The sequence below is a fragment of the Pleurodeles waltl genome, chromosome 1_1 (assembly GCF_031143425.1).
Source record: "Pleurodeles waltl isolate 20211129_DDA chromosome 1_1, aPleWal1.hap1.20221129, whole genome shotgun sequence".
Lineage (NCBI taxonomy): Eukaryota > Metazoa > Chordata > Amphibia > Caudata > Salamandridae > Pleurodeles > Pleurodeles waltl.
In genome coordinates, this window is record NC_090436.1 from 975,138,834 (window position 1) to 976,292,266 (window position 1,153,433).

Consider the following 1,153,433-nt stretch of genomic DNA (forward strand, 5'->3'; position numbering starts at 1 on the left):
AGTAGAGATTTGACTTACCAGAGTCCAGTCCTCCTGCTACTCCTGCCAGGCCCTCAGGATGCATGATCGCCAAGACTTGCTCCTCCCATGTTGTTAATTGTGGGGGAGGAGCTGGGGGTCCACCGCCAGTCCTCTGTACTGCTACCTGGTGTCTTGCAACCACAGAATGCACCTTCCCCCGTAGGTCGTTCCACCTCTTCCTCATGTCATCCCTTGTTCTGGGGTGCTGTCCCACGGTGTTGACCCTGTCCACGACTCTCCGCCATAGCTCCATCTTCCTTGCAATGGACGTCTGCTGCACCTGTGATCTGAATAGCTGTGGCTCTACCTGGATGATTTCCTCCACCATGACCTTTATCTCCTCCTCTGAAAACATGGGATGTCTTTGAGGTACATGGATGTGGTGTGAGTGGTATGTGTGAGGATGTGTAGGGTGATATGTTGTGGTGTGTGCTGTGAGGTGTGTGGCTGGTGTATAAGTGATGGTGTTTTTTGGCTCAGTATGAGTGGGTGCTCTTGGTTTGTCTCTCTCTCTCTGTTAGCAATCTTTTTTTCGTTGAAAGGGTTGTGGGTAATGTGGGTGTGTGTTTTATAGTTGTCTGAGTGCGTGGGTATGGTGTGTGTATGTGTGTCAGGTGTGTGTATTTTGAATTGTCCAATGTGGTGTAGTTTTGTTAGTGTGTGTGTTTTTTGAGGACGGCGGTAGTACCGCCAATGGTTTACCACAGTTGAAAGACAGCCGGGTGATTTGTGGGTCCTGATGCTGTGGGTGTATTTCTGTTGGCGTAACGGTGTGGGTTTTGGTACCGCCAGTTTATCACTGACCTTCGGGCTGGTGGACTTGTGTGGGTGTCTGTCTAGTGGTGGATTTCTCTGTGTGGGTCATAATACCCATAGCGGTATACCACCGCGGTAACGGTATGTTGGCAGCCATCAGCACAGCAGTAGGCAGCATTTGTCACCAATGTTGTAATGAGGGCCTTAGTATACTGTCATGAAAAAGTTGCAAAATTTTCATAATCAGTATTTTCTGCATTTGTGAGTTTGACATTTAATAACTTGGTCAAAGAATTGTTTGTTTAGTTCTTTATTTGAATGCCAGAAGTAACATATTGTTCAATTAACTGAAAAAACGATTCATCAGAGTTATATTCAAATGTTAGTGCATTTTGTAACCCATAGTAGCATATAAATATGAGGCACACTTCTTGCTTGGTACTCTTTTCTCCAAATGAAATCACCCACATCTCCCAGGGTTTTGTTTTTATTTGTTAGGAACTTAAGCATAGTTTGGAATTTGTGATTAAAAGATCTGCAAACATTTTCAGTATCTAAAGAACGTAATTCCCTTGTTGTTTTCACAGTCACGTCTGTCAAATTATTGTTAGCCTCTATTGGGAAAGTGTGCAAATCATCCCATAGGTATTCAGCACAACTTAGAGGTGGAAACCAAGTCAGTGGTCCCAAATTTCGTCAACATACATTTTAGGTCTCCACGTCTACTAAACCAGCATTCAGTTGTGCCATGATATCATTTAAGTTATATTCCAGGTTCTCAAAATTGCCTTCAACATTTTGTAGGAAGTCTTGAGCTTTTATGTTATTAAACCCTGCTCTAGTCCACATCACATACGCAACAGGGTAACATGTAACAGATGACTGGCTTTCATGCAGTAAAGTAAAAATATAAGGTATGATTGCCTACAATGAGGGTCTTCTGAATATTTACTTGTAGACCGCTAAATTGGTATAGGACGATCATCATAGCGCCCCCCCCATTTCAAAAACAGGATTTCCTGTAGCATGCCTCATTTGATAGAGTTCCGAGGCATTACCCAATAAATCTTTTGAATGCGCTTGCATATTTCATCTTACTCTTCTTCATTCATTTTCTGGAACTGGTCTACATTAGTTTCCTCTGGAAGTAGTAGGTCACTCATGGCAATGCGGCCATTCACTTGAAAATGTGTATCTTTTGTCGGAACTCCATTAACAAATGCAACTAAAGGTTCTTCTAATTTGCGTTGTACTACCAAAGTGTCAATATTTTATAAATATTTAATGGGAGGAAAACAACCTTTCTTTATAGTGCACAAACTAATTATTGAGCTTGAAATTTTACGGATTTTAGTTTCAATCTAATGATAGTTTGAAAAGGATGTAAAGATTGAATTAAGATACTTTCATATAGATTAAAAAATGTTTAAATCAGCAGGAATAGGATACATTTTCAAATTATTCCAAATCATTCCAAATTGCACTTGAAGTCATAAAGTTGTGGTCAAGTTTCCCAAGGCAATAGTTACATACAATTTGATCTAAAAAAACATCATACCAACATAATGAGATACATAGCAAGTTTCCTCCAAGCTACTCTATCTTCTTCTTCCATTTTGTTCTCTCTAGTAAATCAATTTATTTTATATGTTTTCCATAATATGTGCATATACTGCAGATGCACACTTTATATTTGTGAAGAAATCATCCTCAGACTCGCCACCAAAGTATTTGGATTCTATATACTTTGGATTTGGTAGGGCCTTCTCTGGATTACAGTACAATAGAGCATCATTAATTACCTCCAATTTTATGGTAGGACCTTTAACAAAGTATAAAGTTCAAACACATTTTTGTAAACTGAAATGAACAATTGAAAGCGTTTAACTGTAATGAAAAGTGGAATTACACATATCATTTTAAGGCAGCCTAAACTACGGCCCTGCAGTTGTGTTATATTGTGAAATGGGCAGTGGATTAATGTTTGCCAAAGTTTAATTTTATCTTGCAATTTTTTTATACTAATAAAATTATTAGTATTTCCATAGCAATGTCAATAATTGTTTACAGATAGGGCCCAATTAGTTTATGTATGGGAACCTTCTTCATGAAAGTATCATTCGCTACTGGATGTATGACTTCACTAAGCTCGAAATATGTTTGAGAAATTGGAGTGATTTAGAGGGTCATTCTGACCCTGGCGGTAAAAACCGCCAGGGCCAACGACCGCGGGAGCACCGCCAACAGGCTGGCGGTGCTCCCATGGGCATTCTGATCGCGGCGGTACAGCCGCGGTCAGAAACGGAAAACCGGCGGTGCACCGCCGGTTTCCCGTTGCCCTGGGGAATCCTCCATGGCGGCGCAGCTTGCTGCGCCGCCATGGGGATTCCGAGCCCCATACCGCCATCCTGTTCCTGGCGGTTTTGGCCGCCAGGAAGAGGATGGCGGTATGGGGTGTCGTGGGGCCCCTGGGGGCCCCTGCAGTGCCCATGCCAATGGCATGGGCACTGCAGGGGCCCCCGTAACAGGGCCCCACAAAGATTTTCAGTGTCTGCCATGCAGACACTGAAAATCGCGACGGGTGCAACTGCACCCGTCGCAACCCTTCCACTCCGCCGGCTCCATTCGGAGCCGGCATCCTCATGGAAGGGTGTTTCCCGCTGGGCTGGCGGGCGGCCTTCTGACGGTCGCCCGCCAGCCCAGCGGGAAACTCAGAATAACCACGGCGGTCTTTTGACCGCGCAGCAGTATTCTGCCGGCGGGACTTTGGCGGGCGGCCTCCGCTGCCCGCCAAGGTCAGAATGAGGGGCTTAATGTTTTTTTGCCTAATTTATATAATTTCAAAGTTAAAATCAAACATGAGTGTTTTCTTGCAATTCATTGTTAAAGTAAACAATTTTCTTTTTACTGTAAAGGCTTTTTTTGTACAACTAGCTGAACATATTGTTTAGGATTAGTTTTTAGTAAATTTCCAAGTACTCTGTTTTTAAACTCTTTATATAGGATTTTTCTAATTGTCTCCCTCGTTGCATGACTGTACAAGAAAGAGCAATTCACCTGTTTATTTTTTAGTTATGGTCTTTACACATACTAGCATGTTTGGGTTCATTTGTTGCATTCAGAAGCATACTAAAAGAGCAAACTCGTCTTTTACATTGCAAACATGCAAAACTATTCCTACCATTTTCCTTTTTGCATCATCCACTTTTCCCTTTTGGAGTTGTGGGTACATTTTCTCTAATGCATTTGGAGAACATTTTCATTTTTATTTTTGCAGGTAATATTTTGAAGGCATGATGGTAACTTTGTTGTACCTGTAAATAAAAATGAGAAACAAAAGGAACAGAACTATTACTAATAATTACAGTAAAATATAAATACAACATTAACTGTAGATGTAAAATCAGTTTTATGATCAAAATAATGCCACATTAATGTTATTTGCCTTTAATGCAAATAAACACTGCTATGCTATATGTTCGTAATTATTAGAACAGTTTGAATAAATTAGTGTATCTCCAAGCTTCACTTAAACTTCAGGTCACATACAGCAAAGCACGTATTGTTAATACTGTTTGGGGAATCCTAGTAGTATTAGGCTATTTTTGTAGCTCATTGGTAAGTGTAATGCAATAGATTTTTGTGTTACATCCATATTTTATTTTTAAAAAAACATATAATTGGGTACTTTTCTCATATGAGTAAAGTTAGTTTCAGTTTCATTTTATCTTTCAACAAACCACCAAGTACATCCAAAATAATCAGTGTGCTACATTTGTTATAGTACAGCCTATTGGTTATTATGGCCTTGAATTGTAGTGACATAGCTGTATCTGGTACGTTAGACGTTTACAGTCTAGTTTTGGTAGAAATGAATGGGCTTCTCTAGTACTCTTTGGGCTATATTAACAGCCCAATATCCCATTGAACTAATCAGCCTGTTTCTTTCATAATTTCAAAATGTTGCATACAAGGCCTTTGGCCAGTGTTTTAGGCTAGTACACACAACTTTCACTTTACTGCATTCACTGACTACTTATTGAGGGTATTTGGTTATGTTCAAAGTAAATGCCTTGTGTGTGGATAATAAGACACAGTTACATATTTATGGCAAGTGAGTATGCCAAGGAAAGAGTAATTGAGCATAAGTGAGGCATTGCCAATGCTGAGATCACAACGGTGGCTAAAAGAGGTTTATGGTGTAATAACATTCTACCTCTGATTTCATTACTTACTAATTGTCAGCATCCCCATTTTATAAGTATTTAGGCCCATATTTATACTTTTTGACGCAAAACTGCGCTAACGCAGTTTTGCGCCAAACAAAATTAGCGCCGGCTAACGGCTATGCGGGCGCCGTATTTATTGAATGGCGTTAGCCGGCGTTAGCCGACCGCCGCTGCCTGGTGTGCGTGAAAAAAAACCACGTACACCAGGCAGCGCCAGTGTAGGGAAAAATGGCGTTTGGGCGTCCAAAAATGGGGCAAGTCAGGCTGAGGCAAAAAAATCGTCTTAACCCGATTTGCGCCATTTTTTTTGGGCGCCCAGACGCCATTAACATGACTCCTGTCTTAGCAAAGACAGGAGTCATGCCCCCTTGCCCAATGGCCATGCCCAGGGGACTTCTGTCCCCTGGGCATGGTCATTGGGCATAGTGGCATGTAGGGGGGGCACAAATCAGGCCCCCCTACGCCAAAAAAAAAGTTAAAAAAAATACTTACCACAACTTACCTTTTCTTCCCTGGGATGGGTCCCTCCATCCTTGGGTGTCCTCCTGGGGTGGGCAAGGGTGGCAGGGGGTGTCCCTGGGGGCTTGGGAGGGCACCTCTGGGCTCATTCTGAGCCCACAGGTCCCTTAACGCCTGCCCTGACCCAGGTGCTAAAATCCGGCGCAAATGCGGGTTTTTTAGTCCCGCCCACTCCCGGGCGTCATTTTTGCCCGGGAGTATAAATACGACGCATATGCATCGCAGACATTTTTTAAGACGGGAACGCCTACCTTGCATATCATTAACGCAAGGAAGGTGTTCACGCAAAAAAATGACGCTAACTCCATGAACTTTGGCGCTAGACGCGTCTAACGCCAAAGTATAAATATGGAGTTAGTTTTGCGTCGAAAAAAACGACGCAAATTCGGCGCAAACGGAGTATAAATATGCCCCTAATTGTGAAGGCAATGATATTGGTCACCTCACTGGTGTAAAAAATTGAATTTAGATGAAAGCAACTTTCACACCTTTAATACGTTTATTTCCTCACACCCATTGTGGCTATTCTCATATTTGCCAAGGATAAAATGGAAGTACTCAGTTTAAAATGCAACAAAATATTTTTAAAAAGTACAGAGATGTCAACAAAACAGTGTCTGCATTTGTAAGAGATTACAAAGTTACCTCCATGTATCACCTTAATATTATGGCCTGATTCACAAAGGGCCTCTGAACTCTTGGCACTCATTTCCGAGAAGACCGTCATGTCGATGGTGTTCCATCCACTGTATTTAGATGTTACAGCTCTGCAGGCGGTGGACTGGAGGTGGATTTAGCCATATGTGTCCCCCTGTACAACACACTACAAAACACACCACATACACACCTGTATCCATTGCCATTCCATACAACACATACATGCAACAAACAAACATTGATGGATATGAACGACATAGCATACACAGCATACAGTCACCATTGACTCTGCACCCACACACAACACAACCACAACAACCAATACAACTGCACACTCATCTACACAAACACACACACAAACAGGACTACACAAATCATGACAACAAACACCACACACAACCACTCACCTGAATGTTGCAAGCAGAAACATACAACACAACATACATGGCATCAAAGCCATATGCAGGTGGCATATATTTTGAACAACCACTGCACCCACCTCGATTCCCATCCGGCCACCTAGTCAATCTCATTGCATACACACATACACGTACTGACTCACACACACAACTCGTAGCACAACATGACAGGTACAAGTCCTCTGGCATTGTGTACAGATTGACACAGTTGACATGTGTGAATGTACCGTAGTTGTGGTGCCAGAATTAATTTGCCAATGAATTTTGACACCATACTGTGTATGTGTGCAATATGTGTTGGATACCAGTGTGTGTCCCTGTCTGTGTCTGACCCACTTGTGTCCCCCGCATATGAATGTCACAGTAACTATGAAAAATTACTGTGACGTATATAATTGCAGTGGTCCCGACCACACGTGCAATGTCCACCTAATGTGCCCTGACAATGTGGCCTCCCTACCTTTGAGTCCGGCAATGGGGGGTTGTTGTCTCAGTGGGTTGGTGGTAGCAGTGACGGCAGGTGCTGTCCACTAGTGTCCATTTGAAGACGGTAGTGGAATGAGTAAAAAAGGTGAGTTTTCACCCCTTTCCACACCAAAACCGCTAACTCATACATGGAGGTCGGACCACCACTTTTTTCTTGGTGGTAATGGACATCTAAATCTGCACGGCAGGAAGGGTGGATGGGGTCCGGCCATCAGACAAATTTCACTCACCTGCCTTCGACGCAGGTGGTGTTTCTTGGTGGAGCCATAATTGTTTGCTCTTGCATGGCTGGACTTTTAAAATTTCTCTTGCCAAGCGAGAGCAAACACACTATTTTTATTCACTGAAAGAGCAAAGATGAAAGAAAGTTTATAGTCTTGTATGAAAAAAGGATATCATTTTTTAAATGCTAGAATTCACTGAAAGGTTATTGTCTAGGTGCATTTTCCAGTGTCAACATTAACGTTGTGAGCTAAGAAAACACAGAAATTCACCAGTTATAGTTAGCAGCCCTAACAATAACTTGCACCCTGCCATGCACTGCTTATGACCTCACATATGAAATCAATCATGACATGTTCTATTACATCGTTTATGGCATCACTGATGAAAACTCAAATAACATCATTGATGACATCACTGATGTCATCAGTGATAACATCATCCAGAGTGTGTGCAAGTTTGTTTTACAGTTATATAGTGGAAGGTGCTATCATACTTTTCTACCTAATTTTATACAACGTGGGTTCAGCTAATGGGTGTAAGTTTTTATAAAATATGTGTGCTCCTAATGCACCAGAGCTGTGCAGAGGTATTGCACATGTTGTGTATGTTTGCATTTAATCACAACTCTGTGTGCAAGTGACAGTTGAATTGTATTTGTTATGCTCCACACAACTCTTTGGTTCTGCAGAAAAATGTTCGAGCTAGAGAAAGATTCCACATAGTAGATATTAACTTTTGTAAGCAGCCTTGAGTTATTAGAGAGAATTGTGTCAGCATGATAATTTATACTTAACATAGAAGAGTATGGACACCATGTACTAACGTACGCATGCTTGTTTTGCTTCAGAACATGGGCGATTTGTAAAGTTTACATTACCTCAAGAAGGGTGAAGGTAGTATGAACTTTATCATCTTCAGATCTTGGTTATTGTTAGCAAAGAATGTCTTTTTTGACAACGGATGCATTGAATGTACACTGTTGTAGATTATTTTGAAGATGTGTATTTCTCATGAGACTTTCACTGTTTGCAAGCAGTGTGGTATAGTATGAACTCTCTCCATAGAGTAAACATTTTTTACAGGACTCAGTTCTCTACTGATAGCAACTTAATTTCTTATTACAGGTTCAGTGTATGTTGGCAGTTTGATACAGATGAAAGTTGTTCATAGTAGGGCATTTGTTTGGAATTTGCATTCACTATTTGGCATTCTTTGAACAGTTGTTTAAAGATTGAACATCGTACTCAATGAGGGTTTCACATTAATCTGTGATTGTGGTTGATTGTTAATGTGAAATATGCTACATGTAAAGCGATAATTTATGCAGCAATATGTGGGACAAAGAAGCTTGGATGATGTCATTAGTTATGTCATCAATTATGTAATTTGAGATGTCATCAAATAAAGGGGAGGAGGATTGTGTGACTGTCCTCCTCAGCCTTGTTAGGCTCTGGGGACCCCATCCCTCAGGGCCATTCTTTTATCTTTATCCCCAGGGGTCCAGTGTGCGTGTTTGGGGAGGGAAGCATTAGTCCCTCTCCCAGGGTAGAGTTTAGCCCTGGGGACCCCATCACCCGGTGTCCAGCATGCTTGTTTAGGTATGGGGGCACATGTCCCCTCTCCCTGGACTGCTTTCAATCATGAGGACTCTATACCCTTGGGCCCTGAGCAATTGTTATGGGGGGAGGGGAGAAAATGGCCAATCTTCAGGCCGATTGTAGCCTCAGGGATCTCATACACCGGGGCTCAGAGATATTTGTAGGGGGAGGAAGGGCTTTTGGCCCTGGGTAGCCCATTTCCTAGAGCCTAGTGCCATGTTAAAGGGGGAGGGAGGCACATGGCTTTCTGCCCATGCTCCATTAAAGGCTCAGGGAGGAGGACCGTATGGCTTCCTCTCTTCAAAGAAAGTCCTTAGAGTTTGGCTTTTTGGGACATTATTGTGCTCAAGGAGTTTTCAGCCTCAGGGGTGGGCTCCCCAGGGCTTTTTGAGGCTTGTTAAGGGTGACTGTACAGCCCCTCCTCCCCATAACAATTAATATCTCTCCCAGGGGTGGGCTCCCTGGGGCCTCTTGTGGCTCGGGGAGAAGGAGGCCATGTGGCTCACCTCCCCATATTTAATAAGATCAGCCCCAGAGATGGACTACCTGGGCCACTAATGGCTCAGGGATGGGTGCTGGAAACAGAGTTTCCGCCCACCGGCCCAGCGGGGATGTGGGACGCAACATGGAGCCGGCTCCAAATGGAGCTGGCGGTGTTGCGGCCGTGCGACTGGTGCAGTTGCACCCGTCGCGCTTTTCACTGTCTCCTGTGCAGACAGTGAAAAGCTGTGTGGGGCTGTGCCAGGGAAAGGCTGGCGGGAAGGGGACTTGTAATCCCTTGGGCAGCATTGCAAGCAGCACTGCCTTGGCGGATTACAACCACCGGGACCACTGTGGCAGAAAACCGCCGGTCCCAGCGGTGTGACCACGGCGCTTCCACCGCGGTCGTAATCCCCGAGTTTGTACCGCCAGCCTGTTGGCAGTACAACCTCCAAAACAGGTGGTCTTTTACCGCCAGGGTTGTAATGCGGCCCAAAGTCCCCGAGTTCTACAACAGCTGCCAGCAACTTTTTTTTTATGATGCTGACAGCCAATCAGAGTGCACACTATTGCAGGAGTCTGACTCCCAGGAGAGCAAGATGGCCTAAGGGAAATAAAGCTCCATGGACCAATCAGAATGCTCTATTTTTAAATGAGAGCTCTCACAAGAGTCTTGGAGACCTATGCGAGCCCAACTTATAAAATATACAATTAATTTGACCCTTTATTTTACAGAAACTACTGAACAGATTTACACTAAGGGCCTTATTACATTCTCGGCGGTCTTCTCAGAAGACTGCCGAGGCAGTGGCCACCAGAATACCACCAGTGCTGGCGGTATTTCTGGCTCCCTATTTCGACTTTTCCGCTGGCCCAGCGGAAAAGTCACACCAACTTTGCTGCCGGCTCGAAATAGAGCCAGCGGCAATGCTGATGTGCAGAGGGTGCAGTAGCACCCATCGTGCATTTCACTGCCCGAAATTCGGGCTGTGAAATGCGAGATGGGGCTATGCCTGGGGGCCCCTGTACTGCCCATGCCAAGTGCATGGGCAGTGCGGGGGCCCCCAGGGACACACTAAGTCCCCCTTACCGCCAGCCTATTCATGGCAGTGTTTACCGCTGGGAGTCGGGGACTCATAATCCCCAGGGCAGCGGTGCTTGACTGGAGGAACCGGCTGTATGGCTGTGGCTATTGCACCACGGTCATAACAGCTGGCGGAACATCGCCAGCCTGTTTATGGTGTTACTGTCAGCTTACCACCAGCTGCCAGGGTCGTAATGAGGCCCTAAATCTCAAACAGCACAAGATCTATCTTTCTGCTGAATTTGGTGTAATTCCATTCAGTGTTTTTTGCTGTTGCCCTGCCTAGAGAAGTCTATGGAAAATGCATATAGATTTTAAGTTTTGGGACCCCCTTTTTCACAGCATCCACTTGATGGATCACCATGAAACTTGCCATGCACAATCAAATCAAACAGTAGTACCTTTTTGGAGGGTTTTATGGAGATTCGTCAAACAGTGCCAAAGAAATTAGCAACAGAAAAACATTTTTCCTATGGTTATGCAGACTAACTATAAACACATTTTAAGTGTACAAAACCATAGGAATTCACCTGTTATAGTTAGAGTTATCTCAAATACCTATAACCCACGCTCTAAGGTAACTATAACTCGGGACCTCGCCATGCACAGTTTTTTCATCAAAAGTTTTACTGCAAATATTACATTGATATTATCAATGATGTTATCAAAGATGTGATGAGTGCCATGATTTGTAGGATAATTAGCAGTGCATGGTGAGGGCACAAGTTATAGTTACCTTAGGGCATGAATTATAGTTACTCCTGTTGAATTTCTATGTTTTTGTTATGAGTAAATTCAGAACCTTACTTTAACGTCCCTGTAACCCTTGGTTTTTCAGGGAATTTCTAGGTCATTTTAAATTCTATTTCCTAACTATAATGTCTCTGTAACCTTTGCTTGTTTTTTTTTTTTCAGTGAATTTCTACATTTTTAACAAACAGACGTTTTCATTACTATGGCCCTCATTCTGACCCTGGCGGTCGGCGGAGAGGCGGCGGTCGGACCGCGAACAGACCGGCGGTCAGAAAAATGGCATTCTGACCGCGGCGGTCACCGCCGCGATCGCCCGCCACTTCCCCACTCCGACCGCCACGGCGGTCATGACCGCCGGGCTGGAGTTTGCGCACTCCTGCCCGGCGGTCGTCCCAAGACCGCCAACGGTATCATGACCCTGCCTACCGCCGCGGTTTCTTGCGGTCGGGAACCGCCATGCGAACCATGGCGGTAAGCACTATCGGGGCCAGGGAATTCCTTCCCTGGCACTGATAGGGGTCTCCCCCACCCCCCACTACCCACCCGAGTCCTCCCCCCACACCCTCCACCCCCCTGTCACCCCCCAGAGGTGGTACGAACCCCCTCCCCACCCCCACCCCGACATGCACATACATGCACCCCGACATGCACACACCCCCAACATGCACATATACACACCCCCTACACACACATACACAACGGGGACACATACCCGCACACATACATGCAGACATGCGCACCTGCCGAACAGCACACATTACCCATAGACACAGCAGCACCCCCCGCCCGCATACACGCACTCACACACCCCCTCTACACACTCACACGCACACCCCCATGCACGCCCACATCACACAACACCCCCCCTCCCCCTCCCCTCACGGACGGTCAACTTACCTTGTGCGTTGGTCCTCCGGGAGGCGAAGGGAGCCATGGGGAGGTGACCGCCAACAGAACACCGCCAACAGAAGACCGCCACACAGATATGTGGGTCGTAATTCTGTGGGCGGTGTTCTGCTGGTGTGGCGGTGGAGGTTGACCAGTCTCCACTTTTCCGCCGACCGCCAGTGTGGCTGCTGGCGGTTTCCCGGCGGAACGCTCCCAGCGGTCGGAATGCGCACAGCGGCATACCGCCGCGGTCGGCGGTCTTCACCGCGGCGGTAACTCGGCGGTCTCGCGAAAAGACTGCCAAGGTCAGAATGAGGGCCTATGTGTTAATCCAACCACCACCACGCCAACCTCTATAAATACCCAACACTGCACTGCTCTGTGCACGGCTTTCAGCTGTGTGAAGAAGGGGTTGGCTGCAGGACCTGGCCTGCAGCCAGTCCCTGCTGCCAACCGCTATAACAACACAACCCTGCATGGTACCCTACCAGAAGCCCATTGTGGGTGCTAGCATAAGCAGGCTGAATTAGTTGGCTCCCACCCAGCAGGAGATTTGTTTTCTGCTCCCTATGGAATGAAACAAACCTTTGTTCCCTGCCTAAGAGAGCACTTGAAGGGTCTTAGATTTCTGTTCCTATCTCACGCTCTTCCAAACAGGAAGCAACTGAGTGTGCCATGGATGGGAGTTCTTGGGACACTGCTACCATCGGGCCCCAATGGATGGGCTCCCAGGAGTCTTTAAATGGGTCCTAGAGGAGGGCCCCATGCCTCCCTCCCCATTAAAAAGATATTGCCCTCAGGGATGAGATCCTTGAAAAGGCTTGGAAAGGGGGCTGCACGCCCCCTCCCCAAAATATGCACAAAGGGTTAATCCACTGGGCACTGACCTACCCTGTGGTTCTTTATTTAAAGAGGGCACTCTTTTTCAACATTTTATCACAGAATCTTAAGAAAAATCTGTTTTTGCCCCAGTGGTACTCTATTGATCTCCCCCACCACAATACCAAGGCAGTCACAGTATTTCTACCCTTATAAGCTTGTTTTTCAGGGAATGAGTCCATGTATATCAATATGGCCATTGCTAGGTAGTGTTATAGTTCGAACCACGTTCCAGGTTTCCCGATGGGAAGCGTCTTTTGTTTTCCTTATAACTTTAGTGTGGTTTGACGAATCTTCACAAAACTCTCCAAAAAAAGTCTCACTCATAAAACATCTATCCTAGAAAGTTTTATGGTGACCCATCAAGTGGGGGCTTGAAAAAAGGTGGGGGCTGCCAAAATGCATTTTCCCTACTCATTTTTCCATGGGAGGATGTGATGCTGCTGCAGCCCAAACAAATAAATTGAATTACACCAAATTATATACAGTATATGTATGGTTGTCACTAGGTAGTGTTATAGTTCTGCGAGTGGGTGTGTGAGTGGCTGTATGTCTGCATGAGTGGGTGCTTGAATGGTTGTGTGGGTTTGTAAGTGGGTATGTGAGTGAGCGTGTGAGTAGGTGTGTGTTGGTCTGTGAATGGATGTATACGTTTTTTTTTAATTGGAGTCTACATTTGCAGATCCCTGCAAATCTACCCGAATCTGGGAGGATCCAGGTGGATCTGCGGACCCTCATGCACTCAATAATTATGTTTTGGGACAATTTCTTGCCTATGAGATATCCCTCACAGACCCCTCAGTCACTCCCATGGGATCAGGGTATCACAACTCTCTACCCTGACCCCTTCTATCACTTTTAAATTTGGGTTTCTCTGCTGGGAACAAAGTCCTGATGAACAAAATGGTGGCACCAAATTTCCTTTCGGGTTGCAGCCAGCCAATCACGGCATTGCTGTTGGCCTGTTGGCATAGTTTGATGAATCGCCACAAAACTTCCCAAAACTGTGTTATGTTTTGACAAGTTTGTGCATGACAAGTTTTGAGGTAATCTGTCAAGCAAGGCTATGAAAAATAGGTGTCGCAAACCACAAACTTATAAGGGATTTTCCATAGACTTCTTTAAGATAACCTACAGCAAAAACCTGCTGAACAGAATTACACCAAATTCAGCAGGAAGCTGGATCATGGTCCTCAGATTGTGTTTCTTGTGATTTGGTGTAAATCCGTTCAGTAGTTTTTGAGAAATGAGGGGTCAAATATAATTGTGCAATTTGGCTGTTGTGCTCTCAAGAGTCTCATGAGCATCCCCCGCAAACATTAATTAAAAAATGATACCCTGTGATTAGTCCAGAGGCCCATTTTCCCTGTGACTCTTCATGCTTTTGCCTGAGCTAGAGGCTAGCAAGTCCAGCGAAAACGAGCACTGTGATTGGCTGGCTGTTGGAATTTTAGAAATGAAATGGCCACCATTACTGTTTACTGTGAAAAATTAAAGTGGTGTTTAAATGAAGCTAAAAAAGCTATATAAGGGGGCAGCAAAAAGACACATGCAGTCCCCCTAGATTTAGAGAGGAGGTGTCTAAGAGATAACTACTGTGATAAAAATAAATGGATAACATGTTTAACTATTTTTTATGATCTTGCTGTACTCTCATGGGATTGTGAATAGTAAAATGAAGTACATAAGTTCTCAATACAGTCTACTTGTAGGAATGCATATTGTGGTCCTTGTTTTTGAGCAAGTAAGAGATAAGTACTGTGATGATCAGTGAAATGTCTGCAATATCAGGCTAAAGAGTTATGGAATGAGCCATATGCTTGGTGCAAATATATGACTCCACCAAGACGAACTGGCTTTAAAAATGGGATCACATTGATGCCTTGGTGTAATCATGTGATGAGTAGATGGTTATCTTTTTTTACCAAAACATTTACAACCTTGTGAGACTCTCACAGGATCGTGAATAGTAGGAAGGAGTAGGTGATCTTTGAATACACTCTAGTATAAAGACTTGTTACTGTAGGATGGGGTCTTACTGGAGATGGTGTTTATCAGAGTCTCTTAATTTTGCCCATTGACTTGGGAAGAGTTGTGAGTAGAGTTAAAGCTCTTGGCACACCCCACTATTCACACCAGTCATCTGAATGAGAGGTCTCAAAGGAGAGGCCACTTTCTCTGCACACCCTACTACGTACACCTGCCATCTGAGAGAGAGGTCTTAAATGAGAGGCAAGTCCATCCATGCACCCTATTACGCATGCCATTGTTTGAGTGAGAGGTCTGAAAGAAGAGGCCAGTCTATCCACACATCCTACTATGCACAACCGTCATCTGAAAAACAATTCTCAAATGAGAGGCCTGTCTCTCCCCATACACCCTATTGCACACATCAGTCATTTGAAAAAGAGGTCTTGAATAAGAGGCCAGTCCATCCATACACTCTGCTACTCAGACTCATAATCTGAGTGAGTGGTCTGAAAGAAGAGGCCTGTCTGTCCCCACACACTACTACACACATCTGTCATCTGAAAGTGACATCTGAAAGAAGAGGAGGGTCACTCCCATACACTCTATTACACAAACCTGTCATCTAGGATCCTGAGAGGTCTGAAAAGAGTGGCCACTCCCTCCACCCAGCACCCTACTACACACACCCATCATCTGAGAGAGGGGTCTTGAAGGAGAGGCCAGTCTATCCACACGTCTCACTAGGCTAACTCATAATTTGAGAAAGAGATCTGAAAGAAGAAGCCACTCCCTCCGCACACCCTACTATGACTATGCACACCTGTCATCTGAGAGAGAGGTCCTAATTGAGAGGACTGCACATCCAGGCACCTTACTATGCACAGTTGTCACTTGAGCGAGAGGTCTGAAATGAGAGGCCAGTCCCTCCTTACTCACTACTACACATGCCAGTCATTTGAGACAGAGGTCTCAAAGGAGAGGCCAGTCCATCCACGGACCCTACTACGCACACCTGTCATTTGAGAGAGAGGTCTGAAAGGAGAGACCAGTCGCTCCCATGCATCCTACTATGCACAATCGTCACCTGAGAGAGAGGTCTCAAAGGGGAGGTTACTTCATCGACACACCCTGTTAAACACACCCATCATCTGAGAGAGAGTTTTGTAAGGAGAAGCCAGTCCATCCACACACCCAACTACACACACTTGTCATCTAAAAGAGGGGACTGAAAGGAGAGAGCAGTCACTCCCCATACACCCTAATATGCAAAGCAGTTATTTGAGAAAGAGGTCTGAGTAGAGAGGCCAGTCTCTCCACATACCCTACTATGCACACACATCATTCAAGAAAGGGGTCTCAGCGGAGAGGCCAGAACTTCCACACACCCTACTATGCATACCTCTCACCAGAGAGAGTTTTGAAAGGAGAAAGGAGTCACTTCCCACACTCTAGTATGCACACCCATTATGCAAGATAGGGTTGTTATTGCAGCTGCTAGTTCTTTCCATATAATACTATTTTCCTCTGTACTGTCACAGTCTCACAAAATTCACGCAAGAGTAGAACTCAAGCTTCATGGAGTGAGATTTGCTGCATGAGGCTAGATCGATGTTGCCATATTCTTGCAAGAACCGTGTGGAAAATTACTGGGCCTACCACGAGGTGTGCTATAATTCTGCAAGAGTCTTGCAAGATCATATGGGAAGAAGTATAAAAATTTACCCCAGACCAACCAGTATTATAAACTGTGAATCCTTTCCTGAAATGTTACGATAAAAAAAGCAATCCCTTTCAAAATAATCTCTACACATAGGATATTCTATACTGCCATTGTACCCGACATACACTGATAAAATAATTAATTTACTTTAAAAACACCCTAGAAGGTCACACACTAAGTTGAATCCCTCAGTGACAACATTAACATTTTAAAGTAAAAAAACACAGAAATTCAGCAGTTATAGTGAGCAGGTCCTGAAGATTATACTATGTGCTCCATTCATACTGTGGTGAAAACATTACAGGCAACCCATCTTCTGAAGCAAAACAAGCATGCATACATAGGTTAGTCCCCAGTGCACAGTTAGCATCTACTACGTAGAATCTTTCTCCTTTTCGAAAGTTTTCCTGCAGAACCATAATGTTGTATGGGGCATAACAAATACCAATCTACTGTCACTTGCACACAGAGTTACTCTTGAATGCAAAAATGTATAACATGTTCAATACCTCTACACAGCTATGATGCATTAGGAGCACACACATTTTGTAAACACACCCATTAGCTTTACCCGACCTATCAAAAATTAGATAGAAAAGTAGTAGGGTAGTTGCTCACCACTATGTAAACAGTAAAGCAAACTCATACACTCATTGGATGATGTCATCAGTGATGCAATGTGAGATGTCATCAGTGATGTCATAAATTATGTCATTGAACATGGCATGAGTGATGTCATATGTGAGGTCATAATCAGTGCATGGTGGGGCGCAAGTTATAGTTAGCGCTTCTAACTACAGCTGCTGAATTTCTGTGATTTTTTTCACTGAAAAATTCAGCTAACTATAACATTACTTTAACCTTTGTTTTCTCAGTGAAAAAAATAAATATATATATATGTATCATTATCTCCCATAGCGTTGCTCCTCACAACCAGCGTTGCTCTTCACAACCAGAAAAGATGAGTCACACAGTTACCAGGCTCTGTTTTTTTAATTTTAGTCCATCAAAACCTACCGAATACAGAAACCGATGCATTTCGGTCCTTCCTAGACCTTGATCCCGGATAATTGCAACAGTTCTACTTTCATATTTAAAAACTCCTTCTATTCCTGTATTATTATGTATTTCTGTTTCCTCTCACATGGGAGTTGTAGTTTTTCTTTGAAGTATTACACGTGCTCAAAAAGTGCTTGTGCCTCAATCCCTCTTTAAACTGTGTGCAAAGTGACTATGTGCAGATCACAAATGCAGAGTGTGAGAAAACAGGGCTGATTGCAGAGGCCCCCTAACTTTTTGCCCCCATTTTCCACTTTTTGCTGGTGTTTTCCTGACTCTGATGGTGCCCTGGGTACTGCTAACCAGTCCCAGGGCCTGTGCTCTGTGTAAAATCAATGTGCAAATTAGGCTAATTATAATTGGCTAAGTTAACCTACCTATAAGTCCCTAGTATTTGGTAGGGCATGTAGGTTTAGGGACCACAGCATAGGTAGTTCACCCATAGGTACACTGCTGAGGTGCCCAGTGTCATTTTAAAGGCAGACCTGCCTTGCTGGCTGCTTTTAAATTAAAGTTATATGCAAATTCGACTTTTGAATTAAAAGTAGTTCCAAAGTCTTAAACTACCTTATTTTTACATATAAGTCACCCCTAAGGTGTGCCCTATGTGCCCCTAGGGCTGGGTGCCATGTAACTATAAGCAGGGACTTTATAAAAATAGTTTTATAAGCCCTGGTGAGGTAAAAACAGCCAAATTCGTTTTTCCCTCATTGAAGTAAATGGCCTTCATAGGCTAGAATGGGGAGACTTTATTTTAAATTTTAAAGTCTCCTTAAATGTTGCATACCAAGAATTTGGTATCAAATTAATTGTTGTAATAAATCCCACAACTTCCAGTTGTGGGATTTAATATAACTTGTTCAGGTAAAAAGTTTTAGACTTTACCTAAAAAGTTGCCAATTTCAGCCCTACATTGTTTTTGCTGCTGTGCTCTGATTGGCCAGCCTGCAGCAGCTTAGCCAAGCTGCCTTGATGAGGTGTGAAGTGGCCTGGCTTCACACAAAGGAATGTGCCTGTGGGAGAGAATCTCCCCTCAGCAGATGGTGAGGCAGGAAGGGGGAGGGCTGCCAAACTGGTCTTCAAAGGCAGAGAAGGACATTTGGAGCAACCAGCAACACCCCCACATCCTGCAACCCCAGACAACTAGGTGCCCCCTTGATTAGATTAGGAGAGGGCAGGAGAGGGGTGTGTTTATGATTTTTAGCCACACCAGTGGGTGGGCTCAGCCAGATGTAACCTCCAAAAATCAGATTCAGCCATGTTGGATTTTAAGAGAATGTTGCCTTCTGGGATGGATTTTTGCCACACTTCCCAGGAGGTGGTCATCACAGGGGGACGATCCTGTACCTGATTGGAGAACCAGGACCCCCCTGCTTTTCACCCAGGAGCAAGGATAAAACTGGCAGACCTGCACCCACACCTCAGATCCCCACCAGATTTCAACAAGAAAAGAACTAAAGGAGAAGAAGGACTGCCCTGCTGGACCCCTGGCCTGCACCTGGAACCTGCACTCAGAAGGACTGCACCAGCTGCACACTTGGGCTTCACCACAAGAAGGACTTTGCCTGGCTTCAACTGGTTCAAGGAGGGACTCCCTGTTTGCTACAGGTGAAAAATTGCTATCCAGAGCCCCCTGCACCAACTCCTGAAGAAAGTGACCAGCTGACCACTGTCCAGTGGCCAAAAAGGAGTTTGCGCCAGGTGCATTCTGGGAGTGGTAGTCCGCACCCCCCAAGGACCATCTCAGAACTTCTGGACCCTTGGGGTGAGCTGTGGACCCCAAAAGAACCTTAAAAGAACATCTGGGTGAAGCCCCAGAAGTTTGGAGAAGATTTGAGAATTGTTGTAAAAAAGCTCCATAGAGGGACCGACCCGCCGCGGAAATTCTAGCCGGCTTGCCTCAACTGCGACCCGGCCTGATTTAGTGGTTCGTCCCGGTAAAGAAAAATCTCCGAAAAAGAGACTAAGGCCCTCATTCTGACCCTGGCGGTCGGTGATAAAGCGGCGGCCAAGCCGCCAACAGGCCGGCGGTCTAAAATATGCAATTCTGACCCTGGCGGGAACCGCCAGCACAGCCCGCCAACTTAACACTCCGCCCGCCACAGCGGTACAAACAAACAGCGCGGCGGTTCCCGCCAACAGCCAGGCGGCAGACAATGTACCGCCCACCCTATTACGACCCACCAATCTGCCACCTTTTCCGGGGCGGGAGCACCGCCGATAAGAACACGGCGGAAACAGATTACGAACGGGAAAACGCTCACCTCTACGCACTCCACGCGAGATTCCGGCAGCATGGAACCAGAGTTGCAGGTCATCCCCGCACTCCTATTCCTGCTCATATACCAGGAGCACGCCCGGCGGCGCGGAAGACATCGGTGAGTACTGCACCTACGACACAGGGGAGGGAAAAGATTACCGGCACACACCCACCCACCCACACCCACTACAACACACACATCAATGCATTCCCACAGATCACTGTCACAACCCACAAACCACCCCCCTCCGAAATAATGCAAAGACCAAAAGAAGAGATCATAAACGGGCAGATATATTGAAATATGGACACCAGTAATCCCAATAAATAAATAAACTATGTACAAAATATATACAGCTACTAAATGTAGTCCAACCACTGTCCGTGGATCACAGGGGTCCTGTGCAAAGGGGCAAGGCCCAGTCCCACGACAAGAACTCCACGGAGAGAACACTGCAGGGGCATCAGAAAGAAAATAGGACAGGCACCTCAGGGGGAAGGGAAGGGGGGGCACCTCAGCCACTTGAGTACACGACGCCAGATCCACGAGGGGACTCCATGACCACTGGGCCATCCTGGGGAGAGCAAAGCCACAGTCCATACAGTCCATACAGTGGGTGGCCTGCCCACTGGGCCATCCTGGGGAGAGCAAAGCCACAGTCCATACAGTGGGTGGCCTGCCCACTGGGCCATCCTGGGGAGAGCAAAGCCACAGTCCAAACAGTCCATACAGTGGGTGGCCTGCCCACTGGGCCATCCTGGGGAGAGCAAAGCCACAGTCCATACAGTCCATACAGTGGGTGGCCTGCCCACTGGGCCATGCTGGGGAGAGCAAAGCCACAGTCCATACAGTCCATACAGTGGGTGGCCTGCCCACTGGGCCATCCTGGGGAGAGCAAAGCCACAGTCCAAACAGTCCATACAGTGGGTGGCCTGCCCACTGGGCCATCCTGGGGAGAGCAAAGCCACAGTCCATACAGTCCATACAGTGGGTGGCCTGCCCACTGGGCCATCCTGGGGAGAGCAAAGCCACAGTCCATACAGTCCATACAGTGGGTGGCCTGCCCACTGGGCCATCCTGGGGAGAGCAAAGCCACAGTCCATACAGTCCATACAGTGGGTGGCCTGCCCACTGGGCCATCCTGGGGAGAGCAAAGCCACAGTCCAAACAGTCCATACAGTGGGTGGCCTGCCCACTGGGCCATCCTGGGGAGAGCAAAGCCACAGTCCATACAGTCCATACAGTGGGTGGCCTGCCCACTGGGCCATCCTGGGGAGAGCAAAGCCACAGTCCATACAGTCCATACAGTGGGTGGCCTGCCCACTGGGCCATCCTGGGGAGAGCAAAGCCACAGTCCAAACAGTCCATACAGTGGGTGGCCTGCCCACTGGGCCATCCTGGGGAGAGCAAAGCCACAGTCCATACAGTCCATACAGTGGGTGGCCTGCCCACTGGGCCATCCTGGGGAGAGCAAAGCCACAGTCCATACAGTCCATAACAGACCCCACTGCCACTGGAGGAGGCAAGTTGGCCAAAGGACATCCTGCAGCCCTGCCCGAGATAGATCCTGCCCTGCCACGTCTGCCAAAGGGCCAGCGGTTCTTGCCTTGAAGGGCCCAGTTCAGCGGTTCCTGAGACGGCAGGGCCCAGTTCAGCGGTCCTTGCCCTGAAGGGCCCAGTTAAGCGGTTCTTGAGACGGCGGGGCCCAGCGGAGCGGTGCTTGAGACGGCGGGGCCCAGTTCAGCGGTCCTTGAGACGGCGGGGCCCAGCGGAGCGGTTCTTGAGACGGCGGGGCCCAGCGGAGCGGTGCTTGAGACGGCGGGGCCCAGTTCAGCGGTCCTTGCCTTGAAGGGCCCAGTTCAGCGGTGCTTGAGACGGCGGGGCCCAGCGGAGCGGTGCTTGAGACGGCGGGGCCCAGTTCAGCGGTCCTTGCCTTGAAGGGCCCAGTTCAGCGGTTCTTGAGACGGCGGGGCCCAGCGGAGCGGTGCTTGAGACGGCGGGGCCCAGTTCAGCGGTCCTTGCCCTGAAGGGCCCAGTTCAGCGGTTCTTGAGACGGCGGGGCCCAGTTCAGCGCTCCTTGCCTTGAAGGGCCCAGTTCAGCGGTGCTTGAGACGGCGGGGCCCAGTTCAGCGGTCCTTGAGACGGCGGGGCCCAGCGGAGCGGTTCTTGAGACGGCGGGGCCCAGCGGAGCGGTGCTTGAGACGGCGGGGCCCAGTTCAGCGGTCCTTGCCTTGAAGGGCCCAGTTCAGCGGTGCTTGAGACGCCGGGGCCCAGCGGAGCGGTGCTTGAGACGGCGGGGCCCAGTTCAGCGGTCCTTGCCTTGAAGGGCCCAGTTCAGCGGTTCTTGAGACGGCGGGGCCCAGCGGAGCGGTGCTTGAGACGGCGGGGCCCAGTTCAGCGGTCCTTGCCCTGAAGGGCCCAGTTCAGCGGTTCTTGAGACGGCGGGGCCCAGTTCAGCGCTCCTTGCCTTGAAGGGCCCAGTTCAGCGGTGCTTGAGACGGCGGGGCCCAGTTCAGCGCTCCTTGCCTTGAAGGGCCCAGTTCAGCGGTTCTTGAGACGGCGGACGGTCTATGGCCAACTGCTAATTGCCTGGTGGTGCCCTCCTGGGCAGCGGGGATGGTGCTCCTTCACTGCCCACCTGGGCTGTGGGTGGTGGGGCCCTCCTGGCCAGCTGGGCTGGGTCCTCCCTGGGCAGCGGCTATGGGGGTGGTGGGCTCTCCCGGGGCAGCTGTGCCGGTTCCTCCCGGGGCAGCGGCTATGGGGGTTGTGGGCTCCTCCTGGGCAGCAGGCCTGCTGCCTGACCTCTCCGACTTGCTGCCCTTGCCCTCCTTAGTCGTGGGCCTGTGGCCCTTTCCTCCCTTTGGAGCTGTGGCTGGTGACTGTCTCTGGGTGGTGTCCGGGGGGGATGTAGAAGGCGGGCTCCTGCGGCGCCCCTTCCGCCTTCTGCTCCTCTTCCCAGGGGGTGGGCTGGCTGTCCCCTTGCTGCTGGGCGAAGATCCAGACATGCGGGCTGGCGGGCTCCAATACCCCTGCACCCTTGTCAAGGGGGCTGCAGGGCTGGTGGTGGCTGAGGTGCTCTTCTTACCCCGACGAGAAGGAGGGGGGGGCTCAGGGTCAGGAAAGAAGTTAGTAGTGGCGAGGAAGAGCTTCTTGGGACAATGGAGAGTGGTAGGTACAGTGGGAATGGGAGTGGAGGGAGAGGATGTGGTTGTAGGTGAGTCACGTTTGCTGTCTTTGGGTGCAGGTGCAGGAGGGATAGGCTGTCGTGAGGTGGATGGCTGTTGGGTGGGTGGGTGGCTGCGTTTGTGTGGTGTGGAAGAGGGGGTGACAGACACAGTGGTAGAGGACACAGGGGACGTGTAAATGGCAGTGGGGGTGGTGACTGCACGTGTGCGGACTGGAGTGGAGGGTGTGCTGGTGATGGAAACACTGGCTGATGGTGAGGTGAATGGAGGTGTGAGTGTAGACGTCACAGGGAGGGAGGAGGGAGACGAGGAGGTGGGGGTCACAGAGGTGGTAGTGACTGTTGGCATGTCTGCATCGGAATGTTGCGTGTGTGAATGTCTGCGTGATCTGTGGTGCTTATGTTTGGATGAGCTTCTCTTGGGTGTTGAGGTGTGTGCAGGCTGGTCTGATGGTGTGGGTGGGACAGGCAGAGGAACAGGAGACTGGGAGGAGGGAGTTAGTAGAGGCAGGCAGGAGACAGGGACAATGGCTGCCGTCAGTGCTGAGGCCAGAGCCTGGAACGATCGCTGATGGGCAGCCTGACCCGAACGAATGCCCTCCAGGTACGCATTGCTGCGATGAACCTCCCTCTCCACCCCCTGGATGGCATTCAAAAGGGTAGTCTGCCCAACAATGAGCGTTCGGAGGAGGTCAATGACCTCCTCACTGAGGGCAGCGGGGGTAACAGGGGCAGGGCCTGAGGTGCCTGGGGCGAAGGAGATGCCCGGCTTCCTGGCAGAGCGGGCACGGGGCGAACGCTGAGGGGCTGCTGGGAGGGCGGTGATGGTGCGCTGGGTGGCGGCTGTACCTGTAATGGCGGGGGCACGGATGGTGCCACCCCCGCAAGGGAGCCCCCTTCCGAGGACGTGTCCGTGTCGCTGCAGGCTCCAGTCGTCCCCGTCGTGGAGCTCCCCTCGCCCTCCGTCTCACTGGTCCAGTCTGACTCTGTGGCATGGCCCTCCTGGGCCATGTGAGATGCAGCTCCCTCCTGCCCCGATGCCACTTCTCCTCCGCCTGATGATGCTGATGCACACAAGCACAGAAAGACAAACAAAAAGGGGGGGGGAGAGAGAAATAAAGGGATATTGAGTACATGGATCTCCGGTACAGTTAGCGGACATGACAGACACAGATGCCCCCTGCACTAAGTTGCGCACTTGGGGTCCGCTACGCATTCCGTGGAACATGCCCTACACGCCTAGAGTTGACAACTGCACCCATGGATGACACGGCCCAGGGATGGCTGTACTGACAAACTACTGAGGGTGGTGGCTGGGGACACAGGGGCTTACGGGGGTGCCCAGCCTACAGATATCGCCCTGGCCTAGGGGGACCCCCAGCCCTCCTCCCCCAACCAGACACCTCCACTGCGCGACAACAGAGTAGATAATGCTTGTACTCACCCCCTTGTGTCTGCTGTGCTGCCCTCACGCGCCCATCCAATTCAGGGTAGGCCACCGCCAGGATCCGGAACATCAGGGGGCTCAGTTGACGGCAGGCACCCCGCCTACGTTGGGAGGCCATCCCCAGCAGAGACTCGGCGGTCTTCTTGGTCCCGCGGCGGATGTCCTCCCACCTCTTGCGGCAGTGGGTGCCCCGTCGATGGTGGACCCCAAGGGTCCGGACTTCCTTGGCGATGGCACGCCAAATCCCGATCTTCTCATGGGCGCGGACCTATGTGACACGTACAGGGAGGGAGAAATACCACGTTCAAGTTTGTCAGCATTTTCCTTTCCAGTGGCCCAACGCCCCCCATCCCCGCCAGGCCCCCCGCCATGCCCCCCGCCAGGCCCAACATGCCCCCCATCCCCGCCAGGCCCCCCGCCATGCCCCCCGCCAGGCCCAACATGCCCCCCATCCCCGCCAGGCCCCCCGCCATGCCCCCCGCCAGGCCCAACATGCCCCCCATCCCCGCCAGGCCCCCCGCCAGGCCCAACATGCCCCCCATCCCCGCCAGGCCCCCCGCCAGGCCCAACATGCCCCCCATCCCCGCCAGGCCCCCGCCATGCCCCCGCCAGGCCCAACATGCCCCCCATCCCCGCCAGGCCCCCCGCCAGGCCCAACATGCCCCCCATCCCCGCCAGGCCCCCCACCAGGCCCCCAAGCCAGCCAGTGGCCCCAAATCCAGATTGAATTAAACTCACTTGTTGGTCTGGAGGACCGTAGAGTAGCGCATACTGGGGGAGGACCCCATCCACGAGTTTCTCCAACTCCTCTCCAGTGAAGGCAGGGGCCCTTTCCCCAGGTGCAGCAGCCATTGTCCCTTCCAGACCGAGGTCACAGCAACACTTGCAGTATAGGTCCTCTCCTGTGAAAGTTCAAGTCGCAAGTGGATAAGTAGATAGAAAATGGCGGTCACGTCCGCGGCGGTGCGTACCGCGGCGGTGCGTCCCGCCACCGCCGGCGCCCTTCGCCATTGGCTCCTGAAACCCATAGGCTTCAATGTTAACCAATGCGGCTTTGCGCCGCGGTCTTCGCCCGCCGCCCGCCGCGGTGTGCCACGCCAGCGCATTGACCTCACATCCCATTGTCACACTTCACAGGTCAGGCAGCCGCCATTTCCAGGGCCCACATGGCTCAATTTCAACTGCGTCACACAGGCCTAGGCCTTGCATAGCCACTCAGACACGCCATTCACTGCATAGAGAATCGTATACTGTGCTAGCTGTGAGTACGTACCTGTGGGTTGCTTGATTGTGTGCTCCATGTTGTCCTTCCTAGGCACCGTCCGCTGGGTTGGGCGAGGAGACGGATGAATCCTCCCGTGTACCGACCGCTGGTGGACCTGTCGACAATGGAAGAACGCCACATTATCCTGACCTACCGTCTTAACCGTGCCACTATCCATGAACTGTGTGCCCAGCTGGAGCCCGACCTGATGTCCCCCATCCGCCAACCCACAGGGATTCCCCCTCTGGTGCAGGTCATGTCAGTACTACATTTCTTGGCAAGTGGGTCATTTCAGACAACCGTGGGAATTGCTTCTGGGATGTCTCAGCCCATGTTTTCGAAGGTGTTATCCAGAGTGTTGTCTGCCCTGATGAAATCCGTGAGGAGCTACATCATTTTCCCTGAGGTGGGCGAATTGGCTACAGTGAAGGGTGATTTCTACACCCTTGGACATATTCCCAACGTAATTGGTGCCATTGATGGGACCCATGTGGCTTTGGTTCCCCCAAGAGACAGGGAGCAGGTGTACAGGAACAGAAAAAATTACCATTCAATGAACATCCAGGTGGTGTGTTTGGCTGACCAGTACATCTCGCATGTAAATGCCAAATTCCCAGGGTCAGTGCATGACGCCTACATCCTAAGGAATAGCAGCATCCCTTACGTGATGGAACAGCTACAGAGACACCGTGTATGGCTAGTGGGGGACTCTGGGTACCCCAACCTGTCGTGGCTACTGACCCCAGTAAGGAATCCCCGGACCAGGGCAGAGGAACGGTACAATGAGGCCCATGGGCGTACTAGGAGGGTGATCGAACGCACCTTTGGCCTCCTAAAGGCCAGGTTTAGGTGCCTGCATATGACAGGTGGATCCCTAATGTACTCACCTAAGAAGGTGTGTCACATCATCGTGGCCTGCTGCATGCTTCACAACCTGGCTTTGCGCCGCCAGGTGCCTTTCCTGCAGGAGGATGGTCGAGACGGTGGTGTTGTGGCAGCGGTGGAACCTGAGGAGAGTGACGAGGAGGAAGACGACGGGGCTGAAACAGACAACAGGGACAGAATCATTGAACAGTACTTCCAATAGGACACAGGTAACATTTCAAAGATAATTTAGTAAATGTTAACTACTCTCCAGCATCTCTGCTGCCTGTCTATTTGCCCCAGTGTATGATGACTGAGTTTTGGCTTTTCCCTCCCTATTTCAGATCTGGGGTCCCCACTACGAGTCCTGTGCTTCGTTTCCCCATGGACTACAGCTTTGTGGCAGCTGTTTGTTGACTTCACCATGTACAAGGACATATTTGCACTGTCATGTCAATTACAATCTATTGAAATCACAGCCAGACTCCAGATATTTTGGTGCAAAATAGGTGTTTATTGAAGTGCTCAAAATGGGATGGGTGGTTTCAAGTGGGTGGGGGCTATGGTGAAGGAATGTCCATGGCAGAGTCCAGAGTAACAGTCACACAGGTGCATTGTCCAGAGGCCTGTGTAGAGATGGAGCATGGGCAGTTCAAGGATGGACAGGGTGACAATGTGGGACAGTGGGATGACATCAGGTGGTATCCATTGCTGGCGGGGGTCTTGACATCCTACTCTGTCTTCTTGCGAGATCTCAGGGCCCTCTTGCAGGGTGGTTCTTCTCCTGCAGGAGGTGGGGGTCTGGTGGGCTGCTGCTGTGCGGGGGCCTCCTGTCCACTAGCGCCGGCGGAGGTGGTTGGCTGTTCTTGGTCCAGGCTAGTGGCAGGGCCCCTTGGGTGTTGTTCAGTGTCCGCCCTGGTGTTTACGAGGTCCTGCAGCAGCCCTACCATGGTAACCAGGGTGGTGTTGATGGCTCTGATGTCCTCCCTGTACCCCCGATAGTGTTCCTCCTGCAGTGCCTGGATCTCCTGGAACCGGGCCAGTACCGTCGCCATCGTCTCCTGGGAGCGGTTGTATGCTCCCATGATGGTGGTGAGGACCTCGTGGAGAGTGGGTTCCCTGGGCCTCTCCTCCCCCCCCTGTCGCACAGCTGCCCTCCGAGTTCCCCTGTTTCCCTGGGCCTCTGCCCCCTGGCCGGTGTGCCCACTACCACTGCCCCCAGGTCCCTGTTGTTGTTGGGGTGGTGGGTTATCCTGGGTGCCCTGTAGTGGTAGACACACCGCAGATTGACGCGCCCTGGAGACAGAGGCATGGGCCCGCTGGGTGGGAGCTGTGCTGGTGTTCCCAGAGGGGTTAGGGTCTGTAGTGGCCTGGGCCTGTGTGAGGGGAACCGACTGTCCAGAGGTCCCCGATGGTCCGGGCTGGTCATCGGTGTCCAGGTCGACAGAGCTGCTGTCATCGCTGACGGCCTCTTGGGTGGGGGGTGTGGAGAATTCTGGCCCCTCCGCCGCGGTGTGTTGACGGTCGGGTCCTGCAGCGTTATAGAGGTATGGGTATAGTTTCAATGAGTGGCATATGGGTGTATCTGTGGGTTCTCGTGTCCCCAAGTGCTGGCATTCGTGTGTGGGGGCTTTGGTGAGGGTGGCTTGTGGGGGGGATGTGTATATGCATTGGGCATGCTTTGGTGATGGGTGTCCATGCTTAGTGGACGCATGCAGGCCTAGGTTTTGGGATGTGTGGGTTGTGATGGTGAGACATTGGCGGGGAATAGGTGTGCTGGGGGTGGGGGTGAGGATGGTGGTGGGGGTGAGGATGGTGGTGGGGGTGAGGGTGGGGGTGAGGATGGGGGTGGGGGTGAGGGTGGGGTTCGAGGATGGGGGTGAGGGTTGGGGTCTGATTTGGCATGCAGGTGGGGGGGAAGCAGTATTGAAGCTTCAACTTACCAGTATCCATTCCTCCGCCGACTCCTGCGAGGCCGTCAGGATGCAGGATGTTCAAGACTTCCTCCTCCCATGATGTGAATTGTGGGGGTTGAGGTGGGGGTCCTCCGCCAGTCTTCTGCACGGCGATGTTGTGCCTGGATACCATGGAACGCACCTTCCCCCGTAGGTCGTTCCATCGCTTCCTGATGTCTTCCCGATTTCTGGGGTGCTGTCCCACTGCGTTCACCCTGTCGACAATCCTCTGCCATAGCTCCGTCCTCCGGGCAATGCTGGTGTATTTTATCTGTGTGCCGAACAGCTGGGGCTCTACCCGAACGATTTCCTCCACCATAACCCTGAGTTCTTCGTCTGTGAAGCGGGGTTGTCTTTGGGGTGCCATGGGGTGGTGTGTATGATGTGTGGGGTGCAGTATGTGTATTTAAGTGAGTTGAGTGTGGTGGTGTGTGTTGTTTTGTGTGTGGATAGTGTGTGGGTGATGGTGTTGAGTGGCTGTGGCTGTTATTTTTTGGATGCTGGTGTCTCGCTCTTGCCTTCTTTACGAATTTTTTAGCGTAGGGGTTTGTGGGTGATGTGGGTGTGTGTTTTATATTGTATTGTGTGTGTGGGAGTGGTGTGTGTATGTGTATCAGGTGTGTGGGATTCAAATCGTCCAATGTGGCTGAGTTTTGTTCGTTTGTGTGTATTCTGACCGCGGCGGTGTGTCCCGCCAATGGAATACCGCGTTTGAATGACCGCCGCGTGGATTCGTGGGTCGTAATGGCATGGGCGTATTTCTGTTGGCGTGACGGTGGAGGTTTTGTCACCTCCACCTTTCCGTCGACCGCTGGTCTGGCGGTCTGTTGTGGCGGTCGGATTTTCGGAGGTTTGCCTTCTGCGGGTCAGAATGACCGTGGCGGGTTTCCGCGACCGCGGCGGGATTATGGAGGATTTCTGACCGGCGGTAGGCGCCTATTACCGCCGAGGTCAGAATGACCCCCTAAGTCCGAAGGTAAAAAGTTGACCAGGGCCTCCCAGCCATCGTATCCGAGAAGGGCTCCATGGACGTCGGATCAGGATCCAGGTTTACCCTGGTCGAAGGATTTTCACCTCGAAAAAACGACTAAGTCCGAAGGTAAAAATCTCCACAAAGGAATCCAGCATCGCGTATCCGGAGAAGGGCTCCAGGAGGTCGGATAGGACTGGCAGGTTCGTCCCGCTGAAGAAAATCTTCAAAATAAAGACTAAGGGCCTGATTCTAACTTTGAAGGACGGTGTTAAACCGTCCCAAAAGTGGCGGATATACCACCTACCGTATTACGAGTCCATTATATCCTATGGAACTCGTAATACGGTAGGTGGTATATCCGCCACTTTTGGGACGGTTTAACACCGTCCTCCAAAGTTAGAATCAGGCCCTAAGTCAGAAGGAAACTTTTTAACCGAGGCCTCCTGCGACCTGTAGCCGAGCAGGGCTCCATCGCGGTCGGCCTGAAACTTTGACTTTGCCCCGGTCGAGGTGCAACCAGATGACCCGATTGGCGCTTTTTGTTTCTAAGCGCTAGAAAAATAATAATTCTTTAAAAATTCATATCTCCGGTTCCCTTTATCCGATTTTATTCGTTTTGGTGTCATTTTATAGATAAAAATATAAACTATTTTTATAAATTGGTTTTGGATTCTTAAACTGTTTCCTGTGTTTTATTTAATTACTGTTTTGTGATATTTGAATGCTTTACACACTGTCTCCTAAGTTAAGCCTTGACGCTCGTTGCCAAGCTACCAAGGGTTGAGCTGGGGTTAATTTACTGAGACCTAACTGGACCTAGGTGGAGGTTAGTGGCTTGTTGCTAGGTGTAGGTACCTACCTGCCCTTACCAATAACCCATTTTCCAACACGGAGAGGTTTGTGCAGGGCATAACTGAAAGGCATGAAAGGCTACCTTACTACCAATTCAAGCTGGAAATTGCCTAAGGCAGTATGCGCCAGGGTCTACATACATGTGGTGGGATGGGTATAGTGGGCTAGACCTGCACCTAACTCTGCTGTGAACTGCTAACGGTTGTGCAATAAAAAGGTTGGCCACCCAAAGACAGTTGGGTGCAGGTCTTAGTTGATTTCAGCCATGTGACATAGGTGTTGACCACCACTGCACATATTAAAGGTTGTATGTAGAAGGAGTTGGCCACCCTTACGAGTGCAAGACCAGAATGGTCCAACGGTCCTGCATCCAACTCTGCTGCACATGGCCAAAGGCTTGCACGGTGGAATTAGTTGCCTGCATAGAGTTAGACACATAGCTGGGCAAGAGGCCGGGCCCTGTGGACAACTCTTGCTGTGCACAGGTGAAGCCTGCGAGTGAATGAGTGTAGGAAACTCTTGGATATGGAATATGATAAAAAAGCAGAAATTCACTGAAGAATGCAAACACTAAAGTATTTTTTTCTGTTCTAACACCACCATATTTGTTTTAAAAAAAACTTTAAAATTCGCCCAAAAAGACACAGTTAAAATGAAATTATGGTTTCGAATTAAAACTTATAAACGCCTGAAATTCAATGATAGATAGTTAGGGTCAGAAAACAATTCACAAAACAGCTAAGCAAACCACATCTCATACAATAAATGCAAGTCTTATTGCCTCGCTATATTCATACCAATAAATGACAACACCTAAAAGTGAAATGTAATTAAACAACAACACATAATCAAACCAATTAATGATGCTACATTCGTAGTCAAGTCTGCAAAGTTGTAAGGGTAATGTAATATGTAATCTCAAACAATCATAAACCATCGTAATTTGTCTGGAAATCAAAGAAGAAACATTCAAGTGTCACCCAGTTTTAACTGCACGTAGCATGGGAAGCTCATAGCTCTTATTATATTGATTGTTCAAGAGCTTGTAGGATGTTCGAACATTGATAACTGTGGGACTTTGAAAGCATAATAGCTGATCTAGTGATCTGTGAGCATAATAAAAGGCAATGTTCATTTTATAAGCCTAAAACTTCCATTATTTGCCTGAAATACCCTGATCAATATTATACATAAAGGCAAAGCTGACACTGATTGCCCTATAAGATGATTTAGATAACAACGTCCATGTATATTTGGCGTTATGCGACCGAAAGACTACCTAGGACAATCCATTATTCAGTGGATTGATTGATATTCGGTTTAATTAAACAGGAGATCCAATCTCTCTAAAACCTTTCATTCTTTTCTAGAGATTAATGAGCAACACCAAGCCTAACAGCCTGCTGTCAAATAAAAAAAATATAAAGGGAGGCTCCTGGATGGACATAAATCTGTGTAAGATGTTCTTTGTGTCTATATAGAAAGAATAGTTTTTATTTCACACTGTACATGCAGTCTATAATGAACTATAGACAGGAACTCTCGGTTAGTTGCTGAGGATTATTACTCCTTACATATGTGTCAAAATACAGCATCTGCATTTGTGAAATTAAAATAACCACAAACATTGCAGTCTTTTATACCTCTTCACACACTGATGAAAATATATTTGCCCAGGCTGTTACATTCGATGCTGTTTTGCATTTAACTGAAGGATCGCCCTCCCAGTCCGTTTTTGTTATACGTGTCCTTTTAGTTCTATAAATGGGTTTTATTGGTTCTTAACCAGTGGGTAGATTTATCTCTCCAGTATGTTAGCAGCAAGTATTATTGCGCTGCCCTTCAGAGTGAATATGTATGGCTAGAACCTGCTCTTCATCTTCACACTCATTGACAACTATTTACTACAAGTCTGCTTCAAATAACTCACAAGTTTACTTGCACAGAGGACTTGATTACAAGGTAGGCGGAAAAGGAGCACATTAGGCAGAACAGGGCCATGGATTTGTTATATTGGTAAATACCATTACCCCGGAATGAGGTATTTACCTTGTGTAGAAAGTACCTCCTATTTCAAGTTTTTAAACTGCAAATGAGGCAAAAAATGTGCAATACACCTTTCCTAGATTTTGGCCCTTATTACGAGTGGCCTGATAAATGGTACAATCCTACTCCACTGAGTCAGAATTTATTGGGTACGATAAATACCACCCAATTACAAGTCTTGGGGTACTAACTTGCACATTTTGGTGCATCTCAATCTGCATGTTCTGGTGAAACCGAGCCTTCTTTCCTCGAGAAGTATCAGCAGGATTAGGCTGTAAATATTTAATAATTACAATATGTGAGGTAGCAACAGCTGTCACAAATTAAATGGGTCGCTCGTACTGTGGGCCTGTGTGAATCAAACTTAAACAAATGATAAGATAACACATGATAACTGGCGCGTTCTGCTCATCACTTCACTTTGTCATTCACTTACAACCTGAACTTCTTATTTCATCTTTCTCTTACTTCTTACTTTAGCGTTGTTGTACCCCCTTTCCTCTTCTCATGCCTAGCTCCATCCTAATTTCTTTCCCTCATCTCTACTGCCCTGTCATCTTCTTTTCTCACTAACCGTATTTATGAAAAATGGCTCACAACTGTGCTAACGCAGTTGTCATTTTTCTTAACGCCATCTAACGCCATTCCTTATAGCCATCCATGCACCATATTTATGGAATGAGGCATGATGACGCTAAGGAATGGCTAGCGTAAAAAAGACGCTAGCCAGGAGGGTATGGCATTAGAGGGAATGGTGCTAGTGGGTCAGAAATGACGTTAGGCTGGTTAGAGGGAAACGTTTTGCCACTGGTCAGCCTAGCGTCATTTACTGACGCACAAGCAGCCAACAAATTACTCCTGTCTAAGTTTAGACAGGAGTCGTGCCCACCACCCGAATGCCCACCACAGGGGACTAGTGCTCACTGGGCAAGCACGGAATATCCAGTGCCAGGCAGGGGGCTCCATGTAAGAGACCCCCAATGGCACTTTAAGAAACATATAAAATATACTCACCTAAACTTAACTGGTATGGGGTCCCCCTCTCCTGTAGTGTCCCTATGGTGTGGGTGGTGGTGTTGCTGGGGCTTGGGGTGGGCATCTTTGTGCCCATTCCATGGTGTTTCCACATGGATATAGGCCCACCTGCACCCTAATGCCTGGTCTGACCCAGGTGTTAAATAATGGCACTAAACGGGCTTAGCGCCATTATTTAGGGGGTCATTCCAACCTCGGCGGTAAAAGGCGCTTACTGCCGTTCAGAAGACCGTCATAACACCGCCGCGGCCGCGGTAAACCGCCACGGTCATTCTGACCCACAACAGGCAAACCGCCAAAATACTGACATCCACAAAAGTCCGTCACACCAAAGGGCAGCGAGAAACTGGCGATGACCAAACCTCCACCGTCACGCCAACAGAAATACGCCCACACTATCATGACACACGAATCCACGCGGCGGTCTTTCAACCGCGGTATTCCATTGGCGGTACACACCGCCGCGCTCAAAATACACACACTTTTACAAAACACAGCCACATTGGACAATTCAAAATACACACACCTGATATACATACACACACCACTCCCACACACCCATTACAATATAAAACACACACTCACATCACCCACAAACCTCCACTCCTAGAGATTCATGAACACGCACCGAGAAAAGACATCCAAGCACCCAGACGCCCAATTCACTGTCACCCAGCAATATTTGCACACACTTCAAACAACACAACAATACACATCACCACACTTAGCACCACACAATCCACCCTACACATCACCCACACCACCCCATGGCACCGCAAAGACACCCCAGGTTCTCTGATGATGAACTCAGGGTCATGGTGGAGGAAATTGTATGAGTAGAGCCACAGCTGTTCGGGGCACAGGTGCAGCACACCACCATTGCCAGGAAGATGGAGCTATGGAGCAGAATAGTGGACAGGGTCAACGCTGTGGGACAGCACCCAAGAAATCGGGACGACATCAGGAAGAGGTGGAATGACCTACGGGGGAAGGTGCGTTCCATGGTATCCAGGCACAACATCGCGGTGCAGAAGACTGGCGGCGGACCCCCACCTCCTCCCCCAGAATTTACAACATGGGAGGAGCAAGTCTTGAACATCCTGCATCCTGAGGGCCTCGCAGGAGTAGGCGGAGGAATGGACTCTGGTAAGTCAAATCTTCACTACTTCTTCCCCCCACCCCACCTGCATGCCAACTCATACCCCCACCCTCACCCCCACCCCATCACACCTACTCCTTGCAAATGTCTCACCATCACAACCCACCCATCCCAACAGCTAGCCCTGCATGCGTCCACAAAGCATGGACACCCATCACCTAAGCATGCCCACTGCACATAAACATACAACCACCCCCTCCAACACCGTCACAACAGCCCCCACAAAGAAATGCCAGCACTGGGGTACACGGGCACCCACCCATTGCACGCTATGGCACACACAGAACCAATAACCATACTTTTATACCCCTGCAGGACCCGAACGCCACGTCACCGCGCAGGAGGGTCCACAAATGTCCACTCCACCCCCAGAAGAGGCCCACAGTGAGGACAGCAGCTCTGTCGACCTGGATCTAGATGACCAGCCCGGTCCATCGGGGACCTCGGGACAGTCGGTTCCCCTCACACAGCCACAGGCCACAGCAGACCTTCCCCCCTCTGGGAACACCAGCACAGCACCCACTCAGGGGGCCCATACCTCTGTCCCCAGGACACGTCAATCAGCGGTGTGTCCACCACTACAGGGAACCCAGGCTAACCCAACACCCCAACAACAACAGGGACCTGGGGGCAGTGGTAGTGGGCACACAGTCCAGGGGACAGAGGCCCAGGGAAACAGGGCAACTGGGAGGGCTGCTGTGCGACAGGGGGGGGACAGGCCCAGGGAACCCACTCTCCACGAGGCCCTCTCCTCCATCATGGGAGCATACCACCGCTCCCAGGAGACGATGGCGACGGTCCTGGCCAGGTTTCAGGAGATCCAGCTTCTGCAGGAGCAACAGTATATGGGGTTCAGGGAAGAACTAAGAAACATAAGTTCCACCATGGGTACCATCGTAGTGGCCCTGAATGAGGTAGTCACCACATTGCGGGACACTGTGGCACCTCAAAGGGCCCCTGACACTAGCATGCACCAAGAACTGCCTACCACCTCCGCCGGCGCTAGTGGACAGGAGGCCCCGACACAAGACCAACAGGCCACCTGAACCCCACCCCCTGCAGAAGGAGAACCACCCCGCAAGCGGGCCCTGAGATCCAGGAAGAAGACAGAGTAAGATGTCAAGACCCCTGCCAGCAAAGGATACCGCCCTGATTGTCATCCCACTCTCCCACATTGTCACCCTGTCCAACCTTAAACTGCCCCTGCTCCACTTCCCACAGGCATTTGGACAATGCACCTGTGATACTGATAGTCTGGACTCTGCCATGGACATTCCGCCACCATCACCCCTCACCGATTTTCAACCACCCATCCAATTTAGAGCACTTGAATAAAAACACTTATTGCACAAAACAATCTGGAGTCTGGCTGTGATTTAGAACAAATGTATTAGACATGACCGTGCCAAAATGTTCATTCACATTGTGATGCCAACAAACCGCTGTCACACAGCTTTAGTCCATGGGGAAACAAAGCAGATGTCATGCAGTGGGGCCCACAGCTCTGAAAACGGAAGGGAAAGTCACAACACAGTTACCATACACTGGGGGAAAAGAGTCAGACAGTAGAGAGGTAGGAGTCTTTAAGTAAATGTAATATGCCGGTGTGTACTCTTACCTGTGTGTCACTGAAAATACTGCTGTATTACTGTGTTCCTGTTCTCTATGTTGTCCTCTTCGGCTTCCTCCTCTTCACTCTCCACAGGCTCCACAGCTGCTACAACACCACCATCTGGACCATCCTCCTGCAGGAAAGGCACCTGGCAGCCCAAAGTCAGGTTGTGAAGCATACAGCAGGCAACGATGATCTGGCACACCTTCTTTGGTGAGTACATTAGGGATCCACCTGTCATATGGAGGCACCTGAACCTGGCCTTCAGGAGGCCAAAGGTTCGCTCGATCACCCTCCTAGTCCGCCCATGGGCCTCATTGTACCGTTCCTCTGCCCTTGTCCTGGAATTCCTCACTGGGGTCAGTAGCCATGACAGGTTGGGGTAACCAGAGTCCCCTAATAGCCACACCGGTGCCTCTGGAGTTGACCCATCACATACGGGATGCTGCTATTCCGCAGGATGTACGTGTCATGCATTGACCCAGGGAACTTGGCATTAACATGGGAGATGTACTGGTCAGCCAAACACACCATCTGTACATTCATGGAATGATAACTCTTCCTGTTCCTGTACACCTGTTCACTCCTGCTGGGGGGGACCAAAGCAACATGTGTCCCATCAATGGCACCAATGATGTAGGGGATATGTCCAAGGGCATAGAAATCACCCTTCACTGTAGGCAAATCCCCCACCTCAGGGAAAACGATGTAGCTCCGCATGTGTTTGAGCAGGGCAGACAACACTCTGGACAACACCTTTGAAAACATAGGCTGGGAAATCCCTGATGATATGGCCACTGTTGTTTGAAATGACCCACTTGCTAAGAAATGGAGTACTGACAGCACCTGCACTAGAGGGGGGATCCCTGTGGGTTGGCGGATGGGTGACATCAGGTCTGGCTCCAGCTGGGCACACAGTTCCTGTATAGTGGCTCGGTCAAGCCTGTATGTCAGTATGACATGTCGTTCCTCCATTGTCGACAGGTCCACCAGCGGTCTGTACACGGGAAGATTCCTCCATCTCCTCGCATGTCCCAGCGGACGGTGCCTATGAAGGACAACAGCGAGCACAGAGTCAAGCAACCCACAGGTACGTAACCACAGCTTGCACATAACACAATTCCCAATGCATTGAATGGCTTGTATGAGTGTTGGTGCAAGGCCTAGGTATGTGTGACGCAGTTGGTAACTAGGCCATGTGGGCCCTTGAAATGGCGGCTGCCTGACCTGTGAAGTGCGACAGTGGGATGTGAGGTCAATGCGCTGGCGTGGCACACCGCGGCGGTAGGCGGTCGAAGACCGCTGCGCAAAGCCGCATTGGTTAACATTGAACCCTATGGGTTTCAGGAGCCAATGACGATGTGCGCCGGCGGTCACGGTACGCACCGCCGCGGTACGCACCGCCGCGGGCGTGACTGCCATTTTCTATCTGCTTAATCACTTGATACCTTATCTGCGACAGGAGAGGACCTACACTGCAAGTGCTGCTGTGACCTCGGTCTGGAAGAGACAATGGCTCATGCGACTGGGGAAAGGGCCCCTGCCTTCACTGCGGAGGAGTTGGAGAAACTTGTGGATGGGGTCCTCCCCCAGTATGCGCTACTCTACGGTCCTCCAGACCAACAGGTAAGTACACTGGGACCATGCTTAGTGGGTAATGCCTGGGTTGAGTGGGGTGGATGAAAGATAGTGGGGAGGGGAGCGATTGAGGCATGCATTAAACGACAGATGAGAGCATGTGCCACATGGCAAGGGTGGGGATGGGGGGCCATTCACATCGAGCATGCAGAAGGTGATGACAATTTTTCTCTCCCTGTACATGTCACATAGGTCAGCGCCCACCAGAAAGTCGCGATTTGGCGTGCCATCGCCAAGGACGTCCGGACCCTGGGGGTCCACAACAGACGGGGCACCCACTGCCGGAAGAGGTGGGAGGACATCCGACGCTGCAGCAGGAAGATGGCGGAGGCTCAGCTGTGGATGGCCTCCCAACGTAGGAGGGGTGCCAGTCGTCATTTGACCCCCCTGATGTCCCGGATCCTGGCGGTGGCCTACCCCGATTTGGATGGGCGCGTGAGGACATCACAGCAGACACAAGGGGGTGAGTACAAATACATTCTGCTGACTTTGCGCGCAGTGGAGGTGTCTGGGTGGGGGAGGAGGGCTGTGGGTATCCCTAGGCCAGGGCGATTTCTGTAGGCTAGGCCCCTCCGTAAGGCATGGCCCTGTGCCCCCGCCCCCCACCTCTGTAGGGTGCCAAGTACAGGTATCCATGGCCCTGTGTCATCTATGTGTGCAGTTGTCGTCCATAGGCTTGTAGGCCATGTCCCACGGATTGCGTAGTGGACCCCAAGTGCGCGGCGTAGTGCAGGGGGCTTCTGTGTCTGTCTTGTCCGCCAACGGTAGCGGTAATCCATGCACTCAACATGTCTTTATTTCTCTCCCCCCCTTTTTTGTGGTCTTCCTGTTCATTTGTCCATTAGAATCATCAGGCGGAGGAGAAGTGGCATCGTAGCACGAGGGAGCTGCATCCCACATGGCCCTGGAGGGCCATGCAACGGAGTCCGAATACACCAGTGGGACGGAGGGCGAGGGGAGCTCCACAGCGGGGACTCGTGCTGATGTCAGTGACAGCGACTCGTCCTCTGAAGGGAGCTCACTTGTGGTGGCGGCAACATCTGTGCCCCCCGCAACAACAGGTACAGCCGCCACCCAGCGCACCAGCACCGCCCTCCCAGCAGCCCTTCGGAGTTTGCCCCGTGCCCGCTCACCCAGGAAGGTGGCCATCTCCTTCGCCCCAGGCACCTCAGGCCCTGCCCCTGTCGCCCCTGCTGCCCTCAGTGAGGAGGTCATTGACCTCCTGAGGACCATCATTGTTGGGCAGTCTACCCTTTTGAATTCCATCCAGGGTTTACAAAGGGAGGTGCACCAGAGTAATGCATACCTGGAGGGCATTCATTCGGGTCAGGCTGCCCATCAGCGATCGTTCACCGATCTGGCCTCAGCACTGACGGCAGCAATTGTCCCTGTCTCTAGCCTCCCCCCTCCAACTCCCTCCACCCAGACCCAATCCCCTGTACCTCTGCCTATCCCAGACACACCATCAGACCAGCCTGCACACACCTCAACACCCAAGGGAAGCTCATCCAGACATAAGCACCACACATCACACAAGCATTCACACAAGCAACATCCACATGCAGACATACCAACAGCCACTGCCTCCACTGTGTCCCCCTCCTCCTCGTCTCCCTCCTCCCTCCCTGTGACGTCTCCACTCACACTTGCATGCACAACATCTTCAGCCACTACGTCCATCACCAGCACACCCACCAGAACACTCCGCACACGTGCAGTCACCACCCCCACTACCATTTACACGTCCCCTGTGTCCTCTCCCAGTGTGTCTGTCACCCCCCTTCCAAACTACACAAACGCAGGCAGCCACCCACCCAACAGCCATCCACCTCACGACAGCCTCCAGCCCAAGAACCTGCACCCAAAGACACCACACTTCACACTCCTACAACCACATCCTCTTCCTCCACTCCCATACCCACTACACCTACCCGTCCCTCTCTTTCCAAATTGCTTTTCCTTGCCAACCTTAACCTCTTTCCAACAACTGCCCCACCCCGTCCATCTCATAAGACTCCAATCAGCACCTCAGCCACCACAAAACCGGGACCTATAAAGACTGTTGTCCATGGACTGTGGAGTCCCCCACCCTCAAGGGCATCAAGTTCAGCTAGGAGCCAAGGTACGGCCAGCCCACCCCCGGAAAAGCATCCGAAGATTGCCAGTGCCCGGCGCGAGAGACCAAAGACCCCAGGGACCAAAATCCCTACATTGGCTCCAGCAGAAGTCAGGTGCCACCTGGCACACCGCAAAAGGTGGGAAAGGGCCACAAGCGTACAGGGAAGGGTGGGAAGGGCAGCACGCCCGACAAGTCAGGCAGCAGGCCAGCTGGCCACGGGGGCCCCACCAGCCCCATCCCAGGTGTGCAGGAGGACACCCACAGGCCCGGTACTGCAGCCCAGGAGGGCCCCGCAAGCCACGTCCCAGGTGGGCAGGAGGACACCCACAGGCCGGGTACTGCAGCCCAGGAGGGTCCCGCAAGCCACCAGACAGATGGGCAGGAAGGCCCCGCCAGCCACATGTCAGGTGGCGAGTGACATCCATGCCTGGGCCGGATCCGCTGACCAGGACACTCATCTCAAGCACCGCTCCGCTGGGCACCGCCGTCTCAAGCACCGCTGAACTGGGCCCTTCATCTCAAGCACCGCTGATCTGGGCCCTTCATCTCAAGAACCGCTGGTCCATTGGCGGAAGGGGCAGGCCCGCATCTGTGTCGGGCAGGGCTGCGCGAAGCACTCTGGGCACTAGTCCCCCTCCAGTACCAGTGGAGACTGTTATCCACTTGAGAGACTGTGGCTTTGCACTCCCCAGGATGGTACAATGGGCAAGCCACCCACTTGGGAGACTTGAGAGACTGTGGCTTTGCACTCCCCAGGATGGCACAGTGGGCAACCCACCCACTGTAGAGACTTGCGAGACTGTGGCTTTGCACTCCACAGGATGGCACAGTGGGCAACCCACCCACTGTAGAGACTTGAGAGACTGTGGCTTTGCACTCCCCAGGATGGCACAGTGGCCATGGAGGCCCCTCGTGGATCTGGTGTCGTGGACTCATCTGGCTGAGGTTCCCCCCCTTCCCTTCCCCCTGAGGTGCCTGTAGTTTTCCTATCTGATGCCCCTGCAGTGTTCTCTCCGTTGGAGGCAGGTATCCTGTGTGGGCTTTGCCCATGTGTTTTTGCCCAGTGGCCCACGAACAATGGCTGATAGACATATCGGACTGGACAATTTATGTATATAAAGTTATAGATGTGTGATATATTTTAAACTCAGTCTTACAATATAATTCTATATTTATAATCATTTCCTTTTGCCTTTGCATTCTTCCGGGGGGTTTAGGGGGGTAACTGTGATGTGTTGCTATGTATTGATGTGTGTGTTGTAGTGGGTGAGGGTGGGGGTGGGTGTGTCGCGTATGTGTTTCCCCGTAATATTTTCTCCTCCCCCCTCCCCTGTGTCGTAGGTGCAGTACTCACCGTTGTCTTCTGCGTCGGCGTTCGTGCTCCTGGTAGAGGAGCAGGAAGACAATGGCTGGTAGGATGTGGAGTTCGGGTTCCATGCTGTCCAGATTCCTCGTGGGGTGTATGGAGGTGAGCGTTTTCCGTTTGAAATGTCTGTTTCCACCGTGTTTTTATCGGCGGGGCTACCGCCCCAGAAAAGGTGGCGGATTGGTGGGTTGTGATAGGGTGGGCAGTACATTGTCTCCCGCCTGTCTGTTGGCGTGACTGCCGCACTGTTTGTTTGTCCCGCCGTGGCGGGCGGTGTGTTAAAGTGGCGGTCTCTGTTGGCGGTTTCCGCCAGGGTCGGAATTGCATTTTTTTTACCGCCAGCCTGTTGGCGGTTTGGCCGCCGCTTTAACACCGACCGCCAGGGTTGGAATGACCCCCTTAGTGTTGTTTCTGCGTTGGGAGGTAAATATGGCACTGAGGGGGCATCATGTTTAATACGGGAACGTCTACCTTGCATCTCATTGACGCAAGGTGGGTTTGCACACCCTAAACATGGCACTAACTCCTACATTTTGGCACTAGACAGGTCTAATGTCAAAATATAAACATGGAGTGAGGTTAGCGTCATTTTAGAGCCAAAATAAATGGCGCTAACATCCATAAATATGGGCCTTAGTCTCCCAGCAGCGCATCTCTGCGCTCTGCCCAGAACCTGCTTCACATAAGCTGCATGGATCTCCGGTGCCATCATTTAATAACCAGAGCAGAGAGAGTACACCAGCCAGAGAGAGAGATGAGCTTTGGCATCCCCACCTTCACCTATTCTCCTTGTGCTTGTAGAGGAGGCACTGTCTTAGGAGGGAAGAGGGCATTACCAAAACATTGTTCATTCCTATCTCCCAAGGGTTGCTCATCTAGCCCCTTATTACATGTATTTGTAATTTTTAAAAAAATGTTTCCTTACATTTTTTTTATCTAAGCATTAGGCTTGAACAACGTCATCATGTGGGGCATTACACATGTCACAGTTTGAGTGCTAATGCCCCAATTACAATATTCCTGTCTGTAAAGTGTTATGGGTACAAAGAAGGGCATTTTAGTGCAACATCATAAAACTGTCACTATTGAAAAGCTAAAACTACTGCCTTCATAAATGCTGACAATTTTACTGAAACATAACAGCTTTAGTTGTGGGAGGATTCTTACCATCGACCTTAACATTTTGTATTCGAGGAATCAAATTGGACTTTAAACATTGTTTATGCTTAATCTATTTGTCTGAGATATCCTTATGATTAGCAATGTAGGGTGAATGTACAGTACTTACCTCCATGTTCCAGCTGGTGTGCTTCTGCTAGAGGTCTGGCCAGGCCTTCTGCATGATCCTCATTTGCAGGGAGGGAGCTAGTGATGCTTAGTGATTGTGCTATGGAGACCTTCCCCAGATCTTCTCGACCTTCATGTGCACCCTGCTTCAGTGGTCTCCTCCGTACATGCGACACTCCTTCGCAGGACAGATGGTGACTTCCAATGAAGTATACTTTCTTGTAATCAAGAAACCAGATGTTGAAATAAAAAAATATTGAAAATGAGTAGGAAAAAAGAGCATTTGTGACAACATTTCCATTTGTAACTTCTCAGAGACAATAACTGAGCTCCACCTTGCAATGTTTTTTCATTGTGTACCGGGTACAGAGTAATTCATATGGTAAAATGTGAATAGTGAAAAATAGTAACAAGTAAACCTACGTATTTCCAAAATGGTTGCAAGATATGGAGTTTAGAAACAGGGGTTATTTGCACATCTTGCAGAAGTTCAGGATACTCATACTAGCACGTGCATTAGAGGGTATTTCTCAAAATTACTTCTTTCATACACATTGTTTTACATCTGGAAGGTGCAAATGCAGAGAAATACAATGGTAATGACACTTGTTCAACTATTTTGTGTTCCCCTAAATCTACCAGTAAGAATGGTACCTCACTTGTGTGGAAAGGCCTAGTGCCCGCCACAGAATATTTTGTGTTCCCCTAAATCTTCCAGTAAGAATGGTTCCACACTTGTGTGGAAAGGCCTAGTGCCCGCCACAGAAAATGGCCCAAAACACAACATGGATTAATTGAATTTTTCTATTCAACATTGAACGCCAAACCTCCACAAAAAAAACACATTTTCCTCACATTTCTGTGATGAAAAGCTCTGGAATCTGCACAGTCATAAACGTCCATCCACCCAGCATTCTACCAAGTCTTCTAATAAAAATGGTACCTCACGTGTGTGGGTAGGCCAGGTTACCGCAACAGAAAACGGCCCAAAACGCAACATAGATACATCAAATTTTCCCACACAAAATGCACTCATTTTCTGCAAAGTGGGTAGCTGTGGTTTTTGGGCCCTAGCTCTGCCGGCACTTAGGGAAACCTCGCAAAACTGTACATTTTTTAAAACTAGACTCCGAGGGGAATCCAGGACAGTGTGACTTGCATGGATCTCGTGAGTTTTTTTTACCCACAATGCCCTGCAAACCTCAAAGTTTGCCTGAAATTACGTATTTCCTTTACATTTCTGCGATGGAAATTTCTGGAAACTGCAGGAATCCATGAAATTCCTACCACCCAGCATTGCCCCACTTGTGCAGAATGTGGGAGACTAAGGCCCTCATTCTGACCTTGGCGGTCTTTTCGCAAGACCGCCGAGTTACCGCCGCGGTGAAGACCGCCGACCGCGGCGGTATGCCGCTGTGCGCATTCTGACCGCTGGGAGCGTTCCGCCGGAAAACCGCCAGCAGCCACACTGGCGGACGGCGGGAAAGTGGAGACTGGTCAACCGCCACGCCAGCAGAACACCGCCCACAGAATTACGACCCACATTTCTGTGTGGCGGTCTTCTGTTGGCGGTCTTCTGTTGGCGGTCACCTCCCCATGGCTCCCGTCGCCTCCCGGAGGACCAACGCACAAGGTAAGTTGACCGTCCGTGAGGGGAGGGGGTGGGGGGGTGTTGTGTGATGTGGGCGTGCATGGGGGTGTGCGTTTGAGTGTGTAGAGGGGGTGTGTGAGTGCGTGTATGCGGGCGGGGGGTGCTGCTGTGTCTATGGGTAATGTGTGCTGTTCGGCAGGTGCGCATGTCTGCATGTATGTGTGCGGGTATGTGTCCCCATTGTGTATGTGTGTGTAGGGGGTGTGTATATGTGCATGTTGGGGGTGTGTGCATGTCGGGGTGCATGTATGTGCATGTCGGGGTGGGGGTGGGGAGGGGGTTCGTACCACCTCTGGGGGGTGGCAGGGGGGTGTGGGGGGAGGACTCGGGTGGGTAGTGGGGGGTGGGGGAGACCCCTATCAGTGCCAGGGAAGGAATTCCCTGGCCCCGATAGTGCCTACCGCCATGGTTCGCACGGCGGTTCCCGCCCGCAAGAAACCGCGGCGGTAGGCAGGGTCATAATACCCTTGGCGGTCTTGGGACGACCGCCGGGCCGGAGTGCGCAAACTCCAGCCCGGCGGTCATGACCGCCGTGGCGGTCGGAGTGGAGAAGTGGCGGTCGATCGCGGCGGGGACCGCCGCGGTCAGAATGCCATTTTTAATACCGCCGGTCTGTTCGCGGTCCGACCGCCGTCTCTCCGCCGACCGCCAGGGTCAGAATGAGGGCCTAAGTCCATTCACACCATCAGTAACTGTCGGTCTAATTCCTGGCTAGCTCACAGTGCCTCACCTGAACCCCTGAACCTACTGGGGGTGGAAGGTGCTTATTGCAATCTAAACATGACACTTTGACTCCCCAGGGAAGTCGTGGAAACAGATCATACCCTTTCGTTGTACAGCTCATGCATGCCCACAAAAGAAAGATATACAAACTCAGTTTTCAATATATTTATTGAAACAAAAATAATCTTGCATAAAGCGAATTAGGTACAATAGTTTGGGAGATGAAACAAAGCAAAATAATCAGCATGATAAACATGGTGAAGACAATAAACAATCCAACTATGGTAAATGTGTTCTAGAGGTTGTAGAGATTCTAGAGGTTCCTGCCTAATCCTAAAACTATGCTGAGAGCATAGTGATGTAACCTTCTGACTGGCCCAATCTAAGGGATTGCCCACAGCCCCATCCCTGAAGACAGTGTCAGGAGTCAGCCTACAGTGTAGATGAAAATCCTCTTGGGAGCTGGTAGATTAATGCAGTAGAGCTGCATATCAAATATAGCATTTTTCCCAGGACGGTCATGGCTGGAGTGCCCTCTGCCGTTTCCGATTCAGTGCACCATTTATATAATAAACTCATAGTGTGTTGGAAGCACAGCTCTGATGCAATGCTGTGTCTAGGCGTTAGAAGCTGTCTCATGAACAGGCAACACAAGAATTAGGATATTGTTCCTAACCTTGAACAGAAAGTACCTGATTACATGTCATGCAAAGGCTAACTAATCAAGCAACTCATATCACATATTCCTAAAAGAATATCATGCGAGAAATGCATGTAAAATGTCATTAATAATAGCAGGGCAACTAAAACCTATAAAATATGAAATATAAAATGAAGCTAAAAACAGGGGGAACCAACTGGGGTGTGAAAAGATCCTCACAATAATGTGTAGCAGGCTGTTAGTTTTAGGAAATGTGTGTTCCTGATAGTAGGAATGGGTGGGCTGTATGCAATGGATAGTATTGGTTGGTCATATCACAGCATAGGTCAGTGTTTTTTGACCTTTTGACATCTGTAAACCCAAGCTAGTTACTTATTTACCTAAGCAATTTCTTTGGTTTAAACCCCAAAACAATACATAACAAGCATTGGCAAAGCCAATAGGCCTAATGTTGGTCCCCCCACATTGCCGTAGTTCTCCCAGGCGGTAATGGTTGGTATTTTGAGCCTATAAGCCATAACTCATTCAATGATGTCATTCAATGGCTAAAGTGGGCTGACACATTGCCCCATGATGCATGCCAAAGAAGGGTGGAATAAAAATGTGAGTGACAGAACCACAGACTATTATACAAAGTCTGGCTGAAACCTCCTGTACATAACTAAGTTATACACATAGGTGGTCATTCTGACCTCGGCGGTAAAAGGCGCCTACCGCGGGTCAGAAATCCTCCATAATCCCGCCGCGGTCGCGGAAACCCGCCACGGTCATTCTGACCCGCAGAAGGCAAACCTCCGAAAATCCGACCGCCACAACAGACACGGCGGAAAGGTGGAGGTGACCAAACCTCCACCGCCACGCCAACAGAAATACGCCCATGCCATTACGACCCACGAATCCACGCGGCGGTCATTCAAACGCGGTATTCCATTGGCGGGACACACCGGCGCGGTCAGAATACACACAAACGAACAAAACTCACCCACATTGGACGATTTGAATCCCACACACCTGATACACATACACACACCACTCCCACACACACAATACAATATAAAACACCCACCCACATCACCCACAAACCCCTACGCTTAAAAATTCGTAAAGAAGACAAGAGCGAGACACCAGCATCCAAAACATAACAGCCACAGCCACTCAACACCATCACCCACACACTATCCACACACAAAACAACACACACCACCACACTCAACTCACTTAAATACACATACTCCACCCCACACATCATACACACCACCCCATGGCACCCCAAAGACAACCCCGCTTCACAGACGAAGAACTCAGGGTCATGGTGGAGGAAATCGTTCGGGTAGAGCCCCAGCTGTTCGGCACACAGATACAATACACCAGCATTGCCCGGAGGACGGAGCTATGGCAGAGGATTGTCGACAGGGTGAACGCAGTGGGACAGCACCCCAGAAATCGGGAAGACATCAGGAAGCGATGGAACGACCTACGGGGGAAGGTGCGTTCCATGGTATCCAGGCACAACATCGCCGTGCAGAAGACTGGCGGAGGACCCCCACCTCAACCCCCACAATTCACATCATGGGAGGAGGAAGTCTTGAACATCCTGCATCCTGACGGCCTCGCAGGAGTCGGCGGAGGAATGGATACTGGTAAGTTGAAGCTTCAATACTGCTTCCCCCCCACCTGCATGCCAAATCAGACCCCAACCCTCACCCCCATCCTCGAACCCCACCCTCACCCCCACCCCCATCCTCACCCCCACCCTCACCCCCACCACCATCCTCACCCCCACCACCATCCTCACCCCCACCACCATCCTCACCCCCACCCCCAGCACACCTATTCCCCGCCAATGTCTCACCATCACAACCCACACATCCCAAAACCTAGGCCTGCATGCGTCCACTAAGCATGGACACCCATCACCAAAGCATGCCCAATGCATATACACATCCCCCTCACAAGCCACCCTCACCAAAGCCCCCACACACGAATGCCAGCACTTGGGGACACGAGAACCCACAGATACACCCATATGCCACACATTGAAACTATAACCATACCTCTATACCCCTGCAGGACCCGACCGTCAACACACCGCGGCGGAGGGGCCAGAATTCTCCACACCCCCCACCCAAGAGGCCGTCAGCGATGACAGCAGCTCTGTCGACCTGGACACCGATGACCAGCCCGGACCATCGGGGACCTCTGGACAGTCGGTTCCCCTCACACAGGCCCAGGCCACTACAGACCCTAACCCCTCTGGGAACACCAGCACAGCTCCCACCCAGCGGGCCCATGCCTCTGTCTCCAGGGCGCGTCAATCTGCGGTGTGTCTACCACTACAGGGCACCCAGGATAACCCACCACCCCAACAACAACAGGGACCTGGGGGCAGTGGTAGTGGGCACACCGGCCAGGGGGCAGAGGCCCAGGGAAACAGGGCAACTCGGCGGGCAGCTGTGCGACAAGGGGGGGAGGAGAGGCCCAGGGAACCCACTCTCCACGAGGTCCTCACCACCATCATGGGAGCATACAACCGCTCCCAGGAGACGATGGCGACGGTACTGGCCCGGTTCCAGGAGATCCAGGTGCTGCAGGAGGAACACTATCGGGGGTACAGGGAGGACATCAGAGCCATCAACACCACCCTGGTTACCATGGTATGGCTGCTGCAGGACCTCGTAAACAGCAGGGCGGACACTGAACAACACCCAAGGGCCCCTGCCACTAGCCTGGACCAAGAACAGCCATCCACCTTCGCCGGCGCTAGTGGACAGGAGGCCCCCGCACAGCAGCAACCCACCAGACCCCCACCTCCTGCAGGAGAAGAACCACCCCGCAAGAGGGCCCTGAGATCTCGCAAGAAGACAGAGTAGGATGTCAAGACCCCCGCCAGCAAAGGATACCACCTGATGTCATCCCACTGTCCCACATTGTCACCCTGTCCATCCTTGAACTGCCCATGCTCCATCTCTCCACAGGCCTCTGGACAATGCACCTGTGTGACTGTTACTCTGGACTCTGCCATGGACATTCCTTCACCATAGCCCCCACCCACTTGAAACCACCCATCCCATTTTGAGCACTTCAATAAACACCTATTTTGCACCAAAATATCAGGAGTCTGGCTGTGATTTCAATAGATTGTAATTGACATGACAGTGCAAATATGTCCTTGTACATGGTGAAGTCAACAAACAGCTGCCACAAAGCTGTAGTCCATGGGGAAACGAAGCACAGGACTCGTAGTGGGGACCCCAGATCTGAAATAGGGAGGGAAAAGCCAAAACTCAGTCATCATACACTGGGGCAAATAGACAGGCAGCAGAGATGCAGCAGAGTAGTTAACATTTACTAAATTATCTTTGAAATGTTACCTGTGTCCTATTGGAAGTACTGTTCAATGATTCTGTCCCTGTTGTCTGTTTCAGCCCCGTCGTCTTCCTCCTCGTCACTCTCCTCAGGTTCCACCGCTGCCACAACACCACCGTCTCGACCATCCTCCTGCAGGAAAGGCACCTGGCGGCGCAAAGCCAGGTTGTGAAGCATGCAGCAGGCCACGATGATGTGACACACCTTCTTAGGTGAGTACATTAGGGATCCACCTGTCATATGCATGCACCTAAACCTGGCCTTCAGGAGGCCAAAGGTGCGTTCGATCACCCTCCTAGTACGCCCATGGGCCTCATTGTACCGTTCCTCTGCCCTGGTCCGGGGATTCCTTACTGGGGTCAGTAGCCACGACAGGTTGGGGTACCCAGAGTCCCCCACTAGCCAGACACGGTGTCTCTGTAGCTGTTCCATCACGTAAGGGATGCTGCTATTCCTGAGGATGTAGGCGTCATGCACTGACCCTGGGAATTTGGCATTTACATGCGAGATGTACTGGTCAGCCAAACACACCACCTGGATGTTCATTGAATGGTAATTTTTTCTGTTCCTGTACACCTGCTCCCTGTCTCTTGGGGGAACCAAAGCCACATGGGTCCCATCAATGGCACCAATTACGTTGGGAATATGTCCAAGGGCGTAGAAATCACCCTTCACTGTAGCCAATTCGCCCACCTCAGGGAAAATGATGTAGTTCCTCACGGATTTCATCAGGGCAGACAACACTCTGGATAACACCTTCGAAAACATGGGCTGAGACATCCCAGAAGCAATTCCCACGGTTGTCTGAAATGACCCACTTGCCAAGAAATGTAGTACTGACATGACCTGCACCAGAGGGGGAATCCCTGTGGGTTGGCGGATGGGGGACATCAGGTCGGGCTCCAGCCGGGCACACAGTTCATGGATAGTGGCACGGTTAAGACGGTAGGTCAGGATAATGTGGCGTTCTTCCATTGTCGACAGGTCCACCAGCGGTCGGTACACGGGAGGATTCATCCGTCTCCTCGCCCAACCCAGCGGACGGTGCCTAGGAAGGACAACATGGAGCACACAGTCAAGCAACCCACAGGTACGTACTCACAGCTAGCACAGTATACGATTCTCTATGCAGTGAATGGCGTGTCTGAGTGGCTATGCAAGGCCTAGGCCTGTGTGACGCAGTTGAAATTGAGCCATGTGGGCCCTGGAAATGGCGGCTGCCTGACCTGTGAAGTGTGACAATGGGATGTGAGGTCAATGCGCTGGCGTGGCACACCGCGGCGGGCGGCGGGCCAAGACCGCGGCGCGAAGCCGCATTGGTTAACATTGAAGCCTATGGGTTTCAGGAGCCAATGGCGAAGGGCGCCGGCGGTGGCGGGACGCACCGCCGCGGTACGCACCGCCGCGGACGTGACCGCCATTTTCTATCTACTTATCCACTTGCGACTTGAACTTTCACAGGAGAGGACCTATACTGCAAGTGTTGCTGTGACCTCGGTCTGGAAGGGACAATGGCTGCTGCGACTGGGGAAAGGGCCCCTGCCTTCACTGGAGAGGAGTTGGAGAAACTTGTGGATGGGGTCCTCCCCCAGTATGCGCTACTCTACGGTCCTCCAGACCAACAAGTGAGTTTAATTCAATATGGATTTGGGGCCACTGGCTGGCTTGGGGGCCTGGCGGGGATGGGGGGCATGTTGGGGCTGGCGGGGGGCCTGGCGGGGGGCCTGGCGGGGATGGGGGGCATGTTGGGCATGGCGGGGGGCATGGCGGGGATGGGGGGCATGTTGGGCCTGGCGGGGGGCCTGGCGGGGATGGGGGGCATGTTGGGCCTGGCGGGGGGCCTGGCGGGGATGGGGGGCATGTTGGGCATGGCGGGGGGCATGGCGGGGGGCCTGGCGGGGATGGGGGGCATGTTGGGCCTGGCGGGGGGCCTGGCGGGGATGGGGGGCATGTTGGGCCTGGCGGGGGGCCTGGCGGGGATGGGGGGCATGTTGGGCATGGCGGGGGGCCTGGCGGGGATGGGGGGCATGTTGGGCATGGCGGGGGGCATGGCGGGGGGCCTGGCGGGGATGGGGGGCATGTTGGGCATGGCGGGGGGCCTGGCGGGGGGCCTGGCGGGGATGGGGGGCGTTGGGCCACTGGAAAGGAAAATGCTGAGTAACTTGAACGTGGTATTTCTCCCTCCCTGTACGTGTCACATAGGTCCGCGCCCATGAGAAGATCGGGATTTGGCGTGCCATCGCCAAGGAAGTCCGGGCCCTGGGGGTCCACCATCGACGGGGCACCCACTGCCGCAAGAGGTGGGAGGACATCCGCCGCGGGACCAAGAAGACCGCCGAGTCTCTGCTGGGGATGGCCTCCCAACGTAGGCGGGGTGCCTGCCGTCAACTGAGCCCCCTGATGTTCCGGATCCTGGCGGTGGCCTACCCTGATTTGGATGGGCGCGTGAGGGCAGCACAGCAGACACAAGGGGGTGAGTACAAGCATTATCTACTCTGTTGTCGCGCAGTGGAGGTGTCTGGGTGGGGGAGGAGGGCTGGGGGTCCCCCTAGGCCAGGGCGATATCTGTAGGCTGGGCACCCCCGTAAGCCCCTGTGTCCCCAGCCACCACCCTCAGTAGTTTGTCAGTACAGCCATCCCTGGGCCGTGTCATCCATGGGTGCAGTTGTCAACTCTAGGCGTGTAGGGCATGTTCCACGGAATGCGTAGCGTACCCCAAGTGCGCAACTTAGTGCAGGGGGCATCTGTGTCTGTCATGTCCGCTAACTGTACCGGAGATCCATGTACTCAATATCCCTTTATTTCTCTCTCCCCCCCCCCTTTTTGTTTGTCTTTCTGTGCTTGTGTGCATCAGCATCATCAGGCGGAGGAGAAGTGGCATCGGGGCAGGAGGGAGCTGCATCTCACATGGCCCAGGAGGGCCATGCCACAGAGTCAGACTGGACCAGTGAGACGGAGGGCGAGGGGAGCTCCATGACGGCGACGACTGGAGCCTGCAGCGACACGGACACGTCCTCGGAAGGGGGCTCCATTGCGGGGGTGGCACCATCCGTGCCCCCCGCCATTACAGGTACAGCCGCCACCCAGCGCACCATCTCCGCCCTCCCAGCAGCCCCTCCGCGTTCGCCCCGTGCCCGCTCTGCCAGGAAGCCGGGCATCTCCTTCGCCCCAGGCACCTCAGGCCCTGCCCCTGTGACCCCCGCTGCCCTCAGTGAGGAGGTCATTGACCTCCTCCGAACGCTCATTGTTGGGCAGACTACCCTTTTGAATGCCATCCAGGGGGTGGAGAGGGAGGTTCATCGCAGCAATGCGTACCTGGAGGGCATTCATTCGGGTCAGGCTGCCCATCAGCGATCGTTCCAGGCTCTGGCCTCAGCACTGACGGCAGCCATTGTCCCTGTCTCCTGCCTGCCTCTACTAACTCCCTCCTCCCAGTCTCCTGTTCCTCTGCCTGTCCCACCCACACCATCAGACCAGCCTGCACACACCTCAACACCCAAGAGAAGCTCATCCAAACATAAGCACCACAGATCACGCAGACATTCACACACGCAACATTCCGATGCAGACATGCCAACAGTCACTACCACCTCTGTGACCCCCACCTCCTCGTCTCCCTCCTCCCTCCCTGTGACGTCTACACTCACACCTCCATTCACCTCACCATCAGCCAGTGTTTCCATCACCAGCACACCCTCCACTCCAGTCCGCACACGTGCAGTCACCACCCCCACTGCCATTTACACGTCCCCTGTGTCCTCTCCCACTGTGTCTGTCACCCCCTCTTCCACACCACACAAACGCAGCCACCCACCCACCCAACAGCCATCCACCTCACGACAGCCTATCCCTCCTGCACCTGCACCCAAAGACAGCAAACTTGACTCACCTACAACCACATCCTCTCCCTCCACTCCCATTCCCACTGTACCTACCACTCTCCATTGTCCCAAGAAGCTCTTCCTCGCCACTACTAACTTCTTTCCTGACCCTGAGCCCCCCCCTCCTTCTCGTCGGGGTAAGAAGAGCACCTCAGCCACCACCAGCCCTGCAGCCCCCTTGACAAGGGTGCAGGGGTATTGGAGCCCGCCAGCCCGCATGTCTGGATCTTCGCCCAGCAGCAAGGGGACAGCCAGCCCACCCCCTGGGAAGAGGAGCAGAAGGCGGAAGGGGCGCCGCAGGAGCCCGCCTTCTACATCCCCCCCGGACACCACCCAGAGACAGTCACCAGCCACAGCTCCAAAGGGAGGAAAGGGCCACAGGCCCACGACTAAGGAGGGCAAGGGCAGCAAGTTGGAGAGGTCAGGCAGCAGGCCTGCTGCCCAGGAGGAGCCCACAACCCCCATAGCCGCTGCCCCGGGAGGAACCGGCACAGCTGCCCCGGGAGAGCCCACCAGCCCCATAGCCGCTGCCCAGGGAGGACCCAGCCCAGCTGGCCAGGAGGGCCCCACCACCCACAGCCCAGGTGGGCAGTGAAGGAGCACCATCCCCGCTGCCCAGGAGGGCACCACCAGGCATTTAGCAGTTGGCCATAGACCGTCCGCCGTCTCAAGAACCGCTGAACTGGGCCCTTCAAGGCAAGAACCGCTGAACTGGGCCCCGCCGTCTCAAGAACCGCTGAACTGGGCCCTTCAAGGCAAGAACCGCTGAACTGGGCCCTTCAAGGCAAGAACCGCTGAACTGGGCCCCGCCGTCTCAAGAACCGCTGAACTGGGCCCTTCAAGGCAAGAACCGCTGAACTGGGCCCTTCAAGGCAAGAACCGCTGAACTGGGCCCCGCCGTCTCAAGAACCGCTGAACTGGGCCCCGCCGTCTCAAGAACCGCTGAACTGGGCCCCGCCGTCTCAAGAACCGCTGAACTGGGCCCCGCCGTCTCAAGAACCGCTGAACTGGGCCCCGCCGTCTCAAGAACCGCTGAACTGGGCCCTTCAAGGCAAGAACCGCTGAACTGGGCCCCGCCGTCTCAAGAACCGCTGAACTGGGCCCTTCAAGGCAAGAACCGCTGAACTGGGCCCTTCAAGGCAAGAACCGCTGAACTGGGCCCCGCCGTCTCAAGAACCGCTGAACTGGGCCCCGCCGTCTCAAGAACCGCTAAACTGGGCCCTTCAAGGCAAGAACCGCTGAACTGGGCCCTTCAAGGCAAGAACCGCTGAACTGGGCCCCGCCGTCTCAAGAACCGCTGAACTGGGCCCCGCCGTCTCAAGAACCGCTGAACTGGGCCCCACCGTCTCAAGAACCGCTGAACTGGGCCCTTCAAGGCAAGAACCGCTGAACTGGGCCCCGCCGTCTCAAGAACCGCTGAACTGGGCCCTTCAAGGCAAGAACCGCTGAACTGGGCCCTTCAAGGCAAGAACCGCTGAACTGGGCCCCGCCGTCTCAAGAACCGCTGAACTGGGCCCCGCCGTCTCAAGAACCGCTGAACTGGGCCCTTCAAGGCAAGAACCGCTGAACTGGGCCCCGCCGTCTCAAGAACCGCTGAACTGGGCCCCGCCGTCTCAAGAACCGCTGAACTGGGCCCTGCCGTCTCATGAACCGCTGAACTGGGCCCCGCCGTCTCATGAACCGCTGAACTGGGCCCTTCAGGGCAAGAACCGCTGGCCCTTTGGCAGACGTGGCAGGGCAGGATCTATCTCGGGCAGGGCTGCAGGATGTCCTCTGGCCAACTTGCCTCCTCCAGTGGCAGTGGGGTCTGTTATGGACTGTATGGACTGTGGCTTTGCTCTCCCCAGGATGGCCCAGTGGGCAGGCCACCCACTGTATGGACTGTATGGACTGTGGCTTTGCTCTCCCCAGGATGGCCCAGTGGGCAGGCCACCCACTGTATGGACTGTATGGACTGTGGCTTTGCTCTCCCCAGGATGGCCCAGTGGGCAGGCCACCCACTTTATGGACTGTTTGGACTGTGGCTTTGCTCTCCCCAGGATGGCCCAGTGGGCAGGCCACCCACTGTATGGACTGTATGGACTGTGGCTTTGCTCTCCCCAGGATGGCCCAGTGGGCAGGCCACCCACTGTATGGACTGTATGGACTGTGGCTTTGCTCTCCCCAGGATGGCCCAGTGGGCAGGCCACCCACTGTATGGACTGTTTGGACTGTGGCTTTGCTCTCCCCAGGATGGCCCAGTGGGCAGGCCACCCACTGTATGGACTGTATGGACTGTGGCTTTGCTCTCCCCAGGATGGCCCAGTGGGCAGGCCACCCACTGTATGGACTGTATGGACTGTGGCTTTGCTCTCCCCAGGATGGCCCAGTGGGCAGGCCACCCACTGTATGGACTGTTTGGACTGTGGCTTTGCTCTCCCCAGGATGGCCCAGTGGGCAGGCCACCCACTGTATGGACTGTATGGACTGTGGCTTTGCTCTCCCCAGGATGGCCCAGTGGGCAGGCCACCCACTGTATGGACTGTTTGGACTGTGGCTTTGCTCTCCCCAGGATGGCCCAGTGGGCAGGCCACCCACTGTATGGACTGTATGGACTGTGGCTTTGCTCTCCCCAGGATGGCCCAGTGGGCAGGCCACCCACTGTATGGACTGTATGGACTGTGGCTTTGCTCTCCCCAGGATGGCCCAGTGGGCAGGCCACCCACTGTATGGACTGTTTGGACTGTGGCTTTGCTCTCCCCAGGATGGCCCAGTGGGCAGGCCACCCACTGTATGGACTGTATGGACTGTGGCTTTGCTCTCCCCAGGATGGCCCAGTGGGCAGGCCACCCACTGTATGGACTGTATGGACTGTGGCTTTGCTCTCCCCAGGATGGCCCAGTGGTCATGGAGTCCCCTCGTGGATCTGGCGTCGTGTACTCAAGTGGCTGAGGTGCCCCCCCTTCCCTTCCCCCTGAGGTGCCTGTCCTATTTTCTTTCTGATGCCCCTGCAGTGTTCTCTCCGTGGAGTTCTTGTCGTGGGACTGGGCCTTGCCCCTTTGCACAGGACCCCTGTGATCCACGGACAGTGGTTGGACTACATTTAGTAGCTGTATATATTTTGTACATAGTTTATTTATTTATTGGGATTAATGGCGTACATATTTCAATATATCTGCCCGTTTATGATCTCTTCTTTTGGTCTTTGCATTATTTCGGAGGGGGGTGGTTTGTGGGTTGTGACAGTGATCTGTGGGAATGCATTGATGTGTGTGTTGTAGTGGGTGTGGGTGGGTGGGTGTGTGCCGGTAATCTTTTCCCTCCCCTGTGTCGTAGGTGCAGTACTCACCGATGTCTTCCGCGCCGCCGGGCGTGCTCCTGGTATATGAGGAGGAATAGGAGTGCGGGGATGACCTGTAACTCTGGCTCCATACTGCCGGAATCTCGCGTGGAGTGCGTAGAGGTGAGCGTTTTCCCGTTCGTAGTCTGTTTCCGCCGTGTTCTTATCGGCGGTGCTCCCGCCCCGGAAAAGGTGGCAGATTGGTGGGTCGTAATAGGGTGGGCGGTACTTTGTCTGCCGCCGGGCTGTTGGCGGGAACCGCCGCGCTGTTTGTTTGTACCGCTGTGGCGGTCGGAGTGTTAAGTTGGCGGGCTGTGTTGGCGGTTCCCGCCAGGGTCAGAATTGCATATTTTAGACCGCCGGCCTGTTGGCGGCTTGGCCGCCGCTTTATCACCGACCGCCAGGGTCAGAATGAGGGCCATAATTTTAGACAAATAAAAAAAGTTCTCGGCTAACATAGACTTAAAAAAGCCAAATGGCTACCAGCCGCTTGTCTTTGGGAATGAAAGCAAGAAAGAAAGAATGTAAAAATGAGGAAGGCAAGAAAGAAAGAGGAAGAAAAGAAAGAAAAATATAAGAAAGAAAAAGAGAGAAAGAAGGAAAGTATCGTAGGGGAAATCTAGTTTCCTAGGTCCAGGACAATCAAAAGTTATTGGGCCTCAGCTGCAATAATGGGAGAAATACAGAAATTGTTGCCATCCATCATGCTGACCACTGCTTCAGGAGCTCTGTAGATCTGAGAGTATTACCTCCCACAGTGCCATGCATGATCCCCACCTCCTGCATCAGTGCCTGAAGTGTATTGCCAAGGTTTGACTGCTGCCCCGCAATAGCAGCATGGGAGTGATCTGCTGCTGCCTACCGCTCTTCTCTCCTCACCATCTGCTGCTCGCCACTGCCACTACTTGGTGAATCTCCTCAAATCTGCTGACCAACCACAGACCCGTTGGACCTGAGGCTTGCCACCAGAGATTGTCATTCCTTGTTGTCTCTCATCATAGGGAAGGGGGTCTTGACTCCCTTCTGAAACCTTCCTGGGGCCAGTGCTGGCATTTTTTCTAACACACTGCCCTACAGCCTGCAACTTCTATCCTATGTGCAAATTCTATGACAAATGGTTGGCTTCATGTCTTTCAAAAGGACTGAGAATGAAGAGGCAGGAGTTGGTGAGCGGTGCTGAATTTTCAACCAGGAACTGTGATATTTGTACAGAATTTTTACATTTTTAACTTTATTAAAGATGCAGCTAAAACCTTTCCTGTTTTTAGGGGCTGAGTGGAAACAAATCCCCCAATGTTATCCATGAACTGTTGAGAATGTTTGTAATTGATATATGTCACAAACTCAGCTCATGCTCTGATATCCCTACCCTTCTGCGAGGCATTATTTAATGGGGTTTACTAAAACTTGATAGGCCACATTGTCATTGACTGTTGACTGCTAATGGCTTGATAGCTTCTAAAGAGGCTGAATCTCTGAGCTCTAAAGGTGTGCATTTCTAACAGAGGTACGGAGGAACAACTGGCTGTCCGATATATAAAGCATACAGGCTGAGTACTGAGGAGTGATATAGCTGCCATTACATTTTTATCTGGAAGCTCCAGAAATCCAGGTGCATTTAAAACAGACCCTCGCAAATGTGGAAAATTGAGGAATGGCAGTTCAAGGCATGGAAGGCTCAGAGTCAACCAGGGTGGCCTCTTGCAGTTCTCAGCAGGGGAGAGAGAGGTGGTTGAGATACCTTCCATAAACCCCAACCCAACCCCTGATCAGGAACCTCAAGAGAGTGATCACATCAACTCAAAATTGTCTGAGGTAGAACCTGAGTCAGTGTCCATATGCTCTACTGCCAATTTGTTAAGCAAAGGGACTGCACACCCAGGCCCGAGGCGTTTCCCTCTGGGGCACTTAATGCCTGCATAGACATTGGTGCCTCAAGCAACAAGGATGACTTAAGTGCCCATGAGTCTCTTACAGCTCTAATCACTCCTTCATCTGGACTACTAAGTCAACGCCCTGATGAGGCTTTTGGAGCTGCTTCCTAAAGTCTAAACCTTCAGCCTATTCTCTTCGGGCCACTAAATCAGCCAATCACTATTTCTAAATGTAATGCTGCAACAGCAGGGGCAGTGGATGCACCAGCTAAAATGTCTGCTATGAACACTATAAATGACGGTGCAGCTGTGTCCACCAGAGAACTTCAGGCAACAGCCACCATGAACGAGAAGTCCTTGCAGCTGCAATGCCCATTACTAATCATCTTTGAGGAGGGAGAGGTCACTGCCAGCGACTAATGAAGGTCATGCAGGGGCCCTGGGCCCTTATGAGTCTCGAGCTACCGGAGGTATCAGAAGTACTAATCCTCTCCTGCCCAGACACAGCTTGCCAAACATTCTAAACAATACTCCAAGTAGATGGAGAGCTCTAATCCTTGCACCCAGAGAGAGCTTTACATCCTGTCTAAAGCAAAGCACAATAGATCACAATTTGGTTACATCAGCACCAGGATACTCAGCCAAATCCTAACATCTCTGTAAGTTGTGCCACATATGCACTACATTCAGCATTCCTTGAGCCAAGGAAGGAATAAACCCAGTCATTATCAGTTTCTCTCCAAGTGGTATCTGACGTGAGAAGTAGGCTAGAGTCTGATCAAAGTATTGACTCTTGGAGGATCATTCCCCTTTCTGCTATACGTGTTTGTCTTCCTTCTGAAGTAGAAGAATCAGAGGCAAACCCCTTGAGCTCCTCAACTTCAACCACAACAACCACAAAACCAATGTTGAAGACCAATTTAAAAGAAATACGTGCAGTCAAAACCAGCCAAGCTGCAAAGATTCAAGAACTTGGCACTCAAAGTTTCATCTATTGAACAACATTTAGGGAATTTGCTGGCACCTACAAAGCCATCGAAGACCAAGATACAGAAGCTTGAAACACACTCTACACAGGTGGATAATAAACAGGAAGCAACAAATGACCAAATTAAGATTCTCAAGTGTAAATTTAAGGACGTGGAAAATCGCTTCCATCTATCCGACCAGTGTGTTGTAGGCATTCCAGAGGACTCGAAGAATGCAAGTGGCAATGACAGCTCAGAGTCTGCCATGATCAAATGGATTGCTAATCTTATTTCCACTCAGGTGTTGTCCAGCACTCCAGGCTCGGATCAAAACACAGCAGGCTCACTCTCGATTGCCCAAGCACACAGGGTCCCATCCGGGCCATATAAGGCAGGGAGCAAACCACATACTATTATTGTTTACTTTCAGGATTTCAATGTCAAAGGAAGAATTCTCTCAATAGCCATGGAGCGTAGGAGATTCTCAGCATCAGATAGACATTATTTTTCTATTTTTCAAGATCTGGCCTGGAAGATGGCATCTAGGCTATGGGAAATGTCCCCACATCCCTAAAGTGAAAGCTGCATCCATTCCAGGCTCTTTTTCCAGGGGTGGGGGGTGAACTGTAAAAATTAATTGGAAAGCATCCTTTGACATATTTTCTGAACCCGAACTAGCCAGGCATGTCTTAAAAGTGTGATACATTTTAGTTTATGATGCTATGGTGACCAGCTATAATATTAAATTACTCATTTTGAGGGTGGCGGGATGAGGTCACATTGTACCCAATGACTGGGAGGAGTTGATGCTTCAGTATTCTCTGTATTTCAGATATGACATCCTCAGGGTCTAGGGGATCTACATTCCCTAGCCATGCCTAGCTAGAGGTTGTATGGAGGCCTCGTGGGCTTGAGGGAGGGTGGGAAGAGTGGGAAGAGGGAGGCAAGGAGGGGAGGGATGTGGGGGGGCAGGGTGGATATCAAAGGAAAAAGAAAAGAAGAGAACACATTCAAAAAAATAAATAAAGAAAGAAAGAACAAAAGAAAGAGAAAGAAAGAAAGAAAGAAAGAAAGAAAGAAAGAAAGAAAGAAAGAAAGAAAGAAAGAAAGAAAGAAAGAAAGAAAGAAAGGAAGAAAGAAAGAAAGACATGGTTGAAATGATAGACACCCTAATGAACTTTTATTGAGAGTTAATGTTATTTGCTAGTATGGTGTGACAAAGCAGTAGTCAGATAAACAAGGGCCAGTTCACATGGAATTTAAAACAGCATTGGGAGGATGGAGGCACTGATAAAGCTGAAATATGCCTGGTGCTCTCATCTGGTGAAAAGTGTACTGCTATCACAATTGGCTCTACAAACAAATGCAACACTAAAGTAGGAAGAAGGCAAAAATAAAAATGCTGACACTAAAGGGAACTACATTGTGTGGGGAAGTGTGCCTTGTGAAATGGATAAATGCAGTCACTTAAAGCTACGTTCACCAGTGACTGAAGTCATTTGACCTACTACCCCATGATGTATGCTGTAGTGGGCGGAACCAATATGTGAATGACACAAGAGCAGACCAATGGACTAATAGAGTTGGTCAAAATCCCCTTTTATGTAATTATATTACATTTTAGTAAAAACAAAAAGTCATGTCTAATGCCAGACCTAAAAATAAACATCAAGCAAATATAGAAAGCATGAACTATGTAATTTAATTCTCAAACAAAAAAATTTCAAAAAAACTAAATTTTTATTTTAATGATTTGCTTGGATAGTTCCAAAATGTAGCTTTATTCCTGAAAGATGAAGCGATATGATTGACTCCTGCATAACACTTTGGGGGTCATTCCAACCCTGGCGGTCGGTGTTAAAGCGGCGGCCAACCCGCCACCAGGCAGGCGGTCCAAAAAATGGAATTCTGACCCTGGCGGAAACCGCCAACACAGACCGCCACTTTAACACTCCGACCGCCACGGCGGGACAAACAAACAGCGCGGCGGTGACCGCCAACAGACAGGTGGGAGACAATGTACCGCCCACCCTATCACAACTCACCAATCCGCCACCTTTTCCGGGGCGGGAGCCCCGCCGATAATAAAACGGCGGAAACAGACTACGAACGGGAAACGCTCACCTCTACACACTCCACGAGGAATCTGGACAGCATGGAACCAGAACTACACATCCTACCAGCTATTGTCTACCTGCTCCTCTACCAGGAGCACGAAAGCCGGCGCAGAAGACAACGGTGAGTACTGCACCTACGACACAGGGGAGGGGGGAGGAGAAAAGATTACGGGCACACATATACGCGACACATCCACCCTCACCCACAACTACCTACACATCAATGCAGAGCAACAACTCAGAGTGACACCCCCCAAACCCCCTGGAAGAATGCAAAGAAAAAATAAAATGATCATGAAATTCAAATATATTGTAAGGCTACGTATTTTTTTTTTCAAACATCTATAACTATATACACATATGTAAATTGTCCTGTACAAATTGGGTTTCAGTCATTGTACGTGGGCCGATGGGCCTCAACACATGGGCAAAGCCCACACAGGAGACCCGAAGCCATTGGAGAGAACACTGCAGGGGCATCAGATAGAAAAACTATAGGCACCTCAGGGGGAAGGGAAGGGGAGGCACCTCAGCCACATGAGTCCACGACGCCAGATCCACGAGGGGCCTCCATGCCCACTGTCCCATCCTGGGGAGTGCAAAGCCACAGTCTCACAAGTCTCTACAGTGGGTGGCTTGCCCACTGTGCCATCCTGGGGAGTGCAAAGCCACAGTCTCACAAGTCTCTACAGTGGGTGGCTTGCCCACTGTGCCATCCTGGGGAGTGCAAAGCCACAGTCTCACAAGTCTCTACAGTGGGTGGTTTGCCCACTGTGCCATCCTGGGGAGTGCAAAGCCACAGTCTCACAAGTCTCTACAGTGGGTGGCTTGCCCACTGTGCAATCCTGGGGAGTGCAAAGCCACAGTCTCTCAAGTGGATTACAGACTCCACTGGTACTGGAGGAGGCATGGTGCCCAGAGTGCATCGTGCAGCCCTGCCCGACACAGATCCGGGCCTGCCCCTTCTGCCAATGGGCCAGCGGTGCTTGAGATGAAAGGCCCAGCGGAGCGGTGCTTGAGACGGCGGTGCCCAGCGGAGCGGTGCTTGAGATGGCGGTGCCCAGCGGAGCGGTGCTTGAGACGGCGGTGCCCAGCGGAGCGGTGCAGAGATGAAGGGCCCAGCGGAGCGGTGCTTGTCTTGAAGGGCCCAGCGGAGCGGTGCTTGAGATGAAGGGCCCAGCGGAGCGGTGCTTGTCTTGAAGGGCCCAGCGGAGCGGTGCTTGTCTTGAAGGACCCAGCAGAGCGGTGCTTGTCTTGAAGGGCCCAGCGGAGCGGTGCAGAGATGAAGGGCCCAGCGGAGCGGTGCTTGTCTTGAAGGGCCCAGCGGAGCGGTGGTTGAGATGAAGGGCCCAGCGGAGCGGTGCTTGTCCTGAAGGGCCCAGCGGAGCGGTGCTTGAGATGAAGGGCCCAGCGGAGCGGTGCTTGTCTTGAAGGGCCCAGCGGAGCGGTGCTTGAGATGAAGGGCCCAGCGGAGCAGTGCTTGAGATGAAGGGCCCAGCGGAGCGGTGCTTGAGATGAAGGGCCCAGCGGAGCGGTGCTTGAGATGAAGGGCCCAGCGGAGCGGTGCTTGTCTTGAAGGGCCCAGTGGAGCGGTGCTTGAGATGAAGGGCCCAGCGGAGCGGTGCTTGAGATGAAGGGCCCAGCGGAGCGGTGCTTGTCTTGAAGGGCCCAGCGGAGCGGTGCTTGGGATGAAGGGCCCAGCAGAGCGGTGCTTGAGATGAAGGGCCCAGCGGAGCGGTGCTTGAGATGAAGGGCCCAGCGGAGCGGTGCTTGTCTTGAAGGGCCCAGCGGAGCGGTGCTTGTCGTGAAGGGCCCAGCGGAGCGGTGCAGAGATGAAGGGCCCAGCGGAGCGGTGCTTGTCTTGAAGGGCCCAGCGGAGCGGTGCTTGAGATGAAGGGCCCAGCGGAGCGGTGCTTGAGATGAAGGGCCCAGCGGAGCGGTGCTTGTCTTGAAGGGCCCAGCGGCGCGGTGCTTGAGATGAAGGGCCCAGCGGAGCGGTGCTTGGGCCCAGCGGAGCGGTGCTTGAGATGAAGGGCCCAGCGGAGAAGTGCTTGTCTTGAAGGGCCCTGTTCAGCGGTTCTTGAGATGGCGGTGCCCTGTTCAGCGGTGATTGTCTTGAAGGGCTCTGTTCAGCGGTGCTTGTCTTGAAGGGCCCTGTTCAGCGGTTCTTGAGACGGCGGTGCCCTGTTCAGCGGTGCTTGCCTTGAAGGGCCCTGTTCAGCGGTGCTTGTCTTGAAGTGCCCGGTTCAGCGGTTCTTGAGACGGCGGTGCCCTGTTCAGCGGTGCTTGTCTTGAAGGGCCCTGTTCAGCGGTGCTTGTCTTGAAGTGCCCTGTTCAGCGGTTCTTGAGACGGCGGTGCCCTGTTCAGCGGTGCTTGTCTTGAAGGGCCCTGTTTAGCGGTGCTTGTCTTGAAGTGCCCTGTTCAGCGGTGCTTGTCTTGAAGGGCCCTGTTCAGCGGTGCTTGTCTTGAAGGGCCCTGTTCAGCGGTTCTTGAGATGGCGGTGCCCTGTTCAGCGGTGCTTGTCTTGAAGGGCCCTGTTCAGCGGTGCTTGTCTTGAAGTACCCTGTTCAGCGGTTCTTGAGACGGCGGTGCCCTGTTCAGCGGTGCTTGTCTTGAAGGGCCCTGTTCAGCAGTGCTTGTCTTGAAGTGCCCTGTTCAGCGATGCTTGTCTTGAAGGGCCCTGTTCAGCGGTTCTTGAGACGGCGGTGCCCTGTTCAGCGGTGCTTGTCTTGAAGGGCCCTGTTCAGCGGTTCTTGAGACGGCGGTGCCCTGTTCAGCGGTGCTTGTCCTGAAGGGGCCTGTTCAGCGGTTCTTGAGACGGCGGTGCCCTGTTCAGCGGTGCTTGTCCTGAAGGGCCCTGTTCAGCGGTTCTTGAGACGGCGGTGCCCTGTTCAGCGGTGCTTTCTTGAAGGGCCCTGTTCAGCGGTTCTTGAGACGGCGGTGCCCTGTTCAGCGGTGCTTGTCTTGAAGGGCCCTGTTCAGCGATTCTTGAGACGCCGGTGCCCTGTTCAGCGGTGCTTGTCCTGAAGGGCCCTGTTCAGCGGTTCTTGAGACGGCGGTGGCCTGTTCAGCGGTGCTTGTCTTGAAGGGCCCTGTTCAGCGGTTCTTGACATGTGTCTCCAGGGCACCATATCCGGCCCATATATGGAGTTCACTCGCCATCTGACTTCTCGCTTCCGGGGCCCTCCTGTGCTGGAGTCCCGGGCCCGTGGGTGTCCTCCTTCACACCCAGAATGGGGCTGGTGGGGCCCTCCTGGGCAGCTCGCCTGCTGCCGGACTTGTCAGCCGTGCTGCCCTTGCCATCCTTCCGTGATTCTCTGTGGCCCTTGCCTCCCTTTGTAGATGTGCCAGGTAGCACCCCACTTCCTGACGGTGCCAGGGTAGTGCCTTTGGAGGCTGCCGTCTCTGGCCTCTCGCGCCGGGCCTTGCCTTTCTTGGTTTTCTTCCCAGGGGGTGGGCTGGCTGTCCCTTTACTGCTGGCCGATGTTGCTGCCCTTGAAGGTGGTGGACTCCAATATCCCTGTACTATGGACCTTGTAGGTCCAGGGGTTGTGGTGGCTGAGGTGCTGATTGGACTCTTACGAGATGGAGGGGGTGGGTCAGGTGATGGAAAGAGGTTCATTTTGGACAGGAAATCTTTTTAGGAGCAGTGGGAAGGGTAGGTGCAGTGGGTATGGGAGTGGAGGATGTGGTTGTAGGAGAATCAAGTGTGGTGTCTTTGGGTGCAGGTGCTTGTGACGTAGGATGTCGTGAGGTGGATGGCTGTTGGGTGGGTGGCTGCCTGTGTTTGTGTGGTTTGGAAGAGGGGGTGACAGACACACTGGGAGAGGACACAGGGGACGTGTAAATGGCAGTGGGGGTGGTGACTGCACGTGTGCGGAGTGTTCTGGTGGGTGTGCTGGTGATGGACGTAGTGGCTGATGATGTTGTGCATGCAAGTGTGAGTGGAGACGTCACAGGGAGGGAGGCGGGAGACGAGGAGGAGGGGGACACAGAGGAGGCAGTGGCTGTTGGTATGTCTGCATGTGGCTGTTGCTTGTGTGAATGCTTGTGTGATGTGTGGTGCTTATGTCTGGATGAGCTGCCCTTGGGTGTTGAGGTGTGTGCAGGCTGGTCTGTAGGTGTGTCTGGGATAGGCAGAGGAACAGGGGAGTTGGACTGGGTGGAGGAAGTTGGAGGAGGGAGGCAGGAGACAGGGACAATGGCTGCCGTCAGTGCTGAGGCCAGAGCGTTGAACGATCACTGATGGGCAGCCTGACCCGAATGAATGCCCTCCAGGTATGCATTGCTCAGGTGCACCTCCCTTTCTACTCCCTGGATGGCATTCAAAAGGGTAGACTGCCCAACAATGAGCGTCCTGAGGAGGTCAATGACCTCCTCACTGAGGGCAGCAGGGGAAACTGGGGCAGGGCCTGAGGTGCCTGGGGCAAAGGAGATGCCCGCCTTCGTGTGCGAGCGGGCACGGGCGATCACAGAGGGGCTGCTGGGAGGGCGGAGCTGGTGCGCTGGGTGGCAGCTGTACCTGTTGTTGCGGTGGGCACGGATGTTGCCGCCACCACAAGGGAGCTCCCTTCCGAGGAGGTGTCTGTGTCGCTGATGTCTCCACGTGTCCCCGTTGTGGAGCTCCCCTCGCCCTCCGTCTCACTGGTGAACTCCGAGTCGGTTGCATGGCCCTCCAGGGCCATGTGAGATGCAGCTTCCTCTTGCTCCGATGCCACTTCTCCTCCGCCTGATCATGCTAATGCACACATGAACAGGAAGAGCAGCAAAACAGGGGGGGGGAAATGAAGACATGTTGAGTGCATCCATTGGCAACACAGTTGGCGGAGAGGACAGACACAGAAGCCCCCTGCACTATGCCGCGCACTTGGGGTACACTACTCAATCTTTGGGACTTGGCCTACAAGCCTATGGACGACAACTGCACACATAGGTGACACAGGGCCATGGATAGCTGTACTTGGCACCCTACAGAGGTGGGGGGCAGGGGCACAGGGCCATGCCTTACGGAGGGGCCTAGCCTACAGAAATCGCCCTGGCCTAGGGATACCCACAGCCCTCCTCCCCCACCCAGACACCTCCACTGCGCGCTAAGATAGCAGAATGTGCTGGTACTCACCCCCTTGTGTCTGCTGTGATGTCCTCACGCGCCCATCCAAATCTGGGTAGGCCACCGCCAGGATCCGAGACATCAGGGGGGTCAATTGACGAGTGGCACCCCTCCTACGTTGGGAGGCCATCCCCAGCAGAGCCTCCGCGGTCTTCCTGCTCCCGCGGCGGATGTCCTCCCACCTCTTGCGGCAGTGGGTGCCCCGTCTGTTGTGGACCCACAGGGTCCGGATGTCCTTGGCGATGGCACGCCAAATGTCGATTTTCTGATGGGCGCTGACCTATGTGACATGTACAGGGGGAGAAATAACATTATTATAATTTTCTGCATGCTCGATGTGAGTGGCCCCCCATCCCCACCCTTGCCATGTGGCACATGCTCTCATCCGTCGTTTGATGCATGCCTCAATCGGTCCCCTCCCCACCATCTTTCATCCACCCGACTCAACACAGGCATTGCCCCAAAGCATGCTCCCAGTGTACTTACCTGTTGGTCTGGAGGACCGTAGAGTAGCGCATACTGGGGGAGGACCCCATCCACAAGTTTCTCCAATTCTTCAGAAGTGAAGGCAGGGGCCCTCTCCCCAGTCGCAGCAGCCATTGTATCTTCCAGACCGAGGTCACAGCAGCGCTTGCAGTATAGGTCCTCTCCTGTGGATGATCAGGTCTCGAGTGATTAAGCAGATAGAAAATGGCGGTCACGTCCGTGGCGGTGCGTACCGCAGCGGTGCGTCCCGCGACCGCCGGCGCACTTCGTCATTGGCTCCTGAAACGCATAGGGTTCAATGTTAACCTATGCGGCTTTGCGCCGCGGTCTTCGACCGCCACGGTGTGCCACGCCAGCGCATTGACCTCACATCCCATTGTCGCACTTCACAGGTCAGGCAGCCGCCATTTCAAGGGCCCACATGGCTTAATTTCTACTGCGTCACACATGCCTAGGCCTTGCATCGACACTCATACAAGCCATTCAATGCATAGAGAATCGTGTACTGTGCAAGCTGTGGGAACTTACCTGTGGGTTGATTGACTGTGCTCGCTGTTGTCCTTCCTAGGCACCGTCCGCTGGGACTTGCGAGGAGATGGAGGAATGTTCCCGTGTACAGACCGCTGGTGGACCTGTCGACAATGGAGGAACGACATGTCATTCTGACTTACAGGCTTGACCGAGCCACTATACATGAACTGTGTGCCCAGCTGGAGGCAGACCTGATGTCACCCATCCGCCAACCCACAGAGATCCCCCCTCTAGTGCAGGTGCTGTCAGTACTCCATTTCTTAGCAAGTGGGTCATTTCAAACAACAGTGGCCATTTCATCAGGGATGTCTCAGCCTATGTTTTCCAAGGTGTTGTCCAGAGTGTTGTCTGCCCTGCTCAAACACATGCGGAGATACATCGTTTTCCCTGAGGTGGGGGATTTGCCTACAGTGAAGGGTGATTTCTATGCCTTTGGACATATTCCCAACATCATTGGTGCCATTGATGGGACACATGTGGCTTTGGTACCCCCCAGTGAAAGTGAACAGGTGTACAGGAACAGAAAAAGTTATCATTCTATGAATGTCCAGGTGGTCTGTTTGGCTGACCAGTACATCTCCCATGTAAATGCCAAGTTCCCTGGGTCAGTGCATGATGCGTACATCATGCGAAATAGCAGCATCCCTTATGTGATGGAACAACTACAGAGACACCATGGCCCGTATTTATACTTTTTTTAGCGCCGCATTTGCGCCGTTTTTTTGACGCAAAACGGCGCAAACCTACAAAATACAATGGTATTTTGCAAGTTTGCGCAGTTTTTGCGTCAAAAAACGACGCAAACGCGGCACAAAAAAAGTATAAATACGGGCCCGTGTGTGGCTAATTGGTGACTCAGGTTACCCCAACCTGTCGTGGTTACTGACCCCAGTGAGGAATCCCAGGACAAGGGCAGAGGAACGCTACAATGAGGCCCATGGGCGAACTAGGAGGATTATAGAAAGAACCTTCGGCCTCCTGAAGGCCAGGTTTAGGTGCCTGCATATGACAGGTGGATCCCTAATGTACTCACCAAAGAAGGTGTGCCAGATCATCGTGGCCTGCTGTATGCTTCACAACCTGGCATTGCAACGCCAGGTGCCTTTTCTGCAGGAGGATGGTCCAGATGGTGGTGTTGTAGCAGCTGTGGGGCCTGCGGAGAGTGAAGAGGAGGAAGACGAAGAGGACGACACAGACAACAGGGACACAGTGATACAGCAGTATTTTCAATAACACACAGGTAAGAATCAACACCGGCATTTTACATTTACTTACAGTCTCCTGCCTCTCTACTGTCTGTCCTTTTCACCCATTGTATGCTAACAGAGTTGTGACTTTCCCTTCCAATTTCAGAGATGTGGGCCCCACTGCGTGACCTCTGCTTTGTTTGCCCATGGACTACAGCTGTGTGACAGTGGTATGTTGTCATCACAATGTAACTGGTCATTTTGGCACGTTTATGTCTAATACATATTTTCAAAAAAACAGGCAGACTCCAGATTATTTGTGTGCAATAAGTGTGTTTATTAAAGTGCTCAATTTTGGGACATGGTTGAAAATCGGTGATGGGTGATGGTGGAGGAATGTCCATGGCAGAGTCCAGATTCTCAGTCTCACAGGTGCATTGTCCATATGCCTGTGGAAGGTGGAGCAGGGGCAGTTTAAGGTTGGACAGGGTGACAATGTGGGACAGTGGGATGACATCAGGGGGTATCCTTTCCTGGCGGGGGTCTTGGCATCCTACTCTGTCTTCTTCCTAGATCTCAGGCCCCGCTTGCGGGGTGGTTCTTCTTCTGCAGGAGGTGGGGTTCTGGTGGCCGGTTGTTGCTGTGTCGGGGCCTCCTGTCCACTAGCGCCGGCGGAGGTGGTAGCCTGTTCCAGGTCCATGCTAGTGACAGGGGCCCTTTGTGGTGCCACATGGTCCCGCAATGTGGTGACAATCTGGTTGAGAACCACAACGATGGTGCCCATTGCGGAACTAATGTTTCTCAGTTCTTCCCTGAACCCCATAAACTGTTCCTCCTGCAGTACCTGGATCTCCTGGAACCTGGCCAGGACCGTCGCCATCGTCTCCTGGGAGTGGTGGTATGCTCCCATGATGGAGGAGAGGGCCTCGTGGAGAGTGGGTTCCCTGGGCCTGTCCCCCCCCCTGTCGCACAGCAGCCCTCCCAGTTGCCCTGTTTCCCTGGGCCTCTGTCCCCTGGACCGTGTGCCCACTACCACTGCCCCCAGGTCCCTGTTGTTGTTGGGGTGGTGGGTTAACCTGGGTGCCCTGTAGTGGTGGACACACCGCTGATTGACGTGTCCTGGAGACAGAGGCATGGGCCCGCAGGGTGGGTGCTGTGCTGGTGTTCCCAGAGGGGGGTAGGTCTGCTGTAGCCTGTGGCTGTCTGAGGGGAACCAACTGTCCCGAGGTCCCCGATGGGCCGGGCTGGTCATCTGGGTCCAGGGAGACAGAGCTGCTGTCATCACTGGGGGCCTCTTCTGGGGGTGGGATGGACATTTCTGGACCCTCCTGGGCGGTGTGGTGTTGTTCGGGTCCTGCAGGGGTCTAAGAGTATGGTTATTGCTTCTGTGTGTGCCATAGCGTGCAATGGGTGGGTGCCCGTGTACCCCAGTGCTGGCATTCCTTTGTGGGGGCTGTTGTGACGGCGGTTTGTGGGGAGATGGGTATGTGCAGTGGGCATGCTTAGGTGATGGCTGTCGATGGTTTGTGGTGGCATGCAGGGTTTGGTGTTGGGATGGGTGGGTTGTGATGGTGAGACATTAGCAATGAGGATGTGTGATGGTGGTGGGGGGGAGGGTGAGGGTATGAGTTGGCATGCTGGTGGGGTGGGGGGGATGAAGTAGTGAAGATGAGACTTACCAGAGTCCATTCCTCCAGATACTCCTGCGAGGCCCTCAGGATGCAGGATGTTCAAGACCTGTTCCTCCCATGTTGTAAATTCTGGGGGTTGAGGTGGGGGTCCGCCGCCAGTCCGCTGCACCGCGATGTTGTGCCTGGATACCATGGAACGCACCTTCCCCCGTAAGTCGTTCCACCGCTTCCTGATGTCGTCCCGATTTCGTGGATGCTGTCCCACAGCGTTGACCCTGTCCACTATTCTGCTCCATAGCTCCATCTTCCTGGCAATGGTGGTGTGCTGCACCTGTGTCCGAAGAGCTGGGGCTCTACCCAAACTATTTCCTCCACCATGACCCTGAGTTCTGCGTCTGAGAACCTGGGGTGTCTTTGGGGTGCCATGGGGTGGTGTGGATGAGGTGTGGGGTGGTGTTTGCGGTGATGAGTGTGGTGAGTGTAGTGGTGTGTGGTGTTTTGTGCGTGGTTGTTGTGTGGGTGATGGTGTAGTGTGCCTCTGTGTGATGGTGTTCTCTATTCTGTGCTGTCTCTCTCTGGGCTTCTTCTCTGATTTGTGGTCGTAGGGGTTTGTGGGTGATGTGGGTGTGTGTTTTATAGTTAATTGGGTATGTGGGAGTGTTGTGTGTATGTGTCTCAGGTGTGTGTATTTCAAATTGTCCAATGTGGCTGTGTTTTGGAGCTGTATGTGTATTTTGAGCACGGCGGTGTGTACCGCCAATGGAATACCGCGGTTGAAAGACCGCCGCGTGGATTCGTGGGTCGTAATGGCATGGGCGTTTTTCTGTTGGCGTGACGGTGGAGGTTTGGTCTTCGCCAGTTTAACACTGGCCGTTGGTGTGGCGGACTTTTGTTGATGTCGGGTTTTTGGCGGTTTGCCTCTTGAGGGTCAGAATGACCGTGGCGGTTTACCGCGACCGCGGCGGTGTTGTGGCGGCCTTCTGACCGGCGGTAAGCGCCTTTTACCGCCGAGGTCAGAATGACCCCCTTTGTCTTTTTGCATGCTCTCTATTTGTCAGCACATACCAGTGTTTCAATTGAGGCCATCAATCACACATACTAAATTCCATTTGCTGTATTTGCACTGCTCCTAAGAATCAAGCTATTTTAGCCTCTAATTTCCATTCCTTTACATACAGTGCTTTAAAATTTTACATTATGAATCTGTTCAGATCATTTAATTTGCTAAACAACTGTGGACCCACTGAGTAAGTGTAACGGACCCCTATGGGTCAACAGACTCCAGTTCAAGAAAAGCTGACTTAGATCATGCCACAGGAGTAAAGCAGGACCAGTTGAGGTCCTGATTTTTTATTATTGCTATGCATGTTCAAGAAAGGCATGTGTTCTATTGCTTAAATTATTGTTGGCTGTATTCTCTAGAGCCCTTACACACACAACACAATGGAATGATCTTGGGCACATCACTTTATAATCTGCCCTGTGCTTCATTTTTGTTTGCTAGGACTGGGGTCAAGAGCAAGGTCAAAACTGACTTGCATTATGTCTGGTGCAGGAGCTGCATAGTGAATAGAAAATGAAGGGTTGAAATACTGCCTACGTAATTACTAGTAGTGAAATTAATTCATACATTCCACCCATTACTTTTTGTTTTTGGAAGTGGCATACCTTAAATGTGATAGCTATGTCCAGACGTTGGTCCCATGCTCACTCTGGTACTGGACCCAAGCTGCATGTCTGTGAAGAATCCCAGGAAGACCCAAGCCAATCTAGTGTTTCTTGGGTTCCTCTCCAGAGGTGACCAGGCCTTGTATTTCGACTGGACTGTTGCTGTTGGAGCAGCACAAAAAATTATTTGCAGATGACTGATCTCTACCTGGCGTGGCAAAGTAGGCAGAAAAGTCATGGACATTAATTTAGTACCAGCTAATTACCAGTTGTTGGGATTAATGTAATGCTTTCATTCTTCAACTTAATTGTTTTTCTAAGTTCTGGATCACAGCATGAGCAAATGTGAGATATGCCGATTCGCTGCAGGACAGTAAATCACCAGGACAACTGACAACTTTGTCAAGCATGAAAATACATACATTTGCACTCAATGAAGACTACCAGTCATCTGGGTTTAAAGATGACAGCTTTTGATCACCCAGATTTTCTGACTTTAGGGAGGATGAACGAATAATCAGGCGTAAACAAATGAACACACCTCATCCACAGAGTGCACTCCAGGATGCAAAAACATGTCAATGATACAAGAAGGGTGCTTAGGAAGTCCTCTTGTTTTAAATCTTATGGAAAGGAGGCCTCAATAAAGTGGTAAAAGAACCTGCCCACACACAGTATTGCTTGTATCCTGGTTATGGTTCCACACGTTTGGAAGTTCTTACGCTTGTTATTGAATCGAGTAAGTTTGCACAATAGTAAGGTGGCCAGACAAGCAGAGTGAAGCTTCTTAACAAGTTGACAGGAGGTATGAACTCTATGGTCTCTTAAAATCTCCTGGAAGACAAGGAATGTCTTTAAGTTCCCTACCAAATAAAAAGGTCCCCAATTAATAGACGAACTAGTGATAAAATATTCAAGGAATATAATAGTCAATAGCAGTGTCCCAAGTCTCTCCCACATCAAGTAGGTGAGGGTCTTTCGCTAAGAAAATAGGTTCAATTTAAGAAAGACTTCGTCAGTCTTAAGACTTTTGGGGCTGATTAACAACATTTTTTGACTGACTTAAAATAGACTTAAGACTGTCTTAAACTATAGCAAATCCCTTTGTAAATTAGGCCCTGCTTCGAGACTGAAGATACTCATGAAGCTGTCTTAAATCTGGAAAACACGTTAGTAACTAGTGCCCAATTTATCCTTCTCACTTCTTCCTTTCATTCACACAATATGTTATAAGAACCATGTTACGATACATGTCTAGTAAATATTATCTGCACCGTAGAAGTATTAGTAACAATATGTTTATCAGTTTTTTGCAAGAAAACCATAAAAGCAACACATTTAACATATAATATGTACCTAACTATATACTGCTTACCCAAATATTTCCTCAACCTTAAGTGTGTATCTAAAAATAGACTAAAGTGCCTAGGCACAGTGAAATTCCCACAAACATAAAATACATCAAAGGCTCTAAAACATAAGTAAAATTTAATTTTTTCCTTTAAAAACAGTACTTTAAACATATAATTACTGCAGTACAATTTCACCACACTCTTTATTATAATCAACATATAGGCCCTCATTATAACTTTGGCGGTAAAAACAGCCTACTGCCGCAGCGACGGCCGCCAAAAGACCGTCGCCACGGCTACCAGCCATCTCCCATATTATGACCACAGCTGGATTTCTGCTACAAGAATGGTGCAGATCTGGCTGTGGTAATGCTGGTGGATGGCGGTAAGGTGGCGCTGATACCACCAGCAGCGCCACGCCAGTAGACCGCCGCCAGCCGTCTTATGAGAAATAATACGGCCTAGAGATGTTCTGCTGGCGGGCGCTGCTAGTGGTAGCAGCACCCCGTCCCGTCAACTGACGGAGGACTCCCTGAATCCAAGTATGTCGGGTCTCCGACAGGGGAGGGGGTGGGGAATGTTGTGTGTGTGTGGGGGTGTGTAAATGTATGTGTGTGCATGAATGCGGGTGTGTGTTGAGTGTTATATGCCTGTGTGCATGTATGGACATGTGAGTACGTGTATGTTTGGAAGTGTGTGCGGAAGTGTGTGTGATTGGATGTATGCATGCGTGTATGTATGTGTGAATGAGTGTGTGTATGCATGTGTGTGTGTGTAGGGGGGCCTGGATGTTAGGGGTGTGGGGGGTAACTGGAGAGGTGGGGGGGAGACCCCTATCAGTGACAGGGATTTCTTTCCCTGTCACTGATATGGCCTTCCACCATGGTTTTCGTGGCGTTACAAACACCACGAAAACCAAGGCGATAGGCGTGGTCATAATCTTGCAGGTGGAACTATGGCGCCCACCGGGCTGGAGATAGATATCGGCTATTACCGCCGTGGCGGTCGGAGTGCTTCAGCCAACCCACCAATGTCATAATGTGGCGGGAAGTTCCACCAGCCTGTTGGCGGTACTTACCGCTACATTATCGCCAACCACTGGGGTCGTAATCACCCCCACAGTAACTAAAATACAATTGCCTAAGACACTTTAGCACCACTCAGCCTGATTTGGCTTAACAACGTATCAATGACAACGTTTGCTATTAATAGGAAACAATTCCCACTAGGAACCCATCCCAGAAGAGAACCCTAAATATATGATACTCTATGTCCTTAATCCTAAAGTGCACAAGCTTAAATTCCCAGGACTCCTGCTTTTACAATTTTACATCTCGATCTTCAGGTATAAATGAGGTACCTGGATAATGAATAGACTAACCATTCAGTGCTGTTGGAATGAGAATTCTGGTAATATCCGTTAAGTGGCTCCATGCTAAAATGTGACATCGCAGCATTAACCAGGATCTCCTGACATTTGTATATTTGAGACAAAAAAATAAAATGCTCCACAGATTCTGCCCCTCTTTACGTTTCCTGGGAACGCCAGACCTGGGGTGGAGGTCGGACTGCCGCCAAATCAGCGGATCGGCCTCCACATTACAATCCTGGCAGAACCACCACGGTCCGACTGCCGGCACCACTAGGTTGCCGCCAGTCGACAACCTGGCTGTGCCAGCGGTCTTAATCCACTAGGGGAGCACTGCCCTGGGGATTACAAGTCCCTTCTCCGCCGACTTTTGCATTGCGGTCCCGCCGCCATGCAAAGGCTGGCGGAGATGGGGTGCCGGGCACTGCAATGCCCTTGGCATGGGCAGTGCAGGTGCTCCCATGGATAGCCCCGCCACTCTTTTCACTGCCCTAATTACGGGAAGCGAAAAGTGCAGCGGGTGCTGTTGCACCAGACGCACCACAACATTGAAAAGTGTGATGGTGCTCTCGCAGCTGACGCACCGCAACATTGTCGCCGGCTCGATTACAAGACAGCGTCAATGTTGGAGTGAGTTTTCCACTGGGCCAGTGGGTGGATACCTTGTTTCCACCTGTACCCAGGGGAAGACTCATGACAGGGTCAGCGGGCATAAAACCGGAGTGGCTTTTTTCCTTCCCAAAGGGTTTGGTGGGTGGCTTCCGCTGCTCGCAAAACTCTTAATAAGGGCCTCAATGTTAGTTGGGCATGAGGGACAATTTGATGAGATACTACTACCTGCCCATCTGCTGCAAACCTCATTCACTGGAAAGATACCATATATAAATTCCAGATACAATGTTTTGGCCTGAGGAGGTTCAATTTGATCTAGCATTCCCTCACATTTCAATTGATCTTCTCCCAGTGAGCTCCCATTCAGTGCTACGACTTAACCATTGGCCTATCATATAGTCACAGTATCTCTTTTTGAGGATCTTAAGTGAATTTTCCCAAATGCTTTCAGTGTTAAACCATGATTTCCTCGGGTCCCTTTGGATGAGCCAGTTCTTAACAAATTAAAGCCATGGAATATGCCCTTTTAAGTCAAGTGCAATAACTTTGCAAAATGCTTTTTTCATGAGTAAGGGTGAATTATTGGTCCAAATTCTAATCCAATAGACCAAGGGCCTGAATGCAATAACATGCCTATATTTTTGATGTCAAGGTCTACACAAACAGGAGTTAGTGGCACATTCCGAGGTAGACCAAGTACAGATCTCATGAAAGTATTGTCTATTTTTTCTAGGCCCACACAACTATTCCAGCCCCATAACCCAGCTCCATTAAGTGCTGCCCCGATGTTCTTCACTCAATGGATTTCAATTGCAGGAGTAGGAGGCCTGTAGACAGACATTTCAGTTTTTTAGATATAGCTAATGTTACATGCTGGAGAGCCAATTGGCTCTTGGAAATTTCTGGGGACCAAGATAAGGTATTAGTAAAACTAACCAATGTAGTCAAATTGCTTTACTTGCTCCAAAATGGAACCTCCCAGTTTTGCTTTGCCCCTGAACGTCTTGTGTGGGGTAAAGCTCATAAATTTGGTTTTGGCTAAATTAACTTCCAACTCAAATTCCCTACAGGAAAGTAGAAGCTAGTCAAATAAGTTGTGCACCCCAAAGGTGACTTGGATACTAAAAGAGTATCATCAGCAAAAGGTAAGGATGATATTTATTGACCTACAATCTTTGGAAGATCATCATTACAGTCAGCTAACGTTTCTATCAGCCCATTGATGTACACAGTAAACAGTCAGAGCTAAAACACACCTCTTCATACGCTTCTCTTTACTTTGATACATTTGGTTAGGTCACCCTTCCTACCCCACCTGACTTGGGCATAATTATTATTATGAAACCTAATTATTAAATGCAGGAGATTCCTTGGAAACCCCATCTTCTCCAAAGCTATCCACATTGTTTCTCTTGGAATCAGGTCAAAGGCAGCTCTCAGGTCTATAAAAACTTTGTAGATATGTTCTCTTCTTATAGTTACATATTTCATTAAAATGCCCAGAAAAACAAAAATTGTGATCAATGGTGATTGTATTCTCTCACAACCCCGCCTACAATGGTGATAAAACATCTTCCTCTTTTATCAAGACTTGGGCCCTCTCTGGCAAATGCCTGCAGAATAATTTCTGCAAGATGTTAATCCATTTTGTAGGCCTGTAATTTGGTAGGTCATTTTTATCACCCTTTTTAAATATTGAGACTACCTAAGAAACCAACCAGGAAATAGGTACTTCTGCGCCTTTAGGAATTGCATTAAAAGTCTGGTTGAGAATGTATGTCAAAACCACGGGTTCTGAAAGAAAGAGATCTCCTGGAATTTTGTCCAGACCTGGGGCTTTCCCCTTCTGCAAAGAATTAAGGCTCAACCTAGTTTCCTCCCCCAAAAAATCGCCTCCTCTTCAGCCTGGGACACTGGTGCTATCTGACACCTTCTTGTCACTTGTACCCAATCTGTTTTCCACCTGCCTCATACAGAGGGAACTAAAGTGAGACATCAAGGTCTGAGGAGGAATATTGAAATTCTCTTCTTTAATTTGACTTGTGGATCCTTTCGCCACCATATGCCAGAACTGCATACTATCTCTGAATTTTGCTGCTTCAATTAGGTCCCTCCATTGACCCTTCTCCAAGGACCTTTTTGCTTCTCTTTGCACACTTGCATATTTTTTTCTGTAGTGGAGCCACGTTAGCCCTTTACTCTGATTTAACAGCCCCCATCAACTCAGGCTAGGCTACCTTACAGTGCTTGTCAAACTGTCCTACTTGGTTATTGCTTGCAAGCGTACTCTCTCCCGCCTTGAGGAAAAAGCTTTTCAGCTTTCAAGCACCCTGCAGAACGATTCAACAGTAGGAATACATCTCCCTCATGATCATTAATGTCATAAATCACCTGGAGAAAAACACTAAACATTTGTGCTAAAATGTTTTTATTATTCCTTATTATAGGTCACTTAACCTTTCTTCTATTATTACTAAGGATTATTGGGTTAGATGTGTTCCCCCAGTTGTGCCTGTGATTTGATGTACTTAGGATCCAGTCCAATTCTAATTCTAATTCTAGTGCATTATGAGCACTATCTAGGAGTGGGTGTCCAGTAAAAAATAATTGTTTCTTGTTCTATAATTCACCCTCTTAAGAGTATGTCTAGGGGGCTTGTCTGAATTTGAGCAGCCATTACAAGTCCGAAGACCATATTTAAGGAGAAAACCTGGAATGTTACTTTAGTGTTTCTAAGAATCACTCAGAATACCCCATTCCTCATCTTCCTCCTCAGTCAAATTAGCCATCACCTCTAAGCGTTCATAGGAGATATTCAACTTCCCTGCTAGTAGTAAGGATCGAGTATTCTCAAGACTTTCCAAAAAGTCTTTCAGGGTTATTATGGTAGGGGAGGCCTAGTTTTGTGAGGTAAATCTGTAATAAATATTAACTAGAATAATTATCTCTTCCACTTACCATGTAAGCTGTTTTAGAACCAGTTAATCTTTGGACCTGATAACTAGCCCTTTAGATTGAACAAGTCAAATGGGTTTTGATCCAAATAATGAGACACTCTACTGCACAGCCTATCGGTGTCGGAGTGGCCTCTACACTATAGTTGATGAAGCCCGTCTGATGTATCATCTCAGTTACCCACGTTTCTTGGAAAAAGCAAAGCAATCAATGAACTTTCCCCACTCTTCACTGTAAAGTTTGGACTTTGAGCCAGCTACATTCCATGATAGACTCTTTAAGTTTTTATTCACTACAAGGCTGGCCTGTGAGGACACTAGAGGTTGCCTCACCTCCAGTAATGCTACTAATAAATTGCAAATCCTCAACATCATATGCAGTAATGTCCTGACACACCACCATCTCATGGCCTGGCTTCCCAATTCGGGCACCAGAGGAGTATATTCACATAGCAAAGTTTGTAACATGTGCCCATTTTGAGGAAGAAAGAGGGTGGGACACTGTTTTGCTTTTCCTATGCAAAACGTGTGGATGTACCTGTTAGCGCGTCTGACCTTACTAAGTAAACTTACAAGGGGACGTGAATAGGTTGATGAACCTTTTGACTCACATTTAAGATGTTCTTACCATAGCTCCAGTATATAATCAATAACCAATACACAATAATAAATAATCATTAGCAATCAATAACATCAATAATCAATGGAGTCAATCATTGTCACACACCATGACCTTTCAGTCATGAATAATCACACTTTTTAGTAAAACTTAGAATACTTATTTCCCTATATTAAAAATGCTAAGGTCATGTAGATTAATCTCAAAATCAAATGAAACACATATAGAAACAATACTGTCTGTCCAAAGCAGCGGAAGAAAAGTAATCTAATCAAAGTTTGAACTACAACACATTCTAAAGTTATGGTGCAAATCAATAACAAAGTAAACTGCGTCAATGTAATCACGTACATTAAGTTTAGCAGAGAAATTTATCAAGCATTAATCCCTATTAGCATGATTTCATTAGTGAGGATCCTTGACTAACACCAGATTAGCATCAGCATATTGGGCTTCATGCAAAGCAATTCAGTAACACAAATTTGGAAAAACATCTAACTATGGCTGCATCTAGACAATGCAGTGGGTAGCTAGAAAGGAAAAACAAATATGCATAATAATCAACAGTCTATTGCATTATACCTATCCTCAGTGTGGATCAGCAAGCAGAGTCAGTCTTCGTCCTCAGGACATCAGTCGATCAGCAAGGCATCAAGATTCAGCTTCAAAGTTCAGAAAACGCAAAGTCTCTAAGCATTCAAATTAAGCACGTCTTTAGTCAAGACGCATAAGGAATATTGACCTTTTGACCAGCAAGCAAATGGGCAATAGATCTGTTTTTTCTTAGTGCAGCATTGTTATATTAAAACTACTAAAACATCTTCCCAAATCCCTATTGGTCAGTTAATCCCATGTTCACACTTTGTCCAATAAAACTAAAACTCCAAATCTATGAAATCTACTATTACTCCGTTCACATGTTGTTGATTGGTTTGTCTTGCAATGTCCTCATCATCCGGCTTGTCAGGTAACAATATTGTTGCAGCTTCCACTCCAGTCAGTATCTCCATTGTTCTCCTCCTGAGAAAGTTGGTCTCACACACATTACACATAAAATGTTACATTAGTAGGATCAGAATCTTCTAGCAGTCAGTTCTCATGAATAAGCTTCTGTTATGAGCACATTTAAACAATACAATAGAAATCACAGTTTAAAATTCTAGGACAGCCATTTTATTAAGTGTTAAGAAATACAGCTTTGACATGAGGCCTGGCAAACTAGGCCAAGACACTTGCTAAGTTAAGGCCTACAATTAATAAAGCTACAGCATAATACATAACCCTTAATATGACATATTACTACATTAGTCAAACATATATTCAACATTTCATGATATCAATTCGCTAGTAAGTACATTTTGTGAACATTTGCAGCCACTCTTCGTAATCACATTTTCAAACGTGTGCATTATTTTTCTGTTATTTTATTTTCTACACAAATCATTTATTTAGAATACATAAACGCTAAGTAATAACTTTTCATTAAAACACATGCACTAGCAATCCCTCCTATGATGACTAAATGTGTCATCACACTATTACTCACACATTTTTTTCTTCAGCTAAAATTCTGTCAATTCAATCCCCTCATACTTTTGTTTCCCTTATGAATTTTCTCTATGCAGTGTTTCCTTTTTCTTTTCTCCCCTCCTCTGATTATTCTTTGACCTTTTCAATTTAATCCTTTTGCATAATTTACATAATCCCCATATTCCAATTAGACAAACAACAAAAATTAATATTCCTTGCAAGATTTTCAATAGAATCCCATTCCAAATGTTGCTGAGCCAATTTCCTACTGAAGCAAAACCTTTGCTAAACTTTTCCCCCAACCACCTGGTTCTTTCAAGTCTTTCAAATCTGCAATTTCCTTAGTCAGATTAGTAATTAAACCTCTAATTTCTTTACTCTTATCAGGAATGTACGAACAACAATGCCTAGAATTAATCATTCTACAGACTCCACCATCCTTCGCTAAAAGAATGTCTAAAGCAACACAATTTTGAAAAGTCATAGCTCTATCAGCAGCTAACTCAGTATCTATCAGGAGTATGGCCCCTAAAAAAAAATTCAGCATGTTATCCACAATAGTAGACAACTTTTGAATCTTTATCAAATTCAACATGACTCCCACTGAAGGAATCATTGCTCCAAATATATCTCCCACGATACCAGAAGAGGACTCCCTCCTCTGTCTCTTATGATGTAATTCAGTCATTTTTCGGAAACTCCTTCAAATCCTCCATTTGATAAACCTTTGGGAAAACTATTCCTGAATAACATGTCCCATACCATCCTCTTGAAAGACGGTATTAAGCATTAAGACCACAGATGTAAAAAATCCCAGGAATAGCTGGGTCCTGTTCATTCAACTTAAACATCCATTTATTTTGAAACAAAAACACATGCCTACATTCACTTGTTCCCACAAATAAAGTGTCAGTGCGTGATCTGAGCCTATATATATAAAGTTTCCCTACATGTTGTGCATATAAAGCTAATTTCCCTTGTGTTTTAATTGCGCTATAAGCATAATCATTCCTGTAAATCCTTTTCTATATGCCTTTTTCTAATTTCTCCTTTAATGCCTTTCTCCTGTCATCCATGTGATCTAAGAAGCTTTTTTTCTAAAGGTGTAAGCAAGCATGTCAAATTATTGTGGTCTACATAAGCTGTGCCAATTGTCAATGTCGGTTCAAAGAAACCTCTAACTGTTACTATGTCATTATCCTTAGCTACTCTACTCAAATACCTATTTATAGGAACAAATAAAAACACAACATCATAGTTCGACTAAAAGTACTGTAGGTACTCCTGGTTATAAAATCTTGTTAGTAGCAGACTACAACTTATTCTGTAGGTTAATGGCAAGCTATGGTAGGTAACTCCTTCCTCAACTGATGAAGGAATCTGCGTACACACATAACAATTCTTCGCATCCATTATCTCAACATACTCCCTCGACAAACAATAGAAAACATTAGAAGAAAGTTCTCCTTGTGCATTAGTATCGCTATGCAAATATTTTTCATCAAACCTAAACTTCTCTATTGCCGTTAGTGCAATAGTTGTCTCAAAAGCAGAAGAATGGTTGGCTTCACTTTTATCAAGAACAGACATACCCACAATCAACACCACAAACAATTTCCCACACTTAATCGCCAAACCAATACTCATATATTTACAACGCCTAGCATTCCTACCCTGTTGACTAATGTTACTCATGATCTGTAAAGAATCAGAAAGCAGAGGAAATTTAGAAAAACTTGCACCAAAACTCAAAAATAGACAACTCTTCTTTCAGCAATTATTTACAGCTCTCAGACTCACTTCCAGGATCCCTTGTCAAAATCGGTTAGCAGCTTTGTCAAAATCAGGTTTCAAAAGTCAAATCAGGTTATCAATGTATTTTCTGGTTACTTTTCATCAGTCTCTTTTTGAAAAACATTTCTCAGATTGTTTCAACAGTTTAGTTCATCAGCTTCCTTCAAGTGCCAAAATACTGGCCCGGAATGTCTCTATCAAAACAAAAAGACAAAAACTCTTGCTGTGATTCATTCGTAGTTGCATACGCCCATTCAGGACCTGCATATCTTCGACTCGCTATTCTCTTTCTTTTCAATTTTCGATCACCATTCAGTTCTCCTTCACTTAGATCTTCTCTCCTTGTGGTATCTACTTCTTCCTCTATTGTGGTTTCAGCAACCACTTCTTTTCTTCTTTCTACTTGCGACTCCGGCCACTTATCTCCTTTCAGTGGACCCTTTTCAGTGTTCTCTTCGGAGTCTAACTTGAACCTTCCCCTTGTTCTGCGGTGTTTTGTATTGACGGACCTGTAATTGGTTCAAGAGGAGTCAGATCACAATGGCTTTGATCCACCTCAGCTCCTTTACCCTCTGGGTTTGGCAATTGCTCTGTTTGTCTCTCAAGATCATCTGCTTCTGGGAAAGCCCTTCTCTGACTAGGCTCTGCTGCTGCCTCAATTGAGAAAGGCTCTCCGTCACGCTCCTGGATGTCTTCTTCCTCATCTCTCACAGGTCGTGACTGAACCATCCTCAACAGGCTCAGATCTGGTCTCAGTTCCCCTTTGTTCTCTTTCCCACCCTGAAACTTGTTTCACTGTTGTTGGTACTCTCAACAACTCTTCTTCTTCATGATCCAGTGGACATGCCACTTTCTTCATGTGACTTGCATGAATCCAGTTCGGAATTCCTGCCCACTTCACAGCTGTGGTAGTTGTCAGAACTACCTGATAAGGTCCCTTCCAATGAGGCTGCAAACAAATTTTCCTCATGTGTTTCCAGATCACAACCCAGTCTTCAGCTCTCAGATTGTGCCCTGGGTCATGGATCGGTGGCAGTGTGGTGGCTTCCACCTGCTGAGAGAAAGAGCGAACCACATCAGTAAGACCTTTGCAGTAATCAAACACCATATCATCTGTAATGTTGACAAGTGCATTTGCAGGCACCGCTGGTAGCCTCATTGCTCTGCCCAGAAGGCTCTCATGTGGCGACAATCCTGTCTTCCTGTCAAGTGTGTTTCTTATTGACATCAACACTAAAGGCAATGCGTCAGGCCATTTCAAATTTGTGGACGCACACATCTTTGCAACTCTTGACTTTAAGGCACCATTCATCTGTTCCACTAGTCCTGATGCTTTAGGGCAGTAACTACAATGCAATTTCTGCTCAATGTTCAATGCTGCACACAGTAATTTAATTACTTCACTGTTGAAGTGACTTCCCCTATCTGATTCGAAAGAGATTGGAAATCCGAAACGCAGTATCAGTTCCCTAAGCAGTAGTTTCCCTACTGTAAGACTATCATTTCTTCGTGTAGGGTAAGCTTCAATCCAGTGACTAAAGATGCAAACAATCACCAACAGATATCTCAAACCTCCACACACAGGCATCTCAATAAAATCCATCTGCATTCTGCTGAATGGACCTCCCGCTCTTCCAATGTGGCTCAAATTAACCACCTTCCCTTTTCCTGCTTTTAGTTGTTGGCAAATGACACATTGATGGCAAACTGCTTCAGCAACTTGTCTAACCTTTGGGTTGAACCAATCATGTTTGAACAAATGAATCACTGCATCCCTCCCAATGTGTGCTTGACCATGATAGTACCTCGCCATTTGAGACAACAGGCTATTAAGCAAAAACCATTGACCCTCTCCTGAAACCCACATTTTGTCTTTGCACACATTTAATTTTGCTCCATGAACGTTTGTCCTTTCTGTCGACATTATTCTGCAACATTTTCAATTCTTCCAAAGTGTCAATTATTTTCAATGCATAGCTTGTACAAGTTTCATCTTCTTCAGGTAACAGTTCCACTTGTCTTTGAATGATATACAGTTCAATGCGCAAAAATTTGTGACTTGATCCTCATATCCATTTCCCAATGACACAAAGTCCTGCGACTTCAGATGTGTACTGCACTTCACCACGGCAATCTTTTCAGGCATTTGAGTAGCATTCAACAACTCCTTAATTCTCTCACCAATTCTTACTGGTGAACCAGAAGAGGTCATGAAACCTCTCTGTGACCACATCTGGCCAAAATCATGGACTATTCTGAATCCATACTTGCTATCCGTATAGATTGTAACTTTCAACTGAGCAGAAACATGGCATTCTCTAGGAAGGGCTACCAGTTCCGCTACTTGGGCAGAAAACTGTCCTCGAAGCCAATAAGCTTACAATGTACCAGTAACTGTGCACAAAGCATATCCCGCTCTCAGTGTCCCTGTATTGTCTCACAGACAAGAACCATCAACAAAGATAATCTGGTCATTTTCTTCCAATCGGGTATCTCTAATTTCAGGTCTCGGTTTTGTGCACAAGTCAGTTACTTCAAGAAAATCATGCTCAACATCTTCCATCTTTTCAATCTCAACATTTTCATTTGGAGTAAGGTTGCTGGGTTCAGCACTGTACATCTTTTCAATTACACATTTGGTGACCCTAGAATACTCGTTTCATATCTGGTCAACCTTGCACCAGTCAAATATTGGATTTTCGTCCTTGTAAATAAAATCTCAATAGAGTGAGGGACCATTACAGTCAAGGGATGTCCCATCACAATGCCTTCACACTGTGTAATGCTTTGACCAACCGCTGCAACTGCATGCAAACAACCCGGTAAGGCTGCTGAAACTGGGTCCAAAGTAGCTGAAAAATATGCTACTGGGTGGTTTACACCTCCATGGGCCTGGGTCAAGACAGGCAAAGAACACGCATCAAGCTCATGATAAAACAATGTAAAGGGTTTTGTGTAATCGGGCATACCCAGCGCGGGAGCCCTGCAAAGATTCTCACTCAATTCAGTGAACGCTTTCATTTCAGCCTGGTCTAACACTATGGAATCAGTGACTTCCATATGAGTCGGCTTCTGCAATGGTCTCAAAATGACTGAACATTTTGGAATCCTTTAGGGACAATAGCCTACCATCCCTAAAACATCTTTACATCTCTCTGTGTAGTCGGAGGATTTATGTGCAATATGGTGGTAATCCTTTCTCTGGATATCTTTCTTGAACCCTTTTCAATCTGATGACCCAAATATTTCACTATTTGTTGACAGTACTGCAATTTAAGCAGAAATACTTTGTGACCATTCTTTCCCAAATGGTTCACCAGGGCAATTGTATCATACTTGCACTCGTTCCTTGTCTTGGACGCAATCAGCAAGTCATCAATGTACTGCACAAAGGTTGATTGGAAAGGTAATTCCAACGACTCCAAATTACTTTTCAAGATCTGATTGAATATGAAAGGTGACTCTGAAAACCCTTGAGGAATCCTGCACCAGCAATGAACTTGATCCAGGAATTTGATACAAAAGAGAAAATGACTATCCTCATGAAAAGGCACAGAAAAGAAGGCTTGTGACAAATCAATGACGGTGAACCACTTGGCATCACATGGAATCTGAAACACTATCACAGCTGGATTTGGCACCACAGGACAACATTTGACCACAATCTCATTTATTTTTCTCAAATCCTGAACAATTCAAACTTTCCCACAGGGCTTTGGCAAACCCATTATCGGTTAATTACATGGACTGCTCAATGCTTCCTTTAGAACCCCTTGCTTTACAAAGTCTGACATTATTTGGGTGACTTTCATAAAACCATTTTGCAGCATGTGGTACTGTGGAAGTTGAGGGAAAATTGCATTCTGTTTCACAGTGACTTTAACTGGCTCAACTCCCTTTATCAGACCTACTTCTTTTCCTGTCAAATCCCACACTATCCCCTTAACTGTTCCCGGCAAATCAGGATGAAGCTCTTTCACTGTGAACATCGGGAAAAATTCAATCAGTTGGTATTCATCATTTGTAGTTTCACACTCTATCTCTGGGGCTGGTCATCTTTATCATCACTATTTGTCTGAATCTCAATTCCATCTTTTGAACAAGTTATCGAACACTTGGTTTTACACAGCAAGTCTCTTCCCAGTAAGGATATCAGACTTGAATCGCAGACTACAAATTTATACAATTGCTGAAAGTTGCCAATCTCAACTTGAACTGGATCTGTAATCGAGTTTGTCAAATAGTGGTTTGGCACCTCCACAACCTGAACTGTTCTACCTGAAACGGGCAAATTTGGAACTTCTGCACTTCTCACTGTGGAGCGTGTAGCTCCTGTGTCAACCAAGAATGAAACTCTGGGACCCATGACCTTTCCCTTCATATAGGGACCTCTTTGATCTACTTCTAAGGAGGTTGCAAGCACACACGGCTCCTCATCTCAACTGTCCCTCGTCCAATAATCATTTATTCCATTCTCAATGTGTAACGAGAATTGGTGCACTGTGTTACTACTTTGGTTATTTCTGACCTGTGACCTGTTGAGAAAGCATTATCTGTTGCTGTTCCATCGGGGATTGAGGTATTTGAATTTGCTGTCTAGGTACCATGGGAACCTGATGTTGCATTGGCTGCAATTGTGGCATTTGTACACGTGGCATTTGCACCTGCTTCATGAGTTGGAAATTTTGCATTTGATTCACATTATTCTGAAAATGTGGATTAGGACCTCTCTCTCTCGGTCCTCTCACATTCTGGAATTAATTGATGTAGTTACTCTGCTGAACGGAATATTCATCGGACACTCCAGTTTCCAATGTCCAACGGCTCCGCAAATGTGACATGACAATAACTTCTTCATTCCCTGCACATCATTCTGAACTACTACAGTACTTAAGTCTGGACCACGAGTCATATTTCCTTCACGACCTCTACCTCTCATCTGGGGCTGAAACATCATGTTCCTGTTTCCCTGCTGCTGCTGTGGTAACTGCTGTGGAAAATTCCCTTGCACCCCTGTTTGAGCTGCCTTAATCTGCATCACCATTGCTTTCTCTTCCAGCTTTTCCTGCTTCAACTCCATCTCATCACTACAGTATTTCGCATACGGCAACACCTCATCAATCGGCTTTGCTTGTCAGCAAATCAAATGACTCTTAATCATCTGGCTAATTTCAGGTCTCAATCCTTCCACAAATCTGAACACAAAATGGAGCATGTCTTTCGCCTCAATTGTCTCTGTGCCACTGTAATGCTTGAACGCCTGCAACAATCTCTCATAATACGCCTGTACCGACTCCTTTGCTTCCCGAGCTGTCCTGTCAATCCTCTACCAATTAATATTCTTGGGCGAAATTCTTGTTTTCAAAAACTCAATCACCTTACAATAATATTTAATTACCTCAGGAGATGGTGAGCCTGTATTCTTGTCTCTCTCTGGTTCACTTGTTGGCCAATCTACACTCCTTTTACACTCAATCCACAGATCAACTGGAACCACTATTGCTAATAATGTGTTCAAGTCTTCCCATAGGCATTTTGCAAGTTTCCCAAACCTGTCTGTCTGCTGATACCACTCTACTGGCTTCTCTCTCAATTTTGGATAATCATTCGGAAAGGACAGAATGTCACGTCTGCTCCATGGGACATGAACAAAATTCCCTCCTGGAATCTCTCTCATTGGTAAAAGTTTCACTGGATCTTTATCTTGCTGCACATTTGCAGTCAGCTCCAAGAAGAATCCCTTTTTCTCTTGTCTCTTTTCTTTACCCATCTTCCTTCCCATTTGTCTAATGTTCCCCAGGTCTAAGCACTTTGAAGCAATTTCTTAAGGTGTGCCTTCATTCCAGCAGATCTCATGTGTTCAAAATCTTTAGCCTCGAAATCTAATCTGTAACTCCTTTTCAAATGCTTCATATTCTCTATTTCTATGCCGTCCTTCTCTGCCAGGTCTGCTACTTTCTGATGCACATTGCTCACTTCCCTCGTAGTTTTCGGGCTCAAATATCTCAACTCTGACTCTTTGTAGGATTCTAACCTATTCACCCCCATAGTTCCTTCAATGAGTTCACCTGCTTCCATGCTTAGCATCGTATAATTAAAATACTCCTCTCCCTTAGGAGACCCCTGTGGGGTATTCAGCTGGTCTAACCATTCAGTCAACTGCTGAGCTGTCAAACCTTGCAATGAAATGTTACTTGCTTGGGCCATTGGCGACTAGTGTGCAACTACATCAGGGGGCTGCAGTGTCAATAATTTCAAGCTCTGGCTAATGTTTGGCCCTGCCATAGTATCTGGAAGTGTTACAAATGGACTGAGGTCTAGCAATCTTGATCCGCCAAAAGTCTGTCCCACAGGAGAGACTATCTGAACATTTTCATTAAGTCCTCCCCTCATTATATTCTGGGGCATTGCTCCGTGTTCACCTACAGTAGGTTTCTTCTGTGCAAATAATGGTACTGCTGGACCAACAGTAATAGGTAGGGATATAGCATCTGGGGCTGTTCTGGCACTTACGTTCTGTGGGAGGGTAACTCCCAAATTTTGATTCATCATCGGAGTCATAGCTGACTGTTTCCCTGTTACCGGAGTGAATCTTGGCATTACCTGCGGCTGCACTTGGGTCAGTAAAAGTGGAGTTGGTTCGGTCTGAACCAACATCGGTCTCAGGTAAACCTGTTCAGCTGGCACCATTACGTTTGAAGTTGTTTCCATAATGGGCGCATCAGGATAATTTCTCTGAACCTGTAGCGGATGCACCCGGTTTTGTACTACAGGAGTGATAGGCACATTAAGACCACTCTGCCTTGCATTCTGTGTCAGGCTAGCATTAACCTGCATCAGACTCATTGTCTCATTAACCTATGTCGGGGCTGTCGGATCAGCAATGGCACTCGGTCCACTCTCATGTACTGTATGGTGGTGGGCGATCTCTCAATAACTCTGTAATAAACTCATAATCATACAAATACTCCTCCACAGCTGAAGACTTCCTAGTAGCTTTCCTTCCTTCAATCTCATTGTCCAGCATAATTGCCGGAAACAACTTAATTCTGTGCAAAGTCTCCATCCCCAAACTCTCTGAACACTGTCCTATTTAGCCTCTGCTAGAGACTATTCTGCCTTTCTCATCCTCCTCTCAAATTACTGTTGCTGTTGCTGTCTGGCTATTAGATCCTAAATCGCTAATACCTCAAACTGTGCTGGTCTCGGGAGGGACTTCGATTCATATAGCACCATTCGTAAGTGCTGCAAAACCCTCAAATTGAACATCATATTTGTAGGAAACGCTAAGTCCCGTCCTTTTCTGTCAATTTGCACCATTGCTTTAGCCAAAGAGATGGTGTGACACCCTTCTCTTTCATTACAATGTAAGCCGGTGTACCTTCTGGCGGGGTAGCCTCGCCTATTCTCGTTGTAATGTATGTATCTCCCTTTAGGGCACTTCTCAATGCTTTGAAAAACTAAATTTTTTCAAATTTTGTTTATTCAAAATCAAATCAGGAAATTACTTTTAATCCCAAGATTCCTTTCACCCACGTTCTCAGCCAATTGCCTCTCATGGACGGCTGCCAATCCGTGTGTGACCCTTCTCTTTAACTGAGCTATCCCAGTGCAGCTCCAATGACATCACACTCACATGTACTGCGGTTGTCAAAGTCTTGCGGCTTGTCCTCACAGACTCTGATTCACACGAACTAATGCAAATATTGCGAGCACTAACCAAAAACCAAAAGTCAAAAACAAATCTGCTGATTTACTACAGGAAAGGTAACACAATCGCTTCAGAAACCTTACAGATTTTTCACTGACACCTCTTCCCGCACTTACAGCTACTCCTTCTTTCTTGGTCTCCCAGATTCGCAAGCAAAATTCTACCCACAAATTTTACTCTCAACTGATAATGGGTCTGTCCTGGTGCACATAGGACTCGCAAATCTCAGTCTAAAATTTTCTTTCACTCACTTTAACTCACACTGACTTGTCGACCACACCCGATCAACCTACTAAACCTGACAGATTACAACATAAAACCTAGTGTCTCATACACTTTTCAATATACTCTAGAGTCTTAGACCACGCAGGGTCCGTACATCAACAACCAAGAACACAATTTTTGAGCACACTCCTTCTACAACTTCATTTGGAATACGCAAACTCCCTAAAACCCTCACAGACCTCACAATTCACCTGCGATTTGCATAAGCTGTGCAAGCGAAACCTACTTCATTCACGCAATCACTAGAACGCCGAGAACACCCTCAAACAACCATTAGCAGAATCCAGGATTCTGGGAAACTCATTTCTGGACTTAAGGGAACATCATTTTCTCTCCAATTGGCATCATTGAAAAATAATATCCAAATCTCTATAATAATGAACTCTCAAGGTACCAACTCATCAAGCTGCTACCATCTCTGGGAACACCTGTTACTCTGTACCGAACATCTATGATAAGCTCTTAATGAGACTAACCATCAACCTCTCTTACCTTCTCTGTTAACACCTGCCACTCTATACCGGACGTCTATGATAAGCTCTTAAGGAGACTAACCATTGCCTCTGCTTCCATCTCTGTTAGTTTGTAACATGTGCCCATTTTGAGGAAGAAAGAGGCTGGGACACTGTTTTGCTTGTCCTATGCAAAATGTGGGAATGTACATGTTAGCACGTCTGACCTTAATAAGTAAACTTACAAGCGGACGTGAATAGGTCAATGAACCTTTTGACTCGCAATTAAGATGTTCTTACCACAGCTTCAGTACATAATCAATAACCAATACACAATAATCAATAATCATTAGCAACCAATAACATCAATAATCAATGGAGTTAGTAATTGTCACGCACCATGACCTTTCAGTCATGAATAACCACACCTTTTAGTAAAAGTTAGAATGTTTATTTCCCTATATTAACAATGCTAAGGTCATGTAGATTAATCTTCAAAATCAAATCAAACACATATAGAAACATTAACGGCTGTCCAAAGTGGTGGAAGAAACGCAATCTAATCAAAGTTTGAACTACAACACATTCTAAAGTTATGGTGCATATCAATAACAAAGTCAACTGCGTCAAAGTAATCACGTACATTAAGTTTAGCAAAGAAATTCATCAAGCATTAATCCCTAATAGCATGATTTTATTAATGAAGATCCTTAACTAACACTAGATTAGCATCAGCATGTTGGGCTTCATGCAAAATAATTTAGTAACACAAATTTGGAAAAATATCTAACTATGGCTGTATCAAAACAATGCAGTTGGTACCTAGAAGGGAAAAGCAAATATGCATAGTAATCAACAGTCTATTGCATTATACCTATCCTCAGTGTAGATCAGCAAGCAGAGTCAGTCTTCATCCTCAGGTTATCAGTCGATCAGCAAGGCATCAAGATTCAGCATTAAAGTTCAGAAAACGCAAAGTCTCTAAGCATTAAAGTTAAGCACGTCTTTAGTCAAGACGCATAAGGAATATTGACCTTTTGGCCAGCAAGCAAATGGGCAACGGATTTGTCTTTTCTCAGTGCAGCATTGTTATATTAAAACTACTAAAACTACTTCCCAAATCCCCATTGGTCAGTTAATCGCATGTTCACACTTTGTCCAATCAAAATAAAACTCCAAATCTATAAATTCTACTATTACTCCATTCACATGTCGTTGATTGGTTTGATTTGCAATATCCTCATCATCCGGCTTGTCAGGTAACAATATTGTTGCAGCTTCCACTCCAGGCAGTATCTCCATTGTTCTCCTCCTGAGAAAGTCAGTCTCACACACATTACACATAAAATGTTACATTAGTAGGAACAGCATCTTCTAGCAGTCGGTTCTCATGAGAAAGCTTCCGTTATGAGCCTATTTAAACAACACAATAGAAATCACAGTTCAACACTTTAGGACAGCCATTCTATTAAACGTTAAGAAATACAGCTGTGACATGAGGCCTGGCAAACTAGGCCAAGACACTCGCTAGGTTAAGGCCTACAATTAATAAAGCTAGAGCATAATACATAACCCTTGATATGACATATTAGTATATTAGTCAAACATATATTCAACATTTCATAACATCAATTCGCTAGCAAGTACACTTTGTGAACATTGGCGGCCACTCTTGGTGATCACATTTTCAAATGTGTGCATTATTTTTCTATGTTATTTTATTTTCTACACAAATCACTTATTCAGAAAACATAAACACTCATTAATAATTTTTATTAAAACACCTGCGCTAGCATACCTCTGGACTTTTCGATTTTTTTTCTTTCATTCCCTGCTTTTTTTCATTTCACGTATTTTGCGTGAAATTTGTTCAGGATTTTAAACAAAGTAGTCTGTAAGGATTTAAGAATCAATGCAGGTACTCCTAGAAGACAAATGTAGTAGATATACGGTTTTGAAAGAAGTACACACGTAGGAATTTACAGTGCAGGGAAGTATAAAACTGCGAGCCATGCAACACGCCTATTTTCTTACTAAAGAAACACAGACATACCCAGACAAAAAGCACAAGGGGTGCGAATGTTTATTTTATCAAGCCACCACAAGAGATGAGAAGGAGCTGGGACAATGCTGAAATCCAGCTGTTGTTTTTCTTCTAGGGGTCCCACTCCCCATGACGAGCAGCTATACTTGAGATGAGCTGGCTGAGACAAATGTTCTGTCTCCACATTAAATGGCAGCTGGTTATTAAATGGCTCCCTGCAGGATGAACAGTTGCTATTGACAATACGGTAATATAAGGACCATGCAGAGAAATCAGGCTGAGAATGTGAATGAAAAATCTTTAATCTGAAATCACAGCTGTCAGAGTCATATTATAAAACATGGAACTTGGTTCTGCAGTTCGAATAAATGTGTCCCAAAAGCCAAGTTTCTCATAAACTGCATCTCGGGGATACATGTTTTATACATAGGCTCTTACGTCTGTCGTCTATAAATCAATTATAACTATGGTCTATATTATAAAGTAAGAAGGGTCACGTCGCCTGGTGTTTGGGCTGGAATGAGCAGTGCATCAAAAATAAAATGTGAACATTGATTTCCAAAGTTTAGGGGCTGCAGTTATGGTTTTCAGTCCCCATTGACAATATTGATTGACATTTAGCTCAACGTGCAAATGGCGTGAAGATGATTTCTTTTTGAGGCGGTGCCAGATTCCATCGCATAAAAGGCCTTTAAAATTCCAAAAGTATTGACATGATATAGGTATGTTTCTGGTTTAAGAGACAAATAAAACTGTACGTTTCCCCTATATCTGGTGGCCTGACAAGTTTGCAGCAGATGGGTTTCTTTGATAGAAGGCACATCTCTAGAGACCCATTATGCATCTGACTTTCTGTTAAAAGTAGATGAAAAAATAATTTCTAAGCATTTATAGTACAATATATTATGGGACCAAAAAGCCAGGGGATACACATAAAGACATAGACAGTTTGTGTTCATCTCTTTATACTCAGTGGAGACTGAAACAGCTCTAGCTCTAATAGTTGCAGCAGAATAATACTAAACAGAAACTCTCCTTTAAAGCATCTCTGATTAATACTTTCTGTAGTTGATGGTCTGATGTCTTCATTAAGGGATGTCTAAAGCACTGAGCACAGTTTATGTAGAATACACTGCCATCAATATTATGGACCAGGTTTACTAAGATTTCACTCAACGCAGCACATCAAGGGAAGTTGCTGCCCTGCATTGCATGAAAGGGAGAGAGCAGAACAGCGCCATATTTACACAAACATGCCACCGTTTAGCTCTCCTCTTGCATTAGTAAACTTTGGGCTGCATAGCTCCAATGCAGGCACCCTTGCACCAAGGCCCAATATTGCTTCTGTTGTTGTTACAATAGTTTTATGCAGGAGGGGATACCTTCCTGTTGAGAGAGCGTAGCTTATATAATATATATTAACATGAAATGTTTATGAATTAAGGTGTGATGATGCCGCATAGAAACTGTAGTAATAGTAATTTTGCTTAAACGTGCACTTGAATTGTGACCACGAAGAGTGGCCACCAATGTATACGCAAACTAATAATGATGACCAAAATGTTTATGTTACGTTTAAATTAGCTTATATTAACATTTGCATTATTAAATCTATAATGAAAACCTCATAGGCCTTAAGTTAGCATGAGCCGGAGTTTAGCTGCTTGGCTCTCATATTAAATGCATTTTTCTATTTTTCAGTGTGCTGACTCACTGGGCGCCATGACCCCGTTCTTTCTTTTCCTTCGAACTTGGACGATGAATGTAACCATGTAGATCTGTTTCTCACCCGCTTCCATCATCTTGAAAACTAGAATGTTATAAATGAATTGAAACAGTGTAGATTAATGTAATGTACAAAGTCATTCAAACCGAGGAAGGCAATGGAACTGCAGACCAAAAGATGTGCAAAGAATTACAAGGGGATGAAGTCACCGGATGTGCCACCTTTGAAGACGTCAATTATGAAGACCAATCAAAAACTTGTAAATCAATATGGGGTGAAGATCAGGATTACCTAATGTCTAATTTGATAGGTTAAAGATAGTGGGGTATAGTAAATGTCCAATAGAATTTTGGGGGAATGTACTACGAAAAAGGGATAAAAACTCATGTCACAGAGAGGTCATTTAGGTGGGTTAGGGAATGCTATTGATTTTATCCAGAAACTCTGTCACTTTGTTTGGTGACTTGAGATTTATTAAAACCATCCTTGCCTTAGTTTGTCCATTTACACTTTTCCTCCTTATGAGGGAAGTGCCCCTTTTGTCCCTTAGCTGAGTCCTGACTGATGGCTATTGGACTGATGTCCTGAAGACGAAGACTGAACCTGTGCGCTGACCTAATCTTTGGAGGGTAATTATGACAATGCATTTGTAATTTGTCTGTTTGCTTTTCCTTTCTAGGTACCAACTGCTTACTTTTGACAGAGACCTTAGCTAAATGTTTTGAAGCCCAACATGCTAATGCTAATCAGTGGTTAGGACAGGTGTTCACCTAAACTGACGCAAATAGACAAACGACCAAGACTATGCTTTGTTGAACGGACGCAATATTGACACTCTGCTAAACTTGATCTATGTTCACGCCGTGTTATGTTCTGATGTTTGTAATTCTCGCGTTTATGAAATCCTATCAAAGTTGCCATATCGTGACCATGCTATTATGTTTCTTGATGTTGAGATTAACGTATATGCTCTTCTAGATTGTAATTAATAGGGAATAAAATTCACAAAATTCTATTAAACTGGTGTGGTTATTCATGGCTGAAAGGTCATGGTAGCGTTTGGAATTGATTAATTACTTTGACTAAAGTGAAATGCATTGTCGTGATAAATATTGATGACATTATTGATGTACTGATTGATATATTGATTAGCTATCTCGTCCTACGGTGTCTCTCAACTGGGTCAAAAGATTCATTGGCCTAAAAACGAGTCCTGATGTGAAATAAAGTATCATAAAGGGATGCGTTAACAGTTCTGGTAGCAGAGCGACGGTTTGGCCCTTTGGGGCCCTAGGACGGAGAATCATTGTTTAAATTGTTTTTCTGAGCTAATGCAAATTGGAGGTATGATGTGTTTCTAAATTCACCATGACTTTCCTGGGATCTCGGAACCTGCCTAAGTGAGTTGGGAATGTTCTCGGCATCATAGCGTATGTGGTATAGGGTTTTGCGCTTGCTCAGCTTATGCATTTTGCAGGTGAATTGTGAAGTTTTTGTGTATTTAGGCCAGGTAAATGTTGTTTTAGTAGGAGTGGGCGTACTCCACAGGATGAGAGTAGGGAAGTCGGCGTACTTCATATGAGTGTGGCGCTTTGTGCTTAAAAATTATCCACGTGGTTGGTTGTTTATGTACGGACCCGTCGTGGTCTAAGACTCCGGAGTATATTGACAAGTGTAGGAGACACTTGGGTTTATGTTGTAATCTGTGCGGTTTAATAGGTCAATCGGGCGTGGTTGACAAGTCGAGTTCGAGCCAAAATGTATGTGTGAAACCTTAGATGGAGATTTGGCAAGTTCTAAAGTGCACTAGGACGAACCATTGACAAGTCGAGAGTAGGATTTGCGGGTCGAATTCTGCTTGCGTATGTGGAAACTGAGAAGGAGAGAGTAGCGGCTGAGGCTTCAAGCGAAATCTCTGAAAAGTTCTGAAGCAAATGTGTTACCCTTCCTGTAGTAAACCAACAGATTTGTGTTGTTGTTAAGGTGCTCGCAGTAAGATTTTGCATTAGTTTTGTGTGAATCCAGTGAGGGGCGGACGAGCTGCAAGACTTTGTCAGCTGCAGTATGTGAGTGTGACGTCAGTGGTGCCGCACTGAGATAGGTCAGTTGTCGACAGGGGTCGCGCACGGATTGGCCGCCGTCCGTGAGAGGCAATAGGTTGAGAAAGGTGGGTGAAGAGTGTCCTGGGAACTAAGTCACTTTCTGATTAAATACCAATAAGAGAAAACGCAAAAATGAATTTTGTTAAGGCTTTTAGGAGTGCTCTGAGATGAGACACATACATTATGGCGAGTGAAGGGGAGCCTACACCGCCTGAGGGTACTCTAGCTTACATAGTTATGGAGGATAAAGGTGTTGCGCCTTGTTTATGGATGAAACAGTGGTGCAAATTAACAGAGAAAGAGGGATGTTTAGCGTTCCCAGAACATGGGACGTTCAATACAAAGGTGCTAGAGAATCCAAGGTGGATGTTAAGTACACAAAAACCACCTCCGAGGCCAGCTCAGTATGAGGCTTTAGCGATCTGGGATTTAATGGCCCTTAAACATAGACAAGAGAAATTCCAAAGAAGAATAAAAAGAGCAGAAAAGACTTATGCAGAAGCTAGGTGGGATAATGAGAACAAAATGTGGAGATGGGGAATAGTTGATGGATTGAAATTGTTCCCAGCAATAACACAGGGAGACGACACGCAGGGAAAGAAAGCCACCTGTAAAACAGACAAAGACTCTAGTAAGCCTAAGGAAACTAAAAGACCTTGGGAAGAGGAAGATGATTCAGACGATGAAGAGTTTATGGATCGTATATTACATGATCGCCCGCCACCTTATGCAGCGAGCGACAATGTCCCGAGCACTAGTACGGATTCTGGGAACCAGATGCAGGAGAAGGGAGTTACTGATACGGCACAGACTAGTGATACGGGTTTGATACAGAATGGTGTCAGTGTACCCACTGCGCCAGACATGCAGACACAGTTGCAACCTCCACCGCAGATACAGAGAATCTATCCAGACATCCCATTACTAGAGACTACTACAAATCTGATAGTGCCGCCAGACCCGATATATACAAAATCGAGGTTAGTGGAGATTGAGTCAACTCCGCAATTGCTGCCCCAGCCACGACCACAACTGATACCGGGATATAACCCAGTAGCGGGTCCTCCATTAATACCTGCCCCAGCTTTAGAGAATCAGACCTTTGGAGTTGCTGCTCCACGAAGTATGGGACCAGGTCAGACACCTGCCGCAATATCATTGCCAATTACTGTTGGTCCACCGGTACCATTGTATGCACAAGGTAAGCCTGGTGTATGTGATCTGGGAGTAATGGCCCAAGATCTGCTGAGAGGAGGGTCCATAGGAACCCCTCAGTTAATGGCCCCAGGAGAACAAGCTATTGAAAAACCAGGATCTTAGCCCAGTTGAAGCACCCTTGGAGGCAATGAGACAGGCATGGCTAGGGGTATTAACCCCACAGACAATGAGTACAAATGCCTCACAATCGCCAGTGATGCATGCAGGGAATATTTCACTGCAAGGTTTTACAGTGCAACAGTTGAATGAGTGGTTAGAAAAGACCTATGCTTCACAGAAGACTACGGTAACTGCAATAGAACCGGAAAGCATAGGGAGAGATGAATACCTAAACTTTGTGAGACTGGGTGTGGAAGCTGCTTAACTAGTGGACGGAACAATGGGAGTAAACAGATTAGAATCATACACAGAAGCAGAATTGAGGGATCTGTGTCCTAAGATTACTAAAGAGGTAGGCAAGGTACATCAGAGATTAGCGAACCTGGCAGACAAGTACAACATTGATATTGAGAACACTAAACATTTGAAAAGAAGTTACAGGTTAGACTTTGATTCAAAAGACTTTGAGCATATGAGATCTGCCGGAGTGAAAGCGCATTTAAAAGAAATATTGCAGAGTGCGCAGATCTGGGGGGCGTTAGAAAAGTGGGAAGGCAGATGGGCAAAGAAAAGAGATAAGGAGAAAGGTGACAGTCCGGGGTCGAGTCAGACTAAAGCTTCACCCGATACAGAATAAGTAAAAATACTACCAATGAGAGAAACAGCTGGTGGAGTTTTAATTCATGTGCCGTGGTCCAGAGGAGACATCCTATCTTTTACAAATGATTATCCCAGGTTGAGGGAGAAACCAATCGAGTGGTATCAACAAACAGATAGGTTTGTAAAACTTGCAAAGTGTCTCTGGGAAGGCTTGAATACCCTGTTTGAGATCATTGTTCCGCCTGATTTGTGGCTTGAGTGCAAGAGAGGGGTAGACTGGCCGACGAAGGAGCAGGCAAGGGATAAGGTGACCGGAGCTCCCTCTGAGGAGGTGATGAAGTATTATCATAAGGTGATTGAATTTTTGAAGCAGAAAGTGTCGCCGAAGGTGACTGATTGGCAGAACATTGACCGGACCTCACAGGAGGTTAAGGAATCAATACATGCTTACTATGAGAGGTTGTTAAAGGCATTCAAACATTATAGTGGTATGGAGACCATTGAGCTGAAAGACATGAACCATCTCGTATTCAGATTTGTTGAAGGGCTGAGACCCGAGGTTAGCCAGATGATTAAGAATCATTTGATTTGTTGGCAAACAATGCCGATTGATGAGGTGTTGCAGTATGCAAAATACTGTAGTGACGAAATTGAGCTGAAGCAGAAAAAGTTAAAAGAGGAAGTGATGGTGATGCAGATAAGGGCTGCCCAGGCAGGAATACAGGGAAATGGAGTTCAACAGATGATACAGCAGCAACCGCAAGTGAATGGTGTGTTTCAGGCACAACCGAGAGGTCGAGGTTTTGTGAATCGCAGTCCAGACTTGAATACTGTTGTGGTTCAAAATGATGTACAAGGGATGAAAAGGATGTCACCATGTCACGCGTGGGGCATTGGAAGTGGGAATGCCCAAACGTGGTGCAGGATGGTGTCGTTCAACAAAGCACTAATGTCGGTACATTGCAAAATGTGAGAGGTCCAAAATTGACAAATTAAAATTCGAACTTCCAAAATAACATGATTCAGATGCAAGGGTTACAGCCCATGCAGCAAATGCAAATGCCGCACGTTCAACCAGTGCAAATGCAGCAAGTACAACAGCAGGTTACCATGGTACCTAGAAAGCAAATGCAATTACCAATGGCTCCAATGGGACAGCAGCAGGTGATGCTTCCTCAGCAGGTCAAGGGTCAGGTGTTGAGTCAAAATAATACAGTACAACAATTCCCATTGCGTGGTGAAGATGGAATGAATGAGGAGTGGTCGGATGACAGCTCAGATAGTGAAGAGTGCAGGCTTGCAGCGTCCCTAGAGTTAGATCAAAGGAGACCATATGTAGAGGGAAAGGTAATGGGTCACAAAGTTTCATTCCTGGTCGATACTGGAGCTACACGCTCTACAGCCAGAAGTGCAGAGGTTCCGAAATTACCACTTTCGGGGCGTACCATAGGGGTGGTCGGAGTAGCAAACCAGTACTTAACAAATCCGATTACAGATCCAGTGCAGGTTGAGATCGGCAATTTCCAAGGACTGCATAAGTTTGTAGTCTGCGATTCGAGTCCGGTATCCCTACTGGGAAGAGACTTAGGGGCATATTTATACTCCGTTTGCGCCGAAATTGCGTCATTTTTTTTAACGCAATTTCGACGCAAAACTAACTCCATATTTATACTTTGGCGTTAGACGCGTCTAGCGCCAAAGTCCATGGAGTTAGCGTCATTTTTTAGCGTGGACACCTACTTTGCGTTAATTATATGCAAGGTAGGCGTTCCCGTCTAAAAAATCGACTCCAAGGCATGTGCGTGGGATTTATAATCCCGGGCAAAAATCACGCCCGGGAGTGGGTGGGTCAAAAAAATTTACGTACGGCCGCTTTTGTGCCGTTTTTTAGCGCCTGCAAAAGGCAGGCGTTAAGGGACCTGTGGGCTCTGTCAGTGGGCTTCTGACAGAAGTCCCCTGGGCATGGCCATTGGGCAAGGGGGCATGACTCCTGTCTTTGCTAAGACAGGAGTCATTTCTATGGGGGTTGGGAGTGAAAAAAAAATGGCGCAAATCGGGTTGAGGCGAAAAAATTGCCTCAACCTGACTTGCCCCATTTCTTGACGCCCAAGCTCCATATCCCCCTACGCCGGCGCTGCCTGGTGTACGTCGTTTTTTTTAATGCACACCAGGCGGCGCCGGCGGCTAACGTCATTCAATAAATACGGCGCCCGCATGGTGCTTCAGAATGGCGTTAGCCGGCGCTAATTTTTTTGGCGCAAAACTGCGTTGGCGCAGTTTTGCATCAAAAAGTATAAATATGGGCCATACTGTGCAAGACAAAATGTTTGATTACATGTTCCAATGATGGAATTGAAGTGCAGACAAACAGTGATGATGAAGGGCATGATGGTCAGTTCTCAGAATTAGAGACAGGAAGTGCAAATGAAGATCACCCCTTGATTACATTGTTCCCGATGCTTACAGTAATTGACCTACCTGCCGAGTTACAGGGAACGGTGACAGAGAAAGTGTGGGATTTGACAGGAAAAGAATTGGGACTGATAAGAGGAGTAGAACCAGTTAAAGTGCAAGTGAAGCCAAATGCAGTGTTTCCCCAGGTGCCACAATATCATATGGCACAGGATGTTCTTATTCAAGTATCGCAAATAATTGCAGATTTTGTGAAACAGGGAGTCCTGAAAGAAGTGTTGAGCAGCCCATGTAATTCACCGATAATGGGTCTGAAAAAGCCTTGTGGGAAGGTTCGAATTGTGTAGGACTTAAGAAAAATAAACGAGATTGTGGTCAAATGCTGCCCCATAATACCCAATCCAGCAGTGATTATGTTTCAGGTCCCATGTGATGCTGAATGGTTCACCGTTGTAGACCTGTCACAAGCTTTCTTTTCGATACCTCTTCACGAGAACAGCCAGTTTTTATTCAGTTTCAAATTCCTGGATAAGGAGTTGGTGCAGAATTCCTCAAGGGTTTTCTGAGTCACCGTCCATCTTCAATCAGATATTGAAAAAGGACTTAGAATCCTTAGTGTTGCCTTTTAACTCGACCCTAGTGCAGTACATTGATTATTTGCTGAAGTTGCAGTACTGCCAGAAAGAAGTGAAATATTTAGGACACTTAATTGAATGAGGGTCCAGGAGAATATCGAAAGAAAGAATAACAGCCATTTTCCAAATGAACCCCCCAACAACGAAGAGAGATGTCAGGATGTTTTTGGGAATGGTGGGCTACTTCCGCCAGTGGATACCAAACTTCTCGATTATCTCAAAACCATTGATAAAGCTGACAGGCAAGAAAATCAAGGATGAGCCGTATACCATAGCTTTGTCCAAGGAAGAGCTTGAGTCATTCTTAGAATTGAGAGAGTGCATGTGCAGAGCACCAGCGTTGGGTATGCCTGATTACACAAAGCCTTTTCTACTGTTTTGTCATGAACGTGATGCTTGTTCTTTGTCTGTCTTGACACAGGTCCATGGAGGTGCAAATCACCCTGTAGCATATTTTTCAGCTACCTTGGACCCCGTCGCAACAGCCTTACCGGGTTGCTTGCGCGCAGTTGCAGCAGTTGGTCAGAGCCTCATGCAGTGTGAAGGCATAGTAATGGGATACCCCCTAACAGTAACGGTTCCGCATTCAGTTGAAATTTTGTTAACTCGAACCAAAACTCAGCACATGACAAATGCTTGTCTTACCAAATATGAGACAATTGTACTGGGGTCACCTAATGTTTCACTGAAACGATGTACTGTGTTGAACCTGGCAACTCTACTTCCTGCTGAGAATTCTGAAGTTAATAATGAAGAGGAAGTTGAGCATGATTGTCTTGAGGTAACAGAACTATGTACCAAGCCACGACCTGATATTCAAGATACCAAGTTAAAAGAAAATGACTGCATTATGTTTGTTGGCGGATCCTGTTTGAGAGACTCAGTCAGAATGCTGAGAGCCGGTTACGCTGTATGTACCATAGCTGGTGTCATTGAAGCTTCCTGGCTCGAGAAAGTGTATTCCGCACAAGTGGCAGAGCTAATTGCCCTTAATAAGGCTTGCCACGCAGCTGAAAATCTGAGAGTCACTATCTATACTGACAGCAGGTACGGATTTGGAATTGTACATGATTTTGGACAATTGTGGTCGCAGAGAGGTTTCATGACCTCTTCTGGTTCTCCTGTGAAAAATGGTGAAAAAATTAAGGATTTGTTACATGCGCAGTTACCTCTTGAAATTGCTGTGGTGAAATGCAATGCTCACGTTAAGTCGCAAGACTTTGTGTCCATGGGAAACGGCTATGCAGATCAAGTTGCAAGGTTTTGCGTATTGAACTGTATATCGTTTAAGGATCAATGGGAATTGATGCCACAAACTGAAAATGACATGCTTAAACCTTGCATTAAGGGGGGTTGATACCTTAGATGAGTTAAAGACACTGCAGGGTCGTGCTAGCAAAGAGGAAATACGCTCCTGGCAAAGAATGCAATGTGTACAGAGGGCTGACGACTTATGGGTCTCAGAGGAGGGGAAATTGGTTTTGCCAAACAGTCTTCTGTCACAATTCGCTAGGCTCTACCATGGACAGGCACACCTCGGGAGAGATGCAATGATCAGGTCATTCAAAATCGATTGGTTCAACCCAAAGTTCAGACACGCTGCAGAGGTTACTTGTCACAGGTGCATCATCTGTCAACAGATGAATGCCGGAAAAGAGACTGTGGTAACTTTGAGCCAGATAGGGAGAGCTGGTGGTCCATTTAGCAAGCTGCAAATGGATTTCATTGAAATGCCTGTTTGCGGAGGATTAAAGTACGTGTTGGTGATTGTGTGTGTTTTCAGTCACTGGATTGAAGCTTACCCCACACGTAGAAATGACAGTCTCACAGTTGCAAAGCTGCTGCTTAGGGAACTAATACCCAGGTTCGGGTTTCCGGTCTCTATAGAATCAGATAGGGGCAGACACTTTGACAATGAGGTGATTAAACTCTTGTGTGCCGCATTAGACGTTGAACAGAAGCTGCACTGTAGCTACCGCCCTGAAGCATCAGGATTAGTAGAGCAAATGAATGGTACTCTGAAATCAAGAATGGCAAAAATGTGCTCAGCTACCAATATGAAATGGCCAGATGCATTGCCCTTCGTGCTGATGTCAATGAGGAACACCCCTGATAAGAAGACAGGAGTATCACCCCATGAGATCCTCATGGGCAGAGCTATGAGGTTACCCGCAGTACCTGCAAATGCCCTAGTGAATATCACGGATGATATGGTGTTGGATTACGGCAAAGGCTTGGCTGATGTGATTCGCTCTTTCTCTCACCATGTAGAAGCTAACACATTGCCACCGATCGGTGATCCAGGTCACACCCTACAAGCTGGTGACTGGGTGGTTGTCAAGAAGCATGTGAGAAAATTGTGTTTGGAGCCACGCTGGAAGGGGCCATATCAAGTAACTTTGACAACAACTACTGCTGTGAAATGTGCAGGCGTTCCAAATTGGATACATGCCAGTCATACAAAGAAGGTAACGTGTCCAACTGGTGAGGAACTTGAAGTTTCCGGCACAACATTTCCAGAGAGGGAAGTCCCAGGGCTTGAAAACAGCCAAGAGGGAACTGAGTCTGCAGGAGAGACCACTGAGAACAGCCTAGTCTCTCAAACAGTGAATGAGTTCGAGAGAGGTGACAGTGTGCCTATCTCAGTAGAGGCAGCAGGAAAACTAAATCAAGGAGAAGTACTCCCAGAAATAGACGGTTACAGGTTAGAACTTGAACCCGTTACAGATCGAGACGAAGAAGAAGAAGAAGGAGAAATAATAGAAAGAGACCAAAGTAATCCGACATCCCCTGAGCCAGTTGCAGGTCCATCAAGAGAAAACACCATATTACAAGAGGAGGGTTCTGTTCAGCGTCCTGAAAGGACAAATCGGAAGAAGACGCATAAGGGAGATAACTGGCCAGAGAAACAGGCTGCAAAAGCAAGAAGCGTACCAGGTGAAACAATACCAGAAGAGACTGATACATCCTGAGTAGAAGATCTGAGTGAAGGAGAATTGCAAGGTGAACGCAGACTAAAAAGAAAGAGAACCGCAAATAGAAGGTACGCAGGTCCTGAATGGGCGTATGCAACAACATCTGAATGGCAACAAGAATTCTTAGCGTTCTGCTTTGATCGAGAAGTACCAGGCCAATACTACGGTACTTGAAGTGATTCAAAGAACGAGACTTTGTTAAAATCGAAAACTGAAAAACTAAAGAAAAGAGACTTATAAATTACCGGATGAGACACTGATAACCTGATTTGACTTGAGAAACCTGATTATGACAAGCTGCTAACCTGATTTGACAAAAGGGGTCCTGGAATGAGTGAAACGCTGTAAATATACGCAGAGAAAAAGAGACTTTTTGCATCAAAATAAAAAATTAAAAAACTTTATATCATCCTCAAGTTGATTGTTGGTTTGCTATCTGATTCTTTACAGACATGGCTTATAATAGAGGTAGTAACAAGAAGGGTAAGGTGTGTGGTTGGTTGAGTCTTATAATAGGTATTGTGTGTGCAATAATAATTGTGGGAGTGATTGTGGGAATGCCGTGGTTGGATAAGAAAATGACTAACATTGCTTCAAAACCTGACACTACAACATTAACACCGTGGGAAAAGTTTGAGCAGGATACAAAACACTTGCATGAGGGAACTAATTCAAAGGGGGAACTTTCTACTAATGTCTTCTATCGCTTGCTGAATGAGTATGTTGAGACAATGGATGCGAGAAACTGTTATGTGTGTACAAAGATTCCTTCGTCAGTGCAAGAAAGGGTCACCTATCATAGCCTTCCGTTTTTCTTACGGGATAAGCTGTAGCTTGCTATTAACAAGATTCTATAATCAAGAGCATGTGCAATACTTCAATTCAAATTTGAATGTTGTGTTTTCTTTTGTGCCTGAGATTGAGTTTCTGAACAGAATAGCTAAAGAGCATAGTATAAAAATAGTTAGAGGTTTCTTTGAGCCAACGCTTACATTTGGGACAGCTTATGCACACCGCAACAATCTGACCTGCTTATTGACACCTGTAGAGAAAAGCTTCTTAGATAACACTGATGATAGATGCAAAGCATTGAAGGAAAGATTAGAAAAGGGGTTAGAGAAACGCACATATGCAAATGATTATGCTTACACTGCAATAAAGACGCAAGGCAAACTAGCTATAGATGCACTGCATGTGGAGAGACTTTGGCCCTCATTACGATTCCGGCGGGCGGCGGAGGCCGCCCGCCAGAATTCCACCCTCCATAATACCGCACCGCGGTCAGAAGACCGCGGAGGGTATTATGAGTTTTTCCCTGGGCTGGCGGGCGGTCTCCAAAAGACCGCCCACCAGCCCAGGGAAAAACTCCCTTCCCACGAGGATGCCGGCTCGTAATAGAGCCGGCGGAGTGGGAAGGTGCGACGGGTGCTGTTGCACCCGTCGCGTATTTCACTGTCTGCAAGGCAGACAGTGAAATACATTTTGGGGCCCTCTTACGGGGGCCCCGCGACTCCCCCTCCCGCCATCCGGTTCCCGGCGGGAGAACTGCCAGGAACTGGATGGCGGGAGGGGGAGTCGGAATCCCCAAGCCGGCGCAGCAAGCTGCGCCGGCTTGGAGGATTCCTTGGGGGCAGCGGGAAACCGGCTGGAGACCGCCGGTTTCCCTTCTCTGACCGCGGCTAAGCCGCCGCGGTCAGAATGCGCCGCGGGGCACCGCCGGCCTGTCGGCGGTGCCACCGCGTCCTGCGGCCCTGGCGGAAGTAATCCGCCAGGGTCGTAATGACCACCTTTGTATATATAGGCCAAAATCTGAGCAAGACACTTTATTTGTGGGAACGAGTGAATGCAGACGTGTTTTTGTTTCAGAGTAAATGGACAATCATGTTAAATGGACAGAATCCAGTGATCTCTGGGATCTATTACATCTGCAGACTTAATGCTTATTACCGCCTCCCTAAGGGATGGTATGGGACATGTTATTTGGGAATAGTTTTCCCAAAGATTTACCAGATTGATGACTTAAAGCAAATACCTAAAACGTCTGAATTACAACATGCTAGACAAAAACGAGAGACAGCGGCTGCTGTCATTGGAGACATATTTGGAGCCATAATTCCTTCAGTAGGGGTTATCTTAGACTCCATAAAGATTCAAAGGTTGTCTACTATTGTGGATAACATGCTGACAAATTTCACAGGGGCTATACTCCTGATGGATACTGAACTTGCTGCAGAAAGAGCTATGACTCTTCAAAATCGGCTTGCTTTAGACATTCTTTTAGCAAAGAGTGGCGGAGTCTGCAAGATGCTCAACGAGCATCATTGTTGCTCATTTATTCCGGACAATAGCAAAAAGATTAGAGGTATGCTTACTAACCTAACCAGAGATAGTGAAGATTGGAAAGATTTGAAGGAACCTGGAGTGTGGGAAAAATTTGGAAAAGGAATTGCCAGAGCAGGGAGCTGGTTTAGCAATATTTGGAATGGGGTACTTGCTAAAATTTTAGGGGGACTCTTAATAGTTTTAGCCTGTCTATTAGGATTATGGGGAGCATGCAAAATTAATGATAAAATTAAAAGAAATTGGACAAAGAAAACCAGGAAGAATGAAGTGAATGAAAGGGAGAAAATGTTTAATGAAATTTGGGAAAGTTCACATAAGGGACAAGATGTTGAAATGCGCATTATGCGTAAGGTGAAAAATTAAAGTGAAAGGTCAAAGGGAAAGGTTTGTGATGACAAACGTCATCAGAGGAGGGACTGAGAGAGGGTAGCTTATATAATCTATATTAACATGAAACGTTTATGAATTAAGGTGTGATGCTGCCGCATAGAAACTGTAGTAATAGCAATTTTGCTTAAACGTGCACTTGAATTGTGACCACGAAGAGTGGCCAACAATGTATACGCAAACTAATAACGATGACCAAAATGTTTATGTTATGTTTAAATGAGCTTAAATTAACATTTGCGGTATTAAATCTATATTGAAAACCTCATAGGCCTTAATTTAGCATGAGCCGGAGTTTAGCTGCTTGGCTCTCATATTAAATGCATTTTTCTATTTTTCAGTGTGCTGACTCACTGGGGGGGCCATGACCCCGTTCATTCTTTTCCTTTGAACTTGGACGATGAATGTAACCATGTAGATCTGTTTCTCACCCACTTCCATCGTCTTGAAAACTAGAATGTTGTAAATGAATTGAAACAGTGTAGATTAATGTAATGTACAAGGTCATTCAAACCGAGGAAGGCAATGGAACTGCTGACCAAAAGATGTGCAAAGAACTACAAGGGGATGAAGTCACCGGATGTGCCACCTCTGAAGACGTCAATTATGAAGACCAGTCAAAAACTTGTAAATCAATATGGGGTGAAGATCAGGATTACCTAATGTCTAATTTGATAGGTTAAAGATAGTGGGGTATAGTAAATGTCCAATAGAATTTTGGGGGAATGTACTACGAAAAATTGATAAAAACCCATGTCACAGAGAGGTCATTTAGGTGGGTTAGGGAATGCTATTGATTTTATCCAGAAACTCTGTCACTCTGGGGGTCATTACAACATTGGCGGTAAAAGGCGCTTACCGGTGTGCAGAAGACCGCCAATACACCACCGCGGCCGCGGAATTCCGCCACAGCTATTATGACACACATCTCGGAAACCGCCGAAATTCAGACACCCACACAAGTCCGCCACACCAACGGTCAGTGATAAACTGGCGAAAACAAAACCTCCACCTTCACGCCAACAGAAACACGCCCATGCTATTACGACCCACGAATCCACGCGGCGGTCTTTCAACCGCGGTATTCCATTGGCGGTACACAACGCCGCGCTCAAAATACAAACACATCTCCAAAACACCGCCACATTGGACAATTCAAAATACACACACCTGACACACATACAAACAACACTCCCACACACCCAACACAATATAAAACACACACCCACATCACCCACAAACCCCTACCAAAAATCTATCTCGAAGGCCAGAGACACAGCACAGATCAGACAATCCCAGCACGCAGAGGCACACAACACCATCACCAACACAACATCCACGCACAAAATACCACACACCACGACACATCACCACACATCAACACTCACACCGCCCCACACATCACACACACCACCCCATGGCACGCCAAAGACACCCCCGCTTTTCCGAGGAGGAGCTCCGGGTCATGGTGGAGGAAATTGTCCGGGTAGAGCCACAGCTATTTGGCTCACAGGTACAGCACACATCAATAGCCAGGAAGATGGAGCTATGGCGAAGAATAGTGGACAGGGTCAATGCTGTGGGACAGCACCCAAGAAATAGGGAGGACATCAGGAAGAGGTGGAACGACCTACGGGGGAAGGTGCGTTCAACGGTCTCCAGGCACAACATCGCGGTTCAGCGGACTGGCGGCGGACCCCCAACTCCTCCCCCACAACCAACAACATGGGAGGAGCAAGTCTTGACCATCATGCATCCAGAGGGCCTCGGAGGAGTCGGTGGAGGATGGGACACTGGTAAGTCAAATCTTAACTAACATATCCCCCACCCTACCTGCATGCTATCACACACCCCCACCCTCACACCCTCCCCTATCACCCCAAATCCTCACTAATGTACTAATAACACAAACTACACATCCCAACACCAAGCCCTGCATGACACAACGAAGCATGGACACCTATCACCTAAGCATGCCCACTGCACATACCCAGAACAACCCCCTAACCATCATCACACAAGCCCCCACACAGGAATGCTAGCACTGGGGTACACGCTCACCCACCCATTGCACACCATGACACACACACACATGCAATAATCATGCTCTTATGCCCCTGCAGGAACACGAAGGACCGTCACCACACCAGAGCGTCCAGACAACACCACTCCACCCCCAGAAGAGGCCCACAGTGACGATAGCAGCTCTGCCCTACTGGAGCCTGATGACCAGCCCGGACCATCGTGGGCCTCGGGACAGTCGGTTCCCCTCGCACAGGCACAGCCCAACACTGACCTTCCACCCTCTGGTAACACCAGGACAGCACCCACCCAGCGGGCCCAAACCTCCCTACCCAGGACAGGTCAATCAGCGGTGTGTCCACCACTACAGGGAACCCAGGCAAACCCACCACCCCAACAACAACAGGGACCTGGGGCAGTGGTAGTGGGCACACGGTCCAGGGGACGGAGGCACAGGAACACAGGGGAACTGGGAGGGCTGCTGTGCGACAGGGGGCGGACAGGCCAAGGGAACCCACTCTCCACGAGGCCCTCACCTCCATCATGGGAGCATACCACCACTCCCAAGAGACGATGGCTACGGTCCTGGTCAAGTTTCAGGAGACCCAGCGCCTGCAGGAGGACCAGTATTTGGGGTCCAGGGAGGAGCTCAGGACTTCTGCTCCGCCCTGGGCACCATCGTAGCGGTGCTGAATGACATACAGCAGACCCTGAGGGACACCGTGGCACTCCAAGGGGCCCCTGTCACTAGCATGGACGATGAACTGCCCACCACCTCCGCCGGCGCTAGTGGACAGGACGCCCCGCCACAGGACCACCACACCAGCACCCCACCCCCTGCAGATGGACAACCACCCCGCAAGCGGTCCCTGAGATCCAGGAACAGGACAGAGCAAGATGGCAAGACCCCCGCCAGGTAATGAGACCACCCTGATTGTCCCCCCACTGCCCCACTTTGTTACCCTGTCCATACTTGAACTGTCCCAGCTCCTCTTCCTATGCCCAGATGGGCAGTGCACCTGTGAGACAAATAGACTGGACTCTGCCATGGACATTCCTCCGCCATCACCCATCACCATTTAAAAAACCCCTCCCAATTCTGAGCACTGCAATAAACACCCTTGAAACACAAAACAATCTGGAGTCAGTCTATGATTTGTTAAAATGTAATATCAATGACAGTGTGAAAATGCCTTGTGAGATGTAAAAGCAACATACCAATGTCACACATCAAATGTCCTTGAAGGATGCAAGTAGATGACACACGTTGGTAACCACACCTGTGAAACCGTAATGGAAAGAAACAACTCAATTACCAAATAATCCCAAGTAATTACACACAGGATTGAGGAAGACGTGTGACAGTGAATGTAATGTAAAATCTGAAAATGTTCTCACCTGTGTGTCACTGGAAATATTGCTGTATGACTGACTCCCTGTTGTCGTTGTCTTCTTCCTCAGCTTCCTCCTCATCACTGTCCACAGGCTCCACAGGCTCCCCAGCTGCCGCAACACTGTAATCTGGACCATCCTCCTGCAGAAAAGGCACCTGGCGTCGTAAAGCCAAATTATGAAGCATCGAGCAGGCGATGATGATCTGGCACACCTTCTTCGGTGAGTAGAATATGGAACCACCTGTCATATGGAGGCACCTGAACCTTGCCTTAAGGTGCGTTCGATCACCCTCCTAGTCCGCCCATGGGCCTCATTGTAGCGTTCCTCTGCCCTGGTCCTGGGATTCCTCACTGGGGTCAGTAGCCAAGAAAGGTTGGGGTAACCAGAGTCCCCTTATAGCCATACACAGTGCCTCTGGAGTTGACCCATCATATCAGGGATGCTGCTATTCCGCAGGATGTAGGCGTCATGCACAGAGCCAGGGAACATAGCATTAACCTGGGAGATGTACTGGTCTGCCAAACAGACCATCTGTACATTCATAGAATGATAACTCTTCCTGTTTCTGTACACCTGTTCACTCCTGTGGGGGGGGACCAGAGCTACATGGGTCCCATCAATGGCACCTATGACGTTGGGGATATGTCCAAGGGCATAGAAGTCACCTTTAACTGTAGGCAAATCCTCCACCTCAGGGAAAATGATGTATCTCCTTACGTGTTTCAGCAGGGCAGACAACACTCTGGACAAGACGTTGGAAAACATAGGCTGGGACATCCCTGATGCCATGGCCACTGTTGTCTGAAAAGACCCACTTGCAAGGAAATGGAGCACTGACAGCACCTGCACTTCAGGGGGGATTCCTGTGGGATGGCGGATTGGTGACATCAGGTCTGGCTCCAACTGGGTACATAGTTCCTGGATTGTGGCACGGTCAAAGCTGTAGGTGACGATGACATGTCGCTCTTCCATTGTCAACAGGTCCACCAGCGGTCGGTACACCGGAGGATTCCGCCATCTTCTCACATGTCCCAGCTGACGGTGCCTACGAAGGACAAGAGCGACAATAAAGTCAATTTTCATCCAGGTATGTACCCACAGTTACACAGAACACGACACCACACACAAAACCCTTCCTGTATGTGTGTTGAGTGTAGGCCTAGCTATGTGTGACGCAGAATTAAATGAAGCGATGTGGGCCCCTGAAATGGCGGCTGCCTGACCTCTACACTGGGACAATGGGACTGTGGGGTAACTGCGCTGGCGTTGCACACCGTCGCGGTAGGCGGTCGTAGACCGCGGCGCAATGCTGCATTGGTTCACATAGGACCCTATGGGTCCCAGGAGCCAATGAACAGGTGCGCCGGCGGTGATGATACGCACCGCCGCGGGCATCACCGCCGCGGACGTCACTGCCATTTTCTATCTGTTCAATCAGTAGATACCTGACCTTCGACAGGAGAGGACCTACACTGTAAGTGCTGCTGTGACCTCGGTCTGGAAGCGACGATGGCTGCTGCGTCTGGGGAAAGGGCCCCTGCCTTCACTGCTCAGGAGTTGGAGAAACTTGTAGATGGGGTCCTCCCCCAGTACACGCTACCCTACGGTCCTCCAGACCAACAGGTTAGTACACAGGGAGCACCTTGTATGGGCTACGCCTGGGTGTAGAGGGCTGGGTGGAAGAGGGAAGGGGGCAGAGTTCAGGGAACATTAATGCATGTCAATGAATGGGCCACATGGCTAGAGTAGGGAGGGGGGCCACTCACATCGACGGTGCAGTTGGTAATGACTTCTCTTCTTCCCTTGTGCATGTCATGTAGGTCAGCGCCCAACAGAAGAGGGACATTTGGCGTGCCATCGCCAAGGACGTCCGGAACCTGGGGGCCCACAAGAGACGGGGTACCCACTGCCGTAAAAGATGGGAGGACATTCGCCGCTGCAGCAAGAAGACGGCGGAGGCTCAGCTGGGGATGGCCTCCCAACGTGGGAGGGGTGCCCGTCGCACTATGACCCCCCTGATGTTCCGGATCCTGGCGGTGGCCTACCCGGAGTTGGATGGGCGCTTAAGGGCATCCCAGCAGACACAAGGGGGTGAGTACAACCTCATTCTGCGGACTTTGCGCGCAGTAGAGGGGTCTGGGTGGGGGAGGAGAGCTGTGGGTGTACCTAGGCCAGCCAGAAATGCGTAGACTAGGCCCCTCTGTAATGCAGCCCATGTGGCACTCTACCCCACCTCAGTACAGTGCCAAGTACAGGTATAGTTGCGCCTGTGGCATCCATGTGTGCAGATGTCCACCATAGCCATGTATGCCATATCCCAGGAATTGCATATGCAGAGGCCAGGAGCACGGCGTAATGTGTCTGTCTTGTCCGCCAACGGTAGCGGTATGCCATGCACTCAACCTGTTCTTCTTATGTCTTTCCCCTCCCTTTTTGTGATCTCCCTGTTCTTTTGTGCATCAGCATCATCAGGCGGAGGTACAGTGGCATCGGAGCACGAGGGAGCTGCATCCCACATGGCCATGGAGGGCCACACCAAGGACTCAGAATGCACCAGTGGGACGGAGGGCGAGGGGAGCTTCACGTCGGCCACCAGATCACGAACCAGCGACACGGACTCGTCCGCCGATGGGGGCTCCCTTGTGGTGGTGGCACCATCTGTGCGCCCCACTACTACAGGTACAGCCGCCACCTCCCCTACCAGCACCGCCCTGCCAGCAGCCCCTCAGTGTTCGCCCCGTGCCCGCTCACCCAGGAGGGTGGGCATCACCTTCACCCCAGGCACCTCAGGCCCTGCCCCAGTCACCCCTGCTGCCCTCAGTGAGAAGGCCATTGACCTCCTCAGGTCACTCACTGATGGGCAGTCTACCATTGTGAATGCCATCCAGGGTGTAGAACGAGAGTTGCAACGCGGTAATGCATTCCTGGAGGGCATTCATTCTGGTCATGCTCTCCTTCAGCGAACCCTGCAATCTCTGGCCTCAGCACTGATGGCAGCCATTGTCCGTGTGTCTAGCCTCCCCCTCCAACCTCCTCCACCCAGACCCAATCCCTGGTACCTCAGCCCATCCCAAGCATACCTACAGACCAGCATGCACACAAGTCAGCACACACAAGTAGCTCAAGCAAACATAGGCACCACACAACCCACAGGCACTCACGCAAGCATCACACACATACAGACACAGCAACATCCACTGCCTCCACTGTGTCCCCCTCCTCCTCTTCTCCCTCCTCCCTCCCAGTCTCGTCTACACACACACCTGCATGCACCACATCTACAGGCACCAGGAATCGCACCAGGACACCCAGCACCACAAGCCGCTCACCTGCACTCACCACCTCCACTGCCATTTACACATCCCCTGTGTCCTCTCCCAGTGTGTCTGTGACGCCCCCTCCCAAAGTACACAAACGCGGGCACCCACACACCCAACATCCATCCACCTCACGACAGCCTCCAGTACCTGCATCTGCACCCAAAACACCTAAAGTGACACCTCCTACAACCACCTCCTCTTCCTCCACTCCCAGACCCCCTCCAACTACCCATCCCAGTGTTCGTCAGAAACTGTCCCTGTGTAAAGTTGCCCTTTTTGCCCCCCCCCCTCCAATTCATCAGTCCCGTCGTAGCGCCTCAGCCAAAAAGCCTCCAATACCAGTGGTGCCTGTTCAAGGTATGTGGAGTGCACCGGCCACCAGGGCAGGCAGTATGACCTGGAGCCAAGGCACTGGCAGCCCACCCCCTGTAAAGGCTCTGAAATTGGAAAGTGGACGACGGGACCGTGTGAAGACTCCTGGTGGGAAAACAACTCACAGGGGTCCCAAGGGGATTGGAGAGTCAGCTGTGACTCCACCAAAGGTGGGGAAGGGCCAGAGGAAGTCTGCCCAGCCTGTTGTGAGTCACACGGCGGAGAAGGGCGGCATCATTCCCGGCGGTCGAGACGCCACCGCCAGCACCGTCGTCACTGGTCAGGAGACCACCGCCACCGCCGGAGTCAGTGCCCAAAAGCCAAGCACAAATAGTAAGGGTTAAGAGTGTAATCTTCACAACAGGCAACACCAGGACACGCCAGGTCAGGAGACCACCGCCAGAGTCAGTGCCCAGGAGGGCCCAAGTATCGTCACTGGTCAGTAGACCACTGCCACTGCCGGAGTCAGTGACCAGGAGGGCCCAAGTATGGTCACTGGTCAGGAGACCACCGCCACTGCCGGAGTCAGTACCCAGGAGGGCCCAAGTATCGTCACTGGTCAGGAGACCAACGCCGGAGTCAGTGCCCAGGAGGGACCCGGCTGCCACAGCCCCGGTGCGCTATGAGGGAACGTCATGCCACACACCAATGCGACAGTCTGGGTATCGTCATGCCACACACCAATGCCCAGTCCATGGAACGTCATGCCACACACCAATGCCCAGTCTAGGGATCATCATGCCACACACCAATGCCCGTTCCAGAGACCGCCATGGCAAAGCACCGCTGAACAGTCCAGAGACCGCCATGGCAAAGCACCGCTGAACAGGGCAAGCACCGCCATGGCAAAGCACCACTGAACAGTCCAGAACCGCCATGGCAAAGCACCGCTGAACAGTCCAGAGACCGCCATGGCAAAGCACCCCTGAACAGGGCAAGCACCGCCATGGCAAAGCACCGCTGAACAGTCCAGAACCGCCATGGCAAAGCACCGCTGAACAGTCCAGAGACCGCCATGGCAAAGCACCGCTGAACAGGGCATGCACCGGCTAAGAATGTAAAGACCGCCACATCAAGCATCCTTATCCCATGTGCATCTGGGACAGTGATGGGACAGGAACTTTCACGGGGAGACTGATCCAGTCTGGCCACAAGTCCCACTCCGGAGCCACTGGCGGATGTTATCTACTTGAGAGACTGTGGCTTTGCACTCCCCAGGATGGTACAGTGGGCAAGCCACCCACTTGTGAGACTTGAGAGACTGTGGCTTTGCACTCCCCAGGATACATCAATGGGCATGGAGCCCCGTCGTGGATCTGGCTTTGCTGTCATCCGGCTGAGGTGCCCCCCCTTCCCTTACCCCTGAGGTGCCGGTAGTATTTCTATCTGATGCCCCGGCAGTGTTCTCTCCGATTGAGGACAGGTATCTTTTGTGGGCCTCGCCCATGCATTTTTGGACTAGTGGTGCACGGACATTGCTATGTGCATATCTGCACTACTTCTCGTAATGTGTATATTTCTGGCTGATTTTCTTATATATCTGTATATTTTTGACAGACATGTATATTGATACATTACAATGTTTGATCAGATTTCGCTTTGTCTTTGCATTCTTCCGGGGGGATTGTGGGTTGTTACTGTGCTTTTTTTGGACGCATTGGTGTGTATGTTGTAATATATGAGGGTGGGGGTGGTGGTGGGAGTGTTTCGTGGGTGTACCCCTAACTTTTGCCTCCCCCATGTCGTAGGTGCTGTACTCACTGTTGCCTTCGGCCGCGCCGCTGTTGGTCTTCGTAGATGAGTAGGAATACAAGGGCCGGAAGAATGTGTAATTCGGGCTCCATGGAGTCCTCGTTCCTCGTGTGATGTGTTGAGGTGAGCATTTTCCCATTGCAGTAACTGTTTCCGCCGTGTTTTTATCCATGGTGAATCCGCCCCCGGAAAAGGTGGCGGATTGGCGGGTTGTAATACTATAGGCGGTACATTGTCTTCCGCCTGTCTGTTGGCGGTGACCGCCGCGCTGCTTGTCTGTACCGCCGTGGCGGGCGGTGTGTTAAAGTGGCTGTCTTTGTTGGCGGTTTCCGCCAGGGTCATAATTCCCTTTTTTGGTCCGCTGCCCTGTTTGCGGTATTGCCGTACCTTTAACAACGTCCGCGAGGGTTGTAATGACCCCCTCTGTTTGGTGACTTGAGATTTATTAAAACCATCCTTGCCTTAGTTTGTCCATTTACACTTTTCCTCCTTATGAGGGAAGTGCCCCTTTTGTCCCTTAGCTGAGTCCTGACTGATGGCGATTGGACTGATGTCCTGAAGACGAAGACTGAACCTGTGCGCTGACCTAATCTTTGGAGGGTAATTCTGACAATGCATTTGTAATTTGTCTGTTTGCTTTTCCTTTCTGCTTACTTTTGACAGAGACCTTAGCTAAATGGTTTCCAAATTGGTGTTCTAAATTGTTTTGCATGAAGCCCAACATGCTAATGCTAATCAGTGGTTAGGACAGGTGTTCACCTAAACTGACGCAAATAGACAAACGACCAATACTATGCTTTGTTGAACGGACGCAATATTGACACTTTGCTAAACTTGATCTATGTTCACGCCGTGTTATGTTCTGATGTTTGTAATTCTCGCGTTTATGAAATCCTATCAAAGTTGCCATATCGTGACCATGCTATTAAGTTTCTTGATGTTGAGGTTAATGTATATGCTTCTAGATTGTAATTAATAGGGAATAAAATTCACAAAATTCTATTAAACTGGTGTGGTTATTCATGGCTGAAAGGTCATGGTAGTGTTTTGAATTGATTAATGACTTTGACTAAAGTGAAATGCATTGTCGTGATAAATATTGATTACATTATTGATGTATTGATTGATGTATTGATTAGCTATCTCGTCCTACGGTGTCTCTCAACTGGGTCAAAAGATTCATTGGCCTAAAAACGAGTCCTGATGTGAAATAAAGTATCATAAAGGGACGCGTTAACACTGTCATTGTGCATGTGTGCCACAGAATGTAGCACACAAGCAAAGAGCTGCAGCACACATAAAAACAGGAAGTAACAAGGAGAAATACCGATATTTCTCCTTGCTACACCAGCTTCAGGTAGGTGCATTGTTTTGGCACAAACCTGTGTTTAGTGCCTTTAGTAAATATGGGTTTGCGTCAAAATACAATGGGAACGTCCATACTACACATCTCTGACGCAAGATAAGACACTGCAGAACTTTGCTTTGCATTGTGTTACTTTAGGGATAAAATCCCACGCAAGCCATGAAAATCTTGATTTGCGTGGCATGGTAAATCCCAACATGTATTCTGTGTCCGTGCTGCACCACAAAACTGGTGCAACCCCCACATCAAACCTTAGCAAATCTGGGCCTATGTCTTTTCTCTTCTGGATATGCCTCTTCTTGAGTTACATGTGTCAGTTAATAATAGAATGCACAGTTTAAATTATTATGTTCTGCAATGTGATAAACAAGCTTTCTTGATTATATTCAGTGTTTAATCTGAATGCTGACTGTACTGGTTTACATGATTTGTTATTAATATCTGAGAGTTTCTAGAAGGTTGAGTATTACTTGTATCATTTATTGTTATTCAAAAGAATATAGTTCTGCAGAATGAAAATCAGTGAAAGGACATTAGGCCAATCTATGCTAATTGCTTATTCTAAGACTTTTACCAACAAAAAACGAATGCTGTAAAAGCCAAGCACAAATAGTAAGGGTTAAGAGTGTAATCTTCACAACAGGCAACACCAGGACAGGCCATGGAGAATCATATAATCAATTATGACTAAGTCTACCGAGAAGGTAGGCACTGAGGGCTTGATTCACAAAGGTTAAGTTAAACTCTTAGGGGGTCATTCTGACCCTGGCGGTCTATGACCGCCATGGCGGAGGGCGGCGGAAGCACCGCCAACAGGCTGGCGGTGCTTTCTGGGCGATTCTGACCGCGGTGGTAATGCCGCGGTCAGAAAAGGGGAGCCGGCGGTTTCCCGGCGGTTTCCCGCTGGCCCAGGGAATCCGCCATGGCGGCGCTGCTTGCAGCACCGCCATGGGGATTCCGACCGCCTTCCCGCCAGCCACACCGCCAGAACCAGGATGGCGGGAACGGGTGCCGTGGGGCCCCTGGGGGCCCCTGCACTGCCCATGCCACCGGCATGGGCAGTGCAGGGGCCCCTTAACAGGGCCCCACAAAGATTTTCACTGTCTGCTTTGCAGACAGTGAAAATCGCGACGGGTGCCACTGCACCCGTCGCACCCCTGCAACTCCGCCGGCTCCATTCCGAGCCGGATTCATTGTTGAAGGAGCTTTCCCGCTGGGCCGGCCGGCGGTCTTCTGGCGGTCGCCCGCCGGCCCAGCGGGAAAGCCGGAATGGCCGCTGCGGTCTTTTGACCGCGGAGCGGTCTTTTCAGCGGGAACCGCTTGGCGGGCGGCGACCGCCGACTGCCGCGGTCAGAATGACCGCCTTAGTCTGGGTTTAAACCAAAAGTCTAACTTTATGACTTTTTAGTAATCAGAAAGAAAAGAAACAAGTTGTATCCTTAGTCCCCGCCGAGCGCTGAATCTCCGAACTTGGAGCAGATTGTCCCAAGTGTGGAGATTCCGCCCCAAGGTCAGACATAAAGATATGACTCATAACTTGTCTTTCAGTGGAAAAGTCATAAAGTTAGACTGTTGGTCTAGGCTTCGATCAAAAGTCTAAGTTTACCTTTGTGATTTGGGCCCTAAGACTTCACTTTCTGGACTTATCAATGCAGCTGGACTTGCACCACATGAACAGCAGACCTTCCTATTTTATTGAACATAAGCCCTATTGTTCAAACGGCATGCACCAGGTGTGCACCGTCTCTGAAACCTGAAAGAGGTTTTATGTTCTGCTGTGCTAGAAGTAGTTTAGGGTTTAGAAGTAGCAGAATGGGGATAGACTTGCTATGAATGTTTAATAGCAACCGTGTTGCAGTGGTTCCTCTGATTCACACTTTTAGTAAACATTGCTTCTACCATCTTATTTGTCATGATTGAAGCTAAAATGCAAATGGTGCACTATATTAGGGTTCTAATTTTAAAATAAATCTTTAATATGTATGCTTTTATGTTCTAGTATTCTTGAGTGTGTTATTCCTTAATGAAATAGGGTTTGGTGTTCCAATACCAATCCCTGTAATGTCTCATATGATTCATCGTTCCCTGAAACACATCCCACTCGAATGTTGCTCAGTAGGTTGTGAAGTGGTTGCAATACAACTGATATTCTGTCTCAGGTTAGCACACTAACTGAATTCTTAGAACTCTGTGTTTTTAGAAAAATCTAGAAAACATGTCAACACTGCAGTGACACTAGTAATAGTCCCTTGTACATTGGTGTATGCCTCAAAGCATCATCCTCACACTGAAAAATAGGAGGCCACTTACCAGAAACTCTGACTGTGGTATAATATTTTCACACCAATGAGACTATGCACCAGGCACACATGTATTTTGGGGTGCCCTGGGGCAGACTTCCACTGTATACCACATGATGTAATGTGCTGCCCAATCAAGAGTCAGGAGCACCTGTATAGCTGGAACAGCTTTGCACGAGTGGAATCATACACATCAACAACTTTCTGAGATTGTGTCGTAGTCACCTTCATTTTCCCTGACTGTCTCAACCCTGAAATGTCCTTCACCTTGAAGGACAGAGGCATAGCACCAAAACATCACTACCTTTCCCCCACCTCTGCAGGGCATACATTATGTGACTGCAAAACCAAACCATGGGAGCCACCAGACATATGTAGGACCACTTTAGCCTTTTCTCAATGTCCAAGAAGTAAATCACTCTGTATAATCTATCACAATGACCAGACACATGATATTTATTATTTTATAGGCTGGGAGATCACAGAAGGCCTTCATTTGTATTGACGTGTGCACAACATGGACCACACAACACAGAACACAAGAGAACCCTCTATGCAATGTGCCAGTACAGAATCACTGTAACTCATTAAGTGTTGCAGAAAGTGCCACATTATGTGACAATACTTTGCTGTCTTGCCTTAAAGGCCAGAGTGTTATACTCTCTGAAAAAAGCCCAACTCCACACTTTCTCACAATTTGAGAGACCATCAGTTTGTACCATGTCCAGTTATGTACCAGGTTATGGAAGACTCCACATTAGAGCTTAGATCATTATAAGTTGTTCTGCCCTGCCTCAATATTCCCAGCCTCGGTATCTGAATATGACTGCTACCAAGTCAGAGTTAGTTGGGCGGGCTGAAATAGAGACTGCACACATTAAATATGTTGTACACTCAAAGCTTGCAATACATCTCTGTCCCCATTTGTTTTAGATATGCCTTAATAGGACACATGGCTCCCAGGATGTAAATTTTAAAATTCTATGGCTATGGGGCTGAATCTACTGAAAATGGCAATTATTTACCCGTAGTACCAAATAATGCAACATTTTCCATCCTGACTCATAGACTTCCCACTAGTGACCATTGTGAATACATAACTGTAATTTGCTGTATGCTTCTCTGGAATGCCCTTCCTCCCATTTAATCAACTCCAGATCATGTCCCCTATAGGAAAAAGTAACCAGCAATCACATATTATCTCTTTTTTGTTTTTGGAACCCACCAACAGTGACTCTAGGGACCTTATTGGCAACAGACTGATTTAGGTGACTGGCTAGAGAAGTTATTTCCACAGTTTTGCTGTACTTTGTATGGAAAGACATTCAGAAGGCCTTACCGTTGTGACGTCAGCAACCTTTACTAAAGCGCACCACCGCTGTGACTGCTCCAGTGTGGGGCATCTGCTCATGCTACCACACTCATCCTGCTCATTCTCAGACTCCTGCTGTCTTTACGTGAATGCTCACGCCAGTGAACCTTGGGTAAGCACCGAGGCTAGCCCCAGAAGGCCTTGTGCCAGCGGTGCCTGCAGCCTGTGTGTGACTTCAGATACTGGTGGCCATTTTGGATTGGGCAGCCTCCCATAGCAAACAAAGTGATATGCACACATCTAGCTGCAAGTTTTGCCCACATTTGCTAATCTCATCAGGATCGGATCGCCAGCATTATCATTGCACAGCACTTGAATTGTAAGTGCATTTCTACTGTTAATTTTAGTAGTTTTTAAGGTCTGTCCTTCAAACTGGGGTCCATAGTGAAGTAACACATCTACATTCTATGCCTCAGAGTACGGTGAGCCCCTGAAGGTAGAATTTGATTTTTATATTAATCTGTGGGGTGGAGAGTCTCTAAAGGTGGGATTTGATATTGTAGGATTGTAAACTGTTATGACTGCAAATCAAGGGGCTGTGCAAACTCCTTCTTTCCTGCAAAGAGCTGGCAAATCTGACCTCAAATGGAAGGAGTGGTTACTTATTTTTTAGAGTCATATTTCTGCGATTGATGCCACTGGTTATGCCCTTGCAAGAACAAAGGCTTCTTTATTTAATCATTGAGTCACTGCAGTTCAAAGGGTACTTGATATTTTCACCAAAGCTCCTACACCTATGGAGGAAAATGTTTTTTGGGATGTGTACTTGGAAGTGAAGGGAAGAATGCGCAGAAAGTATTCAGAGGTGTCAAGCGTGCTTCTTGAGAAACACGACTTTTTCAATTGTAAACAGTCGAATGAAGAAAAGAGTATATTGTCTCTTCAAGGGCTCTAGCCTTGAAATGTGGATTTGAGGATAATGTAGATATTTACATTAAGAACCAATTTGTATTTAAATATTTTCCCAAAAAGATTCTGGAGAGGCTATTGACAAGCTGTGGTCCTTCCTTGATTGGGACTTCAGATATTGTAAAAAGCATTGAAAGATCCATCATAACTACACATGTAATGTCTAAACAGGGAGCCAACCAGATTAGGAGCCAAGGGGGTTTGTCACCAGTGAACTATTTTTCTGATGAGTGTCACATTTCTGCTATCGGTAAGGGCAACAGATTTAAAAAAGGGCATAATGCAGGCTATAGATGTGAATCCAGAAACCATATGGGAAATCATCCATCTTACCCTGCCCTGGGATGAAAGTGTATTGGTGCCACAAAGAAGGACACTTCCAACCTGTATGCTGGGGTTGAGCAATTGGCTCAGACAAAGTGAAAACCAGCAATGTTAATATATGTGATAATGAAGAAGGAATGCAGGAGTGTGTAGAGAGGAGAAGTTTACAATGTACTTGTGACAGTGGATATGCCAAATTTCCAGACAAGTAGGAAAATAAAGGGACCACTGTGTTAAGCCACTATTGATGGTAGACCAGTGACTGTCATGGCAGACTCTGGGCCAAAGTTACAATTTTGTCTGCTACAACTTTCTTCAAATTATGACCTACCAATGTCCCTCTTATTTTTCCTGACATAGCTCCTAAATATGTTGGGTAGCAGGATGTTGATTTGCTGGATTGTTTGATGTCACTTGTAGAATATCTAGTGAGAGAATTTTGGCCAAAGTGGCACATGGCAGTTAAAGGCAGTAACATAATAGGATGAATGCATTTGGCAAAACTGGGCATTTATTTGTGTCCAGGACATGCAGAACCAGGGATGTTAAATGAGATGACAATTTTGTATGTGCACACTCAGAAATATGTAACACAACCAATTCTGTCTAAATTTCCCAGTGTTTTTAGAAATAGCATGAGTATAGTCAAGGGATTTGAGCATGATATTAAATTGAAATAAATGCCACATCAGTCATACGTAAGGTAAGACCTGTACCCATGACAGCTGATCTAAAAACACTCTTGGAGAAATTCACTAATGGAGGAGTAATTGCATCCACTGATTCCTCTGTTTGGGTATCTGCAGTAGACTTAACAACAAAATGCTCCTGAGAGCTAAGATTATGTACTGACTTAAGATCTTTAAATCAAAACATAGTAGCAGGTTGTCATCCTCTGCCATGCATCCAGGAAATGGTTGCTAATATTGGGAATGCAAACTATTACTCTACAATAGATCTACATTTAGTATACCAAAAATTCCCCTAAGTCAGCATTCAGAGGCAGTCACAACCTTTGTTACACCACATGGGGCACATAAGTAACTGCAACTGTTATTTGTTCTTGTATTGGCAGCCAGTGTATTTCAGAAAATGATGAACACACTCTTTAGTAGTATGCCCAATGTGCAAGCCTTTCAAGATGACACCTCTGTTTTCATAAATTCCAAGGAAGAGCATATTGAAACTCTTGAAAAAGTATTGCACATATTAGGGGAAAGAGATATGAGAGTGAAACCAGAAAAATGCAAGTTGAATATTTAGGTCACACTATCTCAGAGTACGGTATTAAACCAAAATTTTGTAATATGGAGGCTATAAGAAAAGCACCTTCACCCACAGATAAAGATTCTTTAAGATCCCCTCTAGGATTATGGATGTACTACACTTGCTGTGCACTCGGCTATGCTCTTACTGTAAAACCACTGAGGTACTTACTTAAAAAAGAGGCAAAGTTTGAAGGGACAGTGCAAGTGAACCAGGCATTTGGAAACATTAAAATGTTAGTGTTAAATGCTCCAAATCTGCATCCATATGTTCCCAGTGGTAAACTTTTCATCACAGTAGATGCCAGTCTGGGAGTACTTGAAGCAGTGGTTGGACAGTGGCTTGAAGGACATGAAAGAAATTATTGCTTTTGCATCCAGAACACTGAGCAATATGGAAGCAAGTTACAGCACAATTGATAGGGAACCACTGGCATGTGCCTGGGCAGCAGACACGTACAAAACGTACATTTGGGGAACATCTTTTGATCTATACACTGACCATAAGCCACTAGTGTATCTGATGAGTGGCAATGGTTTAGGTAAGGCATCTGCACACCTAGTGCAACTACTCTCTAGACACCAGATATATGACATGACTGTCAAACATGTAGAAGGGGGGGAAAACTTTCAGGCAGATTGTTCACCACAATTACACTTATCACTGCCTGATATCTTACATGAAAAAGACACTGAATACGTGGGAGCTGTAGTGGATGCTATTTCTGTGTGCAATGGTATAATATCTGAGAGTAAATGGGTGTCAGCAACAGAAAATGATGATATTTTGAAAAAAGTGATCCACTATATTAGAGTTGGTTGGCCACCTGAGAAATCCTTATCCTAGGTGCTAAGGAACGGTTGCCAGATATCTTCTGAACTGTCAAGTGAAAATCAGATTTGCTTAGTTAAGGGATTATTTGTTCCGCCTTCTGGCTTGTACGAACATATAGCCACTTTAGCACATGAGGGACATTTCGGAATTTCAGTGCTTGTAAAAAAACGAAGACAGTTTTACTGGCGGTCAGGTATGGATGAAACTGTGTCTGTCCTAATTGGAGATGGTCCTCAATGCATAGTTTCTGACAAACACAGGAAAGCAACCAACAAAAACCCCTATTTGCAGTGCCACTTCCCATTGGTCCCTAGAATAAAGTTGTTTCAGATTTGTCAGGTCACTTCAATTATCTCCTTGCTGAATAAAACATTTTAATTGTTTTAATAGACTGCTTTTGAAGTGTATTTATTACACATTTGGAGATTTTGCTAATACCAAGGCTGCTATTACTTTCCGGCTAAATGTGTTTTTCATTGAGGGGTGCCCACAGTACGTGGTAACAGATAATGGTATGCCTTTTGTATCAAAATAAATAAATGACTTTATAATTAATATGAATATAGACCATTCAAAGGTTGCCTTATATGGCCCTTTTTCCAATGGCCTTGTAGAAAGGGCAAATAGAATGCTCAAAGAAGGCATCCAAACTGTTCTTTCATCTCATATGGATGTGACAAAGGGCCAGATGTATGATTCTGGCCCATTGCGATTCGGTAATTGCGATTTTTAAGAAATCGATATTACCGAATCGCAAAGGGCCATGTATCACATTTGCGAATCGGTAATAGCGATTTCTTAAAAATCGCAAATGCAATTACCGAATCGCAAATTGCGATACTGGCCGCATTCGCAGCTATGGGCCTATTGGCCCATAGCTGCGAATTTTTTGCATTTCAAAAATTATTTAGGAAATGCAAAAGGTCAGGGTGCTGGGGGCCTAAGGCCCCCTCTCCTGCACCCCAATTATTATTTTTTTAACATGTAAAGTACACACATGCCAAAAGGGCATGTGTGCTTTACATGTTACATTGAAAAATGCAGTTTGTACTGCATTTTTAAATTTTGCACCAGGTTACCACCTGGTTGCAGACCATGGTATTTTGCATGTGCAAAATACCATTCTGCGAAAAATCGCAATTTGCGTTTTTTTGCAGAATTGCCTTGCGACCTGGATTTTGCGAATCGCAAATTGTGATTCGCAAAATCCAGGTCGCAATGCAAAAAATCGCAATTTTTGCGATTTCTATTTTGTGGTCTGCGAATGCCTTTGATGCATTGCAGACCACTATTTTGCACTCGCAAACGGCTGATTTTGGCGTTTGCGAGTGCAAAATGTTTTGATACATCTGGCCCAAAGTTTTTAGAAGACAAAGTCTGGGCATATTTGACTACCCCTAATTCAACTACAGAAGTGTCACCTTTCAAACGTTTATAAGGAAGAGAAGCTAAGACCAAATTAATACCTGGTTGGTTACAGAGAACCAATGTGAGCAAGAAAAGGAGGTACTGGGGATGTGATGAGGAACACTCCTTGAAAGCAAGAGTGTGGCCAAAGAAAACTGTGCAAAAACAATCTAATGCTTGTAGGAAGAATGTGAGAAATGTTGTGGTTAAAGCACATTTTTCAGTTCTGAAAATGAAATCTGTAAGAGTGATGAAAAGAGAGTCAAAATTAACCTCACCCATCAAAGTGATTAAAACTAGCAGAGCTTCTGTTCTGTTGCAAGGAAAAGGGTAGTGGAATAGGGACAGTGTTTTGCCCATCAATGATACCTAGGTAGAAATATACAGCCACACATGTCTTATTGGTAGGGACAGTAATTTGATGTTGTCCATTGATGTGTCTTGCCATGATAAGGGTGATGTGCTGAAATCAACAAATGTACTAGATTTTCAAAATCTGACTATTGAGCTGGTGAGCTTCCAAGAAAAACAAAAAAGCAGAAAATACCAGTGTGAAATAAAATAGGGAAAGTGGGAGAATTTGCAGTACATTGACTGTTTAAATACCTGTTAAACTGCCGGACTATAAGCTTCTTAAATGTTTTACTATATTTATGTCATTACATTTTTAAGTTTTGTTTGTGTAAAGAAGGGTCGATGTAGTATTGAGGTAATTGAATATTGTATTAATTAATATTATAAATTTATCAGTGGACACTATTTTTTATACATGATAATAGTATTTAGAACATATTTGTACTGAGGTATTTGCATTCCATGGAATACTCTGGAGGTTCTGAGAACTGTCAGGATGGTCATTATCCTGCTATTCCTGAACTTGACCTGGATGATCCTGCTGTTGTGGGTTCGTACCTACTGGATAAAAGAAACTTAAAAGAATAATTTGTTTACTGGATTCTTTCATTGATCACCATATCGACTACAATGCAGTTCAACCATCTGCACTGCACTTACCCAACACTCCGTAGATTAAACGTGGTGCTGTGCACTGCTAGCCTGGGAAGCCCCCCTGCTGTGCACACATAGACGTTCGCTTCATGCACATGGTGGGGGAATGCTCAATCATAGAGCGGTTCTGGATGCAGGTCACTGAGTCATTGGAACACAAGTGTTAAGGGTGGAGATCTCACTCCTGGGCGTTTGCGGTGGACTACCCAGAAAACAGTGGGGACTAGGGTTCTGGAGGTGGCACACAAGTCATTGGAAGTCCTCGACCGGCCCAGCCCATAGTAGGTGGAAGGCAGACGTTATATGATGGGCACGTGCAGATGCAGAGGCTCACCGGATGCCCTTGGTTGACTGCTGGATGAAAGGGTGTCTGGCTTTGAGGAAGTGACAAGTTGGTGATGTAACAACTGAGATAAATACAGTAATCTCCAGCTCCACATAGACTGACTGCCTACCCTGAGACCAAGGGAAACACCAATCCACGCACTGTAATGCTGAGTGTAAAGGGCCGCCTTCTCTCAAAATGCCAAATAGGCTGGAGATCTATACACCACAATTACTATAACATAGACCAGAACCAGAGAAGTGAATAACCTGTTGTTCGTAAATGTTGCAATACTTTATATGCCTGGCAGGAAACGATACATGTTTATACACATAAGGGGAGGTGAAAAGGTGCACTACATGGAATTTGCAATGCTTGTGAAAATCTAAACATTACAGGACAGCTGTGCAAATGAGACACAGTGTGGTGTAATGAAGTAGCCTGTATTTTGCTACTATCTTCTACTGTGCTGTTTGAGGTTTTTTTATATAAAGTCCCCAAAAAAAGGTTTATAAAATAACTTTTCCTCTGAATCGATGAGCATTGACATAAGAAAGGGATTAAGACTTGTGAAACAATAGGACTCAAAGAAAGTAAAACTGGAAGGAGGATGCAATTAAGTAAACAAAATCAGAAGCTCACATCTTGTTTGGATTTTGCTTTCTCCTCTACGAGAATTCATTGCAAGGGAGTTTATCTTTCATTTCTGTTCAAATTACTCTAAATGGCAGGAACATCTCTGGTATAAAATCCTTCTGAAGGTGTTTCTTCAGTGGTAAGTAAGTACTGTGTGCAATGAATTTAATGAAGTCTGAGTTTTTGCCTGTACTTTAAAGATAATTCAAGTTAGGAGACAATTTGCGTGTCTCAGTTGTTCTTAATTCTTGGGTGATAGACACCTACAGTAAACCACTAGCTCTAGAATGTTTCTATACTTGAGCAGCTCTTATAATTCTGAAACTGAAAGCAAGCGTTTTCAAAACCTCCGAAAGAGAGTCGTAGTTTATTCTAACATAAGCTTTATAAGCACCCTCTGCACAAAATTCCGACTGAGAATCCTCCACTAATCCCAATTATTTATTATGGTTATCTTTCAGCAGACATATGTTGGTAAGAAAAACTCTTACATCCATGTGTATCTAGTCCCAGACATGATAATTTATCCTTAACTTTATTATTTTTGAATTGTTGTTCAACAAGGAAATAGGGCTATCAAGTTCATATTTTAACTTGCTCTTTCCAGACTTACTAATCAGGTAAGGTGTTGATGCATATGACCATAAGTTGAGGCAACATCTCCCTATCAGAGTAAATTAATCAATTCAAACAATAATGAATTTAAAGGTTTTTAGAAATCTGCTTTCTTAAATTTGAATCCGTGAAATCATCCCTTGCCATATAACAGATTTGTTTTTGCCAAATAGGAATTGGTTCAATGAATGTTGATGTGAGGCTCAACTAAGTTCTGCTGTACTTTCTGCATTAAGGCCCTTTATGAGTAGCCCATTGATTCTCCTGTGTCTGGTAGCAGGAGTACTAGTCCAATTAGAATTACAAGATGTGTTTTTCACAGGAGGATCTCAGAGTGAATCCTTTGAGTGAAACGTGCAGCAATTGATGCAGGAACACTAATTCCTGCTTTTTTTGCCCAAAAATTAGTATCCTCCATAATTTACCCACACACACTATATTATTGGGCTAGTTATTCTGGATTGTAAAAGTATCAAGTCATTTTAACAAGCCACTCCTAATGAAGGCCTTAGAGAGGTACCCTTACCGTTATCTCTTAGTTTGGTTGTTTTAGGATCAGTTGTCACCAACATATGATTATTAAACTTAATAGCAGTGTAATGACAAGAGATCCCACTTCTACTGGGAGGGGAGAGGATGGGCAGCATATTTCTCCAAGTTGGTGAGACTGAAGTTTTACGTGGTGAAGTGAGTCTTAAACAAGAAGTGTCTTCTCTTTAAAAAAAAAAAAATTGTATTCTGATACCTTTAGCCTTCTTATAGATAGTCTTCTTGCCACTTGTAGTTCTACCTTCATCTCTAGAGTGTCCACTTTATTATCCTTTCAATCACTTTATTTTATTCAAAATATACTTGAGGTTATGCAATATGATGAAATCTCTAAGTTTCTTAAAAATAACTTTTCTATCCTTATTGCAAGCCCCATTCTTCATCCTGCCTTTGAAGCACCTGCTTGAGCAGAGAACACAATTACAAGTGATAAAATATTTGTGGCATCAAGTTTTTACCAGGTGCAATGAAGAAAGCTCTATAAAATTTGTCAGATCAAACTTGCTGGAATTTAACAAGGGGAAAAGGCCCAGTATTTATTCGGACATTTAGGGGCATATTTATACTTGTTTTGCGCCGAATTTGCATCATTTTTTAAACGCAAATTCTGTACAAAACTGACTCAATTTTTATACTTTGGCGCTAGAACTGTCTAGCTCCAACTTTATGGAGTTAAAGTCACTTTTGGGACGTGGAAACCTCCTTTGCGTCAATGCGATGCAAAGTAGGCGTTCCCCTGCAAAAAATGACTCTATAGCCTTAGCTCCATATTTATCCCCCCCAAATGCTAAAATCACGCACGGGAGGGAGGAGGGGTCATAAAATGGTGCAAAGCCTGCTTTGCACCATTTTTTAACGCCTGGGTCAGGGCAGGCATTAGGTGGTCTGTAGGTCTATTTCTATGGTGGAATAAGCCCACAGGTGCCCTCCCCAGGCCCAAGGGACACACCCACCCACACCAGAGGGACAATGGAGGATGGGGGACCCCATCCCAGGTAAGTATAGGTAAGTACAGGTAAGTATTTTTTTTAAGTGCCATTGGGGGCCCTGAAACGGGCCCCCCTACATGGCACTGGGTGCAATAGCCATGCCCAGGAGACTCCGGTCCCCTGTGCTGGCCATTGTGGTGGTGGGCCTGACTCTTGACTTTTCTAAGATAGGAGTCATGTGGTATGGATAGTTTTGCGTCAGAAAATGACTCTAGGCAGGTTAGAGTAATTTTTTTACTCTAACCTGTCTAATGTCATTTTTTTGGTGCTAATTCCCTTCTTCCATACCGCCAGGCCCACCCGACAAATGTCATTTTTTTCACGCTAGCCTACCCTTTGCAACAGCTTGCACCATTCCATAAATATGGTGCCAGGCTGGTGCACAGAAATTATGCAAGCCGGTGCGAAACTTGTTGGTGCAAAAGTGCATTAGTGCAGTTTTGCACCAAAAAGTATAAATCAGGGCCTTAGTATCCGCAATGAAGAATGGTAAAAGGGCACTGTCATTGATGTATGTTTATAGGGAACTGGTAATTATTACCGTGCTTTCTAACAAAAGCAATGATGTATACTTAGTGTGAACCTGCAATAATGTGTGCTTGCTTGGAGCTGCAATTATGAGAATAAAAAAAAGAATTGCAAACATTGTTGGATGAATGACAACTGTCAATTTTGTGCGGTTATTTGTGAAAAGGGAGATCAGACACACAGGGAGTATTTAGGCACATTGGGGACAGTTATTTAACAAGGAAGCCATGGCCCCTAATACATGCAAAGAAAATGAGCTCCCTATGCCCAGGTATGGCAGTAGAAAAAGCTGTAGAAGGGATGTGGTGTGTCCCTCAACCCCCTGGGGCCTGTGTCAATGCACCTGCTGCACTATTGGTAGCTATGCTCCTAGCCAGGAACTAGAATCACAGAAAGAGGACAGGCAAACTGGGAATGAGGAGAAGGTTGTGTATGAGGAGTGTCTTCAATATGCAGATTTCAAATAGAACTCCTGTGCATATTACACTCATGAGAACTAAAGGATGAAAATATTAGGACTAGTTTCCCATTGGCATTATCGTGAGGAAGAGAAAAAGGAAAAAAAAAACTTTAACTTTAGATAAGTTGCATGTAGAAAACAGAAATATGATATTAATATTTTAATTCTTTAGCACTCTAACATGTGCTTGGCATAGGTAGCGCCAGTTATCACTTTCTCTGAGACCCCTCAAATGTGATGAGACATACAGTAGTGTGCACACAGGTTAGTGGCTTCAGTCTGAAAATATGATAAGCCTCATCATAGCATTCTTTTGGATAGACTCTTTGAAGACACACACATTCTTTATTTTTGGGATAATAATACTAAGAAGTATGCCAAAATGTTAATAACATATATTTTCTAATTTGACTCAGTTCATGGAATCTAAGAGAGGCAGTGGATCTTTAGTATCATTACTCACTTTAGAGATCATATTACTGAGGTAGTTAAGTCTGTTAGATGGATACTTACTTCATTAACAATTTCATAATACAAAGTAAGGACAGAGATTAAGTTGTGTCAGTGCACATGTGCCTCTGGCCCAAATGGAATGCTGCTCAATTTGTTAAAGAACGCACCTGTCTTTTGTGTATCTTTTTTAACTCCTCTGTTTAATACTATACTCAGTTGTGACATAATCCCTCCAAAAGGAAGAAATCTATTAGACAACTGATTTATAAGAGAGGACTTTCAATCAACTCATCTAATACTGAATATTGAAGACAAGCTGGATTCCCATCAAAGAAACTGCAGGAGTGGGTCGAAGATAAAAAAAATTATGCATTTCACCCAGACCGGGCTTTCGCCATATGTGTTCAACCATCCATAACATCGTGGTTTTCTCATTATTACTCCTGAAATGCATGCTGACAAAATCCAAACAATTTGCTTCCTTTGTAGGCTACACTTCTGCTTTTTCCAAATTAGATCTGAAGCAGTAGGGGCTAATCCATCTTTATTATATTTTATCATAGAACTAAACTTGGAAATGTCGCCCATATTAAATTAACCTGTTGATCAGGATTATGACCTAGGATACCTATAGAAGATGACCATAAGAAGGGGAGTATCCTCGCCCAAATCCTGTCTTGTCTATGGATGACTTATCTTCCTGTCACTCTTCGAAATTCTGATGATCAGTATATAAGGCTCGGCATTACTACCGTCCATATTCTAAGTTGGTTGTTGTAGATCCTATGCTGATGACTTCAGATACAATTTGATAAGCTTCAAATGTACAATCAAGAGAACTTCTTACCTAATAAGTTTTGTGAAACCAAAATCATGGTTTTCACGCAATCACATTCAAATTTCACTACGTATGCCAAATAGGACCAAATTGCAAGAAGCCAAATATTACTCTTATCTGAGTCTCTATAGTGAGCCTTTGCTATCTGCCTACACAAGATTGTCATCCAAGTTCCTGCTCTCTGCTGGATCTGCTCCTTCTTAACAGACAGAACAGAAGCAGTCAGCCTGGCACCTCATTCCTCTTAAGAGTGCCTCAAGGTTCATTGCTCATCCCCACTCTCTTCAATGCATACATGATCGCTTCAGCCAAAGTCATCAATGCACATGACATGAAAAACCTCTCCTATGCCAAAAACATGCAACTCTTACTCTCCTTCACAGTCGAGATCCCTAACACAAAAAACAAATTCACCGCCAGAGTGACTGAAGTCATTAAATAGATGAAAGCCAACTGGCCCAAGCTCAATGCCAACAACACAGAAGTAGTGATTATTGGCAAGAACACCTCTGATGAGACTCCAACTGGTGGCCTGCAAAACTCCAATCCATCCTCACACCCAGCGCACACACCAGGAACTTTGAAATAATCATCAAAAGAAAACTGGACATTAATGCACAAGTCAGTGCCATCACTGCATCCTGCTTGCACATCCTGAACATATTGAGGAAGATCTTCAAATGGCTCCCAAGCAACACTGGAAAAAAATGTTCAGTCATGCCCTAGTCACCATCAAGTTGGACTATGGGAACAGCCTCTATGCCTGAATCACCAAGCACCTCAATGACTGGTAACCTGTGGTCCAGGAACCCCTGGGGATGTTCAAAGCCTACTCAGGGTGTTTGCCACTCCTTAAAAACTTAAATAATATTAACAGACTAATAAAGTATAAATAAATAAAGCAGCAAAATAAATGTACACTTTAACATTTTTAAACATTCTGTAAATGTGGAAGAATTTGAAATTGGGGGCTAAAAGTTTAATACACTCAAAACGATTTGTGGGAGCACTGTAAGTGCATCAAACAAAATATAGTATGAATGACGAGTGGTCTCTGTGGAATTTTGAAAAGCTCCAAACTTCCCATTAAAATTAACATTTTTATTTTTTTATATTTGTTTGTGAAATAAATAAAATATTTCATCATTTGTGTATTTGTTAGGTGAATGTTTGTTCCTGTTTATTTTGTGTATTGTTTTATGGTTCAAAACATCTGAAATGCTTAGGCCAAGGTCCCTAGCTTCCAATAAGTACTCGGTAGGTGTCCCTGGATTCCAATTATGAATCAGTAGGGGTCCCCGGGTTCCAGTAATGATTAAGTATGGGTCCACAGTAGTCAAAAGGTTAAGAACCACTGCACTAGAAGACTACAAATCATCAAGAAATCAGCAGCAAGACATCTGCTGTACAGAACTCACATCACACCACACAATCAGGAGCTCCACTGGCTCCCAGTACACAAACCTGTTCATTTCAAACTCCTCACGCACACCCTCAAGGCACTACACAACTTAGGACTCACCCGACTAAACAGCACCATCTCCTTCCACCAGCCACCCAGGCTCCTCCATGCCACAGAAATCCTACTTGCACATATCGCACTCATAAATAGAACCTACTCAAGAGGACAACCGTTCTCTTAATTCACTCCTAAAGTATGGAGAGGCCTCCCACTCCATGTTTGAGCCTCCTCCACCCTTCTGAGATTCGCGAGAAGCTGAAGACCTGGCTGTTCAATTAATCAACCTATCATAGGTAGGGGTAGTCACTGACACTGTCAGGGAGACCAGATCCTCGGGGTCTGCGCACGTTCCCAACATGTCCACCACTATACAGCTCCAAAACTCAGATAGAAATATCACAGAGCCTGAGAGAGTCCAAGTGGGGGAAAAGGGGATTAGGAAGGGAACAGCTGGGAAGGAGACCTGTAGGAAGAAAAAGGTTAAACAACACCATATCAAGATATAATCACATGGACTTTCACTAGACTATGGTTCTAAGCTTTCTCATACTGTAACCATGGATAACCTAAGAAATGACTATAGCTAGACCTCAAGAAATCTAGGTACCTGGAAAAAATCAAGAATGGGTTAATACAATGTTTCACATGAGCTTCTCATGAAATATCACATACTGTCTAGAATACAAGAACCTTCTAGAATAATGTTTCAGAAAAAATATTGCATGTTTACATGAGGACAAAGGTTATCTGAAAACATTCCCTGGAAACAACAGGAACTGTACTAGGAACTTAACATGCACAAAGAAGGTCGCACTTTGAATTAAGCATCTTCACGGGAAATCCCAAAACTCAAGATAAATATGTGCACCTCTACAAACACAACATACCAAAGTTTTAATTGCCAATAAATGATCGCGCACACTGTAGCCGATCTGAACATCAAGGTTTACATGCGGGAAATGAATTGCGCACACTGCCGATTCGAACAAGAATATGCAAATGCCAAGAAATGATCGCGTGATCTGTCGCTGATATGAACATCAAGGTTTACATGCGGGAAATGAGTCGCGCACACTGCCGATTCTAACAAGAATATGCAAAGGCCATGAAATGATCGCGCAAGCTGTGGCCGATCTGAACATCAAGGTTTACATGAGAGCAATGCTTCGCTCACTCTGAAAGTTTTACAAGTAGGCCCAAAACTCGAGAGTTTGAGAACGGGGTCGGGGGACCAGCCCGACCTCCGCCTTACTGCCCTGCTCAAGGATCACCAATACAATGCGGGGCAGGCCTGGAACGTCAAGGTAGACGTGGGTCCCTTGCTCACTGTACCACTGGATTCAAGCTAGCCTGGCTGATGAAGGGTGATACCCTGAAACCGGTCCAAGGATGCTTGTTTCCGGTCCAGGGAGGACCTGGCTTGGCAGTTCGGGCTGGACTGTTCCCATGAGGAACAGGGTCAAGACTGATTTGCATATGGCTGGGTCCAACCTGGGGTGGCATTGTGAGCAAAAGAATGATGGATTAAACCCAGATCTGTGACTGGGGTGAGTGTTTGCATTGTTCAGCACTCCGTCCATCATCCTTTTGTATTGCTAAAGTTGCCCTAAGTGGGAAGGGTATGCCCAGACGTGGGTCCCTTGCTCACTGTGCCACTGGATTCAAGCTAGCCTGGCTGATGAAGGGTGATACCCTGAAACCAGTCCCAGTATGCTTGTTTACGGTTCAGGCAGGACCTGGCTTGGCAGTTCGGGCTGGACTGCTCCCATGAGGAACAGGGTCAAGACTGATTTGCATATGGCTGGGTCCAACCTGGGGTGGCATAGTGAGCAAAAGAACGATGGATTAAACCCAGATCTGTGACTGGGGGTGAGTGTTTGCATTGTTCAGCACTCCGTCCATCATCATTTTGTATTGCTAAAGTTGCCCTAAGTGGGAAGGGTATGCCCAGACGTGGGTCCCTTGCTCACTGTGCCACTGGATTCAAGCTAACCTGGCTGATGAAGGGTGATACCCTGAAACCGGTCCCAGTATGCTTGTTTCCGGTCCAGGCAGGACCTGGCTTGGCAGTTCGGGCTGGACTGTTCCCATGAGGAACAGGGTCAAGACTGATTTGCATATGGCTGGGTCCAACCTGGGGTGGCATGGTGAGCAAAAGAACGATGGATTAAACCCAGATCTGTGACTGGGGGTGAGTGTTTGTATTGTTCAGCACTCCGCCCATCATCATTTTGTATTGCTAAAGTTGCCGTAAGTGGGAAGGGTATGCCCAGACGTGGGTCCCTTGCTCTCTGTGCCACTGGATTCAAGTTAGCCTGGCTGATGAAGGGTGATACCCTGAAACCGGTCCCAGGATGCTTGTTTCCGGTCGAGGGAGGACCTGGCTTGGCAGTTCGGGCTGGACTGTTCCCATGAGGAACAGGGTCAAGACTGATTTGCATATGGCTGGGTCCAACCTGGGGTGCCATGGTGAGCAAAAGAATGATGGATTAAACCCAGATCTGTGGCTGGGGGTGAGTGTTTGCATTGTTCAGCACTCCGTCCATCATCCTTTTGTATTGCTCCAGTTTCAGGAGACCCAGCGGCTGCAGGAGGAACAGTATTTGGGCTTCAGGGAGGAACTCAGATCCATCAATTCCACCCTGGGCCCCATCGTAGGGGTGCTGAAGGAAGTCCTCAACACCAGGAGGGACACTGTGGCACAACAAGGGGCCCCTGACAATAGCCTGGACGACGAACTGCCCACCTCCTCCGCCGGCACTAGTGGACAGGAGGCACCGCCACAGGACCACCACACCAGCATCCCACCCCCTGCAGAGGGAGAACCACCCCGCAAACGGTCCCTGAGATCCAGGACAAAGACAGAGAACGATGCCAAGACCCCGCCAAGAAATGAGAGCACCCTGAATGTCATCCTTCTGTCCCACTTTGTCACCCTGTCCATCCTCAAACTGCCCCACCTCCACTTCCTATGCCCATTTGGGCAATGCACCTGTGAGACTAATAGACTGGACTCTGCCATGGACATTCCTCCACCATCACCCCTCACCATGTTACAGCACCCTCCAATATTGAGCACTTAAATAAACACCCTTGAAGCTCAAAACAATCTGGAGTCTGTCTGTGATTTCGAAATAGTGTATTAGCAATTACAGTGACACAGCTCTAGTCCATGAGGAAACAAAGCAGATATCACACAGTGGGACCCACATCTGTGAAATTGTAAGGGAAAGTGAAAACTCAGTGACCATACACTGGGTAAAAACGACAGACAGTAGAGAGGTAGTAGTGTGAAAGTACATGTAGTAGGCAGGTTTGTATTCTTACCTGTGTCTCACTGGAAATATTGCAGGATAACCGAGTTCCTGTTGTCGATGTCCTCTTCTTCTGCTTCCTCACCTTCACTGTCCACAGGCTCCACAGCTGCCACAACACCGCCATCTGGATCATCCTCCTGCAGAAAAGGCACCTGTCGTCGCACAGCTAAGTTGTGAAGCATACAGCAGGCCACGATGATCTGGCACACCTTCTTTGGTGAGTAGAATAGGGATCCACCTGTCATATGGAGTCACCTGAACCTCGCCTTCAGGAGGCAGAAGGTCCGCTCTATAATCCGCCGAGTTTGCCCATGGGCCTCATTGTAGCATTCCTCTGCCCTTGTCCTGGGATTCCTCACTGGAGTCAGTAGCCATGACAGGTTGGGGTAACCAGAGTCACCTGCAAAGGGCGAGGGCAACACACTAACCTGTAGGGATATCCCCAGAGCCAGACAGCCATTCCCACTGACTTGCTTCCAGGTGCTCACCTAATAGCCACACACGGTGCCTCTGGAGTTGCCCCATCACATAAGGGATGCTGCTATTCCGCAGGATGTAAGCGTCATGCACTGAGCCAGGGAATTTGGCATTCACATGGGAGATGTACTGGTCTGCCAAACACATCATCTGCACATTCATGGAATGATAACTCTACGAGTATATGTACACCTGTTCACTCATGCGGGGGGGGGTACCAAAGCCACATGTTTCCCATCAATGGCACCTATGATGTTGGGGATATGTCCCAGGGCATAGAAGTCACCTTTCACTGTAGGCAAATCCTCCACCTGAGGGAAAACGATGTCGCTCCGCATGTGTTTCAGCAGGGCAGACAACACTCTAGACAACACGTTGGAAAACATAGGCTGGGACATCCCTGATGCTATGGCCACTTTAGTTTGAAATGACCCACTTGCAAGGAAATGGAGTACTGACAGCAGCTGCACTAGAGGGGGGATTCCTGTGGGATGGCAGATAGCTGACATCAGGCCTGGCTCCAGCTGGGCACACAGTTCCAGGATTGTGGCACGATCAAGCCTGTAGGTGATGATCACATGTCTTTCCTCCATTGTCAACAGGTCCACCAGCGGTCTGTACACTGGAGGATGCCGCCATCTCCTCACATGTCCCAGCGGACGGTGCCTATGAAGGACAACAGCGAGCACAGAGTCAACCAACTCAGAGGTAAGTACCCACAGCTTACACAGAACACGAATCATAATCAGATATTTGGCCTGTATGAGTGTTGAGGCAAGGCCTAGGTATGTGTGACGCAGTGAAAAATTAAGCCATGTGGGCCCCTGAAATGGCGGCTGCCTGACCTGTAAAGTGGGACAATGGGATGTGAGGTAACTGTGCTGGCGTTGTACACCACCGTGGTGGGCGGTCGAAGACCACGGCGCAATTCTTCATTGGTTAACATTGGACCCTATGGGTCCCAGGAGCCAATGACGATGTATGCCGGGGTGACGGAACGCACCGCCGTGGACATGACCGCCATTTTTGATCTGTTCAATCACTCGATACCTGATCTTCGACAGGAGAGGACCTACACTGCAAGTGCTGCTGTGACCTCGGTCTGAAAGAGACAATGGCTCGTGCGTCTGGGGAAAGGGCCCCTGCCTTCATATCAGAGGAGTTGGAGAAACTCGTGGATGGGGTCCTCCCCCAGTACACGCTACTCTACGGTCCTCCAGACAAACAGATAAGTACACTGGGAGCATGCTGTATGGGCTATTCCTGTGTGGAGTGGGGTGGATGAAAGATTGGGGGGGAGATTGAGGCGTGCATGAAACGACGGTGAGTGCATGTGCCACATGGCAAGGGTAGGGAAGGGGGCCCATGACTGTGACGGTGCGGACGGTTATATCTTCTCCTTTTCCCCTGTACTATTCCTGTAGGTCAGCGCCCACCATCGCCAAGGAAGTCCGGACTCTGGGGGTCTACCGCAGCAGGAAGCACCCACTGCCGGAAAAGATGCGAGGACATTCACCGCTGGAGCAAGAAGACGGCGGAGGCCAAGCTGGGGATGGCCTCCCAACGTGGGAGAGGTGCCTGTCGCACCATGACCCCCCTGATGTTCAGGATCCTGGCGGTGGAGTACCCGGAGATGGATGGGCGCTTGAGGGCATCACAGCAGCCATAAGGGGGTGAGTACACTCTCATTCTGCTGATTTTTTGCGCAGTGGAGGTGTCTGGGTGGTGGAGGTGGGCTGTGGGTTTCCCTAGGCCAGGGCGAGTGTGCTAGTTAGGTCCCCTTGTTCTGGCAGACCCTGTGGCACCCCACCCCACCTGTGTACAGTACCAAGTACACCTAGTCAGGCTCCTGTGACATCCATGTGTGCAGCTGTCGGCCATAGCCTTGTAGGCCATGTCCCAGGGATTGGACAGTGGACCCCAAGTGTGCGGTGTAGTGCAGGGGGCTTCTGTGTCTGTTGTGTCCGCCAACTGTAGCGGTAATGCATGCACTCAACATGTCTTTCTTCTGTTGTTCCCGCCCTTTTGTGGTCTCCCTGTTCTTGTGTGCATTAGCATCATCAGGCGGGAAGCAGTGGCACCGGAGCAGGAGGGAGCTGCATCCCACATGGCCCTGGAGGGTGAGACTACGGACTCGGAATTCACCAGTGGGACGGAGGGCGAGGAGAGCTCCACGGTGGGGACAGGAGCTGAAACCAGTGATACGGACTCGTCCTCTGATGGTAGCTCCCTTGTGGTGGTGGCCACATCTGTGCCCCCTGCATCTACAGGTACAGCTGCCACCCCCCTACCAGCACTGCCCTCCCAGCAGCCCCTCAGCCTTTGCCCCATGCCCGCTCACCCAGGAGGGTTGGCATCACCTTCGCCCCAGGCACCTCAGGCCCTGACCCAGTCACCCCTGCTGCCCTCAGTGAGGAGACCATTGACCTCCTCAGGTCCCTCACTGTTGGGCAGTCTACCATTTTGAATGCCATCCAGGGTGTAGAAAGGCAGTTGCAACAAACAAATACATTCCTGAAGGGCATTCATTCTGGTCAGGCGGCCCTTCAGCGAGCTTTTCAGACTCTGGCCTCAGCACTGATGCCACCTATTGTCCCTGTCTCTAGCCTCCCCCCTCCAACTTCCTCTACCCAGACCCAATCCCCTCTACCTCAGCCTATCCCAAGCACACCTTCAGATCAGCATGCACACACCCCAACACACAAAGGAAGCTCAGGCAAACATAAGAACCACACATCCCACAGGCACTCACGCAAACATCACACACATGCAGACATAGCAACATCCACTGCCTCCACTGTGTCCCCCTCCTCCTCATCTCCCCCCTCCCTCCCAGTCTCATCTACACTCACACCTGCATGCACTACCACTACAGCCACTATGTCCCGCACCACCACACCCACCACCACACCCCGCTCACGTGCACTCACCACCCCCACTACCATTTACACGTCCCCTGTGTCCTCTCCCAGTGTGTCTGTGACGCCCCCTCCGAAGATACACAAACGCAGGCACACACCCACCCAACAGCCATCCACCTCACGACAGCCTCCAGCTCATGCACCTGCACCCAAATCCACAAAACTTACACCTCCTACAACCACCACCTCTTCCTCCACTCCCAAACCCCCTCCATCTACCCGTCCCAGTGTCTCCCAAAAACTTTTCCTGGCCCCCCGAAACCTATTTCCCACCACCCCCCGTCCAACTCATAGGTCCCGTACTAGCACCTCAGCCAAAAATCTCCGGGACCAGTGGTGCCTGTAGTTACAGGTATGTGGAGTGCACCAGCCGCCAGGACAGCCAGTGTGGCAAGGAGCCACAGCACAGCCAGTCCCCCCCCCCCCTGTGAAGCACCAGAAGTTGGACAGTGCCCGGCGGGAGAGGGGGAAGACTCCAGCCAGCAAAGCCGCTCACAAGGGTCCCGGGCTCCATTCACACCTGCATGCACCACATCTACAGCCACTACTTCCATCACCAGCACACACACCACCACACCCCGCTCACGTGCGGTCACCACCCCCACTACCATTCACACGTCCCCTGTGTCCTCTCCCAGTGTGTCTGTGACGCCACCTCCTAAGATACACAAACGCAGCCACACACCCACCCAACAGCCATCCACCTCACGACAGCCTACAGCGCATGCACCTTCACCCAAAGTCACCAAACGAACACCTCCTACAACCATAACCTCTTCCTCCACTCCCAAACCCCCTCCAGCTACCCATCCCAGTGTTCCCAAACAACTTTTCCTGTCCACCCTTGACCTCTTTCCCTCACCCCCCCCACCCCATCAGTCTCCTAGGGCCCGACTCTCCAGGTCCCAACCTACCACCTCAGCCACAACATCTCCGGGACCAGTGGTGCCTGTAGTCACCGGAATCTGGAGTGCACCGGCCACCAGGGCAGCCAGTGTGGCATGGAGCCACAGCACGGACAGTCCCCCACCTGTCAAGCATCAAAAGTTGGCCAGTGCCCAGCGGGAGAGGGGGAAGATTCCAGCCACCAAAGCCGCTCCCAGGGGCACAAGAAACTCAGCAAGTCTGGGAAGGGCAGCACGGCGGAGAAGACCGCCATCATCCCCGCTGCCCAGGAGGCCACTGCCATTATCCCCACTGCCCAGGAGGCCACCGTCAGCACCAGCTCTGCTGCCCAGGAGGCCACCGCCATCATCCTTGCTGCCCAGGAGGCCACCGCCATCATCCCCGCTGCCCAGGAGGCCACCGCCATCATCCCCGTTGCCCAGGAGGCCACCGCCAGCACCAGCCCTGCTGCCCAGGAGGCCACCGCCAGCACCAGCCCCGCTGCCCAGGACAGGATCGCCAGCACCAGCCCAGCTGCCCATGACAGGACCGCCAGCACCAACCCAGCTGGCCAGGACAGGACCGCCAGCACCAGCCCAGCTGGCCAGGACAGGACCGCCAGCACCAGCCCCGCTGGGCCAGGCAGGACCACCAGCACCAGCCCCGCTGGGCCATTAAGGACCACCAGCACCAGCCCTGCTGGGCCATAAAGGACCTCCAGCAGCAGCCCCGCTGGGCCCGACAGGACTGCCAGCAGCTGAGTCACTGCCAAGGACCTCGCCGCCACAAGCACCGCTGAACAGGACACTGCCACCACAAGCACCAGTGCCAAGGACACCACCGCCGCAAGCACTGCTGAACAGGACACTGCCGCCACAAGCGCCGCTGCCAAGGACACTGCCGCAATAAGCACCGCTGCCAAGGACACCGCCGCAACAAGCACCGCTGAACAGGACACCGACGCCAGAAGCACCGCTGAACAGGACTCTGTCGCCACAAGCACCGCTGCCAAGGACACCGCCGCCACAAGCACCGCTGAACAGGACACTGCCGCCACAAGCACCGCTGAACAGGACACCGCCGCAACAAGCACCGATGGCCCATGATCGCAAAGGGCACTGATGCTACTGAGTCCGTCATGAGCAGGATGAAGCACTCTGGGCACCAGGCCCCCTCCAGAACCAGTGGTGATTCACATCCAATACCTCAGTCCTTGGCAGGATGAAGCACTCTGGTCACAAGGCCCCCTCCAGAACCAGTGGAGAGATACATCCACTACCTCAGTCATTGGCAGGATGAAGCACTCTGGGCACAAGGCCCCCTCCAGAACCAGTGGAGACTGTTATCCACTTGAGAGACTGTGGCTTTGCACTCCCCAGGATTGAACAGTGGGCAACCCATCCACTGCAGAGACTTGAGAGACTGTGGCTTTGCACTCCCCAGGATGGAACAGTGGGCAACCCACCCACTGTATAGACTTGAGAGACTGTGGCTTTGCACTCCCAAGGATGGAACAGTAGGTAACCCACCCACTGTAGAGACTTGAGAGACTGTGGCTTTGCACTCCCCAGGATGGAACAGTGGGCATGTGGCCCCCTCGTGGATTTGGCATCGTGCACTCAACCAGCTGAGGTGCCCCCCCTTTCCCTTCCCCCTGAGGTGCCTGTTTTATTGCTATCTGATGCCCCTGCATTGTTCTCTCCGTCATGTTCGGGGATTGAGTGTGGGCCTCGCCCATGCCGTGCGGGCCCAGTGTTCCACGGATTTCAATGGAGCACTACCTGGACTACTATTCTTGGTGTATATATTTGTTAATAGTGTACATATATTTTTGCGTACTGGATTTTAATATATTACAATGGTTACACTCATTTCCTTTTGTCTTTGCATTCTTCCGGGGGGTTTGGGGGTGTAACTGTAATGTATCATGCTGTATTAGTGTGTGTGTGTTGTAGTGGGTGAGGGTGGGGGTGGGGGTGTTGCGTGTGTGTGTGTCCCTGTTTTTTCCCTACCCCCTCCCCAGTGTTGTAGGTGCAGTACTCACTGTGGTCTTCACCACCTCCTGGTAGAGGAGCAAGAAGATAAGGGCTGGCAGGATCTGGAGCTCGGGTTCCATGGCGTCCGGATTCCTCGTGGGGTGTGTAGAGGTGAGCGTTTTCCCTTTGAAGTCCAGTTTCCGCCGTGTTTTTGTTCACAGTGAATCCGCCCCGGAAAAGGTGGCGGATTGGTAGGTTGTGATGCTGTGGGCGGTACATTGTCCTCCGCCTGTCTGTTGGCGGTGACCGCCAAGCTGTTTGTTTGTACCGCCGTGGCGGTCGGAGTGTTAAAGTGGCTGTCTTTGTTGGCGGTTTCCGCCACGGTCGTAATTCCAATTTCTTTACCGCCGGCCTGTTGTCGGTCTTACCGCTGCTTTAACACCGACCGCCAGAGTTGTAATGACCACCTATATGTCTTGTAGAAAGCCACACTTTCTCACCTGGTTGATACTGAGGTACTTCACAATGTTTCTTGTCATAATGCTTTTTGTATTTTTGTTTAGCTTTTTCTAGATGCTGTTGAATCAGTTTCTGTGTTTGGTGGAGGTGTTGAATGGCTTCCGATACAGCTGATGTAAGAGAACTTTCTTGAGGAATCGGGATGGGCAAGGTATCAGGATGATAGCCAAACAAGCCAAAAAAGGGTGTGACACCAGTGGAGGTGTGAAACAAGTTATTGTAGGCTAGTTCAGCTAACCAGAGCATTGATGTCCATGAATGAAGTGCTTTCTCAGCGTAACCACGCAGATATTGCTTCAATGTCTGATTCAGTCTCTCAGTTTGGCCATCTGTTTGAGGATGATGGCTAGTAGATAGTGTGGATGTAACTTGAAGCGTTTTGCACCACGTTTTCCAAAAGTTGGAGGCAAATTGCGACCCTCGATCAGAGAGAATCATTCTCGGCAGCCCGTGATAACGGACCACTCTATTCAGTAGGATGGTTGCCAGTTCACTGGAGGTGGGCAATTTCTTACATGTCCATATTTTGTGAGACTATCTACCACCACCAGAGTTACTGAGTGCTGTTGAACAACTGGTAGACCTGTAATGAAGTCTAACGAGATGTGTTCCCAAGGTCGACGTGGAGTTGGGAGCGGTTGCAACAAACCTTTCGGTTTTAAATGACTTGTCTTGATGCGAGCACAGACTTCGCAGTTAGTGACCATTGTTTTGACATCTTTTGTCGGAGTAGGCCACCAAAAGTAGCGTTGGATTAATTCAAGAGTTTTAGGAGTGCCTGATTGACCTGCCGTAGGTGTAACATGCAACCAGTGAAATGCGAACTTGCGAAGCCTGATAGTGGGAGCGAACAAATGTGCGTCATGGAAAGGTAGTCCTTGCTTGATTGATCGTTTGGGATCTGCTTGAGCCCATGCCTGCCATTTCTCAATGGTGAAGGAATTACGGATGTCTTCAAAGAAGTCTTCGGTTTTTATGATGCAGAGGACTTTGTCTGGAGCTGTGATAGCTCTGGAAGGCTGGATTGTAGGCAATGTGGTAGACTCATGGCGGGACAAGGCGTCTGCTTTGTGATTATCTTTACCAGGAGGAAAAGTTACCACAAAATCAAACTCAGCAAAAAACAGCATCCAGCGTAGTTGCCGAGGAGTCAAAAGTCTAGCTGAACTCATGAACTGGAGATTGCAATAATCAGTATATACTGTGATAGTGTACTTGGCACCCAACAAATGATGCCTCCACTCTTTAAATGCATCACGGATCTCCAGAAGCTCTTTTTCAGCAATGACATAGTTCTGTTCAGTTTTGTTCAGCTTTCGGGACATGTAAGCTACAGGATGAAGTTGGCCAGTGTCTTTACTTCGTTGTGACAAGACTGCACCAATTGCCACATCTGAGGCATCTGCTTCGACTATGAATGGACGATCCACATCAGGGTGAGTCAAGACCAGGGCATTGGAAAAAGCTTCTTTCAAAGTTGAAAAGGCTCTGTCAGCTTCTGGAGACCATACAAGTTTTTCCTTCTTTCTCAGTAACTTGGTGATTAGCGCCATTGTTTGAGAGAAATGGTTTATAAACCTGCGATAAAAGTTTGCAAAACCCAGGAAGCACTGTACATCTCGAATAGTCTTTGGAATGGGCCAATCAGACACAGCTTGTACTTTCTTTTCTGCCATGACCATCCCTTGAGGGGTAAGAATAACCCCTAAAAACTCAACTGTGGTAACATGAAACTCACACTTGGTTAGTTTCCAATATAAATGATGCTTTTGAAGAGCTGTGAGAATCTTCTTGACATGTTGTACATGTTCAGTTTCATTGTCAGAGTAGATCAAAATATCATCGATATAGACTATTGCAAATATGTCAAGATATTCTCTAAGGATGTCATTCAGGAAAAATTAAAATGCTGCTGGAGCATTGCACAGTCCAAAGGGCATGACGGTGTATGCAAAGAGACCATATCTTGTCTTGAATGCAGTTTTCCATTCGTCACCTTCTCTCATTCTGACTAAATGGTAAGCACCCCGTAGGTCAAGCTTAGTGTAAATCTTTGCTTTTTTCACTTGATCCAACAAGACAGGAATCAGAGGCAAGGGGTACTTGTTCTTCACTGTGACCTTGTTCAAACCCCTATAGTCAATACAGGTTCGAAGATCCCCATTTGCCTTAGGGACAAAAAACAAAGGAGAGGCTTCAGGAGACTTGGAAGGGCGGATGAAGCCATTCTCTAAGAACTGATCTAGGTACTTTCGTAAGTGTTGATTTTCATGTTCTGACAAGGCGTACACATGACAGCTAGGGAGTATCGCACCTGGAGTTAGATCAATTTGGGAGTCATATGGTTTAGGAGGAGGCAAGGTTTCTGCTTCTTTTTCTTCGAATACATCTTCATAGTATGAATACTGCCTGGGCAACTTTACTTCTTTCTCCGCTGCAGTGCCTATGTGAGAGTTGCAATTCTTGACGACTCAAGACGTCTGAAGACATTTCTCACTACATAAGGCGAAAGAGAACACGACTTTCCGTTCTGCCCAGTTAATCTCAGGATTGTGATGAGTTAACCATGGTAAGCCAAGGATAATTCCATACTGCGGAGCATGGATCACGTCAAAGATGAGCTTCTCTTCATGTTTGGTTCTTTGATTTCTCCCATCATAGCTCACCGACAAGGGGACAGTCTGAAGAATTACTGGGCCTCCAGTCAAGAGTTTTCTATCCACTGCTTGTATTATCTCTGGATTTTTCTTCTTGGTGCATGGGATCCCCCATGCGCGAACCAATTGGGCATCAACAAAGTTCCCGGTAGCCCCAGAATCTATGAGGGCCTTCTTGAAATGGTTCTTTTTCTTTACTTGGACTTTGATGCCCAGCTTGAGATGTCTAGACTGTGAAGGGTCCACGGCGACACCCAAGAGCAACCCTTCTTTACATCTTGGGTGATCTAGTTTTCCGGCTCGACTTGTACATTGGCTGCAATTTTCTGGACAGGAGCTCATTTGCTCTTTGGTTTGATTGGACAATCTTTGGCGAAATTACCCTTGCTCCCACAATAAAGACATTGTCCATTCTTTCTACGTAGGTCCTTTTCGTCTTTGGTCAAATGTCTCCTGATAGTTCCGATTTCCATAGGTTCTGGAGTTCTATCTTTCTGGGTTATTGATTCTCTATGATTGTGAACACGCCAGGAATATTTCTCAGTCTTTTTGCGTGTTCCCCTTCGTTCTGCTAGACGATGATCCAGTCTCAAAACAAGGTTTATTAGATCTTGACAATCTGTAGGCTACGGGTCTATCTGTGCAAAAATGTCCTTTAACTTGTCCTTGAGTCCTTTGTAAAACAAGGGCACTTGCTTTTCTTCAGGCCAGGATGTCTCGGCTACCAGCCGATTAAAATTAGCTAAGAAACTAGATTTTGGTTACCTTGTCGCAAGTCTAATAGTTCACGATCTGCTGACAATGTCACTGTTCTTCGATCAAACACTCGTTCAAACTCACGAACAAAATTTCTCCAATTGTAAAGCAGGGGACTGTCTTTTCACACAAGAGGGATTGCCCAGGTGGCTGCGTCCCCAGTCAGGTAAGATAACAAGAAGGCCACCCTGGATTGGGCATCAGGGAAAGTGTGTGGTCGGCAGGTAAAATGTCATTCCACTTCATCCAAGAAAGATTGTGCATAACTGAGGGAACGTTGAGGGAAATGTTCGTAGGAGGATTACCTCCAGAAGCTTGGGAAGGAGGACCAGGCCAAGACACACCTAAAGGACTTTTTTCCTCCTTTTCTCCCCTTTCCTGCAACTGACTCACTCTCTCAGCTAAGCTGGCTGCTATGTCCTTTGATGACACTACCTCTGCTTGGAGCTGAGTGATAATTTTGACTAACTCGTCCAATGTGGCCATGCTGAGAACACATGCAAACCAGGAGGATAATAAATTTGTGGGCTCACTATTCTGTCAGGGAGACCAGATCCTCGGGGTCTAGGCACGTTCCCAACATGTCCACCACTAGACAGCTCCAAAGCTCCGATAGAAATATCACAGAGCCTGAGAGAGACCTGTAGAAAGCGAAAGGTTAAACAACACAATATCAAGATATAATCACATTGACTTTCACTAGACTATGGTTCTAAGCGTTCTCATACTGTAACCATGGATAACCTAAGAAATGACTACAGCTAGACCTCAAGAAATCTAGGTACCTGGAAAAAATCAAGAATGGGTTAATACAATGTTTCACATGAGCTTCTCATGAAATATCACATACTGTTTAGAATACAAGAACCTTCTAGAACAATGTTTCAGAACAAACATTGCATTTTTACATGAGGACAAAGGTTATCTGAAAACATTCCCTGGAAACAACAGGAACTGTACTAGGAACTAATATGCGCAAAGAAGGTCGCACTTTGAATTAAGCATCTAAACAGGAAATCCAAAAGCTCAGGATAAATACGTGCACCTCTACAAACACAACACCCCAAAGTTTTAATTACCAATAAATGACCGCGCACACTGTAGCCGAACTGAACATCAAGGTTTACATGCGGGAAATGAATCGCGCACACTGCCAATTCGAACAAGAATATGCAAATGCCATGAAATGATCGCGCAAGCTGCGGCCGATCTGAACATCAAGGCTAACATGCGGGAAATGAGTCGCGCACACTGCCGATTCAAACAAGAATATGCAAATGCCATGAAATGATCGAGCAAGCTGTGGCCGATCTGAACATCAAGGTTTACATGCGGGAAATGAATTGCGCACACTGCTGATTCGAACAAGAATATGCAAATGCCATGAAATGATCGCGCAAGCTGTGGCCGATCTGAACATCAAGGTTTACATGTGGGAAATGAATCGCGCACACTGCCGATTCAAACAAGAATATGGAAATGCCATGAAATGATTGCGCAAGCTGTGGGCCGATCTGAACATCAAGGCTTACATGAGAGCAATGCCTACCTCACTCTGAAAGTTTTACAAGTAGGCCCAAAACTCGAGAGTCTTTGAGAACGGGGTCCGGGGCCTATCCCGACCTCCTCCTTACCGCCCTGCTCAAGGATCACCAATACAATGCAGGGCAGGCCTGGAACGTCAAGGTAGGCTCTGCACTGGGACCTCTGAATAGTGAGCACGTGGAGCTGGGCTGGCTGCCTTATATAGACTCTGGCCCAGCCCACGAACCACACCCAGTCATGCTGCAGGGAAAGCTTCTAGAAGGTCCTAGAAAGGGACCACACCCTAACACACTCAGTAAACCTGCAGCAATACCTTGCAAATGAATAGTTATTGCAAACATCATTAATAGTGTTTTTCAAGGTTAAGGTAGATCGCGCACTGTCCTGATGTTGACAGACACCTGCTCAGCTTCAGGATACCCTTGCGGTGATAGTTTGCTTTACAAATACATTTAACATTGTGAAAAAGGCGTTTTCCAATCTCAACTAATGCTGTGTGTGTGGTTGATTTTTCTTCCGAGACTTGTCACATATGGTATTAATGAGGAAGATATCTAAAAATTTGAGATCGCTCATGCTGGTAAATTGAAGTACATTGTAGCTGAAGGTTCCTCGCAAGATCAGTGAGGATAGGATTATCATTAGTAGGGACAAAGGAATATCTATTGTGGAAAAGACCCTGTGGGGAAAGATTGATCAGCTCAGTCATACTGTGTGGGAATTACTTTTTTGGAACACTCAAAGATCCTGATAGAAGGCATTACCCTGTTATATGGAGGAAGCTGCCTCAACATAGAGAGAAATGATGATAACCCATATGTTCCCCATTGAGAACCACCTGAGGAAAGGTGAATTATAACTGGTCAAGGGCAACAGTATCAATTGATGTTACACTATTTAATATTAGGGGAGCAATATTTGAACTGTCCTGAAGATGCTGGTTGTCATTTCTTTTGTACACCAAAGCACATTAATGGAGTATTCAGGACACGATCTGCAATACACTGGAGATTTGTATATGTTAAATGAATTTACGGTAACCTAGCAACATAATTAGTGAATGTGTCTATTTGTAAAGACCAATTCTTCTATCTGTCATGATTTCCCCTGTGTGGTATACATATGTTGTATTTATGATGGTTTTATAGTTTGTATATTAATTTTTTAATGAGGAAAAATGTTTTTAATGTATTTGAAAAAAATATTTAAAACCATGTATCTTTCCTAAATCCTTAGCTGTATACAGTTGTGTGTGCTGTTGGTTTGATTTGTATGAGGAGTGTGAGTACTGGAACAGAAAGGGGATCTCACTGGTGTAACAATAGCCCCCAAAGTCCCTGTGGAGCTGGGGGGCCCCTGATCTCCAGGGCTCCCCCTGAACAAAGTGTACTGTGCACAGGCTATGGCCGCTGCCTGAGAGCTCCTGAGTGGGTCTGCGGGGACCCACTCAATGTACTTTGCAGGTTCTGTTACACTGCTGCGGTACCAGGGGAATTTAATAATTTTTGGTGGTTGCATGCAGCCTCAGAAGATTCATGGATTGTTATACAAGACGACCAATCAATGAAGCCTTGCTGTCAATCAAAGCGAAGATGGTGCCCATTGTTCTAATGCATGGTGGAGCTAAGGAACTCAATAAGCATTTACTGTAGATTGGCATGTGGTAATCAGATAGTCTTGTTATCATGAGATCATAACTTCAAGCTAATAATGAAATTTGAAGAATTTTAGTTTGTCAGGCAACTGTAAGTTTCATTTATTTCATACAAGTTGATTTTCAGTTTTGGGCATTGTCACTGGAAGTAGAGGTGTGGGGCTGCTTCAGCACCCCCCAAAATATTCATGCTGGAGGTTAGAAGGTAAATGAGCAATCAAGATGCCTTCACATTTTGTTTTTATCTTGTCACATTAGCTGTGCTGTTTAGAGGCAGAGGTCAAATTTCAGGCTCTGTCTTCTGACACGTTGCTGCTTATTCTTTTTAAAGTGGGGATTGGTGTTTACTTTTACTTCTCTGACTACAAAGTGTAAGGATTCTCAAAAGTGAATTATGTGACAATCTTGCTAGTGCACAGGGGAAAAGAAAAGGCAGAGATGTAGGATGTCTTTTTTTCTAACATACAAAAAATGCAAATGGCTGTAAATAAACTTGAAAATATTTCAAAATTTATCAACCGGTTCAAAAGTACAAAAAAAGCAAATTTTTCGTTATTCTAAAATGTGATAGGAACAAAGATTTTACTGCAATCAAAAAAATCAAAATACTTTACTTGGAGATGCTATATATATAAATATACACTGAAATTCCACACATTATTTATTGTTTGTGCCCACTGTAGTTTTAATAGCAAAACTGCATTTCTGTTCAAATTTTGTGGTGAATTAAATGTAAATATGCTGTCTGACAGTGCGCTATCACATCATGCTTTAGTAGTATATTTGCAACAGTGAGCCCCAAATGCACTGTCAGCTACATATCACCCTTTAATACTCTTCTGCACTTATTCTTTGTGTGACACTTGAATTTTTCACAATCTCTATGACTTTGCTGATGTATCGATGATGGCAGCATCCCCACTCTAAAAACAGCTGCCGCACCACCAGTTTCGGATATTCTGTATGCCATTCTATACGATTTGGATGTGTAGTTTGTATTGGAACAAGAATTTTACTAACGCAAACAAATATACTACTATGGGGATGTGCTATAAATTATCAATGCCTATTGAAGTGTAGCTATGTAAGAATAACAATATATTGATGTAACAATGTTTTTAGGTATTAAAACAAAGTAGTGACAATGCTCATAAGCACACATATCTACAATTAACTGAAAGTAATGAGGTTAGATATTAACTCAAAGGGACTTGTATTTTCACTAACCTAATAGTGCAGGTCAATGCTAGTACAAATCACACTGTCACCAAGGGTGAAGAGATTTTCCTAGCTGGAAATACAGATCGGAAGAACAATGTTTTGTTATCCTGGAAACTCAGGCGCTAGAATACGGCTTATCATGGCCTCGCCACACTTTATGCTTTGGCCTTGGGTCTAACTCCACAACAAAAGTAGCCTGACCAGGCTTATTCCCATAATTCAGGGCACTCCCTATTCGGATCTATGTGCCTTGGTTACACGGTCAACATTTTTTCTGCACATGGAGTACTTTCCGAGTAGGGCCACCTTTAATTACAAGGTTCTGATAGTTACCCAGGCATATACACGTATTTCACATTGGGGAAGGACCGTTTCTCTTACTACAGTGTTCATGTGATTATTATGTCACCCATGTTCCATGTTCCTTATCTTGTTATACATCATCAGTAGTCTTAGCCTTGAAAAAGCTCAAAGGATGAAACACAGTTATATGGCTGCTTTGCATGAATGTTGTTGCACTCGCCCATACTCATCTGATGAATAAAACCAACATATTGATGAAGCATTTTTCTATGCCTATTGGACTTATTGGACTATTGTAACACTATTTTCAGTGTACATCAGTATCCCCCAAAAACAATGTTTGTAGACATGTTGGGAAACAGAAAAAGTCAGAGAAACTAAACAAAATCTTAAAATGTGATCAAGTTTTGTCAAGTATTTCCTCCTTGGATGAGGCTTTGTGAAAATTTTTGACTTTGTTTTTGAGTATTGTTACATATGACTTTGGATTGGTGCTAAAAAAAATTAAGCAAATATATTTTGCACTACTTTTATGAAAGCCTAGCTCAGACTTGATTCAACAGGATTTGCTCAATCCAAGGAAAAGCGCCCAGAAAAAGAAATGGAACAAATAAATTTTGCAATATTTTTTTTTCATATACAGAATCTAAGCAGGAGCAAATAGACTTTTTACTGTTGTTGAAATGTTAAAGGGGAATTAGACTTGAGGCAAAAGCAGTTTTGTAATTGTATTTCTGATGCAGCACAAACAGTAAAATTTGCTTTATTCACATTTTAATGAAGGTTATATATGGTCCAATATTTCCTCAATTAAAATAACATTATGCATTTAAAATGGGTAGCTGGCAATAAATGCATTAAATATTCTTTGTATTTGGCAAATCTTTGTCTTGTAATCTTTTGTCATATTTTAGTTTGCATTTCGCTAAAATTGGTCCAAATAGATTTTCTGGTTTTTTTGCACCAGTATAAACTTATGTAATATGTAGGTCTTAAAGTGAATGCTAGCGGATCAGAATATATTGTAAATGCATACTTTTGAGGTGTAGTTCAGCCCGTTCTGTAGGTTATGTAAGCATGCTTTGAACACTTTGGACATGATTTAGTTCTTGGCAGAGGAACATACTCTGTCACAAATGTGACGTATATCCTGTTCACCGTATTACGATCCCATTATCTCTTACTGAGGTCTTGGCAGAGTATTCCCTCTGCCAAGACCTAAATCAGTCCCTTTGCTTTGAATTGCTGGACATAGGCAGATTCATAAAGCCTTTTCCACGCTGAAATTAGAGCTGCTTGCAGAAACATTTTAACACTTTGCATTAAAAGACTGATATGAACAGAATCATAATATTTTTGCATGCCGAAGCACCATGAATGAGGAATACTTCCAAGTTTGTCATTTTTTCTGCAGTCATAATTGGTGTATTCTGGGTATTCTCCTGCAAATGAGTGAAAGATGCACATAAAAAATCTAGGGAAGAAGTCATACATTTACTTTGCTCCTGGAGGCTTACAATTATATTTGAAGTAAATGTCTGTCTAACAGGAACTCTCCAAAAATTCCAGCAGTTCATCTGGGTATCTGTAACAGTCTCAGGACCAGATTTAACATGTTTTCAAGCAACTCGGCTGCACTCCGTCAAAGGGAAAGGGCAGGAATGCACCATGTCTATAAAGATATGGTGTATTCCAGTTGTCTGCCTGCACTAGTGCACAATCTTCAGCCTAGCGCCAACACAGGCACCCTTGCACCCAGGTGCAAGGGTGCCTGTGATTCAGGCAGAATTATTTTTCCACAAGAAGGGACACTTTCCTTCTCAAAAACAATCCTTAGGGGCATTTTACTCCTTCTAAGTGTGCTGTAGAATGCCCCCGACTTAAAAAGAGGAGACAATGTGGAGAAATAAAGGTATTTCTCCTTGTTATGCCTCTAGTGGGAAGACGTACAATTCTAATACAGTGTTGGTAAATCTCGGAATGTTTCAGAATACTTGGGTGGATGCGTGAGAACACCCATGCTACACCCATTTAATACTCCCACCATGCAGAGTAACGAAAGGCAGCGACTTGTGCTACCTTGCATTACTTCACATTTACCAAGAAACGCAAGGTAACCTTGCGTGTCTTGGTAAATTTCATCCCAGGTTTTGCGTAGCTCTGCATCCCATTGAGTGGCAAAATGGTGATACAAAACCTTTAAAAATCTGGGCCTTAGACTCCTAAGTTACTCACATGCATAGCCGCTTACACATGTAGAAATCCATATCAAAAGTGCATTTGCAGTTGCATATTGTTTTCTTTTTTCCTGAAATGTGAAAACGTTTTTTTTTTCATTTATTGCCATTCCTCTAAACTACCATAAGTCTGAGGCGAGAGTATTGCCCATTTCTAACCGGAAGAAGCATTTCATCCTACCCCCTTTATAAGAATAAATGTATGAACACGTTAAAGGTCCAGAACTACAAAGAAAGATTTGGTTACAAAACAAATAAAATCCAGGTTTGCTTGTGCTCAGCAACCTTAGTTGGTGAGCTTAGCAAGGCACCGCCCCAAACGTCCCCTTTGGATAACAGTTGCTCAAACTGAGACTCGTGATAGAATTTCTGAGTGGACGAATCCCACTGCTCGAGCAGAACTATCCTATTCCTAATAATATGAATCAGAATCTCAAAAAGAAGTTATTTGTTCATCGAGGAGTCATACATTTGTATTTGAAATAATTGTAATGTTTTTCGCATACTGCTCTCATAAACCTAAATAATGTACCTATAAGTGGTACAGAACTATGAAAAATATCAAGTAAGGCCACATTTCCTGAGGAGCAGTAAGCAAAGAAAACTAATGACAGACTTAATTGTTACATCAATGTATCCTCATGCGTAAAATATACATAAATTATGTTTGTGTATAATATCACCAATTGTCTAACTGTGTGCTTGCTATAAAGAAAAGAGGAGTGGAAAAGCACTACATGCAAAGTGCATGTGAAAAACAGACACTTGTGAATATAAAATCCAAATGTGGGGAGCAAAGTAAGCATCTGAATGAGGTTTTTGAGAAATGAGCAATCAGTTATACATTTCCAGAGATTTAATATAAGGTATCTGAATCTCAAAATAGCTGAAGGTTCATCTTTTATAGAATACTGGGGTCTCTATACCCCCAGAATTATTTGTTTTATCTGAGGTTTATTAATAGAATGAAGTCTCATATTTTATAGAATACTGGGGTCTCTGTGCCCATTAGAGTCCTTGTTTTATTTAGCGTTTTTTGTTGTTAAATTTCAAATTGCAAGTTTATATAAACTTTCAGCAAACCTTTCAAGGAATTAGGAAAGCCTGGTCGCTTATGTACCAACACATTTCCCCACAAACACAAAGGGCGTCATTACCAGTACATCAGTGTATTGCGACCCGTGTGTAAACCCCTGTTTGCACATGGGTCGGAATCATAAGTTGGAGGTTTTCAGCATCTCCACTAATTATCACATGCATTAAAAACCTCAACTTTCATTACATTTCAGCAGGTCAAGCCTGCCGAAAATTAACAGAGGAGATGTGTACAGTGTGTACCTCAGGATGCAGATTTCAGTTCATTGAACACCGAAATCTGCATGTTATTCTCTAAAAACTCATAATAGACTCTATTTATCACACCCCATAAATAACGTACCCCGGGGTATCTTTATTTACGAGGTGCAGTAAATAGCATCTTCACTCGTGTTCAACCCCCTTTGATATATCAGGCCCATAATATAGAGTATTAAATGACATAAAGGAGCTTTTGTAAAACAACTTTTACAGTTGTGTTATGCTATGCTATTTTCTTGCATAGAATGCTAGCTCTTGTTTTTATAGGACAGTTTGACTTTGATTTTATAAAACAGGATTTGTCATTCCCGGAACAATCTTCTTTTACTGTGTCTGTGCTACAGAATGTAACCAAATTGTGTTGCTCCTACACCAGAAGTCTCACTATATGTGCCATTTAACAAAACAAAAAAACTGCACCTTTTATCCAATTCCAGTGACATATGCACGAGTCTACGACTTTGGTGAAGACTGCCAATTAAACATTAGTTTCTCCAGGGTTAGCTAGAAAAAATATGATTTGAACAGATTGGTGCAGGTTTTGGACAGACAAGGCGAATGTAAGGATGCTGTTGTGTTAAAATCCACATTAGCCCTCTTAGCTCCTCAAATATACCTTTGTGTTACAGGGGCCGGATAATGAGGTCAGCAAGTACTCTGTTGTATTTACGTGCGTACCCTCGCGCACGGCCTCGCGACTAGAACCCCATGGTGAAGGGGTTGCTGGGTTTTTGGACGGCGGCGCGAGGGAAACGCCGAGGAGAGGGACGAGGGTGAGGACGGTTGGACGGAGCGGCGGTATTTGGGGGCGCTTGGAGACTGTTGAGTGGAGTTTATTTTACTGTTGTAAAATAAAGGTGATTTGTGCCTACCGTCCTCCTTGATTACTTCATACTCGTTTATGGACACTCATGAAGTCTTTCAATATCACCCCATACGTACCCCTCCAGTGTGGTTTCAAATGTTTGTTGAAGTGCAGAAGAAGGCGTTCCCTAAATATACCACATATATCTGTACAAAGGAGGGAGTAAGCCTAGCACCTGGCATACTACACGCAAACGTAAAGGCTGATCCAGCTACCGCTGCCCGCCGTCAGCATGCAGAACACAAATAAAGTAGCATAAATCCTTTAAAGTCATGAATATGTTTGTGGTCTACATTCTGATTTGATTTTGCACGTGATTGATAATGCAGAGCTTCCTTCCCTTCCCCCAGTTTCTTACTTTAGCTCTGGAAGGTAAAAACTAAGCACAGTTTGCTGCCCATGTCACCTCCATTGGCAATCTGCTGAAATATGATGAAAACTCTGCTTAAATTGCACGTCTTTATTAAAGATCAAAGGTACATGAAAACAGATGAAGGATTAGTTCAATCCAAAATTTAAGACGTTGTGCCACCCCCCCTCCCCCTTACTTATGATAAAATGGTTTTGCACACGGTGGCATGTTTTAAATGACATTTGAATTGTACAAGTAATTTGCATTCAAACTGGCATTAAGAAATTTTCTCATTATTAGCAATTCCGTCAGCGTCCCCTCTTCCTAACAGAACAAAGAATATGAACTATGAGATGCTGCTTAATGAAGGCGCCAAGTTTCCCTGTCACTCGGCGTCGCGAGACAAGGCCCTACCTGGGCTAAACCTCGAGGAACATTATTGTGAGCTCCCCACTTCTGACATAGTACAAATCTTCAGCTAAGGCAGCCTTCTTATTAAATAAAGATCTATAACTGAACACATGTATCTGTAATATCAAGACAATCCTAAAAAAATTAAAAGACAGATTATGTCCAGGATATTACACGCACCACCACAGAGCACTGCTAGAATCCGCCATGATCCTGTTGCTAAGATACCCGGCTAATGCCACGGAAACAAGGCCCTCTTGCTAATCTGGTAGAATCCATGCATGCTTCCACATATTTTGGCGGGGGAAAGAAGAAGTCCACTGACAATGATTTGGGATATTACTAGCCAGTGTCCCTGAATTTATACATTGCTTTATCCCTTTCGGGTAAGCTGCGGCAATCTTCGAGAAATAAGAAATGTAACACTCCGTTAATGGCGTCTGGTTGCTTTACGCCGCTTTAAACAAGTAAGATTACTCTTTATCCTCTTGCATAGTCAATAAAAGTTGCTTACAGAGGTAATTATTTAAGTGCTTTTGCTTACAAAATTGCGGGGCTCCGAAAACTGATTCCCCTTAATCTTGGCGATTTGTACTGTAATATGCACATAAATGACTAACTGCATTAGCTCTGGCTGTCGCCATCTTCGGGGTATATGCGTAAAACATGGGATATGAATGGCGGTAACGCAGAGTGAGCAGCAAGAAGCAAATAAAAGGATATGGTGATCGTACTACACGACAGTCAGGCAAACTTAGCTAATAGGAAATCACCTAAACACTTGATCGCCCACATGTCCGTCCATCTATCTGTCCCTCTGTTGGTCTGTTGATCTCCGTTGACCTTCAGCGAGAGAACTACACCCCCCGCCCCCAATCATATCATATTTGTTATGTGGCACACGTGTGTGTCTTTATCGCCCCAGCCCTCTGTCGAGACGAAAAATATAACGCTTACATTGTTTAAAAACAGTGCCTAATGTGTGCTTGTGCTTTCCAGTGTAGGACACCTGCACATATTTTTGAGGGCCGACACATTTTCCTGCCTCAAGCATTTACTGCGAGCAAAATATACATATGGGAAAGACAGAGGAAGAGAAATACGAAAAAGCGTCACAATGTGAGAAAGCAGAAAGCTGCAGGAGTGAGCTGAAGGGGTAAGGAGTTGCTGTAAATCGATTGAAGAGGCCCGAGATGGTTTAAGGATTACGCTGCCTCAATATTCTGTGTTCACACATTAAAATGCAGCAGCCGCGTGTTTAAGAGGAGAGCTTTGGGCACCGGCATCTTTTTATTTACAAATTAAGCACTCCAAATGGTCTGTTGTCAATTTCACTAAAGACCCTTTGCTGGCCTCCTCTTTCCTCCATTTCACTAGTTGAAGGACGTGATGAGGTGACTCTTAGTTTAGGATGAGCCTTGTATTTCTCTCAGCAGTTTCTCTCCAGTTCATGATTATCTTTCAAGTTTTCTTTGCAATGTCTTTGCATGTAACATATATAAAAATATGCATCCTTAATAATTTGGCTTTTGTTGCCAAGTGGAACATTGCTAAAGTGCAATAAATATGTACTTAACAGAAAAGAGACAGAGTTGTCTGACGCAGCAAACAAACGTTTCATCTTTATGGGTGACTGCAGGAAACCGCATTTTCCATCTCTTTATCAGGCTGCAATGTTATCTTCCTGAATATTTCATCAGTGCAAGAGCCGAATTCTCCACGTGATAACAGTAAATAATAAAACAAAGTTTTGGACTAAAGGCAGTCCTACACTACTACATATGCAGGAAAAGGGAAAACTACAAACTACTACGTCTTTCTAGGTTTTAAGCAGTATTCAATAATGTGCTTCGAGAAATGTCATGCAGTTTGTTGTATGACATTGGTTTAATCTGACTTTAACTTTACCTGTGCGTTTTTGGCAGATCGAGAACTTAGCAGCTTAGCATTCTAAAAACATGGACAAAAAACAAAAGCACAACACTGTTTCAGTGGGAGTAAAGGAAGAATGAGCACAGGCACTCTGGGTGCTTCATATTTTTATAACGAATGGAAGCCTGCTATCCCTGTATAACAGCCTGTCTCTAACGTTCTTTTTACTATCAAGTTGTGACCTCACCTATAATAAAACGTGATGGAGCCACTCAACTTTAATAAGCTATTACAGTTGAGATCTGACATCGTGATGCCTACTGCCAGAGCCAGTAGCCAGGGTGACAGGAAGGTAACAGAGCATAATTACAGCTGCAGCATAAACAAGTAAAACAAGAAGTGCTTTTCATTTTTTTCTTTCTTTTTTAAAGAGAGAAATGCTCAGTAAAAAGGAGATATTTATGGCTACATGCTTACTTTGTCCCATGCTAAAGGTCATGTAAAGAAAGACTTTCTACACTCTTCTACACAATCTGAGCCTGAGCTTTTTATCCTAACATTAAATGGATTCTAGTACCACTTTGCAACAATTACTAACTGCTGTTTTGGTGTATTTAATGTGGCAGTACAGATTCTACTATTAATATTCATGTCTGAAATTATCATGAAGAGGAAGTCAGAAAGGGTTTAAGTGATTTGTGGCAAAGGCAATGGTGCTAGCATGTATTACAAAGAATGAAATACTCCCTGCTGTACATTATAAGAATATTTCAAGTCACCTTGGAGTTCCACAACTTTTTCAAGTGCTTGCCCGTTGGCCTTTTTCTCATGTGTGGTAATGGAATTCCTTAGTGACTTGCAATGTTCATACAGTGTATGCAGGTGGTACTTTATCCAACATATTACTTCTGTAGAATCAAGTGTTTGTACAGCAGAAGCAGCTGCTAAAATAGCCACCTTCTCTTTTCAGCTGATGGTGCTCTAACACGGTGGATTTTAGATATATTCATACCAATTCATCTTGGTCTATGGAGGCGGGGATTTTGCATGATTACAGTTTTAAAAAAATGTCATGATCAGCCCTGAGAGAGGGCAATGATTGCCCCTTATTGGCACCATGTAACTGAAGACAAGCCTGGAATAATAGGAATCTGGAAGTCACATTTGAAGCCTTAGGCTGCAGGAAGGGTTCACATATGTAAGATACACACACACACAGTCCTTGCACACGTATGCCGCAACTTATTTTTTGGCAAGGGGAGATATAATTTTAAGGAACCCCTTAAAGTATGTGGTTGAACAGGAGCAAAATAAGTTATGGTCTTACAAAAAAAGGGAGAGAATGAGAAGACTTTCTCTGAAGTCGAAGTCCAGGGAACAAAATGCAGTCACAGGAATTCTGAAACATAGCGAATGCAGCCTCGTAGCATACTGTATGCTTGTTGTTTCAAAGGTCCTGTTATGTTTCTTAAATACAGAGTCCAGTTTGCAGACCTCAAGAGAGTTCCAAATGTGAAAACTTCTCTTGGAAACCACACTTATGTGCCGCCAATGTGGTTTCCTAGTGGACTCTTGGGATCAGAAATTAGACTAAAGCCACTACACTGAATAACCTCAGCGGTAATAGAACAAAAATCTCAATCACTTTCATAAAGATTCATAGAAAATGCATATATCACTAGACCTCATACGAGGCAAGCTGTTTGCTGTTTTTTACACGCTTGAAGCAACATAAAGGGGCTGCCATGATTTGCCCATGTCAGCATCTTGGAGTGACATCAAAGATTCATCTAAAGTTGCATCACTGTGATCGATTTAAATTAATGCTGGCATATAGTTTGAAGGTAATGTAGTAAAAATACAGCACCACTTTCCCTACACATCTCTTTGTCAACAAGTGTTTAAAAGCCTTTATGTCATGGAAATGCAGTCCACATTAAAAACGTGTACACATGAGCCAACTGATTGAATTTTATCAAGGACAATTGGCAGGGACCCTTTAAATGCAAAGCAAATTCAAATGTGAGCCTCAGGTGTTTGGACCACTCCGACATTGAGATCCCAATTGAGAAAGACATTTGGTACCATAAACATACAATCATGTCCAAGAATTTCTTATTTGCACCTGCCAAATGCAGAAAGGGACTTCCGGCAGCCATAAGTGGTTTTACTTCTGGAAAATTCTTCACCATGAGTGTGGAGAAATCTGCTGTGATAAATGTGCTGGAGAGGGTGGAAGTGGGTGTGACCATGGAGGATTAGCCATGTAAATTTAGCAACGCTCCCAAACTTGTAGGTTTGTGAGTATTCCCAACACACCCATACGACCCTTTCCCACCCTGGAAATAAAGATTTACTCAAGCCCCTTACAGAATGTGAAAGGGAACGGATCATCTCAAAATTATGCCAGTAGTTACATTTCTTGATTCCAGGATGACTTAGATTTTATTTTACCAAATTTGACAATTCACCTCATAGTTTGGATTGATGAATAGTCTGGATAGGTGAATGCTTACGTAATCATCTGGCTGCTACAGCTATTGGTTTGCTTGCCTATATTGCCAAAACAGTAGCATGTGAGCAGGCAAAGCAAGGTGTCACTGATTAGATTGATGAGTTTCACCTGGAATACTTTCTTTCTAGAAAGAGCCTCACAACTCCCAGATCAATCCATCCGTCCATCCATGTATCCATCCATCTTTTTCCATCTAAGCATTCCAGAATACATCCATCCATCAAGTTGTTTTTCAACCTCTTTGTCTAGGAACACTGCTTACGTGCCTGTTTATTATTGTTTTTTCATTTGCTTGCATACGGTGAAAGGTAATTTCGAGTTGAGGTAAAATATATTTTCAACATTTGTGATGCAAATAATCTAAAAAAAATGCAAGTGTTGTGGGGCGTTCATAAGGAAGATGTTTGACATTACATCGATTAAACAATCATCTTAATAAATACATTGTAAACGCTCCTGAACGATCGTTTTGCATAAATGACCTGGACTGGAATTTTCGAGATGCTTTTAGCCACAAGAAAAAAGTAAGCAAACAAGTCGATTCTATCATAAATCATAAATAAATTGCAGTGAAAAAGTATATAAATGCACTCTTAACCCCAAGTGCAACATAATCCACAGAGCATCCGTGACGGGAGCTCAGAGGAGCTCAAGTTATGATAACAATAACTTTTGCAGATGTTCGTAACTGTCAAGTGCAAGTCGTTGGGATGTCAGGAAATGCAAGACAAACAGAGGGCCCTCCTGTGTTAATCAGTTAAGGACCGGCCACGGAGAAGGATGCAAAAGCACGGAGAAAAGCTACATAATATTTTCAAAACTAGAAAGCAAACAAAACGGAGGGAAAATACCAGACCTCATGCTCGCATGTCTCCCAGTGAGACATATTGTGAGAGATTCAGTCTCCCGAAGAAGCTCGTAGGGATTTTTACGCGAAATCCACGATAAAAAAAAAAAATGATACCAAAACTGAGCCCTCCGCCCCCCCCCCCCCCCCCGCTTCCCCCGTAAATTTTGCATAATGCATAATGCGAAATCCACGAACGTTACGCATTATGCAAGCGCGATTGAAGTTTCATACAGGCCTCATCTCGGAGTCATGTCCCTTTGCACTCTAAGTAACACAGCACGTTTACACATTTTACACAGTAATCAAGCAAGTTGTGAGGGTAGGTTCTGACTTTCCTATTTTATAGTACATGAGTTTTCAAGGTCATTCTCTGAATCGGCGAACATTTTGTAAAATTATTTCACTTTCTGGTCAAGTAGTCATCCCGCAAAATGGCGCGCTGCTGAAAGTCCGTGCAAACATACCATAGCTATTTAGGCCCGTATTTATACTCCGTTTGCGCCGAATTTGCGTCGTTTTTTTCGACGCAAATTCGACGCTAAACTAACGCCAACTAACGCCATATTTATACTATGGCGTTAGACGCTTCGGGCGCCAAAGTGCCCGGAGAGTGCGTCATTTTTTAGCGTGAACCCCTTCCTTGCGTTAATGATATGCAAGGGAGGCGTTCCCGTCTTAAAAAATGACTCCCAGGCCTTTACGTGGTATTTATACTCCCGGGCAAAAATGACGCCCGGGAGTGGGCGTGGCCAAAAACGGCGCTTTTGCGCCGCTTTTTAACGCCTGGGTCAGGCATGGCGTTAAGGGACAAGTGGGCTCAAAATGAGCCCAGAGTGCCCTCCCCTGCCCCCAGGGACCCCCCCTGCCACCCTTGCCCACCCCAGGAGGACACCCAAGGACGGAGGGACCCATCCCATGGACATTAAGGTAAGTTCAGGTAAGTATTTTTTTTTTTTTTTTTTGTGGCATAGGGGGGCCTGATTTGTGCCCCCCTACATGCCACTATGCCCAATGACCATGCCCAGGGGACAGAAGTCCCCTGGGCATGGCCATTGGGCAAGGGGGCATGACTCCTATCTTTACAATGATAGGAGTCATGTTGATGGGGGATGGGCGTCGAAAAAACATGGCGCAAGTCGGGTTACGACGATTTTTTCGACGTAACCTGACTTGCCCCATTTTAAGACGCCCATACGCCATTTTCCCCCTACGCCGGCGCTGTCTGGTGTACGTGGTTTTTTTCCACGCACACCAGGCAGCGCCGGTCCGCTTGCGCCGGCTAACGCCATTCCATAAATACGGCGCCCGCATGGCGCTTCAGAATGGCGTTAGACGGCGCAAAAACTTTTGACGCTAAACTGCGTTAGCGCAGTTTAGCGTCAAAAAGTATAAATATGGGCCTTAGAATCTAAAATCTCCCTGCCTGCCTGCGGACCGCGCTTTTCAGTCCCATGGTTCTCAGTTTTTTGACCTCCAGCGACTCGTGCTACTGTAAAAATCACTATTTCTTAACAGGTGGCCCTGGGCGCGCGCAAGGGCGACTCTATTAGAAGAGAGGAGATTGCCCGTGACAACGCAGAAACGGATCAATACAGGTGCGAGCCTCTCAGGCACTGTTACTCCAACACCAATTGCCCCTGGAAGAAGGACAGAAAAATGTTTTTACAAACCATGCCCTTTTTCTCTCGATTCTCGCTGGATCTCGCAGAGGATAGCTGGTTGCCTAGAAGATGAAATAGGAAAAAAAGAGCAGCGTCCGGGCCGTGGCCGTGGGGCTGAGTGTAATAGCAAAGGACGGGCCCGGATCGATAGCCATCTCCTTCACCGCCCGAGTAATAACTTTCAATAGGAAAATCTATTTACTATTACTTACCGTTATTTTATTTCATTTCGCTCTAAAGACGCATTCCAGAGGGAGGGTTTAGATTGCAAACAAACGTTAACAGAGTGTGATGATTTAACAAAGGTCCCTCAGCCCCCTCCCCCGTCCCCTGCCGCCTGCTCGCTGTTCAAACACCATTTGCTTAGAAGATGTGTCTGTCATTGGAGCCGGTCGCACGAGTATTAAGCTGTATAAAGCTCCTGACTTATTCATCTTCGGCCCTGCTTTGAGGTCTCTATTGCGAGCTACTATTTGCGTTTATTGGTCGACTTTTCGCCCAAATGTGATAGCAACACAGGGCAATGGTGCTCTTACTCTCAGCAAAATAATGCACACGGTTTCCACTGCCATTATGTGCCATAGCGCACTATTCAGTGCTACAGATATTTGCAAAAAAAAAAAAAAAAAACATTTTGAAACAGTGCTTAAGGGACGTTCGTGGCAGATTAATAAATGTTTCAAATGGGAGCTGAAATTGGAACCACAGAGCTTACTCCATGTCGGTGTGTGCCGAAAGCCAGTGTGCAGATACCATTTTATGCTCCAGAAATGTACCCCTCAGAGAAAGGAATATACCTACCTTGCAGAATGTTTCATGATAATTCTGTGTCCACGCAGTCCTTCTCCGTTCCCGAGGGGTCTAACTCATAATAAACGAATTCATTTTTGAGATAGCAGCAGGTAATAGTAATTCTGGCTGGTTGAATCTCTGCATGGAATTCCACCTAACTGTGAATCATCAGGGACTATAAGTACTTTCTAGCCCTCAGTGAGGCCTAGCAAAGTTGCCATTCTACTCCAAAGTCAGAAATAATGCTACAGAAATAGATTTTAATTTCTGAATCTGCCTGAGCTCAAGAACCAGACCCGGTGTGTTACTTTACAATCTGCCTAAAATTCAAGCGGGAATATATCCGGGGGAGAATTATCAATCCAGGCCAATGTTCCCACCCCTAAATTCAAACTTTAGAGACTGTTCGAGCAGATGAAAATGTCACAGGACCTGCAGGTGGGGCCAGTATTCCAACACGTGATAATTTCAGGTGCACGAGCCCAAGCACACTCAAACTCAGCTGGAGCGGTTTTCCCCTTAGGGATACCACTCCAGTCCAATCATAATGAAGACCTAAATGGTTTGGACCAAGCATTGTTAATACACAATGTTTAGAAACGTGATTGGACACTGCTCACGTGTGTCCCTCATTGTGATGACTACATATTACCGGTGAATATTCAGCGATGGCATGCATAAACACAAGGCTTTCTGCAATAGCAGGGAATCGGTTTCCTAGCTGGAAATGCAAAATTCCCGTTGCTAGTAATGGTCACATTCCTGAAGCAGACCGACTGACTGCTTATCACGTATGCACTTACACCTTGAGTGTTTTTGCTGTGTATTGACTCTTGTTATGCATCTATCTGTTGCATTCCTGTACATCCACGTTCTGAAGAAACCATCTCACAGTGCAACACTCTATGAATAGAATGAGTCACCGTCTAAAATGTGGTTTCCGGTAGAATCTGAAAGATTATCTTTATTTGAGATTATTTTATATTCTCACAGTTTTGTATGTCATATATTTGACTGTGGTAACTTTCAGTTCAAACATTAGCCTATGTGAATGTCAAGTTACAGAGCAGGGTGGAAATTTTGAAATGAAGGGGTTTCATACTAAACGTATAGATTGCATACATAATTGGGAAGTAAATTACGAAAATAAAATAGATTTTACTTAATTTTAATTTGATGCACTTTCTGTACCTAAAAACTAGAGTAGAACAGGTTCGGTTTCAAACGTTTGAAGCTGTGCTGTCTTTGTTTTTAAAGGGGGTACATCATTATGATACAGAATGTTTAACCGTGATGAGTCCCTCCCTCTATAAGCTTCAATAAATCAATAAGGAGGAGGAGGACCCAAGTCATTTCCTGCCCCCTAGCCTGGGACTGTGCTGCAGACACAGGGATCTATTTGCTGGGCGGTACATTTGCATAACATTACTTTGGGTGTGGGCCATAGGCATTATAGTGTGGTCAGACACTCATCCCTATATCCCCAGCCCCTTTCCTCCGACCCCCTCTACCCAAAGACCAACAGAACAGGATACAGCTGTAACACTTCATTTCAGACAATGGTCCTGTTATCGAGCGTGCTTTTAGAATATAAACAATGGAAAATGTTCACATGCACACTGAAGAGGCACCTACAATGTTTGTACTTGAAAAGATAGCCAAACCACGAGCGCATGAAGAACAGAAGGAATAGATACACAGGCAGCTAGTGGGGTAGGTGACCATCCAGACAGACAGATAGATAGGTATATATATATAACGAGAGAAGGGTTGATAGCCAGATAGATAGATAGATAGATAGATAGATAGATAGATAGATAGATAGATAGATAGATAGATAGATAGATAGATCGATCGATCCTAGGGGGGCTGGAAGGCTGACTGGAAGATGGATGGATAGATGGAAAGGAAGATATCTATATATTTTTAATGTATATATTGTAACTTCCATCCCAGAAAACGAAATTGCATCATTACTTCAGTGTAAATAAAACAATGTGATATTTATTTGGCTTTGTACTCCTGTTTTAAATGTTGCATGAATAAAACTGTTTACATCCATTCACAACGCCCAACTTCCCAATATACAAAAAAAAAAGTAGGAAAATCAGGCGAATCTGTAAGTGAACGTGGCTCAAGAATGCAGACAGCATGTTATAGATTCTGAGATAAACAGAAGCCACAATAAATCTGAAGGAAAGCCAGAGACAACAGTTCTATAAAAAAGAAGTCGCGAATGTTAAAAGGCACATTGGGATTAGAAATAATTCGTGGCTTTAAAGGGTTTAGAAGGATTTTCTGCTGTTCTCCAAGATGACAATTTGTGTCCATGTTTTGTTTCTTGAACTCATTTTTCAAAAATTCGGTCCTGCAAACCCTGTCTCTTAACTAGACTTAACAACTGGCTGACATTTCACTGACGTGGCTAGTATTTTGTTTTGAAGGCAAGTCAACAGATGGTGAGAATCTGAAACAGTCAGTTAGCCCCGATTTATAAAGCGATGGTAATTGATGCTGCATGCAAAAACAATTTTTTAAAACGTTAGTGTTGGAAATTAGTCCCAAAGGGACATTGAGCTAAAACCTTCATAGTAAGCAGCGGTGCGGGAGCTTTTATCCCAAACATTCACTAAGAATCGGTATAACACCACTATTTGCACGTGTCATATTGAATAACAAAATAAATTGATCCACACCAACCATTACAATACAAGGTTTAGATCAGTGGATGTTTAATTTTCAATGATAATAATATACTTGTACTGTCGATATAGTGGTAAGTGATGTAATGAATGCGAAAAGTTATTATTATCGACCATAATATAATGTCGATCACTCATGATATTGCTTTCGTTAAATGGACGCATCTCATTCCTTACAACATAAACGAAAACTATCTGGGGATGAGTGGCCTGCTGCTTCCTCAAGGAGAACTGCACCCTGGACCCTTACCAAACAAGATTCTGCTGCAACCACAGTACCGAAACCGCCATCATCGCCCCCACCGATGACATCAGAACCATACTTGACAGTGGCGAAACCGCGGCCCTCATCCTCCTGGACCTCTTGGCCGCGTTCAACACCATCTGGCACCACACCCTACACTCACGCCTCAGCAATGCAGGAATCTGCAACAGAGCCCTGGACTGGGTCACCTCCTATCTCACCGGCAGAACCCAGAGAGTCCGCCTCCCCCTATTCCGCACAGAGGCCACCAAAATCACCTGCAGCGTACCCCAGGGTTCATCCCTCAGCCCGACCCTCTTCAACGTCTACATGGCCCGCTCGCTAACATCGCCCGATCCCACAACCTCAACATCATCTCATACGCTGATGACACCCAGCTGATCCTCTCCCTCACCAAGGACTCCGCCAAGACCAACCTCCACGAAGGAATGAAGGCCATTGCCGAATGGATGAAGAGCAGCTGCCTCAAATTCAATTCTGACAAGACGGAAGTCCTCATCTTCGGCTCCACCCCCTCTGCATGGGAAGACTCCTGGTGGCCTGCCACTGTCGGAGCCGCTCCGACTCCCACTGACCAGGCACGCAACCTAGGATTCATCTTGGACTCCTCATTATCCATGACCCAGCAAGTCAATGCCATCTCCTCCTCCTGCTTCAACACCCTCCGCATGCTCCGAAAGATCTACAAATGGATACCCACCGAAATCAGAAGAACCATCACCCAAGCCCTCATAAGCAGCAAACTGGACTACGGCAATGTCCTCTATGCAGGAACCACGGCTAAACTCCAGAAGAGGCTGCAATGCATCCAGAACGCCTCTGCACACCTCATCCTGGACCTCCCCCACCACTGCCACATCACAGACCACCTGAGAAACCTGCACTGGCTCCCATTCAACAAGAGAATCACCTTCAAACTCCTCACCCATGATCACAAAGCACTGTACAACACCAGACCAGAATACCTCAACAGACGGCTCTCCTTCTACACCCCGACCCGGCATCTCCACTCTGCCGACCTCGCCCTTGCAATCATCCCATGCGTCTGCAGAACTACAACCGGTGGTAGATCATTCTCGCACCTCGCTGCCAAAACGTGGAACACTCTTCCCACCCATCTGCGCCAGTCCAAAGACCTCCTTAACTTCAGGAAACTTCTCAAGACCTGGCTGTTTGAACAGTAGCAGCACCTCCCCCTCTTCTCCCATCGCCCCCCCCCCCACAGCACCTTGAGACCCTCACGGGTGACTAGTTCGCTTTACAAATTCCTGATTGATTGATTGAGATGATTCTGTCGGAACTCCCCACTGGCCAGCCCTTGTAACAAAGTTTTGTGCACTGCTGACCTCTTAGTGTTTGCAAGTTGACCAATGAGGGATGCTCCAGTTGCCCTGTGGACTGGTAAAACAAACACATGCATCTGATTTCATTAGGACACACTGACAAAAATGGAACTGTAGCAGACATGTTGCGCACTCTGAGACTAGGAGTCCACTGTGCGTAGCTCAGCACCAGCCCAAACATCAGCAGTGGTCAGGGGAGCTGTGTTGTTTTGCTCGTTTACTCCAAAGACTGGAGTGTACAAGCCAAACAAGGAGGAAGTTGCCAGCCTAGGAATTTTCTGTAGATGGAAAGTCACAGTTGAGGTGAGATGGAGGGTGAGACGAGCAATGACGTACAACTTCTCCTCTCGGGAGCCAAAGGGTTTGAAGGATCAGAAGCTGAAGCTGCCCTATCACTCAACTTACTGTGGTCTTGGAGGGAACTGTGGCAGCACCACATAGGACATCCAGCCTGGAGACAATGACTGTGATGAATAATTAAGTAAGCAGGGGACAGTCCTGGTGCTGTGGGGAATTGATGTTTATAAAGTGAGGCCCTGCACCACCTGCCATAAGGGTTATAAAGTTTGAAGCATAACAAACAATAACCCTGGGTCAGAGAAGTAACTAATTCCCTATAACCTGCACATGGTGGTGGGTGTTACACAAACGGGCCCCAGGAAGCATGTGGTGAATATACTTGATTAGAAAGTAGAGAATACTGTCCGGAGCCATATTCTTCCTTTAAGGGAAAGTGGAAGACTGGCGATCTTGGAGCCCCAAACTGGCGTGGTTCTTCGGAAAGAGAGGCAATATGGACTGAGAGGGAATCAAGCAAGCAATATAACCAAGGAAACCTTTAAGAAAAGGATTAATAAAATAAGTTTGTTTTGCACCACCCCAGTACTCAAGCCTCCTTCTTACTGATCCTGTGACACCTCTAGAGATAAATGGGTTCCTCAGCTGGAAAAGGGTGGTAGTCAATACAGACCTCACCCTTGACTGTCTCCTTGGAAATGACTACCCAGGTTGGTCAGAGCCAAAAGGAGGAACTAGTCCAGTGCCAGACCCCTTCCAAGGATTCTGGAGGTGCTGACCATGAAGTGAGTGCAAGGAGACCTTATAAGAAAAAGAAAAAGCAAAAGAAAAGGAAAGTGAGCAACCTTTAACTAAGGCACCAGAAAGCCAAGGAGTTTCTGCTCCATTAGGGAATCAATCCACTGTTGGAACTGGTGAAGCCCAGCTTGACCCTCAAGAAGTCCTAGCTAGTCAGGCACCTGTTCAGTCTGAGTTGGTGGCTCCTCAGCTGACAGAGAAGAGGGTGGAAAAAGGGTGTTCTCTGTAGTATGTAGAGAGCCCCACTCCCTTACAGTAGACAGGCACCCTGAACCCAAATAACTCTGTAAGTTAGCCCTGTCTGTGTGGAGCTAAAGATGTTGGTTCTGGGCACTGACAGCTGTCAGTGGCCTCTGCTGGGTGTTAGCCTTTATGGCATGTACTGTCCGTGGCATGTTGGTCTGACCCCATACCAAATAGTATGTTAGGCCCCCCTGACCCCTTTGGTCATGGTGAGGATACTCAAGTTGTGGGTGACCTCTTTGGGTAAGCTAGGGGTTGCCTTGGCTAAGGTAGGGATAGCAGAGATGGACACCTCTCACCCCAAGACAGAAGGGGAAAGTGCAGACACTGGTGGTACAGGTGTAAGACATTTCAGATTGGGTCCTATAGCTGTTGAGGTGGGTCAGTTCCCCAGAGGGAATGACCTGGACAGTAGGATGTGAGGCACAGTAGGCCTGCAACTAACTAGCATATTTCCCTTCTCTCCCTCACCTGACATACTAGGAAGCTTCTCCCAGATATGGGCTGAGTCTTCTTGCCTAAAGGCTGGGGGGGATGTGTGGGAAACTGGCACCCTGTTGCACTAGTAGCAGATGGCCAACTTCATTGCAAACCCCCACTTTTGGTGGGAGCAGCCGTGGGAAACCACACAAAGGACAGGAAGAGTGGTTACCCCAGCTTGCACCACCCCTAAGGTGTTGCATGCCAGGTGACCCCTCCATTTCATTTTCCTCCAATCATGCACGGAAGGAAAATAGCCAATCAGGTGTAGGAAAGTGATCTCTACCCACAGGAACTGGTCCCTTAGTGGGAGTAGCCAACCTAAGATGAATGACCCATTGGTCACTATTAGGTTCTCCCCTAAACACCCAATAAATACAGTATTTAGTGGGCCTTCCTAGACCAAGAGATCAGGTTCCAGGGACAAAAGAAGACCAGCAACAAAGAAAACCCAAGGCTCGAGAACTGAAGTCCTGCTGAACCAAGAAAAGGAGCCAAATTGTCAAGAACCTCCCTCCAGAGTGAAGGCATCACTCCCTGCAACCATCAAGCAAGATCCAGGGAAGTACAGTTCACTGACTGGCCACTGACCAAGGAACTGGACAATGAAGCCAAACCAAATTTACCCTGACGGACACAGAGGGCAAACCCTGGAAGTGTTGAAGGTTTGTTGGCACTTGAACCTCCAGTGGCTGAACCGCACAATAGCCAGGGGTACTGGACCCCCAACGTCGAACACCCAGAAGAAAAGTTCACTTCAGACTCTCCAGGGGTGAGAAGCAAGCCCCAGTGGAGGGACTTCAAGACACCCATGAACTACCCCACAGAGTGGCCCAGTTGACCTGCAACCCACCTTCCAAGTGACCTGCCCCCAGTTCCAAAGGTTTCTTTGTGCACAATTCCTGGCTAACCTATCTGCTTTGCACCTGGCCTCCCTTGCCCTTACATTAGAGAACCAGCTGTGCTCTAGGTGTCCCTAATCCCCGTTGCGACCTCTACACTCCAAGGGGACCCACTGGACTCACCTTTAATTCCACCTGTGCATTGCATTTCCAAGTAGCCCCCCCTGCCTGTCCTGCACCTGCACCAAGACTTTCAGCCGCTGATCCCGCTCAAACCGGGAACAACCCAAACTTATCTGGCTGCCCTACAGGACATCTCGATGACCGTGACCTAAAACCAGAAGGTGACATTTGTGAAAGCACTGCCTGATTTTAAATGCATGTTTTAAGTTTTCTCCCATTGATTCCTAAGGTGTGTAATGTAGATTTTCCTAGTTTTATGACGGAAAGTCTTAATTTTATCAAAGCCATGGAGGCGAGTGTTATGCATTTCTTTTCTTACTTTATTTGAATAACAGCAGTCAAGAAAACATACTACAAATCCCAAGAGGTGAAGGAAAAAGAGCCAATGGGAACAAAAATGTGGTCATAACATGGCAACCAATCAGAATACATTTGTGGTATTATGACATCACTTGACTGTGAACAGCCCTCTTTTCTTGCGTGATAAGTCAATCAGAACTAAATAGAGGAAATGTAGAATGTAAAATAAGAATAGCCATGCTAAAGGACAATAAGTCAGAACAAAAGTTCAAAAATCCAGGGAACCGAGAATGATCCAGGAAGACAGGATCAGCAGGCATTCCAACTCTTGTTGAAGATGAGGAATTTTAAAGTCTGGAATTCCAAGCAATAGATGGTGCTTTAAGTGGAAGGTTGAGTGGTGGACGTTGACGCTAAAAGGGTGGGAGAAAAATAACAATTAAACAATGTGGTGGGATAATACGCACCTCCGTGTCTTTAATAAAATTAAGACTTTCCATCATAAAACTAGGAAAATCTACATTTTATGTCAAGACCGGAGGCTCCTTTTGTGCGAGTTCAAAACATATTAATTACATTCATTGAAACATTATCAACAGGTTTGCGAAAAACACCTTAAATACATTATCATTAGACCAGTCTGCAGATCTATGGATATCCTCTAAACAGGAACCCGCCCAGAAAGCTTTGGAAGCCATAGCTCCTCCGTAAGAGTGGGCCCAAAACATGGAGGTATCAATACCCGCCAAAGACATAATCCATTTAACCCAAAGAGCCAGAGTTGTCACAGAAACAGGAGTATAGAGTTTTCTTAAAGAAATAAGAAGTTGAGATACAGAGGGCATTCGTAAATCTGCAAACTTTTGTTCATAAACTTTTAAGCATTGTCCAACGTATAACTTAGGGTGATCTGGAAAATAAGGATAGAAACCTGAAGTTAAATTGGTCTTAGTTCTACTGACCACTGTAAACAACACTCCAGATGGAGTAAACTGGCGATTAGAAATGTCTAAAGCTTTAACATCAGAAAGGCGCTTGATAGAAATAAGACATAACAGCATTGTCAACTTAGTAGATAACATTTTCAAGGAAAGCATGGTATTATCAGGTCATGACAACAGGAAATTTAAAACTACATTAACGTCCAATAGTTGTCTATATTTGGGCATCGAAAGATTAGAAAACTTTACTCCCTTCAAAAGTCGGTAAACAAGAGGATGTTCTCCAACTGGTTTCCCCTTCACGTAGGCATGGTTGGATGAGATAGCTGATCTATATTGGTTAATGGTAAAAAAAGCTTTGCCTTTGCTGGCCTCGGCAGCTAGGAAATTGACAATTAAAATCACATCTGCTGAAAAGGAATCAATGTGTTTTCCCAAACATCAGCTGTGCCATAAAGACCAGGCTGATTTGTAAGCTTTCTTGGTCCTTGGAGCCCAGGATTGTGTGATGTATTGTGAAGCCTCTGACAAAATGAGAGAGAGAGACTGGGAGTTCCCGAAATTTTCCATGGTGACAGAGTCAGGGGATTGTCCAAAATGAGGTTGTGAGGACAGTAAAGAGGATCTAACAAGAGGTTCGGAAAAGAAGGAAGAAGGAAAGGAAAGTCCACTGAAAGTTCCAAGAGGGTTGGGAACCAAATTTGGGATTGCCAATATGGAGCTATGAGTACCAAAGTGGCTTGTTGTCATCTGAGTTGTGCAAGCACCCTGCTGATCATGAGAAAAGGGGGAAAAGCGTAATTCAGGGAGTTTGACCAATCCTGTAAAAAGGCATCAGATGCCAAGGCCAACGGATCCGGCCGCCAACTGTAGAATTGAGGAAGTTGAGCATTGAGGCAGGATGCAAACAGGTCGATTACTAAAGGGCCCCATTTGTTCTGAATTGTTAGAAAAATTGAGGGCTGAAGTTTCCAATCGCTCGAATCTCAAAGATGGCGCGAATGCCAATCTGCTATTGAGTTGAGAGCCCCTGGAAGATACTCTGCATGAACCAAAATATGGTTTGAAAGGCAAAATTCCCAAAAGCCCTTTGCTAGTTCTGTTAAGGGTTTGGATTTTGTGCCCGAGGTGATTTATGTAACGGACTGACGAAATATTGTCCATCCTGAGAAGGATAGCACAACAAACTTTGTTCTCTGCGAGGCTTCTGATTGCAAAGGAGATGGCAAGCATCTCTAAACAATTGTTATGCAATTTGGACTCCTCTAAAGACCATGTACCTCCAGTCGATATTGGCCCACATTGGGCCCCCCAACCTGTGCTGCTTGCATCTGATTCTAACACTAGATCTGGGGCTGATGCAAAGATAATTCTTACGTTCCAGGTGTCTAAATGGTATATCCACCATTGAAGTTCAGTACGCGAATCGAGATTTAGCAGGATAGTGTCTGAATATGATAGACCTTTTCTTAAATGTTGAATTTTTAGGCTCTGGAGAGCCCGATAATGCAGGGGGCCTGGAAATATCTCTCGAATAGAGGAGGAAAGAAGACCAAATATTCGAGCCAGCGATCTTAGAGAAATCAATGAGCTGCGTAAGATCTCAAGAATCTCTGATTTTATGGATTTTATTTTTGCAGAAGGGAGAAGAAGAGTGGCAGAAACTGAATTTATTTGGAAGCCTAAGAATTCTATAAGTTGAGTCGCAATCAGAAAGGATTTTTCTTTGTTGATGACAAAACCTAGGTTGGATAAGATAGAACATGTCAGTGTTAAGTGAGACATAGGAGATTGAGGAGACTGGCTCATTATAAGGATGTCATCTAAATAAATGATGAGTCTCACACCTTGAGCTCTGAGAAAAGCTACCACAGGGTTCATGAGCTTGGTGAAAAACCATGGAGCTGACGATAGACCGAAGGGTAGAGAGGTAAGATGAAAGTATTGGTCTAGCCACTGAAATTGGAGACATTTCCTGAAATCTGGATAAATTGGAACAACTAGATATGCGTCTTGTAGATCTAAACAAACCATCCAAACGTGTTGGAGGAGCATATCTCTGAGGTGAAGGATGGTTTCCATTTTGAAATGTTGATAGACCACAAAATGATTGAAGTACTTGAGATTGATTACTGGCCACATCTTTTTGTTCTTCTTTTGAACCAAGAAAATGGAGCTGGTAAAACCTGGGTAAGAGAAATGGCCTGTTTTTGCATGAAAGATTGTACTTCTGAAGAAATGAGATTGGACATTTCTGTGGAAAAACGTGGAAGGGGAGGTAACTCTGTTTGAACAGGGTTTGAATAAAGTTCGATAATATAACCTTGAACTGTGTTTAGAACCCAAGGGTCTGATGTGATTGACGACCATTTTGGTAGAAAATAACAAAGACAACCCCCTACAGGAATAGACCCAACAGGTAGGCTTACCTGATTGGTTGGAAGATCTGGAATTCCTGTACCCTCTGGAACGGAAACTTCTGCCTCTCTGCGGGTAGAATTGCGGCCTATACTCCTGGTAGAATGCAATGTAATAGCCTGGGGAACCTTGGTTGGAATAACCACGGCCGGAAAAGCAGTTCCTGCCTCTGCCAGGCCTGGCAAAAACACGTTGCGTAAACATTTTCTTTAAAGATTGTTGAGCCTTGTCCAAAGATGTGAACGTGGCCACATATTTACTCAGTTCTTTGATTAACTTTTCTCCAAAGAGTAAACCTTCAGTTTTGACATCAGGATGTACAGTCGCAAAAATTGACTAATTTTGGATCAAGTTTCAGTAAAAAGCCTTTTCTCCTTTCATGAATTAGCACGGAATTAGCATTTCAGAGGAGACAGAAAGTCCACAGAACCCATAAAGAGAGTTCTTCAGGATCGATAAAGGTACCATCAATTCTGGCCGCCTCCGCCAGATCAAATATGCGTGTAAGGGGACTGACAACATCCAAAAGTTTATCTTGGCAAGATGGCCATGCCTTGTCCACCCCTTTTCGAGGATCTTTGCCAAGTTTTGTAAAATTTTTTAGTAGAGGTTGGTCAATGGAGGGGGTAATTGTGGCTTTTTGAGAAAGGGAAGGGCAAGGGCATTTGGATTTTAACTTGGCACTGGTCTGTTTGTCTAAAGGGCAATTCAATTTGGCAGATACGTATTCGCCCACATGGTCCGCAGGTACCAACTCAGTAGAGTTGGGGTGAAGAAAGTGGCAAGGATCAAACACTGGTAAAACTTCAGAATCCATGAGTGTCATGGGCTTAGAAGCCTCAAACGAGGATAATCTGGGTTTTTTTCTGAAGGAGGGGGAGATAAGGAACTTCCGTCATCCTTGTCAGGTAAGTTAATATCTGAATCCATGTCAGGCATGTCGTCATCCGTATCAGGAATGGAAGTAATGAGTATAGGAGGTATAATATTTTTAGATTTAGATTTATGTTTTAAAGACGATTTAACATTATCCAGATTTTCATTCTCCTTAGTAGGAGCCTTGTGAGGAACTGCGTCCTCTGCCATGTGTGAGGAAACCTCACTCACCTTTAGCGCCACTTTCTGTAATTTCTTAGATTGTTTAACAGGTGAAAGGCGCTGACTGCTTTCCCCCGCAGACTGGGCCGAAATCGTCTTGGTGATCATGTTAGAAATTGATGATTCCAAATTTTTTGATAATTTTTTAATAGACCAGGAAACTTCCTGTTGTACAGAGCTTTTAATAAAATAATTAAGCTCTTGTCTGATTGCAATAATACCATTAGGGGTATCCTGCCCTAAAGGAGAGCTGTCAATCTCCAAACTGTGATATAAAATGAGCATACACTGAAAACCACTGAAGAAACCAGGAAAAAAGGGGTTAAAATTGGAGAGGGAAGGCTGAAAACTGATACTCCGCCTATGGGTGGTACATCAGGAGCTGAGAGGACGGAATACTCGGAGCCTGAGCTGTCGCTTGAAAAATAAGCCAGGGGAGAATGCAAAGGTAAGGAAAAACGAGAAAGTGAAAGCAAACGGTGCAGTATCAGAAATACGATGTTCGCGCTTCCTCAGACGCGGTGAATATAGTGACCGCAGTCTGAGGAAAAACAAAGGAAAACCGTTGGTAAGAGAGTGCGAGGAGAAGCGCTCGAAATATGCATGTGGCAACTTGCCGACTGGGGAGGGGAAACAATAGTGACACGCTACAGCTGAAATGCAATTGCAAGCAAGGCAATAAATACAAATGAAGTAAATACTGTGAAAAATGAATAAATATTGAATAAGGAAAATATGAAAGTACTTAACTTGACTGCGAGCAGCAAGAAAAGAGGGCTGTTCGCAGTCAACTGATGTCATAATACCACATTTGTATTCTGATTGGTTACCATGTTATGATTACGTTTTTGTTCCCATTGGCTCTTTTTCCTTCGCCTCTTGGGATTTATAGTATGTTTTCTTGACTGGTGCTATTCAAATAAAGTAAGAAAAGAAACGCATAATAGGAGCCTCCGGTCTTGACATAAAATTAAGCACAAAAAGAATATTTTTACTAAACTTTGAAAAATCATAACTTAAAAAGTACTCACCCAATGTTCATGATCTTGGTCTTAAATGTTTTATAAAAATGTGAAATTGTTTTGTAAATTGGCTTTGAGTTATTCTTTTGAGTGCATGTCCAGATTTATTGATTTTGTGAGTACAACACATGCTTAGTACTTCTCCAAGATTGGCCTAACTGCTTGAGCATTAGGTGGACTAATGCTTACCTCTTTGAACCAACATGTGGTTGCTCTGACTCTCTGCACAGTGCACATCATTTTTGTACAGTATATAGAGAGCCAGTCTCCTACATGATCATTCTGGCTTTGACCCAGTGAAAATGGCACACAGGATGCCCACAAACTCCCTTCACTCACTGCCACAACTCTCCTGAGACCTCTGGTAGTGCAATGATTGAATTATAAGGATAGAGATGTGATCCTACAAATAGCAAGAAAAGCATGTCACTTTCTTTTTGAGAATGCCAGGATCACAATTTATTGAGTCTATGCACGTGTGGTGCAGCAGCAACACTCCACCATCCCAGTGTTGAAACAGAAAATGAAAGAATTGGGCATCTGGTGGGTGCCCTTGTTCTCTGAGTGTCTCAGAGTATTAAGAGATGACTCATCACATCCCTGGGAGCAATTCTTCAAGAAGATAAGGATGAGGAGAAAACTGTGATCTGGGTGAGTTGACAACCACTGGGTTCAGCAAATAATGGACAGAGTGGCTGTAGTGTTAGCATTACATGAACATTTTAACAGAATGTCACCTCGGATTTGCGCTGATTCTGAGGTGAACACCACAAGTTAGTGGTGGGCAGCCTCTATCAAGACAACATTGTTCTATCTAGTCTGGATTGTCTATTCTGATAATAAGGTATGACAGCCAGCCATGGATACTGAAAACGATCAGAAGTGGTGAGATGCTTGCCTGGAGCCACTAATCGTTAAATGTGAGCACATGCTTGAGGGCACCAGTTTGTCTGCTGGGTTGTGACCCTGTGCATCATCATTTTCTAGTTCCTACTCATTTCAATTAGTGATGGTGTCACTGGTATTTGAACTAATTGCTATGTTGGGTGGGGCCATTGCTCCACTGTCCAGGGGAAAGCTGCTGTAAGAGAGATTTTGCCATGTTAATTTTAGAACCAAGTTAATGAGTCAATGCCTTGCATGCACAGTGTTAGATACACCTGAGTATGGCAGGCAGTTAAGGAGCCATTGGGGTACAGAGAGGGCATTTGGTCTCCATCACTTAGAGTTGACTCCTGAACCCCTTTAAATAAGTATGTAGTACTGATGTGGAATGTGAATGGCATGATTAATGCAGGTAAACGGCATAAAATCTATTCATACCAAAGGAGTGTATCAAGCTGAAACAAACTTCGGATGAACCAATAATTTTATACTGATTACTGAGAATATGCAATGAGGATATTGTTACAGGTGAGACCCTTAGGCCCTAGAGCCACATGAGCGTCCCACTTTGTGATGCTCCTGTGGCGCCAAGCACAGCGCTGTATTTACAAGGTGGCATTAAGCCACTTTTTGTGGCTTAACGCCACCCTGTAAATTCGGCCCCTTCCCACGCAGCACTGTGTATGGAAGGGGCGTGCATCGGGTGTTGGTGTGGGAGTGCCATAGCAACACCCATTGCCTTTTGACACTGCCTCAGATTAATGAAATCATGTAAACCTGAGGCAGCGCCAAAATCTAACGCCACCCACAGGGGTGGCGTTAGCAGGGTGCAACGAGAAGGAATACTTTTAATCCTCCTTGTTTTTTGCTTTTTCTGTGCGTGCTGCATTCTGCCACACGCATAGAAAAAGCAAAATGCCAGAAATGATTGTCCCTTCCTGCACATAAACAATCATTTGAAAATGACGCTTTGGCACTTCTGTGTGTGCTGCATTGTGTAGCACACACTGAAGTGCCAAAGCGCCATTAGTGATTGTTTATATGCAGGAAGGGACACCTTCCCGCACATAAACAATCACACCCCCCAACTCCGACATCCTTGCACAATGGTGCAAGGATGCCTGCGTTGGCGCTGGCAGCTAAATTTAGCACCAGCGCAGGGGGAAACGCAGGGGTGTGCCATATTCAGTTAAATACGGTGCATCCCTGAGTTTCTAAAGTGATGCAGCGCGGCGCTGTCAATTTTGGCACAGCACCGCGTTGCACCACTTTTCAATAAATCTGCCCCTTAGTACCCGTCACAGTGCTCAAGGTCCTATTGTATCAAGAAGGATGGCATGTATTAGTAGTGCACTGGCTGGACGGGGTGGACCTAAATGTACAAGAGTATATGCATCAAATGTTTACAAGATTAAGGGCCTCATTCTGACTTGCCGCCCGCCAAAGTACCGCCGACAGAATACCGCTGCGCGGGCAAAAGACCGCCGCAGTAATTCTGAGTTTCCCGTTGGGCAGACGGGCGACCGCCAGAAGGCCGCCCGCCAGCCCAGCGGGAAACCCCCTTCCACGAGGATGCCGGCTCCGAATGGAGCCGGCGGAGTGGAAAGGGTGCGACGGGTGTAGTTGCACCGTCGCGATTTTCAGTGTCTGCTATGCAGACACTGAAAATCTTGGTGGGGCCCTGTTAGGGGGCCCCTGCAGTGCCCATGCCATTGGCATGGGCTCTGCAGGGGCCCCCAGGGGCCCCACGACACCCGTTACCGCCAACCAGGTTCTGGCGGTCAAAACCGCCAGAACCAGGCTGGCGGTAAGGGGGTCGGAATCCCCAACCGCCGGTTTTCCTTTTCTGACCGCGGCTTTACCGCCGCGGTCAGAATAGGCCTGGATGCACCGCCAGCCTGTTGGCGGTGCATCCGCGGTCCCCGGCCCTGGCGGTCCATGACCGCCAGGGTCGTAATGACCCATAAATTCTTATCTAGCCATTTGCCAAAACATGTACAACTTCCAATGTTGCTGGGGTGGGCTTTTATAGATTGGCTGACCTTAATTAGGATAGAACCCATCAACCTCTGCCTCCCTCAGACTGGCTGATGAACTGGTCAACTTCAGGTTAATACTTAATCTACCTGAGGGAGTATTCCTTTTTGCAAGTAAACATGGTTTACATGTCTACTACTGTATGGAATTACAGATTCCGTATGCCAAGTTCCTCTTCAGGACTCTATTAGGTCTCATCTTGCTTATTTATACTTACACAGGGGCAGATGCAGAGCTTAAATTCCTATCTGGGGACGCCAGGTGCAGGCACTGAGAGGGATATTTATACTTGTCTTGCCCTGAATTTGTGTCATTTTGTTTTATGCAAATTTGGTGCAAAACTAACTCCATATTTACACTTTGGCGCTAGACCCATCTAGCACCAAATTTATGGAGTTATAGTAATTTTTTTGGACGTGGAAACCTACTTTGCGTCAATGAGATGCAAAATAGGCGTTCCCCGGCAAAAAATGACTCTATGGTCTTAGCTCCATATTTATCCCCGTGCTAAAATCACGTACGGGAGGGAAGAGGGGTCAAAAAATGGTGCAAAACTTGGTTTGCACCATTTGTTAACACCTGGGTCAGGGCAGGCGTTAGGGGACCTGTGGGCCTATTTCATGGTGGAACAGGTGCCCTCCCCAGGCCCCAGGAACAACCCCACCCACACCAGAGGGACAGCAGAGGATGGGGGACCCCTTCCCAGGTAAGTATAGGTGAGTACAGGTAAGTATTTGTTTTTAAGTGCCATTGGGGGCCCTGAAATAGGCTACCCTACATGGTACTGGGTGCAATGGCCATGCCAAAGGCACCCTGATCCCCTGTGCTGGCCATTGGAGTGGTGGGCATTACTCCTGTCTTTTCTAAGGCAGGAGTCATGTGGTATGGATGGTTTTGCGTCAGAAAATGACTCTAGGCAGGTTAGAGTCTTTTTTTTTTTACTCTAACCTGCCTAACGTTATTTTTTGGTGCAAAACCCCGTTCTTCCATACCGTCAGCCCCACCCGACTAATGTAATTTTTTTTTACGCTAGCTTACCCTTTGCACCGGCTTGCACCTTTCCATAAATATGGTGCCCGGCTGGTGCACAGAAATGGTGCAAGCTGGTGCTAAACTAAATCAGGGCCTGAGAGTGTGTGGCACTGGAGAACATGATAATAAAGTAAATGGGTACCACTTTACAAAGAATAAGTGAACAATTCCAATATAGGAACAGAATGGGAAGCTTTCAAGTTGTTAATATAGGGGCATTGCAGGACAACATCAGGCATTAGGAGATCTCTAGAGTTGCAAATAGAGTCACTGGAGGAGCAATTACGGACTTAGAGGGAATCCATTTTCCCACTCTAAGGTTCACAAGATGCTTTCCCAGAAGAAGAATGCACATTCACTGGTAATGGAATGTTGGGCGTGCTTAGGTTACATAAATTGCATGGCCAAGTGCAGAAACTTCACACTGAAGGTGACAAAGTTTGGCATCTACTGGTCTGGCCTATAAGGCCTGAACACAGAGGGATGCGGGTCAGTAATGTCTGGGCTAATGCCATGCAGGATGCATGTACCCAGGCACATATCAATTTGAGTCTTTCATTGGTATTGTTCTAAGTTATATGCTGTCTAAGAGGGAACAGATAAACAGACTTTATCCCAGTATCTAGAAGGGGCCAATTTTACATTGTCTGTTGACGGACAAAATAGCAGACTTGAAGATACCAGTAACTGTATCTGAGAGGAGGAACGCATTAGCTGTCTTGGTCAGATGTAAACCACCTGGGGTGTTTGGGCTGCATACAGAGTTTTACATGGCATACATTGGTAGCGACATAGCTCCATGCCATTCAAGAACCAGAATATCAAAAACGAATGCCGCCTTCTATCACTAAGGCCTTTATAGTCTCCATCCTCAGGCCCGACTCAACACTCACAATAAAACTACATTGAGACCATTATCAATGCTAAAATTTACAACAACATTCTGAGCACAGTTGCAGTGTACCGTACCATGCAAATGTTACCTCCAGTCGGGCATCTGGATCAAATTGAGTTTGTTCCTGACCAGAATATATCTCCTGATATCAGACACTTATCCCATGTGCTCAAGCTGATGCCCACCTTAACCCCTCAACCCAATGGTGCCTACTGTTGTTTAGCAAAAGGCCTTTGACACACTCAACTGGAAGTATGTGCTTGAGGTAAATTAAAAATAAAACATGATAAAATGGTCAATGAATATCTGCTAGATATGGATGACACATGGGCACATTTTCGAATTCTGCAGGAGGGCACAATCATTTTGTAATACACTACTGATCTCTTGTGTGGTAGTGGGTGCATGCAATTTAATTATACATGTGTAACTTTTTGTTGTATATGAGGGGTGCTGAGGCTGTGCTGTGTCAAGCCATTTATGCTTGAGCACTTCAGATTGATATTTGGACTGAATGTCAAATGTACCAAAATGTGGCTAAGGTGCTCTGGCCTTCCCCACGTTGGACCTCAACTGGGTAAAACGACCATTCCAGAATTTGGGGTATCAGAGCACACCATATCATGGCAGACATAATGAAGGGGAATGTGGGCAACACAGTAATGGCTACAATACCTACTAAAAGTAATGCTGACTTTTAGGAATCCTTACACATCACTGTAGGAGGCTGGACTGGCTTGTAGTGAGTACCAAGGGGTACTTACACCTTGCACCAGGCCCAGTTATCCCTTATTAGTGTATAGGGTGTCTAGCAGCTTAGGCTGATAGATAATGGTAGCTTAGCAGAGCAGCTTAGGCTGAACTAGGAGACGAGTGAAGCTCCTACAGTACCACTAGTGTCATATGCACAATATCATAAGAAAACACAATACACAGATATACTAAAAATAAAGGTACTTTATTTTTATGACAATATGCCAAAAGTATCTCAGTGAGTACCCTCAGTATGAGGATAGCAAATATGCACAAGATATATGTACACAATACCAAAATATGCAGTAATAGTATTTGAAAACAGTGCAAACAATGTATGGTTACAATAGGATGCAATGGGGACACATAGGGATAGGGGCAACACAAACCATATACTCCAAAAGTGGAATGCAAACCACGAATGGACCCCAAACCTATGTGACCTTGTAAAGGGTCGCTGGGACTGTAAGAAAACAGTTAGGGTTAGAAAAATAGCCCACCCCAAGACCCTGAAAAGTGAGTGCAAAGTGCACTAAAGTTCCCCAAAGGACATAGAAGTCGTGATAGGGGAATTCTGCAGGAAAGACACAAACCAGCAATGCAACAACGATGGATTCCCAGTCGAGGGTACCTGTAGAACAAGGGGACCAAGTCCAAAAGTCACAAGCAAGTCGGAGATGGGCAGATGCCCAGGAAATGCCAGCTGTGGGTGCAAAGAAGCTGCTACTGGACAGTAGAAGCTGAAGGTTCTGCAGGAACGACAAGGGCTAGAGACTTCCCCTTTGGAGGATGGATCCCCCACGCCATGGAAAGTTGTGCAGAAGTGCTTTCCTGAAGAAAGACCACCAACAAGCCTTGCTAGCTTCAAATCGGGTGGTTAGGGTTTTTAGATGCTGCTGTGGCCCAGGAGGGACCAGGATGTCGCCAATTGTGTCTGGGGACAGAAGGGGCATCGAGCAAGACAAAGAGCCCTCTCAGAAGCAGGCAGCACCCACAGAAGTGCCAGAACAGGCACTACAAAGTGGAGTGAAACAGTGCTCACCCGAAGTCGCACAAAGGAGTCCCACGTAGCCGGAGGACAACTTAGGAGGTCGTGCAATGCAGGTTAGAGTGCCGTGGACCCAGGCTGGACTGTGCACAAAGGATTTCTGCCAGAAGTGCACAGAGGCCGGAGTAGCAGCAAAAGTCACGGTTCCCAGCAATGCAGTCTGGCGTGGGGAGGCAAGGACTTACCTCCACCAAACTTGGACTGAAGAGTCACTGGACTGTGGGAGTCACTTGGACAGAGTTGCTGGATTCAAGGGACCTCGCTCGTCGTGCTGAGAGGAGACCCAGGGTACTGGTGATGCAGTTCTTTGGTGCCTGCGGTTGCAGGGGGACGATTCCGTCGACCCACGGGAGATTTCTTCGGTGCTTCTAGTGCAGAGAGGAGGCAGACTACCCCCACAGCATGCACCACCAGGAAAACAGTCGAGAAGGCGGCAGGATCAGCGTTACAGAGTTGCAGTAGTCGTCTTTGCTACTTTGTTGCAGTTTTGCAGGCTTCCAGCGCGGTCAGCAGTCAATTCCTTGGCAGAAGGTGAAGAGAGAGATGCAGAGGAACTCAGATGAGCTCTTGCATTAGTTATCTAAGGAATCCCCAAAGACAGAGACCCTAAATAGCCAGAAAAGAGGGTTTGGCTACCTAGGAGAGAGGATAGGCTAGCAACACCTGAAGGAGCCTATCAGAAGGAGTCTCTGACGTCACCTGCTGGCACTGGCCACTCAGAGCAGTCCAGTGTGCCAGCAGCACCTCTGTTTCCAAGATGGCAGAGTTCTGGAGCACACTGGAGGAGCTCTGGGCACCTCCCAGGGGAGGTGCAGGTCAGGGGAGTGGTCACTCCCATTTCCTTTGTCCAGTTTCGCGCCAGAGCAGGGCTGAAGGGTCCCTGAACCGGTGTAGACTGGCTTATGCAGAAATGGGCACCATGTGTGCCCATGAAAGCATTTCCAGAGGCTGGGGGAGGCTACTCCTCCCCTGCCTTCACACCATTTTCCAAAGGGAGAGGGTGTAACACCCTCTCTCAGAGGAAGTCCTTTGTTCTGCCATCCTGGGCCAAGCCTGGCTGGACCCCAGGAGGGCAGAAACCTGTCTGAGGGGTTGGCAGCAGCAGCAGCTGCAGTGAAACCCCGGGAAAGGCAGTTTGGCAGTACCCAGGTCTGAGCTACAGACCTGTGGGATCATGGGATTGTGCCAACTATGCCAGGGTGCCATAGAGGGGGCAATTCCATGATCATAGACATGATACATGGCCATATTCGGAGTTACCATTGTGAAGCTACATATAGGTAGTGACCTATATGTAGTGCACGCGTGTAATGGTGTCCCCGCACTCACAAAGTCCGGGGAATTGGCCCTGAACAATGTGGGGGCACCCTGGCTAGTGCCAGGGTGCCCACACACTAAGTAACTTAGCACCCAACCTTTACCAGGTAAAGGTTAGACATATAGGTGACTTATAAGTTACTTAAGTGCAGTGTAAAATGGCTGTGAAATAACGTGGACATTATTTCACTCAGGCTGCAGTGGCAGGCCTGTGTAAGAATTGTCAGAGCTCCCTATGGGTGGCAAAAGAAATGCTGCAGCCCATAGGGATCTCCTGGAACCCCAATACCCTGGGTACCTCAGTACCATATACTAGGGAATTATAAGGGTGTTCCAGTATGCCAATGTAAATTGGTAAAATTGGTCACTAGCCTGTTAGTGACAATTTGAAAGAAATGAGAGAGCATAACCACTGAGGTTCTGATTAGCAGAGCCTCAGTGAGACAGTTAGTCATAACACAGGTAACACATTCAGGCACACTTATGAGCACTGGGGCCCTGGCTGGCAGGGTCCCAGTGACACATACAACTAAAACAACATATATACAGTGAAAAATGGGGGTAACATGCCAGGCAAGATGGTACTTTCCTACAATCACAGAGAAGGGTAGGATGGCTTTGGCAATAATGCTAACATTTTCACTCCTCCTTGATAGTCCACTATAGGATTTTCAAGACACTGGATGCCACGCTTATTTCATTCATATAGAAATGTGACAGAAAGATGACAGACGCTGGCTGGAGCTGCACAAACTCTGACTCCCTCCCTGTTTGGGAGGTGTGGGAGTTCCTGATTATGAATTACATTACTTGGTCATGCAACTGCAAAGTGTTTTCAAGTGATTAATGGAAAGACCCACAGGAGGTGAGATATGGGCCTACTGAACTCTCGCTCGACAGGATCATGCTTATGTTATTGGTTCCCAAAAGCTAGAGGAGTACATTGTCACGAGCACTGATAGGTAGCTAAACATCCTAGACTTGCTGTTTACTGAGGTTGTCCACCAAGAGTGCGTACATCCTTGGCATTCCAATCAATTACAGAAGTGACAAACAAATGTCAGATAGCTTCAGTGTGACACATGTAGGGCCGTATTTATACTCTGGTTGCGCCGAATTTGCGTCGTTTTTTTCGACGCAAATTCGACGCTAAACACACGCCAACTAACGCCATATTTATACTATGGCGTTAGACGCTTCGGGCGCCAAAGTGCCCGGAGTGTGCGTCATTTTTTAGCGTGAACCCCTTCCTTGCGTTAATGAGATGCAAGGGAGGCGTTCCCGTCTAAAAAAATGACTCCCAGGCCTTTACGTGGAATTTATACTCCCGGGCAAAAGTGACGCCCGGGAGTGGGCGTGGCCAAAAACGGCGCATTTGCGCCGCTTTTTAACGCCTGGGTCAGGGATGGCGTTAAGGGACAAGTGGGCTCAAAATGAGCCCAGAGTGCCCTCCCCTGCCCCCAGGGACCCCCCCCTGCCACCCTTGCCCACCCCAGGAGGACACCCAAGGACGGAGGGACCCATCCCATGGGCATTAAGGTAAGTTCAGGTAAGTATTTTTTAATTTATTTTTTGTGGCATAGGGGGGCCTGATTTGTGCCCCCCTACATGCCACTATGCCCAATGACCATGCCCAGGGGACAGAAGTCCCCTGGGCATGGCCATTGGGCAAGGGGGCATGACTCCTATCTTTACAATGATAGGAGTCATGTTGATGGGGGATGGGCGTCGAAAAAAAATGGCGCAAGTCGGGTTAAGACGATTTTTTTGACTCAACCTGACTTGCCCCATTTTAAGACGCCCATACGCCATTTTCCCCCTACGCCGGCGCTGCCTGGTGTACGTGGTTTTTTTCCACGCACACCAGGCAGCGCCGGTCTGCTAGCGCCGGCTAACGCCATTCAATAAATACGGCGCCCGCATGGCGCTTCAGAATGGCGTTAGCCGGCGCTAATTTTTTTGACGCAAAACTGCGTTAGCGCAGTTTTGCGTCAAAAAGTATAAATATGGCCCGTAGTATTTTACCAACTGTGCGCCTGCATAACTTAGCATCCTTTTCGAGACCTTTCTAGACATGACACAAGACAATGGAGTTTCCAAGGGATTGTGTTTGATTTACAGTACATTAGTTATGCAATACATTCTATCTAGTGGGGGGCATTCTACAAACAAGCCGCTCATATTCAAGTTCCTACAAATGGTGGTCAGGCTGGGACACTATTCCCATCGATAGGGTACTAACTGACAGGTCTAAGATATACTCATCTGATTCACAAGAGAAGTGATCACAGAACATGGGAATATAAATAACCGTGGAAGACTGGGCTTTAACTTTGCAGAACATACCTAGGGTCTCCAGGAACGCAAGATACAAATTGCACAGAACGTACTTCCCACCCAAATGACTATCCAAGATATATCCCACTTTAGTGGTGAACTGCCCTAGGTGAGAAGAACTGGAAGCAGACTTTTATGATACGGTCTTGGCATTCCCGATTATCACGGAAAAGTGAAAGAGAAATGGGCACACTCTAAAAGAGATGCTGGAGAGAACCGGTGTCTTTAAACCTGAAACATATTTACCAGGTTTGGAATCAAACTCCAAGAAAAAGAAACTTGGCACTGGGTTCATTGATTTGGCATTGGTGCACACAGCTAGAAATCCAGAGTTAGGCAATGGGCTAAAATGGTGGCAAAGGCGATAAACCGTCTTGAATATACAACAAATGGGTGAGGCTCACTGGACCATTTGCCCCCTACACACTGACACACAGAAGCACTAGCTAGAGTAATCACTGATGAGTAAGGGGCCAACCAAAAAGTGTACCATATTTGCCAAATGACACTTTAGCATAAAATGTTGATACCATCACCAACTGGATGGCAATAAAGTTGAAAAAAATAAACACTCTTGGCACAATTTTTGTATCAGAGAGTCCTCAGTAAGCACGGGTTGGCTTTAATTATTGAAATGAAAATAATGCAATAAGATTACTTACAAATGGTTAATGTTCTGCTACCATTCGAAACTTAGCTTTGCACATTGCGTTTATATTATGCATTAGCAACACTGCCACATTTTCAGAAAACATTGAATTGTTGTTTAATAAACACATGGAAATTATCTGAATCAAAATACATTTAAACGAGAGATAAAGAAATAAAATACCATCAAGTGTTAAAAATAACAAAAATTGCCATTTTGGATAATGAGGCCAGCTTTATAAAGATTGATGTCATGCAGAGGAACACACTCACTGCAAGTTGGAGGGTCAAAAGTAAGACAGCTTAGAAAATAATTATCTTGCTTATAACTTAAACCACCTCTTCAAAACAACTAAGTGCTGTTAATTTTCCTCACTATCCAAATCACTTCCAGAAATGTCAGATTAATGCAAAAAAAGGCAAGAGCATTGCCACTCGCTTCTCTAAATTAATTTTTCATTAGTAAAGTAGAAAACTGGAGAAGTGACTTCTGTGGTTTCTTAGCGGCTGTACTGCTTATGACAGTGACGGACATGGAGACAATTTCAGAGTCCACAGACTTACGCTGTTTGCTGCTGTCAATTAACATTAAAACAGGCTTTGATCCGTCCGGGATATGTAACTAGGCTTTACAATGTTCTCCTACATGCTACGTTTGCAGCAGTCATTTGTCAAATAGGAGTGCTTCCGTTTATTTCACGAATGCATATTCTGCATTAATATCTGAGGAACAATTCGCAGCTTTATTTTGTATTGGTGTATATAGTGCTAGAGCGGTCCGTATTAATAATTTTACCTGTATTTGGACGCTCTTTAGGCCGATGAATCTTTTGGCTAAGTGGAACTCTCCGTACTCTATATCGATCAATTTCCTTAAATCAATAATCAATAACGAACATAAGCAATACCTTGATCAACATAACACTTAACAATTAATCCAGAATACATTTCGGCGAACCCTGACCTTTCAGTCAGGAATAACCACACCAGTTTATTCAAAGTTAGTGAATTTATTTCCCTATATTAACAAAGCTAGCACAATATAGATGTGTCTCAACATCAGATGATAAACATAAATGAACATTAATAGCTGTCCGTAGCGGCGAAACAAGTGCAGTCTATGTAGCATTTGAATCACAAGGCATTCGATAATAGCAATGCAAATCACTAAAACTATAATCTGTAACGAACTAATTGCATACATTTAGTCAGCATAACAAGATCTCAAATTGCATCGTGCGACATAAGGAATCCTCGTCTAACCTCAAATTAGCATCGGCATGTGGGACTTCATGCAAAAACAATTTAGCAACGTTAATTTGTAAAACTCCTAACTAGGGCTCTTATCAAAAATCAGCAGTTGGTTACCTAAAAGAAACACAATGCAATTTTACAATTTCCTTTCATATTTACCAATTACGATCAGCTTACAAGGAAGTCTTCGTCTCACAGGTACCGTTCTTCGGTCAGCATGGGTACAGTTTTGATCAGCATGGGACGGGGCAAAGGGGCAGGGGTGGACGGGACAATTGCCTCACGGCGGCAAAATAAGACTACTACTTCATGCAAAGGGACAGTTCAAAGTTAAAGTCTCTAAGGCAAGAATCATTAAAGTCTCTTTCTCTCGATTAGAGAAAGCATCAAAGTCTCTCAAAATGGCGTCGCAGCAAAGTGGGCCATAATAGCTGCAATGTCCTGCAAAATGGCGGGTATCGAGCTGGTAATGGCAATAATGGCAATAATGGCTGTAATGGCTACCTTCTTCTCGTGCACCTGGTTTTTATAGACAACAGTTCAAATCCAGTAGGGTCTTCCATTGGAGGGTTCATAGGTTAGCTTCAAATTGTCCAATCAAAAACGACAGTTCTCAAGCTTTTACTTAAGCATACATTATCCTTGGAGATGGGTACGCAAGTTGCAACATTTTATACCAATTAGCTCACTTTCAGAGCCTCCATTGTCCGCACCTGCAAATCGACCTTGGAGTAAAGAGAAAATATGCCAGGCTGGCACGAAACCTTAAGATAAGCATGTGAACGATCTCAGTGGAAAAGTACAGCTTCAAGCAGAAATACACGTTTATTAGCACATTGGAAAAATACGAGCATCTAAACCGTGAGACCAGGCAACTAGGCCTAAGCCTCGGCTAAAGTTATGCTAAGCTAGAACATTTCAAACAAGCAAATCATAGCACACGTTTACGATTATGTCGGATTAGTGCAATTCTAATACATCACGTTATATAAAGCACGCTTATAAATGTTGGCGAACTACTCTGAGGGCACATTTTGTCCCCGTACAATCTTTATTAGTTCGGTTAAAGTCATAATCAATATTATTCTCCTTTTTATTCCCCAAATTCCAAATATGCAAATTATAACTATTAAAATTCCCTCTATTATTTTTAGCAATATTCCATTCCAAATTCCCCCAATCCAATGTCCCACTGAAGCAAGTCCTTTTCCAACCTTCTCCCACACTCCTGGTTCTTTCAATTCCTTCAAATCTGCACTTTCTTTTGTTAGATTAGCAAGCATATTTTTAATTTTCACACTATTGTCTGGAATATAAGTACAACAGTGTCGTGCACCAAGCATTTTGCAAACACCGCCATCCTTTGCTAAAAGAATGTCTAAAGCAAGCCGGTTTTGAAGAGTCATAGCTCTTTCCGCTGCAAGTTCAGCATCTATCAGGATTATAGCACCTGAAAACTTTGTCAACATGTTATCCACTATAGTAGACAACTTTCTTATTTTGATGGAATTCAGCACAACTCCCAACGAAGGAATCATGGCTCCAAATATATCTCCTACCACAGCAGCTGCGGTCTCTCTTTTCTGGATACGATGGGATCCAGATGTCTTTTGAATCATCGATAGGTCATCCAGTTGATAAACCTTTGGGAACACTATACCCAAATAACATCTCCCCCACCATCCCTTTGGAAGACGATAATAGGCATTATACCCACAAATGTAATATACACCTGGAATGACAGGGTCAAGTCCGTTCATCATGAATGTCCATTTGGCCTTAAAGATAAACGTATGTTTACACTCACTCGCTCCTACAAAAATATTGTCATAATAGGATTCACCCCGATATATACAAAATTTCCCTACATGTCAAGCATCTAAAGCAATTTTCCCTTGTGTCTTTATTGCAGCAAAATCATAACTATCTACTGAAGTCCTCTTATGTAGCTCTTTTTCTAATTTCGCCTTCATTTGTGCCCTTCTATCATCTGTGCGATCTAAAAAGCTTATTTCTACTGCAGAGAGCGAGCAGGTGAGATTTTCCCTATGAGCGTGAGCCGTTTCAAAAGGTTGCATTGGCTCGAAAAATTCCCTCATTATTTTTGCATCCCAATCTTTAGCAATCTGGCTTAGCTGCGCTATTATAGGAACATATGCAAAGGTAACATCATAATTTGAGTAAAAATACTGTATGTTAGTTTGACCATAAAACCTAGACATTACTATACTACATGTAATCCCGTATGTAAGAGGCATGTGGTGATATGTCACCCCTTCCTTTACTGATGTCGGTATCTGTGTACACACATAACCATCTTTCGCATCCATAGTCTCAACATATTCTGTTAGCAAGCGATAGAAAACATTATACGAAAGCTCTTTCTTATCGTGCAAGAGTCTCTCATCCAATGCTAGTCTTTTCAATGCGGTTAGTTCGGTGACAGTAACAGGAGCAAGAGTAGAAGCATCAATTCTCTCATTCTCAGTCTTACCATGTATTCCAAGCACAATTGCCATTATTATTATTAGTACACATGCAATTATCAAGCCTATACACACATATTTACAATATTTCTTTCTACTGTTTTGCGTCATGATCTGTATAGAATCAGAGAGCTAGAAGCACCTGTAAAAGAAACTATTTAGCAATTCAGTTACAAAGCTGAACGAGCGCAATGTTCACACAGTTTTCTTCAAGAGGCCAGTCACTTATCGGTTAGCAGCATTTGTCTCAATTCGGCAATAACTCAGTCTTTTATCGGTTCAGCAAAAGTCTCATCCGGTTTAGCAATATGTCTCAGCTGGTTGTTTGTATCACGTTAGATTGTAGCAAGCAATATCATTTATTACCCTTTCAATCGACAGAGTCCATAAAACTTTTCTTTTCTATTGGTATCTCTTCCTCTTCTTCGTTCTCGATGCTTAGAGATACAAACTCGTCAGTCCAATCGTCATTGACTACATATGCCCATTCAGGACCGGAATATCTCCTGTTTGGTATCCTTTTCCTTTTCAATTTTTCTTCTCTTTTCGATTCTGCTTCGCTGGTACTTTCCTCTTTTGTCAAGTCTTTTTCTTCACTCGGGGATGGTGCCCCGACAGTTACTTCTTTTCTTTTCTCTTTCACTTTTGGCCTTCCTCCGTCGTTCAAACTTTCTTCAGTCCTTTGTTTTATTGGTGATATGCTTAGTCTTCTCTTTGCACCATGTCCATTTGATGGACCTGCGATCTTTTCTGAGGAAGCTTGAACCTTTTCGTTCTGTTCTGTCTTGTCCCCTCCTTCTGGGGAATCAATCACGTTCTCTTTTTCTTCTTCTGTACCGTCTGCTTCTGGGAAAGCCCTCCTCTGATCAGGCTCTCCTGCTTTTTCACCTTTTTCGAGCCCTTCGTCACCGTTACTTTCGTCAGGCTCTTTATCACTTTCAGCTGCTTCAGGTTCTTTGTCACCTTCAACTGCTTCAGGCTCTTTGCTACCCTCAGCTGCTTCCGGTTCTTTGTCACCTTCAGCTGCTTCGTCGCTGTCTGAACTTTCTCCTTGGTCTCCCCCAAGCGAGTTGGTCTCTCCGTCCTCAGAGAATATCTCCCTCTCTCCCGTTTCTGCCTGTTCGCTTTCAGTTCGGTTTTGCTCTGTCTCAGCACTCAGCGCTGTTTTGTCAGGCACTGGCAGTTTCAGCGCTTCAACTTCCTCATCTGTGGGACACAACACCTTCTTTGTGTGACTGGCGTGAATCCAGTTGGGAACCCCCGCACACTTCACAGCGGTAGTTGTCGTCAGGATCACTTGGAAAGGGCCTTTCCAACGGGGTTCCAGACACGACTTTCTCACATGCTTCTTTACCACGACCCAGTCACCTGCTTTCAGTGCGTGTCCTGGACCTTGGATCGGTGGCAAGGTGGTCGCTTCCACCTGGTGAGAGAAAGAGCGAACCACGTCAGCCAGACCCTTGCAGTAGTCTAACACCATATCATCTGTAATATTCAAAAGCGCGTTTGCGGGAACTGCAGGAAGTCTCATAGCCCTGCCCATGAGAATTTCATGCGGAGACAATCCAGTCTTTCAATCAGGGGTGTTTCTCATTGACATTAGCACCAAGGGCAATGCGTCAGGCCATTTCAAATTTGTCGATGCACATATTTTCGCCATTCTCGATTTCAGTGTACCATTCATTTGCTCCACCAGTCCTGAGGCTTCAGGGCGATAGCTACAATGTAGTTTTTGCTCAATGTTCAGCGCTTCGCAGAGTAACTTTATCACCTCGTTATTGAAGTGACTTCCCCTATCTGATTCTAAAGAGATCGGGAATCCGAAACGTGGTATTAACTCCCTCAACAATAGCTTTACAACTGTAAGGCTGTCATTTCTACGTGTGGGGTATGCCTCAATCCAGTGATTAAAAATGCACACAATCACCAACACATATTTCAGACCTCCATGCACAGGCATCTCAATGAAGTCCATCTGCATACGACTAAAAGGCCCGCTTGCCCTACCAATGTGGCTCGCATTCACAACTGTTCCCTTTCCTGGGTTCATCTGCTGGCAAGTGACACATCGATGGCAAACTGCTTCTGCAGCTTGACGAAATCTGGGGTTAAACCAATCAGTTTTGAACAATCTTATCATGGCATCTCTCCCTAGGTGAGCCTGCCCATGATAGAACCGCGCAAGCTGTGATAAGAGACTGTTTGGCAAAACAAATTTTCCCTCATTTGAAACCCATAACTCGTCTGGTCTCTTTATACATTGTGATTTAATCCAGGAATCTCTTTCATCCTCCCTGACATTATTTTGTAATGCTTTTAATTCATCTATTGTATCTACGACCTTCAAGGCAAATGCTTCAGCTGGTTCGAGTTCTGGCTCACTTATTGAATTCCATTCATCTCTGAGTAATATACAGTTCAAGGCACAAAATCTTGCGACTTGATCCGCATATGCATTTCCCAGAGAAACATAGTCCTGTCCTTTCGTATGAGCACTACACTTTACCACTGCAACTTCGGCTGGCATTTGAATGGCGTGTAACAATTCCCTTATTCTCTCCCCGTTCTTCACTGGGGATCCTGAAGAAGTCAGGAAACCTCTCTGTGACCATAGTTGTCCAAAGTCATGCACAATCCCAAACCCATACTGACTATCAGTGTAAATGGTGACTTTCATCAATGCAGACAGTTGACATGCTCTGGTAAGGGCTACAAGTTCTGCTACTTGTGCAGAATAGACTCCTTGAAGCCATCCCGCTTCCAAGACACCTGTTACAGTACATACAGCATATCCTGCTTTCAAAATCCCCATCCCGTCTCTTAGACATGAACCATCAACAAAAAGAATTTGGTCATTTTCATCAAGCTTAGGCCCATATTTATACTTTTTGACGCTATCTGCGCTAACGCAGTTTAGCGTCAAAAAATTTAGCGCCGTCTAACGCCATTCCGAAGCGCCATGCGGGCGCCGTATTTATGGAATGGCGTTAGCCGGCGCAAGCAGACCGGCGCTGCCTGGTGTGCGTGAAAAGAACCACGTAGACCAGGCAGCGCCGGCGTAGGGGGAAAATGGCGCTAGGGCGTCTTAAAATGGCGCAAGTCGGGTTGACGCAAAAAAATCGTCTTAACCCGATTTGCGCCATTTTTTCGACGCCCAGACGCCATTTAAATGACTCCTGTCTTAGTAAAGACAGGAGTCATGCCCCCTTGCCCAATGGCCATGCCCAGGGGACTTATGTCCCCTGGGCATGGTCATTGGGCATAGTGGCATGTAGGGGGGCACAAATAAGGCCCCCCTATGCCACCCAAAAAAAATTGAAAAATATAAAAAATGATACTTACGTGAACTTACCTGAATGTCCCTGGGGTGGGTCCCTCCATCCTTGGGTGTCCTCCTGGGGTGGGCAGGGGTGGCAGGGGGGGTCCCTGGGGGCAGGGGAGGGCACCTGTGGGCTCATTTTGAGCCCACAGGCCCCTTAACGTCTACCCTGACCCAGGCGTTAAAAAGTGGCGCAAATGCGGGGGTTTTTGACCCGCCACCTCCCGGGCGTGATTTTTGCCCGGGAGTATAAATACGACGCATTTGCGTCGGCGTCATTTTTTTAGACGGGAACGCCTTCCTTGCATCTCATTAACGCAAGGAAGGCGTTCACGCTAAAAAATGACGCTCTTTGCCCATACTTTGGCGCTAGACGCGTCTAACGCCAAAGTATAAATATGGCGTTAGTTTTGCGCCAAATTTTCGTCAAAAAAAACGACGCTAATTCGGCGCAAACGGAGTATAAATACGGGCCTTAGTATCCTTAATGTCCGGTCGAGGTTTTGTGCAAAATTCAGTCACCTGAAGGCAGTCATGCTCGACGTCTTCAGCGTTCTCAATTTCAGCATTTTCTCCAGGGAGCAAGGTTGCTGGATTCAACGTAGTGCACCTTTTCAGCTGCACATTCGGTGAACCCAGAATTATCGTTTCATACCTTGTGAGTCTTGCTCCGGTCATGTGTTGCGTTCGGGAGCGGGTCAAAAGTATCTCAACTGAGTGAGGGACCATGACTGTTACTGGGTGTCCCATCACTATTCCTTCACTCTGAGTGAGGCTGATACCAACTGCTGCTACGGCGCGCAAACACCCTGGAAGTGCTGCTGCGACCGGATCCAAAGTAGCTGAAAAATACGCTACTGGTCTGTTTACGCCACCATGGGCTTGAGTCAAGACAGACAAAGAACATGCATCACGTTCGTGGCAAAACAATGTGAAAGGCTTTGTGTAGTCAGGCATACCTAAAGCTGGAGCCCTGCACATGCACTCTTTCAATTCAACAAAAGCATCCATCTCATCTCCTTTCAACTCAATTTGATCCAAAACATCCTTCTGGGTCAGTTTCAGTAGAGGCTTCGCTAGAGTTGAGAAGTTGGGAATCCACTGGCGACAGTAGCCCACCATTCCCAAAAACTTCCTCACCTCCCTCCTTGTCTTTGGTGGACTCATTTGAAGTACGCTTGTTATTCTTTCCTTCATTATTCTCCGTGACCCTTTCTCTATTTGGTGACCCAAGTATTTCACTTTCTTCTGACAGAACTGCAATTTGGAAGGAGACACCTTGTGTCCATTCCTTCCCAAATGATTCAACAGAGCAATGGTATCAGCTGTGCAGCCACTTTCTGTCTTTGATGCAACCAGTAAGTCATCAATGTACTGTACTAGGGTTGACTCGAATGGCAATTCTAATGCTTCCAAATCTTTCTTTAGAATCTGATTAAAGATTGACGGTGACTCAGAAAACCCTTGAGGAATTCGACACCAACTGTACACTCTGTCTAGGAATTTGAAACAAAAGAGAAATTGGCTGTCCTCATGAAGAGGCACCGAGAAGAACGCTTGTGACAAATCGATGACTGAGAACCACTCAGCATCGCAAGGGACTTGAAACATTATCACAGCTGGATTTGGTACGACAGGGCAGCACTTGACTATGATGTCATTTATTTTTCTCAAGTCCTGCACAAGTCGGACCTTTCCACTTGGCTTTATTAGTCCCATTATTGGTGAATTACATGGACTGCTTAACACTTCTTTCAGTACCCCCTGTTTTACAAATTCGTCAATAAGTTGAGCAACTTTCATGAGGGTATCTTGTGCCATGTGGTATTGTGGGGTCTGGGGAAAGATTGCATTGGGCTTTACAGTCACTTTCACTGGTTCCACTCCTTTCATCAATCCCACCTCTTTCCCTGTCATGTCCCACACTTCCTTTCCGACTGTCTCCCGTAATTCGGCTGGAATATCTTCTTCAGTTATCATCGGGAAAAGACAAATCAGAGGATACTCTTCATCTACAGTTTCCATCTCATCCCCCTCCACACTGTCCTCTTCTTCCCCATCACTGCTCGTCTGTATTGTTATTCCTTCGTTCGAACACATGATCGAACAACCCAATTTGCACAATAGGTCTCTCCCTAACAGTGCTATTGGGCTTGAGTCACATACCACAAACTGATGTACCCCTTGATAGTTACCGATGCTGACTGGTACAGGATCTGTTATTGGGTTCGTCAGATGTCTGTTTGCTACTCCCACCACTTGAACTGTCCTCCCTGAGAGTGGCAAATTTGGTACTTCACTGCTCTTAACAGTTGAACGTGGGGCTCCCGTGTCAACCAAGAACGAGACACGATGACCCATTACTCTTCCCTCTACGTACGGACCCTTTTGATCAACTTCCAAGGATGCTGCAAGCACACAATCTCCTTCTTCTTCTGAGCTTTCACTCTCCCAAACATTGTTTATTCCACTCTCACTGTGTAGTGGGAACTGTTGCACGGTGCCATTTGTACTCATTACCTGACCTGAAACCTGTGGAGGAACCATCACTTGCTGCTGACTCATTGGTGCCAAAGGTATTTGCATTTGCTGATTAGGTACCGTGGGTAACTGCTGTTGCATTGGCTGCATTTGCGTCATCTGCATACGGGGCATCTGCATCTGCTGCGGCTGCATAGGTTGTAATCCCTGCAATTGATTTATGGTCTGAAAATTTGGGTTTGGACCTCTCATTTTCGGTCCCCTCATTGTCTGAAATGCATTGACATCATTGTTTTGCTGACCAATACCTGCACCTGCACCTGCACCTTCCTGCACCACCATCGGGCACTCGCGTTTCCAATGACCTACTATTCCGCACACGTGACACGGCATCACCTTCTTCATTGCCTGCACACCAGTCACAACAGTGTTCAAATCCGGACCATTATTCACAAAACCTCCTCTGCCTCTGCCTCTGGCCTGTGGCTGAAACGCCATGTTTCCCTGCAACTGCAGCTGCGGTTGCGGTACCTGCTGTTGGAACCCTTGCATCCCTTGCAAACCTTGCAGACCTGTCTGAGCTGCTTTAAGCTGCATCATCATCACCTTCTCTTTCAACCTTTTCTGTTTCACTTCAATTTCGTCGCTACAGTATTTCGCATAATTCAACACCTCATCAATCGGTTTCGACTGCCAGCAAATCAAATGCGACTTTATCATCTGACTTATCTCTGGTCTCAGCCCTTCCACAAATCGAAACACAAAATGAAGCATGTCCTTCGCCTCTATTGTTTCCGTGCCGCTGTAGTTCTTAAACGCCTTCAACAACCTCTCATAATAACTATGAATCGACTCTTTAGCCTCTTGGGCAGTTCTATCGATCTTCTGCCAATCCACATTTTTCGCGGCTACCTTCGTCTTCAAATGCTCAATCACCTTATAGTACAGGCTCATCACCATAGGTGATGGTGCACCCGTCTCCCTGTCTCTCTCTGGTTCACTCGTCGGCCAACCTACAGCTCTTTTGCAATCCTCCCACAAATCTGCCGGAACCACAATCTCAAAGAGAGTATTCAGGTCTTCCCAGAGACATTTTGCAAGCTTCACAAACCTGTCAGTCTGCTGATACCATTCAATCGGTTTCTCTCTCAGTTTGGGAAAATCATCCGTAAAAGACTTAATGTCACTTCTGTGCCATGGTACATGTATTAATTTTCCCCCTGCTGTCTCCCTCATTGGTAACATAGTTACTGTATCACTGCTCTGTGGTCTTTTCTCATTGTGCTCTGTAGCGCTATCCCTCCTCTTTTCCTTTCTCTTTACCCACCTGCTTTCCCACTTGTCTAAACACCTCCACACTTGTGCACTCTGCAACAATTCTCTAAGGTGTGCCTTCATGCCTGCTGACCTCATGTGTTCAAAATCTGTGGTCCCAAAATCCAACCTGTAGCTCCTGCTCAAGTGTTTTGTCTTGTCTATGTCAACCCCGTTTTTGTCTGCTATTTCCTGCAAGCTTTTATGTACCTTGTTCACTTCCTTCGTAATCCTTGGACATAGATACCTCAGCTCCTCTTCCGAGTAGGACTCTAACCTATTCACACCCATAGTCCCTTCCACCAATTCTTGTGCTTCCATGTTCAACCTCATCCTGTTCATATAATCTTCTCCCTTCCCACTGTCTGAGCTTTGTGTGGATTTCAAACTGTTGAACCACTGTGTCAGCTGTTGCGCATTCACCCCCATCAGTGTAGCGTTCACATCGACTGCCATTGATGGTTGCGGCAACTTTTCAGTGTTCGATGTTAGAGGTATTATCAGGGGGGGGCTCGACCTCACCAGTGTTGACTGAGCGCATATGGGACTAAACTCCATCAAGGACCCAGATCCATTTGGCTGAGCCGCTATAGGAGTTATCCCTGGGGTGTTTTCTATGCACCTCCTTTCTGTCCCACTCTGCAGCATTGGTCCCTGACCGCTCATACCTAAGTTAGGCTGACTGTACAAAGGTACCGGTGGACCTACAGTAATGGGTAGTGATATCGCATCTGGGTTTTGTCCATTTCCCATGTTCTGAGGCATGTTCATGCCCACACCATGGGTCATCATTGCCGGCATACCCATCTGACTCCCCATCATTTGAGCATGTGCGTTTCCCCCCTGCATCTGTTTTTGAGGCATCAAAAACTGGGTTGATTCAGCTTGTGCCATTGTCGGGTTGTGACCATTCTGTCCTCCCCTTACGGTTGGATCTAGAATCATTCCTGCACTGTTGTCACTGCTGTAGTACTCTGGGATCTGCGGCTGATAATTTTCTGCTGGTTTCAACATGGGCACATCTGGATATATTCTCCTCACTTGCGGTATCTGCGGGGTGAACAATAAACTCGGGTCCTTAGACCCCGATGATGCTCCTGAACTCTGAGTTTCACTGTTCTGTACCGGTGCCGGAGGGGCAGAACTGGTACTTGGACCTTGTCCATTCTCCGCATAAGGTGGTGGACGGTCGTTCAGCAATTGCATGATTAACTCCTCATCCTCTAACTCCTCTTCTCTTCTCAACTTTTCCTCGTCCTCTCTATCCTTGGAACACCTCCTGTTTGTCTTACAGGTAGCTTTCTTACCTGTCTCCTCTTCTTCCTTAGTAATTGCGGGAAATAGTTTTATCCCCTGCAATACATCTGACCTCCACACCTTCTGTGCATTATCCCACCTAGCGTCCGCTAGTGTCTTTTCTACCTTTCTCATTCTGGTCTCGAACTTCTTTTGCTGTTGCTGTCTGGCCATTAGTTCCCAAATCGCTAGAGCCTCAAACTGGGCTGGCCTTGGAGGTACCTTCATGTCGTACATCGTGAATCTCAAATTCTCTAGGATCCTTATATTGAATGTCCCATGTATCGGGAACGCTACGCTCCCATGTTTCTCTGTCAACTTGTGCCATTGCTTTAGCCAAAGGCACGGAGCTACCCCCCTTTCCTCCATTACAATGTAAGCTGGTGTACCTTCGGGTGGCGTCTCTTCTCCTACGTTCGCTTTAATGTAAGACTCCCCCTTCATCGCACTCCTGAATGCTTTAAAGAATTTCATTTTCTCGTCTTTTATTTCACAAAGTTTGTAATCAATAGGTGACTTTAATTCCCGGAATACTCTTCGCTTGCCTTTCCCCTTCCAATCGAGCCTCACGGACTGCGTCCAATCCGTGCGCGACCCTTCTCTACAACCAACCTATCCCAGCGCGGCTCCTAGTGACGTCACACTCACACACACTGCGGCTGACAAAGCCTTGCGGCTAGTTTTCCTTCACTCAGCTCCTCTCGTAACAACTTCTTGCATGTATCGCGAGCTACCAAAAACTAAAACAGATCTGTCGGTTTACTACAGGAAGGGTAACACAATCGCTTCAGGACCTTAGGGACCTTTCACTAGCCTCGGCAGTTATTCCGTCTTTCTCGGTCCCCACGTTCGCAAGCAAATCTGACCCGCAGACCTACTCTCAACTTGTCAATGATCTGTTCTAGTGCACTTAGAATCTTGTCAAAGCCCGAAGTCGAAGTTTCTTTCACTCCCTTACACACGTACCGACTCGTTGACCACGCCCGATCAACCTACTAAACCGCCCAGACCACAACATAGAACAACATACTCCGGAGTCTCTTGACCTCGCAGGGCCCGTCTCAACAACAACAACCACGTGGACCTTTTTATGCACAAAGCGCCACATGCACATGAAGTTCGACGACTTCCCTACTCTCACACTCGGAGTCGCACCTCCGCTATTTCTATGAAGTTCGACGACTTCTCTACTTCTACACTCGGAGTCGCACCTCCACTATCTTCTAAAAAGAAAAATCCTCGCAACCTTTTCACACACCCTGCGGCAATAAGCTGTGCAAGCGCAAAACCCTAACTTCACTCATACCATCACTAGTACCGCCAACGCCGATTCCACACCTCCATTCTCTCCATTCGCAAGCTCCGAGATCCCGGGAAAGTCGCGGTGGACCTAGCCCATCATCATTCTGTCAATCTGTTTTACCCAAGAAAAATCTAATTCAACTTCTCGAGTGGGGGCTCAAAATGCGTGCTCGTTAATTCAACACCATGTACTTTAAGAGTACAGGGTCCCAAAAGACGAAACCGTCCTCTGCTACCATCTACTGCTAGAGCGGTCCGTATTAATAATTTTACCTGTATTTGGACGCTCTTTAGGCCGATGAATCTTTTGGCTAAGTGGAACTCTCCGTACTCTATATCGATCAATTTCCTTAAATCAATAATCAATAACGAACATAAGCAATACCTTGATCAACATAACACTTAACAATTAATCCAGAATACATTTCGGCGAACCCTGACCTTTCAGTCAGGAATAACCACACCAGTTTATTCAAAGTTAGTGAATTTATTTCCCTATATTAACAAAGCTAGCACAATATAGATGTGTCTCAACATCAGATGATAAACATAAATGAACATTAATAGCTGTCCGTAGCGGCGAAACAAGTGCAGTCTATGTAGCATTTGAATCACAAGGCATTCGATAATAGCAATGCAAATCACTAAAACTATAATCTGTAACAAACTAATTGCATACATTTAGTCAGCATAACAAGATCTCAAATTGCATCGTGCGACATAAGGAATCCTCGTCTAACCTCAAATTAGCATCGGCATGTGGGACTTCATGCAAAAACAATTTAGCAACGTTAATTTGGAAAACTCCTAACTAGGGCTCTTATCAAAAATCAGCAGTTGGTTACCTAAAAGAAACACAATGCAATTTTACAATTTCCTTTCATATTTACCAATTACGATCAGCATACAAGGAAGTCTTCGTCTCACAGGTACCGTTCTTCGGTCAGCATGGGTACAGTTTCGATCAGCATGGGACGGGGCAAAGGGGCAGGGGTGGACGGGACAATTGCCTCACGGCGGCAAAATAAAACTACTACTTCATGTAAAGGGACAGTTCAAAGTTAAAGTCTCTAAGGCAAGAATCATTAAAGTCTCTTTCTCTCGATTAGAGAAAGCATCAAAGTCTCTCAAAATGGCGTCGCAGCAAAGTGGGCCATAATAGCTGCAATGTCCTGCAAAATGGCGGGTATCGAGCTGGTAATGGCAATAATGGCAATAATGGCTGTAATGGCTACCTTCTTCTCGTGCACCTGGTTTTTATAGACAACAGTTCAAATCCAGTAGGGTCTTCCATTGGAGGGTTCATAGGTTAGCTTCAAATTGTCCAATCAAAAACGACAGTTCTCAAGCTTTTACTTAAGCATACATTATCCTTGGAGATGGGTACGCAAGTTGCAACATTTTATACCAATTAGCTCACTTTCAGAGCCTCCATTGTCCGCACCTGCAAATCGACCTTGGAGTAAAGAGAAAATATGCCAGGCTGGCACGAAACCTTAAGATAAGATCTCAGTGGAAACGTACAGCTTCAAGCAGAAATACACGTTTATTAGCACATTGGAAAAATACGAGCATCTAAACCGTGAGACCAGGCAACTAGGCCAAAGCCTCCGCTAAAGTTATGCTAAGCTAGAACATTTCAAACAAGCAAATCATAGCACACGTTTACGATTATGTCGGATTAGTGCAATTCTAATACATCACGTTATATAAAGCACGCTTATAAATGTTGGCGAACTACTCTGAGGGCACATTTTGTCCCCGTACAATCTTTATTAGTTCGGTTAAAGTCACACATGATTATTTCACACTACGTTTACGCGTTAATAAATGTAAAACCTTAATTTTCTGCTTCATCAATAGGACCCTAAGGCTCATTGACAAATTTCAGATGGGAAATTCAGAAATTTTCTCCAGTGGGCTGTCTCCTATATTGGGTAAATATTTTCCAATTTTACTAGATTCACTACGAAACCCAGAAGAACTTGTGACAATCTACTGCAGTTGCAGTTTCCCTGTCATTCAGCTACTCAGAATTTACTGATGCAAGTGGACAATGTGCATTTATTCTTAAATATCTTTTTTTCCTGCCTGTCCCTGCCCTAGAGAGCCACTTACATATACCTCTGTGAGTACCCAAAACCTTAGCATTCTCTATGTTTTCACTCTGTGTCACATATTCATCTACTTACACTATACTTATGAAAATGGAAATTCGGCCACATTTATGAGCTTTCCACGGCTATAAGTGCCACTTACAATCATGACATTCTTTAAGTTATCATTCTTTGAATCATAATGTAGAATTTACTATGGAATTCACTGTTTTTTTTCAGCTAAGCGAGACTTAGATGCACAAAAATGGATCACAACGTGGTGGGTGAAGCTTCTACCTAAGTTGTGACTTCGCTTTGCAGAGTGCAGTGATGTAAAGTGACATTGAACTCCTTCCTGCTTATAAACACTAAGGGCCGTATTCACAAAGGGTCTTAAAACTCGAAAAGTTACAAGTGCGGAGTCTCCGCACATTTGGCATTTGGCAGAATCTCCACACTCACAGGAGATTCTGTCACTCAGACTCAAAGACTCCGCATTGATAAATGTATGACTCGTGGATCCCTTTGTGAATTGGGCTGCCAATCTTTTTTTAAATGTTGTTACCCTGTTAATGTTTTTTGTAGCTCCATTTGACTGAAACACATCTGTAAGTACTCTTGTGCTAAGTGCAATGGAGAAATACACTTTCTGTTCATCCTGTTCTTCCAGTTTCATCCATTGTCATGCATTTATCAAATTCTGAAACTGATAAGGGTCAAGGCCGATTTGCATTTGGCTGGATCTAAACTGAGATGACACCATGGACAAAACAAACAATGGGTTGGAATGCTACCCGAGCCATTGCTTGCAGTTAGATTTATCGCAATAATTCCTCCCATTACCCTTTGTGGGTGTGATGTAATGTCCCAAGTGACCAAGAGTATGCCCAGGTGTGGGTCTCATGCTCACTGTGGCACTGGTGCCAAGCCACGCCAAAATGAAGAGCCCCAAATAGGGTAAAAACAGTTTTGGGTTGCTTGTATTCTGGTTCAGTGGGGAACTGGCCTGGCAATTTGGGCTGGACAGTTCCTAGTGGAGTAGGGTCAAGACTGATTTTCATATAGCTGGGTCCAAACTGAGGTGGCATGATGGGTAAAAAAACAATGGGCTGGAATGTTGCCCTGGGTGATTGCCAGTGGTTAGATTTATTGCAAGCATTCCTCCCATCTCCTTTTATGTGTTTGATATAATACCCTAAGTGACCAAGGGTATGCCCAAACTTGGGTCCTATGATCACTGTGCCAATGGAACTAAGCTACACCAGGCTTGAGAAGCCACAATCAGAGCAAAGGTAGCCTTAGGTTGGTGGTGTTCCAGTTAAACAAGAACCTGGCCTGGCATTTTGAGCTGGATTGCCCCTATTGGAGCAGAATGAAGACTGATTTGAGCATCTAAGTGCAAACTAAGATGGCGTTGTGGGCAACATACTTACTATTTGGAATGCTACTCTGATAAATTGTCATTGGTTAGATTCATTGCAAGCATTCCTTCCTTTAACTTTGGTGTGTTTAATGCTTTCTAACATTACACAGGTGTGGATAGATATTAGGCTGGGCGGAGTTTCAATTATGTTAGAGAAATCTGAATAATTACTGTAATTCTGTGTTACTCCTCAATTAGTAATCACAGATAATTATGTGATTATTCCTCATTGCATAATTAAGACTAATTTGAGGGTGAAAATTCATCCCCAAGAGCATATTTAGTGAGCCTGAGCGACTGCTCACACTCGCTATTCATGTTCTGTTGCATTTAACACTATTTCTTAGGACAAAATGCATCCTTGCATCCATTCTGGATGCATGGCTGCAATATGTGGTAAGAAAATAGTGCTAATTGGCAGCAGTAAGTTGGGGAAAAACACCAACCTTAAGAACACATTTAGGCCCTGACTTATACTTTTTGGTGCAGAACTGCACTAACGCAGTTTTGCACCAAAAAATTTAGCACCGCCTTCCTCCATTTCTGTGCACCAGCCGGGCACCATTTTAATGGAATGGTGCAAGCCGGTGCAAAGGATAGGCTAGCGTAAAAAAAATGACGTTAGTCGGGTGGGGCTGGCGCTATGGAAGAATGGGGTTTTGCACCAAAAAATGACATTAGGTAGGTTGGAGTAAAGAAAAATGACTCTAACCTGCCTAGAGTCATTTTCTGACACAAAATCATGCATACCACATGACTCCTGTCTTAGAAAAGACAGGAGTCATGCCCACCACCCCAATGGCCAGCACAGGGGACGAGGGTCCCCTGGGCATGGCCACTGCAACCAGTGCCATGTAGGGGGGCCCATTTCAGGGCCCCCAATAGCACTTTAAAAAAAATACTTACCTGTACTTACCTATACTTACCTAGGATGGGATCCCCGCTGTCCCTCTGGTGTGGGTGGGGGTGTCCCTGGGGTCTGGGGAGGGCACCTGTAGGCTTATTCCATGGTGTTCCACCATGGAAATAGGCCCACAGATCCCCTAACGCCTGCCCTGACCCGGGTGTTAAAAAATGGTGCAAAGCTTGGAGGATAAATAAGGCGCCAGGGCCTTAGAGACATTTTTTGCACGGGAATGCCTACTTCGCATCTCATTGACGCAAAGTAGGTTTTCACATCCAAAAATGACTTTAACTCCATAAATGTGGCACTAGACAGGTCTAGCGCCAAAGTATAAATATGGAGTTAGTTTTGCACTGAATTTGCGTAAAACAATGATGCAAATTCAGTGCAAAACAATCAATCAATCAATCAATTAGTGAATTTATAAAGCGCGCTATGTACCCGACAGGGTTTCGAGGCGCTGGGGGTGGGTGGGGGGGTGCTGCTAGCGTTCGAAGAGCCATGTCTTGAGGAGTCTCATGAAGGTGAGGAGGTCCTGGGTCTGGCGTAGTGAGGTGGGGAGAGAGTTCCAGGTCTTGGCGGCGAGGAAGGAGAAGGATCTGCCATCAGAGGTCTTGCGCTGGATTCGGGGGACGATGGCGAGGGCGAGGTTGGCGGAGCGGAGTTGACGTGTGGGGACGTAGAAGTTGAGTCTGGTGTTTAGGTAGGTGGGTCCGGTGTTGTGTAGTGCCTTGTGTGCGTGGGTGAGGAGTTTGAAGGTGATCCTTTTATCCACAGGGAGCCAGTGGAGGTCCTTCAGGTGGGGGGAGATGTGACATCGGCGGGGTATGTCGAGGATCAGGCGGGCGGATGCGTTCTGTATAAACAAGTATAAATATGCCCCTTAGTGAGTGCGAGAAGCTCTTTGTGCTCGCTATTCATATTTGGTTGCATTTAGTGCAATTTCTTAGCGCTAAATGCATGCTTGCATACGTTTTTTGGACCTGAGGGGTATTTTTGTGCTAAGAAATAGTGCTAATTGAAGAATTTGTCTTCTTGCATAATTCAAGCATAATGTTGTGGAATTCTTAGGTAATTCCACGTGATATGCCTACACGGAATTACGTGAGTTACACCCACCTCTAGCAGATAATGCTTGTATTCTCTTGTAAAAAATAATAGTTTAAGGGTCCCTTCAGTGTGTGGGGCCCACCTCGTTAGTAAGTGGTTTGAATCGAAAAATCGGTAGCTCAGAGTCATTCTCCATTGGAAGGTAGTTATGCATTGTCAGTCTGGATATGGTTTGGGTAGAATATGCCCTTGTGCTGAATGGGCCGTCATGGTTGCTAAAGAAGGCTACAGTTGGAGCCTTGTTGGCCTTATAGATGGTTGCTACTGTTTAAGGGGAGAGGTTGTCATGTTTGTATCTTGAAGTTATCCCTCCACAGATGTTGGCTCACAGGTACAGCTTTGTGGCATGTTGTAGAGGGGTGCCACTTTGCAGAATCACACAAAACCTCATATCTGTAAGGGAAGCACCAGCTCAGAAGAATGATGGTTCACCTTCTGGGGTACTTCTCATTAGGTCTAAAGTTCATTTTACACTAGAGAGTGCAATGCTTTAGCAGTGACAGGTCACCTCAGGAGTGCATTACTTTGGGTCACATACGAGCCTAAGGTATACAATACCTAAATGAGAAAGCTACTTGGGTGCTCACTTTCTGTTGGGCTGGGCCTTCATGCACTGTCTCAGGTCTTGGTTGTCCTTAGCACTGCTAAGCACATTAAGGCAGCACAGGCACAAGGTATCATAAGCTCTAGCAGAGCAAATAATTTCTTTCCACAAGAGTCAGTCTATCTTCTTCTCAGCAAAGCTGAGCAGCAAAGATCTTCTCCACATTCTGAGGGATTTGGTCTAGTGCTGCCAAAAACCCTCCCAGAGGACCACACAGCACGCATGGCCTTTTAATTATGATGTCCACTGTCCTGACCTAATACAGTTCGTAAGCAACTGGGCCAAGTAACCCTTCTTCACTTGACTCTCATCGGCAGCTGAGGGCAAGCAGTCAAAGACTCCTGGAGGTGGGGGGCGGATTAGGCTGAGAGCATAGATTCAGGTAAGTGAACATGACTCATAACACAAAGTGCATGGCTTAGATGACCTTGGGTTCTGTTTTGGGAAGCCCAGGTGTGCCTGGTGAATACATGAGGAGTAGAGGAAATCCCCCAAGACACATTTGTGTATTCCAGTAATACAGTGAGTTAGGTGGGACACACACTGGAGGAAAGGAGGAAGACACTTCCCATTTAAACTGTACCTCACTCCCTCACTACTCACTCCCTAAGTAGAAGTCACATACCTCCAGGGGTTCCCAGATCACAGGTTAAGAACCCCGGTTGAACAATATTTGTGCTCACTGTACCTCTTATGCAAACCCTTTCTGCAAACAAACCTAAGTTCTCCAACAACAGAAAACAGCAATTGGTCAATGGGAGAATCAGATTACTTGTCACATGAGTGTACTTCACTCACAGTTCGCTCTTTCTTTGCCATGCTTGGCTTTGGAGACACGTCATCCACAGTAGAAGAATCTCACTTTCCTATGGATAACACAACACTGAAGGCCATGGCTCATATACTCCTTAAAACACAGAAAACCTCGGCCAGGGACCTCAGAGCGTCAGTTGCAAACACTGAAGCTGATACCATATTTGCAAAGCAAACTTTGAAAATGTTATCTTTCCTGGAATATAATGCCCTCTTCCTTTTTAGCATGAAAATTTCTTTACTGTTCTTGAATAAACATTTTTGAACTGCATGAAGTGAGGTTACTTTTAAAATGATGAATGTCACCTAAATTCTAATGTAAATGCATGCGTCCGTTCTACACAACCACATGTATATGTGGATTTAACTGGGTTATATCAACCTTGACTTCAATATTCAGAATATTCCATACAGATCTTTTGAGCTAGCTCTTATTTTAAAAACCTCAAAATATAGGCGAATTTATTAAATCGTGGATGACTTCACAATTTTAAAGGTTAGGATTGCTTTATGGTAGGATAACAGCGAAATGAGCAGCTAGTATTAGTAAAGAAAATAGAAAGCCTTTTACAAATGCAGTGGTCTGTCTTAAAAAACGTAGCCAACCCGAAATATCGATGCGCACTGTTGAAATAGATACTCTAGTTTGCTTTCAGTGATACTGATATGAAACTTGTCAATATTTTGTTTGACTTGTAAGAAAAATCTTAAAAGTGTTGCTTATTATGTCAACCAATGCGGATCGTGTAGATTTTCACAGTAAAATGCTCTTTCAGCAGCTACACTGTATTAATTGGCAGCCTTCATAAACGCTCGAGAAGTGGTCCATAAAATGTGCAAAAAGAGGACTCAAGATTAGAAACTGGATGTCGCTTCATTTAATTTAGATAAAAAAGGTTCACACGAATCTGAAGATGGTAGTAGGGAACATCAAATCCGAAATATTGACGCATGACAATATTGCAACCACGATATCGAGGGACAAAATATCGAACAGGTACGTGCATTGCACAGAGGGAGGTAAGGCTTTACTATTTTTAACTACACATATACATGCATTGGAAATACACATCACTAAGTACGTATGTGTGGAGTTAGGTATAGAAAATGTACTGAAATGTACCTTTTCATATTTCGTTTCTCGGAACTATTGCTTTAATAAGGTGACCATCAATATGTATTCGATATGCCCAGTTTACAGCAACCTGCAAGTATAAAGCCTACTCCGGTAACCGTGGAGTAAGATTAAGCTAGAGACTATTCACTGGCATTATCAGGGAGAGGCTAAATGGAGTCCGTGACCCAGCTATGTTCCTGCTGGTCACCCTCCTGCACCATCGCCACGTCTTTTAGGCAAAACAAATAATTATTTAAAAGAAAAAAGAAGACAGCAGTATTGTATCTGTTTAGCAAAGTTTGAAGAAGAAGGCAGACCTGCACGGTAAGATGTAGAAAGGAAACTTGGTGTAAAGAAAATGGCGAATTAAAACATGAATGACAGAAAACGGAGATAAAAAAAGAGAAATAGAAACCGAGAGAGAAAGCAATCTACATAAGTCTTCTTAAATTCATACATACATATGTGTGTGCAGAGACTCTTCAAGCTTGTCGGTTACAGGTTGCCCATCAGTTTTATCTCTATCTCTTTGTGATCCCATCTAGCAAAGCCACAGAACGTCACCATATTCACTGGTAAGATTTAGAGTTGGCTGAGAACAACAGATCCTTCTATTTTGTGGTGGAATTACCAAATCCCTTGTTGGTGAATTCTCCTCTGTAGATGATCCATCAGAGCAGTTGTGTTTGTGGTAGGATAATTCACCTATGGCCCCATACCGTGGCCTTGTGACATGCAAACCATTGCTAACACCAAAACATGAAGGACTCACCTAAAGGGCCAAGATCTTAATCACAAAACCCTAATTTTGATTGGACTTATTTTGAATCATGTGACTCCATTCCCAGCTCCAGAGTTGGCACTACAATGAACGTCCTACAACTGCAGTTCTGCAATCAAACATGCCACAGACTTAGCTGATGGAATTCTATCACACAAGCACAACATTATGGGGGTCATTTTGACCCTGGCGGTCTTCTGAACACCAGGGTAAATGTGGCGGTCCCACCACCAAAAGGTTGGCAGTGCACACCGCCACATTATGAGTGTGGCGGGTTGGCCTCTGCCAACCCGCCACATCTCCGCTCATACTGCCATGGCAGTCTGAACCGCCGGGCCAGAGACGATCATCTCAACAGTCCACAGAAGATCGCTGGTGGTATTAGGAGCTAGACTTCCGACATGGTTTTCGCAGCGGTAGCCCTGCCACAAAAACCATGGCAAAAGGGCTACCGGTGACAGGAAATGTCTTCCCTGTCACCGGTAGACTCCCCTCCCCCCAGCAAGCACTGGAAACACCCCCTCCCCCTCTCCAGCCACAGCGTCCCCCTCCTGACACAGCACCCCCCCAACCCCCTCCCGACACAGCACCCCAACCCCTCACCCACCCTCCCACATAAGTGCACACAGACACCCACACACACCACGCATACACCCATTCACCTACACTTACATACATGAATCCACTCACACGCATCCATGCACGCATTCACAACAACATCCAGACATGCATTCATACATGCATACTCACACCCATCCAAACACGCATTCTCACACGCAGGCACACTAACATACAGACATGCACTCACTTCAATATTCAGACCTGCATACAACCACGCATACACACATTCATGAACACATGCAGACACCACACACTCATACACGCACACACAACACCCCTAGCCCTCTCAACCCTCTCCCCTGTCAGATGATTACCTTACCTGTTCCAGGGAGAAGGTCATCCGTCAGGGAAGGGGTGCTTTCACTGCCAGCAGCACCCTGCCAGCAGGACACCACAAGACCATATTATGGGCCATAATATGGCAGGTGGTGTCCTACTGGTGGGGTGGGGGCAGTGGGGGAACCAACAGAGCCCCTCCGCCCGCCAGCACGACTTCTGCTGGATTTCATCCAAAACTGTGGCAGAAATCCAGCAGTGCCCGTAATATGGCGGACGGGAGACCGGCAGCACTGGCGGTCTCCTGGGGCCCGCGGCTTTGGCAGTCTTTCTATAAGACCACCAATGTCATAATGAGGACCTATATTGCTGACCCAAACGTGGTTACATCACTCGCCAGCCCCCCTAATGGATATCCCAATTTCCCCGAACTTCACCATAAAACAAATGGATCGTTTTCAGCAGTGACAGGGTGGATGATTGCAGTCATTCATAGAAACTACCTGCATATTGCTTCTTTCACAGTGACTGCTCTTTCCTCCTGTGAATGCAGAATACCTAAGGGTCACAATCTTCACCACAGGAAATTAGTAGATAAATGACACCTTGTTTACCACCCACCAGAAGATAACCAGATCTTCCTCAAACTACTAATGGAAACTATTACAGTACACTCCTTTCTACACACTAACGTCATCCTTCTAGAGGACTTGATCCTCAACAGGAATGAAGAGGAAGACATACAGGCTACCAATATTAAAGCCTTCCTTGCAGTTCCTAACTTTGTGCAAGACTGCACATGCCTGACACATGTCAAAGAAGGGGAATGCCTGATCTCATCATGTCTAAAGAAAGAGTACTGAGCACCAAATCTATCAACCCAACCAACTGGTCAGACCACCACCCAATCATATTGAAAGTCACGGCGTTTGCACAGGAGAGAAAAGGCCAGGGGATCAAATCCAAGCACTGGATAAGAGATAGAAACTTGACAGGAACAATCTATTCTTTCCTTGCTGGAGGAACCTCACACCCTATAGTAATTTGCAGAATGTACAGGAGCTAACTGATCATTACAACCATACAGTGACAGACATAATGGAGGCAGTATCCTCTGTATCCCTCGAAAGACGCAAACACAAAATGTACACCCAAAATGTAAATGAAGAAAGGAAGAGGCTCAGACTAGCAGAACGATTATGGAGGCAAGATTCCTCCCAGTGCATCTAAACCAGTAAAGGTAGCTAAGAGACTCCAACATTAAGCTTATTTGACATGCCAATGCATCGTTCTTCAGATCCCAGCTTCAAAATCAGCAAACAACAAACCAGTACCAACACTACCACCATGATCAGGAACACCTCTACAGAAGCTTCGAGGTGTTTTAAACATTTTTTTAGGAGAAAATTAAGAAAATGTAAAGCTCGAACATGATCGACTAAGAGGCTATACAGGCTATGAGTAAGAACATGAACTAAGAGGAATTTCCAATCACTGAGGAGGTTTTAGCTTCCAAGACAAAAAACAATGCAGCATGAAGTGAATTCAAAACCATTGATGAAATGGAGCTCCAGAAAATCATAGCTTACATGAAATCAACAAAGCATTTCAATGATCCAATCCCCTCAGCAATCACAAAGGATATCAATTACCCCCCACCTTAAGACGAAGATTGTAAACTCATCAATAATCAAAGAACCACAATACCAGACTGCTTGATGACTGAGTAAGTGATACCACTCCTGAAAATATCAGGTGTTGACTTTGCTGATTTGAATAGCTTTCAGTCAGTTTTCAACATTCCCTTCCTCTTGAAGATGCTAGAAAACTTGTGTACACAACCAACTCTTTCAACACATTAAGTAGTTTGACAAATTCCAATCTTGTTCAGATCAGGACACAGCACTGAAACAGCCATCCTACACATCATGGACAACACACTCAATGGGACTAGACCAACTCCTGCCTACTCATTCTCCTTGACATTTTCTTGGCCTTGACAAAGTCACCTGCAGCAATCTTTTATAGCTGATACAACTCAGAATGGGGTGATCAGGAAACGTAATGAAATAGTTCACCTCCTATGTACAGAATTGCTCATAATTTATCAAATTGGGTGGCTCATTATGAAGTTCATCCCTGATTCACCTTTGAGCCCCTCAAGGATCCACTATCTCCTTCACCCTCTTCAGCCTCTACATGGAACCACTGATGAAGATCTTCCAGCATGTGAAGCTTGTGAACCACATCTATGTGGATGATTTTCAGTTATAAATAAAGATGTCCTTTCTAAAGGATATTACCCAGCTCAATGATATACTAGTGAAAACCCAAACTTGGCTCACATGAAACCATCTAAAATTTAACACCCCGCACGCTAAATTCTTTCTTATCCCCCCCACAATATTAACCACACACAAGAATGGCTCAACTACTGGAACACCCTCCGACACAAACCCATCATCATCGAATCAACAAAATCCCTCTTGATTTCCCTAGACAATAACCTAAACATGCAAGCCAACATCAGCTCCACCGCATGCAGTGCGATTCTCCAACTCACCCTCCACAAGAAGGTGAAACTATTCGACACACCAAGTTCCCAGAGCAGTACCTGGTCATATCCAAGCTAGAGAATGGAAGACAACCTTAATGATAATATCAAAAACACGACTTACACAACTGAAGGTGACTCTAAATGACACAGCAAACCTGACAGTGGGAACACGACTCTTTGTCTGCATCACACACTCGCTCATTTGTCTCCACTGGCTACCAATGGATGTCAGGAGCCCTCTTATAATAGCATGCTTGATGTAAAAAGTTCTGCACTATGGCACACCCATTTATGTAGCACACATTATCACTATCTCTAGAGGCACCAGTTCCCTATCGAGTGCACATTCCATTCTACTGGAATCACAATGATTCAAAAATAGACCTGTGTCCAACTTGCTCCGGATCATCCCCTAAAATCTAGAACTCTCCTCCACTCAAGATCCCTATGAACCCATCAATTGTAATTTTGAAGAAAGAGATCAAAGAGAAAGGTTCCTCTTCGGATGATCTTTTAAAGGTTTTCTCTGAACTGACATCTACCATTATTCATCATGTCCTCTAGAGTTGACACCTGGTCCACTAAACTGACCATTTACCCTCTCCCAGCCATCAAACAGCATGCAGTAGTTAGTATCCATGCTGTAAGAAGAGTAATTATAGACTAAGTTGTGAACTTTATGCAATAAAGTATGGTATTATGGTATGCTCTATGTTATATTTGATGTTTTATGTTAGGTAACTATTTCATTATACAGCTGTCTGATATTCTTGCATCATGTTTGCACTTTAAAAAAAGTCTCAAAATAAAGAACATTAAAAAAATTAAGGGGCAAGTTTATGAAAAATGCTAGCTCAGTCGTGCGTCATTTTTATTAATGAGATCTACCGTCATTCTTAAGGGCCATCCTTGTGCCATGTTCATGAAAGGACGTAGGATGGCGTTAAGAAATGGATAGCGTAAAAAAAGACACTAACAGCTGCACAATGCTGAAAGGAAGAATGATGTTAGTGATGCAAAAATGGTGCTACCCCCTTTTGCGGCACGTCAACATGTTTCAAAAGGGTTAGCGCCATTTTAACACCACATTAGCGTCCAAATAAAATGCAAAAGCAGGAAAGAGTGCAATTGCCACATAAGATGGAATCAACCTGCCAAGAGAGACCCCAGGGAGACCCCAAACACCCAAGTACCAGCCAGGATGGTACAGAAAAACAGCAGGAGAAGGAGAAGAGAAAGTGCAAGTGTCGCTTTAGTGACATCCTGGTCAAAGAGGTGATGGAGCACCAACATAGGCTATTCATCACCCGCAAATTGCCAGTTGGTAGGAGAGATGCAATACAGCAGCAAATAGTGGACAAAATAAACAGTGTAGCTGAAGGGAGGAGGACTGTCACTGAGTGCAAGAAGCACTGGCACAATTGCAAACTCAGGACTAAGGAGAAACTTGCCAGGAACTGTAAGGCAGCACTGCAGACTGGGGGTGGAAGTCCTTCACCACAAGAAGACCTGGATGAGCTGGAGGAGATGGTTGCAGCAGTCATACTGGAGGAGCTGGTCACTGTAATCACAGGATCGGACATCACAAACTACCAGGAACCATCACAAATGCAGGTACATTGCAGGGTGGGATATCTGGAACTCCACTAATGGCAGAAGGGGGAGGCACATAGGACACACTCAATGCATGCTAAAGGGTTGCATCGGGACACATAGGCCCTGAATCAAGATGTACCATCCTCACCCAAGCCACACATGTACTGACACTTTGGTTGTGCTATGCACTCCAGCATATACACATTAACATAGGCCACTCACTATGGCTATACTCCACCATGTAAATATGCACCACATTGTCTGTAGGCACATGCAAATAATGTGGCTCTGGCTCTGCCACTACAATATCCATTGCATATAGTCAAAGCCCCTGTACCAACACAACGTAGACATCAGAGACTAGGACAGAAGTCAATACTACCCCAGAGGTGGTGTCAGGGTGGTGGTATAGACCAAAATGCTTCCCTAACTCAATGTCGCATTGCCTTTACTAAAGTGTGCTGCATCTTGCAGCACACATTGAAATGCCATCTCCGCAAAAATAGCTTGTACATGTGCAGGAAGGGACACCTCCCTGCACCTGAACGAATCATCACTTCATGGCAGCCACCCCATCATCATGCTGCAACAATGCCTGTGTTGGTATAGGGAGCATTAATCTATGCAGGCGTAGGTGGAATTGCAGGGCTGTATTGTACACAGGTAAATATGGCACATCACTGCAGCCCTGAGCCATGCCAAATGAGAACAAATCTGCCCTAAAGTTTGCTACCTGTGGAACACAGCCCATACAGGCTTAACACACAACAACTCACATGCAACCATATGCGTCATATGGGGATGGCCACAAAATAAAATGCATACAACTCATTGTGCATGCATGTGAACATCATGTGTGCTGCTGAATAAATGGCTGCAATCTCACCATTTGACAAGTTAGAGGGCTATATCAAACAGAAAATGATGGTGCGTGCTGCTGTGCAAAATTAGGCAGCATCACACACCATCATTTTAAAAAGGCAGGAATGCACCATATACATTAGAATACACTGCACCCCTGTATTTCTCCCTGCACAAGTGGTAATCAGATCTTGTGCGCCAGTTGAGCCACCCTTGCACAATAGTGCAAGGATGGCTGCGTTGAGGGGGAGAATGTTTATGTGCAAGTGGAACACCGTCCTGCATAACAACAACCTGAAAGTGTGATTTGCTCTTACTCTGTGTGCTGCATAATGCAGCACACATAGTAAAAGCAAGAAATGCAGTACAAATGTAAGCATTACTCCACGATTTTGCCATGCTAAACCCACCCCTGGGCTGGTGTCAGATTTTGGCCCAGCATTCTGAATACAAATAGTAAAAAAATATGAGGCAGTGTCAAAACGCAATGGGTGTTACTGTGGAAGGCCCATTGCAACACACCTTCCACGCAAAGTGTTGGGTGTGAAGGGGCCATATATATAAGGTAGCATCAAGGCACAAAAAGTGGCAGCACACACAGAGGAGCCAAATCGCCATGAGTGATTGTGTATGTGCAGGAACAGACACCTTCCCTCACATAAACAATCAAACTTTCAATGCAGAAATCCTTGCACAATTGTGCAAGGATGCCTGGTTTGGAGCTAGGCAGCTCTATTTAGTGCCAGCACAGGAGACCACACAGGGGTGCGCCGTATGCAAATGAATACGGCACATCCCTGCATTATGAAATTGATGCAGCGGAGTGCTACCATTCTTAGCGCAGTGTTGCGCTCAATCATATTCCATTACTAGTGAGCTTGACCCAGATGTGATGCACAATGCTACATATAAGTACAACCACAACTTTGGGTCAGTGACATGTCACTGAGCCTCCAGTGGCAAATTCCTGATGTCCCATGTCAACAGCCGATGCAATCCAATATTGATTTTACACTATCACATTGCAGAGGATGATGGCTTACCCCCTGCTGACCTGCCTGTCCTGGATTTTCCTGATGACGTGGATGACAAGCTGCCAGCCCTCAATGAACAGACTCTCCAGGATGTCCTAGGAGCACTACATACACAACCTCCAGTTGCAGGGATGACACACAGCGTTGCAGGGTCTCCACATGAACCAACCAGCCACCAACACACACCGCCAGCCAGTACTCACACAGCCCTGGACTCCGAGGACCCAGAGATCAGCTTTCAGAGGACAGGGGTTGGAGTCCAGCGGGAGCTAGCAAAGCAGGTTTAGGTGGGGATGAAGACCATGGCAGGCGGCCTAGAGGGAGTGTGGACGTGCCTCATTCCAAATAAGGACAACTTAGCTGCCATCAGAGGCACCCACTCCCCTCTACGTGGACGCCAGCAGTCACTGGCGTACATAACTGCTGTCATGAAGCACATGCTACAACACATGCCCTCCCAAGATTAAAGCAGCATGTAGAATACCATGGAGTCCATACAGCGGGAAGTGGCCTCCCTCAGGGAAAACATGGCTGCCTACCACTGTGATGTTGTTGCGGTCTTGAAGAATCAGCAGTTCCTCCTTGCAGCAGTGATGCCTTATGTGTTGCCACAAATGGCAGCTGCCGGGACCTTTGACTCAACATCTCTATCCCCTGAAGTGTGTGTGGCCCCCTCTACTTTTACAACAGCATCAGCCATGGCAAAGGAGGCACCACACACATCAGAGGATGAAGATGTGGAAGGAATAACATTCACAAGGAAAAGCACCCGGTAGCACCAATCTGTGCCACATGGACAGTTTCTCCTTAGTTCTATGCTAAAGATAATGCCAGTGTTGTGACAGTAGGAAATGGGCCCTCTTCACCTAGCCACTGTTGAATTGTCTGCTATGTGTTATGATTGTCTCTTCCATACCAATTGGCATTGTTATTTACTCCTCACTAATGCAAACTGCTCCTGACCATGTCTCATGAGATGTCCCTCAACCCTGGACTCCGATTGTACTACATATGGCAAACGTTCACTTGTGGGGTCAGTGAATAAAGATAGCTTTGTGTGAATTCATGTCAATGTGTACAAAATATCACTACATGAGTGCAAGACTGTCAGACACTAAGCCACACACTAGGATCCAAACAAGAGAAAGCTGAATGATGGTGTTATCGGCTACAACCAACATAGGCCCTGATTTATACTTTTTGGTGCAAAACTGCACTAACGCCGTTTTGCATCAAAAACTTTAGCACCAGCTTGCACCATTTCTGTGCACCAGCCAGGTACCATATTATGGAATGGAGCAAGCCGGTGCAAAGGGTGGGCTAGCGTAAAAAGAAAATGGCATTAGTCGGGTGGGGCTGGTGCTATGGAAGAAGGGGGTTTTGCACCAAAAAATGACGTTAGACAGGTTAGAATAAAAAAAATGACTCTAACCTGCCTAGAGTCATTTTCTGTCGCAAAACCATACATACTACATGACTCCTGTCTTAGAAAAGACAGAAGTCATGCCCACCACCCCAATGGCCAGCTCAGGGGACCAATGTCCCCTGAGCATGGCCATTGCACCCACTGCCATGTAGGAGGGCCCATTTCAGGGCCCCCTATGGCACTTTAAAAAATAAAATAAAATGCAATACTTACCTGTACTTACCTGGAATGGGGTCCCCCATCCTCCGCAGTCCCTCTGGTGTGGGGGTGGGGGTCCCTGGGGAGGGCACCTGTGGGCTTATTCCATGGTGAAATAGGCCCACAGATCCCCTAACACCTGCCCTGACCTTGGAGTTAAAAAATGGGGCAAAGCAAGCTTTGCCCCATTTTTTGTCCCTTCCTCCCTCCTGTGCACCATTTTTGCACGGGAGTATAAATATGGCGTTAAGGCCATACAGTCATTTTTAGCACGGGAACGCCTACCTTGCATCTCATTAAGGCAAGGTAGGTTTCCACTTCCAAAAAATGACTTTAACTGCATAAATTTGGCTAGGATTGGTTCTAGCACCAAAGTATAAATATGGAGTTAGTTTTGCACCGAAATAGATTAAATAACATGACACTAATTCGATGCAAACACAGTATAAATATGTCCCTTACTGTGTATACTAAGGGCATATTTATACTATGTTTGCACCGAAATAGCATAATTTTTTTTTACTCTCATTTGGTGCAAAACTTGTCTAGCACAAGATTTATGGAGTTAAGATCATTTTTTGGAAGTGGGAACCTACCTTGCCTTAATGAGATGCAAGGTAGGCGTACCCGTGCAAAAAATGACGCTATGGCCTTAACGCCATATTCATCCGCCTGTGTACAAATGGTGCACAGGAGGGGTCCAAAAATGGTGCAAAGCTTGCTTTGCCCCATTTCTTAATGCCTGGGTCAGGGCAGGCATTATGGGACCTGTGGGCCTATTTCCATGGTGGAACACCAGGTAATAAGCCCACAGGTGCCCTCCCCGGGTCCCAGGGACACCCCCCCACATCAGAGGGACTGCGGAGGATGAGGGACCCCATCTCAGGTCATTACAGGTTCATACAGGTAAGTATTGCATTTTATTTTTTAAAGTGCCATAGGGGGTCCTGAAATTGCCCCCCTACATGGCACTGGGTGCAATGGCCATGCCCAAGGGACCCTGGTCCCCTGAGCTGGCCATTGGGGTGGTGGGCATGACTCCTGTCTAGACAGGAATCACATGGCATGGATAGTTTTGCGTCAGAAAATGACTCTAGGCAGGTTAGAATCATTTGTTTTTCTCTAACCTGCCTAACGTAATTTTTTTGTGCAATACCCCCTTCTTCCAAAGCGCCAGCCCCAACCGACTAACGTCATTTGTTTTACGCTAGCCCACCCTTTGCACCGGCTTGCACCATTCCATAAATATGGTGCCTGGCTGGTGCACAGAAATGGTGCAAGCTGGTGCTAAACTTTTTGGTGAAAAACTGCGTTAGTGCGGTTTTGCACCAAAAAGTATAAATCAGGGCCTTAATGCTTTGGCTCAGAACCCAATCAAATATAATTTACCCAGATGGGAGTACCAGTACAACTTATTTGTGTGGAACGGGAAAAGCTAGCCCTATCAGTGATAGACACTTGTCATGTACCACACTTGCCAACAATGAATTAGCCGGACATCACCAATTACAGGTGAAGTACCATACTTACCTGTCCAAGATAGAGATTACATACACATTGTGAATGGCTGGACCACAGGATGGCAAATGTATGCACTAGTAGACAGAATGTAGCAGCCATTCTGACAGCTCCTTGGTCATACGGGATGCATATGGGAAACCTGGGAAATCAGGACATTAAGCATATCCAAAGCCATTCCCCCAACTTGGCCAGTGCACTCATGACAAGCCCCAGGCACCATCAATTACAAAAGTTATTAGGCTAAGATGAATAGGATTTATTTTTCAAACATATACCAAATGAAAACCTAAATCCTACCCTATTCTGAACTAAGCTATGCTAACTATCCTTAATTTACAACTACACCTATCTAACTTATTCTAAACGTATATTACACATGTTACACCGCACCCTAAACTTTTCCCCCACCCCCTTAAGAGACAAGATACAAGTAGGACAACAAACTATGACTACACATGTACTAACCTATAATGTACAAAAACCCATCCCCCACTATACTTATCCTAACCTATACCTACCCTACACTAACCTAATACTACAAATTAAACCCCCTATAAAACTATACAAAACAGTAAAAGGGAAGGGAAGGAAGTGGGAGGTTGTACAATACAAAAAGTGTTCACTTCCTGCTTTTCTTTAACTTCTTTTTTATGTATCGTAACAACTTGCAATCCTCTGCTGCATCCTCCTCCAATTTTGTCAGTCTGGCCAAAATCTGCCCAATGTCCCTTCCCTTGTCCTGCTTAAACTGGCTTTGGACTATTGCTGCAGGTGGCTGTACTGCTGGCTGTGTGATGAATGGTGCAGCTGATGTTGAGGGCCTTTATCCAGCTGTGGGCCCTGGCACCCATAATGACTTGTCACCAGTGTCCTTGTGTGGCTGCATTGGAGGTCTACCATGGGGGACTATGTTATTCCCTTGATGCTTTTTCCCTTCTGAACCTCCTGGCCATTCAGCGGTATGCGTCATAACCTCCATTATCTGGCAGTATCGTTCGGCCCTCTTGTGGAATGCATGCCTCTGTACTTCTGTCATATTGGCAACTGAAATATGAGGAGAAGCAAGCATCAGTATCAGCATTGGGTAGAGGTTGTACAGACATATAATGTACGCTGCAACTGCAGATAACACATACAGTCCAACACATATTCCTCAAAAATGACTTAGGGGGTCATTATGACCCTGGCGGTAAAAACCGCCTACCGCCGCTACGACGGCCGCCAAAAGACCGTTGACGCGGCTACCAGCCGTCCACCAAAGGATGACAACAGCCGGATTTCCGCCACAAGGATGGCGGAAATCTGGTTCTGGCCATGGCGGCAGACAGCGGTAAGGTGGCGCTGCTGCCAGCAGCAGCCCCACACCAGTAGACCGCCGTTTGCCGTATTATGAGAATAATACTGCCTGGCGGTGTTCTGCTAGTGGACAGCGCCCCATCCGGTCTCCTGCTGGAGGACCCCTGAACACAGGTAAGTGGATGCTTCAACAGGGGAGGTGGGGTGGGGGTGTTGTGTGTGTGTGTATGTTTGTGCGTGCGTGTATGTGAGTGTGTGTTGGTGTTTTATGTGTGTGAATGTGTGGGGGTGTGAGTGCGTGTATGTTGAGTAGTGTAACTGCGTGTCTGCGTGTATGTATGTAGGTGTGTGTGGATGTGTATGTGAATGGATGCATGCATGCATGTGTGGATGAATGTGGGAATGGGTGTGGGTATGCATGTGTGCATGTGTGAAGGGAGGGGTGTGTATGAAGGGGGATCTGGAGAGGAAGGCGGGTGGGGGGAACCTGTGGAGAGGGGAGGTGGGGAGACCCCTATCAGTGACAGGGAAGGGATCCCTTGTCACTGATAGTGCCTACCGCCATGGTTTTCGTGGTGGTAAGGGAGCCACGAAAACCATGGCGGTAGGCGGGGGTCATAATCCCTCAGGCAGGCAAGTGGTGGCTGCTGGGCTGGAGACTACTGTCTCCAGCCCGACGGCCGTTACCGCCACGGCGGTCAGTGTGGTACATTGCCGGTTTGGCTCTAGCCAAACCGCCAATGTCATAAAATGGAGGAAAGTACCGCCAGCCTGTTGGCAGTACTTTCCTCCACATTTCCGCTGACGGCCTGGTTCATAATGACCCCCTAATTCCTCATCTATGACTATTTCCTACCAGCCATCAACAGTATCATGTACATGTCACTGGGATGATGGAAATCTATTTTGAAACAACAGGGCCCGAGCTGAGTGGACAAAATTGTCTCTGATCAACATTTGTGTTTTCTAACTTGTGAGGATCACGTGCCCCAACAAGTCGGGATTTCCTGTGTACCTATGCATAAGGGGGGCTGTGCATGGAATCCATCACCTCGACACACGTGGTAAAACATCAAGGCTTGCTCAGTCATCATGGAGGCAAGGTGTGGGCCATATGATGGGGGTCTGGTAACTTCCCACCTTCTATTCTAAGGTTTGGTAAATCAACATTAATGTGTCCTGTTGTAAGACCTGGCCTGAGCATACTTTAAAAGGGGGCACACTAATGCAAATGATGTGCCCACATGTACAACTGATGTAAACTTCCCAGAAAGCTTGGTCTTAAGTCTGAGTTGCACATCAGAGTTGTCCACACATTACAGAACTGAAGCCCCTACCCAGTGCTATGTAGTGCTACATGTGTTAAACAGCACACATATGGTGGTTGAATGGGTGACCTTAGGCCCACGGTGAGTTTGACACTGCAGTGGGTGCTGCAAAAGAAACATTGTACATCATTTGCACATGCATGTCACACATCATTAAAGTACAACGTAGGCACACAGCATTCACATAATTTGCATATGTGATGTGACCTACATTACTCACAGATATCATGGTGGTAGGACTATGCTGTGGAAACTGCTTGAGATCTGGTGTGGGAAGAATCATAGACTTTTCACACAACCATCTGGAGGTCGGTTGTCTACTATTTCTGTACACTACTGATTGTTGTGCACAATAATATGGCTCCTTGCAGCACCACAGACTTATTATAACGGAAGGGTACTGAGGCACTTGTGGTGTGTGTGTCTCCTACATCAGCCCCTTAGAGACCGCTGCAGATTTCTCCCACATCTGTGCCATCTTGTCGATAAGTGTAAGCTATGTGTGGCACACTGTGCTGACAATGGTGCTGTGTCAAAGTGGTTGTAAACAGACATGCTATGTACATAAACAGCTGCCCTGAGACCTATCATGGTAGACACCTATGAATAACTGGCCAGCCATAACAATTCCCATTTCACACAATTCCTTGCCAGCACACGTTGCCCCTTGAACTACATGCACGCCATTCTCATTGCACAACATTCCAACATGCAAAATGCCACCATCCATTCTCCAATGATCTAAGATCATTGGTCAGACAAAACCATCTTTCTTAGCATTCCACACTTCAGATTGACTAGCACCAAACCCTGGATTATCACCCATGACGCACAAGATGACACTTACTGGTTGCATCGGGGTCTTCAAATCGCGCACCCTCTCCTACGATGTAGAGTGCAGGTCCACCTGCAAGACATGGATGGAAAACATTGCTTAGTGTAATTTGTACATATCAGTTAATGGACAACATTGTATAGTTTTAACTTGTTAAGCTGAGTGAGCAAGTCATCCTAGTGGTAGAGCAGAGCAACTGAAAAACATCTATGATCAGTCAATCACACATAGTCTCAGGTAATGCAGAACCACACACCTACAAACCATCACTGTCCCTGACTCTCCTGTGGTGCTTCTCACTGTACCATTAATATATGGCATTGTCATGTAGGTGTCTGTTAGCTCTACACCTCAATGACAATATGGGACTGATTGACACTGTATATTGCATCTGAGGGGCATGCAATGGTTGTTTCAGTGGCTGTCCCATTGTGACACCCATATAATTTGAGCCTGCCTCTGATGTTGTAGACATCTACCTCTTTGTCACAGCAAACTGACAAACCACTGCCCAGGGGTTGTGTGGGTATTCCAAGGTGTTGAGGAATTATGTGATAGATCCTTCAGTGAAGTAAGTAAAATGTGTGTGCCGTCACAAGGCACACACATGAGCAATAATGCTATGGGAGTATACTCTTGTGAAGATAGTTGTACCTACCTGCACATTGACTGATTGACATCCTGGATGTATTGTCAATAGTGTGTGGGGAGCCATTGTTGCCATGGTACACCATTATTTGTCCAGGGAGGGATAAGAACATGGGCATAGAAAATGCCTCAACACAGAAACACTTACTCTGTGGTCCAAGGATGCATTTGTTGGTGCAGGTTACTGAGTGATGTGCAAGTGATGGAACAGATGCAGGGCAGCCCCATACTGTCAGTGAGAAGCTGCAGGCCTGTGGAACTGATTCTGCACATGTTTATGGTAATAGACATAGGCCCTCATTCTGACCCTGGCGGTCAAAGACCGCCAGGGCGGAGGACCGCGGGAGCACCGCCGACAGGCCGGCGGTGCTCCAATGGGGATTCCGACCGCGGCGGTAAAGCCGCGGTCGGACCGGCACCACTGGCGGGGTCTCGCCAGTGTACCGCGGCCCCATTGAATCCTCCGCGGCGGCGCAGCTTGCTGCACCGCCGCGGGGATTCCGACCCCCACTACCGCCATCCAGATCCCGGCGGTCGGACCGCCGAGATCCGGATGGCGGTAGGGGGGGTCGCGGGGCCCCTGGGGGCCCCTGCAGTGCCCATGCCACTGGCATGGGCATTGCAGGGGCCCCCGTAAGAGGGCCCCTACATGTATTTCACTGTCTGCTGCGCAGACAGTGAAATACGCGACGGGTGCAACTGCACCCGTCGCACAGCTTCCACTCCGCCGGCTCGATTCCGAGCCGGCTTCATCGTGGAAGCCTCTTTCCCGCTGGGCTGGCTGGCGGTCTGAAGGCGACCGCCCGCCAGCCCAGCGGGAAAGTCAGAATTACCGCCGCGGTCTTTCGACCGGGAACGGTAACCTGACGGCGGGACTTTGGCGGGCGGCCTCCGCCGCCCGCCAAGGTCAGAATGAGGGCCATAGTGTAAGGTGTATGTGATACACAAGGAACAGGGAAGTGCTAGTAGTCTGGACCCAGTGCATGGTCAAGCTCCCTTACATGGCCTTGGCCAGTGACACAAAGGGGTCAATAGAACAACAGGGGTGCAGTACCAATTGCATCCATACAGTCCTTGTAGTCCTCAGTGCACCTCTTACCCACACCATGGGTGTGCCTAATGAGAATTAAGGCACAGTATGATGCAGGAAGGGTCCAACTGCATCTATTTATGTCTAGGTAAATGATGTACTCAGCAGGGGTTGCAAAAGATCATCACAGCTTCTGCTGAGTACATTGGGGCCCATCTCATACAATGTTATGCCCCCATATCACACCTGCTCTCAGCAGCTGTTCAGAGTGCTGGTCAAATTGTACTAAGGGATTTCTCCTCTTACTCAGTGGCATATGCATATGCCACCCAAACAGGTTTTAGGACAGGTTTATGCTGATCATCACCAAGTTGCTCTATGCATGCATCACAACACTTTGTAATGGTTGTGCAGGGAAAATGGTACATCTGCCCAGCATCGGCTTTATTATTTTAAATATGACTTGCAGGCCTAAGGTGGTGCTGGGACTCTTCATACAGGTAGCATATGACAAGTCCACATTTACAAGCATTACATGCAGCACTCAAATGTATCTACAACTGTCATGCACATGCAAAAATAAGGACTTTGTATGGAAATGTGAGACTTACCAACTGCCCCCCCCCAATCTCAATACCCCGATGATCCAGCTCGCTTGTAACTAGATCTGTCCATCGATGCTTGAGTTGGTTGTCATTCCTTCCATTGCCAAAGATCCGTGTGAGGTGGTGGAGCAAACCTACCCCAACAACTATACTACCCCAGACAAACATCCCACAATACATAGACAAGTACTGTACAATTACAATACAAAAGACAAGTTTAAACACAAATAAGGACAACACCTACAGGACACAGCATGATAAACACTACAAACACACCAAAAACTCCAAATCTCCCACAGCACCAGCTCCACACGCCCTCACACAGTCACAAACAAAAAGACTGTGAATTGAAAGTGAACTCACTGTGCCATGTTTGCAGGCAGGATGTCCTGTTTCATCACTTACTGGACATGTGTATCACGTTTCCAGCAATGCGTTGGTTTTTTTTTATGCATGACATTCCTGTGTCGTTTTTCTCACCATTAGCATGAAATTGCATATGGATGGCCTACCGACGTGTGATAGACGTTCAGGGGCTAGGTGTCTTTTAGCTTAGGCGTGTTGTATGGTATATGCGTATGAGTGAAAAAAATTGATGCATAACTGTCGTGCATGGATTTTACACCATGGTGGGTTAAGAGGCGTGTTTACGTGAAATTGCCGCTCAGTTCCCAGGCGTCATTTTACTAACATTGCAATATGGAGTTGATGCATTTGTGTAAGTTTTTTTTTGTCGCATTACGGAATTGCGTGGATTTTTGCATTGTAGGCCTTGGGTGCAACCTGATTCACATAACATGTCACCTGGGCTGTGCAACAATGTTGTATATGTTGTATGGCAACATGTGCGTGACTGTCCAGTAATGTAATTACGGTGACAATGGTATGTTGTACCTGTAGGTTTGTTTATGAGTCTGCTGCATGTGATTACTCATACCTTGTGCATATGTGCACTGTGTCCACATACATGTTGGCACATGTATGTTATGTGTAAAAATATGTTTATGTATACTAATTTGTGGGTGGACTACATTGTTATGTCTGAGATGCAAATGCATACCTACCTACAACACAATATATATGTTGGCATATGTCTAACACACGGTAAGGCATGTGACAACCATGACAATTTGTACTCACAGTATTCAGTGGACTTGGACTGTATTGACATCATGTAAACCCTGGCATTTAATGTATGCATGTGTGTCAACTCTGTGGTGTGTTGTTGGATTTTACTTCATGTTGCTCTGCTACACGTGTGCCATTTGGTCCCCCATGCATCTTAGTTGCAGGTGATGTTATGAACACATGTGTTAGTGAAGGTTGGTGTATATGCCGTGTATGTATAGACATGTGTTGTGTAATTTCTGTAACATATGATGACAGTGGTGTGTTCATGGGATGTGAGACCTGAAATTACTATCTTCCTGCATGGATACATGTTGGCATTTGACCAATGTATGTGTTGTCACAACAGTGCCACCTATGTTTCCATATGTCAGAATACATGTGAAGGTCATTTCTTACAGTCACTGATCTTGTGATATCTATGCCCTTACTTTTGTGCTAGATTGCCTTTTGTTCAGAAGCCACACACATTACCACGGATAAGCCATTACAGTGGTAAATGTATGTTGAGAAATGTGGCATATGGTAGGCACTCACATTTGTCCACATCATGTTTGTTAAGGCTGTCACAAACAATGGCATACCACTGTGTAGCAGTGTTGCAACCTGGCATTGATGGCAGCCTATTCATCATCACAAGTGTGTGAGTTTGTATGTCAACACAAAGCCATGGTTGCATGTGAAGGGGCAGGTTAATGGAGCTCCAGTTTACTCAGCCTCCTGTGCACATGCATCAGGCCCCTAACAATGTCATATGTTAATGTAGCTAGAGCAGTGGTGTGTGGGTTTATTGAGCAGGGACCTAGCCTCTTCATGATTGCTACTCATCAGAACTATGCACACTCCCCAGCAGACAGACACGTGCACAATTGTAGGCATACAGACCAGGATATCACATTTTCCCCTGCGGTACTTGATGTCAGCCTTCCCCTCTCATGTACAGAGCTCTGGGTGCTTGCACATGTACGACATGTATCATTATTTGATGTCCTTAGTTGTTTCCATGGGCAGCTTGTTGGGCTTTTATCTGTTGTGACTTCAATATTGGAAACATGCCAGGGTACAGATGGCGTTGTCCGTCACAGCCTCCTGTCATGGTGGCATGCAATGGGCAAATGCCATAGTATATTAGTGGCCATCATGACTGGTTATGTACTGACCTGGCCACCCTCTCTGTACACATGTTAAATATTGACATGTAGACATTGATGTGTTGTACAGTCAGTGTTGGTCTATGTACATGAATTCCTGCACTGCTGGTAAGGCATGTATTGTCACCTACATTGCTCCCATTTTTTAGACTGCTTGCACTTGGTACACATCTTCTACAGCAACATTGTGTGTTCATACATGGACATGATGAAACATGTGACTTGTGTAATTGGAAGATGTACACATCTCCTTCTACTGATTACTTGATAGTTACGGTTCCACTGACGGTATTTGAGAGATGTGATGAGTTCCACACACACATGACATTACTCCTGCCACAGCTCTAGTGTTGTCTCCATTTCACCTCCCGTGTTGTATTTGCAACAATCTGTGGGTGTCTTGAAGCTGTCCATCCACAACCTACATTGAACATGGGTATGCATTTCTTCCAGCATGCCACAACCTAGGTAATTCTTATAATGACTGAATGATACTGAAGTGTGAAATTATCTCAGTGCTGTACTGTTCATTAGCCAATTGAAACATATGTGGCTTGGTCTACTCCCACTCAGTTTGATGTTGTGTCTCATACATTTTTCAACAATGCTGAACATAGTAGCACATCCCACACCTGAGTGCGATGTTGGAGGCCAAAACATGCATGGGACAATTTGTAACTGTTGCTATCATAGTTCACATGTTTGCCTGGATTTGATCTAGGCATGTGTCAAGACAGCAGATTTGTGTGACAAGTGTGCAGCTCATGTGCATAGTGAGTATTAGACACTGCCTACATTCGACCCAGATAACAAATTTGGTGGTGCATTGTCCCAATAAATACATGGATCCTGACTATAGGTCATGTGTTGGGATAGTGATTCTGCACCCATAGCTGATTATGTAGTCTGGAAACTTATTGTGCACTCCACAGCCAACATATGTGTGCCATTTGTGAGGTACAGTCCACCATGTGCCAGAGTTGTGTCCAGTGGCAGTGCAGGACACAATCCCATGGATACACCATGCAGGCTCAGTATCAGACATTGGTTACAATCCCTGAACATTTACTGAAAGTGCACAGTTACCAATGATAGTCCATCCCTGTCCACATGTACCATGCAAGCAAAGCTGTTGTCACCATGATTTGTGACAGTGTTCTGGTCATAACTTGACATCCATTTGCTAACAGCCCTTACCTTATGTCTGTCCCCATTGCATACATCCTGTTAGGCATGGTGTTGTTGGGGTGAATGGACTAGGTATAAGCACCTTGTCCACCTGATGGAACAATATATGTAGTGGTGAATGGATCTAGAGCTTCAGGAGTCACATGCCCGCAAATTGCGTGTCACTGATTGTGAGATGGAGGCAGTAGACCCACTTGCTTCACAAACAATGTTGCTACCATACTTGTCACCTTTGTGTTACTTACCAGCTCACTGAGGTTTGAGTCACATTCCAATGGTATATGTAGTGGAGAATGAGTAGACCAAGGAGAATCAGGTGCAAAGTAATTTATTTGGGCTATTTACAATGTGATGTTTTTAGTATAGTGACTATGTGTAGAAGTTCTCAACAATGTGGAGTCTCCTACGAACTTCTGCAGCAGTGTTCTGTTGTTCTCCCTCCATATTATCTGGTCCGTCATCATCCTCCTCCTCATTGGGGACATCAATCTGTTCATCCCAGGGGATATTTGTTCTGACACAGATGTTGTGGAAAATTGCACGTGCAAGAATTATCTTGCAAACAAATGGTGGAGCATACAAGAGGCTTCTTCCTGTAAGGGCCAGGCACCTGAACCTGGATTTCAGGAGCCCAAATGTCCTTTCTACCACATTGCTAGTTTTCCTGTGTCTCTCGTGGTAGGCCCGCTCTTCCACCAATGTAGGATTGGCAAATGGGGTCATCACCCATGGCTGTATGCCATACCCTTGATCATCTGCAAAGGTTAAAGAGAGGATGTGTTGGTAAGTGTTTATAGCAGTTTGGAACATATTATGGCAGTTGTACTTTTTAGTTAGAGTGGTGACACAGACTTGCTTGTGGTATAATGTATGTTCCTGTTCTTGCTAAATTGTTTCATTGGACTGTGTTGATGGACATGACAATCTTGGGTAGTGGCTCAAGGGCCTGGGAATTTTTATGTTGTTCCCAAAATGATGGTAATAATTTAGGTAAATGTGTTGTGTAGTCCATATTTGAAGCAGTGTTCTATTGTTAGATGGAACCTATCACCTCTTTGCACCACAATGGTGTCAGATGTTGAAACACCATAGTTGCCCTACAAAGCCAGACTGTGCTAACCATGTTACCATGTGACACTACGCATATAGTTTGTGACCCTTTGTGGCAGATGATGTTTGTGGCAGCCATCAAGTGTACAAGAGTGTGTATACACAAGCACAGTGTAGGCTTTGGGAGGGGGCACAGCTATTTTTCACTTGGGTCACTTAGTATGGTGCATGAAAGGTCAGGTATGTCCTCTATACTCCTACCGCGTCCTACTATGACATCCATGATTGTTAGAGTTTTTTCACAGACTCAGCACCATGATGGACTGTTTCTGGTATTCACAACAGACATGGTAGTATTAGGGAGCATCAAGGGCACATGTGATGTAGCACTGGAGTAGGTACTGCACAATTTCTCATGATTCAGCCCCACGGTCAAACAGATATTTTTGTATACGTATGTGTGCAACACAATGCAGCAGACCAGTGTATGTGCACACTACAGGTATGTCCGGTATGTGTAGATGATATGTATTTTGTTATGGCACTACGTGGGTGGCATTTGATTTAGCTTCTGCCAGAGGCTTGCACAGCATAGTTTATGTGGGACTGTGCCTATGTGTGACTTACTCAAAATGACTATGGCCTATGCCATTGACATGCCTGTGCGCTTCTCTGTTTGGTGTAATGTGTGTGTGTGTTATGTATTTAGTAGTCAACCTATAGATGCTTGCAATGGTTTGTGAGCAGTTTCTCTATGCAGAGGAGACTTGGTTTCACCTGTCCATATGTTGTGTGCCAGTCATGGTGTGGCGGTGTTCTGTACATTTGGGTGTATGTTATTGTGATGTGCAATGTATGCAGTGTAGTGTGTCATGTTGCATATGTGTTATTACCTGTACATCTCTGTTGCCCTGCCCATGTGTATCTAATGTGATGTTTGTCTTGTTTGTCCTAGATGGTTGGTATGTTGTGTGTTATGATTGGTATGGTGGCTTACCTATGAGTAGACCATTGCCATATTGGCCATCCTGGAACCGCTCGTTGTTGGTGTAATGGCGAAAGATGTATGCATCATGGATGCTGCCTGGATATTTCGCAAGGATGTTGGTGAAGAGCCCATGGTGGTCCACGATGGCCTCCATATTGATAGAATGTGTGTGCTTGTGGTTTCAATATAGGTGTTCTGTTGCTGCAGTGGCACCAGTTGCACACAGCCACAGTTCATTGCACCCAGCCCATGTGGAAATCCAGAAATTTGATAGAAACCTTGCTTGGTCTCCTGCTGCAGATGCTGGGTGTTTGGGAATCAGATGTGGTGGGGTGTGAGGCGTAGGATAGCGTCCAGAACCCTTGGTAGAAAGAACAAGAAGGATGACTGAGATATACCAGCTACTTGTGTACTTGTTAACTGAAATGATCTAGACGCCAGCATATGGAGGACAGCAAAAAGTATTGTCATGGGTAGAATGTTAGTGGGAGTTTGCACCCTTACTTTGATGTGTGGCGCAATATTGTGCAGTAGGCGTACAATGGACTCCCGGTTGAGTCTGTACATCAGGACCACATCTTGTTCCCTCATTCTGAGGAAGGTTGTGAGCTGTCTGAAGATCCTCTCCCTCCTTCTGCGCTGCTTTTGTGGCTGCTGTGGTGGTGTTTGGGGTTGCTGCGCTGACAGTAGAGGGATCTGCTCTTTGCAGACGTTTGCAGTGTGTACCATGCTTGAGCAGTACCACTTCCATGTTGTCCTGGATGTTTCCAAGGCTCCTTCTGTGTGTTTTCTTTGAGTGGTGGTGTATGGGTCTCTTTTAATGCCTGGTCTGACCAGCCATTAAAATTTGATGCTAATTGGACTTAGCGCCATTTTTGGAGTCCTCTTCCTTGCTTAGCGTTGTTTTTGCATCAGTAGGTAAATATGGCGCTATGGGACTAGTGTCTGCTTTTTAGAAAAGGAACGCCTACCTTGCATCTCATTGTCACAATGAGCAACAATGTAATTTGGCACTCCCTTCAAATGGTGCTAATTCCTATATTTTGACGCTAGATGGCTCTAGCGTTAAAATATAAATATGGGGTTATTCTTGCACCTGTATTGGGGTAATTTTTGCATTTTGTCAAATAAAATGATGCTAAGGTGGTGCAAACATGTAAAAAAATATGGTCCTAACATTTTAAAACTCCTACTGCAGTGTCATGATGCATGCATGCACATGTATATATCATCATGCTGGGGCTGACCATATGTGTTTGTGTTTGCTCTTGACAGTACCAATTTTATTCAGAATCTGCAACAACCTTTTCCTTTTTTATTTGCCAATGCTGTTCTGCATAGTCGGGCAGCAGTGGTAAAGCCAAAGGGTCATCAAAGACCTACTACCGTTTCCAATTCATTTTTCTTTTTGGTGGCATATTTAAGGGCATGGGTGCTCTGGAAGAAGAGCTATCCCAAACAGGAGATGCCAGAGGTTTGGTCAGGGGCGGCTCCTCCATTAGGGTGGAGGAGCGTCGCCCCCCTGCCAGCAACGGCAGCAACAAAACCTTTATATGAAAACAATAATAACCACAGGCGGGCCATGGGGGTGACAATCAGTGTTTGGGAGAGCACAGCACTCCCCCTCAGAGCGCATTGTGTGTTTGGCTGGCCCTCTCGGGCCAGCCAAACACACATGTGCAGTAGTCTTTTTCCAGCCCAGCAACACAGTTGCCAGGCTGGAGAGAGCCTGCACAGGCTCCTAGTCTGCCTGGGAGCGCCCTGGCTGGGGGCTCCCAGCCAATCCTGACACTGCTCTGAGCAGCGCCAGGATTGGCCGCAGGGCAGGCTGGGAGCCTGTGCCTGCAGCAGAGAAGAGGATGTAGCGGTGCGATGGCGGCATGCAAAGTAAGTGTTTTTTTTTTAAAGTAGTTTAATTTTTATTCCACCCTCGCCACCCTGCCCCTTCTGTGCACCACGAGCTGCGACTGGGTTTATTGGTTGTGGGGCATGCCCCCAGGGAAGGTGGAATGTCTCCTCCAGAGATCAAGGAATGTGCCAATGCATAGGAAAGCTGTAGTGCAGAGCAAGGGCGGAAAGTGAGCAGTGTAAGGCATGACAGAGAGCACATATTAATATTCTCATGATGTTTGGAAATTTTAAAGATCTCCTGAATTCATTATTTACTTCAAGGATGTGGGCAGATTGCCAGGTAGCTAAATGGGAAAATTAAAGAAAAGTATCCGCGTAAGAAGTAATAGTAACATTTCTGCGACCCTAGGCCAGAGAAGGATAAACACCAAAAAGGAAATAATGATAGAAAGAAGGCCAAATATGAGTTAGTTGTCATACATCAAACAGGATTACTAAAAGAATATACAATTGTATGCAGCAAGGGTGCTTCACTCTTTTATTTTGCTACAATCATTATTTTGGCAGTCACACATACTAACCTGAGCTTTCTCTGATGGTACGCACTGGTGAGGTGGCTGGTGGGATCCTCAACCACTTGTGACCAGCCTGATGAAAAACATCTAAAGTAGTTTTGTGAGAGCTTACTGTCACTTAGTTGTGAAAACTCTGTGAGGAAAGTTATTGCAAAAGCTTGTGATGATAATAAAAACAAAAGTAAAACATTTTGCCATAACATTCTGCAGACTGCGGTATTATTTTAATTTATCCAACTCACTACCTTCCTTTAATAAACACCTTTTGGCCATTAAACAAAGCAAGCAAAGAAAAACATGAGGCACAAGGTCACAACCTATCAGGTGTCAGGACTCTTTGGGATGCTGCCCATGCCAACCACATGGATCCCTGTAATGTTGACTGGAAGTATTCAATAGAATAAGCATCAAGTATGCAACTCTGAGGAATACACTTGATAAGTGCATGAAGAAATACTGGTATGACTACTGGGGATTTCAGAAGGTCTATCCTCCCTCTGTAAGTGTCTACCACCAATGGTGAGACCCAATATGTTAGTACTTTGTGTGGGCATCAGTAGTAAAGCTTACTATAAGTTTATACCAAAGAGTTGATAGTACTCACCACTGTAGACTAAGGGTAGGACATCACCCACAGCATGAATAAACACTCCAGTAGCAGACACAGAGAGAGAATCAGACGGTAGCAGAGGGGTTCAGGATAGCAAGTTCATAGATATAATAAACCTAAAGCAAAAAGGTGTGGAGGTTAAGAAGGGTGTCCTCAAGGGGGAAACCGAGGGGAGTGCCAGAAAACAACAGTGTTGCACGCAAAGGCAATTCTGGGTGAGAACTGGTACGATAGCAAAGAAACCCAACAAAATTCACAGTTACCCGGCAAACATGACATGTAAGTGCTTATCTACTATCTTGAATTGGGAAGTCATTGTAATTTTCAATGGAAAAGGCACCATGATGGAATGGGAAGGGAACTTCCAAAGTTGCGTTATGGGTCACCACAATTTCAATATCCTCTTCTTAACCCAGCGTGTTATGGTATGTCCTAATAAGCTGTTAGAACTCCTTACAACTCTTACATCAGAAAAGAGAAATTAAACTCTACCTGACCTGAAAGGCCATGGTTACCTTAGATTGGCTGGGGCAACTCGATGTGGATGAGCAGGGAGACTATTGGCCCTTGTCAATTACCTTGAAGATCTGACACAATAGACAGCCTGACTCCTTACTGGGTTATTATCTGTGTGCACTGGCTGGCTGGCCAGAGGAAAGTCGTGGCTTGTACTTGATTGCTTCACAGTAGCAAATGAGAATGATCACATAGACCACGAACACCTGAAAAAGCACTCAGATAGGCTGAGCTCTGGTACACATGGATACTCAGAACCATCTATTATTTCCTTCTGTTGTGGAGAGGCGTGGCTGTGGTAAGTATGAGACTTTGGCCCTGCAATGCCTTAATAATGCAGTTATTCTTTAGCTGCATGGAATTAAAGTGACCGGTCACCTGCTACACTACTAGGACATGACCTTGCTTCTGCAGGGTCTGCAATGACAGGTGGCTGAGTTTGTGACACGAAAGGACTTGAGAGTTTGATTTTAAGGCTGTGGCCATTACATTTCACTACTGCGTGGAGTCACTGGTGTATGCATTGCCTTTGATCATTAATTTCCATTATTACCTGGTGACAATGAGATGCATTACTGCCTGAGACATGAAATTTGTCACTGCTCGTGAACACTGTTAATCCTCAATCTTGATGATAATCTTAAGGTTTATGAAGCTTCCAGGGCATGGAACCAATGATGTCTATCAGGGCCAGTGATGTTCATTATTGCATTGCAGCGATGTTAATTTTTGTCTTGCCTGGGGCAAATATTGATGTTTACTACTGACTGAAGCCATTGTGGTTTGCTACATTGGTGTTCTTTACTGTAGGGGTCATTGATGGCAGTAGTGGCTGGTGACCTTTAAAAGTGGTGGAACATAATCATTGGCTCGATTTCCAAAGACATTTTCTTGAAGGTTTCTTTTGCACTTTCTTGCACTAAATTTATTGTCCACTCTGACTTACTCAGTCTCACTTGGTCTCATTAGTTCACGCAGTTTCACTCATTCTACTCTGGCCCACTCTGTTTCACTCAATCCCACTCATTCTCACTCATTCTGAATTACTCAGTCTTAGTGTTACTTAGTCTCACAAACAGTAACACTCAGCTACACTCACTATCATTCTCCCTCACTCACTCAAATTTATTGTCATACATACTTGTCCTTACTGTCACTCATTCTCACTCTCACTCACTCCTTCACTGACTCGCTCTCCCTCTAACTCACGCACATACTCACACAGACATGCTCACAGTGCTGGTGGGATTTCACCAGCTCTGAACAATCTCTCTAAAGGCTGGTGCATGCACCTTCATGCACCTGTGTCAGCAATCAGACAACGTCACTAGCTGTCTCAGTTTGTTGGTGGACCCGAAGCTGGTATGTATTTTATTTTTATTATATCAAGAGTGAATAATTATTCACTTGATACAATAAAAATGGACCACAAAACAAGGAGGGTATAGTGTAGCTGTGGAGCTCATAAAGGAGAGCTGTCACTGGTCCAGGAACACATCCATCAAATCAATCCATTCACTCAATCATCCATCCTTTCACTTATCCATACCCATTTCATGGCTTCAGTCATCATTCCCTTCAATCATCTATTCATCCTTTTGCTCCATCTGTCCTTCTTTTCGCTCACTCACCCTCTCAAGTTAATTATGAGCCTTTGTTCTGGCGAACTGCAGGCAGAAGAGCATAGGTCCACTGAGAACCCACAAAGGTGGAGGGTCGTTGACGATGCCCCTGATGCAGGCAGAAGCTTAACTGCACGCTTACCTCTTAGTCCACTAGTGCAATTGTTGTCTACAGTTGGTTCCTTCCCTCTCTAAGACCTCTATGGTCGAGATAAGGAGCACGCTGTTGTGCTCAGCTCCATAATGTTTTTTTCAAAGTGAAACCAAATGCAGTACTATATGTGTGTTACTGCCAGAGGAGCAGCCTCCTGCGCCCCACCTACAGCCAACCTATCTGTGATGATCAACACATTTGTGACACCCACTCCCTGTTTGTCCTCATCGGCCTACCCCACCCCCAGCCATTGAAGTGAAATGAGTTTTCTAACTCCTCCCAGTGCCGCCACTGTTTGTGTGTCCCAAAAGCAACTGGATCACTTGCTTTCTAATTCAGCACTCCCTCTCTGATGATGTCACTGCTGTAGCATGTGCCAGCAGGTTGAAGAAAACCTTGCCCAGCTGGCACTTGCGCAGGAGGACATCTGCAAAGTTCACAAGAGTTCACCCAAGAGATTCAGCACACTGTCCCGGAGCAGTGATTTATTTTCAGGTGCACTGATCATTTAGGGTGTTTCTTTCCCTGTTCTTGCTTCTTCCCCTGAGGGTGCTAGGGCAACGTCCCTTCTGCCTATTAACACCAGTCACCCAATTGATGGTTATTATTGTCTGAGTTCATTTATATCATTATTAAGTATTAACTGCTTTTCTATGTGTAGGGAGGACGCGTGCACTACAGGTTAGAGTCCTGATACCCACGTGATATCTGTTCTCTCTGTGGGCATATGTGTGAGAAGATCATGGTGTTTCTGCCTGTGATACACCTGGTCAATGTATGTGATGGCAGCTTGCAAAACTGATGTGCAAGAGGATCCTACTGCACAAGTGTAGGGTAAATACACTGGTTCTGCCTCCACTTCACTGGTTCTCGGATGTGCAAGGGAAGCTTGCACTGCTGAAGCCTATGTGGTACATCTGTGCTTGAAAAGTGAGATTGCGCTTATGATGTCCAGGTGGTACCTGGTGTGTGTTTCACGCAGTGCTTCATATTTACAGTCTGCAGTCCTGTTTTGTTCCTCTTCATTGCAAGGGAATTGTGTTAGCAGCCACATTCCTCCATTTGTAGTATGTGCATCTGCCACTGCCGTCTGCATTCTCCTTTGTTCTTTTCCATTGTACTTTTACAACTTTTATCCACCATTAGTTCCGTTCCCAAACCCCCAGTGTTCACCCTGCACTGTGAGAACACCAGTCATTTGAAATGTGTAGAGTGAAGGGGTTTTCACAAGTTTTACTAAGAAACATAAAACATCTGTTTTATGACTGAATTAAGAAGTGGTCTTATTTGAAGAAGAAATTTGTTTAATTAATATGTAATGTCAGAAATTGATTGCACTGTACCCAGTCCCCCCAAAAGTGTCTTGTGCTATTATCAGTATCACACAGAGGTACTATAACGTTTATGGTCCATTGGAAAACTGGTTTCACCCCCCCACCTCAATTTCCGAATGAAATTCCCAAATTCTGCCTCTTTTGCCAGGGACTCCAGAGGCATGTCTCTCCCGGTTTGACCTGTTGGATTTGCATGCATTTTTACCATATGTGTTAGTACTGCATGAATCATTACTTTAATTTGGGTAGAAACCTCTTTTTCTGTCTAAATAAGAATTAAGAGAACGCTCGTAATAGGTGCTTAAGGGGCATATTTAAGAGCCCTTAGTGCCATGGAGGGTCACTTTTTGTGATGCTACGGTGGGGCAATGACCAGAGCCATATTTACAAGGTGGCGTAAAGCCACTTTTTGTGGCTTAATGCTACCTTGTAAATACGGCCCCTTCACAAACAGTGCTTTGGGTGGAAGCGGCATGCAATGGGTGTTCCTGTGCACGTGCCACAGTAACACTCATTGCATTTTGATGCTGCCTCAGATTTATGTCTTTTCGTTTCATAGTTTCGTAAACCCCAGGGGTGGCGTTAGTATGGCGCAACAAGGAGAAATGCTTTAATTTGTGCAGCACAAATAGAAAGACCTTATGGTCATTTAGGATTGTTTTTGTGCAGGAAGGTGTTCCTTCCTGCTCAAAAACAATTTTCCCCTCAACAGAGCCATCCTTGCAAGGGTTGCTGAGTTGGCGCACAGCAGAAAATTAGCACCAGCACAGGGGAAAACACAGGGATGTGTGATGTTCAGCGCTGCACACCATAATTTTCCATCAAATCTGGCCCTAAGTGTCCAGGTGTAGAGGAGGACCAGAGAAAGGGGAGGGTAGTACCAATATGAATTTGTCTAACATCCCAAAACATTGAAAGACTCCATGACCAGAGAAAGGAATGGTGGTTAAAAGTGACAGGCAGGATTTCCGTTAGGCAATTCTAACCAAATTATTTATGCAGATCCCCTCTTGACAATAAGGTAGTAAGAGCTCCTTCTATTAGAGAGGTCTAGCACGCCCAGATGTATTCACATTCTGTGTTTTCTGCAGGGATAGTGGGACTACAGCAGTGACAAAAGTGGACCACCTCTCTATTTGGATTATCTAATAGCCTATATGGCCACATTATTAAATACAGAAAAATAAATCAGTCAGATGCCCTTAAAGTTTCATACTGGGCACCAAGATTACTGCATAATGCTATAACATAATACATTAGTTGTTGTTCACCATCATCTTACCACATGATACAAGTCTTGCCCAGGTTTCCTCATACTGATACCCCTCCCTTATTCCAGACAGAAGCTCAGGGTTTCATTCTGGTTACCCAATTAGCCATCAGTGTCCAAATCAGAGTTCCCTGCTTCCTTGCCCTTCTTCCCTTTCACTGATATAGGATATCCTAAAGATGATGCTCAGACAACAGACTAGCTAGCCATTGTGAAAAAGGGAGTTCAGGGTTCAGCCAAGGCGAAGCAATACAGATACGACCAATGGAGGCTCTTCCGCTATGGTGGCTGTTTAATTAAATTATATCTCCTGCTCTGGCTGTGAAGGTAACTCCCAAACACACCGTACTATCTCCTTTCTGTTCATTTAGAAAGCGAACATGTTTGTTACGAACTAGTTGGGTCTTACTTTCGTTGAAATAACAATCTGGGGTTTTTCTGAATCTTTCTGGCTCTTTTGCTACCTTGGCAATAGTTATATCACAATCCGTGGGCTCAAGAGCATTCACCAACATCTTTGTATTAAAATCATTTACAGTCAAAGGCCTGATTGAGTATTCCTCTCAAGCCTGTACAGCCTGAGATCAATGTAAAGTGCTAACAGGAAGGATGAACAGGTTCACCTCTGCCTTGTCCCTACAGTGATTGTAATTACATTGGATTTCCTCCCTATCGTTTGTGATCTAGCAGTAGAATTATGAGATAATGTCAGAATGCTTCTCCTAAAACTGGAACCCCACCCATCCCTTTCAAGAATCTCCAAAAGATAGCTTCATGCAACCTGGTTGAATGCTTTCTCAGCGTCAAGCAGTATCATTGCCATAGGGGTCCTTAGCACCTCAACCAGGTCAAAATCCATACGCCGTCATGGCCACAGCCGGATTTCGGGCTGTGGTCATAATAAGGCGAACGGCTAGTAGCTGTGGTGGTGGTCTTTTGGCAGGCGTCGCCGCTGCGGTAGGTGGTTTTTACCACCAGTGTTGTAATGAGGGCCTATATAACCCATCTCAGGGTAATTTAAGCTAGACCATGCATTGATAAGCCCGTAGTTTCTCATGAGCTGGTGTATTGCCCTGTCCGTCTTGGGCTTCTGGCCCACATACAATTTTGCCTGCAATTAAGTCTGTAGAACATTCATATGCTGATTAAAATCCAAACATACAACAAGGGGAATTGGTCACAAGGCCAATTAAACACCCAAATACTCCACTACTTCTGCTTCATCCAGATTAGTCCTGCACATGGAGAAAATAGTGTAGGACTTTGGGGTCATTACAACATTGGCGGTAAAAGCCGCTTACCGCCGTGCAGAAGACCGCCAACACACCGGCGCGGCCGCGGAATTCCGCCACAGCCATTATGACCCACAGCTCGGAAACCGCCAAAATCTAGACACCCACACAAGTCCGCCACACCAAGGGTCAGTGATAAACTGGCGATAACAAAACCGACACCGTCACGCCAACAGGAATACGCGCACACTATCACGACCCACGAATCCACGCGGCGGTCTTTCAACCGCGGTATTCCATTGGCGGTACACACTGCCGCACTCCAAATACACACACATTTACAAAACACTACCACATTGGACAATTCCAAATACACACACCTGATACACATACACACACCACTCCCACACACCCAATACAATATAAAACACACACCCACATCACCCACAAACCCGTACAACAACAACTGCGACAGAAGGCCAGAGAGAGACACCACCAGAAAGAACAATAGCATCCACAGGCACTCAACACCATCACTCACACAACATCCACGCACCTCACACAACACACCTCTAAATATCACCCCTCACATCACAACACACCCCACCCCACACATCACCCACACCACCCCATGGCACTGCAAAGACACCCCAGGTTTTCTGAGGAGGAGCTCAGGGTCATGGTGGAGGAAATCATCAGGGTAGAGCCACAGCTATTCGGATCACAGGTGCAGCACACCACCATAGCTAGGAAGATGGAGCTATGATGAAGAATCGTCGACAGGGTCAACGGAGTGGGACAGCACCCAAGAACTAGGGATGACATCAGGAAGAAGTGGAACGACCTACGGGGGAAGGTGTGTGCCGTGGTATCAAGACACCACATCGTGGTTCAGAGGACTGGCGGCGGACCCCCACCTCCTCCCCCAGAACTCACAACATGGGAGGAGCAGGTCTTGGCTATACTGCATCCTGAGGGCCTCGGAGGAGTAGCTGGAGGAATGGACCCTGGTAAGGCAAATCTTTAACTACTTCATACCCCACCCAACCTGCATGCTATCACATACCCCCACCCTCGCCCTCACCCCCATCACTCCAACTCATCACACATGTCCCACTATCACAAACCACACATTCCAAACCCAAGCCCTGCATGTAACACCAAAGCATGGGCACCCATCACCAAAGCATGGCCACTACACATACCCATACACCCCCCTAAACCATTTTCATGGAAGGTCCCACACAAGAATGCAAGCACTGGGATACAGGGTCACCCACCCATTGCACACCATGGCACATACAGATGCAATAATCATGCCTTTACACCCCTGCAGGACCCCTACCCAACATCACCGGACAGGAGGGTCCAGACATGTCCACTCCACCCACAGAAGAGGACCACAGTGATGACAGCAGCTCTGTCCAGCTGGATCAAGATGACCAGCCCGGCCCATCTGGGACCTCGGGACAGTCGGTTCCCCTCACACAGTCACAGGCCACTACAGAGCTTCCCCCCTCTGGAAACACCAGCACAGCACCCACCCAGCAGGCCCATACCTCTGTCCCCAGGACACGTCAAGCAGCAGTGTGTCCCCCACTACAGGGAACCCAGGCTAACCCACCACACTAACACCACCAGGGACCTGGGGGTAGTGGTAGTGGGCACACGGTTCAGGGGACAGAGGCACAGGAACACAGGGGAACTGGGAGGGCTGCTGTGCGACAGGGGGAGGGCAGGCCCAGGGAACCCACTCTCCACGAGGCCTTCTCCAACATCATGGGAGCCTACCACCATTCCCAGGAGACAATGGCAACAGTAATGGCCAAGTTTCAGGAGACCCAGCGGCTGCAGGAGGAACAGAATTTGGGGTTCAGGGAGGAACTCAAGTCCATCAATTCCACCCTGGGCACCATTGTAGGGGTGCTGAAGGAACTCGTCAATACCAGGAGGGACACTGTGGCACAACAAGGGGCCCCTGACACTAGCCTGGACGATGAACTGCCCACCACCTCCGCCAGCGCTAGTGGACAGGAGGCACCGCCACAGGACCACTACACCAGCACCCCACCCCCTGCAGATGGAGAACCACCCCGCAAGCGGTCCCTGAGATCCAGGACAAAGACAGAGAACGATGCCAAGACCCCGCCAAGAAATGAGACCACCCTGATTGTCATCTTTCTGTCCCACTTTACCTAAACTGCCCTTGCTCCACTTCCTATGCCCCTTTGGACAATGCACCTGTGAGACTAATAGACTGGACTCTGCCATGGACATTCCTCCACCATCACCCCTGACCATTTTACAACCCCCCCACTTTATAGCACTTAAATAAACACCCTTGAATCACAAAACTATCTGGAGTCAGTCTGCTTTCACAAATGTGTATTAGCAATAACTGTGGCAAAACGCTACATCCAATGTAATGTCAACATACCTATGTCTCACAGCTCTAGTCAATGCGGAAACAAAGCAGAGGTCACACAGTGGGACCCACAGCTGTGAAATCAAAAGGGAAAGTGACAACTCATTGTCCATACACTGGGTGAAAATGACAGACAGATGAGAGGTAGAAGAATTAAATCAGCTGTAGCAGGCAGTGTTGTCATCTTACCTGTGTCTCACTGGAAGTATTGCTGGATCACTGTGTTCCTGTTGTCTATGTCCTCTTCTTCTGCTTCCTCATCTTCACTGTCCACAGGCTCCACAGCTGCCACAACACCTCCATCTGGACCATCCTCCTGCAGAAAAGGTACCTGTCGTCGCAAAGCCAAGTTGTGAAGCATACAGCAAGCCACAATGATCTGGCACACCTTCTTTGGTGAGTAGAATAGACAACCACCTGTCATATGGAGGCACCGGAACCTGGCCTTCAGGAGGCCGAAGGTCCTCTCTATAATCCTCCTAGTCTGCCCATGGGCCTCATTGTAGCGTTCCTCTGCCCTTGTCCTGGGATTCCTCACTGGGGTCAGTAGCCAGGTTGGGGTAACCAGAGTCACCTGCAAATGTTGAGGGACAGCTGTTAGACACACACTAACTCTTAGGGACATCCCCAGACCCAGACACCTAGTCACACTGTATTGGGTCCATGTCCTCACCTAATAGCCACACACAGTGCCTCTAGAGTTGCCCCATCACATAAGGGATGCTGCTATTCCGCAGAATGTAAGTGTCATGCACTGAGCCAGGAAACTTGTCATTTACATGGGAGATGTACTGGTCGGCCAAACACACCATCTGCACATTCATCGAATAGTAACTATTCCGATTTCTGTACACCTGTATACTCCTGCGTGGGGGGACCAAGGACACATGTGTCCCATCAATGGCACCTATGATGTTGGGGATATGTCCCAGGGCATAGAAGTCACCTTTCACTGTAGGCAAATCCTCCACCTGAGGGAAAACGATGTAGCTGCGCATGTGTTTCAGCAGGGCAGACAACACTCTGGACAACACGTTGGAGAACATAGGCTGAGACATCCCTGATGCAATGGCCACAGTTGGTTGAAAAGACCCACTTGCCAGGAAATGGAGTACTGACAGCACCTGCACTAGAGGGGGGATTCCGGTGGGATGGTGGATAGCTGACATCAGGTGTGGCTCCAACTTGGCACACAGTTCCAGGATTGTAGTACAATCAAGTCTGTAGGTGATAATTACATGTCGCTCCTCCATTGTCAACAGGTCCACCAGCGGTCTGTGCCCCAGAGGATGCCACCATCTCCTCACCTGCCCCAGCGGACGTGCTCTATGGAAGAGAACAGAGAGCAGAGAGTCAACCAACACCGAGGTACGTAAACACAACTTTATAGGAAAATGTTTGACAATCGACATATGGCTGTATTAGTGTTTAAGCAAGGCCTAGATATGTGTGACGCAGTCAAAATTAATGCCATGTGGCCCCCTGAAATGGCGTCTGCATGACCTGTTAGGTGGGGCAAGGGGATATGAGGTAACTGCGCTGGCGTTGTACACCGTCGCGGTGGGCGGTCAAAGACCGCAGCACAATCCTGCATTGGTTAACATTGGACCCTTTGCCGCCGCGGACGTCACCGCCATTTTCTCTCTGTTCAATCACTTGATACCTGATCTTCCACAGGAGAGGACCTACACTGCAAGTGCTGCTGTCACCTCAGTCTGGAAGACACAATGGCTCAGGTGTCTGGGGAAAGGGCCCCTGCCTTCTGCACGGAGGAGTTGGAGGAGTTGGAGAAACTAGTGTATGGGGTCCTCCCCCAGTACACGCACCTCTACGGTCCTCCATACAAACAGGTGAGTACACTGTGAGCATGCTGTATGGGCAATGCCTGTTTTGAGTGGTGTTGATGAAAGATGGAGGTGGAGAATGAGGCGTGCATGATATGACGGTGAGTGCATGTGCGTCATGGCAAGGGTAGGGATGCGGGCCAATGATTGTGACGGTGCGGATGGTTATATCTTCTCCTTTTTCCCTGTACTATTCCTGTAGGTCAGTGCCCACCAGAAGAAGGATATTTGGCGTGCCATCGCCAAGGAAGTCCGGACCTGGGGGTCCACCACAGACGGAGCACCCACTGCCGTAATAGATGGGAGGACCTTCACCACTGGAGCAAGAAGACGGCAGAGGCCAAGCTGGGGATGGGCTCCCAACGTGGGAGGGGTGCCCGTTGCACCATGACCCCCCTGATGTTCCGGATCTGGCAGTGGCGTATCCGGAGTTGGATGGACGCTTGAAGGCATCACAGCAGTCACAAGAGGGTGAGTACACTCTCATTCAGCTGATTCAGCGTGCATTGGAGGTGTCTGGGTGGGGGAGGTGGGCTGTGGGTTCCCCTAGGCCAGGGCGAGTTTAGTAGGCAAGGTCCCTTCTTAAGGCAGGCCCAGTGGCACCTCACCTGTGTTCAGAGCCACCTACAGCTAGTCAGGCTCCTGTGACTTCCATGTGTGCAGCAATCGGGCATAAGCTTTGTAACCCATGTCCCTGTGATTAATTAAGGAACTCTAAGTGCACAGCGTAGTGCAGGGGGCTTCTGTGTCTGTAGTGTCCGCCAACGGTAGCGGTATTGGATGCACTCAACATGTCTTTCTTCTGTCTCCCCCCCCTTTTTGTGGTCTCCCTGTTCTTGTGTGCATTAGCATCATCAGGCGGAGGAGCAGTGCCACCGGAGCAGGAGGGAGCTGCATCCCGCATGGCCCCAGAGGGCGACAGAACAGAGTCAGAAGCCACCAGTGGGATGGAGGGCGAGGGGAGCTCCACGGCGGGGACGGGAGCTGAGACCAGCGACACCGACTTCTCCTCTGATGGGAGCTCCCTTGCGGTGGCGGGCCCCTCTGTGCCCACCGCATCTACAGGTACAGCAGCCACCCCCCCTACCAGCACTGCCCTCCCAGCAGCCCCTCAGCATGTGCCCCGTGGCTGCTCACCCAGGAGAGTGGGCATCTCCTTCGCCCCAGGCACCTCAGACCCTGCCCCAGTCAGCCCTGCTGCCCTCAGTGAGGAGGCCATTGACCTCCTCAGGTCCCTCACTGTTGGGCAGTCTACCATTCTGAATGCCATCCAGGGTGTAGAGAGGCAGTTGCAACAGACCAATGCATACCTGGAGGGCATTCGTTCTGGTCAGGCAGCCCGACAGCGAGCTTTTCAGACTCTGGCCTCAGCACTGATGGCAGCCATTGTCCCTGTGTCCAGCCTCCCCTCTCCAACTTCATCCACCCAGACCCAAACCCCTGTACCTCAGCCTATCCCAAGCACACAATCAAATCAGCATGCACACACGTCAACACACATGGGAAGCTCAGGCAAACATAAGCACCACACACCCCGCAGGCACTCACGCAAGCATCATACACATGCAGACATACCAACAGCCACTGCCTCCACTGTGTCCCCCTCCTCCTCAACTCCCTCCTCCCTCCCAGTCTCGTCTCCACTCACACCTGCATGCACTACATCTTCAGCCACTATGTCCATCACCAGCACACCTACCACCACACCCCGCTCACGTGCAGTCACCAACCCCACTACGATTCACACATCCCCTGTGTCCTCTCCCAGTGTGTCTGTGAGCCCACCTCCCAAGGTACACAAACGCAGCCACACACATTTACCCAACAGCTATCCACCTCACGACAACCTCCTACAACCACTACCTCTTCCTCCACTCCCAAACCCCCTCCATCTACCCGTCCCAGTGTGTCCAAAAAACTTTTCCTGTCCAACCTTGACCTCTTCCCCTCACCTCTCCCACCCCTTCAGTCTCCTATGGCCCGCATTTCCAGGTCCCAAACCAGCGCCTTAGCCACAACATCTGCGGGAACAGTGGTGCCAGCAGTAACCGGCTTCTGGAGTGCGCCAGGCAGCAGGACAGCCAGTGTGCCAAGGAGCCAGACCACGGACAGTCCCCCACATCAAAACCACAAAACATTGGCGAGTGCCTGGCGGGAGAGAGGCAAAACATCTTCCACCAAAGCCTCTCCCAGGGGTACAGTTGGGAGTGTGAAGACAGCTGCGCCACCATCCAAGGTGGGGAAGGGGCACAGAAAAACAGGCAAGTCTGCGAAAACCTGCATGGCGGACAAGACCGCCACCAGCACCGCTGAACAGGACGCCGCCGCCACCAGCACTGCTGAACAGGACACCGCTGCCACAAGCTCCACTGCCAAGGACACCGCCGCCACTAGCTGCCAAGGACACCGCCGCCCAAGCACCGCTGGCAAGGACACCTCCGCCACAGGCACCGCTGAACAGGACATCGCCGCCAAGACACCGCCACCACAAGCACCGCTGAACAGGACACCGCCGCCACAAGCACCGCTGCCAAGGACACCGCCTCCACAGGCACCGCTGAACAGGACACCGCCGCCACAAGCACCGCTGCCAAGGACACCGCCGCCACAAGCACCACTGAACAGGACACCGCCGCCACAAGCACCGCTGGCCAGTGAGCGCCAAAGCTTCTGACGCTACTGAGGCCGCCATGAGTAGGATGAAGCACTCTGGGCACAAAGCCCCCTCCAAAACCAGTGGCGTATCACATCCACTACCTCAGCCCTTGGCAGGATGAAGCACTCTGGGCACAAAGCCCCCTACAGAACCAGTGGAGTATCACATCCACTACCTCTGTCCTTGGCAGGATGAAGCACTATGGGCACAAAGCCCCCTCCAGAACCAGTGGAGTATCACATCCACTACCTCTGTCCTTGGCAGGATGAAACACTCTGAGCACAAAGCCCCCTCCAGAACCAGTGGAGTATCACATCTACTACCTCATTCCTTGGCAGGATGAAACACTCTGGGCACAAAGCCCCCTCCAGAACCAGTGGAGACTGTTATCCACTTGAGAGATTGTGGCTTTGCACTCCCCAGGACGCAGCAGTGGGCAAACCACCCACTGAAAAGACTTGAGAGACTGTGACTTTGCACTCCCTAGGATGTAACAGTGAGCAAACCACCCACTGAAAAGACTTGAGAGACTGTGGCTTTGCACTCCCCAGGATGCAGCAGTGGGCAAACCACCCACTGAAAAGACATGAGAGACTGTGGCTTTGCACTCCCCAGGATACAGCAGTGGGCATCGAGCCCCCTCGTGGATCTGGCGTCGTGCACTCATCTGGCTGAGGTGCCCCCCCTTCCCTTCCCCCTGAAGTGCCTGTTGTATTTCTATCTGTTTGTTGGGGTTTGTTAATGTAATGTATCAACATGTACTTGTGTGTGTGTTGTAGTGGGTGAGGGTGGGGGTGGGAGTGTTGCGTGTTGCGCGTGTGTGTCACTCTTTTTTCCCCTCTCCCCTCCCCTGTGTCATAGATGCAGTACTCACCGTGGTCTTCGCCGCTGTCTTTGTTGTTCCTGGTAGATGAGCAGGAAGATAAAGGCTGGGAGTATCTGGAGCTCGGGTTCCATGGCGTCTTGATTCCTCGTGGGGTGTGTAGAGGTGAGCGTTTTCCCTTCCAAGTCCAGTTTCCGCCATGTTTTTGTACAGTGGGCGGAACCTTGTCTTCCGCCTGTCTGTTGGCGGGTACCGCCGCGGTGTTTGTTTGTACCGCCTTGGTGGTTGGAGTGTTAAAGTGGCTGTCTATGTTGGCGGTTTCCGCCACGGTCGTGATTCCATTATTTTTACCGCCGGCCTGTTGGCAGTTTTACCGCCGCTTAGCACCGACCGCCAGGGTTGTAATGACCCCCTTTGTCTCTGTGTATACTATACCAAAGTAAACTATTGTGTGCACTGAGTCCAGTGGATCGCCAGAGGCTTTACAGATGGTAAAGTAGATAATACTAATGCTCTCTTTTGTGGTAGTGTGGTCGAGCAGTTAGGCAGTTAGGGTAGTGCTAAGCATTTGTTGGGCACACACTGTCAAGAATTGAGGCACACACTCCATGACTAATTCCAGGCCAATTGTTTTCTGTATCAAAATATACTTTGTTACTTTATTTCTAGAACCAAAATAATCTTTGTTGCAGGTAAGTATCACTTTCAAGTATCAAATGCACTTTGTTTAGATTTCACAGGTAAAACAGGTTACAGGTAAATAACACTTTTCAGTTTCAAAAGTAGACACAGTGCAGTTTCTCATGGAAAAGAATGCAGTCCTAGGGGACGAAAAGTAACAACAAAATTTGCAGGTAAGTACTCTACTTATGACCCAGTCTTCAGGGGTTAAGGTGTCTACAGGGCAAAGTTTAGGAAGACACCAAGGGTGCAACACCAGCAACACAAGGTCGATAAGGTGCAGTGGTCAAAGTTGGTGTTGGACGCCCCATGGAATCCTACGGGGGAACTTAGAAAGTAACAGCTTGCAGGTAAGTATCTGCTACTCCAGGGCACAGACCTGAGGGGTTTAGATCACCATTGGGGGGGCCAAAGGTCAGCAACACCTGAGGACCTTCTCTGGACCAGTGGGCCCCCTGGACCCAGGCCGTGGGCGACAGGTGCAGAGTGGGCAGGACTAGCAGATCTGGGGCGGTTCTCGAGTCCTTCTTAGAGGTTTCTTTATGGACAGGTTCACTGTCCTCTGGAGATCTTGGTCTTTGGGTATGCGGGCAGTCTCTGGGAGTTTATAGAGGTCACTGTTCCTGCAGGACGACTAGTCTTCTTGTAGCAGGAGTCTTGAAACTGCAGACAGGCTGGTAGGGCTGGGGCCAAGTCAGTTGTCGTCTGGAGTCTTCTCTGCTGGTTCAGTCCTTCTTCTTTTCAGGTCACCAGGAATCTGAAGCTTAAGGTTTAGGGGTTCCCCTAAAAACTAGATTTAGGGGTGTTACAGGGGTCTGAGGGCAGTAGCCAATGGCTACTGTCCCTGAGGGTGGCTATACCCTTCTTGTGCCCACTCCCATTGGGGAGGGGAGCACACCCTAACCCTATTCGCTAACACCCTCCAAAGCAAGATGGAGGATTTTTCCAGGTGGGGTTTATCTCAGCTCTGGGCACCCTAGGGGTGGACCCAGCAGGGGTGGACACTCCTCCTGGTGTTTACTAATTTTCCCGTCAGACCTGACACCAAAAGTGGGACCTGGACCGGGTGAGAGGCATTTCCACTAACTGCAGTACCCTGGGGCAGTGCAACAAAAGACAGGAGCATTTGAGGCTCACCGCTGTGTGTTGCAGTTCCTGCGGAAGGAGGTGTGAAGCACCTCACTGACAGTATTCTTTGTTCGTGACCCCAGAGCACACAAAGGCTCTCACCGGATGGGGTCAGCAACTTGTCTGTTAGTGGCAGGCTGGCATAGACTGGTCAGCCCTACACTAGAGGACTGGGTGAAATACAGAAGGCATCTCTAAGATGCCCTCTGTGTGCATTTTTCAATAAATCCAACACTGGCATCAGTGTGGGTTTATTGAGCTGAGAAGTTTGATACCACTATGGAGCTGTGGAGTTCGTAATGACAAACTCCCAGCCCATGTACTCAACATGGCCACACTGCACTTACAATGTCTAGAAATGGACTTAGACACTGTAGGGGCATATCGTTTGTGCAGCTATGCCCTCACCTGTGGTATAGTGCACCCTGCCATAGGGCTGTAAGGCCTGTTAAAGGGGTGATTTACCTATGCCACAGGCAGTGGTTTATGGGCATGGATCCCAGAGAGGGGTGCCATGTTGACTTTACCTTTTTCTCGCCACCAGTACACACACATGCTGCAATGACACTGTGCATGTATGGTGAGGGGTCCCTTAGGGTGGAATAATTAATGTTGCTGTCCTTAGGGACCCGTCCTGGCCACGGGTCCTTTGGTACCACTGATACCTTTTACATGGACTTAACTGTGTGCCAATGGTGTGCCAATTATGAAAATAATTGTAGAGTTTAGGGAAAGAACACAGGTGCTGGGGCCTGGTTAGCAGGATCACAGCACACACTCAGTCAAGTTATCATCAGATATCAAGCAAAAAGTGTGAGGGGGTAACTATGCCAAAAGGGGCACTTTCCACAAATAGTAAAGCATGATCAAGCCATCTGACATTCCACCAGTGCCCACTTCCCAAGCTTATCCGAGGCACTCCACTTTACCACACAGACATTCCATTTGGCTATAATTGCCACCACCCTCATGGTGGTACTGAGTATAGTGCAAGCCAACAGAGAATACTCAAGGGTCTCTAAGCAGCCCCTTTCAGCTACTGCTGTGTGCATTTCATGTAGACATGTGATATCTGCACCCAAAGTTCTCAGCCATTCAGCAAGCCTAGCCCACTTGGATCTGTTGTGCAGACCATAAAATTTAATTATGTAGAAATGCACCATTTTAGAATGTACCATAAAAGATACAAAAAAGGTATCAGTGGAGAGGGAACTGCTCGCCCACAGGGGAGGCCTCAATGGGCTGTACCGCAGTGCCACTGTCCCCCACGATGACCCGAATCCGATCCTGAAGGCAACAAGTGTAGCATGGAGGAGGGCCCACCGCCTTTTAGGGGTTCACCCCTCCCTCCACGCCCAGGTTCCCCTATGGTATAACAACAGTATACACGTGGGGGGGCGGACCTGAACTGGTCACAGTGGAGAGATGCTGGCATAACTAGCCTAGGCCAGATATTGGAGACCAGCAGGCTCAAACCCTCACTATTCACTAGCCTGGTAGAGGAATTTCATCTCCACCCAACGCAGAAGTGGAAGTATTTCCAACTCCAGAACTATATGCGTCAAAAGCCTGACACTATTCATTGGGGACTGCAGCCCTCACCCATAATCGCCTACCTGAAGACATGGGGGAAACATAAAGGCGTCATGGCTGGCCTGTATGAAGTCCTTACCAGCCACTTATTCTCGCAGCCTGTTTTGGACAAGCTGCGTCTGCTATGGCAAAACGCCTCCAGTTGACTTTTGAGGAGGAGGACTGGACGGACACGGTGGAAGCGTTGGATAGAGGGACCCGCGAGGCTCACCTAAAGTTCTGCCTTTTCAAGATTCTACATGATTGGTATTGGAGTCCGATGAAGTTACATAAGGCCGGCCTCCTCCCGCATGCGTCATGCTGGTGTTGAACCGAACCGCGCTGTGACCTGCTCCACGTGCTCGGCAGCTGCCCATCTGTACAACCACTATGGAAGGCGGTGGAGCATGCCCTGGCAGATTCCATGCAGCTTCCAACCCCCTTACCCCCTGCATTGCTCATACTGCATGATATGACCCCTCTCCCGGCCCTATCACGACCACAAAAAAGACTCTTACACACAGCCTTGGCAACTGCCAAAATATGCATCCTGTGACACTGGAGGTCCGTAACTCCACCCACACCCGAGCAATGGACTGTTGTTGCTATGTTTAACATTGCCGCGCATGAGAGAGTCATCTATAATCTTCAAGATCAGGCTGCCATCTTTGCTCAGGTATGGGCCCCCTTCCTCCCTGATGTTTTATCGACAACATAACCAGTACCGCTGCTCACCAGCTGGACCCATGCATATGCCTCCTACTCCCCTCTTCTCTCTTCTTTCCTACCCCACCCCTCCCCCTTTATACTTCCCTATTCTCTATCATCTCATATTATCCAGTTTCTCTGGTTTTTCTAGCCCTGGGGTCAATGCACCTGACTGGACTTCGCACCACCTCCCACATCCCCCCTCTATTCCCTCTTACCTGCCTATCTATCTATTTCTTCTTAGTCGCTCCCCCCTCCGCCCCTCTCTCCCCTCTCCCACGCCAGGTACTCCCTTTTTTTTTCCCCCTCTTCTCTTCTCTCTCCCAGCTGCTTCTTCATTGTATCGTTTCTCATGTCCCCCCCCCTTTCTCTCCCTATCCCTTGTTTAACAGTCTAAGACATGGTCGCGCTACTCTTATACCATCCTTATTACCACACCCCTTACTATTGCAATACCTGATTAATAGGGAACAACTTCTATTGTCCCCACTTATACAGTCTCGGATAGCCCCCGCAACTACTACCAGAAAAAACACAACTATAACGAATACAAACCTATCTCCCTAATCTGATCAAACCAGAGAGAAGACGATAAACAGAGACGCTGGGATAGGGGCGGACAAACAAACTCCGGAAAAGTGCCCAAAGTCATCAGCTATCTCTCCCCATACCCTTCTAGCAGCAGACATATGGAAGTTCTACATCTCCCTGCCCATCCCTACCCCCCTCCTCCCATTATTCCCCATCCCCTACCTCCCATTCACTTCCCCCCACCCCAGCACGTGTTGATAATTATTTTGATTTGTTGATTATTAGCGATTGCCTTTGATTTTGTTATTGTTATTACTGTTAATAAAAGCATTAGCTCTATCATTATTATTGCTCTTATCCCCTGCTCTTTATAGTGGGTCCCTATTGCTATTTCTTCGCCACCCCTCCCCCTCTTTTCTTTTTCTTTTCCTTTCTCTTTCTTCTCTCCTCCTTCCCCCACCCCGATAAATGTTGAGACCCACAGTCAATGAGCCGTGTGACAAGTACCTATAGACCTATTTTGGACGACACCTCTATGTTCTCCTAAGAACATGTTATTTCCGGATAACTGTTTGCCAATTCAATCCATGCCGACTAATTTTTCTTTTTACCTTGTAAGATTGTAACATGTTACACTATATTGGCTTGGTATGCTCTTTACTGTTAAATGCAATAAAAAAACTACAATACAAAAAAAAAAAGATACAAAAAAATTGCACTAATATAAATATTCAAAATGTACAAAAATGCAATAGAAATGTAAAACTAGAACCGTTACTTGTTCCCTTATCTTTAACTGGGCCCTTTCTCAAACAGCAAAACCGACCATGCACCCTCCTTAGGCAAGCAATTTGAGCCATTTCACTTAAATAGCACTTGTTGCTCATAACGTCCAGATCCTTGTTTTGCTCCCTCTTTTCGAGTACTCCTACCACCCTAACCAACCCAGAGACATACCCTTTTCCCCGGACCTGCCTACCACAGCTCCCTCCAGCTCCCACCCCAACCCCACTACCCCCTTCCACACTAGTGAAGCATTCAAACCCATTCCCGGTCTGTGTGATGGAACATGAACCTGCCTCCCTCTCAAGTGTCACAGGTAATGTCAATTCTAAAGAAAGGATGGAAAGAGAACAAAGAGAAGAGATCATCTCTTACCACGAGCACAAATGGCACATTAGATTAAACACAAGCACCCATGTGGAATACAAATTCAGGCTCCCCTACATTCACCAGTCATAAAAAGACCTTCTAAATTAATGGCACAACCCCTTAGATCCCTTGAAAGATACAAGGATTCCCACCCATCAACATTTCACCCATTAATAAACAAAAACTTGTCAAAGCAAGCTCTCCAGATATTCATTAGCCTTAATTTCTGAAGTGAATATATGTGTCTTGCTATTAAGGATTATTTTAAGGCTCACAGAAATTGTAAGAAAGGCTTCAGCCCCTTTATCTTGAAATGGTTTCATCAGCTGCTGCAGCCTCCAATAACTCTCTTCTGTGATTTGACACAAATTCAGCCACAAATAAAAAAAGAATGTCCAGCTCCACAGTATGAGAATTGTGGTGTCTGATATGGTATGGCTGTCGGACTTACTGTGTAATACACTTGCAAAACTATATTGGTCCAGTCAGGCTCATTTGTAAAACCTTTAACTGAACCCTGGGTAGCTCTGCATTCAAGCAGCAAGGCTAAAACAAATAAACTAGTGCAAAGCATTTAGAAGCAACACACAATAAAATAAGAAAGGCCTACAACACAAAAGAATTCCAACACCGATTTATAAAAATAGATTACATTTTTATGAAGTTTTGGACACTAGGATGAGCAAAATCCACCAGAGGGTTCCTGAGAGATTTCTTTTGAAGTAAAGTGTAAATCTCAGCTTCTTAGTCCATAGCACAAGCAAGCATTAGTAGAAGTAAAGTTTAGAAACTTCTGAAAAGTCTGAAAGAGCTGTGATTGGCTATTCCGGCCTGAATTAGGTCACCAATTCCTACAGGGAGAAGGTCGGGAGGGGGGCACTAAGGAGTATTTGGACAGTTACATGGTCACCAAAGCAGTCTCACCTCCGGTTACACACTTTACACAAAGACCGCCATAAATGTAAATGGTGTGATCCTAATGCTGGGGATGCAAGATGCTGAGGAGGCTGAAAGATGCTCTGGTTGCTGTGCAGTCAACAGCTGTGTCTTTGTAATTATTCCCTGGCTCACAGGTAAGGAGGGGTAACTTTGGCCACAGAGCTGGCATCCCTTGAAGTCCTCTTTGAGACGGTAGAAGGCCAGCTGCTGCTGAGCTACCAATCTTCATACACAGAGGGTCCAGGAGAATCCTTTCATGAGGGACGGTGTCTGTCATTGGTGACCAATCCGGGCTTAAATGTCACTCTCGCGTCCAGTAGGCTCAGGTGCAAGTTTAGGCCATGAAGGGTTGGTCCCTTAGGTCACCATTGAGATCGGCGGTGATTCGAAGAATGTGGCTGCTGACTTGCTGGAATGAGTTTATTCAGCTTTGATGGCCCTGGCATATGTTCCATGGAGTCAGCAGAATGACTCTTGGAGCCAATTCTTCAGTCTGGGGCTCAGGAGTGACTTTACCATGAGCCAGGAGCCACATACACAGTGTCCTCTGTCACACATTCACCTGGTTCTGACCCTGGAGGCAATGCTGGACCTTGATCCCCCGGAGGGCATCCATAAACCCTAAACCCTTAAATCATACCGTGCCCTCGAGGGGAAGGGGGTTGGGACAAAACAAGAAAACATAAACTTACGGCACCAGTGGTGCTCTGCTGCCTTGTGACACTCCTTAAAAGGTTTCGCTCTCACTGGACCTTTTGTGTTTGTGTAGATATAGTGCACTGGAAATAACAAGAAGAATAGTTAACCAATATTTCTCAGCATACAAAGATTACACAGTTATTCATACTATTGTACACATCCAGGCTTCACTACAAGTACTGCTTGAGAGCAGATACAAATCAATATTTTAGGCTGGAGTTTCTGGCACTCCCAAGCATCATTTTCCATGTAGTTCTCTGTACAGGTTTGTATACATATATAGGGCACTCAAATGAGTCCTCTCTTGTTCTTATTACAACAATCTGTCAGAAATACTTGTGGGTGGATCTCACTTTTTGTATAATTAAAGTCCAGAGTGCCCATTCTGTAAAGGTGTTCAGAGCCCCAAAGCTATTGGAGCAAAGGTAGTGTCCAGTTTCCGGAAAGCGAGTTTTCTCTATTCAAAACTCAGGCCCATATTTATACTTTTTGACCAAAACAGCTCAAACACAGTTTTGTGTCAAAAAGTAAAGCGCAGGCTTGCATCATTCCAGAGCCCCAGCCAGGTGCCAAATTTATAACATCCTGAAAGCCGGTACAAAGGGTGGGTTAACGTCTGGGAAAATTACATTCGCTGGGTGGGGGTGGCGGTATGGGGGAAGGGGGTTTTACACCAAAAAATGATGCTAGGGTGGTTAGAGGCAAAGAATGCCTCTAACCAACCTAGAGTCATTTTGTGATGCAGAACCATCCATACCACATGACTCCTGTCTTAGACCTGACCATTGTACCCTGTGCCACATGGGGGGGGGGGGCATTTCAGGGCCCCCAATGGCACTTTAAAATAAAATACTTACCTCTACTTACCCTACTTACCAGGGATGGGGTCTCCCATCATCTGGTGTCTCTCTGGTGGGGGTGGGGGTGTTCCTGGGGCTTGGGGTGGGCACCTGTGGGCTCTTTCCATGGTGTTTGACCATAGAAATTGGTTTACAGGTCCCCTAATGCACATTTTTTGTACAGATGGATAAATAAGGTGCTAGGGCCTTAAACTTATTTTTTGAACGGGAACGCCTACCTTGCATCTCATTGACGCAAGGTGGTTTCACACATCCAAAAAATGACTTTAACTCCAATATTTTGGCATTAGACGGGTCTAGTGAAAAAATATATACATGGAGTTAAGTTTGCACTGAATTAGTGTAAAAAAATTACGCTAATTTAGCTAAGTAGAAGCATAAATATGCCCCTCGGTCTTATAGATAGTTTTAGGCTTAATTTAAGCATTAGTGTGCACTAACCTGTGATATAAGTACTTAGCCTTGTCTCTCCTACTTAAAGCTGGAATCTGGAGAAAGTCTTTGTAGCTGTAGTGCAGGGAGCTGAAGAGGAAGAGGAATCGCCACACTGGATGTGACGACGACAGAAGCATTGACAGTGTCAGAATCACAGGAGCTGCGGGGAGCCTTGGGTTGAGGAAAGCTAGAGTGCCTGAGGAATCTGGTCAACTCAGGAGGTGAGTGCAAGGATGATGCTTGCTCAGGACAGGACTGAGGCCAAGCACTGATTCAAGTTTTAAGTGCCGTTTAAATACTCTATGGGTGTGGCTGGCTCCTAAAAGGCACATGGCTCACAGGGGAGACAGGAAAGGTCCTGACAGACCCTGGGAGAGAGCACCTGTCAGCGTAATGGTTTTGATCTTTAATGCAAGTAGGTGTAATCAATTAACATTAGCAAAAGAGTCAATAGGTCATGGCAGTTGGAACCAATAAACAGAAGCAGGTGGAATCAATTAAAATTAGCAGGTGAAGTCAATAGGTCATGGCAGTTAGAACCAATAATCAGGAAACACATGTCTATTCCTCACAAGTGTGCAAACTGAAAAACTAATTGAACAATGGTATCAGAATGTTCTATTCAGTTCATGTGCTCTATGAAGGGACCTGGGATAAGTATAGTGTGTCCATGGGGCCTGAGGGGTATTTGTCCTAGTGTAGCAGGAAGCCATGAAGTACCAAAGGGGAACTACAACATGAGCTCTGTGCGGAAGACCCACTGTACAGAGGGCTCAAGATGGGGTTGTGACACCCTCTCAGCTAGCCCCAGGTGCAACAGGTGCAGTCCATCAGTCATTGCATTGTCATCTGAACTGGACAATCTGGGGATCCAGTATGGCTGTCAAAGTAATGCTATATAGTCAAGTGGTCCCACTTTAGGTTACCCCGAGTGCCAGAACTCCTGATTGCTTTTGACTTTCCATATATCTTTTGCACTGTAGACCAGGTATTTCTATCCCTGGTTACTGTCTCCTGGACAGAGTTACTTGCCTAACTTAATAGGCTGCTCACAAAATCATACTCTAAGAGGTCGGAGTCATCATCTGATCCGAACTATCTGACAATGAGTAAATCATTCTGCCGCCTCTGTCTGAAACAGTCTTGGCAATGAGGTCTTTCTCCTGTGATCTTTGCCCTTTATGGAGACACCCTCCTTCTCCTGGGCTCCACCTGAGCATGAAACCCATCCAACCTGGTCCACAGCCCAGATATTTCCCCTGTATTTGGGAGAAACATGCAGGGATGCACTAGTTATAACTTGTGAACCTTCCCTGTTCTGAGCTTGATCTACCTCCTTCAGAGAGTAAGCAAGTCCCCCTCTGACAGTCTTCTCAACAGCAGTCCCTTTTGTGGCGGTCTCCCCCTTCCCACCAGAATTGACACCCATCAGTCACATCTGCTAATGCACATAGCACGACCTAGACACTCCCACTAACCTAGGTTCTAGTGACAGTGGTGAGGAAAGGCTGCTTTGAGAGACAGTGGAGGGGGCTGAGCAAAATGCCCCATCTGTGGCTCATCTGACTAATTAGGCATAAAGCTCCCATCGGTGTGTGATTGCCATGCCCTCAACAGAAGGTAATGTAGTGCCAAGGAATATATATACCCAAGGTATCTCCTTCTTGGAATGGCTTATCTAGGTGGCCGGGCTCCTGACCTGCCAATAGGATCTCCCCTCACTGGGGCTCATCCCTCTCACCCCCCTGCTGCTTGATGTTGTTCTGACACAAATGGCTTCCTCAGTAGATCAACAATAGTTGGTTTATACATGGCAGGCACTGCTGTTGGGCTGATAGTGGTGGCTGAGGTAGTGCCTAAGTCCATATTTCTTAGTAAACCTAACCTCCCCTGCTCTAGTGTCTCTGGCTTAACCCCTGCTGAGAAACCACAATGTTCACCTCAAGGTAGTTTTCTAAGACCTCTTCCTGCTTTCATGCTGAGAAGAATGCCATCTCTGACCTTAGCAGCTCTCATAGCTTTTCGGACCATCCTACGATTGATCAACTCCCACTGACTTCTTCACCTGCTGTTGCTACTGCTGAGGATTTACCAGTCAAGGCTTTCCCAATGAGCGGCTACACTAAGGCTGACCTGAACGTCACGCAAGCCCATCAACAGAACCACAGCAGGTAATTGCTTGCTTCAGGGAGATTAGTGCAGGCGGTGCTGTCAGGGATGTTTGATCATCTTGCAGCTGCCATCTTGTTTCTTCCTCTCAATTTTTCTTGACATGTTTGATTAGAGATAGTCCATTACAACAGGTATTAGCCTACAAACAACATCCCTTCACTTTAACTACCTTGAGTGGTGAGCAATTATCACATGATAATCATGATAATCTAAAATGTACTTGTGAATTATTTTAAAATGCTATTTCAAACACAGCAAGGGTAAGATGGTGGCATTATAGTGACTTACAACAAAATGGGTGGTGAAGGTCACTACATGGCTAGCAATACATTGGGAGTCATCACATCACTACATCTGGATACCTAGATATCGCAACTTGACGGATACATTTATAATTTAATTACTGAAAAAAACAAAAGCAAAGATTAAAGTGACATTATGGTTAGTTTTAATAATTAAGCCTGGGCGGAATGCCCAGGTCGCACTACTCGTAACTCAGTGGAGTAGCAGAAAAACTCTGTAGCACTACGCAGAGTTCTGCGGGCAACCGGAGTTCCTTGTCAGGCCCGTTCGTGTTGTGTTTTCTGTAAAATTCAAAGTTTAGTATGTACTCGTCTTCAAAATAACATGCAAATGGCACCACACAGTTCGCATGAGCGCAGCAATTTTGTTTTTTATCCCTTAATAATATTTTCAATCCTCCACCCTCCTAATTAATCTACTCCTCATTTTTAGGTTTCACCTGCATGCGCACGCTTGCAAAATCTTTTGTGGAAAAAAACCATAAAAAGGACTTACAGCCCCCCCACTGCCCAAGCGTTAATTACCATTGGATGCTTTGCTGGTCACTCTCATTTTCTTGCTTGTCACTAGTCAGCAGCAGCTTCTCACGTCATCAAGCTGCATTTCCTGTCTTCTTTGTTCAACTTCAGCTTTTCTTTGGCGCTTGGATAGAGTACTGTTTCAGGTGGTGGCTAGTGGTTGGACACTAGTGTCCTTCCACTGGACGTGCATTTTCAAAGAACTTTCTTTTTACTTTCTTCTTTGTTGGCAATGCATCTGCATGCTTTTGGTTTCAACCAGGGCTGCTGTGCGCAAGTTTTGGCCTCACAAAAAACACCCACCTCCAGGTAACTTTATTTTATTTGAGCCAGCCAGTCATTGAAATATCCTCCTCTTTCTTGTCCATGCTCTTCAGTCCTGGTGCAGTGTACACTCATCTGGTGTCACCTCAACGTGCTTAAAGCTCACCAACAGCCTTGCTGTGGGGTCCCTGCATGTCTTCATGACTGTGTGTTTTGAGCAATGGCTGTTCCTCAAAGTATCATAGAAATATTAGAATTATGTTTTACCACACAGTGGTTAATTTAATAAACTGTCTACTAGTTTGCACGGTTATTTGTGATTCTCCTATTCTGAAGAATACTTTTTTGGTCTCACATCTCTTGTGTTTGTGGTGAAATATTACAATGTGGTTATGCTTTGACTAAATGTTTTTGACTCTAGGTTTTCCCTCATGGGTTTGTGGGTCACTATTATCCGGCACTGTACAAATCACCAGTTGATCAGAGAACACTGAGGGGGTCATTAGGACCCCGGCGGTTGGTGATAAGGCGGCGGTAGTACCGGCAACAGGCTGGTGGTACATACCGCCACATTATGACATTGACAGGTTGGCTGAAGCCAAGCTGCCAATGTGCCATTCCAACCACCATGGCGGTAGCAGCTGCCGGGCTGGAGATAAGAATCTCCAGCCCGGCAGCCGCTATTGTATCCCTTCAATCATTTTGACCCTGCCTACCGCCATGGTTTCCGTGATGTTCGTAACAGCACGAAAATCATGGCGGTAGGCCCTATCAGTGATAGGGAATTCCTTCCCCGTCACTGATAGGAGGCCCCCTTCCCCTCAAACACTCCCCAGACACCCCCACACCCCTCCATCCATGCACCCTCCCTTCCAGTCCCCCACCCCCATACACACACACGCAGACATGCACCACGCATACACACACTCACTCACACAGGCATACACACATTCATACACACATGCATCCATTTATTCATGCACACATCCGTACCACATTCACATTGACATGCAGACATGCATTCACATATCCATTCATTCACGCATTCTCACACATGCATACATGCATGCACACAACACTACACGCTCATAAGCATTCACACACACACTCGCACATTCATGCACACACCCCACACACACACACAACATCCCTCTCCCCACTCTACTGTCAGAAACCCAACTTACCTGGATCCAGGGGATCTTCCGACAGGGGACGGGACGGGGTGCTGTTATCACCAGCAGTGCCCGCCAGTAGAACCCCATCAGACTGTATTATTTTTCATAATAAGGCTTGCGGAGGTCTACTGCCATGGTGCTGCTGATGGTAGCAGTGCCACCTTAACGCCATCCACCAGTATGGCCACAGCCGGATTTCCCCCCTTCTTGTGGCAGAAATCCGGCTGTGGTTATTATTTGGCGGACAGCTGTTACCCCCCTGCGACAGTCTTTCGGCGGCCGTGGCTGCAGCAGTAGGCAGCACATTGTCAAAATGATGGCCTGAGTTTTGTGTTATGCAGTTCTTTTGAGATTTTGTCAGGGACATATTGACATTTTGTTGTTTTTGTGGTATAGCAAAATACTGAAATGTTTCTTTATATAATGCAAAACTGCCACCCGCAACAGTTCCTTCGTAGTCTGAAAAGAGAATTTAAAGTTAAAATACAGATGAACTTGTGGAACAGCAAGAGAAGCCGAAATGACATGATGAGTTGCAGGAATGTTGGGTTGTATCTGGGGAGGAGGGGGGATGTATTTGAGGGCCGGGCAAGCCCAAATTGATCTTTTCACTCCCCCCCACTCTACGAATGCAGTTAGCTGATACAATAAGGGGGTGCGGGACTTCAGAAGGTGACTGTTTTTATCTTGTTACATTTCCTGTGTGTTCAAAGACATGTTAAATAAAATATCAGGCTATGTCTTCTGACAAATTGCTGATTACTCTTTTAATTGGAGATGTTACCCTTTCTTTGACTGAAAAGTGAAAGGATTTTGCAAAGTGCATTAGGTGACAATATATGGGGTACAGACAGGGACACTGGAGTTCCTATATTATGTGGTAATGTTGACTAGATTATGTGGCATGAAAACACAATGTGTGGCTTAGTGCTGCACATTTTATGATAGTATCACTTCATTATTTTGTTATTTTTAGGTTTCACCTGCACACATGACCTTGAGCGAAGTGCTCGCGAAAGCTTTTGTGGCAAACAATTGTAGACAAAACACACCACGGAGGACTGGCAGAAATCATGCGTGTGTTTATGTGCATGCACAAGACAGTGTGTGGTAGCAAACGTGTCTACATATTTATATATGTGGGTACACGCATATTCTACGTTTGTGTGTTTATCTTGCACATCTGGGTGTGCATGTGGCAGTACAGGTCTGCATTGCAGAATGACAAGGTATGTTTATTTATGAGTTTAAGGGCTTGGCTTACTGTGTGTAGTGGGAGTTTAACAGAAAACTCTCTTCCATGAATAAAGAAAGTGGTAAATATGGGAGATATTCTTCTGCCACAAGGATAAACTGGAGAAGGAAGAAGGAAATTCTGCTGATGGGTTTGCCCCTGGGGTAATCTCTTCCGCTACCAACAAGATGATTTCCTGTTGTCATCCAACTCAACATAATTGTTATTCTTGTGTGTCATGTCTAGGATCTTGTGGTTTCCATATGCATGGGCCAGGGTGTTTGTATCAGTCTGTGCTTGTGCTTGCATGTTTGTGTGTTATGGAATGCAATGTATCCTTGTGTAAGGTAACTGGTTTTCATGTAAAGCACACCAATAGCTTTGGGCAAGTTTGTGCTATACAAAACTGCAAACAAAATAAGCATTGGCAAAGCCAATAGGTTTCCCCACTGCAAATTCTATTGACTTTTCAGTGTTTAGCAGAATAGTTGAGCTGCTGTGGAATATAACTTAAAGTAAAAAAAAGTGCTATGATATGGACAATGCTGGCTGCATTATAGAGCTTTTTTTATTTTAAGCCAAATAGATTTTCCATAGGTGAAACACATTTACTTTGCCAATGCTTGTTATTTGTTGTATTAATGTGCCTTTTTGTGTCTGTGTATTTTTACGTTTTGTTCATTCTTTTGTGCTTTTTGTGACTTTTTGTATTTTTGTTAATTTTTCCCTTTACTTCCTTAGCTATTCCTCCCTTCCTTCCTTCCCCTCCTGTTTCTTTTCTTCACCTCACCACCCAGCACCATTGCAGGGCAGGGTGGCACTGGTGAAAAGGGGAGTAGCAGCGCCAGGTCCCTCAGACAGCCAGGAGCAGCCACCTACCTTGTGGGTGGCAGCGCTGCCAAGGGATGAAGCCCTGGCCCATCTTTTGTGAGAAGGAGGTGCAGCACTGGTTTTCTACATGCAGCACCACTTCACCTCCATGCTGGCAGCAGGCATCAGACCTGGGAGCGGTTTCCCTCTGCGGGAGCATCAGCTGCATTGGGTTGGGATGTGCATGTGTGTTTGGGGCACCAACTAGGTCCAGCGCTTCACCCAGCAGCTGACGCGCCGCTGGTCAGATATCATAGACTGTGAGCAGGGCCTTCTTGACCTGCTAGGCATTGGGATTCCTGGGCTTGGTGAGTATTAACTATATTATTATGTTTGTGTTCTGCAATGCTAAGTTTTTTTCCAAATAGCATGCTGCTCACACTCAGAGGTAAGTTACGTTTAGCTTACTTTAAAAATATTATTTATTATGTGGTCCACTTAGAGCTAGGCAGGTGCTCTGTGCTACCTTATCATACATGTAGACACTCACATTGGCTGATTATTAAGAAGCAGAATCCAATGTCCTCCTGTCACCATAGTGAATTAGTGATATCAGTGAGTTAGTGTTCTGTGTGATTTTTGTTATGTAGCTCGTACAGTCCCAAGCAATTTCTCAGTGATGTGTAGTACTAGTATGCATCTATGCATTGCAAAAAAAGGAGACTGAGTTGGTCCATCAACTGGGTTGAGAAATGAGAATAGAATAAAAGATCATTCATTGTAATGCATTAGTTCCAAATGTAGTTTTTGCTAAGGAAATTTGGAATAGGAATTTTAGGAGTATAGCCAACTCAATGACAGTCGATCATACTAGTACCATAGGCAATCTGATATAAGTACAATGTTTCTGCATTTGTCTGTTATATAATAATTTTAAGGAGATTAACTGTACCACTAATCTATTTTTTTATCTTTTTTATTTCTTACATCAGCACCCAAGGGCATGAAGAAGGGCACCACAGAGGCAGGTCCGGTAGGAGCTGGGGAAGCACCGTCCACCAGCACCAATGCTGAGGGCTCTGCTCATCCCAGTAAGTTCTATTATTTAATAATATTATTGTTTCTCAAACTTTTACCTCTGCCCATTATACTACTTTTAATTTTGCCTTGCTTACTTTTTTATACTGTCTACTTTTTTCCAACTCCCCTATACAATTTATGTTTAATTCCTGTTATACCAGCATTATCTTTTTTCTGTCTTTCATTGACCATTTTTATTCCTCTGCTTCATTGCGCTTCAATGATTCTGAGTCATCATCATCATATGTTATAGAACTGCCCCTCCTTTATGTAAAGTTTTTGGTTGACCTGACCACATGGTTTTTCTAACATAGTGAACTAAGAAAATGCTCAGAGTGATATTTTTGATAGAAGATACTGCAGTGCTAACCAAACTGTAACAATGTATTGCGGGGAGAGGTGGTGGTAGGGACAGGTGGTGGTAATTCACATTGCTTGCTTATTGACAATTACTATTACTCACTGGCTACAAGAGTGGTGTTGTGATCGTGTTTGAACCCCCCACAATACAGCTACAGCAGTGGTTGGGTTACTTACAGCCTCTTCTATCTGCAACTCAGCAAAAGCACACAGAATGTACTCAAAAAACGAATTATGCCTTTAAGGAAATGGGAAAGAACAGAAGTTTAAATGAAAGGATGGGTGAAATGAGTGAAAGGAAAGCATGCATGGGTGGGTAAAAGGATGCATGGGTGAGTAATGGGTAAATTAATGGAATGGTAAACGGATGATTGAAAAAGGGGTGGATAGTGGATACTAAATTAATAGATAATCAATTCTGAATATTAGTGAAAGACTGGATGAGAGAAAGTGAAGCTTAAATCATGGTGGCTATGGGTGAATATAGTGGGAATATTAAAATGATGATTAAATAATTGTTGGATGAATAAACAAGGGATCCCTTCCGTAGAGGGCCAAACTCCTCACCTACTTTGCTTACTTTGGGGGTTATTCTAACTTTGGAGGAGGTGTTAATCCGTCCCAAAAGTGACGGAAAAGTGACGGATTTACCACCAGCCGTATTACGAGTCCATTATATCCTATGGAACTCGTAATACGGCTGGTGGTATATCCGTCACTTTACCGTCACTTTTGGGACGGATTAACACTCCTCCAAAGTTAGAATAACCCCCTTTGTGTTTTATGGTTATCAAAGCTATGGTTCAAAGTGGTGGGTATTTTAATTTGTGTTCTAATCCCTGGACTCACTGTATTTGTTAAATGAGGCAGACATGTATCCCACACATCATCATCATTCATCAACCCCCTCCCTGCCCATGGCATTTTTCCACCCATTACCAAAGAAGTGCAGTATGGTTAAATTTATGCCTGCAGTGTTTACTGTGCAATGTGCATCTGCTTCAGTTAATGCTGCATTTAGAAAGTTTCCAATGCACTGCAAACCGAACACACAAGGTGTGTTGTTTTCCCTTCACCCAATCTGTCACCTTTTAGTATTTCACTCCTTTATTCTCTCCTAATTTCTTCCATCCCAGCCTACCATACAAATTGAGAAAATCCATTCTTGGCATGTGCCACATTTTTATAGCTATGTGAAGTGTTTCCAAAAGATATTTCATGGTTTCCCATAATAGATTTATTTTATGCCTGTTCAGATTTTTCCCCTTAGACTTTTGTCTATACAGTGACCTAATAAGCCAACGCTTAGGCACATGGTGAATCAATGATCAGTGACACCCCTCTATGGTAGAAGCTTAACTTACCCGCCTAATCCGTCTGCCTTACTCTGCAGTAGAGTTAATCAAGTTTCCTTTCCTTACTGCCCAGGAAATAAATTTGCTTGAAAGAATTTGTGGTGGTGGGCAAGGCATGTGGGTAAAGTGGGTCTAGTAAGTGCCCAATTTGATTTCAAGTTTGGGCTAAGGGATACTCTGTGATGAAGGTGCAAAATACAATCTATATCAGTGGTTCCCAACCTTTTGACTTCCGAGGACGGCCACTGAATCACTGTTGGAAGACAGGGATCCCCAAGCAATTTGTACAATTTAAATTTCAAGAATTAAAACAGTAATTCACAAAAAATACAAAACGAGAACATACCAAACAAATACTCAAATTACTAAAGATATAATTATTTTATTTTGAAAATATGCACACACAAAAAAAAAATGGAAAGGTCGACACTGCATCTCGATGACTAACTTTTCAATGTTTAGTTTTATTTAGGGAAGAAGAATCCTCAGGTCAGATTCTACATTTCCCAAGCCATTTGTTTCTATTTTTAGGTACATAAGATCTGAGAAGCTTCTTCACATATAAATTTGGTGGGGATAGGAAGCAAAACCATAAGGGCCTTTCTGCTCTCCATAACCTCCCTGTCACATGTATTTCATTTGTTTTGTAGCACATCTCATACCTCTGTAGGGTGTCGGAGCGCTTTACAGTGGACTACAAAGTGTAGGATTCACAAGTCATCTATACTTGTAGGCATTTTCTAAGAGTGCTTGATTTGGAGACTTGCAAACTCGGGATTCAGAACATAACACAGTGGTTAGCGTTGGCTTTAATAATAAAAATGTATGTATATGCAAGCAAACATTTTTTACAAGCATTAGGATAATGAAAGACTGGGTAAAAACATAACTTTCTAATTTCTGCCATGCAGGTTGCTTGCAGCTCTTTGACTGAGGTTCATAGCTCACTGTGCTACATTATGATTGTAATTTATGAAATGCACAGTGACAAAATAATCTCTGTCATAAAAGCAGTAACCCACTGTGCTACGCACATAAAATACTGTTCTTTGCATAATATACGTTCTTTGCAGCAGGCTTGTTAACCATCTGCGCTACCTTACTTGAGTCAAAACTGCCACTAGTCAAACCTCCTCGTCTCTCTCCTGCAGGAACATTTATCACATGACTTATCTTGAGGCTTTTATTTTTTGCGTGAAAGCTGGTGGATGAATTTGCAGTACTTTTTAAACTACTGCATAAATAAAGTAATGAATAGAAAAACATGCACGTGTTTCTGAGAGGCCCCAACTGGAGAAGTGTCTTCCTGCCAGTTCAGGCCTGCGGACCCCCTGAGAATGTGTCACGGATCCCTGGGGTCCGTGGACCACAGGTTGAGAACCGCTGATCTAAAAAGCCTCTTCCTTTCCCTGTAGTGCAGTGCATTGTTTTTTCCACCAGCTACTTACAGCAGACAGGATACATTTATCTGCATTTCATACATGAGATTTGTGAGGTATCTTATTTATTCATCTGCCTCTTTGGAGTCAGGGTAGAAACTAAGTGAAAGGCATATGGTAAAGAGCAGGGTCATTGGAATTAAAGATAGATAATTATCAAATACAGCTGCCCCAGGTGAAGACAGTAGCAAAGTGCTCAAAGAACTGACTAGCATACCTCCATATTCTTGGCACAACAACTTGTGCTCTATAGTGCATAATGCCTTACTCATAAATGAGAGGTAATTTATTTTATTTTTCCATTAAAAGTGGCTAGTTAGCTACTAGAAAAGCCTTTGAAATAAAAAAAAAAACATAAATCACAGTTTTTTAATCTAGTGTTATTCAACTTTAATTCTTTTCTACCAGACAGTCAGTGCTTTTTATGTGAGGCATGTGTAGGTAAACAAATAAAACTGGCACTATGGCTCTTCTAATCATAATCACATCTAATACCAATAAGGGACCAGCATACCTACTTTTGATGAAGTGTTTGTTCAGAGCCTTTTTTACAATTTGTCTTTTTATTTCTGTTTTTCTCGCTATAGATACTCCTGCTGGACGACCACCAACCAGGCAGGAGATAGCGGCCTGGCTGCAGTGGCAGAGGCTGAAGAGCATCCATGCCAGATACCGGCGGCTGGTCGTCCTGGAGGAAGAAGAGGGAGAAATAGTTGCCTCAGACCCAGGACCCAGCTCAGCAGCATGCCATCCCCAGCCTCCTGGCCACTATGTCGCCTGCACCACCACCAGCTGTCAGGGTCCCTGACTACACCTGCTGCTGCCCACTTCCGCTCTGACATGACATTGCTCCACTGTATCCTACAGCAGATACAGCAGGGGAGTGTCTGCTCACTTGGATTGGGCAGATCCTGGATCAGCTCTGGACTGATATAGACAGAACCCTCTTCAGAGCCCTTTTTACATTTTTTGTTTTGGTGGGAGGGACTTATTGTGGGTGGAGAGGGCGGTGAAGGAATTGGTACAGGATTTTCAAAAACTTTTTATATGAGACTTTTCTTTGGACTTTTTTGGGGGGAAGGGCTATTTGTTTGGGTGGAGGGTCCTGTTTTGGGTGGAAAGTGTGGGTTTTAGTATTTGTTAAAAATAAAAAGGGGATCATCTGTTTTACTTGATTTATGCCTCAACTGTTTATTTTGGTGTTTTAGTTTGCAGTGCTGTCTTTTAGTGTAGCCTTTTTTTTTTAAAATCTGCTAAATAAAAGTGTATGTCATTTACTTATACACTTGCTCTAGTACCCTCTGCAACTATACTGACCCCTTTGGGATGATTCCCAATGCATATTTTGCCTACACAAATCTAGATACACATAGACAACTTCTTCAGTAGGAGTTAATTACTAACTAAACAAGTTAACTTTGATCCATAGGTACTCTCTTACCTGAGTAGATGAAGCAAGGGAGTCTTCTTACTGCAGGGCTTTTCCCAAGGTGGCATCTTAAGGCGGAGGTAGGTAGTACTAGGAGCAGACTAGCGTGCTAATAGGGAAGACAGAAGGTACTACTCCCACCTATTCAAACTCCAACTACAGGATTAACCAAAGGGTTATCCATCACTGTCAACTAGATTGAAAGAAAAAGGAGAATTAGTGGGTGACAAAACTTTAGGAAGACTGAGACCAGATAACCAAAATGACAGTATTTGATGCACAATAAAGAAGACCTGATATTATAATAAAAACTAGCAATATCAAGTTCTTCTGAGCAAATGTTGGGGAGCTAATATTTAAAAACTAAACATAGGAAATTAAATTATGGAGTCAGGAGAAGTATACTTAGAGTCAAGATTGGTTGGACAAGGTTAAGCATTTAGTCAACACACAACACACGGCCTTAATGATGATGTTGAATGGGCCAGTGTGGAATATTGTTCAGGCAATAGAATGTCATGCAATGAGTTGGTATTGCTTTCACCACATCTGCCCCAGCAAGGGTGTGATCCATTTACGGTGTAAAATTGAGTCTCACCTCAACCAATCCCATAGCCTGGGAAAGGGCATTTGGAGAAAGGTGTGACAAAGACAAACATTACACAAAAGAAATCATGACAATATTCATCTGGGTGCCGAGCAGCGCACCATCATCAATGTGTTGTAGAAGGAAAGGATGAAGGGATAAGTATGACACAGTTCAGTTAAATGCATTGTAAACAGTCCTTCTGCCCCAGAGAAGCCCAAGACAGTATGGGGGTCATTCTGACCTCGGCAGTAAAAGTCGCTTACCGCCGGCCAGAAGGCTGCCATAACACCGCCGCGGCCGCGGTAAACCGCCACGGTCATTCTGACCGGCAACTGGCAAACCGCCAAAAACCCGACATCCTCAAAAATCCGCCACACCAAAGGTCAGCGAAAAAATGGCGCTGACCAAACCTCCACCGTCACGCCAACAGAAATACGTCCATACCATTCCGACCCACAAATCCACGCGGCGGTCTTTCAAACGCGGTATTCCATTGGCGGTACACACCGCCGCGGTCAAAATACACACACCCATAGAAAACTCAGCCACATTGGTCAGTTCGAAATACACACACCTGATACACATACTAACACCACTCCCACACACTCAACACAATATAAAACACATACCCACATCACCCACAAGCCCCTACGACCCGAAATCATTGACGAAGGCTAGAGAGAGAGCACAGAATAGAGAATCCCACAACACAGAGGCAAACAACACCATCACCCACACAGAATCCACGCAGCAAACACCACACACCACCACACGCACCACACTCATCACCACAAACGCCACCCCACACCTCAACCACACCACCCCATGGCACCCCAAAGACACCCCAGGTTCAGTGACGTCGAACTCAGGGTCATGGTGGAGGAAATAGTCCGTGTAGAGCCCCAGCCCTTCGGGGCACAGGTGCAGCACACCACAATTGCCAGGAAGATGGAGCTATGGCAAAGGATAGTGGACAGGGTTAACGCGGTGGGACAGCATCCACCCAATCGGGAGGACATCAGGAAGAGATGGAACGACCTACGGGGGAAGGTGCGTTCCATGGTATCAAGGAACAACATTGCGGAGCAGAAGCCTGGTGCGGACCCCCACCTACTCCCCCAGAATTTACCACGTGGGAGGAGGAAGTCTTGCACATCCTGCATCCTGAGGGCCTCGCAGGAGTAGGCGGAGGAATGGACTCTGGTAATGCAAATCTTCACTACTGCTTCCCACCCCTACCCCACCTGCATGCCAAATCATATCCCCACCCTCCCCCCTCCCCCATCACACCAACCCCTAGCAAAAGGCTCACCATCACAACCCACCCATCCCAACACCAAGCCCTGCATGCGACCCCAAAGTATGGACACCCATCACCAAAGCATGCCACTGCACACACACATCACCCCCACAAGCCACCCTCACAAAAGCCCCCACAAGGGAATGCCTGCACATGGGTACACGGACACCCACCCATCACACGAAATGCCACACACAGAAGCAATAACCATACCTTTATACCCCTGCAGGACCCAAACGCCACCACACCGCCACGGAGGGTCCAGAGATGTCCATCCCAACCCCAGAAGAGGCCCCCAGCGATGACAGCAGCTCTGTCTCCCTGGAGCCAGACGACCAGCCCGGCCCATCGGGGACCTCTGGACAGTCGGTTCCCCACAGACAGCCACAGGCTACACCAGACCCAACCCCCTCTGGGAACACCAGCACAGCTCCCACCCAGCGGGCCCATGCCTCTGTCTCCAGGGCACGTAAATCAGCGGTGTGTCCACCACTACAGGGCTCCCAGGTTGACCCACCACCCCAACAACAACAGGGACCTGGGGGCAGTGGTAGTGGGCACACCGTCCAGGGGACAGAGGCACAGGAACACAGGGGAACTGGGAGGGCTGCTGTGCGACGGGGGGGGACAGGCCCGGGGAACCGACTCTCCAAGAGGCCCTCTCCTCCATCATGGGAGCATACCACTGCTCCCAGGAGATGATGGCGACGGTACTGGCCCGGTTCCAGGAGATCCAGGAACTGCAGGTGGAACGGTACATGGGGTTCAGGGAGGAACTGAGGAACATCGGTTCCACAATGGGGACCATCGTCCTGGCCCTTACCCAGATCATCACCACATTGCGGGACCATGGCACCCCAAAGGGCCCCTGTCACTAGCCCAGGCCAGGAACAGCCTACCACCTCCGCCGGCGCTAGTGGACAGGAGGCCCCCACACAACGACAGGCCACCAGAACCCTACCTCCTGCAGAAGAAGGACCACCCCGCAAGCGGAACCTGAGATCTCACAAGAAGACAGAGTAGGATTGCAAGACCCCCGCCAGCCTAAGATACCCCCTGATGTCATCCCATTGTCCCACTTTGTCACCCTGTCCAACCTTGAACTGCCCCTGCTCCATCCTTCCACAGGCATATGGACAATGCACCTGTGCGACTGAGAACTGGACTCTGCCATGGACATTACTCCACCCCCACCCATCCCCGCTTCCCAATCATTTACCTATATGTAGCACTTAAAATAAATCACTTATTCCACTTAAATAAACAGGAGTCTGCTTGTATTCTTAACAAATGTATTACACATAACGGTTCAATAATGTCCAGTTACTTTGTGATGACAACATACCAATTTCAATAAGCTTTAGTCCATGGGCAAACAAAGCTGAAGTCAGGCAGTGGGTCATACAGCTCTGAAAAGGGAAGGGAAAGTCACAAATCAGTTAACAGGAACTGGGGGGAAACACAGACAGTGGATACGCATGAGGCCTCAAGTAAATGTAAATTGGGGTGGCTGTTTCTTACCTGTGTGCTACTGAAAGTATTGTTGTATGACTGTATCCCTGTTGTCCGTGTCGTCCCCGTCGTCTTCCTCCTCTTCACTCTCCACAGGCTCCACAGCTGCAACAACACCACCATCTGGACCATCCTCCTGCAGAAAAGGCACCTGGCGTCGCAATGCAAGATTGTGAAGCATACAGCAGGCCACGATGATCTGGCTTCTTTGGTGAGTACATGAGGGATCCCCCTGTCATATGCAGGCACCTAAACCTGGCCTTCAGGACCCCGAAGGTCCTTTCTATGATCCTCCTAGATCGCCCATGGGCCTCATTGTACCGTTCCTCTGCCCTGGTCCGGGGATTCCTCACTGGGGTCAGTAGCCACGACAGGTTGGGGTAACCAGAGTCACCAATTAGCCACACACGGGGGCATATTTATACTCCGTTTGCGCCGAATTTGCGTAGTTTTTTTCGACGCAAATTCGACGCAAAACTAACTCCATATTTATACTTTGGCGTTAGACGCGTCTAGCACCAAAGTTCCTGGAATTAACGTCATTTTTTTGCGTGAACACCTTCCTTGCGTTAATGATATGCAAGGTAGGCGTTCCCGTCTTAAAAAATGACTCCGATGCTATTGCGTCAGATTTATACTCCCGGGCAAAAATGACGCCCGGGAGTGGGCGGGTCTAAAAAACCCCATTTGCGCCGGATTTTAGCACCTGGGTCAGGGCAGGCGTTAAGGGACCTGTGGGCTCAGAATGAGCCCAGAGGTGCCCTCCTCTGCCCCCAGTGACACCCCCTGCCACCCTTGCCCACCCCAGGAGGACACCCAAGGATGGAGGGACCCACCCCAGGGACATTAAGGTAAGTCCAGGTAAGTATTTTTTTATATCTTTTTTTGTGGCATAGGGGGGCCTGATTTGTGCCCCCCTACATGCCACTATGCCCAATGACCATGCCCAGGGGACAGAAGTCCCCTGGGCATGGCCATTGGGCAAGGGGGCATGACTCCTGTCTTTGCTAAGACAGGAGTCATTTCAATGGGGGATGGGCGTCGTAAAAAAATGGCGCAAATCGGGTTAAGACGATTTTTTTGCCTCAGCCTGACTTGCCCCAATTTTAGACGCTCAAACGCCATTTTTCCCTACGCCGGCGCTGCCTGGTGTACGTGTTTTTTTTTCACGCACACCAGGCAGCGCCGGTCGGCTAACGCCGGCTAACGCCATTCAATAAATACGGCGCCCGCATGGCGCTTCAGAATGGCGTTAGCCGGCGCTAATTTTTTTGGCGCAAAACTGCGTTAGCGCAGTTTTGCGTCAAAAAGTATAAATATGGGCCACGGTGTCTCTGTAGCTGTTCCATCACATAAGGGATGCTGCTATTTCGCATGACATACGCGTCATGCACTGACCCAGGGAACTTGGCATTTACATGGGAGATGTACTGGTCAGCCAAACAGACCACCTGGACATTCATCGAATGATAACTTTTTCTGTTTCGGTACACCTGCTCACTTTCTTTGGGGGGAACCAAAGCCACATGGGTCCCATCAATGGCACCAATGATGTTGGGGATATGTCCAAGGGCATAGAAATCACCCTTCACTGTAGCCAATTCGCCCACCTCAGGGAAAATAATGTAGCTCCGCATGTATTTCATCAGGGCAGACAACACTCTGGACAAAACCTTAGAAAACATAGGCTGAGACATCCCAGATGATATGGCCACTGTTGTCTGAAAAGACCCACTTGCCAAAAAATGGAGTACTGACAGAACCTGCACCAGAGGGGGAATCCCTGTGGGTTGGCGGATGGGGGACATCAGGTCTGGCTCCAGCTGGGCACATAGTTCATGTATAGTTGCTCTGTCAAGCCGGTATGTAAGTATGATATGTCGTTCTTCCATTGTCGACAGGTCCACCAGCGGTCGGTACACAGGAGGATTCATCCTTCTCCTCGCAAGTCCCAGCGGACGGTGCCTAGGAAGGACAACATGGAGCACAGAGTCAAGCAACCCACAGGTTAGTTCACACAGCTTGCACAGTACACGAATCGCTATGCATGGAACGGCTTGTATGAGTGGCAATGCAAGGCCTAGGCCTGTGTGACGCAGTAGAAATCATGCCATGTGGGCCCTTGAAATGGTGGCTGCCTGACCTGTGAAGTGTGACAGTGGGATGTGAGGTCACTGCGCTGGCGTGGCACACCGTGGCGATAGGCGGTCGAAGACCGCGGCGCAAAGCAGCATTGGTTAACATTGAACCCTATGGGTCTCAGGAGCCAATGACGATGTGCGCCGGCGGTCGCGGTACGCACCACCGCGGTACGCACCGCCGCGGGCGTGGCCGCCATTTTCTATCTGATTAATCACTCGAGACCTGATCATCCACAGGAGAGGACCTATACTGCAAGTGCTGCTGTGACCTCGGTCTGGGAGATACAATGGCTGCTGCGACTGGGGAAAGGGCCCCTGCCTTCACTGCCGAAGAATTGGAGAAACTTGTTGATGGGGTCCTCCCCCAGTATGCGCTACTCTACGGTCCTCCAGACCAACAGGTTAGTACACAGGGTGCACGTTGAATGGGCTATGCCTGTGTTGAGTGGGGTGTATGTAAGATGGTGGGGAGGGGAGCGAATGAGGAGTGCAACGCACGAAAGATGAGAGCATGTGCCACATGGCAAGGTTGGGGGGGGGGGCCACTCACATTGACCAGGCAGAAAACTGATGCGATTTCCTTTACCACCCTGTACATGTCACATAGGTCAGCGCCCATCAGAAGATCGACATTTGGCGTGCCATCGCCAAGGACGTCCGGACCCTGGGGGTCCACAACAGACGGGGCACCCACTGCCGAAAGAGGTGGGAGGACATCCGCCGCGGGACCAGAAAGACCGCTGAGTCTCTGCTGGGGATGGCCTCCCAACGTAGGAGGGGTGCCAGCCGGCAATTGACCCCCCTGATGTCCCGGATCCTGGCGGTGGCCTACCCCGATTTGGATGGGCGCGTGAGGACATCACAGCAGACACAAGGGGGTGAGTATCAGCACATTCTGCTATCTTTGCGCGCAGTGAAGGTGTCTGGGTGGGGGAGGAGGGCTGTGGCTATCTCCAGGCCAGGGCGCATTCTGTAGGCTAGGCCCCTCCGTTAGACACGGCCCTGTGCCCCCACCCCCCACCTCTGTAGGGTGCCAAGTACAGCTAGCCATGGTCCGGCCTCACCCATGTGTGCATTTGTCGTCCATAGACCCGTAGGCCTAGTCACAATAACTGAGTAGTGTACCCCCATTGCACGGCCTAGTTCAGGGGGCTTCTGTGTCTGTCCTCTCCGACAACGGTGTTGCCAATGCATGCACTCAACCTCCTCAGGACACTCATTGTTGGGCAGTCTACCCTTTTGAATGCCATCCAGGGTGTAGAAAGGGAGGTGCATCGGAGCAATGCATACCTGGAGGGCATTCATTCGGGTCAGGCTGCCCATCAGCGATCGTTCAACGCTCTGGCCTCAGCACTGATGGCAGCTATTGTCCCTGTCTCCAGCCTCCCTCTTCTGACTCCCTCCACCCAGTCCCAGTCTCCTGTTCCTCTGCCTATCCCATCCACACCATCAGACCAGCCTGCACACACCTCTACACCCAAGGCCAGCTCATCCAGACATAAGCACCACAGATCCCACAAGCATTCACGCAAGCAACATCCAGATGCAGACATGCCAACAGTCACTACCACCTCTGTGTCCCCCACCTCCTCATCTCCCTCCTCCCTCCCTGTGACGTCTCCACTCACACCTGCATGCACACCACCATCAGCCAGTGCTTCCATCACCAGCACACCCTCCATTACAGTCCGCACACGTGCAGTCACCACCCCCACTGCCATTTACACGTCCCCTGTGTCCTCTCCCAGTGTGTCTGTCACCACCTCTTCCAAAGCACACAAACGCAGGCAGCCACCCACCCAACAGCCATCCACCTCACGACAGCCTCCGTCACAAGCACCTGCACCCAAAGACAGCACACTTGACTCTCCTACAACCACATCCTCTTCCTCCACTCCCTAACCCACTACACCTGCCCGTCCCTGTCCTTCCAAAGTCCTTTTCCTTTCGAACCTTGAGCTCGTTCCAATCACTGACCCACCCCCTCCATCTGGTAAGAGTAAAAAAAGCACCTCAGCCACCACCAGCCCTGCATCTACTGTGACCATAGTGCAGGGCTATTGGAGTCCACCAGATCCTAGGGCAGGAACATCGGCCAGCAGCAAGGGGAAAGCCAGCCCCCCCCCTGGGAAGAGGACAAAAAAGAAGAAGGCCCGGCGCGATAAGCCTGAGACGTCTGCCACCAAGGACAGTAGCATTGCCCCATCACCTGCCACATCATCCAAGGGAGGCAAGGGCCACAGAGCTCCAGCGAAGGAGGGCAAGGGCAGCAGGGCGGAGAAGTCAGGCAGCAGGCGAGCTGCCCAGGAGGGCCCCACCAGCCCCATTCCAGGTGTGACGGACGACACCCATGGGCCCAGGACTCCATCACAGGAGGGCGCCGCGACCGCAAGTTCGGATGGTGAATGGGCGGGAAGTCTTGCCCAGGTCTGGCTCCCTAGACACACAGGACAAGCACCGCTGAACAGGGCCCCGCTGGGAGGAGCACCGCTGAACAGGGCCCCGCCGGGAGGAGCACCGCTGAACAGGGCCCCGCCGGGAGGAGCACCGCTGAACAGGGCCCCGCCGGGACAAGAACTGCTGAACGGGCCCCGCCGGGAGGAGCACCGCTGAACAGGGCCCCGCCGGGAGGAGCACCGCTGAATGGGCCCCGCCGGGAGGAGCACCGCTGAACAGGGCCCCGCCGGGAGGAGCACCGCTGAACGGGGCCCCGCCGGGAGGAGCACCGCTCAACAGGGCCCCGCTGGGAGGAGCACCGCTGAACAGGGCCCCGCCGGGAGAAGCACCGCTGAACAGGGCCCCGCCGGGACAAGAACCGCTGAACGGGCCCCGCCGGGAGGAGCACCGCTGAACAGGGCCCCGCCGGGAGGAGCACCGCTGAACAGGTTCCCGCCGGGACAAGAACCGCTGAACAGGGCCCCGGCGGGACAAGAACCGCACCGCTGGGCCCTTCATCTCAAGCACCGCTCCGCTGGGCCCTTCATCTCAAGCACCACTCCGCTGGGCCCTTCCTGTCAAGCACCGCTCTGCTGGGCCCTTCCTGTCAAGCACCGCTCCGCTGGGCCCCGCCGTCTCAAGCACCGCTCCGCTGGGCCCTTCCTCTCAAGCACCGCTCCGCTGGGCCCTTCATCTCAAGCACCGCACCGCTGGGCCCCGCCGTCTCAAGCACCGCTCCGCTGGGCCCTTCATCTCAAGCACCGCTCCACTGGGCCCTTCATCTCAAGCACCGCACCGCTGGGCCCCGCCGTCTCAAGCACCGCTCCGCTGGGCCCTTCATCTCAAGCACCGCTCCGCTGGGCCCCGCCGTCTCAAGCACCGCTCCGCTGGGCCCTTCATCTCAAGCACCGCTCCGCTGGGCGCTTCATCTCAAGCACCGCTGGCCCATTGACAGTGCCGGTTCTGTGTCGAGCAGGGCTTCAGGAAGCACTCTGGGCACCATGCCTCCTCCAATAACAGTGGAGTCGGTAATCCATCTGATGGACTGTGGCTTTGCACTCCCCAGGATGGTCCAGTGGGCAAGCCTCCCACTGTAGACACTTGAGAGACTGTGGCTTTGCACTCCCCAGGATGGTACAGTGGGCAAGCCTCCCACTGTAGGGACTTGTGAGACTGTGGCTTTGCACTCCCCAGGATGGTACAGTGGGCAAGCCTCCCACTGTAGGGACTTGTGAGACTGTGGCTTTGCACTCCCCAGGATGGGACAGTGGGCATGGAGGCCCCTCGTGGATCTGGTGTTGTTGACTCATGTGGCTGAGGTGCCCCCCCTCCCCTTCCCCGTGAGGTGCCTGTAGTTTTATCATCTGATGCCCCTGCAGTGTTCTCTCCAATGGTATCTGGTCTCCTGTGTGGGCTTTGCCCATGTGTTTGTGCACATTGGCCCACGGACTATGGAACTTTGACGGAATGTGCAGGACTTTTTGCCTATGGATATATTGTTGACTATGTTCATTCCTTATTTTTGTATCTTTTATATGGCATATTTGCCATTCCTTCAATGGAGCTATTTATACATATATTTTATAGATCATTTAAATTGTGTCTTTGCATTATTCCGGGGGGTTTGTGTGGTGTCACTCTGACTTGTTGCTCGGCATTGGGGTGTAGGTATTTGTGGTGGGGGGTGGGTGTATGGCGCATGTGTGTGCCCGTAAGCTTTCCTCCTCCCCCCTCGCCTGTGTCGTAGGTGCAGTACTCACCGTTGTCGTCTGCGCCGGCGTTCGTACTCCTGGTAGATGAGCAGGTAGACAATAGCTGGTAGGATGTGTAATTCGGGCTCCATGCTGTCCTCCTTCCTCGTGGAGTGTGAATAGGTGAGCGTTTTCCCGTTCGTAGTCTGTTTCCGCCGTGTTTTTATCGGTGGGGCTCCCGCCCTGGAAAAGGTGGCGGATTGGTGAGTTGTGATAGGGTGGGCGGTACATTGTCTGCCGCCTACCTGTTGGCGGTGACCGCTGCGCTGTTTGTCGGTCCCGCCGTGGCGGTCGGAGTGTTAAAGTGGCGGCCTGTGTTGGCGGTTCCCGCCAGGGTTAGAATTCCATTTTTTTAACCGCCGGCCTGTTTGCGGGTTGGCCGCCGCTTTATCACTGACCGCCAGGGTCAGAATGACCCCCTATATCTCTAAGTGTTATGTCTTCTAGGTTTGACAAATACAAATTATATTGAGTCAACCCACCCAATTATAAAAATTATGATTGTTAAAAGGGAAATAATACTGTATTGCCGAATTGGGTGGTGCATCTCTATTCTTCTTGGAATGTCCGTCACTATTGGGTGCCTGGCTGAACTTGTCCGGTAGGTAAGCTGAAGTCTTGAGCTTTCGCCAACTTTTGTACGCGCAGGAGAGAACTAGGAGAAGGCCTGCAGATTGAAAAAAACTGTATTATAGAGTAAAGGAGAAGGACAAAAGGAAGCAAGGTAGGCCTCATGAGGATCCAGGAGTGTACCAAGAAACCTCAGAGGAAGAGCAAGAATATAAGAGTAGTTTGATGTTTTAGCTAGCAATGCAGCAAACACATATTCAGAAGCATTTCCCAAAATAGCAACTCTCTCTAGTCCTCAGAGCTGAGTGAGTACTAGACCTCAGAGTCTTCGCCATCATCATGGTCTCTCTTTGAAGGCGATAGCTTTTTCCTTCTAACTATTGAGACAGTCCTGCCCTAAGTTCTTCCATCCTCCTCCTTCTGATTCTGAGGAACTCCGTCCCAGTCCCAAACTGAGCGAGGTAGACCTGTGTGGTCATTAGAGCACTGCTGTTGAAGAACAAATAGAGAAACAGAACTGGAGTATTTTGTGTGGATTTGTATTTGGTAATTAAAGCAACTGGTCTGGTCTCAGGACCCAGAAAAAAGAAGTGGACACTGTAAGTAATTTTTACTAAGTTTGAAAGACCAATCACTTTCAGAAAACAATGATCACCCAGCAGCCCCCAAATATTGCAAATCATCAGAATCAAGCTTACAAATGTGTTGAACTTCCTCCCTCACTGTCAGCCACCACACACATCACCAATCATCACTCACAATCACTCAATATATCACCACTTATTGGTGCAATAGTTAGTAGTCACGTGTTCCAATTCAAGCATGGTGATGGAACAAAATATTGGATCTGAGTATGACCTTGGTGGACGGGATACTCTGTCACAAACGTGATGGTTTTCCCACCCGCCGTTTTACAAGTTCCATAGGATATAATGGAACTTGTAATACGGCGGACAGGATATCCATCACATTTTGACAGAGTATCCTATCCGACACAGTCATAATCAGCCCCATTACCTCCTCCATTCGTAGCAAGTAGCAGCACATTGGAATTTGGCATTGGCACTGGCAATATTTTAATTAATGATCTTCTGGGGCAGCCCTGCTAGGTGACGTTAAAAAAAAGGATAGATTTTGGCACATGAGGGAGGCAGGCATCATCTCCAATGTCCTTAAGGGGATGTGGGAGCTTATTCGCTGTACATGGGTCAAACTCCAATTCGGCCTTATTATGTGACTAAAAAATGGTGGGGCAGCATAAATCCGACACAAATATAATGTTCCACTAGCATTATTTTTACAAAGAAAGAAAGAAGTTCAATGATAAATAATTATAGAGTTCTATGGTGGCACTGGCATATTCAGTTCGGGAAGTAAAGTTTGTCCTGAAAATCATCCTTTTCCTCTTCCTGTGGTGTTTTCAGGAACAGTGTAATCAGGTGATATAAAATGCTGGTTCATTTTGATCATGGTTAATCTCTCCATGTTTTGAGGTGAGAGACTGGTTTATTTCACTGTAGCAACTGCACGAGCTGCACTGAACACATGTTCAGCAGACACACTTGCTACAGGACAAGCCAGATAATTGATTGTCAGCCTGCTGAGCTCTGGCCATTGGCACATCTTCCCATACCAATACATCAATAGTCCTGATCCACATACACCTCTTTTGTCATCATCCAGATACTCCTGAAACATCCCCCGAAGTGTCATTGATGCTACCACTTGCTCAACCTCTTTTGTCTTCACCTCTGCACTGGGATTAAGACCTGCCACTTGAAGCCAAGCCAATGCAAATATTGGATCTCATTCTTCTGATGCTGTTGTTGCTGGTGCTCTTGTTGCTAGTGTTGGCTGCTGTGAGACAAGACTGCTTCCTCTGGAAGTTGGAGGCAGCACTCCAGAACTGCGAAGTAGGACTCTAAGTTCTAGACCTTTTTCTTCCAGTTCTTTGGTTTGCTCAACAATACACCTCTTGTATTTTGAAACATCTGCTTCAGAAAAAGGAATGAAAGTGGAAATTATTTTTTTGTAGTGTAGATTAAGTAGGGTGGCATAGAAGTATTCTTTGGATGAGATAATGTTATTTTGCAGCCTTGCATTACAAGCAAAGGATTAGGCTCTCAATTAGGGCATGTGCTTCTTGGTTTTTGTTCACACATCCGAGTGTGAACCTTTCAGACACCTTTTTTAGCTGCTCCTGTGGCAGATGCAACAGCGGGATAGCTTGGCCCATTGTACTGTCCTCCTTGCTAACTTCCTGTCAACACCAGGACAGTGCGCGCTCTACGGGCAACATAATGCAAAATGACAAACCTTATGCAATGTAATAATTCATGCATTTTGTTCTGATATTGCATGTTAACGTTTTGCATTGCAGGTATTTATCTTGAAATGTCTTTAATACTGTTTGTAATGTATTGTTAATTTTCAAGCCTTTCCTGCACCCTGGCTGGGTGTGGTTGGGTGTGGCAGGTGGGCGGGGCTTGGGTCTATTTAAGGAACCCAGCCCAGCTCCACGTGCTCACTATTCAGAGGTCCCGGTGGAGTGCAGCAGCATTTTCCAGGGCTCCTGTTCCGAAGGCCTACTTGGACATTTCCTGGCCCTGTCCTCATTATCTTGCTGACCTTCAAGCAGGGCGGTAAGGTGGAGTTCAGGATAGACCTCGACTCCGTTTTCAAGAAACATTTGAGTTTTTGGCTTTGTGATTTACCGCGTGTGCGATTTACTCTTGGCACTTAACCCTTGCAGTTCGGATCGGCAGAGTGCGCAATCATTTCAAGGCATTTCAATCTTGATGGTTGACTCGGCAATGGTGTGCGCAATTCATTCTTGGCAATTAACCCTTGCAGTTCGGATCGGCAGAGTGCGCGATCATTTCAAGGCATTTGAATCTTGATGGTTAAATCGGCAACAGTGTGCGCGATTCATTCTTGGCAATTAACCCTTGCAGTTCGGATCGGCAGAGTGCGCGATCATTTCAAGGCATTTGAATCTTGATGGTTGAATCGGCAACAGTGTGCGCGATTCATTCTTGGCAATTAACCCTTGCAGTTTGGATCGGCAGAGTGCGCGACCATTTCAAGGCATTTCAATCTTGATGGTTGAATCGGCAACAGTGTGTGCGATTCCTTCTTGGCAATTAACCCTTGCAGTTCAGATCGGCAGAGTGCGCGATCATTTCAAGGCATTTGAATCTTGTTGGTTGAATCAGCAACAGTGTGTGCGATTCCTTCTTGGCAATTAACCCTTGCAGTTCAGATCGGCAGAGCGCGCAATCATTCCAGGTACTTGAGTCTTGATGCGCAGTCTGGCAATAAGGTGCGCAATAATTTCTGGGCAATTGAAACTTGAAACTTAGATCAAACAGAGTGTGATCTTTCTAGAAAAAACAACTTTAGTCAGTTTGCCTATTCCACAGTATAATTCATGAATCCTATAGCAGTTAATTATTTGGGAACTAATTTACTCATTGACTCTTGTTGTGATGTAATTGCTATTCTAAGGATTAACTTGAGAAAGTTCAATGTTCAGAATACATGATTATAAAAAGATCACTTTATTGAAAAGTTCTTGATCTCTCATGTTATTAGAGCATAAAGAGTTAAAACAAAGTTCATGAAGATTAATGTGAATGACCTTGCTATTGTGTTCTTAACTCTTGCTTCCACAGGTCTCCTTCCCCGCTGTTCCCAACCTAAACCCCATCCCCGCTTGACTATTCTTTAACTCTGTGCTATAACAGCTAGTAGAGTTTGGAGCTGCCAAGAGGTGGACATATTGGGAACAGGCGCAAACCCCGAGGATCCAGTCTCGCTGACAGAATAGTGAGCCCACAAATTTTTTATCCTCCTGGTTTGTGCTAGGTTTTCAATATGGCCACATTGGACGAGTTACTTAAGGTAATTACGCAGCTTCAAGTGTATGTAGTCATATCTAAAAACAGAGCAACCAATCTAGCAGAAAGGGTGGATCAGTTACAAGACAGGGTGGGAAAGAAGGAGCAAAGTCCTTTGGGTGCAAGTAGGTTTAATCCTACTCCTCAAGGTTCAGGAGGGAATCCTCCAACTAACATATCACTCACAGTTCCCACACCCATTCCTTTGGCTCCCCCAGAAAGGTTTTCAGGAGATCCTCAGAAAGTACAATCCTTTTTGACTCAAGTAGAATTGCACTTCACCTGTAGACCAAACACCTTCCCTGATTCCCAATCCAGGGTGGCCTTCTTGATTTCTTATTTGACTGGAGACGCGGCCACCTGGGCAATCCCTCTTGTGTGTCGAGATAATCCTTTGCTTTATAACTGGAGAGACTTTGTCTGAGAATTTGAAAGTGTTTTCGATTGAAGAACAGTTACTCTGTCCTCAGACCAAGAACTGTTAGAATTGCCACAAGGAAATAAGGATCTTGGGCCTCATTCTGAGGCCGGCGGGCGGCGGTCGCCGCCCGCCTGGCGGGAACCGCCATATGGCCGCTCCGCGGTCGAAAGACCACGGAGGCCATTCTGGCTTTCCCGCTGGGCTGGCGAGCGACCGCCAGAAGGCCGCCCGCCAGCCCAGCGGGAAACCCCTTCCCATGAGGAAGCCGGCTCCGAATGGAGCCGGGGGAGTGGGAAGGGTGCGACGGGTGCAGTAGCACCCGTAGCGAATTTCAGTGTCTGCTAAGCAGACACTGAAATTCAAAGTGGGGCCCTCTTACGGGGGCCCCTGCAGTGCCCATGCCATTGGCATGGGCACTGCAGGGGCCCCCAGGGGCCCCACGACACCCCTCACCGCCATCCTGTTCCTGGCGGTCGGAACCGCCAGGAACAGGATGGCGGTGAGGGGGTCGGAATCCCCCATGGCGGCGCAGCAAGCTGAGCCGCCATGGGGGATTCCTCAGGGCAGCGGAAAACCGGCGGGACACCGCCGGTTTTCCTGTTCTGACCGCGGCCATACCGCCGCGGTCAGAATGCCCTGCGGAGCACCGCCAGCCTGTTGGCGGTGCTCCCGCCGACCCCGGGACCGCCGGGGTCGGAATGACCCCCCTTGTCTCTAACTTGGCTAACTTTAATCGGCAGGTAGCAGAAACGGCCTGGCCTGAGGAAAAGAGATCAGCCCTGTTCTATCAAGGACTCAAAGATGAATTAAAATACATTCTTGCACAGATTGATCCTCAACCCACGGATTGTCAAGATCTGATAAATCTTGTTTTAAGGTTAGACCATCGTCTTGCAATACGACGTGGAACACGTATAAAGACTGAGAAAAGTTCCTGGCGTGTTCATGAGCATAGAGACTCACAAATTCATGGAAACCACAATCATGAACCAATGGAAATAGGAACCATCAGGCGGCCCTGAACAAAAGAAGAGAAAGATCTACGTAGAAAGAACGGGTAATGTCTGTATTGCGGTCGAAAGGGCCATTTCGCTAAAGAATGTCCAGCAAAAATCTAAAATTAAACAAACCCCTACCAAGAAGGTTGTAGCAAATGCTAAGTTCAATCAGGAAAACTAGAACACCCACGATGTAAGGAAGGGTTGCTTTTGGGTGTAACCATGGATCCTTCACAAGATGCTAAAAAGATTTTACTCGAGTCAAGACATTTAAAATTAGATCTAGAAGTACTGGTAAAACAAAAGTCTTATCTAAAGAAAGCCTTAGTCGATTCCGGGGCTACTGGTAATTTTATCGATGCACAATTGATTAAAAAATGGGGGATCCCATGTAAGAAGAAGAAAACACCAGAAGTAATACAAGCCGTAGATGAAAAAACTCCTAGCTGGAGGTCCGGTGACTCTACAGACCTTCCCCTTGTCTGTGATCTGTAAGGGGGGAAATCAAGACACCAAACTTGTAGAGAAAATAATCTTTGATGTAATCCATGCTCCTGGATTATTCTAGGAATGCATGGTTAAGTTACCATAATCCTTTAATAAACAGGCAAGAAAGGAAAATCACGTGTTCTTCATTTTGGTGTAAAGAAAAATGTCTCCAAACATCAAGTGTCACAGATTCCCACAAATCCTTCATAGCAACAGCCGCTGAAAAAGATGTAATGCTGCCTTTGCAGTATTCATCCTTCCTTGATGTTTTTGATGAAAACGAAGCAGGAACCTTGTCCACCAGGCACCAAGCATTGAGGCACCATAAAGGCCCACTTCTTCTCCCCTTTCTGGCCATAGTTCAGGAAAACAGGAACGTGGTTAGAAATGCCATAGGGCAGGATATATGTGGATCCCACATTAGGGATGTCCATGACCGGGAGGAAGAAATAATCAATCCTAGAAATACTGCCATGGGCTGCACAGAGGTGATTTTCTTCAATCACTCCCAGGGGCTATAACCTCCAAGTGTCACAAAGGCACAGAGATGTTGTCCAACAGTCAGTGAAACAAAGTTTGTTCCTGTGAGCCTAAGTTTCTGCATCTTCTGTGCATTCCTCCAGAAGTTTGGAAGAGGCAGATAAACGGTGGACTGTAGATATGAGCTCTTGAATGGTGACCTCAAGCTCTGCGATGTGGCCTTCAGCATCAGAGACCCTGACCACCACGTCACACAAATCTTGGTGCAGGATGGCTACATCCACACCCACTTCACCAATCTTGGTTTTAAGAGCCTCTTGTGAAGCTTGTATGGCTTCTAGGATAGACTTGGTATGTGAAGTGTCCAGGACCATCAAGGCTGGCTGGCTGAAGGTCCATAACATGCCTAGGAGCGTCAACCGTGGAAGTGGTATTCCTGTCCCTTTTTGTTTGAGAGGAAAGTGGACAGTCTTTACCCATGGTGACGTTGGATATGTAGATTCCACTCTTCAGGAGTAATGGAGCGAAGGTTTGGCCCGCTTGCACCACATGTCCATGTAGGGTAGGCAGCACTGGCAGCTGATCCGCTCGACTGAGAAGGTCACCACAGATAACACAGGAGCTCCCAAAAAGCTTGGGATCCAGTCAAGAGCCAATAGGCACAAGGAAGGACCTCTGCCTGCACAGACCCGTAGTCTGTAGGAAGGGGGGGCTTTCACCAGTCCACACAAGTCCGAAGGGGGGGACCAACGAAGTCCACCCTGGAGGTCACCACTGTCCAAGCAGGCCTCGGCTGGCCCTTTCAACAGACACACCATCCCTGGTCACCCCAATACCTTGATGCCACAGCCCCTGGTGCAAGAAGGGGTAGGGGGGACATATGCAGCAGACTCAAGCTCCTCTGGGCCCAGGCAGGAGACATCGGCAGGCAAGAAGCGTGAGGAAGGACTGGAAGCGGTCTACTACAGCACCTGGAGGGAGCAAGTCTCTGGGCACAGGAGCCCCCAGGCAGCTCAACCTATCTCAATCACAGCACCTAAAAACACAGACATTCACCAGTTAAACTTTGTTAAGTTTATACTTTCTGGTGCCTTCCATTCATGATCTATTTCACGAATTGCATACCCAAGAGTGTATGTTTACAGTCACTTATTGCATTGTTGTGCTTTGAGTAATTACTTGCAAGCTTCTTTTGAAATCACAGTTTGATATATATTTGAACACACTTTTGATGTGTAACATGTGTGATTATACATAGAAATTATTATGGACCCTCTTGTCAAGGAAACAGAAACCAATCTTACTCATGTGTGTTTATATGTGTGTTTATATGTCTTCCGAGATTTCTGACTGGAATATGCATTTTTATAGAGGCCATGACAACAGGCTGGGAAATGTCCTGAACCTGAAGTTGCTGCTATCTTAAATAACGTTTTATAATGCTTTTAAATCCAACATTTAATTATCTTTTTTCCTACGTTTTTAGATCAGTCCAACAAAATGCAGTTTTTTAAAAAAAAAGGTTCCTTTTGGAACAACATTTTCTGGTTTAAAAATAGAAGTAAATGTGTTAATTGTCATGTCTGTTGATTAATGTTAATATAAACTTATAATCTGCCATAGCAGGCTATAGCTAACAATTAAAGGCCAGTCTACTGTTATTAAAGGTGTACATCTATAACAACAGATCTGGACTCTCTTGTCTACAATAGTAAACTACAGCAGACTATAAGTCCCAGATTTTAAGAGAAGTCATGAAAAGCAGGGCAGCAAGTGAAATGAGTGCTTTGCATTACTTGAATGAGAGAAAGCACAACAGCACCAAATCTTCTAAGTTTTGGCACTGCTCTGCTCTATCCCTGCACTGTCACGCTTTAGGCAGCCATGCACCAATGTAGAAACCATTGTATCATAATGGGAAGGTGTTTGCATTGTGTAAAGCGTAATATTTGTATTGAAGGATGCCTTCTAGTCCAAAGTTACACTTAAAAGCATTTTCCACTTTCTACCTGTGCTTTACAACGCAACACACATTAAAAATGGAAAAATGAAGAGAAATGAAAATACTTCTCCTGGTTAACCGAGTGTGGCCACCTAAGGGGTGCTTGGGTGTTTGGAGTGAGTGGGCTGCATGTGAAAGGTTGTGAACAAGGGGAAGATCATGCTCGGCAGAGGATTGGCCATCCTGGGTGGCTGGCTGGCCATTAGTTGTTGGTTGTCTGGGAAGTGTGCAGCATAAGGCAAAGGCTGTATGCAGTGGGGGGTTGGCCACCTAAGAGGGCTTGAGTGTCTGGACGGAATGGGCTGTTTGTGAGGAGTTGTGTACAGGGTGAAGACCATGGGCACCGTTGGCTGTCTGTGAAGGATTCAACAGAGGGCAAGGATTCATCACAGTGCAAAGACTGTACACACTGGGGGTTTGGCAACCTAAGAGGGACTTTAGTTTCTGGAGGGAATAGGCTGTCTGTCAGTGTTTGTGCAGAGGGCACAGACCATGTACAACAGTGGCTTGCCCACCCAAGTGCTGTTGGTTGCCCATGGGGTGGGGGTTGACTGTGCTCAAAAGGTTCATCATAGGGTGAAGGACGAGCACACTAAGGGTTGGCCACCTAAGGGCCGCTTGGGTTTCTGGAAGGAGTGTGCAGAGGCTCAATGTCCTTAGATACCATTATGGACCATTGCAACAGGATATACCAGCCATGAATGGTCCTGCACCCAACCACTCCGGATGACCAAATCCCTATCTTTAGCCATGTTTGGCATGAGGTTGGATGATGGGCTTTGCACCCCAAACCCACAAATTTAATCATTTTCTTCAGTACTGCTTACTCCTGCCATACTGTAACCATGCTTCAATCACCCCAAGTGCCCTGCAGTAGCCAAATGGTACCTCACAAGAGCCTGCATTGAGTCCCACAGAAGTTCCAAGATACCCACATCATAAATGTCTTTCTTTTTTATATTTTGGCCTTTGGGGGGTACCAATGGGTGTCGTTTTTATGTCTGATTTTTATTTTATCTTCAGACAGCCAGGTCCAAGTCTCATTGTCTTTTTATGGTGGGTGCAACATTTTTCTTCACGCTGGAGTCAGCAAATCAAATTCTGTGGTCCCATTGGACCCTGAAGGGGTTGGTGGGAAAAAAGACTGCTCTATTTTTTAATGAGTTGTACTGAGGGAATAGTTCTGTACTCCTGAGGGACCAACCATCCAGATATCTCTATTTTTTTTAATCTTAATTTCTAAAAAAAAAACAGATGAACAGTTATTCAGTAAATCACAAAAGACTCTCATTCTGGGTAAAAGTCTAGCTTTCTGTCGAACTCGGTGCACTTATGTTAAGCCTTTTTATTTGCATCACGTCCCAAGATTCAATACCCTTAACATTATCAACGAGAGGGCTATGAATGAAGAATTATTTATTGGTCTGAGTATGAATTGGTATTTAATTGCATTGTGCTCTTAGGTGCTGGCACTTATTTGTATAATTATTATGAAGTCATAAACAATTAACTTAGGCCCATATTTAAAGAAAAATGATGTAGCGCAACACTGCAACAAAATTGGCAGCGCCGTGCTCTGTTATTTTCACAACGCAGGGATGCGCCGTATTTAATTGAAAACGCCGCACTCCTGTGTTGTCCCCTGTGCTGGTGCTAAATTTAGCTGCCAAGTCAGGCATCCTTGAACCAGTGTGTTGAGGGTGTGATTGTTTATGTGTGGGAAGGTGCCCCTTCCTGCACATAAATAATCACTAATGGTGATCTGGCAGTTCTGTGTGTGCTGCAGAATGCAGCACACACAGAAGTGCCAAAGGGTCATTTTCAAATGATTATTTATGTGCAGGAAGGACACCTTCCTGCAGTTAAACAATCATGTCTGGCATTTTGCACAATGCAGCGCACATAGAAAAAGCAAAAAACGAGGAGGAATAGAAGTATTCCTCCTCGTTGGGACTTGCTAACGCCACCCTTGGGTGACGTTAGAATTTGGCACTGCCTCAGGTTTACGAAAACTCGTAAATCTGAGGCAGCTTCAGCAACACCCATTGCACGCCCCTTCCACGCAAAGGGCTGCATGTGAAGGGGTCATACTTACAGGGTGGCACTAAGCCACCTTGTAAATACGACACAGGGCATAGCGCCACTGGAGCGTCATGAAAAGTGACACTCCAATGGTGCTAGAAGCTCATAAATATGCCCCTTCGTGTATGTGTTATGGTTTACATGTTCGTTGTGTGAGGTATAGATTCTAGTTCTAACTATATCTTGCACGTTTAAGTGGTTCCTCGGTTTACACTCATAAACATAACTGCACTTTTTTCTGTTAAATTCGGAGGACTTCTAAATTCATGTTAGGGTCTTGTGACAAAACCTATAGGTAACTTCACTGTAAGCTTCACGTTTTGTTCAGAAAACGTCTGTTTTTTTAATATAATTTTTCCCCTTCCAACCGCCCCAAGCGCCTCCTATTTATGGCAAACCCAAGCAGCGCATAGCCTGTGGCCAGGCCTTGTGCCAAATACACAACGAGCGAGCAATCCCCTGGGGAGTTTGGCGAAGCACAGCCGTAGTGTACCAAAATCTTTTTATTTTATTATTATGATTTTTTGTTTACCGGATTTTTGAAGCCTGATACCACATGGAGAGACTAGGTAGGGCCTTGGATTCCCGAATGTTCTTATAAAAATGCCTTTTTTAAAATATTAATTTTAATGTCAAGAAGCACTTTGGGGCCTTCTGTAATCTCTCTTACCTAATACGAAACTCAGCACATCATACTAGGTAATGTAGGTCGCAACAGAAACCTTTTTGTGAAAATCATCCAATCAAAGCACAGCAGGTTCATGTTTTCATGGCTGGATTCATGAATCCACAACAGATAATAGAATAAAAAGTGGTCAAGGCTAATGATGTGCCTTAACATGTTTTAATTGTCTTCACCAGTCACAAGATTTGCAGATTAACAGCTAAAATCGCTGTGAGATGGTTGTAAGACTCAACTTCTTTAACTTTCATGCTAAATACAGTATAATGCTAGTCAGCCATTTTTCAGTACTGAAAAGCAAAGAATGGTATGGAAGTTTAAATCGGAAACTCACTTTTAGAACCCCACTTTTCTTATTTTTAGGCCCCACTTGAATCATCTTCAAGGGTCTTGCCATAATGATCCCATAAAGAACCCAATCTTTTTAAATGGAAAACGTTGTGCAAATTTGTCAAATGGCAGCAAAGTTACTAAGAAAATAAAAAATGCCTTTTCAGTGGAAACTCCGGCCTAAGTATAACTACACACTATCTACATGGTGCACTGGCGCTATCCACTGTAGTTCTGGAGAGGTCAGAGTTTTTTTATGGGAAAGGCATTTTTTTTCCTAATACCTTTCAGGCTCCAAAAAACGTTCATCCACCATAGGTTGTTCATGGCAAGTTTTGTGTTGATCTGAAGAGAATGCCTTTGCTTGTTTTGGTGAAAATCCTTCCAGTAGTGACGAGAAATTAGGGGCATATTTGTACTCTGTTTTCACCGAAATAGCGTCATTTTTTTTAACTCTAATTTGGTGCAAAACTAACTTAATTTCTAGCGCCAAATTTATGGAGTTAAAGTCATTTTTTGGACGTGGGAACCTACCTTGCCTTAATGAGATGCAAGGTAGATGTTCCTGTGCAGAAAATGACTGTTTGGCCTTAACGCCATATTTATACTCCCGTGCAAAAATGGTGCACAGGAGGGAGGAGGGGTCAAAAAATGGGGCAAAGCTTGCTTTGCCCCATTTTTTAATGCCTGGGTCAGGGAAGGCGTTAGGGGACCTGTGGGCCTATTTCCATGGTGAAACACCATGGAATAAGCCCACAGGTGCCCTCCCAGGCCTCAGGGACACCCCCACCCACAACAGAGGGACAGAGGAGGATGGGGGACCCCATTCCAGATATAGAACAGGTAAGAATTATATGTTATTTTTTAAAGTGCCTTAGGGGGCCCTGAAATGGGCCCCCATGGCACTTGGTGCAATGGCCATGCCCATGGTGGTGGGCATGACTCCTGTAAAATGACTCCAGGCAGGTTAGAGTCATTTTTTTTTACTCTAACCTGCCTAACGTAATTTTTTTGTGCAAAACCCCCTTCTTCCATACTCCCAGCCCCACCCGAGTAACGTCATTTTTTTGGACTCTAGCCTACCCTTTGCAGCAGCTTGCACCATTCCATAAATATGGTGCCCGGCTGGTGCACAGAAATGGTGCAAGCTGGTGCTAAACTTTTTGGTGCAAAACCAAGTTTTGCACCAAAAAGTATAAATCAGGGCCCTACTTTGCGTCAATGAGATGCAAAGTAGGCATTCCCGTGCAAAAAATGACTCTATGGTCTTAGCGCTATATTTATCCCCTGTGCTAAAATCATGCACGGGAGGGAGGAGGGGTAAGAAAATGGTGCAAAACTTGCTTTGCACCATTTTTTAATGCCTGAGTCAGGGCAGGCGTTAGGGGACCTGTGGGCCTATTTCAATGGTGGAACACCATGGAATAAGCCCACAGGGGCCCTCCCCAGGTCCCGGGGGCACCCCCGCCCACACCAAAGGGACAGCCGGAGGATGGGGACCCCATCCCAGGTAAGTATAGGTAAGTACAGGTACAATTATTTTTTTTAAGTGCCATTGGGGGCCCTGAAATGGGCCCCCCTACATGGCACAGGGTGGAATGGCCATGCCCAGGAGACCCTGGTTCCCTGTGCTGGCCATTGTGTTGGTGGGCATGACTTCTGTCTTTCCCAAGGCAGGAGTCATGTGGTATGGATGGTTTTGGGTCAGAAAATGACTCGAGGCAGGGTAGAGTCTTCTTTTTACTTTAACCTGCCTAATGTCATTTTTTGGTGCAAACCAACCTTCTTCCATACAGCCAGCCCGGCTGGTGCATAGAAATGGTGCAAGCTGTTGCCCCAAAAAGTATAAATCAGGGCCTTAGTGTTTAAACAGTTATTGAAGTTGGATTGGAGGGGGTTAAACTTCTGAAAAAATTTGATATTTCTGGACAGGTGGCAGATATCCTTGAATCCAAGAATTCCAAAATAGTCTACTCTGAGTGGCCAGGGGGCTGTGGGTCATATTTACCAGAAAGTGGAGCATAAGTACTGATGCAGCATTTCTCTTTGGTCAACTCTGCCCCACCCAATGGCACCATGGTTCCGCCGAATTTACCATACAGGGCACCATGGCTGTCGTTAGAACAATAGCGTCAACATTTTTATGCTATTGTGGAGCTTTTTTTCACTAGTGTCAACTAGTGTAGCAAAGCACAGGGAGGCCCATTGATTAAAATGGGTGCCTTATTTTAACGCCTGCTCTGAGCAGGCATTAAAAATGTCAGAAAAAATGGCGCAGTGAAATGTAAATTTTCACTGCACCATTTTTTCAGGCCTTCCTGTGTCAGATCGCCCCCCTTGCATACATTATGCCTATCACAGGCATAATGTGGCGCAAGGGGTTGCAAAGTGATGCAATCCGAGCATTGTACCACCTTGCAAATAAGTGGGAGAAATACGGCGGGGGAGAAAGGCTTCCTTGACGTGGCCTTAGCGTAAAAAAAAAAATGACCCTATGGTGGCACAAGGTGGCACTGGGGCTTGTAAATATGCCCCTAAATCTCCTGTCTGCCACTTCAGATCTGATTTCTGATGCCTGGATCCAAAGATGGCTCTAGGGATACAAAAGGGTGTTATTGACTGGATGCAGCATGTGAGAAAATGTTGTGTCCGCCAATACAGGTCTTTGTGACTCAATTTCCATGTTCAAAAAATAAAATAATAAGAGCAAAAAAAGCCAGTTTGAGATCTTTTCCTCAAATTATCTTTAAAAATGTATATGTTTTTGCTGGATTTGCAGATCCCCTGGTACTGGCGATCAAGAATATGGTTCCACAGAATTGTCAAACTTTAGCTTCACTGAATGAAGGGGCCGCTATGCTGGACACAAGGCGGTCCTGATTCAAGCTTCTAGTCACCCAGTGGACCACCACCAGTGAAAACTTTACAGACAAAGGGGCTTAGTTATGAGCCCCATGCACTGCCCTGGCATCAAGTTTTGCGATGCAACAGCAGTGCAAACCTTCACCATATCTATGAGGCCACAAGTAAGGCAAATTGTTGCATTGTCTTACTCTGCACAAGGAGGCGTTCAATGGGCATTCCAGTGGGTGGATTTTGACACATCCCCAACTTTACAAGAGCTTGTAAACCTGGTGAGGTGCCAAAACTTTACGCCTTCCCTAGGAGAAGTGCAGCGAGGAAAAATGTCTTTATTTCTTCTTGTTTTTTCCTCTTTTTACATGTGCTGCTTTCTGCAGCACACATGGAAAGAGGAAAAAGCCTCCCAAGATCGTTTTTGTGCAGGACAGTACCCCTTCCTACACAAAAACAATCCTGCCTCCAATGCAGACACCCTTGCACTATGTTGCAAGGGTGCCTGCATTGACACTGGGCTGCCACAACAGCACCACTGCCGTAGGAAAGGATAGGAATGTGGTGTATTGGTTAAATAAGGAGCATTCCTGCTATTTCCCTTTGACGAAAGTCACCTTGTTGTGCTGGCCTGAGCCAAAAGCCCATAAATATGGGCTTACATGACCCTTCTGCATCAGCTCCAAGTCGTTACTGTTTCAAGTTTCCATTCACATGGTAGAATACCACCAGGTTAAAATTAATGGACTGAAAAGCCCGCTGCATCAAGCCCAAGACAGCACAGGCTCAAGCTTCCATCCTTCTAGTGGATCACCACCATGCTAAGCTTCACTGACTCAAGGACCCCAATGTGCTGGGAAAAAGGTGGTACTGCGTCAAGCATCGACCCACCAGGTAGACCACCACCAAGCTGAGATTCAAAGACTGAAGCGCCCCACTGTGTCAAGTCCAAGATGATTCGAGCTTCAAACAACCCATAGGACCACCACCAGGCTGAGCCTTATGATCTGAAGTGCCCTGCTGTATCTGGACCAAGGCTGAATCATATCAAGCTTCCATTCACCCAGCTGACCACCACCAGACTGAGATTTACAAACTGAAGAGCCCAACTGCACATGAGCTAGGCGGTACTGTGTCACACTTCCATCCACCAGTTGGACACCACTAGGCCGAGCTCCATGGACTGAAGAGCCCTGCTACCACAGCCCGAGGGCTGCACAGCATCAAGCTTCCATGCACCTGGTGGAACACCACCAGGCTGAGTTAAAAGACTAAGGCCCTCATTACAACCCTGGCGGTCGGTGGTAAAGCGGCAGTAATACCGCAAACAGTCCGGTGGAAAAAAATTGAATCATGACCATGGCGGAAACCGCCAACATAGACAGTCACTTTAACACTCCTACCGCCACGGCAGTAGAAACAAACACAGCAGCGGTAACCGCCAACAGACAGGTGAAACACAATGTACTGCCCACGTATCACAAGAGGCCAGGAAGGAAGACCACGGCACATCCCAAGAAGTGATAATGTTTCAGTTTATTCCTCGTAATGTCTTTAGATGAAACAATGTCATGTGGCCCAAGCTGACATCTTGGAGCCAGAATCAACAGATGACAACAGAAATCCTTTTCAAATTAACAGCAGCCCAAATAGACAACAGCCGACACGTGTTTCGTCTGGGTAGACTTTATCAAGGCTGTGGATATACGCAAAGAAATTGAGTATCAAATACTGGAAAACATTTTAAATAAGAAAAAAGTGTATGTTACCAAAGGAAAAACATTTATTTAAATTAAGAGAAGGGAAGCCCGATTGTTAGCCATGAACGTTTGACCCAAATGCAGAGATAACGTTGCAACTCTCCATATTCATTTGGAATGTGTATCACCAAAAGAGTGTCAGAAAAATGAAGGTGATCTGAAGTAAATGTGTCAGAGAGAAAGTGAAAAAGGAAAGACAGAACCAGGGAATAAAAATTCTTGTAAGGGGAAACAATCAAGAAAAGTAAAAAAGAAAAAAACGAAGACAACACACGCACCCACAGTACTATGGTGATACCAAAAAGTGAAGAAAGAACCATGTGTCAGAGTAGACGTGTGTCCTAGATGTTGAAACACCGAGAGAAAGACATGCACCGTTAGAGGCATCGGTGTTGTGGACAAGGAGAAGAGAAATATAGTGGATTAACTGATCCAATACTCGAAAGACATATCTATAGTGAAGATAATTAGCTCAATGTTCCAAAGTGCCAGAGACAAATTAATGTCTTATGATTGGAGAAGGCGGTCAAGTAAGGAAGAGCATGAGGACCATGGTAAGCCTGTATAGTAAAAAAGAAGGCGAAATCCTGGTAAGGGCGGTCCGTGACTCCCATGTGGGCCCTCTAATATTAGTTATTTAACATAACATGGACTGGTTAGAGCATCGTTATTTAGAGTGGTGATCGTAACCAGTGGGGTTAATACACAGATTGTCGGAGTAAAGAGTATAGTTGATGCAGTGATTATTTATATGAAACCGAAATGCAGTAAAACGAGATAAGTAGAATGCCCATAATTAAAGAACGTGGCGTTTGTGTACGACCTAATGTGTCGTAGACTGTATAAAATGTTAAAGCAATTGTAGGCGATGTATAACATCCGTAAAAAATCCCATAAAGATGCCGGGCTAAATCGTTAGTAAGAGTACATGCTTAAGGCAATTGCAGGCGATGTGGAAAATCCGCAGAGCCCCCATAAAATTGCCAGACTAGCGCACCGCACTACCAGTCTGTATGTGCCCATACCTCAAATATCTTCAAACGTTTCCCTCTGCGTTGTGTTGACGGCGCTGCGAATAGTGATTACGCGCCGATGGTGAACTCCCTCTATTTGAAGCCGAAATGGGAGTAGAAATGAAAAAGGGAACTGCCAAACTAAAGCTGTATCCAATTGAGATGGAAAGCGGGCGCCATGTTGGAATGTCGATGAAAGAGGTAGAACAAAAGAAGAGAAAAATATATGTGACACCCGCTATATGAAGAAAGAGGAATATGGAGAGTTTCTTTAGAGTTATAATGTCGTGTGAGATCTAATATTTGTATACTGAGAAAGCACAGAGACCAGAACTACCGAAAATGTAACAATAAAGTTATCTATAGGTAAAGGTATTTGTAAACTAACAGACGCTAGTACACAATGACATTTGACAAGTGGTGTGGAATAATGAAAATACATCCATGTAAAATACAAGGATTACGCAGGAAGACAAAGGGCCTGATTCTTACCTTGGCGGTCAGCGGAGAGGCGGCGGTCGGACCGCGAACAGACCGGCGGTCCAAAAAATGGCATTCTGACCGCGGCGGTCACCGCCGCGATCGACCGCCACTTCCCCACTCCGACCGCCACGGCGGTCATGACCGACGGGCTGGAGTTCGCACACTCCGGCCCAGCGGTCGACCCAAGACCGCCAACCGTATCATGACCCTGCTTACCGCCGCGGTTTTTGGCGGTCGGGAATTCCCTGGCCCCGATAGTGGTCTCCCCCACCCCCCACTGCCCCCCACGAGTCCTCCCCCCACACCCTCCACCCCCCAGAGGTGGTACGAACCCTCTGCCCCCCCTCCCCGACATGCACATACACGCACCCCGACATGCACGCACCCCCAACATGCACATATGCACACCCCCTACACACACACATACACAACGGGGGCACATACCCGCACACATACATGCCGACATGCGCACCCGCCGAACTACACACATTGCCCAAAGGCACAGCAGCACCCCCCGCCCGCATGCACGCACTCACACACCCCCTCTACACACCCCCATGCACGCACACATCACACAACACCCCCCCACCCCCTCCCCTCACGGACGATCAACTTACCTTGTGTGTTGGTCCTCCGGGAGGCGACGGGAGCCATAGGGACGTGACCGCCAACAGAAGACCGCCAACAGAAGACCGCCACACAGAAATGTGGGTCGTAATTCTGGGGGCGGTGTTCTGCTGGCGTGGCGGTGGAGGTTGACCAGTCTCCACTTTCCCGCCGACCGCCAGTGTGGCTGCTGGCGGGATTCCGGCGGAACGCTCCCAGCGGTCGGAATACGCGCAGCGGCATACCGCCGCGGTCGGCGGTCTTTACCGCGGCGGTAACTCAGCGGTCTTGCGAAAAGACCGCCAAGGTCAGAATCAGGCCCAAAGTGTTTACAATACAGCAGAGGCCAATGAAAAATATAAAACATTGCCACAAAACATTACATACTGAGTCATGAAATCGAGAGGGATAGGAGGAACAATCCGATGTCAATGCATATAACATATATTTTGAAATATCATGAGTGCTGTACATGGAAAGGTGGTGCAGGTTGTGAGGGCAGATTTGGAGATGCCGAAAATGCTATAGAAAGACATGTAAGTCCTTGTCCGAATTTAAGCCCATCTCCACTGCTCGTAATTTTATAATCCACCTACTCTCTAATTGCCTTAGCTGAAGAGTTTTGTTGCCGCCCCTAGGGCAGCCGCCCAGGGTGGCAATTCCAAAAGTGTGCACATTGAGCCTCTCTTGTAATGGGTGTTTCTTGTTGAAATGAGCTGCAAAAGAGTAATCGGTGTTGTTGTTCCTGATTGCCCTGATGTGCTCCTGTAATCTTTCCTTGAATGGTCTAATGGTACTTCCAATGTATATCTTCTTACATGTGCAGATGATACAATATACAATATATTTAGTGTTACAGTTCATGAATTGTTTAATAGTGTGTGTAACATCTGTGTTATGCATGAATTTTTTGGTTTTGTCCTGTACATAATCACAGATATTGCAGTGTCCACATTTATAAAAACCCAGGGGTGGTGGGGGAAGCCAATTGCCTTTGGTGATAGTGGGCAGGAAGCTATGGCAAAGTTGGTCCCTCAAGGTACGTCCTCTGCGGTAAGTCATGTCCGGTTGTCTCCGGAGAATCTTCTCCAGTGTCGCATCGGATGTTAGGATCTTCCAATGTTTTCTTAAGATTTTGAAAATGTCGGAACTTACGTAGCTGTAGGTAGTTATAAAAGATGGTGGTTTTCTTGTGCCGACCTGTCTATGTGATTTTTTGGAAAGTAATGTGGTTCTGTTGACTTTCATGATTCGATCATGTGTGTCACTAAGCAGTTTGTTGGGATATCCGCGTTTGGCAAAACAATGTTCCAAGATTTTCAGTTGTGTCCCAAATTCCTGGTCATCCTGGCAGTTCCGTCTGACTCTGGTGGCCTCCCCATACGGAATAGCTCTGATTTGTGAGTGTGGATGTGAACTACTGGCATGAAGAAGCGAGTTAGTTGCCATGGGTTTCCTATATAGTTTAGAGAAAATACAAGTATCTTTGATGTACAGTGTTAGATCAAGGAAGTCCACACAGCTAGTGCTGGAATGACCAGTGAACTGTATGTTATAACAGTTGTTGTTTAAGTACTGGATGAATGTGTCTAATGTATTAGAGTCACCTGCCCAGAAAAGAAGAACATCATCAATATAGCGGCCCCAGTAGATGATGTGTTGTGTAAGTTCTGGCGGGCCGCTACTCCATAGATGATGGTGTTCGTAGTGACCCATGTACAGGTTTGCAAAAGATGGTGAAAAGTTAGCTCCCATGGCTACACCCTGTTTCTGTCTGTACCAGGTCCCCTCATGTAGGAAGACATTGTTGTCCATGGCAAGCTCAATTAGATCCATGACCATATAGGAGTGTTGTAAATAACTTGCATCCCTCTTGTCCAAAAAATATTGTATGGCCAACATACCCTTGTCTTTGGGTATACAAGTGTATAGAGTGGTGACATCTAATGTTGCAAGGGTGTGGCCACTGGTCCATTCAAAGTCAGCGATGATGCTAAGGAGATGGGAGGTGTCCCTGATGTACGAGGGTAAATTACACACGAAGGGCTGTAAGTAGAAGTCAATGTATTCAGAGAGTTTTTCTGTGGGAGAATTGATACCAGAAATGATAGGTCTCCCAGGAGGAAAAGTAGCCTGTTTGTGTATCTTGGGGAGAGTATAGATACATGGAAAACTGGGTGTAGGATTATATAGATATTTGTATTCTAGGTCCGTAAGAAGACCCTTGTCTCTCCAGGAACAGAGCTTTATCTCGATAGCCTTAGTGATCATTGCAATGGGGTTGCCCTGTAGATTACAATAGGCGTGTGGATCTTCCAGTTGTCTGTCAATCTCTCTGATTTAGTCCGACCGATTCATAATGACGATATTGCCGCCTTTGTCGGCCTCTTTTAGTACTAAGTCCTCGTTGAATTGCAGTGTGTGTAAGGCCCTATGCTCCTGTGGGGTCAAGTTGTGTGTACGGATTTTTCGTCCAAATGTGTACTGGTCTTCAAGATGATAGAGTTCCTTAGTGACTAGCTTTTGGAAAACGTCAATTGAATTATCTGGTGGTAGTAGTGGTGTAAATTTAGAAGAAGGTCTAAGACCACTGTCGCAAGTTGCTGAGTGAGTCATGCCTAGGTCAATCAAAATATCTTCATAAGTGGGTACTGTGTTACTGTGGCTAATATCCTCTAAGGAAAGGAGAGTTTGTATGTCCTTAAGATTGCTAATGGAAAGATCATAGGGCGTGATGTTCACCACATCATCTACAGTATGTGAGTGCCTAAGGTCAAAATGTTTCAAGAGTTTGCACTTACGCACAAATTTAAAAAGATCAATATGGATTTGTGTGAAGTCAGGGAAAGACATGGGTACAAAGCCTAGACCCTTATTAAGAACACTCAATTGGTCGCTGTCAAGTGTAGTGTTGGACAAATTCATGACACAGAGATCTTCATTGTGAGTCAAGTCTATGTCTAAGTCTTCAGATTGCGGGCTGTCGATCTTGTAATAACCCTGGTTGTGTTGGTTACTGGTTCGGGCACTCTTTCTCCGGCCCCTTCTGGTTCTCTTGTGTGTGTGGTGGAAGGCATTTTGTTGAGTTTTTGTCCTCTGCGAAATCTTTCCATTTCCAACAAAAAAGTGGATTTGTTGCTGGAAGTGGTTGCCTGTTGTGGTGGGACACTGTTGGTATCGTCACTTGCGAGACTAGAGCAACTAGATAGGTCAGTATTGCTGGCGGTGACATTGGAAATACCAGCTGCAAATGCTGTAGTGGCCCTGTTATCTGATCTGTCACTGTTGAGGTTATCACATTTTTGGGCATATGTAAAGACCCTGCCCTTGGCATAGTCGTTTGCGTCTCGTCTTAATTTGTGTAATTTCTTCTCTTTTATGTATTCCTGATGTTTTTGGAGTACACTACTTAAGATGTTATAATTTTTGTCTATGGCCTCTGTGAGATTGGTGTCTTGAATCTCCTTTTCTAGATTTTTATGTCTGTTAGTAGTCGTTCTCTTTTGTCCTTGGCGTCCCTAATCAATATATCCATAATTCCGAGGGAGGAATTGATCAATAGTTGTTCCCATTCTTGTAATAAGACGGGGTTAAGATCCCCAAAAGAAGGGAAAAGGATGACACGAAGCCCCCTTGGGATTTGTTTAATTTGTATGTATTTTTCAAGAATGGTGAAGTCCCACCATCTTGAAAGCTCCTGCTTTTTTAATCGTTCCAATCTTATAAATTTGATCCTAAGTCCCTCTTTCATATTGCTCGTGTTGTGATCATAAGTGATCGTGTTTGTGTTCACGTTGAATAGTTCTTCTAATAGGGCTTCCCTATTATCATTAAAAGTTGACATTCTTACGAGTTAACAGTACAAAATAGTATTAATAATGTGTACACAATATACAATATAATAACACAAACAATTTGAATAAATGCAATCAATGTATAGCTAAGGGTGCAGCTCTGAGACACAGAGTATACAAATACATATAGCAAAAGGTGGCTGTGTAAAGGAAAGAGCGCACTTTCCAAATATAAGCTACTGTTTATTTACAAAGTCCATGATGACGTAAAACGATAGGGGGAGTGCTCGAAGTGGTGTGCACCCAGCCACAGAGTGCGTGAACTATCACCCAAAAAAGGGTTACAGTTATGATATGCAAGGAAGGAAGACCACGGCACATCCCAAGAAGTGATAATGTTTCAGTTTATTCCTCGTAATGTCTTTAGATGAAACAATGTCATGTGGCCCAAGCTGACATCTTGGAGCCAGAATCAACAGATGACAACAGAAATTCTTTTCAAATTAACAGCAGCCCAAATAGACAACAGCTGACACGTGTTTCGTCTGGGTAGACTTTATCAAGGCTGTGGATATACGCAAAGAAATCGAGTATCAAATACTGGAAAACATTTTAAATAAGAAAAAAGTGTATGTTACCAAAGGAAAAACATTTATTTAAATTAAGAGAAGGGAAGCCCGATTGTTAGCCATGAACGTGTGACCCAAATGCAGAGATAACGTTGCAACTCTCCATATTCATTTGGAATGTGTATCACCAAAAGAGTGTCAGAAAAATGAAGGTGATCTGAAGTAAATGTGTCAGAGAGAAAGTGAAAAAGGAAAGACAGAACCAGGGAATAAAAATTCTTGTAAGGGGAAACAATCAAGAAAAAAACGAAGACAACACACGCACCCACAGTACTATGGTGATACCAAAAAGTGAAAAAAGAACCATGTGTCAGAGTAGACGTGTGTCCTAGATGTTGAAACACCGAGAGAAAGACATGCACCGTTAGAGGCATCGGTGTTGTGGACAAGGAGAAGAGAAATATAGTGGATTAACTGATCCAATACTCGAAAGACATACCTATAGTGAAGATAATTAGCTCAATGTTCCAAAGTGCCAGAGACAAATTAATGTCTTATGATTGGAGAAGGCGGTCAAGTAAGGAAGAGCATGAGGACCATGGTAAGCCTGTATAGTAAAAAAGAAGGCGAAATCCTGGTAAGGGTGGTCCGTGACTCCCATGTGAGCCCTCTAATACTAGTTATTTAACATAACATGAACTGCTTAGAGCATCGTTATTTAGAGTGGTGATCGTAACCAGTAGGGTTAATACACAGATTGTCGGAGTATAGTTGATGCAGTGATAATTTATATGAAACCGAAATGCGGTAAAACGAGATAAGTAGAATGCCCATAATTAAAGAACGTGGCGTTTGTGTACGACCTAATGTGTCGTAGACTGTATAAAATGTTAAAGCAATTGTAGGCGATGTATAACATCCGTAAAAAATCCCATAAAGATGCCGGGCTAAATCGTTAGTAAGAGTAAATGCTTAAGGCAATTGCAGGCGATGTGGAAAATCCGCAGAGCCCCCATAAAATTGCCGGACTAGCGCACCGCACTACCAGTCTGTATGTGCCCATACCTCAAATATCTTCAAACATTTCCCTCTGCGTTGTGTTGACGGCGCTGCGAATAGTGATTACGCGCCGATGGTGAACTCCCTCTATTTGAAGCCGAAATGGGAGTAGAAATGAAAAAGGGGACTGCCAAACTAAAGCTGTATCCAATTGAGATGGAAAGCGGGCGCCATGTTGGAATGTCGATGAAAGAGGTAGAACAAAAGAAGAGAAAAATATATGTGACACCCGCTATATGAAGAAAGAGGAATATGGAGAGTTACTTTAGAGTTATAATGTCGTGTGAGATCTAATATTTGTATACTGAGAAAGCACAGAGACCAGAACTACCGAAAATGTAACAATAAAGTTATCTATAGGTAAAGGTATTTGTAAACTAACAGACGCTAGTACACAATGACATTTGACAAGTGGTGTGGAATAATGAAAATACATCCATGTAAAATACAAGGATTACGCAGGAAGACAAAGTGTTTACAATACAGCAGAGGCCAATGAAAAATATAAAACATTGCCACAAAACATTACATACTGAGTCATGAAATCGAGAGGGATAGGAGGAACAATCCGATGTCAATGCATATAACATATATTTTGAAATATCATGAGTGCTGTACATGGAAAGGTGGTGCAGGTTGTGAGGGCAGATTTGGAGATGCTGAAAATGCTATAGAAAGACATGTAAGTCCTTGTCCGAATTTAAGCCCATCTCCACTGCTCGTAATTTTATAATCCACCTACTCTCTAATTGCCTTAGCTGAAGAGTTTTGTTGCCGCCCCTAGGGCACAACAGGCCTATCTGCTACCTTTTCCGGGGCGGAACCAGCACAAACAAAAACACTGCGGAAACAGTACAAAGAATGGAAAACACACACCTCTCCACACCCCTCGAGGAACCAGGATGCCATGGAGCCCGAATTGCAGATACTGCCGATGCTGGTCTTCCTTCTTTTCTATCAGGAGCACCAAAGAAGGCAGCGACGACCACAGTGAGTTCTGCACCTACAACACGGGAGGGGAGGGATGACACACACACACACGCAACACGCAACACCCCCACCCCCCCCCCTCACCCACAACACCATACACACACATACATGCAGCAACATTACACATACACCCCCGCACCCCCTGGAAGAACGCAAGGACAAAAGGAAATTATTTGAACAAATGTAATCATGTGAAATCTCATTATCAAAGTTCAAAATCCAATAAATACAATTATGTACACCAACTACACAATCCGGATAGTTCACCAATCATTGTCCGTGGACCACCGGGCCCAAAATGCATGGGTGAAGCCCACACTAGATATCTGACTGGAAACGGAGAGAACACTGCAGGGGCATCAGATCGAAATGAAACAGGCACCTCAGGGGGAGGGGGGCACCTCAGACAGATAAATGCACAACGTCACTGCTGTACGAGGGGGCTCCATGCCCATTGCTGTGTCATGGGGAGTGCAAGGCCACAGTCTCTCAAGTCTCTCCAGTGGGTGGTTTACCCACTGCTTTATCCTGGGGAGTGCAAAGCCACAATCTCTCAAGTCTCTCCAGTGGGTGGTTTGCCCACTTCTTTATCCTGGGGAGTGCAAAGCCACAGTCTCTCAAATCTCTCCAGTGGGTGCTTTGCCCACTGCTTTATCCTTGGGAGTGCAAAGCCATAGTCTCTCAAGTGGATAACAGTCTCCACTGGTTCTGGAGGGGGCCTGGTGCCCAGAGTGCTTCATCCTGCCAAGGACTGAGGCAGTGGATGTGATTCTCCACTGGTTCTGGAGGGGGCCTGGTGCCCAGAGTGCTTCATCCTGCCAAGGACTGAGGTAGTAGTGGTAGTGGATGTATTTCTCCACTGGTTCTGGAGGGGGCCTGGTGCCCAGAGTGATTCATCTTGCCAAGGACTGAGGTAGTGGATGTGATTCTCCACTGGTTCTGGAGGGGGCCTGGTGCCCAGAGTGGCGGTGGTTGCGACGGTGTCTGTGGAGGCGGTTGCTGGCGGCGGTGTCTGTGGGGGCGGCGCTGGCAGCGGGGTCTGTGGTGGTGGTGCTGGCTGAGGGGTCTGTGTTGGCGGTGCTGGTGGCAGTGTCTGTGCTGGCGGTGCTGGCTGCGGGGTCTGTGGCGGTGGGGCTAGCAGCGAGACATGTGTCAGCACCTGCTGAGGGAGAAAGCAGGATGTCTTCTGCAGCCTCGGATGGCTGCCCACCGGGGAAGAGCCTGGGGACTGTCGCAGCGGCTGTAGACGTGCTGGAGGCGGTGCAGGTGGTGGTGCAGGTGGCGGTGCAGGTGGCGGTGTTCGCTGCCATACACGTTGGCATGGACGTGGACAGAAGGTTTGACACTGGTCCCTCAGTCTGTGCCACCATGCCCTCTCCTGACCTGCCCTTCTGTTTTTGGCCCTTCCCCACCTTGGATGGTGGTGCAGTTGTCTTGCCACTATCCCCTTTCGTTTTCGCTGACCCCTTGGTGGCTGGTGGTTTCGGCTTCTCCCTCCGGGATGTGGGCACCTTTTTCACCTTGGCAGGTGGCAGAATGTACTTGCCCTCGCTACTTGGCACACTGGCAGCCCTGATGGTTGGCGCACTCCATGACCTCGCAGTTGCTGACACCACTGTGCCTGGGGATGTGGTGGCTAAGGTGCTGAGCTGGGACCTGGAAAGCCTGGCCCTAGGGGAAGGACGGGGGGGAGGTGTAGGGAAGAGGTCAATGTTAGCCATGAAGAGTTTTTTAGACACACTGGGGTGGGAAGATGGAGGGGGTTTGGGAGTGGAGGAAAAGGTAGTCGTTGTAGGAGGTGTACGTCTGCTGAATTTGGGTGAAGGTTCATGGGCTGGAGGATGTTGTGAGGTGGATGGCTTTTGGGTGGATGTGTGCCTGCCTTTGTGTACTTTGGGAGGAGGGCTCACAGACACACTGGTAGAGGACACTGGGGATGTGTGAATGGTAGTGGGGTGGTGATTGCACGTGAGTGGTGTGTGGTGATGGGTGTGCTGGTGATGGAGGTAGTGGCTGAGGATGTAGTGCATGCAGGTGTGAGTGGAGATGAAATGGGGAGGGAGGAGGGAGACGTGGAGGAGGGGGACACAGTGGAGGAAGTGGATGTTGTTATGTGTGCATGGTTATGTTGCTTGTGTGAATTCCTGTGGGATGTGTGGTGCTTATGTTTGCCTGAGCCACTCTTATGTGTTGATGTGTGTGCATGCTGGTCTGATGGTGTGCTTGGGCTAGGCAGAGGTACAGGGAATTGGGTCTGGGTGGAGGAGGTTGGAGGGGGGAGGCCGGACACAGGGACAATGGCTGCCATCAGTGCTGAGGCCAGAGCCTGAAATGCTCTCAGTTTGGCTCCCTGGCCAGAATGAATGCCCTCCAGGTATGCATTTGTTTGTTTCAAATGCCTCTCAACACCCTGGATGGCATTCAGAATGGTAGACTGCCCAACAGTGAGGGATCTCAGGAGGTCAATAGCCTCCTCACTGAGGGCAGCAGGGCTGACTGGGGCAGGACCTGAGGTGCCTGGGGTGAAGGAGATGCCCACCCTACTGGGTGAGCGGGCACGGGACAGAGGCTGAGGGGCTGCTGGGAGGTCGGTGCTGGTAGGGGGGTGGAGGCTTTACCTGTTGATACGGTGGGCACAGAGGGGCCTGCCACTGCAAGGGAGCTCCCATCAGAGGAGGAGTCGCTGTCGCTGGTCTCTGCTCCTTTCCCCGCCGTGGAGCTCCCCTCGCCCTCCATCCCACTGGTGGCTTCAGACTCCGTAGCTTCACCCTCCAGGGCCAAGTGGGATGCAGCTCCCTCCTGCTCCGGTGCCAATGCTCTTCCGCCTGATGATGCTATTGCACACAAGAACAGGGAGACAAAACAAAAAGGGGGGGGGGCAGACAGAAGAAAGACATGTTCAGTGCATGCAACACCACTACTGTTGGCGGACACAACAGGCAGTGAGCAGCCATCTGCACTATGCCATGCACTTATAGTTCCTAGATTTTTCACATGCCCATGGGGTACGAGGCCTAAGCCCAATTGCTGAACAACTGGAAGTCACAGGAGCCTGAATAGGTGTAAATGGCTCTTACCACTAGTGGGGTTTGGGTACCACATAGCCTGCCTCACAAGGGACCTTGCCTACCATGATCGCCCTGGCCTAGGGGAACTCACAGCCCACCTCCCCTGCCCAGACACCTCGTAATGCGTGCAGAGTCAGATGAATGAGAGTGTACTCACCCTCTTCTGGCTGCTGTGATGCCTTCAAGCACCCATCCAACTCCGGATAGGCCACCGCAAGGATCCGGTGCAACAGGCACCCCTCCCACGTTGGGAGGCCATCCCCTACTGGGCCCTCCGCTGTCTTCTTGCTCCAGCGGCACAGGTCTTCCCATCTTTTTTGGCAGTGGGTGCTCCATCTGTGGTAGACCCCCAGGGTCCGGACGTCATTGGCGATTGCACGCCAAATAGCCTTCTTCTGGTGGGCGCTGACCTAGAGAATTGGTACAGGTGAAAGGACATTACTCACCCGGCCGGACCGTCATACTCATTGCCCACCAGTTCCCACCCATGCCCTGACGCACATACACTCACCATCCGCACATGTACGACTCAGCCCCCCATGTATCTTCCAGCCACACCACTCAAAGCAGGTATTGCCCATTCTCACAGTGTATTCACCTGTATGGCTGGAGGACCGTACAGTTGCATGTACTGGGGGAGGAACCCATCCACTAGTTTCTCCAACTCCTCCGAAGTGAAGGTAGGGGCCCTTTCCCCAGACACATGAGCCATCGTCGCTTCCAGACACAGGACACAGCAGCACTTGCAGTGTAGGTCCTCTCCTGTTGAAGGTCAGGTATCAAGTGAGTGAACAGACAGAAAATGGCGGTCACGTCCGCGGCGGTGCGTACCGTCACCACCGGCGCACATCGTCATTGGCTCCTGGGACCCATAGGGCCCAATGTTAACCAATGCTGAATTGCACTGCGGTCTTCCACCGCCCACCGCGACGGTGTACAACGCCAGCGCAGTTACCTCATATCCCCTTATCCCACCTTACAGGTCAGGCAGCCGCCATTTCAAGGGGCCACATGGCATTAATAATAACTGCATCACACCTATCTAGGCCTGGAATACGCACAGTTACAAGCACATTGCGGATTAATACATTTCTGCAAATGACATTTTGTGATACATCAGTGTTGGCTGACTCTCTGCTCGCTGTTCTCCTCCATAGGGCACGTCTGCTGGGGCAGGTGATGAGATGGCGGAATCCTCCGGTGTACAGTCCCCAGGTGGACCTGTCGACAATGGAAGAGAGACACATCATAGTCACATACAGACTTAATTGTGCAACAATCCAGGAACTGTGTGCCCAGTTGGAGCCAGACCTAATGTCAGCTATCCCCCATCCCACAGGGATACCCCCTCTAGTGCAGGTCCTGTCAGTACTCCATTTCCTGGCAAGTGGTTCCTTTCAAACAACAGTGGCCACTGCATCAGGGATGTCGCAGCCAATGTTCTCTAACGTGTTGTCCAGAGTGTTGTCTGCCCTGCTGAAACACATGCGCAGCTACATCGTGTTCCCTCAGGTGGAGGATTTGCCCACAGTGAAAGGTGACTTCTATGCCATGGGACATATCCCCAACATTATTGGTGCCATTGATGGGACACATGTGGCATTAGTACCCCCACGCAGGAGTGAACAGGTGTACAGAAACCGGAAGAGCTACCATTCGATGAATGTGCAGATGGTGTGTTTGGCAGACCAGTACATCTCCCATGTGAATGCCAAGTTTCCTGGCTCAGTGCATGACGCTTACATTTTGAGGAATAGCAGCATCCCTTATGTGATGGGGCAACTCCACAGGCACCGTCTGTGGCTAATAGGTGAGGCCAAGGACCCAATACAGTGTGAATAGGGGTCTGGGTATGGGGTTGTCCCTAAGGGTTAGTGTGTGTCTAACAGTTGTCCCTCGATATTTGCAGGTGACTCTGGTTACCCCAACCTGTCATGGCTACTGACCCCAGTGAGGAATCCCAGGACAAGGGCAGAGGAATGCTACAATGAGGCACATGGGCGAACTAGGAGGGTGATTGAATGCACCTTCGGCCTCCTGAAGGCCAGATTCCGGTGCCTCCATATGACAGGTGGTTCCCTATACTACTCACCAAAGAAGGTGTGCCAGATCATCGTGGCCTGCTGTATGCTGCACAACCTGGCTTTGCGACGGCAGGTGTCTTTTCTGCAGGAGGATGGGCCAGCTGGTGGTCTTGTGGCAGTTGTGGAGCCTGTGGACCGTGAAGAAGAGGAGGCAGAAGAAGAGGATATTGACAACCGAAACAACATAATCATGCAATACTTCCAGTGAGACACAGGTAAGAAGATGTCACTGCCTCCCACATCTCATACTATTGTTGGAGCTAGCATAGGTCTGCCCTTTTCACTCAGTGTATGGACCCTGACTTGTCACTTTGCCTTTCCATTTCACAGATGTGGGTCCCACTTTGCGCCCTCTGCTATATTTCCTCCTGGCCTGCAGCTGTGTTACATTGGTATGTGCACAAGTAAATTGACATTGCTATATTCCATGGTTATTGCAATTACACATTTGTAAAAGCACAGACTGACTCCAGATTGTTTTGTGATTGAAGTGTGTTTATTTCTGTGCTAATAAGTGGAGGGGGATGTAAAATGGGCTGGGGGATGGTGGAGGAATGTCCATGGCAGAGTCCAGTCTATTTGTTTCACAGGTGCATTGTCCAAAAGGGCATACGAAGTGGAGCAATGGCAGTTTAAGGATGGACAGGGTGACAAAGTGGGACAGAAGGGTGACATTCAGGGGGTCTCATTTCCTGGTGGGGGTCTTGGCAATGTTCCCTGTCTTGTTCCTGGATCTCAGGGACCGTTTGCGGGGTGGTTCTTTATCTGCAGGGGGTGGGGTGCTGGTGTCGTGTTCCTGTGGCGGTGTCTCCTGTCCACTAGCGCCGGCGGAGGTGGAGGGCTGTTCATCGTCCAGGCTAGTGTCAGGGGCCCCTTGTTGTGCCACTGTGTCCCTCCTGGTGTTGACAAGGTCTGCCAGCACCCCTGCAATGGTGACCAGGGTGTTGTTAATGGACTTCAAGTCCTCCCTGATCAAGGTAGTGTTCCTCCTGCAGCCGCTGGGTCTCCTGAAACTTGGCCTGTACCGTTGCCATCATCTCTTGGGAATGATGGTAAGCTCCCATGATGTTGGAGAGTGCCTCGTGGAGAGTGGGTTCCCTGGGCCTGTCCTCCCCCTGTCGCACAGCAGTCCTACCAGCTTCCCTGTTGTCCTGTGCCTCTGTCCCCTTAACCGTGTGCCCACTGCCACTGCCCCCAGGTCCCTGATTGTCCTGTGTTAGTGGGGTTTCCTGCAGTGGTGGACACACTGCTGATTGACGTGTCCTGGGGACAGACGGATGGGCCCGCTGGGTGGGTGCTGTGCTGGTGTTTCCTGAGAGGGGAGGGTCTGTGGTGGCTTGTGACTGTGTCATGGGAACCGACTATCCCGAGGTCCCTGATGGGCCGGGCTGGTCATCTTGATCCAGTTGTGCAGAGCTGCTGTCATCACTGTGGGTCTCTTCTGTGGTGGGACTGGATATGTCTGGCACCTCCTGTCTTGTGACGTTGGGTAGGGGTCCTGTAGGGGTGTAAAAGCATGATTACTGCATCTGTGTGTGTCATTGTGTGCAATGGGTGAGTGACCCTGTACTCCAGTGCTTGCATTCTTGGCTTGGTCCTTGTGTGATAGTTGGTTTGGGGTCTGTGTGGGTATCTGTACTGGACATGCTTTGGTGATGGGTGTCCATGCATTGGTGTTACATGCAGGGCTTGTTTTTGGGATGTGTGGGTTGTGTTGGTGGGGTATCCGTGGGTTTTTGGGGTGATGGGTGTGAGGGTAAGGGTGGGGTATATGATGGCATGCAGGTAGGGTGGGGGATAAAGTAGTAAAGATTTGCCTTACCAGAGCCCAGTCCTCCTGCTACTCCTACGAGGCCCTCAGGAGGCAGTATTGCCAAGACTTGGTCCTCCCATGTTGTTAGTTGTGGGGGAGGAGGTGGGGGTCCACCGCCAGTCCTCTGTACTGCAATCTGGTGTCTGGAGACCACGGAACGCTACTTCCCCCGTAGGTCATTCCACCTCTTCCTGATGTCATCCCATGTTCTTGGATGCTGTCTCACTGCGTTGACCCTGTCGACAATTCTCCGCCATAGCTCCATCTTCCTTGCAATGGAGGTGTGTTGCACCTGTGATCTGAATAGCTGTGACTTTACCTGGACGATTTCCTCCACCATGACCCTGAGCTCCTCCTCAGAGAACCTGGGGTGTCATTGAGGTGCCATGATGTGGTGTGGGTGATGTGTGGGATGGTGTGTGTTGTGATGTGTGAGAGGATGTGTTGGTGTGTGTTGTTTGAGGTGCGTGGATGTTGTGTAAGTGATGGTGTTGTGTGTCTGTGGATGCTGGTGTTGTTTAAGGTAGTGTCTCTCTCTGGCCTGCTATCAAATTTCTGGTAGTAAGGGTTTGTGGGTGATGTGGGTGTGTGTTTAATAGTGGTGTGAGTGTGTGGGTGTGGTGTGTGTATGTGTATCAGGTGTGTGTATTTCGAACTGTCCAATGTGGTGGTGTTTTGTAAATGTGTGTTTATTTTGAGCGTGGCAGTGTGTACCGCCAATGGTTTACCGCGGTTGAAAGTCCGCCGCATTGATTCGTGGGTCGTGATAGTGTGGGCGCATTCTTGTTGGCGTGACGGTGTCAGTTTTGTTATCGCCAGTTTATCACTGACCTTTGGTGTGGCGGACTTGTGTGGGTGTCTGTATTGTGGCGGATTCCAAGCTGTGGGTCGTAATACCTGTAGCGGAATTCCACAGCCGCAGCGGTATGTTGGCGGTCTTCTGCATGGCGGTAAGCCGGATTTATCGCCAGGGTTGCAATGAGGGCCAAAGGGACATATTTATACCCTGTTTGCACTTTATTAGCGCCTTTATTTACGCAAATTCAGTGCAAACTTAACTTCAAATTTATATTTTGGCATTAGACAAGTCTAGTGCCAAAATATTGGAGTTAAAGTAATTTTTTGCCTGCAGAAAACTATCCTGCGTCAATGAGATGCAATTTAGGCGTTCCCGGGCTAAAAATGACTCAAAGGCCCTAGCGCCTCATTTATCCTCCCGTGCAAAAGTGGTGCACGGGAGGGAGCGGGCCTAAATAATGGCGCTAAGCTTGCTTAGCACCATTATTTAAGGCCTGGGTCGGGCAGGTGCTAGGGGACATCTGGGCCCATTTCCATGGTGGAACACCATGGAATGAGGCCACAGGTGCCCTCCTCAGGCCCCAGGGACACCCCCCAACACCAAAGGGACAGAGCAGAGGATAGGGGACCCCATCCCAGGTAAGTACAGGTAAGTAGAGGTAAGTATTTACCTTTTTTTTAAGTGCCATAGGGGCGCCTAACCTGGGCCCCCATACATTGCAATGTGCCCAATAGCCATGCCCAGGGGACTAGGGGCCGGATGTAGGTACAAAAAAATTAGCGACTCGCAATTTGCGAGCATGTGCGACTCGCAATTTGCGTGTCGCTAACTGGAATGCAGGTATAATTTGCGGGGACAAATTGCGACTCGCACCCGGAGTCGCACCGCACCGCAGATAGCGAGTCCGCAAAAAACGGACTCGAAAATTGAATACAGGTGCTGCAGAACACTCCAGAAACCACTCCAGAACACTCTGGAAAACACTTCCTGGCACATGATGATGACATCACAGCCAGGAAGTTTACAAATACACCTGGGAGGAGGGAGGACCACACCCTTTTTAACTGCAGCACAGCTAACAGAGCAACAGCAACCATGGCTGACACTCCCAGGAAGAGAAAGCTGAAGTTTGCAGAGAAGGAGCTGGAGGTGCTGACAGAGGAGTTCTGTCAGCACCATGATGAGCTTTTTGGGAAGGCAGCCCTCAATGTGCCTGACTCTGCCAAAAAACGATTTTGGCAGGAAATTCAGGAGAAGGTAAACTCCCTGGGGGTCAGCCACAAGAGTGTGGATGAACTAAAGAAGAGGTGGAACGACCTCCGCTCCCGGACCAAGGAGAGGATGGCTGAAAGGCTCTGGGAGATGAGAGGCACAGGAGGGGGACCATCTTCCATACCACCACCCACACCCCTGGAGGAAAGGGTGGAGGAGACCCTGGAGCCGGAGCCTGCACCAGCAACAACCAGGAGTGCCACATCACACATCACAGGGTCTCCACCGCTGCGCAGGCGACGCAGGATGAGGAGAGCAGGGCTACAGGCAGAGTCAGGGCTTTCATCCACCACACCGACGGAGGCACAACTGCTACGGGGTCAGCGCCTGCAGAATCAACAGTTAGGGCGGATTAGTGGGGTTCTGCAGTGCTTCAAAAGGAACCATGCAAACAGCATGCAGCAGGTTCATGCACAACTGGAGGTAATTGGCAACAACACTGGTGACCTAGCCCTATCAATGCGTGAACTGGTGGCTGGACTGCTTACGCAGAGTGAGGGTGCGCGGTGCAGGGACCGCCAGCTGCTCCACAGGCTGGACAGGATGGCCTCCTCCATTTGCAGACTGGCAGTGAACACAACTGAGCTGTCAAGGAGAACAGTCGGCCTCCAGGTTTAAATGGGCCACTGTGCGGGTGATGTGGCAAGGGGCCTGGGCCGGATCACCCATGCGATAGACCTCATGGAGGCACGGCAGGTGTCCAGGGGTACAGGGGACACCCCACAAGACAGTGAGGAGGGCTCCACTGTCAGCAGTGTCTCTGCTGGTGACACCAGGGTGCTACGGAGTGGGAGTACGAGGCAGAGCACTGCTGAGCAACCTGGTACCAGCCAGGCTGGCAGAGGCCGCCGTAGGCTGTGAACTAACCACTGTCCCTGATGTTGGGGCACATGATGGCAATGTGTCCCATGCCAGGTGGACTTTTTAAAGTCCCTGAACAGTTTTTCATTGTATATAGTTTGGTTTTTGCACATATTAAATAATTTTGTATTTCCACTTAACAAATGGAGTGTTTGTTCAATTGGTGAGTATGGTAGAAGTTGGCACGTACCTTCCAAAGTATTGGGTTGCAATGTGTTCCCGTCTCAGTCTGCCTTGATTTGCGATGCTCCTATCCCCATGATGGCGATGTGGTTGCTCTTGCTCTTCATCCTCAGAATCTGGGTCTGCAGGGGTGAGAGGTAGCCCACGTCGGGTGGCAATGTTGTGCAGTATAGAGCATGCCACAACTATTTTGAATGCCGTTATGGGGGTATACTGGAGGGCACCTCCACTTCGGTGAAGGCATCTGAACCGTGCTTTCAGCAATCCAAAGGTTCTTTCAATCAGGTTCCTGGTCCTCTTATGTGCAATGTTGTATCGCCTCTCACATTCATTGCTGGGTGTTAAGTACGGAGTCAGTATCCATGGCCGTAGTGCATATGCACTGTCACCTGTTGGGCACAAAAAGTACACTGTTAGAAAGTCCTGGTTGGTGTGCACATTGATCTGTGTGCATGTCTACAAGGTGTATGCAGCTCTACCTAGGAGGTATCCGTCTCTAAACTCCCCACGTTCCAGGCGTTGGTGTATCCCACTGTGCCTAAAAATGTAGGAGTCATGAGTACTGCCTGGAAATTTAGCTACAATGTCAGTGATGACATAATGGGCGTCACAGACAACCTGAATATTGAGTGAGTGGGTACACTTTCTACTGCGGAACAGATATTCCAGGTTTGCAGGGGGGCATATTTGAATATGTGTCCCATCTACACACCCTATGACATAGGGAAAGTTGGCAATCCGGTAAAAGTCCAACTTTGTGCTGTTGATTTCTGCCTCATTCCTGGGTAGGTATATGTATCGGGACATGTGTGTGAGTAAGGCATCTAGTAATGCCCTGAGGAACCTTGATAGTGCACTTTGGGATACCCCACCTGCCACAGCAATGACCCCCTGATAGCTCCCCGAGGCCAAGAGTTGCAGTGAGCATAGCACTTGCACATACGTAGGGATGGCGCAGCCGCGCAGAGTCTGGCGTTCTAGCTGTGGTTTGAGTAAATCTATTAAATCTAGTATAGCTGCGCTGCTAAGTCTGTATTTATCATAGATTTCCTCCTCAGTTTGCTGGAAGAGTGTCTGCCTTGTTCTATAAATCTTCTCCTGTCTCTGGCTCCTCCTCCTCCTCTGCTGGGCTGCGTGGGCTCTCCTCCTCACTCCTATCAGGTATATCTCCGCCATCTTGAGTAACCCAGATGCCTTCTGGGTCTCCTTTTATACTTTGGTAATGGTTACCACCTGCTCTGAGTTAGTGGTAAATTGGACATGCAAACTGGGCTTTTTGCGACTAGTCGCAATTTGCGAGTTGCTATTGCATATGGTTTGCGACTCGCAAATTGCGACTTCCTATTTGCGGGTCGCAAAATGGGGTCGCAAATTTTGCGAGTCGGTAACGGCTCGCATCGCTTTTTGCGAGTCGGAAATGGGATTTTTACATCCCATTTCCGATTTTGCGGAGTCGCAAATAGCGATTCGGGCCATTTGCGACTCGCAAAAGTTTGCTACATCTGGCCCTTAATTCCCCTGGGCATGGCCATTGATGGGGGCATGAAACCTGTCTTTATTTAGGCAGGAGTCATGTCCATGGAGGTTGTGTGTTTAAAAATGGCATTAGTCAGGTTAGAGTCATTATTTTGACTCTAACCTGACTACCGTCATTCTTTCACGCACAACCTCTAGTTTTCCCTACGCCTCCCCCACCTGGTTAGCGTCATGTATTTTGACGCTAACCGGGTCTTAGTGCTGGCTTGCGCCATTCCTTAAATATGGCACCCGACTGGCACTCTGGAATGGTGCTAGCCGGTGCTATACTTTTTAACGCAAAACTGCGCAAATGCAGGTTTGGGTCAAAAAGTATAAATCAGCGCCTAAAGGGCCCTGCTGCACTGGACCCAAGGTGGTACTGAGTCTTACTTCCATCCTCAATGAAGACCACAACTAGGCCCGCTTCACAGTCTGAAAGGCCCCACTGGGAAAACTGAAGGTAGTAAAGTCAGCCTTGCCCTCACACAAAGTAAAAAAACATAAAAAGGAGATACCGGTAGTGGATAATATGCAGGTCAGACCATACGGATGACCCCTGCTGTGTACAGTCAAGGGACATCATAATAGAGACTGGGCAACTGTGGAAGGTGGGAAACAGGATATGACTCATGGCTAGGCCTTGCAACCCAGCGCCACTGCGCACCGCCAAATACTGAATGTTTGGACACCTGTCGAGGGTGGACCTTAGACCACCGACTTTAGCCCCTTGGTCTCTCTCCCACTGTACAATGCACTGTAGAGGTTGGACTCCTGTGAAAGATGGGTTATAGGGTGTGGCCAAAACTCAGGTTTTGTGCTCTGAACTCTGCTGCACACAGCCAAAGGATGATATTGGGACTCAGGACTGGCATGTAATACCCTTCTCCTGCTCAATAAAGTTTAAGTGAGTGATGATGATATCAATTAACGTCATGACTGATGTAATAAAGAGGTCATAAGCAGTGCATGATAGGGATACATGTTATGGTTAGTTTACAGAGCCTGTAACTGGTGAATTTTAAGGGTCTGTGGGTTTTATTTCGAACTGTAACTGCAACTTAACTATATTTTTTGTCAACTTATGTTGTGTAATCTGAGTCTCTGGCTCAGCTCTGCAAGGTTTCTTCACACACCCACGGGCGACATCAGTGAACTTAGTCCAATGCACCAGCGATGAATGTGAAAGACACCCAATGCATAAATGAGGTAGTGTCAACAATTTTGGGTTGCTAAAAGGGAGCAGTGTAATCCAAACAATAGCTCATTAATAATTCACACACTCAAAATCACTAGAAAAGCAATATGTATTTCAAAATATTTAAAATGCTGGGATCTAGCACACATAACATTGGTAACATTACAGAAAATAATACAAAGCAGTTAAGCTTTTCAATAACAGTGGAGCCAGACAGGAAAGATTTTGCACAGCTCCCTGTAGATTTGGTTCATCTTCATGCAAGAGCAATTCCCTTCCTTCATTTTCCTCAGCATGAGCATTCCCCACATTGGAGTTCTTCTTCCCATCTTTCTTCTGTCAAGTGGATAAAATGTAGAAGACAATTCGTGATTGCAGCAAGGCGGTACGCTAGCTCTGAACTATTTGAGAGGCATGCAGGTTTCTGCAACTTGAGAGGTAACAATGCTGGCTTCGGTAACCTTGCTTCAGAGCTGTTTCAGGCATTAACATGCAACTTTATAAAGAATCTTGATGATGTTCTGATGGCTTCATACAAAGTCTGCACCATTGCTACTGTAGGCATCTCTGTTAAAGAAAGTGCATCACAGAATCAGCGTCAGGACTCCGCAAGTCTATACAGGGAACAGTGGTTCGCTGTGGATTAAATCCTAGAGAGGTTCCCTATATTCTATATGAAGAACAATAGAAGGTATTTAGAGGCATATAGCAACCAAATTATAAACACAAATTATCCTGAAAGAAAACATTGATTTCAAACACAAAGAGATCAAACAAAGTTAGACTGTACAGTAATTTATTTCAACAGTACAAAATAGCATTTTATATACTATTTTTAGCATTTCTTGCAGTATTTTAAATTATTTTCAATTATTTGAAGAGACACAGTGCTCACATGTGGAGGAAAAATGTGTAGTGAGAAGTGCCAAGTGAACAGTGCACCAGAGATTATAAAATACGTATGACCCCCAATTCCTTCCATAGTTTTTGAATGATAGGAACGTCAGATGAGGTCATCACCAGGACAAGATAGTGAGCACCTAGTATCTAGAGATAGAAAATATAGTTATAACTCAGAATAGGGACTCATCGGAAGCCTGTCTAAAAAATAAACATGTATAAAGAAGGTAGTGTAACTTGCTTGGATAGGTGATGAAAGTATAGCAGGATTGAATCCCTAGTGGTATCCCATATGGCCCTACAGAAAGAAAGAAGAGTAAGTAACTGAATGGAACTCATTAAGTCACAGGAAAATCTGAAAAAAATCTGAAAAAATCAGCAAGGGGTAGCAGGCCTGACACCAAATTGAATATGGACTCCTCATCCAATTAGATGTCCCGTGATTTTTCGATACTATTCAGGAGGATGAGGCACTGTAAATAATGAGGACAATGAAAATATAGGGGGTCATTACGACCTCAGCGGTCTTTTCGCAAGACCGACGAGGGACCGCCGTGCAGAAGACCGCCTGTGCAGGCGATTTGCCGCTCGGCGTATTATGACTGTTGGCTGCTCTCCGTCGTTATTCCGACAGAGAGCCGCCAACAGCCATATTGGCGGGCGGTGGGGAAGTGGAGGTTGCTCCACCTCCACCGCCACGTCAACAGAACACCGCCCACTGAATCACGTCCTGTGATTCGGCATGGTGGTGTTCTGTTGGCGATGTGGTGTTGGCATAGCTGCCCCCCTGTCTCCCGTCCCCTCCCGGAGGATCGACGGACCAGGTAAGTCGATCGTTCGTTAGGGGAGGGGGTGGGGGGGTGTTGGGTGTTGTGTGCGTGCATTGGGGTGTGTGTATGTAGAGGGGGGTGTGAGTGTGTGTATTCTTGCGGGGTGTTGTGTGTATGGGAATGAGTACGTGTATGTCTGTGGGTATGTCTGTATGGATGTGTGCGTGTATGTTTGAATGTGGGTGTGCGTGTATGTCTGTGTGTGGATGTAGGCATGTATGTCAGGGTGTGTGCGTGTGTGTGTTGGTGGTGCCTGCATGCGTGTCGGGTGTGTGTGAGTAATGTTATGTTGGGGGTCGGGGTGGGGAGGGGGGCCCTGCCACCTTTGGGGGGTGGCAGGGGTGGTGGGGGGTGTAAGGGAGGGAGTCGGGGTGGGGGTGGGGGTGACCCTGATAGTGCTTACCGCCATGGATTTCATGGCGGTTGAAACCGCTGGAAATCCACGGCGGTAAGCCGGGTCCAAATACCGCCGGCGGTGTACTGACGGCCGCCGGGCTGGAGACCCAGGTCTCCAGCCCACCGGGCGGGACGGAAAACCGGCGGATGACCATGGCGGTAACCGCCATGGTCATAATACACCACAGTAAGACCGCCAGCCTGTTGGCGGTCTCACCGCCGGTTTTACACCATCCGCCAGGGTTGTAATGACCCCCATAGTGCCCAATTATGAAGTAAAACTCATGACACCCTGAAAGTCCTACATGCACAAGGTAGCCCTGAAAGTTCAAGGCTCCTCAAGCAAATTATGGGCCGAATCCAAGATGAAGGAGATCCTGACAGAGTCACTTGGATAGAAGCAACTATAACATGCATCCGTTCCTAGTGCAGGAACCCATAATTTGATGCCTGGTTAAAAAGAGGGCGGATTGGGCGGTACATTCCTGTCGACTGGTGAGCTCCAAGCGGTTACTGTAAAACGCATGCTCTGAGAAGTGAATCAAGAAAAAAAGGTCTAGACCGCTAACCTCTGATGCAGAACGTGCATCCACAGTTGCATGGCCTCCATTCTCCCCTTCTCACAAATGCAAATGTTTATAAATGCATGTGGCCGTTCACAAACTTCCAAGGAAAACCACATCTTATAAAGTCCACTTCCCACATCTTGTGGGAGATTTACTACTGCAGAGTTCTGCACACTCATGATGATCTAATCCAACATAATAATAATTTAATAATAAATCAATTTTCTAGGCAGGCATAGCTGAAGTTTTTTCAGGCATAAAAAATGTTTATGGCTTAAAATACCCTTGTGAAAAAGATCCTATGTTTTTTAATTCAAAGGCAGTATGAACGATTTGAACGCTAAGCGAAGCAGATGTACCAACAAGAAATTAGTATTATTTAAATGTATTCATTGGCTGTTAACTGTCATTCTGATTTCTTTTATCCTGTGTTTGTATCTTTTGACTAGTTCTCATAGTCAAGTCTACTCACAGGATTATTTCATTTCAAGGACAGACGAAAATACCCATGATTTCATGATGCTTATCCGATGCTTTTTTATTTCAATGTTTCTGATGACCATGTAATGCAAAAGGTAGACGTGCCTACAATTTTATTCGTATTGTCAATATTTTGAAATCTACTCCAGCAACTCAATTGGCAAAATGGACGACAGTGAGCCCATAGTAAACCCATGGTCATGTGTTTAAATCCCAGGAAAGTCAATGGAGCCTTTTATTGTCATCACAGTTTAATAACTTGATGACCATGTGTAAATACATTTAACCTCTAGCCAACTCTGTCGGTGTATGATTAAAGAACACAATGCTCAAATGCCATGTTTATTTGTTTAGATTCTGGAAGAGATTTCCAGCCTCTCAAATGGCTATGAATATAATACTCGAGTTCACCTTTGTTTCTAAAAATCAAATGTGAAAAAGGGTCAATGTATCTTAACCCAGGACTCAAAAATTGGCACAATTGATTGATTGAACAAGTCGGTTATCGTATTTCTTTGTGTTAATGGTATAATAATGATTATTTTGTAGAGTATACCTAAAATTGAATTGCTTTGGCAAATAACTGTAGGTGTCTTTATTACTTGAGTTGCTTACATTCACCTTGTTGATCCCAGAGGAATGAAGGCAGAGGACGCCATGCAGACATGGCAAGAATTGTGCTCAGAAAAAACTATATTTATAACTCTTCGTGTGAGGAGGAAGAATGCCCCTCATTATGGTGCCTCTCTGCTCCTTTAACAACGGATATTAATATAATTTTGCACTGTGCATTTGGATATACACTATGTGCTTTTGCATTTTTTCGTGTGTATTTGTTTTCAAAATTATATTTGACCAAAATGAGGATGTAAGTGGTTCCATTTGGTCAATATGGTAAAACATCATTGAAAAGTGCTTGTGGTTCACAGCAGAGCTATTTCCCCAATAAAATAATAGTGAAGTGCAATCTATGAGGCAGGAAAAAATGTTTTTTCAAGTACAATTGTGGGTTATTTTTGTTGGTTTGTGTTTTTTTTGTTTTGCTTTGATATCTGCAGCAAACAAATGAAGTATCTAAAAGCTCCTTTTTCCTAGAAATTGTACAAAAGATAAAGAAAGAGGATCATAGTGCCTGGAGACATGAAAGGAAAGCACAACGGCACTTCTTTGTGTGGCAAGCTATTGCTGCCGGGAGGGATCATTTTGTTGCTCTTGATCCACAACACTTTCCAAGGGACAGTGGGCACAAATAACAAAGGTAACTTACTCTTTTTCGTAAGTTTACTAATTGTTGGTATTGACAAACTGCACTTTGGTCTTACATTTATTTGATGTTTAAAACTATTTTAACTAATTTAATTTAACATTATTTCTCATAGGGCTTTATTTTAGGTTCTTACCTTCATTATTTTCTATGGCATGGCCTAGCAGTACGGGGAGTTGTTCATATGCAGTGCTAGAATTACTACAAAAGTGTAGGTTACTTAAACTGTGCAGCTTGTGAATATTGAAAAGTAGTAAAATTACTCAAAATTGTAAGTTTGCTCAAAATGCAATTTTTGAATCAGTCAATTCCTCTGGCGTTTCACTTTTTAGCTATCATCACCATGCAGTCAAAGGAGTCATGCCATGTTCAAATTCCTAATGCTTTATATCAGTTCATTAAATGTACCAGTCTTTCACCCCTCTGCACTTTTAAACATTTCCTATGTTTATCTATCAAGGAACCCTTGCTCACCCACAGGTTTTTCTGGAAATTTAGGGCCAGATGTATGAAATACTTTAGTCTTCGCAAACGGGCCGATTCGCAGAATCGGGCCATTTGCGAATGCAAAAATGCCTTTTCCTATGTACCAAGACCAAATTACAATTAGGTAATTTATTAACTTGTTACCGAATCACAATTTGAGTTTCCAAATCAGTATTTGGAAGGGGCTAGTTATGGGCATCCCTTCCAAATACTGATTTGCATTGGTATGTACAAATGTTTTGCGACTGAAATGCGGTCGCAAAACATTTACATTTTACCACCAACTTAATGTTGGTGGTAACCCTTTCACAAATGGGAAGGGGTCCCCAATGGACCCCTTTCCTTTTGAGAATGGTTGAAAAAATATTTTTAAGAACAGGCAGAGTTCCGAGGGGCCACTGCCTACCTTTAAAAAAGGAAGAAAAAAACTTTTTTTTTTTTTAATTCATCCCATTTTCCTTTATGGAAAACAGACTGCATTTAATGCTGTAACAATCACAGACACGGTGATGAGCAGGCCACCATGCCTGTTATTTTTTCAATTTCCAATGGGTTGCTAACTGAGACTTACCTCATTAACATTCTTGAGGTAGGTCTATTTGCAACCCTCTAGAATGCAAAATTGTAAAATTTGTTACATTAGTGTTTGTTGCAAAAAACAAATAGCGAATCAAAAAAAATTCACTATTTGGCAATCGCAAGCACTAATATTAGTACATCTGGACTTTAATCTTCTGCTTTTCCTTTACTAGAACATACCTTGGCTACACTGTAGAGCAGCAAAGAGCAACCACAAAGAAGCACTTGTTAAGGAATGGTGAAACTAGCAGTTCCACATTTAATGTTCTAATTTAGGCAAACATACATTCACAAATACTGTTAGCATGTATTAGTACATTAAAGAATACATTCATAAAACATGCATCGTGTTAATGTAAGCTATTACTTCATGTGCCTCTTGAGTTAAACGCAAGTGCTTGAAAATTCTTTCAGCAACCTGCAGTAATAAAAACCTACCTACATGTCGCTCTTGAGTCAAGTACAAGTACTTGAAGATTGTTCCTAAAATAGTATTACAACAAGCCATTTCTAAATGGTGGTTTTGCCTAAGGACATGCCCTAACGATTATTACACAAAGAAGTAGCACCATATTCTGCTACTAGCCCTCTTGAGTCAGTCGCAAGCGCTGTGAGCATTTAGTAGTTGCCCTCCTATAGTAAGAGGCAATCCTTGTTCTACAAAGCTTCAGTAGTTTACACCTTAGAGTCCCACAGGCATCCCCACTTAAAGCAAAGATGGCTGCTTCATCAATATCAGATCACAGTTTATGAGGGTGAGGGACATTATTTTAGCCCTTAATTTACTTCCTGTATGCACTTGAATGCAAAGGCAACACAATATTTATAGGTATTACCAGTCATTGATACTTGGGAAGTACCTTTATTCTGTATGTTGACCAGCTTATTATGGCCCTGATCCTAAGCTTGGCGGGCGGCGGGAGCCGCCCGCCAAGCGGGAACCGCCAGAAGACCGTACGTGGTAAAAAGACCGCGGCAGTCATTCTGGGTTTCCCACTGGGCTGGCGGGCGACCGCCAAAAGGCCGCCCGCCAGCCCAGCGGGAAACACCCTTCCCACGAGGAAGCCGGCTCAGAATGGAGCCGGCGGAGTGGGAAGGTGCGACGGGTGCAGTTGCACCCGTCGCGAATTTCAGTGTCTGCAAAGCAGACACTGAAATTCTTTGTGGGGCCCTCTTACGAGGGCCCCTGCAGTGCCCATGCCATTGGCATGGGCACTGCAGGGGCCCCCAGGGGCCCCACGACCCCCCATACCGCCATCCTGTTCCTAGCGGGTGAACCGCCAGGAACTGGATGGCGGTATGGGGTGCCAGAATCCCCATGGCGGATTCCAATGGGCAGCGGAAAGTCGGCGGTACACCGCCGGCTTTCCGCTTCTGGCCGCGGCTGTACCGCCGCTGTCAGAATGCCCGGCGGTGCACCGCCAGCCTGTTGGCGGTGCTACCGCCGACCCCGGCCCTGGTGGTATTTACCGCCAGGGTCAGAATGACCCCCTATATGTTTTAAGTTGCTGCAAGTTCAAAAATAATTACACAAATAGAGACTCAAAGGCTGTGACTTCTATTGTGATGTGTTCTGTGACAAAAGTGCACAATATTTTACAATAATCATGTTATGCCTTTGTTCTATACTTTGGGAAGTCCTTTATCTGTTTGAAGATTCTGTGAACTTAAAAAAAGTAATGTGGAAGCTGTATGAAGGGACAAGTCCTTGAAAATTTGTCCACAAATATGCCATACCATAAGTCTTTACTAGACGCCCCTTTTGAATGAGGTTCAACTTCTTGAAGGCACTTTCAAAAAGGTGATGGTTCCTCCCTAATCAAGCACTATTCCTATACTAGTTCCTATAGAGTCTTTCACAAAGGTGTAGAACTGCCAGCCATTACTAGAGATACTCAAAAAAGGTGACTTTTCTGCAGAGGCAGGGGCAACATCATATTGAGACCCTACATTAACACTTGGACTACATTGCAAAGCAATCACCGATGCAAAATGTAACGTGGAAAATGAATTAGGGATTCCTTCACAAAGGTAATGTACTACAAGCAGATGTCCATCTAAAGTCAGCGTAGGTCCTTCACGAATGTACAGTTCCCTAAGCTATCACTGGATGCCCCTCTTTAGTCAGGCAGACATTCTTCAAGTGTACTGCATACTGTTACTAGATGTCTCTCTAAGGGTAGACACTAGTCCTTGCTGTACACAGCTGCAGCTCTGTAACCTGTTACTAGAGGTCCCATAGATTTAGTCAGTTAAAACAAACATCCACTCCCCAAATCCCCAAATAACATAAACTAATAAACAGAGCAAACCACATAAACGTCTCTTTTTAAAAGAGAACATTGGAAAAAAAATACTTTGAGCATGGAAGATCATAGAAACGACATCCTTTAACACATCAATTTGCATATGCATGTCTGCTAGACTACTGGTTGTTGCTTCCTTTCTATGGGCTAAATAAATATGCCAATGCTAGGATATGATGGTATTAGCCTTTATCGTGGCTGTGACTGCACATCTTGTATGTGCTGAAAGAAGACAATAAAGGCATCCCAATGTTTTAGGTATTGTTGTACATAGGTGCATAGAAAATGTCTTTATTCTCTATATCAAGTAATCAGTAATATGATTAACGTTGCTAGGAGTGCAAAACAAATGCACAGGACAACTAGAAATGCTGTTGGGAGTGTACATTGTTTTGAGATTCCTTCTTAGGCCTTCATTATGAGTCTGGTGGAGGGCTATTCCCCGACGGATAATGCTCTTTTGTATGTCAAATCACTGGTTCCCACAATTCCAAGGTGTGAGCTCACCAGGCATAGTTTCAATTGGTGTGGTTCTACTTCCAGTAAAATGACAGGTTTGAGGCTATGGGAACACACACACTTTGGCTGCTAGGTGGCCTCTTCCATCACCAGTGGGGGAGGAGGCAATGACCCCCCAATAGAATTTACTTGTATACATATTCATGTGTTTATATGTTTGAAAACCCAGGTACAGAAAGGGTCTTAGTGCTAGTAATACTTAAAACAGTATAAGCTAAGACCAAAAAAATGCTGGGGTAATCAGCAGAATAAGAAAGTTTTCAAAAGGCTACAAAATTCCTCATGCTTCGATTGAGTGAGTGGGTGCCTTTACACAATTGAACACTCTGAAAGATCTGCTGCCAACACAGACCTTTTGAGGGACATCCAACAACACCACTCTTTGATCTAAGGGACCTTATGAATACATATCATCTCTTAACCTTCTGTTTGTTTCTCTTTCAACTCCTCATTGCTTTTCCTTCTATAATATTTCACTGGCATTCTGTCACCCTTATCATTAAACCAACCCTATCCTAAAATAATATCAACATAATATTACGATAAATTCTTGCATTTTGTCCTTACAATGAAATAATAAATGATGTGATAGTCTAGAATGAAATGTAGATTTTCCTAATTCTTTGACGGAAAGTCTTAATTTTATTAAAGACACGGAGGCGAGTATTATGCGTTTCTTTTCTTACTTTATTAAACAGCAGCAGTCAAGAACCTACAGTTCCCATAAGGCCAGAGGGAAAAGGGCCAATGGGAAACAAACAGTGTACAAATATGACAACCAATGGACATATACAAAGGCATTATGACATCACTTGACTGCGAACAGCCCTCTTTTCTTGCGAGAGTTAGTCAGAGTTAAACAATGGAAAGATAGAGAAAATAATCAATATAGCTAGAACAGTGGCCAAAAGTTCGGAACAAAAGTTCAATACTCCATCAAAAGGAGAACGTTTGTTGCGAGAAGGATCCATGCTTCGAAGAACAGTAGCAGGAGAAAGTGAAGATAAGAAGGTGGAACTTCCTGCTGCAGTTGACATTTTATGATGATTTTGGTACCGCCTGTGTTGAGGCTAGGAAGACAAAAAAGGGGGGGGAAAATAACAAAGTTACACCATAGTGGAGGGATAATACTCACCTCCGTGTCTTTAATAAAATTAAGACTTTCCGTCAAAGAATTAGGAAAATCTACATTTTATGACAAGACCGGAGGCTCCTATTATGCGAGTTCAAAGCATATTAATTATATTCAATGAAATATTCTCAACAGGTTTACAGTAAAACACTCTAAAAACGTTATCGTTAGACCAGTCTGCAGATTTAAGAATATCCTCGAGGCGGGATCCTGCCCAAAATGCTTTGGAAGCCATCGCGCCTCTGGAGGAATGAGCCCCAAACATGGAAGTATCAATACCCGCTAGGGACATAATCCATTTGACCCAGCGTGCTAAGGTAGTTGCCGAAACAGGTTTGAAAGGTCTCCTAAAAGAGATCAAAAGTTCGGAAGCCGAGGAAGTCCTTAAATCTGCAGTTTTTTGTTCATAAACTTTTAAGCATTGTGCGACACATAGTTTGGGATGGTCTGGGAAGTAAGGATAAAAAACAGAAGATAAATTAGTCTTTGTACGACGAGTCACTGTGAACAAAACACCAGAATGTGTGAATTGGCGATTAGAAATATCTAAAGCTCTAACATCAGAAATACGTTTGATAGAAACAAGACATAAAAGCATAGTTAACTTGGCAGATAACATTTTTAAGTTAAGCATAGAATTATCAGGCCATGACAATAAAAATTTTAAAACAATATTAACATCCCATAATTGTCTATATTTTGGCATTGGAGGATTAGAAAATTTTACTCCCTTCAATAGACGGCAAACAAGTGGATGTTCACCAACTGGTTTTCCATTGACAAAGGAATGATTAGAGGAAATTGCCGATCTGTATAAATTGATGGTACGAAAAGCTTTGCCTTTACTGGCTTCAGCCGTCAGAAAATTTGCAATGAAAATTACATCCGCCGAAGAGGGATCGATACGTTTTCCCAAACACCAGCTATGCCATAAGGACCATGCAGATTTATATGCCTTCTTGGTGCCTGGGGCCCAAGATTGTGATAGGTATTGGGAAGCCTCTGTCGAAATGAAAGGGACAGGTTGGGTATACCCGAAATCTTCCAAACAGCAAGGGTCAGCGAGTCGTCCAAGATGAGGGGGTGAGGACGATGACTGGGGTCTAATAAAAGATTCGGGAAGGAAGGAAGGAGGTAAGGGATGTCTATTGCGAGTTCTAAGAGAGTTGGGAACCAAATTTGTGACTGCCAAAAAGGGGTTATGAGAATCACTGTGGCTCGTTGACGCCTGATGTGAGCTAAAACTCTGCTGATCATGAGAAAAGGAGGGAAGGCGTAGTTTACAAAACTCGACCAATCCTGAAAGAAAGCGTCGGCTGCTAATGCTAATGGATCCGGACGCCAGCTGTAGAATAAGGGTAGTTGAGAATTGAGACGGGAGGCAAAAAGGTCGATTTGAAAGGGACCCCACATATTCTGGACGCGTTGGAAAATGTCTGGGTGAAGTTTCCAGTCGCTGGAATCTCGGAGGTAACGTGAGTGCCAGTCTGCAACCGAGTTCAGAGATCCTGGAAGATATTCTGCATGAACCGAAAGATGGTTTGAAAGGCAAAATTCCCAAAAACTCTTGGCCAGTTCCGCAAGAGGTTTGGATTTTGTGCCCCCGAGGTGATTTATATATCTCACTGACGAAATGTTGTCCATTCTGAGAAGAATGGCGCAGCGAACCCTGTTCTTTGCTAGGCTTCTGATTGCAAAGGAGCCGGCAAGCATCTCTAAACAGTTTATATGCAATCTGGACTCCTCTAAAGACCATGAACCTCCAGTCGAGATTGGTCCACAACGGGCCCCCCAGCCAGAGAGACTTGCATCTGATTCTAACACAAGATCTGGGGCTGGTGGAAAGATAGTTCTTCCGTTCCATGCGTCTAAATGGTCTATCCACCATTGAAGTTCTGTGCGAGAATCGTGATCTAGGGGAATAGTGTCTGAGTATGAAAGTCCTTTTCTTAGGTAGCGAATCTTTAATCTTTGAAGAGCTCTGTAATGGAGAGGGCCGGGAAAGATCGCTTGAATGGACGAAGAGAGAAGACCTACTATACGGGCCAGCGATCTTAGAGAAATAAGAGAATTTCGTAGAATTTGTAAAATTTCTGATTTGATAGATTTGATTTTTGAAGAAGGAAGCATAAGGACGGCTGAGACCGAATTTATCTGAAAGCCTAAGAATTCTATAACCTGAGTGGGTGTGAGGAGAGACTTCTCGTTGTTGACGATAAATCCTAGATCCGATAGCAGGGAACATGTGAGAGCTAGATGGGACAACAGCAACTGAGGAGACTGGTTCAGTAGGAGTATATCGTCTAAATATATGATGAGTCTCACACCTTGAGTTCTGAGGAAAGCCACAACAGGTCTCATGAGTTTGGTGAAGCACCAGGGGGCAGAAGATAGACCGAAGGGTAGAGAGGTAAAGTGATAGAGATGATCTAACCAATGAAACTGGAGAAACTTCCTGGAATCTGGGTGAATTGGGACAACCAGGTATGCGTCTTGAAGATCTAGACGCACCATCCAATCGTTTTGAAGTAGAATATCTCTTAGATGGAGGATGGTTTCCATTTTGAAGTGTTGGTAAACCACGAAATGATTGAAATGTTTGAGGTTTATAACAGGACGCATCTTTTTGTTTTTCTTTTGAACCAAAAAGATGGAACTGACAAACCCTGTTGGATCTGGAGTGGTAATAGAGAAGGCCTCTTTGTCGATAAGGGATTGGACCTCTGATGTAATGAGATCTGACATTTCTGTAGAGAAATGAGAAATGATAGGAGGGTGTAATTGACTCGGGATAGAATAAAGATCGATAATGTAACCCTGAACGGTATTGAGGACCCAAGGATCTGAAGTTATTTCTAACCATTTTGAGAGAAAATGACGAAGACGTCCCCCTATAGGAACACGACCACAAGCAGGGCTTACCTGTTTGATTAGAGGCTCTGGAACCACGGTAACCTCTGGCACGGAAACCCCTGGATCTCTGGGGGTAGAATTGCGGTCTGTAATCCTGGTAGGAGGGACCGTTGTAGCCTCTGGAACCTTGGTTATGATAGGAGCAGCCGGCAAAGCGGTTCCTCCCTCTGCCGGCCCTGCCAAAAACACGTTGGTTAAACATTTTCTTTAGCGATTATTGGGCTTTGTCCAGCGAAGTAAAAGTTGCCACATATTTTCCCAACTCCTTGATAAAGGATTCACCAAATAGCAGACCCTCAGTATGGAGATTTGGTTGCACTTTAGCCAAGTTAACCAACTTGGGGTCGAGTTTTAAAAGAAGTCCTTTTCTGCGCTCATGAGTTAAAGCCGCATTAGCGTTACCCAAGAGACACAGGGAACGTTGTACCCAAAGGGTAAGTTCATCTGGGTCTATAATAGAACCCTCCAGTCTGGCCTCCTCAGCAATATCAAAAATCAGGGAAAGGGGACCAAGAATATCCAAAAGCTTATCTTGGCAACCTGACCACGCTTTGTCTACACCTTTGCGAGGGTCCTTGCCGAGTCTTGTAAAAAAGGAGAGGAGAGGTTCGCCAATGGTGGGAGTTATGGAGGATTTGTGGGGAAGGGAAGGAAGGGGGCATTCGGATTTAAGTTTTGTTCTGGTCTGTTTTTCTAAGGGACAATTTATTTTGGCTGAAATATACTCGGAGACATAGTCAGCTGGAGCCCACTCAGTGGAATTAGGATGGTGAATTAAGGAAGGGTCAAACATGGGAAAACCTTGAGGGTCTAGCAAAAGATGGGATTTGGAATTTTCCGAAAATCTAGATTTTTTAGTAGGTGGGGAAGAGAGGGAGACATCGTCATCTTTATCAGATACCACGGAATCAGAGTCCGCATCCGGCATGTCATCATCTGTATCTTGGACAGCAGAGATTATCAAGGGGGTTATAATATTATTGGCTTTTCTTTTATGTTTTAATGATGACTGAGAATTATCCACATTTTTATTCTCCTTGGGGGGAGCCTTTTGAGGAACCACGTCCTCTGCCACATGTGAGGAAACCTCACTTGCCTTTTGCGCCAATTTTTTGGATTTAGATTTAGAAGGGGACAGGCGCTGACTGCCTTCCCCCGCAGCCTGGGCCGATAGAGTCTTAGATATTAAATTAGTAAAGGAAGACTCAAGATTCTTGGAGAGTTTATTTATGGAAGAGGTAACAGCTTGTTGTACAGAGGATTTAATAAAGGAATTTAATTCCTGTCTAATATCACTAACATCCTCTAAAATGTGCTGTCCGGAAGGAGAATTATCCCTCTCCATATCGAACTGGGAAATAAGGGGTTAAATGTGAAGGAAAACTCAAACCAAAACCTCCCCTGTGGGCGTGTAGGAAATTCTCTGTAAAGGGGTCAGGACACAGAAAAAAGGGGTCAGTAAAAGGTAACCTGGCGCGTTGTGGAGGAATGCGGTTGTCAACGGAGGCAGGTGACGAAATATGTTGCCAAGTCAGCTGAGGCTGAGATAAATCAATATGAATGCGCGCCGAGTGACAGGAACGTCCGTTGCTCGAGCGCGTCCCAACAGAACTGAAGCATTTCCTCAGACGCGCTGAATAGAACGCACGCATCTGAGGAGATGCCACCGGGAGATAAGAGCGCGCGCAGCAGCGCTTAAAGAATAAATGCGGCAACTCGCCGGCTGGGAATAAACAAGCGCAGAGCTACAGCATAAGGTAAAGCCAACTCGGTAAATAAATGCAATCAATATAAACAAATATGAACAATACGTAGAGCAATGAAGGAAAGGTACTTAACTTGACTGCGAGCAGCAAGAAAAGAGAGCTGTTCGCAGTCAAGTGATGTCATAATGCCTTTGTATATGTCCATTGGTTGTCATATTTGTACACTGTTTGTTTCCCATTGGGCCTTTTCCCTCTGGCCTTATGGGAACTGTAGTTTCTTGACTGCTGCTATTTAATAAAGTAAGAAAAGAAACGCATAATAGGAGCCTCCGGTCTTGTCATAAAATTATAGGCCACAAGGTAATGTACAAGGAAAAGGAATGACCATGAAATGAATGCATACTAATTACACGTCTCCATAGGAACACACACGGTGATAATATCCAAGAAAAAGTTAGGGCAAGGCTGTTAATTTGTGGGGCATGTTTAGGGCATCTATTCCAAATACCTATTCCTTACGGTATGTTTTAATGTTTTTCCATTGAAATCTAGTCCGACAACTCATAGGAAGTAGTAACTCATTGGCAAATGGGATTTAACACCTTTTCAGGAGTAGGCAGAGGTCCATGGGGCCCCTACCTAGTGTTGAAAAACAATTGTGAAACTTTTCAATTTTCTTAAAACTTCTCCTGTTTTCCTTTAAGGAAAAAAACTGCCTTTTAAAACAAAAATATATTATGTTCTAGTTTAATGAATCTTTATTCAGTTAAAACCATAAAAGAATACAATGCAATTGCATAATCAAATAGCGCATTAAATGGATCACAATACAATTAAGAACAATAAGCAGCAAATAAATACGTGAATCATTCTGCCAATGATCCATGTGCAACTACGCAAAAAACAGCAACCAGTGGTAACGTTGTGCAACCAGGATAAAAAATCATAAAATGATTTTTGCTTAATGATACTGTCTAAAATTTCAGAAGAGAGACTTCAAGACTATCCAGCACAATCAGCTTTGGTTAGCATAAAGTGACACACAAAATGAAAAAATGACCCTAGAGTAAGATCATATACCACTATGCAGTCCATTCATAAATCTTGTCCGATCATGTAAATAATTGAAATGTTGAAAAACATTGGCTCATATTTATACTTTTTTAGCGCTGCATTTGCATCTTTTTTTATGCAAAAGCAGCGCAAACGTACAAAATACAATTGTATTTTTTAAGTTTGCGTCGATTTTGCGTCAAAAAAACGACGCAAATGCGGTGCTAAAAAAGTATAAATATGGGCCACTGTTCTTGGCCTGATTCTACAGGTCTGAAAAGCTTTGTTTCCTACCTATTTTATAAATAAAAATATTAATGTAACAAACTGTATTACTTGCACATCTGGTTGAGCAGCTTTACTGAGGTTGCAATAAATCTATATTTCGTGAGGCACACCACATCAAAATCTACCAATTGAAAATGAAATAAAGCTAGTCTGCATCTTTTGATATTGAGTAATCTCAGAAACGAACTAATATACATTTCCTTTGTGCTCTGTATAAATGGCAAAACAAAAAAGAAATGTAACAGAGACCGTCTTGATACAGACTCACAAGGGCAGAGCACCAGATTCAAGTCACAGTAAGCTTCTTTAGGTTAGGAGACCAGCAGATGGGCAATACCGACATTAAATCTAATCAGGTAGTGCCTCTGATGACTCTGAACTTTATATAACTATGATTTCATGCAATTAATAGTTATTATTGGAGCATGGGCCACCACCATCCTCTTGCCACATTCAGATGTTGCTCTCTTTGGCTCAACAATAAAGACGAAAGATCAGGTTTGGCAGATGCTCTGCCTGAAGGGCCTATGTTCTGTGGCTCATCAAAAAGTTCAGAACATCTTCTTAAGTATAGTTGAGCCTTAACAAAGGTCAGCCATTGAAAGTTGCAGTTTTTATCTTGATTTAAACAATCAGCGATCGCCGCTTGGTTACGTGTCACTTATGTCTGGACCAGATTAATAACCACAATAAGGTTGGTGCAACCTTTAAAAGGTTTTCTAAATGTAGTAGACCAATTTCTGCATGACATATTGAGGTAGGTACACTTGTGGGAAATCAGCACAATCTACACCAAAAAATATTTTCACCTATCTTTAATTGTGCAATGTCACAAAGTCCCCAGATGCCTGCAACATAAGAGGCAACCAATATACATTTTGCCTTATAGATTTAAATTATCACCTCCAAAGGTGATAAGCCCAATTTAGCAGCAACCTTGAATATTGCAGCTATTGACTGTTTAAACTGAGAACACCTGACTCTAGCTAGATGTTTCCAAGTACAGTTATTGTCGAAGGGGATCTCCTAGTATGTGAAGAACTGCGCTTTGGCGCTTTGAACAGCTTGTGTCACTAACACAGGATGCCTTCAGTTTACGCAGCATCTGGCCACAAACCATAGTAAAGGATTTTGATTTGTTAGTGGACAATCCCAGTCCATCCGTAAACAGAACAAAATTGTCCAACAATTTATTTCAGGCCTATCCCAGTTCTAGACAACAGAACACAGTCAACAGCGTACATGTGTACTGGTAGGCGCTTAGATCCCACCACTGGAGGATCTGCCTCAATTACCAACAATGATGACTTAAGATCATTAATATAGAGACTGAATACGAAGGGGGCCAGGACGCAGTGTTGTCTGGCACCCCGCTTGATCTTAATGGAAGGAGTGCACTCTCCATGTGGTCCATATCTAATTCAACCCTCTACATCTTCATGGAGTTTTGGAGCTTAGCTGCACAATGTCGGGGGCACTCCCATCTCCAATATCTCCCTCACTAGCCTCCCTCTGTCAACATTGTCAAGCACAGAACTGAGGTCCATGTAGGCACCCTCCCTTTACCATCATGTACATACTGGCCAAAAGGTGAAGGTTCAGGCACTGAACTATGGTTCCAAATCCTTGCCTGAAGCCATACTTTGCATTTGATAAAATACCCTTCTCAGCAACCGAAGTCTCTAACCGATCCAGCAAGATTCCACCCAACACTTTTGCCATTGACTCAATAAGGGATAAAACTCAGGAATGGTGGTCTGCTGAACCTTTGCAGGCCACAAACCATGTGATGGCAGCGAATGGTAGTGGTTCGCAATTTGTGACCTAACTCATCAATATTCATGAAGATGGTCGAGTGTGACCCATTATAATTTGATATTTTGTGAACTGACCTATTAGTGCAAAGGTCAGTTCTCAAAATAGCAGTGTATTCCGTAAAAGCTGATGCACAAATAACAGCCACTTTTATGAGTGTATTCTTAGTACATCTGACCGATAGGCCTGTGCAGCAGTTGATTGTAAAGCAGACGGCTTAAAAAGAATGGTATTACATAAAGAGCTTTAGTAGTATGAAATCTGTACCCATTTTCTGCACTTGCTTGTCAAAAATATTATTAGGACAAAAATAACTTCAAAGTTCTCTACTAACTAGGAGGCTGTGTCTATGTCCATCAGCAGTACATAAATCTGCCCCCCATGAATGCTTTAATATTTTGTGTAGAACTATTGTGTAGGATTGATCCTGCCAACCTGCAGTGCTACCTCTTTGCAGTGTGGCCTTCAAAAAAATTGCAAATTTTACATAGGAGTGAAAATAGGCTATTTTCTGTGAAGTGATGATCTCAAAGCTGAATTGCCATCTTTACATCTAGTGGGCAAGTAGGCATGGCACCAGAATACCGAAAATATATTGTCTGACAGAGATGTTTCTTAAATATTGTTTATGAAAATAGTCACTTCTATTTGGAGTTAATGATGGAGAATCTACAGTCAATGGGGCAATATTTTTGTCATTGATATTTAGGATACAATATTTGTCAGATTATATTTTTGTGAATGATTTTCTGATAAATCACTGTGACGGTGTAAGGAAGACTTGAGGCCTGATTTAAATGTTAAATGTTGATGAATGCATACTCTGTTGCAACGACAATGAAGTGTGCTTCCACCTACATTGTTCTCCACCCACCAAATTTAAAGCGAGGGACTATAAATTGACCACAGTGGAGCGTACTCCCTTCCTGCTGTGGCTAAACTCCTCCGATGGCCCGGTGGATTAAGGGTCGTTGGAGAATTGGCTGTATGTCTGTCCAGCCAATTAGGATGGATGGACATATAGACATTTTGTACTACCTTTCACTGCCAGGCCATCCCAGTGGTTAAGGGTCAGCAAAAAACAATGAATACCCCATCGCCATGGGAGACGACTCACATCAAGAAGGGGCGTTTTCTTTTTTCTTTTCGAAAATAAAATCCGAGTTTTTTTAAAATAAAAAAGGAAACAGTTTGATGCATGGAGCCCTGCACCAAACTGCTAAAAGCATTGACAGGAACTACCGTGACAGCGATTCCTGGGAATGCTTTAAGAAATGACTGCCAGCTTGGAAGTAATTTCTTAAATTCTCAAGCATAGGAGCAGTCAAGGCGAATGAGTAAATTACTCCATCACCCTGACTGCAACACCTCCATCCACCAAAACATAATCGGCCCCCTAGACATGGAAATTGACATCAGGAGAGGCACATGCATGAATTCTGAGACGTGCACAATATCACAGGGAAACATAAATTAAGACACTGAGACAATGACAAGAGGATTCGCCGCTAGTTGTTTGAGAAATGCATGTTATTTTATTTTTCATAAGTATGTGAAATTTGGAAAAATTGAGCAAAATAAAAAAATGTATGCAAGACTCAAATCTGGCATTCAGCAATATTTTTTTGCATGAAATGTTTCCTTCCCATGTCCATTTTGGACTCGAGGGCCCATTTACCCCCAACAAAGTGCAAAAAAACACAAGTGCCACAAAAAAACAGGCTCACGCATTCTGTATGTTCATGTTTTTTCGGTGGTCCCACTGGACGTTGCATGATGTGACGTAATACCCTAATTTCCGGAAATTCGCAGAGCAAATGTAACAAGAAATTACGAAAATTATGTGAGATTAAGCCTGCGTAACTACCATTTCGCGGGGGCCTAGTCACCATAACCCAACCAACCCTTAACTCCAAGATTTAGGACGCTTTAACAGACATCTCCTTTACAAATACCACCTAACAATAATAGTGGCATTAGATTTTCACTGTTACATGAAGGAGCTCCTTGACATTCCAAAGAGCACAGCACGCCTTCTTCGTAGCATTTCACACATGCATTTTTAATCAGGATTATAATTCATGCAGATCTATCATCGCTTACAAGTGTGGTTTGAAAGTCCCACTTAAAAATTTTTTCGCTCTCCAAGCTCTTCTTAAACTGCAAGCTACTGTCTCTACCCACAGAAACAAGTGCTCGTTTATGTGGTAAAACTATTCTGAGAACAGCTAATTTATGAAAAGGATGCGCATTTAGTTGTCATTTTCGTCGAAGACCTCCATTTATCGAGGAACAATAGCCGGGTCGCCCTTACTGAAAAACAGAAAAAATGCAAGCACACACCTATTTGACTTTCCGATGTTTAATAAAATCAGAATTAGAGGAGCTGTATTACATCCCGGAAACTGCCTCTCTAGACTAAGCTGAGCAGTTTTGTCTGTCTTCAGTACCGCGCATTGCTTTATTATTTGATTTCATATTTTATAATGATTGTTCTTCGCCTCAGCAATATTGGAGTGGCGCGTGCATGAGCTCTCGGTGCTAATGAATGCACAGCGTGCTCCCAAGCTCAGGATGTCTTATTCATGAGGACCAGAGCTTGGAACCTGAACCCTGAACTCGAGAAAAAATATAAAACCCTGTTGCTGGACAAAGCAGGCTCAGCCCGTTCCCCAGGCTAATGACAAACTTCAATTCATTTTTTATTGAAAATGACCTTGTTGAAGAGAGCCTCTATATACAGTGGAATAACGAAATAAACAGAAAAAACACAGACGAAAAAATATTTTAAAAAAATGTGAAAGAGAAATGACATCGAGAAAAGTCCAGTCTCACATAAATAAAGGATTTTTTTTATTTTTTATTTCCGTTAGCTAAGCAATTCAGCTAGAGCCTTATCACTGGCTCAAAACAATGGACAACGAAATATTTGACTTGGTGGGTATTGCTAGCCCGAGTGGTTTGAAGGTTCTTACCTTAGCCCCTTTGCTGCCAGGCCTTTTACCCTCCTGTCCCCAGCCTTTTTTGGCTATTTGGGGCAGTTTGCACTTACACCCTCATAACTCTTTGTCCACATAAGGTACCCACGCCAAATTTGCATCATTTTTTTTCCAACATCCTAGGGTTTCTAAATGTACACAGAGTTTGTGGATTCCCTTGGAGGAGACCAATAAATTAGCCAAAATACAACTAAAACTTCGTGTTTTTTACAAAAAAATGGAAAAAAGTGCTGCAGAAGAAAGTATGTGGTTTTTCCCTGTAAATTGCATTAACAAAGGGTTTGCTGTACTACTATCACTATCTTCCCAGCTTTCAGGAACAGGCAGACTTGAATCAGAAAACCAAATTTTTCAAAACAATTTTGGCATTTTACTGAGACATACCCCATTTATTCTATTTTTTGTGCTTTGAGCCTCCTTCCGGTTAGTGACAGGAATGGGTGTGAAACCAGTGCTGGATCCTGGACAGCTAAACATTTCTAAAAAGTAGACAAAATTCTAAATTGAGCAAGGGGTCAGATCCTACAAGGATTTGTGTAGATCCTACAAGGTTTTTCTACAGAAAATAACAGCTGAAATAAAAACAAATTGGTATTGAGGTGAAAAAAACAGCCATTTCTCTCCACGTTTTACTCTGTAACTTTTTCCTGCAATGTCAGATTTTCAAAAGCATTATACTGTTACGTCTGCTGGACTCATCTGGTTGCGGGGATGTATAGGGCTTGTAGGTTCATCAAGAACCCTAGGTAACCAGAGCCAATTAATGAGATGCACCTTGCAATGGGTTTTCATTGTATACTGGGTGTTCAGCAATTTATTTGGGAAAATATAAAGAGCCAACAATAGGTATCAAGGAAACCTTTGTGTTTCCGAAATGGGCACAAGATAAGGTGTTGAGAAGCAGTGGGTATTTGCACATCTCCTAATTCCCGGGTCCCTAAACTAGCATGTGAATTACACAGCATTTCTTAAACAGACGTCTTTTTTACACACTGCCTTTGGAAGGAAACAATGTAGAGAAAGACAAGCGGCAATAACACTTGTTCTTCTATTCTGTGTTCCCCCAAGTCTCCCGATACAAATGGTACCTCACTTGTCTGAGTAGGCCTAATGCCCGAGACAGGAAACGCAAGATGGACACATCATATTTTCACATTGAAATCCATGTTTTTTGGAAAGTGCCTAGGTGTGGATTTTGGCCTCTAGCTCAGCCGGCACCTACAGAAACCTACCAATCCTGTGCATTTTCAAAAACTAGACACATAGAGAAATTCAAGATGGGGTGATTTGTGGGACTCCCACCAGGTTCTATTACCCAGAATCCTTTGCAAACTTCAAAATGTGTAAACAGAAAAACACCTTTTCCTCACACTTCGGTGATGGAAAATTCTGGAATCTGAGGGGAGCCACAAACTTCCTTCTACCCAGTATTCCTCCAAGTCTCCCGATGCAAATGGTACCTCACTTGTGTGGGTAGGCTTAGTGCCTGCAACAGGAAATGCCCCAAAACACAACGTGGGCACATCACATTTTCCCAAAGAAAACTGACAAAGTTTTTTGCAAAGTGCCTAGCTGTGGATTTTGGCCTCTAGCTCAGCCGGCACCTAAGGAAACCTACAAAACCTGTGCATTTTTGGAAACTAGATACACAGGGGAATCCAGGATGGGGTGGCTTGTGGGGCTCTCATCAGGTTCTGTTACCCAGAATCCTTTGCAAACATCACAATTTGGCAAAAAAAAAAAACTTTTTCCTTATATTTTGGTGACGGAAAGTTTGGAAATCTGAGGGGAGCCACAAACTTCCTTCTACCCAGCATTCCACAAGTCTCCTGATAAAACTGGTCCCTCACTGTGTGGGTAGGCCCAGTGCCCACAACAGGAAATGCCCCAAAACTCAACATGGACACATCACATTTTCCCAAAGAAAACTGACCTGTTTTTTGCAAAGTGCCTAGCTCGGGATTATGGCCTCTAGCTCAGCCGGCACCTAGAGAAATCTACCAAACCTGTGCATTTTTTTAAAACTAGACACCGAGGGTAATCCAGGATGGGGTGTCTTGCGGGGCTCTCACCACGTTCTATTACCCAGAATCCTTTGCAAACCTAAAATTCTGCAAAAAAAACTTTTTCCTCACATTTCGGTGATGGAAAGTTCTGGAATCTGAGGGAAGCCACACACTTCCTTCTACCCAGCGTTCCCCCAGGTCTTTAGATAAAAATGGTACTTCACTTGTGTGGGTAGGCCTAGTGCCCACTACAGGAAACGCCCCAAAACACAACATGGACGCATCATATTTTTACATTCAATTCTGACATGTTTTTTGGAAAATGCCTGGCTGTGGATTTTGGCCTCTAGCTCTGCCTTCACCAAGGGGAACCTACCAAACCTGTGCATTTTTGAAAACCATACAAATAGGGGGTTCCAGGATGGGGTGACTCGTGGGGCTCTCACCAGGTTCTATTACCCAGAATCCTTAAGAAAACCTCAACATTTTGCAAAAACAAACACTTTTTCCTGACATTTCGGTGACGGAAAGTTCTGGAATCTGAGGGGAGCCACAAACTTCCTGCTACCCAGTGTTCCCACAAGTCTCCAGACAAAACTGGCCACTCGCTTGTGTGGGTAGGCCTAGTGCCTGCGACAGGAAATGCCCTCAAACTCAACATGGACACATCACATTTTCTCAAAGAAAACTGACCAGTTTTTTTGCAAAGTGCCTACCTGTGCATTTTGGCCTCTAGCTCAGCTAGCACCAAGGAAAACCTAGAAAACCTACACATTTTTGAAAACTAGACACTTAGTGGAATTCAGAATAGGGTGACGTGTGGGGCTCTCACCAAGTTCTGTTACCCAGAATCTTTTGGAAACCTCAAAATATGGCAAAAAAATTGTTTTTCCTCACATTTCGGTGATGGAAAGTTCTGGAATCTGAGGGGAACCACAAACTTCCCTCTACCCTAAGTCTCCTGATAAAAATGGTACCTCACTTGTGTGGGTAGACCCAGTGCCCGCATTAAGAAATACTCTGAAACACAACATGGACATATCAAAATGATCTATTACAAAACTAACTGTTTTTGCGGGGCGGGGGAGGCACCTGCATTTTTTGTCCCGGGTTCAGTGGTCATCTAGGGAAACCTACCAGACACAGACATTTTTGAAAACTGGACACCCGGAGGAGTCAAGGGAGACGTGGCTTGTCTGGATCCCCCAGCATTTTCTTACCCAGACTCCTCTGCAAACCTCAGACATAGCTACAAAAATCACATTTCCACACTTTTCTTTGTAGGATCACTGTGCCTGTACAAATTTCCTACCATCCAATGTTCCCCTCGGTCTTCCAGTAAAAATGATACCTCACTTGCGTGGGTGGCCCGGATGCCTGCAACAGGAAAAGGCCAAAAACTTGTAGAGATTGAGGGGTTAGCACAGCGAGTTGATAAGCACAATTTTTTTAAATACATTTTTAGGCTGACTCTGCTTTGGGGACCCACACAAATGAGGTGTCATTTTACTTGGGAGACTGAGGGGAACGCTGGGTGATAGGAAATTTGTGCATGCCTGGTGATCCTACAAAGAAAGGTGAGGAAAGTATGCTTTTTTGAGCAGATTTTGAGGTTTGCAGGGAGTATGGTTAAGAACATTTTGGGAGATTCACGCAAGCCACACCTCCCTGGACCCCACTGGCTGTCTAGTTTTAAAAAATGTCTGGTTTTGGTAGGTTTCCCTAGATGACCGCATCACCCGGGACCAAAAAACGCAGGTGACCCCCTTCTGCAAAAACAGGTCATTTTGTAATAGATCATTTTGATGTGTCCATGTCCTTCTGTGATGTTCCAGACACTAAAATTGTGAAAAGAAATGCACTTAGGTTACGTTAAAAAGACCCCTCACCCACCAACTTAGTTGGTGGCATGTTTCATCATCTTGGCCCCACCTGAGACACTTAACATCTCACAGGTGTGCTTTGATGCCTTATCACAGGGGAGCAGGTTTTATCATTTTTACCACACATACTGGTTGGATTTGGCACAAGGGTGAGTGATGGTTCAGTAGATCACATTTTATTAACAAGAAATTTCACAAAAATATAATGCACTGTTAATGTTAATAACTGAAAGGCCAAAAAACGAAACCAATGACTCACAGCTCATGAGCTGTAAAGCAGCGTCAAAGCTCCAACCGCTTTATAGTCCACTCACACACCTTTTATACATGACATGCACAAGATCATTCATGCCTCCAGTTGCAGGCCCAGCACTTTACAACACTCGCATCAACAGACAGCGCCATTCAAGGGCCCATCACTTTCATACGGTCACATGCCTGACACAGCAATCACACCAGCAGATGGGAGTCTGTGGACTGGCGTTTGGCTAGCAGTGTGTTGCAGTGGCCAACAGCTAAGCGCCACTCCACGCACACTGCCAGCCAAGCGCCACTCCACGCACACCGCCAGCCAAGCACACTCCAGGCACACTGCCAGCCAAGCACCACTCCACACACACTGCCATCACTTTTAACATCAAGGAAACCACTAACTAATAATAAATAAGTACAAAACTACAAACACTAAAGCTCTAATTAAATTTGTGACTGTAATGCCAACCGTGAAACTGAAACCGAACATATGAAAATATAAAATAGGCAGTTTATGCTCACGGTTCCCAGTAGTTTTTTTGGGTGTGGTAACTCCTGAAACAGCCAGCCACACACAGCCCAGGCTTTGAAGGACAATTGGGGCAGTACATCCGAGTCTCCTTCAGGATACCTCTACATTTCTTAGTAAGAAAGTCTTTTTTGGGAGTGGGAGGAATGTGATCAGGAAAGTGGCAATCTTTCAATCTTTCCATCCAGCCACATCCTCCACCACTGCTACTCTAGGAACACTTGCCTGTTCCACCACAACAAGTTTCTCTGTAACTGACTCCTGAAATTTAACAAATGTCACCTTTGACTCAGAGGAACAATCCTTGAACACAATAAAAGCATTAAAAGTTGCTAAATGGAAGAGATCTACAGCCAACTTTTTATACCAAAGTTAAGTCTTACGAACAGCAGTGTGAGGTTCCAACCTCTGATGAACTCTATCTACACCTCCCATGTTCTTAATATAATCTAAAATGCACACAGGTTTGTGCACCCCGGCGACCTGACCCCCAAACAGGCACAGGGCAAGTACGCTCATCATGGATGGTAGTCAGCATATACTCATCCCTCCTGTCTGCAAATTTCAGAGATAGCAGCTCATCATTCCGCAAGGTACTGCACTCTCCCCTCCCAAGTTTCTTACAGACAAGCTCCCTTGGATAGCCTTTCTGGTTTGAGCGGATTGTGCGACAAGCTACACAAAATTATCAAGGACAGGCCTAATCTTAAAAAGACGGTCAGAATCAGGGTGATCTCATGGCAAGGCTAAAGCATTATCCACAAAATGCATCATCTGAAGAAGAAGCAAATACCGATTATGACTCATGGTTGCCATCAAGGGACTAGTACACCAAATGAAGACAGAGACGGCTTTTTTTATCAAACCCATCAAAAAAGTCAAACCCAAGAACTTTTTCATCTCTTCCAAATATGTGGAAATCCACTGGGTAGCTCTAGAGTGTGGCCTAAGTCTAGCACTGGTTGTCCCTCAAGTACTGCTCAGCATACAAACTAGTCTGCTCAACAATTACTTCCAAAAATACATCATCCATAAACAATTGAAAGAAATTGATAGGCAAAACGTTTTCCCTATTCACTCTACACCCCGGGAGACCAGAAAAGACAGGCAACTCTGGCTGTTCCATGTTTGGGGCAACCCAGAGGTCAGGTCTTCCAATGGGAAGCCTTTCAGCCACTGGCTGCTGCACTATTGGCACATCAGTGTCCTCCTCTAAAACAGGCACTTCATTAGCACTGAGAGTGGCTTCTTTATCAGATGATTCCTCTGCAGAAAATTCACTTCCAGAATCTTACACTTCCTCCTCTGCCTCAGATGCAGAGTCAGTCTCATAATCATGGTCAGAAGACGACTTAAAAAGCATACCAGCATCCTGCTGAGCGGTCATCCTGCGGCTAGCCATGATCCTTCCTATGGAAAGTAACTTGACAAATGCACCACCAACAACCAGCACTGTGTAAGATAAGTAGTAAACAAAGTGTGGCTTCATCACAAAAAGTTATAAACTAAAAAACGATACCACTCACTTGCCTGAAAAAGCTAGTCTCACCACCAACTACTCTGCACAGACACAGCAAGCACCAATGATATCCCACTAAAAAGGAAAAAGAAAAGGAAATTACACATAAGAGAACATAAATATCATTGTACACAAATCTAAGGACAATTTCACACACAATCTTGCATTTAGTATACCGGTTACAAAAAAGTCATTCATGCATGGCAACTCAATTTGGAGTAAATTGTTTTTTCTTACCTAAAACATGCAACTAAGCAAAATGCAAGTCCACCACGTCCAAACCGTAAGGAGTCACAGGAATGGAAACAAAAGCTTTGAGCTAGAACAAAAAGGAGAAATAATCCGCTATAATCACAAATGCAAATACTTCGCCAGTTGACAAACACCCAACCACCAAACAGTTAGAAATTTTCCATGGCGCCTTAGTGGCTTCTTAATAATAGGCTGATCGGCCCCCAAGTGTGGCAGAAATGGCCAACAGTTGTGTACCCCCTTTGGGGACGAACCTTGCCCAAGGAGCCACCCCCCCCACCAAGGGAACAGAAAACAAACTAATCCCTGGCACCTTAGTGGCTTCTGCCTTCCATGGGGGCAGATGGGCCTAAAAATAATAGGACGATCTGTCCCCAAGGTGGCCAGAAATGGGCAACAGTCATGTGTCCCCTTTGGAGGGGGTGACTCTTGCCCAAGGGGCTGGCCCCCCACACAAAAAACAGAAACAAAAACAATACCTGGCGCCTTAGTGGATTCTGCTCCCTTTGGGGGCAGATGGGCCTACAAAAATAGGCCGATCTGCCCCCAAAGGGCCAGCAGTTGTGTACCCCCTTTGGGGAGCGACCCTTGCCTAAGGGGTCACCCCCTCACAAAAAAGCAAACTAAAAAAAAACCTGGCATCTTTGTGGCTTCTGCCCCGCTTGGGGGCAGATGGGCCTAAAAATAATAGGTTTATCTGCCCCAAGGGGGGGCAGAAATAGCCAACAGTCAAATGCCCCTTTTGGAGGGACGACCCTCGCCCAAGGGGTGCCCCCAAGAAACAAAAAACACACACACACACAACACTCCCGGGGACATAGTGGGTTTTGACCCCCCCTCCTCAGGGGCGAGGTTGGCTGAAAACATGACCAATCTAGCCCCAGGGGGGCAAAACATACAAGAAATTGTTGCTCCCAGGGCAGCGGCCCTTGCCCAAGGGGTCGCTGCCCTAAAACATCATTATAAAATAATCCCTGGTGCCTAGTGGGTTTTGACTTTCCAGGAGGGCAGATCGGCCAAAAAAGCACCCGAAACACGGATATATTATTGCCCCCAGGGGAGCGACCCTGGTCTAAGGGGCCATTCCGCAAAATAAACAAAAAAAATCCCTGGTGCCTAGTGGGTGGATTCCTGCTCCACGATTGTGGGCCTCGCCCACGATCGTGGAGCAGGAATCCATTTGAGAGGGCGTAGCTTATATAATTAATATTAACATGAACTGTTTATGAACTAATGTACAATAATGCTGCATAGAAACTGTATTAATATGTTTTGCTAAAACGTGCACTTGAAATGTGCCCACGGGGAGTGGCCCCCAATGTATACAGGGACTAATGAAAATGACTAATGTTGATGAATTATTATATTAAAAGATGGTTTTATACTAATTATTAATGGCTAAGTTGCTAAAGTTTGCTAATAAATCTTTTAGGCCTTAGTTAGCATGAGTCGAGGCCTAGCTGCCTGACTCTCATATTAAATGTGTTTTTCTAAACGTGCAGTGTGCTGACTTGCTAAAGGACATGAACTCTTGTTTTTTTCATCAAACTCGAAGCTGAATGTAACTATAGTAGATCCGTTCTCATGAAGTTCGTCTTGCTTGTAGAAATATTTTAGCTGAATGCAACAGTGTAGATTAATGTTAGGTACAAGGTCGCCTAAACCGGTACAGACAATGGAGCCACTGACCGAAGATGCGCAAAGAATTACAAAAGGATGAAATCAGACGGACATTCTACCTCTAAAGACGTCAATCATAAGGACCAATAAAATGCATGAGAACTGTTATGGGGCGACAAATTCGATGAGCTAATGTAAAGTTAATTGGAGGGAGATAGTGGGGTGCAACCCCTTGTCCAATCAAGTTTTAGGGAATGTACAACGAAAAGGGGATACAAACCCTTGACACCAGGAAGTAAATTAGAACTGGAGAGACCAGAAATGAGGGAGATTGGTTAGGGAAATGCCATTGATTTGATCCAGAAACTTTGTCACTCTGTTTGGTGACTTACTAGATTGGTTCTTGAAACCATTCTTGCCTTAGATTGCCCGTTTATACTTTACCTCCTTATGAGGGAAGTACCCCTTTGCCCTTCCTGCCTGAGCTGAGTTCCTGACTGATGGCGAATCAACTGATGTCCTGAAGACGAAGACCGAACCTGAGTGCTGACCCGAACTTGGAGGGTAACTATATGACAATTAAATTGTGATTGTCTGTTTGCTTTTCCTTTCTAGGTACCAACTGCTTCTTTTGACAGAGACCATAGCTAGATTTTTTCCAAATTGGTGTTACTAAATTGTTTTGCATGAAGCCCAACATGCCAATGCTAATTCGAGGGTAGTTAAGGGGTTCACTAAACTGACTCAAAATGGACAAATGACTGAATCTATGCTTTGTTGAATAACATGCTAGTGATACTCTGCTAAGGATAGCCTATGTTCACGCCTTGTTATGTTCTGATGTTCGTGATTCTTGCTTTGAAGAAATCTTATCAGAGTTGCCATATTGTGACTATGCTAATGTGTTTCTTGGTTTTGAGACTAATAAACTTACAAGTAGAATTGTAATCAATAGGGAATAAATATCACAAAATTCTTACTAAATTGGTGTGGCTATTCATGACTGAAAGGTCATGGTGGTGTCATGAGTTTTGCTAAATGTCATTGACTAAGGTGAAATGCATTGTTATAATACATATTAATGACATTATTGACGTATTGATTGAAATGTTGATTAGCTATCTCGTCCTAAGGTGTCTTCAATCAGGGTCAAAAGATTCATTGGCCTAAAACGAGTCCCAAAGTGAGTAAAATTAGTCATAAAGGGGCGCGTCAGCACATTCAAAACAGGCACAGGGGAAAGGAAAAACTCTTTCTTTTCCCCTGTGTCTGTTCCCCCACAACCATCCCCCAGGACAAGGACTTACCTGGAAAGGGTACTCTCTCGCCTCACTGGCAGCATGTGATGACATTGGAGTGCTGCGACCACGTCAATGTAATCAGATCGCTGAGGGGTGTCAGGTTGGCAGGGGAAGTGCTTCACTTGCCATCCCTGACTGGGAGAGGGTGGTGGGCGGTCCATGGGGGGAGCGCTAGCACTCCCCTTGTGGGCAGGGTGCAGGATGAGCTGGCCTCATCCTCGGCACAGCAGCGTTGTGCCCCAGGGCAAGACCAGCTCGTCCACGGCACCATAGAGGTTAACTCTTCGCATCTAGAGTGTAAGTTCGTTCTGTAAGTTTTCAGGGCTCAAGACAACCAAATATTTCCACAACCTCAATGAAGTCAGACGAGATTAAAGGCTGTTGCGGGGATGGGGCTGTTACATAGACACACTAGGCAATTTACAGAACACAGACAATAATTGTTGGGCCTGGCACTCTCTGCAGGGCTAGCCCCTAGGTTTTTGTCTTCACCCTTGCTATTATGCTGAATTCCTTTTTTTGGCTTTAATACTCTCTGCACTTTACCACTGCTAACCAGTGCTAGAGTGCTTGAGCTCTCTCTCGCTAAAACATGGTAACATTGATTTATACTGTATGGTGCATTTAATTTACTTGTGTGTCTCCAGTATATGGCACTACATGCATCCAGGACCTGTAAATGAAATGCTACTAGAGAGCAGCAGCACTCATGTGCCACTCACTGAAGCAGCACTTTAAAACATGTCTCAGGCCTGCTACTGCAGCAGGCAGCATGGTCTGCGAGGGCCATAAAAGGGATGAGTGGGCTAGGAAGATTTAAGGGATGTAGCTGCCATTAGTGTAGCAGGTGCAGTGGCACTGAGACCCAGAGGGGCTCTTGAAGCCTGATAATTGCAGTATTTTACTACCCCAACAACAGTCATAGGGGCCAATTTGCTTGCATGCACCAGGGACCACACCATTCTTTCTACTCTATTCTGAAGATGAATGGATAGTGGTTAACAAACAGCACAGTATGTCAGATGTTACATTGTAGGTGCTGACATCTGTCCACTTTAGACATTTGTACACAATAAAGGCTAGCCAATGAGCTACATCCTATGCTTCCCTGTTGTGCTTCCAAATTTGGGGAAGGGAAGAGACTATGCTTGTCAGAACTTTAAGATGCAGATGGAGTGCAGCATGTTCCTTGTCATGTGCAACAGGAGAAACATAACTTTTGTGGCTTTTAATGTTTAAAAAAAATGTTTGGCAGTTTTGCACTTTCCAAAGTATTGAAGTTTAAAAATGCAGTGTAATAAGCCATTTGAACACTTTCCACACCCCTACATGATACCATCATATAAAATGTACAATTATCCTATTTTTCTGTGTACACATTCAAAGAAAAAGACATGGTTAACAACAGAGTTATGGTTCTCGCAAACACGGAAAAACCACTGGAACTCACCAGTTATGGTTATCAATGATCATAGCAAAGACCACAACTCATACCGCCCCTCATGCTCAACATCATAGTGGTTATGGGGTGTGTTGTGGGCATTGGTAACCCTAAGTGGCGATTATCACTGGTTTTTGGCATTTGAACCAGGCCTATAACACATTCATGCCTGTGTTTCAGGTTTGAGGAATTTGCTTTTGAAGGGTTTTTCACACACACAGTGAAACCAAACCAAACTGTGCCACCCTCACTGTTTAAACCCAGAGTGGACATTTGTGTTTCTTGGATTGTTTTTTGTTCCTTGTAGTTTAACCCTATGCGTGCAGGAAAGTTATACGTGATATAACTAATGCCCTTGTTTTTCTTTCTTGTGCATGATAAGTGCAACCACAGTTCTAATTGTAGTGTACAACAGTGAATCTCTGTGAAGCCAGCCGTAGTGTTGCAGTACTTATTGTTATAGTACTCAGTTTGGGTTTTTGGTAATGCAGTGTTAGTAATTGTGCCAACAGTTATTATTATCCAAGAAAAGTACTGGAACATCCCGATGTTCTTCTACCGCTCCCATGCCCATATCAGAAAGAGAGATTCAGTTTCAAGGATGTTGAGTGCACTAACTCTACTATCACTCTGTCAACAACGACCTGCCCCCGAAGATACAGAGTGCCTGGCTGAACGGGCAAGACGTGGCAGTGTTTTGTCTCTTTCTCTTCCACTCCCCCTTTCCTTTTGGAACACCTGCCGGGGTTTCTGGGTCCACCAGGAAGTGCCAAGAGGTGTTCCAGGAGGACGGGGGGCATACCATCGACCCTGCAGACATCCTGCTTTACAGGTGAGTGGCCCGTCTCGACAGACAGTAGACAGAAAAAATAAAGCAAGTTTGGGCTTAAAAACATTGGAAGTCTCCTGCTTGAACTGGGTCTGTTGGCATGTATGGTTGTACTGCCACGGCCTCTTCCTTCCGCCCTCAATAGTCTATTATATTGCCACAGCCCCTCCTGCCTTTCCTGCATGGTATGTTTGTTACCCCGCCTCTATTTCTCCTACCCTCCATGGTCCCTTGTGCTGGCACTGCCCCTCACGCCTTTCTAGCATGGTCAACTTGTTGCCTCTGCACCCTCCTCCCTACCCTTAATTATCTGAGTCCGTGCCCCTGACATCTTCCTCCCCACAGTATTCTAATGAACAACTAGATTGCTAACATTCTATATTTATTACAAATGTGTGGCATGCCTGTCGTTATCTGGTGTAAACAAAACTGTAATACCCAAAGCATTTCCTTTAGAAATTATAAAAATAAGATGGTCTTATTCCCATAGAAAGTATGGTTAGCGCTCTAAATAACTAAAATGAGGACACATTTAAGGAGTACTCAAATAGTGACAAAGCACCTTCAATTATTTGCTATCATGATGGTTTTTTCTTCAGTTGATCATTTGATTATATGTTGCACTTAGGGAAGAGAATGTGGTGTTACGGACAAAGATGTAGACTTTGCAACTAGGAAACCAGGTTTGAGTTTCAGATTCACCTCAACATCTTGTGATTTTGGGCAAATCACTTAATCTCCCCATGCCTAAAGCCCAAAAGGAATGTGTTCTTGTGTAATGTAACTGATGCCTAAGAAAAACACTCAATAGTCTGTGCTATGAAAAACTGCAAACAAAACTAAAACAAATTGTCTTACACACTTCTATCATTTGGCTATAGTTGGGCTACATTTGGGTGAAATAGTTGTGCTACATTTGGGCTTTATTTTCTCTGGTGGCCTTCTTGGGAAATTCCTGTTATGAAGCTCCCTAATCTCATTTCCTGCAGTATCCTCAGTAGAAAATGCTTTCAGTTTTCCACTTCAGTTCCATCAAGATGGCAGTCAGGTGTGCCACACTTTTGGCATATATTCAGAATGTGCATATTTCAGTCTGCATATCAGAATTAATGAAATAGGAGAGGGAGATATTTGAGAACTCACTTAAAACTTGTCCTAATTTTTCTTTCTGTAGCACTAACCACAAATTCTATGGCAAAATGAAAGCCCTCATTGTGTTGCTTTCTAAATTAAATGTTTTACTTTTTACCAGTTTGATTCCATCAAGAAGGCTTCAGGTGTGCCATATGTGTGTTATAAGTAAGACTATTAGGGGCATATTTATACTCTGTTTGCACCGAATTAGCGTCATTTTTTTAAACTCTAATTCAGTGCAAAACGAACTCCATATTTATACTCTGGCGCTAGACCTGTCTAGTGCCACACTTATAGAGTTAAAGTTGTTTTTTTGTTGTGGAAACCTACCTTGCCTTAATGAGATGCAATGTAGGCGTTCCTGTGCAAAAAATTACTCTATGGCCTTAACGCCGTATTTATACTCCCATGCAAAAATGGTGCACGGGAGGGAGAAGGGGTAAAAAAATACTGCAAAGCTTGCTTTGCCCCATTTTTTAGCGCCTGGGTCAGGGCAGGCATTAGGGGACCTGTGGGCCTATTTCCATGGTGTAGAAATCTCAATTTGCGATTCCCAGGATAGGGAATCTCACATAGGGATTACCTATTTGAGATTCCTATTCTGATGTACAGAGCATTTCCTAAATGTGATTTGGGCATTTAGGAAATGCAGTAACCATCGTCTTGAAGTTGATGGTAACCATGTGCAATTTCAAAAAAGCACCTCAAAATGCTATGAATTGCATTTTAGTACATCAGGCCCGGTGTACTAACTATCACTACCGACTGGTGCCAGCCAGCAGGGTATATAGAATTAAATGGAAAAAGACAGAGTTCGCTTAAAATAGGCAACGTCTGAAGGTGCTAAAAATTATACTACCTGCAGCCTTCACGCTGTGGTGCAAAGACAGACCATTTTCTAAGGCAAAACAAGGGCACACACATTCCATGATAGGTACCACATGCACTCAGTCTTTTATGTTACATAGATTTTGTCATACTGATATGATTCTGTCTAATAACTCAAGCCTGCTATTAGCGGCTATTTTTAACATATGCACAGAGCAGGCGTTAAAAGAGGGGCATACCATTGTTTTCAATGGGACCCTATTTACTCTGCAGCATTAGCTCCAAGATTTTGGTGCTAATCCTGCACAGTATATCAAAAGCGTCAACATTTTTGATGGTATTGCCCCTACCCTGCACCATAGTGCGCCGTATATTAAATACGTGCACACATGGTGGTGGTAAGGGGCGCCATTTTTCTTAAAATCAGGCCTTAGCATGTTGTATGTAGAATCTTTGCCTGTCGCAAACTTTTGCTGTAGAGCCTAAAAACATGTGTGGAATAAAATGGACACAAGTTGTCAACTGTCACCTGCACACAGAGTTGCTCTTCAGTGCAAACAGTTATAACTTGTTCAATACCTCTACGCACACATGATGGATTAGGAACACATGCTTTTGGTAAACACTTACACCGATTAGATAGGCCCAGGCTGTACAAAATTAGATAGAAAAGTCATATGGTAATTACCCCCCCCACTATGTAAACTATAAAACAAGTACACTCATTGGATGAAGTCATCAATGGTGTAATTTGAGATGCCATCAGTGATGTCCTAAATAGTGCCATGAGTGATGTACTATGTGAGGTCATAAACAGTGCATGGGGGCACAAGTTATAACTAGCTTATAGTTAGCCCTGCTAACTATAACTGGTGATTTTCTGTGTGTTAATAGTTCAAAATGTTAATGTCGTCACTGACAAATTAGACTAACTATAATGTTACCATAACCTTTAGTTTTTCAGTAAATTTCTAATTTTTTTTTTTTTGTAAACCAAAAGAGATCTTATCATCACATGAACTGTAACATTATTTTAATTTTTGTGTTTTTTTTTCAGTGAATTTTCAGTTTTTTTTTATTTTTATGTAAAGTAACATTTTATTACCATACATGAAGCCAACCTGCCGATGCGCACAGCCTTTGGATGCGCATGGCAGGGTGCTGGCCACAGGGCCTTATGTTTTTAAGAGGGAGGGTGGCCATGGGGCCCCCCTCCCGGGCCTATTTAAGCCTAATAGGTCTTGTGGACCCCAGGTTCTCATGTTTTTTAAAGAGGAAGGGGGACAGCCTCCCAAGCCTTTTTAGGCCCTGGTGGCCCCATCTCCCAAAGGCCTTTTTTTAAAGGGAAGGAGGAGACACATGGCCCCTGTCTCCGAGCCTTATGAGACCCTGGGGACCCTTTGCGCCAGGGCCTTTCGTATGTGAAAGGGGATGGGGCAGCATGCCCCATCCCGACCCTGTTCTCCCAGAATTGTTCTTTTTTCATTAAAAGGGAAGGGTCTGAGGGCTCCACTCCTCTGGCCTTATTAGGCCCCGGGGACCACATTCCCCAGGGCCATTACTAAAATTAAAAAGGAGGGGTGGCACCCCTACCTTAGCCTTGCTAGGCCCTAGGCCACAACTAAAATTAAAATGGAGGGAAGCAGAATGGATCCTCCTCCCCAAGCCTCTTTAGGCCCTGGGAACCCCATCTCTGAGGGCCAATACTAAAAATAAAGAGGAGGGGGCCATGCAACCCCTCCCCAAGTCTTGTTAGGCTCTGGGAATCCTATCCCCCAAGGATACTCATTTACAAAACGGGGAGGGGGCTGCACATTCCCACTGGGCCCCCCCTTGGAGCTTAGAGGGTAAGGGTACTTGGTGAAATATATATATATATATATATATATATATATACAAACAAACACAGACATTGCTAGTGGCTTTATAACACCTTATACAAACAAACACAGAATCTATGGTTAAGTATTTCAAGAAAATATATTTTTCAAGCTAATTACCCAAATATCATCATGTAATTTAAAGATTACATAACCGTTCAAATTATAACATACCACTTAAGGCCTCATTATGACATTGGCGGTAAATGCCGCCTACCGCCAAAGCGACTGCCGCCAACATACCGTCGCCGTGGCTACCAGCCACCAACCTCATTATGACCGTAGACGGAATGCCGCCAGAAGGCTGTCAGTATTCCATCGACGGTCATGGCGGCAGATGGCGGTAAGGTGGTGCTGCTGCCAGCAGCAGCGCCACACCAGCAAAACACCACCTACCATATCATGAGCCATGATACGGCCTGGTGGTGTTTTGCTGGTGGATGCTGCTGCTGGCAAGCAGGTCAGTCAGGTTCTCCGACAGGAGAGGGGGATGTTGTGTGCGTGTGTGGGGGTGTTGTGTGTGGGGGTGTGTGTCTGTATTTGTATGCATGCATGCGGGTGTGAGTCGCATGTAATGCGTGCGTGAATTAATGAATGTGAGTGTACGTGTATGTTGTGTGTTGTGAATGCGTGTGTGCTACATTATGTTAGTGTGTGTTGCGGGATGTCGGTATGTATGTGTGCGTGCGTGGGTGGATGTGAGTATGCGTGTGTGTATGATTGTGTATGTGTGCGCGTGTGGGTGTGTGGGTGTCGGGGGTCGGGAGAGAGTGGGGGAGGACTCTGGGCAGGGGGAGGGGGGGCAGGGGAGACCCTATCAGTGCCAGGGAACTCCTTCCCTGGCACTGATAGTGCCTACTGCCATAGTTTTCGGGACAGTAGATTTGCCACGAAAACCATGGCGGTAGATGGGGGCCATAATCCCGAGGGTAGGAATGTGACGGCCACCTGGCAGGAGACCGAAGTCTCTAGCCCGGAGGCTGTACCACGGAGTCGTACATTGGCGGTTTGGCTTGAGCCAAACCGCTAATGTCATAATTTGGGAAAAGGTACCGCCAGCCTGTTGGCAGTACCTTTCCCAAAATTACCACCGTCCGCCACGGTCGTAATGACCCCAATAGTTCTGTACTGCCATCTTGAGGTTATAATGACATTTACAAATGTAGTTATGATGTCACCAGAACACCTCAATGGCACGATTGACGATATCACGCAGTTACCCATTGTATAAGCCCCATAACCCATGGGACCACTGCCTATCCTTGTTGACCCCCTCCCATTTGTAAAAGGCTTGAGGAGGTGGTAAAAGATTAATGTTTTGCAACTGGAATTTGGACACAAATGATTAATAAATACCAGTGCAAATCTGGTTGTATGACACAACCATGCATGCTGGAACCACGCATGCCTTAACAACGCAGTCAGAACCACAATCACGTCTTTTCCACATATGCCTTTACCATGCATGCCTTTACAACGAATTTCGGTGTAAAAACATGCTTAGTAAAGGCATTTGTGGAAATGACAGGTGTGGCTGTGTCATACAACCCCCCCTTTTAACCTAAAAAACTCCCCCAACCCAACCACCCACCCGCCTTGAGGCCCAAAACTACCCCCAACCCTAATAAGTAACCTACCCAGACACCCACACCCGCCCTGATCCCTAAAACCTTTATCCACCCCAATAACTAAACTACCCGACCCCACTCTAAGCCCTAACAAAAACCTACCCCAACCCCCACCCCTGCCCCTAAAATTAAAACTAACCCGACACCACCCACCCGCCCTGAGCTCTGAAACCTTCCCTGACCCCTAATAACTAAACTACCCTGAACTCCCACCCACCCTGAACCCTAAAAAAACTACCCCAACTCCCTAAACCTGTCCCTAAAAAATAAGCTAAACCAACACCCTGAGTCCTAAAAGCTTCCCCACCTCTAATAAGTAAACTACCCGAAAAGCCCTATTCACCCTAAGCCAAAAAAATAAACTACCCTGACCCCCTCCACCCCGCCCCAACAAATAAAGTACGCCAATACCCCCACCCACCCTAAGCCCTAAATCCACCCCACCACTAAAAATTACCCCAAACCCTGTCCTAGCCCCACTTACCTCACTGCGTCCTCTCCTGATCCTTACTCCTCTCCCCTCCTCCCTCCTCCCACCCTTCCTTAAATGGTCCCCCACCCCTAACAAATAAACTGTCCTGTGCCCCTAAAAAATAAACTATTCGCATACCCCCACCTGTACTGAGCCCTAAACACTTTTCCACCCCTAATACGTGAACTACCTTGACCCCCCATCCACTCTAAGCCCTAAGAAATAAACTACCCTGACCTACACTAAGCCCTAAATCCACCCCACTGCTAAAAACTACCCCCCAAACCCTACCCCAGCCCCACTTACCTCACAGCGTTCTCTCCTTATCCTTCCTCCTCTCTTCTCCTCTCCTCCCTCCTCCTGCCCTTCCTTAGACCTTCCCCACCCCTAAAAAATAAACTACCCCACCCCGCCCCTAAAAAATAAACTATCCCTCCTCCTCACCCATCCTAAGCACTAAAAAATAAACTTCCCCAAACCCTCACACTGCCCCGAAAAACTAAAGTACCCCAACCCTCCACCCACCCTAAGCACTAAATCCATCCCACCCCTAAAAACTACCTCCCCAAACCTTGCCCCACTTACCTCACTACATCCCCTCCCGATCCTTTCTCCTCTCCTCCAACCCTTCCTTAAACCTTCCCCTGCCCTAAAAAAACAAACTACCCTATCCCCCCAAAAATAAACTACCGCAACCCCGCCGTCCCTAAAAAATAAACAACCCTAACCTCCTCCACCACACCCCTAAAAAATAAACTTCCCAACCCCTCACCCCTTCCCCTAAAAAAAACGACCCCAAAAGCCCCACCCACCCTAAGCCCTTAATCCACTGCCACCCCTAAAAACTACCTCCCAACCCTGCCCCAGCCCCAATTACCTCACCACGTCCTCTCTCAATCCACTAGACTGCTCGCTGCCTTTTCTCTGTCTTAACCATGCATATGCGTGGTTTGGCACATGCATGGTTAAGGCAGAGAAAAGGGCAGTTGTGGTTCAGGCAAGTGTTGTTACTCTTGCGTGCTTACTGCCTGCGTGGCTCCGGCTGCATTGTAAAGGCAAACCCAAATTGCGATTCAGTAACAGGTTACCAAACTGCAATTTGTGTTTGATATAAAGAAGTGCCTTTTTGCAGTAAAAAACTGCCTGATTCTGCCAATAAGACCTTTTGCGACCAAAAAAGGCTACATACATCTGGCCCTCAATAACCTTTTGATGGACACCAGCAGCCTCCTTTGTATTAGTGAGTGGGAATCCATGCTGCTAATTTGTGAATGATAGCAGCTACCATGCCTGATGACTTCACACCATTCCCAAGGTCTGAAAGTAACCTACATCCAGAATGTTAATAATCAACTACTAGGTTGAGCCCATAGGGCTACATGCCCCTGCCAAGTATTAAGGAAGAAACACTGGTTTTCCAGTTCGGAATGATCTTGGGTGAGCCAGGATCTTTCTTGGGTGGGTCAGGCCCACGTTGCCCACCCTCTAGAACTGGGCCTGCATTGCAGCCTGTGTGCTGTTTTCAACTGCCATTTTGACCTGGCAAACTAAACCTTTCACCATGCCTATACTTTTCCTTTAATACTTGTAAGTCACCGCTAAGGTAGACTTTATTGGCTCACAGGGCAGGGTGCACTGCATATAAAAAGTAGGACATGTGGGTTTAGGTTTTACTTGTCCTGGTAGTGGAAAAATCCTAAATTCACTTTGAGCTACTGTAAGGCCGGTCTCTCCTCTTGTATAACATTGATTTACCTTATTACAAGTGCTAACGTTTGATTGAGATCAGGTAGAAATATCATGTTTAGGCTCAAATGAATTGTAATTTAAAATCATCTTTAATGAATTAGTTTGATTTTAAGTTACAAGTCTGAAAATTCTACTTTTAGAAAGTTGGTATTTTCTTGCCATAACCATTTGGTGTTACTGTCAGTGTCATTTGTCACATGACTGTGAATGGCTCTGCTGTGGACGTTTGTGTATTCCTGCCAGACAGTAAGGCAAAAGGGACAGCTGGTAGTCAGAATGGGACATTCTTCAAGAGTAACTGACAGCAGAGTTGTTCCTTGCCCCACTTACACTTCAAAGGGCTTTCCTCCAGCACACACAAATGAACCTGACACCAACCTTTTATCACCCCAGCCTCAGCAGGGGGAGAGTCTTCCAGAACCAGATATGGGTTTAGCCCAGGATCTCCTCCATTTCAAAGGCTGGCACCAGGTATAACTATTGGACCTCAAACCACTTCTTCAGTACACTCCTGGACCAGTGGAGACTTCAGAAATAAGTACTGCCTTGGTCATCCAGAGGGCTGCCCTGCTGCTACTAGAAGACTGCCCTTCTGCTTGAAGGCCTGTCTTGCTGCTTGAAGGAGAACTGGACCCTCTCCTTTAACACAGGGCCACCAGAAGTTACTGCAAGGGCTTGTTGGCTGGCCTCCTGTGTGGACTACAGGTACTTTACAAGCTCATGGGGACTTACATCCTGCATCTGGCCTCTATTGGAGACCTAACCCCCAAGTAGTGCTTCCGGGTCCTGGACCCTTGGAAGTAGAGTGGGTGGTACTCCTCCAAGAGCCTGGTGCATAAAACATTTTTCACCAAAAAGTGCCCTAAGAAAAGACATAAGGCCGGGACCTACCTACCAGACGATCCGCGGGGACGGGATATCTGTCATGTTTGTAACAGAATATTCCCTCTGCCAACATCTAAATCAGGTTCTTAATCTGAAGGTAGAAATCTTCACCATGACTTCTTTCAGTTGTTCTCTGATGGTGACGCCTCCTCCTCCTTGGACATTGCCTGCTGTCTTGCCCCGCTGAACGTCTACCTTCTTAGGAAACTTTCTTCAAAATCTTTTTTAAATCCACAGGTAAACTGAGAACGACCCAGATTCACCTCATGTAGCCAATCCGCACTCCAACACAGTCAGCCTCACCATTTGACTTTGCCCCAGTCTTGTGGAACCAAGTACTCATGGTTGGATCTTTGATTCTTTAAGTGCTATTTTACACTGAAAATATTCAAAAAATCATACGTCTGGTTCTTCTGATTGGATTTAATTTGTTTAGATGTCCTTTAATTAATTACAATTTTCTCTATTTTCTTGTGTTGTGTTTTCACTTTATCACTGTGCTACATAAAGACTTTGCACAGTGCCTTTAAGTTAAGCTCAAGCTAAATTTGTGACTATTGTGGTTAATCCAGAAAAGGATGGTGGTTCATGTTTGGGTAGGGTTTCCACCCCCTCAACCAATAAATCAATTGCTTAAAATAATAAATCAGGTGAAAGGAGAATCCAGTACACCTATCCCATCCAACATGCACACTCCATCCTCCTTTGCGACCTCAACACCCTAGAAACACAAGCTGAAAAATATCAAGAGACACTCTCTTCAACCTCAATGATACATTCAACATACTACAGCATGGCACACACCCATCATACTCTAAAGGCAGAATCCTCAACCTTGTCTTCTCAACATCACAAACAATTCAATGCAAGCCACTGATGTCCCAGGACTGGACCAAGCCCTTTTCCAACCATTTCTTCATGCTTAGCATCCTACCAAAAAACCAAGGACAGTACAAAAGAGAAGACTAAACCTTCAGATCCTTCAAACATTTTTCCATTGACAACCTAATGCTTGAACTCAATTTTCATCCTATCAACTAAACTTCGAACACCTTCTGAACAACTTCACAATTGTTTGGTAAGCTCGTTGAACATCCATTCCCCAAATACAACACACAATTGCAAGCTAAAGACTCCAGCACCCTGGTTTTCTGAAAGTCTTGCTGACAATAGACTCACAGGTAGGAAAGCAGGAAAATTGAATAAAAACAGAACTCCAGGGGACCTCTTCATTCTAAAGTCCCTCTTCTCAACATATAGACAGCTCATCACATCAGCCAAAGTAAAGTACTAAAAACCAATACCATTATTGAAGTCACCAACAGGAGCACAACGCTTTTCAACACAACCAATCATTGCATCAACCCCCTGCCAGACCCAGCTATTCCTCACTCCACGAAAAAGTGTAATGCCATCAACCTCTTCTTCCATGAAAAAGCTGGTGTGCTGCATTTAAACAACAATAAGCTTACTTCAGTACTCACACCCACCCTTTTCTGTAGAATAGCACAATAGTCAACTCTACTTTTCTCCCAGATCTCGCTGACATACTCAACTGACATACTCCACTCACTCAAAGTTACATGTGAAGAAGATGAAGTCTTCACATTGGCTTTTATAAAAGCTCTCTCTGGAGATGCTCTGTTAGCCCTATTTACCATTGTCAATGCCTCGCTCACATAATGCATCTCCCCAGAAACTCTCAAGACAGGCAAGAGCCTACAATAGATGCCCATGGCCTCGCCAACTACAGGCCCATCACTCACCTACCATTCATTGGCAAAATCATTGAAAAAGCAGTATATATTCAAATACAATACCACATCAATAATAACCGTCTCATAAACAACTACAATTTTGGTTTGGGATCACATTGGAGTACAAAGACCACCATCTCACACATCATAGACAATGCACTCCTGACGACAGATGAAGATGACTTCTGCCTTCAGCTTTCAAATATTGCTGGACCTCTCAACTGCCTTTTGCACAATCAACCATCCCACCCTAATTGTACCCTGGAGTCTCAAGTGGGATTTACCGGCAACGTCCTTCACTGGTTCTTCCCCTACCTTTCCATCCGACACTGGTTTGTTCACATGGGCACATCCAGGCAACAAAAGATCCCTATTACATGTGGAGTCCTTGAGAGTCCCATACTATCTCCTGTTATCTTCGACCTATAAATAGAGTTGTTTGATGCTCTACTCACAGATAACAGTATCAAGATTCATCAATTTGTTGATAATACACAACTCTTCTTGAAAGTCTTCTCTGCTTCAGACATCTGTCACACACATTGCTTGCACATCATCTAAACCTATATTTCCAGGTCTCCACTAAAACTCAGCCCAACCAAGAGAGTATTCCTGGTATTTGCCAAGAGCAATAAACAAGATACAATGCAAACCTGGCTCAGTGACTCGGACCTTGATGCCTTTGAACTACAACTTTCATCAAATGCCATGTCACTTGAATTCACCCTGTACACCACCTTCACCCTTAAGGAACACATTGCCAGGAAAATAAAGGCAGTCTGGCACCAGCTCTCTCTTCTAAAGAAAGTCAAAGTATTTCTCCCAGAAAGCACTTATTCTTCCAATTAATATTTCATATTGTTCACTCAAACATACTTGCATATCTCTAAACTCAATAATCATAGCCTGATCAAATTCTTATATGTCCACTTAAGTTTCTCTCTCCTTGATGATCTATTAAGCCTTTTTCAGGTCTTTTCGTAGTTTGGTGTACACTGACCAGTCTCAAGTAGAGTCTCAGTGCTCACACTTTTCCTGGGAGTTTTGGGGTGCATGAGCTCTCAAAAGCTTGAGATTGAGATGTGATACAAAGACCTTAAAAGCTGTTGATGTCTTAAAGTTGTCCATGAAATTTAGGGCCAGATGTAGCAAAGGGTTTTTCCCATTCTATATCAATGGGAAAATGTGTTCGTACATATGGCCCTTAGTGCACTAACCTGATTCATTTGCAGGGCACTACATGAGGCACAAAGTTTACAGCTTACCTTTTCAAACTTTTTTTTTGCTTTTTCTTACTTGCAGTTTGTACTGTTGTCTGCTCTTCTTTCCATGATTGTCTTGAAAATGAAGGAGGACATCCTACCTCCCTCTCTGGTGACAGGGGGTCCCAAAATGTACACTCAAATAAGGACATGGCCAAAATCCCACGAGTTTCCCATAAGATCTCAAAAGATTTCAAGCACTATGCTCTTCCAGCAATGAAAGGGCATGGCCCTTTTATTTCCATCATAAGGAAAGAGTGGCTGGGTCAAAAATGCGGTTAGTGTGAAGGCTGTTGCCAAGGGGAGATTGTCAATAGTTAGGCAGCCTCTACTCATGTTTGATGGGAAGAAGGTCTGCAGATAAGTGGGGGAGGAGGTAAAGTGTGCCTCTGAAGAATGATTAGAGCATTAGTGCACCAACCATGAGCATCACAACACATATATTTCACTGGGAAATGGAAAAAGATTTTATGTTTGTATTGTCACACAATAGTAGTTCGAAATTAGTTCAAAAGCATAACCCATGTACAGAGTAATGCAGTTAAAGTCCAAATAAAAGGTTACACTTGAATCCTCTAACTCTCGTCCTCTCTGCAGAAAGGTGAACTCACAACTTGATAGCTTTGTTACCACTTTACTCAGTAACATGCACATCTGGACTCTTACTTTAACGAAGAGGGGATATCAGAAACATATATGGTCAGGATCTGACTTGCATTGATTACAGATTCTGCATGGTTTTGTGGAACCCATCACCACAGTTCTGGGGTAAACTTACATTACCAACAATAATTTGTATTTTCAACAACAGCAGACTGGATGATGAACATAACCCAAAAATAGAGTGAGGCAGCAAAAAACTCGTTGATGAGACAGAAATGGATGTAAATACTACAAAATTGGGAAATGAGAAGGGGAGTTCTACAGGTACGCTGACATTAAAAGAAAATCTGTGTAAATTGAAAAATTCGTCCAAGTGTGAAATAAACTGATGGCGGCAAATTATGTCACTAGGGAACTATGTTGCAGTACAGAGAGACTTGAAGATATTCATCATCCCAACATATGAGAATCCCAACCCAAAGCTTTAGAGGAATGGTCAGAACACAAAGCATCCAGCTGCAAGGGGATAATGGGATTGTTAGTAAAATATGCAAACTGGAACTAACAGAAAATGGGAAAGAACTGAAGTAATTGAAAATAGAATTACGAACACTCATACAATTAAGGTTGAAGATGTTGCAGTCCTCTCAATTGTTTCGATGAAATATGTAAATACGTATAAGAGATACCATTCAGATTGTCAAATTATGAGGAAGAAATGAAGTAAGCAAAGAACGTAAATTTCTACTTTATAAGGAACGATCATGTCTAAGGATGAAGTTTAACTTTTGGAAAAAAAAACTAGATGGTTTGGATGAGTGTTTAGCATAATGCAGAACTTAGTCAACATAATCATATGGCATCTGAATCAGGCTCAGATACATATTCCAATCTGAAAGATCAACCGGGCACTAGTGTCGAAAATACAAATCAATCAATAAGAAGTTTTTTAGATGAATTCAGACAACAGAGACAAAGCAAAGCTCCCAGACTAAAAGGCAGAGTAGCAGGAAGAGGAAAACAAAAATGGATAGGAGAATACCAGTAAAGAGACAAGATGCCTTATGGGAAGTGCACCAGACAGGCGAAGAAGAATCACTGATATGTGAGAAGACATTTACTGTTGCTAACCTATCAAATCACACCCTTGCAGACAATGATCATTCATCATTAGAACCTGAAATTTCATTCCGCCCTTCAGCGAGCTTTGATTATGCTAAATTAAGAATAGGTCTCTATCTGTTTCCACATTTGCTAAAGCTGATAAAAATACTTGCATCACGATAAACTGACAATACCCCTATATGAAGTGCAATAGTGAATTCCTATGAAAACTTATATATAAGTGATGCGGATAAATGGACTGATAACCTTGTTTGAATTGCGGGATAAGGTGAACTCATGGGCTACAGAGAGAAGCGCTTGCATATTTGTGAACTGGGACAGATCGATCTATTCAAACACATTTTAAACACAAGCCTACATGTAATCTAGTGACATGTACTGTGAGTTTATCATCAGTGAGCTCAAATGTCCGAAAAGAGCAACACATATGTCCAGAAACAAGTTTTTAAGAGCTCACTAAAGATACAAGATATTTTACAGAGCTGTCTGACAAAGGTGGTAATGTAGTCCTTTGGGACTTCAATAAGTACGAGACAGGGGCTTTGAGGCACTTAGAAAAGTCAGGATGCTACGAACATATTAATTTAGACACATACAGGGCCACAATACATACATAATCATACATTTTTTGAAAGGCTGTGGAAATGGATGGAAGAGGGATTTGGTGTCTTGAAGAAAATACTTTTGTGAAAAGTGAGAAGCCAGACTTATTCTGTTTTATATGCTTCTGAAACTGCATAAAGATGTCAATGACTATCCAGGAAGGTCTATATTTTCTTCAAAAGGCAGGCTGCTGGAAAGTACATCACAGTACTTTGACCATTTCCTGATAACATATATCAAATACCTCCCAGCTATTCGTACAGATAGTACAGATTTTCTTAAGAAATTCTAGGATATTGATTGGGAACACAATATCAAAAGATAACAACAGATGTGGTATCCCTATATACCCCTATTTTCCATAAATATGGCACACAAGCTGTAGACCATTTCCTTAAGAGTAGACTTATCCATCATTATGAGCATTCCACAATGTTATTATTAGAGATGCTTACATCTTGTATACACAACAGTATTTTGTATTCTTTATTGAAGCCTTTAAAGGGAACTGAGTGGAACATCAATGGGTACCTCCTTTCCCTGAGCTTTGCAAATGTACCTATGGGCTGGTGAGAAGAGTGGGTGGTGTGGACTTCAGAGAACGACCAAATGACACATGTGGCCCTGTGAGCACACTATATAGATGGCCTTTTTAAAATATGGAAGGGAAGGTGCACCACTAGCTACCCAATTTCTCAAATGTTTGGGGAATGTCACACTTTTTCCGCACTTCACATGCAGGATGAGGTGGAGGAGGTAGAATTTCTGGACATCAAAGTAAAGATTACTGAGCGACCTATAGAAACTAAGATGTGTACAATTTAATTTTTCATGTCTTTTTTTCAAGCTGGCTGTATGTCATTATGACTGTTTTCGGTACTTAATATACTGCCCTGTTACATGTTGACACATTTTAAGATAGGTTTTGTTCATCACCTTTTATAAACGAGGAAACTGGGGTAAAGAAGGAACCCGTGCCCACGTGACAGGAGGGCACAACATTCTACTTTGTAGTTCTCTATAAATTGTTTGTAGTTCCAAGGGAACATTTCTAAAAGCCAATATTGACGAGAAAACATTTTTGTGGTTATAAATCAGCTTTTTTTGTACTTGTGTAATATGAAAGCTGTTCATATGCTACGTTACACTTTCCTTTGTTAATCAATCAATTCTTTACAGAAAATGGATGAAACGTTTGGAAAAGTTGTGCTATGAATAAGATTCCTCCTCTCATAATTAAATGTACATATTGTAAAAAAAAAAAAAAAAGTAATGTATTGTGTACTTTTATGGTCTGCTTTTATCAGCCGAATAGAGCTTTATTTAGGAATTCAATTGCTCCAGAACAGACATCAGGAAAGAGCATACTACACACTCACAGCCAGGACCCAAATAGATTGAAATGAAGTATCCCATATGGGAAGCTGTAGAAACTGAGACAAAATTGTAGTAATGTTTCTCAATTTGAAAAAGAAGAAGCCGATATGAAAATGAGGTTTAAGGAAAGAGGCTAACTTACCAAGGATTTCAACATTGGTAGCACTAACAGTCGGACGCATACCAGAGATGGGCTACTGTTGGACAATACTAATCATAGGAATGAGAATGAGGAACAGAATCGGGTTGAGGTTTATGACCAGCTACAGAGTATAATCAAACAAAACAAGCCAGATTTTGAGGAAATACTGGTACCTGGTGAAACAAGATGCATTCATTGGAAAAATGATTGGCCCTATTGTCCAGACAATCTACAGAAAAGCCAAGGTTTTAAGACACATGTTAGTACATAGCCACATGTCACCTGAAAAGGTCAGTAACAGTACAGAGCCGCTTGAGGGATCTTATAAATGTTGAAAGTGCATGGCATGCCTGCAAAGGTAGGCTCATAAATTGTGCTAATTGCCAAATGGATGCATTTTTTTAAAGTTGTGTTTATTGGCATATCAGTTGTGTATTTGCTAAGCATAGAATCCCATTCCCACATATGCAATGTGAGTGTCAGCAGGGCATACCAGGAGGACACTGCTCCACGGTTCCATTACATGCAGTTCCTATTTCCTTTGGCCTTGTCAGTGTACATAGGTAGGATCATACAGGTGAATTGAGCCGGCTGTCCTGTAGTTGGCCCAAAAGGCGGTCATCAGGTTCTCATCTTACAATTTATGCGAGAGATCCATCAGTGTGTGGCTTAGCTATCTGGACTGAGCCATGTTTCTCAAAGACCACACTTACATTTCTTTGCAGACTGAGTCGGCAACCGAATGGATGTTTTAGAACAATAAAAAAATGCATTTCATGCAAGTCAGACTTTTCAGTGTATGTTTTAGAATGGTGTCGTAGATTACAATACCTGGGAGCACTATCTTCCACATAAAATGATGCATCCTAGAACACAGGAGAGCAAAAATAAGGGGTGATCACACCTACCATCAGCAAAATCCTCGTCTCTTATCTTTTTTTGGGAGTGGCTGGATAGAGCAATACTGGATAGGTGGAAATCAGGGAAAGACATTGAGGAGACTGAAGTGTCACTATATTTTGCAGTTGGAAAGCAAGCAACCAATGTTTTGAACTCTGAAGAAAAGCTTTATGTGCATGCAGGATGATTTGCTAATGTTATGAACCTGCGGTATTTAATCAAGTCTCAGTTTGTGTCTATTGCACTGATTATGTATCATTTTTGCTGTACCAATAATTTGATTATCAGAGGATCCCTTACCTAATAATTTTACAGTTTGTGTTTATTGTACTAATTATGTATTACCTTTATCCATTTTACTGCACTCATAAAGCGATTCAAAGAGGGCACGGTTCTATGTTTAAGCATCGCCGTCACATGACACAGCACTTGTCATTGGATGAATATATTTATGCTAAAATGCTTGCATCATGTCCGTTAAAGAAACAAGGTTGTCTCCTCCCCCCTTCAATTTTCTTTGTGTTTTATATCTCTTAATTATAAATCAGTACAACTACTAGCATATCGATTGTACAAGTTGGCATTACAAGGTGTTATCAAAACCAATCTAGTCGAAGTAAAATAATCTATAAGGACAAGAAGAAAGGGATATAGGGACAATTGTCTCTAATATGAACCATGATAACCTGCGTCTTCCCCTTTAAGGGATACTGTATAAACCCCTGCAACACAAAGGGCCATGGCCCATATTTATACTTTTTTACGCAAAACTGCGCCAACGCAGTTTTGCGTCAAAAAAATTAGCGCCGGCTAACGCCATTCTGAAGCGCCATGCGGGCGCCGTATTTATTGAATGACGTTAGCCGGCGTTAGCCGCCGGCGCCGTCTGGTGTGCGTTAAAAAAAATGACGTACACCAGGCAGCGTCGGCGTAGGGGGATATGGGGCTTGGGCGTCAAGAAATGGGGCAAGTCAGGTTGAGGCAATTTTTTCGCCTCAACCCGATTTGCGCCATTTTTTCCGACTCCCAACCCCCATAGAAATGACTCCTGTCTTACCAAAGACAGGAGTCATGCCCCCTTGCCCAATGGCCATGCCCAGGGGACTTCTGTCCCCTGGGCATGGTCATTGGGCATAGTGGCATGTAGGGGGGCACAAATCAGGCCCCCCTATGCCACAAAAAAATACAAAAAAAATACTTACCTGAACTTACCTTGATGTCCCTGGGATGGGTCCCTCCATTCTTGGGTGTCCTCCTGGGGTGGGCAAGGGTGACAGGGGGTGTCCCTGGGGGCATGGGAGGGCACCTCTGGGCTCCTTCAGAGCCCACAGGTCCCTTAACGCCTGCCTTTTGCAGGCGCTAAAAAATGGCGCAAAAGCGGCCGTACGTCATTTTTTTTGACCCGCCCACTCCCGGGCGTGATTTTTGCCCGGGAGTATAAATCCGACGCACATGCCTCGGAGTCGATTTTTTAGACGGGAACGCCTACCTTGCATATAATTAACGCAAAGTAGGTGTCCACGCTAAAAAATGACGCTAACTCCATGGACTTTGGCGCTAGACGCGTCTAACGGCAAAGTATAAATATGGAGTTAGTTTTGCGTCGAAATTGCGTAAAAAAAAACGACGCAATTCCCGCGCAAACGGAGTATAAATATGCCCCCATATTTATACTTGTTTTGCACCGAATTTGTGTCATTTTTTTAATGCAAATTTGATGCAAAACTAACTCCATATTTATACTTTGGTGCTAGATCTATCTAGCGCCAAATTTATGGAGTTAAAGTCATTTTTTTGATGTGGAAACCTAACTTGCGTTAATGAGATGCAAGGTAGGCATTCCAGTGCAAAAAAAGAGTCTATGGCCTTAGCTCCATATTTATCCCCCGTGCTAAAATCAGGCACGTAGGAAGGAAGAGGGTTCAAATAATGGTGCAAATCTTGCTTTGCACCATTATTTAACACCTGGGTCAGGGCAGGCGTTAGGGGAACTGTGGGCCTATTTCCATGGTGGAACACTGTGGAGTAAGCCCACAGGTGCCTTCCCAAGGCCCCAGGGACACCCCCACCCACACCAGCGGGACAGCGGAGGATGGGGGACCCCATCCCAGGTAAGTATAGGTAAGTAAAGGTAAGTATTTTTTTAAGTGCCATTGGGGACCCTGAAATGCCCCCCCTACATGGCACAGGGTGCAATGGCCATGCCCAGGGGTCCCTGGTCCCCTGTGCTGGCCATTGGGGTGGTGGGCATGACTCCTGTCTTTTCTAAGACAGGAGTCATGTGGAATGGATGGTTTTGCTTCAGAAAATGACTCTAGGCAGGTTAGAGTATTTTTTTTTTACTCTAACCTGCCTAACGTAATGTTTTTGGTGCAAAACCCCCTTCTTCCATACTGCCAGCCCCACCCGACTAACATCGTTTTTTTTTTACGCTAGCCTACCCTTTGCACTGGCTTGCACCATTCCATAAATATGGTACCTGGCTGGTGCACACAAATGGTGCATCCGGTGCTAAACTTTTTGGTGCAAAACTGCGTTAGAGCACTTTCACACCAAAAATGATAAATCAGGGCCAAAATTCCAAAACTGCCCAAGATTTGGAAGTGATGGGGGAAGAGCATGTTTTCTTAACGGGGAACGAGCCCCTTAATACAATTCCTCCTATGTCCGTCATTCTAGTTGAAGAAAGTAACAAGGATTGAAAAAGAATAGAAGAGTAAAGAAAAGAAAATTGCTTCTCAAATAGAATGTCCATTTTCCAAAGGGACCAATTAATCTCTTCTCCTGTAATACCCGTATTGTGCTTTGAAGGCACGTTGGAGTGTACTTAGTCTGGCACCTTTATCAGCTTATATGCTGTTTTTCATGTTTTCTGAGCGAAAAATAAGATGTGGTTGTTAAGGGGGTGTGTCTTGGGGTTTATTTGTGTGGCATACCCCTGTATTCATGATATGGGGTTCAATGATGACCCAGGAAGGTGTTGATCTGTGAATTTTCACCATGTAGGGAAGCTGCTGCACCAGACATTAGCTTTCTCTATGAGGTGGTGGCGTCCCCCTTTCTCTGTGACTGAATACAGTTTGGAGCTCTTTTATTCTTGGACTGTCTCCCCATATGAATTGGGTGATATCATGGTCTATGTCTCTGAAATGGTGTTACGGAACGGAAAGGGATAGAGTACCGAAGACGTAGCTGAATTTGGGTATTGTGTTCATTTTAATGATTTGGACCCTCCCCCATCAAGATGTATTCAGTGTGTCCATTTAAGAACGGTCTGTCTCATTTTTGTAACAATGCCGGAAATGCTATCTTGGACCAAGACATGCAGCCTCTGGGTAATATAAATCCCTGAGTATTTCAATTGACTGCAACCATTTCAAAAACATGTCATCCAGGGATGTTTTTGTGGGAGAAGGCATCTAATTGGTTCATCAGCCTGGCTGTTGATTCAGAAAGTCTTGATAAGGTCCTTCAAATATCATCCGCTTAAAAAAATGTTTTAAGCTCCGCTGCGGTAATCTGGATCCCATTTTGACATTTTGATAATTACCTGAGAAGTAATATACTACTGATTTAATGGCAGTAAAAGTTAGCAAAAGTTATGACTTCTGATGTAAGGCCTGAGATGTAACGACTCCCGATGTAGGGCTTAGGGTGTCATGGTAGCACACTATGCGGAATAAAAGAAAATCTACAGTTTTAATTTTTAAAGTTAAGATAAAACCACCTTAACACTACCTTCGCTCCCCTTGATCTTTCAAGTAGGTTCAGTCTGAAAAAGTCTTCTATCTGGAGGTAATATCATCTTAAGATACAGAGCTGCATTTTAAGAGCTCTCAAGAGTAGGGTTTTCAGGGTTTATGATTGACCTACATAAGGCAAGAGGACCATTCCTTGGCTGTCTCGCCATGTTTGTTCAAATATACAGAAAAGTGGCAGCGTCCCTGGTGTAATTCTTCTGAAGATTATCAAAAATGTCCCTCTCCTGTTTGTCTCTGATGCGTTGTGACGGGAGCTGATTCTCTTCTGTTCATTATATATTAATCCACTGTGGAATTACATGGGGACCAGAGGAGTTACAATCTAGCTTCAGTTACTAAAAGGAAGGAACAAGAAAACAAATACATAGGCTTCGGCTCTGATAAGGAGACCACCCATAAATACAGGGGTAATGTCTAAGATGAGTCATATCGACGTTGGTGCGCAAAAGTAATATAGCCTGAAGACACCAGTGGTAAAAGACATTACCCTTACAAACTAATGTCCAGTACCCTCTGACTACTCCAGGACCACAACAAAAATCCTCACAGTTAGCAATATCAATGCGTTTTTGCCAATGCGTTTTATAATGTTGTTTATCGAGGTCTGGAAAAACAACATCTTTGGGAAGCCAGAGGGTCAGCCTGAAAAAAATGAAAGTAAACAGCCCAAAATGTATAGACTGAAAATGAATTATCTCTTCACTCTCTTAAAATATGATGCTGAATAACCGCTGTGAAAACTCTATTAGTCTGGGGGCCCACATTCTTTACCTAAACAATCCCTTTGAAAAAAGTAATTCCAGCAACAAATGGCAGGGGACACACTGCATGTGGTGTCACCAAGTCTAAATGTAATGAAGCAACTGGACATGAAAGCCAGCCTAAAAATGCATGTGAAATGTGAGATGAATAAAAATATCACTCCTGATTTATTTTTATATTTTGACAGCGAAGAACAAAAAGAATCCCGGGCAAATACCATAACTATTGTTGTACAATGCTGAGCTTCCACATAATACGAGTCTACTGAGCAACAGCAAAAACATGATTAGAAGGTAACCGGTTTCTTCATCTCGTGCAGATTCAGATTACATTTTGCCTGGTCCATATCGCCTCAGTGCTATCTTCAAGTGAGACTTTAGAGCTTCACTGTTGATTGTACTGCAATGTTAAGACTCAGAATCAGTGAAGAGGTACTTTCTACCACAGGACAGCTCTAATAGCGGTGAATATTGAGCGGCGTTTGAGTGAATCATGCTATGAAACGTGACAGATCTGAGGGACTTGTGGTGCCACACTGCTATGTTTTCTCTGTCCCTGTTGTCCCCTTGTGTCTGAAGGGCCCCTAACCAGTCTGGTCTTCCAATCCGCAGATACCGACCCTTGGGATCACCCAACTTGGTAACCTGAGAAAGAAGACCGCCATAAGTTCCCTACCCTTTATCTCAAGATAAGTGACCCCACCCCCCCGAACCCTAACTTCAAGGTACCTAAGGGAACCAAGGGGAGCTGACCACTGGCTTCCCAGTGGAAATTAAAGTCCAGAGGCTCAGGGCCAACATTAATTTTGTCATTAAATGTAAAGTTTTGTGAACATTACACACAGTAATTAGTAACCTAGCACTTTGCAAACGTTAATATGAAGTGGGGTGAAAATCTTTGCAGATATTATTGGCTTATGTGTTTTTAGAGTAACCTGTAAATGATCACAAATATTTACTTCATTGCAAAAGTGGTATTTGCCAGACAGAGGAGACTCCATCTACCATGTTTTCTCCCTGCTCTGCTCCTGTCTTCAGCACGTCTGTAGAGAATACACATGCTGACCAAGTGTGCCCTAACGCACAATATCCCAAGGGCCATATTTATACTTTTTGACGCAAAACTGCGCTAACACAGTTTTGCGCCAAAAAAAATAGCGCCGGCTAACGCCACTCTGAAGCGCCATGCGGGCGCCGTATTTATTGAATGGCGTTAGCCGGCGTTAGCCGACCGGCGCTGCCTGGTGTGCGTGAAAAAAAAACACGTACACCAGGCAGCGCCGGCGTAGGGAAAAATGGCGTTTGGGCGTCCAAAAATGGGGCAAGTCAGGCTGAGGCAAAAAAATCGTCTTAACCCGATTTGCGCCATTTTTCTTTGGCGCCCAGACACCATTAACATGACTCCTGTCTTAGCAAAGACAGGAGTCATGCCCCCTTGCCCAATGGCCATGCCCAGGGGACTTCTGTCCCCTGGGCATGGTCATTGGGCATAGTGGCATGTAGGGGGGCACAAATCAGGCCCCCCTATGCCACAAATTTTTTTTAAAAAAAATACTTACCACAACTTACCTTTTCTTCCCTGGGATGGGTCCCTCCATCCTTGGGTGTCCTCCTGGGGTGGGCAAGGGTGGTAGGGGGTGTCCCTGGGGGCTTGGGAGGGCACCTCTGGGCTCATTCTGAGCCCACAGGTCCCTTAACGCCTGCCCTGACCCAGGCGCTAAAATCCGGCGCAAATGCAGGTTTTTTAGTCCCGCCCACTCCCGGGCGTCATTTTTGCCCGGGAGTATAAATACGACGCATATGCATCGCAGTCATTTTTTAAGACAGGAACGCCTACCTTGCATATCATTAACGCAAGGAAGGTGTTCACGCAAAAAAATGACGCTAACTCCATGAACTTTGGCGCTAGACGCGTCTAACGCCAAAGTATAAATATGGAGTTATTTTTGCGTCGAATTTGCGTCGAAAAAAACGACGCAAATTCGGCGCAAACGGAGTATAAATATGCCCCCAAGTTTCTTTGTTGTTGACCAACGGCTTTTGGAACTCTGTTGTAGTGTGGAAACACAGTAAAGTCTCACCCTATGTAAACTCTATTTTAAAATGGAGCTGACCTGTAACTTTTAGCGTCCATCTTTTAAAATACGATCTATTGCTGTGCAGTTGGGGTAAGAGGTTCTGCACAGATTGCACATGAACACCGGTGCACACATGTCTGTAAGATGAAGTGAGGTAGAATGTTCTCTGAGTCAGCCCTGCAGACCCAGAATAAATTGATTACGGCCTGCTAAAGCCTTTTAATTCAATTGGAAATATCAAACCGCGAGTTTCATTTTAGGTGAAGTGTCAGCCTGTAGTGTTTAAACTGGTTTCACTTTGAATAAAGATCCAAAAATGAAGCGTCTGATTGGCATGAGATACAAAATTCATTGCTGTGTCCTTATTTCTCAGTTGCTGGGTCCAAAACTGATATCCAAAGTCCATTTTGTCCTAAACGAGATTTTTCATAACTTCTAAAATTGTGCACCTTTCCATGTGCCACCCTTAATGAGATTTATATTTTCAGCTTCCCTGGTGGGAGGGTTGGCAAAGATGCTGCCAAGCTGACACATCAAAAACTCCCTGGACAAAAGGGCAGTCCTAGAGGTATTAAGGCTTCTCTGGGTAGAGGAAAAATGGGAGGGGTATTTCTCCATCGCTGCCAGAAACACCTTTCTGTGGAGTAGCTTGTAGGGTATTCTCACATGGGTCAAAGTGAGGTCAGGCAGATCTCTCAATCTATTCATCAAAGGTTGCTTATTTTAGGCCCATGTAAAATTTCTGCTACACAAACACAATCTCAAATAATTCATTAACTAATAATTAATTAATTAAAATAACATTCACGCTACCCATCAAACGAAATTCCAAAATTATGCTATTATGCATGTTACATATGTAAGAACCTGGCCTGGTGTGTAATATTACCACCTTATACCAGGTCCAGGTATTCCCTTATTAGTGAAGTGCTGAAAGTGTCTAGGAAGCCGGACTCTCTAGAGGTAGTTGTGGATGAGCAGCCAAGACTTATCTAGGAGACATGCAAAGCTTATGCAACCACTTATAGTCACCCAGCACTTGCACACATGAAAGAACCACACAGTGTTACAAAAATAAGGGCACTTTATTTTAGTGACACAAATACTAAAATACTAGATAGGCAATACTCTAATAGCAGGTGATTAAACATAGTATTATTTACACCTTAGTTGTCAGGAATGAGCATAGAAATGAATAGAAAACAGTGCAATAATAATTGACACTAGTGACCCTAGGGGGACAACAAACCATAAACTTAAAAAAATGGAATGTGAATGATGGACCTCCACCCAGGTAACTGGAATCTGTAGAGGAGAGCTGGAGGAACTTGGACCCCAAAATGTAAGTACCAGAGTGTCCCCCAGTGAACAGGGGAGAAGAGGTAAGTACATGGTTTTTCCCAAACCCACAGAGAAACTTTGAAAGATTGCAAGAAACGGAAGATGGATCCAGACAGAAGTGGACCTGCAAATGAAGGGGACCAAGTCCAGTTCTGGTTGGAGTGTCTGGTTGGGGCAGGAGCCACTACACACCCTTCTGGAACTGCAGGACCCGGTTGACGGAGAGGACCTGGAGTCGCCTGTGCAGCACAGGAGCAGAGGAAGAGTTCCAGAATTGATGCAGTTGATGTCCCACATCGGAAGAAGAGTTGCAGTCTGTCAGTGTTGTGGAAAAACCTCCAACAAGCCTTGGCAAAGGCAAGAGTGCAAGAAAAGATTTGCAGAGCTGCTGGGGACCAGAAAGGTGTGAAACCACTCAACCCAAGAAGGGGAGTAATAGGTAATCCCCAGCAGTCAGGAGAGCAAGAAGTTGTAGATGCAGCCCCCACAGGCAGCTCACAGGTAGCAGGCACAGGAGTCGCAGTGAGGCCGATTCAGCACACCTGGAAAGGAGTCCCACGTCGCTGGACCAGCAGGCAGGAGACCACACTTTGCAGATAAGAGTGCTGGAGGTCACTGCTACATGGAGCCTGAAGATCCCTTAGAAGGAGAGCCCACAATCCCTGGTAGCTGCAAGAGTTGCGGGCATAGGAGTACTGTCCTGCAAGGAGAGGCAAAGACTGACCAACTCCAAAGTCAGACAGCTGGTAAAGGGGACCAAGGGGACCCCTCCAGAGCATCACTTGTGATGCAGGGTCCACGCAGAGTTGCAGGAGAGAGGACCCATGCAGCCGGTCGTCATTGAAGTTGGTGCATACAGATGCAAGGGAGTGACTCCTTCATTCCAAGGAAGATTTCTTCTTGCTTCTTGGTGCAGGCTGAAGACTTGCTGGCCTAAGAGGCTGCACAGCTGGGGAAATGTTGCAGTTGCTGGAAGGAGCTGCAGAAACAATGTTGCAGAGCAAAGTTGTTGCTGGAGCTGCAGATTTGAGGTTCCTGTGAAGTCCAGTTGCATTTCCAGTGACCTGAAGTCAAAGTAAATGTTGCAGAGGAGCCCTTCTGGAATCCTGCATGTTGAATCTGAGGACCCTCCTAAGAGGGAGACCCTAAATAGCCCTGGAAGGGGGATTGGTCTCCTGCAAGGTGACTGCCTATCAGGAGGGAGCTGTGACGTCACCTGCTGACCTGGCTACTCAGATGCTCCCAGAAACCTCTGCTCTCCTTGGATTCAAGTTGACAGAATCAAGTGGTCACCTGGAGGAGCTCTGGGCACCACCCCTGGGGTGGTGATGGACAGGGGAGTAATTACGCCCCTTTCCACTGTCCAGTTTCGCACCAGAGCAAGGACTGAAGATTCCTGAACCGGTGCAGACTGGTTTACGCATAGAGGCACGAAATGTGCCTTTCAAAGCATCCCAGCAGCCTAGGAAGGCTACCCCTCCCAAGCCATGTAACACCTATTTCCAAAGGGAGAGGGTGCCACCTGCCCTTCCCAAAGGAAATCCTTTGTTCTGCCTTCCTGAACTTGAACTGGTCAAGCAGAGGGCAGAAACCTGTCTGAGGGGTGGCAACAGCGTGGGCTGGCCGGAAAACCCCAGAAAGCTGATAGGAGCAATGCTGGGTGACTCTAAGGACCCCCCAGAGTGCATGGAATCATACAACCAATAATGGCAACAGTATTGGGGTATGATTCTGACATGTTTGATACCAAACATGTCCAGATTTGGAGTTCCCATTATGTAGTTGGACATAGGTAGTGACCTATGTCCAATACACAGCTAAAATGGCTTCACCGCATTCATGAAGTCCAGGAAAACGGAGCTGGAGTTTGTGGGGGCACCTCTGCTCATGCAGGGGTGCCCTCACACACAGGTACCTGCACCCTGCCCTCTGGGCTAGGAGGGCCTGCCATAGGGGCAACTTACAGTGACCTGGTGCAGTGACCTGTAGTGAAAGGGTGCATGCACCTTTTCACACAGGCTTCAGTGGCAGGCCTGCAAACAGATTTAACTTAGATTCCCATGGGTGGCATAACACATGCTGCAGCCCATGGGGAACTCCTGGTGCCCCAATGCCCTGGGTACCTGAGAACCATATACTAGAGACTGACAGGAGGATACCAGTATGCCAAATGTGGGGTGTGTGAAGTCCCCAGCAACCAAATCTAGAGGGGAGAGCACAGTAACTACGGTCCACGTTAGCAGGATTCCAGTGAGCAAAGTCAAAAGAAACTTACAGCAGGCAAAAAATGGGGGTAACCATGCCAAAAAGAGGGTACTTTCCTGCATAATTTTACTAAATGTATGGTGAAAAATTACTGCAAAAAAACGGAGCAATGTGAAGGAACAGAGTATGAGTGGCTGCTATTGTGGCACTTGCGTTTTTTGCACAAAATGTGCTGTTGCACCATAAGTGGAAGCAACAATATATTTAATTCTAAAATAAAGCACCCTCTGCCACTTTGCCATGTCATGTAATTATGCATAATTTTGCATACGTTTTCTGAAATTTCAGGTAATTATACAAAAGCAAATTATGAACTATTTCGCACAGCCCTGTTTTGTTTCAAGTCTCAGAAGAAACCAAGCCAGAGTGCCTGTACTTTGACTCAGAGAAGAAGAGAATTGTAATTTTGCTCTGAGCTGCAATTTTGAATTCTTCCTTAAGTACTGTGCAGTGGGTTAGACCCCAGTGGGCTGAGCTCTGGGAGTCCCAATTAGGAACTGAGGGGTGAGGTGGTGTCATTGAATTGGGTAGATGGTTCCAATGTTTGTAGAACTCTGCATCTCCATTTTCAAACCCATGCACAGGGAAGAACAGTTGAGAAGAAGAGGAAGAAAAAGAGTAGAAATAATCACCAGCATGGCTTATAAACCTGTGTCTGCAGTATGGAGGACCTCATTGTGAACTTTTATTTCTTGACTTTTGTGGACTCCTTCTCCGGGGCTACTCGCACTGGCTCCCTAACTATTACAAGGGCCTTCTTGGGTCCCTAAAGAAAGAAGTCCACCTTAGACTTTTGTGGACTATCCCTGTTTCATAGCTGCCCAGGAGTGGGCACTGCATGCTCCTTCTGCAATCACTGGCAACTTCCAAGTGGCTGAAGGCCTGCATGCTTGTTTAGAGAAAGAAGAATGAGTGATCATCCATGCAGACATTAGGGTACTGCTGAACAGAAAACACCATCTCAGGAGTCCATCAGGGTTATATAGGAGGACAATTCAGAATGGTGAAAAGACAGAGTTGGTGTTTTTTGGACCTGACTTTGCCTGGTCCTCTAAATGGAGGCCAGACAGTGAGAACACTCCCTATTGCTCTTATTCATGTGAGCAATCTTGGGATTTATAGTGACAATTATATCAATCTAGATGAAAATGTGAAAAACATCTGTTCACCTGGCTTTAGTGTACTGTATGAAGTTAACAAAGTTCTAGCTTTTATTCCACTGTCAGCCAGAAAGGAAATATGGCACACACTCTGATTACAGTCAGATCAGACTATTGCAACTTAGTTTCGGTAGGGGCTCCTATGTACCAAGGGGCATATTAATACTTTTTGGAGAAAAACTGCAGTAATGCAGTTTTGCAGCAAAACGTTTAGCACCGACTTGCGGCATTCCTGAGCAGCAGCCGGGCACCATATTTATGCAATGGTGCAAATTGGTGAAACGCGTGGGCTACAGTGAAAAAAAAATGACGTTAGCTGGGTGGGGGTGGTGGTATGGGAGAAGGGGGTTTTGCACGAAAAAATGATGTTAGGCTGGTTAAAGGCAAATAAAATGCATTTAACCAGTAAATGCCTCTAACCAGCCTAAGAGTCATTTTCTGACGCAAAACCATCCGTATCACATGACTCCTGTCTTAGAAAAGACAGGACTAATGCCCACCACCCCAATGGCCAGCACAGGGGACCATTGTCCTCTGGGCATGGCCATTGCACCCTGTGCCATGCAGGGGGCTCCAAGTTGGGCTCCCGATGGCACTTTAATTTAAAAAAACAAATACTTACCTGGGAAGGGGTCCACCATCCTCTGGTGTCCTTCTGGTGTGGGTGGGGATGTTCCTGAGGCTTGAGGAGGGCACCTGTGGACCCATTCCTTAGTGTTGAACCATGGAAATGGGTCCACAGGTCCCCTAACGCCTGGTCTGACCAAGGGATTAAATAATGGTGCAAAGCAAGCTTTGCACCTTTATTTAGCCCCTCCTCCCAGCTGTGCATCTTTTTTAGCACAGGGGATAAATATGAGGCGATGGGGTTAGCACCATTTTTTAGATGGGAATGCTTACCTTGCATCTCATTGACGCAAGGCAGGTTCCCACATAGAAAAAATGGTGCAAACTCCAAATATTTTGATGTTAAACGAGTCTAAAGTTAAAATATGAATATGGAGTTAGTTTTGCGCTGAATTTGCGTAAAGAAAAGTGATGCAAATTCAGAGCAAATAGAGTATAAATATGCCCCCAAGTACATAAGCTAAAGTTGCTGCAAAATGCACAGCCAGGATTATTATGGATCTTAAGAGAAACTCTCCTATCTCAGTCCATTTACAAAACTGTGCTGGTTTCATATTCAAGGCACTAAGCCATGACACAAAAACTTTTACAACACTAGGAATGACAAATACATGAAGTCTCTTTTCTCCTGGTATGGTCCTAGGCCAGAATTGAGATTTTCTCCTGGATTTCTATTTGCGACCCCTAAATTTCGGAGAATGGGACATGGAGGCTGCTCTCTGACAATGACCACTGCCAGAGTATGGAATGCTCTGCCTCTAAGTGTCCACAGGCAACAGAACTACCTTATATTTAGGATGAAGATCAAAACCTTTCTATTTTTTCAATGATGGCCAATAGAACTCTGCCTTGTGGCTTATTTGCCCTAGGTATACATCCCTTTCTTGTTTGAAAAAGTTGTTTCTCTCCTTTCAGAACCTATGATATATGTTTTATTGATGAAGCTATTTACTTTCTCCATCTAACACCGGGATGCTTCTTAGGAAGTAGCTGTTGTGCTTCATAAATGACTAAGCATCATCATTTGTACATCATGCACAAAGCGATGGGCCGCTGAATAGCAGGGGATTAATATGCAATGAATGTGGACTGGGTGGGTGGTTAGATAAAGGGGAGAAATGCAGTTGGATGGTGAAGTGGCCAAAGAATAGAGTGGAAATTTGTGATAGAGAGGAAGTTAATGTAGAGAGCTGGCGGGACCAGTGGTAGTGAGTTGGTTAGTTTTAGGTTTGCCACTTATGCAATGGTCCAGTAGCTGGGGGTTACATCACATCAAGGTATTGCGGAAGAGTAAGGTCTTGAACTTGTTCGTGAAGGTGGGAGGGTGGGAGGATAGGCAATATTTCAAGAATTTCTATTGTCACATCATTCTACACTCTTAGTAAATAGTAGGAAAATATCTATTTGCCTGCTTTCATTACTTCCTAGATATTGGTCTCTTCAGTTCATCTTTATTTGCATAGTTACTTAAAACCATTGCAGTAAGAGCACCCAGCATTTAACACATTTAACACTTAATTATAAAAAAACATATCCTGTGGCACATAAATGCATAAAATCGCTCTCCTACTCTGATGAAGTAAAATTTCCTAAAACAAACACAATGTCATATAAAACTTTTGTGCATAAAATCATCTCTTACTCTAATCCGATAGATAGGTAAATAGTAGTCTGCTGATGCTGCTGCAGTGTTAATACAGAGATAGCCAAACATCTCTATTTTGGATGGCAGGTTTAATGAGTTCACCATTTTTGACTGTCTTGTAAGTGATGAAGCAGGTCTTGAAGAATACATTGTCTGGTGGGGTAAACTAGTATAGATTTCTGGCAGTTGGTGTGGCCATGTTAAATTTTCAAAGACCTGTGGTAAGGTATGTCACAGAATTCAGGACTCACTTCAGTGAAATCAGGTGGAGTCTTTGGATAATGGCCAGAAGAGTGATTCTTCCAAGGTGAGCAGCAAATGGGCTGCAATTGGCAAATCATCACTTGGAAGGTGTAGTTTCACTCTGTGCAGCTGGGACAGCTGATATCATGCAGTCTTAGGCCCTGATTTATACTTTTTGGTGCAAAACTGCACCAACTTAGTTTTGCACCAAAAAGTTTAGCACCGGCCTGCACCATTTCTGTGCACCAGCTGGGCACCATATTTATGGAATGGTGCAAGCCGGTGCAAAGGGTAGGCTGGCAGCAAAAAAAATTACTATAGTCAGGTGGGGCTGGCAGTATAGAACAAGGGATGTTTGCACCAAAAAATGACGTTAAGCAGGTTAGAGTAAAAAAAAATGACTCTAACCTGCCTAGAGTCATTTTCTGACGCAAAACCATCCATGCCACTCGACTCCTGTCTTAGAAAAAACAGGAGTCATGCCCACCACCCCAATGGCTAGCACAGGAGACCAGGGTCCCCTGGGCATGGCCATTGCGCCCTGTGCCATGTGTAAGGGGCCCATTTTCCGCTGTCCCTCTGGTGTGGATGGCAGTGTCCCTGGGATCTGGGGAGGGCACCTGTGGGCTTATTCCATGGTGTTCCACCATGGAAATATGTCCACATGTCCCCTAATGCCTGCCCTGACCCAGGCAAGCAAGCTTTGCACCATTTTTTGACCCCTCCTCCACTCTGTGCACCATTTTTGCACAGCAGTATAAATATGGTGTTAAGGCCATAGTGTAATTTTTTGCACGGGAACGCCTACCTTGCATCTCATTAAGGCAAGGTAGGTTTCCACTTCCAAAAAATGACTTTAACTCCATAAATTTGGTGCTAGACGGGTCTATCACCAAAGTAAAAATGTGGAGTTAGTTTTGCACCGAATTAGAGTAAAATATAATGACGCTAATTCGGTGCAAACAGATTATAAATATGCCCTATAGTCTTGTGCGTGACATGCTTTTTGAAGCTGAGAGTGATAGGAATATGGAAGACTAAAGACTTGGGCCCATAGATATACTTTTGTTACCACCTCACTTGCATACTTTTTTGATGCAAAAGAAGTGCAAACTTACAAAATATAATTGTATTTTGTAAGTTTGTGCCACTTTTGCATCAAAAAATGACGGAAATGTGGCGATAAAAAAGTGTAAATATGGGCCTTGGTTCTGTCCATGGGTCAAGTTTGTGGAGCCTGCAACGTGTGCTCAATGAACACTTCTTGGATTTAATTTTGTTTTTACGAGTTAAGAGATGAGAACAAAGGTAGGATGTACAAAGAAATTGGTTGAAAAATATTGGTCACAATTGTTTACCAGTATTTTTCCAAACAGTTAAGAAGTTTAATAACTGATCTATGTACTAATAGGTCGGTTGTGAAAAATTCCAAATCTTGCTGGGTCTTAAACCAACCTCCTTCGTGAATATTAATGATGTATGTTGCAAATTGAGGGCATCACAGGGATAGTTGCCTGCTAGGGTCAGTAGAACACTATTTCTGTTAATTAATTTTAATTAAACATTTTTTACATGCAGACAGATTTCCTTAAAAGTTAAAAAAAAAAGGTTTAGTTTATTTCAAACATTTTTTGGAGAGATTGTAGCGGTCCCAGGGCCACTGCCTACTCCCCTGCAACTTTTCTTTTAATTCACAAAGGTAGAAGGGTCCTAGAAGAACCCCTTGCCTTTTGCAAATTCATTAACACCTCAATTCAGAGGTCTGTGATTTTCCATTGTTTTGAGACGGTATTTAGGTCTTAAAACATTGATACACATCATACTATTTCTGTATTTGAAAGGGATGTCTACAACTGACCTCTATGACATATCAAATCAGAATGAGTTTGCAATCCTATTTAAGGAGTTGATTAAGGTTTACTAACTCCTAAAATAGAATTTATGCACAAGGAAAAGCATGTTTGTGATCACAAACCCCAGATCAGAGCAGTTGCATCTGTAAACATGGTTAGTACATTAGGTCACAGTTAATTTGGTCTTTGTCAGGTTCTTCTCGATAATTAAACATCAGGTTTTTCTTCGAAATGTAGTTCCAACGATCATTATTTGTTCGGTTTTTGTTCCTCTTAATGAGTAACCCTTAGTGAGATACATTTCTCCAGATGTGGCCCCCTCAGCTTGTTGTGTCATAGGACTCTAAACTGCACTTCACTGATGAGACCTGACTTTCTTGGGTTTCATTTTTGGGTTTCTTGTGTTTCTTGTGTTGAAATGCAGAGGACATATGGCCTTGCAGTTTGAGCTTGACTATCCTAATTGGCCTGGCCAAGCACAATCACCCGAGTATGAGGCTCACCAGCCACTTCTCGCAAACAGGAGAGATAAGTTTATAAGAATAAGGATGCATACCCTGCATCAGGAAACCCTAAGATTTTATGTTAGACACTCACCCACTAGTGACATGCTTCATCATCGGGTCTCATCCTGGTCCCTAAATACCTGGATGGGCTCTACCATATTCCATGGAGATCTCTGGATCTTTTCTCTTCTGGGGACTTCTAGGAGATAAAAAATACATTGAACAACGCAGGTATCTCTTTTATAGTGGACATATGTCCTTGTAGTTCAAGGTTGACTGTCCTAATTGGCCTGGTCAAACACAATCACCTGAGTAAGTAGCTCACCAACCATTTCTCGCAAACAGGAGAGTGAAGTTTATAAGAATAAGGATGCATACCCTGCATCAGGAAACCCTAAGATTTTATGTTAGACACTCACACACTAGTGACATGCTTCATCATCGGGTCTCATCCTGGTCCCTAAATACCTGGATGGGCTCTACCATATTCCATGGAGATCTCTGGATCTTTTCTCTTCTGGGGACTTCTAGGAGATAAAAAATACATTGAACAACTCAGGTATCTCTTTTATAGTGGACATATGTCCTTGTAGTTCAAGGTTGACTGTCCTAATTGGCCTGGTCAAACACAATCACCTGAGTAAGTAGCTCACCAACCATTTCTCGCAAACAGGAGAGTGAAGTTTATAAGAATAAGGATGCATACCTTGCATCGGGAAACCCTAAGGTTTTATGTTAGACACTCAGCCACTAGTGGCATGCATCATCATCGGGTCTCATCCTGGTCCCTAAAACTCTGGATAGGCTCAATCATATTCCAGGGAGATATATGGACATTTTCTCTTCCGGGGTTTTCTAGTAGCTAAAAAATACATTGAACAACCCAGTTATTTCTTTAATAGTGGGTGTTGACATATAGATAAAATTGGATGTGAAGGATTAGTTTAGAGCTATAATGGCCCTACATTGTTTTCTTTAGGTGACATGTTTCTGCTCCATTATCAAAGGCCTATCAGGTCCAGGGCTTTCATCAGGACTACATAGAGTGACCCTGGGATTTCTGTCATGTTCAACCTGCCTAAACGTGTTGGGACAAACAACATGTAACATAATACATGCATATGTAGGGTCCACTTGCTAATATGCTGCAACTGTTTTCCCTTATTCCTATAGAAAACAGGGGAATATTAGCCAGTGCTGGAGTTAGAACTTAAGTAATTTCATATGAAGCCATACTAGTCTTCACAGCACCTTATAGGTAATTAAAACTATGCATGCAATTCTAAAAATAAGGGACATGCATGCTCCCCTTATTGGAGTGCCACCAAGACTGAAGGGCATATTCAGCTGAGAATTCCACCCATTACCTTTTGTTCTTCTCATAAATACCTATAAAAATACTTTTTCTTGCTCGAGGTTCCAGATAATGTTTTAGGCAAAAGCCCTTCTTAAGTGGGCAGATATCCTGGGCCTGTGTGACGTTTGGAGGATCTGGCACCCTAGAAAGTGTCAATACACCCATACCTTCACAGCACACTATACCCATGCATGCATTGACATGTTTTTATGCCAGCTCCTGATATTCTTTGTGTGTCATAAGTAAAAATTCTCCCTCGAGGGATCATGCCCCAATGCTACTCTGTTTGGGAGACACTGGAATGGTGCTCAGCCCCATGGGGCAGCCTGATGCCTGGCAACTTCAGGCTAAGCACCATGTCCTCGCCTTAAAGCAAGACATTATGCAATACTTTCAGCTCAATGAGGGATCGGTCCAATTGGTGGGGATTATTTGGGCCGGCGGTAAAGCCACAATCAGGGGGCATGCCAAGAGGTTACTTAGGCTAACAGAGAATGTGCGACATCAATGAATTGGGCAGCTCAAAGCTAGTGTACTTGAGCTTGAAAAAACCTTCCCACCACGGAGCTGACTGTCTACACCAGAGAGTTACCGCTGATCCGGGAGGCAGCAAAGCGGATCTGGGGCATGTCGATGGCAGAGGTCTATGAATGAGGAGACAAGAATGGAAAGCTGATGCATTGGTTAGCAACCTGGCCCTTGGCTGGTTGGGTTTTCCCAGAAATCACTGATGGTGATGGTCGTGTCCACTATGCATCTTCAGCCATTGCCCAGGCTTTTGCCCATTATTACTCATTTCTTTAAGCAGCAGTGACACAGTTGGCAGTTGAACTGTGGGCCCCTGTCTTAGCTGAGGCAACACTTGCCTGCCTCTCTGACAGTGCATGTTGTGACTTAGAGACTTCAATCACTTCAGAGGAGATTGGAGAGGCTATTGCGGCAATGGTGCCTGGTAAGACACCAGGGCCCATATTTATACTTTTTGACGCTAAACTGCGCTAACGCAGTTTAGCGTCAAAAAATTTAGCGCCGTCTAACGCCATTCTGAAGCGCCATGCGCGCGCCGTATTTATGGAATGGCGTTAGCCGGCGCTAGCAGACCGGCGCTGCCTGATGTGCGTGGAAAAAAACCACGTACACCAGGCAGCGCCGGCGTAGGGGGAAAATGGCGTTAGGGCGTCTTAAAATGGGGCAAGTCAGGTTGAGGCAAAAAAATCGCCTCAACCCGATTTGCGCCATTATTTTCGACGCCCAGACGCCATTTAAATGACTCCTGTCTTAGTAAAGACAGGAGTCATGCCCCCTTGCCCAATGGCCATGCCCAGGGGACTTATGTCCCCTGGGCATGGTCATTGGGCATAGTGGCATGTAGGGGGGCACAAATAAGGCCCCCCTATGCCACCCAAAAAAAATAAAAAAATATAAAAAATTATACTTACCTGAACTTACCTGAATGTCCCTGGTGTGGGTCCCTCCATCCTTGGGTGTCCTCCTGGGGTGGGCAGGGGTGGTCCCTGGGGGCAGGGGAGGGCACCTGTGGGCTCAATTTGAGCACACAGGCCCCTTAACGCCTACCCTGACCCAGGCGTTAAATAGTGGCGCAAATGCGGGGTTTTTTGACCCGCCACCTCCCGGGTGTGATTTTTGCCCGGGAGTATAAATACGACGCATTTGCGTCGCCGTCATTTTTTTAGACGGGAACGCCTTCCTTGCATCTCATTAACGCAAGGAAGGCGTTCACGCAAAAAAATTACGCTATTTGCCCATACTTTGGCGCTAGACGCGTCTAACGCCAAAGTATAAATATGGCGTTAGTTTTGCGCCGAATTTGCGTCGAAAAAAACTACGCTAATTCGGCGCAAACGGAGTATAAATACGGGCCCAGGTCTCAATAGCTTTCCCATGGAGTTCAACACCAAATATAGGGACATTCTTACTCCACACTTACTGAATCTGTACAATGAAACGGTGACCGCTAGTTCGTTTCCCAGTGACCTTGACCAAGCCACGATTGTAGTAATTTTCAAGTCATCACCTCTCTCAATATCGTGCTTGGACTATTGCCCTCATAAATGGGGAGGTAAAAATATTCACAACCATTATAGCAACGTGTCTGAAGCTACTTCTTCAGTACCTAATTTATCCAGACCTGTTTGGCTTCATGAAAGCCAGAAGCACATGTCACTGCCTGAGATGTCTTCATGTAGCACTGGCACACCACCATCTTTTATCACCCCCAGTAGTGCTCTTGCTAGTAGACTCTGAAAAGGCATTTAATACAGAAGACTGGGGGTACTTGGCAAAAGTGCTTGAGCAAGCAGGCTTCTTGCTGCATTTTCCAGGTTTGGTCCGAACAGTTTAGGCCAACCCATCAGCTAGAGACCTCACTAATGGGGCGGATTCCGAATAATTTACCATCAGGCGAGGGACCCAGCAGGGCTGTCCCTTATCCCCTCTCTTATTTACACTTGTTACCTAACCCCTAGTGAGGCTTATGCAAGGGATGAAGCGCCGATACAGGGATGGAAGTGGCAGGTGGGACATGAAGACCACATAGCCTAATATGCAAATGATGTTCTCCTATATTCAGCAAATCCAGCTACCAGTGGTCCCTGTTCCCTATGGATAATAAAACTTTTTGCTGAGGCCTCAATCCAGACTAGTCGTTGCTGGTCCCTTTGGGCCTCTCGCGTGACTATGTTGACTGGCATACAAATTTTCCAGGCTACCGCCTCAGCTTTCAATATCTGGGTATTCATGTGGCGCTGATCCTTGAGCTCTCATGGTTCCACAACATCACCCTATTCACTTGCAAAGTCAAGAATGACCTCAAAAAGTGGTGAGTGCTTCCACTAAATGTCATGGGGAGAATAGCGCAGTACAACATGAAGATTCAACAGTGAGTACACTATATACTGCAAAAATACCTACATCCAGTCTCTCGCCGCTTGTTTGAAGAGATGGAATCACTAGGGATCACCTTCCTGTGGCGCCACTCCAGGCCACGACTGGCATTTGGGACCTGTCAGTGTGCTCCATATATTCGTGGGCTAGGCATGTCCAATCTATTTTTGTATCGTCTAGTGGGTCAATGTTAGGTTGTCAATGACTCGTTCAATGGCAGATGGTCAGAGACGGCATATAGACTGAAACTCCTAACATTTGGCTAACCTCGTAGCTTGACAATGCTCTCTGAGGGTACTATCCGCCCAAAAACCCTAGATGTGACCCACATGTGTTTCATGGATAGAGTGCAGCACTCGGAGACTCGAGTGGTGGTCTAGACCAACACAGCAGACACCCTTGTAGCATTGCACTTGATCGGGTAGGTGGCTGCCTTGGAGGGGTTTGGTCAGTGGGATTCCATTGGCATTACAATTTTGGGGGATGTGTGAAATGGCACCCACATGACTTTCTGTCAGGAGACCTACTCCTTGCCTGGGACACAGTTCCACAAATACTTGCAATTGAGGCATGCGCTGAGGGTACACGTACAGGTGGTAGTGGGGGAGATACTGGGTCATTTACCAGCCCAGTTCTAATAGGCCCCCTTCCCTTGATGGTATATTCCCTTTTCATAATGAGGGTAATCATGTATTACCAGATGTACTTTACTCCTAACTCTGGCAATAGAACAACCTCCGGGTAGTAAAAGGCCAATGAGAATGAGTGCCTGTGTAAGGCTGATCCCACGTTTAAAAAAAGAATCCATGCATTCAAATTCAAACTATCACATAAACACACAGGTTTGTCATATTGACCAGGTGTGGAGCATCCTTTCAGCTGCCACCACCACTACGTCTACAACACATTCGTGAGGCCTCTCAGCGGCACCAATACTCAATACTAATAAATGGCATTTCGAACAACATTCATGTGCAACAAGGGAATGAACTATACAATGCAACACAATGCAATACAATGCAGTACATTTTACTACAAAGCATACTGAGTTCAGAGGTCCTTGGAAGATGACTGAAACAATCATTTACAATTGTAATCAAGATTTATATGGTATCAGTACACATTTGTTGATACCTTTTCTAAGTTGTTTTATGCAATGACGATATGCTACTTTTCAGTCACTTCAGACTATAATGAGAAGAGCAATTGTGCAAAAATGCCATGGTCAAGTTCAATTAGTTGGGTAAATCAGTGGGAGAAGGGGCATTTTTATTAGATGAGGATGTGGAATTCTTTTTCAAGTTTTTATTTTTATGAGCTGTTAGATCTGGCATCCTTTGGGTGGTCTTAGCCCAAACTTCCTGCCTTTCACCTCCTGATTTGTTGCTGTATCGTTTTGTTGGAATCAGGACTCTGCGCACTTTCCACTGATAAACAGTGCTAAAGTGTGTGTGCTTCTTCCCTAAACATAGGAACACTTGTATAACCATAAGTGGCCTATTTAATTTACTTGTAAGTCTCTTGTAAAGTGGTATCCCCTATACCCAGGTCCTGTAAATTAAATACTACTAGTGTGCCTGCAGGACTGCACGACGAAACAACAACTGCAAAAAAACTTACTGCCTTAACAAGGTCGGAACGCCTTAACAACGATATTTCGTTGTAAAGGCATTCCTGATAAAATCATTAGCAATAGGCACCATTCACCCTACATCCCTCACCCCAATCCCCCAACCCCACCCCAAAACCTAAAACCCCCTGACCCCCCACCCACTGCCCAAAACCAAAAACGCCCCACCCCCCCAAACCCACCCCAAAACCTAAAACCCCCTGACCCCCCACCCACTCCCCAAAACCAAAAAGTCCCACCCCCCAACCCCACCCTAAAACCTAAAACCCCCTGACCCCCCACCCACTCCCCAAAACCAAAAAGTCCCACCCCCCCAACCCCACCCCAAAACCTAAAACCCCCTGACCCCCCACCAACTCCCCAAAACCAAAAACGCCCCACCCCCGAACCCCACCCCAAAACCTAAAACCCCCTGACCCCCCACCCCCTCCCCAAAACCTAAACCCACACTTACCTTCGCCAAGTCCCTTCTTTGTACCTTAACCACGCATGTTCGTTGTTCAGAACATACGTAGTTAAGGCACAAAAAAACGAAGTCGTGGTTAAAAAAAGCGTTGTCGCGCTTTCGTTAACCACGACCTTCGGAAAAGAAAAGTCGTAAAAAAGGATGTTTCCCGGCCTGCAGCACCAATTGTGGCACCCACTTAAGGAGCCCTGTAAATATGTCTCAGGCTTGTCACTGTAGAGCCTGTGTGTGCAGTTTCACTGCCACTTCGACTTGGTATTTAAAAAATTTAAAACCTCTTGCCAAGCCTTAAACTCCCCTTTTCCTACATATTTTACCCCTAAGGTAGGCTCTTGGTAGCCCATAGGTTAGGGTGTCATGTAGGTAAAAGACATGAAATGTATGTTTAAATTTCACCTGTCCTACTAATGAAGAACTACCAAAGTCATTTTTCATTACTGTACGGCCCTTATCATCTCATAGGCCAGCATTGGGAATTCCTCAATTTATATTAAGCTGTAATTCCTGATCAGAAAGAAGTGGATGCATCATGTTTCATATAATTGGAATGGTAATAATAAATCCTCTTAACTGATAAAGTCGGATTTATTATTACTATTTTAGAAATGCTACTTTTAGAAAGTGGTCATTTTTCTGCTCTCACTGCTCTGTGTGCCTCACAGCCTGTTTCCAATACACATCTGGTCTGAGCTGGGTAACAATTACATTTGCATAATCCCTCCAGACACCCACAACACAGGATACTCAACTGCAACTGCATACTGAGGGGTTTTCCTTGGCAGGGAGGATGGGAAGGGCTCACTCTTATACTTCAAAAGGTAGTGGTCTGAGCACACACAAAGGGCTGATTACCCTCTCCTGATAGTCTGGGACCAGGGCTGGACTGAAAGGGGGGGGCTGTGCACATCAAAGAGATCTTTTGAAGTCATCCTTCACATTAAAGGCATTTTTAGGTATAAGTACTGGATCACTGACCATCTGAAATCAGATCACTACTGGACTTGGATAGAATGCTGCTAGAGTAAAGACTGATGTGCTATAAGGACTGCCACTCTGCCTGGACTGACTGTTCAAAGGAACTGCTTCTCTGCATTGCTGAGTTGCCCTGCTACCTTCTGATCTCTGCCCTGCTGAGGACAAGGACTGGGCTCATCTTGCTGACAAGAGTATCTCCAAGGGCTTGTTGGCTTGTCCCCCGTTCATCTGCAGTCTCAGGAATATCAAAGACTGTTTGCAACTCTCCTGGTCTGCTGGACTCTGCCATCAGTAAGTCCTACCCTTGCCTGAGGCACCCCTCACTAGTCCTGGGCCTCAGAAGTGAGTTCTGCAGCTAAAGCCTGAAAAAAAGAATGCATTGCCCTGAATGTGGGAGACAAATCGGTGCATCGCTCATCAACAGTGATGCAGCAGTTGTCCAATGACAGCAGATTCACAGACTGTGCAGCCTGATGACACCTTGCGCGGCCCAACAACAATGCATCAGATTCACTCCCAAAGAGTCGCAAACTACCCTGTGACCTGAGTGCAGGAGAAACATTGATGCATCATGTCCTTTTCATCGATGCTTTGCTCTGTCAAAGGTACTGTTTCAGTAGACCCTAGGTAGGTTCTGTAGCCCGCCTGCCCTCCATTGCAAGCAGCCTGAATTTTGGATTTGCACCTGTCCCTCATGACCTTAATTTACCTTTTGACGGCTAGTGACTTCTAAGCACCGTTTTTACATTTACTCTTTAAAACTTCATATCTCAACTTCTACTGATTTGATGTTTGTCATTTTGGTCTTGTTTTACTCAGATAAATATTCTCTATTTGTCGAAAATTGTGGGAAGTCTTTTTGTTTATTCTGTAACCAAATCGACCTGTTTGTAACTTTAGATGTAGAGGGTCTCTACACAAATATCCCCCAAAAGGCAACATTGGAAGAGGTAGAGAGCACCCTAGTTTCTGAAAATTGATCCTCATCCAGCCCAGTTTACTTTATCATGGGATGTGCTACCTTGGACCCCACAGAATTAATTTTTTTCAATATGGAGATCAATTGTGCCACCAGACCCAAGGCACATCCATAAGAAGCACTTTTTCTCCAACTTTGGCATGTCCTTACCTGGCCAGTTTTGAGAAAGAGAACATTCTGAGCACCTCCAGCCCCAACTCCACTAACATCCTTCTTTGGTGTCGATACATCGACGATGTACTAATTTTGTGGCAAGGAGACAGGGCTGCTTGTGATGCCTTCTGTGAATGGATCAATTCATTCAATCCTTACCTGAGATTAACTAGAAATATCTCAAACCAATGTTTACCTTTCCCTGACTTAATGATTTGCCTGACCAATGGGAAATTGACAACCACTACCTTCAAAAAACCAACAGATAGCAACAGTCTACTTCTATAAGGTAGTCATCACCCAAAATCCCTTCGGGACAACTTCCCTTATGGACGGTTTTCACAACTTCACCATAACTGTAGCACTAAACATGACTTTGAGACACAGGCACAGCATCTGTCTTCTAACTTGAAGGCATGCCACTCTCCACCACACACTATAAAATTAGCACGGAAGAGGGAATGAAATAATAACAGAGCAGCTGTGTGCAGGAGGATGTGTTGACATATGTGACGACGTTCACTCCTCAATCTATTCAAATTCAAAAGATCATTAGAAAACACTGGGCGATTCTGCAGACTGGTTCATTGACCATCCCCATACCATGTTTTGCCTGCAAATGCACAGTGTCCTTTCCTCGGGATCTGCATGTCGCTAAACAAAAGGCTCACCTTCTGGCGTCACCAACTCAGAAAGCTATTATAGCACAGAGTTATGGTGAAGCCAGTCGGGGGAAAGGGAATTAGGGTAGGGAACAGCAGGGAGGGAGATCTGAAAAAAAAGGTTAAAACAAATATGCATTTACTCATTCATAGAAATGCAACTTATCAATAGACTCTTGACTAAATGCGTCTCCGAGATATCAGATGGAGACCCCTTCTGAAATGAGGGCAAAGCCCCTTCTTTGAAACATCGAACAAGAATAAACTACGACCTCAGAAACATGAGATGGCATGAGTTTAGAACTATGATTACACTCAGAATATCAATCCTGTAAAATCTCTGAATTTACAACATAGAACTTTGATCATGACCTAGACAATCTCAAAGAATTAAATATGCTTTTCACATCTTAAGCTTTTCAAAGAACAATGAAAAATACTTTCACATTCACAACTATAAAGACCGATAAGTTTTACTCATTGAACTTAAAGCGCTTTACTTATAATACCAGAAAGCGCTTTTACTCAAGTGGCCTAAAATCACTTTATTGTTGTGCCAAGAACTTTTTACTCCTGTGAATTGAAGCTCCTTGATTGTCTTGCCAAGTGCGCTTTACACCTGTGAACTGAAGCGCTTGAATTGTTGGGCCAGGAGCACTTTACATCTATGAACTGAAGCACTTGAATTCTCGTGCCAAGAGCGCTTTTCATCTATGAACTGAAGCACTTGAATTGTCGTGCCAATAGCGCTTTACATCTATGAACTGAAGCGCTTGAATTGTCGTGCCAAGAGTGCTTTACATCTGTGAACTGAAACGCTTGAATTGTTTTGCCAAGAGCGCTTTTCATCTATGAACTGAAACGCTTGAATTGTTTTGCCAAGAGCGCTTTTCATCTATGAACTGAAGCGCTTGAATTGTCGTGCCAATAGCATTTTACATGTATGAACTGAAGCACTTGAATTGTCGTGCCAAGAGAGCTTTACATCTGTGAACTGAAGCGTCTGAATTGCCGTTCCAAGAGCGCTTTACATCTGTGAACTGAAGCGCCTGAATTGCTGTGCCAAGAGCGTTTTACATCTGTGAACTGAAGCGCCTGACTTGCCGTGCCCAGAGTGCTTTACATCTGTGAACTGAAACGCCTGAATTGCCGTGCCAAGAGCGCTGTACTTTAGAAACTGAAAACGCTTCGCTCGCTATGCTAAAGGGCCCTTTTACCTTTTGGAAGTAACGACTTCCTCCAAACTTGGATTCATCAAGGCCTTACCGCTACGAGTACGACCTACTTGTTTTTTAATGCACCATGGAAACAAGGATACTTTGGTTGAATGACACTCTGCCATTCAGGAACTCTGCTCTTCTCCAGAGAAACCCCCACGAGGTCTGGCTGCATCGAAGTCTTCAAAATAGTGAGAACGTGCTTGGGTGTGGCTGGGCTTTATAGGCCTGCCACACCCCAAGATGGCTGCTGCCTCTTAAAAACATGGGAATTGTAGTCCCTTCAGAGAATAGCACTGATAAGTGCATCTTGTCCACCAATGTCTTGAACCTGCAGCTCTATGAGCTTTGCCACAGGGCAGATGACACTGATGGTCACCTTTAGAACAAGAGGGGATGACAAGTGGTGCGCATAAAGCGCTGCAGAGTCACGCAGCGGAATTTCAGGCGAGACCTGGACCGCGCAAGGCCTTATTCCTGACACACAGCTAACATCAAGGACATGATTGTACACACTAGACCATGAAAAAGAGTAGAACCAAAGTAATGCTACTTATGAGCTCTTCCACCGGAAAGGGGTTATTTCCCTTGTGGTTCCTGTGTGGTCTGTCCCTTCACAGAGACCAGTAAAGAGATCAGACTTGACATCAGTGATACCTGGGTGCAAACAACGCATGCAAATTGTAATTCAAAATATTGTATCTACCTGATCACCTGTCCCTGCAACAAAAGATACATATGGATGACAACTAGACCTATCAGGGTTAGGATCATGGAGCACCACAGCAACACCTGTTCGAATAGATCAACTACAAAAATTAGCATCCACCGTCTTGACCTGAAACACCCTCCACATGACACATATTTTCAGGAGGGAACAAAAGTGGATGTTTTGTCTTGCTACTCACGAAACTGGCTTGAACGATGATATCCCTTGGAGTCCGATTGACTATTAATCCTCCTCCTTACTGTTCTGCTACTACCACATCACCCTTAATTTAGGACTACAAAGAACCCCCTTGATTGCCTCTACCAACATTCTCTCAACACATTTTTACCATCAATTTGGGTGACAATTTTCACAAGCAGACCTCACTGAGTGCATGCGACAACATGGGACCCCACTCTTTCCCTCCCCTCCTAACACCATACACCCTTCCCTTTTTTGTAATACAATTTGCAGCTCCCCTAGCCTCTTCATTTTCGTTTACCCTCTTATTGAGGTTGGAAAACATGATCTGCCATGATAACTTACGTGCAAGGTCCCTGCTACTTTTCCTTTTCCTGTTAAGAGCAGCGTTAGGATTGGCTGGGAGCACCCAGCCAGGGTACTCCCAGACAGATTGGGAGACTGTACCTGCTCTCTTAGGCCCGGCAATACAGTGCCGGGCTGCAGAGATCCTACTGTGCATGTGTGTTTGGCCAGCCTGAGATGGGCGGCCAAACATATGTGCTCAATGAGGGGGAGTGCTATGCACTCCTCCTCAGTGCTCATCACAGTCCATGGCCCAACTCCTAACACAGGTTATTGTCATTTTGTATTAAAAGGTTTGCAGCTGCTGTTGCTGGAGGGGGTGATGCTCCTCCACCCTAGCAGAGGAGCCGTGCCTGAAGGTAAGGCTTTTGTGTTTGCGTATTCCTACCCAAATAATGTTTTGTTTTGGTGCCTGCGGTAGATTAGAGCCCCATTTTGACCTGCATCTCCTTGCCCTGCTAAACACCCCAAACTCCTGCAGGGGAACTGATCCTGAGGATCGGTCCCATGATGACAGAAGGGTTTGAAACCGCCTGACCCTCAAGTCATGGAAGCATGCTGCCATTGTGAGCTGCCAGCCATCTGCCTGCACCCTTGTTACTCTATATCCATTTTGCTGCTTGTCCTCTCAGTTTCTTCCACCACTGTGACATGCCTACTTGACTGTATTTTAAAGTTTTTTTAACTGTAATTTTCAACTGACTAACACAACATCCTTACAACTTTTTAAAAAGTTCTGATGATAACAAAACAATGCCTTGCTTAAAATGTGATGGCTGATTTCAGTCACAATGGCACTACAATTCTATAGGCATGTTTCAGTAGGGTCATCACATGACCTCATGTCATCATGACACAATTTATGCAAACTAGGCTTTTGCTTTTATATATCATTATTTTAAAGTGTGTTAGTCCAGTTGATTTAGTTGGGCTGAACCAAGACTACATCTCCCAGAAAGCACTGATTGCCCAGAGCCAAGGTGTTCTGAATCATGTTTAGTCCTTAAATTGAGCAAGAAACACCTGGTTATCTTTATGTCTTGCGAAAAACAAAATATCTCTGCCTTGTAGTGGCTTACTTGAGTTCCTTATCCTGCAATTAAGAGTGGACTATTTGCACAGAGATAGCCCTATCATGCTAATGCCTCTTCTGGTGAATGAATGCGCTTTTAATCTGAAATCATTTGTTAAACGTGTAACAATTTGTTTGAAGGTAGTAGAAATAGCCAAAGAATTGTGTCCTAAAGTTATTGTAAGCCAAACATTGGCACACACACATTGATGTCCCGGAAAACCACTTGGTTCCTCAGAAACACAGGACCAGACTTGAAAAGTGAAATAAATGTTTATTTTTCATGGCCCTTCTTCCATTTATGGCCTGGTATTTTACGGCAGAGGTTGCACCGCTCCAGTCCACGGCACTGGTGATTTCATGATGTATGTAACTGGCTCACCTGAAGTAGGTTAGAAGGACCATGCAACAGAGAGGTGTGTCTTATGAAACCTTTTTAGAAGGCCTCAATTTTCCAATCAGAAAAGGTGAGCCCATCCTCAATCCTAAAAACTACCACATCACATAACTCATTCATTCTATGTCTCTTTCTTGCTTTTCATTTGCACCTGTTTCTCTTTTCTTGTAATTTTCTCCTCACTCTATATGTTTATTTATCATTTTATGACTTCTCACAATTCCCTCGCCCCCCTTCTCTGTGCTTTTCCTGTTAATCCCCATCTCCTCCCCCACTTTTTTAACTCCTCTGATTTCCTTCTATATCTGTTTCTATTCTTCTAGCTTACACTTTCTTCTTGATTTTCTGACATGTCTACCTTATGCACATTTCTGTTTTCCACTGTCCGATATAGTCTCACAGTCGATTCTCTTTTCATGTGTGGGTTATTTTTCTCTCTTGATCTCATGTGTGTATGTTCTCTCTATTTCTCTCTATTTTCCTCCTTCTCTATCTTCTACAACTCTTGCTCTCTTTCATTTTCTTTTTCTCTCTCTTAACCCCATCTTTCACTCAGTACCCTTCATTCTTTTTTTTTTGCTCTGTTCTTTTTTCCCCATCACCATCTCTTCCACTTTCCCTTTGTGACTGTCTGTTATTTGTCATCTTTTGTCTTTAGTTCGAAGCCCACCAGATTGTGCAGCTGTCTGGTTTCTTTATGAGTTCTTGGGGTCATTCTGAAAGCTTCCCTGGGAATACTTTTTGCCCATTGCTCACTATTGGTTTTGTGTTTTGTAACTCATACTTGCTTACTTTCTATTTGCTGGCTTTATTTGCTTTAGGCTGTCAGCTTCAGTTCGTCCCGTCTGTGAACCTAACTTGTTTACTGCATTCTTTTGAGTACTGGGTTTCCTTAAACTGGCCTTTAAATTGTGTTTTTATTTTGTAGCATATGTTGTGCATTCAAAGACAGAGGTTAAATGTCAGGCTCTGACTTCCAAGAACGGCTGGTGTTTACTTTTCTTTCTCTGACTTCAAAGTGGGAACATTTATGTGACAGTCTTGCGGAGTACTCATGTGAGAGGAGAGAGAGGACAATATTCATTTTTCTACCACACAAGAAAAATTACTGTGATAATGTTTCAGAGTATGTCAGTTAGAAAAAGTAAAAATAAAGCACATTTTTTTGTAATTCTGAAGTGTGATGGAAGTGAATATTTGAATACGATCAAAACATAACAACACACTAGGTGCTGACATTTCCACACATTATCATTTCTGAGCAGTAAATCTGTATGTCTGTGCAAATGTAATAGTCATTTCTATTGAAAATGTGTTGTCTGCATTGGCAGTACACTAACACACCATACATTCTCCACACCACTCCATTCTACAACACTCTACTTCACTCTATGACATTCAACTCTGCATCACACCACTCCATTCTATGACACTCCACTTCACTTCACTCTACTCTATGCCCCTCCATTGTAAGGCACTCTATGACATGCCACTTGACTCCATGCCACTCCACTGTACTCCACTCACTCCCCGACACAACACACCACACTACTCTATGCTCCTCCACTCTATGCCCCTTCACTCTCCACCTCTCCACTCAACACCATTTACTATTTACTATCCTACTTCTCTTTACTATTCTACTTCTCTCCAATATACCCCAATGTATCCCACTCCAGTCTACTGCAATCCACTCCACTCCAGTTTACTCCAATCTACCACACTCCACTACAATCTATCCCACCCCACTACAGTCTACTCCAATCTACTCCACTCCACCCAATTTACCACACTCTGCCCCCCTCATTCCACCTAACCTACCCCACTCCACTCCACCCAATCTACCCCACTCTGCTCTATTCTACCACACTCCACTTCAATCTACCCCACTCCACTCACTCGCCCCAATCTATACCAATCCATTCTACCCTACCCCAATCTACTCCACTCAAATCCACTCCAAACTTCCTCACTCTAATCTACCCACTCCACTCTAATCTATCTCACTCTACCCCAGTCCACCCCACTACAATTTACCCCGCCCCAGTCTACCCTACTCCAATCTCCCCTACACCACTCTATCCTACTCCACTCTACCCCACTCCAATACATCCCACTCCACTTCGATCTACCATACTCTTATCCACCCAGTCTACCCAATTCCAGTGTAACCCACTCCACTCTATCTCAAGCTACCCCCTCAAATCTATCCCAATCTGCCCCACTCCAATTTACAACAATCTATGAATCTACCCCAATTCAGTCCACCTAGTCTACCCCACTAAACTCCACCCAATCTACCACACTCCACTCTACCTCAATCTACCCCACTCTAATCTACCCCAATCTTGCTCACTACAATATCCCCATGCAGCTCTACCCCAATCCACTCTAACCCAATCTAACCCACCCCACATCATGCCAATAACTTTTAGCCATGCTGAACAGCAGCCACACTGGTGTACAGTATGGCTAAAATACATTGCCAAAGCCAATAGCTCTCCCGTAGGCGGGATCTATTGGCTTTGCCATGATTGTTTTTTCTCTCTTTTTGATTTCCGATCTATCTCATTCATAGAAAAGTACTATATGGGGAAACAAGAGTGTAGTGCGAACACACTCCATTTGTTTTGAGAAGTCTATTTTTAGTAGTTTTTTGGGGTAAGGGTTTTTATGAACAGAACCATTGCTGTGCTTATCCTCCTCTATTTCCAAATAAATGTGCACTATCCACTGTATTTTATTGTTCACCCCTGCCGACCTCAGCTGGGATTCCAAATTAGCGGCAATTGTAGATGTCTGTATTTCTGAGGCAGTCTGGTGCTTTTGCCCAGCTGCTCACGTTAACAGCTAGCCATTCATTGGTGACGCATAATATTTATTGACTCTCATTTCCTTCCTCTGGGACCTCCGAGGTGGCATAGACAGGGTGGGTTACGAAACAGAGTGTACAGTACATAACTGTGAGTATTATTGGCCTTTTGGCCTCTTGGAAGGCATTCTAGCAGTATATTTAACTGATGGGCTCTTTACCTGATTTCAGCATTTGACCCACAAACTTAGTGCAGTCTCTACCTTGACTAGAGGGGGTAAAACGTTGTTTTCTGGCCACACATTGTCACATATATCTATGTGTGCCATTGTTCTCACGAGTGTGTCACTTGTCCTTTTTATGTGCCTTAATTTCAATATTTCTGCCATTTTTAGCATCTTCACCGTTAAGGGCTAACTCTCTTTAGCATGCGCTGAAGTCCTTTGGATGCTGTGTCTAGAGTAACAAGTGCTTGTCTTTATCTAAATTGACATTGTTTTATTTGTATTTCTTTTCAGGTTGTTTTTTACACTTACAGATATAACATCTTAGTATACCCCTTGTGATTAGGCACCACAAATCAATCAATAAAAATCCTTTTATTTGACATAAGCCTTAAAAGTATAAAACAATAAAATTTACAAATTCATTTAAAAAAACTTTCTATTACATACTACATTCACATACAAACATTTCTAAATCTTGATAACCAGCTCTACTTACATAGCTCATTAATTTAAGGTTCAGATTCTTATAGTTTCATAAAGTGCAATGTGCCAACCAGATTACCCCACAGACAATTCTGATTAGACTCAGGTCCTTACAATCTCATAAAGTGCAGTTTCCGATATAAAGTGCTCCTCATTTTATTATGTTTCATTAAAGCGTGGCAAAATTTTCTAGAGTACCATCGACCAATATAATTTTAAAATAATCAACTATAATGAAAAACTCTTCATTCCTCTTTACTTCCTACAAGGGTCAAGTTCTTACAGTTTCATAAAGTGCAACGTGCCAACCGGATTTATCCCACATACAGTTCTAATTGGACTCAAGTCCTTACAATCTCCTAAAGTGAAATTTCCAATATAAAGTCCTTATAATCTCATAAAGTGCAATTTCTGATATAAAGTACTCTACATTTGAATTCTTGCCTCGGTATAACGTGGCACAATTTTCCAAAATACCATCAACCAATATAGTTTTAGAGTAATCAATTCTAGTATTTAAAACTCTTCATTCCTCTTTGCTTCCTACATCATACCAGACCCTATAAGTCCAATTAAAACACCTCTTAGGCTATTTAAAAATAGGCCCAAAGCACAGGTTACATTTAAAAATCTTATATCAATGAGTAACCTAAGCGCTTGGTCCCGATTAATTATATTATATTCCTTAAAAATTGATTTAAAAAACTTTTTACACACTTCTAAAAACCAGTGACAATCCAAAAGTAGGTGTTGCATAGTATATTTCTGTTGTAAGCCACATGTACATAAACCCTGGGGGGCATATTTATACTCCGTTTGCGCCGAATGTGCGTCAAAACTTTTGACGCACAATCAGCGCAAACGTTGCCCCATATTTAAACCCTGACGCCCGAGCCCGCGCAAGGGAAAAATCCGCAATGTGCACCATTTTCTCGATGCGGCAACCCGCCCTGCGTTAATGATATGCAGGGTAGGCGTTCCCGTCCAAAATACGACGCACACAGCCGTGCGCCGTATTTATGCTTCCGGGCAAAAATGACTCTCGGCCGGGAGGCGGAGCAAAAAAATGACGCAAAGCCCGATTTGCGTCAAAATTTAACGCCTGGGTCAGGGCAGGCGTTCAAATGGGACAAACACACCTGTATTTAATCAGAACACACAGAACAAACAACAGAGCAGCAGAGCAGCAACAGGGAGACATGGAGGTGATTTTTATTGAGCGTGAACGTCGACGCAGAGCCCTGCAGCAACAACAGCAGCTACAACAACAACAGCACGGACCCAAAAGGCAGCGCAGAAGGCAGGAGAGGATATTCCGCCCAAGAACAACCCTGCATGGCCTCAGGGAACACAACATCATCCAGAGGTACTGGTTGAACTGGCAGGCCATTCAGCAGCTGCTGAGAAATATTGAACAGCAGTTGGCCCCCACTTTGGTTACACCTCACACCATACCAACAGAAACAAAGCTGCTTGCCGTACTTCACCTTCTGGCAAGTGGCTCGTTTCAGACAACTGGTGCCCTGGTTGGTGGAATATCACAACCATCATTCTCCGCATTCCTGCCAAAAGTACTGGATGCCATCATTTGCCTGACACCCCTCCACATCTGCTTCCCTAACACACTGCAGAAGCAGCAGGAAACAAAACAGGGGTTCTACGCCATCAGTGGCTTCCCACACGTCCTTGGTGCAATCGACTGCACACACGTACGCCTTGTGCCACCTGCTGCAACAGAACACCTCTACCGCAACAGGAAGCACACACATTCAATCAATGTGCAGGTCATAGTCGATCACCAAGGATTGATCAGCAACATTGTGGCAAAATATCCTGGGAGTGTACATGACGCATTCATCTTCCGTCACTCTACCATCAACCAACACTTCCAGGATGGACAGTATGGCAATGGACTACTTGTTGGTAAGTACAAAAATCCAACTTATATACACACTGCACAGCAACCCTCTAGGACACACAACACATACACCACAATAGCAACATCTAGCCAGGAACACAATGAGGTCCTGACATCACTAGCCATGTTTCTGAAGTCACCATTGAACCTGTTGCAGATTGGAATGTACTCCACAGCTTAATGTGAAGACATTAATGAGTGTGGTTGCCTAAATGTCACCTTGCAAATTGGAAGTGTCACAATAACCTGTACATTAATACATTGCATAAGTCTTAAGGTATGGGATGTCCAGGGTACTTTCATATGAACGTCTTAACTACACTTTCATGTGTTAACTCTGCATGGAACTATCATCTCACCCCCAGTGAAGACACACGGACATGCTGTGCACTCCTGTACGTGAAAAAATTATGACGCCCATGCTGTATGCGTGGAAATTTGACGCAAAATGGACAATATGGTGGACATGTCATTTACCTTATTAATTTATAAATTTTCATATCATATTTTTTGACTCTGCATTCTGTGCACTCCTGTACGTGAAAAAAGTATGACGCCCATGCTGTATGCATGGAAATTTGACGCAACATGGACAATATGGTGGACATGTCATGTACCTTATTAATTTATTAATTCTACACTAGAACTGTAAACTCAGCCTCACAATAATGTAAGGGAACAATTAAGAAATTAATTTTGACTCTGCATTATGTGCAATGTTATGCGTCAAAAAATATGACGCACAATGTGTATGTGTGAAAATATGACGCATAACGGGAAATTAAAAACGGCGGCCATTTTATGCAGGAAGTGATGTAATAGGATATCCTGTTTACAAAATCTGTACTGGGAGTTAACTTTCACTTTCACTTTGCAGTCTCAGATTTATCTAGACTGTGTGGTTGTGTGAAAAGTGTAGTCCTGTGTTTAACTGCTTTTGTGTCCTGTGTACCTTGTATTTTGTCTTTTTGTGATCCTAGTCTTGTTGTCTAATATTGTCTTAGTCTGTTTAGTGTACTTTTGTCCAATCCTGTTTTGTTTGTATTGTCTGTGGGAGTCTTTTCTGGGTAGTTTAACTTTGGGGCTAGTTGGGCTATTTTTTTAAAGTTTTCTTTTTCCTTCACTACTCTACCTTTCCCCATTTCCCACTTTTACTTGTTTATCTAATTTTTCTCCTTTAAATTAGTTAATATGTCAGGTAGGCCTCGGCTTGCCAGGATGGGTGAGGAGGAATTGGGGGGATTCATTTGGCTCATTTGCCATTTCCTCCCACTCATGCTGGAGGCTGGGGGCCGTGTGATACAGGGGTATCACACGGAAGCACGTAAAGTCCGGTGGGGGAAGGTGTGCCATCACCTGGTCCGGGTGTACGGGAGCATGAGGAATGAGCATCAACTAAAGCACCGCTGGGCTGATCTCATATCCAGGGAGCAGGACCTGCTGGACCACCTGGGAATCAGGATTGGAGGCCATGTTGGTGAGTACAAATCAATTACATGTGAATAAAAGAAATCTGTGTGGGGACATGTGATAATTGTTACCCAATCTGCTAGATAAGTAGCTGACTGTGTGTAATGCTAGGGAAACCTAGGCCCATATTTATACTTTTTTAGCACCGAATTTGCGCCGCTTTTTGACGCAAAAACGGCGCAAACTTACGAAATACAATTGTATTTTGCAAGTTTGCGCCGTTTCTGCGTCAAAAAATGACGCAAATGCAGAGCTAAAAAAGTATAAATATGGGCCCTAATGTGTATTTGTTGCACAATGTGTAGGAAGACCAATGCTAGCAGTCAGATGGCTCATGTTTTCAACACATACCGGATGCCTGTAGCTGTATGTAATGTAGTGTTGCCTTTGTGTCAGACAAGCGACACGTTAATGCCTCTATTTGAACTGTACAGGTCATATTGGCCAGTGAGAAAGTCATGTAGAAACAACATACCTACATATGTTGACGCCATAGCTAGACAGAAAATTGTAAACCCATGATGATGCTATGAATGTGTGGTGCCTTCACGTCACATGAAGTTAGCTATGTTGTCCACACATATGTCACATGTGTGTCTGGTTGCTGTGTGTTGAAAATGTCCACCTAGCCTGTTTGATTGTGAGGGGTCATGCAGTCCTCAAGTAACCAGCTTTTGGATGTCTCTCTGGGATGCACATGATGAGATGTATGCAAGCCATTATTGTTGGGGCATACTAATGGAGGGGTATCTTTGACAACACCTGACTGTCCTGGCCACTGCATTTGTGTAGTAGGGTGTGTAACTGTAGCAGGAGACTCATCCAATGTTAATGTTGAATAAAAATTCATCCATGCAGTATGAGCATGTGGGAAAGTGTATCATTACCATGTCATATTCACACAGTGTCATAGTAACTGCAATTATTTGTCAGTGCACCGAGTCTGAGTATATTCTTCCTTTCATGCTTTACAGGTGGACCAGCACCGTACACCGTGGGAGAGGTGGCACATTTTGAGGACCCCGATACCTACAGTGAGTGTGGCCTGAGTGCTATATTTATTATTTGCTAGTGATGCATGATGGACTACTGTGTGTTCAACAGAATTCATGATTTGATGCGCTGGCCGTTCATTGGCATTGTTGCTTTAGTGGGATTTCAAATATCACTTCTATTTCTCTAGACCAATACTTAGCCATCTCTCAGATTTAGGGGCTGTAGGTCATTCCAGTTGGGCCGCTATGGGGAATGGGATGAGTCATGTGGAATACACTGGTTAATGTAAGAGCTGCTCTGGGACTTGGCTTGAACTGAGTCTATATATCAGACTGACATTCTCCCAGATAGCTTTGGCAAATGGCTTGTATGAAATGTGCAGCTTCCTAGTTGAGGATGCACTGTGTACACTGTCGGTTGGATCTTCCGGGGGCATGTACTTCCACGAGTTGAACTAGAAGTGTGTGTGACTAGAGTGCAATGGCCTAGGTGTTCAGTCGACTCATGATCATGGGTGTTCTTGCTCCTCTGTGTGTGTTGTAAAACATGCCTTAATGATAGTATGGGATGTTGGCCTGAGTCAGAGCATGTGTGGACCTTGGATATGACAATGTTTGGCTAACTCCAACGTGTTGCTAGCCCTTCATTGGTGTTGTGTGTGAAGGCACATACTTGTTGACCTTTCTATACACTCCTGGGTGTGCATTGAACCTGGGATTGTTGGTTGTTCTTCCCACCCCACCCTCAAAGACTGCCATGTGATTGGGAATAGGGTACCTAGGACTGTAGCAACCAGTATGTTACACGTACTTGTGACCTTTTGCAACTTTGTTTAGAACCTAGGGCCAGATGTAGCAAACAGTTTTCAAGTTGCAAACGGCAAAAATCGCCCTTTGCTATGCAGAAATGCATTTTGTGAGTCGGAACCGACTCGCAAAATGCATTTCCGACTCGCAAATAGGAAGGGGTGTTCCCTTCCTAATTGCGACTCGCAGTGGTATGCAATTCCATTTGCGACCGAGTTCGTGGTCGCAAAGGGAGTCGCAGTTACCATCCACTTGAAGTGGATGGTAACCCACTGGCAAACTGGAAGGGGTCCCCATAGGACCCCTTCCCCTTTGTGAGTGAACCCAAAAATATTTTTGCAGAGCAGGCAGTGGTCCAAGGGACCACTACCTGCCCTGAAAAAATCAGAAACTAAAGGTTTTGGTTTTTTTTCTAAGTGCAGCTCGTTTTCCTTTAAACCTGCTTTATTTAAAAGCAGTCACGGACATGGAGGTCTGCTGTTCCCAGCAGGCCTCCATCCCCGTGAGTGGCCATAGTCGCTAAGGGGGCGCAAATTGGGACCCACCTCATTGATATTAATGAGGTGGGTCTTTGCGACCCCATAGCGACTCGCAGACGGTGTCGGAGACACCGTTCTGCATAGCAAATTGCAAGTCGTAATTTTCCGTCTTCCTACATCTGGCCCCTAGTGTACACATTCGGTTATGTCCCATGGGTTCAATATTAGCAAACAACAAATTACAAATGGCATTGAGTGAGGGTTGTGATAGTTAGCACATAGAGTGACATATGTAGTGAAGTCAGTATGCGGAAGAGGTTCAGCCATAATGTCAGATGCATTAGGCATTATTTGGATGAGTAGTTTAGGCTGATGTCATCCATCATGTAGAGACATGGATATGCTAGGTGTGAGATGCCCTTATGTATGCAGGCTTCACATGTACTTCCTCTGAGACTTTAAGTGAACTATGTTGTGACAATTGCTGCAACAAATACATTACAAGTAAAGTACAAATAACCCATTGTGCTATTCCACCCAATGCAATTCCAAAGGTAAATATTTGCCATTTCTCTTCACAGCTGCAAACATGAGTGCCGCAGATAGACACCAATTTGAGAGATGTGCCATGCAATACAGGCACATCCTGCAGGTGCAGTCGGGGTACCGGAGAATGGCCCGAAAATATCAATCAGATCGGGCCTCCGGGGCATGGTGGGCCTCACCACAGGGTGGGCCTACATTGCCCACAACAGCCACCAACACCACATCCACCAGGTCTCCCCAAGTGGCCCCAGCAACGTCGGGCACAGTTGACCCTGGCTCCTCATCCAGACCTGGACCCAGCCATGTTCAACAACCAGGACAGTCCAGTGGGCATTCAACTGCTGGCACAAGGTCCACCTCGGCCGGCACACAGACAGTATCAGCCCCTCCTGTGGACCCAGCCGCATTCCTGGCATTGAGCCGTAAATTGGACAAGGTGTTTAATAAGGTGGACAAGCTGAGCCAAGATGTGGCGTATATAAAAAAAAGGGTTCGCTCCATCAGGCGGACCCTACGGAGGGCCAACCTCTAGGACATTTGCCTTGTTTTACTTTTACCCCTCCCCTCTCTCCTCTTTCCTATTTTGTACTGATAGTTGGATTTTGGGGATTAGTATTAGGTTAGTATAGGTAATTAGCTTAGTTAGTGTTAGGGAAGAGGGTGGGGGGTCCTTATTCTTTCTACCTTTCTTTTTTGGGTGGGTGGGTGGGTGGGGGTCAATTTTGGGATTCCTGTTTGTTTAAAAAAAATAAAAAATAAAAATATATGATTGTTTAGGATAGTATAGTATGTGTGTAGGTTAGTAAGTGTTGTCCTGCGTGTGTCCTGTCTCATAATGGTGGGTGGGGGGTTGATGTTTAGATTGTTTTGTTATATGTGTAGAGTAAGTTTAGCTTAGGTTAGTTAGGGACAGTTGTGGGTTAGTAGTAGTCAGGTTAGATTAGTGTAGGTATTACTTTTCCCTTAGTTGCCTCTTGTGTGAATGAATAGTAATAAATATATAGTTAACCCTTTACATGATGCGTTAGGTGCTACTTTATCATGGCCTTGACATCAGTGTAGGTGAATGTTTTTGTATGACATTAGTGTCCTATGCTAGCGATCCCCAGAAAATGGAGGTTTAACATGCCAGCTACCCGTGTGATAACTTGGTAAGTTTCCACCATTTGGGAGACCCACCATTGGGAGTTTGCATTGATCACCAAGGTTTTGTGTTGGTGAGTATGTATTCTACTTCACAAAGTGTGCTTCCAGACTTGTTATTGTGGGTAATTTCATAGGTCGGACTGCAGTGTGATGTTCAGGGAGATCGTTGTAGATGAGGTGTTGTTAACACTCTTGTCTTGTTGCCTTCATTGCTGACCTACATCATGTGTGTGCTAATTCTGCATGACTTTCCTTCATGGAAGTATACTCAGAAAGGGTGATTGATGCAGTGTTATTTGTTTATGTTTGCTTACATATTGCAGCATAATTTCATGTTTTAGTATTGCATGGTGCCTGCATATCTCAGCCACCATTAGTTGACTAGAATTGCTATAGATGGTGCATCATTCTGTCCAACACAGCATGATTGTGTGTGGTTAGTCCCTTCATCAGTTATTCTCCTCAGTATGGTAAGGCTATGATGCAATCCTGGCCACTGCACAGATGTATCAGACTACATGATGTCAGGACAGTTGTAGTGACAAGCTACATGGTTGCCACACAGGCACTTTGGAGTTATGTACTGCACAGTTGAAGTGTGAAATATCACAGAGACATATTAGGTGTGCAAGTGCTATTTATTTATAGGTGCTGTAGTGCAAAATGTCCATTGTCCATGATTGCTGGGTCCGTTCTGGTGCATTCTTACATAGTGATCCTACAGAAGGGGTGTGGATGATGCTCCTGACATGCTGGGGTGATGTCACAGACAGTGCAGAGGGACAGGAATTGGCAAATAGTAGGAGAGAGACATTCACTGGCAATGCTGACAAGTCATACAGTGGATTGCAGAACAGTCATTGAGTGTAGTTGTAGTGAGACTGGCATTTGTCAAAACGTAGGACCTTGGTCAAAGTAGGCCATGGTGCAGGGACTAGTGCTTCCGGGTACTCTTCCGTGAGAATGTGATCTGTTCCATGTCTTCTTCTTCTGATGTGTGTGTTGCCTGGTTTGTCCTTGTTGTTGTTGGTTGTGAAGGGGCAACACACACCTCAGTGTTAGAAGACGTGGAGGCAGACATCCCGGGGGCTGCTCCCTGTGGAGTTATTAAGGGCAGTACTGCAGCAAGGAGGGCCTGCTGGTTTTTGAGAATGGCAGCCACATCACGATGGTAGGCAGCCAGGTCGGCCCTGAGGGGTTCAATGTTGCATTCGTGCACACGTTGACTGGATTGCAGTTGTAGGTGTTGTGTCAACTGGATGACAGCTGTGCTGATTTCCTTCAGTGTTTTGGCAAGTTCCTGCAAGAGAGATGTTCGGGCTTCCGTAGCAGCTGCCTGATCTGCAAATGACGTCATGCACGAACGCACCCCCTCAAGGCTGGCTGCCATGTTTTGCATCCCCACCCGCACCTCCTTGGCCAGCTCCCGCTGTACCCCAACTACAGTTCTTTCAAAGCTGGTGCCAGTGTCGTCAGAGTCCTCAGCTGTGTTGGAGCTGGCAGGTCTCACAATTGGGGTGGTGGGTGGTTCTTCTGTGATGGCTGCTTCTTCTGTGCTCCTCCTTGTGACTGAAGGTGGGGTCTGGAGGGTTTCAAGGACCTTTTGGATGGTCTCCTGGGAAATATATATGGGCTCGTCATCCATGTCATCAGGGAAATCAGGGACAGGCATATCGGCAGGAGATCCATGTTCCTCTGCAATGAAACAGGGTACAATTAGTGTGTCTGTGTTGTGACAATTTTGCCATAAGATGCAAGCCTTTGGATGACTTAACTTTGTGCTCTGGTTTGGTATTGGTATCTGCTGTCCTTCATATGGGCATTGTTATAGGCCTATGGCCCACCTGTGTGTCACATGTATGATATTGAGTTATCAGACTTGTCTGCCTAATTGCCTCAAGGTGTTGCTTTGTCAAAATTTGGGAATAGCCATCTTTTTGTCCTACTCGTCCCTCCGTGTATATCTATTCTTATGGAGAGACATTTTTTCTCGTGGGCTCTCATTATCCTACATGAGATTACTGGATTTCTAGGCAGCAGGATAGCTAATGGTGTGGGGGACTGAGTCTGACCCACTTGTAAATAACTCTGTCACCCTAATTCTTTCTTTTTGCTCTGGCTAACTAGCAGTGCCTCATGTCTCCCACGGCAAAGAAATGATTAGACAGCCGAGCGCATGACATCTTTGGAACTTCTCCGGGAAGTCGTGGTCACTCAGATCCAAACCAATTTTCTCTTTTCCAGTATGATCTCATATACAAATGACAAAGACCATATTGGTTTTATATGATAATTTCATAAAACAACTGACTTTTAGATAATTAGGTGTGAGCCACAATAACCCAAACAATACAACATGGTAGAATTGAAATAGTCACCAGGAGTATAAAACATTTGAACAAAGCTATCATGGTGCCTAACTGTTTCTACTCCCCCTCTGCTTGTTCTATTTAGAGCACAGCATGTTAAGCTTCGAGCTTGCCTGTCTGAATCACTGGGGAGACATCAGCCCTCATATCTGAGCAATGGCCTGTGATCTGGTTCAGCATCTGCAGCAAGGCAGGCAGCGTCTAGTTGTGGTTCTCTGTTCGGAAACTCCCTCTTGCGTGTATTGGGACAAGGAAGTGATTTTATAACTAACATGTCATCGTGATGACAAAGTGTCCCTACGCAGGAACGCCAAATCTGAACTCCTACCACGTCTATCGGCAATGTACCAGACTGTATCCTTGACTGGAGCACAGAGTGAATATGTTCTGGAGAACTGCAGTGCTGAAGTAGGCAAAACAGTGTGATATGACTAAAAAACAACACCGTAGAACTGGCTATTTACAAAATTACTGATACCAAGCCTAATAAATAGCATTTAGTGCAAATTGCACAGAGGCTCTAAGCTGTTAGCAAATGAGTAAAAGTACATTCAGGGCAAGGTGCACAAAGGCATAAAGCCTGAAGCTAATGCGCAAAGTACACGTAAAACTTACCACACTACACTTTGACTGGCTGTGGGTGTTGTGAATGTCCTGGCAGCACACTTGCCTCTCAGGACCTGCCCCAAACAATTTTTATTCACATTGACCTAAATGTACATGTTATGTGGCATATCCTATGCATGGCAATGTTAGGATGTGGTATGGATGTAAACATTATTGATGTTTCGAGATGATGTTGGGTAATGTGTGTTTAATTGGATTGCCCTGTTTATCGTATCAAGGTCCTATTTGGTTCTCAGACTGTGCAGGTGTGTTTCAGTGACCAGTTGCATGTGTCCCCTCCTCAATGTTGTTGTCTGAGCAGTATGACATTAGTGATGTTGCCTTGTTAGCCAGGCACGTGAGGGACCCTGACGTATGCAGCATGTGTGTGTCCTTAGTGCTGAGTGGCTCCTATTGCTATTTAATTTGGCTGATGTATGTGTCAAGTATGGACATTGGCATTTGAGTGTACTGGTGCCTTTGTCCTATTTCTATGAATAGTTGTAGATGTCATCCTCACCCCCTAATTTAGGTATGTATGTTCCATGGGGAGGTTCCTGCCATTTGCTACTATAGCTGCACAGAGATCAGAGGTGTTATTGTCAACTGTTGTCGCAGTTACATTGCAGTTGTTGTTTTGGCTACTGGATTACAGATGGGGACCTAGTTTATGTAGGATACATTTTGACTGACGAGTGCCTGGATCTAAGTTTGACGTAGTGGCCTTCCCACCTTACGCTGCCTTCCCTTGGCTCCATTGTTGTAATTACAGGATGGCCCCATGGGACTGTTGTTGGTGCTGTATTTTGTCATGCCCCAGCTTCAGTCTGTGCTGGCCATGCCCCCCTGCCGTGCCCCTTTACCCATGCCACTTCATATATATGCTGAGTTACATGCATTGTGTAGTAGGTATTCCCCCCCCCGGTTGCAGTTATCATTATTGTATTATGATTCCCCATGCGACTTACCCTGCATGTGCGTTGTGTCGTGGTAGTCTGCGCTGTCCTGTCCTTGAATCCCTGTGACAATCTCCTCAGGGATGACGGCTGAGACCATCTCCTCCATGTGGTCCAGGGCCTCCTGGTGTGCTGGACTCCCCCCTCCAGTCTGCAGTGCTGCCTTCCTGTTCCTGGCCATTTTTTCTTTTGTCCTACGTTTGCAGTCATGCCAGCGTTTCTTACACTCGGTGACTGTTCTGCGTTCTTCAGCCACACTGTTGATCTTGTCCACAATTTGTTTCCATATGGCCTCTCTCCTACTGATAGGCAATTTAGAGGTGATGAACAATTGGTGCTGGTGTTCCGTCACCTCTTTAACCAGGATTTCCTGCTCCTCTGCACTGAAGCGACACTTTCTTTTTTTTCTGAAAATGTCCTGGTTCCTGTATGGATCATCCTGGCTGGTTCCTGGTCTGCTGTCATCTTCCTGGGGTCTGTTGTGGCATCTGGGATCCATTTTGGCTCTCCTCTGCTGAAAGGGCAGTTTTCGCGGGTAAATTTGACGCTGTTGCGTCAAAATAAACAGCGCTTTCCGGGTTGCGCTGTTGTAAATCGACCCACAGTCATTTGCGTCGCGTTAACGTTGGTTTCCTTTACGACTTGACGCCACTGTGTGCGTCACGAAATAATGACTCCCACCTGTTGGTTGCGCCGCCATGCGTGAAAGTATAAATTTGACGCCCGCACGGCGCATCGAAATGGCGTTAGCCGGCGCTAATTTTTTTGACGCAAAACTGCGTTAGTGCAGTTTTGCGTCAAAAAGTATAAATATGGCCCTTGGTATCTTTAAGGAATGCTTTTACTTTGGGATCTCTATAGCCTGGATTCAGCCCAATTCGGAACTGTAACACTGTGGGCCGTATTTATACTTTTTGGCGCACAACTGCTGTCAAAAAATGTAACGCCGGCTAACGCCATTCCAAAGCGCCATGCGGGCGCCTTATTTATGGAATGACGTTAGCCGGCGGAGCTGCCTGGTGTGCGTAAAAAAAAATGACTTACACCAGGCAGCGCCGGCGTAGGGGAAAATGGAGCTTGGGCGTCAAAAAATGGGGCAAGTCGGTCTGAGGCAAAAAACTGCCTCAACCCGAGTTGCGCCATTTTTTTTTGACTCCCACCCTCCATTGACATGACTCCTGTCTTAGCAAAGACAGGAGTCATGCCCCCTTGCCCAATGGCCATGCCCAGGGGACTTATGTCCCCTGGGCATGGTCATTGGGCATAGTGGCATGTAGAGGGGCACAAATCAGGCCCCCCTATGCCACAAAAAAAAATAATAATAATACTTACCTGAACTTACCTTAAGTTCCCTGGGATGGGTCCCTCCATCCTTGGGTGTCCTCCTGGGGTGGGCAAGGGTGGCAGGGGGTGTCCCTGGGGGCATGGGAGGGCACCTCTGGGCTCCTTCCGAGCCCACAGGTCCCTTAACGCCTGCCCTGACCAGGCGCTAAAAAATGACGCTAAAGCGGCTGGACGTCATTTTTTTTGACCCGCCCACTCCCGGGCGTCATTTTTGCCCGGGAGTATAAATACGGCGCACATTCCTCGGAGTCATTTTTTAGACTGTAACGCCTACCTTGCTTATCATTAACGCAAGGAAGGTGTCCACGCTAAAAAATGACGCAAACTCCAAGATCTTTGGCGCTAGACAGGTCTAACGCCAAAGTATAAATATGGAGTTAGTTTTGCGTCGGATTTGTGTAAAAAAAAACGACGCAATTCCGGCGCAACCAGAGTATAAATATGCCCCTGAGTTTCTTAATCTTGGGTTAGGGAGAGCCTCTATATACGGTACATTTTCCAGATTCCTCCATACGACAACCATAGCCTGAGTTGATATTTTACTCTCTAAGTACTTCAGGTCTAATTCGCTTGCTCTCTCCTTCACTATTCTTCGTAGAATGGGTTTCAGAATTTGGGCACCACACCACTGGTTACCGGGTAAACATAAGAGGACACAGATCTTTTCTAACTGTCCTCTCACTTGTAACGCCAAATGTAACTCGCTTATTGTTATTTATTTTTTATACAATCTCGTGATCTTACAATTCCCTTCATCTCTTCTACTTAATCAGAACTTCAGTTTTGCTTGTAGTCCCTGGTAAGTCCATGCCGTCATTTGACATTCTGCTGTTAGAGCTTGTAACATACTTGAAGGGGGCAGTGAAAGCATACGCTTTACGCAAATGCTTTCTTCTGTCTCCCAATTTAATTTCCTAGAAAATGTAAAAACTTCCACTCCATATTGAAACTGGGGATGTAACAAAGCATTAAAGGCAGGAATAACTGGCTGGAAGAAAGGACCCCCATATTTATTAGTACATTGTTTTAATCCCCAAATTGATGATAGAGCTTTATTTTTTAGGGCTTCAGTATGGACTTTCCATCTCAAATGTGAGTCAAACCATATACCTAAATATTTATATTCTTTTACCTTCTCTACTTTTTCTCCTCCTAGAAGGTAAGTAAATGCACTTTTCTCTTTCGCTATAGACATTATTTTCGTTTTCTCCATATTTACTAAAAAAAAATTCTTTTGACAATAGGAGTAAAACACCTCCAATTTCCTTTGGAGCCCTAACTCCGTCATATCCATTATCACTAGATCATCAGCATATAATAAGCAGGAAACATGCACACCATCCATTTGTGGGCTTAAGCCTTTGACCTCCCGTAACAACCCTGGCAGATCTGACAGAAATAATGAGAATAATATTGGGGCCAACACGCAACCTTGGCAAAGACCATTTTTATAGGGATCCTTTTTGAAAGTGAGCCACTCGTGTCTAAAATTACTTGGGCCCAATTTTGTAGATGCAGACCCTGAAGGAGAGATAATACATCGAAATCAATCCCTAACTGTATTAACATATCCCATAGTCATTTCCTATCTACCAAGTCAAATGCAGCACGAAAATCAACGAAGCAGCAAAATAGGCTGCCTCGCATTTCCACTGATTTTTTTGCTAATGCCCACAGACTAAAGCAGTGGTCGATTGTCGAATGCCCTTCTTTAAAGCCACCTTGTTCTACTGGTATCAAATCATTATCATCTGCCCATTCTTTGATTAGCCCCAGCAATATCTTTGTAATTACCTTTTCACCTACATCTAATGGACTTATCAGCCGATATTTTTTGGTTAAGTTGGATCCTCCTTTTTATAAATCGGTCTTATCATGGCACCCATCCAATTCTCTGGAAAACGGCCATGATCCAAAATTTTACAAAACGTAACATGGAAAAAATTGGTCCACCAATCAATTTTCTTTTTTATTATTATTGCTGGGAGATTATCTGGGCCTGCCGCTTTAGGTAATTTTAATGCTGCAATAGTTTCTTTTATTTTTTGTGGGGTGAAAGCTAATCTCATATTCTCACCAAGCTTCCTAGTGATACCATAACCTTCTTCCTCATCGGTACATTTATATATTGAGGACAAATATTTATGCCAATCTTCTCCAACCAAACACTGCATAGTTCCTACCTTTTTCCCCTCCCTTACCAGCTGCCAAAAGCCCCTAATATTCTGTGTTCTTATCACCTCAAACATTGTGTCACAGTTTTTATTGACATATTCTTGTTTCTTCTGTCTTATCAGTATTTTATAGCCCTTTTTTGCTTGACGGAGCATCTCTTCCATAACAGCAGAGGGTCTTAGCTTATATTCCCTTTCTAGTCTTCGCATCATTTGCTTTTTCCGCCTACATTCCCAATTAAACCATATTTTGCTATTAATTATCTCATATGTTCACCCTTTAACTTTCCCTCTTGCAATATTTTTTATTTCCTTTTTAAGCAGTTAACCATTAACGCAATGCCCTTATTATAGCCTTTGAATATATCTTTTGGGTCTTCTTCCATACTAAGGATTGGGTAGTTTACTATCAGATTATTAAGCACTTCTAGACTACTTTCTGTAAGTCGAGTCGTTATCCTACGAGGATACTCAACTAGCACTATCAGTGCCTTTTCTCTTTCTTTTTGGGTTTTACCAGCTGAATGTATTGCTAAACGGAGTGGCCAGTGATCTATATGTTTAACTTCAAAGTCTAGCACTTCTCCAAAGAACCAGGTGTTTACAAAAGCATAATCAATTGGGCATTCCTGATTACCTATTCAAAAAGTCTTTTTTGCCGGACAGTCCATCTTCATACGCCATTTAAACAAAACATGCCTAGGGATCCCAAAGTTCTTACTAAGGACAAGTCACGGGCAGAACTTTCTACATTGGGAAAGATGCTACTAAGGATTTGTGCAGCTACCAGCTGCTGTTAGCGTTAAGTTTATGGTTAAAATCTCCCAACACTAAAGTCAAGTATCCTGCTTTACCAATACATAGTAGTTCTAGATCTTCCTCAAACAGACCCCGCTGCGTATTATAGTCAAATATGTTCCCCGGTTGTATATAAACATTGATTATCAAAACCTGTTTGACACCTCCAATTTCACGGTAGAGATCTACCTGGCCTACCAATAGCCAGTGACATTTAGTTTTTAATTCTGTGATCTTGTCAGCTATTCTAGTAGAGACTAGTGTTGTTAGGCCCCCTGATGGGTGTCCTAACCCTTGCCGTGTTGCTCCTCTGAAAAGCCTCATGAAACCATCTACTGGTTCGGGTTCGTCGCACAGCCAAGTTTCCAGGAAGCACATTACAACATATTCTTCAAACTCTCCTTTGAATAGCTCTTGTTTTAAATGTTTATTGTAACCTCCAAAGTTCCAGGATAAAATCAAATGGCTGTGCACGGGGCTTAATTCCTAGTCCACATCACTCAATTCTCCCCTATTATACTTGTCACAGGGGTTTACAATGGACTCAAAATCATTCCTCCACTGTGAGTCGTTATACTCTGGGGCTACAATTACACTTAAACTACCATTGTTTCCGTCCACGCACCTTCTGCGATTTTTATTATATAACAGATTACACTGCACTTGATTTGGGAATAATCCTGCATGGCACCTGAGGGCTCGCCTATCTTGTGTCTCATCCTCTGTCACATTTCCCTGCACTAATCTTATACCCTTCTTCATTAGCTTCACCTCTGCTTGTAGTACTAATCGTCTAATGCAGTCAGAATAAAAGAGTGCTTTGGTCACCTCTTCCCCCTCCGGGCTTAATATAAATCCTATTTGCTTTATATCATCTGACTCAATCACATATAGGCTTGGGCACAAGGCCATAACTTCTTAAAGGCGGGTACGATTCAAGGGTTTTAACTTCCTTTGCCGTTTCCTCCCAATCTCTCTTCCCCAAGGCTTCAAATGGATCCACCTACCTTTACTCCCTTTACTCCCACTAGGGCTTTCTCGCTCCTTCTTGTTCTCATAGTCATTAGGTGACAAGGAGACCCCGCTCTTCGTTGGACAAATTGGGTTTACAGATTGTCTACATCCCCTACTTCTCACTGATCCCTTACTAATATTCTCTCCCTCCAAACCATTAGTTTCTTTTCTTTCTTCTATTTCTTCTACTATGTCAGTTTCTACTTCCCCTCCTTGCCTGCCCTTCTTTCTTTTCCCTTGCTTACTGACTTCTCTATGGGGTATACTAGATACCTTCTGCGACATAGCCCCTTGCTCTCCAGTTATTGCCTCCCACCCTCGGTCATGGCCTATCTTTAAGATATTGTCCTGAGCTGCCAGAGCTATCTTTCCCTCTCCCCTTTCTGATGTTTTGCTCCCAACGTTACTTTGCTTCCTATATTTCGCTTGGTAGGGGAGACTACGCAGACCATAGCCCTTTATCCCCCATCTACGATTCCTTTTTATCACCAACATTGGTTGTTTGGAAACATATACTGATGGTTTATTTAGTGTCTGTAATATGGCTGTTTCCCCTCCATATTTATTTTGTTCGGGGGTGTTGAGGGTATCTATTTCTTGATCATTTTTTTCCGATATAGGCCGCACTAGAGCTGGCATACTGCTATTAATACATTTCAACTCTTCAGTTATCCCTTGTAATTGATTTTTGTGTACTTTCCCCAAACTATTATTTGCTGTCAGTACTTCTAAAATTGCTTGCAGGGTCTTTTGCATTAGGAACATTACATCTAGTAGTGACTCAGCGGGTACTGCAGTAGTGTCCAACGCAAGTGCAGACTGCCTGCCCAATGGGGAAGATGGCAATAGAGCACCCATTTCGCTCTCCTCTCTGACAGGCCCCCCTAAACCGCCTATAAAACCCTCCCTCCATTCCATTCTCTCAGAGCCAGGGCTGGGCGGAAAACCCACTTCTGGTCTTATACTACCCCTAGCTTGTGGAGGGGGCATGGGGATGAGGATTGCCTAGGTTCCAGTGAGGCCTTACGCCCATCCACTTCCTCAAGCCCCTTCCCTAAAAACAAATCCTCTATCTGCAATGAGTCTGAGGCTTGAGAGTTGTTCCTCATGGGTTGGCCTATTTCACTCTGGTTAGCACCAAACATGTTGTTTCCCTCTGACGCCTGTGACATGCTATGAGTCTTTTTGAAATATTTCCCAACAAACTCTCCAATTGAAACCCCCAGAGGGGTCCCTGAGGGTTTTGCGCCACTGTCACTATTGTCCCCATTGTCTCTAAAGGAGTCCTCCTGGTCCAACAACTGGGGTACATTTCCTCCTTCATTCTTCTTCATGATTTCCATGCGATACCCCTGAGGGCTGGTGTGTCCCCAAAGTCTCCCTTGGTTTTGAGCTTATCTTTGGACCCTTTTTGATGGCACGTACTTGAGCTTTGGTTACCGGCATACTGTGCACTGTGCACTGTACACTATATACTATATACTGTATTCCAGGTATATACCCAGTATTATACTAGGTCGTAGTAGTAGGTGGATTCCCACAATAGATCGCAACACTCCACACTGCAGGGACTTCGCTGTAGGAGTTCCTTTACTTCTTAATCTGGCACCGGAGGGGGGCAAGCCGCACTGGCCTGGCCTAGTACCAGCCGTTTCTGCACCACCACCAGCAACTAACCACGAACTACTACTGGCACTAGATTCCTTTTACACTCCAAAGTTTTCTCAGGGCTCTCCAACTAAGGTCGAGGGCCTGTGCTCCTCACAAACTGCTCACCCAAATCCACTGAGCAGCTAAAAGCTGACCACACTGTCCAACGTACGCCACAGTATGCCACAGTACCCAATATACACAATATTCAGGGTTTTTCTACATATTCAAAAGGGGCTCAGAATAAACTTGCCACAGGATTCCACCCCTCTGCAGTGACTTCTCTTGCTTTGATGGCACTTGATGGCGGCAAGGAGTAGAAGGAGTAGAAGGATGAGACAAAAAAGTGAATTAGGAAGAAGGCTAGCAGATTACCCCTAAGCACAAGCCACACTAGCCTCGCGCCGGCCGCTTCCACGTGATGGTAAACTGCACCTGAATTGCACCTAAATTGCGCACTTTTACACTCGACACCCTGGTCCTAGTTCCAGGACCTAGTCCAAGAAAAAAGGACTGCTGCAGTGGCTATGGCTTAAACTATGGCTCTGGTTGCAATGACAGTATCCATTCTCACTAGGGCCTCCAGGCCCACTTGAATCCACTTGAGCCGCTCTAGCCCACTTGAATCCAATCTGGCCAAAGACCAGAGACAGAAAAGTCCAAAGTTCAAAATTCAAGGTTCAAGTCTAAAATTAGAGCTGAGGTAGAGGCTGGGGCTCTAGGACGGGGGGTGAGGGTTAACAGAATCAGCAATCTCACCTAGGCTCACCCTCAATGCCTCACTGCCTACTTCAGCCTCCCCGCCGGCTTCTTGGCCTTGCGACGTCCTCTCCCTGGCTGCAGCAATGCCACACACCTCCTTACTGACGCAGTCACCGAGTGACCTCAGTTCGTTTCCCGCTCGCTTTCCCTCCTGGCGCTTCAGCGCAGGTGCAGGAGTCTGAGTCTCCTCCCTGCAGCTCTGCCGCGTATCAGTACATCTCTGTCGTGCCTCAATACGGGAGGGCCGTGCAGCTATGCCGGGGATTAAACACTTACAGCAGGACCAGTCTGGTCCAGCTGAGGTCCGTTCCGCTGTGATCACCGGCCTCTGCTGGGCCCACACCTGACTCCGGCTCCGCGGCTCCGCGGCTCCGCGGCTCCGCAGCTCAGTTTCGGCTGCCACTTGCTGCCAGCCGTCGCACCGCACCACGCTCCACTGATCCGCCGAGTCCTGCTTCTGTTTCCGGGTGAGTGCTTCCGTGTGGTGAGTTCTTCTGTCTCCGGCACCACATATCAAAAAATTCCACACTGTTTTCCCAAACACTGTGTTGATTAGGTCCCTCAGTCCTGATGAATTGCCATTGATGGACAATGACTACACACAGCAAGAAACATGTTGATCTATTGATAACACCACACCTTCAGCTGGGACAGACCATTATCTCTGAATCTAGCTATTATCAATACAGTTACTAATCAAAGGAAGAGGACCTACAGATTAAAATTGACAGGGTACTACTTAGTCTACTTTAACATTCACACCAGTCTACACCTAGATCACTCACACTTTCCACATGACCAAAAGAAAAGAGCTCTGGCAAAGAGCCCCCCTGTGGGGCCCGTTGGGCACTGTAGTGCCGGCCCAAAATGGAGCACACCCAATGATGAAGCATGACACCCATTTGGGTGTTTGAGGGCTCTTGCTCCCACAATCAGACACCCCTTTCTGACCTTGCAGTTTATGACCGACCTGTTCACATTGACACCTTTTTTTCTAAAGGAACTGAATACTCCTTTTTTGAAATTCAGCACAAATTATTTACACATTGCCTTTTAAGTTAGGTCTGAGTGCTCTGTGCCAAGCTACCCGTGGGTGAACACAGGTTAATTTATGTTGTGTATCTAACTTATTCAGACTAGGATTGTGGTCCCTTCTTGGACAGGGTGCATACCTCCGCCAACTGAAGAACCAATTTCTAACATGCGCTAACAATCATGTATAATATGAAGCTTTACACATGATCCTACATATAGAGACTGAATTAATTGCAATAGAAAACGAATTTCCTTGGACAAATAGGAGTGTGTAGAGAAATGGTTTTTAATGTGTCTTAGTTAGGCCACATTTGTGTCTAAATCTCCATTTCGAACCAGATGGATGCCATCCTTGTCGTTCACTCCTGCTTCTCCCCTACCCCCATACACATCCTCTTCCCACAGGCTTTGCAAACCACACAGTCAAGCTGATGACATAATAGTTAATTTCCACTGCTGAAGTTGCTTTGCTAGTCTTCAACCTGCTATTGCGTGGATGTAAGATTGAAACGTATCTATCTAATTTGGTTCTTCACTGTTGTACAAGAAAAAACAATACAGTCTTATTGTCTAAATGTTTCATATTTGTTCAAAGACTTCCAGGAGACATTATAATAGAGGGTTTTGAATAGATTTCGTAGAATTGGGATGGTGCTTAGTTGTTAAGGTAATGACATGTATTATTCTTGCGTTTTGATTTGCTAAACAAATAATACTTTTGCTTACACCACAATTATTTTGCAGCTTTTTAAATATTTCGGAGCAAGAATTGTGCAGAAAAAGCCCTGGATTTGAGGATGAGCCAGAATACATTTTCCTGTTCTACTAGGGTTGGCACTCAATTTTCTTGTGATTTTGCTTAGATTGATTTCTGACTTTATATACTCTGTATAACTTTGTATTTGAGAGCCTTCATGGCATTTAACTCTGTATCACTTATTTGAACTTTTTTGCAATAAAACCCATTAGCCTTTCATTGAGCTAGAACTCAAATATTGAATGGTACCATTACTTAATGGACTGGTTTACTCTGGTAATTGATGTTTGGAGAGGTGCCTTAATGCAGGGACACATTGCCTCATAAAACTGAGATTTATCACTGTCTCCTATCCAGTAGACTGTGGAAGAACTGAATGAGGTACATTTTGGGGTGTAGTTTTGTTCCGAGAATAGTGAGCTTCAATATGTGTTTCCTGTGCATGAAAATACCCTAACTTGGCTTGTATTATACTAAATGTGTACTGCCGATGTTTGCACCTCAGCAACCCTTTCACTAGGTGCACCACAGCAAGCTGGGGTAACATGCCCTTTTAATGATGGAGCGCTGCCCCAGGGCAGCTGCAAATTCTCTCTGCCCCAAGGTCAGCACATTATTGAAAGACAGACTAGCCCACTGAAACAGCGGCCCACCTTTCACAGAGCAGGCATTGCCCAGCCTGCACTCACTCTGAAGGGGGACTGAAATCCCTTGCAGGTGGGTACAGTGTGTCTTCAACCCCTGAAGGTGGGTGTCTCTGAGGCAGTCTATGGGATACCTTTTTCAACCTTTCAGAGGACACCTTTGCAGACTTGTTTGTGGCACACAGTAGTGAGATGGTTTATCTCTGCACTCATGTCATAATATGTGCGGGTACAGAGGCTGATGTAAACTCCTAAGGTCCGACTCCATTTTTGAGTAGGCCCGGTTCCATTTTAGGTAGTGTAAGTTGCCATATTTCCCTATTTATGCAGAATCACAGAGAAATGTAAGTGATTCAGCAGTAGCAAAAGTTTTGCAGTATTTGGTAGTGATTTGGACAGTTCATTCATTTAATTCAGATAGCAGCCCTGCATTTGCCTTCAAGGCTTCATTCAGATAACGGTCCTGCGTTTGCCTCCAAGGCTGACAGGATTCAATGTCTGCTTTGTGAGTTTGTCCACAATTTATTAACCCGTTTAAAGCTGAATCAAACACTGTTGCTGAATGTGCTTACAGCATGATTAAACAAGCTGTGACTGGTAGGGTACCAAGTTGATACCATAACATGTATGGATTTCATAGAACATTAAATAACTTGCCCAGACAAGTACTGGACATCACATTATATATTACAATCATCGATGTTAAGATGAAATTGATTATGTCAAATTACTAATTTTTACATACCAACCATCACAGAATATATTAGAATGTTGTGGTTGATCAACATTGATTATAGCTAGATAATGGCTGCTTTCAATTCTGATTTGTAGCTTTCCCTAATGAACTATTGAGTGCACAATGAGATTTGAGATATGCATCATGATGGTTATACAAGAATATTTGCTGATAAAATATATAGGCCCTCATTCCAACCCTGGCGGTCTCTGACCACCAGGGCGGAGGGCAGCGGAAGCACCGCCAACAGGCTGGCGGTGCTTCCAGGGCTATTCTGACTGTGGCGGTAAAGCCGCGGTCAGAAAAGGTGAACCAGCGGTTTCCCGCCGGTTTTCCCCTGGCCCAGGGAATCCTCCATGGCGGCGCTGCTTGCAGCGCCGCCATGGGGATTCCGGCCCCCTTCCCGCCAGCCTGTTTCTGGCGGTTTTCACCGCCAGAACCAGGATGGCGGGAACGGGTGTCGTGGGGCCCCTGGGGGCCCCTGCACTGCCCATGCCACTGGCATGGGCAGTGCAGGGGCCCCCTAACAGGGCCCCATACAGATTTTCTCTGTCTGCTTTGCAGACAGTGAAAATCGCGACGGGTGCCACTGCACCCGTCGCACCCCTGCAACTCCGCCGGCTCCATTCGGAGCCGGCTTCCTCGTTGCAGGGGCTTTCCCGCTGGGCCGGCGGGCGGCCTTTTGGCGGTCGCCCGCCGGCCCAGCGGAAAAGCCAGAATGGCCGCCGCGGTCTCCTGACCGCGGAGCGGGCATTCGGCGGTAACAGCATGGCGGGCGGCGCCCGCCGCCCGCCGCGGTCAGAATGAGCGCCATGGTATCAATTATTAATTGAATGCATTTTAGCAACAAGATAATCTATTTAGAAATAATAAATTGTTTCATATAGCAAAAGAGAAGAGTAGTGCGTGACAGGGCTTTTTGTAGGTCAGTGCTATATTGGCACTTTTGAATTTAAAATAATGGCTTTAATTTTGCTAATATCAAGCATTTTGTTGTGTATATTTTTGTAGCCCTGAAGAAGACCCAAGTGGATGAAATGCTTAGGCTATAGTTGGATTTTAAACATTGATGAAAAGTTTGAGCAATAAAGAATGGAATGGTCTTTGTAATTTGGACTACTTGATTCTCTGGACATATATGGACTAATGTTCTAGACTGGATGTGATTTCATATTGGATGGACTCTGAATAACAAATCTGATACATAGTTCAATGATTGATTTGAGTGCTGGGTAAAAATAATTTTGGTTACGATAAAGATTAATTTATATCTGGGTAAGGGGCAAATGGTGACCGTTCCTCTAATACTTGTGCACCCAAACTCAATCTTTACAAGTACTTTGGCTTTTTGTAATAACAAGGAAGAGTGGTTATGTGAGGTGGTTCTCCTTGACTCAGTCACCTATTGTAAATATTTTGAAACATTACAGCTTATCCCGTGCATGAAGGCATAGAATGGGATAACATCCTAAATTAGATTATGGGACCTACTGATGCATTGCCATTACCATATGTGATAAACATTTCAATGAATAATGTTGTCACACCTTGTTTTATTTCAGATGACTGCAACACTGAGACTGTTCAATGTCTGATTTACAGGTATATCCTACTTTGATTCATGGAACTACTTCTTGAAATTCGGCTAATTACAAAGAAATGTATTGTTATCATCACCGTGCACATTTTTATATACATAGTACTAGTTACCCTAGAAATATTTGCAATTACACACAGTGGGGACATTGTGATGTTCCACCTCCTGATAGTCATCGTCACTTATCGAAGAAATTTCCTTATTTTCAGAATGCTGACCACACCCCTAAGCTTTTAATTTTACAGAGGCTACAACAGTTTCCAAAGAATCTAATCACTACCAACAAACTGATTTACTCTACTGAGTTTAATCAAAACCTGGCTATTCAGGGTTCTGAGTATTGTTTATGAAAAGAGTATTTGGGGAAACAAATCTTAGCAAATCCAAGGCAAAGAAGCCTTTTTCAGGGTTGTACAATACCGCAAGAAGTTATTTTTCTGAACAAAACTATCCAGCAGAATACTTGTCTGGAATTTGGAACAATGAAGGATTTAAAGAGACCTTCTATACCAAAAGACATTTTAAGAATTGCCAATTCCAAATAAATATATCAGACTCAAACCTATGATATAGTCCAAAATGGAACCTATGATTCTACTCAATTATGTACTCAAGGTTTAACCTTATGACGATATGATTCTGACACGTTTATGATTCGTTTTTCAACACTCCTGGACCTGAAGCTAATTGTCCTGACCCACATTATAACACACAGAGACTTGTAGTAGTTACCACCTGTAGGGTCTCATCTGCAAGGAAATGGTGCAATGCAGTGCCGCAAGCAATCTTCCTGCGCGGAGCTGCGTCATTTCCCAAACTGCAGGGATGCATCATATTTCAAAGAATACGGTGCATCCATGTGTTTCCCCCTGCAAAGGTGCTAAATTAGCTGCCGAGCACCAATGCAGCCACCCTTGTGCCATGGTGCAAGGATGGTTGCGTTGCTGAGAGATTGAAGGGATACCTTCCTGTTCAAAACAATATTTAGTTTAATGGTGATTTGCTCCTTCTATGTGTGTTGCAGAATTTAGCACACATAGAAAGTGCAAAAAATGAGGAGAAATAAAAGTATTTCTGCTTGTTGCGCCACTTTAAGGCCTACCCTGGGAAGGTGTTAATTTTTGGCGCTGTCTCAGGTTTATGGTTTCCAGTAAATGTGAGGTAGTGTCAAAAAGCAATAGGTGTTTCGTGGGTACACCCACAGCAATACCCATTGCACGCCCCTTAGCCGCAGAAAACTGCATTGGCGGCCCATATCTACAAGGCCATGTTAAGCCAGGAAAAGTGGCTTAACACCGCCTTGTAGATATGGTGCACTGCACAACGCCGCCAGAGCATCAGAAAAAGTGATGCTCCAGTGGCACTAGGGCCTTGTAAACGAGGTTCGTAGTGTAGGTAAGGTATGCTAAGAATGGCTGGAACATTCTAAACATTCAACTGTAAAAAACACTTTTCCTTAACCCCTTCTGTGCCGGGGACATAATGATTCCGTCCACCTGCACAGTGCTCCTGTGCCGAGGACGTAACCATTACGTCCTCGGCACTGAGCTCCCCTGGGCTTCCCTCCCACCCCCACAAGGCAGGGATGGAAGGGGAAGCCCTTTCTCTTCCACCTCCATCCCCCTCCAGCCCCCCCAGTGATGTCTGATGATGTCAGCTCGCATTCGCGTGCCGACCTCATCAGAGGCCTCTTCCAGCGCGATCGGAAGAGAAATGCTTTGCATTTCACTGTGTGTAAAAAAAGACGTCCATTTGAGAAATGCCCTGTAATTCACATGCTAGTATGGGCACCCCGGAATTCAGAGATATGCAAATAACCACTGCTTCTCAACACCTTGTCTTGTGGCCATTTTGGAAATACAAAGGTTTTCTTGATACCTATTTTTCACTTTTTATATTTAAGCAAATGAATTGCTGTATACCAGGTATAGAATGAAAACCCATTGCAAGGTGCAGCTCATTTATTGGCTCTGGGTACCTACAGTTCTTGATGAACCTACAAGCCTATATATCCCGCAACCAGAAGAGTCCAGCTGACGTAACGGTATATTGCTTTCAAAAATCTGACATTGCAGGAAAAAGTTACAGAGTAAAACGTGGAGAAAAATGGCTGTTTTTTTTACCTCAATTTCAATATTCTTTTATTTCAGCTGTTATTTTCTGTAGGAAACACTTGTAGGTTCTACACAAATTACCCCTTGCTGAATTCAAACTTATGTCTGCTTTTCAGAAATGTTTAGCTTTCTGGGATCCAGCATTGGTTTCTCACCCATTTCTGTAACTAACTGGAAGGAGGCTGAAAGCACACAAATTGTAAAAATGGGGTATGTCCCAGTAAAATGACAAAATTGTGTTGAAAAATTGGCTTTTCTAATTCAAGTCTGCCTATTCCTGAAAGCTGGGAAGATGGTGATTTTACCACTGCAAACCCTTTGTTGATGCCATTTTCAGGGAAAAAACCACAAGCCTTCTCTGCAGCCATTTTTTCCCATTTTGTTTAAAAAAACGAAATTTTCACTGGGTTTTGGCTAATTTCTTGGTCTCCTTCAAGGGAACCCACAAGGTCTTGGTACCACTAGAATCCGTAGGATGTTGGGAAAAAAGGACGCAAATTTGGCATGGGTAGCTTATGTGGAGAAAAAGTTATGAGGGCCTGACCGCAAACTGCCCCAAATAGCCAAAAAAAAGCTCAGCACAGGAGGGGAAAAGCCCTGGCAGCGAAGGGGTTAATCAATGGAAACATGGATTTTTTTTACTTTCTTCTGAGACCATGTCCTAAAAGAAATAAAATATTTCTTGCCACAGGAATATGTGCCATTTTTAATGATTTGAACAAATATTCAGAGAAAGAAGCTGGAGAAAGAATTCAGCAAATAGATCAGGAAAACCTGCAATCAGTTTTTAAAGGTATTGACATTGGAATGTGCACCCTTTCTAAAACAACAATAAATCACATTCTGTGCTCAGCCTTAGGCCTCATGAAAGGAGGCCTGAGTTTGTCACAACATGGGCACGCTCATTTAAGAGCAATTGCACAATTACATTGAAAATTACAAACACTCAGGTCAGGTTTTGTGCCTTGACAACTTCTCAGTGAAACAGCCGTGATTGGGCCATATAATTTGAAACTTATCCACAAAACAATGGAAAAAAAAATCCACATACACACTTTTGAGTATAGAACAAATGGAAGACGTATCATTTATGATTAGTGACACTCCACCTATTACCTGGTTGATGCACAGTATCATTTCTCTACCCATTACGTTTCATTTTCAAGACTGCTAGAAATACATATCCATTGGCTGGTATGAAACTATGCATGTTCACAAATATTCCACTCATAGAAGTTTACAGTTTCCTACATGTGCCGAAATGGAAAATGAAGATGATCCTGTCTATATTAGTATGGTGAATTGCAGGAATACCCTGGGACACTCCCTTCTATGTGATACTATATTGCTACATTGAATGTGTAGCACGTTTATGCTAGAGTTGAGTTGTGTTTCATCTGTTTTCCCAACTGCATTCATCCCCACAAATCATGAACCCCTGAACAACGGTTCTTATTTATTTCTAACCAATGTTACTTAATGTAAGTTGGAACCTGGCCAGCCAAAGTTGATAATGGGTTCAGAAACAATACAGTGTTGTGGAAGGACCTTGTACCCGCCAACTCGAAATATAATTAGAAACGTCCCTTGGCCTAGTATAGATATGGAATACTATGCATTGTGATCATCTAGTCCAACTATTGTCTGCTTTATTAGAAAAAGAAATTACTTTGACGTTAGCAGCTGAAACCTATAAACTGCAGACATCCAGAACTGGTCCAGAAATTCAGAAGCCTTTACACACGCCATAAACAACACACTTTGCTGATATTGTGCTAACAATATTCAACTTGTCTTTGATGACTGATGTTGTGCATCTTTTTAAGAACACTGGATCTAGGGCCATATGTACGAACCAATTTTCCCATAGACACAAAATGGGTAAAACCCTTTGCTACATCTGGCCCCTAGTCTGGTGACTATACTTAGAGCGGTATATGATTGATTACATTAATTTTCCACTGTTCATTCTTCAGCCTTTTTGGAGGATTCCCAACTATTGTCCTTCTAATCAGCTGTGGTATCATCTTTCTCATTTTCTGACAAGGAAATCAACAACATGGAATACACGTAACTAGCTGAATAAAGATGCAGAGAGATTCTAGTAAGTTATATGGTACTAGCTTGGCTATCTGAACTCAGCAATCACTGGATGCTATCACTTGCAAAATGGACACCACATAAGTAATACCTGTGATCTGGTGCATAAACTGTCCGACTGAAATCATCTTGGATGTACAGCTAGAGCAGCCTCCAGTGGCTTATCGTGCCATGGAAGCAATCGTTCATCCACTATGTGAGCACCAGAGAGAATGCCAAGCAATACATCTGTCCCTTTTACAGGATGCAATCTATGACAGAGCAATATCACCAGTGGCACTTTTCAACAGAGCTCTTGATGAATGGCTTGATTCTGCTGTTCTTTAAGCCTCCCAAAGAGGAGCCACAATCAACACCAAGGGGCATATTTATACTCTGTTTGCACTGAATTAGCGTCATTGTTTTTTACTCTAATTCAGTGCAAAACTAGCTCCATATTTATACTTTGGTGCTAGACCCAGCTAGCGCAAAATTTATGTAGTTAAAGTCATTTTTTGGAAGTGGAAACCTTCCTTGCCTTAATGAGATGCAAGTTTGGCATTCCCATGCAAAAAATGACCCTATGGCCTTAACGTCATATTCATACTCCTCTGCAAAAATGGTGCATGGGAGGGAGGAGGGGTCAAAAAATGGTGCAAAGTTTGCTTTGCCCCATTTTTTAACACCGGGGTCAGGGCAGGTGTTAGGGGACCTGTGGGCCTATTACCATGGTGGAACACCATGGAATAAGCCCACAGGTGCCCTCCCCAGGCCTTAGTGACACCCACCCACACCAGAGGGACAGAGGGGGATGGGGGACCCCAGGTAAGTACAGGTAAGAATTTAATTGAATTTTTTAAGGTGCAATTGGGGGCCCTGGAATGGGCCCCCCTACATGGCACTGGATGCAAAGGCCATGCCCAGGGGACCCTGGTCCCCTGTGCTGGCCATTGGGGTGGTGGGCATGACTCCTGTATTTTCTAAGACAGGAGTCATGTGGTATGGATGGTTTTGCGTCAGAAAATGACTCTAGGCAGGTTAGAGTCATTGTTTTTTACTCTAACCTGCCTACCGTCATTTTTTTGGTGCATAAACCCCTTGTTCCATACTGCCAGCCCAACCCGACTAAAGTCTATTTTTTGCTGCTAGTCTACCCTTTGCACCGCTTGCACCATTCTATAAATATGGTGCCCGGCTGGTGCACAGAAATGGTGCAAGCCGGTGCTTTAGTGCAATTTTGCACCAAAAATTATAAATCAGGGCCCAAGTGCCTCAGACGAGTAACCAGTTGCTGGTCCATTTACTGTGCAGGTATGTGACTATGAGCATGCCTCACCAGAATTCTACAACAACCACACATATGCTGCGTGTGAACCAGAAGATGTTGAAATGCACTCTGACGAGGAGTAACATCAATATGTAAACCTTTTTTATGACATATATTCATCATCAATAGCACAGTAACCATGAACTATGAACTGGGAGAAAGTTTTCAAATAAGGCTCTCTTTTAATGTTTGCTTTTGTTTTTTCACATATGTTAATCTGGTCTATTATATATCATTACTGGTATGTTTAATCCTCAACATTCATCTTTCTTTAAAGACACATTGGGGCATATTTATACTCCGTTTGCGCCAAAATTGTGTCGTTTTTTTTGACGCAATTTCGACGCAAAACTAACTCCATATTTATACTTTGGCGTTAGACGCGTCTAGCGCCAAAGTCCATGGAGTTACCGTCATTTTTTAGCGTGGACACCTACTTTGCATTAATTATATGCTAGGTAGGCGTTCCCGTCTAAAAAATCGACTCCGAGGCATGTGCGTCGGATTTATACTCCCGGGCAAAAATCACGCCCGGGAGTGGGCGGGTCAAAAAAACCTGCATTAGCGCTGGATTTTAGCGCCTGGGTCAGGGCAGGCGTTAAGGGACCTGTGGGCTCAGAATGAGCCCAGAGGTGCCCTCCCCTGCCCCCAGGGACACCCCCTGTAACCCTTGCCCACCCCAGGAGGACACCCAAGGATGGAGGGACCCACCCCAGGGACATTAAGGTAAGTTCAGGTAAGTATTTTTTTTGAATATTTTTTGTGGCATAGGGGGGCCTGATTTGTGCCCCCCTACATGCCACTATGCCCAATGACCATGCCCAGGGGACAGAAGTCCCCTGGGCATGGCCATTGGGCAAGGGGGCATGACTCCTGTCTTTGCTAAGACAGGAGTCATTTTAATGGGGGTTGGGCGTCGTAAAAAAATGGCGCTAATCGGGTTGAGGCGATTTTTTTGCCTCAGCCTGACTCGCACCATTTGTGGACGCCCACTCGCCATTTTCCCCCTACGCCGGCGCTGCCTGGTGTACGTCGTTTTTTTAACGCACACCAGACGGCGCCGGCGGCTAACGCCGGCTAACGTCATTGAATAAATACGGCGCCCGCATGGCGCTTCAGAATGGCGTTAGCCGGTGCAAATTTTTTTGCCGCAAAACTGCATTAGCGCAGTTTTGCGTCAAAAAGTATAAATATGGCCCATTGTGTTATACTTATAAACACCAACAGCTTGAAACAATGCAAGGCTTCAAGGTATTCAGGCTTTGCCCATTGTATACTATGTAATCATGTTTATAGTTTATTAAATGCATTAGTATTATACGTTATTATATATTTAAATATCATATATTGTATTTTAGGTACAGCACATCTTAGAATATTGAGAACATGGATTTCCCTATGCATTAGCCAAATCCTACATGTTAGATGTGCCCCCATGACGCTACTTTTGTACTAGCCAGGGATGACGTAAAGTCAGCGACTCCATTTTTGAGTAAGCCACACTTCATTCTAGGGACTGTAAGTTGTCATTTTTACTGATTTATGCAGAATCATTGTCACGGCTGCCACTGATGCAGATGTTGTCTGATCTTATCTTTCTAAGAACTGTGAAACTGTGAAAGTCATTCAGTTAATGACATAGACATAGCACCTGATGAAGTCCGCAAAAGACTTCTACTTATCATCATAACAAGGTCAAATACGAACAAATACAGACATATAGCCAAAATAGCGTATTCGGAATTGATGTCTTTTCACCTTTTATGTTCAAAGAAAATGTCTGGGATGCACACCTTGATGCAAATAATCTATGTCCAACATTTGTAAACTTATGTCAGATATTCCAGCCTCTGATAAGATTTGGAATATAAAGACTATCACTTCTCCACTTGTCATGAGAGGTCCTTCAACCAGATTATCATTCAATGTTCTGCCAGAGACGGTCTTGGCTACTGTCAGCACACTTCAAAGATTTTACTCAAGATATGGATGCCTAGAAATGGAATATATGTGATTGCCAGTCATCACTCTTTGCCTTTTGTATGATATAATTGGGTTAGCAGCTATAGCTGAAAAAAAATAATGGTTTTCATATTTTTGATAAATAGCATACCAATTCATCATAATATGTGGAAAAATAAATGTAATTCCTCCAGATTGATTAAATGCAATATAATAAAAAAATAATATGATTATTAATTGTAATAATAACAATATAGTGCTTTAAATAATAACAATAAAATGTTATTGTATTCCTCACATATTGCTATAGCTATATGCATAACTTTCACTGTTTCACTGTTCACCTATTTCATGCACCCTCTTTATGATGGATACTATGCCTTGAGTGCCTTTTTTGCTGTGGAGAGACTAATAAGATCATGTGGCCAAACAAATAGGTTTATCCAGCTTTGAACGACTAACAGCTCTCGTGACAGTACCTTTGTCTTTTTCAATTTGTGACTTATGTAGGTCTGCGAGAGTAAGGTCTGATCTGTTGTTATGAACCATTTTCCTTATCTGACGCAAAAGGGCGCTGCTCTCTTCAGCCATCATATGACATTTTTTCATAGCACCCGCTTTGAGGTTGAATCTTGTCGTACCACTTGGAGTCTGTGTGTCTTGGTTGACTGTTACCTCTATCGCTTGATACTGGAATTTATCCAAACGGATTACATCTGAAAGTTGAACTGAAAAGCATCCATTGTTGAAGTTGTGGTATATCTGGATGTTTCACTGCAAGTCATGGAATTTTGGCATAGTATACAGGAAGAGATCTAGCTTAGTTCATCCTGTCACACGCAAAAACACCATGGTATCATAGAGTGTGTGGCGGTAAGATGTAAATACCAATTTCCTTCTCGAGCAGTACGAAGCAGAGCCAGCAAGACATTTTCAACAGTATCCACATACGATATCCAAAATTCATTGTCATGACGAAGATGTTCCAGGAATACATCCCAAAGCTGTTTTACTTTGGCAAAGGCAGCATTCTGCAAGAGGTCGTATAATTTCTGTGGGCATAGGTCTTTTGCAAAGTCATTAACATCCTCAATGAATGTGTAGACTACCTGAATGTTCTCTTCATAATTCTTCTCCACCCAGGGGATAAATTCTAGCCAAGCCAGTCTCAACATAGCTTCATACACACACTTGTGTACTCGAACTGCACGTTGGAACATACAACCTTCTAGTACTGATGATATTTATCCTTCTGCTATCATGTCTGCTTCAAAGCAAAAGTCGCAAAAGTCAGCATCTTGAAAGCGTTTTCCAAGAATGGACATGACATTGCAAATGCTATGAAAGGTGCCCATTTGAAAAATGATTCTGACGTACGCTGCTCAATGGTTCCATACGATCTCAGTTGCTTTTGTGTAGAGAGCTTAATCCTTGACTACTACAATTTTTGTCAGAATGCAGTGATTCCCTTATCAGAAACAGCTGTCAACTCAGTTGCAGGGGCATTAATAGTAGGCAAGTAGCCAATGGAATCCTGTGATACACTAACTAGGCCTTTAGTACTGATGTTAAATCCTATCCAACCAGGCACGCTTCTTGTCTTGTAACAACTAAGATTATATTCTTCTTTTGTACAAGATTCAACTGGGCAACACATTCTGGAATGACTTTGGTACTTGCCATCAATGGCGAAGGCCCAACTCTTTCACCAGAAACATACATAAACAATTCTTCAGTATTTGTGGTTTTCAATGTTCTTTGCTTTTGTTACTCATGCTTGGGAGAGGAGATTTAAAAGGTTGTAGTCCAAACAATTTGGGCTGCACAGCTATACTGTTGACTCAATGAGTTGTCCCCTTACCAGTAAAAGTCTCTTCCAGCCTATCGATGTTACCCCTTGGAAAGTTAGTGAAGACATGAGGCTGAATGTCGGCTGGAGGAACAATTTGCTCATTTAAGTTCTAATGTATTGAAATAGCTCATCATCTCTCATATTTTTGCAGTGATCATCTGTTTGAATGCTAGATGCATGGTCTTCCTTCTTTGCTGTAACCCATGTACGGTTCCTATAACAAGATGCATGATAATGGGCTTCTGCAGCCACTATGGGCCAGATGTATGAAAAAAACGCTTAGCGAATCGCAAATAGCGATTTTTAAGAAATCGCTATTTCTGAGTCGCAAAATGCAATGTAACAAAATTGCGATTCGGAAATAGTGATTTCTTAAAAATCGCTAATGCAAATTGCGAGGCACAAATACCGAATCGCAAAAATATTTGCGATTCGGTATTTGAAAATCGCAAATTGCGAGAACAGACACCTGGCACAGCCTGATGACATCACAAGCAGGAAGTGAGTCAGCCCAGGCTGTTTCCAGGAGCCACACCCAAAGGAGCAGTGAGAGAGACACAGCCCAGCCCCAGGGAGCAAGTCTGTGAGCAAGCCAGGACTTTACATCACCATGGCCAATGCTGCTAATTGGAAGGAGAAGGGAGAGAGGAAGAGAAAGCTTAAGTTCAGTGAGCAAGAACTGGAGGTGCTCACTGAGGAGGTGGTGAGGAGTCATGACCGACTATTTGGGTAGAGCTCACTCCAGGTCTCAGAGAGTGAGAAGTGCAAACTCTGGCCTGACATCCAGACCAAAATCTGCGCAGTGGGGGTTGCGCAGCGCTCAGTGGAGGAGATATGAAAGAGGTGGTACGACCTGTGTTCCCGTGCCAAGGAGAGGGTGGCCAGCAGACTACAGGAGGCAAGGAGCACAGGAGGCGGACCATCCACCCAGACACCCTCCACCCCCATGGAAGACTTGGTGGAGTCAACACTGCTCCTAGAAGATGTCAGTGGGGTCACTGACATAGACACATCCGGCACACCCAGCACCAGTAAAGTAAGTCCAATATTGATATGTAACCCCATATGTACATGTACAAATGCCCCTTAGGAAATAGCAAGTAGTGCAAACCATTGTGATAAGTACCCCATTCCAAATCTTAGATGCAGCACAACAATGCCTTATGGGAGTGGTAGTCCACAACCCAGAGCTGAAAGTAGCACATAGAATGTAATTAAGTAGAGCAACACCCAGAAGAACACAACACCCACTACATAGTAATACAATGTAAGTGTACATTTATTACCATTGTGCAACATTTGATGATACATACATAAATGACATGCTGCACATTGTTGTTGCAGATGGCCCAGGCCCAGCAGCAGCAGATTGTGCCATTGTGGGGGATGCTGAAACACAGCCTCCATCAGACTCCAACACCAGCGAGTCATTGAGTATTGCGCCAATCAGACACAGGGCAAGGGTTGTACCTCGCCCTGATTTGAGCCTGGACTCGGATGACATGCAGGATGAAGGCCACACTCCATCCCCAGAAGCCAGATCCACCGGAAGGCAGCAGTCCCTGCCCCAGCTTCACTCAACACCCCGCAGGAGGCCTCACGATGCAGGCACACAGCACATGGAAGTAGGTGAGGGCCCATCATTCTTCGGTGGCCTGGAGGCATCAATGCTCAAAGTGCAGCGCTTGCAAAACAAGAACATGAGGGCAATGCACAGGTAGATGCAGGCACACAATACCAACATGGGGGGTCTGCAGAAGCAGTTGGAGTGTCTGAATACCAACATTTGCAGGCTGCATGAGGGACAGCTAACAGCTGCGGTGAACACCAGGGAACTGACCAATGCAGTAAAGGAACTTTGTACTGAGATGAGGCATGAGAGAGTCAGCCACCGAAGGCATGAAAGGTGATTCATGGGGATGTTCAGTTGCTTTTGTCGATCAGTCAATTGCCTAGCTACATCTACTGACCTCATATCACAGCGTGCTGTGGCCGCACAGGTGGAGGCAGCACATAGCAGTCGGGATGTAGCCCAGGGACTGGTCCAGATTACAAACGTTCTGGATACCATGCTGGCAAATCGCAGTGCTACACCCAGTGAACTTGGAGTTGGGGATACTGAGGAGTCATCTAGCCTCAGCAGCCTTGCAGTGCCCATGAAGGATCCTAGGTGTCGCAGTGCAAGGCACAGCACTGAGGCTGATACAAGAGGTGCCGGTGAGGCCACTGCGCTCTCGAGTGGAATGCCTGGCCGTAAAAAGTGACTTTGATGGCCACCGGGGACTAACTGCACATGTTGAATTACAGTAAACTATGAAGACAATAGTGCGACACTGTAAATGTCTCATTTATGACACGTGTATTGCTTTGTCCTAGTGACACGTATGTTACCTGAAGTCAAGGTAATAAAGGTGCTAACTAGAACACGTCAGTGAGGTTGTGTTGTCGTGACTTACATCTGAAGTGGTTGTGCGTGATGTCAGCACGCCTTTGCCTGCCCTCTGCTGCACTGGTCCTGTCTGCTGGCTGTAGGGGTGGTATGGGATCATCATCATCATCTGAGTCTGGCTCTGATATTCCCACAGGTATGCCCCTGGTGGTAGCTATATTGCGCAAGATCACACATGTGGCCACTATTCTACAGGTCGTGTCCGGGCTGTACTGTAGTGCCCCTCCACTTTTGTGGATGCACCGGAAGCGACTCTTCAGCAGGCCAAAGGTACGCTCCACCACATTGCGGGTTGCCCTGTGTGCTGAATTGTATCTCCGCTCTGCTTGTGTTGCAGGATTTAGGTAGGGCGTCATCATGTAGGTGCGCACTGCATAGGCACTGTCTCCTGGAAGGAACAGAGGGTTTAATGAGTAGCTGAGCCATCTGACGTCACACTGCCATCAATGCACCATTGTAAAGAGGGAAAATACCTAGTAGATAACCTTCACCAAATTCCCCAGCTAGCAGTCTTGTGTGAATTCCGCTGTGGCGAAAGATGTATGAATTATGTGTGCTCCCTGGGTACCTGGCCACGAGATCAGTTATTATATAGGAGGAATTGCATATCACCTGTATATTAATTGAATGTTGGTATTTACGGTTGCGGTACACATACTCTGTGGCCGATGGTGGACAGATTGCAATATGTTTCCCATCTATGGCACCCAGGACGTGGGGGAACTGTGCTATCTGGTAGAAATCTATTTTTGTCTGCCTTATTTCCTGTGGGGTGTGGGGGAATCTGATATACTGGTGTATCCTACTCAGCATGGCGTTTAGAAATGCATTGAAAAATCTAGAGAGGGCACTCTGTGATGCCCCTCCAGCTGCTGCTATGACCCCTTGATAGCTCCCTGAGGCAAGTAGGTGCAGGGAGCATAATACCTGCACATGGGTGGGTATGCTATTGGTCCTGTGTGTTGTGCGCTGCAGGATGGGTTGTAGCTCAGCTATCAGGTCAAGTGTCATGGCTGCGTTCAACCTGTACTTCTCATATATTTCCTCCTCAGTCTGGTCAAAAAGGGTAATGCGCACTCTGAAAATGCACTCCTGTCTCCTCCTCCTCCCTCTCCTCAAACCTGCCAAGATCCTCATTCTCCTTGCCATGACGTAGAATGCAGCCATTGTGGAAAAGAGTCTGAGGCATTCTGGGCCTCTTTATATAGGTTGCACCTGGTTAACACCTGGTTTCAATCCGTGATAAATTGCATGTGCAAAAGGCCATTCTGTGAAAATTAGCAATTTGCCAATTTTTGATGCATCGAATTGCGACATGGTTTTGCGTGTCGCATTTTGCGTCTCGCAATTTCCGACATGAAATACTGATTCTGTATTTGCGAGTCGCTATTCCGACTCACAATCTGCGAAATACTAATAGCGATTCAGTATTTCATGTTGCAAGTTGCGAGACGCAAAATGCGACACGCAAAACCATGTCGCTTCGCAAAAAATCACAAATTTAGCGATTCCTTGTTTTTGGGCTGCGAATGCCTTTCATGCATCGCAGACCACGTTTTTGCATTCGCAAACGGCCGATTTCTGCGATTCGCACCGTTTGCGAATCCAAAAACATTTGGCACATGTGGCCCTATGTCTCTACTACAAACTGCTAAGATCTTTGAATCACAATTAATGATTGTACACTCTTGAAGCCTTTTGTCAACTCTAAGCTTGTGGCCTTGATTAATTTCTCACATGTTGATGTTCTCTCATATCATTTTATCTTTCCACAAAATATATATATTCTTCAGCATACATGTTTGACTTTAATGATGTTCTTCTGTTAAAGCATTTACTTGTGCACTCACTCATTCCAGAATCATCACTGACACTTCCTTCAGCTTTTTGCTTAATAGTCTGTAAATCTCTCGTCATAGTAAACTGGCTCCTGTACTCCCTGTGGTAAACTATTTGGGGAACCGTGTTGCTTTCCACATTTCTCTCAATGTCTAACATTGAAATGTAAATCCTTACGTGAGCTGCCTTTAGCACAGTTTTCCATGGTGAGCAGTCCTGCGGGCTTGTCAGCGTAACTCCATGTTGGACCATAAATAAATTATACACTGGGGATCAGAGGGACAAGATGTGCTTGTTTCAGTCTTCTTCGTGATGCTGCACAGTCATTCACAACCAGCTCTAGAAAAAGAAATTAATTTAAAAAAATAAGTTTTTACTTGGTGTACTTAATATAATTATAATTACTATTATAATTATTATCAATTTATATAATCACACTAACTGTAATTGTAATTTTTCAAAATAAAATTCACAATAATAAAAATTATGAAAAAAAAACATTTACATCAATGAACCTTGGGAGTGGAGTGGTAACTCACAAAAACAAAGATCAATGACTGGCTATCACATATATTCCATCTCTAGGCATCCATATCTTCCCAATAAATCATATTAGAACCCATCCCCCCAAGTGGTACCGATAACATGGTTGGCTCAAGGCCTATTGCTGTCAACAGGGTATGTAGTGCATCAATTCTCCCTAAAAACTCTAGGCTACAAGTTGCTCTACTCTCCATGCTCCCTTAGGCCCTGATTTATACTTTTTGGTGCAAAACTGCACTAACGTAGTTTTGCACCAAAATGTTTAGCACCGGCTTGCACCATTTCTGTGCACCAACCAGGCACCATATTTATGGAATGGTGCAAGCCGGTGTGAAGGGTGGGCTAGCGTTAAAAAAATGGTGTTAGTCGGGTGGGGCTGGCGCTATGGAAGAAGGGGGTTTTGCACCAAAAAATTACGTTAGGCAGGTTAGAGTATAAAAAAGGACTCTAACCTGCCTAGAGTCATTTTCTGACTCAAAACCATCCATACCATATGACTCCTGTCTTAGAAAAGACAGGGGTCATGCCCACCCCCCCCAATGGCCAGCACAAGGGACCAGGGTCCCCTGGGCATGGCCATTGCACCCAGTGCCATTTAGGGGGGCCCATTTCAGGGCCCCCTATGGCACTTTAAAAAATAAAATGCTATACTTACCTGTACTTACCTGGGATGGGGTCCCCCATCCTCCTCAGTCCCTCTGGTGTGGTGGGGGGTTGTCCCTGGGGAGGGCACCTGTGGGCTTATTCCATGGTGTTCCTCCATGGAAATAGGCCCACAGGTCCCCTAATGCCTGCCCTGACCTAGGCATTGACAAAATGTACAAAGCAAGCTTTGCACCATTTTTTGTCCCCTCCTCCCTCCTGTGAACCGGTTTTGCATGGGAGTATAAATATGGCGTTAAGGCCATAGAGTCATTTTTTGCATGGGAACGCCTACCTTGCATCCCATTAAGCCAAGGTAGGTTTCCACTTCCAAAAAAATGACTTTAACTGCATAAATTTGGTGCTAGACGGGTCTAGCGCCAAAGTATAAATATGGAGTTAGTTTTGCACTGAATTAGAGTTTAAAAAAATTACGCTAATTCAGTGCAAACAGAGTATAAATATGCCCCCTAGTGTCCTGCATAGAAGTAGGTTTAGGGTATTGTTCACAACATGCCTTTTTGCTGTTTTTAAGATATACTGTGTTGTGATTTCAGTTGTGTCGAGAAATAGGTTCTCCCTGTTGCAATAAATGTTTTAAGCTAAAAGTGTCTTTTCTTCTTAGTGCAGTGTGTGTGATATTGTGAATAATAAAATAGTTTTGTTTCTGTTGCCATGGTTACCTTGATCCTGTTGCAGGGCTTGATGGTAACCTAAAAGCAATAACAGTACATCAACAATGTAGTGGTCGGGGTTCTGCGTGGCTACAATAACCTTTCTTTCACATTCAGCACTGGTGCATTGATCTAAGTTCACCTGTGTCATCCATGGCTGGGAAAGCAAACCTTTTAGAACTACGCAAAAGTTGTACTTTATGCAACAAGGCAAGTGTTTGCCTCATTTGCAACTGGCCACACTACTGAGGGGACATCCCTCTAGAATAGCACCAGCACTACCTGTATTTCATAAGGGGCTACGAAAGTGATCCTCTTTATCTTTCTAAAGTGCTCTCAGGTGTCTGGGGATACAGAAAGTGGGCAAATACTGCTGTTGTGTCCCCGGGCACTTTTAGTAAAACAAGCTCTGGATTCCTTACAGGTTCATTTTGTGATGGTTGCTTTTGAGATGACTGTGGCTTTTATGGCATCATATAATATCACAGGCTGAAGTTGGAAGTTGTTTGCATAAGCTGGTCCTTATCAATTATCCTTCAACCCCTTCTGCTTCATTTGCGATTGTCAGACTAATGGTCGTCAGAAGTTGACCTCTAGATTGTATAGGTGATTAATCAAAATACTGAGATACCTGCTCTTTCCAACAACCTGCCTGGCTGGGAACAAGACCTGCAGCTGCTGGGGATTGGGAACCCAAGCAAGAGTGTGTGTGAATGAGTAAGTGAGTCAGTCAGTCAGTCACTCAGTCAGTCAGTCAGTTAGTGCATGAGCAAAAGAAGGAGTGAGATAATAAGTGAGGCAGTGAGCAAATTAATCAAATGAGTGAGTGAACAGCAAGTAAATGAGTGAGCATGTGCATGAAGGAGCAAGCAGCGGGTGAGCACGAGTCAAAGAGTAAGTGAACATATGAGTTCAACACTTGTGCATGGGTAGAAGTGGAAACATGTATAATGGTCATTTTATTGCTTCCACTTAACCATGCTCATCAGGCTGCATCTCATACATAGCACAGATGAGGCCCATTTATATGGAATTACTGTGCAAATGTTAACCTCCCAAATGTGAATAACTTCCAGAGTGTGTTCTGCTCATTAAATGTGCATATACACAGCCCATGGATGTGCTTGTATAGCTGTCTGAGAATGTCTGTGCCCACACTTGGGAAAATCCATTAGTTCAGCTTTTGCTCAGAACGAAAACCGTGTAGAATACTAGAGTTATTTTACTGTTCAGAGCCAAACTAACTTCCCTCTATAAGGGATGTGTGTATAATGATGGTAATGTAGCTAGTGAGTTACTGCACCAGGGATGTTTCGATAACCTTTATATCATAGATTTAAAACCGACGGGGTTTTGATGTATCATGCCATCCTTTTAAGGCCTTCTCATCAATTGCCAATTGTGGTGGGGAACAGCAGGACTTTTGCAGGCTCTGTAAGGCATTAGATGCCCAAGCGGGAGCACTGCGTGCTATATGTGCACAGCTGTTGTAATGTTTCCACGTTATTGCTCTCTTTTCAGTCTGGGTTTATGACTTATGCCATGCCCTTAATCTCTGGCCATCTTCCTGGTTCCACAGCTGTAAAATAAACTGCAAGGTAAGCAACTGACCTAACTCCTGCATCACGATAAAAAAAATCAACAATTCACTGGGCTGCATGTTCAAAGAATAGCCACCTCAACCCCAAAATACTAATTCGATAACATACTGCATGAAATATTTAAGTTATTCTCATTGTTTCTAAGCAAACTAATTCCAATTTAGAAACTAAATTGGAGCCCTGCAACGTATGCAAAATATTTAAAAGTAAACACACAAATCCTCACATTAAGAAACATAATAAAGGCTGGTATGCGGTTTAGTATGCAAAAATTAGATTGCTTGACCTCGCTTTTTAATGACTTAATTAGCAGGTCTGAGGCCCAGATGTGCCTGTCTGCTGACAGAGTAGCTAGATATTTCAATCAGTCCGTATGGATCTCAGTCAGAGGTAGGTAGGGTCTCGTCGCCCTACAACTTCAACACGAGTGAACGCTGGCGACGCTGAATTTGATCAGTACGCCTCGAATTTCAATTAGTCGTGGTCTAAATCACAAAATCTGTGATGTGTGTGAATTCCAGATATCAGATACAGAGCCGAAGACTCCCACAGTTAGAACCCACTGAGTTTGCTTTTATTAGCAGCCAATTAATGACCCGCAATCGGCATGGCTTTTTAAATCTCATAACGTCTCGTCCAGCTGCAGCCCTGCGTCTGCATGTACTGTATACAAGCATATCCATGTCAGTGTGGCAAGCGAAACAGCTGCAAACTGCATTCTGTCTGCTGGGGCGAAAAACTCTAATGTGCAATCTTTTATTTCAGCCTCTTGGAAGTTCGGTTTCAAAGTAAAGCAGCACTGGCCCCTTTGCGACAAGGAGAGATTTAATATGGAGGGGGAGAAATCTACACCATTGAACCCTCGTGGGATGTGTTTGGGCTTTCAAAAGCAGGAAACCCTATCACTTTGGCACCGTACATTGGACGGTGGACGCCATAGCTCCTGTACGAGGCTAAGAAAAAATAAACACTGAAAACATACTCTCATTGAAAATTAACCTCTTGAAGTCAGTCCACATTTTAGCAAGCGTTCTGACGTCATGTCAACAGCAAAAAAGTTGATTAACTTCAGCAAACTGTTATTTGTATTGAAAAGAGTCCCTGTTGGGAAACGTCCAGAATATCCTGCTGCAACAACTCCCCAACGATTTAATTTCTCATCATTAATTGTTTTTCCATGGATTGTGTCTAGTGTTATGTTAACCATTCCTATCGTCCTGTGTGGTCCACACGTCCCTGTCTTGAGTCATCTTCTTTTGCAACATCAGACACTGGTGTGCAAGGAAATTGTCGAAACATGACATCTCTCTTTCAGGTGTGGTTTACATTTGCATATTTGTTTATTAGTTTATTTATTATTTGCAGAAAACATTTCTATAAAAACGCTCTACATCCGGGGGCATATTTACAAGGAACCAGCATGGGGCAGTGCTGCAAGCCTTTCTAGTGTGCTTCCCTATGCCAATTCTAAAGGGCAGAAATGTACTGTATTTACAACACCGTGCATTTCTGTAGTTTCCTCCTGTGCTGGTGCATAAATTGCCACCTAGCGCCAACGAAGGCATCCTTGCACCATGGTGCAAGGGCGCCTGCGTTATGGGTAGGATTGTTTTTGTGCTTTCCTGCATAAAAACAATCGAGAGAGGCATTTTCCTCTTTTTATGTGTGCTGCAAAATAAAGATATTTCTCCTCTTTGAGTCTGCCCTTGGGAAGCGTACAGTTTTGACACATTCCCAGGTTTACAGACTCTTGTAAAACTGGGAATGCACCAAAATCAATGGGTGTCACATGGGAACACCCACCATAAGGCCTATGGTATGACCCCCCTGACGCACTGTTAGGCAACACAGCGACTTTGTGCTGCATTGCCCTACTCATTATCTATGATGTCATGAAAAGCCACACAAAGTAGCTCTGGGTGGACTTGTAGATATGGGTCTGCACTATGCACAGCCGGTGTGTCACAAAAAGTGATGCACTAGGGCCACATGTGACTTGTAAATATGGCCCCTAGTGCTTAATTTGAGCCAGTGGTTGCCGGTGGAGCCTACCGGCTAATATATTTTCTCATCAGACTTCTACTGAGAGCAGGAGAGGGAAAAACACACAAAGGGGGAACAAGAAGGGAGAAAAGGACAGAAAAGTTATCACAAAAGGAGGAAGCTGGACCCTGCAAAGGTGAGATAAGGGAGAAGGAAGTGTCTAGGAGTGAATTAAAGAGGCATGAGGAGGATTGAAGAGTATGCAGCCTTGGTATTTGGCACACCAACATATAAAATCACCAGCTGCAGGCTTCTGAGCAGAGCTTTGGCACCGGCACTCATTCTTTAGCCTTATCTACCTCATCGCAAAAGTTGATACATAGTAATAAGTTAGTGGATTACATAAACCAAGGTGGTGGAAGTGATGTTGCTTGGGAGTAGCTAGACAGACAAGACCTTTGAGTTGTCAGCACTATCACAGACAAATAGTCGCCATTCTTCAAGTTTTGAGACTGTGGAACTTCAAGAGCTAGGTTTGAATTGAAATTTTTGTAGATGTCTCTGCATTTGTTTTTAAGATGGCAATTTTCCATCTGTTTGGTATAAAAATTAAACATGTATTGCTTAAACAGCTCTAAGTTATTTTGAAGTGGTTTTGTCTTGTATTTGATTTTTTAAGTTTATATCTCACAGGGATAAATATTAGGCCTGGCGTAAAAATCTGCTCCACCAGCAAAGTTTGCGGAATTTGGGCTCTTCGTGTTACATGGAATTCCGCATTCCAGCGTGGAGCAGAGATTGTTTGTGCATGTGAGTTGGGTTTTAGCGCGCACAAGACTTTGCATCGATCGTGCTGGTTCCGACCGCCATGGCAGCAGAAACAGCCCTGCTCACAAGCACAAATGCAGCTGGAGTAGATTTTCTACTCCAGATACATCTAAATGTATTTAAAACGTGTTTTTTTAGTGCATTCTCTTCTCCAATGAACCCTTCCAGTTGTTTTTTAGATTGAGAAGCCTTTTTTTCTAACAGGAAGAAAGTGCCCGAGAGACTCTAACTTTCTGTTCCTGTCCAGCAGGCTCTTCCCAGTGCCTTCTCCATCTGCTGATCACTTTTTACTTGGATTTCAAGGTTGAAGGCTCACTCTCTTTGTCTCCTGGATCTACCTTTGGATTTAAGGACTTTGGGCCTCATTACAACTTTGGCGGAGGTGGTTAATCAGTCCCAAATGTGAAGGATATCCCGCCCACCGTATTACGAGTTCCATAGTATATAATGGACTCGTAATACGGAGGGCAGGACATCCGTCACATTTGGGATGAATTAACTCCCTCCGCCAAAGTTGTAATCAGGCCCTTTAGTTGTGTAAAATCACACAAGCGAGTTAAACAATTATTGAATAAGGGTGTTGTTTGTTTGCTTGGGCATGTACCAGTATTTCTTTGTACTTTAATTTAATTTTACAATTTTTATAGTGGTGGATGGTCTGGAGTTTACATATGGACCTAGTTTTTTTTATTTTGCATTTAATAGATTTTTTATGTTTTGTAAAGGAAAATTGTTGCATAGCTCAGTACCTTTTCTACATGTTTGTAACATTTGCAATATTGCAAATTATTTTACTATGTTGCCTATACATCCAAAGGGCAATCTAGCCAGTAGGCCCAGGACTAGAAGTCATCAGTGCATGAAATAAATGTTTCAGTGATATATGTTTTAGAACTTCATTTAGGGCAGAGAAGGCATGGGATTAAACTAAAATATAGGTATTTTCTACATTTCATTGTTTTTACATAATTGTATATGTTGTGTGGTAATATTTGATGGCATAGGAGGATGTGTGTACTGTGAAAGTTTTATAGCTGAGTTAACTTTCATGATTTGCATTGATGAATTAATGTTAATATGTTCTTCAGTGTTACCACCATGCCTCCTTATGGCCAGTGTGTGTGTGTGTGTGTGTGTGTGCATGTGTGTTTGTCATCATCCACCATTTGTCTTTGTGCTCCATGCCATATGGCCAGGGGCCATTTTATGTAGTCTATGTCCACAGGCTTGCATGTGTTCTTTGTTCTCCATTCTTCGTTGTTTGCCGTTGTTTGTTTGATCATGTGGCTGGTGGCCATTTCTGCACCCAGCCATTGTGTCTTGCCGTAGGCTTGCATGTGCTTTTGTTAGTTCTCCTTGCTCCTTGTTGTTGTTGTGTAACCATGTGGCTGGTAGCCATTTTGTGCATGCAACCAGTGTTCCTTTGGAATAGTCTTTCTTTGCTCCCCATACCTCCTTGTTGCTGTTGTTTGACCAGTGCTCCTTTGCTGTAGGCTTCCATATGTTCTTTGTTTGTTTGCCATGCTTTCTTGCTTCTTGTTGTTGTTGTTCGACCATGTGGCTGGTGGCCATTTTGTCCATCCAGCCAGTGTCCCTTTGCCATAGGCTTGCATGTGTTCTTTGTTTGCCATGCCTCCTTGCCCCTTGTTGCAGTTTGACCATGTTGCTGACAGTCATTTTGTGATCCAGCCAGTTTCCCCTTGACCTAGGCTTGCATGTGTTCTTTGTTTGCCATGCCTCTTTGCTGCTTCTTGTTGTTTGACTATGTGGTTGGCAGCCATTGTGTGCAAGCAGCTAGGGCCAGATGTAGGAAAATGCCAATTTGCGACTTGCAAATTGTGAGTCCCTGCGACTCGCAATTTGCAACTCGCAAATTGGTATGCAGAGCGGTGTCTCAGACACCGTCTGCGAGTCGCTATTGGGTCGCAATGACCCACCTCATTAATATTAATGAGGTGGGTCGCAAATTGCGGCCCCATAGCGAGTCTAGGCACTCGCAAACATGGAGGCCTGCTGTCGTCAGCAGACCTCCATGTTTGTGACTGCTTTATCAATAAAGCAGTTTTTTTTTTTAAGTGTAGCCCGTTTTCCTTAAAGGAAAACGAGCTGCACTTAAAAAAAAACCCGAAACCTTTAGTTTCGGTATTTTTTCAGGGCAGGTAGTGGTCTCTTGGACCACTACCTGCCCTGAAAAAATGGTTTTGGGTCCATTCGCAAAGGGGAAGGGGTCCCATGGGGACCCCTTCCAATTTGCGAGTGGGTTACCATCCACTTGAAGTGGATGGTAACTGCGATACCATTTGCGACCGCATATGCGGTCGCAAATGGTATTGCATGCCACTCCGAATCGCAAATAGGAAGGGAACACCCCTTCCTATTTGCGATTCTGAAAAGCATATTGCGAGTCGGTCCCGACTCGCAATATGCATTTCTGCATCGGGAAATGCGATTAGCGAGTCTCAAACGGCAATTTTTGCCGTTTGCGACTCGCTAATCGTTTCCTGCATCTGGCCCCTAGTGTTCCTTTGCCATAGGCTCACATGTGTTCTTTCTTTGTTTCCCATGCCTCCTTTCTCCTCGTTGTTGTTGTTTGACTATGTGGCTGGTGACCATTTTGTCAATCCAGCCTGTGCCCCTTTCCCATAGGCTTGCATGTGTTCTTTGTTTACCATGCCTCCTTGTTCCTTTCTGTTGTTTGACAATGTGGGAGCCATTTTGTGCATCCAGCCAGTGTGTCTTTTCCATAGACTTACAAACAAAGATTGTTAATTATTGAACATTTGTTTATTTTGAGTTTCTATTTTTTCCTATTTTCATTTGTATTAAAAAAAAATATTTTTATATTTTTTAATTCAATTATTTATTTCATTATGTTTTCTAATTGTTATTCTTTTTTATTTTAGTTTATTTCAATTTTTTATTCTTACTTTTTTATTGCAGTTTTTTATTTACAATTCATTAATTTCTTGTTTTTTAATTGTAATAAATTTTTTAAAATGTTTTTTAATTCTTGATTTTAATTTGAATTATTTCTGCATTTTACCATTTTACCATTTATTTTTAATTGTTGTTAGCCTATCCGGCCTTAACAATAATCACACAATAAATATCAATCCATCACACTCGATAAAAATCACATTAAATAAAACATCTCAGTAAAAAGGGAAACTGTGCTTGAATTTTTGATTTAACATGTACCGAAATGTATCCGATTTACCATACATTATCGTAAAACCTGATATATAGCCATAATTTACATAAAAACTTAACTTATTCTAGAAAAGCATTATAAATCTAATATTTAAAATGTCTTGTTCTGGGACGAATCGTTTGGGACCTTACAGTGCCTTCCAACCATTTAATAGAAGCCCGAGGCCTAACCCAGTTTTACGCTACCCTGCACCAATTGCCCAAGCTAGATAGCTACGGGATAACATAGGCTGTTATGCTTATGCCAACTATGGGTGCATTGATAGACGTAATTTCCATGCTTCCAAGATATAAGTTGAGACCTTAGTCACGATGTGTTTCTCGTCTGATCGCATACATAGCGCTTCCACCTCCTTGCACTTCCTAACTCCGTGAGATCTGAAAAGTGGACGTAGGTACAGTTTACGGAGTTTAAGCGTAAAGTGACATAATAAAAGGAAGTGGGAAAGTGTTTCCGGGCCACCATGAAGACATGGACAGCATTCTAATCTACCCAGAGGAGCGGGTTGCCATCTGTTGACCACCGCCGTCACAGGTAGTGTGCCCATACGGAATTTAAAGTAGAGAGCCCTTTTTTCCTCCGGATAAATACTGTCTATGAATATTGCTGGTTTAAGCTCTTGGTTAAACAAAATATACCGCTTAAATAAAGGGCTAAATGACTGGCACATAGTCTCAGTCTTTCGCTCCCAATATGCCTTTTTTATGACAGCTAGACTAGGCCTTCCGATTTTTTCTGGATGGAGCCAGAAGTCTTCCTGGCCGATGGCAGCCAGGATAGTTGAGATATGTTTGAACCAGGGCAATTTCCGATGGTTTTGTAGCTTCATGATGTCCTTAAGTACGTCTCTATATGGTTTGAGAGCCTCTTTTGACCAAATACGGATCCATTATCTTACTGGAGCCAGAGCAATGTAGTCCTCGACCTTTCTCATCTGTAGATCAATTCTTATTGCATTCATTGGTGTGGCATTGCCTAGACAAAGTAATCGGTGTAAAAATTTGTTCTCGGTTACTTGTATTGATGGAGTCTTTCTGAATCCCCAGATCTCTGCGCTATAAAGTGCTGCGGCTCTTGCTTTTGTTTTGTATGCGAGCAGTGCAGAACTCACGGAATGATTGCCTGTAGCTTTTGCGAATCTGAGTACTGCTCCAGCTTGTTGGGCCAAGGAAATGCTACTTTTATAGATTTGTGGTTTCCATGTCTGTTTTTCGTCTAGTCTGCCGCCCAGGTAATCGTAAGTAGCCACTCGGGCCAAAGGCTTATTGTTTGCCCTAAAGGTCGATTGCATCATCTGTTTTTGGTTAAGAATCATAAACTTTGTTTTCCCCTCATTGATTACCATGCTCCTTGAGGTACAAAATGATTCGAAACCCCTAAGTAGTCGATGCATTGCTATCTCCGTTCTTGCCAATAATACAGCGTCATCAGCAAAGAGCAGGATAGGTATACTTTCATTGGCTAGTTTTGGCACATCCAGATTTAATTCCTTCAGAACTTGACTTACTTCATTTATATAACAATTAAATAAGGTTGGGGCCAAAACGCAGCCTTGTTTTACACCTCGCTCGATTGGAATTTCAGCCGTATAATCGTTTCTCGTGGTATATCTGACCCTGGCAGTGTTTCCTGTATGCAATAGAATTAACAGCCTTAAGATTTTTCCCTGTATGCCCATTTCCGACAATAACTGCCATAGTGTTTGGTGATTTACGCTGTCAAAGGCTGTTTGGAGATCCACAAAGACCAGATATAATGGACAGTCTTTAAGGGTGGCGTATTTAGCGCTGATCATGTTTAGCTTAAAAAGTTGATCTGTTGTACTTTGGCCTCTCCTAAAACCAGCTTGGTGTGTTGATATTAAATCTCCGTCCTCTAGCCATTGGTCTAGACGCGACTGAATCATTTTGGCAAAAATCTTTCCAACACTATCAAGCAGTGAAATAGGTCTGTAATTGCTCACCATGTCCCGAGGCCCTTTTTTGTGAATTGGAACGATTATTGATTCCTTCCAAGAGGAAGGGATTACCTCGTGGTGCCAAACACTGTTGAATAGACGGTCTAGAGCAGGTAACCATAACGATAGCTGGTTACGGTAAGCGTCTGAAGGGATACCATCTGGGCCTGCAGCCTTATGCGGCTTTTGGAGGAGGATAACTTGTTTAATTTCTTTTTCACTGAATTCCGGTATTGACTCCATTGCACGTGGAATGACATGGGCTACTTGCGTGGAATTTGTGCTGGGGAATTCGTTGGGAACTAGTACATTCTGGGTTTCGTTTACCAATCTAGCAAGCCGATTTGAAGGTACTGCGTAAGTCTTTTGAAAAGGAAATACTTTACTTAATCTTTGATTTCTGCCTGCCAGTCCTTGAGTGAGGATGTTTGGGTTATTGGTCATCTCTGATGCCGTCTTGGCCACTTCCTGGTACAAGGCGGTAAAATGCTTTACCCAAAGTTGAGGGTTGATATTCAGTTCTAGGTTTTTCGAGGGACCTTCGCATCCCCACCTGACTATCTCCCAAAACTTTTTGGAGTTCCCTGCCGATATTGCTTGCAGTAGAGTTTTCCAAAGTTTATGTGGAAATATCTTCCTTTTGTATCTTAATAATTTTTTGTACTGTTGCCTACATTCATAAAAATGTTGCTCATTGGAGTCATTCAAGTGCCGGTTCTTCAGTGCTTGTGATAAAGTCTTTTTTAGCTTCAAACACTCTTCATCGAACCAGCCCTCCATCATTTTAGGATTGATTTGAAGATGCTTGATCTTTTCCTTTTTTGTTTGCAATAGCAAATTATTAAAGTTATGCAGGAGGGGTAAAGCGTCATTAACTGATAGGTTTAAAAACGTGCTAAGTGATAACAGCCAGGTTTGACTACGTACGCTCATATAAGGTTCATCCTCATTTGACCTTAATATGTTTTTCCTACTTGGTCTCATAGTTATTGTTAAGCTATTTCCGTTGAATGGAGACTCAGCCTTCCCTGGGCTCGTGTCCGGATGGACTATCTCCATTAGCAGTGGGTCGTGATCACTCTCAATTCGGTCCCTTATTTCCATATCGATTACATAATGCCAGGCTTCGATGTTTATTGCCATATAGTCGATTATACTTTGCCTTTTTCCAGTTCGAAAGGTAGATTTGAAAGTTCTGTCTGAATTTGTTCTCCCGTTTAATGTGCGGATTCCTCCTTCTATTAATGCTTCAAAGATTAATTCTCCTTTCTTGGAGTCTTTACAACGTTGGATAAGAGGCGTTGGGATGTTCCAAGCACAGTCTTCCTCTGCTACTTGTTCATCCCAGAGGATAGAATGAGGTTTAGTGTTGAAGTCACCACATATCAGTAAAATAGTTTTACAAGGCTGGGGAGGGCAATTATTCGTGTGACCTGGTGCTAGGTTCCTCCAATCCTTAGTTCCTTTATTTAGGATATGTTCTTTAAGGAGCCGCACCCCTGGCATGACTTGAGCCCGGCTAATAGGGGGGAAATACACATTTACTATTTCGAGTGACCACTCCTCGTATTTGACTGCGAGCGTCTGGATTCCCTTACTTAGTACAGTATGAGCTACTACGGAGTTTGTCAGTAGTGAAGTTCTGATCCAAATAATCAGACCTCCCGATGGTCTTCCTTTTTTTTGCTTGGTAGCGGGTAAGTGGAAAGTGGAGAACCCATCTAGGTCATTAGCGTGAATAGACCAAGTTTCTTGGAAACAGCTGATGTCTTGTTTTTTAATGAATTCGACCCAGTCTTTATCTTCCATTTTGTTTTTTAAACCTGCTATGTTCCAGCTTAGAATTTTTAATATGGGACTGATTTTATCTTTTATGTTCAAGCCGTCCATTTTTTGCTACAAGCTTCTAAATGATTGCTCTTCGCAGTTCTGTGACTGTGGGGGATTGCCCCTGCTGTTTCTGGGGGAATTGGCCAACAGGCAGAACCTCATATTACTCAAATTTGTTCGTTCAGGGAGTTGTTGTTTGGAGCTAATTGCTCCCTGGAGTATCGAACCAGAATTGCCTTTTACCTCTTGCCTACCCATCATGTTTTGGTTTGAGGCTTTTTCAAGAAATATTGTTGGATATGGTTCTTTTTGCAGAGTAGCAATGAATATACCCCAGGTCTTCATCGTGTTAGAACATTTTAGGATCTGTTCTACTATCCAAGGTGAGGCCCAGACTGTTTCTGTTAATTCCCCGTTCTCTAATTCTTTTTTTGGTATGAATCTTACTGAGAGGAGGTCTTTAGTTGTTACATTCTGTAAGGCTGGCAGGGAGTTGACCAGATGTAAGATGTTAGACCTGTTCAGGATGTCGTGACTTCCTCTTGAGGAGTACTCAGGGATAAACATGATCATGGCTTCAGGCTCTTTAGTTGTTTCAGAACGGATCTCAGTGTGCCCGCCACCTCCCTGCGACCGTCTTCCTTGAAGTTGGGTATTCTCATTTTGTCTGTCTTGAGTGGGAACTGCCCGACTAGTCAATGTTCGATTTACCTGGCCTTTTTCCCTCCCCAATTGCAACTCTTTGTTCCTATGTTCTTCATAGGGTTGCCTTATTGGAGGCCAGTTGTCCCTTTTTCCTTTGGTTTCATTAGTTTCCAGGTCCAGTGCTGGGCGCGATGGAGCAGGCAGATCAGTGATCCACCCAGGCTGGTTACTGAGATTATGATTTCCAGGGCTGACCTGAGAGCAATATTTTACCTTTGTCTGGGGTGCGGGAACTGGGGCTGTTATGTTGTCCATGCACATGGTTGTTCTTATACTTTGTTTGCTTCGTATATACTCTGGGGTCTCTGCCCTTCTGCTTTCACCTTTGCTGTTATCTTGTTCTGCCCCCTCAGTAATGGAATTCGGAGGCTGCTGGCATTTTCCATAGTGGTCTCCTACTGTATTTGAGTGATGTACCTGAACTAAATGTTCAGTTTTTATAGCTGGGAAGTGCTTATCGATACCGGTACTTGATTTTTATGTTTCTGGGCTCCATTTGGGTTGTCCATTGACTAGAGGATCATTTACCTCGTTTGCCTCATTTATCCCATGATTTGTTCCAGGATCTTTTCCAGACCACCTTCCTTTATCTAAGTCATGCCCAGATGCTTGGTATCCCCTGGGGCCAATAGGTATACGGTTTATATGGGAATGGTGAGTGCAACTTTTGTCGCACAATAATCCGGGATTTTTGTTTATAAAATTAAAGACTTTATCAGTAGGTTTCTCAAGACTCTCAGACTTAATGCTTTCATCTCTATGCTGTTGTTGGGCGGTCTCATCACCTATGTTCCTGATTTCTCCTATTGGCCTTATCTGTTGTAACATGTTTAAAGCCTTTCTTGCTGGTGCTTTTTTTTTTTTTTTCCTCTAGCTTTCTTCCATGTGTTTTTCCATCTGCCTATTGGTTGAGGCCTTTTACCCGGAGTCCCTTTTTCTACTGTATTTGGGACTTTGATTCCAAGTTCAGGACTTCCGTTGGTTCTCTCCATCTTAGCTGTCTGATTTTTTGCATCTGGGTAATTCTCTCGTCCTGGGCCAGAGTGCCTTTCTCTATTTTCTCTGTCTGTTGGCCTTTCAATTAATCTAGATTCTGTTTTTCCTAACTTGTGGTTGCACCCCTGTGTGCTTTTAAGGCTATGTTTGCAGTCTTCGATTATGTCTTTGATTACTTTCGGGACTTCCAATAATTTTTCCAGCAGTGGTCCACAGGCTTGTCCGTCCAACTTGTCCATTTTGTCAGCCACTGCCTGGTGCAACAGGTTTTCCCTAATTACGCCCTCTACTAGGGCCATCCTGTAATCTATAGACTGTATTGAGGTTGTGAGTTGTTTGGTCAGCTCAAGTTGATCATCAAATTTTTGAGACTGGGCCATGATCGTTGTTGCAATTGAGCCCAGTGTTGTACATATAACTTTCATGATGCTAAGAATTGGTTGATCTAATGAGAGGTCATTTCTATTTCCACTTTGCACGTTGGTTATCTGGCCTTCTAGGTTCTTACCTTCCTCTCCTCTATGGCCTTTTATTATGCTACCTTCCAGAAAGTTTAGATCTTCTGATGTTATGCTGTTTAATTGAGGGTCTATGTTGCCAATAACGGAGTTGTCGAGCGAGGACAGCTCCAGACTGAAGGAACTACTGTTAAGTCTGCCCAGCGTTAAATTCGTTTTAACAATTTGACTTCCGCAGTGAAGCTGTGGCACTGAGGGTTTATGGGTCTGTTTAGATGGTAAGTGATCTGTTTCCGGACCCATTATATTTTGGGGTGCTATAAGTTCTGCTTGGGCACATCGTGGAGAGAATGTTAATGAGAAATTCCCGGAGTTTAATAGTCCCCTTTGGGGGTCAGGATAAAGTAATTCGTTGCTTTTTCTTTGCTCTCCCGAAAAGTTGCTCCACTTCGGGAAGTTATTTTACTCCACTTCACCATCCCCAAGGGGGTTACTCATTGGGCAGGATAGTTGTGATAAACCAGCCAATTGCTGCTGGAGTAGGCGAGTGTCCTGGAGCCCGGTCTCTGGTTCACCCCCCCCCCACGTTGTAGCCACCCTCTTCCCCCGATGGCTGTAATGGGAGGCCACTGGCTTTATGACTTTGCGTTTGCGGCTGTTCGGAGTTTAAGTTCACTTGGTTATAATAGTTAGTAATGGTGTTTATTTTTAATCTAGTTTTCCTTACTCCCGTGGTTCCACCCGGGCGCGTCGGTGTATACTTTTGTCTCCTACACAGAGGGCTTGCAAGGCCCCCCACAGTTTCTCCTGCAGTTTCTCCTGCGTTCAGTAAAGCACCCCCCGTGTCATCGGAGTCAGTATGGGCTGGCAAACGAGGCACTGTCACCACTTCTAGTGTCCCACCTGACACTTCTCCTGGCTCACAATCGCTTTCGTCGCCGGGAAACCCGAGTTGGACACCCTCTGCTGTGTCCTCACCTAGGTTTGTGAACCCCCCCTGGGATGGCTGGATGGTTCTGGGGTCCTGGTCCTGGTCTAACCCCAGACCCTGTGAACTGTTGAACTCCTGCTCTGAACTTTGGAATTCCGCTAGGTGAACGAGCGCCTCATTGGCTTCCCTAGCCTTCTTTGTTTTTCCTCTTGTCCCAACCATCCTCTCCGTTCACCGTTCGCTCCCCTCCCCTTGGCTCCTTGGTTCCTTACTGGCTTCCTTCCTTACTCAGTCTTAGGAGAGACCACTAACAACAATGCCAGGTCCAAGTCCAAGGCCAAAGCTAAAGCTAGCTGGGGCTAGAGCTGGGGCTGGAGCTGGGTGGGGCTGGGTGAGGCTGGGTGAGGCGACGTAACGCGATTGAGCACCAACACCGGAGCTGGAACCGGAGCCGAGGGTAAAGCAGGAGAGGGGTTCAATGACCAAGAAGGGTCCCGTATAACAGAGTCTGAACAGGGACCCCCCCCCCAGGAAAGCTGCTTACCCGGTCTCTCCCGATTACTCCCGGTCTCTCCCGGTCTGCTCACCTACTCCGCGTCTTCAGGGGAGCCACAGGGGGTCCACAGGGGGGTGGCAAGACTCCTTCTGGCTCCTTCCGGCTTTCTGGCTTCTGCCTCTGGCTCCTCCTAGCGTCTCCAATCCGCGCCATGCCGCGCCGAAACAACAACAACACAGCGGTGGAAAGGAGCAGGGGGGTCGCCCACACCCCCTGCCGGAATGCGGCCAAGATACAGCCGGGGTACACACCGGCGAGAGTCCTCCTCTGGCCCCCAAGGCCGCCGCCGCAGCAGCAGTAGCGGCAGCGTTGCACTCCGCGGTGAACTCCGGACGTGAGCCACCCGGCGCCTGCGTCCACATCCACGTCGTTCAACACAGCCCGTCCTCCTTCCGCACAGCCTGTCTCCGTTCTCTGTCTTCGGCTCCTAATAGCGCAAATATTCCTGCATAATAGAATTATTTCTGCATTTTCCCTTGATCCATCCATCCACGTTCATTCCTCAATCCATCCACCAAAGACGCACAGCCACTCTACAGCATTCAATTTCTTTAGGTGTATAATAATTATATTTCATCCTGGACACCCTGGCTGTGGAGCACTGCAGAGAAATCAGCAGCATAATTCATTTTTAATGATTATTTCTTTTTCCCTGGACCACCTTGCAGCCATAGGTTTTTAAAAGGATTATTCCATTTACCCATGCACCTCTCTCTGACTGCCCCAGGTGTCCCCTTTAAAACAGATGAGATAAAGCAAAGAGCTAGATCTTCATGTTGTGCTGCCTGATTTGAAATGAAATTTTATGGTGTGGTTTTCCTTTAAAATGTTTGATTAAATTGGTATTTAATACATAAGTAACAAACCACACTAAGATTGCATTTGTCTGTACTATTTCAACCTGCAACAATGCCACATTTCACTAACTACATGTTTTCCTTGCTTGGTTGCTTTTAGGTGCACATGAGAAAAGACCTCACATCACCCGCAATATAGCCAAAGAGAAGGCCTTACAGTTACTTTGGCCCGCCAAACTGTTCCGCTTGTGCATCTGAGTGCCACTACAAACTTAAAGCTTAAGATGGCCCTAAAGGAAGTTGCTCCCAAGAGAGTGGCCTGTGAGAAAAACAGATTTCCATCAGTTGTGTGCCAACCACAACCATTTCTTGGCAGATCTATGCTTGCCACACCAGCCTCCAAAGAGGAACCTAGGAGCAGCACTCCTGCATGAAAAGCACCACCCCAACTTAAGTCCAAGACCATGTCTGTCAGTGAGGCAGCCACTGCAATGATCGCAATGCCAAGAAGCAGTGACATTGTATTGGATTTTTCTCTTTTGCAAAGTAGCACCCAATCGTTTCAGGAAACAGAGCAAAATGGACTGCAGTCGCAGCCATCAATAGTAGATCTTCCCAAAGTTGGAGCAGAACAGAAGGTCAAACTACCTGCAGAGCAAGAACCTCCTCTTTTAGAACAAATGGCTCCTAAATCTCCAGCAAGAAAAAAGAAGGGTACTACTTCACCATCTTCTCCAAGTACTAATTCTGATGATGATGCTAGGGACATGGAGTGGACCCTGGCAGAGTCCAGGAGACGCCAGGAGAGGCAAGGGAAAATAAAAGTTACGGAAAGCATTAAAATCATGGAAAGGGATGATGTTGAGGAGGATGATGATGACGAGTCAGTCATTGTGAAAGCTGGCATAGAGTCCAACATTACTATCCAATCTGCTCCAAGGGTTGTGGCACAGGCAGCACCACCAGCTCCCATATTTGTAATGCCCCAGCAGAGACCTGCACCAACCTGTACTTCAGTAGAAGTATGCACTGCAGGGAGGCAATCAACACACCCACCTACCTCCAGTTTTTCTTTAGGTTTTGGCATTGGCTCAATAAGAAAGTACTCCTCTCCAGTTTGGGACTTTTTTATGATTAGCAAACAGGAGGAGAACATTGTGATATGGTCCATTTGCCATGCAAGTTATTATCGAAGTAAGCCCGGTTCACATTATGGTACTGGAGGCCAGATGACCCATATGAAAACACATCATGCAATCCGGTGGGAGGAGCACCTTAAAAAATGGCTGAATGTGGTCACAGTGGTAAAGATGATTAGAGCTGGGAAACATCAGCTACAACTGGTTGAATCGTGGTGGAAGGTATGGAAGAAGAGGGTGGCATCCTCAGGCAAAGCAGCCCTGTCCCCAGCAGTGAACGAGAATCATCCGCCTCAGTGAATTCACAATAGCAGAGGAAGACTCAAAGTCAGATTGAGACAGCATGGCATACAGTGTTTGCAGCACAACGCACAATGAGTCTACCACCACCTACATCTCAAAATTCACCTGCGTCAGTGGCCCCACAAAAGAAGGAAAACCAGGGTACAATTATGGGCATGTTTAGGCAGAAAAGGGCCATATGACCACAACCACTCAATGGCACGTTTGAACAATGAGAAGCTGGCAAAAATATTAGCGCTGGACCTCCTCCCTTTTTATTTTGCGGAATGAGTGGGATTCTTAGAGTTTGTGGGAGCCATCTGCCCAAAATTGAAGGTCCATGTTGAACCTTTTTTGCCAGAGTTGCTGGTCCTGTGCTGCATTCTGATGTTTCACAATTGGTTGGACAAGTTTTGTAGGAAAGTGTTGCCCACACTATTCACCTGACGACAAACATGTGGACAAGTTGTCAGGCAATGGATTACATGTGCATCACTACACACTGGATCTCTATTGTGGGGGTAAAGCAATAGCTATCTACAGATTGTGGCCCTGAAGAAAGTTTTAAGTGCATTTGAAGGCATGTTTCCCATGGAGAAATCACACACAGCTGTGAACGTCCTGAAGAAATTTAATGGCAGGGTGTCAGAATGGTAGTGACCCAGAGATCTCGACATTGGATTTGTTTCCACGGACAACGGCAGCAACATAGTCAAGGTCATAGAAGACGGTGGGTATCTTCAGGGTCCTGCATTTGGCTCACTGCATCAAATTGGTTGCACTCATCACCAGCAAACTGGACTATGGCAATGCACTCTATGCTGGCATTACCAAGAAACTTCAATAAAGAGTTCAACGAGTCCAGGCTGCAGCAGCCAGACTCATCCTGGACATCCCCGACACCGCTGAATCTCCTCCCACCTCAGAGATCTACACTGGCTCCCAGTCAACAAGCGCATCACATACAAACTCCTGATCCAGACCTTCAAGGCACTGCACAACAAAGGAACACCATACATCAACCACCGCCTCACCTTCTATGTACCAGACAGATGTCTCCCTTCCTCCCAGCTCGCCCTTGCAGCTGTCCCCAAGATCCTGAAAAGTACAGCAGGAGGAAGATCCTTCTCCTACCCAGCAGCCTCAGACATGGAACATACTTCCCCTCAAGCTCAGGCAGACCATATCACTGGAGCAGTTCAGGAAGGACCTCAAGACGTGGCTCTTTGACTGAGCAGCACGCCTAGGTTCAGCGCCTTGAGATCCTATGGGTGGTTAGCCGCGCTTTACAAATCCTTTATTGATTGATTTGGTTGGTTGTGCAAGACTTTCTAAAAAAAGAAGACATAGTCAGCAACATACTGACCACTTGCAGACAAATCTGCACTCATTTCAGCCATTCTTTTAAAACCTGGAAACAGTTGCTGATTCAGAGTGGTAACAGAGTACCAGTTAAAGCCCTGATACAGGAGGCTCTAACACATTGGAACTCAACCTATTATATGTTGCACATCTGTTTGAGCAGTACAGCCAGATCAATGCCTATGCCATTCTATGAGGAGGGGATGCAATTGGGAAAGCTATGACCATGGAAGCAGACAAATAGGGCCTTGTCAAATGCCTGACAAAGATGCTGCTCCCTTTTGAGGTTTTCATGCCGGAAGTTAGCAAGGAGGACAGTACAAAGGGCAAAACTGTCCCGTTGTTGTATCTGGAACAGGACGAGCTAAAGAAGGTCTGAAAGGTCCGCACTCAGAGGTGTGAACGAAAACCCAGAAGCGCATGCCGTGGTTGGGAGACTAAGCTATCGCTTGACTTGTAATGTAAGGCTTCAAAATGACATTACTAAAGAGTACATCTGTGCCACCCTACTTGATCCATGCTACAAAAAAATATTTCCTCTTTCTTTCCTTTTTCTGAAGGGGCTGTTTCAAAATACAATAGTTGGATTGTGAGCAAGCTGGAGAACTGGAAGAAGAATGACTGGAACTTAGAGTCCCACGCTTCAGTTCTGGGGTGCCACCTTCAACTTCCAGAGAAGGCAGTCTTTTCTCACAGCAGCCAACACCAGTAACAAGAACACCAGCAGCAACAGCATCAGAAAAATCGGACCCAACCTCTGCATTAGCTTGGTTTCAAGTGGCAAGTCTTCAGTCCAGTGCAGAGACAAAGGCAATAGAGGTCGAGCAAGTGGCAGCACCAATGAAACTTCAGAGGATGTTCCAGATGTATCTGGATGACCCAAAAAAGCTGTATGTGGATCAAGACCCATTGGTGTATTGGTATGGGAAGATGTGCCAATGGCCAGAGATCCGCAGGCTGGCAATTAATAATCTGGCTTGTCCTGTACCCTGTGTGTCTGCTGAACATGTGTTCAGTGCAGCTGGTGCAGTTGTTACAGTGAGTAGGACCAGTCTCTCACCTCAAAATGTGGAGATGGTAACCATGATCAAAAAGAACCAGCATTTTATACCACCTGATTACACTGTTCTCAAAACACAACAGGAGGAGGGAGAGGATGATTGGTCAAAATCAAGTGTGTTTGCTGGCCAACTTCTGGGTGGACCACATGACCACATGACACAAGTCTACTTCCCGGACTGAGTATGCCAGTGCCACCATAGAGCATTTTAATTATTACTCATTGAACTTCTTTCTTTGCAAAACAAGCAAGTATTTGCAATGCAATGGGTCTCACATTTACTTCAGTTAGAGCTATTGGTTTTGTAAATACATGACTGGACTTTAAGAGAGGAGATATTCATGGATGCCTTTGCCAATTAATGGACTCTATGCATTGAGCTGGTAGGCACCAGATATAGCATTTGCAAAAATGTTACATATAATGTAAGATCGTAAAATTACTTTTAATATCATAGGACAAACGTTTAGACACACAAATTGAAGATTTTATTGGGTTGTAAACGATTGCCATGACAACCAACAGTTGATAAATACACCAGTTCCCATGCTTCTTGCTCTGCCCTGCCTCCCCCAAAACAGACACCCACTGCTCACATTGATAGTATGGAAGGCTCTTCCGATGCTGGTAACCAGGTAGAACTCACAATGTCTACAGTAGCCGTGTACCACATGTGGCAGGTGATTTGAGTAGAGCCCAAGAGCATGGAATCCCTGCAGTAGAGTGCTGCCACAGACCCTGGTCTTTTGCTGCTGGACAGGCATTACCTCCTTAGACTCTGCCATTGCAGCCAGCAAGCTTTCCCTATCAATAAGAGAGAAGACCGGCGAGTGCATGAGGAGCACCGGAGCAAAAGCAACACACATTTTAGCTATAGAAAGAGGACTCAATGCTTGAAGCAGTCGGCCATGCTGTGATCACATTCTTTCAAACTGCTCTACATTAGAATGTCAGTGAATCACAAAAACAATGCAAAAATGTACTTCAAATGGACACATCTTTGATGGGACAAACTAGGTACACTTGTTCAATATAGTGAGAGCATTTACGCAGTGAGGAAGCCACTGGAGAGTGCAACTAGATAAGGGCATCACATTTTTTACGTTTGAAAATGATTACATCTTTTGCAGTTCTGCCAGAGGTGGCAGTAGATATAAAGAAATGAATCAATGGAAGGTATTGTGATATTCTTAGTTGCAGAACCCATGTTAAAGACAAACAGCTTAAAGTGTGGTGGTAAGTGTGTTTTCAGGCTCAGAAAATGAGAAGTGAGGAGGCACGGCAAGTGTAACAACACACAAACACAATTGGGAAGTGCTGTTTCCGAATTCTAAGAGGGTGTGGTGTAAGGCTAGGGGGCAATTCATTCAATGTGACACTATTGATGTACTCAGCAGGAGTAGTGCCAAACTGTTGGCGCTACTCCTGCAGAGTACATAGGGGCCCACTCGAAGGAATGAAAGCCCACTTTTATAGCCTGCTCTGAGCAGGCGTTAAAAGTTCCGTAAAAAATGGCGCAAGGAAATCTTATAGATTTCCTTGCTGCATGTTTTTGGACCACCTAACGGGGGAACACCCCCTTTGCATACATTATGCCTGGCGCAGGCATAATGTAGCGCAAAGGGTTACAGAGCTGCGCAATGCATGCATTGCACCACTTTGTAAATACGGCGCAGGGATTTCAGCCTCGTTGGGCTGCATTAACATAAAAAATAATGACGTTAATGTGGCGCAAGTCACATGCCCCTTAGTTTTGGACTGGGACGGATTTCCTCTGAAACAGGAAGAGGATGATGGAAGGACTCAGGGTAGGACTACCTCAACAGCTAGAAGGAGAAAGTTATCAACTTCAAAGATGAACACTGATGATTGTGAAGAGTCTGAGGCCTAGTACTCACTCAGTCCTGTGGGCTGAAGAGAGGTACGTTGATTTCAGAAATGCTGCTGAGTGTGTGTTTGTTGCGTTGCTGACTCAAATGTGAAACTCAAATGTGAAACTCTTCTTTATGTTCTTGCTCTGTCTTTGAGTCTTCTTGGTACTCTCCTGACTCCTCTTGAAGCTTACCTTGCTTCTAATCCTTCTGTCCTTCTCCTAAACTTTATACTACAGTTAGTGCTCTTGTTCAATACACGGGCCTTCTCTTGGTCCTCCACAAACAAAACTTGGTGAAAGCTCAAGACTCCAGCTTGCCTACCAGACAGGTTCAGCCAGGCACCGAAGAGTGATGCCCATTCCAAGAACAATGGAGGGGCACCTCCCAATTTGGCAATAGAGTATCATTTTCCTTTTAACAATCAGCATTTTTAGAACTGGTGGGGCTAACTTTAATCCCCTAAAATTAGATTTTTTCAACTCTAGAAGACATAACATTTAAAGGTATTCTATCTTGGGTTTCTTTGGGGTAGAAAGACTGTTGCAATGCATTTAACTGAACTGTGTCATACTGATCCCTTCATTGTTTCCTTTCACAACAGATTGATGATGATGTGCTACTCGACTCAACAATAAATATTGTCATGGTTTCTGTTGTGTAGTGTTTGTTTTTGTCACACCTTTCCCCAGATCCCCTTTTCTCATCCATTCATCGAGCTCCCTAACCCTCTTAACCCGGGCTTTGTGATTTATTGACATGTGACTTAATTTTACACTATAAATGGATCGCAGGTTGGAGGAGCTTCAGCCAGCGGCCATGTTGACTGCTGCCTCAGCCTCATTCTCCTCCTCCTGAAGGGCCACTAGCTGCTGGTTTTCAATGTGGATGCCCTCCAGTATCTGCTGCCGCAGCCGGCCTGCTAAATTCTGGCGAGTTGGATGATGTCCACCAGGAGTAGCTATAGCAGGAAAGAAAAAGGTAAATGACAAATTATAAGCCATGCTCTGTGTAAATTTTTTGTTAAAAAGTGGAGTGGTCGATAGCAGTAAATTCTTGGTCCCCTAGGGCCATTGGAATTTGATGTGGCTGATTACGATGAGTCACAGGGCCATTTTTTGCCCCCACATGCCTCACTATCGTTGACGAATGCTGAAAGGATACAATTTAAATTGGTATGAATCTGTTATGGAAGCCATTAAATATTAATCAATTATGCATTAATGTGGTGCATACCAAGAGGGATTTTTCAATTATTTTTTGGGAGGCTGAGTCAGATCTTTGGAAACAATCAAAGGACTGAAGTACTAGGAGATGACAGAGTGGGCACTCGGATGGAAGGGAAAAGCACTTTGTAAGTTTGCAATGCATTGACAACTTTATCCATTAACTGAAGCGCACTCCACAGAAAACACTATTGTACTGCCATTATGCCATAGTAACATCGGTGACTAATAGGGAGGGGAGGTATAACGGTGGGTGGGAGGATACATATATGCCTCGCTTCAACTACCGTGAGTTAAGGGAGAAGTAAAAAAATTAAAATACCCCCACTTTGAACCAATGCTTTGATAACCATGCAAACCAAGAAAAGTAGGTGAACAGCAGACACATCCCTCCCCAGAACAGCTACCTTATTTCTTGATCAAAGCATTTATACATTCATCTTTTCATTCATCAGTTCTATTCACCCTTTGATACCCACCATTTAGGCCTTACAAGCTCTCATCCAGTCTTTCACTATTCCAATCTAGCCATCCATATTTATCCATCTGTCCATTGATACACTCACCTATCCAGTATCTACTCTTTCAAACACCCTGCTTTCACCTATCCATCCATTTAGTCATATATCATTTGTTACCATCTACCCATTCCTCTTCCGAGCATTGGCTTTTACCATCCACCCTTCACCCACTGAGGCATCCTTTCATGCCTTTCACCCCTTTTATCCATCTTTTCACCCACCCATGCGTCGCCTATCACTCACTTATGCATCTTTTCATTTCACCCACACATTCTTCCACTCAATTCCATTTCACCCATTCTTTCATTTAGCTGTCCATCCTTTGTTCACTTTTCTATCAAGCCATCATTCAAAGCATCCTTTCCTTAAGAGCTTTTGTCTGCTGATTTGCAGAGAGAAGCGGCCATTAAGAACTCAACTCCACTGCAGTTGCTAAACCAGTGGCTTCACAAGCAATGGCCTTGCAGTGATTATATTAGTAATTGTCAATGAGCAAGAGCAAAATGACTTACCAGCGCCCCTCCGCGCTGCCACTGGTTCTCCCCCTATGGCCGCTGCTGTGTCTGGCAAACTGGTGCTGCCGCTGGCCCCTGCACTGGTGGTTGTGCAGCTGGAAAAAACATTACACATTTTAGTTCCAACAAAATACAACCACAATAGATCATTACAGTTCTATCCTCTTCTACAATTCACTATAGGAATTCTGTCAGTTGTTAGAAAAGCCAGGTAGACAAATCAACTGCAAACGTTCCGTAATGGAGGGGCAGAGCTAAGTCACTTAAGCGTAACAAGGGGGTGGAATACTTTGGTCAATCCAGGAAAGTCTTTATTGAGATCTTGGTTGGCAATTGCAATGGGCATGTGCAAGGCAAAGAAAACCTTCACAAACATACGTAGAAAAGCTGACTTGGGTATGCAATCTTGTCGATAGAGCACCTATCCTACAAATCTATCCTCTAAGTATTCAGTACCAGTCTGCAAATATATGAGGGGACAAGGGAAAACTAAGCTTAGTAACAAAGCAGAAGAAAGCTAGTACAGACAAGAGGATGTTGGGGATAGAAGAAACATGAAAAATAGATATATAGAGGGATAACAAGAATTTAACAAAGCTTATGTAGAACTAAAAAAGTACAGAAAAGGGTAGACAGGCACAGTAAGATGAAAATAAAAAATATTTCAAATGGGGAGAGATGAAAATTAGGGAAATAAAAATAATAATATAAGAGGGAGACTAACTGGGGCCAGCAGATCGGCCCGCTGGTGGTGGCACTGGCTCCCTCGTTCCTCCTGGACCAACCGCCAATGGTGCCTTCTCCTCCCCCGTGGGTGCTGAGGTAAGAAATAAAGAAGATAAAATGAAAAGATTAGTGGTACAGTTAATCTCCCAAAAACTATTTCAACAAGCAGAGGCAAACACAGTAACGTTGTACTTTTCTAAATTAGATTGTCCAGTATGATGGACTTAACTTGAGTTGACCTATTACTTTTACTTTCCTAATTCCTACACCTAAGCCCTACTCCAAATTTCCTAAACTAGGGGCCATATTTACAAATTTTTTAGGCAGGGCAGCATCACAAGCCTTCTTGCACCACTGCCCTGCATCATAAGAAAAGGGCAGGAATGTGCTGCATCTAAAACAGATATGACGCATTCCTGTACTTTTTCCCTTCATTGGCGAGCAATGGGATGCCATGAGCCAATGCAGGCACTCCTGAACCAAGCAGCAAGGGTGCCTGTATTGAAGGGATGATTGTTTTGTGCAGGAAGCGACACGTTCCTGCAAAAAAACAATCACAAGAGGAGTTTTCCTTTTTCTATGTGTGCTGCAGATTGTAGCACACATGGAAAAAGGAAAGAACGAGGAGAAATAAAGGTATTTCTCCACGTCGCATCTCCCTTATGCCTCTCCTGGGGAGGAGTAGGCTTTTGATGGGGCGACTCAGCCTCCATTTTTTTCAGTGTATAGATGCATACATTCTATGATGATATCATACTACACATCACTGAGAGATTGCAATTGGGAGGGACTGCATGAGCTATATAAAAAGGGCACAGAGAATGGAATGCTAACTCACTGATAGTACTTATTACTACTACTTCTGTCTTATTCTTGGTGACAGCAGGAGTCTCTGTCTGCGTGGCTTCTTAAATAATCAACCCAAACACGTGCCCACAAGTACAATTAGGGAGCACTAACTCACCTTGCTAGCTCAAACAGGATCACATAATAAACAAGCATTTGCAGTGCAATAGTTCAAACAATTGTCATCTTTTGACAACAGTGCCCATGAGCAAAAACAAAAGAAAACATGAGTGTTAACTCAGAAAATACAATTTAACACAATAAAAGAAAGTTAGTTTTAAATAATAAAACTTTGCAATTTTGCTTGTTTTGCTGGGCACTTTTTGTGGGGCCCTTCTGTTTGTGGGGCACTGGAAGTTAAAATGAACAAAATAGTACCTCAATCATTTCCAGAGCAGGGGGCAGGCACTAATTAAGTTGAAATTGATTAGTGCTTAATCCCTGCTCCACACAGAGGAACAGAAATTATGCTGGGCGTGCCTTGAAGAATTACGAGGCTGAATAGAAGAGTGCCACGCAAATCAACAAATGGTGAATGACAGGCGCGCACCAAGCCCTTTACTGAACACAAGAGTGTCTTGCATGTGAGATGCATGCACTAGCGCATGCACTCGCAGGCTCGACTCTAATAAACATAACCTTAACTTACCTCCGAAAGTCAGCATCACCATTAGAAAGAAAAAAAAAGCATTGTGAAACACACAGAACAAATAAATAACTATTACTCACCGAGCCCCGACACCTTGATGGCCAGCAGGTCGAGCAGGTCCTCTTCACGTTGATTATGTACACCCAACAGTGCATCAACTCTTGCTGGGTGCGCTGGCCCCTAGTGTGCCAACAAACAAACCGGTGAATCATCCCCCACAGCAGTCAATGCTCCCAAAGGGCATAACCACTCCTAGGCTTGCTGCCTGCTGACTCTATGAATGGGAGGTAACACTGCACTAAAAAGACAAGTGCTGTCATCTTCACCTCAGTGAAAATGGGGCAGGGCTGTACCCATTGGTGGTGCCAATGCCCACAAGGTAAGCAACTAACAGCCGCATCAGCACTGCCACTCCTTCTGACGCACTCTGCATGGCACTGGATGGGGAAAAAATGGGGGAATGAATAGAAGGAAGAAAGAAAAAAAACATAAAAAGGTAAAGGGGAAACCCAAAAAAAAGAAACTATTCAAATGTAAAATACACAAGCACAAAGACACACACTGATGCAATCAAGGAAAATAAGGGGTGGATAATTTAGAAAAGGGTGGGATGGTAAGGATTAAGAGTGGATTGAAAAGTTAGGCCATGCACAGACACAAGGAAAACAAAATAACTGTGCCCATGTGAACCGTGTGGTGTCACTTGCATGATATTTGCACAGCGAGAACACAAATCTCACTCCTGAACGTGAAAAACACAGCACGAACACGTACACCGAGCAGCTCGGCCTACTGGCAGAATTCCGCTGAGCTTGCAGAGTTTTTCAACCACTTTGCAGAATTCTCTGTAGTGGGACACCCTGAGCTCCACCCACCCCTAGAAAATATCAACTTTTACAGATATTTCCATTTTTTGCCTGCCTTGACATTAAATACAGAATATGCCGGCAAAATACTGGCAAGCTAGTAAACTTATGTGACTTAAATAAATAAAAAATAAGCTTGTTCATGAGAAATCATATTGGTGGCATGTTTATGAATTCATTGACAGGGACAGTACATCATTTTCATGAACGGAGTGGAATTTGATGAACGTTGTCATAACCTGAGGGTGTTCACTCCTCGCAGACCTAGTGGGTGTGGGCCAGAGTGTAGGACAGATAAAAAGTAATAGATCTTATCCAAATCTCTAGGCCGTTGGATTTTCAGGGGAAATTACAAGGTACCAAATGGGTAAGCTAATTAAGGGAGATAGCACAAGTGTGAAGGGAAATGTTAGGAAGTTGGGTGGTGATGTGAAAAAAAAACAGCATTTAGGAAAGGAAACTAGTAAACAACTCTCCACCTAGGTACTCAGACTCTGAAAAAAATTGCCTTTGGTCATATAGTTCTCATCTTCATTGCGATCTTTCATGAAAAAAATGGAAATCTAACGTTTCTCTCTCACTCCTCCCACTCCCTACTTTCACAACCCTCTTTAGTCCTTCATACTTCTCTCCTCCACGTCTTCATAGTGAATTATCACATCTCTTGTAAGGGTGAACCATCAAAGTTACTAAATTATCCTGAGATCAAGCCCCTGGTAGCTATAAAACAGGGTGGACAGGCTTAACTTAGGGCAACGTGTAAAGTCTTTATTCATTACCAAATCAGTAATGAAGTCAAAATGCAAAAACAACAAAAACCCCACACCAGCTTAGAAAAATAGAGTAAAATGTAATAAACAAAATGACACTAAATTACAAATATCCAATATGGGCTCCCAGAGACATGGATTTTTAAAGTAGAAAGATTGTCAAAAAGCCCAAAATGCTAATGATAATCTCTGGTCGAGGTAGACAGGTACCAGGGTGCAATTTGAGGCTGACTGCAATGGAATGCATGTAAGATAAACCAACTAGGTTTGTCCTGGTCAGAGATTATATCCTCTGACTAAGGGCCTCATTGTGAGTCTGGCAGTTTTCAGACTGCCAGACTCACAGTGGCGGTCCAACCGTTGTGGCTTTGACGGTCCGACAGCGAAATTACGACTTTGGCAGACGGATCACCAAAGCACCACCATCCCCACCAGGAACGTTGTTCCCAAATGCACGATGGTGGTCAGGCTTGTAATCAGCCATGGCAGCACAGAACTCAGTGCCGCTATGCTGATTACAACCACCCTTTCCACCAGCCTTTTCATGGCTGGGACCGCGCCTTGAAAAGGCTGGTGGGAAGGTAGTGCAGGGAGGCATGGGGGCCCCTGTACTGCACACGACTGGCCCATCACATTCTGAGGGTGCTGGGAAGCTCCCTCTGTGCTGGGAGATAGCACTCAGCATCTTTAAGGGAGTCAAGTGGTATCTTGTAGCACTGTTTCCGCCAGACTGACTGGCAGGAATGCTCTGTTTCAAGGTTTCTGCCGGTCAGTCAGGTCAGACCGATGGAAAACCTGTAATGGCGTGGGGAGTTGCCATGGTGGGGGCATCCTTCCCGTAAGTTTGGCAGTCCCGCGTTGGGACCACAAATTTCGTAATGAACACCGTAGTCCTTTAAGCCCCAGTCCACCACAGGAGTAAACTTCTAAAGCCCCCATGACCTCAGGGAAGGTGGGTACTTAGATACTCACAGGGTGGCAAGCAGAGACCAATGGTAGGGTCCAGTCCAGGTCTAGTAGCTCTTGGTCAGATGGGTACTTCCAGAAAAAGGCCTCTTGCAGCTTCTTGTTTCCCTGCAACCACACAGATCAGCCAACTGACACTTAAGTCCACTTCTTTGTCCTGGGTACGAGAGAGCAGGTCAGCCCACTGACCCTTAAGTCCACTTCTTTGTCCTGGGTACGAGAGAGCAAGTCCAGTCTTTCTTAGTTCCTCTGAGGTCACAGGGAGCGGGTCTAGTCCTCTTCTGATCTTTTGCAGGTCCAGCAAGTATTATGAAGTGGGTGCCTGGAAATGCCACCTTTATGCCAAGCACAAGTTCATGGGTCAGAATTTCACCTGTCACGACCTAACCAATTTGGAAAAAAATCCCAGGGTCTTAACCTACTATTGTGGCCATTTTTAAAATAGTGAACGTTTTCTGCCACACTCAACTCCTGCTCTGAGGGCGGGGGATATGTGTAGGGAGTGCACTATGGTAATCCTATTGTCCTCTCATATCTATCACTAAAATCCAGCTGGAGGCATACACTGTACCCACAATAACCCAAGAGGCAGATGTCTGGTAGGACAAAGGCAGAGTCCTTCAGAAATCAGAGAGCATATCCACAAGAATTATTTTGGCATCCTGATCTTTCCCCTTTCAAGTGTGCCACGAGGATTATATGTAAACCCAGCACACCTGTCAAGGATTTGACACTCAAGCAGGATTTAATACTGTTGTGTCAAAAAGGATGCCCACAGCCCCCACCCTGAATTTTCTGTGGAGTTCAGAAACCTATTCAAGGCACCTTACTGACTGAAAGAAGCTGGAAAGTAACACAAATTACCCTCCAGGAAACTCAGGTAGGAAAAGGGTAACTTTCCAAAAGTTAATTTTCCTTTATTTGTATTACAAATCAGACTTCACAATTGAATCTTAATAACTACTAAAAACAGTTTTTAAATTATTTATCAACCTGGTCCCATTCCTGAGATATAGTATTATTAGCTAAGATTGCTTCCCAGACTTTCTCTACCCATCAGTCATCCTTCTGACAGTGAAAATACCTTTTAGATGCTAGTTACTGTAAGGGCATGGTAACACTAAGGCCCTCATTATGACATTTTCAGTAAGTGCCGCTTACCGCCATGCTGACTGCCGCCAACATACCGCGACCGCGGCGGTATACTGCCACGTGTTTTATGACCCACACATAGAAATCCTCTATACAGACACACACAAGTCCGACAGCCCAAAGGTCAGTGATAAAATGGCGGGACCAAAACCCACACCGTTACGCCAACAGAAATACGCCCACAGCATTATGACCCACGAATCACAGCTGCAGACATTCAACCATGGTAAACCATTGGCGGTACATACCACCGCACTCAAAATACACACACATACAAAACAACACCACATTGGACAATCCAAACTACACACACCTGACACATATACACACACCACACCCACACACCCACACTACTCACAACCCTTTACAACAAAATAAAATTAACAAATGAGAGAGAGACACGCCAGGAGCACACACTGAATCAGAGCCACGGAACACCATCACCCATACACCATCCACACACCTCACAGCACACACCCCAACACATCACCCCACACACCGTCACACACACCACTCACACTACACCCATGGGACCACAAAGACACCCAGGTCCTCAGAGGAGGAGCTAAGGGACATGGTGGAGGAAATCATCCGGGTAGAGCCACAGCTGTTCGGATCACAGGTGCAGCAGATGTCCATTGCTAGGAAGATGGAGCTATGGCGGAGAGTCGTGGACAAGGGTCAACACCGTGGGACAGCACCCAAGAACAAGGGATGACATCAGGAACAGGTGGAACGACCTACGGAGGAAGGTGTGTTCCGTGGTAGCAAGACACCATATAGCTTTACAGCAGACTGCCGGTGGACCCCCACCTCCTCCCCCACAACTAACAACATGGGACGAGCAAGTCTTGGCGATCATGCATCCTGAGGGCCTGGCAGGAGTAGCTGGAGGACTGGACTCTGGTAAGTCAAATCTTTACTACTTTCACCCCCCACCTGCATGCCATTACAAACTCCTACCCCTACCTTCACCCCCATCACTCCACCACCTCACATATACCCCACCATCACAACCTACCCATCCCAATACAAATCCCTGCATGCAACACCAATGTATGGACCCCCATCACAGACCTGTATGGACACCCATCACCACAGCATGCACACTAGTGACAATCACTTAGCCAACCAAATCACAACTCACACAAGCCAAAGTTGTCTTGGTAATAACAACCATAGAGGGAAACATACCCATGCACAAGATGTCACAGGCAGAAACAATAACACTGCATTTACATCCCCACAGGACCCCCACACAACTTCACCGGAGAAGAGGTGCCAGCAACATCCAGTCCGCCACAGAAGATGCCCACAGTGATGACAGCACCTCTGCATGCCTGGATCAGAATGACCAACCTGGCCCATCAGGGACTTCTGGACAGTCAGTGACCCAGCCACAGTCCCAAACCACCACAGAGCCTCCCCCCTCAGGAAACACCACCACAGCACCCACCCAGTGGGCCCATACCTCTGTCCCAGGACACGCCAATCAGCAGTGTGTCCATCACTACAGGGGCCCCAGGCAACCCCACAAACACAGAATGACCAGGGACCTGGGGTCAGTGGCAGTGGGCACACGGTTCAGGGGATAGAGGTACAGGACAACAGGGAAGCTGGGAGGACTGCAGTGGAACAGGGGGAGGACAGGCCAAGGGAACCGACTGTCCACGAGGAACTCACCAACATCCTGGGAGCATACCACCATTCCCAGGAGACCATGGGCCAGATACCCGCCAAGTTGCAGGAGACCCAGCGGCTGCAGGAGGGACAGTACCGGGGGATCAGGGAGGACCTGAGGGACATCCACACCACCCTGTCACCATTGCAGGGGTGCTGGCAGACATGGCCAACACCATGAGGGAGGCAGTGGCACACCAACGGGCTCCTGACACTAGCCACACCAATGAACAGCGCTCCACCTCCGCCGACGCTAGTGGGCAGGAAGCCCCACCACAGGAACAACAGGCCACCAGCACTCCTCCCCCTGCAGAAGGAGAATCACCACGCAAAAGGTCCCTGCGATCCAGGCAGAAGCCACAGAACACTGCCAAGACCCCCACCAGGAAATAAGACTCCCATGAATGTCACCCTTGTGTCCCACTATGTCACCCTGTCCACCTTGAACTGCCATTGTCCCACTCCCTATGCCCCCTTGGACAATGAATCTGTGATCCCAATAGACTGGACTCTATCCTGGACATTCCTCCACCATCAACCCAGCCCAGTGCAATACCCCCTACACTTATTATCACAGAAATAAACACCCTTGGACCTAATACAAGTATGGAGTCTGTCCATTGATTGAAAAATGTATTAGTTTAACAAGCTGTAAACATTGCAATTCAAATGTACAGTTATATATGCATAGGTATAACCTGTAGTGGGCAGCAGTAAACACACCAGGAACCAGAGTGGGGCACAGATATCTGACAATAGAGATGTCAAAGGGTACAGTAAGTGGCCATAGATTTAGGAAAATCAGGCTGCCATGTACAATGTCCAATACAAAACTGCAATGGAAGGTGAAGTTACAGTGTCTTACCTGTGTCACTGGAAGTACTGTTGAATTATAGTAGTTCTGTTGTCCACATCCTCTTCCTCTGCTTCTTCTTCGTCACTGTCCACAGGCTCCACCGTTGCCACACGCCCATCTCCATCCTCATTCTCCTGCAGAAAAGGCACCTGGCGTCTCAAGGCCAGGTTGTGCAACATGCAACAATGATCTGGCACACCTTCTTGGGTGAGTAGCACAGGGATCCACCTGTCAGATGGAGGCACCAGAATCTGGCCTTCAGGAGGCCAAGGGTGCGCTCAATGATCCTCCTTCTTCGCCCATGTGCATCATTGTAATGTTCCTCTGCCCTTGTCCTGGCATTCCTCACTGGGGTCAGTAGCCATGGGAGGTTGGGGTAACCAGAGTCACCTGTAAATATCGAGGGATACCTGTTAGCCATACATGTACCCTTAGGGCCAACCCCAAACCCATATACCAACAGACACTGGGTGGGGACCATGGGCTCACCTATTAGCCACAACCTGTGCCTCTGGAGTTGAGACATCACATATGGGATTCTGCTATTCCTCAAGATAAAGGCAGCATGCACAGAGCCAGGATACTTTGCATTGACATGGGAGATGTACTGGTCCGCCAGGTACACTATCTGCATATTCAGAGAGTGAAAGCTCTTTCGATTTCTGAACATCTGTTCATTTCTCTGGGGTGGGACAAAGGTAATACGTCTACCATCAATATCACCAATGATGTTGGGGATATGTGCCATTGCATAGAAGTCAGCCTTCACTGTGGCCAAATCCTCCACCTGGGGAATACGATGTAGCTGCGATTGTGTTTCATCAGGGCAGACAACACTCTGGTCAGCACGTTTGAGAACATAGGCTGTGACATCCCCAATGCCATGGCCACTGTCGCTTGGAAGGAACCACTTGCCACGAAATGGAGCACTGACAGGACCTGCACTAGAGAGGGGATACCTGTTGGGTGGCGGATAGCTGAAATCAGGTCTGGATCCAATTGGGCACACAGCTCTTGGATTGTGGCCCTATCAAGTCTTTAGGTTAGGATAAGGTGCCTGTCCTCCATTGTCGCCAGGTCCACCAGGGGTCTGTATACGGGGGTAAGTCTCCATCTCCTATACATCCTCAGCGCTTGAACTCTAGGGTGTAAAAACGGTGAGCAGATGGTCATATTCAAACATATACTCAGATTCATATGCCTTGCTTTTTTTTACAGAAACTCAATGTGAACGTGTAGGTCCGTTGATGTGCCTATGTCTGCTGTGATGCAGTTAGGTGCCATGGCCTGTGCGCCCCTGAAATGGCGGCCACCTGAGGAGGGACAAGTGTAAATGAGGTAATTCTGCTAATGTTGTGGGCCATTGTGGGAGGCAGGCGACGACCACCGTGCAACACATTGGTTATCATTGGGGTCTACGGGTTCCTGAAGCCAATGGTGATGTACGCCGGCGGTGACGGTACGCACCACCGCAGACGTGACCGCCATTTTCTATCTGTTCCCTCACTTGCTACCTGACCTTCAACAGGAGAGGACCTACACTGCAAGTGCTGCTGTGACCTGTGTCTGGAACCGACCATGGCTCGAGTGTCTGGGGAAAGGGCCCCTGCCTTCACTTTGGTGCTGTTGGAGAGACTGGTGGATGGGGTCCTACCCCAGTACCGTTTACTTTATGGTCCTCCAGGCCAACAGGTGAGTGTCTGTGTGTAAGCCTTGTGTAGGGGTCGGCTGAGAGGTCTTGGGCAGAGTGCTGCATGTTCGGTGGGCAATGTCTGTGCCTAAGGGGATGGGAGGGATATGGTGGGCCATGAGTATAACAGTCCGGACGGTATGAATAATACCTTTTCTTATGTATTTTTTTTCTGCAGGTCAGCACCCATCAGAAAATGGGTATTTGGTGTGCCATCGCCAAGGAGGTGCGGACCCTGGGGGGTCTTTGACAAGTGGAGCACCCACTGTCACAAACAGTGGGAGGACCTGCACTGCTGGGCAAGGAAGACGGCAGAGGCCCAGCTGGGGCTGGCCTCCCAACAAGGAAGGGGTGCCCGTCGTACCCTGACACCCCTGATATTCCGCATCCTGGCGGTGGCCTATCTGGAGTTGGATGGGCACTTGAAGGCATCACAGCAGCCACAAGGAGGTGAGCACAGATTCAGAATCATGAATTTGCACGCATTAAGGTGCTACCTGGGTGGGGGATGTAGGTCTGTGGGTGCCCCTAGGCCAGGGCGAACATGTCAGGGTAGGTTCCATAATGGGCAAGCTCAGATGCACTCCAACCCCATTAATGCTAGTGGGCATCTACTTCTGGGCAGGATCCTGTGGGTTTCAGGTGGGCAGCTAATGGTGTTAGGCAGATAATCCCATGGCCTGGTGACTAACATTGTAACTGATAGTGCGTGGCCTAGTGCATTGGCTGTTCCCTGTGTGTTGTGTACGCCAACGGTAGTGTTGATGCTGGCATTGACCAAGTGTATCCTCTGTCTCCCCCCCCTTTTTGTTTTGTCACCCTGTCCTAGTGTGCATTAGCATCATCTGGCGGCGAAGCAGAGGCACCGGCGACGGAGGGAGCTGCATCCCACATGGGCCTGGAGGCTGAATCCACCGACGGTGAGGGCACCAGTGGGATGGAGGGCGAGGGGAGCACCACGACGGAGACAGGAGGGGACAGTACTGACAGCAACACCTCCTCCGATGGAAGCTCCCTGGCGGTGGTGGACACCTCCGTGCCCACCCCAACTACAGGTACAGCCGCCACTGCCGTACCAGCACCGCCTTCCCAGCAGCCCCTCAGTGAGTTTCCTGTGCCAGCTCACCCAGGAGGGTGGGCATCTCCTTCACCCCAGGCACCTCTGGCCCTGCCACAGTCAGCCCTGCTGCCCTCAGTGAGGAGGCTTTTGACCTCCTGAGATTCCTCTCTGTTGGGCAGTCAACCATACTGAATGCCATCCAGGGTCTAGCAGGGCATTTGCAACAAACAAATGCATACCTGGAGGTCATTCACTCTAGCGTGGCGGCACAACAGAGAGCATTCCAGGCTCTGGCCAACTCACTGATGGCAGCCATTGTCCCAGTCTCTAGCCTCCCCCTCCAACTTCCTCTAACCAGTCCCATTCCCCTCAACCCAAGCCTATCCCAAGCACACCTTCAGACCTGCATGCACCCAAATCAACACACAGAAGTGGCTCAGGCAAACACAAGCACCACACTTCATCCCACAGGCACTCCACTGCCTCCACTGTGTCCCCCTCCTCCTCGTCGTCCACCTCCTTCCCAGTATCTCCACTCACACCTGCATGCACTACATCCTCTTCCATTACCTCCATTACCAGCACACCTATCACAACACACCCCTCACTGGCAGTCACCACCGCCACATCCATGTAGACGTCCTCTGTGTCCTCTCCCACTGTGTCTGTGCCCCCTCCTCCCAAAGTACACAAACGCAAGAACTCAGACACCCAACAGCCATCCACCTCACAACAGCATTCAGCCCATGCACCTGCACCCAAACACAGCAGACAGACACCTCCTACAACCACTCCCTCTTCCGCCACTTCCAAGCCTTCACCCTCTTCCAGCCCCAGTGACGCTAAAAGGCTTTTCCTCGCCACCCTTGACCTAATCACTGTCCCACCCACCCGTCCTTCACTTCGGGCCAGAGGGGGCAGAACCCAGCCCAGTACCTCAGCCACCCAGTCCACGGCCACTGTATTTTCTGCAACTACTGAGGGTGTGAGAGACTCCAAGGAGGCACCCGTCAGCACAGCCAATGTGCCTGCACCACCTGCAAGGGCAAGAAGGGGCCGCCAGCTGGCAAGGGCAAGAAGGGGACACCAGCCAGCAAGGGGAAGGAGGCACCACGAACCAGCAAGGGGAAGGAGGCCCCATCAGCCAGCAAGGGGAAGGAGGCACCACCAGCCAGCAAGGGGAAGGAGGAAACACCAGTCAGCAAGGGCAGGAAGGGACCACCAGCTGTCAGAAGAAAGGAGACACCACCATCTGCCAAGAGCAGGAAGGGGACAACTGCTGCCAAGACCATATAAAAGGAACTGACACTGCAGGCAGGATGGGTCTGGTGCCTGGGGTTGGAGAGGCATCTGGGCAAACAACACCAGCCATGGCACTTCAGCCGTCCGAGGCTGCAGGGTAAGTGCTGGGGCCTCCCCCCACCACTGACAACACCGCCACCTGCACAGTCACCTGCACCACCGCCAGCACCGCCACCTGCACCGCCAGCAGCACCACTGCCAGCAGCAACAGCCCCAGTGGGCAGCCGTCCGAGGCTGCAGGAGAAGGGCTGGAGCCTCCCCCCACCCCTGACAGCACCGCCACGTGCACCTCCACCAGCACCGCCACCTGCACCGCCACCTGCACCGCCAGCAGCACGACTGCCAGCAGCAGCAGCCCCAGTGGGCAGCCGTCCGAGGCTGCAGGGGAAGGGCTGTAGCCTCCCTTCACCACTGACAACACCGCCACCAGCCTCGCAACTGCCATCCACTGAGCAGCCGTCACCGCCGGCGAGCAGTGTGTAGTCATGACTACATGGGTTGTAGTGCATCCTTGCCCCACAATAACTGTAGGTGTGACTCCAAGGTGAGAGACTGTGACCTTGCACCATCCAGGATCAGCATCACAGGGCACAAGGCCCCTCCAGAACCAGTGGAAGAAGGCATCCACTCACCCCTTCCTTGCCAGGATGAAGCACACTGGACACAAAGCCCCCTCCAGAACCAGTGGAAGAAGGTATCCACTCACCCCCCTCCAGAACCAGTGGAAGAAGGCATCCACTCACCCTCTCCTTGCCAGGATGAAGCACACTGGGCACAAGGCCCCCTCCAGAACCAGCTGAAGAAGGCATCCACTCACCCCCTCCTTGCCAGGATGAAGCACACTGTGCACAAGGCCCCCTCCAGAACCAGTGGAGAAGCCATCCACTAGAGAGTCTGTGGCTTTGCACTCCACAGGACCAAGCAGTGGGCAAACCACCCACTTGAGAGACTGTGGCCTTGCACTCCCCAGGACCAAGCAGTGGACAAACCACCCACTTGGGAGACTGTGGCTTTGCACTCCCCAGGACCTATCAGTGGGCAAACCACCCACTCGAGAAACTGTGGCTTTGCACTCCCCAGGACTAAGCAGTGGGCAAACCACCCACTTGAGAGACTGTGACTTTACACTCCCCAGGACCAAGCAGTGGGCAAACCACCCACATAAGACCAAACAGTGGGCAAACCACCACTTGAGAGACTGTGGCCTTGCACTCCCCAGGACCAAGCAGAGGGCATGTAGCCCCCTCCAGCTTCCGGTTGAGGTGCCCCCACAATCCCCGTCCCCCTGAGTTGCCTGTGTGTTTTTGACCTGATGCCCCTGCAGTGTTCTTTCCGTATTGAGGCATGAGTCAAGTGTGGGCTTGGCCTATGTGTTATGGCCCTGTGGGCCACAGACATTTTGGAGTGGGCATTGTCCCTCCATTTGTATATATTGTACATACTGTTTGGTGCTTTAAGGACGTATTTATCTACATTTTTAAGATTACACTCACTTTAATCAATTCCTTTTGTCCTTGCGTTATTCCTGAGGGTTACAGGATGTATATGTGATGTTGTTGCATCTGTTTGTGTGTATGATGTTGGGGGTGGGGATGTTGCGTGTTGCGTGTGTGTCACTCTCTTTCCCACCCCCTCCCTTGTGTGCTAAGTGCGGTACTCACTGTGGTCGTCTTCCCCGCCGTTCGTGTTCTTGGTGTAGGTGAGGTAGACCAGTATTGGAAATATGCGCAGCTCGGGCTCCATGGTGTCGTGGTTCTTCCTTGAGTGTCGAGAGGTGAGTCATTTCCCTTCTGTGTACTGTTTCCGCCGTGCTTCTGATGGCGTTGATACTGCCCCGGAAAAGGTGGTGGATTGGTGTGTCATAATACAGTGGGTGTTACATTGTCTTCCGCCTGGCTGTTGGCGGTTACCACCGCACTGTGGCGGTCGGAGTGTTAAAGTGACTGTATGTGTTGGCAGTTTCTGCCGTGGTCATAATTCCATTTTTCTTACCGCCGGCCTGCTGGCGGTATTACCACCGCTTTATCACCAACCGCCAGGGTTGTAATGAGGGCCTACATTTCTACATGTTCTTCTTGTGTGCACCCTGGGATACAAGGCCTACATAGGGGTGACATATTAATATTTCAAGGGAGATTTTGACCTGTAAAAGGGTTTTTTGGACAGGTGGAATTGATATTGGTACGCTGTTACACTCAGGCTACAGTGGTAGGCCTGAAGCCAGGTTTGCACTACCCCGCAGTGGAGGGCACAATAGATGATGCAGTCCACTAGTTGCAAATTATTTGCTTTATCGTTTCAGTATGTGTTTGATGGAATACTTGTTTCTGTATTTTTTGTTTATTGCTTTGCAGTTCAAATCATCAACAATGTTTAGGCCTGGGTCATCGGATTCCAATAATGATTTAGTGGGAGTCCCCTGGTTCCAGTAATAATAAAGTCAGAAGGTTGGAAACCACTGCCCTAGATGAATGACTGAGAGATAAACAAATTTTGTCATCCACAGCAAGCATGTCATGCACTGACTCATCTTATTTCACTAAGGCCCATATTTATACTTTTTGACGCAAAACTGCGCTAACGCAGTTTAGCGCCAAAAAAATTAGCGCCGGCTAACGCCATTCTGAAGCGCCATGCGGGCGCCGTATTTATTGAATGGCGTTAGCCGGCGTTAGCCGACCGGCGCTGCCTGGTGTGCGTGAAAAAAACCCACGTACACCAGGCAGCGCCGGCGTAGGGAAAAATGGCGTTTGGGCGTCCAAAAATGGGGCAAGTCAGGCTGAGGCAAAAAAAACGTCTTAACCCGATTTCGCCATTTTGTTTTGGCGCCCAGATGCCATTAACATGACTCCTGTCTTAGCAAAGACAGGAGTCATGCCCCCTTGCCCAATGGCCATGCCCAGGGGACTTCTGTCCCCTGGGCATGGTCATTGGGCATAGTGGCATGTAGGGGGGCACAAATCAGGCCCCCCTGTGCCAAAAAAAAATAAAAAAAAATACTTACCACAACTTACCTTTTCTTCCCTGGGATGGGTCCCTATATCCTTGGGTGTCCTCCTGGGGTGGGCAAGGGTGGCAGGGGGTGTCCCTGGGGGCTTGGGAGGGCACCTCTGGGCTCATTCTGAGCCCACAGGTCCCTTAACGCCTGCCCTGACCCAGGCGCTAAAATCTGGCGCAAATGCGGGTTTTTTAGTCCCGCCCACTCCCGCAATAGCATCGGAGTCATTTTTTTAGACGGGAACGCCTACCTTGCATATCATTAACGCAAGGAAGGTGTTCACGCGAAAAAATGACTCTAACTCCATGAACTTTGGCGCTAGACGCGTCTAACGCCAAAGTATAAATATGGAGTTAGTTTTGCGTCGAATTTGCGTCGAAAAAAATGACGCAAATTCGGCGCAAACGGAGTATAAATATGCCCCTAAATGTGTAAGCACAGGTTGCTGTTCAAGTGCACATATTGTGTGTGAAAGCCTTTGGACAGAAACCTATTTTTGCATTTAGATGAATCACTTATACTACCTAGTTTTATGTGATGTTGGTGTATACACCACACTACTACTTCCTTCAATAGCTCTCATTGTTCTCCTTGATGTCTTGACTCTAAAACCATCCATGCATATAAAGGTTTATTGACAGACAGCAATCCCTTAATGTATCTTTTTGTCTCTGGGTGTACGGCTCCATTGGCTTGTAGCCAAGAGGAAGACATCCAAGAGCCAGATGTATGAAACATTTTTGCAGCCTCAAACAGGTCGATTTGAAGAATTGTGCCATTTGTAGTCACTAAAATGCCTTTTCTTATGTACGGACACCAGATTGTGATTACTGCCATTTAGGTTTGCAACCGAGTTCTGATAGGGTATTTGGAAAGGGCATATTTAGGACGTCCCTTCCAAATAAGAAATCTGAATGGTTTCTATTAATGTTTTGCGCCCAGAATCAGGTTACAAAACATTACTACTTTACCGGCTACAAAAGTATTGTGGTAATACATTCACAAATTGGAAGTGGATCCCAAGTTACCCTTACCCTTGGAGAATGTTAAAAAATATATTTTTTTAAGAGTAGACAGTGGTTTCATGAACCACTACCTGCTCTTGAAAAGGTTGTTTGAAGGGTTTTTTTCTTTTTAAATGCATCCTGTTTTCCTTTACCAACATGGGTTGAGTTTCAAAAAGAAAATTGCTTTATTTAAAAGCAACCACAGGCATGTTGGTCTGCTGACCCCAGTAATTTACAAGACATTAGTAGCTGTTGGTAAAAGTGGTTAAAAAATGGGCAAAAAATGTACCTTGAACTTTGACCGCCATTGTGACTGATTTTAAACATCAATGGTGTTGTTTAGACATATGTGTAAACTGTGAACTCAAAACACTCAGGCACAAGAGCACAGTCTGCCCTGATTTTCATCCATTCCCTTGTTGTCCAGTGCTCACTGTGCCATAGTACTCAAGCTACACCTCACTGATGAGACTTAAGTACCTCAAAACAGTTCTGGGGTTGCTAGTCGTCCCTCATGGAGAGGGCCTTGCCTGGCAGTTTTGGACAGACTGCTTCCATGAGGAACAGGGTATCTACTGATCTCTATAATGTGAGCCCTTGTCTAGAGTAGACTGGGTGAAAAAGGATGCAAGGGAATATGGGCCAGGCAAATTCCAGTGGTTGAGATGAACTCAAGAATTCCATTCTACACCTTCACTACAGTTTATCCCCTAAAAGGGACGGGTATTGTCAGACATGTTTCCCGGGCTCCCTGTTCCATAACACTTGAGCTATACATCATTGATAAGACATAAGGTGGTCGTAACCAGTTTTGGGGTTGTTTGTGATCCATTTTGGAGAGGCCAAACAACTGCTAGTGGCTGATGTTAATTCAAGTATTCCATCCATCACCTTGCTGTTGCATTTCATGCCCTAAATGTGACCGGTGTGCCCAGACATGAGCCCCGTGCTCACTGTGCCACAGGTCTCAAACTATACCTCACTTATGAAACCTACGTAGGTTGAAATGGGTCTGGGGTTGCTTGTGGTCCATCCTAGAGAGGACCTCATCTGGTAGTTCGGGATGGACTGTTCTTATAAGGAGCAAGGTCGGTACTGAATTGCATAAGGTGGACCTTCAGCTGGAGCAGCAATTCAAACATTCCATCAAATATCTTGTTGCTGTTGCATAAATGACAATAATACAAAACCCTTTACCCTTTCAGCAGTGGTGTAACACAAAATGATGGGAACACCTGCATAAATTGATGAGGGGCCCGAGCTTCCCATATCTTACTAACATCTATTGGTTTTAGGCTTAACAGGGCCCCCCTGAACGATTGGCTAGAGATAAGGTTTGTGCCCCCCTGCACTGCAGGGGCTACAGGCGCCTGCATTATTCCCCTGCCTATGAGCAAAGAAGTGCATGGCTTTTTTGTTCTACAAATACAATGCAATAATTCGCCTGGATAAACAGCTCAGTAATATTTTGAAAGGATGTCAAGATGCACTCCACCCACATCAATTCACGGCATTAACCGTGTTTGACTCCAATATAGCACATTCTGCCGGGGCTCTTTTCAAGTCAACAACAGCAGTTTCAAAGAAAGCCGGCACGTTCCAACACCATGCGTGGTAAGTGCTTAAACGCCGAAGTAAGGCAGGTAATACCACTGTGAAATTATAAGGCAGTGCATCAAAAGGGATGTATCTGTTACAAATGTAATCTTAAGCGCTATGTCACACAACGTTGCTAGCTCGGCAGCCGCGAGCTGCAAAATAACATAATTTTACTGAAATACATCTTCTGAGGAGAACCGTTAGATTCCTGTCTCCAGGACAAGAGGCACCACATAAAGGTTTCCCGCAAATTTGATACAAATAAGTTAAAAAGTAGAAGAAACCGCAGACTGGTTTGCAGTGAAAAATGGGAATGTTGTTGCATTTATACTTGGTTTGATTAATGAGGCTACAACTTTGTAACTCTCAGTGAAATACTGTCAGGTCTTCTGGCAAATTTTTAATTTAGGTTACTTCAGGACAGCTAGAAATAAAATCAACCTGTCATCACGCGGAAGGAGCCAGGGGCCAGATGTACAAAAAAAGCAATTTGCGACTTGCAAATTGCGAGGCCCTGCGACTCGCAATTTGCAAGTCGCAAATTGCTATGCAGTACGGTGTCTGAGACACCGACTGCAACTCGCAATGGGGTCGCAATGACCCACCTCATGAATATTCATGAGGTGGGTCGCAAATTGCGGCCCCATTGCGAGTATAGGCACTCGCTAACATGGAGGCCTGCTGACGTCAGCAGGCCTCCATGTTAGCGACCTGCCTTTTAAATAAAGCATTTTTTTTTTTTTGAAGTGCAGCCCGTTTTCCTCACAGGAAAACGAGCTGCATTTCAAAAAAATCCGAAACCTTTAGTTTCGGATTTTTCAGGGCAGGGAGTGGTCCCTTGGACCACTCCCTGCCCTGAAAAATTAATATGGGGTCCAGTCACAAAGGGGAAGGGGTCCCATGGGGACCCCTTCCCGTTTGCGAGTGGGTTACCATCCACTTCAAGTGGATGGTAACTGCGACTCGCAAATAGGAAGGGAACACCCCTTCCTATTTGCGAGTCGCAAATGCATATTGCGAGTCGGTAACGACTCGCAATATGCATTTGTGCATTGCAAACCCACGTTTGCGAGTCTCAAACGGCGATTTTCGCCGTTTGCGACTCGCAAAAGGGTTGCTACATCTGGCCCCAGGTAATGTATTTATTCGGAATTGTACATATTTCTGCATTTGCAGAACTTCAGAGAATTGACAGGCAGGGGCATACAATTTACTTGCTGGAAGTGGAAGTGGAAGTTCGCTTCCAGACACCAGGATGAGGAACGAGGACTAATATTCTCAGAGCCACTGAAATTATGTGATTTTGCGTGTGCAGATTTGCCAGCATTAATATGGATTTTCCGCATTTACAACATAATCCACCATCTGCTGATTTTAACAAACACAAATTCCAGCTCAACAGGCTCAAAAGATATTTATGGCAGATTTATGGAAAGTGGCGCTGCACCGAGTGCAGCGCCACTTTCCTTGAGCCCCTTAGCACCCCCCTATTGCCACCATGTGTGCGCTGTATTTAAAATACGGCGCACCTTGGCCAAGGGTAGGGGGCAATAGCGTAATTTTTCATGACACTATTGATGTACTCTCCAGGAATAGCACCAATATTTTGGTGCTACTCCTGCAGAGTACATAGGGGCCCATTCTAAAAAATGGAAGGCCCCTTATAACGCCTGCTCTTGAGCTGGCATTAAAAGTGCCGTAAAATATGTGTTAAGGAAGTCTAATAGATTTCCTTACGCCATTTTTCCAGCTTCCCTCATGGGGGAACGCCCCCTTTGCATAAATTATTCCTGGCGCACGCATAATGTAGCGCAAAGGGTTACAGAATGGCGCAATGAATGTATTGCGCCACCCTGTAAATAAGGTGCAGGGATTTCAGCCTCGTTGGGCCACATTATCGCCCAAAACAATGACGTTAATGTGGTGCAGGGTGGCACTAGGGCACTATAAGTATGCCCCTAAAAATGCTGTGCTACCTGATGCCAAACAGTGGCAGGCCATTTGCAAATGTTGACTGGCCCCTTTTCTGTTGCTTATTGCTGTAATTGCTTGATAAACTGGTACTTATGAGGTGAAACCTTTGGGCAGGTGGCGTTAAACTGTGTAAAAATGACAAGATAATGAAGAAAAAACATCTCAACAGATGCATAATTTGCATTTCTTGCTGCATAATTTTGTCAGCCCAACCGCATATTTTCGTCCTCCACTGCTGCATAATTCTATTGGCATTAATATTCTTCAACAAGACCCTTGTTTCATGTTGATCTCAGTTGAAGGCAAGTGTGATGAGTCCAGTTTTCATGAGTTTTCTGAAATTCAGATTACTGGATTTTGGATCTTCGGCTGCGGTTGAGGTGAAGGGCCAGAGAATCAGCTCTTGCCCACCCCGTTTATGTGGCATGAAGTGAATGATGTTCTTGTAAATCATTTAAGTAGTAGGGACTCTGGTTATACACCATTTTCTTTTAGTGTATGTATTTTGGCGTGCAGCCCTTTGTAACACTACAGTAAGCATTTTACCATATCTTAGTGATTATCGCAAGCCTGTTTTTCTGTTCATGATGAAATCACAGCCATCCTTAATTCATGCACCATCGGCATCTGATGACAATGATTTACCTGTGCTTTTGACCACTTTTTCAACCATGGAGAACACAGACCGCTATACACTCCATCATTGGTGAAGCAGAATTACAATACTACACTATCAGATCACTGATGGGTTAGGAAAGGTCCTGTGAGGAATTTGGGTCAGAGGGTCTGAAGGCAATCAGAATTTACTGAGCCTCAATTGTGACAACTAGGTCTTTCCTTTCTGACATCAAGGGCTGCCGTACTGCAGACACCAAGGCCCTCATTATGACATTGGCGGTAAGTGCCGCTTACCACCATGCTGACTGCCGCCAACATACCGTGACCGCGGCGGTATACCACTACGGGTATTATGACCCACACATAGAAATCCACCACTATACAGACACACACACAAGTCCGCCAGCCCAAAGGTCAGTGATAAACTGGCGGTACCAAAACCCACACCGTTACGCCAACAGAAATACGCCCTCAGCATCATGACCCACGAATCACTGCGGCAGTCATTCAACCGCTGTAAACCATTGGCGGTACAGACTGTCGCGCTCAAAATACACACACACATACAATACAACACTACATTGGACAATTCAAAATACATACACCTGACACACATACACACACCACACCCACACCAATATAAAACACACACCCACACTACCCACAACCCTTTACGACCCAGAGATGTTGGCAAGTGAGAGAGAGAGACAAGCCAGGAGCACCCACTGAATCAGAGCCACAAAACACCATCACCCATACACCATCCACACAACTCACAGCACACACCCCAACACATCACCCCACACACCCTCACACACCTTCACACACACCACTCACAATACACCCATGGCACCACAAAGACACCCCAGGTTCTCAGAGGAGGAGATAAGGGTCATGGTGGAGGAAATCATCTAGGTAGAGCCACAGCTATTCGGATCACAGGTGCAGCAGACATCTATTGCAAGGAAGATGGAGCTAGGCGGAGAGTCGTGGACAGGGTCAACGCCGTGGGACAGCACCCCAGAACAAGGGATGAGATCAGGAAGAGGTGGAACGACCTACGGGGGAAGGTATGTTCTGTGGTTGCAAGACACCAGATAGCTGTACAGAGGACTGGCGGTGGACCCACGCCTCCTCCCCCACAACTAACAACATGGGAGGAGCAAGTCTTGTCGATCATGCATCCTGAGGACCTGGAAGGAGTAGCAGGAGGACTGGACTCTAGTAAGTCAACTCTTTACTACTTTATCCTCCACCCTACCTGCATGCCATCACAAACACCTATCCCTACACTCACCACCATCAAGCCACCACCTCACATATACCCCACCATCACAACCCACCCATCCCAATACCAAGCCCTGCATGCAACACCAATGCATGGACCCCATCACAGTCCTGCTTGGACACCCATCACCACAGCATGCACACTAGTGACAATCACTTAGCTAACCGAATCACAACTCACACAAGCCAAAGCTGCATTGGTAATAACAACCATAGAGGGAAACATACCCATGCACAAGATGGCACCAGGAGAAAAATAACACTGCATTTACATCCACACAGGACCCCCACTCAATGTCACTGTGGAGGAGGTGCCAGCCACATCCAGTCCCCCCCCCCCAAAAGAGGCCCACAGTGATGACAGCACCTCTGCACGTCTGGATCACGATGACCAACATGGCCCATCAGGGACCTCTGGCAGTCGGTTACCCAGGCACATTCCCAACCCACCACAGAGCCTCCAACCTCAGGAAACACCACCACAGCACCCACCCAGCGGGCCGATACCTCTGTCCCCAGGACACGTCAGTCAGCAGTGTGTCCACCACTACAGGGAACCCAGGCAACCCCACAAACACAAGACGATCAGGGACCTGGGTTCAGTGGCAGTGGGCACACGGTTCAGGGGACAGAGGCACAGGACAACATGGAAGCTGGGAGGAATGCTGTGCGACAGGAGGAGGACAGGGCAAGGGAACCGACTCTCCATGAGGCACTCACCAACATCCTGGGAGCATACCACCATTCCCAGGAGACCATGGGCCAGATACTGGCCAAGTTGCAGGAGACCCAGCGGCTGCAGGAGGGACAATACCTGGGGAATCAGGGAGAACCTGAGGGACATCCACACCACCATGGTCACCATTGCAGGGGTGCTGGCAGACATGGCCAACACCATGAGGGAGGCAGTGGCACACCAACGGGCCCCTGCCACTAGCCACACCGAAGAACATCGCTCCACCTCCGCTGATGCTAGTGGACAGGAGGCCCCACCACAGGAACAACAGGCCACCAGCACCCCATCCCCTGCAGATGGAAAACCACCCTGCAAACGGTCCCTGCGATCCAGGCAGAAGTCAGAGAACATTGCCAAGACCCCGCCAGGAAATAAGACTCTCCTGATTGGCACCCTTGTGTCCCACTCTGTCACCCTGTCCACCTTGAACTGCCATTGGTCCACTTCCTATGGCCCCTTTGAAAATTCACCAGTGATACAAATAGACTGAACTCTATCCTGGACTTTCCTCCATCATCAACCAGGCCCATTGCACATCCCCATTTACTTTTCTGCACTGAAATAAACACCCTTGGAACTATTACAAGTATGGAGTCTGTCAATTGTTTGAAATATGTATTAGTTTAACAAACTGTAAACAGTGCAATTCAAATGTACCATAATATTTACATAGGTATGACCTGTAGTGGGCATCAGTAAACACACCAGGAGCCAGAGTGTGGCACGGAGATCTGAAAACAGAGATGCCAAAGGGTACAGTAAGTGGCCATAGAAATAGGGAAATCAGGCTGTCATGTTCAATGTCCAACACAAAACTGCAATGGAAGGTGAAGTTACGTGTCTTACCTGTGTGTCACTGGAAGCACTGTTGAATTATTGAAGTTCTGTTGTCCACATCCTCTCCTTCTGCCTCCTCTTCGTCACTGTCCACAGGCTCCACCGCTGCCCCACGACCATCCCCAGGCTCATCCTCCTGCAGAAAAGGCACCTGGCGTCACAAGGCCAGGTTGTGCAACATGCAACATGCAATGATGATATGGCACAGCTTCTTGGGTGAGCAGTACAGGGATCCCCCTGTAGATGGAGGCAGTGGAATCTGGCCTTCAGGAGGCCAAAGGTTCGCTCAATAATCCTCCTTGTTCGCCTATGTGCCTCATTGTAACGTTCCTCTGCACTTGTCCTGGCATTCCTCACTGGGGTCAGTAGCAGTGAGAGGTTGGGGTAACCAGAGTCACCTGTAAATATCGAGGGATACCTGTTAGCCACACACTCAGCCTTAGGGCCAAACCCACACCCATATACCTACATCAACTGGGTGGGGACCATGGGCTCACCTATTAGCCACACCCTTTGCCTCTGGAGTTGAGACATCACATAGGGGATGCTGCTATTCCTCAAGATAAAGGCATCATGCACAGAGCCAGGATTCTTTGCATTGACATGGGAGATGTACTGGTCCACCAAACACACCATCTGCACATTCAGAGAATGAAAGCTTTTTCTATTTCTGAACACCTGTTCATTTCTCCGGGGTGGGGGGGAAATGCAATATGTGTACCATCAATGGCACCAATGATGTTGGGGATATGTCCCAGTGGCCAAATCCTCCTCCTGGGGGAAAACGATGTAGCTGCGCATGTGTATCATCAGGGCAGACAACACTCTGGTCAGCACGTTTGAGAAACATAGGCTGTGACATCCCCGATGCCATGGCCACTGTCGCTTGGAAGGAGCCACTTGCCAGGAAATGGAGCACTGACAGGACCTGCACTAGAGGGGGATACCTGTGGGGTGGCAGATAGCTGAAATCAGGTCTGGCTCCAATTGGACACACAGCTCTTGGATTGTGGCCCTATCATGTCTGTAGGTTAGGATAATGTGCCTGTCCTCCATTGTCGCCAGGTCCTCCAGGGGTCTGTACACGGGGGTATGTCTCCATCTCCTATTCATCCTCAGTGGTTGAACTCTAGGGTGAAAAACGGTGAGCAGAAGGTCATATTCAAACATATTCTCAGATTAATATGAAACTTTTTCTTTACAGAAACAATATGTGAAGTCAGTTGATGTGCCAATGTCTGCTGTGACACAGTTTGGTGCCATGGCCTCTGACCTCCTGAAATGGCGGCTGCCTGACCTGTGAGGAGGGACAAGTGGAAATGAGGTAATTCCGCTGGCGCTGTGCGCCGTTGCGGTCGGCGGTCGACGACTGCTGTGCAACACCGCATTGGTTATCATTGGGGCCCATGTGTTCCAGAAGCCAATGGCGATGTACGCCGGTGGTGACGGTATGCACAATCACGGACGTGACCGCCTTTTTCTATCTGTTCACTCACTTGCTACCTGACCTTCAACAGGACAGGACCTACACTGCAAGTGCTGCTGTGACCTGTGTCTGGAAGCGACAATGGCTTGAGTGTCTGGGGAAAGGGCCCCTGCTTTCAATTCGGAGGGGTTGGAGAGACTGGTGGATAGGGTCCTACCCCAGTACCCTTTACTCTATGGTCCTCCAGACAAACAGGTGAGTACACTCTGAGCATGATGCATGGGGCATGAATGTATGGATTGCTGTGTGTGTAAGCCTTGTGTGTGGGGGGGGGGTCAGAGGTGTCCTGGGCAGAGTGATGCATGTATGGTGGTCAATGTATGTGCGTAAGGGGATGGGGGATATGGTGGCCCATGAGAATATCAGTCCGGATGGTATGACTAATACCTTTTCTGCTGTATTTTTTCTGCAGGTCAGTGCCCATCTGAAAAAGGGCATTTGGAGTGCCATTGCCAAGGAGGTGCGGACCCTGGAGGTCTTTGACAGGGGGAGCACACATTGCCGCAAACGGTGGGAGGACCTTCACCGCTGGGCAAGGAAGATGGTGGAGGCCCAGCTGGGACTGCCGCACCAACGAGGAAGGGGTGCCGTCGTACCCTGACCCCCCAATGTTCCGCATCCTGGCGGTGGCCTATCCTGAGTTGGATGGGCGCTTGAAGGCATCAAAGCAGCCACAAGGGGGTGAGTACAGATTCAGAATCATGACTTTGCGCATGTTAAGGTATTACCTGGGTGGGGGATGTGGGCTGTGGGTGCCCCTAGGCTAGGGCGAACATGGCAGGGTAGGTTCCATGATGGGCAAGCTCAGATGCACTCCAACCCCAATATTGTCAGTAGGCATCTACTACTGGGCAGGGTGCTGTGGGTTTCAGGTGTGCAGCTAATGGCGTTAGGCATTGTGCCCCATGACCTGGTGACTAGCATTGTAACTGGTAGTGCATGGCCTAGTGCATAGGGCTGTTCCCTGAGAGTTGTGTACGCCAATGGTAGTGTTGTTGCTGGCATTGACCAAGTGTATCCTCTGTCTCTCCCCCACTTTTTGTTTTGTCACCCCGTCATTGTATGCACTAGCTTCATCTGGCAGAGGAGCAGAGGCACCAGCGACAGAGGAAGCTGCATCCTACATGGGCCTGGAGGCCGAATCCACCGACGTTGAGGGCACCAGTGGGAAGCAGGGCGAGGTGGGCGCCACGACGGAGACAGGAGGGGACAGTACCGACAGCGACACCTCCTCCGATGGAAGCTCCCTGGCGGTGGCGTACACCTCTGTGCCCACCCCAACTACAGGTACAGCTGCCACCCCACGTACCAGCACTGCCCTCCCAGCAGCCCATCAGCGTGTTTCCCGTGCCCGCTCATACAGGAGGGTGGGCATCTACTTCACTCCAGGCACCTCAGGCCCTGCCCCAGTCAGCCCTGCTGCCCTCAGTGAGGAGGCTATTAACCTCATGACATTCCTCTCTGTTGGGCAGTCAACCATACTGAATGCCATCCAGGGTCTAGCAGGGCATTTGCAACAAACACATGCATACCTGGAGGGCATTCACTCTGGCGTGGCAGCCCAACAGAGAGCATTCCAGGCTCTGGCCAACTCACTGATGGCAGCCATTGTCCCTGTCTCCAGCCTCTCCCCTCCAACTTCCTCTACCCAGTCCCAATCCCCTCAACTGCAGCCTATCACAAGCACACCTTCAGACCATCAATTACCCAAATCAACACACAGAAGTGGCTCAGGCAAACACAAGCACCACACTTTATCTCACAGGCACTCACACAAGCACTATCCACATGCAGACACACCAACATCCACTGCCTCCACTGTGTAATCCCTCCTCCTCCTCGTCCACCTCCCTCCCAGTAGCATCTCTACTCACACCTGCATGCACTACATCCTCATCCACTACCTCCATCACCAGCATGCTTAGCACTACACGCCCCTCACTGGCAGTCACCACCCCCACATCCATGCACATGTCCCCTGTGTCCTCTCCCACTCTGTCTGTGACTCCCCTCCCAAAGTACACAAACACAAGCACACAGACACCCAAACAGCCATCCACCTCAAAACAGCATCCAGCCCATGCACCTGCACACAAACACAGCAGACTGACACCTCCTACAACCACTCCCTCTTCCTCCACACCCAAACCTTCATTCTCTTCCCGCCCCAGTGTCCCTAAGAAGCTTTTCCTGCCAGCCCAGCACCTCAGCCACCCAGTCCATGGCCACTGTGGTGTCTGCAGCTACTGCAGGTGTGAGAGGCTCCAAGGAGGCAGCCTTCAGCCAAGCCAGTGTGCCAGCACCACCTACCAAGGCCAAGAAGGGTCCGCCACCTAGCAAGGGCAAGAAGGGGACACCAGCCAGTAAGGGGAAGGAGGCACGAGCAGCCAGCAAGGGCAGGAAAAAGATGTCAGCTGGCAGAAGCAAGGATGCACCACCATCTGCCAAGGGCAGGAAGGGGCACACAACACCAGCCATCGCACTTTATTTGTCTGAGGCTGCAGGTGAAGGCCTGGAGGCTACCACCACCACTGCTAGCATCGTTACCTGCACCGTGGCCAGCACAGCCACCTGCACGGCAGCCAGCACTGCCACCTGCCCCGCTGCCAGCAGCACCACTGCCAGCAGCAGCAGCAGCCCCAGTGGGCAGCTGTCCGAGGCTGCAGGTGAAGGGCATGGAGCCTACCACCGGCGAGCAGTGTGTAGTAGTGACTACATGGGCTGCAGTGCCTCCTGGCCCTAGCAACACCTGTCGGTGTGACACCCAGGTGAGAGACTGTGACCTGCCCCATCCAGGATGAAGCACACTGGGCACAAAGCACCCTCCAGAACCAGTGGGAGATGTCATCCACTCACCCCCTCCTTGGCAGGATGTAGCACACTGGGCACAAAGCTCTCTCCAGAACCAGTGGAAGAAGGCATCCACTCACCCCCTCCTTGGCAGGATGAATCACACTGGGCACAAAGCCCCTTCCAGAACCAGTGGAAGAAGGAATCCACTCACCTCCTCCTTGCCAGGATGAAGCACACTTGGCACAAAGCCCCCTCCAGAACCAGTGGAAGAAGGTATGCACTCACCCCCTCCTTGGCAGGATGAAGCACACTGGGCACAAAGCCCCCTACAGAACCAGTGGAGAAGACACCCACTTGAGAGACTGTGGCTTTGCACTCCCCATGACCAAGCAGTGGGCAAACCACCCACTTGAGAGACTGTGGCTTTGCACTCCCCAGGACCAAGCAGTGGGCAAACTACCCACTTGAGAGACTGTGGCTTTGCACTCCCCAGGACCAAGCAGTGGGCATGGAGCCCCCTCCAGGCCAGTGGCGTTGTACCATCTTCCGGCTGAGGTGCTCCCCATTCCCTGTCGCCCTGAGGTGCCTGTGTTTTTTCGACCTGATGCCCCTGCAGTGTTCTCTCCGTATTGAGGCAGGAGTCAAGTGTGGCCTTGGCCTATATATTATGGCACCATGGGCCGTGGACATTTTTTGAGTGGGCATTGTCCCTCCTTTTGTATATATTGTACATACTGTTTATTGTTAAGGACTAATAAATATCTAAAACTGTACTATTACACTCATTTTAATCCATTCCTTTTGTCCTTGCTTTATTCCTGAGGGTTACAGGTGTATATGTAATGTTGTTGCATCTGTTTGTGTGTATGGTGTTGGGGGTGAGGGTGGGGGTGGGGGTGTTGCATGTTGTGTGTGTGTGTCACTCTCTTTTTCCTCCCCCCTCCCTTGTGTGCTAGGTGCAGTGCTCACCATGGTCGTCTTCGCCAGCGTTCGTGTTCCTGGTGTGTGAGAAGGTACACCAGCATTGGAAAAAAGTGCAGCTCATGCTCTATGGCGTAGTGGTTCTTCCTCGAGTGTCAAGAGGTGAGTCGTTTCCCTTCAGAGTACTGTTTCTGCTGTGCATTTGATGGCATTGGTACCGCCCCGTAAAAGCTGGCGGATAGGCCTGTTATATGCTGTGGGCAGTACATTGTCTTCCGCCTGGCTGTTGGTGGTTACCGCCGCAGTGTTTGTTGCTACCTCCGTGGCGGTCGGTGTGTTAAAGTGGCTGTATGTGTTAGCGGTTTCTGCCGTGGTCATGATTCCATTTGTTTTACCGCTGGCCTGTTGGCGGTGTTACCGCCGCTTTATCACCGACCATCAGGGTTGTAATGAGGACCCAAATTGGGAATCAAGCTACCACCTTGAACAGTCAATTAGGTTTGTAAGGCTTATGCAGGGAGTTGTTGACTAGAGAGTCATAACTCACCGACACAACAAGTAACAATAAATCGAAGCCCAGTCAATGTTTTTTCTTCTAAAAATGGAAAGTGCTTTAATAAATACTAAAGTAAATATAACGCACAAAATGAGTTAAAATATATACAAGTTAGTAGGTGGAAAGTGTAGTTGTGACAGCTGTTGAATGGCCTTGCAAAGTCCAGAGGTGCACAATAAAGAAAAGTCACAGCACTCAAATAACCTCCAATGAATAAACTGCCTCTCTGGCGTCTTTAACGATTTGCACGCCATTAGTTCATTTCCCCAAACACCACGGTACTTTTTCCATATATACCAATAACAAACAAGAAGTATGCAGTTATATTATATGGTACTGCCATAGGTTTAACAACAAAATCTAAAGATTTTACCATTATCCACCTTTTCGCAATTTGTCCACAATTATTCAAATATATTGCATTTTACGATAAAAAAAATACATCTCTAAGAGCACTGACAAGAATTTCAGGATAACCAATAGATAATAGTGTACATTTCTGTAACAGTCATATTTCTGTTATTAAAACAGGTTGTTAAACAACCACAGAATAACCCAAAACTCAATGGGTCCATGTATTCACATGATATTCCTAAGTGTAACCACAGAAGCACTCGAAATGCAGGATCACAGATACCAGGGACAGGGATTCAAAACCTGGGGGCCAGAGGCGTGCACAATTTCAAAATTAGTGGAGAGTCTTCGTAGATCCTAGCCACGTGCGAGGCCCAATAAAACCCTTCCCACTAGGGAAATATAAAAAAAATTGTGAGCCCTCAACGGAGCTTATGGCGCTCTCCTTTGTTCCGGATGTTTTTCCTGCCACCTTTAATGCAGCTGCTGGCTCTGTGACAAATATTTTCTTTTCATTATTTTGATGCTCCGCTTGGTTTAATCCTGAGACAATTCATGAGTCCCAAAGTTCATACTGCCAGGCCGTCTCATCGCCAGTCAGCACAATGCTCTCTATCACAGGCAGGAAGCTAGCCTCTTCGTTGTTCTCCCACTTCTCTTGAAACTCTAGCGCAGCCTGGTCCGTAGTGTGGGAGAAGACAAAAGAAATGATCTTTGCACTCTGTGGTTGGGAACCTCTCCCCCTTCACAGGCCACGAGGCATGCCCAGGGTTTACCCTGGCTGTGGCATTGCCGGTGAGTCTCCACGTCAAAGGGGGCCATTTTAAAACCCTGCAATACCAGCAACCACCTTGCTGGTCTGCCTGGGAGACCTAATTGGCTTCGGGCTCCCCAAGATGAAGTTAAGTTCTTCATCCAGATCAAATTACAAAGGGTGCCCCCGAAACCCAGGGCAATTGCCACAGGATTCTGTAGTGTTACACATGGGCAGCTTGGTCAAAACAAAATATCTCCAGCTCAAAGCAATGAGTGCAGGGTTCTGCTCCTGGTGACAGAGGTGCCCTCCAGCCACCAGGAGAGTTTCTGTAAACACTCTAGGCCTACACATTTTAATGTGATTCTTTCTGGCACTTCAGTGCTTTACACTGCTGTTTCTTCCTCCTAGTTGGAGTGTGCAGTAAGCGCTTTGGTCCTGCGTTCATAGCCTAGCCATTGTCTCCTGCAACAGCACTTCATGATTCCTATGCATACCTCTCTTCATGTCTGCACTGCCCAAGCCTCCCAGCCTTCAACTACTTGTAGTGTGTTCGTGCACCCACCACAAACTTGGGCCACTCTTCCTACGGTGCCCACAGCTAGGACCAGTCCATAGAAGTCTCAGGGAATCCCCTGCTTCAGGGCACCAGAAACCACACACAGTACAGGCCACCAGAGGGAGGTGCAGAACTATTACCACTAGCTCTGAAGACAAAGTACAAAAAAGTCAAAGAAGTTGACATACTCATATTGTTTTTCTGCTTATGTATTCCATTACATGTCAAATATTCATATATTCATGCATCTAAGGGTACATATTAATTTATTATTGGATGATTGCTGCATTTAGTATTGATTGCAGATGTACAACATATAAGATTTACTTTGTAATAGTTTGATGTCAGCAATTATTCATATATACATCTTCATATGGATTATAATGTGTGCTAGCATTAAGTGAAGGTGTAACAAGATTAGTAGGTATATTTTTCATTTGACGTCATACATTGCAAGGCCAATACTGTTCAAAATATTTAACACCGAAGAAAATTGGCTCCTCTTAACAATTCGAGCCTTATCAGCTCGCTTGAGAATACCACAGCTGACACAGAGAGATAGAGAGAGAATTTCTTGAAGTGCAGAATAACAGGCTTGTTGTTCTGCTAAGGAATGCAGTTTAAAGGCTACCTCGAGAAACTAAGGGCCATATTTATACTTTTTGACGCAAAACTGCGCTAACGCAGTTTTGCGCCCAAAAAATTAGCGCCGGCTAACGCCATTCTGAAGCGCCATGCGGGCGCCGTATTTATTGAATGGCGTTAGCCGGCGTTAGTCGACCGGCGCTGCCTGGTGTGCGTGAAAAAAACCCACATACCCCAGGCAGCGCCGGCGTAGGGAAAAATGACGTTTGGGCGTCCCAAAATGGGGCAAGTCAGGCTTAACCCGATTTGCGCCATTTTTTTTGGGCGCCCAGACGCCATTAACATGACTCCTGTCTTAGCAAAGACAGGAGTCATGCCCCCTTGCCCAATGGCCATGCCCAGGGGACTTCTGTCCCCTGGGCATGGTCATTGGGCATAGTGGCATGTAGGGGGGCACAAATCAGGCCCCCCTATGCCACAATTTTTTTTTTTTTTTAAACTTACCACAACTTACCTTTTCTTCCCTGGGATGGGTCCCTCCAGCCTTGGGTGTCCTCCTGGGGTGGGCAAGGGTGGCAGGGGGTGTCCCTGGGGGCTTGGGAGGGCACCTCTGGGCTCATTCTGAGCCCACAGGTCCCTTAACGCCTGCCCTGACCCAGGCGCTAAAATCCGTCGCAAATGCGGGTTTTTTAGTCCCGCCCACTCCCGGGCGTCATTTTTGCCCGGGAGTATAAATCCGACGCAATAGCATCGGAGTCATTTTTTAAGACGGGAACGCCTACCTTGCATATCATTAACGCAAGGAAGGTGTTCACGCAAAAAAATGACGCTAACTCCATGAGCTTTGGCGCTAGACGCGTCTAACGCCAAAGTATAAATATGGAGTTAGTTTTGCGTCAAATTTGCGTCGAAAAAAATGACGCAAATTCGGCGCAAACGGAGTATAAATATGCCCCTAAGGGACTTATTTATACTTTTTAGTGCAAAACTGCACTAACGCAGTTTTGCACCAAAAAGTTTTGCACCGGCTTGCACCATTTTTTAGCACCAGCTGGGCACCATATTTATGGAATGGTGCTGCCGGTGCAAAGGGTAGGCTAGCGTAAAAAAAAAACGACGTTAGGCAGGTTAGAGTCAAAATAAAAGACTCTACCGAGATTAGCGTCATTTTTTTATGCTAAGGGGCATATTTATACTCTGTTTGCACTGAATTAGCATCACTTTTTTTTTACTCTAATTCGGTGCAAAACTAACTCCATATTTGTACTTTGGTGCTAGACCCATTTAGCGCCAAATTTATGGAGTTAAAGTCATTTTCGGATCGGAGCAAGTTAGACGACTTTTTAACTCTTTGCTTGGTGTGGTTTTGATGGGAGGGGGAGTTTGAAGGGAAGGGGGATGTTAATGTTTGTGGACATTGTTTAGAGGTGGGGGAGACTAGAATTTGAATCTGAATTTGAAGGAAGCGATCTTCTCTGTATTGTGTATTTTTAGCTGGACCCGTGGTGTTTGGGGTCAGCCGGCATTCAAACCTAAAACGTTTAAACTTTTAAATAATTTTTAACACTTGAATTTTTAAAGCTGGTCGGTTTTGAGGGAGGGAGCAGAAATTTTTCCCTTTCATAAGCGGCCCACTGCCGGTCCGCCATATTGGGGGTTGACGGTCTAGTTGACCGAAACCCAGAAGAGACAAAACCGTTCCCGGCGTCCGCGCAGGAGATCGGATTATTAAACAAAGCAAGTTGGATGACTTTTTAACTCTTTGCTTGGTGTGGTTTTGATGGGAGGGGGAGTTTGAAGGGAAGGGGGATGTTAATGTTTGTGGACATTGTTTAGAGGTGGGGGAGACTAGAATTAGAATCTGAATTTGAAGGAAGCACTCTTCTGGGTATTGTGTATTTTTAGCTAGACCTGTGGTGTTTTGGGTCAGCCGGCATTCAAACCTAAAACTTTTAAACTTTTACCAATTTTTAAATAATTTTTAACACTTGAATTTTTAAAGCTGGTCGGTTTTGAGGGTGGGAGCAGACATTTTTCCCTCTCATAAGCAGCCCACTTGAGGTCTGCCAGATTGGGGGTTGACGGTCTAGTTGACCGCAACCCAGAAGAGACAAAACCGTTTCCGGCGTCCGCGCAGGAGATCGGATTATTAAACAAAGCAAGTTGGACGACTTTTTAACTCTTTGCTTGGTGTGGTTTTGATGGGAGGGGGAGTTTGAAGGGAAGGGGGATGTTAATGTTTGTGGACATTGTTTAGAGGCGGGGGAGACTAGAATTAGAATCTGAATTTGAAGGAAGCACTCTTCTGGGTATTGTGTATTTTTAGCTGGACCCGTGGTGTTTTGGGTCAGCTGGCATTCAAACTTAAAACTTTTAAACTTTTACCAATTTTTAAATACTTTTAACACTTGAATTTTTAAAGCTGGTTGGTTTTGAGGGAGGGAGGAGACATTTTTCCATCACATAAGAGGCCCACTGGAGGTCCGCCATCTTGGGGGTTGAGAAGAACCCAGAAGAGACAAAACCGGTCCCGGCATCCGCACAGCGGACATGCGCAGCGGGCGCGCCTTCTGCACCCGTCCGCGCCTGGACGGGGGCTAGGGACCAGTCCCTTTAGCCCTGTAGAAGATGGTGAGTTCCGCTATTTAATATACATCGGGGGAACTTAGGGATCTTATGAAGAGTCAGGGAGAGGACTGTTGTATATGTCCCACTTAGCATTGGGGGCTTGGACATGTCCCTCTTGTGAATGGACCCTGCAAGAACCAAGAGGCTCGGATATAGGGCATCCCAAACATGGTTTGACTATTCAGTTGATAAACTGCCGCTCTTTGCCGGCACATAAGCTAGATATAAATCTTCTTTTGAGTGAGAAGACTCCGGCCGCCCTCTTCCTTACTGAAAACTGGCTCCATGAGGGCTCGGGTCCGGAGTTAGCACTTGCGCTACCCAAAGGGTATGTTATTGCAAGAATTGATAGAGATAAAGGTAAAGGAGGGGGCATAGCTGTTATTTTTAAACAAGGCCTTCCTTTAGTTGCTGTCCTTTGGACCTCTTAAGATGTGAAGGGATGAGTTTTTCTTTAACTTTCAACCAAAGTTTTACATTCACAGGAGTCCTATTATATCGTCCACCAGGACCCTATGAAGAATTCCTTAACATATTACCAGAGCGGATTGCGGAATTAATCTGCAAAAAACCCAATTTAACGGTGTTAGGAGATTTCAATATCCAAGTGGATAATTTAGAATTGACGGCAACTAAGTGTCTGGTGAATGATCTGGAAGCGTTAGGATTACATCAATTAATCTGTGGTCCTACACAGGAAAGAGGACACACAATAGATTTGGTATTTAGTAACCTTTCTTCGTTGTGTTCTCTACCCCCTGTTCCTGTAGCATGGTCTGATCACTTTCTAATCACATTAAAAATCAAGCTGTCCAATCATCACAGCTTTCATCAGCCTTTAAACAGGAAGGTTAGGAAATGGCACAGTTGGAAGGTAGCAGAATGGGTTAATATACTAACCAGAAGTTAAAAAGATTTTATGAGGGACCTTCAGATGGACTCCACCCTTTTTACAGACTGGATTTTTAACAGTCTTGATATGGTGCTGCCCTATAAAGCTCCCTCTGGGCAGAAGAATGGAGTCAAGGCCCCATGGTTCTCCCCTCATTTAATGACATTGAAGAGAAATTGTAGGAGGATTGAAAGAAAATGGAGGAAATCATTAAAACAGGCAGATAGGGAAGAATATAGAGGCTCAATCAGGCTGTATCATAATGACATAAGATTGGCTCAAGCAACTTACTATGGCGATAAAATTGAAAGGGCTGCAGGCTCTCCAAAATAAATCTTTTGTGTTTTGAAGGAGCTGCTTTACGTCCCTATCTGCCCTGAAGCAACAGGAGCTTCAGTGGAACATAGCAACAGGTTTGCCTCCTTCTTCTTACAGAAGATCAAGGATATTTATAAAAATGTCCCAGGTGACGATGGGATAAGTTCTGTGAAGCCCTTTGAGAATAAGGAGGGCAAGAAGGTGTTACAGAGCTTTCTCACCATCTCTGAAGGAGGTGCCTTTGGGCTTCTTAGTAAATTAAAATGTGGGTCCCCTTTAGATCCCTCACCTCCTCATATAGTTATGCAGGGAAGAGTAGCCACAATACCGGTGATAACGGAGCTATTAAATAGCTCCTTACAAAGTGGCAGGGCACCCGAATCATGGAAGCATGCAGTGGTAAAGCCCCTGCTAAAGAAACCCAATTTAGATGGGGCCGAACTTAAAAACTAGAGGCCAATTTCTCTTCTTCCAATTATGGCATGAATTGACCAGCATGTCAACACTCAAATATCTGGATTTTTGGAAGAACATAAGATTTTGCATTCAACACAAATGGGCTTTAGACCTGCCCATAGCACCGAATCAGCTATGATAGCGGACACGGAAGAAGCTAGAAAATGGATGGATCTGGGACAGGTGACAGCTGTAATAATGTTGGACTTAAGCGCTGCATTTGATACAGTCAATCATGGACTACTAATTCAAAGAATCGAAAAAAGTGGTATCAAAGGCCTGGCGCTTAAATGGTTGAGCTCTTTTCTTCAAAATAGATCCTTTCAGGTTTTAGATCGCTCTTTTTTTTCAGACCAGTTCAGACTTCAATGTGGAGTGCCACAGGGTTCACCTTTGAGCCCCACTCTTTTTAATATCTATATGATGCCCCTGGCAGATGTTGTGGAACCTTTCAGGGTATCCCTGGTATCACATGCGGATGACACACAGTTGGTAGTTTCTTTCTCCTCTAATAAGGATGTTGATAACTCAGTTTTACCTGCCTGCTTACAAGCGGGATCCTCCTGGATGACAGATAGCAGGCTTCAACTTAACGAAGAAAAGACTGAAATAATGTTTTTGGGAAGGTTGGCCAAGCCGGCAAAGAATATTTCGTCAGCAATACATTTAGAATACCTAACTCCACAGAAAGACCAGATTAAAGCATTGGGAGTCTGGTTGGATACCAAACTAACTTTAGATTATCAGGCCAGGAGAATCTCAGCTACCTGTTTTAGAATACTGAAGTTACTTCGTAAGGTCATTGGTTTGCTTACGCCCATGGCCAAAAGACTTGCAGTACAGGCCCTTTTCTTATCTAGGTTAGACTATGGTAATAGTCTCCTCCTGGGTTCTCCAGGGTATGTGGTCAATAAATTACAAGTAGTCCAAAATGCAGCGGCCCGATTATTGTTTAATTTGCCTAGGTCCACGTCGGCTAAGAAAGCTTTGATTGCTTTGCATTGGCTCCCATTGGGGAAAAGAATTACGTTTAAGGCTTTGTGCATTTTTCATAGAGCTCTATATAAAGGGGATCCTCATCAGTTAAAAACATTAGTCTCATTCTATGCACCTACGAAGGTCTTAAGATCGTCCTCTAAAGCCTTGGTAGTGCTCCCTAAGGTAAAAAGAGCTTCTTGGGGAGGAAGATCTTTGAAGTATCAGGGAGCCAAACTCTGGAACTCTCTACCAGCCAACATTCGTATGTTATGGCTATTTTAACGCCAATGCAGTATTATTCCTCCGATTGTGAGGCAGTACTATTCCTCCAGCTTGTTTAATTTTTTGTTTGATTAGCGCTATGAAGCCTCAGGGTAGTATGGTGCTATATAAAACTCAGTAACATAACATAACATAACATTTTTTTGAAGTGGAAGCCTACCTTGCCTTAATGAGATGCAAGGTAGGCGTTCCCGTGCAAAAAATGACTCTATGGCCTTAACTCCATACTTATACTCCCATGCAAAAATGGTGCAAGGGAGGGAGGAGGGGTCAAAAAATGGGGCAAAGCTTGCTTTGCCCCATTTTTTAAAGCCTGGGTCAGGGCAGGCATTAGGGGACCTGTGGGCCTATTTCCATGGTAGAACGCCATGGAATTAGCCCACAGGTGCCCTCCCCAGTCCCCAGGTGCACCCACACCAGAGGGACTGCGGAGGATAGGGGACCCCAACCCAGGTAAGTGCAGGTAAGAATGCATTTTATTTTTGAAAGTGCCATATGGGGCCCTGAAATGGGCCCCCATACATGGCACAGGGTGCAATGGCCATGCCCAGGGGACCATTGTCCTCTGTGCTGGCCATTGGGGTGGTGGGCGTGACTCCTGCCTTTTCTAAAGCAGGAGTCATGTGGCATGGTAGGTTTAGCACCATAAAATGACGCTAATCTGGTTAGATAATTTTTTTTACTCTAACCTGCCTAAAGTCAGTTTTTTGGTGCTAAACCCTCTTCTTCTATACTGCCAGGCCCACCTGAGTAAAGTCATTTTTTTTTACTCTAGCCTACCCTTTGCACCGGCTTGCACCATTCCATAAATATGGTGCCCGGCTGGTGCCTTGAGTTTCTTGAGTGTCTTGAGAGAACATGCTGACTGAGGTCAAAAGCAAAGGTAAGGTGACTGATCTTTAATGTTCCACGCATCTCACACACACCCACCAGCAATTTTTTGTCTGTCTATGTAGGCTAGTGTATTAGAGCAACAGTTTAGCCAGTAGCAGAGATGGCGTCTCATTGGATGACTGCTGCTCAAGCCCTAACTCGGGTTATAGAGGCGAGCTCTGACGTAGGATCAGTGGCAGAGACAGCAGATACTGAGACAGCATCTGAGGGATAGGACAATGGCGCAGACTCAGGGAGTGATTTTTCTGATAACTCCTCTTCCAGTGATTCTGAGGGAGCTGTTGAGGACAGTCCTCCTATCCCTTCGCAAGCACAGTCTGTTCAGTGGGACAATAGCAGGTTAGCCCAACCCAGAGAGCAGGTGCATGTGGCGGCAAGCACAGAAAGAGTGCTCTCTTGGGAGCTCCCCAATTTAGTTCAGCCCCAAATTCCACCACCCAAATCGTATTGTGGAGACATCAAATTATCTATCACAAAACAACCTGGTTTTGTTAGGCAGGCACCTGCGTTTTTGGTCCCGGGCTCAGCGGCCATATATGGAAACCTACCAAACCCAGACATTTCTGTAAACTAGACACCCAGGGGAGTCCACAGAGGTGTGACTTGTGTGGATTCCCCAAAGTTTTCTTACTCAGAATACCCTGCAAAGGTGAAATGTTGACTAAAAACTCTATTTTTTCTTGCATTTCTGTCACACAAACTACAGGAATATGCTGAGATCCACAAAATTCCTACCACCCAGTGTTTCAACACCTGTCCTGATAAAAATACTACCCCACTGGAGTGCCTTACCTAGTGCCTGCGTCAGGAATGGATCACCCAAGGCTCAACAGTTGCCCTATGTAAGAACAACATTGACCATTGTGTGATCCATTCCTGACACCAGGCACTAGGCCTACCCACACAAGTGAGGTACCATTTTTATCGAAAGACTTGGGGGAATGCTGGGTGGAAGGACATTTGTGGGTCTTCTCAGATTCCATAACTTTCTATCACCAAAATGTGAGGGAAAAGTGTTTTTTGCCACATTTTGAGGATTGCAAAGGATTCCGGGTAACAGACTCTGGTGAGAGTGCCACAGGTTACCCCGTCCTGGATTCCCCTTGGTGTCTAGTTCTCAAAAATGCTCAGGTTTGGTAGGTTTTCCTAGGTACCGGTTAAGCTGGAGACCAAAATGCACAGCTAGGCACTTTGTGAAAAACAGGTCAGTTTTCAATGTAAAAACTTTGATGTGTCCATGTTGTGTTTTGGGGCATTTCCTGTCATGGGCACTAGGCCTACCAACACAAGTGAGGTACCATTTGTACTGGGAGACTTGGGGGAACGCTGGATGGAAGGAAATTTGTTCCTCCTCTCAAATTCCAGAACTTTCTGTAACCGAAATGTAAGGAAAAAGTGTTTGTTTTTCCAAATTTTGAGGTTTGCGAAGGATTCTGGGCAACAGAACCTAGTGAGAGTCCCACAAGTAACCCCATTCTGAATTGCCCTGGGTGTCTAGTTTTCAGAAATGTCCAGGTTTCCTAGGTTTTCCTAGATGCCGGCTGAGCTTAAGGCCAGAATCTGCAGTGAGGTACTTTGCAAAAAATAAGTCAGTTTTCTTTGGAAGAATGTGATGTGTCCATGTTGTGTCTTGGGGCATTTCCTGTCACTTGTGCTGGGCCTACCCACACAGGTGAGGTACCATTTTTATTGGGAGATATGGGGAAACGCTGGGTGGAAGGAAATTTGTGGCTCCTCTTAGATTTCATAACTTTCTATCACTGAAATGTGAGGAAAAGTGCTGTTTTTGTGTGGCAAATTATGAGGTTTGCAAAGGATTCTGGTTAACAGAACCTGGTGAGAGCCCCACAAATCACCCCATTCTGGATTCCCCTAGGTATCTGGGGCCGTATTTATACTCCGTTTGCGCCGAATTTGCGTCGTTTTTTTCGACGCAAATTCGACGCTAAACTAACGCCAACTAACGCCATATTTATACTATGGCGTTAGAGGCGTCTAGCGCCAAAGTTCCCGGAATGTGCGTCATTTTTTAGCGTGAACCCCTTCCTTGCGTTAATGATATGCAAGGGAGGCGTTCCCGTCTAAAAAATGACTCCCAGGCCTTTACGTGGTATTTATACTCCCAGGCAAAAGAGACGCCCGGGAGTGGGCGTGGCTAAAAACGGCGCATTTGCGCCGCTTTTTAACGCCTGGGTCAGGCATGGCGTTAAGGGACAAGTGGGCTCAAAATGAGCCCAGAGTGCCCTCCCCTGCCCCCAGGGACCCCCCCTGCCACCCTTGCCCACCCCAGGAGGACACCCAAGGACAGAGGGACCCATCCCATGGACATTAAGGTAAGTTCAGGTAAGTATTTTTTTTTTTTTTTTTTGTGGCATAGGGGGGCCTGATTTGTGCCCCCCTACATGCCACTATGCCCAATGACCATGTCCAGGGGACAGAAGTCCCCTGGGCATGGCCATTGGGCAAGGGGGCATGACTCCTATCTTTACAATGATAGGAGTCATGTTGATGGGGGATGGGCGTCGAAAATAAATGGCGCAAGTCGGGTTACGACGATTTTTTCGACGTAACCTGACTTGCCCCATTTTAAGACGCCCATGCGCCATATTCCCCCTACGCCGGCGCTGCCTGGTGTACGTGGTTTTTCTCGCGCACACCAGGCAGCGCCGGTCTGCTTGCGCCGGCTAACGCCATTCAATAAATACGGCGCCCGCATGGCGCTTCAGAATGGCGTTAGCCGGCGCAAAACTTTTTGACGCTAAACTGCGTTAGCGCAGTTTAGCGTCAAAAAGTATAAATATGGGCCCTAGTTTTTAAAAAATGCACAGGTTTGGTAGGTTTCCCTTGTTGCCTGCTGAGCCAGAGGCCAAAATCCACATCTAGGCACTTTTCAAAAAACACATCAGATTTCAATGTCAAAATGTGATGCGTCCATGTTGTGTTTTCTGTCGCAGGCACTAGGCCTACCCACACAAGTGAGGTACCATTTTTATCGGGAGACTTGGGGCAACACAGAATAGAAGAACAAATGTTATTACCCCTTGTTTTTCTCTACATTTTTTCCTTCCAAATGTGAGACAGTGTGTAAAAAAGAAGTCTATTTGAGAAATGCCCTGTAATTCACATGCTATTGTGGGGACCCAGAAATTCAGAGCTGTGCAAATAACCACTGCTTCTCAACGCCTCATTTTGTGCACATTTTGGAAATGCAAAAGTTTCCTTGATACCTATTTTTGACTCCTTATATTTCACCAAATGAATTGGATACCTGGTATACAATGAAAACTCATTGTAAAGTGCAGCTCATTTATTGCCTCTGGGTACCTATGGTTTTTTAGGAACCCACAAGCCCTACATATCTCCGCAACTAGACGGCTCCTGCAGACGTAACAATATATTGCTTTCAAAAATCTCCCACAGATGGAAAAAGTAATAGAAGAAAAAGTGGAAAAAATGGCTGCTTTTTTCACCTCAATTTCAATTTTTTTTTATTTCTGCTATTATTTTCTGGTGGAAAACCTTGTAGGATCTACACAAATGACCCCTTGCTGAATTCACAATTTTTTCTACTTTTCAGAAATGTTTATCTGTCAAGGATCCAGCACTGGTTTCATACCCAGTTCTGTCTCTAACTGGAAGAAGGCTAAAAGCACAAACAATAGTAAAAAAGGGGTTTTTCCGAGTAAAGTGCCAAAATTGTGTTGAAAAATGTGGTTTTGTGATTCAAGTCTGCCTGTTCCTGAAAGCTGGACAGTTGGTGAGTTTAGCATCGCAAAGCCTTTGTTGGTGCCATTTTCAGGTAAAAAACCACAAGCTTTCTTCTGAAGCCCTTTTTCCAATTTTTCTGAAAAAAAATAATAATAATTAGTTATATTTTGGCTAATTTCTTGGTCTCCTCCAAGGGAACCCACAAACTCTGGGTACCTTTAGAATCCGTAGGAGAGGGGTCTTAAAACTGAGGGGCTGGCCCCCCTAGGGGGGCCTCAAGTGATCCAGGGGGCGCCAGGCTGTGTCCAAAAGAAGCATTATGCAGATAACCGTGCTTTGTTTTAAGCAGAAAAACATTCATTAAATTATTTTTAAGATAAAAGATAACTACAATGTTTAAACAAGTCTAGACATATTTAAACATTGCCAACTTAATAGAATAATTGTGAAAATGTCTGGGGGGGCAGCAGCTAAGGGGTTAAATAAACGAATTGAAGGAAAAAATAAACCCTTTGTGCACACTTTATGCATTTCCTATTGGCGCCCACTAAAACAAGGAGTCAAATTCAAAGTAATGGCATTGTCTATCAAACACTTAGCTGCTGGAAACAGGCACCACATGCATTTCAGGCATATACAGGATATTTCCTTTCTGTCATCCAATAAGCAGGCAGCTAAAGGACAAAGAAAGCCCACCGGTATTCTGCTTTTATTGTTCTTGCCTATGGTTGGTGGGAGTTGAAGGGTGAAGCGATGATGACTGGAGCTCAGGTTGCCTGCTACTCCTGATATTACTTTATGCAACCTGCGCACAAATTCTAACATCTAATAATTTATGTCACAGTAGGAAACCTGTTTTAGGAATGAATACGGGCCATTTAGTCAAAATAAATATTTCCCAAATATTTATCTTCCATTTTTTGACAAACCATTAATCATCGTCATATTAAATACTAATTTTTAGCCTTTTTTTCCTGTCACTTGATACTTTAATTTCTGGCAGCAAATCGCATGTTGAGGTTAAGGACGAAACATTATTTTAATAATGTCATAGAAACAAACCACACGATTACAGGCTGCCCTCAAGGCCATGCTCATACTCTTGCAGTTATACTTATATCATCTCACAATCGTCATATAATCTTTTAGTAGCACCAGAAAATATTCCTAATAGTCACTCTCAGGATTGATCCACTGTGAAAAAGTAATGAGCATTGAAAATGATCAGGCAAGTGCATAGTTTTATGAATTGCTGAAAAACAAAAGCTGATATTGTATGAAGACCATGAATTGTAGCCTTCTTGTGGTAAATACTCTTTAATGAATTGAGGAGATGGTTGCTGTTTAAAACTAGTCTTCAAAAGATACAACTACTTTTTGCTCAATTAGTGAATATGTTTTTTTTTCAATAATCTATCCAGAAAAAGATCAAAACATGGTCTCCAGCGTTTGCTTGCTATTAAAATTTGTCTGAATTTTCAGTCTGTGACAAAGTAACTTTGATGCCTTCATAAAATAAAGCAATACTTTCTCTATTGTATGAGCTGATTGAAGTGAACTGACTTACAATTAGGACATTTTTATACAACTTGTTTGATATTATTTTTATATGCTCTTAGTCCCAGTTTCTCATACAGTGAGAGGGAAAATTGCCTGTTGCAAATTATAGCACTATAAATTATTTCTTATTTCAGCCACGCATATCATTCTGAGCAACTGACTGCATATAACTATCGCAGAAAACACACATAGGGGCATATTTATACTTTTTGATCCAAAATTGCACTAACGCAGTTTGCATCAAAAAGTTTAGCACCAGCTTGGACCATTCCTGAGCACCAGCCAGCCACCATATTTATGGAATGGCGTAAGCTGGTGAAAAGGGTGGGCTAGCGTAAAAAAAAAAAGAAGAAAATTCAGTGCAAATGGAGTATAAATATGCCCCTTACTTTATTGGGGTGAAACTGTTGCAATACTTTGCTTTAATCATCAATGCCCCATGATGTACATGCATTGCCTGGTCTAACAAAATTATCATTCATTGTTCCGTCTTTCACCAAAGGAAGCTATTCATGTTTGATGTGATGAACAGTAGGGACCCCTTTCTTAAGTTATTCCAAGCACATAATGAACAGTTTTTTTTTTTATATCAATGATTTCTATTAATGTGGGTAAGTGCATTTTTAGTTCCACGGCTGCAAAGGTTCCTCAAAATATGGCCTAAGGCAACTAGCAGAGGATTTCAGTTCCCCAGGAAAACTAGAGTGAAATACAGATTTTCCCACACTGCAGAATGTAGCCATTAATTTTCCCAAAGGGAGTATCCTAAGCCTTCCTACAAGTCTCCCATCCTGTCTGCTCTGTTGATGTTTTTTCGTAGGTACTAGATCCTAGTGTGAATCAAGATTAATTATAGAGTATATTAAGAATGTGAAAAATAATTGTTTAAGAAATTACCGTTTTAAATGTTAATTTGTAACATCTTCCCAGCTGTAGAAAATCCTGCTCCTGAGTTTAATATAAAAAACATCATTCATCGGAACATGGCAAAGCATTTACGCACATGTAAGAAGTGTCATTATTAAGTGTTACAACTAGTGTGACAACATTTCAGCCCAGATTGCTGTCCACTTCGGGTTTGTGCCCATTTTTTTCCCAATATACCAAATTTAAAGGTTTTAAAATTTAAACAAGTGAGGTCTGCCATGTTGTACCTTTTAGTGGTCAAGAACGGTCATACCTGTGTAAATGCAGGGTACTTTTTAGGCTTGAGCACCTGTTGTAATTTCTCTGTGGGCTTTTGACCACACCCACTCATGCCATTCATCCTTTGTTGTGTTTGTCTTAAATGCTTCATTTTTAATCGTGCATTCTGTGAAATGTCGCTCCTTTTTGTGCTGAGTTCCCTCCCAGGTGATTTCACTAAGTGAACATTTTTGTTGCCCATCACACTATGTCATGCTTCCTCCAGTTATAGCGTGTGATGGCCTCTCCTTCAATTTGCCTTTCATCCCTGCTGCGATCCATTCTAGACATTCACTCACGGAGCCAATAACACTCACACTTATGGTGGCCATGGCGCTTTGAATTGACTTGCTTCTATCAACTGTTTTACTTTTAATTTTCAATTTATGTGGCAAGCAAAGTACAGTTAGGATTTTACAATTCTAATAGCTCTAGCCCGAGAAAACGCGAGACCCATTGCATTGCAAATGTTTGTTAGGTAGTACTGTTAAACTCCGGGAGGCCTGGCCTTAAGCCAGCCAGGGGGTCTCCCAGTCCTTCATAATTTTCATATTGTGGTAACATAAGATAATTACATTTCCTGATGATGATGGTTTGTAATTTAGGCCTACAAAAACAAAGAGGCAGAAGGAGGTTGTGGGGCTGGGGCTATCCTCCTTATAGCCTATATAACATTACAAAAGAGGTCCAGCTAAAAGAACTACCACAGGATCGATAGGAAAAAGGATGTTCCTGTTAGAAAATCCCTCACCCACCAGGGTTACCCCTTGGTGGCATGCTTCATCATTGGGATTCTTCCTGTTCCTCTATGGAGCGGGACGTGCTATGACCTATGGGATACATTGGAGCACAGATGTAGTCTTGTCAATGTGTTCACAGGAGAGATAGGAGTGATGGGGTCTTAGGTGAGTTAAAAAAAAAAAAACTGTCTCCTAGTAATTCCAATGATTTAATAGATCTCTTGGAGGTGGTATGATTAAAAAGGGGCTGCGGAAGTGGGGGATGCAATGTGTCTGTCTTCATGACCTGAAACAAACCATAGCGGAATGGGAAGAAACCCAATGATGAAGCATGCCACCAAGGGGTAGACCTGGTGGGTGAGGGTTTTTCTAACAAGAAAATACTTTTTCCTATCCAGTGGTAGTTCTTTTAGCTGGTCCTTTTTTGTAATGTTGTAATTTAGGTCGGCAGTATTCATCTACCGTCCAGCCTTCTGGTTGTGCGCCAACATAAGCTGCACTTTGGATATTTGCTTTACTGTATGACTGTATATATATGATTGTATTGTCTTCTTTTTTTATCTTTCTGTATAATGTATTCAATGCTGTTGTGTCATATTGAACGTTATGACTGATTTTATGTATCTTCTATGGTTATCTTTTTTAACCAGATTAAGAAATTTTAAGTGTCACATTGCTTATTTCACACTTACTTATATCCAGTCCACTTTGGTGACAAAAATACCTTTAACCTTATATACACACGTTTTCTCATTTCTGGACTCAACCAAATGAGCTGTTCAATTTGGTCTGCATAACGTTTTCTTACTGCCTTTGGCTTTCAAATAGACACAACCAGAGCCCACCCCAGAGCAGACAGTCTGTTTTTATGTTTATAAAATGTGACATTTTAAGGTATCAATTTCTTGCACCATGTCACATTGAGCAGATGAGCATCAGGAAGGCAATAACTTGTCGTGCTCCACAGAGCTCCAATGCTACTAAACAGTTTGGAGTGCAATAGTGCCAGTAAAAAATAAGTAAATTATAAATTGTTTTAATTGTTTGGCGCCAACCATATTGTAAAAAGTATGCAGTAGAGTAAACACAAAGCAAATATATTTGCACCATTGATGCTTCTTCGGTAGTATGGAATCGTGCATCTTAGCTTTCTCCAATCCATATGAAAAATGTTTGCATAAGGGCACAAATAAAAAAAGAGTGTAAAATAAACCTATCTATGAACAAATATAGAGCACCATGAGGTTGAACGTTTGTTTCTTTCTAATTGTCAAAGAGAGAAACTGATATTGTTTCTGGAGCATAATGAAATCGTACCTTTCACTTTTGAAAAGTGGAGAAATGTAATTCCTTCTCTTCATATTCTGAAGCACACATAGAAGCAACATAGAATAAGCAAAATACCAAGGATGATTGTTTACGGTCAGTAAGGGACACCTCAACGCAGACGCCCTTGCACTATGCTGCATGGATGACTGCATTGGCACAGGCAGCTTAACTCAATGCTGGCGCAGGGGGAAATGCAGGGGTGCGCCGTATTCCTTTAATTACAGTGCATCCCTGCGTTTCAAAAGTGGCACAGCATGGCGCTACTATTTATGGAGCTGCGCCACTTTTGCATAAATCTGGGCCTGTGTATTTTCTTCCCTCCTACAAAATCAGAAAAAAACAGTGCAAATGTATTTACCATTTACTAGGCAAAATATCTGTTACATTCACTGTGAGGGAAGTGGTTTACTATACAGTGTGGTTGTGCAACCACACCATGTAATAAAAGGCTAAATTCCATATCAGGTCTGGTCAGTTCATTTATTAAACTTCAGCTTAATCCTGGGTAGCAGTAATTAAGAGCTGTCAGGGTTACAAAGTAGCGGCGACTGCCGAAAGTCTCAGTGAGGGGACGGGGGGACTGAATAAAAAATAACTTTAAAAAAACATACCTCTTCTTCTCTTCCCATCGCCATCTCATGCTGCCTCACCCCTCTTCCCTAGATGTGGTGTCCCAACATTCACTAGTATATCAGCACATGCTCCTCAGCAATCATTGAGCTGCTTTCATGCTGAATCTAGAATGAAAGCAGCATCAGGATTGGTCTGAGCGGCTTTGACTGCCCCTCAGAAAAACCCTCGGGTCTGTGCAGTTTCTCCAGCCCAGCAGTTCAACACAGCTGGGCTGGAGAAACCTAAGTGCACATGTTTGTTTGGCCAGTCACATGCATACTTAGGTGCACTTTCTCCCCCTCCCCCTCCCACCTCCTGTGGCCCAACCCACCCCTCCCTTCACATGCTGCTGGCTGAGCCACTAGCTGAAAGATAAAACGATAAACAAATATTTTTTTATCTTTCAGCTCCTGGCTTGGCCAGGGGAGGGTGGGCAACGCTCCTTCACCACTGTGAAGGAGCCGCCCCTGTTTAAGACCCAAAATACATGAATGAAATGAAAACACAGCACATTAAAACTCCAACACCAACTTATAAAAATAGATTGCATTTTTATGTCTAAACAGACACCTCAGAGACAGATGTCCACTAGTGGATTCCAGGGATATAAATTTCCAAAGAAATCATAAATCTCAGCTTTTTATTAAAGTTAAAAAATCATTGTCATCTACCGTGACTCACAGTTTAGGGGTAGCCATGGTAAGTGACTGGAAAACAGCTATATGGACAATTTTGTGGAGACTAACTTTAACAAGGAGACAGTCACAGGGAAGATGAAAGGTTACCTCGAGGTTTAGGCAGCATTTAGTGCAGTTTCAGGTTCTATTGGCTAGCCACCATAGAGCCAAAGGAGAGGTCCTGATACAAGGGATGTAGGATGCTTAAGGGTGCTGAGAATGCTTTGTCAGTGTCAGGGGTCTCTTGTGGATACCCCTTGGTCCACAAGCATGGGGGGATGACTTTGGCCTCAGAGGTCTATTCCCCATAAAGTCCTGCACAAACCAATGGAATCTCCACATATAAAAGCATAGGATAGGCCTATCTTTTTATGTATGAAAACTCTGCAGTCATAAATATACTACCAGTAAAATACTTTTGTGAGTAGCAAACAAGTATAAGCGAACCCAAAAGAGTATGGTTACCTTTGTGAATCAGGCACTCAGGCATTGGTTTATTTGTTTCTCCAGTGGTACACCGCAGGTTCAGACCTCTAATTGCTAGCTTAAGGTGCAGAAGGTACAGTCTTTGGTGCAGCCTCTCTTTGCTTGATCCAAGGAACAGCAGGCCAGTGTTTTTTCTGTCCTTTTTTCTAGATGGGGTGAAAATCAGTCTAGGTGCAGTGAGTGCCACTTTTATTTCCCACTAAGAGCTTTGGTTGATGTGGTAATTAACTAGCCATTCAGATTGCTAGGTTCCTTCTCCCTATGACAACTTCCCAAATAGTGTGACATCTTGCCACCGCAGGGTTCACTATTCTGCCTACTCTGAACATGGCAGAAATATTCTCTCAATGTGTGGCGCTCCCTATCCCACCCCAGAGGTATGGTTACCTGAGGCTGCACACTTTTTGAAAAAGCAGTTTGACAATTGCTTTTCTCTTCCTTCCTGAAATGACAGCCTATCTGTTAAGACAAAAGAGCAGCCCTTCTGGAGCGTGACTACCATTTCCCCATCAAAGGCATCTTCCCATTTGAAGCTAGTCTTTTTGCTCACACCCATTCTGGCCATCCTTCCAGGAGGAGATAACACCCCAACAGGGCCTTTGTTTCCCTTCCTGAGAGTTGTTCATACCTATCTCAAGAAGGGCAGCAGACAACCGTGGAGAAATCATTGTTCGTAACCGAAAACGGCTACTAGACAACTTTTAGTGACAAAGTTTAAACTTTGTAAAGTAGTGACATTGAATTCTACTTGAGCAACAAGTTGGGTTTAATGTTACCACGTTTAGTAGCCCTATTTGGAAGTTAGCTTTGCTGAGTTGTCAGCATGTGACTCCATACTCCTCAATGGGGCTTCTAGCCTTTCCAGACTAAAAATGACAATGGGGAATTTTTACTGTCAGGACATTTAAAAACACATTTCCTTCTTATATTATACAGAACCCTGTCTTAGGGTTTGTTAGCCTCCCCTCCCTCCCCCCTTGTGGGTGATCTATATATATTAAAAAGGAAAGGAAATTTGGGGCTTTACAATAACTTTAAATGGCAAACTAGTTAGCAGCTTAAAAAATGCCGTCAGCTTGTAAAGGCAGGATGGGAGACATGCTTTGCTTTGTCATACTCGTTTTGGCACAATAAGGGATGCAGTCCATGAGGGAAACTTAACTTACAGGCCTAGGGTACCCCTGATACCATATTCTTGGGACTTAAAAGTAAGTTAACTGATGCCAGTGTGGGGTAAACCAGTTAAAACATATGGGTTAGAGCGCATGCATTGGGGCCTGGACAGCAGAGCCCTGTACATTATAGAGTAATTACACCAGTCCCTAATATTCAAAATGTGAAGGAGAACCTGCAAAAAATATCCATTTACTCACACCCTTACTTGAGTGGTTTTTGTTTCTCTGGATTGCATCTTTTAATTCCTGAAGAAACTCCACAGGCTTGTCCACTGCAGGATTGAATCCATAGTTGAGTATATGGGCTGTTTTTTCTGCTTCCCTTGGATTGAACTCTTTCTTCTCCTGAGTAGTCTTGTCTTTAGAAACATATACTTGTGGTTTATTGACATTTTTCTTTCATGCTGCTTTTCTCTGCACTTGTGTCCCATTTCTCAACCACGCATTGGCAAAGCCAATATCATACAGTAGATTTATTAATGTAATTTGTGTTAGGGCAGAATGTAGTCATGCACACAGTGCGTTATCTTCTTTTTATTGTCTGGGTTGCAGTAATGTCTCCTTAAGGATGTACCATGTGCATTTACTTGAACGTGACAGCTGTTTTTGTGTATCTCCACTAATGTAGCTTCTTAATCAGAGTATCAGAGTGTAGTCAATAATCTTCCTTCCTAGAATATTTACTTCTAATTTGAAAGAGCTGTTTGAAGAAAAGATTGTCATTCAGGATTCACTTAGTGAAGAAGAGTATTCCAGTCAGTTTACTTCGTATGGAACATTGTGATTATCTAGTATTTTCTGATAATTTTCAGGATGTTATTAAAGATAACATTTCTGATGTCGGTTGCAGTCAGTTGAGAGGCAAATTGCATTTGACTGGAGGATATGTGGTTGCCTGGTTAATGACTATTAGAGAAGTTAAATGTTTTTGTGTTTTGGATTGTAGCTATAACATCCCTTCAAGTGAAGGTTTTCGGAGGATTTCGTAAGCAAAACCCAAAGAAAATTGCAATAACCCCAAAGTATACAATTTTACAGACTATTCAGGAGAGGAGAGGTTTCAATCCAAGGGAAGCAGAAAAAATAACCCATCTACTAAACCATTGCTATTTTCCTTGAGTCGCACGATCTCCCTCCTGGGTGAATGCCATAGGTTAATACTCTTTGGGGTTCAGCCATTTTCCATGGACTTGTCACTTCAGTAGTTCTGGGTGGTCTTCTTAGATCAGAATATCTTTTTGCCTCAATTTCTATTCTATCTAGAAGGATGATTTTATTTTCTGTAACTTCCATTTGTTCCTGAGGTATTTCCATTACAGTTTGGCCTAAAGTATCCAGAGTGACCTGGTCAAATCTCAAGTTAAGGCCCACTAACTGGCAGATTTAAGAGGCCCTATCACCTCCTTGTGCCACACTAGCGTCATTTTTTTTACGCTATTGTGGCTTAACAAGGCCAAAATCGCCAAGCCAAATTTACAAAGTGGCGCAATGCATGCGCCCAGCATAATGCATGCAACGGGGGCATTCCCCAGTTGGGGGGAGGGGGCAAAAAACGGCGCAAATAAATCAAAGAGACTTTTTTGGGCACTTTTAATGCCTGCTCAGATCAGGCGTTAAAAGGAGGCACACCATTGTTTTCAATGGACCTCGATGGGCTTTGCAGGATTAGCGTCAAACTTTTTGATGATGAAGACAGATCTTGTGTGTCACACCCAGTTGCCTGCTTCTGGGTCCTGTAAGAACCAGGCATTACAGAAGTACATGTGGATAATACCTGATAATGCCTTTTGTTATTTTTTTGTTTGTTTTTGCAGTTTTATATAGTGTGACAGCGGCCCAAGATCATTGGAATGTTTTACATGACCACCAGATTACATTACACAAGGTCCGATTCTTTTTTGAAGGCATGGGAAAATTAAGTAATTTGTCCAAAATTTCAAAATGGTCAGCCAACACTGGAGCTCAAACCTAAATCCTGAATTCCAAAGTCAGCAGCTCTAGTAGTTTGGCCAGATCCCTTCACCTCTTTCCTCCAGTTTCTCAACACATCATCATTCTCATTGCAATTTTCTTGCAACTGTGTTGTGACTTCCGTATCTTTTGTGTGCTGCCATGTTTATACATGCATTGAGTATGTTAAATGAGCATACTAAATTCCCCACCTATCTGTCACTTTTGCCTACCACAACCACTTGACTTGTGCCTTCCTTATTGCTTACCAGCAGAGCATCTCATAACTCTCCTAATAGTCCACACTCCACTTGATAGTCAAAGTCAGCCTTAATCGACAACAGCTAAATAGTCCAATCAAGTATCATGCAAGCATTCAAACAATGCTCTAGTCCATCCAGACTTCAGGCATGGAACTTGCAACAGATTGACAACACAAATCTAAGAAATGACAAACATTCATATGGATACTTCAGACATGGCTGCTTCTAACAGTAATAAAAGAGTGATCTATGGCAACAAGGGCATCAGTTGTAGTTTACTTGCAGACACTCCACCAGCTGCAAGTACACATTATACAAAGGGACTAGGAAAGCCACTTCACAGTTAGCTAATAAATCAGTCCCATTCTCCACTGTCCCAGTAGTAAATATAGCAATTAGAACTGGGTGGGTGAGGTCTGTCTGGGACTCCAGCATAGAAAGGCTAAGGACTAGGAAACTCAGGATCGTAAGCTGCAGCACATACTCCATCAATTGAGGAAGGCAACAGGTCCTAGAACTGAGGCTGACAAAGGAAATCCCTAGACAGTAGTAATGTCAGCACCAACATTGCCTGTATTCTATCAGTTGGTTTGAAGAAAATGTTAAATAAAACCATCCTCCTTTCCTGATTTCTTTGCACGTATTTTAGAAAAAACAAATGACTGATGTATAGGATTTCTGGGAAATATAATCTTGATAAGCCACAAGGAGATGGTGCTACAGGTAATATCAAATCAGAATGTCCTATAACTCACATGTACAGCAAAATGAATATTTAAGACTTCTATCCAATTGGCTTACCCTTTAAGGGAGTAATCCTAAACTCTGGGGATTGTCTTAAAGCAAGCCGATCCATATCTGTTGAGGTATGCTTCAGAGTGGTAGGGAAGACTGACCTAATTTAATCGAGAAGGGAGATATTGTATTATCATAAATTTTCAGGAAAAAGGAAATTGTATGTACGAATGACGAGATTCAAAACAAATCGAATGTGGTTTGCCTGAGTGCTAAAGAACCAGCTTAGTCCAAAATACACTGGACAATAAAAATTGTGTTAACCCCATATAATTGCCAAAAGGTCCACCTGCATACAGTGCATCTTAAACAGTATTATTGCATGGCTTGCCATAGCAAGCCTAAAAAATAATAGAGCTATTTATGAACTCACAGAGGGTGAAGTTGGGAGTCCCATTACCCAACCTAAGTACAGACAGTCCATGGAAACTCATAACTTACTCAATTCAAGGCCACGGTCTTAGACCCTATCTAGAGCTTATACATTGTACAAAATTACATCATGACTAATACAAATGCATTGCCCTCAATTCAGACTAATAATTGCCAGTTTCTGAGTCAAGACCAGAGAAACATTATTATTACAGAGTTACACATTATTTCGACACATGAACCAGGAATATCTTTAGAAACAAATGGACGATTGGAAGAAACGGTGGTCTCAGGGATTGTATGGTTCCAGGAAATCAAGCTCAAGATCAGAGTCTAGGATCCTACCATGAGCTGCATCATAGTGTGTTGTGTGAGGACCGAATTCACAGGAGCGCAATTGTCTGAATCAAGGGGCATATTTATATTCTGTTTGTACTGAAATAGACCCGTCTAGCGCCACATTTATGGAGTTAAAGTCATTTTCTGGAAGTGGAAACCTACCTTGCCTTAATGAGATGCAAGGTAGGTGTTCCAGTGCAAAAAATGGTTCTATGGCCTTAACGCCATATTTATACTCCTGTGCAAAAATGGTGCTCGGGTGGGAGGAGGGGTCACAAAATGGTGCAAAGCTTGCTCTTGCCCATTTTTTGATGCCTGGGTCAGGGCAGGCATTAGGGGGCCGGTGGGCCTATTTCCATGGTTGAACATCATGGAATAAGCCCACAGGTACCCTCCTCAGGTCCCAGGGACACCCCCTACACCAGAAAGACTGCAGAGGATGGAGGACCCCATCCCAGGTAAGTACAGGTAAGTATTGCATTTTATTTTTTAAAGTGCCATTAGGGGCCCTGAAATGGGCCCCCTGCATGGCAATAGGTGCAATGGCCATGCCCAGGGGAGCCTGGTCCCCTGTGATGGCCATTGGGGTGGTGGGCATGACTCCTATCTTTTCTAAGACAGGAGTCATGTGGTATGGATGGTTTTGCATCAGAAAATGACTCTAGGCAGGTTAGAGTCACTTTTTTTTTACTCCAGCCTGCCTAACATCATTTTTCTGTGTGCAAAACCCTTTTCTTCCATAGCGCCAGCCCCACCCTTTGCACCGGCTTGCACCATTCCATAAATATGGTGCCTGGCTGGTGCACAGAAATGGTGCAAGCCGGTGCAAAACATTTTGGTGTAAAACTGCGTTAGTGCAGTTTTGCACGAAAAAAAGGATAAATCAGGGCATAAGTGACTAAACAGCACCCTGTGAGCTAATTCTAGATCACTATTGGGATCATGGCACACAGCCTTGTGAAAGGTAAGCAAAATTAAATACATAAATAACTATTCAGTGTGTTTGCTATTGAGTGAATATGGACAAATTAAGATGCATATAAATAAGGTACACTGTTCCAAAGGGATGACCACAGGTCGGGGAGGCACTACTAAAAGTAAAAGTCAGGGCCCTCTCACACCCAATGGGTGTCATGCTTCATCATAGGGCCTACTCCTCGTCGGGCTGGTGCTGCAGTGTCTGACGAGCCCCTCTGGGAGGCACTTTGCCAGAGATCTTTTTAGATGTGTGCTGTGGTTAAACGTAGGAGTAGACTCAGACCTATATGGAGAAGTTAAGAGCTGTAGAGCGTATATTAAAAGTGGCTCTGAGTGCAGCGCCACATTCCCTGCGCCTCTAAGCACCCCTCTACCACCACCATGTGTACGCTGTATTTAGAAAACAGCGCACCATGGCGCAGGGTAGGGGGCAATAGCGCCATTTCTCATGAAATTATTGATTTACTCTGCAGGAGTAGTGCCAAAATATTGGCTGAACTCCTGCAGAGTACATAGGGCCCCATTCTAAAGAATGGAAGCCCCCTTTTAATGCCTGCTCTTGAGCAGGCTTTGAAAGTGCCATAAAAAATGGAGCCCAGGAAATCTCATACGCCATTTTTTTGGCTCCCCTAACAGGGGAACGCCCCCTTTGCATACATTATGTCTGGCACAGACATAATGTAGCGAAAAGGGTTACAGAGTGGCGCAATGCATGCATTGCACCACCCTATACATACGAAGCGGGGATTTTGGCCTCGTTGGGCCACATTAAGGCAAAAAATAATGACATTAATGTGGCGCAAGGTGGCACTAGGGCATTATAAACATTCCCCAAGATTTTAACAACCTGTGGGCAATGTTGCGAATACATGGGCAACTAGATAATAACAGCTGAAAACTTGCTGGGAAATATTTCAAAGGAAAATCATAAGATAGAATAATAATCCTTGTGGCCAGTTCCAAACAAAGGCAGCTAAAAGGAATTTAAAAATACAGTTGCATTTGGGGGAGCAGAGAGAAAAAATGGTGTCAGTGGATGAGTGTCTACAATATGCAGTGCTGTAAGGCACATTTCTGCCAGATGAGTTCAGGGGCATAGCTATCAATCGTGCAGCTGGTGCAGTGGCACAAGAACCCATATTTTTCAGGGGTGGGGGCACTGCACTCTACTTATGGTTGTATTTTACTACTAAACCAGGAGAGAATTAGCCTATTGCACCAGTGAATGAGTTGCTTCTTATTCTGACTTATTTGTCATTGATCCAGAAGTGGAAATGTAAGTAAAAATAAAATATGCACAAGACACCCATCGTGATTTTAGATTGGAAGCCCCAAGTAATCCCACAGACCCTGATCCTACTCCACAGAAGCCCTACTTTAATGATTTCCTTCTATCCAAACATCCGGACGTCCAAATCTTGCAAACACCCCTGTTTCTGCTCTGGAAGAAACATGAGCGCCAGCCAGTGATAGCACTGCCCCGACAGTCTGAGTCCTGGCCTGAAGATGAAACTCACTGCCCCAAAATGTGAAAACGATCCCCAAATGTGCCATTACAGAGTATACCTTGGAGAATCCTGACAACATTTTTTTATAACAAACTATCTATGCTAATTTGCTATTTGATTTTTTTTCGAAGAATGAACGTTGGAAAGAAGACTGATTCATAGGCCCATATTTATACTTTTTGACGCTAAACTGCGCTAACGCAGTTTAGCGTCAAAAAGTTTTGCGCCGGCTAACGCCATTCTGAAGCGCCATGCGGGCGCCGTATTTATAGAATGGCGTTAGCCGGCGCAAGCAGACCGGCGCTGCCTGGTGTGCGCGAGAAAAACCACGTACACCAGGCAGCGCCGGCGTAGGGGGAAAATGGCGCATGGGCGTCTTAAAATGGGGCAAGTCAGGTTACGTCGAAAATATCGTCGTAACCCGACTTGCGCCATTTTTTAACGACGCCCATCCCCCATCAACATGACTCCTATCATTGTAAAGATAGGAGTCATGCCCCCTTGCCCAATGGCCATGCCCAGGGGACTTCTGTCCCCTGGGCATGGTCATTGGGCATAGTGGCATGTAGGGGGGCACAAATCAGGCCCCCCTATGCCACAAAAAATAAAAAAAAAAATACTTACCTGAACTTACCTGAATGTCCCTGGGGTGGGTCCCTCCAGCCTTGGGTGTCCTCCTGGGGTGGGCAAGGGTGGCAGGGGGGGTCCCTGGGGGCAGGGGAGGGCACTCTGGGCTCATTTTGAGCCCACTTGTCCCTTAACGCCATGCCTGACCCAGGCGTTAAAAAGCGGCGCAAATGCGCCGTTTTTAGCCACGCCCACTCCCGGGCGTCTCTTTTGCCCGGGAGTATAAATACCACGTAAAGGCCTGGGAGTCATTTTTTAGACGGGAACGCCTCCCTTGCATATCATTAACGCAAGGAAGGGGTTCACGCTAAAAAATGACGCACATTCCGGGAACTTTGGCGCTATACGCCTCTAACGCCATAGTATAAATATGGCGTTAGTTGGCGTTAGTTTAGCGTCGAATTTGCGTCGAAAAAAACGACGCAAATTCGGCGCAAACGGAGTATAAATACGGCCCATAGTGTTCACATGCGGAAATGAGGATATGAAATAGGAATGCCTTATAAGATTGCTATTGCCTAGCTAAAAATGCAGTCTTGGAACTTAGGAGTCATAAGAACTTAGAAAAAATAGTTACACAATAAGATACAGTTGAAGCCTTAGAAGTTGCTGTCTGAGGTTTAGTGTGTTCCTGTGGGAAGAAGGGACTGAACATGTTCCAATGGGCGAATTGGAAACTGATTGGGAAACTGAAGAAAGAAGAAGAAACATGAACTTGACACATTGATTTTTTCTGTCTATAATAATGCATCCTCCTAGAGTAGGTTACCCACTAGCCACTTTACCTTATTCACATACCACCCTTCTTTACTTTTGGTATTCATGTAGAAGACTCTACTGAGTTTCTTAAACCTCTATTAATGAGATGTTCTGCTATGACTGATTATTGAACTGTTGAGCTGACCTTCGATGTAGAAGCTTTATGCTTTATGATTTGGCTCAAATTTGGGCCGTGATTTATATTTTTTGGTGCAAAACTGCACTAACGCAGTTTTGAACCAAAATGTTTAGCACCGGCTTGCACCATTCCTGTGCACCAGCCGGGCACCATATTTGTGGAATGGTGCAAGCCGGTGCAAAAGGTAGGCTAGCAACAAAGAAAATGATGTTATTCAGGTGGGGCTGGCGATATGGAAGAAGGGGGGTTTGCACCAGTAAATGACATAGGGCAGGTTAAAGTAAAAAAAAAATGAGTCTAACCTCTCTACAGTCTTAGAAAAGACAGGAGTCATGCCCATTACCCCAATAGCCAGGCCAGGGGACCAAGGGCCCCAGGGCATGGCCATAGCACCCAGTGCTATGCAGGAGGGCCCATTTCAGGGCCCCCTCTGGCACTTTAAAAAAATATATGTACTTGCCTGTACTTATCTATACTTACCTGGGATGGGGTCCCCCATCCTCTGCTGTCCCTCTGGTGTGGGTGGGGGTGTCCTTGGGGTTTGGGTAGGGCACCTGTGGGCTTATTCCATTGTGTTCCACGATGGAAATAGGCCCACAGGTCCCCTAATGCCTGCCCTGACCCAGGTGTTAAAAAATGGTGCAAAGCAAGTTTTGCACCATTTTCTGACTCCTCCTCCCTCCAGTGCGTGATTTTGGCACTGGGGGATAAATATGGCGCTAAGGCCATAAAGTCATTTTTTGCGCGGGAACGCCTACTTTGCATCACATTGACGCAAAATAGGTTTCCACGTCCAAAAAATGACTTTAACTTCATAAATTTGGCACCAGGCGGGTCTAGCGCCAAAGTATAAATATGGAGTTGGTTTTGCACTGAATTTGCTTAAAAAAAATTGACACAAATTTGGTGCAAAACAAATATAATTATGTCGCCAAGACTTTAACTGAGCAATCCCCCTACCTGCAGCCCCCTTCATTGCTCTCCCATATCCCTCTCACCACTTGCTACCATACATCACCATCCCTCTTCCCCCAACAAACAACTTGACATCAGAGTGATGGAGCTAATCTGCGGTTGATTCAGGTTAGTTGGAGATGGAGGAGTGAAAGTGTTTGTGTTCTCTCTACACGTGAACCACGGAAGCTCTATAGAAAAGACTGCAACAGATACAGAAAACCTCTGCCTCATCCTCAACATCCCCTGCCATTGCCACAGCACAGCCCACCTGAGAAACCTACACTGGCTTCCTGTCAACAAAAGGATCACATTCAAACTCCTAACCCACGCCCACAAAGCACTCCACAATGCCGGACCAGCATACCTCAACGATTGTCTCACCTTCTACACCCCGAACTGTCAGCTCCGCTCCGCCGAACACGCCATCGCCACCGTCCCACACATCCACACGACAACATCCGGCTGCAGATTCTTCTCCTACTTCACGGCCAAGACCTGGAACACCCTTCCCATCCACCTACGGCAGACCAAGGACCTACTGGCGTTCAGAAGACTCTTAAAGACCTAGCTATTCGATCAGTAGCAGCTCCCCGCTATCCCCTCTCAAAGAGCCTTGAGACCCTCACGGGTGAGTAGCCCGCTCTACAAATACACTGACTGATTGATTGATTCAGAGGCCATTCACTGCTTTATTCAGTAGCAAGGTCAACAGGGCTAACTTTGACTCTGTCACTGGTATGTTGCTACAGTGATAGCCAGATACATGGGAGGAGAGTTGTTGAAATATCTGTGGCCATAGTCTCTCCATCTGAATTGCTATACAAAGCTAAGACAGAGTCTATGGAAGACTTCCTTCTTTGAATGGTCCTGCTGCCCCTTTTTGGCAGTTACTATAGTGCTGTGTGTGGTGACTTTCCTATCAAAGCAGTAATTGACATCAGTAGATAGAGGTACTTTCAAAGAAAAGTGAGGAATGCTGCTTAGAGCAGTAGGGATTTTTAAATGTGCTGTGTCGCGCATCAGGCTTTTTTTAATTACGACTTTCCACCCTCATTGGTTGAAATGTTCTATAATAGCTTTGTAGCCCTCTTTGTAGCTAAAACAATCATTAACGTACCACACCTGTATTTTGGACCTCACATTTTTCTCAGGCCAAAAACATTGGAGCAGTACTTTGGTGCCCAGAAATGAGCCCACTGCTGTGGGCTGTAAGACTTTAACAATCATGATTTCATTAGTTTAGAAAAAGTTGTGATGCCCCATACAAGAATATGAACATATACATTTTGTATTTCGAAATACTGTTACAGAAAGTAACATTGAAGTGCTGGTTTGCTAGAACTGCTATTATCAGTGATTGTTTTGTTGTTGGTACGTTCCCAACCAAGGGGCACATTTATACTTGTTTTGCGCAAAATTTGCGGCATTTTTTTTTTAATGCATATTCGGTTCAAAACTAACTCCATATTTATACTTTGGCGCTAGACCCATTTAGTGCCACATTTATGTAGTTGAAGTCATTTTTGGGATGTGGAAACCTACTTTGCGTCAATGAGATGCAAAGTAGGCATTCCCATCCAAAAATTGACTCTATGGCCCTAAAGTCATATTTATACTCCAGTGCAAAAATGGTGCATGGTAGGGAGGAGGGGTCAAAAAATAAATGGTGCAAAGCTTGCTTAGCCCCATTTTTTAATGCCTGGGTCAGGGCAGGCGTTAGGGGACCTGTGGGCCTATTTCCATGGTGGAACACCATGGAATAAGCCCACAGGTGCCCTCCCTAGGCCCCAGGGTCATCCCCACCCACACCAGAGGCACAGCAGAGGATGGGGGACCCCATCCCAGGTAAGTACAGCTAAGTATTTTATTTTATTTTTTAAAGTGCCATAGGGGCCCTAAAGTGGGTCCCCATACATGGCACAGGGTGCAATGGCCATGCGTAGGGGACCATTGTCCCCTGTGCTGGCCATTGGGGTGGTGGGCTTGACTCCTCTCTTTTCTAAGACAGGAGTCATGTGGTATGGATGGTTTTGCATCAGAAAATGACTCTAGGCAGCTTAGAGTCCGTTTTTTTTTAACTCTAACCTGCCTAACATCATTTTTTGGTGCAAAAAACCCTTCTTCCATACCGCCAGCCCCACCCGACTGATGTCATTTTTCTTTACACTAGCCTACCCTGTGCACCGGCTTGCACCATTCCATAAATATGGTGCCCTTCTGGTGCAAAGAAATGGTGCAAGCTGGTGCTAAACATTTTGGTGCAAAACTGTGTTAGTGCAGTTTTGCACCAAAAAGTATAAATCAGGGCCCTACTTTGCGTCAATGAGATGCAAAGTAGGCATTCCCTTGCAAAAAATTACTCTATGGCCTTAGCGCCATATTTATCCCCCTGTGCTAAAATCATGCACAGGATGGAGGAGGGGTAAAAAAATGGTGCAAAACTTGCGTTGCACCATTTTTCAATGCCTGGGTCAGGGCAGGAGTTAGGGGACCTGTGGACTCATTTCCGTGGTGGAACACCATGGAATAAACCCACAGGTGCCCTCCCTAGGCCCCAGGGGCTCCCCCACCCACCCCAAAGGGACAGCGGAGGATGCGGACCCCATCCCAGGTAAGTATAGGTAAGTACAGATAAGTATATATATATTTTTTAAGTGCCATTGGGGGCCCTAAATGGGCCCCCCTACATGGCATAGGGTGCAATGGCCATGCCCAGGAGACCCTGGTCCCTTGTGCTGGCCATTGGGGTGGTGGGCAAGACGCCTGGCTTTCCTAAGGTAGGAGTCATGTGGTGTGGATGGTTTTGCGTCAGAAAATGACTCTAGGCAGGTTAGAGTCATTTTTTTAACTCTAACCTGCCTAACATCCTTTTTTGGCGGAAAACCCCCTTCTTCCATGCCGCCACCCCCACCTGACTGATGTCATTTTTTTTTTTTTACACTAGCCTACCCTTTGCACTGACTTGCACCACTCCATAAATATGGTGCCCGGCTGGTGCACAGAAATGGTGCAAGCCGGTGCAAAACTTTTTGGTCCAAAACTGCGTTAGTGCAGTTTTGCACCAAAAAGTATAAATCAGGGCCCTACTTTGCTTCAATGAGATGCAAAGTAGGCATTCCCTTGCAAAAAAATGCCTCTATGGCCTTAGTGCCATATTTATCTCCCGTGCTAAAATCATGCACAGGAGGGAGGAGGGGTAAAAAAAATGGCGCAAAACTTGCTTTGCACCATTTTTCAATGCCTGGGTCAGGGCAGGTGTTAGGGGACCTGTGGGTTATTTCCGTGGTGGAACACCATGGAATAAGCCCACAGGTGCCCTCCCTAGGCCCCAGGGGCTTCCCTACCCACACCAAAGGGACAGCGGTGGATGGGGACCCCATCCCAGGTAAGTATAGGTAAGTAGAGGTAAGTGTATATATTTTTTGAAGTGCCCTTGGGGGCCCTGAAATGGGCCCCCCTACATGGCACAGGGTGCAACGGCCATGCACAGGAGACCCTGGTCTCTTATGCTGGCCATTGGGGTGATGGGAATGACTCCTGGCTTTCCTAAGACAGGAGTCATGTGGTATGGATGGTTTTGCGTCGGAAAATTACTCTAGGCAGGTTAGAGCATTTTGTTTTTTTACATTAACCTGTCTAACGTCATTTTTTGGTGCAAACCCTCCTTCTTCCATACCACCAGCCCCACCCAACTAACGTCATTGTTTTTTACGCTAGCCTACCCTTTGCACCAACTTGCACCATTTCATAAATATGGTGCCCGGCTGATGCACAGAAATGGTGCAAGCCGGTGCTAAACTTTTTGGTCCAAAACTGTGTTAGTGCAGTTTTGCACCATAAAGTATAAATCAGGGCCTAATTTCCAATATCTTCCTTGCCTCTAATATAGTGTTACAGCTTCATTCCACTTTTCATTCAACATTTTTATTTCAATACAGGGAGTGCAGAATTATTAGGCAAGTTGTATTTTTGAGGATTAATTTTATTATTGAACAACAACCATGTTCTCAATGAACCCAAAAAACTCATTAATATCAAAGCTGAATATTTTTGGAAGTAGTTTTTAGTTTGTTTTTAGTTTTAGCTATGTTAGGGGGATATCTGTGTGTGCAGGTGACTATTACTGTGCATAATTATTAGGCAACTTAACAAAAAAATATATATACCCATTTCAATTATTTATTATTACCAGTGAAACCAATATAACATCTCAACATTCACAAATATACATTTCTGACATTCAAAAACAAAACAAAAACAAATCAGTGACCAATATAGCCACCTTTCTTTGTAAGGACACTCAAAAGCCTGCCATCCATGGATTCTGTCAGTGTTTTGATCTGTTCACCATCAACATTGCGTGCAGCAGCAACCACAGCCTCCCAGACACTGTTCAGAGAGGTGTACTGTTTTCCCTCCTTGTAAATCTCACATTTGATGATGGACCACAGGTTCTCAATGGGGTTCAGATCAGGTGAACAAGGAGGCCATGTCATTAGATTTCCTTCTTTTATACCCTTTCTTGCCAGCCACGCTGTGGAGTACTTGGACGCGTGTGATGGAGCATTGTTCTGCATGAAAATCATGTTTTTCTTGAAGGATGCAGACTTCTTCCTGTACCACTGCTTGAAGAAGGTGTCTTCCAGGAACTGGCAGTAGGACTGGGAGTTGAGCTTGACTCCATCCTCAACCCGAAAAGGCCCCACAAGCTCATCTTTGATGATACCAGCCCAAACCAGTACTCCACCTCCACCTTGCTGGCGTCTGAGTCGGACTGGAGCTCTCTGCCCTTTACCAATCCAGCCACGGGCCCATCCATCTGGCCCATCAAGACTCACTCTCATTTCATCAGTCCATAAAACCTTAGAAAAATCAGTCTTGAGATATTTCTTGGCCTAGTCTTGACGTTTCAGCTTGTGTGTCTTGTTCAGTGGTGGTCGTCTTTCAGCCTTTCTTACCTTGGCCATGTCTCTGAGTATTGCACACCTTGTGCTTTTGGGCACTCCAGTGATGTTGCAGCTCTGAAATATGGCCAAACTGGTGGCAAGTGGCATCGTGGCAGCTGCACGCTTGACTTTTCTCAGTTCATGGGCAGTTATTTTGCGCCTTGGTTTTTCCACACGCTTCTTGCGACCCTGTTGACTATTTTGAATGAAACGCTTGATTGTTCGATGATCACGCTTCAGAAGCTTTGCAATTTTAAGAGTGCTGCATCCCACTGCAAGATATCTCACTATTTTTGACTTTTCTGAGCCTGTCAAGTCCTTCTTTTGACCCATTTTGCCAAAGGAAAGGAAGTTGCCTAATAATTATGCACACCTGGGGCCGTATTTATACTCTGGTTGCGCCGATTTTGCGTCGTTTTTTTCGACGCAAATTCGACGCTAAACTAACGCCAACTAACGCCATATTTATACTATGGCGTTAGACGCTTCGGGCGCCAAAGTGCCCGGAGTGAGCGTCATTTTTTAGCGTGAACCCCTTCCTTGCGTTAATGAGATGCAAGGGAGGCGTTCCCGTCTTAAAAAATGACTCCCAGGCCTTTACGTGGTATTTATACTCCCGGGCAAAACTGACGCCCGGGAGTGGGCGTGGCCAAAAACGGCGCATTTGCGCCGCTTTTTAACGCCTGGGTCAGGGATGGCGTTAAGGGACAAGTGGGCTCAAAATGAGCCCACAGTGCCCTCCCCTGCCCCCAGGGACCCCCCCTGCCACCCCTGCCCACCCCAGGAGGACACCCAAGGATGGAGGGACCCATCCCAGTGAAGTACAGGTAAGTTCAGGTAAGTATAATTTTTGTTATTTTTCAAATTTTTTTTGTGGCATAGGGGGGCCTGATTTGTGCCCCCCTACATGCCACTATGCCCAATGACCATGCCCAGGGGACAGAAGTCCCCTGGGCATGGCCATTGGGCAAGGGGGCATGACTCCTATCTTTACAATGATAGGAGTCATGTTGATGGGGGATGGGCGTCGAAAAAAAATGGCGCAAGTCGGGTTCCGACGATTTTTTCGACGTAACCTGACTTGCCCCATTTTAAGACGCCCATACGCCATTTTCCCCCTACGCCGGCGCTGTCTGGTGTACGTGGTTTTTTTCCACGCAAACCAGGCAGCGCCGGTCTGCTTGCGCCGGCTAACGCCATTCCATAAATACGGCGCCCGCATGGCGCTTCAGAATGGCGTTAGACGTCGCAAAAATTTTTGACGCTAAACTGCGTTAGCGCAGTTTAGCGTCAAAAAGTATAAATATGGGCCCTGATATAGGGTGTTGATGTCATTAGACCACACCCCTTCTCATTACAGAGATGCACATCACCTAATATGCTTAATTGGTAGTAGGCTTTCGAGCCTATACAGCTTGGAGTAAGACAACATGCATAAAGAGGATGATGTGGTCAAAATACTCATTTGCCTAATAATTCTGCACTCCCTGTATACCTTCCACTGGCCATTCAGTGCAAGGGGTAGCATGGCTGTGTACATCATTATATCATTGAATCAGAACTGTCATCAAATGTGATATTGTCAGGACAGTGTTTCGTAAAGAAAAATATTATTTCTTCACATAGCAGTTACTGAAGTTCACACTGAAATAAATATCATTAACTTTCCATCTTTGAAAAGTAAATATTTATCACACTCTATGATACACTTTTTATTTAGAATTATTGAAAACTATGTATAGGGTTCTTTAAAAAGCAAGCTTTTTCAGTGCAATAGGTCTCTTATTTGCTTGAGTAGGAGCTATTGGCATTGTAAATTCATAACTGGGCTTTTCTTGCCACATAAATTGGTCAGCCCTTCCTCATAATATCACCTTTTTCTGCCATATAATTCCAGTGGCCCTGCATATAACTAAAGCACTTCCATTTACCTTGTTCCTGTATCTGCAACAAAAAATGAAAATGTTGCCATTTAGCATCCGAAATTAAATCTGCGATGCTAATTCCAATAGACTATACCTTTCACCACGCCACCATCAGAGTTGCTGGCTGGCTAACACAATTCCCCAAAAAACAGCACAAGACAGCCATAGAGGAAAAATAAAATGGAAGGGTCACCCAACCATATCAAGTGTTCAAACAGTTATAGTGTAATAATATGAATGTTAAGTTTGCCTGAGTTATGGTCATAATTGTGAGAAGGATTATTAATATATATACAATTATCATATCAATCTTTATCAGAAATAAACTTTTGGCATTAGACTGCAATGCTCAAAACACCCCCCCAAAGTGCACCATAACAAAAATATAATTTGTAAGAAATATGGTCATTTAATTATATTGTTAGCCTCTAGATGAGATAACCCCATGAAAAAACAGAAGAAAATAATGCTGTAACCATAAACTTAGCCGTTAGAGAGCGTTTCAGGGCTAGCAGACCTACTACAATAATATTACCAACAAGTCATTTAAAACAATTCTTTCCTAACTGGAAAACAAAAGTTGTAGCCATGAGAAAGCTTTAAAGACAGTGAATGATGGAAGGGGTTATTATTTTGGAGTCCCCACTAACCTAGTTTGGGGATTCCGAAATGAAGTCAACAGAAAGAATGTTTTGAAGGTGGTCCCATTGTCCTAGGATCACTACAAGCTGAGTTATGAAAAAAATGTTTTGTAAAAGTAAAGCCCTGCAAAGCACTATAGGGCAACTTTTTGTGCCACAAATATTATAGTATGTTGACTTGCAATACTCAGATAAGCCCCAATAGAACACCACAATAAAAATAGCATTTGGAAAAAACATGGTCATGCAACCATACAGTCAGCTCTTAGAAAAGATTACCAAATGAAAATAAAACAGGAGAATGTAATGCAGAGAACCATATATTTATTTTCTAAAAGGCATAGTGCATTACACATTCCCAAAGCTAACAGAACTATTGCAAAGATACTACAAACAAGTCTCATAAAACATAATTTTTCCAAACTGTAAAACAAAAGTTCTACTCATGAGAAAGCTTAAAAAATAACGAATGGTGGAAGGGGTTAATATTTTGGAGTCTCCACCAACATAGGATGGGGACCCAAAGATGATGTAGACAGAAAGAGCAGATTGTGGTCAATATTTTGAAGGAGGTCCCATTGTCCTAGAACCACCACAGGCTGAGTTATGAGCAAAAATGTTTTGTAAACGGAATGCCTTGCAAAGCATTTTGGAGCATGTTTCCATGTCACAAATATTTTGATAGTGTTGATGTGACTGTAATGCTTAAAACAGTCCCTAAAGAAGACCACAATGAAAACAGCATTTGTAGGAAACACAGTCATAAATATATATATATATATAAATATATATATATATATATATATATATATATATATATATATATATATATATATATATAGTCAGCCACTACAGAGCATAACCACACAAACGGAAAATGGCAATAAATAATGCAGTATATCCTTATCTTCAGCCTCTAGAGAACATAGGCCCATATTTATACTTTGTTCCACTTTGTTTTGCGGCAAAAAGTATAGTGCTGGCTTGCATCATTCCACCGCACCAGCTGGGTTCCAAATTTATGGAATCCCGCAAGTCAGTGCTAAGGTTGAGCTGGGGTCAGGAAAAATGACGTTAGCCGGGTGGGGGTGGGGGTGGTAGTGGCGGGGTAAGTAGACATTACCTTAAAAAATGACTCTAGGCTGGTAAGAGGCAAACAAATGCTGTTAACCAGCACAGTGTCATTTCCTGATGCAAAACCATCCATACAGACATGACTCTTGTCTTATAAAAGACAGGAGGAGTCATTCCCACCACACCAATGGCCAGCACAGAGGACAAGTGTCCTCAATGGCCATTGCACCCTGTGCAAAACAGGGGGCCCATTTCATTTCACTTGAATTTTTTTTAAATAAAAATACTTACCTATACTTACCCTACTTACCTGGGATGGGGTCCCCCATCCTCTGGTGTCCTTCTGGTGTGGGTGGGGTGTTCCTGGGGTTTGAGGTGGGCACCTGTGGGCCCATTGCATGGTGTTTGACCCTGGAAATGGGTTCACAGGTCCCTTAATGCCTGCTCTGACCCAGGCATTAAATAATGTCGCAAAGCAGATTTAGCGCCAATATTTATGCCCACCTCCCTCCCGTGCACTTTTTTTGCATGGGAGGATAAATAAGGCGCTAGGAGCTTTGAGTCATTTTTTGGACAGGAGTGCCTACCTTGCCTCTCATTGACACAAGGTGGTTTCACACATCCAAACAATTACGCTAATTCCTGTAATTTGATGTTAGACAGAGCAAGCATAAAAGTATAACTTTGAAAGTAAGTTTGCACTGAATTTGCAGACTTACAAGAAAATGATACTACAAGCAAAGACCTTAAAACACAAGCTATTCTCACCCATAAAACAAAAGATCAAGCCATAACAGAACATAAACAGATACTGAATGGTGGGAGGGGTTAATATTTTGGGGTCCCCACTAACCTAGTGTGGAGGTCCAAAGATGGTGCAAACAGAACAAGCACATCGTTGTGAATGTTTTGGTGGTGTCCCATTGCCCAAGGACCACCGCAGGCTGAGTTATGAGCAAAAATGTTTTGTAAAAGTAATGCCTTGCAAAGCATTATGGTTCAAGTTTTCCCGAGTGCAGTAAATATTGTAGTATCGACTCTACCGCTGTGCTGGGAGAGCCGCTTTCACTTTGAGGATTTCTGTTTAACATTTAACATAAAGCATTCAACAATTATAAGTGTTTTAAGGGGAGAATCACAAGAAATTACTGTGAACAATGTGACCAGCACTCCAATACCGCTGATCGAGTTGACACTGTTGTGCCTGTTCGCACTGTGAGCGCCATGGACACCATGCAGCACAAAGGGGAGAAACAAAAGAAATAGGCCCATTTATGAATTGTTAGTGTCACTTTAGCAGCATTAATTTTGGCGCTGAAATGGCACTGACCTAACTACATATTTACATTTTGATGCTAGACCCGTCTAATATCAAAATATTGGAGTTAGCGCCATGTTTGGGATGCGTGAAACCACCTTGCATCAATGAGATACAAGGTAGGCGCTCGTGTCCTAAATACGATGCTAATCCCGTAGCGCCATTTTATCTCTAGGGGCAGAAACAACGCACAAGGAGGAGGCGGACCATAATAATGGTGCTAAGCCTGCTTAGCACCATTATTTAACACCTGGGTCAGACCAGGCCTTAGGGTGTAGGTAGGCCTAGTTCCATGGTGGAACACCATGGAATGGGCAAGAAGGATGTCTACCCCAAATCCCAGGAACACCACCACCCACACCATAAGGACACTATAGGAGGGGGACCCCAACCCAGGTAAGTTGGAGTAATTATATTTATATATATATATATATATATATATATATATATATATATATATATATATATATATATATATATATATATATATATATATATGTACAGTTGGGGACCCATTACATGGGACTCCCTGTCTGGCACAGGGGATGTTGGGTTTGCCCAGGGGACACTAGTCCCCTGTGGTGGGCATTGGGGTGGTGGTAATGACTCCTGTCTACACTTAGACAGGAGTCATATGGTTGCCGCTAACCAGCCTAACGTCATTTCAGATCCACTAGTGTAATTTTCCCTAACACTATCCCTGACTGGCTAAAGTCTTTTTTTAGATGCCAGCCATTCCTTAGCCCTATCTTGCGTCATTTAATTGAGGTGGTGCTAAGATGGCTCTAAGGGACAACGCATTAGCGCAGTTTTGCATAATTTTTCATAAACATGGGCAATAGTTCACCCATGCTGAAGTCTATCAGCAATCGTGCAATAATCCATTTAACAGGGGCAGTCTGCAAGGCGTGAGAAAAACTGGCTTAAGGTGGGACAAACATAAAGCATTTACCAATGACATTAAGTGATTTTTAAAAGGCAAGCCCACAAATGAGTGAAAGTGATGGGCATGACATGGACAATACTTACAACAGCTTAAAGCGCTTGCCCTTAACTAAATGAGATAAAGTAATGGAGGACGACCATATACTTAACCCTTACAAAACATAGTACATTATGGGGGTCATTCCTACATTCCGCCCGCCAAGCGGGAACCGCCGAATGACCGCACCGCAGTCAAAAGACCGCGGCGGCCATTCTGGCTTTCCCGCTGGGCCGGCGGGCGACCGCCAGAAGGCCGCCCGCCGGCCCAGCGGGAAACCCCCTTCTACGAGAATGCCGGCTCCGAATGGAGCCGGCAGAGTCGAAGGGGTGCGACGGGTGCAGTGGCACCCGTCGCGATTTTCAGTGTCTGCTTTGCAGACACTGAAAATCTTAGTGGGGCCCTGTTAGGGAGCCCCTGCAGTGCCCATGCCAGTGGCATGGGCACTGCAGGGGTCCCCAGGGGCCCCACGACACCCGTTACCGCCATCCTGTTCCTGGCGGTGAAAACCGCCAGGAACAGGATGGCGGTAAGGGGGTCAGAATCCCCATGGCGGCGCTGCAAGCAGCACCGCCATGGAGGATTCCCTGGGCCAGGGGTAAACCGGCGGGAAACCGCCGGTTGCCCTTTTCTGACCGCGGCTTTACCACCGCGGTCAGAATGGCCAAGCACTGCCAGCCTGTTGGCGGTGCTTCCGTCATATGAGCCCTGGCAGTCGCCGACAGACAGGGTTAGAATGACCCCCTAAATATTTTCAAGGCTATCAGGGCTATTGCAAAGATATTACAAACAAAACCTATAAAACACAACTTCCCTCTGTTGTGAAACAAAAGTTCAAACCATGAAAACCCTTAAAAAGGAAATCACTGGTGGTAGGGGGATATTATTTTGGAGTCCCCACTAACAGAGTGTGGGGACCCATAGACGATGTAAACAGAAAGAGCACATTATGGTGAATGTTATGAAGGTGGTACCAATATTCTATGACTACCAGAGGCTGAGTTATGAGCAAAAATATTTTGTAAAAGTAATGTCCTGCAAAGCATTATGGAACAAGTTTCCGTACCACGCAAATTTTGATATGCTGATATGACTGTAGTGCTTAGAACAGCCCCCAGAGAACACCACAATTAAACTAGCATTTATAAGAAACATGGTGACGTATTTTAATACTTAGCCCCTTGAATGTATAGCAACACAATTTATTTTTACAACAAATGATGTAGTTCTACTCTATATTTAGATGCTAAAGGACATAGCTCATTACACATATATATTAAAAAGTAATAAGCCTATAATAATGATATTATAAACTAGACCCTTAAAACAAAAACTATTCCCAACTCAACACACATTCCAACCATGAGAAAACTTAAACAGACAGTGAATGGAGGGATGGGTTATTCTTTTGGGTCCCCACTAACGTAGTGTGGGGACCCAAAGATGATGTAGACAGAAAGAGCACGTTGTTGTGAACGTTTTGGTGGTGGTCCCATTGTCTTAGGACCACCACAGGGTGAGTTATAAGCAACAATGTTTTGTAACAGTAATGCCCTGCAAAGCATTATGGGTCGGGATTTCCTGAATATAGTGAATATTGTAGTATCGGCACACCCACTGTGCTGGGAGAGCCGCTTTCGCTTTCAGGAATTTTGTTTTACTAAAGCATTCACCAATTGCAGGTGTGTTAACGGGGAGAGCCACAAAAAATTACTCTGATTAGGTAACTGTGAACAATTGTAGTGGATCCTATTTAGTTTTATTGGGAAATAGGAGTTTGCTTAGCCTTCTGGCTTGCAGACCTGTGCCTGTGTCACTTGGTTACTTTTAACCTACTTAGCCTGCTCTGTTTTAGCACATTTATTTAATTATTTCTACCAAGATGGCTGCTATGTTTATAGTTAGGAAGATGTTTTGATTTCACGTTATCAGTGCCACTCTGTGAAGGCGTCGCTATCAGCATCAAAGACAAGTGATATACGTAGGTATTCACATCATGTCTCTTTCCCACTAACGTGTGACAGGAACATAATGTACTTTTGAAGGGAATTGCTTATATAACTGCTGCCCCAAACATGCCTTCTTATCTATTGTTTGGGAACATACCTGCGTCAGGGGTCCTACAAGATCTGTATAAATACTTCTCATGCAAACAAGGTTATTAGAGGGATTCCTACCAGATGTCATCAATGCTATCTATGCTACATGTCGCCTTGATGCAGACCCAGCCTTCGTGTCCCCACTGAGCCTGATCTAGAGACCTCATTCAAAGGTAACGAGGTTTGGGGTCTCTTCTCATGGACACTGGACTGGCAGATTAGGTTTAACACACCTTGCTCTCTTTAGGTTAGAGATTAGGTTCTCCATGCTAATGTTATTGCAAGATGGTGGGAGTCTTTATATTCATGACTCTCGTTTTTACAATTCTGCTTCTTGAATTGTTCATTATCCTAATCATTGCAGCTCATGCATTTTACAGTAGACTGCAGTCTTGTTAATAAAACCTAATACTTTACTGCGTCTTTTCATTGCCTACGTGTGACTGAGACTTATTGCTAATGTGAGAAAAGGGTAACCTCTGTTTAACCACGACTCCCCTAAAATGTCGCACTCTAGAATCCATACGTAAAGTCACTCGCTTACTGCCAGAAATCACCTTTTGCTGTTTGGGTTTTTGGTGAGGTACTGTTTGTGAGTCGGGAGGATTGGTCCGACAGTTGCGACTTGTTGTAGGGTTGACCTAGTTGCCTACAAACAAACGTGTTGTCATCCCTAAACCAGCAGTCTTGCCTAGAGCAAGAGTTCAACTACGACACAATGTGACTAGCGCTTCAGTACCACCGATCAAGTTCACGCTGTTGTGCCTGTTCACAATGTGAGCTCCATGGCTGCCATGCAGCACAAAGGGGAGAGACAAAAGAAATTGTTTCCCCACGCTGACGTATATCGGTAATTGTAGTCCATGTAAGAGGGGCAGTCTGCAAGGCATGACAAAAACAGCCTCAAGGCGGGACAAATGTAAAGCATTTACCAATGACATCAAGTGATTTTTGAAAGGCAAGCCCACGAACAAGTGAAAGTGATGGGCGTGACATGGGTGTGGTTAAAATCCCACAATGCTTCCAACAGGTCAAAGCATTGTGCGCTCGACCTAAAAAAGTGAATATCTCTGGGGAAAAAGGGAGAATGTTTGATATTGAAAACGCACACATCACTCAGGGGCATATTTGCAAGAAAGTGGCTTGTCAGCTTTGATGCACCACTTTTCTTGGGTTGCCCTCACCCTCTAACTTCACCAGGCTAGTGCTGTATTTACTATGCAGCACACCAGGCATACGTTAGCAGAATAACATCATCATTTATTACGCCATTGTGGCTCTTTGCTGGATTAGCGCCATAAATTATGTGCTATGCTAGTCCAACAAATCACAGGGAGGCCCATAGTTTATTGTGGGAGCGTCACTTTTATGGTTGCCCTGAAGAAGGCGTGATAAATGACGGAAAAAATGGCGCAGTGAAATCTTGTACATTTCAATGTGCATTTTTTTGGGCCTCCCTGTGTGGGAACTCCCGCTAGGATACATTATGTCTGACGTTGTAATGTGGCGCAAGGGGTTACAAAGTGGCGCAAAGTATGCATTGCACCACTTTGTAAATGTGTCGCATGGTGGGGGCCTCCTTAACGTTTCCTTAGCGTAAAGAAAAATGACGCTAGGGCAGTGCAATGGCCTTGTAAATATGCCCATAAGTGAGTACAAGGAAGCATGGTTAAAGGTGATGGAATACTGGTGTGTGAAAACAATCTGCTTTGGTAACAAAGGAATTTTTCAGCCTTCTTTGTCAGAAACAAGATAGCTCCGGCAAAGAAACGCTTTGAAGGTGCATCATTTTGTGGTTAAAAAAATAACACCTTCATGTGTTTATTATTTTCCTATCACAAGCAACACATTTTCACAGTTAAAAAACGTTGTTTGTTCTTATGCATTTTTTTATACAATGAAGCCGGGGCCAGTTTATAACTTTAATCCAGGTTGAACAAGTGTGGATATTTCCTTGTGCGTGCCTTTCAAGCTCTGCGTGTCTAATAAATCAGTCTGGTTGCCAAAACGCAGCATAGATTAGGAAACACAAAACCCTACGTGATTAAAAAGCAAAAGTATCGGATGAATGTCTGTACTGCGGAGACAGTCAAGTTCAAAAAGCTGCCGGCCTTGCTGTTATCATGCTGGCAGTGCTAAACCCGGGCACGCCCAGGGAACGCAGATCTTTGATTCAAACATCAAGAGCCGGTATTCCATTGACAGACAAGTGGCAAAATGGCGGTGGGGGGTGGGAGGACGTAAAGCGCGTTTGGTCGAGAACCACTCTCTCAAAGCACAAATGAGGGGCGACCAGCAGAAGGCACTGTTACTATTTAAAAGCTCGCAGATATGGAAACAGCCGGCAGCACTACAATGTAAATGCATATCAAATATGTCAACAGGCACGATTCAGATGGGAGACTCTCGATTTTTTGATGCAACAGAAGGCTTCGTTTCAGCTGTCTTCCGCCTGAAATAGCCTCAGCTTCAATGGATGTCAATAGGGGGAAATGCGTTTCCCTGATTGGACTGGGAATCCAAAGCAGTCCGGCAAATTTTTGTCAGACTAAACCCCATAGGCTGCATAGCAAGTGGGCATGGGGCCTGAGGGATTGTCCCCCTCCCCAAGAATATTTGTGAAAAACATAAAAAACTGTGCATTCTACCACATATTTTTCATGACATACTCAATTGCATTAGTTTCTAAACCATAGCAAATGATGAACTTACAGTGCACCAGGATACGGCATTCTTTATTGGGGCTCTTCAATGATTCCCTCACCATCACCCTCTAACAGTGCCTCTCAACTCTCCATGGCCCTTCCCTTAGGTGTATTTCATTTGTTTTATAGCGCTTCTCTTTCCAGTGTAGTGTGTTGGAGCACTTTACATCACACACACATAGAAAGAAAATGAATCATACATGTGTAAATCAGTGTATAGAAGAAGTTGCATAAAACCATACATGTAGGCATTTTTAAGAGCTCTTGGTCTGGGGAAGCATAGACTTAGGATTCAGTAGTAACACAGCGGCAAGGGTTGACTTTGCTTACAATTTATTTCTACCCAAACAAACCCTTCTTTGCAAAATTAGGATACTCAAAGACTGGGAAAAAACATAACTTTCTAACTGTACCTTTGATGGGAGTCCATAGCTCACTGTGATATATTATGATTGTAACTTTTGAACTGCGCAGTAACAAAAGGATCTGTGTCACAAAAGCAGTATCCTCAGGGGCATAGCCTGCTCAGTTTGTTTGGGGTGGGTGTGAGCTTCAGATTTCCCAATAATCACGCTGACACATAATGTTAAAATACATTATATGACACGAAGGGTGCACAAGAGGGGCTTAAGGTGCACTGGAAATGGAGAGGAATGCAGATTGGCTGGGGTAATAAGGGGTATATTTACTAGAAGTGGCTTCTAAAATGCAGGGATGTGCCATATTAAAAAAAATATGGCACATCCCTGTGGTTCCCCCTACGCCGGCGCTAAATTAGCTGCCGAGCGGCAATGCAGCCACCCTTGAGCCATGGTGCAAGGACGGCTGTATTGCGGGGGAGATTGTTTTTGTGCAGGAAGGGACAGCACAAAAACAATCTTCATGGCGATTTGCTCTTTCTATGTGGGCTGCAGAATGCAGCATACTTACAAAGACCACAAAACGAGGAGAAATTAAAGAATTGTTGCACTATGTTAACGCCGCCCCTGGGTGGCGTTAGATTTTGGCGATGCCTCTAGTTTATGAAATCTTGTAGTTCTGGGGCAGCACAAAATGCAATGGGTGTTGCTGTGGAACGTCCACAGCAAGTCCCATTTCAGGCCCCTTCCACACAAAGTGCCTCGTGTGAAGGGGCAATATTTACAAGGTGGCATTAAGCCACAAAAAAGTGGCTTAATGCCACCTTGTAAATATGACGCAATCCACATAGTCACATCAAAAAGTGACATTCCGTTGGGACTAGGGGCTTGTAAATATGCCTCTAAGTGAGAGAAAACACATTATTTTGTGAACTAACCAACATTTTTGAAGTCTTTCCAAACAGACAGAGGGAAAGTGTGTGTGCGTGCATTTTTGTCTGTATGTAAACTTCCTGGTGATATCTGACAGACACCTTACAGTACCCAACTGAAAGCACCTATACCCAACTATTTATCAATAAATACATTTACTAAGGGAGGGTACCTAACACCCAAACACCCCAACTGAAGCAGCGCCCGAGTATCCCACTGAGCATTGCATGTAAAATACTGTTCTGTGAACTGCTTCGTACACGTTCTTTGCGGCTGGCATATTAACCGTCTGCTCTACCTTAGAGGAGTCAAAACTGCCACTAGGCAAAACTCTGGTATGTCTCCAGCAGATACATTAATCACCAGAGTTATCTTGGCACTTTTATTGTAGCCTGAAAACTGTTGGATATACAAGGAACTCTGCGTGCTTTTAAAACTGCTGCACTGCTCCAATGCGGCCCCTCAGTAACAAAGGTGGCACACCCCACCCTTCCAGGGAAACCGCCATGTCCGGCATGGCTAGTCCGGCCTTGAATGTGTACCACTTTCCTATTCTAAAATGTGGGCAGCATAACACATACATCTAAAGTTAGTAGGGGCAGAGATTTGCTAACAGAGTGGAGTTTATGTCCCACACTAGAGTAAGCAGAACACAGGCAATTTTTCATAATTTAGGTCCAGGTTGGCACGCTGCCGTTGCTTGGACCTTCTCGGTTACCGTTTTTATGTAAACGTTTATATGCTGCGTGTTCCTGCAGCCAGAAATACACGATACAGCCAATAGCAGGCAGGCATTATCTGGCCCAGCACTTCATTCTACATAATTCACTTCAGACCAAAGCTCCCACATTTTATAAGCCTCTTTAGTGGTGCGATCAGCATAAAGGACACTAGGATCGGGCCAGTATGTTTTCTTTTCCACAACAGAAGTGGCTACACGCAATGCCTTTAATTAAATCTCTGTCAATACTGCAGGCACCTTATTCAGTGCCTGTTAGTACACAACGTCAAGGAAATGCCTTTCCTAGCTGGCTAAAATATGTGCTGTGAGAAAGAGCTGTGCAAAAAAAAGGTTTCAGCATATGTCTGGATTTTTGTATTTCAAAGTCCTGACTACTTTATCTGAATTACAGATTTAGAGCTTTGTTATGTGTGATAGTTATGGTAATATGATCACCAAGGCACAGAGACAGAGATGCACAAATCCCCTCGAAAATCCCTTCCTCCATTTCTTACTGCTGCGGCTGGAGTTTAATATGTGATCGAATGATGAAAAAGAACAGGGCGAACTGCAGTTTTAATAATGTGAACAGGCCTACACATAGTTATGAAAAATGTTATTTGCAATGCCAATCTTTAATAATAAAACAAATCTGAAACCCAAGAAAACTCCCCCTGGTATGCCTGATATGAATGTGTTTTTTGAGTTGTACTATTTAAGGCTCTTTAAAGGTTATGAAAGTGATCAGTTAAATCACTCCCGAGCACAGCACAACAAAAACCTGTGTATGCAAGCCCACACTTTGCAGTTTAATGAAATGCCTTGCTAAAGCCTCCACTTTCATGCATCACTGTGAGTTCTAAAACAAACACTTCCTGGCTGCTGAGAAATAGTCCACATTTAGGTGGTCGCAATGTCCATTTGGGTAGAGACTTATTTTCCAAAACAGAGAGTATTATTACAAAGTCTCTTTTCTTTAGTTTCGAAGTCCTACTCGCCAAGCTACTGCACAAAACAAGAGAAGCAAGGTACACATCTGTGTGCTGATATATAGAATTGTCTATATCATACCACTTCTGGTGTCCACATGAACTTATAGTTATATATTTATCTTTGCATGTTCTTATAAAATGAATCTACTGCTCGTTAACCTAATTAAGTGGAGGTGAAAACAGGAAAATGCAGGACATCAACATTTGTGCTTCAAAAAAAGTGGCTGAATCTACACTGAATTATCACATACTAAAGTCTTTATCTCATTCATGCATTTAATAAAGAAGGAAATCATTTTTTTTTAATTCACTGCAGCACTCTTTTAAAAATATTTTATTCAGGAAATCAAAATGTAAGTTAGAATGATTGCCTTTGCCGATGCTTGTTCAAATGGCAAGTGGAAATCAGGTCTACAATTAATGTAATTACAAAACTGCAACTTCCTTTGACTCTTTCACAAAAGCATCTTTAGGAGAATTACCTTTTTTCCTGAGGAACATTCAACTAATATTTACAATGCCTGGTCTAAGTATGTACACCACTATGACTCATTTGAATTCAGTTTCATTTTTCCATGGTATTAGTTGAATGGGTTGTGTCTCAAACAAATGTTTTCCTGTTGCTTGTATATCTCGTTATTTATGCCATTTACGTATGATAGAATAATTCTATCAATTAACTTTGTCCACATTTTATGCTTTTCATTGTATGTGTATGGAATTGCAAATTTATTATGAAACGAATAATCTCTGTGATTGCCAACTGAAACACCAACAAAATATCCTCATTAACACAATTGTTTTTTCATTCTCATAAATGGTAAATAACAGAATAATGGGAATAAACACCCTCTTCCAGAAAAGTTAAACTGAATTTTCATTATCAAAACTTTACTAAGATATGTTTCTGTGTTGTGGTGTTTTTGTAAGGTTGAATATTTTTGCATAGAGCTTACTAGGGCAAGACCTTGATATCTCCTTTAGAAGAAGACAATAGATGAAGAAGGTCTGACTTCTACACATAAAAACAATTTCTAAGCTTTACAATGTGCTCAAATAGCACAGCTACAAAAACTGCCTCTGAAAGGCACCTGCAAAATATATTGCATCCCCACCTTAATTCAGATTGGAATCAGAGCTCTACAGAAGTACCATAAGTAAATCTGTAAAAAAAATAAGACCATGATCGAGATCATGTAAACTTTGCATTCGTACCTTGCTGTGAGAATTGCTCGACTACTACAAAAACTTTACATTCGTACTGACAGAGTAGTGTAAAAATTTTTTTTTTGAATTAGTGGGTAAATGTATATTCAACGTTTTTCCAAATAATAGCGCAAAATTGTGCTACATTAGAGCAAAGTTTATCCAAACATGTATAACTGTTTCAAACTGATCTTCATTTCGCTTCCAAATAATGCAGTTTAAAAACCTGCAGGGTGTGGAGTGAAAAAAGAGAAACATGGGAATATTACTTATATCTGTTAGATTTGCATGCCAAACATGAAAACATGATCATGGATAGAATTTGTAAATGACATGTGATCGGACGTTCACAAACATGCAATTTTTGCTGTAAATCCAAATAATTGCTCTCTGTAGACTATTGTGTACTTGTTTTCTCTGAAAAAGGATCAAATAAGCGCCTCCTGCAAGGTGAAAGGCACGGTACTTCAAAGAACACAAGCAATCCCCTGCGAAATATATATAAGCGCTTTTAATTGTGTACAATCATATTCCATATCGCCCTTTCCTTACATTTCCTGAAAATCACAACTTGTTTTAGGTGTCTTAAAGGTTTTATCTTCTGGAAAACTCATTTTCAGAAAGCTGAAATAAGCGTAAGCTTTGAACTTGACACACACTGAAATACTAAAGGTTTCATGAGAGCATGTGAAGACACATGTTTATCTGAATGTCGAATAAGTACACGCAGATACGTGGTCGGATGATTCAGAAATGTAGCTTTGAGAATGGTACTAAATCTCACGTGGAAGGCGCATTAATGGTATAAAGAGACTTTGGGCCGTATTTATACTCTGGTTGCGCCGAATTTGCGTCGTTTTTTTCGACGCAAATTTGACGCTAAACTAACGCCAACTAACGCCATATTTATACTATGGCGTTAGACGCTTCGGGCGCCAAAGTGCCCGGAGTGAGCGTCATTTTTTAGCGTGAACCCCTTCCTTGCGTTAATGATATGCAAGGGAGGCGTTCCCGTCTTAAAAAATGACTCCCAGGCCTTTACGTGGAATTTATACTCCCGGGCAAAAATGACGCCCGGGAGTGGGCGTGGCCAAAAACGGCGCATTTGCGCCGCTTTTTAACGCCTGGGTCAGGGATGGCGTTAAGGGACAAGTGGGCTCAAAATGAGCCCAGAGTGCCCTCCCCTGCCCCCAGGGACCCCCCCTGCCACCCTTGCCCACCCCAGGAGGACACCCAAGGACGGAGGGACCCATCCCATGGACATTAAGGTAAGTTCAGGTAAGTTTTTTTTTTTTTTTTTTTTGTGGCATAGGGGGGCCTGATTTGTGCCCCCCTACATGCCACTATGCCCAATGACCATGCCCAGGGGACATAAGTCCCCTGGGCATGGCCATTGGGCAAGGGGGCATGACTCCTATCTTTACAATGATAGGAGTCATGTTGATGGGGGATGGGCGTCGAAAAAAAATGGCGCAAGTCGGGTTACTACGATTTTTTCGACGTAACCTGACTTGCCCCATTTTAAGACGCCCATACGCCATTTTCCCCCTACGCCGGCGCTGTCTGGTGTACGTGGTTTTTTTCCACGCAAACCAGGCAGCGCCGGTCTGCTTGCGCCGGCTAACGCCATTCCATAAATACGGCGCCCGCATGGCGCTTCAGAATGGCGTTAGACGGCGCAAAATTTTTTGACGCTAAACTGCGTTAGCGCAGTTTAGCGTCAAAAAGTATAAATATGGGCCTTTATGTGCTAATGGCATATTGACCTTAAAGAGGGGGATGCAAGTCGCCTGTAATATTCCATGTGTTGGCATACTTAGGGGCAGATTTCTGAAAAGTGGCACACCATGGCGGTAGTTAGGGAAATAGCATCATCATTTTTGACGCAAGTTCAGTGCTTTGCAAGATTAGCATCCAAAACGTGGATGCTAATCTTGCAAAGTCTATTGATGCCCATTGTGAACAATGGTGTGCCTCCTTTTTACGCCTGCTCTGAGCAGGCATTAAAAGTGCAGAAAAAAAATGACACAAAGAAATCTCTTAGGGGAATGCCCCCTTTGCATACAGAATGCCTGGTGCATGCCCCACTTTGGTGCAGTGTTTTTGGTCTTGTTGGGCCACATTGGCGTAAAAAGAAATGATGGTAATGTGGCGCAAGGAGGCGCTCGGGGCTGTTAAATCTGCCCCTTGATGTGCTGACACATTTCTACTGGTACACTCGATTATTTCTGCAGCAGACGCCACCAGCTGCAACTGCGCCTGCAGCAACTGCACCATGCTAACATTAACTATAATATTAGGGAGAAAAACTGAAAGCACAATGAGCATTGGTGTTTTATTTCAGTTAGAGCATTTCGTATTACACTCTCATTTAGTGACTACAGCTCCACCTACAAGCTTTGAAATTTTTTTAGGAAGGAAAATCAATAACTTACTTACAATCACATTTGAGACTTTTTATCAGTGTGCTTCAGGGTGTGCAAATATTTACAAAAGATACAATATTAAGGCATGTTTGTATTAATTAAATACGTCAAGGAACACTATGTACAACATAGAGGCAGTTTATGTTCTCACACACTGCCATCTGCTGAGAACAGTTTTGTGAAATGTGTTACTTGAGTGGGTAGAAGCAGGTGAGAATAAATACAGCTTGTACATTTTGACAAGCTGACTTTCTGTGTCTAATAATAATTCTTCCCTGATTCTCCTCCCAAACCTTGTAATTTCCTTGTGTAACTCATAGTGTATTTTCCTCCTTTCTCCTTGCTATGAACCTTGCCTTGCTATGGATTTTGGTGAATACACAGTATTTCATATTATCCCTAACGTTTTCATTGTATGGTTTCAAGACCCATAGTTCCACCTATTGTGCCTATGATGTTTGATTTGTCCTACACAGATCGGCACAAGATGTTAGGATTTTGCCTCAGTGACAGAAATGCCACCTCAAAACATGCCTTTTTCCAAAGTTTTCCAGACATACAGGGCCATATTTAAGGCAAAGTGGCGCAGTGCAGCTCAGCAAGTCACCTTGTAGCTTTGCGTCTCTGGGAAAGGTCTGGGATGCGCCATATGTAAGGCATACGGTGCATTCCTGCCCTTTCCACATGCGCTGGTGCACAATGGGCTGCCTAGCCCCAACACATGCACCCTTGCACCATGGTGCAAGGGTGCCTGTATTTCATGCAGGATTGTTTATGTGCATGAAGAGGCACCTAAGTGCACAAAAACAATTTTTAGAGGCATATTCCTCTCTCTATGTGTGTTGCACAATGCAGCGCATATAAAGAAAGAGAGTAACAAAGAGAAATAAAGATATTTCTCCTTGTTACACTCTCCTTGGTTAGGCATATCTTTTTGCCCCATTCCCGGGTTTATCAGGTTTGATAAATCTAGGAATGCATCAAATACCATGAGAGGTGCGTGGGACTACCCACCCAAAGCCCATGGAATGCCTCACTTGCACAGAGTAATTAAACACCGCGATATGTACTGCGCTGCATTACTCCAGGCTTTTGAAGCCCTTTAAAGCCATGCAAAATGGCTTGGCATGACTTCAAAAATCTGATTTAGAGGTTTGCGTCACGCATGTACCACGTTGCGTGGTGCAAGTATGATGCAAAGCTCTCATAAATATATCCCACAGTGTATATCATTATTTGCAATTTATTCTGAAAAAGAAGTATAGTTAATAATTAGTTCACATTGAGAAAAAAAAGCCCCAGATGCACTGGAACATTTGAGGGACACATGTTAAAGCAAATAGTGTGATAATAGATTTGAGGAAGCTCAAATTGGCAATTAATTCAACTAATTCAAAATGTCGCATGAACATTAAAAATAAAATCTCTGGACAGAACATGGACCAACGTTACTGGGGAAAAATGCTCATGAATTGTCCAAGATGCTCAACTTAGCAGAAATGACTATTGAGCCAGTGTCTGTCATCTAGCGCTACAAAGTGACCTTAGGTAACACAATAGCATGGTAAAAATCAATTCACTAAACCAGGTGTAGAACTGTAAATTGGCCCCATCAGCATTTTCGAACAAGAATTCGACAGGGAAACCAATTGATATGAGAGAAAACTTCACAAAAGGATAGAAGCACAACCTTGTAAATTCTAAAACAAGAGCAAATTATTTTCTTTATGGAGCGCTGGTCACAAATTACTACAAATCTAAAGATGAGCCAACAATATTAGCAGTGCGAATTATCCGTCAATGCCGAGACATTTTTTGGGTGTGATTATGCAGAGTTAAGGTGAGGAGCAGAAGAAGATTTTCAAACACAAACATGCATACATCTGACCAATCAATCAAAAAAGCCTTTATTTGTTAACCTAAGATTTCCACAAATCCCTAAGGTGAAGAACTTGTCTTTAAAAAGCATTTAGATTTTTACTGGATTTCACATTTTATGGAACAGAATCCTTGTCTTTGAATTAAGGTTATATTATTTTTCCTATTGAAACAACTGTGCTTTTATTAGCTTGTGGAGACAATGCTTCCGCGAAAATTAACATTATCTCCCCTGCTTTCAAAAGCAGAAAGTGCATTCAGCACACCATTCAGTTAATAGTAGGGATCTGCTTTATTTGGTTAAAATTGTAGTTAAATTATAGACTTGTATTTGTTTTCAGCTTAGATCTGATGGCAAATTTCTGATAAGAACATTTTGAAACACAACTTTAAAGTAACTAAGCATTGTAAAATGTACTCTACAAAAACAGAACGGTCCACTGGGTTTCAATGTAAGTGTTTTAGGAATGAGGTTGCAAATTATTAATAATTAAAATTGTTAATAATTTCCAAACCTGGGATTTGTGTATGTAAAGAGCCCGTTTTGTTAAAGTGCCGAGGGGCATTAGTATGCTTCAGGTTTGCATTGCTATTTTTCAGCATTTTGCTTTGCAAAGAATTGTGATTTGAAGTGATTGTGCATTCTGTGCCCTCGTACCAGGAAAAACGTGGGTCTGGCTCATTTTGCCCTTGTCTGTCACATGTCACAACTATATAACACCACTGATCTGCACAACTCCATGTACTCTTGTGCACAGAGGCTTACTTTCAGTTTTACTGAACAAAAGTTTCAGGTCACACCTATTAAGGCTCTATCTGTTAGCACATGCTGTTTGGCTTCTAGTCATGGGATTTCTTTTCAATGGTAAGTCATGCATTTCCTTAACTTTTTTGGATCTTCGGGACCAATTTTCAAAGATTTTGTGCTGGGTTTGCCTCACAATTTGACACAGTCATGGTACAAAATCCGTTGTGTTATTAACAGTGCAACAAGAATAGTTACTTGCATTACTTTGTAAAAAATAAAAAGCAGTGCAATGCAGGCTATCGCACTGACTTGCAATACTTTGCACCAGGTAGGAATTCTATTGGCGTTCCAATGCATACACCAGTGAATTCTGATGCAAATTTGCATTTATAAAGAGTTGTAAACATGGGTTTGCACCAAAGTGGTGTACCTCACTGAGGCTGGTGTAATGAGGCGAAATATTTTTGTTTCTTCCTGTTGTTTTGTTTTTTACATGTGTGCTGCAGAATGCAGCACACATGCAAAGAGGATATAGCCATATAGCATAGTCTTTGTGGAAAAGATGGTACTCCTTCCTGCACAAAAATAATTCTGACCTTAACACAGATAGACTTGCGCTATGGAACAAGGGTGCCTGCGTTGGTGCAAGGCGGTCACAATGGTGCCAGTGCACGGAGAGAGCAGAACTGTTTTATTTATTCGAAGATATGCACAGTTCTGCCCTCTTCGAGTCCCACAAGGCAGAGCAGCAACTTCACTCGAAGAGCTGCTGAGCATGAACTCTTTGAAGGCCATTTCGAACTTGTCATAAACTACTTGTGTTAGTGACTGCAGAGTGATTGAGGATGCAAGCTATTAACGAGACGACTCAAAAGGCATGATAATTGTACAAATCTTTTAAGTGTGGTAACCAAAGAGACTGGCCCAAATATAATTTAATACAATAGTCTTTACTGAGTGAAAGCTGCTAATACAACAATAAACAACCTATAAGAAAAAATAAATATGAAACTTGTTCAATAACATGTTGATAAAACTCTGTCCTTGGAACTAACTGATCAAAAACGGCACTGTTTGTTTTTAGGTCTGTCACGCTCCATGTCTCCTTTTCCCGTTGTGAATGGACTTATTTAGCACTACGTGTGTGAAACTTGAATGGACGCCCTCTTGTCTAGACATTTCCCGGATGATGACTAATTAATCAAACATTATGAAAAAGGTTCAGCAGGGAGAGTAATAAGGGTAGCATTTAGACAACACTTAAACTCAATTTTAAGATGTATTAGGAACAAACAGCAAGTATATCCAAAAGGTCATTTCTGTATCCAGCTTCTTTTGTTTTGAGAGCTATTTCAACTCCAGCTGAATGAGATTTCACAAACATTTGTGTACATAATTGTAACTCAACTGGAAAGAGTCAATAGGTGTGGAACAAACTGATTATTTAGGATTGCAAGCTAAAATGAGATTCTGCAAGGTTCTTGTTTGACTTCAGAAATCTTTAAATAATATGCCCCACGATGTTTAAAAAATAAGTATGAGATCAACACTAATATGCTAGGTAATACATAAGGCCATGCTACAAAAACGTGGGCTGTCACAAAGATCACTTTTTGAAATTTGCTGTACATGCCGTGCTCTTTATTACAGAATAGGCTGTCTGGAATGTTCTCCAATAAAAAAGGCTTCAATGTGCCAAATCTGCTTGAGGGGCCATGCAAATCATTTTATACCCATCATGCAAATCATTGTATACCCACCATCCGAGCACACACTGCTCTAGAGGTGCTGAGAGCTTAAAGATCACCAAGGATTTTGTTTACTTGTGGGTTCTTCCCTGGGGCAGACTTAGGGTGTGTCAGAAAGCAGTTTCATCTCCTTTGTAGCTAACACTGGATCTTCCTTCACAGCCTTCAAAGGCCAGGAAATCCCTGAAGTCCACATACAACCTCACTGAATAGCAGGGTATAGCACCACCATGTGAGGGTGACTAGAGCTGTGGTTGCACAGGTTAAGAGGAATACAGTGCACCTCTTAGCTGGAGACTCTGATTGTTGTGTAGTTTACACTACATTTGTTGTGCAGCAAGCAACAGAGTAAAACCTCTGATTGCTACACGACACACTACCCAGTCTTTTTCTTCTGGAAACGTAAAACAAAAGAGATTTGAATTTTAGAAACTTGTTATCAAACGCTAATGCTCTGCCACCCGGAAACCTGCAAAAAGAGATTAAGCAAAAATCAATAGTTGAACACATATTTACTACATTTTCAAATATTAGTTATTGAGCGAAATACATTTTATATCTTATAAATCTCTCAAGTAATACAGGTATCGACTGTGGGAGGATAAGGCTAATGAATGATCGCAATGGTCTTACAAACAAGCACTGGAAATAATTCCTTTAGTTTATTACCTGGTTATGTTATACATAAGTAAAAACATTAGCAACATGCTTCCAGGATGGGCAGTCCAAAGCTTACTCAGGGGAGTGCGGTGGCGTGGGGGATCAGAACAGATCAAAGCAACAACCACTAATTAAATTTCTCTCCAGCCAGTGCTTTTATCTTTAAACAGGAAAACACTTTATTATACAAAACAACTAAACACAAAGCCCAGAGTAACACTTATATACAAGCTGCAAATGGAAATGCTAATGAGGATACCCACTAAATGGCCTCACAGACTATAGGAGGTGTACAACAAGGAAGGGACTGTAGCCTAGACCACCTGTGCTGGAGGCACAGTTAATGGTTTGTGTATCAGTAGACCCTAAGTCCTGAGAACACCATAGTCCCCATGTGCTTAACCCCATTATGAACGATATATTAAGAAAGGCATATATATGGGCACATGGGCAAAGTAGTAAACAAATCACTAAATAATGAAGTATTTCAGCAACAGAAAACAAAAACTAAGTTGGTACCAAAACCATACATTTTGGAACCTTAACTATTATCTATATCACTCCTAGTGACGTTGACAATATGATTCAGTGTACAATATTAAACAATGAGTCTTTCATTTAGGAGTTTTAGTTTTACCTTGACAAAATTGTCAGGTAACTACAGAACACCTACAACAAATGGTTTTCCCTCCTTTCCTCCTTCCGCCCCAGATATGGATATGGTTGCGCTCCCAGGCACTGGGGAGGTCCCCATTCTGAAGGGCAAGAACATACGACTGTGGGCATCCCAGCTGGGATAGTGATCTGGTTCCCTGTGTCTTAGGGGATATGTCTGTGGAACTCTCAACCACTATATGTGAGACAACCTATTGAGAAGACACCTTTCAATTCTATCTTAAACTATGCATCTGTACCCACTGCTGAACTGACCAGTACCATTTGTTCTGTTGCACTGCGTACCCAAACAATCCCCACCTGCTTCTTTTTTTATGTTTTTTTACTGTTTTATAATAGAAACAAACATTTAGTACCATCATTCTGTAAATACTGCTAGTGAGACAGTCAAGGATTCCAGCACATTATTTAAATACGGTTAGTAACTCAAAAGGTGCAATCCTACTTCTTACTCTTAACACAACATACCTACCTCTGCCAACCCCCACCCTCAGTAGGCATACACCCTTTACAATGATGACTTTACTACATGAACTTTAACACATAGGGGCATGTTTAAGAGACCCTATCAACACCGCAGCATCATTTTCCGTGACGCTTCAGTGGCGCAATGCCCTGCACGGTATTTACAAGGTGATGCAGCACTTGGCATGGAAGGGGCGTGTAATGAGTGGTGCAGTGAGCGTGCCACAGCAACACCCATTGCATTTTGACACTGCCTCCGATTTACGAGTTTTCCTAAACCTGAGGCAGCATCAAAATCTAACGTAACCCCAGGGGTGGTGTTAGCATGGCGCAACAAGGAGAAATGCTTTAATTTATCCTTGTTTTTTGCTCTTTCTCTGTGTGCTGCATTTTGCAGCACACAGAGAAAGACCAAATTGCAATTTAAGATTGTTTTTTTGTAGACAGGCGTTCAAGGTATAGGTTTTTAGCTTTACCAAGCATCTTTTACCAGGCAGAATTTTACCACACAGCATAGTTTTTAAATAGAATAATTTTTAATGTTATTTATAAAAAGGGGTAAAGGTGTGTGTAGAGGTAAATGGAGGTAACTGTGATTTTAGGGATTATAGGTGGATACTGTTAAAGAGAGCTAAGGGTAATTTTAGGATTTTGGGGTGGGTAGTGGTAAAGGGAGGTAATGGTAATATTAGGGTTTAAGGACGGGACAGAGTGAAAGAAGGTAAATGTAATTTTAGGGGTGCACAGAAGTGAAGGGAGTTATGAGTAATTTAAAGGATTAGGGCTTGCTAGTGGTAATTGTAGGTAAGAGTACTTTTAGGTTTTATGGGTGGGAAGCTGTAAAGTAATAAGGGTAGTTTTAGGGTTTAATGGTGGGTAGAGTTAATGGGAGGTATGGGAGATTTTAGGGCTTAGGGGTGGGTTGAGGAAAATGGATGCAAGGGTAATTTTAGGGTAAAGGGCAGGATAGAGGGAAAGGGTGGTAAGGAAGAATCTAGTATTATGGGGTGGATAGAGGTAAAGGGAGATAAAGGTAAATTAAGGCTTTATCGGTAAGATAGATAGATAGATAGATAGATAGATAGATAGATAGATAGATAGATAGATAGATAGATAGATAGATAAATAGATAGATTTCAATGATGTCATAGAATTATTTCATGAGTTTTGGAATGTCAGTGTGAGTGAGGGCACAAGTTATAGTTACTTTAGTTAAATATAAATGATGAATATCATTTTTTTACATTTTAAAATGTCTCCTTTTAGTTACTTAATTAGTTTTCAGTTAGTTAACCATTAGTTATCAATGGTGAATTTTAGTGTTTTTTAGTTTAAAATGTCTCATTTAAACTAACATTTTCACCTATAGTCAAATACTTCAGTTTAATTTAAACTCCAAATTTTAGTGTTTTTTTAATTTAAAATGTCTCATTTAAACTAACATTTTCACCTACGCCTATGTTTGACTATATCTTCATGTAACCGTTGTTTTTTAGTGAATTTCAATTTTTTAAAAAATATTATGCTAGATATTCTTTTCTGTACCTAAGTATAAAAGTCACTTTAACCTTTATTTTTCTGTGATTGTCTAGGTTTTTATTAATGTAAGGTAATCATATTTTATCACCAAATAAAACAATGTCAAACCCCCACCCTGCACAGCCTTTGGCTGGGCATGGTGTAATTTTCCGATCCAACAGGGCTTTCACAGGAGCCAGCGCTGATGCTTGTGCTCCTGTCAGACTCCCAGGAGTAAGGTGATCATGCTGGCTCCCACAAGAGTGCTCCAATATAGTGGTAAGTCAAAAAATATATATTTTTAATTCATTCACATGGGGGGGTCCATCCTACCATGCACCACTAATTACCTCCCACATTACATCACTCAGGACAAGTTCTATAACTTCATTGATAACATGACTGTAGCATCTGAAATGACATTATTGATGACAACACTATGCACAGCAGAGGCACGAGTCGTAGTTACTTTAGAGCACAAGTTAAAGCTACTTGAAATAACTATAACTGGTACAGTTTAGTGTTTTTTTAGTTTAAAACAGTGGTTCCCAACCTGTGTTCCGTGGACCCCCAGGGGTCAATGACACATTCTCAGGGGGTACGCAGGCCTGGGCCGGCTGTAAGGCAGTTCATCAGATGGAGCCTCACGCTGTGTGTTTTTAAAATTACTTCATTTGTGCAGCTGTTTTAAATGCACTGCAGAGTTCCTTCCACCTTCAGAAGTTTTGAGGAAAAAATAAAAGCATCAAGATAACTGGTGGTTATTGTACCTGCTAGAGAGAAATTTAAATGTTGTCTAGTGGCAGTTTTGCTCATCTAAGGGTAGCACAGATTGTTAATATGCCTGCTGCAAAGAATGTGTATCTTGCAAAGTACAGTATTTTACATGCATACTACAGTGTGTTACTGTTTTTGTCAGATATCCTTTTGTTGCTGTGCAGTTCATAAGCTACAATCATAATCTAGTGCAGTGAGCTATGAACTGCCATCAAAGAGCTGCATGTAAACTGCATGGCACAAATTAAAAAGTAAATTTTCTTCCCAGTCTTTCATTATCCTCATGCTTCAAAAGGTTTGGTTGCATAGAAATGCACCCTTATTATTAAAGACAGTGCTAACCACTGTGTTTTGTTCTGAATCATGAGTTTGTACTTCTTCAGACCAAGCACTCTTAGAAAGTGCCTACCAGTATGGATGAGTTGTGAATCCAACACCTTGTAGTCCCCTGTAAAGTGCTCAGCCACCCTAAAATGTTATGAGAGGTGCTATGAAACAAATGTATTACATGTGACAAAGAAGTTATGGAAAGATGAGAGGCCCTTATGATTTTGCTTCCTTTCCCCACCAAATATTTATGTGAAAAAGCTTTCTCAGATCTTATGTACCTAAAAAAATAAAAAACAGAAATTGCATAGGAAATGTAGAATCTGACCTGAGGAGTTAGCTTTTCGAAATCAAACCAAATATTGAAAAGTTTGTCGCTGAGATGCAACGCCAACCTTTTCATTAAAATGTTTCGATTTTTGCATATTTTTCAATGTAAAATAATTATATCTTTAGTAATTCAAGTATTTGTTTGGTGTATACATGTTTGTGTATTTTTTGCGAATTACTGTTTTAATTTTTGAAATTTAAATCGTACAAATTGCTTTCCAGCTTCCAGTAGTGCTTCAGTTGGGGTCCTCAGGAGTCAAAAGGTTGGGAACCACTGGTTTAAAACATTATATTCTCACTAAAATTTTCACCTAACTATAACATCACTTTAACCTTTGTGTTTTTTCATATATATATATATATATATATATATATATATATATATATATTACCTAGTGGAAGTCGCCAGTAGGTAGTTATAGTTAGGACCCCTAGTTTCTATAGAAAAAGTGCTTTTTGACTTTGCTATATCTTTGGCAAGAAAATTGATGAATCTTCACAAAAATTCCAAAAATAAGGGCTTTCTAGGATCTTGTTGTGCATGGAAGGTTTCGAGGTGATCTGTCAAATTGGGACTGAGAAAAAGGAGGGGTCAAAAAAGTGCCTTTCCCATGTTAATTCCCATTGACTCGTTAGACATGCCTGCAGCCCAAACTGCTGGACAGAATTACACCAAAATTGGCAGAAAGATAAAAAATGGGGGCAGTGTAGAAATACTCTGAGCTCATTAAGTGGTCCAGGGGCCCCCCTGGGACTCTGCCAGGGCAAAAAAAAATTTTTTTAAAATAAAATCACAACAAAATTTGTGAATATTCGGGAATTTACCTGTGAATTTTTGTAAAAAAAAAAAAAGGAAGCACAATCTTCCACACTTGATTTCAATTTTGCCCCTGGGTGGGCCAGGTCCCGGGGGCATGCTTATTTAAATTATAGAAGAGGGTATGCACGGTGCCCCACTCCTAGGGCCTTCAAAAGCCCCGGGGACCACCACCTCTCTGGGGTGATGTGTAATAAAATGAGGGTGGACCATGCAGAACCCACCAGGCCCTGGGGTCCTCCACCTCCCCAGGGCAAGACAAAAGCCAGAATTGCGGGTGGCAGCATTAATCCCCCTGGACCCCAGGAACTACCACCTCCTTGGGGCTACAAAATAAAATGAATAGGGGGTCCTTTGAACCTCCCAGGCCCGGGAGACCACCACCTACCTGGGGCCATATCTCATAACTATACTGGGGGCTGCACAGCCCCCCAATCCCCACACCCAGGGGCTACCACCTCCCCAGGGATACTATTTAATAAAGCATAGGGGGATGCAAGGCATCTCCACCATGACACAGGGACAACCACCTCCCCGGGATTATAACTTGTAAAAGTATCAGGGGGCCACACAGACCCACCCCAGGCCCTCAGAACTGCAGGGAGCTACTATTTGCTGCAGCTTCATACGTGCAGGAGCAATGCCGGCTCTCGCAGGAGACAGGACACAGCTAGGACCATGGGGGCATTGAGGCTTCCCCCACAGTTCCCATAAGTTTATAATCGGTGCCCTGGGCACCCAGCAACATACGGGTGGACCACAGGAGTTGGGGTTCCCCCGGGGTCGAAATCAACCTAGGGAAGGGGCCCACATGGCCCCTCTCTGTTTTTAAAAACTTATTTAGCCTCTGGGACATGGTGGTCCCCGGGACTCAGGAGGTCCTTGTGGCCTCCCTATAAATATTTAAAAAATAGCCCCCGGGGATGTGGTAGGCCCTGTGGGCTGGGAGGTTCATGTGGCCCCCCCAGCATAGTTTTAAAATGTAGCCCTGGGGAAGTGGTGGTCCCAGGGGTCCGTGCTGCCCACCTATATATTTCTGTAATGTTGTACTGGGGAGGTGGTGGTCTCCGGGGATCTGCGGGACCACCCCTATGTTTTTTATTATGTAGACCCTGGGAGTTGATGGCCCCTGGGGCTCTGGGGTTCCATGCACTCCCCCATATCTTTATTTAATGTCACCCCAGGCAGGTGGTGGTCCTAGGGCCTGAGGGGGCTCTGTGTGGCCTCCCAACAATTTTTGTTGTGTAGTCCCAGGTGTCCATGCAGCCCCCCTAAATATATATATATATATCAAATGTTGCCTCCTTTAAGCTCCAAATCACTTCAGCTGTGTGTGGTGCAGGTTTTGAAGCTTAAAGGAAGTTGACCACAGGCCAGGCCCTGTGGCGAACCTCCACCGTGCATGGCCGAAGAGCGTGGTGTGGGGTTGGTGCGGTTAAAGGTGGTTCGCTGCAGGGCCTGGCTGCAGGCCCAAGGCCCTGTTTGTTGCACAGTTGTGGTGGTTGTAGGGGGCCAACGGCTGTACAGCACAGGGTTGGGTGGTTTTAACTTATGTTCTAAGGTAACTATAACTCACATCCTCACCATGCACTGCTAATTACCCAGATATTACAGCACTTATGACATGCTTTATAACATCCATGATAACATTACTGCAACATTTGCAGTACAATAATTGATTAGAAAACTCTGCATGGCAGGGGCATGAGTTATAGTTACCTTAGGGAACGAGTTATAGTCATGTGAAATAACTATAACAGATGAATTTCTATGGTTTTGTAAGTTTAAAATGCAAGCCTAACTATACCATCCCTGTAACCTTTGTTTTTTTAAGTGAGTTTCTATGGTTTTCTGTTTCCCAAATATAACCTCCCTGTAACCTTAGTTATTTCAGTGAATAAAAAAACAAAGGTTACAGTGATGTTATAGTTAGGTTCTGAATTTACTTGTACAAACCATTAGATATTTAGAAGTTATAGTTCGAGTCATTTCAAGTAACCATAACTCACGCACTAAGGTAACTATAACTCTCGACATCACCATGCACAGTATTTTCTTCATTAATTTGACTGCTAATTCTTCATTGATATATTTAATTATGTTGTAAAAGTTGTCATAATTGTTGTAATACCTGGGGTAATTAGCAGTGCATGGTGAGGGCGCAAGTTATAGTTACCTTAGTGAGCGAACAGTATAAGTTTTGAAAATGTTAAGAAGATTTGTGAAACAGTACCAAAGTTATTGGCAAAAGAAAAAATGCTCTGTCTATGGAAAAATTATCCTAACTATACCTATCTAGTGGCAACCACCACTATATATATATTACCTAGTGGCGGTCACCACTAAGTGGTTATAGTTAGGACCATGTTTCCATAGAAAAATCATTATTTGTCTTGCCTACATCTTTGGCACTGTTTTATAAATCTTCACAACGTTTAAAAAAAAAAAAAAATTCAAGTGTGCTGGTGATTCTTATTGCACACAGAAGGTTTTGGGGTGCTCCGTAAACCGAGGGCTGAGAAAAAGGGGGATTAAATAAAACTACAGCCTGAGACACTGGATAGAATTACACCAAATTGGCAAAAAGCTAGCTTATGGTATGCAGATTGTGCTATTTGATGTAAATCCGTTCAGTAGTTCTAGAGAAAATAAGGGAAAAGAAAATTGGTTATCTCTGGCCATGATGACTTTTTGAAAAAATGACGAGCTTGTGCAGGGAAATACACAGCTCTGATTGGCTAACAACACTTCAAACCAGGAAGTGTTGACAGCTATCTTGGGTCTTGGCTTCAGCTGAGTCCCAAAAAAGACAAGGGTCCAGGGTAGAGTCACCCTGACCCCTTAGCTTCAGTGCTGGGGTCCCAGAGAGCCCCCACCAGAGCTAAAAAAGCAATTTCTTTCTTTTTTTGCCATGATTTGCGGCAGATTAGTGGGAATTAAAAAAAAAAAAACAAGCATGGGCTACTGTGCATGTTTTACATACAGCCCCTTGGTGGCCAGCTCCCAAGAGCATTGCCTTTCTAATGCTGGTGGGGGGCTGTCTGCCACCACCCGCTGCTCTGTGGGCTGCCACCTCCCCAGGGTTACAAAAATTATGAATGTGGGGGGGGGGCACGCAGCTCACCGCAGCCCTGGGGACGGCCACCTCTCTGGGGCTTTACAGAAGTATGATAGGGGGGGCTTGCAGCTCCCCAGCAGCCCTCAAGACCACTACCTCCCCGGGCCCTTGCACAAACATGATGCCGGGGGTGCAGTCTCCCCTCTGCCCCGGGGAGCACCACCTCCCTGACGATTAACAGAATAATGATGTGGGGGCAACGTGGTCTCCCCACAGCCCTGGGGACTACCACCTCCCCGTGGATTTACAGAACTTTGATGCAGGGGGCCATGTGGCTCCCCTGCAGCCACAGGGACCACCACCTGCACGGGGCTATAATAAAAAGAATGAAAGGGGTCTGTTTCGGACCCCCAGCACCCCTGGGGCTGTGTAACATTGGAGGGGGGTCGTAAGGCACCTTCAAGGAACCAATGATGGCCCTGGGGGCCGCCACCCCCAGGGCCAGCTCCTGCTATGTCCTTGGGTGCCCAACCCCCTGACATAGCTGTTTGCTTTTGCTTGGTGGGCGCTGACTATCAAACAGCACCCACTATCAGAAAGCAGAGTTTTCATCTGTCTTCCATGCACACAAATATGCTTTCAGGGAAGACAGATGAAAACATTGCTCCCACTAGGGTGCGGGAGCCGACTAGGACCGATGGGGCCTTCTCGCCACGCACGGTCCTGTCACTCTCTCTCTCTTTTCCTTCTCATTATGGGATGGAAGAGAGAGGGAGAGAGAGAGAGATTGTCATTTCAATGGTGTCTCCATGCAATAACTTCAAAGAATAAGAGTAGCAAGATGTTTGTTACAAATGTTATAGTTACACTTGGATGCAGAACAGATCAGAGTCACTGCTGGTCTAATGATCAAGTTCTTGTATTGTCACTCAGCAGGCTGAAGGTTCAAATCCTAGTATCACTTGGCAGTGTGTTTGTTTATGTACTAGTGTTTTGACTTCCTATTAATAGGACATTCATATTTCTTTCCTCTCATGTGTAAATTGCATTTCATAGGTATGTCTGGAAACAATCCATAAAGGAGTCACATGTGGTGTAATGCTTAAGGTTACTGACCTTAACACACTGACAGATGAGGGTTCTACTCCAGGTATGTCTATGATCATTTACCTTCTTTAATTTCTTTCAAAATTCAAAAGTTTAAGGTTCATACTGAAAGGTGATCTCACTCTTTTTAATTGATAAATACATTTTTTATTTTCATTTTATCCAGAAATCTCTCATTTTAAGTATATCATGCATCAAATCCTCAAAAACTCTTGATCTCTCTCCCTCTCACTCTCTCTCTCGTTTAATATCTTACTCCCATTCACACACCCACTCAAACTCTTACTCATGCACTCACAGACCCACTCAGACATTCATGCACCCACTCACAGACCCGCGCAGACACTCAGGCACCCGCTCAGAGCCACACTCAGACCCTCAGGCAACCACTCACAGACCCACTCAGACACTCACACACCCGCTCACAGACCCACTCAGACTCTCACACACCCACTCACAGGCCCACTGGCACCCTCATGCACCCACTCACAGACCTGCACAGACACTGACGCACCCACTAAGAGACTGATGCATGCACTTTCACACTCAGAGACTCTCACTGCCACTTTCACCCCCAGATACACCCTCTCACACCTAGAGAGACAGGCTGGGGCCATGTCACACTATACACAATCAAATGGCCGTGTGCAACGTAGGGTTGGGTGGTTAGGGGGTTGGCCTCAGGGTCTGGCTGCAGGCCAGGCCTTGCAGGCAACACCTGCCACGCATGGATGAATGCCGTACAGGCCCTGTGACCAACTTCCCCCATGCACAGCCGAAGGCCATGCATGACAGTGGTTGAATTAATGTATAGCAATGAAAATTACTATACATTAAAAAAAATATAAAGTCACTAAAAAAACAAAGGTTACAGGAACGTTATAGTTAGGAAATAGAATTAAAAAAACATTGAAATTCACTGATAAAAACAAAGGTTACAGGGACGTTATAATTAGGCTCACATTTTAAACTTACAAACCATAGAAATTCACCTGGTATAGTTAGAGTTATCTCAAGTAACTAAAACTCATGCCCTAAGATAACTGTAGTTCGTACCCTCACCATGCACTGCTCATTACCCCATAATATCCAGAGCAGAGAAGAGTCCACTGGAGTGGCATAACGTGGCGTTGCATAAAGTGCAATAGCATAGAGTGGAGTGGCGTAAAGTGTAATAGCGTATAGTGTAGCAGCGTACAGTGGAGTGGCGTACAGTGAAGTGATGTAGACTGGAGTGGTGTATTGGGTGGAATAGAGTTTAATAACAAACAGTGAGTAGCATATAGTGGGGTGGGGCAGAGTGGAAGACCATAGAGTAAAGTGGAAAAGAGTGAAGTTTAATACATTAGAACAGCGTAGTGTGGATTGGCATGCAGAGGAATAGCACAGAGTGGAGTTCAGTGGAGTGTCATGGAGTAGAACAGTGTAGAGTGGAATAGTGGAGAGTGGATTGGTGTACATTGGAGTGCTGTAGACTAGAGTGGAATGGGGTAGAGTGGAATAGCATATACTGGAGTGGCATAGAGTGGAGTGGTGAACAATGAACTAGTGTAGAATGGAGTGGCATAGAGTGCACTAGTGTGTACTGGAGTGGCATAGAGTGGTGTGACGTATAGTGGAGTGGCATACAGTGGAATAGCATTGAGTGAACTACTGTACAGCGGAGTGTCTTAGAGTGGAATAGCATATAGTGGAGTAGCATACAGTGAAGTAGTGCACAGTGAAGTGTTGTAGACTGGAGTGGGATACACTGGAGTGGGATAGAGTGCAATAGCATATAGTGGAGTGTTGTTCAGTGGAGTGGTGTCCAATGAAATAGCATAGCATAGAGTGGCACAGAGTGGAGTGGCATACACTGGAGTGGTGTAGAGTGGAGTAGCATACAGTGTAGTGACACAGAGTGAAATGGCATACAGTAGAGTGTTGTACCGTGGAGTGACATACAGTGGAATAGCACTGAGTGGAGTGGCTTTCCATGGAGTGGAGTACACAGAAGTGGCATGGAGTGGAGTTGCATACAGTGTAATAGCGTAGAGTGGACTGGCATAGAGTGCAGTTGTGTGCAGTGTAATAGCATAGAATGGAGTGGCGTAGAGTGGAGGGTTGTACAGTGAGGTGGCATTGGGTTTAATAGCATACAGGGTAGTGTTTTAGAGTGGAGTGGCATACAGTGTAATATCGCAGGGTGGAGTGACATAGGCGGTCATTACAACACTGGCAGTAAAAGCTGCATACCGTCGTGCAGAAGACCGCCAACACACAGCCGTGGCCATGGAAAACCGCCACAGCCAGTATGACCCACAGCACGGAATCTGCCAAAATTCAGACACCCACACAAGTCCGCCACACCAAAGGTCAGTGATAAACTGGTGAAAACAAATCCTCCAGCGTCACGCCAACAGAAATACGGCCACACTATCACGACACACGAACCCACTTTCAACCGTTGTATTCCATTGGCGGTACACACCCCGCACTCAAAATACACACACTTTTACAAAACACAGCCACATTGGACAATTCGAAATACACACACCTGATACACATACACACACCACTCCCACACACCCAATACAATATATAACACCCACCCACATTAACCACAAACCCCTACGACCAAAAATCACGAACGAAGGCCAGAGAGAGACACCACCATCAACAATACTAGCATCCACAGGCACACAACACCATCACCCACATAACTTCCACGCACCTCACACTACACAACACTACATATCAGCACACTTATCACCCCACACACCACCCCACACATCACCTACACCACCCCATGGCACGGCAAAGACACCCAAGGTTCTCGGAGGAGGAGCTCAGGGTCATGGTGGGGGAAATCGTCCGGGTAGAGCCACAGCTATTCGGATCACAGGTGCAGCACACCTCAATTGAAAGGAAGATGGAGCTATGGCGAAGAATAGTGGACAGGGTCAACGCAATGGGACAGCACCCAAGAAATCGGGAGGACATCAGGAAGAGGTGGAACGACCTACGGGGGAAGGTGCGTTCCGTGGTCTCAAGGCACCACCTGGCGGTTCAGCGGACTGGCGGCGGACCCCCACTTCCTCCCCCACAACCAACAACATGGGAGGAGCAGGTCTTGGCAATTTTGCTTCCTGAGGGCCTCACAGGAGTAGGTGGAGGAATGGACTCTGGTAAGTCAAATCTTATCTATTACATCAGCCATCCTACCTGCATGCCAGCACATACCCAACCCTCACCCCCATCACTCTAACTCCTCACAAATGTCCCAACATCACAAACCACACATCCTAACCCCAAGACCTGCATGCAACAACAAAGCATGGACACCCATCACTAAAGCATGCCCACTGCACATACCCATACACCTCCCTAAACCATCATCACACAAGGTCCCACACAGGAATGCAAGCACTGGGGTACACGGTCACCCACCCATTGCACACCATGCCACACACAGATGTAATAAACATCCTTTTATACCCCTGCAGGACCCCTACCCAACGTCAACAGACAGGAGGGTCCACACATGTCCACACCACCAACCGAAGAGGCCCACAGTGATGACAGCACCTCTGTCCAACTGGATCTAGATGACCAGCCCGGCCCATCGGGGACCTCTGGACAGTCGGTTCCCCACACCCAGTCACAGGCCACCACAGAGCTTCCCCCCTCTGGAAACACCAGCACAGCACCCAACCAGCGGGCCCATACCTCCGTCCCCAGGACACGTCAATAAGCAGTGTGTCCACTACTACAGGGAACTCAGGCTAACCCACCACCCCAACAACAACAGGGACCTGGGGGCAGTGGCAGTGGGCACACGGTCCAGGGGACGGAGGCCCAGGAACACAGGGGAACTGGGAGGGCTTCTGTGCGACAGGGGGCGGACAGGCCCAGGGAACCCACTCTCCATGAGGCCCTCTGCTCCATCATGGGAGCCTACCACCAGTCCCAGGAGACGATCGCAATGGTACTGGCCAAGTTTCAGGAGACCCAGCGCCTGCAGGAGGAACAGTATATGGGCTTCAGGGAGAAACTCAGAACCATCAATTCCACCCTGGGCACCATCGTAGGTGTGCTGAAGGAAGTACTCAACACCAGGAGGGACACTGTGGCACTACAAGGGGCCCCTGACACTAGCATGGACAATGAAATGCCCACCACTTCCGCCAGCGCTAGTGGACAGGAGGCACTGCCACTGGACCACCACACCAGCACCCCACCCCCTGCAGAGGGACAACCACCTTGCAAACAGTCCCTGAGATCCAGGAACAAGACAGAAAACAATGCCAAGACCCCCGTCAAGAAATGAGACCACCCTGATTGTCCTCCTACTGTCCCACTTTGTCACCCTGTCCATCCTTAAACTGCCCCAGCTCCACTTCCTATGCCCATTTGGGCAATGCACCTGTGAGACTAATAGACTGGACTCTGCCATGGACATTCCTCCGCCATCACCCCTCACCATTTTGCTACCCCCTCCAATTTTGAGCACTACAATAAACACCCTTAAAGCACAAAACAATCTGGAGTCAGTCTGTGATTTCAGAATACTGTATTAGCAATTACTGTGGCAAAAAGCTCTTTCATTTGTAATGTCAACATACCTATGTCACACAGCTCTAGTCCATGAGGAATCAAAGCAGATGTCACACTGTGGGACCCAGATCTGTGAAATTCGTAAGGGAAAGTGACAACTCAGTAACCATACACTGGGTGAAAATGACAGACAGTAGAGAGGTAGTAGTGTTTAAGTACATGTAGTAGGCAGGTTTGTATTCTTACCTGTGTTTCACTGGAAATATTGCTGGATCACTGAGTCCCTGTTGTCCATGTCTTCTTCCTCTGCTTCCTTGTCTTCACTGTCCACAGGCTCCACAGCTGCAACAACACTGCCATCTGGACCATCCTCTTGCAGAAAAGGCACCTGTCGTCGCAAAGCCAAGTTGTGAAGCATACAGCAGGCCACAATGATCTGGCACACCTTCTTTGGTGAGTAGAATAGGGATCCACCTGTCATATGGAGGCACCTGAACCTGGCCTTCAGGAGGCCGAAGGTCCGCTCGATCACCCTCCTAGTTCGCCCATGGGCCTCATTGTAGCGTTCCTCTGTCCTCGTCCTGGGATTCCTCACTGGGGTATGTAGCCATGATAGGTTGGGGTAACCAGAGTCACCTGCAAATAGCGAGGGACAACTGTTAGACACACACTAACCAGGAGGGATATCCCCAGACCCAGACAACCATTCCCACTGACTTGCTTCCAGGTGCTCACCTAATAGCCACACACGGTGCCTCTGGAGTTGACCCATCACATAAGGGATGCTGCTATTCCGCAGGATGTAGGCGTCATGCACTGAGCCAAGGAACTTGGCATTCACATGGGAGACGTACTGGAAGACCAAACATACCATCTGTACATTCATCGAATGATAACTCGTCCGGTTTCTGTACACCTGTTCACTCCTGTGGGGGGGGACCAAAGCCACATGGGTCCCATCAATGGCACCTATGATGTTGGGGATATGTCCCAGGGCATAGAAATCACCTTTCACTGTAGGCAAATCCTCCACCTGAGGGAAAACGATGTAGCTCCGCATGTGTTTCAGCTGGGCAGACAATACTCTGGACAACACGTTGGAAAACATGGGCTGGGACATCCCTGATGATATGGCCACTGTTGTTTGAAATTACCCACTTGCAAGGAAATGGAGTACTGACAGCACCTGCCCTTGAGGGGGGATTCCTGTGGGATGGCAGATAGCTGACATCAGGTCTGGCTCCAACTGGGCACACAGTTCCTGGATTGTGGCACGGTCAAGCCTGTATGTGATTATCTCATGACTTTCCTCCATTGTCGACAGGTCCACCAACGGTCGGTACACCGGAGGATGCTGCCATCTCCTCACATGTCCCAGCGGACGGTGCCTATAAAAGACAACAGCGAGCACAGAGTCAAACAACTCAGAGGTACGTACCCACAGCTTACACAGAACACCAATCATAATCTAAAGGGTGGCCTGTATGTGTGTTGAGTCTAGGCCTAGGTATGTGAGACGCAGTTGAAAATTAAGCCATGTGAACCCCTCAAATGGCGGCTGCCTGACCTGTGAAGTGAGACAATGGGATGTGAGGTAACTGTACTAACGTTGTACATTGTCACGGTAGGCGGTCGAAGACCGCGGTGCAATGCTGCATTGGTTAACATTGGACCCTATGGATCCGAGGAGCCAATGACGATGTACGCCGGCAGTGACGGTACGCACCGCCGCGGACATGACCGCCATTTTCTATCTGTTCAATCACTCAATACCTGATCTTCGACAGGAGAGGACCTACACTGCAAGTGCTGCTGTGACCTCGGTCTGGAAGAGACAATGGCTCGAGTGTCTGGGGAAAGGGCCCCTGCCTTCACATCGGAGGAGTTGGAGATACTCGTGGATGGGGTCCTCCCCCAGTACACGCTACTCTACGGTCCTCCAGACAAACAGGTAAGTACACTGGGAGCATGATGTATGGGCAATGCCTGTGTGGAGAGGGGTGGATGTAAGAAGGAAGGGGGGAGAGAGCGGCATGCATGAAACGGCGGTGAGTGCATGTGCCACATGGTAAGGGTAGGGATGGGGGCCAATCACTTTGACGGTGCAGTTGGTAATAAGTTTCTCTTCCCCCTGTTCAACTCATGTAGGTCAGCAGGCACCAGAAAAAATATATTTGGTGTGCCATCGCCAAGGACGTCCGGACCCTGGGGGTCTACCACAGACGGAGCACCCACTGCCGGAAAAGATGGGAGGACATTTGCCGCTGTATGAAGAAGATGGCGGAGGCTCAGCTGGGGATGGCCTCCCAATGTGGGAGGGGTGCCCGTCGCACCATGACCCAACTGATGTTCAGGATCCTGGCGGTGGTGTACCCAGAGTTGGATGGGCGCTTGAGGGCATCACAGCAGCCACAAGGGGGTGAGTACACTCTCAATCTGCTGATTTAGCGTGCAGTGGAGGGGTCTGGGTGGGGGAGGTGGCCTGTGGGTTTCCCTAGGCCAGGGCGAGTTCCGTAGGCAAGGTCCCTCCGTAAGGCAGGCCATGTGGCACCCCACCCCGCCTCTGTAGAGTGCCAACTACACCTAGTCATGCCCCTGTGTCATTCATATGTGCAGATGTCGTCCATAGCCTAGTAGGTCATTTCCCAGGAATTGAACATAGGAGCCCAAGTGCGTGGCGTAATGCAGGGGGATTCTGTGTCTGTCTTGTTCGCCAACGGTAGCGGTAATGCATACACTCAACATGTCTTTCTTCTGTCATCCCCCCCCTTTTTGTGGTCTCCCTGTTCTTGTGTGCATTAGCATCACCAGGCGAAGGAGCAGTGGCATAGGAGCACGAGGGGGCTGCATCCCACATGGCCATGGAGGGCCACACTACGGAAACGGACTCCACCAGTGGGACGGAGGGCGAGGGGAGCTCCACGGCGAGGACAGGAGCTGAGATCAGGATCAGTGACACGGACTCATCCTCTGATGGGAGCTCCCTTGTGGTGGCAGCAACATCTGTGCCCCCCCATCTACAGGTGCAGCCGCCACCCCCCCTTCCAGCACTGCCCTCCCAGCAGCCCCTCAGCCTTTGCCCCGTGCCCGCTCACCGGGGAGGGTGGGCATCACCTTCGCCCCAGGCACCTCAGGCCCTGCCCCAGTCACCCCTGCTGCCCTCAGCGAGGAAGCCATTGACCTCCTCAGGTCCCTCACTGTTGGGCAGTCTACCATTTTGAATGCCATCCAGGGTGTATAAAGGCAGTTGCAACAAACCAATGCATTCCTGGAGGGCATTCATTCTGGTCAGGCGGCCCTTCAGCAAGCTTTTCAGACTCTGGCCTCAGCACTGATGGCAGTCATTGTCCCTGTCTCGAGCCTCCCACCTCCAACTTCCTCCACCCAGACCCAATCCCCTGTACCCCAGCCTATCCCAAGCACACCTCTAGACCAGCATGCACACATGTCAACACACAAGGGAAGCTCAGGCAAACATAAGCACCACACATCCCACAGGCACTCACGCAAGCATCATACCCATGCAGACACTCCAACATCCACTGCCTCCACTGTGATCGCCTCCTCCTCATCTCCCTCCTCCCTCCCAGTCTCATCTACACTCACACCTGCATGCACTACCTCTACAGCCACTACTGCCATCACCAGCACACCCACCACCACACCACGCTCACGTGCAGTCACCACCCCCTCTACCATTCACACGTCCCCTGTGTCCTCTCCCAGTGTGTCTGTGATGCCCCCTCCCCAGATACACAGTTGCAGGCACACACCCACCCAACAGCCATCCACCTCACAACAGCCTCCAGCGCATGCACCTTCACCCAAAGTCAGCAAACGAACACCTCCTACAACCACAACCTCTTCCTCCACTCCCAAACCCCCTCCAGCTACCCGTCCCAGTGTCTCCAAAAAACGTTTCCTGTCCAACCTTGACCTCTTTCCCACACCTCCCCCACCCCGTCCGTCTCCTAGGTTCCGAACTAGCACCTGAGCCACAACATCTCCGGGACCAGTGGTGCCTGTAGTCACCGGAATCTGGAGTGCACCGGCCACCAGGGCAGCCAGTGTGACATGGAGCCACAGCACAGACAGTCCCCCACCTGTCAAGCATCAGAAGTTGGCCAGTGCCCGGCGGGAGAGGGGAAAGACTCCAGCTACCAAAGCCACTCCCAGGGGTACAGGTGGGAGTGTGGAGTCAGTTGTGACACCTTCCAAAGGTGGCGAAGGGGCACAAGAAACTCAGCAAGTCTGGGAAGAGCAGCACGGCGGAGAAGACCGCCATCATCCCTGCTGCCCAGGAGGCCACCGCCAACACCAGCCCTGCTGCCCAGGAGGCCACCAGCCCTGCTGCCCAGGAGGCCACTGCCAGCACCAGCCCTGCTGCTCAGGAGGCCACCGCCAGCACCAGCCCTGCTGCTTAGGAGGCAACCACCACCAGTCATGCTGCCCAGGAGGCCACCGCCAGCACCAGCCCTGTTGCCCAGGAGGCCACTGCAGCACCAGCCCTGTTGCCCAGGAGGCCACCGCCACCAGCCCTGCTGCCCAGGAAGCCACCGCCAGCACCAGCCCTGCTACCCAGGAGGCCACAGCCGTCATCCCCACTGGGACAGAGAGGACCGCCAGCACAAGCCCTGCTGGGCTAGAGAGGACCGCCAGCACAAGCCCCGCTGGGACCGAAAAGACCGCCAGCACAAGCCCCGCTGGGACCAAGAGGACTGCCAGCACAAGCCCCGCTGGAACAGAGAGGACCGCCAGCACAAAGGAGCCCGCCGCTCCAAGCACCGCTGAACAGGGCACCGCCGTCTCAAGCACCGCTGAACAGGGCACCGTTGTCTCAAGCACCGCTGGCCCATGAGCGCCAAGGGCACTGACGCTACTGAGTCCATCACGGGCAGGATGAAGCACTCTGGGCACCATGCCCCCTCCAGAACCAGTGGAGAGATCCATCCACTACCTCTGTCCTTAGCAGGATGAAGCACTCTGGGCACCATGCCCCCTCCAGTACCAATGGAGACTGTTATCCACTTGAGAGACTGTGGCTTTGCACTCCCCAGGATGGAACAGTGGGCAACCCACCCACTGTAGAGACTTGAGAGACTGTGGCTTTGCACTCCCCAGGATGCAGTAGTGGGCAACCCACCCACTGTAGAGACTTGATAGACTGTGGCTTTCCACTCCCCAGGATAAAGCAGTGGGCAACCCACCCACCGTGGAGACTTGAGAGACTGTGGCTTTGCACTCCCCAGGATATGGCAGTGGGCAACCCACCCACTGTAGAGACTTGAGAGACTGTGGCTTTGCACTCCCCAGGATATGGCAGTGGGCAACCCACCCACTGGAAAGACTTGAGAGACTGTGGCTTTGCACTCCCCAGGATATGGCAGTGGGCAACGCACCCACAGGAAAGACTTGAGAGACTGTGGCTTTGCACTCCCCAGGATATGGCAGTGGGCATCCCACCCACTGTAGAGACTTGAGAGACTGTGGCTTTGCACTCCCCAGGACTGAACAGTGGGCATGTGGCCCCCTTGTGGATTTGGCATCGTGCACTCAAGTGGCTGAGGTGCCCCCCCTTTCCCTCCCCCTGAGGTGCCTGTTTTCTTGCTCTCTGATGACCCTGCAGTGTTCTCTCCGTCATGGTCGGGGATCTTGTGTGGGCCTCACCCATACCGTGTGGGCCCAGTGTTCCACGGACTTAATTGGAGCACTACCTGGACTACTATGGTTGGTGTATATTTTGTTAATGGTGTATATATATATTTTTGCTTGATTTTAATATATTACAATGGTTACACTCATTTTCTATTGTCTTTGCATTCTTCCGGGGGGGGTTTGGGCTGTGATGTTTCAATATGTATTAGTGTGTGTGTTGTCGTGGATGATGGTGGGGGTGGGGGTGTTGCATGTTGCGTGTGTTTGTCCCTGTTTTTTCCCTCCCCCTTCCCCTGTGTCGTAGGTGCAGTACTCACCGTGGTCTTCGCCGGCGGCGTTCGTGCTCCTGGTAGAGGAGCAGGAAGACTATCGCAGGGAGAATTTGGAGTTCCGGGTCCATGGTGTCCTAGTTCCTCGTGGGGTGTGTAGATGTGAGCGTTTTCCCTTCGGAATCCTGTTTCTGCCGTGTTTTTATCCGCGGTGAATCCGCCCCGGAAAAGGTGGCGGATTGGTAGGTTGTGATACTGTGGGCGGTACATTGTCCTCAGTCTGTTGGTTGCGGTGACCGCCACGCTGTTTGTTTGTACCGCCGTGGCGGTCAGAGTGTTAAAGTGGCTGTCTTTGCTGGCGGTTTCCGCCACGGTCGTAATTGCAAAATTTTTACTGCCGGCCTGTTGGCGGTCTTACCGCTGCTTTAACACCGATCGCCAGGGTTGTAATGACCACCATAGAGTGGAATAGGGCAGAGTGCAATAGCAGATAGTGCAGTTGAGTCCGGTGGAGTGGCATACTAAGGAGTGACGTAGACTACAGTGGTGTCAAGTGGAGGTGCATACTCTGTGAGAACATAGAGTGTAGTGGTGTATAGTTGAGTTACGTACAATGTAATACTGTAGAGTGGAGTGATGTAGAGTGGAATCTTGGACAGTGGACAGGCATAGAGTGGAGTTGTGTAGAGTGGAATAGCATATAGTGAAGTGGCATACAGTCGCATTGCATACAGGTGTATGAGAAATTTAGCAGTAATGCACATTATGATATGCAGAGTAAAGCAAAACAGTGAATTGCACTGCCTTGCATTTATCCAGGTTTATCAAGCAATGCAGGACCATGCATAGTGGCTGCGCATTGCTTTGTAACTCTGACTTAAGTATTGTGTTGCCCATATTGCACCGTGAGTGACACAAGGATACCACAATCCAATAATACAGCTAGGATCTAGTTATATTTTGGACCATGGTATACTGTGGTACCTTTGCAGTATAGCGTGGTACGTGGCGATGACAAACCAGTATACGATTGGGTAATGGCTGAATGAAAAGGCAGCCACACTATTTTTGCTACACTTCGTCTGTGTTCAGTGTTAGGGCCTTGGATACAGGTAAGAACTAAGTAGAAGGTTCCCACCTATTACCAATTTATTAAAAGCAGTAATAGAGAGGGAAATGTATTTATATTTTTAACATATTTTTTATAAGTTTATGGCCATGTACCACTGTAGTTTCCGGAATCTTTGTGAAATTCTGTGAAATTTCCCCACTGACAGATATCACTAAATTCAAATGCCTTGTAGCTTAACAAAAATACTTACCCTACCTTACTGCAGTAACCAAAAAGCATCCTCTGTGCACCATAATTTATATTCCTGACACATTTCATGTAAATCCATTGAGCCGTTTTTGCGTTTTGTCAAATACAATAATCTATGGAAAATGCATTGGTGGAAAATGCATTTTGGGCCCCCGTCTTTTATATTTGCACCCCTCACCCCAAAAATGTACATCATATCAAAATATAGAAAATGCTAAAGGCCTGGAAAGATTGTGGTGACTCATCAAAGGGGTGGAAAGTTGTTAGGGAGCTAAACTCTGAGTAATTTCTATCCCTGGGAATCCTAACAATAACTGCAGAGTGGCAATCCGATTTATTAATATTTCTTTCTTTTAATCTATTGTATTTGTTGTTTATTTTTTTATTGGTTTACATAATCATGTAACCATACATGTGTCTTTTAGTTGCTCACAAGTAATTAAAAAAATTACATATGCAGTCTAGTTTATTTTTTGGGCTTCCTTGCTACTTTCAGTATTGTTGTTGTTATTAAAATTGAGATTAATACATTTTTCCCAGCAACCATTTAACATGTCCTCCAAAAAACATAGCTGCCAAGTTTTCTGCATGTTTGGCATTTTCATGTATTTAGTGTACTTATGTGTGATATTACAATGTGTTATTGTGATTTGTAGAGTGACATTTCATCTCGAGTAGAACAAAGCTGGTATATCTGTGTTATTATATAGACATCAGTATCTACCCTTTCTCTGCAATGTAATCGCCTAGAAATGACTTTAAACCACTGTAATTTTTCTGAGTTCTTACGCAAAATCACAGACCTACTTCCTTTTTCCTAATGATCCCCCAGGGAATATCTGTTGTGCCATAATTAACCATAAACAGGTTATACTCCTAATAACGAGGAATGTGATCACATCTTGTGAAACAGCCCCAAACCAGTAGTGAACAAATCACAAAATCCTTAATGCAGCCAACTGAATAGGTCAACAAATAAAGCTAATCTCATGTTGCCCCTATACTTCCAGAATGCAAAGTGCTCTTGGTAAAAATTCCATGACTTGCAAAATGTGTTGCTAACCGAACAGGTGACTCCCCATCTACTGAATGGCATGGACTTAATGCACTGCTTTACATTCACATGCTGATTGATTGGGGCTACCATTTGCTTGCATCGTAAATACAGACTGAATGACATTGTGCAGAATGCAACCCACATAGAAAGAGAAAAAAACGAGAAGAAATAAAGATCTTTCTCCTCGTTGTGCCACTTCTATGCCTCCCCTGGGGTTACGTAAGAATCTGAGGCAATCCCAGCCTTGTAAATCTGGGAATGTGTCAGATTCCATGGGTGTTTCGTAGAAACACCTACAGCAACACCCATGGAACGCCCCTTTCACAGAGAGTGATGTATGAAAGGGGGCCATATTTACAGGCATACAGTGGATTATAGTCTTTGCATGGCCTTGTAAATATGACCCAGCACACTACGCCACCAGAGGGTAAAAAAAAGTGACGCTCTGGTGGTGCTAGGCAATTGTAAATATGCCCATTAGAGCTTAATGTTGAAACACACTACTGGCTAAACAGTTGTTACACGTGCAGGGATTACAGAGCGCTTAGTGTTAATTCATGTACATATCACTCCCATGCCACTGCCAAGATTAAACATGCTGGGGGAATCATGGTGAACTGTTTTCTGGGTGGAACAGCTTGCTATCCGGCCTATCCTATCTCACCCAACCAAATCTACCAGAAGCTAAGTGTAATTTGGTGCAGGTTTCAAAAGCACACATTCAACATTAAAAACAGCATTTTTCTTGAATACACTTCTTCTGCTCACAGTATCACAGTGCCCCCTTCTCAGTCATGCTCATGTTGTGTAGAGTTACCTCTCATGTACGGGACTGTGAATGTGCTTACACGAGAGGAGTTGCTAGCAGTCATGTGCCTGTTAGATTCCAGTTAGGTGATACTCGTGCAAATGATAGAACGAGTTCACACATAGGTGTGACAGATGTGGAGAGAAATAAACAACTGATTTGGATGACTAATCCCTGACTCTGCAGGATGCGGATATTTAGCCAATCATCTGTGATGTGTGGTACTTGGCAAGTCTGAAATAATAGATTGTAAAGTTCACTGCTAGGTCACTTTTTCATTTTGTTCTACAGGAGTGCATAAGGAAGATGGTTTTTGATTGGCTTAGTGGGCACAGTTTTATTTTTTGATCCTGAGAGCATGCAAATAAATCCTATGGAGATGTATTCTATTCATTACATATTTGTTTATAGGTTTCCATTAGCATGTGATAATAAATAGAGCTTTCAGTTGTTCATATAGTACATATGAAATTTTACATACGCAGAGCAGTTTATTTTTTGGTTGTCTATGCTACTTTTAGTAATGTTGTGCTACACGGATATCACTAAGTTGTTGACACTTATAATTTCATTACCACTTCATTTTTTTAAATTATCTTTATTGGATGTTAAAAAATTGAGAGAGCTATTTTGACATTGACAGTCTGTTGTTCATAACCACCTAATAACACCACTTGCAACAACAAATAGAATCGTCTATATAGTTTAATGTAAACTGCTGTGAAATTTCATCTCAGTCCATTTAACCATTTTGCCCCTACATCAACTACAAAAGTCTATGTGAAATGCATTAGGGTGCGAGTTTTTTTTGGGACTCCCCTTTTATCTTTGCACCTCTGTGACCAAATGCCATCAACTTTTCAATCCTTTACCAATGTAATGGGTACAATAAGTCTGCAAAGTGTTGTGAAGAATCCTCAAAGGGGATCAAAGTTATCCAGGGACACAAATCTGAGGAATTCCTATCGCTGGTAACCCTAACTATAATTACAGAGTAGCTACGATATATATATTGTCCATGGGAAAATGTTTTCACCATTTGATGAATCTCCTCAGAGCTTTCCCAAAAGGTGCTACTTTTTAACTAGTTTGTGCATGGAAAATGTTTTATGTGATCTGTCAAGCAGCGACCAAGATTATAGGGGGTCTCAAAAATGCAAAGTCCCATGCATTTTCCAAAGACTTTGTTAGATTAGACTATAACAAAAACTGTTGAAGGAGTTACACCAGACTTGGCAGGAAGCTAGATCTTGGTGCACAGATTGTGTATTTTGTGATTTGGTGTAAATTTGTCAGTAGGTTTTGAGAAATTGAGGTAAAAAAGTAATTGTACACTTGGATGGTTGTGTCTGCAAGAGTCTTGAGAGACTCTTGCAGGAGCGTGAATTCAAAAATAGAGTCTTCTGATTATCCCAGGGAGCTTTATTTCCATTGGGCCATTTAACTCCCACAGGAATCGGACTTCAGTTGGAGTGAGTGCTCTGATTGGCTGCCAGCAACATGAGAAAAATGTTGCTGGCTGACATTACAGGACTCAGAACTTAGTCCTCTGTTCTGAAGTAAAAGAAAACAGTATATGTGGGCAGAGTATGGATTTATCGACCCCCTAGATCGCATTAGGGCCACCCCCCAGAGCCAAAAAGAAAAAAATAAACAAAAAATGCTGCAATTCTATGGGACTACTATGGAATCGGGAACAAAATGGTGGCCGGGCTGCATTTAATAAGGTTATGCTCCTGGGAGCCCACCCTGGGGCTGTGTTCATAAAGGGGAGGTGGCTACATGCCCCCCCTCCTCAGACCTCAAGAGGTACTGAGAAACCCATCTCCGAGGCTGAGAATAGTTTGTATGGGGACAGGGTTTAAATTATTTCATATGTGGAAGGGACTGCATGATTCCCCTTCCCAAGCCTCCAGAGGCCACAGACAGCCCACTGCAAGTTAACATTACTTCAAATATGGAGAGGGAGCCATGTGGCCCACCATCCCTGAACCTCCAAAGGCTGTAGGGAGTCCATCACTGAGGCTGAAATTTTACAAAATGGACAGGGGGCCTCCAGGCCCCCTTTCTGAGCTTCCAAAGGCCTTGTGGAGCCCACCCACAGGGGTGGCTCATTAGCTATGTCATGGGTAGCCCACCACTGGACATAGCAGTTTCCCTGCCTACAGAGGCGTGAGCCGGGAAACCTGTGGTTGCTCTCGCTCGGCTGGAGCATTTTTGAATTACTAACCAAGTGGGAGCAAATACCAAGTCCGACCCCAGTGGGCAGGAGCTTTGAAAAGGCTCCCACCCACTCGGAGAGGACATTTACCCTGTTTTCCTGTCTGCACTGATGCGTGCATGGAAACAGATCAAAATATTGATCCCTCGTGCAGGGAGCAGCATTAGGAGCTGCTTCCTTTGGGTGCGAGCAATGCTGGCTCCAGCTGCATGTGGGGAACAAGCTGGGGCCTCAGGAACCTTGGAACTCCCCTTGAAGCCCCTAACCAGAGTAAGGTGGGTGTCCTAGGGGGCTGCGTGGCCCCTTCCCCTGGGGTTCTCAGGGCCTAAAGAGGGTTTGGGATGGGGTCCGTGCTGCCCCTCTCCTCTTTTTCATACACTGTGTGGCCTTGGGGGATGGTGAACCCATGACCTAAAGAGGCTCAAGGAGAAGGGTTGCACAGCCCCCATTCCTTTTATTTTTAGAAATGCCATGGGGAACCTGTCCCCAGAGCCTAACAAGGCTCAGGGAGGGTTCCAACGCAGTCCCCATCCCTTGATTTTTAGATGTGGCCCTGTGGGATGGGGTCCCCAGGGCCTAACAAGGCCCAGGGAGCAGGGCCACACTGCCTTTTCCCTTGAACAAAAATAAACAGCCATTTTTGGTGGTATCTCAAGAGCTTCACAAGGCTTGGGAAGAGGGGCCATGCACCCACCCCTTCCCTTAATTAAAAAAAGACCCTGGAGGATGGGGACCCCAGGGCCTAATGCGGTTTGGGTAGGAGGGCTACAGGGCCCCCTCTCCCATTTAAAATAAATTTCACCCTTGGGAATGGGGTCCAAAGGGCCTAATGAACCCTAGAGAGGGAGCCACATGCCCTCCACTCCTTTAATGAAAATAAACAGTCTTTGGCGCCTGTGCCCCCAGCGCTTCATAAGGCTCAGTAGAGGGGCCATGCACCCTCCTTAAATTAAAAAAGGGCCTTGGAGGATGGGGACCCAGGGCTCAATGAGACTTAGAGAGAGGGTCCACACTGCCCCCTCCCCTCTAAAATAATTAAGGCCCACCGGGATGGGGTCCCCAAAGCCTAATGGGGCTTGAGAAGGGGGGATGAAGAGCCCCCTTTCCTTTAAAAAAAGGCCCTGGGGGATGAGATCCCCAGGGCCAGGTCCTTAGACCAACCCCCACCATGCATGTGCAAACCAAGTGCCGTTTGGGGTCGGGGTTGACTGCCTTTGGGGAGTTGGCCACAGGGTCTAGATGCAAGGCAGGCCTTTTGGACAACCCCCACCATGCAAGGTCAAAGGTGTTGTCTGCATGTGAGTGGTCAGCTGCAGCCAGGCCCTACAGTGAAGCATCTGCCATGCACAGGTGAAGGCCTTGTACAGCAAGGTTTAGATTTATGTTTAGTAATTAAATATTAGTTTATGTTACAAAATCTAGAAATTCATGGAACAAAACACAAAGGTTAAAGTAACATTATAGATAAGTGTGTTAAAAAGATGTGTTTTTGTTTTAAAAAAGGAACCTTGAAAATTCTAAGAAAAGACCAATTGTTTAAGTAACTTTATAAATAGGTGAATTTGTCAGTGACAACTTTAATGTTTTGAACAAAAAAAACATAGAACCTCACAGTTATAGTTAGCAGAAATAACTGTGACTTGTGCCCCTGCAATGCACTATATATGACCTCATATATTACATCACTGATTACATGTTCTATGGCATCGTTTATGACATTAGTGATGAATTCTCAAATTACATACTTGATGAAATCATGGATGACATTACTGATTACATCATCCAAGCTTCTTTTGTACACATTGCTCTATAAACTGGTGTAGCATTAGAACTCTGAAATTAAGTACAAAATAGCTCAGAAGAACACGAGGCATCAACACTGCCATCACAGTAAGCATAGGTTATGTGCCACGTTGTCCGTATGTCATACATGTCACACTAACAAGCAGCTGCAGATATATGGAAAGTCCTCATTGCATATGGAGTTCAATCAATATTTCACTGCTCGGAGAAAGCCAAATTCCTAAAATTATTGAACGTCTGTCCCAAAAGGAATTCCCTACTATTGACAGCTTTTATCTGTATCGAACCCCTGGCAGTCACCGAACCTACAATGACAAATAAAGTTAATATGAGTAGAGAACTGGGTACTGTAAACAGTATTCACATTTTGGAGAGAGCTTACCCTGTACCGAAGTGTTTACAGACAGTGAAATACTCATGAAAAATACACTACAGATTATTAAAAAGTATCTACTAAGAACAATGTACACTCTATGCAACACTTGGTGAAAAATACACTATTCTCTTAAATAAAGATCACTGAAGATGCTAAAGGTTATACTACCTGCAGCCTACATGTGTGGTGAAAACTTTCAGGTAGCCCATCTTCTAAAGAAAAACAAGTGCATGCACATAGCTTGATACCTGGTGGACACAGTCTTCTGTGTTAATTAGAAGTTGTCGTGCTCAGATGATTCTGTCTACTAACTAAGGCTGCTTACAATACAAAACAGTAAGTATTATTTGACCTGCTGGAAATCTTTTCTGCAGTACCAAAAATACTTGTGTGGGCCCTAATGTACACAAATCGCCAACTGTCACCCACACACAGACTTAGGCCCTCATTACAACCCTGGTGGTCGGTGTTAAAGCGGCGGTAACACCGCCAACAGATTGGCAATAAAAGAAAATGGGATCACGACCATGGCGGAAACCGCCAGCATAGACAGCCACTTTAACACTCCGACCGCCAGGACGGTAGCAACAAACACTGCGGCGGTCACCGCCAACAGACGGGCAGAAGACGATATACCGCTCACCGTATTACAAGGCACCAATCCTCCAACTTTTCCGGGGCGGTACCAACGCCATCAAAAGCACGGCACAAAATGAACAACGAAGGGGAACCACTCACCTCTCGACACTCCACAAAGAACCAGGACGCCATGGAGCCCAAATTGCAGATCCTACCCATGTTGGTGTATCTACTAATACACCACGAAGTAGAAAGAAGGGGGCGGCGACGACGGTGAGTACTGCACCTAGCACACAGGGGAGGGGAGGAGGGAAAAGAGGGTGACACACACATGCGGCACCCAACACCCCCACCCTCACCCACAACACCATACACACAAACATATCCAACAACATCACAGGTACATCCTGTCACCCCCTGGAAGAACGCAAGGACCAAAGGAAATGAGTCTAACTAGTGTTATATTGGAACAATCGGACATATCAAGAGAAAAACAAATAATCAGTATACACAAATATTTACATCAAATACACAAGTCCGTAAACTGTCTCTGGTAAATGCCCGTGGATCAGTGGTCCCAAAAAGCAGTGCGAAGCCCACACATGACACCTGCCACAAACTGGAGAGAAAACTGCAGGGGCATCAGTTCCAAAAAAAAACAAGCACCTCAGGGTGAAGGGTGGGGGGGGCCCTCAGCTGGAAGATGGCACTACGCCACTGTTCCTCGAGGGGGCTCCATGCCCACTGCTTGGTCCTGGGGAGTGCAAAGCCACAGTCTCTCAAGTCTCTCAAGTGGGTGGTTTGCCCACTGCTTGGTCCTGGGGAGTGCAAAGCCACAGTCTCACAAGTCTCTCAAGTGGGTGGTTTGCCCACTGCTTGGTCCTGGGGAGTGCAAAGCCACAGTCTCTCAAGTCTCTCAAGTGGGTGGTTTGCCCACTGCTTGGTCCTGGGGCGTGAAAAGCCACAGTCTCTCTAGTGGATGCTTTCTTCCACTGGTTCTGGAGGGGGGCTTGTGCCCAGTGTGTTTCATCCTACCAAGGCCTGGGGGAGTGGATGCATTTCTCCACTGGTTCTGGAGGGGGCTTTGTGCCCAGTGTTCTTCATCCTGCCAAGGACTGGGTGAGTGGATGCATTTCTCCACTGGTTCTGGAGGGGGCTTTGTGCCCAGTGATGCTGCAGCTGGGGTGTGGCACTTAACATCCTCTCACCTGGGTATCTGAGTCACGCGATGTACCTGGAACAGGCAGCATGATACTCCATGGAGGCAGAGAAACACTCCATCTAGAGGGGACTTAGGCTGCCAATTGCTGGTTGTGCTAGTGCTGGAGGTGGTGCCTCAAGTGGCGTGTCCAGGATCCAGGACGTCACCTGCGGACTCGGACGGCTGCCCACTGGGGATGCTGCTGACGTCCGACAGAGTGGTATCGGCTGGGCACGTAGCGGTGCAGATGGTGGTGCAGGTGGCGGTGGCTGTGGCGGAGATGCTGCCGGTGCTGGCTGTGGTGCCAGTGTCTGTTGTGGTGGATGGAGACAACCATCCCGTCTCCGGCAGCCTCAGATGGCTGATCCTTGGGGAGGATCCTACAGCCTGATGTTGTGGCAGCGGCGGTGCAGGTGGCGGTGCAGGTGCAGGGGGCTGTGCAGGTGGTGGTCGGAGCGGCCGTGGTGACTGTGGTGCAGGTCGCTGCCATCCCTGAAGAAATGGTGGTCACCAGCCCGTCACCAGGAGGCATCGTGCCCTGAGGTGACTTGCCATTTGTCTTGTGGCCCTTCCCCACCTTGGCAGTTGCTGCAGGGTCCTTGGCACTGTCCTCTCTGTGTTTGGGTGAGGCCTTGCTGGGTGGGTGGTGTGACTTTCCCCTGCTGGAAGCTGGGCCCTTTTTTACCTTTGCAGGTGGCAGAATAGGGTGGTCCTTTATATCTGTAGGTGGCACACTGGCAGCTCTGACGGGTGCCACCTTCAAGCCTCCCGGACTTGCAGGGACCACAGCGAAGCAGATTTGGTGGCTGAGGTGCTGGGCTGGGATCTGGACATCCTGGCCCTAGGGGAAGGACGGAGGGGAGGTGTAGGGAAAAGGTTAATGTTAGCTAGGAAAAGTTTTTTAGACACACTGGGACGGGAAGATGGAGAGGGTGTGGGAGTGGAGGAAGAGGTAGTGGTTGTAGGAGGTGTACGTCTGCTTAACTTGGGTGAAGGTGCATGGGCTGGAGGCTGTTGTGAGGTGGATGGATGTTGAGTGGGTGTGTGTCTGCGTTTGTGTACGTTGGGAGCAGGGCTAACAGACACACTGGGAGAGGACACAGGGGACGTGTGAATGGTAGTGGGTGTGGTGATTGCACGTGAGCGGTGTGTTGCGATGGGCATGCTGGTGATGGAGGTAGTGGCTGATGATGTAGTGCATGCAGGTGTGAGTGGAGATGAGACTGGGAGGGAGGTGGAGGACGTGGAGGAGGGGGAAAGAGTGGAGGAAGTAGATGTTAGTATGTGTGAATGGGTATGGTGCTTGTGTGAGTGCCTGTGGGATGAGTGGTGCTTATGTTTTCCTGAGCCACTTTTGTGTGTTGATATGTGTGCATGCTGGTCTGATGGTGTGCTTGGGATAGGATGAATTAGAGGGGATTGGGTCTGGGTAGTGGAAGTTGGAGGGGGGAGGCTGGACACAGGGACAATGGCTGCCATCAGTGCTGAGGCCAGAGCCTGAAATGCTCTCTGTTGGGACGCCACGCCAGAATGAATGCCCTCCAGGTATGCATTTGTTTGCTGCAAATGCCTCTCGACACCCTGGATGGCATTCAGAATGGTTGACTGCCCAACAGTGAGGGATCTCAGGACGTCAATAGCCTCCTCACCGAGGGCAGCAGGGCTGACTGGGGCAGGGCCTGAGATGCCTGGGGGGAAGGAGATGCCCACCCTCCTGGGTGAGTGGGCATGGGAAACTTGCTGAGGGGCTGCTGGGAGGGCGGTGCTGGTAGGGGGGCTGGCAGCTGTACCTGTTGTCGGGGTGGGCACAGAGGTGTCCACCAGGGAGTTTCCATCAGAGGAGGAGTCGCTGTCGCTGGTATCCCCCGTCGTGGAGCTCCCCTCGCCCTCCGTTCCACTGGTGCCTTCATCCTCTGTGGATTCACCCTCCTGGGCCATGTGGGATGCAGCTCCCTCCATCGCCGATGCCTCTGCTCCCCCACCAGATGATACTAATGCACATAAGGAGAGGGTGACAAAACAAGAAGGGGGGAAAGACAGAGGACACACATGGTCAATGCCAGCAACAGCACTACTGTTCGCGGACACAACACACAGGGAGCAGCCCTATGCTCTAGGCCATGCACTACCAGTTACTAAGAATGTCACTAGCCCATGGGGTACAATGCCTAACGCCATTAGCTGTCACCTGAAACCCACAGGACCCTGCCCAGTAGTAGATGCCCACTAATGCTATTGGGGTTGGAGTGCTTCAGATCCTGCCCAACAAGGGACCTACACTGCCATGCTCACCCTGCCTATGAACACCCACAGCCCACATCCCCCACACAGATACTTCCTAAACCGTGCAGAGTCAGCTTTATGACACTGTACTCACCCCCTTGTGGCTGCTGTGATGCCCACAAGCGTCCATCCAACTCCGAATAGGCCACCGCCAGGATGCAGAACATCAGGGGGGTCATGGTGCAATGGGCACCCCTTCCACGTTGGGAGGCCATCTCCAGCTGGGCCTCCACCATCTTCTTGCTCCAGCCGCGCAGGTCCTACCTTCTCTTGCAGCAGTGGGTGCTCCATCTGTGATAGACCCCCAGGGACCCTACTTCCTTGGCGATGGCAAGCCAAATACCCTTCTTCTGGTGGGCGCTGACCTAGAGGAAAGATACAGGAGGAAAGGAAATGACTCACCCGTCCAGACTGCCAGACTCATTGCCCACCAGTTCCCAACCATGCCCTGACACACTTACACTGACCATCCTCACATGCAGCCCTAAGCCCCTCCCAACATGTGTCTTCCATCCACACCACTCCAACCAGGCATTGCCCACGCATAATGCTTACAGTGTACTCACCTGTTTGTTTGGAGGACCGTAGAGTAACGTGTACTGGGGGAGGACCTCATCCACCAGTTTGTGCAACTCCTCCACAGCGAAGGCAGGGGCCCTTTCCCCAGACACTCAAGCCATTGTCGCTTCCAGACTGAGGTCACAGTGGCCATTGGCTCTTGGAACCCATAGGGCCCTATGATAACCAATGCTGAGTTGCGTGGCGGTCTGGGACCGCCTACTGCGTCGCAACACAACGCCAGCGCAGTTACCTCATTTCCCCTTGTCCCTCCTCACAAGTCAGGCAGTCGCCATTTCAGGGGGGCACATGGCATGGCACCGAACTGTGTCACAGCACATTTGGGCACATATACGGACTAACTACGTCACACACGGATTTACTAACATTACTGTAGACACACTTGTGCAACCTATGTGGTAAATGACCCTCTGCTCACCGTTCTCCTCCATAGGGTACAACCGCTGGGGCAGATGATGAGATGGCCGTATCCTCCGGTGTACAGACCCCTGGTAGACCTGTCGACAATGGAAGATAGACACATCATAATCACATGCCGACTTGATCGTGCCACAATCCAAGAACTGTGTGCCCAATTGGAGCCAGACCTGATGTCATCTATCCGCCAGCCGACAGGAATCCCCCCTCTAGTGCAGGTCCTGTCAGTGCTCCATTTCCTGGCAAGTGACTCCTTTCAAACCACAGTGGCCATGGCATCAGGGATGTCTCAGCCAATGGTTTCTAACGTGTTGACCAGAGGGTAGTCTGCCCTGCTTAAACACATGCGCAACCACATCGTGCTCCCCCAGGTGGAGGATTTGCCCACAGTGAAGGCTGACTTTTAGGCCCTGTGACATATCCCCAACATCATTGGTACCATTGATAGTACACATGTGGCATTTGTCCCCCCACGCAGAAATGAACAAGTGTACCGTAATAGAAAAATCTACCATTCAATGAATATGTAAATGGTGTGTTTGGCGGACCAGTACATCTCCCATGTGAATGCCAAGTATCCTGGCTCTGTGCATGACGCCTATATTTTGAGGAATAGCAGTATCCCTTATGTGATGGGCCAACTCCAGAGGCACTGGGTGTGGCTAATAGTTGAGCCCAAGGTCCCCACACAGTATGAGTAGGTGTCTGGGTATGGGGTAGTCCATAAGGGTTAGCGTGTGTCTAACAGGTATCCCTCGAATATTTTCAGGTGACTCTGGTTACCCTAACCTCTCATGGCTACTGACCCCAGTGAGGAATGCCAGGACAAGGGCAGAGGACCGCTACAATGAGGCACATGGCCGAACTAGGCGTATTATTGAGATTCCGGTGCCTCCATCTAACAGGTGGCTCCCTATGCTACTCACCGAGGAAGGTGTGCCAGATAATCATGGCATGCTGCATGTTGCACAACCTGGCATTGAGATGCCAGGTGCCTTTTCTGCAGGAGGATGAGCCTGGTGATGGTCTTGTGGCAGGGGTGGAGCCTGTAGACAGTGAGGAAGAGGAGGCAGAGGAAGAAGATATTGACAACAGAACGAACATCATCATGCAGTACTTCCAGTGACACACAGGTAAGAGACTAACTCCCCCTCACATTTCAGAATACTGTAGGACATTGTACAAGTCAGCCTCTTAACCTCTGTCTATGGACACTGACTGTTCACTTTGGAGTTCCATTTTTCAGATTTGGGTACCACATTTTGCCTTCTGCTATACGTACTGCTGGCCAACAACTGTCATACATTGGTATGAGTAAATGAACATTTACATTGCTATTTGTTACTAATGTTGTCATTATACATTTGTGAAAGATCAAACTGACTCCAGATTGGTTTGCGCTTAAAGGGTGTTTATCTAGGGGCTAATGAGTATAGGGGTATGGGCAAGGGGCTGGGGTGATGATGGAGGAAGGTCCATAGTAGAGTCCAGTCTCTTGGTTTTTTTCAGTGAATTTCTGTGTTTTTTTAACGTACAGTAATTTTCATTACTATACGTAAATCCAACCACTTTTGGCCGTGCGCAGCAGTGTTGGCCACAGGGCCAGCCCCCTATAAGCACTCAACCGTGCATGGCCTTCTCCTGTGCACAGTAGGGGTTGCCCACAAGGACTGGCCTGCAGCCAGTCCCTGCGGCTAATGCCCTAACCACTCAACCCCATGCTGTGCATGGCCCTTTGCACATGCACAGAGGAAGTTGGCCGCGGCCTCTCTGGGTGTGAGAATAGGTGTGAGATGCTGTATCTGGGGGTAAGAGTAGCTGTCAGAGTGTCTGTCTGGGTGTGTGAGTGCATACTTCAATGTTTTAGTGGGTGTATCAGTATGTGCGAGGGTCTGTGAGTGGATGCGTCAGTTGGTCTGTGAGGAGGTGTGTGAGTGGCTGCGTAACTGTCTGAGTGAGTCAAGATGGCGTCTGAGTAAGACGCGTATTAGGCAACACGCTGCCGTTTCACTCGAAAGAGATAATCTTTATGGTATTTGGACCGTTATTTGAAATTATGTCATTACACTGATCATTATACTGCCTTGAGAAAGCCCCAGGTAAAATTACCGTAGGGGGTGAAACACGTTGTAGTAATGATCCTAGAGGATGGAATTGGAATCAACGGGGAGTGGATTCTAGGATGAATGGAGAAGGTGCTGGGAACGGTAGAGTGAGGAGCTTTTGCTGGGGGTTCATTACGATGTTACTTTAATCTGGAAATTATTCAAATAAAGGATCATATTTTTCCGTCATCGTGGAATTTGTACATATTTTGGCGACGAGGGACAAGGAGAACCGACAACCCCCAGCCCCTGGATCAGCCATCTGGAAGAAGAAGAATTAAGAAGTATTTGTACAACATACCAAGGAAAGGAACAGAAGCTTACAGGAGAAGTGTACGTAGTAGTGAATTTCCGTTACCTTGTTCATCAAGAAAATAACTTTTAATATGGGCTTCTAACTGTTGGAGTTTCTCTGATCGTTATTCCTGTTTCATTTTTTTTAAACTAATTATATCAGAGAAATATCTCCGTGTATTTCCTACTATATTGACTTGAATTGTTTGAAAAAGAAAAGGAAGTGTTTTAAACTTCGCATAATTGTTTTGGTCAATTTTGTCAATTTGGCTGCTAACGGTGAGGAGAGACAGTTGAAGTCAAAGTGGTTACAGCGCGAGCCGTCTCTCACGCACATTTCAGAAACAAACTGGATGCAGTGCGTGCTGTCTCTCGTGCACGATTCTGAATTGTAGTCCAGCGTGTGCGGCACGCCGAAAGACAAAAGATGTGGCAGCACAACATGAATGAAATGTGGCGTGCGCAGTGAAATAAAAAGCTTAATAAAGCTTTAAAGAAGCTTAATTACTGATTCAATTAACTCGACATTGGTAAAAAGAGGAGATATTCCTTACTTAGCGCAGGCACTTCCTTCTTGTGGCTTTTCATCTCTGAGGCTTGGACACGGCATGGAAATAAAGGATGGACTGAGGCTTGTACACGGCATGATAACAAAGGAAGGACTAAAGGATCTAATTTAAAAAAAAAAGAAAAAAAGACTATTGAGAAGCATTAGGAAAAAGGACTGGAAAAATATATATATATATAGTTGTACTAAGATAAATAGTAGTTATTTATTTTAGATTGTTATTTTATTTAACTATTTTGAATTGTTATTTTAGTAAATTTTGATAGTTTGTTATTTTTATTTGTTTATAGGTATGGCTGAACAGAGTATTTCTGCTCCACCATGTTTCTTACCAGTACCAGGCGAACCACCCATTCCATGGAAGAGGTCGAAAAACATTTTTACTACTTACCTATTGGCAATTGGAGGAGACAAATATAGTCCTCTTAGGAAACAGGCAATTTTATTGCATCATTTAGGAACTGAAGGCAGGAGGATATATGACGACTTGCCAGAAGTATCCTTGGGTATTGGCGAAGGACAAACTATAAATCTGTATGATATGTCTTTACAAATGTTGGAAAAACACTTTACACCAAAAATTAATGTTGTGTTTGAACGTCATAAGTTTTTTCGCGTGTTCAAGGTTTAGATGAAGATGTGATGACTTATGTGGCTGCACTAAGAGGGTTGGCAGTAACATGTAATTTTCAGGATTTGACTGATTCTCTCATTTGTGACCAAATAGTGCGATTCAGTAATAACAAAAAGGTGAAAGAGAAACTGCTATCCATTGACCCTTCGTTAGAGGAGTCAATACAAATAGCAAGGAGTAGGGAGCATACTGAAGCTTGGATAAAGGGGATTGAATCTAAAGTACACATGAGAGAATCAGTTAAAGAGAGCACGGTAGAAGTAGAACAACTTAAAACAATAAAACATGAAAAAGGTACTGCGAGTAACATGGGGGAAAAGAAGAATTTTAATATATTGTGCTATAGGTGTGGATGTCTGGGACACATTGCTTCAAGTCCTGTATGTTCTGCGTGTACTTTGTCATGCAGATCATGTGGAAAGCGTGGCCATTTGGCCAAAGTGTGTAGGTCAAAAGGAAAAGTCTGGAATAAGAGTGTTAAGTCAATTGATAACATACAAGGGGAACATGAAGAAGAGATAGTTCTAACTATCAATAGTGTGTCAGATAACAACTACTGTGATGTAGAATCAGAGGCCTGTGTGAATCTAAAGCGTGAAAGCCAATGTGAATTGAAAAAACCTCATTGTGATGTAACACTGAAAACTAAGATTGTAAGGATGTTAGTTGATTCAGGGAGTTTGTATACCTTAATATCTAAAGATGTTTATGAGGGAATCTTGAGAGAAAAGTTTGAAGATTTACAGACTGCAGATGTGAAAGCGGTAGGGTATGGTGGTAAAAGAATCGACATTGTGGGAATGAAATGGATGGACATTATCTTCAGAGGGAATGGTGTATATGGGAAGGTATATGTGACTCATGAAGGATCAAATTTATTAGGATGGAGACATCAGAAGGATTTAAATATTGTTCTCAGTCCAAACGCAACTGAACCAGTCATAGTTGTGGAAGATTCAAATGTTGAGTATATGGGAACTCAAGGAACTGCAGAAGAATGGAGAGAAAAACTAATGGAAAGATTTCCAAAAGTTTTTACTGAAAAACTTGGAAAATTAAGAAAGTTCACACACCGGATAATTAAAAAAAAAAAAACGCTGTTCCAGTTGTTGACAAAGTAAGATCAATACTGTATATGATGAGAGAACCTCTTCAACAGGAAACTGATAGATTATTGCAGGAGAAAATAATAGAACCAATAGAGTCGTCGGAATGGTTGGCACCGATTGTTGTAGCACCCAAGGATGGAAACAAGATTTGTTTATGCATAGACTTGAGGGACCTGAATAAGAACATTTGGGTGGATAGACAACCTTTCACGGAAATGTTAAGTATGATGGGAGGTGGCAAAGTATTTAGCGTTCTGGACATGTCGGCAGCTTACCATCAAGGTAATCTACATCCAGATTCACGTCCATTGACTTCTTTTGTAACACCTTTAGGTGCCTATCGTTACTGTAGAATGCTGTTTGGGCTAGCATCGCATCTGCTGTATTTCCGCGTATTATGCATAATATTTTTGAGGGCATGAAGAATGTATTGTGCTTCCAAGACGACATTATCATAGTTGGGAGATCTATGGAAGAGCATGATGAATTGATTGTGAAAGTGCTGGAAAGAATTGAGAATCATGGATTGACTGTGAGAAAAGAAAAATGCCAGTTGAGAAAGAGTAGTGTGAACTATTTAGGTCATGTAGTATCTGCAGAAGGTATAAAGCCTAAAAAAAGTATTATGAGGGCGATTAGCCAAGCCCCGAAACCAGGTAACAAGGATCAACTTAAATCGTTTCTGGGGTTGGCCGAATATTGTTCTAAATTTGTGCACGATTTTGCTGGAGTTGTAGAACCAATGAGATTGCTATTAAAGAAAGGAGCAATGTTTGAGTGGGGAGCAGAATTTGAATTAGCTTTTGAGAAGATTAAGAATTCAATTGCTTCTGCGCCTACCCTTGGACATTTTGATGTGAATAAGAAAACAATCTTAATGACAGATGCCAGTGGTGTAGGGTTGGGTGCAGTTCTCATACAGGTAGTGGACACAGAAGAAAGAGTCATTGGGTTTGCGTCACGCAGATTACAAGGGGCAGAATGGTCTTACTCTGCCATTGAGAAGGAAGAGTTAGCTTGTTGTTGGGGTATTAATCACTATAGATATTATTTGTGGGGACTACCTTTTGTGCTTCGTACGGATCATAAACCTCTACTTCAGGTTTTCAAGAGTGGTCGAGGTTTGGAAGGAAGTATGACACCCAGAATTTCGAGGTGGTTAAGTAATATCATCTATTTCAATTTTGTTGTGGAATTTGTGATGGGTAAAAAAAATGTTGTGGCAGATTGCTTATCACGCATGCCGATCGATGAACATCCTGAGGAAGCTTCAGTATTGAATTAGATGGAAGCAGAAACATTTTTGATAGTTGATGAACTTACCTTAAAGCAAGAAGAGTGGGAGGACGCCATGATTGATGATAAGGAGTATGAGGAGCTAAAGAAATGTATAAGTGGTTCTGGTCACATAGGAAGTGATGTGCAGGATTTGAAACAATATTTAAGGGTAAAAGATGAACTAAGTGTGCACGGTCAAAAGGTATTTAAACGTGGAAAAGTGATACCACCTGTGAAGCTGAGGATGAGGTTGATAAAAATTGTTCATGAGGGTCATTTAGGGAGAAGTTTGACAAAGAGAAGGCTAAGACATTCGTATTGGTGGCCCAGGATGGACAAGGATGTGGAGCGAGTAGTGAGTGAATGTGCAGCGTGTGCAAATAGTGACAAATCTAGAATTGTCAGACAGCCACCTATGGGGTGTGTACAATTTCCTGAGAGACAATGGGAGAAATTAGCTTTGGATTTTATTGGTCCTGTGGATAAACTTGGAAGAAGGAATTGTTTCTTAGTAGTCTTGGTGGATTACCACAGTAAATGGTTTGTAGTTAAGAGCATGGAACATATTACAACCAACAATGTGATCGAATTCCTTAGGAATATATTTTTGGAGGAGGGTGCACCCAAAGTCTTAGTTACTGACAATGGGGTGCAATTGGTGTCTGAGAGAATGACAGAGTTTCTCACTGGATTGGGAATCAAACATGAGAAGGTTCCCTTATTTCGACCGCAAGCTAATGGTTTAGTAGAAAGAATTAATCGAATTGTCATGGAAAATATTCAATTATGTTTAGCTAATGGACTAGAATGGAGGGAAGAGCTGAATAAAATGATGTGGGCACATAGAGTGACACCGCATTCCGTAACGGGGGTAGCACCATTTGTTGCTCTCAAAGGGAGAGAACCAGCGACGAAAGAGTCTCCTTGGTGGTTGCGTGAAAAGAAACAGGTGTGGGTGGAACGTGAAAGAATGAGGGTGAGAGTGATGGGTTGTCAAGAACGTAACAAGTTGAACTATGCTACGAGAAGAAAAGTGAAAGACATTGGAATAGAGGTAGGTGATTGGGTGAGAGTAAGGAAACATGGTGTGATAAAGAAGGGGGAAAGTAGATTTTGTGAACCCCGGAAGGTTGTGAAAACATTTAAATCTGTAGTTAGGTTGGATGATGGGAGAGCATGGAGTATGGGAAATTTGTGCTAAGTTGAGTAGGCAGTGATGCAGTTATTGAATGTACTTCCTGTTATTGAATATATTTCATATTGACATAACTTGTAAATAGTACGTTAAAAAAATTATTTATTAGAATTATTTATGTTCACTTGTTATTATTATGTATGGGGGGAAGATGGTGTAGTAATGATACTAGAGGATGGAATTGGAATCAACGGAGAGTGGATTCTAGAATGAATGGAGAAGGAGCTGGGAACGGTAGAGTGAGGAGCTTTTGCTGGGGGTTCGTTACGATGTTACTTTAATCTGGAAATTATTCAAATAAAGGCTCATATTTTTCCGTCATCGTGGAATTTGGACACATGTGTTGGCTGTCACAACTGTATCCTAATCATCTGGCTGTGATAATTGACGGACACACAGTCCATGTCTGGATATACCCATGCATTAATGATTGTTTAACCTTCACTTACTGTACCATGATATGGATCTGTGAATTTCCAAATAAAGATTTTCCGGACATATAAAAACGTATAAAAGTGGGTTCTCATCTTTACATAGACTTTGGATTTACTCACAAGGGTTTTTTTGGTCCATACCCCTAAACTTTGAGATCCCACTCAATTTCACTTTATTTTGGCATTTACTAGGAAAGGGAGCTTTGGACCTTTCTACATGTGCTAAGTAACTGTCTGAGTGGGTCTGAGTGGGTGCGTGAGGGTCTGACTGGGGCTGTGATTGCATGAATGAGGGTCTGAGTGGTCCTGTGAGTGGGTGTGTGAGTGTCTGAGTTGGTCTGTGAGAGGGTGCCTAAGTGTCTGAGTGGGTGTGTGTGTGTGGGAGAATTGATTGAAAGAGAGATGGAGAGAGTAAAAAAAAGTGAGAGGGAGAGAGAACGTTTCTTAGCTTTGATGTCTGATATACTTATAATAAGGTATTTGTCTCCAATTTGAATGTATTTTTTTAATATAATATATATTTTTTTAAATATAGAAATTAGTCCAGCTGGACTTAAACCTCCAAAGCTCAGTGTAAAGGCATGCAATCTTCACACTGAGCGATGTTTTTTTTCCAGCCCTTTATGAGCTGTCTGGGTCCGCGGGGTAGCCCTCAAGAGCTGCCCATGGTCCCTCCTCATTTACTTATTTAGTTTGTACTTTTTTTTGTTTTAAATTAAAAGTCCTTTATGAGCTACCTGGCACTGAGAGGGACGACTTAAGGCTTCCCTGGCAGTGCCATTGCTTTAGCAAGCACGGAGCTGCTTTGACATCAGCTCCGTGCATGCTGAAGCATTTTATCTCTGTCCCGTCCCCTGCACACGTGCTTTACAAGTCCCATTGTCAAAACCCACAGTGTTTGCTGTGGCATGGCTGCACAGTTTTAGTGGTGCTTGCCACTAAGTAGTTATAGTTAGAACTGTGTTTACATTGAAAAGTTTTTTTTTGACTTGCCTATATCTTTGGTACCATTTGACGAATCTTCACAAACGTTTCCCCAAAAAGTGTTGCGGTGATTCTTGTTGCGCATGAAAAGTTTTGGTTCCGACTCTGTCCCGGGGTGCTGAATTTTTATGGGTTTGCAGAGGTAAATTCAGAACCTATTTAGAAAGTCCCCGTAACCTTTGTTTTTTTATATTCACTAAAAAAACAAAGGCTACAGGGGCGTTCTAGTTAGGTTCTGAATCTACTCATACAAAACCATAGAAATTCAGCAGATATAGTTAGAGTTCTTTCAAGTAACTAAATCTCGTGCCCTAAGGTAACTATGTCTTGTGCCCCCACCATGCAGTTTATTCTTCAATAATTTGAGTGATAATGCTCCTTTTATATTTTTAATTATGTTATAGCAGTTTTAATGAGTGCTGTAAAATATGGTGAAATTAGCAGTGCATGGCAAGGATGCAAGTTATAATTACCTCAGGGCACAAAGCTGCCACCAAGCCACAGGAAACAGCTTTGTCCGAGGGGTGGGCACCCTGGGACATAGCAGGAGCTGGCCCTTGAGGGTGGTGGTTCCCAGGGCCATCAGTGGCTCCTTGAGGGGGGCTGCATGGCACCCCTCGAACATAGAACAGCCCTAGGGAGGTGGTGGTCCCTGGGGCTGCAAGAGGTCCGAAATGGACCCCTTCTATATTTTTTACGGTTTGCACTGGGTAGGTGTGGTCCCCAGGGCTGCAAGGGCTGGGGGCAAAGCGCCCCCCACACCAAATTTACAAATTGCTTTGGGGATGTGGTTGTCCCCGGGGCTGCGGGGGGGCCGTGTGGCCTCCTGCACCAAATTTAGAAACTGCCCAGGGGCGGTGGTGGTCCCCAGGGCTGCGGGGGGCTGCGCAGCTCACTGCATCATAATAAATTAATGCCCCAGGGAGGTGGGTAGGAAGCCCCCCATAACAAATAATCAAAGCCCTGAGGAGGTGGCAGGGAGGTGCACAACAACACTCAGCCTTGCAACGCAGGCACCCTTGCACCCATGCTGCAAGGAGGCCTGTCCTGCAGGGATGAGTGTTGTTGTGCAGGAAAGGACATCTTAATGCACAAACACAAATACTAGAGGTGGTTGCATCTTACTATGGGTGGTGCAGGATACAGCACAAATAGCGAGAGGTGGCAAGGAGGAGGAATGTGGACAGTTCTCCCCCTTGCGTCACTCTTACAACACATGTGGGCTAGCAGAGGAAATGACACATACCCAAACTTTTAGATCTGGCAATGCAACAGATTACGTATGCTTCCATGGGTGTTGCATGGGAACACCCCTAGGAACACCCATGGCATGCAACTGCCACGCAGTGTAATATATGAAAGGGGTCCATATGCAGCAGCCCATCAAACGTCACACAAGATGTCTTTGACTGGACTTGTAAATGCGGCTGGCATAATGTGTCAATGGAGCATTCCAAAAAAGTATGCCCTTTTGGCACAGTGTGTCCCTAGAAGCCCGTAAATGAGGGACTTGGTGTGTTGCTCTGAGCCATATAAATAAGGCATCATGATAAACAGCCTGATGACTCATGTGGACAGCTAGTACAAATCAACATTGACATATCTCTGTCTCATTGCAGAGAATGATGCCATACCTCCCTGCCTGTCTTGGACTTCTCCGATGATGACGATGACCAGCTGCAAAGCATCAATCCCAATACTCTCCAGTAGATCCTTGGTACCATCCAGATGGAATATCTGGTCACAGGGAGGACACACAGCCTTGCTGGGTTTCCAGATGAGCTACCCAACGGAGAACATACACCACCTGACATCTCACCCACAGTCCTGGACTCCCGGGACCCAGACATCATTTTCCCAACTACAGCGGTAGGAGTCCAGTGAGAGCTGGCACAGCAGGTGCAGGTCGGGATGGAGACCATGGTGGGAAGCCTAGCGGGAGTCCATAGCTGCCTCAGTTCAAATAAGGACTTACTCTGCTGCCATCATAGACACCTACTCTCCGCTTCATGGACTCCAGCAGTCCCTGGCCAACATCTCTGGTGTCATGAGGAAAAGGCATGAACAAATGCCATGCCAAAGTGGCACCAGTGAGGTTGCCAACAGGCTGGGGCTATCCAATCTGTCCTGGATTCCATGGAGCAGAAGCAGGACTCCCTCATTGACAACCTGTCTGCCTATCACCATGATGTTGCTGCTGTTTTGCAAACCCAGCAGTACCTCCTGGCTGCAGTGATGCTTTTCATATTTCCACAGATGACAGCTGTCAGGACCTTGGAATCCACAATTTCAGCCTCTGGTGCGTGTTCCTCCCTCTACTTCAACATTAGCAACAGCCCTGGCATGGGAGGCACCGCACACATCAGAGGATGAAGATGTGAAACAAGCATCTTTCACCTGCAAAACCAACCGGTAGCTTGAATCTGTGGCACAAGGAGAGTTTCTCTTTCACTCTGTGCTTAAGATCATGCTAGTCTTGCAACAACTATCAACATCCCCTCTTCACTCTCCCACTGTTGACCAAACACACATGTGAACTGTCATTGCGGTCAATCCTACCTAATTAAAATGCGATCACCTCCTCACTGATGCACTCCTCAAGATATGCCCCCCCCCCAAACCTTGGGCTCTGTCTAGACATCCATTGGCTTGGGATCTCCTAGGAAGTCATTCTCCTGTGTACTGTACAGTATAGTACTACATATTTAATTATTGCACATGTAAATAAATTCACTCAATACATCATTTGCGTTGAATCTGTGTCTGAAGCAGTAACTGTGTGAACTGCATGTAATGTGTGAAGCCAATACACAGAGGGGCCTATTTACAAGGAAATGGCACAGTGCAGTGCCACAAGCAATGTTGCTGCGCTGAGGTGTGCCATTTACAAAATGCAGGCTTGCGCCATATGCAAAAGAACACTGAGCATCCATGTGTTTTCCCTAGCACTGGTACTGAGTCAGCTGCCTAGTGCCAATTCAGACATCCTTGCTGCAAGTGTGCCTTCATTGCAGGGAATGCTTATGTGCAGGAAATTGTCCCTTCCTGCACAGAAATGATCAATAATGGGTCATTGCTCTTTCTATGTGTGCTGCACAATGCAGCACACATAGAAAAAGCAAAAACAAGGAGAAATTAAAGTTTTTCTCCCAGTTGTGCCATGCAAACCCCACCCCTGGGGTGGTGTCAGTGTTTTGGCACTGCCTCAGGTTTACATTTATTTGTAAATCTGAAGCAGTGCCAAAAGGAATGGGTGTTGCATGGGTACGCCCACAGCAACATTCATTGCACGTCCCTCTGTCACAGAAATCTGCGTTAGGGGACATATTTACAATGCGGCATTAAGCAACACAATGTGGCTTAATGCCACCTTGTAAATATGTGAAAGGGCGCAGTGCCACTGGAGAATCTCAAAAAGAGACTCTGGTGGTGGAAGGGGCTTCTCAATATGCCCCCTACTGCCTGCCTATGGGATATGTGTGGATTAGTGACAGACACATAGCTACACACACTGACTGCAACATGATTGAGGTGACCGATAGCTATGTGGACTAGCAAGTATTACCTGAGGATCTCAAGCATGGCATGTGACAGCATGCATGGAATGCGAAAGCTGACACCAACCACTACACAAGTGGCTGGACCAAGCAAGGATGGTAGAAACAGTACAACATTGATGTGACAAATAAATGATGCATGTGTAAGACTGTGAGGGGCAGCCATGGGTGTCTCGGTAACAAAATCTAAATTAGGGGAGTGCAATCACAATTACATAATAGCAATGTAAGTCACATTACTTCACAACACAGATAAATGATGTATGAATACCTGTTTTGGGATGTGTATCCATGCAATTCCAGAGTGTCATGCTGAATAATACGTTGCTGATGTGACACCCTTGCCAACCTGACAAGTACTTGACCATAGAGGATACACATAGTCACACATGTAACTAACTATTGCTTGCAAAGGCATGTGCCTTACATGACCTGTGTAAACATACTATCACTAAGACAGTAAATCATGATGGAGGCCATACGGTATGAAAAAAACATGATTTAATGAAACTACAAATCTCAGCCTAAAAATCCCTCAAATAACTAACCTACCTATATAACGGCAGAGACAACAGTAATTACGGCTAAACATTGACTAACTAAACATATAGCCTAAACAATCATATATTTTTTTGTATTTTTTCAAAATGTTATATTGTTTTGCATTTTTCATTTCTAACAACACACATACCCAAACCATCACCCCCGCAAACACCACAAAAAAGAGTTACCCAATAACGCACCCTAATCTATACTTCTCTAGATACAACTAATCTACACTACTGTAAATTATCTAACCCTAACTAATTAAATACCCCAACTATGTAGAACAATATGTACAAAGAGAAGTGAAGTAGTGTCCATCATTACCATTGTGCTCCTCAGTGCCTCGTCACTGCAGGCATGATCTTTCTGAGCATCTGCATCATCTGATCACTCCTGTGTTCAAGTCTGGCAATCCTGTATTTCTGGTCCGCAAACTCTGAGTGAAATTCCTGCACATAGGGTGGCTCAGCATATGTAGGTACTGCCTGTGAACCAGTTGGGGCACTCGTTGTTGAAGTTGGTGTTGATGGTCCTTCCCCTGTAGAGCCTATCCTGTCTGTAGGTGCAGACCTGCCTGCTGTGTAGGGGCAGGAGGCGGATGGTTCCTGGGGTGTTCCCCCTTGAGGGAATGGCTTCCATGATCCCCATGCACGCTCCCTCTCATAGAGCCGCCCCATCTTCTTGTAGCCCTTCATGACCAGATGTATGTATTGGTAGCATTCCTCATGCTTCTCAAACTGAAGCTTCTCAGATGGGGTCATGTTTGCAGATGCAACGTGAATGGAATATGTCACCCAAATGTATATTAATCAAATGAACAACAGGCATGCAATGAAATCACCATCTGCAGTTGTCACACGTTGGTCAGCACAAATCACAATGCCATCCTGAAGGGCAAGTGTAATACACATCTGTACACCAACCATCATCTCGACATTGCTCATGTCCAAAGTATCAAGGCTAGCTATTGTTGCACAATAACATTAAACCATCATGGAAAATCTTCAAAGAACCATGTCACCATTGACTAAGATTATCATACACATCAGCCGTGTGACCACTGTAGTTTACACTCATCATGTTGGATTGCTTATCAATGTCCCTCATGCTTGCACAAGTGATTTTAGATCATGTACCAAACACATCTGAGCAAGGACCGCAATTTAAATGTGGTTTCACAACGGTTTGTGCCTCATATGGCAAGGACAGATGTCTGGACACATTGCTACATGGAAAATGGATGTGACATGTATCATATGTGAAATTAGAGGGTGGAGCAGACATCCAAGTCACACAGTGGAACATGCCACTATTCTCATATCCACCTAGGTCTGTGCCTAGTGAGCTGTGCCATGACTTGATGCATACTCCCAGAGTTACTTGATGTGCTCACTATGCTGTCCATTGCTTGCATATGTGTCCAAACCTCTGGTCAGCATGTTGCACAGCAGCACTCGGCACTACCATCTCATATGTGGGTGCATGCATGCCTTACAACCTTATCTGCACAGGGATCTTGGAACAGCACTGGCTAATGCTGTACATTGTGTGAAGCTCTTTGCATCACATCATGGACACTATCTGGACCACCACGATCTGATGATGTTATGAGTGATGGCATGTCATATGACAATGTTGTATAGATATCTCTCTGGCAAAACACACATGTCATGATCTGTGAGGATGACATGGGTTAGCAATGTTGCGACACACGACACAGATTATGGGACATTACACCACAATGTTGGCCTAAACTTTGGCATTTTCAAGTGTGTATGTTGACCACTGTCCTGCTAATCTTAAGGACGTATTCACATGGTCATTAATCACACCATGACCTGAGTTGCTGTGTGCTACATGTGGCACACAGATCAGTAACATGTTTACTGTACAACATCTTGCCACCCTGCATACATGTGTAGGACCCTGTACTTCTGCCACATGTCCTTATTGTCATCACTGTGTTTGGACTCATACAATGTCCAACAGTTACATGGCCCTTGCTGCACATGTTGCCACCAATGCATTTTTTTCTTGGGATGCATATCTTACACACAACTGCATCCATACAGTCCATATCAGTGTACAGCATATGATGTCTGTCTTAGCATACATGCACTTGTTACATGACATTGCACACAACAGAACACACAATACTTGCACTACACATTATACATACAGATTGACACTCACTGATAGCATCAGGGACTGCAAAGCTTGTCACCTCTCCAATGGTGCATGGCTGGGGTCCACCTTCAAGAGAGAACATGATACCCAGCACTGTGAATGTTACACAATGAACACTATGGAAAACCTTTGCACATCAGACATTATTTGCTAATGGACATAGAAGACTTAGGTTACTAAATACTCAAACAGACCATTATACATGTCTCAGTGACATACATTGGTAGGCCAGGCTGGCATGTACACATATGTGCTGGAACCAAACATACATGTGTCAGCTACGTTGTGCAGATGACTTCCTACTGCAACATTTTCCAAGCATACCTAATTGTAAAGCCACATTGGACATACATTACTCACAGGAAACACTCAGCCATGACTCCCTTTATGCCTGCATCATTTTTATAATCACATGAACATGATTATGCATTATACAACAGTAGTCAGGTCCTTAGTGGACCAGGACAAGTGTTCCTGGTTGCCATGTACTCTTCCACCATGACACAGTTTTGTCGACATTGTTGCACATCAGAATTTAGTGGCTAAATCCAGGGGGCAAAGACAGGAGTATGCCATTTGTCTTCTTAATGGTGCATTGCTGCTCATGTCCTGGATGCTGTTTTGCACAGACACACTACTCACAGCCCTGCCCTAAGTCTTAACCTGATAAAGGAGGCCCAGTGGCCAACAGACATGTACTTGCAATTGCAAAACAGGAGTCAGCCACATAGATTGAATACTCACCCACAATTTCACCAACCTCAATTCCCAGGTGGTTCCGAAGATCCTGCTCCCAGGCAATGATGTCTGCCCAGCAGCGTTTTAATTAGTGGGCAGTGCTCTCAACAGTGAGGACACAGGTCATGTGGGAGAGGACTTTTCCCGCCGCAACTTGCGTGCCTCAGTCCGGTATCCCTGTATTTCTCTTCCCCCCCATTAGGGAAGTAATGAGTCACTAGCCATATGAAGCCTCCCAATTCATCAGCACTGATGTGACGAGCCCTCCCCTTCCCTGACATGTCCCTAAGCAAACCCACGGTACCCTTCACAAAGAAAACATAACCCCAAACTACCACAACTAACCCAACAGACAAAACTACCCCAAAGACCTGACAATACAATCACAAAACAATACAATACACAAATATACAGGACAAAACAGACGCATGGGACACTATTAAGACAGAAGACAGCACAAAAGATATTTCTAACAGCAGCAGTGTGACTGTAATAGAAAGTTAAAGTAACTTTGCAGTTGCTGGTGTGCAGCAGGGCAGATCAATTACCTCACTTCTTGTAGTGATGCGGCACGTTTTTGATAATGCGTCTTTTTTTTTCAACATTACTTGCCAGTGCATGTTTCTTCATGTCGCATGACAATGCAACATTAGGCCGTTCCATAAATGGTGTCATGTGGAAATCATTTTTACATTTTATCAATCATGTGGAGTGTTGTGTTGCCTGTGAATAGTTGTTTTCCACGTACTCCTCTCTTTCCATGTGTCCAGGGTGTGTCTTGTAAGTGTAAATGGAAGATGGTATATACCTTACAAGGATCAGACAATGTATAGGGCACATTTCCTATGATTCATAGGGGGAGAATTAAGGTAGCATTTTGTGACAATGTTCTTTGCACATACACTTTGACTGTACATTTTCTCACCATGTAGTTTTGCACAGACTTCCCTTTTAGCACACAGTCTGCATGGCAGGGATTTATGTGAGCCTTACCCTATTATCTACTAGGTGCTATCAGGTGATTTATGCCAGCCTTGCCCTATTAACTACTAGGAACTTACAGGTTGTTGATGTCAGACTTGCCCTATTATCTACTAGGGACTTACATGAGTCTGTGGATTGGGATGGTATTTGTGCTTTTATTGCATTGGAACTTCATTAGTAGATAGTGGGACAGGGACATGTCTGCCAACCCAGGGTACAGATGCTGTCAGTTTCCACATGCATCACTCATACTTGTTTGTGCTGGGCAAGCATACAAGTGGACTTGCTAATAGTGTGACTAGGATGTTAAGTAGCCTACACAATGTGTGTGCTTATGTGTGTGGTCTTACGTATCTACAATGTTCTTTTGTGGAGTGATTGTTTAACATTTTGTAGTCATTCCCACATGTTGAAGTCAGATTGTGTACTGTAGGCCTCAAGTGCACGTTGCTGGCACCGTTTGGACGATTTGTACTTGCTCCTCATCTTCCTCATCCTCACTGTCCAGCCGTTCATGGATGTCACAGTATTTTGTCCATGTGATCTTTGCCAATGGACATTGATTCTTCTACAGGGCGAGTAATATTTGAGGTAGCATATCCATTGTATGCAGGATGAGTGACAGACACCCACACATTTCTGGACTACAGCCGCAGCATTTGTGTAGTCGGTGAGTCACATCCACAAAGTGGCTGTGCCAGTTAAGTACAGGAGTGTCTCAGCTGTCCTTCAATATGTGTGTATTTTACATGGGCAAAGCCACCTCGCCACCTTTTTTTATCAGAAAATCCAGGACATATTCGAAGGATTGAACAACCAGTGAACATCCCCCCCCCCACACTAGCACCACCACGGACCCCACATTGCACCAGACCCTGAACCATTGGTTCCCCTATCTCCACAGAAGACACCTGGAAACTCATGAAGTCCATCCACTCAGGGCACGCTGAGACCCATGCCCACATCACATTTTTAACCTGGCCAGCACCACTATTGCACCAGAGCTGTGCTGAACCATCAACCATTCCATCAAAACTGACACCTTCCCATCAACTGGAAGCATGCAGAGATCAACCCATTCCTAAAGGAACCCTCCGTTGCCCCAATGGATTTGAAAAATTACAGAGCCATCTCTCTGCTCCCCTTCCCAGCCAAGGTAACTGAAAAGGCCATCAATGTGCAACTCACAGAGTTCCTCAAAACATACCAGGTCCTATATCCCTCCTGGTCCAGATTCAGAAGCAACAACATCATCAAATCAGTCCTCCTCACAGCCACCGATGACATACAAACATATTGGACCACAGAGACATGGCCTCCCTCATCCTCCACGACCTCCCCACCACGTTCGACACAGTCTCCCACTCCACCCTCTGCACTAGACTCCATCACGCCAGCACTCGCTGTAAAGCACTGGAATGGATTTGATCCTTCTTCTCTGGAAGAACCCAGAGTGTCAGATTCCCGCCGTTCACCGAGGCACCCAAAGAAACATGCTCCGAAGTACCCCAGGTATCCTCACTAAGCCCGACCCTCTTCTAAATCTACATGTCCCCGCTCACCAAAATCGTCAGACAGCACAGCCTAAACATCGTATCCTACGCAGATGATACTCAACTGATCCTCTCCTTGACCGAAGACCCATCAACAGACAAGAGAAATTTCTACGACGGAATGAGAGCAGTCACCGCCTGGATGGAAACCAGCTGCCTCAAATTTCAACTCAGACAAGAGAGAGATCCTCATAATTGGCTACAACCCCTCTGCCTGGGATGACTCCTGACACCCTAGGAAATGCTCCCACTGACCACGCATGCAACCTGGGCATCATCCTGGACTCCATGCTCTCCATGACCCGCCAAGTCAACGCCATCTCCTTGTCTTGCTTCCACACCCTGCACCTACATCAGAAGATTTTCAAATGGATCTCTACCGAGAGAAGAAGGAGGGTGACGCATGCACTTGTCAGCAGCAAACTACACTACGGCAACGCACTCTATGCTGGGATCACAAAGAAGCTCCAAACAATACTACAGAGAATACAGAACGCAGCAACCAGACTCATCCTCAACATCCCCCGCAACAGCCACATCTCTTACTTGGATGCTTTGGCTCCGTCATAGCAAATTAAGTTATGAACCGGCAGATTAAACTTTCAAGAGATACCTGGCAAGGTCATCCTCTTTCTCTGCTTTCCTTTGCTATAGCCATTGAGCCTCTGGCAAGTATTTTGCATGGTTATTAGTTCCCTAGGGGCTACAGTTTCAGAAGTGGCATATTCTCCTGTAAATTTATGTGAAAAATATTTGGTATTTGTTCAGGAGCCTGTATTTAAATTTTCATCAGTAATATCGGAAAAAACTAGATATGCAAATCGCAGCAGGAATGCATAGTGAGGGGCCTGTGGACAAGCTCTAGTATCTAGAAGACCCAGGAAAGTTGCAGGGACAATATTGGACAAGGTACTCTTGACAGGGTAACCTTCAAACGTTTAGCCTTCAGCTCTCCTGTCTGTTGGATTTTTTGTTGGCTTCAGGGCTTTTTTGCCTTTTAACCAGTGGTAAAGTAAGTGTACCCACCCTTCTGAACATGGTATTATTGGCATACGTCCAATTGGTACCTTTTAATTACATGTAAGACCATAGTATGTGGTGCTATCTGTCCCCATATGGCAGGGCCCATGGTATTTAAAAAAATAGGATGTGTGTTAAAGTTTAACATGTTTTGACAGTGAAAAATTCCTAAAGTCAGTTTCCTTGTTGCATGGTGTATCTCTCCCATAAGCTAACACTGGGTTGCCAGTTCTACTGAATGGATTTGTGTTGTTCTGGTGTCATTTTATTTATGAAAGATTACTTTAGTTTTATAATTTGGGTTGGGAATTTTTCTTGGGTTGCATTTTCTCTTTATTACTGTCCGTGTGCTGCATAAATACTTTATACATTGCACCAAAGTTAAATATGACTGTGTGGTACCAAACTACTAGAGGGTGAAGTACAGGTTAATTAAGTGACTTTTGTGGTACACCCTGACAAAGATTGTGGTCATTTCCTGAGTGGGGTTTCTCCTCCTCTCAACTAACAACACAATTTCGTACAGACAATAACAGAATAATAGAGTATGTTTCACAGTACTAATATTACCAAACACAAGTCTAATGTGCAAACTGCATTGTAACAGTAAAGAAAGTCAAAGTTGGATGGAATGTAACCTATGAGCCCTCATCTACACCTAAGACGTGCACCTAAGGTGTACTTTTTAGAACATGCAGAAGTTCATGCACAATAGTTTACATAGGTGACATCTACCTAATGCCATGACCAAATGATATATTTGAAAATCCACAAGTGGTTGTTCCATATCGACGATGTCTCTGTAGACACCACAGCGCATTAACAGTCCACAAACGAGCCGAATCTTCTGCCTCTCAATGACTTTATGTTTGCGTTTGTCCCTGTACAATGTCCTGCTGACCTTTGGCTAGGTTTGTGCTATAATTTAGAATTGTGCAAGTTATTTTACCCATGATAGAGTCCGTCAGTGACTAGTGTGCAATGTACGGACATTCATCTACTCCTTCTCCTCTAAGTATTCCATTTGGTGCTGCACAATGTTCTGCTGTTCAAGATGAAGAAGAACATGCAGGAACAGGACGTGGCAAACACATAGACGTAGATCCTGATCAATGGGGGCTTGATCTATGGTGCTGATAGGGAGTGTGTGTAATGGTCGGTGTGTGTGGACTTCAATGATATGCTTTTCTGAGGTCAACTATGACTTCAGGTGTTCTTTGAATTTAAGGCAAAGGTGTGTGTGGAACAAATGTTTATTGTAAAAATATTTGTGATTTTTTTTCCACTCCTGATTAGTGGCAGTTTTGGTTGCAGCATGAGGTTTCATGGCATTGCATCATTGAAAACAATTTTTCGATATTGTTTTTAGTGTGGAACATTTATCACCTGCTCTAAGTGGAAGAGAACCTATGTGCAATTTTATGTTTCCCTTCTTCATAGGTCTACCTTGAAAGTGAGGCTCCCTTCATAATTTGTTGTTACCAATACTTTAAAATATGAATAGAGTGTGCTTCAGCGCCACTCAGAGGAATATTTCTTTCTCCAATCATTCTGTTGGCTCTTTCAAGTATCCTTCCATCTCGTTTAGAGTGCTTGCATTACAGTGCATGATAGACTATTTTAGATCTCAAAAAACGCTTCACATTAAGGGCCGTATTTATACTCCGTTTGCGCCGAATTTGCGTCGTTTTTTTCGACGCAAATTCGACGCTAAACTAACGCCAACTAACGCCATATTTATACTATGGCGTTAGAGGCGAATAGCGCCAAAGTTCCCGGAATGTGCGTCATTTTTTAGCGTGAACCCCTTCCTTGCGTTAATGATATGCAAGGGAGGCGTTCCCGTCTAAAAAATGACTCCCAGGCCTTTACGTGGTATTTATACTCCCGGGCAAAAGAGACGCCCGGGAGTGGGCGTGGCTAAAAACGGCGCATTTGCGCCGCTTTTTAACGCCTGGGTCAGGCATGGCGTTAAGGGACAAGTGGGCTCAAAATGAGCCCAGAGTGCCCTCCCCTGCCCCCAGGGACCCCCCCTGCCACCCTTGCCCACCCCAGGAGGACACCCAAGGCTGGAGGGACCCACCCCAGGGACATTCAGGTAAGTATTTTTTTATTTTTTTTAAATAATTTTTTTTGGCATAGGGGGGCCTGATTTGTGCCCCCCTACATGCCACTATGCCCAATGACCATGCCCAGGGGACAGAAGTCCCCTGGGCATGGCCATTGGGCAAGGGGGCATGACTCCTATCTTTACAATGATAGGAGTCATGTTGATGGGGGATGGGCGTCGAAAATAAATGGCGCAAGTCGGGTTACGACGATTTTTTCGACGTAACCTGACTTGCCCCATTTTAAGACGCCCATGCGCCATTTTCCCCCTACGCCGGCGCTGCCTGGTGTACGTGGTTTTTCTCGCGCACACCAGGCAGCGCCGGTCTGCTTGCGCCGGCTAACGCCATTCAATAAATACGGCGCCCGCATGGCGCTTCAGAATGGCGTTAGCCGGCGCAAAACTTTTTGACGCTAAACTGCGTTAGCGCAGTTTAGCGTCAAAAAGTATAAATATGGGCCTAAATTCTTTATCATGCGGTGCCACTGTGTGCAGAAAATATTCAATATTTGTTTTGTTTGTTTAGTGCAGCAGGCTTTTTAATTGTTACGCAAGGCTTAAAATGCAAACTAGACCTATAGGGTTTGCCAATGATCATCAAAAACTTGTAATCTGTGTTTTTAGTTTTACACAAGGTGTATTTACCACATGTAGTATAAACATGCAGGAATACTGACTAGTTTCACTAGATATTTCATCCAATATTTACATATGCGATCGTGCCACCCGAGGAGCAACTAAACATGGGGCACACTAGCATTACTGCATGAAAAGTTGTGGTTACATCATTCTCCATGACTCATAATGGGGTCAGAATTGGTCGACCGAAACGAAACTCAGAGATACTGATGGTTATTACTACTTTAGTGGGGTGGGGAGTTATTATCGTGACTGATTTGCATGGTATATGTTTATTTGTGAGCTGATTTTAATATTTACAAATTCCTTTTTTTCAAAAGGCTATCCCCCCTGGGAAATCCTCAGCACAAAAGAGGAAGGAGGTTGAACGTAGGCTCCGGCTCACTGGAGAAGAATGGGTCAGTGTACTTTATAGAACCCACACCTCTGCCACAAGTAGTTCCATTAAGGAGGCACGGATGAAAACCACACTATACTGCTACTACAGCCCCTGCTTGTATAAGCAGTTAGTACTCCGCAAAGGTATCTGCCTGCTGGAAAAATTGCAGTTACGTGAACACTGACCCATTTGCTACGGCACTGCCCCAAACTATAGTGGTGGAAATATTAGCCAGTAGAAATGCCAGTTTTTTCACTGAAATCCCGCAATGCCCTGAATGTATATCCTCTTAGCCCTTCCGAATAAGCACATTTCCACGCTATGGGGCATGGGAGACGATTCCAGAACATGGAAAGTGGCTTAATAGTTTATGGGAACTCCTGGGTATCGAAAAGCTCTCTTACACCTCAGAAGGAGAAAACATGGGACCCTGAGCTGCCTTTTTATCTTAGACAATTAGAGAACTCAAGTGCCCCAGGTATCTTGCTATGGATACAGGAGGAGGAAGGGATCATTCGGTTTGTTGTGTTGTATGTTTTAGCAAATTATACCTGATACAGCATATCTGTTCCCCAGGTAGGTTAGAGTTTGTGAATGTTAGACAATAATACTAATACTACAACTAATAATAACGATAACAATAACAATATTATTATTAATAATAATAATAATCGTGTATTTTTTAAACATAATTTCTGATTTTACCGATTTCCTTTACAGTAGGTGGAAGCAGATCCATGGATGGTGTGGATTCATGCCACGAAAAATCATTTCCACCAGTCTCAAGTGCTACCAGAAGACACTGTTGATGGGATTCTCTATGGTTTTTACCTACAACTTCTTTTTAGTATTTTTATTGTCTATCTTACTGAGCACACTTGCTCTAGGTAACTTCCGTTATTCACACAAGAATAGAAGGTGCGGTAAAAAAAATAAATGTTCTCACAGCCGTACTTTATCTGTGGCATTCAGCTGCAGGGAAAAGTTTGCCAAAACGTCCCTGTCAACTTTTCATATTGCAAGGTTGCTATGTAAACAATCTCTGTCATGAATTATCTCTTGACAACAATGATTCTTGTTGGCAAAAAAGTCGTGTATATCAAGAGAAACGAGGGTTCAAGGCAAATAAGTGACACATTTATAAGAAAATTCAAATGTCTTGTTAGCATGATGTCGACTTGCTAAGCGGCACAATCAAATATATTTTACAGTGGGAAATTTGAACCGGTAGCACCAGTGAAGAAAAAATGGGGCTCATCTATTGGATAAAATACTTGCCATTCTTTGAAGTCCGAGTACCTCACTTTACACTCCATAATATAATGTGAAAGGACCGAATTTCTAAATGGAATTTATGGAGGTGGGAGATTAGGCCATAGGTTTATATGTTTGGTCTTGGAACAGCAAAGACCATTTCGCCCAGTTATCTGTGGTTGGAAAGTTTGAATCTTTCCATAGACTAAAGCTAAGAGACGGAACTAAAACAAAACAACTCTTAACTTGAGTAAGAAAAAAAGGCCCAAATCAAGTGCATTTGTGGTAAACATGTTATAACTCTATGGCCCATATTTATACTTTTTGACGCTAAACTGCGCTAACGCAGTTTAGCGTCAAAAAATTTAGCGCCGTCTAACGCCATTCTGAAGCGCCATGCGGGCGCCGTATTTATGGAATGGCGTTAGCCGGCGCAAGCAGACCGGCGCTGCCTGGTGTGCGTGGAAAAAAACCACGTAGACCAGGCAGCGCCGGCGTTGGGCAAAAATGACGTTAGGGCGTCTTAAAATGGGGCAAGTCAGGTTGAGGCAAAAAAATCACCTCAACCCGATTTGCGCCATTTTTTTACGACGCCCAGACGCCATTTCATGACTCCTGTCTTAGTAAAGACAGGAGTCATGCCCCCTTGCCCAATGGCCATGCCCAGGGGACTTGTGTCCCCTGGGCATGGTCATTGGGCATAGTGGCATGTAGGGGGGCACAAATAAGGCCCCCCTATGCCACCCCAAAAAAATTAGAAAATATAAAAAATTATACTTACCTGAACTTACCTGAATGTCCCTGGGGTGGGTCCCTCCATCCTTGGGTGTCCTCCTGGGGTGGGCAGGGGTGGCAGGGGGGGTCCCTGGGGGCAGGGGAGGGCACCTGTGGGCTCATTTTGAGCCCACAGGCCCCTTAACGCCTACCCTGACCCAGGCGTTAAATAGTGGCGCAAATGCGGGGTTTTTTGACCCGCCAACTCCCGGGCGTGATTTTTGCCCGGGAGTATAAATACGACGCATTTGCGTCGCCGTCATTTTTTTAGACGGGAACGCCTTCCTTGCATCTCATTAACGCAAGGAAGGCGTTCACGCAAAAAAATGACGCTATTTGCCAATACTTTGGCGCTAGACGCGTCTAACGCCAAAGTATAAATATGGCGTTAGTTTTGCGCCGAATTTGCGTCGAAAAAAACGACGCAAATTCGGCGCAAACGGAGTATAAATACGGGCCAATATATCTTTACTATACTGTTATCATCTGCAAAAACGAAGCAAAGGTTCTGTGTGACTTAGATAGATCACAAGATGTCAGCCTGGCACTTTACTCCCCTGAAGCCCACAAACTCATCTGTGGAGGGCCTCAATGTCCATCACTCAGTAGCACCCTCTTCAACACATACATGTTCCGGCTGGCACATGACATCAGCACCCTCTCCTATGCCAATAAAATGCAACTCATACTTTCCCTCTCAGACAAGACCCTTAACAGAAAAAACAAATTCACTGCCTACATGATGGAAGTCCAACTATCTCAAGCTCAACATTGGCAAGTCAGAAGTAGTGACCTTTGGCAAGAACACTTAACCATGTGACTCCAGGGGGGATGGCTGAACTCCGATCCACATCCAGCATCCACGCCTGTGATAACGCGTACCTTTATGATAATTTATTACACATCAGGACTCGTTTTAGGCTAATGAACCTTTTGACCCAGTTGAGAGACACCTTAGGACGAGATAACTAATCGATATATCAATCAATACATCAATAATGTAATCAATATTTGTCACGACAATGCATTTCACTTTAGTCAAAGTCATTAATCAATTCAAGACGTTACCACGACCTTTCAGTCATGAATAATCACACCAGTTTAATAGAATTTTATAAGTTTTATTCCCTATTAATTACAGTCTAAAAACAGATGTGTTAATCTCAACACCAAGAAACATAATAGCATAATCACGATATGGCAACTTTGATAAGATTTCATTAATGCGAGAATCACAACCATCAGAACATAGCAAGGTGTGAACATAGATCAATTTTGCAGAGTGTCAATAACGCGTCATTCAACAAAGCATTGATTTGGTCGTTTGTCTATTTGCTTCAGTTTTGGTGAACACCTGTCCTAACCACCGATTAGCATTTGCATGTTGGGCTTCATGCAAAACAATTTAGAACACCAATTTGGAAAACATCTAACTATGGTCGCTGTCAAAAGTAAGCAGTTGGTACCTAGAAAGGAAAAGCAAACAGACAAATCACAAATGCATTGTCATAATTACCCTCCAAAGTTTAGGTCAGCGCACAGGTTCAGTCTTCGTCTTCAGGACATCAGTCAATTTACCATCAGTCAGAACTCAGCTCCAGGGCATAAGGGCACTTCCCTCATAAGGAGGCAAAGTGTAAAATGGACAAATCTAAGGACGATGATGGGTTTTGAGTAAAGCAACAAGTCACCAAGCAGAGTGACAAAGTTTCTGGATAAAATCAATAGCATTCCCTACATAATTCTAAATGACTCCCCGTGACATGGGTTTTTATCCCTTTTCCATTGTACATTCCCCCAAAATTTTATTGGTCATCTGTTATACCCCACTATCTTTAACCTATCAGAAAATACATTAGGTAACCTAACTCTTCACCCCATATTATTTTACAAGTCTTTGATTGGTCTTCATAATTGACATCTTCAGAGGTGGCACGTCCGGTATGATTTCATCTTTCTGTAATTCTTTGCACATCTTTTGGTCAGCAGCTTCATTGTCTTCACCGGTTTGAATGACCTTGTACATTACATTAATCTACACTGTTTCAATTGTTTTTTTAACATTTATTCTTCAACCAAGAAAAGGCTGTGAGAACGGATCTAACATGGTTGCATTCGTCTTGAAGGAAAAAGAACATGCAGGGTTGTGTCCTTTTATGAGTCAGCACACTGCAAAATAGAAAAATACATTTAATATGAGAGCCAAGCGACTAAGCTTCGGCTCCTGCTAACTTAAGGCCTATGAGAATTTCAGCACAGATTCAATAATGCAGTCATTAGTACAAACTTATTCAAACTCAATATAAACATTTTAGTCCTCATTATTAGTCTACGTATACATTGGCGGCCACTCCCCGTGGTCACATTTCAAGTGCACGTTTAAGCAAAAATTATTATTATTGTTTCTATGCAGCATTATCACACATTAATTTATAAACATTTCATGTTAATATAGATTATATAAATTACGCTCTCTCAGTTCCTCCTCTGATGATGTTCGTCATCACACAAACCTTTCCCCTTTGACCTTTCACCTTAGTTTTTCACTTTACGCATAATGCACATTTCAATATCTTGTCCCTTGTGTGAACTCTCCCAAATTTCATCAAACATTTTCTCCCTTTCATTTTCTTCATGCTTTTTACTTCTCTTGGTCCAATTTCTTATAATTTTGTCATTCATTTTGCAAGCTCCCCATAATCCTAATAGACAGGCCAGAACAATTAATAGACCACCTAATATTTTTGCAAGAACCCCATTCCAAATATTGCTAAACCAACTCCCTACTCTGGCAATCCCCTTTACTAATTTCTCCCACACTCCGGGTTCCTTCAAATCTGCGCTATCTTTAGTTAGGTTAGTAAGCATACCTCTAATCTTTTTACTATTATCAGGTATATATGAGCAACAATGACGCTCGTTGGGCATCCTGCAGACTCCGCCGCTCTTTGCTAAAAGAATGTCTAAAGCAAGCCGATTTTGAAGAGTCATAGCCCTTTCTGCAGCAAGTTCAGTATCCATCAGGAGTATAGCCCCTGTGAAATTTGTCAGCATGTTATCCACAATAGTAGACAACTTTTGAATCTTCATGGAGTTTAAAATAACCCCTACCGAAGGAATTATGGCTCCAAACATGTCACCAACGACAGCAGCCGCTGTCTCTCGTTTTTGTCTAGTATGTTGTAATTCAGACGTTTTAGGTATTTGCTTTAAGTCATCAATCTGGTAAATCTTTGGGAAAACTATTCCCAAATAGCATGTCCCATACCATCCCTTAGGGAGACGATAATAAGCATTATGTCCACAAATATGATAGATCCCAGGGATCGCTGGGTCCTGTCTATTTAACATGAATGTCCATTTACTCTGAAACAAAAACACATGCCTGCATTCACTCGTTCCCACAAATAAAGTGTCATGTTCAGATTTCGGCCTATATATACAAAGCCTTCCTACATGTATTGCATCTATAGCTAGTTTGCCTTGTGTCTTTATTGCAGTGTAAGCATAATCATTTGCATATGTGCATTTCTCTAGCCCCTTTTCTAATCTTTCTTTCAATGCTTTGCGTCTATCATCAGTGTGATCTAAAAAGCTTCTCTCTACAGGTGTCAATAAGCAAGTCAGATTATTGCGGTGTGCATAAGCTGTCCCAATTGTAAGTGTTGGTTCAAAGAAACCTCTAATTAGTTTTATACTATGCTCCTTAGCTAACTTGTTCAGAAACTTAATTACAGGCACAAAAGAAAACACCACATCCAAATTTGAACAGAAATATTGCACATGCTCTTGATTATAGAATCTTGTTAATAGCAAGCTAGAACTTATCCCGTAAGTTAGAGGAAGACTATGGTAGGTGGCCCCTTCTTGCACTGATGAAGGAATCTTTGTGCACACATAACAGTTTTTCGCATCCATTGTTTCAACATACTCATTCAGCAAGTGAAAGAAGACATTAGTGGAAAGTTCCCCCTTTGAGTTAGTTCCCTCATGCAAGAGTCTTGCTTCCTGCTCAAATTTTTCCCACGGTGTTAGTGTTGTAGTCTCAGGTTTTGAAGCATTGTTAGTTGCTTTCTTATCCATCCACGGCATTCCCACAGTCACATCTACAATTATTATCGCACACACGATACCTAATATAAGACTCAACCAACCACACACCTTACCCTTTTTGTTACTACCTCTATTATAAGCCATGTCTGTAAAGAATCAGATAGCAGAACAATAATCAATTGAGGACGATGTAAAATTCTCTCCTTTTTTTTTTTTTCTTAATGCAAAAAGTCTCTTTCTCTCTGCGTATATATTTACAGCGTTTCACTCACTCCAGGACCCTTTTGTCAAATCAGGTTAGCAGCTTGTCATAATCGGGTTTTCAAAGTCAATTCAGGTTATCAGTGTCACATCCGGTAATTTATAAGTCTGTTTCTTAGCTTTTCCAACTTTGAATTTATTTTCAATTTCAATTTTAACACAATCCCTTTTCCTGATTGATTTCAGGTCCCGTAGTATTGGCCTGGTACTTCTTGATCAAAACAGAACGCTAAGAATTCTTGTTGCCATTCATATGTTGTTGCATATGCCCATTCAGGACCTGCGTACCTTCTATTTGCAGTTCTCTTTCTTTTCAATCTGCATTCGCCTTGCAATTCTCCTTCACTCAGATCTTCTGTTCTTGTTTTTTTCTTAATGCAAAAAGTCTCTTTCTCTCTGCGTATATTTACAGCGTTTCAATCACTCCAGGACCCTTTGTCAAATCAGGATAGCAGCTTGTCATAATCGGGTTTTCAAAGTCAATTCAGGTTATCAGTGTCACATCCGGTAATTTATAAGACTCTTTCTTAGCTTTTCCAACTTTGAATTTCTTTTCAATTTCAGTTTTAACACAGTCCCTTTTCCTGATTGATTTCAGGTACCGTAGTATTGGCCTGGTACTTCTCAATCAAAACAGAACGCTAAGAATTCTTGTTGCCATTCAGATGTTGTTGCATATGCCCATTCTGGACCTGCGTACCTTCTATTTGCAGTTCTCTTTCTTTTCAATCTGTGTTCGCCTTGCAATGCTCCTTCACTCAGATCTTCTGTTCTTGTGGTGTTGGTTTTTTCTATTACTGTTTCACCTGGTACGATCCTTTCTTTCACAGCCTGCTTCTCTGGCCAGTTATCTCCCTTATGCTTCTTTTTCCTGCTTATTCTTTCAGGACGCTGAACAGCACCCTCTTCTTGTGCTATTGTGTTTTCTCTTGATGGACCTGCAACTGGCTCAGGGGATGCCGGTGTACTTTGATCTCTTTCTACTATTTCCCCTTCTTCTTCTTCTGGATCTGTAACGGGTTCAAGCTCTAACCCGTGTCCGTCTGCTTCTGGGAGAACCTCTCCTTGATTTAGTTCTCCTGCTGCCTCTACTGAGATAGGCACATTGTCACCTCTCTCAAACTCATTTATTGTTTGAGGGACTAGGCTGTTCTCAGTGGGCTCTCCTACAGTCTCAGTTCTCTCTTGGCTGTTTTCAGGCCCTGAGACTTCCCTCTCTAGAACTGTTGAGTTGGAATCTTCATGTTCCTCATCAGTTGGACACGTTACCTTCTTTGTGTGACTGGCATGTATCCAGTTTGGAACGCCTGCACATTTCACAGCAGTGGTTGTTGTCAATATTACTCGATATGGCCCCTTCCAGTGCGGCTCCAAACATGACTTTCTTACGTGCTTCTTGACAATCATCCAGTCACCGGCTTGCAGAGTGTGACCTGGACAGTGATCGGTGGCAATGTGTTGGCTTCCACCTGGTGAGAAAAAGAGCGAACCACATCAGCCAAACCTTTGCAGTAGTCCAACACCATATCATCCGTGATATTCACAAGAGCATTTGCAGGTACTGCGGGCAGCCTCATAGCTCTACCCGTAAGGATCTCATGGGGTGATAGTCCTGTCTTCTTATCAGGGGTGTTCCTCATCGACATCAGCACTAAGGGCAATGCATCTGGCCATTTCATATTGGTAGCTGCGCACATCTTTGCCATTCTCGATTTCAAGGTACCATTCATTTATTCTACTAGTCCTGATGCTTCAGGACGGTAGCTAAATGCAGCTTCTGTTCAATGTCTAATGCGGCACACAAGAGCTTAATCACCTCATTGTCAAAGTGTCTGCCCCTATCCGATTCTATAGAGACCGGAAACCCGAACCTGGGTATTAGTTCCCTAAGCAGCAGCTTTGCAACTGTGAGACTGTCGTTTCTAGGTGTGGGGTAGGCTTCAATCCAGTGGCTGAAAACACACACAATCACCAACACGTACTTCAATCCTCCACAAACAGGCATCTCAGTGAAATCCATTTGCATCTTGCTAAATGGACCACAAGCTCTCCCTATGTGGCTCAAAGTTACCACAGTCCCTTTTCCGGCATTCATCTGTTGACAGATGATGCACCTGTGACAAGTAACCTCTGCGGCATGTCTGAATTTTGGGTTAAACCAGTCAAGCTTGAATGACCTGATCATTGCATCTCTCCCAAGATGTGCCTGTCCATGGTAAAGCCTCGCAAATTGTGACAGAAGACTGTTTGGCAAAACCAGTTTCCCTTCCTCGGATACCCACAAGTCATCAGCTCTTTGTACGCATTGCATTCTCTGCCAGGAGCGTTTTTCCTCCTTGCTAGCACGGCTCTGTAGTGTTTTTAGCTCATCTAGTGTATCAACCACCCTTAATGCAAGGTTCAAACATGTGTCCTTTTCGGTTTGCGGTAACAATTCCCACTGATCCTTGAACGATATACAGTTCAATGCGCAAAATCTTGCGACTTGATCTGCATAGCCGTTTCCCATGGACACAAAGTCTTGTGACTTAACATGAGCATTGCATTTCACCACGGCAATACAAGAGGCAACTGAATCGCATGTAACAAATCCGTAATTTGTTCACCATTTTTCACGGGAGAACCAGAAGAGGTCAAAAAACCTCTCTGTGACCACAATTGGCCAAAATCATGTACAATTCCAAATCCGTATCTGCTGTCAGTATAAATAGTGACTCTCAGATTTTCAGCTGCGTGGCATGCCTTAGTAAGGGCAATTAATTCTGCCACTTGTGCGGAATACACTCTCTCGAGCCAGGAAGCTTCAATAATACCAGCTATGGTACACACAGCGTAACCGGCTCTCAGCATTTCACGTGAGTCTCTCAAACACGATCCATCAACAAACATAATGCAGTCATTTTCCTTTAACCGCATATCTTGAATATCAGGTTGGGGCTTGGTACATAGTTCTGTTACCTCAAGACAATCATGCTCCACTCCCTCTTCATTATTAATCTAGGTACTTTCAACAGGAAGTACAGTTGCCAGGTTTAATACAGTACATCGCTTCAGTGAGACATTAGGCGACCCCAAAATGATTGTCTCATATCTGGTAAGTCGGGCATTTGTCATGTGCTGCGTTTTAGTTTGAGTCAGCAAAATTTCAGCTGAATGTGGAACTATTACTGTCAAGGGATGTCCCATCACTATGCCTTCACACTGCATGAGTCTTTGACCAACTGCTGCAACTGCCCGCAAACAACCCGGTAAGGCTGCTGCGACGGGGTCCAAGGTAGCTGAAAAATATGCTACAAGGCGGTTTGCACCTCCATGGACCTGTGTTAAGACAGACAAAGAACAAGCATTACGTTCATGACAAAACAGTAGAAAAGGTTTTGTGTAATCAGGCATACCCAAAGCTGGTGCCCTGCACATGCACTCTCTCAATTCCATGAATGACTCAAGCTCTTCTTTGGATAGGGTTATGGTGTACAGTTCATCCTTAATCTCTTTGCCTGTTAGCTTTATCAATGGTTTTGAGATAATTGAGAAGTTGGGTATCCACTGCCGACAGTAGCCCACCATTCCCAAAAACATCCTGACATCTCTCTTTGTTGTCGGGGGTTCATTTGCAAAATAGCTGTCACCCTTTCCTTCGATATTCTCCTGGACCCTCTCTCAATCAAGTGTCCTAAGTACTTCACCTCTTTCTGACAGTATTGCAGCTTCTTTGGCGACACTTTATGTCCGTTCTTTCCTAAGTGATTCAGTAAGGCAATTGTTTCATACCCACAGTCATCTTTTGTCCTGGACGCAATCACCAAGTCTTCAATGTACTGTACTAGTGTCAAATTGAAAGGCAGTACTAAGGATTCTAAGTCCTTTTTCAATATCTGATTAAAGATGGACGGTGACTCAGAAAATCCTTGTGGAATTCTGCACCAACTGTACACCTTGTCCAGGAATTTAAAACTGAATAAAAACTGACTGTCCTCATGAAGAGGCACCGAAAAGAAGGCTTGTGACAAATCTACAACGGTGAACCATTCAGCATCGCACGGAACCTGAAACATGATTACTGCGGGATTTGGCACTATGGGGCAACACTTCACCACAATCTCATTTATTTTTCTCAAATCCTACACAATTCAAACCTACCCACAGGGCTTTTTTAGACCCATTATCGGTGAATTACATGGACTGAGCAATACCTCCTTCAGGACTCCCTGTTTCACAAAGTCCGCAATTATTTGTGACACCTGAATAAAGACATCTTGTGCTATATGGTACTGCAGCAACTGGGGAAACACTGCGTTTGGCTTTACTTGTACTTTAAATGCATCCACTTCACCTTCATTGTACAAATGCATCCACTTCACCTTCAAACGGGAGACTCACCACCATTGCACACAACAAATCCCCCGCAGACGCTGGAGCAAAATCTCCATAGAGCAGCTCCTCTCATCACTGAATCAAAACCCTCCAGCCAACATCACTGACGCCAACAACGCAGCCTCACACAGTGGATCACCAACTGCGCCGACAACCTCGCACCACTTAAAAAACCCGCAGGCGGGACCAGCATCAGGAAACCCCCATGGTTCACGGACGCCCTCAAAGAATCTAAAAAATCCTGCCGAACCCTCGAAAAAACCTGGTGCAGGAAACGAATCACAGAAAACATGACAGCCCTCAAGATCGCCACCCGTGAACACCACCAGGTGATCCGCTCCACCAAAAGGGCATCATTCAAAGAGCGACTAGACAACAACACCCACAACAGCAAGGAACTCTTCAACATCGTCAAAGAGCTCTCCAACCCCAGCTCCAACGACATCACACCCTCACAAGAACTCTGCAACTCCCTCGCTACATTTTTCCACCGAAAGATCACAGATCTACACAACAGCTTCGGACCCCAGACCCCGCCCCCTACCACCGAACCAGCAGCCCCCACCACTACACTCAGCTCCTGGACCCCTATCAGCTCAGAAGAGACCAGAAGCATCATGAACACCATCCACTCCGGCTCCCCCTCGGACCCTTGCCCCCATCACATCTTCAAAAAAGCCGACTCCGTCATCGCCCCCCATCTCCGGAACATCATCAACAGCTCGTTCGCATCAGCCATCTTCCCCGAGAGCTGGAAACATGCAGAAATCAATGCCCTCCTGAAAAAACCCACGGCAGACCCCAATGACATGAAGAACTTCCGCCCCATCTCTCTTCTCCCCTTCCCGGCCAAGGTCATCGAGAAGACTGTCAATAAGCAGCTGACCGCTTTTCTCGAGGCTAACAACTCGCTCGACCCATCCCAAGCTGGATTTTGAGCCAACCACAGCAGAGAAACCGCCCTCATCGCAGTCACCGATGACATCAGGACTCTGATGGACAACGGAGAAACAACCGCCCTCATCCTCCTGGACCTCTTGGCTGCCTTCAACACCGTGTGCCATCGCACCCTAATAACCCGCCTCCGCACCACTGGAATCCTATGACAGGCCCTTGACTGGATCATCTCGTTCCTCTCCAACAGAACCCAGAGAGTCCACCTCTCTCCCTTCCGCTCAGAACCCACTGAGATCATCTGCAGCGTACCCCAAGGATCCTCGCTCAGCCCAACACTCTTCAATATCTACATGAGCCCCCTCGCCGCCATCGCACGCAAACACAACATCAACATCATCTCCTACGCCGACGACACCCAGCTGATACTCTCCCTCACCAAAGACCCAACCACCGCCAAAACCAACCTACAGGAAGGAATGAAAGACGTTGCGGAATGGATGAAGCTCAGCCGCCTAAAACTGAACTCAGACAAGGTCCTGATCCTCAGACAATCCCCATCTGCCTGGGACGACTCCTGGTGGCCCACGGCGCAGGGCACAGCACCAAGCCCCTCGGATCACGCACGCAACCTCAGATTCATCCTAGACCCCCTCCTCACAATGACCAAGCAAGTCAAGGCCGTCTCGTCATCATGCTTCAACACCCTACGCATGCTCCGAAAAATCTTCCGATGGATCCCCGCCGAAACCAGAAAGACAGTTACCCATGCCCTCGTTACAAGCCGACTAGACTACGGAAACACCCTATATGCAGGCACCACCGCAAAGCTTCAGAAACGTCTACAACGCATACAGAACGCCTCTGCATGCCTCATCCTCGACATTCCTCGCCACAGCCACATATCTGCCCACCTGAAACACCTGCACTGGCTCCCCGTCAACAAGAGGATCACTTTCAGGCTCCTCACCCACGCACACAAAGCACTCCACAACATGGGCCCCGAATACCTCAACAGCCGCCTCTCGTTCTACACGCCCACCTGTCAGCTCCGCTCAGCCAGCCTCACTCTCGCCACCGTCCCAATGATCTGCAGAACCACTGCCGGAGGAAGATCACACACCTACCTGGGAGCCAAAACATGGAACTCCCTCCCTGCACACCTAAGAACTACCCAGGACCATCTCGCCTTCAGGAAACTCCTCAAGACATGGCTTTTTGAGCAGCAGTAACTCCCCCCCCCCAGCGCCTTGAGACCCTCTAGGGTGAGTAGCGCACTCTATAAATGAACTGATTGATTGATTAACTGGTTCCACTCCTTTTATCAGTCCCACTTCTTTTCCTGTCAAATCCCACACCTTCTCTGTCACAGTTCCCTGTAATTCAGCCAGTAAGTCAGTCACTGTAAGCATCGGGAATAATGTTATCAAAGGGTAATCTTGATTCGTGGTTTCTGTCTCTATCTCTGAGAACTGACCATCATCCCCTTCATCATCACTGTTTGTCTGTACCTCAATTCTATCATTGGAACAGGTAATCGAGCATTTCGTCTTGCACAGTAAGTCTCTTCCCAGTAGGGATACCGGACTTGAATCACAGACTACAAACTTATGCAGTCCCTGGAAGTTGCCAATCTCAAATTGCACTGGATCTGTAATTGGATTTGTCAAGTACTGATTTGCTACTCCGACCACTCTTATGGTACGTCCCGAAAGTGGCATTTTCAGAACCTCTGCACTTCTGACTGTAGAGCGTGTAGCTCCGGTATCGACCAAGAATGAAACCTTATGACCCATCACCTTTCCCTCTACATAGGGTCCCCTCTGATCTACTTCTAGGGACGCTGCATGCCTGAACTCTTCACTGTCTGAACTGTCATCCGACCATTCCTCATTCATTCCATCTTCCCCATGCAATGGGAATTGCTGTACTGTATTATGTTGGCTCATCACTTGACCTGTGACCTGCTGAGGAAGCATCACCTGTTGCTGTCCCATTGGAGCCATTGGTAGTTACATTTGCTGTCTAGGTACCATGGGAACCTGCTGTTGTACTTGCTGCATTTGCGCTGGTTGAACATGCGGCATTTGATTTGCTGTATGGGCTGTAACCCTTGCATCTGGACCATGTTATTTTGAAAGTTCGGGTTTTGATTTCTCAATTTTGGACCTCTCATATTTTGCGATGTACTTACATTAGTGCTTAGTTGAATAACACCATCCTTCACCACATTTGGGCATTCCCGCTTCCAATGCCCCACGCCCCCGCACGCGTGACATGGTGACATCTTTTTCATCCCTTGTACGTCATTTTGAACTACAACAGTATTCAAATCTGGACCCCGATTCACAAAACCTCGACCTCGGCCTCTCGGTTGTGCCTGAAACACACCATTCCCTTGCGGTTGCTGCTGTATCATCTGCTGAATTCTATTTCCCTGCATTCCTGCCTGCGCAGCCCTTATCTGCATCACCATCACTTTCTCCTTTAGTTTTCTCTGCTTCATCTCAATCTCGTCACTACAGTATTTCGCATACTGCAACACTTCATCAATCAGCTTCGCTTGCCAACAAATCAAATGATTCTTAATCATCTGGCTAACCTCTGGTCTCAACCCTTCAACAAATCTGAACACAAGAGGGTTCATGTCTTTCGGCTCAATGGTCTCAGTACCACTGTAATGTTTGAATGCCTTCAACAATCTCTCATAGTAAGCATGTATAGATTCTTTAACTTCCTGTGAGGTCCGGTCGATTTTCTGCCAATCAGTCACTTTCGGTGACACCTTCTGCTTCAAAAACTCAATCACTTTATGATAGTACTTCATCACCTCCTCAGAGGGTTCTCCGGTCACCTTATCCCTTGCCGGCTCCTGCGTCGGCCAGTCTACCCCTCTCTTGCACTCAAGCCATAAGTCGGGCGGAACAATGATCTCAAACAAGGTATTCAGGTCTTCCCATAGACACTTCGTAAGCTTCACAAACCTATCTATTGGTTGGTACCACTCAATCGGTTTCTCCCTCAACCTGGGATAATCATTTGTGAAAGATAGGATGTCTCCCCTGGACCACGGTACATGAATTAGAACCCCACCAGCTGTTTCTCTCATTGGTAGCATCTTTACTGATTCCGTATCTGGTGTAGTTTTTGCTTTACACGATCCCGGGCTGTCACCTTTCTCCTTGTCTCTTTTCTTAGCCCATCTGCCTTCCAACTTTTCTAACGCTCCCCAGATTTGCGCATTTTGCAATATTTCCTTTAAATGCGCTTTCATTCCGGCAGACCTCATATGCTCGAAGTCTTTTGAATCAAAGTCTAACCTGTAACTTCTTTTCAAATGTTTAGTATTCTCAATATCAATATTGTATTTGTCTGCCAGGTTTGCTAATTTCTGATGTACCTTGCCTACTTCCTTAGTAATCTTAGGGCACAGATATCTCAATTCTGCTTCTGTGTATGACTCTAATCTGTTTACCCCCATTGTTCCATCCACTAATTCAGTCGCTTCCACGCCAAGTCTCACGAAGTTCAGGTAATCATCTTTCTCTGACCTTTCCGGTTCCACTGCAGTTACTGTAGCCTTTTGCGTAGTAAAGGTCTTCTCTAACCACTCATTCAACTGTTGTACTGTAAAACCTTGCAATGAAATGTTCCCTGCATGCGTCATTGGCGACTGTGAAGCATTCGTACTTATTGCCTGTGGGGTTAACACTCCTAGCCCTGCCTGTCTCATTGCCTCCAACGGTGCTTCAACTGGGTTAAGGCCTATCAAAGACCTTAGTTTTTCAACCGCTTGCTCTCCTGGGGCCATTAACTGGAGGGTTCCTATGGACCCACCTCTTATCACATCTTGGGTCATTATTCCCTGATCACATACACCAGGCTTACCTTGTGCATACAATGGCACCGGTGGACCAACAGTAATTGGCAATGATATTGCAGCTGGTGTCTGACCTGGTCCCAAACCTCGTGGAGCAGCAACTCCAAAGGTCTGATTTTCTGAAGGAATGGAGGTCCTGCTGCTGGATTATATCCCCGGTATCAGTTGTGGCTGCGTCTGGGGCAGCAATTGCGGAGTTGACTCAATCTGCACTAACCTCGATTTTGTATATATTGGGTCTGGCGGCACTATCAGGTTTGTAGTAGTCTCTAGCACCGGGACGTCTGGGTAGATTCTCTGTATCTGCGGTGGAGGTTGCAACTGTATCTGCATGTCTGGCGCAGTGGGTACACTGAAACCATTCTGTATCAAACCCGTATCACTAGTCTGTTCTGTATCAGTAACTCCCTTCTCCTGCGTCTGGTTCCCAGGACCTGCGCTAGTGCTTGGGACATTATCGCTTACCGCATAAGGTGGCGGGCGATCATGTAATATCTGATTTAGGAATTCTTCCTCGTCTGAATCATCTTCTTCTTCCCAAGATCTCTTAGTTTCTTTAGGCTTACTAGAGTCTTTGTCTGTTTTACATGTGGCTTTCATTCCCTGCGTCTCATCTCCCTGTGTTATAGCTGGGAACAATTTTAATCCATCAACTATTCCTCGTCTCCACATTTTGCTCTCATTGTCCCACCTGGCTTCCTCTAAAGTATTTTCTCCCCTTTTTATTCTTCTTTGGAACTTTTCTTGTCTCTGTTTAATAGCCATTAGATCTCAAATTGCTAAAGCCTCATACTGAGCTGGCCTCGGAGGTGGCTTCTGTACACTTAACATCCACCTTAAATTCTCTAGAACTTTCGTATTGAACGTCCCGTGTTCTGGGAACGCCAAACATCCCTCTTTTTCTGTCAATTTGCGCCACTGTTTCATCCATAAACAAGGCGCAACACCTTTTTCCTCCATGACTATGTAAGCTGGAGTTCCCTCAGGCGGTGTAGGCTCCCCTTCACTCTTCATAATGTATGTGTCTCCTTTCAGAGCACTCTTAAAAGCTTTGACAAAGTTCATTTTTACGTCTTCTCTTTTGTTTGTATAGAATCAAGAAGTGACTTTTAATTCCCAGGACACTCTTCACCCACCTCTTCTCAACCTATTGCCTCTCACAGACGACAGCCAATCCGTGCACGACCCCTCTCGACAACCAACCTATCTCAGCGCGGCACCACTCATGTCACACTCACACACTGCAGCTGACAAAGTCTTGCGGCTCGTCAGCCCCTCACTGGATTCACACCAAACTAATGCAAAATTATTGCGAGCACCTTAACAACAACAACACAAGTTTGCCGGTTTACTACAGGAAGGGTACGCATTCGCTTCAGAACTTTACAGAGATTTCACTTGAAGCCTCGGCCGCTACTCTCTCTTTCTCAGTTCCCGCACCCGCAAGCAGAATTCAACCCGCAAATCCTACTCTCGACTTGTTAATGGTTCGTTCCAGTGCACTTTAGAACTTGCCAAATCTCCATCGAAGGTTTCACACATACAATTTGACTCAATCTCTGCTTGTCAACCACGCCCGATTGACCTAATTAAACCGCACAAATTACAACATAAACCCAAGTGTCTCCTACACTTGTCAATATACTCCGGAGTCTTAGACCACGACGGGTCCGTACATGAACAACCAACCACGTGGATAATTTTGAGCACAAAGCGCCACACTCATATGAAGTACGCCTACTTCCCTACTCTCATACTATGGAGTACGCACACTCTTACTAAAACAACATTTACCTGGCCTAGATACACACAAACTTCACAAATCACCTGCAAAATGCATAAGCTGAGCAAGTGCAAATTCTACACCACGCATGCTATGACGCCGAGAGCATTCCCCAACTCACTTCAGCAGGCTCCGAGATCCCGGGAAAGTGATTGTGAATTTAGAAACACATCATACCTCCAATTTGCATTATCTCAGAAAAACAGTCTAAACAATAATTCTCCGTCCTAGGGCCCCAAAGGGCCAAACCTTCGCTCTGCTACCAGAACTGATAACGCGTCCCTTTATGACAATTTATTACACATCAGGACTTGTTTTAGGCTAATGAATCTTTTGACCCAGTTGAGAGACACCTTAGGACGAGATAACTAATCGATATGTCAATCAATACATCAATAATGTCATCAATATTTATCACGACAATGCATTTCACTTTAGTCAAAGTCATTAATCAATTCAAGACGCTACCACGACCTTTCAGTCATGAATAATCACACCAGTTTAATAGAATTTTATAAGTTTTATTCCCTCTTAATTACAGTCTAAAAACAGATGCGTTAATCTCAACACCAAGAAACATAATAGCATAATCACGATATGGCAACTTTGATAAGATTTCATTAATGCGAGAATCATAAACATCAGAACATAACAAGGTGTGAACATAGATCAATTTTGCAGAGTGTCAATAACGCGTCATTCAACAAAGCATAGATTTGGTCGTTTGTCTATTTGCGTCAGTTTTGGTGAACACCTGTCCTAACCACCGATTAGCATTTGCATGTTGGGCTTCATGCAAAACAATTTAGAACACCAATTTGGAAAACATCTAACTATGGTCGCTGTCAAAAGTAAGCAGTTGGTACCTAGAAAGGAAAAGCAAACAGACAAATCACAAATGCATTGTCATAATTACCCTCCAAAGTTTAGGTCAGCGCACAGGTTCAGTCTTCGTCTTCAGGACATCAGTCAATTCACCATCAATCAGAACTCAGCTCCAGGGCATAAGGGCACTTCCCTCATAAGGAGGCAAAGTGTAAAATGGACAAATCTAAGGGCGATGGTGGGTTTTGAGTAAAGCAACAAGTCACCAAGCAGAGTGACAAAGTTTCTGGATAAAATCAATAGCATTCCCTACCTAATTCTAAATGACTCCCCGTGACATGGGTTTTCATCCCTTTTCCATTGTACATTCCCCCAAAATTGTATTGGTCATCTGTTATACCCCACTATCTTTAACCTATCAGAAAATACATTAGGTAACCTAACTCTTCACCCCATTTTATTTTACAAGTCTTTGATTGGTCTTCATAATTGACGTCTTCAGAGGTGGCACGTCCGGTATGATTTCATCTTTCTGTAATTCTTTGCACATCTTTTGGTCAGCAGCTTCATTGTCTTCACCGGTTTGAATGACCTTGTACATTACATTAATCTACACTGTTTCAATTGTTTTTTTAACATTTATTCTGCAAACAAGAAAAGGCTGTGAGAACGGATCTAACATGGTTACATTCGTCTTGAAGGAAAAAGAACATGCAGGGTCGTGTCCTTTTATGAGTCAGCACACTGCAAAATAGAAAAATACATTTAATATGAGAGCCAAGCGACTAAGCTTCGGCTCATGCTAACTTAAGGCCTATGAGAATTTCAGCACAGATTCAATATTGCAGTCATTAGTACAAACTTATTCAAACACAATATAAACATTTTAGTCCTCATTATTAGTCTACATATACATTGATGGCCACTCCCCGTGGTCACATTTCAAGTGCACGTTTAAGCAAAAATTATTATTATTGTTTCTATGCAGCATTGTCACACATTAATTTATAAACATTTCATGTTAATATAGATTATATAAATTACGCTCTCTCACCTGGAACCTTGGAATCATCATCAACAGAAAACTGGACAGGACCCTACAAGTTGATGCCATTGCTGCATCCTGCTTTCACACCCTTAAGATTCTGAGAAAGATCTTCAAATGGCTCCCAAGTAACACTTGAAAAACTGTCACTCAAACCCTAGTCACAAGCATTTTGGACTATATAAACATACTTTATGCTGGGATCACAAGCAACTCACCAGAAGACTACAAGCCACCTAGAACTTGTCAACCAGATTCCTCATCAACCTCCCACACAGAATTTAGATCACACCTCAGAGAGCTCCAACAGCTTCAAAAACACAAACACACTAATTTCAAACTCCTTGCACACACATTCAAAGCACGACACAACTTGGGCCCCACCTACCCAGACAATCACATCTCCTTTCACCGACCACACAGATACCTCCAGTCTGCAGGACTCCTTCTCTTACATTGCTCCTAAAGTGTGGCAAAAACTCTCACTCTACATCAGAGCCTTCTCCTCTCTTCATGAATTTCACAAAAAGCTGAAGACCTGGCTGCTCAATTAACCGACCTACCATAGGCAGGGCTAGGCACAGATACCTGCTCAGTGCCAGGATGCCCTCACAGGTGATAGCGCACTTTACAAATATACATACCATTACTTGGCATAAGCCATAAGGTATAAGGTCGGCTCCTTGCCTTTTATCCTTGGTGTGGAAGAAATGGTGCATAAGAAGTGAGTGAGTGTCAACATTTAAAAACTCACAAATGCGACTCAAATAATCTTGAGGTGATTGGAATCCCTACACACAGAAGGGGATTATAAACTGTAAGCCTAAATGCTAACAACAGACTACTCCATGAGAAAACGGGTACCCCGAGCAGACTCTTTAGGAAGATAGGAGCATGATCAATAAGGCCTTACCAGTTAGGCAAATAAATTCAGGAAACTAAAACTAGCACCATCTGGAATCCCATGAATTGCTCCCTGGAAGCTTAAATTGAGGAATAGTTATTTTCATTACAGTAATCAAAAGCATCATGTAATGCTCACTTCCTGGTCATAACCACTTATTGTTCTCATGAAAATACAAAGTATGCCTCTTGGTGACGTTGGAAGCTATATAATTGAGGATTTGTGGTACTGAGGGATATCTTGTTAAAACCATGCAGAGATTGTCAGAGATTTTCAAGAGATGCAAGCAGGAGTCTTGCCACCTAAATGAAGGCCACAGCAAAGATATGATTAGTGTCGCCGTTAGTTCGGTTTGATTTAGTCTTAGCATTTAGTAGGAAATATTTGCAGAACAATATAGTATAGTGAGAACATCTCATGCTAAAGTAAATCAAATCCTTCCTCTATAGGCACATGTTTAGGGCCCTCTTGAGGCCAGAATGCTATACAGAAACTCTCTTCATTGCATGCCCTTACTTGGACACATGGAGTTTTATTACCTCCATAATATATTAGAGATAGCGTACTCCCTGCTGTACATTAGAAGGATATTGCAAGCCACTGATGAGTTCTATAACCATATAGAGGGACAAAGCCAAAAGCTAGGTCCTTTATAAAGTTATGGAACTCCAAACGTAAAGGGTGGAAATTGTCACAATGTGTTGCTAACACTTGTTTTTAGCACCGAGAGCTCATTCTGTGCTGAAAAATCAGCACAAACTGCACTGCACAGGTGCTGTTTGAGTTGATTTTGCTGCCACTCGAGTAACTTTTCTACTTGAGCGGCAGCATTCTGACCACAAACAGTCGCAACCACTCGTAACCATTAGCGGTGAGAAAATCTTGCTGTGGGCCATCCTAGCACCCAAAAATCCCACTAGGGAATACCAATTCTCGTTGAGCTAACCAACTTAACATTGGCGAGCTGCGCCTGAGAAAAAACTCCTTCATGCGACGGTTGGCAGCATTTGCTCAAAGCTCCGCATTACAACCTAACATGGAGTGGCCAAAATGCCACGAACTCCACAGGCAGAGCGGAATTTACCACTTATGCCTGCTTCTCAACCTGTTTTGGGCTCAGTATCAGAAGTAATCAGATAAAGTTTTTTTTCAATCTGTATCATTTTTTCAAACAAAGGCTTTGTCGCCTGCTGAGATCCCTCTCCCTAGTATTTTTTATAGGCCCAAACACATATTTTCTGATACTTCCCTATTCTTTTGTGAGTTTGTGGTGATTGTTAGGGACCACTTCAGTATCTTCTCTACTCATTCGAACTTCTCCCAAATGCTTTACTTTAATATGGTCATGGCTAGAACATACCAACTTGATGGGTGGTGCTGTACTTATATACCTGCATATACCTGAAAGTGCTCAGACAACTCAAAAAATGCTATAAACCTCCCAAAATCTGTATTTTAATCTGATTGGCAAATTTAGGAATGTGTAAGCAGTTGTTTGTATTTTGACGATAACTGTTTTCATTTTTGGTCAAAATGCAAATATTGCAATTGAATTTTAATGAAACATAAAACTGACATTCCCACAATGTATGATTCAGTAAGAGTTTTGGTCAAATCTTGCTCAAGGGTAGGTAGATAATCACTACAACGATTTGTGTAACTAATATGAATTGTTTAAATATATTCACTTTCTTTATGCATGTACTTCTACGAGTGTTCTCAGAACATTTGTCTCTCAGCCAAAAAACAATTGAAGAAACACATTTCTCATCGTAGCTAACAACTTTAAAATTATAACTTGGAGCACCATAGCCAAAATGACATGGCTTTTTAACCAGGGAAAAACGCAGACTTTTGTTATGATATTCTTTGACCAGTCATTTAGGACAATCCCAGGTGGAATGCCTAAGGATACAATTTTCTGTAGAGTAGTTGTGGTTTACTCCTATGTTAGATGTTCTCGTTCTAATTCACAAACCATTTTCTACAAGCAGCTTCCTGCCTTATTTATTAAATTAATATTTATTCACAAATCTAATTCACAAAGCTTTCTATGAGTGAGCATGTTTTACACCTATCTAAGTCTGGATTAAAACACACTTATCCATAGAAATATTTTTGTGAGCCTGTCTCAAAGACAGTTGTTCATCTGACACCATCAGGGTACTAATCCTTTTTCTTTCCTCCGCACATTTCTAAAGTCTAAGGTCGTTTTTGTGACACGATACTGTATACTAAGACATACCATGACAATAAAATGAATATAAGAGTTCATTACCAGTTGACTCACCTTTTTCTGCAAGACATGCTCCAAAGTTTACCTTTTCAAAGATTTTGTTGCTCCCCAGGAAATATCATATAGAAGTGGATGATTTTCTCTTTTGAATTAAAGAAAAATAAATAATGAAAATACAAGAATTTCCATCTCCCCCAGGAGCCACCGTGAATAAGTGCCGGATCAGGATTTTGCTTGTATCCTCTTATCCCAGTGTGCAATTACTGACTGGAGTCAAAGACATTTAGTCTTAGCTCTAAGTTCCTAATCTGCAGGGGAAGCCGCAGTAAATAAGATACAAACTTGTGTGCATTAGGGGAGGGAAATGAGAGATCCTTCATATGCTGTTAGCCATTTAAGAGGTCAGTGAGAATGTATACAGAGCAAGCAATGTTTGAGCTGTCAGAGGATCAGGTCTCATAACAAAGGCACAGGAAGAAATCCATCGGGAGAACAGTGCAGCAACTGGAGAACCCCGAAACAAGATAAAGAAGGAACAAAAAGACAAGAAGTGAGACAGAGTGGGGCTAGAGGGACAAAGGCAGTGAGCAGCCAGAGCATACATGTGTTTCTCAAAACATGCTATAAAGTGTTTGTGGCTATTCTTGACAATGCATTTATTTTTCCAAATGGCTAGTAATCATATCAGTGTTCCAAAAAAAATACCTTTGAAGCACTATATGAGGGCAGCATTTAACTTGGTCGTTTCCATCAACTGGGCTGATCTGATAACTAGACACGCAAATCGGTTCATTCGGAGCAGAACATGTTCTTGTCATAAAAAGAGATTTGCCACATTGAAAACATATTGAGAAACTCTCAACAGCTCCTCACAGGGCTTCTCAGAGGGGGAAGGGCGTAAGCACCTCAGTGGCGGATTTGGGTTTTTTATTAATCTTTTCATTGTTGTTTTTGATGTTATAGACTTTTTGAAATGTTCATCAAAGAAAGCAGATAGGAGACTGACATGCACATATGATGTTTTTGTACTTTCTTCACCCTTAACTATATTTATTCTCTAATCCTCATAAAATAGTTTTTTATTAGTAGTTAATTATTGGAGCAAAAGGTTTTTTGCCAGAGGCTGCAAAAGGCTCTTTGAAAGGATTAGGTTCATAATGAATTTTATATTTTTATCTTCGCTTGCTGAAAAAAGAAGTCTGTGGCTGACCCGGAGACACAGCTGGAACCGTTCTTGGAGGCTTCCGTGGTTCCATGCACGTTTCTTTTCTTTATTTATATTCTTTCTTAAAGAACTAAGAAACTGGTACTACGAATTAGAGGTGGATCTTGACCAAAGGGTACAGTCAGGTCAAGAGTGATAGAAAGTTAAAAAAGGACACGTCTTGGAAGAAAACTACACCTCTTTTGGTATCACACAATTATCAAAGTACGCAATCCCTTGATCAGTCCTCCATATAATGGAAGAGCATTGGGAGCCATGCCCACTTGGATCAAAGTGTGTTGTAGCATTACACAACTATTCTACTACCCATCCCTTCTAATTATTTGCTGGATCGAAAGGTTGGATAAAGAATGAAAGGGGCAGTGCACCCATGTTATCAAAGCCCTAGCAATGGAAGCGGGACAGAATTCTTATCTACAACATGGGCTGTCTCAATTAAATATCATCATGTTTTCTTTCTCTGGAAACGTCCCTGTTAAAAAAAAAAGTGGGACTTTCTAGAGCCAAGTTTAAAGAGGTTGAAGGAACTTCAAACAGTTTACATAAGTCATGGAAAGGGTTCATTTAAAAAAAGAGCGAGAATTTTACATTTAGTGTGATTTAGGCAAGAGATGTAGATTTCCACACATAGAGTAGAATGACAATTGATGCAGTAATCGAATTAGTGACATGAGCAGAACCTCTGCAACCTTTAAAAGGCATAGGTTTCACATAGGGCGTAGATGCCACTTCGAACAGCGCATATGGCTTCCCAATAGGCCATATGAAGGATATCTGGTATGTTACACAAACATATAACATAACAACATTTACTCTCCTGACATATGCAAAGGGCAGATGCTTCCCACTAAATCAAACCCTAGCTGAGGCATGCCCCAGATACAGTGATATATTGCACTTGCTGGTGTGAGAGAGAGATTCGTTGATAGGCACTTACCCTGGCAAAAGACTAGGCCTTATTATGACCATGCTATTGTCTATCTGGTTTCCCTTATTTCTGGGTACAATAATTTTCAAATGCTTTATTTATACCCCTACCACAGGGGTACTTAGATTAGGTGGCGGCGGGTTAAATCCGTGCCTAACTCCCAGGAAAACCCTCTTAAATAAATGTGTGTACAATTAATTTAAATGGGATGCATTTACATAGGTAGTGACAATCCTGACAATCTAGCAGGGATTCAGCTCTCTTGGATTTATGTTGGACACCATTGATTTACCACATAATGAAAACATGTACTGCCCTTGCGATTGCAAGAGCAGCTACTGCATTGTAAGCATTTGAAGACAGGCGCTTAAATAAAATATTTATACATGTCACATTATGGAGATTTCAATGTAAGACTTTCTTTCCGTGGTCTTGGTTGCATCTTCGTGTTTACAAATCTATGAATTTATCTTACAACAAATCGGTCAGCATAGTAGATTGATATTTTTAGTTAGAAGTTCCTATTTGTATTTTCAAAACAGATACTAATGTGCAAACCCTGAGTGTCCAACCAAAGTACAGTGAGTCTAGTATAATTCAATATTTTCAGAATAAATGTTAATGAGTTCGATTTTTTATTTATTATGAGTAAATTCATGTTATGTTGAAGACCAGAAATTCTGCCATGGATTATGACCCTCCTGGCCCTACATATTGTTTGCCCCGATCACAATCAATTGTTTAAAGTCTGATTTCATAAATAAACAAAGTACTGCGCATCAGCCTACTGTTAGATAATCACGCCATGAACAAATTTTACATCATAGTACGTGTCCAGTTTTATTGATAATGCTGGGATGTCTTTAAAATTTGTTTACATTTCACAATGATGAAGTTGTGCATGAACGTTTGGTACTTATGATGTTGTGCGTACTGCTGACATTTAGAGATTATGTGTGCGTAATTACACCAAAAATGAACTTTAAATTCCAAACGTTTAGGGTTCAACTTGAAGAAAATGTTCAATAAATCTGTTTTAAATGAAGCGTACTATAGGGAATAGGTGGCATGATCTACACCATGCGCTTAGTAAGTCTGATATTGACCTAAAGAGCCTCTTAAGGCAGGGGTTTCCAGCGTAGGACCAGGAGAAGAGGGTTTGTGACGGTTTTCAGGCTATCCATGTAAGGTATAATTATGTAAAATAAATGCAATCTCATTTATATTGTCTGTAGATCAGAGGTTCCCAACCTGTGGTCCGGGGACACCTGGGGATCCGCAAAGCCTCCTCAGGTGTTCTGCGACTGCTTAGAAAATTAAGTAATATTAACAGATTAGGTCCCCAACTTTCACTAATGTCTCAGTGGAGGGGTCCCCGGATTTCAAGAATGATTCAGTGGGGGTCCCCGGGTTCCAATAATGATTAAGTGAGGCCTCACAGAAGTAAAAAAAGTTTGGAACCACTGCTGTAGATAATTTGGATGGATCTGGTCACCATAGACCTATGCTTAACACCTTTGTTTTTCAGCATGTAAAATGCTTTGGACTGTATGAAAAAAGGAAAGTGGTAATAATATGTAAATAAATACTAGGTTATGGATGAACACAGCTGGAATTTTCGGCGATATTTATTGTGCTTGGTAATTATGTTTTGAGATTTGCAATGATGTAATTAGAAAACGTAAAAATGAAGACAAGTGGATCTTTTTTTAAAGCTCATTAATTCATAACTTATGAGTTATTGATGAGGCCAGAATGTTCACTGCCGTACTTTTAAGGTCGCTGCCTTTAAATACGTTTCAATTATTCCTAGTGCCTTCCTTCATAAATATATTTTATAAGAATCCTAATTTAGGTGTAAATTCCCCAGATGTGTTACTACACAGTTGATTGTTAAAATGGCATAACCTGGGCACTATTACTTACGTTTTTATGATACTAAATAATCTCTGTTTAGACAAAAGACTGTGTTTATTTCAAAATGTGTGTCTGTTTCTGTACATTTGTATCTGCCTATTTATCATTCCAACTGGCTGTCTTGCCATTCAATGAACATTTAGGCCCAGATGGAAGTGGGACTAGCGCCATTCCAACGCCACATTAGCGTCATTTTTTTAACCTACTGTGGCGTTGGAAGGCCAAAAACGCCACTCCATATTTACAAAGTGACACAATGCTTGCATTGCACTACTTTGTAGCTCCCCACGCCACATTATACCTGCGCCAGTCATAATGTATGCGAGGGGGCATTCAGGCGCTGGGGGGGGTGGGGTGAAACAATGGAGCAAAGAAATTTCTTTGTGTCATTTTTATCTGCATTTTTAACACCTGCTAAGAGCAGGCATTAAAGGGAGGCTCCCATTGTTTTCAATGGGCCTCTGGGTGCTTTGCAGCCTTAGAATCATCCTGCAAAGCGCCAGACTAGCGTCAAAATTATGACGCTAGTACCCTTAACTACCACCATGGTGCTTCGTATTTTAAATACGGCGCACACATAGTGGTGTTAGGGGGCGCTAAAGGGCTCAGGAAAAGTAGCGCTGCACTCGGTGCAGCACCACTTTTCATAAATCTGCCCCTTAGTCTTCTCCTCTTTCTTTCTTTCTTTTTTCATAACTTCGTTCCTTCCTTCCTTTCTTTCTCTATCAACTTATTCTGCCTTTCTTCATTTCATCATGTTTATTTCCTTTTTTAACTTGTTTTTCTTTCAGAAATTAGACATGGTGTTAATACAATGGCTATTATAATCAATAAGTGCCTTACCACAGTGATTATTGAGCACACATTTTGCTAATCACCATTCTAAAACATATAAAGAGGGAACCACTTTGGAGTATGGTTAATCGTCATAAAGTCCATTTTAAGATGCGTAAAACTATCCTTTGTACCAGTAGGTCTAAAATTTCAGTCCAATAAAGAAACATCTTTTGAAATATGTAAGCAGGCCATTTGCCTTTTGAAATATATCCCATATGAATTTCATTGCGTATTTCTTATTATTCGTTCTTAAACTTAAGTAGGCAATATACATTTAGAGATCATGTACAAGCGTATAACTGAAAATATCGAGTTTATTGAAGTCTTTTAAATGTTCTAAATATACGGAAATATTGATGATTATCCATAGATTTAAAGGCAAAAAAATTTGCTCACACGTACGATGTGACGTTAATAACATCACTTGCGTCTGCGAATGAGTAACGTGGTGTGTTGACTTACGGATAAAAAAGAAAAAAACACTGGCGACCTTTGCAACGACCTAGAGGAGACAGATATTCTGTACTGTTCGCAAAAAGCACGAGGAGCACAAACTTGGAAGGCAGAGCCAATAGGACGATTTTATTGTCATTTTGTTTAAAATAATTAAAATACGATTTTAGGAAAATTACATCGTACAATCGTAATACATAAATGGAAGCCGAACGATTCTCCTTTGCTCTCTCTGTCTGCTTCTTTCTTCGCCTTTTATTGTATATTCTGTTTCTTTAAATTGCAGTGACGTCATGGCAGTGACGGTGGTAGGATTTCCTCGTAGTAGCTCATCAATAGCTTTTCAGAATATCTCTTATTTTTAAAAGACTATATTTAATTAGACTGCTAGGATGGCCTGATCCTATTCTATTGTTATTAAGAAAAATAAATAATATATTGAACATGTTTATATTGACAACTTTCCTAACTACCTCTACAGCGTACCTTGATTTTAACATAGCTTCTACTGGTTGGTTCAAAAATGCACAGTATAACAAACACAGAGCTAGTCCGCAGTACAGAGAAGACACAGGCCTGAATCCTGACTTACCGTGGAAAGTAGAAATTCCATCGGCGTTTTCAGACCCTCTCTTGTGCCCATCAACACAATTGAGGACTTCTCTAATTTTCAATATGATATAAAATCAAGAATGATAGGATATATTTGTATATAAATCGGCATTCAGTGCTGTTTCATACCATTTTGAATGATTTGCTTTTTTTCCTTGAATTTCTTTTTTATGCCAGCTCTTTCTGAATGATTGGTCCAGAAATGCCAGTTTCCCAACTGTTATTACAAGATATTTACATAAGACAACCTCAGACTGGAGGACACATTGTCAAGTTTGAAGATAAAACATAGCATATGTGAAATATTACATTTTGAGGTATAACACCATCTGATGAATTTGTGTTCGATTGGAACAATGCTTACCCAGTCCAAGAATCACTATTTGTAAAAGCCATAAATACATTTGCATACAATTATAATTTGCAGGCCATGATGATTGGAAATAAACGTATCCAAATAATGCAGCTAAATACATGTAAGAGCATGAGTAGTTTCATCCCGCATAACACATTTACAGCACAATATATATCGAGTTGCACTTTTTTGTAAATTTCAGATTTAGAGATCTTCGATTGGAGCCAATACAGTCTCTATTATCTCCTCCGCCAAAATGGTAACATATTTCTCTTTTGGGGAAAAAAAGTTAAAATATTGTTCCTTCAACCATTTCAGGAAATGAATATTGTATGTGTTTGTCGCTCCCTGTATTGTGCTAGTACCTTTAGCTTACATCGCTAGGTACCTCGCTTCTAGTTGGAAAAATCATAAGTAGGACACAAGAGACATACTTTATTAGCCTAATTTAAAACATATCCTCCAGAGAATTGCAAGCTTCCATTTTCTTATGAGGATTGGGGATGGTAGGAGGCATCAGAAACATGTACGTGCCCTTCATTTTCTAGTGTGAATTTTTAGTAGGTTGGGGTGAGGGAAGATGGAGAGAGGAAGTTAAAACATTGTCATCAGAGAAGCTTATCTATAATCAAAGTTATCTATGACTTTTTATTAAATTTGTGACTTATTAGAATATTGGGCTACCATAGATTACTCATAAGTATTTCATCTGCATGTCTAAGGAGCACAGCGTTTCCCTTTTCTAATAACGGGAACATCAGGCTTAAGTGGGACGCCATCACACTTCATCACAAAGAACAATTAGAATATAAGAGCTCAGAGATGGATATTGGGGCTATGTAAATCTGAGGCTAGGTAACAGTACCTTCCCAAAATGTGATATGTTGATATGGGAAGATATTATTACAATAATTAAAATATAGCATGGGATATAGGGTGTTATTAAAAATGTGTTTGCAGCTTGAGCTGCTATAAGCTGAGCAGCACTTCTGATGTATATCGCTCTTGTGTCTCGTGAAGTAAATGACCATGTATATTGTAAAAACAAATTAGAAATACATTGATATCTTTGGTTACATACGAAGAATGTTCTAAGCATGTTAGTAAGTGGACACTAATGTCTGTTGCATTAGAAAGATAATTATATATTTTATAAAGCGCGTAGCTACTTCAGAAGAAGTGTCCCAGTGCTGAAGTCCAAACTCCTGCAAGCGAAGAACACATCAGTTATCTGAAGATCAGCCAGATCTAAATAGTCAAGTTTTTTTTTTTCTTCCAAAAGAGAGATTCCTACAGGCCTGGCAAACTGAAAGAGGAAGAGAGTTCAACAGTACAGGCGCTAAGTAGCTGAAGGAGCTGCCACCAATAAGAGCTTTCATCACTTTGGGAGTACTAGCAGCATGGCACCTGCGGATCTTAGGTTCATAGGTTCCTAGATGATACGTAGGATTTGATAAGGGATTGGAGGTACCATGGACATTTGCTGTCATATGCCTTATGGCAGTAGCATAGGGCTTTGAAAGAGGATGTCTGCTTCAGTGGGAGCCAATGCAGCTTTTCAAATGCAGCTATGATAGAGGCATGCTTTGAAAGATTCAACGGAAGGTGTGCCAGAGCGTTCTGCACTCATCGGAGTCTATCCACACAAGACTATGACACCCTAAGGAACCGAACATATTGATCAAAAAATGTATTCTTAGTTTAGATGAAGAAAGCTGTATGATATTTCTAAAGAACTGAATATGCAAAGAGAGGCCAGTGAGGAAATGACTGACTGAGATAAATTGCATAAAAACAGTTATGCCCTCATTATGAGCGACCCATCTAGAAAGGCAATAGCTATCACTCCCTTTAAAATCTGATCCCAAGAGGTTCCAAATTTAAAAGGTATGATCATTATTGGTCTATCACAAATTGTGCCCTTTGAAATGGGCATAACATGTTGATTTATGTACTTTATGCACCAAAATCCACATGTACTGGTATTTAAAGGGCATTTTCCTCTGGTAATATACAGCAGGTTTCACCTGGTGAAATTTACACTGAGAAAATTGAGAGGCAGGTGGTAAATATTGTTGCGAAATAGGTCACTAAACTGTTTAAATGGCATCCCCTTCCTTATGTGATGTTGGAAAATGTTTTAAAGGATAGAAACTTCAGGCTGCATGTCCATAGAACTGTGTGAAGTTTTTGATAGTAAATACTCAAACCTGAATATCCCACAGTTGAGGCAGAGAATGCCCTTTCAAAAAAAGATTTTCTGGGAAGCCACACAAAAACGACTTTTGTCTGAAATATATCTGGCAGGTAAAGTTATAAAAAAGGGAACAACATGATAATTATTTGAATTTACGGATATAATTCCACTGTAAACCTTTACTGATAGGAATACTAATTTAGTGGTTTCCTAGTTCTGATCACCTCCAGCAGTCATTGCTTGTCCCTTGCTGTAATATCATGATATAAATAAGCAACGCTCCAGAATTTTTCATAAGTGTAGGTGTGCCACGCAGGGGCTTGTAAGGGATTGTGGGGGTCATTATGACATCGGAGGTATTCTTCAAATACTGCTGATGCCACTGGTGCCAACATACCGCCGCGGAGGTGACCCTCCGTCCGCCAGATTATGGACACCGCCGGACTTCCTCCACACTTAGGGTGGAAATCCGGCAGTAGCCATGCTGTCGGATGGTGGTGTCCTGGCGGTGCTATCACCTGCACCACTCCACCAGTAGGATGCCACCAGCAGTATTAAGACCTTTAATACAGCCTGATGGTTTCCTGCTGGTGGGATGCTGCTGGTGGTAGCAGCGCCCGTTCCAGTTCCCTTCCGGACAACCTTCTCCCTGGAACAGGTAAGGTGATCGTCTGACAGAGGAGGGGGTGGGAGGGTGGGTGGTGTTGTGTGAGAGTGTGTGGTGTCTGTGTGTGTGTATGAATCTCTGTGTGCATGTGTGAATTTGAGTGTTGTAGTGTATGCATGGTTGTATGCATGTGAGTCAATGCATGCATGAATGCTGAAGTGAGTGCGTGTCTGCATGTCAGTTTGTATGCATGTGAGGATGTGTGTTTGGATTTCTGTGTGTATGCGTGCCTGAATGTGTGTGAGTATGTATGAGTGAATGCATGTATGGATGAGTGTGAGTGTATGCGTGTCTACGAGTGCGTGCATGAATAGGGGTGCGGATGTGTGTGAATGGATTGGAGGGGCTGGGGTGTGTGTGAATGGATCGGAGGGGGTGGGGTGTTTGCATCCAGGGTGGGAGGGTGAGTTTGGATGGGAGGGTGGGTGGAAGGGTGAGCTTGGATGGGAGGTGGGTGAGGGGGGGTTGGGTGCTTGCTGGAGGAGTGGGGGAGCCCTCTACCGGTGACAGGGAATGAATTCCATGTCACCGGTAGGCCCCACCACAATGGTTTTCATGGCATTTCTACCGCCGTGGGAACCATGGTGGTAGGCCGGCTCATAATACTTCCAGCGGTACTCTGTGGGCCGCCTGGTCGGAGATGAACATTTCTGTCCTGGTGGTTCATACCGCCCTGGTGGTGTGAGTGGTGATGTGGCGGGTTGGCAGCGGCTAACCCGCCACACTCATAATGTGGTGGTATACACTGCCATCCTGTTGTTGGTGATACCGCCACATTAACCCTGGCGGTCAAGAGACCGCCAGGGTCAAAATGAGGGCCTATATGTTTGATTTTAAAACCCTGTGGGCCCTCTATACAAGGGATTATTCCACAAATGTACATAAGGGATTATTTCACACATAAGGTTTAACCTGAATCCAAGTCTGTTTTAGCTGCAAGCAGAAGAAAGTTCAGAGTGGGCATGGTTATAGTAGTGACTTCAGACAACAAATTAGAGAGTGTCTAAGGTGAGAGGAGAACATCGGTCTCTGTTTTTATAACTATAATTTTGGTTGCAAACATATCCTGTAAAAGAAGGATAAAATGTTTTTGAAACACAGATATTTAGGCTGAGATCAAAGTATCTTCCTTCCTGCATAACTGCACGAGGATTTTGATTCAGCTTTGGCAGAGTTCGCCGAGTTCTACTACGTGAAACTCGGCAAAGTGCCAAAATAATTGTGCTGTGCTACACACTGATTTTCAGCCCTGGAGTTTCTCGTGCACTAAAATCATGTAAAATCAGCAGGAATGGCATCACGTGGAGCACCAGAGGGTGCTAACTTCTTTCTGGGGCTCAGGTAGATTTTCTCCTCGAGCTACAGCTTTCTCAACGCAAACGGCAGCTTTCTCATCACCAACAGTCGCGGCCTACCGCTCGCATTCAGAAATCTTGCTTGTGCTTGCCAATTTAGTGATTTCTCTCATTCGTGCTGGCCAACTTAGCATTGGCCCGTGTGAGCAAGAGAAAAAACTTGCTGTACTCTGCTGGCGGAGCAGAATTCTTCGCCCACCCCCAACTTTGACAAACAGAGTGGCGATTATGGAGAATATCTGAGACTCTACATGGCAGATTTATTAAAACATAGTGCAAGGCAGTGTAGCAACCTAAGTAGCTGCACTGTGTTGCACATGGTGAAAAACACAGTGCAGCACTGTCTCCACAACGGTGTGTTGCTGCTTCTGTCATGCACTGCAGATCAAATATGATACCTAGCCCCATGCACACATTTGCACCATAGTGGAATGGTGTATATGTGAAGTATAGCAAACGTTTTGTATTGGAAGGGTTTCTTTGCAGTAAAAAAATGCTACGTTCAAACTAGCTTTAAAACGAACAAGATACAATGTGGAAAAGGTTTGGAGAAAATAAAAGATTTCTTCAACTAAACCACTGGCTAATTGTGGTGTGATTTCTTTGGCACAAAGCCCTGTCTACCATTGTCAAGAGATAGGTCTTAGTATCAAATATAATGCAAGTGCAAACGCTTGAATTGTGAGTAGGCTTGGAAAACTGAAACAGTCACAACTTCCGCAGAAGTTATTCCGTAGTGTTTATGAATTACGATAAATTTGTATACTTCAAACATCAAGGTAAATCTTCATAAGCAAATTGGCATTTTTTGTGGAATGAGCTGTGCATAATCCGCGTTACTTCTCTTTAAAATGCACATCAAACTCTATTTCTTGCATAAATTCACCTATCTCATGTCTGTTTTAACACACTGAGCTTGATTCTGAAAGCTATTTGCACTTTTAAATCAGGATAAATAGGTAAATTTATTTACAAGTAGAAAACCACTTTACTAATTCAGAGTAGTTGGTTTTCAAATTGTATGAATTAAGCTACATGAATACTTCATGTGAGTAAATCTAAAGGATGAAACTGCATTGTGAGTTTGTAATGAAACAGAAACCTAAACTTTTTTGGGAACTGTGAAATTAATCTCTGACCCTTTAACCTTGGAAAAGGTTTCCAATGACAGGGGCAAATCCTTTTCCAGCATGGAAAGGAGCACATCGAACGGTGAAATCGAATTAGAAACATTTTGATATCTGTCTTTGCTAGATGTGGGTGAGACAACAGTGAAACTATTGAACATTAGTTGTTCTCTGCAGACCACATCTTTTGGAGTTAGTAGCTTCCATGAGCGGTATCAGAAATCTGGGTTTTGATACTTACTAACTATGAGTAAGTATGAGCTGCATGAGTGTCATGCATACCAGGACCAACATCAGCAGTGGAGCTTTTTTTTAAACTTTCTCCAAATACAATGGTCATATTGTATCACATATATGATATGATTTCAATTTACTTCCGTATTCCAGTGGCCATATCATACTTGGGGTGCACTGTCCCCGTTTACATTGCGACTCATCTTTATTAATTTGAACTTGTGGCTGCCCAAGGGGGCAGCACATTACTGAAAGGCAGAGGGCTGTGTGCAGCAGCAGCAGCCGCCCTGCCTGTCACAGTGCAGGCATCACCCAGCCACCACTGCAAAGTGGGGAAAGGGATCGCCTGCAGGCAGGTGCAGTGACTGACTGCACCCACATGCAGGGGATTTCAGGGGGATCCGTGGAACCCCTCTCCTCTCTTAAAACGTGTCCTTGGAGAGTGCACTGTCAGTGTGCCTCCTCTCTGTGGTTTACATCCAGTGTGCCTCCTGGTGGCCCTTTTCCCTCTGCGCCAGCATGCTGTACATAGCACAAGCATAAAGGCTAACTGTTTCCTTCTGTATGGCTGTGTGCTTGGGGCCACACAGCCATACAGATGTGGACACAGCTCCCAGGATTGAGCCAGCTCTGTATGTGCGCAGGCATGGTATAAGTTACCGAAGGGGGCACCAAGCATTGCAGGCCCCTCCTGTAATACTGAAGTGCCCCAGGGGCGCGGTAAGCAGGTGCACATGCACTCCTAGGGCACTTTATGTAAAATAGACCCTGATGATTACAAAACGTCAGCCAGATTAAAGAAACAATGAATAAGTAAAATGACATGCTTCCAGGTTAGAATCAACAGAAAAATAAGAGTCAACAGGATGTGTGGCAAATCAAGAAACAATATTTTTTCTATCTGTTAATAATTAATAGAAACAATAATTCCAATACACTTAAAAAAAATAAAAACACTTCTCCAAACTATTATTATTCCAGCAATGTGTTTCAAACGAGAAATAGAAAACATTGTTGCTAAAAAAATATGTGACTATTATTTGTGTGCTACATTTTGATGAAGTACCAGAGTACTGAAGCTAATTGTCGATTGTGTAAATCACCTGAATAATGCACGAGAGGTTCAAATTGTGTGCATATTATAATCGTCAAATGGAGAGATTTGTACATTATGAAGAGCAGAAATTGGATTTAGAAAAAGGTTTGATATGCTCCCTGCTCCACCTGTCTTATCTTTTATGTTGTGGATCGATTAATTTGGTTTGAATAGGAAGTCTATTAGAGGTATTATTTTTAGTGTTTTCACCTGATCTTTGGACTTTGAAGCATATGTGAGGCATAAAATGTTAAAATAATAGAAACACTCTGAGATAGACAAACAAATATCTGTGCAATTGAATGACGTGCTAGTATGCATGTTTAAAATTAATAAAACATCCAGACCAAGTTATGCATATCCAAATACAGATGACATGTTAAGATGGTATGATTGGATGATTTCATGTATCTTGAGCTCCATACTTAACCTCCAGCCTAGTGCTGGAAAAAATGAAAGCCAGTTTTCCACTCTATTACATCACTAGAACATTGCCTAGGTTTAGTGTGTCAACTGAACGTGTTCTAGTATTTGTGCGTGTGCAACCAGTCACTTCAATTTCCTGAGTTACCTTGCAAAAGGCATTTTTATGTCTTGCTGAAGAAAGAGTAATAATTACTACCTTCAATACTTTTGGAGAGTTTCATCCGGTAGAAAGGGCTATACAAATGCAATTATAAAAATAAAAATTACAACACAAAGTGGTAACCAAACACCAAACCCACATTGATGTCTAACATTGCCTCTTTCTTTAGCAGTGACTCATCTGTTAAGGCAGAGGAGCGTCGCCCCACTGCTCTCGCAGCGTTGAAAACATGAAAAATAAAAATGTTAATAATATAGGTTATTATCATGTCATTTTTCTTCACTTACTTGAGCTGAGTCTAGGGTGGGGTTGGCCTGGCCATCCTGATGGACAGCTGCAGCAAGGAGAAGTGGTGGTACTGCTGCAAGTATGCATGTCGGTTTGGCCAGCCATCTTAGAATAGCCAAACTGACATGCGCACTTAGATCTCTCCACCTGAGCTGAGCGGTAAGGGTGGAGAACAGGCACAGGGTCGTAGTCCCTTAGTGAGTGCCGAACCAGGGTGCTCAGACCAATCCTGGTGCTGCTCTCATGCTGGGTAATGCAGGCATGAGACCAGCATCTGCACTCAGATAGGGGAGCCTGTGTACTTCCGAGAGTCGAGGAACAGAGGCGCAGAAGAGCACTGAGGTGGTAGACGGAAGGTAAGCAGTATTTTTTATATTATTCTCAATGTGGTGGGCACCACACTGCTCCACTACTTTAATGCCACACCAGCAGCCACTTCCTTTCTTCTCATTTATATTATTAACAGCATCATGATCCTGAAATTGGAATGTGTTCAATGTCAATGTCTAACTTTAGACTATATATCCACTTATAGTTAATAAACGAGTTGCATGATCAGTGATTGCTGTCTCTTCCAAACAACCATCTAGGTCTTTGAGTATCAGCAAGTAAGAATTTAAAAATAAGTCTACCATAAAGTAGCTGGAAAAAACAATGCATTGCACAACATACATCACACCCATTATCATCCTTATTTATTGTTCACTAGATGTTACAATTGTCAAAATTGGAATGTTTTAAATGTTCTAAATGTTCAATTTGAATTATCTAACAAAGGTTCTAAGTTCACATTAACATCACCTGACAACTGCAGTATATCATATGCAAGGAAGGGATGCTGTTGCCAGGTTTTTCACCAAGTCTGGTGTCCAACCCAACATGTGGCTTATTCTCTGCACCAATCTTCCTGTGTGGCCAATCGCCACTGTGCATGACATTTGACCATGCATCGCAGGAGTTTGCTGAAGAAGCTGGCTTGCAGCGAGGCTGTGCATTGAACTGCACATTCAGCTCATCCTCAGTGAAGCTAAATTCTTCTTCGCTTGGTCAATTTGAAGCCACAGGGCCTGTGTAGATGCCTATTGTTTTAATTTTTAGTTTTCAATGCGCATAGTGTTCTATAAAAGTACGAACCAGGCCTAAACCAACCATTTGCCTTCCAAAAACCTGAGCACAATCATGTGCAACTTAATCTGAGAACTGGGGCTGGCCTGAAGCCAGGCTTTTCACCAGGCCCTATGCCAACCAGACCCTTTCAATCAAACCAGCTGCACAGTTATTCAGCAGTGTGCTTCTGTCTCTGAGTGCAGAGACAGACCTTACTAGGACTATGCTCTAGGAGGACTTAGGGAGGCAGAGACACAGTGAGCTAGTAGCAGCATCAGCAGGAAGTGGTGAATTTCACTGGTAAGCATCCCTGTGTCTCTCGCCAAGTCCAAAATTGTGGCTTCAACACAAGATGATATTCTCAATTCAAAATGGTGGCACCAGTCCATGACTGTGGGCCCAGAACAAGCTGGCAACTCCAGTTCCACCTTCTGAAAGCAAATTATCTTATTGCATTCATATAAAAATAATTCCATCTGGGAAACAGGACACTGTTGTCTTGCAATCTCGAAGGACCTCATCTATAGCCCTTGAATTCTGTCCATGAAAATGAATGGTTTTTCTTTCGTTGCTGAAATTTTTACTTGCTGTCTTTTTCTGCACTGCTGTAACTGCTTCTAGTATAACGTAGGCTGTATTTGAAGACTAAAAAAACTATATATGAGGCATTACTTGCACAGTGCTAGACACATCACATGGAGGCGTGTGTTGTGCTCGGGAGGTTCTTATTAAAGGTATCTCCTTTGAAACTTGACACTTATTTTTCATCTGTTTCTTTCAGCCAGGATGTGTGCTTCTGCAGCTGCTTTTGGCGATGTCCTGCTTGTCGCATGTGCCCCTTCCTTACACTTGGTTAGTCTAATTGCTTCCTTAACCCCTTGGCGCCCGTGTGGCGCCATGGACGTAACCATTACGTCCTGAATGCTGCCCTCGGGAGAAGCGCTAGCGCTCCTCCCGAGGGCCGCCCCCCACCCCCCTAGGTCAGGGCTGACAGGGGAATCCCTTCCCCTTCAACCCCCGATCCCCCCCCCCACCCCCCCTGTGACGTCAGCGCGCGAGCGCGCGCTGACAATCACACAACCTCCCCCATCGCGCTGGAAGCAGAGCTTCCAGCGCGATCGAAAGAGAAATGCTCAGCATTTCTCTTTCGATCACGTGGTGGAGGCCCGGAGGGGCTCCAAAGGGAAGGAAATGGGTTGCTTGCAATCCGGCTTTTGAAACCCCACTAGACACCAGGGATTTTTTTTTTCTATGAAATTGACAGAAGGGAGCGACCCCTTTTTTTAAGGCCTTTTCTGCCCCCCCTGGGGGCAGATCGGCCTATTATTAGGCCAATCTGCCCCCAGTGGGGGCAGAAACCTCTAGACACCAGGGATACTTTTTTTTTGTTTGTTTTTTTATTTGTTTTCTTTTGTTTTTTAGTTGTGGGATGCGACCCCTTAGGCAAGGGTCGCTCCCATAGGGGGAAATTATATTTAGGCCATTTCTGCCCCCTTTGGGCTTATTTTTATGAGGCCAATCTGCCCCCAAGGGGGGCAGAAACCACTAGACACCAGGGAGTTTTTTTTGTTTGTTTGTTTTTCACGTAAGGGGAGCGACCCCTTAGGCAAGGGTTGTTCCCTTGGGGGGCAAATTTATTTTAGGCCATTTCTGCCCCCCATGGGGGCAGATCAGCCTATTTTTATTAGGCCGATCTGCCCCCACGGGGGGCAGAAACCACTAGGCACCAGGGATTTTTGTTGTTGTTGTGTTTTACAGATGGGGAGCGTCCCCTTAGGCAAGGGTCGCTTCCCTGGAGGGGCAAATTGTATTTAGGCCATTTCTGCCCGCTTTGGGGGCAGATCGGCCGATTTTAGGTCAATCTGCGCCCAAGGGGGGCAGAAACCACTAGGCACCAGGGATCTTTTTTTTGCGCCGTCACGCAAGGGGAGCGACCTTGTAGGCAAGGGTCGCTCCCCGGGGGGGGGGTGAGGGGGGCAAATTTATTTTAGGCCATTTCTGCCCCCCCTGGGGGCAGATTGGCCTATTAGTATTAGGCCGATCTGCCCACAGGGGGGGCAGAAACCTCTAGGCGCCTGGGCAAATAGTTTTTTTGTGTTTTTTTTTTGTTTGTTTGTTTTTTTAGAGATGGGGAGCGACGCATTAGGCAAGGGTCGCTCCCCTGGGGGGCAAATTGTATTTAGACCATTTCTGGCCCCCTTGGGGGCAGATTGGCCGATTGTAGGTCAATCTGCCCCCAAGGGGGGCAGAAACCACTAGGCACCAGGGATCTTTTTTTTGCGCCGTCACGCAAGGGGAGCGACCTTGTAGGCAAGGGTCGCTCCCCGGGGGGGGCGTGAGGTGGGCAAATTTATTTTAGGCCATTTCTGCCCCCCCTGGGGGCAGATCGGCCTATTGGTATTAGGCCGATCTGCCCACAGGGGGGGCAGAAACCTCTAGGCGCCTGGGCAAATAGTTTTTTTGTGTTTTTTTTTTGTTTGTTTGTTTTTTTAGAGATGGGGAGCGACGCATTAGGCAAGGGCCGCTCCCCTGGTGGGCAAATTGTATTTAGACCATTTCTGCCCCCTTTGGGGGCAGATTGGCCGATTGTAGTTCAATCTGCCCCCAATGGGGGCAGAAACCACTAGGCACCAGGGATCTTTTTTTTGCGCCATCACGCAAGGGGAGCGACCTTGCAGGCAAGGGTCGCTCCCCTGGGGGTGTGGGGGGGCAAATTTATTTTAGGCCATTTCTGCCCCCCTGGGGGCAGATCGGCCTATTGGTATTAGGCCGATCTGCCCCCGGGGGGGCAGAAACCTTTAGGCGCCTGGGCAAAAAAAAATTTGTGGGGTTTTTTTTTTTTTTTGTTTTTTTAGAGATGGGGAGCGACGCATTAGGCAAGGGTCGCTCCCCTGGGGGGCAAATTGTATTTAGACCATTTCTGCCCCCCTTGGGGGCAGATTGGCCGATTGTAGGTCAATCTGCCCCCAAGGGGGGCAGAAACCACTAGGCACCAGGGATCTTTTTTTTGCGCAGTCACGCAAGGGGAGCGACCTTGCAGGCAAGGGTCGCTCCCCAGGGGGGGTGGGGGGGGCAAATTTATTTTAGGCCATTTCTGCCCCCATGGGGGCAGATCGGCCTATTGGTATTAGGCCGATCTGCCCCCGGGGGGGGCAGAAACCTTTAGGCGCCAGGGCAATTTTTTTTTTGTGGGGTATTTTTTTTTGTTTGTTTGTTTTTTTAGAGATGGGGAGTGACGCATTAGGCAAGGGTCGCTCCCCTGGGGGGCAAATTGTATTTAGACCATTTCTGCCCCCCTTGGAGGCAGATTGGCCTATTGTAGGTCAATCTGCCCCCAAGGGGGGCAGAAACCACTAGGCACCAGGGATCTTTTTTTTGCGCCGTCACGCAAGGGGAGCGACCTTGCAGGCAAGGGTCGCTCCCCGGGGGGGGTTGGGGGAGCAAATTTATTTTAGGCCATTTCTGCCCCCCCTGGGGGCAGATCGGCCTATTGGTATTAGGCTGATCAGCCCCCGGGGGGCAGAAACCTCTAGGCACCAGGGCAAATTGTTTTTTTTGTGTTTTTTTTTTGTTTGTTTGTTTGTTTTTGTAGAGATGGGGAGCGACCCATTAGGCAAGGGTCGCTCCCCTGGGGGGCAAATTGTATTTAGACCATTTCTGCCCCCCTTGGGGGCAGATTGGCCGATTGTAGGTCAATCTGCCCCAAGGGGGCAGAAACCACTAGGCACCGGGGATTTTTTTTTTGGCACCAATGTCACGCAAGGGGGGGCGACCCCATAGGCAAGGGTCGCTCCCGGGGGGGCAGGGGGGTTGGGGGGTGGGGGACAAATTTATTTTAGGCCATTTCTGCCCCCCCTGGGCCCGGCTGAGCTAGAGGCCAAAATCCACAGGTAGGCACTGTTTTCTATGAAAAAATGTGATGTGTCCACGTTGTGTTTTGGGCCATTTCCTGTCGCGGGCGCTAGGCCTACCCACACCAGTGAGGTATCATTTTTATCGGGAGACTTGGGGGAACGCTAGGTGGAAGGAAATTTGTGGCTCCTCTCAGATTCCAGAACTTTCTGTCACTGAAATATGAGGAAAACATGTTTTTTTAGCCAAATTTTGAGGTTTGCAAAGGATTCTGGGTAACAGAACCTGGTCAGAGCCCCACAATTCACCCCATCTTGGATTCCCCTGGGTTTCTAGTTTTCATAAATGCGCTGGTTTGCTAGGTTTCCCCAGGTGCCGGCTGAGCTAGAGGCCAAAATCCACAGGTAGGCCCTGTTTTCTATGAAAAAATGTGATGTGTCCAGGTTGTGTTTTGGGCCATTTCCTGTCGCGGGCGCTAGGCCTACCCACACAAGTGAGGTATAATTTTTATCGGGAGACTTGGGGGAACGCTGGGTGGAAGGAAATTTGTGGCTCCTCTTAGATTCCAGAACTTTCTGTCACCGAAATGTGAGGAACATGTGTTTTTTTAGCCAAATTTTGAGGTTTGCAAAGGATTCTGGGTAACAGAACCTGGTCCGAGCCCCGCAAGTCACCCCTCCTTATATTCCCCTAGGTCTCTAGTTTTCAGAAATGCACAGGTTTGGTAGGTTTCCCTAGGTGCAGGCTGAGCTAGAGGCCAAACTCTACAGGTAGGCACTTCGCAAAAAACACCTCTGTTTTTTTCCAAAATTTAGGATGTGTCCACGTTGCGCTTTGGGGTGTTTCCTGTCGCCGGCACTAGGCCTACCCACACAAGTGAGGTATCATTTTTATCGGGAGACTTGGGGGAACGCTGGGTGGAAGGAAATTTGTAGCTCCTCTCAGATTCCAGAACTTTCTGACACAGAAATGTGAGGAACATGTGTTTTTTAGCCAAATTGTGAGGTTTGCAAAGGATTCTGGGTAACAGAACCTGGTCCGAGCCCCGCAAGTCACCCCTCCTTGGATTCCCCTAGGTCTCTAGTTTTCAGAAATGCACAGGTTTGGTAGGTTTCCCTAGGTGCCGGCTGAGCTAGAGGCCAAAATCTACAGGTAGGCACTTCGCAAAAAACACCTCTGTTTTTTTCCAAAATTTAGGATGTGTCCACGTTGCGCTTTGGGGTGTTTCCTGTCGCCGGCGCTAGGCCTACCCACGCAAGTGAGGTATCATTTTTATCGGGAGACTTGGGGGAACGCTGGGTGGAAGGAAATTTGTAGCTCCTCTCAGATTCCAGAACTTTCTGTCACAGAAATGTGAGGAACATGTGTTTTTTTTGCCAAATTTTGAGGTTTGCAAAGGATTCTGGGTAACAGAACCTGGTCCGAGCCCCGCAAGTCACCCCTCCTTGGATTCCCCTAGGTCTCTAGTTTTCAGAAATGCACAGGTTTGGTAGGTTTCCCTAGGTGCCGGCTGAGCTAGAGGCCAAAATCTACAGGTAGGCACTTCGCAAAAAACACCTCTGTTTTTTTCCAAAATTTAGGATGTGTCCACGTTGCGCTTTGGGGTGTTTCCTGTCGCCGGCGCTAGGCCTACCCACGCAAGTGAGGTATCATTTTTATCGGGAGACTTGGGGGAACGCTGGGTGGAAGGAAATTTGTAGCTCCTCTCAGATTCCACAACTTTCTGCCACAGAAATGTGAGGAACATGTGTTTTTTTAGCCAAATTTTGAGGTTTGCAAAGGATTCTGGGTAACAGAACCTGGTCCGAGCCCCGCAAGTCACCCCTCCTTGGATTCCCCTAGGTCTCTAGTTTTCAGAAATGCACAGGTTTGGTAGGTTTCCCTAGGTGCCGGCTGAGCTAGAGGCCAAAATCTACAGGTAGGCACTTCGCCTCTGTTTTTTTCCAAAATTTAGGATGTGTCCACGTTGCGCTTTGGGGTGTTTCCTGTCGCCGGCGCTAGGCCTACCCACGCAAGTGAGGTATCATTTTTATCGGGAGACTTGGGGGAACGCTGGGTGGAAGGAAATTTGTAGCTCCTCTCAGATTCCAGAACTTTCTACCACAGAAATGTGAGGAACATGTGTTTTTTTAGCCAAATTTTGAGGTTTGCAAAGAATTCTGGGTAACAGAACCTGGTCCGAGCCCCGCAAGTCACCCCTCCTTGGATTCCCCTAGGTCTCTAGTTTTCAGAAATGCACAGGTTCGGTAGGTTTCCCTAGGTGCCGGCTGAGCTAGAGGCCAAAATCTACAGGTAGGCACTTCGCAAAAAACACCTCTGTTTTTTTCCAAAATTTAGGATGTGTCCACGTTGCGCTTTGGGGTGTTTCCTGTCGCCGGCACTAGGCCTACCCACACAAGTGAGGTATCATTTTTATCGGGAGACTTGGGGCAACGCTGGGTGGAAGGAAATTTGTGGCTCCTCTCAGATTCCAGAACTTTCAGACACAGAAATGTGAGGAACATGTGTTTTTTTAGCCAAATTTTGAGGTTTGCAAAGGATTCTGGGTAACAGAACCTGGTCCGAGCCCCGCAAGTCACCCCTCCTTGGATTCCCCTAGGTCTCTAGTTTTCAGAAATGCACAGGTTTGGTAGGTTTCCCTAGGTGCCGGCTGAGCTAGAGGCCCAACTCTACACGTAGGCACTTCGCAAAAAACACCTCTGTTTTTTTCCAAAATTTAGGATGTGTCCACGTTGCGCTTTGGGGTGTTTCCTGTCGCCGGCACTAGGCCTACCCACACAAGTGAGGTATCATTTTTATCGGGAGACTTGGGGGAACGCTGGGTGGAAGGAAATTTGTAGCTCCTCTCAGATTCCAGAACTTTCTGCCACAGAAATGTGAGGAACATGTGTTTTTTTAGCCAAATTTTGAGGTTTGCAAAGGATTCTGGGTAACAGAACCTGGTCCGAGCCCCGCAAGTCACCCCTCCTTGGATTCCCCTAGGTCTCTAGTTTTCAGAAATGCACAGGTTCGGTAGGTTTCCCTAGGTGCCGGCTGAGCTAGAGGCCAAAATCTACAGGTAGGCACTTCGCAAAAAACACCTCTGTTTTTTTCCAAAATTTAGGATGTGTCCACGTTGCGCTTTGGGGTGTTTCCTGTCGCCGGCACTAGGCCTACCCACACAAGTGAGGTATCATTTTTATCGGGAGACTTGGGGCAACGCTGGGTGGAAGGAAATTTGTGGCTCCTCTCAGATTCCAGAACTTTCAGACACAGAAATGTGAGGAACATGTGTTTTTTTAGCCAAATTTTGAGGTTTGCAAAGGATTCTGGGTAACAGAACCTGGTCCGAGCCCCGCAAGTCACCCCTCCTTGGATTCCCCTAGGTCTCTAGTTTTCAGAAATGCACAGGTTTGGTAGGTTTCCCTAGGTGCCGGCTGAGCTAGAGGCCCAACTCTACAGGTAGGCACTTCGCAAAAAACACCTCTGTTTTTTTCCAAAATTTAGGATGTGTCCACGTTGCGCTTTGGGGTGTTTCCTGTCGCCGGCACTAGGCCTACCCACACAAGTGAGGTATCATTTTTATCGGGAGACTTGGGGGAACGCTGGGTGGAAGGAAATTTGTAGCTCCTCTCAGATTCCAGAACTTTCTGCCACAGAAATGTGAGGAACATGTGTTTTTTTAGCCAAATTTTGAGGTTTGCAAAGGATTCTGGGTAACAGAACCTGGTCCGAGCCCCGCAAGTCACCCCTCCTTGGATTCCCCTAGGTCTCTAGTTTTCAGAAATGCACAGGTTTGGTAGGTTTCCCTAGGTGCCGGCTGAGCTAGAGGCCAAAATCTACAGGTAGGCACTTCGCAAAAAACACCTCTGTTTTTTTCCAAAATTTAGGATGTGTCCACGTTGTGCTTTGGGGTGTTTCCTGTCGCCGGCGCTAGGCCTACCCACGCAAGTGAGGTATCATTTTTATCGGGAGACTTGGGGGAACATAGATTAGCAAAACAAGTGTTATTGCCCCTTGTCTTTCTCTACATTTTTTTCTTCCAAATATAGGAGAGTGTGTAAAAAAGACATCTATTTGAGAAAAGCCCTGTAATTCACATGCTAGTATGGTCACCCCGGAATTCAGAGATGTGCAAATAACCACTGCTCCTCAACACCTTATCTTGTGCCCTTTTTGGAAATACAAAGGTTTTCTTGATAGCAATTTTTTACTCTTTATATTTCAGCAAATGAATTGCTGTATACCCGGTATAGAATGAAAACGCACGTCAGGGTGCAGCTCATTTATTGGCTCTGGGTTCCTCGGGTTCTTGATGAACCTACAAGCCCTATATATCCCCGCAACCAGAGGAGTCCAGCAGACGTAACGGTATATTGCTTTCGATAATCTGACATTGCAGGGAAAAGTTACAGAGTAAAACGTAGAGAAACATTTATGTTTTTTTCACCTAAATTTCAATATTTTTCTTTTTCAGTTGTTATTTTCTGTAGGAAACCCTTGTAGGATCTACACAAATGACCCCTTGCTGAATTCAGAATTTTGTCTAGGTTTCAGAAATGTTTAGGTTTCTGGGATTCAGCATTGGTTTCATGCCCATTTCTGTCACTGACTGGAAGGAGGCTGAAAGCACAAACAATTGCAAAAATGGGGTATGTCCCAGAAAAATGCCAAAATTGTGTTGAAAAATTGGGTTTTCTGATTCAAGTCTGCCTGTTCCTGAAAGCTGGGAAGCTGCTGAGTTTAGCACCGCAAACCCTTTGTTGATGCCATTTTCAGGGGAAAAACCACAAGCCTTCTTCTGCAGCCACTTTTTCCAATTTTGTTGAAAAAAACAAAATTTTCCCTGTATTTTGGCCAATTTCTTGGCCTCTTTCAGGGGAACCCACAAAGTCTGGGTACCTCCAGAATCCCTAGGATGTTGGAAAAAAAGGACGCAAATTTGGCTTGGTTAGCTTATGTGGACAAAAAGTTATGCGGGCCTAAGCGCGAACTGCCCCAAATAGGCAAAAAAAGGCCTGGCACAGGAGGGGGAAAAGGCCTGGCAGTGAAGTGGTTAATGGCCTGGTGGGTGAAGCTGCGATTGGTGGGACTTTGTCATCTTGTGCTGCTCACAAGCTAACCGTCTACAACCTAATCATGTACCAAAAAGTATGCAGCAAGGAACGTTTTTTTTTTCTTCTAACCTTAGAAGGTATCATCATTTGAGAAACCCCTACTTCCTATTGGAATCAGACTGCTGTGCATTATACAAACAACCATTTTCTGGCACAGTAATGAACTTGACTCCATTGTATATGAAAAATGCATTTAATGATGTGTCTCCAATTCTTTCACCAAGGTGTAGTATGCTTGAGTCACTTACATTTGAACTTTTATTAAGAGATTACACCCAGCAAGGTGTTGGAGAAACTTCTCTGAGGCGAAGGTGGTCTCTGCCAGTCTGCTTCGCCTGGTGGTTAAAGACATTTCTGCTGGAGTGCTGAAAGCCTACCCTGGATGAGGAAAATTACTTGCTGCTGAGACTGAAGCTCTGGTCCTGTTTCCGCAAGAGGAAACTGTGTAGAAGGAAGCCAAACATAAACATAAGCTGCATGGTGTGGAATCGGACAGGAGAAAGGAGAGGTAAAGTACTACGAGCAGTATTTGCACTGGGATGTGGTGAAAGTAGGCCCTGTAAAATGTGGATGAGCCCATGTGGCCTTGCTCGCTGGTTTTGTGTCCCTGGCTGCTTCCAACTGGGTCTCAAGAGCGTCTCACCCCTCGTCCTTGGTCCTATATGAGAGTTCATTGGAGTTGCCTTGTAGACTGCGTGTTTATGATATCCACTGTGTGTGAGTCTAACTGCTGCAAGATCCCCATTGTTCTTCAGAGGGTCCTAAATAGCTCCTCAAATTGATACAACTTGAATTTACTGACACACCCCTGGCATCTTCAGATCTTTGCTAAAGATACTGGTTGATGCTTGCAAGTTTGTCCCTATGCTCTCTGCCCTCTAGAAATTGCTGTGACAGGGAACCTTGAAGTATGGGCTCTCACCCTGTTTGGACGGTCTTTTTTATTGGGACCTGTAACTACAGCTCGAAGGACCCCCTCTCTAAACTGACCAACTGCGATCACTCTGCCATCCCCAGAGGTGCCTGAGAAAAGGTGAGAAAGCAGTGAGTGGGCGGCTTAATCAGGAGTTGATCTATGAACGGTGTACTCACCACAGCAATCACAAAATCACAATCCCACTGGGGCCACTAGTTGAGGCATATATGGGGCATATTCAGACTTGCTGTGATCACATTTGGGGCACTATATTTGGCACAAGAGAGTTTCAGGGCAAATCATATGGTCATAGACTTAGGAAGAAGCCAAACCACTCACAGTGAAACACTACTCATCTAAATCACATAGCTGCTAGTTGATCCTATAGTTGCTAGTATATCCTGTAATTGCTAGTAATTTCCATAACTTGTAGTAATTGTTGAATCAGTCCCACTTTGCTTATGTATTATTGTGTTGTTGATAGATTTTCTGAATTTAAAGTCCAAAACACCTCCATAAGTAAGCTCTAAAATGCCCACCCCACTTCCATAAGAGTCACGTGCTAAGTGGGTGTTCTCAGTGACCAATTTTCACAACCCATACATGGCTGATCCAGGGCATCAGAGGTAAAAAGCTTCACATCCACATGATTGAGAATCACCAGCTCCTGCTTCTCCATTGTTCTGAACTGGTTCTGACAGATGCCCTTTGGACCATAGATCAGATCCATCAAGTTCTTTAATGATCGATTGCAAGATGTTCTCATAATTATCACAATTGCAATAAAAAAAGTCTAAGACGAATTCTACTACAGCCTTAAAACTTACTATCAAGATCGAGACTATCAGAAGTCTAGGGTGAGATGCTTGAAGACAGGGCCTGAAATAAATTCCTTGAATAATTTTGGGACCTTACACATTATTTAAGAGGTGTTAACAACCTTCTAGTGTGTCCCTCAGAATCACATACTTACCTTCCAAATCCATACCCTCTTCATGAACCGTCCCCATGACGCACTTCCACAATTGCATAGGCACATCTCTTTTCTTTGAGGTAAACATCCCTACATATCACAAAATCATGATTTATCTGAATTCACATCCTCTTTTCATGCACCACTCAGAGTCTGAGTCTGGCATTAGTATGAACAACTAACCATTTGTGTGACGACCTTTAGTCATTCCATCGATTTTAGGTGCTAAGCCCAAAAATAAAGTGCGTCCATTGTTTACAAATGCTATTTTAAAGAAAAGTATATGATAGGATGCAGGACCATGAAATATCTAATCATCGTTTGGAGTCTGTGATTGGTCAAAAGCTGTGTATTTAGATTCCATAATGAAACAGTGAGGAATTTATTGTGTGGGTGTGGTGTAGAAGTGCTGTGCTTAGGGTAATGTTGCCATTTTGAAGGTGCTAGTGATGCAGGTCGCAGTTCTCACCACAGTACAGGAAAACGGAATAGATATACTCTAGGTCAACTCAGAGTGGCAGGAGTGAAACCGTGGATCTGAGAAGGGTGTTTTCCATGTCCTATATGTTGGCCATGATGAGGTCATGCACAGGACATAATAAAATCTTGTTTTATATAACGTTTTAATATTACAACTTTGATATTTCAAAACTTTAATACAATGGGTAATACTACCACTCAATATAATTGTACCCTATCCACTTCAGAAGAATGAAACGCGGAGTTGGCCACTCATGGGTTCAAACTGCAAGTCCCTCCTGACATCAGTAGATACTACTTAATTCTATCTAGTCAGCTGTCATATACGTTCAGTGGTTAACCCAAGTGTGTGAAAGTAACAGGGCTGGTGAATTGGATGCAGACTTCTGTTGTTTGTTAAGCTCATACGTGGCGCAGCATCCTAATGAACCAATCACAAATTCACAATGTTGTGACAGAATGAAAATACTAATATCCTTCACTGATCCAAAAATTCCCCCTCTGGATCCGCGTTCCTTTAGATGCAATTAAAGCGTGGAGTTATAGGTCTCTGCAGACAGACCTTAAAGACGAAATAGGTAATAGACTAATCGCATTCGCTTAGTAAACATTGGGCAGGGGGCTCTCAGCGTAGAATACATATTTTAGATCCACGTTCCCAAAAGGTGTCTACCTTTGTCCATCAGGTTGCAGTTAAGTATGCGCTGTATTAATTATCAGTTGAGCTGAGTTATGGTGCAGCAATTAGAATTTTATGTAAAAGAAGGAAGTCCTTCACAATAACAAGTTATTGCTGCTTTCTTTTCCACGTGTGTGCCAGGAAAGAGGCTTTTGCATTCTAAAATGGGAATAATTAAGCTACCAAGGATTTTTTTTTCAATGTTTCCCGATAAAATAGATTTCCCAAAGAGGCTGAAGGTTTTCAACACTCTGGTTTGAAGACTCCGAAACAGACATAACTGTTCCTTTGACAGCTTGACTGGAGTTTGCCTGGCGAGATGGCGAAAATCGTTTTTTGTTAATACAGAGCTACTCTCTGGATAGCAGTCCAGCTGTAAGCTGACACCTTGCACCAACCACAAAGGTAACCACTTAACTAGCTGCATTATGTCTAAAATCTATCTATCTATCCATCTATCTATCTATCTATCTATCTATCTATCTATCTATCTTCACTGAAAAAAACAAAGGATGAAGTAACTTTATATTTAGGCGAATATGTTAGTGAAAACAACGTTTTGAACTAAAAAACACGGAAATTCACCAGTTATAGTTAGCATAGCTAACTATAACTTGTGCCCCGCTCTGCACTGCTTATAACCTCACATATTACATCACTCATGACATGATCTATGACTTAATTTATGTAATCACTTATGAGTGTCTTAGTTTGTTCTGTAACTTACATAGTGGTGGTTAAGTACCATATTACTTCTCTACCAAATTTTGTACAGCCTGTGTTTAGCTAATGGGTGTAAGTGTTTACAAAATGCATGTATCGCTAATGTATCATTGGTGTGTGGAGGTATTGAAAACATCATAAATCTTTGCATTGAAGAGTAATTCTGTGTGCAGATGACAATTGACAGCTTGAGTACAGTATTTTCCAAACAGGGGTTTAGGTTTTGCAGAAAAAGTTTCCAACAGAGCAAAGATAGATACCACATAGTACATGCTAAGTATTGTAAGCAGCCTTGAGTTACTAGACAGAATTGCCTCAGCTTGACATTTTCTACATAACATTGAAGACTATGTGCACTAGGTACTAACCTATGTATATGTGCTTCTTTTGCTTCAGACAATGGATTATCTTCAAACATTTCACTGCAGTATGAAGACTGTTCAGAGTGTCCTTGTCTTATTAGCTACTGTTTAATACTCTGTGGTATAATTTTCATTAGACTGTTTACAGTACCCAATTTTCTATTGATACCAATTTCATTTTTCAATATGGGTTTGGTGACTGTGAGGGGTTTTATACAGACAAAAGCTGTCCGTAGTGGGGCATTCATTTTGGAACAGATGTTGAGTATCTTGAGGCACTTTGATTTCCCTGAACAGTTGAATACATATTGATCACCATGTGCAATGAGTGTTTCTCATATATCTGTGGTTGCTTGCTGATGTGAACTAGGCTACGTGTGAAGTGTATGGCTTTGCTAACAATAACTGGTAAATTTCTATGTTTGGTTGGAATTCAAAACATTAATGTTTTCACTGACATACTCACCTAACTATAGTGTTACTTTAACATTTGAATTTTTCAATGAATTTCTAAGGTTTTGTTTTAAATAAAACAGATCTTTGCATCACACCTAACTATAATGATACTTCAATCTTTGTTTTTTTAGTGAAATTCTAGAGTCTTTTTAAAGTAAAGTAGTATTTTACCATACGTAAAGCCAACACCCCGCCGTGCATGGCTGAAGGTGGTGCTTGGTGAGCGGTTGTCCACAGCACCTGGCTGCAGGCTAGGCCTTGCAACAAACACGCCAAAGGAAGCCAACCCCACTCTGCACATGACCTTTGGCTGTGCACAGCAGGGAGCCTTTGACTGTGCACCCCCCAGGCATTCAAACTGCACTACACACGGCCATTGGCACAGCAGGGGATTGCACATGGCCTTTGCTCATGCACAGCTGGGTCTGCAGCCAGGCTCTGTGACCAACCCATCTGGAGGCAGCCAACCCTCCAGCAGGCAGTCAACTTCATGCTGCGCTTGGCTTTCATCACACTCGGAGTGGGGTTGGCCACAGGGCCTGGCTCATAGCTAGGCCCTGCATCCAATCCCCCACAGGCAGCCACCTGGAGTCAGCCAACCGCACTCGGCACATGACCTTTGCTCATGTGTGGTGTGGATTTAGCCTCAGGGCCTGTCTTGCAGCTGCATGCCCCCCCTCTCCAATCCTCAAGAGGCACTAAGGACCCCAACCCCCAGGGCCATTGTTTATTTAAAGTGGAGGGGGGCACGTGGCTACCCACCCTGAGCCTCATTAGGCCCTGGAGACCCCATCCGACTGGGCATTGTTTATTTTAAAGGGGAGAGAGGGCCACATAGCCCCCCTCCTTGAGCCTTATTAGGCACTGGGGAACCCATCACCAGGGCGGTTTTTTGGGGGCAGGGGGAATTCCCTGAGCATTCTCGCCCCATCCCCTGTGGTCATCTTTTTTTTAAAAAGGGAGAGGGACCGCATGCCACTGCCAAGCCTCATTAGGCCCTAGGGACCCCATCACCCTGGCCGTATTCTTTTTTAAAGGAAAGAGGGACAAGTCCCCCACCTCACAAGCCTCATTAGATTTTGGGGAGCCCTTCCTCCAGGGCTGTATTTATAATGAAGGAGGAAAGGGCCAGATGCCCCCCTCCCTCGCCCTCTTTAGGCCTGGGGGACCCCATCCTGTAGGGCTGCATTATTTTTTAAAGGGAAGGAATGCCCCTTGGTTCGCTCCCTGAGCCTCATTAGGCCCTGGGGACCTGACCCCTAGAGTCCTTATGTATTTTAAAGTGGAGGGGGAATGCATGGACCCCCTCCTTGATCCTCATTAGGCCCTAGGAACTCCATCCCCAGGACCTATGCATTTTAAAAGGGAGTGGTGGCATGCAATCCTCTTCCCAAGCTTATGTTAGCCCCAGGACCCCATCCCCCAGGGCCTCTTTTTAAATAGGTGGGTTAACCAGTGCCCACCTAGGGCACCAAGCATGCACATGTTGGGAGTCAAGGGGGAGCCTCAAGGCCCACACTACCCCAGCTGGCTCCCCTCCTGCTACCGGAGCCAGCATTGCTCCAGCCTGTTGGGACCAGTTATTTATGCTGCTTCCTCTAGGTGAGACCAATCTATTCATCTGTTCCTGTACATACATTATTGCAGTCAGGTGAACAGATCACAAATCTGCTCCCACCCAGTGGAAGCTGTTTTAAAGCTCCAGTCCACTGGGAACAGACTTTGGCAGTCATTCTGACCGCGGCGGGCGGCAGTCGCCGCCCGCCATGCGGTTACCACCGAATGACCGCCCCGCGGTCAAAAGACCGCGGCGGCCATTCCAACTTTCCTGCTGGGCCGGCGGGCGACCGGCAAAAGGCTGCCCGCCGGCCCAGCGGGAAAGCCCCTGAAACGAGGAAGCCGGCTCCAAATGGAGCTGGCGGAGTTGCAGGGGTGCGACGGGTGCAGTGGCACCCGTCGCGATTTTCACTGTCTGCAAAGCAGACAGTGAAAATCCGTATGGGGCCCTGTTAGGGGGCCCCTGCACTGCCCATGCCAGTGGCATGGGCAGTGCAGGGGCCCCCAGGGGCCCCACGACACCCGTTCCCGCCATCCTGGTTCTGGCGGTGAAAACCACCAGAAACAGGCTGGCGGGAAGGCGGTCGGAATCCCCATGGCGGCGCTGCAAGCAGTGCCACCATGGAGGACTCCCTGGGCCAGGGGAAAACCGGCGGGAAACCGCCGGTTCCCCTTTTCTGACCGCGGCTTTACCGCCGCGGTCAGAATAGCCCAGGAAGCACCGCCAGCCTGTTGGCGGTGCTTCCGCTGCCCTCCGTCCTGGCGGTCAGAGACCGCCAGCGTCGGAATGAGGCCCTTTGTGTTTTCTCCTGCTTGTCAGGAAATTCATAATGCTCCAGCCAGGTGCTCGCAAACAAGTTTTCCTGCCCACTGTAGTGCGGGCAGGAAAGATACTATGTCCCAGGGGTGGGCTCGCCGGGATGCAGAAAGTGACCGGCCCCGGTGGATGAGGTCCCCAGGGCCATTGAAGGCTCAGAGAAGGGGGGGGTCTTGTGTCCCCCCTCAATTTAAATTAAGCTGCAGCCCTGGGAGATGGGATGTCTGAGGCAAATACTGCTTGGAAAGGGGACCACATTCTCCCTGTCCAAAATAATTTAATAGGGAACCAGGGGATAATGCACCAGAGGCTAAACACAGCTCAGGCAGGGGGGGCAGCCATCCCTTTCCCTTAACAAATGATTTGTGGCCCAGGGATTGGGTCTTCGAGGCCAGAAATGGCACAAGGGGTGCCGTGTGCCCCCTCCCCTTAAATATACATGCCCCGGACGATGCAGACTTCAATGCTCTAAATGGACTTGGGAGAGGGGTCCTAATGATGCCCCCATTTGCTGCAATCTCACAGGAGCTTTTTCACCATAAGTGGGGGGTCCCTGTGGGTTCCCCACGGGCCAATGGGGGCAGGGTATCCTTACCTTGCCTCCATATATATATATATATATATATATATAATTTTTTTTTTTTTTTCTTCAGGACAGGATACTAAGGGCCTGATTTAAAGTTTGGCAAATAGGGTTACTCTGTCAAGTGTGATGGATATCCCATCCGCCGTATTAGGATCACATTATATCCTATGGTAATCATAATGTGGTGGACGGGATAGCCTTCTCACTTGTGGCAGTGTAACCCGTCTGCCAAACTAAAGTCCCCAAGTACTGTAATGGTTGCCAGCTGGCAACCAAAGAGAGCACTTGCTCCTGTGTGAGCGAGATGGCCCAAGGGAGAAAAGCTCCTTTGGCCAACTAGAATTCTCTAATAAATACAAATTGGTGCTCCCACGAGACTTTTGTAAGCCTCTTGTGTACCCACCCATTAAGATATATATTCACTGAAAAAAACAACAGTTACAGGGACTTTATAGTAAAGTTCACATTTTACCCACACAAACCACAGAAATTTAGCTGTTATAGTTAGACTCGTAGTTATACTTATGTTCAGAAACTACAACTCATGGCCTAAACTTCTTAATGACGCAAGTTATAGCTTCTTCTGATAAGTATAACTATAAGTATAACTATAACTGCGGAAATTCTATGGTTTTGTGTAGAGAAATCACGAACCTAACTATAATGTCCCTGTAACTTTTATTTGTTTCTATGTATCTGGTATATAATTCCCATACATTAATACAACCATCACTGCACACGGTTGAGCATGCGGCCAAACCCCCACATGCTGCCAACCCTACGCAGAGCATGGCATTTGGACGTGTGCAGCAGGGGCTTGGGGTGTGTGTGTGCTTTTTTTTTTCTCAGTGTTTATTGGCTCAACGGATCCTTTGCGATTTTATAATGGGGGTCATGCTGAGTGACAAAGTGGCTCCATGGTTCCGCAGATAGGACAAACAAAAATTGGGGGGCAATTTCTGCCCATGAGTGTTCCTCTGACTTGGCGGGAGCTGTCAAAGCTCCCGCCAAGTCAGAGCAAACAGCTATGTCCCATGGGTTGGCACCCCGAGACATAGCAGGAGCTGGCCCTGGGGGATGGCGGTTCCCAAGGCCATTATTGGCTCCTTGAGGGGGGTACATGCCTCCCCCTTCAAAATTTAAGTTAGTCTCAAGATGGTGGTGGTTCCTGGGCCCTGAGGTCTGCAACGGACCCCCTATCTTATTTTATTTCATCCTTGGGGAGGTGGAGGTCCCTGGTACTGCATGGGGGCCACGTGGCCCATCTGCATATGGTGCAATGTTAGCCCCAGGGAGGTGGCAGTCCCTGGGGCTGCTCCTATAATTAAAAGATCTTGCCTGTGGAGGTGGAGGTCCCTGGGGTGCAGGGGACCACGTGGTCTCCCCACATACAATTTAATTTATGCCTCAGAGAGGTGACAGTACCTGGGGCATAAATATTCCCAGGAGGGGAGCCCCAGGGCCTACCCAGGGATTTAGTAAAACAAGCACAGGAGAACGTGCCATTTTGTTTTTTTAATTTGCGGCAATTTATTTTTAAAGAAGTGCTTTGTTGACCTGTCGGGTCCCTCTGAGACCCCAGCACCAGAGCAAAGGGGTCAGAATGTTCCTACCCTGGCTCCTTTTTTTTCTGTATCTTTTTTTCTGGGAGTCGTCTGAAGCCTAGTCCCAAGATCGCTGACACCACTTCCTGGTTGAGGTGTTGGCAGCTAGTCAGATCTATGCACAAGATTGGGAGTATTCACAAAGTAATTGCGCCTCTAAATATCAATATTTCTTTTTCTTTTATTATCTCAAAAACTACTGAATGGATTAACATCAAAAAACAAAAAACTTCTCTCTGGACCAATAACCACCGTTCTGCCAAATGTGGTGTAATTTCGTCCAGCAGTTCGGGCTGCAGTCGTGTTCAAAGTCTCTATGGTAATTATAATGGGGCAGGCACTCTTACTGACCACTTCTTTTCCTCGGTCCCCACTTGACGGATCATCCCAAAACTTCTCATGTACAAGATTCTCGGGAACACTTTTTTGGAAAATTTCATGAAGATTTATTAAACAGCACTAACTATAAATACAATATACATATGTGTGTGTGTGTGTGTGTATTTAATACGCGAAACCTCAATATGTTATGAAGTGAACTCTTCAGCCTCTTCAGCTTTGTGTTCTGGAAACAGTTTTGCAGTTTTGTTACATGTGTTAGTACAATATAATTGCACAGATTAAATGTAAGCTAACTAGTACCATAGTGAACCGCAGTAGGAAAAACTTTATGTATTTTCCTGAAACAGAAGACACATTTAGACCAGAACACGACCGAAAAACAAGCATTACACATGCACAAGTAGTTTGTCTCGCTTTGTTTCCAATCTGTATTGGCTTTAATAACGGTTGTAGAATTGTGCCACAGGCCCTGAAAAAGCCCATTGTTGTAGACAGCCATCTAGCAAAACTATTTTGTATTAATCCAGTTTGATTGCTAGGTGGCAGCTAAACACAATGTGGCAGTTATCTTGGAACAGTAGAACAAAAAGTGTACAAAATATTATTGTATACTGTTCCAAGATGGCCATGATGTTACTTCTAGATGCCATGTGTCAACCATCTTGGAAGTATACAAAATAACACTATAAGATGGCCCTCTGCATCTGTTGGCTTTGCTAGTGTTTGTGTCACTATTCTACAAGCATTAGCAATGTTGGAAGCAACACTGTCATGTGGTACAGGAGGAAGGAAATATAGGAGAGTGGAGAAACAAAGGTAAAAACTGAGCACCAACAGTACTAAGTGTAATAAGAGAGGTGGAGGAAGGCGTGAAGGGGCGTAGAATGAGTAATAAGAAGACAGTGCTAACAGAGACATTGAGGAGGGGCTATGGTGGGGGAAAGAGAGAGAGAGAGAGAAAGAAAGAGAGAGAAAGAGAGAAAGTAATACACTCTCATAGAGTACTGAAGCTAAAATGTTGCAGAAACCTGCAAAAGAAAAATGGTTACTGGATGTCAGCAGCGGATGAACACACTCCATTTATCAAAAAGCAAGGTGAAACTTAAATGTTCCAAGGGAGTAACAATCATGAGTAGGACCAAAGCCATCAATATATTGTGAAGCCTTGTTTATAATGCAATTAGGAACGGACAACTAACGCTCTCTAATAGTGAGTCCACAAACACAAGTATACATATTATAAATCAACTGAAGAAACAGCTGAGGCACTGAGGAAAAACACGCCCACTTTCAGGTACAGTTTTGTGCTGTATCTCACAATAAACACTGCTTGTGAACATCAATTTATTTGTACTTTATTCTTGTCAAAAAGAAAAACATGAAAAATACAAGCACCTGCTATGACTGCCTACAAAAATCAACGCTTCTCCTAGAAATTAGGCACAAAGACCCACTTAAACAAAAACAGTCCCTGCCTTCTACTGCAGAACAATGCCTGACTCTCAATAGCTTACTGACATCCTTAGATGACCACTTCTTACCCATTTACATCATACCTACCAAAGTGCTCATAATAGGCAGACACTTTGGCCCAGCTCATAACTCATCAACTAGTCTTTTTTTTTAAAAAAGGAACAGTTCTTGCCACATTAAAACAACTCATTGTTTTGCCCCACCTGAGGAAATCCACACTTAAATTGTATGTCACGAATATTACAGAACCATTCCCACCCTCACATCATATCCAAACCATAATTCTTTACAAGTTTGGACTATGCCCATGAAACAGTCCATGAACACTATAAATGCCTCCTTTCATTTCTATAAATCCTCTTTATTTTCACCATGCTGATGTTGTTGATGACCAATAGATCTCCATACCTTCAACTGAACTACTCTGAGTCAGTCTGGCAGCAGGTCAAAAACCTGCTCTTTTCTGTCCTCTTTTTCTACAGTAATTTTTCAGTACGTTTTCCATTCCCTCCAGAAGGTCATTGGTACTCATCATTTACTCTGCCACTCCTACTGCATGGAATTGAATTAAACCAACTCAGGAATCGTTAACATACATAAAAGCACCAGGCCCTGAACATTTTTGTGTGCTCCTCTGATATATTGCTGTGACAATGCTTCATGAAACTAAACACGTCCTCCTGATCCAAAAGGCATATGAAGGGATTTGTGAGGATCTTGCGGAGAAGTGTGCCTTTGGTAACTAAGGCCACTTCAGTGACAGCTATATGATGTATGTATAGAGATTTATCCACATCTATGTCATATCTGTCATTGTTATTCTATTATTATGGCACCCTATGTCATTTATGAAGTGCACAAATACCTATTTGGGTGTCCTGGTCAACCAGAGCTGGGAAGTACAAGCACAGGAGCCAGAAAAGTAGACATTCTTTGGAAAAGCCAGGACTTCAGGGTTTTGCTAAAATGCAGCAACAGCCAGAAGATTTTATTGAGGGTGTGGATGATGTGGTTATGTTTCATCATGCCTTAAATGAGGCGTGCTGCAGCATACTGGAAGTTTTTACGAGAAACGATTGTGGAATCTGAAAGGCTGTGGAGCAGGACATTGCCACCACCCAGATATGTGTTTATGAGAGCTTGAACAGCTTTACTGAAGTTACTTCCTGGGTCATGTATTTTTTTTTTTTTAAGGAGAGAGAGCTGGTAACTGACTATCTTTATATTGTTGGTGATCTGTTCCTTGAGGCTGAGAATGGGCCAAGTGACTTGGCATTGGGTTTGAGTTGCAATATTAATCCTTCCACTTTCATGGCGATGAGCAAGACTTGAACTACTTGTTGTTGAACTACGGGATGAATATCATCTCCTACGCAGATGACACATAGCTGATCATCTCCCTGACCAAAAACCCATCAACATCCAGAAAGAATTTCAGAGATGGGATGGAAGCTGTAGCCACCTAGATGAGGCAAAGCTGCCTCAAGCTGAACTCCAACAAAACAGAGATCCTCATCCTGGGACCCTCACTGTCAGCCTGGGACAACTCCTGGTGGCCCTCAACACTCAGCAAACACCCCACCCCTACAGAACACGCACACAACCTCAGCGTCATCCTCAACTCAATGCTCACCATGACCAGGCAGGTCAACTCTGTTGCCTCCACCTTCTTCCACACCCTTCGACTCCTACGAAAGATCGTCAGATGGATACCAACTGACTGCCGGAAAACAGTAACACACGCCCTTATCACAAGCAGACTTGACTATGGCAAAGCCCTCTATGCTGGAACCTCCAAGAAGAACATGAACAGGCTGCAACAGATTCACAATGCCACTGCCAGACTCATCCTGGACATCCCCCGCCGAGAACACATCACAGAACACCTGAAGAGCCTCCACTGGCTCACCATCAAAAAGAGGATCAACTTCAAACTCCTTGTACACGCCTATAGAGCCCTCCTTGACAACGGACCCAATTACCTCAACAGCTGCATCAACTGGTACTCCCCCTCCAGACGTCTCCGCTTGCCCCAACGTACCCTACATAAAGAAGTCCTCGGCTGGAGGAAAATCTTTTTCTTACCTGGTGGCAAAAGGCTGGAACACCTTACCACCGCATTTCAGAAAGTCTCCATCGCTGCCTCAGTTCAAGAAGGACCCCAGGACCTGGCTCTTCAACTGATCTCTGAGGTCATTCCTCAGCGCCTTGAGACCCTATGGGTGAGTAGTGCGCTCTACAAGCTCCTGATTGATTGCTCTTGGCAAATAGTAGGAATTATGTTTTGATGAGTTAAAACTTCATGTAGGAATTGAGCATCCACATCTTGATTAGGCGCAGGCAGTGTTTGGGGATCTGGATAGCTAGAGCAGAGAAGACATTGAAATTGATCCATAAGTAACAGTAATTCTGCATAACTTGTAATCAAGGCCTACATAGTGTGTATACCACCACACACACCAGTAGGCATCAAACACCACCTTTAGTCTTCACAGTGACAAACACCCCAGCTGATACTCTGTCAGGAAATTATTTTGCAACTCAGTTTTGAGAAATCATTGGGTATTGTATTAAGCTCTTACTTAATCAAGTGTTTTTACTGCACAATTAGCATACTTTGTTTCTCACGTGTTTCACAAGCTATACTAACAAAGCAGTCTTTTGCATAATTTAATAAGGTGTTCACTTTGCACGCAGACTGCTATGGTAGAATATTACATGGGAAAACAGGATTGCAACTCATAATATGAACAATTAACATTGAACCATTGTCATAAAAATACAGAGAATCTACTCTCACATTCAGTCTATCAAACTTGACACCAAAGTCAAAACTCTTGGTGTCACCCTCAATATCAAAATTTCCAATGATGCTCAGAACAAATGTGTGATCATCGCTTCCAACATAATCTTTGCCTTCTTTGTGATACATACTCTCCAGAGAAGAATGTTTAATTGTACTGATAATAATCAACTTCTGATTGTCACACCCTTTACATTTTCATCTCACAGTATTACATTTCCAACCTTCTGTTGGTCAACATTGCCACAAGTTGGGGTTTCATCTCCTTGACCATGAAATGATTACATTAGGCACAGAATACAAATGTGAGTATAATACAAAACTCATAAAGGTTTTTATAGAGGAGCCCCCAAATGCATTAGGAGCCAAACATAGCACTATTTTCCTAAATAGACCCTGTGCTCATCCTAGTTCCAGGGGAAAACATAGGGCTAAATGTATAAGTGCTCTTTTCACAAAAAGCAGTCAAAAGTTACACACTGAAATGTTGCGACCTATAATTTATTTCAAGGAACAAACTATATACTAAATGGTCATTTTGCAAAATAAGGCATCAGAGGGGGTTGCAGGACAAGCTGTCTAGTTATATTCAGAAGGCGGGTAGAAAATTGCCATTCCCTCTGATTGGCTGTCTTTACAGGGATGGTGGCCTGGAAGGGACAATAGACCACAATCATTCTGAACATATTTCCAAATAGAAACATTGTTAAAGCAGTCCAAATGTCCTAAAAGAAATAGGGTTACTCTAAAAGACATTTCTCAGTTTTGAAAATCTTCAGTGAGGCAAAGTATTGGTTCCCTGAACCACTACTTACTCCCACTGAAGATGCCACCACAATTCCAAAAGCGTAGGGGATCCAAAGGGAACCCCTTTCCTTTGCAAATTAGTTTCACCTCAACTTGAGAATCAGTAACTGGTCAATGGTTTACAACCAGAATTCTGGTCGCAAACCTTTTATACACAGTTTACAGTTTCACAGTTTGAAGACCCAAACACATCTCTTCCAAATTGTGAATAAGCAGTCCTTCCTAAACCCATTTAGTGATTCTGATTCAATTTTTTTAATCACTAAATGGGTTTAGTACATTAGAAAAGGTTTCAACCAGTCGCAAATCCTTTAATTTAGTGATTGGTTGGTTTATGTCCATTAAAAAGGTTTGTACACCTGGCCCGTGCACAGCAAAAAAGTACTTACCAAAAACATATTGGCTTATCTTGAGGCTGAAAGGAAGCCTGCAATTCCGCTGGGTCAGCAGAGGCTTTTGCCTCCACCCCCAGGGGAGGACTGCCCATACCCTTTTAGAGGTAACCACCTTCCATGCAGGGTCCTGCTGCGAAAAGGCAGATTCACTTTTAGCAGTGTTGAATGCCATGCATGTTTTGCTGTTGTGACAACCTGCTCTGCAGCCATTTTCTGCAGGTATTTGTTTCTGAAAAAGAGAAACATTATTTGTCCCTGATTGATGGGATTTTTCCCACTCTGCAACTGGGGGACTTTTCTGTTTTCCTGCCTAGCAGGGGCAGGTATTTCAGGGCTTATACGTTAACCAGCAACACTGCCATGTAAGTGTGCAGGTCTTCCACAACCACTTTTCTATCTGCAAGAACCTGGAAATCCATTTTCCTCCAGTGACAGGTCCAGTATTTTGTTCATGGTTGAGCTTTCATGGTCACTAAGAAAGAGTCAGTCTCTAACCTGTTAATACTCATAGAGGAACTCTAGTCAGATTCCAAATTCATTCCCAACATAAGCCTTTACTGCATTTTAAATAGTTTAACTACTCTTCTGGGCTTTGACGTAAATGGACCGCAGCCTAATACCATTAGGTCCTTTCACCTTTATCCAGTCGCCCACCTTGACTGCAAGGTCCGTCACAGCATTTCTTTTGTTGACATAAACTTCCTCTCCTTTTATTTGTTTTCCTCTCTCAGCATCCATCCATCAACCACTGACACTTTAGTCTAATCATTATTCCACCTCTTTCTCCAAGGGTTGACCTTTGAGTTAGGTGTGGAACCCTTAAATAACTCAAAAGGAGTTTTAGCTGACCAATTATTCTGGAATTGAGAAGAAAGTGTTACCAGTTCATTTAACGATAAAGAAGTTTAGGAGCTTTTTGTGGGGAAATAAGTTCACAGTCAGATCTGACCTCAAACCACTCACAGATTTGTTTTCAATAAGGGGTTCATTCAGTGTCAGAAAGGATCAGAAAAGGGTGGTAAAGTTACAGAAATACACTTTGAACAGGGTATGGATTGGAATGTGGCCCCAGTGATTGCCAGAGGCTGAGATTAATTCAAGCTTTCCATCTATCATTTTGTTGTTTTCGCATTTGCTGCCTTAAGTGTGCCTGGTACATCTAGATGTGGGTTCTAGGCTGACTATACCAGTGGAACCAAGCTATACATGGCTGAAGAGATCTAACTAGGGTGTAATCAGTACTAGGTTGCTTGTGTTCCGGTTCAGGGAGGACCTGGCAGTTCGAGCTGAACTGTTCCCATGAGGAGTAGGGTCAATACTGATTTGCATGTGGCAGGGTCCAAACTGAGGGGGCATGGTGGACAAAAAATGATGGATTGGCATGTGGCCTCAGCGATTGCCAGAGGCTGAGATTAATTTAAGCATTGCATCTATCATCCTGTTGTTTTCGCATTTGCTGCCCTAAGTGTGCCGGGTGCACCCAGGAGTGGGTTCTAGGCTGACTATGTCACTGGAACCAAGCTATACGTGGCTGAAGAGCTCTGACTGGGGGTGAAACCAGTCCGAGGTTGCTTGTGTTGTCGTTCAGGGAGGACCTGGCCTGGCAGTTTGGGCTGGACTGTTCCCATGGGGAGCAGGGTCAAGACTGATTTGCATATGGCTGGCTTCAAACTGAGGAGGCATAGTGGACAAAAAACAATGGATGGGGATATGGCCTGAGTGATTGCCAATTGCTAAGATTAATTCAAAGATTCCATCCATCACCTTGTTTTTGCATTTGCTGCCCTAAGCGCACCTGATATGCCCAGAGGTGGGTTCCAGGCTCACTTTGCCACTGGCACCAAGCTACACCTGGCTGAAGAGCTCTAACTAGGACAAAACCAGTCCTAGGTTGCTTGTGTTCTGGTCCAGGGAGGACATGACCTTGCAGTTCAGGCTGGACTGTTCCCATGAGGAGCAAGGTCAAGACTGATTTGCATTTGGCGCAGTCCAAACTGAGGAGGCATGGTGGGCAAAAAACAATGGATTGGGATGTGGCCTGAGTGATTGCCAGTGGCTGAGTTTAATTCAAGCATTCCATCCATCACTTTATTGTTTTAGCATTTGCTGCTTTTAGTGTGCTGGTTATGGCCAGAAGTGGGTTCCGGGCTCAGTGTGCCACTGGAACCAAGGTATACCTGGCTGAGGAGCTCTACCTTTAGTGAAACTGGTCGCAGGTTGCTTGTTTTCAGGCTCAAGGAGGACCTGGCCTGGCAGAGCAGGCTGGACTGTTCCCATGAGGAGCAGAGTCAAGACTGATTTGCATATGGTAGGACCCAAACTGAGGAGGCATGTGAGCACAAAATGATGGATTGGGATGCAGCCAGAGTGATTGCCAGCGGCTGAGATTAATTCAAGCCTCCCATTCAAAAAACATGGAGCCAATTTGCTCGATCGGTTCTGAGATATCGATCTCACTGGGGCAATAAGATCTAAGGTTGCGGATAGCAAATTGTCCACCAGCTCAAAATCTAGATCAACAAGCCCTGAGAGTACTAAAGGAGTTAATTGGAGAGCCTCAGAAAAAAGATGTTCTCATATTTGGTGTCAAGGCCTGGAAGATTTCAGAAGTGGGGCCTGGAGAGTTTTGGGCTGGTTGGTAACAATCTTAAAAGGTAGCAGAAAGTGGCAGGACCAAATCAACTTACAGCCCAAACTCATAAGAACTTTCAGCAAATGTGAAATAATGAGGTCCAAAGTATGAACAGCCCTGTGGGTGGAGCTATTTACATGTTTCAAATTAAAAACTTCTAACATGCTCATAAACTGTTTGGCAATGGGACAGTTAGGGTCTTTGATGTTTAAGTTAAAATCATCCATTACTAGAAAGTTCAGACGAAGTATAGACATACGTAAATGAGTTAATCGAGAGAATCAAGGGGCTCATTGGAGTAATTTGGGGCTCTATAAATCATCAGACCTGACAAAGTAAAAGATGGATCCACCATAAAAGAAAAGGAGAGACCTTCAATGAACTCAATGTTAAACAACTTTTCTGTCATGCATGAAAAAGTGTCTTGATACTCTACCACCACACCTCCTCCTCTCTTACCTGCCCTATCAACATGTTGAATAGATAACCCAGCCGGAATGGCTAAAACTATGTCCGGCAAGGAGGAGTCTATGAGCCATGTTTCTGTAAGAAATAAAATGTAAACTTGTCCTCATCAAGCAGATTATAAATGTTAAATGTGTGTTTTGAAATAGACCTATAATTCAGCAAATCTGCTGAAAATGTGGAATCCTGCAGCACCAAAGGTAGTTCAACCTTCCTGAGTGAGGGAAGTGGAGTCTCATCCCGTCGAGAGCCGTCAGAGGCAGACAAGGCAAAACCACAGGCCAACCATTGTAAAAAAATCTATACTACAATTCTCACCTAGATTAAATTTATGACCGCACGAAGGGAAGGGAAGGCAAGCAACCTTGGAATACTTAGCAATTCATCTCTCATATATACCAGAGCCGTGGGCGGTCCGGTAAACAAACCAGCAGCATAGCTGACGCTGGGCACAATCTGGATACGTACAGGCTCAGACAGGCTTGCCTTTGGCGTGCAGGTGGTGAGCCCACTGCATGCGTCCGAGGCATTGCACGGCTTAAATACACTGTAAAAAGCCTGATTACAATGAACCACTAGTGCTTTGAACCAAAAAAGCACCTCTTTGGTGGAATCAGGAGAAACCAGGAAGTACCTAAAAATGATGCAGTAGCCCACAGTTCAAAAACACGGTTTTAAAAGTAAAATCCCCTTCACTTAAAATACACATACAAATTAGAATGTGTCCACACCCACCACGATAAAATGGAGCCAAAGGTCAATGTCGCCAATCCAAGTTGCTATGTGCCCGCAGCATTGCACAGCTTAAAAACACTTTAAAAAGCCTGTTTCCAACCATTAGAATGCATCGACCAAAATAACACCTCTGTAGTGGAATCAGTAGAAACCAGCAAGTGCCCCAAATCGATGTAGAAGCCCACAGACAAAAAACACAGGCCCAGATTTAAGAGGGCCTAGCGCCATTCTAACGCCACATTAGCGTAATGTTTTTAATGCTAATGTGGCACTGGAAGGCCAAAAACGCTGTGCCATAGTTACAAAGTGGGACAATGCGTGCATTGCGCCACTTTGTAACCCCTTGCACCAGAATATGACCTCACCAGGCATAATGTACACAAGGGGGCATTCCGGCACTAGGGGGGCTGAAAAAATGGCGCAAAGAAATCTAAGAGATGTTTTTGCAGCATTTTTAATGCCTGCCAAGAGCAAGCGTTAAAGGAAGGTTCCCAATTTTTTCAATAGGTCCCTGGGTGCTTTGCAGTATTAGCATTAACGTTTTTTACATTAATCTTGCAAAGAGACGGACTAGCATAAAAAAATTATGACACTAGTACACCTGACTACCGCCATGATGTGCCGTATTTTAAATATGGCGCACACATGGTGGCGTTAGGGGGGTGATAAGTGCCGCAAGAAAAGTGTTGCTGCACTAGATGCAGCACCACTTTTCATAAATCTGCCCCCACTGTTTTAAAAGTCCCTCCACTTAAAATACACATAAAAATTAGTAACTGTCCACATCCACCAAAATAAAATGGAGACAAAAGTCAGTGTCAGCAGTCCAAGCCGCTGCATGTTCGCAGCATTGCTCGTCTTAAATACACTGTAAAAAGCCCAATTTCAGCCAATAGAGTGCATCAAACCAAAATGGAGCCTCTGTGGTTGAATCAGGAGAAACCAGAAAGTGCCCATAAATGATGTAGAAGCCCACATATAAAAACATAGGCCTATATTTAAGAAAAGTTTGTGTTACCTTTGCATCATTTTTGTTTTATGTGAAAGCGGCGCTAACCTGCCACCACATTTATATTTTGACACTAGACCCATCTAGCGTCAAATTCTGTGAGCTAGCTTCATTTTTGGGGAGCACCAACCCACCTTGCGTCGTTTTGCAGCAGTGATATGCAAAGTAGGCGTTCCCTTCCCAAAAATGATGCTAGCCCTCCACCACCGTATTTACACCTTGATGCTAAAAAGATGCACAAAAAGGAACCGGTCCCAAAAAATGACACAAATCCCGATTTGCGTCAAATTTTAACACCTGGTCAGACCAGGTGTCAAAATTAGGCCACACACCACTACTTAAGGAAACCACTTAGAAGGAGCATTGGCAACCTCCTGGACAACATGAAACTGTTAATGCCCTGCAGACGGCAGTGACGACAACAGGTCCCTCCAGCACCACCACAGCAACCCCAAACACCACCACAGCAGTCACAAAGGCAGCGCAGAAGGCACAAGAGTATATTTCGACAGAATACAACCATCTTTGGGCTCAGGGAACAAGATGTCATCAGAACCTGCTGTCTGAAGCAGGAGTCCATTGTACACCTGCTGCACCAAGTGGTGCCAGACATCATTACAAGGGGGAAAACTCCAACAAATATTCCACCCATGACCAAACTCCTCGCTGTTCTCTATACACTGCGTCAGGATAATTTCAGATACTGGGCACACAAGCTCCTGGTGTCTCGCAGCCATCCTACTCGGCCTTCCTACCAAAGGTTCTGGAGGCAATCATCCACCTCACACCCCACCACATCTGCTTCCCCAGCACTCAGCAACAGCAGCAGGAGACCAAGCAAGGTTTCTACCTAACTGCTGTGTTCCTGCATGTGCTGTGTCCAATGGACTGCACCCATGTCCAATTTGTGCCACCTGCAGCAAAGGAACACCTCTACAGGAACCGCAAACACACCCATTTGATAAATGTGCAGTCCATTGTGGACAACCATGGGCTCTTCACAAACCTCCTAGCCAAATATCCCAGCAGCTTCCATGATGCCTAGATTTTCCGGCACTCCACCATCAACGAGTGGTACCAGGATGGGCAATATGGCAATGGGCTACTCATAGGTAAGCTACCATACCAATCATTACACAGACAGCAAACCAACCTTGTAGGACATACAAGACATACACCACACTAAACACACATGTACAGACAAATGACACCATTGTGGTGCAAGGAGGTGGTAGGTTCCACTAACAATAGTACTCAGCCTTAAATATGGACAACACAACACATATTTGGCATTTTTGAACTGTCAGTTCGGATTTATTTTGACAATCACCCGGTCCCTGAGCTACAACCCATGACAGTAATGTCCTTGAACACAAACCAATGTAACCATTCCACAAAACAGGAACAAACACAATGCCAGAAGTAAGTCGGAGTCATCACTCCATCTAAAACTAACATATGCCATGGAACATATGAAACCACAAATATGCATTACCGACACATGTTCGCTCATTCCCTTGCAGCCGACCAACGTTACGGCATTCAGCCATGGATGATGACTCCTTTTGGCTACACAACGGTGAAAGGGCGGGCATACAGTGAAGGTCAGAGAAGGACATAAAGGCCCTCATTACAACCCTGGCGCTAAATGCCGCCTACCGCCGTGCCGACGGCCACCAACATACCATGACCATGGCAGTATTCCGCTATGGGTATTATGACCCACACTGAGAAATCCACCACTATACAGACATCCACACACGTCCGCCAGACCAAAGGTCAGTGATAAACTGGCGGTATCAAAACCCACATCGTTACGCCAACAGGAATACGCCTACAGTATCACAACCCACGAATCATTGCGGCAGTCTTTTAAACGCAGTAAACCATTGGCAGTACACACCGCTGCGCTCAAAATACACACACCTACAAGACACCACCACATTGGACAATTCAAACTACACACACCTGACACACATACACACACCACACCCGAACCACTATAAAACACACACCCACATTACCCACAACCCCTTACAGCAAAAAAAAAAGATGGCAAGCAGAGAGGGACAAGCCAGGAGCACCCACTCAATCAGAGGCACAATACATCATCACCCATACACCATCCCCGCACCTCACAACACAACACCCCACACACCCACACATCCTCACACATACCACTCACACCACATCCATGGCACCTCAAAGACACCCCAGGTTTTCAGAGGAGGAGCTAAGGGTCATGGTGGAGGAAATCATCCGGGTAGAGTCACAGCTATTCGGATCACAGGTGCAGCAGACGTCCATTGGAAGGAAGATGGAGCTATGGCGGAGGATCGTGGACAGGGTCAACACCGTGGGACAGCACCCCAGAACTAGGGATGACATCAGGAAGAGGTGGAACGACCTACGGGGTAAGGTACTTTCCGTGGTTGCAAGACACCAGGTAGCGGTACAGAGGACTGGCGGTGGACTCCCACCTCCTCCCCCACAACTAACAACATGGGAGGAGCAAGTCTTGGCAATAATGCATCCTGAGGGCCTCGCAGGAGTAGCAGGAGGACTAGACTCTGGTAAATCAAATCGTTACTACTATATCCCCCCCACCCTACCTGCATGCCATCACAAACTCCTACCCTCACCCCCATCACTCCACCACCTCACAGATACCCCACTATCTCAACCCACCCATCCCAATACCAAGCCCTGCATGTAACACCAATGCCTGGACCCCATCACAGACCTGCATAGACACCCATCACCACAGCATGCCCAGTAGAGAGACTCACCCAGCCCACAAAATCACCACGCACACAAGGAAAGCTGACAGGGAAATCACAATCATACAGGGAAACACACCCATGCACAAGATGGCACATGCAGATACAATAACACTGCTTTTGCATCCCCACAGGACCCCATACTCAATGTCACTGGAGAGGAGGTGCCAGCTGCATCCAGTCCCCACCCAGAAGAAGCCCACAGTGACTACAGCAGCTCTGCACGCCTGGATCAGGATGACCAACCTGGCCCATCAGGGACCCCTGGACAGTCGGTTACCCTGTCACAGTCCCATACCACCACAGAGCCTCCCCCCTCAGGAAACACCAGCACAGCACACACCCAGTGTGCCCATGCCACTGTCCCCAGGACACGTCAATCAGCAGTGTGTCCACCACTACAGGAACCCCAGGCAACCCCACGAACACAGGACGATCAGGGACCTGGGGTCAGTGGCAGTGGGAACACGGTTCAGGGGACGGAGGCACAGGACAACAGGGAAGCTGGGAGGACTGTTGTGCGACAGGGGGAGGACAGGCCAGTCTCCAGGAGGCACTCTCCAACATCCTGGGAGCATACCACCATTCCCAGGAGACCATGGGCCAGATACTGTACAAGTTGCAGGAGACCCAGCGGCTGCAGGGGGGACAGTACCAGGGGATGAGGGAGGACCTCAAAAACAACTACACCATCCTGGTCACCATTGCAGGGGTGCTGGCTGACATGGGAAAGACTGTGAGGGAGGCAGTGGCACAACAACGGGCCCCTGACACTAGCCACACCAAGGTACAGCCCTCCACCTCCACCAGCGCTAGTGGACAGGAGGCAACGCCGCAGGACAAACAGGCCACCAGCACCCTACCCTCTGCAGAAGGAGAACCACTCCACAAATGGTCCCTATGATCCAGGCAGAAGCCAGAGAACATTGCCAAGACCCCTCCCAGGAAATAAGACTCTCCTGATTGTCACCCTTCTGTCCCACTCTGTCACCCTGTCCACCTTGAACTGCCATTACTCCCCTTCCTATGCCCCATTGGACAATATACCTGTGATACCAAGAGACTGGACTCTACCCTGGACTTTCCTCCACCATCACCCCAGCCCAGTGGTTCCCAATCTGTGCACCACGGCTCCCCAGTGTGCCGTCAAAACTAGCCAGGGGCGCCACACACAGTTTGGGAACCACTGGTCTTTATTTTGCATGCCTCTTTTGTGACTGTGTCAGCATATGCTCCCACTAACAGGGAATTACGTTGAAGTGCTGCCTGCAGTCTCCATTGAGGAGACTATGGGGGTCATTCTGACCTCGGCGGTAAAAGGCGCTTACCGCCGGTCAGAAAACCGCCATAACAACGCCGCGGTCGCGGTAAACCGCCACGGTCATTCTGACCCGCAACTGGCAAACCGCCAAAAACCCGACATCAACAAAAGTCCGCCACAGCAACGGGCAGCGATAAACTGGCGATGACCAAACCTCCACCGTCACGCCAACAGAAATATGCCCATGCCATTCCGACCCACAAATCCCGCAGCGGTCTTTCAACCACGGTATTCCATTGGCGGTACACACCGCCGCGGTCAAAATACACACACCTTTACAAAACACTACCACATTGGACAATTCAAAATACACACACCTGAGACACATACACACACCACTCCCACACACCCAATTAAATATAAAACACACACCCACATCACCCACAAACCCTTACGACTACAATTGCGACTGAAGGACAGAGAGAGACAGCACAGCATAGAGTAGACCATCACACAGAGGCAAATCACAACATCACCCACACAATATCCACACACAAAACACCATACACCACCACACTCACCACACTCTAAAACACATACACCACCCCTCACCTCATCCACACCACCCCATGGCACTCCAAAGACACCCCAGGTTCTCTGACGCAGAACTCAGGGTCATGGTGGAGGAAATAGTTCGGGTAGAGCCCCAGCTCTTCGGGGCACAGGTGCAGCACACCACCATTGCCAGGAAGATGGAGCTATGGCAAAGAATAGTGGACAGGGTCAACGCTGTGGGACAGCATCCACGAAATCGGGACGACATCAGGAAGCGGTGGAACGACCTACGGGGGAAGGTGCGTTCCATGGTATCAAGGCACAACATCGCGGTACAGCGGACTGGTGGCGGACCACCACCTACTCCCCCAGAATTCACAGCATGGGAGGAGTAAGTCTTGCACATCCTGCATCCTGAGGGCCTCGCAGGAGTAGGCGGAGGAATGGACTCTGGTAAGTCAAATCTTCACTACTTCATTCCCCCCACCCCACCTGCATGCCAAATCATACCCCCACCCTCACCCCCATCACACCAACTCCTTGCAAATGGCTCACCATCACAACCCACCCATCCCAAAACCTAGCCCTGCATGCGTCCCCAAAGCATGGACACCCATCACCAAAGCATGCCCACTGCACATACCCATCTCCCCCTCAAGTCACCGTCACAAAAGCCCCCACAAGGGAATTCCTTCACTGGGGTACACGGCCACACACCCATTACACAAAATGGCACACACAGAAGCAATAACCATACTCTTTTACCCCTGCAGGACCCGAACACCACCACACCGCCCAGGAGGGTCCAGAGATGTCCATCCCACCCCCAGAAGAGGCCCCCAGTGATGACAGCAGCTCTGTCTCCCTGGACCCAGATGACCAGCCCGGCCCATCGGGGACCTCAGGACAGTCGGTTCCCCACAGACAGCCACAGGCTACAGCAGATCTAACCCCCTCTGGGAACACCAGCACAGCTCCCACCCAGCGGGCCCATGCCTCTGTCTCCAGGACACGTCAATCAGCGGTGTGTCCACCACTACAGGGCACCCAGGTTGACCCACCACCCCAACAACAACAGGGACCTGGGGGCAGTGGTAGTGGGCACACGGTCCAGGGGACAGAGGCCCAGGGAAACAGGGGAACTGGGAGGGCTGCTGTGCGACGGGGGGGACAGGCCCAGGGAACCGACTCTCCAAGAGGCCCTCTCCTCCATCATGGGAGCATACCACCGCTCCCAGGAGACGATGGCTACGGTACTGGCCAGGTTCCAGGAGATCCAGGTACTGCAGGAGGAACAGTACATGGGGTTCAGAGAGGAACTGAGAAACATTAGTTCCGCAATGGGGACCATCGTCGTGGCCCTTAACCAGATAGTCACCACATTGCGGGACCATGTGGCACCACAAAGGGCCCCTGTCACTAGCATGGACCCAGACCAGGCTACCACCTCCGCCGGCGCTAGTGGACAGGAGGCCCCCACACAACGACAGGCCACCAGAACCCCACCTCCTGCAGAAGAAGAACCACCCCGCAAGCAGTACCTGAGATCTCACAAGAAGACAGAGTAGGATGCCAAGACCCCCGCCAGCAAACGATACCCCCTGATGTCATCCCACTGTCCCACATTGTCACCCTGTCCAAACTTAAACTGCCCCTGCTCCATCCTTCCACAGGCATATGGACAATGCACCTGTGAGACTGAAAACTGGACTCTGCCATGGACATTACTCCACCATCACCCATCACCGTTTTACAATCATGTCCCTAAATTTAGCACTTTAATAAAATCACTTATTGCACTTAAAAAATCTGGAGTCTGCTTGTATTTTGAACAAATGTATTAGACATAACTGTGCCAAAATGTTCAGTTACATTGTGATGGCAACATACCACTGTCACACAGCTGTAGTCCATGGCCAAACAAAGCAGAGGTCACGCAGTGGGGCCCACAGCTCTGAAAACAGAAGGGAAAGTCACAACTCAGTTAACAGGAACTGGGGGGGAAACACAGACAGTAGAGAGGCAGGAGACTTTAAGTAAATGTAAAATGGCGGGGTTGATTCGTACCTGTGTGCTACTGAAAATACTGTTGTATCACTGTGTCCCTGTTGTCTGTGTCATCCCCGTCGTCTTCCTCCTCTTCACTCTCCACAGGCTCCACAGCTGCTACAACACCACCATCTGGACCATCCTCCTGCAGGAAAGGCACCTGGCGTCGCAAAGCCAGGTTGTGAAGCATACAGCAGGCCACGATGATATGGCACACCTTCTTTGGTGAGTACATTAGGGATCCACCTGTCATATGCAGGAACCTAAACCTGGCCTTCAGGAGGCCGAAGATCCGCTCGATCACCCTCCTAGTACGCCCATGGGCCTCATTGTACCGTTCCTCTGCCCTTGTCCTGGGATTCCTCACCGGGGTCAGTAGCCACGACAGGTTGGGGTAACCAGAGTCACCAATTAGCCACACACGGTGTCTCTGTAGCTGTTCCATCACATAAGGGATGCTGCTATTTCGCATGATGTACGCGTCATGCACTGACCCAGGGAACTTGGCATTTACATGGGAGATGTACTGGTCAGCCAAACAGACCACCTGGACATTCATCGAATGATAACTTTTTCTGTTCCTGTACACCTGCTCACTTTCACTGGGGGGAACCAAAGCCACATGGGTCCCATCAATGGCACCAATGATGTTGGGGATATGGCCAAGGGCATAGAAATCACCCTTCACTGTAGCCAAATCGCCCACCTCAGGGAAAACAATGTAGCTCCGCATGTATTTCATCAGGGCAGACAACACTCTGGACAAAACCTTAGAAAACATAGGGTGAGACATCCCTGATGATATGTCCACTGTTGTTTGGAATGATCCACTTGCCAAAAAATGGAGTACTGACAGAACCTGCACCAGAGGGGGAATCCCTGTGGGTTGGCGAATGGGGGACATCAGGTCTGGCTCCAGCTGGGCACACAGTTCCTGTATAGTGGCTCGGTCAAGTCTGTATGTCAGTATGACATGTCTTTCTTCCATTGTCGACAGGTCCACCAGCGGTCTGTACACGGGAACATTCCTCCATCTCCTCGCAAGTCCCAGCGGACGGTGCCTAGGAAGGACAACATGGAGCACAGAGTCAAGCAACCCACAGGTACGTAACCACAGCTTGCACAGAACACGATTCGCTATGCATTGAATGGCTTGTATGAGTGGCAATGCAAGGCCTAGGCCTGTGTGACGCAGTAGAAATTAAGCCATGTGGGCCCTTGAAATGGCGGCTGCCTGACCTGTGAAGTGTGACAATGGGATGTGAGGTCAATGCGCTGGCGTGGCACACCGTGGCGGTAGGCGGTCGAAGACCGCGGCGCAAAGCAGCATTGGTTAACATTGAACCCTATGGGTCTCAGGAGCCAATGACGATGTGCGCCGGCGGTCGCGGTACGCACCGCCGCGGTACGCACCGCCGCGGGCGTGACCGCCATCTTCTATCTGCTTAATCACTCGAGACCTGATCATCCACAGGAGAGGACCTATACTGCAAGTGCTGCTGTGACCTCGGTCTGGAAGATACAATGGCTGCTGCGACTGGGGAAAGGGCCCCTGCCTTCACATCTGAGGAATTGGAGAAACTTGTTCATGGGGTCCTCCCCCAGTATGCGCTACTCTACGGTCCTCCAGACCAACAGGTAAGTACACTGGGACCATGCTTTGTGGGCAATGCCTGTGTTGAGTGGGGTGGATGAAAGATGGTGGGGAGGGGAGCGAATGAGGCATGCATCGCACAACAGATGAGAGCATGAGCCATATGGCAAGGTTGGGGAGGGGGGCCACTCACATCGACCATGCAGAAAATGATGATATTTATTTTCCCACCCTGTCCATGTCACATAGGTAAGCGCCCATCAGAAGATCGACATTTGGCGTGCCATCGCCAAGGAGGTCCGGACCCTGGGGGTCCACAACAGACGGGGCACCCACTGCCGCAAGAGGTGGGAGGACATCCGCCGCGGGAGCAGGAAGACAGCGGAGGCTCTGCTGGGGATGGCCTCCCAACGTAGGAGGGGTGGCTCCCGTCAATTGACCCCCCTGATGTCCTGGATCCTGGCGGTGGCCTACCCCGATTTGGATGGGCGCGTGAGGACATCACAGCAGACACAAGGGGGTGAGTACCAGCACATTCTGCTATGTTAGCGCACAGTGGAGGTGTCTGGGTGGGGGAGGAGGGCTGTGGGTATCTCTAGGCCAGGGCGATTTCTGTAGGCTGGGCCTCTCCGTAAGGCATGGCCCTGTGCCCCCGCCCCCCACCTCTGTAGGGTGCTAAGTACAGCTATTCATGGCCCTGGGTCACCTATGTGTGCAGTTGTCGTCCATAGGCTTGTAGGCCAAGTCACAATAATTGAGTAGTGTACACCGAGTGCGCGGCGTAGTGCAGGGGGCTTCTGTGTCTGTCCTCTCCGCCAACGGTGTCGCCAATGCATGCACTCAACATGTCATTTTTTCTCCCACCCCCCTTTTTTGTGGTCTTCCTGTTCATGTGTGTATTAGCATCATCAGGCAGAGGAGAAGTGGCATCGGAGCACGAGGGAGCTGCATCTCACATGGCCCCGGAGGGCCATGCAACCGACTCCGAGTTCACCAGTGAGACGGAGGGCGAGGGGAGCTCCACAACGGGGACCCGTGGAGACGTCAGCGACACAGACACGTCCTCGGAAGGGAGCTCCCTTGTGGTGGCGGCAACATCCGTGCCCACCGCTACAACAGGTACAGCCGCCACCCAGCGCACCAGCTCCGCCCTCCAAGCAGCCCCTCAGCGTTCGCCCCGTGCCCGCTCGGCCAGGAAGGCGGGCATCTCCTTCGCCCCAGGCACCTCAGGCCCTGCCCAAGTTACCCCTGCTGCCCTCAGTGAGGAGATCATTGACCTCCTCCAGACGCTCATTGTTGGGCAGTCTACCCTTTTGAATGCCATCCAGGGTGTAGAAAGGGAGGTGCACCGGAGCAATGCATACCTGGAGGGCATTCATTCGGGTCAGGCTGCCCATCAGCGATCGTTCAACGGTCTTGCCTCAGCACTTACGGCAGCCATTGTCCCTGTCTCCTGCCTCCCCCCTCCAATTTCCTCATCCCAGTCCTACTCCCCTGTTCCTCTGCCTATCCCAGCCACACCTACAGACCAGCCTGCACACACATCAACACCCAAGGGCAGCTCATCCAGACATAAGCACCACAGATCACACAAGCATTCACACATGCAACATCCACATGCAGACATGCCAACAGGCACTGCCTCCTCTGTGTCCCCCTCCTCCTCGTCTCCCTCCTCCCTCCCTGTGACGTCTCCACTCACACCTGCATGCACACCACCATCAGCCAGTACGTCCATCACCAGCACACCCACCAGAACACTCCGCACACGTGCAGTCACCACCCCCACTGCCATTTACACGTCCCCTGTGTCCTCTCCCAGTGTGTCTGTCACCCCCTCTTCCAAACCACACAAACGCAGGCAGCCACCCACCCAACAGCCATCCACCTCACGACAGCCTCCGTCACAAGCACCTGCACCCAAAGACACCACACTTGACTCTCCTACAACCACATCCTCTTCCTCCACTCCCATACCCACTGCACCTACCCTTCCCACTGCTCCTAAAAAGTTTTTCCTCTCCAAAATTAACCTCTTTGCATCACCTGACCCACCCCCTCCATCTCGTAAGAGTCCAAACAGCACCTCAGCCACCACAAGCCCTGCACCTACAAGGACCATAGTCCAGGGCTATTGGAGTCCACCAGCTTCTAGAGCAGCAACATCGGCCAGCAGCAAGGGGACAGCCAGCCCACCCCCTGGGAAAAAAACTAAAAAAGGGAAGGGCCGGCGCGAGAGGCCAGAGACGGCAGCCCCCAAAGGCACTACCCTGGCACCGTCACCTGGCACATCCACAAAGGGAGGCAAGGGCCCCAGAGAATCGGCAAAGGAGGGCAAGGGCAGCAGGGCGGACATTTCCGGCAGCAGGCGAGCTGCCCAGGAGGGCCCCACCAGCCCCATTTTGGGTGTGAAGGAGGACACCCACGGAACCAGGACTCCAGCACAGGAGGGCCCGCAAGCGAAAGGTCGGATGGCGACTGAGCGGAAAATATTGGCCCGATCTGGTTCCCTGGGAACACATGTCAAGCACCGCTGAACAGGGCCCCGCCGTGACAAGCACCGCCCCGCTGGGCCCCGCCGTGACAAGCACCGCTGAACAGGGCCCCGCCGTGACAAGCACCGCCGAACAGGGCCCTGCCGTGACAAGCACCGCCGAACAGGGCCCCGCCGTGACAAGCACCGCCGAACTGGGCCCCGCCGTGACAAGCACCGCTGAACAGGGCCCCGCCGTGACAAGCACCGCCGAACAGGGCCCCGCCGTGACAAGCACCGCCGAACTGGGCCCGCCGTGACAAGCACCGCCGAACAGGGCCCCGCCGTGACAAGCACCGCCGAACAGGGCCCCGCCGGGACAAGCACCGCCGAACTGGGCCCCGCCGTGACAAGCACCGCCGAACAGGGCCCCGCCGTGACAAGCACCGCCGAACAGGGCCACGCCGTGACAAGCACCGCTGAACAGGGCCCTTCATCTCAAGCACCGCTCCTCTGGGCCCCGCCGTGACAAGCACCGCTCCGCTGGGCCCTTCATCTCAAGCACCGCTCCGCTGGGCCCTTCATCTCAAGCACTGCTCCGCTGGGCCCTTCATCTCAAGCACTGCTCCGCTGGGCCCTTCATCTCAAGCACCGCTCCGCTGGGCCCTTCCTGTCAAGCACCGCTCCGCTGCCCCCTTCATCTCAAGCACCGCTCCGCTGGGCCCTTCATCTCAAACACCGCTCCGCTGGGCCCTTCATCTCAAGCACCGCTCCGCTGGGCCCTTCATCTCAAGCACCGCTCCGCTGGGCCCTTCCTGTCAAGCACCGCTCCGCTGGGCCCTTCATCTCAAGCACCGCTTCACTGGGCCCTTCATCTCAAGCACTGCTCCGCTGGGCCCTTTCTGTCAAGCACCGCTCCGCTGGGCCCTTCATCTCAAGCACCGCTCTGCTGGGCCCTTCATCTCAAGCACCGCTCCGCTGAGCCCTTCCTGTCAAGCACCGCTCCGCTGGGCCCTTCATGTCAAGCACCGCTCCCCTGGGCCCTTCATCTCAAGCACCGCTCCGCTGGGCCCTTCATCTCAAGCACCGCTCCGCTGGGCCCTTCATCTCAAGTACCGCTGCGCTGGGCCCTTCCTGTCAAGCACCGCTCCGCTGGGCCCTTCATCTCAAGCACCGCTCCGCTGGGCCCTTCATCTCAAGCACAGCTCCGCTGGGTCCCGCCGTGACAAGGACCGCTCCGCTGGGCTCTTTATCTCAAGCACCCCTCCGCTGGGCCCTTCATCTCAAGCACCGCTCCGCTGGGCCCTTCATCTCAAGCACCGCTCCGCTGGGCCCTTCCTGTCAAGCACCGCTCCGCTGAGCCCTTCATCTCAAGCACCGCTCCGCTGGGCCCTTCATCTCAAGCACCGCTCTGCTGGGCCCTTCATCTCAAGCACCGCTCCGCTGGGCCCTTCCTGTCAAGCACCGCTCCACTGGGCCCTTCCTGTCAAGCACCGCTCCGCTGGGCCCTTCATCTCAAGCACCGCTCCGCTGGGCCCTTCATCTCAAGCACCACTCCGCTGGGCCCTTCATCTCAAGCACCGCTCCGCTGGGCCCTTCCTGTCAAGCACCGCTCCGCTGGGCCCTTCATCTCAAGCACCGCTCCGCTGGGCCCTTCCTGTCAAGCACCGCTCCGCTGGGCCCTTATGAACAATTAACATTGAACCATTGTCATAAAAATACAGAGAATCTACTCTCACATTCAGTCTATCAAACTTGACACCAAAGTCAAAACTCTTGGTGTCACCCTCAATATCAAAATTTCCAATGATGCTCAGAACAAATGTGTGATCATCGCTTCCAACATAATCTTTGCCTTCTTTGTGATACATACTCTCCAGAGAAGAATGTTTAATTGTACTGATAATAATCAACTTCTGATTGTCACACCCTTTACATTTTCATCTCACAGTATTACATTTCCAACCTTCTGTTGGTCAACATTGCCACAAGTTGGGGTTTCATCTCCTTGACCATGAAATGATTACATTAGGCACAGAATACAAATGTTAGTATAATACAAAACTCATAAAGGTTTTTATAGAGGAGCCCCCAAATGCATTAGGAGCCAAACATAGCACTATTTTCCTAAATAGACCCTGTGCTCATCCTAGTTCCAGGGGAAAACATAGGGCTAAATGTATAAGTGCTCTTTTCACAAAAAGCAGTCAAAAGTTACACACTGAAATGTTGCGACCTATAATTTATTTCAAGGAACAAACTATATACTAAATGGTCATTTTGCAAAATAAGGCATCAGAGGGGGTTGCAGGACAAGCTGTCTAGTTATATTCAGAAGGCGGGTAGAAAATTGCCATTCCCTCTGATTGGCTGTCTTTACAGGGATGGTGGCCTGGAAGGGACAATAGACCACAATCATTCTGAACATATTTCCAAATAGAAACATTGTTAAAGCAGTCCAAATGTCCTAAAAGAAATAGGGTTACTCTAAAAGACATTTCTCAGTTTTGAAAATCTTCAGTGAGGCAAAGTATTGGTTCCCTGAACCACTACTTACTCCCACTGAAGATGCCACCACAATTCCAAAAGCGTAGGGGATCCAAAGGGAACCCCTTTCCTTTGCAAATTAGTTTCACCTCAACTTGAGAATCAGTAACTGGTCAATGGTTTACAACCAGAATTCTGGTCGCAAACCTTTTATACACAGTTTACAGTTTCACAGTTTGAAGACCCAAACACATCTCTTCCAAATTGTGAATAAGCAGTCCTTCCTAAACCCATTTAGTGATTCTGATTCAATTTTTTGAATCACTAAATGGGTTTAGTACATTAGAAAAGGTTTCAACCAGTCGGAAATCCTTTAATTTAGTGATTGGATGGTTTATGTCCATTAAAAAGGTTTGTACACCTGGCCCGTGCACAGCAAAAAAGTACTTACCAAAAACATATTGGCTTATCTTGAGGCTGAAAGGAAGCCTGCAATTCCGCTGGGTCAGCAGAGGCTTTTGCCTCCACCCCCAGGGGAGGACTGCCCATACCCTTTTAGAGGTAACCACCTTCCATGCAGGGTCCTGCTGCGAAAAGGCAGATTCACTTTTAGCAGTGTTGAATGCCATGCATGTTTTGCTGTTGTGACAACCTGCTCTGCAGCCATTTTCTGCAGGTATTTGTTTCTGAAAAAGAGAAACATTATTTGTCCCTGATTGATGGGATTTTTCCCACTCTGCAACTGGGGGACTTTTCTGTTTTCCTGCCTAGCATGGGCAGGTATTTCAGGGCTTATACTTTAACCAGCAACACTGCCATGTAAGTGTGCAGGTCTTCCACAACCACTTTTCTATCTGCAAGAACCTGGAAATCCATTTTCCTCCAGTGACAGGTCCAGTATTTTGTTCATGGTTGAGCTTTCATGGTCACTAAGAAAGAGTCAGTCTCTAACCTGTTAATACTCATAGAGGAACTCTAGTCAGATTCCAAATTCATTCCCAACATAAGCCTTTACTGCATTTTAAATAGTTTAACTACTCTTCTGGGCTTTGACGTAAATGGACCGCAGCCTAATACCATTAGGTCCTTTCACCTTTATCCAGTCGCCCACCTTGACTGCAAGGTCCGTCACAGCATTTCTTTTGTTGACATAAACTTCCTCTCCTTTTATTTGTTTTCCTCTCTCAGCATCCATCCATCAACCACTGACACTTTAGTCTAATCATTATTCCACCTCTTTCTCCAAGGGTTGACCTTTGAGTTAGGTGTGGAACCCTTAAATAACTCAAAAGGAGTTTTAGCTGACCAATTATTCTGGAATTGAGAAGAAAGTGTTACCAGTTCATTTAACGATAAAGAAGTTTAGGAGCTTTTTGTGGGGAAATAAGTTCACAGTCAGATCTGACCTCAAACCACTCACAGATTTGTTTTCAATAAGGGGTTCATTCAGTGTCAGAAAGGATCAGAAAAGGGTGGTAAAGTTACAGAAATACACTTTGAACAGGGTATGGATTGGAATGTGGCCCCAGTGATTGCCAGAGGCTGAGATTAATTCAAGCTTTCCATCTATCATTTTGTTGTTTTCGCATTTGCTGCCTTAAGTGTGCCTGGTACATCTAGATGTGGGTTCTAGGCTGACTATACCAGTGGAACCAAGCTATACATGGCTGAAGAGATCTAACTAGGGTGTAATCAGTACTAGGTTGCTTGTGTTCCGGTTCAGGGAGGACCTGGCAGTTCGAGCTGAACTGTTCCCATGAGGAGTAGGATCAATACTGATTTGCATGTGGCAGGGTCCAAACTGAGGGGGCATGGTGGACAAAAAATGATGGATTGGCATGTGGCCTCAGCGATTGCCAGAGGCTGAGATTAATTTAAGCATTGCATCTATCATCCTGTTGTTTTCGCATTTGCTGGCCTAAGTGTGCCGGGTGCACCCAGGAGTGGGTTCTAGGCAGACTATGTCACTGGAACCAAGCTATACGTGGCTGAAGAGCTCTGACTGGGGGTGAAACCAGTCCGAGGTTGCTTGTGTTGTCGTTCAGGGAGGACCTGGCCTGGCAGTTTGGGCTGGACTGTTCCCATGAGGAGCAGGGTCAAGACTGATTTGCATATGGCTGGCTTCAAACTGAGGAGGCATAGTGGACAAAAAACAATGGATTTGGATATGGCCTGAGTGATTGCCAATTGCTAAGATTAATTCAAAGATTCCATCCATCACCTTGTTTTTGCATTTGCTGCCCTAAGCGCACCTGATATGCCCAGAGGTGGGTTCCAGGCTCACTTTGCCACTGGCACCAAGCTACACCTGGCTGAAGAGCTCTAACTAGGACAAAACCAGTCCTAGGTTGCTTGTGTTCTGGTCCAGGGAGGACATGACCTTGCAGTTCAGGCTGGACTGTTCCCATGAGGAGCAAGGTCAAGACTGATTTGCATTTGGCGCAGTCCAAACTGAGGAGGCATGGTGGGCAAAAAACAATGGATTGGGATGGGGCCTGAGTGATTGCCAGTGGCTGAGTTTAATTCAAGCATTCCATCCATCACTTTATTGTTTTAGCATTTGCTGCTTTTAGTGTGCTGGTTATGGCCAGAAGTGGGTTCCGGGCTCAGTGTGCCACTGGAACCAAGGTATACCTGGCTGAGGAGCTCTACCTTTAGTGAAACTGGTCGCAGGTTGCTTGTTTTCAGGCTCAAGGAGGACCTGGCCTGGCAGAGCAGGCTGGACTGTTCCCATGAGGAGCAGAGTCAAGACTGATTTGCATATGGTAGGACCCAAACTGAGGAGGCATGTGAGCACAAAATGATGGATTGGGATGCAGCCAGAGTGATTGCCAGCGGCTGAGATTAATTCAAGCCTCCCATTCAAAAAACATGGAGCCAATTTGCTCGATCGGTTCTGAGATATCGATCTCACTGGGGCAATAAGATCTAAGGTTGCGGATAGCAAATTGTCCACCAGCTCAAAATCTAGATCAAGCCCTGAGAGTACTAAAGGAGTTAATTGGAGAGCCTCAGAAAAAAGATGTTCTCATATTTGGTGTCAAGGCCTGGAAGATTTCAGAAGTGGGGCCTGGAGAGTTTTGGGCTGGTTGGTAACAATCTTAAAAGGTAGCAGAAAGTGGCAGGACCAAATCAACTTACAGCCCAAACTCATAAGAACTTTCAGCAAATGTGAAATAATGAGGTCCAAAGTATGAACAGCCCTGTGGGTGGAGCTATTTACATGTTTCAAATTAAAAACTTCTAACATGCTCATAAACTGTTTGGCAATGGGACAGTTAGGGTCTTTGATGTTTAAGTTAAAATCATCCATTACTAGAAAGTTCAGACGAAGTATAGACATACGTAAATGAGTTAATCGAGAGAATCAAGGGGCTCATTGGAGTAATTTGGGGCTCTATAAATCATCAGACCTGACAAAGTAAAAGATGGATCCACCATAAAAGAAAAGGAGAGACCTTCAATGAACTCAATGTTAAACAACTTTTCTGTCATGCATGAAAAAGTGTCTTGATACTCTACCACCACACCTCCTCCTCTCTTACCTGCCCTATCAACATGTTGAATAGATAACCCAGCCGGAATGGCTAAAACTATGTCCGGCAAGGAGGAGTCTATGAGCCATGTTTCTGTAAGAAATAAAATGTAAACTTGTCCTCATCAAGCAGATTATAAATGTTAACTGTGTGTTTTGAAATAGACCTATAATTCAGCAAATCTGCTGAAAATGTGGAATCCTGCAGCAACAAAGGTAGTTCAACCTTCCTGAGTGAGGGTAGTGGAGTCTCATCCCGTCGAGAGCCGTCAGAGGCAGACAAGGCAAAACCACAGGCCAACCATTGTAAAAAAATCTATACTACAATTCTCACCTAGATTAAATGTATGACCGCACGAAGGGAAGGGAAGGCAAGCAACCTTGGAATATTTAGCAATTCATCTCTCATATATACCAGAGCCGTGGGCGGTCCGGTAAACAAACCAGCAGCATAGCTGACGCTGGGCACAATCTGGATACGTACAGGCTCAGACAGGCTTGCCTTTGGCGCGCAGGTGGTGAGCCCACTGCATGCGTCCGAGGCATTGCACGGCTTAAATACACTGTAAAAAGCCTGATTACAATGAACCACTAGTGCTTTGAACCAAAAAAGCACCTCTTTAGTGGAATCAGGAGAAACCAGGAAGTACCTAAAAATGATGCAGTAGCCCACAGTTCAAAAACACGGTTTTAAAAGTAAAATCCCCTTCACTTAAAATACACATACAAATTAGAATGTGTCCACACCCACCACGATAAAATGGAGCCAAAGGTCAATGTCGCCAATCCAAGTTGCTATGTGCCCGCAGCATTGCACAGCTTAAAAACACTTTAAAAAGCCTGTTTCCAACCATTAGAATGCATCGACCAAAATAACACCTCTGTAGTGGAATCAGTAGAAACCAGCAAGTGCCCCAAATCGATGTAGAAGCCCACAGACAAAAAACACAGGCCCAGATTTAAGAGGGCCTAGCGCCATTCTAACGCCACATTAGCGTAATGTTTTTAATGCTAATGTGGCACTGGAAGGCCAAAAACGCTGTGCCATATTTACAAAGTGGGACAATGCGTGCATTGCGCCACTTTGTAACCCCTTGCACCAGAATATGACCTCACCAGGCATAATGTACACAAGGGGGCATTCCGGCACTAGGGGGGCTGAAAAAATGGCGCAAAGAAATCTAAGAGATGTTTTTGCAGCATTTTTAATGCCTGCCAAGAGCAAGCGTTAAAGGAAGGTTCCCAATTTTTTCAATAGGTCCCTGGGTGCTTTGCAGTATTAGCATTAACGTTTTTTACATTAATCTTGCAAAGAGACGGACTAGCATAAAAAAATTATGACACTAGTACACCTGACTACCGCCATGATGTGCCGTATTTTAAATATGGCGCACACATGGTGGCGTTAGGGGGGTGCTAAGTGCCGCAAGAAAAGTGTTGCTGCACTAGATGCAGCACCACTTTTCATAAATCTGCCCCCACTGTTTTAAAAGTCCCTCCACTTAAAATACACATAAAAATTAGTAACTGTCCACATCCACCAAAATAAAATGGAGACAAAAGTCAGTGTCAGCAGTCCAAGCCGCTGCATGTTCGCAGCATTGCTCGTCTTAAATACACTGTAAAAAGCCCAATTTCAGCCAATAGAGTGCATCAAACCAAAATGGAGCCTCTGTGGTTGAATCAGGAGAAACCAGAAAGTGCCCATAAATGATGTAGAAGCCCACATATAAAAACATAGGCCTATATTTAAGAAAAGTTTGTGTTACCTTTGCATCATTTTTGTTTTATGTGAAAGCGGCGCTAACCTGCCACCACATTTATATTTTGACACTAGACCCATCTAGCGTCAAATTCTGTGAGCTAGCTTCATTTTTGGGGAGCACCAACCCACCTTGCGTCGTTTTGCAGCAGTGATATGCAAAGTAGGCGTTCCCTTCCCAAAAATGATGCTAGCCCTCCACCACCGTATTTACACCTTGATGCTAAAAAGATGCACAAAAAGGAACCGGTCCCAAAAAATGACACAAATCCCGATTTGCGTCAAATTTTAACACCTGGTCAGACCAGGTGTCAAAATTAGGCCACACACCACTACTTAAGGAAACCACTTAGAAGGAGCATTGGCAACCTCCTGGACAACATGAAACTGTTAATGCCCTGCAGACGGCAGTGACGACAACAGGTCCCTCCAGCACCACCACAGCAACCCCAAACACCACCACAGCAGTCACAAAGGCAGCGCAGAAGGCACAAGAGTATATTTCGACAGAATACAACCATCTTTGGGCTCAGGGAACAAGATGTCATCAGAACCTGCTGTCTGAAGCAGGAGTCCATTGTACACCTGCTGCACCAAGTGGTGCCAGACATCATTACAAGGGAGAAAACTCCAACAAATATTCCACCCATGACCAAACTCCTCGCTGTTCTCTATACACTGCGTTAGGATAATTTCAGATACTGGGCACACAAGCTCCTGGTGTCTCGCAGCCATCCTACTCGGCCTTCCTACCAAAGGTTCTGGAGGCAATCATCCACCTCACATCCCACCACATCTGCTTCCCCAGCACTCAGCAACAGCAGCAGGAGACCAAGCAAGGTTTCTACCTAACTGCTGTGTTCCTGCATGTGCTGTGTCCAATGGACTGCACCCATGTCCAATTTGTGCCACCTGCAGCAAAGGAACACCTCTACAGGAACCGCAAACACACCCATTTGATAAATGTGCAGTCCATTGTGGACAACCATGGGCTCTTCACAAACCTCCTAGCCAAATATCCCAGCAGCTTCCATGATGCCTAGATTTTCCGGCACTCCACCATCAACGAGTGGTACCAGGATGGGCAATATGGCAATGGGCTACTCATAGGTAAGCTACCATACCAATCATTACACAGACAGCAAACCAACCTTGTAGGACAAACAAGACATACACCACACTAAACACACATGTACAGACAAATGACACCATTGTGGTGCAAGGAGGTGGTAGGTTCCACTAACAATAGTACTCAGCCTTAAATATGGACAACACAACACATATTTGGCATTTTTGAACTGTCAGTTCGGATTTATTTTGACAATCACCCGGTCCCTGAGCTACAACCCATGACAGTAATGTCCTTGAACACAAACCAATGTAACCATTCCACAAAACAGGAACAAACACAATGCCAGAAGTAAGTCGGAGTCATCACTCCACCTAAAACTAACATATGCCATGGAACATATGAAACCACAAATATGCATTACCGACACATGTTCGCTCATTCCCTTGCAGCCGACCAACGTTACGGCATTCAGCCATGGATGATGACTCCTTTTGGCTACACAACGGTGAAAGGGCGGGCATACAGTGAAGGTCAGAGAAGGACATAAAGGCCCTCATTACAACCCTGGCGCTAAATGCCGCCTACCGCCGTGCCGACGGCCACCAACATACCATGACCATGGCAGTATTCCGCTATGGGTATTATGACCCACACTGAGAAATCCACCACTATACAGACATCCACACACGTCCGCCAGACCAAAGGTCAGTGATAAACTGGCGGTATCAAAACCCACATCGTTACGCCAACAGGAATACGCCTACAGTATCACAACCCACGAATCACTGCGGCAGTCTTTTAAACGCAGTAAACCATTGGCAGTACACACCGCTGCGCTCAAAATACACACACCTACAAGACACCACCACATTGGACAATTCAAACTACACACACCTGACACACATACACACACCACACCCGAACCACTATAAAACACACACCCACATTACCCACAACCCCTTACAGCAAAAAAAAAAGATGGCAAGCAGAGAGGGACAAGCCAGGAGCACCCACTCAATCAGAGGCACAATACATCATCACCCATACACCATCCCCGCACCTCACAACACAACACCCCACACATCCTCACACATACCACTCACACCACATCCATGGCACCTCAAAGACACCCCAGGTTTTCAGAGGAGGAGCTAAGGGTCATGGTGGAGGAAATCATCCGGGTAGAGTCACAGCTATTCGGATCACAGGTGCAGCAGACGTCCATTGGAAGGAAGATGGAGCTATGGCGGAGGATCGTGGACAGGGTCAACACCGTGGGACAGCACCCCAGAACTAGGGATGACATCAGGAAGAGGTGGAACGACCTACGGGGTAAGGTACTTTCCGTGGTTGCAAGACACCAGGTAGCGGTACAGAGGACTGGCGGTGGACTCCCACCTCCTCCCCCACAACTAACAACATGGGAGGAGCAAGTCTTGGCAATAATGCATCCTGAGGGCCTCGCAGGAGTAGCAGGAGGACTAGACTCTGGTAAATCAAATTATTACTACTATATCCCCCCCACCCTACCTGCATGCCATCACAAACTCCTACCCTCACCCCCATCACTCCACCACCTCACAGATACCCCACTATCTCAACCCACCCATCCCAATACCAAGCCCTGCATGTAATACCAATGCCTGGACCCCATCACAGACCTGCATGGACACCCATCACCACAGCATGCCCAGTAGAGAGACTCACCCAGCCCACAAAATCACCACGCACACAAGGAAAGCTGACAGGGAAATCACAATCATACAGGGAAACACACCCATGCACAAGATGGCACATGCAGATACAATAACACTGCTTTTGCATCCCCACAGGACCCCATACTCAATGTCACTGGAGAGGAGGTGCCAGCTGCATCCAGTCCCCACCCAGAAGAAGCCCACAGTGACTACAGCAGCTCTGCACGCCTGGATCAGGATGACCAACCTGGCCCATCAGGGACCCCTGGACAGTCGGTTACCCTGTCACAGTCCCATACCACCACAGAGCCTCCCCCTTCAGGAAACACCAGCACAGCACACACCCAGTGTGCCCATGCCACTGTCCCCAGGACACGTCAATCAGCAGTGTGTCCACCACTACAGGAACCCCAGGCAACCCCACGAACACAGGACGATCAGGGACCTGGGGTCAGTGGCAGTGGGAACACGGTTCAGGGGACGGAGGCACAGGACAACAGGGAAGCTGGGAGGACTGTTGTGCGACAGGGGGAGGACAGGCCAGTCTCCAGGAGGCACTCTCCAACATCCTGGGAGCATACCACCATTCCCAGGAGACCATGGGCCAGATACTGTACAAGTTGCAGGAGACCCAGCGGCTGCAGGGGGGACAGTACCAGGGGATGAGGGAGGACCTCAAAAACAACTACACCATCCTGGTCACCATTGCAGGGGTGCTGGCTGACATGGGAAAGACTGTGAGGGAGGCAGTGGCACAACAACGGGCCCCTGACACTAGCCACACCAAGGTACAGCCCTCCACCTCCACCAGCGCTAGTGGACAGGAGGCAACGCCGCAGGACAAACAGGCCACCAGCACCCTACCCTCTGCAGAAGGAGAACCACCCCACAAACGGTCCCTATGATCCAGGCAGAAGCCAGAGAACATTGCCAAGACCCCTCCCAGGAAATAAGACTCTCCTGATTGTCACCCTTCTGTCCCACTCTGTCACCCTGTCCACCTTGAACTGCCATTACTCCCCTTCCTATGCCCCATTGGACAATATACCTGTGATACCAAGAGACTGGACTCTACCCTGGACTTTCCTCCACCATCACGCCAGCCCAGTGGTTCCCAATCTGTGCACCACGGCTCCCCAGTGTGCCGTCAAAACTAGCCAGGGGCGCCACACACAGTTTGGGAACCACTGGTCTTTATTTTGCATGCCTCTTTTGTGACTGTGTCAGCATATGCTCCCACTAACAGGGAATTATGTTGAAGTGCTGCCTGCAGTCTCCATTGAGGAGACTATGGGGGTCATTCTGACCTCGGCGGTAAAAGGCGCTTACCGCCAGTCAGAAGACCGCCATAACACCGCCGCGGTCGCGGTAAACCGCCACGGTCATTCTGACCCGCAACTGGCAAACCGCCAAAAACCCGACATCAACAAAAGTCCGCCACAGCAACGGGCAGCGATAAACTGGCGATGACCAAACCTCCACCGTCACGCCAACAGAAATATGCCCATGCCATTCCGACCCACAAATCCCGCAGCGGTCTTTCAACCACGGTATTCCATTGGCGGTACACACCGCCGCGGTCAAAATACACACACCTTTACAAAACACTACCACATTGGACAATTCAAAATACACACACCTGAGACACATACACACACCACTCCCACACACCCAATTAAATATAAAACACACACCCACATCACCCACAAACCCTTACGACCACAATTGCGACTGAAGGACAGAGAGAGACAGCACAGCATAGAGTAGACCATCACACAGAGGCAAATCACAACATCACCCACACAATATCCACGCACAAAACACCATACACCACCACACTCACCACACTATAAAACACATACACCACCCCTCACCTCATCCACACCACCCCATGGCACTCCAAAGACACCCCAGGTTCTCTGACGCAGAACTCAGGGTCATGGTGGAGGAAATAGTTCGGGTAGAGCCCCAGCTCTTCGGGGCACAGGTGCAGCACACCACCATTGCCAGGAAGATGGAGCTATGGCAAAGAATAGTGGACAGGGTCAACGCTGTGGGACAGCATCCACAAAATCGGGACGACATCAGGAAGCGGTGGAACGACCTACGGGGGAAGGTGCGTTCCATGGTATCAAGGCACAACATCGAGGTACAGCGGACTGGCGGCGGACCACCACCTACTCCCCCAGAATTCACAGCATGGGAGGAGTAAGTCTTGCACATCCTGCATCCTGAGGGCCTCGCAGGAGTAGGCGGAGGAATGGACCCTGGTAAGTCAAATCTTCACTACTTCATTCCCCCCACCCCACCTGCATGCCAAATCATACCCCCACCCTCACCCCCATCACACCAACTCCTTGCAAATGGCTCACCATCACAACCCACCCATCCCAAAACCTAGCCCTGCATGCGTCCCCAAAGCATGGACACCCATCACCAAAGCATGCCCACTGCACATACCCATCTCCCCCACAAGTCACCGTCACAAAAGCCCCCACAAGGGAATTCCTTCACTGGGGTACATGGCCACACACCCATTACACAAAATGGCACACACAGAAGCAATAACCATACTCTTATACCCCTGCAGGACCCGAACACCACCACACCGCCCAGGAGGGTCCAGAGATGTCCATCCCACCCCCAGAAGAGGCCCCCAGTGATGACAGCAGCTCTGTCTCCCTGGACCCAGATGACCAGCCCGGCCCATCGGGGACCTCAGGACAGTCGGTTCCCCACAGACAGCCACAGGCTACAGCAGACCTAACCCCCTCTGGGAACACCAGCACAGCTCCCACCCAGCGGGCCCATGCCTCTGTCTCCAGGACACGTCAATCAGCGGTGTGTCCACCACTACAGGGCACCCAGGTTGACCCACCACCCCAACAACAACAGGGACCTGGGGGCAGTGGTAGTGGGCACACGGTCCAGGGGACAGAGGCCCAGGGAAACAGGGGAACTGGGAGGGCTGCTGTGCGACGGGGGGGGGACAGGCCCAGGGAACCGACTCTCCAAGAGGCCCTCTCCTCCATCATGGGAGCATACCACCGCTCCCAGGAGACGATGGCTACGGTACTGGCCAGGTTCCAGGAGATCCAGGTACTGCAGGAGGAACAGTACATGGGGTTCAGAGAGGAACTGAGAAACATTAGTTCCGCAATGGGGACCATCGTCGTGGCCCTTAACCAGATAGTCACCCCATTGCGGGACCATGTGGCACCACAAAGGGCCCCTGTCACTAGCATGGACCCAGACCAGGCTACCACCTCCGCCGGCGCTAGTGGACAGGAGGCCCCCACACAACGACAGGCCACCAGAACCCCACCTCCTGCAGAAGAAGAACCACCCCGCAAGCAGTACCTGAGATCTCACAAGAAGACAGAGTAGGATGCCAAGACCCCCGCCAGCAAACGATACCCCCTGATGTCATCCCACTGTCCCACATTGTCACCCTGTCCAAACTTAAACTGCCCCTGCTCCATCCTTCCACAGGCATATGGACAATGCACCTGTGAGACTGAAAACTGGACTCTGCCATGGACATTACTCCACCATCACCCATCACCATTTTACAATCATGTCCCTAAATTTAGCACGTTAATAAAATCACTTATTGCACTTAAAAAATCTGGAGTCTGCTTGTATTTTGAACAAATGTATTAGACATAACTGTGCCAAAATGTTCAGTTACATTGTGATGGCAACATACCACTGTCACACAGCTGTAGTCCATGGCCAAACAAAGCAGAGGTCACGCAGTGGGGCCCACAGCTCTGAAAACAGAAGGGAAAGTCACAACTCAGTTAACAGGAACTGGGGGGGAAACACAGACAGTAGAGAGGCAGGAGACTTTAAGTAAATGTAAAATGGCGGGGTTGATTCGTACCTGTGTGCTACTGAAAATACTGTTGTATCACTGTGTCCCTGTTGTCTGTGTCATCCCCGTCGTCTTCCTCCTCTTCACTCTCCACAGGCTCCACAGCTGCTACAACACCACCATCTGGACCATCCTCCTGCAGGAAAGGCACCTGGCGTCGCAAAGCCAGGTTGTGAAGCATACAGCAGGCCACGATGATATGGCACACCTTCTTTGGTGAGTACATTAGGGATCCACCTGTCATATGCAGGAACCTAAACCTGGCCTTCAGGAGGCCGGAGGTCCGCTCGATCACCCTCCTAGTACGCCCATGGGCCTCATTGTACCGTTCCTCTGCCCTTGTCCTGGGATTCCTCACCGGGGTCAGTAGCCACAACAGGTTGGGGTAACCAGAGTCACCAATTAGCCACACACGGTGTCTCTGTAGCTGTTCCATCACATAAGGGATGCTGCTATTTCGCATGATGTACGCGTCATGCACTGACCCAGGGAACTTGGCATTTACATGGGAGATGTACTGGTCAGCCAAACAGACCACCTGGACATTCATCGAATGATAACTTTTTCTGTTCCTGTACACCTGCTCACTTTCACTGGGGGGAACCAAAGCCACATGGGTCCCATCAATGGCACCAATGATGTTGGGGATATGGCCAAGGGCATAGAAATCACCCTTCACTGTAGCCAAATCGCCCACCTCAGGGAAAACAATGTAGCTCCGCATGTATTTCATCAGGGCAGACAACACTCTGGACAAAACCTTAGAAAACATAGGGTGAGACATCCCTGATGATATGTCCACTGTTGTTTGGAATGATCCACTTGCCAAAAAATGGAGTACTGACAGAACCTGCACCAGAGGGGGAATCCCTGTGGGTTGGCGAATGGGGGACATCAGGTCTGACTCCAGCTGGGCACACAGTTCCTGTATAGTGGCTCGGTCAAGTCTGTATGTCAGTATGACATGTCTTTCTTCCATTGTCGACAGGTCCACCAGCGGTCTGTACACGGGAACATTCCTCCATCTCCTCGCAAGTCCCAGCGGACGGTGCCTAGGAAGGACAACATGGAGCACAGAGTCAAGCAACCCACAGGTACGTAACCACAGCTTGCACAGAACACGATTCGCTATGCATTGAATGGCTTGTATGAGTGGCAATGCAAGGCCTAGGCCTGTGTGACGCAGTTGAAATTAAGCCATGTGGGCCCTTGAAATGGCGGCTGCCTGACCTGTGAAGTGTGACAATGGGATGTGAGGTCAATGCGCTGGCGTGGCACACCGTGGCGGTAGGCGGTCGAAGACCGCGGCGCAAAGCAGCATTGGTTAACATTGAACCCTATGGGTCTCAGGAGCCAATGACGATGTGCGCCGGCGGTCGCGGTACGCACCGCCGCGGTACGCACCGCCGCAGGCGTGACCGCCATCTTCTATCTGCTTAATCACTCGAGACCTGATCATCCACAGGAGAGGACCTATACTGCAAGTGCTGCTGTGACCTCGGTCTGGAAGATACAATGGCTGCTGCGACTGGGGAAAGGGCCCCTGCCTTCACATCTGAGGAATTGGAGAAACTTGTTGATGGGGTCCTCCCCCAGTATGCGCTACTCTACGGTCCTCCAGACCAACAGGTAAGTACACTGGGACCATGCTTTGTGGGCAATGCCTGTGTTGAGTGGGGTGGATGAAAGATGGTGGGGAGGGGAGCGAATGAGGCATGCATCGCACGACAGATGAGAGCATGAGCTATATGGCAAGGTTGGGGAGGGGGGCCACTCACATCGACCATGCAGAAAATGATGATATTTATTTTCCCACCCTGTCCATGTCACATAGGTAAGCGCCCATCAGAAGATCGACATTTGGCGTGCCATCGCCAAGGACGTCCGGACCCTGGGGGTCCACAACAGACGGGGCACCCACTGCCGCAAGAGGTGGGAGGACATCCGCCGCGGGAGCAGGAAGACAGCGGAGGCTCTGCTGGGGATGGCCTCCCAACGTAGGAGGGGTGGCTCCCGTCAATTGACCCCCCTGATGTCCTGGATCCTGGCGGTGGCCTACCCCGATTTGGATGGGCACGTGAGGACATCACAGCAGACACAAGGGGGTGAGTACCAGCACATTCTGCTATGTTAGCGCACAGTGGAGGTGTCTGGGTGGGGGAGGAGGGCTGTGGGTATCTCTAGGCCAGGGCGATTTCTGTAGGCTGGGCCTCTCCGTAAGGCATGGCCCTGTGCCCCCGCCCCCCACCTCTGTAGGGTGCTAAGTACAGCTATTCATGGCCCTGGGTCACCTATGTGTGCAGTTGTCGTCCATAGGCTTGTAGGCCAAGTCACAATAATTGAGTAGTGTACACCGAGTGCGCGGCGTAGTGCAGGGGGCTTCTGTGTCTGTCCTCTCCGCCAACGGTGTCGCCAATGCATGCACTCAACATGTCATTTTTTCTCCCACCCCCCTTTTTTGTGGTCTTCCTGTTCATGTGTGCATTAGCATCATCAGGCAGAGGAGAAGTGGCATCGGAGCACGAGGGAGCTGCATCTCACATGGCCCCGGAGGGCCATGCAACCGACTCCGAGTTCACCAGTGAGACGGAGGGCGAGGGGAGCTCCACAACGGGGACCCGTGGAGACGTCAGCGACACAGACACGTCCTCGGAAGGGAGCTCCCTTGTGGTGGCGGCAACATCCGTGCCCACCGCTACAACAGGTACAGCCGCCACCCAGCGCACCAGCTCCGCCCTCCAAGCAGCCCCTCAGCGTTCGCCCCGTGCCCGCTCGGCCAGGAAGGCGGGCATCTCCTTCGCCCCAGGCACCTCAGGCCCTGCCCAAGTTACCCCTGCTGCCCTCAGTGAGGAGATCATTGACCTCCTCCAGACGCTCATTGTTGGGCAGTCTACCCTTTTGAATGCCATCCAGGGTGTAGAAAGGGAGGTGCACCGGAGCAATGCATACCTGGAGGGCATTCATTCGGGTCAGACTGCCCATCAGCGATCGTTCAACGGTCTTGCCTCAGCACTGACGGCAGCCATTGTCCCTGTCTCCTGCCTCCCCCCTCCAATTTCCTCATCCCAGTCCTACTCCCCTGTTCCTCTGCCTATCCCAGCCACACCTACAGACCAGCCTGCACACACATCAACACCCAAGGGCAGCTCATCCAGACATAAGCACCACAGATCACACAAGCATTCACACATGCAACATCCACATGCAGACATGCCAACAGGCACTGCCTCCTCTGTGTCCCCCTCCTCCTCGTCTCCCTCCTCCCTCCCTGTGACGTCTCCACTCACACCTGCATGCACACCACCATCAGCCAGTACGTCCATCACCAGCACACCCACCAGAACACTCCGCACACGTGCAGTCACCACCCCCACTGCCATTTACACGTCCCCTGTGTCCTCTCCCAGTGTGTCTGTCACCCCCTCTTCCAAACCACACAAACGCAGGCAGCCACCCACCCAACAGCCATCCACCTCACGACAGCCTCCGTCACAAGCACCTGCACCCAAAGACACCACACTTGACTCTCCTACAACCACATCCTCTTCCTCCACTCCCATACCCACTGCACCTACCCTTCCCACTGCTCCTAAAAAGTTTTTCCTCTCCAAAATTAACCTCTTTGCATCACCTGACCCACCCCCTCCATCTCGTAAGAGTCCAAACAGCACCTCAGCCACCACAAGCCCTGCACCTACAAGGACCATAGTCCAGGGCTATTGGAGTCCACCAGCTTCTAGAGCAGCAACATCGGCCAGCAGCAAGGGGACAGCCAGCCCACCCCCTGGGAAAAAAACTAAAAAAGGGAAGGGCCGGCGCGAGAGGCCAGAGACGGCAGCCCCCAAAGGCACTACCCTGGCACCGTCACCTGGCACATCCACAAAGGGAGGCAAGGGCCCCAGAGAATCGGCAAAGGAGGGCAAGGGCAGCAGGGCGGACATTTCCGGCAGCAGGCGAGCTGCCCAGGAGGGCCCCACCAGCCCCATTTCGGGTGTGAAGGAGGACACCCACGGAACCAGGACTCCAGCACAGGAGAGCCCGCAAGCGAAAGGTCGGATGGCGACTGAGCGGAAAATATTGGCCCGATCTGGTTCCCTGGGAACACATGTCAAGCACCGCTGAACAGGGCCCCGCCGTGACAAGCACCGCTCCGCTGGGCCCCGCCATGACAAGCACCGCTGAACAGGGCCCCGCCGTGACAAGCACCGCCGAACTGGGCCCCGCCGTGACAAGCACCGCCGAACAGTGCCCCGCCATGACAAGCACCGCCGAACTGGGCCCCGCCGTGACAAGCACCGCTGAACAGGGCCCTTCATCTCAAGCACCGCTCCTCTGGGCCCCGCCGTGACAAGCACCGCTCCGCTGGGCCCTTCATCTCAAGCACCGCTCCGCTGGGCCCTTCATCTCAAGCACTGCTCCGCTGGGCCCTTCATCTCAAGCACTGCTCCGCTGGGCCCTTCATCTCAAGCACCGCTCCGCTGGGCCCTTCCTGTCAAGCACCGCTCCGCTGCGCCCTTCATCTCAAGCACCGCTCCGCTGGGCCCTTCATCTCAAGCACCGCTCCGCTGGGCCCTTCATCTCAAGCACCGCTCCGCTGGGCCCTTCATCTCAAGCACCGCTCCACTGGGCCCTTCCTGTCAAGCACCGCTCCGCTGGGCCCTTCATCTCAAGCACCGCTTCACTGGGCCCTTCATCTCAAGCACTGCTCCGCTGGGCCCTTTCTGTGAAGCACCGCTCCGCTGGGCCCTTCATCTCAAGCACCGCTCTGCTGGGCCCTTCATCTCAAGCACCGCTCCGCTGAGCCCTTCCTGTCAAGCACCGCTCCGCTGGGCCCTTCATGTCAAGCACCGCTCCGCTGGGCCCTTCATCTCAAACACCGCTCCGCTGGGCCCTTCATCTCAAGCACCGCTCCGCTGGGCCCTTCATCTCAAGCACCGCTCCGCTGGGCCCTTCATCTCAAGCACCGCTCCACTGGGCCCTTCATCTCAAGCACCGCTCCGCTGTGTCCCGCCGTGACAAGGACCGCTCCGCTGGGCTCTTTATCTCAAGCACCGCTCCGCTGGGCCCTTCATCTCAAGCACCGCTCCGCTGGGCCCTTCATCTCAAGCACCGCTCCGCTGGGCCCTTCTTCTCAAGCACCGCTCCGCTGGGCCCTTCCTGTCAAGCACCGCTCCGCTGAGCCCTTCATCTCAAGCACCGCTCCGCTGGGCCCTTCATCTCAAGCACCGCTCCGCTGGGCCCTTCCTGTCAAGGACCGCTCCACTGGGCCCTTCCTGTCAAGCACCGCTCCGCTGGGCCCTTCATCTCAAGCACCGCTTCACTGGGCCCTTCATCTCAAGCACTGCTCCGCTGGGCCCTTTCTGTGAAGCACCGCTCCGCTGGGCCCTTCATCTCAAGCACCGCTCTGCTGGGCCCTTCATCTCAAGCACCGCTCCGCTGAGCCCTTCCTGTCAAGCACCGCTCCGCTGGGCCCTTCATGTCAAGCACCGCTCCGCTGGGCCCTTCATCTCAAACACCGCTCCGCTGGGCCCTTCATCTCAAGCACCGCTCCGCTGGGCCCTTCATCTCAAGCACCGCTGCGCTGGGCCCTTCCTGTCAAGCACCGCTCCGCTGGGCCCTTCATCTCAAGCACCGCTCCGCTGGGCCCTTCATCTCAAGCACCGCTCCGCTGTGTCCCGCCGTGACAAGGACCGCTCCGCTGGGCTCTTTATCTCAAGCACCGCTCCGCTGGGCCCTTCATCTCAAGCACCGCTCCGCTGGGCCCTTCATCTCAAGCACCGCTCCGCTGGGCCCTTCTTCTCAAGCACCGCTCCGCTGGGCCCTTCCTGTCAAGCACCGCTCCGCTGAGCCCTTCATCTCAAGCACCGCTCCGCTGGGCCCTTCATCTCAAGCACCGCTCCGCTGGGCCCTTCCTGTCAAGGACCGCTCCACTGGGCCCTTCCTGTCAAGCACCGCTCCGCTGGGCCCTTCATCTCAAGCACCGCTCCGCTGGGCCCTTCATCTCAAGCACCGCTCCGCTGGGCCCTTCATCTCAAGCACCGCTCCGCTGGGCCCTTCCTGTCAAGCACCGCTCCGCTGGGCCCTTCATCTCAAGCACCGCTCCGCTGGGCCCTTCCTGTCAAGCACCGCTCCGCTGGGCCCTTCCTGTCAAGCACCGCTCCGCTGGGCCCTTCATCTCAAGCACCGCTCCGCTGGGCCCTTCATCTCAAGCACCGCTCCGCTGGGCCCTTCATCTCAAGCACCGCTCCGCTGGGCCCTTCCTGTCAAGCACCACTCCGCTGGGCCCTTCCTGTCAAGCACCGCTCCGCTGGGCCCTTCATCTCAAGCACCGCTCCGCTGGGCCCTTCATCACAAGCACCGCTCCGCTGGGCCCTTCATCTCAAGCACCGCTCCGCTGGGCCCCGCCGTGACAAGCACCGCTCCGCTGGGCCCTTCATCTCAAGCACCGCTCCGCTGGGCCCTTCATCTCAAGCACCGCTCCGCTGGGTCCTTCCTGTCAAGCACCGCTCCGCTGGGCCCTTCATCTCAAGCACTGCTCCGCTGGGCCCTTCATCTCAAGCACCGCTCGGCTGGGCCCTTCATCTCAAGCACCTCTCCGCTGGGCCCTTCATCTCAAGCACCGCTCCGCTGGGCCCTTCATCTCAAGCGCCGCTCCGCTGGGCCCTTCATCTCAAGCACCGCTCCGCTGGGCCCTTCATCTCAAGCACCGCTCCGCTGGGCCCTCCATCTCAAGCGCCGCTCCGCTGGGCCCTTCATCTCAAGCACCGCTCCGCTGGGCCCTTCATCTCAAGCACCGCCCCGCTGGGCCCTTCCTGTCAAGCACCGCTCCACTGGCCCTTCATCTCAAGCACCGCTCCGCTGGGCCCTTCATCTCAAGCACCGCTCCGCTGGGCCCTTCATCTCAAGTACTGCTCCGCTGGGCCCTTCATCTCAAGCACCGTTCCGCTGGGCCCTTCATCTAAAGCACCGCTCCGCTGGGCCCTTCCTGTCAAGCACTTGTCCGCTGGGCCCTTCATCTCAAGCACCGCTCCGCTGGGCCCTTCATCTCAAGCACCGCTCCGCTGGGCCCTTCATCTCAAGCACCGCTCCGCTGGGCCCTTCATCTCAAGCACCGCTGGCCCATTGGCAGGGCCGGATCTGTGTCGGCCAGGGCTTCACGAAGCACTCTGGGCACCATGCCTCCTCCAGAACCATTGGAGTCTGTAATCCACTTGATGGACTGTGGCTTTGCACTCCCCAGGATGGATCAGTGGGCAAGCCACCCAATGTAGAGACTTGAGAGACTGTGGCTTTGCACTCCCCAGGATGGTACAGTGGGCAACCCACCCACTGTAGAGACTTGTGAGACTGTGGCTTTGCACTCCCCAGGATGGTACAGTGGGCATGGAGGCCCCTCGTGGATCTGGCGTCGTGGACTCAACTGGCTGAGGTGCCCCCCTTCCCTTCCCCCTGAGGTGCCTGTAGTTTTACTATCTGATGCCCCTGCAGTGTTCTCTCCAATGGAATCGGGTCTCGTGTGTGGGCTTTGCCCATGTGTTTAGGCCCATTGGCCCACGAACAATGGATGATAGTCAATATGGCCCGGACTTTTGACCTATGTATATATTGTTCATGATGTAATATATTTTATTTATATATTTCATATTTCACTTAACTTCAATTATGCTATAATATACTTCATTTTTAATGTTCATTTTATTTTGTCTTTGCATTCTTCCGGGGGGGTTGGGAGGTGTCACTCTGACTTGTTGCTCTGCATTGATGTGTGTGTTGTAGTGGGTGAGGGTGGGGGTGGGTGTGTGGCGTATGTGTGTCCCCGTAATTTTTTGCCTCCCCCCTCCCCTGTGTCGTAGGTGCAGTACTCACTGTTGTCTTCTGCGCCAGCGTTCGTGCTCCTGGTAGAGGAGCAGGTAGACAATAGCTGGTAGGATGTGTAGTTCGGGTTCCATGCTGTTCAGATTCCTCGTGGAGTGTGTAGAGGTGAGCGTTTTCCCGTTCGAAGTCTGTTTCCGCCATGTTTTTATCGGCGGGGCTCCCGCCCCGGAAAAGGTGGCGGATTGGTGAGTTGTGATAGGGTGGGCGGTACATTGTCTGCCGCCTGTCTGTTGGCGGTTACCGCCGCGCTGCTTGTCTGTACCGCCGTGGCGGTCGGAGTGTTAAAGTGGCGGGCTGTGTTGGTGGTTCCCGCCAGGGTCGGAATTCTATTTTTTTGGCCTCCTGCCTGTTTGCGGGTTGGCCGCCGCTTTTACACCGACCGCCAGGGTTGGAATGACCCCCTATGTGTCGCTGTAATTGGTCTGCCATTTCTGTGTGTTTTGGTTCGGGACGCCCTGGCCACTACTGCACTTGCTGACAACTGCATCAGAAGTGATCACTGGATAATGCATACAGCGAAAATGAGTGTTAAACAGCTGCTACGCGTGTATGAAATGTTGTTCTGTATCATAAGTTTAACAACGTAAGCCTCATCCTCTGTGATTCATTAGAACCGGCAGTTTGAAAAAACATTATTTATGTCACTTTGTTGAACCTGCTACAGTTTTTTCATGAGACGACAAATTAATTAATAATGAGTTTGTCATGCTTTTGCTGTAGTGTGGTTTGGAATTGAAGCGTGCTCTAAGCTCATCAATGCCTTAAACTTAATGTGAAAGGAAACGCCAGTTTTGTCCCCTTTTGTCAATAACAGCCATTTGTTCAGAAGAAGAATAACATCATCTGCATTTATTTTAAACATGGCGTTTGCGTAGTCCACGATGGCCAGTCATTTTAGTCCCAGAACACTTTTAGCAAAATAAATTCCAGTCCATAAATTAGGTGTGATTTACTGACAATTCAAAAGTTCCTTTAATATGTTTCTATGTCTAAAAATGCATAATATTTCTGTAAGTGTGCATTAAACAGAATTCATAATGCTCTGGTGCAGAGAGCAAATGGGGTCAGAGTAAGACAATGGTTGATGGTGTTTCATTTTATTGCATGTGTTGTGGCCAGCAGATCTAGCCCTGCAAAATTATAGACATTAAACAATAGTGCAAAGCATGTTTTTTATTCTGCTCATGTCACCTCACTGGTGTAAGCATGCCCATAAATGAGAGTCACAATTTTTAAGGCAGGAGAGTCACAATGTACAATTTATAAAGCCAAAAATTATGTTATAGCTATAAAAAGATGAAACCTGCCCTGTTTTACTAGGGCTACCATCAGCCAAACTTCCTCCCTTACTAAACTGCCTTATGCATGCTGAATTAAGCAACTGTTATATTTTTATTTTGTTACAGTTATATCTATAATAATTACAATAACCTCATCTGCTTCATTCCAATTATTTTCAGGGAGAAAAATGGAAGTACCCCCTAGGCCAGGCTTACATTCCCCCACCAACCATAAAAAAGTAACATAATGGGGAGCCGCAGCCAACGGCCTATAGGTCAGGGGAGCCGTGGGTTGAAAATGTTTGGGAACCACTGACCCAGCCTATTGCACATCCCCCTCTACTTATGAGCACTTAAATAAACACCCTTGGAACAAATACAAATCTGGAGTCTGTCAAATAATTGAAATATGTATTAGATCAACATTAGCAAAGCATTGCAAGTCATATGTACAGGTAAATATACTTTGGAATGTCCTTTGGTGGGCAGCAGTACACATAGCAGGAACTAGAGTGGGACACAGAGATCTGAAAATAGAGATGCCAAAGGGTACAGTAAGTGGCCATAGACATAGGGAAATCAGGCTGTCGTGTACAATGTCCAACAGAAAACTGAAACGTTTATTGAAGTTACAGTGTCTCACCTGTGTGTGCTGGACGTACTGCTGTTTGATATTACTTCTGTGGTCAACATCTTCTTCCTCTGCCTCCTCTTCCTCGCTGACCACAGGCTCCACCGCTGCCACAAGACCATCTCCAGGCTCATCTTCCTGCAGAAAAGGCACCTGGCGTTTCAGGGCCAGGTTGTGCAACATGCAACATGCAACAATAATCTGGCACACCTTCTTGGGTGAGTAGCACAGGGATCCAACTGTTTGATGGAGGCACTTGAACCTGGCCTTCAGGCGGCCAAAGGTTCTTTCTATTATCCACCTTGTTCGCCCATGTGCCTCATTGTAACGTTCCTCTGCCCTTGTCCTGGCATTCCTCACTGGGGTCAGTAGCCATGAGAGGTTGGGGTAACCAGAGTCACCTGCAAATATCGAGGGATACCTATTAGACACACACTAACCCTTAGGGACAACCACATACCCAGGCACCTACTTATACTGTGTGGGGACCTTGGGCACAGCTATTAGCCACACCCGGTACCTCTGGAGTTGACCCATCACATCTGGGATGCTGCTATTCCTCAAGAGAAAGGCATCATGCACAGAGCCAGGATATTTGTCATTCACATGGGAGATGTACTGGTCCGCCAAACACACCATCTGCACATTCATAGAGTGATAGATTTTTCTATTCCTGTAAACTTGTTCATTTCTGCGGGGGGGAGACAAATGCCACATGTGTATCCTCAATGGCACTAATGATGTTGGGGATATGTCCCAGGGCATAAAAGTCAACATTCACAGTGGCCAAATCATCCACCTGGGGGAATACGATGTAGCTACGCATGTGTGTCAGCAGGGCTGACAACACTCTGGTCAACACATTGGAGAACATTGGCTGAAACATCCCTGATGCCATGGCCACTGTTGTTCGGAAGGAACCACTTGCCAGGAAATGGAGCACTGACAGGACTTGCACTAGAGGGGGGATACCTGTGGGCTGGCAGATAGCTGACATCAGGTCTGGCTCCAATTGGGCACACAGTTCTTGGATTGTGGCCCGATCAAGTCTGTAGGTTAGGATAATGTGTCTGTTACCCATTGTCGCAAGGTGCACCAGGGATCTGTACACCTGAGGATGTCACCATCTCATATTCAGCCTCAGCGGTTGAAGCCTATGGAAGAAAACGGTGAGCAGAGGGTCATATTCACACATGAATTGCACTAATGATGTTTTTTTCATTTACAGAACCAGTATGTGAATCCAACAGTCAGTTGCTGTACCAGTGTCTGCTGTGACGCAGTTAGGTGCCATGCCTTGTGCCCCCCTGAAATGGCAGCTGCCTGACCTGTGAGGAGAGACAAGTGGAAATGAGATAATTCTGCTGGTGTTGTGCACTGTCGCAGTAGGCGGTCGAAGACCACCGCACAACTTCGCATTGGGTATCATTGGGCCAATGGGTTCCAGGAGCCAATGGCGATGTACGCCGGTGGTGACGGTATGCAACGGCGTGGACGTGAATGCCATTTTCTATATGTTCACTCACTTGCTACCTGACCTTCAACGGGAGAGGACCTACACTGCAAGTGCTGCTGTGACCTGTGTCTGGAAGCGACAATGGCTCATGTGTCTGGGGAAAGGGCCCCTGCCTTCACTGCGGAGGAGTTTGAGAAACTGGTGGATGGGGTCCTACCCCAGTACACGTTACTCCACGGCCCTCCAGATAAACAGGTGAGTACACTGTGAGCATAATGCGTGGGCCATGAATGTATGGAGTGCTGTGTGTATAAGCCACATGTAGTGGGGGCTGAGGGGTCCTGGGCAGAGTGCTGCGTGTATGGTGGTCAATGTATGTGCGTAAGGGGATTGGTGGGACATTGTGGGCCATGAGGATGACAGTCCAGACGTTATGACTAATCCTTTTTCTGCTGTCTTTTCCCTGCAGGTCAGCACCCACCAGATAAAGGGTATTTGGCGTGCCATCGCCAAGGAGGTGCGGACCCTGGGGGTCTTTGATAGGCGGAGCACCCACTGCTGCAAAAGGTGGAAGGACCTGCGCCGCTGGGCAAAGAAGACGGCTGAGGCCCAGCTGGGGCTGGCCTCCTAACGAGGAAGGTGTGCCCGTCGCACCATGACCCCTCTAATATTCCGCATCGTGGCGGTGGCCTATCCGGAGTTGGATGGGCGCTTGAGGGCATCACAGCATCCACAAGGGGGTGAGTACAAAATCTGATTCATTACTTTGCGCGTGTTAAGGTTTTACCTGGGTGGGGATGTGGACTGTGGGTGCCCCTAGGCCAGGGCGAACATGGCAGGGTAGGTCCCTTGTTGGGCAGGCTCTGAAGCACTCCTATCCCAATAGTGTTAGTGGGTATCTACTACTGGGCAGGGTCCTGTGGGTTTCAGGTGTGCAGCTAATGGCGTTAGGCATTGTACCCCATGGGCTGGTGACTATCTTATTAACTGGTAGTGCATGTCCTAGTGCAAAAGGCTGCTCCTTTTGTGTTGTGTACGCCAACGGTAGTGGTATTGCTGGCATTGACTAAGTGTATCCTCTGTCTCCCCCCACTTTTTGTTTTGTCACCCTGTCCTTGTGTGCATTAGCATCATCTGGCGGAGGAGCAGAGGCACCGCCGATGGAGAGAGCAGCATCCCACATGGGCCTGGATGCCGAATCCACCGGGGGTGAGGGCACCAGTGGGACGGAGGGTGAGGGGAGCACCACGACGGGGACAGGAGGGGAGACCATAGACAGCGACTCCTCCTCCGATGGAAGCTCCCTTGCGGTGGCGGACACCTCTGTGCCCACCCCAACACAGGTACAGCCGCCACCCCCCCCCCTACCAGCACCACCCTCCCAGCAGCCCTGAGGGCTCGTGTTTCCCATGCCCGCTCACCCAGGAGGGTGGGCATCTCCTTCGCCCTAGGCACCTCAGCCCCTGCCCCAGTCAGCCCTGCTGCCCTCAGTGAGGAGGCTATTGACCTCCTGAGATCCCTCACTGTTGGGCAGTCAACCATACTGAATGCCATCCAGGGTGTCAAGAGGCATTTGCAACAAACAAATGCATACCTGGATGGCATTCACTCTGGGGTGGCGGACCAACAGAGAGCATTTCAGGCTCTGGCCTCAGCACTGATGGCAGCCCTTGTCCCTGTCTCTAGCCTCCCCCTCCAACTTCCTCTAACCAGTCCTAATCCCCTCAACCCAAGCCTATCCCAAGTACACCTTCAGACCAGCATTCACCCAAATCACCACACAAAAGGTGCTCAGGCAAACACAAGCACCACACTTCATCTCACAGGCACTCCCACAAGCACCATCCCCATGCAGACACACCAACATCCACTGCCTCCACTGAGTCCCCCATCTCCTCGTCATCCACCTCCCTCCCAGTAGCGTCTCAACTCACACCTGCATGCACTACATCCTCATCCACTACCTCCATCACCAGCACGCCCATCACAACACACCCCTCACTGGCAGTCACCACTCCCACATCCATGCACAAGTCCCCTGTGTCCTCTCCCACTGTGTCTGTGACCCCTCCTCCCAAAGTACACAAACGCAAGCACCCACCCAACAGCCATCCACCTCACAACAGCATCCAGCACATGCACCTGCACCCAAACACAGCAGACAGATACCTCCAACAACCACTCCATCTTCCTCCACTCTTAAACCATCTCCCTCTTCCCACCCCAGTGTCTCTAAGAAGCTTTTCCTGGAAAACATTGACCTCTTCCCTACCCCTCCCCCGTCATTCCCCTCGGGGCAGAGTGTCCAGGACCCAGGCCAGCACCTCAGCTACCAAGTCGACGTCCGCTGTGGTACCTGCAACTCACAGACGCTCAAAGGGGGCACCTGTCATCCCAGCCAGTGTGCCACCAACCCCTGCAAAGGACAAAACCATTCCACCACCTGCCAAGGTGAAGAGGGGGACAGCATGCAGCAAGGACCACGAACCACCCATCAAGGCCTCCTCATAAACTCCAGCTGCCAGACCCAAGGTCACACCACCATCTGCCAAGGTAAGAAAGGGGCAGAAAACACCAGGCAGGGCACTTCAGCCTTTGGAGGCTGCAGGTGAAGGCCTGGTGGCTATCAGAACAACCGCCAGCCCCGCCACCTGCACCACGGCCAGCACCGCCAGCAGCCCCGCAGCTAGCACCGCCACCTGCACCACCACTAGCACCACTACTGTCAGCAGCACCAGTGGGCAGCCGTCCGAGGCTGCAGGAGAAGGGCTGGAGCCTCCCTCCACCACTGGCAGCACCGGCACCTACACCACGGCCAGCACCGCCACCAGGCCCTGCCGCAAGCATCGACACCTGCACCGCTAACAGTAGGACCACTACAAGCAGCAGCAGTCCCAGTGGGAAGCCGTCCGAGGCTCCAGGAGACGGTCTGGAGCCTCCCACCACCACTGACAGTACCCCCACCAGCACCGGCACTACCACCAGTTTTCAGCCTTAGCCGCCGCAGGATGGAGCCGAGCCCTACCTCCATGGACTATCATGCAACCTGCTCCCTGCAAATCTCGTGCCTCAGACACCCAGGTGAGAGACTGTGACCTTGCACTGTCTAGGATAAAGCACACTGGGCACAAAGCCCCCTCCAGAACCAGTGGAGATATGCATCCACTCACCCTATCCTTGGCAGGATGAAGCACACTGGGCACAAAGCCCCCCTCCAGAACCAGTGGAGATATGCATCCACTCACCCCCTCCTTGGCAGGATGAAGCACACTGGGCACAAGGCCCACTCCAGAATCAGTGGAGATATGCATCCACTCAACCCCTCCTTGGCAGGATGAAGCACACTGGGCACAAAGCCCCCTCCAGAACCAGTGGAAGAAGGCATCCACTCACCCACTCCTTGGCAGGATGAAGCACACTAGGCGCAAAGCCCCCTCCAGAACCAGTGGAAGAAGGCATCTACTCACCCCCTTCTTGGCAGGATGAAGCACACTGGGCACAAGGCCCACTCCAGGACCAGTGGAAGAAGCCATCAACTTGGAAAACTGTGGCTTTGCACTCCCCACGAACAAGCAGTGGGCAAACCACCCACTTGAGAGACTTGTGAGACTGGGGCTTTGCACTCCCCAGGACCAAGCAGGGGGCAAACCACCCACTTGAGAGACTTGTGAGACTGTGGCTTTGAACTCCCAAGGACCAAGCAGTGGGCAAACCACCCACTAGAGAGACTTGTGAGACTGTGGCTTTGCACTCCCCATGACCAAGCAGTGGGCAAACCACCCACATGAGAGACTTGTGATACTGTGGCTTTGCACTCCCCAGGACCAAGCAGGGGGCAAACCACTCACTAGAGAGACTTGTGAGACTGTGGCTTTGAACTCCCCGAGGACCAAGCAGTGGGCAAGCCACCCACTTGAGAGACTTCTGAGACTGCGGCTTTTCCGTCCCCAGGACCAAGCAGTGAGCAAACCACCCACTAGAGAGACTGTGGCCTTGCACTCCCCAGGACCAAGCAGTGGGCATGGAGCCCCGTCGAGGAGCAGTGGCGTTATTCCATCTTCCGGCTGAGGTGCTCCCTCTCCCCCATCCCCCTGAGGTGCCTGTGTGTTTTCGACCTGATACCCCTGCAGTGTTCTCTCCGTATTGAGGCAGGAGTCAAGTGTGGGCTTGGCCCATGATTTTTGGCCCAGTAGCCCACAGACATTTTGAGTGGACAATGTACCGTCTTATGTACATATTGCATATTTGTGTAAAAAATGTTTTTCTATTTATTACTTCCTTTTGCCCTTGCGTTCTTCCAGGGGGTTACGGGGTTTAAATGTAAGGTTGATGGATATATTTGTGTGTATGGTGTTGTCGGTGAGGGTGGGGTGGGGTGGGGGTGTTGCGTGTTGGGTGTGTATGTCACTCTCTTTTTCCTCCCCCCTCCCCTGTGTACTAGGTGCAGTACTCACCGTGGTCGTCGCTGCCAACTTTCGTATTCCTGGTAGATGAGGAGGTAGACCAGCATGGGCAGGACCTACAACTCGGGCTGCCTGGGGTCCTGGTTCTTTGTTGAGTGTCGAGAGGTGAGTGGTTTCCCTTCCAAGCCTGTTTCCGCTGTGCTTTTGATGGCATTGGTACCGCCCCGGAAAAGCTGGCGGATTGGCAGGTTGTAATAGGGTGGGCAGTACATTGTCTTCCGGGTGGCTGTTGGCGATTACCGCAGCGGTGTTTGTTGCTACCGCTGTGGTGTTTGGACTGTTAAAGTAGCTGTCTGTGTTGGCGGTTTCTGCGGTGGTCGTGATCCCATTTTTTTTTACCACCGGCCTGTTGGCGGTATTACCGCCGCTTTAACACCGACAGCCAGGGTTTTAATGATGGCCAAAATGTGGTGGTGAGGACATTTGGACTCCTGAAGTCAAGGTTCAGGTGCCTGGCCCTGACAGGAGGAAGCCTGTTGTATGACACACCCCGGTGTGTAAGATGATACTTGTATGTGCTATCTTGCATAACATAGCACTGAGCACATGTGACAAGGGGGGCACCATTGGTATGAATGGACCTACATTGACTGTTCAGGGTTAGGAATTATAGTTTGAGCCTCAGCCTGCACCATATATCAATCGTGTTACATTCTGGCACCGCCATTGGCCCCATCCCTGCCACATGGTGTGCTGTACCTCAAATATGGCACACACATGTTTGCTGTGGAGTGCGCTAAGGGTTGCTAGACAAGTGAAGCAGCAATGGGTGCTGATCCACTTTCCATACACATGGCCCATAGCCAGCATTTAACAATAAAATGGGAGAATTCACCACCAAATGAATGTCTGGGTGGAATGTAGGCAGAGTCTTTCCCCCTCCCTATGTACATTCTAACACACTTGGCACACAAATCTGCTTTCTTGACACATCACGCAGCTAATCCAGGTATACATGTGAAGACTGATGTACAGGTGTATGGCAAAGGTAGAAAAGGGTTAGCAATGTCCTACAATGGTTGACATGTGTCAGCAAGGTAACCTAGTATAGTCTATATGATACCATCACACACCACATATGAAAACACACCTCTCATTGACACCCACATGCCTGACCAAGAGAAAGTTACCAACAGTGACAAAATTCTCTAAATGTCTAGGTCTCCAACATGCCACTCAGGTGCTGAATGTACAAGTATGTCTAGCAATGTCCAAACATGTCACAGACCCATCCTTAAAAAGTATGGATGAAAAAGAAGACAGATATGTTAAATGTGGCAAATAAAACATCCAGCGCTGAGATGATTTCACATACTAACAAGATACACTCATGGTGACAGTGACATAGGCTGTGGGATGCATAATTTAGTGCATACCCATGAACACCAAAAGATGTAGAAGAACAACTGAGAGAATCCCATAGAAGCTTGGAGATACATTATGGAGAGGTTACTTGGGATTACACAAGTGCTGTGGCAGGTGTACTGTTGGGTGTGTGGATATCATATAATGTTGCACAGCCTGGTAATGGGATGGAAACTATCATGTAGCCAGTAGTAGAAGATGTGTACATCTTCAAATTACACAAGTCACACGCTGCTTCCTATCCATGTATGACCGGACAATGTTGCAGTAGAAGATGTGTTCAAAGGGTAAGCAGCCTAAAGAACACCAGCAATGTAGGACCCAATTCCAAACAAGAAATGCTGTAAATGATGGAGAAGGTACACACAGAGACCAATACTGACTGTGCAACACAACAATATTACCATGTGATCACCCAACATATGCTCAGAGAGGATGCCCATGTCAGTACATAACCCACTCATGTTTGCTACACTAACAACATTATAGTTGCTCATCTCATACTATTCTGACAGAAGGCAATGACAGATGATCATCTGTCCCCTGGGTCATACAAAAACTACTAGTTACACTAAGAGATACAAGCCCTAACCAAGCTGCAAATGGATATGACTAAGAATGTTTTACCATGTCTGTCAGATCATGCCAAATGATGAGACATGTCCTACATACACAAGTAGCCAGTCCTCTGTATATGATAGGGCAAGCCTGACATCAAATACCCCAAAGGTAAATTAACGTTCCAGCCAATTTGATCACAAATGTGCATGTGCCAGTCTGCAGGAGTCTGCTCATTGCTCTGCTGAAGAGCTATCATGATGAGGCTAGATCCCAACCTCCACTAACCCCAATGATTAGGCTTCATTGACGCTTGACACAGTCAGGGGCCTGGTGCATGTGCAGAGTGGACAATGATAAACCTGCACCAAAACATGCATCCATGGGTCTATGTGGGCATAAAAATTCCCACAGTAGTAACGATAACTAGGCTGGCATCATTGCCTGACTGCAACACTGCTACACATTTGTATGCCATTGTATGTGACTGTCATAGAAAACATGTTGTGGTCGATTGTAAGTACGTAGTTTGTGGAATGCACACATATGTCTGATATCTCTGCACACATGTACCACTTAAATGGCACAGGCCTGGTATTGTGTTTGTGTGTTGGAGTCTGCCCAAAAGTCTACTTTCCACTAATGAAAATGTGTTTGTATCACATGATCATTGGGGCTTGGCGTGCATTTTTTCATGGGGGACCTCCATGACAGCCCACAACTGTACAGGTCACATCGGGGAACAAATCTGGGGTCAGGAGGGCCTCTGCCGGTCCGACCCCCTCCACATCTACAGCACCTATCCACTGCCAGGCACCCCAACAGCTACCTGCTCCAGCCACAACCTATAGGTTAAGTTAGTACATGTGTAGTCTTGGTTTATGTTGTCCTACTCGTATCTTGTCTCTTAAGGGTGGTGGGGGGAACAATGTTTAGAGTGTTGCGTTATATGTGTAAGATAAGTTTAGAATAGGATAGATTGTGTAGGTGTAAGTTAACCCCTTTAGCCTCCCTGGTGCGGGTCACGAGGGCCAGGAAACGCCACTAGACGCCAGGGATTTCACCTGGGGGGGTTGGCCCCCCTAGGAAAATGGGCCACCCCCCCGGGGGCCATATTTTTTAAATTCAAAGTTGGGGCCCCCTGGGGGGTGCGCGATCGCGCCACCCCCCAGGGGCTTTTAAAAAAAAAAAAACTAAATTGACAGGGGGCCGCCCATAGGCAGGGCGGCCCCTGTGGGGGCATTTACTTTTTTAGTAGTTGTAGGGTTTCCCTGGGGGCCATTTTGGCCCCAAGGAAACCCTACAACTAAAAAAAATAATACATATATATATATATATGTATATATATATATAGAGATATATACAGATATATCAATAGAGATATATATATAGATATAGATATAGATATATCAATCCATGTAGATAAATACGTCTATCTACATGGATATATCTATAGGTAGATCTGTATATTAATATATATATATATATATACATATATATATATGTATATATATATATATATATGTATATACATAAATATATATATCTATAGATATATCCATGTAGATGGATATATCTATATAGAGATCTATCTATCTATCTATCTATCTATCTATCTATCTATCTATCTATCTATCTATCTATCTATATATATATATATCTATCACTTTTGTCAGTGCGTGTGTGGTTTCCCTGGGGGCTGAAATCGGCCCCCAGGAAAACCAGACCCACATATAAAAGTGATCTATATATATATATCTTACATATATATATATATATATATATATATATATATATATATATATATATATATATATATTTGCCACCAGTTGTCTTGCAGTTGCAGCTTGTGTCTTCAAAGCAGTGCACATACTTCAACTGACACATTTCAACTGTAGCTTTTAGGCAGCAATAAAGAAGTCAAGTAAGTCTTGTGATTATGTTTCTGCTACAAAAGGACCAGACTTTTTGTCTAGTGGCAGTTTTAGTGCCATAAAGAAGCACAGAAGGTTTATATGACTACTGCAAAGAGCAAATCTGTATTTTAAGTAAATAGCTGAGTACGTTAGTAAAGTTAGCCACTACCTGCGCTAAAATACAAATGAAATGTATGTGCGGGGTGGGGGTGGCTATGGAGAGATAAAGAGCACGTTTGCTGGGTGGTAATGAGGGAATCCGAGGAGGAGGACATGGGAGTGGGAGCACCAATAATGATTGTTGGACTGGGCGCAGGAGGTGCTAACGACTGTGACGAATGGTATGTGACAAGGTGTTTGAGTGTCTTGAAAGAACGTGCTGATTGAGGGAAGAAGCGCAGGTAAGGTGGCCTCTACTGTTGCACGTATCACACACCACACCAGCAATTTTGTGACTATCTATGTAGGCTAGTGTTTTAGAGCAACAGTTTAGCCAATAGCAGAGATGGCATCTTGATGGATGACTGCTGCTGACGTCACGTTATAGAGGACAGCTCTGACATGGGATCAGAGACTGAGACAGCAGATACTGAGACAGCATCTGAGGGATAGGACAATGGCGCAGACTCTGGGAGTGATTTTTCATTTGGAGGAGTCCCATTGGATAACTCCTTCCAGTAAATTATGAGGGAGGTGATGAGGGCAGTCCTGTTGTCCCTTCGCAAGCACAGTCTGTGCAACAGGGCAATAGAGGGTTAGGTTAACCCAGAGAGCAGGTGAATGCGGGGGCAAGCACAGAGAGGGTGCTCTCTTGGGAGCTCCCCAATTTAGTTCAGCCCCGAATTCCACTGCCCAAATTGTATTGTGGAGACATCAAAATTATCTATCACAAAATAAACTGATTTTGTAAGGCAGGCACCTGTGTTTTTGGTCCTGGGTCCGGTGGCTATATAGGGAAACATACTAAACCCAAACATTTCTGGAAACTAGACATCCGGGGGAGTCCACAGAGGTGTGACATGTGTGGATTCCCCAAAGTTTTCTTACCCAGAATACCCTACAGAGCTGAAATGCTGAATAAAAACTCTATTTTTCTTGCATTTCTGTCACACAAACTACAGGAATATGCTGCGATCCACAAACTTCCTACCACCCAGTGATTCCTCACCTGTCCTGATAAAAACACTACCCCACTTGAGTGCCTATACGGAGTACCTGCGTAAGGAATGGATCACCCCAGGGTCAACAGTTGCCTCATGTAAGTACCAACATTGACCGTTGTGTGATCTATTCCTGTCGCGGGCACTAGGCCTACCCACACAAGTGAGGTACCATTTCTATCGGGAGACTTGGGGGAATGCTGGGTGGAAGGACATTTGTGGCTCCTCTCAGATTCCAGAACTTTCTGTCACCGAAATGTGAGGAAAAAGTGTTTTTTGGGCCACATTTTGAGGTTTGCAAAGGATTCTGGATAACAGAACCTGATCAGAGCCCCACAAGTCACCCCATCTTGGGTTCCCCTAGGTGTCAGGTTTTCAAAACTGTGCAGTTGTGCTAGGTTTCCCTAGGTGCTGGCTGAGCTAGAGGCCAAAATCCACAGCTAGGCACTTGGCAAAAAACAGCTCTGTTTTCTTTGTCAAAATGTGATGTCTCCACGTTGTGTTTTGTGGCATTTACTGTCGCGGGCACTAGGCCTACCCCCACAAGTGAGGTATCATTTTTATCGGGAGACTTGGGGGAACGCTGGGTGGAAGGAAATTTGTGGCTCCTCTCAGATTCCAGAACTTTCTGTCACCGAAATGTGAGGAAAAAGTGTTTTTTTGGCCACATGTTGAGGTTTGCAAAGGATTCTGGGTAACAGAACCTGATCAGACCACCACAAGTCACCCCATCTTGGATTCCCCTAGGTGTCTAGTTTTAAAAACTGTGCAGGTTTGCTAGGTTTCCCTATGTGTCTGCTGAGCTAGAGGCCAAAATCCACAGTTAGGCACTTTGCAAAAAACAGCTCTGTTTTCTTTGTCAAAATGTGATGTGTCCACGTTGTGATTTGGGGCATTTCCTGTCGCAGGCACTAGGCCTACCCCCACAAGTGAGGTATCATTTTTATCAGGAGACTTGGGGGAACGCTGGGTGGAAGGAAATTTGTGGCTCCTCTCAGATTCCAGAACTTTCTGCCACCGAAATGTGAGAAAAAAGTGTTTTTTTGGCCACATTTTGAGGTTTGCAAAGGATTCTGGGTAACAGAACCTGATCAGAGCCCCACAAGTCAGCCCATCATGAATTCCCCTAGGTGTCTAGTTTTAAAAAATGTGCAGGTTTTGTAGGTTTTCCTAGGTGCCGGCTAAGCTAGAGGCCAAAATCTACAGCTAGGCACTTTGCAAAAAACACGTCAGATTTCAATGTAAAAATGTGATGTGTCCATGTTGCCTTTCCTGTCGCGTGCATTAGGCCTACCCACGCAAGTGAGGTACCATTTTTATCGGGAGACGTGGGGGAACACAGAATAGCACAACAAGTGTTATTGCCCCTTGTCTTTCTCTACATTTTTTCCTTCCAAATGTAAGACTGTGTGTAAAAAAGACGTCTATTTGAGAAATGGCCTGTAATTCACATGCTACTATGGGCACCCCGGAATTCAGAGATGGGCAAATAACCACAGCTGCTCAATACCTTATCTTATGCCCATTTTGGAAATACAAAGGTTTTCTTGATACCTATTTTTCACTCTTTATATTTCAGCAAATGAATTGCTGTACACCTGGTATAGAATGAAAACCCATTGCAAGGTGCAGATCATTTATTGGCTCTGGGTACCTTGGGATCTTGATGAACCTACAAGCCATATATATCCCTGAAACCAGAAGAATCCAGCATACGTAACAGTATATTGCTTTAAAAAATCTGACATTGCAGGAAAAAGTTACAGAGTAAAACGCTGAGAAAAATGGCTGTTTTTTTCAGCTCAATTTCAATATTTATTTTTTCAGCTGTTGTTTTCTGTAGGAAAACCTTGTAGGATCTACACAAATGACCCCTTGCTGAATTCATAATTTTGTCTACTTTTCAGAATCCAGTATTGGTTTCACACCCATTCCTGTCACTAACTGGAAGGAGGCTGAAAGCACCAAAAATAGTAAAAATGGGGTATGTCCTAGTAAAATGCCACAATTGTGTTGAAAAATGTGTTTTTCTGATTCAAGTCTGCCTGTTCCTGAAAGCTGGGAAGACGGTGATTTTAGCACCACAAACCTTTTGTTGATGCCATTTTCAGGGAAAAAACCACAAGCCTTCTTCTGCAGCCCTTTTTTTCACGTTTGTGAAAAAAACTAAATTTTAGGTGTATTTTGGCTAATTTCTTGGTCTCCTCCAGGGGAACCCAGAAACTCTGGGTACCTTTAGAATCCCTGGGATGTTGGAAAAAAAGGACGCAAATTTGGCGTGGATAGCTTATGTGGACAAAAAGTTTTGAAGGTGTAAGCGCGAACTATCCCAATTAGCCAAAAAAGGGCTTAACCCTTGGGGGGGGGGGGGGGGGGGACGGGGAGGCCCAGCAGCTAAGAGGTTAAGATAAGGTAGTTTAGGTTAGTTTAGTGTAGGGTAGTGTTTAGGTTAGGTTTTGAAATGATGTTCTTAATATGCTTTAATAAATCCTGTTCGTATTAGACAGTTATCTCTCCATGTTGATTGAGTGTCTGGGTGTTCTCATTTGTGCACTGGCCAAGTAGGAGGAATGCCTTAGGATAGGCTTTCTGTCTTTATTTCCATAGATGACAATGTGCATCCTTGTCATCCACAGTTCCAGCCATTCACATTGTGTATGTATACTGAATCTTTGACAGGTAAGTATGGAACTTCAGCTGTCATCGCTGGGGTCTGGCAGAATTATTGGTGGAAAGTGTGGCACATATGACATCAGCCATTTTAGGGTCTGTATCCTGGCACACTGGCAGCTGTCCATCACTGATGAAATTTGTCTCTTCTGAACCACACACATTAGTTGTACTGGTGCTCTCATCTGGGTAAATTATCAGACACTTGGTTCTGACCCATATGTGCCATATGTCAACTTCTATGGATATCTGTTCAATACATTTATTTAGGTCTCTGTAAGTTGGTTGTAGCCTACAACACCATCATTCACCTTTTTAATGTTAGGATCCTAGTGTGTGACTTTGTGTCTGGCAGTAATGCACACATGTAATTAGGTTTTGTTCTCATTGACATAGTTTCATACAATACATACATTTAGCTGAGTTGATGGATCACAGGAAACATTGACATGTTACATGTGAACAAGGAGATTTATTTACAGGTGCAAGTGTATATTCCAATGCAATACAATGACCAGTTCACAGACCCCATGAAAGATCCTGAGCCATTTGTTATACATTCAGAGTCCAAGGATGAGGGGCATGTCATGAGACATGGTTAGAAGTGTGCATTAGTGAGGAGGTGTCCAAATTGCCAATAGGTATGAATTGAGACAATGACAGTACATAGAAGACAAGTCACCAGTGGTTGAGTGAAGAGGGCCCATTGCCAGCTGTCACAAGACTGGGATGATCTTAAGCACAGAACTAAGGAGATACTGTCCATGTGGCACAGACTGGTGCTACCGGGTGGATTTCCGTGTGAATAAAGTTCCTTCCACATCTTCATCCTCTGATGTGTGTGGTGTCTCCTGTGCCATGGCTGGTGCTGTTGTTGATATTGAGGGGGCCACACACACATCAGGGGATAGAGATGTGGAGTCAAGGGTCCTGGCAGGTGCCATTTGTGGGAACACAAAAGGCATCACTGCAGCAAGGAGGAACTGCTGATTTCTCAACACTGCAGCAACATCACAGTGGTAGGCAGCCATGTTTTCCCAGAGGGAGGCCTGTTCCTGCTGTATGGACTCCATGTTATTCTGTATAGCCCCCAGCCTGCTGTCTAAAATGCTGCTGCCACTTTGGAAGGGCAATTGTTGAAGCCTCTGCCTCATGACAGCAGCTATGTTGGCCACGGACAACTGGAGTCCACGTAGCAGGGAGTGGGTGCCTCTGATGGCAGCTGAGTTGTCCTTATTTAGACGACTGAGGCACCCCTGCACTTCCTCTAGGCTGCCTGCCATGGTCTCCATCCCCACCTGCATCTGCTAGGCCAGCTCCCGCTGGACTCCTACCACTGTCCTCTGTAAGGTGATGTCTATGTCCTCGGAGTCCAGGGCTGTGTCAGTACTAGCTGGTGCTGTGTGTTGGTGGCTGGGTGGTTCATGTTGAGACCCCACAGCGTGTCCTCCCTGTGCCTGGAGGTGGTGTCTGGAGGGAACCTAGGACATCCTGGAGAGTCTCTTTATTGATGGCCGGCAGCTGGTCATCCATGTCATCTGTAAAATCCAGGACAGGCAGGTCAGCAGGAGGTAGGGTATCATCCTCTGCAATGAGATAGTGGTATGTCAAACCTTTGACTGTGGTAGCTGTTGACATGGCACATCATTTACTTGATACTGTAAGCTCAGTGACAGGTTACAGACCCCAGGTTGTAGCTGTAAATTGTGTGGTGCATTGTGCATCACACATCGGGCAACCTTTTAAGGTATTTTGTGCTTTGATCCCACGCCACCAACGTCCTTTCAGGCTCCTTGCCACTGACACCATGATGGCAGGTAATTTACCTTCCTAGTCACCATGGTGGACATTCCTACAGTAGGGTACTGTGTGCTGTCACTCTTTTGGGACTATAATGCATTGGCACCATGAATGATGGCACTAGTGCCGCAAAGCACAGGTAGGTCCTTTGCTTACAATGCTTGTGTTACATTCTCATTTGCCTATAGCAGGCCCCATACATGTGCTAATTGGAAGGGACAGTTCAACCAGTAGGGATTGTCTGCCCCATTAGTTTGTGTTTGTCCCTCCCTACCTTTGGGACATTTCCTTGCATACAGCATATCTGACACATGCATATTTTGGGCTAAGGATGTAGAATGTGGATCAATGCATTCATTTTGAGACTTTGTTGAGGTGGCACAAGGGGAATGTGCAGCTTGGATCTACATAATTTGTATGATGGTACAGTTGCATTACGGGCTATTGACATTGTGCCAGTAGTGCAACTTTGATGCCACTTGTGTCAGTTCTTATGCATGTAGATGTCCCATTAAGCAGTACACCAACCATTCACATAACACAACACAGTCAACCTTGTTACATGGTGAGATTGCAGCCCCTTGTACAGTTGCACAAATGATGGTCACAGAAATACCCCATGTGTTGTATGAGTTCACTTTTGTTCCCATTCCCAAATGGCGCATGGAGGTGTGTGGAGTTGTTGTTGGTCCACCCTGTGCACTTTGCATTCCACAGGATGTACACTTAGGGCCTGATCTTTTCTCAAGTGGCACAGCTCAGTGCAGCAGCAATATAAATTGCACAGTGCTGCACCACTTTTGAAACGCAGGGATGAACCATGTTTACTGGAGTATCAACCCTGCATTTCCCATTGCGCCTGCGCAGATTTGTTCTCCCTGTACCAACGCAGGCATACTTGCACCATAGTGAAGGGGTGCCTGCGTTGAGGGGATGGATTGTTTATATGTAGGGAGGTGTCCCTTCCTGCACATGTAAAAATAATTATGGCAAGGTTGCATTTCTATGTGAGCTGCAGGATGCAGCACACATGAGAAGGGTAATGACACAAGGAGGAAGGAAAGCATTTTACCTTATTGTACCATTCTGACACCACCCCAGCAGTCAAAAATGAAGACTTTAAAGCACTCCTGCAAGAATAACATCTGCATCATGAGTATTGTGGAATCCTTAGATATAGGGCACCCGGATATGTTTGTTTCACAGTTACCTTCATAGTGGAACATTCCTGCAGATCACTAGGCCTGAGGCCACCAGCGGGTATCCAGTCATCACACTCCTACTTAACTACAGGGAAAGAGACACTGAAACAGGCTAGCCCACAAGAAAGGCCCACTGCAATACCAGGGTTCCACTATTTCTCTGTTCTCTGATTTCACCATCGTCATCCAGGAGGCACAACATAAATACTCAGATGTGAAGAACTTTCTGCACAAGCTGGGCTACAAGTACCCATGATGTACCCTGCATGGCCATGGCTGCATGTTGAGGTTAGCCAGAAGCCTCAGTTTTTGGACACCCCAAAAGAAGTTATGGACTATTGTAAACAACATACTGTGAACAATTCCACGTCCAGATGGAACACTCCAGAAAGTTCCCTGTCTCCATCCCTGACCACCTCATCTACTGCGTAGACATGCCCTAGCTGATGGATACTTACCCCTGTCACCTGTATCAACCGCTGGCTGACCCACCGATGCCCTTATTCTCTGTCCTCACCTTCTCCCTGCTTAGCCACACTGCTCTCATTGTACTCACCTACTGTACTGTGACTTGTGACCATACCTTCCAAGGTGGATACCTCCATGTTGTTTGAAGGGATGTTTGTTTCTGTTTTGTTTGTTCTTGGGATTCGCTGGATGTGCTATTGTCTAGTGTGGGAGGATTTTATAAGTTTGTATGCTCTTGTTTTTTTGTTTTTTTTTCTACTGCCCATTTGGTACATATTGCCTTTTCAACTGATGTGAGATGACCATTCCCATATTATCATCTCCAGTGGCACCAGGCGATGGCAATGAGAGGATGGTGGAACTTGCCCTTCTCACTCGTAACTTACGTAGCCTTAAAAGTCTGCTTAAAGAAAAGCTGGAGCTTTCCTACCTCTCCCAACATGGGATCAAATAGCTTTCCTTCAAGAGACTCACTTTCCACCCTGGGACTCCCGTACGTATATCAGACAATCTTGTGCCTCAAATATTCTGGACCAATATTGTGGCACGCTTTGAAAGCCTCACTAGGGCTTTAAATTATATCTGCTTCTTTATAGGCAGCCAATGAAGATTAACTAGTTTCTGAGATCCGCATTTGAACTTAGGGATTCCCTGTAACAGATGAGCTGAAGCATTTTGCAATATTTGTAGTTTGCAAACAACTCAGTGTTGTGCATTCAAGAAAAAAAGTATTATAGTAATCCAATTTGGAAACAGCCAGGGCAATCACTACATCTTTAGAAGATCCCCCAGGGCAAAAGGACAGATATTCCTGATGATCTTCAAGATAAAGAACACTGCAGAGGTTAGAGCATTAACCTGGTTTACAAAAGTCAGCTTACTGTAAAAAATGATTCCTAAATTTCTGACTTTGTTCACCGGGGTTGGCAATGGGCCTAAGTCTTGTGGCCACCAATTATGTGTCCAAAAGTAGGTATCACTTCCCAGAATTAGAACCACCTTTTTCCCAGAGTTTAATTTGAGACAATTTGTTCTCATCCATTTGTCTATGTGTTTCATACAACTATTGAATTGGATCGCAGGATTGGTGTATACTAACACCACACTTTGGGCCAGATGTAGGTAGGAAAAAATTAGCGATTCGCAATTTGCGAGCATGTGTGACTCGCAAATTGCATGTCGCTAACTGCAATGCAGGTATAAAGTGTGCAGACAAATTGCGTCTCGCACCCGGAGTCGCACCGCAGATAGCGAGTCCGCTGTTTGCGAGGTCGCTTTTTCCCTGGGAGGAGGGAGGACCACACCCTTTTTAACTGCAGCACACCTAACAGAGCACCAGCAACCATGGCTGACACTCCCAGGAAGAGAAAGCTCAAGTTTGCAGAGAAGGAGCTGGAGGTGCTAACGGATGAGTGCTGTCAGCACCATGATGAGCTGTTTGGCAAGGCAGCCCTCAATGTGCCAGACTCTGACAAAAAACGAATTTGGCAGGAAATCCAGGAGAAGGTAAACTCCCTGGGTGTCAGCCACAGGAGTGTGGATGAACTAAAGAAGAGGTGGTACGACCTCCACTCCCGGACCAAGGAGAGGGTGGCAGAAAGGCTCCGGGAGATGAGAGGAACAGGAGGAGGACCATCTACCATACCACCACCCACACCCCTGGAGGAAAGGGTTGAGGAGACCCTGGAGCCGGAGGCTGTAACTGGATTTGGAGAACTGGACACCTCTGAGCCCGGACCATTAACCGGTGAGTACCATGTGATATGCCTGTACCCCCATCAATGCCATACCCCCACCCACCATGTACACAGGGGCATGCACAACCAAGATAGCTCCATTTCAGAGTAGCAAACACCAGAATGATGCATTATGGGCAATGTAGTCAAGTAGGCAGTTCATAGGCTATTGTTTATTAGGAAGTTGTTAACTGGTAGTAGACACTGACAGTGTTTTCCCCATGTCCCACAGGTCTCCCACAAGACACCCCCACCAGCCAAAGCAGTCAGGTGCCAATGGTCAGTCAGCCCTGAGAGGAGACAACAGGACCAGCCACCACTCCAACTTGCACCACCAACACCATCCCCTCTCTGCAACACCTGTTGCAACAGTGGTCTTGGAGCCTGCACCAGCTATAAGCTAGAGTGCCACATCAGTCATCACAGGGCCTCCACTGCTGTGCAGGCGACGTAGGATGATGAGAGCAGGGCAGCAGGCAGAGTCAGGGCTTCCATCCACAACACCAACGGAGGCACAACTGCTACGGGGTCAGCGCCTGCAAAATCAACATTTAGGGCGGATTAGTAGGGTTTTGCAACGCTTCGAGAGGTACCATGCCAACAGCATGCAGCAGGTGCATGCACAACTGGAGGTCATTGCAACAACACTGGTGACTTCGCCCTGTCAATGCGTGAACTGGTGGCTGGACTGCTAACGCAGAGTGAGGGTGCGCGGCACAGGGACTGCCAGCTGCTGCAAAGGCTGGACAGGATGGCCTCCTCTATCGTCAGACTGGCAGTGAACACAACTGGGCTGTCTAGGAGAACAGTCAGCCTCCAGGTTGACATGGGCCACTTTGCGGGGGATGTCGCACGGGGACTGGGCCGGATCACCCATGCAATAGACCTCATGGAGGCACGGCAGGTGTCCAGGGGTACAGGTGACACCACACAAGACAGTGAGGAGGGCTCCACTGTCAGCAGTGTCTCTGCTGGTGACACCAGGGTGCTACGGAGTGGGAGTACAAGGCAGAGCACTGCTGAGCCACCTGGTACCAGCCAGGCTGGCCGAGCCCGCCGTAGGCTGTGAGCTAAACACTGTCCCTGATGTTGGGGCACATGATGGCAATGTGTCCCATGCCAGGTGGACTTTTGAAGTCCCTGAACAGTATTTCCTTGTATATAGTTTGGGTTTTTTGCACATATTAAATCATTTGTTCGTTACACTTACACATGGAGTGTTTGTTCTATTGGTGAGTATGGTAGAAGTTGGCACGTACCTTCCAAAGTATTGGGTTGCAATGTGTTCCCGTCTCAGTCTGCCTTGATTTGCGATCCTCCTATCCCCATGATGGCGATGTGGTTGCTCTTGCTCATCATCCTCTGAATCTGGGTCTGCAGGGGTGAGAGGTAGGCCACGTCGGGTGGCAATGTTGTGCAGGATAGCGCATGCGACAACTATTTTGAAAGCCGTTATGGGGGTATACTGGAGGGCACCTCCACTTCGGTGGAGGCATCTGAACCGTGCTTTCAGCAGTCCGAAGGTTCTTTCTAAAATGTTCCTGGTCCTCTTATGTGCACTGTTGTATCGCCTCTCACATTCATTGCTGGGTGTTAGGTACGGAGTCAGTATCCATGGCCGTAGTGCATATGCACTGTCACCTGTTGGGCACAAAATGTAAACTGTTAGCAAGTCATGGTTGGTTTGCACATTGATCTGTGTGCATGTCTACAAGGTGTATGCAGCTCTACCTAGGAGGTATCCGTCTCCGAACTCCCCACGTTCCAGGCGTTGGTGTATCCCACTGTGCCTAAAAATGTAGGAGTCATGAGTACTGCCTGGAAATTTAGCAACCATGTCAGTGATGACATAATGGGCGTCACAAACAACCTATATATTGAGTGAGTGGGTACACTTCCTATTGCGGAACAGATATTCCAGGTTTGCAGGAGGGCATATTTCAATATGTGTCCCATCTACACACCCTATGACATGGGGAAAGTTGGCAATCCGGTAAAAGTCTAACTTGGTGCTGTTAATTTCTGCCTCATTCCTGGGTAGGTATATGTATTGGGACATGTGTGTGAGTAAGGCATCTAGGAATGCCCTGAGGAACCTTGATAGTGCACTTTGGGATTCACCACCTGCCACAGCAATGACCCCCTGATAGCTCCCCGAGGCCAAGAGGTGCAGTGAGCATAGCACTTGCACATGCGTAGGGATGGCGCAGCCGCGCACAGTCTGGCGTTCTAGCTGTGGTTTGAGTAAATCTATTAAATCTAGTATAGCTGCACTGCTAAGTCTGTATTTGTCATATATTTCCTCCTCAGTTTGCTGGAAAAGTGTCTGCCTTGTTCTGTAAATCTTCTCCTGTCTCTGGCTCCTCCTCCTCCACTGCTGGGCTGCATGGGCTCTCCTCCTCACTGCTATCAGGTATCTCTCCGCCATCTTGAGTAACCCAGATGCCTTCTGGGTCTCCTTTTATACTTTGGTAATGGTTACCACCTGCTCTGAGTTAGTGGTAAATTGGACGTGCAAAATGGGATTTTTGCGACTAGTCGCAATTTGCGAGTTGCTATTGCATATGGTTTGCGACTCGCAAATTGCGACATTTAGCGGGTCGCAAAATGGGGTCGCAAATTTTGCCAGTCGGTACCGGCTCGCATCGCATTTTGCGAGTCGGAAATGGGATTTTTGCATCCCATTTCCGATTTTGCGGGGTCGCAAATAGCGATTTGGGCCATTTGCGACTCGCAAAAGTTTGCTACATCTGGCCCTAAGTGTATTATCAGCATAAGAGATGACTATGAAATTAAAGGATTTGATGAGCCCAGTCAGTCGGGTGACATATAAATTAAAAAAGGTGGGTCACAAAGTAGTGCCCAGTGACACCCTGCATGACAAGTTGAATACATCAGAAACAAAATCAGCCATGGCTACAAGAGTAAGAGGAAGGATCTTAATACGGTAAGGGTGGTACGTCTGAAACCCAAGTTGAAAAGAAGGTCAACCAGTATATCATGATTGACTGTATCAAAGGCCACAGAAAGATCCAAAAGGATCAAGGTGACTTTTCATCCCTTATCCAATTTGGCCCTTAGTTCTTCTGAGGCGTTGGTTAAAGCTGATTAGGTACTATGGACACCTCTAAAACCGAATTGTGTAGAATCCAGGAGATTGTTAGCATCTATTAAAAAAGTAGATTCAAAATGAACTGCTTTCTCCACAATTTTTGCTGGGAAGGGCAGACGAGAAATAGGTCTGTAGCTACTAGGATCCTGTGGGTTCACGCTAGGGTTCTTTAAGAATGGGACAATAGAAGCTCTTTTCCACTCTACAGGAAAATAACTGGTATCAAATATCTTAGGGCTGGCGTTCCTCTGCCTCGCAGTTTAAACGGCGAGCTCCTGCACACTGCCTCGTAGCCTCAGTAAGGAGTATTTGTTGGGCAAGCTTCTGAAATAAACCGCCAATTCCGTCTTAGATCGTCGGAAAGCAGGAGGATCTCTTGTCCTGAGAAGAGGAGTGAGGAGGAACATTACATCCTGTGGTTCCCCTTTTATATCAGTATATAATCTATGAATGTAATAGCCTTTCCTGGGATGGCTTTATTCTTATAATTGCTGTGTGCCCTGAAGAAGGTGGGTGACCCTTTGTGGCATCGGCACTATCACAAAGGACTAAGCCACTATCACTAAGAACAAAGGCCTGTATTTATACTTTTTGACGCTAAACTGCGCTAACGCAGTTTAGCGTCAAAAAATTTTGCGCCGGCTAACGCCATTCTGAAGTGCCATGCGGGCGCCGTAATTATTGAATGGCGTTAGCCGGCGCAAGCAGACCGGCGCTGCCTGGTGTGCGTGGAAAAAAACCACGTACACCAGGCAGCGCCGGCGTAGGGAAAAATGGCGTTAGGGCGTCTTAAAAATGGCGTCTTAACCCGATTTGCGCCATTTTAAACGACGCCCAGATGCCATTTACATGACTCCTGTCTTAGTAAAGACAGGAGTCATGCCCCCTTGCCCAATGGCCATGCCCAGGGGACTTATGTCCCCTGGGCATGGTCATTGGGCATAGTGGCATGTAGGGGGGCACAAATAAGGCCCCCCTATGCCACCCAAAAAAAAAAAAAAAAAGAAATTTATACTTACCTGAACTTACCTGAATGTCCCTGGGATGGGTCCCTCCATCCTTGGGTGTCCTCCTGGGGTGGGCAAGGGTGGCAGGGGGGGTCCCTGGGGGCAGGGGAGGGCACCTGTGGGCTCATTTTGAGCCCACAGGCCCCTTAACGGCTACCCTGACCCAGGCGTTAAAAAGTGGCGCAAATGCGGGGTTTTTTGACCCGACCACTCCCGGGCGTGATTTTTGCCCGGGAGTATAAATACGACGCATTTGCGTCGCCGTCATGTTTTTAGACGGGAACGCCTTCCTTGCATCTCATTAACGCAAGGAAGGCGTTCACGCAAAAAAATGACGCTATTTGCCCATACTTTGGCGCTAGACGCGTCTAACGCCAAAGTATAAATATGGCGTTAGTTCTGCGCCGAATTTGCGTTGAACAAAACGACGCTAATTCGGCGCAAACGGAGTATAAATATGCCCCAAAGACTCTCTAATGGACCTCAAACCCCCTTCGTTTTTCAGAAATACTTTTTGTGACCTATGGCTCATGGTTATTAGTGTGTAACAATAAACAATTAATGAACGTGCTATAAATGTATCAAACCAGGAGTAGATTAATTCTTATGGTTTTGTACTTGCTGAATATTGAGAACTTGTAATCTAGTAGCATCTTAAATGTATATGATTAATTTGCTTGGATTAGTATTGATCTTGTCCTTTTGGGGTTTTCTTTATTTGGCTATAGATTACGTTACACACAAGGTCCTTTCTGTTTTAAATCAGTATGACTGTGATTGTATGAATGTGAGTTTCTTGTTTTATCTTTTGCCTTTTTCCCATGATGTATAGGACTATTTGTGCTACACACATGTATATAATATTGAAATGAATGAGATTATAATTGTAAAATAAATTTATATGAAACATGCAGATATAAATACACATTAAGAATCATGGCTTGACAACTTGTTTTCTTTAAATTTGGGGATTCCAATTCCTTGGAACCATTCAGGAAAGTGGGTTATTTGTACTTTGTTATCCTATCACCTGTGAAGAAATTATTCAAGTCATAGAGTCCCTTGATGGGTCCAAAGCCCCTTGACTGGATGACCTCACCGGTTCATTCTATAAAGCAGATATACACCTATTTGCGCCTCACCTTCTAGACATGTATGCTGAGTCTTTAGAAATGGGCCCATGTGAGAGGCTGTACTCACGTTTCTACTAAAATCTGCAACAAAAAAACACCTATGCACCTCCTACCACCCACTCTCCCTTCTCAACCTTGACAGTAAAATCTTAGCCAAGGTCCTTGCCACTATAGTGTCCATTTTAATGGAACAAATTATTTCCCCCATTCAGACAGGCTTTGTCCCCCACAGGTCCCTCTAACTAAATCTGCAGATGATATTTGTGGGGTTAAACAGGACTTCTCCTGAGACCCCCACAACTGTAGCCCTATAAGAAAAGGCATTTTATTCCTTGGAATGGTCCTTCATAAGGGTGACGTTGACCAAACTGGGCCTCCCTGAGCTTTCGTCTCAATGATCAGGCTCCTCTATTCCAGCCCTGTAGCTCGACTGCGAGTGAATGGTTCACTTACAGGCCCCTTCTCTGTGGCTGGGGGACCAGGCAAAGCTGCCCTCTATTACCATTTCTTTTTATTATAGCAGTGGGCCCCATCGTTCACCCCCTTCAAGAGAAACATTTGTATAGTGGCCTCCAATTCACACATAGCCCCCTTTTATTATCCATATATGCCGACGATATACTGCTTGTTGTACTCACTCCATTCATGACATTTTTTGATTTGCAGGCCCTTTCAGGGCTACACATACACTGGGCTAAATCATGGATATTCCCACTTACTGACCGCTCACAGCATGTTGCCATAAATTGTACCTAAGTTGGAGTGCTGACTCCACCAAATATTTGAGCATACATCTACATAGAGAGAAAGACCAGATTCTTCGGCTCAACTGCGGCCCCGTTATCAATAAGCTATCTACACTTGTGGAACATTGGATTAAGCTTCCCCTCTCTTTGTCAGGGCATGTAAAGAACAAAAAAATGATCACTCTCCCTCGTTTCCTATACCGTTTTGTCAATATCCCAATACCTCTGACACAATATTTCTTTACAAATCTGTACACCCTCCTACTATGACTCATGTGGGCTGGGCGAAATCTTGCATTCGTTGGGACACTCTGATCCTCCATCATGAATGTGGTGGCTTCTGAGTTCCAACTATACTACCTTGCTGCACAATGCAAATTCGTATGGCCGTGGTTCCACCCAGATGCCGAAGTCCCCTATCTGAAAGAGGAGAGGACTCAAGCCGGGGACCTCCCGCTGTCCTCATTATTACCGAAGGGAATCCCCATGGATCCATCAGACATTCAAACTCTTTCAACTGCCAGCTAGGCATGGCAGAAACTCTGCCATGCATTAGGAGGGGGCAACCTTTGTTCCCCTAGCCCTACCCCTGGTCAATAACCCACGGTTTCTCCTTAGACACGAGAAGCTAGTTCAGTGCACCTTACAACGGCATGACCTGCATTCTATGGGGGTCTTCTTTCCAGATGTCCATGTACTTACAAACACTGATGACACTCGTTTCCACAACATCTCTTATATGGACCACTTTATCCCCTGGTGACTCCACAATACCTTATGCTCCTGATCATCCACATATTAAATAGCTCCAGATGATTTCCTCCCTCTGATGTTTGTTATCTCTGCATCCAATAGGGACAGTTGATTTCCAGGTTGTACCAAGCCTGTGTAGCCATGAGACTCAAACCCTCCAGGCGAACTAGGGAGGCCTGGGTAAGCAACCTTGGGCAGCAAGTGTGTGACAAAGCCTGCTATTATTGATGATCTAAGCTCATCTCTATCAACCACAAACACAAACTCCCACATTTAAATTCTTACATTGGGCCTATACCACACCCGAAGATTTGGCGCAAACTGATCCCATGAGCTCGTCCTAATGCCCCAAATATCATATCATGGAGACTGATTTTGCACACCTAACCGGACGTGCCTATGCATAGAGCGCTACTAGGCCAAAATATTCTCTCCAGTCTTTGTTATGATAGGAGTCAAAATTGCACCTTCGCCTCTGATGGCACTTTTGAGTTGCATTTATGATATTCCCAAGAACATCTGCTGATTTGCAGCCATAGCTTTGCTACTTGCAAAACAAAGCCTGGCACTTCTATGGGGCAGCGGGCACAGCCCCACAGACTCTTCATGATTGAAGAGCATGATCCATTGTGATAAAATTAGTGAGGACTATGCACAGCTGCAGCCCGAAGTCTCGAGACCCAAGGATATATGGCAATCACTACGAGTATTTAATCACTCAGGAATCAAACACTCCTGACTGATATAATACCCCTTTTCTGTTTGCTTCTATATTCTGTTTTCTGCTTATTCCGACCCACCTATATGTTGGACCCTAGACAGATCTCAAACTGTAGCCGCCACCACATCTGGACTCATCTATTGTTCTAATATGTTGATGACTTGTCTGCTCACTTATTCACCTGGATGTTGATGTATCACCTGCAATGACGTCTGTTTTTGTACCTGTGGGCAATACGTTATTGCTTAATGTTGGTATAGGAAAATCTACTAAATACGTTTTTTTTTAAAGTAACTTCATGCATCTGTGCCATTTTTTACATGGCTTCTTCAACGCTCTCCTTCACTTGCAAAACGATACAACAGAAGATGCTACAGTTGACATCTGTAACAATAACTTTTCCATTGCGTGGTATGATTGCCTCCAAATAAGGTGTTTTTTTAATGTTCCTCCTTAATCCTTTCAGATTCTACACACAAATTGTACTGATTAATTCTTCCTTGCCGTTGACACTCTTAGCTGACTCAATGCACCAAAGGTCTGAAGTTCTCTCTTTTCTTAAAGAGACACTTGTCTGCCTATAATATCCAACCACTCTGTCAAAACCTTTCCAGCACCTCATTGACACTTCTATTGTGTTCTTGCCACCCATACCCTGTTGAGACAATAATATTGTGCCTTTAAACTGGAGCCCATTTTTCTCCACAGATTCATTAACACTCCAAAATGGTTTATGCTTTTCATCCACTTATTTTCTGACACTGTTATTTGATTAGTTTCGAATATCGTGAGAACATGACATCACCGAACATCACAGACCCATTTTCTGCAATAATAGCCCCCTGTGCAACCCTGCTTCACTTGGAAAAGGGCACTGTGTAAGCCTTAACAGTTAGCATCTGTGTCAACTATAATTCCATTGCCCCCTATGAATCACTGTACAGAGCATATGCTTAACAGAACCTCTTTAAACCTTTCGAACTCCAGTCCACTCTGTATAGACCAGGGGTCGCCAACCTTTTTAGGAACAAGAGCCATTTGTGTTCAATGAAAATCATCATGAGCTACTAATAATAATAGTGCTGTACACTTCAGACAATTACATTAGTGACCACCATATGCACGGTCACCAGCCGTGATCACTTCACTGCAGGATTACCAGCAGTAATGTAAAAATGGCTTAGTCAATTTGGAATGCCTCTACAAGGGGAATACATACTAGCCACAGGTGCAATGCCCCCTGGCACCAAGCAATAATGTTAGTAATAAGGCTGTGAAGGCCGCATGATTTATCATTCAGATATCAGATTTAAATAGATTTTGAAAATTTGGGTTCTGATAATACTCACATTTTCATATCAAATACACAACTTTCAGTTTCAATATGTATATATTAATTCATCCAAACAAAAGCTTCTAATTAAGTAGGCTGGACTGCACACAGGAGAAATACTGACAGGTATCTGGAGAGCTACCAGAAGCTCACGAGCTACTTGTTGGAGAAGCCTGCAATAGAGCATATGAACCAATAGCCACTCACTCATGGCATACGCGTTCTCAAATACATTCTTGACAATTATACTATACAGTTCAATCATTTTCAAAATGGACTGTAAATCATTTTCGTATCTCAACACTGAAATCCTCTTTTAGTTTCACTTCCTTTGTTGACACCTTAAACAAAGGTATGAAACACTCTCTCTTGATTCCTCCATCATGTGCAATAAAGGCAGTCCGCTCATGTGAGTCATCAACCAATCTGATTTAGTGATAGTTTGAGGCTAAATCTAGTGCAGCAAAATATCTATCCCCAGCCAATTTGAAAGTATTTATGTGGACAATGGTGAGTGGAAACCTGGTGGCAACTCAAATCATACTGAAACACCTCAGGAAATTTGTTCTCAACATTTTTACAACACTACTCACTTCATGAATTTGCATCTGTGGCAAAAATGACAAAAATGATCAGTTCCTTCAGTTTAGGCCAACTAATTATGGCTTGCCCTTTCACAGACACATACACTTTTATACTCACCAATCAATTCATGTATTCAGCGACAGCGTGAGAATACTCTATCATATCAATGACATGACCTCCATAACATCCAGACCTGATATCCAGTTTTACTCATCCTGCAAAGTATTGACCATACACTTTTCACAAATTGATTGCTAATCTGAAGCACAAATCAAAACATAATGTTGTTAGGTATTTCTTTTTTTACCATCTCAATTAGCTGGGTTACCACCACTCTTATCCCCCATTCCCTCAACTGCAAGACAATATCATAACAAACTGAACTTACTTCCTTGGTTTTTACACTTCTCCCCTTCTTCTACAACATGTCTCACAATAACTGCTCTTTTCACCATTGTTGTACTGCACTTACAATGCTGAACACTCCGTGATTAGCCTTGTGCCATGTGAGAACTCATCAGAAACATAGCCCTCTGAATTTTCCTTCATTGCTACCACTCTTATCAGCTACTTTTGCTCCCACCCACAGCATTGACTTCAATTGTCTTCACATTCTCTTTAAGTAACTTTTCCACACGCCTCAATCTTGTGCTCCACTCTTGTAAAAGCAGAAATTACTTCACTTAATGGAGGTTTATGTTTCAATCATAATTCCTCCCTGAATTTGTCACTTTCACAGTTCAAAAAGAATTGATTGCTTGTTTGTTCATCAGTTGATATACCAAATTTGCATGTTAATTCCAATTTTCTGAGAGCTGTTATATACTTCACAGTTTCATCCTCACTTTGCACCCTCCATCCACAATGGTACTTTTCTAAAATGTTACTAATATGTTGTAAAAATTAAAAATCTAGGGCCAGATTTACAAGACCCTTGCCCCACTTAGCACCACATGCCGCAAATGTGATGCTAATGGGCCACTACCATAGTGCCATATTAACAAGGTGGTGTAAACTAGGTTTGCGCCACCTTGTGAACCCTTTGCCCCACCTCATGCATAATATATGCATGATGTATGCAAAGGGGGCATTCCCTTGTAGGGGATTGCTAAAACTGGCGCAATGGAATCCATCGCACCACTTCTAGCATCATTTTTAATGCCTGCTCAAAGCAGGCATTAAAATGAGACTCCCATTGATTTCAATGGGCCTCTTAACACTATAGTGGATTAGCATCATTTTGTTTACGCTAATCCAGTATAGCATTACAATAGCGTACAAAAAATGATGCTATTGACCCTAACATGTGCCATGGTGCGCAGTATTGTAAATACGGCGCTACCATGGTGGCATTAGGGGACGCAAGGGGGCTGCAAAAAAAGTGGCGCATCAGTAGTGATGCGCCACTTTCTTGTAAATATGGCCCCTAATGTCTTAATGCAGGCATATGGGGCCAGATGTACCAATGATAAATTTTGTATTCTCTATTAGTGAATCTTTGCGATTTGCAAATAGAGAATCACAAAATGGGACGCACAGAGGCCATGCATGAAAAAAATTGCAAGTCGGTACTAAGGGCCAGATGTAGGAAGCCTTTTGCGCCTCGCAAACTGCTAAAAACGCAGTTTGCGAGGCGCAAAAGGCTTAACGAGATGCACAACCTCAATTTGCGGGTCGGTACCGACTCGCAATTTGAGGCTGCGACTCGCAAATAGGAAGCGGTGTTCCCTTCCTATTTGCGACCGCATCGCCATGCTGAGTTGGTTTGTGACCATGAATGCGGTCGCAAACCAACTCACAGTTACCATCCACTTGAAGTGGGACCCCTTCCCCTTTGTGAATGCCACAAAAAATATTTTTTCAGAACAGGCAGTGGTCCTATGGACCACTGCCTGCTCTGAAAAAAACGAAACCAAATGGTTTTGGTATTTTTTCTTTTTGCAGCCCGTTTTCCTTCAAGGAAAACGGGCTGCAAAAAAAAAAAAAAAAAACTGCCATCCCCGTGAGTGCCTAGACTCGCTATGGGGTCGTAAACTGCGACCCACCTCATTAATAATCATGAGGTGGGTCTTTGCGACCCCATAGCGAGTCGCAGAAGGTGTCTGAGACACCTTTCTGCATCTCGTATTGCGAGTAGCAATTTGCAAGTCGCTATGACTCGCAAATTGCAAGTCGCAATTACATACCTATCTACATCTGGCCCTAAGTCACAATCGCAAATTGAGCAATTTGCGACTTGAAGTTGAAAATAGTGCCTGTGGTTGCAAATTATGACTACATTGACCCAAAGGAGTAAAAAAGCTTCCTGGGTCATAGTAACGTCCCCAAATGACAGGAAGTACTGCCCACGATAAGCCCGAAAAGCAGCCACAGTGTGGAGCACAGAAGTGCTGCACCACATCAGTGAGCTAAAGAGTGCTACAAGCATTGGAAGAGTGTGCAGAAATGTCCAGCCCACTGCCAAAGAGGGAAACAAATGCAAGGAACCGCAAACTTAAGTTCTTGGAGAAACAATTCGAGATACTGATGGAGGAGTGCTAGAACTACCACAAGAGCTTTTTTGGACACACATCCCTGACCGTACCTGAAAGCCAGAAGCACAATAACTGGAGGGACATGCAGATGAGAATAAATGCTGTTGATGCTGCACAGCTCTCAGTTAAAAAAATATGTGAGAGGTGATTTGAACTCCGGTCTCCCACCAAGGAATGTGTGGCAACCACCTTTGTGATACCTGGGCAATAGGAGGTGGTCCATCAACTGTACCCCCCTCTACAGCACTGAAGGCATCGGTGGAGACTAAGCTGGAGCGAGAGGCAGTTGAGAGATTTGGCAGCCTTGACATATCAGTGCCGGCAGCATCACAAGGTAAGTGCTGCCCTGTGTCACTGTATTGTAGATGCATGTGAACCTAGAACTCAGACAGGGAGATTAATAAGGTACCATTGCACAGCAACAGTAGCCCTCATGTTGCATCATGGGGCTTGTAGTTAAAAATGAAAAAATGTGCACTCAGTGTCTGAAATTTATATAAATTGATATGTGCAATGTAAATGGAATCGCCACACCAAAAAATGTATAGCATTTCAATTCCCCCATGAGATGCACCTAATGAAGAAATAGATTTCCAAACTGGTGAGGCAGATGAACAGGTCCCAACGGATGAGGAAGGAGTAATCTTTGTGGATAGTGAGCCAGGTTGACAGCCCCAACACCAGAATACTTCAGTGCGTGCCCATAAGCATAGTGGAAGAGCTCATGTGCATGTGCCTTCCAGCTCCCATCCCAGTGCACAACAGGAAGGAATGTTTGGGAATCTTGAGGCATCTATGCTTCAGATTGAGCGCTAGCATCACAAAGAAATAAAAGGGGTGAATGGAAAATTACATAACATGCAGCATGCCATGTCCATGAGATTTAATACAATGGCCACTAAAATTGACCGGCTGACTGATGTGATAGACAAACTATGCATGCATTTGGCAAAGAGCAATAGCAATAAGAGGTGCAGAGGAAGGAGCAGTGATGTGCAAATAGCGGTTTTAAATAGTGCCATTGGGTACCTAACACATGTGGCCTCAGCTTTATCCAGGCGCACAGTGTCACTTCAGGCCAAAATGGATGAGTACAGTGTGGATACGGCAAGGGCCCTTGGCCAAGATTACCACTGCTGTGAAGGCCATACACAGAGCACAACTTGGCGGTGAGTGTGTTGAGCTCCGTCCTGATAGTGAGGTTATGATAAATGTCAGCTGCCTCTCTGCCACTGCAATCTGAGTGCTGCAGTTCTACCTGGAGTCCTGCACCTCCACATGATGTGGCTACATATAGTGGATGCACATGAAACAAAAAGTGAGGGTATGGGTCCTAGGGATCATATTCCTGATTATTATCTGGGTGGTGGTGTAACCAGCCTACACTTTGCGTTATAATGCACACATAGAGGTGCTAATTTGTAAAGGACGATACATTTACAAGAACCTGTCAAAAAAGCTTAATTTGGATGCATCATACAAAATGTTGTGCAATTATTTTCATTCATCATGTTGACAAGAGCATGACCAAACTTGAAAAGTAAAGTGTGGCAATGTGTTCCCTGCGCTGCCTCCCCTCTGCTGCTCTACACTCCTCTGTCAGCAGCTCAAGTGGGGGTGCAGGTGGTTCATCCTCAGACTCCAAATCTGAAACAGCAATTTGTGGACCTTTGCAGCAGGCAATGTTCTGTAGGATGGCACAGGTTGTCATCATCTTGCAGGCAAGGTCTGGCCCATATTACATGGCATCCCCACTTTTATGCAGGCAACAGAACCTGCATTTCAGCAGTCCAAATGTGTGTTCTATGACTGCTGTTGTGCAACAATTGGCTGTGTTGTATCTCCACTCTTTCTAGTTCTTGTCCGAGAGGTAGAACCATGGGCGTAGGGCGTACCCACTGTCACCTGGAAGAAGTAAAATTGTGATATGCAGCAAACCTATGACGAGTCTTGTGCAACTACATATATGTTTGAACATGTGTTTGCAATACCTAATATAGATCCATCATCAAACTCCCCCGCTTCAAGTCGTCTTTAAATGCTGCTGTAGCTAAACATGTACGAATCATGGATGCTTCCAGGAAATTTAGACACGATTTTGGTGATTATGTTTTGGGCATTGCACCCAGCCTGTATGTTAAGGGAATAGGTATTTAATGTGGGATGGTGAACATATGGATACATGCGTCCCATCTATGCACTCTATGACATGTGGTGTGAGAAAGTAGCCTCTTTCTAGCCTTGTTACCCCCACTTTTGGCCTGTTTGTGAGTATATGTCAGGTTGTTTTCACTGTCTCACTGGGATCCTGCTAGCCAGGGCCCAGTGCTCATAGTGAAAACCCTATGTTTTCAGTATGTTTGTTATGTGTCACTGGGACCCTGCTAGCCAGGACCCCAGTGCTCATAAGTTTGTGGCCTATATGTATGTGTTCCCTGTGTGGTGCCTAACTGTCTCACTGAGGCTCTGCTAACCAGAACCTCAGTGGTTATGCTCTCTCTGCTTTCCAAATTGTCTCTAACAGGCTAGTGACCAATTTCACCAATTCACATTGGCATACTGGAACACCCTTATAATTCCCTAGTATATGGTACTGAGGTACCCAGGGTATTGGGGTTCCAGGAGATCCCTATGGGCTGCAGCATTTCTTTTGCCACCCATAGTGAGCTCTGACAATTCTTACACAGGCCTGCCACTGCAGCCTGAGTGAAATAACGTCCACGTTATTTCACAGCCATTTACCACTGCACTTAAGTAACTTATAAGTCACCTATATGTCTAACCTTCACCTGGTGAAGGTTGGGTGCTAAGTTACTTAGTGTGTGGGCACCCTGGCACTAGCCAAGGTGCCCCCACATCGTCCAGGGCAAATTCCCCGGACTTTGTGAGTGCGGGCACACCATTACACGCGTGCACTATACATAGGTCACTACCTATGTATAGCGTCACAATGGTAACTCTGAACATGGCCATGTAACATGTCTAAGATCATGGAATTGTCACCCCAATGCCATTCTGGCATTGGGGTGACAATTCCATGATCCCCCGAGTCTCTAGCACAGACCCGGGTACTGCCAAACTGCCTTTCCCGGGGTTTCACTGCAGCTGCTGCTGCTGCCAAACCCTCAGACAGGTTTCTGCCCTCCTGGGGTCCAGCCAGGCCTGGCCCAGGAAGGCAGAACAAAAGCTTCCTCAGAGAGAGGGTGTTACACCCTCTCCATTTGGAAAAAGGTGTCAGGGCTGGGGAGGAGTAGCCTCCCCCAGCCTCTGGAAATGCTTTGATGGGCACAGATGGTGCCCATCTCTGCATAAGCCAGTCTACACCGGTTCAGGAATCTCCCAGCCCTGCTCTGGTGCGAAACTGGACAAAGGAAAGGGGAGTGACCACTCCCCTGACCTGCACCTCCCAGGGGAGGTGCCCAGAGCTCCTCCAGTGTGCTCCAGACCTCTGCCATCTTGGAAACAGAGGTGTTGCTGGCACACTGGACTGCTCTGAGTGGCCAGTGCCAGCAGGTGATGTCAGAGACTCCTTCTGATAGGCTCTTACCTGTGTTACTAGCCTATCCTGCTTCCTAGGTAGCCAAACCTCCTTTTCTGGCTATTTAGGGTCTCTGCTTTGGGGAATTATTCAGATAACGAATGCAAGTGCTCATCAGAGTTCCTCTGCATCTCTCTCTTCATCTTCTGCCAAAGGATCGACCGCTGACTGCTCAGGACGCCTGCAAAACCGCAACAAAGTAGCAAAGACGACTACTGCAACCTTGTATCGCTGATCCTGCCGCCTTCTCGACTGTTTCCTGGTGGTGCATGCTCTTGGGGTAGCCTGCCTCCTCTCTGCACCAGGAGCTCTGAAGAAATCTCCTGTGGGTCGACTGAATCTTCCCCCTGCAACCGCAGGCAACAAAAGACTGCATCACCGTTCCTCTGGGTCCCCTCTCAGCACGACGAGTGTGGTCCCTGGAACTCAGCAACTCTGTCCAAGTGACTCCCACAGTCCAGTGACTCTTCAGTCCAAGTTTGGTGAAGGTAAGTCCTTGCCTCCCCACGCTAGACTGCATTGCTGGGTACCGCGTGATTTGCAGCTGCTCCGGCTCCTGTGCACTCTTCCAGAAATTTCCTTCGTGCACAGCCAAGCCTGGGTCCCCGACACTCTAACCTGCTGTGCACAACCTTCTGAGTTGTCCTTCGGTGTCGTGGGACTCCATTTTGTGTCTTCGGGTGGACTCCGGTTCACTCCTCTTCCAAGTGCCTGTCCCGGTACTTCTGTGGGTGCTGCCTGCTTCTGGGAGGGCTCCCTGACTTGCTGGGCGCCCCCTCTGTCTCCTCATCCAAGTGGTCCCTCCTGGGCCACAGCAGAATCCAAAAACCCTAACTGCGACCCTTGCAGCTAGCAAGGCTTGTTTGTGGTCTTTCTGCATGGGAACACCTCTGGATGCTTCTTCACGACGTGGGACATCCATCCTCCAAAAGGGGAAGTTTCTAGCCCTCTTCGTTCTTGCAGAATCCACAGCTTCTACCATCCGGTGGCAGCTTCTTTGCACCCTCAGCTGGCATTTCCTGGGTATCTGCCCTCTCTCGACATTGTCGCGACTCTTGGACTTGGTCCCCTTGTTTCACAGGTAGTCAGGTCCGGAAATCCACTGTTGTTGCTTTGCTGATGTTGGTTTTCCTTGCAGAATCCCCCTATCACGACTTCTGTGCTCTCTGGGGGTTATAGGTGCACTTTACACCTACTTTTCAGGGTCTTGGGGTGGGCTATTTTTCTAACCCTCACTGTTTTCTTACAGTTCCAGCGACCCTTTACAAGCTCACATATGTTTGGGGTCCACTCGTGGTTCGCATTCCACTTTTGGAGTATATGTTTTGTGTTGCCCCTATACCTATGTGCTCCTATTGCAATCTACTGTAACTTTACATTGCTTGCATTACTTCCTTTTGCTATTACTGCATATTTTTGTTATTTTGTACATATATCTTGTGTATATTTGGCATCCTCATACTGTGGGTACTCACTGAGATACTTTTGGCATATTGTCATAAAAATAAAGTACCTTTATTTTTGGTATATCTGTGTATTGTGTTTTCTTATGATATTGTGCAAATGACACCAGTGGTATAGTAGGAGCTTTGCATGTCTCCTAGTTCAGCCTAAGCTGCTCTGCTATAGCTACCTTCTATCAGCCAAAGCTGCTAGAAACACCTCTTCTACACTAATAAGGGATAACTGGACCTGGCACAGATGATTGTAAGTACCCCTTGGTACCCACTACAAGCCAGGCCAGCCTCCTACATGTGGGAAATTGGCTAGTCTGTGGAAATCCATTTTGGTAGTTTGTATGTCCAGCGCATTCCTGGGCAGGTATGGGTAGTGATTTATGTAGTGGAGCATTGCATCTAGGAATCTCATGAAGAAAGGGGAAAGCACACTCTGTGACTTCGCTCCTGCCAGACCTATCACATCCTGGTAACTTTGACTGGCTAACAAGTGTAAAGAGCACAACACCTGCATGTGGGTGGGGCTAGTATGGCTGTGCTGCACAGTGCTTTTTAGGTGTGGCAACAGCTCAAGTATGTCCAGTATGACTGTGCTACTTAGCCTGCGCTGATCATATATTTCTTCCTCTGTGTCATTTCACAATGTCAGCCTAGTGAAAAATACCCCTTCTTGTCTCTGCCTCCTTCTTTACTGCGGGCCAAAATGTGCCTCCTCCTCGCCATCATGTACAGGGCAGCCATTATGGAAAGGCCTGATTCATGCTGGGCCAGTTTATATGGTTTGCACCAATTTACCATCTGTTCTCGATTGGTGGTAAATTGCATGTGCAAATATGGCAAATTGTGAATAATCACAATTTGCAACAGCCTCATACATACAATTTGTGATTCGGTATTTGCGTTTCACAAATATAAAGTCGCAATTTGGAGTCGAAAATTATAGCAACTCGGAAATCAGTGGAAGTTCCAGTCGGTGTTTGCACGTCTGTTTATTACAAGCAGTTTGGCCCGTTTTGGGGTCGCAAAGCCTTTCGCAAACAATTTGCCAGTCACAAATCGGTCAGACATATGGACCTTAGTCACTTACTCACTTATGACCCTTCCCACTATTAAGAAGTGTAAGTTACCCAACTCATTTTACTATTGAGGTAGGAAATGATATAGAATAGATAATGTCTTTGCAAAGGAAGCTTAGGCATATGATTACTTTGATGCCAAATAAAATAATCATATTGAAAAGGAAGACAAAAAATGAATCTGAGTTGGCTGTCTGTTCCTTATATATGAAATCGTCCAAGACTAAACAAATGTTATTTTATTTAGTGTTACATTAGGTTATGTTATCTTATTTTATGTTGATTTGCAGGTGTGTAGGTGTGCACATTGTACACATGGCCCATTCAATCAAACTAGTGAAATTAGCTGACATACTTCTGGGCGAAATGTAAAGTATCTGCAAACCAGAGCACTCTTTATCCATATAGATGCAGTAGTAATAGTGATAATTGTAGAAGCAGCTACAGTAGTAGTAGTAGAAGTAGTAGTAGTAGTATGAATAACATATCAGACAGATTAAAAAAGAAAATATTCACTGTATTGAATTGCTATTTATAATATTAAGTGTATTTTATTTTATAATAATCACAAGTATTATTATTATTATTATTATTTTTATTATATGCATAACAAAAGGAAAAAAGAAGCAGAAGAAAGCAGTAAGAATATTGAGATTAAGAATAAAAATAAAAATAAGAATCCGAATAAAAATAAGTGTAAATTGAAATAGGAGGATGTTTTGTCCATGTGAATATCAAAGCACTTGAAGACATGAAAGAGAAAAAATATTGAGTAAAAATTCTGAATTGAACTGTAGGCAGCATGCAAGTGATGTAACCATATATATTTTACTCATAATCCTGGTAATCTACTTGCCTTGAGCAAAACAGAACTATGCTCAGGTCCACATGAAAACCATATTGCTGGAATAAGGAATTAAAAATTGAAACTAAAACTCATTCATTCTTGGTGCAATAATATATCTAACAAGAAAAGAAGTAAACAAATGTTTGGCTTTGTATTTCTTCCATTGCATTAATTTCCAAAAACGTCAGCATAGTCAAGTATCTGAACAGAATTCTTCGAAGTAATATTCAAAATCGGAACCCTTTCCAAACTGCATTGAAAACCAAAATCACAATTATATTAAAAAGACTATTTAGTTTTCACAGTATCATTATGGCTGTTAAACTTTCAAAACTTTGCATAGTCTTCCATTAACCTTTGGTGAATCTATTTGATTTAAATGAGATCTACGCAGAGGTTAGTGTAAAACCTACCAATCTTCACCTATCTGGAGTAACTGGAAGCAGAAATATAGAAGTATCGTTTTTGTTTTTTCATTTTGCCACCTAAACGGAAATATTGCCAGCTTCAGGGCAAGTGGGAGGTATCAGTAATCCAGTTGCTAGTCTATCACATGTATCTATTTTTTGCCAGCCTGTTACATGCTTCCATGAGGACATCAAGGTTAATGTTGAAACCAATGCAATGTTTTCCAAAGATTAAAAGTGTAAAATGTTATACCTAACACTATTGCTGTTGAATCGCCTTGCTGGTCAATGAGCAATAGGTGTCAGTCAAGAGTGATGTGGGTGAATGGGTAAAGAAATAAAAGAGAGACATATGTAGTAAAATAAGATGAAGAATTAAAAATATAAATGCAACAATCAGTGCTCTTTGACAAAGAGCTGACACCCTGCATGCCAACCTGTTAAAATGATATTGATACCTTAAAACCAGGCAATGAAAGAGGATAAAGGCTTATATGTTATATTATGTTATGTTATATTATGTGTGATGTGCTTGATCACCACCAGGTGTAGTGCTGTATAAATACCCACAGAAGAGAGAGAAGAGACAAAATATGTGATTAATAGAAATGTGGTCTAATCTGCATTGAAAAGGTGGATCGATAAAAAAAAAAATATGATTACAGGAAGTATTAATAGAGTAGTACTCTCTTATGTACTCTTACATGCATTTATATATCCGTCTTAAAATGTCCAACTTTCAGTTAGTAAAAGTGACAAGAGGGTACAGTCATTTTTTTATGGGCTGTAAATAAATATGACCTGACTATTGCCATTATATACCGATTTTGGATGTTCTGGAAGCCGCTGACAAAAGCATGTAATAGTATTTACAAGAGTACTATAGGAATACTCTTTACATACTCTTACTTGCCCTTGTGAAGCAGTGCCAGTCTTTTACATTTTTAACAAAGTCTACCAGATTGGACGTATTCCACACGTTGTTGGAAAATGCATTCCAAGTTTTGACAGGTACTTTTATGAGGTGCTTGAACGAGTTTAAAAGTGGCTATCCAGACGAAAGTTGATCACCATACCGTAAGACCACCATAATGGATGCACTAAACTACAGGATAAAGGTTGGCCCATCAAAAGTAAAAGGTGGTCATACCTTGAGTGCTATCGTTCATGAATGGTATGGCCTAATTCAATGAAGCAACTTGTAGGCTGATAGCGCATCAGAGCCTTGATAAGTAAACTTACAAGGAGACACGCCTAGGTCGATGAACCTTTTGGACCACGTTAGGGGACTTCCCAGTAGGAGATGTCTTTAGGCATCACAAATCAATAGATCAATATCTCAACAACAATCGCAATAACTAATCATCAAGCCAATCAATAACCTTTAATAAGAGTCAATAAAGTGAAAACACCATGAACTTTCAGGCGTGAATAACCACACCAATTTAGTTAAGTGTTAGGATATTTATTTCCCTATTGGGTACAATCTAAAGTCATTTCTGTTAATCTCATTAGCAATTCATCTCATTAGTAACTCTTCAGATTTGCAATTAGAAACGCAATTAATCAATGCATAGAGAATATTCATTCAGTATTAACACATTACTAATAAGAAGCAACTTAGCAACGTCTCAGTAGTGCATGATTCAACAAAGCAAGAACTCAGTCCATTGTCTATTTGCGTAAGATTTTAGTGAACACCTTAACTAACCTCAAACTAGCATCAGCATGTTGGGCTTCATGCAAAACAATTTGGCAAACACAAATTTGGAAAACATCTAACTATGGGCTCTATCAAAAGAGCAGTTGGTACCTACAGACAGTTAAAAAATGTCATCAGATAGTTACCCATCCAACGGATCAGCACACAGCATCAGTCTTCGTCCTCAGGACATCAGTCGTTTTCATCATCAGCAAAGATAGGACAGGGCAAAGTCTCATTATGGCATAGCTAAGGAACAAGAACTTCCCTCATATGGAGAAGTAACCATCAGGTAAGGAATAAGTAAAGGATGGTTTAGAGTATCAGGATGAAAAAACAGCAAAGTCTCAAAGGAAAATGGCCTAAATGGCTCAGTAGAATGGCAAAGATTGGCTTGGAGTGGAATGTCAGTTTTCTCCTCAGATCATGCGGTTAAATCAATACTACCTAATTTACTCCTAATTCCTCATTGGATAATAATTGGTGCATCGGTATCTCTGTCCAATAATTCTTCACGCACTTCACCAGAATTTTCCACAAACCACAGTTCTCCTGTCGTTGATTAGCCCATGTTATTGACGTCTTCATCGGTTGGAATGTCATGTAAGAAAAGTTACACTTTACGCTCCAGTCAGTGGCTCTATTGTTTTCCACTACTCCAGGCAGCCTTGCACCTGTTACGAATTACACTGTTGCATTCAGCAAGAATATCTCCTTCAGCAAGTCGGGTCTCATGAGAAAGCATTTACTACTGCTACACACACATCTAGCTTCTGGAACAGTACAGTTTTGTGTCCTTTAGGAAAACAGCACATTACACGTTAGAAAAGCACAGTTTAATATGAGACTAGGCAGCCAGGCCCAGACCCTCGCTAAACTAAGGCCTAATGCTTAATGAGCAAACTCCTAATACATGACTCTAATTATGATAAGCTAATATAAATTCTAAACATTAGTACATAATTAATTCAGCATTAATAACTTTCATTTAGTCTTCAAATACATTTGTAGCCACTCCCCGTGGGCACATTTCAAACGTGTGCATTTTTTTTTTTTACATTAACACATTTACTATGCAGCTTCATTACACAATATATTGCAAGCTTTTCATATTAATATTGCTTTCAAAAGACACACTCCAACAACGCCTATCGCCTGTAGGGAACCAGAGTGAAGGCAGGGATTTCTGATATACAATGCTGTTGCCAGAACTGGTAAAAACATCAGCCATTCTACACTGTTTGCTAACTGAGTGATAAGTACCTTTACTTCCTCCTTCTGGCAGGAAGAAATACAACCTGACAAGTGTCTGGAAAGCTTTTGCTTCTGTAATGGCCTCTGGCTAGGAGGTGACCATCTTCTCAAGTATCTTAGTGGCATATGGCGTACTAGATATTCAGCAAATATTCTAGTGGGCAGACCTGTTTAAACAGATTTACTTCAATAACAGTTCGATGATTGTCCTTCAAAGCTTGGATGGGACAGTTCCCGAACTCAAAGAGGTTCTAGTGAGAGACTGAGTCAGCCATGGTACCTAATTATCATTTTTTTTCGGATTTCTCTCAAGACACACTGGATTGAGTGAGTCTGAGCTACTACAGGCTTACAATTCCATTATGTCCTATGGACAGCGTAAAAATGTGGGTGGGATATCTGTCACGTTCGTGACGGAGTAACCCGTCCACCAATCTCTAAATCAGACCCTAAGTCTTGTTACTGCATAAAAATATGCAATTGTGAATTCAATTAATTTAGCTTTTAAACATCTTGATAAAAGTATTTGCTTCAGTTTTTACGTTGCAAGTAATTACGCCACGTCATGTGCAATAACAATGGTCCATAAACTTAGACCTACTTGTTATAAAGTAAACACAGACAGCATTTTCTGCTGTGTCAGTTCATACTTGCTCGTTATTGAAAGCGGAACGCAAATTGCACTTGTCTTGGTGTTTTAACACCTTTGAGTTAGTGGTAATTGCTCAGGCGAAACAGTGTGAAAGGTGTCATGATAAGGGCACAGCCAATGTACAACTCCATTACCTTGGAACTAATGTTATTTGAACTCGGGTAGTCTTGTATTTTATAAATCTAAATAATCCCACAAGAGGCCTCCTGTCAGGATTCAGCACTCTTTAAATGCACAAAATATTTTATTTAAGAAATGCAAAGTTGTAGAAGTAAAAGTTGCAGGATGCTGATTAACTTTGTAGAGTCATTTTGCAATCTTCACTAACTCTATCATCATGCAACCAGGCGGTACCGAGAACTAAAAATAAAATGTTGAATGCTTTGGGCCAGTATGTTGAATGTTTGCTCCTTTCATATGCCAGAGTATTCTTAGAGCAACCCTCAGAACAAAATGGCGATGAGGGGCTTGCCTCCAGCTACGGCATCAAAGCTCTCCCAGTGCCAGCCGCTGATCCGCCAGCTCATGTGGGCTCAGCAGCCACCATCCCAAGGCAGCTTTAGTTCTCTCTCTTTTCGTGCTTCGCCTCCCTGCTTCTGCTCGCAGGGGCCCACGAAAAGAAGCATTTCCCGGGACTGGGACTGCCATAATACGAAAAAGAAGAGCTAATTGCCGCGGCTGTAACTCTTTATCCCGCCAAAATGCAGACACACATTTAGTCCTATTAGGTGCAATACCTGCTTAACCCCCTGCATCCTTTCAGCACCACTTCAGCACGTTCTGCTCCGCTTCCACTAAAGTTCTTTCTTAATGGAAGCGACGTCATGATCAGCGGGGATCAAAGTAATATGGAGCACATTTACACACTTGGCACCCCTTGTGCTCGGAGATTTAAGTTAGAAATTGCCTCGCTTCACTACAGCAAAACGGAACTTTAAGCTGCCTAACTCTGGTAGGATTCCTTTATTGAAAAGACATGGGGTATTAACTTAAAACGAAGGGATACTTTCATATGAATTGAAAACAAGAGTAAGGCAGCAAAAGTTGCAAGGAAACAATTTTTATTAGCACTCTATATGGAATGCTGAGTTTGGCTCAGTCCATCAGGGGGATTATAAAGCAGCCTCTAATGCATTTGTTTGTTTACATTTTAAATTCGGTGAGAGTGTGAACTGGGATTATAGGCTTGCTTGTCTGCTTGTGTTGGGTGACAGTAGGAGGGTAGTTTCCACAAATCGTATCACCCACATGCTGCAGCCATTAAAGGATATTAATTTCGCTTCCCCTCATTAGATATTCTCAATTGGCATGGGTCCATAATTGTGGGATGGCCAAATATCACTGCTTAGTACCATCACTAGAAAGCACGAACCTATATTAATAACCAGAGCAACTGGGCATTAATGTTAAGGCATTGAATAACTTATCAGTGGATATGTCTCCTTTAGCGATTTTGTAATACTACCCATAATTAAACATAAGAATAGGATAATAGCTTCAGATTTTTTTTAAAAAAGCTTCAAGTAAATTAATTCTCAAGTTAGAAAACATTGTTTTACGGAAAATATTATTCAACATGTGAAATGTCTGAAATTAAAGATAATTTAAGTATATTTCAAAATGTATATTTTTGTAACCTTATAAAATGCCTTTCTTATGTATATTCTGAGCTGTATTGAAACCAGAGGAAGCCCAGTCATAGTTTTCTTTAAGAAAAAGTAATTAACATACTTCCTTATATTTTCATGTGTTTATATTTTACAGGCTCTGTTTCTTTCTTTGTGAAACATTGACCATGTTTTAAGAAAAATGGTGCTGCACACAGTGCAGCGCCACTTTTCTTGCACACCTTAGCGCTCCCCTAACTCCACCATGTGTGCGCGTGCACTGTGGCGGTAGTTAGGGGAACTAGTGTCAAAATTCTTGATGGTAGTTTGGAGCTTAGCATGATTAGCATCAAAAATATTGACGCTAATCCTGCAAAATCCATTGATGGCCATTGAGAATAATGGTGTGCCTCCTTTTAACGCCAGCTCTGAACAGGCTTTAAAACTGCCAAACAAATGGCGCAAAGAAATCTTTTAGATTTCTTTGCACCATTTTTTCGCCCCGCCCCCAATGGGGGTACATCCCCTTTGTATACATGATGCCTGGTACAGGCATAATGTAGCACAAAGGGTTGCAAAGTGGGGCAATGCATGCATTGTGCAACTTTGAATATGTGGCACGCTAATGTGACGCAAGGCAGCGCCAGGGGCTATTAAATCAGCCCCATTGTGCTTTTCTCATTTACAAACCCATATATTAAAACTTTTGCATTGTCAGGATGTAGGTACTATGTAGTTCCTATAATTATTTCTCATTCTTCACCATTTTTCGACATTTTGCATAAGACCAAATGTGGCAACTGCTCACGGAAATGATGTAATGCAGACAAGATAGAGCCATAACAGGAAGCGAGGAGTGAGAAGGAATGTGTAGCAGAGTGCACTGTAATTGCGGTAGGATGCAGCGTGAGTGAAGTGGCGTGCAGGTGGCCTCAATGTGAGTACTGTGGAGGGCAATTTACATCTTATGGTGTGCAATGGAAGCGTTTTCGTGTGCGATGTGAGTGTGGTGATATTGGTGCGATTAAAACTGTGGCAAACCAAACGCTCTGAGGTGAAGTTTGATTGTAGTGGGGACAACATGAGTGCACTGGACTATACTGTGAATTGAGTTTGGTGCAGTGTAAGTGCATAGTTAATGATATAATTTGCAGGGCAAGTGAGGTGGAGTGTTCCATGCTACTCTAGAAGTGCACTTTGATACTGTAAAAATGTAGTGAAGAGACATGCTGGAGTAGTGGATTGAGATGTAATTGCATGGGTGTAGCATGAGTGCTGAAACATGCTTGGCAAGCACAGTTGGATGCAGAGTGTGTGTGTGCGTGTGTGCATGTAGTGTAATTTCAGCAGAGAGGGTCCAGTATAAGGGTAGTAAATGCATTCTGGGTGCAGTAGGATCTCAGTGTGGCAATATGTGAGGGCAAAGAGTTAAAGTTTACATGAAGTGGGGTCCAGTGTGAATGTATTGTGATGCAATGTGGGAGCATAATAGATGCAATATGTGCGCAGTGGCGTGCAGTGTCAGTATAATTAAGTACACTGTGAGAGCAATATATTTCAGTTTTTGTCGAGTATAAGTACAATGGAGTACAGTGTAAGTGTTTTGGAGGTAGTTGAGGAACTGGAACATTGACAGGTCAGATAAGTATGGTGTATGTGCATTGTAAATACAAAGGTGTGAGGCTTTAGGGTAGTGACTATGCACTGGCTTGGAATATTTATGGTAGGTTAACGCATCCAGTTCGGGTCAATATTAGCATTGTTGCTTAAAGTGCACAAAGAAAGTGCATAGAGTTGGTGCCAGTGCTATGGTGTGCATTAGTGTTGTATACCTCAGTATAAGTGTTTGTGGTGCAACATGAGTGGTGTAGGATGCACCATCGTATGAGTTATGTGTGGTACAGTGTGAGTGCAGTGGGTTTCATTCAAATGAAACTGGGTTTTAATGTAAAAGCTTGTGGTTAAAGTTGAATGCAGGGGTGTGATGCGTGAATGCAGAGAGGCAGCGTGCATGGGCATTGTGAGTGCAGTGTGAGTGCTATGGTTAAATTGAGGACAGTAGGATGTAGGCTGTGTGATTGGGTCATGTGTGCAGTGTGAGGACACTAATCAAAGTGTAAATTGAAAGGGAATGTGTTACATTGTATTCTAATTTATGTAGAACTCTACACCCCTTGACCCCCATGTGGGGCAGCAAAGTGCATTTTAGATGGGTAATGTTAGACTTGGCATCCTTGGCGTGGTCTCACATAACTTTTTGCCTCTGTTCCCTAGGGTATTGACGTGTGCTGGACACTGTTTTTGCTATTTTTGATACTCTGGGCACTTTACCACTGCTATCCAGTGCTAAGGTGCAAGCGCTCCTATGTAAAAATTATGTGTAATTGACTTTCCATGATTGGCATATTAGATTTACTAGTAAGTCCCTAGTACATTGCACTGCAGGTGCCCAGGGCCTGTAAATCAAATGCTACTAGTGGGCCTGCAGCACGGGTTGGGCCACCCGCATAAGTAGCCCTGTAAACATGGCTCAGACCTGCCACTGCAGTGTCTGTGTGTGCAGTTTTAAACTGCCAATTCGACTTTGCAATTGTACCCACTTGCCAGGCCTAAACCTTCCCTTTTTTTATATGTAAGGCACCCGTAAGGTAGGCCCGAGGTAGCCCGTGGGCAGGGTGCTGTGTATGTTTAAGGTAGAGCATATACTAATGTGTTTTATATGTCCTGACAGTGAAATACTACCAAATTCGATTTTCACTATGCAAGGCCTATCTCTATCATAGGTTAACATGAGGCTGCCTTTAAATATTATTAAAGTGCAGATTCCCTTTGGGAGCAGATGGAAATGTGGAGTTTAGGGTCTTTGAGCTCACAATTTAAAAATACATATTTTAGTAAAGTTTGTTTTTAGATTGTGTGTTTGAAAATGCCACTTTTAGAAAGTAGGCATTTTCTTGCTTAAACCAATCTGTGACTCTGCCTGTTTGTGGATTCCCTGTCTGGGTCAGTTTGACAGTTGGGCTGTTTGCACCTCCCTCTAGACAGTGACACAAAGGTAGTTGGGGGGTAGCCTGCATATCCTGATGAGCCATCTGTGCTGGGAGGGAGAAGAGGAGTGGTCACTTACATCTGAAAGGGCTGTGCCTCCCCTCGCACAATGCAGTCTCCAACCCCCTGGTGTGTCTCTATACCCTGGCCTGAGCAAGGCAGGATTTTGAAAACAACAGAGACTTCTCTTTGAAATAGGCCGACTTCAAAGGCAGAAAGGGGTATAAGAAAAGCACCCAAAACCCCTGAAAATTAGATTACTTCTGGAATCAAAAGGAACCTCTGCCAAGGAGAAGAGCTAAGGAGAAGTGCTGCCCTTGCCTGTGACTGTGCTTTGTTGGGCTATCCTGCAGTTGCTGCTTCTGCCTGCGAAAGTGGACAAAGACTGGACTTTGCTGTGCATTCCTGCTTGAGAAGAATCTCCAAGGGCTTGAACTGAGCTTGCCTCCTGTTGTTGAAGTCTCAGGGCCATCAAAGACTTCCCCAGCCAGCACCTGGACTTTCTGCTGAGACTCCTGTCCTACCAAGTGGTGCCCTATCCACTCCCTGGGCCCTTGAGAGGAGAAGCTGGCAGTTAAGAACTGAAAATCCATGCAAAGACTGCCGTGCAGGGCAACTTCTAGTGCACCACCCGCCACGCGGTTGATAAATGACGCGCCACCCGCCTCGAGACTAAAATCGACACTCCCCCTGCATCGCCGCAGGAAGATCGCGCAATGCGTCTGGAGAAACAACGTGCAACACCCGCAGCAGCTGCTGTTAACGACGCGAGCCCCCACTCATCGTGGTTTCTTGACACCATGCAACCGGATTTTGATGTAACATTGCTGGGCGTGGAAAATCAACACAAAGCCTGCCCGAACCTGAGATGCCCGTCCGGATTGACACATCACTCTCTTGCGGGAGAGAAGAAACGACGCATGCCAACCCGACCGGAGGAGGAACAATGCACGGCCTCACTTGCAAATGAGAAAGCGGCGCATCGCTAGCCTTTTTCGATGCACAGTCACCTGTGCAGCTTTATTTTGACTCTACCCATGTATTTTTGTGAAATAACAGCATTCCCACTGTTTTCTCAGGATTTTGGGCCAGATGTAGCAAAGTCCGAGTTTGCGACTCGCAATTTGTGAGTCGCAAACCTGGATGCAGGATGGTGTCCCTGACACCATCTGCGAATCGCAAGGGGGTAGCAAAGACCCACCTCATTAATATTAATGAGGTGGGTCGCAATTTGCGACCCCCTTCCGATTCGCAGCACTCATAGGGATGGTGGCCTGCTGGAGACAGCAGACCACCATGTCTGTGACTGCTTTTCAATAAAGCAGCTTTTTTTTTTTTTTTGTATTGCAGCCCGTTTTCCTGAAAGGAAAACGAGTTGCAACACAAACGAAAAAATGAAACATTTGTGTTTCATTTTTTCAGAGCAGGGAGTGGTCCATAGGACCACTGCCTGCTCTGAAAAAAGGTTTTCAGGGCCATTCTCAAAGGGGAAGGGGTCCCATAGGGACCCCTTCCCTTTTGCAAATGAATCAGCACCCATTTGAAATGGGTGCTAACTGCGAATTGCTTTGCGACTGCGTTCGTGGTCACAAAGCAATTCTACATCGCAATGCAAATTGCAAATAGGAAGGGGAACACCCCTTCCTATTTGTGAGTCGCATTCCCATTTTGCGAGTTGGTAACCAGGTTACCGACTCGCAAAATGGGAATGAGCATCGCAATGTGCTTTTTGCATGCCACAAACAGCGAATTTCGCTGTTTACGCCATGCAAAAAGCTTCGTACATCTGGCCCTAAGACTCTTAGGCCCTCATTATGACCCTGGCGGTAAATCCGCTTACCGCCACGCTGACGGCTGCCAACTTACCGCCACGGCGACGGATTCCCGTTCACCATATTATGACACACACACACCAATCTGACAGAATACAGCCACAGACACAAATCCGCCAGCCCAAAGGTCAGTGATAAAGTGGCGGTATCAAAACCCACACCGTTACGCCAACAGAACAACACCCATCATATTATGACCCACAAATCACCACGGCGGACATTCAACGGCGGTAAACCATTGGCGGTACATATCGCCGCGCTCACAATGGACACCCACAGACGAAACAACACCACATTGGACAACTCAAACAACACACACCTGACACCCATACACACACCACACCTACACCACTATAAAACACACACCCAAATTACCCACAACCCTTTATGAATACCAATAAGCACCACCAGACTGAGACCAAGACCACTGCCACAACTACATACACACACCACACACAACCATACACCCTCACGCACCCCACTTCACACACCCAACACATCACCCAACACACCCTCACCAACACACATCACATAACACCCATGACACCACAAAGGCACCCCCGTTTCACTGAGGAGGAGTTAAGGGTCATGGTGGAGGGAATTGTCAGGGTTGAGCCACGGCTATTTGGAGCACAGGTGCAGCAAATATTAATAGCCAGGAAGATGGAGCTATGGCGGAGAATCGTGGACAGGGTCAATGCCATGGGATAGCACTCCAGAACAAGGGATGACATCAGGAAGAGGTGGAACAACCTACGGGGGAAGGTACGTTCCATAGCAGCAAGACACCAGCTGGCTATCCAGCGGACTGGCGGTGGACCCCCACCTCCTTCCCCACAACTCACAGCATGGGAGGAGCAGGTCTTGGCAACACTGGATCCTGAGGGCCTGGGCAGAGTCAAAGGAGGACTGGACTCAGGTAAGTCAACTCCCTACTATTATCACCCCCTACCTGCATGCCATCACATACCCTCACCCTCAATCCCATCACTCCACTACATCCCACACACTCCACCATCACATCTCACTAATCCCAATGCCAAGCCCTGCATGCTGTACCAATGCATGGACACCCCTCACAGCCCTGTATTGACACTCATCACTAAAGCATGCACACAATAGAGAACTAACAATCCCACTATACACCAACATACACAAGTAAAAGCTGGCAGGGCAACACCAACCATAGAGGGGAAGCCAGGGATGTATAAAATGTCATACACATTAACCATAACACATCATTTACATCCACACAGGTACCCCTGCCAATGTCACCGGAGAGGAGGTGCCAGCACTATCAATTCCCCCAACTGAAGAGACCCACGGTGATGACGGTGAAGCCATTCTTAAGGATCTGGACGATCTACTTGGCCCATCAAGGACCACTGGAAAGCCGGTTATCCAAGCCCAGTCACAGACCACCACAGAGCCTCCCCCATCAGGAAACAACACCACTGCACCCACCCAGCGTCCCCAAGCCTCTGTCCCCAGGACACGTCAATCAGCAGTGTGCCCACCTGTACAGGGACCCCAGCCCACACCTCGCACCCAAGACAATCAGGGACCTGGGGTCAGTTGCAGTGGGCGCACCGTTCAGGGGACAGAGGCACAGGCCAACAGGGAAACTGGGAGGACTGATGTGCTCCGGGGGAGAACAGGACCAGGGAACCGACTCTCCAGGAGGCGCTCTCTGAGATCCTGAGAGCCTATCAACACTCCCAGGACATGATGGGCCAGATCCTAAACAACGTGCAGCTGCAGGAGGGACAGTATTAGGGGATCAGGGAGGACTTACAGACCATCAACAACACCCTGACATGGCCAATATTATGTGGGAGGCAGTGTCACACCAGCGGGCCCCTGCCACTAGTCAGTCATCTGAACAACCTTCCACTTCCAATGCCACAAGTGGCCAGGAGGCCCTGCCACAGGACTCACAGGCTACCAGCACCCCTCCCCCTGCAGAAGGTTAACCACCCCGCACACGTTCCCTGCAATCCCGACAGAAGCCAGAGACACTTGCCAAGACCCCCGTCAGGAAATTAGATTCTCCTGATTGTCCCCTTTGTGTCCCACTCAGTCACTCTTTCCACCTTGAGCTGCCATTGCTCCCTTTCCTATGTCCCCTTGGACAACGCACCTGTGCTACAAACAGACTTGAACAATACCCTGGAATTTCCTCCATCATCACCCCATCCCATTGCACTTCCCCCTTTATATATTAGCACTAAAATAAACACCCTTTGATATAAATCATTTCCGAGTATGTCATGTATTTCAAATATATGTTGATTGAAACAGGTACAACCATTGCAAATGAACTGTACATAGAATGAGCATAGAATCAATAACCTGTAGCTGGCTGTTGTGATCACACCAGGAGTATGTGTCAAATCACCAACCTCTGTAAAATGAATAGCCAGAGTGTAGGAAAGTATCATCTTGCCTGGCATGTTACCCCCAATTTCACTGTATGTATGTTTGTTTGAGCCCTTGTATCACTGGGATCCTGCTAGGCAGGACCCCAGTGCGCATAGTATGTGCCCTGTATGTGTTCCCTGTGTGGTGCCTAACTGTATCACTGAGGTTCTGCTAACCAGAACCTCAGTGTTTATGCTCTCTTTGCTTTCTAAATTTGTCACTGCAGGCTAGTGACTAAATTTACCAATTCTCATTGGCACACTGGTACACCCATATAATTCCCTTGTATATGGTACTTAGGTACCCAGGGTATTGGGGTTCCAGGAGATCCCGATGGACTGCAGCATTTCTTTTGCCACCCATAGGGAGCTCAGACAATTCTTACACAGGCCTGCCACTGCAGCCTGAGTGAAATAACGTCCACGTTATTTCACAGCCATTTTTCACTGCACCTAAGTAACTTATAAGTCACCTATATGTCCAACCCTCACTTGGTGAAGGTTGGGTGCCAAGTTACTTAGTGTGTGGGCACCCTGGCACTAGCCAAGGTGCCCCCACATTGTTCAGAGCAATTTCCCCAGATTTTGTGAGTGCGGGGACACCATTACACGCGTGCACTATACATAGGTCACTACCTATGTTTAGCATCACAATGGTAACTCCGAACATGGCCATGTAACATGTCTAAGATCATGGAATTGTCACCCCAATACCATTCTGGTATTGGGGAGACAATTCCATGATCCCCCGGGTCTCTAGCACAGAACCAGGGTACTGCCAAACTGCCTTTCCGGGGTTTCCACTGCAGCTGCTGCTGCTGCCAACCCCTCAGACAGGATTCTGCCATCCTGTGGTCTGGGCAACCCCAGCCCAGGAAAGCAGAACAAAGGATTTCCTCTGAGAGAGGGTGTTACACCCTCTCCCTTTGGAAATAGGTGTGAAGGGCTGGGGAGGAGTAGCCTCTCCCAGCCTCTGGAAATGCTTTGATGGGCACAGATTGTGCCCATCTCTGCATAAGCCAGTCTACACCGGTTTAGGGATCCCCCAGCCCTTCTCTGGCGTGAAACTGGACAAAGGAAAGGGGAGTGACCACTCCCCTGACCAGTACCTCCCAGGGGAGGTGCCCAGAGCTCCTCCAGCGTATCCCAGACCTCTGCCATCTTGGATTCAGAGGTGTTGGGGGCACACTGGACTGCTCTGAGTGGCCAGTGTCAGCAGGTGACGTCAGAGACCACCTCTGATAGGCTCTTACCTCTCTTGGTAGCCAATCCTCCTTTCTTGGTAGCCAAACCTCCTTTTCTGGCTATTTAGGGTCTCTCCTCTGGGGTATTCTTCAGATAACGAATGCAAGAGTTCACCAGAGTTCCTCTGCACTTCCCTCTTCAACTTCTGCCAAGGATCGACCTCTGACTGCTCCAGGACGCCTGCAAAACCGCAACAAAGTAGCAAGACGACTACCAGCAACATTGTAGCACCTAATCCTACCGGCTTTCTCGACTGCTTCCTGGTGGTGCATGCTCTGAGGGCTGTCTGCCTTCACCCTGCACTGGAAATCCCAAAGAAATCTCCTGTGGGTTGACGGAGTCTTCCCCCTGCTAACGCAGGCACCAAACTTCTGCATCACCAGTCCTCTGGGTCCCCTCTCATCTCGACGAGCGTGGTCCCTGGAACACAGGAGCTATATCCAAGTGACCACCACAGTCCAGTGATCCTTCAGTTCAAGTTTGGCGGAGGTAAGTCCTTGCCTCCCCACGCTAGACTGCAAACCTGTGTGCTGCATGATTTGCAGCTGCTCCGGCTTCTGTGCACTTCTCCTAGGATTCCTTTTGTGCACAGCATAGCCTGGGTCCCCAGCACTCCATCCTGCAGTGCTCAACCCTCTGAGTTGGACTCCGACGTCGTGGGACCCTCCTTTGTGACTCTGAATCAGCTTCAGTTCACAAATCTTCTAAGTGCCTGCTCTGGTACGTCTACGGGTGCTGCCTGCTTCTGTGGGGGCTCTCTAAGTTGCTGAGCACCCCCTCTGTCTCCTCCTCCCAGGGGTGACACCCTGGTCCTTCCTGGTCCCCAGCAGCACCCAAAAACCTCTACCACGACCCTTGCAGTTAGCAAGGCTTGTTTGTGGTATTTATGCATGAAAACACCTTTGCAACCTCCAGCACGCCATGGGACATCTTCCATCCAAAGGAGAAGTTCCTAGCTCTCTTCGTTGTTGCAGAATCCTAGGCTTCTTCCATCTGGAGGCAGCCTTCTTGCACCTTCATCTGGGGTTTCCTGGGCTCCTGCCCCCCCTGGACACTATCGCGACTCTTGGTCTTGGTCCCCTTGCCTTGCTAGTCCTCAGGTCCAGGAATGCGTCTTCAGTGCTTTGCTGGTGTTTGTGGTTCTTGCAGAATCCCCCTATCACGACTATTGTGTCCTATTGGGTTAGTAGGGGTACTTTAGTCCTTCTTTTCAGGGTCTTGGGGTGGGGTATCTTGGACACCCTGACTGTTTTCTTACAGTCCCAGTGACCCTCTGCAAGCTCCCATAGGTCTGGGGTCCATTCGTGATTAGCATTCCACTTTTGGAGTATATGGTTTGTGTTGCCCCAAGACCTATGTTCACCTATTGCATCCTATTGTAATTCTACACTGTTTGCATTTGTTTTCTTACTATTACTTACCTGTTTTGGGTTTGTGCACATATGACTTGTGTATATTACTTACCTTCTAACTGAGGGTACTCACTGAGATACTTTTGGCATATTGTCATAAAAATAAAGTACCTTTATTTTTAGTAACTCTGTGTAATGTGTTTTCTTATGATATTGTGCTATGTGATATAAGTGGTATAGTAGGAGCTTTGCATGTCTCCTAGTTCAGCCTAAGCTGCTTTGCCATAGCTACCTTCTATCAGCTGAAGCTGCTAGAAACACCTCTATTCTACTAATAAGGGATAACTGGACCTGGCACAGGGTGTAAGTACGACAAGGTACCCACTGTAAGCCAGGCCAGCCTCCTACATTGGTGGTGCAGCGGTGGGATAAGTACTTGCAACTGCCTTACCACTTTGTCATTTGGTACTTTTCATAAGAGAATCATATACCAAATAGCTCAGTGTATGTACACTTAACCAAAAAAAAACTTTTCTATTCTAAAACTTTTAACAAAGTTCTGAAAAGTTTTTGAAACTTCTAAAAGTTTGCCCAAAGTTTGAAAGTTTTTTTTTCTGTGCTTTCTAAAGTTCTAAAACTTTTTCTTTCTCACTATCCTTAAACCTATACCATCATGTCTGTTGTAGAGCCCACTCCCAAAACTGTTAATGCAACATATGAGAGTTTAAACTATAAGAGTTTGAGGGGTCTCTGCCTGGATAGAGGTTTGAGTATAGGTAAGAATCCTACAAAAGAGTTTCTCTTTAACATGCTCATTGTAGATGACCAGAACCAGTCTGGGCCATCTCAGGAGAGGTTAGAAAATGGGGAAGCTTCCCAGTCTGACTCAGGGGAGTTCCATGAGAAAGCTGGGGAGGGTTCTTACCAGGTCCTGCCCCCGAGCAGGGCACCTAGTGATGCTGGTAGTGATAGAGGCTCCCACAACAGTAGGGCATATTTCACCCCTAGAGGCCTAGTTACTAGGGTCCAGACAGTTAGGGACAGGTCTCCCTCTGAAACTTCCCACATTTCCTCAGTGTCTAAACATTCCCAACCCACTCACGCTGAGGATAACTTGTTAGAAAGGGAACTCAAAAAGTTGAGGGTTGAAGAGACCAGACTGAAGCTTAAACAGCAGGAGCTGGCTTTAGATAGGGAATTCCTAGACATAGAGAGGGAAAGACAGAGGTTGGGGTTAGTTCCCCACGGTGGCAGCAGCAGTATTTCTGATAGCAATCCTGTTAAAGAGCAAGATTCCAGGAATCTGCACAAGATAGTCCCCCCCTTACAAGGAGGGGGATGACATTAATAAGTGGTTTGCTGCACTTGAGAGGGCCTGTTTCGTACAGTTCGTCCCTCAAAGGCAGTGGGCTGCTATTTTGTGGCTATCTTTCACTGGAAAGGGTAGGGATAGGCTCCTTACTGTCAGAGAAAGTGAAGCCAATAACTACAAAGTTTTGAAAGAGGCACTCTTGGATGGATTTGGCTTAACCACTGAACAATACAGGATTAAGACACCAGAAAAGAGTCTTCTCAAGACTGGGCAGATTTTGTGGACTGTTCAGTGATGGCCTTGGAAGGGTGGTTGCATGGCAGTAAAGTTTCTGACTATGAAAGCCTGTATAATCTTATTCTGAGAGAGCATATTCTTAACAATTATGGGGGTCATTCCAACCCTGGCGGTCGGTGTTAAAGCGGCGGCCAACCCGCCAACAGGCAGGCGGTAATAAAAATGGGATTCTCACCCTGGCGGGAACCGCCAACACAGGCCGCCACTTTAACACTCCGACCGCCACGGCGGGACAAACAAACAGCGCGGCGGTCCCCCCCAACAGACAGGCGGCAAACAATGTACCGCCCACACTATCACGACCCACCAATCCGCCACCTTTTCCGGGGCGGGCGCCCAGCCGATAAAAACACGGCGGAAACAGACTACGAACGGGAAAACGCTCACCTATACACACTCCACGAGGAATCTGGACAGCATGGAACCCGAATTAAACATCCTACCAGCCATTGTCTTCCTGCTCCTCTACCAGGAGCACGAACGCCGGCGCAGAAGACAACAGTGAGTACTGCACCTACGACACAGGGGAGGGGGGAGGAGAAATAATGCAAAGACAAAATAAAATGTTCATTAAAATTGAAGTATATTAAAGCATATTTGAACTTAAGTGAAATATGAAATTTATCAAATAAATATATTACAACATGAACAATATATACATAGTCCAAAAGTCCGGCACATATTGGCTACATTCCATTGTTCGTGGCCCAATGTGCATAAACACATGGGCAAAGGCCACACACGAGACCCGATTCCATTGGAGAGAACACTGCTGGGGCATCAGATAATAAAAACACAGGCACCTCAGGGGGAAGGGAAGGGGGGGCACCTCAGCCACATGAGTCCACGACGCCAGATCCTCGAGGGGCCTCCATGCCCACTGTACCATCCTGGGGAGTGCAAAGCCACAGTCTCTCAAGTCTCTACAGTGGGTGGATTGCACAAGGTACCATCCTGGGGAGTGCAAAGCCACAGTTTTCCAAGTCTCTACAGTGGGTGGATTGCCCACTGTACCATCCGGGGGAGTGTAAAGCCACAGTCCATCAGGTGGATTACAGACTCCACTGGTTATGGAGGAGGCATGTTGGCCAGAGTGCTTCGTGAAGCCCTGCCCGACACAGATCCGGCCCTGCCAATGGGCCAGCGGTGCTTGAGATGAAGGGCCCAGCGGAGCAGTTCAGAGACAGCGGTGCCCAGCGGAGCGGTGCTTGACAGGAAGGGCCCAGCGGAGCAGTTCAGAGACGGCGGTGCCCAGCAGAGCGGTGCTTGACAGGAAGGGCCCAGCGGAGCGGTGCTTGAGATGAAGGGCCAAGCGGAGTGGTGCAGAGACGGCGGTGCCCAGCGGAGCGGTGCTTGAGATGAAGGGCCCAGTGGAGCAGTGCTTGAGATGAAAGGCCCAGCGGAGCGGTGCTTGAGATGAAGGGCCCAGCGGAGTGGTGCAGAGACGGCGGTGCCCAACGGAGCGGTGCTTGTGATGAAGGGCCAAGCGGAGCGGTGCAGAGACGGCGGTGCCCAGCGGAGCGGTGCTTGAGATGAAGGGCCAAGCGGAGCGGTGCAGAGACGGCGGTGCCCAGCGGAGCGGTGCTTGAGATGAAGGGCCCAGCGGAGCGGTGCTTGAGATGAAGGGCCCAGCGGAGCGGTGCAGAGATGGCGGTGCCCAGCGGAGCAGTGTTTGAGATGAAGGGCCAAGCGGAGCGGTGCAGAGACGGCGGTGCCCAGCGGAGCGGTGCTTGAGATGAAGGGCCAAGCGGAGCGTTGCAGAGACGGCGGTGCCCAGCGGAGCGGTGCTTGAGATGAAGGGCCAAGCGGAGCGGTGCAGAGACAGCGGTGCCCAGCGGAGCGGTGCTTGAGATGAAGGGCCAAGCGGAGCGGTGCTTGAGATGAAGGGCCCAGCGGAGCGGTGCAGAGACGGCGGTGCCCAGCGGAGCGGTGCTTGAGATGAAGGGCCCAGCGGAGCGGTGCTTGTCACGGCGGGGCCCTGTTCAGCGGTGCCTCTCACGGCGGGGCCCAGTTCAGCGGTGCTTCTCACGGCGGGGCCCAGTTCAGCGGTGCTTCTCACGGCGGGGCTCTGTTCAGCGGTGCTTGTCACGGCGGGCCCTGTTCAGCGGTGCCTCTCACGGCGGGGCCCTGTTCAGCTGTGCCTCTCACGGCGGGGCCCTGTTCAGCGGTGCTTCTCACGGCGGGCCCAGTTCAGCGGTGCTTCTCACGGCGGGGCTCTGTTCAGTGGTGCTTGTCACGGCGGGGCCCTGTTCAGCGGTGCCTCTCACGGCGGGGCCCTGTTCAGCGGTGCCTCTCACGGCGGGGCCCTGTTCAGTGGTGCTTGTCTTGGCGGGGCCCTGTTCAGCGGTGCCTCTCACCGCGGGGCCCTGTTCAGCGGTGCTTGTCTCGGCGGGGCCCTGTTCAGCGGTGCCTCTCACCGCGGGGCTCTGTTCAGCGGTGCTTGTCTCGGCGGGGCCCTGTTCAGCGGTGCTACTCACGGCAGGGCCCTGTTCAGCGGTGCCTCTCACGGCGGGGCCCTGTTCAGCGGTGCTTGTCTCGGCGGGGCCCTGTTCAGCAGTGCTTCTCACGGCGGGGCCCTGTTCAGCGGTGCTTCTCACGGCAGGGCCCTGTTCAGCGGTGCCTCTCACGGCGGGGCCCAGTTCAGCGGTGCTTCTCACGGTGGGGCCCAGTTCAGCGGTGCTTCTCACGGCAGGGCCCTGTTCAGCGGTGCCTCTCACGGCGGGGCCCTGTTCAGCGGTGCCTCTCATGGCGGGGCCCTGTTCAGCGGTGCTTGTCTCGGCGGGGCCCTGTTCAGCGGTGCTTCTCACAGCAGGGCCCTGTTCAGCGGTGCCTCTCACGGCGGGGCCCTCTTCAGCGGTGCTTGTCTCGGCAGGGCCCTGTTCAGCGGTGCCTCTCACGGCGGGGCCCAGTTCAGCGGTGCTTCTCACGGCGGGGCACAGTTCAGCGGTGCTTCTCACGGCGGGGCTCTGTTCAGCGGTGCTTCTCACGGCGGGGCCCAGTTCAGCGGTGCTTGTCTTGTGTTCCTAGGGAACCAGATCTGGCCAATAATTCCCGCTCAGTCGCCATCCAATCTTTCGCTTGCGGGGCCCTCCTGTGCTGGAGTCCTGGGCCCGTGGGTGTCCTCCGTCACACCCCAAATGGGGCTGGTGGGGCCCTCCTGGGCAGCTCGCCTGCTGCCGGACTTGTCCACCCTGCTGCCCTTGCCCTCCTTGGCAGAAACTCTGGGGCCCTTGCCTCCCTTTGTGGATGGGCCAGTTGACGGTGCAAGGGTGGTGTCCTTGGGGGCAGTCGTCTCAGGCCTGTTGCGCCGGCCCTTCCATTTTTTGTATTTTTCCCCAGGGGGTGGGCTGGCTGTCCCCTTGCTGATGGCCGATGTTCCTGCCCTAGGAGCTGGTGGACTCCAATAGCCCTGAACGATGGTCCTAGTAGGTGCAGGGCTTGTGGTGGCTGAGGTGCTGATTGGAGTCTTATGAGATGGAGGGGGTGGGTCAGTTGTTGGAAAGAGGTCAAGGTTGGAAAGGAAAATCAATTTAGGAAGACAGGGACGGGTAGTTGTAGTGGGTATGGGAGTGGAGGAAGAGGATGTGGTTGTAGGAGAGTGAAGTCTGGTGTCTTTGGGTGCAGGTGCTTGTGCTGGAGGCTGTCGTGAGGTGGAAGGTTGTTGGGTGGGTGGCTGCCTGCGTTTGTGTGGTTTGGAAGAGGGGGTGACAGACACAATGGGAGAGGACACAGGGGACGTGTAAATGGCAGTGGGGGTGGTGACTGCACGTGTGCGGACTGTTCTGGTGGGTGTGGTGGTGATGGACGTACTGGCTGATGGTGGTGTGCATGCAGGTGTGAGTGGAGATGTCACAGGGAGGGAGGAGGGAGACGAGGAGGAGGGGGACACAGAGGAGGCAGTGGCTGTTGGCATGTCTGCATGTGGATGTTGCTTGGGTGAATGCTTGTGTGATCTGTGGTGCTTATGTCTGGATGAGCTGCCCTTGGGTGTTGAGGTGTGTGCAGGCTGGTCTGTAGGTGTGTCTGGGATAGGCAGAGGAACAGGGGAGTGGGACTGGGTTGAGGAAGTTGGAGGGGGGAGGCTAGACACAGGGACAATTGCTGCCGTCAGTGCTGAGGCCAGAGCGTTGAACAATCGCTGATGGGCAGCCTGACCCGAATGAATGCCCTCCAGGTATGCATTGCTCCGATGCACCTCCCTTTCTACCCCCTGGATGGCATTCAAAAGGGTAGACTGCCCAACAATGAGCGTCTGGAGGAGGTCAATGATCTCCGCACTGAGGGCAGCAGGGGTAACTGGGGCAGGACCTGATGGGCCAGGGGCGAAGCAGATGCCCGGCTTCCTGGCCGAGCGGGCACGGGGCGAAAGCTGAGGGGCTGCTGGGAGGGCAGAGCTGGTGCGCTGGGTGGCGGCTGTACCTGTTGTTGCGGTGGGCACGGATGTTGCCGCCACCACAAGGGAGCTCCCTTCCGAGGACGTGTCGGTGTCGCTGATGTCTCCACGGGTCCCCGTTGTGGAGCTCAACTCGCCCTCCGTCTCACTGGTGTACTCGGAGTCGGTTGCATGGCCCTCCGGGGCCATGTGAGATGCAGCTCCATCGTGCGCCGATGCCACTTCTCCTCCGCCTGATGATGCTAATGCACACATGAACAGGAAAACCAAAAAAAAGGGGGGGGAGAAGAAAGAAAGACATGTTGAGTGCATGCATTGGCGGCACCGTTGGCGGAGAGGACAGACACAGAAGCCCCCTGCACTACACCGCGCACTCGGGGTACACTACTCAATTATTGTGACTTGGCCTACAAGTCTATGGACGACAAATGCACCCATAGGTAGCCCGGACCATGGATAGCTGTACTTAGCACCCTACAGAGGTGGGGGGCGGGGGCACAGGGCCATGCCAAATGGAGGGGCCTAGCCTACAGAAACTGCCCTGGCCTAGAGATAGCCACAGCCCTCCTCCCCCACCCAGACACCTCCACTGTGCACTAATATAGCAGAATGTGCTGATACTCACCCCCTTGTGTCTGCTGTGATGTCCTCACGCGCCCATCCAAATCGGGGTAGGCCACCGCCAGGATCCGGGACATCAGGGGAGTCAATTGCCGTGTGGCACCCCTCCTAGGTTGGGAGGCCATCCCCAGCAGAGCCTCGGCGGTCTTTCTGCTCCCGCGGCGGATGTCCTCCCACCTCTTGCGGCAGTGGGTGCCCCGTCTGTTGTGGACCCCCAGGGCCCGGACGTCCTTGGCGATGGCACGCCAAATGTCGATCTTCTGATGGGCGCTGACCTATGTGACATGTACAGGGTGGAAAAAGAAATATCATCACTTTTCTGCATGGTCGATGTGAGTGGCCCCCCCTCCCCAACCTTGCCATGTGGCACATGCTCTCATCTGTCGTGCGTTGCACTCCTCATTCGCTCCCCTCCCCACCATCTTACATCCACCCCACTCAACACAGGCATAGCCCATACTACGTGCTCCCTGTGTACTTACCTGTTGGTCTGGAGGACCGTAGAGTAGCGCATACTGAGGGAGGACCCCATCAACAAGTTTCTCCAATTCCTCAGATGTGAAGGCAGGGGCCCTTTCCCCAGTTGCAGCAGCCATTGTATCTTCCAGACCGAGGTCACAGCAGCACTTGCAGTATAGGTCCTCTCCTGTGGATGATCAGGTCTCTAGTGATTAAGCAGTTAGAAAATGGCGGTCACGCCCGCGGCGGTGCGTACCGCGGCGGTGCGTACCGCGACCGCCGGCGCACATCGTCATTGGCTCCTGAGACCCATAGGGTTCAATTTTAACCAATGCTACTTTGCGCCGCGGTCTTCGACCGCCTACCGCCACGGTGTGCCACGCCAGCGCATTGACCTCACATCCCATTGTCACACTTTACAGGTCAGGCAGCCGCCATTTCAAGGGCCCACATGGCTTAATTTCTACTGCGTCACCCAGGCCTAGGCCTTGCATTGCCACTCATACAAGCCATTCAATGCATAGCGAATCGTGTACTGTGCAAGCTGTGGTTACGTACCTGTGGGTTGCTTGACTCTGTGCTCCATGTTGTCCTTCCTAGGCACCGTCCGCTGGGACTTGCGAGGAGATGGAGGAATCCTCCCGTGTACAGACCGCTGGTGGACCTGTCGACAATGGAAGAAAGACATGTCATACTGACATACAGACTTGACCGAGCCACTATACAGGAACTGTGTGACCAGCTGGAGCCAGACCTGATGTCCCCCATTCGCCAACCCACAGGGATTCCCCCTCTGGTGCAGGTTCTGTCAGTACTCCATTTTTTGGCAAGTGGATCATTCCAAACAACAGTGGCCATATCATCTGGGATGTCTCAGCCTATGTTTTCTAAGGTTTTGTCCAGAGTGTTGTCTGCCCTGATGAAATACATGCGGAGCTACATTGTTTTCCCTGAGGTGGGCGATTTGGCTACAGTGAAGGGTGATTTCTATGCCCTTGGACATATCCCCAACATCATTGGTGCCATTGATGGGACCCATGTGGCTTTGGTTCCCCCCAGTGGAAGTGAGCAGGTGTACAGGAACAGAAAAGGTTATCATTCGATGAATGTCCAGGTGGTCTGTTTGGCTGACCAGTACATCTCCCATGTAAATGCCAGGTTGCCTGGGTCAGTGCATGACGCGTACATCATGTGAAATAGCAGCATCCCTTATGTGATGGAACAGCTACAGAGACACCGTGTGTGGCTAATAGGTGACTCTGGTTACCCCAACCTGTCGTGGCTACTTACCCCAGTGAGGAATCCCAGGACAAGGGCAGAGGAACGCTACAATGAGGCCCATGGGCGAACTAGGAGGATTATAGAAAGAACCTTCGGCCTCCGGAAGGCCAGGTTTAGGTGCCTGCATATGACAGGTGGATCCCTAATGTACTCACCAAAGAAGGTGTGCCATATCATTGTGGCCTGCTGTATGCTTCACAACCTGGCTTTGCGACGCCAGGTGCCTTTCCTGCAGGAGGATGGTCCAGATGGTGGTGTTGTAGCAGCTGTGGAGCCTGTGGAGAGTGAAGAGGAGGAAGACGACGGGGACGATACAGACAACAGGGACACAGTGATACAACAGTATTTTCAGTAGCACACAGGTACGAATCAACCACGCCATTTTACATTTACTTAAAGTCTCCTGCCTCTCTACTGTCTGAGTTCCCCCCCAGTTCCTGTTAACTGAGTTGTGACTTTCCCTTCCGTTTTCAGAGATGTGGGCCCCACTGCGTGACCTCTGCTTTGTTTGCCCATGGACTACAGCTGTGTGACAGTGGTATGTTGTCATCACAATGTAACTGAACATTTTTGCAGCGTTATGTCTTATACATTTGTTCAAAATACAAGCAGACTCCAGATTTTTTAAGTGCAATAAGTGATTTAATTAAAGTGCTACATTTAGGAACATGATTGTAAAACGGTGATGGGTGATGGTGGAGTAATGTCCATGGCAGAGTCCAGTTCTCAGTCTCACAGGTGCATTGTCCATATGCCTGTGGAAGGATGGAGCAGGGGCATTTCAAGGTTGGACAGGGTGACAATGTGGGACAGTGGGATGACATCAGGGGGTATCGTTTGCTGGCGGGGGTCTTGGCATCCTACTCTGTCTTCTTGTGAGATCTCAGGTTCCGCTTGCGGGGTGGTTCTTCTTCTGCAGGAGGTGGGGTTCTGGTGGCCTGTCGTTGTGTGGGGGCCTCCTGTCCACTAGCGCCGGCGGAGGTGGTAGGCTGTTCCTGGTCCAGGCTAGTGACAGGGGCCCTTTGTGGTGCCACATGGTCCCGCAATGTGGTGACTATCTGGTTAAGGGCCACGACGATGGTCCCCATTGCGGAACTAATGTTCCTCAGTTCCTCTCTGAACCCCATGTACTGTTCCTCCTGCAGTACCTGGATCTCCTGGAACCTGGCCAGTACCGTAGCCATCGTCTCCTGGGAGTGGTGGTATGCTCCCATGATGGAGGAGAGGGCCTCTTGGAGAGTCGGTTCCCTGGGCCTGTCCCCCCCCTGTCGCACAGCAGCCCTCCCAGTTCCCCTGTTTCCCTGGGCCTCTGTCCCCTGGACGGTGTGCCCACTACCACTGCCCCCAGGTCCCTGTTGTTGTTGGGGTGGTGGGTCAACCTGGGTGCCCTGTAGTGGTGGACACACCGCTGATTGACGTGTCCTGGAGACAGAGGCATGGGCCCGCTGGGTGGGAGCTGTGCTGGTGTTCCCAGAGGGGGTTAGGTCAGGTGTAGCCTGTGGCTGTCTGTGGGGAACCGACTGTCCCGAGGTCCCCGATGGGCCGGGCTGGTCATCTGGGTCCAGGGAGGCAGAGCTGCTGTCGTCACTGGGGGCCTCTTCTGGGGGTGGGATGGACATCTCTGGACCCTCCGTGGCGGTGTGGTGGCGTTCGGGTCCTGCAGAGGTATAAGAGTATGGTTATTGCTTCTGTGTGTGGCATTTCATGTAATGGGTGGGTGCCCGTGTACCCCAGTGCTGGCATTCCCTTGTGGGGGCTTTTGGGACGGTGGCTTGTGGGGGTGATGAGTATGTGCAGTGGGCATGCTTTGGGGATGGGTGTCCATGCTTTGGGGACGCATGCAGGGCTAGGTATTGGGATGGGTGGGATGTGATGGTGAGCCATTTGCAAGGAGTTGGTGTGATGGGGGTGAGGGTGGGGGTATGATTTGGCATGCAGGTGGGGTGGGGGGAATGAAGTAGTGGAGATTTGCCTTACCAGAGTCCATTCCTCCGCCTACTCCTGCGAGGCCCTCAGCATGCAGGAAGTGCAAGACTTCTTCCTCCCATGCTGTGAATTCTGGGGGAGTAGGTGGGGGTCCGCCGCCAGTCCGCTGTACCGCGATGTTGTGCCTTGATACCATGGAACGCACCTTCCCCCGTAGGTCGTTCCACCGCTTCCTGATGTCGTCCCGATTGCGTGGATGCTGTCCCACAGCGTTGACCCTGTCCACTATTCTGCTCCATAGCTCCATCTTCCTGGCAATGGTGGTGTGCTGCACCTGTGCCCCGAAGAGCTGGGGCTCTACACGAACTATTTCCTCCACCATGACCCTGAGTTCTGCGTCAGAGAACCTGGGGTGTCTTTGGGGTGCCATGGGGTGGTGTGGATGAGGTGAGGGGTGGTGTATGTGTTGTAGAGTGTGGTGAGTGTGGTGGTGTATGGTGTTTTGTGCGTGGAAATTGTGTGGGTGATGTTGTGATTTGCCTCTGTGTGATGGTCTACTCTATGCTGTGCTGTCTCTCTCTGTCCTTCTGTCGCAATTGTGGTCGTAAGGGTTTGTGGGTGATGTGGGTGTGTTTTTCTTCGGGTCCAAAGAAAAACACCAAACCTCCCACCACCACTACCCCTGCTGCAAATTCTAGTGCCCCTAGAATAGCAGTGGTGGTGGGGAATCTACTACTAATAGAAAATCGAAGGGTGTAGCTGGGCTCACTATTGGCAATGTAGTTGGGATTAGTCTTGTTAGGGAGACCACAGAGGCTGTTTTAGTCTCTGATGGGGGCATTGATTTTGCCACCTTGGTTGCTTGTCCCCTTAATATGGATAAGTACAAGCAACTTCCCCTAATCAATGGTGTTGAGGTTCAGGCCTACAGGGACACAGGATCCAGTGTAACTATGGTGATAGAAAAACTGGTCCACACTGATCAACACCTACTTGGTCAGCAGTACCAAGTGACAGACGCTGATAACAACACTCTTAGCCACCCCATGGCTGTTCTAAATCTCAACTGGGGGGGGTTACTGGTCCAAAGAAAGTTGTGGTAGCCACAGATTTACCTGTAGACTGTCTACTAGGAAATGATTTGGGGACATCAGCTTGGGCAGAAGTGGAGTTGGAGGCCCATGCAGCAATGCTGGGCATTCCTGTGCATATTTTTGCTTTGACAAGGGCTCAGGCCAAAAAGCAAAAAGGGCAGGGTGACTTGGATCCTGGAACAATGGACCAAGTGCTCCCTAAAGCTAGGGGTAAGAAGGGTAAATCCCTACCCACTATCCCTCCCTCTACAGATGATTCCCCATCTGAGAAAGAGGAATTTCCTTCCTGTGCAGAACCTACACCAGAGGAGCTAGCAGCATACACTGCTGAGTGTTTGGGTGGAGGGGGGCCTCCCAGGGAAGAGATGCATGTGGCACAGCAAACCTGTCCCACATTAGAGGGTCTCAGACAGCAAGCTGTCAAGCAGCAAAATGGGGATGTCAGTGACAGTCATAGGGTGTACTGGGAAGACAACCTCTTGTACACAGAGTCAAGGGACCCAAAACCTGGAGCTGCCAGGAGATTGGTCATTCCTCTGCAGTACAGAGAGTTTCTTCTCACCCTAACACATGACATTCCTTTGGCTGGGCATTTGGGCCAGACGAAAACTTGCGAAAGACTTGTCCCCTTGTTTCACTGGCCTCATATGTCAAAGGACACCAAAGACTTTTGTAAGTCCTGTGTGACCTACCAAGCCAGTGGCAAGACTGGTGGCACTCCAAAGGCCCCTCTAATTCCACTTCCAGTGGTTGGGGTACCCTTTGAAAGGGTAGGGGTTGACATAGTTGGCCCCCTTGACCCTCCTACTGCTTCAGGCAATAAATTTATCTAGGTGGTAGTGGACCATGCAACAAGATATCCTGAAGCCATACCTTTAAGGACCACTACAGCTCCTGCAGTGGCAAAGGCACTCCTGGGAATCTTTTCCAGGGTGGGTTTTCCTAAAGAGGTGGTGTCAGACAGAGGTAGCAACTTCATGTCTGCATACCTAAAAGCAATGTGGAAGGAGTGTGGTTTTACCTACAAGTTCACCACCCCTTACCATCCACAAACAAATGGTTTGGTTGAGAGGTTTAATAAACCTCTCAAAGGTATGATGATGGGACTCCCTGAAAAACTCAGGAGGAGATGGGATGTCGTGTTACCTTGCCTCCTTTTTGCTTACAGGGAGGTACCCCAGAAAAGAGTGGGCTTCAGCCCCTTTGAACTCCTCTTTGGGCACCCTGTGAGAGGTCCACTTACTCTTGTAAAGGAGGGTTGGGAACAACCTTTAAAAGCTCCTAAACAGGACATCGTGGACTATATACTTGGCCTAAGATCCATAATGGCTGAGTATATGAAAAAGGCCAGTAAAAACCTTCAGGTCAGCCAAGAGCTACAAAAGCAATGGCATGACCAGAAGGCTATCCTGATCCAGTACCAACCAGGACGGAAGGTGTGGGTATTGAAGCCTGTTGCCCCAAGAGCACGCCAGGACAAATGGAGTGGACCCCATCTAATTGTTGAGAAGAAGGGCGAGGTTACCAATTTGGTAGACCTGGGCCCTGCCAGGAGTCCCCTTAGGGTGATTCATGTCAACCGCCTAAAACCCTACTATGACAGGGCTGATCTCACCCTGCTCATGGCAACAGATGAGAGACAGGAAGAAGAGAGTGACCCTCTCCCTGATCTCTTCTCCACCACTGAAGCAGATGCCTTAGTGGAGGGAGTAGTTTTAGCAGATTGTCTGACTGCAGAACAGAAAGACAACTGCATCAATCTCCTAAGCCAATTTTCAGACCTTTTTTCACTTGTACCAGGTACAACATCCTGGTGTGAACATACAATTGACACAGGAGACAGCCTGCCTGTCAAAAGTAAAATGTATAGGCAGCCTGACCATGTCAGAGACTGCATTAAACAAGAGGTGCAGAAAATGCCAGCGCAGGCTTGCATCAAAATGTTTAATGCCGGCTACCGCCATTCCAATGCGCCAGCCGGGCTTCATATTTAAGGAATGACAGTAGCCGGCACTGCGGCCTGGTTAGCGTCAAAATAAATGACTCTAACCGGGCAGCGGAGGCGTAGGGAAGAATGGGGGTTGTGCGTCAAAGAATGGTGCAAGTCAGGTTAGGGTAAAAAAAAATTACTCTAACCTGACTAGCGTCATTCTTTGAAGCACAACCCCCATGGAAATGACTCCTGTCTTAGGAAAGTCATGCCGCCTGCCCAATGGCCATGCCCAGGGGACCTCTGTCCCCTGGGCATGGCCATTGGACACAGTGGCATGTAGGGGGGCACAAGTTAGGCCCCCCTATGCCACAAAAAAAAAAAAAACTTTAACAAAAAATGCCGCAAATCCGGTGCAAACAGAGGATAAATATGCCCCTAAGTTTCTGTGGTGGTACTTGAAGGTGCTCAGTGTTGGTTGTGAAACTGGAGTCAGTGATGACATCTTCTTGATTGTCACTTGTGCTACTTAGTAAATCATTCGCTCACCTTCAGCTGGCCTTTTTCAATGAGTGCAGCAGCTGCTACTGCATCTCCCCTCTACCTATATCATGACAGCGTCTCTCAAACGGTTATATGTGCCTGTTTTCCTGTGACAGATGCCCTCTCATGTCAAGTGTTTCTGAATTGGCTCTTCTAATCTTTGGCTAATGCGCCTAATTCAGTTATATAGTGCAATTGTCAAGTGAAATACATTACTTGATTTTGACGTGTTTTCAGGTATTGTTTGTCTATGGACAGAAGTTCATGTGCCATTGGTCTGAGAACTGTGCTTATCATGCTCATGATGATGTACATTTCTGTTGATACCAGAACTGTACCAAGATACAGACAGTTGGGCAGTGATTTGGAATAGAGCTTTTGCAGAACTAACATCACTTGAAATATTAATGTGCAAGGAAATTAACAAATAGAATGAAACCTCTTCATTATAAATTGGGAACACATGCATTTTGCTATTCCCTAATTATGCTGGAAACAATTCTGATTTATTTAAAGGATGGGAAGTGTGTTCAATTTAGCCGGTTATTAAACATTCAAGTTTACATAGCAAGAGGCTTGAAAACAAATCATAGATGGAAGAGAAAGTAAAATCCCATGTCTATAGCCAAATGCTTATTGACTTAACAAACAAACAAACAAACTAAGGGCCTCATTTAAGAAAAGTGGTGCTGCATTGGATGCAGTGCCACTTTTTTTACACCCCCATAGCGCCCCCATCGCGACCATGTGTGTGCCGTATTTAGTATATGGCACACCATGGCCAGGGTAGAGGCAATAGCGTCAACATTTTTTACACTATTGATGTACTGTGCAGAATTAGCTCCAAAATGTTGGTGCTAATCCTCCAGAGAACATAGGGGCCCATTGAAACAATGGTATGCCCCCTTTTAATGCCTGCTCTGTGCAGGAGTTAAAAACAGCCACATAAAATGGTGCAGTGGATTCCACTGCGCCATTTTTGCAGTTCCCCTAACAGGGGAACGTCCCCCTTGCATGCATTATGCCTGGCACAGGCATAATGTGGCTCAAGGGGTTACAAATTGGTGCAATGCATGCACTGCGCCACTTTGTAAATATGGCGCCACAAATTAGGCCTTGTTGGGCCACATTAGCATCATAAAAAATGATGCTAATGTGGCGCAAGGAGGCGCTAGGCACTCTTAAATCTGGGCCATAGTGTGTTCTAGTTTAGGGAAATATCAGGGAAAAATTCATCTTCACAGAGAAAGTTTCACTCTGATATAAATGACATTGAGATTGTGCATGTTTATATGTTTGTGAGGAATGACTATGGATTGGGCATGTTCATATATTTGCAAGGAAGCATGATTGTTTGTACAAAAATGAGCAACTAGTTGAGCAATGTATGACACAAGGTAATCAGTGTCATGGCTAACATGAAACCAGTTACCCTGACAAAGAAGAACCTTCAGCACCAATATGGAAGATGATGAGTGACATTTTTGCCCTCTTGAGCTCAACGCAAAGAATGAGGCAAAGGAAGAGAACAATGATGGGCAACAAGCATTGGTAAAGCCAATTGGTCTCGCCTATGCAAGAGCTATTGGCTTTGCCAATATGATTTAGCCATGTGTACACCAGCTTGGTAGCTGTTCAGCATGGCTAAAAGTGGCATAAAGGAGAGTGACATGGAGTGGGTGTAGTAAAGTAGAGTGTCATGGACTAGAGTGGAGTGTCATGGAGTGGCATAGAGGTGTGGAGTAGTAGAGTACAGTTGACTAGCATGGAGTGGAGTGGCATGGAGTGGCATAGAGTGCAGTGGCATAGTGTTGTGGAGCATCATGGAGGGAGTAAAGTGTTTAGAGTGGAAGGGCATTTAGTATTGTAGAGATGAGTGGTGTAGAGTGGAGTGGAGTGTCAGAGTGGAGTAGAGTGTCAGAGAGTGGAGAGGCATAGAGTGCTGTTTCATGGTATGGAGCAGAGTGGAGTAGCACAAAGGGTGTTGCGTAGAGTGGAGAGGAGTACTGTAGAGTAAAGTGGTGTAGAGTAGAGTAGATTGTCATAGAGTGGAGTGGCATAGAGTGGCATGGAGTGGAGTGGTGTAGACTGGAGAACTGGAGTGGTGTAGAGTGGAGTAGTGGAGTGGTGTGGCGTGGAGTAGAGTGGAGTAGTGTGTCAAAGAAGACAGTAGAGTAAAGTGGCATGGAGTGGCACAGAGGGAGTTGAGCAGAGTGTTGTAAAGTGGAGTAGTGTCATTGAACAGCATAGAACGGAGTGGAGTGAAGTGGCATAGAGTAGAGTAGAGTTTGAGAATGAAGTAGAGTTTAATGGAGTAGAGAGTCATAGAATGTAGTGTTTTAGAGTGGAGAAAGTGGTCTAGAGGGACATTGTGTAAAGTACAGTGATGCACAGTAGATTGGAATAAAGTGCAGTGGCTTAGAGTGCGCCAGTTTTGAGTAAAGTGGTGTAGAGTCCATTGGCATGGAGTGCAGTGACGTAGCATAAGTAGAGTGGCGTAGAGTAGTCATGCAGAATAGTGTAGAGTAGAATGGACTAGAATAGAGTGCAATGGCATATAGTGGAGCAGTTCAGGTTGGAGTGGTGCAGGGTGGAGTAGAGTGGTGTAACATGCAGTGGTGTAGAGGGCAGTGGTGTACAGTAGATTGTTTGAGAGTAAAGTGATGTTATGCAGGGTAAAATGGAGTGGCGCAGGATAGAATGCAGAGGTGTAGTGTAGAGCCACGTGGAGTGCGGTGGCGTGGAGTGCAGTGGGGCAGAGTAAATTACAGTGGCATAGAGTGTAGTACAGTAGAGTGCATTGGCTTAGAAATGAGTGGTGCAGAGTAGAGTACAATGCCATAGAGTGCAGTGCTGCAGAGTAGCATAGAGTTAAGTGTCGGAGAATGCAGTATTGTAGAGTAAAATGTCTTACAGAACAGTGGGGTAGGGTGCATTGGCAAAGAGTGAATGTGTAGAGTAAAGTGGAGTAGAGAACAATGGTTCACAATAGATAAGAGTGGCATAGAGTGCAGTGGCATACAGTGCTGTAAAGTGGAGTGGTCCGGCATAGAGTGCAGTGGTATAGAGAGCAGTGGAGCAGAGTAGAGTAGCAATGAGTAAAGTGGCAGAAAGTGCAGTATTGCAGAGTAGAGTGTTGTAGAGTGCAGTGACATAAAGTGGCATAAAGAACAGTGGCATAGAGTACAGGGGCATAGAGATAGAGGAGATGATATCCTTGTGTCCTGTAAAAAAGTGCAAACAGAAGCAGTAATTTGTTTAAAATATATATCCTTGATGCCAGATTGTCCTTGTGCGACTGCACCTATTGCACAAATAGAAAGGGTTACATATAAGTGTGTGTGCAAAAGGTAGGGAAGGAAGAAAGACACGTCTGTTAAAGTGTTATGAAATATTACTGATGAGGACTTGTTGTTCTTTCAAAAGAACACATTGGTGTAGGTAAAGTATGATAACACAAGTAGGTCAAATCTATTTTAGATAAAGATCGAAGTTAAGAGGCCATCAGGCCTGCTTTTTCTCCAATATGATCCTGGCTGGGAGTGGTCTGGAGGTTCAGACTTAGATGCAAATGGAAAGGAGGGGAAAGAAAGGCTCACAGCTTGTTATCACTTCACAGGTGCCAAAGGGAGAGATGCTTTTGACTTTGTTCAGTCCCTGTTCATAAGAGAAATGCATGCACTGTGATAACGCGTCCAGCCCTTATAAATTACCTGTACCTGGACACGTTGGAGGTCGGTGAATCTTTTAACCGAGTCAGGCTCTCCTCATCCTCAATAGTCGAGTCACTCAGATCAATAATCAATAACTGTTGTAATCGGTAATCAATACTCAATTAATAGATCAATATAACACATCAGAAATCAATAACAGTTGGTATTTCGGCGCACCATGACCTTTCAGTCATGAATAACCACACCAGTTTATTAAAAGTTAGTGAATTTATTTCCCTATATTAACAAAGCTAGCACGATATATATATGTCTCAAGACCAATTGATATATGTATATGAACATTACTAGCTGTCCATAACGGTGGAAGAAACGCAATCTACGTAAAATCTGAATGATGATACACTCTGTTATAGTAATGCAAATCACCAATGTGACTAACTGTATTTGACTAATTGCATACATTCGGTCAGCATAACAAGATTTCAATTCTTTATGATACATTGAACGAAAACCTCGACTAACCTCTAATTAGCATTGGCATGTGGGACTTCATGCAAAACGAATTTAGTCAACACAAATTTGGAAAACTTCTAGCTAGGATCCTATCAAAGTAGCAGTTGTTACCTAAAAGGAAAAAAAACACAATGCACAATACATTTATCCTTTCATATTTACCAAATACAATCAGCATTCAAGAAAAGTCTTCGTCCTTCAGGTACCGGTTGATCAGCATGGGGCAAATTTCAAAAGGGGCAAAGTTAAGGGCAGGCTTCCTTGCAGCGGCAAGGAGAATAGGGCAAAGTTACTGCATGGGCAAGACGGGGGCAAATTAAAGTTAAAGTCTCTAGGGTGAGAATTCTTAAAGTCTCTTTCTCTCAGATAGAGAAAAGGGCATCAGGGTGCCGTCCAAAATGGAGTCTGGCATCAGGCTTCAAACTGGCATCGAGGAAAATGGCTGACTTCTCTTTGTCCAGTGGGTTTAAGTAACAAACATTCCAAATTCTGTAGGGTCTTCCATTGGAGGGTTCATAGGTTGGCTTCAAATTGTCCAATCAAAAATTGTCTTTTACTAGCGCCCATTTATGCATACACTGTCCTTGGAGCCTTGGAACACAAATTGTATCATGGTTTGCCAATTATTTTACTATCTGTACCTTCATTGTCTGCACCTGCAGAGGCTGACCTTGTATCAAAGGGGATGTAACCGGCCTAGCACGAAACCTTGGAGATAAGTGTACCAGCCAGTTTCTACTGGAAAAATACAACTTCAAGCAAGAATATATTTCATTAATTCAAGGAAAAAAAGAATCACGCAGTTAGAATTTGAAACCAAGCAACTAGGCCAAAGCCTGTACTAAATTTAAGCTAAGCAAAACAGTATTCAAACAAGAAATCATGGCATACATTTGCGATTATGACGGATTAGTACAATTTTAATACTTCGTGATTAATAAAGCTCGTTTATAATGATGGCGAACTACCCCGAGGGCACAATTTTCCTCGTACATTATTTCTTTTACTAAAATCACACTTCATTATGTGTTTTCGATTACACGGTATACATGAATATATGTCGGACCTTCTTTTTCTGCGTCATCAATCCCTCCTCTGATGACTAATTATGTCATCACATCAAATCTACCCACAAATTTTATTCCATTAAAATTCTGTATAGTAATTTGGCACTTCAGTCAATTCCCTTTTTCTTTTAGTCCCTTTTGACTTCTCCCTATATATTTCCACCATTTTGTTCTCTATTTTCTCTTCTCTTTTTCTTTTGTTCCTTGCTTTTAACATTTTGAAAGCTTTCCATATTCCCCAAGAGCCTAATAAACAAATTAATATTATCAATATTCCCTTTACTATTTTTAGTAACAATCCGTTCCAAACGTTGCTGAGCCAATTTCCCACGGAAGCAAATCCTTTTCCAACTTTCTCCCAAACTCCGGGTTCTTTCAATTCCTTTAAATCTACACTTTCTTTAGTTAAATTTGTAAGCATCGTTCTAATTTTTCCACTGCTGTCTGGTATATATGTACAACAGTGACGCGTGCCAAGCATTTTGCAAACGCCGCCATCCTTTGCTGAAAGAATGTCTAAGGCAAGCCGATTTTGAAGAGTCATAGCTCTTTCTGCAGCAAGTTCAGCATCCATCAGGATTATAGCTCCTGAAAACGTTGTCAGCATGTTATCCACAATACTAGACAACTTTCGTATTTTGATCGAATTCAATATGACTCCTACTGAAGGAATCAATGCTCCAAATATGTCTCCTACCACACCAGAAGCTGTCTCCCTTTTCTGAACACGATGTGATTCAGACAGCCTTGGAAATTTCTTTAAGTCGTCTAGTTGGTAAACCTTTGGGAACACTATTCCCAAATAACACCTCCCATACCATCCTTTAGGAAGACGATAATAGGCGTTGAGTCCACAAATATAATATACTCCAGGAATAACTGGATCTTGTCCATTCAGCATGAACGTCCACTTAGATTGAAATGCATATGTATGTTTACATTCACTCGTTCCCACAAAAACTGTGTCATAATATGATGGAAATCTATGTATACAAAATCTTCCTACATGCAATGTATCTAAAGCTATTTTCCCTTGTGTCTTTATTGCAGCAAAAGCATAATTATCTACAGACGTCCTTTCGTGTAATTCCCTCTCTAATTTCTCCTTCATTTCATTCTTCCTATCATCAGTGCGGTCTAAAAATTCTATTTCTACTGGTGAAAGCAAGCATGTAAGGTTCTCTCTATGTGCGTGAGCTGTGTGAAAAGGTGACATTGGGTCGAAAAATTCCCTCATTAATTTGGCAGACCAATCTCTAGCTATCTTACTTAGGTGCCCTATTATGGGGACATATGCAAAAGTAACATCATAATTAGTATAGAAATAGTGAATGTCCTTTTGAGCATAAAATCAGGAAGCTACTATACTACATGTAATTCCATACGTAAGAGGCATGCTGTGATACGTTACCCCCTCCACTACTGAGGTAGGTATTTGTGTACACACATAACAATCTTTCGCATCCATGGTCTCAACATACTCACTCAGTAAGCGATAGAAAACGTTAGATGAAAGTTCCTTCTTATCATGCAAGTGTCTCTCGTCTTGCTCGAGTCTCTTCAGAGCTGTTAGTTCAGTAACGATAATAGGTTTAGAAGTAGAAGCATCATTCGTCTCACTCTCACTTTTACCATGCATTCCTAGAACTATTGTTACAATTATTAGTACGCATGCGGTCAGTAAGCCTATACACATGTATTTACAATACTTCATTTTACGCCCCTGTGAAGTGAAGCTAGTCATGATCTGTATAGAATCAGAAAGCTGAAGACACTTTATCAAAGCGTGTTTGCAGGTATTTACAAAGCTGAACGAGTTCAATGTTCACACAGTTTCTTTAGCAGCTTAGTCTCTTATCGGTTAGCAGCGTTGTCTCAAAATCGGTTTCAAAGTCAATCAAGTTAGCAATGTCTTAGCCGGTTGAAAAGTCAATCAAGTTATCAATGGTTTCAATCAACAGAGTCCATAAAGTTTTTATTTCCAAAATGAAGTTCTGCCTCTTCGTTCTCAAGACTGAGGGATACGAATTCGTCTGACCAATCGTTATTGGCTACGTACGCCCACTCCGGACCGGAATACCTCCTGCTTGGTATCCTTTTTCTTTTCAACTTTGCATCTCCCTTTGATTCTTTCTCGCTGATACTTTCCCCTTTGGCCAAGTCCTTTTCTTCACTTGGTGTTGGTACTACAACAGACACTTCCTTTCTTTTCTCTTTCACTCTTGGCCCTTCACTGTTGTTCAACGTTTCTCTAGTTCTTAGTTTTACTGGCGATATGCTTGGTCTTCTTTTTGCACTCTGTCCACTTGATGGACCTGCGATCTCTTCTGAAGAAGTTTGAGCAGTTTCATTCTGTTCTGCCTTGTCCCCTCCTTCTGGGGAGTCAATCAGGTTTTCCTTTTCTTTTTCTGTATCGTCTGCTTCTGGGAAAGCCCTCCTCTGATCAGGCTCTCCTTCTTCTTCACCTGTTTCGAGCCCTTTGTCACCGTTACTTTCTTCAGGCTCTTTGTCACTTTCAGCTGCTTCAGGCTCTTTGTTACCTTCAGCTGCTTCGTCGCTGTCTGAGGCTCCTCCTTGGTCTTCCCCAAGTGAATCAGTGGCTTCGTCCTCAGAAAATATTTCTCCCTCCTCTATTTCTGCTTGTTCGCTTCTAGTTCTGTTTCGCTCTGCCTCAGCGCTTAGTACTTTGTTATCAGATACTGGTAACTTCAGTGCTTCAACTTCCTCATCTGTGGGACACAAAACCCTCTTTGTGTGACTGGCGTGAATCCAGTTGGGAACTCCCGCACACTTCACAGCGGTGGTAGTCGTCAAAATCACTTGGAAAGGTCCTTTTTAACGGGGTTCCAAACACGACTTCCTCACGTGCTTCTTTATCACGACCCAGTCACCTGCTTTCAGGGCGTGTCCTGGACCTTGGATCGGTGGCAAGGTGGTTGCCTCCACCTGGTGAGAGAAAGATCGAACCACATCAGCTAGACCTTTGCAGTAGTCTAACACCATATCATCTGTAATATTCAAAAGCGCATTTGCAGGAACTGCTGGAAGTCTCATAGCTCTGCCCATGAGAATCTCGTGTGGGGACAGTCCAGTCTTTCTGTCAGGGGTGTTTCTCATTGACATTAGTACCAAAGGCAATGCGTCAGGCCATTTCAAGTTTGTTGATGCACATATTTTCGCCATTCTTGATTTCAATGTGCCATTCATTTGCTCCACTAGACCTGATGCTTCAGGGCGGTAGCTACAATGCAGCTTTTGCTCAATGTTCAGTGCTGTACAAAGCAATTTTATTACTTCATTATTGAAGTGACTTCCCCTATCTGATTCTAAAGAGATCGGGAATCCGAAACGTGGTATTAACTCTCTCAAGAGTAGTTTTGCAACTGTGAGACTGTCATTTCTGCGTGTAGGGTATGCTTCAATCCAGTGACTAAAAATGCACACAACCATCAACACATACTTCAAGCCTCCATGCACAGGCATCTCAATGAAGTCCATTTGCATCCTGCTGAATGGACCCCCTGCTCTTCCAATGTGGCTCAAATTTACTACGGTTCCCTTCCCTGCGTTCATCTGTTGGCAAATGACGCAACGGTGGCAAACTGCTTCAGCAACTTGACGGAATTTGGGGTTAAACCAATCAGTTTTGAACAACCTAATCATGGCATCCCTCCCAAGATGAGCTTGTCCATGGTAAAACCTGGCTATCTGTGTCAAAAGGCTATTTGGAAGAACGAATTTCCCTTCACTTGAAACCCATAATTCATCTAGTCTCTTTACACATTGTGATTTGGTCCACGAGAGTTTCTCATCCTCACTGACATCATTCTGTAGGGATTTCAATTCGTCCATCGTATCTATCACCTTTAGAGCAAATATTTCGCTTGGTTCGAGTTCTGGTTCACTTATCGAATTCCATTCATCCCTAAGCAATATACAGTTCAATGCGCAAAACCTTGCGACTTGATCCGCATATCCATTTCCCAGAGAAACATAATCCTGTCCCTTCGAATGTGCACTGCATTTTACCACTGCTACTTCTCCTGGTAGTTGGATGGCATGTAACAATTCTTTTATTCTTTTGCCATTTTTCACTGGCGATCCTGAAGAGGTCATGAAGCCTCTCTGTGACCACAATTGTCCGAAATCATGCACTATTCCAAACCCGTACTGGCTGTCAGTGTAAATGGTAACTTTCATCAATGCAGAGAGTTGGCAAGCTCTAGTAAGGGCTACCAATTCTGCTACATGTGCAGAGTAAACTCCTTGAAGCCAAGATGCTTCCAAAACACCTGTTACTGTGCATACAGCGTACCCTGCTTTCAATACACCCAGTGCATCTCTTAAACATGAACCATCAACAAAAATAATTTGATCATTTTCTTCCAATCGGGTATCTTTGATATCAGGTCTTGGTTTGGTGCAAAATTCAGTCACCTGAAGACAGTCGTGCTCGATGTCTTCAGCGTTTTCAATTTCAGCATTTTCACTGGGAAACAAGGTTGCTGGATTCAACGTAGTGCACCTTTTCAGCTGCACATTAGGTGATCCCAGAATTATTGTTTCGTACCTTGTGAGTCTAGCACCAGTCATGTGCTGTGTTCGGGAACGTGTCAAAAGTATCTCGACTGAGTGAGGGACCATGACTGTTAAAGGGTGTCCCATCACTATTCCTTCACTCTGTGTGAGGCTGATACCAACTGCGGCTACGGCGCGCAAGCACCCCGGCAGTGCTGCTGCGACCGGATCCAAAGTAGCTGAAAAATACGCTACTGGTCTGTTTATGCCACCATGGGCTTGGGTCAAGACAGACAAGGAACATGCATCACGTTCATGACAAAACAATGTGAAAGGCTTTGTGTAGTCAGGCATACCTAAAGCTGGAGCCCTGCACATGCATTCTTTCAAGTCAATAAAAGCATCCATCTCATCTCCTTTCAGCTCAATTTCATCCAATGCATCCTTCTGGGTCAGTTTCAGTAAAGGTTTTGCGAGGGTGGAGAAGTTGGGAATCCATTGGCGACAGTAACTCACCATTCCCAAAAACTTCCTCACCTCCCTCCTCGTCTTTGGTGGACTCATTTGAAGTACACTTGTTATTCTTTCCTTCATTATTCTCCGTGACCCTTTCTCTATTTGGTGACCCAAATATCTCACTTTCTTCTGACAGAACTGTAATTTTGAAGGAGACACCTTGTGTCCATTCCTTCCCAAATGGTTCAATAGGGCAATGGTGTCGGCTGTGCAGTCACTTTCTGTCTTGGATGCAATCAGTAAGTCATCAATGTACTGTACTAGGGTTGACTCGAATGGCAATTCTAACGCTTCCAAGTCTTTCTTTAGAATCTGATTGAAAATTGACGGTGACTCCGAAAACCCTTGAGGAATTCGACACCAACTGTAGACTCTGTCTAAGAATTTGAAACAAAAGAGAAATTGGCTCTCCTCATGAAGAGGCACCGAAAAGAATGCTTGTGACAAATCGATGACTGAGAACCACACGGCATCGCAAGGGACTTGGAACATTATCACAGCTGGATTTGGTACTACAGGGCAGCATTTAATTATTATGTCATTTATTTTCCTCAAGTCCTGCACAATTCGTACCTTTCCACTTGGCTTTATTAGTCCCATAATTGGTGAATTACATGGACTGCTTAACACTTCTTTCAGTACTCCCTGCTTTACAAACTCATCAATGAGTTGGGCGACTTTCATGAGGGTGTCTTGTGCCATATGGTACTGTGGGGTCTGGGGAAAGGTTACATTGGGTTTTACAGTCACTTTCACTGGTTCCACTCCTTTCACCAGTCCCACCTCTTTTCCTGTCATATCCCACACTTCTTTTCCGACTGTTTCCTGTAACTCAGCTGGAATATCTGCTTCAGTGATCATCGGAAAAAGGGTAATCAGAGGATACTCTTCATCGACAGTCTCCATCTCATCCCCTTCTACACTGTCCTCTTCTTCCCCATCACTGCTCGTCTGAATTCTAATTCCATCATTCGAACACATAATCGAACATCCCAATTTGCACAATAGGTCTCTCCCTAACAGTGATATCGGGCTTGAGTCACATACCACAAAATTATGTGACCCTTGATAGTTACCAATTCTGACTTGTACTGGGTCTGTGATTGGGTTCGTCAGGTACCTGTTTGCTACTCCCACTACTTGAACTGTTCTCCCTGAAAGTGGCAGATTTGGTACCTCAATGCTCCTGACAGTGGAACGTGTAGCTCCTGTGTCAACCAAGAATGAAACGCGATGACCCATAACTCTTCCCTCTACATACGGACCCTTTTGATCAACTTCCAAAGATGCTGCAAGCACACAATTTCCCTCCTCATCTGAACTTTCATTCTCCCATGCATCGTTTATTCCATTCTCGCTGTGTAGTGGGAATTGGTGTACTTTGTCATTTTGACTCATTCCCTGACCCGTGACCTGTTGAGGAAGCATTGCTTGCTGCTGATTCATTGGTGCTAAGGGTATTTGCATTTGCTGATTAGGTACCATAGGAAACTGCTGTTGCATTGGCTGCAATTGTGTCATTTGCACACGAGGCATTTGCACCTGTTGCGGTTGCATGGGTTGTAGACCCTGCATCTGGTTTATATTGTTTTTAAAATTTGAGTTCGGACCTCTCAGTTTCGGTCCTCTCATAGTCTGAAATGCACTGACATCATTGTTTTGCTGACCTACACCTTCCTGCACCATCATTGGGCACTCCCGTTTCCAATGCCCGACGATTCCGCACGTGTGACATGGCATCACCTTCTTCATTGCCTGTATACCATTTGGAATCATAACGGTATTCAAATCAGGACCATTATTCACAAAACCTCCTCGACCTCTGCCTCTCATCTGCGGCTGAAACATAGCATTTCCCTGTTGCTGCTGCTGCGGCATCTGTTGTTGAAAACCTTGCAAACCTTGTAAACCTGTCTGAGCTGCTCTGAGCTGCATCACCATCACCTTTTCCTTCAATCTTTTCTGCTTTGTCTCAATCTCATCACTGCAGTATTTTGCATAATTCAACACTTCATCGATCGACTTTGACTGCCAACAAATCAAATGCGATTTAATCATCTGGCTAATTTCGGGTCTCAGCCCTTCCACAAACCTGAACACAAAATGGAGCATGTCCTTTGGCTCAATCGTTTCCGTGCCACTGTAATTTTTAAACGCTTTCAACAACCTCTCATAATACGCATGTATAGATTCTTTAATCTCTTGAGCGGTCCTGTCAATCCTTTGCCAATCCACATTTTTCGACGCAACCTTGGTTTTGAAGTGCTCGATCACCTTGTGGTACAAACTCATTACCATAGGTGATGGCGCACCTGTGTCCCTATCTCTCTCTGGTTCACTCGTCGGCCAACCTACAGCCCTTTTACAATCTTCCCACAAATCTGCCGGAACCACAATTTCAAATAAGGTATTCAGGTCTTCCCAGAGACACTTCGCGAGTTTCACAAATCTATCCGTTTGTTGATACCACTCAATCGGCTTCTCTCTTAATTTGGGAAAGTCATCCGTAAAGGATTGAATATCGCACCTGTGCCATGGTACATGCACAAGTTTTCCCCCTGCTTTCTCTCTCATTGGTAACATGGTTATCAGATCGTCATTCTGTTGTTTTTTCTCACTTCGTTCTAAAGTATTTTCCTTCTTTTTATCCTTTTTCTTGACCCACCTGCTTTCCCACTTGTCTAAACATCTCCAAACCTGTGCACTCTGCAGTATCTCTTTAAGGTGTGTTTTCATCCCTGCGGATCTCATGTGTTCAAAATCTTTTGTCTCAAAGTATAACCTGTAACTTCTGCTTAGATGTTTGGTCTTACCTATATCAATCTCGTTTCTGTCTGCAATTTCTTGTAATTTCTTATGTATGTTGCTCACTTCTCTTGTAATCCTAGGGCACATGTATCTTAGTTCTTCTTCTGTGTATGATTCTAATCTGTTCAAACCCATTGTTCCCTCTACCAGTTCATCTGCCTCCATACCCAACCTTATCTTATTCAGGTATTCTTCTCCCTTCCCGCTTGATGTACTCTGTGGGGAATTCAGGCTGTTGAACCATTGTGTCAACTGTTGCGCGTTCAGTCCCATCAATGTAGCAGTTACATCAACTGCCATTGACGGTTTCTGTAATGTTTCAGTCTGTGAGGTTAACGGTACTAATAGTGGTGGATGTGACCTTACCACGGTTGACGGAGCACAAATTGGAATTGGACTAAATTCCGACAAGGACCCAGATCCATTTGGCAGTGCCGCTATCGGAGTTGTCTCTGGAGTGGTTTCTATGCATCTTCTCCCTGTCCCATTCTGTATCATTAACCCTTGGTCGCTGGTGCTTGAATTTGCCTGTATGTACAGTGGTACTGGTGGACCTACAGTGATAGGTAGAGATATTGCATCTGGATTCTGTCTGTTCCCCGAATTCTGTGGCATGTTAATCCCCACATTGTGGTTCATCATTGCTGGCATACCTAACTGGCTTTCTACTACTCGCACTTCTTGTGTCTGCTTTTGGGGCATCGAGAACTGTGTTGATTCAGCTTGAATCAATGTCGGTCTCTGATAGTTTTTCCTCCCTGCGCCATTGAATCGGAAGTCATTCCCACATTATTCTCACCGCAACAGTGCCTTTGAACCTGTGGCTGATAGTTATCAGCAGGTTTCAATGTTGGCACGTCTGGGTACATTCTCTGAATCCGTGGTATTCGTGGTGAGAAAGGCATGTCAGAGCTGCTCGGCCTTTGAGATATTCTCAAATTTGGTGTTACATTACCCTGTATTGGTTCTGGAGGGGCAGTACTAATACTTGAGCCTTTTTCGCTTTCCATGTATGGTGGTGGGCGATCATTCAGCAATTGTATAATGAACTCCTCATCATCTGACTCGTCTCCCCTTTTCGAATTTCTATTTCCCCCTCCCTCTCTGGACTGACTCCTGTTTGTCTTACAGGTGGCTTTCCTTCCTTCCGTCTCCGCTTCCTCAGCAATCGCTGGAAACAATTTAATTCCCTGCAATACGTCTGATCTCCAAACCTTTTGTGTGCTGTCCCATCTAGCATCCGCTAGTGTCTTTTCTACTTTTCTTATTCTTGTCTCAAATTACTTTTGTTGTTGGTTTCTAGCTATTAGCTCCCAAATTGCTAATGCCTCAAACTGTGCTGGCCTTGGAGGTACTTTCATGTCGTATAGTGCAAATCTCAGATTTTCTAAAACCCTTAAATTAAACGACCCGTGGATAGGGAACGCTACACTTCCATGTTTCTCTGTTAATTTGCACCATTGTTTTAGCCAAAGACATGGCGCTACACCCTTTTCTTCAATGACGATGTAAGCTGGTGTACCCTCAGGCGGTGTTTCTTCTCCTACATTTGCTTTAATATAAACGTCTCCCCTCATGGCACTCTTAAATGCTTTGAAAAATTTCATCTTTCCGTCTTTTGTTTTTCTAAACTATGTAATCAATAAGTGACTTTAATTCCCGGAATACTCTTCGCTTGCCTTTCCCCTTCCAATTGCGCTTCACGGACTGCGTCCAATCCGTGCGCGACCCTTCTCACCAACCGACCTATCCCAGCGCGGCTCCTAGTGACGTCACACTCACACACTGCGGCTGACAAAGTCCCGCGGCTTGTCCTCTTTTCATTCGGCTTCACTCATAAACTAATTTCTGCAATAAAACGCAAGCACTTTACCAAAAGAATAAAACAGATCTGTCGGTTTACTACAGGAAAGGTACTACAATCGCTTCAGAAACCTTAGGGATTTTTCACTAGCCTCGGCAGTTATTCCATCTTTCTCGGTTTCCCACTTTCGCAAGCAAAATTTGACCCGCAAACTTTACTCTCAACTGATCAATGAACTATTCTAGTGCACTTTAGAATTCGTCAAATCTCAAAGTCGAAGTTTTCTTTCACTCTGCAACATTCATACCGACTTGTTGACCACGCCCGATCAACCTATTAAACCTGACCAGATCACAACATCAAATAAGTGTCACATACACTTTTCAACATACTCCGGAGTCTCTTGACCTCGCAGGGCCCGTCTCAACAACAACAACCACGTGGACAATTTTCTGCTCAAAGCGCTACACACACGTGAAGTTCGACGACTTCCCTACTCTCACACCTTTGGAGTAACACTCCTCTAATATCTTTTAACCCCCCTTAAAATCCTCACAACCTTCTCAATTAATCTGCGGCGATAAGCTGTGCAAGCGCGAAACCCTAACTTCACTCATACCGTCACTAGAAACGCTAAGACCATTCTCATACCTCCATGCTCCTCATTCGCAAGCTCCGAGATCCCGGGAAAGTCATCGGGGACTTAGGGCATCATCATCTCTCCAACTTGTTTTATCAAAGAAAATTCTAACCTGACTCTGTCTATTGTTCGGATGGGGTCCCAAAGGGCTAAACCATCAATCTCTGCTACCATCTACTGATAACGCGTCCAGCCCTTATAAATTACCTGTACCTGGACACGTTGGAGGTTGGTGAATCTTTTAACCGAGTCGGGCTCTCCTCATTCTCAATAGTCGAGTCACTCAGATCAATAATCAATAACTGTTGTAATCGGTAATCAATACTCAATTAATAGATCAATATAACACATCAGAAATCAATAACAGTTGGTATTTCGGCGCACCATGACCTTTCAGTCATGAATAACCACACCAGTTTATTAAAAGTTAGTGAATTTATTTCCCTATATTAACAAAGCTAGCACGATATATATATGTCTCAAGACCAATTGATATATGTATATGAACATTACTAGCTGTCCATAACGGTGGAAGAAACGCAATCTACGTAAAATCTGAATGATGATACACTCTGTTATAGCAATGCAAATCACCAATGTGACTAACTGTATTTGACTAATTGCATACATTCGGTCAGCATAACAAGATTTCAATTCTTCATGATACATTGAACGAAAACCTCGACTAACCTCTAATTAGCATTGGCATGTGGGACTTCATGCAAAACGAATTTAGTCAACACAAATTTGGAAAACTTCTAGCTAGGATCCTATCAAAGTAGCAGTTGTTACCTAAAAGGAAAAAAAACACAATGCACAATACATTTATCCTTTCATATTTACCAAATACAATCAGCATTCAAGAAAAGTCTTCGTCCTTCAGGTACCGGTTGATCAGCATGGGGCAAATTTCAAAAGGGGCAAAGTTAAGGGCAGGCTTCTTTGCAGCAGCAAGGAGAATAGGGCAAAGTTACTGCATGGGCAAGACGGGGGCAAATTAAAGTTAAAGTCTCTAGGGTGAGAATTCTTAAAGTCTCTTTCTCTCAGATAGAGAAAAGGGCATCAGGGTGCCGTCCAAAATGGAGTCTGGCATCAGGCTTCAAACTGGCATCGAGGAAAATGTCTGACTTCTCTTTGTCCGGTGGGTTTAAGTAAGAAACATTCCAAATTCTGCAGGGTCTTCCATTGGAGGGTTCATAGGTTGGCTTCAAATTGTCCAATCAAAAATTTTCTTTTACTAGCGCCCATTTATGCATACACTGTCCTTGGAGCCTTGAAACACAAATTGTATCATGGTTTGCCAATTATTTTACTATCTGTACCTTCATTGTCCGCACCTGCAGAGGCTGACCTTGTATCAAAGGGGATGTAGCCGGCCTAGCACGAAACCTTGGAGATAAGTGTACCAGCCAGTTTCTACTGGAAAAATACAACTTCAAGCAAGAATATATTTCATTAATTCAAGGAAAAAAAGAATCACGCAGTTAGAATTTGAAACCAAGCAACTAGGCCAAACCCTGTACTAAATTTAAGCTAAGCAAAACAGTATTCAAACAAGAAATCATGGCATACATTTGCGATTATGACGGATTAGTACAATTTTAATACTTCGTGATTAATAAAGCTCATTTATAATGATGGCGAACTACCCCGAGGGCACAATTTCCCTCGTACATTATTTCTTTTACTAAAATCACACTTCATTATGTGTTTTCGATTACACGGTATACATGAATATATGTCGGACCTTCTTTTTCTGCGTCATCAACTGTAAGAATGTCAGGTGTGTTTGTCTGTCCCAGTATCTGCATTGTTTTCCTTTATCCCAGTACAGGGTGTCAGAACAGGTTATATAACATATATATTACCTAGTTAGCTAAAATAAAAACCTATCATCTGCATGTTACACGATGTGCTTTTTAAGGGTTATGTTACAGCCTCGTAAATGGAGCATAGGAGGGGAAAGAGCGGGCTCCTTGGAAAGAGTAATCTTCGCTCCTCTTTTCTATAAATGCTCTCACTTTGAAGGCAGCCAAAAGCAAAGTGAATATCAAGCTCTCTGAAAGACACAGGATGACGTTTGACCTCTGTCTTTGAAAACACAGCAAATGTGATAACTTCTGCACCAACTGAGATGTGAAACATATCTAGATTTAGTTAAAAAATATGAATTGCTGTTTTTTCTTTTTTAACTGTTTCATTAAATGATGAGGTCAAATCAAGAACATCAACAACATTCAACTTCATGCCTGTAATACATCTCCTTGTGAGCATGAATGTATTCTCAAATAAGTACATTATAAGATCACTTCCTGGCACAGCAAAACTGAACCAGAATTTAATGCATTTATCATTTGAACCAGAGTCTGAACCAGAGTCTGCTACCCAATTACCCCTGGCAGACAATGTCATGTGATACACTGTCCTGGGGGCCCATTATCCCTTGGACGGGGTGCTCCTCAGAGTATGTTTGAGTTGATCCTTACAGTAGGCTATGTCGTGGATCGATTGTTTTAGTGATGTTGTTCTGCTTCCCCAGTGTGGTGCAACCCGCCTCTTAGTCAGCAATAGGGCCACTGCTGTCAACGTTCGGTTTGCTGGCTTGAGAGGCTGAACAAGCCCCAGTAAGCATGTGCGAGGGGCGTACGGTACTATTTAGTCAATTTAGTCAACCTTATTGAGTGTCTGTGTCACCTGTGCCCAATACATGTGTGTGTTAGCACAGCCCCATGCAGGATGTAAGAAGTTCGGCCCCATCATCCTACAGCAGATGCAGTTATCCTCCTGTGTGGGCCCAAATCTAGCCAACTGCACCGGTGTGTAATACATCTGTTGTGGGAACTTAAAATGTATGATCCGTAAATTACCATTAGCCGTGAGTCTGCCAGTCAGAGTGCCACAGTGCACCCAGTTCATCTCAGTGAGCTGGGATTCGAGCACCCCATTCCATTTAGCCATTGATGTGCCACCGGGCTGATCCAAATCTGCCTGCCCCGCATTATACAACCCAGTGACCAGACCTGTATGTGTCGTGCTAGTGAGAACCAACTGTAATGCACTGGAAACAGGAGGAGCCCGCGGGAAAGTCAGATAATGTTCTCGTAAAGCCATTTGTAGTCAGAGAAATGTGAAATTCATAAGGGGGAGTTTTGTCTCTCATGCGGTAAAACAGAAAAGTCTAAAAAGCAGCTTTCGGGTAAAACATGACCCAACATGCCCCATCAGCCGAAGTCCACCAGCTCTCAAAAGCCCCTGCGCCGTGGGTTCTTGTATCACAGAAAAAACAGGATGGTTGGTCAATGGCATGGCCAAGAATACAGAGGGAGCCGGCCCATCAGTGCCCCTATGGCCTGCCATGCACTTAACGTGCAATTAAGCTTACTAATGCTGCTGCGTCCCCTCCCACATGTTTGTGCAAGATAAATGATGACAGCCATATAGGGTCTTCCGAGTCTTGCTCCACAGCCAGATAGAGGGTATAGCATTCAGGGTGTGTCCAAAAATAAGCGTGTTGCGCCTGTGTCTAGAGATAAAAGAGGGAGAAGTCTGCAGGGTCAAAACCTCTCTAGTCGCAGGCAAAGTAAGCTGTTGCCACGCAATATGCAGGTGTTTGCCCACCGAGGCCAATGATATCAGCATTCAGCAGAGAGTGTAAACGCCTGGGTGAGCAGAATTGGGATGTTAGTAAACATGTATAGGAATTGAGGCAGTATGACCATTTTCATGACCACGACGCTGTCAGTCATAGAGAGTAGGAGGCAAGACCACCGCTGTACCCGCTCCTCCAGTCCAGTGATGGCCCTACCATAGTTGTAGTGGATCACGAGGTCCGGATCCCTGTGCACCCATATACCCAGATATTTCACAGGATCTTTACTCCATGGTAATGGGGATTCCATGGGACACTGTACCGTGCTCGCCGTATGTGATAACACATAAGATTTATCCCATTTGATACTTAACCCGGACATCCTCTCAAATCGTACATATTCTCAAAGGAGAACATCCAAGTGGATCTCTGGGTTCCTCACAAAGAACACTAGGTTGTCGCCATACAAAAAGCTTGCCAACAAGTGCATTCAAAACTTTAAAGATGCCACGTCGTGCTGCTACCAGACAATGCAGGCGAGGGGCTCTAGAGCCAAAGCAAATAGCAATCATGACAAGCGACAGCCTTGCCGGGTACCCCTGCCCACCGCAAAAGGTTCTGAGGTAAGCACATTCAACCACATCCTGGTAATCGGCTCAGCATACAGCAGCCTGATCTATGCAGGAGAGCCAGTAGGGATACCCATCCTTTGCAGAATGGTAAACAGATAAGACTAGGTGATCGAATCAAATGTCTTAGCGGCATCGAGGAGGATCATGACTGCTTTCAATGTGGGGTCCAGGTGGTGTACTAAGGCAAACAGCGTACATAAATTATGAGTGGTGAATCGGGCAGGAATAAATCCTGCCTGGTCCAGCAAGAAAATATTGGGCATCAGTGGCAGGAGTCTGGTGGCCACCAATTTGGCCAGAATTTTTGTATCTTTATATTGATGACAGACAAGGGGGGGATATGACTCACATCGCTCTGATGCCTTGTCTAGTTTAAACAACATGACAGTAAGGGGGTTCTCTGAGTGAGGGAGGTAAACACTTCATCACAACTGCCTCTTTGAACTTGTGCAATAGATGCACGGCCAATAATTTGGTGAATTCTTTATAAAACTCTCCAGGGATAATGTCCAAACCCGGTGCTTTGCCATTGGGTAGACTGTGTATAGCATCTTTAATGTCATCTACAGTAAAGGGTTGGCTAAGATATTCTCTCTGGCGATACAACAGTCACCCTAAGGCAATATCTTCTAGATAGTTAGCTATCCCTGGGCCCATACTGCGCAGCATAGAAAGCAGTGATTTGCTCCAGGATGTAGTTAGTGCAATGACGTAGTTCACCATCCAGAGAAAGCATGTTAACAATGTGTGCCTGAGATCATAGAGTCTTTAGTTTGCTTGCTAGGGCCCGGCCCTGCCTGCCCCCCTCCTCGATTGCACATGCAGCATGTTGCCTATATATGTGGTGCCCCTCCCGGTCTGTAGTCTCGTTATAGTCGGTCACATGTTCTTGGATGCCTGCCAGCATAGAGGTTGAGGACTGGGAGATGTATTAGCATTTTAGATCATTGAGTCTGAATATCTCTAAGTATGCCTGCCTGTGTCCTGATACACTTTCTTCTGATAGTATCCTTAAAGGCTTCCCAGAGGATGCCCATACTGGTCACTGAGTCTTGATTTAGCTGGAAGAACCCTATAATGGCCTCCTGTGTCATCTCTCTGAACACCCGATCCAGTAGGGCAGTGAGGGGTAGGCACCAACAGAATGGTGGGGGAATGTACGCTGGTTACCAGGTTGTGATCTAAAAGTGTGTGAGGCACATGTTGGACCTCTCCCACCCAGCTCTTGAACTCCCTTCTTGCCAACCAGTAGTCTAGACGGGACTATGAGCCATGCACTGTCGAGAAAAATGTGCCCTCCCTGTCCCCGGGATGGGGTGACCTCCACACATCATAGGCCCCAAATTCCATCATCAAGTCCCTCATCACTCTTGCAGCTCTCCTCTCCTGAGTAGTCGGGGAGAAGGATCTATCCATACCAGGTTCTAAGCATATATTAAAGTCCCCACCCCAAATCCAGGGCTTCGCCGGGAGGACGTGTATGTGGCCCCTTACATGTAGGAAGAGGTCTGGTTTGTCTATATTTGGTCCATATGTATTAACCATGTGATCAATGTGTCACATATCTTGTTCTGCACTAGAACATTTTGACTTGTTCATCTGCCTCGGAATGCACAAGCTCAAACTGTATCTCTTTACGCACCAAAAGAATCACCCCTCAAGAGTAGGTAGAATATGAAGAGGCTACCCACACACCCACCTACTTGCTCCCCATCATAGCAGCTGCATGTTTATCCAGTATGCTTCTTGTATATAGGTGACATGCAAATGATGCCTATCGAGATAAGCCAGGATCTTCCAACCTTTTTGAGGTTATTCAGGCCCGCACATTCCATGGAATGAAACTGAAAGAGGGCCCATTAGTACCCCTAGTAGTACTAATCATTCTCAGCTAGATTTGGGCATATGTGGTCAATGCATGTGTTCACCTCAGGTAGGGCAGTAAAGTAACCTTGTATATAGGCAACACTTAGGGCCTTATTTATACTTTTTGGTGCAAAACTGCACTAAGGCAGTTTTGCCCCAAAAAGTTTTGCACCGGCTTGCACCATTTTTTAGCACCAGTTGGGCACCATATTTATGGAATGGTCAAAATGGGGAGCACCCTGTCTTCCATTCCAGCATTTGTGACCCCAAGGCATCATGGTAAATGCAGTCATTAGCACGAATTTGAACAGAGTTTTAAAAGTTTTTCACCATAAGTTGGTGCGGCGAGTGCCGTATCTTCGGACACGTGTTTCTGGCTATTTGGCCGTCGTCAGCGAAGAGCAACGTGTAGCTGGCGGGGTTGCTTGAAATGCCGCCTTGAAAGTATTCACAGGTTTATGTACCACTCAAGAAGGCGCACAGGTGCTTAACCCGAGCTCGTCAGCTCAGAGGCTCACGGGAGCCTTAATTACAACAGTCAAAATGGGGAGCACCCTGTCTTCCATTCCAGCATTTGTGACCCCAAGGCATCATGGTAAATGCAGTCATTAGCACGAATTTGAACAGAGTTTTAAAAGTTTTTCACCATAAGTTGGTGCGGCGAGTGCCGTATCTTCGGACACGTGTTTCTGGCTATTTGGCCGTCGTCAGCGAAGAGCAACGTGTAGCTGGCGGGGTTGCTTGAAATGCCGCCTTGAAAGTATTCACAGGTTTATGTACCACTCAAGAAGGCGCACAGGTGCTTCACCCGAGCTCGTCAGCTCAGAGGCTCACGGGAGCCTTAATTACAACAGTCAAAATGGGGAGCACCCTGTCTTCCATTCCAGCATTTGTGACCCCAAGGCATCATGGTAAATGCAGTCATTAGCACGAATTTGAACAGAGTTTTAAAAGTTTTTCACCATAAGTTGGTGCGGCGAGTGCCGTATCTTCGGACACGTGTTTCTGGCTATTTGGCCGTCGTCAGCGAAGAGCAACGTGTAGCTGGCGGGGTTGCTTGAAATGCCGCCTTGAAAGTATTCACAGGTTTATGTACCACTCAAGAAGGCGCACAGGTGCTTCACCCGAGCTCGTCAGCTCAGAGGCTCACGGGAGCCTTAAATACAACAGTCAAAATGGGGAGCACCCTGTCTTCCATTCCAGCATTTGTGACCCCAAGGCATCATGGTAAATGCAGTCATTAGCACGAATTTGAACAGAGTTTTAAAAGTTTTTCACCATAAGTTGGTGCAGCGAGTGCCGTATCTTCGGACACGTGTTTCTGGCTATTTGGCCGTCGTCAGCGAAGAGCAACGTGTAGCTGGCGGGGTTGCTTGAAATGCCGCCTTGAAAGTATTCACAGGTTTATGTACCACTCAAGAAGGCGCACAGGTGCTTCACCCGAGCTCGTCAGCTCAGAGGCTCACGGGAGCCTTAATTACAACAGTCAAAATGGGGAGCACCCTGTCTTCCATTCCAGCATTTGTGACCCCAAGGCATCATGGTAAATGCAGTCATTAGCACGAATTTGAACAGAGTTTTAAAAGTTTTTCACCATAAGTTGGTGCGGCGAGTGCCGTATCTTCGGACACGTGTTTCTGGCTATTTGGCCGTCGTCAGCGAAGAGCAACGTGTAGCTGGCGGGGTTGCTTGAAATGCCGCCTTGAAAGTATTCACAGGTTTATGTACCACTCAAGAAGGCGCACAGGTGCTTCACCCGAGCTCGTCAGCTCAGAGGCTCACGGGAGCCTTAATTACAACAGTCAAAATGGGGAGCACCCTGTCTTCCATTCCAGCATTTGTGACCCCAAGGCATCATGGTAAATGCAGTCATTAGCACGAATTTGAACAGAGTTTTAAAAGTTTTTCACCATAAGTTGGTGCGGCGAGTGCCGTATCTTCGGACACGTGTTTCTGGCTATTTGGCCGTCGTCAGCGAAGAGCAACGTGTAGCTGGCGGGGTTGCTTGAAATGCCGCCTTGAAAGTATTCACAGGTTTATGTACCACTCAAGAAGGCGCACAGGTGCTTCACCCGAGCTCGTCAGCTCAGAGGCTCACGGGAGCCTTAATTACAACAGTCAAAATGGGGAGCACCCTGTCTTCCATTCCAGCATTTGTGACCCCAAGGCATCATGGTAAATGCAGTCATTAGCACGAATTTGAACAGAGTTTTAAAAGTTTTTCACCATAAGTTGGTGCGGCGAGTGCCGTATCTTCGGACACGTGTTTCTGGCTATTTGGCCGTCGTCAGCGAAGAGCAACGTGTAGCTGGCGGGGTTGCTTGAAATGCCGCCTTGAAAGTATTCACAGGTTTATGTACCACTCAATAAGGCGCACAGGTGCTTCACCCGAGCTCGTCAGCTCAGAGGCTCACGGGAGCCTTAATTACAACAGTCAAAATGGGGAGCACCCTGTCTTCCATTCCAGCATTTGTGACCCCAAGGCATCATGGTAAATGCAGTCATTAGCACGAATTTGAACAGAGTTTTAAAAGTTTTTCACCATAAGTTGGTGCGGCGAGTGCCGTATCTTCGGACACGTGTTTCTGGCTATTTGGCCGTCGTCAGCGAAGAGCAACGTGTAGCTGGCGGGGTTGCTTGAAATGCCGCCTTGAAAGTATTCACAGGTTTATGTACCACTCAAGAAGGCGCACAGGTGCTTCACCCGAGCTCGTCAGCTCAGAGGCTCACGGGAGCCTTAATTACAACAGTCAAAATGGGGAGCACCCTGTCTTCCATTCCAGCATTTGTGACCCCAAGGCATCATGGTAAATGCAGTCATTAGCACGAATTTGAACAGAGTTTTAAAAGTTTTTCACCATAAGTTGGTGCGGCGAGTGCCGTATCTTCGGACACGTGTTTCTGGCTATTTGGCCGTCGTCAGCGAAGAGCAACGTGTAGCTGGCGGGGTTGCTTGAAATGCCGCCTTGAAAGTATTCACAGGTTTATGTACCACTCAAGAAGGCGCACAGGTGCTTCACCCGAGCTCGTCAGCTCAGAGGCTCACGGGAGCCTTAATTACAACAGTCAAAATGGGGAGCACCCTGTCTTCCATTCCAGCATTTGTGACCCCAAGGCATCATGGTAAATGCAGTCATTAGCACGAATTTGAACAGAGTTTTAAAAGTTTTTCACCATAAGTTGGTGCGGCGAGTGCCGTATCTTCGGACACGTGTTTCTGGCTATTTGGCCGTCGTCAGCGAAGAGCAACGTGTAGCTGGCGGGGTTGCTTGAAATGCCGCCTTGAAAGTATTCACAGGTTTATGTACCACTCAAGAAGGCGCACAGGTGCTTCACCCGAGCTCGTCAGCTCAGAGGCTCACGGGAGCCTTAATTACAACAGTCAAAATGGGGAGCACCCTGTCTTCCATTCCAGCATTTGTGACCCCAAGGCATCATGGTAAATGCAGTCATTAGCACGAATTTGAACAGAGTTTTAAAAGTTTTTCACCATAAGTTGGTGCGGCGAGTGCCGTATCTTCGGACACGTGTTTCTGGCTATTTGGCCGTCGTCAGCGAAGAGCAACGTGTAGCTGGCGGGGTTGCTTGAAATGCCGCCTTGAAAGTATTCACAGGTTTATGTACCACTCAAGAAGGCGCACAGGTGCTTCACCCGAGCTCGTCAGCTCAGAGGCTCACGGGAGCCTTAATTACAACAGTCAAAATGGGGAGCACCCTGTCTTCCATTCCAGCATTTGTGACCCCAAGGCATCATGGTAAATGCAGTCATTAGCACGAATTTGAACAGAGTTTTAAAAGTTTTTCACCATAAGTTGGTGCGGCGAGTGCCGTATCTTCGGACACGTGTTTCTGGCTATTTGGCCGTCGTCAGCGAAGAGCAACGTGTAGCTGGCGGGGTTGCTTGAAATGCCGCCTTGAAAGTATTCACAGGTTTATGTACCACTCAAGAAGGCGCACAGGTGCTTCACCCGAGCTCGTCAGCTCAGAGGCTCACGGGAGCCTTAATTACAACAGTCAAAATGGGGAGCACCCTGTCTTCCATTCCAGCATTTGTGACCCCAAGGCATCATGGTAAATGCAGTCATTAGCACGAATTTGAACAGAGTTTTAAAAGTTTTTCACCATAAGTTGGTGCGGCGAGTGCCGTATCTTCGGACACGTGTTTCTGGCTATTTGGCCGTCGTCAGCGAAGAGCAACGTGTAGCTGGCGGGGTTGCTTGAAATGCCGCCTTGAAAGTATTCACAGGTTTATGTACCACTCAAGAAGGCGCACAGGTGCTTCACCCGAGCTCGTCAGCTCAGAGGCTCACGGGAGCCTTAATTACAACAGTCAAAATGGGGAGCACCCTGTCTTCCATTCCAGCATTTGTGACCCCAAGGCATCATGGTAAATGCAGTCATTAGCACGAATTTGAACAGAGTTTTAAAAGTTTTTCACCATAAGTTGGTGCGGCGAGTGCCGTATCTTCGGACACGTGTTTCTGGCTATTTGGCCGTCGTCAGCGAAGAGCAACGTGTAGCTGGCGGGGTTGCTTGAAATGCCGCCTTGAAAGTATTCACAGGTTTATGTACCACTCAAGAAGGCGCACAGGTGCTTCACCCGAGCTCGTCAGCTCAGAGGCTCACGGGAGCCTTAATTACAACAGTCAAAATGGGGAGCACCCTGTCTTCCATTCCAGCATTTGTGACCCCAAGGCATCATGGTAAATGCAGTCATTAGCACGAATTTGAACAGAGTTTTAAAAGTATTTCACCATAAGTTGGTGCGGCGAGTGCCGTATCTTCGGACACGTGTTTCTGGCTATTTGGCCGTCGTCAGCGAAGAGCAACGTGTAGCTGGCGGGGTTGCTTGAAATGCCGCCTTGAAAGTATTCACAGGTTTATGTACCACTCAAGAAGGCGCACAGGTGCTTCACCCGAGCTCGTCAGCTCAGAGGCTCACGGGAGCCTTAATTACAACAGTCAAAATGGGGAGCACCCTGTCTTCCATTCCAGCATTTGTGACCCCAAGGCATCATGGTAAATGCAGTCATTAGCACGAATTTGAACAGAGTTTTAAAAGTTTTTCACCATAAGTTGGTGCGGCGAGTGCCGTATCTTCGGACACGTGTTTCTGGCTATTTGGCCGTCGTCAGCGAAGAGCAACGTGTAGCTGGCGGGGTTGCTTGAAATGCCGCCTTGAAAGTATTCACAGGTTTATGTACCACTCAAGAAGGCGCACAGGTGCTTCACCCGAGCTCGTCAGCTCAGAGGCTCACGGGAGCCTTAATTACAACAGTCAAAATGGGGAGCACCCTGTCTTCCATTCCAGCATTTGTGACCCCAAGGCATCATGGTAAATGCAGTCATTAGCACGAATTTGAACAGAGTTTTAAAAGTTTTTCACCATAAGTTGGTGCGGCGAGTGCCGTATCTTCGGACACGTGTTTCTGGCTATTTGGCCGTCGTCAGCGAAGAGCAACGTGTAGCTGGCGGGGTTGCTTGAAATGCCGCCTTGAAAGTATTCACAGGTTTATGTACCACTCAAGAAGGCGCACAGGTGCTTCACCCGAGCTCGTCAGCTCAGAGGCTCACGGGAGCCTTAATTACAACAGTCAAAATGGGGAGCACCCTGTCTTCCATTCCAGCATTTGTGACCCCAAGGCATCATGGTAAATGCAGTCATTAGCACGAATTTGAACAGAGTTTTAAAAGTTTTTCACCATAAGTTGGTGCGGCGAGTGCCGTATCTTCGGACACGTGTTTCTGGCTATTTGGCCGTCGTCAGCGAAGAGCAACGTGTAGCTGGCGGGGTTGCTTGAAATGCCGCCTTGAAAGTATTCACAGGTTTATGTACCACTCAAGAAGGCGCACAGGTGCTTCACCCGAGCTCGTCAGCTCAGAGGCTCACGGGAGCCTTAATTACAACAGTCAAAATGGGGAGCACCCTGTCTTCCATTCCAGCATTTGTGACCCCAAGGCATCATGGTAAATGCAGTCATTAGCACGAATTTGAACAGAGTTTTAAAAGTTTTTCACCATAAGTTGGTGCGGCGAGTGCCGTATCTTCGGACACGTGTTTCTGGCTATTTGGCCGTCGTCAGCGAAGAGCAACGTGTAGCTGGCGGGGTTGCTTGAAATGCCGCCTTGAAAGTATTCACAGGTTTATGTACCACTCAAGAAGGCGCACAGGTGCTTCACCCGAGCTCGTCAGCTCAGAGGCTCACGGGAGCCTTAATTACAACAGTCAAAATGGGGAGCACCCTGTCTTCCATTCCAGCATTTGTGACCCCAAGGCATCATGGTAAATGCAGTCATTAGCACGAATTTGAACAGAGTTTTAAAAGTTTTTCACCATAAGTTGGTGCGGCGAGTGCCGTATCTTCGGACACGTGTTTCTGGCTATTTGGCCGTCGTCAGCGAAGAGCAACGTGTAGCTGGCGGGGTTGCTTGAAATGCCGCCTTGAAAGTATTCACAGGTTTATGTACCACTCAAGAAGGCGCACAGGTGCTTCACCCGAGCTCGTCAGCTCAGAGGCTCCCTTGAGCCACGGCTGACGAGCCTTGGGAGGCACCTGTGCGCCATGAGAGGTACATAAACCTGAGAAAACATTTGGCGGCATTTCAAGCAAGCCCCTATACCATGTGCTCCCTGCTGATGATGGGCTAAACCCAGAAACACGTGTACAGGGATAAACAGCACTTGCTGCGCCTACAGAGGTGAAAGACTTTATTACTTTCGGAATGGACTACGAATTCGACTGCATTTACCATGATGCATTGGGGTTGGACTTTGTTGCTGGAGTGTAGGCAGTGTGCTCCCTTTCTTTGTAATTTTGTCTTTGGACGGCTCCCTTGAGCCACGGCTGACGAGCCTTGGGAGGCACCTGTGCGCCATGAGAGGTACATAAACCTGAGAAAACATTTGGCGGCATTTCAAGCAAGCCCCTATACCATGCTGCTCCCTGCTGATGATGGGCTAAACCCAGAAACACGTGTACAGGGATAAACAGCACTTGCTGCGCCTACAGAGGTGAAAGACTTTATTACTTTCGGAATGGACTACGAATTCGACTGCATTTACCATGATGCATTGGGGTTGGACTTTGTTGCTGGAGTGTAGGCAGTGTGCTCCCTTTCTTTGTAATTTTGTCTTTGGACGGCTCCCTTGAGCCACGGCTGACGAGCCTTGGGAGGCACCTGTGCGCCATGAGAGGTACATAAACCTGAGAAAACATTTGGCGGCATTTCAAGCAAGCCCCTATACCATGCTGCTCCCTGCTGATGATGGGCTAAACCCAGAAACACGTGTACAGGGATAAACAGCACTTGCTGCGCCTACAGAGGTGAAAGACTTTATTACTTTCGGAATGGACTACGAATTCGACTGCATTTACCATGATGCATTGGGGTTGGACTTTGTTGCTGGAGTGTAGGCAGTGTGCTCCCTTTCTTTGTAATTTTGTCTTTGGACGGCTCCCTTGAGCCACGGCTGACGAGCCTTGGGAGGCACCTGTGCGCCATGAGAGGTACATAAACCTGAGAAAACATTTGGCGGCATTTCAAGCAAGCCCCTATACCATGCTGCTCCCTGCTGATGATGGGCTAAACCCAGAAACACGTGTACAGGGATAAACAGCACTTGCTGCGCCTACAGAGGTGAAAGACTTTATTACTTTCGGAATGGACTACGAATTCGACTGCATTTACCATGATGCATTGGGGTTGGACTTTGTTGCTGGAGTGTAGGCAGTGTGCTCCCTTTCTTTGTAATTTTGTCTTTGGACGGCTCCCTTGAGCCACGGCTGACGAGCCTTGGGAGGCACCTGTGCGCCATGAGAGGTACATAAACCTGAGAAAACATTTGGCGGCATTTCAAGCAAGCCCCTATACCATGCTGCTCCCTGCTGATGATGGGCTAAACCCAGAAACACGTGTACAGGGATAAACAGCACTTGCTGCGCCTACAGAGGTGAAAGACTTTATTACTTTCGGAATGGACTACGAATTCGACTGCATTTACCATGATGCATTGGGGTTGGACTTTGTTGCTGGAGTGTAGGCAGTGTGCTCCCTTTCTTTGTAATTTTGTCTTTGGACGGCTCCCTTGAGCCACGGCTGACGAGCCTTGGGAGGCACCTGTGCGCCATGAGAGGTACATAAACCTGAGAAAACATTTGGCGGCATTTCAAGCAAGCCCCTATACCATGCTGCTCCCTGCTGATGATGGGCTAAACCCAGAAACACGTGTACAGGGATAAACAGCACTTGCTGCGCCTACAGAGGTGAAAGACTTTATTACTTTCGGAATGGACTACGAATTCGACTGCATTTACCATGATGCATTGGGGTTGGACTTTGTTGCTGGAGTGTAGGCAGTGTGCTCCCTTTCTTTGTAATTTTGTCTTTGGACGGCTCCCTTGAGCCACGGCTGACGAGCCTTGGGAGGCACCTGTGCGCCATGAGAGGTACATAAACCTGAGAAAACATTTGGCGGCATTTCAAGCAAGCCCCTATACCATGCTGCTCCCTGCTGATGATGGGCTAAACCCAGAAACACGTGTACAGGGATAAACAGCACTTGCTGTGCCTACAGAGGTGAAAGACTTTATTACTTTCGGAATGGACTACGAATTCGACTGCATTTACCATGATGCATTGGGGTTGGACTTTGTTGCTGGAGTGTAGGCAGTGTGCTCCCTTTCTTTGTAATTTTGTCTTTGGACGGCTCCCTTGAGCCACGGCTGACGAGCCTTGGGAGGCACCTGTGCGCCATGAGAGGTACATAAACCTGAGAAAACATTTGGCGGCATTTCAAGCAAGCCCCTATACCATGCTGCTCCCTGCTGATGATGGGCTAAACCCAGAAACACGTGTACAGGGATAAACAGCACTTGCTGCGCCTACAGAGGTGAAAGACTTTATTACTTTCGGAATGGACTACGAATTCGACTGCATTTACCATGATGCATTGGGGTTGGACTTTGTTGCTGGAGTGTAGGCAGTGTGCTCCCTTTCTTTGTAATTTTGTCTTTGGACGGCTCCCTTGAGCCACGGCTGACGAGCCTTGGGAGGCACCTGTGCGCCATGAGAGGTACATAAACCTGAGAAAACATTTGGCGGCATTTCAAGCAAGCCCCTATACCATGCTGCTCCCTGCTGATGATGGGCTAAACCCAGAAACACGTGTACAGGGATAAACAGCACTTGCTGCGCCTACAGAGGTGAAAGACTTTATTACTTTCGGAATGGACTACGAATTCGACTGCATTTACCATGATGCATTGGGGTTGGACTTTGTTGCTGGAGTGTAGGCAGTGTGCTCCCTTTCTTTGTAATTTTGTCTTTGGACGGCTCCCTTGAGCCACGGCTGACGAGCCTTGGGAGGCACCTGTGCGCCATGAGAGGTACATAAACCTGAGAAAACATTTGGCGGCATTTCAAGCAAGCCCCTATACCATGCTGCTCCCTGCTGATGATGGGCTAAACCCAGAAACACGTGTACAGGGATAAACAGCACTTGCTGCGCCTACAGAGGTGAAAGACTTTATTACTTTCGGAATGGACTACGAATTCGACTGCATTTACCATGATGCATTGGGGTTGGACTTTGTTGCTGGAGTGTAGGCAGCGTGCTCCCTTTCTTTGTAATTTTGTCTTTGGACGGCTCCCTTGAGCCACGGCTGACGAGCCTTGGGAGGCACCTGTGCGCCATGAGAGGTACATAAACCTGAGAAAACATTTGGCGGCATTTCAAGCAAGCCCCTATACCATGCTGCTCCCTGCTGATGATGGGCTAAACCCAGAAACATGTGTACAGGGATAAACAGCACTTGCTGCGCCTACAGAGGTGAAAGACTTTATTACTTTCGGAATGGACTACGAATTCGACTGCATTTACCATGATGCATTGGGGTTGGACTTTGTTGCTGGAGTGTAGGCAGTGTGCTCCCTTTCTTTGTAATTTTGTCTTTGGACGGCTCCCTTGAGCCACGGCTGACGAGCCTTGGGAGGCACCTGTGCGCCATGAGAGGTACATAAACCTGAGAAAACATTTGGCGGCATTTCAAGCAAGCCCCTATACCATGCTGCTCCCTGCTGATGATGGGCTAAACCCAGAAACACGTGTACAGGGATAAACAGCACTTGCTGCGCCTACAGAGGTGAAAGACTTTATTACTTTCGGAATGGACTACGAATTCGACTGCATTTACCATGATGCATTGGGGTTGGACTTTGTTGCTGGAGTGTAGGCAGTGTGCTCCCTTTCTTTGTAATTTTGTCTTTGGACGGCTCCCTTGAGCCACGGCTGACGAGCCTTGGGAGGCACCTGTGCGCCATGAGAGGTACATAAACCTGAGAAAACATTTGGCGGCATTTCAAGCAAGCCCCTATACCATGCTGCTCCCTGCTGATGATGGGCTAAACCCAGAAACACGTGTACAGGGATAAACAGCACTTGCTGCGCCTACAGAGGTGAAAGACTTTATTACTTTCGGAATGGACTACGAATTCGACTGCATTTACCATGATGCATTGGGGTTGGACTTTGTTGCTGGAGTGTAGGCAGTGTGCTCCCTTTCTTTGTAATTTTGTCTTTGGACGGCTCCCTTGAGCCACGGCTGACGAGCCTTGGGAGGCACCTGTGCGCCATGAGAGGTACATAAACCTGAGAAAACATTTGGCGGCATTTCAAGCAAGCCCCTATACCATGCTGCTCCCTGCTGATGATGGGCTAAACCCAGAAACACGTGTACAGGGATAAACAGCACTTGCTGCGCCTACAGAGGTGAAAGACTTTATTACTTTCGGAATGGACTACGAATTCGACTGCATTTACCATGATGCATTGGGGTTGGACTTTGTTGCTGGAGTGTAGGCAGTGTGCTCCCTTTCTTTGTAATTTTGTCTTTGGACGGCTCCCTTGAGCCACGGCTGACGAGCCTTGGGAGGCACCTGTGCGCCATGAGAGGTACATAAACCTGAGAAAACATTTGGTGGCATTTCAAGCAAGCCCCTATACCATGCTGCTCCCTGCTGATGATGGGCTAAACCCAGAAACACGTGTACAGGGATAAACAGCACTTGCTGCGCCTACAGAGGTGAAAGACTTTATTACTTTCGGAATGGACTACGAATTCGACTGCATTTACCATGATGCATTGGGGTTGGACTTTGTTGCTGGAGTGTAGGCAGTGTGCTCCCTTTCTTTGTAATTTTGTCTTTGGACGGCTCCCTTGAGCCACGGCTGACGAGCCTTGGGAGGCACCTGTGCGCCATGAGAGGTACATAAACCTGAGAAAACATTTGGCGGCATTTCAAGCAAGCCCCTATACCATGCTGCTCCCTGCTGATGATGGGCTAAACCCAGAAACACGTGTACAGGGATAAACAGCACTTGCTGCGCCTACAGAGGTGAAAGACTTTATTACTTTCGGAATGGACTACGAATTCGACTGCATTTACCATGATGCATTGGGGTTGGACTTTGTTGCTGGAGTGTAGGCAGTGTGCTCCCTTTCTTTGTAATTTTGTCTTTGGACGGCTCCCTTGAGCCACGGCTGACGAGCCTTGGGAGGCACCTGTGCGCCATGAGAGGTACATAAACCTGAGAAAACATTTGGCGGCATTTCAAGCAAGCCCCTATACCATGCTGCTCCCTGCTGATGATGGGCTAAACCCAGAAACACGTGTACAGGGATAAACAGCACTTGCTGCGCCTACAGAGGTGAAAGACTTTATTACTTTCGGAATGGACTACGAATTCGACTGCATTTACCATGATGCATTGGGGTTGGACTTTGTTGCTGGAGTGTAGGCAGTGTGCTCCCTTTCTTTGTAATTTTGTCTTTGGACGGCTCCCTTGAGCCACGGCTGACGAGCCTTGGGAGGCACCTGTGCGCCATGAGAGGTACATAAACCTGAGAAAACATTTGGCGGCATTTCAAGCAAGCCCCTATACCATGCTGCTCCCTGCTGATGATGGGCTAAACCCAGAAACACGTGTACAGGGATAAACAGCACTTGCTGCGCCTACAGAGGTGAAAGACTTTATTACTTTCGGAATGGACTACGAATTCGACTGCATTTACCATGATGCATTGGGGTTGGACTTTGTTGCTGGAGTGTAGGCAGTGTGCTCCCTTTCTTTGTAATTTTGTCTTTGGACGGCTCCCTTGAGCCACGGCTGACGAGCCTTGGGAGGCACCTGTGCGCCATGAGAGGTACATAAACCTGAGAAAACATTTGGCGGCATTTCAAGCAAGCCCCTATACCATGCTGCTCCCTGCTGATGATGGGCTAAACCCAGAAACACGTGTACAGGGATAAACAGCACTTGCTGCGCCTACAGAGGTGAAAGACTTTATTACTTTCGGAATGGACTACGAATTCGACTGCATTTACCATGATGCATTGGGGTTGGACTTTGTTGCTGGAGTGTAGGCAGTGTGCTCCCTTTCTTTGTAATTTTGTCTTTGGACGGCTCCATTGAGCCACGGCTGACGAGCCTTGGGAGGCACCTGTGCGCCATGAGAGGTACATAAACCTGAGAAAACATTTGGCGGCATTTCAAGCAAGCCCCTATACCATGCTGCTCCCTGCTGATGATGGGCTAAACCCAGAAACACGTGTACAGGGATAAACAGCACTTGCTGCGCCTACAGAGGTGAAAGACTTTATTACTTTCGGAATGGACTACGAATTCGACTGCATTTACCATGATGCATTGGGGTTGGACTTTGTTGCTGGAGTGTAGGCAGTGTGCTCCCTTTCTTTGTAATTTTGTCTTTGGACGGCTCCCTTGAGCCACGGCTGACGAGCCTTGGGAGGCACCTGTGCGCCATGAGAGGTACATAAACCTGAGAAAACATTTGGCGGCATTTCAAGCAAGCCCCTATACCATGCTGCTCCCTGCTGATGATGGGCTAAACCCAGAAACACGTGTACAGGGATAAACAGCACTTGCTGCGCCTACAGAGGTGAAAGACTTTATTACTTTCGGAATGGACTACGAATTCGACTGCATTTACCATGATGCATTGGGGTTGGACTTTGTTGCTGGAGTGTAGGCAGTGTGCTCCCTTTCTTTGTAATTTTGTCTTTGGACGGCTCCCTTGAGCCACGGCTGACGAGCCTTGGGAGGCACCTGTGCGCCATGAGAGGTACATAAACCTGAGAAAACATTTGGCGGCATTTCAAGCAAGCCCCTATACCATGCTGCTCCCTGCTGATGATGGGCTAAACCCAGAAACACGTGTACAGGGATAAACAGCACTTGCTGCGCCTACAGAGGTGAAAGACTTTATTACTTTCGGAATGGACTACGAATTCGACTGCATTTACCATGATGCATTGGGGTTGGACTTTGTTGCTGGAGTGTAGGCAGTGTGCTCCCTTTCTTTGTAATTTTGTCTTTGGACGGCTCCCTTGAGCCACGGCTGACGAGCCTTGGGAGGCACCTGTGCGCCATGAGAGGTACATAAACCTGAGAAAACATTTGGCGGCATTTCAAGCAAGCCCCTATACCATGCTGCTCCCTGCTGATGATGGGCTAAACCCAGAAACACGTGTACAGGGATAAACAGCACTTGCTGCGCCTACAGAGGTGAAAGACTTTATTACTTTCGGAATGGACTACGAATTCGACTGCATTTACCATGATGCATTGGGGTTGGACTTTGTTGCTGGAGTGTAGGCAGTGTGCTCCCTTTCTTTGTAATTTTGTCTTTGGACGGCTCCCTTGAGCCACGGCTGACGAGCCTTGGGAGGCACCTGTGCGCCATGAGAGGTACATAAACCTGAGAAAACATTTGGCGGCATTTCAAGCAAGCCCCTATACCATGCTGCTCCCTGCTGATGATGGGCTAAACCCAGAAACACGTGTACAGGGATAAACAGCACTTGCTGCGCCTACAGAGGTGAAAGACTTTATTACTTTCGGAATGGACTACGAATTCGACTGCATTTACCATGATGCATTGGGGTTGGACTTTGTTGCTGGAGTGTAGGCAGTGTGCTCCCTTTCTTTGTAATTTTGTCTTTGGACGGCTCCCTTGAGCCACGGCTGACGAGCCTTGGGAGGCACCTGTGCGCCATGAGAGGTACATAAACCTGAGAAAACATTTGGCGGCATTTCAAGCAAGCCCCTATACCATGCTGCTCCCTGCTGATGATGGGCTAAACCCAGAAACACGTGTACAGGGATAAACAGCACTTGCTGCGCCTACAGAGGTGAAAGACTTTATTACTTTCGGAATGGACTACGAATTCGACTGCATTTACCATGATGCATTGGGGTTGGACTTTGTTGCTGGAGTGTAGGCAGTGTGCTCCCTTTCTTTGTAATTTTGTCTTTGGACGGCTCCCTTGAGCCACGGCTGACGAGCCTTGGGAGGCACCTGTGCGCCATGAGAGGTACATAAACCTGAGAAAACATTTGGCGGCATTTCAAGCAAGCCCCTATACCATGCTGCTCCCTGCTGATGATGGGCTAAACCCAGAAACACGTGTACAGGGATAAACAGCACTTGCTGCGCCTACAGAGGTGAAAGACTTTATTACTTTCGGAATGGACTACGAATTCGACTGCATTTACCATGATGCATTGGGGTTGGACTTTGTTGCTGGAGTGTAGGCAGTGTGCTCCCTTTCTTTGTAATTTTGTCTTTGGACGGCTCCCTTGAGCCACGGCTGACGAGCCTTGGGAGGCACCTGTGCGCCATGAGAGGTACATAAACCTGAGAAAACATTTGGCGGCATTTCAAGCAAGCCCCTATACCATGCTGCTCCCTGCTGATGATGGGCTAAACCCAGAAACACGTGTACAGGGATAAACAGCACTTGCTGCGCCTACAGAGGTGAAAGACTTTATTACTTTCGGAATGGACTACGAATTCGACTGCATTTACCATGATGCATTGGGGTTGGACTTTGTTGCTGGAGTGTAGGCAGTGTGCTCCCTTTCTTTGTAATTTTGTCTTTGGACGGCTCCCTTGAGCCACGGCTGACGAGCCTTGGGAGGCACCTGTGCGCCATGAGAGGTACATAAACCTGAGAAAACATTTGGCGGCATTTCAAGCAAGCCCCTATACCATGCTGCTCCCTGCTGATGATGGGCTAAACCCAGAAACACGTGTACAGGGATAAACAGCACTTGCTGCGCCTACAGAGGTGAAAGACTTTATTACTTTCGGAATGGACTACGAATTCGACTGCATTTACCATGATGCATTGGGGTTGGACTTTGTTGCTGGAGTGTAGGCAGTGTGCTCCCTTTCTTTGTAATTTTGTCTTTGGACGGCTCCCTTGAGCCACGGCTGACGAGCCTTGGGAGGCACCTGTGCGCCATGAGAGGTACATAAACCTGAGAAAACATTTGGCGGCATTTCAAGCAAGCCCCTATACCATGCTGCTCCCTGCTGATGATGGGCTAAACCCAGAAACACGTGTACAGGGATAAACAGCACTTGCTGCGCCTACAGAGGTGAAAGACTTTATTACTTTCGGAATGGACTACGAATTCGACTGCATTTACCATGATGCATTGGGGTTGGACTTTGTTGCTGGAGTGTAGGCAGTGTGCTCCCTTTCTTTGTAATTTTATATTTATGGAATGGTGCAAGTCGGTGCAAAGGGTAAGCTAGCTTAAAAAAAAATGACGTTAGTCAGTTTTGAGTCAAAATAAATGATTCTGACCAGATTAGCATCATTTTTGACGCTAAGGGGCATATTTATACTCTGTTTGCACTGAATTAGCGTCATTTTTTTTAACTCTAATTCAGTGCAAAACTAACTCCATATTTATACTTTGGTGCTAGACCCGTCTAGCACCAAATCTATGGAGTTAAAGTAATTTTTTGGAAGTGGAAACCTACCTTGCCTTAATGAGATGCAAGGTAGGCGTTCCTGTGCAAAAAAATGACTCTATGGCCTTAACACCATATTTATACTCCCATGTAAAAATGGTGCAAGGGAGGGAGGAGGGGTCAAAAAATGGGGCAAAGCTTGCTTTGCCCCATTTTTTAAGACCTGGGTCAGGGCAGGTGTTAGGGGACCTGTGGCCCTATTTCCATGGTGGAACACCATGGAATAAGCCCAGACGTGCCCTCCCTAGGCCCTAGGGGCACCACCACCCACACTAGAGGGACTGCGAGGATGGGGGGCCCAATCCCAGGTAAGTACAGGTAAGTGCATTTTATTTTTAAAAGTGACATAGGGGCCCCTGAAATTGGCCCCCATACATGGCACAGGGTGCAATGGCCATGCCAAGGGGACCCCTGTCCTCTGTGCTGGCCACTGGGATGGTGGGCATGACTCCTGCCTTTTCTAAGGTAGGAGTCATGTGGCATGGTAGGTTTAGCACCATAAAGTGACGCTAATCTGGTTAGAGTCATTTTTTTTTACTCTAACCTGCCTAAAGCAATTTTTTGGTGCTAAACCCTCTTCTTCTATACTGCCAGCCCCACCCGACTAAAGTAATTTTTTAAAACTCTAGCCTACCCTTTGCACCGGCTTGCACCATTCCATAAATATGGTGCCCGGCTGGTGCACAGAAATGGTGCAAGCCGGTGCTAAACTTTTTGGTCCAAAACTGAGTTAGTGCAGTGTTGCAGCAAAAAGTATAAATAAGGGCCAATATTTTGAAAGTTTGCGCCACTTTTGTGTCATAAAATGACGTTAATGCGGTGCAAAAAAAGTTTAAATCAGGGCCTTGGGGCTAGATGGGTCTAGCACCAAAGTATAAATATGGAGTTAGTTTTGCACCGAATTAGAGTAAAAAAAAAATGACACTAATTCGGTGCAAACAGAGTATAAATGCTGTATGCCGCAGAGTATAAATATGCCCCTAAATATGGCGTTAAGGCCATAGAGTCATTTTTTGCACGGGAACGCCTACCTTGCATCTCATTAAGCCAAAGTAGGTCTCCACTTTCAAAAAATGACTTTAACTCCATAAATTTGGTGCTAGAGGGGTCTAGCACCAAAGTATAAATATGGAGTTAGTTTTGCACTGAATTAGAGTAAAAAAAAATGACACTAAGGGGCATATTTATACTCCGTTTGCGCCGAAATTGCGTCGTTTTTTTTGACGCAATTTCGACGCAAAACTAACGCAAACTAACGCCATATTTATACTATGGCGTTAGAGGCGAATAGCGCCAAAGTTCCCGGAATGTGCGTCATTTTTTAGCGTGAACCCCTTCCTTGCGTTAATGATATGCAAGGGAGGCGTTCCCGTCTAAAAAATGACTCCCAGGCCTTTACGTGGTATTTATACTCCCGGGCAAAAGAGACGCCCGGGAGTGGGCGTGGCTAAAAACGGCGCATTTGCGCCGCTTTTTAACGCCTGGGTCAGGCATGGCGTTAAGGGACAAGTGGGCTCAAAATGAGCCCAGAGTGCCCTCCCCTGCCCCCAGGGACCCCCCCTGCCACCCTTGCCCACCCCAGGAGGACACCCAAGGCTGGAGGGACCCACCCCAGGTAAGTTCAGGTAAGTATTTTTTTTTTTTATTTTAATAATTTTTTGTGGCATAGGGGGGCCTGATTTGTGCCCCCCTACATGCCACTATGCCCAATGACCATGCCCAGGGGACAGAAGTCCCCTGGGCATGGCCATTGGGCAAGGGGGCATGACTCCTATCTTTACAATGATAGGAGTCATGTTGATGGGGGATGGGCGTCGAAAATAAATGGCGCAAGTCGGGTTACGACGATTTTTTCGACGTAACCTGACTTGCCCCATTTTAAGACGCCCATGCGCCATTTTCCCCCTACGCCGGCGCTGCCTGGTGTACGTGGTTTTTCTCGCGCACACCAGGCAGCGCCAGTCTGCTTGCGCCGGCTAACGCCATTCAATAAATACGGCGCCCGCATGGCGCTGCAGAATGGCGTTAGCCGGCGCAAAACTTTTTGACGCTAAACTGCGTTAGCGCAGTTTAGCGTCAAAAAGTATAAATATGGGCCTAATTCGGTGCAAACAGAGTATAAATATGCCCCTTAACCCCTGAAAAACCCCACCCCCTCCCACTTTAGCTCCCCCAACTTGCTAAAGGCACAGCCCCCAACAGTGCAATAAAACACAACCAACCATAAAGCCTCCATCCATACATCAGTTTCACACATTTTCACTACCATCCAAGGCACAAGGGACATTCCCTTTAGGGGCAGTTAGAGAGTCGGGCTCCCCAGTGGTACAGAGGTGACCTAACCATCCTATCAATTTGTCATTCACTGCAAGCATATTATGGAGTGGGCCACTGTCCTGGGCCATAAGCTGTCCTCCCACTCCTGTGCAGCCTGTAATATATGCGAGGGTCTCCGCATTAACAGTAAGTGGAGGCATCCTTTCAGTCAGATGGCGTATCTGGGGGGGCTTGCGACAGAGCCCCACTTTCCTAATGCATTCCATGACTGCCTGTGGCATGGAAAAGGTCTTCGATTCATGGGGCAGGTCCACACGAAGTCTCGCCAGATACAGCATGGCGTATTCAGCCCAGCTTGCTGCAGCTTTTCTTAACTGATGTGAACTCTCAACTTGCTCTTTGGACCACTGCAGTGAAGTGCAGAAAAAAATGCAAGTTCAGCTCCTTGATGCAGAACAGGCTTTCAGTCCCTGGAGAGCCGTAGGACCACTTCTCGGTTCCGATAGTTAAGTAATCTGGTGATTATGGGATGCAGTGCTGCGCCAGTGAGGGGCTTGGGCCCCAGGGATCTATGTGCTCGCTCAACCACCAAGAAGCTGGAAAAATTATCTGCACTGAACACATCCTTCATAGCTGCTCAAAATACAGTTCCAGTTTCCCAGTATTTATGGTCTTTGGGATTCCAAGAATATGTATGTTCTTTCTGCAGGACCTAGCCTCGAGGTCTTTATTCTTAGCTTGTATGAGGGCAAGCACTTTTTCCATATTGAGGAAGGATTCTCGTGTGCTCTGTAAGGTGCCCTTCGTCATGGAGATGCGTTGTTCTGCTTTGGCGATGCACATGCCATGCCAATCCAATGTAGAAGCTATTTGGTCTAGCCAGAGATTTAGGGTGTCCATTTTTCTGTCAATTGCCTGCAGACTTTTCTGCCTCAATAGCAGCATGCTCCAGCATGTTCTCAAATGTGGGACCCCCACAGGCCTGTTCACCCTGCTCATAGCTGGGGGAGACTTCACGCAGGGGCTTGGCCACACGCTTGGATTCAAAAGTGAGGCACATCTGGTGTTTACCTGTCTTCCTCATCTTGTTTAGATTAGAGGTGTGATGGCGTGACCCCCCCCTACAGTGCAGTCATACAGCTTATTTAGTCCTCTGGCCTCAGGTGCACTCCAGAGCCGGAGGGGGGAGTCGGCTTCTGGACACAATGTAGTGAGTGCCCACACATCCCACTGACACCCTTGTGGGCCGGACAAGTAGCCCTCTTCTTGTGAATTTGCTGTATGTAGAATTGTCTGATAAACAAGTGCTGCTCGCCACAGTGTCAGCGGACACAGCAGCCGCCGCCTCCAGTACAGACAGTTATAGGCACAGCAAGCAGCTAAAAATTATAACCTCATTGCAACCTGGCTGTTATACAATCCATTCCCAGGTGCAATTTATCTGTCCTCAGGTATTCACCAGGCGCTCCGATCACTTCCAAGTGGTCATATGTCCCCGGGGCCCTGTATGAGCCAGGCTTTACTGGGAGGACAGTGAGCTTTAATCCGCATGAAGTCCCATTCAGACCATCAGGCTTGCTCTTTGCCAGGCCCACATCAGTAATAACGTTTAGCGCCTGGGGGATCTGAAATCTGTGCCACTAATCTCCAACCTGCTCTGCTGTTGTCGATGGGGCAGTGGGGCTAAGCCCACCCAGGCTGCAACCACGTCCTCCAGCAGGTCTCTCACCACACCCTGCGCCAAGCCCAGTGCAGTGGCAAGCCCAGCCGCAGTTGATCTCAAGGTCCACTCAAAAGTCTGCAGCCTCTGCGCGGCTCACCTCTCCAGCCAGCGCCAATGAAATGATGCCTCCTGCTGCTGTTTGTGGCCCTGGACCTGATCACAGCACATCTGCTACCATTTTGTACGCAGGCCACCCCACCGCTGCCAGTGCTGACATAGATTAGGCAGCTACCACCTGTAGTTGGGAGCCCTCCACTACGCGGGATCCCATGCCCATCCATGGCAGAGCCGGCGTACCCTCAGGGAAAAGATTGATGCAGGATCAGTTACAAAGATCCACAGGGCCACATTAAGATGTGGCCATCTTGGTCCACACCCTCTAGTGCTCAATGAATTGTTGGTTATTAGTTTATTGTAGTATTAACTGCAGCAGAAAAATATGTTTTCAGTTATGGTGTTTCATTCAGTCCAATTTTAAATATACATCTCACTTTTTTAGGACAATCTTATTCAAATGTACACTGTAATTAGGATTGTATAAATCCTTTACAAATAGAAATCCACTAAGATGTTGGTAATCAATTAATCAGTAATCTCTTTATTAAACATTTGCGATTATCTACTAGTGTCTCTTATGTAGAACAAGGAGTGGATAAAGAAATGTCATCAAGTGACCAGAAATACACTTTAAAAAAAATCCGACATTTTTGCCACAGGTCCAGAATGTGCTTGGAAATGGAATACTAAAATTTACTCACATCTATAAGATGCTGTTGTGATAAAAATGTGTGGGAATATTGTTTACTTAAATTGCGTAAGGACAGAGAAAAATAAGAGACAACAAACATTTAACCTAATTGTGTTGGAACATAAAGCATGATGTAGAACAAGGAATGGATAAAGAAATGTTATCAAGTGACTGCTGAGACAGTTGTCAATAAATCATTCAATGGTGATAAGGGAATGATAATGCCTAGGGAAGGGTATTTAGAAGACATTTAGCATCAACTTAATGTCAGCAGAAATATTGATAGGAACACAAGATCCCCAACTGTTCTTGCAGTTTACTTCCTTCCAAACATGCATAAATGTAGGACAACTATCCCGGTGTGTCCACTAAGAATAGAGTAGGTGGTCTAAGTTTCATGCAACATTCCTGGCATCATATGTTAAAAATTCTGGTGATGTGATCAGAAAAGTAGAGTTTTCCTATTGCATATGGTAGGCTATCTCTATCGTTTGAGGTTTGTGCTCTGTACACAGCTATAAAACATAATGATGATCTATCACCTCTGATGTACTTTCCATCTGATCTCCATCCTACTTAGATCGCAAAACTGTACTAGTTTTCTGTGGCTAAGTTAACTGCCAATCTTTATTACTTTTTGGTTAACACCAAACAATTTTCCCAGTGCAGATGCACTCTTCATTTACTATATCATATCAAAAACTGGTTATGGTGCAATTTGAACAGGAATTTGCACAATACCTAACATGGAAGAAATTGTAGATGTGCAATACATTCTAATAATGATCTATTTATAGGCTTTATTCGAAGAAAACTCATTGACTGTTGGACTGTTAAATGGTAACTCTTGGGATTTGGAATTTACACCTGCGTCTTTAGTTAAATTAATGTTGATTTCCCTGATTTGCATATCTGTCCTGAAGACTCCCATATCAGCAATACTTTTACCATAATAGAAACTTTACACAACTCAATTGTATATGCTGAAATGTAGATTTTCCTAGTAATTTATGAAGGAAAGTCTTAATTTTATTAAAGACACGGAGGCGAGTATTATGCCTTCTTTTTCTTGTTTATTTTAAATAGCAGCAGTCAAGACAAAGAACTACAAATCCCAATAGGCAAATGATAATAGCCAATGGAAAGAAATATGTAGTTCCAAGTAACGCACCAATCAGAAACAAGCTGCCCCCATAATACTTATCTTGACCGTGAACAGCCCTCTTTTCTTGTGCGAGGGTAAGAAAGTAAAAAATGAATGATAGAACAACATATGCAGATTGCCATGAGTACAGATAAATGTTCTTGTAAAAAGTTCACAACTCCAGAAACGAAACTAGGAAGAACCCAGACGTCTGAGTAAAAATCGTTGCGCTGAACCGTCGATGTTGCAGGAGCTCCTATAAGGCGCTGATTAGAGATGATGTCCTTAGGAGGAAGCCTGAGAAGTTGTCGATGACGCTGTTAGGGAGGGAATAAACAATTGGTAAGAAATTTTAGAGGTGGGATAATACTCTCCTCCGAGTCTTTGATAAAATTAAGACTTTCGCACCCCCACCGGATAGTGAAATGAATGGGTTTTTTTAATTTAAAAAAAAAATGGCGGGTCTGCCCTTTTTACACGGGCCGACCCCAGGGGGCAATATTTATATTTTGAAAAAAAATGTTTCTCCCTGGGGTAACGATTAAAATAAATAAAAAATAAAAAAAATGTTGGGGTCAGCCCTTTGGCTGACTCCCTATGGGGGCATTTTTAGGGATGAGCGCAAAGCGCTCTGTCCATGGTGTGATCTGTCTGTGGGCTTTAAACCACGCCCATGTCAAGCCCATCAGTTTTGTCGGTTCGTGGGCTTGCCTTGTAAAATTAGCTTGATTTAATTAGTGAAAGGCATGCACAGGTAAATTGCACTTTTGCCAGTTACATGGATAATTGCACTTTTGCCAATACGTTTCACAGCAAGCGTAATTCCGTTTCCTTTTGTGTGTTTGCTTTGCGCTCATAGCGGCCGTTGGCTCGCTTATGTGAAACTGTTTTACATTTCAGTTTATGTGGCAAGAAAAGTCCGGTTAGGGGTTTGCAATGCTAATACCTTTAACTCGAGCATACGCAGGACCCATTGTATTGCAAATGCTCTTTTTATACATGTGTGATTTGCCATGGGGTCACGAGTGGCCCCATGGTAAGCACACATGTATAAAAAAAGAAGTGATGTAGAGATTCAGTCTCTCTCTTTCTTTCTCTCTCTCTCTCTCTCTCTCTATATATATATATATATATGTATATCTATATATCTATATATCTATATATAAATATATATATATATATATATGTAATAACAAGAGAGAAATCTCTCTATAGATATGTATGGATATATATATATATATATATATATATATATATATATATATATATATATATATATATATATATATATATATATATATGCAAAAAACAAAGGAGAACTCTGGGAAGTTCCCAACTGGTCAAATACCATCCAAGCCAACCTGGAATGAGTAAAGCAACCCCTGACACGTGTTTCGCTCTCATTAGAGCTCTTCAGAGGAGTATAGCTTTGTCCAGACAAAAGGGAGCACCCAGTATAAGTCAAACCAAAACCCTTTCAGGGATAGAGCGACGCATAAATTATGCAAAAAACAAAGGGGAACTCTGGGAAGTTCCCAATTTTAGGTGGAGAGCTGCTCTAGTAAGTAACACCCTGCAACACTCTAGATTTGCTCACCTCAAATGTCTGCTTATCTAGCAAAGTCTTTAAGCATAGGATTAGCACAGTGCTATCCTCGCCGAGCTAGATAGTGACAAAGTCTTTTGCCATTTGTACAGCAAAATCTTTAAGCATAGGATTGACTGGTCAAATACCATCCAAGCCAACCTGGAATGAGTAAAGCAACCCCTGACACGTGTTTCGCTCTCATTAGAGCTCTTCAGAGGGGTATAGCTTTGTTCAGACACAAGGGAGCACCCAGTATAAGTCAAACCAAAACCCTTTCAGGGATAGAGCGACACATATATTATGCAAAAAACAAAGGAGAACTCTGGGAAGTTCCCAACACGTGTCAGGGGTTGCTTTACTCATTCCAGGTTGGCTTGGATGGTATTTGACCAGTCCAAAGCTGTAATACTGTGCCTGGAGTGGTAAATGGCTTTTGTCATTTTACAGCTCGGCAAGGATGATACTATGTCAATCCTATGCTTAAAGATTTTGCTGTACAAATGGCAAAAGACTTTGTCACTATCTAGCTCGGCGAGGATAGCACTGTGCTAATCCTATGCTTAAAGACTTTGCTAGATAAGCAGACATTTGAGGTGAGCAAATCTGGAGTGTCGCTGGTGTTGCAGGGTGCTCCTTACTAGAGCAGCTCTCCACCTAAAATTGGGAACTTCCCAGAGTTCTCCTTTGTTTTTTGCATAATTTATGCGTCGGTCTATCCCTGAAAGGGTTTTGGTTTGACTTATACTGGGTGCTCCCTTGTGTCTGGACAAAACTATACCCCTCTGAAGAGCTCTAATGAGAGCGAAGCACGTGTCAGGGGTTGCTTTACTCATTCCAGGTTGGCTTGGATGGTATTTGACCAGTCCAAAGCTGTAATACTGTGCCTTGAGTGGTAAATGGCTTTTGTCATTTTACAGCTCAGCAAGGATGATACTATGTCAATCCTATGCTTAAAGATTTTGCTGTACAAATGGCAAAAGACTTTGTCACTATCTAGCTCGGCGAGGATAGCACTGTGCTAATCCTATGCTTAAAGACTTTGCTAGATAAGCAGACATTTGAGGTGAGCAAATCTAGAGTGTTGCTGGTGTTGCAGGGTGCTCCTTACTAGAGCAGCTCTCCACCTAAAATTGGGAACTTCCCAGAGTTCTCCTTTGTTTTTTGCATAATTTATGCATTGCTCTATCCCTGAAAGGGTTTTGGTTTGACTTATACTGGGTGCTCCCTTGTGTCTGGACAAAGCTATACCCCTCTGAAGAGCTCTAATGAGAGCGAAACACGTGTCAGGGGTTACTTTATTCATTCCAGGTTGGCTTGGATGGTATTTGACCAGTCCAAAGCTGTAATACTGTGCCTGGAGTGGTAAATGGCTTTTGTCATTTTACAGCTCGGCAAGGATGATACTATGTCAATCCTATGCTTAAAGATTTTGCTGTACAAATGGCAAAAGACTTTGTCACTATCTAGCTCGGCGAGGATAGCACTGTGATAATCCTATGCTTAAAGCCTTTGCTAGATAAGCAGACATTTGAGGTGAGCAAATCTAGAGTGTCACTGGTGTTGCAGGGTGCTCCTTACTAGAGCAGCTCTCCACCTAAAATTGGGAACTTCCCAGAGTTCTCCTTTGTTTCTTTGCATAATTTATGCATCACTCTATCCCTGAAAGGGTTTTGGTTTGATATATATATATATACATACATACATACATACATATATATATATATATATATATATATATATATATATATATATATATATATATATATATATATATATATATATATATATATATATATATATATATATATATATATATATATATATATATATATATATATATATATATATATATATATATATATATATATATATAATAACAAGAGACAAATCTCTCTATAGATATGTATGGATATATATATATATATATATATATATATACATATATATATATATATACACATATATATATATATATTATATATATATATATGTATATATATATATATATATTACAACCAACAGTTGCTCCTCCTGAAGTAAGTAACCGTGGGGGGGGTGGCGTATCTGCGCTAGCGGAGCAATCTGGCAATTAATTCCAATGTCAAGACAAATAATAAATGATTCGCTCTCAAGCTGATGCAGTTATAGCGTTTATTACTCACATAACACGTTTCACCCACAAAAAAGAGCTTCTAAACATGCATGGCTTGTGACGCCATAAAGTAGAGCAGATGGTTGATATGCCTGGAGGATATACAAAGGATATACATATACTTAGCTGAGTGGATTAGTGAAGCCAGACGTTAACTGCACTTTAAAACAAATGAAATGTATGTGGAGGGGGGCTATGGAGATATGAGGGGCACTTTTGCTGGGTGGTACTGAGAGAATTAGAAGAGGAGATCATGGGAGGCAGAGCACCAAAAATGACTGTTGCACTGGGTGCCACCAGATGAGGGGTATGTGGTAAGGTGACGTAATAGTGTGTCTTTTTTTTTGTTATTTTCAGTGTCTTCGGAGAATCTGCTGAATCAGAGAAGAAGCGAAGGTAAGGTGACGACATTTACTTTTGGACACATCACGCACACCCACAAGCAATTTTGCGACTCTATCTGCCTTCTACGTAGGCTGGTACTTTAGAGGGAAAGTTTAGCCAGTAGCAGAGATGGCGTCTCATTGGATGACTGCTGCTAAAGCCCTAACTTAGGTTATGGAGTATAGCTCTGAGGCAGGATCAGAGAGTGAGACAGCATCTGAGGGAGAGGACAATGAGGCAGAATCTAGGAGTGATTTTTCAGTCGGCGGAGTCCTATCCAACAACACCTCTTCCAGTGATTCTGAGGGAGAAGATGACAACAGTCGTGCTGTCTCTTTGCAAGCACAGTCTGTGCAGCGGGGCAACAGCGGGTTAGCCGTAACCAAAGAGCAGGTGTGTGCGGCCGCAATCACAGAAAGAGTGCTCTCTTGGCAGCCCCCAATTTAGTTCAGCCCCAAATTCCACCTTTTACTGGTGACACTGGATGTAAAGTCGATACGGCCAACTTTTTCCCAGTCGACTACGTCCATCTATTTCTGGATGTTGACTTCCTTCAGGAAATTGTGCAGCAAACAAATTTGTGTGCAGACCAATTTCTGAGGGACTATGGAGGCACTCTAGGGCCCCGTTCTAGGGCATGCTAGTGGACTCCCACTTCGCTGGTGGAGGTGAAGATATTTTTGGCCTTACGCTCAAAATGGGGTTAGTGCAGAAACCCACCTTGCAGTCCTACTGGATGACTCGCACAATTTGGGAAACCCCCAACTTCGCACCATACATGAGCAGAGATTGTTTTTTGCTACTGCAGCGAATGCTGCATTTCAATGACAATTCTTCTGCATTGCCCCGGGACCATCTAGACCGTGACAAGTTGTTCAAACTTCAGCCTGTCGGGAACATTTGTCTGCCAGGTTTCCAGAGAACTATTCTCCTGGAAAGAATATAGCAGTTGATGAGTCCTTGATCCTGTATAAAGGATGGCTGCTTTTCAGGCTGCACATTGCGAGCAAAAGAGCTCGCTATGGCATAAAGCTGTACATGCTGTGTGAGAGCTCTTCTGGCTATGTGTGCAGCTTCAGAGTGTATACAGGGAAGGACTCTACCCTAAACCCTGTTGGTTGCCCTCCCGTGTTAGCGGTCACAGGTAAGATTTTATGGGAACTTGCCCAGCCGCTTCTTCACAAAGGTTATAACCTTTATGTGGACAATTTCTATACAGGAGTTGAGCTGTTCAGTGAGCTCAACAAAGCTGGCACTGTGGCCTGCAGTACAGTTCGTTGTAACAGCAAAGGATTCCCGCAGGAACTTGTTTGCAAGAAGCTCCAGAAATCCCAGAGAACTGCATTGCGTTCCCACGAACTGCTCGCAGTCACGTTCTTGGCTAGGCATGATGTATACGTGCTCACTACAATTCATGATGGGAGCACTTCCCCCATCACGGTTTGGGGTCAGATGGCCAAAGTCCACAAGCACATCTGTATACTTGATTACAATAAGTACATGGGCAGAGTGGACAAGGACGACCAGGTTCTTCAACCATACAATGAGTGTAATAAAACTTGCACTTGGTACAAGAAACTGTTTACCCACCTGATCCAGATGGCAACATTCAATGCGTATGTTGTTTACCGTCAGACAACCATAGGAAGACTCATGACTTTTCTTGATTTCCAGTTGTCTGTAATTGAAAGCCTTACTGCTGTTACAGAAGCAGCTGCAACTTCCACCTCATATGTTCTGGAGGATGTGGCAAAGATGCAGAAGTGACAATTTGCTGATCGCATTCCTAAAACACCCAAAAAGGATCATCCATGTCGTCGCTGTAAAGTGTGCTCGAAGCATGGAAAGCGGCAGGAAAGTCGGTATTACTGACCCCAGTGCCCATCACAACCAGGTCTCTGTGTCCCTACTTGCTTTACGTTGTATCATACTAAAGCAAAGTTCTGGGAAATTGTCTGAGGTGGAGCTGCAGTTGGGTAATCCTTGAAGTGCATGGATACCAAACGTCCATGGGCCACTGATTCATTAGGCAAAGAGCCACAGAATTTTAGTTCATCTAGTTCAGGAAATCATGGTCTTCCTTATGGCCTGCGTAATACCTAAATCCAACATCAGAACGTGGTAGGTGTTCTGTTCACTTAACGTGCATTATAGTCCCCATACTGCATATACTAGTGGACAGAACCTATGCCACATTGTCACTGAGTACCCTGTGTGTCAGAATGTTAAAAGCATGACTGAATTTTGAAGTGCTTGTTAGGTAACTTATGTATACTACACAAGGACCACCATGATTGCCAGCGAAAACCCGAGTAAGTGTAATAAGTCAAACAAATGTCCTGTTGGACATATTCACCAACATTTCTACTTGTTTGAAATTGTGCAAACTCAATTTGTAGCTTCACTTTCAAAGCAAAAGTATTGGTGAATGAGTCCCACAGGATATGTGTTTGACGTTTTACTTTAGAGAGCTTAGGATTTCTTCACCAGCATGTCTGCCTTAGTTTCAACGGTAGATATGCTCACTCATTTTGAGGAATAGGCCTCCCAAGGCATACTTGGATACCCCCAACTTGCATCCATAAACTAGTATAGGTTCACTTGGCAATTATACAGGGTTAGTCAGGACTCTGATGAGAACAGAGACATGAATGGGTAAGGAAAGCTTATGGTAGGTGTGTCTTCACAGGGGTATTGCACAGGTAGAAGGCAGATAGTAAAGGTAGTACAGATGTACATAATCTACACCTTTGGAGTCAAACCCATTGGTGCCATCCCAGCACTGAAGGACAATGACATGTATGAGTCTGTGGGTGACCTGCTTTTCAAGATCATCCTCGATCAGAACTTAGTAGATGTTCAGTTTGCTGTATGATAAGTGCATTACAGTCACAGCACTGCACATAATGTTGGCTGGGACATATGCTTCGTTCTCACGGACTCCCCTGTGTGCCAAACACTATCCTTTTTCATAGCCTATAACCTTCTCTTTAGGGAACATCATGGGAATTCCCCAGCATGTCTCCCTTAGTTTCAAAGGTGGATATGCTCACTCAGTTCGAGGAATTGCTTTATACGGCATACTTCGAAACCTCCAACTTGCATCCACAAACTGGAAGGAGTTGGATTTAGCACAGTGAGTGCATTAAAGGCGCATGAAAAACATGTCTTCCTGAGCCTCGGGTGGCTAACATGGGAGTCATTAATAAAGGTTTGTTACGCATGCATTCGGTAATGTTCAGGAAGAACGAGGCGGTTACTTGACAGGTGGTAAAATGTAGTCAAACTTATTCCGTTCTGTGGAGTGTGAATGTGATGGACCTTGTCTGGCAGTGGTAAGTTAATGTGAGTGCAGTGATTGGTTGGATTGGGCCCATGGCTGGCGGTATGAAAGGGATTGTTTGTTGTGCGTGAATGGCGTATGAATGGGCCATAAAGAGTTTGTTGCCTCGACGTGGCTTTATGGCCCACCTTCAGAAGGCTTGGTTTCATTATTCAGATACTTTGATAAGTATTCATGCTTTGAAACCATAATTTATGAAGGCGCTAAAACTAACCAGTGTGAGTGGTGGGTTAACTTTAACAAACTAGTACCAGGGGAGTCCAAGGGTGCAGGACTTGCGTGGCTCTCACCAGTTTTCCTTCACCCAGAATCCCCTTGAAATCACAAAATGTGCTTAAAAAACACTTTTGCCTTACATTCCAGGGATCTGCAGGCAGCCACAAAACTTCTACCACTCAGCGTTCCACTAAGTATCCAGCGAAAAACTGCCTCACTTTAGTGAGTGGGCAAGAGACCACAACAGGGAGGTACCCAAAACGGATTGTAGAGACATCAAAATTACCTAAAACAAAACAGCCTCGTTTTGTAAGACAGTCACCTGAGTATTTGGTCCTGGGCTTGGCAGCCATATAGGGAAACCTGCCAAACCCAGACATTTCTGAAAACTAGACATCCAAGGCAGTCCATGTGAGTGTGGCGTGTTTGGATTTCACAAAGTTTTCTTACTCAGAATACCCTGCAAAAGTGAAATGTTGAATAAAAACACTATTTTCCTTGCTTTTTCATTATAGAAACTACAGGAATGTGCAGGGATCCTCAAAATTCCTACCAGCCAGTGTTTCTCCACTTGTCCTGATAAAAGCACAACCCCACTTGTGTGACTACGCCTAGTGCCTGCGCCTAGTGCCTGCGTCAGGAATGGATCACTCCAGGGTTAACAGTAGCCCTTATGCAAGGACTACCATTGACCCTTGTGTGATCTATTCTTGTCGCGGGCACTAGCCTACCCACACAAGTGAGGTACAATTTTTATCAGGAAACTGGAAGAACGCTGGGTAGGATGAAATTTGTGGCTCCTCTCAGGTTCCAGAACTTTCTGTCACCGAAATGTGAGGAAAAAGTGTTTTGTTTTGCCAAATTTTGAGGTTTGCAAAGGATTCTGGGTAACAGAACCTGGTAAGAGCCCCATAAGTCACCCCATCTTCGATTCCCCTAGGTGTCTAGTTTTCATAAATGCACAGGTTCCCTAGGTGCCGGCCGAGCTAGAGGCCAATATCCCCAGCGAGGCACTTTGCAAATAACAGGTCAGTTTTCTTTCGGAAAATGTGATGTGTCCACGTTGTGTTTTGGGGCATGTCCTGTCGCGGGCACTAAGTCTACCCACACAAGTGAGGTATCATTTTTATTGGGAGACTTTGGGGAACACAGAATGGCAAAACAAGTGTTATTGCCCCTTGTCTTTCTCCACATTTTTTCCTTCCAAATATAAGACAGTGTGTAAAAAAAGACTTCTGTTTGAGAAATGCCCTGTAATTCACATACTAGAATGGGCACCCCGGAATTCAGAGATGTGCAAATAACCACTGCTTCTCAACACCGCATCTTGTGCCCATTTTGGAAATGCAACGGTTTTCTTGATACCTATTTTTCACTCTTTATATTTCAGCAAATGAATTGCTGTACACCCGGTATAGAATGAAAACCCATTGCAAGGTGCTGCTGCCTTTATTGGCTCTGGGTACCTAGGGTTCTTGATGAACCTACAAGACTTATTTATCCCCGCAACCAGAACAGTACAGCAGACGTAACCGCATATTGCTTTCAAAAATCTAACATTGCAGATAAAGGTTACGTAGTAAAATGTGGAGACAAATGGCTGTTTTTTTACCTCAATTTCAATATTTTTTTATTTCAGCTGTTACTTTCTGTAGGAAAAGCTAGTAGGATCTACACAAATGACCCCTTGCTGAATTCAGAATTTCTGTCACTAACTGGAAGGAGGCTGAAAGCACAAACAATTGTAAAAATGGGGTATGTCCCAGTAAAATGCCAAAACTGTGTTGGAAAATGTATTTTTTTGATTCAAGTCTGCCTGTTCCTGAAAGCTGGGAAGATGGTGATTTTAGCACCACAAACCCTTTGTTGATGTCATTTTCAGAGAAAAACCCAAAAGCCTTCTTCTGCGGCCCTTTTTTCAATTTTTTTGGAAAAAACAAAATGTTTGCTATATTTTGGCTAATTTCTTAGTCTCCTCCAGGGGAACCCACAAACTCTGGGTACCTTTAGAATCCCTAGGATGTTGGAAAAAAAAGGACGCAAATTTAACGTGGATAGCTTATGTGAACAAAAAGTTATGAAGGGCTAAGCGCGAACTACTTCAAATAGCCAAAAAAGGGCTCAGCACTGGGGGGAGGGCTATGGGCCAGCAGCTAAGAGGTTAAGGAGGAGTGCAATGCCAGCCGTGAGAAATTCAGAGTCCCAAGCTGACAAAACTGGAATCCAAAAGTTTCTGAGAATGTAGCGGAAAGAATTTGACGTTTCCCCTCAACCGTCATCTAAAATGGTGACCAAAAGCTTAGGGGAACACCGAATATTCCTAATGGCAGGTGCGCGCGAGGCAGGAGCGAAAGGAAACGTGCTGCTACAAGCCAGCTAATGAGAAAAAGCAGCGCGATAAGCAGACGTACATACACTGCTGCAATACAGTTAGCAATCACAGTAATTAACACCACATTAGGAATATCGTGAAAAAATACATACTTGACTGTGAGCAGCAAGAAAAGAGGGCTGTTCATGGTCAAGATAAGTGCTTTGGGGGCAGCTTGTTCTTCATTGGTGCATTACTTGGAACTACACGTTTCGTCCCATTGGCTACTATTGTTTGCCTCTTGGAATTTGTAGATCTTTGTCTTGACTGCTGCTATTTAAAATAAACAAGAAAAGAAGGCATAATAGGATCCTCCAGTCTTGTCATAAAATTAAGCTAACCCACCATACGATTGAAAGCATTCCTTATTCTAACTATTCTAGAGCTAATTGTAACTGTCCCCAATAGAGAAATATAACAAGGTTGCAGATGACATGATAAGAAGATTAAACTGCAATCCACAAAATGTGGAGTCTGCCGGAGTATGGTCAACATGTTGGTGGTCAAATGCAAAGAATATGAACTGCAAACAAAAAAGTATTTTATTTTAAGACGGGGCACTGGAAATTGAATGAAGAATGTATTTTATGTTTTTCAGTCAAAGACTTATTCCTACTTTGGATATGTATCCTAGTTTTGACATGCACATTGTTTTTTCTATGATGTAGATTCAATTCAATTAAAAACAATCTTTATTCGGATTTTACTCCATAAAAGAAGGAGAAAAAGAACAGTCTCTTTAAAATAAAGAAATATACAATAAAAGTTTTTTCAAATACATACTGATAAAAGAATAAAAGTATTTGTTATGACAATGCGATTACTCATTCTCATATCGAAGTTTTTCTAGATAAGACAGCTTTTTCCTCTGCTCAATTGCATATAAGATGAATTTTATCACTGCTTCGCATTTCTCATTCGTGTCCAGTTTAAATAAATAGTTAAAAGCTTCTCTGCAACAAAATAACTTATTAATATTAAATAGTGGTTTTAAAAATTGTTTCCTAATATCATGATAAAATTTACAAGATAAAATAAAGTGCATTGTAGATTGTGCAAATCGTCCCACACAGGGGCACTTCGGTAGGCTTTCACTCCAAATTCTCATTTTTGGGAAGACTACTAAAAAATGTAACTTTCTAAAACGTAATCGGGTCAAATAAAATCTATCCTGAGTGTTCACAACTGTCAGTAAGTAATTTGGTATAACCTCATTGTTTTCGATCATGTAAGGAGCTACCGTTGATTTCTTGCATTCACTATTTCCTCTTTCGCTAGCCCTCCAAGCCATTAAAAGATTTTTCAGTTCTTTCTTACTAAATTGGAGAACTATGCCTGGGTTATCTAAGTTGGGTGTTAGATATATACCTCTCAGTAGATCTTTTATATGCATGAACCATGGAATTCTGTCCCGGTGTTCTAATGTAAGGCAGTCTTTAATAATCTTTCGGGTAAGATGCGTCCCTTCCTTTGACCAGATACCATGCCAGGCCATCAACGCATTTATATGTATTAAATCCTCCACGTAGGGACTACCCAATTCCTTGTGTACCATGTATGTGGAAGTGGAGTTTGGGACTGCAAGTAGTCTGTTGAAGAATTTATTCTCTAGCACTTGTAATGAATGGATCTCGGGTATCAAGCCCCAAAGTGCAGAGCTGTATGTAATGCTGCTGATTGATTTACTTTTGTAAATCTGCAGCATTTCCCTTTTTTATTGGAGAATCTAAAGATTGCCTCCGTAGTCCTAATATACTTCATTTTGGTAATTTCTAAGTGTTGTTTCCAGTATCCCGTATTAGAAAATTGTATACCCAAATATGTAAATCCATTCACCTCTTCACATTCGTGGCTCTTAATAAAATAAGTTTTCTTCTTAGCCTTTCCCTTTCCACATGTCATGACCACTGTTTTACTCATATTCAACATCATATCCCTTTCCTCCATAAATTCCGTAAAACCCTCCAATAGTTGCTGTAGCCCGTTTGCGGTTCGTGAAAATAAGACTGCATCGTCTGCGTATAAAAAAATTGGGATAGAGCAATTTCCTATTTTGGGGCAGTCAATTTTTAGGTTTTTTAAGTGGGCATCTACACCAATTATATAAAGGGAGAATAAGAGCGGCGCCAAGACACAGCCTTGGCGTATTCCTCTCCCTATCCTGAAACCTGGTGTACATTCTCCATTTTTTCCATATCTCACCCGTGCTGTTAGATTATTATATAGTTGTGCCAAGAAGCTTATTATATCAGGGGGCGCGCCCATATCTATTAAGACTTTCCACAACTTTGCATGATTCACTAGATCAAAGGCACTACTAAGATCTGCAAAACAGAGAAATACATGACCTTTCTTTGCTATGGTATACTTGCTTATAATTAAATTAAGATTTATACATTGTTCCAGGGTGCCTACCTCAGGCCTAAACCCCAATTGAGCCTCTGTAAGTATATGGTTGTTTGTTGCCCAGGTTTCTAATCTTTCTACAAGTACTCTTCCCAGCAGTTTAACAGAGGTATCCAAAAGTGAGATTGGTCGATAACATTTGGGGTCGCCTCTGTGCCCCTTTTTGAAAATAGGGACAAATATACTTTCACTCCATGATGTTAGAATATATCCCTTTGTCACACACAAAAAGACTTGGGTCAAGATGGGGCTCCATAAATCAACGTGTGTCAAATAGGCATCTACTGGCACCCCGTCAGGGCCTGGTGCCTTCCCTTTCGGACATCTTCCCATGGCAAATTTCACTTCCTCTAGACTGACTGGTTTCAAGAAGGGTGGGTTGATCTCAATTATCCCATTGTATGGCGGGAAAATAGTCAAATTCTCTGGGTTAAAAATGGATCCAAAGTGAGAAAGCCATTCCAATGAGGGGACATGTACTGTTATTTCGGGTGCATCACTATCTTTTAGGAAAGGTTGATTGATTGTTTTCCAAAATAGGGTATTATCTCTTAGTGTTGTTGCTTGTTCAAGATTTGCCCATGCCCTAGCTCTCAAATTTGCCTTCCTGGTTTCTAATACGAGTTTGTAATTAGAACGTTTAATAATTATTTTTTCTCTGTTTCTCGGTCGGGCCTGCAGGGCTTGTTTTAATTCCTTGCTGGCTAATGAGCAATGGTTATCGAACCACCCCACTTTACCACTCTTTTTCCCCCCCGAAAATCTCAATAAACTTCCTGCAATGGCAATTCTAAGTTGATTAAAGGACCCTAGGATCATTTGTGAGTTTTGATTATATTCTGTACATATGATGATTTCTTGGCGGTGTTGTGTCACCACTTTGTTCATCACATCTGATTCATTTATCCCAGTCCATTTGATCGCAAATCCTTTTCCACTTCTTATTCCTATGTCCATTGCTAGTCTTTCACCTATATAAAAGGGTTTTGCTAGTCTCATAGTCAGTATCAGGGGGTAGTGGTCGCTATATATGGTGGGCTCAATCTTCAATGAAACAACCGTATCCAAATGGCTCTTTGATTTTAATATGTGGTCGATTGTCGAGAAGTGCCCTCTTCCTACAAACGATGGGAGCTTCTCTCCTTTATGCCCATCTTGTTCCATCAACTCTAGATCATGTCTAAATAGTACTTCATTCAATGCAGTTCCATAATTATTGTGTGGGAAGTGCAATTGAGTTCGTCCCCCCTCGTCGGTGAATCCACATGTCTCCCCTATGGTATTCTTGCATACCCCGATATTAAAATCTCCAGCCCATATTATTATGTAGCTTGAAGTTATATCATTTACAAAAACCTGTAGGTCATCTTGAAGAATCGATGCCACTTCTCTATTAGTGCTGTCAAATTTGTTGTTATAATAGTTTATTAATACAAATCCTGAGATCCCATCTATCCGGAAGTATAGAAACTGGTAGTAGGGGGAGTCAAGGGAGGATTTCACCAATAAATAGGGTATCAATGTTGAAATAAGGATTGCTAGACCTCCTTTTGCCCTTCCCCTGGCTGAAGCCGAGGCTGGTGTGGAGAAAGTGGCGTAACCTTCCATATAGAAGGATCCCGTATGCCAAGTCTCTTGTAGGCAGATTATATGTGATGAGCTTATTATAGTCTGCCATTCCTTCTCTGCTATTTTTGTTTTTACTCCAGCTATGTTCCATGACATGAGTGTAATTAGGTCTCCTACTAGAGGTCCCCCATCTGGCTCAGTGTCGCCATTACCATTTAAAGATTTGGATATGGGCACTGTAGTGATGTAGATATTGTGCAGTGTTAAAGGGCAATGTAAGCCCTGTGGCAGCACAACAATATGGCCAATGACCACCCTCCATTTCACATTCATACTATCCTGTTGTAAGAGGGTGACTCACATTGTTTAGTACATAGTTAAAATATTTTGGCCCATATTTATACTTTTTTAGCACCGCATTTGCGCCGCTTTTTGACGCAAAAACAGCGCAATCTTACAAAATACAATTGTATGTATGCTTACTTTAGAGATGTCAACAAGTTTTTTGTAACTTTCCAACCACAAATAACACATTTCTTTAACGTTCCTGTGACAAAAAAACATTTAAAAATGTGGTATTAACAGTTGTCATACCAAAACAGTGACAGAGGTCTGTATTACATTTGCACCTGCAGTGCTCTCTCTATGTGACACTGCCTCCTGGCTCTAGATTTCACAGCTGGTTCCAGCAGGTCAGTTCACCATCAGATCCGCTGAAAGCTAAGAATATTAAACTGATTAATCCAAGTAAACAGACTGCAATACAAATTGTCCAGTGCATGGGCTTAAATTAAAGGATAGGGGATCTTCGTTCTCCATGAAAAAAACACAAATTGCGGATTCTTAAGAACCAAGATGCTGACATATCAAACTTTTTGATCAATTCCTTTTTTGATCTATATACATCAGAAGCATGTAACTGTCCTACAGCAGGCTACGTGGAAGGAATAAAAGCAGGAAAATCGGTCTGGTGAATCTTGTAGGTCATGATGCCCTTGTCTCTTGTGCTGCAGATTTAGAAATTAATGTGAAAACCCTGACCCAGGGAAACAAAGTTTATCTTTTGGAGAAAGAGCAGCAAAAAACTGGGACGTTGATCCTTATAAGCCGGTTTGCTAACATAAATCCAAACATTCCAATAGCCAGGTGGGCTGCCATAGTAGACTATAAGTGGTCACTAAAAGACTGAACCTGATTTTCAAACTCCACTTTGTAGTAAGTGTTGTAGTACTACAAAATGTAAGTTTTGCCAGTGCTTATATGTGTGGGATTCTCTGTCTGACTGCAGAGTCTCCAGGCATGAAAGTATGGATTTTAGTAGTAAATGTGGGAGGGAGGCTGTGGAGTGGTTGGGTAAAGGTGATACTTACTACTAAAGAAGATTGACTTAGGGAGGAGTAAGAGGGGTTTAGGGAGGGTAAAGGAGGAGATAAGGGAAGGCTGTCACATGCCCACTAAACAGTAAGTGAATTGCTTAATTTTGGGGTGAAGAGTTTGAGAATACCAAAAGTAGTAAACCTATTACAAAGTGTGAACGTACTCAAAAGTGTAATTATCTTTGTGAATCAGGCCCTAAATTTGTCTTATGCCATTCGAGCACTGCAAGATGTTTGTGGTTTGCTCCAGTTATATTTTCTACCCATCTTTGCATGGGCTCTGCATCAAGCACAAAGCGATGTTTCTCACATTCCCTCTGATCTTTGAAGGCAAAAAAGAGAGATGGGATCACATTGATTAGAAGATGAAACAGAATCAAGGAGGTGCAGCATGACCCTTTACTGCAAATCTTTCTGTAGATGGATTGCTCAAGTGGTATCCAGGACATGACAGTAAGCCTTAAAACTCTACAAGACGAAGGCTAATTGAGGTAGAAGCATACTTAAAGCTTATGACATGCCCCAATTTGGAGCGCCTCTTCCCAACACCATTGCTAGAAAACTCGGCGACAAGCTTGCAGGTACTGGAGCCTCAAGAGTGTGTTGACACTTTCGAAATAGTAAGGAGTTTGGCATTAAAGTTGAATCACAGAAAAAAGTAATGTGAAGACTAAACGAAAACCTCCAAAGGCTCTCAAGACTCACATAGGCTAATCACCCAAATGAGATGTTCAAAACTGGAGCTTCCCAAATGCTATTGATCCAAATGCTTGAGCGCAGAAAATGTAACTCTCAAGAAGTATTCAATAATCAAAACTGCAAGTACTCTTCCAATGTTTTCAGAGTTCATGGGTAAGAAAGAAACTAAAATGGCTCATTATAAGATAGCTGGTTACAGAAAGCAACAACTAGAGGAAAATTAAAAGATAAGGTCCATATGATCAATCAGAAGAGTACAAAGACCAATCAGGACCTACTCCAGCAGTTAACTCTGAAAAACATTCTGCTACTGCGGTACAAGATTCCTGATGTAAAAGATTCAAATGTTCAAAATGTAATCATATACCAGAGAAATGTTATCATTCGATAAATTGTCTGGATGACTAGAACAGAACAGATATTGGCCTGGTTTAAGGACAAAGCTGGCCCAAAATTGGTGCAAGCATAGAATTTAAATTTTCTAAAATTAATCATCAAACTAAGGCCCATATTTATACTCTGTTTGCACCAGATTTGCGTCATTTTTTTTTTACGCAAATCCGGCGCAAACTTAACTCCATACTTAAATTTCGGTGCTAGACATGTCTAGCGCCAAAATATTGGATTTAAGGACATTTTTTAGCTGCGGAAAACTACCTTGTGCCAATGAGATGCAAGGTAGGCGTTCCTGGTCAAAAAATGCCTCAAAGGCCCTAGCGCCTTATTTATCCTCCCATGCAAAAATCACACACTGGAGGAGGAGGGCCTTAAATAATGGTGCTAAGCCTGCTTAGTGCCGTTATTTAACGCCTGGGTACGGGCAGGCATAGAGGGACCTGTAGGCAGATTACCATGGTCAGAGACCATGATAATTGCCCACAGGTGCCCTCCCCTGTCCCCAGGGACACCCCCACCCACCCCAACCCACACCAGGAGGTCACCTACAGATGGGGGACCCTTCCCAAGGTAAGTCCAGGTGAGTTTTTTTTTTTGTCCAACGCCGCTCAGGGGCCCTGACTTGGGGCTCCCTGCACGGCGTTGGCACCAATGGCCATGCCCAGGGGACATTTGTCCTCTGGGCATGGCCATTGGGATGGTGGGTATGGCCCCTGTCTTTATTAAGACAGGAGCCATGTCCATGGGGCTTGTGCGCCAGAAAATGGCGCTACACTGCTTGGAGGCAATTTTTTTGCCTCTTAATAGTGTAGCGCCATAATTTGGCTCACAAGCCTAGGTTACCCCCATGCCTCCCATGCCCTATTTGCATCCTTTACAATGACGCTACCAGGGCCTTAGCGCCGGCTAGTGTCATTCATAAATATAGTGCCCGGCTGGTGTCATGGAATGGCGCTAGCCGACACTATACTTTTTGCCGCAAACGTGCACCTCAGTGGCTAGCATAGATGACATAGCCAGCCACAATGCTTTATTGTATGACATACTAGTCATAGATCATGGTCAAGATCAAATTTTGTTTGAAGTCATAAAACCTGAGACCATCCAAAGCAATCTGAAAAAATAAATCAATATTGGAAAGAAACAAAAAAAATCACGAACAATTGTGACTTTTGATGAAAGTAATTTCGGTAAAAGATGTTCTGGTGGATAATGCTAGACCATGGCTGTACTACAGATAGTGCACTCCAGTTTGAAGTGTGCTTAACACAGGACAATTTCTGCAGTGCCCACTGCACTTCACAGTGATGATCAGCATCACAAAATCTCCATATTTCACTGGCACTTGTAGCTCCCAATCTCCTCAGATTTAGAAATTATCATTAGGTTTAGCTTCTGTGCTACTATTCTGTTACCATTGTTTTAAAACATTTTATGCTACTCTGACTGTACCTGTACATGGTAGACAATGTGCAGAAGTTATGAACCTGGCCCTTACTTGCTATGTAAGGGAAAACGCCTTCAGATGAGAAGCTAGTGCATAATTTTTTTTATTGTAGTCAGACTATCTGTGTGGCTTTTGACATACCTTGCGGTCCTCCGATTAATAATGGCTTACTAATAACATATGCTACCGAGAACCTACTAGATCTATTTCTATTGTGTCTTTAGGAACTGCCCTAATAACTAATGGTCTAAAATATTCTGTATGTTCAGTACCACTTTACTCAGCAAATATTCCACAGCTAACATCTACGTGGGTAAACAGTTGTGTCAGGGCAAAAGTATTATTCCTATCCATATTAAGTATGTCATCAATGGCCAATCAGTGATGAAAACATATTTTCTATCCCTAACATAAGCCTGTATGATAATTTTGACCTACTTTTAAAATGTTAGTCCTGGCTCACCGAGGAATGTGGGAACCATCAGCATATTTGTGTGAATTAAATTGATAAGAAAATACAAACCTTTGTAGTAGTGTAGAAAAATCCATGAAATAGCTACTAGATTCCTCCTATTTGAAAGCCTGATATTGCTACGATTCATTTAATTATTTGTTGACTGCACCTCATCTACAGCCTTTTCCACTGCCTTTTTCTTGATAAACCATATCTCCCAAATCATCGTCAAGTACTATCTTTAGCTATCAGATTTAGTTTTAGGTAGTCCAATGAAAAATAACTAATTTGTCATACCTAAATGTTTAGTTCAACACATCAGAATAATTGCTTATCAATGTCATGTCTTTAGGTCTGTGGACTTTGGCTTGGTCTAGACCTCTGTGCTTAACTGTGAGACTTCCTCTGGAGTCAGCTTTTCATTGTGGCTCCAGCTATTGGTTATGAGGCTCTGCTCTTCAAGCTCCAGGTTAGATTATCCCAGCATGTATGTGTGTCACTTCACCGTAGTGTATATTTGCAGAGAACAATATTGTGCAACTTTCAATATTGATTGAAAATGTGCCCCTTAAATGAGAAGTAAATATAATCAGCAGAAGATATGTCATCAATGGAGGAAATAAGGAAGTATATGTACTGCACCCTGTCAGTGGTAGTAAATAATCATATCATACCATACTGTATAATACCGTAAGATATCATAACATACCATATATGTATATAGAGGTGTTTTCTCCATCCAATACAACCTTACCAAGTGTCATGTGCATATTAAAAAAAATCCTTTCAACCTTTGTCCCATCCGCCTCTCCATTACTCATCCCAAACCTTTCTTATTATTACGAAACCTGAACATCCTTCTCCCTTTTTGAGTCATGTCACCCAACTAAGAGGCACACAGCTACTACTCACAAAAACAACTTACTACGTAGCCTCTCAAAAACATTCCCATCCTTGCATCCCTACTCTAAACTCTACTAAACACACAAGAAGTTAGGAGCACAAACCTAACACAAACAAGGCACAAAGAAAAAAGGTACTAATCTATAAACTATTAACTTCTAATCTTGGTATTTGGAGAAGCGTGCTACTCACCACAAAGCACTTGAATGCCTCGTCAGGGGTAGTAAACACTATATAAATACAATTTACAATTACTATTACAATATCACACAATGCCATACCATATTGTTGATGAACAACAAAAAGCTACTTTCATTCCATTAAGGTCAACAAGCAGTATCGGTCTTTCAGAATTGACATGCACTCTATTTTAGAGGCCGAGAAATGCATTAAAATCCACCTCTGCACAATCTTCGCAGACCTGGTTTATGAAGGAACATATGTACCGTACTTGATGAACAAGGTGGAAGAGGTTTCCATTACCTTTCATTTATAGGTCGTCAAAGATAGGGAGGCCAGTGAGTAAAACACTACTATGCTCATTGTGACACATCATCAGGCCTTGTACAGTGGCTACCTGATTATACCTACAGACCCCCATGTCCAGAAAGCTTACAATGACAGGACGTCCAAGGTTGTAAATATTTGTTGGAAATTACCCTATCACAGGGCCCTGTTGCACCTCTCGGAATTTTACGTCACATACGTAGGCAGGAGACATTCTCTCAGAGGGAACTGAGCAGATGAAATCAATTTTAGTATGTTGTTTTTGGAGGGAGGGAGCTGTTGATGAGTGGGAGTCAGAGTATTGATAAACTTTACAAAACAGACACCAGATTAATAGGCTTTACAGATTGATCATTAATGTTGTGCTCTAAAACATGAGCAATAGCTATGAAATGGGGCCATGGCTGCATGGTGCACTGCCCCCATTGGCAGAGGCGGCATTGGTCGGCAGAAGGGGTACCACGTGTAGCAACAACAGCATAGTTATAAGTCCAGCAGGGATGGCTACGGAGGAGGGTAAGTGCTGTGTGAACTTATATGACCCTGTGCAACCTCACCCCACACTACCGTAACAACCATGTCTGAACTCATGAAGCGTGATACTGTGCTCTGAGCCCAGCTAATTTTCACCCATAGTTTGTTAACTGGCGGGCTCGTGCTGTGCCAGAACATGCAGTTCGTAATCTCTTCAGAAGTACTCCTTCTTGTTCGTTTCACAGCGCTGCATGTGTTTTTCAGTAGATTTGAGTAACTGTTAATAGCAAGACACTAGTGAAAACCCAAATGCATCAGACAGCTTGAGTGAAGAGAGAATAAGATCAGTTTGGGATTGCAGGAAACAACTTCCTTAACAGCACATGTGCCAGTACTTTCTCCATTCACCTGCCGTTAAGCAATTAAACATAGGTTAAAGCATTGCAACGTTTTGTTAAATACGTTGATGTTAAATCAGTGCATCAAATATCTTAAACGCTTTAGAGCAGTTTAAAATTATAAATATTTCTAAAGATGCTTCAGAACTGGTTTGGGCTTATTCCCCTTTTAAATTTCCTTGCCAGGCTGCTTGATAGACACAGTGTAATGACGCCCCTCACAGCACAGTAGTCTTTAGCCTCAATCACCCACAACAGAGGCACAAAAAGAGGCGAGGTTCAATACTTTCCCGTTGTCAGACCAACTGAAAGTGTGATTAAAAAAAGACAAATGGCTGGGCCTCACTTATAGGGTACCCTTCAGTTTGCACAATAGAATCGACATTTACACCCATCATCTCTACTATCAATCAAAGGTCAGTGCTTCAGGACGTCTAAGCAGCACCCCCTTGCTAACAGCCTCTTCACTGAGTTTCTAAAGGGAACCCCCTCACCTCAGCGTCCACCCACAGGAATGCATGCAATATATTACCACTGTTTGTGGAAGCTGTGCTTGCCCTCCATCTTGTGTCATGTCAAACCAGGGGCTCCCACTCTGCTTTATAATTAATACTATCAGCCATTCTAGTCCACTCTTTACCACTCTATTTTATGTCACTCCACTCCACTCCTCTCTAATCTTCTCTATGTCACTCAACTCCTACCACACCATTCTATACCACTCCATGTTACTCTACTCCTTGGCACTCCAGTCTATTCTATACCACTCCACTCAATGTCACTCTGTGCCACTCCACTCAAAGCCACTCTATGCTACTCTAATCTACCCCACCTTACTTTATGCCACTCTATGTCACTCCACTCCACTCTATGCCACTCTACTCTACATCACTCCACTCTGTTCTGTGCCACTCCATGCCACTCTACTCTATGCCAGTCTACTTCATGCCACTCTACACCACTCTGTGGTACCCCACTCTGTCACTCTGTACCACTATATTCTATGCCGCTCTACAGTATGCCACTCTACACAACTCCACTCTATGTCACTCTTCTCCATTTCAATTCTACGCCACTCCATGCCAGACCACACCAATCCATGCCACTCCACTATTCTCTACACCACTTTTCTCCACTCTATGCCAGTCTACACCAATCCACTCTACTGTATGGGCCAAGTAATGTGTTCTTCCTTGTCTTTTTAAAACACACTATTTTATTTAATTTCACAAGCATTTCATTAATATTCCTGGATGTGCAATGTGCTTTCCCGCTTCTAACACAGGAGTACAGATTCTTATTTATGTTGCTTTCATCCTATCTCCCATCTCTTTTAATGGTTTAGTTACTAACACCCACAACTGACCTACTCTATGCCCCTCTACTCTATGCTACTCTAATCTATGTCACTCCACTCCATTCTATGCCAATCCACACCACTCAACACTATTCCACCCCACTGTACTCTATGCCACTCTATGTCACTCCACTCTACCCCACTCTATGCCTCTCCATTCTACTCTCCACCTCTCCACTCTACTCTATGTCACTCCTCACCACTCTACACCACTCCAGACTACTCTAGGCCCCTCCATTCTATACCACTTCACTCCACACCATTCTACTCTATGCCACTCTACTCTACTCTGCACCACTCTATGCCACTCCACCCTACTCTATGTCACTTCATTCCACACAATGCCACTCTATGGTACTCTACTCCACTCCACTCTACACTCTACATTACTCTACTACACTCTGCATCACTCTAATTCACTATACTCCACTCTCCACCCCTTTACACAACTCTGCATCACTCTATGCCATTCCATTGTACTGTAGGCAACTCTCCCCTATGCTATTCTAGTCTACGTCAGTACGCATCATTCCCCTCCACTCCAATCCTCCCAACTCCATTCCACACAATGCCACTCTATGCCACTCCATTTTACACCACTCTACTCTACGCTAATCTACACCACTACACTCTATGTCACTCCACTCTAAACTACACCACTCTATGTCACTCTCCACTATGCCACTCTATGCCACTCCACGCTACCCCATGCCATTCTTCTCCACGCCACTCTTCTCCACTCTACCCCACTATATGTCACTCTACACCACTCTACTCAACCCCACTCTACTCTACTTCATGCCACTCCATACCACTCCATTCTATACTCCTATATTTTTCACCAATCTACTGTACACCACTCCATTCAACTCTACCCTACACTATGCCACTCTACACTACGCCACTCTACACCACTCCACTCTATGCCACTTAACTCAACCACTCCACTCTATGTCTCTCTACTCTATGCCACTCCATGCCAATCCACTCTATACTATTCAGCTCTACACCACTATATTGTATGCCACTCCATGTCACTCTACTCCACTCCACTTTACTTCACAGCACTCCAGTCTACTCTACACCACTCCACTCATGCCATTCAACGCGCCTCCATTCAAAGCCACTCTATGGCAGTCTAGTCTACCCACCACTATTATATACCACTCTATGCTACTCCGCTCTATACCACTCTGCTCTATGCCTCTCCACTCCTTGCTGCACCATGCATCTACTCCATGCCACTCTAATCCACTCCACCCCACTCTGTGCCACCCCACTCTATGCCACTCCTTGCTGCTTTACTCTACATCACTGTATTGTAGGCCTGTCTATGCCACTCCACACAATGCCACTCCACTCCATGCCACTCTATGCCACACCATGCCAATCCACACCTATCCACATCACTCCACTATTCTCTGCACCAGTTTACTCCACTCTACATCAGTCTTTGCCAATCAACTCTACTCTATGCCACTCTACTCTATGCCACTCCAATCCACAATGCTCTACTCCATGCCACTCTACTGTACATCACTCAACGCCACTCCATTCCACTCTGTGCTATTCTATGCCAGTAAACTCTATATCACACCACTCCATGCCACTGCACTCTACTCTACACCACTCCACTTTACTCCACCCCACTGTACTCCATTCCATCCCACTCTATGCAATTCCAATCTACGCCACTCTACACCGTTCTACTCTACACCACTCCACCCTATACCAGTCTAATCTACACCACTCTACTCTATACTGCTCTATGGCACTCCATTCCATGCCACTCCACTCCAGTCTGTGCCACTCTATGTCACTCCACTCTATGCCACTCTGCTCTATGCCACTCCATTCCCCTCCATACAATGTTTCTCTGCAGCACTCTCTCCGCTCTACTTTACACCATTCTGGCCCACTCCATTCTACACCACTCTTCTCTATGCCACTCTACTCTACACCACTCTTTTCTATGTTTCTCTACGCCACTCATTTCCCCACCACTGTTCTCTACAGTGCTCTACTATATGCCACGCTATGTCAGTCAACTCTCCGCCACTCCACTGTACACCATTCTACTCTACACCACTCCATTCCACTCCACATCACTCTACATCACTCTACGCAACTCTACTCAATGCCACGCCAATCCATGCCACTCTACTTTATTCTTTCTCTGACATTACACACTACAGCACTCCAGTCTATGCCACTGTACTCTATGCCACTCTGCTCTATGTCATTCTACTCTACCCCAATCTACTCCATGCCACTGTACTCAACTACTATCTATGTCATCTTACTGTACACCACTTCAGTCTATGCCACTCTTCTCTCATCCATTCTGCTCTATGCCACTCTATCCTACAGTACTCCAATCTACACCACTAAACTTTACCCACTCTACAACATTCCATTTCCCTCTACCCTACACCACACTGCTATCTTTCGGCCATGTTGAAGAGCAGACGCATAGCTGTTCAATATGGCTAGAAGAGACTGGAAAAAGCCAGAAGCTTTCATTTAGGCAAGACCTATTGGTTTTGCCAATACTTGTTTTGGAAAGTGATACCCTTGCAACCGTACACTGCCTAATTTCTTTATCCCATCTATTCACCTCACAAACAGCAGTTGTTTAAAGCAGTACTTAAATACTTGCAGCAAGCTTAGTGATTTACATACAAAAGCGTGTCAACTTTTTTGTGCAGCCCTACGAATATGAAAATCATGTATCTGTGGTGAAGCATTCCGAAAGTTTAGAAATTAAAAGTGTTTTAATATATTTTGCTTCATTCTTCTTTTCTGCTAAAAGGACTGTTTACAAAAATGTCACACTCTTACCAAAGTGTTGTGAATTTTTAATTTATTAGTGTACTTCAACCAGTTTTCATGCAGGTTCTGTAGTATCTACTTGGGTGTAGCTTAGGGTCCTCAAAACGGTTGCACAGTGCATGCCAAAACATCTGTGAATGCTCAACATTCAATTACTTTTTGGATATTCTAATAATTTGCAGTGCTTATCTGTTGTCACACATCTGCCATTCACTTTTCTTTATTATTGCACCTGTTGGAACGCCAACACCCTTGCACTTAGGCCCAGATATTTATACTTTTTGCCGCAAAACTTTGCAAACACAGTTTTGCATCAAAAAGTATGGTGCTGGCCTGTGCCATTCCAGAATCCAGGCTGGGTGCCAAATTTAAGGAATGGCGCAATCTGGCACAAAGGGTGGGCTAACATCAAGAGAAATTAAGTTAGCCGGGTGGGGTGGCGGTATGGGAGAAGGGGGTCTTGCATTGAAAAATGACATTAAGTTGGTTAGAGAAGAAAAATTACTCTAACCAACCTAGTGTCATTTCTTGATGCACAACCTACCATACCACATGACTCCTGTCTTAGCGAAGACAGGAGTCATGCCCACCACCCCAGTGGCCAGCGCAGGGAACAAGGATCCCCTGGGCATGGCCATTGCACCCAGTGTCATGTAGGGGGCACTTAAAATATAAATAAAAAAATACTTACCTCTACTTATCCTACTTCCCCGGGATGGGGTCCCCCATCCTCCGGTGTCCCTCTGGTGTGGGTGTGGGTGTCCCTGGGGCCTGGGGAGGGCACTTGTGGACTTATTCCATGGTGTTCCATCATGGAAATGGGCCCACAGGTCCCCAACGCCTGCTCTGACACAGGCATTAAATAGTGGCGCTAAGCAAGCTTAGCGTCATTATTTAGGCCCGCCTCCCTCCCATGCACCATTTGTGCACAGGAGGATAAATAAGGCACTAGGGCCTTAGAATCATTTATTGGATGGGAATGCCCACCCTGCATCTCATTCACGCAAGGTGGGTTCAAGCATCTAAAAAATGACTTTAACTCAAGTATTTTGACATTAGACTAATCTAGCATCAAAATATAAATATGGAGTTAGGTGAATTAGCGTAAAAAACAATGACACTAATTCAGCACAAAGCAAATATAAATCTGGGCCTCACTCTCATCCTACATACACATAAGCTATGCATACTCAACTTGGAAACTTTCCTTAGTTTCCATATGTCTTAATTCATAAATAGCATGCACAAACAAATATGATGGCTTTTTCTGCAGGCAAGTCAGACTTACACATGAAAAAAGCTTTATGAATTGCCCTGGTGTTTACATTATTGTTTTCCATTTCCGCCAATGCAAGAGCTATTGGCTTTACAAATGTGTTGTAGCCATGTTGTACACCAGCAAGGCTGCTGTTCAGCATGCCTAAATGTTAGTGGGGTAAAGGAGAGAGGCGTGGAGTGGAATGTTGTAGAGTAGAGTGGAATGATTTGGTGTAGCTAGAGTGGTGTGGAGTAGAATTGAATGTTGTGGAGTGGAGTGAAGTGGAGTGTTATGGAGTGGTGTGGGGTGGTGAGAGAGTTGTGGAGTGTTGTGGAGGGAGTAGAGGATCAAAGAGTGGAAGTGCATAGAGTAGAGTGGAGCTCAGTGGAGTAGAGTGTCTGAGTGGAGTACAGTGTCATCGAGGGGAGTGCCATAGAGTGTCATGGAGTGGTATAGAGCAGAGTGGAGTGGTGTAGAAGGTGTTGAATAGAGTGGAGCAGAGTGGAGTAGATTGTCGTACAATGGAGTGGCATATAGTGGAGTAGTGTATGGCAGTGGAATTGCATAAAGTGGAGTAGAGTGTTGTGGAGTTGATTAGGTGTAGAGTGGAGAGGCATTGACTGCCAGAGTGGAGTGGTATAGAGCAGAGTGGAGTAACAAGCAGTAGAGTAGACTGGAGTAGTGTGCTGGATAACAAAGTTGAGCAAAGTGGCATGGAGTGGCATAGAAGGAGTTGTGTTGAGCATCATTGTATGGAGTAGTGTTGTAGAGTAGCACGGAGTAGAGTAGAGTGTTGTAGAGACGAGTGGCATAGAGTGCAGTAGAGTGTAAGGATGGAGTACAGTTTAATGGGGTACAGCGTCACAGAGTTGAGTATCATAGAATGTAGAGTCACAGTGGAGTAGAGTGTTCTAGGGTGAAGTGGCATTAAGTACAGTACAGAGTAGATGGCCATAGAGTGTATTGGTTTTGAGTAAAGTGGTGTAGAGTGCATTGGTGTAGAATGCAGTGATATAGAGCAGAGTGGTATAGAGTGCAGTGGTGTGGGGTAGAGTTGTGCGGAACAGGTTGCAGGGTTGTAGAGTGCAGTGGCATAGAGTAGATTGTTTCAGAGTAGAGTGAAGTGGCATAGAGTGGAGTGGTACAGGGTAGAGTGCAATGGTGCAAGGTAGAATGAAGAGCTGTAGAGTGGCTTAGAGTGCAGTGGTGCAGAGCAGAGTGGTGTAGAGTGCAGTGGCATGGAGTGCAGTGGTGCAGAATAGATATAGATTAGACTGGTGCAGAGTGATGCAGATTATAGTGGCGTATAGTGTGGTGGCATAGAGTGTAGCAGGATTCAGTGCACTGGCATAGAGTAGAGTGGTAAGTATAGAACAGAGTGCCATTAAATGCACTACCTTAAAGCGCAATGGTGTAGAGTGGTGTAGTTTAGAATGGTGCAGAGTAGAGTGGCATTGAATTCAGTGGTGGAGAGTGCAGTCTTTCAGAGTAGAGTGCTGTAGAGTGAAGTGGCATAGGTTGTAGTGGAGTAGAATGCAGTGGCACAGAGTGGAGTGGCACAGAGAAAAGTGGTGCAGAGGAGAGTAGCACAAAGAAGAATAGAGTGGCCTAGAGTGCAATGGTAGCGACAGCATAGCGTGCAGTTGTGTAGTGTTGCAGAGTGGAGTATAGTAGCATAAAGTGCAGTGGTGCAGCATAACTGGCATAGAGTGCAGTGGCATAGGGTGCACTGGTTTTGAGTAAAGTGGTGTTGAGTGCATTGGCACAGAGTGCAGGGGTTTGGAGTAGAGTGGCACAGAGTACAGTGGTGTATAGTAGAGTGGTGCAGAGTGGCATAGAGTAGCACAGTGTAGAGTGCAGTGGTGCAGAGTGCAGTGGTGCAGAGTGTAGTAGAGTGGCATATAGGCCCTCATTATGACCCTGGTGGACTGTGGTATTTTGGAGAAGAGTACTGCCAACAGGCTGGTGGTACTCTTCCCCAAAATATGATACTCTGTCCGCCAGGGCAGTAACAGCCGCCGGGCTGGAGACTTCAGTCTCCAACAAGGCGGCCGTCACTGTCCCACCCGCGGGATTATGACCCCACCTACCTCCATGGTTTGCGTGGCTTCCATACCGCCACAAAAACCATGGCGGTAGGCACTATCAGTGACAGGGAGTCCTTTCCCTGTCACTGAAAGGGGTCTCCCCACCCCTCCCGTTCCCCAGAGTCCTCCCCCATGCCCCAGAGTCCTCCCCCATGCTCCCCTTCCCACTCCAGACCCCCCACGACATACACGCACATTCACGCACCATCAGACACATGCATTCACACACTCATACCCACATTCACCCATGCATGCATCCATCCATTCACACACACATCCACACACATTTACATACATACAAGCACCCACGCATTCACACAACACAACATAAACGCACACTCACAACCATGTATGCACACACGCACTCCACACACCACACACGCACACACAAACATACACCAATAATTCCCCCAAAAACAACACCCCCACCCCTCTCCCCTGTTGGAGCACCTGACTTACCTTATGTGAGGGGGTCACCCAGCAGGAGACAGGACGGGGGCTGCTGCCAGCAGCAGCGTCCGCCTGCAGAACCCCACCAGGCTGTATCATGTGTCATGATACAGTCTGCGGCCATCTACTGGTGTGGCGCTGCTGCTGGCAGCAGCGCCACCTTACTGCTGTCCGCCGCCATGACCGCAGCCATAATTCCGCCATCCTTCTGGCGGAATTCCCGCTACGGTCTTAATATGGCGAATGGTAGGTAGCTGAGGCGACAGTGTTTTGGCAGCCGTCGCCGCGGCGGTAGGAGGTCAATACCACCAATGTTATAATGAGGGACATAGTAGATTGTTTCAGAGTAGAGTGAAGTGGCATAGGCCTTCATTACAACCCTGGGGATAAATTCCACCTACCACCGTGCTGGCGGCTGCCAACATACCGTGACCGCGGCGGTATTCCGCTACGGGTATTATGACCCACACTGAGTAATCCGCCACTATACAAGCACCCACACAAGTCCGCCACACCAAAGGTCAGTGATAAACTGGCGGTACCAAAACCCACACCGTTACGCCAACAGGAATACGCTCACAGTATCACGACCCACGAATCACCATGGCAGTCTTTCAACCGCAGTAAACCATTGGCGGTACTCACCGCCTCGCTCAAAATACACACACACTAACAAACCTACACCACATTGGACAATTCAAACTACAAAACCCTGACACACATACACACACCACTGCCACACACTCACACCAGTATAAAACACACACCGACATTATCCACAACCCTTTACGACTCAAACATTTTGGCAAGTGAGAGCGATAGAAGCCAGGCGCACCCACTCAATCAGAGCCACAAAACAACCTCACCCATACACCATCCACGCACCTCACACCACACACCCCAACAAAGCACCCCACACACCCGCACACATATCACTCACACCACATCCTTGGCACCCCAAAGACACCCCAGGTTTTCAGAGGAGGAGCTTAGGGCAATGGTGGAGAAAATCATCCAGGTAGAGCCACAACTATTCGGATCATAGGTACAGCAGACGTTCATTGGTAGGAAGATGGAGCTATGGCGGAGAATCGTGGACAGGGTCAACGCCGTGTGACAGCATTCAAGAACAAGGGTTGACTTCAGGAAGAGGTGGAACGACCTACGAGGGAAAGTGCGTTCCGTGGTTGCAAGACACCAGGTAGCAGAACAGAGTACTGGCGGTGGACCCCCACCTCCTCCCCCATAACTAACAACATGGGAGGAGCAAGTCTTGGCAATAATGCATCCTGAGGGCCTCGCAGGAGTAGCAGGACGATAAGTCAAATCTTTAATAATATATCCCCCACCCTACCTGCATGCCATCACAAACTCCTACCCCTACCCTCACCCCCATCACTCTACTACCTCACATATACTCCACTATCACAACCCACCCATGCCAATACCAAGCCCTGCATGTAACACCAATCAATGGACCCCCATCACAGACATGCATGGACACCCATTACCACAGCATGCCCATTAGAGAGAATCACCTAGCCCACAAAATCACCACGCACACAAGGCAAAGCTGACAGGGCAACCACAACCATACAGGGAAACACACACATGCACAAGATGGCTACAGGGGGACGACAGGCCCAGGAACCTACTCTCCAGGAGGCACTCATCAACATCCTGGGAGCATACCACCATTCCCAGGAGACCATGGGCTGTACAAGTTGCAGGAGACCCAGCAGCTGCAGGAGGGACAGTACCTGGGCATCAAGGAGGACCTGAAAGACATCCACACCACCCTGGTCACCATTGCAGGGGTGGTGGCAGACATGGCCAACACCATAAGGGAGGCAGTGGCACACCAACAGGCCCCTGACACTAGCCACACCAAAGAACAGCCCTCCACCTCCGCCGGCGCTAGTGGACAGGAGGCCCCACAACAGGAACAACAGGCCACCAGCACCCCACCCCCTGCAGTAGGAGAACCACCCCGCAAACGGTCCCTGCGATCCAGGCAGAAGCCAGAGAACATTGCCAAGACCCCAGCCAGGAAATAGGACTCTCCTGATTGTCACCCTTCTGTCCCACTCTGTCACCCTGTCTACACCTTGAACTGCCATTGCTCCCCTTCCTATGCCCCATTGGACAATGCACCTATGATACCAAGAGACTGGACTCTAACTGGGCATTCCTCCACCATCACCCCAGCCCATTGCTCATCCCCCTCTACGTATGAGCACTTAAATAAACACCCTGGGAACAAATACAAATCTGGAGTCTGTCAAATGATTCAAATATGTATTAGTACAACATTATCAAACCATAGGAAGTCATATGTACAATTAGATTTTCATTGGAATGACCTTTAGTGGGCAGCAGTAAACACACCAAGAGCCAGAGAGGGCCACAGAGATCTGAAAATAGAGATGCCAAAGGGTACAGTAAGTGGCCATAGACACAGGGAAATCAGGCTGCCATGTACAATGTACAACAGAAAACTGAAATGCAAAGTGAAGTTACAGTGCCTTTCCTGTGTGTCACTGGAAGTACTGTTGTATTATATTATTTCTCTTGTCCACATCTTCTTCCTCTGACTCCTCTTCCTCACTGTCCACATGCTCCACCGCTGCCACAAGACCATCTCCAGGCTCATCCCCCTGCAGAAAAGGCACCTGGAGTCTCCAGGCCAGATGGTGCAACATGCAACATGCAACGATAATCTGGCACATCTTCTTGGGTGAGTAGTACAGGGATCCACCTGTTTGATGGAGGCACCTGAACCTGGCCTTCAGGAGGCCGAAGTTTCTTTCTATTATCCTCCTTGTTCGCCCATGTGCCTCATGGTAACGTTCCTCTGCCCTTGTCCTGGCATTCCTCACTGAGGTCGGTAGCCATGAGAGGTTGGGGTAACCAGAGTCACCCGCAAATAATCGAGGGACAACTGTTAGACACACACTAATCCTTAGGGGTAACCCCATACCCAGACACCCACTAATACTGGGTAGAGACCTTGGGCTCACCTATTAGCCACACCCAGTGCCTCTGGAATTGGCCCATCACATATGGGATGCTGTTATTCCTCAAGATAAAGGCGTCATGCACAGAGCCAGGATACTTGGTACTCACATGGGAGATGTACTGGTCTACCAAACACACCATCTGCACATTCATAGAGGGATAGCTTTTTCTATTCCTGAAAACTTTATAATTTCTCCGGGGAGAGACAAATGCCACATATGTACCATCAATGGCACCAATGATGTTGGAGATATGTCCCATGGCATAAAATTCAGCTTTCACTGTGGCCAAATCATCCACCTGGGGGAGTAAGATGTAGCTGCGCATGTGTTTCAGCAGGGCTGACAACACTCTGGTCAACACGTTTGAGAACATTGATTGAGACATCCCTGATGCCATGGCCACTGTAGTTTGGAAGGAACCACTTACCAGAAAACAGAGCACTGACAGGACCTGCACTAGAAGGGGGATACCTGTGGGCTGGCGGATAGCTGACATCAGGTCTGGCTCCAATTGGGCACACAGTTCTTGGATTGTGGCCCGATCAAGTCTGTATGTTATGATAATGTGTCTGTCCTCCACTGTCGCAAGGTCCACCAGGGGTCTGTACACCGGAGGATGTCACCATCTCTTATTCAGGCAAACACAACCACCACACTTCATCTCACAGGCACTCACACAAGCACCATCCCCATGCAGACACACCAACATCCACTGCCTCCACTGTGTGCCCCTCCTCCTCGTCATCCAACTCCCTCCCAGTAGCGTCTCCACTCACACCTGCATGCACTACATCCTCATCCACTACCTCCATCACCAGCACGCCCATCACAACACACCCCTCACTGGCAGTCACCACCCCCACATCCATGCACATGTTCCCTGTGTCCTCTGCCAGTGTGTCTGTGACCCTCCTCCCAAAGTACACAAACTCAAGCACCCACCCACCCAACAGCCATCCACCTCACAACAGCATCCAGCTCATGCACCTGCACCCAAACACAGCAGACAGACACCTCCTACAACCACTCCCTCTTCCTCCACTCCCAAATCCTCTCCCTCTTCCCGCCCCAGTGTCTCTAAGAAGCTTTTCCTGGCCAACATTGACCTCTTCCCTCCCCCTCCCCCCACCCGTCCTTCCCCGCGGGCCAGGGTGTCCAGAACCCAACCCAGCACCTCAGCCACCAAGTCGACGTCCGCTGTGGTTCCTGCAGCTAACAGAGGAGCAGAGGGGGCACCCGTCAGCCTAGCCAGTGTGCCACCAACACCTGCCAAGGACAAAACCATTCCGCCACCTGCCAAGGAGAAGAGGGGACAGCATGCACCAAAGGGAAGGAGCACCAACCACCCAGCAAGGCCACCTCAAAGACTCCAGCTGCCAGACCCAAGGTGACACCACCATTTGCCAAGGTGAGGAAAGGGCAGAAAAAAACAGGCAAGGCACTTCAGCCGTCGGAGGCGGCAGGTGAAGGCCTGGTGGCTACCAGCACGCCCGCCAGCACCGCCACCTGCACCGCGGGCAGCACTGCCAGCAGCCCGCTGCTAGCACCGCCACAAGCACCGCCGCAAGCATCGCCACCTTCACCGCCGCAAGCACCACTACTGTCAGCAGCAGCAGCCCCAGTGGACAGCCGTCCGAGGCTTCAGGAGAAGGGCTGGGGCCTCCACCCACCACTGGCAGCACTGGCACCTGCACCACGGCCAGGACCGCCACCTGCACCGCCGCAGGCAGCGCCACCTGCACCGATTACAGTAGCACCACTTCCAGCAGCAGCAGCCCCACTGGGTAGCCGTCCGAGGCTGCAGGAGAAGGGCTGGAGCCTCACCACCACTGGCAGCACCCCCACCAGCACCAGCACTACAACCAGTATGCAGCCTTAGCCGCCGCAGGATGGAGTCTAGCCCTGCCTCCATGGACTATCATGCAACCTGGTCCCTGCAAATCTTGTGCCTCAGACACCCAGGTGAGGGACTGTGAACTGCCACACCCCAAGTGTTGCATCACTGGGCACAAAGCCCCCTTCAGAACCAGTGGAGAAAGGCATCCACTCACCCAATCCTTGGCAGGATGAAGCAGACTGGGCACAAAGCCCCCTCCAGAACCAGTGGACAAAGGCATCCACTCACCCAATCCTTGGCAGGATGAAGCAGACTGGGCACAAAGCCCCCTCCAGAACCAGTGGAAAATGCATCCTGTCACCCAATAACCAGTGGAGAAATGCATCCACTCACCCAATCCTTGGCAAGATGAAGCAGACTGGGCACAAAGCCCCCTCCAGGACCAGTGGAGAAAGGCACCCACTAGAGAGACTGTGGCCTTGCACTCCCCAGGACCAAGCAGTGGGCAACCCACCGACTAGAGAGACTGTGGCTTTGCACTCCCCAGGACCAAACAGTGGGCAAACCACCCACTTGAGAGACTGTGGCTTTCTACTCCCCAGGACCAAGCAGTGGGCAAACCACCCACTTGAGAGACTGTGGTTTTGCACTCCCCAAGACCAAGCAGTGGGCAAACCACCCACTTGAGAGACTGTGGCCTTGCATTCCCCAGGACCAAGCAGTGTGCATGGAGCTCCCTCGAGGAGCAGTGGTGTTATTCCATCTTTCGGCTGAGGTGCCCCCCTTCCCAATCCCGCTGAGGTGCCTGTGTGTTTTTGACCTGATGCCCCTGCAGTGTTCTCTCCGTATTGAGGCAGGAGTCAAGTGTGGGCTTGGCCTATGATTTTTATACCAGTGGCCCACGGACATTTTGAATGGACAATGTACTACCTTATGTAGATATGGTATATTTTTGTAAATACTGTTTTTCTGTTTATTATGTATATCTGCCTATTTCTAATATATCACTGATTTGACTCTATTCATTTTGTCCTTGCGTTCTTCCAGGAGGTTAGGGGGTGTAAATGTAATGTTGATGCATGTTTTTGTGTGTATGGTGTTGTGGGTGAGGGTGGGGGTGTTGCGTGTTGCATGTGTGTGTCACTCTCTTTTTCCTCCCCTCCTCCTCTGTGTACTAGGTGCCGTACTCACCATGGTCGTCGCCGCCACCTTTCGTATTCCTGGTAGATGAGGAGGTAGACCAGCATGGGCAGGACCTGCAGCTTGAGCTCCATGGCGTCCTGGTTCTTCGTTAGTGTTGAGCGGTGAGTGGTTTCCCTTCCAAGTCCTGTTTCTGCCGTGCTTTTGATTGCGTTGGTACTGCCCCGGAAAAGCTGGCGGATTGGCGGGTTGTGATGGGGTGGGTGGTACATTGTCTTCCGCCTGTCTGTTGGCGGTGACCGCCGCAGTGTTTGTTGCTACCGCTGTGGCGGTCGGAGTGTTAAAGTGGCTGTCTGTGTTGGCGGTTTCCGCCATGGTCGTGATCCCATTTTTTTTTTTACAACCGGCCTGTTGGCGGTATTACCGCTGCTTTAACACCGACCGCCAGGGTTGTAATGAGAGCCATAGTGTGGAGTGGTGCAGGGTAGAGTGGAGTGATGTAGGGTAGAGTTGAGTGGCATAGAGTAGTTAGTGGCATAGATTGCAGTGGCATAGAGGAGAATGGTGTAAAGTAGAGTAGAGTGGCACAGAGTGGAGTAGAGTGGCAGAGAGTGCAGTGACGTATAGTAGATTGTTTCAGAGTAGAGTGAAGTGATGTGGCATAGACAGGGTAGAGTGAATGGTGCAGGGTAGAGTGGAGTGCCATAGAGTGGTGGCGTAGAGTACATTGGTATATGGTGTAGTGGCATGTTGTGCAGTGACAGAGTATTGTGGTATAGAGTGAAATGCCATAGAATGGAGTGGTGAAGTGTGCAGTGGTGCATAAAAAAGGGGGGTAGAGTGTGCTGGCACAGAGTAGAGTAAAAAGGTACACTGACTGAAGTGGTGTACAGAACAATGTCAAAGTGCAGTGGTGCACAGTAGATTAGAATGGCGTATGGTGTAGTGGTGTTAAGTGTAGTGGTGTAGAGTGCATTGATGTAGATTAGAGTGGTGGAGGGTAGTGTAGAGTAGAGTGCAGTGGCACAGAGTAGAGTGGCACAGAATATACTGGTGCAGAGTTCAGTGGTGTAGAGTAGATTGTTTTAGAGTTCAGTAGAGTAGAGTAGAGCGGTGTAAAGTGCATTGAAGTTGAGTGATGTGACACAGAGTGGTGCAGATTAAAGTGGCATAGAGTGTAGTGGTGTAGAGTAAAATGTTGCAGAGTACGGTACAGTGATGTATAGTGCAGTGGCGTACAGAGTATTACTTTTGATGAAAGTGGTGTAGAGTGCATTGGTGTAGAGTGCAGTGGCGTGGAGAGCACTAAGGTAGAATAGAGTGGCGTGAAGTGGTTCCAATTAGATTGCAGTGTCACAGAGTTGAGTGGCATAGAGTGAAAAGACTCAGAGTAGAATAAAGTGGCACAGAGTACAGTGGAGTAGAGAGGATTGTTTGTGCAGAGTGCAATGGCATAGAGTACAGTGGTATAGAGTGCAGTGATGTAGTGTAAATTATAGTGGCTTATAGTGGATTTGTTTAGAGTGCAGTGGTGTAGGGTGAAGTGATGCAGAGTAGAGTGGCGTAGAGTGTAGTGGCGCAGTGCAGTGGCATAGAGTGCCATTGAGTGGCGTAGAGTACAGTGGTGCACAGTAGAGATGCTGTGACATAGAGTGCCGTGGAGCAGAGAAGAGTGGTGTGGAGTTCAGTGGTGAAGAGTGCAGTGTTGAAGAGTTGAATGGCCTAGAGTGGAGTGGTTCAGAGAAGAGTAGGGTGGTGCAGGATAGAGTGGAGTGACATTGAATGGAGTGATGAAGTGTAGTGGCACGGAGCAGAGTAGAATGAAGTGGCTTTGAGTGCAGTGGTGTAGAGTAGACTGTCATAGGGTAGAGTGGTGTATAGTAGAGTGTCACAGAGTGCATTGGTGTGGAGTGCAGTGGCGTAGAGTAGTATACATAGCAGTGGCATAGAGCACAGTGGTGCAGAGGAGAATATAGAGGCATAGAGTACAGTGACATAGAGTACAATGGCATAGAGTGGAGTGGCATAAAGTGTTGCAGAGTAGAGTATAGTGGAATAGAGTGCAGTGATGCAGAGTAGATTGGCGTAGAGTACATTGGCCTTGAGTAAAGTGATGTTGGGTTCACTGGTGTAGAGTGCAGTGGTGCAGAGTAGGATGCAGTTGCACAGAGTCGAGTGGCGTGGCACTGAGTGGAGCGGCACTGAGTGGCATGGCACCACGTGAAGTGACTTAGAGTAGATTGTTTCAGAGTACAGTGGAGTGGTTCACAGCAGAGTATAGTGGAGTGGTTCCCAGTAGAGTACAGTGGCATAGGATGGAGTGGTGCAGAGTGCGAGTACATAAGAGTGGTGAAGAGCAGTTTGGCATAGAGTGCACTGACATAGAGTGCAGTGTTACAGAGTATGGTAGCATATAGTGGCGTGGTGAAGAATGGAGTGGTATAAAGTGCAGTTGTGCTTAGTAGAGTAGTGTGGGATAGAGTGAATTAGCGTAGAGTAGAGTGGTGTAGAGTAGAGAGCAGGGCAGGCTTTAGTGTGACCAGTGCAGTGGAGTGCTGCAGAGTAGAGTGCAGTGATGCAGTGTAGAGTGGTATATTGTGGGGTGGTGCAAAGTAGACTGCAGTGGTGTGGAGTGGTGCAGAGTAGATTGGAGTGGGATAAAGTGTAGTATGAATAGTGTGGTAGCGTACTGGCATTACAGACAAGAAATCTTCAATTACATTTGCACACATACAGTTCTACTGAAAAAAACATTGACATTTGTTTCTACCACACTACAGAATTATCAAAAATGGGCTTCATTTGTGCTTTCTCATTCTGATATATTTTGAAATACCTACAGTTATTTTGTTGTGTGCTAGAAACAAAATAACATCCTACAGCCTTCCTCAAGCACACCCCCATTACCCATCATGATTGTCACAAAAAATCCTCTCACTTTGAAGTCAGACAAAGAAAAGTAAACACCAAGCTCCCTGGAAGACAAAACCTGACATGTGAACTCTGTCTTTGAATGTACAGCAAATGTGACAAGATAGGAACAAGATTTAAAGGTCTGTTTACAGAAATCAAGCACTGGTGCAAGAATACAGTAAATAAGGTTTGGGCAAGGGAAGGGACAAACTCAAGCTGGACAACATAAACCAAATACAGCCAGTAAGTAGAAGGCAAGCAAATGTGAGTTACATACCACAAAGCCAATGGTAAGCAATGGTTGGAATGCATTCCCAGGAAGCTGTCCAAATGTCTTTGAGATTTGGTCAGCAAACCAGACAGCTGAACTGTCTGGTAGGCTTCGACCTAAAAATTATGTCCAGCAACCAAAACATATTGACAGAGGTCAATAAATGTTTATTAGCATAATAGTATTCCTGTAGTATTCTTACACATCTTTATGAGTCAGCCCCAAAACATCCAACTCCCTAATAGTAAATGTCCAAAGAGGGCACAATTCATGCTATGTGTACTAACCGTAGTTGAATAATTCCTAAATTGCCCCATTTTAGTAATCTTTTACATGCTTTGGGGCCAAATCACAAAGGAAATTAGGACCAGGTAAAATTAGGCCTGGCTGAGGTTTAAATGATTCCACGGTAATTCATCTATTTTAGGCCAATATTTATGAAAAAACGATGCACAACTGCGCTAGCGCAGTTGTGCATCAAAATATATAGCGCAAGCTAACGCCATTCCCTAGAGCCATCCATGCAGCATATTTTTTTAAAGATGCACAATGGCGCTAAGGGCTAGCTAGCGTTTGCAAAATGAACGCTAACCGGTGCGGAATGGCATTGGGGAAAATGGAGATAGTAGGCCAATAAATGACGCTAGACTGGTTAGAGGCAAAAATGTTGCCACTAGTCAGCCTAGTGTCATTTTTGGCCCACTAGTGACCATACAATGAAGCCTGTCAAAGAATTGACAGGAGCCATTAGCACAAACCCAATGTCCAACACAGGGGACAAGTATCCCCACGACTACCCCACCACAACCAGTGCTAGCCAGGGTGGCCCATGTAAGTGGCCCCCAGTGGCACATAACATACATACACGTAAACTTACCTGGGATGGGCTCCCTCCTCCAGTAGTGTCCCTGTGGTGTGCGTGATGCTAGGGGTTGGAGTGGGACTCTATGTGCCCAAAACAGAGACACCATGGTGGACTCCATGGTGTTTCCCTGCAGAAATGTCCCTAACAGCACTTTAACGTCAGGCATTACATTTTGGTGCTAATCGGGCTTAGCATCATTTTTTGGGTCGGCTACCCAAATTTGCATCTTTATACCTACAGGTGATAAATATGGCACGAGAGAGCTAGTGTCATTGTTTGAACGGTAACGCCTACCTTGCATATCATTGTCATAATTGGCACCTCCAAAAAATTACGCTAAATCAGATATTTTGACGCTAGATGGGTCTAGCGTCAAAATATAAATATGGAGTTCTTAGCGCTACTTTAGATTAAAAAAATGTCACTAAGGCAGTGCAAACTGTTCATAAATATGGGCTTTAGTGTTTTGCTTGTTATGTGAAATTTCAAAAATACAGTATTATACCACTTTTTATGACTGCACACCACTTGTGGTAACACTTTACAGAGAATGCTCAATTTGCAGTGAAAATATATAATTAATAAATGGGAACAACAAAATGTGAGCAACTGTTGTTTGTGGTGCTTTTCTTTAAATGCATCCTCTTACGAAAAATGCACATGAGGACTAGGCCTGGGCAGAAATATAATTCCACTCACAGAGATGGTAGAATTCAGGTATTCCGTGCTATGCATATAATGCTCCGTTCCCACTAAATTCCACCATCCAGTGCGTGGCACAATTATTTTTCCTTTGGCACGCGCAAGAGTTGTGTTGGCGTGTGTTGGTGAGCATGACAATATTTGCTGCCTGCTAATGAGCGCACATGAGATTTGCTAGCCGGATAATGTGAACAGTACTCTGCTGCAAATCTTGTCCAACTAATATAACATATGCCTATATCTTCTCCACCAAACCCGGATAAAAACAACGTAATCTTCAGTGGAAGTTAGTTTCTAACTACACTAGTTCACACTATCCACCTGATGACAGACATGTGTACCAGTTTTCAAGCAACTGATTACATGTGTATCACTGCACACTGGAACCCCTTTATGGAGGTTAGGCAACAGCTATCTACAGATCTCAGCACTGAAGAAACTTTTAAGGACATTCAGTGGCATGCAACAGTAGCCATGTTCACCATGGAGAAATCCCATACAGCTACAAACATCTTTGAAGACTTTAACAGTAAGGTGTTTGAATGGCTGCAACCCAAAGGTCTCAGAATAGGATTTGTAGTCACGGAAAATGGCAGTAATATAACTAAGGCCATTGCAGATGGTGGCAATTTCAGGGTCCTGTGTTTGGCACATTGCATTAACGTGATTGTGTGGGACTTTCTCAAAAAAGAAGACATAGTCAGCAACAGACTGACCATCTGCAGGAGAATCTGTACTCATTTCAGCCATTCTTTCAAAAGCCCAGATGCAGTTAAGGATAATTCAGCATGCTAATAGAGTATCAGTTAAAGTCTTCATACAGGAGGTGCCAACACATTGGACCTCAGCCTATTACATGTTCCAACAGATGTCTGAGCAGTACAAACTGATCAATGACTATGTCATTCAAAGAGGACGGGATGCAATGGGGAAAAGCATGATCATGGAGGTGGAAAAATGGGGTCTAGTCAAATGCCTGACACAGATGCTACTCCCTTCTAAGGTTTTCACATGGCAAGTCAGCCAGGAGGACAGTACGATGAGCCAAGCTATCCCATTGTTTCATCTGCTACAGGACCAGTTAAAAAAGGTATTGCAAAGGTTCACCGGTATGAACGACAACAGGAAAGCACAGGAGTGGGTTGAGAGCTTAATCCTTTGTTTGGCTGTTAATCCAAGGCTGAAAGTAACATTGTGTCCTCCAAAGAGTACATCTGTGCCACAATACTTCATCCATGGTACAAAGAAATTTTAAAAAATACTGGCCACTTTTATTCATTTTTCAGGAGGGGATGTTTCATTATACAGAACTGGATTGTTGAGCAACTAGAGACCTGGAAGATGAATAGGAAGAAGTAAGGGTCCCAGGTAGAAGTTCTGACATGCAGCCTTCAACCTCCAGAGAGGGCAGTGCTGTTGTCTCACAGCTGCTAATACCAGCAACAAGAACAAATGCAACTGCAGCAACAGAAAATCATACCCAACTTCTGTAATGGCTTGGTTTCACATGACAGGGCTTAAGTGAAGTGCACAGGCGAAGGCATAAACGGTCAAGCAAGTGGAAGTACCAATGCCCATTCAGAATGGAAGGATTAAAGGCGGGACTACCTAAACAGCCAGAAGAAGGGAGTTATTGACTTCAGGTTCAAAGGGAAACCGACATTATGACTCGAAGAGGCCTGCTCAACTGGAGAGAAGTGTGTTGATTTGGGAAATGCTGCTGAGTGTATGTACAGGCTCAAATGTGAAACTCCTCTTTTATGTGGTAGTGCTCATGGGGGCTGTTGTCACTGGAGACAGACAAGTGATGTCACATCATCATATTATGTGCGCATTATGCTAAATGTTATGATGACAGCTGTAAAACTGATCAGCCAGGTACATGCAGCTTCTTGTCCGTGATTGGTTGTAAAATTGTTCTCACTTCTCATTTAATTGCACATGAGTCATAATGAACTATTGCAGCAGGCTATGCTCTTGCTCTGCCTCTGAGTCTTGGTACAGTCTTCATGAAGTTTACCTTCTGCCCTTCTCCTTGACTCTAAAATATCGTTTCAGTTTTAAAATCCACAGGCTTTCTTTTTCCTGCATAAAAGGTGAAAATCTCCACAACCCTCCTACTTACCTTCCCAGACTAGTTCAGCCAGGCGCCCAGGATGGACATTCCAAGAAGAATGCAGCCCCACTTCCCAAAACAGTATCATTGTTCTTGTCTCAATCATAATTTCTAGAACTGTGCAGATTTACTCCTCCATAATTTGTATTTTTCAAATCTAGATGACAGAACATTTATTTAGATATATAATAACTTGGGTCTCTGGGGCTGAACGACTGTTTGCAATACATTTCATTTAACTGACATTCTTTAATTTCCTTCCATAACAGATTTGAGGATGATGATTTGCTGCTCATTTCCCTGATGAATATTGTTGTTGTGTAGTGTTTATCTTTGTCACACCTTTCCCCAACTCCTCTTTTGCAATTATTCATCAAACCCCTAAAACTCTTCCCCCAGGCTGTGTGGTTTATTGAGGTGTGACTTAATTTACACCAGAAATGAATCACACACTTGGTGGGGCAAATGTAGTGAAGGCGGTATCAGCACACTGCGGTATCTTATATTACCTTAGCAATAGTAGGTGAGGGTGGTGAACTCTGCTCCAGTCGCGGAGTTTGTGGAGTTTTTCCCACTCCTCACTCCACTTAGAGCACCAAGTTAAGTTGGCGAGTGCGAGAGAGGAAAATCACCACCTCCCAGTGAGATTTCTCAATGTGGGTGGTTGTGGATGGTTTCTACCGCTCGCCTTGAGAAATTCATTCACGTTGAGGAAGTTGTCACTCAAGTAGAAAATCTGCTCAAGTGGCAGAAAAGAAGCAGAGCCCTCTTGTGCTGGACATGGTGCAGTTCGTGCCACTTGTTCAACGTGGGACAAACACCCCTTGCTAAAAATCATCCCAAACGGCGTGACCTAATGCACTCCGCCGCTTGTGGAACTCCACGTAGCACGGCAGAGTTTTTTGGTCACTTCGCTGGAGTTCTGAGTAGCGGAAACATGTAAACTCCACCCAGGCCTAAGCAGTAGCCCACACCAGTCCCACTTTCCCAGCCACATATAAAAGGGATCCATAATTTAGGTATATAACATAATTCATCAACTTCATCAATCAGGCCTTGTGTTGTGTAAACATTTTACCTTTTCCACTCCTGAGCCCACTTTCAAGACTCAAGGATTTTGTACATTTAGTTTTAATTAAATGCTAGCTTCCCATTGTTCAGAAGAAGTTATGATTGCTAGTTTTTGTTATTATATCAGCTCTTCGTGTCAAGGTGGTAGTCTAGTCTTGGTACGTAACCTACTAACTGTGTTATCTTTCAATCTAGTTAACCTGTAATGATTAATCCTAGAGTTGGCACTCACCTAAGTGGAAGTTGGATCTCGCTTGTGAGGTCTTCCCTGTTAGTGTGCTAACCTGCTACTAATACCACCATCAGTAAGGAGGTACCTTGGGAAATCCTGCCGTAAGGTTTTGGAAGATTGAGAGAGGTAGCAGCCAATGTTTCATCTATTCAGTAAGAAAACTATGGAGTGAAGTGAACTAGTTTAGTTAGTAACTAACTTCGTCTGAAGATTAACATGTTGTTTATCTAGATTCTCGGACGCAATATAGGCATAGTCAATAGCATACCCCCCCTTGTGGTCATTATAGCTTTGGAGTGTAGGACTGATATACACTTTGATTAAAAAAACAGGCTGGACTAAAAGGCTTAAAGTAACAGAATCATTTCCTTTTCATTTTTCTTAACCATATTAAAATCCTACCCTCTCCACCCATAGCATGCCCACCCATTTCCCCAAACAAATATCACCCCGTCCCCAACCAATGCCCAAATGAATGTCCAAAGCAAAGTCCAACTTCTTGTTCTCTTTCCAGCTTTTCCTCTCTCCACCCACAAAAAAGTCCCTCCCACCAAACCAAAAATGTAAAAAAGGGCATCAGAGGGGCATCAACAATGCAGCGTGAATGCTTCACATATCCTGGCGAAGCAGTGCCAGCTCACGAAGCATGCGGCATAGGAAGTGGTCTGGGCAGTGAGGCAGCAGTGCTGCCAATGTTGTGGCTGGGAGGGAGGCCCAGTCGGCTGGCTAGAGGAACTGGGTCCAGGGGCAGTGGCAGATGTCTTTGCCTCCTCTTCCTCTTACAGAGCCACCAGCCAACAATATTCTGTCTGGATGGCCTCCATCTGGTGACGCCACAGCTGGGCTGTTATCTCCTGTCAAGATAGTGGACCAGCAGAAGTAGCTATATCAAGAAAGAAAAAAGAAAAGAAAAAAAGCAAATTGTAGACAATGCTATATGCAAATGCTTGTTTATATAGTGGCCAGTAGTAGTACGTTACTGGTCCCCTAGGGTCAGTGACATTTTTGATGTGATTAGTCACAGGGCCAATTTTTCCCCACATATGCGTCACATTAATGCATTGACTGGCTGCAAGGAATTAAGCCAGAATCCCATCAGATTAAACTAAGTGATTTTTTTATTTAAAAGGATTTCCTAGTAAAACAACTAAGAAGACACTTTGGCCCTCATTATGACATTGGCTGTAAGTCCTCCTCACTGCCATGTCGACTGCCGCCAACACACCGCCGATGCCGTGGTTTACCGCTACCCATATTATGACCCACACATAGCAATCTGTCACTATACAGACACACTCACAAGTCCTCCAGCCCAAAGGTCAGTGATAAACTGGCGGTAACCAAACCCACACCGTTACGCCAACAGAACTACGCCCACAGCGTTATGACCCACGAATCACTGCAGCGGACATTTAACCGCGGTAAACCATTGGCGGTACATACCGCTGTGCTCAAAATACACACAAACAAACAAAACAACACTAAATTGGACAATTCTAACTACACACACCTGACACACATACACACACCACACCCACACCACTATAAAACACACACACATTACCCACAACCCTTTATGACTCAAAATAATTGACAACTGAGAGAGACACACACCAAGAGCACCGACAGAACCAGAGCCACAGAACACCATCACCCGTACACCATCCACGCACCTTACAGCACACACCCCAACCGATCACCACACACACCACACACACTCCCATGGCACCACAAAGACACCCCAGGTTCTCAGAGGAGGAGCCAAGGGTCATGGTGGAGGAAATCATCCGGGTGGAGCCACAGCTATTTGCATCACAGGTGCAGCAGACATCCATTGCTAGGAAGATTGAGCTATGGCGGAGAATCGTGGACAGGGTCAATGCCGTGGGACAGCACCCCAGAACAGGGGACGACATCAGGAAGAGGTGGAACGACCTAGGGGGGAAGGAGCGTTCTGTGGTAGCAGAACACCAGATAGCTGTACAGAGGACTGGCGGTGGACCCCTACCTCCTCCCCCACAACCAACAACATGGGAGAAGCAAGTCTTAGCAATACTGCATCCTGAGGGCCTGGCAGGAATAGCAGGAGGACTGGACTCTGGTAAGTCAAATCTCTATTACTATCACCCCCCTACCTGCATGCCATCACATACCCCCACCACTACCCTCACCCCCATCACTCCACCACCACACATACACCCCACCATCACAACCCACCCATCCCAGTACCAAGCCCTGCATGCACCACCAATGCATGGACATCACTCACAGACCTGGATGGACACCCATCACTAAAGCATGCACATTAGGGAGAATCACCCAGCCCACAAAATCACTACTCACACAAGGCAAAGCTGACAGGGCAATCACAACCATGCAGGGCAACACACCCATGAACAAGATGTCACACACAGAAACAATAACACTGCATTTACATCCCCACAGGTCCCCCACACAACGCACCGGATAGGAGGTGCCAGCAACATCCAGTCCCCCCACAGAAGAGGCCCAAAGCATTGTGGAGCGAGTTTCAAAGCCACAAATATTTTAGTATGTTGGTATGACTGTAATGCTTAAAACAACCCCTAGAGAACACCGCAATTAAAATAGCATTTATAAGAAACATGGACATGTAACCATATAATCAACCACTAGAGAACATAGCCACACAAAAAGAAAATGGCAAAAAGTAATGTATTAAACCATATCTTTAGCCCCTAAAAAGCATAGCCCCTTACACATTTTCAGGAGTAGCAGGCCTATAAGAATGAGATTATCAACAAGGCCCTAAAGAGACAAGCTAACCTCATCTATAAAATAAAAGTTCCAGATATGAGAATGCTTTAAAAAAAAAAAATAGTGAGATGGGTTATTATTTTAGGATCCCCACTAACATAGTCTTAGATCCAAAGATTACCTAGACAGATTGAGTTTGTTGTGCTGAATGTTTTGGTTGTGATCACATTGTCTTAGGAACACCACAGGCTATGTTATGGGCAAAAATGTTGTGAAAAATAATGCTTGCAAAGCATTATGGGTTGAGTTTTCCTAAGTGCAGTGAATATTGTTGTATCGGCTCCCCTGGTGTGCCGGGAGAGCCGCTTTTGCTTTGAGGATTTCTCTCTTTCGTAAAGCATTCACCAGTTTCAACTGTTTTAAGAGGACAGGCACAAAAAATGACTCTGATTAGGTAACTGTGAACAATATGACCATACCGCTCATCGAGTTCACGCTGTTGTGCCTGTACATACTGTGAGCGCCATGCAGCACGGATGGGAGAGACAAAAAAAAAATAGTTTGCCCAAACTGAAGTATACCAGCAATTCCTCAAAAAAATCCATGTAACAGGGGAAGTCTGCAAGGCGTGACAAGAACAGCCTCAAGGCGGGACAAACGCAAAGCATTTACCAATGACATCAAGTGATTTTTGAAAGGCAACCCACAAACGAGTGAAAGTGATGGGTGTGACATGGGCGTGGTTAAAAGATCACAATACTTACAACAGGTCAAAGGGCTTGCGCGCTCGACCTGAAAAAGAACTGGCTGTTTGAAGCCACCAGCCCACCTTTCACTATGCATGCAGCAACCAACTCCTGCAGGTGGGTGCAGTGAGTCACAGCACCTGCCTGCAGGGGAATTCTTGGGGGTGCTTAGGACCCCTAATCCTACTTTTTAAAGGGCACCCTCTGAGAGCACACTGACTGTGTGGTGCATAATCAGGTGCCTCCTGATGGCCTCTTTCTCTCTGTGTCCGGTTCTATAACACTGTTTTGACACTAAGGATTCCTTCATTTGCATGAATACACACACCACTAGATCAAGGCAGAACACATCAAGCAGTGGCAAAATTCGTACTAGAGAAGGAGCTGTGCACGCGTCTGTAGTACTGTACCCTCTTTGATAACAGTAAACTGCCATGGGGGCGCAAAAAGCAAGCACACACGCCTGTTGCGTCCCCAGGGCACGGTTGATAATACGGTTTTTGGACAGACACAAGGAAATAGGAAATTTGATAGCTCCGTGGGTGGGATCCTCCATAGTGTATGTAAGTTGAACCTACTCCACTCCCTGATCCTAGTGTAACACCCCTGCCAGCCAACCCCTACAAAACTAACTCTCGGTCACCATAATAATAGGAAGGCACAGAGGAGGATGGTGCCACCATATGTGCAACCCACATAGGCTCGAAGCAAATACAGCCCACTTCCCACCACACATTCACTCAGCCGAGCTTGTTACTCGTGTGGATAAGCACTTCATCCTCCCACACAGTGGTAGTAAGCAGTAAACAAAAGTAATATAATAAAATCGGTCCCTTTCCTATATAGTGTCAACACGGTGCTTGGCATCAAACCCAGGCAATTGCAAAATACAAGTCACACGAATTAAGGAGCGAATATGACTAGCTATGTCATAAGTAGAGTAATGCACTGCGATTACTTCTCCCATTTAAAAAAATGAGACAGAACCAGTTTAAAGAATCCTCACTTTGTAGATAAAATGATTAGCCTTCTCCTTCTGAAGCCTGATTACGAATTTTCAGCTAGTGCATATTTACACTTCTTGAAACCGGTCCCAGATTGCCAAACAATTAATTGCATAAATAAATAATAACCTACAATGCTGAATTAATGTGCAAACACGCAACCGAACGAATCTCTTTTCCTGATTCGGCTACCTCGGGAAATGCATCCACACATCCTAATGAGCTCTCCGGCAGATCTGTTTGTGAAACTAGGTGCACTGCGTGTCTCTGAAGAGGACGCATCCGTGGGAAGTAAACAGGCAGACCAGCCGGCTAGTCGGACAGCTGTCAGTCAAAAGGCCTCGCGGCTACCCTACTGCGTCAGCTAACAGCTACTCCACACTTCGCCAGGAATCTCTTAGCAGGGCATTTTAGGTCTGTTTTCAGATAAACAGATCCGATTTCTTAACAAACAGACCGCTGCAGCCCTTTCGATAACAATGTAATAATTCAAAACAAATGATTCCAAGCTTTGATGATAGCAGTTTTATGGGTCAGGGAGAAACCCTCCCACCAACATCTGTTTGATTTTATCTAGTTGAACTCTATCCTCCAGCTGAAGATTTATAAGCTGAAATCGTCCCAGCCTATTAAAGTCAGGCTAATGTTAGAGCACTGACGCTGAGAATGTGAGGGCCTTCGGCAGCCGCCTGCCTCCTTTTGAAATGTTGCGGTATTTCTGAGAGACCTGCGCCCGCCACAGCTCGGCACCCAGCATTCCATGCGGCGATAGAGCTGCTGGTGGTGAATCTTAGCTGCTACTTTACAGCAGCGCGGAGCTGTGCGCATTGGGGGTTATTTAATGCGGACAAGGCAACCTGGGAAATGCAGATGTTGTTTACATCTAAGGTCTGTTTTCTTTGGAGAGAATTCCCCACTTTGAGGAGAGGAAATGTGTTCCAGATTTTCCTTTCTTCGCCTCTAATTTTGTATACATAGCAAATGAGGAACATGATAATGGGGTTACTGCATTCACGTGTGGCTCATTAACACTGTCCACAAACGTTAGCTTTAGTTCGGCAGCAAATACTTGTGGACTATTTGGTGGTTGGCTAATTATATAGAACTGGCCCAATGCACTGTATGTCATGATTACCAACCCCGAGTCCCCTATGAGCATTATAAAGGCATTAAAGGATAAAAAGTCCGAAAGTTCCCTTTAGATTCCTGTCAGAGCTGACTTATTACCAATGCACTGGAAATATGTAGAATTGGAAGGCCAATTTATAATGCTTTGTTGACTGCTTTATGAGGCAAGGAAAGGCACATTATGCAGCACAATATTTGGGACATCCCACGGCTTTGTAATTTAGCTGTTTTGTCATTTTAACACAAGGAGGTAAAGATACAATTAGGCTCTGGTGCATTAGAACTGCAGATGTCCCCTTCAGAACAATGATATCTTGGGGGCACAGGACAAGTCGTATTATGAGGACCCCTTTACAGAACAAATTTAAATTTCGTCACCAATTTCCTGTTAATTCAAGGGAATATAATGCCACACAATACTAAATTATGTTAAACTTTAACAGGGTCACATAAAAACAGTGGAAATATGTCTTGGCCAGTACCCCAAAAATTCTTAGGATGGCAAGGGGTAGAAAGACGGAGTCAGTGGTAGCAGTAGGCAGTGAGAGTGAGCAGTTTAGCTAGAGAAATAGAATTGACAGATCAATTAGAGAGAAAGTTCACTTTCCCAGGTGGTCCTTAGTATGGTGAGGGCCCTGGTCCATTGACCAATTTGCCCATACCTTAAAACGTCTCTGCTTAAGAAGGAAAACCCCTAATTAAGACGATACCTTTGGCAATTTCACTCACCCATATTTAATGTTCTGTCTTGCAAAGAATCACAGCAACACCGTGTTATGAATAACAACCATTTCTACCTTTTTGAGCATGCACAATATGTGCAGCGTTGCACACGAGAGAAAACAAACGCTGCACGAACAACTTCTGCTGATGGAGGTGTGCCTTCTTTTATGGTGCACAAACCAGCCATGTTTTAAACCTTGTTTCATGTAGTCCACTGACTGGTGTATTAAATATTCAGACCACGAGGTTTCTAGAAGAGCCCCCTTTGAATATGAATAATCCTAACATGCGTTACATATTTAATATTTCATTGTTTCGAATGGAAGGACTGTAAGAGTCAATTATTGAAACCATAAAAAGAGATGCAACATGCCTGGCATTTTGTGTCCCCTCTTGAAACAAATGGTGCTTAGTGAACGCTCTGTTGTAAAAAAAACGTTGTAATGCATAGTGAATGAAAAAATATTCATTACAAAGTGAAGCCATTTTAACACAGTTTGAATTATATTAAACACCTATATAGTTTTTTTGTTTCCTGTTGTAGCCAAGAAAACACATTCATATCAATCCACTGGTAAAATTATCCGAATATGCACAAAATGCCCATGTAAATGAGGGGATTACTTTGCCTCTGTGCCTGTTCCCTATTACCGACATAGATGCAGAGGCAAACAGGCCCTTAGGAGGCGCACTGATAATGCACCACAAAAAGACGATGCACTGTCTTTGCCCCCTGTCCCCAGGCAGCTTTCTGGAGTGTGAAAAGAGGGTCACATGGAAATCCCAGGTATCCCCTGGCATACGGGTAGAGTCACTGTCCTTGCCTGCAAAATGGATCTCTGTCCCTTCTTTAAAATGTAAATGTCTGCCATCTGCACTGTGCAACCTAGAGCATCTTGGAAGCTGCCGCTCCGTATTTCACTGAATGGTGTGCCCAGGGCATGGCAAGTTCGTGGCTGCCCTGAGGGCAGTGTATTCAGGGCATTCAGGGGTCTGTGCCAGGCTCACCTTTTGCAAGCAGGGACATGGCGCAAGCAGGGACATGTATACAACGGGCCCAGGTAGAATATTTATTAATCAATCAGTGGGAATCAGTCACAGTGGATTGGTGATGCAGACACAACCTATCGAACAAGAGCAGCTGTTCAAGCCAGTTTTGCAAAATCACTATAGGGACATGGGTTAGTACTTCCAAGATTCACACGTTTAGAACTACGTCAAAGGCACACTTTTGTGCCTCTGAGAGCGAAGGGGACATTCGCAGATCCATAGGACAGAACCAAAAACTGAGTAATGGACATGAACAATCAACAGGGAAGGCGGTTGCAATTATAATAAGATGTTAAAATTCGAAAATAAATAGTTTACAGCTAGTGTCACACCCTGTAACCGTCCTCTCAGCAGTCTTCCCAAATCCACTGTAAGTTCTTCTCGATAATTTTGTATCTCTGGCCACTATCCAGTTGTCTTCAAATACCACTGACAATCCCTCACCGTGTCCAGCAATGTTTTGCTTTGTAGCTACGTTTCTGGCATGAGAATAACTAAATGTATTTTTAAAATCTAGTACACCAGCAGCAGTCTGTGATGCATCTGATAGAAAAATTGTCTGGCTATCATTATGGCATAAGTAAGAGGTAAATGCAATGGGATAATTAGGTTTATGCAGTCTGGCTTTGACCTTCAGGAAACTATTTATTGATATTTGAAAAGTGATTAGCAAGGGTGCCATGGGCTCTACTGAAAATAAGAAAACTGGGCCCATATTCTGGTCATAGTCCTCAAACTATTAGTTCATATTTTATTGAAAAATTGAAATTAAAGAGTGTATATTATAGGATTGTGCATTTTTAAAGACAAGTTTTAAACACATACTTTAAATGAGAAGTGTATTTGAAGATCTAGTTTTATGATTACTTGTGACACATCCACTATGTGATCAGTCCTCATTGCATGTTAGACTAGAGTTAGAAAAGGAAATATGCACCCCCCAATATATGCCCTTAGCCTTATCTTTGTTGGACCGGAGTTAGAATAGTAAATATGCCTCCTCCGAATAATTTGCACTTTCTTCTGTGTTATTTGGATTGGGTTAGAAAGTAAATCGGACAACATCCCACAAATAGATGCCCTTTCCTCAACTGTAGCAGACGTGGAGTTAGAATAGTAGACTGACTACTCAGGCACATGCTCTTTCCCCAATATTAGTTGGAGTGGAGTTAGAATCTCCCCCCCCTAAACATATGGAACGTCTCCAATATTAGTTTGACTGGGATTAAAATAGTAAACCCCAGTCTTAAATATATGTTCTGTCCTTTATTTTACTTGAAAAAGAGTTGGAGTAGTAAATCTGACTCCCCTAAAAATGTATACACTTTCTTCGTTGTAAGTTGGATTGAGTTAAAAATTGAAGTCTCACTGCCCAAATGTATGGATTTCCCCAGTGTTACTTCACTTCAAGTACGGTTAGAATGGTACATGTATTTCCCACGAGTAAAGTTATTTATTTTTCTTTTTTTTTTATTATAGTGATTGTTTTGGATTGCATATTGTTTTATGTTTACTTTGGGTTGATTTTGGTTATTTAGGTTTTGCATTTAGTTATTTTAGTTTTTGTCTTTGATTCTTTGTTATTTTTAAAATAATATATACATTTGTTGCTTTAGGGTAAGTTTATATAATTACATTTATTAAAAATCAAAATGTATTTAACATTTTATTAAAGTTTTGTACATTTCTATAAAATTATTTTATCAGTTTAACATGAAAAATAAATTCATTTTTGAAAAATGTATTTGTTTTATGTTTAGATAAATAGATTTTTAATAAAACGTGTTAACATTATAATATATCTATGTTCTTAAATTAAATATTTTGTAATGTAAACTTGTTATACCATATTTTTGGTTTTTGTAATTCAAACTAAATATTTTTAAAGAATGAGGGCCTTATTACAAGTTTGGCGGTCCGTCATTCGTGATGGCTGCATTGGCGGTCTGACCACAGTCGGGTTGGCAGTTGGACCACTGTATTACGAGTCATGCAGGCCTATGGAGCAAAGACTACTGTGGTTCTGCCAGCACCGCCAGGCAGCACAGACTGCCGTGGTCACGAGGCAGCACAAACATGCCAGCAGAGCCTGTGTGGACACATGAGTTTGCACACCGCCAATGTGACCGTGGAGGTCCAACCACCACATCTTCAGTAGGTTGGAAAAGGGGAGTATAAAGGGAGACACTCACCTGCAGGCAGCCTTACTCGTCTGGTGCCGCCATGGAGCCCATCACTCATGTCCTGCCGCTGCTGCTGATCCTGGAAGGTGCTCAAAGTCCATGCCACAGTGGCCGCAACCACCGTATGTACCCACTCCTACCTGTTTCATTACAGTCAACCACAGATCGTCACGCCGTCGTCCACATGATATGGGGATCACACTACGGGCACCAAGTACACTAGTTATTGTGTCCTGGGTCAAAATCATACACAAATGAGGACACATTTAAAGTTCAATGCGCCCCCTTTGGACAGGTCATTCACACTGCACCGCAACACTACACAAAAGCAACTGTCTGCTCATCTCAGGCACAGAGACAGTGAAGTGTACACAACATTGTCTCACACAACACCAACAACACAGCAACATCACATCTACAAATACAATTCACACACTCATGTTTCCATGGGCAGTCGTCACACTCAATACATATATCTATGCATGTGGTATAGAACACAAACACCAGTACCAGTAAACAGCCCTGCAATGAACACACACATCACCCACATTGCAGCACAATCAAGAGACAAATATGCCAAGCTCACTATGCAAACATACCTGCACAATAGGGATGGGGGCATCGGGAGCACTCAGAGAAGGATGCTGCACTGGGACACATCACACTTTGCACATGCCCCTTAAACAACATTTGCATATGAATCCATATCAGGAGGCAAGTCTACCACCATACATGCTCACACTGGACAACACAAGATGAAATACTTACCACACCAAACAGAACACAATTCTATGGCACTGCAATTGCATTTACACCCACATATCCATACAGTCAACATATACCCTTGTTTTGGGAGACACCAGCACTGCCCACAAAGTCAGATACTGCAAACAACAACAAATGTATCAGCAAGCAGGCTGAAACAAACACAACTGTAGGCAGACAACACAAGCTTCTCAGGAACAAGATAGAAAAGGAATTGCCGGACAAATTTATATTAAAGAAACATCTGTTTGGGTTTATTGTAAACCATTGGCCAGCCCATACTGCATTGCCAAGGAACGTCGTTGTGCCTCACTTGACTCCTTTACTGCCAGGGAACCTCCACAGGAGGAGGAATTAAGTGGGCAGGCAGGCACCTTAGGGATCAACTTGGGGGAGGCGGATTTTGAATGGATGGGTTTGGGAGGGGTGGACTGCTTCTTAGGAAGGGTGGGCTTCTTCTTGGGGGAGGGGTATGGGTGCTTGCAGGGGGGGCAGGTGTGAAGGGGAGGATCTCAAGGTGGCAGGGATGGGTTGGGAGGTGCGTCAGGGCCTCTTGAGTTTGGTGGGGGCTGGAAAGAACAGGGGAAAGGGCAAGTGCACACAAAAAAATCTGACTAGAAACACTGGGATGGTCATCAGAAGGGGGTTGGATTTTGGAGGTCGAGGGAGTGGTTGTCTGCTGTGTCGTGTGGATGTCTTAGGTTTCTGCATATGGGAGGTATGCTTGTGTTTGGGTGGTGTCTGTTGCGTGTGTGAATGTGGGTGTTTGCATGTCTTAAAGGGGCTGGGAGGTGGAGGTGCTGGGTGATGTGGGAGTGGTGGATGTGTGTGAGTGTTGGGGTAGTGTCTGTGGGTATGCTGGTAGTAGTGGGTGTCTGTGTGTCTGTTGGGGTGGTGTCTGAGGTTATGCTGGATGTGGTGGATGTGTCTATTTTTCTGTTGCGTGTTGTCTGTGAGTATGGTGGGTGAGGTGGATGTCTGTGTGCGTGTTGGGGTCGTGTCTGTGGGTATGGTGGATGTGTCACTGACTGTTGTGGTGGTGCCTGTGAGAATGTTTTATGTTGTGTGTGGTACTGTGGGGGTGTTTGGGGAAGTGGTGACTGATGTTGTGTGTGTGGGTGTCTGTTGTTTGCTTGCATGCCAGTGTGTTTTTTTGTGCTTTTGTCTATGTGTGCTGCTCTTGTGTTGAGGTGGGTGTGTGTGGATTGGTCTGTGTGCTTGGGGTAGGTAGTAGGCCTGGGTGGAGATCAAGGAGTTCTGCTATGTGGAACTCCGCGAAGTGCCAAAAAAACTTCACCGCGCTACACGGAGTTCCGCGAGCGGCAGAGTTTGGGTAAGATGTGCTGTTCATGCTGATTTTTAGCACCAGGAGTTTCTCCAGCACTGTAAAATCAGTGCAAACAGCATCATGCGGAGAACAGCATCATGCAGAGGGCCATGGGGCGCTAACTTCTTTCTGCCGCTCGAGTAGATTTTCTACTCAAGCGGCAGCTTCTTCAACATGAGAGCAGCTTTCTCCTTGTGAGTGGCCACGGCCTACTGCCAGCATTCAGAAATCTCGCTTGTGCTCACCAACTTAATGTTGGTGATCGCAAGTGCGAGAAAATCTCCGCTTCACATCACTTCACTGAGTTTTTTGGAATTCTATGCTCCGCATGGAGAGCAGAGTGGGTAAAACTCTGCGAACTCCGCAGGCAGAGCGGAACTCTTCGCTCACCCCTAGTAGGTAAGGTAATCATGGATTTGGATTGAGAAGAGGGAGGTGGTGGGGGGACAGAAGGTGGGAGGTGACTGGCTGCCATCATTGTGGAGGCCAGAGCCTAAAAAGATCTCTATAGACCAGACATTGCAACATGAATGCCTTCAGGAATGCATTGGTCTGCGGCAGTTGGGTTGCCAATCCCTGGATGGCATTCACAATGGCTGTCTGACCCACAGAGATACTCCTCAGGAAATCAATAGCCTCCTCACTGAGGCCAGTAGGGGGTAACAGGGGCTGGGGTGGAGGTGCCTACAGCAAAGGAGATGTTCACCCTCGCATGGCTGACTGGCTGGAGACCAACAGGGAGGGTGGTGATAGAACTGGGGGTGGTGGACAAAGATGGTACAGGGGTATATCCTGATGGGTATGGCACCGATAGGGAGTGGCCAATGGAGGAAGAATCTAATGATGAAGAGGATGTTGATCTGGTCTCCCCCATGGGACTCCCCCACCCTCTAGGCCACTGGGTCCCTCTGTGTCTCTGGTATCTTGACCTGAGGTCCTGTGGCCAGATGCTTTCCCACTCGGCTGTGCCCTATCTCCTTCGCTTCTCTAGGCTGATGATGCAAATACAAAGAGAAATATGGTCATCACATGTCCAGGATCGCACTTGAACAACAGTTCTGATGAGCAAACATTACAGTGTCAAGCAGGCCCCAGCAACAAACTCCACCTAAGGGGTCCATGCATGTGCAATAGTATATGCATGCATACCAACTGATCTGCCAACAGTTGCCCACAGAAAAATCAGGATCTTAGACAAATACAATTGCATGGCTGAAGGTGTGCAATCACAGTAACCCTTGAGCAAGTAGGAGACCTCATCACCCCCAATGCTTTGCCCCATGGAGCATATAACAGTTACCTGTTGTCATAAAATAGTAGGCCAATGCCAAGTCCATTCCCACACATCCCACACAAGGTCATGCACACTTCTATTTGTTACATACATAATGACCCCAAAATAAGAAATGATGCCCCAAAATCCTGCCATGTTGCTGACTACAGTACATTAGCCTAGAGAAGGTGACATGGAAGTACTCATGTCACACTGGAAGCAGTTCCACAATGCACAACTCACCAAGTGATATTTGTGCCAATGGAGTCGTGGAGGTAGTACTAATTTTGCTCAAATAGGCCACACATCTGGCATGGAAATATACACTGTAGACATTATGTGCAATATGTCAGGGATATATGTCTGTAAACTCCACAACACAATGAATCTGTAAGTCCCAGGGAATTCACCACTACTGTCTGGCAATCCTTACAATGACATACTCTGAATGCATCAGTAGACACCATTAGGTCCTTGGATGATAGAGGGGCCCAGATATTTGCAAGTACTTGTTGAAGGCCCTCAACATGTTGCCAATTGGAAGCTACATCATTGTCTCCATTTTGGCCATGCAAACCCAGATGTCTGTGGATGAATGCTTGTACCCAAACACATATGATCTCAACATAACTGCAAGTCACTCCATGATGTATGCCAAAAGTCAGATTACAAACCTTCCCCGTCTCACATCTGCTAAGCACTTTGCTACATGAATCTATATCAGTGCAAAGAAATGCACATTGTGGCTAAAAACTCTAGGCCTACATGTCATATCTCTCATTGCTACTGGAATTGTACATTCCAAATGACATGCTATGACGCATGAGGACATGTATCAGCCAATGATCAATGGTGATACACTCCTGTATGTGGCACAACATGAAATGTATCCCCATTGTAAATGACTTCTTCCACACACAGGTTGCCTTGCAAATATATGTGAGGGAATACAAACATCATCTCATCCACGCAGGTACAGACTGCATGAAACAGCAGCTTACAAATGTTTTGCTAAAGAGAAAGGGTTTAATGCTAACATGTAGGCACAAGGAATGTTGGCAACTGTGTTGGCACATATATTATGTAAATGGACATTCCCCACTTACCAAGGGAAATTGTTGATCTGTAGCTGCACCCAAAGAACAATGTAGGCTCTGTCACATGTATGATGGCCATCTTCACATTACAGACATTAGCGAGGCACCAGCACCCGTCATACACTGAAGACAACTAGACTCTGGGTAGCAGATGCCAAAATACTAATTTAACCAGACACATAGCTGAGGACAGTGATCCATCACTTCCTTACCCTTGGCCTGTAACACTCAGGAGTAGTGGTCTGTTGAATAGAATTTACATCCACTACAATAACAAACAGTACTTGATTGATCACTGTACACAGCCATATGTTGTCCCTTGAAATCAAATTGTTTGTCGATTGTACACAGTTGTCTTAGGACCCTGGGCCAATAGGCAAGAAACATCAGTATTCAACACATGACATGCCTACACAAACAATCATTCATCTACTGTGTTACACATGGCTCATCCCCAATCGCCAGGGGGAGCTATCAGAACCTAACAAATTCACTTTGCACTGTGACAGGCAGGAATAGGCCCTGTACTCATCTCTTGTGGCTGCTGTGCTGTCTTCAAACACCCATTAAGATCTGGGTAAGTCACCGCCAGAATGTGGGCCATTAGGGGGGTCATGGTTTGACAGGCACCCCGCCCACATTGGGAGGACATCCCCAGCTGGACATCTGCGATCTTCCGGGCCCAGCATCTCAGGTCCTCCCACCTCTTCCAACAGTGAGCGCTCCACCCGCTGTGGACCCCCAGGGTCTGCACCTTCTTGGCGATGGCTCTCCATATCCCTTTCTTCTGATGGGTGTTGACCTGCATAAATTCAGAAGACAAATCAAGAGATTACAATCAGAAGTTCTTTTCACAAATGGTTGAGTCACATACATGTCAGAAGCACCAAGCATGTGCTTTCCTATTTGTTAACTCTCCCCAAGAGTCAAACACACAAGCCAATAATTACAGGGACATATCTCCAGACATATGTATTTGGATCTGCAGACTAATCCACTACGCTGCCCAGGGCCTACGGTGACTAATCAAGCTTCCTAACATCAGGTAGCCCATGCTCTAGCAACCTGTACCGTGATGTGAGCCACAATGAAACACTACACACCTATATGGCTTCAGAAGGGTAAACACCTTAGGCATGAATGGCCCAACACATTCACACTCTGTGAGAATGACTCACTGCATAAGACCCTACAGGCAATTTCCAGAGTACAAACTTCAACACTGCACATGGGGCTGGCATGGTGGGTTCTGAAAGTGTCTTCCTTGTCCATGTTTGGACATGTGGAAGAACAAATGCAGACTCATGTCACTTCAGGGGGTGTGTTCTGTGGTATGTACCTGTACCACAGAACACTCCTTTGGACATATGTGTCTATCCTACAGACTATCCAGCTAACAAAGGCATGTATTGTACAGTTTTTGCTATGCGAAAAAGCTACTAAGTCACAGATCATGGCCTTACAGGAAGCAAAACACTGTCTGCACTGGGGGACTGTCAGTTATGCAATATGCTTCTACAGGACAAATATGTCCGGTGTGAAGGTGACAACCAAGCTGCGTGAGAAGGGGACCTGTTATGAGTCTAAGTCACACATTGACAATGACGCATAATGCACATATGGACTAGATGAATGACTTACCTCTGTACCCATTATTAATCTAGTCAAAGGTATGAGGCATTCAGGGCAGGTTTTGCCACTAAAGCATCATACTGGCTACATCCCATGATCTACTGGGGTACAGGGAGTGGGCAAAGTGTCACAGTTGCATAGCCACAGTGACTCTCCCACAGCCTGGACTAGGTCCCATACTGGGAGATATATTTGACAGCCCCTGGTCTCTGCAGGCTGAGCAGACAGAACCTACATGACACTCCATTCCCATCACTTCCATGCATGACAGTATATCGTGTGGCCATCAGCAATTTGGCAAGTGGTGTGTTTGGCAACCTGAAGGGCAGAGTTAATCATGATATGCCTTCCACACAACAGTTTATCAAGGCCAGATGTGGTTTGAAAGATCTGTGGCACTAAACATAATGCTCCCATGATTCTCAAATGAGTCATACAACATACTTACACAGATTATGCTGTCATGCACATACATGTTGTCTGACATTTACAACAGCGGTCACAGGCACGTCCTAATGTCCAGTGGATTAGGTCAGGCATCCCCCATTCTGGAGGCCTGAAATGCTGTACTGGGCTTTATAAACTGTGTCACACCTATAAAAAGGTTTTTGGACCTCACAAACATCCTTATCCTGTCTTGTCATGTAGGTCCTACTATTCAACCACCATTGTAGTATGCTGCAGGGCACAGATGGCATTTATCAGTGGGCCACAGTCCTCCACTGCCGATGGTCATTTTGGCAGTCAGGATATACAGTCACATTTCGAGGGACAATTGTGTTGCACATCTTTGTTTTTGGTCTAAATCCATGTTGTGGACACATGTGTAGAAAACTATGGAGGTCACATGTGACCCTTAGGTTATTTGGAGCTGTGATCAGTACTGGGTGCCATGTCTATCCATTCAGAAATGTTTTGTCACATGATATCATAGACATGCATCATGTGTGTTGCTGTGGACACACTGACTAATGTTAGAAATCATCTCTTGCCATACATAGGTTCCCATGGAGGGGGAGGATGCAACAACCTCCTGTGTACTGTTCACTGACAGACCTTCAGACCATGGAGCAAAGGCATATAATAATGTATTACCGCCTGGAGAGGCGAAAAATAGTAGATGTATGCGTCAGTTAGAGCCAGATCTAATGCCAGCTATTAGTTATCTAGCCAGCATACCACCCATTGTACAGGTCATGTCAGTTTTGCACTTCCTAGCCACAGGGTCCTTCTAACATACAGTGGCCCTATCTGCTGGTATGTCCCAACCTATGTCCAGTTTGATGGTGAAGGATGTCCTCTCAGGAATCTTGAAACACTTTGACAGTTATATCTGGTTTCCCAGATGTGAGGATTTAGCCCATGTGAAGACTGACTTTTATAGTTTTGCACGCATCCCACATGTGGTGGGTCATTGATGGCACACATGTTGGCTTGGTCTCACTGCAGGCCAATGAACACGTTTATTGCAACAGAAAAAAACTTCCATTCCATCAAAGTGCAAGTTCTCTGTCTGGCAGATCTATACATTTCACATGTGTGTGTTATCCAGGTTCAGCCCATGATTCTTTCATAATGCAGAACAGCACCATACCCAAGATGATGTCACAACTATACCCAGCGAGGGCCTGACTGATTGGTAAGTCACATCTGTCCTGATTGTGTGTGTGCAATGTCAGGTACTACAATCAAGAAGTGAGTAACTCATTGTTCCACTTATATCCCATTCCTTTACATGAGATTCTGCATAACCAAACCATCCTTGGTTGTTGACGCCATTAAGGAATCCAACTATGCCAGGTGAAGACCACTTCAATTACACCCATGGAAAAACACTGCAGGTAGTGGAGCTGCCTTTCCAGATTTAGGTGTCTGGACAGGACTGGTGGAACCCTCCTCTACTCACCCGGAAAGGTGTGTCTGATCACTGTGGCATGCTGCATACTTCACAACATCACCCTGCGGAGGAATATCCCGTACATCCCAGAGGAGGGGGGGCCTGCAGTGTCACCGGGTGAGAATCCTGAAATGCCAAGGGAGGATGACAGTGGTGAATAGGAAGTGCTGACTTGCAGGAAGATCTCATCATCAGCTACTTTTCATGAGTGTAAGTATGTCATGTGATGTAATGTCTGCATGAACTGTAGCTGTGAGAATGTATGGAGTTGAGTGTTTTAGAAAAAATTAGGGAACTGATACTCTGCAATATACAGCTAAAGACTGCTTGAAAAGTTACCCTTTGTGTTTGCCTGCTTCAGGCTGAGAGGAGACACAATGAAAGAAATGCCAAGAATGCAGCACTCTCAGTCTGAGTAATAGATTTATTAAGGCACTTCCCAAGGTTCGTACAGGGAAAGAATAATGTGAACGTTTATGTCGAATGCAGCAACACAAGTGCACTTCTGAAAATATTCACAGCAGTAGAATAATCATGATCATAGAACTCAACAATGGTTATTATATGTATAAATATATAAATATATATACATATACCACATATTCACGCATGCACAATGAAAAGCTGAAAATAAGAATTAAAAAAGCATCACCATGGGGCTTGACAGCGACATCATCCCTTTTGCCAGGCTGAGGAACCCTCACAACTGAGACAGAGGGAGTTTTTCCATAGGCATAGGATTCTTGTAAGCAAGGCGTGCCCCCTCAGAAATTAGTTCCTTTTAACCCAGTGGTCAAGCCTCTTCACCTTATATACTTTAAACAAACTGGAGAGGAGGATTCTAGAAACCACCACTCCCATCGGATGAGTTGTTGTTCAAACGCTGGCTGCACCAGGCCAGTGTTGGAAAGGAGCACGGGTGAGACTGACCAACTATCACTGTGTTTTTCCAAGACCGAGCTGTTCCTTGCCTTGCCATGAGCATTCTCAGCCTGGTACATCTTATCGTCTGTGTTCCTCACTCTCCCGTGTTATGTACCCATCCTTCAGTGAGAAAGAGCGAAAACAACTTGCAAAAGCTGTGCATGGAAAAATACCTGACAGTGTGTGAAGCTAAGCTAAGCACAAAATGGAGTCAGTGGTCATGATGGAGCTGGTGGTTAGATGCCAATAGCATTACACTTTGACATATCCCCACCTTGATGATGATGCTTTGTTTGTGTCAGTTTCCTTGAAATGTCATTACATTTCCTTTTGCTTGCTATGTGATCTGTGTAATAGTTACGTTTTCTAGCCTATGTTTCTTGTTTTGTCTTTGTACAGATACCTTTACCATGACATCCTCATGGGGGCATTTCAGAATTGTGACTTTGGGCGGTATCTGATTCTGTTCTGACATACAAAGTGGACATGGATTGTTCCAAGTAATGTAGGTCACATATTAGGGGTGTATGAGACCTGTGCCAAGGCAGCTTGTACATGTGTTTGTGTGTATTGGTTATAATCCCGAGCAGGATACTGTGTACCTGTAACATATCTCTTCTTGCACAAGTAAGTTATGTTTTTATCATATGGTTCACATGGTCTTACATATCTACATAGCAAAATGTTGATATTAAGCAAGCAGACAATGAGTTTGTGATGGGTGAATTTATTACAATGCAGATGCAGAAAATGAAAACTGGACAGAGTCAGTCAGTCATGATGAATGAAATCATTGGAGTGGATGCCACACCATTGAGAGTCCAAAGTCCAGAGTACTCCTCCCATTGGCACTGGTAAGGGGTTGAGGATCAGTCAACAGAGTGAATATGTTGCACACAAAGAAGTTGCTTTAGGAAGCGATCACTTGCTGGCAGTGGAGGGTGCCTTGTCATCTACACCTCCTGGATTCTTCGCTGGACATCCCCACTTGTGTGTGCGGGGGTAGGAGGGATCTGCTACTACAAAGGCCAGGGTGTCTGGGGTGGGTTATTCCACTGGCACGGCCTCCCTTCCAGTGGCTGGCACAAATGTAGATTTGTCTGGTGTTGATGAGCCAAAGTAAGGGGAAGACTGGTTTTGAAAAGCCCTGCTCAGGGTGGTGTGAATGTCCCTCATTACCCCTGTTAGGTAGGCCGTGTTGTTATTGTAGGCCTCCATTTGTTCTTAATTGTCCCTATGCATGTCCCTCTATAGTTGCTTGATTTCTGGTAGTTCAGTGAGGACCTGGCCCACCATGCCTTGGGACTCCCAATAGACACCCAAGACGTAGCAGATGGTGTCCTGGCCAGGATCAGCCCCAGTGGCCTCACCCCACTGACCCACAGCATCTCCACATGCACCCTACCTCCACAGGCCTGTGTCCTTGCCACAGGGTGCCCTCTCCCACTGGTTCCTGGACCCTCATTGTCCAAAGTATTGCACTGCAATTCAGGTTCCAGGGCTGGGGGGCACAAGATGGTAGAAACTGTGCTCAGTACACAGATTGGGGGGCGAATGGTTTCCTGTGATGTTGAGGCAACCAGGCTGGGAGGTGTTGATGGGGCAGCAGTGGGACTCATTGTTGGTGTCTGACCAGCTAGCCCCAATGGGCCTGAGCCGTCCTCCATGTTCAGGAGTGTCTTCTTCACTGAGGGCTTCATCCGGGGGCAGGGGGAGTAGTGGTAGTCTCTTCTGTGGCCTCTGTGTGCCCAGTGGCAGCTCGACCTGTTTGTGTGAAAGATACAATGTTACTGGTTGTATTGTGACATGTACCTCAAACAATTTAGTGTCACACTAAGCATAGACCTTGTACAAAGTTAATTTGCAGTTAATCCTATTGTGGCAAGTACCCATGGTATTGGTTGTATTGACCTGACATATGTGAATCATGACAATTCCATTTAAGTCATGTAGCTGCTGAACTGTGCAGATCATTGGCCCTTGAGGGGATTGCCTGAGTATGCCATCTTGCTAAAAGTGCAGGCAAAACAGTGGCTAGGCAAGATATGTCTTTGGCCATTTTGAAGCATAGTTGATTGGGATGCAGACAGCCCCAGGAGTTTGTTGTATATGTGACTGGAGTCATCATGTGGTCAGTATAGTGTGAATGTGTCTGCTGCCAATACTATTCTAGTAATGCATCTTGAGGCCTTTGGGATTATTGTTTTGCACACTGGGAAAGCTGCCCTTCCTGTCCTCAATAGTTTCACCTTGGGTTAGCAGGTCAGGATAAAGCTAGGTAGCCAGACACGTCTTAGAGTTGAGCATGATCTGTATCTTGGTCACTCCCAGGTGAGTAACAGAAACAGGGCTTGCTGGGAATTGCAGTCAGGTCACTCCCTATACGACACACACTATACAAATATTATCCTCCCAGGTAAGTACACTTCAATTAAGAGTTACCAAACAATGGTATCTGGACAAGAGAACAGTAGGCTGGTGGTTGGATTTACAGACACAGGACCATTCTGGCCTTAGTAGTCATGTCACTTCCTCTACTTCCCTCATTTAACAAACGGTATCCTCCCAGCTGAGTAAATTTAAATTGTTAGTTGCCAAAAGAAGGTCTTTAGACAAGTCTGCAGTGTTCTGGTGTTTGCAGTTGCTGAAACAGTTATTCCTTTGTGTTGCAGTCAGTTCCCTCTCTCTGCTACACACACTTGACCAGTGTTCTCCCCCCAGGTGAGTACACTGCAATTGAGAGTTCACTAACAGATGTATTGTAGCATATGAACACTGGACTAGTGTTTGTAGTTACAGAAATAGTGCCTTCTGGGAAGTTGTAGTCATGTCAGTGCCTGTACTACACACACTTGACAAATGTCATTTACTCAAATGTTCACCCTTAAATTGATAGATAACAAACAGGAGTCTTTGAACAAGTGACCACTGTTCTGGTGTTTGGCATTACAGAACAGTGCCCGATGAGAGTTGGAGTCATGTCAGTGACTGTACTACACACACTATACAAGTGTCATCTCCCCAGGTGAGTACACTTCAATTGTGAGTTGCAAAATAGAGGTCTTTGGACAGGTGAACATTGGGCTGGTGAGTGGAGTAACAGTAAATAAGGCAAAAGGAAAGCTGTGAGCATGCATGGCATAGCATTTTTGTGACATTTTTTATGTGGTGACTTACCAGACTCCACTCCCCCTGGTATTCCTGTCAAGCCCCCAGGTTGCAGGATAGCCAAGAACTTCTCTTCCCAGGGAAAGAGATGTAACAAGGCACTGGGAGGGACACCTCCAGTTTTCTTGGCCTTCAGCTGGTTCCTATAGACCTTGCCCCTGAGTTTGTTCCAATTCTTCCTGATGTCCTCCTTTGTGCGCTGGGTGATGCCTACAGCATTCACTCTGTCGACGATTCTGTCCCACATTTCCATTTTCCTACTGAGAGGAGTGTGCTGGACTTGTGCTCCAAACAATTGTGTCTCTACTCTTATGATTTCATCCACTATGACTCATAACTCATCTTCAGAAGAATGGGGATTTTCGGAACGTTACATGGTTAAACAAAAAAAAGTTGGTGACAGGGACTTACTATACAGGGGAAGTGCAAAAGGGTGTAAATGGACAAATGTGTGTGCAGGGTGTCCAATGAGATGGTGAAAAAAGGGGTGCCTAATCTATGTACTCTACAAAATAAGGTGCTCTGGCTTTCGTGTTTGGCGTTGTAAATGCAAAGGATTGTTATCTGTGAAGGGGGCTGTTTTATGATGTCCTTTGCCGGTGTGTCCAGTGTGACAATGTGTGTGAGCTGTCATCGAATGTGTTGTTGTGTATTACTTTGATGACCCCGGATCGCCATGGTTCAGACTGCCATTGGCTGACCACCATGGGTGTCTGTCCTGGTGACTGTGTGCTTGTAATAAGGTCAGTGGTTGGTCACCGTGCTGTCGGCACTGGAGGTCGGGCCACCTATTTTGAGGCCTCTGTGCTGCTGGCTGTCTGCCTTTTTTATGGGCAAGCGCAAAGCGCTCCGTCCCATTCTGTAATCTCTCTTTGGGCTTCCAACCACACCCACGTCACGTCAGTCACTCACATTGGTTCGTTAAAATCCACTTGCTTTCATTTGTGAAAGGCATGCATATGTCATGTCTTTTCCGATGTTTAGCCCACCTACACAGCACCGGTAAACTACTAAAAACATACGAGGCTCGATGTTTTCAGCATGGTGTCCGGACTACTTTATCTGTTTATTTTCCATGCAACGTGATCGCGCTGCATTTTACATAGTGCGATCGCGCTGCGTTTTTTTCTTTACAACTCTAATAGCTCTAACTCCAGCAAATGCGAGACCCGTTGCATTGAAAATGTTTGTTTTGGTTGGCGGTCAGCGATTCTGCCTGTATTACTTGCAATAGGCCTGTCTCACGGTCCGACCACCAAACTCATAATGGGGCACTAAATTTTAATTCTAAAAAATTTACATTTTAAAATAGTTCTTATTGTCCTTGTGCAGTGTGGCTTGGAAGTTCATGGGTGGGGGTTGGCTGCAGGGAATGTGGTATGTGGTCAAATTTAACTCAAAAGTCACTGAATAAAATAAAAGTTAAAGTGAACTTATGCTGAGCTTTGTTTACAATACCTCAAAGCATTTTTCAAACACCTCAGAAATTCACCTTGACAAAGGCTGGTTGAAGCCAAAACATGTTGGAACGGAAGTTGTTTGTGGCTATATATATAACTCACGCCCTAAGGTAACTATAACTCACGCCCCCGCCATGCACAGTTATGTGATCAATAATTTTACTGCAGATGTTACAGTGACATTATCAATTATGTTATCAAAGATGTCATCAGTGCTGTAATTTCTGGGGTAATTAGGAGTGTTGCAAATTCTGTGACAAATTATATGGCAAATATAACCTACTGGACATTTAATATGTGTGTGTGTGTGTGTGTGTGTGCATATATACAATGGCCGCTCTCACAGGGATTTTTCAGAAAACCCCTCTTAATACTAGGGGTGGGCATTGAACTCCGCTCGCGGAGTTTGGGGAGTTTTTACCACTCCGCTTAGAGCCTGGAGTTCTGAAATACTCTGTGTAGCGGAGCAGAGTTTTTTCCTCATTCGCACTCACCAACATTAATTTGGCAACTGAGGAAAATCTTACTCAGACCACCTTCCAGCAAGATTTCTCAACACGGGAGGTCGCGGATGGTCACTACCGCTCACACTGAGAAACCTTCCGTTTGCATTGAGGAAGGTGCCGCTTAAATAGAAAATCTACTTGAGTAGCAGAAAAGAAGCAGTGCCCTCTTGTGCTGCGCATGGTGCCGTTTGTGCTGCTTTTTTAGTGGGGGACAAACACCCAACGCTGAAAATCAGTGCGAATGGTGTAGCCTAACACACTCTGCTGCTTGTGAACTCTGTGTAGCGCAGCAGAGTTTTTTGGTCACTTTGCAGAGTTCCACGTAGCGGAACTCCGTGAATTCTGCCCAGACCTACTTAATACCCTCTGCACCCATGGAAGTATAAGTCATCAATCTCTACTTGAAGCATAGCACCAAGTAACAATGCCACTAGTAGGTTTTCCTTCACATTGAGATCCTGCTTCAAAGCAGAGCAAGGGCACAGCATCTCCATCTTAATATCGGTTTCAATGTCCTTTAGAAAAGGTAGTTCATTTGTGACACACGGCTGCAAAAGGTCTCATGTAAAATCTCAAAAGATAACTCACTTTCTCATTTTGGATGGACATGTCTACCTTAAAATGTTGACCATTTTCTGAAACACGTAACATACTCAGCGTTCCACATTAACTCAGAATCCTGACTGACTGTGAGCTTAACCTAGCTTTTTCATGAAGCTTCAGAGAGTTAGATTTTTGAAAGATACAAGAACATCAAAACATCCTTGTGATTAACAGCCTCAGTTAACAATTACATCTGCATTTTAAAGCCCTGACATTAGGACTGTGATGCACAACACAGGGTTTCCATCACCATTACACTGAGTATTCATAACAGACAACATTCCTGCCTCGTATCTCCTCTATGCCTGCTGTGTTCCCTTCAAAATCAGGCTATTTATAGGTGTTCTAACCAAGGCACCCACCAAGGCTAACAAGTTAGGCCAAAACCTAACTTCTTCAGTATCTGCTCTCATTTTGTCTTTGTACAGAACATAACCTGCTACAATATACATGTTGAGCACATCCAAGGACATAATTACTGTTAAACTGCAGAAATTTAAAAGAGGCGCAATTTCATCATTGTTCTCACTTGACATTAAACCTGTCAAAGACATTGGCTATAGAGAATTTGTAAAACAGCAGAGCAATTCATTGCTAGCCTCATGATTGATAAATGACTTAACCCTGGATCAGTTGTTCTTAGTTTGCTGCTGGTCAGATGTAGAATTAGGTTCAGAAAGCTTATGTTCGTCAGATTCGGTGAATTGTGGTTTACCAAACTTCCTGACCAATAACATTACAGTTTATTAAGCTTTGCTCAAATTATGCTGCAATAAGCATGGGCATCAGTTTCCATAGACTAAAATAAAAACTACATTCGTCAGGTTTATCCCACTTTCAGGCCTAACCAATTCACCAACACAGAATACACTAAATGAAGAACAGAGCCAGAATATTCTGCACACATGTGCTTGATTATCATGGCATAGGAGCATGTCTTTAGCAGAGAAACATTTAATCATTAACCATTCTGTGACATAACAACAATGGGGGTGCACCACCGATGGTGTCCTTTCGTGGATTCCTGTCTGCCATCAATAATGTTTTAATAGTGAGTTGTTTTTTGCATTTTAATAGCGAGCAGAAGTAGAATTTACAGAGCTTGCTTGACACCTTTAGCTGTCCGCAGGACTTTTTTGTGCACAGTACATGAAGTGTGGGCTTTGGGCCATCCCCTTCAGTCATTGGCTTGTTTGGGTCAGTTCCCTTTAGCTCACATGAGTATCTCTTTTGCGTCATCATGATATTGGTTGTTAGATGAATTATGCCGCCTCCTTTTGAGTGTTGCCGTTGCAAAGCATGGGGCCCATTGCAACAGAATCTCACAGGGACTATTTAGTGAATATAGAAATCTTTCTGGAACAAATTCGCCCTCCCACTAAGAGTACTAAGAGTAATACATAGTGATTGTAACTAACTGCTTGTTTCAGTATGATGAAAATAGATACGTGGATACTGTATTATATTTGTGCAAAACTATTCTACATGGAAATCAGAGAACAAATGATGTTACTAAAAAGTAAGACCTTACCAGTATTAAACTGCATACATGTATGTAGGTTATACTACAGTTGAGCTGTTTGATTATCCCACATCCATTAGATTTTGTATTTGTTTAGTCATTGGAAATGTGAGAAGTTGCTCAATAGGCTGACCCCAACCCCACTCCCCTCCGAGCACAGGTAGAGCGCAATGTTCTCCTTTCATCTGTGAGGTGGGCACTGGTGTATGGGTATCGTCAACTGCTCCTAGAGCAGGTTGGGTGGTTGGGCCATGGGGGCACTGTAAGGAAACTGTGAGGGCCTTAATTCAAGTTAGGTGGAGGAAAATTAATGTATGTGTTTGAACGCATGGGTAAATTTCACATTTCACGGGTGTGAAAGAACTATACTGGATGTTTGCTCCAGACAAATAGAATGAGACTTTGGTTGCAGCCCCACCCAAATCTCATGCCACTGTTTTCAGAAAGGATACAATGCTTCCCCCTTTAAAAACAACGTTTTGGCTGAATACCATGAAAATGCTCCTGGTATATTTGGATGCTGGTGCTAGTGCTGTAAGGCTAGAGGTGCCCTGGCCCTAACCAGTCAGTGGCTTCTACCATGGAAACGTTAAACATTGTTTGCTGTATTCATCTGCTGTGTCTGCTCAGTCACTTGTAGGGTACAATGTAACAGCCCCCTAACACAATGCTCCATATTTATTCATATATTTATTTATTTAGGTGATGTAATCCGGCATTCAGATGTGCGCACATGGTCTCAGAATCAGTGCGTAACAGAAATTTAGCAGTATGGGGGTACACAGATAATTTGTTGGTAAATGGTATTTAAAAGGTGAGACATTGATTAGTACATGGAATTACAAAATGGATTGTACTGTGACTTACATGATTGGAGTGAAGTGGGCAGTTCAGTGGGATGGCTGAGTTTAGTTTGTTAATAGGGAGTCCCTTGCTGCGCCACCTGGCACCACAGGGAAAGGGCAGAAATGCGCTGTATCTACAAGATACGGTGCATTTCTGTCCTCTCCTCCTGCGCTGGTGCAGAAATTGCTGCCATGCACCAGTGCAGGCACCCTTGCACCATGGGGATGACTGTTTTTGTGTAGGAAGGGACAGCTTCCTGCATAAAAACAATCAATGCAGCATACGTAAAAGAGGAAAGACTTTTAACGCATTCCTGGGTTTACAAAACCTTGTAGATCTGGGAATGCATCAAAGTCCCTGGATGTTTTGTGGGAACACCCATGCAACACTCATGGAAACGCCTCCCTGACGTAAAGTAAGGCAATGCAGCAACTTATGCTCCATTGCCTTACATGTCTACAAGGCCATATAAAGCCACGCAAAGTGGCTTTGCGTGGCCTTGTAGATATGGCTCAGCAGCCTGCACTGTAGCTGCGTCAAAAGAATTGATGTAGCAATATGGGCCCACTGCTATGATCCAACTGATCTTGCTGCTTAGGGTCTTGCTTGGGCCCAATCACAAAACCCACTGGCCCAACAGATTATTTTTTTTTTTAAACAGAGCCACGCAGGTATTATGTGTATAGTTATATTGAGTTTTCGAACAACAAATTGCCCATCATGTTGTGAAAGGCTGTGTTTCTATTTTTTCCTGTTAAGTGTGTATGAGAGAGACAGGGTTTTAAAATGTTTGGTTTACAACATTGGGTTACGTGCCTACCCTGGATCTCAATGGTGAATGCTTGGAGTTGGATGAAGTCCCACTGTTGATGTAGAACCTTTTCATACGCTTGACGTTTTTGCATAGGAATCCTGCTGAGGTCTACTTTCTTAGGTGATTTAATATTTCTTGGTGCTTGAGTACATAAGCAGAACTCACTCAGCAGGCACGTTCCATTGACCCTATGGTTCAAGAAGCACGTTTTTAAGTCCCAGCTGCAGGGGCACTTCAGGACTCCCTGGTCCTCAACCTCAATATGGCAGTGCAAGTATTTCCCTGAATTGAAGCTGGTGACTCCAGTTCTTCTCCGCCATGCCCCTTTTCCTTCTGAGCAGTCATCTTCCTTCTACAAAAGCTTCTCCAATGGCACCTCTGAGCAGCATATCAGCTCTCTCTCTTGAAGCCAAGTCAAGGTAGCCTCTGCTGGAGGTTTGGTAGACTCCCCAGGTTACTGGTCCCAAATATGGCAAGGGGAGTTTCGGAATGTGGAGCACAGAGAGCTTCCCTATCACTACTTTTACAGAAAACTCGGATGCTAGTAAAGAAATCTTAGCACACTGGCCAAAAGTTTCTGTCCCATCTTTTTACCTATGTTACAGACAGCAGTTGTGTATTCCAGCAATCAGCTCTAATACTGTTTCTGAGCAGTGCTGGCTGTTTTACTTATTCTATTCAGAATAGTACAGCCATGGCCTTTGTTGTCTGGTGTTGAGGAAGACAGGCAGGAGCAAGAAGTGTACTTTTGGGAGAGACCCAAAATACATATACAAAAGAACTACTTGTTAACTGATACACCAGTAAAGGGCAATGGAAACTATGGTTGATTGGTGCACTCTATCTTGTCTCCTATGACTCATTACGGAGGGTAGCTGGAATATCCTGGATGAGCCCTGCAATTGACATTGCTCTCTGGGTCCCCACCCATTTATTTAAATACTACCTGAATGGAAGAAACTCAGAAAAGGGTCCAATGTTGCCCGAGCAGCATGTGCCACACACACTTCACACACCTTAAACACACAGTAGTAATGCATACTCATTCTCATTCATGTTATCCTATGTACGCACAAAGAACCTTTTTGCAGGGGACTTCAAGACCAACTTTAAACTGTGGGAGAGGATGGTAATTGATTTCCCTGGCCAAGGCAGGGAACAAGGCCTGTCTTGGTGCTATAATCTTTTTTTGGTGTGTCTGATTTCTACTTTTAAAATGTTCAAAATAGCATAGCACTCAGAATTCCTCCTTCTTTCTCAATTTATTTTTAGAAGTGATATGCTAACACGTTTCACAATACTCATTCATTTCTTCGGAGCCACATAGACGTTAATCATTCCAATTAATAATTTGCACTACAAAGTCAAAGAAAGAAAAAGAGCAATGTATTAAACAGTCATAAAATTAATATATGTACATGCTAAACATTGATCACTGGACTAATTCCTTATGGTTAGATTGTTCATAACAAAAGTTTCCAATGTAACCATATTGTGCAAGGCACGCAAATAGTAATTTTGACATATTATTTCAAGAACATGAAATAAGTTTATCTGAGTTATAATAAAGTTCATTTCCATTTTTTCCAGTGAACCCAATTATTATTTGTATCTCAATTAAAAAATGATTCTCCTTCGCAACCCATATGTTACGGCTTTTCAATAATCATTGCAAATAAATACCATCATTTATGACCACCTTCACCATATATTTTCATAACCTTTAAATCACGTTTAGCCTATTGCATTCATATTTGCTATTTACCCTCTGCTGATATGCATTCTAATTTTAATTATACTAATGCTAATTTTTGATTCTCAAACAAAAGTTAAAACCCAGTATATTTAATTCTATGTTATATCAACTCTTCTCTTCCATTAAATCATTTTGAATGCTTCACTGGGTACCAAATACTCTTGATCAACAAGATATCTTCAATCTTCAATCTATTTAGTATTTTTTAAATAGTGCAAGAAACAACATTTTTCATTTGTGAAGATTTCTTGTCATTAGAGTGCACCAACAAAGACTGAAATAGTGTTACTTAGGCACAACAAATTACCTTATGACAGTCACCCCCTTGCAATCTTTTCTTCATAATCAAAATAGGAAGGTTTGAAATCTTCAGTGTATCCATTGTAAGATATACATCAGTTTTAATTTTGGTCAGTAACTTATCAAGTTCTACAAAGTAAATAAGATAATGCACATAAACGTCTTGGTTATTTTTTAGGGGTTTCTATTTGAACAGGGTGACAGGAAAATGTATATATTAGGTATCATACCTTCTGTGAAGTAGGCACAGTGCTCCATTAGAGTGGGTATGTCTAACAGCAAGCCAACCATAATTTAAAATGTCTGCCATGTTTATATTGGCATTTCAAAATAGGTGCCATTCCGTGGGGGACGTGAACTTCATCTCTTTTTTCTGAGTATCTAAGAAGCTCTATGATACTTAAAAATGGCTGCCACTGTGCAGGCAGAGAGCTCTACATCTCTGTGGTTTGAGGGTCTGAGGCCCTCTGTGATACCTATTTGATCATCTGTGAGCAGTTAATTAAAACACCAAGTTTGTTCCACATATCATATCCATAGGTTTCTAATTAACTGGAAAAAAGCAAACCATATTCCAATACGCAATGTCATCCCCCAGTATTCAAACACCCAAACTGGTTATGACTGTTTTGTAGAAATTGAAGGCATCACTAGCTATCTTGCCCCATACATCCAGCAAGTAGTTTTATCTGTCAGATACTGCTTGGTATAAAGCTGTAGGATATGTATAGATTTTTCACAAGTTGAGAAAAGTATGAAATGCTTTCAGCTATGCAATGCTGTTTCAAAATCTAAATAGCTGACCCTGTTTTATAACAAACTATGAACTTTTTGCTGCTATTGTGAACTATCACAATAACTTTCGCTTATCCATATTTGCTCCATGTTTAATAAATTTATTGTGCTCAATCATTATTTTTACATGGGCATCAAATTGAATCATTAGTTTAGTTCTATCAGATATTCTTTAGTAGGTCATTGTGGGAGATTTAAAAATATAATTATTCAATAACTTGTCAATAGTTAAAAGTTACATTTCGACAAAAGAATCTAATTAACATCGACAGATTTAGAACTCCCAGTGCACTTGTTACTGCTCCATTTACCTTGTGCAATAATTACCATAAATCAATCTTTACTACATGCCAAATTATCATTATTGTGTTTACCATTACATTTATACAAATGCAAGTAATGGCTAAAATTCAATAGTTTCATCAGTATTCTCATATTTAAAAGCATTCTTCATTACATAAACACATTACTACTCACCGGTAACATCTCAAAGATCGATTTGACTAGTTATCATAGGAACACTCTTCCTAAATTTCCTGTTCATACAAAAGAAATATAGCTAATTCTCTTTTGTATGCTACTTAATGGATACATACCAAAGTACTGCAACCCCAACCTCTCATGGACAATACTTTAAAAATCATATTGTCTGGTAATATCAAGGGTGGTCTGCACAGCTTTGTGTACAACTAATGTCAGGCTTTCACCTGGATCTTTTCCCAGGAATGAAATGGATCACAACGTAAGTTCCCAACTTCCCATAAGTTAAAAAGACCAAACACAGTCAAAGCCTAAATTGACTTCCAAAGAAGAGAGGACGAAAGAGCCTGGTAGTGTCACTGGGCTGTTGCTGTGATCACCTGGTCTTTCTCATACCTTTTCCTTCTAAAAATCAAGAAAGACAAATGAAGATCAGTGCATGAGGTTCATAAGGAGCCTGCAATCTATGGTATGTACAGAATGTATTATCAAGGTCCCTTATGTCTCTTCCTCCGTATGCCTAGTGTGTATCAGAAGTTGATGGTGCACAATAGCTGAATCTAAAAGGAAACATAATTTGTGTGACTATGGTGTTCTATAGACCTGATGAGGAAATTCCATATAGTGATTAATAACCCACCTTGTGATACTTCTGGGTGGCTTGGAAGATAAATGATCTCTAAGAAGAAAACCTGCAGAAATCTCAGTCACAACAAAATATTTATATATCCATCTATCTATCTATCTATCTATCTATCTATCTATCTATCTATCTATCTATCTATCTATCTGTCTATCTATCTATATCCACTTCCTATTCCTATATGTGTGTGTGTGTGTGTGTGAGCATATATATATATATATATATATATACATATATATATATATATATATATATATATATATTCATAAATATATATGTGCACACACACACACACACACATATATATAATTTTTTTCAGGCATTAGTCAACCTTATTAGTTCACTTCCCAATGGAGATTAGAGATTATAATAATGTAACTGAATATGTAGAAAAATAACAAAAATATTTTCTGTTGGCTAACATTAATGTTTGCTTGTTGCTTAAAATCTGAAAATATACACATGTCATTCATAGAATGCTCTTCTCTCTTTTAGGTTCTCAGCAACAAGCCATCAACAGAAGAAACTGAAGAAAATCAGAAAAGTGAAGTAAACAGTTATTAAGCGCAAAAGTGCATCACACCACACGGTACACAGGAAAATACACATGTTATGTATAGAATGTCCTTTTCTCTTTTAGGTTTTCAGCAACAAGCCATCAAAACAAAGAAACTGAGGAAAATCATATAAGTGAAGTAAAACGTTATTACGTGCAATAGCGTGTTACGTCTTGGTTAAGAGTAGTTGCCTTTGAATGTGTTGTTCCTTTTCTTTTAACTTGAAGGTTGCCAAGGTGAAATCCTCTAGAAGGCACTGCGGCAGATCAGGATCCCAATGTGACCCGACGCCAACAACGGTCGAGCACGATGGCAGGAGTCCCAGGGTCCAAAGACACGATGTGAAGAATCAGGTAAGTGTTCCAACAGGGAGGGCTGACGATGAGCAACTTCCTGTGGTGCAGTGCACAGTCTTAAATACTGCGCTATCCACCATTTAAAGGGACCCCCTGCTCGCAGTCAGAGTCCGAGCAGGCCCGACAGCTAAAATAAATTCAACCTGTTTACAGCCATATTCTCATTATCTAGTCTAACAAAAAAAACTGTATAGCTCCTCATCTGTATTTAAACCCATTTCAAAATCTCTTAATGTATAGATTCATAGAGCTTCCAGTGTTCTAAATTTAAACTTTCTGTCACCACCTTGGGACAAACAGTTGCTATTGCAACAAACTAGATATCAGGAGAAACTGTCTCCCTATTCTCATTGTCAATGTGGATAGACATCCGACATTTAACAATCTTCTTACTCAATGCTTTTAACACTTTTGTGATTTTATCTCCAATTTCCTAATTGTAGAGCAAACATGTATTTTACTGGGCATACAGGTAATAATGTACATGCAAAACATTGTGTTGGAGTTGATGAAGTTACTAAACTTATTCAAAGTGTTGTCTAAGAACCGTGTTTGTCTTCGTTTTGTGTAATGACAACACGTACAATGTACATATGGGAAAAATCCTTTTTCTGAAGTAACCAACCTAGATCTATTCTTTTGAGTCCTGTAAGTAAACGTGTTACTGGGACTCAAAAGGCAGCTATTTATTAATACATATTTCATCCTTTTCAGTTACTTTCCAACACTAAGAATCATGTCAAAAAAATGTATTCAAAGCAAGTGTTGGGAATATTAGAATCAGATTGGTTACGATGGGAACCTTGTCTGATTTTCTGATGGCTTTTTCAATTTTAACTCATTTTCTGAATGAAGTTCAGTTGGAAGCTTGTTTGAAGACTTCGGGGCCTATTCCCAGTCTAGACTTATATGACCCCACCTCCTGAAATACAGGGAAGAGTCAGTAAAAACATCAAATACAACTGTAAAGTTCCAACTAGTAGTAACTTTATGGCCATATTTGATGTTATACACACTTGGCAGAGACCTCTCCTATTGGAGAGGAGAACTCTGTGTGGTAAAATATATCGGGAAAATCTAAAAGCGTATTATTTTTTTTAAATAGATGAAATACTTTTAAGTAAAATAGTAAAGTTAATTACATCTCTATGTATTTTTTAAATGTAGACTAATAAAATAACATGTTACAGCATTACAAACATTTTAAATCAAAATATAATTAGTTGGAACACATATAAAATTATTTTTTTTTTTCTTTTTCTGAAGTATGTTTAAAAACAAAAATCCTATTTGAAGTAAAAAATATATTCTGTGTTCTATACATATAATAGATTACCAGTCATTTTATTATCTTCAATAAAGACAATTACACTCATTTTTAAACTCAGGAAAAGATAATAAAATACACTAAATTAATAATTATGTTGTATTTTTGGCTACTTTTTAAACTTTAAATAAATGTTTTTACATTTTAAACAGTTTACATCATTTGATTTATTTTAGTATTAGCTCCTTGGGGTTATATTTTAAATCTCTACCTCATTATTTTATATGGGAGGCTTTTGCAACACCTGTGAGTGGTCATGGGTGGGACTGGACTTACTCCAGCTCTGAACTGGAGTACATTTACAACTATTTTCAGTCCTTTTGTTATCTGGTTTAACTATAGAATTGCAGTTTGCGACAAGGAAGGGGCTTCCCCTTTTGTGGGTGGGTGCATGTTTCCCCTAAACTCCTCCTTAGCCCTCTCTTAACCCCTCCCTAATCTTCCTTTAAGCACTCCAAACCCCCTTTATTAGAAATAATTCCCCAATGTCCCTCCCACATTTACTACTAAAAAGTATATTTACATGTGTGGAGATCTATACCGACTGGGTGCAGATATCTTCATAGAAAGATCGGAGAGGCCTAAGCAAAGACCCCACATAGGTTTGTGAATAGCATTTTGGAGTACGGTAATAGTACTATTGCAGGACTATTAAATGCACTAAAAATGCAGTTTGTGAATAGGTCTCCTAGTTTAATACAGTTACTGAAGTGCATTTAGTTTGATTCAGTTTTTGCCTAATCTTATTGCCCTGGACTACCAAGGATCTGCCTGTGTCTTTCAGCGGTTTGAGGGTTCAATGGTTTATTAAGTCTGCATTCACTCATAATAGATGTCTTATTTGTACATCAAGTTGAATTGGTGTTCAAGAGTAATTTGGCCTTTCCCCTAGAAGACTTTGGCCCTGATTCCAAGTGGGTCGGAAAAGGTTGACGTATATATCACATGTACATATAGTAAATACTAACACCTTAGTCAAGCCTGCTGGAGAATGACTCCAGCTTACACACACAGTGAGGGCGTGGCCGGGGTTTTCATCAACTATGCAGGCGGTACGCACCGTCCAAAAGACGTGCGGCTCCAGGAAACTGCTTGCAGTTCTAGTCTTTCCAGCTGCAGCTTCCTGGCGTTGTGTCACTTCCTTGTTTTTCTGGGCACTCACCTGTGTTTCTCCAGTAGTGCTTCCACGTCCTCGGCTCCCCATGAACAGGGGCATTTCCTGGATTCTTCAGCTTTCTGCATCCTCTACGGCTGCTTCCTAGCGAAAGGGGCACTTACCTAAATTTCCTGGCACACCAAAGTGAGTCAGTGGTTCCTGTGTAAGCGTCGTGTTTGGCGTTGATCTTCGGCTGTAGTGGCGCTTTATCCCATGAATATCTATGAGCAAAAGGAACAAGACACATTTCAAAACTTGCATCACAATCGCTGGTAGCGAGCTTAGTGCTACATGAAAATGTACAAACTTTAGAAATACTCATCTAATTTAAAGAGCACTTGGGAATTTGTCTTTGCATTGGTAGAACTTGAAACTTCTGTTACATGTGAACTACAAAAAACAAAGGAATAGGAGAACATTAGTAGACAGATACTCTTTTATTTAGGCAGATATCTCGAGGTCTTATGAAAAGAGACTTATTATTTTTAATGCATGACGTACAATGCGTTTTTCTGAATTTTTGTGTTGTGTTTAGTCCGGATTTTACAGAGGTATGTCTTATAGAAAGTATGCATGAATATGTAAATGTGTAATATAGTGATCATTAAGCATGGAATGACCCCTGAAATGAATATTTGCATTTGTAGCATATCTCGCTCTGTCCAAGTGGTGAAACCATCCACATTCAGGAAAAGGAGAATCTCCAGGTATCATAACTTTCTCACACATATTGGGAGGGGAGGTCCAAGGGAAGACATTACAGAGTTAGTTATGCTAATAATCTTTTATGTTCACTACTGGGAGAACAGCAAGTAGAAGCATTTCAGATCGAAGTGCAGTGCTCTCATTCTGTCTTCACTGACTCTCATTCCTCTTTTCCCTGTGGGTCGAATCGTGGCTTTGAGCCTGGTGGGCGCTTTCGATCGATAGGGAAATCGGGATTACCCTCATGTCTTTGTCTTTGCTCCTGTGGAACATAAATAAGGTGAGAACTTGTCAACCTTGGGTTAAAATATGTATGTATCCTGTTTCACGTTTTCCTCTTAAGATGGGGAATTATATGCAGTATTACTGTTTTTTCCATTTTTCACCTGGAAACTTTCAGCAGACTTCAGCACCAATCTCAGAGTTCTCATTCCTACCCACATACGCAGGAGCTGGAATTCCTCCCAATTCCTTTACTTGAAATCATCAACTCAATTGCAAAGAACTAAAAGACACCAACATTACCCTTGGATTCACTGGGAGGTTCGGGTTGTGAAGAAGAATGTTTAGAAACACTCCGGAGTAATTCACGCTTTAAGCACACTTTTGAAAACATTCACGGTTTTTAAATTAAACATTAGTTTAAAAACATTAGATATGCAATGACTGTTGAGTGCCCAGGAAAACTGATTATTGCACAGTCAGAAAAAGAATATCGGACTGAGAAAAACGTACATTTTAACTTAGCATTGATCAAGACACGGTTATTACTGGCCTGATCTGAGGAGCTTTGAAAAATGTTGTTTCAGAAAAAAATATATAAAATCTACAAACTAGTTCAGTGATAAGGTTTCATGGCGTTAATTCCAAAGCAGGATATTTTATAAGGCGCAATAACTTTTAAAGTAGGCATTCCAGAAATGTTCACTTGGTTGTCTCCCAGCCCTGCTCTGAGAAAAATCAAATAAGCAAGATGTAAATACTAAAAAAAAAAAAAAACACAACAGGTGAAGCCCTATTAGAAGGGTAACTTTCCTTCATCGCGACAACTGCAGATATGGCGCGGCCTTCATTAGCGGAGCCGTGAGGTCTCCATGTGCTCTGTGGTTCATGAAAGACATGCAGCTGGGCTCCACAGACACATTTTTGAAAGTGCTCTCTAGAAGTGAAATTCAACGCCAGCAGCATAAACGACATTGGAAAGCGGCTGAGGACAAGTCGAGTCCTAGATTTACATCTGTTCAATTCTATAAACATAAAATGAAACAATAAAGGGAGACCGAGTCTTCTGGCGTCCTGTTAAAGGAGGTCGGTTTCAGGGAGACCCTATTGATGCTGGTGGCACAGAAAGGTCTTCGAAGGGCACAAGTTGGCAGCATATTAGAAAAGTAGGCCCAGATTCAGGACGGCCTAGCGCCACTTTATCGCTGCCTTAGCATAATTATTTTGATGCTAAGGTAGCGCTATGGTGGCCTTTTCCCTGTGTCATATTTCCAAAGTGACACAATGCATGCATTGTGCTACTTTGTAACCCCTTGTACCACATTATGCCTACGCCAGGCATAATGTATGTAAGGGGGGCGTCCCCCCGTGGGGGGCCGAAAAGAGCGCAAAGAAATCTAAAAGGTTTAGTTGTATCATTTTTTCCGGCACTTTTAATGCCTGCTCAGAGTAGGCGTTTAAAGGGGTCATACCAATATTTTGGCACTAACCCTGAACAGTACATCAATAGTGTCAAAAATGTTGACGCTATTGCCCCACTACCCTGCGTCACAGTGCGCCGTATCTTACATATGGCGCACACATGGTGGTGGTAGTGGGGCACTAAGGGGCGGCAGGAAAAGTGGTGCTGCAGTGTGTGCAGCACCACTTTCCTTAAATCTGACCCTTAGAATCTTAAGTATGATCAGACACACATCACAAAACGTACTTCCATCACCACTGTCTTCAACAAATAAATAGAAATATCTAATCTGCTGATTTGTAGGGAGCGGGATCGCATATTAGTGTACTTTCAGGCATGGACAATTTTTCATTCTATCAGGTGTAGCAGTTGTAAGTAGCCTTAAGGACCATTCGGGGCAGATGGTTGGCCAACCCAATTAAATGAGCAGTAGTTTTTTAATAACTTTAAATCCAGCCTACACCTGACTTTCCTTAGTCATTGCAGTTGTCCGGGTCCGACTAGGATAGAAAAATAAGTTGCCCCAAATGATTTACTTATCTAAAAAAGTGCCGCAACTTTGCAAATTAGGGACTTTGAAAATGTTGTAAAGACACGCTGTGTAAGTGTTTTACAAAGTATGGAAAACTGCATTAATATGAGCTTGCTGCTAGCAATGTTTGTTATAATAACAGGGACATTAACAGATAAACCTGGCCCATCATACCATGAAACAGGCCCATGAACAGCCAAACAACAGGCCCCAGACTGACCATTTCAAGCACTGCCTGATTGTCCAATAGGCCAGTTGGACCTCCGATACCAGTCGGATTCTCACAAGAACTGTTGCATTGTTGGTTGGTTTCTTTGCCCATACTACAGTTTCGGGAGTCCCAAAATAGCAAACCACGAGTGCACTGTGGTATGCCTTTGTTTTAATCCTTTGGTTGCTAGTTGGCTCATCAAGTAAGTGGCTGGCACATACTAGTGGATAGCTTTTGCATAAATGCAGGGGCTTTGCTCCAGTAAGCTGTTTAAGTTGCTTAGATTTGTTAAAAATAAATTGAGTTTTGGCTCCTCCTGGAGAGCAGTGGATTGTAACTGGGGGCTGGTATGACATGATTATATTTTTGTTGTGACCCCCTCAATTCAATCTCATAGTGTGTTTGTTCTGAGTTTGCAAGATTTCTTGGAACAGAAACAGTTATAGCTTGATTCACTCCATCGCACATTTAATTTGGGGGTTCTAAGTTAAAATCTGTGTCCAATGTTAACCAAAGGTAGTGCTTAATTAAAAAAAAAATAGTATAATGGCCCAAATCTAGCCTTAGGAAGCCAAAACCCACAGTCATTGCTAATTTTACCCCCTAATTTGCATCTACATGCCACAGCATGACAGGACATCAGAAATATAGCTAGGCAAAGATATACCTTGTTGCAAAGTCAAGACACATAGTGAATAGGCAATGTTTCCTCACTTCAGCCAGCTTCAGTTAGTTGAAGTTGTAAGCTCTGGGCAGGAGTGACCTTTTCTGCAGCAGGACATCTCAAGGTAAGACATCCTCCATCAGGGAATCTTAACTCAGACTACAAATCTCTGTGCCATCGTTAAGTAAAAGATGTCAAGGAGTGGATGGTGGAAGGTGCTGCATGGTGCTCTTGAAAGGGGATGGTGCAGGGACAAGGCTCTGGCAAATGGATTTGGCATGTTTGAAGGCATGTAGGTTTGGATGTTTGCCTGGAGAGCTCGGGGCTCAAAGCAGGTGATGGGGATAGACATCCAGCAATGCCAACCCAGCTCATTGCCAGAATCTTTCAAAGCATCTGAAATGGTTTCTAACTATTGCAAGGCGTTGCTAAATCTGGCCATTTGGTATCTAAACTTAGCTTGTGAAGGATAGAAAAACTCTGCATGGCCATCAGTTGCATGATTTTGCAACTTCGTACACATGCTCATCATAACTGGATCACAAATTTCCCTATAAAAGGGATGGTTATGTATAGCAATCTATGACAGTTTATTTTTCTGTGTATTCACCAGGAAGAATTCTGGCTATACAAAGTGTTGATTCATCTTACTTTACATATTAGATTTGAATTTTGTTCATGTCTTTAATTTTGAAAAATTTACATTAACAACGATTGACAAAGTCAACAGGTTTTGGATGTGAAATCTTATAGTTTTGCTAATATTTTTTTATCCAATATAGGCACTATGAATGTGTGTGCATCCAAGGTGGCATCCTGAAAAGAATTTCTTAACCTATTGCAAACTGCACTAAAATATGTCTGCTGTAAAATTGCAGACATCCAAGGTGGCCATCTTTGAATGTATGTTATGTTTTAATTAATCCCGTTCAACGATGGCAGATGTGCATGGAGGTGCGAACATGCGCAGCTAGTTTGGAAAAGTCATAAAAAGACATTTTGAGGTGGCTTCCCGCTGATAGTGGTGCGGCGGGCAGCAAATGATCAATGAGACTGGGTGGAAGAGAACGCTGGGCGGAAATGGAAGAGAGATGTGAAAGAGTGGGGAATGAGGGAGGGGGGAACAGAGAGAGAGAAATTGACAGAATGTAGTCTCTTCCTTGCACTGCACAGTAAAATCTCTCCTAAGAAGTTGAATGATACATTGTCCAACCAAAACTTTGGGAGACCAAAATGCTCTTTGGAGGTACAAACACAAGTATAGAAAGCAAAACCATTGAAGCACGAGGATGGAAGTGAGCAAGACAATAAAGTCAGTAAATAATGAGCAAGGGGTGACTCAAAGCCTAGTCTCACTATGTGTAATGCTTTGGAAACAATAGGTCTCTTACTATAGCCAAAACCGAAAAAATGAACCCCTGCAGGTATATTCTCATTCAGTTCAGTTAGAGAAGCATTCATTACTAAGGAAGGCACATGAGACTGCATGGGCAACTGAGGCGTTCATCCATCTATCCAAGGTCAAAAAAATGAGCTCCAGTTTAAACTACGTAACAACTGTAATACACATTTTTATTACTATTATAAAATAATTCGTTGTTCTCTCTGCTGTGAAACATAATCCCTTCATTTTCTTCCCATTCATATTTTTCTAACTCGAGTGAAAGCATGACAAATGTGCCCCACTTAACCCACTAACAACTATCCAAAACTTGTTTTTTAAAAAGAATTCTGAGTGACTGTGACATCCCATTTAAGAATCCAACAGTGCAAGTTATTAGTATATTGAGGGCTATGGTCAGTTTTGTCTGTATATGGATGGAAGGTCCAGAGACATAGGCCCTTATTACAAGTCTGGCGGTCCTGGGACAGCCAGAATTGTGGTGATGGTCAGACCGCCACCAAAGCAGCGGTGTGCCCTCCACATTATGACCGTGGCGGAGCCAGCGGTCTTAATCCGCAAGGGCAGCGCTGCAGGCAGCGCTGCAGGCAGCACTAACCTGGGGATTACCAGTCCCCTCTCGCCAGCTTTTGCATGGTGGTCCTACCACCATGCAAAGGCTGGCGGGGATGGGGTGCCAAGGCCCCATGGGGGCCCCTGCACTGCCCATTCACTTGGCATGGGCAGTGCAGTGGCCCCCATGGACAGCCTCGTTGTGCCTTTCACTGCCCTAATTACAGGCAGTGAAAAGCGCGAAGGATGCTGTCCCACCCGACGCACCACTACAATGCCGCTGGTTTGTAACAGAAATTCTGTTTCCGCCCGCTAGCCCAGGGGGAAACTTGTAAAAGGGCCAGCAGCCCAAAGAGTTCGTCAGGCAGCCTCTGCCGCCTGCCAAACTCATAATGAAGGCATAGTCTTTTCAGAGACGCAGAGGATGCTGACAATGGGTTTTAATTTGAAGCATCCTGTGAGACCACCCTGTATGTCAAGTGTGTATGTGGCTGCAAATATATTCTTAGACTGTGTAATTTGGCATCAGATTGTTCTCTCATTCAGACTCTCTACAAGTCTGTTGACATGAACCACTCACAGTGCAACTAAATCATCCCTTCATGTTGGTGTTCCTGATGGGGTACAGAGTAGTGATGGGCTATGCTGTGTGTGGTGATGATCAATGTTGTGTGCATTTATCCACCAACCATGCAAAAGCAAGGACAGAGGTACAGCCATAAATAGCCAGGCCTGCACAGGCATCCTAGTCAGCAGCTAAAACGCTTAACCTAGTTTGGGCTTGTTCTGTTGGTCCAGCATGCCGCTCAGTCACACATGCAGTGACAGCCTCAGTTGATGTCTTGAGACCCTACAGTGATGGCATATAGAAGGGAGATAGAGTGCTGGGATGCTTGCTCCACCTGAGGTCCTTCACTTGGTCAGTCAAATACGCATCATTTTGGGAAGGACACTGTAAGGAAATGCCTCCTTGGCATGGTTGCCCCCTGACTTTTTGCCTTTGCTGATGCTATGTTTACAATTGAAAGTGTGCTGAGGCCTGCTAACCAGGCCCCAGCACCAGTGTTCTTTCCCTAACCTGTACTTTTGTATCCACAATTGGCAGACCCTGGCATCCAGATAAGTCCCTTGTAACTGGTACTTCTAGTACCAAGGGCCCTGATGCCAAGGAAGGTCTCTAAGGGCTGCAGCATGTCTTATGCCACCCTGGAGACCTCTCACTCAGCACAGACACACTGCTTACCAGCTTGTGTGTGCTAGTGAGGGCAAAACGAGTAAGTCGACATGGCACTCCCCTCAGGGTGCCATGCCAGCCTCTCACTGCCTATGCAGTATAGGTAAGACACCCCTCTAGCAGGCCTTACAGCCCTAAGGCAGGGTGCACTATACCATAGGTGAGGGTACCAGTGCATGAGCATGGTACCCCTACAGTGTCTAAATAAAACCTTAGACATTGTAAGTGCAGGGTAGCCATAAGAGTATATGGTCTGGGAGTCTGTCAAACACGAACTCCACAGCACCATAATGGCTACACTGAAAACTGGGAAGTTTGGTATCAAACTTCTCAGCACAATAAATGCACACTGATGCCAGTGTACATTTTATTGTAAAATACACCACAGAGGGCACCTTAGAGGTGCCCCCTGAAACTTAACCGACTATCTGTGTAGGCTGACTAGTTTTAGCAGCCTGCCACAAACCGAGACATGTTGCTGGCCCCATGGGGAGAGTGCCTTTGTCACTCTGAGGCCAGTAACAAAGCCTGCACTGGGTGGAGATGCTAACACCTCTCCCAGGCAGGAATTGTCACACCTGGCGGTGAGCCTCAAAGGCTCACCTCCTTTGTGCCAACCCAGCAGGACACTCCAGCTAGTGGAGTTGCCCGCCCCCTCCGGCCAGGCCCCACTTTTGGCGGCAAGGCCGGAGAAAATAATGAGAATAACAAGGAGGAGTCACTGGCCAGTCAGGACAGCCCCTAAGGTGTCCTGAGCTGAGGTGACTCTAACTTTTAGAAATCCTCCATCTTGCAGATGGAGGATTCCCCCAATAGGATTAGGGATGTGACCCCCTCCCCTTGGGAGGAGGCACAAAGAGGGTGTACCCACCCTCAGGGCTAGTGGCCATTGGCTACTAACCCCCCAGACCTAAACACGCCCTTAAATTTAGTATTTAAGGGCTACCCTGAACCCTAGAAAATTAGATTCCTGCAACTACAAGAAGAAGGACTGCCTAGCTGAAACCCCTGCAGAGGAAGACCAGAAGACGACAACTGCCTTGGCTCCAGAAACTCACCGGCCTGTCTCCTGCCTTCCAAAGATCCTGCTCCAGCGACGCCTTCCAAAGGGACCAGCGACCTCGACATCCTCTGAGGACTGCCCCGGCTTCGAAAAGACAAGAAACTCCCGAGGACAGCGGACCTGCTCCAAGAAAAGCTGCAACTTTGTTTCCAGCAGCTTTAAAGAACCCTGCAAGCTCCCCGCAAGAAGCGTGAGACTTGCAACACTGCACCCGGCGACCCCGACTCGGCTGGTGGCGATCCAACACCTCAGGAGGGACCCCAGGACTACTCTGATACTGTGAGTACCAAAACCTGTCCCCCCTGAGCCCCCACAGCGCCGCCTGCAGAGGGAATCCCAAGGCTTCCCCTGACCGCGACTCTTTGAACCTAAAGTCCCGACGCCTGGGAGAGACCCTGCACCCGCAGCCCCCAGGACCTGAAGGACCGGACTTTCACTGGAGAAGTGACCCCCAGGAGTCCCTCTCCCTTGCCCAAGTGGAGGTTTCCCCGAGGAATCCCCCCCTTGCCTGCCTGCAGCGCTGAAGCGATCCCGAGATCTCTCATAGACTAACATTGCGAACCCGACGCTTGTTTCTACACTGCACCCGGCCGCCCCCGCGCCGCTGAGGGTGAAATTTCTGTGTGGACCTGTGTCCCCCCCGGTGCCCTACAAAACCCCCCTGGTCTGCCCTCCGAAGACGCGGGTACTTACCTGCAAGCAGACCGGAACCGGGGCACCCCCTTCTCTCCATTCTAGCCTATGTGTTTTGGGCACCACTTGGAACTCTGCACCTGACCGGCCCTGAGCTGCTGGTGTGGTGACTTTGGGGTTGCTCTGAACCCCCAACGGTGGGCTACCTTGGACCAAGAACTGAACCCTGTAAGTGTCCTACTTACCTGGTAAAACTAACAAAAACTTACCTCCCCCAGGAACTGTGAAAATTGCACTGTGTCCACTTTTAAAACAGCTATTTGTCAATAACTTGAAAAGTATACATGCAATTTTGATGATTTGAAGTTCCTAAAGTACTTACCTGCAATACCTTTCGAATGAGCTATTACATGTAGAATTTGAACCTGTGGTTCTTAAAATAAACTAAGAAAAGATATTTTTCTATATAAAAACCTATTGGCTGGATTTGTCTCTGAGTGTGTGTACCTCATTTATTGTCTAGGTGTATGTACAACAGATGCTTAACACTACTCCTTGGATAAGCCTACTGCTCGACCACACTACCACAAAATAGAGCATTAGTATTATCTATTTTTACCACTATTTTACCTCTAAGGGGAACCCTTGGACTCTGTGCATGCTATTCCTTACTTTGAAATAGCACATACAGAGCCAACTTCCTACAGACACACAGTGAGAGGCTGCCATTTTTTCCCCTGTGCATCTCTGCTTTTAACACTTTCTGCTTCCTCTGTGCATGTGGCCCCACCCTGATAGGCACTGGTCTACCACTGCAGAGCCTGACCAAGACCGTTGATGTAGATGTAGTTGCAGATGCAGATGTAAATGCATTGCCTTCTCAGCGCCAAAGTGATGGTGTGCTGCAATCTCCAGTTCTCTGCACTGGAGAGCACTTTGAAGGTCAGCATTGCATTGCTCTTTGGTGCTGCGGCTCGTGGCTGCCTCTTACCCTATCTGCTGCCATTTCCAACCAAAAACAAAGCCTTTTATATGCCAAGAGAAAAGAATCACAACCATTGAAGCTGTCTAGAGCTAGAATCACTGCCATGTCCTGGAAAGGTAAGCAAGGATGGGGAAGGGCCCTGGATTCAAGTCATAACTGGCTTGTGAACTGGGTGAATTTGTGAACATGTATGAATGAATATTTGTGAATGTGCACTTGTGAGCATACTCGTGTGTTTATGCCTATTTGTTTGTATGTGTAAGGCTATGGGGGCTATCGGGAAAGCTAGCTTAATTTAGTGATCCTGGCATGTTGTGGCAAAACAGCTAATAGTGGGTAATTCTTCACATAGTTTTTGCAATCTCTAGCATTATAGACGCCATGCTAGGAATAACATCGGGAGCATTCTGGGCAGCATTCTGGCTATTTCTGGTGTATTAATGGACCATAAATGCCACAGTGGTGTCATTGCTGATAATGTTCTCGCTAACTCGGTCCATAGCTGAAATGGACCCTAATACAAATAAGGAAAACAGGCTCACAACCCTATGTCTGTGATGAAAATACATGCATAATTGGTTCACTGCCACTGGTGGCCCTCTCACTCCTCGGTCTTGTGTCAGTGGACCTTCTGAAATATTGTTAAGTAGAAAGTTTTAACAAGCATTTGCAATGCAATGGGTCATGCATTTGCTCGAGTTAGAGCTATTAGCTTTGTAAATTCCTAACTGGACCCATTTTTCCACTTAAATTGAAAACGAAGAGTTAAACAGTTGACATAAGTGAGCTGATTCAAAGCACTATGGCTGCCATGAGAGCGAAGAAGAAACACAAAAAGAAAAGGAAGTTCGCTTGCAGTCAAACATATCGGCAATCGTGGAATTATCCATGTAACAGGGTCAGTTTGCAAGGCGGTAACAAAAGCGCCCAAAGAAGGGACAAACATAAAGCATTTACCAATGATAACAAAGGATTTTTGAAAGGCAAACCCACGAACGAGTGATAGTAATGGGTGTGCAGTCGGCGTGGGTAAAAGACCACAGATCGATTACATCTTGCGCGCTCGACCTAAAAATGGAGCATACTTCTGTAAATATCTGCATTTGCCATAGAAGCATTCATCTAAAGTATCCGATCCTCACTAAGAACCTGCATTTTGAGTTGAAGTGCTAAGGGTACTAGTTGCATGGGAGATGATACACTTGGGGAGTCCCACCTGGCAGTGTGCATGTGACTCCTAGTTCAGCTCACACTTGCTCTTTTCTATATATGTTTCTCTGTATCTCTTCATTCCTTCTACGCTTGCTCTTTCTTGTCCTAGGTCCTCAGCTGCCTCTTCTGCCTAGGCTCCTCTTTCCTGTCACACCCCCTTTCTCCTCTATTTCTCTTTTCGTTCTTTACCTCCCTCTCTACCTCCCATGCTTCCTATCTTCTCATCAGCTCTCCGTCTTTTCAATTTCTCTCGATGAAAAATCAGTGTTTTTTTTTTTCTCTCTCTCTCTCTCTCGTGTCTCCACTGCTACATTCTTCCTCCCCTCCTTCTTCTCTTAATGGCACTGATAAATAGTCATAGTGCCATTTAAATGTGACAGTTGTCCTCAAATGAGAAAGTTTTGTGAGTAAAGAATGGGTGGGAAATGGCATTAAATGCTATCGGATATAAGGCACATCACATGGAGTAATTTGCTGTGCTGGCTTTGTCAGGTTAAATGTCACGTGATGTAATTTTGTGGATTGTCAACATTATGCTGATTAGCCTATTTGAAAGGTGAAAAATCTTTCTCAGTTGGTCTTTGAATGTTGACAAATATGCAGACTGGCAGACTTCCTACAAATGTAATTCGATCTGTGAGAGTAGATGAACGTGTACCTGATCTGACATTTGAGTCTGCAGAAAGGTGTGGAAAGGGTGTAAATCAAGCCATAAAAATCCAATTTAATAATAGCACAAATTGTCTAGCACACATTGCCTAATAGTAAGAAATCCGAGTATCCCAATTCGGGGCTAAAAGTACTTCACTAAGCCCATTATTTTTGTATTTGCATTTTACTACGTCTAGTTCTCGATTTGCAATAGAGAAACCAAAACGGAAAGTAGCAACGTAATTTTCAAGTAGCAAAAAAGCAGAAAAAAATAATGACTACAGGACATACTTCTGCTTCACATGGCTCGCACTGTAGAGGTTGTGTCTTGTGTGAAGAATTAACGTCAATCAATCAAATATAGTGACGTGTGTTCTTTTAAAATCTTCTTTTTAATTGCTCGTTATCTGCCTAAATAAACACACGGCATGTCCCCACTCACAGCACGCGAGCTACACACACCTTAACGGGCGCGCGACACCGGGATAAAGCGCGCGAGACCCCCTGAGTGCTAATTTACACGTTTATTTTCCTTCAAGCACAGGGCAAAGCAGCTAAACATTTTGAAATGCACGCTACGCTCTGAAAGCTTTAAACCTATTAGGACAGGCGCACAGCAACGTTGCACACAGATTGCCCCCAAAGTAAGTCTCGATTTTAGAACTAAGCCAAGCTGGCATGCAAGAGCAGTTGCTGTTGATCTTTTATACTAATTTTGGATTAATTGTGATCTGCGGCACTGCGTAAACACGCTAACCTAGCACTTCGGCTCCCCCACAGCTAAGCATTAATCCTTCTTAATGCCCTAAGTCAACTTTTAGTCCTTAGCAGAATTTACCTTAATCTCTAGCTAGGAAGCTAACTGATTTACAAGACATAATCCGCGCGCTCCGGATTCTTAAGGAAAATGTACACGGCAACAACCTCCCTGCACCTTGCGCAGTTCAGATCTGAATTGTCCTTCACCGAAGCAGGCACTCAGGGGAGTTTAATGAGGCCTAATAAGAATTACAGCCATTAAGTGTTTAATTAATGAGCTCAAGGCATACCTGGGAGGCAGATGAGTTTGCTTATTTCTGTGGCAAAGGCTGAAGCTGCGTAATTACCTTGTCCAGTGACTGCTCTCTTTAAAACTGCGGCCTGCCCTCCGCTGCAATACAACTCGCCGTGTGCAGCTCACCACTAATCTGATGCTTATGCTGCTGCCATGTGACGGTCGATTAAAACTATCAAATGACTGTCGATTGTTGACGTAATAAAAATCACCATTTAGCTTCTATTTTTTTTTGTTGCTCTTGTCACACCCCCAGAACAGCAAAAATCCAGATGCAGTTTAACGAATGGCATTTTCATCTGTAAACACTTATGCCGCCAAGTATGCTCTCGGGGACTCTTCGCAGGAGTAAATTGGCTTACTACTGAATATTTACCACTATGACTGTAGAGAAACATGCAGTAGTAAATCCCTCGCAACGGAGACTACGAGAGAGAGAGAAAAACATTCATCCAGTCCTATTTGACCCTTTCCTAGCCTGGAAGTCATCAGAGATTTATCCAGCAAAGACCTGATGTAACTTTCCCTCCTGGCTAGGAAGGCAAATGAATGACCTCCTGGAGATGTAGGAAAAACATTTCTCTATGCTGAAAAATATTTTCCCCATGTATTAAAAAAAAATGAAAAAATGTGTATTTGCACATCTTGATTTATCTAAGTCAGTGGTTCCCAACCTTTTGACTTCTGTGGACCCTCACTTTATCATTACTAGAACCCAGGGACCCCCACTGAGTCATTATTGGAATTCGGGGTCCCCCCACTAAGTCATTACTGAAAGCTGTGAACCTAATCAGATAATATTATTAATATTTCTAAGCTGTCGTGGACCCCCTGAGGAGACTTCGCGGACCCCCCCAGGGGTCCCTAGGCCACAGGTTGGGAACCACTGGCCTAAGTCAAAGGTAACAGTGTTGGGCTGGACTATCTGTGAGGTGTGACCAAACAAATGGCCCACACATTGGCCCATTCAAACCTGCTTGTCTCGTAGTGGAAGAGTACCTGGCAGCCCAGTCCAACACGGAACACTGAGGGCCAGATTTATGAAGGGATTGCATTGCCCTTGCTTTACACAAGGCAACAGAAGCCCTTAAATCAGGTTTAGTATGCCACAAAGATGGCTCTGCATGGCATAGTAACTCCCGAGCAACACAAGGCAGTGCTATGCATTACTTTGCACTCGGAAGGCGTTCTATGGGCGGAGCTTGGGTGTTTCCATGCATCAACCCATTGTTTTTGGCGTATTGCCTGATTTACTCACACTAATAAACCTGAGAATGTGTCAAAATATTCCTCCTCATTATGTCCTCTTTCTATGAGCTGCATTCTGCAAAGAGGAAAATGCCTTGGAGCATTTTTTTTTGTGCAGGAAGGTGCACCGTCATGCACAAAAACAATCCTGCCTGTAGCACAGGCACCCTTGACCATGGTGCAATGGGGCTTGCATTGACGCTAGGCTGCACTCAGTTTGCCAGCACAGGGGGAGAATAGGAATGTGCCGTATCTCAGCAGATATGACACATTCCTGCCCTCTCCATTTGATGCAGTGCACCAAGTTCTCTTGCTGCTGTGCTTCAAGTCTTTGTAAATCTCAGTCTGGTGCAGCTTTCCATGCACCCAAAAGTACTCCTGGGAGTGTCTATGAATTCCATAAAGTAAAGTCTGCCTATATTGATAGGAGCACTTTAAGGGTACAGTTTAACCACTTTGTATGCTAATGCCGCGGTAATGTGTGGATGAAAGTTAGTTCTTCAAAAATATATAAGTAATGGAATTCAAATGTGCCATTTTTGGATAACTCTATGTGTGTGTGTGTGCTTACGTGCATACTTGCAAGCCTGAGTGTGTGCGTGCATTTGTGGGGTTTTGTAAAATACAGTTTTGCCAAAAGGTTTTTGTGGAAAATAGAAGAAAAGAGCAAAGCATAAAAATAGGCTTAATTCGTAGCCTCTGTTTTCTTAGAAGTATATTCCTGTTTGTACAGACGTAGGTATAAAAGTGATTGACATCCCAAGTTCCAAGGCTCCCGTTTGTTATCTACAGCAGGACATTCGTTTTATGCCTTTTAGATAAGATTGCCATGCCATTTCTCAGTGCCTGTGTTGCATATTGTTTACATAAAGTTTCACGAGCACAGTCTTGAAATTACAGCCTGTTACCAGGCTTGGCAGGAGCTGAGAGCAAGATATGCAACAATATGCACTTTAAAGCAATCAAGTAGGGTCAAGTGATTACCAGGGAGTGCTAAGGGAAAATACTAGATGTGAGGATTTGGGTATACTATATGATATGGTTGGGTTGCTCTATCATGCAGTACACCCACAAATTCAATATTGGATTCAGTCTGGTCCGTTTACTCAACCTTCCTATCAACCCTGGGGAGCTGAGGCTGCAAGCAGTAAGGCTTAGCAAAGAAACAATGTGTAAAGCTTTTAACAGCACTAAACAATGAAATAAGAAAGTCACACAATGAAAAAGAAGCAAGACACTAATTTATAAAAATAGAGCATATTTTTATGAATGTTTAGAGATCTCAATCATCAAAAACCACCACAGGGTTCCGGAGATTCCCATTTTAGAAGCAATAAATAACTATTAAATCAACTGCAAACAAGCACTGACCAACAAAAAGTTTGCAAACTTTTGAAAAGATAGAAACATTTAGTTAGACAATTCTGGCCCAAGTTGGGCCACCAAGTCCAATAGGACAGAGGTCTAGGGGTGCAGAAAGGATCCTTTGGACAGTTACATGGCCATCAGAGCATTTTTAAAGCAAGATCCAAACTTTATAGAATAACCACCATAGATGACAATGGAGTGGTCCTGATGCCGAGATATGTAAACCTAAAGATACTCAAGGATGCTCCTAATGCTGTGAGGTCCATGAAGGTACAGTCCGGTCGAGTCCTCTGTTGACTGCTGAGTGAGAGCGACTGTCCACTGATCTGGGGGTCCCACAAAGTCCTCTTGACAGAGTTCCAAGAGCTGTCGATGCAGACCTCGCGCTTTGCAAACATAGTGGTCATGGTGCAAATCTTTGGTGGAGGCTGGGGTCCACCTTGGGTGCCGAATCTGGTCACATCCAACACTTTTGAGTCCAGCAGACACTGGTGCATCTTTTGGTGCCTCTGATTGTCCTTTGGGGTGCCTGGCATCCAGTAGCAGCAAAACATCTGTGGTGGCTACCAGATGTGCATCTTTGGCTCTTTTAGCTTTGATGTCCCCCGTGCAATCCTAGGGGGCAGCCATCTAACCGTTGGAGCTAATGTTTCGGACTGGTGCTGGGATTTGACTTTCCCCAAGCCAGGCACACAGAACATGGTCCAAACTATGCTAGCCCAAAGGGCAGCAGGTGTAGTCGCTCCAGCATCACAGCCTTTCTTTGTGCGTTTCCAGTGGGTGCAAAGTTGTCTTTTACTTGTCCACCTTCTAAGTTCGGCGAGTACTGAAGTTTCTGGTGCCAAGGGTGCCCATTATATCCCAGCAAAGTGCCTGAGGGGACAGCGCGGTCACTAGTCAATGGGATAGTTGGACTCCTCCTCTCTGGTGACACAGTTCCACTAATGCATGGCATCTGGCTATCCCATAGTGCAACATTCTTGCCAGAACCAACATGGTAGACTTTGTCCTTGACTGTAAGAACATAGGTAGCCCACCCTAAAGGTGTGGCTACTGTGGGGCTACACACCCTTGAAAAATCTGTTTGTGAACTGGTTTTTCGTCCTCTGTCCCTAGCTCTACTCTGTCTCCAGGAAAAAAAAGGCATTCTGCCCAAGAGTGTTGTCACAATGGCAGAAAGCTCTTTGTGTGCTAGTGCCTTTGTGAGGCCACTTGACCAGCTGTGGCACAGAGTGGAAACTTTGTAAAAGTTGCTTACCATCAAAAGCGACATTGATTTCAACATGGCCATCTAGTCACATTTAATGCCACGATTAAGTTGACACCTTTCAGGACCCACTTTGGTAGTCCCAGTCAAAAGTTAGCCGGGTTGGGATGCCACCGGGTAACTCTGTATTAGCCAATGGAGCAAAAAACTTTACCCACAGCAAGACAGCAATTTGTAAGTGTTGCTGCTAAGACATATTGCAAAACATATGTCTTACTTAACAAAATCTAGCTCCTTGCCATAGGACTCTGTAGGCCCTCCTTAGGGAAGACTCATTTATAACATGAAGGGACCGGGTGGCTTTGCCTCAGGTTTAAATGGCAAAGTCAAACATTAGGTGGTTTTCCCTTTGTTTTCAAATGGCACTTTTTGTCAGAAGTATACTAATTCTAAACAATTATTGCTGATACTCAGCAATGATTTAAAACTTTTATTGAACAGCTTCCATTAAAAATGTCAAGCTCTGCTATTTAACGTATTGGCAAAGATGGCAAGGAGCTGACCAGGCTTCAGACAGGATGTGCTTTCTTGGAGTTCATGCTTGCATCACTCTTTTGGGACTCTGTTCATTGTTTTCTGCTCATTAGTAATCTGGCTCTAACTGCTAATCAGCCAGAAGCATTTATTTCTCTGCCATATCCAGGAAAGCCAAGTTGAAGGCTCCACCTGTAAAGGTTGTAAGGAAGGCACTTCAACAGTGATTCAAGATTGCTCTGGCCCGATCTATTGGCTAGGGGAGTGTGAGGCACAATGTGTATGGGTCATATAAGGAATGGGCCTTTGTTTGCTCCTGAGAGGTGTCGGAGGTGAGGTTGCAACCAACTTCCAGAGAATCCAGAAGTGAACTGAGATGCCAATATCTCGTCCTTCCAGCCACCGAGAGCCATTGCATAAATGGCCCCTGGGGAAGTAGACCCACCATGGAATGAAGTATGCAGGGCAGCGGATCTTCCTGATATGAAGTGCTTTCTTCCTGATGCAAGAAACTATCATCCACATGTAATTTCACTTTCTTCCTGACTACCTGGGTCTGTATCTTGCATTGGGCCCTTGGGATGCAAAGGGCATGTGAGCCAGCTTTGTTCACCCCTGGGGCACAGTGGTATTATGGAAGGTGCTGCAGGTGCTTGTACCTGTCCTTCTGTAATACTGCTAGTGCTGGTGCATGTGTAGTAGCTGCGCTATCATGAGAGCACCAGCGCTATCATGGCCCCATGCAAATGCGAGAATATCTTTGCCTCTGCACCTGCGCCATATTGGGGACATGGACGCAGAGGCAAACATGCCCATAGAAGGCAAAAAGGTGGTGCACTTTCATTTCATGGACCTCCTAGACATCCCCCCTGCAATCAGGTGCAGTCACTCTCTGCAAATGCCTGCAAGGGGATCTGTCTCCCATCTTCAAAGTGCAGGTGGTGTGCCATCTGCACTGTGAAACACGGAGCAGCTTTGAAGCAGCCGCTCTGTATTGTACTCGAATGTTCTGCCCCAACAGCAACAAGAGTTCACGGCTTTCCTGGGGGCAGCAAATTCTTTGTAATGCTGCTCACTATCCCTGTTTGTGCCTGGTGCACCTTTTGAAAGGTGTACCTTGGTGCGAACAGGGAAAGTGCACCCTGTGTTAAATACACCCCCTGATGTAGCTTCTGCTTCAATGTACGGTCAACACCAAAATGCCTCTTAAAGAACACAGGGTTAGCCACAGAAGATAAAAGACAGACTTCCATCCAGTCTGCCATCATTGTCAGGAGAGATGGAGACAGTGTTGAGGAGCCTCGATCATTCCACCAGAGGTTTTATGTCTTCAGAGAATGCCCTGATTTTGGCACCACTAAGAGGCGTACAAGACTCCAGATCCAATACAGAACACAAGGTCATCCATCACCCCTGAAGCCAATGTAACCCCTTTAATGTTGCATGCCTGATGTTGTGTGCAAAAAAATGTGTCCTACAAAAATATTGTAGCCATAATATCGACTACCAACATATTGTGAACGTAAATATATAGGTTAGTATAATTTCACTGTTCTTAAATCCACACCTCCGTACTTTGAAGATACAAACTTATTTTCAATTTCATTTTAGTGAAGTTAAGAATAGTAAATTTAGACCTACTTACATATACTAACCTTCATGATATAGTGATAATGAGCATTCTGGCCATAATATTTTTATTTAAACAGAATATTTTGCTAGTTTACCGTCTCAGTAGGGTGCTTCCCAACAGGAACTGAAGACCTGTGCAACCTCTATCCTGCTGAATATGGAGACTCAAATTTAACAACTGGAGGATGCCTTTTGGTCTGCAACATCTTCCCTTTGGATGTGTTGCATCATCCCTCAGGCTAATAGTCCTGTAAGAAATGTGGTCTCTAGTTGGCAGTTGGTTTGCACCCTGTCCAAGTACGGGCCCTCACTCTAGTCAGGGTAAGGGAGATACCCAGCTCAGATAACCCCTGCTCACCCCCTTGGTAGCTTGGCACGAGCATTCAGGCAAATCTCAGAAGCAATGTGTGAAGCTTTCGCACATAACACACAGGAACACCATGAAAACACTAAAAAAGGAATCCATACCAGCTTTAGAAACATAGCCAATATCTATCTATAAAAAACAAGACCAAATACAATAAAAGTCCAACATACAGTAATAGATATATGAATTCTGCAAGATTTACTCAAAAATACAGTTCCTTAAAGTCTATAGCTCCACCTGGGGCTATCACAGCGTTGTGATCAACAAAAACAACAGTTCAAGCCGGCTGCGGTGTCGTGGGCCAGCTACGGTGTCTGAAAGACCCGCAAACAATACCTTTGGAATTGCAGGGCACCGTGATCCTCGCGGTGAGCTCCGGAGAGCGCGTCGCTGGCATTGCAGTGTCGGATCCGGAGTCGGTGTGGGAGTCATCAGGCCCTTAAAGTCACATGTGTTGCGGAACAAACTCCCGGCTGATGAAGTCAGGAGCGCTGGCATGGATGGCATCGGGCTGCGGTGCGAAGCGGGACGATGTGAAGTGCGGTGCCCACAGGTCACGGTGCAGGCAGCGGCTCGATGACGGCATCCAGTGCATCGGTGAGACCAGGGCTGCGGTGCGAAGTGAGGTTGTGCAATGTGCAGTGTCATCAGGTGCAGGCAGTGGCGTTGTCATTGGTGAAGTGCTGACGTCGGTAGACCCAAGCCAGTGGTGCGGAACGGGATGGTGCTTCGTGACCCTCATGAGTGGTGTCCACAGGCCACAGTGAAACAAAGATGCCTGGTGATAACACTGGAGGCTATGGGGCTGGCGTTGGTGGACCAGGGCTGTGGTGCGGGATGGGATGGTGATTCGTGCTCCTCACAAGCGGTGTCCAGAGGCCCCGGTGCAGGCAACGGCGCCGGTGTCAGCAGGAGAGGATGCCCAGGCATCTTCATCAGTGATGCCCAGGCTGCGGTGTGAGAAAGGTGATGTCGGTGTGCCGTACCCACAGGTCGCAGTGCGAGGAGCGGCTCAGTGAAGTCATCCGATGATGGCATCAGTGAGAACAGGGTCACGGTGCGAAGCGGGGCAGTGCGTCTCTGTGCAGCTTCGGCAGGTCATGGTGCAGGCCAGTGGCATCATTGGCAGCGACGCAGTGGTTTCTCCTCTTGAACAGCACAAAACATGCAGTTTGCAATGCTGTAGGTCGAGGAAACTGAAGTCTTTGGTGTCCCTCAGACTTCCAACAGGATGCAAGCTCTACTCCAAGCCCTTCGAGAACTCTCTCAAGAGGACACACAGCAAAGTTCACCCTTTGCACTCTTTTCAGGCAGAAACAGCAACTGCAGGCCAGTCCAGCAAAGCAACACAGCAAAGGGACAATACTCCTACTCCAGTTCTTCAGCTCTTCTGCTTGTCAGACGTTTCTCTTGATTGCAGAAGGTTCTTTAAGTCTGGGGTTTTGGGTTCAATACATGTACCCCTTTCTGCCTTTGAAGTTGGCAAACTTCAAAGCAATGTCTCCAGGGAGTTGGAAACTGCATTGTACGAGGGCTGGCTCAGTCCTTTTCAGGTGTAAGTGACCACACCTCCCTCCATTCTAGCTCAGATGGCTCATCAGGATATGCAGGCTACACCTCAGCTCCCTTTGTGTCACTGTCTAGAGGAGAGGTGTAAACAGCCCAACTGTTTAACTGATCCAGACGCGGAATCCACAAACAGGCAGAGTCACAGAATGGTTTAAACAAGAAAATGCCTCCTTTCTAAAAGTGGTATTTTCAACCTCACAATCTAAAAACCAACTTCACCAAAAGATGTATTTTTAAATTGTGAGTTCAGAGACCCCAAACTCCACATTTCTATCTGCGCTCAAAGGGAATTTGTGCTTTAAAGTTATTTACAGGGAGCCCCCATTTGAATCTATTAGGGAGATAGACCTTGCAACAGTGAAAAACGAATTTGGCAGTATTTCACTGTTAGGACATGTAAAAGACACCAGTACATGTCCTACCTTTTAAATACACTGCACCCTGCCCATGGGGCTACCTAGGACCTACCTTAGGGTTGCGGTGCCTTACATTTACCAAAAAGGAAGGTTTGGGCCTGGCCAGTGGGTACACTTGCCAGGTCGAATTGGCAGTTTAAAAATGCACACAACGACACTGCAGTGGCAGGTCTGAGCCATGTTTACAGGGCCACTAATGTGGGTGGTACAACCAGTGCTGGAGGTCCACTAGTAGCATTTGATTTACAGGCCCGAGCACCTCTAGTGCACTGTACTAGGGACTTACCAGTAAATCAAATATGCCAATCATGGATAAACCAATCACCAATACAATTTACATACGAAGCACTTGAACTTTTGCACTGATCAGCAGTGGTAAAGTGGGCAGAGACAATAAACCAGCAAAAACAGAGTCCAGTATACGGTAACATTAGGAAGTCATAAGGCAAAAAGACGGGGGAGACACGCCAAAAAGCTGCCAGGTCTAACAAGTCCCTACAGTATTTTAGAGGTTTTTAGATGCAGTAATATATCCAGCTTATTGTACCCTTTGTGTTCAGGCACAGAGAGGCATATGTGAGGGGAGAGGCAATTGCATATTGAGAGGTGTTAAAGCTGGACTATGCCCAAGGTAGAGGGAGGGGCGCTAATCAGACTTAAGATAACATTTTAAAACATTGCTGTGTTTATATGCAAATTGAGGAACCTAAATCCTTTTAAGAGGTTAGGTGAAAGACCATAGATTGGATACAGGGAGGCTGTAAATGGTCCAGTTAACCTGGTTGTTGAGGGGGTCGAGTGCTATGCACTGCACAATGTTGCAGCCCCATGCTAACTTGGCTAGGGTAGTTCTGTGGATCTATGAGACCTGTTTGAACAAAAGTGCATGATGACATGTTTTCCCCTCCTTTGCACACCTCCTCCCCGCCCCCATTCCCCCATTTCACACAGCAGTGACAGAAAGGTAATGCACATGACATCGTCACATAAATTTCAGGAAGTAAATCGATGAGTGTGCTGAGGGGGATGTTGCTTTGCACCCCTGGTCTCATTCCAACACGTCTCCATCTACCACCAGAAAGCAGTAAGCCCATTTGTCGCACTTGCATTCTCTTGTTTATTCTTCTCTGAGACTTCAGTATTTTGTATCACATCTTTAAGGAACCCACATGCCATGCCCTGGTGACTCTGAACTCATTCACATTGCACGTTTAATATCCTGTCAGGAACCTAATTCTCCCCATTTAGAAAGCTTGCATAGCGACCATCTTGTGGTTTCCCCTAGAAAAAGTATGCGCATTCAGTTGCTGAAGGCAACAAATGAAGCTGCTGCTTTGTTCTGGGGAGTGAAGCCGGAAAGCATCGAAGAAAGACTGCAAGGCTATCTTCAAGTTTAGGAAGCAGAATTTCTAGTTCTCCTATGAAGTATCCCAAACTTGCAGAGGGACTGCAATGATTGACAGGAACTGAAGGTAACACCTGAAATTCCTTCAGATAGATACTGTGTCTTGGTCCAGACTTCGGTCCGCACATTTTACGTGCACGTTTGGAACAGGAAAAATGCATGCTTTTGACTAAGCAAAGACCTTTTTTAGTGGCAAATGTCGACTCCTCAAAGTGAGCAATTTAGAACACCAAACAACTCTTTTAATAAATAGATTCTCTTTGAGCTCATTTGAAATATGATTTAGTTTTGAAACCCAGAATGGCAAGAGAGGATTGCAATATTTTTTTTTAGTACGACACACATAAGTATGTTGGACGGGGGAGAGCAATAGAATTGGTAGCTAACTCCTTGGAATTTTAGTACTCTTTGTAATACTTTCAATTATATTTTAGCTTGGTGTGAGCTACTGTGAGGCACCTTACTGTACAGTGCTGAGTGCATATCCGGCTGCTTCTGGGTGGAACATATTAAAGCGCACAGTTTACCTGCATGAGGCACCACCTGTTAATTGACTAAGCCCTCAATACAATCTTCACCACCTGTATCCGAGGCATATCACAAACGTGTGAAGGGCAAAGCTGTGGACCTGTAATTGCACTGTGTAAAATATATAGCTTTAGCTCAGAGGTTTCCTGACTTGTGCCTACTGCACATCTGGGAAACACAGAAAGACAGCTGCTGCTTGCTGTGCTATCTGGATGTCATGCATTAGGTAGGAACAGTTCTGAGTTAATGTATTAGCTTTACACGTTGCAATTCCATTAAACAAGCACACAACTGTTCCCTTCTCAAGCACACACATCCATGATATGGCCTCTTTTTGTGAATGATTTTCCCATCTCCACTTCTTGTTTTTTCACTTTTTAAATATTTTTATATAGCGCTTACTACCCTGATGAGGCATCAAACTGCTTTTCGGCGAGTAGCATGCTACTCCAGAACGCAAGTGGATTAGTGGTGGATTAGTATAGGGAAACATTTCTGAAAACTATATGAACCGTTATTGTCCACTGTGTTAGAACATGCATCTCAGGTGAAGTAATCAAAGCTGAGGTGGTAGTTTTGCCAAACTATGGCATAGGGGTCTCCACTGTCTATGTACCTGTGGCACATGGGATATCTCCTGGTGTCTTCTATGGTTACTCAGAATTTTTTTTTGCATCGTCTCTATCTTTGTAGTACCTAGGGAAATGATGATGTCCCTGGTTTGATGTTTAAACTGGCTTCCTAAATTGAAAAATTCAGTTTTTGAATGTATGTTCTCTTAAATAAAACTAAATATATTTTTTAAATGAAAATGTAGCCTCTGTTCTAGCACCACATAAAACGCTTTTTGGTAGCCATGGCAGCTGTTATGCATGTTACAAGAGCGCCTTGTGTGCAACATGTGGTTGGTGGTTAGCAAGGTAAGGTGGAACGTGCTCGTTCAGGCGCCACTACTATCGGCCTACAGGCAGCTTGTATTAGATGCAGACATACAGGTGATCAGTCACCCATACTTGGAGTGGCTGGAGGAGGGGGCATGGCAGCCACTCATGGTGAGAGAAGATGAGGGTACAAGGAGGTCAAAAATGACTCAGGTCTCCCGTCCATGTTTTCTTCAAAAGAAGTGTCATAGAAATAAACGATGCCCCATGGTTACAGGAGCCAATGGTGCTACAGTGATTTCTTTGTAGACAAAGCTGGAAAGCAGCTTTTTAGCAGTGACAAACAGACAGCGCAGAACCTTCTATAATCATTTACAGATGGCGGGAATTTGTCTAATGTTTTATGGTGAATCATGGATGAGGCCTGCAGAAGGAAATTTGTAGAAATAAAACCACCTTGACAGTAAGGCACTAGGGTCAAGAAGTAAAGTGAAGTCAGTGTTCTTAGCTTTAATAAAAACAGTATGATCTGTCATCAGCATAGCATTTTTACACTCTCGGACAATGCGCGCCGGGAGCTCCTGCTGGGTTTCATTTGATTTCCCTAAAAAACAACAAAGGACATACCATATCTGGTAATTCACTATGACAGCAGGAAAGCTCCAAAAACACCCATGGTTGGACTCTCACACATAAACAGCCTGCGCAGCAAATGTTGGAAGTCGGGATGTTAACCAGGGCCATAACACAACAAGTTGTGAAATGTGGTTTTCTTTATTCTTAAAGCCAAGCATTATTTAATGGCTCATTCATGCTTGTGCAAGAAGTTTACAAGACACTTCAGTAGCATGAGGGAAGGTACATTATGCAAGGACATGAGTGAATGACGGGGTTCTGTGTTTTCCATTCTGTTAACATTCAGGGCCCGATTTACAAAGGTTTAGCTATGAGCAGAGACCTTTTGTCTGCCTATCTTGCTTTTAAAATCCAGGAGTAAGCCAGAGCTACTCCTGACGTACTCCTTATTTACCCCTAGAATTCAGGAGTTAGCCAAGAAGACTGAAAGAACAATCTCCAAAGAAGTCTGGAGGCTTTCATTATCATTATGCACTATGCATTTATCCTTTAATGCTACTCCATGCACCACTTCAAAGAACACATTACATCATAAAACATTAACAATCGGGAACCAGAACCGTCCTTCACATGTAAATAGCCCCTTCACGGAATTCTCTTCCTCTTTTAAATGCTGCTCCTCTCTCAGTTAAGTAGCACTTTACATATGGTCTTTCATATATTGATATAGGTCTGAAATATTACTATATTTTGGAGATATATTGCATAATATGTCTTTGTGAGTGGTATTTGGCGTTATTAGTCTGTTTTGGGTTTTGAGTTTGTCTTAAGAGTTTCAAATTTATGGAAACAGAGTATTGTGTGGTGACATTTAAACTTAAAGTGACTCTGGGAGATTTAAGCTGAGATCTGGCAGAGGAGCATTTTTGGGAAATGTACATAGTAGGCCAGTATTTAAAATTTGAGGTAAATTTTACTAGGCCTTAGTTTGACGGTTTTCCAACTGCGTTGCAAGCTCCACTGGACCATTGTCGTGACAATCTAAGTGTGCGATGCGTGCATAAGCAATGATCCTATCTCATGTAGGTGAGTGCGTGCACTCAGGTGCTTCTGGCATCGAGTGGCAAGGCAAGGCTTCTGGCAGTCAGTTGTTGTTAATTGAGGCTGGTGCTCACGTATCAGAGTTCCGAGCGTGAGCAGCTTTCAGATCATTAGAGAAAAGATGTTGGCAAACACATGAGTTTAATTCTCAGGAGATTTGGGCATCCTCTTGGATTGGGATTGTCTCAGTGTTTTTTCACCTCACTGACTCATAATCTGTCCAGTGATAGTTACAGTATCAGTTGTTGAGGTGAAGAGATATTTAGAGGTGCCTGTCAGGTCAGAGCTTGTTTTAATTTTTTAAGGAAAGGAAAGGGCATTTGCGTGCATTTTTGACATTGTTTTGTTTGATCTACTGAAAGTATTGGTTATTGTTATGATGGAGAAGGGAAAGAATGCGCCAGAAATCCCTGAGTGGAAAATTAATCAGGATATTATTAAAAGATTAATAAAACATGAGATGAGGTCCTGTATACAGGAAACTGCTGATAAGGTAATGGAGAGTAGTAAAAAGGAAAAAAATCTGACAATGAGTAATTGACCTTATCAGAAGGTGATTCTGATACAGGTGAAAAGAGGGGTAAAAAGGAAAACCAAACAAATCGATTAGGGGCATAGCCCTACTAAAGGAAAAGTAGGCCAGAGTACCTTTGAAGAGAAGGGAGTCCCTTCAGTACAAAATCAAAAATAAAGGTGTCATCTGTGGCACACAGGAGAAGGGTGTCCTTGGTGGCACGCAGGACTTTGAAACTCAAGATAATGAGTTTTCTGAGACGGACTATTTAAAAGGGGAGGATAAGTTTGATGAGTACATGTTAGATCTCCAACAGGAGAATGATGAAGGTGACGAACTCTTTGGAGAAGAGGTAAGTCCCTCTATATTGAATAATATTATTAAGACTACTTTAGGGGAGGTAATGTTTTCACCCCACAGCATAACATACCCAAGAAGTATGGAATGATAGCGCCTGAAGCATGTGGGAAATTTTATTAAAGATGGTTAAGAAATCCTCTTGAAAAAGAGGTGAGAAATGTGTTGAAAGTGGAATGCCCAAGGCCAGTGATTGACAACAAAGTATTTTTACCCCTATTTTAGATCCAGAAATGATCACATTTCTGTTTAAGATGGGTAGAGATCCCAGGAAAGGACTCAAAAGTTAATTGAAGCAGTGCCAGAATCACCTCCTGGATGTGGTTGGTCCTCTAGCTTGAATAATTGATAAGTCCGAGGAACCTCATCTTACTGGACTTTCTTTGGACTTGGACTTATTGAGGGGTTGTAGCCAAAGAGCTCTAGATTTTCTGGGCAATGCTAATGCAAAGGAGAAAGGTGGTGTTAATGAAGATCATACCCAAATTAGGTGACCTAGCAATAAAATAAGCGAGTGAAAATCCAAAAGGTTTATTATATGGCAAGGATATGGTTAAGAGTCTGGGGAAGTATGTGGCCACTTTAACTGCCCTGGATAAGGCTCAGAATAACATGCACTGAGTTTTTACAGGGAGGATTTTTGGCAGGGCTGGCAGAAAGGGACTTTCTGCCGGTTGGAGTTTCCAGAGGTCCCACTACAACAGTTACAGACAAAGAGTCTTTGGAAGAGGTTACCAAGCCAGTGCAGGATCTTCATTCTACCATCAGAGGGGCGCTTTTAGGAGGAAAAGGTAACAAATCCCATGATCAGGCACCATCAAGTTTCCAGGGTGAGTACATTGATTCATTCTTTCCAAGGAAAAGTAAGTGGTGGACTAAAGTATTTTACAAAAATATGGGAGAATATAACCCAAGATCTATTGGTATTGGATACGATTCAAGGATTCAAAATAAAGTGTACATAAATACCGAGAGAAATAGAGGGTATGTAGGAGAAGGGCACAATGGTAGAGGTGAGCAAGGGGATCAATGTTTTTGTGAGTACTCTTTTCCTACTAGAGAAAAAAGACAAAGGATGGAGAACTGTTATACATTTCAGACAATTGAACATGTTTCTAGTGTACAGACATTCAAGATGGAGGGTATCCATCTTTTAAGGGACATGTTGTTGAGGAACAAAAGTTGCATCTGAAAGAAGCTTACTTTACGATACCAGAGGCAAAGGATAGTCAGCCCTTCCTTCATTTCATTTGGAAGAATCAAATCTATCAGTTCTGTTGCCTTCTATTCCGTCTATCTTCAGCACCCTTGTGTTTCACCAAGGTCGTGAGGGCAATAGCAGCTTACCTGAGTGAGAGAGGTATTCGGTTGATCATTTACCTGGATGATATTTTGATTATGTCTCGATGTTTGAATCAACGCCTGCAGCAGTTGGAGGTAGTAAGGGAGATGATGGAAAACTTGAGCTTTAGTGTGAACTGGGAAAAATCGGTGTTGCTTCTGACATGTACTTCGGAGTTTCTGGGTTTCCAAAAAGACATGGTCAATGTAGTTTTGCTCCTACCAATGAAGAAGGTGAGCAAAATAAAGAAGGAAATACGCTATGTTTTGTGACAAGGTGTGTTGACTTTAAGGGAATTAGCGAGAATGATAGGTCTATTATTCTTTGAAATTCAGGCAGTCTTTCTGGGCTCTCTTCACCATAGAGCACTGCAAAGAACAATGGAAAGAGCCCTATAGGAATGGTCTATGGTATGAACACAAAATAATCTTGGCTCAGGAGGCGAGGATGGAGGTAACTTGGTGGGTGGAGAATCTGGATGCTTGGAATGGGCAAGCAATTTTTGGTTGTACTCTGGATTCTGATTTGGAATCAGCTGCAAGTCTGACTAGCTAGGGTGCCCATTGGGTGCATAGGAGACTGGTGGATTGTGGTCAAACTTGGAAAAATAGTATAATAAAAACTGTTTAGAGTTGACAGCAGCTCATTGTGCTCTCAGGAGTTTCAGACAAATTTTGCAAGGCAGAGCATTTTTGCTAAAAATGGACAAGGTTTCTGCAGCAGCATCTATAAGTCGATTGGGGGCACAAGATCACAAGGATTGACTGAATTAGTGAAGGAACTTTAGCCACTTTGTTTGGTGCACAAAATCAGTCTGACAGCAGAATATCTTCCTGCAAAGGAATATGTATCTGCAGATTGAAATTCAATGGTTTTTGAAGGATTCCAGTGACTGGAAGTTTAATCAGGATTACTTCAAAGGGATAGATCAAGTAGATCTTTGGGGACAGATCTATTTGCGAGCAGGTTGATCTTTCAGTTAAGGAATTATTTCAGTGGATGATGGATCCAGGTGCGTTAGCAGTTGGCTATTTTCTACAGAACTGGAGGGGAATAAATGCTTACATGTTTCCCCCTTTGCTATGATTCATAGAGTTCTGCAGAAAGTGAGGAGAGAGAAATGTCTTTTGGTTTTGCTAACTCCAGTCTGGGTATTGCAGGCTTGGTTTCAATGCTTTTGGGGCTTGCATGAGAAATACAAGTTTTTCTGTCTTCTGAAGAGAGTCTGTTGAGAGACATAGATGAAGAGAAGCATCCTCTAGTTCGAACAGGGTTTCCGAACCTTCTTGTCTGGAAAGTATCAGGCAATCTGCAGGTGTATCTGGACTTTCCGGAAAGGCAGAGTAATTACTTGAGAAATATTTGGCACCAGGTACTCAACAAAGGTATAATGGAATTTGGAATGTGTAGTTCTGGTGGTGCTTGGAAAACGGCTTGGATCCTGAGGAGGCTCCTATAGTAGAGGTAGTTAATTTTGTGGTGGAACTATTTGAGAAAATACTTATTTACAGACACTGCTGATCTGTAGCAATTAGCTACAGATCATCAGTGTCTGCTGTACATAGTCAGGTTGATGGTAGAAGGGTGGGAAAGAATGTGTTGGTTTGCAGGGCTCTGAAAAGTATAAAATTACAAAGACATCCTATGGTGAGATATGAGGTTTCATGGGATGTCAATATGGTGCTATCTCTCTTGACCTCTTGGCTAAGGCTGACTATGAAGATAGCATCCTTGTTGTGTCTGGTTTCATGTCACAGAGTTTCAGATGTGAAAGCTTTGAAGGTGAGTAGCAGATTCTATGACCGTTTGGGGGGACATTTTATATTACTAAAAACCAAGACAATGTCAGAAACTATTTACTATCCGAAATGTAATTCATGTAAGAAATTGTTTGTGGTAGATTGTGTGAAAGAATATGATTCTAGAGTGGAGGAGTATTGATCTGATGGCGACTATTGAAGTTGGGTGAAGTGGACTATGAAACAAGCAGGTGTTGATTTACAAAACTTTAAAGCTTGTTCGATTAGAAGAGCAATGGCAAGTCAAGCTTTTTGGAAAGGTGGGGGACTGGAAGACATTATGAGAGTGGCTGGTTGGTTGAAAGCTTCTGTTTTTGCAAAACATCATTGCAAATCGATTGAACATATGGCAAATGTGGTTTTAGAGGTCTACCAACATTCATAATGATAGCCTCCGGTCTTGTAATTAAATAGAGATTCCCCAAATAAAGTGCCTAGAAAACCAGAATATCATTAAAGACACAGAGGCTAGCCTCATCCCACCCCCCACTCCCTTTCTTCTTAGAATAGGTAATGTAAAATATGTAAGTTAAAACAAAAAAGATGTAAGAGAAAATATCTGTCAGCAACTTCTTTTAATTTGTTTTGAAAAGAGATTGTTTAGCAATTCTTTTTTGTTTTATAACACAATCAGTAAGACATAATTGAGTGATCAATGCTTTTATGGAAATAGATGGTTTGTAAATAGAAGGATCCTAAAAACAGATAAGAGGAAATAACAAGTTTTGCAATTAAAAGAGGAAGAAGACTCCACGAGGGGCTATTTATATGTGAAGGAAGGATCTAGTTTTGGATTGTTAATGTTTTAATGTAAGGTGTTCTTTGAATTGCTGCCTGGAGTAGCATGAAAGGATACATGCATAATGATAATGCTAGCCTCTGTGTCTTTAATGAAATTCAGATTCTCTTGGCACTTTATTTTGAGGATTGCTATTCGCTACAAAACTCTTTTTGAATTGACCCCTAAGTATTCAGAGAACAGTCTTCCCACTTCTATGAGCAACATTTATTACTGCCCTATTCATTTGCTCTGTCATGCATTTTCACTATTGACTTGAGGAAGATATGCGCAAATGTGCATGAAACACAATTAACAATTCACACTCATCTCATGCTGCCTGCACTTGTGAGTGATCAAATGTATACTTAATTAAAGTACATTTGAACAATTTCTGTCCATGAGTCAGAATGTTCTACTCCAAAAATGTAATGAGTAATTCAACTACATACAGGGAATGTTTGGAAATCTTGCCTGCATAAATAGGTAAAAATAATTAAATAAGACAGGAATGGGAAAAAAGGTGTCTGATGCTCTTAGGCGATCTGTAGTCACAAAGACTGAAAATTAAACAAATACAGAGTTTGTGATTGCATACCTCTTTTCTGCAATGTGCAATGTGGAATATATATTTTTGTGATCTATTAAAGCCTTTCAGGCTAAAAAAGGCTTTTGCAGCATATCGCAAATATAAGGGGGCATGAAACAGCGGTCCCAATCCTGTTTGTGTGTTGCAGTAGTATGTACCAATGGTTTAGTGACCACAATTGTGGTTGTATTCCATTGATGAATTACTGACCCATAAATTCAGTTAGTAACTGTTTCATAATTCTGTACTATGGGTCAGCTTTCCATTTGGGAATCTTGTTGGTCAGGCTCAGGGGATCACGTGATGGCCCATGATGATGGCTCTCCTGATAGCTTTCCTTCAATGTGAACATTTCCTTGTCATTTAAAGGGAGCTAGGCATCTAGTAAATATTCACATTGAAGGAACGCAACCGCATGAATTGATATCTGCTGTCCCTTGCAAGCCCTGATCCCAGCATTTGTGAGCTTTGGTAACCTACCTCAGGAATATATATGCCAAAGGTGGTTTCATGACCTCCTGTTGAAGTGTATGCCTATCCATGGGTAACTCACTCATCTGAAATTTATTCATGAGTAGGTTTAAGCTATTTAAAAAGTAATAATAATCCATTCTCTGAAAAAATCCTATAATTATTAATTTACTTATAGATCTATTTAGGTGTTTTAAAACATGCTTCACATGCCCTTTAGATTATTTCAGGACACAAGAAGATGAGACCAGTGTCCAGATTTAAAATAAGTGGTGTACATAGAAAACTCATCTAACCAGCTAGGACAGGTATTTCTAGCTGATGTTCTTCAAACGCGACTCATGAGAGTCCAGAATATCCATTACAAAGGAAGTGTGAACAGTTGAGTCTTGAAGAGCTTCCTGAAGCATGTGTGATTGGTTTGGATCTCAGCGAGTGGCTAAAAGTATTCCACTGACAATGATCTGTCTCTGTGTTTCATCTACTTGAAAACATATTGCTGGATCAGTATGGTCACAGATGAGCAGATTATTTTACAGATGGGGTGCAGCATTGTGCTAGATTATCCAAATATTCTGGCCATTTTCCCTTTGGGCTTTGTGAACACTGCAGAGAAAATTTATTGTAAATCTGGCATCAACTAACTTGACATAGCCACTTACGTATGCTAAGGCCATTCACACTTCCTGGTTTTGTTGTCTTTTCAGCCTGTCAGCGTGCATTTTGTGGAAGCCAGTGTAGATGATACTGCTGTAGTCTACACAGGGCTTTAAAGGGGGTTGTAAATTTTACCTGATTGTCCCTTTGGAGGGGAGTATTTTCCAGCATAGTTGTATCTGGAGGTTGATCCCTTACAGTACTGAACTGAGGTATGGAATGAACAATAGTTCTGAGCCAAACAGTATCCACAGATTCCTAAGGTTGTAGAAAGGAGGGTTGTGGAAAGGAGGGTTGTGAGAACGGGAGCATAGTGGAAAGGCAGTGAGATTGCCTTTTTACCCCAATATGATGATCTCTGACTTGGTTCTGTTCATGATAAGATAAGGAACCACTGTTTCTTCCAGCATAGGATATGAGCCAGACTCAAAGTGATGATGGTGCTGTTCTTTGGATTCTTGACCTGAAATTAATTTGAATATCATTTGCATCCTCTTGGAAGTTTACTTGGTACTACTTGAGAAGATGTGCCATGGCACCCCTTCCCTTAAAACACATTGTGAATACCAAATTAATTAATATATTTTGCATAACTTACATAAAAATGCACTTTACATAACTTACATCAAAGTCTGTTAAAGTTATGTTACTCCATAAGCATGGCGACTGAATTTAAAACATTTGTGATTTTCCATATTGTTGATTACTTTGTGGGCAGTCACAAAATGTACCTTGCATGTTCTTGGCTGTCCTTCTGACATTCTTTTTTTCCTATTCATGTCCCCTGAAACGCCCATTCCTTTACACATACTCACATCCTACTCATCAGTACTTTATGGCCCTCATTATAATGTTGGCGGTAAAAAACCCCTACCGCTGCGGTGACGGCAGTCAAAAGACAGTTGCTGCGGATACCAGCCGTCCACCATATTATGACCGTAGCCGGAATTCCGCCAGAAGGATGGCGAATTCCGGCCGCGGCCATGGCGGCAGATAGCGGTAAGGTGGACCAGTAGACCGCCGACGACCGTATCCTGACACATGAAACAGCCTAGCGGTGCTCTGCTGGTGGACGCGCCTTGTCCCTTCTCCTACCGGAGGACCCCATGAAATCAGGTAAGTTGGGTGCTCCGACAGGGGAGGGGGCTGAGGGAGTGTTGTGTACGTGTGTCTGGGGGTGTGTATGTATGTCTGTGCATGCATGAATGCAGGTGTGTGATGCGTGTTGTATGTGTGTGCATGTGTGGATGTGTGAAGGGGTGTATGGTGTGTTGTGTGAATGCGTGTGTGCTTGTATGTATGTCAGTGTGTTTGGATGTGTGTGTGAATGGATGTATGCATGTGAGGGTGCATGTGGGTATGAGTGTGTGTATGAGTGTATGTTGGTGTGTGAAGGTGCGTGTATGTTGGGGGGATGGGTCTGGAGTGGGAGAGGGGGTGGGGGAAACTTGTGGAGGGTGAGGGGGCAGGGAAGGACCCCTATCAGTGACAGGGAAGGGATTTCCTGTTACTGATACTGCCTACCGCCATGGTTTTCATGGCGGTAAGGAGGCCACGAAAACCATGGCAGTAGGCGGGGTCGTAATCCTGCTGGTGGGCTTGTGACGGCCGCCTGGCTGGAGACTGAAGTCTCCAGCTCGGCGGCTGTTACCGCCATGGCAGACGGAGTGGTACATTGGCGGTTTGGCTTGAGCCAAACCGCCAATGTCATGTTATGGGGAAAAATACCACCAGCCTGTTGGCAGTACTTTTCTCCATTATACCTCCGTCCGCCAGGGTTGTAATGAGGGCCTATGTATGAATAACAGATTTTTTAACCTTATACCAAAATTGGATCTAACAGACTTTGTAAAACATGTCAAAGTTATCCATGTTTACATAACAATTGTTTTCTCAGGGAAGCCACAGTTATCTACTTAACCGGCAAAAGTACAATTAACTATGTAACAGGGTCTATGTCATGGAAAGCGCTCAATGTCTGCCAAGCGAGATCGCGCTGCTAACAAAGATAAAAAGTAGTCCACAAACCAGACGGAAAACAGCGAGCCTCGCATGTTTTCAGTACTTGGTCGCTGCGCTCGAGGAGGGCTAACCACCGGAAAAGGCATGACGTATGCATGCCTTCCACTATTGAAAGCAAGCAGATTTTAGCAGGCAAGCCCATGAACCAATGAAAGACACTGACGTGAAATGGACGGGGCTCTGAGCCCTTTTCTAACTCCTAAAGGGTCTTGCAAGCGAAATGCATGCGCAAGCGCATGCGACGCAGGCTCGACCCTAAAGATGGCTAGCTGCTGTAGTCTTCCCCTGCGCTGGCACAGAAACAGGCTGCCTAGTGCCATGTGCACATCTTTGCACCATCTTGTAAAGGTGCGTGTGTGAAGTGTAGCATAGGATTTGAAGTGGAATTATATCAGTGACAACCCCTATGCCTAGACAATTTAAAAAACATTTTACACATTGGATGAGTGCTGTACAGTGCCGTGCACATGCAATGTATGAATTGCTCAGAGAAAAAAAAAAATATATATATTTTTTACCTGCCTTTAGGAGTCATTATTTTTTATGCAACTCCTGGTCCAAAACTTTTAGTAGATAGGGCTTTGTGTCAAAAACATGGTTATTTGCATGTTCCAGCCAAGTACCACACATGTAACACTCCCTTGATGCAAAGTGGTCCAAAGTGAAAACGTTTTATGCTTGAAAGTTAATACCTTCCCAAGACTTTGTGCTTCTTGCATCACTTTGTGGTGGAGCAAAATCTTGATAAATCGGCCCTTGTCAGGGTCTATTTAATGTGAATCCCAGGTCTGCTTTCTTATGAACCTAGACCTCAGTTTTCAATAGCAGCAGGCTGGCAGGACAGGACTAGCACACGAGTTTCCTTCCTCGGAGGAGGGGGCTCTTTGCGGTGCAGTTGCGCCTGTCCCTTTGCTGTCTGGGCGACCACTCAAAGCAGCCGCTGAGCGCGAGATGAAAAGTGCAGCTGAGCTCACCGCAGTGGCATGAATGCATGAAACGAGGAGTGGAGCTCACTGGCCCTGTTATGAGTTATGCTTCTGCAACAGGAGAAATAATTTCCTTGATCAGGGTTTAACTCTTCCAGCTGCATAATGTAAAGATCCTCCCCACTTAACCTCTCATTGGTACAGTCACAGGAATGGCCCTGGAATGTTAGATAGGAAAAAGCCCCAATTACAAGAAAACTAGTACAGTTTGTTAACTGTCGGGAAATAAGTGTAATTATGACACATTGCTTTCTGCCCAATATACTCCTATTAAATGACCCTGACGTGACTTCAGATGTGATTTATTATTATAATGTAGACTTGTTTTTTAACTTTTAACCGTAGGAACATATGGAGCAAAAGTCTTAAATGGGAAACTATAATGCAGTGGAGATTCAGAGTTGTAAATGGTCACCAACATGTGCTCTGTGTAATGCGAGTAGTTATAAAATGAAACAATTTGATTAAAATATACAGGTAATGCAATTGCTTAAAACAAATAAAATACAAATAATTTTAAAGACGTAGAAAAAGCTGAGAAGCGCAATAAAAGTACTGTGCGAGATCGAAAGAACAGAAATATTGCATTGTTAAGTCGCTAAGCCTGCCCCATGCACATTAAAGACATTTGAAATGTCTGAGCAGCACTATAGGAATGTGTTGTGTTGCCACAGTTGTTAGTTTGCATCGGAAAATATGTGAAATATCCGAGAACTACTTGGAACTGCTGCATATTTACCCAACTATTTACCTTCAGCATCTTTGCAGGTGTTAATTGTTTACATAAAACTAGTAAATACAGCATTATTTCTATAAAAAATGTAATACAGCAGTTGCAATAACAGGCATTGGTAAAGCAAATGTTTGGTCTTTACATTGCGCTTATGATGTTTTTATTAACTGTTTTGTAAATGCAGCAAAATGGGCAGAATCTTGGTATAAGTTTTAGCATAGGTTGAATGTGTGACAATTATAATTTGTCTGACTAGAAAGGTATACAATGTCTGAAAAAAACAAATGCTGAACTGTAATAGTGAGTTAGCTAAGAAATGAGCTACTGCTTTGCATCTTCTTATAACAGTCAAGATAATACTGGAAATCTTTAGCATGTTGCCAATTTATTAATGCAGCAACGTAAAACAGCTCACTGTGTAATCCGAGCAGTTATAAAATGAAACAATTTGATTAAAATACACAGGTAATCCAATTGCTTAAAACAAATAAAATACAAATAAGTTTAAAGACGTAGAAAAAGCTGAGAAGCACAATGACAGTGCTGTGCGAAATCGTAAGAACAGAATTATTGTACTGTAAAAATTATTATCCACTAGAATATGTACATTGGTAGCAGCGAATGTGTACTACATACAAAATGGAGTCTGCACTTTATAAAGCATAAAGGCAGAGCTGGGAGGAAATTAGGGGTCTGATTCAGATCTTGGCAATATGGAAACCCCATCCCAATGGAGTATCCATCCTGCAAAGACTGGTTTTCACCCCAGCAGGTTTGTGTGCTGGCAGACCTTTGGTTTAATCATGGCAGACACTACTCCGACTCTGTCGTGATTAAACTCCTCTGACACCCTGACGGAGTAAGGGCCATCAGAGGCAGACCTCTAATTCCAGTCATCTGATTTAGATGGGTGGAATTAGAGGTCAGTTTTCACTGCCCACCATTGCCAGGAAAGCCCTGATGGTAATGGCCCGTGAAAACTGCTAAACGCTTCTCTCACCATAGGAGATAATTTCCATAACGAAAGGACCATTGTCTTTTATATCTTCAAAAGGAAAATCTTGCATCTGGAGTTTCTTTTTTGAAAAAAAAAAAAAAACAGTTTGCTGGACAGCTCTGTCATGCTTTGGAAATAAGTGCCAGCTTGGTGGTCTTTTGTAAATTTGGTGGGCAAATAGTGTTGATCTGGCAGACTTTCAGTCCTCTGCCAAGCCAACAGAGATTGCTCCGTTTGCCTAACTATAAATAGGGCCCTAGGATTGGAAATATTATTGAAATATCAACTGTAGTAGCACTTTCCAGACGTTTTAGGTGTCAAAATGAATGACTGCATAAGTGTGTGTGTTGCAACATATGTTGTTTATATATATTGTATTTAAAATTATAATCTGCAGATTCTTTTTCTTATTGAATTGGCATAGACACAGAAGTGAGTAGAGAAACAGAGATAGTGAGAGAAAGAAAGAAAGACTGACATAGAGTTCATGAGGTAGAGACAAAGAGATACATAAACGCAGATAGAGATACACAAAGACAGATACAGGGTGATCAAGACATAAAGACAGGGATAGTGAAATACAGAATAGAGAGAGATTGGTTGGAACAGATACAGACAAATAAAGCCATGCAGAGATTAATACAGATAGACAGAGCTAGAGTTAGAGCTAATGATAGTGAGGGATAGATAGTGATGAAGGTAAATGGCTAAAGACAGATAGAGGCTGATAGAGATTAATACAGATATAGAAAGACAGATACTATAGAGACAGTGATATTGACAGATATTGACGGACTAATACATATTGAAAGAAACATAGTAACAGATAGAGACAGATAAAGATAGGTAGAGATAATGACAGATAGGCAGAGGCAGATAGAAATAGAGACTTCTTGAGAAAGATGCATAAATATAGATAGATAGACATGGGGACTGAATGAGACAGATAGAAAAAAGACAGCTAGATGTAGACAGATAGATGATAGCTAGAGAGAGACAGGCAGAGGCAGGTAGAGAAAGAAAAAGAGGAAAGTCAAAAACTGTGTTGCGGACAGACAGATGGTGAAAGCTAAAAACAACTATAGATTAAGACAGATAGATACAGACAGATTGAGACATGCAGTGACAGGAAAACAGAGGTAGGGACAGAGATAAAGATAGATACGTAGAGTCAGAAGTAGATAAAGATAAACACAGATGGATAAAGATAGAGACAAAGAGGAACAGATAGAGAAAGAGACAGAGATAAATAGAGACAAATAAAGAGAGGCAGAAAGCTAGACATGGACATAGACTAATAAAGATAGCTAGATTGAGATTTGGCCAAATAGAGACAGATAGATAGATAAAATGATAAACAGAGACAGATAAGGACAAATAAATAATTACCTGTAGAGACTGATAGTGATTGGCACAAACAAAAGTATATAGATAGATATAGCTACCAAGATAAAGAGACAGAGTAGTAGAATGAGGGAGATAGATACAGAGAAAGACAGAGGCAGACACCGATAGAGACAGAAAGCAACAGAGGGATAGTGGCAGATAAATAGAGGCAGATTGATAGGAACAACAACAAAGAGAAAGAATGCAACACAAATATAGAAACAAGATTGAATTTCACAGACATTGATATATCAGTTAAGGCAGATGGGAAACAGCCATTACAACGCAGTTGTTACCATGGATGGCCTTTACCACGCATGTGTTACAGCGCATGCGCCTTACCACGAATAGCCTTTACCAAGCATACTATTAAAATGAATTATCTTGTAAAGGTATGCATGGTAAGGCTTCTGCATGGTAATGGTGGTAAAGGCTATCAGTGTTGTTAGAAAAAATGGAGCGATTCTTCCGTTTCCTCTGAATGACCTGCACTTTGCCTCAGAAGAGCTGGCTCTCCGTTGTGGAGAATGAGGTAAGGAGGATCGGGCCTGGGGGAGGGTACTGATTTGGGGCATGGCTTGGAGAGAGGGGGGTATGGTTTTAGGATGGGGGAAGGGTGGTTGGGTACTTTTTTGGGGCTTAGGGCAGGGGACGGTTTTAGGGCTCAGGGCGGGGAGCAGGGTCTTCTGTTTTAGGGCTCAGGGAAGGGGACGGATATTTTTCAGAAAGGCTGGGGGAACGGGGAGTCGCTCTGGTGTCTGGTTGTAGGGCATAGGGCAGGGGTCAGGTAATTTTTAGAAGAGCAGGGGAGTGGGGGGGCTCGTGCTGGGGTCTGGTTTTAGGGCTCAGGACAGGGGTCGGGTAGTTTTTAGAAGGGCTGGTGGCCGGGGGAGGGGTATTGCAGTGGGATCCGATTTTAGGGGAGGGGTCGGGTGGTTTTTAGAAGGGCTGGGGGCCATAGGGGTGTCACGCTGGGGTCTTGTTTAAGGGCTTAGGGCAGGGGTTGGGCAGTTTTTAGAAGGGCCTGGGGCCAGGGGAGATTGAGCTGGGGTCTGGTTTTAGGGCTTCGGGAAGGGGCTGGTAGCTTTTAGAAGGGCTGTGGGCCGGGTAGAGGGGTGTCGTGGGGAGATCTGGTTTTAGGGCTTACGGCAGGGGTCGGGTAGTTTTTAGAAGGGCTGTGGGCTAGGGGGTTGTAGGGCTTAGGGCAGGGGTCAGGGGTCAGGTAGTTTTTAGATGGGCTGGGGGCCAGGGTGTCACACTGCGGTCTGGTTTTAGGGCTTAGGGCAGGGGTAGGTCCTTTTTAGAAAGACAGGGAGCTGGGGGGGTCGCACTGGGGTCTGGTTTTAGGGCTTAGGGCAGGGGTTGGGTAGTTTTTAAAAGTGCTGGTGGGTCACGCCGGGGACCACATTTAGGACTCAGGGCAGGGGTCAGGGAAAACCTTTACTAGGCATATGCCTTTAGCATTCATGTCTTTACAACAATGTAATTCGTTGTAAAGGCATGCGTGGTAAAGGTTATGCATGGTAATGACATTCTCGTTCTAACGCACGCGTGGTAATGGCATGTGTTTCTGTGGAATGCATTGTTCCGTCAAACAACAAGGTAGATATATACAGTAGAGACAGGCAGATAGCAATAGAGAGAGACAGATAGATGGATAGATAGATAGATAGATAGATAGATAGATAGATAGATAGATAGATAGATGGATAGATAGATAGATAGATAGATAGATAGATAGATAGATAGATAGATAGATAGATAGATAGATAGATAGATAGATAGATAGATAGATAGATAGATAGATAGATAGATAGATAGATAGAAAAATAGAGCATGATAGAGAGAAAGACAGATCAATAGAAACAGATACATGTTGACAGAGATGGGGATAGAGCTAGAGACAGAGACAGAGACAGATATAGATATGAAGACTGAGATAGAGACAGAGAAAGAGATAGAGATAGTGACAGACAGTGATAGAGATAAGGAAAGACAGAAAGGACAGAGACAGACTGATAGTGATAGAAAGAAATAGAGAGAAAGCAATACATAAATGTATCTAGATTGAGATAGTGACAAATAGAGACTGATTGAGACAGACAAAGACATAGAGGGCCATTGAGCTCGTGCAAAGCAGCCAACCAGGTCACTAGAAGTTATAACTTTTGCTTGCCTGGCACAACACGACCCTCCAAAGTTAGATATTCCCTTCCTACCTTACTTGTGACCAGAGGTGTGAGAACTGCAGTGAGGGATGTTAACAAGAGGTTATCTTGTTTTTGTCCCTACTTGGCAAAGTGCTTTGCTTCCAGGAGCAAACCCCAAAAGAGTGGTTGGCTGCTGGAAAACAGTATAATGACCCTGCTGTTTATTGGGGTTTCCTCCTGTGCACCAGGGCACTTGGGGCCTGATTTAAAAAAGTGGGGCTGCACACAGTGCAGCGACACTTTTCTTGCACCCCTTAGCGCCCTCTAACACCACCATGTATGCGCTGTATTTAAGATAAGGTGCACCATTGCGGTAGTTAGGGGAACAAGCTGCCAAATTGTAGAGGCTAGTTCTGAGCTTTGCAGGATTAGCGTAAAAAAATTTGACTCTAATCCTGCAGAGCCCATTGAGGCACATTATAAATAATGGTGTGCCTCCTTTTAATGAAGGACCAAAAGAAATTACTCCAAGAAATCTTTTATATTTCTTTGTGCCATTTTTTCTGCTTCCCTAACAGGGGAATGCCCTGTTTGCATACATTATGCCTGGTGCAGGCGTAATGTAGTGCAAAGGGTTACGCTAAATATGGCGCTGCATTTTCGGCCATCGAATGCCACATTAGCATAAAAGAATGACACTGATGTGTCATTAGGATGGCACTAGGGGCTCTTAAATCAGCCCCTTAGTTTCTCTGGCCTAGATCGCTACCTATCACATGTAGGTCCTGAGCTGGGACATGTAGTGATACTGCAATGCCATAAACAGAGTGGGGTGCTCATCACTATGACCCAGTGGTCCAGTTACAGACATGCCCCTAGGCCAGAGGTTTCGCCAGCTGGGCACTTCATCCACCTCTAAATAAAGTGCAGAAACTGTGGGTTTGACAGGGCTTGAGGACCACCGATTTAAGGTTGGGCAACGTGGGTTCATTTAAGTTAGCTATTGTGGAAGAAGAGAAGGCTGGAGCAGAGCAAGGGATGTCAGTGCTATTTAGTGAAAGGCTTTGAGTGTTTGGGGTCTGTGCTACACAATGGCACTGAGAATTAAAAAACATTGCCATGATTCCTGAACTGTCATATCATTTGGGAATGGCACAGTCATCTCTGATGTTAAGGATAAGTTTCTTCATGGTCACGGCTGCCTTGCTAAGAAATCCACATACTTAGTGACTGCAGCTGGGATCTTCTCATCTGAAACCCACAAACTGAGGAGGGCTGTTTCCACACATGCCTTACATTCTATGGATTCCACATATTTAACTAGTGACTTTGAAAATGTATATTCAGAGACTTTTTCATTTGATAAACTTGTGAAATAAAAACGAAAAATTAATGACAATTTAAAGGGAGTGCAAAACTATTGTTTCTAGCTGCTCATTGTGTGCAAGGTATTGGTAATTAAAGGAGGATAATTACCGTAGTCAGCAAGGTAATGCATTAGTGATTCATGTTATATGCTCTAGTTTACAGAATTCCAATTCAGAAACGTATAGGGTTCAATGGTTGACTGTGCAACTATATCTAAAGATAGCCATTGTTGTCAATTCGGGAGAGCGCATAAGTTGGCATAAACACACTCGAAGTGCTGTTTTGTAAAGTGAAGACCCTTCTTCTGTTTTGCTTCATGGATCCTCTGCCTCTGACTTATCTTTGATAAATTACATATGATTCATTGTGATTCTAGGCAGGATGCTACATATTTGCCAGTTTTCACCACAAAGGTCTGTGTTGCAAAGTTTGGGACTTCAAAAATGCAGACTTCAGACTGTGGAGATGTGTCTTTCCTATATCACTAGGTACAAGGATATTTCTGCAACCTTAAGTAATCTTAATTGCCTTTCTTTGCTGGTATTGCAACTCAGGGTTTCCTCAGACTGAGAGCCTGATCTAGATCTCGGCGGATGTAATACTCCACCACAAATGTGACAGATATTCCGTCTGCCATATTATGATCTCCATAGAATATAATGGATGGGATATCCGTCACATTTATGACAGTGTTCCCCTCCGCCAAGGACTAAATCAGCCTTTGAGTTCCTTTGTTTAAAATTTCATGCAGCATGGTCAATGGAGAACAAAGTTGATCAGGAAAATGAAAATGGGACAATCTCGCTCTGCTGAAGTGAAACTGAAGAGTCACATACGTATTTCATGCTCCTGTGCCATTTTCAGGTGGTGTGTGATGGCTGTAAACTGCTGTAAAGTCTGCCGGACTGATTATGCAAAAAAGTGTTCCTCAGGCAATGAAGAGGTAAAATTGGCATACCCATCCCCAGGGCATCCTAGGGTTATCCTAAGAGCAATAGATAATAGATTTACCACAGAAAAATGTATCCTTAGCCTATGCATTTGCTAACAACCTCAACAAAAATGTTTTCCATTCAAAGTAAATTTGAGATGACAACGATGCAGTCTTCTCCCTTATAACTCCAATACAAACACTAACCCACCCCTGACCCGAACGTATACTCATATGAGTGTGTAGTGTATGATTTTGCCCTGTTGCCAGTAGCAGTCTGTACTAAGGAATCTTGCTATTGTAATCAGCCACCGAGCACAAAATGTTTATTTTGTTAAACCTCCAGCTTTATATGCTAAAACTCTACAACTTCTTTCAAAAATGAAATATGTCCACCTAGATCTGTGGAAGTTGGTCATGGGTGGAGGAAGTTACAAGGAGGTTACAAAAGTTAGTGTTTTCATTGAAATTCCTGCAGTGAATAATTGATATATATGAATGCCATAAAGGTCACTCATGGACTTTGACCAACCTATACATGAGGTGTGGGAATTAATTCATGATATGAAGCTTGAGTACTGGGCTAAGGTAAGGATCATAGGCAATGGGGAACAGAGGAGGGGATAATAGATACACCACATGGGCAGCACCTAGTGGCCAATACCTATTAGGCACATGAAGGATAATAAGCAAGTGCCATAACTGAATGTATTGACTATTGTTGGTAAAGAGACGACCTACTGTTCATAGCAAAGGAGAATTTCCAGCAGGTAAAGAGTGAGACTGGACAAATGCCATGGCCAAAGCCTTCACTCAATGAAAACCTGGTTCTAGAGTGTGATATTGGTGCAAGTCATGGCCAATAAACACTTACTCCTCTTGGTTTGCTGTACATGGCCATATGTGTATTGGGGTACATGGGTGTATGGCATGGATGAAGGACATGCCCTACTCCTACACCCAAATGTGTATGACCATGGCCAGGTAAGGGGGGGCTGAATCAGTGGCACAGTGCATCATCGACGTCCCTACCCTGCATCCAGAGCCCTTTGCACAAAGGGATAGGCCATCAGTTTTTGGGAGCAATGATACTAGGTGTGGAGCAAGGCCCAAGGTATTTTCCCTTACCCAGAGCCCTCAGAATGTGGTTAAAAGCCATGCGCCGTGGACTCTTGGGATTAGGGCATTGGGCAGAAGACATTACCAAAGGCCACACAGAGCATCCAGAGCCTATAGATACTTTTACCAGGAAGCAAAGTACATCCTAGCAAGAACCTAAACAATAACAATAAAAAAGCTTTGTTAGAGAAAACTTAAAACTCTTTATCCACATCAGAAAATAATGATCAGGTTAAAAAATGGAAATTCGAGTGGAAACTTCAGTTAAAGGTATGCTACGATTACAATTCAAAACCTAAACAAATAGTTTTGCTACTTGTAGTTATCTAGTAACCACAACTTGCTTACAATGCACTCTTTCAATACAACCACATGATGTCACATATAACATTACAAGTTTAATCATACTTGTAATGTTGGTGAAATTTAGGGGCGACAAAAAAAAGTTAAAGAGAAGAAACCATGCATATTTGACATCTGTTTTATATGATTTTATTAAATGTTGGCTGTCAATAATGCATAATGAAAACACTGTAGAATAATAAAACAAATCTGCAAATTGAATAAGTGGCCATCCTGACTAAAACTGAAACTAGAAACATTTTATGTACAAGAGAAGCAATAAGTGTGCTTCAAAAACAAATAAGTGGTAAAAGGAACTACAATTTATATATGGAAGAAAAGAAAGCACAAACAAACATGGAAACCTAGGAGGAGACAGAAAACAGGATTTCAAAGTTAATGTAATAGCTGAGACATAAGACTCTGGTGGTACAGAGGCGTAGCTTGGCCGTAAAACAAGACGGTCACTCTGTGAAGTCCTCCAGCCACCCCACACCAAATCTGACAAAATCCACAATGAAATCAGCTGCTTTGACAATGCAACAAGCTAGCTAGGACTGCACTAATGGCGAGTGAACACTGGACGCCTGTTTTTGGTTCCAGGGCTGTCGGGAGGACGAGGCAGTCCATGAGGTCTGTTCATGCTCCTGCGGCCTAGCTGACTCTGGGTGTGACCTCTGGAACCATTGTTGTGGTGCTGCCAGGCCTTGGGGCGGCTGGAGGAGAGAGGATCACTGCGAGACTTCCTGCATGGCAGGTCTTTGCCTGGATCCAGCCGCGGATCGGTGACCAGATTGGGTCATGGTGCATAACAGGCCGGAGCGAGGAGGGGTCCCTGGCTTGGAGATTGACAGCCAGGCTGTGGGGTGGGTCCTCCTGAATCCGCATTACCCTGAAAGTGCTACCAACATCTGGGGGTGAGCCTGGAGTGCTCCTCTTGCCCCAGGCCTTCCTTGCTTTCATACTGGGAACTGGCGGCTGGTTCGCACTGCAGGCTGCCCTCTGCTTGAGGAAACAGGGGCTGTGGGGGTGCAGCCTGAATGCAGCAGTTGGGTTGGGCCACGGGGGGAGGAGGCCATTCTGTAGGTTGCTGTCTTCCCTGCCTCCCTGCCCCGGAGTAGGTGGCCGAGTCAGGTCATGGGGCTCGAAATGAGGTCCTTCCCTTTGCTTTCCCCCTATATATTCAACGCTGTAACTCTGCTTCTGGTAGACGCACAAGGAGAATGGTGACGCCCCGCTCCCCTACATTGGCCCATTGGTTGGGCAGTAGCGCTGTTTCGCTTTGGTTCTGGCTGTGGTGTCGGTGTGTCCCTGATGGCCATTTTCAGGTCATGGTGCTTGAGGCGCCTCCTATTCGCGCCTCACCCTGGAGAGTTTTCTGCTTGTTGGCCTCAGTTGGAGTGCATGACAAGTTGCGCAACTTCACCCTCCATCTTACCCTAGAGCAGGCTATTGATTTTGCCAGGACTAAGTGAAGGAGTTGTTGATCTGTTGGGGACAGCCTTCCATAGTACATCTTGGGGAGATAACTCCACCATCATCTCTCCATTGACGTTGTGCTTTAGCAAGGGGTGCCCCACCAGAGATGGGATCCACATCAGCTCCTTATTTCTTTATTTGTTAGAAGTGCGCCCAGTCTCATTGTTCTCCCCTGGCGTTCTTGGGAATAGAACTCCCTTTTAAGATGCTGTTTACCATGGGGAAAGACAAGATGACCAAGCCCTCCGTACAGGGGAAGATCAAAAAATACACCAAGCCCACCTCCTCAGTGGAGTCCCTGCCTGAATCTGTTGGCCCTCAGAAATCTGCCCCCAGACCTCGGACGACTCCTCCTTCCTGCAGGCTGCCCTGGAACTTGGCACATCTGTTAAGGGGCAAATTGGGGAGCCCTGTGTTGATCTCTCACTTATCGGTCAGGGCTTATGCACTACAGCTGACAAAGCTGCAGACCATGAGACCAGGTCATCGGTAGTAGAGGGCTCTGTACAGACTTGCAAATCCGAGGAGTCAGCACTGCGGTGCACCGTCTCCCTATTGGAGGCATGGGTGGAAGATGGGGAGTGGTGCTCCAGGTGGAATAACATCTGGGTGGTGGGCTTTGCTGAGGGAGCTGAGGCTTCCAGTATGACTGCCCTTATCACCACTTGGCTCTGATCCTGGGTGGGACCTGATACCATGTCACAATGTTTCATTGTGGAATGCACCCACAGATCCCTAATGGCCAAACCCCAGCCGGGGCTCCAACCGAGGCCTGTCATTTCCTGCCTGCTAATTTACGCTGTCTACAGTGCCATCATGTGGGTCTCCCACTCCCAGGACTCATTGCATTGTAATTCAGCCAAAGTGATGATTTTCTCAGACTATACCCTTTGTGTCCAGCAGCTGGGGCGTTCTTTTCAGGCAGTGAAACTAAAATTTAGAGCCCTGGGGGTGGAATATATGCAGCTCTTTCCTGCACACCCTAAAAAGTGATTTGGGGCAAATCATTGTTTTTTGACAGTCGTGAGGCAGCTTGGGAGTGTGCAGGAGAGAGGCCTCATCTGGGCCATAGGGATGCAACTTTGACAGGCAAAGCCACCCTTGATACAGAAAAACCTTTGGAGAGACGTGGACTGTGATCACGCCATCAATGCCCTCAGCCAGTATGAGAATCCTGTAGATTTGGAACAGTGGCTGACCCGGGCCACCGGGCTGCTGTTCGTGAGTGTGTGGCTCGCTCTCCCTGACTGAACTGGACATGGTCCTTCCTGATGCTGTGACTTTACCAGCTGCCACAGATTCCAGGTGTTTCTTTCATGCTGCTCCCCCTGCCACTTTGACTTGTAGCTCCGACATTGGCCATTACATACGCTATGTCTTTTTCCTCATATATGCTGCTTCCATGATGTTTTGTCTCCTATGTTGTATTGTAATTGTGATCTTTATCATTGCTTATTGTTAGAAGTTGGGTCTCTAGTTGGTAGAGGTTCATACCCTTTCCAAGTAGGGACCACAATCCTAGTCAGGACAAGTAAGATACACACTAAAAGTTTACCTGTGCTCACCCTCTGGTAACTTGGCACAAAGCAGTCAGACTAAATGAAAGAGACAATGAATAAAGGTATTTGTGCACACACACAGTGAAAACACCACAAAAGGACTCGACATCAGCTGAGAAAAATAGCCAATATTTATCTGAGTCAAACAAGACCAAAAAAATTAAAATCCAACATACACAAGACAAGTCATAAATGTTCAAAGATTAAATCAAAATGCAGTGCTTAGAAGACAGTAGCTCCAACGGGGGCCATGTAGTCACGCTGGAACAGGGTAAATCCAAACGTTCAGTCTGTCTGCAATGGAGGACGGGCTGAGTACAGGAGTCATGCTCTCCCTGAAAATACCTTGGTTGCATTGATGCTCAGCGCCGATGCGTTGATCCAAGGAGGGGATGTGTCATGCTTGCAGGTGATGCATCGTTTTCTGATCAGGCAACATTGTTGATGAGCTGATGTCCAGAAGCAATGAGTACTGGTTGTGCTGCGTCGGTGCTGCGTCAGCCAAGTCAGGGTTGCATTGTCGTTGTGCAGTCGACGAGCGGAGTCCGCGGCTTTGATGCAGGCAACAGCAAAGCGGCGTCTGCAACTGGTTGCATTGGTTCCAAGTGATGCACCGGTGTTGATGCATCAGTTTCTTGTGTTGCAGCACCACACTTACCTCCAAGGGACCTGGACTGGATTTGGCACCACTTTGCAGAGCAGGACTCGCAGAAAAGGATCCCAGGGGCTGGTAGCAAGATGCAGGTGAATTCTTCCTGTCCCTCAGACTTCAGAAACAGCAGTCAAGCTCGGTCAGTCCCGTGGAGAAACTTTAGATTGCAGAATTTAGAGAGTTAAGTCCAGTCCTCTCACTTCCAGGAAAGAAGCAGCAGGCAGCAGGACAACACGGCAAAGCAAAAAGCAAAGTGGCATTCCCTCCTGACAGCACAGTAGTCTTTCTTCCTGGTAGTATGTTCTCAGTCCAGAAGTGTTCTGTGTTTCTGGTCTCAGAGGCACAGTACTTATACCCAAAAAGGCCTTTGATGTAGGGGTAGCTTCAAAAGAATTCTCAGAAGTGCACAAGGATTCCTTTCAACCCAGCCATGGCTTCAGATTACCAGTTAGGGGGTAATCAGCCTTTTGTGTGAGGGCAGGATGCAACCTATTCAGATATAATAAACAACCTCTTTCTTGCCCTGTCCAGGATGACTATCAGTATGCAGATGAATACTGATGTATCTCCTGTCACATGTGGCTCTTCCTGTTTCTGGATATCTGGAGGGAATGCACAAATGTAGCTGTCACCTAAACCCAGAAGTGTATTCTGAGACAGGCTAAGGCACAAAATGGTTAAAGTAAGAAAATACCAACTTTCTAAAAAGTGGCTTTTTCAGACATACCATTTTGCCAAAAGATGTATTTTTAAATTGTGAGTCGAGGGACACTAAACTCAATTTTTCAATCATTTCCCAATGTTAGCCTATGGGAGAGATTGTCCTTGCAATAGTGAAAAAACAAATTTGAGAGCTTTCCCTATTTGGACATGTTAAACTCAAAGGTACAGGTCCCTCTTTTTAATACGCTGCTCCCTACCCTTGGGCCTACCTTAGGCATGACTTACATGTAATAAAAAGTACGGGTTGGGGCTGGCAAGTGGGTACACTTGCTAGATCGAAATGACAGTTTTAACTGCACACCCAGGGCCAAATTTACAAGGCCCTAGTGCCTCTTTGGGCCACATTACTATCATTTTTTAAATCAATGGGCCTCCTTGCACTTTGCTCCACTAGTGTCAACATTTTTTACTCTAGTGGAGCAAAGAGCCACAAAAGTGTCAAAACTGTTGATGCTATTGGCCTAATGTACACCATGGAGCTCCTAATTCTAAATATCGTGCACCCATGGCGTCCTTACGTGGTGGTAAGGGGGTGCAAGAAATCTAGCGCCTTGATACTGGGACCCAATCCCATGCATCCTCAATGCCTAAGACAACTGTATATCCGGTGATCAGCTAATTGCCGGCACCTTTGCTGATTACTTTTGTATGTTATATGCTCACCGGGACACTGAGAGCCCCTCACAGGTGGAGTCACCGGGACACTGAGAGCCCCTCAGAGATGGAGTTGTTTGTCTGGGATCTGCCTGCCCACACCCTTTCACCCTAAGACAAGGAAATCCTGAAGTGGGATGTCACAGAGGAGGAGTGGGGACAGCCTTGATGCAGCTGCATCCAGGGAGATCGCTGGGTCCTGACAGCCTTCTGACTGAATTTTATAAGGCCACCTGGGTGCTCATAAGCCCTCTCATGCTAGGTGTTTTTCAGGAAGCCCTGGAGGGAAAATTGCTGCCTCTGCCCCTAGTACTGCAGCAATTATAGTTATTCTCAAACTGCATCAACCATCAGAGTGCTGTGGGTCCTATCAGCTGATCTCACTTTCGAAAATCAAGGTCAAGGTGTGGGCCAAGTAACTGGCTAATAGGCTGATCAAAGGTATATACATTTTGGTCCACCCCAACCAATGGGGCTTAAAGCAGGGCCAGAGCTTTCCGGGGCTCCGGGTTCATCCTGGTAAGTCCTCCATTTACCTGGTGAGAGGGGGGTTTGGGGGAACCTGTCTTGGGCTTTGGGGCTCTGGGTTCTCATGCATGGGTTTTGGTATTTGGGAGTGTATATCACTGCAGAAGACACTACAGGAGTGGGCCCAGAATATACAATCGCAACTGAATAGACTTATGGCCAACTTGAAACACTGGGCAACGTTGCCTCTTTCTCTTCTCAGTAGAGATCTGAGACTTCGAATGTCCTGTTTAATCAGTAGGGATTGTCATCAGAAAAATCATAACATTTAGGAATGATGGGGAAATTACCCTGGAACACAGCTGAAACCATGTCCTGAAGGGGAGAATTCTCTGGAGGTGGAAATTGTAGCTTTAGTATCCCAGATCTTGCTCGAGGTGAGGCTGGGCGTGGGAGTGGAGGCATGCTTCTTCCATTTCTTTTACCCCGACTTGGTGTCAATGGTAGTGCTAACAGTGGACGCTTTATGGTTTTATTCTTTTTGTATTGTTTGCTCTCTTTTATTGCTTTGATGGGGGTGGTCGTTATCGGCCATTCTGCCAGGTTAGAAAGTCCTGCTGTTATGGCCATCTTGCAAATGTTTCCTTTATTGGTTATTTTTACTCTACTGCCTTTTCTTACAAACAAATATATAGTAACAAATTTGGGGAAAAAAGAAGCTGGTGGTACAAACCATCGATCCATGTGAAATAAAAGTATAGGAAATATATATTCAAACCCCTCAGTGAAATATTTAAAACATGATCTCTTACAGTACTGGCTTGCATCCATGCATAATTGTAGCACTTGGCACAAGAGACATAATTATGAGCCCTGACACTAACAGGTCGTGTAACCCATGCAGTGCCCTACATATAGATGGGGATATAGCAAATATATGTGCACAAGAAAGGTTCCCAGCACAACATACAACAGATCAGGCTGCTCCACGTACAAACTGACCTCTCATCTAGAAGCAACAAAAGGCGACAACCATGAAAGGCAATTGCAGCATATACAGAGAGAGTACCAGATGCAACACAAACTTCAGAAACAGACACGTCTACAAAATAATCACTTTCTTCTCCTTAAAGATTGTTGTTTACTGGACAACAGCAGTCGGCTATGTACATTAAGAGCGCAATTCACAAATAAAGGTTTGAAATTCTGAAATATTCTCATAATTATGCACAATTTGAGTAGGCTTCTAACGTTCAGAAGCCTCACAAATTTGGATTCACTTGTCTATGGATGTTAGGTTTTTGGGACTCACAACATTTCCAAAATTATATTATAGGCATACACATGTCAATCTATGCAATAAAATAAAAATGCAAAAACAGGTTTAACCTTTATTTCACTCTTCAGAATATTAAGTCCACTGAAAACCTACAAAACGTACTTCCCTGCCAAACTAAAAACTGTTGGTATTGTCATTGGGATCCCCTATGTAGTGCACTCTCTTTGATTCTAATGGGAAAAATAATGCTGAACTATGACAGTGATATAAAAAATGCTTTTCAACACTTCTGCGTAAAAAAACAATATCACGATCATCACAAATATCATGGATACAGAACTAACATAAATTAGGTACTTTATCCCTATACCCTTCTCTTCTTCAACCTTCTACTTGGTGGCAATGAACATCTGGCCAATGGCACACCCAGGTGAAATGTTCATAACACTAGCACAATCTTGCAGATTTCTGTCTTTGTGCACAGTACCTATTACGCAAAATGCCCCAAATCGCTCCATTATGCCTAGCTACGTAATCTTCTGTCTGTCTGGGACAAACTACTATCACGGGAGTAAGGTAACAACACAAATGAACTGAACATAAGTGGCGGCTATTTACATCATGTGAGATTTACTGTTATTTTATAGAGCAAAATGCGTCATTGAATCCAAAATGAATGAGAGGACGTATTTAGCACTATGAAATAACCCTAAATACCAGGTTTGTGGTTTGATTAATTTCGGGTATTTGTCACAAAATGTTATCATCACTTGACGAGCTGTGACAATGTATGTAATATACCCTTCAGAGGTGCTGGGTGGGTTTTGAAGAGACCGCTGAGCAGGGTGTAACCTTTATCCACATGGAAGAGGACAAAGAATTGTAAAGTTGTTCTAAAGTAATCTTTTGGGAGAAATTTCTTCACTATCAAAGTGGGAGAGTTGAAATCAAAATGCCTTGGTTTTCACTACAATATATTACTTGAATGAGAGGTGTAGGAAGAAAGTGATTCTCAAATATTTTGAATGGTCTGTCAGCTGGGGGATAAAGCCTGGAAGCCATACATTGGAGAGCCAGGCTTGAATCTTGAGTTGTTTGGTGTTGCTGGCAAACAGGAGGAATTCAGTATTTGTATGGTTTAGCTTCAGGAAGTTAGTAGACATTCAAGATTGGGTGCATTGAAACAGGGACTAAGCTTCTTCTCTGCATGCATTTATGATATTTTCGGTAGAGTTGGGTACCATTTGCATATTAATGGATCTTGATTCTGCTGGTTGTAACAACACATCTGAGAGGTTTCATGTAGAGGTTAAAAATGATGGGAGAAATGTTGGAGCCCTGGACATCTCTACAGGAGATGGAAAGTATCCATGATCTTGTAGAACCTATTTGTATGAACTAGTGTCTGTTGATTAGGTAGGATGTCAACAATTTCAAGATAGTGACTGAAAATGCCATTTGTGTTTTGAGGGTGTTGATCAAAGCTGGATGGGTGACTGTGCTGAATGTTGCAAAGAGGTCAAGCAGGACCAGGAGGTTGTTCGTGTTGGTGAGAAGGAGGTTGCCGTTGACTACTTGAAGTGTCACTGTCACAGTGCAGCAGTGTGGTCTGAATCCTAATTATTAATCATTACAGATTATTCTTTCTGGTGCGCTCCAGTAGCTGGGTGTGGACCGCACTCTCTATGATTTCCTCTAAAAATATAAGTAGATAATAGGATGAAAGTTGGTAAGCGTGTTTCAGATCCTTTAGCATGGGACTGATATGACCTCTCTTAAGGGCCTCTGGTAATTTTCCTTGGTTTAGGGAGGGATGACACTGTGGAAAAGTGAACTGAGGGCCACTCCATGGATTAATTTGATGATGGAAGAAGGAAGGGTGTCATCTTCACAGGTGGTTGTATTCAAATAATTCAGGATGTTGGAGAGATCCATGTGCAAGACTGGATTGAATAAGATGTGTTTGGTGGTAAGGCAAAATGAGAATGGCTGGAATGAGAAGGCCATGGAAGGGGTAATGATATTGGATCTGATTTTGTCAGTCTTCTCAGAGAAGAAGAGGTTGATTTGTCCACTGAAGCAGGAGCTGTGAGTTCCAGGAGAGAATTGTGGCCATATTTGGTATCTGCTTCTGTTGGCTGCCTTGCTGATGGTGCTCTGGTAGTAAGAGGCTTGTGCTGTGACAAGAGATCAGCTGTTAGAGCACAGTGCTTTGAGTAAGGTGAAGTCTTTCAGGAGTTTTAATTTTCTCCATTTCTTTTCCTGTTTAATATGGTATATTTTTTTCATGAGGCTGCTTTTGAGTGTACCAACGTGCTGAGGCCCTTGGCTTGGGGGATACAGTTTTCAGTGGCCCATAGCATTTGACATATGTTTTCATAGTGGTGTTGTAGACGTTAAGGAGAGCACTGACATCTGGGGTGGTCTGGAAGTGCTCTGGGAGGTTGTTTAGTTTTTCTTGGATTTATTTTCAGATGGATGTCTTTAATGGAATGGAAGGTTATTTTGTATCATTTTGGTTGCCATAGACGTTGAGGTGTAGTGTATGCTATGGTGAAGTTGATGGCAAGTTGGTTGGTTAAGTCAAGGGCTATAGGTGTCTGGCAGGATATATTAGGGGTCGCTAATAGGCTGAGGTCCAGTATATTACTTTTGAAGTGGGTTGAGGTATTGATGAGTTGTTTAATTTCCATTGCATTCAGAAGTGTGTCAGATGTTTCCTTCATGCATCTCATGTTGCAGTTCCCAGGGCGATTGAAGTCCCTGACAATTGTGAGATGGGTGTGTTGAATGAAGTGATGAGATCTGGGCTTTCTTCAAAGAAGTGACTGTTTGGTCTGGGTGATAAGTAGATCAGTTGAAAGGAGGCTGTTTTGGTGGTTATTAGAGGGACATGGCAGAAGATGACCTCAAAAGACATAGGTGTGGACTAGTTGCTAAGAGTGCAGGGCCAGGTTGGCCAATGTATGTCCGCAAGTTACCTTCTGTTTTGAGTGTCTGGTCTATGTGTTGGATGCTATAACTATCAGTGATGATGTCATCAAGGGCAGGAGGGTGTGGACCATGTTGAAGTGATGAGGAGTGAAGGTAGCTTGTGTTGAGTTAGAGATGATTAGAGTGTGGTGTATCATGATTCCAAGGTGAACAGTAAGGGAGAAATCCAGTGTGTCAATGATATATGCTACCCAAGAGATTGGTCCTAACTAGACAGTGCCACTGGAGTCCAAGAGTGTCCACTTCAACTCAGTTATGGCAGCCTTTAACTGTTCAATCAATAGACAGAGATGGGTGAACCTACAGCCAGGTGTACACCATTTAGTAGCTGCAAACAGAATCACATGGTGTGTGATCACTAGATGGCTTTTTAGTATGTACTACACCCCTATGAGTTTAGAAATGCGAACAAAAGTTCAATTTGGAAGGAGCATGTTTAGAACACCCCTTCCAAACTGCAATTTGGAATGCAATGTACCAATTCTTTTTTATTGCAACTTTGTTTGCCAACTATTGATAGGTTATTGACTCCTCAAAGGAGGTGGAAGGCCATTCCAAAAAGGGGAAGGGGCCCCCTTGGGACCCCTTTCTCTTTCTGAATATCAAAAATAGTTTGTTTGTCAGTAGGCAGTGGTCTAGGGTACCAATGCCCTTTCTTGAATACACTTTTTTTTTAAAGTAAACTTTTTATTTAAACACACCCAGTTTCCTTTAAGGAAAATTTGCATTTTTTTCTTTTTTTTAAAGCTTTCTTTGGTTACATGAGATCACAGGCATGGTGGCCTGCTGACCCCCAGAAATCCAGCATCCCTGTGATGGCTTCCATTTGGAGTCAGTGTATTGTAATCCTCTCCAAATTGTGATTTTGTGAAAGTTCTACTAATATATAGGTCAGTTTGCCCAATCCGATTGAGTTTACAAAAAAGTTAGTTTGCAATTTGCAAGCACATTTTGTGAATCCAACCTTAGTACACATGGATCCAATTATTTTGTCTGCTTTAGGGCCTATGGTACACTTACTTACATACACGCCAACATGCTTGAAGAAGGAAGTGGGAGATTTTACAAAAATAATCGTAAAAATGTACTCCCCCTATTTACTTCTGCTAAAGCAGAGGCAATTTCAGGAGGGAGCCAGACAAAATAAAATTAATCTTACCTTCATAAAAATAAAGTCTCCCACCTGAATCGTGTCTATTGGCATGCATGCTTAATAGGACAGTGGGGGAGGTGGACGCAGAAGTGTTAGAAGGACAAATGAACATAAACATAGGGAGATGGACTGAATAGAGGATGACATTTGGATAGCACAAAAACTGCATTTTTTTTAAGCAACAGAGAAATAGACTTTAACAAGGGTTATGAACAGAGCTACATATCATTAGTAACAAGTTGGTGGTAGAAATATAAGCGCCAGGAGACATCTTCTATATGGGGTAATTCGTGTGCTTAAGGTTGCAGCAACGGGGAGGCTGACTTTACATACTGTGACACAGGCGGCATACCCCATAAATACCTGTATGTCGCTCCAAATCAGAAGAACGTAACACAAACAGGTGCAAAAATTATCTCGTTGATAAATCTCGAAGCAAGTAGACCTATTAAATAGACACCTCCCCAATACGATTGAATAAAGAATATATTGTGCTTTTTAACTGTCAGAGGCAAAGCTCCGAGGTAATACTTCAAACATTATATTAACAACTATAAATCGCAATGAAAAAAGCAGCAGAATCTGACCTTTAACTTCGCTGAGATGCAGCAAGAGGCCTGCAGGCCTTATTAATGCCTAGTTGTCCAGGCAAATAAATTTAACACAGTGACTCAAGCCGTGGCTGGGCATGGAAGCAACAGTTCCAATTATAGTTATGGCACAACCTCGTTAGGGAAAGGAAAGAAGGAGCTGTCCCCCAGAATTCTCTGGAATGCTGGATCATGACTGGAAAAAATAGCCCGTCAGGGAAAGCATTGGCAATGCAGGAAGCATCCATTGCTCTGGCTGCAGTTCTTACAAAGGATGCGACCTCACGCGCGGCGCTCTCTTTGATGTGCGCGCGCTTCCAGGTACAGCAGAGTGCACTGCGGCCAGGGAAGGGGGTCATGGCGTGTGTGAAGGGGCAGAGGCGAAGGGGCGGGAGGGAAGGATACTACTGAGGCGACAGTCTGCCCCCCCAGAGCAGAGGCTTGAAAGTTTACTTTCACATGGCTTTTCACTTTCTGACCCGCTCTTGACCTGGCGGATTCTTGCAGGCCAGTGAGTTTAGGAAGGCCTGGGATGTATTAAAAGAGCGGCAGCTTGACTTTTACTGAGGAGCATGCTGATGGTTTAAAGTAAATGTTATGGTTTGTCACAGGAACCAATTTGGTTACCGTTTGTTCTTCCTGCTCATGGTTTACTGATATTTTTTCAAGTGTTTCCCATTCTTAAAATTCTATCGAGAAAGCCGCTTGCTGTTATTTTAAACTCCTGCATCTCGCCACTTCATAGTTCATATTAAACACTCAACCGAGCGCACGCAGTTTCATCTGATCGCCCCTTTGCACCATTCAAGGTCCCGGTCACTGGATAAAAACGGGCTAATCCTCGTAATGCATTAACGAGGTTATCAGCCAGAAGAGAGACGTGAGTTTTGTCTAACTACAGTACATGTCTGAGAATTTCACTGGCTTGCAGTCTTGTAACGGCCATAATATGCGGGCCTGGAAGAACCCTTGCAGATCTCTGTTTATATCCCCGTAAAGTACCGAAGGGTTCGTGCAACGCCACTGTTTTCTTGGATTTATGTAATGTATGCCTGATGTCCTTAGCCAGCCAGCCACTCACCATCTGCATCAATGATAGCACATATTCCTGCGGCATAGAGGTCAGATCCTGTCCGCAAACACCAGTGGTGCATAAAATAACTCCCACGCAGACCAGAGGCCACTACTATGTTTTATCTTCTTTGTAAATCTGAATTTCCTAAAAAGAAAAATGAAATGGCAGTACTTAATTTTTTAATACAATTTTAACAGTTTCAAAAGTGAAAATCTAAGAGGTCACAACTCCAGAGGAAATCATGAAACAGTTTACTTGCTTGCTTTTTGACATTAAAAATACTCATGCTTCTCCTGCTCCTTTAGGTTTCTTCTAAGGGAAAGATGATTTATTCGGGCTTTTGTTTAACTGTTCATAACATTTTTATTCACAAAAATAAAATGTATTTAATTTGCTCGCATATTCATTCAGTAGGATAGACTTATAATACTCTCTGCATGTGCAGTGGCGTAGCGTGGGGGGTGCAGGTGGGGCCGGCCGCACCGGGCGCAACATCTTGGAAGAGACTCGAATGCTAAAATCCACGGGTTAGGGGGCGCAAATTACTTGCCTTGCCCCGGGTGCTGACAACCCATGCTACGCCACTGTGCATGTGGGTTGCTAGGTTCGAAGGGCCTGATTAAGAGCGCGGATGGCAGACTTTGTCTCATGTCGCTGCGGTTTACTGTCAACTGCCATAGCAGTGGAGAAAGCGCAGCCAGAGACTGCTAGACCGTAGAAATATGTCTTCAAGTAGGGTGTCGAACGTCAATGCCCTCTAACGTGCCTGGGATGCTTAGTAGCAAGATAGGGACACTGGGCTCGATTCACAAAGCAATAATGATGTGTATATATATATATATATATATATATATCTGTATCCACAAAAGTTGTTTTACCACTTGTGAGATAATTTACGCACATGAAGATTTTTGGGTGAGAAAATGTACTCACAGGGGTGGGAAGTGAATGGATAGTGGATGTTCCAGGCTCATTTTCTCTTATATACTTTTTATTTATTTCGTGCACATTAATAAACTCACATATTTGTGGGTCATATGACCAGTATATTGTTGCCTGTCTCCTGTAAAAAAGTATTGTGTTCTAAAAATCGTTAAAAAAAATATCACCTCAGTGGTGTTAGTTATAGAAAATCACCACTGAAAGAAGCAATATTTTTTAAATAATATTTAGATAGTTATATTTATGTCAATGTTGGACCTGGCCCTTTTCGCAGAGTTACCCCCAAACATTTTGCCTTCTTCCTCCTATTTTTTCTGTTGGCTTTAGGAATCTTGGCACTTAACCACTGCTGACTAGTGCTAAAGTGCAAATGCTCTCTGTCTAAATGGTATTGGTTTATCAAAAATTGGCTTATTTGATTTACTAGTAGGTCCATAGTATTGCGCACCATGGGGCATATTTATACTCTGTTTGCACCGAATGTGCGTCAAAATTTTCGACGCACAATCAGTGCAAACCCTGCCCCATATTTATACTTTGACGTCCGACCCCGCGGGCGTCAAAGTTCCACCATGTGTGTCATTTTTTGGAAGGGGGAACCAGCCTTGCGTTAATTATATGCAAGGTAGGAGTTCCCTTCCGAAAAATGACTTTAAGGCCTGTGCCCCATATTTATACTGTGACGTCATTTTGACACACAGGAGGGGGCAGGCCTTAAAAAACGGCGCCCAGCCTGATGGGTGCCATTTTTTAACGCCTGGGTCAGGGCAGGCGTTAAGGGACCTGTGGGCTCGGAAGGAGCCCAGAGGTGCCCTCCCATGCCCCCAGGGACACCCCCTGCCACCCTTGCCCACCCCAGGAGGACACCCAAGGATGCAGGGACCCATCCCAGGGAAGTAAAGGTAAGTTGAGGTATTTTTTTTCGTATTTTTTTTGTGGCATAGGGGGGCCTGATTTGGCCCCCCCTACATGCCACTATGCCCAATGACCATGCCCAGGGGACATAAGTCCCCTGGGCATGGGCATTGGGCAAGGGGGCATGACTCCTGTCTTTGCTAAGACAGGAGTCATTTCAATGGGGGTTGGGCGTAAAAAAAAATGGTGCAAATCGGGTTGAGGCCTGAATTTTGCCTCAGACCTGACTTGCCCCATTTTTTGACGCCCAACCTCCATTTTCCCCTACGCCGGCGCGGCCTGGTGTGAGTCATTTTTTTTTACGCACACCAGTCCGCAGCGCCGGCTAACGTCATTCTATAAATAAGGCGCCCGCATATCCTTGCATATCCTGATGGGTCTTCCTGAGCTAGAGTGGTGGGAGGAGCTGACACTTGCACCTTAACAGGGCTGTGCCTGTTCTTATTCAAAGTGGTCTCCAACTCCCTGGAGTGTGTCTGGGACCAAGGCAGGAAAGGCAGGTTCTTGTGCGCTACAAATACCTTTTTTTGAAGTTTGCCTACTTCAAAGACAGAAATGGGTATAATTACTGGACCTCTGACCCCACAAAGATAGGTCACTTCTGGACTGAGGACATTCTGACAGGAAGAAGAGCTGGATGCTGTAGGAGGAACTGCCATTCTGCCTGTTGCTTTGTCATGCTGGCCTACTGCTTGCTACTTCTGTCCTGGGAGTGAAAGGATTGGACTCTGTTTTCTACATCATGCTTTCCATAGTTCTCCAAGGGCTTGAACTGAGCTTGCGTCCTGTTAAGAAGTCTCAGGGCCATCAAAGACTTCACCTACCAGCACCTGGGCTCTCTTGCTGAGAGTCCTGACTTGCCAAGTGGTGCCAAATCCAGTTCCTGGGCCCTTGCAATTGAGCTCCGGTGCAACTAAGAAGAAACTAAGCACATCGACTCCAGAGCGATGTTGGAACCGGCACTGCTCTCTGACTCCGCACCGCTGCCTGCACTGGAGCTGTGGTCCACGCTGAGTGAAACGACCGCGATCTACAATACAGGCCCGATGCCACTTCAGCACCTCCGAAGTCCCGCCACAGCATGAGTCCTGAGTGCGGTGTCACCAACGTCTGTGACACCCACCTCCGCAACAGCACCTGTGACCCTGTGGTGTGATTGCAACACTGCAAGGTCAACATCTTATTGTATGGAACCAGTGGCTCGCCACTGATGCCGCATCATCGCCCCTGCAACCGTAAGGTACTGACACCTCACCTCCCCGGTAGCAGTAAAGAACCGACGCCTCATCTCCCCGACTCAGTGCAACGTCTTTGTTTCCTCATTGTTTTCCAAAGTACTGTATTTGGGGTCCGTGTGACTCCATCACGTGTCCGCACTCCCTCGCGAGTGGTGTTGGACTGTTGGGAATGACTCCATCAAGACGCAGTGCTAGCCCTGGGGGAAGTTACTGTGTTTTTAAGCGCTTTGCAAAGATTTAATATTTGAAGATCTTTACTTGTGTACATTGGATGTTTGACATTTTGGTCTTGTTTTACTCAGATAAATATTGGCTATTTTTCTAAACTGGTGTGGAACACTTTTTGTGTTGTGTTTTCAATGTGTTACTGTGTGTGAAGAAATACTTTACACATTTGCCTCTGAGATAAGCCTAACTGCTCATGTTATTGTTCCACTACTGTCATGAATAGGTGGCCCTCATTTTGTGACCGGCAGCGTCCGTAAATTAGTTCATTCCTGTCAACACATCCCAATTGAACCCATGCTCCATCAGACATTCTACCAGGGTCACTGAGCGGTCACAGATCCTCAAATTGCATAATTTGGTGACCCACCACACTGGCTGTTCTGCTTCCTTTCTGTTGAATCTGGGTAAACCATTGTGCAGCTTTTCTAAGCCCCTTGGTATTCCTCATTCTACTCCTTTCTTAAGAATATGAAATATACCACTTAAATGGACTGGTTACCCCTGTCTCTTGCAGTCAAACAATGATGGGGTTAACATGAGGGCCAAACACATGCTCCACAGCAGGGTGTGAGTGGATTACCTAACCCCAACTATGCCTGCTTGTGTGATGGCAAAATATATGCACAGGCTTTATGCAAATGTGTGTTGGAATATCATTGAATACCAATGATAAAGCAAAACCTATTATGCTCTTTCCTAATCCATAACTTAAATTGTATGGTTTCTTGTTCTTATTGTATGGTTTTCTCTTACGAGACAGCCCAACCTCCAATTTTACTTATTGAACTGATCGTCTCATGTGCACCCAAAACTGCACAGGTATATCTTTCAGACAGTTATAGTGGTGCTACCAATAGAACCAAAGCAAGTAATCCAAAGCAATCATCCAACAGAACATGATAGACAGAGTTTGTTATTTACATCCACAACATTTCCAATACTGTGATGTCAACTATCACCAAACTACTTGCAGCAATTTTTTACCCGACAAACCATTTTAAACAAATTAATCCAGACATGTTTATACTTTTCAACAAGTGAAAAGAACAAATTATGCAGACATCCCACATCAGGAAGCTGGCAATAACCTGCTATGGTGTGTGATCCTGTGGGAGCGAGGTGAATTCACAGACGTAGATTCCCAAATCTACCACAAGGTTGCCATCGCCCTAGTGCCTACTGGCACCTGGGACTGAGGACTGAGTAGGCCACGCAAGGGAGAGAGGGAATGGGACGTAGAAAGAGATGGACATATTTGGTGTCAGCTCCATCTCCACATGTTTTGACCTTGCGTAGATGTTCCCTTATGTTGAAATGTTTTATGTCATCTGTGCTTGCACTTGCCTGTGAATGCAAAGTTAAGGTTAATGGGTGCTTTTCACTTTCCCTTTCCATTCCCACCTGAGATCTTCAGCATATACTCTGACTTTACCTGATCATTCCCTCTTTCCCACTACCCTGTTTTCATATCTTTCCCAGAATAACTGATGTCTGTGTGAATAGGATTCCTAAAGGGAGACAACATGGTTAGCTCTCACTAAAGGGAACACAACACACCTTCACTCAAGACCTTTTCAGAAATACCTATTTCTTAGACTCATACTTTTCCAGATGATTCCAAATTCAGGAATTACTTTCATGCCATGGGGACACTGGGTTCACAAATTAACTACGCACTCAACAGAAGTTTATCTTACTCCAAATGTTCACAGAAAAAGACCATTGACTCTGCAACATCTATAGTTTCTGTTGTGAGCTTGTCTTCATGCTATACGTCTTGTGGAAAAGTTAACCAAATAGTTTTAACACAAATTCTTTTTTGTCCTTTCTAAGATATCTTGGTCTTGTTGAGTGCACCATCTGCAGGACAACCAGGATAGTAAGTAATCATACTCTGTTGTGCAGCGTGTATGCAGGTTACCATATTCCTTCACGTGCAGACTTCTGCTGTTGATTTGTTATTCTTCCTTTCTCTTTTGCAGGAAATGGACGTTGGAAGTCACTGTCTGGAGACCTAGGATGCCGTGAAGTAAGGACATGAGGATCTGGATTAAAAGCATTCCAAATGCCACATCTGGAAACGTCAGAATGCTTGCTTCAGGTAGGTAAACAGATAAGAGGTGTGAGTCACACTGCGGACGTGGCTTTATAGCCAGCAGCACACCAAAATGACCACCTTTCTCGTGAGAGTTTGAAATCTCGCAGGAAAAAGACTAGTGTTTTGGAACAGTCCAGAAGCACTTGTATGAGTGCTGCTCTTAGTCGTTTATCCTTCCAGGGCTACTATCTTGGCCATGCCTACCCTCTCAACACTACTTAACACTGAACTTTACTGGGTCTGTAGGGCATCCATGAAATCCCAGTACCCTCAGCATTAAAGCTGTTGAGCTCGCAATGTGTTGCCACCTCAACAAGCACATAACCCATATCCATAAACACCTTCATAGCAGAAGTACTCGGACAGTTTATCTTAACACTATTCTTCCCAAACAAGCACAGGATTATATTGAAGCCATTCCATAAGCTAATGAAACATCTCACTAAAATAGTCTCTCTTGAGACTGGGCATGGATAACTGTGCAAATAGTGGAATGAAGTAAATCACAAAGTTCTTCTGCACAATCATCAACATACCCAGAACAATCATAGATCAACAAGGGATCAGACAAATGTATGTGTCCATTAACCAATGCAAGACATTTTTACACAATACAGTCTTAGGATATTGTGAACCTCTTAGTGCTACTGTTCTTAGATTATTGTTTTACTTATGTCATGGATGGGTGCCCATTATTTTGGAACTGGCTAGTTCCTCTGTGTTATATCTGAGTTATCTTTAAATGTTTAAGCAATGCATAGCATCAACAAGATCTTCATTAACCTTCTAGCATACTCCAGGCCTTCTGTGAATTTTATTTTCACAGTAGCAAATGTGTCTGTATATATTTGCTGGTATGAAAATAGGTGGAGCAAGTGCAAATTCATTTTTTTCATTTTCTCCTACAGGAAAAATGTTTTCCCATAAAGAAATCATTTCCGCTACATCCCTGCGAATTTTGGGGAAGTCCTTATCCCACTTTCTCCATGAAAAAGATGAGAAAGTTTCTCCTGACAGTGGAAGGAGTAAATCCCTTTACATCATGGGAAGCAATCAGGGAGGAGCTTCTGAATAAACACCAAGGTTACATGACAGAATATCATTAACAAAAATATAAGTTTATCTCCAGAGGCTATTTATAGGTCTCTCTTTCCCTTGTATCCAGACTTCAGAATGAAGAAAATACAGGGTTCCCCACTGTGGAAAGATGCTGCCAGTCTACACAGCTCTTTTACTAAGGTAAAAAATATTCTTTTCTCCCCTCAAGCTGTTATTCATGTAGTTTCCAAAGGCTCATGAATGCTTTTCATTTTTTTAGGTGACAAAAGCACCATTCTGGGTCACACAGTGGGGAGTTATGCCTTAATATAACTTGCTCCCACAAATACAAATTTTATTATAAGGTTTTTCACTGAATTGAGACCCCTTTTTTCCAGATACCAATATTCGACATCCAGCTGAAGCTTTCTTTAATAATTCCAACCTTCAACAGTAAGTATATTATTTTAAATATACCCCTTTTTGTTTCTGTGCATCATAGCACACTCCTTACTGATGGTCTTTTCCTTGACAGTTCCCCAGGTCATTATTTGTCCTAATGAGACCCTAGAATCCAGCATAAGGGTCGAAACACATGTTAATCAGACAATACCTCTTTGATTATGGTTTGAATTATCAATCAATGTATTGACAAGCATACTTCATAACTTAATAAGAGGCTGTCTTTGTGAGATACACCAAAAGTCACAGAGCTATAAGTGATTTTTTTATTGCTTTATGGTGTGGTGTCTCTTTTCTCACTTGGGGATCAAGCGTAGTTCCACTTTTCCCTCTCTCACCATCAACGCAGGTTGTGTTTTTTGGCAGAGATGGTGGTTCAAATACAGGCTTTCATCTATGGGACCCCTAACATCTAAATATGGCGGGCAGACTGTCACGGCAGCGGACGGGTTTTCAGTCGAAAAGTTGACAGCAGGAGAGTTACCACCAAGATCTAAATCAGGCACAATGTTTTTAATGTAAACAGTTTATTCCAAAATGCATCTTCTCATTACCATAAGTGAAAACGTAGGGCAAAGTTTTTTTAAAGAAACATATAACAAAATATTTCAGAAAACAGTGGCTCCAGTCTGTACTCCACACTACTTTATAATACAAACTGCTAAATGCTTACAGGCAAGACAGCGGTGAACACCTTGTGTTCATTAAGCACATAAATTAGTAAGCATGTGTAGTACATTTAATTGTACTGACTAAACAACGCCTACGGTAGTGACAACAACATCAAAGGTGCCTGTTGTTCACTTCATGTGAAAACCTCAGAACCCCCATGTGCTAACACTTCGATTGCTACCCAAGGGAACACACCCAGCAGCACGTTCACCTGAGTCTGACTAAATTAAACAAAGCAAAGCACCCATTACAAACACCAGACAGTCTTCCATGAAGAGCTGTGATGTGTAAACCCAGTAGGAGACATCAAATATTACTGAACATTGCAGTTTAGTTACAGACACCCTATGCCTTATCCGAAGGGAACCCGGACTATCATTTTCAAAACACCTCCCTCAAACTGGACAAAGGGCTGACAACATAACATGACAGTCTTTGTTTTATGTATTTGCTGCAGCTGCACTGCCTCTTATGGAAAGTCTACAAACTAAACAAACATTGGCAAAGACAATGGTCTTGGTATGCTCGAGTGATGAGTATTTTGCTGTTCCCTGGAGCTTGGACCCGGTACCTTTTCCAGTTAGTGGTCTGTAGCTGTCAGCCAGTGTCCTTCCACTGGCCCCAGGCATCAAAGGTACATTTTTGTAAATCTCATCCCTGCACTCCATTTGAGTGCATGTGTTCTATCTTTCCACTGCCCCTTGCTTGTGCTCCCTATCACCTCCCCCTGCCACTGTTGTTTCTTATCCTCCCACTGTTTATTCTTTTTTCTTTTCTTTTGCAATTTTAAATAGTATGAACTCGGCCAGAAGGTATCAGAGCGCTTTACACGAGCACCAGTTGCATCATAAACGGACACATTCACAGGCATAGAGAGATTAAGTGATTTGTCCAGAATCACAGGATGTTGAATGGTCTACCACGACTGGAACCTGGTTCCTCAGCTTCAAGGTCTGCCGGTCTAGCCCTTATGCCACATCCTCTCCCCTCTCCGTATCTGCTCAGTATTGATAGACATCGAGATCAGCATACAAAATGGCTGGCACTCCTTTGGAATGCAGAATTAAAATGCATTCCCATTATACGTTCCAAAGCAGCACCAGCCATCTCGTATGTATCTTTGCTTCTATGTGGAAATTGGTGTACATTTCAGCCGTTGCTCAAAATAGACAGGCTTGGGTTAGTTCCAGGGCATCATCTGTATCTGCTTCTTTATCTTTGAATGTGGTTGAACACGTCCAAGAGTGGGAGACGCAGGGCTGACACACATAGACATAGCACAGTGCATCCATTATGGCTTTCTAAGGTACATTTAAAATGTACATTCTGGGTTTACTTTAAACAACCCTATTAAACAATGTATAATATGTTTAAGATAATGAATTATAATACATGCTGTCTGCCAGGATTGAGCATTTCCTTCCTCTAAAAAACTGTAAACTTCGAACTTGTATAGCACACTACTCACCTGTTAGGGTCTCAAGGTGCTGTATGCATACTGCTGTGGAACCCCTCCTGGCTTTTCCTTGTGAGGCGCCCACTCCTGGACAACCCCAGGGTGAAGCCAGGCATCCAAGCGCTGTGAGGGCCGTTGTGGAGATTAAGCAAGCTATTGCCCAGAGTTACAGAGTGGGACCCATTAATTAGATTAGGCACTGAGGCAAGAATTAGCTGGTCCAAGGGAATTGAGCCCAAGACCTGCTGAGACGGAAATTGAACCCTGGTCCCGGGCCAGATCTCTGCATCAGGGTCTGCCACTCTAACCATTGTGCCACACTTCTCCTCTGGACTACGGGAAGCCTGTCGGCTTGCCCCAGATAAACTCCACATCTGCAGTGCCCAGTACTTGCATAGCTCTGAAATCAGCAGCTCTGTCCATAACACCACATCCACTCCCCTCTGCATGTATCCAACAGGCTGCAGCATTCAACGTGCATAGCTAATATATTTTTACAAATATGTAAAAAAGCATTAACAAAGTCAATATAGTTTGCTTAGGTGAAACCTATTGGCCGGCAAGTGCTTTTCAAAATATCTGGGTGTGTGCATGCATGTATGAATGTATATGTATGTGTGCTCGTGTGCTGGGAATGGGTGTGAGTGTGTGTACTTGTGAATGGTGGGAGTATGTGTGCATGCTTGAGAACAAATGGGTGTGAGTGAGTGTGCATGTGGATAAGTGAGAGTATTTATGTGTGCATGCCTGCTTATATGTGCCCACCCAATCATGCGGGTGACCACAGGAACTGGACACGCAAGCCTTACTTTATTACATCCCCAATTCCAATTCTCACTTTAGCCTTTTGGTGCTTTAGGAAGATAGAGGTTCACTCACTCTCAATTAATTGCTGTTCCATGATGGTGGATTGGGGTGTTTGCAAAGGTGATCGTTATTGAGGAAACAAGACTACTTCCAGTCATGTTTATTTCTAAATATCAACAGATGAAAACTTTTGTCCCTCGTTCACCATACCAATGTCTTTGGATATAGGCCTTATTGCCATCTCTTTTCTTATCCATCTTAGTTTCTCTCATGTTTTGGGAAGGTAGTGACCAATGCAACATGGAAACAATAAGTAATGTCTAAATAAGTTGAAAAGAGATATATTGATTGAATAATTGATTAACTGTGATCCTCACTGGAATACTGAGAGGGTGATTTCTTAACTCATTTAGAATCTCTTAATCTATGGCAATTTAAATGACATCAGACGCATATGACTGAGAGGGCCTTAAGTTAACTTTCTCGCCCTGCTCAGGAAGTCTAAGGATGCTTTTTGGTAATGATGTCATTTCCAGCTGCTGGGCAACAGGAATTTTCTATCAGCATAAATGGCAGTGATGACGCTTAGTGGGTGCTGAGAATGGCACGTAAGAGTCTGCTAACTGTGAGCTAGCAATAACCAATGACTAGCAACCAAATGCATTGTGTGATTACTAGAATCTGGAATGATGTGGGCTTACATTTTTGGTCTAAGTTTACCTTTGTGAATCGGTCCCTTAGAGGTTTGAGTACTCCACAGAATAAATTTCCCATAGACCACTGGAGTGGTGGGAATTGCCTGCTATCCTGAATACCTGTGGAAATAGACAGTTATCTCAAAAACACAAGGAAGGGCTTTACTCATTAGCTACATTTCTACAGAGATGCAACTGAACTGACCGAGTCACATACAGCGAATTATAGAGCCCCTTTGTCATTTGCACCCCCACAAACAAAATCAATGAGCACATCCCAAAGATCTAGGGCCAGATGTATCAAGCTCTTTTGCATTTGCAAACTGTGCAAATTCCAAAATTCGTCTGTTTGCGAATGAAAAATTGCCTTTCACAATGTATGAAAGGCATTTGCAGTGGAATTTTAAGGATTCACTATTTTAGTGATTCCTTAAAATTGCAACCCCATTTAGAGAATCGCAAATTGTGATTCTCTAAATTGGAAATCACAAATAGAGAATTCCTATTTCCGATTTCCAAAGCACATGTATCAAGCATTTCCTAAATGCGAATTGGGCATTTAGGAAATGAAATTACCACAAACTAAAGTTTGGTGGTAACCATGTGCAAATTTAAAAAATGCATTATAAATGCATTTTTGAAATTGACATGTAGCGCACACATGCCCCTAAGAACAGTCTTCCATATATAGAAAACAAGCCAATCGGTAGAAATGTAAAAACCAAACATCAGAAATATATTGATAAAGCGTTTTTTTGAAATCTGAAAACTCTGCAAATATTGTGTGAAAATTATTTTTGAAATACTAGGGCTTTAATGATGCACAGAGCCGGAACCTATGAACTAATGAGATTTTACCTGAAACAAGTTACCTAGGTCATTTAGAAGCATAAATAATGATCTGAAAGTTATGCCAAATTTTCGTGTAAAATGGCATTATTATAAAATGGATGCAGTTTCTTGTGTTTTGTTCAATCAATCAAGAAATCAAGAAATTTGTATAGCGCGCTACTCACCCGGAGGGTCTCAAGGCGCTGGGGGAGGGGGGACCGCTACTGCTCGAACAGCCAGGTCTTGAGTTGCTTCCTGAAGGAGAGGTGGTCTTGGGTCAGACGGAGGTGGATGGGGAGGGAGTTCCAAGTCTTGGCTGCCGGGTAGGAGAAGGATCTTCCTCCCATGGTGGCTTTTCTAATGCGTGGCACGGCGGCGAGGGCGTGGCTGGTCGATCGTAGCTGGCGGGTGGGAGTGTAGAAGGTCAGGCGGTTGTTGAGGTACCTGGGGCCCAGGTCGTGGAGGGCCTTGTGTGCGTGGGTGAGGAGGCGGAACGTGATTCTCTTGCTGACGGGGAGCCAGTGCAAGTCTCTCAGGTGTCCGGAGATGTGGCTGTGTCGGGGGATGTCAAGGATGAGGCGTGCGGAGGCGTTCTGGATGCGTTGGAGTCTTTTCTGTAGTTTGGCCGTGGTTCCGGTGTAGAGGGCGTTACCGTAGTCCAGTCGGCTGGTGACGAGTGCCTGGGTGACCGTCTTCCTGGCTTCGGTGGGGATCCATCGGAAGATCTTTCGGAGCATGCGTAGGATGTTGAAGCATGATGATGAGACGGCGTTGACTTGTCTGGTCATCGAGAGGGAGGAGTCCAGGATGAAGCCCAGGTTGCGTGCGTGGTCCGTTGGTTTGGGTGCGCTGCCCAGGGCAGGGGGCCACCAGGAGTCGTCCCAGGCAGAGGGTGATGATCCAAGGATGAGGACTTCCGTCTTGTCTGAGTTCAGTTTCAGGCGGCTGTTCATCATCCACTCGGATACGTCTTTCATCCCTTCGTGCAGGTTGGTTCTGGCGGTGGCTGGGTCGTTGGTGAGGGAGAGGATCAGCTGGGTGTCGTCGGCGTAGGAGATGATGTTGAGGTTGTGATGGCGTGCGATGGCTGCGAGGGGGCTCATGTAGACGTTGAAGAGGGTGGGGCTGAGTGATGATCCTTGTGGTACGCCGCAGATGACTTCGGTGGCCACGGATCTGAACGGGGGGAGGCGGACTCTCTGGGTTCTTCCAGCGAGGAACGAGATGATCCACTCTAGTGCCTTCTCTTGAATTCCGATGTTGCTGAGGCGCTGCACTAGGGTGCGGTGGCAGACAGTGTCGAACGCTGCGGAGAGGTCCAGGAGGATGAGGGCCGCTGTTTCCCCATTGTCGAGCAGGGCTCGGATGTCGTCAGTGGCTGCGATGAGGGCGGTCTCGGTGCTGTGGTTGGCTCGGAAGCCGGACTGTGAGTGGTCGAGGGATCCATTAGTCTCGAGGAAGGCGGCAAGCTGTCTGTTGACGGTCTTCTCGATTACTTTGGCAGGAAACGGGAGGAGCGAGATGGGGCGGTAGTTCTTGAGGTCGGTGGGGTCTGCTGATGGTTTCTTCAGGAGGGCGCTGAGTTCGGCATGCTTCCAGCTCTCCGGGTAGGTGGCGGTGTTGAAGGAGCAATTGATGATGTCCCGGAGATGGGGTGCGATGACGGAGTCGGCCTTGTTGAAGACGTGGTGGGGGCATGGGTCGGTTGGTGATCCGGAATGGATGGTGTTCATCGTATGGATGGTGTCTTCGGTGCTGACCGGGGTCCAGGCGCGGAGGGTGGTGTTGGGGGGCGTCGGTTTGGTGGTTGGGTGCATGGTCTGTGCGCCGAAGCTGTTGTGTATGTCGGCGATCTTGCGGTGAAAGAACGAGGCGAGTGAGTCGCAGAGGTCTTGTGAGGGGGTGATGTCGTTGTTTCCGGCGCTGGGGTTGGAGAGCTCTTTGACGATGCTGAAGAGTTCCTTGCCGTTGTGTGCGTTGTTGTCTAGTCGTTCTTTGAATGCTGTCTTCTTGGTGGTGTGGATCAGCTCGTGGTGTTTACGGGAGGCGTACTTGAGGGCGGTCATGTTGTCTGTAGTCGGGTTTTTTCGCCAGGCTTTTTCGAGGGTGCGGCAGTTCTTCTTGGAGTTCTTGAGGTCGTTGTTGAACCAGGAGGCTTTCTTGCTGTTGGGCCTGATGGGATGGGTTTTCAGAGGTGCGAGGTTGTCAGCGCAGTTGGTGATCCACTGTGTGAGGTTGTTGGCTGCTTGGTTGGGGTCCGCTGAGCTGCGGGAGGGTTCTGGCTCAGTGATGTGGAGAGCTGGTCGGTGGTGATCTTGTTTCAGCTCCTGCGGGGAGCCTGTTGTGGGTGGTGGTGCGTCGTGGTTTTTCTGAAGCTGAAGTGGACGCAGCTGTGGTCTGTCCAGTGGAGTCCGGTGGAGTGGCTGAAGGAGATGTACTTGCTGGAGGAGAAGACTGGGTCAAGCGTGTGTCCGGCGTAGTGGGTGGGGGTGTTCACCAGTTGCTTGAGTCCGAGGTTGGCGAGGTTGTCCAGCAGGGTGGTGGTGTTGTTGTCGTTGTTGTTCTCCAGGTGGAAGTTGAGGTCCCCTAGGAGGATGTAGTCAGCGGAGGGGAGGGCGTGTGGGCTGATGAAGTCTGCGATGTCTTCGCTGAATTGTGTGCGGGGTCCTGGGGGTCTGTAGATGAGGGTGCCTCTGAGTGTGGTCTTGGGGTCGGTGTGAATCTGGAAGTGGAGATGTTCGGCAGCTGTGAGGGTGTCGCCGGAGTTGGTCGTGATGCGGATGGTGTTCTTGTGGACAATGGCGATGCCTCCTCCTGTCTGGTTGACGCGGTCCCTCCGGGTGATCTTGTATCCGTCCGGGATGGCGATGGCGATGTCGGGCGCTGAGGAGGCATTCATCCAGGTTTCTGTGAGGAAGGCGACGTCTGGAGATGTGGTGTCGAGCAGGTTCCAGAGTTCCACGGCGTGTCTGTGGATGGAGCGGGTGTTGAGCAGGATGCACTTCAGGTGGTTGCTGCTGGTGCTTGGTTTGGCGGGCGCGGTGCGGGTCTGGATGCAGGAGAACTTGCAGGATTGGCAGGTGAAGGGTCCGTGGGTGGGTCTTGGGGCGGCACGGCAGCACTCGGGGATCCGGCCAGTGTTGAGTGCGAGGAGGGTGGCGGCGCTGTAGGTCTTGCGGGTGGGCTGGCCTCTGCGGGGGCCAGGGGGTCTGGCGCTGGGCGCGGGCCAGGCACGGACGGGCGCAGACGGGCTTGCCTTAGGCGCGCCTTCGGCGCGCCAGCAGCGCGCCCGCTGTGCGGCCTCCATAAGAGTGGGAGAGGGAGGGAGGAGCAGCTGGGAGGTGGGAGCGGGGCGGCCAATGGGGAGCGAGGGGGGCGGAGCTACGGGACGCGGCGGCGGGAAACAGGGGGAGACGCTGGGCGCAGGGACCCAGAAACAAGACCAGACTGGGCAAAAGAAGGTGAGGATAGCGAAAGAGGCGGCAACAGGACACAGATAAGGAGCAGCGGTCAGCGGTCACACAGGGGCTGCGTGGCGGTGAGGGGAGCGACCTGCCTGGTGAACAGGGTCAGAGGTCGCTCTCTCTACCGCTGCGCGGCCTCCATAAGAGTGGGAGAGGGAGGGAGGAGCAGCTGGGAGGTGGGAGCGGGGCGGCCAATGGGGAGCGAGGGGGGCGGGGCTACGGGACGCGACGGCGGGAAACGGCGGCGGGAAACAGGGGGAGACGCTGGGCGCAGGGACCCAGAAACAGGACCAGACTGGGCAAAAGAAGGTGAGGATAGCGAAAGAGGCGGCAACAGGACACAGGTAAGGAGCAGCGGTCACACAGGGGCTGCGTGGCGGTGAGGGGAGCGACCTGCCTGGTGAACAGGGTCAGAGGTCGCTCTCTCTACCGCTGCGCGGCCTCCATAAGAGTGGGAGAGGGAGAGAGGAGCAGCTGGGAGGTGGGAGCGGGGCGGCCAATGGGGAGTGAGGGGGGCGGAGCTACGGGACGCGGCGGCGGGAAACGGCGGCGGGAAACAGGGGGAGACGCTGGGCGCAGGGACCCAGAAACAGGACCAGACTGGGCAAAAGAAGGTGAGGATAGCGAAAGAGGCGGCAACAGGACACAGGTGAGGAGCAGCGGTCAGCGGTCACACAGGGGCTGCGTGGCGGTGAGGGGAGCGACCTGCCTGGTGAACAGGGTCAGAGGTCGGTCAACTTCGCATGTTTGTTCCCCCTCACAATTAGTGTCCTGCAGTAAAGCCATCCCTCCCCTTGCTTCAGGGGAACATCAAGTGAGCAGGCATTAAAAATGCTGAAAATAATGACGCAAATAAATCTTTTCAATTTTTTGCAATATTTTTTCAGCCCCCGTAATAGCGGAACACCCACCTTGCATACATTATACCAGGTGCAAGCATAATGTGGTGCAAGGGGTTATGAAGTGGCACAATGCATGCATTGCACCACTTTGTAAATATGGCACAGCAACTTTGGCCTCATTGGCCCATATTAGCGTAAAGAAAAATGACACTTTTGTGGCAAAAGGAGGCGGTAGGGGTTCTTACATATGCCCCTTAATGTCTCAGCATTATTGTGGCCATCGCTGCTTGTGGTGGAAACAGCACTTACCTGAGCACTATATAAGTGCACCAGGACTTTCAAAGTGCGGGACCCGCTAACATTTGTAGGGACTTTGTCCCAGGATTCCTCTGGCCTCTGCTGCTAGTGGGATGGGGCAGGAGCTCTCACCCCAGCACAACATAAGTGCACCAGGGCTTCCACAGTGCAGGAAGTTCTAATTTTTGGAGGGGCTTCTTGTCCCAGAATTCCTGTGGTCATCAGTGCTTGTGTGGGGAGGAGCCGTCCCCTGAGCACTTAATAAGTGCAACAGGACTCCTGCAGCATGGACCACGCTAACATCTGGAGGAACTCACTGTACCAGGATTCCTGTGGCTATTGTTGCTTGTAGGGGGAGGAGCCCTCGCCAAAGCAATACATAACTGCACCAGGGTTCCCACAGCGCAGGATGCCCTAACATTTGGAGGGACTCACTGACTCCACATTCCTATATCCATTGCTCCTTGTGGTTTGAGGAACCCTCACCCTAGTCCTACATAAGTGCACCAAGACTCCCACAGTGGGGGACACACAAACATTTGGAGGGACTCATTGTTCCAGGGTTCCTGTGACCATCTCTGCCTGTGGGAGATGGAACTTTCACCCGAGCATAACATAAGTGCACCAGGACTCCTCCTGCATGGGTGATGCCCAGGCAAAGTCCAGGCCAAAGGCAGGTCAGTCATCACCTAGAAGAGGGTGGGCCACCCCTCCCCCCCCAGCCCATAAAATTGTAAACAGACATTTTGGCTGAAAAGGTGACATAGAGCTACAGGGAATGCAAGGTTTACACAGTGAACGTATTTGATTCTTTGACCCATTGTTTACATGAAATTAGCTTATTTGTGCAGATGTTTGACTACAGTTTAATTATATAGGGCAGTAAGACAAAAGCATCTGAGCCACTTGCAGGCATATATAGAACTTGTAAGGCACTGAGACATGCATCAGGAAACTGCATTCTTAATGAAATAGAGATGTAAATTGGAGTGATTGAGACACTTCTTTGTTATGGCTGTAATTCTGAAGGCAATGCTAAATCCTTGACTAAGATAACCTGTTTTTACAAAAAAACATTGAGGAAAATACCTCAGAGCATTTTAAATAATAGTCCCATTAAACACTCTAGCTCGCCTGTAATGGTTCAAAAGGCACAGATCCAAGAGCTTGCCAGTGTTTTGAATTTTCCATGTCTTCTGACAAAAAAAACAAATAGTCCCACTCCACACAATATGTCCCTAACACTGAATGCTTGAACAATTTGCACCCGTCTGTACCCTGGAAACAAGTGAAACTAAACAGGTGTGGAATATAATGCCAGTAAGAAAAGAGAGATTGTATTAACCCATGAGGTAGAAGAGGCCTTGGCCCAGGAGGTAGGAGAGGTGAGATATTTGGTTCAGAAGCCTTGGCCCAGGAGGTAGGAGAGGTGACATATTTGGTTCAGAATCTAGCCACTATGCTGGTAAAAGTGTTACTTCACATAACCACAAACAGGCATCCTTCCAAAACAGATGAGCCTAACATAAGCCCAAAACGTTGCACCCTTCCACAGTTATCAAGATCAATTACTAACTTAACTTCGGCCAATACTAATTTACAACAATATGGCAACCACTGGGATCAGAAGAAACACCTCTTGACTCAACGTATTACCACACTAATCACATTTCAAGCAGCAAAGTAAGTGTCCTTTTAGCTGCTCTGCAGACAATAAAGCAGGACATTTTAAGCAAGAAGCAGAAGGGGTCAGGTCATGGAGTGTGCAAGTATATTTCAACAAACATGTGCACTTTAATGATACCTTTCGCAATAGATTGAATGGGAAGTGCGATAGCAAGTGACGAGCAATGGTTTATATGACCAATGTTGCGAGGCACGTGAGGGAAGACAATGATTATCTAAAAAATAAGATGATTAATTGGATCGGGTACAAAGGTCACTGCCTTTCCTTCATTCATTCAAATGTTTTCTAAAGTGTATACATATCCAGAAGTTGGGAAGAAAAGCACATGATAAAAATAACTCTCAATGATCCAGAAACGGTAAAGGGTTTGCTCTTGTTGGTTATGTGTGTTATATTCCTTCATACCCTTTAGAGATCCACCTTAAGCTTAACCCTTTTTCCAACTTCCTGCCCCCTGGAAAGATGGCTAACCCTACTGTTATTGAGCACCATGATTTCCCCCAGAAGCCAAGAAAATGTCTTCAATCCTAAATTCTAATGAGTGTCTGAGACATAATATTGAAATGTAGGCATCAACATATGGACTCCAAGATTACCTGGAGCTTGAGACACCAGTTACAAGATTTAATTGACTTACTGCTCCTGGCTTAGACTATTTAGAAGAGCCCCTAGCAAATAAGGGATGTATCAGGGGTAGATGCTACTGATGTTAACCTGATAGAACAAACCTCCTTCGGGGAGTCTTGGTGCACACATTGTTTGCATGTTATGTCATCGAAGGTAGCAGTTCTAAGGCAAACGTTAATTGATCCAGAATGGTTGGAGTACACTGATCTTTTCCACATTGTTATGCTCCAGGAAACATGTTAACTGAGCCCGCATGTAGGCAGGGTTTTATAACATATTTCATTACTGTATCGTCTTCACCCACTTGAAGTGCCTCTTGTGGTTTCATTACAGAGCTGAAGATCTCCTTGGATTGTAAGATCAAAAAAATGCTGTTGGATTCCCCAAAATTTTGGGATTGAATATAATTGGGTCAAATGGGTTATCATTAAATGTGTATAATATTTACAATCGCCCTATTCCATGGAACAGATAAACACAGACTATTGCCAATTTAGGTTATCACCTCTCAAGCCTACAAGTTATGACCCTGTTGCTGATTGTAGATTATTTTATAGTTACTTTTGAGCCATTGGAATGCATGTTATAGTGACCGGAGAAGAGGATGAAGCTAGGGGGATCCCCTTGCTGGAATCAGCCACACAGGGCAGGTCTATTGTACAATTCATATTATTGCCTCTTATCCATGCCAATGGTGCTATCATTGACGTTTCAAGTCTGATAAAGCAAGGCAGTATACATTTACTAGGGCGACCTGTAGAAGTAGAATTGATTATCTCTTGCTAGATGTTAGGATTTTTGATGAAATTATCGATTTCAAATGAATTCCTTAAATTAATAGTGATCAGAGTGTGTTTCATCAAATTATGAGCAGTGCCATAGTTCAGTTTTACCAGAGTACTCTGGGACAAACGTGGGGCATCCTTAAAGTGGGAACAACCACATGTCTATCAAATGGCCTAGATTGTTAGGCAACATGGAAACTTAGACAAAAATATATGATATTTTATCTCTAGTACTAACCCCCAATGCGGGCCTTCCAAGGCTAGCAATTCCTATTGCTAAGATCCACTCTTCACTTTTCTCTAAGCTAAAGGAAATGTTTTGTATGCATCTCATGGTAAGGTAAACAAGAAACTAAAGACTAAGGGCCAGATGTACGAAGCGTTTTGCATGGCGCAAACTGTGAAATTCGCAGTTTGCGCCATGCAAAACGCGCATCGCGATGCACAATCCCATTTTGCGAGTCAGGAAAATGGAAATGCGACTCACAAATAGGAAGGGTTGTTCCCTTCCTATTTGCAATTCGCAGTTAGCACCCATGTCGAGTGGGTGCTAACTCATTCGCAAAAGGGAAGGAGTTTGCATGGGACCCCTTCCCCTTTGTGAATGTCGCCATAAATATTTTTTCAGAGCAGGCACTGGTCCTATGGACCACTGCCTACTCGGAAAAAACGAAACCAAATGGTTTCATTTTTTCTTTTGTATTGCAACTCGTTTTCCTCTAATGAAAACCGGCTGCAATACAAAAAAAAAACTGCTTTATTAAAAAAGCAGTCACAGACATGGAGGTCTGCTGTCTCCAGCAGGCCACCATCCCTGTGAGTGCAGGGAATCACAAGGGGGTCGCAAATTGCAACCAACCTCATTAATATTAATGAGGTGGGTCTTTGCGACCCCCTTTCCATTCGCAGAAGGTGTCTGAGACACCATTCTGCATATGATTTTGCGAGTCGGAAATTGCAAGTCGCACCGACTCGCAGTTTCCGATTCGCAAATTCATATCTTACTACATCTGGCCCTAAGTTTTGGCACAATAAAGATTGTTGAGTTGCAAAATGTATAAGCATTTCAGCAATAAAACCCTGTAATCCTTTTGCAATAATAACAGCAAGGTCAAAATACAAGCAAGTTCTAAGTGCAAGTTAGTTGAGCTGAGAATAAGCGAACTGGGCAGACCTTTTTAAGGCAGTTCAATTAGAGATATGTCTACTTTCTGGCATATTATAGCCCACAGAAGTAGAGAAGGAAGTACTGATAGCGATCACTTTGTTTCCCTTTTCACATGGGTTAATCATTTTGCACAACTTTGTGAAAATAATATGGGACATAGTCGGCATGATGATTCTTACTGATCGGCAAGTGCAAATAGCCTATCCCCAAAAGAGTACTTGTCATTCTCTATTAAAGAGACACAGGCTTCACGTTAGAATGATTGAATGAAACAGAACAAGGCTCCTGGCTCAGGCAAAATTCCAGGAGCCCCTTTCTTTCTAATATTGAAACATGGGTTCCTTATATTAATTTATTATCAAATGCAATAGCTGCAGGGACATCTATTCCAGAAACCTAGAGTGTTGCTGAAACCATTCCCATTTATAAAAAGGGAGACAGGGCCATCCCTAGCAACTATTGGCCAATAAGTCTGCTGGACAACCTACAAAAAGTCTTCTGCAGGCAGCTCCTTAACAAATTGGAAAAAATGATTGCTGAGACATGAGTTATGTCACCCTTCTAGGCTGGGTTTAGGTCTAATACTAGTACTATTGACCACGTTTTTATGCTCACTCTGATCATTTAAAAATTTACCAAACTTGCAAAATGCCATTTATATGTAGCATTTGTTGACCTGAGGACAGCATTCAATCGTGCTCCCAGAACTTTATTATGAAAATGCCTCAGGTCAATTGGAAGTGGTGTGCATCACGGGTGTGTTCTTGCTCCAGCATTATTTTCCCTGTTTCCCTATTTTGCTATTGAAACTTTACTAGACAATACACACTATTTTGCACAATTAAAAGCACTATCTGTACCAGCCCTGCTTTTACAGATGATGCATTGTTGAGCACCTGTGAGACTACAGAATTTACTGGTCAAGTTTAAAGTCTTCTGTGACCATAAGGCTTGAAATGAATTTGAAAAAAATAGTATATGGCCATTAGTCCGCATAGATCATTTACGGGAAACATCAGATGATGGTTGTTCTGTATGGAAAGGGTGGAAACATTTGATTATCAGGAACTAAAGTAGATAGTAAGTTATCCTAGGTTCCACACACCAAGAAAAGTAAGGCTATACTCCATCACATGGCTGCAGTAGTGTTAAAAAAAAGTGAGTAACAGTCTCTAAGTAGAGGTCTATAAAGCCAAGGCATGGCCACAGCCTTGAATGGTGAAGAACTTTGGGGTTAGAGAGTATTCAAGCACTATCAGTAAGAGAGAATGATTTTGTTGGATCCCTTCTTAAGCTACCATGCAGCACCCCTCTGACACCTTTATACTTTGATGTTGCACTTAAGAAAATTGAGTACTCAGCTGCCCTAAAACCTTTACTGTTCTGGGTGAAATTATGGTCCTTTTTGGGATTAGCACCTTACAGGGACAGCCTAAACAAAATAATAGGCATTGATACATCGACTTTTCTTGCCTGGCTGAGACACGTCAGACCTTAGTGGCATGATCTAGGACTTGGAACATTTTGATCTGATCTAGCTTCCATTCCTTCTTCTTCCAAAGATTTTTAAAACAGCTTTATTGGAACAGTCTTTCCGCCCCCTGGGGGCAGATAGAGGCATCTAACCCATCCCCCAGAGGGGCAGATAGGGGTAACTAGTCCATCTGCCCCTCAGAGGGGGCGGAAAGCCCACTAGACACCAGGGATTACTTTTTTTAATTGTAGGGGTGGTGGCTGCCCAGCACGGGATAGATAGATAGATAGATAGATAGATAGATAGATAGATAGATAGATAGATAGATAGATAGATAGATAGATAGATAGATAGATATGGCATCCACCGGGGAATAGCCCTGAATGTGCCTCAACAAAATATAAGGATCATATTGGTATCCAATAGGACAAAGGTAAAAACCTTGCTTAGGTGAATTAACATTTTGAAAAAATTGATCTGGCACAGAAATGCATAACCACCAGGTCAATGAAATGGTTGGTACAAAATACCTCGCTATTGTATTAAGTATTTCATATGGCAAGCCGAGAACATTCCACCTTGGTCCATACTTGGTAGTCCGTGCATTAGGGCTTGCCTGTGGGAGTTGTACGTAAGACCCCCTAGAACCGTTGCAATACATTACAAAGGAGGAATCACTGGAACAGGTGCTCAAAGGAACACTGTTAAAAAAAATGTAAGCTTCATTGTATGGTCTGCCTTTGATACTTTGACATAACTTTTAGATTGTGGAAAGGTCAAAAGTGATATACGTACTTCAGAAATTGTACCAGAAGAGCTGAGGATAAAAATTCCTCATACAAATTATGAGTCAATATTGTGAATGTCTTATCCTAATGTGTTTATATTATTTGCTAAGTGTAGGAAAGTACCATCTTTCTTGGCATGTTTCCCCCCCATTTTTACCTGTATGTCAGTATGTTTTTGCCTGTCTCACTGGATCCAGCTGGTCAGGACCCCAGTGCTTGTGGTTTGTGTGTGTTGTGAATAGTGCTTAACTGTGTCACTGAGGCTCTACTAATCAGAATCTCAGTGCTTATGCACTCTCTGCTTTTAAATTTGTCACTTTAGGCTAGTGACTTCATTTACCAATTTCAATTGGCACACTGGACCCCCCTTATAAGTCCCTATATGTGTAGTGTATGGTACATAGGTACCCAGGGCACTGGGGTTCCAGGATATGCTTATGGGCTGTATCATTTATTTTGCCACCCATAAGGAGCTCAGACAAACCCTTTCACAGGACTGCCACTGTAGCCTTCGTGAAATAGTGCACACACTATTTCACAGCCATTTTCACTGCACTTAAGTAACTTATAAGTCACCTATATGTCTAACCTTCATTTACTGAAGGCTAGGTGCAAAGTTACTATGCGTGAGGGCACCCTTGCACTAGCAAAGGTGCCCCCACGCAGTCCAGGGCCAATTCCCTGGACTTTGTGAGTGCGGGGACGCCATTACACATGTGCACTACATATAGGTCAATACCTATATGTAGCTTCACAATGGTAACCCCGAATATAGCCATGTAAGGTGTCTAAGATCATGGAATTGTCCCCCATTCCGAATCTGGTATTGGGGAGCCAATTCCATACATCCTGGCTCCAGCATGGACCCCCAGTACTGCCAAACCAGCTCTCTGAGGCTTGCACTGCAGCTACAGCTGCTGCCACCTCATAGACAGGGTTCTGCCCTCCTAGGGTCTGAGTAGCTCAATCCCAGGAAGGCAGAACAAAGCTTTTCCTTTCGGAGGAGGGTGTTACACCCTCTCCCTTTGGAAATAAGTGTTAAAGGCTGGGGAGGGGTAGCCTCCCCAGACTCTGGAAATGCTTTGAAGGGCACAGATGGTGCCCTCCTTCCATAAGCCAGTCTACACCAGTTCAGGGACCCCCAGTCCCAGCTCTGGCACGAAACTGGACAAAGGAAAGGGGTTTGACCACTCTCCTGTCCATCACCACCACAGGGGTGGTGCCCAGAGGTCCTCCAGTGTGTCCCAGACTTCAGCCATCTTGTTTTCCAAGGTGTGGGGACACTCTGGAGGTCTCTGAGAGGCCAGTGCCAGCAGGTGATGTCAGAGACCCCTCCTGATAGGTCCATACCTGATAAGGTAGCCAATCCCACTCTCAGGGCTATTTAGGGTCTCTCCTGTGGGGTTCTCTACAGATTCTACTTGCAAGTTTCCAGCAGGAATCCTCTGCAACTACTACTTTATTGGAGACTGCTCCAGGAACCGCTGTAACAGCAACTAAGTATCCAGAAGAGCTACCTTTCCTCTGCAACTTCAGCTCCAAACAGCAACTGCAGCAGTTTCCACGGTGTGTACCCTCTGGGGACTCCCTGTCTTCACCCTGCACCAGATGGACCGAAGAACTCTCCCATGGAGTGACTGAGTCACTTCCCTGCTCTTGCAGGCACCTTCTAAGATGACAACCGGTTCCCTTGGACTCCTTTCCTGGTGTCGGGCATGCTCCTTGGGACACAAGTGGTGGACCCCTTAGACACAGACTATCCTAAGGTCCTGCTGTCCAAATTCGGAGGGGGTAAGAGCTTGCCTTCCCCGTTTGGGACAGTATCCCTGTGCACCACGTCATCTTCACCTCCTGAGGTCTCTGTGCACTATTTGCAAGAATACTTTGGGCACAGCCTGGCCCAGGCCCCCAGCACTCTATCCTGTGACGCTCAACTCGCTGAGTTGGCCTCCGTCGGCATGGGACCTTCTTTTTGTAGTGCTGCAACAACCGCAATTTGCACCTTCTTTGTACCCGTGTTCTGGGACCTCTGTGGGTGCTGCCTGGTCCTCTGTGGGTTCCCTCCAGTGTTGGGAGCCCCCTCTGCCTCCTCAGTCCAAGTTGAGGCCCCCAGGTCCCTCCTGGGTCCAGGCAGCGCCACTTTGACGCAATCTGCGACTTTGCTTGAACCAAGGTTTGTTGGACGAATCCAGCGCCGAAACTCGCCTGCAACCAACATCTCTTCGTGGGACATCCATTGAATCATGCAAGAACCTGCAGCCATCTTTCTTTGGTGCATTTCTGCAGTCTTTGTCCAACTGGGAACTCTTGTTTTGCACCTTCTTCTAGGTTGGCATGGGCTCCTGTCCTTCCTGGAACCTCTTCTGACTTCTGGACTTGGTTTCCTCTCTTTGCAGGTCTTCAGGTTCAGGAATCCACCATTTGGTGTTTGCAGTCTTGTTTGGTTCTTGCAATAACTCTAATCATGACTTGAAGTGTGTCCTAAGAAAACTTGCAGTACTTTACTTCTACTTTCCTGGGCTTTGGGTTGGGGTATTTTACTCACCTTTGTGGTTCTCTTACTCTCCCAGCGATTCTCTACACACTACACTTGTCTAGGGGGGAATTGGTGATTCACATTCCACTTTCTTAGTATATGGTTTGTGTTGCCCCATACCTATTTTCTCCTATTGCATTCTATAGCATTTCCTATTGTTTGCACTATCCTATGTCTAATTATTTAGCTTATTTTGGTGTCTAGTGTATATATTGTGTATAATACTTACCTCCAGAAGGAGTATTGCCTGTAAGATATTTTTGGCCTGTGTCTCCCAAATAAACTACCTTTATTTTTGGCAACACTGAGTATTGTCTTTACTTGTGTATAAGTACTGTGTAACTATAGTGGTATTGCAGGAGTTTTGCATGTCTCCTAGTTCACCCTAAGCTTCTCTGCTACAGCTACCTCTTTCAGCCTAAGCTACTAGAACACTACTATATTTCACTAATAAGGATAACTGGACCTGGTATAAGGTGTAAGTACCCAAGGTACCCACTACAAACCAGGCCAGCCTCCTACACTAAGCATGTATACTTAGCTTGTGACTTCTATGTTCCATATATGCTGAGGCTTCCCATAATTGCCTGCCTCATAAAGCTTCTTTGTTTTTGTTGCCTTGTTGCTGCTTCCTACAATCAAAACCCTCAGTAGTGGCACAAGTAAAAGTAAAGCTGATGTAACTTAGTTGCAAAGGCACACAGCCTCCACAGAGACCGCCACAAGCTTAATCAATCACTCAAAAGATTTGTAAAGTGTGCAGCTGCTCAAAGAGTGCCAGGAATAGTTGACAGCATGTTCGAAAGCAGCTTACTAGATTGAAACAACCAGGTTTCAAGGGAGGGCATTCCAAGCGGTGGCAGTAAGAAAGGTAAAAGAAGTTTTACCCCATCCTTTCCTCTTGATACTTGGGACCACTGCCAGCACAGCACAAAAGGAGTGGAGGGTTCCTAAAGGATGGTATGGAGTAATCCTATCAGCCAAATGCACAGTACCAGCCTGACAGCAGGCTGTATGACGCATTGCGGGACCATTAAACCCAATCCTTTCTTTGATCATCAACCAATGAAGCTCCTTAAGGTATTCTCAAATGTATGCTCTTCTGGGGACTTTTAATAAAAACACGAAAGGGTGATAGACGTAGTGCTGAAACCTTTCAAACACTCACCCCCAGTCATAGATTTGGGTTAAATCCACTGGTCTTATGCTCACCATGCCACCTCAGTTTGGACCCAGCTATATGCAATTCTGTCTTGACCCTGCTACCCATGGGAACAGTCCAGCCCGAGCAAGTCTCCCTTGTGTAAGCCTGTAGCCCACAAGGTAGGGTGTATGGCATTTCAAAGTGGGACATGTAGAAAACTAATATTACCATGTCTCTTTGGTGACAAGGCCCAAAAAGCTTTTTTACTATGGCACGCCTAGCTATCCTATGTAGAAAACCAGAGTACAGATAAAAGTGCTAGTACTGTATCTCAGGAACAGGACCAGCTGGAAAAATCATTAAAAACATATTTTAAATAAGTATTAAAAATATTCAATTGAGTCAGATTTATGAAAAAATTAAGAAAAAGTAACTTTTAGAAAGTTACCTTTTCCCTGCCAGAAGTTCCTGGGGGCTACTTTGGAATTGCTATTCCACCTCTCCCAGTCAGGGATTCACATTTGAATAGCTATGACAAAGGTGTGAAATCCCTCCCAAGAGTTATACAATAGATTACTGTGATTGTTAGGTCAGCTTGAATGGGCAAGGATGACTCCTTTGATCTCAGCAGATGCAAGGGAGCTGTGAGCCTTGTTTTTGACACTGCAGTGTCAAATCCTACTGGAGTGACAAATCCTGATTGACAGGTCTGCTGTGTTTACATATAATTCTGGGGGTGCACTTAAATGTCCCAGAACAGGATGCCAAAACAGTTCTTGTGTATCCACCGTCTGGTTGCTGGAAAACTCTTATTTTTTCCCATCAGACTTCTGCATCTGCGTTTATTGGGGGCAGAGTGTCTGCTTCAAAATGGATTTTGCTGTTAGACATGGGAAGACACTAGGATTATCACAGTGCACTCCCCACGCACACCCATCCCTCCAAGCCCACATTTAGTGTGGCTGAATGCTTTGACTATATTGAAAGGGCATAAAGTGCCCCAGGAACGTTTATCTCATTGGTTAGACGTGTCCAGGAGTCATTCCCACCCGCTAGTTTATACCAGTAATAAACTTGTCATCTCCAGGCACGAACTTCAGAACACCCTTGTACATGAGGAAGAACAGAAGAGGACTAGAGCTACTGTCTGTTACCCCGGAGGAGCCCTGGAAGAGTGGACCTGCTCTCTCTTGCACCCAGAACATTGATGTGGACTCCAACGGCCACAGGGTTGACCTACTGTTCAATCTACAGGGATACAACAAACTACAAAGCCCTCTCCTGCAACTACCCAGCTGATCAGTGACAACTGGCCGAGGATTTGACCCTGTTGTTGGCCTCTGCCTGACATACTATAAGGGCCATATTTATACTTTTTGACGCAAAACTGCGCAAACGCAGTTTTGCATCAAAAACTTTAACGTGGGCTAACGCCATTTTTTTCCGCCACCCGGGCATCAAATTTATACTTTGACGCACAGTGGCACAAAGCAGGGGTTAGAGTCATTTTTTTTTACTCTAACCATTGCACCACGTTGTAAAGCAAAATGACGTTAAAGCAGGGGAAATGACTGTAATCCGGTTTGCGATGTTGCAAACCGGATACGCGCCATTTTCCACCGCATTAGCATAAAAAAGCAGCCCAAACGCAGCAAACAGTGCGAAGGAGCCCCAAAATGGATCCCAGAAGCCAGGAGATACCCCAGGGAGACCCAAATCGACCAGGAACCAGCCAGGAGGACACAGAAAAGACCCAGGAGAGAGAGAAGAAGAAAAGGAAGTGTCGTTTCAGTGCAGAGGAGCATGAAATACTGGTCAGAAAGGTGACGGAACACAAGCATCAACTTTTTGTCACCTCAAAATTGCCAATTGGGAGGAGAGAGGCAATTTGGCAACAAATTGTCGACAAGATCAACAGTGTGGTAGAGGTCCGTAGAACAGTCACGGAGTGCAAGAAACGCTGGCATGACTGCAAGTGCAGGACCAAGGAAAAAATGGCAAGGAACAGTAAGGCTGCACTGCAGACTGGAGGTGGGAGTCCAGCACCGCAGGAGCCCCTGGACCCGATGGAGGAGATGGTGGCAGCCATCATCCCAGAGGAGATCATCACAGGAATTCAAGGACAGGACAGCGCAGACTACCAGGAAACACCACATATGCAGGGTAAGTTGCATGGGGGACAAAAATGCCTACATGTTAACTACAATCAGGGGGAGGTACATACCTACTGCACAATGTATGTCAGCCATGGAAATCAGGCAGTGGAAAGGGCAAAGGGGTACGGGACAGATTCATGGGCTGTGCAGGGGAAACCAGGGGCACAGCACAACACTACACCAGAAACCTTTGCAGGAGGGTACTCTGCCATGCCAAGGCTGTTGGAAAGGCAAAGCCAGTCCAGGAGGGTAGGCTAGAATGTAAAACTGGCCTGCTGTCACAGGACAGCTGGTATTGTCACAACATGAACTAGGGGTCAATTTCCAGTCTCAGGCCATTTCCGCAAGTGGCATTTACTATTGACAACAGTTGCCACTACCACCTGTGCTGTGTGTGCTGGTCAAGTAGCAAATGGCAGTTAGGTGCCCATGGAACAAACACACCCAAAACATAGGGTTCAGGATAACGACGTGGTCAATCCCCTTTAAGTCCTAACAAAATGTAAATCCTGTCAAATGCTCATGTCTATAGGTGCAATAAACATCATGTATTGTTACTTACATTATGAAGTACACAGCAGTAATGTCATACCCATGCTACCCATTCCAGGGTCCACCCTGTGCCTGTGTTACAATAGCTGCAATGTCATCTTGCAACATCTCAACTGTCATACTGCTAAGACAACAGCACTGAGGGGGAGGACATATGTGTATAGCTAGTGAAACACACCCGCACAGTCATAAGAGGGAATGGAACACTGCCAGGCCCATCAGTGCAATGAAATGTAGCACACATTGGCAAACATCAACATGACACACTACCAATGCTGACACCTGTATCGTGCCATGCCAATGCTATACATAGTATGTGCTAGGTCTCTGCAACGTATAGGTGTATGTGAAATATCAGAGACTGGGTCAGTCCCAAATAGTTAAGTGTGGTGCAAGTGGCATCAGAACACCCACAGCCATTGCAAGGCCTCACCATGCTAATGGAAGTAGAGGGAGGGTTGAGTAGGACAAGAAGGTGGCAACACACAATTTGGACAGAACCTACACCCAGAGGATGTGACGCAGACAATTCCCCAAACTGCCCACACTACATGTGACATGCAGGTGGGGCATAGGCCTGTGAGAATGCTAATATTGATGAAAGGAACAATGAACAGGAACCAAGATTACAATGTCCCACTAATAAGAAGTCAGTGACGTCACATTACAACTGCCACAACACAGACACACTAATTGTACAATTTCTCATTGCAGAGGACGATGGCTCTCCTGTGGATATGCCTGTCCTGGACTTCCCTGATGACATGGATGACGAGCTGACAACAATTAGCCAGCAAACCCTTCAAGATGTCCTTGGAACCCTCCAGGCCCCACCTTTAATCGCAAGGAGGAGCACAGATGTAGCAGCCATCACAGGGGACCCACCCACCACCCCAATAGTACGACCTGCCAGCTCAAACCCAGCTGAGGACTCTGATGACACTGGTACCACCTTTGAAAGGACAGTAATGGGAGTACAGCGAGAGCTGGCCAAGGAGGTGCAGGTGGGGATGCAAGATATGTCAGCCAGCCTTGAGGGGATGCACATGTGCATGATATAATCCGCAGAACAGTCAGCAGCCATGCAAGTCCAACAATCCCTACTGCAAGGACTACAACAGTGTGCGAGGGATTTCACCACAGCAGTTAGGGAGGTGCCACATCACCTGGCATCCCTCAGGGCCGACCTGGCTGCCTACCACAGCAATGTAGCTGCTATACTCAAGAACCAGCAGCTCATCCTTGCTGCAGTAATGCCCTTAATAGCCCCAAAGTTGGCAGCTACCGGGAATTCTGAGTCCACTTCTTCAAACACTGAAGTGTGTGTTGCCCCTTTAAACCCACCACCACCAAGGGCAGAGGAGACGACACACACATCAGAAGATGAAGACATGGAACAGATTATCTTCACCCGTGGGAGTACCCAGTAGCACCAGTCCATGCCACATGTGCACTGATTTCCTATGTCCTATGCTTGTAAACATGCCAGTCTTGCTACAGTTGGTAACATGCACTGTTCTCCAGCACACTGTTTACCTTACCACTATGCACTGCAATTGTCTGTCACTACCTAATTGGCAATTCAAGTTCCTCTGCACTGAAGGACACTCCATCACAGCATGTCCAAATGTCATGTCCATCACCATTGCACTTGTGTTGCATCACAATAGAAGGCATCACACTAATGGGCTATCAATCCTGGACTATGTAAATATTGCACTACAGCACTTTAAAATAAATAGCACTTACACAACCACTTTGTCCCTTTGTAATGTGACACATCAACTGTGTAGGAGATTTGTGATGTATGTAACATGTCAATGGCCACAGAATATCAATATAATAGTATAAAAAGAATTTGGGCTGATAACTATGCACAAGGGTCTGGATTTTATCATAATCTGTGCTTCTTTAGGCTTATTTCTAAAGTTAAAGGATCACAAACAGTATAATGCTGTGTAGAACTGAAATGTCAGGTCCAAAGTATGGACAAAATGAAACTCAATGTGGCCCACATTCCCTTCAAGACAATCATTATGAATGTGACATCTGACTCTAAACTTTAATCACACACCCACACCATACAGCAGGAATGGATGTGCACGAGTGCATGGACAATAACGTCACCTGGGAGTACAATGTAAGAAATCATAGGTGTGATTTATTTATACTGAACTTCATAAGATTATGACACTACTCAGTTTCTCAGAGTTCGCATGAACATCAGGCTGCAGGCAGATGTCCCACAGTGCCCAAAATTCCAATACAGGACTCAAACGATGAAAGTTTGAAAATCACACCAACCTTTGCAACACATTGGGAACCATAGTTACCTTGAGTGGTGGGTGCAATGGATGGCAGATGCATAGAGAAGTAGCTTTGTTGTAGCTGCCAATGTGACAGCTCATTTGGAAGTGGGAATAACCATGTCAAGAATGGGATTTGTATGCAGGATGGAACACAAATCTAAATACAAAATTGACACTGTGCACTCATACAAAGGCCCTGATCCCCAAGCATATGACACATACTGTAAAGGAGTAGAGCAAACTTTATTATATCAGTATGAAAGGAAACGTAAACTATGGGAAACACCTAAACTAACCTAACCTATCCTAACTATATATTACCCACAACTGGCCCTATGTACCGTAAGCTAAACTTACTTACCACATGTAACTAAACACTCTAAATATCAACCCTCCTACCCCCTTATATGACGGTACACGTGTAGGACAACATATACTAAGCTAAACACATATTAACTTATCCTAAACAAATATATATTTTTTTGTATTTTTTTTTATATATTTTTTTTTAATACACATAAACCCCAACATCATCCCCCACCCACCCTCCCACAATCATGTAATAATATAACTCCCCCACCCCTAACCCACTTATCCTAACTAAACTAACAGCCTACTCTAACCTAACACTAAGCCACCTAAACACACTAAAGAAAAGAACAAGGAAAGAGGAGGGAGGGGACGGAATTATGGGTGAGGATCAATAAGTCACAGATTGGCCCTCCTCAGGATTTTCTTAATCCCTCGCAGTTTCCGGCTATTGCGGGCCACGTTCTGCTGCAGGGTGTCCATCCGGCGCAACATACGTTGCATGTCACGTTGTAGTGTCGTGAACTCTGTCATGTCCATTACTGCAGCTGGGGTCATCTGGGTAGCACTTGAAGCTGGTGCTGGTGCCGTGGTTGGAGGTGGAGGTGCAGAAGGTGCTGCTTGTGGGCCTTGGGCTGACGAGGTCGAGGGACCAGCTGGAGTGGCTGTCATCCCTGGGTCCACTGTGGTCTGAGCTGTTGTGATGGTGGCAATTGTGGGCAATGCTGGCCCTCTTGGCTAAATGCCCTCCATGCCCCTGTGGCTCTCTCATGACGATATCGCCTAGCCGTATTACGGAACCCAGCCTCCACATCGCGGATGTGGCGGTACCGCACTGCCCGCCTCTGAAATTCACGTATCTCCTAGGCATTCATGTTGGCAGCTGTAAAAATAGAGACAGGAAAACATTAGTGACATCATTGTGTGATACATGTACAGATGATATTCTAACACTTCGTCAAAAATAGCACACGCAGTCCAAATCACAGTACAGATGATGGAAAGTCCCTGAGGAATGACATGCCAACTCAGCCTACCCATCAACTATCTAACAGCACAGCAATGCACAACAAGGTGTGTACTTAATTGAATGATCTGTGCATATTTGTAGTGCTATTTGTCACATAAAAAATGCTGCAAGTACTCAACATGTGCCAGGCCGACTAATCGCTATCTTCTGGATCAAATTCAAGGCATATAAGACCTGTGATTTGTATATGGAACTGCCAGGACGGTATGCAGTTGGTAATCTTAAGGGGGCATTGTAGTTTGGAACACATGAATGCTTGAATTACATGTCTGACATCTACACTGTGAGCATCACACCTAGCTACACATATTTTCTAGCCCTAACCCTGTGCCTCAGGGGGGGATGGACATGCAACACATACTTTCAAACATCAAGGACAACCACGAAGCTTTGTACAGCTGTACATGGGTTTGGGTCAGTCCACCACAGGCAAGGAGGCCTGCCAACTAGGATTGAGTCAACCATTGGACAATCACATCTATATTCATTTCTATTTGCCGACAATTGTCAACCTCATTAGATCTCACTGACACATTTCCAAAATCAACCACATTGATGCAAGCACCCATTTGGCCTTGACCTGAATGCACACCTATGACATTTCACTCAAGTGCCACGTAAATGGAGTACAACATGTGGAGCTAGATGCTGCAGGACAGTCACCCATACAGTCCTACATGTTCATTACTTAACAGGCATGCACAAGTCTGTGTGTAAAATTGATGCATCACTGTTCTGTGTGAATTAGGGTATGACTTGCTGACTAAATTATGACACTGCCCACCTCCAAATCAATTTTTGGCATATATGTAGCAACAAATCACCTTGTTCACCTGCCCATGCCTATTGTGCAGCACTCGACTCTCAATATATGACTCTCCGCCGCTGAATGTCTAACTCTTCCATGGAACACTATGTCAACCTCCAGTCAAGTCACATATCAGATCACGTGCCAGCTCATCATATCTTGCAATGAGTCCAACACACAGGAGTCAATCACACAACAGCTGCAAACACAACACAGGACAAACATATTAACACTTACTGTACACCTCTGGGTCCGCAAATCGAGCCACTTCACCTATTGTGTAGGGGGCTGGTCCCCCTGTAAAACATGGAAGGGTGATATGTGCTCAATGTCTGCTCACTTTACAAAAGTTGGAACAACAAGTAACTGTGTGTGACATTTTATATGATAGAGCTGCACATCAGGCATGTAGACACCCCAACAGACATACCACTGCAAACATGCATTGACACTGTCACTCCAGTGAGTGATAGACACACATATGCACACATGTACTGGCCCTAACAATCATGTGGTTCCAAACATGATTACTCAATTTTTTGCTTAATTCATTCCAGAGGGCACTCCATTTGATCTTTTGTAATTGGGAGACACATGCAATGCCACATACCTGGTGCACTGCAATACCAGTGACTCAGGTATTGTGGCTTGTGCATCAAGGGACAATGAGTAACTGTGTGATGCTCATACGGGTTGATTTGCGTTCAAGAATTATTGTGCTTTCAGTGGTCCATAATAGGTGTGCCAGTGTTGTATGTAGGTTACATATGCCACATTGGTAGTGTACCCTGAGTCGTATATGCCCCCTATGACAACATGATGGCAGGAATCATGTGTGTTACTTTATGACAATGTTAAGCTAAACATTGATTGGCCATTTTTCTGATTCAAAACAGCAAAAAGATGTATGCTGACAGTGTCTTAGTTGATCATCCTTGACAGAATGCATGGGCACAGGTGTAGTCATTGCACCTGAAATGTGTTACTCTGGGCCCTGTGTACCTATATCAAGTATTGTAAATCACACATTGCCAGAATCAGAAACTTAGAATTGCCAAGTTGGGTGATCAGTGGTAGTACAACCGAACTGATACTGTCCGCTAACAAAAACATGGGTTAGCAAATGTCCTACTTCTGCAATCATGATGAGGTAGGTCTCTTTTTGGAAGCACCTTGGGAATGGCAGCACTCACAGGAATGTTGGCCTGCTGATATTAGCAGACCACCATGTCTGTGACTGCCTTCATACTAAGAAGTTAACATTTGTAGAAATGCTGCAATATATCAGCAGGGGTGTACCAAAAGTAAAATAACAACCTATTTCTTCAGTAAAATAGTATCATGGAAGCAGTCAGTGGTCCCTTGCACAACATCATGATCAAAAATAGTTTGTGACCATGCATTAACAAAGAGCAGGGATCCCATGTTGACACATTCACTTTACAAAATGGGTTGGCACAAAAGTGACACAGATGGTAACTGCACTAGCTCAGTACCAGCAATTGCGCCCAAGCCAAAAATGTTGTTGGGCCCTGCTACTCAATGATAGGATTTTAATGCCTACTCTGAAAAGCCACAAGATGAACCTGCGTTGTGCTACTGCAATCTGGTAGCATCATGGCCTATTTGGGTTTGCCCATGTGAAAGATTATCTGTCCAGACGTAAACACACAGAAACAGTGAATTTAGGGCCAGATGTGTCTTATTTTTGTGTTGCATTTGCTTCATTTGTTTACGCTACAGCTATGGAAATTAGCAAAATATATTTGAATGAAGCAAGTGTGCAATACTTTTGCGTCCAGGAATAAAGAAAAATCCGGCACAAAGTAGAAATATGGACCTAAGATAATAGCGGAGGTTATGGAGAGCTTGGTACGTATGGTCATGAATACTGTTTGGACATGGTTCCACAAAACTGGGGACTACATTGTTTCCATGTATTACCATGTGAATTACATCCCATTCCTGGTACACTCACATGCCCTGATTCATACTTTTGTTTGTGTCACATTACCCTCATCTATTGACGCAAAAGAGGTACTAAATTCCAAAATACAATTGTATTTTGAAAGTTTGCGTGGCTTTTGCGTCAACAAAGGATGGTAACGTATTGCAAAAATTGTATAAATCAGGGCCACGGTTTGTTCAACTTGCATTCCACATGTCCACAAACATTGCATGCAGCATGGCACAACATCTGCTACTGTCACTCCAGAGCATTGTACTGTACACATTAGTCAATTCTGTACTCACCAACAGGGCCACCAATGACCACACCCAGGTGGTCCAGCAGGTCCTGCTCTCGGGCCGCCAGGTCAACCCAGCGATGCTTCAGCTGGTGGTCGTTGCGCTGGCTGTTGATGAATATGTGCCGCAGGTGGAACAGCACCTTTGCTCACCTCAGCCCTCCTTCCTCCGTGTGATACCCCTGTATCACACGACCCCCAGCCTCCTACATCAAGGGGAGGATGTGGCACACCAGCCACACAAATGCCCCTAGCTCCTCCTCACCCATTCATCCCAGCCATGGCCTTCCCAACATCTCAACAAAATTAGAAATGAAAAAGGTAAAGAGGGAAAAATAGGGAAAGGAGGTAGGAAAAGGAAACTTATCTAACCCACAGACAGCCCAACAATACCCCAACTATGGGTATAGTCATCAGATCAGATCGAGGACGGCTGATAATGGCTATGTCAGATATGTTACCCCTCACTTGTAATGAAATGTTGGATACCACTTCATGGTCACTTGTGTGTATACCACACATAAGTGAAACTGTGGTGTACATAACAATTTTAGGATTGGATTTGATACTCTGTGTCACAAACACTGTACCTACCTACCATGTTCAAATGTCTGACTCATGGGTAGTATACACACAAGTGACCATGAAGTGGTATCCAACATTTCATGACATGTGAGGGGTAACATATCTGACATAGTCATTATCAGCCGCCCTCGATCTTTCCTGTGTATAGTTAGTCATGGGAAATGTTTTGTCCCCAATGTCAAGCAAGTACACCCAGCATACGAGGCAACAGATATTACAAACACATATCATGACTGATGTACCTCAATGAATGGCATCTGATGGTTATACCCATTTCATATATGCACATTACGCCATATGTTTTGCATGCCGTTCGCACAGAGGCACAACAATTATTTGAACAGACAATTTACACACATAAACACACAGGCCCATGAGTCTATTTGTTTAGTAGCACAGCCTTGCTGTCCTCTATTGATGCAACACCTACTCAAAGTAGAAAATCCTATTTTATTTCCAAAGTTTGTGTTGCTGTTGTGTCAGTTAAGAGAGCTAATCCTGCACAACAACAAGAGTATTAGGGGCCGCAGTAGTATGGTCTGCCACATGTGCCCAAACACTAGAACACACACTGCAGGTCATACCATCCTATCTTTTTTTTTTCTTTTTTTTTTTGTCCTCTTTCACTTGTCCAGCCTCTCGATGAGGGAGATCAGTTCAAATAACATTCAATCTCCCCCTAGAGACTCCTGTCCAGGGCAGCCCGCATCTCTGATTAGCAAAGCCTTACCGGCCCACCTTCAAAGCTGCCGGAAACCCGCCTTGGTGTAATCAAGGGACAAAACCTAATTCTTGCGATTCCAGCCATCTTTTCAATGGGTCGCAAAATTTGTACTTTTTATTTGCTTCTTTATCCCTTACATCTAAAGTTAAGTTATATATTAGTGAATCCTTCCACTCTAGCGCCGTCGGAGGAGAAGCACTTATCCATTTCTTACATATCTCCCACCTTGCTTACAGCATCATATAGAAAAGTAATTTGGCATTATCTTTTGTTAAATTCCTGGAATCCAATTGACAACCAAAAATAACTAAGGAGGGGCTTACCTGGTACTTTAAGGGTATAATTCTGTTCACTATCTCACCATCCTCTTTCCAAAACAAACTGAGCTGGGGACACTCCCAAAACATGTGAATGTCGCCTGCTAGATCCATGCCACACTTTTTACAGTTAACCGAGGTGCCTTCCATCAATTTAGACAGTTTCCCTGGAGACCAGAAGGCCCTGTGAATGGAAAACAAATGATTTCGTCTTAGACTTAGACAGGGAGGTTTGACTGTAGAATACAATAAGGTAATAGATACTTGCCACAATTCTCTTATCTGTACTCCTGGCAAGCATTCTCCCCAGATTTCTTCATCCACCGTTTCAATCAATGTCCAATACCATCTTGCAACTTCTTTCTTTCCTGCAAGGCCTTGATATAATAATTCTTCCAATTCGCTAGAACCACCCACCTCTTCCTTGACGCTCTTCACCCAACTCCATATTTGCAAGTATTTAAATTTGGAAAGATATCCATCCACCTTTATATTAAGGTCCTCATAGGGGAGTAACTCCTCGTCAATACAAAGCTGTCCCCATTGTAGAAGCCCATCCTCCTTCAAAGGTTTAGCCAAGATGTCTCTTGTCCATTCCGGTGAGCCCGTGCATCCCAAAGAGGCGCATATTTACTATAAATCGGTAACTTGGTAGCCCTCCTTAGGTCGTACCAAACGTTAGCGGAGTCTTGCAATATTTTAAACTTCACCTTTTTGAAATATTTAGGATCCCCAAATTTATAGCGAAACCCTGACTGTGTATCATAATTGGATTCCATCATAACTTTAAGAACCTGCCCCAACTCTGAAATCTTTGACACATTCAATGCCCCCCTCATGTTCTTAATGGAAACCGCCCATGCATAATATTGAAGGTCCGGCAGCGCTAACCCTCCCTTCTCCTTCCTCCGTCTCAATTTCTTCCATGCAATTCGCACACCTTTGGAGGCCCAAATAAAGCTGCTAATTCTACCTTGTAATTTACCCAGCCATTCTTTCTTATATTTCAAAGGGACCGCATTGAAAATAAATAATAACTTTGGTAATATCGTCATCTTCACTAAGTTAACCCTCCCGTAAATAGTAAGAGGTAGATTAACCCAACTCTTCATTAATTTACTGACATCTAACATAACGCTCATAAAATTAACCTCTGCTATTTTGTCTATGTCTTGTGTGATCACAATGCCCAAATATTTTAATTCCTTCTTAATTAAAACACTCTCCTCTCGCATATTCCAAGTCATAATTTCAGTTTTTTCCTTATTAACCGCATATCCAGCAATTTCCCCAAATTCCCTTGTCAGTTCTTCCAATGCCGGTAGGGTTTGCTGTAGATTCGCTGTGTACACCATCAGGTCATCTGCATACAAAGCAATTTTCCTACTCCAAGCCCCACCTCTAAACAGGATTATCTTCTGTTCTCTTCTAATCTTGCAAGCCAAAGGTTCAATATACATGTTGAATAACAATGGTGATAGTGGACATCCCTGTCTAGTTCCCCTCTCAATTTTAAAGGGGCGCGTTAAAGTACCATTGACCAAGATTTTTGCCTCTGCATTCTGATATATTATCTCCAATGCCCTAGTAAATTTCTCTCCCAAATTAAAAGCCTCACAAAGGGTACCCAAATACGCCCAATTAACTCTGTCAAAGGCCTTTGTAGCATCGATCATCACTAGGGCCAATGGTTCCTTATATACTTTAGCTATATCTATGGAGCCTATCAGGCACTGGGTCAACTCTTGCATGTATCTCCCCTTTATGAATCCTTTTTTATCTTCCTGAATCAATTTACCTAAAGCTCCCCCAGTCTCCTTGCCAGAACTTTTGTAAATACTTTATGATCGCAGTTTAATAGGGAGATCTGCCTATCTGAATCACAGCTTTTGGGGTCCTTCCCTGGTTTTAAATTCAGAGTAATAATGGCCTCCTTCCAAGAAGCGGGCCACATACCCCTTCCAATAAAATATTATTACATAATCCAGTTAGGAATTTTGTTATACTACCTCCCAGAGCTCTATAAATCTCAAAAGGTAATCCATATGGCCCTGGGGCTTTCACCAGCTTCCCTATCTGTATACATTGCTCCACTTCTTCTTGCCCAATAGGACAATTCAGAACTTTATTATCCTCCTCCTCCAGGGCCACTAAGTCCAGATGCCTCAACCATTTTTTTACTTTCTCTGATGACACTTCTAAATCTTCTGTATACAGCTACTTAAAGTGATTTCGAAAGATCTCCCGGATCTCGTCATTACTATTAGAGATGAGACCTGACTCTTTATCCTGAATCCTAACCACGTTATTCCTACCTAGATTTGTCCTTATTTTCCAGGCCAACAATTTCCCACAATTCTCCCCAATCTCAAAGTAGGCAGCTCTATTTGCCACACACCTTTCCTTGATCCTTTTATCCACCACTGCTAAAATTTCATACCTTAACTCTTGATGTAATTGAGCAAGTTTTCCAATTTTTTTCTCTTCTTCCGGAGGTAGATCTATCAGATCCCGCTCCACTTGTTGTATGTGCTCTTCCAACCGACTAATTTCTTCCTTATACTCTTTCCTTTTAACACAGGCCGCTCTTATCAATCTACCTCTCAGAAAGGCCTTAAAAGTATCCCATACCATTGCTAGTGACGATGACCCCACATTAAACTTGAAAACTCCTCTGCATCTGCTCTTAATCCTGCAACTATATCATTGTCCAATAATAGGGTTCTATCTAACGTCCATCTATCCTGGGCTACTCTGCCTTTTAACCGAATACTCAAACTAACTGCAGAGTGATCCGATAGATGAACTCCAACATGAACTATTTCCCCTACGCAGTCTCTTATCCTCCCATCTACCAAAGCATAATCTATTCTTGATTGGTGCCTATATTTTTTATTATTGTAAGTGTATCCCCGTTTTAATCCCATCCTTTCCCTCCATACATCATGTAAGCCCAACTGCGACATCATTATTAGTAGACGGGAACGCATCTTTTTATTGAATATCGATCTACTACCAGAGGATCTATCAAGTTGATAACTCAACACAACATTAAAGTCTCCCATCCATATTATTAGATCGGAAAATTGAATCAGCTGTCGAAATAGGTCCTCCAAAGGTGCAGGGTCATCTTTGTTAGGCCCATAATAAGCCACCAAAGTAAACGTAAAATCAAACGTTACCAGTTTTCCGATAACCCACCTTCCGGCCTTATCGACTGGTCCACACTGGAAGGAAATCTTAGGGTGATTTTTAGTTATAATAGCCACCCCTTTACTTCCCCCGGCCTGAGTAGTACTCGAGATCTGCTGTACCCACCTACATGGTCTAAATACCTGAATGCACTCCTCGTTGGACAGATGTGTTTCCTGCAAAGCTAACACATTAAATTGTGTATCCCTAAAATATTGCAACAATCTTTTTTGCCTCTTTACTACCCGGAGACCATTGATATTCCAGGACAAAAGTCTCAGCTCTTTCTCACCCATCGTCTAAACCACAAAGAAATCTACTGAATGAGGACATCTTTTTTTTTATTTTTCCCCCATGCTCCCCACCCTGTGCTTACCCCCACCTTTCCCCACCACCCCTGATCTAACCCCCACCTCCAGCCCCTCCACCTACTCCCTAGGAGAACCCACCCTATTCCTAATCTAGACAAAATCGCCTCAGGAGGACCCCCCCGGACCCGTGGATTTTAATTGTGAAAAAAGAAAAAAAGAAAAAAGGAAAAAAGATATTCACATCCCCCCTACCTTAGTCTCCTTTTTCCAAAGTTTTGATCAGCTCATCTACCTCTTTACAATCTCTAAAATTATTATACATATTGTTGTTCGCCATTACCTTCAAGGTAGCTGGGAATTTTAATTGGGCGGTGGCTCCAAGCCCCTTTAAAACCTCAATTCTTCTCCCCAATTCCCATTGCTTATTTAAGGTCACACTTGATAAATCTGACCTAATCTCAAAATTCATGCCTTCCACCGTTAACAGCCTCTTTTTTTATGCGGCAGACAGGATACGCTCCTTTATCGCATAAGTCTGGAAACAAACCAGGATTTTCCTGAGTTTATCCTTTTTGGGAAGTTTCCGAAACGGATCCCTGTGCACCCTTTGAATATCTCTCGCGATGGCTTCTTCCGTATCTTCAACCTGTACTTCTTGTTTGATCAGGCGAACTACAAACCCTTTCAAGTCCCCCCCTTCCATACCTTCTGGTACCTTTAAGAACCTCAGATTATTCCTTCTCTGATTATTCTTCAGAGATTCCAACTTCGACAGGACACTTTCTTCTCCTGTTCTTAACCTCTATATTTCCACCTTGTTTCATTCCACCGCCGTCCTCAAATCTCCAACTTCTTCCTCCAGGGCGGCCGTCCTTCCTGCCAATTCATCTATCTTCTCTCCAAGAGTCTCACACAAACCTCTTATCTCCTTTTGATTAGCATTTGAGGTCTTAAAACTTCCCTTGACCTCCAGGGAAAGTGCTATCAGCATTCCTGTTATAGATTTCTCCGGGGGTTCCTCTGCCAAAACACGCTCATGCCTTTCTATACCCTGGGGAGGAATTCTCAGGGGAATCTCGCGTCTCTGATCCACCAGCTGGTGCCTCGGATCCAAGCCGAGCTGCTGATTACCCCCTTTTGGTCCTGGTAGGTTATCCATATCAGATTCCTGCGATCCTCCATTCTGCACCCCATTGGTACAATGGACTACCGCTCCCTGCCCAGGGGGCCCACAAACTTCCAACTCGCCCCCATCTGCTCCTTCCAGAACTTGAAACACATTCAGACTACATTGAAATTGCCCACTTCGAGTTGCCCCATCTTCCAGAACTCCCTGTTGTTCAGACTCACTCCCCTCCATACTTAGGGTACTGGGTAAAACTCTAAAATATGTTTTTAAAGAAGGAGTAATCCTGCGCTCTTTATTCAGTAAATTCCCTCCTTTTAGACTCGGGGGGGCCTTTCCACTCCTTCTATTGTTGCGCCTGATGTGATTCTCTTGGTCAAAAAAGTTGCCCCCAGTATTCAGATCTTTTCCCTTAAATCCCGGGATCCTCTTGCCGCTCTTCAGAGAGTATGCTAGGCCAGGTTTACTTACTCCTGCCGCCCCTCCTGCTGTCCCTCCTGTGCTTTTGCTCAACCCCCTAGGGCCATGCATTCCGATATATATTTTTTTTTTTACCTCTGTTCCTCCATGCATGAGCCTAAATGGGGCAGTCCTACAATTGGGGGGCGGTGGGGGAAGCATTACCTTTCCTGCCTGTCTCCTCTGCCAGCCAGGGGTGTAGCCTCTCTGCAGAATCACCAGCCTCTAGGGCGTCACCGCGACTTGTGCTGCCTCTGCCGCCTCTTCACCGGAGGGGGATCCTACCGACTGCTTCTCTGCCGCGCTTAAGCTCACGCGTTGCCTGGGACCACAGAGCCGGCGGCGCCTGACCCAGGCTCTCTCCGTGCCGCTCCCCCTCCACCTTGGCCCGCCGCGTAGAGATTCCCGTAAGGGGGAAGAGAAAAAAAGAAACTGACGCATTTCCGTGCCTTGTTTTCCTAGCGCCGCATAATGTCGGAGTCGGGCCCAGAGATCCTCCCGCGGCCCGCGCACTAGCAGGCCGCCATGTTCTCCTATCTTTGTATAGTTATAGTCTGCATGCATGTTAAAAATTAACAAATCACTCAAACACAGTTTAAGACAGATTTTTTTTACGCAAACGCGTAAAAAAAGACACATATGCATCAAAATACTACGCATATGCGTTAAAAAATGATGCTTCTGCATTACAAAATGACGCTTATGCATTAAAAAAGACGCATATGCTTTAAAAAATGACGCATATGTGTTAAAAAATGACACTCATGCATGTTATACATCAATTGGTCCCTAGCTTTAATTCCACCAACGCACCCCAGGAATGCGGTTATCCATTGAAAATATATTGATCCTTGAATGCGTGGGAAATTTCACGCATATGCATCAAAAAATATTGACGCAAACCCCATAAGCGTCATAAAATTACACGCAATACAAAAAACTGCCTGCAATTGAGACAGGAAGTGATGTAATAGGATATCCTATTTGCAGACATGATACAGTCGGTATACTTTCACTTTGCAGTCTGTGATTATTCTAGACTATGTGGCTGTGTCTTGACTTGTCTCTGTGAATATTGTGAATTTGTCTCCTGTGTGCTTTTTATATTGTCTTTTGGTGTTTTTTAAGTGTCTGTGTTATCCTGTGTAAGTGTTTTTTTGTCATTTATTGTATTTAGATTTGTCTTTGTACTGTTTGGAGTATGTTTGTGGGTAGTGTTAGTTGAGGTATTATTGGGCTGTCTGTGGGTTAGATAAGTTTCCTTTTCCTACCTCCTTTCCCTGTTTTTCCCTCTTTATCTTTTCATTTCTAATTTTGTTTAGATGTTGGGAAGGCCAAGGCTGGGGCGAATGGGTGAGGAGGAGCTAGGGGCATTTGTGTGGCTGGTGTGCCACTTCCTCCCCCTGATGTTAGAGGCTGGGGGCCATGTGAAACAGGGGTATCAGACGGAGGCAAGAAGGCTGAGGTGGGCAAAGGTGCTGTTCCACCTGGGGCACATATTCAACAGCCGGCGCAACGACCACCAGCTGAAGCATCGCTGGGCTGACCTGGTGGCCCGAGAGCAGGACTTGCTGCCATGAGTCAGGTATTTGAACATGCTAAGTAGGTACAGTGTTTGTGATACAGAGTCTCAAATCCAATCCTAAAATTGTTATGTACACCACAGTTTGACTCATGTAAATGACCTATGTTTCTCCTGTTGCTGTGGAGGACCAGCAGCCCATGCTGCATGTGTTCACATATTTCTAGTGGTCCAAAATTGTATTTTGTAATTTAGTGCCTCTTTTGCGTCAATAGATGACAGTAATGCGGCACAAACAAAAGTATGAATCAGGGCCTGTGAGTGTACCAGGAATGGGATGTAGTTCACATGGTAATACATGGAAACAATGTAGTCCCCAGTTTTGTGGAACCATGTCCGAACACTATTTATGGCCATACGTACCAAGCTCTTCATAACCTTCTCTATTATCTTAGGCCTATATTTCTACTTTGTTTGTGCTGCATTTGCATTATTTCTGGACGCAAAAGTATTGCACAATTGCTACATTCAAATATATTTTGCTAATTTCCATAGCTGTAGCGTAAACAAATGAAGCAAATGCAACATAAAAAAAAAAACACATCTGGCCCTAAGTTCACCGTTTCTGTGTGTTTACGTCTGGGCAGATAATCTTTCACATGGCCAAACCCAAATGGGCCATGATGCTACTAGATTGCAGTAGCACAAAACAGGTTCATCTCGTGGCTTTTCGGAGTAGACATTGAAATCCTATCATTGAGTAGCAGGGCCCAACAATATTTTTGCCTTGGGCGCAATTGCTGGTACTGAGCTAGTGCAGTTACCACCTGTGCCCCTTTTGTGCTAACCCATTTTGTAAAGTGAATGGGTCAACATGGGATCCCTGCTCTTTGTTAATGCATGGTCACAAACTATTTTTGAGCATGATGTTGTGCAAGGGACCACTGACTGCTTCCCTGATACTATTTTAGTGAGGAAATAGGTTGTTATTTTCCTTTTGGTACAACTCTGCTGATATGTAGCAGCATTTCTACAAATGTTAACTTCTCAGTATGAAGGCAGTCACAGACATGGTGCTCTGCTAAGATCAGCAGGCCAGCATTCCTGTGAATGCCGCCATTCCCAAGGTGCTTCCAAAAAGAGACCTACCTCATCATGATTACAGAAGTAGGACAATTGCTAACCCATATTTATTTTAGTGAACAGTGTCAGTTCGGTTGTACTACCACTGATCACCCAACCTGGCAATTCTAAGTTGCTGATTCAGCAATGTGTGATTTATAATACCTGATATAGGTACACAGGGCCCAGAGTAACACATTTCAGGTGCAATGACTACACCTGTGCCCATGCATTCTGTCAAGGATGATCAACTAAGACACTGTCAGCATACATCTTTTTGCTGTTTTGAATCAGAAAAGTGGCCAATCAATGTTTAGCGTAACATTGTCATCAAGTAACACACAGGAACCCTGCCATCATGTTGTCATAGGGAGCACATATGGCTCAGGGTACACTGCCAATGTGGCATATGTAACCTACATACAAAAGTGGCACATGAGCATCACACAGTTACTCATTGTCCCTTGATGCGCAAGCCACAATACCTGGAGTGACAGTGTCAATGCATGTTTGCAGTGGTATGTCTGTTGGGGTGTCTACATGCCGGATGTGCAGCTCTACCATACAAACTGTCACACACAGTAATTTGTTGTTCCAACCTTTGTACAGTGAGCAGACATTGAGCACATATCACCCTTCCATGTTTTACAGGTGGACCAGCTCCCTACACAATAGGTGAAGTGGCTCGATGTGCGGACCCAGAGCTGTCCAGTAAGTGTTAATATGTTTGTCCTGTGTTGTGTTTGCAGCTGTTGTGTGATTGACTCCTGTGTGTTGGAGTCATTGCAAGAAATGATGAGCTGGCACGTGATCTGATGTGTGACTTGACTGGAGGTTGACATAGTGTTCCATGGAAGAGTTAGACATTCAGCGGAGTCATATATTGGGAGTTGAGTGCTGCACAATAGGCATGGGCAGTTGAACAAAGTGATTTGTTGCTACATATATGCCAAAAATTGATTTGGAGGCGGGCAGTGTCATAATTTAGTCAGCAAGTCATACCCTAATTCACACAGAACAGTAATGCATCAGTTTTACACAAAGACTTGCGCATCCCTGTTAAGTAATGAACATGTAGGACTGTTGGGTGACTGTCCAGCAGCATCTAGCTCCACATGTTGTACTCTATTTACGTGGCACTTGAGTGAAATGTCATAGGCGTGCATGCAGGTCAAGGCCAGATGGGTGCTTGCATCAATGTGGTTGATTTTGGAAATGTGTCAGTGAGATTTAATGATGGTGACAATTGTCCGCGAATAGAAACATGAATGTAGATGTGATTGTACAGTGGTTGACTCAATCCTAGTTGGCAGGCCTCCTTGCCTGTGGTGGACTGACCCAAACCCATGTACAGCTGTACAAAGCTTCGTGGTTGTCCTTGATGTTTGAAAGTATGTGTTCCATGTCCATCCCCCCCTGAAGCACAGGGTTAGGCCTAGACAATATGTGTAGCTAGGTGTGATGGTCACAGTGTAGATGACAGACATGTAATTCAAGCATTCATGTGTGCCAAACTACAATGCCCCCTTATGATTACCAACTGCATACCGTCCTGGCAGTTCCATATACAAATCATAGGTCTTGTGTGCCTTAAATTTGATCCAGAAGATAGTGATTAGTAGGCCTGGCACATGTTGAGTACTTGCAGCATTTGTTCTGTGACAAATATCACTACAAATATGCACAGATCATTTAATTAAGTACACACCTTGTTGTTCATTGCTGTGCTGTTAGATAGTTGATGGGTAGGCTGCATTGGCATGTCATTCCTCAGGGACATTCTATCATCTGTACTGTGATTGGGACTGCTGGTGCTATTTTTGACGAAGTGTTAAAATATTATCTGTACATGTATCACACAATGATGTCACTAATGATTGCCTGTCTCTATTTTTACAGCTGCCAACATGAATGCCCAGGAGATACATGAATTTCAGAGGCGGGCAATGCGGTACTGCCACATCCTCGATGTGGAGGATGTGTTCCGTAATATGGCTAGGCGATATCGTCATAAGAGAGCCACAGGGGCATGGAGGGCATTTAGCCAAGGGGGGCCAGCATTGCCCACAACTGCCACCACCACAACAGCTCAGACCACAGTGGACCCAGGGATGACAGCCACTCCAGCTGGTCCCTCAACCTCGTCAGCCCAAGGCCCACAAGCAGCACCTTCTGCACCTCCACCTCCAACCAAAGCACCAGCACCAGCTACAACAAGTGCTACCCAGATGACCCCAGCTGCAGTGATGGACATGACCGAGTTCAGGACACTACAACGTGACATGCAACGTATGTTGCGCCAGATGGACACCCTGCAGCAGGAGGTGGCCCGCAATAGCAGGAGACTGCTAAGGATTAAGCAAATCCTGAGGAGGACCAATCTGTGACTTATTGATCCTCACCCATAATTCCGTCCCCTCCCTCCTCTTTCCTCGTTCTTTTCTTTAGTATATATATAATATATATATATATATATATATATATATATATATATATATATATATATATATATATACATATAAATATATACATATATATGTTTGTTTAGGATAAGTTAGTATGTGTTTAGGTTAGTATATGTTGTCCTACATGTGCCCCGTCATGTAACGGGGGTGGGGGGGGTTGATGTTTAGAGTGTTTAGATACAAATGGTAAGTAAGTTTAACTTAGGGTAGTTAGGGCCAGTTGTGGGTAATGTATAGTTAGGATAGGTTAGGTTAGTTTAGGTGTTTCCCATAGTTTAAATTTCCTTTCATACTGATATAATAAAGTTTGCTCTACTCCTTTACAGTATGTGTCATATGCTTGGGGATCAGGGCCTTTGCATGAGTGCACAGTGTCAATTTTGTATTTGCATTTGTGTTCCATCCTGCATCCAAATCCCATTCTTGACATGGTTATTCCCACTTCCAAATGAGCTGTCACATTGGCAGCTACAACAAAGCTACTTCTCTATGCATCTGCCATCCATTGCACCCACCACTCCAGGTAACTATGGTTCCCAATGTGTTGTAAAGGTTGGTGTGATTTTCAAACTGTCATCGTTTGAGTCCTGTATTGGAATTTTGGGCACTGTGGGACGTCTGCCTGCAGCCTGATGTTCATGTCAACTCTGAGAAACTGAGTGGTGTCATAATCTTATGATGTTCAGTATACATAAATCACACCTAAGATTTCTTATATTGTACTCCCAGGTGACGTTATTGTCCATACACTTGTGCACATCCATTCCTGCTGTATGGTGTGGGTGTGTGATTAAAGTTTAGAGTCAGATGTCACATACATAATGATTGTCTTGAAGGGAATGTGGGCCACATTGAGTTTCATCTTGTACATACTTTGGACCTGACATATTCAGTTCTACACAGCATTATACTGTTTGTGATCCTTTAACTTCAGAAATAAGCCTAAGGAAGCACAGTTGATGATATAATCCAGACCCTCATGCATAGTTATCAGCCTACATTCTTTCTACACTTTTATATTGACATTCTGTGGCCATTGACATGTTACATGCATCACAAATCTCCTACACAGTTGATGTGTCACATTAAACAGAGACAAAGTGGTTGTGTAAGTGCTATTTATTTTAAAGTGATGTAGTGCAATATTTACATAGTCCAGGATTGTAAGTCCATTAGTGTGATGCCTTCTATTGTGAAACAACATAAGTGCAATGGTGAGGACATGTCATTGTACATGCTGTGATGGAGTGTCATTCAGTGCAGAGGAACATGAATTGCCAATTAGGTAGTGACAGACAATTGCAGTGCATAGTGGTAAGGTTAACTGTGTGCAAGAGAGCAGTGCATGTTACCAACTGTAGCAAGACTGGCATGTTAACAAGCACAGGACATAGGAAATCAGTGCCTATGTGGCATGGACTGGTGCTACTGGCTATTCCTACGGGTGAAGATGATCTGTTCTATGTCTTCATCTTCTGATGTGTGTGTCATCTCCTCTGCTCTTGGTGGTGGTGGGTTTGAAGGGGCAACACACACTTCAGTGTTTGAATAAGTGGACCCAGAATTCCTGGTAGCTGCCAACTGTGGGGCTATTAAGGGCATTACTGCAGCAAGGATGAGCTGCTGGTTCTTACGTATAGCAGCTACATTGCTGTGGTAGGCAGCCAGGTCGGCCCTGAGGGGGTCATGATTGCAGTCGTGCACACAGTGAAATGTTTGGGATGCCAGGTGTTGTGTCAACTTCCTAACTGCTGTGGTGAAATCCCTCACACACTATTGTAGTCATTGCAGTAGGGATTGTTGGACTTGCATGGCTGCTGACTGTTCTGCGGATGACATCATGCACATGCGCATCCCCTCAAGGCTGGTTGCCATATCTTGCATCCCCACCCGCACCTCCTTGGCCAGCTCCTGCTGCACTCCCACTACTGTCCTCTCAAAGGTGGTACCAGTGTCATCAGAGTCCTCAGCTGGGCTTGAGCTGGCAGGTCGTACTATTGGGGTGGTGGATGGGTCCTCTGTGATGGCTGCTACATCTCTGCTCCACCTTGAGACTGAAGATGGGGTCTGGAAGGTTCCAAGGACATCTTGGAGGGTTTGCTGGCTAATGATTGTCAGCTCGTCATCCATGTCATCAGGGAAGTCCAGGACAGGCATATCACAGGAGAGCCATTGTCCTCTGCAATGAGAAATTGTACAAGTAGTGTGACTGTGTTGTGGCAGTTGTAATGTGACGTCACTGACTTCTTATTAGTGGGACATTGTAATCTTGGTTCCTGTTCATTGTTCCTTTCATCAATATTAGCATTCTCACAGGCCTATGCCCCACCTGCATGTCACATGTAGTGTGGGCAGTTTGGGGAATTGTCTGCGTCACATCCTCTAGGTGTAGGTTCTGTCCAAATTGTGTGTTGCCACCTTCTTGTCTTACTCAACCTTCCCTCTACTTCCATTAGCATGGTGAGGCCTTGCAATGGCTGTGGGTGTTCTGATGCCACTTGCACCACACTTAACAATATGGGACTGACCCAGTCTCTGATATTTCACATACACCTATACGTTGCTGGACCTAGCACTTACTACGTATAGCATTGGCATGGCACAATACAGGTGTCAGCATTGGTAGTGTGTCATGTTGATGTTTGCCAATGTGTGCTACATTGCATTGTACTGATGGGCCTGGCAGTGTTCCATTTCCTCTTATGACTGTGCGGGTGTGTTGCACTAACTAGACACATATGTCCTCCCCCTCAATGCTGTTGTTTTAGCAGTATGACAGTTGAGATGTTGCAAGGTGGCATTGAAGCTACTGTAAGAGAGGCACGGGTGCACCCTGGAATGGGCAGCATGGGTATGACATTATTGCTGTGTACTTCATAATGTAAGTAACAATACATGATGTTTATTACGACTATAGACATGAGCATTTGAAAGGATTTACATTTTGTTAGGACTTAAAAAGGATTGATCATGTCGTCATCCTGAACCCTCTATTTTGGGTGTGTTTGTACCATGGACACCTAACTGCCATTTGCTACTGGACCAGCACACACAGCACAGGTGGTAGTGGCAACTGTTCTCAATGGTAAATGCCACTCGCGGAAATGGCCTGAGACTGGAAATTGACCCCTAGTTCATGTTGTGACAAAACCAGCTGTTCTGTGACAGCAGCCCAGTTTTACATTCTAGTCTATCCTCCTGGACTGGCTTTGCCTTTCCAACAGCCATGGCAGAGTACCTCCATGCAAAGGTTGTTGGTGTAGTGTTGTGCTGTGCCCCTGGTTTACCCTGCACAGCCCATGCACCCGTCCCATGCCCCTTTGCCCTTTCCAGTGCCTGATTTCCATGGCTGACATGCATTGTGTAGTAGGTATGTACCTTCCCCTGCTTGCAGTTAACATTTAGGCATTTTGTCCCCCATGCAACTTACCCTGCATATATGTTGTTTCCTGGTAGTCTGCGCTGTCCTGTCCTTGAATTCCTGTGACGATCTCCTCTGGGATGACAGCTGCCACCATCTCCTCCATGGGGTCCATGGCCTCCTGCGGTGCTGGACTCCCACCTCCAGTCTGCAGTGCTACCATCCTGTTCCTTGCCATTTTTTCCTTGATCCTGAGCATGCAGTCATGCCAGCGTTTCTTGCTCTCTGTGACTGTTCTACAGACCACTGCCACACTGTTGATCTTGTCGACAATTTGTTGCCACATTGTCTCTCTCCTCCCAATTGGCAATTTTGAGGTGACGAAAGGTTGATGCTGGTGTTCCGTCACCTCTCTGACGAGTATTTCATGCTACTCTGCACTGAAACAACACTTCCTTTTCTTCGTCTCCCTCTCCTGGGTCTTGTCTGTGTCCTCCTGGCTGGTTCCTGGTTGATTGGGCTCTCCCTGGGGTCTCTCCTGTCTTCTGGTATCCATTTTGGGTCTCCTTAGCACTGTTTGCTGTGTTTGCAGTGCATTCTGACGCTAATGCGGTGCAAAATGGCGCGTGTCCGGTTTGCGACGTCGCAAACCGGATTAGAGTCATTTTCTCTGCGTTAACGTAGTTTTGCTTTACGACATGGCGCAATGGTTAGAGTAAAAAAAATGACTCTAACCCGTGCTTTGCGCCACCGTGCGTCAAAGTATAAATTTGACGCCCAGGTGGCGCAGAAAAATGCTGTTAGCCTGCGTTAAAGTTTTTGACACAAAACTGCGTTCGCTCAGTTTTGCGTCAAAAAGTATAAATATGGCCCTAAGTGTCTCCACTGAGGTCTAGAGGGACTTAAGAACTGTGGTAGATTTGGACTTCAAAGACTAATGCCCATATTTATACTGGCTTTTCTTTGAATTAGAATCATTTTTTTAACGCTAATTCAGCACAAACTTAACCCTCTATTTATATTTTGACGCTAGACCTGTCTAGTGCCAAAATATTGGAGTTGACATCATTTTTGGGATATGTGTAACCACCTTGCATCCATGAAATGCAAGATAGGCGTTCCCGTCCAAAAAATAACTCTAAGCCCTTAGCGCCATACTTATCCATCTGTGAATCACAGGTGGGAGGTGGACCCAAAAAATGACGTTAAGCCCGATTTGCATCAAATTTTAACGCCTGGGTCAGACCTGGCGTTAAAATGAGGCCCACAATATAGGAGGCTGGCCTGGCTTATAGTGGGTACCTTGTGGTACTTACACCCTGTGCCAGGTCCAGTTATCCATTATTAGTAGAATAGAGGAGTTTCTAGCAGCTTAGGCTGATAGAAGGTAGCTATGGCAAAGCAGCTTAGGCTGAACTAGGAGACATGCAAAGCTCCTACTATACCACTTATATAGCACAATATCATAAGAAAACACAATACTCAGAGTTACTAAAAATAAAGGTACTTTATTTTAGTGACAATATGCCAAAAGTATCTCAGAGAATACCCTCACTTAGGAGGTAAGTAATATACACAAGTTATATGTACACAAACTCAAAACAGGTAAGTAACAGTAGGAAAAGTAGTGCAAACAAGGTAGAATCACAAAAGGATGCAATAGGTAAACATAGGTTTAGGTGCAACACAAACCATATACTCCAAAAGTGGAATGTGAATCACGAATGGACCCCAGACCTATGGGAGCTTCTAGAGGGTCGCTGGGACTGTAGGAAAACAGTAAGGGTGTCCAAGATACCCCACCCCAAGAGCCTGAAAAGTAGGAGTAAAGTTACCCTACTACCCCAGAAAGACAGAATAGTCGTGATAGGGAGATTCTGCAAGAACCACAAGCACCAGCAAAGCACTGAAGACGGATTCCTGGACCTGAGGACCTGAAAAGGAAGGGGACCAAGTCCAAGAGTTGCAATAGAGTCCAGGGGGGGCAGGAGCTCAGAAAACCCCGGATGAAAGCGCAAAAGTGCTGCCTCCAGGTGGAAGAAGCCGAAGATCCTGCAACAACAAAAAGGGCTAGGAACTTCTCCTTTGGATGGAAGATGTCCCACGGTGTGCTGGATGTTGCAGAAATACCACAAACAAGCCTTGCTAGCTGCAAGGGTTGCAGTAGAGTTTTTTGGGTGCTGCTGGGGACCAGGAAAGACCAGGATATCGCCCTTTGGAGGAGGAGACAGAGGGGGCGCTCAGCAACTCAGAAAACCCCCGCAGAAGCAGGCAGCACCCGCAGAAGTACCAGAGCAGGCACTTGGAAGATCTGTAAACTCAGAGTCACAAAAGGAGGGTCCCATGACATTGGACTCCAACTCAGCGGGTTGAGCACTGCAGGACGGAGTGCTGGGGACCCAGGCTCGGCTGTGCAAAAAGGAATCATTGGAAAAGTGCACAGAAGCTGGAGCAGCTGCAAATCATGCAGTACACAGGTTTGCTGTCTGGCGTGGGGATGCAAGGACTTACCTCCACCAAATTTGGACAGAAGGGCCACTTTACTGTGGGAGACTCTTGGACCCAGCACCTGTGTTCCAGGGACCATGCTCGTGAGGATGAGAGGGGACCCAGAGGACCGGTGACGCAGTCTTTTGGTGCCTTCGTTAGCAGGGGAAAGATTCCGTCGACCCACGGGAGATTTCTTCTTGGCTTCCAGTGCAGGGTGAAGGCAGACAGCCCTCAGAGCATGCACCACCAGGAAACAGTCAAGAAAGCCAGCAGGATGAGGCGCTACAATGTTGCTGGTAGTTTTCTTGCTACTTTATTTTTGCGGTTTTGCAGGCATCCTGGAGCAGTCAGCGGTCGATCCTTGGCAGAAGTCAAAGAGGGAAGTGCAGAGGAACTCTGGTGAGCTCTTGCATTCGTTATCTGAGGAATAGCCCAGAGGAGAGACCATAAATAGCCAAAAAAGGATCTTTAGATCCCAAGAAAGGAGGCTTGGCTACTGGAAGAGGTAAGCACCTATCAGGAGGGATCTCTGACGTCACCTGCTGGCACTGGCCACTCAGAGCAGTCCATTGTGCCCCAACACCTCTGAATCCAAGATGGCAGAGGTCTGGGACACACTGGAGGAGCTCTGGGCACCTCCCCTGGGAGGTACTGGTCAGGGGAGTGGTCACTCCCCTTTCCTTTGTCCAGTTTCATGCCAGGCAGGGCTGGGGGATCCCTGAACCCGTGTAGACTGGCTTATGCAGAGATGGGCACCATCTGTGCCCATCAAAGCATTTCCAGAGGCTGGGGGAGCCTACTCCTCCACAGCCCTTCACACCTATTTCCAAAGGGAGAGGAAATCCTTTGTTCTGCCTTCCTGGGACTGGGCTGCCCAGTCCCCAGAGGGGCAGAAACCTGTCTGAGGGGTTGGCAGCAGCAGCAGCTGCAGTGGAAACCCCGCAAAAGGCAGTTTTGCAGTACCCGAGTTCTGTGCTAGAAACCTGGGGATGCATGGAATAGCCACTCACAAATTGCGACTAGTCGCAAAAAGCCCATTTTGCACTTCCAATTTACCACTAACTCAGGGCAGGTGGTAACCATAACCAAAGTATAAAAGGGGACCCAGAAGGCACCTGGGCCACTCAAGATGGCGGAGATATATGTGATAGCAAGGGGGAGGAGAGCCCACGCCGCACAGCAGATGAGGAGGAGGAGCCAGAGACAGGAGAAGATATACAGAACCAGACAGACACTTTTCCAACAAACTGAGCAGGAGATATATGATAAATACAGACTTAGCAGTGCAGCAATACTAGATTTAATAGATTTACTCAATCCGCAGTTTCAACGCCAGACTGTGCACGGCAGCGCCATCCCCACACATGTGCTCACTGCACCTCTTGGCCTCGGGTAGCTATCAGGGGGTCATTGCCGTGGCAGGTGGGGCATCCCAAAGTGCACTCTCACGGTTCTTCAGATCATTCCTAGATGCCATACTCACACACATGTCCAGATACATATATCTACCCAGGAATGAGGCAGAAATCAACAGCACCAAGTTGGAATTCTACAGGATTGCCAACTTTCCTCATGTAATGGGGTGTGTAGACGGGACACATATACAAATATGCCCTCCTGCAAATCTGGTATGTCTGTTCCGCAACCGGAAGTGTACCCACTCACTGAACATCCAGGTGGTATGTGACGCCCATTATGTTATAACTGACATGGTAGCCAAATTTCCAGGGAGTACACATGACTCCTACATTTTCAGGCACAGTGGGATACACCAACGCCTAGAACGTGGAGTTTGGAGACGGATACCTCCTAGATATAGCTGAATACTCCTTGCAGACATGCACACAGGTCAATGTGGTACCCATCTATGCCCAGCTAACATTGTACATTTTGTGCCAAACAGGTGACAGTGCATATGCACTACGACCATGGATACTTACCCCGTACTTAACACCCAGCAATGAGACAGAGAGGCGATACAACAGTGCACATAGGAGGACCCGAAATATTATAGAGAGGGCCTTTGGAATGTTGAAGGCAAGATTCAGATGCCTCCACAGAAGTGGAGGTGCCCCCCAGTATGCCCCATTAACAGCATTTAACACCATGGCAACATGGGGTTTTCACTATGAGCAATGGGCCCTGGCTAGCAGGATCCCAGTGAGACAGTAAAAACATCCTGACATATACTCACAGACAAGGCTAGAAAGAGGCTACCTTCCAAAACACACACCACTATTTAAGGAAAACACACAGAAGCAACATTGTCAACCCACAGCAACCAGAACCACCACTACGGCACCCACAAAGGCAACACAGAAGGCAGTAGATGATATGCCGAACAGAACAACCCTCCTTGGCTTCAGGGAACAAGACTTCATTAGGACATACTGAAACAACCGGCAAGCCATACTACACCTGCTGCACCACATTGAGCCACAGATCACAGACAGCCTGAGGCACCACATAATATACCACCTGTCACAAACCTGCTAGCCAGGGCCAGCTCTAGCGCTGGTGGCGCCCTGTGCGACAGTCTTTTTTGACACCACTCACCCCATGACCACCTCCTTGGATTCCTTCACTACCACCCAACAAATATGTCCCCTCATCTCTACATAGCCCCCTTTCACATACATTCATTTGTTTTAAAGCACTTGTAAAGGCTGGCTTTACTAATCCACTCAGCTATCCACATAAAATATAGTTCTATTATTTGCAGCAGGCATATTAACTCACTACTCTACTTTATGGCGAGTCAAAGCTGCCACTAGACAAAACTCCCATCTCTCCCTAAGACAAACATTAATCATAAGAGGTATCTTGACATTTAAATTGCTTCCTGAAGGCTAAACGCACAAGAAACTTTTCAAGAGGTACTTTTAAATTGCAAGTTTCTAAGTTACTGCTAACACAGCGCCCCCCCTGAGTTCAGCGCCCCCCAATCCAGGTCAGCACCCAGTGTGGCCGCACCGCTCGCACCGCCCTAAAGCCGGCCCTGCTGCTAGCTGTCCTGCATACGCTGGCAAGTGGCTTATTCCAGGCAACGGGTGCACTGGTTGCTGAGGTGTCACAGCCGTCTTTCTCGGTCTTCCTGCTGAAGGTATTAGACGCAATCATCTCTCTGACACTCCGCCACATCTGCTTCCCAAACACCCAGCAAATGCGGTAGGAGATAAAACAGGGCTTTTACCAATTTGCTGGCCTTCTTCATATGCTGGGTGCAATGGACTGCCCCCATTTCGACTTGTCCCACCTGCAGCAACATAACATTTATACAGGAACCTGCAACATAAGCATTCCATAAATGTACAGGCCATAGTGGTCCACCGAGGACTATTTACAAACATTTTAGCCAAGTATCCTAACAGTGTCATGACACCTACATATTGAGGCACAGCAGGATCAACGAACACTTCCAGGATGGCCAATATGGTAATGGCCTACTTGCAGGTAAAATTGAACGGGGTGTGAAATGAGGAAATATGGCGCTCAGGATGCCAATCTACCCTATGTATTATGACGGGGTAACCCCACAAGGGAAACACCCCACCCTTAGAGGTATAGAAAAACCTCAAAAACTAAGAAAATACACAATGAGGTTCCCCTTTTGTAGAAATATAAATACAAATCTCATGGAAAACAATTTCATATATCAGTCCATATCACACCAAACAGGTTCTAGAGTCATCCGATGAATCCAAAGTTTATTCAGAACGTGTTTTCACATCAGATAGTCATATATCCAAAGAAAATGCAATTCCAGCCAACACGTGTTTCGTCTTGGGAAATGTTAAATTCCTTACGACTTCTTCAGGGCTTATTCGTCCACAACAATTCAGTATCTAGCAGTAATAAAAATTATCCGAATATGTATGTACTTCAAACGTATCTCATATCATAAATGGAGATTCAGATCCAGATATTCAGAATCATTTCAACACCAAATAAGTGTTGAAGAGACACGGCGTCTCCGAGTACATAAATGTGCAGGCCATAGTGGTCCACCGAGGACTATTTACAAACATTTTAGCCAAGTATCCTAGCAGTGTCATGACACCTACATATTGAGACACAGCAGGATCAACGAACACTTCCAGGATGGCCAATATGGTAATGGCCTACTTGCAGGTAAGTCAACAAACCTAGCAATATACACACAACACACCAACCCTGTAGGACACACAAGACATACACCACACCAAAAACACATGGCCAGGGTAACACAGATGCGCAGGTAACAATACATATGCACCATGCTGCAGTACAGCACAATCAGTGCACTGCACAAACACACACATCCACATGTACGAAACACACCCACAACTTGACAGGCACACCACGTGAAGGACAGGTGGAGATATGTACCCTTTGCTAACAGAAGATGTCCATAAACCACTACACGTGCCCACAGGTTGGCTACTACATACACTTTACACACACATTACACCAAACAAAGACTAGCAAAGGAATGTCAATGGCATGCACCATGGTCATGTAATGAATGTCACACATAGGCACAGACCCCTTAAATCATGCCGTGCAAGTCTCTGCCAGAACAAACATCAAATTCCAGACAACTTCTGCCAATACCAACTACATCTCATCAACACATACCTGAGTTACCTGTAGTGTGAATATACATCTGCCTGATGCCTTGGATCACACACATAGGAATACAAAATTAAAGGCCATCACGTACCATGTGCCAGAGTTGTGAGAAGTGGCACCACACCTACTGTAGTGCCACCTCACATGCACCACTTACTGACCCACAACACCATCATGTCTGTACTGTAAACAATAAACGGCCCACCATGGGGCAGAGTCACTGTTAGACAGTACAGATCATGGATGCCATAGTGGGACACTGTAGGAGTATTTAGGACATCACTGATCTTACATGCACTGTGCTAAGGGACACATTTTCTAAGCAGCTGAGCCCCATCCCATAACCTGCACTGTGCATGTGTTGATAGTATAAATGTTGATTCATGTATTGGAAGATAGGAGAGACACTGGTAGTAATGTTGATCATCCAAAAACAATGGGATACAGACCCTTGGACACCTAATGGATGGCACAAACATCAGCTGCAAGTCAAGATCACTAAGGGACATGTGTAAGAGCCCCTAGTGCCATAGTCATGGCCTGCACTGTATGTACAAAATGGCGGATGACCACTCTTTTGTGACTTGAAGCCACATTATAAATCGGGCCCCCTCCCATGCTGCACTTTGTGTGGAAGGGGGCGTGCAATGTGTGTTGCTGTAGGTGTGCCACCACAAGATACATAGCATGATGATGCTAACTCAGATGTAGGTGTCACCTAAAACCTAAAGCAGTGCCAACATCAAACACCACCCAAGGGGTGCTGTTTGCCGGTTGCAATAAGGGAATAGACTGTGATTTGACCTCATGTGAATGTGCTATCTATGCATGCTGCATACTGCTGCACACACAGAAAGAGCTAATTGCCCATGAAAATAGTATATGTCCCTCCTGCACAGATATATCCACCTCCACAGGTCAGCCAGCCAAGCCAGCCATAGCAATTCCTTAAGTGTGTCTGACTTGTGATGGCACACACATTTAACTCTGTTCATTGCAGGGTGTGTAATGCAAATCCCCAACTCTTTGCAGTGCCCACACAATCCCAGGGTAGTAGCATGTTTGTGAGCTACGATGATGACATAGTTGTTACCTACATCTGTTGCAGGCAGAAATGCCATGGGTCTGACAATGGTTCTACCACTTCTACAATCATTGCATGGCCCTAGGATGGAAAATGCATGATCAAACAGTCCCATTTGGCAGTGGAGGTGTCGTGCCCACAGACAGCTGCATGACAATGCCATATATGAATGCTGCAGGGTGTAGCACCACAGGAGTCTATGGCCCAGTGCTAGTGTTTAGATGTGTGGTTCTAACTCGCCTGAGTGTCTGTGTCATTGTGTGGTTGTAGTGGTGTGTCTGTTGCACTGATTTCCACTAGGATAACCAGCTCACTCCCCTCAACTAGTTCACACTGAAATTTGTTGTCCGCTGGCAGTGACTATGATTTGACACTAAGCATGGTTTACCATTCATGTCTTACAGGTGGACCAGCCCCCTACACAATTGGTGAAGTGGCGCGTTTCGAAGACCCAGATGTATCCAGTTAGTGTGATAATGTGTGTCCTGTGACATAATCCAGGGTTTGGTGTGAGTGAGTCATGTGTGTTGAATACAATGCCAGATATGATAAGCTGTCCAATGATCAGATATAAAAGTAGGCTGGATTGTGACATCATGGCCCAATTTTAAAGAGCCGCAAGCGCCATCAGAGGGTCACGTCTTGTGAGGCTCTTGGTGCGCAATTGCCAGCATCATGTATACAAGCCACATGCAAGGTCATATGTAACTAAGAATGACAGAGTGCAACGCTGTGAGAAAATTGGTAGTGGTGCCCTCCATCATTCTCACAACACAGGGATGCACCATATTGATCCTAATTTGGTGCATCCTTGTATTGTCACGAAGGTGGAAGACTGGGCTGGCAATTGTCCCCCAGCATTGCTCTCCGTCTTTTGCACTCTATGTATGTTTCACTTTTGTGAAATGTAATTGGCTTGCATACAGGTCAAGGCCCAACATGTGCTGGCATAGAAGTGGGTGTGAAAGGAATAGTGGTGGCAGATCCGTTATTGATGGGTGTCTACACTTGGACACATGAATGTAGATGTGATTGACCTAGGGATACCAGCTTCCTAGTTGGCAGCCCTCCTAACATATAGTCCACTCCTTGACTCCATGTATGAGTGGTCAGGCCTTGGTGGATGACCAGGACTGTTGAGATGGCGGATAGCATGGCCATCCCCCCTTAGGCTCAGGGGGAGAGGAATACCAAATTTGTAGGTAGATGTGAAGTTCACAGTGTAGGTGACAGTCATGTTGATCAGGCTTGCATGTGTACCTATCAGTTCTGACCCCTTATGGTTACCAACGGCATCCTATCCTCCCAATGACATGTCCAAGTTACTGGTGATGTATGGTTGGAAATAGACACACATGATGAGGAAATTTGGGCCTGATCTATGTAAAGTTAGCACCGCCTTTGCATCATTTTTGTACGCAAAAGCGGTGCACACTTCCAAAATGTTGGTTAATTTTGTAGGTTTGCGTCACCTAAACGTCAAAATATGATGCAAAGGCAGCATTGATGTTACATTTATCAGGGCCTTTATCTTTTCTGGAATGTGAGTTGGAGTGAATGTGTAATTAGAAGTAGCAGTGTAAGCTAGTAATCTGTACAGACTCCACACAATGCTGACACTGACGGTTAATTGTCTCCATATTACAACTGCCAACATGACCAATGATGAGTGGTATGATTTTCAGAAGAGGGCAGTAAGGTACCGCCACATCCTGGCAGTGGAGTCTAGGTACAGACGCATGGGTCGCCGCATCCATGAAGAGAAGGCAAAAGGGGAATGGCGGGCATTCCCATGTGGGGCCCCACACTATCTAAAAAGGCTTAGAAAGCTCCAGGCTCATCAGCAGTGCCGGGGGACACAGCTGGCACCACCTTAACAAGATCAGCTGCAACAGTCACCACAGCAGCGCAACAGCCCACACCACCTGCTGCCATTGCAAGACAGTTGCTGCAGGATCTGCAGAGGGACGTGTCCCTCGTACTCAAACGTTTGGACAGATTGGAGAAAGAGGTTGCCGGAAATAAGAAGATGTTAAAAAACATCAAAAAAAAGTAAAAAAGGCAAAACTGTGACTTTCTTCTGTCCCCTCCCTTATGATGTCCTTATATATTTTATTGTTGGTTTTAGAGTGTCAGTGTTAGGTTAGTGTAGGTACGTAGATTAGATAGGATATGTGTAGTTGGGGGTGTTTTTTTTTACTTATTATGTATTAATCCGTGGGTGGGTAGGTGGGGGGTCATGTTGAGGTATCTATGTGTTTCCTTTAATAAATAATGAAAAAAAGAAAAAGAAAGAAAAACACAAAAAATATAATTGTTTAGGATTAGTTATTATATGAGTAGTATTAGTATTTTTTCTCCTGCATGTGTCTTGTAACTTGAGGGGGGTGGGGGCCAATGTTTAGAGTGTGGTGTTAAATGTGTAAGCTAAGTTTAGCATAGGGTAGATAGCTTTAGTTGTTGGATAAGTATAGTTAGAATTGGTTAGTTTAGGATGGGGTAGGTTTTATTTATTTTTTAGATTAGTTGAAATTTTATTAAACATTTTTGCATACTCCCATACATTTTGTGTTATATGCGTGTGTCTCAGAGTCTTCCCATGAGTGCACAGTGCAAATTGGTGGTTGACCTATGAATTCCGTTCTGCCTCCAAATATCTCTCTTGACATGTGTATCACCTATTGACAACTGAGCTGTCACATTGGCAGCAACAACACATCTACCTGTCCATGCATCTGCCATCCACTGAACCCACCACTCAAGATGACTATGTTTACTTTGTATTGGACAGGTAGGTGTGGTACTTCAGCTGTCAGTATTAGGGACCTGTGTAGAAATGTCGAGAACTGTGGCACATCTGACAACAGCCTAAATTGGAACTGTATCCTGCAAAACTGACTGGTGGCAATCACTAATGAAGTTAGATACCTCTGTGTCACACCAATGTGTTCTACTGGCACTCCCAGCTGACGATATTGCCCTAGACTTGCTTTACAGCGATTCCTGCCATATATAGTGAGGGAAGCATACATGTGTTCTTCGTTTGTGACATACTCAGTGGATTGCTTGTAGGGGATGAGACCAGCATAAACATTTGTCATGTTAGGGACCTTGTATAACTCTGTGCCCCCACAGTTCTGCACTCTTGTACTGATATTCTGTGACCAATGATATGGATACACAAATCACAATTACTTAGCGTAGCAGATGGATCACAATACACAAAGACATGCTGATTGTTTGAAGGTGTTTATTTACAGGTATTGTAGTGCAATATTTACAATGTCCAGGTCATTGACCCCATTTGTGAAGTCCATACAATTGTGACACAGCACAAGCCCAGGGTTGAGAACATGTCATGGGAAATGCTTGGGAGAAGTGTTGTTAAGTGCGGAGGAACAACAATTTCCAAGTGGTAAGTGAGAGACAATGGCAGTCCATAGCAGACAGGTCACCAGTTTGTGGGTGAAGAGTGCACATATCCAACTGTGCTAACACTGGTATGATCTCAAGCAGAGGGCAAAGGAGAACACTGCCCATTTGGCATGGGCTGGTGCTACCGGGAACTCTTATGAGTGACGCTAATCTGTTCCACATCTTCATCCTCCGATGTGTGAGGTGTCTCCTCTGCCCTTGATGGTGGTGGTGGGGAGGTAGAGGGGGCCACACATACTTCAATGGTTGAAGATATGGAATCCAAATTCCTGGCAGCTGCCATTTGTGGAACAACATATAGCATCACTGCAGCAAGGTGGAGCTGCTGATTTTTCAGGATAGCAGCAACATCCTGGTAGTAGGCAGCCATGTCTGCCCTGAGGGAGACCACTTTCCGGTGCATGGAGTCCAGCTTGTTCTCAATCACGCCTTTGGCAGTTTGGGAGGGCAGATATTATGGCCTCTCCCTCAAGGCAGCAGCTATGTCCCTCAGACACTGCTGGAGTCCATGCAGTGGGGAATGTGTGCCTCGTTTGGCTGCTGTATGTTCATTGGCCGTAACGAGGCATGTGTGCATTCCCTCTAGGCTGGCTGCCACAGTCTCCATCCCCACCCGCACCTGCTTGGCCAGCTCCTGCTGGACTCCTCCACTGTCCTCTTAAAGCTGGTCCTGGGGTCCTCAGAGTCCTCAGCTGTGTCTGTGGTGGCAGGTTGCACTATTGGGGTCTTGGGTGGGGCATCTGGGATGGCTGCTGCAATATTTGTCATCCTTGCAACTGGAGGTGGTGTCTGGAGTGATACCAGGACTTCTTGGAGGGTCTCTTGGCTGGTGGTTATCAGCTGGTCATCCACGTCATTGGGGTACTCCAGGAGAGGCAGATCAGCAGGAGAGCCCTCATCCTCTGCAATAAGATGGTGTAAAATCAATCTTTCAGTGTTGTGGCTGTTGACATGTCACGTCACTGACTTCCTATTGGAGGCTCATTGTCAACTTACTTCCCAAATATTGTTCCTGTACAGCAAGGTTGCAGTCTAAAAGCCATTTGCCCCACCTGAGTGTCACATGAGGAGAAGCTCAGGTGGCGCAATTGGCTGCGTCATATTTACTAGGTGTGATGTAAATCCTTTTGGTAGCTTGACACCATTTTGTTCATGTGGACCCTTCCTATGCATCCATTTGCATGGTAGGGCCTTGCAATGGATGTTGCAGTGGTCAGGCCACAGAAACACACACTGCAATATGCCCCTGTCCCAGTTTTACATGTTTCACATATACCCGGGTGGTACTGAAACCTTACTCCACCCCAGGGATGGCATTACTAAGACAATGGTGGTCATTACAACATTGGTGTTAAAAGTCGCTTACCGCCGTGCAGAAGACCGCCAATACACCGCCGCGGCCGCGGTAGACCGCCACAGCTATTATGACACACATCTCGGAATCCGCCGAAATTCAGACACCCACACAACACCGGCACACCAAAGGTCAGTGATAAACATGCAGAAACAAATCCTCCACCTCCACGCCAACAGAAACACGCCCATGCTATTCCGACCCACGAATCCACGCGGCGGTCTTACAACCGCGGTATTCCATTGGCGGTACACACTGCCGCGCTCAAAATACACATACATCTACAAAACACCGCCACATTGGACAATTTGAAATATACACACCTGATACACATACAAACAACACTCCCACACACCCAATACTATATAAAACACACACCCACATCACCCACAAATCCATACGACCACAAATTCTGAAAGAAGGCCAGAGAGACAGCACAGCAATTGACAACCCCATCACACAGAGGCGCACAACACCATTACCCACACAACTTCCACACACAAAACACCACACACCACTACACTCACCACACTCATCAACACATACACCACCCCACACATCACACACACCACCCCATGGCACGCCAAAGACACCCCCGCTTCTCCGAGGAGGAGCTCAGGGTCATCGTGGAGGAAATCGTACGGGTAGAGCCACAGCTATTTGGCTCACAGGTACAGCACACATCAATAGCCAGGAAGATGGAGTTATGGCGCAGAATAGTTGACAGGGTCAACGCTGTGGGACAGCACCCAAGAAATCGGGAGGACATCAGGAAGAGGTGGAACGACCTACGGGGGAAGGTGCGTTCCACGGTCTCCAGGCACAACATCGCGGTACAGCGGACTGGCGGCAGACCCCCACCTCCTCCCCCACAACTAACAACATGGGAGGAGCAAGTCTTGACCATCCTGCATCCTGAGGGCCTCGGAGGAGTCGGTGGAGGATGGGACACTGATAAGTCAAATCTCAACCATCAGATCCCCCACCCTACCTGTATGCTATCACACACCCCCACCCTCACCCCCTCTCCTATCACTACAACTCATCACTAATGTACCCATAACACAAACCACACATCCCAACACCAAGCCCTGCATGACACAACTAAGTATGGTCACCCCTCACCAAAGCATGCTCACTGCACATACCCAGAACAACCCCCCAACCATCATCACACAAGCCCCCACACAGGAATGCTTGCACTGGGGTTCACGCACAGCCACCCATTGCACACCATTATACACACACATGCAAAAATCATGCTCTTATGCCCCTGCAGGAACACGAAGGACCGTCACCACACCAGCGGGTCCAGACAACACCACTCCACCCCCAGAAGAGGCCCACAGTGACGAGAGCAGCTCTGCCCTACTGGATCTTGATGACCAGCCCGGACCATCGTGGGCCTCAGGACAGTCGGTTCCCCTTGCACAGGCACAGCCCAACACCGACCTTCCACCCTCTGGTAACACCAGCACAGTACCCACCCAGCAGGGCCAAACCTCCCTACCCAGGACAGGTCAATCAGCGGTGTGTCCACCACTACAGGGCACCCAAGGTAACCCACCCTCCCAACAACAACAGGGACCTGGGGGCAGTGGTAGTGGGCACACGGTCCAGGGGACGGAGGCACAGGAACATAGGGGAACTGGGAGGGCTGCTGTGCGAAAGAGGGAGGACAGGCCAAGGGAACCAACTCTCCACGAGGCCCTCTCCTCCATCATGGGAGCGTACCACCACTCACAGGAGACGATGGCGACGGTCCTGGACAAGTTGCAGGAGACCCTGCGGCTGAAGGAGGAGCAGTATTTGGGGTTCAGGGAGGAGCTCAGAACCATCAGCTCTGCCCTGGGCACCATCATAGGGGTGCTGAAGGACATACAGCAGACCTTGAGGGACACCGTGGCACTCCAAGGGGCACCTGACACTAGCCAGGACGATGAACTGCCCACCACCTCTGCCGGCGCTAGTGGACAGGACGCCCCGCCACAGGACCACCACACCAGCACCCCACCCCCTGAAGACGGACAACCACCACGCAAGCGGTCCCTGAGATCCAGGAACAGGACAGAGCAAGATGGCAAGACCCCCGCCAGGAAATGAGACCACCCTGATTGTCCTCCCACTGTCCCACTTTGTTACCCTGTCCATATTCGAACTGCCCCAGCTCCACTTCCTATGCCCAGATGGGCAGTGCACCTGTGAGACTAATAGACTGGACTCTGCCATGGACATTCCTCCACCATCCTCCCTCTCCATTTTACCACTCCCTCCAATAATTAGCACTTAAATAAACACCCTTGAAACACAAAACAATCTGGAGTCAGTCTATGATTTTGTACTTTGTATTATCAATGACAGTGTCATAATGGCTGTACCATTGTAAGGCTAACATACCTATGTCACACATCACAAGCCCTTGAAGGATGCAAGCAGTTGACACGTAGGTTACCACACCTGTGAAACTGTAATGGAAGGGTACAACTCAGTTAACAAATTGTGATTGAAATAGACAAACAGGATAGAGGTAGACGTGTGACAGTGAATGTAATGTAAAATCTGAAAATGTTCTCACCAGTGTGTCACTGGAAATATTGCTGTATGACTGACTCCCTGTTGTCGTTTTATTCTTCCTCAGCTTCATCCTCATCACTGTCCACAGGCTCCACAGACTCCACAGCTGGTACAACACCGTCATCTGGATCATCCTCCTGCAGAAAAGGCACCTGGCGTCGCAAAGCCAAATTATGGAGATGGGAGGACATTTGCTGCTGCAGCAAGAAGACAGCGGAGGCTCAGCTGGGGATGGCCTTTCAACGTGGGAGGGGTGCCTGTCGCACCATGACCCCCCTGATGTTCCGGATCCTGGTGGTGGCCTACCCGGAGTTGGATGGGCGCTTGAGGACATCACAGCAGACACAAGGGGGTGAATACAACCTCATTCTGCGAACTTTGCGTGCATTGGAGGTGTCTGGGTGGGGGAGGTGGGCTGTGGGTGTCCCTAGGCCAGGGCGAGTTAGGTAGGCAAGGTCCCTCCGTAATGTAGTCCATGTGGCATTCAACCCCACCTCAGCAGAGTGCCAAGTCGAGGTATATTTGCCCCTGTGGCATCCATGTGCGCAGATGTCCACCATTGCCATGTAGGCCATAACCCAGAAATTGCGTGTGCAGAGTGCAGGAGCCCGGCGTAATGCAGGGGGCTGCTGCGTCTGTCTTGTCCGCCAACGGTAGCGGAATACCATGCACTAAAACTCTCGTTCTTCTGTCTCCCCCCCCTTTTCCTGCTCTCCCTGTCCTTTTGTACATCAGCATCAACAGGCGGAGGTACAGTGGCACCGGAGCACGAGGGAGCTGCATCCCCCATGGCCATGGAGGGCCACACCACGGACTCTGAATGCACCAGTGGGACGGAGGGCGAGGGAAGCTTCACGTCGGCCACCGGATCACCAACCAGCGACACGGACTCGTCCGCCGATGGGAGCTCCCCTGTGGTGGCGGCACCATCTGTGCGCACCACTTCTACAGGTACAGCCGCCACCTCCCCTACCAGCACCGCCCTCCCAGCAGCCCTTCAGCGTTCGCCCCGTGCCCGCTCACCCAGGAGGGTGGGCATCACCTTCGCCCCAGGCACCTCAGGCCCTGCCCCAGTCACCCCTGCTGCCCTCAGTGAGGAGGCCATTGACCTCCTCAGGTCACTCACTGTTGGGCAGTCTACCATTGTGAATGCCATCCAGGGTGTAGAACGAGAGTTACAACACGGTAATGCATTCCTGGAGGGCATTCATTCTGGTCAGGCTGTCCTTCAGCGAACCCTGCAATCTCTGGCCTCAGCACTGATGGCAGCAATTGTCCCTGTGTCGAGCCTCCCCCCTCCAACTTCCTCCACCCAGACCCAATCCTCTGTACCCCAGCCCATCCCAAGCACACCTACAGACCAGCATGCACACAAGTCAACACCCAAAAGTAGCTCAAGCAAACATAGGCACCACACATCCCACAGGCACTCACACAAGCATCACACCCATACAGACACAGCAACATCCACTGTCTCCACTGTGTCCCCCTCCTCCTCTTCTCCCTCCTCCCTCCTCCCTCCCAGTCTCGTCTACACACACACCTGCATGCACCACATCTACAGGCACCAGGAATGGCACCAGGACACCCAGCACCACAAGCCACTCACCTGCACTCACCACCTCCACTGCCATTTACACATCCCCTGTGTCCTCTCCCAGTGTGTCTGTGACGCCCCCTCCCAAAGTACACAAACGCCGGCAATCACTCACCCAACATCCATCCACCTCACGACAGCCTCCTGTACCTGCACCTGCACCCAAAACAGCTAAAGTAACACCTCCTACAACCACCTCATCTTCCTCCACTCCCAGACCCCTTCCAGCTACCCATTCCAGTGTTCGTCAGAAACTGTCCCTGTGTAAAATTGACCTTTTTGCCCCCACACCCCCCTCCAATTCATCAGTCCCATCGTAGCGCCTCAGCCAAAAAGCCTCCAATACCAGTGGTGCGTGTTCAGGGATTGTGGAGTGCACCGACCACTAGGGCAGGCAGTAGGACCCGGAGCCAGGGCACTGGCAGCCCACCCCCTGTCAAGGCTCTAAAATTGGAGAGTGGACGACGGGACCGTGTTAAGACTCCTGGTGGGACAACAACTGACCTGGGTTCGAAGGGGATTGGAGAGTCAGCTGTGACTCCACCAAAGGTGGGGAAGGTCCAGAGGAAGTCTTGCCAGCCTGTTGTGAGTGTCACGGCGGAGAAGTGCGCCATCATTTCCGGCGGTCCAGACACAACCGCCAGCACCATCGTCACTGGTCCAGAGACCACCGCCAGAGTCACAGCCCAAGAGGGCCCAAGTATCGTCACTGGTCCAGAGACCACTGCCAGAGTCACAGCCCAGGAGGGCCCAAGTATTGTCACTGGTCCTGAGTCCACCGCCGGAGTCACAGCGCAGGAGGGCCCAAGTATCGTCACTGGTCCAGAGACCACCGCCAGAGTCACAGCCCAGGAGGGCCCAAGTATCGTCACTGGTCCTGAGTCCACCGCCGGAGTCACAGCCCAGGAGGGCCCAAGTATCGTCACTGGTCCAGAGACCACCGCCAGAGTCACAGCCCAGGAGGGCCCAAGTATCGTCACTGGTCCAGAGACCACCGCCAGAGTCACAGCCCAGGTGGGCCCAAGTATCGTCACTGGTCCGGAGTCCACCGCCGGAGTCACAGCCCAGGAGGGCCCAAGTATCATCCCTGGTCCTGAGTCCACCGCCGGAGTCACAGCCCAGGAGGGCCCAAGTATCGTCACTGGTCCTGAGTCCACCGCACCAGTCACAGCCCAGGAGGGCCCAAGTATCGTCACTGGTCCAGAGACCACCGCCGGAGTCACAGCCTAGGAGGGCCCAAGTATCGTCACTGGTCCAGAGACCACCGCCAGAGTCACAGCCCAGGAGGGCCCAACTATCGTCACTGGTTCAGAGACCACCGCCAGAGTCACAGCCCAGGAGGGCCCCGGCTGCCACAGCCCCGCTGGGCAATGATGGAACGTCATGCCACACACCAATGCCCAGTGTAGAGATCGTCATGCCACACACCAATGCCCAGTGTCGGGAAAGTCATGCCACACACCAATGTCCGTACCAGAACCGCCATGGCAAAGCACCGCTGAACAGGGCAAAGACTGCCATGGTGAAGACCACTGAACAGGGCAAAGACCGCCATGGCAAAGCACCGCTGAACAGTGCAAAGACCGCCATGGTGAAGACCGCTGAACAGGGCAAAGACCGCCATGGCAAAGCACCGCTGAACAGGGCAAAGACCGCCATGGTAAAGACCGCTGAACAGGGCAAAGACCGCCATGAGAACAGGGCAGGCACCGTGTAGGAATGAATGGACCGCCACATCAGGCATCCTTATCCCATGTGCAGCTGGGACAGTGACAGGACAGGAACTTTCACATGGAGACTCATCCAGTATGGGCACCAGTCCCACCCAGTACCAGTAGAGAACTGCATCTACTTGAGAGACTGTAGCTTTGCACTCCCCAGGATGGCACAGTGGGCAACCCACACACTGTATAGACTTGAGAGACTGTGGCTTTGCACTCCCCAGGATGGCACAGTGGGCAAGCCACCCACTGTATAGACTTGAGAGACTGTGGCTTTGCACTCCCCAGGATGGCACAGTGGGCAAACCACCCACTGTAGAGACTTGAGAGACTGTGGCTTTGCACTCCCCAGGATGTCACAGTGGGCAAACCACCCACTGTAGAGACTTGAGAGACTGTGGCTTTGCAGTCCCCAGGATGGCACAGTGGGCAAACCACCCACTGTAGAGACTTGAGAGACTGTGGCTTTGCACTCCCCAGGATACATCAATGGGCATGGTGCCCCGTCGTGGATCTGGCTTCGCCTTCATCTGGCTGAGGTGCCCCCCGTTCCTTTACCCCTGAGGTGCCTGTGGTATTTCTTTCTGATGCCCCGGCAGTGTTCTCTCCGATTGTGGTCAGGTGTCGTTTGTGGACCTCGGCCATGCATTTTTGGACTGTTGGTGCACGGACATTGTTGTGTACATATCTGCACTACTTCTCGTATTGTATATAATTATGAGTGATTTTTTAATATATATCAGTATATTTTTGTATGACATGTATATTGGCACATTATAATGTTTGACTGAATTTCGCATTGTGTTTTCATTCTTCCGGGGGGATTGTGGGTTGTTCTTGTGATTTTTGTGAATGCATTGGTGTGTATGTTGTGATATGCGAGGGTGGGGGTGTTTGGTGGGTGTCCCCCTAACTTTGGCCTTCCCACTCCCCCGTGTCGTAGGTGCAGTACTCACCGGTGTCTTCTGCGCCTAAGTAGCTGTTGTTCGTAGAGGAGCAGAAAGACAAGGGCAGGGAGTATTTGTAATTCCGGGTCCATGGAGTCATCGTTCCTCGTGGGATGTGTTCAGGTGAGCGTTTTCCCATAGCAAAAGCTGTTTCCGCCGTGTTTTTATCCACGGTGAATCCGCCCCTGAAAAGGTGGCAGATTGGCGGGTTGTAATAGTGTGGGCGGTACATTGTCTCCCGCCTGTCTGTTGGCGGTAACCGCCGCACTATTTGTCTGTACCGCCGTGGCGGTCGGAGTGTTAACGTGGCTGTCTTTGTTGGCGGTTTCCGCGAGGGTCATAATTCCCTTTTTTTGTCCGCCGGCCTGTTTGCGGTATTTCCGCAGCTTTAACACCGTTCGCCAGGGTTGTAATGACAACCAATATGCTGTTGTTTCCTGTGATTGCTCCTCATGTTGATGTATGTGTATGTGTGCTACATTGCACAGCACACATGGACCTAGCAGATTTCCATTTCAGTTTCTGTCTGTGCTGGAAGGTGCTCCTTCCTACACAACTATGATCTCTCCCTCAATGTAGCCATCCTTGCACTATGATGCAAAAGATGCAGCATTGTGGCAGTGCAGCTAATTTGACACAGGTACAGGGGTGGACCCATGGATGGCCAGCATGGGTATCATTTGTTGCTGTGTCCATCATTTTCTACATGACACTGCCTGATGGTAAAAAATGAATGGACATAGCCGGTTGACTAAAGTTCATGGCCTCAACCTAGTTTGTTGGTGATTTTGCAGGTCGTTATATTGGTGCATACATGGACCCTGATTACAAGTCTGGCAGTCCTACGACCACCTGACTGCCATTGCCAATATGACCACCCCCAACAGTGCAGGTGTTAGTAGCACATGTTGTCCATGGGGAATGCCCCATGGGGCAATTTCCTGGCACTGGCAGGTTGCCGGCAGATTACAGACTGGCAATGCCACCTGTCTTGTGACACCAGACCAATATTATGATCAGCACTACACTCCAGGTATGTTCCCACTTTTCCACCAGCCTTTGCATGGCGGTGAAACCCCCATGCAAAGGTTGGTGGTTATGTGGTGTGGTGTGTCCCTGGGTGCCCCAGCACAGCCTATGCACCTGTCATGGGCAGTGCAGGGGCCCCCATGCCCAGCCCATTTGCGCTTTCCACTGCCTGATTTGCAGGGCCAAGGGTAGCGTGTCCTGTCACACCCAATGCACCCAAAGACTGGCACTGACTCTATTTGATCCATCAACAATGTTGTGATAGTTGACCCACAGAGCTACCATGAGCAGACAGATTTTCACCTGCAATCCCAACGTGTAACTCATACTGCCAACCACCTAGGGTACACTGCTCAAGCAGTCTTACCAACACCAGAATTGCCCATGCACCCTCCCCCACCCATCAATGTGAAATTGTGCACCATCATGTTCACAGACATAGACCATGTGTTGTATTTGTGTGGTTATTTCCCCATTCCTATGTGTCTCACATAGTTGTGTCAGAGTAGTTGTGGGCTCAGCCTGTATTTGTTGTGACCTACAGATTGCAATCTGTAGTACATATTTTCTCTAGCGGCACATTTCTGTTCAAAATGTATGGTTCCACACTACACCAGTTTAGTTACACTGGGTAGTGGCATGTTTCCTGTGATATAGAGCCACCCTGCTATTCCCCCAGCACTTGCCCATATTACTTTTCCCTGCACCCAGAAAGGCATCCTTACTGTTGATGGAGTAGTGGCTGCCTTATGAGGATGTGTTGTTTATGTGTGGGGAGGTGGTGCTTCCGGCACATGTCTAGGTACTGTTGGGAAAGGTTTCAATGAATTGTGTGCTGTAAGATGCAGCACACTTGTTTTGGAATTGAGACAAGGCAGTTGCAGTGTGTTTCTGCAAGCGACACGACCATGACGTAATCCCAGGAATGGTATTGACTGACTTCCTAGTCTCTGATGTCTTGGTCGTGTTGGTAGGGTTTGTTTGAATATGTGCAGGGGATGTTGTGATGTCACAACTAGAGGCACAGTCATTAGATGTGCCTTCCATCCTATGTGCTATGTATGTACATGTATGTATTTAGCCCTGGTGATTTACATATGTCCAGGTTGTGTATGTGTTGTGGTACATGGCACTCCCAAGGCATAGGTACATGTGTTGCTTACGTTTGAATGGTGCAGCTTGATTCATGTGCAATGTGTCCCTCTGCGCTCCTTTGACATGCATTGAGTGTGTCCTATGTGCCTCCCCCTTCTTGCACTTGACAATTTTACATTAATTTCCCCATGCAACTTACCTTGCATTTGTGGTGGTTACTGGTAGTCTGCGCTGTCCTGTCCTGTCCTGTGATTCCAGTGACCAGTTCCTCTGGAATGACCGCTGCAACCATCTCCTCCATTTCATACAGGTCCTCTTGTGGTGCTGGACTTCCACCTCCAGTTTGCAGTACTACCTTCCTGTTCCTTGCCATTTTCTACCCTGTCCTTTGCTTGCAATCATGCCAACATTTCTTGCAGTTCTCCTCACCTCTGCCACACTATTGATCTTGTCAACTATCTGCTGCCAGATTGCCTCTCTCCTGCCAAATGGCAACTTGGAGGTGACAAAGAGTTGATGTTGGTGCTCCGTCACCTCTCTCACAAGTATTTCATGCTCCTCCGCACTAAAACGACACGCGCTTTTTTTTCTCCCTCACCTGGGACTTGTGTGTGTCCCCCTGGCTGGTTCCTGTTTGAATGGGGTCACCCTGGGGTCTCTTCTGGCTTTCTGGGTCTATTTAGCCTCTCCTTTACAATGTTTTCTGCATTAGCATCTGAAGTTGATGCTAATGCAGTTAAAAAAGGTGCATATCTGTTTTGAGACATATTTACGTGCCGTAAAACAGGTTAGAGTCATTTTTGCGGCATTAACGTCATTTTGCCTTACGACAAGGCACAATGGTTAATGTCAAATTTTTTTACTCTAACCAGTTTTTGCTCCGTCGTGCATCATGGTATAAATATGACTCCCAGACGGGGCTAAAAAATGGCACTAGCCAGCGCTAAGCTTTTTGACGCAAAACTGCATTTGCACACTTTTGCGTCAAAAAGTATAAATCTGGGGCTTAGTGAGAAAGTGAAATCTTTGACCAGGATGAAAGTGGTTGCTGTAGCTGAGCCTTTCTCTATCAAAGCCATCCTCAAATTGTTCCTTGGTCCTGGTCTGCCATGACCATTGACTAACATTGGCACTTTTTGCTTCTTGATGCAATTCCTACTTAAAAATCTAAAAATATCATACCTCAGGTGCCTCTTAATGATTTTTTTGTTGTTGTGTCAGTTTGCTTATTCATTTTTTACTCTATTTTTCTAATTCAGTATTATATTTTTATTGTTTTTGCATTTTGACTTACTTACTGTTTTGGTAGTGCATACTTAATTTACACACTGCCATCAGTTAAATCTCTCTGCTTTGTGCCATAGCTCCCCCGGGGTTGATCTCAGGTTAATTTAATGATTTTGAGGGTTCACCCTGAGAAGGATTGTGATTATTGCTTGACGTGGGTAGCTATAACCCCAAATACTAATTTCAATCTCTTACAGAAGTGTTTACATTATATCAATGCCCACTGAAGCATAGTACAAGCTTGGGGTGGCTTACTCATTGCAGGCAGTGAAAAAATAACATGTAGGTAAAGAGAAGCTATATTTTTCTATTGTAACAGCATAGCCATAACATTGCAGTCAAGGAAATTAGTCCCTATAAAATATGGCTTTTTCCCAACAAGCAGCTGTGGCTTTCACAGGGGAAATAATAACTGGAGGATTATTATTATTATTTTGTTTTTTTAAAGCACAACTGCTACCCTAAACAGGGCACCAGGGTACTTGAAGATATTACTGCAAGTAAAACTGAACAACTAGTTTAATTAGTCCTGCTGAGAAAGCCAGTTTTTAAGCTTTTTCTTAAAAAAAGAGGAGTCAGATTGCTGCCGAAGAAAGTCTGCAATGGTATTCCGGTTTTTGGCACTGAGGTATGTGAAAGGAACAACCAATGTGCTAACAACAGTGAATGAGAGACACGGATACTAGTTGGAGGTTGGTAGACTGAAAAATACATGCTGAAAGTTGAAATTTAGGTTTCATGTTTAAATAAAAGGGGTTTATTCATTTTATTTAGTTATAAAGTTTTATATAGCATGCGAATGACCCTTGCGGGTGTCAGAGCACTTAATAATGTACAAGGCATCATTTAGGAAAACAACATCAATGTCAGGATAGGACATGGTTTGGGAGAATCCCCCTGAGAGAACATCTCAAGGTCCATGACAGATAGAATCCAAGAAACAGGAACACAGCATGCAGGAAATAGGCATGTATGCAGACTAAAGGCCAAATCGTGTCCTGGCATATAGCCAGGGTCACAGGAGTTGTGTGATTGTGCTGCCACGGTGATTTTTGCATAGTTATAAATCTGCCACAAAATCCACAATCTGCCGCATAATCTGCATATTTTAACAACAAAAAAATGTTTCTAGGTAAAACGGTTCAAAAGTTACTAAAAATGCAGTGAGATGTGTTGCCCTGTACGGAAAGGCCCTTTGCAGAGCTGGACTGGTCACATTTTTGTTGCTTATTTCTATATTTGAGTATTAAAATGGTACTAATGAGATGCAGCCAATGCCCAGACAGTGTTAACAACTTTAAAAATGTCAATATAATGAAGCAATACTATTGCAAAATTTGCTGCATTGTGCCAAATAATTTGCCTTTTTTTGCAGCATAATTTCCTAAACACTGCGGCATGATTTGGCCCTCTCCCGGTGCATGCTTCCAGTGGCCCTGCATATAGTTCATGAGTTCTACAGCAGAAATGTGTTTATCAGTATCACTTTATCTTCTTTCTTAAATAAAGCACTTTAGGGGTTCAGACTGATTTCCAAGGGTAGGGTGTTCAAGATTCTCAGTGCAATACCTAAGAAGGCTTAGTTATATGTTTTCTTTTTATAGAATGTTGGTGGTTTCAGCAGTAGTGAACTAGTGCCTGTAGATGCTCTACCAGCACCAGATAGTTCCAGGTTTTGTGCAAGGAATCTCAGAGTGTTGGAGTGGAGGGCATTATGGGTCACACAAGTGATTTTCAAATGAATCCTTGCCTCATATTGGAGCCAGTTTAGAGATTTGATTGTTTCTTTTAGATCCTGTAATGAACCTAGCAACAGAGATAAGAGAGGCTCTTAGTGTCACTAACTTAGATCTTGGTAGGCTGCAGAGGGTTGCACCCCCATAGTCCAACCTGGGAATCACTATGGCTTGAACTGCAGATATTAAGTCAACAGGGTGTAAGGAGGTTCTTATTGTTCCTAAAATGCTCATGTGGAAGCTTGCTTCTTTGGTGGCAGAGCTGATGTGCTCCTGCACAATCATATTTTTATCAATTGTCATTCCCAGAGATCTTGTTGAATCTATAATGTGTGGTATGCAGTTAAGAGCTGTTAGTTGTTTTATCCTTTCTGGGACGTCTGGTGAATGTTTGGGTGGGGTAATTAGGAGGAATTCTGTTTTAGTGGCATTTAATTTGCAGTAGTTACAAGTCATCCAGTTTTGTGTTTTTGTAGTGTTGTGTTGAGAGACCTAATATCTTCAGGGGAATAGATTTTCATGCACAGTTAAGTGTTACCTGTGTACTTGTGATGGTGGATGTTAGATAAGTTCAACAGTTTGGTTACAGGTTCCATGAACAAGTTAAAGAGAATGGTTGAGAGTGAGGACCCTTTGGGGTCTCTAAAGTGACCTGTGTAGGGTTTGATAGGGGCACATTGACCTTGATTCTTTGTGTTCTGTTGTGGAGAAAAGAAGAAAACCAGTTAAGAATGGACCCTGATATCCCCATCCTACGTTCAAGTAGGTCTAGGAGGCTGTCATGTTCGCCAGTATCAAAGGTTAACGAGAGGTCAAGGAGGATAAGAAGGTAGGATTTGTTCTGATCCCCGTTTTTAGCACATCATCAGCTACGTGTGTGAGCACCAATTCAGTGCTGTGGTCATGATGGAAGTCGGTTTGGAATTGCTCCTTGAAAATGAATAGATCAATGTGGTCCTTGGACAACTTTCTCAAGGAGCTTGCTAGGGTTGGGACCTTAGAGATTCGTCAGAAGTTGTTTAGGTCTGAGGGATCCGCTGTGGGATTTTTCAAAATGGGCCAACCTACCCAGCTTTAAGGCAATCATGTATAGATCCTTGAGGTAGTGAGGCATTGGCTATATTGGTCCAGAAGGGGAGTAACAACATTTTGATCTCACTGAAGACATTTGCTGGTCGAGGGTTGCTAAAGTAGTTTGAGGGTTTTAGTGCTGTTCGGATTTTGAGAATGGCTCTTTCATCAAATGTTTTGAATATGCTGCAAGAAGCAATGTTTTTGGGGGTGTGAGGTGAGGGACATGGTGTCTCAGCAATCAGGACCGGGAGTGGTGGGGGTGGGATATTTAGGGCTGGCTCTAGGGCAGGGCATACTAGGTGCTGGCTGTGGAAGGGAACGCCATGTCGCAAGTATATTATAGTTTTAAAAGCCCCTAATGCAGCGTTCCTTTCCTCCAGAAATTTTCAGGGAACAATAAAAATGTAAAGAATACTCTGGTGATTAATGTTCTGCCTGAAGAGAGTTCTGAATTTTCTTTAGCGGAAGTTTAAGGTAGCGCAGGGGGTTAATATGCCTGCTGCAAAGAACGTGTACTATGCAGATCACAAAGTGCATATAAATGCAAATAGGTCAGTGAGTTACTGCTTTTGTCAGAGAGGTCCTTTTGTTACCCACAGTTTGTAAGTTAAAATCCTAATATAAAACAGTAAACCAATAACTGTCATCAAAGAACTGCATGCATTCCGTAGGGTATAGATTAGAGCATTATTATGTTTTTTCCCCAGTCTTTAATTACCCTGATGTTGCAAAAAGGATTCATTTGGGTATGAACCAATTCTTATTATTAAAGAGCACCCCCCCAACTGTGGTGTTACATTTTAAATTGTCAGTTTGTGCTTCTCCAGACCAAGCACTCTTAAACTTTTACAGCCTACCAGTATGGATGACATGTGACTCCTACATCTTGTAGTGCTCTGCTTTATGTAACATTTCTTATACAGTGAATTACACACTTATGATTGATTGTCTCTGTGTAGTGTGTGTGTGATGTAAAGTGCTTTGACACCAGTTAGAAATGTTTTTTTTGGTTGGCAGTCAGGTTACCCTCTGTCCAAGCAAGAACCCTCACTCTAGTCAGAGTAAGTCACACACAATCCAAAATTAGCCTGTGCCCACCCTCTGTTAGCTTGGCACGAGCAGTCGGGCTTAACTTAGAAGGCAATGTGTAAAGTATTTGTGCAATAAATCATACAATACCACCATATAGCACCACAAAAATACACCACACAGGGTTTAGAAAAATATATAATATTTATCAGGATAATTGTAGGTCAAAACGAATAAAGTTGCAATGTGAATTTGTAGAGATATCACTGAAAAGTGATATAAAGGGGGTCATTCTGACCCCGGCGGGCGGCGGTTGCCGCCCGCCTGGAGGGAACTGCCATTTGGCAGCCCCGCGGTCAAAAGACCGCTGGGGCCATTCCAACTTGAGCCGGCGGTGTTGCAGGTGTGCGACGGGTGCAGTTGCACCCGTCGCGCTTTTCACTGTCTGCTAGGCAGACAGTGAAAAGCATGCTGGGGCCCTGTTAGGGGGCCCCTGCACTGCCCATGCCTGGGGCCAGGGGCCCCAGGACACCCGTTCCCGCCATCCTGTTCCTGGCGGTAAAAACCGCCAGAAACAGGCTGGCGGGAAGGGGGTCGGAATCCCCATGGCGGCGCTGCTTGCAGCGCTGCCATGGAGGATTAGCCCAGCCGGGGGAAATCCGGCGGGAAACCGCCAGACCCGGTTTTCCGACCGCGGCTTTACCGCCGCGGTCGGAATGGGCTTTGAAGCACCGCCAGCCTGTTGGCGGTGCTTCAGTCATCCGCGACCCTGGCGGTCTATGACCACCAGGGTCGGAATGAGGGCCAAACTGTCTTAAGTCTTTAAAAAGCAAACAAAGTCTCTTTCAAGCACAAAGTACCTGGTTTGGAGTGGAAAATCTCCTCAGAGGGCCACAGAAGAAGAGATACGTGGAAAAATGGTGTGTGCGTCGATTTCTCCCCAGCACACACGGACTTGCGTCGTTATTTTTCACGCGGGGAAGTCGTGCGTCATTTTCCGGTGCGCGGACAGTCTCTTTCTGTTGATCGCAGGGATTACCAGATGTCCCGGGTCTGTGCGTGGATTTTCCTGCTTGTTTTCCGGCTGCGCGTCGTTCTGCGGGGCGGCGCGTCGAAGTTTCGCTCTCACAGCAGGCGTCTCGTCGATTTCTCCTCTGGAGGTCGGCGGCGTTGTCCTTGCGAAGCCGTGCGTTGAAGTTCCGGTCGTCCCGAAGGCGTTGCGTCGATCAGCGTCGGTGTGCGGTGTTTTTCTCGCCACAGAACAAGCTGTGCGTCGAATATTTCGGTGCACGGAGCGTCCAAGTGAAAAAGAGAAGTCTTTTTGGTCCTGAGACTTCAGGGAACAGGATGCAAGCTCTATCCAAGCCCTTGGAGAGCACTTTCACAGCCAGACAAGAGTTCAGCAAGGCAGCAGGCCAACAGCAAGGCAGCAGTCCTTTGTAGAAAGCAGACAGGTGAGTCATTTGAGCAGCCAGGCAGTTCTTCTTGGCAGGATGTAGTTTCTGGTTCAGGTTTCTTCTCCAGCAAGTGTCTGATGAGGTTGGGCAGAGGCCCTGTTTTATACCCAAATGTGCCTTTGAAGTGGGGGAGACTTCAAAGAGTGGCTAAGAAGTGCACCAGGTCCCCTTTCAGTCCAATCCTGTCTGCCAGTGTCCCAGTAGGGGGTGTGGCAGTCCTTGGTGTGAGAGCAGGCCCTCCACCCTCCCAGCCCAGGAAGACCCATTCAATATGCAGATGTATGCAAGTGAGGCTGAGTACCCTGTGTTTGGGGTGTGTCTGAGTGAATGCACAAGGAGCTGTCAACTAAGCCCAGCCAGACGTGGATTGTAAGGCACAGAAAGATTTAAGTGCAAAGAAATGCTCACTTTCTAAAAGTGGCATTTCTAGAATAGTAATATTAAATCCAACTTCACCAGTCAGCAGGATTTTGTATTACCATTCTGGCCTTACTAAATATGACCTTCCTACTCCTTTCAGATCAGCAGATACCACTTCAATACTGTATGAGGGCAGCCCCAATGTTAGCCTATGAAGGGAGCAGGCCTCACATTAGTGCAGAAACGAATTTAGGAGTTTTACACTACCAGGACATGTAAACTACACAGGTACATGTCCTGCCTTTCACCCACACAGTACCCTGCTCTAGGGGTTACCTAGGGCACACATTAGAGGTGACTTATATGTGGAGAATGGGGAGGTTTAGGCTTGGCAAGTACTTTTAAATGTCAAGTCGAGGTGACAGTGAAACTGCACCCACAGGCCTTGCAATGGCAGGCCTGAGACAAGGTAAAGGGCTACTTAAGTGGGTGGCACAACCAGTGCTGCAGGCCCACTAGTAGCATTTAATCTACAGGCCCTAGGCACATATAGTGCAGATTACTAGGGACTTATAAGTAAATTAAATAGTCCAATCAGGTATGATCCAAGGTTACCATGTTTAAAGGGAGAGAGCATATGCACTTTAGCACTGGTTAGCAGTGATAAAGTGCGCAGAGTCTAAAAACCAGCAAAAATAGTGTCCAAAAAGTGGAGGGAGGCGGGCAAAAAGTTAGGGGTGACCACCCTAAGGCTGTCAGGTCTAACAACACCCTACACTGGAATGAGTAGTGCTATAAAACTAATTAAATGCTTCTGTGAGAGAGTGGTTATGGAGACTTGAGGGCCACTGTTAAAGGGTGGTAGTGAGGGAATCTATGACGCAGGTCATTGGGGGGGTGGCAACAAATACTGTTGCACAGGACGCCACCAGAGCCAAGGCCGACCCTGCTAATATGAGGTGTAGGTGCTCCCCAGCTGTCTGCAGGTAATTTTCAAGCTTTCTTGTCTTTTCCACGAAGAAGGAGGCAATATCCTCGCCATTTGGCTGTGGATTAAAACGTGTAGAGGAAGGGTTGGGTTGCTGATTGGAATGTAGTTTGACAAGTTCAAACAGTTTTTTGGGGCGATTTCTAGCTATATCCAATTGGACTCTAAATAAATTTCAAGCTTCTGATACGTTTGTTGTAAATGACCCTCAATAATTTCAGGTGCTTCAGGTTTTTGAGGGGTTGTGTGAATCTCCACAATCGTTCAGCTAGTCTACGTTTATGTCTCACTGCTTTAAGGCTGTAACTGAACCAAGGTTTGGAATCTTTGGTGGACATTCTTTTTAGCTGTGAGGGAGCTATTGAGTCTAGAATGTTCAGCATGGAGATGTTGTAATGGTCTGCGAGATCATGGACATTCACCATATCCAAGGGAGGTGTCAAGATTTTATTGCTGAGGGATGTCATATTGTTCAAGTTAATGCTCTGCATGCTCCTTTTCCATTGTTTGGGTTTCTTTAGGTGAGCCTGTATTGTCTTCACTGATTCTGTGATGAAGAAAGTGATGCAGTGGTGATCTATCACATGGGATGATAGATTATAGTTGGATGATATTACTCTTGGGAATGATGAAGTCCAAGGTCTCACCTAAGTTATGGGTAGGACTGTCGCAGAATTGAGGCAGGCTGAGGTCCGCTAGGAAGGATTTATGGCTGCTGAATGCTGGGTCATTTAGGGTCATTCCAATGGATGTTGAAATCTCCAAGGAAGATTTGGGGGCAGTGTTGTTGTCCTGCGTTTGTGGTGGTTTCCAAAATGTGTTCTACATGTGATGTTATCCCCTGGTGGTTGTAGATCACGTGCAGTTTGCACAATGGATTGCTGTTGCTCAAAATTTCAATGCTCAAGTGTTTGCATGATGATAGGGTAATGTTATGTGACTATTTCACTGAGAGATTGTTTCAGTGTATGCAAGCAACACCTCCACCAGGTCTGCTGGGTCCATCTAATCTAATGAGGTCATGATTAGGTGGAACTAGTAAGTCAACTGTAGGTGGAGAGGCATCATTTAGCCATGTTTCAGTCAGGATTAGAATGTCCAGCACATGTGCAATTTTGAGGCACGCGATGTCCGCTGCATGTTTCACTGCTGACCTGCAATTGAGTGGCATGCATTTAAGATGTGGTTTGGTGTCAGCTGCTGTTGACAGTGTGAGGGGCACTTGCTTAAGTTTAAACTTGTTTGTGGCTCTATGCTTGGGCCTTGTTTCCCTATGTGGGTTAGTAAGAACTGACTGGATTTGGCCCAAGTCAACTATGTTCGTGGAGTAGGTAGAATTATAAGAGCATGGGAGGGAGGAAATGTCACTATCGGAAAGAGTATCATTCAGTCTAATGGGCCAAGAATAGGCATTGGGGGAGGGTATAATTCAACATCTCCAATGTGGAAAAGACAGGACAGTTGATATCCCGTATTCTATTGGGTGTGACTTTGGCCTAGTGTGGCAATTATTATCTAGGAAATGGTTGTGTCTATTCCTCGATGCTGTTCCATCTGTTGTTCGCCAACTCTGAGGTGATGTTTATTAAGCTTTTTCAGATCTTCTTTAAGTGGTTGTAGGTCATGTGTCATCTTGCTAAGTTTGAAACCTAGGGATGTGTGAGCACAGGTGCAAGATGTTTGAGTTAATAAACCAGGCACTGGTGGGAAGATCAAGACTCTGATGTTAGAGTGCTGCCCGCCTGTGTGAACCAGTGGGGGGCAGTCGAGTTGTAGCTAGAGTTGGTCATTCGGATGGGAGGTGTGGTGCTGGTGAGCTGGTTAGGCAGGAGTGCTTGGGGCTTATGTAGTTTGATATTGTTCAAACTTGGGTTTTCAGGCATCACAGGTGAAATTGTTTGATGTTATGTAATGCCTTATGCACAAAGCATGAGACTTTAATAAAGACACATTTGCAGACAGGCCTTTGAGACAATGAGAAATGTGAGAACAGGCACACAAATTGAGAATGAGCCTGGCCGCAGTTTTCTGGATGGCCTGCAGGCTATGCAGCAGGTGATCTGCAATGCCAAGGTAAAGTGCAAGTTTAGAGACGATGTGATCAGTTCTTGCACTTTAGACAAGAAATGATCATTTCTTGCACTATGGTCCTCCTAACTGATAAAGGCAGCCAAGAGCAGCCAGTTTTTGTGTAACATTCTCAAAGTAAGAAAACACCTTGCAGCAAATTGGGTGAGTTGGCTTCTCATGGTAACACTGTGACAAGCATGACTTCAAAGTTCATGGCAATTACGGCTGGTAGAAGGGTGGGACCCAATTCTGATGGCAATCAGTCAGAAGATCATATAAAAGAAAGTTTACCAAACGTGAGAGTCTTACCACTATTGTGTTGTATGCAGTGTGTTATAATCTGTATTTTTACTTTGTTCCTTGCAATGCTGTAATATGACACATGGAACTTTGCATTGTTCTTTTATTATTTTGTTGTATTCCACTACTGCACCTACCATACCTTTTCCCTCTCCTGTTTCCCCCTCCCTGTGATTTGGTACATTCCAAGTTTATGTTTGACAGTTGAGACCTGAAGCTATGGGGTGTTCTGTAGTGGCCTGGGAGTTGTCAAGTTTGTGAATGATCTAAAATAAAGTACTCTTTCCTGATGTCTTTCTTGGAGTGCCTGTCCTTTCTACACAGTGGTTCTGCATCCAAGAAATGATGGATGACATGTATAAATGCAAATTGGCTTAAGTGTCTCATACTCATTTAAAATGAGGTGATGATTTGTGAGTCATTCATGTATGGCACAGTGTCAAACACAGAACACCTTTCTAATTTGGCAAGAGGGCCAAATTATGTTCAAAATATGTTGAAAAGTTTAAAACAAATGACAAACCCTGAGTGATGCTACAGGAGAGGTGAGAGAGAAAAGACTTGGGACTGTGAAGATGTCTAAATGGAAATTAAGATCTCCTTTAATTGAGAAATTTGAACCTGTAAAAACGTAAGAAGCTAGAGTGAGATCAACCTTAGAGCTAAATCCCACACTCGATCAGGTGGACAATAAATGAGAGCTTTTGAAAAGGAGTGTACGAAGGTAGCCTCTTTCTAGCCTTGTTACCCCCACTTTTGTCCTGTTTGTGAGTATATGTCAGGGTGTTTTTACTGCCTCACTGAGATCCTGCTAGCCAGGGCCCAGTGCTTATAGTGAAAACCCTATGTTGTCAGTGTGTTTGATATGTGCCACTGGGATCCTGCTAGCCAGGACCCCAGTGCTCATAGGTTTGTGGCCCATATGTGTTCCCTGTGTGGTGCCTAACAGTATCACTGAGGCTCTGCTAACCAGAATCTCAGCGTTTATGCTCTCTCTTCTTTTAAAATTGTCACTGCAGACTAGTGACTAATTTCACCAATTCTCATTGGCACACTGGAACACCCTTATAATTCCCTTGTATATGGTACCTAGGTACCCAGGGTATTGGGGTTACAGGAGATCCCTAAGGGCTGCAGCATTTTTTTTGCCACCTATGGGGAGCTCAGACAATTATTACACAGGACTGCCACTGCAGCCTGACTGAAATAACGTCCACGTTATTTCACAGCCATTTTTCACTGCACATAAGTAACTTATAAGTCACCTATATGTCTAACCCTCACTTGGTGAAGGTTAGGTGGCAAGTTACTTAGTGTGTGGACACCCTGGCACTAGCTAAGGTGCCCCCACATTGTTCAGGGCAAATTCCCCAGACATTTTGAGTGCAGGGACACCATTACATGTGTGCACTACACATAGGTCACTATGGCCATAGTAGAAATGGCCATCTTGGATTCAGAGGTGTTGTGGCACAATGGACTGCTCTGAGTGGCCAGTGCCAGCAGGTGACGTCAGAGACCCCTACTGATAGGTTCTTACCTCTTTCAGTAGCCAGGCCTCCTTTCTTGGTAGCCAAACCTCCTTTTCTGGCTCTTTAGGGTCTCTCCTCTGGGCTATTTGTCAGATAACAAATGCAAGAGCTCACCAGAGTTCCTCTGCACTTCTCGCTTCGACCTCTGCCAAGGATCGACCGCTGACTGCTCCAGGACGCCTGCAAAACCGCAACAAAGTAGCAAGACGACTACCAGCAACATTGTAGCGCCTCATCCTGCTCGCTTTCTCAACTGTTTCCTGGTGGTGCATGCTCTGAGGGCCGTCTGCCTTCACCCTGCACTGGAAGCCAAGAAGAAATCTCCTGTGGGTTGGCGTAATCTTCCCCCTGCCAATACAGGCAGCAACCTTCTGCATCACCGGTCCTCTGGGTCACCTCTCATCCAGGTGAGCGTGGTCCCTGGAACACAGGAGCTGGGTCCAAGTGTCTCCCACAGTCCAGTGGCCCTTCTGTCCAAAGTTGGTGGAGGTAAGTCCTTGCCTCCCCACGCCAGACAGCAAACCTGTGTACTGTATGATTTGCAGCTGCTCTGGCTTCTGTGCACTTCTCCAAGGATTCCTTTGTGCACAGCCTAGCCTGGGTCCCCAGCACTCCATCCTGCATTGACCAACTTGCTGAGTTCGACGTTGTGGGACCCTCCTTTGTGATTCTGAGTCGACTGCTGTCCTCAGATCTTCTAAGTGCCTGCTCCGGTACTTCTGTGGGTGCTGCCTGCTTGTGTGGGTGCTCTCTGAGTTGCTGAGCACCTCCTCTGTCTTCTTCTCCAAGGGGCGACATCCTGGTCCTTCCTGGGCCCCAGCAGCACCCAAAATCCTCAACTGCAACTCTTGCAGTTAGCAAGGCTTGTTTGTGGAATTTCAGCCTGAAAACACTTCTGCAACCTCCAGCACGCCATGGGACATCTTCCATCCAAAGGATAATTTCCTAGCCCTTTTTGTTGTTGCAGAATCTTCAGCTTCTTCCACCTGGAGGCAGCCCTTTTGCACCTTCATTCGGAGTTTAGTGGGCTCCTGCCCCCTCCGGACACTTTCGTAACTCTTGGACTTGGTCCCCCTCCTTTACAGGTCCTCAGGTCCAGGAATCCGTCTTCAGTGTTTTGCTGGTGCTTGTGGTTCTTGCAGAATCCCCTATCACGACTATTCTGTCTTTCTGGGGTAGTAGGGTAACTTTACTCCTACTTTTCAGGGTCTTGGGGTTGGGTATTTTGGACACCCTCACTGTTTTCTTACAGTCCCAGCAACCCTCTACAACCTCCCATAGGCCTAGGGTCCATTAGTGATTCGCATTCCACTTTTTGAGTATATGGTTTGTGTTGCCCCTAGGCCTATGTCTACCTATTGCATCCTATTGTGATTCTATATTGTTTGCACAACTTTTCTTACTGTTACTTACCTGTTTTGGGTTTGTGTACATATAATTTGTGTATATTACTTACCTCCTAAGTGAGTGTATCCTCTGAGATACTTTTGGCATATTGTCACTAAAATAAAGTACCTTTATTTTTAGTAACTCTGAGTATTGTGTTTTCTTATGAGATTGTGATATATGATATAAGTGCTATAGTAGGAGCTTTGCATGTCTCCTAGTTCAGCCTTAGCTGCTTTGCCATAGCTACCTTCTATCAGCCTAAGCTGCTAGAAACACCTCTATTCTACTAATAAGGGATAACTGGACCTGGCACAGGGTGTAAGTACCACAAGGTACCGACTATGAGCCAGGCCAGCCTCCTACAAGGAGGTTGACAGATTGAAGATGATACATTATTGCCAGGGGTAATGGAAGGAAACCACAATAGAGAATGAGCGGGAAGTGTGTTGGGCAATGGGCAGTCCTCCTCCCCTTCTGTTAAGGTGATTCAATCATTGCCAGGCATAGCATTCCGGTGTAATGGTAGTGATGTTCGGGTAAGAGTCGAGAGAAGCCATGCCTTAGTCATGAATTAAACATTAAAATCATTAATGCTTGTGACTCTGTACAGGTATTCAAAAACATGAATCAAAATTGTATAAAGGATTATTGGTGTTTACATACAAATAGCCTTTGTTTTTTTTCTTTCACCAGTTGATACAGAGAAGCAAGGTTTCCTACTCTAGAATTTTGATGAGTCGGTAATAGTCATACTTACCAAAGTACCGGGCTAGGGCCCTGTGGAGAACATGGAGGGGAGAGCTCCCCAGCCACTGAGTCAAAAGCATGAACTTCGTCAGCTCTCTGGTTGCTAATGTTAAAGGTGGACATGGCTCATGTAAGGGCCTCAGCCTGCCGATCACTCCATTCCTCCCTTGTGACCCCCACACCATGCAATGCTCCAGAGAGGAGGGGCTACCGGACCACAGTCTCCATGTGGCAGGGGCCTCAGGGCATCTCAAGAGCAGGTTGAGCAATACAGCACTAAATAGGCCAGATTCAGGATGCCACCCCAAGTCGATGCATGGGATTGTAGGAGGTGGGAGGGCTGCAGCCTCCAGGGAGTCTATTTTAGCAGGTTCTCACTCAACTCTCGCCCAGGGTCATCATTCAGTGGCTGGCCATTCAGGTCTATTTGGTGGATTTACGATAAGGCTTTGGGGAGCTCTAGCCAAATGAGTCCTCCATCTCTGATTATTTAGACACATTCAAGGACTCATTTTGATAATATTTTCAAATCTAAGTGAATGGGCAAGTCAGAATCTATGTTACAATTATGGAAATTACACTTTTAGGCGGTTGACATTTTCCTCCTAAGTAAAGAGCAGCCTTTCATCTGACTGCTGATGGCTTCCATGCGGGGCAATGTCAATTGTTCCCAAAGAGTGGACAAGGTACTTGAGTGTGGAAATAAGTTTTTCTTCATAGAGCATGATGGCCTAATGGCTGTGCTCAGCTTCTTCCTGAGTTTCAAAGGATGCCTACCCTCTCACTGGCAGATTAAGGTCTCCTCTAGGCATTCCTCCCTTTTGTGTTGCTAGTCAGCAATTGGCCAATAGTTGCAACTGAACCTCAATTGCTGTAAGCTCAGCCCCCATGGTAGATCTAATGCCATATGTAAACTGAATACATGCTCCACATGTAACTGTTTTGGAAGAATACTATCCCTTAATTGACATCTCTGTTGATCTTTCATTTTCCCTGCAATTACGGTATATGTGAATGCCGATTGTACACATATATGTCCATCCTGCGATGCGACAAGTTGGAGTTTCCAGGTGGGAATTACGATATGTTGGTGTCCCCCATTTTACATGCATGACTAAGGTATTCAACGCTAGGTATCTGTCATAGAAGTGAACCATTGCTATATATTTTATATAGGCATACATGTAAATTGTGAATAGGGGAGTACTAGGTCTGGATATCTATGATGCCAAGTATCTGAAAGGCCACAATATTCTTGCAAAGCTCTAACAGCTCTGGATATTCTTGTTGGGGTAGCCAAGGTCAGATGTGGATGACACCTATTGATATTGATGTGTTCTACTCCATTATAATCTCCATCCAGAATTAATGAGAAGCTGGCATAATAGGCTAGTTCTGCAGACAAAGATTCATAAGAATCCCCCTGTCCCACCTTCGGGCAGTACTGTCTATGAGGATCTCCACTCCATCTAGGATGCCTAGAAGGAGGACATAACACCACTGTGGGTCTATGGATCATCAGTTGAATTGGAACAAAATGCCTGACAATGTTAATCAATGCTCCAGGGGCAAAGGCTGAGTAAGTGGTGCTAATCAGTTGGCTTGGCCAGCAGCAGAGGCATTTATGAAGTTCCCCCAAGGAGGCCTGAGTTTCTTGGTGTAAAACAACATCAATGGCCCTCTGTCATAAATAAATGTAAACATTATGTAGTGTTTGCAATCTGTTAAGTCCTGTAATGCTCCATGTCAAGATTTAATAATGGGACAGTTGTTCCACTCAGGGTTAAGCGTTGTGTGCAATAGTGTAATGAATGAGGGCAGATGGAAGGTTCATTCTCCCAACTGATGTCCAAAGATGCGTCTTCATCTCCCCCCTGCAGAAACCCCATAGCTCCTAGCATAGCAGTCTAAAACAAAGAACAATTATAACACCCAACATAACTCCTACACCCAGATGGCGCTATTGAACCCACCTATCCAAAACTTTTTCAAGCCCATTAGGTGAAGTACTGTGGGTTAACTCAATGTGGTGGTTGGGGGTGGGGGTGTTAGAAGAACATGGCTTGGAGACTGTTGTAAAATATTCCATGGTCGCAGGGTGCATAGGGTAAACCATTTACCTGGAAAGGAATCTTTTCCCTCAGGTGGCTGCTACCCCAACAAACTTGCTTGGCTCCACATGTGGGGGAGGTCAGGGAATGTTAATTACCTAAGGTCATCTGCCATTCTCGGAGTCAGTAGCTGCCATTCTGTTTCTGACTTAACACTACTAGTAGACTCTTGTTCCAAACCACTGGAGTCACCTCCTGGTGTGTTATTGGGACTCACTCTACAGTTGGTTAAGCACTGAGCTGCAGAGACCAGGCAGCAGTTTTGTTCTTTCTAGGCCTGCTATGGCGATTGACCACTCTTTACTTGTGATTGAGCGTTCCGCATCAACTGGTGCTTTGCCCAATATTCTGCAGAGACCCATCTCAGTCTTCCCCCTTGATGTTGTTGACCCATTCCCATGCTTTCTCAGTGGCTTATAAGAACAGTATTTCACCTCTGTGCATGATTTTTAGTTTTGCAGGGAAAGGGAGGGCATATTTCATGCCTGCCGATCTCAGATGTTGCTTGACTTCCAGAAAGGTGTCTTTTTGTTGCACCACCAGAGTGTAATTGGGAACAGCATCATTTTTGCATTTTCCACAGTTAGATTGCCTGTTGTCCTGCCTGCCTGCAACATAGGATCCCCGTCCTAGTAATTTAGGATGCGCATTAACACTAGATTAAGCTGTGTGCCTAGTAGTGGAGGGAGAGCAGCCACCCTGTCTCATATAATATTACAAAAATGTCAGAGAGTCCCTGAGGTACTAGTTTATGGTAAATTCATTTGTCTAGATAAGTAACCATATTCAACATCTCCTGGCACACGTGTAGTGCTTCCAGGTGTATGTTATTCCAACAGCACCTACCTTTGAAAGTCTTGGTTCTGCCTTCCAAGAAGTGGATGTGATCCATCATTCTGTATACATCCTGATAAGCTGTTTGGACACATGAGACAAGGAGTTCAGCTGGGTGTCTGCCTGTTTTACTCTGTCAGACAGGTTGGTTGTCTCGGATGGGTGTTGTGGAGTAGTTGGACATCTATCATGACGAGTCATTTTTTTGCTCGAAAGATTCAGGTGTGGGTTATTAATGCCAGACTTTGGTGGTGTTTGTCTTGAGCTTTGGTTTTAGTACCATTATCTGAGGTAGGGGAGTGGAGAGCCCATTCTGCATGATTGTCTACACTGACTTAATAGTTGCAGAGTGAGTTTAGTAAGCTCCACCCTGCTGACCCTTCACCCTGGCTCAGCACCAAGAGTCGACACATTGGCCCTCCATTACTCCTGATTCCCCTTCCCATTTCCCATTCAATGGTTGAGGCCCAGCCACTCAACTGTGGAGAGGGCAAGGGTGCTGTCCTTGGGGGTGCACCCTGAATCTGACTCTGTTCTGACTCTTCGCTCTCTTGTGCCAAAGTGTACACCATCAGGTGTCAGTCAGAATAAAACAATTTACTTGAGCCCAGGCCATCTGCTCCCATTGCCAATGATGTTCTTTTCCAGAACCTGGCCAGGTCAGGCTTGGTACCCAACCACCTTGTGCCTCCCTAGCAAGGATGTCTGGTCAAAGCTGTGGGGTCTTGGGCATGGAAAAGTATTGTCTCCTCTCTCCCATTTCACTCCAGCAGTCACAGCTAAAATACAGAGACAGGGACAGATGGAGAGCATGTAGAGGAGAGGCCCCTAGCTACTGTGTCAAAGGTGTCCAACTCTGCCAGCTCTGTGTCATAAGTCTTGAAGGTGAAAACAGCTAGTGTGAGGGCACTGGCATGCTGGCTGCTCCATTCCACCGTCAGCTATCCCTCAGCATGCGATGTTCCAGTGGGAAGGGGCCACCAGAGTCTCCATGTGGCAGGGTCCCTAAGGTATGAGGCATCTGAGGAGCTTGTCTAGACAGTTGAAAGGACACATTCAGGATGCCACTACAAGCCATAATGCAGGAAAGTGATGCTCAGGATTCCAGGAGGGGAGAGGGCTGCAGCCTCCAAGAAGTCTATTTCAGTGAGCTCTCACTGAACCCTCTACCATTGTTGAATGGCCGACCACTCAAGCCTATTCTGCAGATTTAGGTTAATGCTTTGGGGAGCTCTAGCCTAGTGCATCGTCTGTCTTTGGCACCTTAGCCACCTTCAAGGACTCATTTCAATAGTAATTTAAAATCTAACTTAATGGTGTAGTCAGATTTTATATTACTTTTTTCGAAATGACACTTCAGAAAGTTGTCATTTTCCTCTGTAAGCCAAAAGGGGCCTTTCACCTGACTGCGGATGGCCCCATTGTGGTGAAATGTGGATTGCTACTAGACAGTGGACAAAGGACTTGGGCGTGGAGATGTGTTTTTCTTCCTTAAGCAGGATGGACTGGGGGCTAGGCCTAGCCCTTTCTAGCATTTCAAAGGGTGCCTATCCTGTCACAGACAGATTACGCTCACCTCTGGGCCTGCATCCCTTTTGTCTTTCTAGTCAGCTTGGCTCCAAGTCCAGAGGGAAAGGGAAGCTGCCCAAGAACTGGTTTGGAAAGACCACAAGGGAGGGTTCGCCCATTATCATAGCCACACCTCTGGGTGGGCACAGGTAGCTCTGACCACAAAACAAAGCATTCTGCCACATTGGATTTAGGTAGAGAGGGTCGCTGTGAAATAAGTTACAGTAAAAGCACTGCAAACGTGGGCAGGTTCACACCTGGGAATTTTGACCCCATTAGTTAGGGAGGGACCAGGAGTCTCCCATTCCCCCACCGGTGCTGCTGAGGATACATATGACATCGCCAGTACCCTCCTCCAAACACTTCTGGTCCTGTGGGGAATCTCAAGAAAAACTGTCCAGCTGTCTTAAGAACCTGAAGGAAGAATGGGCCTGCTTGCCTTGAACCCAGGATCCCAGAAGTGACTCTAAGGATCAGTTGGTTGACCTCTTGTTTGAGCTACAGAGACAAACCAAGCTTCCATCCAGAAGCCTCTCTCCCTGCGACAGATCAGTTGACTAGTACCAAGAGGACCTGCACTGGACCCTGATGCTAGCCTCTGATGGTTGTTGGAGTGAGTCTTTACCCCCAAGTGTTGCCCCCTGGTCCTGGACCTTTGGCTGGCACTCTTCTGTTCACACTGCAAAGGGGGTCCATAGAAACTTTTTTTCAAACTTTCTGCCGGAAGAACCAATGGAGACAGGATCACCCTCGACGTCTTTGACATCGAATCACCAGTCAGCCTCGGCTTGCTGGTGTGCCTCACTGAAAGAGATGTAACTTCCAGAAAAGTTTCCAAGTCTGAACTTAGAGGGCTTTAGTGGGACTGACACCAAACAGCAACCAGTCAATGGCAAGGCCCTCCTGGGCACAGACTTTAGACTTTACCCACTTGGAGCTTTCCCACCTTCATCAATGACCACACCAGAACACCGCTCTTCATTATCCCCTCTTTGTCAAGCTGTGCTTCAGATCCAGCTCACAGTTTGCCCTGCTGCTGACTCGATGACCAGCTTTTCTCCATAAATGTTTCTTAGTCAGAAAGTAAACATTTCACTGAGACGAACCTGGTCCCTGTATCGGACTTGCACTCCATCACAGTCATAAGTTTTAACTTTGCTCTGGTCTGGCCATTTAACTTCAGTTGGAGCTTTGTGGCGCTATTTTTAATTTAAACTTCAAAATTTAATATCACCGGTTCTACTTATTGGATTTTTGCCTGACTAGTTTGTGCCAAGCTACAAGAGGGTTAAACACAGTTTTATATTGAGACTTTTTTTATTCAACCTGAAGGACTGTGACTATTATTTGAGGAAGGTTGTTACCCCTCACAAATAGTACAATTTCTTACATATACTAAAAATCATACATCAGGAAGTGCTTTAAATGCAGAAACATACAAACTCAAGATTTACATTTCACCTCATCCTTAAATCAGAATGGTTTCATTGAGGTGCTATTTTAATCTATAAAGTGTGCTCCTTTTAACTAAGTTGGCTTGGGAATGTTGTCATTGTTATTTCTTTATTTTCTACCTTTAATGGCGTGTTAGTCCTGTTGTTCATACACCTCACACAACTTCTTTGAGGAAGTCCTGTCTGCTTCTGCTTGCAGCAAATATTCATATTTCAAAAGGAGCTGCTGAGATTAAATGCTGTGATTTCCAGAATGTAAAGCAATGTTTAATGGCTTGTGTCCTAATACTTTAATATTTCCCCTACTTCAAGAAACGTCACTCGGAGTACCCGGCTATATATTCTAGAAGGTGACATACCTCTTAACCAATCTCTACAGGACTACCTACAAAGGTAAAGTTTGAACTGGACGTGGTGGCCTTCTTCAGAGTAGTTGGGCATACTTTGTTTCTGGGATCCTAATCCTTTTTGCAGCCTTTAAAGAAGGACAGTAGCTCATTCTCCTTAATATGTTCGGAGTCCTAACTTCATCTTCTTGGGCTCAGAGGAGAATGGCACTTAGAAGAAGAAATTCGAGGGAGGTCTGAACTTAATCTCTTCACAAAGGTATCTTCTTTCCTAATCTGTTCCAGTTAGCAATCTGATTTTCAGGGTAGTGAATAGCTTTTTTACAGCTGCAGCAAATAGTGGTTGGTGCCAATGCTTAAACCTATCACTAAAAGTTGTTACACTGTCCCCCACCTATTTTGTTGCATCACTCCCTTTGCCTTAAGGCAAAAGATATGCCAAAAAGCACTTTTAAGGAAGGGATCTATGGCCTGCTCATCATTTTTGGGCTCACTAACTCAGAGCATGAGCTTTCATATTATTATTAGGTGTAACACTCTACCCATCAAAACGAACTCCACTCGAACTGGTTAAATTTATTTTTTTATCCTTAGGATCTGGGTTGCTAATGTATCAATGAGAAGCCTTTTCAAAGGCCCTTAGCCATTACAATGTGTCTTTGAAATGTGAAAAATTTCTCTAGAATGTGCTGGTTGCTTTGTATGGGTTAGTTACTGTGATAAAATGTAGGTGCCCTGTTGATTGTAGAGGCTTCCGAGTCAAACTGTCCTTTATCTTACATGCACAGGACTAATTACATTAATTCAGACCGTTTGTGTTGAACTGGGAAGACATTAGAAACCAATATGTCAGTACTCACATTCCAAAAAGCTGGTACGCATTCGTAAGAGCTGCTGTAGCAATCATGAAAGATTACCTATTCTTTCTTGAAGAATTCACTTTCAAATGACTTAAATTGTTTAGTTACCGTGAAAAAGAAGTTTAGTAAGTCGTTGCAATTTAGGGGGCATTTAGAATATGCTGCACATAATACAAAAACAAACAAAAAAAACTTCATAGTGGGAATATTATGTGTGCTAGCTGGTTTCAAAAATTTTACTCCTAATTTATATATACGCACGGAAAATGGGGAATAACCTGCTCAACATATATTGGTGCTGGTTTTGAGCGCATTGTTTATGCTTTTTCCCTAATTTAGGCTCAGTTAATCCCAGGTAGAAGATGTTATTAAACACAAGAACAACTCGGATGCAAACAAATGAGTTTGCGTTAAATTGACACAAGTGCTAAAATAATTGCAAACGCTGTTTGTGTCTTTTGAAGCACTACCGCAATGGTTTACCTGAGGCCCACTTTGTAAATGTTTCACACAATACTGAATTTATAATCTAATAAACTGCGATATTTTTTACCAAAAAATATATGAGCTAATTCAGTAAAACAGAGACTAATGCCCTCATTAAGACATTGGTGGTAACTGCCACCTACCGCCACGGTGACGGCTGCCAACATACTGTTGCTGTGGCTACCAGCCGCCCACCCGCATTATGACCCTTGACGGAATTACGCCAGAAGGCTGGCAAGATACCACCGACGGTCAAGGCGGCGGACGGCGGTAAGGTGGCGCTGCTGTGAGCAGCAGCTCCACGCCAGAAAAACACCGCCTACTGTATCAAGAGCAATGATACGGCCTGACGGTGTTTAGCTAGCGGACACTGCTGCTGACAGCAGCGCTGATTCCCGTCTCCAGCCGGAGGACCCCCTGCATGCAGGTAAGTGGTGTGCTACGACAGGAGACGGGGTGGGGGGTGTTGTGTGCCTGTGTGGGGGTGTCGTGTGTGTGTGTGTGTGTGTGTGTGTCTGTTTATGACTGCCTGCATGCAGGTGTGAGTCGCATTCAATGAGTGAGTGAATGCCTTAATGTGAGTGTACGTGTATGTTGTGTGTTGTGAATGCATGTGTGCGGCAGAGTATGTTGGTGTGTGCTGTGGTGTGTGGGTATGTATGTGTGCATGCGTGGGTGGATGTGGGTATGCGTGTGTGTATGTGTGTATTTGTGTGAACGTGTTGGTGTGAAAATGTGCGGGGGCAGAAGAGGAAGAGAGAGGGTGGGGGAGGGCTCTGCAGAGGGGGAGGGGGAAAGGAGAGACCCCTATCAGTGCCAGGGAAGGAATTCCCTGGCACTGATAGTGCCAACCGCCATGCTTTTCATGGCGGTACGCTTGCCACAAAAACCATGACGGTAGGTGGGGTCATAATCCCGAGGGTAGGATTGTGACGGATGCCTGGCTGGAGACCGAAGTCTCCAGCCCAGCGGCCGTTAGCACCCTGGTGGACGGAGTGGTACATTGAGCCAAACCGCCATGGCAGTACCTTTCCCCAAATTACCGCCGACCGCAAGGGTCATAATGAGGGCCTAAATGCCAAGTGCGTTCATCGATAAATATTCTCACCAGACAAACAGTATTGACAGTCCGGTCACAACAGTTCAAATATACTTCCAGGTGTTGTTATTCACTTTGCGTAAAATATAGTGCAGTGACAATGATGACGCAGAAAAAGAAGGTCCGACATATATTCATACATATCGTGTAATCAATACATATAATGAAGTGTGATTTTAGTAAAGAAAATAATGTACGAGGAAAATTGTGCCCTCGGGGTAGTTCGACATCATTGTAAACGAGCTTTATTAATCATGAAATACTGAAAATGTAGTAATCCGTCATAATTGCAAATATATGCCATGATTTCTTGTTTGAAAACTGTTTTGCTTAGCTTAAATTTAGTACAGGCTTTGGCCTAGTTGCCTGGTTTCAAATTCTAACTGCGTGTTTTTTTTTTCCTTGAACTAATGAAACATATATTCTTGCTTGAAGTTGTATTTTTCCAGTAGAGCTGACTGGTACACTTATCTCCAAGGTTTCGTACTAGGACGGTTTCATCCCCTTTGATACAAGGTCAGTCTCTGCAGGTGCGGACAATGAAGGTACAGATAGTAAAATAATTGGCAAACCATGTTACAATTTGTGTTCCAAGGCTCCAAGGACAGTGTATGCATAAATGAGTGCTAGTAAAAGACAATTTTGATTGGACAATTTGAAGCCAACCTATGAACCCTCCAATGGAAGCCCTGCAGAATTTGGAATGTTTCTTACTTAAACCCACCGGACAAAGAGAAGTCAGCCATTTTCCTTGATGCCAGTTTGAAGCCTGATGCCAGACTCCATTTTGGACGACACCCTGATGCCCTTTTCTCTATCCGAGAGAAAGAGACTTCAAGAATTCTCACCCTAGAGACTTTAACTTTGATTTGCCCCCGTCTTGCCCATGCAGTAACTTTGCCCCATTCTCCTTGCCGCTGCAAGGAAGCATGCCCTTAACTTTGCCCCTTTGAAACTTGCCCCATGCTGATCAACCGGTACCTGAAGGACGAAGACTTTTCTTGAATGCTGATTGTATTTGGTAAATATGAAAGGATAAATGTATTATGCATTGTGTTTTTCCTTTTAGGTACCAACTGCTAATTTTGATAGGGTCCTAGCTAGAAGTTTTCCAAATTTGTGTTGACTAAATTCGTTTTGCATGAAGCCCCACATGCCGATGCTAATTAGAGGTTAGTCGAGGTATTCATTCAATGTACCATGCTAAATTGAAATCTTGTTATGCTGACCAATGTATGCAATTAGTCAAATACAGTTAGTCATATTGGTGATTTGCATTGCGATAACAGAGTGTATCATTATTCAGATTTTACGAAGATTGCGTTTCTTCCGCCGTTTTGGACAGCTAGTAATGTTCATATACATATATCAATTGGTTTTGAGACATATATACATCGTGCTAGCTTTGTTAATATAGGGAAATAAATTCACTAACTTTTAATAAACTGGTGTGGTTATTCATGACTGAAAGGTCATGGTGCGCCGAAATACCAACTGTTATTGATTTCTGATGTGTTATATTGATCTATTAATTGACTGTTGATTACCGATTACAATAGTTATTGATTATTGATCTGAGTGACTCGACTATTTTAGGATGAGGAGAGCCCGACTCGGTTAAAAGATTCACCGACCTCCAACGTGTCCAGGTACAGGTAATTTATAAGGGCTGGACGCGTTACCAGGAGATGGTAGCAGAGATTGATGGTTTAGCCCTTTGGGACCCCATCCGAACAACAGACAGAGTCAAGTTAGAATTTTCTTTGATAAAACAAGTTGGAGAGATGATGATGCCCTAAGTCCCCTATGACTTTCCCGGAGTCTCGGAGCTTGCGAATGAGGAACATGGAGGTATGAGAATGGTCTCAGCATTTCTAGTGACGGTATGAGTGAAGTTAGGGTTTTGCGCTTGCACAGCTTATCGCCGCAGATTAATTGATAAGTTTGTGAGGATTTTAGGGGGGTTAAAAGATATTAGAGGAGTGTTACTCCAAAGGTGTGAGAGTAGGGAAGTCGTCGAACTTCACGTGTGTGTAGCGCTTTGAGCAGAAAAAAAAAAAAAATCCACGTGGTTGTTGATGTTGAGAAGGGCCCTGCGAGGTCAAGAGACTCCGGAGTATGTTGAAAAGTGTATGTGACACTTGTTTGATGTTGTGATCTGGTCAGGTTTGATAGGTTGATCGGGCGTGGTCAACAAGTCGGTATGAATGTTGCGGAGTGAAAGAAAACTTCGACTTTGAGATTTGACGAATTCTAAAGTGCACTAGAATAGTTCATTGATCAGTTGAGAGTAAAGTTTGCGGGTCAAATTTTGCTTGCGAAAGTGGGTAACCGAGAAAGATGGAATAACTGCCGAGGCTAGCGAAAAATCCCTAAGGTTTCTGAAGCGATTGTATTACCTTTCCTGTAGTAAACCGACAGATCTGTTTTATTCTTTTGGTTAAGTGCTCGTGTTATATTGCAGAAATTAGTTTATGAGTGAAGCCGAATGAAAAAGAGGACAAGCCACGGGACTTTGTCAGCCGCAGTGTGTGAGTGTGACTTCACTAGGAGCCGCGCTGGGATAGGTCGGTTGGTGAGAAGGGTCGCGCACGGATTGGACGCAGTCCGTGAAGCGCAATTGGAAGGGGAAAGGCAAGCGAAGAGTATTCCGGGAATTAAAGTCACTTATTGATTACATATTTTAGAAAAACAAAATACGGAAAGATGAAATTTTACAAAGCATTTAAGAGTGCCATGAGGGGAGATGTTTATATTAAAGCAAATGTAGGAGAAGAAACACCGCCTGAGGGTACACCAGCCTACATCGTCATTGAAGAAAAGGGTGTAGCGCCATGTCTTTGGTTAAAACAATGGTGCAAATTAACAGAGAAACATGGAAGTGTAGCGTTCCCTATCCACGGGTCGTTTAATCTAAGAGTTTTAGAAAATCTGAGATTTGCGCTATACGATATGAAAGTACCTCCAAGACCAGCACAGTTTGAGGCACTAGCAATTTGGGAGCTAATAGCTAGAAACCAACAACAAAAGAAATTTGAGACAAGAATAAGAAAAGTAGAAAAGACACTAGCGGATGCTAGATGGGACAGCACACAAAAGGTTTGGAGATCAGACGTATTGCAGGGGATTACATTGTTTCCAGCGATTACTGATGAAGCGGAGACGGAAGGAAGGAAAGCCACCTGTAAGACAAACAGGAGTCAGTCCAGAGAGGGAGGGGGAAATAGAAATTCGAAAAGGGGAGACGAGTCAGATGATGAGGAGTTCATTATACAATTGCTGAATGATCGCCCACCACCATACGTGGAAAGCGAAAAAGTCTCAAGCATTAGTACTGTCCCTCCAGAACCAATACAGGATAATGTAACACCAAATTTGAGAATATCTCAGAGGCCGAGCAGCTCCGACATGCCTTTCTCACCACGAATACCACGGATTCAGAGAATGTACCCAGACGTGCCGACATTGAAACCTGCTGATAACTATCAGCCACAGGTTCAAAGGCACTGTTGCGATGAGCATAATATGGGAATGACTTCTGATCCAATGGCACAGGGAGGACAAAACTATCAGAGACCGACATTGATTCAAGCTGAATCAACACAGTTCTCGATGCCTCAAAAGCAGACACAAGAAGTGTGAGTAGTAGAAAGCCAGTTAGGTATGCCAGCAATGATGAACCACAATGTAGGGATTAACATGCCACAGAATTCGGGGAACAGACAGAATCCAGATGCAATATTTCTACCTATCACTGTAGGTCCACCAGTACCACTGTACATACAGGCAAATTCAAGCACCAGCGACCAAGGGTTAATGATACAGAATGGGACAGGGAGAAAATGCATAGAAACCACTCCAGAGACAACTCCGATAGCGGCACTGCCAAATGGATCTGGGTCCTTGTCGGAATTTAGTCCAATTCCAATTTGTGCCCCGTCAACCGTAGTAAGGTCACATCCACCACTATTAGTACTGTTAACCTCACAGACTGAAACATTACAGAAACCGTCAGTGGCAGTTGATGTAACTGCTACACTGATGGGACTGAACGCGCAACAGTTGACACAATGGTTTAACAGCCTGAACTCCCCACAGAGTACATCAAGCGGGAAGGGAGAAGAATACCTGAATAAAATAAGGTTGGGCATGGAGGCAGATGAACTGGTAGAGGGAACAATGGGTTTGAACAGATTAGAATCATACACAGAGGAAGAACTAAGATACATGTGCCCTAGGATTACAAGAGAAGTGAGCAACATACATAAGAAGTTACAAGAAATCGCAGACAGAAATGGGATCGAGATAGGTAAGACCAAACACCTGAGCAGAAGTTACAGGTTAGACTTGGAGACAAAAGATTTTGAACACATGAGATCCGCAGGGATGAAAACACACCTTAAGGAGATACTGCAGAGTGCACAGGTCTGGAGATGTTTAGACAAGTGGGAAAGTAGATGGGTTAAGAAAAAGGACAAAAAGAAAGAAAATACTCTAGAGCGGAATGAGAAAAAACAACAGAATGACGATCTGATAACTATGTTACCAATGAGAGAGACAGCAGGGGGAAAACTTGTACATGTACCGTGGCACAGGTGCGATATTCAGTCCTTTACGGATGACTTTCCCAAATTGAGAGAGAAGCCGATTGAGTGGTATCAACAGACAGATAGATTTGTGAAACTCGCGAAATGTCTCTGGGAAGACCTAAATACTTTATTTGAAATTGTGGTTCCGGCAGATTTGTGGGAAGATTGTAAAAGGGCTGTAGGTTGGCCGACGAGTGAACCAGAGAGAGATAGGGACACCGGTGCGCCATCACCTACGGTAATGAGTTTGAACCACAAGGTGATCGAGCACTTGAAAACCAAGTTTGCGTCGAAAAATGTGGATTGGCAAAGGATTGACAGGACCGCCCAAGAGGTTAAAGAATCTATACACGCGTATTATGAGAGATTGTTGAAAGCGTTTAAAAATTGCAGTGGCACGGAAACGATTGAGCCAAAGGACATGCTCCATTTTGTATTCAGGTTTGTGGAAGGGCTGAGACCCGAAATTAGCCAGATGATTAAATCGCATTTGATTTGTTGGCAGTCAAAGTCGATCGATGAAGTGTTGAATTATGCGAAATAATGCAGTGATGAGATTGAGACCAAACAGAAAAGATTGAAAGAAAAGGTGATGGTGATGCAGCTCAGAGCAGCTCAGACAGGTTTACAAGGTTTGCAAAGTTTTCAACAACAGATGCCGCAGCAGCAGCAGCAGGGAAATGCTATGTTTCAGCCGCAGATGAGAGGCAGAGGCCGAGGAGGTTTTGTGAATAATGGTCCTGATTTGAATACCATTATGATTCCAAATGGTATACAGGCAATGAAGAAGGTGATGCCATGTCACACGTGCGGAATTGTCGGGCATTGGAAACGGGAGTGCCCAATGATGGTGCAGGAAGGTGTAGGTCAGCAAAACAATGATGTCAATGCATTCCAGACTATGAGAGGACAAAAATTGAGAGGTCCGAACCCAAATTTTCAAAACAATATAGACCCGATGCAGGGTTTACAACCCATGCAAACGCAACAGGTGCAAATGCCCCGTGTGCAAATGACACAATTGCAGCCAATGCAACAGCAGTTTCCTATGGTACCTAATCAGCAAATGCAAATACCCTAAGCACCAATGAATCAGCAGCAAGCAATGCTTCCTCAACAGGTCACGGGTCAGGGAATGAGTCAAAATGACACAGTACACCAATTCCCACTACACAGCGAGAATGAAATAAACGATGTATGGGAGAGTGAAGGTTCAGATGAGGAGGGAAATTGTGTGCTTGCAGCATCCTTGGAAGTTGATCAAAAGGGTCCGTATGTGGAGGGAAGAGTTATGGGTCATCGCGTCTCATTCTTGGTTGACACAGGAGCTACACGTTCCACTGTTAGGAGCATTGAAGTGCCAAATTTGCCACTCTCAGGGAGAACAGTTCAAGTAGTAGGAGTAGCAAACAGGTACCTGACGAACCCAATCACAGATCCAGTACAAGTCAGAATTGGTAACTATCAAGGGACACATAATTTTGTGGTATGTGACTCAAGCCTGATATCACTGTTAGGGAGAGACCTATTGTGCAAATTGGGATGTTCGATTATGTGTTCGAACGATGGAATTAGAATTCAGACGAGCAGTGATGGGGAAGAAGAGGACAGTGTAGAAGGGGATGAGATGGAGACTGTCGATGAAGAGTATCCCCTGATTACCCTTTATCCGATGATCACTGAAGCAGACATTCCTGCTGAGTTACAGGAAACAGTCGGAAAAGAAGTGTGGGATATGACAGGAAAAGAGGTGGGATTGGTGAAAGGAGTGGAACCAGTGAAAGTGACTGTGAAGCCCAATGTAACCTTTCCCCAGACCCCACAGTACCATATGGCACAAGACACCCTCATGAAAGTCGCCCAACTCATTGATGAGTTTGTAAAACAGGTACTGAAAGAAGTGTTAAGCAGTCCATGTAATTCACCAATTATGGGACTAATAAAACCAAGTGGAAAGGTCCGAATTGTTCAGGATTTGAGGAAAATAAATGACATAATAGTAAAATGTTGTCCCGTAGTACCGAATCCAGCTGTGATAATGTTTCAAATTCCCTGTGATACTGAATGGTTCTCAGTTATCGACTTATCGCAAGCATTCTTTTCTGTGCCTCTTCATGAGGACAGCCAGTTTCTCTTTTGTTTCAAATTCTTAGACAGAGTTTACAGTTGGTGTCGAATCCCTCAAGGGTTTTCGGAGTCACCGTCAATTTTCAATCAGATTCTAAAGAAAGATTTGGAAGCGTTTGAATTGCCATTCGAGTCAACCCTAGTACAGTACATTGACGACTTACTGATTGCATCCAAGACAGAAAGTGACTGCACAGCCGACACCATTGCCCTATTGAACCATTTGGGAAGAAATGGACATAAGGTGTCCCCTTCGAAGTTACAATTCTGTCAAAAGAAAGTGAAATATTTGGGTCACCAAATAGAGAAGGGGTCACGTAGGATAATGAAGGAAAGAATGACAAGTGTACTCCAAATGAGTCCCCCAAAGACGAGGAGGGAGGTGAGGAAGTTTTTGGGAATGGTGAGCTACTGTCGCCAATGGATTCCCAACTTCTCAACACTAGCAAAACCTTTACTGAAACTGACCCAAAAGGATGCATTGGATGAAATTGAGCTGAAAGGAGATGAGATGGATGCTTTTATTGAATTGAAAGAATGCATGTGCAGGGCTCCAGCTTTAGGTATGCCTGACTACACAAAGCCTTTCGCATTGTTTTGTCATGAACGTGATGCATGTTCCTTGTCTGTCTTGACCCAAGCCCATGGTGGCGTAAACAGACCAGTAGCATATTTTTCAGCTACTTTGGATCCGGTCGCAGCAGCACTGCCAGGGTGTTTGCGCGCCGTAGCCGCAGTTGGTATCAGCCTCACTCAAAGTGAAGGAATAGTGATGGGACACCCTTTAACAGTCATGGTCCCTCACTCAGTCGAGATACTTTTGACCTGTTCCCGAACACAGCACATGACTGGTGCTAGACTCACAAGGTACGAAACAATAATTCTGGGATCACCTAATGTGCAGCTGAAAAGGTGCACTACGTTGAATCCAGCAACCTTGTTTCCCAGTGAGAATGCTGAAATTGAGAACGCTGAAGACATCGAGCATGACTGTCTTCAGGTGACTTAATTTTGTAACAAACCATGGACAAGCTCATCTTGGGAGGGATGCCATGATTAGATTGTTTAAAACTGATTGGTTTAACCCCAAATTCCGTCAAGTTGCTGAAGCAGTTTGCCACCGTTACGTCATTTGCCAACAGATGAACTCAGGGAAGAGAACCGTAGCAAATTTGAGCCACATTGGAAGAGCAGGGGGTCCATTCAGCAGGATGCAAATGGACTTCATTGAGATGCCTGTGCATGGAGGCTTGAAGTATGTGTTGGTGGTTGTGTGCATTTTTAGTCACTGGATTGAATCGTACCCGACACGCAGAAATGACAGTCTCACAGTTGCAAAACTACTCTTGAGAGAACTAATACCACATTTCGGATTCCCGATCTCTTTAGAATCAGATAGGGGAAGTCACTTCAATAATGAAGTAATAAAATTGCTTTGTGCAGCACTGAACATTGAGCAAAAGCTGCATTGTAGCTACCGCCCTGAAGCATCAGGTCTGGTGGAGCAAATGAATGGCACATTGAAATCAAGAATGGCGAAAATATGCGCATCAACGAATTTGAAATGGCCTGACGCATTGCCTTTGGTGCTAAAGTCAATGAGAAACACCCCTGACAGAAAGACTGGACTGTCCCCACACGAGATTCTCATGGGCAGAGCTATGAGACTTCCAGCAGTTCCTGCAAATGCGCTTTTGAATATTACAGATTATATGGTGTTAGACTACTGCAAAGGTCTAGCTGATGTGGTTCGCTCTTTCACTCACCAGGTGGAGGCAACCACCTTGCCACCGATCCAAGGTCCAGGACACGCCCTGAAAGCAGGTGACTGGGTCGTGATAAAGAAGCACGTGAGGAAGTCGTGTTTGGAACGCCGTTGGAAAGGACCTTTTCAAGTGATTTTGACGACTACCACCGCTGTGAAGTGTGCGGGAGTTCCCAACTGGATTCACGCCAGTCACACAAAGAGGGTATTTTGTCCCACAGATGAGGAAGTTGAAGCGCTGAAGTTGCCAGTATCTGATAACAAAGTACCAAGCGATGAGACAGAGCGAAAAAGAACTAGAAGCGAACAGGCAGAGATAGAGGAGGGAGAAATATTCTCTGAGGACGAAGCAACTGATTCACTTGGGGAAGACCAAGGAGGAGCCTCAGAAAGCGACGAAGAGGCTGAAGGTAACAAAGAACCTGAAGCAGCTGAAAGTGACAAAGATCCTGAAGAAAGTAACGGTGACAAAGGGCTCGAAACAGGTGAAGAAGCAGGAGAGCCTGATCAGAGGAGGGCTTTCCCAGAAGCAGACGATACAGGAAGGGAACAGGAAAACCTGATTGATTTCCCAGAGGGAGAAGACGAAACAAGACAGAGTGAAACTGTTCAAACTCCTTCGGAAGAGGTCGCGGGTCCGTCAAGTGGACCCAGTGCAAAACGTAGACAAAGCATATCGCCAGTAAAACTAAGAACTAGAGAAACGTTGAACGACAGTGAAGGGCCAAGAGTGAAAGAGAAAAGAAAGGAAGTGTCTGTCGTAGTACCAACACCAAGTGAAGAAAAGGACTTGGCCAAAGAGGAAAGTACCAGTGAGAAAGAATCAAAGAGAAATGCAAAATTGAAAAGGAAAAGGATATCGAGCAGGAGGTATTCTGGTCCGGAGTGGGCATACGTAGCCAATAACGATTGGTCAGACGAATTCGTATCCCTCAGTCTTGAGAACGAAGAGGCAGAACTTCATTTTGGAAATAAAAGCTTAATGGACTCTGTAGATTGAAAACATTGATCACCTGATTGACTTTTCAACCGGCTAAGACATTGCTAACTTGATTGACTTTGAAACCGATTTTGAGACAACGCTGCTAACCGATAAGAGACTAAGCTGCTAAAGAAAACTGTGTGAACATCGAACTCGTTCAGCTTTGTAAATACCTGCAAATTCGCTTTGATAAAGTGTCTTCAACTTTCTGATTCTATACAGATCATGACTAGCTTCACTACACAGGGGCGTAAGATGAAGTGTTGTAAATACATGTGTATTGGTCTAATAACCGCATGCGTACTAATCATTGTAGCAATAGTTCTTGGAATGCATGGTAAAAATGAGAGTGAGACTAATGATGCTTCTACTTCTAAACCTATTATCGTTACTGAACTAACAGCTCTGAAAAGACTAGAACAAGATGAGAGACACTTGCATGATAAGAAGGAACTTTCGTATAACGTTTTCTATCGCTTGCTGAGTGAGTATGTTGAGACCATGGATGCGAAAGATTGTTATGTGTGTACACAAATACCTACCTCAGTAGTGGAAGGGGTAACGTATCACAGCATGCCTCTTACGTATGGAATTACATGTAGTATAATAGCTTCCAGATTTTATGGTCAAAAGGACATTCATTATTTCTACACTAATTACGATGTTACATTTGCATATGTCCCATAATTGAGTACCTGAGTAAAATCGCTAGAGATTATTATTTCAAATTAATGAGAGAATTCTTTGAGCCGTTGTCACCTTTTCACACCGCTCACGCACATAGAGAGAACCTTACATGCTTGCTATCACAAGTAGAAATAGAATTTTTAGACCGCACTGATGATAGGAAGAATGAAATGAAGGAGAAATTAGAGAGGGAATTACACGAAAGAACATCTGTAGATAATTATGCTTTTGCTGCAATAAAGACACAAGGGAAAATAGCTTTAGATACATTGCATGTAGGGAGATTTTGTATACATAGACATAAATCATACTATGACACAGTTTTTGTGGGAACGAGTGAATGCAAACATACGTTTTTGTTTCAACCTAAGTGGACGTTTATGCTGAATGGACAAGACCCAGTTATTCCTGGAGTATATTATATTTGTGGACTCAACGCCTATTATCGTCTTCCTAAAGGATGGTATGGGAGGTGTTATTTGGGAATAGTGTTCCCAAAAGTTTACCAACTAGACGACTTAAAGAAATTTCCAAGGCTGTCTGAATCACATCATGTTCAGAAAAGGGAGACAGCTTCTGGTATGTAGGAGATATATTTGGAGCATTGATTCCTTCAGTAGGAGTCATATTGAATTCAATCAAAATACGAAAGTTATCTACTATTGTGGATAACATGCTGACAAAGTTTTCAGGAGCTATAATCCTGATGGATGCTGAACTTGCTGCAGAAAGAGCTATGACTCTTCAAAATCGGCTTGCCTTAGACATTCTTTTAGCAAAGGATGGCGGCGTTTGCAAAATGCTTGGTACACGTCACTGTTGTACATATATACCAGACAGCAGTGGAAAAATTAGAACGATGCTTAAAAATTTAACTAAAGAAAGTGTAGATTTAAAGGAATTGAAAGAACCCGGAGTTTGGGAGAAAGTTGGAAAAGGATTTGCTTCTGTGGGAAATTGGCTCAGCAACGTTTGGAACGGATTGTTACTAAAAATAGTAAAGGGAAGATTAATAATATTAATTTGTCTATTTGGTTCTTGGGGAATATGGAAAGCTATTAAAATATTAAAAGCAAGGAACAAAAGGAAGAGAGAAGAGAAAATAGAGAACAAAATGGTGGAGATATATAGGGAAAAATCAAAAGGGACTAAAAGAAAAAGGGAATTGACTGAAGTGCCAAATTATTATACAGAATTTTAATGGAATAAAATTTGTGGGTAGATTTGATGTGATGGCATAATTAGTCATCAGAGGAGGGATTGATGACGCAGAAAAAGAAGGTCCGACATATATTCATACATATCGTGTAATCATTACATATAATGAAGTGTGATTTTAGTAAAGAAAATAATGTACGAGGGAAATTGTGCCCTCGGGGTAGTTCGCCATCATTGTAAACGAGCTTTATTAATCATGAAATACTGAAAATGTAGTAATCCGTCATAATCGCAAATATATGCCATGATTTCTTGTTTGAAAACTGTTTTGCTTAGCTTAAATTTAGTACAGGCTTTGGCCTAGTTGCCTGGTTTCAAATTCTAACTGCGTGTTTTTTTTACCTTGAACTAATGAAACATATATTCTTGCTTGAAGCTGTATTTTTCCAGTAGAGCTGACTGGTACACTTATCTCCAAGGTTTCGTACTAGGCCGGTTTCATCCCCTTTGATACAAGGTCAGTCTCTGCAGGTGCGGACAATGAAGGTACAGATAGTAAAATAATTGGCAAACCATGTTACAATTTGTGTTCCAAGGCTCCAAGGACAGTGTATGCATAAATGAGTGCTAGTAAAAGACAATTTTGATTGGACAATTTGAAGCCAACCTATGAACCCTCCAATGGAAGACCCTGCAGAATTTGGAATGTTTCTTACTTAAACCCACCAGACAAAGAGAAGTCAGCCATTTTCCTCGATGCCAGTTTGAAGCCTGATGCCAGACTCCATTTTGGACGACAACCTGATGCCCCTTTCTCTATCCGAGAGAAAGAGACTTCAAGAATTCTCACCCTAGAGACTTTAACTTTGATTTGCCCCTGTCTTGCCCATGCAGTAACTTTGCCCCATCCTCCTTGCCGCTGCAAGGAAGCTTGCCCTTAACTTTGCCCCTTTGAAACTTGCCCCATGCTGATCAACCGGTACCTGAAGGACGAAGACTTTTCTTGAATGCTGATTGTATTTGGTAAATATGAAAGGATAAATGTATTATGCATTGTGTTTTTCCTTTTAGGTACCAACTGCTAATTTTGATAGGGTCCTAGCTAGAAGTTTTCCAAATTTGTGTTGACTAAATTCGTTTTGCATGAAGCCCCACATGCCGATGCTAATTAGAGGTTATTCGAGGTATTCATTCAATGTACCATGCTAAATTGAAATCTTGTTATGCTGACCAATGTATGCAATTAGTCAAATACAGTTAGTCATATTGGTGATTTTCATTGCGATAACAGAGTGTATCATTATTCAGATTTTACGAAGATTGCGTTTCTTCCGCCGTTATGGACAGCTAGTAATGTTCATATACATATACCAATTGGTTTTGAGACATATATACATCGTGCTAGCTTTGTTAATATAGGGAAATAAATTCACTAACTTTTAATAAACTGGTGTGGTTATTCATGACTGAAAGGTCATGGTGCGCCGAAATACCAACTGTTATTGATTTCTGATGTGTTATATTGATCTATTAATTGAGTGTTGATTACCGATTACAATAGTTATTGATTATTGATCTGAGTGACTCGACTATTTTAGGATGAGGAGAGCCCGACTCGGTTAAAAGATTCACCGACCTCCAACGTGTCCAGGTACAGGTAATTAATAAGGGCTGGACGCGTTACCAACAACTCTAGAGGCATAAAGAATAAACAAAAAAGCAATACAACATGATACATCTCTGTATACATAAAGCAGTGATATGCATATTTTTTTTAACAAATAACGTTTCTGCTATACCATGTGCAAATAAAGAAAACTGAATTCCTGCCGTCCTGCCATTGGTTTTCAAGGTGAGTTTGTAAAGTGAGATTGCTCTAATCCCGCAATCTGTGGCTAAAATCTGATCGCTGTCTCTACTGCCACGGGCAGATGCAATCTGTTTCGTTTTATTTACTTTAAAAACAATTTGTAGCTGGCGACATCTGTCCCAATGCCCCATACAGTATAATACCTGTAAAACACAATAGGAATTGGGTTACAGAGAGTTAAAGATACCCTAAAGGTTTCTCAAGCCTGCAGGCACTAAACAAGATTAGCTAATTGGAAGGCCTCCGCGGCAATGTTTTTCTGCCTTCATAATAATAAAACCACGTGACCTAAAAGCTTTTCGCTGAATATACACGCACACACAGACGGGCATGGCTGATTCACGCAACTCACCGGCTGTACGTAAATGACAAAGGTCGAAAAAAGAATGCACAGAATGGAATCCATGCCGTACTCCTCTTCCCCTAGTAGCCGCTTCTTTAAACCACTGCCTATCCCAATGTGTACGGATTCTCCATAAAACCCTCCTCTCAAATTGTATTGTTTGTATTGTATCACGCAAGCTTAATGATCAGAAATTAATGAATCTGAAACTGATGACTTTTGTTTTATCTTCTATTATTTGAGAATTTTTTTCGACTTTCTTCCTTCCAGGCAATGCCAGGAAGGTGTACTTTCCCACAATCTTTGCACTTCTTGCACCTAAATCAAACATTTATAAGCTTATATGTGGAGGTATACGCAAGAAAGGCATTACAAATTGTTTGTGAATTCTGAAGGAGATATATATTTTTTTTGAGTTTATGCCTTTTCATTTCATGTCCCTTATTATTACTCTACTAATATCTTATGAATACACCTGGCTACACCTGCTTGTGGAAGATGAGTGTGTAAATTACACACACTTTCTGCTACTTACAACCATAAATTACATCTAAGCAAGCTGAACTTAGTTTTATCTTGGTTTGTGAATCCCTTATAAGTTAAGCAGGTATCCTTAGAAACAGTGGTTCTTAATCTGGGGTTCGAGGACCCCTTGAGGTCCGCAAAGTCTATTCAGCGTGTCCGGACTGCTTAGAAAACTAAATAACTATAACAGTTCAAGTAGAAAAAAATATATTTATTCGGTTTCTAGCAAACCATAAAAGCACACATATAAAATACTAAACAGTGAAAACGAATAGCTTTCTTGTATAAAACCCTCCCAGTATCAATCATTCAATACAATTTAGTCAAATGAGATAACGTATGATTAATAAATAAATATACTGTGCAGAGCAAAGATAAAAACAAACAGTGCAATTCGTTCGAAAACTAGCGTCTTACAATATAATCAAATGGGCTGCCTCAGATAAAATAGCTTAGTGCTCCCTAAATTAGAATCGAAGAACATGAGGTCAAATTCACCACTCGTTAGGGTACCTCTGTTTCCCCACTACTCTCCTGTGTTTCACCACAGAGGCACTAAGGCCCATATTCATACTTTTTGACGCTAAACTGCGCTAACGCAGTTTAGCGTCAAAAAATTTAGCGCCTTCTAACGCCATTCTGAAGCGCCATGCGGGCGCCGTATTTATGGAATGGCGTTAGCCGGCGCAAGCAGACCGGCGCTGCCTGGTGTGCGTGGAAAAAAACCACGTAGACCAGGCAGCGCCGGCGTTGGGCAAAAATGACGTTAGGGCGTCTTAAAATGGGGCAAGTCAGGTTGAGGCAAAAAAAATCGCCTCAACCCGATTTGCGCCATTTTTTTACGACGCCCAGACGCCATTTCATGACTCCTGTCTTAGTAAAGACAGGAGTCATGCCCCCTTGCCCAATGGCCATGCCCAGGGGACTTGTGTCCCCTGGGCATGGTCATTGGGCATAGTGGCATGTAGGGGGGCACAAATCAGGCCCCCCTATGCCACAAAAAAATATAAAAATAAAAATATTTATACTTACCTGAACTTAACTGAATGTCCCTGGGGTGGGTCCCTCCATCCTTGGGTGTCCTCCTGGGGTGGGCAGGGGCGGCAGGGGGCGTCCCTGGGGGCAGGGGAGGGCACCTGTGGGCTCATTTTGAGCCCACAGGCCCCTTAACGCCTACCCTGACCCAGGCGTTAAATAGTGGCGCAAATGCGGGGTTTTTTGACCCGCCAACTCCCGGGCGTGATTTTTGCCCGGGAGTATAAATACGACGCATTTGCGTCGCCGTCATTTTTTTAGACGGGAACGCCTTCCTTGCATCTCATTAACGCAAGGAAGGCGTTCACGCAAAAAAATGACGCTATTTGCCAATAGTTTGGCGCTAGACGCGTCTAACGCCAAAGTATAAATATGGCGTTAGTTTTGCGCCAAATTTGCGTCGAAAAAAACGAGGCCCATATTTATACTTTTTTAGCACCGCTTTTGCGCCGCTTTTTGGCGCAAAAGTGGCGCAAAGTTACAAAATACAATTGTATTTTGTAAGTTTACGCCGCTTTTGCGCCAAAAAATGACGCAAATGCAGAGCTAAAAAAGTATTAATATGGGCCTTAGTGTGCGCCGCTTTTGCGTCAAAAAGCGGCTCAAATGCGGAGCTAAAAATGTATAAATATGGGCCTAAATCTGAGAACATTTTTAACAAACAACATCGGTTTGAAGCAACTGCAGATGCTCCAAAGCAGCTTTACATTTCCTAATGTTTAATTGCCTCTAAAGAGGTCTCAATATTGGTGTTCTCCGTGTTCTTTGTACAATGCGAAAAAAACATGCACAGTTGAGACTGGGGGCTCTAATGAATTACAGGGGCACAATATCAAATCTTTCCCAGAATGCACATAGGAAGGATAGGACACAAGAAAATGGGCCAGACCAAGCCTAAATCTTAGCAAATAAAATCTTTGCAGGTGGGCAACCTTAAGCAACTATGACTCAATACTGGTCGTTGTCCACAATGGAAGATACAACTCCACCGACCTTTTCTGCAGTTTATCCTTCAATCTCGCTCCACCAATAGACCTCAAAATTCACTTTTGACCAAAAACCTAGTTAACTGATCAATACACAATGGATTATCAAACAGTTCCTGCCTATTATTAGCTTGAAGGTCATCTTTTACATGCAACAGGCAATTAATTTTATGAGTCCCTGATAGCTGTAAACAATCTGTGATCATAGTTTGTGTCAGAGCTGCTTCTGGCCTGGGCCAGACTGACAACCACAACAAAGTAGGTGCCAGCCTTATTATATCTCCCAGATATTGTAAACCAAGTTCCTCATGTAGGGAGGGAACACTGCAAGGGAGTGACAGACGTCTTCGCAAGAATCTATTTTCACAAATTTGCAGCTGGGTATAATCAGTATATCCCCATACCCGAGCACCACAAGTGTCAAACGGTATAAGCCTAGCTTTATATATTGTGATGGCAGCGCCCAAGGGCATTGACTCTACTTTAGCATCAAATCTAAATAAAGAGGCTATGGTTTGTTCGAACTGCATTACCCTCACATTTCTCAAATGCTTCAAAGTACACATGCTGTCAAATGTAACATCCAGGTACGTGAACGTGGGTACACACTTATGAGTCGTGCAAATACCACCAATATGAAAAGGGGTGAGCCTGCTCCGGAGCTGACCACATACCATGGCAAAAAAATTGCTTTGTTGTGGAGAGACCCAGTTTCAACATAAAGGCCACAAAACAATCTAAAAGTTCCTGGAGTCATATCCCGGTCCTAGCCATAAGTACATAGTCATCTACATACATGAGTATAGCTAACCGTTGGGTCCCCATTCTAGGGGGATTGGCTGCAGCATTAATAAAGAAATCATCTAAGTCATTAATATAGAGGCTGAAAATGAAGGGAACTAGCACACAGCCTTGCCTTACCCGTTTTTTGATCTTCATATATAGTGTGCATTCCCCACTTGACCCAAACCTAACACTGGCTTCTACATCCGCAGGAAGCTGAGATAGCAAATATACGATCTTAGGATTGGCACATTTGTTTATCAACATATTCCACAGTTTCCCCCCAGATACATTATCAAAAGCTGGGCTGGGGTCCATAAATGCCAAATAAAGACATACATCCTTTAGCAACCACATATTTACCCATTACTAGGTGTAAATGTAGGCACTGGTGTACAGTTCCTAGTCCCTGCCTAAAGCCGAACTGTGCTGATGTACGAATGGACTTCTCATTAGCCCAGTCTTCTATATGCCCGAGCAAAACTCTGCCCAATACCTTGGCAGTGAAATCAATTAATGATTTTGGCCAGTAGCACTGGGGGTCACTCCTGTCCCCTTTTTGGAAGATTGGAACAATAATTGGTCTAGACCAGGACTTGGGGAAATCTGTGCAGCACACACTCTGGAGCACATTTACTAACATAGGGGCCCAGAGGAACAGATTATCCTTAAAAAGATCAACCAAGGCCTTATTGCTTGGGCATTTATTGAGGGTGGAAATATTGTTAACTGGTCTATATTCCCTGGGCAATTTAATGCTTCAGTCATGCAAAGTGTGACTGATGTCGATTCACTAATGTCAAACTAATTTGCAAAGTACTTAACCCAGATGTGCTCAGAGATGGTCACGTCTGCACTAGTAGAATTGCTTATAAAGAAAAGTGCATTAACTACCATCCAAACTTTAACAGATTAATAAAGTGTATACAAAGAAAGAAGCAAAATGTAAACTGAAAACTGTAAAATGTTCTATAGACTGGAATGAATTTGAAATTGGAGGATAACTATTAAGTTACTAGTCCCCAAATGATTGTGCAGAGCAAGTGCACCAAACAAAATATACTGTAGTGTGGACAATCAATGACCTAAACTGAATTTATAAATGTCCCAGTCTTTCCATTAAGATTACAATTTATTTCAAACTTGTTTGTGACTTAAATATAATATTTCATCATTTGTGTATCTGATCAATGCTTGATTGTGTACATTGTAAATACTGTTTTGCAGTTAAAATCATCAAAAATGCTTAGGCCAGGGTCCCCATCTTCCAGTAAGGACTCAGTGGGGGTCCTCGAAATCCAATAATATTTCAGTGGGGGTCTTTGGGTTCCAGTAATGATTAAGTGAAGGTCCAAAGAACTCAAAAAGTTGAGAACCGCTGCTTTAGAACTTTTCCAAGGCAAGTCACACAACTGTCTCCGAATGTTTTTTTTAAATTTGGACTCTTCTTTTCATTGTATTATGGCAATTAATGCTTTCCATCAGGATTGGACTGGGTCTGGAAATTGGCCCATGGACCAAACTTAGCCAATCAGATACCTAAATAATTGACCCACAATTGCAAATTAGAGTAGTTTTGAACTTGTAAAGACAAATTGTATAAGTTTTTTGCAAGGGGTAGGAGACAGCATGCACTTGTGCATGCTGCAGACAGTGGATGTTGTAATATCACAGAAATCCACAGTAAAAAATGGCCCATCGTACCATAAAATAGGCACACAAACAGCTAGAAAACTGTCCTACACACTGACCTGTCATACCAGCCCTTTTAGTACTGCCAGATTGCTAGATAGGCCAGTCCCACCTTGCTTGCCATCCATGTCTACTATTGGAAAATGCACTCTTTTAATTTACTGTGCTTCCCTTTAAAAGCACAGTGGAACATGCATTGCAAATCAACAAGAAATCATAATTTCTGGCCTGTGACATTTGTCCCTTCCACTCGCCCGATAAACATTTGTAGCATAACAATACTGCTAATGTATATCTCTAGCCCTGTGGGTATATTGGTGTCAGAGGCCAAGTCAATTCATAAAAGCAAAACATATCTTGCAATGCGAACTTTTTTCAGGCATGCAACAATTTAACAAGACTGAGAGCGAGAATGATGCTTTGGCCATCGGCCAAGGAGAACAGCTGTACCACCACATTCTTAAGTCTTTTAATGGAGTAATGTACATCACGATGCAAACAGTGGGTATACAAATATTTTGATGCAAATGTCTTTTGCTCCCTTTATTAGGTGCATTTTTATCTTTGCTTTACACCTTAGTTTAAAAATAAGGGGTAAAGAGCACATGTTTTTATGTTTATACATTCGAAAGGATGATGGGTAGAGTGCCAAAACATTTCAAATATTCACCCCAGTCACCTCATCTGTCAGGCTAGCTTGACTCCAGTGGCACAGTGAGCAAGAGACCCACATCTGGCAATATCCTGACCTCTTAGAGGGACTTTAGCAACACAAAAGAATGAAGGACGGAGTCCCAAAACTTTTCAAACACTCACCCCAAGTCACAGATCTGGGTTAACTCCATCATTCGTTTGCTCACCATGCCACCCCAGTTTGTTCCAAGCGATATGCAAATCACCCTGACTTTCCTCCCCATGGGAACAGTTCAGCCCGATCTGCCATGCCAGGTCCTTCCTGGACCAGAAACAAGCATCCTGGAACCAATTTCTGGGTATTACCCCTCATCAGCCAGGCTAGCTTGACTCCAGTGGCACAGTGAGCAAGAGACCTACATCTGGGCATACCCTGGCCACTTGGGGCAACTTCAGCAACATGAGGATGGTGGATAGAGCGCCAAAACGTTTTGAACACTCATCCCAAGTCACAGATCTGAGTTAAATCCATCGTTCTTTTGCTCACCATGCCACCCCAGCTTGGACCCAGCCATATGCAAATCAGTCTTGACCCTGCTCCCCATGGCAGTGTGGGTTGGACTGTTCTCATGGGAAGCAGGGTCAAGGCTGATTTGCATATGGCTGGTTCCAAATTGGAATGGCGTGACAAGTAAAATAACAATGGATTATATCCAGATCTGTGACTGGGGGTGAATGTTTAACAATGTTCAGCATTCCATCCATCATCTTTTTGTGCTGCATTTTTTAAGCTTTTACAAATTAATACCTCCTTACTTTCAATGTTTGCATGCACTCTTTATATAAGGAAAAGGCTGCGGGCAAACACATTTGCAGATTTTTAGAAAATGTGATTTTCACTCATCTCATGATAGGCAAAACATTTTCATTCAGTTTTTGCTCTAGTGCTGGGATCTATGGATCTGATTTAAAGTTTGGCAGATGGGTTACTCCATCAAAAACGTGACAGATATCCCTTCCACCATATTACAAGTGCATTATATCCAATGCCACTTTTAATATGGCAGACGGGATGTCTGTTGCATTTGTGACAGAGAAACCCATCCACAGAACTCAAAATCAGACCCAAATGTTCAACGTTCTGTAAACGTGCAATAAAGTAACATCCTATTCATGTATTATGACAAAAATGTACAAATCAGTACCTGTGTTTTTAATGGAGTAGCCAAAGATGACTTGGGACAGAGTCCAGGAAATGTATGTAGACTTTGGGTACATTTGAAAATATCTGAAGTCGTTGGTCACTTTAAATTGGAAGACAAATCACAGCTAGAAATGTTTGCTGGAGCAAGGATGAGCTGTAAGTGCTGTCCAGGTTGGTGCATTTGTGGGTTTGTGCATGTATGAAAAGTGGTTTGTACCCCCAAACTTCCAAGTTAGTACATTTGACAAACAATTTGGAAATCCTCCCACCCCACCCTGGAAAGGCATGCACATCTCATGTATGTTTGTAAAAAAATTCCAGTCAGTCAGATTGATGAAATCACAATGCTGACTATCAGTTTAGCTTAACTGCCCTTCAATGCCCCCCTCCATTTCGGAATACTGCTCTGGTCAACTATTTTCTTTGTTGCTTTTCACTTGCTTACTCATTGTTCTCCATCTGTGCCAAACTAAATCTTCAGTAAATATTGTTCAAAGTACACATACTGCATCTACTTCCAGAATATCTGGATACTCTGTCAGTCTACAACGGGTCTACCTGTGTGGGTTTTTGTCCTTCTTATGTTTCTTTTGTGTGGACCCATCTGTTGTGAACAATACTTAAAATGGGCTTTTGAGTTAGATCACTGCTTTTCATTGGTTATTTTCTTGTCAATATAATTTGTCTGCTTCTTATTGAATGGCTTTTCTCCCTTGTCTTGAGTTTGTCACTCCCTGAAGCACAGCTTCTTAGACATCCTTTGGAATGGATGACTTGTTTCCTTCAAAGACTCAAGTCGTGGAAATTACTCCTTTTTTTACTTTGAACATTCCAAGGGAGTGAATGTGTTTAATACTCATACCCCATGTGCTGCTTCCCCCTCAAATTCCGAGCCTTCACTCTCTCAGTGTTGCTCCCCACAGCTCCAAGCTTGTCCTTAAAAACACAGAAACAGGTAGATTGTTGACAAAGTCTGACTACAGTGCAGACTTTTTTGGGTTACTTTTTTTTCATCTTATGTGTTCCACATGTAAGTATGAAAGAGCAAGCCTCAGCACATAACAGTAACATTCATGACATTTGGGCAAGGGGTGGGCTGCTACAACTCTGCTCCTCAGGCTGCTGCAGAGCACCAAAAGGCCAACATTTGTTTCAATTCCCAGTCCTATGAAAAGTAAATAAGGCCTTGCAAAGCATTACCTTCAAATTCTGACAGTTCCCTACTATTTTTATTTTATGTTCAGAGTTTCCAGTGAAAGGTATTTCAAAAATAAACCGTTGTTTCTAAAGATTGAACATATTTCGTTGTACTGTTTCTAGCTACTGTAAATTATGTGTTTGTTTCTCTTCCAGTATTTTGAAATGTTTCTCTTTATTTTTTCTCAATAATGCATTATAAACAAGCTCTGGCAAAGCCAATGATTTGGAGATGTTAGCTTTTGCGAATGCTTTGTTTTAGGCTTGATGTGTATGGTAGTTGTGTCATTCATGACAACCATAATGTATTCAGTACCTACTTGCACTGGCGGCTTGTGGCTGCGAATGGCGATGTGAGAAATAAAATAAAATAATTTTTTTAAAAGTACCTTGATTCCATGCCGCGCTGCTCTGCTCCTCTGTCCTAGACTGCAGGAACAGGCTCCCAGCCTGCCCTTCGGCTAGTCCTGACGCTGCTCAGAGCAATATTAGGATTGTCTGGGAGCACCCAGCCAGGGTGCTCCCAGGCAGATTGGGAGCCTGTGGCCGCCCTCTTCAGCCTTGCAACACAGTACCGGGCTGGAGAGAGCCTACTGCGCATGTGTGTTTGAGCGGCCCAAGACGGCTGGCCAAAAAAACATGCGCTAAGAGGGAGAGTGCTGTACACTCTCCCTCAGTGCTCGTCACAGACTGTGGCCCCGCCCCTTTTAGTACAGAAAGATAATAAACACTCTTTATTATTGTTTTGTATTAAAAAGGTTTGCAGCTGCTGCTGCTGGCAGGGGAGGAGATGCTCCTCCACCCTAGCAGCAGGGCCACACCTGCTTAAAGGGACCTTTGGGTTACCTCCTTCAGCCACTGGCTTCTTTTGCTCTCTAACTAACATCCACTTGCTCGTTCTTTTGTCAATCACATCTTGTAACTACCAACAGAAGTGTTTCAGTTTCATTGTCTTTCTTTTGGGATGAGTGCTTCCACCTCCATTTTGAATGCATGAGGAAATATTTCACAGTGAGCAAGTGGCACAGTAGTACTAGGGAGTGTGCAATTACTAAAGCATTTGAAAAACTGATGCTACAGAAAACGCTTTTTTTCTGTAGTGTACATTTTGAATACTAGCTTGGCAAAGCCACTAGAACTCTGTAGAAAAGATATACGCATTGACAAAGGCAATGCTTCTTAAAATCACGTTACTTAGCAGTACTGTAAAACTGAATTTTTTTATGTGAGCAGCACATTGTGATCCAAATTCTGGACACATGCAAACATTCAAAGACTTAGGGCCAGATGTAGCAAGAAAGGATTTTGCGAATCGGAAATTGCGAGTCGGTGCAACTTGCAATTTCCGATTCGCAAAATCATATGCAGAATGGTGTCTCAGACACCTTCTGCGAATCGCAAGGGGGTCGCAAAGACCCACCTCATTAATATTACGACCCCCTTGCGATTCCCTGCACTCACAGGGATGGTGGCTTTCTGGAGACAGCAGATCTCCATGTCTGTGACTGCTTTTTCAATAAAGCAGGTTTTTTTTGTATTGCAGCCCGTTTTCCTTGAAGGAAAACGAGTTGCAATACAAAATAAAAAATTAAACCATTTGGTTTCGTTTTTCAGAGTAGGCAGTGGTCCATTGGACCACTGCCTTCTCTGAAGAAACATTTTTTGCGACATTCATAAAGAGGAAGGGGTCCCATGGGTCCTCTTTCCTTTTGCAAATGAGTTAGCACCCACTTCACGTGGGTGCTAACTGCAAATTGCTTTGCGACTGCTTTCGCCGTCACAAAGCAATTCTGCATCACAGTGCGAGTCGCAAATAGGAAGGGAACATCCCTTCCTATTTGCGAGTTGCATTCCCATTTTGCGAGTCGGAACTGACTCGCAAAATGGGACTGTGCATCGCGATGCGCTTTTTTTCGCAGTTTGCGCCATGCAAAACGCTTCTTACATATGGCCCTTAAATCTTTATAGCAATTTCGCAAAATTTGCCCTTTGTAAAGTTTTTTTCATTACCAATTTAAAAAGGCGTTTACAGTTTTAAATTTCAGATACTAATAAAATCAGGATTCACAGGATTATAACAAGGTAAAGTGGATTTCTGACAGCAGAAAACTGGCAAATATTGGACATTTCTGGCTTTCTTAGATATGGGTTGGAGGGGAGGAAGTGTCATCAGAGTGGCCATGTTAAATGCATAGAATGTCCACACATTAATACGGGTGTAAGTAAGTATAAACATGTTTCATGACCATCCCAACCCTAGACACATCTGGAGCCAGATGTATCATCACGGCCCTTTGCAATTCGGTAATAGCGATTTTTAAGAAATCGCTATTACTGACTCACAAAGTGCCATGTATCACATTTGCGATTCGGTAATAGCGATTTCTTAAAAATCGCAAATGCTATTACCGAATCGCAAATTGCGATACCGGGCCCATTCGCAGCTATGGGCATTTCCAAAATTGCGATTTCTGAACCAGAAATTGCAATTTTGGAAATGCAAAAGGCCAGGGTGCTGGGGGCCTAAGGCCCCCTCTGCTGCACCCCAAAATAATTTTTTGCAACATGCAAGGTACACACATGCCAAAAGGGCATGTGTGCTTTACATGTTCAATTTAAAAATGCAGTTTAACTGCATTTTTAAATTTTGCACCAGGTTACCACCTGGTTGCATATGATGGTATTTTGCATGTGCAAAATGCTATTCTGCTAAAAATCGCAATTTGCGATTTTTTGCAGCATCGCCTTGCGACCTGGATTTTGTGAATCGCAAACTGCGATTCGCAAAATCCAGGTCGCAACGCAAGAAATCGCAATTTTAGCGATTTCTACTCTGTGGTCTGCGAATGCCTTTCATGCATTGCAGACCACTATTTTGCACTCGCAAACGGCCGAATGTAACGATTCGCACCATTTGCGAGTGCAAAATATTTTCATTCATCTGGCCCTTGGTGTACTCTCCAAGAAAGAAATGTAGGTATGAGTTTGTTTTCTGGCAGGGATGAAAGCTAACATCCTTAAATCTCTTGAGGGTGGAAGGACAACGTTTTCCTCCATAAATATTTACCTTGTATGAGAAAAAAAAGAAAGGTTTGCACTGTACTTGACTGAGGCCCTCATTCTGAGTGTCTGCTAATGCAGACTCAGTTACACACGTGGTTTTAGCCTACTACAAAAAGTTTGCAACCCCCCCATTGACCTGATGTACACAATGTTTGCACTCTTGCAGTATTTTTCTCCACATTAATTTGTCAAGTTATACCTGACCAGATTTGTGCCTGGAAAAGCCTCAGGATTATGACTTCTGCAGCTCAGAGTAATAGAAAATGTACAGTATTACAATGTTACTCCCCTCCCCCTTTGAATGTGCAGACTTTGAAATGAGGAGATAATTATGCAGTGAGAAAAAACAAGCATTCACAATGTAATGGGTCTTGCGTTTGCTTGAGTTAGAGCTATTAGCATTGTAAATTCCAAACTGTACTTTTCTTGCAGACAAACTAAAAACAAAAAGTTACAATTGACATAAATGAGCTGATTCAAAGGGCCATATCTGCCATGAGCGCGAAGGAGAGACACAAAAGGAAAACAAAGTTTGATCACAGTCAAAGTTATCGGCAAAAGTGCAATTATGCATGTGACAGGGTCCGTCCCCAAGGCGGTAACAAAAATGCCCCCAGGAGGGACAAACGTAAAGCATTTACCAATAATAACAGAGGATTTTTGAAAGGCAAGCCCATGAATGAGTGATAGTGATCGGCGTGCAGTGGGCGTGGTTAAAAGCTCAGATAGATACCAACGTGTTGGAAAAGCAGCACCTGCACGCTGCTATGCTTGACCTAAAAACACCTTGTGGTATCAGGGTGATATAAATGCATTCAAATACACAGCTGCTCAGAAAGACAGCAAAAGTATAGAGAAGTAGTAATATTCATGGCTACCTATGTCTATTAAATTTCTGGGAGTGTTCATAGAAGTTTTGTGAATCTGGTATATGTTAGAAACTCACTCCAATCAAAACTAAAAAAATAAAACTAATAAAAATACATACCCAGATAGGCTACTTCAGCTGGGAAGGGAAATCCAGACCTTTTCAGACTTTCATTATTTCCAGATATTAAATGTGTCCTAAACTTGTCAGTTGTTCATTAAAAGATTACAGGATTGGTAACATTTTGGCCACTATCAGTGACACTTTTATAGGCATTCAGACTGGTCTACAAACTCTTGTTTAATCTATTAATTAGGCTGTGCGGATGAAGGGAATGGCGTAATCTCCATCGATATAGTAGACCCAAGTCTAACTCTTAACAGCTCAAGGTAGTGGCACTGATTCCTTTTTACATACATACAGATTTTTTACATTTTCTGCTGATTTTGGAAATTTGAAAAAAATCTGACAGAGTTTTGAAAATTTTGGAAATTTCCTGCAAAGTTTCTGTGTCTGCCTCAACTGCTATGCGGAGTGGCACTGGAGACATATGAGAAAGAAAAATGAAATTACTGCAGCTAAAGAGTTGAGAAATGGCATCAGTTATCAAACTAGGCTAGCGACAGTGCTGACACTGACTGAGGTGCTCATTTATTGAAATTGCATCTCAACTAAGCTGCAGGCTTGGTTTTACCAGTGCACATCAACACAGTGAGTTTGCAGAAAAGATCCCAGGCCGAGCCACTCAGTCATTTCAGGAATGGTCTTTCTTATTCCCTCTAACTAAATGTGGTGAACAAGAGAGTGCTTCTAGGGGCAAACCCGAAGAAATGGGGAACTAAGGTAACGTGTGTGGGGTAAAGAGTAGGGGTGGATGCAACTTGTGTAATTTGTTATAGTGTAACTATACAATGTTACAGTAAAGTACGAGGACTTATGTGAGGAGTGTACTTCAGCATTTAACGCTATTTGCTTAGCTCAAAATGCACCATGCGTCCAAAATGGACCAGAGGATACAATTTACTTTAAGAAAATAGTGCTAAATACAACAGAACAACAACATCAGCAGCCGTTCTCGCTCACTAAGTTTGTGTTGCTCTGCTCCTGCAGTAGGGCTTTTGTGCAAAATCACTCATAACTACATGAATGGGTGTAATCATGCGATTTTCTGTAATTTTGCGTCAAAAGAGTATGTCTAAATTGCCTAAATTTCTCCAGTTACTCTGGCATAATTAATATTTTGCCCAGGTCCAGTGAAGAGCCCCTGGCATCGGGACCCAGAAAAACTGATGGGGGATGTGGATGAGAGATTGAGTGACCTTGACATTAGAATGTACAAAGGAGGGGATGAGGAGAAATTTAATGGATAGGATATATGTAGTTCCTTCACTTTTCAATTTGTCTGCTTTCTAAACTTTCAAGAATGTTGAAATTGAGTAAAGTAGCCCAGTGTGAGATAGTTTTTTGACAGATTGTGTGACATATTTATTAGGTTTTTCCAAAGAATTTACAATTTTTCCTGACAGACATTTTAATACATATCTGCGGAGTAGTTTAACTGCCTCTGGGAAAGGTATACCAAGTGCCTTGTTGCACTCCCGGGAACCAGTAATGTGTAATTTTATCCATCATTGGCCAGTCAAGTGGTACAAAGGAGACTACATTTTGTCTTTTAGTGTGACAATTGCTTTTAGCACAGGATATTTCACAAGGACTAATCTAAAATGTATTGCAGCTGACATCACAGAGTTTTATTTTGGTATGTAGTTAACCATTGTAATTCTAATGTTTAAAATTTCAAATCTTTAGTATGCAAAGATGTTGAAAGAAACAGAAACTCATAAGCGTTCTCAAAAATAAAGTATTGAGGAATGTGGAAATTGTTCATATAGCCACGTTTTATAATTCTAGTACAAATATTTATAATTATTTAGAGCAGGGGCGAAACACTGCACCCTGCAGTCCCTAGGGTGCTCGGGGGCCCTCACCCTTTCAGCCCCCTCCAACCCTTTGGGGGACCCAATTCAGCCCAAAGCCAATGAGATATGGGAGGCTCAGGCCCCTCTTCACATTCTGCAGGTGGGCCCATCATTTTAAGTTAGCCACTAGTTCAGAGACAATGTGCTGACTAACACTTTATTTAGAGACATAAATATTACACAGCCGAGCCCCTATAAATGGGTGTGTGTGTCTGTAATGTAAAATATCTAACTTTCCCATTCTTAGATAACACAAAAATATTATATTATGGCTCCTATATAACCTGTACTCAGCCTTTATCTGAGGCACACTCTCAGACATCAGCAGGATGGTTGACACATTTATAAGAGTTTGTCTGTGCCTTAAAACTGGGGGGAGATTAAATCTCATTGAACTGGATCGCTATAGAATTAAGGAAACTGACAAAACTGCCATGCATCTTTCATAGAGCACAACATAAAGGCTCACCATGCTACCTCATCAAGAAAGTGCAGTTTTCAGGAGGTGCTCACCAACTGTGGAGCTTGGAAACCCTCCTGCTCAAATTCTTGGTCGGGAAGGAGATTAAGGGCCTCATTATGAGTTTGGCGGTCCATGGACCTCCAGACTCGCAGTGGTGCTCGGACCGCTGCTAACAGGGGCGGTCCGACTGCCATATTATGACCGCTGCTGAGCTGCCACGGCCCGACCCCCGGCACTTCCAGGTTGCCGCCAGGCGATGGCCTGGTGGTGGCAGTGGCCTCAATCCACCGGATTATGACCTGCGGTCCCACCTCCATGCAAAGGCTGGTGGAAAGGGAGTGTTGGGGGCCCCCATGGACATCCCTTCACGCTTTTCACTGCCCAAATTATGTGCAGTGAAAAGTGTAACGGGTGCTGCTGCACTCGATGCACCGCAACATTGGCGCCGACTTGATTATAAGCCAGCATCAATGTTATGGTGAGTATTCCACTGGACCAGCGGAAAACTCCTAACTGGGCTGATGGGCGTAAAACCGGATTGGCGGTTTTCCGTCTGAAATAGTTTGGAGGTCGGCCTCTGCCACCTGCCAAACTCAAAATGAGGTCCTAAGTTTTCAAAACAGTCTCAGCATGCATACCTATACTCTAGAACTCTATTTGCCAAAATATCTGGACAAATCCAAGCTAAGGCTTGATAAAGAAAGAGCTGGTAATCCTGCTATTCAGTCGGCACTGCCACTGAGGGCTGCTATAGATGAACCCATTCCTCGTTTCCCAACTCTCTTCATACTAATGCTGCCCCACACTCCCGACCACTGGCTGTCATCATGATGTCTGTATATTTGCTAACCTGAATTACCAAACCACAAATTTAGAACACTCTGTGTGCACTCATATGTGAAGAATGTAACTATAAAGTAATACTACTCACTTTACCCAAACTATGTGGAAGTTATTCTAAAAAAAATTAGCTTATATTGCTCCTCCCATGGTTTACTGTTGTAACGACAACCCCAGAATATTTTACGACCTTTCAACCTGTGCAATAGGTTACTGATGTACGTATCTCCCATCTTCTCTATATTCTGTGGAAAGCTAGTTCAGAGAGACTGCCTTTCATTATCCACATAGAATTTATTTCTGTAATTTGTTGTAACTGAACATTATAAGCCAATAAGTGAACTGCTCCTAAGTAAAGCACTATGTTAGGGTAAGGTCTTGTTTACTCTATATAAATAGAAAATAAATATTTAAATAAAAGTATCCACGTTATCCAAGTATTTTCTTATCAGCACAACATGGTGGATCAGATTCTAAATGGCTATTTCACAGACCAGAATTGGAAATACTGGTTGATGAGATAATTGCTATTAAACCACAGTTGTTTAGATCACAGTCACAACACACAACTATCTCCTGGAGAATTGACATTTGGACAAGGTATTGGATAAAATTAATACAGTTGCATTTGTCTAAAACAATACGTGTGTATGAAAACGGAGAATAAACAAAGAACATCAAAGTAAAAGAACACAGGTGAAGAACTCGTGGTTCCACCTAATGGAATTAGAATGGAATTAGATTTAGAATGCACTAATGAAAATGTGTTGAGTTTATGGAGTCAGTGGTGGAGGCAATATAGAATAACAAACCAGTACTTTTTAAATGCACACTTTCCAATTTGGCCTCTATTTGAGATAGTCTTGGTCAAAGTCACAAGTAATACGCACATGACGAAGACTGAATTTGATAATGACAAAAACACAGCTGAAAATAATTACAAATTGTGAGAAAACAGGGCTGATTGCAGAGGCCCCTAACTTTTTGCCCCCATTTTTTACTTTTTGCTGGTGTTTTCCTGACTCTGACGGTGCCCTGGGTACTGCTAACCAGTCCCAGGGCCTGTGTTATGTATAAAATAAGAATGCAAATTAGGCTAATTATAATTGGCTATGTCAACCCACCTATAAGTCTCCAGTGTATGGTAGGGTATGTAGGTTTAGGGACCCCAGCATAGGTAGTGCACCCATAGGTGTACTGCTGAGGTGCCCAGGGACATTTTAAAGGCAGGCCTGCCTTGCTGGCTGCTTTTAAATAAAAGTTGAATGTAAATTCGACTTTGAAATTAAAAGTACTTCCAAAGTCTTGAACTACCTTATTTTTACATACAATTCACCCCTAAGGTGTACCCTATGCGACCCTAGGGTTGGGTCTCATGTAACTATAAGCAAGAACCTCATAAAAAATAATTTTATAAGCCCTGGTGAGCTAAAATAGCCAAATTCATTTTTCCCTCATTGTAGTGAATGTCCTCCATAGGCTAAAATAGGGAGACTTTATTTTAATTAATTAAGTCCCCTTAAGTGTCAGATACCATGAGTTTGGTATCAAATTAATTGTTATAATAAATCCCACAACTAATAATTGTTGGATTTAATATTACTAGTTCAGGTAAAGATTTTTAATCTCTACCTGAAAAGTTGCCAACTTCAGCTCTGTAGTGGCCTTCTCTGATTGGCCTGCCAGACTACCTTATTAAGATGTGAAGTGGCCTGGGCCTGGGCTGAACAAAAGTATGTGCTTGGGGGAGGAGAACTGCCTCAGCAGATGGGGCAGCAGGAAGGGGCGAGTGCTGCCAAACTGGTCTTCAAAGGCAGGGAAGAACATCTGGAGCAACCCAGCACCTCCCTCACATCCCGCAACCCCAGACTATTAGGTGCCCTCTTGATTAGATGAGGAGAGGGCAGCAGAGGTGTGTTTTTAGGATTTTTAGCCACACCATTGGGTGGGCTCAGCCAGATCTAACATCCAAAGGTAATTTTCAGCCATGATGGATTTTTGAAGAATGTTGTTCCCTGGGATTTATTTTTGCTACACTTCCCAGGAAGTGGTCATCACAGGGGGAAGGACCCTGCATCTGACTGGAGAACCAGGGCCCCACTGTTTTTCACCCAGGAGCAAAGATAAAAATGGCAGAGCTGCACCCACACCTCAGATCCCTATCAGATCCCTACAAGGAAGAACATCAGGAGAAGAAGGACTGCCCTGCTGGACCCTGACCTGCACCTGGACACTGCACTCTGAAGGACTGCACCAGCTGTACACTATGGCTTCACCACAAGAAGAACTTTGCATGGCTTCAACTGGTTCAAGGAGGGACTCCCTGTTTGCTACAGGTCTAAAATAGCTAACCAGAGTCCCCTGGCATCTAATCCTGAAGAAACTGATCAGGTGACCACTGTCCAGTAGGCCTTTTGGAGTTTGAGCCAGGTGCATTCTGGGAGTTGTAGTCCGCACCCCTCAAGAAGCAACTCAGAGCTTCTGGAACTGTGGGGTGAGCTGTGGACTCCTAAAGGACCTTAAAAGACCTGCTAGAAGAAGATCCAGAAGTTTGGAGAAGATTGGAGAACTTTTCGGAAAAAACTCAATTAAGGGACTGACCTGCCGCGGCAACTCTAGCTGGCTTGTCTCAACCATGACCCTGCCTGACTTGGAGGTTCATCCGGCTGAAGAAAATTTTAGAAAAAGTGACTAAGCCCGAACGTAGAAAGTTGACCGGGACCTCCAGAGCAATGTATCTGAAAAGGGCTCTAGGGATGTCGATTCAAGATTCAGGTTCGGCCCGGTCGAAGGATTTTCATCTCGAAAAATCATCTAAGTCCGAACATAGAAATCTTCATTGAGGGCTCCCACTTGCGGTAGCTGAGCAGGGCTCCATCGCGGTCGACCTTAAACTTTGACTTTGCCCTGGTCGTGGTGCGAACAGATGACCAGATTGGCGATATTCGTTTCTGGGCGCTAAAAAACAGTAAGGGGGTCATTACAACCTCGGCGGTCTGCCTTGCAGACCGCCGAGGTTGCGGGAGCCAGAATACCGCCAGTGCTGGCGGTATGGCTGGCTCCGTATTTTGACTTTTCCGCTGGGCCAGCGGACGGTAACAGAGTTACCGTCCGCTGGGCCAGCGGAAAAGGCACATCAACATTGCCGCCGGCTCGTAATTGAGCCGGCGGCAATGCTGATGTACAGCGGGTGCAGTAGCACCCGTCGCGCATTTCACTGCCCGAAATTCGGGCAGTGAAATGCGCGACGGGGCTCTGCCTGGGGGCCCCTGCACTGCCCATGCCAAGTGCATGGGCAGTGCAGGGGCCCCCAGGGGCCCCTCAGTCCCCTTACCGCCAGCCTTTTCCTGGCGGTGCAAACCGCCAGAAACAGGCTGGCGGTAGGGGAGGCATAATCACCAGGGCAGCGTTGCTTGCAGCGCTGCCCTGGCGGATTATCACCGCCGGGGCTAAAATGGCGGAATATGGGTTTTCGTACCGCCAGCCTGTTGGCGGTACAAATGCCACTTTAACCGCCAGGGTTGTAATGACCCTCTAATTCTTTAAAAATTCATCTCTCCGGTTCCCCTTATCAGATTTTGGTCGTTTTGGTGTCATTTTAAAGATAACAATATGATCTATTTTTCTAAATTGGTGCTGGATTTTTATTGTGTTTTACTTATTTACTGTTTTGTGATTTTTAAATGCTTTACACACTTGTCTCTTAAGTTAAGCCTTGTCGCTCATTGCCAAGCTACCAATGGTTGAGCGTGGTTCAATTTATTGAAACCTAACTGGACCTAAGTGGAGGTTAGTGGCCTATTGCTAAGTGTAGGTACTTACCTGCCCTTATAAGTAATCCACTTTCCAACACAAATATTAAAGTGTGCTATCCAACATGCTGAAGCATCCCCAGTACCTCACCTTCAATGAATACTGACTACAAAGAGGAGTTTATGATAATTGTGCCTGTGGTTGATGAGGCAGCCCTTGAGTGCCCCAAGATGTACAGACTATTAAAGACACATAATATACTACTTTGTTTGACAATGAGGTGGTCTTGTTTGTCATCACTGAGAGGCCATGCAAACTCATGTACAAACTCATAGATAGATTAAATATGAGAATATCATGCCTCTCGGTCACCCTACATAAATCACAAACAATTATCTGCAATGAAGGCATATAGACTTACTACTGTCGGAGGGCTAGCAGCAGCTTTTGAGAGCAACAGGGAATCCAAACATTCTTTCTGACAATTCTAGATGCATGTAACACCAAAACACCAAAACAGAAGCTGTGAGGGGGTTACACTAGTTGTTATGGAAACAAACAACTGCAATAGAAACCAAACAAATCAGGATCAATCAGGAACATGAACACACAGACAATGAACCATAAATATCCAAACATTTACAACGTGAAGAGGCCTCGAAGAGGAATAGCTGCCCTGGCACAGAGAGCACAACTTTTGAACTCCAGAGGGAGTGAAACTTATCTGAATCTTTATTAAGGAACGCTGCTATTTTATATATATGTTAATAACATATCTTATGACATATGGCATGGGGGAATAGTATCACAAGTCAACGTGTGCCTTAAGAGTTTATATTTCGTAATTTTCAGTTTCCAAGCAGCAGTGATGCATTATAGCATCATATATTCCAAATGGCAGAATCATGAAAACAAAAATTGTTAACAATAAATGTGTGCAAATAATGTGATACCTAATATGTGATACGAGATGAGTGTTAGCTCTTGTGAGAATGATGCTCAAGAGGTCAAAATTGAGCATGGTACCAATGAGGGAAACGCACTAAAACAGACTCACGTGTGCTTGGGAGAATGATGCAACACCTTGATGGGCATATTCCAATATTAGTGCACATCATTTAAAAGATGTGTAGGAAACAAGCAGTACGTGACTCTAAAAAATGTTTAATAATTTTCAAGAGGGCTTATGCAAATGCCAGCTTGTCATTCTGCTATGTCTTCACCACTATCCTGACATTCTTTTCTGGCATGAGTCCTTCATGCTGTGTGGCAGCTTAGTCCAAAACTTTGGTTGTCACAATCTCACAGTATATTTTCTGGGGGTCATTTATGATAGCACATCCAAAGATGTGCGGACACCAAATTCTGCGTTTGAGCAAACCAAAACTTTTCTTCTATGGAATTCCAGATTTATATATGCTACTTCAGACTTTTCACCAACTTTGGAAGTGGATAATTTAACCATGGCTGTAGGGGGTGTCGTTTGCCACTGTTAGCGCTTCTAACCTTAATAAGTAAACTTGCAAGTGGATGCGAATAGGTCGATCAACCTTTTGACTCGCAACTAAGATGTTCTTACCATAGCTCCAGTACATAATTGATAATCAATACACAATAATCGATAATCATTAATAATCAATAACATCAATAATCAATGGAGTCAGTAACTGTCACACACCATGACCTTTCAGTCATGAATAACCACAACTTTTAGTAAATGTTTAGAATATTTATTTCCCTATATTAACAATGCTAAGTTCATGTAGATTAATCTTAGAATCAAATGAAACACATACAGAAACAACACTAGGGGGGTTATTCCAACTTTGGAGGAAGTGGTAATCCGTCCCAAAAGTGACGGTAAAGTGACGGATATACCACCAGCCCTATTACAAGTCCATTATATCCTATGGAACTCGTAATACGGCTGGTGGTAAATCCGTCACATTTGGGACGGATTTCCACCTCCTCCAAAGTTGGAATAACCCCCTAGCTGTCCAAAGCGGCGGAAGAAACATGATCTAATAAGAGCTTGAACAACAACACATTCTAAGGTTATGGTGCAACTCAGTAGCAAAGTCAACTGCGTCAATGTAATGATAGACATGAAGTTTAGCAGAGACATTCACCAAGCATTAGTCCTTGTTATCATAATTGCATTAGTGAGAATCCTTAACTAACATTAGATTAGCATCCACATGTTGGGCTTCATGCAAAACAATTTAGTAACACAAATTTGGAAAAACATCTAACTATGGCATTATCAAACAGTGCAGTTTGTACCTAAAAAGAAAAAGCAAATATGCATAATAATCACATTTTAGGTTATACCTATCCTCAGTATGGATCAGCAAAACAGAATCAGTCTTCGTCCTTAGGACATCAGTCGATCAGCAAGGCATGAGGATTCAGCAGCAAAATTTAGAAAAGGCATAGGTGGTCATTATGACCCTGGCGGAAGGCAGAGAAGCGTCGGTAAGACCGCCAACAGGCTGGCGGTCTTTTTTTTGGAATTATGACCATGGCGGTTACCGCCATGGTCATTCGCCGGTTCTCCGTTCCGCCCGCCGGGCTGGAGACCTGGGTCTCCGTCCGGCGGCCGTCACTATACCGCCGGCGGTATTTGGACCCGGCTGACCGCCATGGATTTCATGCGGTTTGAAACCGCCATGAAATCCATGGCGGTAAGCATTATCAGTGCCAGGGAATTCCTTCCCTGGCACTGATATGTGTCTCCCCCACCCCCACCCTGACTCCCTCTCCTACACCCCCCACCACCCCAGCCACCCCCAAAAGGTGGCAGGCCCCCCTCCCCACCCCGACCCCCAACATCACATCACTCACTCACACACGACACACATGCAGGCACCACCAACACACATACACGCACACACACCGACATACATGCCAACATCCACACACACAGTCAGACACGCACACCCACATTCAAACATACACGCACACATCCATACAGACATACCCACAGACATACACGCACTCATTCCCAAACACGCAACACCCCCGCAAGCATACACACTCACACACCCCCTCTACATGCACACATGCACACCCCCATGCACGCACACAACACACAACACCCCCCACCTCCTCCCCTAATGGACGATCTACTTACCTGGTCCGTCGATCCTCTGGGAGGGGACGGGAGCCATGGGGGCTGCTCCGCTGACACCACACCGCCAACAGAACACCGCCACGCCAAATCACAGGACGTGATTCGGTGGGCGTTGTTCTGTTGTTGTGGAGGTGGAGCAACCTCCACTTCCCCGCCGCCCACCAGTATGGCTGTTGGCGGCTCTCCGTCCGAAAAATAACGGAGAGCTGCCAACAGTCATAATACGCCGAGCGGAAAACCGCCACCACTGGCGGTCTTCAGCACGGCGGTCCCTCAGCGGTCTTTTAAAAAGACCGCCGAGGTCATAATGACCCCCATAGTCTTTAAGCATTAAAGTTAAGCATGTCTCTTGTCAAGACGCAATATGGGCAAAAGGCAGGATGACCTTTCAACTATTAAGAAAAATGGGCAATGACCTGTCAGTGTACTCTTGTTAAGCCAAAACTGTTAAAACTACCCCCCCCCAAATCCCTAGTGGTCAGTTAATAGTATGTTCACACTCTGTACAATAAAACTAAAATCCCAAATCTATTCATTTTAATATTACTCCATTCACATGTCATTGATTGGTTTGTCTTGCAATGTCCTCATCATCCGGTTTGTAGGTAACAATATTGTTGCAGCTTCTACTCTAGTCAGTATCTTCATTGTTCTTGTCCTGAGAAAGTCAGTCTCACACACATTACACATAAATGTTGCTTTAGCAGGAACATCATCTCCTAGCAGTCGGTTCTCATGAGAAGCAAGTCTCAGCTACAAGCACATAATGTAAAATAGAAAATCACAGTTTAACTCTCTAGGACAGCCTTTTATTAAACGGTAAGAAATATAGTTTTTACATGAGGCCTGGCAAGTGGGCCAAGACACTCACTAAGTTAAGGCCTACAATTAATAAAGCTAAAGCAAAATTCATAACCCTTAATATGACATATTACTGCATTAGTTTGACATATATTCAACATTTCATAATATTAAGTCATTGATTAGTACATTTCGTTAAAATTGGTGGCCATTCTTTGTGATCACATTTTCAAATGCGTGCATTATTTCTCTATGTTATTTTATTTTCTACACAAACTTATTATTCAAGATACATAAACACTTATTAATAATTTTTATTAAACCACCTGCGCTAGCAATCCCTCCTCTGATGACTACATGTGTCATCACACTAACTATTACCCACAAATTTTTGCATCAGCTAAAATTCTGTCAATTCAATCTCTTCATACATTTGTTTCCCCTTTAAATTTTCTCTGTACAATTTTTCCCTTTTCTTCTCTTCCCTCCTCTGATTTTTCTTTGACCTTTTCAATTTAATCCTTTTGCATATTTACACAATCCCCATACTTCAATTAAACAAACCATAACAATTAATATTCCCTGCAACATTCGATAGGATCCCATTCCAAATTTTGTTGAGCCAATTTCCCACCGAAGCAAATCCCTTGCCAACCTTTTCCCAAACACCTGGTTCTTTTAATTCTTTCAAATCAGCACTTGCATTAGTCAAATTACTAAGTAATTCTCCTATCTCTTTACTGTTATCTGTTACATACGAACAACAATGCCTAGAATTAATCATTCTACAGACTCCACCATCCTTTGCTAAAAGAATGTCTAAAGCAAGACGATTTTGAAGAGTCATAGCTCTATCAGTGGCTAATTCAGTATCTATCAGGTGTATGGCACCTGAAAAATTTGTCAGCATGTTATTCACGTTAGTAGAAAACTTTTGAATCTTTATCGAATTCAGAATGACACCCACAGAAGGATTCACTGCTCCAAATACATCTCCCACTATACCAGAAGAGGACTCCCTCCACTGTCTCTTATGATGTAATTCAGTCACTTTCGGAAACGTTTTCAGATCCTCCGTTTGACAAGTCCTTGAGAAAACTATCCTCAAATAACATGTCCCATACCATCCTCTTGGAATACGGTAATAAGCATTAAGACCATAGATGTTATAAATCCCTGAAATTGCAGGGTCCTGTCCATTCAACATAAACGTCTGTTTACTCTGAAACAAAAACACATGACTACATTCACTCATTCCCACAAATAAAGTATCAGTATGCGATTTAGGCCTATACATACAGAGTTTTCCTACGAGTTGTGCATCTAAAGGTAAATTCACTTGCTTTTTAATTGCATTATCAGCATAATCATTCTTGTAAGTCCTTTTCTCTAAGCCTTTTTCTAATTTCTCCTTTAATGCCTTTCTCTTGTTATCTGTTAGCTTTTCTCTAACGGTGCAAGCAAGCATGTCAAATAATTTCTATGTGCATAAGCTGTGCCAAACGTCAATGTAGGTTCAAAGAAACCTCTAACTATTACTATGCAATTATCCTTAGCTACTCTACTCCAATACCTAATTATAGGAACAAAAGAAAACACAACATAGTAATTCGAACAGAAGTACTGAATGAACTCCTGGTTATAAAATCCTGTTAGTAGCAGTCTACAACTTATCCTATAAGTTAAAGGCAGACTATGATAAGTGACTCCTTCCTCGACTTTTGAAGGAATCTGCGTACACACAAAGCAATTCTTTGTATCCATTGACTCAACATACTCACTCAACAAGCGACAGAAAACATTATAAGAAAGTTCTCCTTGCGCATTAGTATCCTCATGCAAATATTTCTCATTGAACCTAAACCTCTCTAATGCCGTTAATGCAGTAGTTGTCTCAAAAGCAGAAGTGTGGTTGGCTTCTCTCTTATCAAGAACAGACATACTCATAATCAACACCACAAACCATATCCCACAAATAATTGCCAAACCAATGCTCATGTATTTACAGCGCCTTGCATCTCTACCTTGTTGGCTAATGTTATTCATGATCTGTAAAGAATCAGAAAGCAGAATAAATTTAGAAAACTTTGCATCAAAAATAGACAACTCTTCTTTCAGCAGTTCAGTCTCACTTTCAGGATCCCTTGTCAAAATCGGTTAGCAGCTTTGCCAAAATCAGGTTTCAAAAGTCAAATCAGGTAATCAGGTTATCAGTGTCTCTTCCGGTTACTTTCAACAGTTTTTTTCTCAAAAATGTCTCTCAGATTGTTTCAACAGTTCAGTTCATTAGCTTACTTCACGTGCCAAAATACTGACCCGGAACTCTCTGTCAAAACAAAAAGACAAAAACTCTTGCTGCCATTCATTCGTAGTTGCAGACGCCCACTCAGGACCTGCGTATCTTCGACTTGCTATTCTCTTTCTTTTAAATTTTCTATCACCATTCAGCTTTCCTTCACTTAGATCTTCTCTCCTTGTGGCATCTGCTTCTTCTTCAATTGTTGGTTCAACAACCACTTCTTTCCCTTTTTCTATCTGTGACTCTGGCCACTTATCTCCTTTCAGTGGACCCTTTGTCAGTGTTCTCTTCAGAGTCAAACTTGAACCTTCTCCTTGTTCTGTGGTGTTTTCTTCTGACGGACCTACAACAGGTTCAGGATGATTCAGATCACATTGACCTTGATCCACCTCAACTCCTTCACCTTCTGAGTCTGGCAATTGTTCTGTTTGCCTCTCAAGATCGTCTGCTTCTGGGAAAGCCCTCCTCTGACTAGGCTCTCCTGCTTCCTCAGTTGAGATAGGCTGTCTGTCACCCTCCTGAAGGTCTCCTCCCTCGTCTCTCACAGGAGTGACTAAACCATCCTCAAAGAGCTCAGATCCAGTCTCAGTTCTCCTTCCGGCCCTGAGACTTGTTGGTACTCTCAACAACGTTTCTTCATGATCTAGTGGACATGCCACTTTCTTCGTATGGCTTGCATGAATCCAGTTCGGGATTCCAGCACACTTTAAAGCTGTGGTAGATGTCAAAACTACCTGATAAGGTCCCTTCCAACGAGGCTCCAAACATGTCTTTCTCACGTGTTTTCGTATCACAACCCAGTCCTCAGCTCTCAGGTTGTGCCCTGGGTCATGGATTGGTGGCAGTGTGGTGGATTCCACCTGCTGAGAAAAAGAGCGAACCACATCAGCCAGACCTTTGCAGTAATCCAACACCATATCATCTGTATTGTTGACAATTGCATTTGCAGGCACCGCTGGCAACCTCATTGCTCTGCCCATGAGAAATTCATACGGCGACAATCCTGTCTTCCTGTCAGGTGAGTTTCTCATTGACATCAACACTAAAGGCAGTGCGTCAGGCCATTTCAAATTAGTGGGCACACACTTCTTTGCAACTCTTGACTTCAAGGTACCATTCATCTGTTCCACTAGTCCTGATGCTTCAGGGCGGTAACTACAATGCAACTTCTGCTCAATGTTTAATGCTGCACACAGTAATTTAATTACTTCATTGTTGAAGTGACTTCACCCTTATCTGATTCTAAAGAGATCAGAAACCCGAAACACGTAATCAGTTCCCTAAGCAGTAGTTTGGCTACTGTGAGACTATCATTCCTTTGTGTAGGGTAAGCTTCAATCCAGTGACTAAATATGCAAGCAATCACCAACACATATCTCAAACCTCCACACACAGGCATCTCAACAAAATCCATTTGCATTCTGCTGAATGGACCTCCCGCTCTTCCAATGTGGCTCAAATTCAGCACTGTCCCTTTTCCCGTGTTTAGTTGTTAACAAATGACACATCAATGGCCAACTGCTCCATCAACTTTTCTAAACTTTGGGTTGAACCAATCATGTTTGAACAAACAAATTATTGCATCCCTCCCATTATGTGCTTGACCATGATAGTACCTCAGCATTTGAGACAACAGACCATTTGGCAAAACCAAACGACCCTCTTCTGGAACCCACAATTCATCATGTCTTTGCACACATTTCATTTTGCTCCATTAAGGTTTTTCCTCCCTGTCAACATTATTCTGCATTGTTTTTAATTCTTCCAAAGTGTCAATTATTTTCAACGCATAGCTTGTACAACTTTCATCTTCTTCAGGTAACAGTTCCCACTTGTCTTTGTACGATATACAGTTCAACGCATAAAACCTTGCAACTTGATCCGCATATCCATTTCCCAATGATACAAAGTCCTGCAAGTTCAGAAGTGCACTGCATTTCACCACGGAAAATCTTTTCAGGCAATCGAATAGCATGTAAAAATTCTTTAATTCTCTCACTATTTCTCACTGGTGAACCAGAAGGTGTCAGGAAACCTCTCTATAACAACAAGTGGCCTAAATGATGGACTTTTCCGAATCCATACTGGCTATCCGTATAGACTGTAACTTTTAGCTGAGCAGAGATGTGGCATGCTCTAGTAAGGGCTACCAGTTCTGCCACTTGGGCAGTATACACTCCTCAAAGCCAAGAAGCTTCCAAGGTACCTGTAATTGTGCACACAGCATATGCTGCTCTCAGGGTCCTTGTATTGTCTTCCAGACCAGAACCATCAACAAAGATAATTTGGTCATTTTCTTCCAGTCGGGTATCTCTAATGTCAGGTCTCGGTTTTGTTCACAAATCAGTTACTTCAATTTCAATTCAATTTTAGCATTTTCACTTGGAAGTAAGGTTGCTGGGTTCAGCACTGTTCATCTTTTAAACGATACATTTGGTGACCCCAGAATACTCGTTTCACATCTAGTCAACCTTGCACCAGTCAAATATTGGGTTTTCGTCCTTGTAAGTAGAATTTCAATAGAGGGACCATTACAGTCAGGGAATGTCCCATCACAATGCCCTCACACTGTGTAAGGCTCTGACCAAACTGCTGCATCTGCGCGCAAACAACCCAGTAATGCTGCTGTGACTAGGTCCAATGTAGCTGAAAAATATGCTACTGGGTGGTTTATACCTCCATGGACCTGTGTCAAGAAAGACAAAGAACATGCATCACGCTCATGACAAAACAATGTGAAAGGTTTTGTGTAATCGGGCATACCAAATGCTTGAACCCTGCACAGACTCTCTGTCAATTCAGTGAACACTTTCATTTCAGCCTGGACTAACACTATGGGATCAGTGACTTCCTCATAAGTCAGCTTCTGCAATAGTCTTGAAATGACTGAAAACTTTTGAATCCATTGGTGACAATAACCTACCTTCCCCAAAAACATCCTGACATCTCTCTGTGAAGTCGGGGGATTTATCTGCAATATGGTTGTAATCCTTTGTCTGGATATCTTTCTTGAACCTTTCTCAATCTGGTGACCCAAATATTTCACTACTTTCTGACAGTTCTGCAATTTAAGCGGAGACACTTTGTGACCAATCTTTCCCAAATGGTTCAACAGGGCATTCGTATCACACTTGCTCTTGTCCCTAATCAGCACGTCACCAATGTACTGCACCAAGGTCGATTAGAAAGGCAATTCCAATGACTCCAAATTATTTTTCAAGATCTGATTGAATAAGGAAGGTGATGCTGAAAACCCTTGAGGAATTCTGCACCAGCAATAAACTTGATTCAGGAATTTGAAACACAAGAGAAATTGACTATTCTCATGAAGAGGCACAGAAAAGAATGCTTGTGACAAATCGACGACAGTAAACCACTCCACATCACATGGAATCTGGAACATTATCACAGCTGGATTTGGCACCACGGGGCAACATTTGACCACAATCTCATTTATTTTTCTCAAATCCTGAACAATCTGAACCTTCCCACAGGGCTTCATCAAACCCATTATTGGTGAGTTATATGGACTGCTCAATACTTCCTTCAGAACCCTTTGCTTTACAAAGTCTGCAATTATCTGGGCTACTTTCATAAGGACATCTTGAGGCATATGGTACTGCGGAAGTTGAGGGAAAACTGCATTTGGCTTCACAGTAACTTTAACTGGCTCAACTCCCTTTATGAAGCCTACTTCTTTTCCTGACAAATCCCACAATTTCTCTTTAACCGTTCCCTGCAAATCAGGATGAAGCTCTTTCACTGTGAACATCTGGAAAAACTCAATCAAAGGGTACTCTTCATTTGTGGTTTCATATTCTGCTTCTGGGACTTGGTCCTCTTCGTCATCACTATTCGTCTGAATCTCAATTCCATCTTTTGAACAAGTAATCAAACACCTTGTTTAACGTAACGAGTCTCTTCCCAGTAGGGATACCGGACTTGAATCCCAGACTACAAATTTATGCAATCCCTGAAAGTTGTCAATCTCAACTTGAACTGGATCTGTAATTGGGTTTATCAAATACTTGTTTGCTACTTCCACAACCTGAACTGTTCTACCTGAAAGGGGCAAATTTTGAACTTCTGCACTTCTCACTGTAGAGCGTGTAGCTCCTGTGTCAATCAAGAATGAAACCTTGTGACCCATAAACTTTCCCTTCACATAGGGTCCTCTTTGATCTACTTCTAGGGAGGTTGCAAACAGACACCGCTCCTCATCCGAACTGTCACTCATCCTCTCATCATTTATTCAATTCTTACTGTGTAACGGGAATTGGTGTACTGTTTTACTAATTTGGTTATGCCTCTGACCTGTTGAGAAAGCATCATCTGGTGCTGCTCCATCGGGGCTTGAGGTATTTCAAAATGCTGTCTAGGTACCATGGGAACCTGCTTTTGCATTGGCTGTAACTGTGACATTTGTGTACCTGCTGTACGGGATGAAAATTTTGTATTTGATTCACATTATTCTGAAAATTTGGATTAGGACCTCTCACTCTTGGTCCTCTCACATTCTGAAATGAATTGATGTCATTACTCTGCTGAATAACACCTTCCTGCACCATCATCGAACACTCCTGTTTCCAATGTCCAACGGCTCCGCGAATGTGACATGGCAATAACTTCATCATTCCCTGCACATCATTCTGAACCACTACAGTATTCAAATCTGGACCACAATTCATATTGCCTCCACAACCTCTACCTCTCATCTGAGGCTGAAACATCATGTTTCCCTGCTGCTGCTGTGAAAAATTCCCTTGCACTCCTGTTTGAGCTGCTTTAATCTGCATCACCATCGCCTTCTCTTTCAACTTTTTCTGCTTCAACTTCATCTCATCACTACAGTATTTTGCATACTCCAACACCTTATCATTTGGCTTTGCTTGCCAGCAAATCAAATGACTCTTAATCATCTGGCTAATTTCAGGTCTCAATCCTTCCACAAATCTGAACACGAAATGAAGCATGTCCTTCCCCTCAATTGACTCTGTGCCACTGTAATGCTTGAATGCCTGCAACAGTCTCTCATAATACGCATGTTTCAACTCCTTTGCTTCCTGAGCTGTCCTGTCAATCCTCTGCCAATCCATATTCTTGGGCGAAATTCTCGTTTTCAAAAACTCAATCACCTTATAGTAATATTTCATTACCTCAGGAGACAGTGCACCTGTATTTTTGTCTCTCTCTGGTTCACTTGTTGGCCAAACTACACTGCTCTTACACTAGATCCACAGATCAGCTGGAACTACTATCTCTAGGAATGTGTTCAAGCCCTCCCACAAACACTCCGCAAGTTTCACAAACCTGTTTGTGTGCTGATACCACTCTACTGACTTTTCTCTCAATTTTGGATAATGATTTGTAAATGACAGAATGTCACTTCTGCTCCACGGAACATGAACAAAATTCTCCCTTGGAATCTCTCTCATTGGTAAAATCTTCACTGGATCTTTATCCTGCTGCACATTTTCAGTCAGCTCCAAAGAATCCCTTTTTCTCTTGTCTCTTTTCTTTACGCATCTGCCTTCCCATTTGTCTAATGCTTCCCAGGTTTGGGAACTTTGAAGCAATTCTTTAAGGTATGGCTACATTCCGGCAGATCTCATGTGTTAAAAATCGTTAGCCTCAAAATCTAATCTGTAACTCCTTTTCAAATGCTTCGTTTTCTCTATTTCTATCTCTGATGTACATTGCTCACTCCTCTCATAATCTATGGGCACAAATATCTCATTTCTGCCTCTGTTTAGGATTCCAACCTATGCACCCCCATAGTTCCCTCAATGAGTTCACCCACTTCCATGCTTAGCCTAGTACAATTCAAATGCTCCTCTCCTTTAGGGGCACCCTGTGGGGTATTCAGCTTGTCTGACCATTCAGTTAATTGCTGAGCTGTCAAACCTTGCAACAAAATATTATTTGCTTGAACCGGTGGCACCTGCTGTGCAACTGCATTCGGAGTATTCTGTGTCAACAATTTCAAACTCTGACTAACGTTTGGCCCTGCCACAGTATCTGGGAGTGCTACAAATGGACTAAGTTCTAGCAATGATCTTGATCCGTCTAAAGTCTGTCCCACAGGAGAAACTACTCGAGCATTTTCATTATGTCCTCCCCTCATTAGGCTCTGGGACATTGTTCCCTTCTCACCTACAGTCAGCTTCTTCTGTGCAAATAATGGTACAGCTGGACTGAAAGTAATCAGTAGCGATGTAGCATCTGGGGCTGTTCTGGCACCTACGCTCTGTGGGAGAGTAACTCCCATATTTTGATTCATCATTGAAGTAATATCTGACTGTGTCCCTGTTAATGGAGTAAATCTTGGCATTACCTGCTGGTTGCACTTGGGGCAATAAAATCGGAGTTGGCTCAGTCTGAACCAATATCAGTCCCGGGAAGACCTGTTCCATTGGCATCACTAAGTTCGAAGTTGTTACCATAATGGGCATATCAGGATAAATTCTCTGAACCTGTGGCAGTTGCATCTGGTTCTGCGCTACAGGAGTGTTAGGAACATTAAGACCACTTTGCACCACATTCTGTGTCAGGCTAGCATTAACCTGCACCGGACTCACTGTCTCATTAGCCTGTGTCAGGACTGTCAGATCAGCACTGGTACTTGGACCACTCTCATGTACTGTTTATGGTGGTGGACGATCTCTCAACAACTGTGTAATAAACTCATCATCATCCGATTCCTCCTCTACTGTTGAAGACTTTCTAGCCTCCTTACTCTCGGGCTGAGTTTTGTTAGTTTTCCTAGTAGCTTTCTTTCCTTCCTTCTCATTCTCCTGCATAATTGCCGGAAACAACTTAGGCGGTCATTTTGACCGCGGCGGGCGGCGGTCGCCGCCCGCCATGCGGTTACCACCGAATGACCGCCCCGCGGTCAAAAGACCGTGGCGGCCATTCCAACTTTCCCGCTGGGCCGGCGGGCGACCGCCAAAAGGCCGCCCGCCGGCCCAGCGGGAAAGCCCCTGCAACGAGGAAGCCGGCTCCGAATGGAGCCGGCGGAGTTGCAGGGGTGCGACGGGTGCAGTGGCACCCGTCGCGATTTTCACTGTCTGCAAAGCAGACAGTGAAAATCTGTATGGGGCCCTGTTAGGGGGCCCCTGCACTGCCCATGCCAGTGGCATGGGCAGTGCAGGGGCCCCATGACACCCGTTCCCGCCATCCTGGTTCTGGCGGTGACAACTGCCAGAAACAGGCTGGCGGGAAGTGGGTCGGAATCCCCAAGGCGGCGCTGCAAGCAGCGCCGCCATGGAGGATTCCCTGGGCCAGGGGAAAACCGGCGGGAAACCGCCGGTTCCCTTTTCTGACCGCGGCGGTAAGAGTAGCCCAGGAAGCACCGCCAGCCTGTTGGCACAGAGCGCCAGGGTTGGAATCAGGGCCTTAATCCCTTGCAAAGTCTCCATCCTCCAAACTTCATGAACATAGTCCCATCTAGCCTCTGCTAGAGTATTTTCTGCCTTTCTCATCCTCCTCTCGAATTTCTGTTGCTGTTGCTGTCTGGCTACTAACTCCCAAATCGCTAATGCCCCTAACTGTATTGGTCTCAGAAGGGGCTTTGATGCATAAAGCACCATCTTTAAATGCTCCAAAACCCTCAAATTGAACGTCCCATTTCTAGGAAACACTAAGATCCCATCCATCTCTGTCAATTTGCACAATTGCTTTAGCCAAAGACATGGCACAACACCCTTCTCTTTCATTAAAATGTGAGCCGGTGTACCTTCTGGTGGTGTAGCCTCACCTACACTCATTGTAATATTTGTATCTCCCCTCAGGGCACTTTTTGAAGCTTTGAAAAATTTCATGTTTTCGACCTTTTTACTCTTCAAAATCAAATCAGGAAGTGACTTTTGATCCCAAGATTCCTTTCACCTACAATCTCAACCAATGGCCTCTCACGGGCGGCTGCCAATCCGTGAGCGACCCTTCTTACTAACCGACCTATCCCAGCGCAGCTCCAATGACCTCACACTTATACATACTGCGACTGACAAAGTCTTGCGGCTTGTCCTCCCAAGCTCTGATTCACACAAACTAATGTAAAATTGCGAGCCCTAATCAAAACCCCAAAACAAATCTGCTGGTTTACTACAGGAAAAGGTAACACAATCACTTCAGAAACCTTACAGATTTTTCACTGATGGCTCTTCCTGCACTTATAGCTACTCCTTCTTTTTCAGTCTCCCAGATTCTCAAGCAAAATTTGACCCGCAAATTTTACTCTCAACTGATCAATGGGTCTGTCCTGGTGCACATAGGACTCGTCAAATCTCAGTAAAAATGTTCTTTCACTCACTTGAACTCACACTCTGACTTGTTGACCACCACCGATCCACCTACTAAACCAAACAGATTTCAACATCAAACTAAGGCCCATATTTATACTTTTTTAGCACCGCATTTGCGTCATTTTGTGATGCAAAAGCGGCGCAAACTTTCAAAATACAATTGTATTTTGTAAGTTTGCGCCGTTTTTTGCATCAAAAAGCGGTGCAAATACGGCGCTAAAAAGTATAACTATGGGCCCAAGTGTCTCATACACTTTTCAATATACTCTGGAGTCTGAGACCACGCAGGGTCCGTACATAAACAACCACATGGGCAATTTTTGAGCACAAAGCACCACACACATATGAAGTTCGACGACTTTCCTACTCTCACACTGTGAAGTACGCACACTCCTACTACAACTTCAGTTGGAGTAGGCAAACTCCCAAAAACCCTCACAAACCCCACAATTCACTTGCGATTTGCATAAGCTGTGCAAGCGCAACCTACTTCATTCACCCTCTCACTATAACACCAGGATAATCCTCAAACAACCATTAGTAGGATCCGGGCATAATAATCACATTTTAGGTTATACCTATCCTCAGTACGGATCAGCAAAACAGAATCAATCTTCGTCCTCAGGACATCAGTCGATCAGCAAAGCATCAGGATTCAGCATCAAAATTTAGAAAAGGCAGTCTTTAAGCATTAAGGTTAAGCATGTCTCTTGGCAAGATGGAATATGGGCAAAAGTCAGGATGACCTTTCAGCTAGCAAGAAAAATGGGCAATGATCTGTCTTCTCTCAGTGTACTCTTGTTTAGCCAAAACTGTTAAAACTACCCCCCAAATCCCTAATGGTCAGTTAATCGTATGTTCACACTCTGTCCAATAAAACTAAAATCCCAAATCTATGAATTCTACTATTACTCTATTCACATGTCATTGATTGGTTTGTCTTGCAATGTCCTCATCATCCGGTTTGTCAGTAAAAATATTGTTGCAGCTTCTACTCTGGTCAGTATCTTCATTGTTCTTGTCCTGGGAAAATCAGTCTCACACACATTACACATAAAATGTTGCACTAGCAGGAACATCATCTCCTAGCAGTCAGTTCTCATGAGGAGCAAGTCTCGGCTACAAGCACATAATGTAAAATAGAAAAGAACAGTTTAACTCTCTAGGACAGTCTTTTATTAAACGTTAAGAAATACAGCTTTTACATGAAGCCTGACAAGTAGGCCAAGACACTTGCTAAGTTAAGGTCTACAATTAATAAATCTAAAACAAAATCCATAACCCTTAATATGACATATTACTGCATTAGTTTGACACATATTCAACATTTAATAACATTAAATCATTCATTAGTACATTAAATTGGTGGCCATTCTTTGTGATCACATTTTCAAATGTGTGCATTATTTCTCTATGTTATTTTATTTTCTACACAACATTATTATTCAAAATACATAAACACTTATTACAAATTTCTATTAAAACACCTGTAGTAGCACCACCTACATGTTAGAAGAGAAACAGCGTAAGACAACATAAACGATAGTGGTGTTTACTGAACACATACAGCTATGTAATGACAATAAGCAATCACTCACCAACCAGTTGCGCTTATTCCTCGGAATGTATGCATCATGTGCAGATGCTAGATCATTTGCATACCACCATGGATAAGATTTCTGCGTCACGTATCATTTATATGTTAATGAGGTAAATCTTTGTTTCTTGTTATTTGTGGGTATCATTCTCATATGGGTTAAATCCATCGGTGTCGGTGAAAGACCAAATGGCATAAAAACAGGCCTTTAGTACATTAAGGACTGTAGGCCGCTGTGGTTGTTGGACAATGGGGACAGCAGCTCTTCTCACCCGTCAAATGTCAAACCAACAGAAAGGGGGGGGGGCCCGCGGAGAGAGAGACTCGTTCTAGTCTCTCTGCGGGCCTGTAAGGGAGGACAGGAAGTGGCGCGGGCGAGCCAGATTGGTTCTAGGGTAAGTGGGGGTGGGATTATAAGGGGGATTATAAGGGGGTGGAAGGGTGGGGTCGGCCTCTTTTCCGGGCCAACCTATTTAGGAAGGTTGCGTTGGAGGAGGGTTTCCTTACGTAGAGGCAAGTGCGGGTTTTTTTTGTCAGGTTTTGGAGCCAGGGCCAGGGGAGGGCTGGGTGCGCGTAGCTTGCAGTGCCAGGGCCGGGGATAGGACGAGTTGCGCGCAGGAGGGCGGGTGGGTGCGGCCGGGCACACGAGGCACGGAGGCCTCGCTGCGCCCCTGGGGAGCGGCCCCAGCGGCATCAGCAGGCACGCGGAGGCCTTACAGCCCCCGGCGCTTGCGGGCACAACGTGCAGGAAGCCAGCAGGCGCGTGGAGGCCTTACAGCCCCTGGCGCCTATTTCACAGCACACAAGGAGGCGCGAGGCCGGGTGGCCTACGCGCACACGAGACGGCGGGGGGGCGCTCCCAATAATAAAATAAAACGGGCAGCTGGTTTTTAACGCGCTGGAAGCGCGAACTTCAAACATAGAAGGGCAGCTCTTTTCACGCATCGGAGACGCGAACGTGGTTGGGCACCAGGAGGCTAGGCCTCGGGGGGTCTCACAATGCACGGTGCCTGGGCGAGGCCCCGTAATTAACAGTGAACTCTTCCAAAACAGTTCTTCTGCGAGCAGCCAAAGCAGACAGCGATGGAGCCACACAGGTAACAGCCTAGATTCTGGGGCACAGCAGGAGGGGTCTACAAACGAGTTGAGTATTGAATTGGGGCACACTTCTGAGAGAGGCACACCTAAAGTGGTATGCCAGAGGGCACGGGCAGTCATAGGCAACACAGGCCTGGGGGTGGGGGCCCCGCGCTGGGATAAGGCCACACAGTTTGAGTTGGTTGAGGACAGTGCAGCGCCATGTCAACCGGCCATGACGCAGAGGCTGTCAGGGCCGTGCTCCGTGTTTTAGGCGAAGCCGGCCAGGCGGATATGCTCAGGCCCGGGGTCCTGGAACAGGCCTGGGTTGGCATGACCCGGCCATCGCGGGCTGCATTAAGCGGAGTGGCGGCGGCAATCGCCGCATGCGAGTCGCAGGATTCAGAGGGGGACAAGGATGAAGTCCCGGGGAGGCAGGAACAGGTACCAGAGGTGCGGTTGGGGACACCTAACAGGCTCAGCCCCTTAATTTTCAGCAGGGAAACGCAGGGCACACAGGACCCAGACCCAGGGACCACAGGAGCAGGCTGCGCAGGCACACCAGTGGGCAGTCCCCCCGGCGGGGAAGGAGACATTACGGCAGGGCAGGCCCCCGGGTTACAAGGGGATGGGAGTGAGCAGCCCGTGCCGGGGCCCACTGGTGTTCAGACCCCGTTAGACCTGTCCTGCCCCAGGGGTGGGGCCAACCAATCAATGGGGCACGGGGCCCCAGCCAAAAAGCGAGGGAAATACACAGGGAAACCCAGGGGGGGAGCAGGCAGACCCAAGCCCCCCTGCGACAGGCGAGACCAGCAAAACACAAGACAAGTGAGGAGGCTGGGGCGATGGGGACTCCGGGACACGCCGCGCAGGGAACATGGGACCAGGCAGATGCATGGGATTTGGAAGCCAGGATCCGCGAGCAGCATAGGGCTGTGGCAGAAACTGAGGCCAGGTGGGCGCAGTTGTGTAAAGACAGGGAGGAAGCGGGTACCCTGTGCGACAACAACAAAAGGGCTAGGGAAGCCACAGACATGAGGGGGACCCATTCGGATGGGTCAGGCACAGGAAGCTGGGTTTGGATACCGCAGACGGAAGCGGGTAGGGGTCAGGAGGCTCGTGCGGCCGAAGGGCGGGTCAGCGTAGGAAGCCCCAGTGGCGCATACGGCCTCATGGGAAGAGGCAACACGATGTCAGCAATAGAGGTTGGTAAGAGAAGGGGGATGCCAACTGGGCACAATACGGCCCAAACGCATTGGTTCGAAGCACTAGAGGGGTCTGCGGCGGCCTTCTCTACTTCGTGGGAACGTGGGTATCACAACGATGGTGCGCTCCATGTGGGTCAAGTGCCAACAGAAACTCCGGCAACAAAGTCACAGGGATATGTTGAAAATAAGGGTGAGTGGGTAGGCGAGGAAGAGTTGGAATTGGACTATGAGGAAGATGGGGAGGACTGGGAAGACGGAGAGATACGAGATGAGGAGGTGAGTGGTGTCAAGAAGGGGGGGCGTGGGCACAAGTGCGGCGCAACCCCTGCCTCTACCTTTGTTTTTCAGGACACCGTCGTGGCCGAAGGGCCAGCAGGACTACGCAATCAAGGCCACGTGGCAGAGCGATGAGGAGAACACCGCGTAATTTGGGGGAGACGGTCAGAGGTAAGGGGAGATGGTGGTCAGTCTGGGTCGACGGGGGGGAGGTTACAACGCCGGCATGCACTAGCAAATCCATAAGCGTAGGGGATGGGTCAGTTTTGGAGACGCCATGTGTGGTTTCAGTACAGAAGGGGGACGTGACCAAGGACAAGGAGACGGCATCCACCACTGTCACAACAATAGGTAGTCAGACGGCAGGAGAAGACACGAATACTGAGGACAAAGATGGGCGAGTTCACAAGAAACGTCTTCCGTACATGGGTTTGGCCATGACCCTGGGGTCCCACGTCGCAGAAAAAACAAAGGCGAGGATCTGGAAACATGAATACGTAGATGTTTTTAAGCTACTACACAGGGACATACAGGCCAAGGAAGGATCTAAAGAGGAGGAATGGGAGTTAGCGCACAGGCCCAGGGTTCCTATTACAATGGACAGTTGGACGTCCGCATTCCTGATCTTTGCCAGTATATATTATTGTGAAAAGTACCCAGCCAGGGCCATTGCGCTTTTCAAATACATGGACATTATTAGGAAGGCCCAGATGCACTTTGGGGGGTTTGCATGGCTGAGTTATGACGAGGACTTTAGGGCTCGGGTAGGTGTAAATCCTGATAAAGCCGTGGGGAGATGTAGATCCGGAGTTATGGATGCAATGGATGGCATCGGCGCAGGCATCGGCGTCCACTCATACGGTGAGCGGACTGCCAGTAATATATAAGCCTTTTCAGGCACGCCCCACCTTTGGAGGGGCGGTCACTGCTACAAAAACGCCGGTGTCAAACACGGGGGCTTGTTGGAACTTCAACAAGGGTTTCTGCTCATGGGCACAGTGTAGGTTTAAGCATGATTGCTCCAAGTGCGGGGGCCGTCATCCAGTCATTCAGTGCTTCTCCCTTATCAGCCCTGCAGAACAGTGGAGGGCGGCGAGAGGGAGAGGCTCACAAGGTGCACCTGCTCCAAAAGGGTCCTACACCAGTTAGATTGGACGTTTTGCTGCCTTGGTTGCACAGGAATCCAGACGCGGATAAGGCTCGACAATTGGAATGGGGTTTTCGAGAGGGTTTTAGGGTAGGCTATCAAGGTCCCCGGCAGAGGAGGTGGGCAGACAATTTGCGGTCTGCTAAGGAACAGCCTTAGGTAGTACAGGATAAACCGGAGAAGGAGGTAGCACTCGGGAGAATAGCTGGTACGTTTTTTGATTGTCCAACTGATCACTTCATGATATCCCCTTTAGGGGTGGTACCTAAAAAAGCGCCGGGCGAGTTCCGTCCGATACATCATTTGTCATGGCTTGAAGGTGCGTCGGTAAACGATTTTATCGCGCAAGAGGACACCAAGGTAATTTACGCCTCAGTGGATGATGCGGTGAATCTAGTTTTGAAGTGCGGGATAAAATCGGAAATGGCAAAATGTGACATACATCAGCCTTTAGGTTGTTACCCATTCATCCAGCAGATTTTGACCTCTTAGGCATGCAGCTGGATGGAGCTATATATGTGGACAGGGTCTTACCTATGGGTTGTGCGATATCATGTGCTTTATTTGAAACGTTCAGCACCTTTTTGCAGTGGGTTTTTGTTAAAACGAGTGGCCACAGGGCGGTGATGCACTATCTAGATGACTTCCTATTTGTGGGGACAGCCGCATCCGGAGCATGTGGACAGGCTTTGGCAGTTTTTCAGAGGCTAGCACTGCAGACAGGAGTGCCATTGGCCCCGGAAAAGACAGAGGGACCGCTATCAATTTTGACCTTTTTGGGCATCGAACTAGATGCAGAAACAATGGTGGCCAGATTGCCAGCGTCAAAAGTGACGGAAATACTGGAATGTTTGGCAGTTGTATGGACACTGCACAAAATGGATTTACGAACGGCACAAAAATTGCTAGGATACCTCAATTTTACACGTAGGGTAGTGAGGGGAGGACGTACGTTTTGTAGACGATTGGGACTGTCCATGTCGGGAGCAGTGCTACCACATCATAGGATAAGAGTTTCCTTGGCCCTAAGAGAAGACATCAAGGTATGGGAGATTTTCCTGAAAAAATGTAATGGGGGACCAATGTCTTTTGGTGATTCGGATACGGTCTGGCAGGTTCAAATATTTTCGGATGCGGCAGGGGCGTCTGGCTTCGGCATCTACTGGGACGGGAGGTGGTGCGCTGAAACATGGCCCCATCAATGGTTACAACAAGGGAGGAGCATTGACTTCCTCGAGTTTTTTCCACTATTAGTGGCACTGGCAGTCTGGGGACGGGAATTAGCCAACAGGACGGTGGTTTTTCAGGTGGTACAACATGACGGTAGTGGAATTGGAGACAGAGGGCTAGGGACCTCAGAGTTTTGCGTTTATTACGACAATTTATGCTGCAATGTTTATCTCTCAATGTTATCTTTAAAGCTGCACACATACCGGGGGTTTACAACAAGATTGCAGATTCCCTATCTCGTTCACAGTGGCGACGTTTTACGCGAGTTGGCGCCAGGAGCGGAACGGAACAAGACTGCGGTCCCGGCAGACATTTGGGAGTGGGGGCATGATGATCTCGGGGCTGGTGGAGATGTCTTTAGCGGTATCTACGCAGCGAAGTTACAGGCTCGCATGGTTGGAGTTTCAATCTTTTGAGGCGTTTGTGGGGAATTTTTGGGCACAGGGATCACAGACTTTGGAGGCACAGGCTTTACGCTTTGTACTGTTTCTGATTAAGGAGGGTCTATCCCCGGCCACAATAGGAGGAAAGTTGGCAGGTGTTTCATTTTATGGGAAACTTTTCTTTGGTACGGATCCAGCGGATAATGATTTATTAGGTAGAATGTTGAAAGGTTGGGGCAGGGTTAGGGCCGGGGCGGCAAGTATGGCAAGAGAACCCATTACTTTTGAGATACTGCGGGAACTGTTGCACGTCTTGCCGGTATGTTGTGTGGACGAATATGAAGTAGGACTTTTTCGGTTATGCATGGTTTAGAGTATCCGAATTGTTGGGCGTTGGGAATGAATTTGGGGTAAAAGTGAAGGAGGTTTGCATGCACAAAGAAAGGTTGGGTATATGGCTCAGGCGGTCCAAGACGGACCAGTTGGGAAAGGGGAAATGGGTATGGTTGGAAAAAGGAGGAGATGATCTAGCGTGCCCGGTGAAAGAGGGGATGGTTTTCAAACAGAAGTTGAGAGTGGCTGGGGAAACAGGGGTGTTCGTGCAGGCTTGAGGCAAGAAACTTACTAGCTATCAGTTGTTGCAGGTTTTGAGGATGGTGCTGGGACAGACGGGGCGGCGAGCAGGGAATTTCAGAACGCATTCCTTCAGGATTGGGGCAGCTACGGCGGCAGCTCATTTAGGTTGGGACTGGGCCAAGATCAAAGCTATAGGCAGATGGAAATCTAGATGCTGTGAGCATTATGTTAGGCCTTGATGAAATTCAGGTGGGGGGGGGGTTTAGATGTTCACTGCAAATGTTATAGTGTTTTTTCTTTGCAGTATGCGTGGCCGGGCCGCAGAAGGATAAGATGGTGGCATGGCTGGTCGGTCACTCATTCGTTCACTGGGCGGCGAAATTCGCAGAAAAACAAATTTACGGCAGGTCAATGGGACTGCCCAGCAGACACCACGAAGTTCGTTGGTGGGAAAGAGCAGCAGGAGGTGGGGGAGTTTACTTCCATTTATCACGGGGAACTTGCCGCAGTGGGAATGTCCGGACTTATTACTGATCCATCTGGGGGAAAATGATTTGGTGAAGCAATCAGGGCTCACATTGATTCAGTTCATGCAGAAGGACTTGGAGCTATTGAAGAAAAAACTATGCGGGACATGCCTGGTGTGGACGGAATTTGTACCCAGACGGGTATGGAGAGGGGCAAACAATCATGGAGCCATTGAGCGGGCTCGAAAACAGCTGAGCAGAGCAATGAGGGTATTTTGCTGGGCCCAAGGGATTAAGGTACTGAGGCATGAGGACATTAAGGAACAAGGTGGGACATTGTTCAGAGAGGATGGTGTGCTCTTATCGCAATTAGGAAATGCGTAGTATTTGACAGAGTTGAGGTTGATGTTGGAGAACTTATGGGCAGAGAATCTGTGGATCAGGGAACAAAAAGGAAAAGACAGTACCGTAAACAGGGGGTTTACGGGGTGGGGCAGCAAAACGCCACGTGAGTTTTGCTGGTTGGCAGGAAATGGGGGAGGGGGAGCGCCAGATGTGGGCTTGTCCCCCTTCCAAGGGGAAAAACGAGGTGAAGGATCAGAATGGGGGGGTGGGATGTTACAAACAAGGAGGGAATGAAAGCAATAGGGGAGTGCCTAGGGGAGGAGATTTGAAGAGAGCCATTGGAAGAGAGAGTGAAGGGCATAGGGAAGCTTTTAAAGTTAAGGTTGGGCGAAAGGAGTTATACAGTTCAAAGTTATTGATGTTTATGTTAAATTCTGTCCTAAATAAATGACCTTTTACACCAGCTATGAGGGTCACTGTATGTGTGTCCTGAGACACTTTGTTTGAAAATTGGAGAGGGAAATGATTGTGCACTTTTTGAAAAAACATATTTGTGATGTCTGCTGTTGTCCAATTGCTGATTTATATAAAGGTTGATTTTACCATGCACACAAGGTGAAAACATACAACTTGGCATTACATTGCTGCTGGTCACAGAATGAAATGCAAATGTATTGTAGAAAGATTTTATATCATTGGTAAACCTAACCAGATTTAGGATTACGAATTCGTGTCAATTACGAAACGCCAAGTATTTTGTAAATGTAGCTTTCAGTTGCACCAAATCGGCACCAGCAAGTTCTAGAAGCCAGAAAATGTTCCCACAAGAGAATTAATCTTGTAACACCCTGCTGTAGACAGACCCCGATGTGAAGTACAAGATCATCACGAGTACTACTGTGCTGCGATTCTTAACTTCCAAGTCAGAACGTGCTCAAACAAAAGCAGTCTCGCTGGGTTTCACACTCCACTCCGCTATCGTATTAAAACATAATCATAGTTTGTGTTTCATTGTGTTGGGGCTACTTGATTACAGAGATCAAAACTCTTTCACCGATGCGGAAACCGCAGCTGCAACAGATTGGTACATGTAATTTATGTCTAGTCACACTTTGAGAGACGATGCAATTCAGTAAGGACACCTGAGACAGCCCCCTTGCTATTTTTGAACAGGCCCAATGTCCGTTAAGGGGCACTTAAAGGTGAAGCTCCAGAGAAGATGGCGCACACTGCGCGTTCAACAGACAAACAGATAACGGACCAGCGAGAGGTGCCAATCATGTACTTATCAGAATAGCATCCTGACATATCAACTGGAAAGAAGCCACCTGCGCAAAGGCTCTCTGCGGTTGCTTCGGAGCACATGGTACGTGAAAACGTAAGCTTGACGTATGTGTATACATTTGCCTTGTCTCAGTAGTGTGATTAAAATTATTTCGGTCGTATCACAGGTTATCTGTTCATTGGGTATAATAGTGAGCATATACATGAAACACTTTGCAATAAGGCATATCAATATTTATCTGACTTTCTGTACGCCCTTTCACTTTGAATACCTTTTCCACGAACTCTCTATAGACAGTATATGACCTGATCCCTCAATTACATAAAGCACAAAAAAGTTAATTTGTAATTTTGTGGTACTCTAGAATATATTGAAAAGGACATATAGCTAGCTTTGTGTCAAACGGGTGTGAATGCCTGTATTTTCTATAGCTTATATATCATTGCGATAAAGTGCTGTTATATCTGAGGTATTTAAAATATTGTGACCTTTCACAGACTTTAGCAAAGCAAATAAATACAACAATCGATTAGTTTATAAATGACAGATATATTCCACTATTCAAGGAGGCAGAGCGATGCATGAATGGCCCTTTTGTACATTGATTAACTCACTAAAATTAAAGCAGTGCTTGGTAATTTACTGACAAGTGTGAGTTCTAAATACGCTCCCCATACTGAAATATGTTTGCTGGATATACAAATATTTTCTCCATCTATGTTTCTGAATACCATTTACAGGGCCAGGCAGATACTGAATCCTTCACTATGAGCATATGCTAGATATACTAATGTGATGAGTCTGGGAAACATGTCTATCGCTATTCTTAAGAATGATGTGCAAGTGGAACACATTTTGGTCGTTCTCAAAAGTAGCACAAAAGAAACCAAGTTTCTCCTGAAAAGGATCTTGTGCTCCTGTAAAAAATGTTAGCCGGCACCCACGAGAACTGATGAGCACAGGGTTGAGAGTCAAATAGTGTGGCCGCAATATGTTGATAGTGATGACCTGAAAACGTTTGTGGAATGAAACCTGTAGATTTGTGCGCCGACTCTTGAAGTGGTAGAGAAGGCCACATGGTGTGCCTGAGATGAGAATCTTGGTATGGAAATTGAGGGACACAGGTGGTCAAAGGTGTTTGGAAGGACCCGTTGGTCCCCATCGTGGCCCTTTTAGATTTCCTTGGTGTCCACAGTGCCCCATTTTTTATCTTTGAAGGCTTTTAACGGCTCAGAGGGGAAAACGGTTTAGCTGTGAAGTCCATTGGTGAATTTAGGTAGTGTGTGGGTGATCAGGAGAGCCCTAAGGGTGTTAAAAGGTGTTTACACAATTTCATGGGGATGTGTTGGGGAGCTTTGGTTCGTGAAAGAGTCATGGATGCCAGTTGGGACGCTGTTGGTTTCAATGGGAACCTCCATGGGTAACTATGGCACTAAGAACCGTTGTCAAGACCTTAGTGGGTACCGAATCCCCCATAGACACCCACGAGTCATCATATTAATGGACAGTGTAGACACGTTTTAGAAAATTTGCTATTTTTTCAGTGGTACTTTGATAACACTTCTCTGCAATACATCAACACATTCCAAGGGGCAGTGACATTCCTTTTCAGTTGTGAAACTATCCTTTCAGAGAAACAAAAACAGCTCTTCCAAGCAAGACAGCAATAAATTAGACAGAGTTTAGCATAATTTCTTAGCAGGTAAACTATACAGACTTTCTCACTTCCTCCTAATGAAGAAATCATGAAAAGACACTGGGGGATGATAGGTAACGCCCTCTGCAAGCCTGGATCAAACATCACCAGGCAAGCCCTCACCTGGAACCCTAAAGGAACACAGAAAAGTGGAAGGCCAAGAAACACCATCTGTCGAGGCCTAGTGACTGACTGCAAGCAGATGGGTTACACCTGGAGTCAAACTGAAAGAAAACCCCTTGACAGAGATGGTTGGAGAGTCCTGGTTGATGGCCTATACCCCAGCAGGGGTAGTAGGTAGAAGCAAGTAAGTAAACTAAACTTTCAGAGATACAGTGACATCGCTTCCCAGCAGGGCAGCAATAGAAATAATGGACAGTGCCAGCACTCTTCACTAGTGCAGCACAGCCAGTCACAGCACTGAGTTTCTACACTGTGCTGCAAGAGGAACCTAACCTGTACTACACAGTAAAAGCATAGTCCATGTTGTTTGTCACTGCTACATTGCTCAAGTTTAACCCCTTCGCTGCCAGGCTTTTTCCCCCTCAGGTGCCAGGCTTTTTTTGGGCTATTTGGGGCAGTTTGCGCTTAGGCCCTCATAACTTTTTGTCCACATAAGCTACCCAAATCAAATTTGCGTCCTTTTTTTCAACATCCTAGGGATTCTGGAGCAGAGGTCTCCAAACTTTTTAATGTCGCGCCCCCCCAGTTGAAAAATAAAAATCATTGGGCCCCCCTCAGAAATGTTCACAACATTTTTTATAAACATGGCAATGTTTAAATAGGTCTAAACCTATTTAAACATTTCAGTTAAGTACTGTTACCTTTTTAAAACTGCAATAACATGCTTCTGCTTAAAACAAAGGCCTGTTATCTTTATAATATTTATTTTGGCCAGAGTCTGGGCCCCCCCCTGGGATCACTTCAGGCCCCCCTAGGGGGGCCCGCCCCACAGTTTGAAGACCTCTGTTCTAGAGGTACCCAGAGTTGTGGGTTCCCCTGAAGGAGACCAGAAAATTTGCCAAAATACAGCACAAATTTCGTGTTTTTTTTTAAACAATTGGAAAAAGGGCTGCAGAAGAAGGCTAGTGTTTTTTTCCCCTGAAAATGGCATCAATAAAGGGTTTGTGGTGCTAAAATCACCATATTTCCAGCTTTCAGGAATAGGCAGACCTAAATCAGAAAACCCAATTTTTCAACACAATTTTACTGGGACATACCCAATTTTTACAATTGTTTGTGCTTTCAGCCTCCTTCCAGTTAGTGACAGAAATGGGTGAGAAACCAACACTGGATCACAGAAAGCTAAACATTTCTGAAAAGTAGATACAATTCTAAATTCAGCAAGGGGTAATTTGTGTAGATCCTACAAGATTTTCTTACAGAAAATAACAACTGAAATAAAAATATTGAAATTGAGGTAAAAAAAACAGCCATTTTTCTTCACGTTTTATTCTGTAAGTTTTTCCTGCAATGTCAGATTTTTAAAAGCAATATACCGTTACACCTGCTGGACTCTTCTAGTTGCAGGGATATATAGGGCTTGTAGGTTCATCAAGAACCCTAGGTACCCACAGCCAATAAATGAGTTGCACCTTGCAATGGGTTTTCATTCTATACCTGGTATACAGCAATTAATTTGCTAAATTATAAAAAGTGAAAAATAGGTATCAAGAAAAACCTTTGCATTTCTAAAATGGGCACAAGATAAGGTGTTGAGAAGCAGTGGTTATTTGCACATCTCTGAATTCCAGAGTGCTCAATACTAGCATGTGAATTGCAGGCATTTCTCAAATAGACATCTTTTTTACACACTGTCTTACATTTGGAAGGAAAAAATGTAGAGAAAGACAAAGGGCATCAACACTTATTATGCTAATTCTGTGTTCCCCCAAGTCTCCAGATAAAAACGGTACCTCACTTGTGTAGGTAGGCCTAATGCATGTGACAGGACACGAACATGGACACATCACATTTTTACATGGAAATCTGACATGTTTTTTGCAAAGTGCATAGCTGTAGATTATGGCCTTAACATTTGGCCAAAAAAACGCTTTTTCCTCACATTCTGGTGACAGAAAGTTCTGGAATCTGAGAGGAGCCACACATTTCCTTCCACCCAGCATTCCCCCAAGTCTCCTTATAAAAATGGAACCTCACTTGTGTGGGTAGGCTTAGCGCCCGTGACAGGAAATGCCCAAAAACACAACATGGACACACCATATTTTCCCAAAGAAAACTGACCTGTTTTTTGCAAAGTGCCTAGCTGTGGATTTTAGCCTTTAGCTCAGCCGGCACCTAGGGAAACCTGCCAGACCTGTGCATTTTTTTAAACTAGACACCTATGGGAATGCAAGATGGAGTGACTTGTGGGGCTCTCCCAAGGTTCTGTTACCAAGAATCCTTCGCAAACCTCAACATTTGGCCAAAAAACACATTTTCCTAATATTTTGGTGACAAAAAGTTCTGGAATCTGAGAGGAGCCACAAATTTCCTTCCACCCAGTGTTTCCCCAAGCCTCCTGATAAAAATGGTACCCCAATTGTGTGGGTAGGCCTAGCGCCCGCAACAGGAAATACCCCAAAATACAACATGGACACACCATATTTTTCTGAAGAACACTGACCTTTTTTTTGCACAGTGCCTAGCTGTGGATGTTGGCCTCTAGCTCAGCCGGCACCTAGGGAAACCAACCAAACCTGTGCATTTTTTAAAACTAGATACCTTGGGGAAGGCAATATGGGGTGACTTGTGGGGCTCTCCCCAGGTTCTGTTACCCAGAATCCTTTGCAAACCTCAAAATTTGACTAAAAAAACACTTTTTACTCACATTTTGGTGACAGAAAGTTCTGGAATCTGAGAGGAGCCACAAATTTCCTTCCACCCAGTGTTGCCCCAAGCCTCCTGATGAAAATGGTACCTCACTTGTGTGGGTAGGCCTAGCGACCACGACAGGAAATGTCCCAAAACACAATGTGGACACATCACATTTTCCCAAAGAAAACAGAGCTTTTTTTTTAAAAAAGTGCCTAGCTGTGGATTTTGGCCTCTAGCTCACCCGGTACCTAAGGAAACCTACCAAACATGTGCATTTTTTAAAACTAGACACCTAGGGAAATCCAAGATGGGGTGACTTGTGGGGCTCTCACCAGGTTCTGTTACCCAGAATCCTTTGCAAACCTCAACATTTAGCCAAAAAAACACTTTTTCTTCACATTTCGGTGACTGAAAGTTCTTGAATCTGCGAGGAGCCACAATTTTCCTTCCACCCAGCGTTCCAAGTCTCCTAATAAAAATGGTACCTCACTTGTGTGGGTAGGCCTAGTGCTCGCGCAAAGAAATGCCCTAAAACACTATTTGGAACATCAGAATTATCAAATACAAAACTACCTGTTTTTGTGGGGGGGGGGGGGCACCTGCGTTTTTGGTCCTGCGTTCAGCAGCCATCTAGGGAAACCTACCAAACCCAGACATTTCTGAAAGCTAGACTCCCGAGGGAGTCCAGGGAGGTGTGACTTGTGTGGATCTCCCAGTGTTTTCTTACCCAGAATCCTCATCAAACCTCAAATTTAGCTAAAAAATCATATTTGCCCCACATTTCTGTGTCGGATCACTGCACCAGGACAAATTTCCTACCACCAAACATTTCCCTCAGTCTCCCGGTAAAAATGATGCCTCACTTGGTTAGGTGGGCCAAGTGCCTGTGGCAGGGAAGAGCCAAAAACCTGTTGAAATTGAGGGGAAACAAAGCGGACTGAAAGTGGGTCAGAATTTTTATCGATATAGATGAGACAATGCTGGGTGGTAGGAATTTTATGGATTCCTGCAGATTCTGGAAGGTTCCATCACAAAAATGTGGAAAATATGTGTGATTTCCAGCAAAGTTGGAAGTTTGCAGGGCATTGTGTGTAAGAAAATGGTGCGGGGTGCACGTGTAGCACACCACCCTGGACTCACACAGATGTTTAGTTTTCAGATGTGTCTTGGTCTTGTGGATTTTTCTACCTGGCCGCTTCCCAAAGTCCAAAAAGTGCAGCCCTCACCATTCCAAGTGGGATGATTTTGAGAGTTAGCCAAGCTTTCATGGCCCAAATGTAAAACCAAAACCCAAAATAATCAAATGCCCTCTTGCTTGCCATGGGATAAAGGGGGTCATTTTGACCCTGGCGGTACGGGACCGCCAGGGCTAAAATGATGGAAGCACCGCCAACAGGCTGGCGGTGTTTCCAGGCGTATTACAGGGCCAGTGGTATTCCACCACTTTTGCCCCAGTGGTGTTAATCCGCCTGGGCAGCGCTGCTTACAGCGCTGCCCAGGGGATTACGAGTCCCCGACCGCCAGCCTTTTTCTGGCAGTTTGCACCGCCAGGAAAAGGCTGGCGGTACGGGAAGTCATGGGGCCCCCTGACAGGGCCCCATGCAGCTTTTCACTGTCTGCTATGCAGACAGTGAAAAGTGTGATGGGTGCAACTGCACCCGTTGCATGGCCGCAACACCGCCGGCTCCATTTGCAGCCGGCTCCTATGTTGCGGCTGTGATCCCCGCTGGGCCGGCGGGCGGAAACCAGGTTTCTGCCCGCCGGCCCAGAGGGGATCTCCAAATGGCCGCGGCGGGGGTGCGGCCGCATTGGCGGCCGCATGGCGGTTAGATCTTGGCCGCCAAGGTCGTAATGACTCCCAAAATGTTTTAGTGTGTGGGGGGAGGTCTGAAAGAGTGTTACCACCTTCAGTTGGGGTGGGGTCATAACCATTCCCATACTGGTTGGTAGCCACCACCATCACACAATTTTTTTTGTAATCCCCTGGCATCTAGTAGAATTTGTGCCCTCCCCGGGGTGTGGATCAGGGGAAATTGCCCAATCTGCCCACTGATGGGCAGAACAACTTTGGCCCCATTTATTTGGGGTGGGGGTATGGCCATACCCCCACCATCTTATTTTGAAAAAAAAATCTTCCCAGGTGTCTGGTGGGCTTTCTGCCCCCCCCTTTGGGGCAGATGGGCCTTCCAAAAATAGGCCGATCTGCCCCTAAGGGGGGCAGATATGGCCAACAGTAATGTGCCCCCATGGGGAGCGACCCTTGGCAAAGGGGCTGCCCCCACAAACAAAACACACACATACACATACAGCAGTCCCTGGTACCTAAGTGATTTCTGCCTCCCCCGGGGGAAGATCGGGCTAATAGAAATAGGCCGATCTGCCCCTGAAGGGAGCAGACATGGCCTAAAATTAATTTGCGTGAAATTGGGGCAAGCAAATAAAAATTCCTGGTGTTTAGTGGTTTCTGCCCCCCTTCAGGGCAGACTGGCCTAAAAAAAATAGGCCGATCAGCCCCTAAGGGGGGCAGAAATGGCATAAAAACAATTTGCCCCCCAGGGGAGCGACCCTTGCCTAAGTGGTCGCTCCTCATATATAATAAAATAAAGTAACCAAAAAATATATAGATCCCTGGTGTTTAGGCATTTCTGTCCCCCCTGTGGGCAGATACAGCCATAAAATAAGTTGCCCATCTGGTGAGCGGCCCTTGCCCAAGGGGCCACTCCCCTTATGTTTAAACAAACAAAAAAACAAACTCCCTGGTTTCTAGTGAGCATTTCTGCTGCCCGATCGCATTGTGATCGGGCAGCAGAAATGCAGAGAGAGACATCAAAGGAAAGGAGAGGTATTTTCTTACCTTTGATGCCTCTCTCGGCCCCTCCACATCATCCAAGGAGAAATGCTTTTGCATTTCTCCTCCGACTGGCACTGGAACCTGAGCTTCCAGCACGGAGGGGCAGGCTTCTGACAAGGTCAGCGCGCGATCGCGTGCTGATGTCAGTAGACGCCATAGGAGGGTGGGGGGATGTGGGTGGAAGGGGAAGCGATTCCCCGTCCATCCCTGCCCAGGGGAGGAGGGGTGCAAGGCTAGCGCTTTCCCCGAGGGCCACTATCTGGATGTAACGGTTACGTCCTGAGCACCCAAGCGATGCTGCCCAGGACGTAACCTTTGCATCCAGGGCACCTGAGGGGTTAAGCTGTCCAACTGATTTCATCAAGAGTAACACTTCTCCGTCCTAATTTATTGTGGTCACAATGAATAATATTCCTTTTTAAGTTGCCTTTTCCTTTTGTCACATTGCTTTACTCAGTACATCCTCTGATTTTCTTATGGCTGCAAAGCAAGTCTTGGCAATACCTACCCACCTGAGTGATGCAACTTTTGCCTCTAGAAAGAGTTAACGCATTTGTATTTACATGCAGTGTATTTTACTGATGATAACAATATCATCAGGTCCACATTTTTCTGATGTTGGCTGAAGCATGAAGTTTTGTTTGAATTGCCATCATTAATCATATGGTAAGACAGCATGAAGTATTATATATTTTGTTTCTAGACATAAACTCATCAAGTTAAACTTAAAGGAATTTGTTGCTCCAGATGAGCAAATAATTCAGGAACGGCAAATGGAAAATTTTGTGGTACTACCAGTTTTCAAAGTTATTCCCCCTTCCATATTGCATCCTGGTGGGACTATACGTAATCCTGGGGTACTTCTGCTTCTCTGAATAACCAATACCTTGGGCAAACATGAATGTTAAATGCGGAATCAGTGTGTCAAAGTTACCAAATCTATTGTAATGAGAGCCTCAGAGATCATATTCCTCCTTTAGCTATTAACTAGAGCAGAGTACAAAAGTATAAAAAAAGAGCGTATGCATTATACCCCTATTTTTACATTGCTCAAATTAAAAATTTGTTTCAGAATAACTATGAATTTGCAACAAAACTATCTCTCTCCATAGTCTAAAATCTAGGTACGTAGTTCTTTCTAGAGACACCTCCACAATAACAAGTTAATCCATGTAATGAAAGAAGTGGATTGGGTCTGCCCTCATTCACAAAACTTCCTGCTCTGGATTGGCAACCAAAAATGAGGACACACAATCCAAGACAGTTCAACCAAATATATGGAAAAACATACACAGACAATACTATGTTCTGCTAAAATTTGCCATGGAAGAGGAGAGAATAGAGCACCATCAAAAGGGGTTCCAGTCACAAGTACTGAAGGCAATTCTCATAGGGGCATACTCTCTGGAAGTAATAAATTTGTATTTCCCGTGTATTCTAAACCATTCTCAGAAAAGTATAATTTAGAAATATGAGACAAATTAATTGAAAGAAAATACAACGTTGATAAAATAAGACTGCGTTGGAATCATTCCAAATTATGCTTTCAGTTTCCAATCAGTCCAAACCTTAACTAAATATTAGGGGCCTGATTCACAAAGGTAAACATGCACTTTTATGTAAGTTTACAATTGTTTACTATTTTACTAGTCCTAACTTCACGACCGCAGAGTCTCCGCTCATAAAAAATAGGACTGTCTGATGTTTTTTATGTGCAGAGACTCCACAGTCATAGATATACTACTAGTAAAATACCTCTGTGAATAGCAAACAATCATAAACTTACACAAAGCTGTAAGTTTATCTTTGTAATCAGGCCCAATTGTGGTTATATTGCCTGTTGTATTGCACACCAAGTAGCATGCACGAATATCTCTTGATAGTGACAAAGTCTATACTAGACTTGTGTTAATTGAATACATCTAGGACAATGTCTTTTGGTCTTAGTACTGTTGAGCTTCTTGGTAATATTTTGCCGAAGTTTTTTCATATTACATTTTGAAGCTGTATAAAATACAAGGATAATGATGGCTCCGTTCTGAAGGGACATGTCTATGAAGGTCAGTGCTTCCCAAATATAATGATTTTTTTAATTTTCCTTGCTGTATCATTGACTAATGTTCTTGAAAAAGATCCAGTCTTTTGCGGACCGATGTATAGATATAAACACAAAGACAGTTATTACAACAGGAAGGGATCAATTGAAAAAATGCAAGTCTGATCTGGGACAGCTTTACTTGATCATTGATGCAGTGCTTTTAGTTGAATTCTGTTTATCTTTACTTCCCTAGAACGTATTAGGAAGTTGTTTATTTGGCTTATGCGCATTTAAAATTAAATATATCCTAATGTAATTGTTGTTTTGCTAATCTCCAATCAAAACAACAAAAAGGACAGTCTGCTTCTGCATATATCATATACTGCAAACATGATGTTCTGATATTTATCCCCCAACATTCATTTAGGTCTGAGAGCATTAATGGCACACCAGTAAGCACTCTCCTGTAAACTGATTCTACATCTTAAACATGGTCACGCTCCAGGTCTGAATTTTTGGAGGATGAATTGAATAATGGGCTTCTCAGGGAATCACTGGATATTCATAACTGAGGTGCTTATGGCATTTCTTGCACATAAGGAAGCTTTCCGAAATGAGTACGGCAGCTCTTCAACCTCTGTCTTTCAGGACAGCATAGCGCAACTGACGTTTTCTTCAGTATTCTTGGGGTTGTGTTCAGTGCTTGTATTTATTTATTCTATAGATTCAGATTGCCCCTTTTCAATGTATGGTGTTCTGACTGATGAAGAGCTCACTCAAACTTGGCCACCTCATGTAGTACTACACCTGTTGAGATAGACATAAACGATTATGTCATTTCTAATTCATAAGGTGCTTTTAGGTGCTTGATGACTGGCTAATTATTCCCTACAAAATTACTGGCACCTGATAACAGGTGCAAGTGTTGGAAATATTGTTATTTTTGTATAGTTAATTAAACTACATGTTTTTGACATGCTGATGCATGATTGTGTTGGTGCTTATCCTTCATTAGTGATTTGTTGAAGTTTAATTTTTTTCTAGCTGGACGAGAGCATTCCCCTGCATGCTCCTTGACCGCCTCAGCCCTATTCATAGAACAGCGTTTGCTTGTAGCTTGGTGAGATGATGTGATTTTGTTCTTGAGTTAAAGCATTCAGAGGTTTGCTTGTAGTAATGCATTTAACGCCATTTTTGCGAAGGGTTTGTTTGCTTTAAAGGGATTCAATGGTCGGGCTCAATGATTGCTGTTTGATATCTTGGCGACCTTCCATTAAATGAGGCACACAATCAAGACCTTGGTATAAGTTAAAGTGTGAAGGTAGCAGATCTGTGGGCTCTATATGCGTGCAAGAGGGATGAGAGAGGATAGCCCGCAGGTTAATTGAGGGTGTATGTAGAAGAATGTCTTTCAGATAGTTCTGTAACAGTACAATGCGATGAAGAGATTTCTATTTGAGAAAGTGATGGAGACAGTAGCATAACTTACAGCATTTCAATTTTCCAAGCAGAGAGAGAGAGAGATCAGTCATGCGTGAGTGATCGCCTAATGATAGTTACGTTTTAGAATGCTGTACTTTCAAAGACATTTACATCTTAAAACTTCCAACTTTCTGGCTACCGAGAGGTAGGTTTCTCAGTCTGGCTTAGGCAACCCTCTGAGAGATGAGTCAACATCCTCTGATATGCTTCTCAACTCACTCCCCCACTGCCCAACAGAGGCAAACCACACCCAGCTTACCTTCCCTGCGTGCCACTTACCATTAACAAACAGACAATCACCAACCCCGATGGACTCAAAGTAGTTATTTCACTTGGCAGCAATGCTCTGAACATCAAAAGTTGGGAGAGAATAGAAGAAAATGGTAAAAAAAAAAAAAAAAGCAATGTCCACCTAGCCACGCTGCAGCGCCATTTAATTTGGAATGAATCACACCAATGTGTGCAAATTTTTCATTTTAATATGGCGTTTTAATCAGCTTTGATGTTTTAGCTGCGCAACACAGCACAGGGCAAAATTCCCTTTACTGAACCAATTATAATGCACTCGTGTTTGTGTTATACATTAACCAAATATACGCGTGTGTGTGCACCAGGTGCAATATGAGCTGAAGCTAGGATAGGTAAGGCATATATTATATTTATGTTGATATATGACTGACATGTAGGAAAAAGACCTGTTTTGGAACATAGAACCGAACTCTGAAAGTACCTACGCTGAGATGCTTTATTAAATAATAAAACAAACATATGTTTAAATGCGGTCAGTTCACCATATTTCCTAGCACAGTCTCCATTAGCATTGCATGAGACAGAGTTGCACAGATGCGCCCCTCTGGAATAATGTCTTGACCTTTTTGGAGTTAAACCATCGGAGATGACTGCTACCTGGCGCCAATTTCTTTTCCGCTATTGCCTCATTTGGTCCAATCCAAGCCCAGGGAAGATGACCGTTTTAATAAGTAAAACCAATATCATGCCTCCACTTCGACCCAACAGATCAGGGGTTCAAGATTGATACTGCTTCGGCATTTCCTGATGGAAGCAGGAAGCAGCTGCAAACTGCAAAATGTCAGGAGTGTGCAATTTAGCCGGGCTGCTTGGCTGTCTTTTAGAAAGAAAAAAAATATTAAAAACACAACACACTGAAGTGCAAATATGTGTTACACCAGTGACCGTATTAGATGGGTTGCGCAGCTTTTTATACTAAATTTTCACATATTTTATCAATTAAGTACTAAAAAAATCGTAGTTATGAACTGTGACTGCAGATTTGTACATACTTTTCAAGTTGTGTGCAAAGCGCTACTTCTTTTACTAAGTGCACACTCAAGGACCATACATCCTGAAAGATAGCAACGTTTAAATTCAAAATTATTTAGTCGTAAAAACTAAAGCATATCACACGTAACCTAGGGCCAGATGTAGGTAGCTAAAAAATAGCGAGTCGTAAATTGCAAGTCGTTGCGACTTGCAATTTCCGACTCGCAAAACGGTATCCAACAAGAAAAAGCGACTTCATTTTGCGACTCGCAAATGAAGTCGCACCGCAGATTGCAAGTCCGCTGTTTGCGAGGTCGCTTTTTGCGACCTCGCTAAAAACGGACTCGCAAATTGCAAGTGGGTGTCGCAAATTGCGACTGTGCCGCAAATTGCATGCAGGTGCAACATAACAGTTTGAAAAACACTTCCTGGCTCTTGCTGATGACATCACAGCCAGGAAGTTAACAAATACACCTGGAAGGAGGTAGGTTAGGTTCACTTAATAAAAGTTCTTGTTTGTTCCACTTCACAACTGGGCTCTTTGTGTGTGACATTAGTGCGTGTGGTGACAGTTACCAAGTACCTTCCAAAGTATCGGTTTGCAATGTGGTCCGTCTCTGTCTGCCTTGATTTGCAATGCTTCTATCCCCAGGATGGCGATGTGGTAGCTCTTGCTCGTCATCCTCCGAATCTGGGTCTTCAGGGGTGAGATGTATCCCACGTCTGGTGGCAATGTTGTGTAGTATAGCGCATGCGCCAACTATCTTGAATGCTGTTATTGGGGCATACTAGAGCGCACCTCCACTTCTGTGGAGGAATCAGAATCTTGCCTTTAACAGTCTAAAGGTCCTCTCTATGACATTTCTGGTCCTCCTATGTGCACTGTTATATCACCTCTCATTCTCATTGCTGGGTGTTAGGTACGGTGTAAGTATCCATGGTCGTAGCGCATATGCACTGTCACCTGTTTGGCAAAAATGGACAATGTTAGCAGGGCATGGATGGTTTCTTCAGTGACCTGTGTGTATGTCTTCAGGGTGTCTGCATCAATACCTAATAGATATCCGTCTCTAAACTCCCCACGCTCTAGGCGTTGGTGTATCCCACTGTGCCTGAAAATGTAAGAGTCATGTGTACTCCCTGGAAATTTGGCTACCATGTCAGTGATGACATAATGGGCGTCACATACCACCTGGATGTTCAGTGAGTGGGTACCCTTCCGGTTGCGGAACAGATATTCCAGATTTGCAGGAGGGCATATTTGTATATGTGTCCCGTCTACACACCCTATTACATGAGGGAAGTTGGCAATCCTGTAGAATTCCAACTTGGTGCTGTTGATTTCTGCCTCATTCCTGGGTAGGTATATGTATCTGGACATGTGTGTGAGTATGGCATCTAAGAAACATCTGAAGAACCGTGAGAGTGCACTTTGGGATACCCCACCTGCCACAGCAATGACCCCCTGATAGCTACCCGAGGCCAAGAGGTGCAGTGAGCATAGCACTTGCACATGTGTGGGGATGGCGCTGCCGCGCACAGTCTGGCGTTGCAGCTGCGGATTAGAGTAGATCTATTAATTCTAATATTGCTGCACTGCTGAGTCTGTATTTATCATATATCTCCTCCTCTGTTTGTTTGAAAAGTGTCTGCCTGGTTCTGCATATCCTCTCCTGTCTCTGGCTCCTCCTCCTCCTCTGCTGTGCGGCGTGGACTCTCCTCCTCCTTGCTATCACATATATCTCCGCCATCTTGAGTAACCCAGATGCCTTCTGGGTCTCCTTTTATACTTTGGTTATGGTTACCACCTGCGCTGAGTTAGTGGTAAATTGGGTGTGCAAAATGGGCTTTTTGCGACTAGTCGCAATTTGCGAGTGGCTTTTTCATATGGTTTGCGACTCGCAAATTGCGTCTCCCTATTTGCGAGTCGCACAATGGGGTCGCAGAATTTGCGAGTCGGTAATGGCTCGCGTCGCAATTTGCGATTCGGAAATGGGGTCGCAAATTGCGATTCGGGCCATTTGCGACTTGCAAATGTTTGCTACATCTGGCCCCTAATAACCTAACACAGTGAAACATGAGGTTACAACAAGGGCCCTGCGCAATTTGGCAAACAATAATGGTACCTAAGTCACGTTCTGCTTTACTGACACTGCTGTATTTGCATCATGGAATGTTCAATAACACAAATTGCATTGATAAAAAATACATATTTTCCAGTCATTCACATGTGAGAACTGCGTCATTAATTAAACATTTAGGCGACCTTTACATGTATAAAAATCAATTTGCATTCCAAGTGATCAATATTAAATTGTAGTAACGAAAGTTCAGGATGATCTGAGGAGCTTTGCCAACTCTGGCCCGGCTTGTATTTCCTTTGTCCGGTGTTTTTTTCCAGCATTTTAAAGCATTTTGATATTTTAACTGTTTCACATTATGCTTCTAACCACCACCGCATATAGCACAGATCTATGGGTTGGCCTATTTCAACCATTGGGTCCGTTGCACTGTCAGCAATAGCATTTTGCCTGATCACATGTGCACGTCCATCTGAAAAGAAGTACATTACAACTCAAGTGCTTTACTTTGCTGATTTAGTTTTCTTTTCATTTATTTTTAGGTCGAGCACAGCTCTTCTGGACATGTTGTAATCTGTTCTGTTGGCTTTATCCACACCCATCACATGCCCATCACTTTCATTTGTTCCTGGGCCTGCCTTTCAAAATTCCCTTGTTTTTCTGGGTAAATTCTTTGCGTTTGTCCTGTCTTGAGGCTGCTTTGTTATGCTTTGCAGACTGACCGTGTTAAATGGATTATTGCACGATCGGCCATATACTTTAGTGTGTGCGCACTACTTTTTTCTTCTGTCTCTCTGAATTGTACTCCATAGCAGCCATGGGGCTTTGAAGCTTCTTATAGCGCGAACCAGGGTAAACATCCTTTATGCCGAATTTTTTATAACGAAGTCCTGGTTAACGAAAGCGGAACAACGCTTTCTTTAACCACAACTTCGTTATTTTGTGCCTTAACCACGCATGTCCTGAACAACGAACATGCATGGTTAAGGTACAAACAAGGGAGTCGGCTGAGGAGGACGATGCAGATGACAAGGTGACGACTCAGGTAAGTGGGGGGTTTTAGGTTTAGGGAGGGGGTTGGGGGTCAGGGGGTTTTAGGTTTTGGGGTGGGGTTGGGGCGTTTTTGGTTTTGGGGAGGGGGTGGGGGGTCGGGGGTTTTAGGTTTTGGGGTGGGGTTGGGGGGGTGTTGCGTTTTTGGTTTTGGGTAGGGGGTCGGGGTTTTAGGTTTTGGGTAGGGGGTGGGGGGTCGGGGGTTTTAGGTATTAGGGTGGGGTTGGGGGGGTGGGGCATTTTTGATTTTGGGGAGTGGGTGGGGGGGTCAGGGGGTTTTAGGTTTTAGGGTGGGGTTGGGGGGGTGGGGCGTTTTTGGTTTTGGGGAGTGGGTGGGGGGTCAGGGGGTTTTAGGTTTTGGGGTGGGGTTGGGGGGTGGGGCGTTTTTGGTTTTGGGGAGTGGGTGGGGGGTCAGGGGATTTTAGGTTTTAGGGTGGGGTTGGGGGGGTGGGGCGTTTTTGGTTTTGGGGAGTGGGTGGGGGGTCAGGGGGTTTTAGGTTTTGGGGTGGGGTTGGGGGGGTGGGGTGAGGGATGTAGGGTGAATGGTGCCTATTGCTAATGATTTTATCAGGAATGCCTTTACAACGAAATATCGTTGTTAAGGCATTCGTGGTAAAATCATTAGTAGAAAAGACGAGGTCGGTGTTCCGACCTCGTTGTTAAGGTTAGTAGTAGTTTAAGATTCGGTGTTCCGTCATATAACCGTGAACCAGATTTGAGGTATTGCAGAGCTTTGCATGAGTACCAATTACATCACACTGTTACCGAATCAGAGTCATTTATATGTTTCTTTTGTCTCGCCCCTTTGTGCTCCATGGTGTCCATGGCAGCTTGAATCACGAACTCAATCAGAGGTTTTGGAGCTCCTTGCATAAGCACCAGTTACATCACACTGTTAACGAACTGCAGTCATTAAAAATTTTCTTTTGTATCTCCCCTTCGCACTCCATGGCGGCCTTGGCAGTTTGAAGCACGAACTCGATCGGAGGTATTTTAGCATTTTGCATAAGCATCAGTTATGTCACACTGTTACAGAATTGGAGTCATTAAAATGTTTCTTTTGTCTCTCCCTTTTGCGTTCCATGGTGGCCTTGGTAGTTTGAAGCGCAAACCCGATCAGAGGTATTGGAACGCTTTGCATAAGCACCAGTTACATCAAATTGTTATTGAATCGGAGTCATTTAAATTCACAACCCCAATCCTTAATTCTTCCCAGGGTTAGAAGCTGCAAAATGCACAAACTGCAGCCGTTTCAATTGAAAAAGACACAGAAATCATCAAAGCAGCTCTCCCAGCACAGCAGGGGAGCTGATACTACAATATTCACTGCACTCAGGCAACTTGCTCCATAATGCTTTGTGGAGCATTCCTTTTACAAAGCATTTTTGCTCATAACTCCGCCTGTGGTCCTAGGACAATGGTACCACCACCAAATCGTTCAGCACAACACACTTTTTTATCATCCCTGGATCCCCACACTAGGTAAGTGGGGACCCCAGCATAATAACCCTTCCCACCATTCAGTGCCTTTTTAAGCTCTCTTATGGCTGGAAGTTTTGTTTTTTATAGCTGGGAGTAGTTATTGTTTTAAGAGCCTTGTTAATAATATTATTCTAGTGTGCCTGAAAATGTGTAATGCACTACATCCTCTAAGGGCTGCTCTGATCATTACAGTCAAGAAACTACAATATTTGTTGCACTCAGAAACTCACCCTATAATGCTTTGCAGGGCATTCCTTTAACAAAACATTTTTTTCCCATTGGTCACTGTGTGGTGGTCCTAGGACAATGGGACCACCATCAAAATGTTCAGAGTTTTAAAAAACATTTTTCAACATGCAAAGTGCAGCTGTAGAACCCACCACAAGCGGGCTCCTCAGTCCAGCTGAACATCATATAGCTCAAGCTTTGAGTGCTTTAAAAATATGGTACACTGTCCTGGGGTCATGGATTTAACGATGCAGGAGACATACTTGGTTCCCCCAGACCTCCACATCAGGTCTAGGGGGGCAGGGTATCCCAACTCCATCCTCTTCTATTTTTTTCCATTTTTTTTCTAGGACTCAGACAGAGTCCAGAGTCCTAAGATGGCTGACACCACATTCTTGTTGATGTGGTGGCAGTCAATCAGACCTCATCATTGGGAACTCTTAGCTGTATGAATCCTCCATGGGGTGAAATATCTATATTTTTGAGCCTTAATTTCTCAAAGAATACTGAATAGATTTACATCAGAATACAGTTCTGGGCCAAGATTTAGCTGTCTTCCAAATTTGGTGTAAATATGCTCAGCAGTTTGGCTGTAACTGTATCTAATTTTCCTAATAAAAAAATGAACGAGGATTATGAATTTTGGTACGCCCTCATTTTCTCAGCCACTGCTTGACGGAATACCTGAAAACTGTCCAGAAAGGAGGTGAGGTGGATGAAACTTTTTTTGGAAAGTTTCGAAGAGATTTGTGAAACAGTGACAAAGTTATAAGGAAAAGGAAAATGCTTTTGCTGTGGAGATATGATCCTAAGTACAACTACCCAGTGGAGACCACCACTTGAGGCATAAGTTATAGGTACTTGAGATAACTATAACTGGTGAGTTTCTGTGGTTTTGTTCATTTAAAATAGTTTGTTTTAAATGACATTTCACCTAACTATAACCCCTCTTTGGCATTTGTTTTTTTCAGTGAATTCCTGTGTTTTTATAATGTAAAGTACAATGTTACCACAATTTCTAACTACAACATTGCTTCAACATGTGTTGTTTTTACTGACGCTCCATGTTTTTTAATGTAAATAAAGATATCAATCTCTATGCGCAACATGAGTTTGGCCCAAACCCGGTGCCCTACCCACAGCAGCACCACTACTGGTTGAGGCAAAGAGTCAGAAAATCAAATCATAAAAAGAGATGAGACTATAGCCTTTATCAATGGGTAAACACATCAATATATGTAAACTGACCTATTGCCTTTTTTCAAAATGTCACCAATAACTATAATAAAATGTATTGTTATAAATGCACATGTTGCAAATTTTTAATAATAGTGATTGTCACAAAATATTTTAAATAAAGCATTAAAAAACATTAAACATGTCTGAGTAGTTTTTCACTTTTTCTGAAACATTTTTCAGGAGACAAAGTGCAGCCATAAAAACAACCACAAAGGGACCCTGCTCTCCAGCTAGGAGTGGGTTAAAAATATGGGAAGCTCTCCAGATGTCATGGATTCAATGACCCAGGAGGCTTACCCAATTGTTTTAATGTTACTGGAGGGCTGTTGCACTCCCCACATCCCTCCACAAACATTAGAAAATATGTCTTGTGGTGCCCTTGCCCATTCCAAGGGCCCTACGATCCTCTAAAAATATTACAAAAAAGTCCTTGCAGGGCATTATGAGGCACTCATTGCTTGGAACAGTGAATAATAAACAAGCCACACAAATAAGGAAAATGTTGAGTCACACAAATAAGGTAATGTTGGGAGATGTGGGACGAGACCTAAAGCCAGCACAGCCCCTGCCAGCTCCCCAGATGGCGCACATCCTGGGTGCCAGCAGGAGTCTGTGCCCCCATCAGGCAGGCACAATGTTGTGTTCCCTGACTGGGAAAGTGAATGGTATTTTGCTAATTCAAAGCTGTAATACTGTGCTTGGAGTGGTAAAAGGCTTTTGTCATTTTACAGCTCAGCATGGATAGTACTGTGCTAATCCTATGTTTAAAGACTTTTCTGTTTTTATGGCAAAAGACTTTGGGGAATATTTAAGAAAAGTGTTTCTTGCCTCCCTTAGCGCCCCCCTAACACCACCATGTGTGCGCTATATCTAAGATACTGTGCACTAAAGTAGTAGCTATGGGACTAGCTCAGAATTTTTAATGCTAGTCCGGAGGTTTGCAGGATTAGCGTCAATAATTTTGACACTAATCCTCCATAGCTCATCGAGGCCCATTGTAATCAACAGTGTGTCTCCTTTTAACGCCTGCTCTGAGCAGGCATCAAAAGTCCTGAAAAAATGCCACGAAGAATTCTGTTAGATTTCCTTGCACCACTTCTTCGACCCCCCCTAATGGGGTATGCTCCCTTTGCATACATTATGCCTGGAGCAGGCATAATGTAGCGCAAAGGGTTACAAAGTGGCACAATGCATGCATTGGGCTACTTTGTAAATATGGAGCAGGTATTTTGGCCTTGTTGGGCCACATTAGCGTAAATAAAATTATGCTAATGTGGCGCAAGGAGGCGCTAGGGGCTCTCAAATATGCCCCTTTGTCCCTTTCCAGCTCAGCGGTGTGCTAATCCAATGCTTATAAAATTTGCTACAAAAACAGATATTTGAAGAGAGAAGACTTAGAGTATCGCTGATGTCATAGGGTGCTCTATACAGGAGCTGCTCTGCACCTAAACTTGAGAACTACCCAGAAGTCTATGCTTCTCTGTTTTTCATGAATATGTATGTGTGTGTGTGTGTGTATATATATATATATATATATATATATATATAGATATATATATATATATATATATACTGGCAGTTGTCATTAAATAGTTATAGTTAAGAAGTTAAGACCTAGGCCCTCATTATGAGCCTGGCATTCTGAGGACCGCCGTGGTGGAGGTGGCAGTCGCACGACCGTGGGCCCGGCGGAGTAGACCGCCATAATATGTCCTTGAACAAAGCCAAGTCACTGCCAGTCCCGTCAGTACGGATGGGCCACCGGCAGTAGGCATTTCCAGGCCGGCGGGGAGCATGTTTTCGCAGACCATATTACGAGGTCACACACTGCCAGGATTTCTGCCGCGGTTGCCCCGCCACGGAAAGCCTGGCGGAAACAAACAACATAAAAGGGGACACTCACCTTCAGGGACAGAAGCACGTTTGGATCCGCCATGGAACCCAAACTGGAAGTCTTTCCACTGCTCCTGCTGGCCATACAACTCCAGAACCAGTGACAGTGACGAAGAAACCAACTGTAAATATACCTGCCTAGCACACACCAGAGGGAAGGCCATTAGTACACACCCACACACAACACAAACACCCAGCACGGCTAGCGACGGCCACACACACATGCAAACAAACACCCAAAGCAACACACACACACACAAACTACACACAACAACTCACACATATGCAACACATACATGTGGAAGGAAAGCCAGGACAAGTTCATTACCCTGGACACCAACAGGTGTCTGGTGCAGATATATTAGATAGAAATGTGAATATCACAAATAACTTTTTACGACATAGGCCTACTGGCCAGTCCAACGGTATTGTGTGCCCCAGGCACATAGGGCAAGGTCCATGGCCCCAACTTAACTCCTGACTGCAAAGTGGCCTCCACATGGCAGGGGCATCAATGGGGCATGCAGGCACCTCAGGAGTGAGGGTTGGGGGTCCGAGGTGGGGTGTTGGGGTGGGTCCTTAGGTTTGGGTTTGAAGGGGGGGTCCTTTGGTTTGGGTTGGGGTGTTTAGGTTTGGACATTGATTTTGGAGGAGGGGGCTTGGGTTTGAGTTTGGGAGGGGTAACCTTGGGCTTTGTGCGGGTAGAAGTCTTAGGTGGGGGAGGGGCATGGCTTGTACCAGGGAGACCATGGGAGGACTGGGAGGTGGAAGGCAGGGGTTTGGGGAGGGTAACAGGCCGCTTGGGGGGAACAAGGACTGAGACAATGGGAGGGAGCAGGGAAAATTCTTACAGGAAATGTTTTTGGGGGCACAAGGTTGATCGAGGGATAAAAGTTTGGGAGCGGAGGGAGAGGTAGTGGTTGGGAGTTCTGTACGGTGAGGTTCTTTGGGTGCAGGTGCGAGTTTGAATGCCATGTGTGTGCTGTGTGACTGTTGGGTTCGTGAGTGTGGATGTTTAGGTGTATTCTGAGGTGGAGGGGAGGAGATGCAGGGAGATGGCAGGGTGGATGTGTGAATGTATGTTGTGGTGGTGTCTGCAGGTATGGTGGATGTGCTGCAAGTGACGGTGGTGACAGTTGTGCAGAGTGAGCATGTGGTGTGTAGGGTGCATATATGGGGTCTGCTATTGTGGTGGCGGTGGGAATGAGGGAACTTGTGGCAGGATCTGGGAGTGATGATGTGACTGCAGGTATGAGTGGTGTAGTGTCTCTGAGGGGGGAGATAGTGGGGGAGTCCTTGTAGGGAGTGGATTTTGTTGTGTCTGCATGTGTCTGTTGTGTGTGTGCATGGCGGTGGTGTCTTTTGTGGCGCTTGTGTTTGTCCTTGCAAACCATGTCTGTTGATGTGGATGCATGTTGGTATGAAAGTATGCCTTGGATGGGTGAGGGGAGAGGGCTGTGGGATTGGGGACAGTTAGTTGGCAGGGGGACGGAAGAAGAAGGAACACTGTGAATGGCTTCCAGGTGGGCATGGAACTGCTGCATTTGTGATGCCACTCACTGGATGGCATTCACGATGGTTGACTGCCCCACAGAGATGGACCTCAGGAGGTCAATAGCCTCCTCATTGAGGGCAGCAGGGCTGACTGGGGCAAGGGCAGAGGTGCCTGTGGCAAAGGAGATGCCCACTCTCCTGGGTGAGCGGGTAAAGGCAACTGGGTGGGGAGCTACAGGGAGGGCAGTGCTGATAAGTGGGGTGGCAGACAAGGATGGTGCTGAGATAGTCCCAGATGGGTCTTGCACTGCCAGGGAGTATCCATTGGAGGAAGGATCTGAAGATGTTGTGGATCCTGTCGCCCTCCGTCCCACTGTTCCCCTCGGCTCCGCTGGTATCGGCCTCCTGGGTCCTGTGGGCAGCAGCTTCCACACTCGCCGGTGCCCCTTCTCCTTTTCCTGATGATGTATTACATGCAAAGACAGAGGAGGAGAGGGAGGGAGGGTGGCAGAGAAAGACAGGGTGCAATGGGTCAATACCAACCCAATATTCATACAGAGTAACAACATCATTATCTGCTGCTATGCCATGGCAGACCATGCCGTCACCTATGCATGCTACAACAGTAGGACACCATGGGGGAAACTACAGCAATGCTGATGTAAATTGCTGATGGAAGAACAATAACACTCATGTACTTGAGGGTCATACTAGTCACACTTGCCCAGTGCTTGGCACATTCTCATGGTCAATAATGGAGACATATCCTGTACTACTGACTCAACAGAATCCTGCATGGGTAGGTAGCATGCCCACTAATCCATTGACAAGTAGCACAGTGACATCTGGGCCCAGTGTGCCTATCTACACATACAGTACATAGCAGCTGAGTGAGAACTCACTAATTACATCTGTCACAGCGGTAAGCTGATACTGATCGAAATGCCCTGACACCTCAGGTGTTATGATGCTGATGGTAGGAGCTGGGCTCTTAAACTTTGTTGAGGGTGACCACACAAATCCAAAATTGGAAGTAAATGCCCTCATAATTCACTGTCTGCATGGTATTGGCACCCATCTTTGATACCAATCCTGCCAGGGTTGCTGATACCCATAGTCGACATGAATCTACCAATGACCTATGCTACATCTTCCCACTAGTAGTCAACCAAAAGCCATACAAGCATTACATTCTTGAGGTATGAGTGTGTACTTACCCCCTTGCGGGTGCTGTGCTGCCCTTAAGTGCCCATCCACCTCAGGGTAGGCCACTGCCAAAATGCGGGCCTTTGGGGGGTTAGGGTCTGACGGGCACCCCTCCCTCATTGGGAGGATGTCCCCAGCTGGGCCTCTGCTGTCTTACATGCCCAGAATCTCAGGTCCTCCCTCCGCTGGCTAAGGACCCCCATGGTCCGCACTTACTTGGCGATGCCATGCCAAATCCCCTTTTTCTGATGGGCACTGACCTGCATGGGTGACACAGACAGAATGACAAAGTAATGTAGAGTGACATCACAGGGACAGAAGTGGAAAAAACACATCAGACACATTTCATGACCACACTCACATGTCATCATGCCCCTAACGCTCAGACTCCTCACCTATCTCTATGCATCCACTCCATCTGCCTTGTTCCAATGCCTTTCATCCTCACACACATCACTATCAGACAGGACAATGATATAACACTCACCTGCAACAACTGCCCATACAGGGGTAGGACCCTGTCCACAAGCTTCTCCAGCTCCTCTTGGGTGAAGTCTGGGGCCCTATCTCATGCAGGATGTGACATATAAGCTTCCAGAGTCAGAACACAACAGCACACGCAGTGGACGTCTTGCTGCACGAGTGTCAGGAGTCAAGTGAGCTATGCCACAGTAAATGACGGTCACACCCACCGCGTACATGGCCGTCACCACCAGCGGTGATCACCATTGGCCCCAGTCTCTCATAGACAACAATGTTATCCAATGAGGAGTTGCACAACGCTTGAGACCGCCTACCGCCATGATGACTAATGATGACGGAATGAGGTCACTTCCATTTGTCCTGTGCATACAGGACAGGTGGCTGCCATTTTACATGTAATTAGTGATTAGTGGTTGAATTTTAGGCGCTTCCAGGATGAAATATAGTGACTACTGCATAGATTGACTATGTCCACACATTGAATACATCAACTTTTGACTTCTCCTCTCTCCTATTCCCAGATACGGTGCAATGGTGATAATGAGACATGCTCCTGTGTACCGGACCCTAGTCGACCTTGCTACCCTGGAAGAGAGACACATCATACAGACGTATCATCTGGACCGTCAGACCATCATGGAGCTGCATATCCAGTTGGAGCCGGATCTGTTGCCTGCCATTCATAATCCTTATGCCATACCTCACACAGTACAGTGGTTGTTAGTTCTCCACTTCCTTGCTTCAGGGTTGTTTCAGATAACAGCAGGCTTGGCAGCAGGGATGTCACAGCCGATGTTCAGTAATGTGTTGAAGGATGTACTGGGTGCTTTGCTCAAACATCTGCCCTGCTATTTCAGGTTCCCCCAACGTGCGGATTTGGCCACTGTTAAAGCTGCCTTCTACAATTTGGCACATGTCCCTCAAGTAATAGGGGCCATAGATGGCACCCACATTGCCTTGGTCCCACCCAGGATAAATGAACAAGTATACAGGAACTGGAAAAACTTTTACTCCATTAATGTCCAGGTGGTGTGTCTCGCTGACCAATATATCTCCCAGGTTACAGCCAAGTTCCCTGGATCTGTGCATGACTCATTCATTCTGTGGAACAGCAACATCCCACACATGATGGCACAACTACAGAGGGACCGGGCCCGGCTCATCTGTATGTATCCAATAGTATGGGTGCCCCTGTAATCTCACCTCTCTTCACAAGCTGCCCTGTGTCTCCACTGGTATTGAGATGGATCCAACCTTTGTGCACACAGGTGACTCTTGCTACCCTAACCTTCCCTGGCTGCTGACACCTGTGAGATATCAGAATACAGATGCTGAAAACTGTTTCAATGAGGCCCACAGCAGGATGAGGCGTGTCATCGAGAGGACCTTTGGGCTACTGAAGGCCAGGATCCGGTGTCTGCATGTCTCCGGAGGTGCCCTACTCTACAAACCACTTAAAGTTTGCCAGATTGTTGTTGCCTGCTGCATGCTACACAATCTGGCCCTGAGTCATTACATCCCATTGCTGGATGTAAAGGAGGTGGCAGCTGGACCAATGGCTGAAGGGGACATAGTGAGTGTTGAGGAGGAAGTTGATGAGGATGCAGCTGACTCTAGAGCAGAGTTAATTCAACAATACTTCCCATGAGAAACAGGTATGAGCAAACTGTTTTGTATGTGACCTGTACTCCTGTCTGCCTTGTAACATAGCTCCTCCTGGTGTCTGTCATCAGTGGAGGTGTTGAGTGCAGCTCTCCCCCTGGGTGGGTTTGGGGGGAATATATTGCCCATCAGAGGAGGTGTTACAGTTCAAATGTCAGTGCTATTTTTACCCTGCTGTTGTGTTGCATCACTTATGCAATTTATTCTCCATGTTCTATTTTCCCTGTGCTGCTATTTCAACTGCAATTGTAGTGCCAAACATAGTGGTATCATCAGTATTTCTACTTATCCTCACAGTCCACAATGGGAGAATGTGTAACCTAACTGTTACTGACTGTGGAACATGCCTTTACTGTAATTGAGTTTTGTCAGCTGCAAGGGATGGACCCTTGGGTATGGATGTCTAGGAAATGTGGATCTGACATGAGCATATGGTATGGGATTCCACCTGCCAAATCACACTACAGATTTCGACATTGTACTGCATGCGTGTTGAGTGGCCACCATTGATTCCTATTGTGATGGTTGTCCCTGCCTTGGTCTATTTGGAGGGCATTTGTGTGTGGTGAACTCTGGTTCCTGCCTTGCCTGTTGGCCCCTTTGACACATGTATGCAGAATATGTCTGCTCCACTATCATCCTTGCTGCATATTGCTCCCCCTTTTGTCTATCCCACAGACTTTTGCAGGACAATGGGTTGACAGTAATGACATGTTTTACAACAGAAAATCTTACTTATTTTAATAAAGACACATTGGCAGTAGCTGTGCTCAAAGGTGTTCAGTGTGATTCAGAAGTGCAATGGGTGATGAGTGGGGTCATGGTAGGTGAAATCATCAGCGTAGTTGGCCCAGGTATAGGTAGTCCAGGTCCAGTATCCAAGGGGCCATGGGAAAATGGAGACATGACAGCGGACAGTCAACAAGGTTTGTCAGTGGCAGACAAGGGAGAATGTTCAGGAGAGGGTCACTTCCCGGCAGTGGTCTTGGCATCAGGTCCTGAAGGATGTCTAAATAGGTGTCCTCACTTGCATGGGGGTTCCTCAGCTACAGGGGGAGGGGTGCTTGGGGTCTGCAGGTCCTCTGGCAGGGCCTCCATTCCACTAGGTGCAGTAGAAGTGGAGGGCTCTGTTGGAATGTGGCTAGTGGAAGGGACCTGCTGGTGGGTGGAGGACACACATAGAATGGTGGTCAGTTCCTTGAGCACCCCTGCAATGGAGGCCATGGTGGCATTTAGGGTCTGCCACTGCTGCATGACCTCCTGATGGAATTCCCTCTGCGGCCTCTGGTTTTCATGCATGGTTGCAAGATCTGTCCCATAGTGTTCTGTGAATGGTGGTATGCTCCCATGGGAGATGGCCTCCTTGCCAGTCGTTTGGTGTGGGTGTCCAATCCCTTGGACCAAAGGTGCCCTCCCACTGCCCCGTGCCTCCTGTGCCTGTGCTCCTGGTCCAGTTTGCCTACACCAGGTCCTTCTTTGTCTTGGGTGTGTGGCCTTGACTCTGGTCCCTGTACTGTGGGGCACAGTGCTGATTGGAAATCAGTTTTGTGGATGAAGGGTTGGCTGTGCTGTATTAGCCACATGGGTGGGGTGCTCCGATGTGTCCAGGGTGACCCTGGTGGTGGTGGACTCACCAGTTGTCCCAGATGGGGCAGGTAAGTCGTCAATATACAGACATCTACTGGGGCCTTCATTCTGGGAAGTGCTTTCTGTCTCTGGCATCTGCTGCTGGGTGGCAGTGGCAGCAGGACCTGTGGATGGAAAGGGAGGGAGTTCCATTATGGAGATGAACTTGTTTGTATCATCGTCTGATGCATGGAGTAGCTTGACTTGCTTCCCAGTGATGGCAGTGACAGATGCAGCACTACAGACATTGCTTGCGGGTGACGGATTGTGCCATTGTTTCCATTTTCCATTGAGGGTTGAGGAAAGTGGATTGCATTGCTGTCATTGCCATGTGTTGGAACGCAGTCGAAGCATCCAGTTGGTGTGGCATGTGCTATGGTTTTCTGTGAAGGTGTTCTACTGTGAAGTGGGACTGGGATTTTTTTATGTGTAGGGAGTGATGCATTGTGGGAATTGTGGTGCTTGGCATTGTGATTGGTATCCGTGCATTAGGGAGGGACTGTGTGGGGATAGTGGCAGTGGGGTGAGGTGGCATGCAGGAGAAGAGCGTGAGGTGATTGGGGGATGCAGAAGTGTGAGATGTGGTAAATTAGGGAGTGATGGGTTGTTGGGACCATGTTACACAGGAGTGGTTGGTGCCTGGGGACTGTTGTTCACTTACCAGAGTCGAGTCCTCTGAATGATTCCAGTCAGGCCCTCAGGATGCATAGTGTCCATGACCTTCTCCTCCCCTGATGTTAACTCAGGGGGAGGAGGTAGGGGCCCACCGCCAGTCATGTTGATGGCAATCTGGTGATGTGATGCCATGGGATGCACCTTCCCGCGTATGTCGTTCCACCTCTTCCTGATGTCCTCCCTTGTGCTTGGACGGATGCCCACTGAGTTGACCCTGTCAACGATCCTCCGACATAACTCAATTTTCCTGGCTATCGAGGTTTGCTGGACCTGAGCTCCAAATAGTTGTGGCTCTACCCTGACAATTTCATCTACCATGAACCTCAAGTCATCATCTATGAAATGGGGGTACTTCTAACCGGACATGGTGGTTGTGTTGTGGGGGTGGGTGTGTGTTGTGGGTGTAGGGTGCAGTGTAAGGTGCTTGGTGGGGTGGGGCTGTTTGGTTGTGTGTGCTTGTGGTATCTGGTGTTTGCGTGCAGTGGCGATGTGTGTATTGTGTTGCTGGTACTGTTGTGTGGTGTGTGATAGGTGGAAAGTGTGTTAGTGCCTATGGTATTGACATGCAGGTTCTTCCGTTGGTGTACTCCTTGATGTCTCTGTTAGTAGTTGTTGTTGCAAAGGATTGTGGGTGTGTGTGAGGGTATGTTTTAGAATGCAGTCAGCATGTTGTGTGGTGTGTGTATGTGTGTCAGGAGTGGGGTATTCAGACTGACCAAGGTGGAGTCGGGTTCTGGTGGAGGTGATTTTTGTACCGCCAATGGTTTTCCGCCGTGCAATGACCGCTGTGCTGATTTGTGGGTCGTAAATGTCTTGCGTGTCAGTGCTGGTGGTGGGACCGTCTCTCTCCTCGGCCTGGTGGTTTAGGATTTGCGGCTGTATTGGAGCAGTCTTCAGTTTGTGACTCATAATACGCTGGTCACTGTACCGCCATCACTGGCGGTCTTTGGATGTCCGTCAGCATGGCAGTCTTGCCAAAAGACTGCCAAACTTGTGATGAGGGCCCTAGGCTCCATAGAAAAAAATATTTTTGACTTGACTATATCTTTGGCGCCGTTTGACGAATCTTCATAAAATTTTCCCCAAAAAGTGCCACGTTGGGTCTGGTTGTGCATGGAAGGTTTTGGGGTGATCCGTGAAGCTGGGGCTTGGAAAAAGGAGGGGGTGTTAAAAAAGTGTTTCCCATTTTAATTCCCATAGACTTTTTAGATATGTCTGCAGCCCGAAACGCTGAACAGAATTTCACCAAATTTGGCAGAAAGGTGGCTTTTGGTGCTCAGATCACCCTTTTTCTTGTTTGGTGAAAATATGTTAAGTAGTTTTGGAGATATTAAAGGAAATCCAACATTGTATATCTAGAAGTATTAATACTTTGCAAAGTATTAGTGTGCTGAGATTGCATTGGCTGTGAACATTTCAACCAGGACATGCTGGCAGCCATTTTGGGACTCTGCTTCAGCTGAGTCCCAGAAAAAACAAAGAAAAAGAAAAGTGGGCACTGTACTGTTACCCTAACCCCCTAGCATTGGTCCTGGAGTCCCTCTGAGTCTCTGCCATGGCTGAAAAGCATTTTCCTTTCACATTCACTGTGAAATTTGTGAATATTCATGAATGTTGCCATGAACTAAAAAAAGAAAGTGTGGCCTCCCGCGCTTGCTTTTCTTTTGCCCCCACATGACCCAGATCCAGGGGGCAATCTCAAAATAAAGGAGAGAGCACACAGGCCAACCCTCCTAGGGTTTATTAAAGTCCCAGGGACCACCACATCCCTGGGACAAGAAATACAAAGTGAATAGGCGGGGTACAGTGGACCCCCTAGCCCTAGGGACCACCCCCTCCCCGGGGTTATATAGAAGCAAAAATATGGCCCTGATGGCCACCACCTCCCAGGACTCTCAAAATAAAGGAGAGAGCACACAAGCCAACCCTCCTAGGGTTTGTTAAAGTCCCAGGGACCACCACATCCCTGGGACAAGAAATACAAAGTGAATAGGCGGGGTACAGTGGACCCCCTAGCCCTAGGGACCACCACCTCCCCGGGGTTATATAGAAACAAAAATATGGCCCTGATGGCCACCACCTCCCAGGACTAGCTCCTGCTGACCCCTCAGGTGCCCACCCTTGGGAGGTAGCTGTTTGCTTTTTTTGGCAGGAGCTATGACAGTTCCTACCAAGCAAAAGCAAACACTTCGCTTTCAGCAAGCTGGAGCTTTATAAATGTTCCCACTTGCTGAGAGGGGAAATTTTATCTCTTTACCTTCCCACAGACATGCAGGCAGGGAAAGAGAGGAAAGTATTGCTCCTGCCCACAGGGGGTTGCATTTACCACAGCTTCCTGCGTGCAGGAGCAATGCTGCCTCCCGCAGGAGGTGAGGAGCCGGCTAGGAGCGAGGGGCCTTGATGCTCCCCCGTAGTCCTGTTGCTTTCTCCCTCACTCTCTCTTCCATCCCATAATGGGATGGAAGAGAGATCAAGAAAAATTGTTATTGCAATGGTCTCTCCATAAAATGACTTCAAAACTTCACACTAGCATAATGTCTGGTACGAATGTTATAGTTACGTTTTGATGCACAGCAGAACAGAGTAACCTCTGGCCTACTGGTAAAGCTTTTGGATTGTCACTTAGTAGGTTGAAGGTTCAAATCCTGTTATCTCATGGCAGTGTGTCTGTTTATTTACTCGTGTTTTGAATCTTAATCATTGTTAGTGATGGAACAGTTACGTCTTTTTCCCATTACTATCTTTGGATTGAATGTCATAGATGATTCTGGACACTACACTGTGGCCTAGTGGTTACGTTACCAGACCCTCACACAGAATGTTGAGGGTTCTAGTGTAGGTGTGTCAGTTGTCATTTCTCAGCTTTAACTTCTTTTCCACTTCAAATATTTAAGGTACATACAGAAAGGTGATCTCCCTCTTTTGACTCGTCAAATATTTTTTTGCAGTTTGTCAGAACATTTCTCATTATAAATGGTGCGAGGTTGGGTGGCTATGGGGGGTTGGCTGCAGGGTCCAGCCACATGCCAGCACCTGTTAAAACCCCCGCTGTGCACATCCAAAGGCCATTCTTGATGCAGGTTTGAGTTGGATTAACATATAGGTGGTCATTCTGACCCCGGCGGTAAAATGCACTTACCGCCGGTCAGAAGACCGCCGTAACACCGCCGCGGCCGCGGAAACCCGCCACGGTCATTCTGACCCGCAGAAGGCAAACCTCCGAAAATCCGACAGCCACAACCGACCGCCAGACCAGCGGTCGGCGGAAAGGTGGAGGTGACCAAACCTCCACCGCCACGCCAACAGAAATACGCCCATGCCATTACGACCCACGAATCCACACGGCGGTCATTCAAACGCGGTATTCCATTGGCGGGACACACCGCCGCGGTCAGAATACACACAAACGAACAAAACTCAGCCACATTGGACGATTTGAATCCCACACACCTGATACACATACACACACCACTCCCACACACACAATACAATATAAAACACCCACCCACATCACCCACAAACCCCTACGCAAAAAAATTCTGAAAGAAGGCCAGAGCGAGACACCAGCATCCACAAACTAACAGCCACAGCCACTCAACACCATCACCCACACACTATCCACACACAAAACAACACACACCACCACACTCAACACACTTAACTACACATACTCCACCCCACACATCATACACACCACCCCATGGCACCCCAAAGACAACCCCGCTTCACAGACGAAGAACTCAGGGTCATGGTGGAGGAAATCGTTCGGGTAGAGCCCCAGCTGTTCGGCACACAGATACAATACACCAGCATTGCCCGGAGGACGAGCTATGGCAGAGGATTGTCGACAGGGTCAACGCTGTGGGACAGCACCCCAGAAATCGGGAAGACATCAGGAAGCGATGGAACGACCTACGGGGGAAGGTGCTTTCCATGGTATCCAGGCACAACATCGCCGTGCAGAAGACTGGCGGAGGACCCCCACCTCAACCCCCACAATTCACATCATGGGAGGAGGAAGTCTTGAACATCCTGCATCCTGACGGCCTCGCAGGAGTCGGCGGAGGAATGGATACTGGTAAGTTGAAGCTTCAATACTGCTTCCCCCCCACCTGCATGCCAAATCATACCCCAACCCTCACCTCCATCCTCGAACCCCACCCTCACCCCACCCCCACCACCATCCTCACCCCCACCACCATCCTCACCCCCACCCCCAGCACACCTATTCCCCACCAATGTCTCACCATCACAACCCACACATCCCAAAACCTAGGCCTGCATGCGTCCACTAAGCATGGACACCCATCACCAAAGCATGCCCAATGCATATACACATCCCCCCCACAAGCCACCCTCACCAAAGCCCCCACACACGAATGCCAGCACTTGGGGACACGAGAACCCATAGATACACCCATATGCCACACATTGAAACTATAACCATACCTCTATACCCCTGCAGGACCCGACTGTCAACACACCGCGGCGGAGGGGCCAGAATTATCCACACCCCCCACCCAAGAGGCCGTCAGCGATGACAGCAGCTCTGTCGACCTGGACACCGATGACCAGCCCGGACCATCGGGGACCTCTGGACAGTCGGTTCCCCTCACACAGGCCCAGGCCACTACAGACCCAAACCCCTCTGGGAACACCAGCACAGCTCCCACCCAGCGGGCCCATGCCTCTGTCTCCAGGGCGCGTCAATCTGCGGTGTGTCTACCACTACAGGGCACCCAGGATAACCCACCACCCCAACAACAACAGGGACCTGGGGGCAGTGGTAGTGGGCACACCGGCCAGGGGGCAGAGGCCCAGGGAAACAGGGCAACTCGGAGGGCAGCTGTGCGACAGGGGGGGGACGGGCCCAGGGAACCCACTCTCCACGAGGTCCTCACCACCATCATGGGAGCATACAACCGCTCCCAGGAGACGATGGCGACGGTACTGGCCCGGTTCCAGGAGATCCAGGTACTGCAGGAGGAACACTATCGGGGGTACAGGGAGGACATCAGAGCCATCAACACCACCCTGGTTACCATGTTAGGGCTGCTGCAGGACCTCGTCAACACCAGGGCGGACACTCAACAACACCCAAGGGCCCCTGCCACTAGCCTGGACCAAGAACAGCCAACCACCTCCGCCGGCGCTAGTGGACAGGAGGCCCCCGCACAGCAGCAGCCCAACAGACCCCCACCTCCTGCAGGAGAAGAACCACCCCGCAAGAGGGCCCTGAGATCTCGCAAGAAGACAGAGTAGGATGTCAAGACCCCCGCCAGCAATGGATACCACCTGATGTCATCCCACTGTCCCACATTGTCACCCTGTCCATCCTTGAACTGCCCATGCTCCATCTCTCCACAGGCCTCTGGACAATGCACCTGTGTGACTGTTACTCTGGACTCTGCCATGGACATTCCTTCACCATAGCCCCCACCCACTTGAAACCACCCATCCCATTTTGAGCACTTAAATAAACACCTATTTTGCACAAAACTATCTGGAGTCTGGCTGTGATTTCAATATATTGTAATTGACATGACAGTGCAAATATGTCCTTGTACATGGTGAAGTCAACAAACAGCTGTCACAAAGCTGTAGTCCATGGGGAAACGAAGCACAGGACTCGTAGTGGGGACCCCAGATCTGAAATAGGGAGGGAAAAGCCAAAACTCAGTCATCATACACTGGGGCAAATAGACAGGCAGCAGAGATGCAGGAGAGTAGTTCCCATTTACTAAATTATCTTTGAAATGTTACCTGTGTCCTATTGGAAGTACTGTTCAATGATTCTGTCCCTGTTGTCTGTTTCAGCCCCGTCGTCTTCCTCCTCGTCACTCTCCTCAGGTTCCACCGCTGCCACAACACCACCGTCTCGACCATCCTCCTGCAGGAAAGGCACCTGGCGGCGCAAAGCCAGGTTGTGAAGCATGCAGCAGGCCACGATGATGTGACACACCTTCTTAGGTGAGTACATTAGGGATCCACCTGTCATATGCAGGCACCTAAACCTGGCCTTTAGGAGGCCAAAGGTGCGTTCGATCACCCTCCTAGTACGCCCATGGGCCTCATTGTACCGTTCCTCTGCCCTGGTCCGGGGATTCCTTACTGGGGTCAGTAGCCACGACAGGTTGGGGTACCCAGAGTCCCCCACTAGCCATACACGGTGTCTCTGTAGCTGTTCCATCACGTAAGGGATGCTGCTATTCCTTAGGATGTAGGCGTCATGCACTGACCCTGGGAATTTGGCATTTACATGCGAGATGTACTGGTCAGCCAAACACACCACCTGGATGTTCATTGAATGGTAACTTTTTCGGTTCCTGTACACCTGCTCCCTGTCTCTTGGGGGAACCAAAGCCACATGGGTCCCATCAATGGCACCAATGACGTTGGGAATATGTCCAAGGGCGTAGAAATCACCCTTCACTGTAGCCAATTCGCCCACCTCAGGGAAAATGATGTAGCTCCTCACGGATTTCATCAGGGCAGACAACACTCTGGATAACACCTTCGAAAACATGGGCTGAGACATCCCAGAAGCAATTCCCACTGTTGTCTGAAATGACCCACTTGCCAAGAAATGGAGTACTGACATGACCTGCACCAGAGGGGGAATCCCTGTGGGTTGGCGGATGGGGGACATCAGGTCGGGCTCCAGCTGGGCACACAGTTCATGGATATTGGCACGGTTAAGACGGTAGGTCAGGATAATGTGGCGTTCTTCCATTGTCGACAGGTCCACCAGCGGTCGGTACACGGGAGGATTCATCCGTCTCCTCGCCCAACCCAGCGGACGGTGCCTAGGAAGGACAACATGGAGCACACAGTCAAGCAACCCACAGGTACGTACTCACAGCTAGCACAGTAAACGATTCTCTATGCAGTGAATGGCGTGTCTGAGTGGCTATGCAAGGCCTAGGCCTGTGTGACGCAGTTGAAATTGAGCCATGTGGGCCCTGGAAATGGCGGCTGCCTGACCTGTGAAGTGTGACAATGGGATGTGAGGTCAATGCGCTGGCGTGGCACACCGCGGCGGGCGGCGGGCGAAGACCGCGGCGCGAAGCCGCATTGGTTAACATTGAAGCCTATGGGTTTCAGGAGCCAATGGCGAAGGGCGCCGGCGGTGGCGGGACGCACCGCCGCGGTACGCACCGCCGCGGACGTGACCGCCATTTTCTATCTACTTATCCACTTGCGACTTGAACTTTCACAGGAGAGGACCTATACTGCAAGTGTTGCTGTGACCTCGGTCTGGAAGGGACAATGGCTGCTGCGCCTGGGGAAAGGGCCCCTGCCTTCACTGGAGAGGAGTTGGAGAAACTTGTGGATGGGGTCCTCCCCCAGTATGCGCTACTCTACGGTCCTCCAGACCAACAAGTGAGTTTAATTCAATCTGGATTTGGGGCCACTGGCTGGCTTGGGGGCCTGGCGGGGATGGGGGGCATGTTGGGCCTGGCGGGGGGCATGGCGGGGGGCCTGGCGGGGAGCCTGGCGGGGATGGGGGGCATGTTGGGCATGGCGGGGGGCCTGGCGGGGATGGGGGGCATGTTGGGCCTGGCGGGGGGCATGGCGGGGGGCCTGGCGGGGATGGGGGGCATGTTGGGCCTGGCGGGGGGCCTGGCGGGGATGGGGGGCATGTTGGGCATGGCGGGGGGCCTGGCGGGGATGGGGGGCATGTTGGGCCTGGCGGGGGGCATGGCGGGGGGCCTGGCGGGGAGCCTGGCGGGGATGGGGGGCATGTTGGGCATGGCGGGGGGCCTGGTGGGGATGGGGGGCATGTTGGGCCTGGCGGGGGGCATGGCGGGGGGCCTGGCGGGGATGGGGGGCATGTTGGGCCTGGCGGGGGGCATGGCGGGGGGCCTGGCGGGGATGGGGGGCATGTTGGGCCTGGCGGGGGGCCTGGCGGGGATGGGGGGCATGTTGGGCATGGTGGGGGGCCTGGCGGGGATGGGGGGCATGTTGGGCCTGGCGGGGGGCATGGCGGGGGGCCTGGCGGGGAGCCTGGCGGGGATGGGGGGCATGTTGGGCATGGCGGGGGGCCTGGCGGGGATGGGGGGCATGTTGGGCCTGGCGGGGGGCATGGCGGGGGGGATGGGGGGCATGTTGGGCCTGGCGGGGGCATGGCGGGGGGCCTGGCGGGGATGGGGGGCATGTTGGGCCTGGCGGGGGGCCTGGCGGGGATGGGGGGCATGTTGGGCATGGCGGGGGGCCTGGCGGGGATGGGGGGCATGTTGGGCCTGGCGGGGGGCATGGCGGGGTCCTGGCGGGGATGGGGGGCATGTTGGGCCTGGCGGGGGCATGGCGGGGATGGGGGGCATGTTGGGCATGGCGGGGGGCCTGGCGGGGATGGGGGGCGTTGGGCCACTGGCAAGGAAAATGCTGACAAACTTGAACGTGGTATTTCTCCCTCCCTGTACGTGTCACATAGGTCCGCGCCCATGAGAAGATCGGGATTTGGCGTGCCATCGCCAAGGAAGTCCGGACCCTGGGGGTCCACCATCGACGGGGCACCCACTGCCGCAAGAGGTGGGAGGACATCCGCCGCGGGACCAAGAAGACCGCCGAGTCTCTGCTGGGGATGGCCTCCCAACGTAGGCGGGGTGCCTGCCGTCAACTGAGCCCCCTGATGTTCCGGATCCTGGCGGTGGCCTACCCTGATTTGGATGGGCGCGTGAGGGCAGCACAGCAGACACAAGGGGGTGAGTACAAGCATTATCTACTCTGTTGTCGTGCAGTTGAGGTGTCTGGGTGGGGGAGGAGGGCTGGGGGTCCCCCTAGGCCAGGGCGATATCTGTAGGCTGGGCACCCCCGTAAGCCCCTGTGTCCCCAGCCACCACCCTCAGTAGTTTGTCAGTACAGCCATCCCTGGGCCGTGTCATCCATGGGTGCAGTTGTCAAATCTAGGCGTGTAGGGCATGTTCCACGGAATGCGTAGCGGACCACAAGTGCGCAACTTAGTGCAGGGGGCATCTGTGTCTGTCATGTCCGCTAACTGTACCGGAGATCCATCTACTCAATATCCCTTTATTTCTCTCTCCCCCCCCTTTTTGTTTGTCTTTCTGTGCTTGTGTGCATCAGCATCATCAGGCGGAGGAGAAGTGGCATCGGGGCAGGAGGGAGCTGCATCTCACATGGCCCAGGAGGGCCATGCCACAGAGTCAGACTGGACCAGTGAGACGGAGGGCGAGGGGAGCTCCACGACGGGGACAACTGGACCCTGCAGCGACACGGACACGTCCTCGGAAGGGGGCTCCCTTGCGGGGGTGGCACCATCCGTGCCCCCCGCCATTACAGGTACAGCCGCCACTCAGCGCACCATCTCCGCCCTCCCAGCAGCCCCTCAGCGTTCGCCCCGTGCCCGCTCTGCCAGGAAGCCGGGCATCTCCTTCGCCCCAGGCACCTCAGGCCCTGCCCCTGTTACCCCCGCTGCCCTCAGTGAGGAGGTCATTGACCTCCTCCGAACGCTCATTGTTGGGCAGACTACCCTTTTGAATGCCATCCAGGGGGTGGAGAGGGAGGTTCATCGCAGCAATGCGTACCTGGAGGGCATTCATTCGGGTCAGGCTGCCCATCAGCGATCGTTCCAGGCTCTGGCCTCAGCACTGACGGCAGCCATTGTCCCTGTCTCCTGCCTCCCTCTACTAACTCCCTCCTCCCAGTCTCCTGTTCCTCTGCCTGTCCCACCCACACCATCAGACCAGCCTGCACACACCTCAACACCCAAGAGAAGCTCATCCAAACATAAGCACCACAGATCACGCAGACATTCACACACGCAACATTCCGATGCAGACATGCCAACAGTCACTACCACCTCTGTGACCCCCACCTCCTCGTCTCCCTCCTCCCTCCCTGTGACGTCTACACTCACACCTCCATTCACCTCACCATCAGCCAGTGTTTCCATCACCAGCACACCCTCCACTCCAGTCCGCACACGTGCAGTCACCACCCCCACTGCCATTTACACGTCCCCTGTGTCCTCTCCCACTGTGTCTGTCACCCCCTCTTCCACACCACACAAACGCAGCCACCCACCCACCCAACAGCCATCCACCTCACGACAGCCTATCCCTCCTGCACCTGCACCCAAAGACAGCAAACGTGACTCACCTACAACCACATCCTCTCCCTCCACTCCCATTCCCACTGTACCTACCACTCTCCATTGTCCCAAGAAACTCTTCCTCGCCACTACTAACTTCTTTCCTGACCCTGAGCCCCCCCCTCCTTCTCGTCGGGGTAAGAAGAGCACCTCAGCCACCACCAGCCCTGCAGCCCCCTTGACAAGGGTGCAGGGGTATTGGAGCCCGCCAGCCCGCATGTCTGTATCTTCGCCCAGCAGCAAGGGGACAGCCAGCCCACCCCCTGGGAAGAGGAGCAGAAGGCGGAAGGGGCGCCGCAGGAGCCCGCCTTCTACATCCCCCCCGGACACCACCCAGAGACAGTCACCAGCCACAGCTCCAAAGGGAGGAAAGGGCCACAGGCCCACGACTAAGGAGGGCAAGGGCAGCAAGTCGGAGAGGTCAGGCAGCAGGCCTGCTGCCCAGGAGGAGCCCACAACCCCCATAGCCGCTGCCCCGGGAGGAACCGGCACAGCTGCCCCGGGAGAGCCCACCACCCCCATAGCCGCTGCCCAGGGAGGACCCAGCCCAGCTGGCCAGGAGGGCCCCACCACCCACAGCCCAGGTGGGCATTGAAGGAGCACCATCCCCGCTGCCCAGGAGGGCACCACCAGGCAATGAGCAGTTGGCCATAGACCGGCCGCCGTCTCCAGAACCGCTGAACTGGGCCCCGCCGTCTCAAGAACCGCTCCGCTGGGCCCCGCCGTCTCAAGAACCGCTGAACTGGGCCCTTCAAGGCAAGGAGCGCTGAACTGGGGCCCGCCGTCTCAAGAACCGCTGAACTGGGCCCTTCAAGGCAAGGAGCGCTGAACTGGGCCCCGCCGTCTCCAGAACCGCTGAACTGGGCCCCGCCGTCTCCAGAACCGCTGAACTGGGCCCCGCCGTCTCAAGAACCGCTGAACTGGGCCCTTCAAGGCAAGGAGCGCTGAACTGGGCCCCGCCGTCTTAAGAACCGCTCCGCTGGGCCCCGCCGTCTCAAGAACCGCTGAACTGGGCCCTTCAAGGCAAGGAGCGCTGAACTGGGCCCCGCCGTCTCAAGAACCGCTGAACTGGGCCCTTCAAGGCAAGGAGCGCTGAACTGGGCCCCGCCGTCTCAAGAACCGCTGAACTGGGCCCTTCAAGGCAAGGAGCGCTGAACTGGGCCCCGCCGTCTTAAGAACCGCTCCGCTGGGCCCCGCCGTCTCAAGAACCGATGAACTGGGCCATTCAAGGCAAGGAGCGCTGAACTGGGCCCCGCCGTCTCAAGAACCGCTGAACTGGGCCCTTCAAGGCAAGGAGCGCTGAACTGGGCCCCGCCGTCTCCAGAACCGCTGAACTGGGCCCCGCCGTCTCAAGCACCGCTCCGCTGGGCCCCGCCGTCTCAAGAATCGCTGAACTGGGCCCTTCAAGGCAAGGAGCGCTGAACTGGGCCCCGCCGTCTCCAGAACCGCTGAACTGGGCCCCGCCGTCTCAAGAACCGCTGAACTGGGCCCTTCCAGGCAAGGAGCGCTGAACTGGGCCCCGCCGTCTCAAGAACCGCTGAACTGGGCCCCGCCGTCTCAAGCACCGCTCCGCTGGGCCCTGCCGTCTCAAGAACCGCTGAACTGGGCCCTTCAAGGCAAGAACCGCTGGCCCTTTGGCAGACGTGGCAGGGCAGGATCTATCTCGGGCAGGGCTGCAGGATGTCCTCTGGCCAACTTGCCTCCTCCAGTGGCAGTGGGGTCTGTTATGGACTGTATGGACCGTGGCTTTACACTCCCCAGGATGGCCCAGTGGGCAGGCCACCCACTGTATGGACTGTATGGACTGTGGCTTTGCTCTCCCCAGGATGGCCCAGTGGGCAGGCCACCCACTGTATGGACTGTTTGGACTGTGGCTTTGCTCTCCCCAGGATGGCCCAGTGGGCAGGCCACCCACTGTATGGACTGTATGGACTGTGGCTTTGCTCTCCCCAGGATGGCCCAGTGGGCAGGCCACCCACTGTATGGACTGTATGGACTGTGGCTTTGCTCTCCCCAGGATGGCCCAGTGGGCAGGCCACCCACTGTATGGACTGTTTGGACTGTGGCTTTGCTCTCCCCAGGATGGCCCAGTGGGCAGGCCACCCACTGTATGGACTGTATGGACTGTGGCTTTGCTCTCCCCAGGATGGCCCAGTGGGCAGGCCACCCACTGTATGGACTGTTTGGACTGTGGCTTTGCTCTCCCCAGGATGGCCCAGTGGTCATGGAGTCCCCTCGTGGATCTGGCGTCGTGTACTCAAGTGGCTGAGGTGCCCCCCCTTCCCTTCCCCCTGAGGTGCCTGTCCTATTTTCTTTCTGATGCCCCTGCAGTGTTCTCTCCGTGGAGTTCTTGTCGTGGGACTGGGCCTTGCCCCTTTGCACAGGACCCCTGTGATCCACGGACAGTGGTTGGGCTACATTTAGTAGCTGTGTATATTTTGTACATAGTTTATTTATTTATTGGGATTACTGGTGTACATATTTCAATATATCTGCCCGTTTATGATCTCTTATTTTGGTCTTTGCATTATTTCGGAGGGGGGTGGTTTGTGGGTTGTGACAGTGATCTGTGGGAATGCATTGATGTGTGTGTTGTAGTGGGTGTGGGTGGGTGGGTGTGTGCCGGTAATCTTTTCCCTCCCCTGTGTCGTAGGTGCAGTACTCACCGATGTCTTCCGCGCCGCCGGGCGTGCTCCTGGTATATGAGCAGGTATAGGAGTGCGGGGATGACCTGCAACTCTGGTTCCATACTGCCGGAATCTCGCGTGGAGTGCGTAGAGGTGAGCGTTTTCCCGTTCGTAGTCTGTTTCCGCCGTGTTCTTATCGGCGGTGCTCCCGCCCCGGAAAAGGTGGCGGATTGGTGGGTCGTGATAGGGTGGGCGGTACATTGTCTGCCGCCTGGCTGTTGGCGGGGACCGCCGCGCTGTTTGTTTGTACCGCCGTGGCGGGCGGAGTGTTAATACGGCGGGCTGTGTTGGCGGTTCCCGCCAGGGTCAGAATTGCATATTTTAGACCGCCGGCCTGTTGGCGGATTGGCCGCCGCTTTATCACCGACCGCCAGGGTCAGAAAGGGCCATAGTAATTAAAATTACTTTCCATTACAAAAACCATAGAAATCACTGAGAAAAGCAAAGGTTACAGGGACATCATAGTTAGGTTCTGAATGTACTCATACAAAATCATAGAAATTCAGCAGTTAGAGTTAATTCAAGTAACTATAACTTGCACCCTAATGGAAAAATAACTCTCTCCCTCACTATGTTCTGCTAATTGCCCCAGATACTACGGCACTCATGACAACTTTTATAACATCATTAAAAATATCAATGAAACATTAGTAGTAAAATTATTGATGAGATAACTATGCATGACGGGCGCGAATTATAGTTACCGTAGGGCGTAAGTTATAGTTACTTGAAATAACTAACTATAATTGCTGAATTTCTATGGTTTTGTGCGAGTAAGTTCAGAACCTAACTATAATGTCCCTGTAACCTGTGTTTTCTCAGTGACAATATATGTGTGTGTGAGTTTAAAAATGTTTTTGGGGGGGGGGCAGAAGCCCCCTAAATCCCTCTCTTTTACTCCTAGCCTCCCTGTACCTATTCCCTCCCTGAACCCTAAACTTACCTACACTTCCCTTTACCTTTACCCTCCTCAAACCTTAAAATTACCCATACTTCCCTTTATTAAATATTAAGGGGCATATGACTTTTTCACACAGTGAAATGCAGCAAGTCACCTTACGGTGCTGCACTGCATGAGAGGGAAAGGGCAGGAATATGCCATATTTAAGTCAATACGATGCATTCCTGCCTGTTCACCTGTTCTGTTGCCCTTTTGGCAACCTAGAACCACTGCAGGCATCCTTGCACAATGGTACAAGGGTGCCTGCTTTGCATGCAGGATTGCTTTTGTGCAGGAAGGAACACAGAAAGAGGTAGGCAGTAAGAAGGAAAAATAATGATATTTCCCTTTGTTAGGCCTCCCCTGGTAAAGCACATAATTTTGGTGCATTCCCAGGTTCTGGTGTATCTGGGAATGCATCAAAATCCATTGTAGTTGTGTGGGAACAACCATGCAATGCCCATAGAATGTCTTCCCAGGGCATAGTAAGGCAGCGCAGCAAATTGTACTGTGTTACCTTGCTCCTGATTTATTGAGCTACTCCGGGCCATGCAATGTGGCCTTGTGCAGCTTCATAAATAGCATTTAAGGTTTGCATCATGCTTGTACCACATTGCGGGGTGGAAACGTGATGCAAATCTGCTCATAAATATGCCCCTCCATGTGCCCCTATCTCCCTTTTCCTCTACCCTCCCCTTATCCCTGACATTACCCTTGCCTACCTTTACCTCAACCTGCCAGTAACCTTAAATTACTCATACCTATCTCTGCCTCTACCTACCCTAACTCTAAAATAACACTTAACACTCTTTTCCTCTACTCACCCCTAAACCCTAAAGGTTGCTCCAATGAGTAGCTTGTGAGGTACTGGTAGCTCTCCAGCTACCTGTAAGTAGCAGCGCAGTCTAGAAAATTTGAAGCTTTTTCTTCCTTGAATTAATATATGTGTACATAATTTGAATAGTTTGCATTTGGGCTGAAATTTGTGGATGTTCAGAACTCATTGAGAGGAGTTTGGAGAAGAATTGTTGACTTTGCAACATATATTTGAAGCTGACATTCGAATGATAAATCCTGTGGCACTGGGGAGACATTATTATTGTTATTATTTTTATTACCCTGGTTCCAGGGGCATTGCAGCTATAGCTGTTCTGTATTACCAATTGTTGGAAATTCCCAGTTGATCAAGCTTCTTTTTTACGTCACTGATGGAATCGTTTTTGGTCCCGTAATACAGATACCATGCAATTTCAAAATATTGACCATTAAACTATTTTTGTACTACTTACAACATTAATAATGTTAGTAGTCCTTAATGATTTTCGTTGAACATTAATAGCTCTTATCACAGACCTCTGTCCATAAAGTCATCCTCCATTTACCTCTACCCGCACCTAAACCTCATTTAAGTAACATTAAAAATTATGTTGTTCGAAAAAAATACTTACTAGCGTGATAAAGTATTGCGTAGTTAAAAATGTGTAGTCAGTGCAAAAACCTATACCCTGTACATGCGTGGTACTTACCTGTGTACTGTTTACCCATTCATACCTTTACCTCTACCCACCATAAACCCTAAACCTGCCCATACCTATATTTACCTATATCCACCCCTAAACCGTAAAATTACCCGTACATCACTTTAGCTCTACCCACTCTAAACCCTAAGCCCTAAATTTACCCATATGTCTTTTACCCCAAACCACCATTAAACTCTAAATTTACCCTTACCTCTTTTTACCTCTACCCAACCCTTAACCTAAATCACCCTTAGCTCCTTTTATCACTACCCTCCCCACACCCCAAAATCACCCTCACTCCCCTTTGCTTCTACCTATCCCTGAACCCTCAAGTCACCCTCATCTCCCTTTACCGCTTCCAACCCTGAACCTTAAAGTCACCCTCCCTACCTTTACCTCCAACCTTCAAAGGTAAATTTTTTTACTTTTACTTGCACACCTATCCTCCTTCCCCTTTCTGCATTTTTGCTTATGCTGCCCTACCCGCTTCCTGCATTGCTGCTTGTCTGGTCTGCCCCTGCCCCTCCTCCATTGTTGCTTACCCCATCCACCACCTACCTCCTCCCTCTTTGTTGCTTGCCCCATCCCACTCCACCAGAAAAGAAAGCACCCAAAAGTCACACCTGCAGGTGTCAAGCTGCTACAAAGATGCAGGCCCATATTTATACTTTTTGATGTAAAACTGCCCCAACGCAGTTTTGCATCAAAAATTTTACCGCCGGCTAACGCCATTTCTTTGCGCCTCTCGTGCATCAAATTTATACCTTGACGCACGGCGGCGCAAATCACTGGTGTGAGTCTTTTTTTTTTACTCAAACCAATGCATCACGTCATAAAGATAAACGACGCTAACACAGCGAAAATGACTGTGAGTCGGTTTACGACGCCGCAAACCAGATACGTGCCATTTTTGGACACAATAGCGTCAAAAAGCAGCGCAAACACTGCAAAATGTGCTAAGGAGAGCCAAAATGGATCCCAGATGCTTGGACAGACCCCAGGAAGATTACAACAGACCATGAACCAGCCAGGAGGACCCACACAAGACCCAGGAGAGGGAGAAGAAGAAAAGAAAGTGTTGCTTCAGTGCAGAGGAGCAGGAAATTCTGGTGAAAGAGGTGACGGAACACCAGCACCAACTGTTTGTCACCTCAAAGTTGCCAATCAGTAGGAGAGAGGCAATATGGCAACAAATTGTTGACAAGATAAACAGTGTGGCAGAAGTACGGAGAACAGTCATCGAGTGCAAGAAACGCTGGCATGACTGCAAGCGCAGGACAAAGAAAAAGATGGCCAGGAATAGGAAGGCAGCACTGCAGACTGGAGGTGGGAGTCCAGCACCACAGGAGGCCCTGGACCACATGCTGGAGATGGTGGCAGCCGTCATCCCTGAGGAGATCGTCACAGGGATTCAAGGACAGGACAGCGCAGACTACCAGGAGACAACACAGATGCAGGGTAAGTCGCATGGGGAATTAAAATGCACAAATGTTAACTGCAAGCAGGGGGCATACCTACTACACAATGCATGTAAGTCATGATATTCAGGGAGTGGAATGGGTAAAGGGGCACGGCACGGGGGCATGACCCGTTCAGAGGAAACCTGGGGCACAGTACTACACTACACCAACAACCTTTGCATGGGGATATGCTGCCATGCCAAGGATGTTGGAAAGGTAAAGCCAGTCCAGGAGGGTAGGGTACAATGTGAAACTGGCCTGCTGTCACACGAAAGCTGGTATTCTCCCTACTTGAACTAGGACTCAATTAACAATCTCAGGCCATATCTGCAAGTGGAATTTACCATTGACTACTGTTGCCACTACCACCTCTTTCTGTGTGTGCAGGTCAAGTAGCTAATGGCAGTAACGTCCCCATAGATCAAACACACCCAAATTAGAGAGTTCAGGATGACAAAGTGATCAATCCCCTGTAATCAATAAAAATGTTCTAATCCTGTCAAATGTGATTGTCCATAGTTGCTACAAACATCAGCCATTGTCATACACATTATGAGGTACACAGAACTAATGTCATACCCATGCTGCATATGTCAGGGTCCACCCTGTGCCTGGGTCACAATAGCTCCAATGACACCATGCAACATCCCAAATGTCATACTGCTCAGACAACAGCATTGAGGGGGAGGACATAGGTCACCGGCTAGTGAAATTCACCCTCACAGTCAGAAGAGGAAATGGAACACTGCTAGGACCATTAGTGCAATCCAATGTAGCACACATTCCCCAACATCAACATTACACACTACCAATGCTGACATCTGTAGTGTGTCATGCCAATGCTATACATAGTATGTGATAGGTCTCAGCAACATATAGCTGGATGCGAAATATCTGAGACTGGCTCAGTTCCAGATTGTGAAGTGTGGTGCAAGTGCCATCAGAACAACCACAGCCAGTGCAAGGCCTCACCATGAGAATGGAAGTAGACGGAGGGTTGAGTAGGACAAGAAGGTGGCAATTCACAATTTGACTAGAACCAACACCTAGAGGATGTGATGCTGACAAGTCCCCAAACTGACCACAATACATGTGACATGCAGGTGGGGCATAGGCCAAGGGAGAATGCTAATATTAAAGATAGGAGTAATGAACAGGAACCAAGATCACAATGTGCAACAAATAGGAAGGCAGGCACGTCACATTACAAATCCCACGACACAGACACACTAATTGTACAATATCTCATTGCAGTGGACAATGGCTCTCCTGGGTATATGCTTGTCCTGGACTACCCTGATGACATGGATGACGAGCTGACAAACATCAGCTAGCAGACTCTCCAAGATGTCCTTGGGACCCTCCAGACCCCACCTTCAGTCACAAGGAGGAGCACAGATACAGCAGCCATCACAGAGGGCACACCCACCACCCCAATTGTACGACCTGCCAGCTCCAACCCAGCTGAGGACTCTGACGACACTGGCACCAGCTTTGAGAGAACTGTAGTTGGAGTACAGCGGGAGCTGGCCAAGGAGGTGCGGGTGGGGATGCAAAATATGGCAGCCAGCCTAGAGGGGGTGCGTTTGTGCACAATGTCAACTGCAGAATAGGCTGCAGCCATGGAATGGCGAACATCAATCTTGCATGAACTCGAAAAAAGTGTGAAGGAAATCAGCACAGCTGTAAGAGAGTTGACACAACACCACCAACAACAATGCTGTCAAAGCGTGCACAAATGCAATATTGACCCCCCTCAGGGCCGACCTGGCTGCCTACCACAGTGATATGGCTGCTATTCTTAAGAACCAGCAGCTCCTCCTTGCTGCAGTACTGCCCTTAATAGCCCCACAGTTGGCAGCTACCGGGATGTCTGACTCCACGTCTTCAAACACTGAGGTGTGTGTTGCCCCTTCACAACCACCACCAAGGGCAGAGGAGACAACACACACATCAGAAGATGAAGACGTGGAACAGATCACCTTCACCCGTAAGAGTACCTGTTATCACTAGTCCCTGACACATGGCCACTTATAACCAAGGTCCTGTGCTTTGTAACATGCCAGTCTTGCAACAGCTGCTCACAAGCACTGTTCTCCAGCCCATTGTTTATCTTGTCACTCTGCCCTGTTATTGTCTCTCACTAACTCATTGGCAAAGCCTGTCCCTCTGCACTGTCTGACACTTCACCCCAGCATGTCCAATGACATGTCCTTTTGCACTTGTGTAGGATCACAATGGAAGGTGTCACACTAATGGACTCACAATCATGGACAATGTAAATATAGCACTACAGCACTTTAAAATAAATAGCACTTACAAAACTACTTTGTCTCTGTGTAATGTGACACATCAACCGTGATGGAGATCAGTGATGTTTACCTCATGTCAATGATTAGAGAATGTCAATACAACTGCCCTGAAAGAATGTGGGCTGCTAACTATGCACTGTGGTCTGGATTGTACCATCATCTGCCCTTCCCGAGGGTAAATTATGAGGGAAATAGAAACTATACAGTATAATGATGTGTTGGACAGAATAAGGGCCTGATTCTAACTTTGGAGGACGGTGTTAAACCGTCCCAAAAGTGGCGGATATACCACCTACCGTATTACGAGTCCATTATATCCTATGGAACTCGTAATACGGTAGGTGGTATATCCGCCACTTTTGGGACGGTTTAACACCGTCCTCCAAAGTTAGAATCAGGCCCTAAGTCTTCCTCAAGGGATGTCTAAGCCAAAAATTATTGCCTTCAAATTTTTCTTCAAGCCAATCTTTACGTATGTGACATTTGACCCAAATTTTTCCTAATACACCATACATCAGGAATGGATGTGTATGAGTGTATGTACAAATATGTAACCTGGCTGAACAAAGTAACAAATGATAGATGTGAGTTATGTATACCATACTACATGAGATCATACTACCACTCACCTTATAAGGCTTCACTTGAACATCAGGCTGCAGGTAGACGTAACACAGTGTCATCAATACCAAATCTGGTTCCAAAGTAGGTGACATGGAAAACATACATCAATAATTAACAACACTTTGGAATCCATAGTAACCTTGACTGGTGGGTGCAATGGATGGCAGAATCTTAGCAAAGTAGCTTTGGTGTAGCGGCCAATGTAACAGCTCAATTGGGATTTGGTTGCAGGATGGGACTCAAATGCAAATACTAAAGAGACACTGTTCAGCCATGGTAAGGTCCTGATCCCTAAGCATGTGACACATACTGTAAAGGATTACCTAAATGTTTATTTAACAGTAAAAAAGGAAGATAAAACCTGGGGAAACACCTTACCTAACCTAACCTATCCTAACTACACATTACCCACAACAGGCCCTAACTAACCTAAGCTAAACGTACTCATCACATTTAACTAAACAATCTAAACATCAACCCCTGCCACCAAATAAGACGGGACACATGGAGGACAACATATACTAAACTAAACACTTACTATCTTATACTAAACAAATATATATTTTTTTGTATTTTAATAATTTATATATTTGTTTTTTTAATTCTTTTTTTTAAAACCCCAAAACCCCAACATCACCACCCACACACATAATAAAAAACAGATATTAAAAGTATCATACACCCCCCCAACCCTCTACTACTAACTAAACTAACAGCCTATTCTAACCTAACACTAAGCCCCCTAAACCCACTAATTTAAAGAGCCAGGAAAGAGGAGGAAGGGGAGAGAATCATGGCTGAGGGTATATTGTTCACAAGTTCGCCCTCCGCAGGGTCTATGGCACGCACCCTCTTATTAACTTGTGCCACCTACTGCTGCAGCCTGTTCATTTTCCTCAACATACGTTCAATGTCACGTTGCATCTGTTGGAAATCTGCAGGGTCAATGACTGCAGCAGGGGTGGTCTGGGTGCCAGTTGAAGATGTTTGTCTCGTTGTCGGTGCCATGCGTGTAGGGGGAGGTGCAGGTGGTGCTGTGATAGGTCCAGGAGCAGTGGAGGTTGATGGTCCTGCACTGGTGCCTGCTATGGTTGGTGCCACCTGGGTGGTAGTGGTGGTGGTGGTGGTGGCTGTGGTGGACACCAAAGGGCCCCCTTGGGCAAATGCCCTCCACACTCCGGAGGCTCTTTCATGGGGATAACGCCGTGCCATGTGGGGGAACCCAGACTCCACATCCATCCAGAATGTGGCGGTAACGCATCGCCCGGCGCTGAAACTCCTGAATCTGGATGACATTCATATTAGCTGCTGTTAAAAAAAAGATACAACCAAACATTAGGTACTTCATTGTGTGATATAGCTACTGAAGTAAATCATACAATACATCTAATGTACCAGAAACAGGCCATATCATCATACAGATCACAGATTGTCCCTGAGTAAGTACATGCCAACGGAGCCTACACATGTCCTATCTAACAGCACAGCAATGCTCTAAAAGATGTGCAGCAACTTAAATGACCTATGCATCATAGTTCAGCCATTTGTCACGTAAAAAATGCTGCAAGTCCTCCACATGTGACAGGCCAACTAATTACTATCTTCTGGATGACAATCAAGGGCCACAAGATCTGTGATTTGTAAATGGAATTGCCAGGACAGAATGCAGATGCTAATCATGAGTGGGTATCCTAGTTTTGGACAAGTGATTTACAGATTTACATGTCTGTGTACTAAAGTTGGATCATCAGTCTTAGGTACACATTTCATAACCCTAAGCCTGTGCCTGAGGGGGGGATGGACAAGCAACAAATACTTTCCAACATCTAGGACACCCAGGAAGCTTTGGACAGCTGTACATGGGCTTGGCCAGTCCACCACAGGTAAGGAGGATGTCCAACTAGGATACACCCAAACCTTTGACAATCCCATCCACATTTATGTTTGGAAATGCAGACAATTGTCAACATAATTTAATACCACTAATACATGTTTTACAACAAGCAGATAGATGCAAGCACATATCTGGCCCTGAGCTGCATGCACACCTAAGACATTGTACTCAAGTGCCACATACATGTAGAACACCATGTTGAGCTACATGCTGCTACGAAGTCAAACATACAGTCAAACATGTTCATTAGTGAACATGGAGTCTCAAGTCTGTGGGTAAGACTTTGGCATCCCTATTCTGTGAGATTCAGGGTCTGACTTGCTAACTAAATCATAATATGGTCCTCTGATAAATTTTCTTAATAAACGTTTTATCAACAAATGTCACCCTATTCACATGGCCATGCCTACAGAGCTGTACTACAATCTCAAAATATGACTATACGCTAATGATTGTTCAAATCAAAGATGGAAAAAAAATGATACTCCACTCAGCAAACATATCCGATCATTTACCAGCACATCATACCTTGCTATGTGTCCAACACACAACAGCTGTAAACACAACACAGAACAGAAATATCAACACTTACTGGAGATTTCTGGGTTCACAAATCGAGCCACCTCTCCGATTGTGTAGGAGGCAGGTCCACCTGTAAAGCATGGAGGGGAGAAATGTGGTCAATGTCTGTGCACTGTACAACATTTCCAAATACAATTACTGTGTGTAACATTAAATCTGAAAGTCCAGCCTCTCAGGCATGATGATACTGCAACAGACATACCACTGCAAACATGTACAGACCTGGTCACTCCAGTGAGTGATACACACAAATCTGCACACATGCAGTGGCCCTAACTATCATGTGGTGGCAAACATGCTCCATCATTTGTTTGCAGACTCATTTATGGAGTGTACTCCTCTCAGCATTTGTATTAATGAGAGACATGCAAAGCCACTTTCCTGGAGCACTGCAATACCAGTCACTCAGGTATTGTGGCTTGGGCATCAAAGGACAATCATTTACTGTGTGACGCACCTGTGGGTTGATTTAAGGTCATGATTTATCATGCTTTCTATGGTCCCTTACATGTGGGTCCTGTGTTGTGTGTAGGTTACATATGCTACATTAACAGTGTACCTGAGCCACATATGCCCCCTATACCATGGATTGGCCAGTTTTAATATTTGGATACAACAAGGAGATATATGTTGACAGTGTATATTGTAGTCATCCATGACAGACTGCATGGGCACAGGTGTAGTCATTGCACTTGAAATGTGTCCCTCATTGCCCGGTTAACCCAATATGGGGTTCGGAAATCACAGATGAGCCACATTCATCATCTTACATTTGCCAATTTGGTTGATCAGCGGATATACAGCAAACTAACACTGTGATATTATTAATACATGGTTTAGCAAATGTACCACTGTGTCAATCATGATGATGTAGGTTTCAGTTTGTATGTACCTTCGGTATGACAGCAGTCACAGGAATGCTGGTCTTCTGATCTTAGCATACACCCATGTCAGTGATAGCCTCCATACTGGGAGGTTAGTTATTAAACATATGCTGCACTAGATCAGCATGGGTGTGCCAAACTAAACTAGCAAAGTATTAGTCAACTTTATATGTATGATGGAATTGGTCAGGGGTCCCTTTCACGACATCATGCACTTAATCCATTGCGATCATGCACTCCCCAACGTCAGGTATCCCATGATGATACCATAACTTATGAGAAATACATGGCAATAGAGTAACACAGATGGCAAATGCATTAGCTCGGGCCAACTATAGTGACTAAGACCAATGTAAAACACACAGGTACAATGAACGAAGGGCCATGGATAGTTGTTACCCCTCAATTTGTATCATTTGGTTCATTTTATGTGCCACAGCTATGGTAAGTAGCACCAAACATTTTTATATGAACCCGTGTGCATTGGCATCCATCCCTAATTTAATTGCGGCACAACCAAGTCAAACTATCAGCCTAAGATGTTACCTGAGGTCAGAAATAACTTGTTACGTATGTATCAGAATCCAGTTCAGACATGTATCCGAAATAATTGGGGCACACATTAATTCTTGAAAATATCTGGATTAAAAACATGTCTTTCCTGGTACACTCACAGACCATGCATAAAACATATGTAAGAGCCACATTTGCATCATCGATTGACGTGAAGGCAGCACTAATTTACAAGCTTCAGTTGTGTTTTGTAAGTTAGTGCAGCTGTTGCGTCAACAAGTGATGGTAATGTGTAGGAATTATTGTATAACTCACAGCAACTGTATGTTTAACTTGCATTCCACATGTCCAAAAACATTGCCTGCAGCATATGAACAAATCTGCTACTGTCACTACAGAGCATTTAAATGTGCACATTACTCTGAATTGTACTCACCAACAGGGCCACCAATCACAATCCCCAGGTGGTCCAGCAGATCTTGCTCCCTGGCAACCAGGTCAGCCCAACGGTGTTTTTGCTGGTGGTTGTTGCGCGGTGTGTTGTATATTCATTTAAGATGGTACAGGACCTTTTCCCACCGGAGCCTCCTTGCCTCTGTGTGATACCCCTGTAACACCCGGCCACCTGCTTCAATCATTAATGGGAGGAAGTGGCACACCAGCCAAATAAATCCCCTCAGCTCCTCCTCTCCCATTCTACCAAGACGTGGCCTACCCAAGATGCTTAAAAAAAAATAAGGAATTAAGGGGTACAGAGGATAATGAAGGGAAAGGAGGAGAGGGAAATGAAAAGTAAAGAACACTACAACAGCCCAACTATCCCAAAACTAACACTACCCACAACAAAATTAGACATCAGAAATGTCAAAAATACACTTACACAGGATACCACAGACACTTAGGAAACACCAAAAGACAATATAAAGAGCACACAGGAGACAAATTCACAATATTAACAGAGAGATGACTCCAAACACAGCCACACAGTCAAGAAAAATCACAGTCTGCAAAGTGAAAGTACACCCACTGTACCAATTCTGTAAACAGGATATCCTATTACATCACTTTCTGCCTCAAATGCAGTGCGTTTTAATTCTTATGCGTCAAAATATTATAACGCTTACAGTCTGTGCTTCATTTGTTTTTTTACGCACATTCTTAGAAATTACACTGCATCCATATTTTCAAATATTTTCATAGTTAACCAATTTCATGGGGCACAGTTTGGGAATTACCGCTCAGGGCCAATGGATGTATCATGGCAGTGAGTGTCATTTTTCGACGCATATGTGCCATTTGTTGACGCATGTGCGTCTTTTTTGATTCGTATGTGTCAAAATTTCTGTCTTTTACTGGGTTTGGGTAATTTCTCAATTTTATTAGTACATGACAGGTGTGACTATACAGAGATACGCTGTTTGCACCAACATTGTGCATTCCGGTGTATGGGCACATGTGGCAGATCATACTACTGCGGACCATGATCCTCTAGTTGTTGTACCAGATTTGCACTCTTCACTGACGCAATAGATCCCCAAACGAGTGGAATACAAATTGGTATTGCCCACTTTGAGCAGGTTGTGCGTCAATAGAGGATAGCAAGGCTATGCAACTCAATACAGTAACTCATTGCCTGTGTGTCAATGTGTGTAAATTGTCTCTTACAAATGTAGTTGTCCCACTGTGTGAACATCACAAGACGTGTTTTCTTAAATGTGCTCCTTTGCATGTGTTATCAATGTGGCCAACCATCAGATGCTATTCAGTGTGGAAATGAGAAAGGAAATGTGTTTGTCATACACATAGCAACAAATGCTGTGTGAACATCCCATATTTTTTGGGACATAAGCATCTCCAATGACAAACCATGCACAGGATAGATAGAAGACGGTTGATCATGGCAAAGTTCCAAGACTAGGCCATCACATGTCCTGTAATGTTGGATACCACTTCCTGGGCACTTGTTTGTATACTACCCATGAGTCAGGCATTGGCAAATGCTATGTGGGTACGGTGTTTGTGACACTGAGTCCCAAAACCAATCCACAAATGTAATGTCACGCCACAGTTTGAGTCGTATAAATGACCTATGTTTCTCCTGTAGCAGTGGAGGACCAGCCGACCAAGCTACATGTGTTCACATATTTCCAGTGGTTAATTGCACAAAGGTGTCCAGTTCAAGTGTGTGGGCCAATGTTTAGCCTGTATCATTATTGTGGTCCATGTTATCACAGTTACGTGCAGGTCTAGCCATGAGTCTGTGGAGCCATTCCCTGCCTTAACAAAGTATCCTTCACAGCTGAATTGAACGAAAGCCAAAGAGGAATAGAAAACACACATGGGAATTATCCAGCTATGGCACTGCAGAAGTTTTATGAGCCTGAAAACAGGGCAACCTTGGTGTCCTCACAAAGTTAATGAATCAGTAATTTTAAACCGGCAGGTTTCCTCACAACATTTGTACACAGGGTGGCCTCTAAAATTCCCACTGCATCCGGGAACATCAGTGCCTCTGTGCTAATTAATCTCACAGCTGTTCACCACGCAAGCCCCATCAATATTTTGGGGACAATGTGAATCAGTGTGTGGACCGTCAGGGTACAAACATGTGTTTACATTTCATACTCATTATCTAAAGTTGTTTGTTGTGCTGGATGCACCATACCCAATCCATGCATACAGCCATGGTACACTGTCACTATTTGTCACTCACGCATACATGAAACCCAGACAAGGGATGGGCCATGATTAGGCTATTTGAAGACAAGTTCCACCCCATGATACAAAAAGTAAACTGATTAAGCTATACAGGGGCATATTTATACTCTGTTTGCGCCGAATGTGCGTCAAAAATTTTGACGCACATTCAGCGCAGACGTTGCCCCATATTTAAACACTGACGCCCGAGCCGGCGCAAAGGAAAATTCCGCAATGTGCGTCAGTTTCTGGAAGCGGCATCCCGCCCTGCGTTAATGACATGCAGGGTAGGCGTTCCCTTCCAAAAACCGACGCACACA